This window comes from Taudactylus pleione, unplaced genomic scaffold (assembly GCF_031769625.1).
Source record: "Taudactylus pleione unplaced genomic scaffold, aTauple2 ptg000109l, whole genome shotgun sequence".
Lineage (NCBI taxonomy): Eukaryota > Metazoa > Chordata > Amphibia > Anura > Myobatrachidae > Taudactylus > Taudactylus pleione.
The window spans coordinates 6,554,816-7,697,342 of NW_028284511.1; the positions used below are offsets into that span (position 1 = coordinate 6,554,816).

Here is a 1,142,527-nt window from a genome sequence, read left to right on the forward strand (position 1 = left end):
CAGATTACAGAACCGCCCACATAACCTTCATAGCTTCCCTATCTAATTCCATCCCTTCTTACAGTCCATAAATACCCTCACATATTTTGTCTTTGTTCACTTTCACATCCTCCTAACCCTAGGCCAATATTCCTGTGTAACTGGATCATACAGCCCACCAATAACCTCTGCAATCTGGCTGGACCAATATGCAATATGTAGTACCTATCATTGTGTTTCAATGCCTATTTCTCTATAGATTGTAAGCTTGCGAGCAGGGCCCTCTTACCTTTATGTCTGTCTGTTACTACCCAGTTTTGTTCTATTGTTGCTGTTTCCAATTGTAAAGTGCAACAGGATATGCTACTCTATATAAGAAAATGTTAATAAAAAATAAAATGTTATGCTCCCCAGCAGACAATGGAAAGGTGTAACACACCACTAGAGTTATGCTGGGTATACACCTATACAATTATCGGGCCAATCACCCGATGTTGGTATAGGTCTGTATGCAGGAGCTTTAGCCAATAAACGACTTAAACGCTTCCTGCAAACGGTCGGATCGGGAGGTCATATCTTATGAGCAGTTTAAAATTTAAGATGCCCGGCCTCCTGATCTATCACAGAACATAAACACTTAGCAAGAAATAGCTCACACTGTACGGGCTATATGCCGATTAGATAATCATTGAGAGGATTGGAGCGTTTATCGGATCTGCCCAGTGATCAGCATAGTGTGTACCAGGCATTACAGAAAGATAGGACGCATCTGATCACCTCACTATAATTAGTCCAAATATATTTCTGATGGAGAAATACATTACAATAATATTCCCCATTTCTCTGGTCCTGGCACAAAAAACATTCTCTCAGCCAGTGTGTATTAGAAGCGTTTTCAGTGGTTGCCATTAAACCAGTCTAGGCAGATTACCGTAATTACCTTTACTGGAACGCTGTCAATGATCATGTAAGGTGTGTTCCACAGACCTATATTTATATGATAATATAGGGGCAACAGTTATTCCCAGGATCATTCATCCATATTGCGGCCAGATGTAAACCTGCATTGATCATACCTTTTTCAAATTATTATTATTACCAAGTATTTACAGCACCACTACCCTGCAGCACTTAGCAATGGAGAATATACAGTAGTAAAAGCAGGCTGGGCAATAACAAACAAAGAGGTAAGAGGACACTGCTTGCATGGTGACAGTAGATAGGAGAAGAGCTGTTTGATGTATGAGAGATGAGGAAATAAGCTGGAACGTTCCTCGCTGGGTGAGGATCAGGGACCTTCACTGTTCCTGCTCCTTCTCAGTCGCCCTGCCCCTTGAGTCCAGTGTCAGCCCTGTGTCGTGGGTGTACGCTGGCACACAAGGCACTGCTGACACATGCACAGTCTGCAGAAGACTTACCTGACCCATGATAATTCAGTCTCAGCGCTGCTTGCTGGGATTGCAGAGGGGTCGCTTATCTGAAGTCACCAGACAGGTATGTTTTCCTGAGTGACTACATAACATTACTATCTTATCAATATGATGTGATATATACTGTAGTGGTAATTACCAGTTCATGTTCTACATGAATAGAGCCCAGTAACTGGAAAGAGTGCCCAGTCGGGCTATGTTTTCTATACATAGTATAAAATATAGTCCCTGGTAGGCGTCTGTTCAGGATAATCTCAAGAATCACTAGACGGATTTTGATGCAGTTTTCACTATTCTATAGAACATTTGTTGAGGAAGGTTTAGGTGTATGAGACATTAATGTATGACAAAAGGGCCGAGCAGTAACCGTTTTAGTCAAGCAAGTCCATGAAAAGACGGACGTCCAAGCGCATTCTTGGCTTACACTGCCTAAACCTTTAAAGATATATCACAACGATGGACTTTATTTTATACCATGTAGAGACTGATACATATTATCCGGTTTCTCCATAAAAATTGATGTAAGCCTTGTTTACTGATACAAAATTTCAGTTTTCCCCTTTTTTTACCGTTCCTCTTTCGTTTATGTGAGTAACCATTGTTTAATTTAAAAAGAATCCAATTCCCGGTAAGAGTCGTCTCTGGCATGACAATAAATGAAGCACATGGCTGGAGCTGACCTAAGTGGATACGGTGTTGCTCATGGACAACTTTACGCAGCCCTTTTACGTTTCACGTCAAAACTAAGGGGTATATTCAATGGTCTATAAATTATACCATGTCTTTTAAAATGTCAAGATGTATGAATCACGCAGAAATGTGTGTTAAATTGTTAAATAGATTGTACCTGACTCCTGACAGATTACATACCTTCTGGCCACCCTGTACTAAGTGTTGTTGGTGGAATTGTGGAGAAGTAGGCCATATTTTCCATGTCTTTTGGTCCTGTCCCGTTCATTTTGGTTGGAAGTATTCTGCCTGATTAACGAAGTGTTCAGTTATCTCTGTCTCCATCCCCCTCTTTAGCTTTGTTACATTATCTGCCCACCCGGGGTTCAGACTTACCAGAGGTGCAGTATGTACTGGGCCATATATGTATTACAGCACGAGCAGCTCTGGCTCAACACTGGAAACAACTCCCCCCACCCTCATTTTGAAGGTGTTTCATAAAGTCCATTTCTTTATGGAGACGGACTATAGACCCTATTCCTCATCTTCTCCAATAATACAGTGGATGCGTGGCAGGGGTATGTGCAGGGCTGGTCAGAGACAAATTTTTAGGTAAGCAAATATTTGTTCGGCGCCCCAAGAGGTACTGAGGAGTGCGCCGGGGGCCCCACAAAAATAATTATAATAAAGGGGCGTGGTCTAATCGGAAGCCACGACTGCCTTTTTCGTCACACTTGGTGCATGCCCAGTGCTGTGGGAGCTGCCCCCATTCCCTTTCTCCGATCTGCAGATGCCTTTGAAATTATAATGTTTGTCTAGGTGAAATACCAGGGTATCAGCACCACGGGAAAAAAAAAATTATATATACCGTGTTTCCCCGATAATAAGACCTACCCTGAAAATAAGCCCTACCCTTACTTTTGTAGCCCGGTCTAAAATAAGCCCTACCCCGAAAATAAGACCTACCTTAATCTCTTTTTGAGCTGGGAACGATGCAGAGACCAGCGTTGCCAGTCATGTAGTGCGCGGGTGACGTCATGACGTCACCCGCGCGCTGAGGATCCTGTGTGGCCGCGCCTGCTGGATCATGTTAGATCCAGTCAGCATGCAAGTGAGAGGGACATCCCGGACGGCGGTGACTCAGGTAAGTACCGTACTGTACTGGTGGCGGATCAATTACAGGGGGGCTTGCACTGCAATAAGGGGGCCTGCATAAAGGACACTGCTACAGGGGGAGCCTGCATAAGGGGCACTGCTACAGGGGGGGGCCTGCATAAGGGGCACTTCTACACAAGGGAGGCTGCATAAGGGGCACTGCTACAGGGGGGGGCCTGCATAAGGGGCACTGCTACAGGGGGGGCCTGCATAAGGGGCACTGCTACAGGGGGGGGGCCTGCATAAGGGGCACTTCTACACAAGGGAGGCTGCACAAGGGGCACTGCTACAGGGGGGCCTGCATAAGGGGCACTGCTACAGGGGGGGCCTGCATAAGGGGCACTGCTACAGGGGGGCCTGCATAAGGGGCACTGCTGTCAATGTTAATTAAAATAAGACCTACCCCGAAAATAAGCCCTATGGTGTTTTTTGGAACCAAAAAAAAAATAAGACAGTGTCTTATTATCGGGGAAACACGGTATATATATTTTATATATATATATATATATATATACTGTGATGAAGTCATAGATTGACGAAACGCATTGGGAGGCTGCTCATACATCCATGAACTCTTCAATTTCTTTTTTATCTAAAAGATAAGCTTTTTTCAGTTTATTCCTCCTTTTTATCCTATGTATATCATTTATTGCTATGTTTTTATGTACTTTTCATGATTGTAGGTGTCATATTTATGAATTAAATAATTTTTTTAATATTTAGATATATTCCTATTATTTTAAACACGTATTTATTCACTTGCATATATTATTTATTGAGGTTAAATTATTCACTTGGCACTTTATGTGTTTATTTCTGCACTTTGTTTTAAAACACTACATATGAATTACTAAGCGTTTTTCACAGATTTACTGAATTATTTAAATAGTTAATAGAGTGTACTAAGCACTTTTGTCGCTCACATTTCAACCTTTGTGTACACTATCTTTATTTTAATTTATGGTGGCTAGCCACCACCAGACTTTTGTTGTTAAGAGCTGACACCTTTAATAGAGGAGTGCAATACACTGAGAGTCATTATAAACCCAGAAGGGTTATAAGGTGGTAATTTTTTCTGCTGTTGGCGCTGGGTACATCTACAATATCAAAAATATATATATATATATATATATGCAGAAGGAAGTGGAACTGTGGTGCTGTATTCTTGCACTGGGGCTTATTCAAAATGAACTGGGGAGATGGTTCCGTACACTATACGTCCTCTTTATAAAGGATGGCAGCTCAGTCTTTTCAATGGACCATTTGGTTAAGACGGTTTCTAGTAGAGATGTGGAAAAAAGGGGGATAAAAAGCAAGCGCCTGATAGTGTAGTAGTTAAAATAACCAATCAGAATTATGTATAGCTTCAATATATATGCATACCCTGTATACACATGTTATGTAAGTGTATCATATAACAATTGTGGCAAACAACGGACTCCACATATAGAAGTTTCACTCCTGTAACATCACTATCCCGGACTCAATGTGGACCACAGATATAATGTTCTGGCACCTTAGTAATGCAAAGGATTTGCTACCATAGTGTACTAAGTTTCAAACTGAAATTTATTGCACAATGCACATTTAAAATTAACATAAGGAAGAAAATTGCTTATCTTATAAATATCTCTGTGGCTTGTCTCCCAGGACAGGTATCCAGATGTTTTGGGGTGTCAGCAGAGGTAACTGGAGGTGAGGCTGGGGTTCCAACCGTTTCACCTTAGTAAAAGCTTCCTCAGGGGTAGTAATCATTACATGTCAGGGAGAGCCCTTATATACCCTATTCCACTCTTTTTTTTAGGAGTGAAAAGGTGCCAAATTCAACTACTTCTGGTCGGCGTTATTCGCGGACCAGATGTGCGCGTCACTTCCAGTTCGCGGCCCCTCAAAACAGGAATTACGCATAATTTCTGGTGGTCCACGCCACCGGAAGTGTATAGCTACGCAGTCTCCACGCTTAAAGCTAGTGGAGACCACAGGTTGTGAGACATAATGTCTCAAAGCTAAACTATGGGGTTCAACTACCATATAATTATGTCCCCAAATGGTCAGACTCCATTTTGTTGGAGTAAACTGGCCATAGAGTAAATATACATATAAATAAATATAGGAATATAAATAAGGGTATATAAGGGGGTCAGGACTACGACTAATTTCTACTTCAGAGTCCATAGGGGGTCCACAGGGTTGACCTTGGGGTATAGGTTGGGAACCAAATCCGGGCACCACGCAGTTAAAGCTTTTAGCTCCCAGGATGCACTGGGTCCACTCTCCCTATAACCCCACCCCCAAGCCAGAGGCACCTCAGTTTAAGTTGTGCCTGGCCGGAGTCGGGTCACCGTTTAGTGCAGTGGGGAGCTGATTAGCAGCCCCTAAGCTTTATTTTTTCTAAGTACAGAGTTTTTTTAATTTTTACTTTGGACTTCAGAGTGGCAGCATCGGACTGTCCATAGGACGTCTAAGCTGCCGCTCCGTCACCCCGCCGGCGCTGAGACGCCAGTACAGATCTGGGGATCTCAGCGGGACCCCAGAGTCTGTACTAGCCGGACTCTGCGGGCGCCCAGGACTGCTGCCGGATCCACGGGGAGCAGGTAAGGTCGCGGATCACCGCTTGCGGTGATCCGCGCATTTAATATGCAGTCCTGTGCCTCCGGTCTCCGGGGACAGACCGGAGGTGGCGGCGGGCCCCCCATACCCCGTGTGTCCACTAGACCACCAGGGACTTACTGATCGGCGCTGGGAGCCGGCGTCCCGGGAGGTTAATAGCCGGCCAGGGGAGGAAGCTTTCCCTGTTACAGCGGCTCCTCCCCTCAGCTCAGCGCGCCTTTCAGTATTATAGTCTGGCGTCGCTAAGCTGCTTCCTCCGCGGGCCACGCTTCTTCTGAGGTCTCCAGCGGCCATTTTCTTGTGGTGCAGCAGCAGAGCTCCGGAGATGGCAGTGAGTCCAGTCCCCCTGCGTACCTCACCATCAGGTCAGTGTACACAGCGCTGTAGCCTTCCCAGACACTGAATCTGGGTAAGTTGAATGCAGTGTAATAGTGCAGTATATTATATGACATGTTTATGTATATATGTATATATCTGCATGGTATGTGACTTATGCTTGTGCTGACTGTCTGTATTTAATTCTCTCACCTGTCAGTGTATATCTATCCCTTTTCTTTATCTGCCCTAATACAGCTGTACTTGGGGTGGTTCTGTGACCTCACATTTATATACTTGTTAATATTTGTGAGGTTTGTCACATACTGTTGCGTGCTGCACGTTGCCATATTTTAGATGGAACTGTGTGTTGCATACGCTGAAAATGGGTCCCTGCAGCTAATTTTTGGCATCAGTCAGGACCAGTATAGCGCTGCTTAATATTTCCGCCAAGAGGGTTGGTCAGATATGTCTGACCAGGAGATAGAGCATTATACTACACCCATTTTTCCTATCGTGCAAGCCATGTGCTGCAGATGTTAGTGCGGAGGATTTGACTCATAAAGGGTTCTGTATGTGGCGACATCTGGTGCCGGCCCCTTTCACGACCCCCTTGGGCGGTTTGTTTTCTCGGGATCCTCTCAATTGCGGATTGCCGGGTGGGCCCCATTGTTGTACCTCACTTGGGGTTACTCCACCATACTGCCCTTTTCATCTCAGGGTATCTCGCAGTTTCTTGCACTCTTCCCCTGTGACACAGACTATCGCTCCCTGCAGGGGTTTTTCGCAGTATATGAATTCCCCCTGGTGCCACAATAGTCTGTCATGCCCCTTGCAGGGATTACCACAACAGCCACCCTGGGTGGTGTTGTTTTCTACGAAACGCAAATTGGCGTGGTTGACGCCCTGTGGTTACTTCCCAGTTGGCTCTGCATGTACTGGATACTGTTTTGGGCTCTTTCCCTCTTACGGGTGGAAGCCTATTTCAGGTATTATTATCCCTGCTTTAGGGCTGGTAGCAGGTCCATTCTGGTTAGAGTGAATGTTGACCTGCACCTGTATCATACACCCTCAGTCTTACATGCCTTCGGGTTCCCTGTTGCTGACTAGCGGGTGGATCGCATAGCGGGACTCTGGCTGTTGCCAGATAGGAGGTGTTACAACAGTGTTTGGCCTCCTGTCCCAAATTCCCTGAGGGTCATCACGAGCCCCTCCTGGGGTGGATGGGCGTGTTACTCGTCTGATTACAGACGTTACTACGCCTCCCATTCCTGCGTGGTCCGTGGGTGGTAACTCTGCCTGAAATCGGTATACTTGCTTTCAGGGGTTGTTACCCATCCTACCATGGCTATAGCATGGTTGGTTAATACTATTGCATATTGGGCTGATGCATTTGTAACATTTTTTCCCCTCCAACACGTCGGGGGTTCAAATGTATTTGGTCGCTCTCGTAATATATGCAGTTGTCATAGGTGGAAATGCCTATATTGGATACCAGTCTCCTAACTTTCAGAGTTCCGGCTGCGACTGTATCCTCCGTAATACCCTATGGCTGCGCTCTGGGAATGCAGAGGTGCAGATACCATCTTTAGGGTTGATCTTGGTTGGTCCTGACCTTGACAAGATTGTAGTAACATTGGCAGTATTACTAACGACAAGTTTACCGCTTTCAGCTATGCCCTCTACAAGGCCTCAGACTAAGTCTGTAAAGTCTTTTTGTCCTCTGGGTCAGCCTAAAGGTCTGTTTCTTCGTAGACTGTCGGCATCTACAAGGGCCGACATATCCAGTACCGAGCAGGCCTGGACTGCCAGCCGATCCTGCTTCTGAACCTACGGATATCTCTTCAGCCTGACGGGACAGGCCTACAACTGGGAGATACCGATTTTCTCAGTTCGCCCGGTACTAGTGTCAAGTTGCCGTGGCTACGTGGGTAGGAGGGTACGCCCTCTCTTTGCTCAGGCGGCCTCTTTACAAGGGCCTTACAGATCCAGAGAGCTATGCAGTTGTTGCGGTAAGCGGAGCTAATTAGGCCATCCCCACTATCTCAGTGAGGGACTGGTTGTTCTGCTTTCTTTCTGGTGCGGTGGCTGAATGGTCCTCTTTGGCCTATTCTCTGTCTCAATTCCCTGAACCAGTTCCTAAAGCTACCTGGGCTCAGGAGGAAATCCCTATGCTCCATCATACGATGTTTGGAACCTGGGGACTTTATGGTATCATATACAGGACGCGTGCCTACGGGTACTTACAGAGACCTTTCCTCAGCATGGGCTGAGGTTTGCTGTATCACAGCAACACTTACAATTTTTCGGGCTCTGCCTGTTGGGACTGTCCTCAGCCCCACAGGGGTTTACCAGTGTTTTGGATTTTCTGACAGTTCTCCTGTTCAGTATATCCCAATGCTCCTGTACCTGGACGGCCTCCTGCTCTTAGCGGGATCACCGGGGTACTTTACAGCCAGGTATGGATGACTGTGGCTTCAGGGTGCAGACGTTTAATCAACGGGGAAAAAGTCCTCCCTGCATCCCTCTCTGGGTATTCTTCATCTAGGATCCCTGCTGGATTCTCAGAATCTGAGAATTCTTCTGGCGTAAGACGGAATCTCCACTCTTCCATTAGGAGTACGTGGTTGTCTGCGCAGTCGACATATGTCTTTACACTCTGGGATGCATGGTGGAATGGGCTCAGTTCCATTCCAGACCTTTCCATAATTGGCTCATCTCCAGATGAAACGAGTTTTTTCTGTCGGATCACTGTTCAAACGATGATGCTCTCTCCGGAGGCAAGTCGGTCCCTGTCCGGGTGGCTATGGCCATCTCGTCCAGGGTATTCTTTGCTATGGACAGTGTCTGGTTCGCATCCTTTTCAGTGCAGTTGGACGTCTGTCGATTCCACCCTGTCAATTAACTTACTCTGGCATAACTCTTGTTTCCCGGTGAACCTGAAAAGGTTCAGTCCGACAGGGTCAGGACAGTGGATTCCTTTTTAGCAACACTGTTCGTTGGGTGGCAATGACAGGTATGTCACATATTCGGACATAGTCCGAGGGTCTCCTCCCGACCATCTCGGCAGCGTTCATTTCAGGAGCTCTCCATTGGGAAGCGGGAGTCCTCAGCTGTCACGACGTGCATCCCGGGGACTAGTCTCTTCCCCAAGAGAGGTTTCATCTCCTGGTGAGCAGGGGGGGCCCCCCCTGAGGTGACCCTCAGGGCCTTCTGACTTTATCACACTATGGTGTTACAGTCCAGCTCTGGGGATTCTGAAGCAACCTTCAGCGACTCTTTGTCGATGAAGTGGTCCTTTCACTTGTGTACCTCTGTTCTCCGGTCTCCCTTCTTCCTCGAGGTCTTTGGAAGTGTTTCAATTGAGACGGAGATGCTTTCCTGCTGGTGGCTCCTGATTGCCCCAGATGTCAGGGGTACTTGGATTTTCGGAGTCTCTCCATCGATACTCCATTCCTGATGCTTTGCTGCCCGGACCTGTTGTCTCAGGGTCCTTGGTTTTGCCTTGGACCTGGGTCGTTTGTCTTTGACTGTGTCCCTACAGTGGTCTTACGGCTTCCCTGGCTTTGTCATCGTTGGAATGATTAGAGCACATGGATCAGCTTTTGCTGGGACCTACCACAAACTGTGGCAACCATAAATCTTATGGTATTGTACCTGTCGATACAATCCTCCGGTGTCCAGGATTTCCAGATATTCTGGCATTCCTTCTGGCTGGCTTGGGTTTCACACTTGGCCTGGTCTTCCTGACAGTGCGGATCTCTACACTGTCAGTATGGTTAAGATATGGAATTGCTCCACTCTGGTATCCAGTTCATCCTTTGGAGTGTTTTCTGGATTATGCTTCCATTTGTCCTCCCTAGGGACTCCTTGGGAGTTAGTAGTGGTTCTTCGTTCCCTCCGGGGACAGTCAATGGAACCGCTGGTTGTGATAGCCATTACATGGTCTATTGCTTAGGCTCTCTCTTTCTCTCAGGGTGTTTATATCAACCAGGAGAGTGTCTGAATTGGGAGCGTTCTCAGGTGGCTCCCTCTTCTGGAGGGCATCATGTCAGGGTGTGAGTTGCTCTCGCCCTGTGTTTCTTCTTAGTGGTTTTCAGGTTCCATTTTATTCTGGAACTTATGGTACGGCCATTCTGTCCCCAGTCCTCTCGGCTGGTGTGGCCTCATTGACTGTGGTCCGGCCTCTTTGGATTTATGTGATCCGTTCAGGTTCCTTACGGAAATCGGACTCCTTATTGGTGGTCTGAGATTTCTGGTTATCACAGGAAAGGATGGCCGGCCTATAACCAAATGTTGGTGGATGGCCTCGTAGGTCTTCCTCAGGGGCCTACCCATGGGTAGGCCTTTCTGTTGTTGATGCTTGTTTTTTCTCGGGCCATGTAACCCTCGTGGGCGGTTCGCTGTGGCGCCTCGGCTGTTTTGCCTTACTAGGTGGCCACGTGGTCTTCTGTCCACACCTTTTTAAGGTTCTAGGCATTGGTTTCCTTTGCCTCTCAGGATGCTTCCTTTTTGGCGACGGATTCTCCTCTCAGCACAGGAGCGTCCCCACCCTTGGTTGAACTGCTTTGGGACATCCCCAAGGTCAACCCTGTGGACCCCCTATGGACCCTGAAGTAGAAAACAAGAGATATGGTAAGAACTTACCTTTGTTATCTCTGTTTCTACGAAGTCCATAGGGTCCACAGGGCGCCCGCCCTGACGCACCTGGCTTCATATGGGCTGTGTGGCTGGTCACCGGTTTTCCGTCTCCCATTTCTGTGAGTATGGTTATTGAGTGTTCCAGTTTTCTCTCTCTTTTTCTCTCCTCCTCCGGCCTTTGGCTACTTACAAACTGAGGTGCCTCTGGCTTGGGGGTGGGGTTATAGGGAGAGTGGACCCAGTGCATCCTGGGAGCTAAAAGCTTTAACTGCGTGGTGCCCGGATTTGGTTCCCAACCTATACGCCAAGGTCAACCCTGTGGACCCTATGGACTTCGTAGAAACAGAGATAACAAAGGTAAGTTCTTACCATATCTCTTGTTATATGGGCATATACTAAACTTTAAAATGTATCTAAAATATAATCACATTAATATCAGAGAGCAAATGATTAAAAATTATTAAATACATTAACGTGTTGCATCAATACACTACATAATAAAATATAATAAAAAATAATAAAAAATATCATAGACCACCTTTTGACAGAGAAATACTTATAAAAGATACATATATATAAAAAATATATATATATATAAAATACTGAACAGAATATTAATACGGTTCTTTTGAAGAAAGTCACAAAAAGGGTGCTATCTCATATCCTTCATTATGGCCCAGTGGGGACAATGTATTGAGTTCATATATACAAAACATTTCTCTTTGTGACAGAAGTTTCATCAGGTCTCCACCTCTGGGTACCAAAGTAACATCTTCCAATGCTTTATAGGTAAGACCTTCTGTTGAAGAATTATGGTAGCTGGAAAAATGTCTAGAAAGAGGGTGGCTTTCAACTTTGTTTTTTATATTTCTCAAATGTTCTTGTATTCTTAATTTCAGCTGTCTTTTCGTTTTTCCTATGTATTGAAGTCGGCAGCTGCATTGAAACATGTAAACAACTGACGTGGAATTACAGTTATTAAAATACTTGAATTTATACTCCTTGGATCTAACTGAATTAAAAAATGAGTGTCAGTTAGGATTGAATAATCTACATACATTACAGTAGCCACACTTATATGATCCTAGACATTTAATAGTGGACTGTTTTACTGTGGTCACTTGTTGAAGTCTGCGAGGAACCAAGATTTCTTTGAGGTTTCTTGATTTTTCAAAAACTATATCTGGTCTGGCAGGTAGCAATTCTCCTAAGATAGGGTCCATTTTAAGAATATTCCAGTGCTTACTAAAAATCTTTTTGATATTAGCTTCTTCACTGTTCAGTTGTGTGATAAAAGGGACACATTATTTCACCTTTTTGTCTTCTTATGGGTCATCAATTTCTGTCTGTTATTCCTCTCAGTTTTAGACAGGGCTTTGTCCACAATATTTTCAGGATATCCTCTATTTTTAAAACGGCCGGTGTATACTTTCACTTGTTCCTGGTAGGATTCTTGGTCAGTAGAATTTCTTTTAATTCTAGAGAACTGTGAGAAAGGAATGTTATTCTTCAAAGATTTGGTGTGACTGCTTACTAAGATTCGATTTGGTCTCGTTTTTCAACTCGGATATAATCAATCAAAAACGGGCGTTTTTTTCACTTAAAAAATCGTGAATTTACCAAGATCCCGATTTTGACAGGATCGTTTTGACTGATGGTGTATTTGGTCTATCCTGTCCATTTTGAAGTCCCAATTTCACTGCCCGAATTTGTCTCCCGAACAAGCAGGCTGCACATATCAGTAAAATATGTGCAGACTGTTTTTTTTTTGTTTTTTTTGTTTTTTAGGGTTAATTATTTGTAAAGAAATTTACATGAGGTACCCCCCCAAAAGGCTAACCAGCCCCGGACTTGCCAGCTTGTCATGGTACCTAAAATTACGGGGAACAAAACGTGTAGGGTTCCACCATAAATTAGGTACCAGCACCTGGTTGCAGGGCCAGTCCTTGTTTTAATTCTAGGGGGAAAAAAATTGCGTAGGGGTCCCCCTATAATTAAAACCAGTACCAGACCCTTTCTAGCGGGGGACTGATGCCACAGCCAGGGGTGCCCTTTCACCGGGACCCCCAGCCGCAGCAGTCCTGACCGCTAGTCAGCCCAGGCCAGGGATCCCTGGGGAATTGGGAACCCCCCCAATAAAGGGGTCCCTCTCTCCAGGGCACCCCTGGCCTAGGCTGATAGCCCGGTGCTATCCCCGCCACCCCTGGGTGGTGGGTGGCGGGCTGATAGTGTATGTAGTGTGTAAAAATTAGAATTAACAACATTGTCTTTACAGTGGAACTACAGGTCCCAGCAAGCCTCCCCCGCATGCTGGTACTTGGAGAACCACAAGTACCAGCATGCGGGGCATTAAGGGCCCGCTGGAACCTGTAGTTCACATGTAAAGAAATGTGTAAAAAAACAACACACCGTGAAAGTACAGTTTTTTATTACATACATACATACACACACTCACCTACATTACCAGGAGTGGTCCCCTTGTCCAAAGTAGGCATCCAAGGTCTTCTTAAAACAAAAAAAAAATTAAAAACCCGAACCACGCAACTGATACCAACCAGGATGGTTAGTATCTCCCGAATGAAACGCTCAGACGCGGCTTCTGCCTTTATAGAGCCATATCTGAGTATTCATTGGCTGAGAGAGGTCAGCCCCCGCCTCTCTCAGCCAATGAACGGCTCCTCCATTGAAGTCAATGGTGAGCCGCAGGGTTACTAAAGTTTATTCTGCGGTTCCCACCATTGGCTTCAATGGAGGGAGCCGTTCATTGGCTGAGAGAGGCGGGGGCTGACCTCTCTCAGCCAATGAACGCTCAGATACGACTCTGCAAAGGATGGAGCCGCGTCTGAGTGTTTCATTCGGGAGATAGCCACCATCCTGGTTGTTATCAGTTACATGGCTCGGAATTGCTTTTTTTTTGTTTTAAGAAGACCTAGGATGCCTACTTTGGACAAGGGGACCACTCCTGGTAATGTAGGTGAGTGTGTGTGTATTTATGTAATAAAACTGTACTTTCACGGTGTGTGTTGTGTTTTTTTAGACAATTTCTTTACAGGTGAACTACAGGTACCAGTGGGCCCTTAATGCCCCGCATACTGGTAATTGTGGTTCTCCAAGTACCAGCATGCGGGGGAGGCTTGCTGGGACCTGTAGTTACACTATAAAGACAATTTTGTTAATTCTAATTTTTACACACTACATACACTATCAACCCGCAACCCACTGCCCTAGGGTGGTGGGGATAGCCTTGGGCTATTAGCCTAGGCCAGGGGTGTCATGGAGAGGGGGACCCCTTTATTGGGGGGTCCCCAACTCCCCAGGGATCCCTGAGCTGACTAGCGGTCAGGACTGATGCTGCACCTGGGGGGCCTGGTGAAAGGCACCCCTGGCTGTGGCATCAGTCCCCCGCTAGAAAGGGTCCAATGCTGGTATTAATTATAGGGGGAACCCTACACCTTTTGTTCCCTGTAATTTTAGGTACCAGGACAGGTTGGCAAGTTCAGGGCTGGTTAGCCTTTTGGGGGGGACCTCATGTAATTTCTTTTTTTAAATTAACCATTAGAACACACTTGCCATTCAGAAACATACACAAATCACACTGATTTGTGTATGTTCGATGGCAACTCGCAGCTCAGGAGGTGGTGCATTTAAAATTTCCTCGATTTGAATGTAAAACGGGCGACTTTAGCAAAACAAATAATGGTAAATTCCCGATTTGTATGAAAAAAGTGAAAAGTACTTCCGATTTGAGCCAATGGTGATATCATTTCTATTGTTCAAAACGTCCGAATTTGCAGCATTGAACCACCCGATTTCAACCTGAAAAAATGAAGAGATCACCCAACTTTAATGATAGTAAATTCCCGATTTGCAAAAATGTGATATTATCACCCGAAAATGCAAATTGGGACCAACACGGATCTTAGTAAATTTACCCCTTAGTGTCCACCGTCTTATTTTACATTTTTAGTAACTACAGAGTTATCTTTACTAGACAAAACTAGGTCCAGAAACTCTACCTGATCCTTACTGAAATTGTATGTAAATTTCAGAATGTCAGAAAGTCATTCTGGTGGATAAATTCAATGAATCTCATCCCAGATCATATATCTACACACACACACACACACAAATATCTTTTTAAAGCCCAGCACACAACCTCAAGAGATACCAACAAACATCATCGAAACATTATTTATATATATATATGTGTATATATTAGGGTAGTATATATATATTTTATTTTTTTTATTATTATTTCTTTATTTTTTAAATCATTAGTTTAATTAATTACTCCAAAAAAAATTTTATTTATTTTTTTTTCATTTATTTAGACGATAGATAGATATAACTCCCAGCAGTTTTTTCCAATAAACATGTTAATGCCTGGTCTTTAAAAAGGTATATTAATTTGTGTGTGTGTATATATATATATACAGTCAGGTGCATAAATATTGGGACATTGACAGAATTTTCATATTTTGGCCTCTATTCACCACCACAATGGCTTTGAAATGAAACAAACAAGATGTGATTTAACTGCAGACTTTCAGATTTAATTTGAGGGTAATTACATCCAAATCAGGTGAACGGTGTAGGAATTACAACGGTTTCTATATGTGCCTCCCACTTTTTAAGGGGCCAAAAGTAATGGGACAAACTAAACAATCCTAAATCTAACTTTCACTTTTTAATACTTTGTTGCAAATCCTTTGCAGGCAATTACAGCCTGAAGTCTGGAACGCATAGACATCACCAGACGCTGGGTTTCATCCCTGGTGATGCTCTGCCAGGCCTCTACTGCAGATGTCTTCAGTTCCTGCTTATTCTTGGGGCATTTTCCCTTCAGTTTTGTCTTCATCAAGTGAAATGGACGCTCAATCAGATTCAGGTCAGGGGATTGACTTGGCCATTGCATAACATTCCACTTTTTAGCCTTAAAAAACTCTTTGGTTGCTTTTGCAGTATGCTTCGGGTCATTGTCCATCTGCACTGTGAAGCGCCGTCCAATGAGTTCTGAAGCATTTGACTGAATATGAGCATATAATATTGCCCGAAACACTTCAGAATTCATTCTGCTGCTTTTGTCAGCAGTCACATCATCAATAAATACAAGGGAACCAGTTCCATTGGCAGCCATACATGCCCACGCCACGACACTAACACCACCATGCTTCACTGATGAGGTGGTATGTTTTGGATCATGAGCAGTTCCTTTCCTTCTCGTCTCTTCCCATCACTCTGGTACAAGTTGATCTTTGTCTCATCTGTCCATAGGATGTTGTTCCAGAACTGTAATGGCTTTTTTAGATGTTGTTTGGCAAACTCTATTCTGGTCTTCCTGTTTTTGTGGCTCACCAATGGTTTGCATCTTGTGGTGAACCCTCTATATTCACTCTTGTGAAGTCTTCTCTTGATTGTTGACTTTGACACATATACATCTACCTCCTGGAGAGTGTTCTTGATTTGGCCAACTGTTGTGAAGGGGTTTTTCTTCTCCAGGGAAATAATTCTTCTGTCATCCACCACAGTTGTTTTCCGTGGTCTTCCGGGTCTTTTGGTGTTGCTGAGCTCTCCGGTGCATTCTTTCTTTTTAAGAAAGTTCCAAACAGTTGATTTGGCCACACCTAATGTTTTTGCTATCTCTCTGATTGGTTTGTTTTGATTTTTCAGCCTAATGATGGCTTGCTTCACTGATAGTGACAGCTCTTTGGATCTCATATTGAGAGTTGACAGCAACTGATTCCAAATGCAAATGTCACACCTAGAATCAACTCCAGACCTTTTACCTGTTAATTGATAATGAAATAACGAGGGAATAGCCCACACCTGTCCATGAAATAGCTTTTGAGTTGATAGTCCCATTACTTTTGGCCCCTTAAAAAGTGGGAGGAACATATTGAAACTGTTGTAATTCCTGCACTGTTCACCCGATTTGGATGTAATTACCCTCAAATTAAATCTGAAAGTCTGCAATTAAAGCACATCTTGTTTGTTTCATTTCAAAACCATTGTGGTGGTGAATAGAGGCCAAAATCTGAAAATTCTGTCAATGTCCCAATATTTATGGACCTGACTGTATATAATATATATATATATATATATATATATACATATATATATATATATATATATATATGGATGCCCGCCATTTTAGTTCCTAAAACACTTTATATTATGCGACGGCATCTTTTTGGGTAAAAATGCATATTAGTGGCGATGGGACTAGGACGCCCCAGAAGACTGCGGTGAATAATGATATGCATCACTTGTATATCTGTGTTACTGAGTCCGTATACGTAGCACAACAGAACTCGTCGTGGGAAAAAAGCTATGGCCACTGCATCGAAGCACTTTGTATATAGATTCAGAGACTCCGTAGCACACAGATATACAAGTATTGCATTAATCAGTGCAGTCTCCTGGTGCGTCCTGGCAACATAACATTGCAACTAAGACACAATTTTGGCAAAAAAAGACACTTGGCGCAAAAAGAGTCCAACGGGACCTGGCACGCCAAGAGGGGCTGTTTGGCGCAACTGCAGCAATGATGTATGAGGACACATCTGTAGCTAACTGAAAAATGAAACAACTGTTAGCACATCCTTGCACACCGAGGTTCATGGGGGCATCTCTCTCCTTGTATTTTGTGATAATGTTGCTGATTTGACCCATGTGTAGCCATTAGTCCTCTACTGCTTATTTTTTTAAGGTCTATGCAAGAGTACGGTAAAAATAATAGCACCCTACCCATCCATAGTTACTGACTATACGGGACAGGAACCCATCTTCTAAATGTGACACTAACTAAAATATAGAAGGTTTGTTGTTAGCTCATGTTTTATAAATATGAGCTGCTCGTGTTCTTTGTATTGTCAGTACACACATTTCTATTTTTAAGGTCCGTAAAGTCGCATACACACTAGATGATTTTTCAGAACGATATGGACGATAACGATATATTGTTCAGTGTCTATGCAATGAACGACCAACAATGCGTGCTCCCGCGGGTCGTTAACGATGTCTTCTGTCGTCCATACATGCAGGTCAGTATGACAATATCGTCAAGAATTGCCTGTTCAGAGATGTGGCAGGATGATTTCTCTGAAAGATATCATCAAAGATACCTATCAGTGTGTACACCCAATATCTTTTGTCCTGCACTACAGAAAGTTCAAGGGAAATCTTTCACCAATATCGTTCATACAGCACATCGTCTAGTGTGTATGAGCCTTTACACCTATAAACCTTATATTGAACCAATGCTAGTGGCATGCTCACTGACAAACTGACTTGTTGACAAAGTGGCATCTTATGACAGCGCCACATTGAAAGTCACTGAGTTCCTCGGTACAATCTATTCTAAAGCTAATGTTTGACCATGGAGCTTCATGGCTGTATCCTGGATTGTATGCATCTGTTAGCACAGGTGGCAGAAATGGTCAAACACAATAATTTGAAGGGTTGTCCACTTTATGCCCATTCAGTGCGTGTACAGTAGTTGCCCTTTAACTCCTGCTGGATTTAATCACAGTCTGTGCTTGTACTAGTCAGCAGAAAAACTTAATCAGCGTCACTTAATGGTAACACAACATTCAAGAAGGCTTTACTCATTGCAGACTCAAACATTCGCTGCACGTAGTGTAATTTGTACAGGCGGGCCCTGCTGGGATTGATAGTCCACTTGGATCGTAATTCTCCTGCCAGTGTCCTTGCAGTATCGCTGTTTTCTTCTGATGCTGCTGCTGCTGCTGAGCAATCGTTTTCTACAACACTAATGCCGAAGGTGCTTAACCCATATCGTGCTGCAATGGTCACTCATGTATCACAGACTTTTTCTGGCATAGCACAGTTAAATTATTTTTTCCTTTATAAAAGCACCACGTTTTGCACAAAGCTCTACAGTACATAAAGGGTTCAATTAGACCCAATAACATATATACAGGGTTCAATTAGACCCAATAACATATATACAGGGTTCAGTTAGACCCGATAATTTTTCAGCCAAATATAACAGTATTTTAATGCTTTACTTACCTTTGGGAAATTCAGTTAGATCCAGTTTTATTCGCCAGAAAATGATCTGTTTTCTGGTGATTACACATAGGATCTCTGATATGTTCACAGATCCTATTGTTAACGCTGGTGCCTGACGAAAACAGATAATTAACGGGGATTTTTTTCAGAGCCTGGTGAGGCCCTGTAAAAAAATAAGCCCAAGAAGCAGCTGTCAGCAGCCCGACACATGCTGCTGTGTGCTGGGCTGTAGTGGGACCAGGGAGACTGAGCAGCAGAAGTCTTATCTCCTGTGCAGGGGTGGGGGAAAACGATCACATGGATCACGCCGCCCCCCCCTGGATTTGCCCCTGGCTGATGGGCTCATAGCACCCCGGGGGATCATTTCGCCGGCGATAAACTGTTGCAGCTAACTGAATTCCCCCCTAAGTTGGAAGGCTGTGAAGATTATGTAAAGGATAGCATGTGCAAGAACTATATTTATCAATATGCGGTGATAACAGAGATTTTGTTGCCACATATCGCAGTAAAGGAAAATCTGCTCTCTCCGCAAAAATTACTAATTAAACCAGTGCCAGAGCTGCTGAGTGATACTGGCTGGCCGGTGATCCCAGCTGGCAGCGTAAGAGTTTCTTACTGATTTGCCAGGCTACTATTGTGGCATGACCGTTGCTATGTTATTGCACACTGGCACACACAGGAGGGGCTCTGCATACCAAGAAGCCCCCCCTGACGGTCCTATTTTCTCCCTTACACTGGTTGCAAGGAGGGTGCAGGTCCAATATGACTGATGCAAGGTGCCCATCTTCATTAGCAACCTGCTGCTGCATCAAAAGTAAATGTATGTATGTATACTATGTTAGTGTGTGTGTGTATGTGTGTGTTAGTTTTAGAAACACCCCCCCAGAAAATCCAGCATTTGCCCCTGTTGCGGGATGGTTGGCTGCACCCACCACATGTGTGGTCAGATATTGAGGGGTGGGAGACAGGAGCTGGATAGGATGGTATAAGATTGAGTAAAGCAGCAGAAGAGGACGGTAAAGGGAAGATAAATAAAAATAAATGTGTTATGAGCTTGTGATGTGGATAACTGTACGTAATGGGTAATGGCTATTTGTAAATGACCAAGACACTGATTTGTGGGCGGCTCTAGTCATTTGCTAATATTCCTGATATTTACCTGTGTAGTTTGTGCACTAATTTGTGTATGACTGGTTTACATTACAGAAAAAGACATATCACTGCCAAAACTGGTTTAGATTTTGTTACCAGCAGGCGCCCAGCGGCTCCTTCCCCACAGCCGGAGGCTGGAGCTCACTGCATGTAGGAAGATCCGTCATGATGACATGATGTCTCTCCCATAGTGCCAAGGACGAGGAGCTGTCAGATGGTGGCGGGGGCAGGAGTGGGGCTTTAAGTAAGTACAGTGTTGTAAGTGGCACTACTACTGTTGGCATTGTGTATAAGGAGCACTACTGTGTGTCATAACATGAATAAGGGGCACTACTGTGTCATAACATGAATAAGGGACACTACCATGTGGTGTAATGTGAATAAGATTGTGCTACTGTGTGGTGTCATTTGAATTGGCCACGCCCCTTTTTGTGGCACGTGCTGTCACTTTTTTTTTTAAAAAGAAAATTGGGGAGGGACGGTGGAAATGTACAGTTTGCAGGGGGGCACCTGGTCATAATACTAATTACTTCATACCCTTGCATTGTACAGACGCATTGTAACATGGCATGGGAGCTCAAGTAACCCATAAGCAATAAGTTTGGGGTGAAAGGAAACATTGAGAACCTGGAGAGGGAGCAGAAACTACTAGGAGGCAGCAGCTACGTTGTGGAATGAACAATTGCACCTGGACATTGCTTGGCCACTTACTACCATGTAAGTTTGTAATGCAGGTCTTAAGCTGGCTGAAATGCTGAGTATCAAATGTAAATCGGAGGAAGATGTGAGAGTGAGAGAGAGAGATTTGTCCTCTGCTTCCATCAGTTTTGTGTCAGAGATAAAGTCCCCACAATTCCCGGACAGATCTGCCCCCACCTACTGTAGCTACACACACAGGCCCAGCCAGGCTCTTAGCATTCTGTGTGTATACAGAGAGGTTTGAAGAGCAGATTCAGCTCTGTGTACAAACTGAAGGTTAGTGGGAATAATGAGGCCTGAAAGCATTGATCACAGAGCACTGTGAGGAGTTTGTCAGATGAAATGCATCTCAAACACACCTCACAAACGTTTAATACGCCTGTCAGCCCACTGAATAAACATGTCTCCTCCAACCCAGAGGAATTAATATCTTTTATATGAGATGTTTAACCCCTCTTCTACCAACCAGGCATGAAAATGAAGAGGCTGGTAGATAAGGTTTGGCTTTTGCCCGAGCAGTTCCTCTGTGCAGTCTGGAATCCCAGTTTCTAGGGGTTAATCAGCAGGTATAAATTCTGGATTTGGTGTGTGCTCAACAAATATGTTGTCCAGATGGCTGAGCCTCCTTTATGTTCTGAAGCCTAAATACCACCATCCTTTGTCTGAGACAGCTTGTGCCCTATTTGTGGAGAACAGAATAAAGGCAGCAGCAGGTTCCATTGTTCATCCAGTCCCATCAGAAAGTTTCTGCATAAGAGTTGTGTTCTCTGTAGTCATATTGCCCAGCATGGGAATCTCTAGCTGTCCTGTGTGACTGTAAGTGCAATGACTCGTACACATGTACAGTAGGTGATGTCCCACTGCAATGTAATGTTCTCCTGGTAGCCTTGAAGATTAGACTGACAGCCAGAGCCTATATCCACCAGTGTATAGTGTTGTGGGTCTACTTTATTATCCCTCTTGTCTGCCGTTTGTTGGTTTATTTAATTCAGAGAAAAATTCCCCAGACACCTTGATGTTAAAAAGTGTCTGTTCCAAGTACGTCAACTGCAGCACTGATCGCAAAACACCAATTATGCTTCACAGTATCTATTGAAGACACAACAATTAATGATTAACTACTGTATGAACATGCGAGAGAGAGAGAGCACTACACATTACTAACTCTGTATCTTTCCTCTTCTGATGCACCTGAAATGTTTTTTCTGCTCATTTGTGTTTTATGCTTCCTCTCTGAGAATACACATTGCTGTAACTCTGAAAACTTCAGAGTCAGACAATTCAATTCTGCAAAATGGCCAGGAGGTGCCGGTGTTCCAACTATTCTGCCAACACCTCCTGACCACCGACATCACAGATTATGCCTTGCTCTCAATGGAGGTGCATAGGAAAATCTGTAATGTTGGGCTGCTGTAATTACACATCGCCACTAATTGAATTGCCCTGTTGTTGCTTAAATTTCACCTTGATGCTGAGATTCTTACGTGTCAGTATAAATTTTGGCCTGTTTTCAACATGAAGTTTAAAAATTAGAATAACAGAACCGTTACTGTCACAGTATTAATATGGGGCCTCTTCATAAATAATTATCCAACTCTCGCCGCAAGTTGTGGCAGTGGATATATATTACCAGAGCAATTCAGTATAGCTCCGGAGTGGGGACAACTGCCCCGAAAAGCGATACCCTAACACTGCCATTTCATTAGCAGCGATACTTACCCGCCTGTGCCGGCAGTTTGCGCATGTGCGACCTGATGTCATGCATGCACGCAGCCAAAGGTTGTGCTGTGCTTAGGCGGCATTGGGATTTACCTGGATCCCTCTACGCAACCCCAGAACTCATCCCCATAGGAAGGAGCAGGGTGACAGGAATCAGCGCCATCTGAAGTTTGCGTTGATTCTCAGAAGCAAATTCTACAAACTTTTTGTTTTCGGAGTTTGCAGAATACTAGGCGGCCCTATTGGGCCTCTAAGCTTAACTGGGCCCGGTACATAAAATATGCGGAAACTAGCATTTCAGCATGTGTAACAGGCCCATTAGTGATGATGAACAGGCCCCAAGTTAATAATCACTGAAACAGAAATTAGCTTATTCAATGAAGTGTTTAATATTACTTTCTAAATAACATAAAGTAAAGACATGTTAATAGGAGTCTGCTATAAGACAAGGGCAGTTGTCACAGTCCCGCAGGATTGTACACAAGCTGAACAACAGAACTGAGAAGATATTAGGCATCAGCGTGGGAAGGGAAAAGGTAATGGAGAGTCTAACAGTGTCTAAATAGATTTATTCTGTAATCCCGGCAGATAAGCCTGAGCTTTTTATAATGTGCTAATTCAGTCGTGTTTCCCAGAATCTACCTCTCTGGAGTCAGAACAGGGCGATAGAGCGTACGGCTGCAGTTAGCTATCTTGGCATATCCTGCATTTACATCTCCTTTAATCCTTTCTGAATGCGTGTTTTGAATATTTCTGCTCAGTTTTAATGTGAGACATAAATCTCTTTGTGTCCAAAGTGTTTTCTTAGCATTTCACCAGAGAGTATCCTGTGACTAGTTCCAAATATGAAGCAAGGCATTTCTTTCTGTCCACTAATAGCTACTCCATGCATACTATAATAAAGGGCTGTATGATTCTGTTCATATACACCCAGGTCATTATCATTGCCTAGTTTCTTGCTGCAGACTAATCTGGCGAGTGTTCAGTGCACTGGGTTAATTGGTGCAGCAAAATAATGCAGTTATAGTCCGTACCCTGTGCTGTATGCAGTTACGTTAGGACATTCTGACAGACCAGCCAGAGGAATGGAACTGCAGCACAGACTGAGGGATTTAAGTTCATAATTATTATTAACAGTTACTTTTATGGCACCAGCACGTTCCGTTGCACTTGAAATAAAACAGTAATGAAACAAAACTGGGTAATAACCAAAGGTAGAAGGCAGGGGAGTATTAATGCCCCCAGCCATCTTCACAGTGGTATTCAGGAAGATGGCGAATGCACACAAGAGAGCCCAGGCTCTGGCACAGTCTTTGCTTTCACTGCGTGAAACCTGTCAGCCCTATCTACACTGTTTCTCCATCTGGTTACAGTATTTTCCTTACCTGCCATGGTCATTCACATTATATGCTCTTTATCAGGCCAGCATATTTCTGTCCATTGGTTATAAGGTCGTGGAAATGCAGCACCTCTAAGTGGCAAACAGGATTCAAATGCAAACTTATGCTCTATGGTTTGGATATTGATATAGCTACACAACTCCGCTCAGGTTGATACAGCATGGTTAGGATACTTACTTAGCCCCTGTAGGGATTCTCAGCATCGGGATGCCGATGTTGGTCTTTTGACTGCAACAATACTCACTCTGTGACTGTATAGACACCAGCAGTGATTCTCACTGTATGCCTCTGTCACAACCAGCAACGATACCCGCTGCATGCCTGTATAGAAACTATCACTGATTCCCACTGCATGCCTGTGTAGCAACCAGCAACGATACCCACTGCATGCCTGTGCAGCAACCATCAGCGATTCCCACTGCATGCCTGTATAGAAACCATCACTGATTCCCACTGCATGCCTGTGTAGCAACCATCCGAAATCCCCTCTGCATGCCTGTGCAGCAACCATCAGCGATTTCCACTGCATGCCTGTGCAGCAACCATCAGCGATTCCCACTGCATGCCTGTGTAGCAACCAGCAACGATACCCACTGCATGCCTGTGCAGCAAACATCAGCGATTCCCACTGCATGGCTGTATAGAAACTATCACTGATTCCCACTGCATGCCTGTGTAGCAACCAGCAATGATACCCACTGCATGCCTGTGTAGCAACCAGCAGCGATTCCCACTGCATGCCTGTGTAGCAACCAGCAACGATTCCCACTGCATGCCTGTGTAGCAACCAGCAGCGATTCCCACTGCATGCCTGTGTATAAACCACTGATTCCCACTGCATGCCTGTGTAGCAACCAGCAGCGATTCCCACTGCATGACTGTGTAGCAACCAGCAACGATACCCACTGCATGCCTGTGTAGCAACCAGCAGCGATTCCCACTGCATACCGCTGTAGCGACCAAAAGCAAATTCCCCTGCCTATCGCAACCAGCAACGATTCCCACTGCATGCCTGTGTAGCAAACCGCAGCGATTCTCACTGCATGCCTGTGCAGCAACCATCAGCGATTCCCACTGCATGCCTGTATAGAAACTACCACTGATTCCCACTGCATGCCTGTGTAGCAACCAGCAGCGATTCCCACTGCATGCCTGTGTAGCAACCAGCAACGATACCCACTGCATGCCTGTGTAGCAACCAGCAGCGATTCCCACTGCATACCGCTGTAGCGACCAAAAGCAAATTCCCCTACCTATCGCAACCAGCAGCGATTCCCACTGCATACCTATATAGAAACCAGCAGCGATTCCCACTGCATCCCTATGTAGAAACCAGCAGCGATTCCCACTTCAGTGCAGTCACAAGACGTCACTACCCAGTAAGCAGCAGTAATAGTTCTGTGCTACAGAAAAAAAAAACATAATGCGAAGGATGTAATCAAGTACAGTAACCAATCAATACACACGACACAGTGCTTCTGATAAACATTTTTATTAGAACAAAATTTTCACTATACTCCTTGCATAAATTATGTGTATAAGTATATCCACTGAAAATAGGGACACATAGTGAGAAACTCTGCAGGGGTCTTACCAGGAAGCATTTATCATAGAATGCACAATGTAACGTGGGCAAAGGGAATGAAGACAAATGTAACCCTTACCCTAGAGCTAGTGTCCTGCCCACATAATAGAAGTGGTATCTGTATACAAACGGAACAGTGTTTTACTATCAACGGGATTATTGATGGGAAAAACATTAGCTGTCTACCTGATGAACTAGTTCTGTCCTGTGTGATTTCCAGGTAGCCGACTGGGAGAGGTGACAGTAAGAATTGGAGCCTCTGCTAGGGATGATGATTTGTAGTAATGCAGCTCCTTGGCAGTCACGTAGGAATAGGGTTAGAAATGTATAGTCTCTCTCTAATAATCCCTATACAGTTGTTTCTTTCTACTAGAAAACCTTATTTTCTATATAGAGATTTAATTCTACTGAGCTCCAGGGACACGGAATCTTACACTTGCTAGTGATGGGCAGAATGCATGTTCTGTCTCTGTAAATGTCAGACAGCAGGGTTAGTACTGATGCACTCATTGTAACTGGTAAAGACATTCAGGATGTGCATGTTAGTAGACGGTGGTACTGACACATCTGGAGGGTGATGGAGGCATATGTCTGTATGTATTGCCAGTTCCAGCTTGGGTGAACGTTAGTTATATCTGTTCTTAGAGAAAATAAAATTTCAGGCATTTTACTGATTAGTATAAGTCTTACTTACCGACTTTGCTGCCCCCTCCCCCGATGGGGAGTACCAGGGCAACAGAAAGGTGGCATGGGAAAGTGGGCAGTGCAGGGGGCGTGATGTCACGATCGCATCATTGAGGCCCTGCTATACAATGCAAAGAAAACTGGCATTGTATAGCGGGGGAATGGGGCAACAATAACATGATTTGTGTAATTGCCCCCCCCCCTGGCCGCCCACTTCTGCTCTGTAGATGGGCACCTGTGGATAGACTTGCCTACTTTTTTGGGTGGCCAGGAGCACCACCAGATTTTTGGTAGCCTCCCGGCCATTCTGGCAGAGTAGGTAAGTATGGTATAAGTGTAGAAGGCGATGTTGGGCCTGATTCTGAGATGTACGCTAATGTCACCACAGCTGTAAATTTGTAGGTAGCGTCTGTGCGAAAATACGCTAATGTCGCAGCCACCTGGATTTGTATTGAGACTGGCGGCTTGGCAAATCCAAACATCTGCGTACAAACACATAGCATTGGTCACAAATCAGTCGATAATCGGCCTTTTGAGTGACCTATGATAGTACAGAATGGGCGATGAAACTGAGCCACGTTTACTGTGTACGGGATCGCAGACTGAGACACGCCCCAAAAAACGGTCTCTATGTGCCTGAGTTCGAGTCGCCACCCACAAACGGTCCCTGCCTGTCAGTCACTTTGCGAATAAATCCTCACTGTGAGCGAAAACTACATTGAAAGTTGGCACCTGCGCAGACCAACGCCACGAACATCGCCATTGTGTCCAGATCAGAATTGGCCCATTGTGCCAAAAATGCCTTACTATGGATACACGCATGATGTTTTTTTAGGTTTAAACCTACGCTGTAAAATGCATAAAAGTATTAGGATGAAGCATTGATTGTAACGCACAGGTACTGTACATTCACAGAAAGGAACAATACTGCAGGGTATTGCCCCAATGGCTCGTAGGCAATGCAAAAGAGCAACCATACACAATAATCTGGATCTAAAGGAAAATATTCTCTGCTTTACTTGCAAAAAGCTCAGCAGACCGTAAACGTAAAATAGCCGTACGCTACAACTCACAAAGCCTCTGGCACTGGTGCCATTACATACCGGGAGCTGCAGTCTAACAGTAACTCTTAGAAGATCAATATATTACAAGCAAAGTGGCAACTGGCTTAAATTAGTAATTTGGCAGTTTTTACGTTAACAAAAAACCTTGCAAACTCACAAATATATTTAATTAAACAAAAATCTGATATTTTTAAATAGCTGGCGTGTAAGGACTTTATAAAAATAAAAAAAAAGTTAATTTAAATTTTGTAGAAAAAAAATGTATCCCTTAAGATTGGTGTAACTGTACTGTACAAACGCAGACATCTGTATGCAAAGTTCATTTGTATCTGTTACTTGTAGTGTCATTGCTAATGGTCTCTAAGTGTCTGATGTAGGATGATACTCGGTACTAATAATTCTCCGGCCTTTCAGGAATACATAGTAAGTGTGACCCATGTTAGCTGCACAGTTCTTTAGTAACCCAGTAGTTGTTGGAAGTGACAGGTAAGGAGGTGCTTCCATTCATTATATGGTAAAAAATCCACTTCAATTCATTTTTAGAAACTTGCCCCAAAGAAAAGCACAGGTGACCCTCCCCGAGTCGTCCGTTTCACAGACTGTGTCCGGTCTCCATTACCATGGCCTGTTCAGTAGAGTTGTCCACCTATCACTTACTGTCTCTGCTGTATAACTGGGGAAAGCTGTGGTGGGTCAGAGGGCTCCTGCACATTGAAGGCTGTCTGAGACTGTATCAGAGGACGAGGAAGAACAGAACTAAGGAAGATCTGCTGAGAAAACCGCATGGATCCCTCCCGGGTACATCTCCGTAACGAGAGAGCAGGGAGCTGAAGGGGGTAGATGTCTCAGGCGTAGTATGTGTCAGTTTTTGCCATCTGGCAGTACATAGTCATGGCAAATGTGAGTCCAAGGATCTATAAAAGCAAACACAATTTCAGTGCTGTCATTAAGAGCCACAAGATAGTGCACGGTGCAGTCTGTTTTTCTCTGCCAGGCAATCGCTTACATCCAATCCAATAAACAGGTGGGTGAGGTACTGTAGTGCAAAGTGTGAAGGTAGGTTCAATAAACGGAAAACTGCTTGCTTTATATTGTACAAAAACAGATGTTCTGTACTATTTGCCCTGAAATATACAGAGAACCAGTAGCAGAGTTTACCTAGGTGCTGCATGGAGCAGCTCCATAGCAAATTCCACCACCTGCAGTGACCCTGTCAGAGTCTGTGCACTGGCGGTGCCCAGCGCTATATATGCTGGTAATATGCCGGACTGGTAGTCACAGGGCAACATTTTTTTTTCACCTAAAATTTGCATGGTCAGATATACAAGTGTCACATATAAAATTAATCAGCACAGTCTCCTGGTGCGTCTTACTCGCATCACATTGCGACTTAGATGCATTTTCAGCAAAATAAGTCGTCCGACGCTAGCAGAGCCGCACGGGAGCTGGCGGCACACTCATGCCAGGCATAGCGCGCTGTGTGGCGTATTGAGGATAGATGAGAGAGGATACATCTGTATGCACAGACTATGTCCATTTATCCTGGTAATTATTTGTGGGTAAGAATCTCCTAAACATATATTCATGGAATCAACTATTAATTTTATTGAAGAATCCACTTCTACAATTGCAAACAATAATAATATAACCTTATGTGTAATGCGACTTGTAGCACACGGAGGATAGATGTATATGACACATCTGTATCTCATCTGTTATAGCTTTTTGTTTGTACTTTTTTGCAGCAGGTTAGTCCTGCGGTTTCTGTAACCACTGGTTAATATATCTGGAAGTTTGTATATTGTATTTTATGTAATAAAAATAAGGAATCAAACTATTATAGATTGTAAGCCTGCATGGCCTTGATTTATTACTATGTTTGTTGCCAATTTCAATTGCGGGGTCCACCATGTGGAATGCCCACTCTCCCTGGTGGTGCACACACTTCTCTCTCTATGGGCAATTAGGGTATGGCATAACTGCTGCACTCTTCCTGTGGTCCATTATCCTACAGACCAAAAGATGTTGTACACCCCTGGTGTATATGGTTAGATCATGCTGCAGTTTGTGGACGTCTCTAACACTAACCTGTACTAGAGCTGTGCAGAGCCCAAAAATGCCAACAGCCAGTAGGTTCTCGTGGAGCCAAATTTTCACCGTCTCATAACAAGGCTGGAAGAAAACATAGACACATGTACAGTATATACAATAACACACTATTCCCTGCTGTATACTTCTCTATGTTCAAAGCATTTCCCCAAGCAAAATGAAGATATAGTTACATGTACTGTACAGATATCATCCACATACATCTAATGCCTGGAAAGAGGCATATACAATTATTGGCAGACTGCAATGCATTGATACCAGTTTCAGTAATATAAGTCTCTGTATCAGCTGTTTGTACCAAGAACTCCACATAGCAATAATCAGGGCACCAAATAGCCACAGCAGATGATCACTGATCTTTGGGACCCAACTTGAGGCAATTTTATACTAGGTCAATTGGATCCCATCTTATGTGGCTATTAAAAAGGTCTAGCCGGATTTTGGCTTTGACTGACATTTATCCTAATAGCCTTCCAGATCCTGTGTCCTTATACATTAATGTCTTTGTCTACATCTGTGGACTTCTTGTGCCAGCAATGCCTTAGGACAGGATACATGTTAGTGCGGTTTGTACCGCGTCACCATGGAGAAGAACACATACCGCTTTCCACCATGTTCCAGGGGAGTGCAGGCCACAGTTCTCACTGAATTCCAAGCAGCAGGAGTCTGGTACACGACTTGTGTTGTACACTTCAAACCAGTCCGTGTAGTTTGCCACGCCGCAACACCGGAACTGCAGCCACAGAGACAACAGTATTACATGCAATTCACTTAAAGCGACATCATTTGGAGTTATCAGTTATATTTTTCTTTGTGATTCTTAACTGGATAACTCTTAGTGCTTGTTCATTTATGTAACAGTCCCAGGTCTACATTTTCTCAATTTGTAATCTCGTTAAAGTGAGAAACATGTTTTTAAATATAATTAATATTCAATCTTTAATTACAAAATGTATACTTCAGCAGATGCAATGTAATGTACAGTCATTTTCAGCAGTTGTCACGGATATCACCCACCTGGCTCTGTGTACTAGGATGACCAGTAACCTATCCTATACATGTGGGAGGTGCCTCTGCTGTCTGTAGTGGGGCGGGGGAGGGGGTACGTTACTTGGTGCTGCAGGGTAACATTTGGGTGACACTGACTGGGCAATGCATTTTATCATAATGCCTCAGATCTGAAAATGTACTTGTGTGTTTATGGGCCCTTTAAATCGAGGCAACTAAATGTGCACCAGCAATCTCATGTGTATGTTGTACATGTTGTACAAAACAACCAAGACAACAGCTCTGTTTTTGATTTTTACACTTCTCTGATAGTAAATTATTTACTGTAACACATAAAACTGTTCTGTTATGAATCAAAACTCATTGTAATCACAAATTAGCTCCTTGTGGATTTCCACAATCCCAGAAAATGTAAATCTATTTCTTCTTGGTCACTGCACTCACATAAGAAAAATAAGGAGCCATGACTGCAGCCCTCCCTGGTTCTCTGTAACGCTGGGCCCTTGTAGAGCAGGTAACGCAGTGTAACATCCCTCTAATACAGCCATTGGGTACCTTGGTGATATGGCCAGACTGACTCGTATTATTCTTTTTTCCAATATGTACATATTTTGTGCCATTGCTACTGTATGTGAATTTGTTAATTATGTGTAAGGGTAATTTGGTTTCCTGCCATTCGTAACCCCCTTATGTCTCGCCTGTAATGCATGTAGACTCTTTTGAAAACTAAATGTATCATTGCCTTCCTTTGTCTACCATTACAGTATATCTCTGTACGAAATCTGCTATTCTAAAAAATTGCAGTACCCAATACAGGATCTTAGTACAGGATGTCCGGGAGTGGAGAATATTTAAGCTTCAGGTTGTTTTCTGCTTACGTCAGTCTGAATAATGCTCCATGCGTTGGTGAGACCAATGTTGCCTTCGGTTCCATATAAGTGAAGACCCTTCTTCAGATCTTGCTGAGCGTACCTGTCAATCTGAAAGGAGAAATCATTATGATGGCACCTGCAGACACCTGATAGTAACATTCTCACAATTTACACTTAACTCTTTAAGCACCAGCAATGTGGAACATTCCATCACTACTGGACGCCAGTTTATGCCCTAAGACAGGGGTGGGGAACCTTTTTTCTGCTGAGGGCCATTTTGATATATATAACATTATTTGTGGGCCTGCTGCAGGCCACGCCCCTCCGTGTGATGTCACATGGGGCGGGGCCACAATCACCGGTGATTACAGCAATGCCCGGTGTGACCGTCTGAAAGGTCCTAAGCACGCTTCTGGTGGCACTGCTGCATAGATTCTGGCTGCAGGGCTGCCAGATGAGGCTAGCAGAGAAAAGCCCAGGGGCCAGACCAAATGACTGCGCGTGCCTTATACAGCCCCCGGGCCTGAGGTTCCCCATCCCTGACCTAAGATAATGTTGTGCATTGATTTAAGCATGACTATTGCAAGGCATCTCCACTTTTTACACCAGGGCACTTTGCTGTGGGGCAGGTGCCTACATCGATGATCAAACACATTAGCAAGTACAGCGGAACGCGGCTTGTTGATATGATCACCTGGAATTAGTATCTGCAGCATCATATTTATTACTGCCTATAATTATTTCCCTTTCACTACTTCTTAACTACATAACCAATATACGTACAACAGTCACTGTGAGGGGATGCCAAGCAGGCTTAGGGGCTGATACACAGCTGAATGCAAGTCGGCATTGCCTGCAGGTAACTAATGTGTACAGTGCATTCACCCTATGCAGAGTTCAACTCATCTTTGTGGCTGGTTTGTCCATAGCCATACAATACGTTTGATAGTCATCATCATCAGGACTGGAAACGGGTATTTACGCTCCCATCCAACGCTGCATAGCCCGATATGCTTAATTCAACTTCACCTATATGAGAATACCTTGTTCCCTAAATATCCTCTTCAGTCCCATGGGGATGTGCGATTGCAATGCTACTTGCCTACACTTGTTTCCAGAGTATACGCGGTGTGAAAACACGTAAGATATGTTCTGCATACAGGCGTACGTTCATTAAGGGGCATCAGCCCCTTCCTCTTTATTTTCCAATGACCTGGCCCCCTGCTCAGCCACAGCGTGGTAAGTATCTGTAGTGTACATGCCTATAGAAGGCTGTGGCCTTAAATAAGGATGGTTTACCTCTGAATCGCCTGCTACTTAATCTTCCCCACCTATGTGTCACTCATGAGTTAATGTTTGCAGTAACTGCTGGTTATAGAAGTGTGGCACTGGGACAGGCCCAGGGGATGACACACACAGCACAGGGAGCATGCTGAGTCTCCCTGGTCACAGATAACATACTGTTAACATCAGCTTGAAGAGATCTGATGAAAAGAACGTTACCCATAACAAACACTGCAGAACAGACAAAGGCTGTACATGGCAACATGAAGGGAAGCAGATCTGATGCTGATGGGGAATCAATGCGCATTGTGTGGGGGAGAAAAACAGACAACAACCATTTAACCACTCAGCACAAATCTCCCATCAGATCTGACAATGAGCAATCTGCTATTATCAAGGATTTACCCCTCTATGTACTTGGGAATCAACCAAATACACTTTGTACTATATATAGATCATTAACATCAGCAGACTTTTCTTTTCATGGATGAATGAATAGTGCATGGCTTATGGCATGCACCACATACAGGTTGTGAATAGCTTATCTATATGTGGCTGAGAGACTGGGTCAGCATCACGGTTGGGTTCATCAACTTAGAGACACATCTGCTAATTTTGCCTGTATCAGCTGTTTTTATTTTATTTTATATCTATTCTATACCCCACTCACATCGCTAATGGTGGGTCACACCCGGGATTTGTGCACATGTCGATCACGGGTGCCACCCGCCTGAGACCCCGGTGCCGGCTGTCCCTATGCAGTGGACGAGACCAGGGTCGCCTCGACCCATTCAAACTGCACCGCAAGCCGAGTTCAACTCGTGTTCAACCCTGCTCGCTACCCGAGTTGTAATGCCGGGTTGCTGGACCCGGGTTATTTCAACTGGCCCCTTTCACACTGCCCAGTAACCCGGATTGCTGCGCGTTCATGTGCAATAACCCGGGTTATTTGATGGCAGTGTGAAAGGGGTATATAGGCTCTAACTTTTTTTGTCTAACACTTTTGAGGGGTGCCACCGTACAGGACCCTGTGCATAATGGATTTTTCCCATCCACCCTAGGGATCCGCCGGTAGCACAGTACCATGCACCCATGGTGATGAATGTATTGTCAGCCTTGGCTAATTTTCCCTTAATAATCCTGAGGTGGGGAGAGGGATATTAGATCACACTGTAGATCTCAAGTCAATGTTTTATTGGTTATAAATACAGAACCATTTCCTGTAAGACACCAGCAAACAGGCTTTACAACACCTTATTTGTAGTAGTGCTGTACATTATGTAGTGATAACAGTTCTACTTTACTCCTTAGAAAAACAATTGGTTATCCAAGATGCATAAAGGGTTACTATATACTGGTCTTGTTTTCTGCCAGCCCTTGTCTCCGTGTATGTTAATTGTCTGTATTTGGAGCACAGTGACTCTCCCATATCACACACACACACATAGAGCATATTCATGCCATTCAGTTTTACTATGTAGCCCTATCAGTTGTATGTACAGGTAAACGTGCCCTGAGCTGTCACGGTATGCCGGAGGGCCCGTCAATACAAACAGCTGCTGAGCATGACATAAAATAGTCTACAAGCAGCTAGACAGGCCGGTCATCCTGGAGGCAAGGGATTGCTGTCATAAACAACATGCACTTCAAATCTGCCTTAGCACTAAACACACATCCAAGACGCTGATGCACCGACCCTTATGATTATATAGAGACAGAAGGAGAACACTTCATGCACAGCGTGGGAAAACTAGCTTATCCATACAGGCATCTTAGTATTCCAATACATATTCAGTATACATATAAATAGCACAAAATGCTAAATAATAAAGGCCTGCTCTGCCTTTTATAAACACTGCAGGGAAGGGAGCAGGATCCTGAGATCCAATAAGTGTTTTTGTGTCTGAGACAGTACAAATCCAGAGGGTAGGGGGTATATTTACTAAAGTGAAGGTTTATAGAAGTGGAGCTGTTGCCTAAGAGTGAATGGCCTACCTGCCCAAAGAGACAGAGTACTTGTTATCATGGAAAGAGAGGACACCGGGACCATCTAGGTCGGATAACTCCTGTCTGTAGTGATGTCAGGAGAGTGGAGTGGGCACTAGCCTCAGCAGCCAGGTACTTTCCTAGTTGAGGTGTGAGGTATGTGATATCCCACCTGAGGAACACACTTCCCATCATAGCACATATAAGGTTTCATTCAAAATATGTCCTCCGTTGTGCATTTACAGAGGAGTAAGCTCAGGCGACAGTACCGCTTATGCCGTCTATAGATGGTCTAGTGGTGTGGTCCCCATTGTCTTCTAGACTTTGCGGACCTCTGCCTGTTTGAAATGCATTGTGCATGCACAGACATCTGCATAAATCACATTGCCGGCAGCGACACAGCGGAGGATCCCGCCAAGGAGGGGGACGCAGTAGAATCTTGCCGGAGGGGTAAGTTATGTCAAATTCTGGCAGCATATTTGTTAGTATCACTGATAATTAGTAATAAAATATGACACTGGTAATTAGTAGAGATGTGCGGGTTTGGTTTTACTTGATTTAACTCGGATTTACTCTACTCGGATAGGTTCGGATCTCAAAAACTGCATTTCATTGGCTATCGGCTATCACGTGTTTTGGATAGCCAATAAAATAAATCTGAACTTGTGATAATTTTGGCGAAAAGAACAGAGTAAAACCGAACCCGAACATCACTAGTAATTAGTAACAATATATGTCACCGGTAATTAGTATAATTATTGAATGAAGACCATAGCCTTTCTGAACCTACACCTTACTGGCATCACCAGCTGCAGTGTACACCAGTAGGATTATAGGATAGACATCTGAAGTGAATTAGCCGGTGTCACGACCAGCCGGCCGATTCTCCAGATACCTCAATCTGAGAATCGCCAACTGTGACTTATGGTTACCTCAGCAAATGCGGTTTCTATAACACGGTTCTGCCACCACCAACGAAGTTAACGGGAGTCGTTAGGTTCTCCGCTCAAATCTCAATTTGCACACTCACTTACATATAGGTACGTAGCTTTGACCTCACAGGCTCGTGAATTCGAAAAGAACATGGAGAATACACTGGATTAAGAATGTTTAATCCGAAAAATATTTCCAAGGTTATTGATTACAGAAAAAGGTAGTACAAATATGGACAATACAAATATATCACAAATAGGTTTCAGAAAGTAAAAGGAATTAAAAATGAAAAGAACCCAGAGTCTTTACATCTAGACTCAGTTGTGAAGGAGACACAGGAGCATTGGATTCTGGCCAGTCGTCAGGACTCTCCTTGGGCACAAGAACACTTATCACTGAGGGAGATGCATAGTTATACCCTCACAGCTGCACTAGCCCCCACCTTTGGGTTTTTCACTCTTTCATTGCTGTACACTGGGCATTAAGAAATCGGCCACACCCTTCCATATTGTCTATAGGAAGTAGGGGGTCTTGAAACAGTGTGAAGGGGTCTTTAGAAACCAATAAGGTAACATACCCTACATTCTTGTCATCTCCCTTCTAAAGGATTTTATATCCCATGACCTGGCTTGACCAGGTCTGACCATCTGCATTAAGGATGTATCTCTCCCCAAACTTTATGGCCTGTAGAGAGAAGAGATGGCTATCTAGATGCCTGGTTCCAGGAAGACAAATCTCCTCCAAGCTTTGTATTCCTACAGGTCAAATACAGGACACTGCCTAGAAACCATGTTGATACTCACATTTATATATATATACATTTACATGACATCATTCCTGGCGATTATTCTCTGGAATAAACGCCACAGCCGGGAGTAGAATGCTTAGAGGAGAGGAGAGTAATCCTGCATGTCAGATGTAGTGATGACCAGGCCCTGTTGGAAAATATATGATATCCAGCAAGACTATGGCCCTCATCTCACATCCATTCTTATTGTTGATTATTGTTACTAACCCTATATGAATAGTGTCATTTTCTGAGTTTAGGGTCAAAAATATTTTTCTTTTATCTATACTTTCCTTCCCATCCATTACTAGTTCCTTTCCTCATTATATCCGCACAAGTATATATAATTAGTAGTGTTGGAGTTGTGCACTATTAACTTTTCTTTTTGTGTCTGCAACAATAGTCTCAACAGGTAGCACCTCCCATTATAAATATATTCAGGGTGTGCAGTCTAGGGCCCCTTTTCCATATCCGCGAAAGTAGCATGCCAAGGGGCTTCTACAGTATGTATAATGTGTGAGCATATTCACTGGGCAAGGATAGGTCAGCCGGGGTTTCCTCAGGTTGACCCATTGACAGGTGGATAATTCCAACAATTGAACCATTAAGGTAAGACCTGGAGACACTGCCAGAGATGAGAATTACTGACCTGCCACCTGTACCCCATGACTTCGCCCCAGGGAAGAACATTCTCTGTATAGCGCTGTGGTATATGTGTGCGCTATATAAATAACTATTACTAGTAAATTAATCAATAAGAATTAGTCGACCCAATACTCCTAAAATGTTCAAATCCTTTAACACTGGTCAGCTCTGTGTTGATCATATAGGAAAACTGGCCACATGCCTAGGGCAGCACTCTTCAGGGGACAGCGCAAAATAACTGGGCGTGTTGAATAGCAGAACATGAGCATGTGGTATGCCAACATTTACTTTCCATTATCTGGACATATTGCCAGCTGTAAGTGGCAGGTTTTACCAACAGTCTAAAAATACAAAGGGGTACATTTACTGTGCAGCACTTCTCAAAGCCTCAACGGGTTCAGTTACTGTATTTAAAAGGGACCATAATATTAACGTGCCTGGTATTTAAAATTATTGCCCCTTTAAATCCGTCGGCCAGAACCACTAAAGATGATGCAGCTTTTAAAAGCATTGCATAGTGACATTTATGAATAAATATATAAAGGTATATTAGTTAGGCTCAGAGGCCAATTGATATCTTCAGCAAATATTAATTGATTAATTCAGTGCCCATTTAATTTTTTCCCTAATAGTTAATATTATGGAGAACTAGGGCAATTTGCAGAGGACACCTTGTTGGAAGCCTGACCTGTATGAAACAACCGCACTGGGAGCAGCTTATTGATGGAAGGCCGTGTAGAAAACACTTTCAGTGCGTGATGATGGTGATCCAGGCTGAAGTGCCGTCAATTATTCATGGAGGTCATTTCTAAGGCAGCTCTGACACCTCCTCTCACAGACAAGTACATCAGACTAGGTAGGATGTTGGGAAAGTGTCTTCAGAAGGATACAAAACAGGTTTTCTGCCACATTTTATCTAGTCAGTAACCAAACTGTCATTTTAATGTAACCCAACATGGATTGTGGTTCCTTTTGTACACATTATGGTAAATTTACAAAAGGTCGGTTCTGGTTCTAAACCAAAACTGATGGTAAACAATGGACATCGGCGTCGTGCTGCTGTGAAAAAAACGACTGTAATCATCTGTCAGGTTTCAGTTTCAATTGAAACCGGACGTTGATGTCAGTCGGTTTTTGCTGCTCTATATGCCGTCGGTTTTGATCTTTCAGTACAAAACCAACGGCAAATAGAAGTTATAAAAAAACCTACGGCAAGCCCGTCCAAACACAAGCACTGCACAGATCAGTTTGATCTGTGCAAACTTCTTAAGTGTATAAAGCTTTGTAAATTCTATTGCACAAGGGCAAAAAGGGACAAAAAAAATCATACTGGGGCTCTCTTCTAAATAGACACAAATTGAAAAATAAGTAAAACGTAACTATTAATTAAAAAAAAACCCTTATACTAAATAGTGCACTTAGTATATTATAATAGTATTATATAAAAACGATAAATAGATAATTGAAGCTTAATGGAAATGATGGAAAGCGGCGAAAATGACAAGATACTTTAAGTATGAGTTTATTAGTGTAGCATAAATGCTAAAGGGATATTAGGCTGACTCACAACTCCTTTATCTAACAAAGTAGATTTAAATGAAATCACACTGACCAATTGATCTAATCAATATATATATATATAGATAAAATCAGCTTTTTAGTTAGTTTTTAGTCGGTTTTGCCTATAGTAAATGGTCGATTTGCAAAACTGACTGAATACCGACCAAAAAGCCCAAAACGACCTTCAGTAAATTTACCCTATATTACGTACACTTTAAGTGGGCCCCCATTTATCAACGAAGGTAAACACCAGCTGAACTTTTCATTTAGTATCACTGTGATACAAACTAAAGATCCACTGGTATTTACCAATACTTACCCCTCCGGCGAGGTCCAATGAAGTCCTCCTCGTCTGCGAGGTCCTCCGCTGGGCTATGGGAGTATTGTGTAATGCGCATGTGCGACGGTCCATCTGTGCGAGTGTATGACACGGGGACCTGGCAGTGCCTGGAAGGCTTCGCTGAAGCCGGAAAAGCAGAGCCGGGTCCCCATTGCTGGCAATGGGGACTGCATCGTTCTCGCCCTCAGCGATGCTGTGACAAACAGTGGTAATCTTAGATTACCGCTGTTTGTTAAATTAATCAAGGACGTCATAACCTCTTTACCGAGCACTAAAGGGGTTACGCTTCATTGATAAATGGAGTCCAAAATATCTTGTTTTTTTGTTTAACCATGTGTATTATATTACATATATGGTATATAGACATTCATGTGCCAGAAATACTGAAACAGTCGATTCCTTTCCAGTATATGTCACCCCCACATTAAATGGTATCTTCTGCAATTGAAGTCCTTTATATAGGCAAATATCTCTGCAATCCATTGTATAATTCACTATGAAGATGGCAGCGTATCACGATTTAAGCGACTTTGAATGAGGCTTGACAGCAGGTACCAGAGAGATGGGTCACTTCATCCCTAAAATTAACACAAATTTGGATTTTCACGTGCAACAATTTCAAGGGTGTACCATGTCTGAACAAAATCAGGGAAGACATCCAGCATGCGACACCGCTGTGGTCATAAGGCTTCTTGTGTTACCTTGGTTCGTGAACACCTTCACTGGACGCAAGATGACTGGAAACATTTAGCCTGGTGAGGTTCCAACTGTTTTGGGCAGATGGATGATTACACATAAGTAGAAAACCCCACAAGGCAATGCACTCTACATGCCAAAAAAGGACAGTCCAGAGCGGCGGGGGCTGTGTTATGGCAGACACTATGCAAACATTCCTTGTGGATCATTTGCACCCATTCATGCCATGCATTCACTCAGATGGGAGTGGGCTCTTTCAGCTTGACAATGGCTGTAGGAGCATTCCTCTTTGAACCCAATAGAACATATGTGGGATGAAGTTCAATGTGCCATCAATTGCAGGGTTTCACCAAATATTAGGGAATTGTGGACCATTATTCAGGATGCATGGTGTTCTCTATCTACACAGTACATCACAGCGCTTGTGGAGTCCATGACTCGTCGCGCTGCTGCTGTAATCCGATCAAAATGAAGACCTAAGCATTTCTAGACAGGTGTCTCAGTTTTTCTGGCACGAGTGTATTATATACTATATTTAAGGTCGGCCATGATTATTGTTTGACGAATCAAGCCACTGAGGCATAAATGCAATGCACTGAGATAAGTGGGCATCTGGGAGGATTGACTGTACTGCCAGGTGACCAGGAGATATCCCCAAAATTCAGGAATCTCCTGCACATCCTGGGAGAGTAAGCAAGAATGGAGGTATGTTCCTTGCTGTACTATATGGTTATTCAATCAATATATTCAACCAGACAATTTTAAGAACAATTAAAAATTACTCCACTCATTAAATACCCACAAAATTATTATTAATATTATCATCCTTTTTGTATAAGGAACCCCAGAGTACATACAGCTCCATCCAGGGTAAGCAGAGAAAACAGTAACTTCTTTAACAGTAACATGAACTTCCAGTGGGCGCTCCTCTCCTGAAATGGCACAATTATAATTGCTCAGAGTCACACTTCATGACCACGCTCAGGCTGTAGGGGGATAGAGGAGCCCTTCAGATATGTTAAGGTCCGCTTACAATCAGTGAGGGGATACACTGTGCTGCTAGAAACCAGCAGGTCCATCTGCAACCACTCGGCCACCATCATCTTGCCCAGGCTGGGGCTGTCCACCCCCTCCTGTTCTCCTGTGACTCACCTGAGGTTCAAGGCTGCTGCTGCAGATCACATTCACCTGATGCAGGTGCCTGGCATTCGTCCGCAAGCAAAATCTGGTGTCTGACTGAGGCAGATGAACCTGGGTGAGTGCTGCTGATGCCGTCACCCTCCTCCATTTATTGATTAAGGGTAATTCCTGCACTAATGGCACATACTTTGGGGAACTTTTTATCAGAGATGTGCAGGCTCAGATTAGTTCTGATTTTCCCGCCAAATTCGGGTTGTTCCCGCAAAAAAAACCCCAGAACTAATCAGAGTCTGCTCATCTCTACTTTTTATGCTGCTGCTACCAGACCAGCCTCTGTGGTCTCTAAACCCCTCTTTTCATGCTAGGATCAGAGTGCCTCTAGCTGGATTGCCTAATCTTTGCCCTGATATAGGGTCACTGCTGTTGTTCTATATGACACTGTTCTGTACCTACCCTCTCGGGCTTCCCTGCAAATGCTTGGCTGACTAACATGACTGTACACTGATTTTATGACCATCGGACACCACATATGACCTGGGTGAATACTGTCTGCTCTGAACAAATTCTAGTTGGGTATGGACATATTCCATGATAAAATCCATATGTCTAAAATGGGCTGCACTAAACCAAATACTCCTAAAGCTAACCCTTACAAAGGTTCCCTCTCAACTATTGATGCTATGCTGCATGAAGAAGGCTCCCTTTCACTATCTTCCACACAAAACTCCCTTCACTCCTCAGATACCACTGGGGCGTCTGCTCTACCTTAGTGCCAGAGTTGGGTGATCTCACCCCTGGAAAAGAAGATAGATGGGGTCCAAACATCACTCAACTCCCTGATAAGTGCATTGGCACATTGGAGAGCTGGAACTGAGAACCAGTGATGCTGAAGATACTACTCTCGCTATACAAACCTCTATTGATCAGCAAAGCCTTACAGTCAAAACCGTCAGTTTGCTGACATACTAGATGACCTAGAGAAACACCATAAGTGAAACAATCTTCGTTTTTCTACAGTTTTCCTCTGCTGCTCTATAGAGTAGAAAGGCGTTCATTCCTGTTTGTTACCATCTTTTTTTTCAAAATTATTTGCTTTGCCATGCTTTATCTGGCTTAATTGCAAGTTGGATACACTGTAAAGAGAGAGGTGGATACACTAAGGATAGAGCTGGATACACTGTAAGGATAGAGGTAGATACACTGTAAAGATAGAGCTGGATACACTGTAAAGAGAGAGGTGGATACACTGTAAAGAGAGAGGTGGATACACTGTAAAGATAGGGGTGGATACACTGTAAAGAGAGAGGTGGATACACTGTAAAGAGAGAGGTGGATACACTGTAAAGATAGAGGTGGATACACTGTAAAGATAGAGGTGGATACACTGTAAAGATAGAGGTGGATACACTGTAAAGATAGAGGTGGATACACTGTAAAGATAGAGGTGGATACACTGTAAAGATAGAGGTGGATACACTGTAAAGATAGAGCTGGATACACTGTAAAGGGAGAGGTGGATACACTGTAAAGAGAAAGGTGGATACACTAAGGATAGAGCTGGAAACACTGTAAAGATAGAGCTGGATACACTGTAAAGAGAGGTGGATACACTGTAAAGAGAGAGGTCGATACACTGTAAAGAGAGAGGTCGATACACTTAGGATAGAGCTGGATACACTGTAAAGATAGAGCTGGATACACTGTAAAGATATAGGTGGATACACTGTAAAGATAGAGGTGGATACACTGTAAAGATAGAGCTGGATACACTGTAAAGAGAGGTGGATACCCTGTAAAGATAGAGGTGGATACACTGCAAAGAGAGGTGGAAACACTGTAAAGATAGAGGTGGATACACTGTAAAGATACAGGTGGATACACTAAGGATAGAGCTTAATACACTGTAAAGATAGAACTGGATACACTGTAAAGAGAGAGGTGGATACACTAAAAATAGAGGTGGACACACTGTAAAGATAGAGGTGGATACACTAAAAATAGAGGTGGACACACTGTAAAGATAGAGGTGGATACACTGTAAAGAGAGAGGTGGATACACTGTAAAGAGAGAGGTGGACACACTAAAAATAGAGGTGGATACACTGTAAAGATAGAGGTGGATACACTAAGGATAGAGCTTAATACACTGTAAAGAGAGAGCTGGATACACTGAGAGGATAGAGGTGGATACACTGCAAAGAGAGGTGGATACACTGTAAGGATAGAGGTGGATACACTGTAAAGATAGAGGTGGATACACTGTAAAGAGAGCTGGATACACTGTAAAGAGATGTGGATACACTGTAATGAGAGCTGGATACACTGTAAAGAGATGTGGATACGCTGTAAAGATAGAGGTGGATACACTGCAAAGAGAGGTGGATACACTGTAAAGATAGAGGTGGATACACTGTAAAGAGAGCTGGATACACTGTAAAGAGATGTGGATACACTATAAAGAGAGCTGGATACACTGTAAAGAGAGGTGGATACACTGTAAAGATAGAGGTGGATACACTGTAGGAATAGAGGTGGATACACTGTAAAGTTAGAGGTGGATACACTGTAAAGAGAGCTGGATACACTGCAAAGAGAGCTGGATACACTGTAAAGAGATGTGGATACGCTGTAAGGATAGAGGTGGATACACTGTAAAGAGGTGTGGATACACTGTAAAGAGAGATGGATACACTGTAAGGATAGAGGTGGATACACTGTAAGAATAGAGGTGGATACACTGTAAAGATAGAGGTGGATACACTGTAAAGAGAGCTGGATACACTGTAAAGAGAGGTGGAAACACTGTAAAGATAGAGGTGGATACACTGTAAAGAGGTGTGGATACACTGTAAAGAGAGATGGATACACTGTAAGGATAGAGGTGGATACACTAAGAATAGAGGTGGATACGCTGTAAGGATAGAGGTGGATACACTGTAAAGAGGTGTGGATACACTGTAAAGAGAGATGGATACACTGTAAGGATAGAGGTGGATACACTGTAAGAATAGAGGTGGATACACTGTAAGAATAGAGGTGGATACACTGTAAAGATAGAGGTGGATACACTGTAAAGAGGTGTGGATACACTGTAAAGAGATGTGGATACACTGTAAGGATAGAGGTGGATACACTGTAAGAATAGAGGTGGATACACTGTAAAGATAGAGGTGGATACACTGTAAAGAGAGCTGGATACACTGTAAAGAGATGTGGATACGCTGTAAGGATAGAGGTGGATACACTGTAAAGAGATGTGGATACACTGTAAGGATAGAGGTGGATACACTGTAAAGATAGAGGTGGATACACTGTAAAGAGAGGTGGATACACTGTAAAGAGAGGTGGATACACTGTAAAGATAGAGGTGGATACACTGTAAAGATAGAGGTGGATACACTGTAAAGATAGAGGTGGATACACTGTAAAGAGAGGTGGATACACTGTAAAGATAGAGGTGGATACACTGTAAAGATATAGGTGGATACACTAAGGATAGAGCTTAATACACTGTAAAGATAGAACTGGATACACTATAAAGAGAGAGGTGGATACACTAAGGATAGAGCTGGATACACTGTAAGGATAGAGGTGGATACACTGTAAAGAAAGAGGTCTATACACTGCAAAGAGAGCTGGATACACTGTAAAGAGAGTGGTGGATACACTAAGAATAGAGGTGAATACACTGTAAAGAGAGAGCTGGATACACTGTAAGGACAGAGGTGGATACACTGTAAAGAGAGAGGTGGATACACTGTAAAGATAGAGCTGGATACACTATAAAGAGATGTGGATACGCTGTAAAGATAGAGGTGGATACGCTGTAAAGAGAGGTGGATACACTGTAAAGATAGAGGTGGATACACTGTAAAGATAGAGGTGGATACACTGTAAAGATAGAGGTGGATACACTGTAAAGAGAGGTGGATACACTGTAATGAGAGCTGGATACACTGTAAAGAGAGCTGGATACACTGTAAAGAGATGTGGATACACTGTAAAGAGAGCTGGATACACTGTAAAGAGAGGTGGATACACTGTAAAGATAGAGGTGGATACACTGTAAAGATAGAGGTGGATACACTAAGGATAGAGCTGGATACACTGTAAGGATAGAAGTGGATACACTGTAAAGATAGAGGTGGATACACTTCAAAGAGAGGTGGATACACTGTAAAGATAGAGCTGGATACACTGTAAAGAGATGTGGATACGCTGTAAAGATAGAGGTGGATACACTGCAAAGAGAGGTGGATACAGTGTAAAGATAGCTGGATACACTGTAAAGAGAGCTGGATACACTGTAAAGAGATGTGGATACACTGTAAAGAGAGCTGGATACACTGTAAAGAGAGGTGGATACGCTGTAAAGATAGAGGTGGATACACTGTAAAGATAGAGGTGGATACACTGTAAAGAGAGAGGTGGATACACTAAGGATAGAGCTGGATACACTGTAAGGATAGAAGTGGATACACTGTAAAGATAGAGCTGGATACACTGTAAAGAGAGGAGGATACGCTGTAAAGATAGAGGTGGATACACTGTAAAGATAGAGGTGGATACACTGTAAAGAGAGAGGTGGATACACTAAGGATAGAGCTGGATACACTGTAAGGATAGAAGTGGATACATTGTAAAGATAGAGGTGGATACACTTCAAAGTGAGGTGGATACACTGTAAAGAGAGCTGGATACACTGTAAAGAGATGTGGATACACTGTAAGGATAGAGGTGGATACACTGCAAAGAGAGGTGGATACACTGTAAAGAGAGGTGGATACAGTGTAAAGAGAGCTGGATACACTGTAAAGAGAGAGGTGGATACACTAAGGATAGAGCTGGATACACTGTAAGGATAGAGGTGGATACACTGTAAAGAAAGAGGTCTATACACTGCAAAGAGAGCTGGATACACTGTAAAGAGAGTGGTGGATACACTAAGAATAGAGGTGAATACACTGTAAAGAGAGAGCTGGATACACTGTAAGGACAGAGGTGGATACACTGTAAAGAGAGAGGTGGATACACTGTAAAGAGAGAGCTGGATACACTGTAAGGACAGAGGTGGATACACTGTAAAGAGAGAGGTGGATACACTGTAAAGATAGAGCTGGATACACTGTAAAGAGATGTGGATACGCTGTAAAGATAGAGGTGGATACACTGCAAAGAGAGGTGGATACACTGTAAAGAGAGCTGGATACAGTGTAAAGAGAGCTGGATACACTGTAAAGAGAGCTGGATACACTGTAAAGAGATGTGGATACACTGTAAAGAGAGGTGGATACACTGTAAAGATAGAGGTGGATACACTGTAAAGATAGAGGTGGATACACTGTAAAGATAGAGGTGGATACACTGTAAAGAGAGGTGGATACACTGTAAGGATAGAGGTGGATACACTGTAAAGATAGAGCTGGATACACTGTAAAGAGCTGGATACACTGTAAAGAGATGTGGATACACTGTAAAGAGAGGTGGATACACTGTAAAGATAGAGGTGGATACACTGTAAAGATAGAGGGGGATACACTGTAAAGAGCTGGATACACTGTAAAGAGAGGTGGATACACTGTAAGGATAGAGGTGGATACACTGTAAAGATAGAGGTGGATACACTGTAAAGAGCTGGATACACTGTAAAGAGAGGTGGATACACTGTAAGGATAGAGGTGGATACACTGTAAAGATAGAGCTGGATACACTGTAAAGATAGAGCTGGATACACTGTAAAGAGATGTGGATACACTATAAAGATAGAGGTGGATACACTGTAAAGATACAGGTGGATACACTAAGGATAGAGCTTAATACACTGTAAAGATAGAACTGGATACACTGTAAAGAGAGAGGTGGATACACTAAGGATAGAGCTGGATACACTGTAAGGATAGAGGTGGATACACTGTAAAGAAAGAGGTCTATACACTGCAAAGAGAGCTGGATACACTGTAAAGAGAGTGGTGGATACACTAAGAATAGAGGTGAATACACTGTAAAGAGAGAGCTGGATACACTGTAAGGACAGAGGTGGATACACTGTAAAGAGAGAGGTGGATACACTGTAAAGATAGAGCTGGATACACTGTAAAGAGATGTGGATACGCTGTAAAGATAGAGGTGGATACACTGTAAAGAGAGGTGGATACAGTGTAAAGAGAGCTGGATACACTGTAAAGAGAGCTGGATACACTGTAAAGAGATGTGGATACACTATAAAGAGAGCTGGATACACGGTAAAGAGAGGTGGATACGCTGTAAAGAGAGGTGGATACGCTGTAAAGAAAGAGGTGGATACACTGTAAAGATAGAGGTGGATACACTGTAAAGAGAGAGGTGGATACACTGTAAGGATAGAAGTGGATACACTGTAAAGATAGAGGTGGATACACTTCAAAGAGAGGTGGATACACTGTAAAGAGAGCTGGATACACTGTAAAGAGATGTGGATACACTGTAAGGATAGAGGTGGATACACTGCAAAGAGAGGTGGATACACTGTAAAGAGAGGTGGATACAGTGTAAAGAGAGCTGGATACACTGTAAAGAGATGTGGATACACTGTAAAGATAGAGGTGGATACACTGTAAAGATAGAGGTGGATACACTGTAAAGATAGAGGTGGATACACTGTAAAGAGAGGTGGATACACTGTAAAGAGCTGGATACACTGTAAAGAGAGGTGGATACACTGTAAGGATAGAGGTGGATACACTGTAAAGATAGAGCTGGATACACTGTAAAGATAGAGCTGGATACACTGTAAAGAGATGTGGATACACTATAAAGATAGAGGTGGATACACTGTAAAGATATAGGTGGATACACTAAGGATAGAGCTTAATACACTGTAAAGATAGAACTGGATACACTGTAAAGAGAGAGGTGGATACACAAAGGATAGAGCTGGATACACTGTAAGGATAGAGGTGGATACACTGTAAAGAAAGAGGTCTATACACTGCAAAGAGAGCTGGATACACTGTAAAGAGAGTGGTGGATACACTAAGAATAGAGGTGGATACACTGTAAAGAGAGAGGTGGATACACTGTAAAGATAGAGCTGGATACACTGTAAAGAGATGTGGATACGCTGTAAAGATAGAGGTGGATACACTGCAAAGAGAGGTGGATACACTGCAAAGAGAGGTGGATACACTGTAAAGAGAGGTGGATACAGTGTAAAGAGAGCTGGATACAGTGTAAAGAGAGCTGGATACACTGTAAAGAGAGCTGGATACACTGTAAAGAGATGTGGATACACTGTAAAGAGAGCTGGATACACTGTAAAGAGAGGTGGATACGCTGTAAAGAGAGGTGGATACACTGTAAAGATAGAGGTGGATACACTGTAAAGATAGAGGTGGGTACACTGTAAAGAGAGAGGTTGATACACTAAGGATAGAGCTGGATACACTGTAAGGATAGAAGTGGATACATTGTAAAGATAGAGGTGGATACACTTCAAAGAGAGGTGGATACACTGTAAAGAGAGCTGGATACACTGTATAGAGATGTGGATACACTGTAAAGAGATGTGGATACACTGTAAGGATAGAGGTGGATACACTGCAAAGAGAGGTGGATACACTGTAAAGAGAGGTGGATACAGTGTAAAGAGAGCTGGATACACTGTAAAGAGATGTGGATACACTGTAAGAATAGAGGTGGATACACTGTAAAGAGAGTTGGATACACTGTAAAGATAGAGGTGGATACACTAAGGATAGAGCTTAATACACTGTAAAGATAGAACTGGATACACTGTAAAGAGAGAGGTGGATACACTGTAAGAATAGAGGTGGATACACTGTAAAGATAGAGGTGGATACACTGCAAAGAGAGGTGGATACACTGTAAAGAGATGTGGATATGCTGTAAGGATAGAGGTGGATACACTGTAAAGATAGAGGTGGATACACTGTAAGGACAGAGGTGGATACACTGTAAAGATAGAGCTGGATACACTAAAGATAGAGCTGGATACACTGTAAGGATAGAGGTGGATACAGTGTAAAGATAGAGGTGGATACACTGTAAAGAGAGTGGTGGATACACTAAGGATAGAGGTGAATACACTGTAAAGAGAGAGCTGGATACACTGTAAGGACAGAGGTGGATACACTGTAAAGATAGAGCTGGATACACTAAAGATAGAGCTGGATACACTGTAAGGATAGAGGTGGATACACTGTAAAGATAGAGCTGGATACACTGTAAGGATAGAGGTTGATACACTGTAAAGAGGTGGATACACTGTAAAGATAGAGGTGGATACACTGTAAGGACAGAGGTGGATACACTGTAAAGAGAGAGGTGGATACACTGTAAAGATAGAGCTGGATACACTAAAGATAGAGCTGGATACACTGTAAGGATAGAGGTGGATACACTGTAAAGATAGAGGTGGATACACTGTAAAGAGAGTGGTGGATACACTAAGGATAGAGGTGAATACACTGTAAAGATAGAGCTGGATACACTGTAAGGATAGAGGTGGATACACTGTAAAGATAGAGCTGGATACACTGTAAGGATAGAGGTGGATACACTGTAAAGAGAGAGGTGGATACACTGTAAAGATAGCGGTGGATACACTGTAAGGATAGCGGTGGATACACTAAGGATAGAACTGGATACACTGTAAAGATAGAGCTTGATACACTGTAAAGATAGAGCTGGATACACTGTAAGGATAGAGGTGGATACACTGTAAAGAGAGGTGGATACACTGTAAAGATAGAGCTGGGTACACTGTAAGGATAGAGTTGGATACACTAATGATAGAACTGGATACACTGTAAAGATAGAGCTGGATACACTGTAAAGATAGAGCTGGGTACACTGTAAGGATAGTGGTGGATACACTGTAAAGAGAGTGGTGGATACCCTAAGGATAGAGCTGGATACACTGTAAAGATAGAGCTGGATACACTGTAAGGATAGAGGTGGATACACTAAGGATAGAGGTGGATACACTATGGATAGAGCTGGATACACTGTAAAGATAGAGCTGGATACACTGTAAAGATAGAGCTGGATACACTGTAAAGATAGAGGTGGATACACTGTAAAGAGAATGGTGGATACACTAAGGATAGAGCTGGATACACTGTAAAGATGGAGGTGGATACACTGTAAAGATAGAGCTGGATACACTGTAAGGATAGAGGTGGATACACTGTAAAGATAGAGGTGGATACACCTTAAAGATAGAGGTGGATACACTGTAAAGAGAGAGGTGGATACACTGTAAAGATAGAGCTGGATACACTGTAAGGATAGAGGTGGATACACCTTTAAAGATAGAGGTGGATACACTGTAAAGAGAGTGGTGGATACACTGTAAAGAGAGTGGTGGATACACTAAGGATAGAGCTGGATACACTGTAAGGATAGAGGTGGATACACTGTAAAGATAGAGCTGGATACACTGTAACGAGAGAGGTGGATACACTGTAAAGTCAAATCGGGGACATTTAACATGTAATATTTCAGCGATCCTGCTACGCATCGCTGAACATCGAGGTTGTTCGGTCGGTGTTTCCACCCGACAGATCGGCATTTCCAATTGCGTCGCAGGATCATGGAAATACCGGTCAGATGTATGGGCACCTTAAGATTGTCCAACATGTTGGATTTCACAGATGGATTGGGGCTGTATATTGCTAGTGTATGGACATGATCAGCAGATTTGCAGACCGTTACTAGTAAAATTATGGGCCTTTGAAGATTGGAAGATCTGTGTTTGCTAAAATCGATCAGCAAATCACTGAAAAAGATCTGTAATGTATGGGTGCAGATTGCTAGATTGGGAAATCCTAAAATCGAGAAATAAATCTTCAAATTGTTGAATTGTGGTCTTCAGATTGCTGATGTATCGGGGCCTTCAGTCTTCTACTGCCATTTATCTGAACAGATACAGCTCTGGTACAGGATATTAAAAGCTGGAACCAATATGACAAATGTACTTCTAGTGTTATAGAGTTTTATTTAAATTGTAGACTCTCCCAGAATAAACTGTCACTTAGTGCAATTATGTAATGGAGAAGCTGTTAGATACTGAGGAATGCTGTTTATTAATAGTTATGTGATTTTAGTAATCTACACATGCATTACTAATAGGGGTGAGCGGGTTCGGATTTCTGAAATCCGAACCCACCCGAGCCCCCCCGATTCGAGTCCGATTCGAGTCCGATCCGAGTCAGGCTCGACTTTTCCCGCCTGACTCGGATCTGAAATCGAGGCAAAACGTCATCATCCCGCCTTCTGAGTCTCGTGGGTTTTGGATACTATATAAGGTACCCGCGTCAGCGCCATTTTCTCACTCGGCTGTGGACAGTGAAGAGGGAGGGTGGGAGTTAGGGCTGGCTGGGCTGTGTAGTGTAGTGTAGTGCTACTGTTGTCCACTACTTCAAAGTCCATAGGGGCTGGCTGTGTTGTGCTGTGCTGCTGTTGTTAATAGGGGCTGTGTCCACTACTTCAAGGTCCATAGGGGCTGGCTGGACTGTGTTGTGCAGTCAGTTCTCCATAGGGGCTGTGTCCACTCCAAAGTCATGTGCAGTGTCCCAGTCCTAAAGGGGTGCTGTAGTGTTGTCCAGGGGGTGCTCTGTCCATCAGGGGTGCTCCCCCCAAGTGCTAAAAAAATAATATATTTTCTGTGTTTGTGAATTGTGTGCGCAGTAGCCGCACGTGCATCAACAAAGTAGTGCCAAGCGTGCGCCTGTGTCATAAGTAAAGGGCCGGCTGGCTTGACCGTTAAAGGGTGCTGTAACCCCCAAAGTACACTCCAGTCCAAACCAAAAAAATATATATTTTCTGTGTTTGTGAATTGTGTGCGCAGCCAAGCGTGCGCCTGTGTCCCATAAGTAAAGAGCCGGCTGGCTCATTTCTTAAAGGCTGGTGTAACCCACAAAGTGCACTACTCTCCAGCAAAAATAAAGAAATATTTTCTGTGTTTAGCCGCACGTATATATCAAATCGATATAACATAAATGGAGGACCAAACTTTCTCCGATAAAAATAAAATAGAGAAAGATCAAGAACCACTTCCTCCTAGTGCTGAAGCTGCCGCCACTAGTCATGACATAGACGATAACATGCCATCAACGTCGTCTGCCAAGGCCGATGCCCAGTGTCATAATAGAGGGCACATACAATCCCAAATGACAAAGTTCAGGAAAATGACCTTGAAAAAAACATTTAAATCAGCTGAAGAGAAACGTAAACTTGCCAATATGCCATTTACGACACGGAGTGGCAAGGAACGGCTAAGGTCGATCCCTAGTATGTTCATGACTAGTGGTTCAGCTTCACATGACGATGGAAGCCCTCCTCCCACTAAAAAAATCAAAAGAGTTAAGCTGGCAAAAGCACAGCGAAGAACTGTGCTTTCTAAGAAGATATCACAAATCCCCAAGGAGAGTCCAAGTGTGGTGGTGGTTGCGATGCATGACCTTCCCAGCACTGGACGGGAAGAGGTGGCTCTTTCCACCATTTGCACGCCCCCTGCAAGTGCTGAAAGGAGCACCCACAGTCCACTTGCTGATATGCAAATTGAAGATGTCACTGTTGAAGTACAACAGGATGAGGATACTGGTGTAGCTGGTGCTGAGGAGGAAGTTGGCGAGGAGGATTCTGATGGTGATGTGGTTTGTTTAAATCAGGCTCCAGGGGAGACAGTTGTTGTCCGTGGGATGAAAAAGCCCATCACGGTCATGCCTGGGCAGAAGACCAAACATTCCACCTCTTTGGTCTGGCAATATTTCTATCCAAATCCGGACAACTGTCTTGCCATATGTACCTTATGTAAAGGTGGAATAAGTAGGGGTAGGGACGTTAACCACCTAGGAACATCCTCCCTTATACGGCACCTGCAGCGCGTTCATAATAAGTTACTGTCAAGTTCAGAAACTTTGGCTAAGACCGTAAGCAGTCCAGGGACACCTAAATCCCGTTGTCCTGTTGTATCCAAGCGCCTGCAAACCACACCGTCAACTCCCTCCTCGTCAATTTCCTCCTTAGTCAGGATCGGAAGTAGTCCTGCAGGCCATGTCACTGGCATGACTGACTCTCCTATCCCGGATTCCTCCGGAGGATCCTGCATTGCTACGCCTCCTGCTGCCGCTGCTGCTGTTGCTGCTGCTGGGAGTCGTTCATCATCCCAGAGAGGAAGTAGGAACACCACTACTTTTACTAAACAATTGACCCTCCAACAGTCCTTAGCGAGGAGGATGAAGTACGACAGCAGTCATCCTGAAGCAAAACGTATAACTGAGGCCTTGACTGCTATGTTGGTGTTAGACGTGCGTCCGGTATCCGCCATTAGTGCAGTGGGATTTAGACAATTGCTGGAGGTAGTGTGTCCCCGGTTCCAAATCCCGTCTAGATTCCACTTCACTAGGCAGGCGATACCGAGACTGTACAGAAACGTCAGAAAAAGTGTCCTCAGTGTCCTGAAAAATGCCGTTGTACCCAATGTCCACTTAACCACGGACATGTGGACAAGTGGAACAGGGCAGACTAAGGACTATATGACTGTGACAGCCCACTGGGTAGATGTATCACCTTACGCAGCAACAGCAGCAGCGTCACCAGTCGCAGCATCTCAGAAACGCCAGCTCGTTCCAAGGCAGGCTACGCTGTGTATCACCGGTTTCAGTAAGAGGCACACCGCCGACAACCTCTTAGAGAAACTGAGGGAAATCATCGCCCAGTGGCTTACCCCACTTAGACTCTCCTGGGGATTTGTGATATCTGACAACGCCACCAATATTGTGCGGGCATTACATCTGGGCAAATTCCAGCATGTCCCATGTTTTGCTCACACAATAAACTTGGTGGTGCAGAATTTTCTGAAAAGCGACAGGGGCGTGCAGGAGACGCTTTGGGTGGCCCGAAAAATTTCTGGCCACTTTCGCCATTCAGTGACTGCGTGCCGAAGACTGGAGCACCAGCAAACACTCTTGAACCTGCCCCGCCATCACCTGAAGCAAGAGGTTGTGACGCGGTGGAACTCAACCCTCTATATGCTTCAGAGGATGGAGGAGCAGCAAAAGGCCATTCAAGCCTATACATCCACCTATGACATAGGCAAAGGAGGGGGTATGCACCTGACTCAAGCGCAGTGGAGAATGATTTCCGTGTTGTGCAAGGTTCTCCAGCCCTTCGAACTTGCCACACGTGAAGTCAGTTCAGACACTGCCAGCTTGAGTTAGGTCATTCCCCTCATCAGGCTTTTGCAGAAGCAGCTGGAGAAAGTGAAGGAGGAGCTAAGACGGAGCGATTCCGCTCGGCATGTGGGACTTGTGGATGAAGCCCTTCATTCGCTTTGCCAGGATTCCAGGGTGGTCAATCTGTTGAAATCAGACCACTACATTTTGGCCACCGTGCTCGATCCTAGGTTTAAAGCCTATGTGGTGTCTCTCTTTCCGGCCGACACAAGCCTGCAGAGGTGCAAAGACCTGCTGGTGAACACACTGTCAGCTGAAGCGGAACGTGACACGTCAACAGCTCCTTCTTCAATTTCTCCCGCAACTGGGGCTGCCAGGAAAAAACTTAGGTATCCTAAGCAACCCGCTGGCGGTGATGCAGGGCAGGCAGGACCAAGTTTGGACATCTGGTCCGGACTGAAGGACCTGGCAACAATTTCTGACATGTCTACTGTCACTGCATATGATACTGTCACCATTGACAGAATGGTGGAGGATTACATCGGTGACAGCATCCAAGTAGGCATGTCAGACAGTCCATACCTGTACTGGCAGGAAAAAGAGGCAATTTGGAGGCCCCTGTACAAACTGGCTCTATTTTACCTGAGTTGCCCCCCTCCAGTGTGTACTCCGAAAGAGTGTTTAGTGCAGCCGGGAACCTTGTCAGCGAAAGGCGTAGGAGGTTGCTTCCACAGAATGTGGAGAAGATGATGTTCATCAAAATGAATTATCAGCTCTTCCAGGGAGACCAGCCTCCAGAACGTACAGAGGGACCTGTGGTGGTGGATTCAAGTGGGGACGAGTTAATACTTTGTGAGGATGAGGATGTACACACTGAAGAGGGTGAGGAATCGGTGGATGAGGAGGATGAGGATGACATCTTGCCTCCATAGAGCCAGTTTGTGCAGGGACACATTAATTGCCAGCTTGTTTTGTGGGGGCCCAAACGAACCAATCATTTCAGCCACAGTTGTGTGGCAGACCCTGGCGCTGAAATGATTGGTTTGTTAAAGTGTGCATGTCCTGTTTATACAACATAAGGGTGGGTGGGAGGGCCCAAGGACAATTCCATCTTGCACCTCTTTTTTTTCTTTGCATTATGTACAGTTTGGGGCCTAGTTTTTCAAACTGCCATCCTGTCTGCCACTGCAGTATCACGCCTAGATGGGTCACGTGTTTGTGCCGCCCACTCGTGTCGCTTAGCATAGTCATCCAGCTACCTCGGTGCAACCTTTTGGACATAAAAACACTATTGTGAGGTGTGAGGTGTTCAGAATAGACTGGAAATGAGTGGAAATTAAGGTTATTGAGGTTAATAATAGCATAGGAGCAGAAAAACCTACAAATGCTGTGATTTTAGCTGTTTTTATGCTTTTTTAAAAAAAAATACAGATCCAAAACACAAAACCCAGAACCGAAAACACGGAAGGGTGGTTTTGGCAAAACCAATCCAGATCCAAAACACGAAGAAAGATCCAGATCCAAAACCAAAACACGAAAAGTGGCCGGTGCACACCCCTAATTACTAATAGGCTAATTGGTTGTATCAGATGTGCGTGGATTTGTATCAGCCAATCCCAATCACACCAGGTGACTGCACTGTTTCCTGACATCACAAGAGCAGCGGGGTATGCCCCTGCAGGTACTTTCTTACATCGGTTTCCATTCCCGCACATAGAGCTTTACTAAAGTGCAGCAAGGGGTGAAAATCCCCTCACACACATCATAAAACCGGTTTCATGAGAGAGAAGGGGAACAATAGCTCTGAGTCTGGCGGTACACACACATTGTGGCTGAGACCGTATGGGTGACATCCAGAACATGCTTCACAGAGGAATAATACAGTCCTGCTGGGTGTATGGATGAGATAACACCACTAGATGGGTTATAAAAGCGATTTCAATATACAGGAAGATTCTGTAAAGCACTGCGGTGAAAATTAATTTATTTCCTGCTGTCTGTTTTGCTTTCTACATTCTGTTTACCATACATTTTCTAGATGGTGAACTCAGAAAATACTCGGCGTAAACCTGTTGCTAGGGATCTGTGTGGATGAAAGATAAAATATTGGCCCTGATGCACACAAGTAGTGATGTGTCATGTCTGAGGACATTACATTCTGTACTGCATGTTACCGGCTGTGCACTTATGTACATTCTCACAGTCAGGATTCCTGATCAGTGAGAGATGCTCTCCCAATTGGTGACTCAGGAAGTCGGTGCAATTATGAGATCACCTCTCACTGATTTGCACCGAGGGGCTAAAGCAAATAAATAAATAAACAAATTGTGGAGTTAGGTAACAAGGGTGCAGATTTTGCGTGGAAACAAATATCACAGGGTTGGAACGGACACATGTATGATTATTCTGACGTTAAAAAGAACCGTCATCCTTATTTATGTGTTTTAATCCGTCTATTTTGCATATGGGTATTATACATCAAGATGAGCACGAGTATATGTGCAGATCACATTCAAGATAGAAAATAAACAATAATATTATCATAAAAGTATAGTTTTAAAATGCTGTCATATATGTGGTTGGGTACAGGATCCCTGTGGTTGGGATTCCAGCGGTCAGAATATCGACAGCGGCATCCTGACAAGATTAGGTGAGTAACCTAACCCTAACGGCTAACCCTTCCCCTAACCCACCTATCCCACTGCCTAACCCTCCCCCCTGCAGCCTAACCCTAACCCTTACCGTTGGGATGTCAGCTGTCAGGATTCTGGCGTCGGTTTTCTGATTACTGGCATCCCGATCGCTGGGATGCCGACTACATCCCCATATATGTTGAGTCTTTTAAGTCTGTATTCTGGTTTTGTAGATAAGACTGACAGAGATACTGTGCTACAAGTTATTCCAAACTGGCACTGATTACATTTTAACAGTGGGGCCAGAATTTATATATATTAGAGGAGAATGGTTGAGGGGGCTCAAGATAAACTTTGATTAGGAATATGAGTGGTTGTATGGGGGGGAGCAGGGGGAATAGGTGGAGGGGAGAGGCAACAGGAAAGTTTTGTTTAAAAAAATTCCAGTATGGGTATTGGGTTTTCATCTTACAAACCAAGTGCGGCTAAGGGCCTCCTAGTGTGATAGGCTGTCAAGTTTGATTCACATGTCTTTCAGCAAAAGAAGTATGGGAAAATCATTTATCTGTAGTTTTGTCCATAGGACATAGAGCAGGCTGACCAACCTCTGTCTCTCCAGCTGTTGTGAAAGTCCCAGCATGTCTTGCAATAGTTTTGCTAATAGGGAATGCTAAAACTGTGGCAGGGAACAGTGCTGGGGCTTGTAGGATGGCCAGGCCTGTCATAGAGTTTTGCTTTATGGTGACATTAATGGAGCATTCAGCCATACAAATGTTGCCCACACCTCTCTAATTAAAGAAACCCCAAGTTATTTTTTTTAATTTTTTTAACAAAGCCACATAATGCATAGCAACGATGATGATGATGATGATGATAATAATACACATTACAAAACGAAAACCTATAAACATATTTATACACAAAATTGATTACGATCCTAAAATACTGAATAGGAAGATGAGTCTACCATAAGATAAATACTGGCCACGTATTGATTGATGACAGGGTAGCTCAGTTCTATCCTTCATTCTCTTTTTCTAGTTTCAATTAAACTTTTTTATTTTCTGCTTTAATTATCTTCTATGTTTATTTACCTCTCTGTTTTCTCGCTTTGTGTTTTGTTGGGTATAATGGGGAATACTGCATGTTACCACCTTTGCCAGGGCTGCAGCACCTTGTCCCACCACTGGGTGCAGCGTTCCTCCAGGTCACAGATCACTCAACCATGGAGTTGTATTCTGAACAGAGGTATTGGATAAACCTGTAATGCTGTTTATATCAGGGTGGTCATGTCCTGGTTTACGCCAACCTAGCAGAGTTCAGTGTGAGGCGATAAACATCATGCCTGGAGATTTGCTGTATGAAGCAGGTTGATCCTATTGAAACATTATAGATAATTGATGTGGATAATGGGATGATTCTGTCTGTACAGAAGCCCAATTGAAATGTATTGTGTGTGTTACATCCTGACCAGACCAGGCTTTCATTGTTATGTAGATATGAATAAAGGAACCTCTTTAGGATTTCTATAGAACGGATGTGAGCTGCCAGCAGTAACTCAGTACTATAAAACCCCTGGTCATTATCTCCATCACCTTACCTCTGTCCCCTCCCTTATTCCTTTCCCAATCTCAGAATAGAAGTAAATCAATGCTCCTGTTTTTATCCTGTCCCTGAAGAGGGGGCAACCTTCAAATGTTCTTCTCTGGCAACAAACAGACAGCGGCATGTTAGGCTGGATCACACTGCAGAGAGGGGGAGATAAGATGCTCACAGGCAACACTCAAACACCTGAAACAGCCCCCTCCCCAACTCCAAGCCTCCTAGCAGCTTCTCTCACCACACATTTCCCCTCAGATATGCCTGTCAGCGTATTTCCCAATTGTTCGCTCTGTTGCTAATCTGCTTTCTTTATGGCTTCTCAATAGAGTTAACAAGCTGCTTTTACTGAGATGAGCATGTACTATAGAAAGGAACTCTAGGTACATCTATTTTAGTCTTCATTCATATTTGTATTTTATACGCTATTAAACTAGAACACCTTCAAACTGAAAGCTGTATAACCTCTAGATCATGTTTCACAATCCTAATCCCACATGACTGGTAACTGTCCAGGTGATAGTAACAGGGATACTCTAAACTAATGAAACACACAAATGGACAGTACTAATCTGTCAAAAAAAACAAACCAATAAGCCAATAAACCTGTAACCAGTGCGTAGTACTACACAAACAATGCTTATTCTTTATTTTGTTTTACTACCTTAAACAGAGTTGATTGCTGGTAACTTAGTTTTAGTTGTAGAAGAATGAGGGGAAAAACTACTGATTGTGTAATATTTATCTTACAGCATATCCCATAAAGGAACTGAAAATCATCTGGATAAAGGTGGTTGGTCAGAAATCATTGGCAGCGTTTTGTCTGCAAACAAGGCAGGTTAGTGCGGGATGTAGTAGACAACCCGGCCTATGGTCTGAATACCGGTGCCGAAATCCTGACAGGTCGGAATCTCGGCACCAGTATCCCGACCGGCAGCATCCCAAAGGTAAGTATTGGGGTGATAGGAGGAGGTTAGGGTTAGGTATCGGGGTGAGGCATTAGGGGGAGGTTCAGGGTTAGGCACCAGGTAGTTAGTGTTAGGATTAGGGTGCGAGGAGGGGGAGGTTAGGTTTAGGCACTAAGGAGAGGTTAGGTTTAGGCACTAAGGAGAGGTTAGGTTTAGGCACTAGGGGGAGGTTAGGTTTAGGCACCAGGGAGTGGGTGTTAGGTTTAGGGTGCGGGGAGTGTTAGGTTTAGGGTGCGGGGAGGGTTAGGTTAGATTTAGGCACTAGGGGGGAGGTTGGGTTAAGGCTAGGATAGGGGTTAGGAAAATACTTACCATGACTTCCTATGGGTGTCGGGATTCTGGCTGTCGGGATGCCGCTGTAGGTCTCCTGACCAGCGGCATCCCGACAGCCTTGATTTCATACCCAACCCGGTTAGTGCCGTGTGCGTTCTATCATAATGTCTTTATATTCTGGGCCTGATTCAGACCCACTAGCAAGCGGGTCGATGGTGGCCCAGTGCGCACGCACGGCGTGCGCAAGCCCCATAGCGAGTGAGAAATCACTCGCTCCGGGGATCGCAACAAAACAGGGCGGCTGTCGATGTTGATCGACAGCTCGCCCCGTTTTGTAGGCGGGGAGGGGGGGTGGCTGAACAAACAGGCGTTTCCGAAGGAACACCTGCCGTTTGTTGGCGGCCCTACTGACATCACTCGTGATGTCAGTAGTGGACTTCCTGCTCTATTAGAGCAGGAAGTCCACTCGGGCTTATGAGACCTGAGACCCTACCACTGGGCTTCCTCGCAAGCCCGATGGTCGCGATAATCGCGACCATCTCCTGCCTGCTCGCACTAGCTGTGGGTGGGCACCCACAGCTTTGCGGGCGGACAGGAAAAAAAAAATTCCCCCCCGCCCTGATTAAGAGCGTGCGCTCGCAAATAGCGAGTGCCTCTGAATCAGGCCCTCTGTCCAGAAACAGAATAGTGGCTCCAGAGCTAATGCTAACAGGGGTAAGGATAGCGAATTAGTCAGAGCTCAGACCATTAGAAATAATCATCACAATATTAAATTCTTTTTCAGCACGAGAAAAGAACTTTAGCGCTCTGATCCTCTGATGAGTGTACATGTTGTATAATGGAAGGCATTTTGCGAACATTGGTCACTGAATATCTCCTCCATATGAATCCCGTTAGATGATCACTATGGGTGAGAGTAGGTAAACTGACCTGCACCGGTCTGCTATGAATTTAGCATTTTATGGTCTATGTATAAGAGGGATAGGCCTGTACGAACCAGGTAACTCTTGGATTCCACCCACTTTGGGCAGTAGTTGATAATAATTGTGAGGAGAAAATTCCATAACCATTCCAACAATAATTTTGTATATTTCGCCACAACCCATCTAGCCCGGGGGCTTTGATAATTTGGCTACTTTCTCTGCTGTAGTAGGAGTTAGTAAAGAGGCTGCTTGCGATGAGAATACCCTGGGCACTTGCTTATCTTCCCATAACAATTTTATGTTTCTATGGGTATTGTTTCAGGACTATAAAGGTTACCACAATGATTTTATAATATGGTCATGATTCACTAACCAGTGTATCACGGGGTCCATGTAATGCTGAAATATTAGTAGCAGTCCAGTTCTACAATAATGTTTTTTAAACCCTTCACATTAGTCTCTGCAGTACTGCAGCTTACACTGTACTTTACCACTTCAATACGCAGAGGGTAACAACCAACATGTACTTTACACAAGGAAGTCTGCAGAAACATAAGGAGGACATACAAACCCCACAGTGTTGCCTGGTGCTCACTTACAACCAGAATCTGGTCCTTCCAAAGGAGCAACACCCTCACACCTTACACAGCAGTACTCACCCACCAGCAGTTATTCTATGGAGAGTCTTACTCAATACCTCCCACCTGTTCTGATTTCAGTGGGACAGTCCCACTTTTTCGGGCACTGTCACACCCGTAGGGCCGCAGTGTCCCACGGGCAGGGAAGGAGGTTGGGAAAGCACTAGCTGAATACTAAGTGAATACGGAATAAATGCAGTGTGCATATACACGGCATCTAAATAGTGCGAGGGTTGAGCCTGGGGGTAGCCTAGCTGATGGTGGAGTGTTGGGCACCCCCCCAGAGTTCATGCCCCTTTTTGGGAGTGCACACTTTTGGCATGAATTGGGTCCTGATCTTAGCTCCCAAATGTTGGGAGGTATGTTACTCTAGCATGAAAACACTTGGATTTACCCTGTATGCAAAATAAAAATTTAAAAAAAGCATTTGTACCCCTTACAAGGTAATATGGTTTGTCCAGGTGCAAAGTTACTACTTTTGTGGGGTTTTATATTTTTTATTTTTTTTTGCTTTGTTCCCAATTACTAATTATTAATATAGTAGTGTTAGAGACTATATATGACTAGCGAGTAATATTTGAAAATAGATTTCAATATATGAAATGGGTACAAAATGAAAATTAGAGTTATGGTAGACTTACCTTGATAACTCCTTTTCTTCGAGGTCCATAAGGTCCACAGGGATACCATGGGGATAATGTGGTTGGAGAGATCCAGGCACAAAACAGTTAAATCTTTCAGCTCCCAGGATGCCTCGGGTCCTCCTCCATATATACCCCACTCCTAGCCACAGGCCTTCAGTTTTGTTAACAAGCCTCAAGGCAGGAGAAGGAAAGAGGAGAAGGATCGTACACCAGAAACACTCTTACACAAGATGAGGGAATCCGTGACCGAAAGAAAAACGTACCCATGCAGCCAGGTGCATCAGGGTGGGTGTCCTGTGGATCATATGTATCTCGAAGAAAAGGAGTTATCAAGGTAAGTCTACCATAACTCTAATATTCTTCTTAAGGGTCCATAGGGATCCACAGGGATACCATGGGGATGTTCTAAAGCAGTACCCCTAGGATGGGGGGACGCTCCTGAGCAGAAAGTAGAACTCCTCGCCCAAAGGAAGCATCCTGAGAGGCAAAAGTATCAAAGGCATAGAACCTAAGAAAAGTGTGTACAGAAGACTACGTGGCTGACTTACCTAACTGATCAGCAGTGGCACCATGACTAAATGCCCATGATGGCCCTACAGTGTCACAGTGTGCCGAACTCTGGTCACCACTTATCGGGTCCGGCAGCACTGGTTCTCTGACGGGCAGCGGGTGGGGAAATCCTGGCGCCCGCTGCCAACGAAGTTCTCTCTGGCTCCTGGGGGGTCTTCCGGCGAGCAGCAGCAGGGAGATCCCGGCGCCTGTGGCTGTACAGCTCCTGCTTTTAGGGTGTATGCAGACAGCTGCGGCTCCCCTAGGGAGGATTTACAGGGCTAGTACACTTCTTCATGGCGTCACAGGAGGCACCTCATTCAAACCTGCCTATAAAAGGAAGTTCCTGGAACAACTCCTGTGCCAGGGTATAGGCTCCATTACCATACTCCAGCGTTCCTGTGCATATCCTGATTATTGGTTCTGACCTTGGCTTGTTCGTGACTCTGATTCTGCCTGACCCCTGGTTCGAATCCGTCTGAGAGTTTGTGACATACTGACTGAGTAGATAGTGCTCTCACCATGTATGAAACAGGGACATCAGCCTGAGTGTACAGCTGAGAGATAGTCATGCGTAGCCATCTCGCCAGAGTCTGCTTATTAGCTGGCCATCCTCGTTTGTGAAAACCATATAATACAAAAAGAGCATCTGATTTTCTAACAGAGTTTGTACACTCCACATAGATATGGAGAGCACGAACTACATCCAGGGAGACTTCACCTACAGAAAGGTCTAGAGCCTGAAAAGCTGGAAGTACAATTTCTTCATTTACATGAAAACAGGACACTACCATAGGATGGTAGCCCTCCCTTGTGCGAAGAACAGCTCTATCCTGGTGAAAAATCAAAAATGGGGAGCGACAAGAGAGTGCTGCCAAATCAGAGACTGCATGCAGAAGAGATAGCAAGGAGAAAAAGTGTCTTCGCTGTCAACCATTTCAAATATACAGAGTCCAGAGGTTCAAATGGGGGAGCTTGTAGCCTCTTAAGAACCAAAGACATATCCCACGGTGCTACTGGTGGAACAAAGGAGGCTGAACTCTCAGAACTCCTTGAAAAAAAATTCTAACATCTGGTAATGAGGCAATCTGCTTCTGGAACAATACTGCTAGTGCAGAAACCTGCACTCTCAAAGAGGCCAGACAAAGACCCTGGTCTAAACCTGCCTGGAGAAAAGCCAGTACCCTGGAAATCCTAAACACCTTAGGATCATATTTTCTGTGGGTACACCACTGACCAAAAAAATGCCAAACCCTGTAATAGATGCGGGCAGAGGCAGGCTTCCATGCCCTAAGCATCATCTGGATTACAGAACTGGAAAACCCTTTGCTGTTAAGATGGAAGATTCAAGAGCCACACCGTCAAAGCCAGATGAGGTAAGTCCGGAAACCGGCAGGGACCCTGCATTAGCATATCCTGCCATAGAGGAAGGGGATACGGACTGTCTATGTATAGATTCTGTATGTCGGTGAACCAATGACATCTGGGCCAAGCCAGAGCCACCAATATTACTGTTCCGCTTTCCTGCTTGAATTTCCTGAGAACTCTTGGTAGGAGGGAAATTGGAGGAAAGAGATACACCATCTTAAAGTCCCATCTTACTGCCATTGCATCCACAAAGGCTGCTGATGGGTCTCTGAACCTGTACCTGGGGACCTTGTGGTTGTGACATGAGGCCATGAGATCTATTTCTGGTAGACCCCATTTGTTTACCAGGAGCTGAAACACTCCCGGATGGAGAGACCACTCTCCGGCGTGTATGTCCTGGCGACTTAGAAAGTCCCATTCAATTGAGTACTCCCGGTATGAATATTGCCAAGATGGCCGGAAGATGACGTTCTTCCCAAATCAAAACCTTTGTCACTTCTTTCATGGCTGCATAACTTCTTGTACCTCCCTGATGGTTGAGATAGGCCACTGTAGTCGCGTTGTCGGACTGGATCAGAGCTGGCCTCCCCTGGAGCAGGTCCTGTATACTGCTCGCAGTTCCAGAATGTTTATTGGCAGATGATTTTCCTGATTTGTCCATCTTAGCTGAAAGGTATGATGACCTGTCACTGCCCCCCATCCACGAAGACTGGCATCCATGGTGAGAAGCAACCAAATTGGAATCCAGAATGGGCGCCCTTTGTTCAGATGGTTCTTTTTCAGCGACCACAGGAGGGAGTGACGAACCTCTGGAGTGAGAAATATCCTCTGGGACCTTATTAGATGTTACTGTCCATTCCACCTGGTGAGAATTAATCTTTGCAGAGGACTGGATGGAACTGAGCATACCCCGCCGTGTCAAAGGTGGATACCACTTATCCCAGGATCTCCATCACTAACAGCATGGATACTCTTCGCTTGTGTAGCAGCTTGTGTATTTGCAATGAAAAGGCCGCAATCTTGTTCGGTGGCAGAAACAGCCTTTGTTTCCAAGAATCCAGAAGAGCTCCCAGATGTACCATCTGCTGTGTTAGAGAAAGCGATGATTTCTTCCATTTGATAATCCAGCTGTGCTTTTGTAGGCAGGCTATGGTCAGTTGAAGATGGTTTAGTAATACAATCGGAGTCTGTGCCAATATCAGAAGATCGTACAGATATCGTAGTTCTCTGATTTCCTGACACCTGAGATAGGCAGTCATGACCCCCTTATTTTGGTAAGTACCAGGGGAGCCGTAGATAGGCCACAGAGTAGTGCCTGAAATTGATAATGTTACTGAAGGACAGCAAACCGTAAAAATTGTTGGTGGGATGGCATAATAAGAACATGCAGATATGCATCCTGAATGTCCAGGGAAACCATATAATCCCCAGGCTCCATTGCCAAAATAATTGACCGGAGAGTTTACATGGATAAACCTGTTAAGGGTTTTTAGATTTAGAATAGGGAGACGAGCCCCATTCGGTTTCTGAACCAAGAATAGATTGGAAAAATAACCCCTTCCTTGTTGCGACACAGGAACCGGGATTATTACCCCTGCCTTCAACAGAGAGTGAATGGCTTCCTGAAGGGCCAAGGTCTTGACCGCATCTGATGGAGGATCTGTGCAAAAATACTTCTGGGGAAGATGCCTCCACCTAAAAGTGAGAGCATACCCCTGAGAGACCACTTCTTGGACCCAGGCATCTGTTGTTGTCAGACGCCAGTAATCCGCAAACTGAAGAAGTCTGTCTCCCACCCTGGGATCCCCCAGGAGGAGGCCCACCCCATCAGGCAGAGAAGCTGGATGTCTTGCCTGTCCAGACCTCTTAGTTTGTCGCCTTGTTGTCTTGCAAAAACTAGATGGCTTAGAGGAAGATTGTTCCACTGCTCGTCCCTGCGGACGGAGGACCGAAAAGAAACCTGTCTAGACTTTATTGTAGCCCTAGATGGCAGGCCTGCTGACATAGAAGCCGCCAGGGTAGCTATTATCTTATCTAACTCTGCTCCAAAAAGTACCTTTTCATATAAAGGTAAGACTTCCAGAGCCTTCTTTGAACCTGTATCAGCTTTCCAGGATCTTAACCAAAGGGCCCTGCATGCCACTATTGAAGCTGCTGATGCCTTAGAAGCTAAAATTCCAGCATCTACTGCAGCTCCTCCCAGATAGGAAGTTGTTTCCCATATACAGTCAGGTCCATAAATATTGGGACATTGACAGAATTTTCATATTTTGTCCTCTATTCACCACCACAATGGCTTTGAAATTAAACAAACAACATGTGATTTAACTGCAGACTTTCAGATTTAATTTGAGGGTAATTACATCCAAATCAGGTGAACGGTGTAGGAATTACAACGGTTTCTATATGTGCCTCCCACTTTTTAAGGGGCCAAAAGTAATGGGACAAACTAAACAATCCTAAATCTAACTTTCACTTTTTAATACTTTGTTGCAAATCCTTTGCAGGCAATTACAGCCTGAACGCATAGACATCACCAGACGCTGGGTTTCATCCCTGGTGATGCTCTGCCAGGCCTCTACTGCAAATGTCTTCAGTTCCTGCTTGTTCTTGGGGCATTTTTCCTACAGTTTTGTCTTCATCAAGTGAAATGCATGCTCAATTGGATTCAGGTCAGGGGATTGACTTGGCCATTGCATAACATTCCACTTTTTAGCCTTAAAAAATTCTTTGGTTGCTTTTGCAGTATGCTTCGGGTCATTGTCCATCTGCACTGTGAAGTGCTGTCCAATGAGTTCTGAAGCATTTGACTGAATATGAGCATATAATATTGCCCGAAACACTTCAGAATTCATTCTGCTGCTTTTGTCAGCAGTTATATCATCAATAAATACAAGGGAACCAGTTCCATTGCCAGCCATACATGCCCACGCCATGACACTACCACCACCATGCTTCACTGATGAGGTGGTATGTTTTGGATCATGAGCAGTTCCTTTCCTTCTCTTCTCTTCCCATCACTCTGGTACAGGTTGATCTTTGTCTCATCTGTCAATAGGATGTTGTTCCAGAACTGTAATGGCTTTTTTAGATGTTGTTTGGCAAACTCTAATCTGGTCTTCCTGTTTTTGTGGCTCACCAATGGTTTACATCTTGTGGTGAAACCTCTATATTCACTCTTGTGAAGTCTTCACTTGATTGTTGACTTTGACACATATACATCTACCTCCTGGAGAGTGTTCTTGATTTGGCCAACTGTTGTGAAGGGGTTTTTCTTCACCAGGGAAATAATTCTTTTGTCATCCACCACAGTTGTTTTCCGTGGTCTTCCGAGTCTTTTGGTGTTGCTGAGCTCTCCGGTGCATTCTTTCTTTTTAAGAATGTTCCAAACAGTTGATTTGGCCAAACCTAATGTTTTTGCTATCTCTCTGATGGGTTTGTTTTGATTTTTCAGCCTAATGATGGCTTGCTTCACTGATAGTGACTGATAGCTCACTCAGCTCTTTGGATCTCATATTGAGAGTCGACAGCAACTGATTCCAAATGCAAATGTCACACCTAGAATCAACTCCAGACCTTTTACCTGCTTAATTGATAATGAAATAACGAGGGAATAGCCCACACCTGTCCATGAAATAGCTTTTGAGTTGATAGTCCCATTACTTTTGGCCCCTTAAAAGTGGGAGGCACATATTGAAACTGTTGTAATTCCTACACCGTTCACCCGATTTGGATGTAATTACCCTCAAATTAAATCTGAAAGTCTGCAGTTAAAGCGCATCTTGTTTGTTTCATTTCAAAACCATTGTGGTGGTGAATAGAGGCCAAAATCTGAAAATTCTGTCAATGTCCCAATATTTATGGACCTGACTGTATATGAGAGATATACATCATCTGTTCTCTGGTAGCATCTGGTAGAGATTCTTCCAATGCCCCCATCCATTCTTCAACAGCTTTGGCTACCCAGGCTCCAGCCATAGCTGGACGAGTAACAGCTCCAGATGATGAAAATTTTGCCTTAAGACATGCTTCAATTTTTCTATTCGTGGACGGAATAGGCAATGTAGCATTTCTGATTAAATGCGTCATATGAGCATCCACAGTAGGGGGTACCTCCCGCTTAGTACATACAGAAGCTGAGAAAGGATACAACGATGTTAGTCTTTTATTAACATAAAACACTTTCTCCGGGATACCCCATGCCTCTTCCATAAGCTCAATGAGCTGTTCAGATATAGGAAACTCCGTTTTGGCCACCTTCCGGTGGTGTTTAAACACTGTAGCCTTCTTACTATGAGCTGGTTCATCATCCTGAATATCTAGGACTGATTTAACCGCCCTCACCAAAGAAGGAACATCCACTGTGGATGGATGATCCTCCTCCCCCGAGCTAGAAGCAGGAGAGGAACCCTGCACATCATCTGATTCCTCTGATGATGTGTCTGAATCCATATGTTGAACAGACTGATAAAAAGATAATTTGCGCTTAAGCGCTTTGGTTACTACTGGTCTGCTTTCAACATTAGATGGTGCCATACTCTCCTAGAATGGCCATAAACATCCTTCCAGGAGGGATGAATAGGATGTGCAAACATGGCATGCTGTGGACACCCTATCCAAGGAGGCAGTGTGGGAGCAGCCATACGATCCACAAACTGCTTAATTACCTGTGACAAAGAGGATACTCAAGATGGCTCTTGTCCAGGGACAGGTAAACTGGACTGGTGAGATGGCTCTTTATAACAGACAACACACAAACCATCCTTTACGTCCTGAGAGGACACATAGGCCATACATTATTTACATGAAACCAACACAGGGGCCTCCCCCCTCCTGTTTATCTTTTGACATGTTCAAAATAAAAGCAATAAATGCAATGTTATGAGACAGCCTTCACAAATACTTAGTGAACGTGAAGTACCCAAAGATAACCTCCACCCCACAGGGATGGAGAGAAAAACAGTAATAGCTACAATTGACAGAAATAAAAGACAGTATCAATGCAGCAGATAGCAAACAGTCACATACAATGCATATGTAATATAATTACAATAGACTCTAAATCAACTACACAAACACCAAGAATGGTAGGATATAGAGCACTATATACCTTAACCAAGGGAGAGGTATACAGGAAGACTGACCCAACCCCTCCTGATACCAGCAGCTACAGCAGCTCACCGATAGTGAACTGTGAGCATCTCATATACACGTGGAGGGTAGGCGGAGCATCCCAGAACTCTTTGACGGTTCTGCGTCTGCGTTGGGGGAGGAGGTGCCGGGGGAGCGCCTATCTCCCCTAAGCTGCATCAACTGGCCGGGTACGCTGGCCTCATGGCAGCAGATGCGTCTGCTGCCGATTCCCGGCGTCATACGAGAAGGCCCCGGCGGTCTAGTGAGGACGCGGAAACTCACGGTCCCTGACTGCAGCGGCTTCCGGTACGTCTCCGGTGCCAGAAGCTAGGACTGCCGCACACGATTCCTCGTAAGTGAGGAATCGCCTTACCTGACATCTCTGTGCATCCGGTTGCAGTCAGGGTCCCAGCATCGCTGCTAGCACACTCAGCCGAGACCCACCGGAATCACCAGCCCTGTTACTGGTGTTGCGGCCCAGCAGAGGTAGATGGAGTGGCAGTATACGCATCTTAATTCGGACGTTTAGTACTACCAACCCAAAAACATAAAAATAAAATAAAACATAAAATAAAAGCTTAGGACTGCCAGAGCAGTCCCCTGTTACAAAGGTGCGTCTTAATCCTGCCGCACCAAACAAACAACTAAAGGCCTGTGGCTAGGGGTGGGGTATATATGGAGGAGGACCCGAGACATCCTGGGAGCTGAAAGTTTTAACTGTTTGGTGCCTGGATCTCTCCAACCACATTATCCCCATTGTATCCCTGTGGATCCCTATGGACCCTGAAGAAGAAATTAAACTTTTCACATAAACTTTCAAGGAAAAAATAATTTATACCAAAAGGTATATTTGACAATTCTAATTCCCCACATTAAAGATTGTCCTTTAAGTATCAGAAAATCTTCGTTTTCAGGGCAATTCCAGGAACAGGTAGAACTGATCATAGATAAAGCCATTTATTGTACAGGGTACACGCATCAGAGAGGCAATGAGCTTGCACCTGTACATGTCCCTGCGTATCATTCACAGCCTGCCAAACTCCAAGTGGCAACTACTGATGTGCCCTGACAATGCAGATAAGGGTCACTACAGCTGCACTGCATGACAGGCCAATTGCCTTTACACAGAAACTAAATACTCCTGCTGAACTCTACATAAACTTCTTACAGTACACTTGTTATACACACAAAAATGCCTACTTGTGCATTAAATATAAAGGGAGAGTCCATTTATGCCAGTGGTAAAGGAAAAAATAAAAAATTTTTGTAACCCATACCATAAATAAAGCAAAGATAATTGCTGATTGGTTGTTATAGGTTATCGCTTGTTAATATATAACTCCATTGAATATTGCATAAAAAAGGCATATTCTCATAGCGTTTCCTTTACACATGACTCCTGCATTCATCGTGGGGTAGCACGGGTGATGCAATGATTAGTTTGCCACCTCACAGCACTGAGGTCTTAGGTTCAATCCCCACCAAGGTCCTATGTGAGGAGTTTGGATGTTCTTCCTGTGGTTGCATGGGTTTCTTCCCATAATGCAAAAGCATGCTGGTAGGTTAATTGGGATATAACAAACAAACCCTAGTGTACTGTATATGAGTATATGTGGTAGGAAATATCGATTGTAAGCTCCACTGTGGCAGGAAGTTTCATTCTAATGAGAACTTTAAACTATTTACTAAGCAGAATATACAAATTAAACTTCACTTTGCAACAGAGCTCAGTGTTATACCTTCAAAACTTAGCTATACGCACTGGGTTTTTTTTTATAAAGCTTACACAAACTTGAGCTGACACACACAGTAATATTTACCTACAAACAGTCTGTTTAGTCAGACTCCTACAGTACAGGATAACATGCCCTGAGCAGCCTGTGCAGCGTACTACAGGTTGAGTCTCCCATATGCAAAATGCTTGGGACCAGGGGTATTGTGGATATTGGAATATTCCGTAGTTTGGAATATTTGCATACCATAATGAGATATCTCGGGAATGGGACACAAATCTAACCACAGAATGCATTTATGTTTCATATACACCTTATACATATAGCCTGCAGGTCATTTTATACAATATTTTCAATAACATTGTGGCTCAAAGTTTGTGTACATACATGAAGTTCATTTATGTTTTATATACACCTTATACACACAGCCTGAAGGTAATTTTATACAATATTTTTAAATAATTTTGTGCCTTAAACAAAGTTTATGTACATTGTACCATCAAAAAGCAAAGGTTTCACTATCTCAGTCATGCTAAAAAGATTCCGTATTTCGAGAGACTCAACCTGTCTCAGACTCAACCTGTACAGACAGTCATTATCCAGAAGTATATTATGCCAAATAGAGATGGTTTATAAGCAGAAAATGAAATGACATGTTATCTGGCCACTTGTATGGCCACACACTCAATAGCCACCTTTCTAGAACTGGACAGCACAGATGGCATAGTGGTGAGCATTACTACCTCACAGCACTGGGGTATTGGGTTTGACTCTCCCAAGGTCCTATCTGTGTGGAGTTTGCATGTTCTCTCAGTCTGTGTTAGTTTTCTCCAGGTACTCTGATCATACTTGCCTACTTTTGAAAACGCATTTTAGGAAGATTGTGAAAGCAACACCTATGAGCACAGAGGTAAAGTGGACGTAGTGCTACATCTGAGAGGCGTGTCATAGAATTTACTTACATTCAAATGTAAACAAGCCCGGTGCAAAGCCAAGGGGGGGGACGCTATCAATGTGATCCTTCTCCCCCCACACCTCCGTGTGCTACAAGTCGCGCCACACATAACGCGGGAGCTCAGTGTGACTTGGTAGCGCGGAGCATGTTTTCCTGCATCTTTTTACCTTCAAATGCGTCTTATTTGCACACTGATGCAAATATATAACACAAGCTTCTTGTGCTGATTAAAATGATATGCAGCATGCCTATGTTCTGTATGTGACTGCAGGTGTATCTGCATGCGTAACGCTATGTTACAGTGTTACAGCCGCTGACACTGTAACGTAGCGTTTTGCATTTGTGCTGTCTATTCGCATCATTGTGTGAATAAGACGCATTTTAAGGTAAACAGACGCACGAAAAGACGCTCAGCACTAGCCTGGCACGGCATGGTGCAACTAGAAGGGCTGTTTAACGCGCAGGAGGCTAGATGTATGTGGCCCTATCTGTAAGAGGGAGCGGCATCGGACCCGGCCCCCGCTGGGCCCCTCCAGCAACTCGGGTAAATAATACCCGCCCCCACTTATAACCAATACAGGGAGCTGATACTAATGACCCCATTTGAATGTATATATCTCTGGATTTTTTAAATAACAGCCATGTACACATGGTAACTGTTGACCATGTAACCTGATACCATTGTGTTTAACATGTGTTACATCCGGCCGAAGACATCGCTTTTTGCAATGCGATCATGCAGGGGTGTATATAGGGGTCCGAGCGCCCCTGGTAAACTAAGGGACTGGCAACCCCCTCCAATGATTGTTCCCACTGGAAATATAATAAAACACTGATTCATTGCCCCCACAGCCAGAAGATAAATAAAAACAAACATTAATTCCCTCCAGCCCCCTACAGAAGACTGAGTTACCTCCCAAGCTGGGCTGTCACATATAGCTGCAGAGCTAATTGCAGGAGACCAGCCTCCAGTCACTTCAGAAAGTCCAGACCAGTGAGTGTCTCCCTCCAGAGAGTCCAGACTAGGCCAGTGGGTTGGAACTTGGTCCCACTCCCTTCCTCAGCACACAGACACATCACCTTCCTCAGCCCACAACCCCATCACCTTCCTCAGCCTGCCCCCAGCCCCATCACCTTCCTCAGCTCCCATCACCTACCTCAGTCCACAGCCACATCACCTTCCTCAGCCAGCCCCCATCACAGACAGATCCCAACTTCCCTGGCCCAAGTCCTCACGCTGCTGTACACTCCTCCTGTCTGCACAGTCCTCACCCCCGCAGGTCCCGGCCGATGGAGTAAGCAGTGCAGCACGTGCCCTGACCGCTCCCTGACCCCTGCTGTGAAGGTCATCTAGATACTGCCATTAGGCGTGTGTCCTCTCTATCAAAGCACGCATGGTGTGTGATGTCACATGTCACCAAGGGGTCACGCGGTCGCCCAGCACTGCCAGATCCAGACTGAGTCTGTCACTCTGTAGTGATTGTGACAGACGCAGTGTGTATGTGTATACTAAGCGCCGGGCAGCCGGGAATTCACTGGGGCGGCCAGCAAGGATAGAACTGACTGTGGGCGGCAAATGTGCCCCCCTCGGCTGGCGACCCTGGCGAGGGACATCCTGGCCAATAGGAAGCTACGCCCCTGCGATCATGGGCGTTACTGGCATGCCCTGATTGCATTGCAAAAGCGATCCTTGATAAATGGGCCCCAGTATGTGATAACCATCCAAATCAGCATGATTAGAATATTGGGACACCATTCACAGTTACAAAAAAGCAGGGAAATGATATATCCTAAATCCTATAAGTAATGTGGCGCATATATATGTGAAACTGAGCTCACCAGGCTGCGGTCTCCACACTGCGCGCCGCTTAGGACGGTGAGCGATGGTCTGTCAGTTGTAGTGTCGGAGAAAGGGCTTGTGCATTTGTAAACAGAGAGGAAAATTAATGTTGTCTGCTCTGCCGGTCCATAACTCACTCATGAATCCTTTACGTTGCACGGGTGCAGATAAATCTGATGGATGTTGCAGCAGTGGGATCGAGGTCTATATGACACGAGAGGACTGTGACTCCCCTGAGTTTAATTGCCAACTAAAACATGGTTACTATCTAAGATTGGCTGTCCTGATGTCATTTATCTTAGTTATACTACAAATAATTGGGACAAGGTTGAAGGACTGTGTGCTTCAAAATTAATTAACCCATTCAGAAATCCTAGGAGCACTGAAAATCTGAACCCAGCCATAGAAATGTAAGAAATGGACACCACTGGTTTGACTTTAGTCGCCACTCAGTCAACAATGTGCTATTTATAAGTTTTCCTAACAACGGTTATTACAGCTGGGGAAATAATACCACATTTAGCATACTTACACAGCATTTCAGTCCAGCTCTTCATTATCCATTACATTTATTTCTTTCTTCTAAATACTGTACTCCCATACAAGCTCTGTAATTCCTGGTCTTCCGATCTGTTGTAGGGCCACATTTGTACAATATGAGATGTCCTCACATGGGCTACACCAAACATATGTAAACCCCCCCCCAGAAAGACAGACACAAATAAATAAAAAAATCACATATGCACAGGAGGTGTAATGATTAGCATTATGGCCTCACAGCACTGAGGTCGTGGGTTCGATTCCCACTACGACCCAAATGTATATTCTCCCTGTTATTTAGTGGGTTTGCTCCGGTTACACTGGTTTCCTTCCACACTCCAAAAATATACTGGTAGGTTAACTGTCTCACAACAAAAATGAACCCTCGTGTGTAAGTATGTGAGTGTACATGTGTTGTAAGCTCCACTGGGGCTGGGACTGTTGTGGATGGACAAATATTCTCGGTAAAGCGCTGTGGAATATGTGTGCGCTATAAAAATAACTGCTAATAAATAAATAATAACTATAGATCTAGCTAAAAACAGTGGAATTGTACAAGGTGTACAAATGTATATCCTTCTACCCCACAATAGCTTACAGATGTGGCTTGCCAGTGATAGTGGCAAATGATAGAGACGCAGTACCCTATTTGTACATAATCTATTAATATATATATTATTTGTACCATTGCTGTCCTAGCTAAATAGGCTCCCCATCCCTTCACCAGAGAGATGTGGTGAAAGCAATTGGCAGCGATACCTGGCAGATTATAGCTATAACCAGCCTGGGCGCTGTAATAAAAAGGGAGAAGAGCTCTCTCATCCGTTTTTGGAAGCTATTATGTCTATACCACTTGGAAAAATAGATGACATATTATAATTAATTACATAGGAGGGAGAGTTCCCAACGTTTTGTAGATATTATACAAGGGAATTGTGATAGAGAGAACAGTTTGGGACATCTCATCAATTTGGGACATGTTAGTGTTACCCAGTTCTTTTGCATCTTACTTCCTCAGTGTATCCAGGTAACATGGGCACAGCACAGTACATATAACTAACTGACTTCAGCCAGATGTTATTTACTTCCCTGCATTGACGTGTTGCAGCCAACACAAAAATTACTTTGTTTAAATGACTGTAATTCCCTGTTACTGCTTGCGCTAAATAGAAAAGTCTTCATTATGAAATGACGTAGTGTTCTCGACAAGCACAGAAGATTACAACAGTTACCTTAGTCATGTTTTCATTTTTTTTCTTTGTAGAATAAAACTATTTTGAAGTTCAATAAAAGATGCTTTATTGTGTTTCATATATTCAAGCCGTGATTCAATTTACTTCTTTATGTTCTTTTTATACCAGTGAAAGTACTTTCAGCTGTAATCCAATTTTGTCTCGTTTGTTTTCATGCGGGATGTAGGGAGAAGAATGCTTACAATGAGAGCTACAGTAAAAAGGAGCAGGAAAAACACTGTGTGTGTGTATATGCTTATGTGCAGCATTCACCATCTGAGTTGTGTTTGGAGACAACAGTATATATACTGTACTAATGTATTTTCGCCTCATTCGTGTTACACCCTATTGTCTGTGCAGGTTATGTTATATGACTTTTCTTTAACTTATTTTTTATTTTTTTATGGTATCAATAGTACTGTAAGCGAGTACTGGTAAATACACTTCACCAGGTGAACATGGGGTGTTTATTAAATTATAATAAAAGTAGAGGATTTAGAACGGCTTGTAAAAAATAAATAAAAGAAAAACCACCACCAGCGTTTGCACTGCGTCTGGTACAGTACATAGCATGACCAGATAGTGAACACCAAAGATGGACAGTACCCTGGTATCAGTGGCGGATCCAGGGGGGGGGCGATTGGAGCGATCGCCCCCCCTAGCACAATTTGTCCGGACTTTATCATCTCTCTCCTCTGCATCATTAAGTTCAGAGGAGAGAGATGATAATGGCTGCCGGGCTGTGCTGTGATCGGAGCTCCCGTCTCCCAGTTAGGGGGATGTGTCAGTGACAGGCTGGCACCTGACCCGGGAGCCGGGGAGGAAGCGATCACATATATATATATATATATATATATATATATATACACAAACATAAAGTATATACTGTATATGTTCAAGGGTAAGCAATTCAACATTCAAAACCTTATTACAGAATACAGTGAGTGCTATATATACATTTACATGCACAAACCTAGAAGTACACTACACTAAAGTACCACTAGTTTTAGGGGGAGATTTACTGACCATCCAGAACTTCCATGTGTTTGTCTCCTTTTATAAGCATCATGATTAAAGCCAGACAAAAATAAAAGCGTTCCACATCTAAACACGCTACCGATTTGGTCTATTGATTTTGTGAGATGCGATTTGGTAAACAAGGTTCTTAGTAAATCCGTGATTTGTATGTGTGTCAATGTTAAGGGTTCAAGGTTTAGGCCAATGGTGCATTGTGTCAATTTGGCGTGTTTAGTTGTGTTTGAGGTGTGATTTGGGTGCATATTTAGCTTTAGTAATGCCCGAATTGCAAAATCACAACAAAATACAGCAAACGAACAATATATAATCTCTTCAGTTTCAAAAGTTGCTGAATACGCAACATATTTCAAAACACTTTTTCTTTGGTGAGGCTCAATCAGCCTTAAACTGACAATCTTACTTATATGTACACAGCGAAGGCAAGACTTATTTCCTTTTCCCTGAGGTTTGCTGAATTTATGCAGATCAGCCATTTACGTCTCTCTGTTTGACTAATGCCGGCTTCATAATTACTTTTCAAACAAAGAACAGTGTAAAAAAAACAACATCAATTTACCTAAAGACGGGAGCATAAAAGCGAAGGAAAGAACCTTTCCAACCTGTAATGCATTAGCTTATGATGTCACATGCGGGAAGGCACAGCTACTGCAGATATCCACTATTATAATGAGTATAGTACTGTATGCGACAGATTTCCACTGTGCTGACATAGGGAGATGGAGGCTTTGGCAAAAATATGCTAATTGCCTGCAGGTGACGCCTAAAACCGTCATCTCAGATCCGATGCCTGCGTGCGCCATCGGTTGTGATGTTTACAGCATTGGCCATCCTGCCCATTTGCGAGGCCAGTAAATCTGGGTCAGAAGACACAGACACTGGTCTCGGCAATCCCAGAAAATGCGGCCGACACGACCCCATTTACTGGAAACGCTGGAAGCGCCCCCAAGCGGCCGCAGCAAGTCAATCATGTGGTGGCATTGTGTGCAAGCTCGCAGGACTCCTTCTGCACATGTGTAGAACGGCTCTTTTACACGCGTGCAGACCCCCGCCATCGAAGATGTGTGCAAACCACCGGGTTTGTGTACGTCTCTTAATCAGGTCCAATGCCACAACCGTACAGAGGAAATTAGACCTCATTTATGATGTGAAGTCAGGACATTGACTGAACGACCCCTCACACCATGGCAACAGTGATAGGTTATGTAAGGGTATCTGACACTAAACAAGGCAGACATCTATATTCAGCACCTCAATTAGGGTAAACTGCGCTCTGAGAACTGTTGGGCTAGGGGCCTGATTCATACCTGGTCGCAAGCGCTGAGCGCTCGATACCGGGTAGATGGTGGCCCAGAGCGCATGTGCACGACGGAGCCGGCTCCATCGTGCGCATGCGCGAGACCCGGATAGCGATGGGCAAGCCGTCGCTCCGGGTCTTGTACCAAAGGGGGCGTGCTGTCGATGTTGAGTGACAGCACGCCCCCTTTGGTGGGCGGGCCGGGGGAGTGGCTGCCCAAATGTAGGCGTTCCCATGTGAATGCCTCCGTTTGGGGCCGGCCCCACTGACATCACGAGTGATGTCAGTGGGAGAGATTTCGGCTCTGTTAGAGCCGAAATCTCTCTGGGCTTGCGGCAACGAGACCCTACCACAAGGGTCTCGTCGCAAGCCCGATGGTCGTCATGACGTCCCACCCATAGATCCGTGGTGGAGAAGCACCGTGCTTTCAGAAGCACCAGCACTGGGGGGATTTCTATAAGGGGCATTACTACTAGGGGCACGACTATAGGGGGGCATTACTAATGGGGGCATTACAACAGTGGCCACTACATTACAACAGGGGCATTACTACTGGAGGCACTACAATAGGGGGCATTACTACAGTGGACACTACTAATGGGGGCATTCATATAGGGGGCATTACTACTGGAGGCACTACAATAGGGGGCATTATTACAGTGGACACTACTAATGGGGGCATTAATATAGGGGGCATTACTACTGGAGGCACTACTATAGGGGTCATTACTACAGTGGACACTACTATAGGGGTCATTACTACAGTGGACACTACTAATGGGGGCATTACAACTGTGGGCATTACTACTTTGGGCACTACTATAGGGGGCATTCTTAGTGTGGGCACTACTATGGGGGGCATTACTGGGGGCATTACAACTGTGGGCATTACTACTTTGGGCACTACTATAGGGGCATTCGTACTGTGGGCACTACTATAGGGGCATTACTACTGGGGGCACTACTAATGTGGGCATTACAACTGTGGGCACTATTATAGAGGCATTACTACTGTGGGCACTACTATAAGGGGCATTACCAATGGGGGCACTACTACTGGGGGCCTTAACACTGTGGGCATTACCTATGGGGGCATTACCACTGTGGGCACTACTAATGAGGGCACTGTATGGGGGGCACCACTTGTTGGGCCATTGTGTAAGGGGCACTACTACCGTGGGCATTGCATTAGGGGCACTACTACTGTGGGCCTTGTGTATAAGGGGCACTAATTTGGGCATTGTGTATAAGGGGCACTAATTTGGGCATTGTGTAAAAGGGGCACCACTGTGTGTCATAATATGAATAAGGGACTACTGTGTGTGCATTGAGGATAATGTATTATAAAGGGAATTACTGTGTGTGGCACAATGTATTATACAGGGCATTACTGTGTGTGGCATAATGTATTATACAGGGCATTACTGCATATGGCATAATGTATTATACATGGCATTACTGCATGTGGCATATTGTGTTGTAAAGGGCATTACTGCGTGTGGCATAATGTGTTATACAGGGCATTACTGCGTGTGGCATAATGTGTTATAAAGGGCATTACTGCGTGTGGCATAATGTGTTATACAGGGCATTACTGCGTGTGGCATAATGTGTTATAAAGGGCATTACTATGTAAGGAGCATTACTGCACATGGCAATTATTCGCCACGTGGGGAGAGCTTGGGGGAAGCCCAGCACCTTTGTAAATGCTGGGCAAGCCCCACAGTGTGATGAATTGGAGGTGTTCCACAAGAACACGCCCCCTTTCCGGAAGCGTGCGCGCACAGGGGAACGCCATCTAATTTTTTTTTTTTATTATTTATTTATTTATTTTTGGGGGGGGGGGGCACCACTGGGAACTTTCGCCCTGAGCTCTGCAATGTCTAGAACCGCCCCTGTATATAGATATCAGGTGCGCTCAACTGCTCAACTGATTGGAATTTGTGTTAAAGAAAACTAGCCTTAGACTGTAGTGTAAAAACAAAAAACTATTTATTCATTTGTACAATATCTAAATCTATATATAAAACAGGATAAGTGTGTGTGACACCTGTGTCCTATTATTCCCTTGCTCACTGCGGGGGGTCAGTTTCTCTTGCAGGGATCAACTTTCCGTATGATCTGTGCTATAAGCAATTCTCATACGTTCCCCGAAAGGTTATTAAGTCGTCTTCAGTGAGTACTAATTAAACAATCTAATATACAGTTTATTCATTTAGTACTCACTGACGTCAAATTGTCAATATGATATACTGGTGATGTTATTAAAAAGTATATTGTGTAAATAATAGATGTGTTAAGCACACTGCAGTGCCCAATGCTGCACACAAGAAAAAGCCAGTTCACATATGTCTTGTTGCCCCTCGCACAGGTGATGTTGTTGCCCCCCGCACAGGTGATGATGTTGCCCCCCACACAGGTGATGTTGTTACCCCACACACAGGTGATGCAGCCATGTGTGGGGCCCCTGTGTGCGGGGTCTCCTGGGCAACCTCTCCAGCTGCCCTGTTGTTAATCTGGCACTATAAATCATACTACTTGCTACTCTCCGGGTATGTCCAGGAGCCCTCAGTATTTGGGGAATTTTCACGAACTCCCGAGAGAGTACACCAACTTTCCAGGTCCTCCAACTTCTTCATAGAGGTGAGCGGTTGAGGGGCTCTATGAGCGGCATTGTACAACAGGGGTGGGATGATGTGACTCATTGCGCCATGCCTCCCACCCAGGGCCGCCATCAGGGGGGGACTGCCGGGCCTCCATCCCGGGCAGAGAGGGGGCCCGGGTGGCAGTGGCGGACACAGGCGACAGGTGCTGGCACAGGCAGGGAGAAGGAGCAGTAAGCACCGGGCGCAGTGCGGCAGTGTCATTAGAAATATGGAGCCGGCCACGAGTCACTCACAGCTCGCGGAATGGCAGCCAATTAGGAGTGGCTGCCGTTCCTTGAGCCAATCACAGCCGGCTCCATATATCAAATGCCGTTGCCATTCCATGCGGCGTCCGGTGTTCCTTTTCCCTGCCAGCCCAGTATTTGTCGCCTGTGTATGTCCCTGCTGCTGCCACCTGGGCCCCCTCCCCAAAAACGCTGGAGCCTGTGTTCATTTGTAAGAAAATACAGGTATGCTGACCCCTGTAACCCAGGCAGCCTTTCCTACTGTGCCCCCCAGCCCAGCCAGCCAGCCTTCTCCTACCTGCCTGCCCCCCTCCCCCAATCCAGCCAGTCTTCCCTGCGTCCTGCCCCAGTCCAGCCAGTCTTTGTGCACTCTAGTCCAGCCAGCCTGTTTGCCCTGCCCCAGTCCAGCCAGCCTTCCCTGCCCCTAGTCCAGCCAGCCTGTCTTCCCTGCCCTACCCTTCCCTAGTCCAGCCTGTCTTCACAGCATCACCCCCAGTCCAAGCAGCCTGTTTTCCCTGCCCTGCCCCAGTCCAGCCTGTCTTCCCTGCCCTGCACCAGTCCAGCCTGCCTGTCTTCCCTGCCCTGCTCCAGTCCAGCCTGTCTTCCCTGCCCTGCTCCAGTCCAGCCTGTCTTCCCTGCCCTGGTCCAGCCAGCCTTATCTGTGCCATCCCTAGTCCAGCCAACTTGCCTACCCTGCCCCTCACCCAGTGTAGCCTTCTCTAACAACTGCCCCCACAGCCCAAACTTTGAGAATTTTTAAACTGGTTTATGCACCAATTGATGCCCCACCCCCAAAATAGCTCCACCCACATTATCTACGGCTCAGACCACCTCTGCCGCATACCTCCGGGTGGAGGGGTGGCCTTACCTAATTTATCAGTACTGGGCCCACCAAACCACAGTAACAGAAAGCACAGCAGATGGGTTACCATCCATTATGACACTATTTTTGCAACATGCTGATCCAAGAAGAAATGTCAGGAAACACATGATTTTTGCGTTACACACACTGTTGCCCTGTAACACAATAGTGGAAACCTTTCATTTACACTACAAAATGTTAAATGTAAAATAGAAAGATTTAACATCTGAACTGGGATGATGTTGAATGTTGCTTTACCTGTAGGTTCCGCCCCACTCATCCTCAGTGCCGGATTACGGGCCACATGGGCCTGGGGCTGAAAATGTACAAGGACCTATACTGAGAAGGGGAGGAGCTATAACCAGGGCTATGTGGGTTAGGCCACAGCCAAGTGCGTGTGTACAGCCCATACACTATCTGACCCCACTGTCTCACTAATTACATAAAAATAGAAAAAATGCATAATTTTGTTAGAAAACTAGAAAAATTATTTCAATTTATGGCTGACTGTGTGACCAGCTAGGCAGCTGGTCATCATCATGCTGATGATGGGCCTATCTTTATGTGGAGGCCTGGAGATGTAGCTCCATCCGCCCTATTGTTAATCTGGCCCTGCCCTTTCTTGTGTAACCTCACAAACCACCTTGCAGATTAATATTATATTTCTTCTACCTAGGGTACATATCGTAAGGCGGTTTTGTTTTATTATATAGTATTATGTTCTTTGTATAGCTCTGGAAAATTGTAAAAACCTGAGCAACTTGTTATAACGTTTTTCTTACATTCGTCATAGTAAATAAATGAAAGAGAAAACCCACATAAAATAAGTGCATTATATGAGAAAACATATGCTGTCTGCTGATTGTCCTCCCACAGTCCTTTGCTGTTTTACTGGCTTGAATCTATCAAGTACTGTACTGTATGCTATTCCATCTACTTCTACTGGTAGCCTTCCCCCGACCATTTCTTATTTAAAGTTACAAAAATTACACTTTCATAGAGAATGATTCACTAACATTATTACAAAGAGTAACTTACTTTATCAGTGTAGATAAAGAACAGGGTAACCACGATGAGCTCCAGTAAGAAGATGATCAGTAACAGGATAAAGAACTGAGGAAAAACAGAGATGTTTAATGTTATATGTATGGAAATATAATATGCATGTGACTGCAGAGCACCTTTTTCAATGTGTCATTCCTCACATGTCCAGCAGGAGGCACAATAGTGTGCAGCTGTACACAATTTGTGCAGTTCTTCAAAAACATTGCGTAGTTGTGAAGCCAACATTTATGCAGAATGAGTGAAACAAAACAAACTTCAATGACTCACAGCAACACACGCAGAGGCTCCAGTGTAGTTTCCAGTGTCCACTGAGCAGATGATGCATAAGAATGTGATGAGTGTTTTGTCTACCTTATAAACGTGTTCTTAATGATTTTAGAGTCGCAATTTTACTCACTGTGATGAGGTGGTGTATTAATGCGAATGATGGAGTTGTGACCTTGACTGCCGGCGAGAGCACTCTGCCTATATTCTCTCCTCAGATACTGTCTCTCAGACAATGTCTGTGGTGAGTATCATCCTCTGTTTATTGTATCTCTTCTCCTCAGATACGTTCCAGGTCCCTATTTCACTCAGATAATGGCCCTGGCCTCACTATCTCCTCCTTAAATTATGCTCCCCTGTCCCCATCCTCCAGGATTCCTCCTTACATACAGTCCCCAGAGTCTGTCCTCCCTCAGATAATAGCCCTAATCTCTACAATGGAATCGGTATGTAATACCGACAGACCGGATCCAGGCGGTCAGAATCCCGATGCCTGGACCCCGACAGGGTTAACATAACCGACACTTTGTGGTCATTATGCTAACCCTACCCCTCCCTCGCTGGTGCCTGAACCTAACCTCCCCCCCAGTGCCTAAACCTAACCTCCCCATCCCTGCACCCTAAACCTAACCCCTTAATGCCTAACCCTAACCCTCCCCCTAGTGCCTAACCCCTAAACCAAACCCTCCCCCCAACCCCGTTACTTACCTTCGGCATCCCGGCGGTCGGGATGCTGGCACCAGGATTCTAACCAGCGTCGGTATTCTGGCGCCGGTAAGGTAAGCGTCAGCATCCAGACCGCTGGGATGCTGAACGCATACCTCTACAATCACTACTAAGATCCCTATAATCCTCATCCCTAATATCCTCAGAAGTATCCTTCTGTCCTTATCCGTCCTGTATCTGACTCTGCGGCTGAAACGCCAGGGGCTCGGATGGGGGATAACCTTGCAGGGATACCTGGCCAGGCTGCTGCTTCCACTCGGCATGTTGCTTCAGCTCTAAATTTGTTTCGCAGAGGTGCAGGGGAGTACCAGCGGATTAAAGACTACAGTTCGGTCAGAGGGCTGCATTGTAACAGGTGGAGGGCATATGATGTAAACACTGGTTATGGACCAAATGTAATAGGGTGTGAATTTTTTGTGCGAGTCAAATATGCTAATTCTTGCACATTTAGAATGTTCGAGTTTGTCCCACAACTCGCAAATGTAATAGGGTGCGAGTAATTGGGTCCCATTTTGACTTGCATGCGAGTTAAAACAGCGGGTAATCTTGCACCTTGTTATGCGACTTTCATTACAAGGTGTGAGTTAAACAGAAGCATGCACAGATCAGTGAGATACGTGCATGCTTCTGTGTCAAAAAACCTATAAAAGTGTTAAAAAAAAAAAAAAGGACGTGGATTCCCTCCCTAAAAGCACAACCGGCACCAGGCTTTTCTGAGCCGGTCCTGCTTGTGAAGATACAGGGGACAAAAGACGTAGGGGTCCCCCGTATTTTCAACAACCAGCACCAAGCTCGGTGAGCCAGTTCTGGTTGTGGAAATACATTTGACAAAATTAGTTGGGGTCTCCCGTATTATCCACAACTGGCAACGGACTCTTTCTAGCGGTGGTGTAATGCCACATCCATGGGACTCACTTCACGGGGTCCCCCTGCCAAAGCATTATCAAATCCACATTAGTCAGCCAAGGGCAGGGATCCTTGAGGGTTCCCCCTCTTCAGGGCACCCCAGGCCTGGGCTGATAGCCCAGGGCTATCCCCGGCACCCCTAGGCAGTGGGTGCCTGTGTGAGAATACCACAGCTATGGGCCCATATCAGCCACATCCCCTACTCATATGATAGTCCTACCACAGATGGGTATCTCTAAGTAAAGGGGCCTTATTGATTTTTCCGAATACCCTCCTCTCCCTAGAGAATTGTAACTGTAACTGATATTTGAAGGGATGGGCTGCGATTTGAAAAAAACAAAAACTATTTCATGTGCAGTTTGTTCTTTAGTAACTCTCACTGGTCCCAAACCGCTCATAAAATCACCAAAAAAGCGCACTTTAGTAAGTCTGCCCATAAGTCCAATAATATATGGTACCTATTCCTAGTAACATTATGACATAAAGCATACAATGGGTTAAATGTAATTTATTTTACAGTGAATAGGGGGGAGGTATGCCCCTGTAACTCTGCAAGAATCTGTTCCTGGAATGCCAGTAGGGAATTTTATACATGATTATACTATGTAAAAAGGCAATAAAGGCTAATGTCTTCTCTTGATATCCTTGTTCTGTTACTCCTTTGGCAAAGAAATTAAATTGACACCATATAGAGAACTTTATCGGGGAAGAAAAGACTCAGGGCCTGATTCGGCATGGATCGCAACTGCTAAAGCGTACGCAGACGGCCGATTGTTGCGTACTGCGCATGCATCGCAGTGCGTAAAGGTATCATTGCGATCGCGCTGCGATCACGGAGAGCCATCGCAGAGTGATTGACAGGCAGTGAGTGTTTGGGGTGGTGACGGGGGGGGAGGGTCGGAGAAACGCAGGCGTGCCTGACTGTTTGAACGCCGTTACATTGGCGTGCATAAATTAGCCACTCCGACGGCATATGCAGCTTGAGTGCTCACTGAGTGCAATGGTACCTACGTTTGCGCTGCATTGCAAGGTATTACAGATGTTAGATAGGGGAAGCGGGTGTCTTTATGTTGGTCTGCGATTGCATTCCTTAGCATATTTTCGCAGCAGACCTGATTGCGATTACGGAGCTGCAAACGCAATATGAATCAGTGCGCACTTATTTCCATTAAAGCGTAGGTGAGATCTCATGGGTGGAAGCAAAGACCAGTGAGGCACCAGGGAAAACCTTAGTTTAGACAAGTACATCACATCAGGAAATAAGCAGAGCTGTACAGTACTGTATATGTCACATGAGAAAACAAAGGTGTGATGTTTATGTAATTATGTTTCTGTATTGTCCTACTATGTATTTCATACCTCCATCCAAGGGTGTAACTGGAAATGTCATGGACCCACCACAATGTCCCATCTACAGTCAGTATCTCATAGACCAGAGTAATATCTGTATTAGAAGTAATCAGGTACAACTGTCTGAATTATTGATAGAGTAATTTTAGCCTATTAATACTGCCTGGATAGAGCCACTATAAACACGTATTACGCTCGTACTTTAAGGCTGTAACAGCTCCACTCGTCCACCCCCACCTCCTTCCTTGGCCCAATAGCAGTCATATGGATTGGCTAAGGCTATAGTTACGCTCTAACCATCAGTAGTTGAGTCATTTGTTCCAATGCATATTTTTTCCAGAATTATGTGTTGGCTACAGCAAGTAAGAAGGGGTAGACAGAGGTGGTATAAAAGGGGGGGGGGGGGAAGAGAGGCGAGGGAGGAAGGGGAGGGAGAGAAAGAGAGAGATGTGGGGAGGAGGAGATAGGGAGACAGAGGGAAGGACAGAGAAAGAGGGAGAGAGACAATGAGAGGGAGCAGTTTATGGGACACTGCATATGAGACAATACATTGGGAGCAACGCATGGGACACTAGGTTGGGAGCAGCATACTGTATGGGACACTACATTAAAAGCAGCATATGGGACACTAGGCTGGGAGCAGCGTATGGGACATTAGGCTGGGAGCATCGTGTGGGAAACTAGGCTGGGAGGAACATATGGGACCCTAGGTTGGGAGCAACATTTGGGACACTAGGGTGGGAGGAGCATGTGGGATACTAGACTGGGAGGAGCATGTGGGATACTAACCTGGGAGCAGCATATGGAACACTAGGTTGGGAGCAGCATATGGAACACTAGGTTGGGAGCAGCATATGGGACACTAGGCTGGGAGGAGCATGTCTGATACTAAGCTGGGAGGAGCATGGGGGTTACTAGGCTGGGAGCAGCATATGGGACACTAGGTTGGGAGCAGCATATAGGAGACTACGTTAAGAACAGCATATGGTGCACTAGGTTGGGAGCAACATACTGTATGGGACACTACATTAAAAGCAGCATATGGGACACTAGGTTGGGAGCAGAATACCATATGGGACACTAGGTTGGGAGAAGCATATGGGACACTGGGGCTGGGAGCAGCATATGGGACACTAGGTTGGGAGCAGTGTATGGGACACTAGGCTGGGAGAAGCATATGGGACGCTAGGTTGGGAGGAGCATATGGGACACTATGGGGTATATTTACTAAAGTGAGAGTTTTTAGAAGTGATGATGTTGCCAATAGCAACCAATCAGATTCTAGCTATTATATTCTAGAAGGTGCTATTTAAATGTTAAGTAGAATCTGATTGGTTGCTATGGGCAACATCTCCACTTCTAAAAACTCTAACTTTAGTAAATATACCTCTAGGTTGGGAGGAGCATATGGGACACTAGGTTGGGAGGAGCATATGGAACACTAGGTTGGGAGGAGCATATGGGACACTAGGTTGGGAGGAACATATGGGACACTAGGTTGGGAGCAGCATATGGGACACTAGGTTGGGAGCAGAATACTATATTGGACACTAGGTTGGGAGCAGCATATGGGGCACTAGGTTGGGAGCAGAATACTATATTGGACACTAGGTTGGGAGGAGCATATGGGACACTATGGGGTATATTTACTAAAGTGAGAGTTTTTAGAAGTGATGATGTTGCCAATAGCAACCAATCAGATTCTAGCTATTATATTGTAGAAGGTGCTAGTTAAATGTTAAGCAGAATCTGATTGGTTGCTAAGGGCAACATCTCCACTTCTAAAAACTCTAACTTTAGTAAATATACCTCTAGGTTGGGAGGAGCATATGGGACACTAGGTTGGGAGGAGCATATGGGACACTAGGTTGGGAGGAACATATGGGACACTAGGTTGGGAGAAGCATATAGGACACTAGGCTTGGAGGAACATATGGGACACTAGGTTGAGAGCAGCATATGGGACACTAGGTTGGGAGCAGCATACTGTATGGGACACTACATTAAAAGCAGCATATGGGACACTAGGCTGGGAGCAGCATATGGGACATTAGGCTGGGAGCATTGTGTGGGAAACTAGGCTGGGAGGAACATATGGGACCCTAGGTTGGGAGCAACATTTGGGACACTAGGGTGGGAGGAGCATGTGGGATACTAGGCTGGGAGGAATATGTGGGATACTAGACTGGGAGGAGCATGTGGGATACTAGCCTGGGAGCAGCATATGGAACACTAGGTTGGGAGCAGCATATGGGACACTAGGCTGGGAGGAGCATGTCTGATACTAGGCTGGGAGGAGCATGTGGGATACTAGGCTGGGAGCAGCATATGGGACACTAGGTTGGGAGCAGCATATGGGACACTAGGTTGGGAGCAGCATATGGGACACTAGGTTGGGAGCAGCATATAGGAGACTACGTTAAGAACAGCATATGGGACACTAGGTTGGGAGCAGAATACCATATGGGACACTAGGTTGGGAGAAGCATATGGGACACTGGGGCTGGGAGCAACATTTGGGACACTAGGGTGGGAGGAGCATGTGGGATACTAGACTGGGAGGAGCATGTGGGATACTAACCTGGGAGCAGCATATGGAACACTAGGTTGGGAGCAGCATATGGAACACTTTGTTGGGAGCAGCATATGGGACACTAGGCTGGAAGGAGCATGTCTGATACTAAGCTGGGAGGAGCATGGGGGTTACTAGGCTGGGAGCAGCATATGGGACACTAGGTTGGGAGCAGCATATAGGAGACTACGTTAAGAACAGCATATGGTGCACTAGGTTGGGAGCAACATACTGTATGGGACACTACATTAAAAGCAGCATATGGGACACTAGGTTGGGAGCAGAATACCATATGGGACACTAGGTTGGGAGAAGCATATGGGACACTGGGGCTGGGAGCAGCATATGGGACACTAGGTTGGGAGCAGTGTATGGGACACTAGGCTGGGAGAAGCATATGGGACGCTAGGTTGGGAGGAGCATATGGGACACTATGGGGTATATTTACTAAAGTGAGAGTTTTTAGAAGTGATGATGTTGCCAATAGCAACCAATCAGATTCTAGCTATTATATTCTAGAAGGTGCTATTTAAATGTTAAGTAGAATCTGATTGGTTGCTATGGGCAACATCTCCACTTCTAAAAACTCTAACTTTAGTAAATATACCTCTAGGTTGGGAGGAGCATATGGGACACTAGGTTGGGAGGAGCATATGGAACACTAGGTTGGGAGGAGCATATGGGACACTAGGTTGGGAGGAACATATGGGACACTAGGTTGGGAGCAGCATATGGGACACTAGGTTGGGAGCAGAATACTATATTGGACACTAGGTTGGGAGCAGCATATGGGGCACTAGGTTGGGAGCAGAATACTATATTGGACACTAGGTTGGGAGGAGCATATGGGACACTACGGGGTATATTTACTAAAGTGAGAGTTTTTAGAAGTGATGATGTTGCCAATAGCAACCAATCAGATTCTAGCTATTATATTGTAGAAGGTGCTAGTTAAATGTTAAGCAGAATCTGATTGGTTGCTAAGGGCAACATCTCCACTTCTAAAAACTCTAACTTTAGTAAATATACCTCTAGGTTGGGAGGAGCATATGGGACACTAGGTTGGGAGGAGCATATGGGACACTAGGTTGGGAGGAACATATGGGACACTAGGTTGGGAGAAGCATATAGGACACTAGGCTTGGAGGAACATATGGGACACTAGGTTGAGAGCAGCATATGGGACACTAGGTTGGGAGCAGCATACTGTATGGGACACTACATTAAAAGCAGCATATGGGACACTAGGCTGGGAGCAGCGTATGGGACATTAGGCTGGGAGCATCGTCTGGGAAACTAGGCTGGGAGGAACATATGGGACCCTAGGTTGGGAGCAACATTTGGGACACTAGGGTGGGAGGAGCATGTGGGATACTAGGCTGGGAGGAATATGTGGGATACTAGACTGGGAGGAGCATGTGGGATACTAGCCTGGGAGCAGCATATGGAACACTAGGTTGGGAGCAGCATATGGGACACTAGGCTGGGAGGAGCATGTCTGATACTAGGCTGGGAGGAGCATGTGGGATACTAGGCTGGGAGCAGCATATGGGACACTAGGTTGGGAGCAGCATATGGGACACTAGGTTGGGAGCAGCATATGGGACACTAGGTTGGGAGCAGCATATAGGAGACTACGTTAAGAACAGCATATGGGACACTAGGTTGGGAGCAGAATACCATATGGGACACTAGGTTGGGAGAAGCATATGGGACACTGGGGCTGGGAGCAGCATATGGGACACTAGGTTGGGAGCAGTGTATGGGACACAAGGCTGGGAGAAGCATATGGGATGCTAGGTTGAGAGGAGCATATGGGACACTATGGGGTATTTTTACTAAAGTGAGAGTTTTTAGAAGTGATGATGTTGCCAATAGCAACCAATCAGAGTCTAGCTATTATATTCTAGAATGTGCTATTTAAATGTTAAGTAGAATCTGATTGGTTGCTATGGGCAACATCTCCACTTCTAAAAACTCTAATTTAGTAAATATACCTCTAGGTTGGGAGGAGCATATGGGACACTAGGTTGAGAGGAGCATATGGAACACTAGGTTGGGAGGAGCATATGGGACACTAGGTTGGGAGGAACATATGGGACACTAGGTTGGGAGGAACATATGGGACACTAGGTTGGGAGCAGCATATGGGACACTAGGTTGGGAGCAGAATACTATATTGGACACTAGGTTGGGAGCAGCATATGGGACACTAGGTTGGGAGCAGAATACTATATTGGACACTAGGTTGGGAGGAGCATATGGGACACTGGGGTATATTTATTAAAGTGAGAGTTTTTAGAAGTGATGATGTTGCCAATAGCAACTGAACAGATTCTAGCTATTATATTGTAGAAGGTGCTAGTTAAATGTTAAGCAGAATCTGATTGGTTGCTAGGGGCAACATCTCCACTTCTAAAAACACTAACTTTAGTAAATATACCTCTAGGTTGGGAGGAGCATATGGAACACTAGGTTGGGAGGAACATATGGGACACTAGGTTGGGAGGAGCATATGGGACACTAGGTTGGGAGGAACATATGGGACACTAGGTTGGGAGGAGCATATGGGACACTAAGTTGGGAGCAGCATATGGGACACTAGGTTGGGAGCAGAATACTATATTGGACACTAGGTTGGGAGCAGCATATGGGACACTAGGTTGGGAGCAGAATACTATATGGGACTAGGTTGGAGGCAGAATACTATATGGGACACTAGGTTGGGAGCAGGATACTGTACGGGATACTACATAAGGAGCAACATATGGGACACTAGGTTGGGAACAGAATACTATATGGGATACTAGATTGGGAGCAGAATACTGTATGGGACACTAGGTTGGGAGCAGCATATGGGACACTAGGTTGGGAGCAGCATATGGGACACTAGGCTGGGAGGAGCATGTCTGATACTAGGCTGGGAGGAGCATGTGGGATACTAGGCTGGGAGCAGCATATGGGACACTAGGTTGGGAGCAGCATATGGGACACTAGGTTGGGAGCAGAATACTGTATTGGACAGTAGGTTGGGAGCAGCATTTGGGACACTAGGTTGGGAGCAGAATACTATATTGGATACTAGGTTGGGAGGAGCATATGGGACACTAGGTTGAGAGGAGCATATGGAACACTAGGTTGGGAGGAGCATATGGGACACTAGGTTGGGAGGAATATATGGGACACTAGGTTGGGAGGAACATATGGGACACTAGGTTGGGAGCAGAATACTATATTGGACACTAGGTTGGGAGCAGCATATGGGACACTAGGTTGGGAGCAGAATACTATATTGGACACTAGGTTGGGAGCAGCATATGGGACACTAGGTTGGGAGCAGAATATGGGACACTAGGTTGGGAGCAGAATACTATATTGGATACTAGGTTGGGAGGAGCATATGGGACACTAGGTTGAGAGGAGCATATGGAACACTAGGTTGGGAGGAGCATATGGGACACTAGGTTGGGAGGAATATATGGGACACTAGGTTGGGAGGAACATATGGGACACTAGGTTGGGAGCAGAATACTATATTGGACACTAGGTTGGGAGCAGCATATGGGACACTAGGTTGGGAGCAGAATACTATATTGGACACTAGGTTGGGAGGAGCATATGGGACACTGGGGTATATTTACTAAAGTGAGAGTTTTTAGAAGTGATGATGTTGCCAATAGCAACCAATCAGATTCTAGCTATTATATTGTAGAAGGTGCTAGTTAAATGTTAAGCAGAATCTGATTGGTTGCTAGGGTCAACATCTCCACTTCTAAAAACTCTAACTTTAGTAAATATATCTCTAGGTTGGGAGGAGCATATGGTACACTAGGTTGAGAGGAGCATATGGAACACTAGGTTGGGAGGAACATATGGGACACTAGGTTGGGAGGAACATATGGGACACTAGGTTGGGAGGAACATATGGGACACTAGGTTGGGAAGAGCATATGGGACACTAGGTTGGAGCAGCATATGGGACACTAGGTTGGGAGCAGAATACTATATTGGACACTAGGTTGGGAGCAGCATATGGGGCACTAGGTTGGGAGCAGAATACTATATGGGACTAGGTTGGAGGCAGAATACTATATGGGACACAAGGTTGGGAGCAGGATACTGTACAGAACACTACATAAGGAGCAGCATATGGGACACTAGGTTGGGAGCAGCATATGGGATGCTAGGTTGGGAGCAACATATGGGACACTAGTTTGGGAGCAGCACATGGGACACTAGGTTGGGAGCGGAATACTATATGGGACACTAGGTTGGGAGCAGGATACTGTACGGGACTCTACATAAGGAGCAGCATAAGGGACACTAGGTTGGGAGCAGCATATGGGACACTAGGTTGGGAGCAGCATATGGGATGCTAGGTTGGGAGCAACATATGGGACACTAGGTTGGGAGCAGCATATGGGAAACTAGGTTGGGAGCAGCATATGGGACACTAGGTTGGGAGCAGCATATGGGACACTAGGTTGGGAGCAGCATATGGGACACTAGGTTGGGAGCAGCACATGGGACACTAGGTTGGGAGCGGAATACTATATGGGACACTAGGTTGGGAGCAGGATACTGTACGGGACTCTACATAAGGAGCAGCATAAGGGACACTAGGTTGGGAGCAGCATATGGGACACTAGGTTAGGAGCAGAATATTATATGGGACACTAGGTTGGGAGCAGCATATGGGACACTAGGTTGGGAGAAGAATATTATATGGGACACTAGGTTGGGAGCATTATACTGTACGGGACATTACATAAGGAGCAGCATATGGGACACAAGTTGGGAGCAGCATATGGGACACTAGGTTGGGAGGAGCATATGGGACACTAGGTTGGGAGCAGTACATGGGACACTAGGTTGGGAGAAGAATACTATATGGGACACTAGGTTGGGAGCAGGATACTGTACGGTACACTACATAAGGAGCATTATATGGACACTAAATTGGGAGCAGCATATGGGACACTATGGGTGGAATTAAATTGTTTTCAGCCCCATTCGCGCCCGACGGAGCTATTCAATTATTGCTCCTGTCGGGCGCGATCAGCTGCCAGCGCTCCATTTCAGCTCGCAGCCCCAGGGGGGTGTGAACTGAAATGGGCAAAAAGTGACCTGTGTGGGTGCCCAAACAGCACTTTTCACGATCGCGCCCAGCAGTTTGGTTGGAGGAAGCCGATTTACGCGGCTAAACCCGACCACTTTGGGCGCGATCAGTGAGGAAAACAGGAACAATTGAATAGCGGCCCGCAATCTCTCGTCACTTTAGACGGGAGATCCGGACCGCGAAAACAATTGAATACCGCCCTATGACGGGAGCAGCACATGAGGCATTACGGTGTGAGCAGCATATGGGACACTATGGGGGAGATTCAATTACACGTTGACAGTTTGCGTTGCATATTTATCTGCCAGCTATGGTACGCTGATTCTGCCCGCACCTCTATAGTTTGCGCACAGAATCAACCTGCCATGACATAACGTGGGTAGCTGCCAGAAACGACGGGAAAGTAATGATGTATATTGGACAATGATTTTATGGAAGGATTATAATGAATCTGAGCTAGAATGTTATATTGGGATATACACACACGCACACGAGCAAAGCAAATTATTCAAAGTAATGGGAACCTGATAATGTTTTCATGTAAGCCCAACTGTTTTATATTAAACAGAATATATGATTGACATTTCATTTTGTATAGAAAGATGCCTTCTAAGAACACATATAATGTGTCACTGGTGTTGTATTATTCAATGTGATGGAAAATATTCAACTTGTATTATAATGAGCATATTAAATATTAAATGGTTATAAATAATTTGCTTTACTATTCGTGACCCTTTTTCATGCTATTCCCCAGAGCTCTCTGCCTAAAAACACCCCTGCATTGCTGCCCACCTCAGTGTTAGGGGCTCTTTGCAGTCATGGAATAACCGCCGAGCAGTCTAGACACCCGATGATAAAACTACTGACTGTCAGGGTTTCAACAGTCCAGGTTTCAAGGATGTTTGTGCCTGTATTGCTAGGTGGGCTTGAGGACTGGAGATGGAAACTACTACACAATGAATTAGGCATTTGTTGTTATTACAGTAGACAAATAAAATCTAACAGCTGATCAGTTACTCTCCAACATACAGGACACCTTACCAAATGTCCTGCCATGACCAGAACGGTGCTGACACCAATGACTGCCAGTATGGTACTGTTGGGCGTTATGTGCACCGCAGGCCTTCTCCTGTGATGTGCTTGATAATGCTGGGGTATATGTATGGGCGAGGAGCTGGGTGCATCTCTGGGAAATGTGGCACAACACGATGTTATCACACTATCTGAAAAGGACATATCACCCGTTTTTCAGTTCTGGATTCCGATTATAGAACTTTGAGTGTATGAGAAATAGTCATTTGTAAGTATTTCTGTGGTGACCGTTCTCTCTCTCTTAGCCCATTGCTTGCGGTGTATTTGATATTTTTTAGACAGTGACAATCAAAGACTAGAAAAAGGATTCATTTGAAAATAAAACAATTTTTTTTTTTCTATTCCAAATGTCCACTGAGGGCTTTTACCACATGTGAAATAATTCATAGTAACTAAGGAGGAAGCTGCAGATATGTAACTGAGAAAACATGTCACAAGTGATCATAAAATATGTATCTGTAATCCACACCTCTTCCTCGTGTGCAGCACAGAGTAACCACAGTTGTGCGGCCTGCCATCTCTGTGGTGTATATTGAGATAGTAAAATCAATTTTAGTTCCCGCTCAAACCCTCCTGGGTAAGCTATAAAGTGTGTTTTTATTTCCTGCTCTTCCCTCAGCTCCAGACTTCTATACTGTAATATTTCAAGCCGCAGTTTCTCGGCAAAGCTGGCGTAGTGCTGAGGACTGAATGTCACACAGCTGGCATCCTCTGTTAGATCGCCGTTAACCTTTCCGTTCTCCACATTAACAAAACTAAAAAGGTGCAAACTATGGATAACCGGGAGCAATGGTCTCTTTTTACGCAGATCAATTCTTCCACATAATTTCAGCTTCATAACCTTTAAAGATGCAGGAAAACCTAAACATTATATTAAAGACATTTTTAACTAGATTGCAAACTATCCTTTGGTTGGCAGCAGCTTCATCACAGTAAAAATAAATTAGCCTCTGACTAAAGGGTGAGAAACACCTCTCCAGATCACAGATGCTGGGAAGGGGCAAATGGTAACAATTCTAACAAAAAAATAAAAAGTAAACATTCAAGAAAAACTATATCTAGACAACGGCACCTTGTTCGATATGCTTTGCCGTCACCTCTCTAGCTACTGTATGCTCTACTGGTGCATCCCCGGCCATGGTATACTTTACAGGTGCCTCCCAGGCCCAGATATACTTTACTGGTGCCTCCATGGCCCAGATATACTTTACCGGTGCCTCCCTGGCCCGGATATACTTTACCAGTGCCTCCCTTGCCCAGATATACTTTACCGGTTCCTCTCTCGCCCAGATATACTTTACCGTTGCCTTCATTGATATGCATGCCTGATAATGCAGTGGAAAAAATTCTGCACAGCATTTTTAAGGGGAAAAAACTAATGGGCTTGGACATTGTTCCCATTAAACATCAGATTTTGCCATTTTATTTAAAAAAAATAAATGTTTTTTGAAAATGGAAGCAGACATCTGACTGATTACTGAGGATCAACCCCACAATTTTCTTGTGCACCCGTTTTCATATATACTGTAACTGCGTCCAAATGGAGTCCTGTTCATCAAAGCATGGGTCCACCACATAATCCTATCAGGCCATTCACCCCACCCACCTACCTCAGCCATCTCTTCCTCGTCTACTACCTGCCCTCAGGTCCCCATCCACATTGCTCATGTCATCTGTCTGTCTCCGCTCTTCCCTAGATTGTAAGCTCCTAGGAGCAGGGTCATCCTCCCTCCTGCTCTCACAGCTCTCTTCTCTAGCACTTCTATGACAGCCTTCACCTTTAGAGCTGTACTGTGTATGAGAATTGTGTTGCTAATTGTTACTTGTGCTCTGTTTATGTTTTGGTTACTGTATTGTAATGTAATGTTCTGTGCACCCTGTACTGTCCTATTGCTGCCATATGTACGGCACTGCAGACCTCTTGTGGCGCCTTATAAATAACATGTAATAATAATAATAATAATAATAAAGGTTATTACCACGCAAGATGTTTCATTTACACTGATACTTACATATTGGGAGATATTGTTCTGTTCCAGTAGCGGATTTACCGCTAGGCACCCCAGGCGTCCGCTTAGGGCCCGGTGGGTCCAAGGGGGCCTGTCAACAGGTGCATTGATTGGAGAGCATTTATATTTCCAGCAGTAACCTCAGCTCCGCCAAACATGTCCGAGCGCTGGGCTGGCTGATCCCCAGGAAGCTGTCAGTGATGACAGCTGCTGGGTGCCAGCTCCAGCGCAGCAGGCGCCGGCCAGTATCTTCCTCCCACAGTCTGTGCCTTGTGCGTGTGATCCGCCATGACGCACCTGCATATGATGTCACACGCACAGTGAGAGGAGCCGGGACGCGTGCAGAGGAGTGAGCTGCTGTCTGCTGACCCCTGCTGAGGTATGTGTCTCTGGTGCCAGCCTGCAGTGTTTAATGTAATGTACCAGCCGCGGGGGGAGGAGGGGGGGACTGGGGGCACACACTATCACCTTGTAGCAATCCTCAGGGCCAGGCTCAGACAAAGAGGGGGGGGGTACATACACATTATCACATTGTCTGAGCCTGGCCCTGAGGATTGCTACAAATGGGGGGGGCACACACTGTCACAAATTAAAATATAGTGCTATGTATATTTTGAGAAGGGGGGCCCCAAATTGCTGTCCTGCTTAGGGCCCCATGAGGTCTAAATCCGCCACTGTTCTGTTCTATGTCATGTTCCCTGTATCATTTTATCCTACTGTTGCCCAGTTTATGTGTGGTTACTGTATTACAGCATAATTGCAGCATGTCACACGTAAGCTCTTGTATAATGCTATAAGATTAGCCCTTATGCAGCATAAAGTGAAGCAGTTGCTGCATATGTAATGTGTTTGCAGTTGGTGGTTACTACAGTAAAGTGGTGGAGGAGGGGCAGCACTGCATATTTTTATAAATTGGGAATTGTGTACTATAATGGATGTGCTATGTGATGGATATTAGAATGAATTAGGTTCTTGCAGTATATTATGATAAAATACAGGTGCTGGATATTTTAATTAACTCCGAATGACTATAATTCAAAGAACTGTTTAACGTTAATAGATTTTGGAGTGGAACATGAACATAAATTTCCCTGTGTTCTTCTCTTCTACTGACTCTGCTGCGCTGGTCGCCCATCAACTCGCACCAACAATTGTATATACTACTTCCCTGCTTGTATGTAGTCTAACTGACCGTACTCCCTTATATTGTATACACTACTTCCCTGCTTGTATGCAGTCTAACTGACTGTACTCCCTTATACTGTATACACTACTGACCTGCTTGTATGCAGTCTAACTGACTGTACTCCATTATACTGTATACACTACTTTCCTGCTTGTATGCAGTATAACTGACTGTACTCCCTTATACTGTATACACTACTTCCCTGCTTGTATGTAGTCTAACTGACTGTACTCCCTTAAACTGTATACATTACTTTCCTCCTTATATGCAGTCTAACTGACTGTACTCCCTTATACTGTATACACTACTTCCTTGCATGTATGCAGTCTAACTGACTGTACTCCCTTATACTGTATACACTACTTCCCTGCTTGTATGCAGTCTAACTGACTGTACTCCCTTATACGGTATATACTACTTCCCTGCTTGTATGCAGTCTAACAGACTGTACTCGGTTATACTGTATACACTACTTCCCTGCTTGTATGCAGCTTAACTGACTGTACTCCCTTATACTGTATACACTACTTCCCTGCTTGTATACAGCCTAACTGACTGTATTCCCTTATACTGTATACATTACTTCCCTGCTTGTATGCAGCCTAACTGACTGTACTACCTTATACTGTATATACTACTTCCCTGCTTGTATGCAGTCTAACTGACTGTACTCCCTTATACTGTATACACTACTTCCCTCCTTATATGCAGTCTAACTGACTGTACTCCCTTATACTGTATACACTACTTCCCTGCTTGTATGCAGTCTGACTGTAATCCCTTATACTGTATACACTACTTCCCTGCTTGTATGTAGTCTAACTGACTGTACTCCCTTATACGTTTTACACTACTTCCCTGCTTGTATGCAGTCTAACTGACTGTACTCGGTTATACTGTATACACTACTTCCCTGCTTGTATGCAGTCTAACTGACTGTACTCCCTAATACTGTATACACTAGTTCCCTGCTTGTATTCAGCCGGACTGTACTCCCTTACACTGTATACACTACTTCCCTGCTTGTATGTAGTCTAACTGACTGTACTCCCTTATTCGTTTTACACTACTTCCCTGCTTGTATGCAGTCTAACTGACTGTACTCGGTTATACTGTATACACTACTTCCCTGCTTGTATGCAGTCTAACTGACTGTACTCCCTAATATTGTATACACTAGTTCCCTGCTTGTATTCAGCCTGACTGTACTCCCTTATACTGTATACACTACTTCCCTGCTTGTATGTAGTCTAACTGACTGTACTCCCTTATACTGTATACAATACTTCCCTGCTTATATGCAGTCTGAGTGCACTCCCTTATACTATATACACTACTTCCCTGCTTGTATGCAGTCTAACTGACTGTACTCCCTTATACTGTATACACTACTTCCCTGCTTGTATGCAGTCTAACTGACTGTACTCCCTTATACGGTATACACTACTTCCCTACTTGTATGCAGTCTAACTGTACTCCCTTATACTGTATGTTGGCTATGTCTAAATGAAGATGAATTGCATGTATACATTTTTTAAAGGGCCACACATGGGCAGATTTATTATAAAATGTGGCCAGCCCCCAAAAAGTAAGTATCCTTACTGCAAATGATTGCAATTAAGGATTCTTTTTTTTCGGAGGAATGTATCAATCTAAATCATCAGGACAAGGGCTCTGATAAGATCACATCCTGGGGATCAGTAAGAAGTTAGGTGATCTCATACGGGATCACTTTACTTCCAGGTTTCTGACCCGTCCACTCTACTGTGCATGTACAAGGCGAAGGAGACACGATCATTGGTATCACCTCCAGCCCACTGAATAGGGATTGCAAAATCCCCATCTGGCAGAAGTGCCCTATTGAAGGTAAAGGGCTAACGGTTCTCGGATTTTGTTAAACATCATCCTCATAGAAAGCTATGGGGACGGCTGCCACGAGGACTAGTGGCCAGAAGGTAGGAGTTATCTCTAGTGTCATCTTCTTTCTTTGTTATTATATACACTTATTTTAAGGGCAGAATTGCTTGATAAATAGTTCTCTAAACTTTAAATACTTGTTGGATTATATAAACATAACATCTAGCAAAATTCACAAATGTACATAAAAACAGTTTCAGGAGCCTATAAGAACGGTCGGGTGAAGGCACGCCACTACCAATATTACTCGCAGTAAAATGAGCGGTAATGTGTGCAGCCGGTGCCAGCAGCAGGTCGCTCAGAACTGAATCCCCCTAAATGTTACATTTATACGTCATCCTGCAACTTGTCACTCACAATTCTTGGTCTCTGTATTACAAATACTGTTCCAATACTATACAGCTTGTAAAATGATTTGTACTCACACTCAGCAGTAGGTATTTGTTCTCTTTAATAGCACCAATGCAGCCCAGGAACGCCACGATCATCACGATAGTTCCTGTAGCTATCAGCAGGTTGGCAGCAGACAGCGAAGGGAAAGAGGAGGAGAGCGTGGCAAAGTTCCCCTGTGTCACGGCCAACCAGATACCGACTCCAAGGATTCCACATCCTCCCAGCTGCCGAGACACAACGAGAGAGGAGAATGATGGTGAACAAGTCATCTATGTAATGGCCGGCATGAACCAGCTCCAAATTTATTCACAACAGCATTCCTGCTTTCTTTAGAATTTATAAAGGCCAAGTCATTAAATCAGAACAGCTTTATTGGTTGGATAAAACAAAACAGAGGTGATGGTTTCTGAGCCAAGTACACTGCAGCAACACATGTTGTGTAACAAAGAGCAGCAGGCAGCACAACAGGGCACCTGCACTAATGTACATCCAGTCTGAGGTGCTTCCAGTGCTCTACAACAAACCACAGTGATCAGTATTGTACTGGACAGGTAAATATTGAGGGATATGGCTGAAGGATTAAGGAGTAATCGGCTTACAAAAGCTACATAAAAGGCTAGCATTTAAAATAACAAAATGCACATCGGATTAGGAGGCAAACTGTGATAGTGTCGAGTAGCATTTTAACTCATTGAGGAAGATTTGTGATTTGAAGCAGACAAGAAAACACGTATTACTTTCTGCAAGTAGAATATTAATACTAAGGATACATTAGTCTGAAATGTAAGCAGAAAAAGAAACTTATTTTGAATTAAAAGATACCGACATATCGGAAAATGTAATTAATTATAACATTTTTCATTACGCAAGGAGGGGAAGAAAACACTACATACAGCAGCAATACCACGGCTGATCCATGATAACGAGACCAAATATTGGACAAAGCGAATGTCTCATACCATAAAAATCTGCAGTGTTTAAACAGGAAACGCAAATATTCTAATACATTCTACGTCGCAAAAACTTAAATTATTTTTTTTAACTTAATCAATTCACGTTAACTACCTTTTTATATGAGACAATGTGGCACTTATCTTAGGTATAAGGACAGTGAGACCAGAATACACAAGGAGGCTTCACAAGTACAAGTAAGAATAATAATAGTACAGAGTAAAGTGGAACAGAATATGTTGGCACTATGTAAATGTTAATACATAAATAAATGATAATATAATAAAAGACTCTAAGGAACTACAAATCATTGCTACTGTAGTGTGCACTCAGGACCTGATTCAGAGGCGCTCGCTGTTTGCGAGCACTCGCTCTGAATCAGGGCATTCTTTTTTTTTCCAGCCTCCAGGCCGCTCACACAGCTGTGGGTGACCACCCACAGCTTGTGCAAGCGGCCTGGCGATGATCGTGATTATCATGACCATCGGGCTTGCGGCAAAAACCTGCGGTAGGGTCTCGTCTCCCGCAAGCCCGAGTGGACTTTGTGCTCTAATAGAGCAGGAAGTCCACTACTGACATCACTAGTGATGTCAGTAGGGCCGCCCACAAACGGCAGGCATTCCTAAGGGAACGCCTCCGTTTGTGCAGCCATCCCCCCCTCCCCGCCTACAAAACGGGGCGAACTGTCAATCAACATCGACAGCCGTCCCGTCTTGTAATGAGCCCTGGAGCGATGGCGCTGCCGTCGCTTGCTGGGGATAGCGCATGTGCACGTCGAAGGCGGTGCATGTGCAGTGGGGGAACATCGACCCACTCGCGAGCGGGTCTCAATCAGATCCTTAGTTTTCAGATGTCATACATAGTATTGAAGGCATTTTGTTCCTGTGCTGTAATAAGATCGTACACCAACTGATCCCCGAAAACCCAATATTATCTTTCTGGGCCGTGTTATTCTTTCTTACAAATTTCCAATACATTGGGTAAAATATAAAGCTGTATAGAAAGAATTCCCAAATGTTTGTGCCTATCTGGATTCTAAGTGCAAAATAATTTAATTCTACTACACAATAGTGTGAATTTTACTGTTATGTTGTGTTTGTAGTTGTGTAATGTTGTGTTTGTAGCTGTGTATAGTAAACTGTGCTATGGGCTAACCTGCATTGGAAAGTCTGATTTATTTGTTCATCTATCTATAAACACTAGAAAAAACGTGCTTCTGTTTACACAAGTCCTAAGTGACTCTTTGTTCATTTAAATGATAGGAGGGGAGATACAGACATGACTGCGAGCAAGGCAGGCAGCTAATTGCAACGTGTAACACCCAGTGTATTATGTGTTCATTCCTAATGTTTCCTTATGAGAGGACATGGCTATTGCGTGCATATAATGCCGGGATTTCTCTCCCTGCTGGATTTTCAGAAAGGGGATTATAGTTAAATCCAAGATGTAAGAGACAAAAGCAAGAGAGAGAAAAAAAACAAGACAGGTGCAGAGAAAGAAATATCCGCACTTTTCAATATAAGCTTTCTGAACTATCAGCAAAGGTCTTCTGAATATACACTTCTACAAGCATTATGGGTGCAGTTTTCTTTATCAGTACATAAATTAGCTATTGAATAACACTGATATACTGTATGTAAAGGAACCCCCACAATAAGAGTCACTTATGAACACTGGAAAGATTACTTAGCTTTTGGATATCATCTAAGAATTCGGTGATTGGGAGCTGGTCATTAGTTTAAGGGACACTGGGCCTGATTCAGACCCGCTCTAGAGCGCATAGCGCTCGCAAGCGGGTTGATGGTGGCCCAGTGTGCACGCATGCTCCACGCGTGTGCGCAAGCCTCGTAGCGAGTGAGAACTTCACTTGCTCCGGGGTTCGCAACAAAACAGGACGGCTGTCGATGTTGCTCGACAACTCGCCCCGTTTTGTAGGCGGGTAGGGGGGGTGGCTGCACAAACAGAAGCCTGCCGTTTGTGGCCGGCCCTACTGACATCACGAGTGATGTCAGTAGTGGACTTCCTGCTCTATTAGAGCAGGAAGTCCACTCGGCATTCACGAGTGCTGAGACGGTTAGGTCTAGACTAGAGAGCTCTAATGGACCTGTGACGTCACACCCACGTGACCCGGCATCAAAGGGGGAGGGGCGGGGATGCTAACGGGGGACCAAAAGTGTCCCCTCGCAGGCTCGCTACGCTTCGAGCATGGTGGCTCGCTACGCTCACCACAAATATTTATTTCCCCTCTATGCCCACGTGGATGGTAATACCGGAGTGGTCCAGCCCTCCTGCAGGGGTCACGTGGTTGATACGTCACAGAGGTCCTTTCTGCACATAGGATCTAGTATCAGCCGAGACCCTACATTAGGGTCTCCTCGCAATGCCAATTTTCGCGATAACCGTGAGCATTGCCAGGCTGCTCACACAAGCTGTGGGTGGTCACCCACAGCTATGTGAGCGGCCTGGAGGCGGCAATGAAAAAAAAAATGAACGTTGTGCCATCAGAAACCTTTAACGCTGGCACATCACGTCAGCAAGATTCATTTTCCTGGGTACCCCAGAGGGCAAAATGAGCGATGCTGCTCCACCATAATTCTCGCCATTGTGCGCAGCATCACATCATGGCCATAAATCTCTGAGAATTGAAGAGCCCCCATAATATAAAAACAGTCACAATGCCCCATTGCCATGACGTATATAAATCATAAACATTGCATCAGTAAATATTATGCACAGAGAGAAAAAGAAAATGTAAAATTGCTGTGATAAATAGTAAGTGACAGAAACATTAACATCGCCTAATCTACACCAATCATCTGTAAGCCGTAATGCTGGGGAGTTTTACTAAGATTTAACCTTTGATTTAACACGACAATATCTGTTTTAATGTTCTGATGTCAAGGCAAAAACAACTGGTATCAGACACATCAGATAAAAGCTTCACACAAACCGCTCTGACAACATGAATGAGAACTGGTGCAATGCATCAAAAACAGACCTTTACACACAGGAAGATCTCAAACACCTCCAATGCTGTTACACCTCTGCAGAATACAGAGGAGAACACGTGGACTAGTTTGACTAAAAAAAGGGTAATGACTGAACATTTCTATTTATTAATGTGGAGAAACAAAAAACTCAATCCATTGATATTATACTGTTAGCAATGTGTTGTAATACAGGCGACAAAGAAGCTGAATCCTAAACCAAGCAGAAAACGTCAGTATCAGGACACTGTGTGCTGTCCATGGTCCTGACATTTGCGTCACACTTGCTTTCAAATTTAAAAAGACACCTCTTTAAAGTCATATTGTTTGATATAGCAAATAAATGTCCTCATTGCATGTCTGATCATTTTATGACCTATGAATCTACTACTTTTATTTATACAACCTCTTGTCTGATTTCTAACTACCCACTTGTACAACACAAAACAGGATGGCTATTTGGCTACAGGTTAATACAAACACTGGTATTTCAGGTCCTTTATAACTACTTGGTTGCAGTAAGTCAAGAGATGGGTACACACCTGGCCAACCTGCTGACCTGTCCAACAATTGGTAAGTGCGTACACACTTACCAATTGTTCGGCCGATGTGTCTGCACTGACATCACAACTGGGATGGCATTTAAATTTGAGATGTAAAAGACATGCGGGTCACTGCAGCAAGTGTATGGGCAGTCGGCAGATCGCCTGTACACATACCCAGATGTGCCGATATATCTGCAAGATATATTGGCATTGGCTGTGCTGCAGGACAGATGTGATATGTCTGAATGACGACGTTCACAGGCATATGGTTTGTACACACCCGCCGATGCACTACAGATATATCAATGTTCAATGGAACGGGCTATATATCTGTCAGTGTGTACTCAGCTTTAGGAACCAGATCTACCAGCCGCTATAATCCTGCTTTAACCCTTTCGTTGCTGAGGGCTTTCGCACACATGTGCTGAGGCCAAATTTCGATGTAAGAGCTTGTCACATTCATTATTACTGTTTTTATATACGATACCCACACAAATGATGCCTTAGTGGGTTTTTTTTAAGACAACTTCATATTTTCCAAAAATACCATTAGTCTTTTTATGTAATCTAACACGTTAAACAAAATTTAACCAAAGTGGCCAAAAAAGTGTTTCTGTATTCAAATTTTAAGAAAATTATATAAATTTTTTTTCAATTACCACCACAAAGAGTTCTTGTTTCGACATTAACCCACCTTTCCAAAATAGCAAAAGCTATGTGTAGGTTTACATTTTACAAAAAAATGTGCACTTGAAACTTTTTATTTTTACCATAGCAATTTAGACTATTAGGAGTATATTTACTAAAGTGCGGGTTTATAGAATTGGAGATGTTGCCCATAGCAACCAATCTACGTATCATTTATCGTTAGTAAATATACCCCCTACTATATGTAGGAATAATATAGCCTACAAGACCTACCATTTTTGAAAATGGGCAACCGATTGCATTAAATGCCTGATTCAGAGGTGCAGGGGAATCATGTGCGCTGCCATTTTGAATGAATTATATGTAAAATATGCATATGCCAGTTTCAGCATTCACCTTCTGTAATAGCGTGCGACAGACTGAGTAAATCCTGAGCTCCCACCTCCACAATGTGAGCACAGTGCAAATCCACTGGTGGTTAAGAGCACTCCACCATTGACCCCTTGCGCACCCTTTGGGTCGAGCAATCTATCCATCTCAAATCTCTCAACAAATGGCCTCTGCGGTTATGGTACTTCAAAGGAGAATGTAGCCCCATGTATTTACACCCCCATAACATGCCCACAAGACGACCTCTTTTTCATTTATTTCGTTCACTTCTGGTCACCTCCCAGAAATGCCCATGAATCGCAATGGCCTTGTCTAATGATATTGATCCTGCATGCAACTGCGACCGCTATCGCACAGTTAGGGAATTGCGTACTGCGCATTCGCGAACCTGACTTTTCGCACATGCACCAAAGCACAACATTGGTCAACTGTGTAAACATCGGCACTCTGTCCGTCTCTGAATCAGGCCCTTTATTTGACAGAAGATTGGGGAGATGTTGGCTTTAGACCCCCCCATTTTTGTATTTTTTTTTGTGTACTGTTTTAGTTATTTTAAGATGATCACCAGACAATAACTATAAAGCGGGCACATCGAGACTCCCCCTTTATTAATAGTCATTTGTATAGCGCCGCACCCATATTACGCAGCTCTAAACAGAGAAGTCAATCACATCAGTCCCTAGGGTTAATTTTTGCCAGAAGCCAATTAACCTACTAATATGGGAGGATACCAGGGTGCCTGGAGGAAGCCCACACAAACATGAGGAGAACATTTAAACTCCACAGAGACAGGACCCTGTATGGAACCCTAATCACTGCACCACTGGCCCAGCTAAGCCGTCCCAGGGCACTGCCATAGTAAGAAAAGTGCAGTGTAAAAGAGATAGTTAAGAGCAGCCAAGGCTGCATAAAAAGAATGAAAATAAAAAGTGAAGTACATATATAATAAACAAACAGTGAAGGGGTAAAATGTGTTATAAAGGAAAAATGTGTTATAATGCGGTGCATTAACAGATCAGCCAAAGCAATCCAGGTGGACCCACGCCCCAAAAATGAACCAAAGCTGCACTACACAGTCTAAATATTTGCAGGACTTACCTATATTGTGCCTCTGACTGGTGTGCATATTACAATGACAGACTCCAATAAGTAAGGAAAACGGTGGCCCCCTATGAGGTACCAAGAGCTACATGGGCTTTGGGCTGAAAATGATCAAGGGATTATAGTGAGAAGCAGAAGAGGTGTGACCAGTGCTGTGTGGGTGTGGCCAGTGCCACGTGGGCGTGTACACCCCATACACTATCAGCCCCAATGTCTTCCTTAATTTGTAAAAGTAGAAATATTTCATTATTTTGTGAGGTAAATATATCTACAATGTTAAGCAGCTGGTCATCATTATACAGTCAAGATGATTTTTATTTGGAGGCCTGAAGCTGTAACTCCATCCACCCCATTGTTAGTCTGTCCCTGCCTCTGCTGCTAGACTGCAACTCCTACCTTCCAACATGAGTACTGGGGATAATTCACTGATGTCTACAATTACATTTTTTTATTATTATTTTATTTTTACCTGAAATGATTCCCATCATACAACATTTGCATTTCAGGGTCTAGATACCATGGCCATAATACAAACTTGAATGGAATATCAAAAATAAAATAACATGAAACATAAAACAATGGACCTGATTCAGACCTGCTCGCTAAGGCGCGATCGCTTGCTGTGAGTGATTTTCGCCCATCTGCGCATGCGTATAATTCGTAGTGCGCGTGCCCAAGCCATTGCGATCTGATTTTGGTTGCTCATAAGCCACTATCAGGTCGTTGCTTTGAGTGACAGTGTGTGCCGTTTGTGGGTGGTAACAGGGGAAGGTACTTGTGAACGGGGGAGTGGTTTTGCGAACGCAGGTGTGTCAGTCCCCCAAAACACCATTTAAAGGGCGTGCATAATTAGCAAAGTAGCGTCATTGTACATATCACCTGCATGTATTTCAACGCGCACTGATTGCTGTGCTTGCGGCAAGGAAAGGCAACCCCAAGGGCTGTGAGCAGCTCCGATGGCTCATGATGGTCCCGATTAATCCTACAGTTCCCGAAGATGACGTGTGTTGCGAGAGGCAAGGGGGCGTCTTCAGACACTTGCGAGAGCACTTTGCCGTAGCTCGCTAACACACTGGGCATCCTTACGCGACGCAGTGCGAGCACTTAATTTAAATATCCGGCCCCTTTTGGCCAGCGAGCGATCGCATCTTGCGAGCGGGTCTGAATGAGCTCCCATGTGTGCTAACTAATGAGCAATGATATAATCATTAAAATTCTTATCTTTACCATTTTTCAGTGCAATACAATAATTAAAACCTACCTACATCTAAGTGGGATAAATGTTAGGATTTTGGAAGGTATAACATCTGTATGTAAAGCCAGCAAATTCCCAAGGGAAACACACAAACCTTTCTCTCTCAGTCTGTCTCCGCCACCTCGCTGTCCCAATTTCTAACATCACAGTACCTTATTCCTGTCTTCTCCCCAGCCTTCCTATCCGTCTCATTCATTGCATCTTTCATATTCATTCCTCAACTTCCACCCTCCTCCTTCCAGCTCACATCCCTCCATTCCTCCCCCTGACTTCTTGCTCTCTCACAGCAGAAGTTGTCCCTTAACATGATTAAACTTTCTGCTGCCTGCGGTGTTTGGGAAGCTATAGGGATAATATTATTTCTGTGTGGTACACTTTCTCCACAGTTTACCGTACAGAAGTGATACAGATACAGCGCTGGGAACAACAACGGAAGGAGAGAGCAAACACACACACATCCATGCCACGCTGCACTGTGGTTTATTAGATTGTGAGCTCTGCGGGGCAAGAAGGAACTTTGTCAGGTATATATGAAAGGAATAAGAAGGCAGCAAGGACAACAAAAATACTGAACACAATATCCTAAGGCAGTGAGAAACAATGACCGAGAAAAAGCAAATAATACAGCGTTCTTTCACAAACATTCACACTGTACATAATGTAAGAATAAGCAGCCTGAGGGCAGATGGAAATAAATCTAGATACATAAACAAATGTTTATACAGTAGGAATGTACAAAAAAAAGAGAGTATGAAAGTAGTCTGATCTACTCCTCACATCCCGGGATTTTCACTGCTTTTCACCAAGTGGAACAGCTGCAGGTGTACTGTACATTACACAGCCTTCTCTAGTCATCTCCTCCTGGGGCAGATGCATCAAACCTTGTAGAGCTTCTAAGGCTGGATACACACTTAGCGACCCGCCAATAAGACGCCCGGTGGTGCTGATGAACGACATATCAGGCGGTCAGGACACACTGCACGATCCGGTGAATGACTGCCCAATATATATCATTCACTGGCACCATTGACCATGCCGGCATTGGCAGCTGGGTCGCTCCATCAGCCGTGCATGCAGGCCGATGGAATCACCCCGTGATCGGCCTGCTGGAGCGCGCATAATGGGTACACACTAGATGATGTGCCCAATATGTCGGCCTGATCTGCGGGATCGGACTACATATCGTCTAGTGTGTACCTAGCTTGACTGTCACTTACAGGCTGTGTTGGAAAAATGACAGAGGCTGATTGGTTGGTACTTTTTCTCTCTCCAAGGTTTGATACATCTCCTCCCCTAAATGGCAAGATCCATACTTATCACACCACATTCTGCACCCAGATACATCTAGAACGTTGTGGAACAAAAATTCTCCCAATATCACGTTTGTCATTACATTTGCACTGTACAGTATGTGGTACTGATAGCAATGATCACATCTTCTTGTCAGTGATGACAGGGGCTATATTTTCTACCTATGGTACTGGACAGAGAAGAACCCACACTCAGCACTCGCCATAAATTCACCCTTTTTGGGGCACACTTCTTTCTTACCTCATTATGTTTATCAAGCCTATTTGCCCTAATAATCATGCATAAACGGGAATCGGTATGAATCACCGCCAGACCTAAGCCCCACGGGTGATATACCGATGCCGGAAGGCCGGCAGCTGAAGATCCTGACTAAGGTAAGTTACACCCCTAACCATCACCTCTCCCCCCCAACCCTAACCCTCCCTTAGGGGTGCCTAACCCTAACCTCCCACTTAGTGCCTAACCCTAACCCTCCCCCCAGGTGTGCCTAAACCTAACCCCCCTCCCCGCACCCTAAACCTCCCGGGGGGGGCACCTAAACCTAACCTCCCCCCCCCGATGGTGCCTGACCCTAACCCCCCCTTCCCCTAGCCTAACCCTCCTGGGGGGGGGTTTCTAACCCCAAGTCCCCCTGGGAGTCCCTAATCCTAACCCTCACCCCCTCCCGGCTAAGCGTTCCCGACGCCCGGGTTGCCTACAATCAGTACGCCGGGCGTCGGGATTTCGGCGTGGGGCTGATGATAGGCTTCGGTATTCAGATGCCTATCATTAATCCCATGCCGGGATTTCACAGTCAGGAAGCCGACGGTCGGCATTTCGACAGCCGGCTTTCTAACTACATCCCCATAAACAGTAGTTCTGCATGATTAGCACTTACTTAAGTAACAAGGGTATTTATAAAGCCTATAACGCTGGAGATATCACAGATTTGACTTTACTGTGAGTATGGGAGTACAGTACACCACCGTCCTCATATAATGAGATGTTGCAGTTGTGTCATTTATCAAAGACTGAGAACCAAAAGTTTTCTGAGCATAACTGTGGTAGCTAATACCGTATGAAGATGGAATTAGCACTACCTTTCCTCTTGAAAAAGCTCCCAGAGTGCAAAGAGGGGTCCATGTAGATCTCGTCGCCTCCTCCGGCTTTAATATAACTCGCAAAAAAGCATCTGGCATCCAGATGTTTTCCCATTCTCTAGATAGAACTCGAGCAATGTAATTAGAGTGCGTGCTTCACTCGCACATATTACTGCCTGAGAAATCGCAAAAACAATAGACCAGCTTCAGGATAGCGAGTTTATCCTGAGCAGGTCAGAGTAACACAGAAACATGCACATATCCATGAGATACGTGCATGTTTCTATCTGTACATATAAAAATACTTTTTACCGGTACTTTAAAAAAAAAAAGACATGCACCCTCTCCCCAGACACATAACCAGGCCAGGCTCTGTACAGCCTGTGCTGGTTTTTAAAATACAAGAGCCAAAATGTGTAGGGGAGCCGTGTATTTTAAGAACCAGCACCAGGCTATTTAAAGCCTGTCCTGGTTCTTAAAATACAGGGACCAGAATGCGTAGGGGAGCCCTGTATTTTAAGTACCAGCACAGGGCTTTTCTGATCCGGCCCTGGTTGTGGAAACACGGGACAAAATGAGTAGGGGTCTCCTGTAATTTCCATAACCAGCACCAGACTCTTTCTAGCAGGGGGGGGGGGGGTAATGCCACAGCCAGGAAAACACTTTCCCCGGCCAAAGCATTACCCCTGACCGCTAGTAGGCCCAGGCCAGGGATACCCAATAAAGGGGTCCCCCTTTCCAGGGCACCCCAACTCACACCTTCAAAAAATGCGAGAAGGTGCAAGTTGAATTTTTACTAAACTCGAACCTTATTACATTTAGCCCTTAGTGTGGATCCAGCTATGAGACTTTAGCATGGATCTGGGTGAGCCTGTTTGAATTTAGTGTGGATTATGGCTTATTTTTGTATCAGGGAGTGTTTATGTGAACTTTATGTGGATTCGGGTGTACAGTATTTGTGTTAATTTATTGTGTATCTTGGTGTGTGTATTTACAGTGGATCTGGGTATGTTAGTGTGAATTTAGTCTGCATTCTGGCGTATTTGTGTGAATTTAGTGTGGATCCAGGATTATTTGTGTGAGTTTAGGGCCTGATTCAGACCCGGTCGCAAGCGCTGAGCGCTCGCAACCGGGTCGATGTTGGCCCAGAGCACATGCGCACGATGGAACCGGCTCCGTCGTGCGCATGCGCGAGACCCGGATAGCGATGGGCAATCCATCACTCCGGGTCTCGTACCAAAGGGGGCGTGCTGTCGATGTTGAGTGACAGCACGCCCCCTTTGGTGGGCGGGCTGAGGGAGTGACTGCCCAAACGGAGGCGTTCCCATGAGAACGCCTCCGTTTGGGGGCGGCCCCACTGACATCACGAATGATGTCAGTGGGAGAGATTTCAGCTCTGTTAGAGCCGAAATCTTTCTGGGGCTTGCGGCAACGAGACCCTACCACAAGGTTCTCATCGCAAGCCCGATGGTCGCGATGGTCTTGACCATCGCGACCATCTTCCTGGCCACTCGCTATAGCTGTGGGTGGTCACCCACAGCTATGTGAGCGGCCAGGAGGCCGTCCTAAAAAAAAAAAAAAAAGACCGGCCCTGATCAGGGCCTTAGTGTGGATCCTGGCATATTTGTGTGAATTTAGTGTGGATCCTTGCGTATTTGTGTGAATTTAGGGGGTCATTCAGACCCGCTCGCGAGGGAAGGTCGCTCGCAAGCGGGTCGATGTTGGGCGAATGCGCATGCGCACGACGGAGGGAGCTCCGTCGTGCGCATGCGCGAGACCCGGCGAGCGACGAGAAATACGTCGCTCGGGGTCTGTCAGCACCAAAGGGGGCGTGCTGTCGATGGTGAGTGACAGCTCGCCCCCTTTGGTGGGCGTGCCAGGGGCGTGGCTGCCAGACGGAGGCGTTCCCATGGGAATGCCTACCGTCTGAGTCCGGCCCCACTGACATCAGTAATGATGTCAGGGGGAGTGATTTTGGCTCTGATAGAGCCAAAATCACTCCTGGGCTTGCGGAAGCGAGACCCTAGCGCAGGGTCTCGTCGCAAGCCCGATGGTCGCGATGGTCTTTGACCATCGCGACCATCATCACGGACGCTCGCATAAGCTGTGGGTGGTAACCCACAGCTATGCGAGCGTCCAAAAGGCCGCTCCACATTTAAATAGGACGGCCCTGATTCAGAGCGAGCACTCTGGTCAGAGCGTTCAGCTCTGAATCAGGCCCTTAGTGTGGATCCTGGCATATCTGTGTGAATTTAGTGTGTATTAGGGAGTGTTTGTGTGAAATTGGGGCCTGATTCAGCAAAGTACGTAACTGCAATTACATACGCAGATCGAGCGACCGTTAGCCACCGCTCGTGCGCTGCGATCACACTGTGATTACGGACGCACTGAGGAATTCATTGCAGAGTGAGTGACAGGCTGTAAGCACTTGGGGGTGGTGATGGGGGAGGCATGCCTCTCCGTTTGAATGCCTTTTCATGGGCGTACATAAATTAATCACTGCGATTGCATACGCAGCGTGACTAGTCACTGCGTGCGACAGTTTCTGCGGCTGGTCAGTGCTGGTGTAAATGCTGTGTGACAGGCCGTTGTGCAACGCTGGTACCGATGTATTGGAGTGTGAGGTTGGATGGATATGAGAAGGCAGCAGTGGGCGTCTTTATGATAGCTGAGCTATGGCAGGCATTAGCATATTTTCACTACTGCGTTCCATACACAATAGTGATCCTTACAGAATCAGGCCCTTAATGTGGATTTGGGTGTATTTGTGTTAATTTAGTGTGGATCTTGGTGTGTGTGAATCTAGTTTGAATTAGGGAGTGTTTGTGTGAACGTAATGTGGATATGGGTGTGGATCCTGGTATGTGTTAATTTAGTGTGGATCCAAGTGTTTTAATGTGAACCTAAGGCCTGATTCAGAGTAGTATGCTAATAGGATGACCGGTGGGTCTATGGGTGCAGCAGCGATGCTAAAACATGCAAATACTGCCGGTAGCATCTGAAGAAGAAAAAAAAGCCGCCTTCTGTAGTCATCGCAGATGCGAGTGTTGCAGTCATCGCCCATCTGAGTAAGTTTAAGCTTACATAAGGGGAGGGGCCCTAGATTGCACACCCTAAGCACAATGTGAGGTGCTACTTGCTGAGACTTGTAGTGCTGCAAGCAAAAAAGACAGATGCAAGTGCACATTCTAACTATGTTGAACCTAATAATAATACTGCTAAATTGCATCCAAGAGGTTCTTAGCATAATAATGGCCATAATTATGGGCCTGTCCACCACGTCAAGAATGTGCGACAGAATTCCACTGCCGGGCCAGGAAATCTGCGTCGGAATACGCAGACCCTGTCCTTGGCACTCCCACAAAACAAGGTGACATGCCCATTTCTGTGAACAGTCCCCATCGCCGCCCATTCCCCGCCCTTAAACGCCTACAGCGTGTCAGACTGCGGCATTCAGGGGTCCCAGTGGCAGCACATGCACACTGCAGCCCCGGTGCATGCTCAGTCCGCTCACCATCGGGATCTGGGAAGACCCTTGTGTACAGTACAGTATGTGCACATGTGACTTTCAGGTGAACCTGGCATTTTATCTCTATTTAGTATGGATCCAGCCTTTACCCTCTTGCGCTGCAGGAGCTACAATCAGACGATTATGGAATACAGGTACGCTACATCATTTTCAGCGCTTGCTGTTTGTTCAACTCAGTGTAAAAATATTTTAGTATTGCATATTGCACAATTATGTATGTCGGAACAGTTTAAGTATGAAACTATTCATCTAATAGGATATTCTCACAGCTACACAGCATGTGTTTTCATTAAAGTACATTTGGTGCAGTGGCAGGGTAGGACACATCATTTATTACAATAGCTCCATGAAAACAATGTATGAAGAAGCTTTCTGGAGAAACAGTCTTCCATTGTTTTCGTGGAACAAGCTTAAAAGGATGTGTTATCCATCCGCAGTACCCTGTAGTGGTGTAATTCCCCCTGCACAGTGGAGGCAGCTTATATCTATGCAATTTTAAGAGTAACCTTGTGCACTGCTGCAATTTAGTTGCTGTGTGAGCCATGAGCACATCAGCAATGTGGAAGCATATTAAGCATTGTTTTTTTATTTTATAGGGGGCATTTCAGCATTGTTTAATAATGAGAATAATATACATATATGACTATCATGAACGTGGACATATGAATGTATTTGTCTGGCTGGTCAGTAGCACTGTGCAATGCTGTCACACTTATATGGGTTAATAAATGAGGACCAGGTAATGGCGGGTCTAAGAGAGGTGCCGCTGGCTCATAGTTATATATATATATATATACACACACTATATGTTTGGAAGGCGCTCAAGGTGTGAACAAAATATATCTGGAAATTGTAACTGTTAATATTGGGCCTGATTCATTACAGATCACGGCTGCGATCACGGCTGCGATTACGCACACAGTCTCAAAGCGAAGATATGCTAATGCACTGAGATCGCTGTGCCATCGCAGTACAACGTAAGGATGTCTACTTTACCTTACACACATCGTTAATACATTGCAAGACTGTGAAAACATCGGTAACATCGAGTACCATCGGAGCCTCACGCACACCTGCACAAGGTCTGACCATACTCAGAGATTGCTAATCTTCCGGATTGCAGTGAGAGCTCAGGCTCCGTATGCCATCGAAGTGGATAATTTATGCATTCCCCTGCAACGGCGTTCAAACGCACTGGCACACCTGCTTTTCTCCGGCCCCCACCCCGTCGCCACCCCAACACGGTACTTCCTGTTAATCACTCTGCTATGGATCTGTGTAGTCACTGCAATCACAGTCCCGATCGCAGTGACTGGTTCGCACATGCGCACTGCGATGCACACGCATGGGCAGTACGTTACAATCAGCCAACTGCGTACGCTCTTGTGATTCAGCCTGAATCACGCCCCTAGAGTCCTACAAAGTCGAATGGGGATTGGATCCCTATAAACGTAATGGATTCCACACCTCTGAATCTTCTTGTTTAGGTAGAGCAATGGGGATATTGAATTTCTCTGCAACCAAAGACAGCATGAAGCTTTTTTGATTTGTAAAAATTCTGTAATGAGACCTTTGCACCAGAAGCACCCAACAAAAACTGTCCAGAGGTCTCTTAGTATATAGTAGTTTAAAAATGAATTTAAAAATATATATTGTTTCGTGAAATATAACAGCTTACATTAATGTGCATAGGAACCCAATTACGGTGTGATGACATATAAGTTCTGTCCCACCATAATGTAGGGTGTGAGCTCTGGCTAAATGCAGCACCTTCGTGGTGGTTCCTTAAATACCCTATGCGTTTCGTTAACTTCCTCAGGGTACAGCAAGCTCACATGGACATTTAAACATGACAGATAACCGCGTCCCACCAATCTAATCCATTTGATAGTGGTGGTAATATCTGACAGCAAAAAAAATTCTCAAATTGGCTGTGGGGAGATTATACTGCTAGCAGAGTTTGTATGCATATTTCCCCACAACCAATATGGGAAAGTTTTTGTCATAACATACATGTCCGGCAACAAAGATAGGCAGTATAACCTGCGCTCACTTCCGCCAAAAGAGTCCAAAACCAGGCTCACCACACCAATCAAGTAAAAAGGCATAATTTAGAGAAACCATTTGGTCTCAAAATCCGGTCAGTGTCTCAAGCCTTGTTTTCAAAGAGGATCTGATGTTGTTACCTGGCCGTGCATAAGAAACTAGTTGGACACTAACAAGATGGAAGATGGTATAAACCAAACCCCGACACGGACAAAAAGGACTACATACATCTTTGTATATATAGAACGGAATCGGAACCAGGACATTTATTCAGGTTTTTATTATAGCACGCAGGTGTTCTATATTAAGAGGAAATATATGTTTATTTAATGTACAGATAATCCTAATTACACTTTTTAAGTAGGATTATTAATTATATATGTATAAAGCGTTATGATAATTAGGATTTTATTTTATTAAATTTATGTGGAAAACAGATGGAATGCAAATTAAGTGGAACATCCCATGACCTACTAGGGGTATAAATATGGCTCCCAGGGCATGCCTCCTATACACCTTGACAAAGGACTTGCGTCCGAAACGCGTCAGCGGTGACTGTAGGAGATCCTGTGAAGGGAAATGGTGAACCCGCTCATATGTGTGCCTTTCTCGGAAGGCTCCAAACGGTACGAAGTAACCCTGCTGTTGTTAAATGTAATATGCAAAAAACATGTATGTTTAACCACTATGAGAGGCTTCTCTATGTTTGCACATTTTGGAGGTTCATGTCCATGCCTGGTGGCAGTGCCTTCCCCATCACCAAAGAATTTCTTCAGTGAAGATTTTTTAAGATTTCTGGTTGATGGTGTAGAGAAGATTAAAGATACCTTTCAAGGAACCGCCTTTGCCTGTTTTAGGTGAGAGCTTAGTTTGAGGTTTACACCTTCACATTCAATTTACAATATATGTATAAATACTTGCCAACAAAACTTATTTTCATTCTTTGAGTATAAAAACAGATTCCAACGCTTGGTGGCCAACCTATATTTATACATGTCCGGCTTATCATGCAGCGTCATGCCGTACATGTATGATTACTGAAGCAGCGTCATGCCGTGCATGTCTGGCTACTGAAGCCACATCATGTCTGGCTACTGAAATAGCAGCATGCTGTACACGTCTGGCTACTGAAGCAGTGTCATGCCATAAATGTAGGGCTGTTCATCCAGTGATATAATGTGTTTAATCTTGTACATGCCTGGCTATCCAAGCAGTGTCATCCCCATACACATCTGGCTGATCAAGTAGTGTGATGCTTTGTATCTCTGATTATTGAAGATGTGTCATGCTGTTCATGTCTGGTTGTGTAAACATTGTCATGCTGTATGTCTGGCTATTGAAGTAGTGTCATATGTACATATCTGGTTGATCAACTAGCATCATATTCACATCTCAGCGAGGAGTGTGCGAACAGTTCCATCGCCAAGTGCACAAGGCCAGGGATGCATCACGCTCACTGCCCTGTCTGTACCCTTTTGTTGCTTGTTGGGGAGCCTGGAAAAGCAGCCCACTACGTAGAGGGGACAGGGTGCACCCCGACCAGATCATCCTGCTCCCCTGGAGCTGTTCTATGACACTATGATGTCATGTGCACCGGAGACAGGTGGTACAAGCCCAGGGCGCCCTTGCATCCTGTTACAGCTCTAGTATACTGTACATGTCTGGCAGCTCTAGGAGTGTCATTCTGTACATGACAAATTATTCTACTGGTGTTGTGCCATACAGATGTGGTAGTTCTTAATGTAAATCTGTGTCTCTTCTTATAGTACCGTGCTTAACATACGTGGTTATTCTAAATGTATATGTCTGGCTGTTCTAGTAGTGTTATACTGTACATATATTGCTATACTAGCACTCTAGCAGTATCAAACTGTACACATCTGGCTGCTCTAGCAATATCATACTGTACATGTCTGGCTGTTCTAGTAGTAGTGTGATACTGTACAGGTCTGGTTGTTCTAGTAGTGTGATACTGTACATGTCTGGCTGTTCTAGTAGTGTGATACTGGTAGTATGAAACTACATGTCTGGCTGTTACAATAGTGTGATACCACAATAGCAGTAGAATATATTCCAATTTTACTAGAACTGTGGCTACAACATGCAAATTTGAAAAGGGAGGCCCCCCCGATGTGCGCGCGGTGAAAAAAAATGGGCGTGGTCACTTAAAATGGGGCGTGTCAACATGACACACCCCTTTATTTTCACGCTGAACATTCCTATCCATATGCACCTTAATCCCAATAGTACCCCTTATACAATACCCCCAGTATGCAATTGTGGTCCCTCTTATGCAGGCCCATAGTAGTGCCCCTTATACAGTATCCCCAGTAGTGGTCCCTCTTATACAGCCCCAATTAGTTCCCCTTACTCAGTACCCCCAGTAGTGGCCCCCCAAATGCAGTGCCCCGTGTAGTGTTCCCCCTTATGCAGTGCCCCCAGTAGCAGTCCCCACAATGCAGTGCGCCCAGTAGCGCTATCCCCTTATGCAATGCCCTTTATATAGTGCCCCCAGTAGTAGTCCCCCCCTATGCAGTGCCCTTTATATAGTGCCCCCAGCAGTAGTCCCCCCCATGCAGTTTTCCCAGTAGTGGTCCCCCTTATGCAGGCACCCAGTAGTGATCCCCTCTATCCAGTGCCCCCTGTAGTGGCCCTTCCTATTATTGCCCCCAGTAGTGGTCCACCCAGTGCAGTGCCTCTAGTAGTAGGCCCCATTTATAATGCCCCCAGTGGTAGTCCCCCCCCAAGTAGTAGTCCCCAGTAGAGGTTCCCCCTCCCGATTAAGTGCCCCCAGTAGTAGCCCCCCCCCCAGTAGAGGTCCTCCCAATAATGGTGCCCCCAGTAGTAGCCACCCCTCCCCCATTGTGCCCCCACCCCCAGTAGAGGTCCCCCCAGTAGTAGCCACCCCCCTTCCCCGTTGTGCCCCCAGTAGTGCAGACATGTTTAAAAAATATATATATAAAAATATACTTACCTGAATCCACGCTGCTGCTCCGGACCGCGACACCGCTCCCGCCGCCGCCGCCCGCCAGTCCTCCCGGGCTGGCACGCTCAGCATTATGGGAGAGACGTCATGATGTCATGACGTCTGTCCCATTACCCACTGCAGGAGCCGGACGGAAGCCCGGCTCTTGCAGTGGGTGCTGCAGCAGTTAATGAGAGTCTATCTGACTCTCATTAGCTGCTGTTTAACACACGCATCACCGCCAGCGCTGGCGGCGATGCGTGTGTTATGCACAGCCTGAGCCCGCCTCCTAGCGCTATTGGGCAAGCGCTCAGGGAGAGGGAACGGGCTCAGCTGTGCAGCACAAGACCAGCGCTGGAAGCCTAGCGCCGGTCCTGTGTAAATGTGTAGTGCTGACCGCACTCACTGCTGTCGGCGCTGCACTGGTGGCTAACTAGGGTGGGCCGAACCGTGGCCGGCGGCGCCCCCCCACGCTGCCGGTCCCATGGCGCCCAGGACACGCACCCTGCCCGACCCCCCCTAGTTACGCCACTGCTCACAATGATAGGTACTTCCGAACATGGAAATAATTTCACATGCGAACTTGTGAGTTTCTACAAATCGCGCAGGAAAATACTTATAAAAGTCAGGTACTGTACACCAACTTTCATTAAATTTGAGCTTCAATTACTTTGCATATGAGTTGGCACTTTTTCAAATTCAATTTAATTCACTTACTGCCCCCCATAGCCTCACACACACTTACTGCCCCCATAGCCTCGCACACACACTTACTGCCCCATAGCCTCACACACATTTACTGCCCCCATAACCTCACACACACACTTACTGCCCCCATAGCCTCACACACACACTTACTGCCCCCATAGCCTCACACACACACTTACTGCCCCATAGCCTCAAACACACTTACTGCCCCATAACCTCACACACGGGCACTTACTGCCCCATAGCCTCACCCACAGACTTACTGCCCCATAGCATCACACACACACTTACTGCCCCATAGCCTCACGCACACACTTAATGCCCCCCATAGCCTCACACACACACTTACTGCCCCCATAGCCTCACACACACACACACTTACTGCCCCCATAGCCTCACACACACACTTACTGTCCCCATAGCCTCACACACACACTTACTGCCCCTATAGCCTCACACACACACACTTACTGCACCTATAGCCTCACACACACACTTACTGCCCCCATAGCCTCACACACACTTACTGCCCCCATAGCCTCACACACACACTTACTGCCCCCATAGCCTCACACACATACTTACTGCCCCCATAGCCTCGCACACACACTTACTGCCCCCATAGCCTCACACACACTTACTGCCCCCATAACCTCACACACACACTTACTGCCCCCATAGCCTCACACACACACTTACTGCCCCCATAGCCTCACACACACACTTACTGCCCCATAGCCTCACACACACTTACTGCCCCATAACCTCACACACGTGCACTTACTGCCCCATAGCCTCACCCACAGACTTGCTGCCCCATAGCATCACACACACACTTACTGCCCCATAGCCTCACACACACACTTACTGCCCCCCATAGCCTCACACACACACACTTACTGCCCCCATAGCCTCTCACACACACTTACTGCCCCCATAGCCTCACACACATACTTACTGCCCCCATAGCCTCGCCCACAGACTTGCTGCCCCATAGCATCACACACACACTTACTGCCCCATAGCCTCACACACACACTTACTGCCCCCCATAGCCTCACACACACACTTACTGCCCCCATAGCCTCACACACACACTTACTGCCCCCATAGCCTCACACACACACACTTACTGCCCCATAGCCTCACACACACTTACTGCCCCATAACCTCACTCACACACTTACTGCCCCCATAGCCTCACACACACACTTACTGCCCCCATAGCCTCACACACACACTTACTGCCCCCATAGCCTCACACACACACACTTACTGCCCCTATAGCCTCACACACACACACACACACACTTACTGCCCCTATAGCCTCACACACACACTTACTGCCCCCATAGCCTCAAACACACACTTACTGCCCCCATAGCCTCACACACACACACACACACACACACACACACACACACACTTACTGCCCCCATAGCCTCACACACACACTTACTGCCCCCATAGCCTCACACACACACTTACAGCCCCCATAGCCTCACACACACACTTACTGCCCCCATAGCCTCACACACACACTTACTGCCCCATAGCCTCACACACACACTTACTGCCCCATAGCCTCACACGCACACACTTACTGCCCCCATAGCCTCTCACACACACTTACTGTCCCCATAGCCTCACACACACACTTACTGTCCCCATAGCCTCACACACACACTTACTGCCCCCATAGCCTCACACACACACTTACTGCCCCATAGCCTCACACACACACTTACTGCCCCCATAGCCTCACACACACACTTACTGCCCCCATAGCCTCACACACACACACACTTACTGCCCCCATAGCCTCACTCACAGTTACTGTCCCCATAGCCTCACACACACTTACTGCCCCATAGCCTCACACACACACTCACTGCCCCCATAGCCTCACACACACACTTACTGTCCCCATAGCCTCACACACACACTTACTGCCCCTATAGCCTCACACACACACACACTTACTGCCCCTATAGCCTCACACACACACTTACTGCCCCTATAGCCTCACACACACACTTACTGCCCCCATAGCCTCAAACACACACTTACTGCCCCTATAGCCTCACACACACACTTACTGCCCCCATAGCCTCAAACACACTTACTGTCCCCAATTCTATAACTGTGAAAAATAGGCAGTACTTACAGGTGTGATATTATAAGTGACTCCAGTCTCAGCTACAGCTTGGCCAGCCTGTCCCGGCTGACTGAGCTTGTTTCACAGGCGCCTGAACAGAGGTCTGGGTGTGCAACAGAGATTCAGCTGGGAGCGCGGCAGTAGGCATTGGGGCGGCTCTAGCAGGAGTGTGTTACTGGCGGAAGACAAGCTTGCAGGAACACAGGCCTTGTGGTGTGTGGCGTCTCTTCCCGGCAGCACGTTACTGCCAGATTGCAGGACTTGCGGGGTGGGATGTGGCGTGTCTCCCTGGCAGCACGTTACTGCCAGATTGTAGGACTTGCGGGGTGGGGTGTGGCGTCTCTCCCTGGCAGTGCAGGGCATCATCACGGGACACTGTCACTGTTGGGCCGCATAATATTTGTATTTGGGACCACACTGTTGGGCCGCATAAAATGTGCATTTGGGCCGCATGTTTGACATGTCTGGTCTAGAGTTATTACTGTACATACGCTGAACTTTTCATGGCTATGCCAACAGTATCATACTGTACATGTCTGGCTGTTCTAGCAGTAATATTGTTCATGTATGACTGTACATGTCTGGCTGTTCCAGCATTATCATACTGTACATGTCTGGCTGTTCCAGCAATATCATACTGTACATGTCTGGCTGTTCCAGCAATATCATACTGTACATGTCTGGCTGTTCCAGCAATATCATACTGTACATGTCTGGCTGTTCCAGCAGTATCATACTGTACATGTCTGGCTGTTCCAGCAGTATCACACTGTACATGTCTGGTTAAAGCAGAGCTCTGTCATACTGTGTAATGATATTGTTTGGCTTAGAATGAATTCATCACCAACAATAAAAATAAAAATAACATTTTTACTATCTTGCTTCTCCTGCTAAATGCTGTATCTTCAGTCCTCTGGTGTAGTAAATGGGTCTCTCAGGGGCATTACACAACATTAACAACATTCTCAACTACTGTTTGATAAAACAGCAAAGTAAATAGAAGCCAAACATCAGATAACATAGCAGTGTAAAATGTCACAGGGTATAGGTCTGATAATTAAAACCTCCAATGCAGGCGGATCTAATTATAATGATTCAGATTGTCATATAACTTTAGGCTCATTAATAAATGATAAATTGTTTCCTTTTATGGAATTTGTAACAACTTTACTTTATTTTAGTACATCTACATTTGTAGGGTTCAGCTTTCTGGCTGCAACTTATTTTTCTAGATTTGACAGTCAGAAATTTGGTAACTAATAAGCTTCTCGAGATTTCATTACCTTGGAAATGCTCCCCAATTTACCAGTATATTATTGTGTGCCTTATTCTATTTTTTCCACAGTGGACAATGACAATTGGTACCAACCATAAGCTTACTGCTATAAACTATGTATTGACCATTCCTTGTTTGCTTTCTTCCTGTCAGATAGAGACGGGTCAAACAAATTTCAAGTTTCTCTGGCTTTAGTAATTGGGATCACGCGTGCAAAGCAGCAAAGAGTTTGGAAAAAGTTTCAGAACTAAAACCAGAACAATTCAGGAAGCAAGAGATCATTATGTGGGTTCCAGATTTCAATAACCCTTCCATTCTCTGGCATTAATCACCACTTCAGCGCCCACTAGTGTCAGGGAAGCGATTTGCTGCTGATTAATACCACTGGCATTGACCACTTACAGCCCAGGACAAAATATATATCTTGAATTAACCTCCAAAAAGGATACAGGACCAAAGTGAGGGAAGAAGAGAATAGGGAGAGATAAAAATAGTATTCTTCCTTGCACTCACTCTTAAAGACAGTTAGTGATTGTTAGCACTAACCTATTGTTGATACAGACCCCAAATATTTACCTAGTTGATGTATGTTTATATATGAAAAACTAGCTGGGATACCCGGCGTTGCCCGGGTAGAAGACTGGACCCTGAAGTACACCTGCAGCCTTGATTTGTTTACATTGTCCTCGCCTATAACTCCATTCCATTGTTCCTGAAAAGGACCCCACTGTTTGCTAACATGGTGCAAATAGTGACATAACTACCGTGGGTGCAAGGGATGCGACTGCTATGGTGCCAGAGCTGCCTCTGTGACCCGGCGCTCCCCCTGCTCCCGGTCATGCACAGAAGGTGGGCCGGTCAGTCAGGGCTGTCGAGGGGGGCCCCTGGTGTCAGTGATATTGATTTGGTGCCGGCACGTCAGCTGAATACAACTGACGCTCTGGCAGGCAGTCATGGAGAGACATCTCTGCTGATCGTGAGGCAATCAAGCTCATGGACCGGCACCAGATTCAAATTGCGCCGGCGCTGTCTGTCCATGTCTGCCGCTGCGCCACCTGTAAGTAGCTGGCAGCCCTGCCCCAAATCCACACCAGCTAGCTGCTGATGGCACACTGGGGTAGGTGAGAGGCTGCTGGAGGGACATGGGGAGGTGAGTTGCTGGGAGGGGGATAACGTGTAAAGGGCACTACTATTGTGTGGAATAATGTGTTATATGGGGCACTACTACTATGTGGCATAATCTGTAAAGGGCATTACTGTGTGGTATAATGTGTAAGGGACATTACTGTGTGGCATAACGTATAAGGGGCACTACTACTGCGTGGCCTAATGTGTATAAGGGACACTACTGTGTGGCATAACCTAAATGAGCTCTGTGTGGCATAACCGTGTCTGTGTGGCATAACAGGAATGGGCTCTGTGTGGGGTCAAATGTATGTGGTTTTTTTTTACCTTGGGGGGGGGCTTTTAAGTTCTTGCTATGTGGCCCACAAAGTTCTAGTTATGCCCTTGCATACAAACACAGAGGCTCTGGATTGATTATGAGGTTGCTCAGACTGAGGTCAAAAGGATACATTTGTAGCTTTCTCATAGGTTTTTGTCAGACTGCAAATTTCCATGGAGCCAGGCCTGGAACCTGTGTAATTTAAGACTGTCCCCGTTTTTAGGAATTATGTGACAGTGTGTGGTCCTGGCGAAGTTCCTGGTCAAACTACACCACCATTCAAAATTTGGTGGAGCTAGGTCCAAAAATCTGTCCGTCCATAAAAGTCAAATAGACAAACAGACAGACACGCTTTCTGGCTTATTATATAGATGAGAATATGTAGAATGCATGTTCATATGTAGAATATGTAGCAACTTGGGATACACCGCAAATAAAAGGCTTGAGTTAGAGCTGGACAGAAAATTACATGCAATTTTGAGGTCGCAGGTTTACTGCTATAATTACATTTCTTTACAAAATATATAGAAAGGGAGATCTCATAATTCACCCTACTAAGCACTGTAGATAAAGGAAATTCATATGTATCCAAGAAACACACATTTATCCCAGCATTATAAACTGTGCCAGTGCTTTGGAATCAATAGGACGTTAATCTATAATGTATGGGGTCAAGTGGAATCTGACCGCTGCTTTGCCTGTCTCTGGGTCCAGACAGCAAGAATATAGAAAAGGCTGAATACGTATCTTCCTCACTCTGAATATGTACCTTCATAATTACGTATCTTCCTCATCTGAATATGTACCTTTATAATTACGTATCTTCCTCACCTGAATATGCACCTTCATAATTAAGTATCTTCCTAACCTGAATATGTACCTTCCTAATTACGTATCTTCCTCACCCTGAATATATACCTTCATAATTACATATCTTCCTCACCCTGAATATGTACCTTCCTAATTACTTATCTTCCTCACCCTGAATACGTACCTTCATAATTAGGTAACTTCCTCACCCTGAATACGTACCTTCATAATTAGGTATCTCCCTCACCCTGAATATGTTCCTTCATAATTACGTACCTTCCTCACCCTGAATATGTACCTTCCTAATTACATATCTTACTCACCCTGAATATGTACCTTCATAATTATATATCTTCCTCACTTGAATTTGTTCCATTGTAATTACGTATCTTCCTCACCCTGAATATGTACCTTCATAATTACGTATCTTCCTCACCTGAATATGTACAGTACCTTCATAATTACATATCCTCCTCACCTGAATATGTACAGTACCTTCATAATTACATATCTTCCTCACCTGAATATGTACAGTACCTTCATAATTACATATCCTCCTCACCTGAATATGTACAGTACCTCCATAATTACTTATCTTCCTCACCTGAATATGTACAGTACCTTCATAATTACGTATCTTCCTCACCTGAATATGTACCTTCATAATTACGTATCTTCCTCACTCTGAATATGTACCTTCATAATTACGTATCTTCCTCACTTGAATATGTACCTTCATAATTACGTATCTTCCTCACCTGAATATGTACCTTCCTAATTACGTATATTCCTCACCCTGAATATGTACCTTCCTAATTACTTATCTTCCTCAACCTGAATATGTACCTTCATAATTAGGTATCTTCCTCACCCTGAATATGTTCCTTCATAATTATGTACCTTCCTCACCCTGAATATGTACCTTCATAATTATATATCTTCCTCACTTGAATTTGTTCCATTGTAATTATGTATCTTCCTCACCTGAATATGTACCTTCATAATTACGTATCTTCCTCACCTGAATATGTACAGTACCTTCATAATTACGTATCTTCCTCACTCTGAATATGTACAGTACCTTCATAATTACATATCTTCCTCACCTGAATATGTACAGTACCTTCATAATTACATATCCTCCTCACCAGAATATGTACAGTACCTTCATAATTACGTATCTTCCTCACCTGAATATGTACAGTACCTTCATAATTACATATCCTCCTCAGCGCCGCAACTAGGGGGGGGGCTAGAGGTGCACGTGCACCGGGTGCCGGCTTGTAGGGGGTGAAAGAATCTGACTCGAGGTGGCTTGGGGGCTGCAGACTCAGAAAACGGCCATCCAAATATGGCCACCGCCAAAGAGGAGACAAATGCTAGAGGTCCTTACTGGCCCTCTAGTATCTGTCTCCTCCTTGGCGGCAGCCATTTTTGGATGTCCGTTTTCAGCAAATTCCATACGGACTAGACATCCGCATGGACTCTGCTAAAAACGACCATCCAAAAATGGGCGCCGCCTAGGAGGAGACAGATGCTAGATGTCCTACTGGACCTCTAGTGTCTGTTAGGCCAATACAATGCACACAGCGTTACCGGCACCGGGAACGCTGGCGCTGCCGGGAGAAGATTTTGAAAGCTGCATCTTCTCCCGTGAAATCCCCTGGCAACAAGCATAAACCCCCTTGCAACGAGCATAAACCCTCCTGGCAATGAGAATGAAACCCCATGGCAAGAAGCATAAACCTCATGGCAACGAGCATAAACCCCATGGCAACGAGCATGTAACCCCTGGCAACGAGCATGTAACCCCTGGCAACGAGCATAAACCCCCTAGCAATGAGCATAAACCCCATGGCAACGAGCATGAAATTCCCTGGCAACAAGCATGAAACCCCATGGCAACGAGCATGTAACCCCATGGCAACGAGCATGTAATTTTAAAGTAATTAGAAGCCTTACTGTGGGGTATAAAATGGTGTCGGGCAAATATGTAAGTGGCACTTTGGTAATAGGCATTACAGTGTGTGGCATAATGTGTAATGGGCATTATGGTGTGTGGAATAATGTAAGTCGCTATACCAGGGACGTCTGAGTAGTGCACTGCCTTATGGAGGAGCAAGGACAAACTTCAGGTACTGGAAGGGAGGGGGCACAAAATTGCTGCTTTGCACCGGGTTATAGATATCCTAGTTTCGGCCCTGTCCTCCTCACCTGAATATGTACAGTACCTTCATAATTACGTATCTTCCTCACCTGAATATGTACAGTACCTTCATAATTACATATCTTCCTCACCTGAATATGTACAGTACCTTCATAATTACGTATCTTCCTCACTTGAAATGTTCCATCGTAATTACATATCTTCCTAACCTTGAATATGTACCTTCATAATTATGAACCTTCCTCACCCTGAATATGTACCTTCATAATTACAATCTTTCTCACCCTGAATATGTACCTTCATAATTACTATCTTTCTCACCCTGAATATGTTCCATCATAATTACTATCTTCCTCACCCTGAATATGTAGGTGCTGTATTAATATGTAATTAAATATATTTAGCAACTCTTGATTAGTGGAATATAAAATAAAATTGTAATTATTTCTTATTTATATAAAGTTTCTAAGTGTGTCTCAACTTAAATAACAGTTTTCTTATTACTTACGATACCTAAACTCACAGAGTGATGCACATTATTGGCTGCCAAGAGAATACATGAATGTCATTCGGCAAAAAAGATAATGGACTGTGAAAAGGAAAATGGTAAGGTGCTCATGCCTGATTAGCTATCTTCCCCAGATAACACTCACTTATGCGTCATAGGTACAATCACATTGACAAAGGCACATATAGTGGATTTACCAGAGCTTTATAATTGCAGAGCACACATGAGAAATGTATGGATATTTATTAATAGCTATATTCCCAAATGCATTTTGTATGCTAATGTGGGAGCTGTCTATTACGTGCAGGCCTGAGGTCTCGTCTACAGGTCATTCCCAATACGCTCCCCGTTCATATAGGTTCTGCACATTGTAAGGGAATAATCATTTATGCTGCAACGGATCAAAAGGAGATTTCATTCCGACCAAATAATCTCTGCTGTTATAGTCTGATGTCAGAGAAAGATCTTCGATATTCAGTCTAAATAAAATGCTGATTACAACTCAGTCTCAACCAATTTACTATTTAAATAAAGTGGGTTCCTGCAGACAGCGTTTATTATAAACTGCCTGTGCAATGCATAGTTTCAAAAAAAGTTGGTTCTACATTTATATTTTATATGTGGTTCTTTAGGTGAAAATACAAATGTATCCAGCTAAACCTGTATAAGGGGATTGTAGACACTGGAAAGTCGTTTCATAGAAGAGGTCAGAGGACACCAGCCCTTAAGAGTTGGTGACATTAATAATACATAGGAAGATTAGAAAGCAAGGCACAGAACTGAAGATCACTGTGTCATGGACTGAACCTGCCAGGGCTTGGAGACCTGAATTCTGCATTGCTAGTCCATGTATTTCCTGAACTCCCACTGATATGGATATTCTTTCTACTGCAGGTTTGGTAAGACTATTCCCAGAGAGTTATAAATACTCTATAAGCTTTCCCTGTTTCTAACCAGCAGCTGGTATGCACTGAATGGGCTTGTCCTGGACTACATCTCTGATCACCAGTGTACAGATTTAGGATTGTTTATTTAGTCTGTACTACTACTAGCACTTACCTTGAATTGTTCCATTCTGGCAATTTTACTTTTCTCCATTTCCAGATACAATAATCTGACTACAATCATAGGCTCCACAAGAGCAGATTCTGCTCAGATCTACCAAGTGATTATAAAAGGCCTGTACTCTCTGGCCCAGCAGTGCCAAAGCTACCATTAGGATTCTAAATGAGTGACATAACGGTGTTTGGCGTTATTGTGCCTGCAGCACCCCCACACTAGCCACCAAACTTTGACATGAAGGAATAGCAGCCAGAAGCTTCATAGGTACATTGATGGAGCGGAAATGTAGCACTGGTTTATGGACGCATCGTCAGCAACATAGTGGGTACACACTAGACCACAGGTTATCAAACTCGGTCCTCAGGACCCCAAACAGTGCATGGATGACCTGGAAAACGTGAACTGTGTGGGGTCCGGAAGACCGAGTTTGAGAACCACTGTACTAGACGATGTGCCCGATAAGTCAATCCAATCCGCCGCATCGAACGACGTATCGTCTAGTGCAGTGTTCCCAACCTCGGTATGCCAACCTAGTGTGCCTTGTGGACCAAGGTTTGGAAACACTGGTCTAGTGTGTACCCAACATAAATTCAAAATTTTGGTGACCTAAATTCCATCAGGATGAGCTCAATTATTCCTGTAGCACTTCTGCTTGGAACAAGACTATTTGTGTTTCTACGATAGGTACAGTATGCTTCAGCACCTCACTACACCTTAACAACCTCGGCATGAAATGTAGTGTTGAAGTTCTTATTTGTGCAATTATGTAAATCATCTTACCAAAATGGCTGCATTAACAGATACTGTACAAGAAATGTTTTTTTTTTTTGCACAATGCTGGTCCATCTGTTGTTTTAGAGCAGGGGTGGAGAACCTTTTTTCTGCCGAGGGCCATTTTGATATATATAACATTATTTGCATAGTCCAGGCCACGCCCCCTCCATGTGACGTCACACGGAGGTGGGGCCACAATCAACGGTGATTACAGCAATGCCCTGGGCATCCGGAGGATGCTCTGGGGAGCTGTAAGGGCAGCAGTGTGACCATCTGAAGTGTCCTAAGGACGCACCAGGCGGCACTGCTGCATAGATTATGGCTGCAGGGTGCCACTCTAGGCACCCTGCTAGACAGATGAGGCTAGCAGAAAAAGCTCTGAGGGCCAGACCAGATGATTCCGAGGGCCTTATACGGCCCCCGGGCTTGAGGTTCCCCATCCCTGCTCTAGAGGGAAAGTAACCACTAGTTTGATTAATTAAAATCAAAGATACTTTACTTACGGATCAAACAAAGTTAAGGGGTAGCGTCCTTCAGCAAATTACAGGAAAGGGAATGTTTGTCCTATGTGTTCCATGGGGAAAAAGGTAAAAAGAAAGTGGTCATAATAAAATGCACCAGCGTAGATGACCATAAGATGCTCATGTGTTCTAGATTCCAGGCACGATCATTGTATTATTCACATTTATTTATTTAGTGCCAGCACTTTACAAGTAGGAAAAAACCCACAAAGAAATAAAACAAGAACAGGTATTACCAAGCAAAGAGGTAGGAGGACTGACAGCTTACAATGTATAGGATTCTCATGAGGTTACATTCCAAAGATTGCATATTGCTCCTGCCAGATTACAAAGCGGTGTGTGGGGCTATATGACCCAGCTACACAGCAATGGTGGTTTCGGCGTCAGTAGGTTGACGATAGAAATACAATAAATGTAAGATATGACTGAACTGTATAAATGGGTGGTAATCAAGTAAAAAAGCTTTGGGAGGATAAGAAGCTGGTTCGGGAATTTGGTAAGCTTCCCTGAAGTTATGTATTTTCATGGAACACCTGAAAGTTGGAGGCAGCACAAAGCAAATTAGGCAGAATTATTGGGCAAAGCAGAGGGATCCAGTATAAAAGATAGTTTGAGACAAAGCAAGATATGTATGCTTGTACAGTTTTATTTTTAGCTTTGTTAGTAAAAATATATATTATATTGGATTCTGTAAAAAAAACATGCAACCAATCGTATGAGCTAGCAGAGTGGGGCTACAGCAGTAGAATGGTTGGAGAGGAAGTTATGCATAGATGCTGTATGTGAGAACCTGATAATTAGTAATTGCAATATTCAATGCATTATTAATTAGGGTTTTTGCAGTTCCTTTCTTGAGATATGTGTGTATTCTAGATGCATGAAAACGGATTCGTAAATATATATAGGAGGAGGAATAAAGGGCAGCCCAGAGCCAATAAACCCTAAGAACAGAAAAAAAATTATCAGATATTTAGCATTTGTTGGCTAGTAAAGAGATTAATAGCTCCTATTTTGAAATATTGAGTTTGAGGTGGCGAGAAGACATCTAAGATGGAATGGCAGAAAGAAGACACATTAACAAGTTACAGTATACCCAACACCAAGACTTTATTGAGCAAATTATAGCACTGAGTACTTCCAGCCCTAATGCTTTCTGTCTGATTGATCTGTACACCATTTATCTGAGCAAGTCAATTATTGTTATTTACTAAGACAGCTCTGCCTATTACAGTGACCCGTCCTGTACAACCTAAAATATTAGCCTGTTGGATACAGACTGATAGCATGCTATAGACTTTAGTGTGACAAAACATTGGCAAGGATAAAGTAATCGCTGTAGGATTTTGCAGTTTGAATCAGCCTTATTAAATTATTGTTAAATGCTTAAACAATAGCACTTTAATTTGCAGTATTATCTACAAGTGCTTTCCAGAAAATGTCCTGATGACTGTAATGGTGGTATAATGGCACCGCACACAGATAGCTGTATAAAGTCTGATTACAGTCTATAACAATATCATTAAAACACATGACTGGATGCTAGTGGGATATGAACTGAAAGTAGTTACCAAAATCATTGCCTCACTGAGCTTACAGTATATAAGGAGTCAATATATTCTGTTACTCTGCATTTTCATATTATACATATCACCTAATAAGACTTCCTGTAGCCAGCAAGGCATTCTTATAGGGCCTGATTCAGAGCTGAACGTAAACTCTATGGTTTACGTACATCTCCGGTATTTGCCGATCTGCGCGTGCGCAGGATCTTTACTGGGCATGTGCGGCTTTGTGTCTGCATCGATGGTCATAGTGCCCCCTAAGCTGCAGCATACATTGACATGCTGCGGCCGTTTGGGGATGGGGTGATGACGGCCAGCGTTACAGAAAACGAGGAGTGCCGGACCTGTTTTTCCGGGCATGCTGGGGCCAGTGGCTGCGTCCTTGGTCGCAGCTCCACTGGCTCCAGAAGAGTGAAATGTACGGTCATCCTGACCTGAGGGTTACGCAGATGACTGATGGTCACACGCGATACGGATCACAGCAGCAGTCAGCGAAAGGCTTATTACATAAAGCGTCTAATACCTCTTTTCCACCAAAAACCCTGGTCCGACCTGGGTTTTTGGACATGGTACCAACCCAGGTCAGACCCCATTTACACAGCACCTTCGATCTGGGTTATTCTCAGGTCAGCCCTGTTCACACTGAACTCAGGTCTGCCCTGCTAAACTTGTGAGGTTATAAAAAGTGGAAGGTGACTGCTCCACAACCACCAAACAGCTCATTTTAGGCATAACTCAGGTCGGATAACCCGGGTCGCACCATTTACACTGCACCATTACCCAGGTCCATCCTGGATCCAACCCTGGTAGCTACCTGGGTTGGATTGCTGGGTCACTTGAGATGGGTTATTTTTCAGGGAACCTTTCACACTGAGCTGCGACCCGGGTAGACCCAGCAAAAACCCAGGTTTTTGCTCTGGTATAAAAGGGGTATTATTCGTCTGTTGCATAATAATAGGGCAGCAGCTTATCTGCAAAACATTTTTTATTATATTCTCAACATAGATAAAAAATGATCAATGATGTTTTGGGAACTATTGTTGTACTGTCTATATGCTCATCTTCTGGTCCTACGGCCTTGCACGCACACATCTGGCAAAGGGATGTTTTGGCAAGTATTAAAATAAACATACAGTACCCAGCAGAACAGCCATCCCTACTACTAACATTGGCATAGTAATCATAAGAATATTACTGATTTTACCCATTATGAAGATTATAAATATCACACCCTTCAGTGGCTATCCTACATATTGTCCATTTATAAATGTGCTGTAAAATATGGCCATCTCCAGAATGGTATTTATGTATAGCGATTTGAAAACGGAAAATAGACCTTTGAATGTATACTTTTGGGTTTAGCCTTTATTGGTGCCTGCTTTTGGAGCTCATAACATTACAAAATAGCCAGTAAAGAGTAAAAATAAAAGCAATAATGAAAAAAAACTATCAGAGACTCAGCACAGAAGTCAGACATGACAAAATCAACACTAGTGCACTTGTAATCCGCGACCATAAGGTCAGACAAGGTCAGCAACTACAGTTATAGACAGACGTGTTATCAGCTATGATGAGAAACTCTGAAAGGTGCCCATACAGAGGCAGAACAGTGCATCACCTGGCCCTATAGTAAAATTGGGGTAGGGGCATGAACATGACACTCTAGCCTCCCTCTGCCCTCAAAAAAGTGTAGCAGGGGGCCAGGACATGAGCAGTCCAGTTGGGTCCCTTTCACTTCCTCTAGTTCCGCCATTCTGCCCATACACAAGTAAATACATTTTGGGTGCAACATATCTCCTAACATTTGTATCCTGGGAATCAGGACAAGGGATGTATCTAGCACTGAGGAAACGCTAATCCACCACCAACCGCCTTCCCGCCCTTGAATGCTGCATACAGAAGTGACAGCTGTGCATGGCATACGTTCCAACTTCCCAGCAGTCGGGACATACTTACTGACTGTCGGGAAGTCATCTCAAATTAGGACAGCTGGGAGGTATGGAACACGGCAACAAACATTTCTGCAATGACGTTACAGGACAGACAACAACAATATACAAAAGTATATAAACTACTTTCTTAGGTTATGGCTAAGGCTGGGCACGATCTGGTAAAGGAGGTTTGCCTTGTATTCAAAACCACAGATCAGCATTAACATTTGTATTTGCTCCATAAATGCCTCCATTATAATTGTGTAAGCTTATCTGTTCCTGCACTGAATTGGCTGTGACGTCATTAGCATCTCATGCAAAGATTCAGCAATTATTCTATACATATAAAAAAAAAAGATTGCTCCTGCCACTGTGGCTTTGGTGAAAGGAATTACAAAAGTTTGGGCTTATGTTTATTAAAGTGATACAACACCGCTACTAATCAAAGCATAACATATCTACATGAAAAAACGTGCAATCATTCCTCTGACCTAACCAAAGTCCTAAACATTAAGGAGCCTATTTATCAATTCATATTTGCGGGATATCCCTCGAAAACACCCATTTTCAGGGTGTGCTTGCTAATATTAAGTATCCCCTAAATGTACTGTATTTTTACAGAGAGCAACAGCAGATGCTGGTTTTAGACTGCAAAAGCAGACCCCTTAGATTTCTATTGGGGCTGCTTTATTGCCCATTTTTCCAATCTCTGGAATGCAAACAGATCAGCTTGTCCCACCGCTGCCCAGCACACAGCAGTGTTTGAGACCCTGCCGCTGACAGATAAGGGAGGAGGGCGGGCGGCGGACCTGTGCCCCCGCCAGGTACCTCCATCAAGCCTGGGCCCGAGTAATTAATACCCACTCCCCTCTCAGCACCCCTGCTCAGCAATCGTGCTCACTATGGGTAGTACGGGACTGGAACAGGTGGAGGTTGTGCGGAACCGGAGTATGGTGGGCGGGGGTGGGGAGTTGAGGCTGAGATGGTGGACTGAGACATACATAAACTACTATCAATATTGGAATTTGGAATTCTTAAAACTATATATAGATTCTTAAAACTGTTATACTTACTGTTTTTTTTCCTGACCCCTCCAAGATAGTTCCCAGGGGGCAGATGCACATGTAGGTGGCCACTGTGGGGGTGTGGCATATGTCATCATTATGGCCCCACCCCCTGCAACACTATACCACAAATCACAACCATAGTCTATAACAAGCAAAATTGGACTTGTTTTTTTTTGCAAGTTGCTTCTTTATTTTACAAGTAGCTTGTTGCTTGTTTTTGGGCTTATGTTATTAAGGTTGCTTGTTTTTGGGCTTATTTTTTTGTGTGCATTGCAGAGGCACCCCTAGAGGTAAGTAAATGTGTGTGTTTGTGTTTTGCACTGGTAGTGACTGTGACTGAGGGAGGGGGGAGGTTGTGTCTGAGGAATAGAGGGCAGTAGCCAGTAGACAGGGTGAAGTTGGAGGGGGCAGGCAAGAAGGAGAGGAAAACTAGATGATAGAAATGAGGCAGGTACATGAGTGTGAGTTAAAATTACTGAAGCTATTAAAAAGAGGGGATAATGGAATTAGAAAGGTGACAGGAATGAGTGGGGTAAAGAAGAGGGGTGAGAGGAATGGGGAGAAGAAGAATCAGGTAGAGGAAAGGTAGGTACACACTAAACGATATGTCACCTGATCCTACTGATTGGGCCGACATATCGTCCACAACGGCCAGTGTGTACCCACTATGTGTGACCCTGCGCACTCCTGCGGGTCATCCATCGGGGTCGTTCCGTCGGCCTGCATGTAGGGCTGATGGAACGACCCAGATGCCGACACTGGCATAGTGGATGGAGCCGTAGCCCGACATATCGGACGTTTGGTCACCACATCGTGCAGTATGTATCCACCGGCTGATATATATTGCGTGGTCGGGTGTCACATTGCTGGGTACACACATCGGCAAGTGTGTACCCAGCTGAAGACTGGCAAGGGAATGAGGTATGAAAAGAGGGAGGAGGTAAAAATATGGAGGCTGATGTAGAGGGAGAAATAGCAATATAGGCAGATAAGGCTGTGCATACACTAAAGGTTAGAGAAGAGGGGGAATAAAGGAAGTTAGGCAGGTAGAGAGTGAGGAGAAAGAGACACCCCCCATAAATTGGGCTTTTTAGGATTGGCTTGGGCTTGTTTTGGGCTTGTTTTTTACTTATAGGTTGCTTGTTTTCCATTTCAGAGTTGGCAACACTGATCACAGCATCAGGCAGAGCGGCAGGGCCATTATTAAATGTGCTTGATATTGGTTGAGCTAGTTGTGGTAGAGAAGCCTAGAGTGTTCATTCATAGCTCAGCATTCCAGGAGGTCAATACTCATTTATTTTCAAAACAGAATGTGGCCAGTCAGTCAGATAATAGTCCACAGCAGCAGGTAGAGAAAGCTTCAAGAACAAGTAGGATAGAGCAGAATGTTCTGCTAATCATCTTATTCTGGTAGAACAGTCCGTTACCTATACACCGCTCTTTCAGGACTTTGGGTCTAATTCTGAGCTAGGAATAAAGTGAGAGAGAGCAAGTAACTGTGCTCCTTGGTAAAACCATGCTGCACTGCAGGCGGGGCAGATGAAACATGTGCAGAGAGTTAGATTTGGGAGGAGTGTGTCCAAACTGACACCTAAATTGTAGTGTAAAATTAAAGCTGCCCACCATTTGTAGAGCACATACAAGAGCAGCCAGTATTTACCTCACATGCCAAAACTGTTCATGTAACCCAACGCACCCCCGGAAAAGTAGGCACTTCTCCCACATCCTGCCCATTTCAAAGTGAAGTGGGCAGGAAGGGGAGAATTTTCTCGGGGAATGGCAGTCGGCGGGTAATGGGCGGAGCTTAATGACGCAATTCTATAGGAATTGCGTCATTTGGCTCCGCCCCCTATTTAGATAAGTGCTATACTTGTCATTTTACAGTGAGGGGACGGGGCTTAATGACGTAAACCGTCTGGCTCCACACCCATCGCCACCCAGCTGCTTCTCCTCTCCAGGCTTCTCCCGGGGAAGAGTAAGAGAAAGTAGGTATGATTTGTACCCCTTGCATTGCTTGTCCAATTACACAGTCAGTTACTTGCTCTTTCTTGCTTTATCTCCAACTCAGAATCAGGCCCTTTGTCTCAATTACAAGGAAAGTCAAGTATAATATATAGAGCAAGTACTGCACAGAGTGGCATGGTGGAAAGGTGTCAGGAAACGCCATGGGGCATTTTGGCATACACTGCTCGGAGGTAAATGGTGGCCCCCAAATCAGTATCTTGCCTAGGGCCCCATAGAGTCTACATATGGATCTGATCATATCTATCTTTTATCCTAACTCACATTATTGCCTCTTCTCCCACCATACTTTTCTTTTTATTTGTCTTATTCCATGTCCTCAATATAATATAATTACCTTCTAAATATTTTTTCCAGCTCACTTAGCATTTTATTCCTGTGCCTCCTCTCATACACATCCACCCACGTCCTCAGCACCACTCCACTTCCTCAATAATAACAAAACGGACGCACTCCAGTCCGCACCCACCTATAAGACATCAGAGCACAGTGCTCCACGGCAACAGGAAACCATAATTACAGGTCAAGTGTTCATTTTCATTTTGTAATCTGTGCTAGAAAATGGAAACTTTAATAGGATTGGTTCCTATAGATCACAGTACAATATGTACATAAAGCATCATGAGAACCAAAACTATATTCCATTTACTAACCTTACATTTAGATGCATAATGTGGGCCTGATTCAGCAGAGGACGGAATTGCAAAGCTGCACACAGGTGGCTGTGCAATTCCGTCCTGGAAAAATGCAAATGCAGCAGGAGGCTACTGACACTTCCTTGCTGCATCTGCGATCCCAGCTGTGCTAAGCTGGAGCTTACCGCAGCCTGGCCAGGTTCTGTCAGCCTGCAAGGCCAGGAAGTCTGCATCATCCATGGACGCAGATTCTGGCCATCCACTGTAGGAAAACGGAGGCGACACACCCCCAATTCCGGGAACGTAGGCCGTCCCCGTCTCTGCAAACTCCCCTGCTTGTCAATCAGGCAGAGGCATACAGGACCCTGAGTGCACTTTCATAGGACCTGTTACTCGGGAATCTACGATCAGCGCTACTGTGTATTGTGGAGAGAACAGGTCTATTATAAAAATATTAGATGAGACGTAAACAGTACATAGTGTGTTACTTTTCTACAATGCTTCTCTTTACAACATGTTTGATGTTTTAATAAAAAAATAAAATGGCTTAAATGAGTAACTAGTAATCCTGGCATTTCACTAATATATATATTGTTTGCTGACGGAATCTCACAGGCAAAGATTACAAAGAGCTTCTACTCAATCTGACATATATAAATACATATATATATATATATATATATTGTGACAAAAACACAGGAAAGGTTGTCAAGCGGAGCTATATATGCCTCAGGTTTTTAGCTTTGGTCAGAACACCTGTGAGAGGCTAATAAAGGGTGTGTCAGTCTTTGTAGTCAGTCTCTCACTACCTGGGGAACAAGTCAGAGGCCTGTTGAGAGACTCTGTAGCCTATTCATCATTACTAAAAAATCTCTGGAAATAATTAGGTTTAGAACTCACATGGAGTACTACCGAAGTACTGGAGGAATTCATCATCCTCCACTCCATAAGTATATATTCCGAAAAGCTATTATTTTTGCGATGACAGCTTTTAGGAAAATAGATACTTTTCCCTTCCTGTTCCTACTTTACCGCAGTTGGAATCATTGCTGCGCATGCGCCGCTTCTATTCAGAGAAGCAGCACATGGGCTGCACTGATTACAGCTGCGCTAATTGAAATTGAATATATTATTGAATAAAAAATATATATTTTTGCTTTCAAAATACTTATCCATGTTCTCCCTGCCGCTGCATGCTGCTACTGATGGGAAGCGTCTCCCTTCTGTTCCCTGGAAGCACTTATGAGTGCTTCTACAATTGTTAAGATTACTTACAAGTGCCACTTGGTAACAGAGGGGAGACGCTTCCCATCAGCAGTTAAATACACCGGCAGCGAGAACACAAGTGCTGCCAGAGATGTAGGAGGGGGCTGGAAGGACACAGAGGAATGAGCTGGAGGGACACGGCGGAGGGAGCCAAAAGAGAGACCCGAAGTAGGAGCCGGAGGAACCTGGAGGACGGAACTGATGGAGGGACCTGGCGGAGGGAGCTGAAAGCAGGTATGTCCCTTTCCTACATAAGCTGCACTATCGTGGGCTGTATGCCATCTGAGGATAGCATACAGTAACACCATCAAATTCCGAAATACAAAATATTCAGAATATGATGAATAGCTTAATTTCTACATCCCCATACTAAATTAACACTGATGGACTTAACCAGGCGATATCAATGATATCTCCTGCATTAAGTGTGTTAATGAATACCAAAAAACGGTAAACTAAGGAAAAAGGTGCTTAAAACCGTTAGTTTGGTGTTGATGATAGGCCCCTCTGTGATTACTGGAGGCAAGTGCTGTGCTAAAGACTTCTGTTTAGTGAGAGGGAATAATTTTGTTTAACGTTAAAAACAGGACAGGTTTCACTTTTATATTTTGTTTATTTGGTGTTTCTAATAAAACTAGCTGCTGTACTTGTACCAAGGCCATGGGAGTGGGGATCAAATGTTAACCCGTCTGGTCCCATCCAACAGAAGAGCTACTATAGCGCAATTTGCTTGAAAAGTTAATGCTAGCTATAATAGAAATGTGTCAGAACACACACTGCCTCACATCTTGTTGTAGACCAAGTACACCTCTTCATAGCAACGGTATTCCTGATGGCAGTGGCCTCTTACAGCAGGATAATGTGCCACTGCCACACTGCAAAAATAGTTCAGGAATGGTTTGAGGAACATGATAAAGAGAACAAGGTGTTGACTCCAAATTCCCCAGCTCTCAATCCGATTGAGCATCTGTGCTGGAAAAACAAGTCTGGGCAACGGAAGCCCCACCTGCTGCAGATACTACAAGAAACCCTCAGAGGACTTGTGGAGTCCATGTCTCAACAGGTCAGAACGGTTTGGTGGCGCGAGGGGGTTCTACACAATATTAAAAAGGTGGTTTTAATGTTATGGCTGATGGATTATATATATTAGAGATGAACGCTTGGGTTCTATTCTGTTGTATTTGCCAAATTAGCGAAGTTCGGATTTATCTTATTGGCTATCAAAAGCACTTGAGAGCCGGATTGCCAATAAGATGCCCTTTTTCAGATATGAATGTATCTGAGTAGAACCAAGCCAGATTACCAATAAAATGCCTTTTTTTCAGATATGAATGTATCTGAGTAGAATCCATACATACACAGTGCCTTGCAAAAGTATTCACCCCCTTTGCATTTTTCATGTATTGTTGCCTCACAACCTGGAATTAAAATGGATTGTTTGAAGGTGTGCATCATTTCATTCACAGAACATGCCTACAACTGTGAAGTTGTGTTTATTTTAATACTGTGAATCAAACAACATTTAGGACAACATAACAGAAAACTTCAGCATGCATAACTATTCACCCCCCTAAAGTAAGTACTTTGTCGAGCCACCTTTTGCGGCAATTACAGCTGGAAGTTGCTTTGGATAAGTCTCTATGAGCTTGCCACATCTTGACCCTGGGATTTTTGCCCATTCCTCAAGGCAAAACTGCTCCAGCTCCTTCATATTGGTTTCCGCTTGTGAACAGCAATCTTCAAGTCTGACCACAGATTCTCAATTGGATTGAGATCTGGGCTTTGACTAGGCCATTCCAACACATTTAAAAGTTTCCCCTTAAACCACAAGAGTATTGTTTTAGCAGTATGCTTCGGGTCATTGTCCTGCTGGAAGGTGAACCTCCGTCCCAGTCTCAAATCACAGGCAGACTGAAACAGGTTTTGCTCAAGAACATCCCTTTATTTAGCACCATCCATCTTTCCCTCGACTCGAATCAGTTTTCCAGTCCCTGCTGCTGAAAAACATCCCCACAGCATAATGCTGCCACCACCATGTTTCACTGTGGGGATGGTGTTCTTGGGGTGATGGGATGTGTTGGGTTTGCGCCAGACATAGAGTTTTCCTTGGTGGCTGAAAAGTTAAGTTTTAGTCTCATCTGACCAGAGCACCTTCCTCCATACATTTGGAGAGCCACCCACATGCCTTTTGGCAAACTCAAATCGTGTCTTCTTATTTTTATCACTAAGTAAAGGCTTTTTTCTGGCCACTCTTCCTTAAAGCCCAGCACTATGGAGTGTACAGCTTATTGTGGTCACATGCACAGATACACTAGTCTCTGCTGTGGAACCTCTCTGATTAATGCCCTCCTTGCCCTGTCTGTGAGTTTTGGTGGGCGGCCCTGTCAAAGCTGGAAAATTGTCTGAGACAATATCAGTTTAAAATTGAAACGCGGCAACGCCATCTTGCGACTGGCCGCAAGAGATGCCATCTTGGAAATGAGATCGCAAGATGCCATTTTGCGAATGGCCGCCCAAGCGCCATTTTAGATAAACTCACATTTAAGTACATATGGCGATATTACTATTAGCACCATGTGATTGCATCTTTTATCATTTCTCATGTACACAGTAATACGCACAATCGCGCTGTTAACTAGTCGCATATTAGCGAATGCATAAATTCCTATATGAAAACACCGTTTAGTAGCTAAATTCGCACGCACCTGCACCAAGTTAACTAGCGTCTTTATATCAAACCCCGCATACTCACACATTACATATTCACACATCAGGTTTAATAAGCTTTAAAGTATAAGATTTAAGTTAGTTCAGTTAGTATAAATGCTGTGAAATAAAGATATTTGATAACTAGGGTTTTATACATGCTAAGAAAGCCGTGTTTGGTTTCGTACTGATGCGTAATCTTTCAACAGAATTCCGGTACTATCGGTGTGGAGATCGCATCATGCATTCTCAACTTATGGACCGCAGAGATTTAAGCAACAAAATGTATAACTGTTAGGATTTTGCATGGGGGCAGGAGGGCAGAGACCCCCAGTTGTTAGAGGCTGGGTGAGTCTATTTGAACCAGCCTGTTAAACTCTCTGTAACAGATGCTTCCTCCCTGGGAACCAATGACATCAGCAACAAACTTCTCTATTGTCCGGTCTATTCTTGGGGGGTATAAATATGTGTGCTCAAACACTTGGATTTTAGTCTTTGTGCTGAATGCTGTTAGACGAGGGGTTTCTTGCTGATGTATAACATCTGGTCCGGAAGCGCTGCGTATGTATACTGTACTTGGGTCTGTATAATTCCTTTGGGCCGAATTGTGTCTGGATCAATAGCATGTAACTGACTGTACTTTTACTTGAATAATACTTGTGCTTTGGAACCACAGATTCCAGGTCTTAAGTCTTTATTTACTGTATGACTGCGTACGCAAATTAGCATCATCTTTAGAAGGTATAGGCAGGATATTAGAAGGTATAGGCAGGATATCAGAAGGTATAGGAAGGAGTGTATAGAGGTTCTGATCCAGGATCGTTAGTTGGGGGCTCGTAGTGAAGTCACTTACCTGCTCACGCGGTCTATCGATATTTCAGCAAAGGGTGGAGTGGCCACATGCAGGGTTTACTTGCAACCACTTTGTGCTGAAAGATCGCTATCCATCTCCGTGTGAATCAAGGAAGCTGATTAGAATCCAGGGACAAGAGAGGAAAAAGTTTGTTGATAGAACCTTACGTTTAAAGGGGTGCCGCAGTACTGAGTACGCGGCTGAGTCGCAGGTTTGAGCACAGCAAAGACGCACTTTTGTGTACGCAGCTAAAAGTTGTCATACGGTTGTGTGGTAGTCGCATTATTGTGTATGCGACTGGTCGCACAATAGTGTATACGTACTTCCGGTTGTGCTGCCACGTGTTTTAGATAAAGCCGTTGAGGTTTACATTTTTCAATTATTATCAATATCTGGGTTAACGTGTATTTTTCTGCGCAAGAAAAAGTGTGTAACAGTGAGTGTTTGTTGGTAGGGGTAACTTGTTCCCTACAGTTAAAGGTACCGTATGACCATTAAGGGCTAAGTGCTAGTTGCTCGATAAGCAGCTTTACCGTTCTATACACAGTAGCAGGTGTACATGTCTTTGTTGTAGAGAGGTGCGTGGAAGTGGCCGACATACAAACTTCCATAGGTGTGGAAGTTGCCTTACTAAATCTTATCAGGGTGTGGAAGTTGCCTTTTTCAAATCTTATCCAGGTGTGTGGGCGCCGCTGACTTAACTCGTCCACAGGTAAGTGAAAGTATCTTGATTGTCTTTCACCAGTTTAAATCTTCATTGAAAAGCGTAGGATTTTGTCTCAGAATAGGAACCGCGCAAACAGTAGAGATGTTAGACAATGATGTGCTGCTAATGGAGGCGCTGATCGGATTGGCTCGTCGTATTATGCATACTAAGTACAGTACTTATGCGATAAGGTATTGTGATGTATGGCTAAAATGACGATGAAGAGTGTTAGACCGTTTCCCAGAATTGGTAGTTTTGATAAAAATGTATTAGATAATGTCCGGGATCACATCAGTCTGATGCGCTCCCGAGAGAAAAAGGTTAAATATTATGAATGTTTAAAACTGTGGTAGCATGAAGGGGATGCGTGGCTTAAAAATGTGAAAACGACGCAAACTAGCGTCGCAAGCACATTGCCAGAGAATACATCCGTGACGCTAATTTGCAATACGTAGCCAGGTCAAAGGTAGCAGCGCTACTGGTCTGCATCCCATTCGGACAATAACCGTTCCAAATAGAAATGCAGATGCGAACGGTATAGTGCTCATGAGGGAAGTAGTAATGCATTGTCCTTGGACAAGAGCAGAAATAAATTCCATCATAAATGATTTCCCCGATCCCAAAAAGGAACTAGCCAAATGTCAAAGATTTTTGAGAAATTTGGGTAGTTCACATGAGCCCACTAATAAAGATTGGCATGTGGTGTTAAGGGCCTGTCTACCACGCAATACGGACGTGACAAAATTTATCACGGATTGTGTATTGGATGGTGACGTTCCCTTAACTGACCAAGTAAAACAAGGTAACATTTCCTGCATTGTAACTCAACTGGGTATATATTTTCCAGTAGTAGTTAACTGGAACAAAATTTTCACCATTAAGCAAAAGGAGAGTGAATCTGCAGAAGATTATTGCGACCGGGCACTGCAGGCTATCACCCAGTACACTGGGATAGAGAATATTAAAGATAGCACTCACCACAGGGGAATGACAGTCACGGTACTCGTGGACGGTCTGAAAGAGAGTTTAAAAACCCGGGTTCAGACCTCACAGCCTGGCTGGCAGGGACTCACAATAGATACCCTCATAGAAACCGCCATCGAACATGATAAAAACATCTCAAAGAAGAGAGAAGCCAAGAGCGAAAAACTAATGGCTGTCAGTATCCAAGCTCTGGAGGGAATGACGGTAACATCACAGCCAACCGACACACTTGCACTTGCACACACACTGCACACACACTTACATCTGAACAAGTATGTGCCCTCACTAACCCCACGCATCAACAAACACAACTCTATCCCACTAACCCGACACAACCACAGGTCCCATACTACTCACAAACTTATCCCCCACAATACCCTTACCCTCCCTATCCTTACCCATATCCACCACCTTTACCCTCTGCTCAAAACTCACAACAGCACATGTCTTCACCCGATACACGAACATGTTTTAACTGTAAACAAACAGGACACTTAAGTAGAAACTGTACAGTAAAAAAAGTAGGAACCCCAAGTCAGGGAAGACCTGGATATCCCCATAAGGGATATGCACAGAGACCAGCAAATATTCAGCAGGCACCAGCTCCAATTGTGGCCGTAAATGCTTTATTGGAGAATGGTAGCCAACGTTAGGGGTCAGGTCATACCTGTAGTCTACAGATAGTCAGGTTAACGGGAAGTACTAGGAAAGAACCGGTCATGATGGTTGATGTAGCTGGTACTGAATATCCTTTTCTTGTAGACACAGGGGCGACCAGGTCAGTGATAAAATCTCCCGTTAATTTACAGGTGACCAACGAGACAGTACCAACAATGGGTATAACAGGTAAAGTGGAACATTATCCTTTAACAAAGTCCACAGAGGTTACTATTGGGCCGTTGCATACCAGGCATTCTTTCCTCCTGGCTGCTGCGGCTCCTACTAACTTGCTGGAAAGAGACTTGTTATGTAAGATGGGATGTGTTATATACTGCACCCCTGATGGTGTATTTTTAGATATCCCAGAGAGAGTTGCACAAGAGGTGCGGGATAAGTTGGACACTCCCCAAAGGATAATGTATCACTCTACAAGTTTAAATGAAAATCCATCCCAGGTAGAAGAAATGTTGTCCCAGATTCCAGATTCCATTTGGACTAAGGATGGACAGGACACTGGATTAATGGCAAACATAAGCCCTGTAATGGTAAATTTAAAAGGGGTAGGCAAGCTCCAAAAATTCCCCAGTACCCACTAAAACAGGAGGTAGAATTAGGGTTTTTTCCAATAATTGAGCGATTATTGCAACAGGGAATTTTAGTTCGTACAACTAGTATAGCCAACAGTCCCATTTTTCCAGTGAAAAAGAGTGGTGGGAGGGGTTATAGGCTGGTACAAGACCTTAGAGGTGTTAATAAGGTGGTAGAGAGCCAATTCCCTGTAGTGCCAAATCCAGCTGTCATTCTGATGCAGATCCCACCAAACGCAACCCATTTCACTGTCATTGACCTCTGTTCTGCTTTCTTCTCTGTGCCTCTCCACCCTGACTGTCAGTATCTATTCGCATTTACATACAGATGTATACAATACACATGGACACGGTTACCCCAAAGTTTCATAGACAGCCCCAGTATCTTCTCCCAGGCATTGCACGACTGTTTACAATCTTTCCAACCTGCCAATGGATCTGTTCTAATTCAATATGTGGATGATTTATTGCTATGTTCTGACTCGTTTATGTCGTGTTTAAATGATACTAAACTTTTGTTACTTCATCTCTCGCATAGAGGACACAAGGTGGCTAAGGACAAACTACAGCCGTGCCAATCCAGAGTAAAATATTTGGGACACTGCCTAACACAGGGTTTATGACATCTTACAACGGATAGGATCCAGGCCATACAAAACATGACACTGCCGCAGAATCAACAGCAAATTCGTACCTTCTTGGGAATGTGTGGATACTGTAGAATGTGGATCCCAGGTTTTTCTATTTTGGCCTTACCTTTACAGGAATTAGTCTCTTCCTCAAAGCCTGATCGTGTCGTACACACAGAGGAATCAGAGCAGGCTTTCCTTAATCTTAAGGATAGTCTGACAAAAGCTCCTGCATTGGGAATACCTGATAATGAAAAACCTTTTGATTTGTATTGTACGGAAGCAGATGGTTGTGCTGCAGGTGTCCTTACACAAAAACATGGTGATGCCAGTAGGCCCGTAGCATACTACAGTGCCCAATTGGACACTGTGGCAAGATCACTCCCCACCTGTTTGAGAAGTGTAGCAGCTACTGCTCTATTGGTGAGTAAAAGTGAGGACGTAGTATTGGGTCATGATATGATTGTCTACACTCCCCATGCTGTATCTGCTCTGTTGAACTCAGCTCAAACCAGACACATCTCTTCAGCTAGGTTTACCAAATGGGAACTAGCTCTAATCGCACCCGCAAACATTACTGTCAAATGTTGCAGCATGCTGAATCCAGCAACGTATTTACCATATGTACAACATGATGTACAAAGGGTGGAAGGAGAGGAGTTGCTGGTGGGAGGTGAGTTCAGCAGACATAATGATACGCACGATTGTATGACATATCTGAATCAGACCTTTACTGCTAGACCTGACATACATGACACACCTTTAGAGAATGTGGATGTGACCTTTTATATGGATGGGAGTTGTCATAGACAAACAGACACAGGTGAATTATGTACAGGTTATGCTGTTGTAAATGACATAGACATCATAGAAGCTAAGCCTCTTGGTCCTCCTCACTCAGCCCAAGTGGCAGAGTTAATAGCACTAACTAGAGCGTGTGAACTGGCAGCAGGCAAATCTGCTAACATTTACACTGAATCGAGGTATGCATTCGGGGTGGTGCACGATTTTGGGGCTCTATGGCGTCTGAGAAATTTTATGACAGCAGCAGGCACACCAGTTGCACATTCCCAACACATAAAACATCTTTTAGAAGCAATCCAACTGCCCAAAGCGGTGGCAGTAATTAAATGTAAAGCCCATACATGTGAGGATGATCCGGTGTCACTGGGCAACAACAGAGCCGATGAATCTGCAAAATGGGCAGCAGGGTTAAAAATGTTTTCTCCAACTGAAAAAATTATGTCTTTCCAAACAATTGATATGCTGAAATTAATTGAGATGCAAAATTTGTGTTCAATTCAGGAAAAATCCATTTGGAAGTCCAAGGGATGTGGTCAAGAGTCCTCCGGGCTCTGGAGGGATGGACAAGGTAAGCCAGTAGCCCCCAAGGCATATTACCCCAGCTTGGCTGAGGCAGCACACGGTCTGACTCATCTGGGTAAACAAGGTATGTGCAAGTTGGTGAGGGCATACTGGTGTGCACCAGGGTTTTCTTCACAAGCAGAAAAGATAGCAATGTCCTGTCTGACCTGCTCGAGGAAGAACATAGGGAAAGCGATCCCTACCGAACCGTCCCACATTCCACCGACTGATGGACCTTTCCAGGTGATACAAATTGATTTCATCCAATTACCACCCTGCAGGAACCTTAAGTATGTATTAGTGTGCACCGATGTATTTTCTAACTGGGTTGAGGCCTACCCAGCGGCCACTAATACTGCTGCGTTTACTGCCAAGAAAATAGTCCAGGAATTTGTATGCAGGTACGGTATCCCTAAAATCATCGAGAGTGACAGGGGTACTCATTTCACAGGTGATGTTTTTCAAAATATGTGTAAGCTGATGGGTATTAATAGCCAACTTCATACCCCCTACCGACCGCAAGCCAATGCCAAGGTAGAGAGGATGAATGGGACTATTAAAAATAAGTTAAGCAAAATTATGGCAGAGACTGGACTAGGATGGCCAGAAGCGTTACCTTTGGTCCTACATAGCATAAGGACCATTCCTAGACCCCCTCTAAATCTGTCCCCATTTGAAATATTGTTCGGTAGACAACCTCATTTGATTATAAGTCCACAGGAAGACCTGAAGGGTAACAACGAGGTAACTGTAAAGTATCTTATATCAATGAGTAAGCAGTTAAAGCAACAGCAGCAGAAACTGAAATTGTTGTCTAATGATATGCCTGAAACTAACTGTCATGATGTTGAACCAAGGTCCGTACCAGGTGCTGCTGACGAGTACTACATCTTTGAAGGTGGCCGAGAGAGTTACCTGGGTCCATTCCACTCACTGCAAAAAGGTCAATCAACCGGTCGAGAAACCAGTTGGAGACAAGGCTGATAGTGTGGACCTGTCGCTCGCGAGCTTGTTCCGGGAGGATTGAAAAGGTTGTAGTGAGATACCTGAACTAAAAGAAACTTGCAGGTTTTGTTGTGACAATGGACGGGCCTGCTGTGTTCATTTTCATATTCTCTTTTAGAGTGTTCACCATCTTGGTTGGTTCGGGGATATCCAGTTTCTGTGATGGGAGACCGATCGAGGAAATGGGACCTGATGGCAGTGCTGATGGAGTGCAGTCAGGAGGAGTGCAATGCCAATCAGGGGAGTGTCTGACCAATCTTAGTACTGTTATTGTTAAAAGGGCTGTCATGCCGGATACTCTGGGACGGTGTGGAGGTTTATCATCTGAAGATTCCTGTATTTGTGAGCTGTGGGTCCCTAGTTGATGAGAACTGTATCCAACGGTGCCAACCTAAATATAACCCGTACTGGGGTGGGTATCCTTTAGAGGATTATCATAGCATGGTAGGCAAAGTGTTAAATCAAACTCATTGCTGGGTGTGTTCACACATGCCACAGGGACAGCATAACATAGGGTTGGTGCCACTTCCGCTGAATACCACGGAAATTTTAGAATTGCAAAAAGGGAAAACCTTGGATGGAAAATTTCTCTCATCCAAACCACCTCATTTCAAACTCTATCAATTCCAAGTAGATAGATCACTTTTGTGTTTAAACATAACCAACCCCAATAAACCCGGAGGTTGGGAAGTGACGGGGAAGAACCAGACGATGACCTTCTCACAAAGAGCTGATAATGAGTCCATAAACCATGATCTGTTACGCTGAATTAAATCTGGTGGGAAACATTTTAGGTATAGGTATACATTCAGTTCCACCAAAGAAATTATTGGTAAGGTGCCAAATGGTTATTGTGCTAAAATAATACAGACAGAAACTTGCATGTACCAGATGGAAGACCCAGAAATAGGATTGTTTGCAAGGGAAATGTGCTTAATGATAATTATGCATACCATTCCTTATGTTCTCCCTGATAATGTATATTTCATATGTGGAAGAAAAGCGTATAAATGGCTCTCCCCGAGTTCCGAAGGATTGTATTACCTGGGAAGAGTAGTCCCAGAAGTTATGACCCTCGCACATGTTGAAATGCTTGGTATACATAAAAACACACCGTCACCATATCTTCACACACAATATAAACACAGAGGCAAAAGAAATATGATACCTGGTGAAGTGCATAAAGCCACTCAGTTAATCAGTGAGACAACTGGCTTTCAAGTTTTAGTTGCACTGGATCCCACCAGGATTTCTCGGGGTACATTAAATTTTAGGTATATTCAGGAACTTGCTAAATTGATAGATAATATCACCGAGATGTACGATGACACATTCAGGTATACAGGGAGAGAATTGCAAGCGTACAAGAAAGAACTGGTGCAACACAGGCTAGTGTTAAATTATTTAACTGCTGTTACTGGAGGGTATTGCGTAATGTTAGCCACCCAGTTCGGAGTAAAATGTTGCACCTATGTCACCAATGATACCAGCGACCCCAAGGAGGTGATAGACCGAAAGATGGATGAAATACTGCAGCTAAAATGGGAGTTTCGTAAGAACCATAACGCTTCAGTGGCTGACGTAGGGGAAGAGATAGAAGGATGGGTGTCATGGCTGAACCCAGTAAAATGGTTCTCAGGTCTAGGGGAATGGATCCAGGAAGTGATCGCCAGCATAGGAAAATTCTTGATCCTTATACTAATTGTCATCATAATAATTGGCATATGCGCCCGGTGTGTTCCTATTGTGTTGAAGTGTGGAAAATGTAAAAATAGAGTATAATGCAAGAACGAAACTATGATGGTGGTCCAGTAATGACAATATGAATACCGAGGTAAATATAGAACTGCATTACAACCCTGAACTAGGAAATACCATCATTTGATGTATTATATTTAGACGTGCATAGAATGTATTATTGAAATGTTATTTTTAGAACACCTCAGATAATGTAAAGTCTCAATTCCCCTCCAAGACTGCTTTTATAAGACTGGTGCATTCCCACACCTTTCACATGATCTTCCAAGATCCGCAGTGTGCGTATAATAGTAGTTTTATGTCCCCACCCAGAGACACATTATTGATGGATTAAGAACCACCTTGTGCCATCCCATAATAACACTAAATAATATGTAAATGTAAGCCTAAATTAAAACTCAGAGAATAGATTGTGATAGCATGTTGTTTGCTATCAAAAGGTGGACTATCGAAGCTGGAAAATTGGCTGAGACAATATCAGTTTAAAATTGAATTGCGGCGATGCCATCTTGGAAATGAGATCGCAAGACGCCATTTTGCGAATGGCCGCCCAAGCGCCATTTTAGATAAACTCACATTTAAGTACATATGGCGATATTACTATTAGCACCATGCGATTGCATCTTTTATCATTTCTCATATACACAGTAATACGCACAATTGCGCTGTTAACTAGTCGCATATTAGCGAATGCATAAATTCCTATATGAAAACACTGTTTAGTAGCTAAATGCGCATGCACCCGCACCAAGTTAACTAGCATCTTCATATCAAACCCCGCATACTCACACGTTACATATTCACACATAAGGTTTAATAAGCTTTAAAGTATAAGATTTAAGTTAGTTCAGTTAGTATAAATGCTGTGAAATAAAGATATTTGATAACTATGCTTTTATACATGCTAAGAAAGCCGTGTTTGGTTTCGTACTGATGCGTACTCTTTCAACAGAATTCCGGTACTATCGGTGTGGAGATCGCATCATGCATTCTCAACTTATGGACCGCAGAGACTTCAAGCAACAAAATGTATAACTGTTAGGATTTTGCATGGGGGCGGGAGGGCAGAGACCCCCAGTTGTTAGAGGCTGGGTGAGTCTATTTGAACCAGCCTGTTAATCTCTCTGTAACAGATGCTTCCTCCCTGGGAACCAATGACATCAGCAACAAACTTCTCTATTGTCCGGTCTATTCTGGGGGTATAAATATGTGTGCTCAAACACTTGGATTTTAGTCTTCGTGCTGAATGCTGTTAGACGAGGGGTTTCTTGCTGATGCCTAACATCTGGTCCGGCAGCGCTGCGTATGTATACTGTACTTGGGTCTGTATAATTCCTTTGCACCAAAATGTGTCTGGATCAATAGCGTGTAACTGACTGTACTTTTACTTGAATAATACTTGTGCTTTGGAACCACAGATTCCAGGTCTTAAGTCTTTATTTACTGTATGACTGCGTACGCAAATTAGCGTCATCTTTAGAAGGTATAGGCAGGATATTAGAAGGTATAGGCAGGATATTAGAAGGTATAGGAATGAGTGTATAGAGGTTCTGAACCAGTATCGTTAGCCCTCTCTTGGCAGGTTTGTTGTTGTACCATGTTCTTTCCATGTGATGATGATGGATTTGATGGTGCTCCAGGGGATCATCAAAAATTTGGATATTTTTTCATAACCCAACCCAGAATTGTACTTCTCAACAACTTTGTCCCTGGCTTGTTTGGAGAGCTCCTTGGTCTTCATGGTGTGATGCCTCTTGCTTAGTGGTGTTGCAGCCTCTGGGGCCTTTCAGAAAAGGTGTATTTATACTGACAAATCATGTGACACTTAGATTTCACACAGGTGGACTTAATTTCACTAATTATGTGATTTCTGAAGGTAATTGGTGGCACCAGAACTTTTGAGGGGCTTCATAGCAAAGGGGGTGATTACATATGCACATGCCAATTTTCAGAATTTTATTTATAAAGATTCTTTTTATATATATTTTTCTAATTTCACCTCACCAAATTAGACTATTTTTTGCAGATCCATCACATAAAATTCAGATTAAAAAATAATTAAATGACAGGTTGTAATGTAACAAAAAAGGTAAAAAGCCAAGGGGGGTGAATACTTTTGCAAGGCACTGTATGTGTATATATATATATATATATATATATATATATTATCCTAAGTCTGCACTCAAAGCTTCAAATATAAGTCACATATATATATATATATATATATATATATATATATATAGGCGGTGCTCCTTAGAGATCCAGCAGAATCCAAAAATACAAAAATAGAAAAAAGGCACTCACCAGGTAGAAAATGAAGATAAAATCACATCTTTAATAGAATCATCTTTAAATTATTATTATTATTATTATTATTAGTTATTATGGTGAGTGCAGAGCCCTTGTGATTTCTATTTAAACAATGTGGTCACATACCATGTTGCACCCCAAAACTAGGAATGGTGAGTGCCGTGGATTAGTGCTTTTTGTTTATTATGATTAATTTTTATAATTAATCATTTTTGTGATCACATTTTCTCATGCACCCCTATTAACTAGTTATCTATCTTGTGTCAGCTGTTTTCCTAGGTGCTTTGCAACAGGTGTGCTTGGTAACTGTCTCACATTTAAAAGCAAAGTTGCTGTGAGCTTTAAACCTTGATAGCATACCCTGAGTTTAACACTAATGTGATGGCTATGTCCATGTTATAATTCTGAGCAATAGAGTAGGGACTTGCAGTAAAGTGGGGTCCCGTGACGGGGGCTGCAAGCTTAAATGTATTGATCAATTCATGAACCAAAACCCCACTGTTTATTATGTTTATTATTATTATTGTTAGTTATTATGGTGAGTGCAGATCCCCTGTGATTTATATATATATATATATATATATATATATATATATATTAGGGATGTGCAGGCTCGGATAGGTTCGAGTTTGCACGTGGAGTTCGGATTTTTCCCTCCAAAAAAACGGAACTCAGAACGAGGCAAAACGTCATCTTACATGGACGAACATCATCATTCCTGGACAAAAGACCAGGAATGATGATGTTCGTCCATGTAAGATGACGTTTTGCCTCGTTCTGAGTTCCGTTTTTTTGGAGGGAAAAATCCGAACTCCACGTGCAAACTCGAACCTATCCGAGCCTGCACATCCCTAATATATATATATATATATATACATATGTATATATTATATATGTGTGCATACATACTCCATTCTCCTTTTATTTGCGGAAGGGCTTTATTTAATTTCAGACACAACAATATGACCTGTATAAACATAGCCAACAATCACTATGGATCTGCAGAGCTACTGTAAACTATTCTGGAACTATTGCAATGAAAATATGAATACATTAAATATCTCAATAGAAGAGCTGGGCAACAATTGTCTTGTGGGTGAAAGGTCAGCGTATTGTGCAGTTTCTATAAGCTATTATGGAAATGCTTCATGTATATCAGCATGCTGGAAGGCAGGAAAAACACGGCCCATAAACCCTGGAAATCAGCCTGCTCCTTCAGACGTGGGTGGACAGACAACAGCACCCAGTAAATTTTCCTTTATTGCTAAAAGATCTTTGGTGACATTAGCCTGGCAGCATTGTCTGCTATAAGCCCCAGTCACATCACCCTTCGGTGTCCCCATGCCTGCTTAGTCACAGATAAAGCTCCCTTTTCTTCTGAATTACTGGAATTAAAACCACAACTTCTCTGGTTGCTAATAAAAGGGTTTGGGAACCCAGATTTTGTCAACACCGCTCAGGCACTTTATTACGAAAGGAGATTAATTGGAGACTGGTCTCTCTGGAACCAGTTATCCGATATAAAATACTACCTCTACAGTACACTATAAACAATACTTCCCCAATCACATTATGACAGATTGTTGGGCTGTTCATCTGTGGGACACTAGCAGCCATGACCCATCTCATATATTACACAAGTGTACACTAAATCCAGCTTTTTGTATTCTGTTAAATACTAATCTCTTTTGCAAAGATTCTGCTGAATAAGGAACTAAATATGAACCCTAATGCATATATTAATATTACCCGGAGGGTCCAAATATTTTTTTTTTATTCATTTAAACTCGAGAAAGCAATAACTCTGTGTCCTGAGTACTAAATATCACATGAAATAAGGGCTAGGATTTAGTTCAGTCTGAGGATTTGCCCGGAGACATATATAGCTAATACTCCATGGATTTCACATGGTCTGGAACGGAGGAGCTTATGTACTAACAAGCGACGATAAGCAGGATTTCTTATTGCTGCAATTTAAAAATAAAATCTTCCCAAGGCAGCTAGGGGATATACCTGCCTCAGCAATAACTGGCCCGTAGCTATTAGGGTTAACTTACCACTTCGCTGGGCCAGTCTCAGAGAATCTGCACATGCCTCATCCACACAGCGGAACTGAAAGCCCAGACTTCAGCTTTCAATTCTACTAATAGTAATAACAGAAAATAAAAATAATCAAAAAAATTGTTCACAATATTGTTAAAACTAAGTAAGAAATTAAGTGTCAGGGCCATTCATTATATAGGTAACGCAGGAGAGATCACGGATATCTTCTGCTTACCTTTCAATCCTGATCTGTCCCGGCATCCCCATACTATACAATTGTACGGGGACCAAAATTCCTCAAGCTCCAAAAATGCTAAATTTTCAAAGTTTGACAGCAGGAACCCTAGTAATCTTCAGATGATGACGATTCCCGGCCCCCTGTGCCTTCCCTATGCAATGATAAATGCAGGATTTACTGGGGGGGGGGGGGTGGGGGGGTTCTGTACAATATATATATATATATATATATATATATATATTATATATGTTCAGTGTAAGTGAGGACTAAGGAAGCTGCAGCTCTGCCCTTCTGTTGGGCACAGGGTTCCTTGTGCACATATGTGAACCAAAATTCACACGTGCACTAGCACTGCCGAAACAGACTCAGCTGTTGTAATTTTCACTGCTACAGAAGTAGAGGTGACAGAGAATGTGGGGAGTGCTCTGGATGGGAGTACAAGTTGGACACTTCATTATCGGGGACCACCAGGCCTCTGATAATGAATACTGGGCATTTTATTTACAATAATCATAGATCTAATCTTTTAAAACTAAGGTTTAAGAAATTGTCCTTTATAACTGATAAATGTTAAATGCAAAACACCAGATAAATATACTATTACAGTAGTTACACAGCTTTGAGTAATTGGCCCAATATCTTTTTGTAAATGGGAGGAAACCCTCTCCTATAATGCCTCAACAATGAAATAGCAGTCACTGTGTGTTAAAAATATACATACAACATTTTACAGCAACTAATATATGAATAATAAAGCTGACTGGTTTACCCAGATTTCTCAGATCCTAATATAAGATGGGGCTTCTCTATTTCCCATGATATGCTCACACCCATAATCACAATTTTCTGTCAGCCTTATGATGGTACATTTTCCCATGTCTCAATGCTGAATGGGAATGTTAGTTTTTTAGGTTCATTTTTCATGTTAACTACGTTCTAGTTTTACATTTGTTACTGGAACTGTGATGCCAATGTACTAATATAAAACCTCAATAAAATATTTGTTAAACAGACATATGTATGTAAATATATCTTAATAGGAAACAAAATAGAGGCAAAGCCTGATACACCCAGCTGGGAAGTCCTGCTTCTTGTCTACGTTGTACCTAGGCCCTGATTCAGAGCCGCTCGCGAGCGCTGTGCGTTCGCAAGCACGCCGATGTTGCTGCACTGCGCATGCGCCACGTCAGGCAAGCGCGATCCCCGCTGAGCGACTGAAGTTCAGTCGCTACAGAGCTCACAACAAGACAGAGCGGCTGTCGATAGTGAGTGACAGCTCGCCCCGTTTTGTGGGCGGGTAGGGGGTGTGGCTGGACAAACGCAGGCGTTCCCTTAGGAACGCCTGGCGTTTGTTGGGAGATCTTACTGACATCACTACCGATGTCAGTAGTGGACTTCCTTCTCTATTAGAGCAGAAAGTCCACTCGGCCTTGCGGCAGCCTAGACCCTACCGTAGGGTCTCATCGCAAGGCCGATGGTCGCGATTATTGCGATGGTCTCCCGGCCGCTCGCACAACTGTGGGTGGTCTCCCACAGCTTTGCGAGCGGCCAGAGAAAAAACTAAAACAAACTAAAAAAAGGCCCACAGACCCAGCGAGCGGCCAGCGGCTGCGAGCGGGTCTGAATCAGGGCCCTAGTGTATGAGAGTAATGATCTACCCTCTCTTAGCTGGGAACCCACCCACTACCATTTTGTCATTGCTCCATATAGCCCCAAAAGAGGCAGATCATAAAAGCATACATTGTACAGTATATCTGACAAGAAAGGGACATGAAAAGCAGATTGTGGAACCCCAATTCTGTTCCAAAACCATATGCACATGGCCACCATGAAAAGATCCAGGCTCTGGTACTTAGTGGGAGCAAAACCTCCTGGGTGTGCTAGTGCAGGCTGCACCACCACCACCACACACCCCCATCGGCACCCCTGCTTATGTTTGTATAGTGCAGAAGTTCCAAAACTTGGGGCCTGATTCAGACCCACTCGCGAGCGGCTGTCCGCTCGCAAGTGGGTCGATGTTATGCACTGAGCATGCGCACGATGGAGGGAGCTCCATCGTGCGCATGCGCCAGACGCGACGAGCGAAGGAAAGTCCTTTGCTCGTTGTGTCCGATCAAAGGGGGCGTGCTGTCAATGTTGATTGACAGCACGCCCCCTTTGGTGGGCGTGCCGGGGGCGTGCCTCCCTGACGGGGGCGTTCCCACGGGAACGCCTCCCGTCAGAAGCCGGCCCACTGACATCAGTGATGTCAGTGGGAGTGATTTTGGCTCTGATAGAGCCAAAATCACTCCGGAGCTTGCGGTTGAAAACCTCAACCGCAGGCTCCGGCTCGCAATTTCGATGGTCGCGATGGTCTCGACCATCGCGGCCATCACAAACCACGCTCGTATAGCCTGTGGGTGGTGAAAATGGAGCCCGGCCCTCATTCAGAGCGTGCGCTCTGCTCAGAGCGTACGGCTCTGAATGAGGGCCTTGGTCCTCAAGGCACCCTCACAGCCCAGGTTTTAAGGATATCCATGCTTGGGCATAGTTGATTTAATTATTACCTCAGTAAATTTGGCTTAATCAACTGTGCTCAATCATGTATATCCTTAAAACCTGGACTGTTAAGTTGCCCTGAGGACAGAGTTTGGGAACCACTGGTCTAGTGTATAGTATAGTAGTATATTATGTAACACATGACTATTACTCTACTAGTTAACATCGTTTGCTTTTTATCACACTAGGAAAAACTGTTTATAGAACATGGCTATGAAATGTTCAGTTGCGCAACACTGTGCCAGAGCTTCAATAATTAGAGGGTTAAATGGTCAATCTGATTGGACAGTGTGTCAGGTGGTAATTATTTAATGCTTTCATTACTCTGAATCTTGACAGTGAAACAAAGGAATATACATACATTACACCTAATGGATTATGTGGCTGAGGAGAGGCTGCAGATAGAAGCAATTTTCCTGTCACTGACTAGAACAAAAACAGAATGCACAAAAGGAGAGATTTGTGGAAGCCGCCTGGAGCGAATGACATACAGATACAAGCCAACGTAAATCAGCTCGGCCTGCGAGAGCCGCCAACATGTGGGAAACAGCGCCAGAGAAAAGACATGGCACGTCCTATACACCGGGTGGCTGCATGGGGGACAAAACGCTCCCTACAGATCGCATCGTAGTGAACATGAAAATGATTGGCAATTCTCAAAGCAGTGACGTATGCTCCAGGATATAAAGCTTTATACTGCAGGCGACAAAGGAGTGTAATAATGTAGCATTTGTGGTATGTTTTCTTACAACAGACTACAAACAAAACAAAAAAAAGAGAAACATCTTACTGAATGAAAGTAACACCAGTGTCCACATTGACAGATATTTGGTCCTAATGAACTAGATCCCCAATATTCTAGCATCAATAGGAAGGAACGTGCTTGACTGTAATGAGCTGAATAAATTAAGTCTAAGCTCATTAGCAACTAGTTACTGTGTGCGCTCGCTATGATCAACAGTTATCTGGAAAAATCTGCACATAAAAAAAAAAAAAAAATAAATAATATTAATCTGGCAATAAATCAACTGCACCCTCTTATAAATTCTAACAATTAAGGTAAAACAGTCAGGCCTTTTGTCCTCACAGTGGGAGAAAAATATATCCTCCTGACCCCATAGAGGGCAATCAGATTAATTCCCTGGCTCATTCAACCTAATAATGCCAGCTGATAATTATAGCTAGATATACCATTTCTTGTAAGAACGGCAACCAACTCACATTTACTGTAAATTCAGCTAATGAACTGGCAGTCGCCTCGCCTCTTCATGGAATCTTATAGTCTGACGGATATGGTGATAGAGTGGGTAACTAGAATAGGAATAAGAATGCAGACTATGTAAGCTTCCAGAAAGACAGTGGAAAATCCATATATTCTTTTCTGGTTCCAGTTCTCAGAAAAGAGGACTAGAAAATTAGACTTGTTTGTACATACTTTGTATTGATTAATACTAAGCTAGAACAAGACTCCTGGAAAAGACTAATACCAAGCTTAAATGTTTACTATGCAATTTGTGTCTTGCTGAGCAATGCAAAGCTATCATATTATTGTCACTATGGAAAGGAAATGGTCCCACTGAGAGGATCCTGTCAGCAGTGAGGCCCAAAGTGGCATCATTAGTTCAGGAAGTTGGTTTCATTTATAGTGCTGAAAAGAGCGAACTTGTCTCTTTTCCATACATGGAATTGGCACTTGTAGTAATGTTACATAGCTGCCAACTTTTCAATACAAATTAGAATTTCCAACTACTATAGGTGGAACTTTATTATACATAAAATCAACAGGACTTTTGGACACGGTTTTTAAACAATTTGATTACATTTAGGAATGCTTCCAGCCCATGGCTTAGTACAGAGTTTCCCAACTCCAGTCTTCAGTAACCCTTAACAGTGCATGTTTTCCAGATCTCCTAGTTGGTGCCCAGGTCTATTAATTACTGGCTGACATTTTAAAAGATCCACAGCTGGTGGTAATTATGTCACTGAGGAGATCTGTAAAACAAGCCCTGTTAGGGGTCCATGAGGACTAAAATTGGGAAACACTGGCATAGTATTTGGATGACTACATAATCCTATTACACATTAAAATAAAGCAAAAGAGGCTACTTGCTAACACAAACTCTTCTATTTCTTAGTTCTGGGAAGTAAAATTTGTAGCCGATTATTCTGCAGGAAAATCAGGATCCATTTTGTTTGCTGAAACTCAATGAACTGTTGGGGAGCCTTGAGGACCCCATTTGGGAACCTCTGAACTAGACTAATGCGGGCTAAACATCAACGGTCTGATTCCCCGTTCTGCTTACGCTGATCATGATCAAGAATGCAGATCGGTGGATAACGATGATCAGTGATCTGTTGGGTTGTCAGGGAAATGCTACAAGTTAAAAATCTCTAACTCGCCGATTCTGACCATTTTTGGGACGGAATTAGGGAATCGAGATTGTCTAACATGTTGGATATCTACAATCCCCCGACACTGCTGTCGGCAGATTGGGGAATTGCCCCGATACAAGCTAGACGTATGGTCCCCATAAGAAATAGAACATTCAATATAGTACTCAGAATAAGATACTGTATTTTATTCAATGTTTTTGAACTGCAAACAAACAGCTACCATTTTATTTTATAAAGAACACATGCTGAATAAGTCTTCACTTTTCAGGGCAAAACATGGTCTTGGATAGGACTTACGGCGAAGAGACAGCAGTGCCATTTTGATTAATGGCTTTTGTTTATTGACCTATCATAAGTACAACCAGGTGCCTATAAGAAGGAGTCACAGGTGAGAATAATGGCTCTTAGCAAGTCATTAATTCTGACCATGCCACTGTAAATATGAAAGACTCACACTAGACTTATGCCATACACACTAAATTATTCAACTTCTTGCAACAATATTATATATGGCTCCTATGTGTCCTCATTTTCCCATGACTGTCCCGGTTTTCACATTTAGAGGGGTACTTATCAAAGCTGGGAGAGAAATAAAATTGTTAGAGATAAAGTACTAACCAATCAGAATCCAATTTACATTTTTCAGGCTGTGTTTATAAAATGATAGTTAGGAACTGATTGGTTGGTAATTTATATTTTACAATTTTAGTTCTCCCCAGCGTTGATAAATACCCCCCTTAAAATATTATCTTAGAATACTTATGATTCGTTGAATTAAAACAGAATGTGAATACGGTCCTTCAGCTATATTTTGCAATCAATGTGTGCCTTTTATAGATTAACTTCATGTCATAGGACTGAAGGTATAATTTGTTATTCCATTAATGCACATTGTGCCCCAGGGCTCATTAATTAACAGTGAAGGTCAGTATGTATGACATTGTAGTGTAAGAAGGTAGTCTCAGATGATGATTTCCATATACAGCTAAAGCAGGAGAACCTCATGAAAAACATGAATAATTACTGTCGTTTCTGAGAATCCAGAGTCCACAATAAAAACACCACACCACACTGCAATGCTTAGTAACAGTCCAGAGCCATGAACTGGCACAATACCTGTATTCACTTGCAGATTTTACCTAGGGCCCCAAGCCCCCACCCCACCAATAAAATGAGTGTTCCCTGGCACTGCTAATCACGGCTACACAGGCAGTCCCATGGGAGGTGTTTTTTCCCCCTGGGACTTCTGGTCCAGACCACAGTTAGCAGAAAGAGCACTCCCAATGCGAAGTCACTCCTCTGCATTTCCATGAGCCCTCTCTTGCTTCAGGTGCTACTGCGTTTGTGCCGATCTCGGGCCCTGCCAGATGCAGGGGGGGTGCCTAGCCTGCATTCCCAGAAGAGGGGGCATGTTGCCATTTTCCAGGTGTGTTAAGGTCAGGGTCTGCGATGGAGGACACAGATGTCCTGGTCTCACAAGCTGCCAGCCTGAGTAAGCTGAAGCTTACTCAGACTGGCCTGTGCTGCTGCTATTTCGACCAATGGTGATCTGATGCAGCATCTACGAACGCTGCACTTGGATTGCTGTCAGGAGCATCTGCTTCCTTGCCTCCTGTAGTATTTAAATATTTGCTGGACAGTATTGCACAGTTGCTTACTATACTGTCCACATCTGAATCAGGCCCACAGCCCCCCTAGTCCTCTCCCATTCTACAGAAAATCACACTCTAGTAATAACTATAAAATAGGAGTTAACTGAGAAATCAAACTATCTCAAAATATTCCACAGTCCTGAGAACAAATGGCTGTTCCCTCTTTAGTGCACTTACTGCAATCGTTGGACCTGGGTCTTTAAAGAGTAATGCTGGGTACACATTAGATGATATGGCGTCCTATCTGGCGGATCGGAGCAACATATCAGGCACATAGTCTAGTGTGTGCTCGCTATGTCGCTGACTATGTGCACATTGTCAGTGATCCTCCGTCGGCCCTGCATGCAGGTCCAACGGGGAAGATCATTAGCGAGGGCCATGCTGCCAAATGCAGCATGGCCCCTGCCGTTGCTCCATCAATGCCGGCACCCCCGTCGGGTCCCGTCGCGGAAGATGTCGGGCACGCTAGATATCGTCTAGTATGTACCCGGCTTAAGAATACACAGTTCTTTCATGAAACTGTTCCACTAATTCTTTTTAGCTGCCCTAAAGTCTGCCTAATAAAACCACTATCAGCTGTAGTGTATTAGAAATGGAATTAGCCAGTCTCTTATCTGCGAATTATTATTGACACCTCCTGGTAATTGAATACACTAGCTTGTCTGTTTATCTCTCACAGCGAATTAAAATTAGCTACTGTCTGTTAACACTGATTATTTTATGACAATCATTTGTGAATTGTACTATGAATGAATGAATGAATACTTTATTGTCATTAATAACACAAGCGATGTCAACGACAAACCATGCAACACTATACCACATAATAAGACAAGCAGCAGTTACATTACAATTAAAAATGATAAAATACATCATAATACAAATCAATCAGGATTACGACCATTTAGCATACGCACATCACTAGGGAAATAGCTATTGCGCAAACGTTTAGTGCGTGAACTCTATAGCTCCTACTTGATGGTAACCTCTCAAAATACGTTATACGTCCAGGAAGCGGGCAGACGCAATGCTGACCGCCGGCTTCCCAACTGCTTAATCCCGGCGAGGGTTAAATGAGAGGCGTCTTTGGGGCTCCCAGGGGGACTTAGGGTTAGGCACCCCCCCAGGAGGTTAGGGTCAGGCTAGGGGAAGGGGAGGATAGGGTTAGGCACCCCCCTGGGGGACTTAGGTTTAGGCAGCGGGGAAGGGGGGGATTAGGTTTAGGCACTTAGAGGGGGGATTAGGGTTAGGCACAGGGGGGAGGTTAGGGTTAGGCACCCTAAAGGAGGGTTAGGGTTGGGAGGTAGAATTAGGTTAGTTTATACTTACCTTTAGGACGATCGATATTTCCTCCCCTGTTGGGCTGTCGATGCCGGGATTTGAACCGCCAGCCATGCAGCCGGTGGTAAATCATACCGAATGCCAAAAAACACATGGTCTGGATGGCTGGGATCTACTAAGATAAATTTAGATTTCTTCAGGAGACTCTTAGCATAGGTCTCCTGGGTGCATGGTAGCATGGCTAAGAACACATCCCTGAGGGATCCTTACATTCAGCACTACCTCCTTCGAGATATTTCTCCCCTGCGTAACCACCAGGGGCCTATCAGATAAAAAGCTTAGCAGCCACCTACAGGTAAACCTACTATGCAGCATCCACTAGGTAGACACGGTATATAGTATGGAATGCACAAATTTCACTGCTGTGCCTATGGCAATCGTCCAGTGGTGTGTAAACAGAGCACTACTCAGGGTTGTCTTAACAGCAGTGTGGGCCCCGGGCAAAGCAATGCACAGGGGCCCCTACCCACCCATTTACGGGAAAAAAATTTAAATGGTCAATAAAATTAAACCCTCCTGCATGCCCATCAGACCTCCCACACATGTAGAGAGACTGTCTGACTGGTCTAAAGCCGACGGATGAAGTGAAACTGGAACAAACTGGAATTAGAATACAGTGCACCGGCGGCCGGCTTATAAAAATATCACAAATTTACCAACTGGCCGCTGCTGCAGGGGGGCGGGTTGGTGGGCCCCTACAAGCTTCGGGCCCTTGGGTAACTGCCCAACAAGCCCAATGGAAGAGATGGCCCTGGCACTACTACCTAAACTTCGAGACCAGGGTCTGCATCTTCTGATGCAGCTTCACAGGCGCTGACAATGTGAAAACACAGGCCATCTTGAGTAACTTTCGGACGCAGCAGCAGATCACAGAAGCCTGTAATGGGTGTCTTTTAACAAGAGATGCCTCCTGCGACTTTGACATAGTCTAGCACAGCCACTGCATACAAAGACGCAGCGGCTGTAGCTATAGCGTCTGTGACCGGATGAACTTGCTCTGCAAGGCAATCAAAGATGTTGCGATCCATGGATCAAAATAGAGGGTGGTTATTCATCCCGGAGAAACCTGAGTGGCGTTACATCACCACTCATAGGGATTCTCTCTCATCATCAGTAACCACCTGTTACTGACCCCTTCAACTACTGAGTGGGCGAGTACTTCTCTGCCACCACAATGCTCCTACACCGCCACCTGGAACCAGGCCCGATGAGAGTCGCGGCGGGCCCGGGTAATAGGGGGCGTGGCCTAATTGTGGGAGGCGTGGCCACGCCCCCTTCCCAGAAAAGCAAAAAGATATGCAGCGCCGCAAAGCGGCGCTGCGCGCTGGGGAGGGGAGCGCTCTGAGCCCCCTCAGCCCGGCGCAAAGCCAGGGGGGGCGCGATCACTGTGATCGCTCCCCCCACAGGCTTAGGAGACTGCTGTGGCTGCTACTCAGCAGCCACGAGCAGTCTCCACTGCAGCTCAGCACACGCTGTGTGCTGGGCTGCTGTGAGGGAGGGGGAGTGGCGCCGGACCCAGGCCCCCGCCGGGCCCCTCAGGAAGCCCGGGCCAGGGTAATCTGTACCCGCTCCCCCCCCTCTCGGCGCCCCTGCCTGGAACCACCACCTGGGCTCTTACACTGGCACCTGTAACCACTTCTCCCAGGCTCCTACACCAGCACCTGGAACCACTTCTAGGTATGTGTGGACACACTGCTGCAACACTTTCTGGTTAGTGTCTGCTAATTCCCACTGGTCTCTCACCATGGATCAGTCTGCACGGTAGCTGGCAGAGGGCTTGAGCTAGGAGACACTGGGCTCAATCAAATACATCCAGAGAAATGAACAACATTTTGCGCAATTCTGGTGGTCAAAGGATACAGCTGATGAGTAATTTTAAAGATGTTCATTGCTCAATGTCTTTAAAAATACAATTTCCCTTGCTGAAAGTCCTCAGGGTAATCACAGCATGCAGATGTTACAGCAATACAATCCGTCCTGATGTTCAAAGGATACACAAGAACACTCAGGACTCATAGGCTCTGTTTTTATCCCATTCTAGCACACAGTACTACAGGGGGTAAAAGCCAGCCCTGGGTCCCTTAACCAATCAAACTAAGTGCATGACTTGTGCCTGAGACCTCTAGGACTCATGTAATATACCAGGTCCTCAGGTGGGATTGCTGAAGTGACACTAACTGCTTGACCTCTCCAACTGTGAAGGAGAGGCAAGTTTGATACAAGAACCCCTTTTGCAGACACAGAGGCTGAGATAGAGATTCTTCGAAAACAATATATTGCTTTATTTGAAGAAGGAATACAAACATTCACAGTACTGTAGCATAAAATAGTCTCAGAAATGTTGCAATACTTAATGCAGACGAGAGGTACAATTGTAACAAACTTACAACGTTACAGTACACTGTGCTCAGAATGGATTAGGCATCGATATAACACTAAAGCATACAGGTAGTACAATAACACTGTTGGAACGTTGGCAAGTGACAATATTCACCCGTTTAATTTCAATGACTTAAACTAGAGTTAACTTTTGTATGAAGATAAAACAAATTCCATATAGCAGGAAGAATCATATGCAAACCACATTAATACAATGGTGAATAGCACATGCATCTTTTTTTGTAGTGCATGGTCTATATTAGCAGAAGACAGTCTATGCAGAATGAACTAGCTTCAATGAGGAAATACACATGTAGGCTGTGAAGGTACTTGTAGTGCACCGGCTATATTAGCAGAAGACAGTCTATGCAGAATGAACTAGCTTCAATGAGGAAATTCACATGCAGGCTGTGAAGGTACTTGTAGTGCACCCGCTATATAAGCAGAAGACAGTCTATGCAGAATGAAATAGCTTCAATGAGGCAATTCACATGCAGGCTGTGAAGGTACTTGTAGTGCACCAGCTATATTAGCAGAAGACAGTCTATGCAGAATGAAATAGCTTAAATGAAGAAATTCACATGCAGGTTGTGAAAGTACTTGTAGTGCACCAGCTATATTAACAAACTTACAACGTTACAGTACACTGTGCTCAGAATGGATTAGGCATCAATAAAACACTAAAGCATACAGGTAGTACAATAACACTGTTGGAACGTTGGCAAGTGACAATATTCACTCGTTTAATTTCAATGACTTAAACTAGAGTTAACTTTTGTATGAAGATAAAACAAATTCCATATAGCAGGAAGAATCATATGCAAACCACATTAATACAATGGTGAATAGCACATGCATCTTTTTTGTAGTGCATGGTCTATATTAGCAGAAGACAGTCTATGCAGAATGAAATAGCTTCAATGAGGAAATTCACATGCAGGCTGTGAAGGTACTTGTAGTGCACCCACTATATTAGCAGAAAACAGTCTATGCATAATGAAATAGCTTCAATGAGGAAATTCACATGCAGGCTGTGAAGGTACTTGTAGTGCACCCACTATATTAGCAGAAAACAGTCTATGCAGAATGAAATAGCTTAAATGAAGAAATTCACATGCAGGTTGTGAAGGTACTTGTAGTGCACCAGCTATATTAGCAGTAAACAGTCTATGCAGAATGAAATAGCTTAAATGAGGAAATACACATGCAGGCTGTGAAGGTACTTGTAGTGCATCGGCTATATTAGCAGAAGACAGTCTATGCAGAATGAAATAGCTTAAATGAAGAAATTCACATGCAGGTTGTGAAGGTACTTGTAGTGCACCAGCTATATTAGCAGTAGACAGTCTATGCAGAATGAAATAGCTTAAATGAGGAAATACACATGCAGGCTGTGAAGGTACTTGTAGTGCATCGGCTATATTAGCAGAAGACAGTCTATGCAGAATGAAATAGCTTCAATGAGGAAATTCACATACAGGCTGTAAAGGTTCTTGTAGTGCACCGGCTATTTTAGCAGAAGACAGTCTATGCAGAATGAAATAGCTTTAATGAGGAAATACACACGCAGGTTGTGAAGGTACTTGTAGTGCATCGGCTATATTAGCAGAAGACAGTCTATGCAATACACATTAATTTCAAATATAAATAGCACAGGGAAGATAGCGATTTGCAAACAGTAGACTTCCAACATAAAGGTGCCACTTCTAAGCAACCAACATTGATACACATTATATGCTCCAAGATAACAAGGAAATACAATCACAGATGACAGTTCAACATGCTATTAGCATAAAATTACATTGTACCAGGCATTTGACTTGACATGAAGAGAAATAAACTAATGGAACATTTTAAATGTAGATCATCGTTTTTAAGATATGCAGGTTGAACAGCAAAGCTCAGACAGAACTCCAAAGTACTAACAGTGCCTAGCAGCCTATTCACTCCGTGACTGATGGCCACTTGGGGAACTTCATCTGGCTGGGTGTCTGCTGCCACCAAGGGACCTTGTAAACTTTTCATCAGGGTTGTACCCTCTTCTGCCCGTGGCTCCACAGTCTTTTCCAGGGGACGTCCTTGCAGAGTCCAGTAAGCAGGGGCAGTCCGGTCGGCGACAACATCATCCACAGGTCCCGGTCTCTCCTCCTACCTCCGCAACGGTCCTCCTTGAGGTCCTTGGTGTCTCCTCTTCATGGTGGCCAGCAGCAGCAGAGGCAGCTTCTTCTAGGCTCTCGCGGCAGCAAGGTACCACTGCAGTCAGCCGATGGGTCCTTACCTCCAATCCGGCAATACAGCAGGCAGCATCTGTGGCAGGATCCATCTTCAGCCACGCTCCTCCAGCTGTAGTCCTTCTCTGTAGAGATGGGCAGAGTGATTCACAGCACTGAGTTGAGTCACGGTGAGTGACTCGAATCATTCGAACATCTGAATGATTTGAGTAGTTGTGTTGAGACACTCACATTAGCCATCTCTACGTCTCTGGTCCCCTCAACAGACTTCTGTGCAGTAGCGGATCCTCAGGTGTCAGTGCCGAGCTTCACACAGGGGGCAGATGTATGAAGCTCTGGGAAGTGATAAAGTGCAGAGTGATAAACGACCAATCACTCAGCTCTCAACTGTCATGTTACAGGCTGTGTTTGAAAAATGACAGTTGGGAGCTGATTGGCTGGTCATTTATCACTCTCCACTTTATCACTTCCCAGAGCTTCATACATCTGCCCCTAGGTCCTCAGGTGTCAGTGCCGGGCTTCACACAGGGTCCTCGCTCTGACCCAGCGGTGGCAGGCAGTGTCTTCTGGCAGGGTCCATCTCCCCACAGTCCGTAGCATTGCAGTTCAGTTCCCCTGGCGTTCAGCTCTGCTTTTTCTACTATGGGGTGGCAAGTCCAGCAGACACCCCCCAGCACCATCCGGCAATCAGTTCTCTCGCCCCCCCCCACCCCCCCCCCGGGGTGCAGCACCTTATACTGGGGTCCCCTTTTTGGCCCGTCTAAAGGGTTGGGTCCTGCTCTCCTGAGTGGACCAGGGGCCCCCTTAACAGATTGCCCCAGGCATACTCTACCCGGACACCAAGTCCACCAATAAATGAAGGGGCTAACCGTCCTCTGCTGCGCAGTCTCCGTGTAAACAGGGGAGCCGGGCTCAGCCAGGGTTCAGCGGTCCTGTATTAAATTAATAGAGCTATGTTTTCCATTATATTACAACTGTATATGGGGCCAGTATCTTTAAATAAAACAAAAGTGTAAAGTGGGGTACCATATTTGCATACATATGGGGGTACCACACTCTTATCAATCAGCCAACTGTCTCACAAACTTTCTCTCTCCTGTCATACATATACCCCGCAAACCAGTTTGTTTAAAAATAAAAACGGACTCACACCTTCTTAGAGAACTTTCACAACACATGGAGAGCAATTCAAAGGAACTGCTTTATACAAAGGCTTGGTGAGTCAACACCAACGGAACCCCCCCACTACTACCACTAGGCTACGACAATTACAGTATCCCTTCCTAGAACAGGATGGCAATTCCTTATACAATAACACTCATATAAGTGGATGGTCGATACATTTAAAAATGCATTTCCACAACAGCGCATTAAATATAACATTATAAAACACATATACATTTACAGGAGCCTAGCGCAGATAGTTCATATGAAAAAAACTCCCTCAATGCCACGGCCGCCATCTTGACCATGTGGGCCGAAACTCCGGCCAGTGTCCATCTATGAATCAGGCCCTCAGTACGCAACATGAGGTTCTTCTGAGCTCATGCTGCCCCTAAAGACTGTGGTAGCATGTACAACACAGGATGCAGGCAGGCTCCCCCACACAAATCATTCATGCCTCATTAACTCCCTCTCTGCCTTTACAGGATTATACCAAATAGTGATGGTTACACATCCATGGTGCCTACTACACAATGATAACATGTCAGCATAACTAAACACCAGGAGAGGGCACAGCACACTTATGATAGCCCAGATACCAGTGCTGTCCATTTGACCAGCAAATAGCCAAGATTATGCTAGAAGTGTAAAGTGATTAAATATCAGAGGTGCCCACTGCCCAGACTATAAAACAGCAATGCCCCTAACACTAAATATAAATACCAGCAGATGTGCCCAATGGAATCAGGTCAAAATCCCGACAGTTGGGATGCCGGCGCTTAGAATGCCGGTGCCAGCATATGCCATCTGTAATTAGCGGGGGGAGGGTTAGGCAGTAGGGGGAGGGTTAGGCACTAAGGGGGCAGGGTTAGGTTTAGGGTGCAAGGAGGGGGAGGTTAGGTTTAGGCACATGGGGGCAGGGTTAAGTTTGAGTATCAGGGAGGGAGGGTTAGGGAGATGGGGAAGGTTAGAATACTGACCGACAACTCTCGGTATTCTAACCCTGTCGGGATGCTGGCATCTGGATTCTAACCGCCATCATCCAGTACTCATCCCGTGCCCAATACCCCGTATATTCCAATGATTATCCTGATTGGTCAATGGTCAATTCTCCTGATGTAGGAAATAAAATAATTTTTCATTTCAGTTGTATTACATCTCTTGTGTCAAGAGTTTTGATTGGATAGTTTACCAGTCATCCATTCAGCACACAAGAAACATAAACATTGAGGTGGCAACTTGTGTACGAGAAATGGTCTCACAAATGGAGGGCTGCAGGCAACAGAAAGGTAGTTAACTACTATAGTATTTCTGGGTGGAGTTTTCATTGTAAGATAAACACATGGCAGGAGAGAGAGTTTCTTAAAATATCTTTCACATATTAGTATATCATATTTTACTGTATGTTAAGGCCTCAATTTGGATTTTATTTTTTTTACTTGCAGATAAGGTGTTTTGGAAAGTATGATAAATTATTTCCCATACTGCTCCCTCTGGCACTGTAAAAGCCATAGCCCTCTGAATTGGAGAGATCTAAAATGTGTAAGGAGGCTCTTAACTTCTGGAATATTAATTCCCGTTCTGTAAAATGCTGCCGAGTGCAGCCCATGTATAATAATTGCAACATCTAAGAGGAATTTTTATTGCTGTTCCTCCTTTGTGACAACCTTACTTTCAGATCTTTAATCTGTGTTGCACTGAATTATATCTCATTAGTTACTCCTCAGCCTGGCTGTATGTCATGATAAACATCTTTTAGGTCAGGAAAGGGTGTTCTGTGGCAGTGTGACTGATATTTCAGGACAGTAGTAACTGAAGCGGAGAACTGGCAAATCCTTGTTACCCAAGCACAGGGCTTTATTTACGAAGCAGACGTTTTTGTAAACTGCTGCATTCTGGCGAGTTGCAGGTGATAATATAAAATGCACCCGCAGGCCGCAGTCAGTGTAAGGCGATGTGCTTTACACTGACTGCGGGTGCCGTTTTAAATTTTCACCTGCAATCCGCCGGGTTAATACCAGCAACATATTTTGTTTAGTATCACAATGATACTAATGACTAAAACACTGGTATCTGTCGCCACCAGCAACAGGCTGCCCTGTCATGCGCGACGGGCAGTCTGCACAAGACTCTTTCACCTGGCAGGGATTTGGCAATGCCCGGAAGGCTTTGCTGAAGCCGGTAAGGCTGTGCTGGATTCCCATTGCCAGCAATGGGGACCGTATCGCTCTCGCCATCTATTGATGGAGTAAACGACACAGTGACAAACAGGGTTATTTTAGTTTACAGCTGTTTGTTGAATACTGAAAAGAGGACAGACAGGCCGATATGTATGCAATGGCCGATACGTATGCACATGACAGAGTAGCCCGTCGCTGCAGCGATAGGCTGCCAGCGACAGAGCCGAGGATGCCGCCGAGGAAGGGGGTTTCGCTGGACCTTGCCTGAAAGGTAAGTGATGTTGATTACCGGTGGCATATTTGTTAGTATCACAGTGATACTAAATTAAATATTCCACTGGTATTAAGACTCGTTATTAAATGGGGTCCTACATTCTCCAGACATCACAGCAGGTGCTACCAATAATTTCAGGCTTGGAATACTGGGACCTCACACGTGGCAGTAGCTTCCAAACTTTGAATTTCATGCAGTACCATCAACTGTTCCAACTTTTTGGCTATCTTCAGCTGCCTTCAGGAGGAGAGTTATTAGAGCAGTGGGTGCGCACTGCATTTCAGTTCGGTTTAGTGGACTAGTAATGTATAACTGCTTTAAGTATTTGTGATTGAAAAGAAAGTAAATTGTAATATTTTAAGTTGGGAAAAGTGTCATGATTTTCTAATAGAAATGGGAGCACTATTACAGACTACCGATACCTTTCATGTTCAGCACATCCAGATTTGTTTGTAGCCCTGTCTATTTTCCCTACAGCCCCATCTATATTTACAACAAAATAGCAAATTTTTCCTGCTACGTTAGTTTGCCTGGTCTATCCTGCCATTGGAAACATAGTCAAGTCCATAGTACTTTAACTCATCATAATAAAAAAAACTAATACATAAATGCCAATAGTTTGGACCACATCCAGTATTATGGTTACTAGCAATCTATTTTAATGCTAATTCTTTAAATATCCTGTTTTTTATAAGTTAACACAGCTACACATTGTGTTATCATGCAGTTCAACTTTGGCAAACATCAATAGTTTAGTATATATAGAAAGATGACCATACACGAGGCGCTCATTTCAATATAATGCACAATAATTCAATACTGGCAATTGCGAGTCATGTATGGTCATCTTTCTATATATAGTGTCTGTTTGGGTTATAGGGTGTATAACCAGACCAGACTAATGGTGCATACACATGGTCAGATTTTCCTTCAGATCTGAACGAAAACGATTTTAAAAATCGTTCAATTGTTCATATCTGAAGGAAAATTTGACATGTGAGGCTTCAATGATGAACGATGCGCGTTCCCGATTGTCAGATAACGATATCTGACATCTGATGTGTTTGCAGTCAAATTTGGACGATTCCATTAATTTTAATACTGTCTGAAATCATTCAATCGTTCAAATCGTTTGTAAAATCGTTCGATCGTACATTGTTCATCTGACAAATCTGATCGTGTGTATGCACCATAAGGCAGGTTTTTTTTTTTTTTCTACCATGCACCCGGGTTAAGTGCACTCATTGTTATATATATATCAATAGTTTAGTTTAGTAGCTGAATGTCAAACATAGCTTTGCTGACCCTTTTTGCAAAAAAATAAATGTCAAGAAACATACTGCTATTATAAGTAATCTTAAAAAGTAATGCCGCGATTACGACATCGTAATCGTTCAGTCGCTCATTAATTGTGCATTAATCGTGCACCATAATGTCGGAAACGACCAATGATGCGCGCTCCTGCTGGCCGTTTCTGACATCAATCATTGCCTGAACATGCCAGTCAATCCGCCGATAACTTCAGATTGGGCATGTTCGGGGATGAGGGAGGGTGCCTGCACTGAACGACATATCGATCAGTGTAGGCACTGCACATTATGAGGAACGACTGTACGATTACAATGTTGTAATTGTACTGTTGTTCCTTTATCTGCTAGTGGATATGCACCTTAAGACAGAGAAAAAAGTTTTAGTACAGGACAATATGAACTGAAATGTGTGTGCGCTGAGCAATGAAGGGGAGCTTTAGAATCTTGGATTCTTGCCATTATTTTGCTCATCTCTATTTGGGCTCATACGCCTTCCCCTAGTTTATAGGACTAATTTTCCAGTTTCAGAATGGAAGCGTCACTGTTGACATGAAGTCAGTAGTCAGTCCTTTACATGGCTGGATGAAAAGATGAACTGCAGAGAGTGGCATTCAGGCATTCGCATGTAATTGTTGTAGGTTTACAAGTTGGTTTGAGGTTGCGGTTGGAGCTTAATGGATATTGATTGCTCCCAATGACAGAGAGACGCACAGGGTAATGGAGCTTGAAGCTGCCCAATCAGGGGGTGTGATATATAAAATATAAACAGACAGAGATGTGTATTTCCCAACAGTTCGAATTAGATTTTCTAAAGCCATGCCATCATTAAAGTGATTAACAGATACATTTTATTGCTGCTTAGCAGTGTGTTACGCTAGGTACACAGTGGAGCAATGTCGGGCCGATTTGCCATTTCGTAATGACAGATCGGTTACATCACTCAGTGTGTACGCTCTATATGCGCGTGCCCACGGTTGCATGCAATGTCATCAGGTTTGATGTGCTACACATACCGCATGCGACCTAATGAATGTTAATGAAGGATGGAACAAGTGATCGTTCCGTCATTCATTAATCGCTGTAGTGTGTACTGGTAATCATGGACATCCTGGACATTGGCCCGATTGCTGGCCGTCTCAGTGTGTACCCAGCTTTACAGTCATCTATGACAAAACATGGCATGGGTACAGTCTTTGGCACGGGGAGGCTGAGAATCATGGGAGCTCAACAAACTGACGTGAATTTTTTAAGGACACAAAGACAGAATTGTATTAAATGGGGTTTAAAGTGCCAGAGTCACAATACTTATTAAATACCAATGGGGAAAACCGACTAACATACATAAATATAAATGCAAGCCAGTTTCAAAACAGAAACTGACATACTCTTGTCATGGAAAATTTGTCAGTAGAAAATCAAGTCCCAAGAACAGACGTTGTCTAAAATGATTTGAAGCCTGTTCATTGCTCAAACCTCTACCTCTGTAGCATCATGTTAAAAAAACAGTTCTAGTAATGGTATGTAGTCAAAAGGTCTACACCACAATGTAGACAGTTATAATGTCGACGTGGTCAGAATGTTAACAAAGGGTTAGGCTGCATGTGGGAAAGTTAGGGTTAGGCTGCAAGGGGGAGGTTAGGGATAGGGGATGAATACTCACTGAAACGCTGAAGTATAAGATGTCTGACCCGGAAGTGACGGTCACATGACTGCCAGGATCCGGAAGCTGCGATGAAGTCACTGGCAGTCATCAGGGTCAATATGTCGACATTCTAACATGTCTACATGATGAATGTTGACATGGTCAAAATCAACATTATGACATTGACGACAATCTCATGTCAATATGATGAATGTCGACATTATGGCGGTTGACATATCATACCGCACTCCTAGTAAAAAGTTGCATAAATATTATAAATCCCTTCTAGACCATGGCAGTGATAGGATATGAAGTTGACTAAACATACTGTAGTAAAATTTTCCACAAATATGCATAGGAAACATTATTATGCTTTATTTATATGGCCCCACAAGCGGTCCACAGCTTCTCACATAGTAAATAAATAGAAGTAGTGCAAACAAAACAAGAAAAACATAAAATAGGAAATGCAGTATAAAAGAGGCATGACATAGCATACAATGCTATATAACACTGCTACACATGCAGTCATAATACCCACAAAAGCAGTGGCAACTGAAGCCTGGGTTTCAGTGACATTGCTGGCAATGGGGAGGAAATGATGAAATAAGTTTGGGAAAGGAAAGCACATGAGGAATGAGGCAGTGGCGTATCTATAATGGGAGCAGTGTGTGCGGGGCAAATGGGCCCCTGGATCCAGGGGGGCCCTGCACCGCACACCCTGCACCATTATTAGTTTAAACTTACCTGTCCGTGGTCCCGCATCGGGTGTCAGCTCTGCTCAGAACACTGGAAAATTGTTCTGCGCATGCACAGTAGACTCCGGGCACACTCTAGTGCCCGGAGGTTACTAATGCTCCGGTGGCTGGCCAGCCGCGTCAGTCGGCTGCCGGCCACTGGGGAGAGAGGAGGGGGCACCACATGGTGAGTGCACATGGGCCCCCTCCTCTCTTAAGACACCCCTGGAAAGAGGGCTCTACTCATGGAGCTTACAAACTAGAAGGGACTATAGACTAGTGGATTAGGATGCCCTGCTCCTGTTACACTGATTCCTTGGTGAAATTCATTTGCTTGATATCCAGTGGCAAAATTGTCGAAAAATCTGTACTTTTAGAAAATCAGAACAGCGGTCCTCTCAAACAAGCATCATGGAAAGTAGTACTTTGATTTATTATGTTTCCTATAAGAAGTGACCCCAAACATGGTCCTTTCTAGCAAAGGAAATGTCACAATTCTTTAGCATCTGAGGACTGTGCAATAAACACATGGTTGTCTGAACACCAGGCATCTCTGAACATTCAAAGTCAGGTGACCAAGTAAGGATTCTGAAGTATACATCAAAATTCATTAAACCCTTGTTTGGTAACATACTGTGATTGCTGGAAAAAACGTTATATAAACTATAATTGTGGCACCTGAAAAAAGGAATGGTTAGGTAATGTTTATAACTCCTTTAGGAAAAAGTATAGGTGAGTTCCACAGTTCCCCCAGCCGCAACTCGCAGGATCTCTCTGGAGAGAGAAGGGAAGAACCGGACCTGGTAGTAAGGGCAAGGTAGGGAAAGTTAGCTCCCTCCTGTTTACACCACGAGGCATAGTGACTGTTAGTGGAACTCACCTATACTTTTTCCTAAAGGAGTTATAAACATCACCTAACCGTTCCTTGTTTCAGGTGCCACAATTATATAACAATATTGCATATAGCGCTCATTCCATCATATGTTCAACTTGTATCTATTGAGCAGCTGTACACATTTCTAGCGCGGAGATATTCTTTTTTTTATGTTATATAAACTAACTTAGTTTTTGTAAGTAAACATGAACACTAATATTATTTTCCCAACAATCCTAAATAGGCTATAATTAGGAAAACCAGACTTAAATGTCCCTCTATATGCTCCTACCAGTTGTACTTGGTGACATAACAAGATCTTACTCTTGACAAAAACCTCAGTTAAACCAACTTCCTGGCATAGCTATCAGAGACAGACCACAACTAGCCACACCGGTTACAGATGCGTCCTTATCCATCTTTGCTGCAGCCATGTTAAAAAGACCCCCTTGATGCGCCAGATCTCGTAAGACTCTACTAGCGCTGGACATCTTTAATTGCTGAAAATGCATCTAAGCCGCAATGCAAGGCTGTGCTGATTAATGTGATATGCGATCAGGGGCGTTTCAAGAGAGGAGGGGGCCTTTGTGCAGTATCTGTTCGGGACCCGCTTCTCTCTCTCCTACGGCCGGCAGCGCACTGATCGCAGCACCGCACCAGTAGAGTCTGGGCACCTGAGTGTGCCCAAAGTCTACAGGACATGCACAAGTCACCAGGAAAATGGCGCAGTGACGGGCATTTTCCAGGCTATTTTAACAGTGCTGAAACCAGCGCCGACGTGGGATTCCGGCGACGTGGGATTCCGGCGGCTGAGTGGTAAGTATTAAAAATATGGGTGCAGGGTGTGTGGTGTGGGCCCCCTTTACCCAGGGGCAAGTGTGTCCTGCACACCCTGCACCCATTAGAGAAACGCCTCTGTATGCAACACTTGTATATATCTGTGTGGCTGAGTCTCTGAATTTGTATACAAAGTGCGACCGCAGCTTTTTTCATTCCAAGTTGCACACAGATATACAAATGTCACATATCAAATTAATCAGCACAATCTGCGGGTTCGTCCTTGTCCTACATTGCGACTTAGATGCATTTTCAGCAACAAAAAAAAAAAGACACCCAACGCTAGCAGAGTAGCACGGGAACTGGCGGCTCACTCACGCCAGGCAAGTCACGCTGCGTGGCGTATTGAGGCTAGATTTAGGAGAACACATCTGTAGTTCTGAGAGGAAGGGTCGAGAGGGACAAAGCTTAAGTTGACGAGTAGTAGAAGGTAGAATCAAGAGGAGCAAAGCCGAAGTTGATGGTTTGGAGAATCTGGAATTGTGAGGCTAAGCAAAACAAGACTCTTGCAGCTATAGCAGAGAAATTATATTCCAATTTTGCTGGTGCAAAGATGAGCAGAAGTGAGAGTTTTATGAAGGCTGCATATAGATGAAGTCTCTAAAGGGGCCTATCCATTAGCAGATAAGTTTGAACGATGAACGATTTATCGTTCAGTCGTTCAATTTATCTGCTAATGGACAGGCTCAGAACGATAAAAATGCGCACTCCCGCAGCCGACAAATTTGGTCTTTTGTCTCTCCAATATGTTGGTCAATTTTCGTTTATCGCTGACAGATATTAGAAATATCTGTCGCGGTAAACGACAAACATTTTTTTTTATGAAAATGAATAGAAACATAAAAAAAATCCACTCCCAGAATGATGTCATGCAATATCGGTCATCGTTTGCAAAAACCTGTCATGTACATGACAGATATCTGTCACTGCAGCCCCAGGAATTTTCAAAAGATACATCTTTTGTCTTTTGTCTTTCAGAAAGATCTGCTGATGGATAGGCCCCTTTACTCGTCTTACTCTCTATACTTAGTCGTTACTGATTTGACGTTTAACAAAGTGCTGATTGCAGTAAGTGAAAAAGAACATGCAGTTCTCAGCGTTGATGGTAGGGTACTGTCTCCTGTCATCTGTAGCTGGTTATACGGTGGATGCTCATACACAACTACCAGTTGTCTCAATTATGTTACAAAAAAAAAAGAAGTTATTGAATTACGTCGTTTATACAACAAATTTTTATTAGCTTCAACGGCCAAAGTTAATTCTATAATCCAATGTATAGTTGACCTTTGAAAAGAGTCCTTCTCAGTCATGTGTGCATGTGGTTTTTCAGAAAACAGTCCATTAGTAAACTAGCACCTTATCTTCAAGCTCTACTTATCTTCCACTGCTGATCCAGCACATTAGGTAAAGAAAATGAACTTTAAAAGTCCCCTGTTTTCCATATAATGACAAACCCTTGTTAGAGGGTACTAATTAGTCTAAACACTGTATGGAATCACGTGCTTATCTTGACTTATATACACATGTCTTCTGAGAAAAGAGATTGCATTTTACTGTAAACCTGGCTTGGCAAAGATGTTACATAGTGCAATGATAAACCAATTAAACTCTGGGCTAAGATCTCAATTCTCCTGTCTCCACGTAAAAGCTTTTTGCTTACTGAACATGTAAACAATGACTTTGTTTCAAACTATTTTGAATTAAATTTGCCTATTGTACAATTATATAAATATATAAAAATACAGATATAAAAAATAGTGTTCAATACAACATAAAAAAAAAAAAAAAAGATTTTGGATAATGTTTGTGATAAAGTCCTAGAGAAAGACTCTTATGCTAACTTTGATAACTAAGGGGTGAATTCAATTACTTTTTGGGCGCCCAGTGGAGCTATTCAGCTGTTGTTCTGACCTTGTGCGAATGCTGCGGGGGGGCCACATTTTTGCTTGCACTGTCCTAAGGTGGCAAGCGGAAAACCGTAAGAAAAGTCACCCTGTTTGGGTGCACTACAGAGTACTTTAGACAGGTTTAGCCACTTTACATGGCTAAACCCGATGCTTTTTGTCGCGACAAGCGTAATAATCGTGGCACTAGCACCTGACTGGAGCAGCAATAAGGGTTTGCCATCATTAATATCTTTTCAATGCAGGGGACGGAGCCGAGATGACACAATTCATGGAGCCGGGAGACTTTCTCCCCAATTCAGGTGTCTTTCTGCAACTTCTGGGAGAGTGGTCAAGTATCTTCTAGCCCAGTGTCTCAATAGTAAGTCTGGTTAAAGTGCACTAATCAATGGGGATATATTTACTGTGCAGTGTATAAAAATACTTATTTTAATAACAAAATTGAACATAAGATGTACACTATGCAGGCCAGGCGACGAGGGTGCAAAGGGGACACTTGTACCAGGCCCTGATATTCCGAGGGGCCCCAAACCCTCAGGAATTTCGAGAGCCCAGTTCATGTATCTACCTTGCCTCTGCGACTTGTTGTGTAAGCATGGCACCCAGCATGACAATTGCAGCTAGATCCACCCGGCAGTGACAGGGAGGCCGGGTCGGCGCAACATGCATGATGTCGCACTGTTGAACCAGACAGGAGCCGCCAGGTCTGAGCCGCCCACCAGGGAAGACTGAGGAACACGGGCAGTGCAGCAGGTAAGTGTTGGCCAGGGCCGGGCTGGGCTACATAGTCACTGGGTGAGTGGTGGGGAGCTGCAGATGAAGGGGGTGGCACACACAGGGGCTGGGGAAGAGAGGAAGGTGTGAAGGCACAGGGGCTGGGGAAGAGGGGTGTGTGTGACAGTTACAGGATGAGGAAGAGGGGGTTGTTTATGGGCTGAGTAAGAGGGGTGAATGTGACAGACACAGGGGCTGGGGAAAAGGGGGGGGGGAGACACCAGGCTGGGGGAAATCAAGCTGAGACACACAGACTGGGGGAAAATGAAGCTGAGAGACAAAAGGGCTGGGGAAAATGCAGCTGAAAGACGGGCCAGGGAAAATGAAGCTGAGAGGCATGGGCCGAGGAATGAATCTGAGAGACACAGGGTGGGGAATGAGGCTGAGACACAGTGAAGCAGATGAAGCTGAGAGACACGGGTGGGGGGATAATGATGCTGAGAGATACAGGGGATATGAGTGGATGGCTGTAGATGGAGAGACACAGTTGGGGATGAGGGATCAGCGTACACCTGTCAAACCGTAACGCAGGTGTCCTAAGGCGAGCTCAGGGAGGACAGAAACCTCCCGTGGAGCAGAAGGGCATGAAGCTGAGAGACATGGGCCGAGGAATGAATCTGAGACACACGATAAGCAAATTGCCAACCTTCATGTACCTACTGGGAGGGGATAGGGGGCCCCAAAACATGAGTGTACCGAGCCCAAAGATTTCTGTTGCCAGCCCTGACAGCATGGATGGTATATTACATTAGTCGAAAATGCCTGTAGCAGGCTGTAAAATATTTTATGCAGACAGGATTTTAACTTCATTGTTTTTCACTTTATTTCATTATAACAGTTCAATAAGATATTGATAGAAATGATTAGTACAGCAAACTTAGTTATGCACAGAAATCAAGTGGGAGTTGCCATAATGCAGTAGATCAACACCCCACGTAGACAGTTCATAAAGGAAACATGAATAAATCTTGCCTGTCTTTTGAAGCAATAACTTTATGAACAACACTTTAAAAACAGAATATCTCCAAAAAAAGAAGTATACTGAGCTAGAATGAAACACACAAAATGTGGAGATAAAGCACATACAGTATTATTTCGGGCAAACCTAACTGATGAAAATGTTACTTGAAAATAATCATCTTAGAGTATTGTGTTACCTGCACTCCCTAATAAATCACATTTACACCACTCCCTTTATTCATTTAAATTATTCCCTTTTTTGCCCTATACTGTAGTTAGAGAAAGGGTATTAGATGGCACACAGGGGAGAGACGGATGGCAAAAGGGACAGGAGGGGAGAGATGGATGCCAGAGAGGACAGGAGGGGGGAAAGTAGGTGTAAGAGAGGACACGAGGGTAGAGAATGGATGGAAGAGAGCACAGGAGGAGAGATAATAGGATAATGGATGGCAGAGAGGATAGGAGGAGGGAGAATGGGTGGCGCAGAGGACAGGAGGGAGAGATGAATAGCAGAGAGGGCTGGATGGAAAGAATGGATGGCAGAAAGGCCAGGATGGGTTGATGGATAGCAGAGAGAACAGGAGGGGGAGATGGATGGCAGAGAGGGCAGGAGGGAAATATGGATGGCAGAGAGGACAGGATGGGTTGATGGATGGCAGAGAGAACAGGAGGGGGAGATGGATGGCAGAGAGGGCAGGAGGGAAAGATGGATGGCAGAGAGGACAGGAGGGGGAGATGGATGGCAGAGAGGGCAGGAGGGGGAAATGGATTGGAGAGAGGACAGGAGGGGGAGATGGATTGCAGAGAGGGCAGGAGAGGGAGATGGATTGCAGAGAAGGCAGGAGGGGGAGATGGATGGAGAAAATAACAAGTCAACAAGTTCAATCTCTATATACAGTAAACACTCAAAAATGTATAACAAAACTGTGCATCAAGAAATCGTTTGCTAAAGACACAGTAACAAGACAGGCAACATCATTCCCATAGAATATATCCACAAAGAGTTCAGACCAACATCCACATTTTACCCAGCTAATATCAAAGGCCCACACATCAAAACATTTCAAAAATTAGTAGAAATCACCAAACTTCCCGAAAAAAAAAATTAACATTCAATACAACTTTATAAAAGAAGAAAAGGACTACAAGATCTCAAAAATGAAATACTAAGAGGAAGCAAACAAACTCCTCTCAGAGGACCATACTTATGAGAAGATAAGAAAAGACCCCACAGACAACTTCCAAAAAAAAAAATTAGTCTAACAATTAGATGAAGGATTAGAAATGGGAATCATAACAAAGCGAGAATATAAATACAATATAAAACAACCAAAAATTCATACCTTTTGCCATTTACCAAATATACACAAAGATCAGACAAACACTCCAGGGAGGCCTATCATATCAGGCATTGGCTCCATAGCATCGAACCTTTCCAAATATATTGACCATTATCTTTAAAGTTTGGTGGAAAAAAGAAAAGTTACTTAAAAGACACCATGAATATATTACAGATTCACAAAACAACACAATAGGATGACTCATATATACAGTATTATGCAGAAGTGATGTAAAATTATTATGCACCTACATCAACCATGATGAAGGATGTGAAGCAACTCATACTTCATCACAATTATTTTTGGTATGATGGAGAATAGTACTTACACAAAAAGGGGATGGCAATGAGAACACCCTTTGCACCAAGTAATGCCAATCTGTTTGTGGCAAGGTGGGAGAATAACAATGTATGGAGTAATGATTATAAGGACAATATCATATGCTGGCACAGATACATTGACAATGTGTTCTTTATTTGGAATGGATCAGAAGAATTTCTGTCCAAATATATCCAACATATAAATAACAACAAACTCAACTTGGCATTCACAACAACTTACAGTACCGAAATGGTGATCTTCTTGGACCTGGAAATCTTTATTAAAAAAAACCTTAATACATAAAATGACTCATATTAAAGAAGTGAATGGAAATAAACTATTACCAGTCAATAGTAGCCATCATCAAAATTGGATAAAAAAATATACAGAGATGCCAATCACTCACATTTAGCAAAAAAAACAACATGGAATCAAAAAGAAAACTTCTCCAAAAAGGATATAAAGAATCCCTTTACAACAAAAAATGATTGAGGTATCAACATTTGAGAGAAAATACTTTATAAATAATCAGTCCAAAGAACAAAAGAAAAAGATTCCCAACAACCTTCATCACTCAATACAATGGCAACCACAAATAAATGTTAAAAAAGAACATTGGCACATCCTCCTTCTTGACGATGAGATGAAAAATAAAGGACCGCCAAAACCCAAAGTAATTTTTAGACAGATGAAAAATATCAAACAAGTGTTAACAAAAACAATTCTACCAAAGAAGGTCAATAATGTAATCAAAAACAAAATGGATTTACCTCCTAAAAACCCTGGATCCCTATGGCCTAAATATAAATATAGAATTAGCAGTATTTTTATAATTATGTCTATCTATTCATACCTGTTAGTATTAACACTACATCCTTTCACACATTCAATCTAAAAAGATATATGGACAATATTTGACAAATAAGGACAAATTTATTTATTTTTAAATATTTTTATTATGGTCATGTGCTAGCCATCGGTTTTTACAGATTTATGGTTTTTTTTACTTCCTGTCAATCAATAAAGTTTTTAAGTATAAGAAGCCATTAGGAAAGACTAAGCACATCCTTGATAAAGCACCTATTGGTTTGAAACGCGTTGGTTCACAGTGGGCTACAAGCAGTTACAGCCAGGACCTTCCACCTTTAATATCGGGTGGGCAGTGACATCATCAAGCAGCATCACAGCCACAGAGACATAACACGCTGGGTGTTTGCCGAACACCTCCAGCCGCATCCAGGAGGCAAGGAAGCTCACCGGAGATTAGGGTAAGGTAGAGAGAGTTTCACAATTCATCGGAAATTGCATGGCTACATGCAAACTCTGCTTTACGCCGCAACACTGTGGTGAACACCCTGCTATCTGAACCATAAATATCAAGCAAGATCTATAAACATTTTGCACATTATTGTCCTATAACTTTTTTTTTCAAGACACTGTTTATAAAGTAGATCACAGCAAGGTACGTTGGCCAATACATACAATTATGTAGAAATCAGAGTAAATACACATAGCAGCTAACAGGCCATATCTAACAAAAACTCAGAAGTGATCCAATTTTAAGTATAACAAGGTGCAAGGGAGTACCCTTGCATACGATGGTGTAGTAATCCATCAGAAAAGAGGTAAAGAAAGAGTCAAAGAGAATAGAAAAGTAAGAATCGAAAGCAGGAAGAAAAGAAAGTCAATGGGGTGTCACCTCAATTGAAGAGCTTCAGAGAAAAAGGATTGATAAAGGCAATTATTTACTGAACGGGGGCAGAGTATTTTGAGAGGCCAACCACGGGCTCCAAATGTTGTCAAACGATTTGGATGAATGATTAATTATACTAATCTTGTATCCCATTTTATAATTATACCAAATGTGCATAAGGATTGACTGCATAGGTGACGGGGTTGGCATTTTCCATTCAGCGGAAGCAATTTGGCATGTCGTAACAAAAACAATGTTTCACATCAGTTTATTTTGGTGCCCTGGTTAGTGCTGGGAGGCACAGGGGAATGAGGACAAATTTGGGATGGAAAGGGACTGTAACGTTGAATAAGTACGAGAGGAGGTTCGTAACTTCTTGCCAAAGAACACTGATCTTTGGGCAAGACCACCATATGTGTACAAAGGTGTATCATCAGTGCATCCCATCCAGCATCTGTCTGAAGTATCAGGAAACATGGCCTTCAGCCGAGAAGGTACATAGAACCAGCTCTATAACATTTTATGGACATATGGAGCTAGAAGCAGCGTAGTTCCAAATTTCAGACCATTCTTCACTATCCAAATTAGTTTCCAAATCAGTTTCCCATCATAGTTCATGGGGATCTCTTGAATGGGGAGTCGCCTCAACAAGCAGCACATATGCATTTGCATGCAGCCTGTCGAGGTGAAAATATGCTAATGACCGCATACGCAATGTAACCGCAGCACAATAAGTAGACACACAACACTACATAATGCGACCTATTTACCTTCACTTATGTTCTCACAAGACAGCGAAAACATCGGTAACATCGGGAACCATCGGACCCACATGCAAAAGTTGTGGTTGACCTAACCCTACCACAGACATTGCTAATGTTTGTGTGTGTAACTAGATGTTAGCATGCGTATGCCGTCGCTGGGGCCTAATTATGCATGCCCTTGAAACGGCGTCTAGATGCCCAGGCACGCCTGCGTTTCTCTGACCACACCCGGTCACCACCCTCAAACGGTCACTTCCTGTCAATCACTGTATGAAGCCTTTTAAAGTTAGGGATACCCAGACCTCCACCCTGAGAGGTTACGTTGCAATAGTTTCATTTTGACCTCGGGGCACTTTTGGGTCCAAATAAATTGAGAAGTATGGGATTGCAGGAATTTAAAAACATAGGGGGGAACATATATATGGATAGTTTGAAACAAATATAGGATCCGAGGAAGCACATTCATGTCACTGAATTTAGTCGATCTATCCAGGAGATGAAATGGCTAGACCAGGTATGAAGATCAGATTTAATTTGGTCTAAAATGCAGAGAAAATTTGCCTGAAAAAGCTTTTGATGGTGGTGAGTTAAGAAAATACCTAGGTATTTAATTTTTTGTTTATGCCAGGTGAAATGGAAACGAGACCTCTAAACTAAATTTAGTCGGAGCGGCAATATAAAAATCCAGGACTTTCGTCATATTGGTATTCATTTTGTAGCCAGAGAATTGAGAGTAAAGATCAACCACGGAGAGGCTGCAAGAAGTGAGCAAGGATAGAGAGAGAGAGAGAGAGTAATCAACTGTGTAAAGTGCTACTTTGTGTTCAGAAGAACCAGTTCACACTCATGAAATATCATCGTTGCAATGTATCCTCGCCGCCAAGGTCTCCATAACTAAGGCAAAAATAAAGGGCGAAAGTGGGCAAAATGTAAAAATATACTGCTTTTATTACCCCATTTTCCATTAATCCGGAGATTCAAAGATTAGAGCCCGGTAATCCTAAAATCCTTGGGATTTGTAAATCATTTTGGGACTGGAATCCCTAACCTTACTACAGCTAGTTTGATCCTCATTTATGTATTATTAACTCAGTGATTCCCAAACTGGGTGTCGTAACACAAAAGGGTGCCACAGGGCACTTGAAGGGGTGCCACGGATTGCAGGTCCAGGACCAAAGCAAATTATTAATGGTCAATGTAACAGGCAAAACCAGTGCTAGTGGTTTGCGATCATACAGTAAAATATATGACAAACAGAAGTGGAACCCTTTCTACCACCCCATAACTGAACCTAAGGATGACATGTAAGCACATTTTAATCGATTTACATTTTTGTTCTGAATTTCTCAATTAGAAACTTTTGGCTTAGCAGTGCCGGAATCGGTATGTAATACCTCCGGCTGCATGCCTGGCAGTTTGAATCCCAGCAGCGTCAGTCCGATAGAGGAACAGATCCCGGCAGCAGCAGCCCGACAGCGCTGGAAATCCTGATCGTCCCCAGGTAAGTACTAACTAACCTAACCTACCCCCCTAACTCTCCCTTAGGGGTGCCTAACCCCCTAACTAACCTAACCTACCCCCCTAACTCTCCCTTAGGGGTGCCTACCCCCCTAACCTCCCCCCAAGGTGCCTAACCTTAATCCCCCCTCTAAATATCTAAACCTAAGTCCCCGGGGGGGGTGCCTAACCCTAACCTCCCCCCGGGGGTGCCTAACCCTAACCCTCCCTCCCCCTAGCCTAACCCTAACCTCCCGGGGGGTGCCTAACCCTAAATCCCCCCCGGGAGCCCTAAACCTAACCCTCCCCCCCTGTGGCTGTCCGCTCGCGGCGCCCGGTGATGGCGTCGGTAAAATGAGCGGCGTCACCCTCGCCGGGATATGACAGTCGGGAAGCCGGCTGTCGGTGTAATGTCAGCTGGCTTCCCAATTGCATCCCGCAGTGCCATGAAAAATATACTGATACTCTAGGGTACCCCATACTTGCCAACTCTCCCTGATTGTCAGGGACACTCCCTGAAATAGCAGCAATCTCCCTGTCTCCCTGAAGAGTCTAGCAATCTCCCTCATTGCATCTTACGGACATTATGAAACCCCCCAGAGATGTATACTTTTAAATGGCATCATTAGTATCATTTCCATGCATTGGTTATAAGGCACAATGATCCCTATGGCTACATGCATTTTCTGAAAAGTATCAGTGTGTTTTCCTCAACAAGTAGGGGATCATTTACATTTGTTTGTAAGTCAATTTTATGACACGCCTCTCAGATGTAGCACTACAGTCCACTTTACCACCGCGCTCATAGATGTTGCTTTCACAATCTCCCTGAAATGCTTTTTCAAAAGTAGGCAAGTATGGGGTACCCTGATTCAAGAAAGTTTGGGAACCACTCTATTAACTGATCAAAAGGGATACTGTTAAAAGCCTAAAATGCTTTAGGTACAATAATTACTGACTACAACATGGTACAAGAATCAGTCTATTAAAACAAGTAATAAGGCTCTGCGAAAATTCATTAGAACAGCCTTGGAGTTCATTAGATTATAGCCTCCTGCAAAATGAAATATAATCCCCGCACTGGTGCAGGATCAGGCACATTACTGCAGATATCCACCATTGTGCACGGCGTCGGCACAGTCCTGATTTGTCCATGAGCAACTACTGACTTTCATCATAATGAGCAGATATATTCACCCAACAGCTTACATCATACGGTAGAACAGTGTTTATACATAAGGACAAGGTCAACTGCACATAAACAGCTTTTACACTGTGGATTTTTCCATGTCTTTATATGACCATCGTATTTCTAAAATACCTGCTACATGTTTTAGTGTATAAAATAAAGAATCCGTGTTTGTAATCTGCTGACAAATATTTAAGATGTCCAGCACCGCTCCAGCCCTATAAATGAGAGTTACTGCATGCTATGCCACATTTAGTAAAGACCTCGATCAGATGACTAATCAGTAGTGGCTGCCATACTTCCACACATAAATTGGACAGGTAATGATTTGCTAAAAATACCTTAAATTCTAAAGTGATTAAATTATGTTGGTATTATTGAAAATACATAACTCATGGATCTTCCCACCCTAATTCATCTCAGCCTAAGGATTATTGGCTAACATAGGAAACTGATCAATGGTCTAATTCCCAAACGGTTCCTCTGACCACAATCCCCTACTGAAGCGGTCACATGAGTCTTGTCCTGACTGTATAAGTCTTGCATACTATTCTGTGTTTCACATTCATTTTCTTTTTTAAGTTTAGCAAATTCAAAGTAAGCAAGGAGCAGTCGCCTTGTTTGAAGCATTGCTCTCCCCAAGCTAAAGGAGTTTGCTGTTACAGTTTTACACAGTGATCTTGTCAGCGTTCCCCTTGAGGTCTTGGTTTTCTCTTTAAGATGAGGTGAGAAGAGCAGGCACGCACTAATGGTTGGATAATCCCATTCACAGACCTTGCCAATCTGCAGTGCAAATAGATTGCTAATACCCCGAGGGCTGAAAGACATCCTCTGAATAAGCCAAACCTTTCTGGCTCCACGTAAATACTTTGCAACTGAATATTTTAGTCCAGTATTGACCTTTCAACACTCCATTAAGTTCTAATAGCACATATTATTCACTGTCAATTCTTGTAAAACAGCTCTTTTTCTAATCACATTTCGGTCATTCTACTTATTTATGTTGAGTATATATTATACAGAAAGGCATCCGGCAGTGGACAGGATGGATCATTATCCATATTCATCACACAGTCTGATTTTTGAGAGATATGCTGTTGATCTCAGCAATATCTGCATACAGTAATTCAGCGTCTCTGGTATAAATTGCTGCATATGCTTATGTGGTGGTGCAGCCTGTGCACTGCACTGGGGCCCACCACAGTATAGGGGTCCACACTGCCCAGCGCCGTTTAAAGTTGTATGGCAGGCTGCAGTGCAGCTGCTTGCCGGGCAGTCATCAAGGCTGCGACTGAGCCAGCCGGTAGCTACACGCAGAGAGGACCAGGGCACAGTGCAGTCAGGTTCAGCACTGCAGTGCACTACTAAGTAATATACCCCAGTAGTCTCTGCAGTGGGTTCAGAGGAGCATGTGCTGAGCACTGATTGGAGGAGCCCATCACATGCTCATCTGACCTGGAATTTAGCAACAGCGCAGCCTCATGGGTGTGACTCATTGTGAGGCTGTGACTGCTGCTCTGCCGGCTGCCTGAGGATGCTGCTGGCGAGTACACTGTGTGGGCACTACAGGTGGCATAATGTGTGGGCACTATAGTGTAGATTAATGTGTGTGCACTACAGGTGGCATAATGTGTGGGGACTACAGGTGGCAAAATGTGTGGGGACTACAGTGTAGCATGTGTGGGCACTAGAGGTGGCATAATGTGTGGGCACTACAGGTGGCATGTGTGGACACTAGAGGTGGCATAATGAGTGGGCACTAGAGTTTTATATAATGTGTGGGGACTACAGTGTGGCATAATAATGTTTGGGTACTACAGTTAGACCAAGTGTGGGAACTACTGGTGGCATAATCTGTGGGTACCCAAGTGACATAATGTGTAGACACTATAGTGTGGCATAATGTGTGGGCACTACAGGTGGCATAATGCGGGGGTACTACAGTGTGGTATAATGTGTGAGGACTACGGTGTGGCATAATGTGTGGGCACTATAGTGTGGCATAATGTGGGGGGCACTACAGTGTAGCATAATGTGTGGGCACTACAGGTGGCATGTGTGGGCACTACAGTGTGGCATAATGTGCGGATACTACAGTGTGGCATAATGTGGACACTACAGTGTGACATAATGTGAGGGTACTACAATGTGGCATATTGTGTGGGTATTAGTGTGTTGCATAATGTGTGTGAACTTCAGGTGGCATAATGTGTGGTGACTACAGTGTGGCATAATGTGTGGTGACTACAGTGTGGCATAATGTGTGGGAACTACAGGTGACATAATGTGTGGGCACTATAGTGAGATATAATGTGGAGGTACTACAGTGTGACATAATGTGGGGGCACTACAGTGTAGCATTATGTGGGGGCACTACAGGTGGCATAATATGGGGCACTGTAATGTGGCATAATGTGCTGGGCACTACAGTGTGACATATGTGGAGGGCATTACAGTGTGGTTGAATGTGTCGGGCACCCACTGCATCGCCCTGTCACCCACTGCCTGTCACTTCTTCCTATCACCCTCTCCCTGTCACCCACTGCCTCTCCCCTCTCCCTGTCACACACTGCCTGTCAACCTCTCCCTATCAACCACTGCCCCTCCCTCTCCCTGTCACCATCTCCTTCTTACCCACTGCCTCTCCCCTCTCCCTGTTACCCACTGCCTGTCTCCTCTTCCTGTCACCCGCTGCCTCTCCCTGTCATGTCTCCATGTCACCCTCTCCCTCTCTCCCACTGCTTTTCCCTATTTTTGCACCTGGGCCCACCACTCACAAGTTCCGCCACTGTGTATGCAATGTATTATGCTATAATGTACACATGATTTAAGTACCTTGGTGTATAGTGTGTTTTATGTGTGCTGTGCCATAGTACACAATATTTGGCTGTTTCACGACTTGAGTGTTTTTTTTTATATTTTATGCAAAATAAAGTTTATTTACACTTTTTCAAAATTAGACAACCATGGGTAAATGTAATAGCCTGACTGTAGGCTTCATCAATTTCTGTGCGAGACTGCTGAATGTTTTAAAGTAACAGTCATTTAAAAGGGAAAACCAGGTTGATTTTACGGAACTTGCTGATGCCTGCAGTCCACAGGATATTACATTTATCCCTCCAGGATGAATACAAGTTGAAGAATAAAATGTTCAGATCCTAGTCAATTTACCTAAATAAATAAGTTTAGCAGGAATTACTTCTTCAACAGGCTTATTAAAAACTGAAAACATGTAACCTAGCTTTTCTTTGCAAAAATGTTCCCACTTCTTGGCCAAGAGTATGTAAAAGGTATTGTCATCTCAGTCCATGATACCAGCCCAATAATCAACCTAGCTTTGCATATCCACCTGAAAATGTGCATGGTTTGAAGATTGAACAGTCACTCCACAATCCTCTCCCATTCTGGTTCCGGAAGGGCCAAATGCAACGAGCTGTCCAACAAGCTGTGCCACTTAAATTTGGGCCCACTGAAACTGGAACCGTGAGCCTCCGAAGTGGACCCAAAATCCCATTGACTTAACATGGAGCGGTTCCCCGGCCAAGAAACCCTCTGGGTAAACGGTCAAATCTCCTGTTCCTGACCAGAATTATTCACCAAAATCGTTGTGCAGGCAGAGGAGAACCAGGGCTTTTGAACGGTTCAGACGGATGTATCTCTGGCCCCTGACATGCTAAATTCACCAGATTTGGTGGGGTGGTAGAGGAGGAGTGGGCCTGTCCAATGCTTACATTTGGGCCCCCAGGAACCAGAGCTAGGGCCCGGCAAAGTCAGGCCATTTTCCCATTGACTTAACATTGGAGGTTGGTCGGACCAGGGGCCCTGCCCGGCCAACCACGAGGTGTCAAAACCGCACTTAACATGGAGGGTTCCCTGGGGAGAGCAGGGTCTGTTCCGCCAGCCACCACCAATCCCCCTGAGGTCCGATCTGCACCAGTTTTTGTGTGTCAATAGATCTGGCTCCTGGCTATCTGAGGTGCCCTCTCACGTCCATCTGGGCCCCTGGGAACCGGAGATAGTCGCTCAAAGACGGTTGTCAGAATTTCGTACCACTCCAGTCAAAATGGCCTCTCTTTGAACGGCTGCCATTCAAAGAGGCAAGCCATGCCACTTAAATGAGCCCTCAGGAACCGGAGCTAGGGCCCGGCAAAGTTTAGCCATTTTCCCAATGTCTTAACATTGGCGTCTCCGGCCAGGCGGCCTCACTTTGGCTGGCTCTATCTCTGGTAACTGATGGGCTACATTTACCAGATTTGGAGGGGTAGCAGAGGGGGAGTCCAATGAGCCATGGCACTTAAATTTGGGGCCCCGGGAAACGGAGTCGTGACCGTCCAAAGTGGACCGAAAATCCCATTGACTATGCGGGGCCCTGGAAAGTACAAGTTGTTGAGACACCGACTTATGCAGACTTAAGCTCCTGGAACTCTGATTGGGGTAGGTGGTGGCCAGGACCAACCCTGCCAGTCTTGAAATGGTCGGGGCGACAGTTCCTGGAGTATAAGTCCGCAAAAGTCGGTGTCTCAACATCTCAACAACTTGTACTTTTCAAAAACTTAGTGTGTAATAATAAGCAATAGGCAAAAGATAGGCACCTCTTTATATCTTCCAGGCACAGAGGGCTGGAAACTGTCGAGGTGGGCTTTATAGTCACCTATTTTCACCGGGGGGCCTAGGTTAACCACTATAAAATGACTCTCTTCCTTATGGTGACTTCTTTTCTATGCGTAATGTCCAGAATTTAGCACAGATCTTTCAGCCAGATCTAAATCCAATGTTTGAACAGGCATCTTCAATCATAGGAGCTTCCTGCCAGGTCTACAGGTTATAGCAGTGTTTCCCAACCTTAATCCTCAAGGCTCCTGGTTTTAAGGATAGCCATACTTGAGCCCAAGTGATTTCATTAGTACCTCAGTTATTTTGATTTAACCATCTGTGATCAAGCCTGGATAGCCTTAAAACCTGTTAGTGTGCCTTAAGGATTGAGGTTGGGAAACACTGTGTTATAGACTCCTCTTCCCTCTATTCCTATGGGTCCTGTGTGCTGAGAATGTACATTCAGAGGAAGAAAGTAGTGTGCAGTAAAGCAGTTTACAGGCAACATCGGTTCTCATGCTTCACAAATAGTGAATGGGTTTTGATACGCCCCACAGGAACGCATGTGGATATATATTCGATCTTTGACCATTTATTAGTCCACATCAACCTGTCAGGAAGCCCATAAAATATTTATGGTCGATGGGACCTGGGAATATGCTTGAGAACAAGTGCTTTAGATGAACATAGAACACTACCCTTATTTAAGAAATCTCAACATCTACAAAACAAACAAAACAAAAGGGGAAAAAGAAAAAGAGAAGATACTTTGTACACAGAAGATATTTACATTCTGGATCTGTTGTTCAAATCCTGGACACTGCATTCTCTTAACTGTGTATTTTTTACTAATGATCAATTTTTCAAAGCTGCCAAGCTGGATTTAAAAGGGCAATAGTAATATACATAAAACAACACAGATTTTGTGTGTATTACTATTTTACCATTTAAATACGGCCCCTCAAAGCCACAGAGAATTGTCAGCTTTAAATAAAAATGATCTTTAGAAAATATACCACTTAGGGATATATTTACTAAAATTAGAGTTTTTAGAAATGGTGATGTTGCCCATAGCAACCAATCAGATTCTACTTAACATTTAACTAGCACCTTCTAGAAGATAACAGCTAGAATCTGATTGGTTGCTATGGGCAACATCACCACTTCTAAAAACTCTCACTTTAGTAAATATATCCATCTCTATATCTTTCTTATTTCAATAGATGTTTCCACTCTACATACATTACTTACTTTGTCACATTATATTTCCACTAGTTCCCATGTTTCAGAAGATTGTCTTCCCTTCCTGTCACTTACTGTCACATGGTTTATGTATTAACACCTTCTTTTCCTAATTTCTCTTACAGTGACAAATACCCTCTGCTATCTCTACATTTCTGATTTTAGTGCTGTAAAGCTGACAGAAATATTTTGCTCTGCATGCTGCGCTGTATTTACTGGATACTTCAGACACATGAACACACACAATGCATGATATGTTCCACAGAAAAGGAACATTGAACAGGGGTACAATTCTATGGTATAAGAACATTGCATACTACTGTATAATGTATGATGATTATCGGTGCTTTCATATACTGATCTACCTTTTGCCAGCTGCTCATACAAAGTTCTCTGCAGGTCACTATCCTGCTCTGCGGGGCGCATACACACTGCTCTGCTGATTAAATACTGCCTTCTAATCACACACATAGCTCTGCAGGTTACATACTGACTGATGATCACATACTAGTTTACTGTTTATACTGTATACTACAGTGCAAGCTGATCATGTACAATGCTCTGCTGGTTACATACTGCCTGCTGATCATGCACACTGACCTGCTCGTTACACACTACATGCTGTTAATACACACTCACAGACCAGGTGACAGGTGGTACAGACCTGGTACAGCTATACCAGGCCCGAGGTTCTAGGGAACCCCAGATGGGCCCACAGATAAACCTAGCTGGAACCGCTACCTGCGCTGCTGCGGTGATCAGCAGAGCATAGCCAGCTATATATGAAATTGGTGGCCGGTGCAATTAAGTTTTTGGTTTATTTTGGTGCAGCGTGCAAGATGTAATAACATTACGCAGCGTCACACCGCAGAGGAGCCACTACAGGCAGCCAGAAGACATAGAAGAAGGCAAGCGTGGGGGCTGGAGAGACACTGTGGGGACTGAAGAGACACTGTGGCTAGTACTGTAGAGATATTATGAAGACTGGAGGGGCAGTTGGGGCTGAAATGACACTATGGGGTCTGGAAAGGCACTGGAGGGAAACAGTGGGGGCTGAAGAGACACTGGTGGCTGTGGCTGTCGAGACACTGGAGGGGCTGGAGAGACTTTGGGTGCTGGAGAGACACTGTGGGAGCTGGTGGGACACTGGGGCTGGAAGGGCACTGTGGGGACTGAAAAGACACTGGGGACGGGAGAGACACTGGTGGCTGTGGCTGGAGATACACTGTGGGGTCTGGAGAGACACTGTTGGGACTATAGAGACAATGTGGAGACTGTTGGGACTGGAGGGAAACTGGTGGCTGGAGAATAAGCAGCTATCAGCTTGTGGGTGCAGCTTCTATCTAAAGGGGAGCAGAGAAGGCACAGCAGTTGACAGTGGATCAGCAGTAATATTGACTGCTTATGCTCTGGACTGACAACTGTCACATTGCACACATAACTATAAAGATAATAGTGTGCTTAACATATTTCTTATCACAAATGCACTGCTCGGCTGCTGATCCTCATATGGAGTCCCTTTGGAGTTAAAGCAGCTTTGACATTTACTATTGCTCTACACACTGGATATGTGAATTCATTTTAATAAGCCTTTTAATTAATACCAGGATTCCTCCAGGATTAAATGGTTTCACTCTGCGGCTTGAAGTATTAACCATTATAGTCCCAATTTGGACATTTTCAATCAGTCCTTTGCTCTAATTTTTTTTCAAGTGTGAGGTTCATTGTCTATTTGTTCTGGAGTCTAATTATATTTTTTATATATGTTTTTGTGTTTTCTATGAATCTATATTATTGCATATATATATATATATATATATATATATATATAAATACTCATGTAGAGGGGCACTCTTGGATCGGAAGGTATAAATGCCGGGGTGCCTTCCTTTAGATGGGATGCAGCAAGCAGATGTCCATAACAAAGGACCAGACGGCACTCACATGGACTTCATGTAGTCAACCAACGTGAATTTATTGCCAACGTTTCAAGGCCACGCAGGCCTTTTCATCAGGATGAAAAAAGTTTTTTTCACCCTGACGAAAAGGCTTGCGTGGCCTTGAAACGTTGGCAATAAATTTACGTTATTTGACTACTGTTATGGACATCTGCTTGCTATATATATGTATATATATATATATATATATATATATATATATAAATACACACACATTCTGTAATATGGATTTTATTTTAGCACAAGTGAGATAGTGACACCTTTTCTTTCTGATGTTTCAATGTACACAAACTTTGCATTAGCAGAGCAAAGATGGCGGGCAGGAACGTGAAGGGAGATAAGGTCAGAGATGTAAATGGGAGAGGAATGGATGAGGGCTTTGTAAGTGAGTGTGAGAACCTTGAATTGGGTTCTGAAGAGGAAGTGCAGTCAGTGTAGGGCTTGTAGGAGAGGGGAGGCAGATGTAGAATGTTTGGAGAGGAAGACGAGCTGAGCATCAGCATTGAATGGTATGCATATATTCCAATATATGGAAAAATCTGATATCCAAAATACATCTGGTCCCAAGAATTTTAGATACGGAATATGCAACCTGTATATATACGTATATATATATATATATATATATTCTCTGACAGTTACTGCACTCTGTTGGTGTAGAAGGCTCTAGTTAGCCTTATTTTTGTTTATGTGTTTGAGCAGTTCAGAAATGTTCATTTAAGAGCAACATATACTGTATGAGAGATCATTGGGTTCTAGTTTCTAAGCCTATTGCACTTGATTAATAATTTTTCCAGCTCCATGACTACCCTGTGTTGATACTTAACAACATTTCTATAAATGGAGAGATCAGCGTGCTTCAATCAGAGCATATGACCAGCCAGTGAAGGCCCACCGGGGGAATGCAGTGTTAAGGCCCAATGCTTAAGGGGTGTGGTCATATGTATAATTTTTAGGCCTGGAACCTGAAACCTAAAAGGAGAGGTTGGGCCCTCAGGCAATGGAGCCCACCGGGGATTTCCCCTGTACCCCTTTGGGCCAGCCCAGCCCTGTGACCAGCCTATAACTGAATGACCTATAAATCATTGATATAAAGAAATACTAATGTTCTCTAGTGTTGCCAGTGCTCAATGTTTGTTACAGATATGTCCTCTTCCATCTTTGCTGCACATGTGGCAAATCGCACCATTCCTGTGCCGGCGAGTCCATACTATTGCATGGTGCGATTGCAGTGTGCGCAATATGGTAATGGAGTGTATGCTTCAGTGGATAATCGCATGGCGCGATGCGTGCGCACGTTTGTAGCGTGATCGGCAAAGATGCAAGAGGTCACATCTGTACCTGTAGCTTCACAATGATTCTATTCAGTGCTGGTCAATGGGAGAATAACAAACAGGAAAACAGTGACACACAAATGTGAGAGATAACTGGGCACAAAAAAGGACTCTGTTCCCAAAAGCTTACCATCTAAAGGAGATAAACTTTCGGCTTTAGCTACATGCTGTTCCTGTAAGTTAGCTCCAGCTCTAGAGTTATTACAAAAATAGGTTTAGTGTCCATTTGAACAGTCTATCTAATATTAATTGATCTAAGATACAATTAAAGTGAAAATGGTTAAATTAGCAGAACGAGGGGCAGCTACGGATCCAAGCTTCAAAGTTCCTTTCTGCTGCAGCTCCAGTATGCCAGCTCCAGTGCCCAGCAATCTGTCAGCATGTATATTAAGTAGCCCTAGTATTCACCATCACCTCAGTATCTTCGCTTGGCAAGTCTTTGCTCATTGAACTGTGGCACCTCACCCTGCTCTCCAGCTCCACTTCTCTGCATCTCCCCGGCTCAACTGTGTATGCTCCACAAGTAAGTCCTATTATCTCTAACCAGCTTGTTCCTCTTTGCACTCTGCAGCTCCACCTAGTGGTAGCCTCCGGTACAACTGCGTCCATAGTCTTCCAATGAAGCCAGGTGTATCACACATGCAAACACCACATTGATAAACTTATAGAATATACTGCAAATCCTGCAAGTGCTTCTCCACTTTTATTCCAACCCCTCTTTTCTATTCTTATCATTAGTCTGGCATTTTTCCCCAGGGCTGGAAAGAGTATTCCGCTTGTCCTTCATGTCTCTCCACAAGCAATTTACCTGACACAATGTTTTAACGTTGGCTGGCACTACACCACTACAGACGTTACCTGTCTGGCCTGAGACTTACAGGAAGGCTGAAAACTATAACACCGAGGGACAATGCAAGAGTACATGTCACAGGGACTCATTACTGTCATACACAGCTGCTTGTGGAATACAATTATGTTACCTCTCAAAAAATGGAATTCATTTAGTTGGTATTCTACATTACTCAACTGTGTGGCCCAATTTCTAGGTCATGTGTTCTACAACACCAAGTGGGTGAAATGGCTGATACACGCTTTGCCCTTGAAATGCTGTAAATCTAATCGCTGGGATCTATCGTCCAATATAGCTGTTAGTGTCAGGCATCTTTTTTTGCTGAAAATGTGTCTAAGTCGCAATGCGATGCAACTAGGACGCACCCAGACTGTGCTGATTCATTTGATATGTGACACTTGTGTGCAGGAGGCAGGGAGCCTCCTGCAGATCACATAGCCCCTCATGTCCCCTCCTCCTTGCTGTTCTATGGATGCAGCAGCTGCTGAGGGTGACAAACGTTCCCCTATGCGGCTGTTGGCGCCCCCTGTGCGGCTACTGGTGCTCCCACTGCAGAGCCCCGCCCACAGTAGTCGGTACCTATGGGGAGAGACTTCCTTCTGAGTGCACGTGCCCCCTGCCCTCACATACCCTCCACCTTGCCGCTGTACAGGGGGTGCCCGTATCTAGATTTGCTGTATTCACCCATAGTCTTTTTCATGAACCAGTGCCCAGAGCTGCACTGCATATTCATGCTGGGGATTTATTATCACTTTATACAAAGTAAACTGATACATTTATATTACAATTCTCAATCTTCTTAACTCATCTGCTGCAGATAGCATTGCATTTTATTGAGGTCTATTGTCCTCTTTACTACGTTCCGGATCAATGAGAGTAGCACTTCGCTCTACGGCATTGCTAATGATAAGCATAGGCGATATAAGCTTAGTAAGATACAAAGTCAGAATTAGTGAGCTCAGGGTCATTTCTGATACTGTCTACTACTCTGCATAATTTAACAAAACAAAAATATTAAAAGGCAATGTACAAATAATAATCATCTTGAATGGATAGGAGTGAATTATACAGTATGTATATCCTCAGAGCTTTTCTCTAGGCATGATGTAGCTTTATGGATCAAAATGTAGTTTACTGAGAAAATGATGGAGATTGTACTTAGAACGAAGTTGGATCTACAGATATGTCCACATACATCTATCCTCTGTGCGCTACAAGTCGTGTTACACATAACGCATGAGCGCTGTGTGACTTGGTAGTGCTGAGCGTCTTTTCGGACGACTTTTAACCTTCAGATACGTCTCATTCAAACAGCGATGCAAACAGGACACACACCGGTGTGAATAGGACACACAGGCAGCTTCTGCAGAATAAAATGATATGCAGCATGCCTATATTCTGCGTGATGACTGCGGCTGTATCTGCATGCTAAATGCTATGTTATGCTACAGAATATAGGCATGACGCATATCATTTTATTCTGCAGAAGCTGCCTGTGTGTCCTATTCACATCGCTCTGCATATAAGACGCATCTGAAGGTAAAAAGACTCACAAAAAGACGATCAGCGCTACTGAGTCACGCCACGGCATGGCGTGACTAGAAGGCTGTTTAACGCACAAGGAGGCTAGATGTATGAGGACACATCTGTACTTTAGGATTATTATTGTTATTACTACTACCATTTACAGATATGTACAGCACCACCATCATTCTTGCCAGCTCTTTATACCTGGATACAAAGAGCTGTAGATCAAATGCTACCTGCTACCACCAAAAAGCAAGTATGTTGTGTCAAAGACTGGACCATCGGCTATTCTAACCATTTGTTTCTGTAGATTGTAAGTACAGTATAAACAGGCTTGGCCATCATTTATTTAGAAAGTGTTCTACATTAAAATACATATCAGTTAAAGAGCGCAAAACACATCGAGATTACATGGGAGCCTTATAATTATAACTGTAGGAGCCCCATAGCAGAATCTTGAAGGGGGAATCTTAAAGAGGTTTTGCTAGGTTTCCAGGACATCCTCTGCACACCTTAAAGAGCTGGACAGCTTGCTAGTAACCTAATTTCCTTTCACATCTGTGAGAGGTAAGTATGATACTAGCAAGTTATTGGTAAATATCGGATTTCCAAACAGATCCATAGAACAAAAAAAGACTACTATCTGTAGCAATGGAGAGATCTAAAAGAGATCAGCGATGTGAGCTCCCGCTGGTCGTTGTCAGCATTTATCATCGCTTGAACATGCACAACCTGCCGAGATTGTCAGGTTGTGCATGTTCGGGGATGAGGGAGGGTGCCTGCACTGAATGACATATCCTTCAGTGTGGGCACATTATCCACTGCACAGGATGATGAACGATTGAATGATTACAATGTTGTAATCGTACAGTCGTTCCACTCTCGTGTAGTGGATACGCACCATAAGGTTTTCACCAATCATCCTTTCCATGTTACTCAAATAAGAACTTCATTCAAATGTGCATAACAGCATAACAGTCATGTTTTAAAAGGGTTTTTCAACCTTTATATATATTTATTTTATTGGGTTTTGAATGCGTTTGGTAAGAACAGTTTATCTCTGTTGCCCTAGGTTACATGTTGCAACACAAAGCTGGTCTCTGGGCACAATTGTAACTAGTGCACAGAACACAGCTACTGTATGCATGGGCAACAAGCATAAACAAGATACCTTAATTTATTTACATCATATAAATATTTACATTTATACACACACACGATTGCAAAGAACAGTATTGAACAAGAACAAGAGTTATGTCTGTATACCCATCTTTCTTTCATTATGTCAATACATTTCTATGAAGAAGTACCTCTGCAATACTCATCGTTACTATGTGCAATGCCTGGAGAGCATATTGACTGAACAACAGTATCAGAAATCAATCAAGAACATCGCTATTTCAATCATTGAGCTTTACACTTAGCCACAGATTTATTCCTTAAAAATAAAGCCAAATTCCATAATCAGACTCTTCTAGAGTTGAACTGCAGAGGTCTTGCAATCAGAATTATTCAACAATAATTAGCAAAATAAAAACTACACACCGCCACAAACAAGTAATCATGGCATGTAAAGCAAGTCGATTTTGTGAAGCCTTAATATAACAATACAATTAACTGTACGAGAAAGTCAGGGAGTGATCCTGACATTGTGTAATCAAGGATAGAGATGTCACAAAACAAAAAAACATTTAAAACCAGTGAAATAACAAGATCTTTAGAGCAACATAACAATGCTGAGCACATTGCAATATAGGACCTCATTCAGACACGGTCACAAGCACTGAGCGCTCGCAACCGGGTCGATGTTAAGGCCCTGCGCACGTGCAGTGGCCGCACTGCGCGTGCGCAAGCCCCGGAGCGAGAGAGAAATTCTCTCGTTCCGGAGCTCACTACAAAAGGGGCGGCTGTCAATGTTGATCAACAGTTCAACCCGTTTTGTAGGCGGGGCGGGGGGGGGGTGGCTACACAAATGGAGGAGTTCCTAACGGAACGCCTGCCGTTTTGTGGGCGGCCGCACTGACATCAGCAGTGATGTCAGTGGGGAGCTTCCTGCTGGATCAGAGCAGGAAGCTCCCTGGGGCTTGCGGTTGCCGAGACCCAACCTTAGGGTCTCGTCGCAAGCCCCGATGGTCGCGATGGTCTTGACCATCGCGACCATCAACCTGATCGGTCGCTAAAGCTGTGGGGGGTAACCCACAGCTTAGCTAGCGACCAGGAGGCCGCACTAAAACACACAAGAGGCCGCCCTCATTCAGAACGAGCGCTCACTTCTTGCAAGCGCCTCTGAATGAGGGCCATAGTGTGCCCAGCCTTATGGCTTAGAGACCAGATCTGTATGCAATCTTGCCATACATGTAAAAGTTATAGTGAGACACACGAGTCATTATAGTGTCATACATTGCAATACACAGCAAGGGAAAATGATGTTATATTGTGGCATATGAAGGCATCATTATCCCAGGGAAAACCTGATTACAGACTTAGTTGAAACACAACCTCGCTGCGAGAATGATTATCAATTATTGTTATCCGATGTAATACTGCCCTACAATCTATAAATGAAACTAGACTTAAATTGTAAGAGTTGCCATGTCTACTGTATGACCTCGTACACCAATAGCATATTATAGTTGCATCTACTCATGACTACAGTATCACAGTTTTAAACAAAGGCCCTTCATAGGAGGAAATAATTCAAATGCAGGTGCAGGCGTACCCCAACTCACACTAAATAGTGCTGCATCATACATATAAAGGTTTCTTTTCCACCACTGTGTAAGATGATATACAGTATATTCCATACCAAATATTTGGCACTAGTCTGTACGCAGGTCGCTGGGAAAATGGCACGGCAGCCATTTTCCCGACAATTTCCCTACTGCACATGCACAATACGACAACGGCAGTATCAGTGCTGTAAAAATATGGGTGCATTGTGTGCGGTGTGGCCCCCCCTGGGCTCAATGGCCTGTGTGCCCTGCATGCATTATAGATACGCCCCTGTAAGTACCCGAACCCAGCGTCTGTGACGAATATTGTAGGTTGCAGCTAATATTGCAAAACTGCAGACGCAGTTGTAAGTATGTTTCAATTCCTTACCCTAATCCTAATCCTAGTACCGGCATTTTGCAAACTGTCGGCATTTCACTTGTTGACATTTTTCAAATGTCAGCATTTTAGCTGTTGACATGTCAACATCATAACCGTCGACATTAAGAATGTCAATATTGTGCCCATCGGAATCACTATGCAAATACGTTAGATAGCAGCCAATCAAGTTTGGATTGGGTGTACTAACCGCTTTTCCCATATGTATCAAGCTCCAGAAAGCGAAACTTTCCAAAGCTTGTACCTGATGGACAACACATTTATAGATGGCGTTACCTAATAGAAGCAAATGTATATCTTTTCGTATTATTCCCCGAGAGGAAATATTATTAAGTCAGTTGGAACACATGGCTCGCACATGCACAGAAGTACTCACACCACAAAGCAGGACAACGGTTATCGGAAGAGCTGCTATGCATTAGGTAAGTGGCGGGATGTATAGCATTCAAAATGCGATGCTTGATACATCTCGCCCCTTAGCAATTGTTAGCACAGATAGATTATAAAATCAAGGCAAACATCTGGTTGGTTGTTACAGGTTACTGCACATCATTACGTAAGTAGAAAAGTGTTTGACATACAGTAGCAGAATGAATTCAGTTTGAACGAGGAGTATTGTCATTGTGAAATCAATATACTGACAATAACTACTGATGTTCACACATTCCTAATAATGATACATTTTGTCTCCCTTCAAAATTCCGGCAACAATTACATCACAGAGATGATATAGCCAACAACAATGTTACTATTGGATTCTACAAAAATGAGTGATTCTAAACAAAGCCACAAAGAAAAGAATACTATGGTTCTTACATTAATCAGAAAAGGATTACATGTTCAACTGAAGGACTTTCTTACGTTCCAGTCTACATGGATCAATTACCGTATGTAACAGGAATGGAATGGAATTCAGAATTCATAAAAGATGTGGTTTTAGGATTAATGTCAAATACCTAGCTAGAATTTAACTACTTCACAGGGCACCTAAAAATAATGAGTAGCTTTATGGAGCCAGGTTTACAGTATATCAATGCGGCAATCATGATTTTACAGATACCTACATTGAAATTATTTTTTTTGTGATAGTATCGGTGGACTTTAAGAATAATAACAAGATTAAAATGAGGCAAAGCTACTGTAAATGAAGACCTATTTACCTCTGACTTTTTTTGGATATCTTGGAAACAAATATACATGGTTTAAATGCACTCTGCACTGTAAAGGTTAAAATTGCTCAGTAAAAAATGCTAGAATTAAAATACCAAATATGAGTGCTTATAGGGAGAAAGCATAAAATACATACAACACGAATACAATAAATGTTTATAAGCCCTTTTGGGTTAAATGGCGACTTTGGCATCTGGTATGGTTTAGTACATAAAGTTCTTTTGGTGCTTAAGGATGTTTCTAAATGGATCCTTACTTTTCCTACAGTACCTCTATGTAGTCTTTTGTTCTCTGTTCCAGCAGTATCCTTTGGTGATCTTCACCGGAGGTCCTGCGTGTGGAGCTGCGGCATCTATTGATGACGTCAGACAGTAGCGGTCGGAATTCCCAGAGCTTCTATTAGGGTTTCAGCTAGATCCCCTTCCATAGATGCACCCTGCACCACGTCATCAGTTACTATCCAACATCATTTTCTGCAATCCATGTGGGCATAAAGAGGTAATATAATCTTGTGGCGAGCATAGCGAGCAACCAAGCACGAAGCGTGGTGAGCGCAGGGAGGCCGCGAGGGGACAACTTACTTCTTTAGGTGGCCTTAATGGGCATGGAACTGCACTTCCACCTCACTTCCAGGTACATAATCTGAAGGGGAAATATACCTTATTAGGCTGTCGCTTAGTCCCGCTCTTAAGGTGCATATACACTAGGCAATTAAACAGGTCGATTGAACGATAATGACATAGTTATCGTTCAATCGCTTGTTAATCGCCCGCAAATAGTCAGCAAATCAGGCATTTAAAAGTGAAAAATAACCAGCGATGCGCGTGCCCGCTGGTCGTTTTTGACATCTATCATCGCCCATACATGCTGGTCAACCTGACGAGCACGTCAGGTTCAGCATGTACGGGGATGATGGATGTGCCTACACTGAACGACTAAACATTCAGTGTAGGCACATCACAGACTGTGAAACGACAGCACGATTACAATGTCGTATTCGTGCTGTCGTTTTTATGTCTCCTAGTGGACAGGCACCTTTACTCCCTACAGCATTCAACGCGCTTCGGACCGCTTCCGGGATAGAGATACTGTAGGAAAAGTAAGGGTCTGTTTAGAAACATCCTTAAGCATCAAAAGAACTTTATGTACTAAACCATACCGGATGCCAAAGTTACCCCAAATAACTCCCACATTTAACCCAAAAGGGCTTATAAACATATATTGTATTCGTGTTGTATGTATTTTATGCTTTCTCCCCATAAGCGCTTGTATTTGGTATTTTAATCTTGGCATCAAAATTGATTACGTAATTTCTTACTGCTGAGCATCACAGATATTCTGCAATTAAGAATACAAAATTAATAAACACATGTCATAAGCTAGGCTTAATTACATATAAAATATAAATAATATCCAACTGCATCAGTATTTCTAATACACCTACAGTAAGAAGCAAACCCCAGATCAATAAGTAGTCTTCAGAGGTCACATATTTAATTGTGCACAGGTGGATTACAATTAAAGTGTTCCAACTAACTTTATAATAAAGATGCCCATATAGTGAGGGGTCCCACAGTTGGCTACTGCATTTCCTAATAAGAGTATTCTCAGAAACATCGGATAAGATCTGCTAAAAGGTTATTGTAAAGCACTATAAAGGAAAAACATAGAACCTTTCTTTTTTCAAATTGTAATATCTCCTAGAGCCCACTCAATGTTATCATACAAATATTCCATGGGACAACCGCCTGGATACAGTACTTCACCAATCTACGCTCTATGGGAGAATGGCATAAAGAAACCCTTCATGAACTGCTCCAAAATGCAGCATTTTACAGAGAATAATGGATCATTCAAATCAGGCCCGCACCATAGGAGCTTATGGTACATACACACGGTCAGATTTTTCCTTCAGATATGAACGATAACGATTTTAAAATCGTTCAGTCGTTCATATCTGAAGGAAAATCGTTCATATCTGACATGCCTGAACGATGGACGATCAACGATGCGCGTTCCCGATGGTCAGATAACGATTTCTGACATCTGATGTGTTTGCAGTCAGACTTGGACGATTCCATTCATTTTAATGCAGTCAAAAATCGTTCAATCGTTCAAATCGTTCAAAACTTTGGTAAAATCGTTCAATCGTTCAAATCGTTCAAAACTTTGGTAAAATCGTTCAAATCGTTCAAATCGTTTAATCGTTCAATCGTTCATCTGACAAATCTGACAAGTCTGACAAATCTGACCGTGTGTATACTCCATTACAGTCCACAGAGCGAGAGATAGCAGCAGGCATGTGCAGTGCACAATAGGACCAGCCTGCACACTCATGAAGTAATTTTTTTAAGCAGTCATGAGTTTTATTATATAGATATATTATGTCAACAATTCTTTAGATGTACATATACCAATGCATAAAATATATACAAATAAGTCTATAGAAAATACAGTAAGCATATACTGTATAGTAAGTTCTAAAAATTGCAATGGGTTAATTCTAGCATGTACCATAATATCTTACACACTTCTTATGTTGCAATTAAATTAAACAAAATCAAATTGGTTTAGATAATTACATTAATTCACAACACAGACATATGGGCATACATGAAAAACATAGTTATGCAAATTATATTGCAGTTGTGTAGATCTGAGAGTGTGAATGACATCCATTTTTGTCATACTATGTTATATAAATGTGTATCATTTACCACATTAATGCTTTAAGTAACAGTTGGCATACAGGCAGGGGCGTAACTAGGTATGTGAAGGCCCATAGCAAAAGTTTGTTAGGGCCCCTATGTACCACCCAATGGTGAAAAATGTATATAACACATGTAACTATGACAGGGAAGATGGGTCCCATAGCAGCTGCACCCCTAGCACTTATGGTAGTTACACCCATGCATACAGACATGCCACATTATATTTTAAAAAATCCACTGATCTTTGTTGTAGTTAATACTAGTCTTGGGGTCACTAATTTACCTTTGGGTGGGAACCCATATGACAAAAAAAAAAAACAAAGATAAAAAGAAATTTGTGCTGTGCAAATAATGTTTTTAGAATAAAAAATATATTTAAACAGCCATGAGCAGAATGACAGACATATTACATTTTATTTCTACGTAAAAAAGCTTAGCTATAGGCAGAGCCGTAACTAGGGTGGTACGACATGTGCCATGTCACAAGGCACCGCAGGGCAGGGGGCTACTGCTCGGGCCTGTCAACTTTTTTGTTTATAATTATTCTCACTTGTAGCTTCCTTTTTCTTTTATCCCCGACATCTCCTGGTTGCCCTTATCTCCTCCCTGGCCGACTCCTCCTCCATCTTGCCACCTCCCCAAGCACCTTCAGTCACATCTTCTTTTACTGAACACACACATTTAAAAATACTGTCATACCCGGGACTCAAACCTATCACATGGCAGTCAGACACCTTACACATGGAATGCAAAAAATCAGTAGTGACAAGGTCCTTAACTACAGCTACTGTAGGTCCTACTCCCAGGAACACCCATCCTGAATAATTCACCAATATACAAAGAAATGGAATGGTCCCAAAAGCACAGACAATGACTGTATGAATGAGAACAATGTCCCACAAAACTTGAGTTGTTCTTTCTTGTATAAACACCAAACTCTATTGTTTCCTACTCCCGTTGATCTAACTGTATAATCAGCGCCTTTTCTTATAGCATGGATTGCACTCACCAAATGGTGACATTTGACGTTCCCTGAAAGGTTTCTTTTATACTTCTATCACATGACATGTCAGACACACCGATTTCTCATTCATATACTCCTCACATAGAACCAGACTCACCTCTATGGCCCTTGTAACATGCACATAACGGTTTCTTTAGGGAATGTGAGCAACCAGCAGTGTCCTTCTCATTTACCAATCCAACACCTCTTTTTTGTTTACATAAAAAATGTTTTATTTATTCCACAGACAGGTTACCCATAAAAACATCAAAAATAGTCACTGAAAAATGTACAGATTATCCTATTGACCTGAAGCAGGACCTCCTTACTAATACCTGGGATAGCAAGGTGTAGGCCAAGAAGGAACCAGGTCAAAATAGGAAATCACTCCACAATCAGCAAACTTCAGTCCCCCACCATCAACGCGTTTCAGATGAATTGCCCTTCCACAGGATGTGATGTGGACGGCACAGGAAGCTCTATTTATACCCCTTCAATTAATTGGAAATACTAATATTACCTATATCCACTGGATACATGGAGCTATCTGCTCCACAATGTCTGAGGGCAGCCCTGAACACATCTACAGATTCCCAACCCAGGTGTTACCAGCACACCTCAAGTACATTTGCCAGGGAGTTCAGATGCTGGCGCAGGGTACGCTGATATTTGCTGCACATGCACTACAAGTAGCACTCTTCCCATACCTTCAGTCAGTGATATACACTGCCGGCTGCAGGCTTGCGCACGGCTGTTCTGATGGACACATCCTTCGGCAGATGCAGCTTCACCTGAGCCAGGGCTGGCATGATACAGTAAACCGGCCCTGTGCAACAGGGAGGTACCGAGCTGGGGAGGCGCTGCTATCACATTCTCCATTTTTAGGAGGCCCGCTGAAATTTTGCTACCAGTGTGCACCCGGCGGCTTTTTCCCTGCAGTCTGTCACATAATGCCGAGCACTAGTAGCTGTCGGACGGTGCCAGGAGCGGGGCTTCAGGTAGGTACAGTGTTGTGTGTCTGTGTGTCATTATGTGTAAGGGGCACTGCTACTGTGGGCATTGTGTAAGGGGCACTACCACTTTAGCGTTATGTGTAAGGGGCACTATTACTGTGAGTATTGTGTAAGGAGCACTACTACTGTGGGCATTATGTGTAAAGGGCACTACTACTGTGGGCTTTATGTATAAGAGGCACTACTACTATGGGCATTGTATAAGGGGCACTACTACTGTATGCTTTATGTTTATGGGACACTACTGCTGTTGGCATTGTATAAGGGGCACTACTATTGTGGGAATGATATAAGGGGCACTACTACAGTGGTCATTATGTGTAAGGGGTACTACTACTGTGGGTATTATGTGTAAGGGGCACTACTACTGTGGGAATTGTGTGTCTAAGGGGAACTACTGTGGGCATTGTGTATAAGGAGCACTATTGTGGGTATTATGTGTATAAGGGGCACTACTGTGGACAGGGGTATTACTGTGGGCATTATGTGTATAAGGGGCATTGCTGTGGGCATTATGTGTATAAGGGGCACTACCACTGTGGCAATATGTGCATAAGGGGAACTACCACTGTGGCAGTGTGTGAATAAGGGGCACTACCACTGTGGCATTCTGTGTTTAAAGGGCACTCCCACTGTGTGGTGTAACAGGAATAAGGGGCACTACTGTGTCACATAACGTGAATAAGGGGCACTACAATGTGGTATAATGCAAATCAGGATCAGTACCACCTTCATCATCGTAGAAGACAGATCAAATTTGTCATGCACCTTTCTCTGAGGCTGCACCCCTTTTTTTTTCAGGCGCGTGTCTTACGTCCCTATGTGCAAAATGGGGGGACGGCGGGCAACAATACTTTTTCTGGCCCTAGGCACCAAAAAGTCTAGCTTTGACTCTGGATATATTAATGCCCTGGTTTCATGAGTGGGGAAAACATGTGTTTTTTTCGCCATCGGCAACGCAAACAGGTGAAAATTGAGAAAAGAAAAAAGGAGAAAAGTTTTCTCAATCCCAGACCAGGTGAAAAAAAAAAATCGTTGAAAATGACAGAAAGCAATTATAATCCCAGGAAATTAATGTTCCACGTAAATTGGGGGTTTGTTAAATTGGGTGCAAGTATACTTTCGTGTCGTAAAAACGCAATTTTAAACTGTTAAAAAACACCATGTGCGATGTTTAAAACACTTGATGCATCCATACCACCCCCCAAAAAAATCAGACCCAATACGTTAAAACCATTTCCCGCAATTTATTTTTTTTTCACCTAAAACTTGCACAGCTGTTTTTTGCCAAAGTACGCAACTTACAAAAACATTTTTTGGGTAATTTATCATTAAAGGGGTGCCCAAAGGGTTCTGAAAGAAATCCCCACATTTGTAGCCAAAAATAGAGGTTTTGCATTTTTTTTCTCCTGGTCTGGGATGGAGAAAACTCTTCTCCAGTTTTTTTTCTCCATTTTCGCCTTTTTGCCGTTTTTCAACCTTTTTTTTGGCTAAAATCTGAATACAGACTTATAGGCGGTATCCAATCAGCAGCGCTACTAATTGTTCATCGCAGGGCTATCCAATTCGCTCCGAACAGTCGCCCGCTGCTGGCACTTATCGTGGATTTTTCTTGGGACCTGATGTGTCCAGAAAAATAATCCGTGAAAAGTGCTGTTTTTTCACAGCCGAAATGGAGAAAACACATAAGTACGTGAGCTCATAACGGATCCTTTGTATTTTCCAGAGAAATATCCTATTTTTTCGTCCAAAATAATAGGCTATGGGGAAAAAAAGCATTGGCGAAAAATAGAGATTATCGGTGAAAATCCCTGTTTTTCACAGATGACATAATATCGGGGCTAATTGGATACCGGTCTATGACTCTCACAGTGGAGAGTTTTCTAGTATTACAGGAGTTAAAATAAACCCTCTCTTCCTACATCCAAGTGTCTTTATTTGTGAAGGAAACATGCCTTCTCCTAAGCAACCATTACTTGATTTATAATGTCATTGGCAGGCTGCAGACAGAGAGAGATCTCTTTTCATCTATCCTTGGTGGAGCGGTGTTATGACACCTGAAGAAAACAGTTTAAAGACTAGAACACACAAACCTCCCACATTTCGCCCTCCTCACACAATATCTTATCAGCATGCCCTTTACATATCATAAAAGCACATACATGCATATGTAAGTAGCAGTAAACACAAACAGAGGCAGGAGAGAATGAGATATATTCTTTCATGTATATATAATATACACTATAAACGGTGACACTGATAGTAAAAGATATATTCACACATACACAATCAACAAGCATATATTACTCCACCCCTTCCTAGTATGGCCGTCTATGATAATTTGACATTATGTGAAAGGACTTCTTTTTATCCTATTGCATTGCAAAATTAGCTGCAAATCATATACCCATATACCATGTGTAAATCAATATAATTCTCAATAGAAGGCTGGGTCCATGAATAAACAATTTCATCCTCAATGATTTATTAATGCATGGGAGGCCAAGACTACATTTGGTGTTTCACTTAATATATTCGCAAGCGACTGTGCTGGGCCCAGAGACTGAGGCTAGCATATGCCACAAAGAGATTACTTTCCACACCTCTCATCGTTGCCCAAAATACAAAAAGACAGCAATTCCCCCTTGTCAGGTTACTCAGAAAAGCCAATTTACCACAGTACTGTAACAGTTGCTATAGTACAAGGAGCATATTTTCAGCTGAGGCAAAGAACTTTTTAAAAGTAGAAATTGAAAAACATCTCCCAGACCATGTAACAGTGGCGGGATATGGGTACAGGAGAACAATTCATCGCTCTAGAAAATTGAGAGGACCGAAAGGTGTCCAGGATGGAAAAGTTATATCAGTAGGAAAGTATTGACTATAGACTTGTCTGATTTCCCTATGAATGCACATTGAAATAGAATACGTAACTACATCCACCCACAAGAAAGGACTGCCCATAAAGCAGCTTTGATTAACGAAAGTTTAAATGAGCAAGTGTACAGCAGGCAATATATGTGATCTGTGAATAGCCGTTTGCAGGATGCTTAGTGCACCCTGCTTCATACAACTGAAGTGCAGCTAATGTTGCTGTTATGTTATGAGGTAATGATAAAAAAATTTATATGCAATTTATAAAACGATAGAACCTTCATTTGTCATTCAAAGTGCAATTTAAAAAGAATAAAAACCACATAGACCCTCCAAACAGACAATACACAAACTTGAAGCAGATGCACATCCATGTATATTAAAACTAGGGATGTGCAGGCTCGGATAGGTTCGAATCTGCACGCCGAGTTTGGATTTTTCCCTCCAAAAATCAGGTTTCAGAAAGAGGCAAAACGTCATCTTTCATGGACAAACATCATCTTCCATGGTCTTTTGTCCAGGAATGATGATGTGTCCATGAAAGATGACATTTTGCCTCTTTCTGAGACCCGATTTTTGGAGGGAAAAATCTGAACTCGGTGTGCAGATTCGAACCTATCCGAGCCTGCACATCCCTAATTAAAACAGTTGGGGCACGGGAACTTAAAATGAGCACAACAGAGACAGACATTTTTGTGGTTTGAACCAATGTCTAAGAGATCGCAAACTATACTATAAACTAGTGACAGCACAGTCAAAATGATGCCCAAATATGCATGACGTGCAAGTTGCCAGGACATGAAAGGGCTGCATTCTCAATTAATATTGGTCCAGCTTGCAACAGTGATAGATGCGCATGAAGAGCACCCTTTACCCATACACAAGGGAGGCAGCCATTTTGTTGACTGCCTCAATAAGTCATTTCATGTAAACTTATAGGTTGAATGCCCCTACATATGTATTGATGCTGCCCACAAAAGGCTGCTTATAGTGGAACACTATAGTAATCGCTGCCAGACCAGATATGTATCTCAGAGACATGGATGCTACATAATACACAAATATACAAAAAAAAAGATGCCAAAAACATAAATTGCAAGACGACGACAGTTGTCCAACACAAAAACAATAATGAATAAAGTTACACAATTTTGACGCAAAGTTTTTGCTTGGGTATGCAGCTTTTCCATGAGGTCAACATACAATAGCAATGGGAACAGAATGCAGTCACTATAGAAACCATATAAAGTATCCTCCAAATTGAAAGCAACCTGCAGCCATTCCAGTGCTGCACACAAAAAGTTACAAGCGTGGATCTATAAAATAATGCATGACTTTGTACATTCCCCCAGGGGCCACAGACAGGGGTGAAAATTGCACTCTCAAGTTAGAGACATTGCTTAACATTGGAGAGGTAGCTAGGATCGAGTCCATCACTTTACCAATCCTCTGGGCTTTGTGCCTTAGTCTCCTATGTTATTACATACACATTAAGGAGAGCGAGACATCTGCTTTCTGAACATTTGGCTTTATTTCGATTTCTTCCTTTCCAAATACAAATCATTTCCCAAATGTCTGGCAGTGAAAACTGCAGGAAGATTGGAGAATAAAAACATCTATCTTTTATATGTTTGAAAAAAAAAAAATATAGATAGATTTTTCACGTAGAAGATAAAGAAGGGAAGAAAACAATACTAAAGTGACAGTGGCAATAGATCAGTGTAATGGGACTGCAAAGGGATTTTTATTTATTTGTGTATGTTTAACTGGATGCCTAAAGCCAAGAGACTCGACAGAGGGAGAGAAAGGTATGACAAAGAGGTGTGTGGTACTGCAGTTTCTTTGGGGGCTCAGAGGAAAATGAGTTTGCTAATTAAATGCCACATCTTGACCCCTAGTTTGATGCACACGAGTTTGCTGGCTTGTAGGAGGAGTTGTCAGTGATTAAAATACATATCTGGTCCAATGCTTGGAACACTTTCCTTCCTTAACTGTGGATGAGCTTATTAAAATGCTATCCAACTCTATAATCGTATTCCCTGCTGCCAAATAAGCCGAAATGTTCCTTAACATTTTTCACAGAGCATATATTTCTCCTCATAGAGGATTCATTATGGGTATATAGGATAGCCCGGGCTGGCCAAAGTGTTAACATTATGGGTATATTGTATAGCTCAGTGGTACTCAAACTCAGTCCTCAGGACCCACACGGGTCACGTTTTCCAGGTTACCCAGCAGGTGCACAGCTGTAGTCATTACTCACTCACACATTTTAAAAGACCAACATGTGAAGTTAATTATTTCACTTGCGATTCTGTGAGTAGACCTGGAAAACATGCACTGTTTGGGGTCCTGAGGACTGAATTTGAGAACCTGTGGAACAGCCAATCATGCCCAAAGTGTTACCAACCTTCAGGTGACTTATACCATTGTTTGTGGGTGTGCCCCTTAATCAGACATTTTTTATTGTCCGTTTAGAGATTTGCCTCTACCCACTTGATTAATTTTGCCCCTAAATGGGCAATTTTTTTTCTATTTTACCATCTACTACTAAAATTTCCAAAATATTTTTTTAAAAATTGTTGGCTCTCTCTTCTGCTGCCCAAAGAAGTATTCTACAGTTGTAGATTCAGCGCTCTTCTCCCTCTTTGGAATTATTCAAGGAGAAGATTGTTTTCTCTTTCATATGGACTGGCTGGCGGCATCTCTTCTAAAGGAAAACCGCATGATTTTTTTTTTCACTATGTAGGAAAGTTTTATCAATATTCTCCCTCATTCTACCAAAAGGTCCATTTATGATTGTTTCCGTAATACTTTATGGTATGAAACACGTGTATTCCTCTACGATAACTACATGAAACATTTTATACTTAGCATTTGACTAATGTACTTTTTGTAATTTTTTTTTATATTGTTACCCCGTTGCCACTCTGCTGATGTCCGTTCTTCCAGACCTAAAACTTATCTCCGTATTGTTGTATGTTAGTATAAAGATACAACTTCTGTACTTATTTGTTATACTGCAATAATGAAAAAAAAAATAGGTTGAAAAAAAAAAAAAGCATGTCTGCAGAGAGACGAGCAGTATCTGCTCGTTTTAATATGCAGGGATTCTGAGGCAGGCAGTGGTGGCTTAAACCAACACAGCTGGAGCCAATCAATGAGTGCTATAAGCAAGATATTGTATTGGGAATTTCATTGCAGATCCGGGAGTAAGAAAGATAATAAAATATATCACACCTATGACTTTCTCTATAAATACAGGCTGTATGTATACTGAATAAGCAAACTCTCTAACTCAGGGATCCAGCAACTAAATGTTACATCCTGGTGACCAGAGCAGGGTACTGGTGTGATACTCAAACAATACCTTCCATCATGTCAGTGTGTTGTCACTGCAGGAAAAGCTAGTCACACTAGGATGTGGAGAATATCAGTCACCCTTAGGTGGTGATGACTAGTGCTAGCAATAGCTATGACTAACTCCAGCCAGCTCGTCACAAAAGTACAGCTTCAGGCCACCATCTGCCGTTTAATGTGAGGACATAGGCAGAGTTTTAAGCTAAATGCGGTATTGTGCCAGCTGAAATACAACATGGTATAAGAATAGATATTTAAATTAAGTCAAGGGGCAGAGAGAGCGCACATTTTGGAAGGTGTTCCCAGGTTAGTGGGCGGCTGCAGAGCTTCTTTCGTTTCTCAAGTTTATCTGTTTTTTTACAGTGCTCTCTATGGAGGTGGTTGGGCTGTGGGTGGGTGCTATGCTCTTCAGAGAGACCAGCAGCATTCCCTAAAATGTTAAAGTCTCCCAGTTGTTTCAGGAGATTATTTAAGTAACTGGTAACCTCAATATATAGTATGGGCTGTATATGTTTATCTAACTGGAGGGCATTAACAAGGTAAAATAACAGTTAAGGTACAGCATAAAATGATGACGGAGAGCACCTCCGTGTGCAGGACGGACCTTAAACCACCAGGCTGACAGGTCACACATAGAACAGGTTGGTTAGTGGTTAATGTTTGGTTGCTAGTCAATAATTAAGAGCAGGGGTGGTCTTAGGAGTGGGATTTATGTTACATCATACATGCCTACCCTCCCGGTTTTCGTGAGAGGCTCCCGATTTTTCGGGTAACCCCCCGCACCCCTGGAAGGGTAGGCATTTCTCCAGCATTCTGCCCACTTCCTAGTGAAGTGGGCAGAATTAGGAGAATTTCCGCGGCGATCGCGGGTGTCCATGCAGGGGGCGGGACATAATGACGCAATTTGCCATTTGGCTTCGCCCCATTTAAATTTGAGCCAATCACAGGCGTATTACCGCAAGGGGACAGGGCTTAATGACACAAATCATCAGGCCCCGCCAACATCGCCACCCACCTGCCTCTCCTCCAAGGGCTTCTCCGAGGGAAAAGACAGAAAAGGTAGGCAACTATCTACCCCTCAAACCAAGAAGCTGCCTGGTCTCAGCATTTTCCCCTCCCTCCCATTCTTTGAATGTCATCCTTTTTTCTTTTTCTTTGGCATGAAGGCAGGAAAGAACTGCAGCCAAAAGGCCAGTGAGCTGCCTAATAAATCACTCCCCTGTAATATACCTGTTGGCTGATTTTCCTACTGGGATTAGCAGCCTCAGTATCCTAACCGTGTTTTGATGCTACTGGGGATTTGTTGACCCATGTACTGTACTTGCCTTTTAATGGGCAATTGGCTCTGCAACTGTTGTCATCTGGTAAGTAGGCATTGACTTCTGTCGGCTGCTGTTTCTTTCGGTTGCCGCCATATACAGTTTTTTATTGATATTTTAAATAAAAAGGCCATCCAGTTTTTAATGCCACATTTGTGTCTGTGTTTTTATTTTAGATAAGTTTTAGTTTAACTGCCACGGTTGGGTTCATTTCTCATTGGCTGCTAGAGCTTTATTCTCTCTGGTTGCCATATTTGCCTCAATTTACAAAGGCTTATCTAGCTTTTGGAGAAAAGAATGATAGAATAAGCTTGTAGTGTTTTAAACCTCTGTGGCTGGCTTTTGTGACATCATGTGATAGAATTGTCCTATGGTAGTTAGGCGTGTCTGTGGCTGGCTTTTGTGACATCATGTGATAGAATTGTCCTATGGTAGTTAGGCGTGTCTGTGGCTGGCTTTTGTGACATCATGTGATAGAATTGTCCTATGGTAGTTAGGCGCGTCTGTGGCTGGCTTTTGTGACATCATGTGATAGAATTGTCCTATGGTAGCTAGGCGCGTCTGTGGCTGGCATTTGTGACATCATGTGATAGAATTGTCCTGTGGTAGTTAGGCGTGTCTGTGGCTGGCTTTTGTGACATCATGTGATAGAATTGTCCTGTGGTAGTTAGGCGTGTCTGTGGCTGGCTTTTGTGACATCATGTGATAGAATTGTCCTGTGGTAGTTAGGCGTGTCTGTGGCTGGCTTTTGTGACATCATGTGAGAATTGTCCTGTGGTAGTTAGGCGTGTCTGTGGCTGGCTTTTGTGACATCATGTGATAGAATTGTCCTGTGGTAGTTAGGCGTGTCTGTGGCTGGCTTTTGTGACATCATGTGATAGAATTGTCCTGTGGTAGTTAGGCGTGTCTGTGGCTGGCTTTTGTGACATCATGTTATAGAATTGTCCTGTGGTAGTTAGGCGTGTCTGTGGCTGGCTTTTGTGACATCATGTGATAGAATTGTCCTGTGGTAGTTAGGCGTGTCTGTGGCTGGCTTTTGTGACATCATGCGATAGAATTGTCCTGTGGTAGTTAGGCGTGTCTGTGGCTGGCTTTTGTGACATCATGTGATAGAATTGTCCTATGGTAGTTAGGCATGTCTGTGGCTGACTTTTATGACATCATGTGATAGAATTGTCCTATGGTAGTTAGGCGTGTCTGTGGCTGGCTTTTGTGACATCATGTGATAGAATTGTCCTATGGTAGTTAGGCGTGTCTGTGGCTGTATCTGTTTTCTTAAGGCTATGCGAGTCTGGGCTCAGCCTCTTTTGCATCCTTGGTTTGACCGAGGTCTTGGTCATTGATTTGGGTGACAATGACCTTGGGAAACAGACTGCTTTGAAATTGCGATGCTATATGGTGGAATAAATTTAGTCTTATTAGATTGTAAGATACTTCATCTTTCTTAGATTGGTTTGGCTAGAAGTATTGAATTGTTCGGCTATTGATGAGGCTAGGAAGAAGGTGAACTAGGCTGTCACAAAATTAATGTTGGTCAATGATGGCAGTATTGTTAGGCATTCCAGAATTAAGTTTCATTATTTTTATTTGTATAGGCCTGATAGGGTGTAGTTGACTGAGGAGGGTCTTTGTCTACTCATTGAGGATCTTTCTTGTGTTGTTGTTTCGATGCGTTAGTGGTATTGTGCCGATGCAATGATTCTGCTATCATAACCCCCACAGGCAGAGGAGACAACTGCTTCTGCCTAGTGGAAGCAGCAGTCTCCCTGCTACCACTGCAGCCCAGCAGACATCGTAATTAGTACCCCATCCCCCTCCCCTCTTGGCACCCCTGGCTATACATCATCACTCTACTGGGTGGGTAGTCAAGTTACATTTTGTTGCGTTTAGTTTGTTTTTTCTTGTGCACCTAGGGCAGTATTCACCTGCATTGCACTGACACTCAAAAATGTCATAGTTAGCTGGAGCCAAGTGAAGCAGAGCAATAATCATATTATTGAGAGTCAGTGCAGGGACTGACCAGAAGGGGAGACTGTGACGTGGTTGGTCATCTTGACAAATTATTGTAATATTTTGGAACCAACATTCCCTAAATTTAAATGAATTGCAAATTGAAATATAAATAGGTGAGTGCTGAGTTTGCATGATTATTTGTATATATACAGTCAGGTGCATAAATATTGGGACAGAATTTTCATATTTTGGCCTCTATTCACCACCACAATGCTTTGAAATGAAACAAACAAGATGTGCTTTAACTGCAGACTTTCAGATTTAATTTGAGGGTAATTACATCCAAATCAGGTGAACAGTGTAGGAATTACAACGGTTTCTATATGTGCCTCCCACTTTTTAAGGGGCCAAAAGTAATGGGACTATCAACTCAAAAGCTATTTCATGGACAGGTGTGGGCTATTCCCTCATTATTTCATTATCAATTAAGCAGGTAAAAGGTCTGGAGTTGATTCTAGGTGTGACATTTGTATTTGGAATTAGTTGCTGTCGACTCTCAATATGAGTTCCAAAGAGCTGTCACTATCAGTGAAGCAAGCCATCATTAGGCTGAAAAATCAAAACAAACCAATCAGAGAGATAGCAAAAACATTAGGTGTGGCCAAATCAACTGTTTGGAACATTCTTAAAAAGAAAGAACGCACCGGAGAGCTCAGCAACACCAAAAGACCCGGAAGACGATGGAAAACAACTGTGGTGGATGACAGAAGAATTATTTCCCTGGTGAAGAAAAACCCCTTCACAACAGTTGGCCAAATCAAGAACACTCTCCAGGAGGTAGGTGTATATGTGTCAAAGTCAACAATCAAGAGAAAACTTCACAAGAGTGAATATAGAGGGTTCACCACAAGATGTAAACCATTGGTGAGCCACAAAAACAGGAAGACCAGATTAGAGTTTGCCAATCAACATCTAAAAAAGCCATTACAGTTCTGGAACAACATCCTAAGGACAGATGAGACAAAGATCAACTTGTACCAGAGTGATGGGAAGAGAAGAGTATGGAGAAGGAAAGGAACTGCTCATGATCCAAAACATACCACCTCATCAGTGAAGCATAGTGGTGGTAGTGTCATGGCGTGGGCATGTATGGCTGCCAATGGAACTGGTTCCCTTGTATTTATTGATGATGTGACTGCTGACAAAAGCAGCAGAATGAATTCTGAAGTGTTTCGGGCAATATTATATGCTCATATTCAGTCAAATGCTTCAGAACTCATTGGACGGCGCTTCACAGTGCAGATGGACAATGACCCGAAACATACTGCAAAAACAACCAAAGAGTTTTTTAAGGCTAAAAAGTGGAATGTTATGCAATGGCTAAATCAATCCCCTGACCTGAATCCGATTGAGCATGCATTTCACTTGATTAAGACAAAACTGAAGGGAAAATGCCCCATGAACAAGCAGGAACTGAAGACATTTGCAGTAGAGGCCTGGCAGAGCATCAACAGGGATGAAACCCAGCGTCTGGTGATGTCTATGCGTTCCCGACTTCAGGCTGTAATTGCCTGCAAAGGATTTGCAACAAAGTATTAAAAAGTGAAAGTATTTAGGATTGTTTAGTTTGTCCCATTACTTTTGGCCCCTTAAAAAGTGGGAGGCACATATAGAAACCGTTGTAATTCCTACACCGTTCACCTGAATTGGATGTAAATTAAATCGGAAAGTCTGCAGTTAAAGCATATCTTGTTTGTTTCATTTCAAAGCCAATTTGGTGGTGAATAGAGGCCAAAATATGAAAATTCTGTCAATGTCCCAATATTTATGCACCTGTCTGTATATATATAAATATACAAATATCTCTTTAATTAGGGCACATTTGAATTACACAGGTTCTGTGGCTTATTAAAACCTGTTGAAATTGAGACTTCGAAAAAGTCAGCCGCTTAAGGGATTATAAGGAAAGCGCATGTGTGTGTTGTTTAGTACATAGCAATATTGTGCATACTGTACAAAATAGAGATCATCTCAGCATGGTCCACACCACTAGACAGTACAGACATGTCTGTGATGTACGTATAAAGTGTCTCATCTGAACAAATGTGCTTATTTCAATCTCTGTATGTAAGGCTTTCTGTTAATGTCCCTGAAAGAAGATTAACAGCCATTCTAATTGAGGTTTTTGGGCTAATCTACTTAAAGTCTTCCAATGTCACTGACTCAGACAATAATCAGAGGTGCCAGCAACACATTGGCATCCATTAATTGCTACATCTTGACTTATAATTCAATGCATGTGGTTCTGGTGTCTTCTTAAAGTTTTGAAGGAGGAAGGATCAATAGGGATCATCAATTGTAAGCTGCTTTTAATGGTTACTGGCTAGTGTTAATACACATGGGCTGCAAACTGAGGTGCGGGCTGTCACAGGTATTCAGTGATCTTTTCCAAAATGAAGAAAATAACAGTTAGAAAAGGTGAAGATACAAAAAGCTATGCAGGCATTGTTTGTGTTCTCTGATGTACAGATGTGTCCTCACTCGTCTTTGCTGCAGTTGTGCCAAAAAGCTCCTCTCGGCGCCTGGTCCTGTGAGACTCTGGCAGCACCGGACGTATTTTTTGCATCTTTATTTGCAGATAGTGCATCTACTGTAAGTTGCAATGCGATGTGCCACAATGAGACTGTGCTGATTAATATGATATGTGACACTTGTATATCTGTGTGCGACTGAGTCTCTGAATCTGCATACGAAAGTGCTAGGATGCAGCGAACGCAGCTTTTTTCCACGCCAAGTTCCATTTACAGACTCAGTCGCACACAGATATACAGGTGTCACATATCACATTAATCAGCACAGTCTCATTGCGACTTAGGTGCATTTTTAGAAAAAAAAGACGAGTTCCATGGCACCTGGCGGCTCACTCACTCCAGGCATTTTGTGCATGGCGTATTGAGGCTAGATGACCAAGGACCCACCTGTACACTAGCCATTTATAGCAGACAGTTTTAGTATTAGTTTTACGGCTCTATTGTGTCACATTGCAATGATATAAATATATTTGTGGCATAGCCGCTAAAAACACCAGTGAATGTATGAAGGAGGATTTGCAGCAGATAGCTCAATATCTGCCGCGGTCCCTCCATTTACGACAGCAACCGCAGTCCCCATAGATTTCTATGGGGGCTGCTAAGATGTCAGATTTACCTAACTCTGGAATGGAAAGTATTCCGGAGTTTGGCCCTGACACCTAACGCCATCTGGGTTATGGGCTACAGATCGCGGCAATCACCTGGAGGAGTTCCCTGGCAATGGCCGCTGCACCTGCAGGGACAACATGGAAGAGGTGAAATATCGTTTTCAGAACCCCTGTCCCAGCATGTGATGAATAGTTAGTTATCAGCCAATTATATATTAGCCTCTTATATACCATCATATGAAGGGGGGTGTATCAAACCTTGGCGAGAAATGAAGTACCAACCAATCAGCTTCTGTCACTTTTTAAACATGGCCTGTAAGATGGCAGTCAGAAGCTGATTGGTTGGTACTTTATCTCTCTCCAGTGTTTGACAAATCTCCCCTCATGAATGAGGGCATGATTCGGAGTTGCATGCTCTTAGCATTGCTGCTGCGTCTTTCATTTTAAACCGGACTGAGTTCCCTCTTTCAAACTTTGTGCCCACTTACTGGTCATTGTTTGGTGATCAGTGTGATGGACATGTAATAACCCTTACAGTACACTACAGAAATAATTATAAAGTCCAAAGAAGCAGGAAGATGTTGATCAAAATTGGATGCTGTAATCAAACAGATATTCGGCGCCAGTTTAGTCTAGAAGGTCCATGTTTGCCATCCAAATCGCTTTCAAGTGTAGGTAGATTAAGGTGACAGAAGCAAAAGCAATTCTTTTGCTTAGACAGCATGTGTAATTCTCATTCAAGTTATACAGATCTTGAAATTCACAAAGAACAATGTCGTTTGCAGAGAGAAAACCCTACCTTTAAAATCAATATATGCCTCCTGTCCTGCTTATCAAAAAATAGTATAGGGTTTACAAATCTCTTCACTACTATGAACTTTCATATCTTGAATTTTGATTCAAGAGCTCTGACGGCTTCTGTGTTTCCACTGTCTGCTTCTGTGGGCGCAGTGTGAGATGTCACTCAACGGTGATGGGGTTAATCAAAACATTAAAAGGCCAGATCTGCAGGGAGTACACTCAAAGAAACTGTCAACCAACCTCATTCATTTAGGGGATTGCTTCTGTGCAGAACATAGCCTGAGAAAACTACTAGGGCAGTGGTTCTCAAACTCGGTCCTCAGGACCCCACACAGGTCACGTTTTCCAGGTCACCCAGCAGGTGTGCAGGTGTATTCATTACTCACGGACACATTTTAAAAGATCCACAGGTGGAGCTAATTATCTCACTTGTGATTCTGTGAGGAGACCTGGAAAACATGCACTGTTTGGGGTCCTGAGGACCGAGTTTGAGAACCTGTGTACTAGGGTAATACCATGCCGCCTATATTCTGCATATGGACAGCACTCATATACCCACCTCAAAGGTTACTGCATGAAAGCGGCATCTTCACTGTTTTTTTCTAGGTAACTAGCAAGTGGTAAAAATCCCTGCTGTCCAGGTGGGCAGTATAGGTGGCAAGGCCCAAAATTCCATTTAACTATAGGCCAAGGTACAGAATTTACGCAGGGTACTCTCATGTTGCATACTCATTGGACCACAAAGCCTTATGCTGCTTCTGCTAACCATAAAATCTCAATGATGCTTTCAAAACATATGTATGATCCTGTTTGAGAACTCAAACAAACTCTAATGGGAAACACACACTAGATGATAGAAGTGAACGATATGAACGATAACGATATTGTGCAACGATATATCGTTCATATGCCCAGTCAGGGGTGTATCTGGGGATCCAAGCGCCCCTGGCGAAAAGAGGGACTGGCACCCCCCCCATATTTGACATTTTGAAATAGGGATACATACGTGGCAATCTCAGGACTTAACATTAAAAAATAGATACAGGTTATAAACACCTAGTTACTGGAACTGTCGAAGCAGGGGTATTTTAAGAGAGGAGGGGGCTACTCAATACGGGCCCCCTCCTCTCTCGTGCGGTGCCATGGTGCGTACCGTACAACCTGCACCCATTATAGATCGGCCCGTAAGATCAACGTTTCATTTTTATTACAAAAATGTTGTCATATTTTTGTAATAAATGTAGTTTTGTTATAAAAATGAAATGTTGACCAGACTTGGACAGTTCAAGCATCTACGTGTTTATCACCTGTGTCTATATTTCTGTAGTTAAGTTTATATTTATAAATATATACTGTATCCATATATATACTTTATAATATATATATATATATATATATATATATATATGACAAAAAAGTGAAGAGAGAGCGCCTCCTAGTGCAGTATTTTATATTAGTGGTAACCTCCACCAAGTGTGGTCCCCTCTATGTGAATGGGGGTGTACCTTAATAAGTGGAATACACCACTTTTGTATCAGCATGAATGACCTTATGAATCCTTGGATCCAAATCCTGCGAGCAACCCGGTATCAAAATCGGATCCAGATGGACCTGGAAGCTCGGACCCTTCCTCTGCAGCTCCCGCCACCGGGCCGGATAAGACCCTCGCTATCTCCGACTGCACAACTTCGGGCTGTCTCCTCTTCTATGTTCTCGCCAAATGAACCCGCTTGTCCAGATAAACTTCCTGTCTGAACTTGATAACTGTAATCCGGAAATGCTGGATTGGCAGGGTATTAACCAGGTTAGTGCTGGGTTGTCGCTGTAGTACAAGATCTGGAGCGCTCGGATGGAAACAGAACCAGAATGCACACCGGAAAGGATGGTAGTGGACATTATATATATATATATGTCAGGTGCATAAATATTTGGACATTGACAGAATTTTCATATTTTGGCGTCTATTTACCACCACAATGGCTTTGAAATGAAACAAACAAGATGTGATTTAACTGCAGACTTTCAGATTTAATTTGAGGGTAATTACATACAAATCAGGTGAACGGTGTAGGAATTACAATGGTTTCTATATGTGCCTCCCACTTTTTAAGGGGCCAAAAGTAATGGGACTATCAACTCAAAAGCTATTTCATGGACAGGTGTGGGCTATTCCCTCGTTATTTCATTATCAATTAAGCAGGTAAAAGGCCTGGAGTTGATTCTAGGGGTGACATTTGCATTTGGAATCAGTTGCTGTCGTCTCTCAATATGAGATCCAAAGAGCTGTCACTATCAGTAAAGCAAGCCATCATTAGGCTGAAAAATCAAAACAAACCCATCAGAGAGATAGCAAAAACATTAGGTGTGGCCAAATCAACTGTTTGGAACATTCTTAAAAAGAAAGAACGTACTGAGAGCTCAGCAACACCAAAAGACCCAGAAGACCACGGAAAACAACTGTGGTGGATGACAGAAGAATTATTTCCCTGGTGAAGAAAAACCCCTTCACAACAGTTGGCCAAATCAAGAACACTCTCCAGGAGGTAGGTGTATATGTGTCAAAGTCAACAATCAAGAGAAGACTTCACAAGAGTGAATATAGAGGGTTCACCACAAGATGTAAACCATTGGTGAGCCACAAAAACAGGAAGACCAGATTAGAGTTTGCCAAACAACATCTAAAAAAGCCATTACAGTTCTGGAACAACATCTAATGGACAGATGAGACAAAGATCAACTTGTACCAGAGTGATGGGAATAGAAGAGTATGGAGAAGGAAAGGAACTGCTCATGATCCAAAACATACCACCTCATCAGTGAAGCATGTTGCAGGTAGTGTCATGGCGTGGGCATGTATGGCTCCCAATGGAACTGATGTGAGTGCTGACAAAAGCAGCAGAATGAATTCTGAAGTGTTTCAGGCAATATTATATGCTCATATTCAGTCAAATGCTTCAGAACTCATTGGACGGCGCTTCACAGTGCAGATGGACAATGACCCGAAGCATACTGCAAAAGCAACCAAAGAGTTTTTTAAGGCTAAAAAGTGGAATGTTATGCAATGGCCAAGTCAGTCCCCTGACCTGAATCCGATTGAGCATGCATTTCACTTGATGAAGACAAAACTGAAGGGAAAATGCCCCAAGAACAAGCAGGAACTTAAGACATTTGCAGTAGAGGCCTGGAAGAGCATCACCAGGGATGAAACCCAACGTCTGGTGATGTCTATGCGTTCCAGACTTCAGGCTGTAATTGCCTGCAAAGGATTTGCAACAAAGTATTAAAAAGTGAAAGTTAGATTTAGGATTGCTTAGTTTGTCCCATTACTTTTGGCCCCTTAAAAAGTGGGAGGCACATATAGAAACCGTTGTAATTCCTACACCGTTCACCAGATTTGGATGTAATTACCCTCAAATTAAATCTGAAAGTCTGCAGTTAAAGCACATCTTGTTTGTTTCATTTCAAAGCCATTGTGGTGGTGAATAGAGGCCAAAATATGAAAATTCTGACAATGTCCCAATATTTATGCACCTGACTCTGTATATATATATATATATATATAGATATATATATATATATATATATACACATACACTCTGCATAAATAAATACATTTAGAAATCCTTACCTACTTTGCAGGTCAGCATTCTGGGAGCTGCCAGAAAGGACCTGCTTCTTTCATCTTCAGGGGGAGGACCAGACAATAGCCAGCATTAGGCCCGCCCCCTTTTCAAGAAACCCCTGCGATTCGCGGGTCTGCTGGGAGGAGGTTTCACGAATCACGTGATTTGGCCCCGCCCCCTCCTCGCGGACCCGCAAACGTCTATATTTAAGTCTTGTAAAAATATATTTAACATACTTAGGACAGTGCTGCACTTGTACATCCCAAGGCGGTACTAGTGCTGTAGTGCAAAATCATACACTGTTACTGGCACCTGTGTTTGGCACCGCATCGCACTACAGGAAAGAAACTCAAAAGAAACTACAGCTCCCAGCAGCAAGGGCTGCTGGGAGCTGTAGTTTAGTTACAGTTTCTTCACTTTAGTGCGATGCGTGCCGGACACCGGCACAAGTTTCAGTCTTGTCTGCTGTGCGAGTCTCCGGGCCAGCATAAGGTGAGCACACCAACACCAGGTACTATCCCCTGACCGCAGGTGGCACCGTTCGGTCGTTAATGATGTTTGATGTCATGCATACATGCAGGCCAATCTAACGATATCGTCAGAAAGTGCCTGTTCAGGAATGTGGCAGGATGACGTCAGTGTGTACACCCAATATCTTTCACCAACACCTTTCAGCACATCGTCTAGTGTGTATGCCCCTTAAGGGGCCTATTCATCACAAGAAAAAATTGTAAGGTGATAATTATGTTTTGAACTCGCATCAGATTCAGAGCAAATATTGGAGGCATTCATCTTGTCTCCTTTACTAAATTTTCACTTCCGAAAAGCTGCTCTTTTTGCGGAGACAGATTTTTCGGAAGTGTAAAATATTTCACCTGCTTCGTCCGTATCCTCTGCAAAGAGTCCACGCTCCCTTTCACATTTTCTCTCCCCTTGCGTCTCCTCTCCATCCCCTCAGTGTCTGCTCCCTCCCCGGAGCGCATTTTTTCCACAAGTGTCTACCTCCCCCCATCCTCTGTCCCGGTGTCTGCTCCCTCCCCGGAGCGCATTTTTTCCACAAGTGTCTACCCCCACCATCCTCTGCCCCGATGTCTGCTCCCTCCCCGGAGGGCATTGCCTACCCGCATAACCTCCCTGCATCCTTACACCTGGTATGTGTTCCCTCCTCGCCATCCTCTACCCCGGTGTCTGCTCCCTCCCCGGAGTGCATTTTTCCACCAGTGTCTACCTCCCACCATCCTCTGCCCTGGTGTCTGCTCCCTCCCCGGAGAGCATTGCCTACCCGCATAATCCCCCCTAGTGTCTCCCTCCCTGCATCCTTACCCCTGGTATGTGTTCCTTCCTCGCCGTCCTCTACCCCGGTGTCTGCTCCCTCCCTGGAGCAAATTCTTTCCCCCAGGGCCTAATAACGTGATCATCTGGCTCCGCCCTATCACTACCCACCGGTATCTAGGTAGTATACACCATATATGCTCTTCTCTTCTTTGAAACTCAAATGGGGCGATTCAATTGTTGCGTGGACGGCGATAATTAATGAGCACCCAGTTTTGCAATTCAATTGTTCTGGGCACCCATTAATTATCGCCCTCTTCACGCTATATTAGACTGGGTTTAACCGTATAAAATGGGTAAACTGTCTAAAGTCCTGGTTAGGGAACCCTAACCATGGGCTTTCCCCGCAAATTTTTGCTTGCACCCTCAGATATGCCAGCGCCGGCGACTATCATGCTCAGGCAGAGCAACAATTGAAATGCTCCATCTGGCGCCTTAAAAAAAATAAAACAATTGATCCAGAAAACAATTGAATCGCCCCCTCTGTGACCTATGCAGGTTTATATCCACCAACCTTTAATGAACAAACTCCTGTGACATTGGGAATAATACAGATAAGCTTTTTACCCATTCAGTATGCAGCCACTCACTATTAAGCTTTATTGTACACTAGGTTTATGGTGATAATATTTCACCATTTCTCTTTTTTATCTACAGATCTCTACAACTGGGAAACGTTAGATGTACTAAGAACGGTTGCTACACAGAATATATAAGTAGATGTCTTTATTTGTCTATTTTCATTGCTAGGTATATATTGCACCATTTCTCATACTGGCAATCGAATCACCTAATGTTGTCTTGACTTAGCACAAGCCATTACGGGTACCTGACATTATTTCTGCTTTGTGGCACAAACGGTTTTGAAAAGCCCAAGTAAACATAATCAGGTACTGCTCAGAAATGCAGGTTAATTGTATCAAATTAATTTACTCATGTAGAGAAAGGACCAAATACAATTCAGCAGAATGATGATAATGCCTGGGACGTTTAATCTCATCATGGATCAGACAAGAGTCAGAAGTTAATTAACAGCAATAATAGGGTATGCTACAATAGACAAGATAACAATATCCTACGTATACACTGTTCTTAACAATTAGATCACAAGTTAACAAAATACAAAGCAGCTTTATAATTTGAAATCAATATTATTGTCATATGAAAGATATCTGTAACTCGGCCTGATCCAGCTCCTTTAGCAGAATCACCACTTGTCAGTAAAATGGAGTAAAACCTACCCCCTAAAGTTTGCAGGACCCGTATTTGTTCGTTCACAGTTGCAAACACAAAAATTATATTGATTTAGGGCCTGATTCAGATATTTACTTTAACTTGATGGTTTATGCACATATACGATATTTTCGGGTCTGTGCAGTGCCCAGCATGATTAACATTCTGTGGCCTTTTGGGGGGGGGAAGGTGAGACGCCAGCCTGTGTCCCCATCAGTATCACCCCCGTTTCCTGGGCGTGACAAGGCTCGGATCTGCGTCGGAGGATGCAGATTTCCTGCCTCGCAAGCAGGCAAGAGGCGGCCAGTCTGAGCAAGCTTGCACTCGGATCTGCAATGTTTGCTGGAGGCGTCTTTGCTCCTCAGACGCCTCCTACAGGCATTAGCATATTCGTTGTACAATACTCCACCGCCTCTTCCCTGCGACTGGGCAATACCACACATATATGAATCAGGCCCCTTGTTCATACTTGCCTACTCTCCAGAATCGTTCGGGGGACTCCCAAAAATCGGGTGGTGCTCCTGGCTGCCAGGAAGAGTGGGCAAGTCTGCCGGAGCTGCCTGCCACCGGGCCGCAGCCGCTCACTTCTCAAGTGAAATGGGCTGTACAGGCGGCTGATGATGCAATTTACATTTATTCATGTCATTGTGGCTCCGCCCCCCACTTCACAATGCCGGTAATCGCACAATTGTGTGATCACATCATCATGCCCCCCAGAAGTGTCGACGTGACTGCCCCTCCTGGAGGGGGTGGCTCAAAGGTCAGCAAGTATGATTTAGCTAAAAGAGTTCTCAGCTTTGAATGGCTATAATTTATTGTCTCGAACATTGCCTAGAGCATCACAATGCCTCCACCGGATTGCCTTCTTCCCTTCCTGGTGCCATCTCTTCCCCAAGTAAACGCTGCACACGCACATGATGTAAAAGCAAACGTGATTAATCAGACCAGACCAGCTTCTTTCATTGCTCCACGTACCCATAGGAGGCGCATTCCATGGTGGACAGGGATCAGCACTGCATTCTGACAGATGTGTAGCTACGCAGCAAGCTGCGATGCACTGTGTGATATGACACCTTTCTAACAAAGCATTAACTTTTTGTAGCAATTTGTGCTACAGATGCTCTTCTGTGAGATAAGAACAGACAGACTAGTCTTCATTCCCCACCCACATCAATGAACCTTGGGGGCCCATGACACTGTCACCGGTTCACCGGTTGTCCTTCCTTGGACCACTTTTGGTAGGTACTAACCACTGCATACTGGAAACACCCTACAAGACCTGCCATTTTGGAGATGCTCTGACCCAGTTGTCTACCCATAATAATTTGGCACATCTCAAAGTTACTTTGATCCTTACGCTTGCCATTTTATTTTACAGTTTCCAACACATTAACTTAAAGAACTGAGTGTTCTCTTGCTGCCTAATATATCTCATTCCTTGACAGGTACCATTGTAACAAGATTATCAATGTTATTCACTTCACCAGTGGTTTTAATGTTATGGCTAATCGGATCCACAGGGGGAGTTAATTATTCACTTAAAGAGACCTAGAAAACATGCACTGTTGGTAGCTCTCGAGGACCAGGGTTGGCTACCTCTGGTCTTTAACAACCTTATGACCATCCATGGCATTTTCTTCTCTAACTCCATGAACTGCTTTCCATTACTGAAACTTGACTCTCCCCACTCTGACATTGCTTTTCTGCAGCTCTCTCTTACAAGGGACTCTGACCCTGATTCAGAGCAGCTCGCAAAAAGCGAGCGCTCACTCTGAATCAGGGCGGACGCTTTTTTTTAAACCGGCGTCCTGGCCGCCCGCTATGCTGTGGGTGACCACCCACAGCTTTTGCGAGCAGCCAGGTGATGGTCGCGACCATCTCACTTGCGACGAGACCTTTGTGGTGTCTCGTCTGCCGCAAGCCCCAGTGAGCTTCCGGCTCTAATAGAGCCAGAAGCTCACTACTGACATCACTGGTGATGTCAGTAAGGCCGCCCTCAAACGGCAGGCGTTCCTTTGGGAACGACTCCGTTTGGTCAGCCACCCCCCCTCCCCACCTACAAAACGGGGCGAGCTGTCGATCAACATCGACAGCCGCCCTGTTTTGCTGCGAGCCCCAGAGCGAGGGATTTCTCGCTCGCTCCGGGGCTCACATGCGAACTGCCCGGCCATCGACCTGCTTGCGAGCTCATAGCGCTTGTGAGCGGGTCTGAATCAGGCCCTCTGCTTAAACCCACACCGACAGGATGATGGACTCAGTATTCATACCTCCAATTGGAAAAGACTCACTATTTCTCTTCAACAAAATGATTGTGTTTACTTACTATACTTGCCTTCTCTCTTGCAAAGCAAAACTACTTTATGTCCCTAAAACCATATGTGTTGACCCCTTTGAACTCTTGCTACTTTCAACTCGATCTCTTGCCTACTTTTACACCCTCTCCTTCACCCATTGTTCTAGATTATGCATCATACTTCAAAGGTAAAATGTACATTATCCATCAAGGAATCTCCTCTTCCCAGAACTAGCACCCCACTCGCCTTCTCCTCCAATCCTCTACCAACTATTTCTGTCCTGCCACTGCTTCTTTCCATTTCCCCTTTAAACCAGAGTTTCACATTCTCTGCCACTACAGTCCAGGTTCTAAGGATATCCATGCTTGAATCCAGATGGTTATATCAAATTGACTTAGGTACTAATTAAATCAACTGTGCTTAAGCATGGCTGCCCTAAAACTTGGACTGTAATGGAGAAGTTTGGGATACTGTGCCCTAAACCTTTCCCCTTGGCATTGTTACCTGAATAATCTCTCTGACCTCTTCTCCTACACAACCATCACTACCTTGACCTTGGTGACATCTTTCTCTTCTTCAACACCTCCTATATTCATAAACACTTCTTTACAGTTTCTACCTGTTACATATCATCGCCTCCACCCCTACTACCTGATGGGGTCCCCCAGCTCTTTGCCTTCTGCTTTTCTCTTTTTATAAGTATTCTCTTGGTGAAAATATGTGCTCATTGAGCGTCTGTTATCACATCTGTGCATACAACACCAAATCTAGTGCTCCTTCGCTAACCTCTCTGGTTCGCTTGTATCCAATTTATCCAGTATACTTCACATAATCTCCACTTAGACGCCTCAATGCTAGCTAAACTCATCATGTGTCATACTAAACTAATCATCTTCAATCTTGTCAGTTTTAACACCCCCCTGTAGTCTCCCCCAACATGAATAACATCACACTCTCCATAATCCCCTATATATGCAGACTGGCTCGTCCCTCAGATCTCCATTACACATCCAGTCCCTCATGCAGTAATTTCACCTACTTCCAATCATTGCCCTTAACCAATGTAACAAGGGGTGTAGAAATGAGGAGCATTTAGACAGGCAGATATTCAGTAAAACAGTGTCTTTAATGGCAGCACACACTGCACTTTAGCATACTCAGGCTTAGGCCTGAAACAACAGGTACATACAAAAATTAAACAAGTGAACATAAAAGGTCCCAGCACTCCTCGTGCTTATCAGTCAGCAGTGGCTTACAGCTGCTATCAGCCATTTCCTCCCAGCACAGCCCTTTGGCACTAGTCACTTTGGCCTACTAACTGGCCTCTAACAGGCATCAGTGCCCAGAGCACTAGGTGTATGAGAGTTTTAAACTCTTTCTGTCTCTCAGTAATGAGCTGCAGCTGGCCCTGTGCAACTGTGAAAACCTGGAATTCCACACCTCCACTGCTACTGCGGAATGCACAGGATTCACTGTAGCCTCCCTTGAAGGGAGCTGATCCCACAGAAATGTGGGCAATTCAGGTGAGAGGCAACCCCTCTCACCACACCATTATCTCACTTTTTGATTACTGCAACCTGCTGTTATGTGGGATTCAATTCACTTGTCTATGTGCTATGTATAAATAGGAGGAGTATGCGGGAGCAGTGATGTGTATAAATAGGAGGAGCATGCGGGAGCAGTGATGTGTACAAATAGGAGGAGCATGCGGGAGCAGAGATGTGTATAAATAGGAGTATTTGGGAGCAGTAATGTGTATAAATAGGAGGAGCATGCGGGAGCAGTGAAGTGTATGAATACCAGGAGCATGCGGGATAAGTGAAATGTATAAATACCAGGAGCAAGCAGGAGCAGTCATGTGTATAAATAGGAGGAGCATGCAGGAGCAGTCATGTGTATAAATAGGAGGAGCATGCGGGAGCAGTGATGTGTATAAATAGGAGGAGAATGCAGGAGCAGTGATGTGTATAAATAGGAGGAGCATGCAGGAGCAGTGATGTGTATAAATAGGAGGAGCATGCTGGAGCAGTGATGTGGATAAATAGGAGGAGCATGCAGGAGCAGTGATGTGTATAAATAGGAGGAGCATGCGGGAGCAGTCATGTGTATAAATAGGAGGAGCATGCGGGAGCAGTGATGTGTATAAATAGGAGGAGCATGCAGGAGCAGTCATGTGTATAAATAGGAGGAGCATGCGGGAGCAGTGATGTGTATAAATAGGAGGAGAATGCAGAAGCAGTGATGTGTATAAATAGGAGGAGCATGCAGGAGCAGTGATGTGTATAAATAGGAGGAGCATGCTGGAGCAGTGATGTGGATAAATAGGAGGAGCATGCAGGAGCAGTGATGTGTATAAATAGGAGGAGCATGCGGGAGCAGTCATGTGTATAAATAGGAGGAGCATGCGGGAGCAGTGATGTGTATAAATAGGAGGAGCATGCGGGAGCAGAGATGTGTATAAATAGGAGGAGCATGCGAGAGCAGAGATGTGTATAAATAGGAGGAGCATGCGGGAGCAGTGATGTGTATAAATAGGAGGAGCATGCGGGATCAGTCATGTGTACAAATAGGAGGAGCATGCGGGAGCAGTCATGTGTATAAATAGGAGGAGCATGCGGGAGCAGTCATGTGTTTAAATAGGAGGAGCATGAGGGAGCAGTGATGTGTACAAATAGGAGGAGCATGCGGGAGCAGTGATGTGTATAAATAGGAGGAGCATGCGGGATCAGCGATGTGTACAAATAGGAGGAGCATGCAGGAGCAGTCATGTGTATAAATAGGAGGAGCATGCGGGAGCAGTCGTGTATAAATAGGAGGAGCATGAAGGAGCAGTGATGTGTACAAATAGGAGGAGCATGCAGGAGCAGTGATGTGTATAAATAGGAGGAGCATGCGGGAGCAGTGATGTGTATAAATAGTAGGAGCATGCAGGAGCAGTGATGTGTATAAATAGGAGAAGCATGCGGGAGCAGTCATGTGTATAAATAGGAGGAGCATGCGGGAGCAGTGATGTGTATAAATAGGAGGAGCATGTGGGAGCAGTAATGTGTATAAATAGGAGGAGCATGCGGGAGCAGTGATGTGTATAAATAGAAGGAGCAGGCGGGAGCAGTGAACTGTATAAATAGGAGGAGCATGCGGAAGAAGTGATGTGTATAAATAGGAGATGCGGGAGCAGTGATGTGTATAAATAGGAGGAGCATGTGGGATCAGTGATGTCTATAAATAGGAGATACAGCAGCGGTGATGTGTATAAATAGGAGGAGCATGCGGGAGCAGTGATGTGTATAAATAGGAGGAGCATGCGGGAGCAGTGATGTGTATAAATAGAAGGAGCATGCGGGAGCAGTGATGTGTATAAATAGGAGGAGCATGCGGGAGCAGTCATGTGTATAAATAGGAGGAGCATGCGGGAGCAGTGATGTGTATAAATAGAAGGAGCATGCGGGAGCAGTGATGTGTAGAAATAGGAGGAGCATGCAGGAGCAGTGATGTGTATAAATAGGAGGAGCATGAAGGAGCAGTGATGTGTATAAATAGGAGGAGCATGCAGGAGCAGTGATGTGTATAAATAGGAGGAGCATGCAGGAGCAGTGATGTGTATAAACAGGAGGAGCATGCAGGAGCCGTCATGTGTATAAATAGGAGGAGCATGTGGGAGCAGTGATGTGTATAAATAGGAGGAGCATGCGGGAGCAGTGATGTGTACAAATAGGAGGAGCATGCGGGAGCAGTCATGTGTATAAATAGGAGGAGCATGTGGGAGCAGTGATGTGTATAAATAGGAGGAGCAGGCGGAAGCAGTGATGTGTATAAATAGGAGATGCAGGAGCAGTGATGTGTATAAATAGGAGGAGCATGCGGGATCAGTAATGTGTATAAATAGGAGATACAGGAGCAGTGATGTGTATAAATAGGAGGAGCATGCGGGAGCAGTGATGTGTATAAATAGGAGGAGCATGCGGAAGCAGTGATGTGTATAAATAGGAGGAGCATGTGGGAGCAGTGATGTGTATAAATAGGAGGAGCATGCAGGAGCAGTGATGTGTATAAACAAGAGGAGCATGCAGGAGCCGTCATGTGTATAAATAGGAGGAGCATGCGGAAGCAGTGATGTGTATAAATAGGAGATGCAGGAGCAGTGATGTGTATAAATAGGAGGAGCATGCGGGAGCAGTGATGTGTATAAATAGGAGGAGCATTTGGGATCAGTGATGTGTATAAATAGGAGAAGCATGCGGGAGCACTGAAATGTATAAATAGGAGGAGCATGCGGAAGCAGTCATGTGTATAAACAGGAGGAGCATGCAGGAGCCGTCATGTGTATAAATAGGAGGAGCATGCGGGAGCAGTGATGTGTATAAATAGAAGGAGCAGGCGGGAGCAGTGAACTGTATAAATAGGAGGAGCATGCGGAAGAAGTGATGTGTATAAATAGGAGATGCGGGAGCAGTGATGTGTATAAATAGGAGGAGCATGTGGGATCAGTGATGTGTATAAATAGGAGATACAGGAGCAGTAATGTGTATAAATAGGAGGAGCATGCGAGAGCAGTGATGTGTATAAATAGGAGGAGCATGCGGGAGCAGTGATGTGTATAAATAGGAGGAGCATACGGGAGCAGTGATGTGTATAAATAGGAGGAGCATGCGGGAGCAGTCATGTGTATAAATAGGAGGAGCATGAAGGAGCAGTGATGTGTATAAATAGGAGGAGCATGCGGGAGCAGTGATGTGTATAAATAGGAGGAGCATGCAGGAGCAGTGATGTGTATAAATAGGAGGAGCATGCGGGAGCAGTGATGTGTATAAATAGGAGGAGCATGAAGGAGCAGTGATGTGTATAAATAGGAGGAGCATGCAGGAGCAGTGATGTGTATAAATAGGAGGAGCATGCAGGAGCAGTGATGTGTATAAATAGGAGGAGCATGCAGGAGCAGTGATGTGTATAAATAGGAGGAGCATGCGGGAGCAGTGATGTGTATAAACAGGAGGAGCATGCAGGAGCCGTCATGTGTATAAATAGGAGGAGCATGTGGGAGCAGTGATGTGTATAAATAGGAGGAGCATGCGGAAGCAGTGATGTGTATAAATAGGAGGAGCATGCGGAAGCAGTGATGTGTATAAATAGGAGATGCAGGAGCAGTGATGTGTATAAATAGGAGATGCAGGAGCAGTGATGTGTATAAATAGGAGGAGCATGAAGGAGCAGTGATGTGTATAAATAGGAGGAGCATGCAGGAGCAGTGATGTGTATAAATAGGAGGAGCATGCAGGAGCAGTGATGTGTATAAATAGGAGGAGCATGCGGGAGCAGTGATGTGTATAAACAGGAGGAGCATGCAGGATCCGTCATGTGTATAAATAGGAGGAGCATGTGGGAGCAGTGATGTGTATAAATAGGAGGAGCATGCGGAAGCAGTGATGTGTATAAATAGGAGATGCAGGAGCAGTGATGTGTATAAATAGGAGGAGCATGCGGGATCAGTGATGTGTATAAATAGGAGATACAGGAGCAGTGATGTGTATAAATAGGAGGAGCATGCGGGAGCAGTGATGTGTATAAATAGGAGGAGCATGTGGGAGCAGTGATGTGTATAAATAGGAGGAGCATGCAGGAGCAGTGATGTGTATAAATTGGAGGAGCATGCGGGAGCAGTCATGTTTATAAATAGGAGGAGCATGCGGGAGCAGTCATGTGTATAAATAGGAGGAGCATGCGGGAGCAGTGATGTGTATAAACAAGAGGAGCATGCAGGAGCCGTCATGTGTATAAATAGGAGGAGCATTTGGGATCAGTGATGTGTATAAATAGGAGAAGCATGCGGGAGCAGTGAAATGTATAAATAGGAGGAGCATTTGGGATCAGTGATGTGTATAAATAGGAGAAGCATGCGGGAGCAGTGAAATGTATAAATAGGAGGAGCGTGGGGAAGCAGTCATGTGTATAAACAGGAGGAGCATGCAGGAGCCGTCATGTGTATAATTAGGAGGAGCATGCGGGAGCAGTGATGTGTATAAATAGGAGGAGCATGCAGGAGCAGTGATGTGTATAAACAAGAGGAGCATGCAGGAGCCGTCATGTGTATAAATAGGAGGAGCATGCGGAAGCAGTGATGTGTATAAATAGGAGATGCAGGAGCAGTGATGTGTATAAATAGGAGGAGCATGCGGGAGCAGTGATGTGTATAAATAGGAGATGCAGGAGCAGTGATATGTATAAATAGGAGAAGCATTCGGGAGCAGTGAAATGTATAAATAGGAGGAGGATGCGGAAGCAGTCATGTGTATAAACAGGAGGAGCATGCAGGAGCCGTCATGTGTATAAATAGGAGGAGCATGCGGGAGCAGTGAAATGTATAAATAGGAGAAGCATGCGGGAGCAGTGATGTGTATAAATAGGAGGAGCATGCGGGAGCAGTGATGTGTATAAACAGGAGGAGCATGCGGGAGCAGTGATGTGTATAAATAGGAGAAGCATGCAGGAGCAGTGATGTGTATAAATAGGAGAAGCATGCAGGAGCAGTGATGTGTATAAATAGGAGAAGCATGCGGAAGCAGTGATGTGTATAAATAGGAGGAGCATGCGGGATCAGTGAAATGTATAAATAGGAGGAGCAGGCGGGAGCAGTGAAATGTATAAATAGGAGGAGTATGCGGGAGCAGTGATGTGTATAAATAGAAGGAGCATGCGGGAGCAGTGAAATGTATAAATAGGAGGAGCATGCGGGAGCCGTCATGTGTATAAATAGGAGGAGCAGGCGGGATCAGTGATGTGTATAAATTGGAGGAGCAGGCGGGAGCAGTGATGTGTATAAATAGGAGGAGCATGCGGGAGCAGTGATGTGTATAAATAGGAGGAGCAGGCGGGAGCAGTGAAATGTATAAATAGGAGGAGCATGTGGGAGCAGTGATGTGTATAAATAGGAGGAGCATGTGGGAGCAGTGATGTGTATAAATAGGAGGAGCAGGCGGGAGCAGTGAAATGTATAAATAGGAGGAGCAGGCGGGAGCAGTGAAATGTATAAATAGGAGGAGCATGTGGGAGCAGTGATTTGTATAAATAGGAGGAGCATGCGGGAGCAGTGATGTGTATAAATAGGAGGAGCATGTGGGAGCAGTGATGTGTATAAATAGGAGGAGCATGCGGGAGCAGTGATGTGTATAAATAGGAGGAGGATGCGGGAGCAGTGATATGTATAAATAGGAGGAGCATGTGGGAGCAATGAAATGTATAAATAGGAAGAGCATGTGGGAGCAGTGAAATGTATAAATAGGAGGAGCATGCGGGAGCAATGATGTGTATAAATAGGAGGAGCATGCAGGAGCAGTGATGTGTATAAATAGGAGGAGCATGCGGGAGCAGTGATGTGTATAAATAGGAAGAGCATGTGGGAGCAGAGATGTATAAATAGTAGGAGCATGCGGGAGCAGTGATGTGTATAAATAGGAGGAGCATGCGGGAGCAGTGATGTGTATAAATAGGAGGAGCATGTGGGAGCAGTGATGTGTATAAATAGTAGGAGCATGCGGGAGCAGTGATGTGTATAAATAGTAGGAGCATGCAGGAGCAGTGATGTGTATAAATAGGAGGAGCATGCAGGAGCAGTGATGTGTATAAATAGGAGGAGCATGCGGGAGCAGTGATGTCTATAAATAGGAGGAGCATGCGGGAGCAGTGATGTGTATAAATAGAAGGAGCATGCGGGAGCAGTTATGTGTATAAATAGAAGGAGCATGCGGGAGCCGTCATGTGGAGGCGTATGTGGAAGCAGTGATGTGTATGCATAGGAGGAGCATTTGGGAGCCGTCATGTGTATAAATAGGAGGAGCAGGCGGGATCAGTGATGTGTATAAATTGGAGGAGCAGGCGGGAGCAGTGATGTGTATAAATAGGAGGAGCATGCGGGAGCAGTGATGTGTATAAATAGGAGGAGCAGGCGGGAGCAGTGAAATGTATAAATAGGAGGAGCATGTGGGAGCAGTGATGTGTATAAATAGGAGGAGCATGTGGGAGCAGTGATGTGTATAAATAGGAGGAGCAGGCGGAAGCAGTGAAATGTATAAATAGGAGGAGCAGGCGGGAGCAGTGAAATGTATAAATAGGAGGAGCATGTGGGAGCAGTGATTTGTATAAATAGGAGGAGCATGCGGGAGCAGTGATGTGTATAAATAGGAGGAGCATGTGGGAGCAGTGATGTGTATAAATAGGAGGAGCATGCGGGAGCAGTGATGTGTATAAATAGGAGGAGGATGCGGGAGCAGTGATATGTATAAATAGGAGGAGCATGTGGGAGCAATGAAATGTATAAATAGGAAGAGCATGTGGGAGCAGTGAAATGTATAAATAGGAGGAGCATGCGGGAGCAATGATGTGTATAAATAGGAGGAGCATGCAGGAGCAGTGATGTGTATAAATTGGAGGAGCATGCGGGAGCAGTGATGTGTATAAATAGGAAGAGCATGTGGGAGCAGAGATGTATAAATAGGAGGAGCATGCGGGAGCAGTGATGTGTATAAATAGGAGGAGCATGCGGGAGCAGTGATGTGTATAAATAGGAGGAGCATGTGGGAGCAGTGATGTGTATAAATAGTAGGAGCATGCGGGAGCAGTGATGTGTATAAATAGTAGGAGCATGCAGGAGCAGTGATGTGTATAAATAGGAGAAGCATGCAGGAGCAGTGATGTGTATAAATAGGAGGAGCATGCGGGAGCAGTGATGTGTATAAATAGGAGGAGCATGCGGGAGCAGTGATGTGTATAAATAGAAGGAGCATGCGGGAGCAGTGATGTGTATAAATAGAAGGAGCATGCGGGAGCCGTCATGTGGAGGCGTATGTGGAAGCAGTGATGTGTATGCATAGGAGGAGCATTTGGGAGCAGTCATGTGTATAAATAGGAGGAGTATGTGGGATCGGTGAAATGTATAGATGGGATAAGTTATATGTATAAACAAGAGGAATTGGCAGGAGCAGTAAAGAGTATAAATAGGAGGAGCATGCGGGAGCAGTGATGTGTATAAATAGGAGGAGCATGCGGGAGCAGTGATGTGTATAAATAGGAGGAGCATGCGGGAGCAGTGATGTGTATAAATAGGAGGAGCATGCGGGAGCAGTGATGTGTATAAATAGGAGGAGCATGCGGGAGCAGTGATGTGTATAAATAGGAGGAGCATGCGGGAGCAGTGATGTGTATAAATTGGAGGAGCATGCGGGATCAGTGAAATGTATAGATGGGATAAGTAATATGTATAAATAAGAGGAATTGGCAGGAGCAGTAATGAGTATAAATAAAAGTAGCTAGTGGAAACAGTTGTATAATAAATATATATAATGCACTAATGGAAGCAGATGTATGTAAAAATAGGAAAGGCAATGTGCGCAACTACTAGTTGTATAAATAAAAAGCTACATGCTATATGCTCAAGATAGAAGATGGAATATGTTTTAGGTTTAATGATCCATTATTCAGGATTGTCAAGAATAGAAATAGAAGAACATGTTGTACTGTTTTTCTTTAGGGTGAATTCTACAGTAATCAGTTTGTCTTTGCCCTTAACAGCTTGGAAACCCTGATCGCTCATCACTTATGTGCCAATCCATCTTCTGCATGTATCATAGCTACGACAAGACATATTACTCGCTTTTAGTAGCAACACAAACTGCTTTGAATTGAAGTACAGTAAACTCATTTACACCTAAATATAAGAAAAACACTCAAGGCTACAATCCAGCAGTGAAAGCATCGTACAGTGCATTATATACACATAGGGAGTTTCTTCTAGAGCAGGTTATACGACATACAGAGGAATATAAGGATGCAGAGTAGGTGACAGCACCAGGCTAATAAAGCTGCAGGGAAAATATCAGCTGGATACATGATATACTAGGAATTAAAGCATAGCTACTGCAGAGAAGTTTTAAACAAAAAAAAACATCATACTAGTCAGAATTAACTGAACATGTAAGAATCTGGGGATTCCATCCCTGGGGACTTGCATATTTAATTTTAAGCACAAAATAGGATAAGAAGGCTGATTTTCTTTCTGGATAGAATTATATTCTACCCCCTAAGTGCCCAAATAGAGATCCTCAGTCATAAGCTTGTGATTTGGGAAAAGGCTGTCATGAGGTCATCTCAATGATTTTCAACCTGCAATTGTGACTGGGCTTCTAAGGCAGTTTGCTATGTTCACTTAGCGTAGCGCTAGCCAAGTTTCCGAACATCTGTCTTTAAGAAGAGAATGTGTGGGATGTGGATATACAGCAGCATAAAAGAAACAGAATATGACAATACTGAAAGCAAAACAAATAAAGCCATACAATATCAAACATTTCTCTTGTCCCCAGATTTCAGAGATAAGATTAGTGTCATCAGTGCCCTGAACATATTCTATAAACACAAGAGAGAGTGACCATTATAACTGATTCACATCATTAGTTTATAAATGCAGAAGTTCAGTAATGGCTCCAGGCCATAAGAGACAGCTCTACTATTTCATAACATGAGCACACGGAAAAGCTGGCTGGGTTCTGGGTTGTAGCAATTATTAATACATTAACATACTTTTTATTTTTAGTATCTATTTTGTGTAATAATTTACCTTTTAAACACATAACTGTTTTAGACCACATAAGAGGATGACACTTCTAGACATAGACAAGTAAAATAAAACTAATCTTAAACAAGCTGCCACCAAGGTAGAACAATATATTTGTCTTTAAGGAAATGTTCAGTCACCCGCCCACCTTTTCCCAGGAACTCACCCAAAAGAGGAGGTTGAAGACGAACATGAGATATTTCATACACTGCAGGCAGTTCTGTGCCATCCTGCACCTCTTCAGCTCTAGGAGGAAAATGAAGGAGAGATCCAGGTAAAACACCACGTACTTGTTGCCCTTTGGGGATGTGTATTTAGATTTTGTGGCTTTAGGACCCGGGTTAGTGTGAAACCCAAAAAAAGAGCCACCTGTGGATGCCCCAAACTGCCCCCCGTAGAGGCTGCTATAGCGCCGGAATGCACCACCCTGGGGAAGAGAGTAGTCTTTGCTGTCCAGGGATGGACTGCGATGGTAAGTAGATTCATCCGTGCTCGATCGTCTCATGGTGCAGGTGGGTGCACGGGTTTAGGGGGCATGGAGAGGGATAAAACTGATGGATAGAAAGGTTTATCCCTAAACTTAATTGTCAGTGTCAATCCATCCAATGGCAAATTTGACCCATTCTTACAAATAACAAGGCGCAGATAGCAGGTGCACTTTTTTTTGGAAAGAGTTATGATTCAGAGTGCCATTCAACCCACCAGTCTTCAGCAGAAGTTGCCATGCTAGCAGCTGCCCCTAACAGATAAAATCCCTAACCCGGTGTTAGGAGCATCCACTCTGGCCTCCACCGCATGTCTGCATGCAGGGCAGCTGTGCTGTAGGGTGCCTGTAAGGTGCAGGTGGCATGGCCCCCTCTCCCCAGCTGCAGCAGGCAAGACTAATCTGCTCCTCTCTTATACACTCCTGTTTGATCCTCGCTGGTCCGCACACATACACAGAGTGAGCTTCATTCACACTGCTCTCATCTCTCACTGATAATGTTTCACTCTCTCCTTGTATTTCCCCCTCCCTTTTGACATTTCCATGTCTCTCTCCGTTTTGCATGCATAGAAGCAGTTTCTCTGTGGTCCACTCAGGAGAGAGAGGGGAGAGAGAAACAGAGAGAGGTTTCTCCTACAGGCTTATTTATGCATGCTCAGCACTCTCACTCGCTCAAGGATGCTTCCCCCTTCCTAACCAATCACAAATTTATCTTGGTCCATCATCACAGTTTCTAGCAAGAGGGGAGAGAACCAAGTCATTTCCTTGAAGCCCTCCAGCATTCAACTGGTTAAAAAATCAATAGGCATTAGGGAGCGGTGATAGGACTTGTGATGTCCACACTTGTGGGCTGTTTAATGTAGTTGTGTCTTTCTTAGTAAGCACTTTCTGTCGTTATAATCTGAAATATGTACAAGCTACATGAAGATGTAATCTCTGTATACAGGCTCTATACACTCCTGAACTTGAGAGCTAGGTAATCGCTACCAGCATTTAAATTTTCCCCGGCAACACTCGTATGTTGTGCTACAACCCAGAGAGACAAAACATTGTATGATTACAACAAAACAACCGTCAACATACTAAGGGGCTTAAGTCATTTTTGCAATCTGCAGCCGCTGCAGGAACTCCTGCGAGTCTTCTGGTATTTTTAAAGCAGCAATTAGTTTAAAGGCAAAATCAAATTGGTTTTGCCTTTGAAATGACGGGAACACTCGCAGGTTTTCTCGCAGCAGCTGCAGCTCGCAACCAATTACATAAGCCCCTACAACTTTGTTTTCAAACCATAGCAGCAGGTTTAATTGTTATTCAAGTTTATGTGCTTTTAGTAACAGAAAATAACTTTTGATTGTTGCTTCCATGGGATCTAGTTGTTTTGTTAGTGATATTACTCTGTATCCTGCACTTCATCATAAACACACATTGTATCTACGATATTAATCACATTGTTCCTGAGAAGCAGTCCTATAATTGTAACAGATAACACATTGAAAAGTAAAAAAAAAATAAAAATAAAATAAAATTGGGACCTATGGACTTAAAATAGTAATGAATGACAAATATTACAGGCATTTAATAGCTATGATAAAAATGTGCTTTTTTATTATTATTTTATTTGTGTTACTTGTGTATATCTTGTCTTTACACAGTAAACATAATTGAATAATTTCCATTGAATTTATTGAAAAAATACACTTGTGTGGTTAAAAAAACAACAACACTAAATTACAGGTGACTTAAAGGCAAGCAAACATTGTAACAAAGCAATGAGGAAGGCAAGTCAGATGCTTGGTTGCATAGGGAGAGGAATCCGTAGCAGAAAGAAAGAAGTGATAATACCCCTGTATAGGTCATTGGTACGTCCTCATCGCGAATACTGTGTTCAGTTCTGGAGGCCGTATCTCCTGAAGGATATTAATACATTAGAGACTGTACAAAGAAGGGCAACTAAAATGGTGCAAGGTCTACACCACAAAACGTACCAGGAAAGACTAAAAGATATTAATATGTATAGTTTGGAGCAGAGAAGGGAAAGGGGGGACATGATAGAAACATTCAAATATATAAAGGGTTTTAACAAGGTAAAGGAAGGAGACATTCTTCAAAGAAAGAGAAGTATTAGAACAAGAGGACATGTTCTGAAACTGGGGGGTGGTAGGTTCAGGGGAAATTTGAGGAAAAATAACTTCACAGAAAGGGTAGTGGACAAGTGGAATAGCCACCAATCAAAGGTGGTAGACAGTAGAGCAATTTAAACATGCATGGGATAGACATAAGGATATCCTTCAGAAGAAGTAAGGATCAATAAGGGTTGATGTAATAATATGTTTAAAAATGGGCAGACTAGATGGGCCAAGTGGTTTTCTTATCTGCCGTCAAATTCTATGTTTCTATGTTACCTATCATTACAATATATTACAGGCATAGCCATGATAAAAACATTTTTTTTATCATTACTTTATCTTACTTGTGTTTATCTTATCTTTTCACAGTAAACATAATGAATACACTCATGTGGTTAAAAAGCCCACAAAATTACCTATCCTTACAATGCTAATCGATAGGACACAGAACGTAATAGCTGTGATCATTTTGCAAAGCATGCTTCTCATGTGTTTTAGATGCATGAACACATCAGTATGCAGTGTAGCCTCTTCTAACCAATCAGATGTATTCATATCTAAACTGTAGTAATAAAAAGGTCTAGAATCATTGTAGCTTCTATGGATAACAGGACATTTCGGGATATAGCATTTTTATTTTAAAATTATCCTCCATGGTGCTGATTCTGAGTTGGGAACAAAGCAAAAAAAGCAAGTACTGTAACTTTGCACCTGGAGCATACCATGTTGCAATACAAGGGGGGCAAATACATTTATTGTTTTTGTATGCAGGCAGGGTAACTACTCACTGACTGTAACTACTGTTTATGCAAGTAGCTAACAAATAATGGACACCTTTATATTTCAATTTCAGTTTGGACACTCCTCTGCAAAACCTAATTGTCTCTGCATATTTAAAATCTTACCCACCTGTAGTGCAACATGGTTTCATCAAAGTGCAAAGTTATTTGATTTTCTTTGTTTTTTTTGCTTTGCTCCAAACTCAAAATCAGAATTGTAAACATGAAAGTGTTAATATACTTTCAACATCCTTTGTGATATAAAGATGCAGTTTATCTCTATGAACACCCACTCACTATCAAAGTGCATTCTGTAAACTGTGTTCTGATGCTTTCCTGTATATTATGGTCTACGACAAACAAGTGCGCCCCCCCTCCCCCCTTCAATAAATAGCACAATTAAAACCATTTTTCATGTTACTATGCAAAAATAGACTAACTGACATAGACCATATCTTTACATTTCCAGCCAGGCTACATACAGGTTTAATACTATTTATATGATTGGGAGGAAATACAATTCAGATTTCAGCACCAAGGAGAGTGACATCACTGATGTAAATGTTAATGTACTGTACTATATTCACCATGTATAGAATGGTTTATTTTCACTCTATGGGCCTGATTCAGAGCTGAACGCTAATCTGATGTTCACGCACCTGAGCGATTATCGGTGGTCTGCGCATACATGCTTAGCGCACGCGCTGCAAAAGAATTGCGATTGCACAGACTGTGAGGATTCCCTCACAATTGATTGACAGGTAGAGACCGTTAAGGCGGGTATCCACTAATAGATATACAAAAGAGAGCACGATTACGACATTCCAGTTGTGCTCTCGTTTGTATATCTAGTGTTGTGCCTAGACTGAACGTTCACTTGTTCAGTCCTGGCACATCCCTCCATCTCCGCACATGCTGAACCTGACGTGATCGTCAGGTTGACCAGCATGTACGGGCGATGTCGGATGTCAGAAGCGACCGGCGGGCACGCGCATCGCTGGTCGCTTCCGGCCAAACATGCCCGATGCATGCACGATTTGCAAGCAATTGCACGATAACGATGTCATTATCGTGCAATCGCTTGGCTAAATCACTAAGTGGATAACCCCCATTATGTGGGTGGTTACAGGGAGTTCCGGACAAAATGGATATTTGTCCGCGCCATTTCCTTCTGCGATCGCACACGCACAGCACAAACCTCCAGCATCTCAATTACCTAAGCCATTCTGAGTGACCATAGACTTGCTCGAGCTGTCGATGTTTTGAAGATCTGCATACAAAGGTGAGTTTGTGTACGCTGTTGCGGCCAACTACAAGTGCTCTGGTGGGCGTCTCAATACAAAACCTGCCATCTGTTGCATTAGCATATTTTAGCTACTGCGATCCGTGAAAGTATGCAGTTGCATGTGCATTACCGTCCGACCATGAATCAGGCCCTATATTCCTATAAAGGTTAATAAAAATGCCTGGACTGACTTGATTTTGCACACAGCATTATCTCTCTAATTGAATGCATGTATTATTGCAAGTGAGAACTAATATGTTCTATTGGATTGAACAATACAAAGAGCCTCATGCCTCAATAATCTACCTAGGGCCTGATTCACAACCGTACGCAACTAAGATTAGGCACGCAATCGGCCGATTGTTGCATACTGCGCATGCACTAGCCACTGTAATCAGAACTGCGATTGCAGTAACTACGCAGACCTATCGCAGAGTATTTGACAGGAAGTGCCATTTGTAGGTGGTGACGAGGGGGGGGGGGGTCAGGCGAACGCAGGCGTGCCAGTGCATTTCAATGTCATTGCAGGAGCGTGCATAAATTATCCACTCTGATGGCCTAAGCAAATAGCGTGCATGGAAGTTATCAATTTCTAAGTAAGGTCAGGGCTTGTGCAAGTGTTATGAGGTTGCGATGGTACTCGATTGTACCGATGATTTTGCAGTCTTGCTAAACATTATGGATGTGTAAGGTAAGGTGGGCGTCTTTATGCAGTGCTGTGTATGGCATTGCAATCGAAATGGATTAGCATACTATCGCAGTTGAACTGCATGCGTAATCGCTACTGCAGTTGCGCTCTGCAGTGAATCAGGCCCCTAGTTCCTAGTGAAGTGCATATGCAATGTAGTAGTTCCTAGTGAAGTGCCTCATATCTCAGTGTTGTAACTAGTTATCAGTTAAGTGCCTTGGTGATGTAACTAGTTCCTAGTGAAGTGCCTCATGTCTCAGTGATGTAATATGTCCTTATGTATGCCTTAGTGTTCTCACCACTTCCTAGTAATTTAATAGTCTGCATTCTTATGAATATTAATTCAGCCCACAAACTGGCTGCTTCTACTGTGTATAGGCAAAGGGTGTCTTTCCTTAAAATATATTTAATGTAAAGAAAAAAAATGTACAGTATATAGAAAACTATTTAAAAGAAATGGCGAAATAGGAGTTAATAATTTACAATCCACATAACACTGGTAACCAGTGGCAACAATATACTGAAAAAGCAGAATGTTTTCCTTACATTAACAAGCTATTTATGACTAAAACATATCTCGCATATGAGAGTTGCTCTATTTTACAAATCTACATGAAACCTTATGATTATTTAACTATAATCATAACTTAAAAAATAAATAAATATAACCTGTACATTATGCAAGTCTTTTGGTTGAAGTGCTGCCATGATACAACATATTAACATCAAAAGAGAATATTTGCTGCAGAATATTCATTTAACTGGACAAATGTGACTAGACACACCATTGATGATGATGATGAAGCAGTCTGCATACTGTGACACAGAAAAAGTTGCATTGGAGATTTCGGCATTTGATTTGTATTGGTGCTTGCAGATAGTGGAACAACAGTACGATTACAACATTGTAATCGTACAGTCGTTCCTCTTACCCCGCAGTGCCTACACTGAACGATATGTCGTTCAGTGCAGGCACCCTGCCTCATCCCTAAACATGGTCAATCTGTCGTTATCAGCAGATTGACCAGCATGTTCAGGCGATGATTGATGTCGCAAGCGACCAGCGAGAGCATGTATCACTGGTCGTTTTTTAAACTTTCATGCCCGATTTGTGTACGATTAATGAGCGATTGTACGATGACGATATCGTTATATCGCTCATTTTAATCGGCAAGTGGATACCCGCCTTTACAGTTTTACAGTGGTGATCTTACTTGTGTAGCTCAGTAACCACATTGCAATCAAGTTTCAAACATAGCAATTACAGCTGCACTACAACCTTGGAAAATATTTATCTAACGTGCCCCCTCCTCTTATTTGGAGCCCTTGGGGCTGCTCAATGCAGCTATTTTCCCAGGGACCCCCGATTACTCGGCCAGGTAAAACCTGAAAAGAGGAACAGTGATCAAATAGCAAACTGCAATCAGGAGAGGATTGCTGTGATTGGTCCATCTTCTCATGCACCAACTCAGCCGACAAATAAACTTGGTGACCACTGTAGTTTTGTACCACGGAACTGGCAGAGCCCCGGGAAAGACAGCTGCATGTAGCTGCCCTCCTGCTAGGATGGACATTACCACCATAGTGTCACTGGGCACCAGTGGATAATGTGAGCTGGAAGCACCAGTGTGGCCTTACTTACTAAATATTATAGAAATTCAAGTTGTGATTATCTCAAAGCAGATAATGTCACTGTAATATGTTAAAAATGTAGGAAGTCTCCTATTAGTTCCAAACAGACTGTGACATGGCTTCCATGGATGAAAAGAGAGGGGAAGAACCTGGCACATGAGTAGCATAAGCTAGTGTTCAGTTTAGCACCCTGCACCTGTTACAACAACCAGCAGGGGCGCCGAGAGGGGGGGGGGGGGGTACAGATTACCCGGGTCCGGCGCCGCTCCCCCTCCCTCACAGCAGCCCAGCACACAGCGTGTGCTGAGCTGCAGTTGGAGACCGCTCGTGGCTGCTGAGCAGCAGCCACAGCAGTCTCCTATGCCTGTGGGGGGGAGCGATCACACTGATCGCGCCCCCCCTGGCTTTGAGTAGGGCTGGGGGGGCACAGAGCACCCCCCTCCCCAGCGCTCAGCGCCAAAATCTTTTTTTTTCCCGGGAAGGGGGCGTGGCCACGCCTCCCGCTATTAAGCCATGCCCCCTATTACCCGGGCCCGCCGCGGCTCTCAGCGGGCCTGACAACCAGTGCAGTTCCTCTTTCCTGCCTGGGGTGTCGCTCTCTGAACTGGTGCTTCGAGCAAACTCAGCTGATGCAGCAAACTGCTGAGATACAGACCAGAATGTGCTAGAAGCACAAGAGCAGAGAGCAATACCACAGGCAGGAAGGAGGAACTGCACGGGCTGTGACAGGTGCAGGGTGCAAGAATGAACACTAGTAGCATATAGATTTTGCAGTTTGATAGCGACTACATCTTCTGTACTTGCTGACTTCTGAGACTTCCCATGCAGAAGATCCATGTGGCAAGTGTAGGGAGCGTACTAACCTGAATGGCATTATCAGGACACCTCCACACTACGTAATGACACAAATTGTGGCATCATGCAGAGGGGGCAAGGCCATGATGACCTGATTCACAGCAAATCACATAACCCCAGCCTCTGCCCATATATACTAAGTTCTGAGTGAGATGGCTGCTCTCCCAGAAGGCAGAGAGAAGTCTCTGAAATTTGTGAGTTTCCTGGACATTCCAGGAGACTAGGCAAGTGTGCCTTTTACACAACATGTACCGTTATGTATCAGTAGTAAGTGTGCTGGGCATTTATTCAGACTACAGTTTGTGCTATAGTACAACAGGGCCTATAACACCATTGCACAAAAATTCCATGTCTATGCTTAAACAATATACCTGATTTGTTTTACAGGATATATAAGCAAATGAACACTAGTGGTGTTGCGCTAATAATCTTAATTATCCAATCTTAATTAGTAAACAGCAACCAGATATGGCAGAAAATAAGAAATTCAAGACACCAATAATAGCATAAAAATGGTCAAACTTTATACAATATATATAAAATCATATGATACTAAAGCATGTGCTAAAAGGACATGACCTACTGTAAAGGTCTGAACTAACTATTCAAATACACATACATAAAAAGTATCCCAATTGGGAGCTGAATAATACAACTAACTATAATGGTGATCACCTAGGACTGCCTTGATGTATGGCATACAAGCTCACCAATTTGCGATCTCAAAACAAATAAAACTGAATGATGTATAAATAAGTGAGACAGTCTTGGATCTACAGTTTGAAGCTTTAGTAGTAGTCTACTATTCTCTTTGATAAAGCTTCAAGGATCAGAAGTGAAACGCGTTAGTAGTATCATTCATTGCTACATTCTGTTTTCAAGACTGCCAGGCATTTGGTATTATCTGTTTGGGAACTAAAACTCATTAGGGTGTGCGCTGCGGGGACCCTGGACCAGGGTGCACCCATTATACATATGCCCCTGAGTTACAGTTTTTTCAAGGTGATGGAAACACAGGGCCTGATTCAGCACAGATCGCAATTGCAAAATACTTGCCTACCTTTCGCTTTTCCTCCCCGGGAGAAGCCTGGGGAGGACACGCAAGTGGGCTGTGATGGGGGCGGGGCCTGATGGGTCACGTCATTAAGCCTCGCCCCCTTTGTGGCAAATTGCCACGATTGGCTTAAATTAAAATAGGGGGCATGGCTAAATGATGCGATTCATGAAGAATTGCATCATTAAGCACCACCCCCTACATGGGGACCCGCAATCGCCATTGAAATTCTCATTCTGCCCACATCACTAGGAAGTGGGCAGAATATGGGAGAAATGCCTACCCTTCTGGGAGTGCGGGGGGTTACCCGAAAAATCAGGAGCCTCCTGAGAAAACCGGAAGGGTAGGCATGTATGAATTGCAACCGTGTAAGCAGATCGGCCGATTGTTGTGTACTGCGTATGCATCGCACTGCGATTGCGCGCGCAGACATGAATCCATCGAAGAGTCCAGATATATACTTTCAATGGGACTTCCCTGTGCACTCTGCAGTTCCAATTTACATGGGAAAGGACATATCCAGGTGCATTTCAATGTACAGTAGTCTTACTATCATTGTTAATGTTGGATATAAATGAGCAGCATCTAAGGGACAAACAGAAGCTTCTTTCAACTTAAATGCTAAATTTATCTTCATTTATGTCCAACATTAATAATGATAATGAGGAGACATTGAGCCTGTCTTTATTACATATGTGATAATAAAACTGACACTAAATTTACAGTTTCACTCTTAACTGTGCACATTTCCAGCAGGACCTGCAAATCCAGATCTGCTCACACAGGACACGTCTATGGGGGCTGTTCTAAAACTGTAACGTAGATATGCTGTGGCTGTTTCCAGTGCTAGGCAATAGGTAGACAACTGTGCACATTTGCGTACATAGAGAATGATTGCAACAGCCATTATCGGACCAATGATAAATGTTCGAAGTGTGTGATACTTTAATATTACATTACTTGTAGAAATTTAGGTGTACAGCAAAACAGAAATGGTAATAAAAAAATAGATTAAATATATCAAATAGATGTACACACCTGCTACAAGGTTTAACACCAAATTAATGTCACCAGCTTTTAATAAATACAGTAGCATACAAGAAACTGGTGGCCTTCAAAATATTACTGGGGAATAACAGTAAACATTGGGATCTGTTTTCATCTAGTTTTGCAATGGTAAACAGTTCTCTGGCTCCTACAAAATAAATTCAATATCATTTCTAAATATTAAAGACTATTGGCAAGTCACAGGAAGCTGGCTGGTTGAAGTTCAGAATTTAGGGATATGGCAGGTAACCTGCAGCTCACTACAATATTTGTCAAAGATCACTTATTCTGCCTCTTTCTGCTCATTACAGACAACGGCTAAATACAAAGATTAGCAGAACACAGCTGTAGCCATTATTATAACTTACTCTCTAGATTAATGTTTGCTCATTTTGTGATCTTTATTTTGAAATGTGCCACAATTTTTTCCCCACAATGTACATCATCGTCACTGGGCCCTGTTCTTACATTGGTGAGCACAGAAACAAGCTCGCTACACCAACAGCTGGTTCACTCAAATCTATATAATAATACACACACATTATTTGTATATATGTGTGGTGACACCCGGTGCAGCACTCACCTAGACCTCACGGATGTCAAAGGTGCGTGCGAAAGGGGGTGTGGCCTCGTGTCCACAATTGCACGCCCCCGGTTGTGAAGTCTGGGGGTGTGACACCCGTCCTCATCACGCTGGGGGGGGCTTGCCCGGCTCTCTGGGAGCTGCTGGGAAGCCCCCAGCACCGTGTGTGCGCGTCATCCATCACCTCTGCAGTGCTGTTCAGTGACACCATCCGAGGGGGTGACACCAAAATACCAGAGCAGCCCCCAGATACCCAGCCTAGTTATTCCCTGTGTTCAAGTTAAAGATTCTAATATTGGTGCTGTAGTGTTTAGCCTCATAGCAAGTAATAGTATTATAGTGGCTTATCTGAATCACATTTGTATGGTATTCACTCTCCAGAGCATGTCCTCCAATTACCTCCAAATAAGATATATACCATAGCATAATACTGCTTCAAATATTTTTTTTTTTTATAAAAAAAACCCCACCATCACATGCTCTTTAAAACTTGTGTTTATCTGCACAAATACTTAATTAAGGCTTTTCTTGATGTTCATTCAGTTCCTAACACCCAGGGAGATCCTGGTCCCCTGGTATTTGTACTGTAAAGCTGGGTACACTACACACTAGGCCAACTTTCATCCAACTAGTTGATTAGTTGGAATGAAAATCTGGTAACGTATGAGAGTAACTGATGATCAGCAATTTGCTCCTAAATGCCAGAAAACAGATGAAAATGGTCGTCACACAAGTTTGTTAAATGTTTGATCAAAACAATTTGTTCAAACAACAGTTTTTAGTCCATTTTTCCGGTGTTTGGGAGCAAATTGCTGATTGTCATTTGCTTTCATCCCTTACCAGATTGTCATTCCAACCAATCAACTAGTTGGATGTAAGTTGGTCTAGTGTGTGGCCAGCTTAACTCATGATTCTGGACCCTGATGATTTTCATCCACAAGGGTTTTAGGGTTTTGGTTCCCCAGTGCATCCTTTGGGCTCTATTTATTAACATTATTTTTACTAAAATAAAGTGAAAAAGGGTGTTTTCACACCCTTTTCACATTATTTTAGTATCACCTGTAGTTATTACAGGGCAATTGGAGTAGAATTAGTAAAATTCTACTCCAACCCCTAAGTATCACTTATTTTTAGTAAAGCAGATCGCATTTCCCATAACTGTAATGGAAAATGTGATCCGACCATAGTTACTAAAAATAAATTGTAAAAAAATACCGGGGGAAGCCCTGTGATAATAACGCCACCTGGAGGTGGCGTTATCCAGGGTCTCCCCCGGTTACCGGGCTCCCACTCTGCTCTAACGGGGAGAGCAGAGGCGGGAGCCAGTACCAGTAATCAGCTATGTGGTCTAAACAGACCGCAAGCTGATTGCTGTAAAAAAAATGAAAAAAAATGTGAAAATTTTTTTTTTACTTACCTGAATCCAGGGACCAGTGATCGGGCCTCCGGTGATGGCTCCTCTCCGGTCAGCTGGTCTCCCACAGTGCACTGCGGCCCGGTCATCAGGTGATCGGGTCCCAGTGCAGTATGGGAGATCACCTGATCGGGAAGCCCGGAGAAGATCACCGGAGGCCAGGAGGATGCAGGTAAGTTTAATGAAGGGAGCGGGGGTTGCGGGGGTCCGCGATCGCGGGGGGCGGGGCTTAGCATCGGTGGGGGGTAGCAGCGACGGTGGGTCGGCGCATGCGCGGGCTCTTAGTCGCGGTATTTTTTCAGAAAATACCGCGACTAGAGTGCGGATGGGATCCGCAGGGACTGAGCTTTATCCCTGCAAGGGATTTATAGAAAATCCCTGTGATATTGCCTGAATTTGCAATGCGAATTCACTCGGTAATATCACACTACAATCTGCATTCAATATGCGGATTGTAGTAAATAGAGCCCTTTGTATCAAGTCACTTTGTGGATAACATGCTTCAAGATTTGGAATCATAAGTGTGTGTGTGTGTGTGTGTGTGTGTGTGTGTGTGTGTGTGTGTGTGTGTGTGTGTGTGTGTGTGTGTGTGTGTGTGTGTGTGTGTGTGTGTGTAAAGCTCCACTGGAAGAGGGACTCCTATGAATAACTAAATGGTCTCTGTAAAGCTCTGCATAATAGCTATGTGATATTTAAATAGCTGTTCATAAATATATATTGCTATTAGTGAATTTGAGACAAGAGGCAGGGTACCCTGCATACAGCTTGCGCTATTTACATCACATTATTATTTCCCATTGTATGCTCACTTTCCCTGATTACACAGTACTACAGAATATGTTGACACTATATAAAGTGTAATAATTAGCATATATTAATCATGCTAGATTAGCCTGACCACCTTAATAGCTCCTGTTAATATCCAAGTATTAACCCTAATGAATAAAATGTCTGCTTTGATCAATGAACATAACGAGTCAATATGCATTGTCGCTTGGGTGATTTTAGGACAGTCTGGCTGGGCCGCAATGCCAAACTTTATGTACATTAATAAGGAACCAACCCTATGTATTAATAATGACAAAAGTATGCATTCATTATATATTACAACTGGAAGCAGCAGTGGTGCACAGAATTGTGTAGTTATATGGGTAGTAGTTAGAAAAGCCGTAATTTAAAATGTTGTAAGTGGCTAGTGTGTTCTAAATTACTAGTCAAATAGATATTTATAGATGTTGTGCTGATGTGATGCTGAAGCCTGAACATAATGCAGAATTACAGAAGTCAGCAGCAGCAGTTACTGTGAAATGAATGTAAAGATCTGTGTCAGTGTTTACTGTGTTATAATGCAACCAAATGTGATCTATAAGGAGCAGACTGCGGAGTGAGGTAAGAAGGTTATTAAAAAGTGTTAATAATGTGGACAGCAAACCAGCTCAACAATCAACAGACATGTCTCATTATACATTTGCATATAGTGGAACAGAATGACCAATGACTGCAGTCATCTTGTGCTTCCACATTCTAGAGGACCACATTGTCTGCATTCATTATTTGTTCTAGAATCTAAAACACTAATAAGATATACTGTATTTTTGTAAAAATAATTAACAGATTGGTTGAGAGATGGTAAAGGCGCGGAGGGTGGGGGGAGCAGATGTAGTCGTACTGAGCTGGACATCGGAAGACCTGGAAAGACTGGCCTGGGGGAGGTAATAACCAGCATTAGGGATGGACATCGATGGTCGATGTTTGCCGACAATTAATGTTTTTGTTGTGATGGTAGTGTTTTTACCATTCGATGGCGGCATTCCAATGTTTGCTGCCATCGAATGGTAATGATTCGATGGTCTTGTGATGGCTGACTTTGTTTTTTTTTATAATGCTGAGAGCTGCTCTGTCCCTGCCTGCAGCTTTCAGCATCGAGAATAATAGTGACCATCAGCTGCTGCCAGGCACAACAAAGTCTCTCTGCTTCTTCCCGCACAACAGTCTACCAGAAGCTGTTACCAAAGGGAGGAGAGTGGTGGAACACACAGAGCTGAAGTCAGGTGGCCTACTCCAGGCCCGCCCCCAATCCCATCCAGTCTCGCCCCCGGTCCTGTCCCCTGCCAGCCGCAGCTAAAAGGTCTTTTGCGCAAGTCAAAGTAATTGTTTTCTCCGTCGAATACTTTTGATGCGATGGTTACCACTGCATCGAATGTTTTGATGGTGGATCAAACTGTTAAACATTTAGCTTTTTCCCGATACCAAATGCCATCTTCAGATGGCAATAGCGGCTGTAGCCAATATGCTGCAATGTCACCCAGAGGAGAGGGCTCCTTCTGATCCCATCGGCAGCCTCCATGCTGTTCCCCCTGGTCTATCACATATTTGTCCTGTGCATGTGCAGTAACCAACCCTCAGTAATTAATCACTTTATTGTCATTTACAAATTCAAAATACATGACCTGCCAATAAAACATGTTTGCTAGTCATTTACAACCATAAAAAGGAGGAAAAACAGTTACCTAAAGCACTCAATACAGTGCACCATTTAGCCTATATAACTATTGCAAAGAAGCTGTTTTATAATTGAGTGGCACAACATAATATTGACCTATACCATTTATTTAGGGGCAACAAACTAAATAAGCCAGTGTTTCCCAAACCTACTAAATGATGCATTCCATTCAAGCCATAGTTTATTTCATTGTTTCCCAAACTCATTCCTCAGGGAGCACTAACAGTGCATGGTTTCCATTTCTCCTATTTGGTGCACAGGTGTATTCATTACTGACTGACACATTTTAAAAGATCCACATATGAAGCTAATTATTTTACTTATGATTCTGTGAGGAAACCTGGAAACCTGGAAAACATGCACTGTTAGTGTTCCCTAAGGAATGAGTTTGGGAAACACTGAAATAAACCATGGCTTGAATGGAATGCATTTAGTAGGTATGCAGTCGGGAAGCCGGCGGACCTAATCCTGACAGCCGGCTTCCCGACTGTCATATCCCGGCAAGGGTCTACAGACAGGAGTCGATATGCCGACGCCTGTCATTAGACATACGCCGGGAGCCCGACGCCCGGCATCCCGATCGAAGGGACGCCAGGTGCCGAGCGCGGATAGCTGCGGGGGTAGGAGGGTTAGGTATAGGGTTCCCGGGGGAGACTTAGGGTTAGGGTTAGGCACCCCCCCCCCGGGGAACGGGGGGTTAGGTTTCGGCACTTAGAGGGGGGATTAGGGTTAGGTACTGGGGGGGAGGTTAGGGTTAGGCACCACTAAGGAAAGGTTAGGGGGTAGAATTAGGTTAGCTAATACTTACCTGAGGACGATTGGGATTTCCACTGCTGCCGGGATGCTGGTGTCGGGTTTCCAACCGCCGGACATGCGTAAAAACATACTGATTCCATTTACTATAACCTCTCGCTTTCCTTCAAATTCTCTTTTCATAGTTTGCTTGAACACTTGGCAACTGACGCCCTGCTGTCCTAACCACCCTTTCCAACAATTCCGCACAGCAACTGTGCAATTTCCATACCAATCGACAATGCCATAGGTCAGGACACTCTCCATAACGCAGCCATAAAATTAACCAAACTTTCCCTACTCATACCCGATGCCCGCTTTTTCCTCAGGATAAATAATCGCTGCTGAGCTTTTTTTTTTATCACAAATGGAGTATGTAGGGTCCATGCCAGATCATTTGAAATAAATATCCCTAAAAACCTCAAGGACTCCACCACCTCAACAACTGTGCCAAGCTAGACCACCGGCTGGAGGGGTGGCACCCTATTCCTCCTGAAAACTACTAAAATGTATTTTGATGTCTTTACAATTACAATGAGTTGATTTTTGTCTCACCATTACGCTAACTTGGAGATTTCATTCCTATATGCTAGGTCATCATCATTCTTAATCAAGCCTACGATTGCAATATCATCTGCAAACTTATAATGTGAACTAGCCCAGAAATCGGAGCACAATCGTGAGTGAACAGAGAGTACAGCAAGGGGCTTAGTACAGGACCGCCATCAGAGGGTGGGGGGGGGAATGCTGGGACTCTAGTCCCGGGCCTGGAGAGAGAAAGTGCCCGGGTGGCAGGCTGGCAGTAGTGCAGAATGCACCGAGCAGCAGCCAGGCAGAAGAAAGAGCATCGGCGACAGCGGCATTTAAAATATGGAGCTGGTCGCGAGCCAATCACAGCTCGCGGAACAGCGGCCAATCAGGAGCGGTCGCTCCTGATTGGCTGCAGTTCCGCAAGCTGTGATAGGCTCGCAGCCGGCACCATATTTCAGAAGCCGTACCAGTACAGAAGACTAACCAAATGGCCTGCAGACTTCATTGTGTCTCTTATAGACTTACAGTATGACTGACATACTGTATGGTGCCTGCTGCTCCACATTCATGTATCTATGTCACTGCAACAGTTAGCAGTGGATACAAGTCTCAGACTTTTGCTGATAATGCTGGCGGCACACGCTGCAATTATCGGGACGATCCGCCCGATATCGGCGGATCGCAGCGATAATTGTAGCGTGAGGGGGGCGACCGAGGGTTAAATATTGCTCGCTCGGGCATGCTGGATTGTCCAGCATGCCCGTCCGATGCAATATTTACCCGGTAACTGTCGGCCACATCGGGCAGTGTATGCCCAGCGCAGCCAACAGACAGACATTTCCTGTGTTCCTTCCTATGGAAGGAACAGGGAAATGTCTCATCCCCCGGGGGCGGAGCGCAGATGTCAGGCTATACACTGTGAGATTTCGGTCTGACAGACATTTTATCTTGCCGTGTATGCCCAGCATAAGCAATGTTATCTAGCATATCACTGCATAGTATTAGTTTGATGTTTTGTGTTTTTTTTTTGTTTCTTTGTTAGTTAGCTCATTGAGGGGCCTATTCATCAACACTAAAATAAACGTTTTTAAGGACATTTTCCTTAAATAACGTTATTTTGATATTCATGTAGCCACTTAGCACAGGAGCTATCACAGATATCTCCTTGCTAAGTTCCCCTGCGTTAATTTCCACACTCCCCATACATTAGTATGGGGATGTGGAAATTATGGTATTCATCAAATTCCGAAAATTATCAATTTTCGGAATTTGATGCAGTTACTATTCGCCACTGTGAGGTGGCGAATAGCATGTGAAACTTACCTGTATCCGCGTGTGCAGGTCCCCCGACGAGTCCCTCCGGCGCTCTGCTCCGTTCTCAGGCTCCGGAGGCTGGTCGGACATGTGTGCTCCCCAGCAGAGCACAAGAAAGTTTAGTCAAAAAAAAAAAAGTTTTTTTTTTTTCTAATCTGTCATGTGGTCTGCTGGGAAACCACGACAGACCAGCAGAACGGAGCCAGTGGCTGCTGCGCGGACAGGTAAGTCGGGGGGAGGGGGGAAGGTGAGCGGAGGGGGGAGGGGGGTGGGGGTGATCGGGGGGGTGTACAAAACTTAACGCATCTGTAGGCAGTGCTGCGCATGCGCTGGTTTTACAGATGTAACAGCGCATGCGCAGCACTGTTTCCAGATGCGATAAGGTAGTGTAGGCAGGAAAAAGTATCTATTTCCCGAAAAGCTGTCATCGCAAAAATGACAGCTTTTCGGAATAGATACTTATGGAGAGGTGGAATGATGAATTCCACCTATAATTAGCTAGAACTCCATGACAGTTCTAAAGCTAATTATCTCCAGAGATTTTTTACGTTTAATGAATAGGCCCCTGAGCCTGATATTAGCCTAGTGGTATGTGCTGTTTGTTTGTTTTTCTCAATTTATTGCTAGCCATATTAGTGGGAGGGTGCTGGGCTTGTAAGCAATCAGTAAATTAACATACCGGGTCTCCTACATATGAGTCATTAGTAGGCTGGAATAGCCTGGCTGGAAGTGCCCTGTATCAGAAGTGCACAAATCAAAAGTGCACTTTAAGATTAATACTGGCGTTAGACCGGCTTTGACCCGAAGGGAAACGGAAGGGAACCAACCTATCTACACTCCTAACAACCTGATCTAGACATGAAGAAAAAAAACATCAGCAAAGGTGAATCCACATTCTCACTGCTAAATGAGCCTGCTGACTGCATTGCCTGGACCTTCAACACTGGACTCTGGGCCTGATTCAGAGACGGACACTCTGAACGAGCGCTCGCTATGAATCAGGGCGTTTTTGGGGGTTTTTTTTTAGAGCGGCCATCCTGGCCTCTCGCATAGCTCTGGGTGACTACCCACAGCTATAGTGAGCAGCCAGGTTGATGGTCGCGATGGTCAAGACCATCGCGACCATCGGGCTTGCGACGAGACCCTTGTGGTAGGGTCTCGTGGCCGCAAGCCCCAGAGAGCTTTTGGCTCTAACAGAGCTGGAAGCTCTCCCACTGACGTCACTGGTGATGTCAGTGGGGCCGCCCCCAAACAGCAAGCATTCCGTTGGGAACGCCTCCGTTTGGCCGGCCACCCCTCCGGCACCCCCACCATCGACAGCTCGCCCCCTTTGGTACAAGACCTGGAGCGACGGAGCACCCGTCGCTAGCCGGGTCTCGTGCATACGCACGATGGAGCCGGCTCCATCGTGCGCATGCCCAGTGGGCAAACATCGACCCGGTTGCTAGCACTCAGCACTTGCGACCGGGTCTGAATCAGGCCCTCTGTTTGGTTGCTACAAAAACTTTGTGCATCACTTTCTACTATTTGTGCTGCCTCTGTGCTTAACAGATAATCTTAATGAACACAGGGCCTGGTTCAGACCCACTCGCAAGCGGGTCGATGGTGTGCCAGTGCGCATGCGTGGCGTGCGAACTGTGCGTGTGCGAGCCCCGGAGCGAGCTCAAAAAGCACTCGCTCCAGCACTCGCATCCAAAAGGGGCTGCTGTCAATGTTGATCGACAGCTCGCCCCATGTGGAAGGCGGGGAGGGGGGATGGCTGGTCAAACAGAAGGCGTTCCAGCAGGAACGACTGACATTTGTGGGTGGCCCTACTGACATCACTCGTGAAGTCAGTAGGTGGACTTCCTGCTCTATTAGAACAGGAAGTCCACCGGGGCTTGCGGCAACGAGACCCTACCGCAAGGGTCTCATCGCAAGCCCGATGGTCGCGATGGTCTTGACCATCATGTTGTCATGTTGTCTTCAACTCCTCCCTTCACTCTAACTAATCTTTTGTTCTACCCTCTGATTCCACCTCTATCCTTTTCCCCTGGTCTCCTCCACCTCCTCCTATCTCCCATTCTCTCTCTGCCTTCCTCCATTACTCCATTTTCTATATCTTATACCCCCCAAGGATCCTACTAACCCACTGCTACTCTCTCCTCCCTCACTTCTCTCCCTGTCAATTTACCCCACCTCCATCCACATCTCCTTAATTTCCCTCCCTGCCCACCTCCTACAGGTTCCCCCTCTCAGGCAGATTTTCTCCATTTCAAATTCACGCTGTCATCCTACAGTGCTGCCCTTTCCCTCTCTAAACAGTCATATTTCAAGAATCTCCTCTCCTCACAGTCCACAAATCCCCAGTGTCTCTTTTCCACCTTCAACTCCCTCCTCTGCCCACCCCCTCCTCGTCTCCCCTCCTTGCTCTGCCACTGGCTTTGCTACCTATTTTACTTCTAAAATTAATTCCATACGTCAGGACATCATATCCACCAGTTCCCCAGCTCTCCACCTCCTCCTTTCCTGGATCTCCCCTCCCCATCCATTTTACTGACTCTGACATCCTTCTCACCTGTGACTGGAGTGGAAGTTAAGGCCCTTATCCAGTCCTGCCCCCCTTCCACCTCTCCCCTCGACCCTATCCCCTCCCGCCTCCTCCGCTACCTCTTCTTCTGCCTGCTCTCATCTTGCCCACCTCCTTAATCTCTCCCTCTCTTCTGGCACTGTTCCTTCTGCATTCAAGCATGCCCTTGTCTCCCCCATTCTTAAAAAACCTAACCTTGATCCAAATATTCTCTCTAACTACCGACCATTCTCTCTCCTCCCTTTTACCTCCAAAATCCTTGAACATATTATTTACAACCGCCTCACCACATTTCTTTCCTCCCACTCCCTCCTTGACCCTTTTCTGTCTGGCTTCCGTTCTCTCCACTCCACTGAAACTGCCCTCACAAAAGTCAGCAATTACCTCCTTGCTGCCAAATCCAAGGGCCACTACTCCATGCTCATTCTCCTTGATCTCTCTGCTGCTTTTGACACTGTAGACCACCCTCTCCTGCTGCATATCCTTCATTCCCCTGGTCTACGTGACACTGCCCTCTCCTGGCTGTCCTTCTACCTCTCTGACCGCTCCTTCTCTGTTTCCTCTCACGACAACTCCTCCCCACCACAGCCTCTTACAGTAGGTGTTCCCCAAGGTTCAGTTCTTGGACCTCTCCTATTCTCTCTCTATACATTATCTCTAGGTAAACTCTTCTGCTCTTTTGACCTCCATTATCATCTCTATGCTGATGATACTCAGATCTACCTTTCCTCACCTCATATTTCTCCCTCTCTACTGACTCGTATATCTAACTGTCTCTCTGCTATCTCTTCCTGGATGTCCCAGCGATTTCGCAAACTTAATATGTCCAAGACTGAGCTGATTGTCTTCCCACCCTCCCATATAACATCATGTCCCACTACTTCTTTATCAATAGATGGCATAACTATCTCATCTAGTTCTCCTTCAAACCACATATTCAGAACCTCTCGCAGTCCTGTCATTTCCATCTCAAAAATATTTCCAAGATCAGACCTTTTCTCACCCAGCATTCCACTAAAACCCTCTTACATTAACTGGTCATCTCCAGATTGGACTACTGTAACCTCCTCCTATCTGGCCTCCCCAAATCCCATCTCTCTTCTCTCCAGTCTGTGCTCAACGCTGCTTCTCGGCTCATCTTCCTCTCCAAATGCTCTACATCTGCCTCCCCTCTCCTACAAGCCCTCCACTGGCTCCCCTTCCCTTTCAGAACCCAATTCAAGGTTCTCACACTCACAAAGCCCTCACCCATTCCTCTCCCATTTACATGTCTGATCTCCTCTCCCTTCACTCTTCTGTCCACCCTCTTCGTTCACTTAATACACGCTGCCTTTCATGCCAATTGATTACTTCCTCCCACTCCCGCCTCCAAGATTTTGCCCGAGCTGCTCCCCACCTTTGGAACTCCCTCCCTCTCCCCATCAGACTCTGCACCTCTCTACAATCTTTCAAACGAGCTCTTAAGACCCACTACATCATCAAAGCCTTCCAGTTCTCATCCTAACTTGCTGCTACATCTTCCTTCCTCCCCGCCTACCCCATCTGTGTCACTCCTGTTTGTCTACCCCTACCTTAAAGAATGTAAGCTCTTTCGAGCAGGGCCCTCTACCCTCTTGTGCTTCTCCCTACTCTAATTTATTTATCTCTTACTCCCCACTAGGGCAACCGCCACTCGGCTGCTTATGTGGGCGTAAAGGTCGCTAATATAGCAATGTTTATTATACATGTCCATGTCCTGCTTTGTATTGTAAGTCACTGGTTACTTATTTGTTCATGTACTTTGTAAGGCGCTGCAGAACACTTGTGGCGCCATATAAATAAATGATAATAATAATAAGGTGCATATATTAAAAAGTGCAATACTGCCCAGTTCCAATATATCCCACATTTTTACACTATAACACCCTCTTGCTCCCATTGGCTGTGTAACTGATAAACATGAAGAAGAATTGAGTGTTACTTGAACATGACTAGATATAAAGGATTCCCACTCACATGCCACCTTTGCAAAGGAAAATACTTGCTCAGAGTGTTGCACACAGATTGCCTACCTTTGGATACTTTGCACACTTTGTGTACCAGTGCTGTAACGCTTGGGAGACCCCAAGTGGTCACAAGTGGTACTGTATGTGCTGGAATATAATCCGGGGTGGATATGTGTGACACAGAACAACTGAAAATGAGCCCTCTGTGGCCAAGGTCTTGTCTGGTCATACAATAAGTCTCAAAGAAACCTGTTCCATCTGTCTATGGAGCAATAAAGAAGTTGATAGAAAAAAGTTGGGAGCCACAGAAAGTGGTTAGATTTTATTTGGGATGTATTAGTTCCTGCATTTCAAAAAGATACTATTGCTTCAAGGTTTTTACAGCCATGATCAGAAACGTGTATAAATACAAAGGCATAGAATATAAAGGAACTAACCCTGGGTTTACACTTTAAATTTATATATGCTAGTACAAAAACATCTTCTATAAACGACGATACTGATACAGGTCTCTTCAATTGAAAGAGTAAAGGCTGGCCAAGGAGTAATAGCTAACAGCTGGCAGGTGCAGGACACATTAAATGGGTCAAGTGCTCATTCTCTGCACCACATTTTTCCATGCATGTTGACTTGTAACTTCTGAAAGAGTAGCACTTCAAACTCTACAAGTTAGCAGTAGCCGATTAGCATATCGAGGACACAAGCTGCCGTGCAAATGTAATTTATGGCTGTAATTATCTATTCCAGCTCGTCAAAATTTTAAAAAAAAACTACGCCACAAGTTCTGTAATCAAAGAAATCGCAGAGCGTGCCAAGCTGGGAGATTAGCACTGATTTTATGGGCATCCAGCGCCTGCCAGGATCTTAAAAAAAAAAAAAAACCTCAGTAAGATGCTGAGAATGAAATAATAACATGTCAAAAACACTCAGCAAATGAAAAAATAGAATAAGAAAAATATATTGAACAGATTAAACATAAGATAGATAGATAGATAGATAGATAGATAGATAGATAGATAGATAGATAGATAGATAGATCTTTGTACCTTAGAAAGGTCATCGTGTTTAGTGTTATGATGTTTCAGTAGGGAACAGGCACCTTTCACAATTATGAACAAATAGGTGTATATGCACAGTACACAACTTGCCATCAAAATAAGGCGTTGAACAACCCTGCAGGACCGCGCATAGTCGCTCATAGTGGGTACACACTCTGCAGCCTATCAAATCTCTGTGTTGCCCCCTTTGTATTACCAACCCCCAAACTCACTGCAATTTAAGGAAGACATTAGCAGCGCTTGTACAGTTTAATGACAAATAAGTTTGAGTTTTAGAAATAATAACAGAATTTGTAATTTAAAAATATATCTAAAATAACAGATAAAAAACATCTGTATTCCTAATACAAGTTTATTTGTCATTATTCTGTGCAAGGGCTGCTAATGTCTTCCTTCCTTTGCCTCTATACTGGGATTATTGCAGCATTCCCATAGCAGCTGCTACACAGTTTTGACTAGTCACTTTCATTTCAGGTTGCCTCTACGTAGTGCCAAGGAATATTGTGTTTTTCTTTTTTTGTCTCACTACAATTTAGATTGTAAGCTCTCATCAGCAGGAACCTCTACTTGTTTCATCTCTTTCCCTTAAGCTGATGTAACTAAGACGATCGGTATACCCATATAATTAATGAACGTCACACATTTAATATGTATATGCATGGTGGTCATTTTATCACTATGTTTACACAGTTTGCAGCATTTCCCTGTACAGCACTTTGGAACTTTCCAGCACCCTATTATTAAATAATATAGCATAATACACAATCTTCTATAAAATATAGTATGATATTTTAGTTTGTGTAATTTGTGCATCATTAACTTAAGTCTATTTATGGGGCAGATTCCATAGAATGTGGGTTGAGTCAAGCAGTCTGCTCTCCTGGGTAAGGTGCCTGGAGCCATTCAATTAGAGACCCATGATCAACCTACGAGCAGTCCCAAGGCAGCTGTTAGCGCTTATTTCTGCTCGTACCTCCAGAGGGTGTAAGCAGGAATGATAGTTACAGTAACTGCTGCCTCAGGCTGCTCTCGGGTTGATTGCGGGTCTCTAATTGAATAGCTCTGGTCACTTTACTTTAGATAATTAAATTTATCAAAGCTTAGAGAGAGAGGGAATTGTGAGAGATAAACTACCAGCCAGTCAGCTCCTAAATGGCATTTTTCAAACACAGCCTGTAAAATGTACGTTAGAAACTGATTGGTCAGTACTTTGTCTCTAACAATTTAATCTCTCTCCAATCTTTGATAAATACCCCCCCCCCCACCTCAGTGTTAATGTTTTCATGATTTCCTAACATGGTTTATGCTGTCACTTAACTATTATTGCATTTCTTTCAAAAATTATTATTATTTTAATGTTTTGCCTTGATTAATCTTAGCATTAATCACACAATTACATTTCTTGAGTAATTTATCTCAAATGATCTAAAGAGGAGACAAATGTTCATAGAGCAGAACTTCTCATTAATTACAGAATACAATTCAAAGCGTTTTCTTTTAACAGTCTAAAGACCTCAACGTAGCTTCATACATCTCTTCTCTCCTCTCACATTACCGCAAACACAATCTCCTCTCGGCACATTAACTTTGTCATCTTCTGTTATACTTTACATATAAAAAAGATGCCAACTTTTATTTAAATAACCGAACGGAAGCCCGGCAGTTGAAATCCCGACGACGGAAGGAAGGCAGATGAAGATCCCGACAGGGGAGGTAAGTAGGCTATCCCTAACCCTCTCCCCCCCCCCTAACCCTCCCATAGTAGTGCCTAACTCATACCTCCTCCCAGGGGTGCCTAACCCTAACACTCCCTCCCCGCACGCTAAACCTAACCCTCCCAGGGGGTGCCTAACCCTAACCACCCCCCCGATGGTGCCTAACCATAACCCCCCCTTTCCCTAGCCTAATCCTAACCCTCCCGGGGGGGGGTGCCTAACCTAAACCCCCCTCCCCTCCCCGTTGCTAACAGCTCCCGACGCCCAGCTTACCTATGTTCGGTATGCCAGGCGTTGGGATTTCGGCGTGGGGCTAAAGATAGGCGTTGGTATTTAGATGCCTATCTTTAAGTCCCATGCCAGGATTTCAGTGTCAGGAAGTCAGCGGTCGGCATTTCGACCGTCAGCTTCCTGACTACATCCCAAAATAACCCCTAATCTCAGCTACCATTATGTATTGCACAGTTTTACATAACGTGACAGCACAAATACTTATTAGAGATCATAGCCTATTCCATAGGGTAATTAAGGCTAAGACAGTTAGAGGCGTGACAGACCAGAGACATTGTACACAAGTCTTGAATTTTGCTTTGTGCAGAATGAAATATCTTTTCTTGCATCAATAACCTAAAGCAAACATTATGCTTAAAAGCGATCTCTTAAATCTTTCAGAGGCATCCACATATATATTAATACTTTAGGCATGTATAACACACTCACTTAAGGGATGTGCTATTTGCAGACATAAGCTATTAAAAATAATACCCTGTAATAAAAACAGGGTATTATTTAAGGGATCTGTGCTATTTGCAGGGGATGTAGTTGGCATCTTGGCACCCTGAATGCCGGAGCTCACAAAGTCGGCATCGGAATCCCAACAGGGGTCAGAATCCCGGTTCGATGACCCTTTTTGCTGCGATCCCAAAGATATGTTATAGGATTAGGTTTAAGCGTTAGGGTTAGGCACTAGGGGCAGGGTTAGGCTGTGGGAGGGGAGGGTTAAGGTCATGCTATGGGAAAGGTGGGTTGGGGGAATTACTTAACTGCAGGCGTTGGTATTTCAACCATCGGGATTTTGGCACCGGAATTCTGACTGCCGGCATTCTGTGCACTGGGATCGCGTACCCAACTTTCTCCTGTCCCTCTCACATGGACCTCAAGTACCAAGCATTTGGGCTGCATCATGTACTTCATACTTGCCTACTTTTGAAAAAGCATTTCAGGGAGATTGTGAAAACAATACCTATGAGCGAGGTGGTAAAGTGGGCATGTACTGCTATATCTGAGAGGCGTGTCATAAACTTTATTTATATCCAAATGTAAATGGGCCCCAAAGCAGTTAGTAAGATCTAAAAACAGAGGGAGGGGAGTGTATGCGCTTGACCACTGAGCTGCTTAAATTTAGTGAAAGAATAAATATAAAATAATATTTAAGCGCTTGTAATAGACTGAGCGGACAAACAAACAAATAACAAATATATTTTTATAGTCTTTTGAGACGAAGTGTGACAGTTGAGGCTTGCTGGTAACTTCCCGGCTCTCCTGTGAATGATAGTCCGTGTGCCCGTTCCTCTCCTAACTGTCCCTTACTATACCTGAGCGTGTCCGGTGGTGGCGGCGATCTTCTCCCTTACACGGGGTGCCTTCTCCTTCCGGATCACAACTCTGCTTGCGGCGCTGTAGATGTAATGTCAGCCACCGGGTATCGTGCGGGCTTAGCAGTGAGGACTGCTGAATGTGACTTCAAGCTCTCCTGCTCTAACGCATTTCGGACCTCGCTGGGTCCTTTTGTCAAGTATAGGGATGGGGCTGTTTATTGCCTCTATTTATACTGTTCTTTATTAAACAATCAGTTAAAACAGGAAGTCTAAAAACGGAACTTCCTCCTTCTTTTTGGTGGCAACCATATGTTTCCAAAAAATGAAATAAAAATCCATTTAAAATCATATATTTGTCATTTGTATACCTTGCTGGTTTCACTGCTCATTCTACAATTAGTATATATGTGTAAAGTATAAAATATACTATTATTTATTAAAATGAGATATATATATATATATATATATATATCTTATTTTAATAAATAATAGTATATATATATATGCAAAAGATGGGAATCATAAAACATAATATATATGTACACAAGTATGTTATAATTTATCTGTATTTAGGGTGGAGAATGGATAGCGTTTTTTTTTCATAAAAAATTACAAGAATGCTTTCAGCTCAATATCTATATTGAGCCCATGTGGATCTAAAGTTTTCAATGCATAGATCCATTTTGTTTTAGTTTTTTTCATTAGGGTTATTATATTCTCACCCCTCCAATTGGGGGTCATTTTCTGGATGCCCAAAAATTTCAAACTTTTTGGATTCCTATTATGATGTTCGTGGAAATGTGCTGACACACTGTGGGTCATTAATCCTTTTTTGATGTTATTAATATGTTCATAAATCCGCGTTTTTATTTTCCTCTTTGTTTGTTCCACATATTGTGTGCCGCACGGACATTCCAATAAATATACGGCACCCTCTGATTCACAGGAAATTGCATTCATGATTTTATGTTGTTTATTGGTTATTCTTGAAATGAATTCAAAAATAGGTTTTGTACCTGCTGTTTGGTTTGTGCAGCCTATACATTTTGTGCAGTAATGAAAACCATTTTTTTTCTTTATTTCTTTTATTGCTAATATTTGTGGGTAAAAAGCTTCTAGTCAGTTGTTGTTTTAGATGTTTTGCTTTGGTGTATATTGGTCTTGGTCTTGGTTTCTCAGGAAGTATCTTTTTCACCTCTTCATCTAGTAGTAGAATTTTCCAATGCTTATTCAAAATCCTTTAAAAAATAGTGTGGTTGCTGTTATATTGTAATGAACGATAGTGGTCCATAGTCCTCTTGATTCTTTGGTTTATACTTTATTAGATCTTTCCTATTCAGTTTAGCCACTTTATCAATATCAAATTCCAGTTGTTCCTCTTTGTCTCCTTATTGGACAAAATTCTTCTTCATTTCCATACTCTGTTGTCTAAAAGTGATGTCTTCCGTGCAGTTTCTTCTAAGTCCACGAAACTGTCCACCAGGAATATTCCTGATCCAATTTTTATGATAATTGCTTTGAGCTGGTAGGATGTTGTTACAATTCACTTCCTTGTTTGCAATTGATTATTTTGTACAAGGATTTCCAGATCTAATAAGGTGACCAGTTCTTTACTATAGGTCGATGTGAATTCCAAGTTTAAGGTATCTGTATTCATCATTGTAAGGAATTCCGACAGTTCTTCTTTTGTGCCGTCCCATGTGAAAAAAAGATAGTCTATATATCTTTGCCATATTTTGATCTTATCTAGGAATGGGTAGTTGTGCCATATGAAATTGTCTTCCCACCAAGCTACAAATAGAGTCGCGTAGCTTGGTGCGAATGATGTACCCATGGCAGTACCTTTCACTTGCAGGAAGTAGGTGTCCTCGTACCAAAAATAAGTTTTTGTTAAGATGAACTCTATATTGTCCATAATGAAATTTATTTGGCTGATTGGAATTTGTGTTAGTGTTGATAGATAGTGTCGGGTTGCATTGCAACCATCTTGATGGTTGATCACTGTGTACAGCGACTTGATGTTGATTGTACATAGTATATAATTGTTTTTCCATTCTACAGTATCTAATATTTGTAGGATATGCATAGTGTCATTAATGAAAAGTTTTTTGTTGTGATACTAAAGGTTGCAAGTAGTGATCTACATATTTGGATAAATTAGCCATCAAGAATCCTATGCCCAACACTATAGGTCTTCCCGATGGTTTTTCTAAACATTTATGGATCTTCGGTAAGTGGTAAAAAGTGGGTGTTCTATATTGATGAAATTGTATTTCTTTCTTATTATAATGTCTAATTGTAAGCCTTCATCCAGTTGTAGTTGTAGGATTCCTTTAAATTCCTTTCTGGGGTCTTTTTGGAGTTGAATGCAGGTTTTTGTGTCAGAGAGGAGTTTAGCAGCTTTCTCTTTGTACTTTTCCACATCCATAATTACCACACCTCCTCTCTTGTCTGCTGGTTTTATCACAATTGTACCATCCTCTTTTAGTTCTTTTAGATTCTGTATTTTTTCTCTTGTGCAATTGTGAGATATTTTTTGTTTATCCGGAAGATTTTACATTTCTTCTTCTATCAGACGCTGGAAGGTAGTTATGTGTGGTACTTTCACGTGTGCAGGAAAAAAACGTTGATTGAGGTTTGTAATCTGTATGTATGTATTCCTTTGTTTGTGGTATGATCTCTCTTGTGGGAGCGTCTTTCAGAAAATATTTTTCCAGACAGTGTTTTCTGATAAATTTTTGTGTATCGATGAATAAACTGCATTTATTGCTACTTGACTGAGGTGCAAATTTTAGTCCTTTTTTGAGCACACTTAGGGCCTGATTCAGAGCCGCTCGTAAGCGATGTTTGCACAACTGTGCATGCGTATGGGTCGTAATGCGCATGCGCCAACCAGTCAGTGCGATCGGAAATCGAGCGCTCGCCAAATAGCGAGTGCCTGCTAATTTGAGTGACAGGATGAGGCGTTTGTGGGTGGTAACAGGGGAAGGTGCTTGAAAACGGGGAGTGGAGATCCAAACGCAGGCGTGCCAAACGGTCAAAACGGGCATTTTAAGGGTGTGCATAATTAACAAAGCAGCGTCATCAACCACGTAAACTTGGTTGTCTCTTAGCCTGAACAATTGTGAATTGTTCGCATGATTGCGGTAGGATAAACCTACCACAAGCACTGCGAGCAGTTCAGATGCCTTTCGATGTACTCGATTAATCTAAGAAATAGCGGAGATGACGTAGGATGCGAGCGGCCAGGGGGCGTCTTTACAAAATAGCGAGCGCATGTTTCGTTCGCTCGCTCAGACATAGAGGCGTCAACAGACCGCAAAGAGCGAGCGCTCAATTTAAATAGCTGGCCCCTTTTTTAGACCGAGCGAGCGCAAATAGCGTCCGGCTCTGAATCAGGCCCTTAGTCTCAAAAGACTATAAATATATATTTGTTTTTTGTTGTTTTTTTATTTGTCCGCTCAGTCTATTACAAGCGCTTAAATATTATTTTATAGATAGCAAGATCTACTTGTTGATGAAAACACACTGATACTTTTCAGAAAATGCATAGAGCCATAGGGATCATTGTGCCTTATAGCCAATGCAGGGAAATTATACTAATGATCCCATTTGAATGTATATATCTCTGTTTTTTTTTCTCTCTTACATGCATTCAAGTACATGAACTGCTTCTATACCACTTTTTTTTTTCTTCTGGTGTCCAAGGGGTGTATTCATCATTGGGGGCCATAGGGGATACTTATCACCAGAGCAATTCATCATTGCTCCAGTGTGGGGACAGTAGTAGCATTACATACCGCCCCCTGTGGCCGGCTTCTGCGCAAGCACAGAGCCACTGGTCACGCAGTGAGGAAGCGGCGAAGGGATCCGAGAACAAGCGCCATTTGAAGATGGCGTTTGTTTTCACAGGCAAACTCCAAAAACTTTAAGTTACTTGTTATTTCTTACTGTATTCCGAACTCTGAATCAGGCCCATAATGTACTAGGTATTTAGGATTAGTTATTTTATGTAACAGGCACTAATAAAAAGTCGCAGATAAATGGTGTGAGTCTCTCGTATCAGACCTGTTTTTTGCTTTTTACCCTAGATTGAGGACTTATTAGTTATTGTTAGTGTTAGTTAGTGTTTTCACTTTTCATGCAGCTAAGTCACAAAGTCCGTGGCATGCTAAACTAGGCTATTTGGCTATTGGATGATAGGTATATGTGGATACATCTGTATTTGTAGTTCATAAATACTACTATAATGAAATAGAAAAGCTTGGAATCACTTGCATTCTGGATGCATTTTAAAATTTTGTCAGCACATATCAACTGCATGTTTAATACATATCAAATCCTTATTGAATACTAGCTGGGAAACCCAGCATTGCCCGGATTGAAGACCCTGAAGTACACCTGCAGCCTTCATTTTTTTACATTGTCCTCGCCTATAACCTGGATAACTATGCAAATTAGAAGTACAGTAAATGACAGTGCAGGCATATTCTCATACAGTCGCAGGATACAGCATTGGATCAACTGCGATCCCTTCGGCTAGCTGAGTGACCATGGGGCTGCCGCAGAGAAGTAAAAGAGGCTTTGAAATCTCCATCAGCCGACGGAGATCCTGACCTCTCCACTCCCCCCCAAGAGCGGCGACACACCTCCGTTTTGGGAAACAAAGGCCTTCCCCATCCACAAATGGCAGCAGATGTCAAGCACTGACAGTCTGCTGCCAATTTGCATGCCCTACCCACGCGCAGTATGGGTCAAGCGTATGCGCAGATCCCAGATATTCGGAAAATTGCGTGATCCCTCCGCAGCTAAATCACCCCCTGAAATCACTCTACAGACCAACATCGAAGACCATGTCTAGCAGGGGTGCTATCATGGGGGAATGCCAGGACTGGAGTCTCGTTACCGGACAGAAGGTAGGTCGCCCGCAGTGGCACTGTGTGGCTGAGACCATTCGCCCCTGCTGTTTGTAACCTCTGTATGCTAAACTTTGCCAGGATCAAAGATTGTGGATTGATTATGCTGTCTGCCATAGTCTGAATGTATCGAGTGCTGAGCTGCTCATGAGCACTTTGCTAAGACCCCCGGGGTGGCTGCTGTAAGATGAGACAGTGAGTGAAATGCTAATAATGCACACTGTTTAATTTCAAAGTTTATCATGCAAACACAGATGGCTGGCTAACTCTGTATTTCATGTATACTGCTATTGGAAAAGTGACATAACACAGCACTTTGGAAGAGATGAGAGTGTGACAGTGTGTGTATGAAGCCAGCCCCTTGGCCCCAGTACCTGCGTAAGTTAACAGTGTCCCGGTTTTATGGGATTGTGTGGCCCTGATGAAGTTCAAATCTAGGCAAAAAAACAAATCTTGGTCGAACTATACCACCATTCCAGATTTGGTGGAGCTAGGTACAGTACTCTGCCCATTCATAAAGGACAAACAGACAGAGAAGAATTCACAGTAAATTTGCCTGTTTTTGTTCACAACCCCCTGATAAGGTGAAAAGGAAAGGAAAATCTTTATGCTAAGGTAAAAATGTCAGGACACCTCCCCTTCTAATGACTAATTAGGCATTTGGAAGTTTTCAATTAGCTTAATTGGCCCAATAATTACATGTTATTTTTGGGGTGAAAAAAAATTAAAAATGTTTCTTAAAATTACCCCAAAATAAGCTTTTTAGCTAAATAATGCACCCCACATTTTATGAAAGTATTTATTTAAAAAAATATTTGCTTATAATTTTTTTTCTTCATTTTTTTAAAGTCTTTTGTTTTAATTTTCTGTTTAATTCCTTTGTAATTAAACAAAATTCAATATTTTTTTTTTTACTTTTGCAGAAATCAGCCATTTGACACCTTTTAAAAGTGTACAGTACTCCCCACTTTTTTTATACTATCCTGTTCAAAAAGAGGGGAGAACAGAGAGGGGGTACGGGGCAGTGTGAGGAAATCCTTGTGGATACCTCAGCTACAGGGGGAAAAGTATAAATTTTCCAAAAAGCTGATTTCGCAAAAGAGCAGCTTTTCGGAAGTGTTACTTTTGTAGCGAGTTTAAAACATAATTATCACTATTGATAAATATGTAATGATGAATAGGCCCCATAGTAATAGTAAACAGTATTCCAGAACCTATCGCTTCATACAAGCACAGCTTATATATTTGGTTAAATAACAGATTTGATAATACTGTCCAACAATCATAGTCATCTTGTAGTGCTTAACAAGGACAAAACACAGGAGGTGCTCTCAGCACTAAACACGCTCACCTAGCGGAATTAAACAAGTTCAGGTTAGAAAGAAAAAAGGTTAGGATATTACTATTTACAGAAGCAATCCACAAGTAAGTAATCAGTGCCAATTTCACTAATTATTATATAACTGGAACCAAGGATTCTATTCAGCAAGCAAACATTTTACTCAAATCATGCAAAAATCAAACGTTTCCGCATGGTTTAAGTATCCCAGCTGTGCAGGAACAGGTTAAAGGAAAACATTACACAATTATCTTCTCCGTTAATGCCCAACTCCTACGTCATCGCATGTAGAGAGCAAGCCATACCACACCGTATAAATGATATTAGGGGTAAATAATAAAAGAAAGGGATTTATAATATAATAGTGAGGGTTTTATAATATATCCGTAAATAGATAATGTTGAAGCTACCTGAATGAATGACATGAATGGTACAATGGATAACGTGGATGATTGCTGTCATGATTTATAATGTAACTATCAATCATATGACTATATATGATAAAGATGATGTTACAATAAATTACATAACAGAAAACACAAATTATATGGGGGGGGCACAGTGGTTAGCAATAACATCTTATGAACAGGGGTTTGTACGTTCTTCTGTCATGGTCAAAAAACATATAGGGTCTCATTCAGACCCTCTCACAAGCGCCGATGCACTCCAGGTCGATGCGCAAGCATCGACTTGCGAGAGAGAAATTCTCTCGCTCCAGGGCTTACTACAAAAGGGGCGGCTGTCGATGGTGATCGGCAGCTCGCAACGTTTTGTAGGCGGGCGGGGGGGTGGCTTGCCAAATGGAGGCATTCCCGACGGAACCCCTGCCGAAAGCTCACTGGGGCTTGCAGTAGACGAGACCCTACCACAAAGGTCTCGTCGCAAGCCCCGATGGTCGCGATGGTCTTGACCATCGCGACCATCAACCTGGCTGCTCGCTAAAGCTGTGGGTGGTCACCCACAGCCTAGCGAGCGGCCAGGAGGCCAGCCTGGAAAATAGATGCGGATAGATGCGGCCGCCCTCATTCAGAGCGAGTGCTCGCATTTTGCGAGCGCCTCTGAATTAGGTCCATTGTTCAGTTAATTTATTAAGACAAAATTAGTAGAAAAACTACATTGTAAATCTCACTAGAGATTAATGTGAATGAATAATGATTCTCTATTCAATGCCATATAATATATATTAATTAGGGGTGAGCGGGTTCAGTTTTACTCGGATCTTTTTATTGGCTATCGCCGAACACGTGTTTTGGATAGCGAATGAAATCGAGCCGAAATTGCGGTAAAGTGGCGATAAGAACCGATTAAAACCGAGTAAAACCGAACCCGCTCACCCCTAATATTAATACAGAGTAAAATCATTAGTGGCATCACACATCACTTTAGATGACATTGTGATATGCTGACAGTACAATGGACACCCTAAATTATGGCATAATGGATGAAATGAAGTCATTGTGAGTAAGAGCATGGATGACACGGACTAAGACTTCATGCAGAGCTAGACAAAGCCTAGGAGCTTGTAGCCAATGTGGAAAAAAATTACTTTAGTTGATCATTTCTATAGAGGTCAATGGATGCACTTCTTCCCTAGCTCCTTAAAAGCCATGTTTAATGGCTCCTAAGATATAAATGAAGACCATCAGCAGAGATGTCAAAACAGATGACCTCAGCAATGTCATAATAAATACTGATGACATCATAAAGGATGACACTGACAATTACATAGGAATGGGTGCAGTCATTAGATTAGAATTAAAAAGGCAATGCTGCATAAAGTTGATGACAATTTAGATGAAGACGTCACCATAGAGAGCACTGTGACTGATTAAGAGATCACAATAGATTACTGTATAAGTAGTATTGTTGATGATGTCCAAATCACTGTCAGTACAAATTGACAACCTGCAGTGGATAACTTCAAAGTAGGCATCACTATAGATGTGATCATAGACAAACTTAGACATTTCCATATAAAAGGACATCGATCACATTAGATACAACGTACTGTATTTTCAATGACTGAGCAGCATATACAGTATTTTAGGAAACACATAATATAATTTATTAAACAGGCACCATCCTTACACAATGATGGTGTAAGGATGGTAGAGTTCAAACAGATGGGTGGGATGGGAAAACAGGGTATGCTATTACAAAACAGGATTCTACTTATCTTTATTAAATGCACTGAGGGGCTTATTCATACTCAAATGCACAAAGCCGCTACGAGCAACATTATATATTTGCTGACTGTGCCATAGTTAATAGGATGTTTGTGCCTGAAACAGAGTGAGATAAAGTTTAATGAGAAAGTGGCCTCTGAAATTAGTGCCAAATATTATTTCAGTGCATGCAATGTGGGATCAACAGCGGCCAATTTATGTTCAGCCCCAAATGTGTCCGTACATTATAATATTTGTTGTAGAGCACAATACTTTGTAGATTTTTTTGATAAAAATATATATTTTTCTTTATCAAACCCCTTTTGTTTCTCCCCTCACTAGCCAACTATCCACCTTATACCAGGTGATTCCCTAGGTGTCTGGTGTGCTAGTGCTTAGAACACTCTTATCTTTAAAAGCTATGTGCAGGTAAGGCATGTACGAAAAACCAGAAACGGAATACTTTGGCGTGAGTTGCTCAGCTTAACGTGTAATGCATTATGTGAACTCACCTTCTCAGTTTTAGTAATAAACATATCTTAATTACTCTCCTGGACATTCAGGAGACTCCCGAATCTCAGGTTGCTCTCTCAGACGCCCAGAAAAGGGGACAAGCCTCCTGGAGGTCCTCCGTGGCCACTTGCTGTCGCCCACTTTCCGTATGAAGTAGGCAGTCTTGGTGGCTAGATGAAACAATTTGCACTGAATCTCATCTTCATGGCCCCGCCCCCACTTTACAATGGCAGCAATGACAGCATTGTAGAGTGGGGACAGGACCATGATGATGCAATCATCACGGGGTCATGTTCCCTGCACTGCCCACTTAGCTGCACCATGCTCCCCGCACCGCCAGCCGAGCTTCCCCCTCCCGTATTGCAGAAAAGTCATCAAATAGGAATTAACCTTGAAACACAAATCTCACAGATCTACAAAACTTTGTGGGTAGTATAAACACGTAATGTATAGATGTAGTCGTTAGTGTCTAACTACTACCATCCTTGCGCGAGGTTCACCTACCTAGGCTGCTGAAAGTCCAAATGGTCAGTTACCAGCTGACCCAAAAAGGTGCACACTCACAAAAAGAAAACATATATGTACATGGATAAACATATGCACACGTGTACACATATACACCTGTACATATATATAGGACTCTGCCAAGGTGGTTTATATATGCATCAAAAAATTTTTTGCGTGGATGTAAAGGTATTGGTTGACTGATAACAACTTAATATAACAAGGCTTCTCTCAATAAAAGAATAATATATTTAATATCAACATAATACACATAATAAACACACACACAAATTTTTATATATATATATATATATATATATAAACACAATCCAATTGTTAAATACATGCAATGAGATTAAAATTATTGCTGGTATCACTTGTGGTTCAGTGTGTATAAGTGGAATGATAATCCTTATTAGTCCAAGAAACCTTTGATCCTTAAAAGTGTTGAGAGTCTCTCATAATAAAAGATATAAAGGTATCACAAAGTTTCCAATCTGCTCATCGGCCGTGGTAGCCAAACAGCATTGTTCTTTTACCTGTAAGTATACTTGTAAATCGGCAGAGTCTGTTGTATGGTGGGCTGAAACAGCCTGTGTGTACTCAGCACTGGGTAACCCCAGCTGGCTTTATACCATATGCTCTGTGCTCCCGTGTGCTGTGCGTCCTCTAGCAATGTGGAAAACCCCTGGCCGCTACAGAATAGGTGTCAACTTGGACTAGTAAGGATTATCATTCCACTTATACACACTGAACCACAAGTGATACCAGCAATAATTTTTATCTCATTGCATATATTTAACAATTGGATTGTATTTTGTGTGTGTGTGTGTGTTTTTCTTTACGTGTGTATTATGTTGATATTAAATATTAATCTTTTATTGAGAGAAGCCTTGTTATATTAAGTTATCAGTCAACCAATACCTTTACATCCACGCAAAAAATTTTTTGATGCATATATAAACCACCTTGGCGCAGTCCTATATATATGTACAGGTGTATATGTGTACACGTGTGTATATGTTATTCCATGTACATATGTTTTCTTTTGTTAGTATAAACAAGTGCAGAAAGAGAGAAGCCTTAGTTTTTTAAATCACATACTTTGGACATTTTCATTTAATGCCTTGCTTAACTATAACTATATATATTTGATGCTTATAAATGCTTTGCAATTTGATGCTTCACTTACTTTTTTTTTGTAATATTTTTCTATTTTATACCTAATTGTTTATGTGGCAATATCATATCATTAACATATAATGTGGCATATCCACTATTTATTTTGATCCATATTTGAAATGTCTGTGTTGTGGCAACTGTATTTTATGTATATCTGCTGACATGTGGCCTGATTCACTACCGATCGCAACTGCGATTATGCACACAGTTCAACTCCGATAGTAGGCTAATCCATTGTGATCGCTATGCCGTCGCAGCATAACATAAGTACGCCAACTTTACCTTACACACATCCGTATTGTTTAGCAAGACTGCAAAACCATCGGTACAATAGAGTACCCTCGCAGCCTCACACACATTTGCACAAGTCCTGACCTTACTCAGATATTGCTAACTTCATCGCACGCTATGAGGCCTCAGGCTGCGTATGGCATCACAGTGGATAATTTATGCACGCCCCTGCAATGGCGTTCAAACTCACTGGCACGCCTGCGTTCTGCTGATCACACGTCCCCCCCCTCCCCCGTCACCACCCACAAACGGCACTACCTGTCAGTTATTCTGCGATGGGTCTGCATAGTCACTGCGATTTAAGGCCCTCATTCAGAGCCGTACGCTCTGAGCAGAGCGCACGCTCTGAATGAGGGCCGCCCTCCATAATTCTGGAGCGTCCTCCTGGACGCTCGTATAGCTGTGGGTCACCACCCACAGCCTATACGAGCGTGCAGTTTGATGGCCGCGATGGTCGTGACCATCGCGACCATCGAAACTGCGAGCCGGAGCCTGCGGTTGAGGTTTTCAACCGCAAGGCCTGGAGTGATTTTGGCTCTATCAGAGCCAAAATCACTCCCACTGACATCACTAGTGATGTCAGTGGGCCGGCTTCTGACGGTAGGCGTTCCCTTGGGAACGCCCCCGTCAGGGAGGCACGCCCCCGGCACATCGACAGCACGCCCCCTTTGATCAGACACAACGAGCGAAGGAAAGTCCTTCGCTCGTCGCGTCTGGCGCATGCGCACGACGGAGCGCCCTCCATCGTGCGCATGCTCAGTGCAGACCATCGACCCACTTGCGAGCGGACAGCCGCTCGCGAGTGGGTCTGAATCAGGCCCTAAGTCCCAACCGCAGTAGCCGGTTTGCGCACTATGATGCATCTGCAGCAGTGATCGCGCTGAGCGACAAAATATGTGGGTCCCAGAGACCCGCCACTTTAAAAAAATGTGGTCCTACCTGACCACTGGGTCCCATCATAATTTATGCTTTAGAGCTCCCCATATGACCTTCAGACCTCCCCACATACCACCACGCATGCCCATATACCACTGGAATGCCCATCTGATACCCCCATCTGCTGTGGTAGTTAGCCTTCTGCAGGAGATTTCTGTGAAATCTTCTGCATTAGACTCTTCTTACATAGCGGTGATACATAAAATTATGCAGAAACTGTAGTTTCAGTATAATTTTATGAAAAACCACGAACCAATAAATAAATTTTAAAAATATACTAAAAAGATTTTGTTCTCTTACCTTTGAACAAAAAATGCTTTAAGAAATTTTCTGCATCTAGCTGTGCACCCTTCTGTCCTTTTTATTCTGTGGGAGCTAATGCTGCAGGTCCTTTTGGCTCCTTGTCTTGATGTATCGGAGGCAGAGCTGGGCACAGGAGTAGGAAGTGGGAAGCCGGGCACAGGGGCAGGAGGTAGGGAGCCGGGGACAGGGGTAGGAGGTGGGGAGCCGGGGACAAGAGTAGGAGGTGGGGAGCCGGGGACAGGAGTAGGAGGTGGGGAGCCGGGGACAGGAGTAGGAGGTGGGGAGCCGGGTCAGGTGTAGGAGGTGGGGAGCCATGCACAGGAGTAGGAAGTGGGAAGCCGGGCACAGGGGCAGGAGGTGGGGAGCTGGGGACAGGAGTAGGAGGTGGGGAGCAGGGGACAGGTGTAGGAGATGGGAAGCCGGGCACAGGTGTAGGAGGTGGGGAGCCATGCACAGGAGTAGGAGGTGGGGAGCCGGGCACAGGTATAGGAGGTGGGGAGCCGGGGACAGGAGTAGGAGGTGGGGAGCCGGGGACAGGTGTAGGAGATGGGAAGCCGGGCACAGGTGTAGGAGGTGGGGAGCCATGCACAGGAGTAGGAGGTGGGGAGCCATGCACAGGAGTAGGAAGTGGGAAGCCGGGCACAGGGGCAGGAGGTGGGGAGCCGGGCACAGGTGTAGGAGGTGGGGAGCTGGGGACAGGAGTAGGAGGTGGGGAGCCGGGGACAGATGTAGGAGATGGGAATCCGGGCACAGGTGTAGGAGGTGGGGAGCCATGCACAGGAGTAGGAGGTGGGGAGCCGGGGACAGGAGGAGGTGGGGAGCCGGGGACAGGTGTAGGAGATGGGAAGCCGGGCACAGGTGTAGGAGGTGGGGAGCCGTGCACAGGAGTAGGAGGTGGGGAGCTGGGGACAGGAGTAGGAGGTGGGGAGCCGGGCGCAGGAGTAGGAGGTGGGGAGCCGGGGACAGGAGTAGGAGGTGGGGAGCTGGGGACAGGAGTAGGAGGTGGGGAGCTGGGGACAGGAGTAGGAGGTGGGGAGCCGGGCGCAGGAGTAGGAGGTGGGGAGCCGGGGACAGGAGTAGGAGGTGGGGAGCCGGGGACAGGAGTAGGAGGTGGGGAGCCGGGAACAGGTGTAGGAGGTGGGGAGCCGGGCACAGGTGTAGGAGGTGGGGAGCCACGCACAGAAGTAGGAGGTGGGGAGCAGGGCACAGGTGTAGGAGGTGGGGAGCCGTGCACAGGAGTAGGAGGTGGGGAGCCGTGCACAGGAGTAGGAGGTGGGGAGCCAAGGATAGGAGTAGGAGGTGGGGAGCCATGCACAGGAGGAGGGGAGCCCTGCACAGGAGTAGGAGGTGGGGAGCCGGGAACAGTAGTAGGAGGTGGGGAGCCGGGAACAGTAGTAGGAGGTGGGGAGCCGGGGACAGGTGTAGGAGGTGGGGTGCCGGGGACAGGTGCAGTAGGTGGAAAGCCGGGCATAGGAGTAGGAGGTGGGGGGCCGGTGACAAGTGTAGGAGGTGGGGAGCCATGGACAAGCGTAGGAGGTGAGGAGCCAGTGACAGGAGGATTTGGGGAGGAGATTTAGGGGTAGGCAGGAACAGGAGAAGGGAATGAGTGCCCCCAGGTATTAGAGGGGAATGGGTGCCACATACAGGAGATGGTAAAGGTAAGCTGGGGATAAGAAAATAAGGCAGGGACAGGAGAAGGGGCTTGGTTCCAAGTATTGGATGTGGAGGGGAGCTAGGAAAAGGAAGGTTAGGGAAGGACAGGAGACGGGACTGGGTGCCACCGGGTATTTGAGAGGGTGGGGAGCCACATACAGGAAGAGGTGGAGGGGAGCTGGTGACAAGAGGAGTAGACAGGGACAGCAGAAGGCACACGCAGCACAGCAGATAACAGCGGCCAGCCCAAAGTGTTAAAATGGGACCAGCCACTCTGTACCCCAGCCCAGCCATTCTGCCTTCTGCTCCTGACTGTGAGCTGGGTTCCAGCTCCACCTCCAAATAGCAGGAGGGGCGGCAGCGAATGAAATTTCCGCCAGCTTTTGAAGGGACAGACAGGGTAGCTCTATTGACTGCAGCGCACAGCAGCTTAGCTGACTCAGGAGCCAGGGATTGGCCGCAGCAGAGCACGTCCCTGGGGACCCACTCATTCTACAAAAGTGAGTCCCCGGTCCTCAATACTGGGTAAAATAAGTGCTACAGCGCATTTTGGCAATCACTTTGCAGTATGCAACAATCAGCTGATTGCGTGTGTATTAGCAACTGCGATCCATGCTGAATCAGGCCCATGGTCCTCAGATTCTGTTTGACTCTTTATTATGTCCTCTAAATGAACACATTGTCGCCAGGACATTATCACCATTATATTTGGCTTACCAGCAGTGGTTGGTACGATAGGTTGAGTCTCCCATATCCAAAATGCCTGGGACCAGAAGCATTTTGGATATTGGATTTTTCCGCATTTCTAAATATTTTCATGCCATAATGAGATATCTTGGGGATGGGACCCAGGTCTAAACACAGAATGGATTTATGTTTTATATACACCTTACCCTTATACACACAGCCTGAAGGTGATTTTATACAATATTTTTTATTATTTTGTTAATCAAACAAAGTTTTTGTACATACCCACAATTCATTTGTTTTATATACATCACAGCCTGAATATCATCTTATGCTATATTTCTACTAATTTTGAGCATTTAACATTGTTTATGTATACTGAACCATCAGAAAGCAAAGTTGTTACTATTTCAGTCGCACTCAAAAAATGTTGTCTTTCAGAATATTCCATATTTCGGAATATTTGGATATGGGAGACTCAACCTGTATTAACATTGTGATACCATCATAATGCCCGTTTATACCCTTATACATCTAGGACTCTTTTTGTTGGTTACTTGTAACAATGCCTATGTTTAATTTTGGCTAATATATGCCTGTTTTCTCAGCGCTTAATTTACAAACTAGATATTTCTTTATGTAAGATTTAGGTACGGTGGGCGATATGATGGAAGTGGTCTTAAGCATTTAGCGGTGGCATATGTCTTTCCCTGAACACACTGTGTGACCTAGAGTAATAAACATATTGTATCTGGAGGGGTTATTTTTAAGCATTGGATACAGTAAATGTCTGCACAGATGCGTATCTGGCTCTTTCGCCAGTGTAATACTAATGAACCTAATGATAGGTTTAGTCTCTGTATGTGCTTAACAGTCTGATTTTTATGGTACCATGATGACAGGCCGGGCCTATTGTTTAGCCACGCCCACTGGCCTCTCTGCAGTGCTGAACAGAGCAATCACTGTCCCCAATAACCTTCTCATCAGAGGAACATGCTGTAAGTATAAGAAGGTATTTAATTTCATGTCAATACATGCTGTTCTGTTGATTCCCCACACAAGTGGGCATGATCACTGTGACATGTCCATACTGTACCTTAATATTAAATGTAACACCAAGCATATTATTGCCATTTTGATTTTTGGGGTAAAAAGGGCCAGTGTCGGACATGACCAATTTGGTGTCCAAGGCAAGATTTCAGCTGGTGCAGCCCCCAAGAAATAGATGCTACCTTAAAGCAGCATCGCACCAGCATCTTACTGTGGGTGGAAGGAAATATTGTAACTGGAGCCCCTTAAATTGCAGTCAATCCCACCACCAAACATTGTGTACATTTGCTCACACAGAAACTACTATCCAGCTTTATGTCTTTGAGATATGGGAACCGAAACTTTCTCTTCCCTCAGAATGACTTTAGGATCTCCATCCTCATTAACATGAAGCTGAGCCTGCTGCTCAGAGAGATCCTTCCAGTCAGTGTTCTGTCAATTTCGCTGGTAACCGGGAAATTGCGTAGTCCAGGCACAGCGGTTCCACAAGGCGGGTGGTGAGATGGAGAGTGAAACTTTGAGGTACATAGGTTAGAGGCACACCTGCAAGGGTCCCCATACAACCAATGATAGACATGCTGACCGAGCTAAAGAGAAATCGTTTCTATAAGTTGTCTTCCATCCCGATAATAAAGCAGGATGGCATGGACCAAGTCTACTGTTCCCCTAATACCTAATATTGTCAGTTTCACAAAGAAGCAACGTCTGCTGGAGCTGAAATGAGCCAGCCCCTCTACTATAAAGTACCTGCATAAAGGAGCCATTAGACTCCCCCTAGATTTCTGGTTACAGCAGGCACCCTGCAGGGGTGGACTCCAAGGAGTCTACCAGAGCGCAGTAGAAAATATCATGCCGTAAAGCATAATCCACTTAAAACTCATGTCACATATCAAAATGAACCCATGAGTGTCTAATTGGGTACAAACATGTTAGCAGCTGCAATAGCTACTGCATTTTCTGCTGAATCACCCCCACAAGGACTCTGAAGCATGGTGATCTCCCATGCTGGTCTCCACACAGTCTGTTGAACACGGGCAGGCCGGATTAAGGAGCTCATTCAGACCTGCTCGCTAGATGCATTCGCTCGCACCCAGCGTATGCAAATCCGGAACATACCCAGCAAGGCAGGCGATCGCACGGCAAGACATAAGCACACCCACAATGTCTTGGCGTGCTATCGCTTTGTGTATGCAGATGCCCACCAGTCTGTTATAAGACGCCCATTTGCGCACGTCATCTCCAGGAAGTGTATGAAACCATCAGTACATCGAGGACCATCGGACGCGATTGCAGCGCTTCAGGTCGACTATACCCTGCCGCAAGCACTGCGATCACTTCAATATGAAATACAACCAGGTGACGTGTACTATGACGCTGCCTGTTAATTATGCACGCCTCTGAAACGGCTCAGGAGTGAGCACCAACCTCTAGCTGGTGGTGTGGTGCAGGTGGGGAACCGGGCGCCCGCTGGCAACAAAATCTCAGCGGACACCTGGAAAATGGAGCCTGTTGGCTGGTCGCAGGGAACAGCTCTCCCCGTTCGGCGGGCCACCCGACAGAGCCACGCAGGCCACGGGTTGAAGACCCCTGTCTTAAATGAATGTCTCAAATTTTATATTACTTTTTTTTATTACATTAAGCAGTGAGCAAGCGAAAGGGGGAAAGAATGTATACAGGTAGCTGATACTTCATATATATCTGACAATGAGATAAATTACAAAAAATATCTCACTAAAGTTACAAAGAATAGATGGGTTTGGGGTAGTAGAAATAGATAATTGTCAGAGCGATTGAGCTGATTAGCGCCAGACTGGTAGCAGAGGAGTCATCCCACTATTACATATTTTGCTGTATTGGTCATATCAGATGAATAATGTGATTTATCCATTGTTTCTAAATTCTAAACTACAGATAAAATGGAGGGAGGTGTCTGAAGGGGTAAGAGTGATAGGCCAACATTTGTTATAAAGTCCTTACCTGAAAATGTAATTCAGATTCTTTTTCTGAAGATATTGCTGTTCAGGACCTTATTGGAAGATATGATCCAAAGTTCATATCAGTAGTCGTTATCCAAAGTCACCTAAATAAAGCAGGAACTACTACAGAGTATCAATGTAGGACAAAATGTTACTACAAAATGGCTGCCAGTAGCTGGGCATCCCTTATATAGGGCTGTGACCTGCATTGTGACATCATAATGCATACAGGCAGCAGCTAGAGATGGATGTAGCTTGGATCAGCCCTGGGGTCAGACGCCCTGCACCAGCACTCTGGTGATAATGAAAAGCCGAGGCTCAGGAGATGGATGGCAGTGTAACTCAGTGCAGGGACAGGGTCGGGCCCCAGAGGTGGCCAGAGCCCCCCCGTATTAGCCGCACCTAATATAGCTACGTCCTTGACTTGGATGCTGTTTGTGCTATGGCACAAAGATGCTCTCTGTATTGTATGACTGTCAAATTGGCTGTTTGCTAGCATCACTTATGTAGGTGTTGGGGCGTCTACAGTTTAAATCTGAATGAGGGCACTCTCAGAATTTTTTCCAGGGGCACTTTACGTTCCCAATCTGCCCCTGAACAGGTGTTTGATGGACTTTGATATTATACTTGGGGTGAATCAAGTTCAAATGAGAAAATCTAACTTCCAAAACTTAATTTTCTTTCTCACTATTCGTTTATCAATATGTTTTTTAAGTTTAAATTCTGTTTGTTCGGGAGGTGAGAAGGGCCTTAATGAAGCCTGCTGCACTAATGTGGTTGTGCGAAATAAATGCGCACCTCAAAATGAGTAGTAAAAATTGTCTTCAAAAATTCTCTATGCACTCCATTCCGGAAGTGTCAGATCCAAGTGAAGCAAAATATGAACATGGCAAGACCAAGGTTTCTCATGAGTTAATGACATAGAAAAAGTCTGTAGCAAAACAAATATTCTGAAAATTTCAGCTTTTATAGAAAATGGTGCTGTAAATATAAATTAGACTTTTCCTAAAACTCGGTTAACTTGTTTACAACAGAGCAAAAAGGAGACATAATAAATATTCTCTTTAAGTTGAGAGCTGCATTAAATACTGATGTTTACAGAATCCCAACGGCACAACTGCAAAACCCAGCAAGCTATCTGTATCTATTATACGTACAAAGCCACAGTTTACAAATCATTTGATTGTTCTTTAAAGCCCTATATTGTCCACTAGGGAAGACAATAAATGACACTACATTTAGTTTAATAAATAATCTTATGTTTTTATGAAGCAACAGTAAGATGTATTTAACAATATTACTTTAGAATAAATGTAACATAGATAATTGCGTCTAATAACTGTATTCAGAAAAATAAATATTCATTGCGAGTACAAAAGCAGCTTAAACTTGGATTTTCCCCATACAAAAACACTTTGCTTTTAAAAAAGATTTGTTGATGTTAAAATATTGCAGTAAATTGTTTAAGTAAATGACATTACTTTAATATTAATAGTACAGTTTCTAAGAAGCGTGGAATTGTCACAACTGGAAGACTGTATATTTTTGAAATATTAAATTTTCTATAAAAAACAAACCTTTACAACAGTAGAAAATATAGTAATGTAATGGCTCATATTACGTTCTCCATGTACTGTAAGACTATTGTACAAATTCTTCACACATGAACAGACTGGAGCACCATTATAAAGAACACTGGATGTATGTGATCTCCACTGACTTTATCTCCATCCAAAGCTTAGTACATAGACCCCTGAGACAGCTGCAGCAGCGTCTATTGTTGGTCAACTCTCAGCGCCTTTATGTAAATGCCGCTACAAACGCCTTCCCTTGTGTACCTCCCTGCAGCCGAATGTGCAAGGACTGAGACGCCACTTTCAGCGTCTGTACACGCAGCAATACCGATTGGTGCATCCTTATATGTCACCATCACTATCTAAACTTGTACCAGCCCTATGGACCATTTTTGCGTGCACTACTAGCCACCTCTCACTCACTGCCATGGAACGCCCATCACTTTCCCACAACATTTCTGATACCGTCAACCTCAATCATCACAGCGCCTTTGTGCGTAATGCATGGGCCAAACCAGTTTTTTAAAAAGCATTCACACATGACCGGTTGCAAAAAAAATAGTTTTGACTACGTGAACATCGGCATTGCGCGTGGTCCTGAATCAGGCCCTATGGATCCAGGGGCCCTTGCAAACCAACAACCCACAATTCCATTATGTAGTAAAAAGGTCATCACTACAACAACAGAGATATACACAGTTAGTGGATGAAAAAAATAAGCCCAATCTAATGTCACTTGTTTAGTCCACCAGGCGTGGGCAGTACTGCCATGTGCACCATGGTCATCAGTCTATCACTGTCTGGAATTGTGAAGCCCTAGTACATGAAAGTCACTAAAACTGATGTCCAGTTCATGGTGTTGGAAACATTGTATCACACTTTGCTCCAGAGTATCTCAGAAACTCAACTGGGTAAGATCTGGCGACAGAGAAGTCAGTGACATATGGATAACCACAGTATCATGCTCATTTAACCACTGGATAAAGACACGTGCCCTGTGGATGGAGGCATTGTCATTATGAAAGACACCCTCCTGTCAGAAGAGAAATGCAACAAATTGGGGCAAAGAGCGTCACTTAGTAACACTGCGCAGTGTTTAGAATTGATGTTGCCTTCGAAGTAAATGGCTTCACCAAACCAACAGAGCTAAATGTGCCAACAACCCTTCACTGTTGGAAACAAGCACTCTCCGTATGATCATAATATAGTGAAGGTTGCTTCAGCTGACCTCGTCACCTACTTCTTCTGCTTGTTAGGCTATTGCCTGTGCTGTTTCCACCACTGAAAAAGCAGAAGTGCATTGTCAGGTGTGGCACTGCAATGGGGGTTTTCAGGTTTATACACTGCAGCCTGACAAGGATATTCCATACTTGCCTACCCTCCCGATTCGTCCGGGAGCCTCCCGAAAATTGGGTGCCGTTCCCAGCCCCCTGACACCCCCCCACAGTTCCTCGATAAACCCCGGCAACAGGGGGACCCGTGACATGATTCACGCTGAATCACGTCATCGTGGCCCCACCCCCTGCTTCACGTTGCCATTTATCGCAGCATTGTGAAAAGGGGGGGTGCACAATGACGCAATCACGCGGCCATGTCCCCACCCCCTTTTGCCCTGACACGCCCCTCAGCTGTGAAAGACCAACAGCTCCCTCCCTGAAGTCGGTAAGTATGGGATATTCTACTCTGTGCGGTTCTCATTGGCCTTTTTTTTTTTTTTTTTTAAATGAAACTGGCTGCTGGCACCACAGGTGGAAATTCGTAACCAATTGATCTGTTGCCGCCTGTTTTGCTTCATGCTACAAATTAGCGCACAGATGTCACAAATCACAATCCATGAGTAGGCAGTTCTATCCACTGTTGCATTTTGCAAATTATGGGGTCAATGTGCTAAGCCTTGGAGGAAGATAAAGTGCCAGCCAATCAGCTACGGTATGCAGTCGAGAAGCTGACAGACCTAATCCCGACAGCTGGCTTCCCGACTGCTTTATCCCGGCGAGGGTTAAATGACAGGCGTCTAAATCTGGACGCCTGTCATTTTACCGACGCGGGGGGATCGGCGCCCGGCATCTCGATCGAAGTGATGCCGGGCGCAGACAGCTGTGGGGGGGCGGTTTAGGTTTATGGCTCCCGGGAGGTTAGGGTTAGGCTAGGGGGAGGGAGAGTTATGGTTAGGCACCCCCGGGAAGGGGGACTTAGGGTTAGGCACACCCCCGGGGGACTTAGGTTTGGGCGGCGGGGAAGGGGTGATTAGGGTTAGGCACCCCTAAGGAGGGTTAGGGTTAGGGGAGGGAATTAGATTAGTGAATACTTACCTTAGGGACGATCAGGATTTTCACCCATGTTGGGCAGCCGTCCAGCGGTAAATCATACCAATTCCTCAGCTGCTAACTGCCATGTCAAAGGCTATTTTTGAAAACTGAGTTAGGAGCTGATTGGTTGGTGCTTTATCTCCGTCCACTTTATCTCCAACCAAGGCTTAGTAAATAGACCCCTATGTCCCTTACATCTTAGACACCGTTGCTCCCTTGGGCACTAAAGTACATTCCAAATACTCTCTAATTAGAATGATTCCACTTTGAAAATTCCTGAGATCTCCACTTGCAGCCCTGCCAGCCATAATTATAAACAAGGTCATAATAGTTATGCCATACATGTACTAAAGATAGCGTTAGCTACTGGGGCCAAGCTCCGGAAAATATAGCAGGCCCCTAAAATCCTATGGGGGCTGCTATTGTGATCAGAACAGGGGAACCGCAGCAGATATAGCCGGAAAGTGTTCATAGCGCCTTACAGGGAACTCACACAATTAATAAAATATAAAAAAGGTACAAAGGGAAAATACAAATAATGAGCTAAAAAGACAACAAACTGAGTTACAAGAATGTGAAATGACTTTTTACAGATGTAGACATACAGTAGATGGTCCATTCTCCCATTTTGTATTTGCACTTACTTGAAAAATAGAGATCTAAGAACTGATCTAGTGTTGCCTTTACTTTCATTTCTTTTGTCAACTCATTTCAGAGGTTTCTATGATGACTCTACTGGTTTCAATTATCTGGTTTTTATTCCTAACATTAAAGTTTAAAATAAGAGAAAGGATGCATCCACTGTGCATCATCTTTTTATTTTGCAAATAATAATAAAAATAATAAATTGCACATACAATTTTCACAAAAATAAAAAAATATTTTGTTATATAGATACCCTGCTGCGGTGATGCAAGTCCGCTTGTAGATAAAGATAAAAAAGAGAGGCTTCAAACACAGTTTTATGCTATATCCCGGAGGTTGAGTGTGCACAGACCTCAGCTTCTCAGCCCCTTATCCTCTTACCTATGCACTTTCAACCATAATACACTGATAAAATATGTGTCCACATACATCCTACCTCCGTATGCTACAAGTCGCCATAACCATGAGAGCTGGGCGACTCGGTAGCAGCAAGCGCCTTTTCTTGCAACTTTTTACCTTCAAATGCGTCTTAGGGGCATATTCAATTAGACGCGAAAAGCCAACACTGGTTTTCAATGCAAAAAAGTATCGAGCTCGTCCCCACTTATCCCAGTATTCAATTAGAAATCGTCGAAAACGGGACATGGTGAATTCGAACCTGGCGAAAAATCCTGTCAGATTTGGAGAAATCAGCCTGGTAACCCCCAAAAGATGCACTGACATTGGGGATCACTATAGATACCCCCGAATACGCCTGCTGAAAGTATTTGGGGGTACTTACTTGCTCTCAATAGCTGCTAATTAGCGTCTTTGCAGAAGTGGTGAAGAATAGCATTTAGCCTTTTTTTGCAGAAAATAAACAATCCCAGCAAGTTGCTAAAGTGAAGTTTTAAAAAAACCTTTAAAAATCCACTTTCCGCAAGCACCTGCAAACTTAAAAACACCTGGGGCATACTTGGGTACCCCCCTGGGGTCTGTTTTGCTAGTTTTTAAGTTTGTCCCCCAACTTTGTTTTTTTTTTCGCCCCAAAAATGAAAGTATTTTTTTGTGGTGTTCTTAAGGGTTTTTTTTTTTTTTACTTTTTTTTTACACAATTTACCTTTGGGGGGCTGTCCCAAGGGTGCAGGGTGGTTTCCGCAAGTTTGCACCCCAAAACCTCAATTCTGCACTTTTTTTCGCCAGCTTTCATAGGCAAATCTGTTTTGCTAAAAGCAACGGTATAGTGTCAGCGGCAGGGACACTGTAACGTAGCATTCTGCATGCTGATTGTGCATTTGAAGGTAAACATTTGCATGAAAAAAAGCTCAGCGCTACCGAGCCATGCCACGGCATGACGAGACTAGAAGAGCTGTTTAACACGCAAGGAAGTAAGATATATATGTGGACACATCTGTACCATGATAAAGACCCGTAATAGTCGAAACACATACAGTAAAGTAGGAGGCAGAGAAACTGCTGCTGCCCTGCAAATATATCAAAGGTGATCTTCGCACACTAACCCTGTGAATATACCATAAGAATTGTGTTTGAAGGCTGTCTTTCATCTTTATCTATAAGAGGTCTTCCAACACCTCAGCAGGGAATCTGTATATCTATATATCTAATTTTGTGAACATTTTCAGTGCAATTTATTTATTTATTTATTCGTGAAATAAAAATGTGATATGCAATGAAAGTGTCCTGTACACTTCTTTTAAACTTTTATGTAAGGAAAGACAACAAAGAACTGAAACCAGGAAAATAATCATTCATTGGCCATCATTAATTACCTAAGGGCCTGATTCAGATATGTACAATCATCCGATGTTTCCGGGTCTGCGCCTGCGCAGGAACCGTTCTGTGCATGCGTAGAAGGAATCGGTATGATATCCCGGCGGCCGCATGGCTGGGAGTTCGAATCCCGGCAGCGGCAGCCCGACAAAACAGCAGAGCCCGGCAGCGTAAGCCCGACAGCGCTGGAAATCCCAATCGTCCTAAGGTAAGTATCTACTAACCTAACCTAACCCCCCTAACCCTAACCCTCACCCTCCTTAGGGGTGCCTAACCCTAACCTCCCCCCCTGTGCCTAACCCTAATCCCCCCTCTAAGTGCCTAACCCCCCCTTCCCTGCTGCCTAAACCTAAGTCCCCCGGGCAGGTGCCTTACCCTAACCTCCCCCCGGGGGTGCATAACCCTAACCCTCCCTCCCCCTAGCCTAACCTTCCTGGGGGGTGCCTAACCCTAAGTCCCCCCTGGGAGCCCTAAACCTAACTCTCCCCCCAGCGGCTGTCCGCTGGCGGCGCCCGGCATCCCTTCGATTGGGATGCCGGGCGCTGGTCTCCCGGCGTCGGAAAAATGACAGGCGTCTAGATTTAGACGCCTGTCATTTAACCCTCGCCGGGATAATGCAGTCGGGAAGCCGGCTGTCGGCCTTACGTCAGCCGGCTTCCCGATTGCATCCCGTGCAGAACAGGTCCTGCGATCTTGCAGCCGCATCGTGTTTGGGGGGCGGAGCAGGGCATGGCTGGTCACCGTTCCCGGAAACATTTACTCTTTTGGTACAGTGATGAGGGAGTTAGGAAAATGCTGAGGTCATGTTTTGAGGCAATAACCTGGAGGTGCCATTCCTAGCACCATGCATGCTAAGTGCAGGTGCTGTGGGCCAGTGATGTTGCCGCCCCCAGGGCCATGCGAACTGGGCGACAGCACCATTCACTCACCCCTAGTTGCGTCCCTGAAAACATCCTCAGTGAACACTCCATACATGAGAATGTCCTTCAGTCAATAGTGGATATGCTATTAAATTGCGAACATCTTTTCATAGTAGTTGCATACGATAGGTTCCAGCGCATGTGTAGAACGAAGACATGACAGAAATGCACCACAAACATACTTATGTTCAACTTTACACCATCCCCCTACATGTTAAGTGGGTGTGGATTGAAAGATCTACAGTAAAAAGGTAGACGACACCAAATGTTAGACAGACAATATGTCGACAGGTACAAAAGGTCGACAGGGACAAAAGGTTGACACACTAAAGGTCGACGTGTAAGAAGGTTGACATGTACACTTTGTCGACAGGGACAAAGGTCGACATGAAAAAGGTAGAAAAAAATGGTCGACACATGTTGTTGTTTTTCTAACCCTAATCTTAACCCTAACCCTCTTCTTGGTGCCTAACCCTCCCTCCTGGTGCCTAACCCTAACCGTCCCTTTTAGTGCCTAACCCTCTGGTAAGTGCCTAACCCTAGCCCTCCCTCCTGGTGCCTAACCCTAACCGTCAGGGAAAGTGCCTAACCCTAACCAACACAAAAAAACATGTGTAGACCATTTTTGTGTCTACCTTTTTCATGTTGACTTTTTGACCCTGTCGACCATTTATACCTATGGACCTTCTTACATGTCGAACTTTAGTGTGTCGACCTTTTGTCCCTGTCGACCTATTGACTGTCTAACATCTGTTGTCTATCTAGACATTGTCTACCTTTTTACTGTAGATCTTTAGACCGGATCCTGTGTTAAGCTACACAGAGTTCCCGTTAGGTGACATATAGAAGGCATGTACAGTATATGCAACCCAGTTTACTATTAGCGCCACCTGATTTTTTTAAATCAATATTTCGACTCGGCAAAGCATACTACAGACTTTTTTCTTTGCTCAAAGAATGCACACAGGTTAAGGAATGTGCATAATTTTGCACATGTTAGCCAATATATTTAAAAACTTTAAATTAACCAGTATGACACTCAAAATAAAGCATGCCATAATATCCACAAGCTGTCACTAGTTCTATGATCGGGAAGAAGAAATTCTAAGTAATGATGGGTGAGATCTATACATTTTAGTAAGGAATTCTTTGTGACCACCTTAGAGGCAGTGCAGTCACAATAACATACACAATTAATGATAGTGTTTGAGCAGATGGACGGTGAGATCAGTTACAAATATATTTACTCTGTGCCATATTTTTAACACTGTAAATGACCCCCCCAAATGTGCTTCTATAAACAAGAACTCGCAGCCACAATGCCCACACAGCTTTCCATTTGCCATTGAAGTGTCCTGACAGTCTGTGGGACTAACATTGCTCTCAGGAACTCAGGAAAAGTGCTCATTTGGCAGCCAGTCAGTGGTGGCAGCGCCAGCTTCCAAAACCCTCTCTGTGCTCATGCTGTAATTCTCCCACTGGTGCCAAGCTGACGGGCTGCACATACCATCTGTTACCTCAAGCACTTATCTGCAGGTGACATTAGACCGTACACACATTAACACATGAAGGCAGGTATATATAATATATGCCTATTAACGTGTCCCACAGAAATCAGCAAATGTATTTATTCACACTGGTAAAATACATAAGAAAGTGTTCATCACATAGGGGCCTATTCATCATACCTTAAAAATCGATGGAGGTAATTAGGTTTAGAACTCGCATGGAGTTCTACCTAATTACCGGAGGAATTCATCATTCCTCCTCCCTATAAATATCTATTCCGAAAAGCTGTCATTTTTGCGATGACAGCTTTTCGGGAAATATATACTTTTCCCTAACTACACTAACTTACCGCAGCTGGAAACAGTGCTGCGCATGCGCTGTTGCATTCGTAAACCCAGCGCATGCGCAGCACTACCTACAGCGGCAGTAAGTTTGTGTGCCCCCCCAACCTCCCCTCCCCCCTCCGCTCTCCGCTCACCCTCGTCCTGCACTTACTTGCCCGCTGCAGCACCTCCGGCTCCGTCCTGCTGGTCTGACACGTGGTCTCCCAGCACACCACAGTACAGTTTAAATGTTTTTTTTCTTTCTAAACTTTATTGTGTTCTGCTGAGTGTGCGAGCAACCACCGGAGCCAGAGGAGGGACCAGAGCGCCGGAGGGAGCTGCGGGGGACCTGTCCAGCTGACTGCAGGTAAATCTCACCTGCTATTCGCCACCTCACAGTGGCGGATAGTACCTCCATCAAATTCCGAAAATACATAATTTTCGGAATTTGATGAATACCATAATTTCCATATCCCCATACTAATGTATGGGGAGTGTGGAAATTAACGCAGGGGGACTTAGCAGGGAGATATCAGTGTTATCTACTGTGCTAAGTGTCATCGTGAATACTAAAATAACGTTATTTAAGGAAAATGTCCTTAAAAACGTTATTTTAGTGTTGATGAATAGGCCCCATAATCCCTTACATTTGTGTCTCATATAACAATTATGTATGTGGTATACTGTAGATAAAGTTTGATGGGGCAAACAAAACATTCATCTTAATTTTAAAGGGGTTATGCACATTTATAAGAAATCTTCTGATTTATGCAGCTCCCTCTTATCTCTTTGTCTGTCTATTCATTATGTTAAAAATGTGACAGCCGAAAATGAAGTTTTGAACTCGCAGCAAGTTCAAAGTAAATATCAGAGGCATTCATTACGCCTCCTTCACCTAAATATCACTTCCGAAAAGCTGCTCTTTCTTCGAAGAAAGCTTTTTCGGACGTGCAAGAAACATTCCCTGCTTTCTCTGCTGCCCACTTCCATTAGCTCTGCTCTGCTCTGCTCTGCACTGCAGGAGCCAGCTCCCCAGCATTGCACTGCCAGTCTCTTTGTACTGACAGCAGTCAGCCGGCGCTGAGTGCAGAGATCAGTCACTCTGTCTGCAGGAGAAGTTCTCCCTGATGCTTCTTCTCCCCCGGCTTCGACATCGCTCACCCTGGCGGTGGCACTCTCACAGCACTGCTCCATGTCTATGATGTGGAGGCGGTCACTTCTTTCCAGTGTCCCAGCTATCTCCCCGCATCCTCTCCCCAGTGTTTTGGCACCGTCTGCAGGCATAGGGACATAGCTAGAATGGATCTGAAAGATCCCTCTCCTGCACAAGCTGCCATTTGGGTGCTGTACGCCATCTCAGGATGGCATACAGTTACACTACAAGGTTCGGGGTAAAAAATGCTTTTTCGGAACTTGATGAATAACATCATTTCTAGGTCCATTCTAAAGTATGGGGACTGTGGAAATTATGGGAGAATTGTAACCAGGTGATATCAGTGATACCTCCTGATATCACATACTAGTTTAATGAATGGGTCCATTACTTTTAATGTACAATGTGAACGGAAAAGTTAGTAAAAATTCATACTTAGGTTATGATGAATAGGCAGTTTAGCCTTGGTTTATTACTGAGCATGTGTTCTTAAATGTACAGCACTACAGAATATGCTGGTACTAACGTTAATAATACTGTTGCTCCTCAATCAGAAGCCCTCAGCAAATCTATGACAACTAAAAAAAAAATATAAATTATATAAAAGAGATGCTAATATCCACAAACTTTGTTTAAATGCTTCCACCCCTTGAGACAACTTGAAATGTAGTTATATTTGCCAGGCTTTTTCTGCTAATAGAATCTACTGAAGAGACTAGTGTCCTTTAATGGGATAACTGGCAGGAAGTCTGCTGTGTCTGGAATAAATTACACCCAAATGCACAACTCGTGATCTGTCTAAACAATTACAGAGTCATACATATAGTAAAGATCATTCCAGGTAATATAACAATCTTTGAAAATAGTCTGTAAAGTATAGCCCTGATAAATAACCACTGAAAGCCTTATGTGTATAAACTGTAAACTTCCTATCGACTGATGTCAGCCAACATTTCTACACCTGGTAAATAAAGAAAAAAACATATCTACAATAAAGTCATGGAGACAAATTGGTGGGGAAAGAGTCAGCTTTCGTTAATTATTTATTGAAAGGAGAGAAAAGTTATTGTGGTGAAGAAAGAATGGTCCTGCACACAGTATCACCATGTTGCCAAAAAATCCAACAAAAGGTGTAGATGGTGGCAAACTGCCAGCCCATCACCAACAAGTCAAGGATTAGATGGTGGCAAACTGCCAACCCATTGCCAACAACTCAAGGCTTAGATGGGGGCCATCTGCCAGCCCATCACCAACAACTCAAGGATTAGATGGGGGCAAACTGACAGCGCAAGGCCAACAACTCAAGGCTCAGATGGGGGCAAACTGACAGCCTATCACCAATTACTCAATGCCTAGATGGGGCCAACTGCCAGCCGATCACCAACAACTCAAGGCTTAAATGGGGGCCAACTGACAGCCCATAGCCAACAAGTCAAGGATTAAATGGTGGCAAACTGCCAGCCCATCACCAACAAGTCAAGGATTAGATTGTGGCAAACTGCCAGCTCATTGCCATCAACTCAAGGCTTAGATGGGACCAACTGACAGCCCATCACCAATAACTCAATGCCTAGATGGGGACTCACTACCAGCCCATCACCAACAACTTAAAGCTTAGATGGGGTCAATTGGCAGCCAATCACCAACAATTCAAGATATACAATCTCCCCTGCTGACCAAAGTAGGGTATACTAAGCCTAAACCTGTGTATTGGCGGGGAGAACACCTCAAGACCTACAACATGACAGCCACTGTTACTGTTCTTTCCCACGGATCAATAAAGTCAACAATCACAATAAGCGGGTGTGTGGGGCACATCCAAAGAGGCAAGATACCTTCCAACCAGAAAAGCATTATAATAAACCAGCAACTCAGCCCAAACTCCACCCTCAACTAATAGAGGACTACACAAATCAGACCATAAAAAGGTACACCCCTTAAATTATTAACCTGTGCTCCTAGTTTTTTCTGACAGTCATATGAAATTACTTCTGTCTTCTTTATCTCTGTTTGTACAGTGCTGTAATAGGGCTCAACTTTGCTCTGTGCCAGCCCAGCCCCCTGTGCGCATGATGTCATTGCGTCACGCAGAGAGGGCAGGGCCGCCAGCACAGGTAAGTGGAGAACTGACCAGAGGTCCTGAGGATGCTCTGATTGGCTGTTCACACTGCACAGTGCCTACCTGGAGTGTCCAAAGAACACTATGGGAAGCACTGCAGCAGCGATCCTGGCTGCAGGGTTCCATTCCAGACACCCTGCAAGCCAGAAGCACGCCCTGCACTGCTCCCACACCCCTAGGTATAGCCCTGTGTTTGTATGTTCAAATCATCTGAGAATATCCCTGCTATTGTGCTTTATCAAATTGTTATCATTGTAGAATAACATAGAAAACCAATATGTTTGCAACTCTTCTTCAGTTACAGTAGTTATTCAGTCCTCCTAACAGCTTATACTTCTCATGTTGTTACTGGCAACCGTAGAAAGCAGTGGTGCTAAATAACAGTCATGGCTGATTTATAACTGAATAACAGTAACAGCATGAGTTACAAACTGGCTAATCACATTTTCACTAACATCAGATACACTCTTAGGATCTAAAATTGTGTTCTAACATGCTCTTGCATGTAATGGAGAAAGATAGACAGGCTATGCTACAGTACTGCAGACTATACACTGATCTTCATGAATTAATAGAAGTTGCATTTTCAGATAGATAAGACTAACAGTGTTTAAAGAGCCAAACTATACACATTGTGTAGCGGAAAAGCTCATTTCACATCAGAATGAGCATAACTGCAAATTATATTGTAGCAGTAATAACATGTAATATTCCCTTGTACATTTGTATGTGAAAATCCTTTGAACTATAGTCTGTGTACTCTACTCTAACCAGCAGGAGGTCTGGTGTGTGGAAAGGTGACAAGCCTTTGAAGCTGGGCAAGAGAGGTTATAGGAAGGTCTGTCTTCCTGAGTCAAGCAAAAACCTGTCTCACTGTATATGGCATAAAAGAAATATGTCTGTGGAAATTATACGGCAGCTGGCCAGACCCTTCCTAAAAACAGTCCTTAAGAGTCCTGTGTTCGGTTTGGGAACAATGATCAAAAAATAGTTGTTTATACAGGGGGACACTCGGTCTCCGTAGGTGTGAATCTCTTCACCTAGTTGCTAGGCACATTTATTGACCCAGGCCTCTTTCACAAACTTTACATAGGGCTGAATGTGTAATTAAAGAACCCCTGCTCATGTGGCCAGGAAACCCTGAGCTTCAGCCAGCTGAACAATTCACTCTGAGCTGAAAGGGTTAAAATCATCCCCAGGGAGGGGGCGAGGGGGGTACCTGGAAAACACAGGCATAAATATGTGAGTCAACCCTGACTCACATGTTCATTCTGCGTGAGGCTATCGAAGGATACAGATGATCCCTAATTCGTCACTTGGAAGGCCTCATCCCACAACCATTTAATCCAACGTGATCCGTATGGTTTGTTTCTCCCTTTTTATTATTTTATTTTATTTTCTGGAAAGTGTGAGTAACTGTGTGATTCTTTAACATTATTATATTCTTTGTAACTTTTTGACCATAAGCTTGGAAGAAATTCATGAATTAAACATTAATTCTAGTTCTGGATCTGTGTTTTTATGACCCAAGGCCTCATATGGCTCATGTTACCTATTTTTCTAAGTATCGATCATTGTGTATGCAGGTAGGAGCAGAATCCTACCTTATGCTTTAGCACTATATTCTTCTTCTGCTGGTGGCAGTTACCAGGTTTAGTTAACCACACGTGCTGAGGTAACCTGTAAAAGTCACGGGCGGCGATTCTCAGATTGGCGTATCTGGAGGGTCGGCCTGTAGGACCGTAACAATTGGTTCGCAGCGAAGGGAAAATATATATATATATTTTTTTATAAAGACTTGAGTGAAGAAAGGGAGTACTCTGAGAGAAGAACCCAATTTCACCAGATACCAGAATTCAAAGCTTATATTAGTAAAAAAAAGGTTGTTGACAACATCCCTTACTAACCCTGTATCTCAGAGGCAAGTCCAACAACCCATCCTACCCTTTATGGGCTATCCTACCCTTTATGGGCTACATTTAAAAATAATGGATCTGGATGTTGTCCAAAAGTAGACAACCTAAACCTCAAATATTTATTTATGAACATTTATATAGCACTAGCATTTTCCGCAGTGCTTTACAGTGACCTATACAATACTGTGCAAAAGAGCTAGGCAGGAAAAAATGCAGTAAAGTAAGAATGCTTTCAAAAATAGACGTGTTTATAGTTTATTTTTTTATCAATTAACAAAATGTGAAGTGAATGAACAGAAGAGAATCTTAATCAAACCAATATTTGGTGTGACCACCATTTGCCTTCAAAACAGCATCAATTCTTCTAGGTACACTTGCACAAAGTCAGGAATTTTGTAGGATTATATTCAGGTGTATGATTAACCAATCAGGAAATAATTATCATCATTTTCATATGTAGTTTGAAACACAGGGCCTGATTTAGACCCGCTCGCGAGCGCTCGCAAGTGGGTCGATGGTGCCCTAGTGCGCATGCGCACGACGGAGGGAGCTCCATCGTGCGCATGCGTGAGACCCGCATAGTGACGGCCAAGCCGTCATTATGGGTCTCACACCAAAGGGAGCGTGCTGTCGATGGAGAGTGACAGCATGCCCCCTTTGGTGGGCGTGCTGGGGGCGTTGCTGCCCAGACGGAGGCGTTCCCATGGGAACGCCTACCGTCTGGGTCCAGCCCCACTGACATCACTAGTGATGTCAGTGGGAGTGCTTTTGGCTCTGATAGAGCCAAAAGCACTCCTGGGCTTGCGGCAGTGAGACCCTACCGCAGGGTCTCGTCGCAAGCCCGATGGTCGCGATGGTCAAGACCGACCATCACGACCATCTTTTTGGCCGCTCGCATATGCTGTGGGTGGTCACCCACAGCTATGCAAGCGGCCAGGAGACCGCTCCAATTTTAGGTAGGAGGGCCCTGATTCAGAGCGAGTGCTCTGGTCAGAGCGTCCGGCTCTGAATCAGGCCCACAGTCATTAACTGAAACAGAGACAGCTGAATAGGAGGACTAAAAATGGGTGAGGAACAGCCAAACTCTGCTACAATGGTGAGGTTGTGGAAGACAGTTTTATGTCACAGGTCATACACCATGGCAAGACTGAGCACAGCAACAACACACAAGGTAGTTATTCTGCATCAGTAAGAACTCTCCCAGGCAAAGATTTCAAAGCAGACTGGGGTTTCAAGATGTTCTGTTCAAGCTCTTTTGAAGAAGCACAAAGAAACGGGCAACATTGAGGGCCGTAGATCTAGTGGTCATCCGTGGAAACTTAGTGCATCAGATGAAAGACACATCATGCTTACTTCCCTTCAAAATCGGAAGATGTCCAGCAGTGCCATCAGCACAGAACTGGCAGAAACTAGTGGGACCCAGGTACACCCATGTACTTTTCGGAAAAGTCTAGCCAAAAGTGGTCTTCATGGAAGAATTGCGGCCAAAAAGCCATACCTTCGACGTGGAAACAAGGCCAAGTAGCTCAACTATGCACGAAAACATAGGAACTGGGGTGCAGAAAAATGGCAGCAGGTGCTCTGGACTGATGATTCAAAATTTAAAATATTTGGCTGTAACAGATGGCAGTTTGCTCGCTGAAGGGCTGGAGAGTGGTACAATAATGAGTGTCTGCAGGCAACAGTGAAGCATGGTGGAGGTTCCTTGCAAGTTTGGGGCTGCATTTCAGCAAATGGAGTTGGGGATTTAGGGTCTGATTCAGAGCCGGGCGCTCTTTAAGAGTGCTCGCTCTGAATCCGGGCGTTTTTTTTTTGGAGTTGCAGCCTCCTGGCCACTCGCTATGCTGTGGGTAGCATAGCGAGCGGCCAGGCTTGCGAGCGCTATGCGCTCGCGAGCGGGTCTGAATTAGGCCCTTAGTCAGGATTAATTGTGTTCTCAATGCTGAGAAATACAGGTAGGTACTTATCCATCATGCAATACCATCAGGGAGGCGTCTGATTGGCTCCAAATTTATTCTGCAGCAGTACAACCACCCCAAACATACAGCCAATGTTATTAAGAACTATCTTCAGCGAAAAAAAGAACAAGGAGTCCTGGAAGTGATGATATGGCCCCCACAGAGCCCTGATCTCAACCTCATTGAGTCTGTCTGGGATTACAGGAAGATACAGTAGGATTTAATCAAGCCTACATGCACAGATGATCTGTGGTTAGTTCTCCAAGATGCTTAGAACATCCTCCCTGCAGAGTTCCTTCAAAAACTGTGTGCAAGTGTACCTAGAAGAATTTATGCTGTTTTGAAGGCAAAGGGTGGTCACAAGAAATATTGATTTGATTTAGATATTTCTTCTTTTCATTCACTTTGCATTTTGTTAATTGATATAAATAAACTATTAACACTGCTATTTTTGAAAGCATTCTTACTTTGCAGCATTTTTCCACACCTGCCTAAAAGTTTTGCATAGTACTGTATATCTATATAGCTTACCTCTGTAACAGGTATTTGTTTGTTAACTAAAATCATGGCAAAGTTGGTAGCTCTGACTATGCTAACTGGATGCCAAGCAGTACTGTGTCCATCCCCGCCAGCTACTGGTTTAGTCTTAAGATGGTGCGGGAGTCAGTACCAACATTTAGTACGCTGGCTGGGTTATTTGCATGCTATATAGGTACACCATGCTAAATTGTCTGATTAGCATGCTAATCACTCAATGCCCAGAATCTCCCCTGGGTAAAGTGGGGTGAAAGTATTTTTTTTTTTTGGTTTGGGGACTTATAGCCTGCATTAAACAAGTAACTAAAAGACAGCTTAGCTGTGACAGGCTCTCTTTAAATTAAAAACTATACAAATTAAAAAGGTATCTGGACTAGAGATAGACAGTAACAAAAGGTCGACAATATCTAGATTGACAGCAGATGTTAGGCAGACCGTAGGTCCACAGGGGCAAAAGGTCGACACAGTCAAGGTAGTCACGGAAGAAGGTTGACATGCACAAAATGTTGACACAAAATGGTCGACAAGTTTTTTTTTCTTACATTTTTTTTAAGGTTAGGCACTTATCGGAGGGTTAAGGTTAGGCACCTACCCCGATGGTTAGGCACTTACTACAGGATCAGGCACTAGAAGGGATGGTTAGAGTCAGGCACTTACCCTGACGGTTAGGGTTAGGCACCAAGGGGAGTGTAAAGAGAAACATTACATATGCATAATGGGATATAACTATAACATCTTTGGAAGTACTGCAATATGAAGTACAATTTTCTTAATTTTGATTTTTGTTTTTATATACAGTATATTATTTTGAGGTCATCTATCTTTTAGGAGGATTCTGACTTTTCTTCTTCATAAGTTCATATTCCTTTACTTTGTTGTTTTTCCTGCTATGTTATGGCTAAACATGCCTGTAACACATAGGAATTTTGGTGCCTATTTAATTTGACACCTTGCACTTTTTGTGACCCTCCCTCACTCCATTATGCCTTATCATTGTTTTACTTGGGCTTGGTCCTATCTGCCTACTATTCCCATAAAGTTATATCATTTGGGCCTGGTACACTCCCTGTCCCTCCTCATCCCCCCCCCCATTTTTTTTGCATGTGGGTCTGTACCTCTCTACCCTTTTGGGCTGGGTTTTTTTTGCCTCCCACCCCCTCTTCCCTTAACATTCAATGTTATCAAAGGAGAGTTTAATTTCATTTTGGTGTTACCTTGATATTATCAAATTTTCTCCCAGTTCATCTCTATGTTATCCATTTTTTGGAGGGAGGTGGCTGAAGGGGTAAGGCTGACAGGCCAAATTTGTTATACAGTCCTTACCTCAGGATGTTATTCAGATTTGTTTTCTGAAGATTTTGTTATTCAGCCCATTATTGGAGGATGTAAACCAAAGTCCTTATTGGTATTCGTTATCCAAAGTCGCTTAAGTAAAGCAGGAACTACTCAGGGAGTATCAATGTAGGACAAAATGTCACTACAAAATGGCTGCCACTAGCTGGGTATCCTTTATATAGGACTTTGACCTGTATGGTGACATCACAATGCATACAGGCAGCAACTAGAGATGGGTGCAGCTTAGTTCAGTTCTGGGTCCTATTTATTACACTGATATTTTCTCAATTATAATCATGTTATAAGAAATTATTGGTTTTAATCTTTCTTTTATTCTTTTGAATGTGCAGTCATTTGTAAGTATTACTCATTCGCTGTAATATTTTTTTATTTTATATTTTTTATAGCATAATATATATTTACTGTAAAGACCCCTCTTCTTTCTAACCTTCTAACCCCAGCTTCAGGGGTGTAACTAGGTATTTGAAGGTCCCATAGCAAAAGTTTGTAAGGGTCCCATATGTACCACCCAATGGTGAAAAATTTATAAAACAAATATAACTTTGACAAAAAAGATGGGCCCCCTCAACTTTGGGCCCCAAAGCAGCTGCACCCCTTGCACCTATGCTAGTTACGCCCATGATCAAGCCCCATATGTCCATAAAACAATATATGGAACAGACAGAAGAGACAGTAAAATAGTGAAGAATATAAATTCAACTGCTCATGATCCTCAACCAGGAACTTCTGCGGGGAGAGTTTCAGCTGTAAAACGTGCCAATTTTGTTAATAAAAAAATGATAATAAAACAGACATTACATGTAACAAGTGCAACAAACATATTTGTAAATCCCATGTTACATATTACTGCACAATTGTACAAACGGCTAAATACCTAGGAAAAACAATTTTTACAATATTTATGTATCTTGTTTTAATTTTTTTTTTTGTGAAAGAATAATATCTTTATTTAACCCAATAAAAGCTTAGAGAATAACCCTTTGATTTAATAATAATGAAAAGCGTAATTTTATGATACTGGTCATATTGACCAGAACAAACTGACCTGAATAAATCAAGCGGTGAAGCGGAAAACTTACTTACAGTACAAAGCTTACTGGCGGTGTGCTGACTATTTGACCAGAGTTTGGTGCTTCCCTGCTTAGTTTATTACCGTGGTGGCAGAGGAGCCACTTGTATGTATAGCGGTGGCGACATAGTGGAATACATAGGATCTCCCCTGTGTAAGGCCATCCCACTGGGGACAAATCATATATGGAAGATGGAGCTAAAGACGTACGTCAAAGCCCCGCATGCGCAGTAGCGCATTGGGATCAGAGGTCGCACAGTGATACAGCTCTGGCACTATGAGGTCTCAGCACTAACGGGAGAAGAAGACTTCACAGAATGCTCTACTCTAATGGTGCGTACACACTAGGCGATCAGGAAAGACAGTACGTTTATGACATCGTAATCGTACCGTCGTTCCTGATCCCCTGTAGTGTCTGCACTGAACGATCAGTCGTTCAGTGCAGGCACTGTCCATCATTCCTGAACATGCAAATCTGTCGTTATCGTCAGATTGTGCTGCATGTTCAGGCGATGGACAATGTCGGAAATGACCAGCGGGAGTGCGCATCGCTGGTCGTTTCTGACATAAAAGTGCACGATTTGTGCACGATTACTGAGCGATTGCACAATTACGATGTCGTAATCGTGCAGTCGCTCAGTAATATCGCCCAGTGTGTACGCATCTTAACAGTTATATTGATTAAAGGGAAATAGGGTCTGGAGCAGGTTTCTTGGAGCAGGCTTGTTGGAAGGGTCCCTAAACCCAACCCTAATTGCACCCTAACCATTACTGCAGCCTAACCGTAACTGAAGACTAACACTAAATTCATGTGTCGACATTCTGACGGTGTCGACTTGGTGAATGTCAACATGTAGAATGTCGACAGTCGGACCAAGTCGACATTTCATGTCAACATTACGGTATGACTGCATAGAGCCATTTATTGCACACTTTTTACTGAGAAAGAAATTACAGGTGTGTTCTGTTAGAGCTTCCATGATGGGGCTTCTTTTAGGTTTGTATGGACAAAGTGTCATACAGTATTTGGAGGTACTTCTGGAACTTTGGGCCTGATTCAGAGCGGGATGCTCTGAAAGAGCGCTCACTCTGAATCAGAGCGGTTTTTTTTTTGGAGTGGCCTCCTGGCCGCTCACATAGCTGTGGGTGACCACCCACAGCTATAGTGAGCAGCCAGGTTGATGGTCGCGATGGTCAAGACCATCGCGACCATCGGACTTGCGACGAGACCCTTGTGGTAGGGTCTCGTGGATGCAAGCCCCAGAGAGCTTTTGGCTCTAATAGAGCCGGAAGCTCTCCCACTGACATCACTGGTGATGTCAGTGGGGCCACCCACAAATGGCAGGCGTTCGCTTGGGATGCCTCCGTTTGTGAAGCCACCCCCCAGCCACGCCTACCAAACGGGGCGAGCTGTCACTCACCATCGACAGCTCGCCCCCTTTGGTGCGAGACCCGGAGTGATGGAGCCGGCTCAGTCGTGCGCAAGCCCAGTGGGCAAACATATACCCAGTTGCGAGCGCTCGGCGCTTGCGACCGGGTCTGAATCAGGCCTTTTGTGTTAGGGAGAGATTAGGGGGGAGATGTATTAACGGCAAAATGCGGTAAAACCCCCGAAAATGCCGTTTTCGGGGGTTTTACCGCATTCCCCGTATGTATTAAGCAGCAGAATGCGCTGCATTCTGCTGCTTCGCGTCGCTAGGTAACGCCACCTTCAGGAGGCGTTACCCAATAGAAGCCTATGGGCTTCTTAGCGCGACGCTCGGGGCCGGGAGGGATCCGATCGGATCCCTCCCATGAGCCCCCGCGGCCCGCGGCCTTCTGCGCATGCGCAGAAGGACTTCTGGGTGTTCAACCCGGAAGTCCCTCTGCCTGGCAGCATCGCAAAGGACAGCTCTCATCGAGAGAGCTGTCCTTTGCGAAATCCTTGGTACATACCGCGGTAATGAACCGCGGTATGTACTCGAAGTCGGGGGGGATGTACCGCAACGGCGATGTCGCCGTTAATACATCTCCCCCTATCTCTCTAGTTAGTAGTTCCACACAGATGACAATAGGGCAAAGGCCTATGACATGGTGAAAGTGTGTTATGCAGCTGCTTCTCATATGAAGGCCATCTCGTTACTGTGCCCTGCTGGATAGAGGATGATGCCCATATGGGTGTTAGTGGAGAGGGATGATCTGAAGGACAGATACTTCTATTGATATCCCATGTACTTATTATTAGATCTATAGTGGCAATAGAAAGGGCATATATTGGACAGTACTATTTTAGAGCCAGGAGACTAGTTTCACAGAGTTCTCATGAACCAGGTCATTTTCTATATCTACCCAACCTTTCATATTAGTCTGGATACAGTATGCCGCTCCAAGAATGGCCTTAAACAGTTTACATTACCATATCTCTGGAAAAGCGGGAGCTGTGGAGCAGGTATAGGACTCTTAGGAGAATATTAATGATGTTTATTCTACTTATACAGGATAGTGATGCTTCCCCCAATGTGCTAACCTCTGACAAATGTTTACTTACTACGGTTGGGTAGGAACCTTTATGGAGTTGGTCACAGAATTTAGTAGTATTGACTTCTATATACGAGTCATATTTCCACAAGAGTTACATTTTGAAAATGTTTTTTTTTTTAAGATTTTCTGAAAGGGAGAAAAGGAGAGATTGTGACTTGTAGGTGATTACATTATACCCAGATATACAGCCAAATCCAGAAAAGGGTCTAAAAAACAGACATGTAAGGTGGTGAAGGATAGGGTTAGAACTAATGCCGGTCTGCAAAACAGGCAGCTTTGTACAGTGTCTTGTTTATTAGTGTTATTCCTGCACCGTGGTGCATATTTTATTACTGCTAAGATGTTACCTGGATTCACGGTTTGTGTTCGCAGTTACCACTATACAATATTGCCTTTTCTCTCTGTTTGAGCTTAAGGCCCGCATTCAATTAGAAGTGAAAAGCCGAGATCCGCGAAAAAGTATCGCCAATTGCGATTTTTCGTCTGTATCGCCGTATTCAATTCCATCCGCTTTTCGCGTACACGGAAACGCAATACGATGTAATAGGCGAAAAAGATTTGCCTCTGAATAGGTGGAGAAAAGAAGTGCTGTTTGGGGGTGCAAAGGTGGGGAAACTACTCAGAACCCTTGGGACAGGCCCCCAATGGACAACTGCATCAAAAAATTCCTGAAAAACTTAACACCCCAAAAAAGTACATTGTATTTGGGGGCAACAAAGTGCAAAGTGGGGAGACAAGTTCGCAAACTAGCGAAATAAGGTTCTGGGGGTGCACTAAGAAGGAATCAAGTGTTTGGGGATTGCAGGTGCTTTTTTTGGGGTGTAATTTCACTTTATTTAAAAGTTCACTTTACAGACATTAATAGATGCTAGCGCCCATTTTCAGGTGCCCCAAATTTGACAGAACTACTTATTTTCACCAAAAAATACTGCTTTATGTCATTCTTCACCACTTGTGCAAATACGCTAATTAGTGGTAATTGTGCAAACACCCCAAATAGTTTTATTAGGGCTAATCGGGCACTACTACATTGCTCCCCAATGTTTTTACATCTTTTTGGGGGGTTCAGGCTGATTTCCCCGATTCTAACACCACTTTTCTCCTGTTCTGACTTCTCGTTTCTCCATTTTCACGTCTTTTGGAATTGAATACGGCGAATAGCGGGGGCGCACACAATAAGTCTCCGCGGCTAAAATACACGATGTAGGCGAAAAGTTCGTCAGGCGAAACGTTGTCGCAGTTGCAAAACTAATTGAATACCGCCCTAAGTGGCAAAGGAGTCTATTCAGCAATGATTTTTTAATTTTATTTAAAAAATGTGGAAACTATAATTTCCGCATTTTTAAAGTATTTCCCATATTCAGCAATGGGTTACTGATGAAGATAACAATTATCTTCTCCATTAATTCCCATCTCGCAGAGTACCACACTGTAGGAATCAGCCATTGCTCTCTATAGTGCTTTAGCGCTTTGTGCTATTCGGCATAGCAAAAAGCATTAAATTACTCAAAAAATCTTTATATAACGCCATCTCAGAATGGCGTTATATGAAGAAAACCCTTAATTATCCCGAAAACTGCAGAGACAGAGGGAAATTTTCCCATAAGTCCCTGCAGGTTTTTGAAACTCTTCCCCAGTCTCTGTCCCTGCTTTGCGGTGACTGCAGACTATAAGTCTATCTCTAGCCTGCCAAAATTGTCTAAATTGATTGAAATGTGTACACAGGCTTTATATTAGTCTGTATATATACATTTATATTTCTGTGTGTTTATATTTAAAATGCATATATGCATCTTAAATATAAAAGCACATAAATATAAATGTATACAAACTAATATAAAGCCTGTGTACACATTTCAATCAATTTAGACAGTTTTGACAGGATGGCGTTGGACACTTGGTGGTCACCGCAAAGCAGGGACGGAGACTATTAGTAAGCGCATGACTGAGCAGAAGGTTTGTTTTCAGAATCCTGAAACCATTGCCTTCTGTAACATCGCAGGGACAGCGTGTTAACACAACCCATGTCCCTACACAAAATAATGCTGAATAGAAGCCTTAAAATGTAATAATTGATAAAAAAAAGCGTAACAACGTTGCCCGATAATAGTCACTCTTGCTGAATAGACCCCAAAATGTCATAGTATTTACTTTGTTTTATTTGAACAGCAAACCTTTCTGTATTGAGTTGGAATTCCCCATTCAAATGCACAAATGTGAATATTCTATTGTAGCCAATTCAGCTTTTGCTTTTTCAGATTATCTGGTCAAACAAACTGACCTTCCATGTATTTTAATCTGTCTGAACATTTGCTGAACCAGTCCGAGAACCACTTTGACCAAAAATAAAAAATAAATATACAAAGACACACTAACTATATAGCAGGGAGAGGGTTTGTGGGCGATTCATAGGGAAGCTGATCGGATTTTGACAAACGTTAAACTAACCGTTCCCATTTTCTTTCCTTCTTGGCTACGATTGCCATGATTTTATGGAACAAGAAGTCGTCCGGAAAAGTGTGGGAAACACTGCCCTGTAGTGTTTCTATATGGCAGCACTTAAGTGTTAAAATGAGAAAAATTATTTTCACTTGTTGTGCTTCAGATAACAGCGCCTCATCTTGTCAATAGACCACCACCTATGGAGACCTCCTGTATAGCTACTTTATCTGTCTCATCTGTACCTGTAGAAATTTGTTTCATAAACTAAAGACAGGTCACCTGCTGGTTCAGCACATATCAAGTGATGCTTAGCAGCTGTCCCCTTGGTTAGTATCGCAGCTACACAAGTAGCTGCGTTACTTACCTCCTCCTGGTCGGCCCGGCTACGCATGTGTGTCCTCAGGTTATGCATGTGTACAGCCGTCGGGGAGGTAGTGAGGAGGCGGCGGAGGGATCCCTTTACGCATTCCCAGAACTCCTTCCCATAGGAAAGTGCAGGGATCCGAGAAAAAGCACCGTCCAAAGATGGAGCTTGTTCTCGGTAGCAAACTTTGCTGAGTTTGCTGAATGTCAGGGGTCCTTTTCGGACCCCTGATGATGAATGGCCCAGTAACTAAAATATGCTTAATAGCCTGTAGCAATCTCCTACTACTGTACCAGTACATCATGGGGGTGGTAATGCCACAATAGGTGGTATAACAAATGGTTACTTTATGCTGTTTATGCTCTACCATTATACCATATATAGATAAACAAGTAAATGGACTTTGAAGAAAATAAAAAGCACTAGAATACAATGGTACTAATAACAGGTACATACAGTCAGCTGCATAAATATTGGGACATTGACAGAATTTTCATATGTTGGCCTCTATTCACCACCACAATGGCTTTGAAATGAACAAACAAGATGTGCTTTAACTGCAGACTTTCAGATTTAATTTGAGGGTAATTACATCCAAATCAGGTGAACGGTGTAGGAATAACAATGGTTTCTATATGTGCCTCCCACTTTTTAAGGGGCCAAAAGTAATGGGACTATCAACTAAAAAGCTATTTCATGGAGAGATGTGGGCTATTCCCTCGTTATTTCATTATCAATTAAGCAGGTAAAAGGTCTGGAGTTGATTCTAGGTGTGACATTTGCATTTGGAATCAGTTGCTGTCGACTCTCAATATGAGATCCAAAGAGCTGTCACTATCAGTGAAGCAAGCCATCATTAGGCTGAAAATCAAAACAAACCCATCAGAGAGATAGCAAAAACATTAGGTGTGGCCAAATCAACTGTTTGGAACATTCTTAAAAAGAAAGAACGCACCGGAGAGCTCAGCAACACCAAAAGACCCGGAAGACCACGGAAAACAACTGTGGTGGATGACAGAAGAATTATTTCCCTGGTGAAGAAAAACCCCTTCACAACAGTTGGCCAAATCAACAACACTCTCCAGGAGGTAGGTGTATATGTGTCAAAGTCAACAATCAAGAGAAGACTTCACAAGAGTGAATATAGAGGGTTCACCACAAGATGTAAATCATTGGTGAGCCACAAAAACAGGAAGACCAGCTTAGAGTTTGCCAAAAACATCTAAAAAAGCCATTACAGTTCTGGAACAACATCCTATGGATAGATGAGCCAAAGATCAACTTGTACCAGAGTGATGGGAAGAGAAGAGTATGGAGAAGGAAAGGAACTGCTCATGATCCAAAACATACCACCTCATCAGTGAAGCATGGTGGTGGTAGTGTCATGGCGTGGGCATGTATGGCTGCCAATGGAACTGGTTCCCTTGTATTTATTGATGACATGACTGCTGACAAAAGCAGCAGAATGAATTCTGAAGTGTTTCGGGAAATATTATATGCTCATATTCAGTCAAATGCTTCAGAACTCATTGGACGGCGCTTCACAGTGCAGATGGACAATGACCCAAAGCATATTGCAAAAGCAACCAAAGAGTTTTTTAAGGCTAAAAAGTGGAATGTTATGCAATGGCCAAGTCAATCCCCTGACCTGAATCCGATTGAGCATGCATTTCATTTGATGAAGACAAAACTAAAGGGAAAATGCCTGAAGAACAAGCAGAAACTGAAGTAATTTGCAGTAGAGGCCTGGCAGAGCATCGCCAGGGATGAAACCCAGCGTCTGGTGATGTCTATGCATTCCAAACTTCAGGCTGTAATTGCCTGCAAAGGATTTGCAACAAAGTATTAAAAAGTGAAAGTTAGATTTAGGATTGTTTAGTTTGTCCCATTACTTTTGGCCCCTTAAAAAGTGGGAGGCACATATAGAAACCGTTGTAATTCCTACACCGTTCACCTGATTTGGATGTAATTACCCTCAAATTAAATCTGAAAGTCTGCAGTTAAAGCAAATCTTGTTTGTTTCATTTCAAGGCCATTGTGGTGGTGAATAGAGGCCAAAATATGAAAATTCTGTCAATGTCCCAATATTTATGCACCTGACTGTATAACTACATATAGACAAAGTTCAATACACAGAAACATACACAATAACACATTACAAGCGCACAAACACACTCATACACACTGGTATTAGGAAAGGCTAATGGTGCCTGAAAACTAGGGAAATATGCAGAGAAAGCACTTATCAACGCACGGCCTGCTCTCTAGATATTAAAAGCATTACTTATGATTGCAACAGCCCCTTCCCTGTGGAAATTGAGAGTGATTTTGCCACTTTGCAAGATGGCAATATCCTTGGGCTTTGATCTAGCAAATTTCCCCCACCCCTCAACTAAAACACACGGGCAGGAAAGCAGTCTTCCTTCAGCTTAAAAAGTCCCAAAACGCACACTGAGAGAAGAGGTGTTGGCAATTTATTTCTTACCAATCTTGTTAATGGCACCTATTATTTTTCTCTCTTTTGAAACTAGCACAAGAGTGTTCGCTATACAGATGGAGGACGGCTAAGTGGTACAGGCGCACAATGCACCAGAAAACAAATGCTGCCTTTAGACTACAAAGGAAGGATATTAAATAAACATATTCATTTACATAGCCGCATATATAGACCTATACATTTACACTATATACATTTACATAGAAAGAAAAGTATATATTGTAGTCCTACAATCTCAAATGCTCAAAAAAACTGATTATTTAGAGACTTGACTGCACAAAAGACTGCAGGGATAACAAAGAGGCAAAGCACTCTGTAACATAGTCATCCCCTATCCCTGCCTGCCTCATATCTGTTCCACTGCCGCCTGTGTGAGGTTTAATTAAACCATAATGCACAGTTACAGCGCGGTGATCAGCGGCTCCGGCAAAGTGGCAGGCTGAAAATTAAAGAGGGTTCCACTCCTGGAATTTCATTATCGTCGTAAAGACTAACGGCTTCACTGATATAAAGGGATTCTGCAAACTCAACACAGATACTGAGGCCATGTTTAAATATGCTTGTTATAAGGGCTCTACATTATACCAGCTAAGACACAACAGCGTGCTTCCTGAGCAGCTCGAATCCATAAAACACAAACTGGCACTGCTTAGAAGAGGAGGGATGTGTTCCCGAATGCCGCAAGATTGTATAAATGTCCTATTCATTTCATGAGAGACATAAGAAGAACATTACAAGCCTATATTTTTTTCCACCAATTGGATAATATCTTTAGGTAGGCTCAAATGGGAGCTACACTGGGGGACCAAACTATACTTTTTTTTTACCTTTAAGGGCCGTATTCAGTGGCGGGCTGGGGCAGGGAGCAGGGTGCCATGTGCCCCCCGGGCCGCAGCGCCATGCGGGCCGCGGGCCGCAGGCAGTCTGTGTCTCTGTAACGCAGGCTGCACTGCGAGTGTAGCGCTGACCGGACGGAGATCGGTCAGCACTACACAGTGCCAAACACACAGCCGCCGGCTCCGGTGTGTTTGTTTTGATCAGCAGCCAATGAGAGTCTGACATAATGCAGAGCGGCCAGGCCCGAGGGGACAGACGGAGGAGCGCATGACAGTGGCCAGAGCGGGGATTCAGGTAAGTGGGTTTTTTTTCTTTTTTATTATGTGTCTACTGGGGGGAGACCACTACTGGGGGCACTATAACAGGGAGACCACTACTGGGGGCACTATAATGGGGAGACCACTACTGGGGGCACTACAAGGGGGAGCCACTACTGGGGGTACTACAAGGGGGGAACCACTACTGGGGGCACTATAACGGGGAGACCACTACTGAGGGCACTACAAGGGGGGGACTACTACTGGAGGCACTACAAGGGGGTTCTACAACTGGGGGACTACAAGGGGGAGACCGTTACTGGGGGGCACTATAACGGGGAGACCACTACTGGGGGCACTACAAGGGGGGGACTACTACTGGGGGCACTACAAGGGGGGTTCTACAACTGGGGGGACTACTACTGGGAGCATTACAAGGGGAGGACTACTACTACTGGGGGCACTACAAGGGGTGAGAATACTACTACTGGGGGCACTACAAGCGGGGACTACTACTAGGGACACTACAGGGGGAGGGAACTACTACTAGGGGCACTACAAGGGGGGACTACTACTGGGGGCACTACAATGGGGGGACTACTACTGGGGGCACTACAAGGGGGGGACTACTACTTGGGGCACTACAAGGGGGGACTACTACTGGGGGCACTACAAGGGGGAGACTACTACTGGGGGGCACTACAAGGGGGGTTCTACAACTGGGGGGACCACTACTGGGGGAACTATATAAGGGGCTTACTACCGGGGGCAGAAGGTGCACTGCACAGGGGGGACCACTACTGGGGGCACTGTATAATGGGCACTGCATAGGTGGGATCACTACTGGAGGCCTGCATAAAGGGGTCCTCTCCTGGGGCACAAGGGACACTGCATATGGGCACCACTACAGGGGGCTGCCCCTAAACTTTTTTTTTTAAACTTTACATTAATCCCATATGGACCCGCCTCCTCCATGGAACACTTGAAAGGGGGGGGTGACGTAGCACACACGTGCTCCGGGCACCCTGGCTACACGCTACTCCTCTGCCAGGGCCGCCTGCATGCATTTGCCCCCCAGGCTAAAAGTTGCCAGCCAGCCCCTGGTCGTATTCATCATCACTTCATGTCTGCAAAGTAGGTGAAAAACTAAAAATTTTAATTTTCACCTACTTTTGTAGAAATTAAGTATTGGGGCCATTCATCATAAATGTAACACAGGAGATATCACGGATATCTTCTGCTTACCTTTCAGTCCTAATCTGTCCCCATACTAGTATGGGGTCCAAATTCATCAAGCTCCGAAAATTTTATATTTTCCGAGCTTGACTTAAGAGCATTCGCCATCTTCAGATGGTGTTTGCTCCCGTACACCAGCTCCTTCCATTTCAGATCCCTCTGCCCCTGTCCAGCTCATTCCGACTGACGCCAGGGCTTTGTGCATCTGCGTGAACCCTAGTTCAGGCAGGCGCACTAGCACTGGCGAGTCACTCGGCAGTGCTAATTTTCACTGCTACAGAAGGAGCAGTGAAAACATTGCTGCAGAAAGGTGATTTTAGGATGAGCCGTCTCCGTGAGGGAGCAATGATGAATTGCTCTGCCACTCGCTGCGAGTAGGAATGTTATCGGGACTGTCTGCCCTCAATAGTTAACATAATGAATATTTAACATAATGAATATGCCCCAATGTATGCTCCAAATGTAGTTTTTCATTTGCAAATATTTAGTATATCCTGAATGTACAGTATTGTGGAGAGAGAGCAGCAGATATCTCCGATAACTGCTGTGACCCCTTAATTTCCGCCAGCACCCACAACACAAATAGGTTTCTATGGGGGATGCAATGCCATCAGATTTACCAAGTTCTGAGATGCTGTCCCCGCAGTTTACACCATCTGAAGAGGCCTATACACATTGCAAATTACCAGGACAGGGTTCCATAGGAGAAAAACAGAAAGGGGAGTATCCCCCAAAATCCTCCAGCACACTGATTTGTACCTGCAACAATACATGAGAACTATATGGTAATAGAAATTCAGAGATATTTGTTGCATGTATTTATAAGTACATGGTAAGCTGCCAGGCCACTTCACAGCTTCTCTGATACCGGCAGTTCCTACACTATCTGATAATAGTGCCCACTCTGGGCCATGTAATTATCTATTGTAAGGCCTCATGGTAAAGGCACATACAGAAATACATCCAAATTGAGAGCCAGCTTACCTGGGAGTCACCCCTGGGAACTCCAATTAGCACTACAAGAGCCAGCATGCCCTCCAAATGCTGGCTCATTCATGCCTCTCCCCTTTTTTGTTTTTCTGTTTAGTATAACCCCTCCTTTTCATGTACCTGAAGAGTATTGTGAAATTGATTTGCGCAGCTTCCATTTTATGTTTGCAGGGTTCCATAGGAACCTTTCCCGGCAATGGTCGCCTCACATGTGTGGGCAGTAGAATGTGCATGCGCAGGATCCCCGGCACACGTGTGCAGACACAGTTAAAATGGTAACTGCACTCCAAGCACATCACAGGGATGGGCTGCTTTCGGAACCCCTATACAGGGGCTTTTTAAGATAGGAGGGGGCCAGTGTGCAGCCTCCGTTTGGGCCCCTCCTCTCTGACGGTGACTCAGCGGCACTGAGCGCTGTAAGTATAATTACCTATGGGTGCAGGGTGTGCGGTGTGGGCCCCCCTGGACCCGGGGGCCCATGTGCCCCGCACACCATGCACCCATTATAGATACGCCCCTGCACCTGTCCCTGCAGGTGCAATTTGATACATCCAGGCGCTATGATCGCATCCTGCAAAGCAATCATGAGCGCCAATATCACGCCCTGATTGCACTGGGGGGCGCCAATGTTCTTTCCGGCACAGGGCACCAAAAAGTCTAGTTACGGCTCTGCAATTACTTATAAATGGGCTCCTAAAAGAGTTCAGCCAAATTGTAGGGGTATCTAGTTTGCTAGCTGCATATGGGGAGCACATTTGTTTGAGAGCGATGTGTAAAGAAAAAAAAATATATAATTAGCTTAAATATTTTGGAAACACGCTGAAATCCAATCCCATGATAAAGAAAAGTAATACTTGTACCCCTTTTATGACATAGGGGCCTACTCATCATCAGAGGCTGTATGGTCTCCAATCACTTTGCTGTGAGGGATACTTAAGTATCCAACTCGCAGCGGGGGAAACGTGACACCGGAGCAATTCATCATTGCTCCGGTGCGGGGACAGCTGCTCCAAAAAGCAGCTGTCCCCTTGGCTTGTATCGCAGCTACAGAAGTAAATGCGTTACTTACCTCCTCCCTGTCGGCCCGGCTACGCATGCGTGTCCTCAGGTCACGCATGTGTACAGCCATCGGGGAGGTAGTGTGGAGGCGGTGGAGGGTTCTCTCTACGCACCCCCAGAACTCCTTCCCACAGGAAGGAGCGGGTATCAGAGAACAAGCGCAGTCTGAAGATGGCGCTTGTGCTCGGAAGCAAACTTTGCTGAATATCAGGGGTCCTTTTCGGACCCCTGATGATGAATGGCCCGTTAACTAAAATATGCAGAAACTAATGTTTCCGCATGGTTACCAGGCCATTTAGTTTTGATGAATAGGCCCAATAATGAGCATCTACTAAGAAATCTGAAGCTTTTAACAATAGATGGTGAGTTTAGAAGTACGAAGCAATAAAAGGTAATATAATTACCGCTTGTTGGAGGGTTTTTTATTCTTACATGATTCATTTACGTACTTCAGAAATAGCATAAACCACTAATGTAAGAGAACAAAACAATATTCAGATGGAAGCAAATAAGGTCTCAGAACTCTCTCCTTTGAAACATCCTTTACTTCACATTGAAATGACAAAAGGTAGAAATGAAAAGAATGGTATTAGAGCCTTAACAAAGATATTTTCCATCTCAGGGATGACTGAAACATTTCTAAAGGCATAAGTGAAAAACGGTTATTTCCTATAAGTGGTTTCCTCCGTTAAAGTCCCAGGAAACCACAAAGAAATTACACTGGGGTAACTGTTAGCCGTTTTTACTTACCATTTTAATCTATGAAGTGGATCCAATTGTAAGAATTCCATTGACATCTAAATGTGACCTTGAATATGTCATTTTATTTCCCTATGTACCAGCCACTTCAATCAGATTAGAAGTAGTACAGGGCAGAGTATCATGAAATGTTAAGGTCACAACCTCAGAAGGTAATGAAGCTTTAAATCAATGTTCACAAGTGCTTCCTGAAGCCATCACTGCCCAGCTTATGGGTTTGGTTCATTCAATACTCTTTTACTGACTCATTACTAAAGCAGCAATAATAATATTCACAGCCATAGCAACTGACAATTGTTGTGTCCGCTACAAAAAAAGTAAAACAAACACTACTAGATATAGGATGAAAACCATAATGTTGAATTGTCAGTTAAAAAAAATCTTTATGGTGAAACTTATAACATTTTCTAATCTAATAAGTGACGTTGTTGTGGCCATCTAACATTGTACGCCATTAATTTTTGTTAATTGATAAAACCAATTAATATTTCCACCACCTTCATGATGCCCATATGCTCATCTCTGTAAAGGCACGTATCCTCTACCCAACTGTGAAAGACTGAACGATATCATTATCGTTCATTATACTGTGCAGTGCCCACACTGAACGATATATCATTCAGTCGTCCATTAATATCGCGTAGTGGATGCGCACCTTTAGACATGACATATTTTGTTTAGCTAACAGTATATCTATTAGTGAAGTCACTCCGAGACCTGACGGAGAGCAGACGCTCTGAGTTTTGGTGGGTTTAGACGTAACAAGCCCTCAAAAGAGATGTATCAACTTTTCATAATAAAGAGCACTTTTTCAGCATGAGCTCCCCCTTCTACAAACCCCGTAGTTGTCACATAATTCCACCATACCAGAAATATCAAGGAATTTACCAATGAGTCATCGGCGTGTCCCCACACCGCACATCCTACATACATAGTTAATAAATACTTACCTCTCCACAGATCCCAATGTGCTGCTCCGCAGCACCGGACCGGCGCTGCAGAGCAGCAAAAACCCACTATGAAAATGGTGGTGGCCATTTTCCCGGTGACCTGTGCATGCGCAGAAAAGATGTCCTCGAAAAAATAGGCGCAGGTGCCATTTTCCCAGAGATCTATACATGCGCAGTAGATTCTGGCATGAAGCCAGAATCTACCGCGCTCAGTGCACTGATGGAGAGGAGGGGGCCCAAACAGAGACTGCACACGGGCCCCCTCCTCTCTTAAAACACCCCTGGGTATTATATAGGCAAGATGTCTTAGCCATCATCATCCGACTCCTCACCCTTACCAGTGTGTACATCATATTTTTCACGCAATATTAATTTGTCCAAGCTGGAATCCACCATTACAAGTGTCTCTAAATTTTTTGAAGTAATCGCCGGTAAAGGTCTTCCTCATGGAATCTGTAATTCATTTGATGAACATCATCTTTTCCACATTTTGGGAAGTAAACTCCCACGCCGATTGCGAACAAGGTACCCGACTGTGCTGAAAACTCTTTCTGAGTACACACTGGAGGGTTGACAAATTAAGTAAAGCCAAGCCAGTTTGTGCAAGGGCCTCCGAGTTGCCTGTTTTTACTGCCAGTAGTGAAACGGACTGTCTGACATGCCTATTTGGGCGCTATCATTAAAATAATCATCAACTATTTTTTTGAATACTGACCATATCAGATGGAGTCACGGTAGAGGTGTCACTAATTGTAGGCAATTCTTTTAGACCTGACCAGATGTCAGAAGGTTGTGTTTACTCATCTGCATCACCACCAGTTGGTCTTTTAGGAAAATTTAGTTTTTTATTGGGAGCCACAGTCGCCTGAGAAACTGAAGTAGGAGACGTCACCGTGTTTCCAGCAGAGGTGCAGGTTCCTGGAGAATAGCGCTGGGTGCTGTGAGTCTCCGCAGACCAAGGGCTTCCATCTGGAGGCAGGTGAGAGGGGCTGAGACTGGCAGAGCTTCCATGCTGTGACCACTGGGCGCGGCCATCTTGGACTTGGGTCACATGTCGTTTCTGGCCAATCAGGTTCAGTCTGGGCTGGGGAGGCTAGCCACCAATCCTGCACTACCTGAGGGTACTAAAGGGCTGCCCAGAGGCTCTTTAGTTGCCAGTGCAACGTCTATCACAGCGTATGCTGTGAGCTAGTTCTCTGTGCTCCTTTGCTCATTTAAAGTGTCAGTACCAGTGTGTTTCTGCAGACTCCCCTCTCAGCCTTGGTGCAGTTTGCTCCTGTTACTACCTGTCTCCTGATCCCGTCTACCTGCTATACCCAGCCTACCCCGGGTCTCTAAGTTCCGCCAGTGTCTCGCAGCCTGGTTCTGATCCCGTCGCGTGCCACTGCTTCATGAGTCATACTCCCCTAAGGCCGGCTGCCTTCAAGTACCAGCAAACAAGTCCTCATTCCTCATCCGACTCCACTCCGGGTCCAAGCGCACGCCAAGCCGTGACAGTTTGCACTGGCCAGATGGATTCGGCCAGTGGACAGGATCTGAGGGCCGACTTGCTCCAGGGTATCGCCAGTCGCCTAGAGGGACTAGAGGCGTCTCAGCGCCAAATGGCTCAGTTCCTGCAGGAAATGTCTCTTCGTCAGGATACGCTGCAAGCTTCCCTGGTTACTGTTAATTTGCCTGCCGCCACCAACCAGCCAGCAGCTCCAGCTGTCCCTGTTCCACCTGCACCATCTCATTTGCACCTTCCGACTCCCAATAAGTTTGACGGGAACCCCAAGTTGTGCCGAGGGTTTCTCAACCAGTGTGACGTCCACTTCACACTACAGCCTGCGAACTTTCCATCTCCAAAATCCAAAGTGGCATATATAGTGTCTCTACTGACCGGTTCTGCCCTGGACTGGGTTTCGCCTCTCTGGGAGAGGTCCGACCCGTTACTAGACAACTACTCTGGATTCCTCACGTCCTTCCGGAGGATTTTCGACGAGCCCAGCAGAACAACCTCTGCGGCGACGGAAATCCTGCGACTTCGCCAAGGGAACCGACCAGTCAGTCAGTATATCATTCAATTTCAAACGCTGGCTTCGGAACTAAAATGGAATGAAGAAGCCCTGACTTCCACCTTTTGGAATGGATTGACAGATCGCATAAAAGATGACCTCGCCACTCGTGATCCGCCGGCTACCCTCAATGATCTTATCTCCCTTTGCAATAAAGTGGATTTGCGGTACAGAGAACGCCAGAGTGAAAAAACTAGGGGAGATCGCTTTAGGTTCCGGCCGACCACTACTCCAACTCTCCCTCCGTCTGAACCTGCGGGTGACGAACCCATGCAGATTAACCGGGCCCGCCTCCTGGTAGAAGAACGGCAAAGACACCGACGAGAAAATCTATGCATGTACTGCGGGGAGACCAGTCATATGGTTGCAGGCTGCCCACGTCGTCCGGGAAACTCCCGATCCTAATCTGTGCCGGAGACACCAGGTTAGGAGTGATGTCTCCGTCTCCGTCAAAAAATGAATCTACCCTCTCCATCTCCATTACTTTTGAGATCTCCGCTGGTTCTAAAACTGTTCTTTCTCTCCTCGATTCAGGGGCTTAAACGATATAACCATCAAAAATCGCTACCCGATACCCCTCATTACCGAACTTTTCGATCGAGTAAAAGGTGCTACTATTTTTACCAAGCTGGATTTAAAAGGGGCCTACAATCTCATTAGGATACGAGCCGGGGACGAATGGCAAACAGCATTCAATACTCGAGACGGGCATTTTGAATACCTGGTAATGCCTTTTGGTCTCTGTAACGCTCCTGCTGTGTTCCAAAACTTTGTGAATGAGATCTTTCGGGACTTACTATATATCTCTGTGGTAGTATACCTCGATGATATTCTGATATTCTCCTCCAACATTGTCAGACATCGATCCCAAGTCAAGGAGGTGTTAACTCGCCTACGAAAGAACCACCTGTACTGCAAAGCTGAAAAATGCGTATTTGAAGTTCCCTCAGTTCCCTTTTTAGGTTACATCGTTTCAGGTGCCGGCCTTGAAATGGATCCCCAGAAAGTTCAGGCAATATTGGACTGGTCTCGTCCGAATTCTTTGAAGGCAGTACAAAGATTTTTGGGCTTCGCAAATTATTATCGAAGGTTTATCAAAGGATTTTCCACTCTCATGGCACCCATTTCCGCCCTAACTTGCAAGGGGGCAAATCCATCCCGATGGCCTCCAGAGGCTGAAACTGCCTTTCAACTCTTAAAGCAAGCCTTCATTTCCGCCCCCGTGCTGAGACAACCCAACATTAACTACCCATTCTTTCTTGAGGTAGACGCCTCTTCTGAAGCAGTAGGGGCAGTACTATCCCAGAAACTCGAGGATAGCAAGTTTCATCCCTGTGGCTTCTTCTCAAAGAAATTTTCCCAAGCAGAAAAGAATTATCCCATTGGAGAGCAGGAATTATTGGCTGTGAAACTAGCTTTTGAAGAGTGGCGTTATCTTCTTGAGGGCGCGATGTATCCCATCACCGTTTATACAGATCATCGGAATCCTGGCTCGATGGTCAATATTCTTTTCTCGTTTCAATTTTACTTTAACTTTTCGCCCAGGCTCACTAAATCAAAAAGCAGATGCCCTCTCTCGATCACTCTCAAACGACACATCTTCCGAAAGTCATAAGGAAACTCCAGTTCTAGACTCCAGAGTATTCGCTACCACTTGCATTCAACCTCCTCCCGGGAAGACATTTGTGGCCTCAGATATGCGAAAGCAGCTTTTGAAGTGGGCTCATACCTCTCGTTTTGCCGGACACCCGGGCATACGCAAGACCTTGGAATTCCTGCAACGATCATACTGGTGGCCTGCTATGAAGTCGGAAATTGAAGCTTTTATCGCCTCCTGTCCACAGTGTGCTCAACATAAAACATCCAGACAGGTTCCTGCCGGCACACTCCTACCTCTGTCAGTACCAACCCATCCTTGGACACACCTTTCCATGGACTTTGTAACGGATCTACCTGTTTCTAATGGGTTTACCACCATCTGGGTAGTAGTGGATCGTTTCTCCAAAATGGTTCATTTCGTTCCCCTCAAGAAGTTGCCGTCTGCTCCAGAGTTGGCTCAGTTATTCGTCGACAACATCTTCCGTCTCCATGGACTTCCAACTGAGATTGTTTCTGATAGAGGGGTACAGTTCGTAGCCAGATTTTGGAGAGCTATATGTTCTATCTTTCAAATCAAACTGAATTTTTCAACAGCTTACCATCCTCAGTCTAACGGGTCTACAGAGAGGGTCAATCAAGACCTTGAGACTTTCTTAAGAATTCACATATCTTCATCACAAGACAACTGGGCGGACACCTTACCCTGGGCCGAATTTGCCCATAACAGCTCCTATCATTCATCTACGGGGCAAACCCCATTCTTTATAGTTTTTGGACTGTATCCCAGAGTACCAGAGTTTCAAGAATTGCCAGTCTTCGATGTACCAGCAGTGACCTCCACCCTACAGAAATTCTCTCAGATTTGGACTCAGGTCCATTCCTCCTTACAAAAAGCCTCTCTTCGATATAAATTAATAGCGGACAAAAAAAGGAGAGCGGTGCCCAACCTAAAAACAGGTGACTTAGTATGGCTATCCACTCGTAATCTTCGCCTTAAAGTGCCGTCTATGAAATTTGCTCCTCGTTTCATCGGTCCTTTTCCCATCGTTCAAGTGATCAATCCAGTAGCCTATAAATTAAAACTTCCGTCCTACCTCAAAATACCAAATTCCTTTCATATTTCCCTGCTGAAACCTCTCATCCTGAATCGCTTTTGCAAGACTCTGCCACGCTCCCCCAAAGTCTTGACTGAGAGGGGTGTAGAGTTCGAGATCAAACAGGTCCTGGACTCTCGTTTTCGTTATGGGCAACTCCAATATCTACTGGATTGGAAAGGTTATGGTCCCGAAGAACGTTGCTGGGTGAAAGCTGAGGATGTCTACGCTCCTCGCCTAGTGCTTAAGTTTCACTCTGAGAATCCTGGTAAACCGAAGAAGTGTCCAGAGGCCACTCCTAAAGGAGGGGGTACTGTCACGACCAGGGGTGACAGGCTGCTGAGATCGCGGCGCTTACCGCTCCGGGCGCTGTGGCATGGTGTTTCCAGCAGAGGTGCAGGTTCCTGGAGAATAGCGCTGGGTGCTGTGAGTCTCCGCAGACCAAGGGCTTCCATCTGGAGGCAGGTGAGAGGGGCTGAGACTGGCAGAGCTTCCATGCTGTGACCACTGGGCGCGGCCATCTTGGATTTGGGTCACATGTCGTTTCTGGCCAATCAGGTTCAGTCTGGGCTGGGGAGGCTAGCCACCAATCCTGCACTACCTGAGGGTACTAAAGGGCTGTCCAGAGGCTCTTTAGTTGCCAGTGCAACGTCTATCACAGCGTATGCTGTGAGCTAGTTCTCTGTGCTCCTTTGCTCATTTAAAGTGTCAGTACCAGTGTGTTTCTGCAGACTCCCCTCTCAGCCTTGGTGCAGTTTGCTCCTGTTACTACCTGTCTCCTGATCCCGTCTACCTGCTATACCCAGCCTACCCCGGGTCTCTAAGTTCCGCCAGTGTCTCGCAGCCTGGTTCTGATCCCGTCGCGTGCCACTGCTTCATGAGTCATACTCCCCTAAGGCCGGCTGCCTTCAAGTACCAGCAAACAAGTCCTCATTCCTCATCCGACTCCACTCCGGGGCCAAGCGCACGCCAAGCCGTGACACATCCTCATTAGTGCTGTTGTCAGCTACACAAATATTCCCCTCATCCTCTTGCACTTCCAAAGTAGCATCCTCAATTTCTATGTCAGCATGTTGACTTGTGCTGCTCATCCCCACATTTGCAGATGGTACAGAAATAGTGGAAGGAGACTTCTCTACTGTTATAGTATCAGAAAGGTCAGGCTCACACATAGCACTCATAGACACACTTAGACTCTCCTCAGGGATTTGTGACATATCTGAACATACAGTTTGTTCTACTGCCTTAGTGGTTTTCCTTTTTTGATATCTCCTCTAGACTCTGCGTGCGAAAGGCTTACATCATCATGATAGGCAGAAGATGCCTCACTGACAGTTACACCACCAGTCATAAATAAAGGCCAAGGCCTGAGCCTTTCATTGCCACTTTGTGTGGTGAATGGCTTGTTGGAAATTTGACATTTATTCTGCACCAAACTTTCCCTTTATTACAGGTGTTTTTTTCTTTATCACTGCATATTGTTTTTTTTGGATTTAGATGCCATGACTCAAACCCTCTATGCCCTTGGTCACTGGCTTTAGTAGATGACATTGAAAGACTAGTATCGTCATTACTGGTGGCAGCAGCTGCAGCACTAGTATGTGGTTCCAGTTCTTCTCTGAACTGATCGCTATCCATATTGACAATCACGAAGAAATAGTACAAACAATAGAACAATATATCTTTTTTTTACTATTTATTTTTGCAAATGACAGCTTACACTGCAGGGTATCACAGCACTTATATGTATGCGAACAACAATACAGTGGGGTACACCACACATACAACAATTTGTAAAAAAAAGTTACAAAAATATTAACTCTTTTTCAACTTTGTTCACAAATGACTCTGCAGAGTCAACCTCTTATGTGAACACAGTGGGGTACGGCCTGAGGCCTCACAGTATTTGTGTTATGGATACACACTGGGGTATAGCTTGTGGCATCACAGTACTTGTGTTATAGATACACACTGGGGTAGAGTTACTTATTTTCATTTTTATATTTTTTACTTTATTTTTACTTTTCCTGTTTAAACTTTTTTTTAAACTTTTTAAAACTTTTTTTTTTTTTTCACTGGGCAGATGGACACCGGACAGGTGCATCGTCAGCACTGGAATGATGGACACCAGACAGATATGTTGGCAGCATTGGAGAGGATGGACACCAGACAGGTGAGTCGGCAGCACTGGAACAGATGGAAACCGGACAGTTGCATCAGCAGCACTGAAGTGGATGGACACCGGATGGACACTTGCAGCAGCACAGCCGAGTAGTGTGGAGCTGAGGACACAGGACAGAGCAGCCACTAGCAGCAGCAGCACAGCCAGCCATGGAGAGGAGAGTGCACAGCAGCATGGACTACAGTCAGAAACTGTCGCTGCATTCACCGCCGCAGGGACTTATAAAGGAATCCCAAATTCTTGAGAATCCAAAGCCAACTGATGACATTTTGCCTCAATGTGGAGCCCAAAATTGGTGGGAAGATCTGAGCGGCGGGTCCGAATCCCCTTGGATCGGGTAAGTTTGGGTGGGCTCAGATCTCAAAGATTCGAGCCATCTCTAGTCATGATGTATGCAAACTGAATGCATCTCCACTTGCAACTGGACAAATTACGTATGTGGGCTGTAATGGGGCTTTCTCACAAAGGTAAAATCCAGTGAGGGCATGTCGACGGACCTGCAAGTTTTGCAAAGTTGGGCCTAAATTTAGACAGATAATTTTTGCACCTTTTATAAGGCTTATGCAAGTGTCCACTAATGAAGATGACGATGCTGTAATTTGGGTCCGCCCATTTTTTACTCATCTGCACTATTGGGTGAGATCTGTGATAAATATGATGTAATTGTAGCTGGTGGAGACACAGATTAAAGAAACCTTAATATATACCATCACTGTGTGAGTACAGTACACAAGTTAACTCAATCCTTATAAGGTTGAAGGCGAAGTCACCGGTATTCAACCTATATAGAGAGTTACGTACATGAGAGGTGTTTAACATCCACTTATAAGACGTATTACACTATTTTGTTTGCTTCTCTGTATCTATCCTCATGTACTAGGCCATCATCTGAGGACTATATTACAGTCCATTCTGCAAGTTTATACCACACAGTGCAAACCTAGAGATGCGATATCGTTGTGGCTGGCAGAGACAGACCTTAAAGAAACCTTTATGAGCAGAATACACATTACCAATGTGTAAGTAGGGTACGCCACCCAATATTGGGGATATAAGATTACTCTTTTCAGAAACATACTACAATATTGAGCCTTTCTCTGTATTTATTCAATGTATTAGGAACATAATTGAGGATAATACCATAGAGAAGACACATTAGAGACATTGTATCATGTACCCGCATATTTTCCATCTCGAAGGGAGTGCATACTATGGACTCTTGAACCCCATGGACCTTGATTAAGATTTCCCCGTGAGTGCATGTGAGGACGATGTTTCTTTCATTCTTTATATTTGATTTATGTATGGAAGGCGCCCTACATTTAACATAGTCACACCTGCAGCTCCAGGGTGTGCGCAGTGACTTATCCTTGTTCTTTTTAGTTTATGCCCCAAAATATGAGGTCATTGGAAGAAATTCACGATTTAATTAGATCCATTACTGGAATCCTAATCCCTGACTCCCCTTTTACACCCTGCTTTCCAGACCAATAACACATAACCCACACTTAACTTAAAAGCTCATTAAGCAGATGTTGAATGTGTCTAAGGTGTATATTTACTAAAGGTCTATTTTAATTATTTAAAATCAATGAAAATTGATTCAAAATCGATCTAACTCGATCACCATCGATGTTGTGTTTCTGGGGCTAAATCACACATTTACTAACACTTAAAAAAAAGAAAAAAATTAAAATTGTCTCTTGATTTAGCCCCAGAAACACAACATCAAAGTTGATCGATTTTGACTGATTGTCATGATTTTAAATAGATCAAAATTGATTAAAATTGACCTTAAGTAAATAAACCCCTAATTGTCCAATCGCTGACCACTGAAAACCTATTGACCCCCCCAGCATTTGGCTCTCTCCATTCCATGTGGTCTGTACATTGAATGGAGTGAATCCAGTGGCGTTACTAGGGGGGGGGGTCGACCGGGGCACGTGTCTTGTGCACCGGCGAACCAGGAGGGGGTTGGAGGGGCACCGCCGGTTGCCATCCAGGTCAATGGTTTCAGTGTGTAGTGCGCTCCGCTCTACACAGTAAAACAAAGACACCGCCGTCAAGTAGTACTACTCAGCAGCGGTGTATTTGTTTTAGCTGCCAAGGAGAGTCAGATAGACTCTCATTGGCTGCTGAACCTAGGGCCGGAGCCAGGTTTGAGCTCACTCATGAGCTACGCCTTTCGGCTCCCGCAGTGGATGATGCCTCTTCCATAATGCTGAGCGGGAAGAGCGAATGGTGGCGGGCACAGGATTGGGGATTCGGTAAATATTATATTTTATGTTGTGTGTGTCTGTGTGTTATATATGTAAAGGGCACTACTGGGGGCACTGTATAAGGGGCACTACTGGGGGCACAGCATAAGAGGCACAGTATAAGGGGCAATACTGGGGGCATTGCATAATGTACACTACAACAGGCGGCATTGCATGAGGGCCACTATTACTAGGGGCATTGCATAAGGGGCAATACTACTGGGGGCATTGCCTGAGGGGCACTACTACTGAGGGCATTGCATAAGGGGCACTATTACTGGGTACTACTATTGGGGTCATTAAGGTGCTTATGGAATGGAAAGGAATGTTCCCAGAGTGACGAGAAATAGTGGTGTCATGTTGACACGCCCCCATTTTTAGTGACTATGCCCCTTGTGGCATGTGGCCACGCCCACTTTTTCGATACATGCACATACTTGGGGGGGGGGGGCCCTACGTTTTTCATCTTGCTCTGGGCTCCAAATACCTTAGTTACGCCACCAAGCGACTCACAGTGCTTTTACACGACACCTGCCGAGAAGTTTATACAAGCATGGACACCATGGACTTTATATTTTGAGGCCAAACTTCCATTACACACTGTATAAATACTGCACTCCTTATATTTATCCCTTACGCCGCTTGGCAGTAAGCGACTTCCCTTTGCAATACCCTCTCCTTCCTTTTCCACTCATCATTTTCCTGTATACTTTACTGCAATACTGAGGGTATCCAATTAGCCCCAACTTATTTTCAGGGGTGAAAACCAGGGATTTTTTTGTATCCCTGTATCCTACTTGTTTGGCTGAATAAATAGGATTTTTTGTACGAAAACACATAGGATCCATGATAAAGTCACGGACCTGTGTGTTTTCGCCATCGCAGTGGTGAAAACACGGCACATCAGCTCCGAAAAAAAATCCACAATGAGTGCCGGGGCCGGGCCAGCTTTCAGGGCTAATTGGATAGCCCCGGGGGTTCCAATACCAACCGAATAATGATTGGGGCTACTTCGATACCGCTCATTGTTATTTCTTGCAGTTTCCTTTTAATTTGATTGACTTTGTGATTTATCTTCTTGTCAATTACATTAGTTTGTTATTCTGTTTGTCATGCTACAATCTAAATAAAATAACAGATTTGATCCAAATAATATGAGAACTGTGCTTTATATAACTGCCTTACCTAAAGACCAAGTGATAACTGGAATAGTAACTTTCTGCAAAGTATTATTGGTAATATAGTCTAGCAGAGTTTTATATGCCATAGAAGCTCCAAACGTTTCAATACATTGGATCACATGTCCTTTCTGCAGAACACATGCAGAAATGTAAGTCTCCTTATTGGCAGTAAAAGTGTTAATTACTATATAAAAAAAATCCCAGCAAACCTTGTATAAATTACCATGTTGCTCAGAGTCGGCCTCCCAAGCCTACCGTTTATTCATGGATGAGCTCGGAGTAATTTTCAGAGCAGGTGCATTTTCTATTCTGAGGCAGCTCTGGGGCATAAAGTTAAATCACCGAATTATGCAGACACTAAGGCAGGGACACCTGAACATCTTGCAGAAGGCGGAGGGTGAAGGCAGGAAAATCAAACAGCCCCTTCATTACAACAAGGTGCAAGACCCAAATACAGTACAGCTATAACACCAGCATCATAACCTGTTTATCTTTATCCACTTTCTAAACTTCCAAAACCTATATAGTACAGTTAAAGCAACAATGCTGATAAATAATAGCCGAGCCCTGTGGGTGACACCCATATATTGTCCTTTCACGTCCCCTAGCTCTTCAGTTACTTACAGTATTTATCCACAAGTTGGACAATAAGGACCCCCATCGTAGTTAACCTCACTAGCACCCCCTTCATAAACTGCTCATCAACTTGTGGTAACATTAGGGTACCATACTAGTTACTATCCCCAGCATGCATAATACTGATTCTGTCATGAGTATTTGTAAAGTGCCAACATATGCCACAAAGCAATAAAGTAATATTAAAACAGGTTTTGACAAAGGCCTTTGATCACTACAGCTTGCACTATGATGTAAAGGTCAGGCAAACATGTAAGAAGTCACAGTTAGTCAATACACGCAAGAGAACATGACATGAACTTAGAATTCTCAATGTGGAAATAACACCACTTACATGTAAACTCCATGGTGACACTTATGTCATTTTTATGAATGAAATTAACTGCACTAGAGCTTTATAAATATAAATCCAGATGCCCTGGAAATATTAATTCCTGTACACCCTGAGCAAGGGCATGGGGCTTACCAGAAAAGGATTCAGAGCTTTTACAGCGCCACTTTTCTGATGTGCAAACAATAAAACACTAGCATTATTAAGTGCTCAATGTAATGTATATTCATACACATGTCAGTTATTAGCATCTGTGTGCTGAGTTTTGTGGGTGCTTTATTCAAAGCAACTCATTGTACTTGAAAATGAACAATAATTGCTACGGGAGTGCATTGCGTGTTAACATGAGTGGTTACACCAGCGTTGTGCTGTATCTATCTCATTAAAAATACCAGTGCATTAATTTCAATGGAGTGGGCACGAGAAGTAGAAAACCAACTGAAATAGATGGGCCACTGGCCCGAATGGCGATCCCCAGCATTTCTACCTCCCACATCAATAGAGATACAATTATTAATATCTATTAATATTAATATCAATATTAATAAATATCAGATCAAACCAGAGTTAATATTAATTAATATTAATATCAGATCAAACCAGAGACTTCATGAGACTCTTCTCACTTTCAGCCAATCAGCCTGGACAAGTCCCAATAACTTGTGAGCACTCTCATTCTATGGGCTGGATTCAATTAGCCTTGATATCTTAAAACATACAGAAAACGGTTGTAGCCTCTGACTTTTATGCCCGGAGCTATTTACTTACAAGCCCTTTTCCTCACACAGTAAATATGCGACTAATGTGCATTAACCCATACTATGTATATTCCGGGATAAAATTACCTAGAACTATGGGTTAATGCAGATTTCTGTTCAAGCCTCAGGAGGAGTCTGCCTCAGTCTGTAATTGAATAATCCCAGGCACTAAATCGCATCTAATTCTAACTTCGAGGGGGGCGTGGCCATGGAGAGCATGTGATAGCACGTTTAGGTGCGCTTTCTGGACCAATATATCAGTTTATATAATCCTGATGGATCCACTGGGATTTCATAGTGGTGAATGGCCGGCGGAAACATTAGTGGCTGTGGCGAGCAGCTTGGTCGCGGCTGCGGGCGCGTACTTACCTGGCTAGAGGAGATTGAGGTGGACGTGGCCTGTCCACGTGACCTGCCGGCGCCATCTTCCCGCACGTGCAGAGTCCCGGCGGCGGCTTGTATGTGACTGCGGGTGTTTCTTCCCGGCGGCTGGCGGCAGAGAGGCAGTAAGGCAAGTGGTCTCCCTGAGCTGCTGAAGATGTGAGTAGCCTCTACTGACCTTGATAGTGGGCTCAGTCCGGATGCTTATGATACAAGGCAGTGCTTTCTCACTCACACTGAATTACACAGGAGGGGCCAGCCTCTTATCCATCATATCTACTAACAACTGCTGTTCTTAATATAATTCCCACCTGTATCATCAATATAGAAAGAGTGACTCTTTATATACTCCTCTACACTACTATTTTTAGCCCTATACAGTAATATACGGCTAGATCATCTCATATATACTCTCAGGATGGGGTAAAATTCTGCTGCTGCAGCAAAGCTAGAGAAATTCTCCAGAGCACCCCCTGCTCAATCCACTTCTACTGCACGGGGTGATAACTCCCCTCCTGCATCTCCAGCAGAATCGGCGGCCTTGGTTGAGCCATCAGACGCTGCGCTTCAAACCGTTCTCGAGGCGGTGACAGCCTGTGAGACTAGGCTGTCAGAAAAAATTGGAAAAGTGCAGTCAGATCTCTCAATTATACACCATGACCTGCAGTGTGTGCGTGAGAGAGTTGGCACTTCCACCCTGGAGGATAGGATAGCACCTTTGAGTGTCAAAGTTGACTCTATGGGCTCACAGCTTCTTTCTATACAGAGGAAAATGTCTGACATGGAAGTATGCCTGAGGCGCAATAATGTCCAATTCGTGGGATTACCAGAGAAGGAGGAGGGTCCCAATCCTGAAAAATTCCTGGAAAAATGGCTGTCTGACATGTTTGGTTCTACTTCTTTCTCATCCTATTTTACGATTGAGAGAGCTCACAGGGTGCCTTTTAGACCCTTGCCGCCTGGGGCGCCACCGCGTACTCTAATAGCAAAGTTACTGCACTATCGTGACCGGGACGCTGTCCTCAGACTGGCCCGCACTAGTGGTCCTTTGCAATGGAACGGGACTCGTATCTCAGTGTTTTCGGATTTTACTATGGAAATACAAAAGGACAGGGCCCAATTTCTACCGATAAAAAGGCGCCTCAATATTTCATATGCCATGTTATACCCATCTAAACTCCGTGTAGTTGCTGATGGGGAAACCAAATTTTTTACGACTCCGAGGGAGGCAGCGCTTTGGCTGGACCATCGCAGACCTGCCAGGGATGCAATGGCTAATGATTGATGTCTGGCGCTACATCAGCCATCTGTTAACATACAGCAAATGTATTTTCCATATTGTTATAGTTTATAAAGTTTGTGCTTTAGTGCTTTCATTGCTTGAATAGACGAAGTATGTATATAAATTAGGGCCTACTGATGTTGGCGCCATATATCTATGAATATACTCATAATATCTGTTATTTCAAAATGTCTGGGTAATTTATTCATTCATTCCATTAATATGTTGGGATTTTTAATCTCGTATTGGTAGATTGATATATGTGATTCCACTGGTTAATTACTGAACAATTCTACACTGTATTTATCAAAGATGTGTGTTTATTCCCTGGGGACAACTCCGTGTATGGAGGCCTCCGAGTGTTTTGTTCTATTGCCATTATATATTTTGCTCCATTTATTTTGTTGGTAGTAAGGTAATAATAGTATAACTGTATTGCCAGGTTTAGTTTAATACAGTGGGGTAGGGCGTTCAGGTATAGGTATGCCTAGGTTGAGTTTGGTATACAGGGTGGGGAGTGTTCTAGGGGAAGGGCTCATATCAGTTGATATAGGATATATATTTTTTTTTTTTCTGTGTAAAGGTATGTGTGGTATTGTATACATTTCCTCTGTAGGTTTCAAGGCTGTTTAGGTACTTTCCAAAACATATCAAATGACGGCATTGCAAAAGGTTAATATTCTCACTTGGAACGTGAGGGGTTTAAACGATATGGTCAAGAGATCATTAGTGTTCAGGCAGGTGAAACAGTATGCTTCAGATATAATCTGTTTTACGGAGACTCATTTCATTGGAGGGAAAATTATGTCTTTAAAAAAGCCATGGTTTGGTTGGACATATCGTTCCACACATACTTCTGCATCCAGGGGCGTGTCTATATTAGTTCGTAAATCTGTCCAATTCTCAATGGAGCAGGTGCAGTGTGATGCCTGGGGTAGATATGTATTCCTAAAATGTAAAATTAATTCTATATCTATAATGTTACTGGCGGTATACATTCCACCACCATACTCACATGAGATTCTCAAAAAGGTGGCTGAATTTTTGGCCATATTCCCGGACACACCCGCCTTGTGCCTGGGAGATTTTAATAATATCCTAGATCCATTGCTAGACAGGCATAGAATGGGGAGGGGAACTGGTTTTTCAAGTATGGTCCGGGGAATGGGATTGGTAGATGCTTGGAGGATGAGATATCCTAATGTGAAACAATATTCTTGTTTCTCTTATCCACACTCAACGTTCTCCAGGATAGATAAGGCATTAGTTACTACAGGCTTATTGCCGAGAGTACATAAGATAATGTATGAGACTAGGGGTATATCCGACCACTCCCCATTGTCAGTCAGTCTGGACATGGAGGGTCAACAGGGTCAACAATTTTGGAAATTCAACCAGTTCTGGTTGACACGTATGGGACCTGGGGCGGAGTTAGAAACCAAATGGAAATATTTTTTTTAATTAAATAGTGGCACTGCTTCTGTTGCTGTTCTCTGGGATACCTTAAAGTCATTTCTAAGAGGTTCTTTAATTCAAAAAGTTGCTAAATTAAAGTCATCCTATAAAAAAACTGAATTGGATCTGGAAGCGTCCTGCAAATTTTTAGAATTAGCCTATATTTCTGACGGATCAGAAGCAAATAAAAAAGCATGGTGCGCTGCCCAAAAATTATGGAAGGATTGCTTAATGGACAAGGCCCAATAAGAGACTCTTTTTAATTAGCATTTACATTATGCATCAGGTGATAGACATGGATCATATTTGGCTAACCTGGCTCGAATAGAACAGAAGTCATCAAACACTGTGGTTAAATAGTTGGTTCAGATAACGTCGCATATGTGCGTACCCCAGAGATAGCGAAGTAATTTGTACAGTACTACCATCAATTATACAAATCTAGGTTGATTTATACTCAACCGGAGGTGCGAGAATTCTTGTCCGTTATTTCACTTCCGACACTCTTGCCAGAGGCGAGGGAGTTTTTGGATTCTCCCTTGACAATAGAGGAAATCGAGGTGGCCTTAAACTCTTTTCCCAATAGTAAAGCCCCAGTATTAGATGGGATCCCGCCTGAGTTTTAGAAAAAACACAGTAAAATACTTGTACCCCAACTATTTGAGCTCTTTAATCAATTGTACACAAATAATACATAAAGTCTATGTCTGAGGCATTAATAATTGTCTTACCTAAACCAGACAAAGACACTACTAGGCCCGATTCTTATAGACCTATATCACTCCTCCCCACAGACGTAAAAATCCTAGCAAAGTACTGGCCTCTAGGATTAATCAGGTCATAAATCAACTGATTCATCCTGACCAGACAGGCTTTATGCCTGGTAAGTCCACGGCAGTTAATCTATGCCGATTATTTACACACTTACAGTTAAAATGGGAAGATGCACAAACCTCTATTATTGTCTCACTAGATGCCGCTAAGGCGTTCGATTCGGTTGAGTGGATGTTTCCTTGGGAAACCATCGAACAATTTGGTATTGGCCCGGAATATATTAAGTGGGTAAAACTATTATATATGGATCCTGTGGCGAGAGTGTCAGTAAACGGTTTTGTTTCTGCATCATTTTCACTATATAGGGGAACAAGGCAGGGATGTCCCCTGTCACCCATTTTATTTGATATGGCTATTGAGCCTTTGGCTTGCATGAATAGAGCTCAATGAAATATTTATGGATTTCAGCTAGGTCCAAGGGTAGATAAAATTGCACTTTATGCGGACGACATACTGCTCTTTATCTGGCATTATGAGACCTCTATGCCTAAGGCTCTAGAAATCATTGATTTATTTGGGAAATACTCAGGATTGTTAATTAACTGGGACAAATCCTGTATCCTCCCATTCAGGGGAACTCGCCCCAATGTTCCTATCATATATCTTCCCCTAAAGTGGGTGGATTCATTTAAATACTTGGGAATCTGGATCTCTAATACACTTCAAAAGTACTGTCGAAGCTGAATAATTGGCTGAGACAAGTTCAGTTTAAAATTTAATAGCGGTGACGCCATCTTGCGACTGGCCGCATCTTGAAAATGAGATCGCAAGACGCCATTTTTGCGAATGGCCGCCTAAGCGGCATTTTAGATAAACTCACATTTTAGTACATGTGGCGATAATACTAATAGCACCATGTGTTTGCATCTTTCACCATTTCTCATACACACATTAATACACACAATTGCGCTGTTAACTAGTCGCATATTAGCGAATGCATAGGACTTTGTATGAAACCGCTGTTTTATTAGCTTTATGCGCACGCATCTGCCCCAAGTTAACTAGCGTCCTTATTTCAAACCCTGAATACCCACACATTACATATTCACACATAAGGTTCAATAAGCTCTAAAGTATATGATTTAAGTTGGTTCAGTTAGTTTAAATGCTGAGAAATAAAGATATTTGATCACTAAGGTATTATACATGCTAAACAAGTCATGTTTGGAGTTGTACTGATGCGTATCCTTTTTACAGTATTCCGGTGTTATCGGTGGGGAGATCGCATCATGCATTCCCGAGTTATGGATCGCAGAGCCTACAAGCAACAAAATGTATATTTTAGAAACAACTGTTAGGATGCTACAGAGACGTGAAGAGGAAGACCCCCAGCTGTTAGAGGCAGGGAGAGTCTGTTTGAACCAGCCTGTTAAATGTGCTGTAACAGATGCTTCACCCCTGAGAACCAATGATATCAGCAACAGACTTCCCTATTGTCCTGTTTATTCTGGGGGGGTATAAATATGAGTGCACGAACGCTGGTTCTGAGTCTTCGTGCTGAATGCTGAATGATGAGGGGTCTCTTGCTGATGCCTATCTCTGGGTCCGGAAGCGCCTGCGTATGTATACTGTACTTGCGATCTGTATAATTTCCTTTTGCACCTAAATTGTGTCTTGATCAATTGCATGTAACTGTCTGAACTTTTACCTGAATATCACTTGTGCTTTGGAACCACAGATTCCACGTCTAAGTCTTTATTTATGGTATGACTGTGTACGCAAATTAGCGTCATCCTTAGAAGGTATAGGCAGGACATTAGAAGGTATAGGCAGGACATTAGAAGGTATAGGAAGGTGTGTATAGAGGTTCTGATCCAGTATCGTTAGTTGGGGGCTTGTAGTGAAGTCACTTACCTGGTCACACGGTACATATGGTCATCGATATTTCAGCAAAGGGTGGAGTGGCCACATGCAGGGTTTGCCTGCAACCGCTTTGTGCTGAAAGATCGCTATCCATCTCCGTGTGAATCAAGGGAGCTGACTAGAATCCAGGGATAAGAGAGGAAAAAGTTTGCTTTCCTCTGTTGATAGAACCTTACATTTAAAGGGGTGTCACAGTACTGAATACGTGGATAAGTCGAAGGTTTGCGCATAGCAAAGACGCACTTTTGCGTACGCAGTTAAAAAGCCATTATACGGTTGTGTGGTAGTCGCATTATTGTGTATGCGACTGGTCGCACAATAGCGTATACATACTTCCGGTTGTGCTGCCACGTGTTTGAACAAAGCCATTGAGGTTTTAATTTTTTTCTATTACCAATATCTGGGTTAACGTGTATTTTTCTGCGCAGGAAAAAAGTGTGTAACAGTGAATACTTGTTGAACAAAGTTAAGGGTATCGTATGATCCTTAAGGGATAGGTGCAAGGGTTAGCCTAGCCGCTCGGTAAGCAGCTTTACCGTTCTATACACAGTAGCAGGTGTACATGTTGTCTTTGTTGTAGAGAGGTGCGTGAGAGTAGCCGACATGTAAACTCTCATAGGTGTGGAAGTTGCCTTACTAAATCTTATCCGGGTGTGGAAGTTGCCTTTTTCAAATCTTATCCGGGTGTGGAAGTTGCCTTACTAAATCTTATCCAGGTGTGTGGGCGCCGCCGACTTAAATAGTCCACAGGTAAGTGAAAGTGTCTTGATTGTCTTTCACCGGCTTAAATCTTTATTGAAAAGCGTAGGAGTTGTCTCAGAATGGGAGCCACGCAAACAGTAGAGATGTTAGGTAATGATGTGCTGCTAATGGAGGCGCCGATCGGATCGGCCCGTCGTATCATGCATACCAAGTACGGTACTTACGCAATAAGGTATTGTGATTTATGGTTTAATATGACGAGGAAGAGTGTTAGACCGTTTCCCAGAATTGGTAGCTTTGATAAAAATGTGTTAGACAATGTCCGGGATCACATCAGTTTGATGCGCTCCCGAGAGAAAAAGGTTAAATATTTTGAAAGTTTAAAACTGTGGCAGCATGAAGGGGATGCATGGCTTAAAAATGTGCAAACGACGCAAACTAGCGTCACGAGCACATTGTCAGAAAATACATCCGCGACGCTAAATTGCAATATGGGCGAGCCGCAAAATGGCGCGCACGTGCGACAAGTAGGGTCGTGGAGAGTATTGCCAGCAGTTCACGCTCAGCTCCTCCACCTTATGTGGATGGAGGTGCAAGTACAGTTACCAAAAATACCCATAAAAATGTAACAAGCAACTTGTACCCTCTCTTAAGCAATTATAAAGAAAATGTTCATGATGCGGATGATGAGCCTATTGTAATGTCTGCCATTTCCCATGCTGTGCAGATGATAGATGCTGCATTGCCACAATCACGAGTGGTGCCGCCATCTCAATCGGTAACAGCAAGGGAAGTGTTAATGCCCTCTGCACCCATAGAGGAAGTTGTTCATACCATACGTAGCAGCAGCAGACTAAACCCCCAGCCAGGTAATCAGGTCAAAGGTAGCAGCGCTAACGGTCTGCATCCCATTCGGACAATAACTGTTCCAAATGGAAATGCAGACGCGAACGGTATAGTGCCCACGAGGGAAGTAGTAATGCATTATCCTTGGACAAGAGCAGAACTAAGGCCCTCATTCAGAGCCGTACGCTCTGAGCAGAGCGCACGCTCTGAATGAGGGCCGTCCTCCATAATTATGGAGCGTCCTCCTGGACGCTCGTATAGCTGTGGGTCACCACCCACAGCCTATACGAGCGTGCAGTTTGATGGCCGCGATGGTCTTGACCATCGCCACTGCGAGCCGGAGCCTGCGGTTGGGTTTTTCAACCGCAAGGCCCGGAGTGATTTTGGCTCTATCAGAGCCAAAATCACTCCCACTGACATCACTACCATCAGAAGCCGGCCCACTGACACTAGTGATGTCAGTGGGCCGGCTTCTGATGGTAGGTGTTCCCTTGGGAACGCCCCCGTCAGGGAGGCACGCCCCCGGCACGCCCACCAAAGGGGGCGTGCTGTCAATCAACATCGACAGCATGCCCCCTTTGATCAGACACAACGAGCGAAGGAAAGTCCTTCGCTCGTCGCGTCTGGCGCATGCGCACGACGGAGCTCCCGCCGTCGTGCGCATGCGCAGTGCACAACATCGACCCACTTGCAAGCGGACAGCCGCTTGCGAGTGGGTCTGAATCAGGCCCTAAATTCCATCATAAATGATTTCCCCGATCCCAAAAAGGAATTAGCCAAATGTCAAAGATTTTTGAGGAATTTGGGTAGTTCACATGAACCCACTAATAAAGACTGGCGTGTGGTGTTAAGGGCCTGTCTGCCACGCAATACCGACGTGACAAAATTTATCACGGATTGTGTATTGGATGATGACGTTCCCTTAAAAGACCAAGTAAACCAAGGTACATTTCCCGCATTGTAACTCAATTGGGTATATATTTTCCAGTAGTAGTTGACTGGAACAAAATTTTCACCATTAAGCAGAAAGAGAGTGAGACTGCAGAAGATTACTGTGATCGGGCTCTGCAGGCTATCACCCAGTACACTGGGATAGAGGATATTAAAGATAGCACTCACCACAGGGGCATGATAGTTACGGTACTTGTGGACGGTCTGAAAGAGCGTTTAAAAACTCGGGTTCAGACCTCACAGCCTGGCTGGTGGGGACTTACAATAGATACCCTCATAGAAACCGCGATTGAACATGATAAGAACATCTCCAAAAAGAGAGAAGCCCAGAGCGAGAAACTAATGGCTGTCAGTAAACAAGCTCTGGAGGGAATGACGGTAACATCACAACCAACAGACACACTTGCACACACACTCACTTCTGAACAAGTATGTGCTCTCACTAACCCCACTCAACAACAAACAAAACTCTATCCCACTAACCCGATGCAACCACAGATCCCAGGCTATCCACCAACTTCTTACCCCCCACAATACCCTTACCCTCCCTATCCTTACCCATATCCACCACCTTTACACTCTGCGCAAACCTCACAACACCACATGTCTTCACCCGAAACACGAACATGTTTTAACTGTAAACAAACACGACACTTAAGTAGAAACTGTACAATAAAAGGAGTAGGGATCTCACATCAGGAAAGACCTAGATATCCCCATAAGGGATATGCACAGAGGCCAGCAAATGTTCAGCAGGCACCAGCTCCAATTGTAGCCATAAATGCTTTATTGGAGAATGGTAGCCAACGCTAGGGGTCAGGTCATACCTGTAGTCTACAGATGGTCAGGTTAACAGGAAGTACTAGGGAAGAACTGGTCATGATGGTTGATGTAGCTGGTACTGAATATCCTTTTCTTGTAGACACAGGGGCGACCAGGTCGGTGATAAAATCTCCCGTTAATTTGCAGGTAACCAACGAGACAGTACCAACAATGGGTGTAACAGGTAAAGTGGAACATTATCCTTTAACAAAGTCCACAGAGGTTACTATTGGGCCGTTGCATACCAGGCATTCTTTTCTCCTGGCTGCTGCGGCTCCTACTACTACTGGGCAGAGACTTGTTATGTAAGATGGGATGTGTTATATATTGCACCACTGATGGTGTATTTTTAGATATCCCAGAGAGAATGGTATACGAGGTGCGGGATATGTTAGACACTCCGCAAAGGATAATGTATCACTCTACAGTTTTAAATGATACTCCATCACAGGTAGATGAAATGTTGTCCTTAATTCCAGATTCCCTTTGGACTAAAGATGGACAGGACACTGGATTAATGGCAAACGTAAGCCCAGTAATGGTAAATTTAAAAAGCGGAAGGCAAGCTCCAAAAATTCCCCAGTACCCACTAAAGCAGGAGGTAGAACTAGGGGTTTTTCCAATAATTGAGCGATTATTGCAACAAGGAATTTTAGTACGTACAGCTAGTGTAGCCAACAGTCCCATCTTTCCAGTGAAAAAGAGTGGTGGGAGGGGTTATAGGCTGGTACAAGACCTTAGATGTGTTAATAAGGTAGTAGAGAGCTAATTCCCTGTAGTGCCGAATCCAGCTGTCATTGCAACCACCAAATGCAACCCATTTCACTGTCATTGACCTCTGTTCAGCTTTCTTCTCTGTGCCTCTCCATCCTGACTGTCAGTATCTATTCGCCTTTACATACAGAGGGTTACAATACACATGGACACAATTACCCCAAGGTTTCATAGACAGCCCCAGTATCTTCTCCCAGGCATTGCACGACTGTTTACAATCTTTATAACCTGCCAATGGATCTGTTCTAATTCAATATGTGGACGATTTATTGCTATGTTCTGACTCGTTTATGTCATGTTTGAATGATACTAAACTTTTGTTACTTCATCTCTCACAAACAGGACACAAGATGGCTAAGGACAAACTACAGCCATGCCAATCCAGAGTAAAATATTTGGGACACTGCCTAACCCAGGAGTTACGACACCTTACAACAGATAGAATCCAGGCCATACAAAACATGACAGTGCCTCAGAATCAACAGCAAATTCGTACCTTCTTGGGAATGTGTGGCTACTGTAGGTTTTTCTATTTTGGCCTTACCTTTACAGGAATTAGTCTCTTCCTCAAAACCCGATCGTGTCATACATACAGAGGAATCAGAACAGGCTTTCCTTAATCTTAAGGATAGTCTGACAAGAGCTCCTGCATTGGGAATACCTGATTATGAAAAACCTTTTGATTTGTATTGTACGGAAGCCGATGGTTGTGCTGCAGGTGTCCTTACACAAAAGCATGGTGATGCTAGTAGGCCCATAGCATACTACAGTGCCCAATTGGACACGGTAGCATGATCACTCCCCACCTGTTTGAGAAGTGTAGCAGCTACCGCTTTATTGGTGAGTAAAAGTGAGGACGTAGTATTGGGCCATGATATGATTGTCTACACTCCCCATGCTGTATCTGCTCTGTTGAACTCAGCTCAAACCAGACACGTCTCCTCGGCTAGGTTCACCAAATGGGAACTAGCTCTAATCGCTCCTGCAAATATTACTGTTAAACGTTGCAGTATGCTGAATCCAGCAACATACCTACCATATGTACAACATGATGTACAAAGGGTGGAAGGAGAGGAGTTGCTGGCGGGAGGTGAGTTTGGCAGACATAATGATACGCATGATTGTATGACATATCTGAATCAGACCTTTACTGCTAGACCTGACATACATGACACACCTTTAGAGAATGTGGATGTAACTTTTTATACGGATGGGAGTTGTCATAGACAAACAGACACAGGTGAATTATGTACAGGTTATGCTGTTGTAAATGACACAGACATCATAGAAGCTAAACCTCTTGGTCCTCCTCAATCAGCCCAGGTGGCAGAGTTAGTAGCACTGACTAGAGCATGTGAACTGGCAGCAGGCAAATCTGCTAACATTTACACTGACTCGAGGTACGCGTTCGGAGTGGTGCACGATTTTGGGGCTCTATGGCGTCTGAGAAATTTTATGACAGCAGCAGGCACACCAGTTGCACATTCCCGACACATAAAACATCTTTTAGAAGCAATCCAACTGCCCAAAGCAGTGGCAGTAATTAAATGCAAAGCCCACACATGTGAGGATGACCTGGTGTCACTGGGCAACAACAGAGCTGATGAAGCTGCAAAATGGGCAGCAGGGTTAAAAATATTTCCTCCAACTAAAACAATTATGTCATTTCAAACTATTGATATGCTGAAATTGAGATGCAAAATTTATGTTCAATTCAGGAAAAATCCATTTGGAAGTCCAAGGGGTGTGAGAAGATCTAAAGGGTAACAACGAGGTAACTGTGAAGTATTTATATCAATGAGTAAGAAGTTAAAGCAACAGCAGCAGAAACTGAAATTGTTGTCTAATGATATGCCTGAAACGAACTGTCATGATGTTGAACCAGGAGAATATGTAATGATCAGAAATTTCTTGCGTTCAGGTTGTTTGACTGATCGGCGGGAAGGTCCGTACCAGGTGCTGCTGACAAGTACTACATCTTTGAAGGTGGCCAAGAGTGATACCTGGGTCCATTCCACTCACTGCAAAAAGGTCAATCAACCGGTGGAGAAACAAGTCGGAGACAAAGCTGATAGCGTGGATCTGTCGCTCGCGAGCTTGTTCCGGGAGGATTGAAAAGGTCGTAGTAAGATACCTGAACTGAGAGAAATTTGCAGGTCTTGTTGTGACAATGGACGGGCCTGCTGTGTTCATTTTCATATTCTCTTTTAGAGTGTTCACCATCCTGGTCAGTCCGGGGATATCCAGTGTCTGTGATGGGGGACCGATTGAGGAAACGGGAGCTGATGGCAGTGCTGATGGAGTGGAATCAGGAGGAGTGCAATGCCAATCAGGGGAGTGTCTTTCCAATCTTAGTACTGTTATTGTTAAAAGAGCTGTCATTCCGGATACTCGGGGAAGGTGTGGAGGGTTATCGTCTGAAGATTCCTGTATTTGTGAGCTTTGTGGGTCCCTAGTTGATGAGAACTGTATCCAACGGTGCCAACCTAAATATAATCCGTACTGGGGTGGGTATCCTCTAGAGGATTATCATAGCATGGTAGGCAAAGTGTTAAATCAAACTGATTGCTGGGTGTGTTCACATGTGCCCCAGGGGCAGCATAACATAGGGTTGGTGCCATTTCCGCTGAATATCACGGAAATTTTAGAATTACAAAAAGGGAAAACATTGGATGGAAAATTCCTCTCATCCAAACCACCTCATTTCAAACTCTATCAATTCCAAGTAGATAGATCACTTTTGTGTTTAAACATAACCAACCCCAATAAACCCGGGAGTTGGTAAGTGATGGGGAATAATCAGATGATGACCTTCTCACAAAGAGCTGATAATGAGTCCATAAACCATGATTTATTGCGCTCCATTAAGTCTGGTGGGAAACATTTTAGGTATCGGTATACATTGAGTTCCACCAAAGAAATTATTGGTAAGGTGCCAAATGGTTATTGTGCTAAAATAATACAGCCAGAAACTTGCATGTATCAGATGGAAGAACCAGAAATAGGATTGTTTGCAAGGTAAATGTGCTTAATGATAATGATGCATACCATTCCTTATGTTCTCCCTGATAATGTATATTTCATCTGTGGAAGAAAAGTGTATAAATGGCTCTCCCCGAGTTCCGAAGGTTTGTGTTACCTGGGAAGAATAGTCCCAGAAGTTATGACCCTCCACATGTTGAAATGCTGGGTATACATAAAAACACACCGTCACCATATCTTCACACACAATATGAACACAGAGGCAAAAGAAATATGGTACCTGGTGATATACATAAAGCCACTCAGTTAATCAGTGAGACAACTGGCTTTCAAGTTCTGGTCACATTGGACCCCACCAGGATCGCTCGGGGTACATTAAATTTTAGATATATCCAGGAACTTGCTAAATTAATAGAAAATATCACCGAGATGTACGATGACACATTCAGGTATACAGGGAGAGAATTGCAAGCGTACAAGAAAGAACTGGTGCAAAACAGGCTAGTGTTGAATTATTTAGCTGCTGTTACTGGAGGGTATTGCGTTACATTGGCCACCCAATTTGGAGTAAAATGTTGCACCTATGTCACCAATGATACCAGCGACCCTAAGGAGGTGATAGACTGGAAGATGGATGAAATTCTGCAGCTAAAGTGGGAATTTTGCAAGAACCATAACGCTTCAGTGGCTGAAGTAGGGGAAAAGATATAAGGATGGGTGTCATGGCTGAACCCAGTGAAATGGTTCTCAGGTCTAGGGGAATGGGTCCAGGAAGTGATCGCTAGAATAGGCAAATTCTTAATACTTATACTGATTGTCATCATAATAATTGGCATATGCGTCCGGTGTGTTCCTATTGTGTTGAAGTGTGGAAAATGTAAAAACAGAGTGAAACGAAAGAATGAAACTATGATGGTGGTCAGTAATGACAATATGTACTGAGGTAACTGCATTACAACCCTGAACTAGGAAATACAATCGTTTGATGTATTATATTTAGACATGCATAGAATGCATAGAATGTATTATTGAAATGTTATTTATAGAACACCTCAGATGATGTAAAGTCTCAAATTCCCCTTCAAGACTGCTATTATAAGACTGGTGCATTCCCACACCTTTCACATGATCTCCCAAGATCTGCGGTGTGCGTATAATAGTAGTTTTATGTCCCCACCCAGAGACACATTATTGATGGATAAAGAACCACCTTGTGCCATCCCATAATAACACCAAATAATATGTAAATGTAAGCCTAAATTAAATTCTAATAGCAGATTGTGATAGCATGTTGTTTGCTATCAAAGGGTGGACTGTCGAAGCTGAATAATTGGCTGAGACAAGTTCAGTTTAAAATGTAATCGCGGCAACGCCATCTTGCGACTGGCCGCAAGACGCCATCTTGAAATTGAGATCGCAAGATGCCATTTTGCGAATGGCCGCCCAAGCGCCATTTTAGATAAACTCACATTTTAGTACATGTGGCGATAATACTAATAGCACCATGCGTTTGCATCTTTCACCATTTCTCATACACACATTAATACACACAATTGCGCTGTTAACTAGTCGCATATTAGCGAATGCATAGGACTTTGTATGAAACCGCTGTTTTATTAGCTTTATGCGCATGCATCTGCCCCAAGTTAACTAGCGTCCTTATTTCAAACCCTGAATACCCACACATTACATATTCACACATAAGGTTCAATAAGCTCTAAAGTATATGATTTAAGTTGGTTCAGTTAGTTTAAATGCTGAGAAATAAAGATATTTGATAACTAAGGTATTATACATGCTAAACAAGTCATGTTTGGAGTTGTACTGATGCGTATCCTTTTTACAGTATTCCGGTGTTATCGGTGGGGAGATCGCATCATGCATTCCCGAGTTATGGATCATAGAGCATACAAGCAACAAAATGTATATTTTAGAAACAACTGTTAGGATGCTACGAGAGGCGTGAAGAGGAAGACCCCCAGCTGTTAGAGGCAGGGAAAGTCTGTTTGAACCAGCCTGTTAAATGTTCTGTAACAGATGCTTCACCCCTGAGAACCAATGATATCAGCAACAGACTTCCCTATTGTCCTGTTTATTCTGGGGGGGTATAAATATGAGTGCACGAACGCTGGTTCTGAGTCTTCGTGCTGAATGCTGAATGACGAGGGGTCTCTTGCTGATGCCTATCTCTGGGTCCGGAAGCGCCTGCGTATGTATACTGTACTTGCGGTCTGTATAATTTCCTTTTGCGCCTAAATTGTGTCTTGATCAATTGCGTGTAACTGTCTGAACTTTTACCTGAATATCACTTGTGCTTTGGAACCACAGATTCCACATCTAAGTCTTTATTTATGGTATGACTGCGTACGCAAATTAGCGTCATCCTTAGAAGGTATAGGCAGGACATTAGAAGGTATAGGCAGGACATTAGAAGGTATAGGATGTTGTGTATAGAGGTTCTGATCCAGTATCGGTAGTACTTATGAATGAACATACAGCCACAGATTGAATATCTCAAGTCCCTTGTCACGATATGGGGTAAATTGCCACTAACTTATATGGGCAGGGTAAACTTAGTCAAAATGGTTCTCCAGCCAAAAATCCTCTACATTTTGAATCATTCCCCGGTATATATTCCTCAGAAATTTTTCAAACAGATTGATAGTCTTTTGTCCTCATTACTGTGGGTTAACAAAAGAGTTAGGATCAAATTGGACACTCTAACCAGATCTCGAGACTGTGGTGGCTTGGCGCTACCCTTTTTCAAATTATATTATTATGCCGCACAATTATCACATATATGTCCAAGACAGGTATATCGCCCCTGCGTCTGCCCTTGAGCGATAATATACACATAGTCAACATGCCCTTAATTAAGCAGGCCATCAATGTTTGGAGGATTGTCTCACGTATACTGCAGGCAGAAGGCATAGATCCAGATACTCCGCTAGCCCATGCCAATAGCCTTAAGGAGCTCTCTGCCATCCAAGTCAGAGAAGCCTGGGGCCAGTGGATTGTAATATCTTTGGGACAAATATTTCAGGTGGGAGTTCTAAAGTCAGTCATCAACTGCAACTACAGTTTGACGTCCCCAATTATTTTTTCTTTCGATACCTTCAGCTCAGACATGCTATTAATGCCCAATTCCCTGCAGCTCCTTTGACTATTCAGGACTCTCCTATTAAAACTTTATTACAATCTGTTAGTGTAAGTCGCTTGATCTCTGTGATCTACTCTAACTTACTGAACAAGCATCATGAGTCTGATTTAGTATCCATAAAACAATGGGAAAACAACGTTGGTGTGTTGGTGGAGGATGACTGGACTGCGGCTCTTACCAGTCCTCGCCTTGCCACTATGTCTGTAAGATAACAGCAGATATAATACTTCATATTACATAGAGTATATATTACACCCGTCAGGTTACTGAGAATAGGGGGAAGGATGGACTCAAAGTGTCCCAAATGCACTTCGTCCGAGGGTACTTTTTGGCATTTGTTATGGTCATGTCCTATAGTAAACTCCTTCTGGCAAAGAGTATTCAGGGTTATTGTTGATACGGGTATACATCAGGATATTCTTACCCCTGCAGCATGTATATTGGCTGTAATAAATGAGGATGCAAAGGACGCAATTGACAAGCCTGCTATACGCTATATTAATAACCTTTGCATGCTTGCCAAAGTGTGTATAGCAAGGGATTGGATGGCAAATAATGGGCCAAATCTGGAAGCTTGGATATCTCTGGTAGACTCGGTTGCTACACACAAAAAATACATCTATATGATATAATACAAAAGTACTATAGTGTATGGGATAGATGGCTAGATTCTCCGTATAATCGGTCGGGAGCGATAGACCCTTCTCTTTCTTAACAAGTAGATCCAAGGAAAAAGAGCACAGTAAAATATGTACAGTGCTGTATTTGATGTCATACTTATGCTTACAGTTGTAAGATTACCATATATACTGGTTTGATCTGTATGCGGAGGAATATTGGTAATATACAGTGATATTTGAATAACAAAAAGAGAAACCACACTTGTATGAATTTTTTTTTCTATTTTGTTTTATTGTTTTTAGTACATTGTATTGTTTGTGATGTTTTATCAATGCAATGTTTTTTATTTGTATATTCAAAAGAAAAATTTAATAAAAATTTAATAAAAAAATTATTGGATTTAATTCAAACTTCGAGGCTAATTGAATTCGGCCCTATGGTGGGGGTCCAAGGGGATTACAAGAATAATTCCTGTGGATCACATACAAAGAAAACTTCCCATGGAGAACAATAAATCTCCTGGATTTAATTTTTCCTTTGGTTTACAAGAACTCCTCCCTGGGATTACAAATTTGTGCTGTGGATTAATGCAAGAAAATCCCCTTTGAAATTTGAATACACATAATGAAGCGGTTGTTTTTTTTTCTTTTTATTTGGTGAGTTAGACTTTGGGGAGTAGAAAAAGTAGTTTATGTACAGGAAAAACCACGTCTATGTTTTCTTTACATTTTATTATTATTTTAGTAATGAGTTTTTTGGGATGAAATTATTATACTGGAAGCTCTGAAGAGCCATGAGTCAAATATTCCTCACTATGGGGGACCATGAAGAGCTCAATTTTATTATTTTTGATTGCATGGCTGAATTCATAAAATACCACAGAGGTACAAAATAATATATTAAACAATAATAATGTATTCAGTAATATAAAATAATCACATGAAAAATATATCCACAATGCAATGTACCTAAATAAAAGATCACCAATATATGCATATTATTACTATCAAAACAGAAAACACCATGGAGTTGTTATATGAAAAAGTACAGAGTAGGAATATCAGCATTCTCAAGGTAATATGCCTGAGATTACAGAAGGGTTATAAAAGAAAATGCATCAATATCCTAATGCAGAGAATCACAATGAATTATAACCCTGAGACCTCAGATATTTCTGCTCACGAATTATATATTATTGAATAAATATTTTTTTGTTACTTCTACGCGCCCATCATCCACCCATTCACACACATATATATATATATATATATATATATATATATCTATATATATATATTGTAAATACACAGATAGAAATACACACACTCTTATAAAAGTGGTATATTGAGGCAGATCTCACCAACATGATTGGACTCACTAGATCACATGACTTTGCATTATTTCCCCAACAGCCCCTCACCTCAAACCTGATTAACCACTGTAATTAATGCCACAGCTGTATCACTCTAATAGTGTAAACAATAACATCTCTCACAAAAGAGCAGCACATCACTGCCTAAATGACAGACATACACATCACTGCCTCAATGGGGATGTAGTTATGAACCGGCGGATGCGATGTCGCTGGTCTCAATAACGACAGGGAAATCCCGACAAGGGACTTAAGATAGGTGTCAAAATAGCTATGTTAATCCAGACACCGGAACGCCGAAGGACGCCAGCACGAACAAAGTCCGGGGCACCCTTAGCGTTAGCCATGGGGAGGGGGGGGGTTAGGTTTAGGGGGCGTAGCGTGATTAGGGTTAGGTTGGGGGGGAGGTTAGGGTTAGGCACCACTAGGGGGGAGAGTTAGGCACCACTGGGGGAGTTAGGGTTAGGCACTAAGGGGGGAGGGTTATGCTGCCCATCCACTAGGCGATTAAATTGAGCGATTGAATATCATTATCGTTCATTCGTTTATTAATCGTTTGCAAATCGTTCACTAAAATGACCAGCGATGAGCGCTACTGCTGGTCGTTTTAGACATCTATCATCGGGCAAACATGCTGATCAACCTGACGATAATGTCAGGTTGAGCATGTTAGCAGATGATTGATGTTCCTACACTGAGCGACTGCTCATCACAGACTGACAAACAACTGCACAATTACAATGTCGTAATCGTGCAGTCTTTTGCCTGTCTTCTAGTGGATGGGGAGCATTAGGTTTAGACATGAAGGGGGGAGGGTTAGATTTAGGCACTAACGAGGAGGGCTAGGCTGCGGGATGGGGAGTGTTGGGTTAGGCTACAAGAAGGGAGGGTTAGAGGGGGGGAGGGTAAGTATACTTACCCGACCCCTGTCGGGATACCAACCATCGGGATGCCACTGTCGGTATTCTGACAGGAGGCATCCCGACAGCCGGCATTACATACGCATTCCGCCACAATGATAGATAGACTTTTCGGACAGCAAAAATTTCAAGAAAACCCAAAATTACTACATAACTCAAAATGAATTGACATCAGTCCTCACCAAAGTGGTGAACAGAACTTACCTGAGCAGCCACTTCATAATCCAGCACTGACCCTGAAATAGCTTTAAGCACTTCCTGCCAATACAATTCTCTGTTCAACACTTTTTCTTTCTAAAATGAATCTCTTTTAAAGTTACAGTAGTCATAAATGTTAAACTATTTAAACGGGATGTAGTTGGCATGCGGGATGCCTACGGTCGAAATCACGGCGCCGGAATCCAGACAGTGTCGGGATCCTGGCTCCAGAATACGGACTGCCGGCATCCAGAAGATAAGTATCGGGAGTTAGATTTAGGGTGAGGGGTTAGGGTTAGTCACTAGTGGGAGGGTTAGGTTTAGGGTGCGGGGAGGGGGAGGTTGGGTTCAGGTAGTAGGGGGTGGAGTTAGGGTTAGGCACCAAAAAGGGAAGGTTAGGGTAGGGAGAGGGGGACTGTCGGGACCCCAGTGTCTGGATTCTGACCGCCGGGATCTGACTGCCGGCATTCCATTCCCAGCACATTTAAACAGCCTATTCTGAAACTGTTTTATTCACTTGCACTGTTATCCAGATAAATGTTTAGTCTATAAAGTTTTTCAAAGTGAACAGCCTATTTTGAACTATTCTCTCCTCCTATTCTGTATATTGTTCATCTTACATCATCTCCACGTAGAAATATTTTGTCACAACAGGGACAATTTTATAAGACAGATATACCACTCTAGGGTGTGAGGTAGGGCTCTGATATAGGCACACCTTGGTGTGAATTTTTTATTTTTGAACACTTCAGCCAGGAGCAAATCCAAGGAAGGGGGAGGGACGGTGGGAGTATTCAGTGTGAATGCTCCCTCCACCGAGACAAAGGGGACTGCTGCTCAGCGGCAGAAACCTCCTTGGCCCCACTGCAGCCCAGCTGGTGCTGGGGACAGAAGCTGCTAACAGGTAAGAGGGCGGTGAGGTGGCGCTGTACCCAGGCGCCCACTGGGCCACTCTAACAATAGTACCCACTCCCCGCTCTCTATCAGCACCCCTGAGGGGAGACAATACATACCACCAACATCACTAAACAAATCAAAACAGTGTGGTTCACCTGTGGATACAGTGTTCCACCAACATTTCATACAACTGAAAATTACATGAACGTGTCTCCCGGAATAATTAAGCATTGTATATTGCTGGTTGGCTGTGTATACATTGTCAGAAATGACATAACATGTTACCCAGCAACCTAAGTAAATAATAACATCATCCAACAATTGTCTGGTCTCACACCTCTGGGTAGAATTACCATTTATAAAGTTGTGTCTTAAGCTCCAGTCCCACAAAGACAAATTGGTGCACTTATATTTAGAGGTTAACCTGTGTCAATACAGCAGCTGACAACTAAAGGTGCACACACACAATGATTTTTTGAACGATTATCGATAACGATATCGTGTATCGTTCAAAAAATCGTTCACTTTCTGAGTTAAAACGATGAACGATTATCGTTCGTGCGCGTTCACGTTTGTAGTTCAGTCAGACTGACCAACTCAACGATCTTCAGTAAGGGAATATGCAAAACTCGTTTGTAGCTCAAAAAAATCGTTCATTACATTTAGTAAAGCAATGATTTTAGTAAACGATTTTCGTTCATTTTTCCCTTGAAAAAATGAACGAAAATCGTTTACTAAAATCGTTCATTTACTAAATTGTTGTGTGTGTATGCAGCTTTTGAAATGAATGCCTATTGATAAAACCCATGTCAGAAAGCAAAAATGCGTAAAGGAGCCTTAAGGAACTTTTTCTCTCTGAACTGCCTTGTTATACTGTCACTATCTGGGTAGTGTGGACATTTATATCTGCTGCTTGCACCTGCCACTGGCAAATTGCAGAGGACTGTCCCAGAAGCTCTGGTCATTATTGGAATTGATCCAGAGACTGCTGGCATTTGATCACGGGAACCACCGGGAAGGATCAGATTACAAGCTGCATTCCAGCAGTACACACACTCAGAACTACTGGCAGCCTGCTGTTCATCAGACAACCAAAAGGTATTTGGTCACACAGTAGCTAACCCTTGGAGATTTTAGCCCACTTGATGGAATTAACAGCGTGAACCGTACTGTCTCAGCTGCTTTCACTGGAATAGTGTTTCACATTACCTCCCCAAGCAAATAAAGGGGAACATTTGCATGAGGAAGTTTCTTTTATAGTGCATTTCAGCCAGGGAACCCCAGTATTATTGTTTATATGCAAAGACTCTGACTACTATTTACATCAGCTGGAGCCTAATTAGGTTTTGGATACATATACAGAAATGACTATGGGCCTGATTCAGAGCTCCTCGTAAGCGGCTGCTCGTTCGTTCCGAGCGATGTTTGCCCAACTGCGCATGCGTACGGATCGTAATACGCATGCACGAACCAGTCAGTGCGGCCGAAAATCGTTTGTTCGCTAAATAGCGAATGCCTGCTATTTTGAGTGACAGGAGGAGGCGTATGTGGGTGGTAACAGGGGAAGGTGCTTGAAAATGGGGAGTGGAGATCAGAACGCAGGCGTGCTTAAAGGTCAAAACGGGCGTTTTATGGGTGTGCATAATTAATACAACAGCGTCATTGACCATGTCACTGGGTTATTTTATAGTCAGAACTGCTCGCAAGATTGCGGTAGGAAAAACCAACCAAAAGAATAGCGAGCAGTTCATACGCTGGTCGATGTACTCGATTAATCTAATAAATAGCGGACATGACGTAGGATGCGAGCGGCCAGGTGGCGTAGTTTCCAAAAAACGACCGCAAGTTTTGTTCGCTCATTCAGACCTAGAGGCGTGAACAGACCGCAAAGAGCGAACGGTTCATTTGAATAGCCACCCCTTTTTTCAGAACGAACGACCGCAAATAGCGTCCAGCTCTGAATTGGGCCCTATGTTCACATGAATATTAATCAGTGTCTGTAGTGCTATTTGTAATTATTGGAAGTTATATGCATGTTGTCTAACATGAATTGCAGTTGTTTTTATTCATTGATATATTTTAACAGATTGTTACAGTAAGAGCTTTGGTGGGGTTCTTTTGTGTTTATACAAGTGCAGACATCTACATGTATCACTCTTTTTCCTTAAGTGTTACTGACAACTAAGCTATATACCCTTCCTAAGTCTGAAAGAATTTTTAAGTGCTTTTATCTTTGTGCAAGGTGGATTCTTACCAATCCATATGGAAAGTATAAAACAGTTTGAAATGAAAAAAAAAAAGGTATAAAGAAAAGGAGGGGGGGTATTTCTGAATGTGTAATATATACTTTCTAGCCATTGCTGAAACAAGTAATAATAATTTGTTATTACCATGCAACAATCTGATAGAGAGAGGAGTAACCCCTACAAAATGTCCATTCTAGAGGGAGATAGTTAATACGTATTAACAAAGTGGCGTACTTGTCTCCAGAAATGAGAAATAAGGTGACAGTCCCACATGCAATGCAGGAACGAGGCAACTGGCACATTATACTTGGGAAGAACCCTTTATCGGATAGACACATTAGCAATCTACGGTGGGGAGAAAGACATCCATTATGATATACAAGGTGTGGCTATTAAATAACAAGACTGTTGCTATAATTTATGTTTAATTATATCAAGTACATTTTAACTCTGTTCCCATTCTATGTACTCCCCTTCTGCATTCACACACTGCTGCATTCTTATTTTCCATTGGTCAAAGCCTGTGCTGTAGCTCATTATCTGTCAACTGTTTCAACAGCTCCATCATTTTCTTCTTTACCTTAGTAGATGCAAAACTGGTACCCTTGAGTACAGATTTGACTTTAGGGAAAAGAAAGAAGTCACACGGTGCGAGGTCTGGCAAGTATGGTGAGTGTTCCAGCACTCCAATCTTTTTCTCTGTCAAAAACTGCTTCACAGAGAGGGCTGTGTGGACTGGTATTTGTCCTGATGGAAGATTAAACCATTTTTCCACAACTTCTGGTACCCAGTTTTCCAAAATAAAACCCTTTGATATCAAAGGAAACAATTATTATGGCTTTAAATTTGGATTTGCTTTGACGTGATTTTTTCATTCTTGGCGATGATGGTGTTTTCCAGTGCTTGGACTGGCATTTTGTCTCAGGTTCACACTGGAAGATCCATGCTTCATCGCAGGTAATAATTTTATCTACAAAATGTAATTTGTTTTTGATGTTCAAGGCTTTCCGGGACAATGATAATCTTCAATATCCTCACGACTGTCACTAAATCTTTTGTGCCACTCAAACCACGTGCATGTGACATACAATCTGCCCCGTAAGCAGGGCTGTCTTAACAGCAGTGAGGGCCCTGGGCAAAGCAATGCACTGGGACCCCTACTCACCCATTCACGGGACAAAAAAAATTTAAATGGTCAATAAAATTAAACATTTAGATTTAGTAGTACTTTCAACAAAATCAGTCAGACATTTGATTAAAAAAAATTAGAAAGGGACTTCCGGTTCCAGTTGAATGGCGTGAGGGTCTGAGACCGGGAACTCTGATATATTAGACCCTTTATAACCTTTTCTAGGCTTTTGTGAAAGCCTCCATTGAGACCCCTTCCCCTGTTCGCCCCTAGTGTCTGTGGATGGACAAATACTACTTCTCCTCGCAAACGCCGGCAAAGCTACTGCAGCCGCGTCAGGAGAAACACCGTGCGGAGGCTAACATTGCGGCGGGTAATGATTCCGGAGCTTCTTCCCCGGCGTCCAAGAAAGTGGCAGCTGAACCTCCTTCCTCTGCCTCCCAAGTAGGATGCCACTTTGACTCCCCAGCTTCGTATGGAGACATTGTGGACGCAATTGGCTCCGCTGCTGACTGAAGCAGTGGCGGACATTGCCACCCAGCTGCAGGGATTGACACAGAGGGTCTCTGATACAGAGCTACAGCTCAAAGTTACCAACAATGATGTAGCCGATTTGAGCCATGCAGTGAAACATCTCCAAAAGGATAATTACCACCTGCTTAACAAAGTGGACGATTTAGAAAACCAGTCACGCCGGAATAGTGTCAGGTTGGTCGGCATTCCAGAAACTGTAAAAGGTGCTGCATTGGAACATTTTGTTAGGCAAACTCTGCCTTCATTATTGGGCAATGAGTATATCTGACATGATATGGTTATCAGGAGAGCGTTCATCATTTGGGACCCCAACCTGCTGCCTCTTCCTCATGGCCACGAGTAACGATTTTTAATGCCTCAATTATCTGCTATATGGTCTGCCTCACATAAAGAACGGAATCTTGTTTGGGAGGACCGCAAACTTTTTATCTTTCAGGACTACTCCGTAGAACTGTCAAGAGCGCGCAAAGCGTTCTCAGATATATGTACCCAGCTGGTAAAGAGCAAGCGCAAGTTCACACTGATGTATACCGCCACATTACGACTTTTTGTGGGATCCTAACAAGTTGATTTTACTAATCCAGCAGATGCCGCAGGTTATCTATGCAAGGAATCTACCTAAGTAGATGCAAAACTGGTACCCTTGAGTACAGATTTGACTTTAGGGAAAAGAAAGAAGTCACATGGTGCTCAGTCTCTAGCTTCGGATATTTCAGATCAGTGACATGTTATGTTTTTTCTGTTATTATATCTTATGTCTCTCAATACGCATAATTGTATTTTACCTCCGGATGAAAAAAAAAATTTAAAAAATATGCACATATATGCTGATTCTACTTAGCCAGTATCAGATTAGTTCAGTCATTCAACGTTTTATGACTAAATTTGGAATGAATGATTTCTCTGTTAAGATGTTTTGCTGGCATGTTACATGACATAAATTTTACTGATACTCTAATTCTCCCATCGATGTTGCCCAATATGGTATTAGGGGTAGAGCATGTTATTTTGCATTTAAGAAAAAAATAAATAAAAAAGAGAAGCCTTAAATATATGTATGTGTATTTAGAATTATTATATTTTTGTAATAATCTATCATTGTTCGCATATATTGTTGGCTTCCTTTCTGGTTAATACTGGGCGGATGCTTGGCGATGCTTCGCTTTGAATTATTCTAGGTCTCAAGTCAGATCATTTAATTACTAAAGGGTAGAATAGTCTTCTGAGCTTCTAGTTACAGCAAGAACAGTTAAGCTGTTTCACGTTACTGTTCTCCGGATGGAGAACCCGGTTGTCAGTATAGGATACCCACCTTTTTGGATCCTTTGTAACTTGTTTTTCTTTTTAATAATCTCATTAGATTTTTGTTCCTTATATTCCTTTTTTTTAATTACTTTTAAGTTTCTGTATGTACTGGTTTTCTCAAACAAGTTATCACATATTACTTAATTTCCCCACTGGATGGGGGTCACTGTTTTTTCTAATTTTACCTTGTAAGTTTCTCATTGTAATGTCTCTTCCCTTTTGTCTTTGCCTCCCTCCCTCCCTCCCTTCCTCCTCCTCGGGGCATGATCTATTGTACATACATAAGGCACTTATAGGTAACGAATATTTCTTTATCTATAATAAACTACAATGAACCTTAGAATAGAAACACTTAATGTAGGTGGGTTCCATTCCCTGGCTAAACGACGAAAGGTTCTTCTTTATCTGAATAAACAAAAACTTGACCTGGTATTCTTACATTTAGTTCCCAAAGAAATCGCCAAACTTCAGATGTTGAATTGGTCAGTAGTGGGAGCCTCCTCATTCAACTCTAAATCAAGAGAAGTAGTTATCCTTGCAAGGAAACAATTGGCAGTAGACATACAATTGGTCTAAATGGACCCGGAGAGTCGATATGTCATAACAGCTGTTTCTATTTTAGGTACTAAGTATGTATTATGCAATGTATATGCTCCAAATATATATTCTAAATTTTTTTTTCAGCGTCTCATTGCTAAATTGAGTATTTATAGTAATGAATTACTTATTATGTGTGGAGATCTTAATCTAGCCTCTTCCCAGATCTTAGATAAATCTGCATCTCACTCTAATCCTCCTCCTTAATCTAAATTAGAAGTCCCCTACTTAGCTAAAACTTTGCAATTAATTGATATTTGGCGAGCTCTAAACCCATTGGAAAGAGACTATACGTGTCTTTCCGCAGCTCACCAAACCCTTTCAGGATTGACTATCTGTTATTCTCATCAAAATTACTCCCAAATATTTCTGCAGTTCACATTAAACCTATTTCCATTTCAGATCATGCCCTGGTATGGTCATCCCTATATATACATGAGGAAAGAAAAGAGCCTAAGCAATGGAGGTTTCCGTCACATCTCTCTAACTCTATGCAGTTTAGGGACAGGTGAGTCGGCATGGGAAGAATATAAAAATGATAATCTTAACCATCTGGAAAGTGATTCAGCTTTGTTCTGGTTTAAAGCCAAAGCTGTCCTCAGAGGAAATATAATTCTTATGTAGATATACAATCTGCTCTGACTGAGGCCTTTCAGAAGTACAAAGAGGCTTCTGATCCCAGTACTAAACAAGCCTATTAATTAAAGAAGGTTCACTTTGATGAATATCTCCAAAATATGGGAAATAAGTACTGTATTTATATTCTGTGAATTTTAGATTTAATAAATTTGGAAATAAAACTGGCCGATTACTGACCAACCTTCTTAACGGTACCCGTAGTCCTATGCTTGTTCACCCTCTATGTAATAATGATGGTTCCCTTACCACCTCAAATGCTGAAATCGCAGAGATTATGAGTAAATTCTATAAGGATCTTTACACCCAGCCAGACTCAGGCCCTCCCACAGCTGTATCTGAGGTGACTGTCTCTCCTTCCTCTAGCTCTCTCTCTTTTGATGAACGTAATGCTCCAACTATTCTTGCTTCTTCCTCTACTATTGTGGATTCTCTACGGCTTCTGCTCTACATGCCCCCATTGCCTTACAAGAAGTATTACAAGTTATTAAACATATGAAGCCTGGTAAAGCCCCTGGCCCGGATGGTCTCAGTGCAGACTTTTATAAGATACTACAGTATAGATTGGGAGAAACTCTTGCTAAATTTTATAATAATATAATCGCTACTAATTCTATCCCTTTGTATTTTAATGCTGCTATAATTAAGGTCTTGCCTAAACCGGGTAGAGATTTATCTAAACCGGGATCGTATCGTCCGATATCCCTTCTTAATCTCGATTATAAAATATTTACTAAAATTATTGCAGAGAGATTGAAGATTCTTTTACCATATATTATACATCCGGACCAGACGGGCTTTAAAAAGGGCAGACATTCAATACACAATGTCAGAAGGGCACTCTCAGCAATTCAGCACATTAAAAACTCTGAGTCATCTGTCCCCAATATGATTCTTTCATTAGATGCGGAAAAGGCGTTTGAGCTTATTTTATGGCAACATCTTTTCAAAACCATATCTAGTTTTGGGTTCCCTAAACCTTTTATTGATATATTGAAAGTAATATATTATCAGCCCACTACACAAGTTTCTTGTAACAGTCTTCTTTCTAACCCCTTCCCTATACAGAGAGGAACAAGGCAGGGTTGTCTGCTATCCCCACTTCTCTTTGCTGTTGCTCTGGAGCCCCTAGCTATAGCATTGCGCGATTCCAATATATTCACTGGAATTCGCATTGGCAAGGTTGAGCTTAAAATAGCCCTTTTTGCGGATGACATGTTACCGTTTCTCTCCAAACCGCATTCTTCTCTTCCAGAGGTCTTCCGCACTATTAATGAGTTCGGACGATTCTCTGGATATAGGGTCAACTTTGACAAATCCGAATTTTTACTCCTTCACAATCAACCTTCAAAATTTTCAATTTCCTCCCGTCCTATTCCTCTCTCTATGGCTTCCTCACATTTAAAATATTTAGGGGTCTCTATACCTTGCAATCTGTCACAGCTCTATACCCTAATTTCACACCTGTGGTCAACAAGGTCATTACCTCACTTGACAACTAGAAACACTTAACGATTTCATTATTGGGTAGAAACGCTGTTATTAAGAGTATCAGCTTGCCAAAAATGTTCTACTGAATGCAAATGCTCTCTATCACCCTAGATGCATCCGACATTAAACGTTTCACAAGATCTGTCTCTAAATTTTTGTGGCAACACAAAAAAACAAAAGCTTTTGCCAGAATGCGAGCGGTTCAGAGAGATGGGGGGATGGGAGTCCCAGACTTACTCTCCTACTCCCTGTCTGTTTTTTTTTCGATATGTCAGAGACTGGTTTCTTGAAACTAGCTCCTACACTGACTGGAACTTAGATTGTGCCTCGTTTACTCCCTTTTCCCCCGGGGCTTTATTACATGCCAAATCGTCCGATACTCCCCCTCACATACTGAATCACATTATGGGGGTCATTCAGACCCGCTCGCAAGCGGGTCGATGTTACCCCAATGCGCACGCGCACGACGGAGGGAGCTCCGTCGTGCACATGCGTGAGACCCGGACAGCGACAGCCAAGCTGTCGCTCCGGGTCTCGCACCAAAGGGGGCGTGCTGTCGATGGTGACACTGACAGCACGCCCCCTTTGGTGGGCGTGCCGGGGGCGTGGCTGCCAGATGGAGGCGTTCCCATGGGAACGCCTACCGTCTGGGTCCGGCCCCACTGACATCACTAGTGATGTCAGTGGGAGTGATTTTGGCTCTGATAGAGCCAAAAATCACTCCAGGGCTTGCGGTCACCGAGACCCTACCGCAGGGTCTCTTCACAAGCCCGATGGTCGCGATGGTCTTGACCATCTTTTTGGCCGCTCGCAAATGCTGTGGGTGGTCACCCACAGCTATGCGAGCGGCCAGGAGGCCACTCCATTTTCAGGTAGGAGGGCACTGATTCAGAGCGAGCGCTCTGGTCAGAGCGTCCGGCTCTGAATCAGGCCCTATGTTCAAAGATATATGCTTCACGGATCATGCTCAACAAAAAATTGCCCAGATATTCTATCACCCCATATATCCCTTGTGGGGAAACCCATCCTTTCCTCCCTCTCTGGATAATGCCACATTTCTCACATGGAGGAATAAGGGACTGAACTTGGCATACAAGGTATTCGACCCTGGGGGTTTAATATTTTCATTCACTGCTATACAATGTGAATATAAACTACCTCATACTAAGTTTTACATGTACCTACAGGTTAGACACTATGTCACTTCTATATCTCATCTGTTCTGTGGTGCACCTTCTTCAGATATTGTAAGTTCTGTACTAAAATTACCCTCCTCTATTGCCTATAGAACTAGCTTCCTATATGTTGAATTGGCAAAATTGTATTATTTATTTATTTTTATTCCTTATTATACTATCTATTTATGACATTTATCTTTAATGTTTAGATTATTATTATAATTTAAATTGGGCAACCTTTAACCGCAGTAAAATCTTCTTTTCTTTGTAAAACAATTTCTTTGCCTGCTATGGATAAACTTCTAATTCCATGGAAGAGTGATATATCTGTGATTAGTTAGATTGCGGATATTTTCATATATTTCAATGGAACTTTGAAAATATTACAGTCCTCATACTTACATGAAGTACATATAAAAACTATACACAGGGCCTATATGTCTCCAACACAACGCAAACACATAGTAGTAGCCTCAGATCTTGGTAAATGTTACAAATGCCATTTATGTTAAGCAAATTTCTTCCACTGTTTCTGGGAATGCGGAAAAATCCGGAGATTTTGGAATAAATTGATTAATCTCATAAATTTAATATTCTATCTTCACCTCCAACCTGATCCATTGGCTTGTCTGTGTGCCAACTTCACTGTCTGGTCTCTAGGTTCGGGTAAAAAAACCTACATTCCTTTATTAACAATGTTGGTATCAGTGGCCAAGAAGATTATCCTTATTCATTGGACCTCCAGTTCATCTCCCTCTATTGGCGAAGTCAGATTGAAATGAATGCAACTTCTCTATTTTGATCGCAGAGCTACTATTCCAAACCTCGATAAAGGAGTGGGAAAGTTCCATAGGAAGTGGGGTCTTTATATAAACTTACTTTCTTCTGATGAACAAAACCAAATTTTCAAATTATTCAGTTTCACAGAATGGTTCCTTCACCGATAATTACTACTTAATTCATAGAATGTCCCACCCCCCCTCCCTCTCCCTTATGTGTTTTCCATTTCATCATCTTCATTCACTCTAGTTTATTTTAATCTAATTTCAATTTTATGTATCTAAGAATACTACTTGTTAGGTATATCGGATAAATTGTATATATCTGGGTACCTATTAAAATGCAAACATATATTATTTAATATAAATCAATGTCTATAATTCATTTAGACATACCTTGTTATATATACGCAAAGTTTGTATTTGTATTTTTGCAAAAAACAAATTTGTATTGTAATTTTGTACTATACTTAATTCTTTCAATTTGTATATTTTTAGAAAGGTTTGGCTGACCCTGGCGCTTACTATGTATACTGTGTCTGTATAATTTATAGGCTGCAGCTGCTCAAAAAAGAAAAGTTGTGCAATCTTTCCAAAATTAATTATATACACTGCTCAAAAAAATAAAGGGAAGACTAAAATAACACATCCTATATCTGAATGAATGAAATATTCTTATTAAATACTTTGTTCTTTACATAGTTGAATGTGCTGACAACAAAATCACACAAAAATTATCATTGGAAATCAAATTTATTAACCCATGGAGGTCTGGTTTTGGAGCCACACTCAAAATTAAAGTGGAAAAACACACTACAGGCTGCTCCAACTTTGATGTAATGTCCTTAAAACAAGTCAAACTGAGGCTCAGTAGTGTGTGTGGCCTCCACGTGCCTGTATGACCTCCCTACAACACCTGGGCATGCTCCTGATGAGGTGGCTGGATGGACTCCTGAGGGATCTCCTCCCAGACCTGGACTAAAGCATCTGCCAACTCCTGGACAGTCTGCGGTGCAACGTGGCGTTGGTGGATGGAGCGAGACATGACGTCCCAGATGTGCTCAATTGGATTCAGGTCTGGGGAACGGGCGGGCCAGTCCATAGCATCAATGCCTTCGTCTTGCAGGAACTGCTCATACACTCGAGCCACATGAGGTCTAGCATTGTCTTGCATTAGGAGGAACCCAGGGCCAACCTCACCAGCATATGGTCTCACAAGGGGTCTGAGGATGTCATCTCGGTACCTAATGGTAGTCAGGCTACCTCTAGCAAGCACATGGAGGGCTGTGCGGCCCCCCAAAGAAATGCCACCCCACACCATTACTGACCCACTGCTAAACCGGTCATGCTGGAGGATGTTGCAGGCAGAAGAACGTTCTCCTTGAAGTCTCCAGACTCTGTCACGTCTGTCACATGTGCTCAGTGTGAACCTGCTTTCATCTGTGAAGAGCACAGGGTGCCAGTGGCGAATTTGCCAATCTTGGTGTTATCTGGCAAATGCCAAACGTCCTGCACGTTGTTGGGCTGTAAGCACAACCCCCACCTGTGGACGTCGGGCCCTCATACCACCCTCATGGAGTCTGTTTCTGACTGTTTGAGCAGACACATGCACATTTGTGGCCTGCTGGAGGTCATTTTGCAGGGCTCTGGCAGTGCTCCTCCTGTTCCTCCTTGCACAAAGGTGGAGGTAGTGGTCCTGCTGCTGGGTTGTTGCCCTCCTACGGCCTCCTCCACGTCTCCTGATGTACTGGCCTGTCTCTTGGTAGCGCCTCCATGCTCTGGCAACTACGCTGACAGACACAACAAACCTTCTTGCCACAGCTCCCATTGATGTGCCATCCTGGATGAGTTGCACTACCTGAGCCACTTGTGTGGGTTGTAGACTCCGTCTCATGCTACCACTAGAGTGAAAGCACCGCCAGCATTCAAAAGTGACCAAAACATCAGCCAAAAAGCATAGGAACTGAGAAGTGGTCTGTGGTCACCACCTGCAGAACCACTCCTTTATTGGGGGTGTCTTGCTAATTGCCTACAATTTCCACCTGTTGTCTATTCCATTTGCACAACAGCATGTGAAATTGATTGTCAATCAATGTTGCTTCCTAAGTGGACAGTTTGATTTCACAGAAGTGTAAATGACTTGGAGTTACATTGTGTTGTTTAAATGTTCCCTGTATTTTTTTGAGCAGTGTATAAACCATAGGCGCTGGAGCGCTGGTGGTTGCTCCTGGTAACCAGAGGAGTGGAGTTGGAACTGACAAGCCGTCCCTTGCAAGAAAATAAATATCCCACAGCAGCACTGGAGATAGGCTGCTGTGTATGAGCAGTTGTGTCTCTCACACAGCTCAGGGGGTTATTGCTGAGCTGCAGCCCTTATTTTTGCTGTGCGGGTGGGTGCGTGCACCTGTGGCCGGGTCAAGAGTCCGAGTGTGAACAGAGGCAGTGGCAGAGGAATCTCCTCTGAGGAGGCAGAGACCAGGATGGGTTCTCCGGGTCCAGGAGTCTACGCGGCAGAGGCTGGGCCGCCGCGGGTCATTCATTGTCTTGTCAGATCTTTCCTGCTGCAGGAAAGATCTGTCGGTATCGTCCACGATCTGGCGGCATATCGTTCAGTGTGTATGCCTTAATTATATGTCGTTCAGATCTGCATGATGCTGCATGCACCGATCAGAGATATCTGTGATAAATGCATCGTGACACAGACGTCCGCACGTACCAGTGAGATCCATGCGTCAAGCACCTGTTATAAAAGACACAGATGAGGGACAGATTAGTGAGATCCGTCCATGCATCTGTGTTAAAAAAAATGTAGAATACAAAAAGAAGAGAAAAGCGCTCCGTGGTAGATGGGTATATAAATGTCAAATATTATGTGAGGATTTGTGGTCTAAGTAATCTAATCTTTTTAACTATGGTGTTTAGAAATAAATATATGACATCATTTGGGCAATAACTTGAGGCTGGAGGTTGATAAACAATTAATGTGGATTTCGTCCAATCATATACGTGAGCGATGTCTTTATAGTTGAAATAATCAGTCTCTCTGATTTTGACAGGTGGGCAACAACTGTAGGCTGGGTGTTGTGAATTAAATATGATGTACTAGGGCTTTATATGGTGCTGGAAATCGGGACCAACTGTCCTTATACAATTGCTGTATAATGTTGTCAGTCTATCTGGCTGAACTGGTAGACAAAAACTGTAGGCTGGATACTGTAATGAGACCTTTTGTTATGACAAAAGCTGTATGTTGTGGGTGCCACCTCCTCTGTAATCAACGCCACCTCGGAAATAGGAAACGCAGTATCAGGATGCCTTATGACACAATAGGGATGAAACGCGTTGGCACATTATATGCATATGGTTATAATTTATGACTATACTACCCACGCTGTATGGTTATTTTAATTGCCAATAAATTAGTGATTTTATTCAACACTGGCTCATCTTCATGCTGCATAATTATGGGTCCCTTTAGGCACATGCACCTAGCCCACCAGGATGCAAGGAGGAGTCAGACCAGCAGACATTCATTCTGGGTAAGTAGTTCTCACTTACCTTATACTGCGTTATAGTGTCATAAGGCATCCTGATACTGCGTTTCCTATTTCCGAGGTGGCGTTGATTACAGAGGAGGTGGCACCCACAACATACAGCTTTCGTCATAACAAAAGGTCTCATTACAATATCCAGCCTACAGTTTTTGTCTACCAGTTCAGCCAGATAGACTGACAACATTATACAGCAATTGTATAAGGACAGTTGGTCCCGATTTCCAGCACCATATAAAGCCCTAGTACATCATATTTAATTCACAACACCCAGTCTACAGTTGTTGCCCACCTGTCAAAATCAGAGAGACTGATTATTTCAACTATAAAGACATCGCTCACGTATATGATTGGACGAAATCCGCATTAATTGTTTATCAACCTCCAGCCTCAAGTTATTGCCCACCTGATGTCATATATTTATTTCTAAACACCATAGTTAAAAAGATTACATTACTTAGACCACAAATCCTCACATAATATTTTACATTTATATACCCATCTACCACGGAGCGCTTTTCTCTTCTTTTTGTATTCCTTGTTATTGGGAGAGCTTAGGACATCTTCCGAGAAAGCAGCTAGTGGTAACATTTATCCTTCTTCTGCAAGCGCTGACTGCCTTTTCTTTGTACTTTAAAAAAAATGTAAACAAAGTGAAAAAAAAAACGTCTTAAAACCCCCCAAAGCACAACCAGCCCCCGGCTTTTCACAGCCGGTCCTGGTTGTGTTAATTACAAGGGACAAACAACGTAGGGGTCCCCTGTATCTTGCACAACCAGCACCAGGCTTTTCCAAGCCAGTCCTGGTTGTCAAAATACAGGGGACAAAAGACGTAGCGGTCCCCTGTATTTAGCATAACCAGCACTGGGCTCAGCCAAGCCGGTCCTGGCTCTGGAAATACAGGGGACAAAAAGTTCAGGGGTCCCCTGTATTATCCATAACCAGCACCGGACCCTTTCTAGCGGGGGAGTAATGCCACAGACAGGGGAACCTTTTCACTGGGTCCCCCGGCCAAAGCATTACCCCTGACAGCTAGACAGCCCAGGACGGGAATCCCTGGGGAGTTAGGGACCCCTCCAATAAAAGAGTCCCCTTCTCCAGGGCACCCCAGGCCTAGGCTGATAGCCCAGGGCTGTCCCCAGCACCCCTGGAGCGGTGGGTGCCTGGTTGATTGTGTAAAAAATATTATCTTTTGCAGTAGAACTACAGTTCCCAGCAAGCCTCCCCAAATGCTGGTACTTGGAGAACCACAAGTATCAGCATGCAGGGCATTACGGCCCTGCTGGTACCTGTAGTTCACCTGCAAAAAAAATATTTAAAAAATGACTAGACACACACACCGTGAAAGAAAAAGTTTATTAAAACATACATGCATACATAAAACACTCACTATCTCACATACTCACCTATGTATACCTAAATCCCCTTGTCCAAGTAGATAATCCACGAGTACCTGTAAAAAAAAATCCATACTCATCTCACCTACTATACGTGGATCAGTTCAGCAGAGTGCAGACAGACTGTTGGAGGCGGAGCCAAATACCGGCCAGCCGGAGCTTTAGAGTTGAATGACAAGCAGGCTGTAGGCGGCATGGCCAAACATTGGCCAATCGGAGCCTGCAGACAGAGTGAGTGACATACTGTGGGAAGCAGGGGGCGGACCCAAAGGCAAGCCAGACGGAGCCTGGAGAAAGTGACAGACTATCTGGTGGGGGCGGAGCCAAATGCTGCGCTCATGGAGTACCGTATATACTCGAGTATAAGTCGACCCGAATATAAGCCGAGGTACCTACTTTTACCCAAAAAAACTGGGAAAACTTACTGACTCGAGTATAAGCCTAGTGTGGGAAATGGCAGCAGCTGGTAGTGCCCCCAGTAGTAATTCCCCCTGGTTGTGCCCCCAGTAGTAATCCCTCCTGGTAGTGCCCCCAGTGGTAATCCCCCCTTTCAGTGCCTCCAGTAGTAATCCCCCCCTGGTAGTACCCCCTGTAGTAATCCTCCCCTGGTAGTTCCCCCAGTGGTAATCCCCCCTTTTAGTGCCCCCTGTAGTAATCCCCCCTTTTAGTGCCCCCTGTAGTAATCCCCCCCTGTAGTAATCCCCCCCTGGTAGTGCCCCCTGTAGTAATCCCCCCCTTGTAGTTCCCCCAGTGGTAATCCCCCCTTTTAGTGCCCCCTGTAGTAATCGCCCCCTGATAATGCCCCTTGGTAGTGCCCCCTGTAGTAATCGCTCCCTGGTAGTGCCCCCTGATAATGCCCCCTGGTAGTGCCCCCTGTAGTCCCCCCCCCCTAGTAGAGAGAGACGTGAAAAGAATAAAAAAAAAATAAACACTTACCTTAAACTCCCGCTCCTGGTCCCGCCGCTGTCCGCTCCTCCGGCCACTTTGCATGGGAGAGACATCGTCATGACGACGTGTCTCCCATCACCCACTGCGGGAGCCGGAAGATGGCTCCCGCAGTGGGAGCAGCAGCAGCCGCTGAGAGTCTGACAGACTCTCAGCGGCTGCTGATTACACCAAACACGCAGCTGCCGGCTCCGGCGGCCGTGTGTTTGGCAGTGTGTAGCGCTGACCGAACTCCGTCCGGTCAGCGCTACACTTGACTCGAGTATAAGCCGAGTTTTTCAGCACAAAAAATGTGCTGAAAAAGTACCCCCTCGGCTTATACTCGAGTCAAGTGTAGCGCTGACCGGACGGAGTTCGAGTATATACGGTAAGTCTCTTTCTTTATCCAAACTTAGAGAAACTGTGTCAGATCGATGCTGGGTGCAGGGTATGTGCCACGAGGCCCCCCCTGGTTCGGGGACCCATGTGCACACCATACACCCATTGCTAATACGGCCCTGGATGGAGGGGAGTACTAGTCTCACCTCCGTCCTGTCCAACAAGCCCAATGGAAGAGACGGCCCTGCCTGTAAGCCTCGGTGAACATATGGAAAGTGTTGGTGGGCGTTTTGTTCAATTTAACTAAACATTTTAGGTTAACACGTTGCTCTACTTTTGAACTAAGCATTTTTATGATGCATGGGTAAAATGCACCTTCTTCGAACGCTGTGTGACAGCAAACTATCTGTGCGAGAGGAGTGAAACTTGCAAAACAGTTTTGGGATAATCCAAGGACAATGTTCCCTCACTCCCTTTTAACTCACGCAGTATGGTTTATTTTTTACAAGTACAGCTCGTTCAGCAGTGGCTCCTGTCCTCTTACCCGAGGGGGCTGCTGCTGCTGCTGGCTTGGGTCCCGGTGCCTGCTCAATGAATCTGGCTGGCGTCGGGACCTGCGCATGTGCATGAGTGGCAGTGGCGCAGCGCACGTGCACGCCTAACTCCAGCTTCTTGGGGCTGCATTGTTTGCAGCCCCGATAAGTCCTGTAGGGCTGCCTGAAAGGCAGAGCAGCGGCTCTCTGCTGATCGCAGCCTGGACTGGCAGTCCCAGGGGGAGGAGACACCTATACAATTACATACTAAAGAAGAGCATTTTGAAATTCCAGGTTAATAATGGCCCTCATTCAGAGGCGGTCGGAGGATGCAAGCGGTCGCTCAGAAACTGGGCGGCCGCTTGCATCCTGACCGGCCGCCTCTGTTTCGGTCGTTAGGCTGTGGGTTTACACCCACAGCTCTAACGACCGCTAGGGTGATGGTCGCGATGGTCAGACCATCGCGACCATCGGGGCTTACGACGAGACCCTAGGGTAGGGTCTCACTTGTCGTAAACCCCGGAGAGCTCCTGGCTCTGTCAGAGCCGGAAGCTCTCCACTGACATCACTAGTGATGTCAGTGGGGCCTCCCCCAAACGGCAGGCGTTCCCATGGGAACGCCTCCGTTTGGGCTGCCACCCCCCGGCCCGCCTTCCAAACGGGGCGAGCTGTCAATCAACATCGACAGCTCGCCCCCTTTGGAAAGAGACCCGCTACGACCGGCACTGTCGGTCGTAGCGGGTCTCACGCATGCGCACGAAGGAGCCGGCTCCCTCGTGCGCATGCGCACTGGACAAACATCGAGGCGGCCGTGCGGTCGCAGACCGTACGGCCGCCTCTGAATGAAGCCCAATGAGTGGTGACTATTAAGGCCATATTTATATCTCATACAATGCTGTCCAAGCCAACATTAATAAAAGATTATGGGTAACCTTGTTTGTAGTTTCCGGTCTCTTAGTGCAGATGGAGAGTAAATGTTGGTGAGGCAGAAATGATTGATCTATCTGTGAATTGGTATAGAGATCAGTCTAGTGAATCCAATCACGGATATACTGACCTATACCCGCATGGCTGTCCTGCAGACTCTTTTTTTTATTCTGCCATATGAATTTACAAAAGGCAACAAATAAGTTTCTCATCCTCCGTAGACAATAAAATACGCAGCATCTGCAGCAGATAAAAAAATTTGGTAAACGTAATCATTTAAATTAAATGTATTCTTCTCAAGTGTGGCAACAGTAAATATTTTCACAGTAATAAGTCCCCCATAGCGTCTTTGATTACACCTGTCATATTTAGACATATAAGTCATGGATATTTTTTGGCAGATATAATCCCAAATATCGGAGAAATTTTTAATTCCATGATATCCGAAGCTTTCAGCTCCAAGAAGGTTGCGTAATGGGACCTAAAAATAGGGCCTGAGATTTATTGGGATTGATGGTAAACCCTGAAACTGAACCAAACTCAGCAAACTTATAGAATAGCGGACAGGGTAGATTCTGGACGAGATTTATATAGAAGCAGATCATCGACAAGGGCCGTAAATGTCATCTCCTGAGTCCCTATTTGGATGCCACAAAAGGTAGTTTATGACTGTAATATTTTCAAAAGGGAGGCTAAGACTATGGTAAGTAATAGAGGTGAAAGGGGACTCCCTTCTCTCGTCCATCTAGACATAATGATGGGGGTAACTACGAACGACATGAATTACCAGGGAAGTGGCTGGGTTAGAATAAATTTGCTGGGACTACTTATTTTCTTTTAAAAAAAAAATGCTAAATGCTATTCCTTACCACTTATACAAAGACGATAAATAGCAGCTATTATTTTCGCCGATTTCTAATTGAATATGGGGAAAAGCAGGCACGCGCGCGATACTTTTCCGCAATGAAAACCAACGATGTCGGCAAAAAGTTCTACATGCGAAAAGTACGGGACTTTTCGCTTGGATTTGAATATGCACCAGAGTGATACATAGTGATGATGTGGCCCCTGAACATCGCTTTGGACGTTGACAAAAAATGTGACAGTCGCCCAGTGTTCTAGATTATCTTCCATAAATTCCATCCATTTAGAATTCAAATATAGGCCCGTATTCAATTAGAAACGAAAAGCTGAGATCCGCAAAAAAGTATCGCTGATTGTGACTTTTCGCCAGTCAGAATTCAATTCCATTCGGAAAATACTGTAGGTGTAGAAAAGAAGTGCAACATTTTTGTTTGGGGTTGCAAAGGTGGGGAAACCACTCAGTATCCTTGGGACAGCCCCCCAATGGACAACTGCGTAAAAATAAAAAAAACTTATGAACACCCCCCAAAAAAAGTACTTTGAATTTGGGGGAGAAAAAGTGCAAAGTGGGGGGACAGGTTCGCAAACTAGCAAAATAAGGTTCTGGAGGTGCATTAAGAAGGAATCAAGTATTTTGGGGAGCGAATTTCACTCTTTTTTTATACTGCTTTATGCTATTCTCCACCACTTGTGCAAAGACGCTAAATAGTGGCAATTGTGCAAACTCAAATACCACAAACAGTTTTATTAGTGCTAATCGGGCACTACCACATTGATCCCCAATGTTTCTGCAGCTTATTGGGGGGGGTTCATGCTCATTTCCCCGATTCTGACACCACTTTTCACGTCTTGACTTCACGTGTCCTTTTTGGCGTACTTTGGAATTGAATACGGCGAATAGCGGGGGCGCGCACAATACGTTTCCGTGGCTTAAAGATGAAAACTCTGGCAATCTAAACTTTATCGTGGGTGCGAAACTAAATGAATACCGCCCATAGACAGAAATGCTCGGAGTGGGCGACAGAGGAGACTGTGAATGTCAGTTAAGACCACCTTAGGAAGCAATTGACCAGAAAGCAAAGTATAATCTATCCTGGAAAAAGATCTGTGAACATGAGAATGAAAGTTATAGGCCCTAGTAGGTTTTAGTAGTATCCAGGCATCACAAAGGCAGCTAAGATTAGCCAATTAGCGTATATTCTCCCCTCCCCCCCCCCCCCAAAGAGTAGGCTGGCGAGTGCTAGGGTTACAGCGATCAAGTGTCTACAAAAAAAAACTGTAGATTAGGGGCAGTGGGGGCATATATTTTCAAAATGGTAAAAGGTTTCCCGCGTATGAGTATATACAGGAGAATATACCGGTCCTCCACATCTGTTAAGGAATTAACAATAAAATATTGTAAACGTTTGTTAAAGAGAACCGTTACCCCTCTTTTTTAAGTCAGATATGGGACCAAGATAGATTCCTGATACAAATACGACACGAATACAAAGGGACATGTTTTGAGAAGCATCCCAATACGTCTCTTGTATAGGGCAATAAGAACATTATACTAACAGTGAAGCATTGTGGTGGTGATGCTTTGCTGCTTAAGGACCAAGGTGACGTGTCATACTTGACGGAGTTATGAATTCTGCTCTCTACCAGAAAATTAGAATGAGAAAAAAACAAAAAGACACATAACCTGCGCCCAGTCACAGTATTTCAAGATCTCCACTTTTTAGGATCAATATACCACACATAGAAGATGATCTATTCCAACAGGAGACCTTATAAGACTCCCCATGGGAGTGAGAAAAAAAAGAAAAAAAAAGTGCATATAGTGAAGCACAATTTTTAATAATATAACAAGAGACACAACATTTAAAATAGCAGCATTCTTTAGGCAGGGTGTCCAAACGGACAAAGGCCCTCGTTCAGAGCCGTACGCTCTGAGCAGAGCGCACGCTCTGAATGAGGGCCGCCCTCCATAATTATGGAGCGTCCTCCTGGACGCTCGTATAGCTGTGGGTCACCACCCACAGCCTATACGAGCGTGCAGTTTGATGGCCGCGATGGTCTTGACCATCGCGACCATCGCCACTGCGAGCCGGAGCATGCGGTTGAGTTTTTCAACCGCAAGGCCCGGAGTGATTTTGGCTCTATCAGAGTCAAAATCACTCCCACTGACATCACTAGTGATGTCAGTGGGCCGGCTTCTGACGGTAGGCGTTCCCTTGGGAACGCCCCCGTCAGGGAGGCACGCCCCCGGCACGCCCACCAAAGGGGGCGTGCTGTCAATCAGCATCGACAGCACGCCCCCTTTGATCAGACACAACGAGCGAAGGAAAGTCCTTCGCTCGTCGCGTCTGGCGCATGCGCACGACGGAGCTCCCGCCGTTGTGCGCATGCGCAGTGCACAACATCGACCCACTTGCGAGCGGACAGTCGCTTGCGAGTGGGTCTGAATCAGGCCCAAAGGTATGTAATTACCAGATGGAGGAGGAGTAAAATACCCCAATGAGCATGAGATGTATCACATCAATGAAAGTCCCGGAAACTCCACTGGTCCATGCACATATCCCCAGCTCTCCGGTAGCAGTACCTCCGTCTGTCCTGGATCACCTCCTTACAGCACCAACGCATTTCGACCCCTATCTCGTGGTCTTTATCAAGGTGTCTTGATTGTGTATGCTGTACTTACACACATCCACCCCTTAAATACCCTAAGATCCTAATCTAAGCACCGCCGGCACAGCTGATCTCTAAACAAAAATAACTACATTGTCCATGATCCTTTGCTGCGCTGGGACGGTGCTTCCGGTTTGTCCGCTAGTACTTCCGGGTGACAAGGCCAATATACATCTCCATGCTGTGGTATTCTCTTTTACGTCCGGCATGTTACTTCCGGCATCAGTCTTGTCACTATAGCAACGTGGTGCCAAACGATATGGCATCATTTTCCACGTGTTATGTCCAGACAACCGGTGTGACACACGTTGTCATGGTAATGTAAACACAACACAAAACTTTCTTGTGGACATTACGCTTTTGATCCAATAACTTTAGCGCATCTGTAGGTTGGTAGTCCGTACATAGCAGTTTCCAAAGCATGGCCCTCAATAAATGCAAATATGAAAATTAATAATCATAAAAAGCACAACATATTAATATACATATAAAGTGCGACGTGAATGTAAATCTATACACTGTGCAAAATACGCATAAAGTGCAAATCTTCATAGGAACCATTTCACCTCAAAGTCTATATTAATGCCTCCTGGTTCAAGGGTGCCTAGATTAAAAATTGTTTTCATCTCGGCCCTGGCCAATTGTTTGGCCAAACCTCTTCTACGCCAGTGGCCTTCAATGTGGTGTAGTCCCATAAAACACCTAATCTCTGCAGGGTTGCTATTATGATATTTCTTAAAATGATTGGACAGAGCGTGTGTTTCCAGCCCCTTGCGTATATTTCTTAGGTGTTCACCAATACGGGTTTTTAGGGACCTTGAGGTTCTCCCGATATAAAATAGGTTGCAACTACATCATATAGTGTAAATAACACTTTTGGTGTTGCAAGTAATGAAGTCTTTTATTGTACAAATTTTCCCATTAATAGTCACTTCAGTTATTTTACTAGTCCCATCCCCTGTTATTCCTCTACATCCCAAACACATCCAACAATGGAAAAAGCCTTTGGACTTATTACCTCCTAAATTTTTCCTTGGTAGTGCACTTTTTACTAAATTGGTGCTTTCCTATAGATGCACTTCGGTGTTTTTGGTAATTTTGCACCAATTATCGGGTCCTATTTTAAAATTCCCCAATGTTTATACAAGGACCTCTCCAAAAGTTTATGTTGGCTACTATACAAGGTAATAAACGCCCACTCGAAGGAAGGAGAATTAGTTTTCTTATTCGTATTATATTTCAAAAGATCTTCTCTCTCAATCTGTTCAACTCTTTTATTGGCTTGTTCAATGCTCTCCTCATTATAGCCTGATGCTAAAAATTTGGCTTTCATTCCTTTGGATTGAGTTTTATAGGTGTTCGGATGACTGCAATTTCTTTTTACTCTCCTTAGCTGACTCCCTGGGATAGAGAGTAGCCAGTTTGCATGATGACAACTATCCGCTTTAAGATAAGTATTAGAATCAGTGGGTTTGGAATAGTTGCTGGTATGTATTTTATTACCTTCAACCTCTATAGTGATATCTAAAAAATTCACTGAGTTTGAGCTTTCCGCAAATACAAACTCAATGTTTAAAACATTATCATTTAAATAATTATAAAATTCTTTTAAAAGTATTTGTCCCCCTTTCCAAATAAAAAAGATGTTGTCTATATATCTTGACCAGGACACCAAGTTTGCTCCGAATGGGTTGTGGTTCCAAATAAAATCGTTCTCCTACTGCCCCATAAAAACATTAGCATAACTCGGAGCAAACTTGGTGCCCATGGCAGTCCCGATGTTTTGCAGACAAAAGACGTAATTAAAAACGAAATAATTATTAGTTAAAATAAATTGGACCCCTTCTATCAGAAATTTTTGCAGGCCGATCTCTATATTACTAACTTCTAACCATTTTGTTATAGCTTCAACACCTGCTTGATGGTCAATAATCGTATACAGCGATTTGACATCCGCCGTCACCAGGATATAATCTTCTTCCCAATGAATCCTAGAGATTCATTTAAAAAATCTTTTGTATCCTTCAAATGGGATCGGTTCTTTAAGACCAAGGGTTGTAAAAAATGGTCAATATATTCAGACATATTAGATGTTATAGAATCAATTCCCGATACTATGGGGCATCCCGGGGGATGTAAAGGGTCTTTGTGGATCTTGGGAAGTATATATATAACTGGTATGACCGGTTCAGGATTCCCTAGGGAAAGACTTTCCTTTTCTGTCAATATATTATATCTCTTGTATTTCTCCAGTAATACTTCCAATTTGTTCAATATACCCTGAGTAGGATCTGTACGTAATATGTGGTAAGTACTCCTATCCTCAATCTGTCTCAATATCGCTTTTTCATACATCTCTCTATTTAAGATTACCACCCCCCCGCCCTTATCGGCGGGTTTAATTACTATGTCGGGGTTCAATTGTAAATCTTTTACTGCTTTTCGTTCTTGTTTGTCAAATTATATTTCATCTTCTTTATATTAACGGCTTGGATATCATCGCTCACTAATTTATAGAAAGTATCTATGAAGTTTCCCTTCATATGGGTCGGGTAGAAAATAGATTTGGGCTTAAATATAGTCCTCTCACTATCTTCTGGTACATCTAGTACATCAGTTTCTTTAGACAAAAAGATTTTTTTTATAGACAATTTTCTAATATATTTATTAAGGTCTATAAAAGTGGTAAACTTATTTAATGGTATAGAGGGGGCATATTTAAGACCCTTTTCTAAGACATTTTTTTCCTCCACCGTTAAAATATGCGTACTTAGGTTGAAAATTAGAATGTCTGTGATCTGAAGCTCATGCACAATTGTATTATGCATCAAGACAACGATCTGTAACACAAGAGCAAGTCCACCTCTGAATGGCTCAAACAAAAGTTAACATTTTGGAGTGGCCTAATCAAACTCCTGACGTGAATCCAATTTATACTTACCTAATCTCCGGGAAATTGCGGGATGCACCCAATTTTTCAAGTAGCCACAAGCAACCCCGGAAGAGTAGGTGAATTTCCTGCATCCCGCCCACTTCCTAGTGAAGTGGGCAGGATGAGGCAATTATACGGTGAATTTGCAGGACCTTGCAGAGGGGCAGGGCTAAAAGGATGCAAATCACATCATTGGCCATGATGGACGGGGCATAATGATGTGGAGAGTCCCGCCCCACCCCCGAAGTTGTCAGCTGCATCACCTCTACAGGCTTCTCCCAGAAAGTAATTATTTAAAGTCAGCAAGTATGATCCAATTGAGATGCTGTGGCAGGAGCTTAAACAGGCAGTTCATGCTCAAAAACTCTCCAGTGTGGCTTAATTAAATCAATTCTACAGAGAAGAGTGGGGCAAAACTAATTCATAGTGAAAGACTGATCTCCAGTTATTATTGGAAGTGTTTAGTTGCAGTTGTTGCTGCTTAAAGTGGCAAAAATAGTAAATAAGTTTAGGAGAACAGTTAATTTTTCACGTAGGGGATAAAAGTGTTTTTTTGTCCTTCAAAAAATGAATCAGAGGGAGTACAGCAGCTGGTGGGGTCTGTCTAAATCCAGTTCTGTGATGGATACTAGGACCTGGAGCCTGGAGGCACATGTGAGCCGGGGGGGCAGGACTGCCGGCCGGTGTGAGAGGTAAGCAGCAGTGTCAGGTGCGCCGGGACTTAGTGCACTAAGGATGCTGAAGAAACTGTACTACAGTAAGCAGATATATACTTCTCCACCTATCACTACTGTCATGGTGCATACTATATTGTGACTACTTTCTGGCTGGGAAACTCACTCTCCCTGCTAATTGTTATCCTGTGCCACCTCCCGTTTCTATCCCATCCGATCTCGCACATGCGCAGTCCAGATACCTAATGGGGCAGTGGGGAATCGGGGGGGATTAATTTAACTTTGCAGGAGACTCCACAGTGACCCGGGAGTCTCCTGCAGTATGTGGGAGGGTAGGCAACTATGCACCAGACCACCTTCTTATTTTCAGGGACTCAGTCCAGATTTTGTTAATCCAAAAACAAAAAAGGTTATACTGTATAATAAAAACCTTTTATTTGTAACAACCATCAAATACAAACTGAAGTAAAATAAAACTGTAGTAAAAGGTTCCCGGGAATAAGAAGGTGGTCTGGTGCTGTCATTCAAGATACCTGGATGTGCCTAATATCCAGGGGGAATCAGTAAACATGATGTATAGGCAGGGCCGGCTCTAGGGGTGTTCGACCAATGCGGTCTGTCGAAGCTGGATAATTGGCTGAGACAAGATCAGCTTTAAATTAGATCGTAACAACGCCATCTTGTAAATCAGATCGCAAAACGCCATTTTGCGAATGGCCGTCCAGCACCATTTTAGGTAAACTCACACTTAAGTACATATGGCGATATTACTATTAGCATCATGCGATTGCATCTTTCACCATTTCTCATACACACATTAATACGCACAATTGCGCTGTTAACTAGTCGCATATTAGCGAATGCATAAGATCCTGTATGAAAATGCTGTTTATTAGCTTCATGCGCACGCATCTGCCACAAGTTAACTAGCGTCTTTATATCAAACCCCAAATACTTACACAGTACATATTCACATAAAAGGTTTCATAAGCTTTAAAGTATAAGATTCAAGTTTATCCATTTATTAAAATTGCTGTGAAATAAAGGTTATTTAGTAGCTCAGGTTTAATCCATGATAAGTATGCCGTGTTTGGTATTATACTGATCTGCACCCTCTTCACAGCTTCCCGGTATCGTCGTTGTGAAGATCGCAACATGCATTCTCAACTTATGGACCACAGAGACTTAAAGCACCGAAATGTACATTATATGACCAACTGTTAGGATGTGCATGAGGCAGGAAACCAGAGACAACCAGTTGTTAGAGGCTGGACTGTGTCTATTTGAATCAACCTGTTAAATGCTCTGCAACAGATGCATCCTCCTTGGGAACCAATGGCATCAGCGACAAGCCTCTCTATTGTTTTGTCTGTTTCTGTGAGAGTATAAACGTGTGTGTTGTGACCAGTGGCGTAACTACGGCAGGGCGAGCGGGATGCGTGCCCTGGGCGCCGTGGGACCGGCGGCGCGGGGGGGGCACCACCGACCACGGTACCGGCCTACCCACCCTAGTTAGCCAGTGTAGCGCCGACCGCAATGAGTGCGGTCAGCGCTACACAGTTACACAGGACCGGCGCTAGGCTTCCAGCGCCGGTCCTGTGCTGCACAGCTGAACCCATTCCCTCCCCCTGAGCGCTTTCCCAATAGCGCCAGGAGGCGGGCTCAGGCTGTGCATAACACACGCATTGCCGCCAGCGCTGGCGGCGATGCGTGTATTAAACAGCAGCCAATGAGAGTCAGATAGACTCTCATTGACTGCTGCAGCACCCACTGCAAGAGCCGGGCTTCCGTCCGGCTCCTGCAGTGGGTAATGGGACAGACGTCATGACATCATGACGTCCCTCCCATAATGCTGAGCACGCCAGCCCGGGAGGACTGGCGGGTGGCGGCGGCGGGAGCGGTGTCGCGGACAGGAGCAGCAGCAGTGTGGATTCAGGTAAGTATATTTTTATATATATATTTTTTAAACCTGTCTGCACTACTGGGGGCACAACGGGGGAGCAGGGTGGCTACTACTGGGGGGACCTCTACAGGGGGTGGGGGCACAACGGGGGAGGGGTGGCTACTACTGGGGGCACCATTATTGGGAGGACCTCTACTGGGGGGGGCTACTGCTGGGGGCACTTAATCGTGAGGGGGGACCTCTACTGGGGACTACTACTTGGGGGGGGGGAACTACCACTGGGAGCATTATAAAAGGGGCCTACTACTAGAGGCACTGCACTGGGGGGACCACTACTGGGGGCAATAATAGGAAGAGCCACTACAGGGGGCACTGGATAGGGGGGATCACTACTGGGTGCCTGCATAAGGGGGACCACTACTGGGAAAACTGCATGGGGGGGACTACTGCTGGGGGCACTATATAAAGGGCACTGCATAGGGGGGGACTGCTACTGGGGGCACTATATAAAGGGCACTGCATAAGGGGATACCGCTACTGGGCACACTGCATTGTGGGGACTGCTACTGGGGGCACTGCATAAGGGGGAACACTACATGGGGCACTGCATTTGGGGGGCCACTACTGGGGGTACTGAGTAAGGGGAACTAATTGGGGGCTGTATAAGGGGGACCACTACTGAGGATACTGTATAAGGGGCACTACTATGGGCCTGCATAAGAGGGACCACAACTGCCTACTGGGGGTACTGTATAAGGGGTACTACTGGGGTTAAGGTGCATATGGATAGGAATGTTCAGTGTGAAAATAAAGGGGTGTGCCATGTTGACACGCCCCATTTTGAAGTGACCACGCCCATTTTTGGCACGCGCGACTTCGGCGCGTGCACATCGGGGGGGGGGCTCCCTTTCAAATTTGCTCTGGGCTTCAAATACCCTAGTTATGCCACTGGTTGTGACCCCAGTCTTCTTGCTGAATGCTGATAGACGGGGGTTTCTTACTGATGCCTACATCTGGTCCAGAGCGCTGCGTATCTATAACTGTACTTGGGTCTGTATAATTCTTTGTGCTAAATTGTACTTAGACCATAGCGTGTAACTAACTGTACTTTTACTTGAAATATCACTTTGTTATTTGGAACCACAGGTTCAAGGTCTGGAGTCTTTATTTACTATATGACTGCGTATGCAAAATAGCGTCATCCTTAGAGGTTTATAGGTAGGATATTAGAAGGTATAGGCAGGAGTGTATAGAGGTTCTAATTCAATATCCTTAGTTCGAAACGAGGCGACACCCATAGAGGGCGCACCCCTCCCCAACATCCCGATTTCAGCGGGACAATACTGTCCCGCTGTTCCAACCATGGGCAGAAGTGGCCCGCGGGTGGTGAAATTGGGAGGTTGGGGACCCCTAACGCCGCAGCTGTGCGGTGGTGCCGGACCCCGGAGTCTGAACACATGCTGCGCAGATGCGCGCGGCATCCATTCAGTGACGGGAGAGGGCTTGGGGAAGCCCAGCTAGTGAGGCTCCCCCCAGCCTGACGTTATTTGGAGGCGCGCCTCAAAATAATGTCACATAGGGGGAGTGGCCTATGGTAATTAGGCCACACAACCATTGGTGGCCCTCCCGGGCGGGGCGCTATTTGTTTTTCTTAATATGGATCGATAAGGCTGTAAATGTAAGCTTTATATTTAACTTTTCCTAAATACTGTTTTCAATATTTTATTCTTATGAATATTCTGGTTGGTTTGAAAGTTCTAATCAAAAACCTATGAGTCCAGGGACTAATGAATGACCATATAGGTAAAATTTATAAATAGTATTGAAACATAATTGAGAACATATGGTAAAACTGGAATAGGTATGAAGTCCCTTCGTTCGGGAAGCCGTCTGTCGAGATCGTCAGGATCTAGACGGGCATCAGCATTTCGATGCCTGTCTTTAGTCCCGAGTCGGGATCTAGACAACCGCATTTTGACAGACAGCTTCCCATCCGTCGGTCTTGTAACTACATCCCGGTAAAACCAGCTCCAGCATCCTGATTATGAGTTTGTGGACACTCACTAGATTACCTTTCTAACAAGAAAAGTGAACAGAATACATATGCACTTATAATGTAAAAACAAGTATTGGTCTGGTAGAATGATGTAAAGTTGGGTACACACTGGAGCTATGTCGGGCCGATATTCCGTTTCGTAATTACATCACTCTGTGTGTCGGAGATTGCTCACTCCCGCTGTTGCTAGTGACGGTCACCAGGTTTGATGTGCTGCACATCAAACCTAGTGATATCGCTAGCAGTGCATTGTTAATGAGTGACGTAACGGTAATCGTTCCTTTGTTCATTAAAGTCATCCAGTGGTAATGCACAATCACTATCCACGGGCATTCGTTTCACAATGCTCCAGTGTGTACACCGTTTTAGACACTAGAATTGCTAAACAGTTACACAACATTAAATAAATAACAAATCACACAACATGTAACAATGAGCGTTATCACAAATATCTAAAATAAGGCATTTTATAAACCACTGTTTAAAAATAATTAGATCAGTAAATGGAGTGTCCCTCTGTATACACAATAAAATCTGTCTGTATACCTGCTACAGGTGATGGATTAATCCAAGTCTTGAACCTTCTAAATGGTTAAATATGCTTCATATGTTGTACTTGCACGTGTCCCAAATTACCAGTATAATATTCAGCTTATATGAATATAATGTTTTAGTGGGAATCCATGCAGTGCGCATGGTTTAATCTCTTTGTGTGTAAAAGCAGATCCCTTATACTTGTTTATATTTCTATCATCACTCAGTGTCAAACACAGAATTTCTAAAGGGGGGTTTCCAAAGTTAGTGTGGCCAGTCCATTAAGAGGACATTATTAGCACTTAACCAGCTTTAATATGTGTCATACAAAGTGTATTGTGATTTGTGTGTCATATTTCCAGCATATACAGGACCAGTGATCACAGTAATCCATTAAATGCGGCAGTAGGGCCATCCTGTCTGAGCTGAATGTTTTCATTTCTGATATGGGCACCCAGTGCCGTAGCTAGGCATTTTGGTGCCCTGTGCCAGAACCAGCATTGGTGCCCCCCTTATATTTTAAATAGATATAGTGCGCAGCGAAAACATGCAGTAAAAATAAAGGTGGGCGTGGCCTCACCGAGATGGGATGTGACCACACAAAAGTACCAGTTAACATTACACCGCATATGTCCGTTATTCACATTACGTCACACAAGTAGTACCCCAAACCCCTTTATGCATGTTACGCCACAGTAGAGCCCCTTATACACATTATACCACACAGTAGTACCCCTTATACACATTATACCACACAGTAGTGCCCCAAACCCCTTTATGCATGTTACGCCTCACAGTAATACCCCTTATACATGTTATGCAACACAGTAGAGCCCCTTATACACATTATACCACACAGTAGTACCCCTTATACACATTACACACATTATGCCACGTTAGTAGTAGTCCTTATACACATTATGCCACACAGAGCCCCATATACACATTACGCTGCACAGTAGAGCCCTTTATACATGTTATACCACACCACATAACAGCCCACACTCTTACTGCCCCAATTTATAGCTATCACTGCCCCCAATCACAGCCCACACTGCCCCCACTTATAACTATCACTGCCCCCAATCACAGCCCACACTGCTCCATTTCACACTGCCTCCAATTACAGCCCACACTCTCACCACCCCCACTTATAGCGATCACTGTCCCCAATCACAGCCCACACTGCCCCCAGTTACAGCCCACACTCTCACCACCCCCACTTATAGCGATCACTGTCCCCAATCACAGCCCACACTCTCACCACCCCCACTTATAGCTATCACTGCCCCCAATCACAGCCCACACTCTCACCACCCCCACTTATAGCTATCACTGTCCCCAATCACAGCCCAGACTGCCCCCAGTTACAGCCCACACTCTCACCACCCCCACTTATAGCTATCACTGCCCCCAATCACAGCCCACACTGCTCCGTTTCACACTGCCCCCAATTACAGCCCACACTCTCACCACCCTCACTTATAGCGATCACTGTCCCCAATAACAGCCCACACTCTCACCACCCCCACTTATAGCTATCACTGACCCCAATTACAGCCCACACTGCCCCCAATCACAGCCCACACTCTCACCAGCCCCACTTATAGCTATCACTGACCCCTCACCACCCCCACTTATAGCTATCACTGACCCCAATCACAGCCCACACTCTCACCACTCCCACTTATAGCTATCACTGACCCCAATCACAGCCCACACTGCCCCCACTCTCACTGCTCACATGCCCCACCTATAGCTATCACTGCCCCCAATCACAGCCCACACTCTCACCACCCCCACTTATAGCTATCACTGCCCCCAATCACAGCCCACACTGTTCCCTGCCACATATCCCAATGCCCCCACTCTCTCTGCCCCCCCTTAGAGCCTCAAATCACAGCTCACACTCGTCCCACTTACAGCTATTACTGCCCTCAATCACAGCCCACATTGCCCCCACCTCCCAGCTTACTGCCCTCACACAGACTCCACTCATAGCTCACTGCCCTCCTCACACAGCCTCCACTCATAGCTCACTGCCCTCCTCACACAGCCAAATCACATCTCCACACTGCTCCCCTCAAAGTGCACCTCCCTCACCTGCCCCCTTACAGGACACACTTCCCAAACACCCCCCCCCCCCCTTACCCACGTTATGCAACCCCTATATCTCTTCCTCACAGCCAACCCAGTGCTGCGTTCTGGAGGTGACAATTCCACATGGTGACTGAGGCACTGGCCACACCTTCCTCCCTGTGGCACCAGTGCTGGATTAAAGCTAGATGGGGCCCAGGGCACTTCAGAAAGAGATGCCCCTATTTAAGAGGAAGACAGATGATGTGTATATATGTGTGTGTGTGTGTGTATTTTTTACAATACATTATGTGTGTGTGGTTGCATTTTACAGCTACTTACCGCTGAGTTCATCTGCTACATTCCGCCGATCTCCTCTCCTGGAAGTTGCTTCTTTAAGTCCGAGCCTCCAGATCTGCAGAAGTGTAAAAGTGTGAATCCTACCACCATGTAAATTGGGGCCAACCACAAACTGTGTATAAGTGTGTGTTTTTTATATATATATATATATATATATATATATATATATACTGAGCGGGCACACACTTCCGGTTCCAGGTGCCCGCGCACTGGAAGTGACGTTTTTTGCCATTTTTGGTGCCAAAAACAGCCAAATCTTTGAGGACATACAGGTATAAAAAGACCCCTGTGAATTTATCATGTAAGACCCCCGAGGAAGCCTTGTTAAAGGCGAAACACGTTGGGAAAGCTACACCAACTCTACAAACCATCCAGACCTACTCTAAAGGGACTTATATGGACTTTTATTAGATGTACCTGGAGGTACTACTACTGGAACTGACCACTGCAACCTATAAGATAAGCTATGTTCTTATGTTTGTTTTTGTGTGTGACATGTATATTTGTGTATATTAAAAACCATATACTTATAAAACATACCACACTATGGAAGCAAATTTTTCTGCAACAAAAAGGTTGTAGCTATCTGGTCAGCTATTCCCTGGGTGAAATCTGGCTGACGGTTAAGACTGCTGTGGAAACCGGTCGTGTATAATCTGAGGATTGGTTCCTTATATACTTAATATACAAGCATATTCATGGTACGCGCATATGAATATATTTGTATCTAATTTAAGTTAACACTAACTACTACACTATCAGGCGCTTGTCCTTGTCCCCCTTTTTTGTACAAATCAATACTCTGCCTTATCTACTCCCAGATGCTATTACTGTACCCCTCACCACACATAGAGGGCCTGATTCAGAGGTGGGCACTAGTAACACACTGGACCCAAGCACCCAATGTTTCACTTCTGTGCATGTGTCAGAGATGCACTGCTCATTCGTCCCAATGGTTATTGCAGGGGACGCATATTGGAACTGCATGGAAATCCATGCAATCTTGATAGGCGTTCCTGGGCGGTGACTACGGGGGCGACTAATGGCGGTGGGCGTGTCAGTGTTAGGAAGTGCATCGAAAGACGCAGTTCCACTGACCCTGGCAGCCATGAACTGACGGACCTTCTGAGCAACCATAGGGTTGCTCTAATGTCCGATGGTGCAGCCAATGTTTGATCGGCGGTGCGTCTTTGTGCATACATTGACGTATTTGTGCCGCGGCTGGTGGGCGACTCAAAAGGATGCCCACCATCCACAGCATTAGCATAAAGATACAGTGGTGGCTGCAAATTTGTTGCAACTGCTACTGCAGATCCATCCACCTCTGAATCAAGTGCATTATTACTACACCCCCACCCCACCACCCAGATGGTAGCAATATAACCCCTATAATATTACTACACCCCCACCACTACACAGATAGCTGTAATATACCCCCTATATTACTACACCCCCACCCACTACTCAGATAGCTGTAATATACCCCCTATAATATTACTACACCCCCACCCTCTACCCAGATAGCTATAATATACCCCTTATATTATTAAAACCCTCACCCACTACCCAGATAGCTATAATATACCCCCCCATATTACACACCCATCCCATAAACATTTCCCCTAGACAGCATTAATACACCCACCCACAGACTGCATTAATATGCCCCCCACACCTCCCCATATACTTACTTGAGCAGGGAGTAGGCTGCTTCCTCTCAACAGACTGCGGAACTCCAGGAGAGGAGAGAGTGACAGACAGGAGAGAACAAGAAGAGAGGATTGGGTGGCTACTAGGGAAGTGGAGGAGAAGCACAGACAGATGGTAGAGGAGATAAAGGGGCAGGGCTTCACGGAGGAGAGGGGGCGGAGTCTCAGCCGGTAGAGGAGGGAGTAGAGGTATCCCCCCAGCAACCCATTGGGGCAGTCCAAGCAGTGTGTGTGTGTGTGTAAAGGAAAGCACTCAGCACAGCACAGGGCCTGCTCCAGGGGTCAGAGCACCCTGTGCCGGCCCATCATACGGCGCCCTCTCATCGTGCGCGGCTTCGAATTTGGGGGCATGGCCTAATTATCATAGGCCACACCCCCTATGTGACATTATTTGGAGGCGTGCCCGCATGGCACGCCTCCAAATAACGTCAGGCTGGGGGTAAAGCCCAGCAATCCGTCACTGGCTGGGCTTCCCCCAGCCCTCTTCCGTCACTGAATGGATGCCGCGCGCATCTGCGCAGCATGTATTCAGACTCCGGGGTCCGGCACCACCGCACAGCTGTGGCGGTGGGGGTCCCCAACCTCCCAATTAGACCACCCGTGGGCCACTTCGGCCCGCGGATGGAGCAGCGGAACACTACTGTCCCGCTGAAATCGGGATGCTGGGGAAGGGTGCCGCCCTCTAGGGGTGGCGCCCTTGTCACTGGTCGAACACCCCTAGAGCCGGCCCTGGCACAGCAGCAGTGCGGTCCTCCCCTTTTTCCCTCAGCCTGCGCGGCTCGTGTTAGACACTGAGCCTGCGCTGGCTTTCATGCTAAAGAGGCATTTAAAGCATTGTGGTGGGCGGCTGGTTCCGCCCTCAGGTTGTTCTGCTATGTGCAGAGGCACCGGCCGCACCACCCAAGCTACGGTCCTGTGGGCACCATTACAGAGCAATGGAGTAAGGGCCTGATTCAGAGCCGCTCGTAAGCGGCCGCTTGTTCGCTCCAAGCGATGTTTGCCCAACTGCGCATGCGTACGGATCGTTATACGCATGCGCGAACCAGCCAGTGCGGGCCAAATTCGTTTGTTCGCTAAACAGCGAATGCCTGCTATTTTGAGTGACAGGAGGAGGCGTATGTGGGTGGTAACAAGGGAAGGTGCTTGAAAACGGGGAGTGGAAATCCGAACGCAGGCGTGCTTAAAGGTCAAAACGGGCGTTTTAAGGGTGTGCATAATTAATACAGGAGCGTCATTGACCACGTCACTGGGTTATTTTATAGCCAGAACTGCTCGCAAGATTGTGGTAGCAAAAACCAACCACAAGAATAGCGAGCAGTTCATACGCTGGTCGATGTACTCGATTAATCTAATAAATAGCGGACATAACGTAGGATGCGAGCGGCCAGGGGGCGTATATTTCCAAAAAACGACCGCAAGTTTTGTTCGCTCGTTCAGACCTAGAGGCGTGAACAGACCGCAAAGAGCGAATGGTTCATTTGAATAGCCATCCCTATTTTCTGGACGAGCGAGCGCTAATTGCATCCGGCTCTGAATCAGGCCCTAAGTCCATGAGTCTGGGGAAGCAGCAGAAGAACCTAGCACTGCCCTTAACATATACAGTCAGGTCCATAAATATTGGGACATTGACAGAATTTTCAGATTTTGGCCTCTATTCACCACCACAATGGCTTTGAAATGAAACAAACAAGATGTGATTTAACTGCAGACTTTCAGATTTAATTTGAGGGTAATTACATCCAAATCAGGTGAACGGTGTAGGAATTAAAACGGTTTCTATATGTGTCTCCCACTTTTTAAGGGGCCAAAAGTAATGGGACAAACTAAACAATCATTAATCTAACGTTCACTTTTTAATACTTTGTTGCAAATCCTTTGCAGGCAATTACAGCCTGAAGTCTGGAACTCATAGACATCACCAGACGCTGGGTTTCATCCCTGGTGATGCTCTGCCAGGCCTCTACTGCAAATGTCTTCAGTTCCTGCTTGCTCTTGGGGCATTTTCCCTTCAGTTTTATCTTCATCAAGTGAAATGCATGCTCAATCGGATTCAGGTCAGGGGATTGACTTGGCCATTGCATAACATTCCACTTTTTAGCTTTAAAAAACTCTTTGGTTGCTTTTGCAGTATGCTTCGGGTCATTGTCCATCTGCACTGTGAAGCGCCGTCCAATGAGTTCTGAAGCATTTGACTGAATATGAGCATATAATATTGCCTGAAACACTTCAGAATTCATTCTGCTGCTTTTGTCAGCAGTCACATCATCAATAAATACAAGGGAACCAGTTCCATTGGCAGCCATACATGCCCACGCCATGACACTACCACCACCATGCTTCACTGATGAGGTGGTATGTTTTGCATCATGAGCAGTTCCTTTCCTTCTCTTCTCTTCCCATCACTCTGGTACAAGTTGATCTTTGTCTCATCTGTCCATAGGATGTTGTTCCAGAACTGTAATGGCTTTTTTAGATGTTGTTTGGCAAACTCTAATCTGGTCTTCCTGTTTTTGTGGCTCACCAATGGTTTGCATCTTGTGGTGAACCCTCTATATTCACTCTTGTGAACTTTTCTCTTCATTGTTGACTTTGACACATATACATCTACCTCCTGGAGAGTGTTCTTGAATTGGCCAACTGTCGTGAAGGGGTTTTTCTTCACCAGAGAAATAATTATTTTGTCATCCATCACAGTTGTTTTCCATGATCTTCCGGGTCCCGCTGCGTTCTTTCTTTTCAAGAATGTTCCAAACAGTTGATTTGGCCACAGCTAATGTTTTTGCTATCTCTCTGATGGGTTTGTTTTGATTTTTCAGCCTAATGATGGCTTTCTTCACTGATAGTGACAGCTCTTTGGATCTCATATTGAGAGTCGACAGCAACTGATTCCATATGCAAATGTCACACCTAGAATCAACTCCAGACCTTTTACCTGCTTAATTGATAATGAAATAACGAGGGAATAGCCCACACCTGTCCATGAAATAGCTTTTGAGTTGATAGTCCCATTACTTTTGGCCCCTTAAAAAGTGGGAGGCACATATTGAAACTGTTGTAATTCCTACACTGTTCACCCGATTTGGATGTAATTACCCTCAAATTAAATCTGAAAGTCTGCAGTTAAAGCACATCTTGTTTGTTTCATTTCAAAACCATTGTGGTGGTGAATAGAGGCCACAATCTGAAAATTCTGTCAATGTCCCAATATTTATGGACCTGACTGTATGTCTCCTTATGCACTGGATAGTGTATTATAATACAGTATTAATAATGAACCCTATTAATGGTCTTTAGCAGTGCACCCCTTGCAGTGCATGTTTTCCAGATATCCTAGTTGGTACACAGGGGTATTTATTACTGGCTCACACATGTTAAAAGATCCACAGGTGGTGCTGATTATTTCATTTGCGATACTGAGAAGAACACGCAGCACTAGGAAAATTCTGTTATATTACTATTTATATTGTGGTCATGGTGTGGGCTGGGAAGGGGGGTTTCCAGGCAACCAGAAACCCCCGTGTGTTTGTCTATGATCAGTGACCCACATTTTCTAAACTCTCACCCTCCTGTTAACTGTTCTCAGAAACACACAGGTAGATAGTAGAAGTGAGGTGTGGGCCATTTGATTCTAACACATTTTATACCTGCAAAGTATTATTATAAAGCATCCTCCAGAACATTTAACCCATTTGGGTTCAGAACTTAAAACTATCAGAGTATTTGTGAAAATTGTGGATACTGCATTTCAATATATGATTGATATTTATATATGCAATTGAAAAATATACTACAGTATTTCTCTAATTTCGCCAATTTTAATATATTGTATTTGTATCTATATAATTATTGTCTATTCTATAATTTCTTTCTCTCTACTTTCACTATATATGCTCTTGAATGGCAATCCATAAACCCAGCCATTATATCCAGTAATTTACAGCATAGCATCCTATCCAAATATATACGAAATCACTCTATAACTGGCTGATAAATTTAATGCTTTTTACATTTATCTGTATTTGCAATATCTGCACTCTAATCAATATGCCAATTGACCTGTATATATTGTGAGTTACCCCCCTTTTTTAATATTATGTACAAACCACTTTATATTCCACCATCACAAATTGAACTTGACTTAATATTTTTTGTATTTGTGATCCACATCACACATAATTGAACTGTCTGTATCTTCTCACATCTATCAATAAATTGTGTAACATTAATTAAATAACTCACTGTAGCATGTCCTTTTGAATATTTGTACCTATACTGGAAAAAGACTCCTGAGTAGACAAAGTAAATGTTCTTCCCTTCTTGTTTTTTAATGCATATGAATAAAAATTAATGTTTTAATGAAACAATAAAATTTCAATCAAAAGGGTGCCCCAACAAAAATAGTCTTCTTTCTTTCTCATTTGGTTTAGACATTACTATTGTGACATTGGGGCCTATTCATCATCACTTATTATTCACAAAAGCATGTGAAACTTAAAATTTTCACATGCTTTTGTGAAAAATAAGTGTCAGGGCCATTCATCAAGTTCCGAAAAAGATTTTTTTTTGGAACTTGATGGTGTTGCTGAACGCCACTTTCAGATGGCGTTCAGCCCCCCCCGATAACCTTCACAGGCTGATGTTTACGTGGCAGCCTGTGAAGATCTGCAAGGCAGCCACAACACAGGGATCTATTCAGATCCCTTTAGCTGTATCTCCTTCCTTGCTTACCTCTGGCGGCTCTGGGCTCCATGCAGGTCCTCATGTGTTGCTTCACATCAGCGGCACTGGCGGACGCGGAGGAAGGGGTGTTGCACTGGGACGGAGACTGGCCTGGGAGGGAGGTGAGTGACACTGGCGGCTGGCGGGGGAAGGGTGCTGGGACAGAGGGCAGCCGGGAGAGAGTTGAGTGGCACTGGTGGCCAGCAGGTGAAGGGCACTGGGATGGAGACTGGCCTGGGAAAGAGGTTAGTGGCACTGGCGGCTGGCAGGGGAAGGTCGCTGGGAGACCGCCTTGGGAGAGAGGTGAGGCAGGGGAAGGGCGGCAGTGGGAATGGATAGGCACTGGGGGTGTAAGGAACCGTAAGGGAAAAGCCAAGGGATAGGGCGGCTAGGGAATCAGCAGGTGAGTGACAGCTAGGTCTCCCAATTGCGGCCAAACCCAGGTTTGGCTAGACCTGCCCAGAGGTGCGGAGTCTAACCCACTTGGTGGTCTTCACTAGTGACCCCTCCAGTCAGGATTTGGGTTTTGCTGCACCAAGTGGGCAGGTCGCGGCCCTCTGGACAGGTACCTGGGAATGGCAGAAAGACCGGCACTATATTAAATGTATTAAATACTTGAACACTGGATATGCACAGAATACTTGAAGACTGGAGATACACTTGAACACTGGTGATGAACAGAATACTTGAACACTGGTGATTAACTAAATACTTGAACACTGGTGATGAACAGAATACTTGAACACTGGTGATGAATGGAATACTTGAACACTGGTGATGAACTGAATATTTGAACACTAGAAATGAACATGAGAATCTAGAGATCCTAGTCTGAGGCTTGCTTGAGAACAGAGGGAAATGTACTGGGAACTGCTACAGATTCAGGTGCTGATTCGCAGAGAGAAAAGTGGACACAGGCATGAACTGGGGATTGCTATAGATCTAGCTGAGAGCTAACTAGAAATTAGCAGGAAACCTGACACCTCAGTAACACAGGGAAGCTGCAGTAGAGCTAGCAGCACAAAACAAGACACACAGGAAAAACAACATAAACACTGGAGTACTGAGAGAACACTAAAGTCTCAGACTGAGAGTTAGCATGGAAGCTAATACAGGTAACCCTGGAAAACTGTGAATAGACTGAAGCAACACTCCACAGGGAATAACACAGAGCAACACTGGTGAGAATCACATACACTAGGACAGCAAAGTTGAACAGCAGTTTCCTGTTCCTGGAGTCAAACTTAAATGCCCCTGGGTAGCTAGTCATTGGATCAGAGGATCAGCTGAGTGACCACAGGACTACCATTGGGAGAGACTAGTCAGGTGATATGGACCAACATGGCTGTGTCCATGCCCGATACCCCAGAAACCAGGACGTGCACATGGAAGCTCTAGCAGACCCCAGGGATAATACTCAGTCACCACTCACCACCAATACCAGCGACTGAACACCTAAGCCCAAGGATGCCGTCACAGAGGTGAGTAGCAGCCGATCCCAGGCTGCATCCTGACAGTTTCCCCCCCCCTTTCCGGACACCAAAAAATGTGCACAAAATGTCCTTCCAGAAAATATTCCAGGAATACAAGAAACTCCAGAAAAACTTGAAAAAACAAAAACTTCTTAAATCTTGATTGAGCCTGTCAGATATCTTCAAGAACTCGAAACACTGAGAAATCCCAAAAATATTTTCAGCCTCAGTATGAGGAACCTGTAGATTTTGCAACCTTCAGTTGATATGTAGTACAAAAAGATGGATTTTTCTTCCGAACAGTTGTAGTTCTCAAAGGTAACGCCTGAGTGAATACTTGGCTCAGAAAGGATAGGCTCAGACAACAGAGGATCCCCACAAAACGGAACATTGCCTTGTGTAGGATCAAATTCTGACTCCAAGTCCGTATCCAATGGAAGAGTGGAAGAATTGACATGACTTAAAATCCCAGGGGACTTTCGAGATGAACAAAGGGAAGCATAACCAACTTTTATAGTATCAGATTGTTGGTTCTTAAAATTTCTTCGAGACTTCTTCCGGACTGATTGATCCAGTACTGTATAATCTTGTAAAGGGAGTAAAGCGGTTTATCTGAGTTTAATGTCTGAAGGTTGTGGAGTCAACCTAGAATTCATATCAGAAAATGTATCTGAGGATGGACACATAGGAGTAAATTTTTTAATCAGAGCTGTGCTGAAGTCCATTACATTTTGTAGAATTGGATCTTTGGACTCAATGAGTGGGTAAGCCCACTCCAAGGCTTTACCTAGAAAGTGCAAAATAAGAATCTTGACAATGTTGGAGGAAGTAATACCTCAAGATGGATCGAGTCTCGTTAGGGTGTCATAATGCTTAAGTAATGCGGTGTACTGAGACACCTCTCCATTGAAGATTTTGTTCACTAAAGCATCCGATGAGTCATGAGTTACAGAATTCTTTTTAGGAACTGAGATTAAACCACTTAGGGATCCTTAGACCAAAACTTGATTGATGTTATTCTCTCAAAACAACACAAGACCCAAACTGAGACTCAGGAGAATTGGAATCGGAGACAACAGAAACTGTTGCAACTAAAGAAGAAGATGAACTTTGAAGAGCCCCAGAATGGGTAGGAGTCAGTGACAAGACAGAATTTTTATCAGACAAGTTATCGTCCACTGAGATGAAATGTTCAAAAGATGATTTCCTGCTGGTCGAGGTATTTATTAACTCAAATAAGCCATCTTCATCTATAATTTTAGTCCCAAAGCCCTTTGCTTTCTTTCCTTTGGATTCTCCACCATCACGGCCCATGATGAGGTAACTGATCTTACTGCTAATATTCTCAAAGACTATGCCTCCATAGCCTTCTATTAATGTCTTTGCTTCGTTTTTCTTTAAGAACTCTAGGACTCCTGTTATCACGAATGTTAGACCTTCCATGCAATTATCTGCTCTTTGGGGAATTTGCTTGGTACAAAAAACTTTAGGACTGAACTTCTGAGAAATTAAAGCTTGTGAAGCATATTCAACAGTATACAAAGGAAAGTCCCCACCTGGAATGAGCAGAGTACTTAAAGCTTCCTCCTGGGGCATAACTCTTGAAATCCCCTTGTGGGGCATGACACTTGAAATCCCCTTCTGGGGAATAGCACTTGGAACACCCTCCTGGGATATAGCACCTGAAGGCTTCTCTTGAAACATGACACTTGAAATCCCCTCTGGGGGAATGGCGCTGGAATTCCCCAACTGAGATAGAACACTTAAAATCCCTCCTGGGGTAAGGCACTCAAAACAAAAAAACCCTCCTGGGGCATGAAAATATTAACCCCCTCCTGGGGTAAAAACTTGATTGGAGACACCCTCCTGGGGTGCAAAACTTGAAATCCCCTCTTGGGGTGAGAGACTAGAAACCCCCTCCTGGGATGTGAGACCTGAGACCCCCTCCTGGGGTATGAGACCTGAGACCCCCTCCTGGGGTATGAGACCTGAGACCCCCTCCTGGGATGAGAGACCTGAGACCCCCTCCTGGGATGAGAGACCGGAGACCCCCTCCTGGGGTGCAAGACTTGAAACCCCCTCTTGGGGTGAGAGACTTGAAACCCCCTCCTGTGGTGAGAGACTTGAAACCCTCTCGTGTGGTGAGAGACTTGAAAACCACCTCCTGTGGTGAGACTTGAAACCCCCTCCTGGAGACTGGAAACCCCCTTGTGGGGTGAGAGACTTGAAACCCCCTACTGGGGTGCAAGACTTGAAACCCCCTCCTGGGGTGTAAGACTTGAAACCCCTTCATGGGGTGCAAGACTTGAAACCCCCCTCATGGGGTGTGAGACTTGAGACCCCCTCCTGGAGTGTGAGACTTGAGACCCCTCCTGGCATATGAGACTTGAAACCTCCTCTTGAGGTGCGAGACTTGAAACCCCTTCTTGGGGTGAGAGACTTGAAACCCCCTGCTGCGGTGCGAGACTTGAAACCCACTCCTGGGGTGAGAGACTTGAAACCCCCTCCTAGAGTGAGAGACTTGAAACCCTCTCCTGGGGTGAGAGACTGGAGACCCCCTCCTGGGGTACGAGACTTGAAACCCCCTGCTGTGGTGCAAGACTTGAAACCCCCTCTTGGGGTAAGGACACAGGAATGCTTCTTGGAGTTAGCAGAACAGATTTGCCCACAGAAGTTGTTAGCTCAGATGTCTTCTCAAAAACCTTTAAATCAGATTATTTTTCTATGGTTGAAGAAACCGATGTCTTACAGAAACTAAGAGAAGCACAATCATCACCAGAGTCAGAACAAGAAGAAACCCTATTCAGGCTGAGACCGGAACAGACTGGAGAAGATACAGTAACTTTAGGTGGTTGGAATATTCTGCCCAACTTTCCAAGACGAGAGTGGAAGCATCTTGTAACAGGACTCCAATCGTAAACTTGATCCTGTGGAGACGTTGCCTCCTTGCCCAGAGCAAAGATAGAGTAGCTCAGAAGGCCATAGGAAGTCTTGCTGTAATTATCCTTACTGGGTTGACAAAGGAAACAGTCCTTAATAAAGTGATCCACCTTTCCACAATATAAACAAAGAAAAAATGCCCGGCGTCGCAGTCGTTCTGCCTCAGTAAGCTTCGGGCATGGGAAACTATGAAGTATTATTTTATCTCACATGAAAGGAGGCACAGGTGGCTCAATTGAAACAGGGATGGCACTAGACAGCTTGGAAAATATTTGGAAAGATCTTGGGAGGAGATCTTGAAGTTGCACTAGAAGCTGGTAGAAACTAGAAATCTGCACTGGAGTACAGAAATTGCAGGGTTCAGAGGCAAGGGGACTATTGGAAGGTTGGGTTGTACAATCAGAAATGGATTCTGCGGTCGGAGTTGAAATTACACAGGAATATGGCTCAGGCAGAACTTGAAGTGAAGCTGGAAACAAAGGAACAATAACGGAATTAATGGTTTCCAACTGAGAAGAAATTTCTTGTAACTTTTGACCAATGAGTTGCTGAGCTGCCTCTTGTGTGGTGACACGAAAGAGTAGATCTTGAAAACCTGCTTCACCCTGAAACCCGGCGGCTTGCATGTTTAGGCTGTTGGAACTGTCAGGAACCGTAAGGGAAAAGCCAGGGGATAGGGTGGCTAGGGAATCAGCAGGTGAGTGACAGCTAGGTCTCCCTATTGCGGCCAAAACCAGGTTTAGCTAGACCTGCCCAGAGGCGCGGAGTCTAACCCACTTGGTGGTCTTCATCAGTGACCCCTCCAGTCGGGATTTGGGTTTCGCTGCACCAAGTGGGCAGGTGGTGGCCCTCTGGACAGATACCTGGGAATGGCAGAAAGACCGGCACTAGATTAAATTAATTAAATACTTGAACACTATAGACGCGCAGAATACTTGAAGACTGGAGATGCACTGAACACTTGAGCACTGGATATGCACTGAATACTTGAACACTGGTGATGAACAGAATACTTGAACACTGGTGATAAACGTTTATACAACAGGAGATAGTGTCAATGGCGCAGTCTCTATAATAAGACGTGTGAGACGTCCACCTCTATCACACATCTACTTCACTCCAATACAGGATTTTTTCTTTTCCACATATAATGGATAGAACACACCATATAGTATATAATAACGTACACTGAAAGGTTTGTTTTATACTTTCTCTCTTCAGGCACATCATACTTGTAAGGGTATATGGACAAACACTCACCATTTATCCCCCTTGATGCTTGCACATATTGGTTTCTTTAAGAACCACTTTTCATGGAAGATTGGAACAAGCAAGGCTTCTCATAAAATATCTTTAATTCCACTTGGAACCATAAAAAACAATCGTCCATACAAAAACAATAACATATGAAATATCCACATAAAACAATGTAAGAACTACAGGTGGCAATGAAATGTCCGCAATATGGCTTATGAGCAAATGTCTGTGTACCCGGGAATCACCAGAGATATTCCTCCAACAAGATGGAAAAAATGTTGAAAAAAACCATATGGGTCTGGTCAAAAGTAAATTGTTTTATGTGGCCCCTTAAAAAGTGGGAGGCACATATAGAAACCGTTGTAATTCCTACACCGTTCACCTGATTTGGATGTAATTACCCTCAAATTAAATCTGAAAGTCTGCAGTTAAAGCACATCTTGTTTGTTTCATTTCAAAGCCGTTGTGGTGGTGAATAGAGGCCAAAATATGAAAATTCTGTCAATGTCCCAATATTTATGCACCTGACTGTATATATAGCGGGTGTGCGAAAATCATTAAACATTATTTAAGGGGTGGGAGTTATGAGTTGTTAGGAGGGGAAAAGAGACAATCATATTTGTAAGGGAAGGAGTGGGGGAGACATTCACTATATATATATATATATATTATATATATATATATATATATATATATATATAGAACATGTAGAGGGGCACTCAGTATTCCATTATAATAATGCCGGGGTGCCTTCCTAGGAACAATGTAGAAATACGATTTATTTGCCAACGTTTCAAGACCTGTGCGGTCTTGTCGTTGAACACCCTGATGACAAGACCGCACAGGTCTTGAAACGTTGGCAAATAAAGTCACTTTACTTCAACTACAAAGTCCGTGGAGTGCCGCCTGCTGCTGTTTTTCAACAGACATCGTATTTATATATATATATATATATATATATATTTTTTTTTTTTACTATATAATATATTTATCAGTGGAGGCACATCCAGGGGTTGGGGGTGCTGACAAGAGGGAGTTGCGGCCCTCTGTCTTTAGTGCCCCGGGCCCTCTGAAGGCTTAATCTGGCCCTGGTTGGGCTGTGCTGGCAGCATCATACAGTTGGTACGGAACGGGGGAAGGTGCTGCATCAGGTATCTACAGCAACTTGTTTTACATGTATTTTTTTGTTTTTGAAGTTATATTTATTCCATTTGTCTTGCAAATACAGTCTTAGAGTTTTGCAATAATTTTTTCTTGTAAATAATTCTTATTTTTATTGGGGGGGGGTTGGAGGCTTAAGTTTTGCCTAGAATGCCCGGAAACCTTGCACCGGCCCTGGGCATGATGAATACCTCCGAATGGTTCTTTGAACTCGCAGCAAGTTTAAAACATAATTATCACAAGTGATAATTATGTAATGATGACTAGGCCCTATTATTAGATTTCCTTCTCAAACAAGAGAATAGCATACTGCTTTTACTTTGAATACTATATCCTTCCATTTGGGTACCAGAAATCCACTAAAATTGTTCCCAGTACTATATATGGACCTCCTAGCTGCTCACCACTTTAAAGTGGCAGTGCCATTTTGCTTCCACAACACTGCCAGCATTTTCTAAATGGTAAAAAGAAATGTTTGGACACATAAAGACAAGAAAAGAGTTCACTCCCCTATAAAACAAAGTCTTTTTTTCTGCGACATCACCAGGAACTCCCTCCTAAAGGTAGCAACCTCACCAGGGACTACCTACTAAAAGCAGCAACATCACAGCACAGACTGGCTTCCTCTAAAGACAGCAACATCACCAGGAACTTCCTTCTAAAGGCAGCAACATCACCAGGGACTGCTCCCTAAAGGCAGCAATATCACAGCACATAGTGGTTTTCTCCTAAAGACCGCAACATCACCAGGAACGTCCTCCTTAAGACAGCAAGATCACCAGGAATTTTCTCCTAAAGGCAGCAACATCACCAGGGCCTTCCTCCAAAAGGCAGCAACATCACCAGGGACTTCCTCCAAAAGGCAGAAACATCACAGAGGGGATTTTACCTAAAGGCAGAAACATCACTGAGGGGATTCCACCTAAAGGCAGACACATCACTGAGGTTTTCCTCCTAAATACAGCAAAATCACATATGGACTTCCTCCTAAAGGCAGTAACATCACAGAGAGGTTTCCTCCTAAAGGCAGTAACATCACAGAGGGGTTTCCTCCTAAGGGCAGTAACATCACAGAGGGGTTTCCTCCTAAGGGCAGTAACATCACAGTGGGGCTTCCACCTGAAGACAGTAACATCACCGTGGGGCTTCCCCCTTAAGGCAGCAACGTCACCAGGGACTTCCTCTTAAAGGCAGCAACATCACAGAGTGGCTTTCTCCTAAAGACAGCAACATCACCAGGAACTTCTCTCTAAAGGCAGCAAAATCACTAAGGACTTCTTCCTTAAGTCAGAAACATCACCAGGGGCTTCCTCCTAAAGGCAGCAACATCACCAGGGACTTCCTCCTAAAGGCAGAAACATCACAGAGGGGCTTCCTCCTAAATGCAGAAATATCACAGAGGGGCTTCCTCCTAAAGAAACATCACAGAGTGGATTCCTCCTAAAGACAGAAACATCACAGAGGGGCCTCCTTCTAAAGGCAGTGATATCACCAGGGACCTTCCTCTAAAATCTGTAACATCCCAAGGGGCTGCATCCTAAACACACTCAGAGCATCCAATAGGCAACTTTGGATCCTGCATTGAGCCCAGTGGGAGTAAGGAAAATCAAACCAATATCTTACCTAGGATTCCGTAGGGTGTTTACAGACTGTACTTGTAAAGAGAGGCCACTGTAGAGGAGATATGAGTCAGCTATCCCATGCAAGATTTGGATATGGCCCTAATAAGTACTGCTGTTTTTTAACAAATACATGCTTCATTGGATCTGTTAAATTGAAATTCAGAGAATTATATTGTGTTGAAAACAGGTATATTGGTTTTCATTGTAGCAGAGAGGAGATGTAGCAAATGATTCAGTGCCCAGGGTCTTTCATCGGTGCACTCACCATTGGGCTTGGGTTTTGAAATGTTACCCATCACCTCTCTGCAATAATATAAACTCCTATCCCTATTTTCGATACAATGTCATTATTGGAATTTCAACTTGTGTTCTACATTTTATCTCCCTTGTTTTAGTTATACGTAGATTTCACACTGGGAGTTTGAACACGCTCATATCCATCTAGTTCTACATCAGTTTCCTTTGATCACAAGCATACTTGCCTACTCTCCCAGAACTTTTGGCATTGTATGGCGGTGGCAGGGCTGCAATTATGCAATCACGCAGTCACGCCTCCTGCTCCGCCCCAAAACCTGAGTCACACCGCTCGCCACATATCCTGCTGTGCCAACCTGGCTGCCTCCTCCCAGAACGGACAGCCAGGTTGTCGGCAAGTATGTTCACAAGTGTTATTCTGTGGTGCGTACGGAACTCATAATATATTTTTGGGACGCTCCAGGATAAAAAGCAAGAAAAAATAAATAAATTAAATAAAAAAACACAGGAAAGTACAATGTTAAACAAAAGCATTTTTCTATTTCTGTCCATATAACTGCCTACGCCTTTGGGTAAAGTGGATGTACTGGGAATCACAATACACAGCAAAAAAATACAGAGATTATGTGTGTAAAAGTAAATATGTTCACAACATAAAAATACAGTATATTATGCTACCTACTGTAGCAAATATTGTAAAGATTACTTAGGCAACTAAATGAAATATTTTATAGAATCTACACAGTGGGGAAAAGATTCTGGTCATCGAGGTACAGTGTAAACCACAGCCAGATTAATTTGCAGCGAGTTCAAAACTGAAGTACTGTACAGAATCACCCCTTACATTTTTATCATGATGAATATGGCCCATGAAGGGGTTAATTACAGTGCCATTTTATGATAATAAAAAAATGTGAATCTTCGTTAAAACTGAACACTATGACAAAACATGGGCAAGCTAGGGAAAATAGCGACAAAGGTTAAACACAGAGAATGCCCTGCTACAGAACAGTTTAGTTTCATTTTAGTCATTCTGACAGATCATGGGATATATCTATGAGTATAAACATCTATTAGGTATGTGTGGTCTTGTGGGAGTTACTGGAACAGGAGCCTAGTGCCTGGCCTTCCAGGAATCATGTCTGAGGAATTGCCTTCTTACCTCATAAGATAAAGTACACCTGACCTTTTATATTACTGCAGCAGACCTTAGGGCAGCTGAAATGAAAGAACTGCCCTGTCTGGCAGCTAGAAAATAGATGACCTCCATTAGGTGACATCGCTGCTAGCCCTGTGTATGATGTATGTGTTGGGAGTTATCAGAGCAGGTGGGGCGGCTGAAGGAGAGAGTCCAGAGAACTCTATTCAACGGTATGCAAACTTATCCGAGAAATGACTGCATGTGCATCAGGAGAGCCCTAAACTAAAATCTGATTTGCTTTATAGAAAATTACTAGTAACATTCAAGTATACATAGACAAAATTGTCAGGAGCCTGTCAGAGCAAAGGTGTACTAAGATATTGTGAGATTCACGATGAGACCATTTTCATGTGCATATTAGATTCCTTGGGGTAAATGTAATCAATCAATCAATTTATTTATTGTCACATCCACATGAAATGCGTCAGAGAAAGTGAAATGCAAGATACTCACAATCAACAATTACATAAAACAGTTTAAAATGTTTAAATTAACTATAACAGCAGGGAAAAAACTATTCCGCATCCTACTAGTACGACACCTGAGACATCTAAAACGCTTTCCAGAAGGCAAAAGAGAGAACAGAGAATGGCAAGGATGGTTATGATCAGCAACCATCTTATTAGCTTTAGAAGCACACCTTTTAATATAAATGTCTTCTAGCCTAGGTAAAGACTGACCAATAATTCTTTCAGCTGCCCTAATCACTCTAGACAACGATCTATACTCCAAACATGTGGAGTTCCCGTACCAAACAGTGATCGAATAAGTTAAAAGGCTCTCAATTATACGGCAGTAGAAATTTACCAGCAACGGCCTTGATAATCCACTTACTTTTAATTTTCTAAGGCAGTACAGGCGTTGCTGAGTCTTAACTACCACTGAAGAAACATGCGACGACCATGACAAGTCCTCCGAGAAATTGATACCAAGAAACTTAAAACCACCCACCCTCTCTACTTCAACACCATTCAAAATAAGTGACGGGGGGCACTTTTCCTAGACCTCCTAAAATCAACCACCACCTCTTTAGTTTTTGCTATTTAACAGCAACTGATTATCCTCGCCCCAACTAATAAGTCGATCTACCTCCGCCCTATAACTGTCCTCATCCTCATTAATAATCAAACCCACAATTGTGGTATTGTCAGCGAATTTCACAATGACATTAGATTCAGAGCTGGAAGCACAGTCTGAAGTATACAAGGAGTAAAGGAAGGGACTAAGGGTCTCCTTCAGACCCGCTCGCGAGCGCTGTACGTTAGCAAGCGGGTCGATGTTACCCAAATGTGCATGCACACGTCGTGCGCATGCGCGAGACACGGCGAGCGACGGGGAAGCCATCGCTCGGGGTCTCGCACCAAAGGGGGTGTGCTGTCGATGGTGAGTGACAGCACGCCCCCTTTGGTGGGCGTGCCGGGGGCGTGACTGCCCAGACGGAGGCGTTCCCATGGGAACGCCTACCGTCTGGGTCCGGCCCCACTGACATCACTAGTGATGTCAGTGGGAATGTTTTTCGCTCTGATAGAGCCAAAAGCACTCCTGGGCTTGCGGCAGTGAGACCCTACCGCAGGGTCTCGTCGCAAACCCGATGGTCGCGATGGTCTTGACCATCGCGACCATCTTTTTGGCCGCTCGCATAAGCTGTGGGTGGTCACCCACAGCTATGCGAGAGGCCAGGAGGTCGCTCCATTTTAAGCTAAGCCGGCCCTGATTCAGAGCGAGCGCTCTGGTCAGAGCGTCCGGCTCTGAATCAGGCCCTAAGAACACAACCTTGAGGTACTCCTGTATTTACAACAATTGGAGATGAAAACAGATCCCCCAGCCTAACTGACTGGGAAAGGTCAGACAGAAAATCCAACAACCAATTGCAGATAGACACATTAAAACCGATTGCTAAGAGTTTTGCAATGAGTAAAGACGGTACTACAGTGTTAAAAGCCGAACTGTAGTATACGAACAACAGTCTAACATACAAATCTTTATTCTCTAGATGACATAGTACCTTATGAAGAACCATAAGAGCAGCATCTTCAGTAGATCTATAAGATCTATATGCAAATTGATAATTATCAAAAGCATCCGGGAAGCCACCCTTAAGGCATACTAAAATCAAACGCTCAATACACTTCATGATTAATGAAGTAAGGGCAATATGGCGAAAATCATTAAAACCAGAAATGGACGTGGTTTTAGGGACTGGAATACTTGTGGTAGTCTTAAAACAACCCGGGACAATACCCTGAGTAAGGGACAAATTAAAGATAATTGTGAAAATGCCAGATAATTGATCAGCACATTCACGTAAAACCTTGCCAGGAATACAATCAGGACCAGCAGCCTTCTTAGAACTAGTTCCCTGCAGGCAAGACCTAACATCGACCAAGATCCAAGAACCCCCTGGATTCTTAAACGGATAGCACAGGTATTATCCACAGCATCAAACCTAGCATAAAAAGTATTAAATTCGTCGGCCGAAGGGCCACCCACCTTAGGACCACCCGAATTCAAATCTTTATAGTCGGTTAAGTGCTTCATACCCTGCCACAAGGACCGAGAATCACCAGATTCACTAAAGTGACACTCTATCCTATTAGAATAAACCTTCTTAGCCAGACCAATGCCCTTCTTCAAATCAGACCGGGCAATGGAATATGCTAAACAATCCCCTGATTTGAAGGCGAGGTCTCTAGCTCTCAACAACGCGCATACATCGCCATTCATCCAAGGTTTAACATTGGAGAAAAACCAAATAGCATTCTTAAATGTAACACTTTCTATACAACAGTTCAAATACAGTAGAACCATAGAGGCTAACTGGTCCACATTAATATCAGAACCCATTCTAGCTTCCTCTAAAAACAAATCCTACTCGGTACAATCCAAGCAACCCTGTAGTTTCTGTAAGGCCCCCTCAGGCCAAACGGTAACATTCTTGATGACCGCACCAAATCGCCTAATCAGAGAAGAATACTTTGGCACTAAAAAAAGTGATACATGATCGGACTGCCCTATATGAGGACACAAAAAAGTTTTATAAGCATTCTTAACATTAGTATAAATGTGGTCCAATATATTAGAACCTTGCGTTGGTAGCTCCACATTCTGAATTAATTTGGAAAAACCAACTTCAAATTAGCCTGATTAAAATTAAAATAGGCTGAGGACTGCAGGCATCAGTGAGTTCCGTATGAGGCTGCCTGAGGTTTTAAAGTAGCAGTCATTTAAAAGGCAAAATCAACCTGGTTTGCCTTTTAAATGACTGCTAATTTAAAACGGGATGTAGTTACCATTCTGGCGGTCGGGATGACAGCACTCAGAATACTGGCACCGGAATACCAACAGCAGTCGGAATCCTGTCTCCAGAATTCTGACTGCCGACATCCCGACGTTAAGTATTTGGGTTAGGTTTAGGGATAGGCACCAGGGGGAGGGTTAGGCACTAGGGGTAGGGGGGAATAGGGTTAGGTTGCGAGGGGGGGTTTAGGATTAGGCTGCATTTCAGACTGCAGGAAAGGTGGGTTGGGGTCAGGGTCGTAGAGAGAGGGCCTGGGCTCCATTACTATCGGGGCGTGGCCTAATCGCAGGAGGCATGGCTGCCGGCAGCCGCAACCCTCTTTAGTCCCCTATGCAGTGCCCCCAGTAGAATGCCCCCCAGTAGTATGCCCCCCATTAGCGGGCCCCCCCAGTAGTATGCCCCCCATTAGCATGCCACCCAGTAATATGCCCCCCATTAGCGGACCCCCCCAGTAGTATGCCCCCCATTAGCATGCCACCCAGTAGTATGCCCCCCATTAGCAGCCCCCCCAGTAGTATGCCCCCCCCCCCAGTAGTATGCCCCCCCAGTAGTATGCTCCCCCCAGTAGTATGGCCCCCCCAGTAGCAGGCCCCTCAGTAGTATGGCCCCCCCAGTAGCAGACCCCCCCAGTAGTATAGTCCCCCAGTAACAGGCCCCCCCCAGTAGTATGGCCCCCCCGCACCCCCAGTAGCAGACCCCCCCCCCAGTAGCGCCCCCGGCCCTTACACAAGAAAAAAAAACAAAAAACACTTACCTGATTCCCCGCTCCCGCGCCGTCTGCTCTGCTGTCACACGCTGAGGAGGGAGCCGGAAGATGGAGCTCATGTGTGAGCTCCAGCCGGCTCCCTCCGTGCAGCAGCCAATGAGAGTCTGTGTGACTCTCATTGGCTGCTGTAACAAACACACAGCTGCCGCTGGCAGCTGTGTGTTTGTGTCTGTGTAGGGCAGACCGCTATCATAGCGTTCTGCCCTACACTAGAGGAGCCCTGATGTCGGATTCTCTAGTGAGAATCCGACATCAGGCGGCCGCCGTTCGGCCCCGAACGGGGATCCGAGTCAGGCGGTGAACACCCGAACAGTGTTCGGGTGGACTCGGATCCCCAATGTTCGGAGCGGTTCGGATTCCACAGAATCCGAACCGCTCATCTCTAATAAAGAGTAAGAAGATACTCTGAATGTAAGGCAGGAAACAAAGAATTTCTGCATGACAGACAGAAAAGGTTTAGAAGAAAATTGGACACCTACATCCAGTAGGTGCTAACTAAGGGCCTGATTCAAACCCGCTCGCGAGAACACAGTGCTCGCAAGCAGGTCGATGGTGGCCCATTGTGCACACGCGGCGTGCGCAAACCCCATAGCGAGTGAGAACTTCACTCGCTCCGGGGCTCGCAACAAAATGTGGCGCTGTCGATGTTTATCAACAGCTCGCCCCGTTTTGTAGGCGGGGAGGGGGGGTGGCTGCACTAACGGAGGCGTTCCCGAAGGAAGCCTGCCGTTTGTGGGCGGCCCTACTGACATAACTCGTGATGTCAGTAGTGGACTTCCGTCTCTATTAGAGCAGGAAGTCCACACAGCATTACCTTAGGGTCTCCTCGCAATGCCGATGGTCGCGATAATCGCGACCATCGCAGGCCGCTCGCACTAGCTGTGGGTGGTCACCCACAGCTTTACAAGCAGCCTGGAGGCCGAAACTAAAAAAAAAAAAAAAAAAACGCCCTGATTCAGAGTGAGCGCACGCACATAGTGTGCACCTCTGAATCAGGCCCTAAAGCCCTTAGCTACCAAACTGGACTGTCTCCAAGAAACCAAACAAATCTTTAATAAATACCTCAAAACACAGCTCTTCACTGAAGCTTACAATTAAACTTTTAACTCTACTATACACTTTTCCTAGTCCTATTTGATGCACTGCAAGTAGAAAAGTCCCTATACTACAGCCACCAGGCTGGGATAGCCGAGCTACTAAAGTACTTGGACAGCGGCAGCTTTCTGGGGAAAATGTAGCCAGGAGATATCACTGACATCTCCTGCGTTACAAGGGTAGTGAATGGGTTCATTGCTTCAATTTTACATAAAGCCAGGAAAACTTTGTATAATTAAATAGATGAGTAATCATAAATGTGCACCCCAATAGGCGACTATCATTTAAACCACGTACGTATCACTTAACTTACAGTGTACATTATATAGACATTTTCTTTTATTCTCAGTAAATCTGTGCCACAAGAGATATTGCCTCTATCAATACCTTTCCATGGGTAACTGGGTTCCCCTTCATCTCTTTACCAGCTGCAAACTATTGAATTCTATTCCCCATTGACTTCTATAGTGGAGAGGCGCAGGTTTTTCCCATTCTATTATGAAAATAAAGCATTTTTATCTTTGTTAAATAGTTAGAATAAGAAAAATAAAAAAACATTTTCTATGTTTGGTAAATCTGCTACTGGAAGCCTGTGAATTCTTTGCCTTCCCTTCTTAATAAAACAATCTCTCTCATTTGCATATACCCAATCTGCATTGCATTTGACTTGATTTAATCCATTGTCCCGCCCCCACTGCTCATGTCAGGAGAGACCATATTGTGATAGCCCCTACCTTTAATTTGTCCACTTTCAATCTTTTGCACTAAAATCGGAATTATACAATTTTTCTACAGCACCAGTAATGTGTCCCGAAATATGCCAGGTCACCTTAGTCTTCTCTCGGCCCCTTACCACCCCACCCACCATTGTTTTCTGCTCTGCTACATCCCACCACAGTCTGACCCACGCATGCACAGCAGACTCGCATCTACAATGCAGAGAGAGGAAGGGGCCCCCAGGGAGGCTCCACACGGGCCCTCTCCTCCGTCTTCGGCCAGTAACTATTATTTTACATGGTTTTTAAGGTCTGATAACATTTTAATACAACTGGCAGTGAGCAATCTGTGCTTGATTAGAGGGTCTCATTCAGACCCACTCGCGGGCGCTGTACGCTCGCAAGCAGGTCGATGTTACCCAAATGCGCATGCGCACGACGGAGGTGCCTCCGTTGTGCGCATTCGCGAGACCCGGCGAGCGACGGGGAAGCTGTCGCTCGGGGTCTCGCACCAAAGAGGGCGTGCTGTCGATGGTGAGTGACAACACGCCACCTTTGGAGTGCGAGCCAGGGGCGTGGCTGCCCAGACGGAGGCATCTCATGGGAACGCCTACCGTCTGGGTCCGGCCCCACTGACATCACTAGTGATGTCAGTGGGAGTGTTTTTGGCTCTGATAGAGCCAAAAGCACTCCTGGGCTTGCGGCAGCGAGACCCTACTGCAGGGTCTCGTCGCAAGCCCGATGGTCGCGATGGTCTTGACCATCGCGACCATCTTTTTGGCCGCTCGCATAAGCTGTGGGTGGTCACCCACAGCTATGTGAGTGGCCAGGAGGCCGCTCCATTTTAAGCTAGGCCGGCCCTGATTCAGAGCGAGCGCTCTGGTCAGAGCATCCGGCTCTGAGTCAGGCCCAGAGTCATAACAGGAGTACATTCATTCTTTAAAACAGATAGACGTGCAGCAGATGAAGTTGGAGGAGCTAGATAACCCTGTATCCACTGTAATGGAATAGTATCAGCAGCACAAAGTACTTTAGTATATACAACTCCTGAGTTGCCAAGTAAAAGCGACATGCCAACACTTTAATATATAGAGCAGCTCATAGAATTGGTGAAGGCTTTTGTCAAACTTGTGTGAGAAGGTCATGCTACCAGGGCCGGATTTACCATTAGGCCAACCTAGGCGCCCGCCTAGGGCCCGTCGGGTCCTAAGTAGGGGTGTGCACAGGCCACTTTTCGTGTTTTGGATTTGGATCTGGATCTTTCTTCGTGTTTTGGATCTGGATTGGTTTTGCCAAAACCACCCTTCCGTGTTTTGGGTTCTGGGTTTTGGATCTGTATTTTTTTTTTTTAAAAAGCATAAAAATAGCTAAAATCACAGAATTTGTGGGTTTTTCTGCTCCTATGCTATTATTAACCTCAATAAAACATTAATTTCCACTCATTTCCAGTCTATTCTGAACACCTCACAATATTGCTTTTAGTCCAAAAGGTTGCACCGAGGTAGCTGGATGACTATGCTAAGCGACACGAGTGGGCGGCACAAACACGTGGCCCATCTACGAGTGACACTGCAGTGGCAGACAGGATGGTAGTTTGAAAAACTAGGCCCCAAACAGTACATAATGCAAAGAAAAAAAAGAGGTGCAAGATGGAATTGTCCTTGGACCCTCCCACCCACCCTTATGTTGTATAAACAGGACATGCACACTTTAACAAATCAATCATTATCAGCGCCAGGGTCTGCCACACGACTGTGGCTGAAATTATTGGTTCGTTTGGGCCCCCACAAAATAAGCTGCCAATTAATCTGTCCCTGCACAAACTGGCTCTACGGAGGCAAGATGTCGTCCTCATCCACCGATTCCTCACCCTCTTAAGTGTTGTGTAGATCCTCATCCTCACAGAGTATTAATTCGTCCCCGATGGAATCCACCACCACAGGTCCCTCTGTACGTTCTGGAGGCTGGTCTCCCTGAAAGAGTTGATAATTCATATTTATGAATATCATCTTCTCCACATTTTGTGGAAGCAACCTCCTACGCCTTTTGCTGACAAGATTCCCGGCTGCAATAAACACTCTTTCGGAGTACACACTGGAGGGGGGGGCAACTCATTTAAAATAGAGCCAGTTTGTACAGGGGCCTCCAAATTGCCTCTTTTTCCTGCCAGTACAGGTACGGACTGTCTGACATGCCTACTTGGATGCTGTCACTGATGTAATCCTCCACCATTCTGTCAATGGTGACAGTATCATATGCAGTGACAGTAGACATGTCAGAAATTGTTGCGAGGTCCTTCAGTCCGGACCAGATGTCCAAACTTGGTCCTGCCTGCCCTGCATCACCGCCAGCGGGTTGCTTACGATACCTAAGTTGTTTCCTGGCAGCCCCAGTTGCGGGAGAAAATGAAGGAGCTGTTGACGTGTCACGTTCCGCTTCAGCTGACAGTGTTTTCATCTGCAGGTCTTTGCACCTCTGCAGGCTTGTGTCAGCCGGAAAGAGAGACACCGCATAGGCTTTAAACCTAGGATCGAGCACGGTGGCCAAAATGTAGTGGTCTGATTTCAACAGATTGACCACCCTGGAAACCTGGCAAAGCGAATGAAGGGCTTCATCCACAAGTCCCACATGCGAAGCAGAATCGCTCCATCTTAGCTCCTCCTTCGCTTTCTCCAGCTGCTTCTGCAAAAGCCTGATGAGGGGAATGACCTGACTCAAGCTGGCAGTGTCTGAACTGACTTCACGTGTAGTAAGTTCAAAGGGCTGGAGAACCTTGCACAACAAATCATTCTCCACTGCGCTTGAGTTAGGTGCATACCCCCTCCTTTGCCTATATCATAGGTGGATGTATAGGCTTGAATGGCATTTTGCTGCTCCTCCATCCTCTGAAGCATATAGAGGGTTGAGTTCCACCGCGTCACAACCTCTTGCTCCAGGTGATGGCGGGGCAGGTTCAAAAGTGTTTTCTGGCGCTCCAGTCTTCGGCACGCAGTCGCTGAATGGCGAAAATGGACAGAAATTTTTCGGGATGCCCAAAGCGTCTCCTGCACGTCCCTGTCGTTTTTCAGACAATTCTGCACCACCAAATTTATTGTGTGAACAAAACATGGGACATGCTGGAATTTGCCCAAATGTGATACACACACAATATTGGTGGCGTTGTCAGATATCACAAATCCCCAGGACAGTCTAAGTGGGGTAAGCCACTGGGTGATTATTTCCATCAGTTTCTCTAAGATGTTGTCGGCGGTGTGCCTCTTACTGAAACCGGTGATACACAGCGTAGCCTGCCTTGGAATGAGCTGGCGTTTTCTGAGATGCTGCTACTGGTGACGCTGCTGTTGTTGCTGCGTAAGGTGATACATCTACCCAGTGGGCTGTCACAGTCAAATAGTCCTTAGTCTACCCTGTTCCACATGTCCGTGGTTAAGTGGACATTGGGTACAACCGCATTTTTTAGGACACTGAGGACACTTTTTCTGACATTTCTGTACAGTCTCGGTGTCGTCTGCCTAGTGAAGTGGAATCTAGAAGGGATTTGGAACCGGGGACACACTACCTCCATCAATTGTCTAAATCCCACTGCACCAATGGCGGATACCGGACGCACGTCTATCACCAACATAGCAGTCAAGGCCTCAGTTACACGTTTTGCTTCAGAATGACTGCTGTCGTACTTCATCCTCCTCGCTAAGGACTGTTGGAGGGTCAATTGTTTAGTAAAAGTAGTGGTGTTCCTACTTCCTCTCTGGGATGATGAATGACTCCCAGCAGCAACAGCAGCAGCGGCAGCAGTAGGCTAGCAATGCAGGATCCTCCGGAGGAATCCTGGACAGGAGAGTCAGTCATGCCAGTGACATGGCCTGCAGGACTACTTCCAATCCTGACTAAGGAGGAAATTGACGAGGAGGGAGTTGACGGTGTGGTTTGCAGGAGCTTGGATCAACAGGACAAAGGGATTTAGGTGTCCCTGGACTGCTTACGGTCTTAGCCAAAGTTTCTGAACTTAACAGTAACTTTTTATGAATACGCTGCAGGTGACGTATAAGGGAGGATGTTCCTAGGTGGTTAACGTCCCTACCCCTACTTATTTCACCTTTACATATGGCACATATGGCAAGGCAGTTGTTGTCCGGATTTGGATAGAAATATTGCCAGACCAAAGAGGTGGAATGTTTGGATGTTTGGTGTTCTGCCCAGGCATGACCGTGATGGGCTTTTTCATTCCACGGACAACGACTGTCTCCCCCGGAGCCTGATTTAAACAAACCACATCACCATCAGAATCCTCCTCGCCAACTTCCTCCTCAGCGCCAGCTACACCAGTATCCTCATCCTGTTGTACTGCAACAGTGGCATCTTCAATTTGCATATCAGCAAGTGGACTGGGGGGCTCCTTTCAGCACTTGCAGAGGGCGTGCAAATGGTGGAAAGAGCCACCTCTTCCCGTCCAGTGCTGGGAAGGTCAGGCATCGCAACCACCTCCACACTTGGACTCTCCTTGGGGATTTGTGATATCTTCTTAAGCTGGCCACACACTAGACCAACTTACATCCAACCAGCCAACTAATTGATTGGTTGGAATGAAAATCTGATAAGAGATGAAAGCAAATGACAATCAGCAATTTGCTCCCAAACGCCGCAAAATGGACTAAAAACTGTTGTTTGTTAAATGTTTGATCAAAACAATTTGTTCAAACTTGTCTGAACAACCATTTTCATCTGTTTTCTGGCATTTAGGAGCAAATTGCTGATCATCATTTACTCCCATTCCTTACCAGATTTTCATTCCAACCAATCAACAAGTTGGCTGGTTGGATGTAAGTTGGTCTAGTGTGTGGCCAGCTTTAGAACGCACAGTTCTTCCATCGTCATGTGAAGCTGAACCACTAGTCATGAATATAGGGAAAGACTTTAGTCGTTCCTTGCCACTCTGTGTCGTAAATGGCATATTGGCAAGTTTACGTTTCTCCTCAGATGAGTTAAATGTTTTTTTTTTAAGGTCATTTTCCTGAACTTTGTCATTTGGGATTTTATATGCCCTCTACTATGACATTGGGCATCGACCTTGGCAGACAACGTTGATGGCATTTTATCGTCTATGTGATGACTAGTGGCAGCAGCTTCAGCACTAGGAGGAAGTAGTTCTTGATCTTTCCCTATTTTATTTTTAGGGGACAAAGTTTGGTCCTCCATTTATGTTATATTGATATATACGTGTGGCTAAGGCGCACACAAACACAGAAAAGAAGAATTTTTAATCTTTTTTGGAGTGCACTTTGGGGGTTACACCACCCTTTACTTATGGGACGCAGGCGCACGCTTGGCACTGCTCCTTTGTTGATGCACATGCAACCACAGTGCAAACAATTCACAAACACAGAAAATAATTTTTTATTTTATTTGGAGTGCACTTTGGGGGTTACAGCATCCTTTTAGCAGTCAAGCCAGCCGGCCCTTGATTTATGACACAGGCCCACGCTTGGCTCTGCTCCTTTGCTCTGCTCCACAATTCACAAACACAGAAATAAATGTTTTTTTTTGCACTTCGGGGGAGCACCCCTTATAGACAGATCACCCCCTGGACAACAGTACAGCACCCCTGTAGAACTACAGCCTTTATGGGACACTGCACAACACAGCCCAGCCAGCCCCTATAGACTTTTGGAGTGGACACAGCCCCTATGGACAACTGACTGCACAACAAAGCCCAGCCAGCCCCTATGGACAACAGCAGCACAACACAGCCCAGCCAGCCCCTATAAACTTTTGGAGTGGACACAGCACCTATGGAAAACTGACTGCACAACACAGCCCGGCCAGCCCCTATGGACTTTGGAAGATGGCCACAGCCCCTATGGAGAACATCAGCACAGCAAAACCCAACACAGCCCAGCCAGCCCTAACTCCCACCCTCCCTCTTCACTGTCCACAGCCGGAGTGAGAAATGGCGCCGACGCGGGGACCTTTTATAGGATCCAAAACCTGTGAGATCCGGAAGGCGGGACGATGACGTTTTGCCTCGATTTCAGTTCCGAGTCAGGCGGGAAAACCCGAGCCGGACTCGGTTCCTGACTCGGATCGGAGGGCCTCAGGGGGGGGTTCGGATTTCAGAAATCCGAACCCGCTCATCCCTAGTCCTACGGGGCCAGTTGCCGGACCCCCTGAAATTCAGCCCTGGAGATAACCTTCTGCGCTGTTCTTAAACTGCTCCTGCTGACACCGGCCAGGGAGAGCACACACAAATAGGCAGTATAGCAACAGTACAGTCGGGGCCCTGCCTCTACTATTCAGGGGGGGGGGGGAGGGGGGAGAACTCACGTAGAATTAAAGTTGCAGCCTGGGTAACCACCTCCAATCCACTTCCTGTTCCTGCTCCCCAATGCGGCTCAAATCAACTCCACCCGCATGCAGTGTGAGCTGCTGCACTCAGTGAGTTCAGCCAGTCTCCTCCGACCAAACTCCCCTCTCCCCTTATATATATATATATATATATATATATATATATATATACAGTGCTCGAAGTGTGCCGGTATGCAACGGTATGACATACCAGCACTTCAAGCACTAAACGTTTTTTTTTTTCACAAGTTTCAGCACCCGCGGTAGTTAAACAGCCAGTTGAATTAGACGTACTAATAATGCGTCTAAGTGACTCCTTATGGTATGCTGGACGTTCAGTCACTGCGGGCTTTAACGAAAGAGGTGGCCTCTCGGGGCTGCGATCAACGGCACTGTCGAGGCCCCCTTGATTAACTCAGTGGCAGTGCAGCTTTGCATATAGGAGCTGTATGGTGTGTCTTTAGCTCTGCCCCACAGCTCCTCCCCCCCCATGGAGTGCAATGCCTGTCGTTTGAGCACTCTTCCCCTTCAGCTAATGGACCTGGCCAGGGAGAGACAGCCGAGCATCAGCAGCAACAGCGCCGGTGGCTCAGCCCATCCAGAGACGTCCTGTGCAGATAAGCAGGAGGTGGGGTTGGACGGCTCAGAGACCTACAGTATGTGCAACCTCCATGTCCCAGAAACGGACCCGCCTAGTGCAGCGCAATGACTTTGACCAGGACCACGAGGAGGGCAGCCGGAGGATGGAGCAGAGACTGCAGAGTGATTGGGAGCAGCCACAGCAGGAGGAGGAAAAAGGTGAGTTACATATGTATAACCCAGTTTGTATATACAGTCCTCCTCCCTCCCTGTCCCCCGTGTGTATACAGTCCTCCCTCATGGCCCCCCTGTGTGCACTGTTCTCTCTTCTTGTCCCCCTGTGTGGCTGTCCTCCCTCCCTGTGTGCGCCGTCCTCCCTCTCTGTCATCCTGTATCCCCTGTCCTCTCTCCCTGGCCCCCTGTGTCAGCTGTCCTCCCTCCCTGGTCCCCTGTGTCAGCTGTCCCCCCTCCCTGGCCCCCTGTGTCAGCTGTCCTCCCTCCATGTCCCCCTGTGTGCACTGACCTCCCTCTCTGCCCCCCTGTGCCCGCTGTCCTCCCTGCCTGTACCCCTGTGTCCGCTGTCCTCCCTGCCTGTACCCTTGTGTCCACTGTCCTCCCACCCTGTGTCCACTCTCCCTCCCACCCTGTGTCCGATGTCCGCCCTCCCTCCCTCCCTGTGTCTGCTCTCCCTCCCACCCACCCTGTGTCCGCTGTCCACCATGTGTCCACTGTCCTTGTGACCGCTGTCCACCCTCACTCCCACCCTATGACCGCTGTCCAACCTGTGACCGCTGTCCACCCAGTGAGACCAACCTTTTACCGTTGTCCACTCTCCCTTCCACCCCGTGTCCATTGTCCACTCTCCATTCCACCCCGTGTCCGCTGTCCTCCCTCCCTCCCACCCCGTGTCCGCTGTCCTCCCTCCCTCCCACCCCGTGTCCGCTGTCCTCCCTCCCTCCCACCCCGTGTCCGCTGTCCTCCCTCCCTCCCACCCCATGTCTGCTGTCCTCTCTCCCTCCCACCCCGTGTCCGCTGTCCTCCCTCCCACCCCGTGTCCGCTGTCCTCCCTCCCTCACACCCTGTGTCCACTGTCCTCCCTCCCACCCTGTGTCCGCTGTCCTCCCTCCCACCCGGTGTCCATTGTCCAATGTGTCTGCTGTCCGCTCTCCCACCCTGTGTCCGCTGTCCACCCTCCATCCCCACCCTGTGTCCGCCGTCCGAAGTATCCGCTGTCCTGCCTGTCCCCCTGTGTCCACTGTCCTCCCTCCTTATCCTCCTGTGTGCGCTGACCTCCCATCCCTATCCCCCCCTGTGCGCTGATCTCCCTCCATGTCCCCCTGTGCGCTGTCCTCCCTGTCACCTTGTGTCCGCTGTTCTCCCTCCGTCCCCCTGTGTGCGCTGACCTCCCTCTCTGTCCCCGTGTGCGCTGTCCTCCCTATCTGTCCCCGTGTCTGCTGTCCTCCCTCTCTGTCCCCTTCTGTACACTGACCTCCCTCTCTGCTCCTGTGTCCCTGTCCTCCCTCTCTGCCCCGTGTCCCTGTCCTCCCTCTCTGCCCCCCTGTATCTGCTGCCTCCCTCTCTGTCCCCGTGTCCACTGTCCTCCCTCATTGTAATGCAGGGCTTTACAAATCCCAGGGGGCCAGGTCACCTTGGTGACCAGATTTTGCTACCTGGCGACCAGATTATCCGGGGTCGGAGGAAGCAGATCCTCATCAGCCCCAGCGGAGATTCATAGGCTTGACTGTACAGCAGCAGCTAATTTCATGTAGACTGCATGAAGTGAACGTCGCCGATAGGTGCTAACTCACTGTTCTCCTACTCCAGCTGTATTGGGCTCTCCAGTATGTGTATATGTGTGGCCCGGGGCTTCAGAGGGAGTAGTCATGCAGTAACATGGGCACCCGGGGATTTGCTTGCCTGGAGGTAGCTGCACAAAGGTGTGGTAGTGGGAGGTGGTTTGCCTAGGGGTAGCCGAGGAGTGGCGTGACTGCGGAAAATGTTTGCCTGGGGTTAGCCATGCAGTGGTATGGCCACTGCAGGGAGGGGGGGGGGTTATCTAGAGGTAGCAGAGCAGTGGTATTGCCGCAGGGGGTGGTTTGTACATGAGTAGCTGAACAATGGTGTAGGCGCGGGGGTTGTTGGTCCAGGGGTAGTACTTTGTGATACCCTTTTTTAATGTTAATGTGGTCTGTTATTACTGGGGGTGGGAGCTGTGCACAGCTAGGTGAGGGGGCCCACCATTTTACTTCAGAGTTCACACGTACTACTGCCATTTTCTTAACTATAGTGTGTGTAGCTGCAGCAGCCGAGTAGCACACAAAGAGAAGCGCTCCTCACTGCACTGTAATTTAATTAATAAAAGACTTCTGCACATTTCTCCTGTGCCATATGCTTTTGTCCAAATGCTATTTATTTTAATTATTATATTGATGTATATTTGGGACCTACTGTGGTATAATGTGAACTTGGGTTTTAATGTGTGGCATTATATGCATTTATTCCTAATGTGTGATATAAAATGAATTTGGGCCCCAGTGTTCTCCCCAGAAAATGTTTCCAGCCGGGGGGCATCAAGAAGTAGCTGGATGGGGGGCTTCGCAATTATGCGCACGCGGGGAAAAGGGATCTGACCCTTTTCATCAGTGTAGTGTACCACACCATAGTACCCCGTATACACATTATGCTACAAAGTAATGCCCCTTACACATTATCCCACACCCAGTAATGCCCCTTACACATTATCCCACTCCCAGTAATGCCCCTTACACATTATGCACATTGAATTCCCCCCCATATGATTCACATAAAAACACACACACACACAAGCCCCCATTGGAATACATACAAACATAGGCACCCACTGGAAAACACACACACATGGGCACCCTGGATGTATTGCTCACCATATGCTTCTGTAACCAGTCAGTAGAGCTGCATAGACGTGTTTCAGGTTGGGAGCAGGGACCGGAGTTCCACCCAGCGACAGCCCGCACTCCGGTGGGAGCCAGGAGCAGTAATTTGAGGAGGAGGGAAGGAGAGGCACAGAGAAAGTGAGACTGGAGTCCAGACCGGGGGACAACCCAGGAGCAGCAGTAGTTAAGTGCCATCCAGCCTTCGGCCCTGAAAGCAACAGAACTTCCGGCTGGAATCACATACAGACAAGCGGCGCTGCAAGGTAAGTGTGAGTCACATGCAGTGTTAAAGCCACTCCCCCGCTGTACAGCCGCTCACTGTACAGACACAGCAAGGCCCGGGTCAACAAGGACACGTTGAGGGTGACAGGGGATGCCGTGCATAGAAGCGAGGGGAAGTGCCGGGCAGTAGCCTGCTTCTGCCGGGCGATGCGCCCACAGAAATGAGCCTGGGGAGAACACTGGGCCCTACTGTGTGGCATAACGTGCATTTGAGCCCTACTGTGTGGTATAATGTTCATTTGGGTTCTACTGTACGGTATAATGTGCATTTGTGCCCTACTGTGTGGTATAATATGCATTTGGGCCCTACCCTGAGGCATAATGTACATTTGTGCCATACTGTGTGACATAATGTTTATTTGGGTTCTACTGTGTGACATAATGAGCATTTGGAACCAACTGTGAGGCATAATGTGCATTTAGGCCCTAGTGTGTTTCCTAATATGAATGTGGGCCCTACTGCATGGCATATTTTTAATCTGGGTCAGGTATGGGCATGTGGCAGAATCTGATGACCCCACCACTTCTGTGTGCCTCACATTCTCTGGGTACCCCACCACCTCTGTGTGCCTCATCTCTATGTATCCCACCACCTCTGTGTGCCTCATCTCTGTGTACCCCACCACCTCTGTGTGCCTCACCAGAAGCAGGGAGTGAAAAGTGCAAGGTTAAAGAGGGATATAGAGTATGAGTGGTGCAGGGGGTAAGTAAGGGAAGGCGAAAGAGGAGCAGGGGTGGCGCGAGGCATTCGAGAAATGCTGACACAATTCTGTTTTGAGTAGCCACACCCCTCGTGATATGTGGCCACACCCATTTTTTGTGTGCGCTCCTATGACATGCCCACAGGCTACCTCCAAACCCCCAATTCAGAATTCCCACTTCGACCACTATATATATATATATATATATATATATATATATACACACAGAGCCGGCCCTAGGCATATGCAGAACAAGCAAATGCCTAGGGCAGCATCTGAGCAGGGGGGCACCACTGAGGCCGGATGATATAAGGTGGGCGGACCAGCGACATTTATTAAGTGCAGTGGCAATGAATCCGATCCACGACGCAGGGAGTTAAATCTCTCTCCCCCCTGCTGCTTCTGACCAGATCATTCTGACAGAAGCTGCAAGTGGGAGACGGAGAGACTCTGACCCTGAGCTCCCTGCATCGCTCTGCTTGCTGTACGTGAGGGAGTGATTCAGAGGCTACAGCAACGTCAGGGTCATGTGTCATCTCGCCTGAACGTCGGATGCCCCAGTCAGCCTACGTGCTGCAGCTTCGAAGAGCACAGAGGGGGCAGAAGAATGAGTGAAAGAAAACTAAACAGATAACTGCTTGAGCAGGAAGACAGAAGTAAAGGAAAGAGGTAGACCACCATTAGAACTTATGTTTTTAAGTGTCTGTTTTGCATAAATTCCAATGTGACTGAAGAGATTTTGTCCAGGGTCAGGGTGTTCCTGCTTATTCTAATCTGCATGTAATAGTCATCACATCCTGTCATGCCCACCTCTATCCTGACAGTCCCCTCTGCATGTAACAGTCATCACACCCAGTCATGCTCCCATATCTATCCTGACATTTTCCTCTGCATGTAAAATTCATCACACCCTGTCTGTCATGTCCCCCACCCCTTTCTATCCTGAGAGTCCCCTCTGCATTTAATATTTATTGCACCGTTTATCATGTCTCCTCTATCCTCTCCTCAAACCTCTTCCTTTTTACAAAGTCCCACATCACTACACTTATCCAGTTACCCTCCAGGACAAACATATAGACTCTTTACTTTAAAACACTCACGTATGCAAATCAACCCAGTTGCCTATCATTTTATAAATTACGCTCCCCACGGCACTCAGGTGCACACCTGCAGCTATCGGGACAGAGTGTACGGCAGTGGAGTCAGTGCGTCACTGTCAAAGCCCCATGGGAATGGAGGAGCTACTCGCTGCAGCTCCCCCTAGATCCAGCCAGCCTCTCAGTCATGTAGATATGAGGAGGCAGGTAGCTGCAGCCGCATTACTGGTACAGCTGCCTGAGCTCCTCCGTCTACCAAAAAACCCCATTTTGTTCAGTTGTGGAGATAGCTCTGCGGGTTGCGCACCAGCTGGACCCATACACAGAAAAAATAAGTCATTCACCAATGTGCTATTTTTTGTGTTCACATATAAACACTAAGCTTGGTGGTGGGCTTATCTACTAGGGGGCACCAGGTAAAATCTTGCCTAGGGCACCAATTTGGTTAGGGCCGGCTCTGTATATATATACCAAACGGCCTGGCACTCTCCTTCCAAATCTTAGATTGCCGCGGTGCTCACTACTAAACCATCTATACACCTCCAGGTGCTGTACTCGGCGGACTTGTTAAATAATCATATCTGCACAGAGATTACTGCAATGTTTCGGGATTTATTCGCCCTTTGTAATATGTAGCCTGACGAAGGGTGAATAAAGCCCGAAACGTTGCAGTAATCTCTGTGCAGATATGACTATTTAACAAGTCCGCCGAGTGCCGCACTTGGAGATATATATATATATATATATATATATAGGGAAAAACAGCGGCACTCTCAGGACTTTGAAAAATAAATGAGACTCACGACTCCAGGGAATCAGCGTCCAACGTTTCAGTCGGTGTGACTTTTATCTTGATAAAAGTCACACCGACTGAAACGTTGGACGCTGATTCCCTGGAGTCGTGAGTCTCATTTATTTTTCAAAGTCCTGAGAGTGCCGCTGTTTTTCCCTATATACTTGGTTCATACACCATTAGAGGGCACCCAGGCAGGTACTGACTATACTGTGGAGTGCCGGCGTTATTTCTACATATATATATATATATATATATATATTTATTAGGGATGTGCAGGCTCGGATAGGTTCGAGTTTGCACGTTGAGTTCGGATTTTTCCCTCCAAAAAAACGGAACTCAGAAAGAGGAAAAACGTCATCTTACATGGACGAACATCATCATTCCAGGACTTTTGTCCAGGAATGATGATGTCCGTCCATGTAAGATGACGTTTTGCCTCTTTCTGAGTTCCGTTTTTTTGGAGGGAAAAATCCGAACTCAAAGTGCAAACTCGAACCCATCCGAGCCTGCACATCCCTAATATATATATATATTAGGGGTGTGCACCGGCCACTTTTCGTGTTTTGTGTTTTGGTTTTGGATCTGGATCTTTCTTCGTGTTTTGGATCTGGATTGGTTTTGCCAAAACCACCCTTCCGTGTTTTGGGTTCTGGGTTTTGAGTTTTGGATCTGTATTTTTTGGAAAAAAAGCATAAAAACAGCTAAAATCACAGAATTTGTAGGTTTTTCTGCTCCTATGCTATTATTAACCTCAATAACCTTAATTTCCACTCATTTCCAGTCTATTCTGAATACCTCACACCTCACAATAGTGTTTTTATGTCCAAAAGGTTGCACCGAGGTAGCTGGATGACTATGCTAAGCGACACGAGTGGGCGGCACAAACACGTGACCCATCTAGGCGTGACACTGCAGTGGCAGACAGGATGGCATTGAAAAACTAGGCCCCAAACTGTACATAATGCAAAGAAAAAAAAGAGGTGCAAGATGGAATTGTCCTTGGGCCCTCCCACCCACCCTTATGTTGTATAAACAGGACATGCACACTTTAACAAACCAATCATTTCAGCGCCAGGGTCTGCCACACAACTGTGGCTGAAATGATTGGTTCGTTTGGGCCCCCACAAAACAAGCTGGCAATTTATCTGTCACTGCACAAACTGGCTCTACGGAGGCAAGATGTCATCCTCATCCACCGATTCCTCACCCTCTTCAGTGTGTACATCCTCATCCTCACAGAGTATTAATTCGTCCCTGCTGGAACCACAGGTCCCTCTGTACGTTCTGGAGGCTGGTCTCCCTGGAAGAGTTGATAATTCATTTTATGAACATCATCTTCTCCACATTTTGTGGAAGCAACCTCCTACGCCTTTCGCTGACAAGGTTCCCGGCTGCACTAAACACTCTTTCGGAGTACACACTGGAGGGGGGGCAACTCAGGTAAAATAGAGCCAGTTTGTACAGGGACCTCCAAATTGCTTCTTTTTCCTGCCAGTACAGGTACGGACTGTCTGACATGCCTACTTGGATGCTGTCACCGATGTAATCCTTTAACAGACAGACGCACACGCTTGTCGCTGCTGCTTTGAGGATTCAAGTGCGGCTACAGCCCACACAATTCACAAAGACAGAAAAAAAAAAAGAATATTTTTATTGTTTGTGGAGCACACTTTGAGGGTTACACCACCCTTTAACAGACAGACGCACGCTTGTCGCTGCTGCTTTAAGGATGCAGGTGCGGCTACAGCCCACACAATTCACAAAGACAGAAAAAAGAAGAATATTTTTATTGTTTGTGTAGCACACTTTGAGGGTGTCACCACCCTTTAACAGACAGACGCACGCTTGTCGCTGCTGCTTTGAGGATGCAAGTGCGGCTACATCGCACACAAGTCACAAACACATTAAAAAAATAGTTTTTTATTTTTTGGAGCACTTTGAGAGTTACACCACCCTTTAACAGACAGACGCACGCTTGTCGCTGCTGCTTTAAGGATGCAGGTGCGGCTACAGCCAACACATTTCACAAAGACAGAAAAAGAAGAAGAATTTTTTTATTGTTTGTGTAGCACACTTTGAGGGTGTCACCACCCTTTAACAGACAGACGCACGCTTGTCGCTGCTGCTTTGAGGATGCAGGTGGAATCTAGACGGGATTTGGAACCGAGGACACACTACCTCCATCAATTGTCTAAATCCCACTGCACTAATGTCGGATACCGGACGCACGTCTAACACCAACATAGCAGTCAAGGCCTCAGTTATACGTTTTGCTTCAGGATGACTGCTGTCGTACTTCATCCTCATCGCTAGGGACTGTTGGAGGGTCAATTGTTTAGTAAAAGTAGTGATGTTCCTACTTCCTCTCTGGGATGATGAACAACTCCCAGCAGCAGCAACAGCACTAGGAGGAAGTGGTTCTTGATCTTTCCCTATTTTATTTTTATCGGAGAAAGTTTGGTCCTCCATTTATGTTATATTGATATATATACGTGCGGCTAAAGCGCACACAAACACAGAAAATATTTTTTTATTTTTGCTGGAGAGTAGTGCACTTTGTGGGTTACACCACCCTTTAAGAAATGAGCCAGCCGGCTCTTTACTTATGGGACACAGGCGCACGCTTGGCGCTGCTCCTTTGTTGATGCACGTGCAGCCACAGTGCACACAAGTCACAAACACAGAAAATAATTTATTTTTTGGTTTGGACTGGAGTGTACTTTCGGGGGTTACAGAACCCTTTAACGGTCTAGCCAGCCGGCCCTTTACTTATGACACAGGCGCACGCTTGGCACTACTTTGTTGATGCACGTGCGGCTACTGCGCACACAATTCACAAACACAGAAAATAATTTATTTTTTGGTTTGGACTGGAGTGTACTTTCGGGGGTTACAGCACCCTTTAACGGTCAAGCCAGCCGGCCCTTTACTTATGACACAGGAGCACGCTTGGCACTACTTTGTTGATGCACGTGCGGCTACTGCGCACACAATTCACAAACACAGAAAATAATTTTTTTTTTGGTTTGGACTGGAGTGTACTTTCGGGGGTTACAGCACCCTTTAACGGTCAAGCCAGCCGGCCCTTTACTTATGACACAGGCGCACGCTTGGCACTACTTTGTTGATGCACATGCGGCTACTGCGCACACAATTCACAAACACAGAAAATAATTTTTTTTTTGGTTTGGACTGGAGTGTACTTTCGGGGGTTACAGCACCCTTAACGGTCAAGCCAGCCGGCCCTTTACTTATGACACAGGCGCACGCTTGGCACTACTTTGTTGATGCACGTGCGGCTACTGCGCACACAATTCACAAACACAGAAAATATATTATTTTTTTAGCACTTGGGGGGAGCACCCCTGATGGACAGAGCACCCCCTGGACAACACTACAGCACCCCTTTAGGACTGGGACACTGCACAGGACTTTGGAGTGGACACAGCCCCTATGGAGAACTGACTGCACAACACAGTCCAGCCAGCCCCTATGGACTTTGAAGTAGTGGACACAGCCCCTATTAACAACAGCAGCACAGCACAACACAGCCAGCCCCTAAGGACTTTGAAGTAGTGGACAACAGCAGCACTACACTACACTACACTACACAGCCCTAACTCCCACCCTCCCTCTTCACTGTCCACAGCCGAGTGAGAAAATGGCGCCGACGCGGGTACCTTATATAGGATCCAAAACCCGCGAGACTCGGAAGGCGGGATGATGACGTTTTGCCTCGATTTCAGATCCGAGTCAGGCGGGAAAAGTCGAGCCTGATTCGGATCGGGGGGGCTCGGGGGGGTTCGGATTTCAGAAATCCGAACCCGCTCACCCCTAATATATATATATATATATATATATATATATATATATATACCCTTTCATACATACACATGTGTGTGCACAGTAGGCTACATTTTTATTACAGGATGATATATATATATATATATATATATATATATATATATATATATGATCTAGTAACACTGTAATAACTGTGCATATATTACAATAGGCGTCACTGGAGCAAGCTACACCCATCATACTGTTTAGGTATGAGGATTGTGTTTTAGTATGTATTGTTTGTTTGGCTTCTTTGAGTGTTACTTTTGTTTTTTTTTATATGTTTTGTATTGATTGTGTTGTTATGTAGCGATATTCCATGTATGGTAATATTTAGTATTTCTGGTACAGTGTGACCAGCGAGTCCTGTGCAACCTGTAAGCCTGGCAGGTTGGCAGCACCTGGGGAAGCAGTATATGGGCGGCCCTGGAACGTAAACACTGCTAGGAAACACTGGAACGCAGAACCCAGAAGTGCGTCAGCTAGGTGTTTCCGGCTGGTGAGTGGTGATGGTGGCATGGACAACACATGTAGCTGTGTGAGTATTTATTGGGGTAAGTGTGCTGTGTCTGTTTGTCACAGTGAGAGGTGTGGGCTTGACAAAGGGGGTTACAACCCGAAACTTTGCTCCTAATACACGTATTTTTGCCTATGAAGATGTCTCTGAGTGCCGTTTTTGTATCCCATGTGTATCTTGCTCCAGCGACACCTACTGTAATTTATGAACAGGATTGTTTGAGGAAGGGTGCCCCCAAATCGCCTAGGGCCCCATGAGGTCTAAATCCGGCTCTGCATGGTACTATAAATGCATGGCTACATGAAACAAAGTTCATCCATCAAGAGGGTTATGAGCCACACTGAAACTCACACTAGTTGTCTGGCTTCAATTCCTAACCAAGATGGCCGCCATCTGTACTTCTGCACATGTTCTGCGCCATCCTGTCACTGTGTTAGAACTCAGCAGTGGAACATGGATGTGTTCCACTTAGTTCAGTGAGCTCCTGCAATATACTGCATCCACAGCGTTGTTCACTGCTTGCAAGCTGCACCGCTTCCGATCACCGGCTAGTGGTCTGTATGCTCTGCTACATGCTAAGAGTCTGTCACGTGCATAACTGCGAGTACAGCTGTACATTCAAGATGCTGCTTAATAAACAACTCCACTGGTTAAGTACTGGGCCGTTCAGTGACTCACGGTATCCACTGGTGTGTACATTTATCCTGCTATACCATCTGCAACAGTACACGCATATTGTGCACATGAAAGACAGAACTGCAGACAACAATCTGGGGAAGGAGGAGGTATGGAGATAGTGGTGTGTGTCACCATTCGAAAAGTAGAATGATAGACGACCGTCAATGTCCCAAAGAGTGGAACGCTGTGAGAAATAGCTGTGTGTGTCACTGCAAGATTAGCAGTCTTTAATAGAGCAGGTTAAAGGGTGACAGATAGCTCCATATCGCCACCTGTTACAGGACTAGGATGATAGATGTGTGCTGACGTCACAGTCAGACAAGATGAAGGGAGCCTAATGGGAAATCGCTGTGATTAGGAAGTGGCACACAGAGGCATGCACAGAGACATAGCAAGGACAGACATTTGTCTCATCATTCTGTCTGACCCCACAAGCTCCGAGATGACAGCAACAGCTGTGCTACATTCTAAACACAGCAGTTGTATGCTATTCACGCAATTCATTAGTATAGCACCTTCCCTGCACAAGAGCCAGAAATTAATGTCCCAGCACGGTCTTTGTGGTGACCTGTGTCTTCAATAACTTTTCTAAACCAGTGCTTATTATACATCAATTTTCTTTAATATTACGTCTTTCTTTTGGCATAAACATATTTCACAGCACTGAACAATTTGGGAAAATATACAACGACCTACAAATACCATAATAAAATATGAAACAAGACCCTGCTCTCTAGAGCAGTGGTGTCAAACTCCGGCCCTTCAGCTTTTGTGGGACTACATATTCCAGCATGCCCTGCCACAGTTTTAGCATGCCCTAATAGGAAAACTGTGGCACTGCATGCTGGGATGTGTAGTTCCACTGCAGCTGGGGAGCTTAAGTTTGACACCACTGCTCTAGAGCTTGCATCCTATTGAGTTCAGAAATATAATACATAAGAATCAAGTACTTGTTTATGGGGACCAGCCACATGTAATCTTAGTGTAAATTAATGCTGTATGAACCAGTCACCCAGCTACTTTTAACGCAAACAGAGAAATAAGTGCCCTGAGATGCAGGAACTAGTGTACAGAGACAGGAGGATGTAGTGTAATTACATTGTGTAGGGGTGGTGTAAATGATACAATTATTTACTACTAAAGTAAAAAACTTGCCGAAATAGATTTTGGAAATTTTAAATGGATCCCTGAACAAATGTGGTCTTATAGAAAGCTTAGAGCTTTGCGTTTACAGGTCAATCAGATGCCTAAAGACGTGGATTCCAGCCCTTCGGTGCAGAACAGAAGCACTGCAGATGGGATAGAGAGGTGATGATAAAGGAGAATAATATTCGTACATCACAGGCAGACCATAGCTCATCCGCAGGGTTTTCGAAAAGAGAGAAAAGATACAGTTGTAACACTGTGGATGGTTTTGTCAGTGAGAACTGGAATTCTGAATTGTATTCTGGAAGACACAGGCATCTAGTGCAATGACTATTAGAGCGGCAGCATTAAAAAATGAATAAAAGGTTACTACCGGTATATACCAGGGGTGGCCAACCAGTCAGAGGCAACGAGACAAAAAATATCTCTAGTGAAGGTAAAGAGCCGATAGCATGCGCGCACCAAAAGCTTGTGCGCAAACAAATGGGGTGTGGCCTAGCTGTCACAAGGCCACACCCCATTTTTGTACACACGCCCCTGGTATGATATTTGCAGGAGCATGACCGTGTGTCACACCTCCGTTTTTAGTCACGCTCATTGAATCACATTATACATAGTCTTCACAATATCATTTTTTCACTGTTGAAGTGAAAGAAAAAGTCAGAGTAATATAGAAAGCATTGAAAAAGCCACGTTCACATAAAATTCACAGAAACAAGCCAGATCCACACAGAATATACTGAAACAAGCCAGATCCACAAAAAATACACTGAAACAAGCCAGATCCACAAAAAATAGATTTAAAAACCACATCCACATAAAATACATATTGAAATCCAGAACAACATAAAATACATTGAGAAAGCCAGATCCACATAAAATCCGTTTTAAAAAACGAAATCCACATAAAATACACTGAAACAGCAAGAGCCACAAAAAAATGTTTTAAAAACTACATCCACATAAAATACATTTTGAAATCCAGAACCACATAAAATATATTGAAATAGCAAGATTCGCATAATACACACTTCAGCTCCTCCATATGTCAATCCCTTGCCATTCCAGGCCACATTCATATGTCATAGCAGCCCCCCCTCCCATTACACTGCAGCGGCCCCTCATATGGCATTCCAGCCACCCCCACCCCCCCAGAGATATCTCAACAGAATCGGTATGAAATACCGCCGGCCGCATGCCTAACCCTAAGTCCCCCCCGGGTGCCCTAACCTAACCCTTCCCCCCCGCGGCTGTCCGTTCGCGGCGCCCGGCATCCCTTCGATCGGGATGCCGGGTGCCTGTCACCCGGCGTCGGGGAAATGACAGGCACACTCTCATTGGCTGCTGTGCCCATTGCAAGAGCCAGGCTGGAGCTCACTTATGAGCTCAGCCTTCCAGCTCCTGCAGTGGGTAATGGGAGAGACGTCATGACGTCTCTCCCATAATGCAGAGCGCGCCAGCCCGGGAGGACTGACGTGCAAATGGCGGCAGGGCCAGGAGCCGAAGCGGGGATTCAGGTAAGGTTTTTTTTTTTCTTTTTACTTTTATTTGTCTGATACGGCATCGGAGGGAGGGGGGAGGACTACTAGTGGGGGGCTACTACTAGGGCCACTACTTGGGCGGGACTACTACTGGGGGCACCTAGTAGGGAAGTGGTGCTCTACTGGGGGGGACTACTACTGGGGCACTGCATCGGGAGGGGGGGACCTATACTGGGGAGGGAGGACTACTATTGTGGCACTATATAAGGGGCTTACTACTAGGTGCACTGCACTAAGGGGGGGGGGGGCATTACTGGGGGCACTACATAGGGAAGACCACTACAGGGGGCACTGTATAAGGGGCACTGGATAGGGGGGATCACTAATGGGGGCCTGCATAAGGGGGACCACTACTGGGGGCACTATATAAAGGGCACTGCATAGGGGGTACCACTACTGGGGCACTGCATAGGGGGGGACTACTACTGGGGGCACTATATAAAGGGCACTGCATAGGGGGTACCACTATTGGGGGCACTGCATGTGGGGGTACTACTGGGCACTGCATAAGGGGGAACACTACATAGGGCACTGCATTTGGGGGGACCACTACTGGGGGCACTGTATAAGGGGAACTAATGGGGGGCTGCATAAGGGGGGCCACTACTGGGGTACTGTAAAAGGGGCACTACTAGGGGCCTGCATAAGAGGAACCACTACTGGGGACATTGCATACTGGGGATACTGTATAAGGGGCACTACTGGGGTTAAGGTGCATATGGAAAGGAGTGTTCAGATTGACGAGAAAGGGGTGTGTGTCATGTTGACATGCCCCCTTTTTAAATGACCATGCCCTTTGTGACCACGCCCATTTTTTTGCTGCGAGCGCCTTGCCTGGGCTCCAAATACCTAGTTATGCCACTGCACATTAAGCAATGCCCCCAAGTAGTTGTGGCCCTTTAGCAATGCCTCCTGTGGCTATGCACATTAAGCAATGCCCCCAATAGTTGTGCATATTATGCAATGCATCCAGTAGCTGTGCCCATTATGCAATGCCCCCAGTAGTTGTGGCCCTTAAGCAATGCCCCCTGTAGTTGTGGCCCTTATGCAATGCCCCCTGTAATTGTGCCCATTAAGCAATGCCCCAGTAGTTGTGGCCATTATGCAATGCCCCTAGTAGTTGTTGCCCTTATGCAATGCCCCCTGTAGTTGTGCCCATTAAGCAATGCCCCCAGTAGTTGTGGCCCTTATGCAATGCCCCCTGTAGTTGTGACCATTACACAATGCCCCTAGTAGTTGTGGCCTTTATGCAATGCCCCCTGTAGTTGTGCCCATTAAGCAATGCCCCCAGTAGCTGTGGCCCTTATGCAATGCCCCCTGTAGTTGTGACCATTACGCAATGCCTCCAGTAGTTGTTGCCCTTATGCAATGCCCCCTTAAGCTGTGCCCATTATGCAATGTCCCCAGTAGTTGTGCCCCTTCTGCAATGCCCCCTGTATTTGTGCCCATTAAGCAATGCCCCCAGTAGTTGTGGCCTTTATGCAATGCCCCCTGTAGTTGTGACCATTAAGCAATGCCCCTAGTAGCTGTGGCCATTATGCAATGCCCCCTGTAGTTGTGACCATTACGCAATGTCCCCAGTAGTTGTTGCCCTTATGCAATGCCCCCTGTAGCTGTGCCCATTATGCAATGCCCCCAGTATTGTGCCCCTTCTGCAATACAGCCTGTAGTCGTGAACCTTAAAGTAATGCCCTCAGTACTAGCTCCCCTCCTCACCCACACCCATGTGAAGAAACTTACCTGTCTTCATGCTGGCACCGCTCCATGCCATCAGGGGTCCTGAGTCCCGCCGTCACTGCTGCGCTTACGCTGCCTGCTGGGTTTAGCTGGATGGAAGTGGATAGATCCCCTTCAGTTTTTGTACCCTGACGTCATCAACTACTGTCCAATGTCATTCCCTACCATCCAAGTATGCATAGAGGGGGAATGTAATTTTGTGGCGAGCGGACAACTTTTTTTTTTGGGTGGATTGTATGGGCAGGGGAACTGTATTTCCGCCCTCACTCCGTGTCACTTCCAGGTAGAGAAACTGAAAGGGAAATATATCTTTCCCTAACTGGATCCAGCAGGCGCGCGGGCTCCTCACATCGCGTGTGACGTCATGACATCACCCGCGCACTGCATCCCTGGCCTCTGAAGCAATCAGAGGCTTTTTTAGCCTCTGATCGCTTCAGAGGCCAGCGTTCACAGTTCCAGTGGGGGTCTGCCAAGTCGCATCGCAAAAACAAAAGAGCTGCATGCGGCTTCAGCTGCTGTTATATACAGTACAATTGACATTGTTCACTTTATAACTTTCTTCTTATTTTGGTTCTGTCCCCTAGACTGACTCTAACCTACTGTACAGAAGACTCCTCTCTCAGTTCCACTCCACTCAACACAATTTTTTTGCACACTTAACATAATTTGTATCAAGTTGTAGAGCTCACTCACTCCAGGTTCTCATGTTCTCTTCCCATATTTGTTCTCCTACCCTCTCCCTCTACCTTATCTGCCATGTCTACAGACCTCTATCTTTATTCCCTATAGCAGTGGTCCCCAAACTTTATTGAACCACGGCACCCTAGAGTATCAGCATTGTTTTCATGGCACCCCATAGCTAAAAGTTTGTTATTGAGAAATTCAGAAAGTAAATTGTGCTGACCTGTCATCCTTAGGCTCAGTTATGTGGTGGTGGACAGGTTTGCGCTTCTGTTTGTCCACATATTTACATTACATTGACCATAAATAATTTGATTTAGTGTTGGACCACTAACCTGAGGCACCCTGCAAGTGTCCTCAGGCACCCCAGGGTGCCACGGTGCACAGTTTGGGAACCACTGCCCTATACTAATGTTTTCTTGTTTGCTGAGGGAAAACGCCACTCCTGTTGAGTTTCCATGGCTCTGAAAATCTTCCCATTAATGTGAACAGGCTAAAATAAATGGTCCGTGGTTTGAGGGGCTTGTAGAAGAGAGAGACGATATAGTATTTTTGCAAAAGACAGCTCACAGTCTCCTTTGCAACTTCAAGGTGTGCAATTTACAAAAACATTCTTTGCTTCTGATACTGTACCTGTAAGAAAATATGTGTTGCTATTTTGATACACAAGCTCCCTTTCGTCTGGTCTAAAATTTTACTGTGGACGCCTCTCTACCATTGTTTTTACTCTTTGTTTTTGTTTGATTCCCAAAATGATTGCCAGATTCTCCAGTACTAATTCAAAAAGCTTGCCTTCTTACTGAAGGTCGATTTTAATAGAATAAAAATCGATCAACAACGATGTTGTGTTTCGGGGGGCTAAATCACATATCTACCAACACATTTTTTTTTATATAGTATTAAAGTGTTAGTAAATATGTGATTTACCCCCTGAAACACAAAATCAATGTTGATCGATTTTTAATTGATTAAAATTGACCTTTAGTAAATTTACACTCGCATACAGTATGCTTTTGGTCTCCTATTCTCTGTTGCATACGGTCACTGCTCCCGAAATTAATCCCTTCTCTTGGATGGATCACTCTGGAGTGCATGTCTCACTGACTTGCTCAAATCCTCATCACCTCGAAGACTCAATTTACTTAAGTAGACTTCATTCCAAAAGATTAAGGAGGAACTTACAGAACCCTTGAGCTGAATACCTTTGATGATGTGATGCAGGGAGTTATCTGAAAGGCTTATAAAGTAACTAGCAGAGGTAGCCTCTACTTTAAAGATATTACCTGTGTGGGAGATCACTTCTCTAGAAAGTTAACTTGTGAATCTCCTGGTACAGCACCAAAGCTCTCTTCACAATAACTCCTTGACCTAAAAAACTCCCTTATAAGGTAAATTAAACACATTACTCTCTTATATAGGGTGGAATTCAATTCAGCGTGATGCTGAATAGCTCTGGGAGGGAGCTCCCGGGGCTATTCAAGTCGGAAAATGCCGGTTCTCGCGACATAACCTGGGTGTTTACTCGTGAGAACCAGCATTCTCCAACTAAAGTGCCGGCCAAGAGGCTGTTGGTGCTGCACTAATGCGGCAAACAGCCGCACAGCCGGCACTTTTGTCAGAGTTCTCCTCGCATCCCCTGGAGGGTGCAAGAAGAAATCCTTTAGCCTGACCAAAAATCGCATTAAATTGAATAGCTTTGGGAGCTCCCACCAGGGAGCTGTTCATCATCGCTTTGAATTGAGGGCCTGATTCAGCTTTGGGAATAGAGTGAGAATCAGCATGTAACTGATCATCTTAGTGAAATACCCAGTATTACAAAAAAATTGCAGTACCAATATTGACAGATTTCAATAACAAATATTGTGTGGATTCTTTTTTAGAAGGCGGCCACGTTGGTCATTGCAGGACATGGCCATGGTTCATAAACCTAGCTGCAGTCATCAACCAAAGGGTTTGTTGCTGTTGTATGCAATGGGGAGGAGTTTATGGCACAAGTGAAGGAAGGAAAAGCACATGTCCATGACAGCTTACAGTATATGACACCAAGGGAAGAGATAGTGAGTAAGGACCATTGAGCAGTAGGTTAGGATGAGAGCTTGTAGCCTTTGATAAGAAGAGGATTTTACGAGCCTGTATGACGTTTTGTAGAGAGGTGGAGAGTCTGATAGGGAAAGGGAGAGAGTTCCAGAGGTAGGCAGCAGCATGAGCAAAATCTTGGAGGCGGGAATGAGAGGAAATGATTATCCTTTTACGGAGGATCATATTGGTTTATCTGCATTACGTCTTGACTGCTCTATAGAACACTGTACACCCTCCCCCACCTATCCCCTTTCCCGGATCATTCACCACTATAACTACATTTATTTTCATATTACAAAAAAAAAAAAAAGCCTTTCCTTGAGTTATATTGTGAAGTTCATGTGAGAGGCGCAAAGACCAGCCCAACAAAAAAAGGATAAGGCCCGCGGCATGGCAGCAGCCTAAGCAATGTAAGGAGCAAGTAAAATATATTGAAACAAAACAGGAATCAAATGGATATGGCAGGGAAGTACTTGTTTGTAAATCTTGATCTTGTTCATTAAATCTTTGTAGTCCACCCAAAATGAGGTATAGTTTTCGGTAAAGTTATACTTTATCATCTAAATATATTAGAATACAGTTACTGTAGGTAACAATTGTTTTTAAGTACTCACAGTACAGTAACATTGATAGACTCACAGCAGGTTAGCAAGGAGTTACAATTTATCTGCAAGTTTGTCTTTAGCATTCTGCTTATGGACATATGGAACAACTGGAAGGGTTAATGTTCTAGCAAGGATTTTACAAATGATATTTCCCCTGCAGTGGCTGTAATGACATCATTATGCAGTTTCATATAAACAATTAGTGAGCCGGCACTTTCCCCATCGCTCACCTGGTGATATTTTTACAACTCTGTAACTATAGATCTACTGACTGAAATTTTTTGTAAAGAAATAATTTCCAAAACCCTTGCCAGTGTGAAATTAATTCATATGCAAACTCCAATAAATAATTCAGGATTATAAAGAGAAATGTACTACAAAATGAATTTATAGCTTCTCCTGCCCCAGTCCAACTCTAGACTTTATACATTCTTAATCACAATAGGATTTTGTGAAATACAAAATAGTTATACATTTATATGCAGTTCACGATGCTACAACTTTACCCGAGAGGAGGTAAAGTAAGGAATAATTCAGGCTAGAGTTGCCCGTAGGCATGAGAGCTCACACCCTTTACCCCAACATGAATACTGGCAGTGGCTTCAGCACTTCAAGAACACGAACACACGTGATAAATAATTAGCTGACTTGAACACATACGCACACCCATGCAAACAAAGGCAGCTGGCAAATAACATTTCGGTTTAGTGGCCCCTATTATGCATCAAATTTATATATTTGGATTTGAGTGATTGAATCTTTATTTAAAAAAAATGGTTACAAAGATTTACAATGCATAAATTCATCCAAATCCTAATTTAACTAAATGAAACCAGAACGAGTTAATGCGTATTTAGTAAAATTACACAGAATCATACGTTGTGTGTTCTGTAATATTACATATTTACTCTCATGTATAGTAAATTTAGAGATACAGTATAACAGTATTAAAATTTCCTTCAACCCAAAACTTGCTAAATTCCCTTGAGAAAAAAAACAAAGCGAAATGATTACTATGGTACAACAACAGCATTCAGCAGGGCCGTGGCAAGCTGGGTGAGCAATGGATGAGGATATTTCCTGTGCATTACACTTCCATGTCTTTAGTGCATCAATCTTATCCATAGTACCATATGCATTGTTATATATATATATGCGGCTAGCAGATAATTATCACAACACGTTGGGTAGACATGCATCAGTACCACATATCCCAAAAATTGCTTGGATTGATGGAGTGTAGTGTTGATTTACCCAGCACTTTCTATATGATAGTAACTTACATTGTTTTGATTCAGAGTTTCAAAGCGCAACGAAAACTTCAAGCACGCTGGTCGTTCTCCTTCTGTAAAGAGCAGAACAAACACAATAATTAGCTGCATTGTATGGTAAGTCCTTAATGAACATGATCTGAGACCGGGGTATTACAGGCCTCTCAAATCCTCATCATCATACAAGTATTGGTGCTTTGTATGCAGTATTCTATGAATATTCAGTAAGCATATGAGCAGACAGAAATACAGATGACTTGGCTGATGTAAAATATCAGCCACAAACAGCAATGTAAAGGTGTCCCAGTGACACAATTACTGTGATAAAATAACAGGATGCTTATGTGTCATTATAAGGAGACATTTTTAAAAAATGATTTTAAAGACATAACAATACCTTAGTTTTGCTCTTTAGGAAGATAATCAATAAAACACACATGGACTTTTTAACTTAACAAAATAAAAATGTGCAACAACCCATTAACCCATTGCGACCAATCAGAAATTGGCTTTGATCTATATAATTAAAGTCAGACAATGAAGACAAATGCCTGATTGGCTGCAATGTTTTATTACACATTTGCACATTGTTACTAAAAAACCTTCATATTGTTTTTAAAATGACTAATGATCCACAATAAAAGATTCCTTAAATGATTATCTAAAGCTGGACATACACTGAATGATAATTCTGAGCTGGTCGATGCGCGGCAGTTTAGCTGGCAAACAATGGCCGTCTTCTAAACTGACAGCCAATGCAGGTCCAAATTATGTACACTGAACAGATTATCGTTCAGTGTACGAACATGAATTGGGATCATTTGATTTGATTATCAAACAAGTCTGATCGTACTGACTGCCGTTCAACTGATATATAGCAGTAAAGGTAAAATTGTGCCTACACAGTGTGCAGCATATGAAGGCATGGGAATATTGTTCAATCGCTTTATCCCCTCATCCCATGTGGTTGGATCGTGAGGCTTGTCGTGTAGTCTATGGCCAGTTTAATGCAGGTGTGGCAGATAAGCAGGGCTGAAACTACAATAACCAGTGAACTCTGACAATTATTAGCTAGAAAGACACGTTGGGACTCGCAGTTTGTCAGTAACTGGGAGGACATCTGTTGGAGGGCGGAAGGCCTAGTCTTAAGTAATATGGATTTGTTACCACGTATGGCTATTTCACCATGTCACATACTTAATCAGCCACAAGAGCCGATGTCACGTGCTTGATAGAAACTGTCAGGGGAAAGGTACTGAAAAACATATACAGATTCAACGGGGAAAACTTAAAAGGATTTGAGAGGAAGAAATGTCAGAAACATCATCTGCTGCATTAATGGTAGATGGGAAACCTACAGCTTCTGTCACTTCAGATAGCAGTGTTATTAATGAGAGTGACAGTTTCTCGCTATAGAGTACAGTTAAGATTATTTCAAAATTAACTTCTATATGAGACTAACAGCTATCTAATGAATTCAATACCATTGGCCTAAGGATGAGGAAAGACTCACATATATAATTATGTACCATCAGAGTATATGGGATTTAGTATTTTAGGTACATATCGTGGTCTAAGGAATTATTGTGAAAATCTTACATTCATTCCATATTCCGTGCTGAGAGTCTACACACAGTGTTATTAATTCTGCTTTACAGTTACTCTCTTCTCATAGATCATCATCATTGTTGGTTTTCATAATTAAAATCCAAAAATGAAATACTGGTTTAATTCATCTGCGACATTTTACTGACTCAATGAAACAATAAATTCTAATTACAGGAACATTGGTTGTGGAAACATTGAGCTGCTCAGACAGATATGATGCTGCTATTCCAACCTTTGCATTGTAAAACACATCAAGGTCGGCTTGTATGGAACGCGCTCATTTACGGTCACCGGCACCACTTAGGTTTGAAGACAGAGAGAAAGACACAACATAAACATACTATTTTGAAGTAAAAGTAATAAAAATAATGATGGCAAACCACATGCTGTACACTCTTATGATTACTGTAATAGCATTTCAAAGAACAGTACTCTAACACAATAAATACCATTGGCAGGTCACTAGGGTTTTGATGTGCCAGGTCAGGAACCTTAGGGTTGACCTTAGTATTAGGAGAGAGTATGAAGCTAGGCGGCTTGACCAAACTCCTCTTTACGCACTATGGAAGTAGTGGGTAAAGGTGCGTACACACTAGACGATGTGCAAACGATGCAACATCATTAACGATATCCCTTGAACTTCCGGACATACGTTATAGTGCATACACATTAGACAACTGAACAAACGATCAGACGATTTATTGTTCGTCGTATGAATTGTTTCATCGCTAGCGATATGTCATTTGCTCTCCTAAAGCCTCACGACCATCTTAAAGATCTCAGCTGAATTTAAATAAGGGGCTGGACTTTGTGGAGGGTATAAAAAGCGGCCACCATTTTAGCTCTGTGCATTTTTGCTCTGTGACTAGTGAGGCTTGGTTTATACCTGCTGAATGCTGCACATTGCTTGACTGCTCTGTTTTATTTTGCCTGGCTAAACAAAGTGCTTTATTTCTTCTCTTGTGATGGATCCTTTCCACTATCAAGTGATGACATCATATGCTGCTGCTGTGTTGTTAGAAGCTGATAGGGAGAGTGCTGAGAGAAGAGTGTTGCGATCCTGTTGGAGAAAGCAGTGGCTGATGCAGAGGGAATCTCACTCTCATATGCCGCTGCTGATGGGGATAAGGGAGAATAACCCTCAGGACTACTGCAATTTGCTGCGAATGGATGACGCCACCTTCCAGGAGTTGCTTAGCTTGGTGGTGACGCCCGACATCCGAAGGCAGAAGACCAAGGTGCGGAGAGCCATTCCTGCTGAGGAGATGCTGGTGGTTACCTTGAGGTTCCTGGCTGACCTGAAGTTTGGGTCCCTCATCTCTCCTCAGGCTTTGGTCCTAATCATCCCTGACACATGCAGAGCTATCATTGCAGTCCTGAGGCATCAGTACAGTACTTCAAGGTAATTAAAATAAAACACACAACACATTTTATTGCGCAAAAAATTAGTTTTTTTTATCTAGACACCACCATTTTCAATGGCAACAAATATATATTAAGATAAACATATACTTTTTCAAATTACTGAAAATAAGCACAATGAAACAAATAAAAGGCACATTTATAAAAAAAAAAAAAAAAGTGCATTTAAACATTGTTAATAACATGCACAACAATGCTGATCACAAATATTACAGGTTTAATTAAAATTAAAGAATTGGGGGTCATCTTCAGGAGTCTCACACTGCTTCAGGGCAGAAAAGACTTGACCCGAAGCTGTATGTAGACTCAGACACGAGGGGGTGGAGGAGGTGGTGGGGGAGGGGGGATATGATGGGGTTGAAGCCCTCATTGTGTTTGAGGGGTGTGGGTGACCTGATGGGTTGGGATGAGTATAAGGGTGGGGCTGAATGGATGGCTGTGAGAGTGCTGTTGCTTGTCGCAGAATGAGCTGGGGCGCAAACTCATAAATCCCTGTATTTGGGGTCAGAGTGTTACGTCTTGCCCTAGTGAGGAAATCATTACATATCCGCTCAAATTCAACCTGCTGTGGCTCGGGGACTAGCTTCAATGTACTGTAAGCTCAAGTGGTCTGGGGGGGTAGTCAGCACCTTCTCCGCCTTAGAAATAAGGAACTGCAGCAGTAGGGGCTTGTGTTTTCCTCTGCTTTTTTTTTGATCTTCTCAGTGGGTTGTTGTGTTGGGGTGCTGCACTCAGCCTGGGTGTCTGCATCACTGTCAGTATAATGTGGGATGGTTGACCAGGGCCGTAGCTAGGGTAGTGCGGCCGGTGCCATCGCACAGGGCACCACAGGACAGGGGGCGCTGTTTGGGCCTGTCAAATTTCTGTTTAATATCATTCTTACTTGTAGCTTCCTCTTATTTCATCCCCAGCATCTCCTGGCCTCTCCTATCTCTTCCTTGTCCCTTCCCCATGAAGCCATGGCCCTTTATTGGGTGCATTATGTCACTTTGAAAAATGAGGGGGGCGCCAATGCTCTTTCTGGCACAGGGCACCAAAAAGTCTAGTTACGGCTCTGTGGTTGACTCCACAGTTTCCTCTAGGTCAGATGTTGAAGATTGTAAAATAGTGAACTTATGTTAAAAACTGACCAGTATTTTTTTCTCACCCCTTTTTGTTCCCTTCTGCCGTTGAGGAATGGCAAAGTATTGCTGAGGAGCTCAAGCAAAGATGGAACTTCCCTAACTGCGGGGGGCGCTATTGATGGCAAGCATGTGCGTTTAATCTCACCTGCCAACACAGGATAATTTTATTACAATTACGAGTCGTTCTTAAGCATTGTCATCATGGCCGTGGTCAAGGCTAACTAAAAATTCCTTTTTCTGGATGTTGGAAAGAATGGCCGTGCCTCTGATGGAGGGTGCTTCATGCAGACGGCCTTCTACAACAAGCTCATGGCTAAAACTCTGAAGTTACCATTAACTGAGGAGACAAAGTAAGGGCTAGATTTCGTATTCGTGGCTGACGAGGCCTTTGCGCTCCTCGAGCATATTATGAAGCCATATGCACAGAGGGACCTGACAAAGGAGAAGAGGATCTATAATTATAGGCTATATCGGGCATGCAGGATTGTGAAAAATGCCTTTGGGATCCTCAGCAACCACTTCTGGATATTCCATAGGGCCATTAACCTGAGAGTGGACAAGATAGACTGGGTTGTCTTGGCTTGCTGTGTTCTCCATAACTTTCTGCAGCATAAGAACAGCCAACAGTGGACAGTGAGCGCAGCAACGATGTACACGGTGGCTCTTGCCCACCACGAAGAGCAGCAGGTAATACCAGAGGCTTGGAGTGTACCGCTCCTGACGCTGTTACTTTCACCTTCTTATATTCTTTCAAGAAGACTGTCCACAAGTTCTGTATTTTCTTCTTGACCCAGTCTTCATTAGCCTCAGGGTACTGCCTCTTACTAAATTACACTAATTCATCCATGGTCACACTTTTTTTGTTCTTATTCGAATAATCTGCCGCTATCACCTGCCAGACATTCTTTATTGCGGAAGATTTCAATAAAGCTAGTCCAGAAGTTGTGCTCCATGCCTGTATAAAATAAAAGAACAAATGGACAAAAGATGTGCTTGAGAGGTGGACAGCTTTTAGAGAGGGAAAAGGAAAAATAGTACATAAGCGCTGTCAGAAAAATAATAATTTAATACCAATAATGTATAGCTATAAAATAGTTTCAAGGAATTCTAAATATCAGATTAAAATACAGTTGAATCACATAACGATTAACACAGATGGTCAGTCATAATTAATATCCAAATGTAAAAAGGACAAAGAAAGGGAGCCAGTGGATAATCTGTTAATTCTGAAATTGTCTCTTGTTGGTATCAACACAGTTACAATTCTGTATCCACTTGATAGTAACACAGTTTTAATTCTGTATCCTTTTACGTGCACAAATAGTATGCACTGCCTTCCTTTCTGTATAAAAACAGCATGTATCAATCAAGCTGATAAAAGCACTGAAAATCTCCAATATCAGTAATGAGCTTGTTGTTTAGTTCCTATTTATGTCTGGAGATAGGAAAACACACATGTGGCAAATCCTGGGTATTCGTATTTCTAATAAATCGATCTTAGTGCTTGGCTTTATAAGGCAAGGAATAGCCAAAACTTAAATGCAGTCTGCCAATTTGTATACGAGTCCCGTTAATCCCACAGTTATTTGACTCGCATGCAGGGCACATAGCAGGCACAATTCAAATTATTTTTATATCTTCTAACACTTGTTATAGACGGCATATAGGATAAACCTCCGCAGGGTATTTGTATGCAGTGGTAGCTGGTTTGTAACATGTAATTGTCTCACCGATATTGGTTATCCCATAGGGCGTCTGCGTTTTATTCAGCGCGGGGTAGAGTATCCGTCTTCCACCGCTGCCGTGCTCAGTCTGTAGCACCGAGTCAATGCCACCCTGTATAGTGTTAAGGTGTTGACGGGTTAGCAGATTGAAGAAAATGCAGGGAATGTCTCTACGCGTTTCTCCACCTCCAATCCTTTCAGAGGCTTCCTCAGGAGACAGTTGTTGCTTTAGTGAGAGGGTCCTATATTGGTCTCTTGTCGCACAACTGTAATTACAGGGGGTATTTGAAAACTTAGCTAATATGGAAATCTCGACTTATGGTAGACCCCAAAAAATGGGCCCTTGGTACCAAAATTACAATAAATTTTATTATGTTGAATGGTTTTATTGTTGTTATTTTTATTGATTTTCATATTTTTTTTTTTTTTACTGTTTAAGCTAATTTTTTTTTTAGTAATTTTTTAACAACAAGAAAAAAATAAGACAGATCATAGTTCAATAGTGCTCTAAATTTAAAAAAAGACTCATACGTTTTAATATACATAACTTAACATAGATAATATATCTGTCCAGCAGCATAGACAATATTATTGGCAGTTGGTCATGGACATAACTATGGGTGGATAGTAGTGTAAAAAATATCAGTGTAATGTAGTAGCATTCATTAATAACTTGGCAAAGAAGTTGGCTGTCATTTTATGATTTTGAATTTTCGCTAAATACTCCGAAAAATCCAACTGTAAAATAGAAAAGTACAATGTGTAACTATGGACATTCATCTGCAGGTAAAACATAGCTTTTACAGAGCATGTGTTTTATATACATATATGAAAAAGTAAAACACTATCCCATTAGCATAACATCATTGGTCAGTAGCATTAGCATAGGTTGGCGGCCATTGCCATAACTATACGTGGTCATTAGCGTAATACACTATCTATTGGTGCTCAGCAGTGTGGTCTATAGCATAGGTGGTCAGTGGCCAGCAGGAGAAATTTATTTAAATGTCCACAAACATTTAATGAATAAGTACATTGGTGCTCAGCATTGTGGACTATTGCATAGATGGTCAGTGGTCAGCAGCAGGTGAAATGTTTTTATGTCTACATAAACATTGGTGGGCAGCAACAATAAACTGTTTGTAAAGTTTGCTTCAACAAACACATACCTCTCCTATCTGCCTGCGCTCTGCTGGCGTCTCTCTCCACGACTATCCAAGCACAAAATGGAGGAGGGGAGGGTCCGGGATGATGTCAGTATCGGCCAGGTCGTTGCAGATATCGTTCTGTCATTTGGTCGTGCGTACACATTCAACAATATGCTGCAAATCGTTAACAATATAGCCAAATTGGACTGCATGTACAGACGATGAAAGATGTGTCTAACGACGTGTGGGAACGCGCATCGTACACGATATAGTGCGTACACACTAGATGATGTGAACGATATATCGTACAATCTGGCCAATATCGGCCGGATCATATGATATATCGTCTAGTGTGTACGCACCCATGGGAACGCCTCCGTCTGGGCAGCCACACCCCCGGCCCACCCACCAAAGGGGGCGTGCTGTCACTCAACATCGACAGCACGCCCCCTTTGGTACGAGACCCAGAGCGACGGATTGCCCGTCACTATCTGGGTCTTGCGCATGCGCACAACGGACCCGGCTCCATCGTGCGCATGCGCACTGGGCCACCATCGACCCACTTGCGAGCGCTCGCGAGCGGGTCTGAATCAGGCCCTTAGTTCTCACCATTAGCTGCTCGGATCTGGTAAACCCTGATGTTTCATGAGTCAGAGTCAGCCGTGAATATAATCTCACCATTAATGCCAACTACATTCTTCTTTCCATTTCTAAGCCTCCGGCCTCATTCGGAATGTTTTTAGGTAAATGCACCAGTTCACAAGCACCTTCCCCTGTTACCACCCACAAACGCCTCATCCTGTCACTCAAACTAACGACCTGGCCAAGTTGAGGGAGAGAAAAATTTCCGATAGCAACAGCTAGTTTGCGGACGCGCATTGCGAAACTTACGCATGCGCTGTTTTGCGAACATCGCTGGGTACGACCGACTCTGAATGAGGTCCATATTCTATTACAAAATGAAACTGATACATGCCGGGTGAAAAAGATAAAATAGACAGAAATATAATATATACATAAAAAGGCCACATAGTTTAGGAGCATGTAAAGTCCCCATTTAAAATGAATATCTATCAATGGTTTCTAGTCGCTGTGCTGAATAATATACATAAAATAACTGGAGCGTTTAAACTTAAAATAAAAAATGTACCATTCTCTCTTTCACTCCAGGTTGTCATGTCAGAGTTTGAGTGACACCTGTGTAGGCTTGCTGTGCAGATATGCACTATGGGCCTGATCCAGAGTTAGGAGCAAATCCAAAATATTATAAAAAAAAAAACCCAGGAGGAATTTGTCCTGTAACAACCCATGTTGCAATGCTAGGGTGCAAACGCATTTCTTTTTATTGCATGCATGGAAAATACTGGCTGCTTGCACGTAGTGAACACATACTGGGCAACTTTTGTTTTGCAATGAAATTTAGAATTAAGCTACAACACTTCACAACTATAAGGGGTAAGCGTACTAAGTGTTGGTTTTACAGAGGTTTTGCAACCCCGGCATATCGTCGGGAAAATTAAAGCACCAAAGCACTAGATTTACTATTCAGAATTTGTTTCTGGGGTTTTGTAATGTGCATCTGTTTCATGTTAGCTTTTTGGCGGTTTCCATAATGGGATTTTGGCCAAACCGACAAAAATCCGCCATTAAACCGATGTTAAACTAACAGTTCTATCTCAGAAGCAGAGGAATAATCATGCACTTATAATGAAGGCAGTTATTATACTGTATATAGCAAAAGAAGACAAAGTGTTACATTGAGAATTCACTTATGAAGTAATACTATTTTATTAATATATTAGTGGAAAAAAGATTGTTTGTATTTATTTAGAGAACAATATTATTTATTACTTATAGTAAAGGGTAAAGAGCCTGGTTCAGAGTTGAACACCGATCACTCAGCCGCTGCATCTTTGTCTGTTTCCTTCAACCAAACCGTCACCACCCACAAACGGCTCATCCTGTCACTCAAGCTAGCGAGGCATCTATGCGCTGCGAGTGAACGTTTCCCGATCGCATGGACTAGTTCGCGCATGCGCACTGCGACTTATAAGCATGCGCAGATTGCAAACATTGGCAGGCTGTGTGCGAACGCAGCCTAGCGAGAGGGTCTGAATCGGGCCCATAGATCAACTGGGTAACCCGAAGGTTACTTAGGATGGCCGGGAAATTCACTCTGCTAGAGCCAGTGAAGCTGTGTCCAAGGAGGCAATCACTGGCTTCAACACGCCCGAGAAAACTGAGGCGATGCGCACGGGTTTTCCGGGGCGCTGCCTGTTGCTGTCACCAAATGCCAGCAGTATCTCAATCATGCTGCAGCATTTGGGGCACTGCGATCGACATCACAGCCCCAGATCTGCACATGCGCAGATCTAGAAACGTCAGAGATGTACGTAAACCATCGGGTTCGTGTACATTTCTGAATCAGGAGCAATTTTACAGTGCAACTATCTCTGCAGCAATCCACCAATCAGGCCTGTATGGTAGAGTGGCCAGACGGCAGCCACTCCTTAGTAAGAAGCACATGGCAACCCGCCTGGAGTTTGCCAAAATGCACCTGAAGGACTCTCAGACCATGAGAAACAATATTCTCTGATTTGATGAGACAAAGATTGAACTCTTTGGCATCAATGGCAGGTGTTATGTTTGGATGAAACCAGGCACCACTCATCACCAGGCCAATACCATCCCTACAGTGAAGCATGGTGGTGGCAGCATCATGCTGTGGGGATGTTTTTCAGCGGCAGGAACTGAGAGACTAGTCAGGATAGAGGGAAATATGAATGCAGCAATGTACAGAGATATCCTGGAGGAAAACCTGTTCCAGAGCGCTCTTGACCTCAGACTGGGGTGAAGGTTCATCTTTCAGCAGGACAACGTCCCTAAGCACACAGCCAAGATATAAGGAGTGGCTTCAGGACAACTCTGAATGTCCTTGAGTGGCCCAGCCAGCGTCCAGACTTGAATCCGATTGAACACCTCTGGAGAGATCTGAAAATGGCTGTGCACCGACGCTTCCCATCCAACCTGATGGAGCTTGAGAGATGCTGTAAAGAGGAATGGGCGAAACTGCCCAAAGATAGGTGTGCCAAGCTTGTGGCATCATATTCAAAAAGACTTGAGGCTGTAATTGCTGCCAAAGGTGCATCAACAAAGTATTGAGCAAAGGCTGTGAATACTTATGTACATGTGATTTCTTAGTTTTTTTTTTCTATTAAATTTGCAAAAATCTCATAAAAACTTTTTACACGTTGTCAATATGGGGTATTGTGTGTAGAATTTTGAGGACAAAAATGAATTTATTCCATTTTGGAATAAGGCTGTAACATAAAGTGTGGAAAAAGTGAATCACAGTGAATACTTTAAGGATGCACTGTAAGTAATTATTAATTGGTGTTTACAAATATATTTCAATAATGGGAATGCATTTATTATTTTAGGATTATATAAATGGTACCGACATCATAAAATATATAATGCTTCCTCCATCGTTAAAAGCATTTTTAAACACCATTTAAAAATTACTTAATAACCCCTTTAATATAATTACAGTTTGAGTCTCCAATATCCAAAATGCTTTGGACCAGGGGTATCTTGGATATCGGAATATTCTGTAATTTGAAATATTTGCATACCATAATGAGATATCTTGGGAATGGGACCCAAATCTAAACACAGAATGCATTTATGTGTTATATATACCTTATACACAGAGCCTGCAGGTAATTGTATACAATATTTTCAATAATTTTGTGGCTCAAACAAAGTTTGTGTACATACATAAAATTCATTTATGTTTCATATACACCTTATACAGAAAGCCTGAAGGTAATTGTATTCTTTATTTTTAATAATTTTGTAACTTAAACAAAGTTTGTGTACATTGATCCATCAAAAAGCAAAGGTTTCACCATCTCAGACATGCTAAAAACATTTCGTATTTCGGAATATTTGCATATGGGAGGCTCAACCTGTAATAATATTGCTCTCTTAATCAAATAAAATGTTTTCACTAATATATTAATAAAAGAGTATTTCCGTCATAAGAGAATTATCAATATAACAGTTTGTCTTCTTTTGCAATATATAACTGCCTTCATCATAACTGTATGGCATACTTGCCTACCCTCCCGATTCGGCCGGGAGCCTCCCGAAATCGGGTGCCGCACCCGGCCCCCCGGAAATGCAGGCAAGCCTCCCGGGCCCCAGCAACCCGTCCACCCCCCACTGCACTTACAGTATAAATCCCGGCAGCGGAGGGCCCGGTGACGCGATTCGGGCTGTATTGCGTCACTGTGGCCCCGCCCCCTGCCGCACAATGCCATTAATAAAGGCATTGGGAAGAGGGGCAGAGCCCTGATGACGCAATCGTGATGTCACGCCCACATGCTCCACCCCCAATAGCATGTCATTGTGGGCCGCGCCCCCTTTTTACCGCGACCCGCCCCCCCCCCCCCCGCTGACAAAGCCCGACAGCTCCCTACCGGAAGGAGGGAGTGAAATGTCGGCAAGTATGTTGCATGGTTATTCCTCTCCTACTGATTGATCAAATAGCTCAAACAACATGCTTTTGAAGCCATCTTGCTTGTCACAACCACTGTCTTTGTTTGGGCAGGTTTGTGGTCGGTTTTAAAGCCGGCTCTTCGTAAATACTGGGTTTCTGCGCTTGCAATATTATAAACATCGGTGGTGAGCTGATGTTCTATACTATTCTAAAGTGTTTTTTTTCTGCAGTTTCCCGTCGGGTTGGTTGCAAATCCGCCGGAAAAGACCAAACCAATGCTTAGTAAATCCTTCTCCATGGCTTGTTGTTGGACAAGACAAATGTTTAGGAAGGCTGCATAGGAAGATGACTATTAATACATCTGTATTGGGTAGTCACTGGTAGTATGTATTCTAAATGACTTAAAATAGCAGAAAAAGTGCAATTTGTATTATACCCCAATAATTAATGAGCGTATTAGTAATTTATAATTATTACTGTTATTTTTTTACTGTACTGTCATGTTATGAATGTGATAACCCAGTTAAGATCAATTGTCAGCTACACATACAATGTGAGCTAAAGAGTGCTAATTTGTGGTACACAATGTTGAGTGTGTTTCCTAGTGATAAAGAAGATACATGACAGAAACATAATCAGAAAACAGTACATGCAATGTAAGTGGGGTAATCGTGGCAAACTTTGCCGTTTTGTAGCTACGTATTTACTGCTGCAAATATTCCCGTGTAAACACAGCATAATTACTGTAGCTTTAGAGGCTGTAAAAATACACTGCATTTCGTAAGATTATATTTTTCCTTCTGTGGGCTCCTTTGTGACCTATTGTTATTTCGGGTATTCACAGCTCACATCTCCCTTATCTTGCTCCTATACAATTATTTTTCCACAAGTCACTGCTCTCACCTTCTGCATTTTATGTTATATATTCCCTTATCATGCAGAACCATGCGAATCTGATCCAACAGATGTGCCAGTGGTCATAGATGAACGATGTTCTCTTTTCTATGGGATTTATAGATGTACTTCCTTAACTGTATTTGCAAAAATAAAAACATTCACTTAAATTTAATATGCTGAGAAAAAAACTGACATTGTATAATTTATATCGCATTTACAAGATTGCAGTTTTTTATTCAACCGACACGGGCATAGAAAGATAAGTAACACTCTCACAGGGGTTAGTAGGAATCAAAATGATTTATTTAATCATTAAGAAATTTAAGACTAGACACAATCTGCTTTTTTTGCTCAATCACATGAAGGGTACTCGTTATCCACAAACAGTAGAGTCTGCAGTTGCAATGCACGGCGTGGACATGCACCGCAAACCAGCCAGAGCCGATAGAAAGCGGTGGCGGGCTTGGCGCTGTTGCAGGGTATATTTTAGGCTGCCCCATGTCGGTGATGAGCCCACAGCCCCACATGGTGGACACCTTGTTGATGGGTGGAAGTTGCAGCAGGGGGCACCGTGTCAGAGGGGTCTGTGGCTGCTCATCCCAGCAATGCAGCTAGGCTTTCTGTTTGCTGTAGAAGTGCTCACAAGTGGGGTCAGGGACCTGCAGCCCGAATGTTGGTGTGTTGCAGGGATCTAGTGTTCCCTCTCCTACTACTGTACAGCTTGGCCTTGTAGCCCTTGTGTCTATAATGTGTGTGTCTGTAGCTACTGCCTTTGTACCTTTTATTTCAGCTTTAACCCTGGGCACAGCACCAGCTCACTACTGGGATGTCTATGGCTTCTGCTGCAAAGCCATTTTTTTATTGCAGGCTTTTGCTTCCAGCCTGGCACTATGGGTTTTGCATCTGCTCCTGCGATAGCAACTGTTGCTAGTCAGGCTGCTGTGTCTTCTCCATCTGTTCTGCCTACTTCAACGGAGTTGGTCGCTAATGCTGTTGCCATAAACGATGTGACGTTATCTGTTGTCTATCTTCTATCCGACTGAAATAGCTCAAAACAAGGGGCATAGGCTGGCTGCAAAGCATGCTAGACTAGAGGTCCTTCAATAGACAAGTTAGGCGAGTGTATCGGGCAAAGGACGATGCTGAGGTAATGCACAACCCCCCAGGGGTTGTGCATTGCGACAATACTGCTGTATTATGCAACTTGCAGGCAACTTGTCATAATAAGATCCATAAAAGATCTTATGTAGAAGGGTTTAATCTTATGGTGCAAGCAAATAAGAGTTTAAGGCTGTTTGGACCAAAGGTGAAATTGGCTTGGCAGCATTGAAGTCCTATGAGAAATGGCTTGCAGGATTTAATATATTCTCTGCTTGCTACCATGAGACTCGCCAAGATGAGCAACTTAACATTATAAGGCACCTTCATCTGGTACACAGCATGCAGATGTCACCCAGAGGCATGGCTTGGTGTACCTACGATTAAGAATTTTGTTGAAGCAAGACAGTAGACTTTTAATGGACTTTGGGTGCGAGGATGTCAAGGGGTGAGTGGAGGTTACACAGCCTTTGCGTGCTTCATCTGACATTCCTATTACACGCATTGTATCAGGCCCCGCGTCAAAGTTAATGCAAAGCCAGCTTCTAGAGGCAGATGCTTTACTGTAATAACACCTCTTGCACGCAGGACCAGCGGTACCGTTTTTGACACCTCTGGCTGAGATGTGGTGGAGCCCACCTAGTCATCGTTGCTTCAGACATGGGGCCCAGAAGCAATCTTGCAATCCTGCCGGTCCGCTAGGTGCAGTAGACACCTTCACCTGTCCGTCTCGCAGCAATGTCCAAGTGGTTGGCCTGGTAACCGGGCAGACAGGATGCTGCATTTTTGTTCTCCGGTTTTAGTTTTGGGTTTCGTTTACCACTTAGCGGTTTGGTTGACACAGGTTCCCCAAGGAACCTGATATCTGTGTTTGAATTGTATCACATAGTTTAGCATAAGGTTGCTAAAGAGGTGCGTTTAGGTCATATGGCACGGCCATTCGACAAAGCCCTGATTGAGGATCTTGTTTTTTCCCCAGTCTGCATGGTTCCTAAAAAAGATTTCAGGTAAATACAGGCTCATTCAGCATATTTTTTATCCAGTGGGGGTCATCTGTTAATGATGCTATACCGGCTAAAATTTGTTCAGTAGTACCAATCTTTAGATGATGCTTTGAGCAATGTTTGAGCTTCCGGCCCTGGCACCCTCCTGTCTAAGGTAAATGTTGACCGGCTTTCCGCTTACTTCCCTTGCACCCTGATTCCTCCAGGTTCCTTGGATTTTGCCTGGATGACAGATATTACATAGACAAATGTTTGCCTATGGGTTGTTCACTGTCTGGTGCTTTTTTGAGCAGTTCAGCACTTTCCTCCATTGATGCATTGAATTTATTGTGGTGGTCATGAGATAGCTCACTATCTTGATGACTTCCTGCTGACTCGGATAGAAGTGATCACCTTTTGTTTTTTTATGCAGGCCATATTTTCTCATTTTGGAGTTCTTGATGCCAGGGACAAGAGTGGAAAGGTTTATTGATGGCTGTAGACATGTAGTTAAGCATGGGCATCGTTTGATGCTTTCATTTATTTGGCATCTCTCGCAGATCCAGGGCTTATGTCGCTTGTTCCCTAGTGGGAATTATTGTAGGTTGAAGTGCTTTCCTGACCTTAATGAAATCTCTCTCATTGTGAAGGCTTTAAAATGGTTGGGCTCGCATCTCCCTGGCAATAGCTAATCGGAGGAGATCTATTGATGTGTAGCCGCTCCCGTAAATCCTATTGGCATTTGAGGAGGTGGTGGTGTTCCAGTAGGAGACAATTTTGTTTACATTTGCATTTTCCATGGCATTTCATGATGCTTTTGAAATTTCTGAACTGGTTGCATCCTCCAAACGGGAGGATGCTACTGTGCTCTGTTCGGATGTCCCTGGTGAGGGGTCGATTCTCTGTAGACTTCAGCTCTCTAAGACTGACCAAACTGGCAAGGGTCAGTGGATTGCATTGGTTCCCTCTAGGGACTGGACTATTTTTCTTGTTAAACAAAACTGTTTGTGGTCTTGCCGCTGGATGTACCCATTTTGTGGCTCATACATATTAACGGTACTCTGCTTACTAAGTACCAACTTGGTTGGCTTTTGAAGCATTATGGTTCTGGTGTAGGGCCATTTAACCATGGGAGTTTTATGGCTTCTAATGGAGTTCTTGTGTTTCTAGGGTCTGACAGGGTTTGTTGGTTGACTTTAGAGGTATGCGGTGACATTCTTTTAGAGCTTGTTTGTTGGAGTTTGCTAGGCGTTTTGGTGTTACACAGGTCTTGGTTTTGCATTTGGGTTGCAACAACCTTGGGAAAAGGACGGCCCTGGATTTGCAGTGCTCTATTATTGATGAGCTTGCTCGAGTATTATCAACCTGACATTCATGTAAAATCATTAGGTCCTTCATTGTGCCTAGGCAGTTTTGATGTGGTGTTAGGGATTTTGTTGCCATAGATGAAGCCAGGAAGAAGGTTAATGTGACAGAGGCCAAATTTGTTTTAGACAATATGGTTGTGTGGTTCCACATTTGAGCATTACATTTAATTTTCCGTATTTGTATTGGACGGATGGGTTCATTTGATGGAGATGGGGCATTTATTGTTTATTCAGAATTTGTTCGGGTCACTGCTTAGCTTAGAATGGTGGCGGTGTGGCTGTTCTAGGTCATACCCTTGCTGTGGAGGAAAAGAATGGCAGGTCACCATTCTGGGGGCAATTATTTAATTTGGGTACACTCCCTTAGTTGACTGGTTAGTTGGCTGTCCCACCCTGACTGTCAGCGTCATCAACCAACCGGGTCAGTAGTCAAGCCAGAAGGTCCAGTGGACACCTTTGTTGTGTTATAGTTGTGTTTGTGCACATTGAGCGGTATCTGCCTACAAAGCATGCTATTGGTTGTTACTGTGCATTGTAGATTGTGCTGATTTTGGGCATCCTTTCTTTATTATATTATAGTTGTTGCTAATTTTGGGCATCCTTTCTTTTTGTATTATAGTTGTTAAGTGTGCATCACGTACCTCATCCGATAGAAGGTTTAGAGAAACTGAATGATTGACATAATAATAAGGTGGTTTAAATCTCTAGGATGGGGGCCGGCATGGGTTTTGTTTACAGGACTTAGCCGGCCTATGGTGTTGCTGTGGTGTCGTTGAGTTTATTTAAAGACTTGAGCTATGGACCAAAGCCTTTTAGTCTTCAAACCCACACAACCCCCTTTTAGTTTTTGTTTGTTTGGTAGTATATAATTGGTTATTTTGCTGCAAGAATGAACAGCACGTTACCAGGCCAAGTGCAAATTATTTTTGTGTGGTCCCTTTGTTGACTGGTCAGTTGGCGGTATACCATCCTGACGGGGGCAGCATCATCACCAACCAGGTGGGTAGTCAAGATAGAAGGTCAAGTGGATAACTTTGTTGTGTTATGGTTGTATTTGTACACCTTGGCCGCTATCCACCTACAATGCATGTTGTCGGTTGTTATTGTGTATTGTAGATTGTGCCGATTTTGGCCTTCCTATCTTTGCCACCATACTTAGCTATTTATTATTTGAATATATATTTAATGCAAACAGTTTTTCTGCCAAATCTACGTCTGTGTCTTTATTATTATTATTATTATTATATTATAGTTGTTAGGTAATTTGTGCACGACACATCTCATCCAATAGAAGGTTTAATGGAGAAAAGCAGGGAAGAGGCATTCTCTTCCAGCTTTTCTCCGCTGCCCCTGCCGGCTCCCTCCCCTCTGCTCCTGGTGGTTCCTCTTTGTCCCGGTTTGTTCCCTCCTCTCTGCTACTCCCAGCCAGCCTCCCAATCTGCCTTGGTCTGACATTACCACTGCTGGCGCGAGGTGCATGCAGCCATCTTTCAAATTCAAAATATGTGCAGAATCTCCTCCGCAGGACGGTCCTTTACCACATAAATAGGGCAGCAATATCAAAGCAAAAGCTGCCGCTTTTTGCTTTGCTTTTTAAATAGACCCTACTGTATAATCTGGTACAGATCTATCATAGCAGCCTCTACTAGTGCTTTAGTATGCAAGTTATGATAACTTTGCTATATTATTATTATTTATTGAGGAGCACACTGTTTTTTTCTTTTGTTTAAACTTCATTACTGATTGGTAGGATGACCACACACATTTGCCAGCAAATGTACTCAAATTGGAATCGGTAAAATATAACAAACTTTGGATCCACATACAACACAAACATGGGCGAAGACGAATATTACAGTATTATAGTACTACAATTCAAGTGCAAATAAAAACAGGGAGGGCAAAAGGATGGTGTGAGCAAGGATAAGGAGCGGTAAGAGAGAAAGAAGACAGAAGATGAGAAGTAAGGAGTAGCAAGATGTGATGAGGAGAAAAACAGAATAAGTTAGAAGGAAGAAAATAAAGAGGGCAGGATAGGGTAAGTGAGAAAAAGGGGAAGGAGTAGCAATACATGGTGAAGGAAAAATAGGGTGAAGGAGATGTAATGGTAGACGAAATATGAATAGGATTGAGGATATGTAAGATTACTGGTTTTTACTGACTGGATGTTTTTGTTGATGACAACCTTGTTGCTGGGTAAGTTACTATCAGTTGTGAGTGCGGTCAGCTGGTTCCAGGGGCCAATTATATAGTTTGGGGGAGTGGTTAGATCAGGTTATATATGGGAGCGTTTTGCATGGGATCAGCCTTTTTGCAGGATTTTTCGTAACCCACCATCCCTCCCATTATTTTGTTGAGTATTAACCTTGTTTTTCCCAAGTTAGGTGAGGCACAGCATGGCGGGAGTATGCTGCAGCTCAGTGGCTTTATGTGGTGCAAGATAACTGTGGGGGCACTTGCCCTCGATGTCCATGGCGAATTTGTCCTGCTCCGTGCGAGGGGACCTGGGCGCTTTTGTGCGAAGCGCCTCGGATTGGCCCAGGAGGGAAGTGGGACCCTCGCAGCGGTAGTGCGTCTAGAAGGGGGGACGTGTTAGTTGTCCCCCGAGTATTTGAGCAAGGCAAAAGCTAGAACTGAGTCTGCAGCGTCTCTTTGCCACCCTAGTTAGGTTAATTAATTCAATTATAAATAAATGCTGTGACCTTTTTAGCCAAGCTATGGTGTCTGTGTCTTTTTTTGTAGTTTAAGTTAAGTAAGCTAATCAAGGTTGTTAAAGGTTTGGAGGTAATAAACCTATGTAGAGCTTATTGAGTAGGACAGAGAGATTCGAATAAGAGGAGTGGTAAAATATGGAAAACATAGCAACAAGTAAAGAGCAGATCAGGAAGAGGGAGAAACTGAGGAACATGTAAGGAGAGAGAGAGAGGGCAGTACATGGTAAGATGGAAGGAGAGGAAGAGTATTGAGTGATGGCAAAGCTATGAATTGGATGAGTGAGGCAAGCAGGAAGTTGCCAGTGGGAAGACAGGGATTGTTATGTGAGAAGCAGAACGGAATGAGTTAGATGATGACGATGAGGAAGCAGTAACGAGATGGAAAGGGCAGTAAGTAAGAAGGAGGAAGACAGAATGTGGTCAGTAAGAAAGAGGGCTGTACATGGTAAGGAAGGAGGAGAGGACTGAGTGGAGAGAGATGGAGAAAGGACAAACAGAATTGGGGACAAGATGAAAGCACTGCTGAATGAGAGAGACATGGAAGGAGAAGTGGTAGGCCGAGAAGTACACAACAGAGAAATGAAAAGGAGAGGGAGGAGTATCAAGGAATGTGATAGGGAACAATGGCAAACAGATACTGTATCTCCCCTCCCCTGATACAAAGTAAGCGGCGAGACACTTGGCAATGGCTAAAAGGTTACGTTTATTTTAATTTGGCTAAACCTGAATAGAGGTAAAAACTGAAGTGCAAGACGCATATTGAACCAAACGGCAAAACATATGATATGGAGGCGTGATCCCTCACCAGACCAAATAAGGAAGCCACATCACTGCACCTAAATTGCCATGTTACCCAACTTGCAAACCTACTTGCCATTCCACAGGACTTCAAGTGTCATGGAAGGAATTGTGTGATTCAGTGCAGTATGCCTATGAATTAAACCTAATGCATTTTGAAGGAGTGTGTATGGCCCTACCCCCTGTGAAATGTGTCCTGCTTTTATTTAAGTTTTGCTACAATAAACACATTATTTTGTATAACAAGCAAACCATAACTCCCAACATTTGGGAGTGTAAAGTCAAGACCTGTGTGCGCCCAATAAGGGGGTACGGCTTCACAGGAAAGGGCGTTCATCACTCTGGGGGCATCCCTTGCACTCCCGTAGATGCTGGGCTGACCCCCAGGCTCTTTCCATACTGTGAACAGAGCATGCGCTCTGCATTTGTTCACCTGCTGCAGCGTTGAGAGTGCTCCCTCCCTACCCCCTGCTGGAACACTGCAGTCCACGGATGGACGCCAGGACAGTCCTCAAAGAGCAGAATGTTGGTAAGTTGGGAGGTACTGTATGAGCAAAAACACTTTATATAGTAACACAATTTATATAGTAATAGTCTCCCACTATTACTATATAAATACAGGCTGAGTCTCCCGTATGCAAAATGCTTGGGACCTGGGGTATTTTGGATAACGTAATATTCCGTATTATAGAATAATTGCATACCAAAATGAAATATCTTGGGAATAGGACCCAAATATACACACAGAATGCATTTATGTGTTATATACACCTTATACACACAGCCTGCAGGTAATGTTATACAATATATTCAATCATTTTGTGGCTCAAACAAAGTTTGTGTACAGAAATGAAATTCATTTATGTTTCATATACACCATATACACACAGCCTGAAGGTCATTTTATACATTATTTTTAATAATTTGTGCCTTAGACAAAGTTTGTGTACATTGACCCATCAAAAATCAAAGGTTTCATTATCTCAGTCATGCCAAAATTATTCCGTATTCCGGAATATTTGGATATGGGAGACTTCAACCTGTATATATATATATATATATAGATATATATATATATATATATATATATATGACTTATTTAATAAATGTCTGCATCAGCTTTTATCTGTCAAAACTTTTTGAAGGATGGTTTTAGTGTTTTAGTGCAGATTTGCACATTTCACCAATGTTAACCCACTTCACATTTGAAGATGATTAGGATGGGGTAAACATGTCGACTCCCTGGATCTTAGCACTAGAACGCATATAATGCAGTTATTTGAGACTACGAATTGGTCTCTACTTCGTAATCTGGAGTGACGTTATATATTTATGTCCTTAGGTTCTTTATTTACAGATTAGGGGATAATGACATTCCCTCCACTGTAGGAGTATTGGATTAATAGAAAGGTCAAGCTGCACCAGGGTACTGGTTTTTTTTTGTTTGTCTGTTCTATTTTGTTTCTTTGTTATCTGTTGCTATAGTTGTAATTGAAGTATATATTCTATTCATATGTATATGCTTAATAGTTGGTTATTACTGATTAGCTATAAATTCTCTGTTTAATATTGCTTTTGAACTGTGGGCCTGATGCAGACCTGCTCGCAAACACTGAGCGCTCGCAAGCGGGTCGATGTTGGGCCAGTGCGCATGCGCAAGACGGACCAGGCTCGGCGTGCACATGCGCGAGACCCAGATAGCGACGGACAAGCCGTCGCTATGGGTCTCGCTACAAAGGCGGCGTGCTGTCGATGGTGAGTGACAGCACGCCCCCATTGGTGGGCGTGCCGGGGGCGTAGCTGGTCAGACGGAGGCGTTCCCATGGGCATCACAAGTGATGTCTGTGGGAGTGCTTTTGGCTCTGATAGAGCCAAAGGCACTCCAGGGCTTGCGGCAACGAGACCCTACCACAAGGGTCTCGTCACAAGCAGGATGGTCGCGATGGTCTTGAACATCGCGACCATCTTTTTGGCCGCTCGCTATAGCTGTTGGTGGTTACCCACAGCTATGCGAGCGGCCAGGAGGCCGCTCTAAAATCAGGAAGTACGGCCCTGATTCAGAGCGAGCGCTCTGTCAGAGCATCTGGCTCTGAATCAGGGCCTGTGTTAGTACAGTTTATGTGTATATATATATATATATATATATATATGTGTGTGTGTATCTGTGTGTATGCATATGTGAGTATATAAAAAAGAATTGTTTTTGAAAAGAAAAAAAAGATTAGGGGCCTGATTATCATTCACTATTTGCAGGATAGCTCCTGATAACAGCCATTTTTGGGAGGGGGGTTCCCACAAATATTAAGGACCCCCTAGATGTACCACGGAGGGATCACAAAAGAAAACTCAGATGTCTGCCGTGGTAAATCCACTTCAACCCCAAATATTGCAAATTTTTACAAAGAGGGATCCCTAAAAATGTGGATTGTGATAAATATGCCCCATAGTGACTTAATACCACCAATGCAGCCATTTAGTCTTAAATGGACAACGAAATAGCATTGCAACCCACACAGAATTCCTACATCATTAGCTGAAAGCTACAGATATGAAGTCTACACAATAAGTAATAATAAAGTGATTTACAAAGTGCACTAAAAACATAATTTTTAAGATGCAAGCCTACAAGCTGTACTATCTGCTCTTGGGAAACATCCAAGCAAACTAGGCCAAGATGTGTGGAGATGTAGAAAAATCAAAAAAGGTGCACTGTGAAAAAATGTAAGGTAACTGTATGTCCAACCAACTACTGCTTCACAGAAACCAACAGTTCTTCCGTTTTTTCATTATATGCTAAAATACTGCTCAGTTTCAACTTAATTATGGTTTTAAATAATCATGACAGTGAGGAGCCATTGGGACTGTTTTTATTACATGTGTCTCTTTTATGTGTGATGGTTTATACTGCATAGCTTGGAGTATATCTATAGTACAATTGGCTTTACCGCAAAATGCGTCCCTTTGAAAATGCGTGATTATTATTACTTATTTATAAGTCACAAAAACCAGCAGTTCTGTACAGTGGAGAGGAAGAAGGTATACAAATAGTTTACAAGTGTAACAGGCAAAAAGCAGTAAATTCAAGATGTAGAAATGCAAGAACAGCAGTGAATTAGCATAATATTTTACATATGGCACATTGTCATATCTATAATGGATGCAGGGTGTGCAGCGCACACGGAGCCCCCACCACACACCCTGCACCCATTTTATATTGTACTTCAGGGCCGTAACTAGGGTGGTGCGATCAGTGCCATGGCACAGGGCACCGCAAGGCAGGGGGCGCTGTTTGGGCCTGTCAATTTCCTGTTTATTATCATTCTCACTTGTAGCTTCCTCTTCTTTTATCCCAGCATCTCCTGGCTTCCGCTATCTCTTCCCTGGCCCTTCACCATGAGGCCATGGCCCTTATTCAGGTGCTCGTCTAATGTCCTTATTTGAAAAATGTAATGAGGGGGGGAGGGGGCGCCAATGCTACTTTCGGGCACAGGGCACCAAAAAGTGTAGTTATGGCTCTGTTATACTTACCTCTTCGGAGTACCGCGTCGGCTAGCGCCGCAGACAGTAATCACCGGGAAAATAGCGCAGCGGCCATTTTCCCGGAGATTCGTGCATGTGCAATACAGTGGTCTCCCGGAGACTCACAGAGGCTGCACATGGGCCCCTTCCTCTCTTAAACTGCCCCTGTAACTAAATAACTATCTTCAGTGTAAAAAAAAAAACAACAAAGTGATCAAAAAGCTGTTCCTAGGATTTAATAGGAACATTTTAGGTGCTAATCATAACTCATAACTTGGATTATCTTTTTGATAACTCAATCTTCTCCCGAGGACATTTCAAAAGTAGGCAAGTATGTCTGCAGGGTAATATGCAACGGTCTTTCTGGTTCATTTTGTGTTTGCTATTTTAGATGCAAATTTCATCCAATACTACTGTACATGAGCTGTAGAATGTTAACAAAGCCTGTGTGGTAGGTAAGTTCATATGTGCATGGTGCTGCATTGGCATTGTCCATATAATGTTCTGATTACACCAATAAAGGGCAAAATTTACTAAGCGGCGTTTTGGTGGCGGTTTCTATTCTGTTCTAAACAGAATAGATTTGGTGGTGGTTTTGCAGCGGTTTCTAAATGACAGCCCTGTTCTATTCTATTCTAAAATGTGTTTTGATGGCAGTTTTGCAGCGGTTTTGGCCTTAGTAAATCTGCAGATAGCAAAACCACCGCCAAACCACAGTCAAAACACATTTTAGAATAGAATAGAACAGGGCTGTAATTTAGAAACTGCTGCAAAACCGCCACCAAACCCTCGGGGTTTAGAACAGAATAGAACCCACCACCAAACCGCCAGGATTTAGGATAGAATAGAAGCCGCCACCAAACCCCCGGGGTTTAGAATAGAATAGAAACCACCACCAAACCCCCGGGGTTTAGAATAGAATAGAAACCACCACCAAACCCCCAGGGTTTAGAATAGAATAGAAGCCGCCACCAAACCGCCGGGGTTTAGAATAGAATAGAAACCGCCGTCAAACCGCCGCTTAGTAAATTTTGCCGAAAGCCCCTGAAAAATCATAGCATCCAATGCCGTGTTTTTTTTAGAGGGATAAAAGGGACCTTTTGATTCTCCTTTGCTGTGTGCATTCTGCAGGTATATGTAGAGGAGTTTAATTGATACATGGGAGATGACGGGGAGATATAACTACTCTGATTGTAAACAGTGGAGCTGCCACAATGACAGACGGGATGTCATTAATCTGTAATTACAAGTCACCATGGGGCCACCAGTCTGTGCATAAAATGAATCTCACATAAGCTAAATGAAAAAATGTTCTCGGAGATTCAGGGATGAGCAGAACTGAAAATAAAAATGAGGAAAGAACAAATCTACTGACAGAAAGCAGGTTCCCAATAAGGGGGAAAGGTTAATGTTTTCCCATTGGCAACAATGATCTCCAAACTATACAGAAAGGGACTCACAAGGATTTGGACATTTTCTATGTGTAAGATACGGTGTGCTGCACTGCCTGGGCCTGATTTAGTTGTACGCTATTCAGATGTTTACGAGCGATTGTCAGTAGACTGCGCATTTGTCTAATACATCAAGGTACATTACCTTAGTCGCTCGCAGCAATTATTTATGCGCAGCGTGGTTGACAGGTAGGGAGCATTGGGGGAGATAACAGAGTGGCGTCAATAATGCATGCGTGTCACACCCATTTTGGGGGGTGTCACATCTTGCGACTGCGATCCTGAAAGCAAGAGATATGGCTCCAGCATCTCAATTCCTACATTCATCCTGCGGGACCATAGTTCAAGACTGCAACAATGGAACGACCTGCGACCCATGCTGCGTCTTTGTACACAGATGCGGCCCCAGTTTACGCAGACGCTTGTATTTGCAAAGCCGCAAGTGGGCGTCTCCATAAATCTCCCAGCGGCAGGAACATTTGTATATTTTCAAGATTTTATTTTTACTGAAAATCCACAGTATAACAAAATACATTCAACTTAAACATTATCCAACAACGGCATATAACAAAATAAAATAAGCCAGAGAAGAAGTGGGGGGGGAGGGGAGGAAGGAAGGTCAGTGGGTCAGGGTACAATCATGGTGACTCGCATCATTGTAGCCCCGCCCCCTGCTATCCAATGCCTGTTTTTCTTGCCACTGTATAGCGGGGGCTGGGCTGACGCAATGCCCCCCTGCACCGCCCACTTTCCCGGCTGCCTGCGCATCAAAGTAGGTAAGTATGATCCAATAAAAATGAGGAATACTATTTCTGGCAATCAATATGCCTGATTGCAAGGGTCAAATACATTTTAATAAAAGTTGCACATCAATACAATATAAATATTCAAAACACATAATAAAAATCAGACTGTCGTGTAACACATCACAAACTATTGTAAGATGACAAAAATTTCCAGGGGTACCTCTGCGGTAGGTATACCTCTATAGAGTCATTTACCATTCAGTAATCAGTCCATATGATGAATGATGCTATTGGACTCTAACCAGTAAGTGATTAATCCAATACCCTGGAGAGAAAAGTAACTCAAATATCCCTCGGTAGGTCAGTAATTGTATATGTCCATAATGAAATAGCCCATGCTCACGTGGCCGATAATATGTTCAAAATTGTGTGCCATATGTATATGGAAGCGCTACCGCTGTCCAGTATTTTATGCAGGTATCGTTTTAAGCAGCTTCAATCTCCCGTTCTTATGAAGAGACAGTTTATTTCTGCTAATAGGGGTAGATCTGCTCCCAGTGTGTACACAAATATTACCCTCCAGAGCCGATGCTCACTGACGCTGTCAGTGTGGTGTAGGCAGCTGTAGCTGTGCCCACTTACTACGCTTGTATGAAGGGAAGTACGGGATGTAAGCGGAGCAGCTTAATGCTGAGTGACTCGTAGTGGGGGTGCGCCGAGGGGCATGATGTGTGTTTGGGGGAGGAGCGGAGAGTGCGACTGTGCGATCACCATATCGCTGCCCCGCCCCCGCTACACATTGTTGAGATTACCGGAATCGTGCAATTAGGGGTAGGGCCACGATGACATAATTCAGCGTGAATCGTGTAATCGGCTTCCCCCAGACTGCCCACTTGTATTGTTTAAGTGGGTGTTTGCGGGGGGGGTATGTGGATTCCAACGGGGGGGGCGGCTGGGAGACTTGCCCACTCTTCCAGGTGACCCGAAGCACCACCTGATTTTCAGGAGCCTCCCGGCAGTTCTGGGTGGGTAGGCAAGTATGGTCTGAGTGCTACGTGGAGGAATTTTAAGATGAGTGATGTGAGGAAACAGAAGTCATTATATCAGGGTAACATTCCGGTTACCCATCACTACTATGAAAGTCTGCAGGATGTCTATCGCTACAGTCAGGAGTCACTGCATTGTACTAACTGCTCACTTTACTATACCAGCAAGCTGATGAATTATCAAACACAAAGGAGCTAGGCCAGTACCAAAGGCATGATATTGGGACGGGAAATAACTGTCACCATACTTGCCAACTTTTTTTAAACCCCCTCCGGGAGAGTCCCAGACGGAGGCAATGCTCTCTGATAAACAGGGGACATATCACAGCATTCTTGTCATCATGACCCAACCCCCATTGTTTAAAGCTGCAGGTTGTGACATTTTACAGTGGGTAGCTACACGTCCTCATGGCTCTGTCCTCTCACTGTTCAATACTGTGATTCACTGTATTTTACAGCAGGGGTGGGGCTAGCATGATACATTTCAATGCAAATCATGTCACCAACTGTCAATTTTGACGTTCTGGAATCCCCTACTGAGGGGTTGTGATCTTGAGTTCGGAAGAATTCGGGGCGAGAGGCCTGGATATCAGAACTCCTCATCCACAGGTCTTGGATGCTGATAAGACCTGGTCAACGGTGCGGAGTCTAACCTACAGGGAGGTGTTCGCCCAGTGGCCCCTCCAAACGGTATATGGGCTTAGCTGCACCCTGCAGGCAGGTCGCGGTCCTTTGACCAGGTATCCAAGCCCTGTGGGAATAGAGACTCAAATATCAGTGGCCCCGGGGAAGTGCCTAATAAAGGCACTACTACACAAGGAGTTACACCAGGAGATGGTAATTGAGAGATACTTTGGAATAGACACCTGAGAGGTGAAACTTGTAACCCCTTCTTGGGATGAGAGACTTGAATTTGAAGCCCCCTCCTGGGGTACAACATTCGAAACCCCTTCCTGGGATATGAGACTTGTTACCCCTTTTGGGGTGTGAGACTTGTAACCCCCTCCTGGGGTGTGAAACTTGAATTTGAAGCCCCCTCCTGGGGCACGGTACTTGAAACCCCTTCTTGGGGTAAAAGGCTTGTAACCCCCTCCTGGGGTGTGAGACTTGAAATTGAAGCCCCCTTGTGGGGCACGGTACTTGAAACCGCCTCTTGGGGTGAGGAACTTGAGGTTGAAGCCTCCTCTTGGGGCACAGCACTTGGAACCCCCTTCTGGGGTAGATCAGCTGAGCTCCCTCTTGGGGAGAGCAACTTGAAACTCATTTGCGTAGATACCCTTGAGACCCCTTCCCAGACTGAAAGACTTGTTATGGGACCCCCGTCAAAAAGTTGAACCTTCTTTAAGATGGTGGATCTTAGGGCCTGATTCAGAGCCGCTCGTAAGCGGCCGCTCGTTCGCTATGAGCGATGTTCGCACAACTGCGCATGCATATGGTTCGCAATGCGCATGCGCAAACCAGTCATTGCGGCCGGAAATCATGTGCTCGTACAACGAGTTGCTGCTAATTTGATTGACAGAATGTACCGTTTGTGGGTGGTAACGGGAAGGTGCTTGAAAACGGGGGAGTGGAGACTCGAACGCAGGCGTGCCTAACGGTCAAAACGGCGTTTAATGGGAGTGCATAATTAGTAAAGGAGCGTTATCGACCACGTCACTTGGTTGTCTTTTAGCCTGAACTGCTCGCAGTGATAGCGGGAAGTGCATCCTACCACAAGCACTGCAAGCAATTCAGATGCCTTTCGATGTTCCCGATCTAATAAATAACAGAGATGACGTGTGATGCAAATGGCAAAGGGGCGTCTTTACAAAATGGCGAGCGCATTTTTCGGATGTTCGCTCAGACATAGAGGCGTCAACACACCGCAAAGAGTGAGCGCTCAATTTAAATATCCGGTCCCTTTTTAAGAACGAGCATCCGCAAATAGCGTCCGGGTCTGAAACAGGCCCTTAATCCCTTGCCTGAAACTGAGGAAGGTTCAGTTGCTGATGGTGAATGAAGAGAACTAGGAACAGGATCCCTGAAGCGCAGGCCTTTGGTATCAGAGTTAGGCTGGCGAATGGAACAGTCTCTGATAAAATGGTCGGAGCTCCCACAATATAGTCATAGAGAAAGCGCTCTACGCCATTGGTGCTCTGCTTCAGAAAGCTTGGGGCAGGGAAAACTCTGATGTCTGGTTTCACTCGGTACAGAGGAGGAACCAGAAGGATTTAAGGCAACACCTAGTAGCTCAGGAATAAATTAAAAATCCTGGATTTGCTCTAGCATTTGCTGGAAGGTAGCTAGATGTCCAGAGTTAAACACACAAGAAAGCGGAAGGGGTTTGATGACAGAGAATTGTTTAGCCAGTGCCTGAAAATTCTGTGCAAGTTGTAGCTGCGCTACTTCCTGGTTTTTTTTAGACGAGAGGCAAAATCTTGAATGGCTCCAATATCCAGAGAACCACCGACTTCCATATTTCTTTGGGCCTGATCAAACTGTCAGGTTTCCCCTACTGAGGGGTTGTGATCTTGAGTTCGGAAGAATTCGGGTAGAGAGGCCTGGATATCAGAACTCCTCATCCACAGGTCTTGGATGTTGACAAGACCTGCTCAAAGGTGTGGAGTCTAACCTGCAGGGAGGTGTTCACCAGTGACCCCTCCAAGCGGGATATGGGCTTAGCTGCACCCTGCAGGCAGGTCGTGGTCCTTTGACCGGGTATCAAAGCCCTGTGGGAATAGAGACTCAAATATCAGTAGCCCCAGGGAAGTGCCTAACAAAGGCACTACTACATAAGGAGTTACACCAGGAGACGGTACTTGAGAGATACTTTGGAATAGTCAACTGACAGGTACACTAGAATTGGTACTTAAGAGAGACACAGGAAATAGCGTGCTGATGCACCTTTGCTCCACGGGGTGACACTCAAGGAAATCACAAGTAGTGGCATGTGGATGCACTTTTGCACCACGGGGTGACACAAGGGAATCACAGGTAATGGCGTGCAGACGCTCTTTAGCGCCACGGGGTGACACTCTAGAGAAATACACTGAGTGGCGTGATTTAGAGACACACAGGATAAACTTGTAGTTTGTAAACACAGGATCAGCATGCACAGTGGGGCAGCTTTGAGGCACACAGGAAAAACTTGTAGCATGTAACCACAGGAACAGATTGCATAGTGGGGCAGCTGTGAGACACACAGGATAAGTTTGTAATCACAGGAACAGCATGCACAGTGGTGCAGCTTTGAGACACACAGGAGAAACTTGTAGCTTGTAAACACAGGATCAGCATGCACAGTGGTGCAGCTTTGAGGCACACAGGCAAGGATGTAGTCACACTGAAGCTTGAGGAAAACACTGGAGACTCTGGAAACAAATGAGAGAACCAAGGGAACCTGGAATAAGACTCTACTAGCACACTAGGAGTAACAATTGTTGATCAGGCAACTTCCTGGAGTTCTGGAGTCGGATATATACCCAGGGATAGCAGATGATTGGAGCACAGCGTCAGCTGACCTAGACCGTGCTATCATTGATTGGGATACTGTCACATGATAGGAACTGTCATGGTAGGCGCCCATGCTGGGAACTCCGATCCCCGACACACACAGCTGACCATGGAAGTCCGCAAGCACCGAAGGCATTCTGCTCAGCACCTCGCCCATCAATGCACCAGATGTCTGACCGAATGAGAAGTCAGGGGAAGCCGGCGCAGAGGTAAGAGATGGCTGAGCCTAGGCTGAACCCTGACACCAACCTCCCGACTGCCCAGTCTAGTCAGAAAGTGGGAGGACCCGGGAGACTGACCAACTCTGTCAGGAGGCCTGGAGAGACCTTCCAAATTCAGGACTCTCCTAGGAGAGTTGGCAAGTATGACCGGCACACAAGTCAAATCTCTGAACAAGGCAGTGGCATGTCTATAATGGGTGTGTGGTGCACATTGGCCCATACCCCAACACTCTGCACCCATTTAGCATCCTTACCTCTCAGGAGTCTTGCATCAGCGCTGCACAATTAACAGGGATAATGGTGCTGCCACCATTTTCCTGGAGGTTTGCATGTGCACAGTAGAGAAAACACCAGGAAGATGCCGCGGATGCTATGTTCCCGAAGACCTGCGCATTCACAGTATAATCTGGCATGGTGCTAGAGTCTACTTGCATTTTTGCCGTGGAGGCTGCCCACGGGACCCTTCCTCTTGATAGGATGCAATACTCCTATATTACTACACACAAAAATAAGAACAACTCTCTGTGGCACTTAAGCGTGGTGGAAGATTTTATTATCATAACATTTTGTATGTATCACAAGGATATACAGATATAATGTAATAATTTCTAAAATGTATACTTCAAAGACCTGAAGTTTCTTCTGGTATTTCAAAAGCCAAAAACTGTTCTGTTATTAATAGACCTTTTAAAGTGATAGACAAAAGAGGAAGGGGATAATGGCGCTGCTCCTAGTCTCACAGAGAGGGTAAAATGTAGAGAAACGCTGGAAGGGATACTTATCTGCATGTGCAGTTCTCCTTTGTTTGTGTTCCTCGTAAGCAAGCGCTTTCAACATGATATGAAAATGAAATAATAACACAACATGTGTAGTTTCTTCTATACAAGCAACCTTCAAGTTTTTTCTATACTAAAAATAGTGGGCTCACCCCAACTCACACAATAGAGTAGTTGCACGCACCCTCATAAAGGTATCTTTAAATATTGCTGAAAAACATAACCAACTTTCTCTGAATGAGCAGGTTTTCTCATGCACCTCAGGATAGTGTTTGGTCAGACTTGTAGCGGTTTCTTTCTCCAGACTATAATGATAACACTTGGTCGATATGGGGTGATATTAACTGTATTAGAGTAATTCATAGGAATAGCGTACCCATACTTACACGACACCAACACGTTTCGACATGTATAATGTCTTTATCAAGGACCTTGATAAAGACATTATACATGGCGAAACGCGTTGGTTTGGGACTAGCATAAGTAGATTTTGTACTGGTTACACTCAAGAGTTGAGAGTCTTACTGATAGAAATGTAAAGAAACCTTGATGGGTATGAAAAAGCTTGGCGTCGTATAAGTAAGGGTACGCTATTGCTATGAATTACTCTAAGATGAACTCTGAACTTAATGTTGTTATCCAAAATGTTAAGTTGTGCCATCATAGATTCAAAGCTCTCCTTGGTGTCTCTCCAGATTAAAAACACGTCATCTATGCAACGTGTAAAAAAGAGCTAAGGACCAGATGTAACAGGGTGAGAGTTTAGATAATGTGAGAGTTTAGCAGAAAAACTCTCACACTAATGGGCATATGTATCAAAGTTTGATGTGAGATAAAATTGTGAGATATATATCACCAACCAATCAGCTTCTAACTTACATTTTTTAAACATAGCCTGCCTAGGTATAGTATACCATTAGTCTCCCCGCATGCCCTGACTTTAAATGGATATGCACTCTATTATTGGATGTCAGTTTTTAGTGTTGGTTACGATGGATTAAATACAAATTTTTGCAACCTAAAGTAGGATGTTGCCGGCTCTTGTTTTCTAATATATATATATATATATATATATATATATATATTTCCCTCCAGGTTTAGTGAAGTTCAGCCCAATTTACACATATGAATAGAAAGATGCAGTACAGACTTACTCAGTTGAGCCTCCACGGATCCTACGCGGCCTCAGCACTGCCACGCTAAACTGAAGACTGACTGTGTCCTCACAACTCTGGAACTTGGCTGCAACCTTAGCGTGACACACGCAGACACACAGCGGGTACTTGGTGGGGCTGTCCTCCAGCACCAACTAAGTGAAGTCCCTTACCCCAGTCTCTCAGTCAGACCAGCGGCATCTCTCCTCCACTCACCAACTCTGCTCCCCAGCACCTCAGTTGTCACACTGTGCATGTGCAACCCACAAGTCTTTTCCTACTTGCCCAAGTTCCTCTCTTACGCTCCTCAGTTCCACAAAGTGTAAGCCTCCGGCACTCCATGGTCCATAGGTTTCAATAAGAGGCTGTACTCAAGGGTATACTTCATATGAGATTTTATGTGTGTACTGTGTGAATAAATGTATACAAGGTGTGGATATACTAGTTACATTGGTTACTCCATAAGGACAAATATTAGCGCACATCCTTTCCTCCGAATTTGTTTTCACCTGTAACACAAACAGTGCGCCTACAACACAGAGCATCTGCAACACAAACAGAGCACCTGCAACACAGAGTGCCTGCAACACAAACACAGCACCCGCAACACAAGCACAGCACCCGCAACACAAACACAGCACATGCAACACAGAGCATCTGCAACACAAACACAGCACCTGCAACACAAACAGACCGCCTGCAACACAAACAGAATGTCTGCAACACAAACAGTGCACCTACAACGCAAATAGAGCGCCTGCAACACAAACAGAGCGCCTGCAACACAAACAAAGCACCTGCAACACAGAGTGCCTGCAACACAAACACAGCATCTGCAACACAAACACAGCACCCGCAACACAAACACAGCACCTGCAACACAGAGCATCTGCAACACAAACACAGCACCTGCAACACAAACAGGCCGCCTGCAACACAAACAGAATGTCTGCAACACAAACAGTGCACCTACAACACAAATAGAGCGCCTGCAACACAGAGTGCCTGCAACACAAACAGAATGCCTGCAACACAAACGGAGCGCCTGCAACACAAACGGAGCGCCTGCAACACAAACGGACCGCCTGCAACACAAACGGAGTGCCTGCAACACAAACGGAGCACCTGCAACACAGAGTGCCTACAACACAAACAGAATGCCTGCAACACAAACGGAGCGCCTGCAACACAAACGGAGAGCCTGCAACACAAACGGAGCGCCTGCAACACAAACAGACCGCCTGCAACACAAACAGAGCTGTATGCTCCTGAAAATAGATGTATCATTACAATGGCACAATGCTACATACAGTAGCTTACAGTTCCGGTTACACGCCCTCATTAAACTTAGAGACTGTGCAAACACTCTTTGCCACCCACTTACAGTACATCAATTTAGCTGTAAGTAGAGATGCAACTGACTTGCATCCAATTCAGAATTGCCAGTAGATGCGTGCACTCAGCTACAGAACATATGCAGTGCTAATAAACACAAGATGGATTTGTGTGTATCTCTGACTTGTCTTCCTAATTAATAAAAAGTAACATTTTTCAACCATAAATATGTTGCATACAGCAGGTGTCATTTATTTTAGATAATAGCCAAAATCTGACGATATATAGGATCAGACTACTGTGTTTACTTTCCACGCATATCATGGGATATTTTTGGGAAGAAAAATAAATAAATAAAATGAACAGGTCCCAAAAATGCTAGCCAGTATGTGTATTATAGCAAATAAAGGGTATAGTGTATGCCGGGTACATTTTCACGTGTCTATTGTGATTTAGCACTGTTTATAGTAGTAATAAAATATGGGTAAAAACACACTTGCTAGTTCTAAAACAACTTTACCCATCAGCACAACACCTCAACACATTTTTCTGCAGTTTAGAGAAAATTATATTTAAATAAATTACTTTTCTTTACTGCCCATAAATAAATACGTTATTATTCATTGAGAGGGGTGTATCTCGCATTTTGTTACATTGAAATAAGGACTTTCATAGTTATCATCTAGTCTGGAGGTGCAAACTAAAAGCCACAATTTCTCCCTTTGAAACCTTCACTAATTCAACACAGATTTCTAATTGAATAGCAGAGAGTTTAACTTTAAACCCATATTAACAAGGGGTGCTTAGGGGCACCAATGTTTTTTTTTCTCCTAAAGCTGCTTGGCCACACCTCCCACAATTTGGCCAAGCCCCCTTCTCTCCCATGCCCGCAGTTTGACTTAGCAGCCCTGGACTTGGTACATATTTTGCGGCTAATTGAATGGACCCTATGGTGTCACCCAGGTAGATTTCCAGCTCTAACAGATTTTAGTCTAGTGCAGTGGCAGATCTAGACTTATGTTTTAGGGGAGGCGACTTACTGGTCAGTCCCGACTCCTCCCCTCTCCAGTCCTGGCTCCTGCAGGCCCTTCGCCCTATTACGCTATGTGTCACTAAAATAAATGTATTTTGAGATCAAGTTTGTTCTTTGCAATATGATTGGACTCTCGTGATATTCATTCACTAAAAGCAATTAACAGCTACTGTACTACTTAACAGCCATTGGGCCTGATTCAGAGTTGTACGCTAATGCTCCTGCAATTTTTGCAGCTGTGAACAGCCGGATCTTGTACTTAGACGCCCACCAGAGCCATTGCAGCTGTACATATACGCAGCATCGGTCAGTGATCATGAAAACATCAACATCCTGAGTGAGTTTATGGTCACTCAGAATGGCCGACATAAAAGATGTCGGGGTTTCCCCAAATGCTAATTCTCTAAATCTTAATAGTTTTGGTATCAAGTTCACCTATAGTACACATCCGGCGGAAATTAACTTCTTGAATATCACATTCACTGCCAGAGATAATACTATCACATCAAAAACCTATATTAAAAAAGTAGACCAAAGTAGATACATAAATTATAAATGTAGTCATCTAAAACAGTGGAAGAACAATGTTCTTAAGGGCCAGTTCCTTAGAATTAAAAGGAACTACTCCATGTCTGAACTGTATTCAGAACAAGTGGCCGGTTTATATAATTCTTTTTTAGAATAAGGTTATCCGACTGAGGTTTTAGACAAAGCACTAGATGAGATTAAAGAGATTGATAGAAAGACACTATAATGGAGCGTACACACGGTCAGATTTGTCAGACTTGTCAGATTTGTCAGATGAACGACTGAACGATTTGAACGATTTTACCAAAGTTTTGAACGATTTGAACGATTGAACGATTTTTGACTGCATTAAAATGAATGGAATCGTCCAAGTCTGACTGCAAACCCATCAGATGTCAGATATCGTTATCTGACAAACGGGAACGCGCATCGTTGATCGTCCATCGTTCAGGCATGTCAGATATGAACGATTTTCCTTCAGATATGAACGACTGAACGATTTTTAAATCGTTATCGTTCATATCTGAAGGAAAAATCTGATCGTGTGTATGCACCATTAAGTAACACCAGACAGAATAAGAAAATGGGGAAAGATAGATCTATGGTATTTGTGACCAAATTTAACAGTGAAGCATATAAGATTAAAGGAGTTTTTAAGAAAAAATTCTCTCTATTGAGATTGGATGAGACCCTGAACAAGATCCCAGAACTATGTGACAAAGTAGTATTTAGGAAATCAGACAATCTCAAACGATAGCTCCAAGTTTTTATAATAAGAAAATGTGTACGATAGAAAAAATGAACTCTTGGATTCCACAAAAACCGAAGGGCTTTCATAAATGTGGGAAAATAAACTGTAATACTTGTAAGCATAAGGAGAGGAAAACAACCGAAATCAGATCTCATGTTTCTCTATTTCCAATTAAGACCTTTATAAATTGTAGATCAATGTATGTAATCTATGTGTTAACGTGTGGTTGAGGCCTGCAGTATGTAGGCCGAACCACTAGAATGCTACAAGTGAGGTTTATGGAACATAAAAGAAATATCACAAAAAAGTTAAGAAATAATACATTATATAAGCATGTTACCGAATGTGCACAGGGTGAATTAGAGAGAATTAGAATTGGAGTTATCGAACAAGTAGGAATAACTATGAGAGAGGGGAGTAGATATACTAGATTATGTAGGAGGGAGGCATACTGGATCTTCTGATTACAAACATTGGTCCCACATGGGTTGAACGATACCATCAAATTGAATGCAGTGTGACCTCCTTCTTACCTATTATCTCTTTCACTCCCCCTTCCCTATCTCTTTCACTACCGTGAATTGAGGGTTATAAAGATAAGTAAATATTGAGAAATACAAATTTGCTGGATAAATAAAGATGGCCGCAGAAATATTAAAATGAGGTCTGGCAACAGAAAGATGGCCACTGGAGTTCCTGTCTATACATAGATGACACTGAAAACGAGGCTTGGAACGCATAGTATAAGATCAAGCAGGCACAACATAAAACTGAGGCTTGGGACACAATTTAAAGATGGCCGCCGGAGTCTATAGGCGGCACTCATAATGAGGCTTGAAACGCATGATGCAAGACTGCGCATGCTTGTCCAGCAATTAGGACGGACAGAGATCCCTGCTTTAACTACCAGCTTATTAGGGGGTTATATTTATATCTGAGGAAGCCGCCAATTACTTAAAAAGGTGGAGAAACGCGTTATCTTATCCCCACTGTCCATGGAAACTGTACAGTTGGACTGCCTGATAGGTGTACCAGATCCAGGAAAAAACAAAACGCCTGTTAACCATCTCCAGACGAGCTGTGTGATCTATTATACCAAACAACAGCAGGAGAGGTATAAATAATCAAAACCCAATTTACTGGGACTATGGATTGTGCTACTATGCAGCTTTTGTAAAGAACTTTGCAGATAATATATAATATCCATAAGGCTGGAAAGAGCTGGTAATATATTGGATTGAGTCAGGGTACAGCTATCACAAGTATTAATTGGAGATCACATGATACCTGTGTGAACAAATACAGAGGCTGTAAAACAATATAATCTATAACCAACAGGTTTTGGAAAAGGATGTTATCAACCCATATCTGTTAAAATATTGTAGAAAAAATATAAAGGTGTCTATTTATATTGGAGCATTATTAATAAGCATATTGTTTGCATTTCTGGAATATTTAGTACATATCCTATATATCCAAGAAGTATCTACAAAGGAAATATTAACTGGTTAGTTACCTTATATTAATTGTTGGGAGTAATTGCCCATTTCTTTTTTATTGTATAGAAAAGGAAATGAATTATTGGTTTTTAATTAAGAAATATTCTTAATTGTTTTATTGTAATAAATTGAAAATCTACCAATCAGATAGCGCTTTCTTTTTGTGAAGTTTCAAAAAAGTTGGTTTCCCCAAATGCTCCCTGACTGTCAATCACACTGCTAATAAAGATTGCAGTGTGCGACTACGGTAAAGTACCTTCACGCATGTGTAATGGCAAAAAAAATCACTCCATTTGCAAAAACATCAGCATAGCATACTCTGAATAGGCCTATTATCCCTTATTGACATCCAAAGATTAGTACAGCAGATTATAATGCTACTAATACCCTCACTTGGGAATTTAACAATAACATAGACTTTATTTTGGAGAGACAATTTATATCTTTCGGACATTCTGATTAAATCTATATGTAATTAAGAGGCACACAGAAAATCACCTACAACACAAACTTTCTAATCCATAATCTAGAGCTCATTCATTGTGATAAACAGCCCCCCAGATACCACACTAAGGGGTCCATTCATCATCATGTCCGGACCCCTAAATGGACAAAGCTATCAGGTACTTCCAACTCCACTTACAGTACTTGGTGTGCAGATCTCTGGCTGGCACGCTGGCTGGTATCTGGATGCAGGAGTGCTCTTCAGTAAAGGTAAGGGGAATACAGGTGGAAGTGGAACCAACCCAACGCTATAGTGTCTATCAGTGGCGCCGCTGTGACACCCGATGCGGAGAGGGATGCCAGTGGGTGTGGCCTCAAAGAAGAGGCGTGGTCTCGTGCATGAATCTGGTCCCCGGCCCGTAGGGAAACTTATTAATGGGGTAGTGGGGGGTGCAGGAGGTGCGGGCACAGCAGTGCCAGCTCCCTCACTGTGACAGAAGCCGAGTGCTGCACTTAATACTACAGTGCAGCACCCAGCTCCTGTCACTGAGGGGGAGCCTGCACCTTGGTTTCACCCCTCGGCGGGTGACACCCGGGTGCGGGCTGCACCCCCGTTCTCATTGGTTAATCCTGCCACACTCGCTATGTTTATTAAGTTAAAACCTTGCCTGCCCTGCCAGCCAGTGGGGTGAGTGGAGAGGAGGAGGGACATGTGAGACGCGGTAGCAGGGAGCTCGGCGTGGCGCCGCGGTACACAAGCTGACTGGACGCCAGACAATGAGTATGCAGGAGGGAGGGTCTGTGAACAGGACTGCGAGGAGAGTGTAATTGCATCCCAGCACAGTCACACTGGAGGCAGCAGTGTGCTAGGGGTGGTGATCGCCCCCCTCTGGATCCGCCACTGGTCTAGTGTCACAAGTGCTCTGCTTTTCCAGCTAAATAACTGCAGTTTCATAGATGATGAATTATTACCATGTTGATCCTATTTGAGACAAAATGCTACTCCATTAACACCCAGTATAAATCCCGCTCTGAAAACGCTGTATAACATATCTTTGGAGTCAAACTACACTTATGTGTCAAGACAACACTATTTATTATTATCAGTTATTTTTATAGCGCACACAAATTCTGCAGTGCTTTACAGAGAATATTTGGTCATTCATATCAGTCCCTGCCCCAGTGGAGCTTACAATCTATGTTCCCTATCACATACACACACACATACACACTAGGGTTAATTTGTGTTGGGAGCCAATTAACCTACCAGTATATTTTAGGAGTGTGGGAGGAAACCGGAGCACCCGGAGGAAACCCACGCAAGCACAGGGAGAATATACAAACTCCGCACAGGTAGGGCCGTAGTGGGAATCAAACCCATGACCTCAGTGCTGTGAAGCAGTAATGCTAACCATTACACCATCTGTGCTGCCCATCATATCTCCAATTTGTCACATTATGGCAAATCATTTATTTTACGTTGTTGTAGCTAGAAAAGTACATCCTTTATGCACCTATATACATACATACATACATACACATATATATATATGTATATTTACACGCATGAATGTATACATACAGCACATATATATATATATATATGTAGTTAAAGACCTGACATCTGACAATTCTACCTCAGCCGGCAAATACCCGTCTCATTCGCCATTTCCCAGCCCACTCTCCACCTCTCCCTCCAGCTTTCTGCCCTCACCCTTCTGCTCTCCACACTTATCCCGTCCCGCTCCCTCCTATCCCAATTACTAATACATACCCTCCTCTATTCCTGGTCCTCACATGTATGTCACACCTAATGTGCATAAGTATAATATAAGGAAAACCGGCTAATATCGTCTACAAGGCAATCTTATAAGACTTCGTGCGAAGCCAGGGTGGCTCGCTAGTTATATATACTTTTGAGACATTATATATACTCACAGGACTTGTAAATGCTGCAATAACTTTAGGTGGGGAACATCTTAATTCTTTTCAATGTTTCAATTTATTTCAACTTATGTTAGGACAATTATTGTCATTATTAACCCTGTCCCAACAAAGGTTGAAATAAACGGAAACACTGACAAAAATTAAGGTGTTTCCCACCTAAAGTTATTGCGGCATTTACAAGTCCTGTGAGTATATGTAATGTCTCAAAAGTATATATAACTAGCGAGCCACCCTGGCTTCGCACGAGGTCTTATAAGATTGCCTTGTAGACGATATTAGCCGGTTTTCCTCCTGACATCAACACGAAAAGGGCAACGTACAGTAAGGTTGTCATTAGGAAAACAGTCTCCACTTAGGTCAACTCCAGTCATGTTAGGTGAATGTGCCCTGTGCCTTATTTATTGTCATGGTAAAGCAGGCTCTTACCGGGAATTGGACTTGTTTCAAAGAAAAATGAAATAGGAACGGTAAAAAAAAAAAGGGAAAGACTGAAATTTTGTATCAGTAAACAGGGCTTACATCAACTTTTCTGGAGAAACCGAATAATATGTATCAATCTCTACACAATATAAACATGATACATGATATAAAATAAAGTCAATTGTATATCTTTAACGGTTTAGGCAATGTAAGAAAAGACAACAGATTTCCGTTTTTTTCATTGATTTGCTTCACTAAAATCGTCACTTCTCAGCTCCCTATTGTCATACATTAATGTTTCATACTCCTAAACCTTCCTCGACAAATGATCTATAGAATAGTGAAAACTGCATCAAAATCCGTTAAGTGGTTCTCGAGATTGGAATCAGTATAAATACCGATAATCGAGATCCTGGCGGTCAGAATCCCGACGCCGGGTTCCCGACAGGGTTAACATACCAACACTTCTTGGTCGGTATGCTAACCCACCCCTCTCCCTACCCTAACCCTCCCTCTTTGGTGCCTAACCCTGACCTCCCCCCTAGTGCCTGAACCTAACCTCCAAACAGAGACGCCTACCAGGGACTTTATACTATGTATAGAAGATGAGTGATCATAGGAGGTTAGATGAACTACTGATATAAAAAAAATTAACGGATATATAAAGATAAATATAAAGATGATGAAAATCATAAAAGAACAGATAATTCATTATCTAGCTGTGTTTATTTTATCCTTTATATAATATCTGATCTCTGATTGTAACCAATAATCTTATTTTTAATTGTATGTATATATTTTTATTACACTTAAAATGCTGCAAACAGAATCTACAGCCTACAGGAAAAAAGGCTCATAGTCAGTTCCTCTTTTGCACAGGTAAAACAAATGATTAATTAAGTTCTAAAAAACCTTATGAATATTGTAGACCAGCTCAGTGGCGTCCCTCCCCGAGGTGTCACGCCGAAAAGGGGCATGGCCTCGCGGCCCGAACCCCCGTGGTCCCATTCTTGCTACTGGAGGGGGGGTGCAGGAGGTGCCTTGTTGCAGCGCTGGCTTAATGCTACAGTGCAGCACTCTGCTCCTGTCACTGAAGGGGAGTCTGCACCTTGGTGTCACACCTCGTCAGGTGACACCCGGTTGCAGGCCGCACCCCCCACACCCCCCTTGTGACGCCACTGGACCAGCTGAAGTACCTGGTGCTGTCCGGGTTCAAATCTGCAAGTTATTAAGTTTTATTATGTGATGTCGTCCAAATCCATCCAGTGTAAGGCCCAGAAAGGCTTCCCGGGTCAAAGTTCTGCCCCCCTAAAACTTGGCCAGGATCCAACTGGACCGATGGTTTCATCCCAATAGGTGCAGGAGTGTCCGAATGCATAACCGGACAAACAAACAAACCAATGAAGTTTACATGTAAGATTTGTCCCTATGAGGTTTAATAGCTTACTTTTTTGATACTAAAAATCTATGGAAGATTTGGCAGCTTTACCTTGAGAGCTGTGGAAGATATTCACCGACAAACCACCTTTATATATATATATATATATATATATATATATTATATATACACATACAGTGGCGTATCTATAATGGGGGCCCCGCACCGCACACCCTGCACCCATATTAGTTTAAACATACCTGTCCGTGGTCCCGCGTCGGGTGTCAGCGCTGCTCAGAACTCCGGAAAATGGCCGCCGCGGCACGAGTAGACTCCAGGCACTAGTAAACTAGTGCCCGGAGTCTACTAATGCTCCGGTGGCTGGCCAGTCGCGTTAGTCGGCAGCCGGCCACCGGGGAGAGAGTAGAGGGCCCCGCACGGGGAGTGCACACGAGCCCCCTCCTCTCGTAAGATGCCCCTGTATATAGATATAGAGCTATTCAGACATAATCTAAACTGCCAGCAGGAAATAAGTTGTAGGTTAGCAACTTTATTTTTGTTGGATAAAAACGGTTTGTATTAAACCAGTTCTTAGTGATTTTAAATTAAAAAAAAGTAAAGAAAGTATTAGGAATCACGTCTGTGCTTAGCTTTGGCAAATGTATTGTGCTCCACACACATAGTGGTTCTCCACCTACTGTAGAATATTAGAAAGAAGATAATAAAAAGACATAAAACTCACAGGTAAAGAGACTACATTTGCTTTAGTGCATCAGCTCTTAATAACCAATGGTGTTACTCCCCAGTAACTTACACCAGCGCTGGTCACTGTATCACAGGTGTGTACAAGGATGTCAGCACGGAGCAAATCTCCGGTCTCCACAATATTGTCTACATGATCTTTGGAAGCAATAGGCTTATTACTCCTGATACACAGTAAAGGGCACATCTAGGTGAACAGAGAAGTGCTTGCATAACCTGTCTACAGTATATAACCAGGCAGTTATATTTGTTTTTAGGCAGAATACATTTAAAACTGGGGTTCTCCAGTCCTCAAGTACCACCAACATGGATTTCTTTAATCATGCACAGGTGAGTTTGTCTATTTTGCTGAGTCGGAAATTATCCCACCTTCTTCCACAGACAGAAATCCTGAAAACATGACCTGTTGGAGATTGCTTGACGGGTGAGGTTGAGAACCACTGATTTAAAACAAACTAAAACATTAAAACGCATACTACAATGAGAGTTTGTATGAAACACAGCAAGCTTGGTGCTCCCAAATTGCTGAAACATCAGTGTATTCACGAACTGTATGACACTAGGCAGTGTACAGGCCAGACTTTAATAGAAGTCCCTCAATCAGCCAGACAGCGATACTACAGTACTTGACTGTCGACTAAAACGATAATTCTAGTTGGCATTTAATTAGCTGATGGTTTAAGAGAGACATTAGTACGCTCTGAATTATCTTCTCTCTAACAATTTAACAAATCCATTCTTCTACTACAACAGTACTTGTGTCATTGAGATAATCAACTTCAAAGCTGTACAGAAAAAAAGGGAAATTACTACACTAAAATTGTTTTTGTAAGGCTGAGGCACCGATGCAGATTTTAGACGAGCATTAACCCTGGGTGTTTCCTAATGCATTTTTTTTACTGAATTACAATTAACTCGCAAGAGCTAAAATTGTATTTATTTTATGTTCTTACCAGAACTATTATCCAGAGACAGGGGGGGCTGAATTAGGAGGACTAGTAGGAAAATTAGGAATTAAAGGTGGAATGGGATAAAAGGACAGATACAGGGTCTGAATGGAGAATGGTTGTGAACAAACACATAGGGCATATTTGTTAAAATAATTTAGCAGAAAATCTCCAAAACATGCTTGTTTTCAGGGGATAACTGTAACATGTAAGCATCACCAGATATCTGCCCGTTTCCAACTACAGGATTCTATGATGGCTGCTATATCCTGGAATAGCCTGGTCCAGGTAGCTAACAGCATTATCCATTATAACCATTAGGCTACAGATCACAGGATTTACAGAGGAAGGGATTCATAGGATCCCTCCCAGGTAATGGGCATCCGTGCATGTGTGGTTGGATGACCGCGCATGCACAGTTGGCCACTGATGGTCCAGCAGCACAATGTAAAGTGATTTCAACAATGTAGGAATGGGCTCCTGTCGCAGGCCCTGTCCCTGGATGTGTTTCTTAATACATCCCTGTTGTAGATAATTTCGTACTATAACGGCGATAAGAAACTATAATTATCAGGCTTTCAACCCGATAATTAATAAATGGGCCCTATTGAGATGTAGGAAGACACAGAAAAGATGTAGGGGAAATATAGTGCTCCCTCTTCATACCAACATTCAACTGACAGACATGGTTTTAATAGACGAAAGCTGAATAGGTTTGAGGATATGTAAGAATACTGTTTTATTTTTGCTGATTGGCTGTTTTGATGACAGCCTTGTTGCTGGGCAACCAAAGGTACTTGGGAGATTGAGTCAGCTGGTTACATGTAACCAGGGGACGCCCGCTTGTCTCTCGGCCGCTTCACAATGACTCCCCTTGGCGGTGGCGGTTTCCGCTGTGCCAGCGGGTGCAGCCGTCAACGCACCCCCCCGCTGGGCACTCTGTGTCATTACCTGTGCTACCCCCGGCGGTAGTGAGCGCCGCTGGCTCCCCAGGTGGAGCGGGATTAGCCCCTTTGTTACTAGGTGGTCCCGCCGGCCTGGCCAGTGTGGCGAGTCTGGTGGCCATCTTAACCACGGTGGCCATTTTGGGGAATGTTTCCCTTCCACACGGCCAGCCCCTTGATAGGGTATATGTCCCCCACACCTTGGCTTCAGGTGCGCAATGCACCTGGGCACAGTAGTTCCCTGCACCCCATCATTTCAAGCACTCAGCGCCCCTTCTTCCCTTTATAACCCACAGTTTTGTTCCATGCCTGGACCATCCTGAGGTCAAGCATCCTGGAGCTCTGGGTTTGCACCCCCTGTTTACCCCTCCACATTGGTGGCAGCTTCCTCTCCTTTCCATCCCCCCTTTTCCTCATCTTCGTTCGTCTCTTATCCCCCCTCTTTTTATCCCACCCAACTTCATTACCCCTACCCACTAACTGTACATCTGCCCCCATGCGGTTGCCATGCTCCTGTAGCCTCTTCCTTTTCCTGTCACGTACAGCAAACCCGCTCCACCATCCCTGGGCGTCCGGTCCATTTCCTACAGCGCATCCCCTGTCCGCACATCCACCCCTTCTCTCCGTTCTGAGGTTGCAGGAGAAGTTGGTGTGGTAGACTCGCTGGTTCGTTTGCTTGTCAATCCCGTGAGCGTAGAGTCGGCGGCTCCTCCACGTGAAAACGTTGATGAAGCAGTTCCGGGACCCTCTGGTTCTGGTGAGTATGCATTGACTTGTTCTTCATCTTCTGATTCCTTCTCTACTTCTCACTCTTCCGTTTCCCCTGCACGGCCGCGTAAGATTGCAAGGATGGTAGTACAGCATTTAGCCAGGAAGTCAGGTACTGTAGTTTGGCTAGGCAAGGCACGGAGGCAGAACACGAGAAACCAGAGACAGGTTCTGATACGGTACATTGTGCGAATACAGCAATGCTTCGCAGTTTGCGCAAAAGTGTTTGGGGGAGAATCCGCAAGGGTAAATTTGCGGATTTTTTCTCGTTCACTGATGAGATGAAAAAGGCCTTTAATCAGGCTAAGAAGGCGGGAAGTATTGGTGAAGAGGCCTTTTGTAGTTTCAACAATTGGTTAAAGGGCATGCTCATATTCGCGGTATGCTATTTGGAGACGCGGGCCAACGAACATGTTAACATTATTAAATATACATTTTTGGTCCTTGACATGTTTGTCCGCTCTCGGAACTTAGCATGGCGTGAACATGATGTTCAATTTAGGCTGAAGCATGACGGTAGTCTAGTTGTGCCTTTTGGGGTGAAAGACCTTGAGGTTTGGTTGGAGGTTACACAGCAACATTGGCCCCCCTTGGATGCTAGTAAGCCTGGGACGGCGGGAGTGGCGAGGGGCAAATGTTTTGCCTTTAATGACTCCCGATGTACTCGGGGTCGGGCTGTCGTTTTCGCCACTCCTGTCGTCTCTGCGGAGGTGAGCATCCGGCCAAGGATTGCCGACGTGGGTCAATGGGAGCCGCCCAGGAGCGGGGCGATTTATCAAATGGAGCTAGTTAAGGCTAGTTCGCCGGTTTGCTTGGCTGAGCTGACTAAATGGTTAGGGCTTTATCCTCAAAAGACGACTCTATTTTCTTGTTAGACGGTTTTTCGTTTGCCGATTGTGGGTCCTTTGCTGGTTAGGGCGCCCCGGAACTTGCGCTCTGCGAGAGACTTCCCCCGAGGTTTTGCTGGCCAAGGTAGGGGCGGAGGTGCTGCTGGGGAGGATGGAAGGTCCTTTTCATCATCCTCCTTTGCAAGATGTTTGTATCTCTCCTGTTGGTGTTGTTCCCAAAAAGGTGCCGGGTAAGTTTTGTTTGATTCAACACCTATCATATCCGCCTGGTAGTTCAGTCAACGATGCCATACCAGAGGGTTTCTGCAGTGTAGTTTATCAGTCTTTCGATGAGGCCTTGGGTTTGGTTCGCAGCTTTGGGCCGGGGCTTTGATGGCTAAATTAGATATTGAGTTGGCCTTTCATTTATTGCCCCTACAACCGGAGGCAATGCAGTTCATGGGTTTTAAGTAGGGGTGAGCGGGTTCGGATTTCTGAAATCCGAACCCCCCCGATCTACACTGCACTACACTACACAGCCCAGCCAGCCCTAACTCCCACCCTCCCTCTTCACTGTCCACAGCCGAGTGAGAAAATGGCGCCGACGCGGGTACCTTATATAGAATCCAAAACTCGCAAGACCCGGAAGGCGGGATGATGACGTTTTGCCTCGATTTCAGATCCGAGTCAGGCGGGAAAAGTCGAGCCTGACTCGGATCTGAAATCGAGGCAAAACGTCATCATCCCGCCTTCCGGGTCTCGCGGGTTTTGGATCCTATATAAGGTACCCGCGTCGGCGCCATTTTCTCACTCGGCTGTGGACAGTGAAGAGGGAGGGTGGGAGTTAGGGCTGGCTGGGCTGGGCTGTGTAGTGTAGTGTAGTGCAGAGTAGTGTTGTGCTGTGCTGCGCTGTGCTGCTGTTGTCCATAGGGGCTGTGTCCACTACTTCAAAGTCCATAGGGGCTGGCTGTGTTGTGCTGTGCTGCTGTTGTCCATAGGGGCTGTGTCCACTACTTCAAAGTCCACAGGGGTTGGCTGGACTGTGTTGTGCAGTCAGTTGTCCATAGGGGCTGTGTCCACTCCAAAGTCCTGTGCAGTGTCCCAGTCGTAAAGGGGTTCTGTAGTGTTGTCCAGGGGGTGCTCTGTCCGTCAGGGGTGCTCCCCCCAAGTGCTAATTTTTTTTTAATTTTTTCTGTGTTTGTGAATTGTGTGCGCAGTAGCCGCACGTGTATCAACAAAGTAGTGCCAAGCGTGCGCCTGTGTCATAAGTAAAGGGCCGGCTGGCTTGACCGTTAAAGGGTGCTGTAACCCCCAAAGTACACTCCAAACCAAATAAAAAAATATTTTCTGTGTTTGTGAATTGTGTGCGCAGTAGCCGCACGTGTATCAACAAAGTAGTGCCAAGCGTGCGCCTGTGTCATAAGTAAAGGGCCGGCTGGCTTGACCGTTAAAAGGTGTTGTAACCCCCAAAGTACACTCCAAACCAAATAAACAAAATATTTTCTGTGTTTGTGAATTGTGTGCGCAGTAGCCGCACGTGCATCAACAAAGTAGTGCCAAGCGTGCGCCTGTGTCATAAGTAAAGGGCCGGCTGGCTTGACCGTTAAAGGGTGTTGTAACCCCCAAAGTACACTCCAAACCAAATAAAAAAATATTTTCTGTGTTTGTGAATTGTGTGCGCAGTAGCCGCACGTGCATCAACAAAGTAGTGCCAAACGTGCGCCTGTGTCATAAGTAAAGGGCCGGCTGGCTTGACCGTTAAAGGGTGCTGTAACCCCCAAAGTACACTCCAAACCAAATAAAAAAATATTTTCTGTGTTTGTGAATTGTGTGCACAGTAGCCGCACGTGCATCAACAAAGTAGTGCCAAGTGTGCGCATGTGTCATAAGTAAAGGGCCGGCTGGCTTGACCGTTAAAGGGTGCTGTAACCCCAAAAGTACACTCCAAACCAAATAAAAAAATATTTTCTGTGTTTGTGAATTGTGTGCACTGTGGCTGCACGTGCATCAACAAAGGAGCAGTGCCAAGCGTGCGCCTGTGTCCCATAAGTAAAGAGCCGGCTGGCTCATTTCTTAAAGGGTGGTGTAACCCACAAAGTGCACTACTCTCCAGCAAAAATAAAAAAATATTTTCTGTGTTTGTGTGCGCCTTAGCCGCACGTATATATCAATATAACATAAATGGAGGACCAAACTTTCTCCAATAAAAATAAAATAGGGAAAGATCAAGAACCACTTCCTCCTAGTACTGTTGCTGCTGCTGGGAGTTGTTCATCATCCCAGAGAGGAAGTAGGAACACCACTACTTTTACTAAACAATTGACCCTCCAACAGTCCCTAGCGATGAGGATGAAGTACGACAGCAGTCATCCTGAAGCAAAACGTATAACTGAGACCTTGACTGCAATGTTGGTGTTAGACGTGCGTCCGGTATCCGCCATTAGTTCAGTGGGATTTAGACAATTGATGGAGGTAGTGTGTCCCCGGTTCCAAATCCCGTCTAGATTCCACCTGCATCCTCAAAGCAGCAGCGACAAGCGTGCATCTGTCTGTTAAAGGGTGGTGTAACCCTCAAAGAGCGCTCCACAAACAATAAAAAAATTCTTCTTTTTTTTCCTGTCTTTGTGAATTGTGTGGGCTGTAGCCGCACCTGCATCCTCAAAGCAGCAGCGACAAGCGTGCGTCTGTCTGTTAAAGGATTACATCGGTGACAGCATCCAAGTAGGCATGTCAGACAGTCCGTACCTGTACTGGCAGGAAAAAGAAGCAATTTGGAGGTCCCTGTACAAACTGGCTCTATTTTACCTGAGTTGCCCCCCCTCCAGTGTGTACTCCGAAAGAGTGTTTAGTGCAGCCGGGAACCTTGTCAGCGAAAGGCGCAGGAGGTTGCTTCCACAAAAGTGGAGAAGATGATGTTCATAAAATGAATTATCAACTCTTCCAGGGAGACCAGCCTCCAGAACGTATAGAGGGACCTGTGGTTGTGGATTCCAGCGGGGACGAATTAATACTCTGTGAGGATGAGGATGTACACAACACTGAAGAGGGTGAGGAATCGGTGGATGAGGAGGATGAGGACGACATCTTGCCTCCGTAGAGCCAGTTTGTGCAGGGACAGATTAATTGCCAGCTTGTTTTGTGGGGGCCCAAACGAACCAATCATTTCAGCCACAGTCGTGTGGCAGACCCTGGCGCTGAAATGTTTGGTTTGTTAAAGTGTGCATGTCCTGTTTATACAACATAAGGGTGGGTGGGAGGGCCCAAGGACAATTCCATCTTGCACCTCTTTTTTTTCTTTGAATTATGTACTGTTTGGGGCCTAGTTTTTCAAACTGCCATCCTGTCTGCCACTGCAGTTTCACTCCTAGATGGACCACGTGTTTGTGCCGCCCACTCGTATCTCTTAGCATAGTCATCCAGCTACCTCGGTGCAACCGTTTGGATATAAAAACACTATTGTGAGGTGTGAGGTGTTCAGAATAGACTGGAAATGAGTGGAAATTAAGGTTATTGAGGTTAATGATAGCATAGGAGCAGAAAAACACACAAATTCTGTGATTTTAGCTGTTTTTATGCTTTTTTTAAAAAAAAAATACAGATCCAAAACACAAAACCCAGAACCCAAAACACGGAAGGGTGGTTTTGGCAAAACCAATCCAGATCCAAAACACGAAGAAAGATCCAGATCCAAAACCAAAACACGAAAAGTGGCCGGTGCACACCCCTAGATTCTGGGTATTTTGTGGATTAATGTTTGTCAATGGGTTGTGCGGTTTCCTGTGCCTAGTTTGAGAAATTCAGTTCCTTTTTGCACTGGTGTGTTCATGCCGGAACTGGGCAGGCGGGTGTGGCACATTTATTTGGATGACTTTCTCTTCATAGGTCCGGGAGGGAGCGACGTCTGTTCAGACCTCCTCTTTTCCTCACAAGCTCTTTTCCGTGTTTTAGGGGTTCCCATTGCACAGGATAATATGGAAGGTGCAGTTTCTTGTCTATCGTATTTGGGAATCGAGCTAGACACGGTTGCAGGTTGTTGTAGGTTGCCGCGCGACAAAGTTGCTAAATTGCTTGAGCAGATTGGCGGTTGCTTAGAGGTAGACACAGTGAGACTGCGCACAGTTCAGTCGCTTCTGGGTTCCTTTAATATCGCTTGCAGAATCATTCCCATGGGTAGTGTTCTGTAGAAAGTTGGAGAGGGCCACAGCCGGGATGAGCCAGCAGCATCATCATGTTCATTAGTCGGCGGAGATTAAAGACGATCTTCGTGTTTGGGCCAGGTTTTTGGTCCAATTCAATGGTGAATGAATTTGGCATGCTCCTCCAGTGGCAAATGGGTCATTGCAGCTTTTTACTGATGCGGCTGGATAGTCTGGTTTTGGTGCCTTTTTCATTGGGGAATGGTGCGCTGCTTCATGGCCCACAGTGCGGCGCGAGGAGGGCCTGAGGTAATTTGTTGCTGTTGGGACTTTTCCTGATTGTGGTTGCCATAGAACTCTGGTCAGTGCGACTGAGTAACCGTCATGTAATTTTTTGGTGTGATAATCTGGGAGTGGTTCACGCCATCAACAACCAGCGATCGTCTTCTCCGTTAGTTTTGCGCTTAGTGCAACATTTCATTTTGCACTGTTTGGAGGCAAATATTAGATTTCGAGCTTGTCATGTCCCGGGCGTTGTCAACAAGATTGCAGATGCTTTGTCTCATTTTCAATTTGCGCGTTTTCGAGCACTTGTTCCGTCGGCTTCTATTGTTGGTTTGATGTGCCCCCCTGTTTGTGTGGCAGATCATCAGGCCGGTCTAGAAGGTTTGGTGCTGCAATCGCTTGCACCATCGACTCTCACAAAGTACTCGGCAGCCTGGCGGGATTGGAGCGATTACTGTGCGCTCCCAGATACGGAGGGCTAGTCTCCGAAGGAGTTGTTTTCCTCCTGTGTTTGGGAGAGATATCAGCAGGGGAAGTCCAGGGCCTCTATGGGGTCGGCGCTGGCGGGATCTCCTTCTTTTGTAAGATGAAAGGTCTCCACGATCCAACCAAGTCTTTTATTATTGTGAAGGCCCTTAAAGGTTGGTCGAATGGGGGCCCATTGACGAACAGGTTTTGGCGGTACTGTTAGCTGTTATGGAAAAAGTGGCTTCTGACATGTTTGGCTTTTTCTGCAGCGTTTTTTGGAGCATGTAGTGTTAGCGAGTTAGTGGCAGTCAGCAAAACATCTTCTTCCTCTGGGCTAATGTACAAGGACATTGTGTTTAGGGATTCAGCGGTTCTCTGCAAACATTGCTTCTCTAAAACAGATCAAACAGGTAGGGGTAGATGGGTTACTCTGGGTCAACTTCAGAATAGGGCTATTTGTCCGGAATGTTTAGCATCTCATTATATGGGTTTGCGTCCTGTTGGGGGGGGGTCTCAATGGTTGCGCATTCTGATCTTTCGCCACTTACTAAGTTTCAGTTTGCTGTTGTTTTTAAATGAGGTTTAGTAGAGTTAGTTCTAGATCCTTCAGATTATGGCACCCATTCGTTCTGAATTGGGCGACTACTTGCGCAGTTCTTGCAGGGGCGTCACCTGCGTCCATTCAGAAGGTAGGGCGCTGGAAGTCAGCTGCTTATAAGACATATGTAAGTTGTAGATGCACACCTGGTGACAGCCCGAAAACGTTGTTTACCCGCCAAACGTTGAACGACTCGCGTTCAACAATTGGGGGTGTGAAGGGATTTTTAAATTTTTCCTCCCGGGAGCCATGATCTGGTCCAGTTTGGCTCACGGGCAAGGTTTTTTAGTTTTTCTTCTTCACTCTGGTTTCCTGTTTACCCCTTTCATGCATCCCTGCTAGTTGGTTGCTATGTTTCTTTCATAAGTTGTGATGGTTCGTTCTGGGTTTGGTGTGGTTCTCATGGCCAGGGTTGATTGTTTCATCGGTGGCTAAATTAGGGTTGCCTGAATGTTTGGTTTTACACGTTGATGGGAATGACGTCGGGTATTTGAAAGGGGTGTAATTGATTGTTCGTTTGCGTGAGGCTTTAGATGAAGTTCGTGTGCGAAGGCCGAGTGTTCATATTGTGTGGTCAGAGATAATGCCTCGTTTGATGTGGAGAGGGGCGCAGAAGTTTGGTGCTTTGGACCAGGCGTGGAAGAAGGTGAATGTGGCGATTGCTAGGCATGTTGCGTCTATAGGCGGCTTGTTTGTGAGTCATGGCTTTTTGGTGCGTGATCTTGTTCGTTTTTTTCGACCTGACAGTGTGCATTTGAATGACAAGGGTATGAGTTTGTTCATAAAAGATTTGTTTTCTTTTCTTGGCTAGCTTGTTGGGTGGCGGGCCAGTATCATTTAAGGGCCTGGCTTTGGCAGGAGTATGCTGCAGCTCAGTGGCTTTATGTGGCGCAAGATAACTTTGTGGGGGCACTTGCCCTCGATGTCCATGGCAAATTTGTCCTGCTCCGTGCGAGGAGACCTGGGTTCTTTTGTACGCAAGCGCCTCGGATTGGCCCAGGAGGGAAGTGGGACCCTCGCAGCGTTAGTGCATCTAGAGGGGGGAGCGAGGTGAAAGCTAGAACTGAGCTTGCAGCACCTCTTTGCCACCCTGGTTAGGTTAATTAATGTAATTATTAAATAATAGCTGTGACCTTTTTAGCCAAGCTATGGTGTCCGTGTCTTTATTTGTAGTTTAAGTTAAGTAAGATAATCAAGGTTGTTAAGGTTTGAAGGCAATGAACCAATGTAGATCTTATAATTCTATTAACAGGCTCTATGTAAATAATCCTGTGTATGATACATCATTAAGAAACTGTGGATCTGTCAATAACAAGCTTACTTGTAGAAATTAATCAAAATACATTAGTAACCTTATATTTTTAAATTATCTGAAAAAAATGAAATAAGGCTGGTTATTTATCCCCTCTTCTGTATTATTTATTAGGTGACACAGTTATTTAAATCCATAGTTGATTACACTGTTATATGGATAGGCAAGGTTAAATTCTGTGTTATACAGCCAGTGTTGGTCTGGGGCATACCGGTGGGATTGCAATAATAAGGTCCTGTCAGGTGTGGTCAGTTACCAGAGGGGCAGAAGGAAAGAAGAATAACTGCCCCAGTCTCTCAACTCACCTACTGTAAGTGATTCTGCTTTTCTTATGGCACAGTGAGAGGGGGATGGGTATATTTTTAGCCAGTGTTATGGGAACAGAAACAAAAATAACCACAAATATAAATCAAGAATCAAAATTAAACAAATTAATTCACAGAAAGCCGAGATGCAGACTAATCCCCAAAATAGCTTTGGATAGAAGTCTAATACGGAATGGGTTCGAAATCCCGACAGTCGGGATGCCTGCTGTCAATATACCGACAGTGGCATCCAGATGCTCAGGATCCTTACCCTCCCACCTTCTCCTCCTAACCCTCTGTTTGCACATCCTAACACTAACCCTCCCCCTACCCCTACCTAAACCTAACCCTCCCCCCTTACTGCCTAAACCTAACCCCCCCCCCAGTGGTGCCTAAACCTAACCCACCCCCCGCGGCTGTTCTAACCAGCTCCGGTATGTTCATGTATGTAGAGTCACTGCATAGGGCAAAATTCACGTAGGGAGTTGGGGCCAAATGTAATAGGGTGAGAGTTTAGAAAATGTGAGAGTTTAGCAGTAAACTGTCACTTTGGAAGAGTTTTATCTTCAAAATGGGAAAACATCTGGATGAGATTTTAAATTGTGAGAGTTTTTTAGGCTGAAAAATATGTGAGTTTGCTCTGTTGCTTTGTTCTCGGACTCTATTATGGTTTCTATACCACATGAAGAGTGTCCTTGTGCAACTACAACAAAACTTCAACAAAAATTCTATAATTCGCGCAATAAACCTGGCAAGTTTCTAGATCACAAATTATGTATGCGCCAAGTTAGGAACAGATAAGAATGGCTACTATCTTATCTCAGCTGTACAACTAGATGGTAAAGAGGTCACTTTAGACTCGCTATATGAACTCAATTCTTGACACATCCCTTTTATTAAGCAAATTTATGAAGCTAAAAAGGGACATTTAATAATAATGGGTGATTTTAATCTAGTTCCTGACCCTAAACTAGACCATACTTGCTAACTTCTAATGGTTGATCGGCGGTGCTGGACAGATTGCGTCATTAAGCCCCGCCCTCGCTGTAATTTGCTGCAAACACGGCATACTTTAAAAGGGGGAGGGGCCAAATGGTGCGATTCTCGCAGAATTGCGTCATTAGGCCCCGCCCCCTACTCACGGACTTGCCGATCCCCAGGAATGTTCTCCCCATTCTGCACACTTTACTAGGAAGTGGGTGGAATGCAGCAGAAGTGTCTACTCTTCCGGGGGTGCTGGAGGTTACCCGAAAAACAGGAGCCTCTCGCAGATCCCGGGAGGGTAGGCAAGTATGAACTAAACAAGTGTCCAGTGCTTGCCTCTGAGGCTTTTAGACTTAACATGACCTTGTGCATATCCAGTGTGACCAATATGATGTGTTGCGAGTCCAGTCCCCCTCGGTTATAGACTACTAAACATATATTTCTCATGTACATTTTTCATTTTCTCATGTAGATTTGATTTTATTAGACAAGTGGATGCTTCAGCACACCCGCAGGTATCAGATTGGCCCTAATGTATGGTCTGACCATGCTGCTGTCCTTATCGAAGGCTCTTGTCTCTTATCAGGAAACTAACACCACTTGTACAGTTGTGTCCACATGATCTATCCTCTGTGCATTACAAGTCGCATTACACATAACGCATGAGCATTGTGCAACCATACTTGCCTACTTTTGAAAAAGCATTTCAGGGAGATTGTGAAAGTAACACCTATGAGTGCGCCGGTAAAGTGGGCGTGTACTGCTACATCTGAGAGGCGTGTCATAAAACTGACCACCATCCAAATGTAAATGAGCCCCAAGCAGTAAGATCGACTTGTTGATGAAAACACACTGATACTTTTCAGAAACTGCATGTAGCCATATGGATCATTGTGTCTTATAACCAATGCAGGAAAATGATACTACTGATTCCATTTGAAAGTATATATATCTGTTTTTTTATATATATAACAGCTTCAAAACGGGGGTAAGGTGCAATCAGGGAGATTGCAGGGAGTTAGGGAGATTGTTACTATTTCAGGGAGTCTCCCTGACAATATAAATAAAAACAGGTAGTAGCGATAGAATCAGTGTAAAATATAATATAAATGAATAAACTTGTAACAGTTGAATACTGTATTGAATAATAAATATGAAACACTTTAATAAAAAATATAAAATATACATAGAAAAACATGAACAGACAGCCTCACCACTGTATTCATTCACAATATTTAGAGCTTGTCCTATAAATACTTCCGGTATAAATCAAGATAAAAGCCACAATGTTTCAATCTCAACCATGGGAGAATAGGACTGTCTTTTTAGGTATAATTACCAAGCTGCTCACCGATAGAGGAATGGTTCTGTTTTTTGGTATTGTGTCCCACGCTTGGGGTTAGGAGTCCTCAAATGGTCACAGTGTATGCAAGGTTTTCAGACCCAATGGAGATATTTCCAAAGTCCAAAAGAAATGGTGGCAGTGTTTTCTTAAAAAGTTATGGGCCTGATTCAGACCCACTCGCGAGCGGCTGTCCGCTCGCAAGTGGGTCGATGTTCTGGACTGAGCATGCGCACGACGGAGGGAGCTCCGTCGTGCGCATGCGCCAGACGCGACGAGCGAAGGAAAGTCCTTCGCTCGTTGTGTCCGATCAAAGGGGGCGTGCTGTCAATGTTGATTGACAGCACGCCCCCTTTGGTAGGCGTGCCGGGGGCGTGCCTCCCTGACGGGGGCTTCCCACGGGAACGCCTCCCGTCAAAAGCCGGCCCACTGACATCACTAGTGATGTCAGTGGGAGTGATTTTGGCTCTGATAGAGCCAAAATCACTCCGGAGCTTGTGGTTGAAAACCTCAACCGCAGGCTCCGGCTCGCAATTTCGATGGTCGCGATGGTCACGACTATCGCGGCCATCAAAATGCACGCTCATATAGGCTGTGGGTGGTGACCCACAGCTATACGAGCGTCCAGAAGGACGCTCCATTTTCATGGATGCCGGCCCTCATTCAGAGCGTGCGCTCTGCTCAGAGCGTACGGCTCTGAATGAGGGCCTATATCCGGTAAGTTGGTCCAAGCTTCTTTAGGAGTAATCCGTGATTAAAGTTATTAGTAGTGGTGGGATGCAAATCCACTGATGCATTTCGCTGCTCAGGAATGACAGCTTTTTCAAAGGTGGATTTCATGTGTCTTTGGGGGCCTTAATATACCCCTACCAATCTGATTGCTCATTAGCAGCTGATGACAATTAAACACTTCATTTATTACATATTAGTAAAAAACACTAGCATAACACTCTGGAGGCAGACCTATTATGTTAATAAATTCTATCATAATAGAAATAGTGTATTTATTCATAAGAATCGCTTATGTATTTACATCACGTGACCGGAGACACGGAAATTGAAGGCACTAATAATATTATAACACGTGACAAGGAACTATACTTAAGTGCGAGATGTATGTTTCCATGTTGTCATGGTGATCTTATCTCCGCTTTGTCATTGGTCCCAGTGGACATGTGTCTCTCTGTATGTGACGGCATCTGACGCCACATATGTACATTCATAGATTGTTAGATCGGCACTTAGTCCTCCATCACTGTGATCAGGTGGTATCAATCTCGTGATCATAATAATTAGCCAATTGCTTATTTAGATTCATTGTCTGGCATTATGGGAAATGTAGTCTTTGGATAGCGTCACATATTTGTGTGTTCATAATTGACTTCAACCAATCGGTTTTCATTTAATAGCCAAGAATTCTGGGAAATGTAGTCTAAGCTGGCGCTTTGTTCTTAAGGTATACTAAATTTATAAGAGGGAACATTTCTATCTCAGCATGTAGAAAAGAACGAATATATATTTTTAAAAACATATCACTCTGGGAATTATATCTTTATACTATTCTCAAAAGATTTATTTAATATGTTTAAAAGGAGATATATATAGAGAGAGATAATTCACCTAAGAATTCATTTGTAAGATTAGGTGTACTTCATATCACATTTCATTGAATTTTTAGTAAAGTCCTAAACACTATACATGGTCCACAATATTTAAGATCACATCTTACTAGAAAAATATATAATAAAAATAAATAAATGAATAAATAAATATAAATAATAATAATAATAATAATAAATATAGAAATAAATATAAACATGACAATCAGGAGGAGTTGGCAAGTATGCGTGCAAATAAAGGATTGGTTTTGGGGCCTGCACAGGATACAGATAGAACAAAAACACCATTCCTATTTGTCAAAAATGACAGAGATAGAATGGTTAGAGAATAACATAAACCAACTAGGTCAAATAATGATACACAAATTGTGAGAAAAGATATAAACGTTGGTGGTGCTAAATGATGTGAACAAGCCTTGCTTCAGGCGAAACGTACGTCATTACCAATTAGACCATCATGTGACATGGCCGGCCGGGCACCATCCCGCTGTTTGCATTGAAAACTTTTCGCAGCCACAAACTGCCCGGTCACAGACCTGCATCACTAGACGCCCTACCCCCTTAGCCGCACAGCTGCTTGGACATCTAAATAATATTAGTCCAGATTACCAGCGACGCCACTGACACATCCAGCCGCTGACCTGAACTCAATTGGTCACATACTTGGACTATAGTCGCCAACCAGACGCTCTCAATATACTATCCCTACACGAACGGCAAAGAGATACCCTGCATACCGTCACTCTGAGATCTCGGGGCACCACGGAAGCAACACAATCTTTGAACTGCTTCCATTACAGGACAGGTTTCTGTTTGTCCACATATTTACATTACATTGACCATAAATAATTTGATTTGGTGCTGGAACACCAACCTGAGGCACCCCTGCAAGTGTCCCGAGGCACCCCAAGGTGCCACGGCACACAGTTTGGGAACCACTGCTCTAGACATTTACTAATCACACCTTTTCCGCACTCTCTCATCCAGCTGGCTGACCGTGCCTGTCCTGCAATGTCCAGAACATCAGGATAGCCACGGTTTGTTTTGCATGCTGACAGCAGAAGTGCCCTTTTCCTTCTTTCCCACCAGCTGTTAACCCCGCTCTCTCATCCCATGCCCTCTGTGTGACATAAGACGTGGAGACAGCAGAAGCGGGGGGGGGGGGGCAATATCTGGGCCCCTTTACAGCACACTCTCTGTCCAATTGTCCTATTTTTTACTTAGCATGATATTATTATGTCCGTCTAAATACGTAACTTATTTATCTTCATTTTTTAGGTGACATTGTGACTATGTTTTCATGCTGATCAGTTTTTTTCTCCATTTAATATCTTCTCTTAAATTGGTGGCTTAAATTATACTTATCCTGTCTGCAGGGATTTATCATTCTCTAAATTGAGTTACACGCAAATTTCATAACCCTGTTTATGATCTGTTGCTGGATCTATACTGGACCAAACTGTTGTACCGTTTTTTAGACATGCGGTTTTTGACAAAGACAGAACCCCTATTTCGAGTTCATCAAAGGTGGGAAGCATACTTACAGCACTGATTAGTGAATTTATTCCATATTTCACTGGTAACATACATGTCCATTTTGCTAATGGTACTAGTAGACAACCAGTATATCTCATACCTACCGTGGTCCTTTATCTGGACTATTTAACGTCTACCATACTAGATTTTGAGTGTATGCTAATAGGAAGTGTCCAATACCCATGGAATTTATATCCTGTTTAAATCTGTTTGACATTTATCATATGGGCTGATGCACAATCATTTTTGTTTAAATTCGCCGTGACAATAGTAACTTATTAGTTACCATAATTTTTAGCAAACTGCATACTAAATTCTTTATTAATTATTAGCCTTATAGCCAGCGCGTACTGACTATAACACTTTTTGAATGTTTGTGTGTTATATGTAGTGGGTTGTATACCATTTACTCTAATTATAACCAATAAAAGTTAGGTTTTAATTAATTAATTTAGATCAATCAATAGAGTGCCCCCAACAAAGAGTCTTCTTTTCTCCACTTACCACAAAGTATGCGTGCAACTCAGTAGCGCTGAGCGTTTTTACCGTGACTTTTTTCCTTAAAATGCATCTTATTCTCAATGCAAATAGGACACACAAGCAGCTTATGCTGATTAAAATGATATGCAGCATGCCTATATTCTGTGTGATGCAGCTATATCTGCATGCAAAGTGCTATGTTACAGTGTCAGCGGCTGTGAATATATTTATTGGTCTGATACCTCATACATTTTGTATGCGTCTTGCTTAATATCATGATTTGTATAAGTATCCATGGATTGTGAACCCCCTCCCTTTTTCTCTATTGCTGTATTTTCTCTTACTCCTCCTTTTTTATCTCATTTCATTTTCTGTCTTTCGTTATCTATTATTGTAAAACTCAAAAACTATCGATGATGAAAAAAAAATGCAGAGACAAGAGCTCTGATAGGAGCCTGCTTCTGCGATGTAATAGTAAAGTAATTGCTAATGCAAATCACTTTACTTTCTGGTTTGGGGGCGACCCTGGTCTTTAGACAATGCATGTGCAAGTGGGCATTGCCAGGGTGGGATCCCCATTCAAAGTAACTGTAGTGTGTAGCCCATACGATACAATGGCTGACGCCATATGAAGATGTTGTTGGCTACTAGGGCCATGCTGAATGCTCTGCATTCTGAAGCTTGTTAAAGCTCATAATAAGTGCACACAGGCTCCTGGGTCCAGGAGGGCCCCGCACCGCACACCTTGCACCTATATTATATTTACCTCTCCGGGGTCCCACGTCGGCGCCGGTGTCAGCGCTGTAAAAACGCCTGGAAAATGTCCACTACAACCATTTTCCCGTAGTTTTGCGCATGCGCAGTATAGGGAAAAGTGGCCACCGTGGCCATTTTCCCCGTGACCTGAGCATGCGCTATAGACTCTGGGCACTCTCTAGTGCCTAGAATCTATCGGTGCGGTGCTATGGGGGCTGCTATTGCGATCGGAATTGGGTTACAGCCGCTGAAAATATCTCTAATATCTGATGCGGTACCCCCTGAAACATCCTGGGGATGCTTACATTTTGCAGCTATCTCCCCCCCCTCCCCCCAAAAAAACGACAGTTTACGGGGAATTTCCTTTACTTTAATAAATATGGGCCTGATTCAGACCCACTCGCGAGCGGCTGTCCGCTCGCAAGTGGGTCGATGTTATGGACTGAGCATGCGCACGACGGAGGGAGCTCCGTCGTGCGCATGCGCCAGACGCGACGAGCGAAGGAAAGTCCTTCGCTCGTTGTGTCCGATCAAAGGGGGCGTGCTGTCAATGTTGATTGACAGCACGCCCCCTTTGGTGGGCGTGCCGGGGGCGTGCCTCCCTGACGGGGGCGTTCCCACGGGAACGCCTCCCGTCAGAAGCCGGCCCACTGACATCACTAGTGATGTCAGTGGGAGTGATTTTGGCTCTGTTAGAGCCAAAATCACTCCGGAGCTTGCGGTTGAAAACCTCAACCGCAGGCTCCGGCTCGCAAATTCGATGGTCGCGATGGTCTCGACCATCGCGGCCATCACAATGCACGCTCGTATAGCCTGTGGGTGGTGACCCACAGCTATACGAGCGTCCAGGAGGACGCTCCATGAAAATGGAGCCCGGCCCTCATTCAGAGCGTGCACTCTGCTCAGAGCGTACGGCTCTGAATGAGGGCCTATGTCCCTAAACATGATCTGACCAATACCCCATATTAGTATACAGTCAGGTCCATAAATATTGAGACGTTGACAGAATTTTCATATTTTGGCCTCTATTCACCACCACAATGGCTTTGAAATTAAACAAACAAGATGTGCTTTAACTGCAGACTTTCAGATTTAATTTGAGGGTAATTACATCCAAATCGGGTGAACGGTGTAGGAATTACAACAGTTTCAATATGTGCCTCCCACTTTTTAAGGGGCCAAAAGTAATGGGACTATCAACTCAAAAGCTATTTCATGGACAGGTGTGGACTATTCCCTCATTATTTCATTATCAATTAAGCAGGTAAAAGGTCTGGAGTTGATTTTAGGTGTGACATTTGCATTTGGAATCAGTTGCTGTCAACTCTCAATATGAGATCCAAAGAGCTGTCACTATCAGTAAAGCAAGCCATCATTAGGCTGAAAAATCAAAACAAACCCATCAGAGCGATAGCAAAAACATTAGGTGTGGCCAAATCAACTGTTTGGAACATTCTTAAAAAGAAAGAACGCACCGAAGAGCTCAGCAACACCAAAAGACCCGGAAGACCATGGAAAACAAATGTACTGGATGTCAGAAGAATTATTTCCCTGGTGAAGAAAAACCCCTTCAAAACAGTTGGCCAAATCAAGAACACTCTCCAGGAGGTAGATGTATATGTGTCAAAGTCAACAATCAAGAGAATACTTCACAAGAGTGAATATAGAGGGTTCACCACAAGATGCAAACCATTGGTGAGCCACAAAAACAGGAAGACCAGATTAGAGTTTGCCAAACATCTAAAAAAGCCATTACAGTTCTGGAACAACATCCTAATGACAGATGAGACAAAGATCAACTTGTACCAGAGTGATGGGAAGAGAAGGAAAGGAACTGCTCATGATCCAAAACATACCACCTCATCAGTGAAGCATGGTGGTGGTAGTGTCGTGGCGTGGGCATGTATGGCTGCCAATGGAACTGGTTCCCTTGTATTTATTGATGATGTGACTGCTGACAAAAGCAGCAGAATGAATTCTGAAGTGTTTCGGGCAATATTATATGGTCATATTCAGTCAAATGCTTCAGAACTCATTGGACAGCGCTTCACAGTGCAGATGGACAATGACCCGAAGCATACTGCAAAAGCAACCAAAGAGTTTTTTAAGGCTAAAAAGTGGAATGTTATGCAATGGCCAAGTCAATCCCCTGACCTGAATCCGATTGAGCATGCATTGCACTTGATGAAGACAAAACTGAAGGGAAAATGCCCCAAGAACAAGCAGGAACTGAAGACATTTGCAGTAGAGGCCTGGCAGAGCATCACCAGGGATGAAACCCAACGTCTGGTGATGTCTATGCGTTCCAGACTTCAGGCTGTAATTGCCTGCAAAGGATTTGCAACAAAGTATTAAAAAGTGAAAGTTAGATTTAGGATTGTTTAGTTTGTCCCATTACTTTTGGCCCCTTAAAAAGTGGGAGGCACATATAGAAACCGTTGTAATTCCTACACCGTTCACCTGATTTGGATGTAACTACCCTCAAATTAAATCTGAAAGTCTGCAGTTAAATCACATTTTGTTTGTTTCATTTCAAATCCATTGTGGTGGTGAATAGAGGACAAAATATGAAAATTCTGTCAATGTCCCAATATTTATGGACCTGACTGTATACTAATATGGGGTATTGGTCAGATCATGTTTAGAGACATATTTATTAATGTAAAGGAAATTCCCCGTAAACTGTCGTTTTTTGGGGGGGAGGGAGGGAGACTGTATATCACACTGGTACAATTTGCCACAGTTCATAAAGGATAGAGCCTTTTTTACTGATGGATTTCAGGATGTTTCTATTGATAGCCCATCTGTTGTCCATCCTTGAACCTTTGTTAAGGTGCCCATACACTGTGTGATAGGCACCTTGCGCTGAGATGGGCGATCTGATGGCCGACATATCAGGTGATCCCCACACACCGAGCGATCGGCTGGCCGACCACCCGATATGCCGGCACCCCCCCCCCCCCCCCCCACCGCGCTGCATGGGATCGTACATCACATCCCTAGATCAAGCGAACATGCAGTAAGATCTGGAGGTGCGATGTACGACCTCACAGGAGCGCGCACTGGCCTATATCATGCCCAAACACGGTACAATATAGCAGCAATATCGTACCAATCCGTCAGATCGGCTGCTATATAGCACTGTGTATGGGGGCCTTTAGATTTACATGTGGATCAGAACTGACTTGCAGATAAAATGGATCGGTTGTTCTTTCAAACAAAGCAAGCAACTATGATAGAGGAACACATGTCCTTGTATTTTGGCTATACATCTGTGTACATTAATTTAGAGTAATCCTCACTAGATATCACCATGATTTAAAGCAAAGATTTATAGTAACATTCCGCTGTCTCCAGTTTCTGTCAATAAATCTCATTGAAATCTTACTCATCACATTATATCTTCACACACTATATAAATGCTATTTTATTCATCTTAAATATGGACAACCACGAAAAAAAACATAAGACTATTCTGTGGTTTGAACATTTGACGCATTCCATCTAGAGGCCTGTATGTCACTAGACATTCTCTAAACTGGCACGGCTTCAATAGGAAACCACCATGGCTTCTGTTTGTTAAATCATAATAGTTTCTCTGGCTGAAATCAACTGTAAGTATAATTTCTTTAGACAGAAGCATTGTAATAACATTACATACATTCCCACTACTAGAAAACACTAACCACAGCCAAAAGAGGTAGGAAGACTGGGAGTTGCAGGGAGGAAGGAATATATTAGAGCAAGATCCTGGTATACTGGGAAAGTTGTGAAACTAGGCAAGGAGCTGTGGTGTCCAAAATGGGCACATGTTGTGTGTGTGTGTGTGTGTGTGGGGGGGCAATAGAAGGATTTTTCAATAGCCAAAATGCTGGACCCAAACTGTATACAACGTACAGTGGACTATGTGGCCATAATGTAGTTCTGGGTTCTGGGTAGTAATGATGTGCTAAACATTAGTCAAGCTTTGACAATCAGAGGTTGTAAGTGATGGGCATATTATCGTCGTGGGGGGATGTAGTTATGAAACCGGCGGCCGTGATGCCGCCAGTCTCAATCCCGATGCTGGACGCCCGACAATGGACTTAAGATAGGCGCCAAACGCCTGTCGGGATACCAACCATTGGGATGCCGCTGTCGGTATTTTGATAGTAGGCATCCCGACAGCTGGCATTACATACCGATTCCGTGGTGGGTATTAGGCTGCATTTAGCAGGCATAGGGCTATGTAAGCATTAGGTGGTAAGGCTGGATATTTGCTGCTTATAGTGGATATGAAGCAGTTATAATAATAGGCACAGGCTGTATATACCGGGTATATGGCTACGTAATCCTAAACGTTTTATCTTGGGTACTGGCTGCTTGATATTATTGCTATAAATGCAATTCTGCATGTGGTAGGCGTGATAATGTGGTGGGTTTAAGGGAGAATATGCAGGGAACTGGCTGTATTCATTCATGTATTTGTATTATGTGGACATGAAACATGGTATGATGGGCACAGACTGCATATAGTATATGCTTATTATTCTTGCCATTATATGTAGTGGGCATCTGTCTGCTGCAAACAGTATTTATCTTTTGACATTCCTACCCTGTTTAGCTTTTTGGTGCATACTACATTAAATATTTACATGTTCACCATCTATACAAAGCTCCTTATATTCATGTTTGCTATACCTTGCTACCTGTTTTTTTTTTTTTTAGAACACTGCACTCCTTAGGGCATCTGCCTGTCCAGCACATAGGTCCTTAGAAGTTGGAAATCACTTTTCTAGGTTGAATTCCTAATAGGGGTGTGGTATGTTAGGTCAACATTTAAAATGTGGACACGCATCATGTCAACATGATAATGTGGACATGGAAGAGATAGCATTAGGTCGATGTGATAGCACGGTGACCTAACAGCCCTGGTGACCCAGCGGTCACTTACCTGGTCCCAGCATACATGAGACATGCAGTTCGGACGCCAGTGTCTCAGGAGCAGCTTTCTGGTAAGGATTCTGGGCTTGATTCAGACCTGCTCGCGAGCGCTGAGCGCTCGCAAGCCGGTCGATGTTGCTCGGAGGCGGCTCCGTCGTGCGCATGTGCAAGACCCGAATAACGACGGCCAAGCCATCGTTATGGGTCTCGCACCAAAGGGGCATGCTGTCGATGGTGATTGACAGCACGCCCCCTTTGGTGGGCGTGGCTGCCCAGACGGGGGCGTTCCCATGGGAACGCCTACTGTCTGGGGCCGGCCCCACTGACATCACTAGTGATGTCAGTGGGAGTGCTTTTGGCTCTGATAGAGCCAAAAGCACTCCAGGGCTTGGGGCAGCGAGACCCTACCACAGGGTCTCGTCGCAAGCCCGATGGTCGCGATGGTCTTGACCATCGCGGCCATCATTTTGGCCGCTTGCTATAGCTGCGGATGGTCACCCACAGCTATGCAAGCGGCCAGGAGGCTGCTCCAAAAAGGAGGAGGGACAGCCCTGATTCAGAGCGAGCGCTCTGTCAGAGCGTCCGGCTCTGAATCAGGCCCTCTGTTCCATATCCCTAATCCCTGCCCATAACCCTAACCTCCCCCCACCCATGCCTAACCCTAACTCTGTCGGTGGTGCCTAATCCTTACCGTCAGCATTATGAGAATGTCAACATATGACATGGCGAAATTTCAGATGCTGACATTGTGAACATGTCGACATTCTGAGGATGCCGACATGGTGCATGTCGACAATTTGAACCGTATCATCATTGTAAGGTCGACATTTTTGTGTTAACATTATGAATGTCAACATGGTCAATATCAACCATGTGACCAGATCCCCCTAATAAAAGGTATATTATTACCATTATGTATTCTCATAATACTCCATTCCAACCATCCATAAATGGGTTAACAGCTTAGTCCGCTAAACAAAAAACACCTGGGAATGTATATAGTGGGACTCCTCCTTCTTTTTTGTATCTTTCAGTTACAGTACAAGCTTCCCAAGCCAAACATAAACAGAACACAAAGGTGGAAAATATATGCCTGGCATGGAGTGCTTCAAGGAAAATAAATGGTAATAATTTCATCATTCCTTTACAACTCAGTGACAGCAAACCATGAATGCGACGTACCCAGACAATACATGAGCCAGAGGTCGGGTTATGTATCTTCAGCAGTTTAAATGCAAATAAGTGCAGCTAAAATAAAAACTTTTTATTAAATTACTGTTTGAAGAATATTCCTGAAAAAGTGACTTCACATTCAGAAGATAATAATATGCTGCTAGGCATAAATCGTCTGCTGAAGAATGAGCCTGAATGCCCATGAGGTTGTAACATACAACTTTTGTTACTTCTGGCATCTTAAGCCCGTTTCTCTTGAAGGCACGATGCCATCCTTAATCCGTCTTGCAAGAGCCTGTTTGCACAAGATCCTACAGGAAGAACAAGTTGTGCTGTATTCTGATTACATTTATTCTGGAAAGATCCACAGAAATTTCCCTGAACAAATCCAGGATAATAAATCACTTATTTTTGCCATGGGTGGGTTGTGGACTAAAGGGGCCTATCCATTAGCAGATCTTTTTCAAAAGATGAAAGACAAAAGATTATCCCTTGAAAATCCCTGGGGCTGCGGTGACAGATATCTGTTATGTACATGACAGGTTTTTGCAAACGACGAACGATATTGCATGACATCATTCAGGGAGTGGATTTTTTTAATGTTTCTATTCATTTTCATTAAAAATATCGTTCGTCGTTTACGGCAACAGATATTTCTAATATCTGTCAGCGATAAGCAATAATTGACCAACATGTTGGAGAGACAAAAGACAAAATTTGTCGGCCGCGGGAGTGCGCATTTTCATCATTCAGAGCCTATCCATTAGCAGATAAACTGAACGACTGAACGATAAATCGTTCATCATTCATATTTATCTGCTAATGGAAAGGCCACTTAAGGGTCTGATTCAGAGACAGACACAATGGCGATATTTCCGTAGATTGAGCGATTGTTAGCCATTGCGCAACCATGTAAGCATGTAATATGCTCACACAGAGGATTCACTCGAAAGTGAGTGACAGGTAGTCAGCGTTTGGGGGAGGTAACGGGTGGGGGTGTGGTTAGAGAATGCTGGCACGTCGGAACACTGTTTTCAGGGCATCCGTAAATTAGCCACCGCAACCATGCTCACAGCAGGAGAGCCATCTGCGTGTATGGAGACTCCTATGTCTGTGACAGCTTAGACTTACTCAGAAGGCTGATGACCGCCTGATCTGCGTTCAAGCGGTAACTGTGAGATGCTTTTAGTGGGCGTCTCTAAACATTAGATAGCGAGTGAGTCATTAGCATATTTTCTCAATTGCGATCCGTGAGAGATCGCAGCTGCGATGGCATTAGCACCCATCTCTCAATCAAGCTCCAAGTGAAGGAAATATAAATCTGATTGTTACAAAAACTAGAGAGTACTTTCAACAGAAAGGATTAGTCTGTAACAGGTTCCTTACAACATAGTGCAAGTTTCCCACTCAGCGGCTAGACACAATTGGGACTTGGAATAACACTTGAACTGTAAGCAACTTACAAAAATAATTTTGTAAAGGCTCGAAGAAATCAGACGCTAGCGCTTCCAACATTGTGTAGAGGTCCCAAGGTGCCATACAATTTTTCATAGCAAGCCTGAAAGGACTGCACAATAAGAAGTACATCTGATGCCAATCTGGTGCCCAGAAATAACTGTGCTGACACTTTCAAGGTAGTAAGAACAAAACTATTTCTCTAGACAATCCTGAAGAAAATCCAGGATCTGTGGAAAGGTATTGTAGTAGAATTTAGTTTTCACCAAATATATCTAGTGCATTATAAAAAATGATAGCTAAAATGTTATTATCTCCGCTAGTCCACTTTAGAAGGTTTGATAAATTTCCTCCAAATATTTTAGCTCTCTAGCTTGCAGCAGGATCTCAGCTATTTTGTTTATTTCTTTTTTAGCAATCGCTCAATTATCACACCTTCATAAAGAGATCTGGAGTGGGATGCAGAATTGGTTCCTGACGTAGAACATCTGATTGGTATGGCACAGGTCAAGGCTATTCCAGGGCCATTCCCCATCCACTGAAACCACAGGTGATGTTACAAAAATGGGCCTAATGCTCTATCTTCCACTGCTTCTCTCTTCTTTTCTGCAGTGTGCAAACAATGACAGGAGAAGGAGAACAAAAACACCAAAGATGGAAGTTCCATTCATTTGACAGAGCCCAATTTTTTTTTTAAAGGAGTTAAAAAACCACTTTATGTAAACTATGGCCCTGATTTAGACCCACTCGCAAGCGGCTGTCCGCTCGCAAGTGGGTCGATGGTCTGCACTGAGCATGCGCACGACGGAGGGAGCTCCGTCGTGCGCATGCGCCAGACGCGACGAGCGAAGGAAAGTCCTTCGTTCGTTGTGTCTGATCAAAGGGGGCGTGCTGTCGATGTTGATTGACAGCACGCCCCCTTTGGTGGGCGTGCCGGGGGCGTGCCTCCCTGACGGAGGCGTTCCCACGGGAACGCCTCCCGTCAGAAGCCGGCCCACTGACATCACTAGTGATGTCAGTGGGAGTGATTTTGGCTCTGATAGAGCCAAAATCACTCCGGGGCTTGCGGTTGAAAACCTCAACCGCAGGCTCCGGCTCACAGTTTCGATGGTCACGACCATCGCGGCCATCAAACTGCACGCTCGTATAGGATGTGGGTGGTGACCCACAGCTATACGAGCGTCCAGGAGGACGCTCCATTTTTATGGAGGGCGGCCCTCATTCAGAGCGTGCGCTCTGCTCAGAGCGTACGGCTCTGAATGAGGGCCTATATTCCATGGAAGGAATCATCTGTCTTTGCCCTGCTATGTGCAATGCAGAGAGGGATATCAAATAATTTTCTGATTTGGGTGCCACATTGCTCAAATATGCCAACTATGAGCCTGATTCAGAGTTAGGCGCAGTGGCGATGTTGGACGCAAGCAGTCGATGTTTTCAGTCTGCACATGTGTGAGTCGTACTGCACATGCTTCACGATGGCAATTTCAATGGGCGCTTCTGGGTGGTAACAGGGGGGTGGCTATCCAGATGCGGGAGTGTTGCAGTCAGTGTGCTTCTGCCACAGATGCACTAATTATGGTGTCCATGTTCAGACAGAGAATCTGCGCCACCAAAGGGCTAGTGCAATGTTCGATGGTGCGACCAATGTGCGGGCAATGATGCCTCTTAATACACAGAGTGGCAGGTTAGTGCCACAGCTGGTAGGCGTCACTGTACGAATCCCATCAGCTGCAGCACTAAAGAAGCAGTGACACTATAGCAAAAGACGCTGTCACAGCTACAATAGCGCCCCACCTCTGAATCAGGCCCTGTATGCGAATGTTTTTCCGTTCTGTAGCCACAATAGAGGAGAACCCCAAAATTTGGAGCTGCAGTCTGTGGTTCTAGCAATCCGTTATGGTGCAGAGAAAGACACCACATGTTCTTTTAGGGGTCTATTTCCAAAAGTAAATTTGTGGGATTTCACCCGAAAATGGGTGTTTACACATGTATCCACAAATTTACAGTATCTCCTCAGTGTGTCAGCAGATATGGGGGCTTCTTCTTTTGCAGAATTTGCAATGCATTCCAGAGCTTTGTCCCGGTATCTAACGCCATCTCCAGATGCCGTTAGCTGCTGTAGCCTATGGGCTATAGATCCCAAGAGTTACCGGGAGAGGGATCTGATCCACTTGTGAATGCGATTCAGCAGACAGAACATGCACAGTAGCATTGAAGAAGTTAAGTGATCGCATTAGCGATCAGTTCACTTTTACAACACCGCTGGGACGGGTACCTGCGAGTGTTTTTTTTAATACATCTGGGTGATCATTAATTTCTTATTGCTGTGAAAAGCAGCAATAACGAATTATAACTATCGGGTCTAGAACCCGATAGTTATCATTCAGGACATGGATCGGAACGATATATTATACACATCGTATAGTGTTGTATGCTCTTCCGTCATTCATTGCATTGTCTCATCTGCTGTGCTGCACGTCAGATGGGACGATGCAATGAATCAATGAACACATCACATGATCTGCCAGTGATCTACACGATGATTGCAATGTGTGTACCAGTGGGGTCAATGGCTGGTGAGGCACACATGGAGATGGGTCTGAGTGCTCAGAGCTTGTCTCACCCCCTACTCACTCTAACTCTCCCCTTACTACACTAAGCTTCAGTGTCCATTGATTATCCTACCTGCATCACTATGTCTTCTCTTGATGCTGAGCTCTGATTTTTAAACACTGTAGTGCACTTCCAGGTCACATGACACATCCAACGTGTCCATCAGTGCTCAAGGCCCGCCCCCCCATACTCAGAGGCATGCCTCCATTAGCTCTATTTCTGTGCAGCTTACTACCCATGGTGTGGCCCCATACCCAGCTCTGCAAGCATTGTCCGACTATACAGAAGCAAGGCCGAGCTGGTGCTGCCTAATCTCTCGTCTCCCTGCAGTCCCAGGCAGCTTCACAAAGATGGTGATTGTTTATTGTAATCATTTTTATAGTTAACAAAGAAGATGTTTATAAGTTATAAATATTTTCTTTGTATTATTCTAATCATTTTATATCAAATCTCAGGAGTATGACATGGGAGGATCTGCCTTCCCTGATTGCACGTCCCTTGTGCGTACAGGAGAAACGATTAACTGGATACAATTCTCGGACATGATATACCCATGCTTGTCTACCCTCCCGATTTCCGCGGGGAGCCTCCCGAATTAAGGTGGGAGCTCCCGCTACCCCGCAAGGTAAAAGCAATCCCCCAATTTCCCCACTGCCCTGCAGAAAATCCTACCTGCGCATGCGCAATGGGACCTGGGCTTCTATACAGGAAGACGCAGGGGCAGAGAGTCTGTTTGCTATGGAGCCCGGAGATGCCTCCCAGGTCCGCCCCCTGCACAGCTAACAGTCACATGGGCCACACATTTACTGCTGGGAGACACATGCTCCCAGCATTTCCTGGCCAGCCTAGGCATCCCAGCCATAACGGAGGACAGCTGGAGGAGGAGCCGAAGCCGAACTGGCTCACTGAAACTCTAGCAAGAAACAGGGATGTCAGTGCTGCAGGAGAGGAGAGGTTAGGGGATATATTAATGAGTGTGTGTGTGTGTATGTATGTGTGTGTGGGGGGTCTATTAATGTGAATCTGTGTGTGTGGGGGGGTTCTATTAATGTGTATCTGTGTGTATGTCCGTGGGGGTTCTATTAATGTGAATCTGTGTGTGTGTGTGTGTGTGTGCGTGTGGGGGGGGGGGTTCTATTAATGTGAATCTGTGTGTGTGGGGGGGGGTTCTATTAATGTGAATCTGTGTGTATGTCTGTGGGGGTTCTATTAATGTGAATCTGTGTATATGTCTGTGGGGGTTCTATTAATGTGAATCTGTGTGTGTGGGAGGGGGTTCTATTAATGTGAATCTGTGTATATGTCTGTGGGGGTTCTATTAATGTTAATCTGTGTGTGTGTGTGTGTGTGTGTGTGTGTGTGTGTGTGTGTGTGGGATCTATTAACGTGAATGTGTGGGGGCGGGCTCTATTAATGTGAATGAGGGGATCAGTTAATGTGAATGCGGCAGGGGGAGATCTAGTATTAATGTCAGTGTGGCAGGGCAGAGATGTTAATGTCAGTAGGGGGGGGGGGGCAACGGATGTTCGCATATAGTAAGATGTGTTATTATACTGTATGATCATTTGTGCTGGTGACCACAACAAATGTCATCTGAAATGCTGTGTGGTCGTCTATATCAGAGGCAGATTGGGCCACCGGGACAGCAGGAAAGTTTCAGCTGGGCCGACCCCTAAACCCCTTTGCTGGGCTGGCCTATTCTGCCGGTCGGACTGGCACTGACTGCCAGCTGCAGCGCTTCCGGGTTTCCGTTTCACTATGGATCACAAACTGAAGCGTCGGGCACCCCAATGACTGTGCGGTGCCGGTGTCCCCTCCCTCCCTCATCCTCCACTTCCCGCAGTCAGCTCCGTGGGATGTCGGAGCAAGGCTGTGGGAGATGAGCCAGGGGGCGGGACCATGCAGGGAGGGCGGGATGTATGCAGTGGTCAGTCAGCCTGGGATGAAGGAGTAGGCAGCAGGACACGAATGGCAGCCGAAGGAGCAGTGCAGGACACGGACGGCAGGGGCTTACTCTGGCTGTGAGGCAGCTGTCAGTGCAGAGAAAGGGACGGCGACCAGGACCCATGAGCTGAGGTGACCTACTCCTATCCTAGCAGCTTCCCACCACTACTCCAATGCTGCCCACTACTCCAATGCTGCCCACTACTCCAATCTACTACTCCCATCCTGCCCTGCTTTCCATTATTACTCCCATTCTGTCCCCTGTTTTGAAATACTACTTCTCCCTGCCTGCCCCACACTACTACTACTCCCTGCCCCACACTGTTACTACTGCCCGTCTGCCCCACACTACTACTACTCCCTGTCTGCCCTCACTACTACTACTCCCTGCCTCACACTATTACTACTCCCTGCCTGCCCCCCACTACTACTACTCCCTGCCTGCCCCCCACTACTACTATTTCCTGCCTGCCCCACACTACTACTACTCCCTGCCTGCCCCATACTACTACTCCCCGTCTGCCCTATACTACTACTACTCCCTGCCTGCCCCATACTACTACTATTCCCTTCCCACACTACTAATACTCCCTGCCTGCCCCACACTACTACTACTATTCCCTACCTGCCCCATACTACTACTACTCCCTGCCTGCCCCCCACTACTACTCCCTGCCTGCCCCCCACTACTACTCCCTGCCTGCCCCCCACTATTACTACTACTTACTGTCTGCCCCACATTACTACTACTCCCTGACTACCCCATACTACTACTCCCCATCTGCCCCATACTACTACTACTCCCTGCCTGCCCCATACTACTACTACTCCCTTCCCACACTAATACTCCCTGCCTGCCCCACACTACTACTACTCCCTACCTGCCCCATACTACTACTCCCTGCCTGCCCCCCACTACTACTCCCTGCCTGCCCCCCACTACTACTACTCCCTGCCTGCCCCCCCACTACTACTATTTCCTGCCTGCCCCACACTACTACTACTCCCTGCCTGCCCCATACTACTACTCCCCGTCTGCCCCATACTACTACTACTCTCTGCCTGCCCCATACTACTACTATTCCCCTCCCACACTACTAATACTCCCTGCCTGCCCCACACTACTACTACTACTCCCTACCTGCCCCATACTACTACTACTCCCAGCCTGCCCCCCACTACTACTCCCTGCCTGCCCCCTACTACTACTCCCTGCCCCCCACTACTACTACTACCTGTCTGCCCCACATTACTACTACTCCCTGCCTGCCCCATACTACTACTCCCCGTCTGCCCCATACTACTACTACTCCCTGCCTGCCCCATACTACTACTACTCCCTTCCCACACTAATACTCCCTGCCTGCCCCACACTACTACTACTCCCTACCTGCCCCATACTACTACTCCCTGCCTGCCCCCCACTACTACTCCCTGCCTGCCCCCCACTACTACTACTACCTGTCTGCCCCACACTACTACTCCCTGCCCACACTACTACTCCCCACCTGCCCCACACTACTACTTCCCGCCTGCCCCACACTACTACTCCCTACCTGCCCCATACTACTACTACTCCCTGCCTGCCCCCCACTACTACTCCCTGCCTGCCCCCCACTACTACTACTCCCTGCCTGCCCCCCACTACTACTCCCTGCCTGCCCCCCACTACTACTACTACCTGTCTGCCCCACACTACTACTACTCCCTGCCTGCCCCATACTACTACTACTCCATGCCTGCCCCATACTACTACTACTCCCTGTCCACACTACTAATACTCCCTGCCTGCCCCACACTACTACTCCCTACCTGCCCCATACTACTACTCCCTGCCCACACTACTACTCCCCGCCTGCCCCCCACTACTACTACTCCCTGCCCACACTACTACTCCCCGCCTGCCCCACACTACTTCTCCCTGCCTGCTCCACACTACTACTCCCTGCCTGTCCCCACACTACTACTACTCCAAGCTTGCATCTGATCTGTGTTTTTATATTTTTCCTGTGGGGATCAATGCGTTTTTTTTTCCCTGTAGGGGCCATTGTGTTTTATTGATTTCTGTAGGGTTCAGTTTATTTCCCCTTCATTGTAAGGTGAGGTGAGGCAGAAGTGCGGTTCCATGCCCATAAAGGCCACCAAACAAAGAAAATCGCCACAGGTTTATATTTTCCCTCTATGTCCATGTGAATAGTAGGGAATTACTGTACATTGGACAGTAACTGATGACGTCAGGGTCCTCTCTGTGGAGGGCATCTAGACACTTCCATTTTGGTAGGTGCCAGTGTGTTTGTTTACCCAGTGGGGACAATGGTGTTTTATTTTTTTTTTGTGCGGGTAAATGCCTTTTTTTCTTGTTAGGGCCAATGTATTTGTTTTATTCTGCGGGGGCCAGTGTGTATTTTATTTTTTTATTGTTGAGGCTCATGTGTTTTTATGTATTTCTTGTGGGGGCAATGTGTTTTTTTGTTTTTTTCTGTGGGGGCAATGTGTTTTGTTTTTTTTCTGTGGGGGCCAATGTGTTTTATTTTTTTTCATTTGCATTGTTTGTCCTCTGCGCATAGGTCTGAGTTGCAGTGCGGATTTAGACGCATGCACCAAGAAGTGTTTTAGAAATGTGTTGGGTATTCCTAGGTAGTTACAGGGGGTTGTCTAAAGACTTAGGGGCCTATGTATCAAGCTGTTTGATGCATAATATTATGTATTGTACTAAAAGCACAATGCAGGTGAATTCACAGAAATCTCCAGCAAAGTGCTAATTAGCACTGCAGATCGCAGTCCCCATTATTATCAATGGGGACTACGATCTGAATCCTATGTACTAAACTCCAAAAAGCAATGCTACTCAGAGTTTATCTCCAGTAGTTCATACCATCTTCAGATGGTGTAAACTACTGTAAGCCAATGGGGACTCCAGGGGCAGGAGAGAGATCTTTTGATCTCTCCCCCGCAGCTCTGGTAGCTTACGCTGTACGCATGCGCAGTGTCAGCTTCCCCCGGTGACGTTTTTCACTTCTGTGAAAGACTTCCAAAATTTGCTGGGGATACAACTTGTAGGGACAGTGGTTACCACAACCTCTGTCCCTGCGAGCTCCCCTTGGTACATAACGGGGATATTTTCATTAAAGATGACAATATCCCCATGCAAGTTGAACCAATAACAATCGCGGCAGTACCGCGATTATTAGAACAATGACACCTTAGACACTGACAGTGGGCGTCTCAGTACTTGCATATTCGAACGCATGGCTATACACCAGGGAAGGGCATTGTGTTTATAGCCTAAAGCCACAGACGAAACTGCAGCAAAAGATACAAGGACAGCTACTGTGTCCATCTCAGAATCAGACCCTATGAGAAAGGATCCCGGCCCCCTAGACAGACCCCACCCCTCTACAGACCCCACACCAATTAGGGCTGCTTCCATAAATTTCCCGGGCTGGTTTTCCATCCCAATCCGCCCCTGGTCTATATATTACAAAATTGAAGGTGGAAGCATTTTAATTAGAATGGTTGTGGAGGAGCATATTCTTATTTTGTCCACATTTTCTTTTGCCCCCTTATACCCCTGTCTCCATATGGAAATGTACTGACACCAATTTGCCTCCATGTCAGCAATACAGAATATTTTGGTGACTTACAGTGTCATGTATCAAGTGTTTACATAAAGTCATTGTAATTTAATTTGGTCTAGAACACACCCAATTGGCAATAGATACGCCCATAGGTGTATCTACACACGCTTTTGCTACTTCCGTAAATGATCTCCCTGAAACTACTTTTCAAAAGTTGGCAAGTATGGATATACCATACCGTCGTTCAGGAGATTGCATAGTGTGTATCTCTATATTGTGTGTTCTGGGCTTTAGTGAAATTTGAACGACTGTCGCATCATTTGTTACATCGTATAGTTTGTACCCAACCAATAGCAAAGACTTCTTTGTAATCTTCCTAAAGTGGAATAGTTTATTAGGTATTGGATTGTGAGCTAAGCTTTTTGGAACTTAGTAAATAGGGCTTTTTTTTATAGTCCCTATAGACAGCTATGGGGACTGATTTTGCATTTATAAAGAGGGGAACCGCAGCAGATCTCACCATATAACTACTGCGGTACCCTCTTGTTATAAAATAGCCCTGATACTAAAAATGCAGCAATCCTCCGACAGCAGACATTTTCAGGGGATTGAATGCATTGCTTTGTTTGAGAAACAAGGTATTTATTTTTCTTATTATTACTTGTGGATAGCTGCCATGGAATTGAAAAGGAAACATGTATTTGTTTCTGTGATTAAAGCTCTCTGCAGAATATAAAAATATAAAGGTTTTTTGGTTTAAACAAGAATAATTCAGTTTGGTCTTATTTACTGTAATGTCCTTCATGTCAAACAGGTTTACTACCATATTTATCACTAGAGTCTGAATGTGATGAGACTTGCTGAAGTGCAACTTTCAGCATGGTCTTGCTGTTTGGCACAACATGCACTCACAATGCCTGCATACGCGCACGCAGGGGGGGTTTCTGAGTACCTAGAAACCCCCCCTGGCCGCCGCGCAGCTAAACAGCATTTTTATATTTTTTTTTATTAAAAGGAGCTGCCGGAGCCGCAGGAGCAACTGTGCCTGCAGCTGGAGCTGGGCTGGCTGACTGTAGGGGGAGCTGTTGCGGCAGCGCGCAGCTCCTCCTAGGAAGGATTGACTGCAAGAGGGCCAGGCTGTGAGCTGCCGCCGGGTGACTGCGTTACCGGCGCTTTCTCCTGGACCTGGAGCCAAGGTGAAGTTATGTGTGGGGTGCCCAGTGGGAGAGGAGCCGCCGGCGGGGGTTTACTGTCAGCAGGGGGGGGGGGGGAGGTTGCCAGTATGGGTGTTTAATAACTGACGCTGTACTTCTTTGCCTGTGCTTATGTTCGTTTGTGAAAGATGTGTGTGTGTATGTATGTGTGTCAGTGTCTGTGTTGGTGTGTGTGTCTGTGTGTAGTCTTTGTGATTGTCTGTCTAGGCTAGAGTGTGTGTGTGTCTGTTTGCGTGTCTGTGTCACTGTGTGTGAGATGCCGAACTGACTGTCCATCATCCAAATATATGTATATACTGTGTATGTACGTATATATATATATATATATATATATATATGTGTGTGTATATATATATATATATATATACTGTGTATATATATATATTTACTGTATGTGTGTATGTATGTATATATGTATATATATATATATATATATATATATATATACACACACACACACACACTTCTGCTGGCACTCTGAACAATGCTGTTAAAACTTGATCCTGTGCCAGAATCCAATATCATACACCTCCAAAAAACAAACGGCACTAAGACACTGGTGTAAAGAGCAATAGATTTTATTGTAAGAAGATCAACAGTTTGTATGGTCCTGACGACAAGCTATTGTTCTTTACCCCAGTGCCCTAGTGTCGTTTGTTTTTTGGAGGTATATACAGTATTTGGAAACCCCCCTTTTGAATTCCTGCGTTTGCCACTGGCCTGTAACATACATTACATACTTGCCTACTTTTGAAAAAGCATTTCAGGGAGATTGCGAAAGCAGCACCTATGAGCGTGGCGGTAAAGTGAACGTGTACTTCTACATCTGAGAGGCGGTCATAATACTGACTTACATCCCATGTACACGAGACCAAAAGCAGTTAGTAAAATCTATTTGTTGATGAAAACACTCTGATACTTTTCAGAAAATGCATGTAGCCATAGGGATCATTGGCCCTGATTCAGAGCCGGACGCTCTGACCAGAGCGCTCGCTCTGAATCAGGGCCCACCTCCATTAATATGGAGCGTCCTCCTGGACGCTCGTATAGCTGTGGGTCACCACCCACAGCATATACGAGCGTGCAGGATGATGGTCGCGATGGTCTTGACCATCGCCACTGCGAGCAGAAGCCTGCGGTTGAGTTTCTCAACCGCAAGGCCAGGAGTGATTTTGGCTCTATCAGAGCCAAAATCACTCCCACTGACATCACTAATGATGTCAGTGGGGCCGGCTTCTGACGGTAGGCGTTCCCTTGGGAACACCTCCGTCTGGCAGGCACGCCCCCGGCACGCCCACCAAAGGGGGCGTGCTGTCAATCAACATCGACTGCACGCCCCCTTTGATCAGACACTACGAGCGAAGGAAAGTCCTTCGCTCGTCGCGTCTCGCGCATGCGCACAACGGAGCTCCCTCCATCGTGCGCAGTGCAGACCATTGACCCACTTGCGAGCGGACAACCGCTCGCGAGTGGGTCTGAATCAGGGCCATTGTGCCTTATAACAAATGCAGGGAAATTATACTAAATATCCCATTTGAATGTATATATCTTTGTTTATTTATTTATTTATATATATATATATATATATATATATACATATAAATAAATATATATATATATATATATATATATATATATACACACGATTCATAATGGGGGTAAGGAGCAATCATGGAGATTATTAGACTCTTCAGGGAGACAGAGATATTGCTACTATTTCAGCGAGTCTCCCTGACAATGAGGGAGAGTTGCAAAGTATGGTACAGTAGCATTGTTTAAAGACTGGTGAAGCTGCCTGCAATGGTTGTTGGAATCTCATAGAAAACATTTGGCTGCAGCCTGTTAAGGACAATAAGAAATTATATCTGTGAGACAAGTATAAACTAGAGGTGAGCGGGTTCGGATTTCTGAAATCCAAACCCCCCCGATCCGAGGCCGATCCGAGTCAGGCTTGACTTTTCCCGCCTGACTCGGATCTGAAATCGAGGCAAAACGTTATCATCCCGCCTTCCGTGTCTTGCGAGTTTTGGATTCTATATAAGGTACCCGCGTCGGCGCCATTTTCTCACTCGGCTGTGGACAGTGAAGAGGGAGGGTGGGAGTTAGGGCTGGCTGGGCTGTGTAGTGCAGTGCAGTGTAGTGTTGTGCTGTGTTGTGCTGCTGTTGTCCATAGGGGCTGTGTCCACTCCTCCAAAGTCCATAGGGGCTGGCTGTGTTGTGCTGTGCTGCTGTTGTCCATAGGGGCTGTGGGCCTGATTCAGAGCCGGACGCTCTGACCAGAGCGCTCGCTCTGAATCAGGGCCCTCCTACCTAAAAATGGAGCGGCCTCCTGGCCGCTCGCATAGCTGTGGGTGACCACCCACAGCTTATACGAGCGGCCAAAAAGATGGTCGCGATGGTCAAGACCATCGTGACCATCGGGCTTGCGACAAGACCCTGCGGTAGGGTCTCGCTGCCTTAAGCCCAGGAGTGCTTTTGGCTCTATCAGAGCCAAAAGCACTCTCACTGACATCACTAGTGCTGTCAGTGGGGCCGGCTCCAGACGGAAGGCGTTCCCATGGGAACGCCTCCGTCTGGGCAGCAACGCCCCCGGCACGCCCACCAAAGGGGGCGTGCTGTCAGTTATCATCGACAGCACGCCCCCTTTGGTGCGAGACCCATAGCGACAGCTTGGCTGTCGCTATGCGGGTCTCGCGCATGCGCATTAGGGCACCATCGACCTGCTTGCGAGCGCTCAGCGCTCCCGAGCGGGTCTGAATTAGGCCCTGTGTCCACTCCTCCAAAGTCCATAGGGGGTGGCTGTGTTGTGCTGTGCTGCTGTTGTCCATAGGGGCTGTGTCCACTCTTCCAAAGTCCATAGGGGCTGGCTGGGCTGTGTTGTGCAGTCAGTTGTCCATAGGGGCTGTGGGCCTGATTCAGAGCCGGACGCTATTTGCGCTCGCTCGTTCAGAAAAAGGGGCTGGCTATTTAAATTGAACGCTCGCTCTTTGCGGTCTGTTGACGCCTCTATGTCTGAGCGAGCGAACGAAACATGCGCTCGCTGTTTTGTAAAGACGCCCCCTGGCCGCTCGCACCCTACGTCATCTCCGCTATTAATTTGATTAATCGAGTACATCGAAAGTCATCTGAACTGCTCGCAGTGCTTGTGGTAGGTTTATCCTACCGCAATCATGCGAACAGTTCAGGCTAAGAAACAACCAAGTGACGTGGTCGATGACGCTGCTTTGTTAATTATGCACACCCTTAAAACGCCCGTTTTGACCGTTTGGCACGCCTGCGTTCGGATCACCACTCCCCGTTTTCAAGCACCTTCCCCTGTTACCACCCACAAACGCCTCATCCTGTCACTCAAATTAGCAGGCACTCGCTATTTTGCGAGCGCTCGATTTCTGACCGCAATGACTGCTTGGCGCATGCGCATTACGACCCATACGCATGCGCAGATGTGCGAACATCGCTCGGAGCGAACGAGCGGACGCTTACGAGCGGCTCTGAATCAGGCCCTGTGTCCACTCCACAGTCCTGTGCAGTGTCCCAGTCCTAAAGGGGTGCTGTAGTGTTGTCCAGGGGGTGCTCTGTCCATCAGGGGTGCTCCCCCCAAGTGCAAAAAAAATTTTTTTTTTTCTGTGTTTGTGAATTGTGTGCGAAGTAGCCGCACGTGCATCAACAAAGTAGCGCCAAGCGTGCGCCTGTGTCATAAGTAAAGGGCCGGCTGGCTCGTCCGTTAAAGGGTGCTGTAACCCCCAAAGTACACTCCAAATAATATATTTATTTTTTCTGTGTTTGTGAATTGTGTGTGCAGTAGCCGCACGTGTATCAACAAAGTAGCGACAAGCGTGCCCCTGTGTCCCATAAGTAAAGGGCCGGCTGGCTTGTCCGTTAAACGGTGCTGTAACCCCCAAAGTGCACTCCAAACAAAATAAAAAATTATTTTTTGTGTTTGTGAATTGTGTGCGCAGTAGCCGTACGTGCAACAACAAAGTAGCGCCAAGCGTGCGCCTGTGTCATAAGTAAAGGGCCGGTTGGCTTGTCCGTTAAAGGGTGCTGTAACCCCCAAAGTACACTCCAAAAAATATATTTTTTTTCTGTGTTTGTGAATTGTGTGCACTGTACGTGCATCCTCAAAGCAGCAGCGCCAAGCGTGCGTCTGTCTGTTAAAGGGTGGTGTAACCCCCAAAGTGCACGCCAACAAAAATAAAACATTTTCTTCTGTGTTTGTGAATTGTCTGCACTGCACGTGCATCAACAAAGGAGCAGCGGCAAGCGTGCACCTGTGTCCCATAAGTAAAGAGCTGACTGGCTCATTTCTTAAAGGGTGGTGTAACCCACAAAGTGCACTACTCTCCAGCAAAAATAAAAAAATATTTTCTGTGTTTGTGTGCGCCTTAGCCGTACGTATATATCACTATAACATAAATGGAGGACCAAACTTTCTCCGATAAAGATAAAATAGGGAAAGATCAAGAACCACTTCCTCCTAGTGCTGAAGCTGCTGCCACTAGTCATGACATAGACGATAACATGCCATCAACGTCGTCTGCCAAGGCCGATGCCCAATGTCATAGTAGAGGGCACATACAATCCCAAATGACAAAGTTCAGGAAAATGACCTTAAAAAAAACATTTAAATCATCTGAGGAGAAACGTAAACTTGCCAATATGCCATTTACGACACGGAGTGGCAAGGAATGGCTAAAGTCTTTCCCTATGTTCATGACTAGTGGTTCAGCTTCACATGACGATGGAAGCCCTCCTCCCGCTACAAAAATCAAACGAGTTAAGCTGGCAAAAGCACAGCGAAGAACTGTGCATTCTAAGAAGATATCACAAATCCCCAAGGAGAGTCCAAGTGTGGTGGCGGTTGCGATGCCTGACCTTCCCAGCACTGGACGGGAAGAGGTGGCTCTTTCCACCATTTGCACGCCCCCTGCAAGTGCTGAAAGAGCACTCACAGTCCACTTGCTGATATGCAAATTGAAGATGTCACTGTTGAAGTACAACAGGATGAGGATACTGGTGTAGCTAGCGCTGAGGAGGAAGTTGGCGAGGAGGATTCTGATGGTCATGTGGTTTGTTTAAATCAGGCTCCGGGGGAGACAGTTGTTGTCCGTGGGATGAAAAAGCCCATCACGGTCATGCCTGGGCGGAAGACCAAACATTCCACCTCTTTGGTCTGGCAATATTTCTATCCAAATCCAGACAACAACTGTCTTGCCATATGTACCATATGTAAAGGTGAAATAAGTAGGGGTAGGGACGTTAACCACCTAGGAACATCCTCCCTTATACGTCACCTGCAGCGCGTTCATAAAAATTTACTGTCAAGTTCAGAAACTTTGGCTAAGACCGTAAGCAGTCCAGGGACACCTAAATCCTTTGTCCTGTTGTATCCAAGCACCTGCAAACCACACCGTCAACTAACTCCTCGTCAATTTCCTCCTTAGTCAGGATCGGAAGTAGTCCTGCAGGCCATGTCACTGGCATGACTGACTCTCCTATCAGGGATTACTCCGGAGGATCCTGCATTGCTACGCCTCCTGCTGCCGCTGCTGCTGTTGCTGCTGCTGGGAGTCGTTCATCATCCCAGAGAGGAAGTAGGTCACAACTACTTTTACTAAACAATTGACCCTCCAACAGTCCTTAGTGAGGAGGATGAAGTACGACAGCAGTCATCCTGAAGCAAAACTTATAACTGAGGCCTTGACTGCTATGTTGGTGTTAGACGTGCGCCCGGTATCCGCCATTAGTGCAGTGGGATTTAGACAATTGATGGAGGTAGTGTGTCCCCGGTTCCAAATCCCATCTAGATTCCACTTCACTAGGCGGGCGATACCGAGACTGTACAGAAACATCAGAAAAAGTGTCCTCAGTGTCCTGAAAAATGCGGTTGTACCCAATGTCCACTTAACCACGGACATGTGGACAAGTGGAACAGGGCAGACTAAGGACTATATGACTGTGACAGCCCACTGGGTAGATGTATCACCTTACACAGCAACAACAGCAGCGTCACCAGTAGCAGCATCTCAGAAACGCCAGCTCGTTCCAAGGCAGGCTACGCTGTGTATCACCGGTTTCAGTAAGAGGCACACCGCCGACAACCTCTTAGAGAAACTGAGGGAAATCATCACCCAGTGGCTTACCCCACCTAGACTCTCCTGGGGATTTGTGATATCTGACAACGCCACCAATATTGTGCGGGCATTACATCTGGGCAAATTCCAGCACGTCCCATGTTTTGCTCACACAATAAACTTGGTGGTGCAGAATTTTCTGAAAAGCGACAGGGGCGTGCAGGAGACGCTTTGGGTGGCCCGAAACATTTCTGGCCACTTTCGCCATTCAGCGACTGCGCGCCGAAGACTGGAGCGCCAACAAACACTCTTGAACCTGCCCCTCCATCACCTGAAGCAAGAGGTTGTGACGCGGTGGAACTCAACCCTTTATATGCTTCAGAGGATGGAGGAGCAGCAAAAGGCCATTCAAGCCTATACATCCACCTATGACATAGGCAAAGGAGGGGGTATGCACCTAACTCAAGCGCAGTGGAGAATGATTTCCGTGTTGTGGAAGGTTCTCCAGTCCTTCGAACTTGCCACACGTGAAGTCAGTTCAGACACTGCCAGCCTGAGTCAGGTCATTCCCCTCATAAGGCTTTTGCAGAAGCAGCTGGAGAAAGTGAAGGAGGAGCTAAGACGGAGCAATTCTGCTCGGCATGTGGGACTTGTGGATGAAGCCCTTCATTCGCTTTGCCAGGATTCCAGGGTGGTCAATCTGTTGAAATCAGACCACTACATTTTGGCCACCATGCTCGATCCTAGGTTTAAAGCCTATGTGGTGTCTCGCTTTCCGGCCGACACAAGCCTGCAGAGGTGCAAAGACCTGCTGGTGAAAACACTGTCAGCTGAAGCGGAACGTGACACGTCAACAGCTCCTTCTTCATTTTCTCCCGCAACTGGGGTTGCCAGGAAAAAACTTAGGTATCCTAAGCAACCCGCTGGCAGTGATGCAGGGCAGGCAGGACCAAGTTTGAACATCTGGTCCGGACTGAAGGACCTGGCAACAATTTCTGACATGTCTACTGTCACTGCATATGATACTGTCACCATTGACAGAATGGTGGAGGATTACATCGGTGACAGCATCCAAGTAGGCATGTCAGACAGTCCATACCTGTACTGGCAGGAAAAAAGAGGCAATTTGGAGGCCCCTGTACAAACTGGCTCTATTTTACCTGACTTGCCCCCCCTCCAGTGTGTACTCTGAAAGAGTGTTTAGTGCAGCCGGGAACCTTGTCAGCTAAAGGCGTAAAGATGATGTTCATAAAAATTAATTATCAACTCTTCCAGGGAGACCAGCCTCCAGAACGTACAGAGGGACCTGTGGTGATGGATTCCAGCGGGGACGAATTAATAGTCTGTGAGGATGAGGATGTACACAACACTGACGAGGGTGAGGAATCGGTGGATGAGGAGGATGAGGACGACATCTTGCCTCCGTAGAGCCAGTTTGTGCAGGGACAGATTAATTGGCAGCTTGTTTTGTGGGGGCCCAAACGAACCAATCATTTCAGCCACAGTCGTGTGGCAGACCCTGGCGCTGAAATGATTGGCTTGTTAAAGTGTGCATGTCCTGTTTATACAACATAAGAGTGGGTGGACAATTCCATCTTGCACCTCTTTTTTCTTTGCATTATGTACTGTTTGGGGCCTAGTTTTTCAAACTGCCATCCTGTCTGCCACTGCAGTGTCACTCCTAGATGGGCCACGTGTTTGTGCTGCCCACGCGTGTCGCTTAGCATACTCATCCAGCTACCTCGGTGCAATCTTTTGGACATAAAAACACTATTGTGAGGTGTTCAGAATAGACTGGAAATGAGTGGAAATTAAGGTTATTGAGGTTAATAATAGCACAGGAGCAGAAAAACCCACAAATTCTGTGATTTTAGCTGTTTTTATGCTTTTTTTTAAAAAAATAGAGATACAAAACCCAGAACCCAAAACACGGAAGGGTGGTTTTGGCAAAACCAATCCAGATCCAAAATACGAAGAAAGATCCAGGTCCAAAACCAAAACACGAAAAGTGGCCGATGCACACCCCTAGTATAAACACAAATGGAAGCATTTTGACAATGTAGGTGTTGTGGAATCATAGCGATAGTTTTAAATACACTAACATACACTAACATCATTTCTATTGAGGTGACCAGAAGAGAAATGTACAGTAGCTGAAATAGAGCCAACTCAACTTTGATTGCACAAATCTAATGATGTAGTAGATCTGTACTAGATCAGTTCAGTAACCTATGTTATTTATTTGCTGACTCAGGGCCTGATTCAGCAATTGCGATGCAGCTGTAAAAATATGCTAAGTTGAGATGAGAACTGATTAAGTTTAAGTCTACATAAGAGTCCTTAGTTTTTTTGTAATTGGCTGGAATTTAGTCAGCAGTTGCTAGGTAGAGTAGTTTGGGTGAAGTTATCAAGGTTGGTTGGTCTCTGACCATGTGGGAGCTCGTGGGAGTGGCTTGATGGACTTTATAAGGCTGGTGTATGCCCAGCAAGTTCCTTTTCTGGACGGTGTTTGTCCCTTGGTGCCATCCTCTGGAACTGTGGGCCTGATTCAGACCCGCCCACAAGCGGGTCGATGGTGGCCCAGAACGCACACGCGGCGTGCGCGAGCCCCGGAGCGAGCGAAAAAAGCACTCACTCCGTGGCTCACTACAAAAGGGACAGCTGTCGATGTTGATTGACAGCTCGCCCTGTTTTGTAGGCGTGGAGGGGGGGTGGCTTCACAAACGGAGGCGTTCCCATGTGAACGCCTGCCGTTTGTAGGCGGCCCCACAAACATCACCAGTGATGTCAGTGGGAGAGCTTCTGGCTCTATTAGAGCCAGAAGCTCTCTGGGGCTTGTCTCGTCGCAAGCCCCAATGGTCGCGATGGTCAAGACCATCGCGGCCATCATCCTGGGCGCTCGCAATAGCTGTGGGTGGTCACCCACCGCTATGTGAGTGGCCAGGAGGCCGCACAAAAAAAAGAAAAAACGTCCAGATTCAGAGCGAACGCTATTTCAGAGCGTCCGGCTCTGAATCAGGGCCTGTATCCGTTGACATTTATGGAGCATACACACGGTCAGATTTGTCAGACTTGTCAGATTTGTCAGATGAACGATTGAACGATTAAACGATTTGAACGATTTTACCAAAGTTTTGAACGATTTGAACGATTTTTGACTGCATTAAAATGAATGGAATCGTCCAAGTCTGACTGCAAACACATCAGATGTCAGAAATCGTTATCTGACCATCGGGAACGCGCATCGTTGATCGTCCATCGTTCAGGTATGTCAGATATGTCAGATTTTCCTTCAGATATTAACGACTGAACGATTTTTAAATCGTTATCGTTCATATCTGAAGGAAAAATCTGACCGTGTGTATGCACCATTATACTTGTATTCTCCCTGTCTGTTGTATTCTCCTGTTTCTGTGTCCCTGTGTCTTTTCTATTACCCCTTTGCTTCTCCCTTTTTCTATTCTATCCACCCTTGCTCTACTCCCTCCGCAACCCCCCCTCTTTCCATTGCTCTCACCCTTTCATTGGTCCCCCCCCGTTTCATGCCCTGACCTAAGCACTCCGCGCCTCCCCCCCGCCGACTCATGGATTTTCCAGCCCCCCCTCCTGCTCCTGCCGGGCGCCGCTTCAGACTTCCTTGTGTACCAAGCCAAAGCCTCTACTTCGGCCTGGCTCTCGGCCATGCCGCCCACCATTAGTTCTCCGCGGCCCCTCTCCAGGTCCTCTGCCCCCCCCGGGCGAGCGGTCCCAGTCTCAGGCGGGGTCACCGCTCACCCTGGCGTCTTCCCAGCATGCCCCCGCGGTCGTGGCGTCACTTCTGGCGCCAGCGGGCGGACTCCGCCCAGCACAACCTCCTGCGCCTGGCCCAGCCCCCGGCCCCTTCAGCCCTCCGCGGCGCTGTATCAAGCTGCGGTGGGCCCGTCTCTGCAGACATGCTCATACTATGCAATATTATAGGGGTTGTGAGTCTTCACAGCTCAGCTTACAATGGCCACAGGGGGGCGTATCAGTTGCTCCCTAATATTGGTCACAATGAGTGGCGTAACTAGGGCAGGGCGAGCGGGGCTCCCTGGGTGCCGTTGGCCCACCCTAGTTAGCCAGTGTAGCGCCGACCGCAATGAGTGCGGTCATCGCTACACATTTACACAGGACCGGTGCTAGGCTTCCAGCGCCGGTTCTGTGCTGCACACCTGAGCCCATTCCCTCCCCCTGAGCGCTTGCCCAATAGCGCTAGGAGGCGGGCTCAGACTGTGCATAACACATGCATCGCCGCCAGCGATGCGTGTGTTAAACAGCAGTCAATGAGAGTCAGATAGACTCTCATTGACTGCTGCAGCACCCACTGCAAGAGCCGGGCTTCCGTCCGGCTCCTGCTTGGGTAATGGGACAGACGTCATGACGTCTGTCCCATAATGCTGAGCGCGCCAGCCCGGGAGGACTGGCGGGCGGCGGCGGCGGGAGGGGGCCTACTACTAGAGGCACTGCACTCGGGGGACCACTACTGGGGGCAATAATAGGAAGGGCCACTAAAGGGGGCACTGGATAGGGGGGATCACTACTGGGTGCCTGCATAAGGGGGCCACTACTGGAATGGGGGGGGGGGGGGGGGACTACTGCTGGGGGCAATATATAAAGGGCACTGCATAGGGGGGGGGGACTACTACTGGGGGCACCATATAAAGGGCAGTGCATAAGGGGGAACACTACATGGGGCACTGCAGTTGGGGGGCCACTACTGGGGGTACTGAGTAAGGGGAACTAATTGGGAGCTGTATAAGGGGGACCACTACTGGGGATACTGTATAAGGGGCACTACTATGGGCCTGCATAAGAGGGACCACAACTGCATACTGGGGGTACTGTATAAGGGGTACTACTGGGGTTAAGGTGCATATGGATAGGAATGTTCAGTGTGAAAATAAAGGGGTGTGTCATGTTGACACGCCCCATTTTTATGTGACCACGCCCATTTTTTGTGCACATCGGGGGGAGTGGGGGGGGGGGCTCCCATTTCAAATTTGCCCTGGGCTCCAAATACCCTAGTTACGCCACTGGTCACAATGGATGGACACAGGGGGAGCGTATCAGTCGCTCCCTATATATTGGCTAAGATCATATGGCTGGAGCTGATTGTTTATAGCATCCTTCTTTGCCTCCCAATAAATTAAATAATGAACGTAAAATTCAGGGTCCTACCTTCAATAAAAGCGAGTTATGACCATTTAACCAAAGCAGTCCGTGTCTTTATTTGTCTTTATTTTTAGTATAAGTTAGTGTAAGCTGTTATATATTGTATTTTCATTGCAATAAAGTTATGGACGCCTTATGGCTGCCACAGCTCAGTCAGTATAGAGATGCCCATTGCTGCTTTCTCACATCCGTAACACCTCGCAATCCTGCGTATACCTCGGTAACATAGAAGCACATCGGCCCATCATGCACAACTACAGCAGGTCTGTCCCGTCATAGAAATTGCAAGTCTCGTCGCACACAGTGAGTACTGCTCCTTATGCAGTCACAGTGGCTAATTTATGGACGCCCATGCAACGGCGCTCAAACGGACAGGCACGCCTGCATTTCTCCGACCACTCTCCTGTCACTCATTCTCCCATGGACTCCTGTCTGCGTGTGCAATCGCAGTGCGATCACACCGCACGTGCAGTGTGGTGAATCGGCCGATATGCGTACGTGGTTGCCATTGTGATCCGTGCTTAATCAGGCTCTGAGTCTGGTACAATAAAACGATAAGGAACAACAGAATCATACTGCTTCTGACTCACTGTAGCTGTGCAGGACCTCTATAGACATTGGAAGATAAAAAAAATACAAGAAAGAACCTGGCCTGAAAGCGACTTTCACTTGATCTATGCTTCCCCCTGAGACACAATAGATGAAACTGTGCCACTTTTAAACCTTAAACAATTGTAAGGCAAGGGGGTATTCACACAGCTGCAATGTCCAACACTTAAAGATTATTGTATGGTAGACATACAGTTAACAGGGTTTACGAAAAGGCTATGGGATTACAGAGCTGGCATGATGTGAGCATTACATTTACAGCGTCAATCAGTTATAAGGCAGATTTTGCCATATAACCGAATGCCTCTTTAAATACTCACCAAAATCACGTAATCTCAGAATTTATTACATAGCCCCTTATGTGGGGTAGTTACTAAAGTTACTTATTTTTCATAAATTTTAACCAAAGCCACCAAGAATCACCCAAAAAATTGGACATACATTACCTCTAACAAGCAGCAGTATTCTTTTATGAAACAAATTTGATTTGTATTTCCAAGATTAAAATGATGTAGAGAAAAAAAATATATATAAGCTGAGCACATCATATTGCCACCCTTTTAAAATGAATAAATCATTGATAGAAATGGTGTGCCAAGGTATTGTTAATTGTTTTTCCAATATAAATGTGGGTTCGTTCAGTCTTTACTGATGTGTGGTTAAAGCAAGTCAGCGCTAGTTTGTGGTTACATTGCTTTTTCTCCCTACTCCCCCCTCAGTGGTTTATGGCGGATCAGGATATAAGATGCCAGGGAAGGGATTTCCAAAGTGATGGCTGTAGTGGAGCATTTAGGAAAGTAATGGGGGTAATACCATAAGGGGAATGTCATCTGGAATGAGGCTGCAGTAATGGAGGCGGGAGTTCTAGAATGCATATTGGATAAGAAAAGGCATTATTGTATCAATACTTCAAAGGTGGGAGTCACAAGACAGAGAGAGACTTAAAGAAGGAGTATCACAGTGGGGCAGGGTAACAGCAAGGTAGTGGTGCTTAGTCGACTGAGAAAATGTTTGTGTTGTTCATAGCACTGGAACATCCATGTGAAAGGCAGTTGGTCATACAAAAAAGTAGATACAGGCAATGGTGAAGGACAGATATTTAGACTGTGTGTCACCTCACCAACATATTGTTAGTATAGGGAATGAATGAGCAACTTAGCTCACCTAAATAAGAGGTGCACTATGAGAAAACAACAGGGCCTAGAACAGAGCCATGTGAAAACCCAGCAGAGAGTGGGAGTGGCGGATGTGACTGACGGATTTGGTGGATGGTTAGGAAGTGAACCAGGAGATAATGTTGTCACAAAGTATAAAAGGTGTACAGGAGAATGGAATGGTGATAAACTTTATTAAAAGCGAAAGAGATCCAGGAAGATGAGTCTAAAGCTGGGTACACACCAGGGGCTGGCTGGCAACTTTTAGCCTGGGGGGCAAATGCATGCAGGCGGCCCTGGCAGAGGGGTAGCGTGTAGCCAGGGTGCCCGAAGAACGTGCGTGCTACGGCGCCCCCCCCCTCAAGTGTTCCAGGGAGGAGGCGGGTCCATATGGGATTAATGTAAAGTAAAAATAAAGATTAGGAACAGCCCCGTCGTGGTGCCCATGTGCAGTGCCCCCCTGTGCCCCAGGGGAGGACCCCCTTATGCAGGCCTCCAGTAGTGATCCCCCTATGCAGTGCCCCCAGTAGTGGTCCCCCCTGTGCAGTGCCCCCAGTAGTAAGCCTCTTATATAGTGCCCCCATTAGCGGTACCCCCTATGCAGTGCTCCTTATATAGTGCCCCCAGTAGCAGTCCACACCCCATGCAGTGCCCCCAATAGTGGTAACCCTTATGCAGTGCCCCTTAAATAGTGTCCCCAGTTGTAGTCTCCCCCCTATGCAGTACCCCCAGTATTGCCCTTTTTATAGAGCCCCCAGCAGTGGTCCCTCAATGCAGTGCCCCCAGTGGTAGTCCCCTCCCCCCTATGTAGTGCCCATGATAGTAGTCCCCTCCCCCCTATGCAGTGCCCCTAGTAGTTGTCCCCTCCCCTTGTAGTGCCACTAGTAGTGGCAGTCCCCCCTTGTAATATTAGTCCCCCCCCTTGTAGTGCCTCCGGTAGTAGTCCCCCCAGTTGTAGTCCCCCCTTGAAGTGCCCCCAGTTATAATCCCCAATAGTGGTCCCCCCTTTATTCCCCCCCTCCCTGTAGTGCCCCTAGTGATCTCCCCCTTGTAGTACCCCCAGTAGTGGTCTCCCTCTTGTAGTGCCCCCAGTAGTAGTCACTCCCTCTTGTAGTACCCCCAGTCCAGTAGTGGTTCCCCCTTTGTAGTGCCACCAGTAGTAGTAGTCCCCCCCCCTTGTATTGCCTCCAGTAGTAGTGATGCCCCCAGTAGTGGGCTCCCCCTTGTAGTGCCAGCCTCCCCACCAGTAGACACACGTGGTAAAAAAAAAAAAAAAAAAACCACTTACCTGAATCCCCGCTCCCGCCGTCATCATCCGCTCCTCCGTCTGTCCTTCCCGTGTCGGGCCGCTCTGCATTATGGGAGAGACGTCATATGACATCATGACACCTCTCCCATTGCCCACTGCGGGAGCACAGCAGCAGCTAATGAGAGTCTGACAGACTCTCATTGGCTACTGATCAAAACAAACACACAGCTGCCGGAGCCGGCGGCTGTGTGTTTGTCACTTGTGTAGCGCTGACCGAACTCCGTCCGGTCAGCGCTACACACACGGTGCAGTCTGTGTCACAGTGACACAGACTGCCCTTGGCCCGCATGACGCTGCGGCCCGGGGGGCACATGGCACCCTGCCCCCCGGCCCAGCCCACCACTGGTACACACTGACAGATATATTGGCTGATCAACTGATCGGCCAATATATCCGCTGCCCGTCGGCCAGTGTGTACCCGCGATATGTCTGTGAACGACGTCGTTCACAGACATATCGCATTGGCTGTGCTGGACAGCAGATGGACAGATATGTCTACAGATACAGTATATCTGTCCAATGGCCAGTGTGTACGGGAGATCAGCCAACCACCTGTATACATGCAGCGGCAGCTGCGGGGATGGGGCGGACACAGCAGGACACACCCCCTCCTACACATTGAACACAGATGATGGTTGTTCAGTGTGTATGATAATATAAAGATAATAGATTTAGGCAGAAATAAAAAAATTCTGATTCTAAATGGAGCAAAACAAAGCAGCGTGGTTACTATGTCACCACCTTGGCTATTGCCATATAATACCTCGCTGCACTCCCAGCAATGGATGGCTACTGTACAGAGAGCTGTTGGACAGCTCAGAATATATCTGTTTACTCAGATATTTGACAGCAATTAATGGCCATCCTGGAACTACCCATTCCATGTATATGCTGCCATTTATTCTTCATTAACTAAATGAATTGTTTTACTAGTAATTATGTGAAAAACCCAAGGGAGAAAGGCACAGTGTAATGATTATTTTCATGATAGCTTTAAAGTCATTAATTAAGCCCCATTGAAGTTCATATTTTCAAGCTCTGCAGATAAAGGGTTAAAAAGATGGACTCCTGATTCAAGATGGAAAATGATCCCTGGAAAAATAAGTTAGATTGTGTAGAGGGAGATAAAGTTATGTATTATTTAATAACAAGAGGTCACAGGTCATGGGATTAGCTCAGATGAAATGTTGACAAAAGTAAAACCATAAAAACAGGGATCAAGGACCCACAATGCACTGCTTTTTGTACAGTGTTGAAGCATGTGAGTAGTTGTCAAGACAGGATAAATAACACTATATTGCTGGACCTCTATCCCTGCTTTCTTACTAATAAATCAATAAATTCTAGCTAGTGTATTTTGTTCCTACTGCTAGTCAGGCGCATATATAGTTCCATCAGTCGGATTTATGTCTTTTATAGCAACCTGCTTCCTAAGACTGTTCTTTATAGGCACATCATAAATCCTGATATGGAGCAGTGACAAAGGAAGGGATAGAGAGAGGAAAATGGGAATGAAAACTCCACATGTAGACTGCAAAACAGTGAATATAGAGAGAAATGAAAAGCATAACAGGAATTCATGACATGTTTGCAGACATTAACCTTTTCTGGACTTTGGTGCCCGACATCTACATCAACTGTCTGTAGAATATAAATGATCCTGCTGTGCATTATATCAACTTGTCAATCAACCAGCTCATCAATGTCAAATGCAGTCATTTATATTTATAGCTAAAATAATTCCGAGCAGTGACAACCTCATGAGACATCATGAAATACATATTTTACATACATACACACTACAGCTCGTTAATTTCAATACACCCCCGATTCATTGATTTCTCTGTAAAGGATGAACTTTGCCCAGAAATGGGGCCACTTGCTGTGACTAGCGGCCGGGTGTGGCATTCCAGTGAAGCTGCGCCGTGTGCAAATGTCACTGTTCCTAAGGTAAAGAAGTTGGGAGATATGTTAACAGCCGTATAATGGGCCTTATTCAGCAGTGCACACTAGTGGCCTGCTGCACGCAGAATCCCGATAGTCCAGAATTTGCAGTCTGGCAGCAGAATGTCAGTGATTGACAGTCTGCTGCAGTTTGTGGGTGGGAAGGGGTGGTGACGGCCTCCGTTTCTCAAAATGGAGGCGTGTCGCCGCAGTTGGGTGGAAGGGAAGAGGCTAGGATCCCCATGGCTGATGAAGATTTTCTGGCCTCTTTGTTGTATCTGCGGCTGCCGGCTTGCATGACCCCATGGGTCACTCAGCCGGCCAAAGTTATTGCAGATTGTCTGATGCTGCGTCCTTGGATGCAGCTTTGGATGCCGACAGAATGCCCCGCGTTTGCTCTTCTGTGAGCTAAGGCTGGATACTTTGATGAGAGAAAATCTTAAGGAAATAAAAAGTAAATTTATTTGTAAACAATAAGTATGAGTACAAAACATGTTTATTTGCCAAAATAAATATATATCCATCACAAACTAGATTCTTTTGTTTATTACTTTCCCAAAAATCCACAATTTAGGTTGTGTACTGAAATGAATGATCTGTAGTGTATATTATATACTAGTATTATAAGAACGGTGTGCCTGTCTGTTCCACGCTGGTGCAAAAACTAATGAAGCGATTTTCATGAAAACTGCATCATTTTGTAGTGGAAACTCCTAAAAATAACCTGCACTTTTGTTTCATCTCAAACCGTCAAGTTAAACCTGAGCAATAACAAAAACAAAATGTATTAACATCATTAATGCACCATGCTTGCGGCTGGTAAGGGGTGGGGGCAGAGGTGCTTTGGGCCCACATTCACTTGAATAGGATAGGCTACCTAGTAGTCTGTGCACAGGGCACACAGTGACATTGGTGTGAGTGGTGGGTGAAGGTGCTGATGCCACCAGTCTGTATAGCGCTGCTGGTCACGTGAGCCACTCCCACGACAGGGCCCTTAAGCAAAGCAATACAGCAAGAAGACCTCAAATAAAAAAAAATGTCGGCAGAAGCTATTTCATCGTGGTTGAAGCCGTGGGCAACAGCTAGTTTATTTGATCATACTATGCACCTCAATGTTTGGCCAGCTTTCCGTCAGCCCTGCCATTTTAAAATGGACGTTGGGACGGTATGACTGATATTTAATGGCCGCAAGGGGAAGCAGTGGTCTACCTGCTCTGGCCAGGTGGGAAATTAGAATGAAATAGAAAATGCCTCATCTACTTCCCACTGTTATCAGGACATCATCACAAAGCCACAGCTGTATCACTCCACATGCATAAACAATAACATCTCTCACATAGACACTGCTCACATAAAAGCAGCAAATCACTGTCTCACTGCTGTAAATACATAACACTGACTCACTGATAAAAATACATATTTCTGAAAGAAACATAAAAAAAAAAAAAAGGAATAAAACTACTACGACTCAAAGGACCGAACATCCCTGCTCACCAAAGCAGACTGGTACAAATGATGATCTATTCAAACAACTTGAACAGGACTTACCTGAGCATCCACTTCAGCATCCAGCACATTAAACAGTGGCATAAATGTAATAGGGTGCGAGCTGTAAAAAAAATGCGAGTTTAGCGCTAAACTCGCATTTTTTTACAACTCGCACATTTAACAGGCTGTGAGAACAGGCACACCCGCATGTTTTTTTGCATTTCCACAACTCGCATGGTGCAAAGTTACATCCAGTTGTTTTCCCATGAAAAACAATGGACCTGCTTCAGGCTAGCGAGTTCAGCCTGAGCAGGTGTGTGTTTCACAGAAGTATTCACAGATCAGTGAGAATGGAGAGGAACAGAACCGGTTCTCGCTGGTCTGTGCATGCTTCTGTCAAACTCGCACCTTGTAATGAAACTACAAGGTGCGAGTTTACCCGCAGTTTAACTTGCATGAACTCACATCCTAGTCAAACTCGCACCCGCAAGCTTGCACCCTATTACAATTGTGATTTGCGGGACAAACTCGCACCTACAAACTGCGCGAGTAGGTGCGAGTTTGTTCCCGCAATTTAACTTGAACCCTATTACATTTAGCCCAGTGGGTAGACATGCCAGCCTTGACCCTGAAGAAGTATTTTGCACTTCCTGCCAGTACAATTCACTGTTCAACACACATTCTCTTTCCAAAATGAACCACTCTTAATGTGACAATAATTATTAATGTTCAACTGTTACAGCAACCTATTCTGAATGTTCAATTATTTCATTCGCTTACATTGTTATCCAGTTAAATGTTTATTCATTAAAAATAATTCAAACTAAACAGCCTATCCTGAACAGTTTTTCCTCCTATTCATCTCCATGTAGAACTAATGTGTCACAATAGGGGCCATTTTATAAGGTAGATATACCACTCTTGGGTGTGCGGTCGCGCTTTAATATATCAACGCTTCGGGTGAACGCCCGAGGCTGACCGAGTGTGTATCAGAGCGCAATGTCCAAGAGTGGTAGATCTATTACATATACTATTAAAGTAAAAATATATAGTGTATATCATGAAATATTAAAGAATTACCTGATCTGAGAAGGGAATAAATTAATGGAACATTTTTTATGAAAATATGTTGAATATACACTACCGTTCAAAAGTTCACCCAATTTCGTGTTTTACATGAAAACGGACTTTTATTTATCAAATGAGTTGCATAGAACATATAGGGCCTGATTCAGACCCACTCGCGAGCGGCTGTCCGCTCGCAAGTGGGTCGATGTTATGCACTGAGCATGCGCACGACGGAGGGAGCTCCGTCGTGCGCATGCGTCAGACGCGACGAGCGAAGGAAAGTCCTTCGCTCGTTGTGTCCGATCAAAGGGGGCGTGCTGTCAATGTTGATTGACAGCACGCCCCCTTTGGTGGGCGTGCCGGGGGCGTGCCTCCCTGACGGGGGCGTTCCCACGGGAACGCCTCCCGTCAGAAGCCGGCCCACTGACATCACTAGTGATGTCAGTGGGAGTGATTTTGGCTCTGATAGAGCCAAAATCACTCCGGAGCTTGCGGTTGAAAACCTCAACCGCAGGCTCCGGCTCGCAATTTCGATGGTCGCGATGGTCTCGACCATCGCGGCCATCACAAAGCACGCTCGTATAGCCTGTGGGTGGTGACCCACAGCTATACGAGCGTCCAGGAGGACGCTCCATGAAAATGGAGCCCGGCCCTCATTCAGAGCGTGCGCTCTGCTCAGAGCGTACGGCTCTGAATGAGGGCCATAGTCAAGACATTGGCAAGGTTAGAAACAATGATTTTTATTTGAATAATTTTCTCCTTCAAACTTTGCTTTCGTCAAAGAATGCTTCTTTTGCAGCAATTACATCATTGCAGTCCTTTGACATTCTAGCTGTTAATTTGTTGAGGTAATCTGAAGAAATTTCACCCCACACTTCCTGAAGCACCTCCCACAAGTTGGATTGGCTTGATGGGCACTTCTTGCATACCATACGGTCAAGCTGCTCCCACAACAGTTCAATGGGGTTGAGATCTGGTGACTGCGCTGGCCACTGCATTACAGACAGAATACCAGCTGCCTGCTTCTTCCCTAAATAGTTCTTGCATAATTTGGAAGTATGTTTTGGGTCATTGTCCTGTTGGAGGTGGAATTGGCTCCAATCAAGCGCTGTCCACAGGGTATGGCATTGCATTGCAAAATGGAGTGATAGCCATCCTTATTCAAAACCCCTTTTACCTTGTACAAACCTCCCACTTTACCAGCACCCAAGCAGCCCCAGACCATCACATTACCTCCACCATGCTTGACAGATGGCATCAGGCACTCTTCCAGCATCTTTTCACTTATTCTGTGTCTCACAAATGTTCTTCTGTGTGATCCAAACACCTCAAACTTCACTCTTTAGCTCAAAGATAGGCCAGTTTTATAGCGTTTCTATAACGAGCAAACCAGTTTTCAGCTGTGCTAACATATTTGCACAAGGCTTTTCAATGGTTTTCTAATCATCCATTAGTCTTCTAACGCGCTTAGCAAACACAATGTACCATTAGAACACTGGAGTGATGGTTGCTGGAAATGGGCCTCTATACGCCTATGTAGATATTCCTTTAAATTAATCAGAAATACACTCTATACATTGTTAATGTGGTAAATGACTATACTAGCTGCAAACGTCTGGTTTTTAATGTTATCTTCATTGAAAAAAAACAGTGATTTTCTTTCAAAAACAAGGAAATTTCTAAGTGACCCCAAACTTTTGAACGGTAGTGTATATTTTACACAAGTGACATTATCATTCACTTCTTTATTGTCATGTGTCTTTCAAAGGCTTATTTATATCAGTTATAAGGTGAAAGTAAGCATATGGGATGTATATAGGGGACTAGCGTAAATAAAGGAAAAGAAGGGAGCTGAGGGTGGTGGGGTAAGAGGGGTACACATATTAGTGAATACTCAGAGTGTAAAGGGTCAAATAGCCAATTGTAAAAAGAGGGGAAAGCTGTAAAGATGTGGGCTAGAGGGCATGAGGTTCAAGCACCTGTGGATTCGTTCCCTAAAAGAGAGCTTGGTGCTTAACGGGAGAGAGTAGCGAGGTTAGACTTGGAGGAATCAGATTGCAAGAAGAAGGTAAAAGGTATTCTACTTTATAAATGAGCACTTACATAGCAAGGGGACTAAAATCTAATTATTATTATTCCTCCACAAACTGAAATATGGAAAAACATTGTGATATGTAGATTGAACATAAACTAATAAACTTAATAATGAGGAGTAAAGCCATTCAGTTTTTAACTCCATATATAGTCAGTATCAGAAGGGGGAATCCAACTCCATGTGATGGGCTGGAGGGCATCATGGCTATGCCCAGCTGCGCACCTCTAATGGATGTGAGAGAAAACGTGCGATGTCTGAGGACGCAATGCCGGTTAATTGCATTCCCTCTATAGACTCCCATTGTATGACTGTATCCAAAACTACAATCTCAATTAAGTATCTTATTGTAATGTTACAGTAGGCCGATATTAGGTTAAATCACACTGAAAACATCAAATTGTTACAATATTCTCTGTAAATCACTGAATTAATTTCCAAGGACGTTAGATACAAAGTATCACCTGTAGCAATATTGTGATACAAGTGTTGCACATTTATTGCAATAATGGTTGCCTTACGGCAGACAGTGTGTTTATTATTGTGCATAAAATGTTCTCTTCTTTAAGCTTTAAGTAGCAGGAGACAACGCTGTCATAATTATGTAAGTGCATATGGAACAAGCAGAATATAAATCAAAATGCTGCCTCTAACATTCTCATGTCAATATCTAAGCAGTTATTATTGTAGTACTGTATATAACTCTGAGGGGCTAGATTATGAGCCAGATGAGGAATCGGGTAAGAGCATCATATGCTGTAAAGTGGTGTGCCCCATGTAAGTAGATACTAATTAGGAATGAGTTAGTCTCCCTCGTAGTATATTGGAAGGGATGTAATCACAAGCCTAAATTCACGGTGTGAGGTATAATTCTGCATTAAAGACACTGCTGTGCATTCATTATTGACCAATTCTCACTGTTAAGGAAATCAGACTCCTCGAAAACCAGCCAACAGGACGAATGAGTATCTTAACTCTCTAATAAAAAATGTTTAGCTCACCCCCCCTTCCTCCCCACACACACTAATTAACATAGGAAATGCATACCTGGGGATGACTGCATCAACCTAAAAAAGTGCGGACTGTGGATAGCAAAGTTGTGTATAAAAATCAGAAATAACTACATAGAGGGACATGTAAAGACAGGATGCAGTGTTCTCCCCAGGCTCCATGTTCTGGGCGCAAGGCCCGGCAAGAATCCGACCACCGTCCGGCACTTCGCTCCCCCCCTCCCCCTGCTCCAATGCGCAACATCTCCTGTTGCCCGGTCACCCTTAATGTGTCCCTGTTGTCACGGACATGGGTGCCGGATGTGACGACGACGTCACATGTTTATGTTAGTGAGTGTTTCGAGATGCGGCACATTGGGGCAGGGGGAGGTGCCGGGCAGGGGACGCTGTATTGGGACGGGGGGAGGTGCCGGGCAGGAGATGCAGCTATGTGACAGGGGAGGTATAGGGCAGGGGATGTGGCATTGGGGCAGGTGAGAGTGTCGGGCAGGGGATGCTGCTACGGGGCGGGGGGGACGTTGTCCATCACAGTGCAGGGGCGGTGTCAGACTGCAGGGCAAAGATTCCTACCCCTGTATAAAAGCACAGACGCACTGTTCAGGCGGGAACAGTTGCCTGAACTGATTACAGAGAGTAGACCTGTGTCCACTCTCTGTGTTGGAGCTGAAAAAAAAATTCTGTGGGGACAGTATTTGGGAGCCTGCAAGTGGGGCCAGTATCTGTGAAGCTGTATAAAAAAAATATATATATTCTATGTAGCCTGCAAGTGGGGATAGTATCTGAAGGTTGTATTAATAATAATTTATTTGGTGACAGCAAGTGGGGCCTGTAAGAAGAAGAGGAGAATTAATATATAAATTGTTATTTCAAGTTTAAATCATTATAAGGTCAGGATTTAAAAGATTTTATTAGGCCCCCACCCGGGTAATTCTTTTTTAAATCAAGTATTTTTATTTAAAGTTTTGAAAATACACCCAATAAAAAAAATAAGAGTTATGGTATAACATACCTTCGTTAACTCTTTTTCGTCGAGGTCCATGGGGTCCACAGCGAATACGTTGGGGTATGAATCCCGGTCACCAAACAGTTAAACAATGAGCTCTCTGCTCCCAGGATGCACCGGGTCCCTCCTACATATACCCCGCCTCCGGCACCAGGTAGCCAGGTCGTTACCAAGCTGAAGCATGCGAAGTAAAAAAAGAGAAGAAAGAAGAACCCATGCTCTCTAGACTAGTCTCTCATAGAGAAAGGAAATTATAGAGATACCCAAAACCACAGGTGCATTAGGGTGGGAGTCCTGTGGACCCCATGGACCTCGAAGAAAAAGAGTTAACGAAGATATTTTATACCATAACTCTTATTTTCTTCTTCGGGGTCCATAGCGAATACGTTGGGGATATCCCAAAGCAATAACCTTTAGGGGCAGGAACGCTTCTGTGTCTCAGAAGAGAGGAGAATCCTGCGCCCGAAGGAGGCATCCTGAGAGGCAAAAGTGTCAAATGCATAGAAATTCACAAAAGTATGGACGGAAGACATGTGGCTGCCCTGCACAACTATTCAGCAGAGGCGCCCCAGCAAGCCACCAACAAAGGTCCCACTGACCGTGTGGATGTACCTTACTGAACCCGGCACCAACAGACAAGCCTCTGTGTATGCCTGAGAAATTGTCATACGAATCCATCTGTCCAGCTTCTGCTTATCGGCTGCCCATCCACGCTTATGACAGCCATACTGTACAAAAAGGGAATCAGACTTCCTCATGCTGTTGGTGCGATCCACATGAATATGCAGCGCACGGACAACATCCCAATGGAAGCCTCACCTACCGAGAGGTTTGTAGTCTGAAAGCTGGGACCACAATTTCTTCATTTATATGGAATCAGGATACCCCTCTTGGAAGGTATCCCACCCTAGTACGAAGTATCGCTCTATCCTGATTAATTATATTAACGGGGAAGCTGAAGGAAAGTGCTGCCAGATCAGAGACCCTACGGCCGAAGCGATAGCCAGGAGAAACTGTCTTCGCTGTCAACCACGTTAGGTCTACTGACTTCAGGAGTTCGAATAAAGGAGCCTGAAACCAATGTCAGACCCCACGGGCTATCGGGGGGACAAAGGAAAGACTGACCGTCGGAACACCCTGAAAAAAATGTTCTAACATCAGGCCATGGTGCGATACTTCGCTAAACCAGCCGAAAGTGCAGGAGCCTGAACTCTCAGGGTGGCCAGATGGAGACCCCGGTCTAAACCAGTCTGATGAAAAACAGAACATACTCAAGAGACCCTAACCACCCTAGGGTCACATTTTCACAGTCCACCCCGCTGAACAGATGAGTGCCAAGTTTTGTAATAAATGAAGCCAGAGGTAGGTTTCTTGTCCTCTGAATTACAGCAATCCTTTCCCTTTAATACGGAGGTCTGAAGAACCATGCCTTCCAAGATAAACGAGGAAGGTCTGGACACAGGAAGGGACCCTGTAATAACAGGTCCGACCTTAGCAGAGGAGGCCACGGAGTATCTATGGAGAGACTCTGCAGGTTGGTGAACCAACGGCGTCTGGCCAAGCAGGGGCTATCAGTATTATTGTTGCACTCTCCTGTTAACCCTTGGAAGAAGGGACAGCGGGTGACGCAAATACACCAGTCTGAAGTTCCACTCTACTACCAGAGCGTCCACAAACTCTGCTGCAGGATCCCGGGTTCTGCCCGTACCTGGGTACCCTGTGGTTGTGACTCAAGGCCATGAGGTCTACCTCTGGAAGACCCCATCCGTCCACAAGGCTCTGAAATACCTGTGGATGAAAGAGCTCACACTCTCTGGCGCGTATATCCTGCTGGCTTAGGAAGTCCACTTCCAAATTTAGGACTCCTGGTAAGGATAGGCCGATCTCGCTGGAAAATGACATTCTGCCCAAACAGAATGTCTTCCACTTCCGCCATAGTAGCCTGGCTTCCTGTGCCTCCCTCATGGATGAGGCAATCTACTGCGGTGGCATTGTTAAATTGTACCTAGACTGGCCAGCCCCTTTAGCAATTCCTGAGCTTGAACAAGCGCTCCTGAATACCGTCTTTAGTTCCAGGACGTTTTATGGAGAGACTCTTTCCGTTGTCCTCCATTTTCCTTGAAACCGTGTGTTGACCTTTCTCTGCTCCTCACCCGCGCAGGCTGGCATCATCCAGATCGGGCAACCCTTGTTGTGACAGTACATCTTCCATGGATAGTCGCTCTTCTGGCGAGAGACAGATCGTCTGTGGTTTTATTTGGAACCCCGGCCGTACCATGGCCAGGCAATTAAAAACTCCTGACAGAGAAAGATTGCCCTGAGACCGGCTTCAAGTCTCTCATCAGTGGAACCCTTAGGCGAATACCGATGGTACCAGAAAGGGATATAAGGCTTCAACCTTTCTGATAATATGGATTTTCTTGTCCGGAGAACTCCATACTTCCTCAAGTTCCGATCAGGTGCTCAGATTTGTGAAATTGAGCTTTCACAGCTTTCTGGTTTTAGAATACTGGAGCCGTTCCTTATACCGGCTCCACAAGCACGGCTTTGACCCCTCTGATCAGGGAGGAGACGTACTGTTGGGAGACGGTCTTCATCTCTTGAGAGAGTGACTCTTGGGAGGATACTCATGTATCCCCCTAAACACCAGAAGATGTACCAGAGTCTGAGGGCTGGACGGAGCGTGAGACCTACCACCTTCTGATTTTTTTGGCTGTACTGGCCTAGCTGCCTGCCGTAGCTGAAAAGCTGCTGAGGACGAAGACACATTCTGACCCGAGTGAGCACACATGTCCCTCCAGGACAGATGCATAGAGGGTCTAAACATGGTAGGTTGCAGCTGCTGAAGATACTCCATTATCAGTGCCGGCGTAGGAGCCGCCAACCTGTCCGCAACCTGCGCCATGATCTGGTAGATTTGACTACTGTGGTAACTCTTTAGAACAGTGACCACAACATCCCACCTGTATTAAATCCTGTGAGGACACCCCCATCGCCCCTCTCTGTAGCCTGGCCCGCGTGAGGGCGCAACACCATCTGGTCTTGGCTGCATAGATCTAGCAGCTTGTAGCGATTGTTGAACGGCTACTGAAGATGATGCCCTGCCTCGACCAGCACACATGTCCATCCATGATGGAACATAGAGGGCATAACCCTAGGGGGCTGCTGCTACAGGTCATACATGACACCAGCCCAGGGCCTCCAGCCACCTGTCTTACCATTTCATTGGATATAACAAAGTTATCCAACATCTGTGTATCAACGTGACCATCGTTTCACCCCAACTATATCCTCACACATCTTTATAGAGGGTTAAATGAGGAGAAACAGCAGTGATATGTTATGCTGCAGCATAGCCCAGCAGATTTCATAAGTCACATGCAATGCACACGGATATATAATTTGATATATACATCTATATACACATATCCACATGTACATACACACTAAGCTCTCTAGTCAACTACCAAAACACCAGGTAGGACCTAGAGCTCTGTATGCCCTGATCACCGCGGGGGAAGCATATAGGGGCCGCCCCCACCTCCTGAGCAAATAGCCACCACCAGCATCCGAGAGTGGTCTCTGGCTGACTCATAAAGGGAGGTTCTCTCTTTTTACATATATTCACACATATATATATATATATATATATATATATATATATATATATATATATAAAGCACTAATCCACGGCACTCACCATTCCTAGATTTGGGGTGCAACATGGCTTGTGACCACATTGTTTAAATAGAAATCACAGGGGCTCTGCACTCACCATAATAACTAATAATAATAATAATAAACATAATAAACAGTGGGGTTTTAGTTCAGGAATTGATCAATGCATTTAAGCTTGCAGCCCATCGTCACGGGACCCCACTTTACTGCAAGTCCCTACTCTATTGCTCAGAATTATAACATGGACACAGCTATCACATTAGTGTTAAACTCAGGGTATGCTATCAAGGTTTAAAGCTCACAGCAACTTTGCTTTTAAACGTGAGACAGTTACCAAGCACACCTGTTGCAAAGCACCTAGGAAAACAGTTGACACAAATTAACTAGTTATTATTATTAGTTATTATGGTGAATGCAGAGCCCCTGTGATTTCTATTTAAACAATGTGGTCACATGCCATGTTGCACCCCAAATCTAGGAATGGTGAGTGCCGTGGATTAGTGCTTTTTGTTTATTTTGATTAATTTTTATAATCCTTTTTGTGATCACATTTTCTCATGCATCCCTTTTAACTAGTTAATTTGTGTCAACTGTTTTCCTAGGTGCTTTGCAACAGGTGTGCTTGGTAACTGTCTCATGTTTAAAAGCAAAGTTGCTGTGAGCTTTAAACCTTGATAGCATACCCTGAGTTTAACACTAAGGTGATGGCTGTGTCCATGTTATAATTCTGAGCAATAGAGTAGGGACTTGCAGTAAAGTGGGGTCCCGTGACGATGGGCTGCAAGCTTAAATGCATTGATCAATTCATGAACTAAAACCCCACTGTTTATTATGTTTATTATGTTTATTATTAGTTATTATGGTGAGTGCAGAGCCCCTGTGATTTCTATTTAAACAATGTGGTCACATGCCATGTTGCACCCCAAATCTAGGAATGGTGAGTGCCGTGGATTAGTGCTTTTTGTTTATTTTGATTAATTTTTATAATCATTTTTGTGATCACATTTTCTCATGCACCCCTTTTAACTAGTTAATTTGTGTCAACTGTTTTCCTAGGTGCTTTGCAACAGGTGTGCTTGGTAACTGTCTCACGTTTAAAAGCAAAGTTGCTGTGAGCTTTAAATCTTGATAGCATACCCTGAGTTTAACACTAATGTGATGGCTGTGTCCATGTTATAATTCTGAGCAATAGAGTAGGGACTTGCAGTAAAGTGGGGTCCCGTGACGATGGGCTGCAAGCTTAAATGCATTGATCAATTCATGAACTAAAACCCCACTGTTTATTATGTTTATTATTATTAGTTATTATGGTGAGTGCAGAGCCCCTGTGATTTCTATATATATATATATATATATATATATATATATATATATATATATATATACACACCTATATACATAAATACATACATACACATATGCAATAAGGTTTTAGTCAACTACTAACAGCCCCAAGGCTAAGTAGGACATCAAGCTCTGTATAACCTGGCCATCTAAGGAGGTATACAGGGAGATGAACCAAGCCTCCTGAAAACATTTGCAAGTAACCCACAACTAGTGTAGGGTTAAAACTGCCAAGTGACCAGTTTCACAGAAACATGTGAAGCACACTCTACCCCTAACACCGCAGTTTAGGGGTATAGGAAGAAAAAAGTAACACTTTCAATAGTAGCATAAGTCACGTAAAAACCCTGCCTAAACAATCAGTTTGGCAAGATCAACATGCACATTTTTGCCTCAAATAGGCACAATCAGGGATAGGCCAATTTCTCCCCCCCCCCCCCCCCCCCTATCAGTACTCAACTGCAGCTGAGTCTTCCTAATTAGGAGAGAGGGGGATGGGCAAAGCTCTCACCAGTACATGTGAATTACAATTTAGCTCCTATAGCCTGCAGCTGGGGCCAATTGGAGCACTTCCTTACAAAGGTGCAATGTAATATGCTCACCTTCACACATATCTAGAATTGAGAAGTACTGTTATACTGACAATTGTTCAGAAAACAAAGGCAGCATAACTCAGCAAAACTTAAAACATTTCAGCAATATATTTGCCATAGGCTCTTAATCAACTACAAAAAGCACCAGCTTAGTAGGATATTGAGCTCTGTACCCTGGCCACTAAGCAGAGGCATTTTGGTCCTTAATCTGGGAAAAGGAAACCCAAGGGAGTTCATGTCCAGAAGCTGGAAGGTTTGCCTGCTTACCACAGTAACCACATAATTCAGATTGTATGAAATCCTGTGGCCAGCACAGAAGCTTATGCCACCTGTCTTTCAGACTCTTTAGACATAATAATGACAAATTCTAAGTACACACGTGATTTTGTTCACCCCAAATACCCACACACCTGTAGTAGAGGGTTATAGGGAGACAACAGCAGTGATAGGTTACAAACTGACAGTTATTCAGGTATAAAAGGCAGTACCACACACAGCAATTCAAATCACATGCAATGCATAAAATACACCTTGTGAGCATATGCAATTTTAAGCTCTTGTCACTACGAACAGCCCTAGGCTTAGTAGGATAGAGAGCTCTGTATAATCTGATCCAGCAGTAGGAGATGTATACAGGGAGACTGATCCAGCCTCCTGAGTGTGCAGCAACTGAGGGCACCTGAGAGGGTATACAATCGGGAAGCCGGCTGCCTTAATACCGGCAGCCGGCTTCCCGACTGTCATATCCCAGCGAGAGTGAAATGCCGGGCATCTAGATATAGACGCCTGACATTTCCCCGACGCCGGGAGACAGGCGCCCGGCATCCCGAACGAAGGGATCCAGGGCGCAGCGAGCGGCAGCCGCGGGGGGGAGGGTTAGGTTTAGGCAGCGGGGAAGGGGGGCTTAGGGTTAGGCACTTAGAGGGGGGATTAGGGTTAGGCACTTGGGGGGGAGGTTAGGGTTAGGCACCCCTAAGGAGGGTTAGGGGGTTAGGTTAGGTTCGTCAATGCTTACCTATCGACTATCGGGATTTCCAGCTCTGTCGGGCTTCCGCTTCTGGGAACTCTGCTGTGGTCGGCCATGCGAGTGGTCTATGGCTGACTCATATAGGGGAAAGCTGGTAGGAGCAACTCACAATCACTCTGAGCATGTAGCTGAGCTAGCGTGTGGATCGGGGGAGGGGCCGCCGGGGAGAGCGAACCTCCCCTATGCTGCTTGGACCTGCCTGGTAAACTGACATGGCCCCAGCTTGTCAGGAGCTAGTCATATCTCGGCGGTCTAGTGTAGGAGACAAGCTGTATGTCCTCCCAACTGCAGCTGACCTCCGGCAAGTCTCTCCGCCGGAGGCCGGACTGCCACGAGGTCTCGGCGTCAGCGGCCACCGAAAACCCCTCTTACCTGTCATCCCCTAGATCCGGATGCAGTCCAGGGCTCAGACCCCCTGCCGAAGACACTAACAGCGTTGCAGCGCCGAAGGGGGTAGTTGTAGCTCGTGGCCGGTGCGTCTCCAATCAGACACGAGGCTGCTTCCAGGACAGCTCAGACCACCCGCCGGATGGAGAGGTAACTCTCTCTCTTTTTTTATTATTACTCGTCTGCGGGACTGCTCCTGCAGTCCCACTGTCTTTGTGGTAAAATACCAACAGGAAACAACTGGCTACCTGGTGCCGGAGGCAGGGTATATGTAGGAGGGACCTGGTGCATCCTGGGAGCAGAGAGCTCGTTTGTTTAACTGTTTGGTGACCGGGATTCATACCCCAACGTATTTGCTGTGGACCCCATGGACCCCGAAGAAGAAATATTAATAATAATAGCAAGTGCGGCAAGTATGAAAAGTACATTTTTTGGCATATACATACAGACAAAGCAAAGTATAAGGTATAGTCATATTATTTAGGATATACATACATACATACATACATACGAGTATCCGAAGGCGCTATTCGGGTTCCCGAAGTAGGAGCTAGAAACCGAGAACAATAAACATAAGAGGTGCATAAAAAATATCCCACCATAAGACTGACCACACCCGCAAAAATAATAACTAAACATATACAAAATACACCACCCAAAGCAACCCTACCCTATAACCCCCCCACCCTGTATAGCCTAACCTCAACTCAGGTATACCTGGATCCCACATTTCCCTCCCCCCTAACTAAACTAATCTACTACTAACAGTCCCCCCCCCTCCCTCCCCCCGATTGAAAGGATAGATATTCAGATAACTGACTGGGGCAAAAACACAAAAATGGCCATATCCAGGACGAAGCAAGCAGCCGGCTACTCCCATAAACTACTTTCCTGCATTTCCACAAAATGACTAGAAATATATACAGAAATACTGAAATATAATAGGCTAAAAAGCAAACAGATTACATATATCTAAGGTGCTCTAACAAACAGGGTAATCCCATAAAATAGACAGAAGCTTAGATATAGCAACAGCAAAATATATATAAAACAGAATATCTAGATATAGCAGGAGTCTCGTATAACAAACATATAACCAAATAAAATATAATAATCACAAATTATATTAAATGACATACAAATATGTGATAAAAAGGATATATATAAGAATACTATAAAGTACTAGGCAATTACAGAAGAATCTTCAAATATACTATGGCAGGTCATATCTTACTAACAACTTGCATATATCAACTGGTAAGGCAAAATAATAAATTGATGCAGATCAGTCCGGTCAAGCTTCGGCCCCCTGTGAAAATGCGCTATAATGAGCTGTCCTGTTCCAAGCATGCCAGAAAACGGTTTACAATCGGGAAGCCGGCTGCCGGGAATCCCGACAGCCGGCTGCCGGGAATCCCGACAGCCGGCTGCCGGGAATCCCGACAGCCGGCTGCCGGGAATCCCGACAGCCGGCTTCCCGACTGCTTTATCCCGGCGTGGGATAAATGACCGGCGTCTATATCTAGACGCCTGTCATTTCCCCGGCGCCGGGAGAGGACAGCCGCAGGGGGGGAGGGTTAGGTTTAGGGCACCTGGGGGGGACTTAGGGCTAGGCACTCCCCCGGGAGGGTTAGGCTTGGGGGAGGGAGGGTTAGGCACCCCCGGGGAGGACAGGGTTAGGCACCCCCGGGGTTTAGGCAGCGGGGAAAGGGGGGGTTAGGGTTAGGCACTTGGGGGGGAGGTTAGGTTTAGGCACCCCTAAGGAGGGTTAGGGGGTTAGGTTAGTTTATACTTAACTTAGCGACGATCGGGATTTCCAGCGCTGTCGGACTTCCGCTGCCGGGAACTCTGCTTTTGTCGGCTAGGCGCTGCTGGGAATCGAACCGCCGGCCATGTGGCCGGTGGTATATCATACCGATTCCCCGAAAACCGACAGGAAAGTACATAAAATATAAGAGTAGCAGGTCCTGGAACCCCACAGGTTTAAACATCTGAACTTGGCTAATGCAGAGAGCACCACAGTCATATGGAAGGAGAAATACATGAACCAATTTTCCTCAAATGGAGTGTTAACTGCAGGATCAAAGAATGAAGATTCAAACATCTCAGTCTCCCGGGGTTGCCAAGGGATACAGCAGGAAGCAAGAATATTCATTTGTAAATCCCCAACTTTGCTGATAAGTCTCTGAGCAGAGGCATTGATAGCTTGCAGGATGTGTTGTAGAGAGGCCTCCATGTTTGTTTTGTACAGGTGTGATGATAGCAGTAATCAGCAAGGACTGGGTATAGGAGCTGTGTAACAGGCTGGGGTGGGGCCCACATAAGAATTATGCGACCGAGGATTACAGTGTAGGCAATCTTACAGAGACACTGTCCCTCCACATGTACCCAGGATCCAGCAACCTTAGTGAAGCAGGGCAGGGACTGTTTTCAGCCTCTTCACCTAAAATGGCCGCAGGACGGATTGACAGCTTGGTACAGTAAGGAGCCAGAGCATCCACCCGCAACCACGACCTTCGGACCACACACACCGAGCACCAGACAAGGAGGACTGCGGCAGACCAGACAACACAGGAGTGTCAGGAACAGCATAAAGGGAGACACTGCCGGGACCTCAGCTAGGCCAGGATAGAGCTGGTAAGTATAATTAGCAGGCACGCAGGGGGACCAAACTAACTCCGGAGGTGCAGTCATATGTAATGCACCTGTGGTTCAAGTTTCAGCCCAATACCACCAGGGGAACAGGATAAAACACGGATATTTAAGTTAACAGGAGTTCATGCAACCAGCTGCCTGCTCTGACCAGAGCCAAGCCACGCCTCCACCCCCTGGGTACTTCTTGATGCCACCTGGCTGGAAACATTTTCTGTGGAGAACACTGGGATGTAGTTGGCATAACGGCGGTCAGAATCCCAACAACACTCTGAGAGGCAGGTTAGGGTTAGGATGCTGCAAAGATGGGTTAGGATAAGGGTTAGTATACTTACAAAATTCTGTCTGTATTCTGACCATCAACATTCTAACTGCCAGGATCCCATACCCAATCCAAAAATAAAACAGTCGCAGGCGGGATTTAGCAAACTAAACATAGCAAGTAAAAATAGATGCTATGGGAAATAACAGAGTTCAAAATATGGAATCAGTAGAGGAAGTAACTATTAAGAGTACCTGACAGTCTGGGTAGATGGCATTAGCCGTTGCAGCCTATAGGATACAAATCGCAAAAAGTACAGACCACATAAGTGCAGTAGAAAGGCAGCTGCCAGGAAGTGAAAGCAAAGTGATTGCTATCCGAGCCCCTGACTCTGCACAGGGACGTATCTATAATGGGTGCAGGGGACCGGGGCACACTGCAGTCAGACTCAGCACTGCACTACTGGGTATTAAATCCCAGTAGTGTCTGCATAGGGGTCAGAAGAGCATGTGCTGAGCTCTGATTGGAGGAGCCCATCACATGCTCCTCTGACCCATGGAGATCAGCAGCAGCAGCCTCATGGGAGCAGGGGCGCTAAGGGCGGGGGGGGGGAATATAGGGTCTCCTGGCTGTGGCATTACACCCCGGTCGATTTGGGTCCAGTGCTGGTTTTAAATATAGGGGGACCCCTACGCATTTCCCCCCCCCTATATTTAAAAACAGGACAGGCCCTGCAGCCAGGTGCTGGTTCCTAAATTACGGTGGAGCCCTACACGTTTTATTCCCCGTAATTTTTGGAACCAGGACTGGCTGTGCAGTCTGGGGCTGGTTATACTTTTAGGGGGGGGGCCATATTTAGCAAATTAACCCTTCATTTACTATATACAGGCAGAAACACACATGGATCACACTGATCTGTGTATGTTTCTGCCAAACTCGCAGCTCACAGGCAGGTGATTTGATTTCACGTATTTTTACAGGAGTATTGTCCGTTCTCATGAGAGTTTATAAACTCTCATCTTGGTAAATTCACAAATCCTATCTTCACTAGTGGAAAGTTGCTCGAGTTTAGCCGATGGTGAAGTGAAGAGAGTTTGCTAACTCTCCAGTATTTTCCCATAGCAAAGAAGATTTCTCTCCCGAGTTTTACATCAGTAAATTTGCGAGTAGAAAAAAATGCCCAAACTCTCCAGAGATTGCTAACTCGACCAAACTCGAATCTTAGTAAATTTACCCCCTAACATCAGTATGTGAATTTTTTAAGAATAAAGTCCATTATGTGCTGATTGTAATCATCAGGATAGATGGCTGAGTTTTTTCACAATAGAGGTTGCTTACAAGCAGCCCGGACCACGATATCAGTGTGGCGCCATCTTAGACAGTAAAGCCATTTACCCTTAAGTTATTAATTTTACCTCGTGGTGAGGTAGTTTTCCCGCTAGACTGTGGGCAGGGACTTGTGCGCGTGACCAGCACTTACAGAGCTGCTGGGCTTTCCCCAAATTGTTCTTTAGATAGGTTGGTGAATATATTTAAAAAAAATATATATAAATATTTTATTTATTTTTTTATTATTATTATTATTATAACGAAAGATACTATGGATTGTATGGTTACTTAGCAACTATCGAGATACAAACGAGCTGGTCCGGTCATATGTCCGGAAGAATATAAGACTATATAAAATGAAAGGGGTTAATAACATTACAAATAAAAATACAAATATCAGCTTACTATGTGATAATCACCATCATGTGACAGGGCTAGCATTTATGTGTTTACAATCCTCGAGTGTAGGGCAGACCGCTGTGATAGCGGGCAGACCGCTGTGATAGCGGTCTGCCCTACACAGACACAAAAACACAGCCGCCAGCGCAGCTGTGTGTTTGTTACAGCAGCCAATGAGAGTCACACAGACTCTCATTGGCTGCTTCACGGAGGGAGCCGGCTGGAGCTCACTCAGGAGCTCAGTCTTCCGTTTCCCTCCTCGTCGCGTGGCAGCAGAGCAGATGGCGGCTGGAGCGGGGATACAGGTAAGTTTTTTTTTTTTTTTTATGTGTGTATGGGGGTTTGCTAATGGGGGGCCTGCTAATGGAGGAGCCTGCTAATGGGGGGCCTACTACTGGGGGCCTGCTAATGGGGGCATACTACTGGGGGCCTGCTTATGGGGGCATACTACTGGGGGCCTGCTAATGGGGGGGCATACTACTGGGGGGGCCTGCTAATGGGGGGCCATACTACTGGGGGCATACTACTGGGGGCCTGCTTATGGAGGGCATACTACTGGGGGGGCCTGCTAATGGGGGGCATACTACTGGGGGGGCCTGCTAATGGGGGGCATACTACTGGGGGCCTGCTAATGGGGGGGCATACTACTGGGGGGCATACTACTGGGGGCCTGCTAATGGGGGGCATACTACTGGGGGAGCCTGCTAATGGGGGGCATACTGCTGGGGGCACTGCACAGGGGGCCCTACTACTAAGGGGACTGCATAGGGGGCACCACTACTGGGGGCATTGTGTAAGGGACACCACTGCTGGGGGCATTGTGTAAGGGACACCACTGCTCGGGGCATTGCGTAAGGGACACTATTGCTGTGGGCATTGTATAAGTGGCACTACTACTGTGGGCATTGTATAAGGGGCATTACTACTGTGGGCTTTGTGTAAAAGGGTCACTACTGTGGGCATTGTGTAAAAGGGGCACTACTGGGGGCATTGTGTAAAAGGGGCACTACTGTGTGTTGTAACATAAATAAGAGACACTACTTTATGGTGTAATGTGAATCAGGGGCACTATGTGTGGTGTAATGTGAATAAGATTGTGCACTGTGACTCCTTGGGCCACTTTGTAAACAAGTACTGTGATTCTGCTGGCCGTACCCCACTGGGTGGATGCACTACTTTTCATTTCTGCCACTGCTGTGTGGCAATGTGTCATAGATTTGCTTTATACTGTGGTGTCTGTGTCGTTGTGCCGCTGCTTTGTCGCTTAGTAACCAGTCAGCTCACTGCAACCTTTGGCCAATAATGTTGAAAACAATATTATAAGCTGTGAGGTGGTCTAAATTGACTGGAAATTAATGTTATTCAGGTTAATAATACTTGAAGAAGGCCTGATTGGCCGAAACGCGTCGACGCCCAGTTTTCCACACACGTGACTAAGGAAGCAGAGAGCCTTGTGCACAGCCTCACGCTGCTACTCCTTATCCTCCTAACAGGAAACAGCAGGAAACAGCACCCTCCTCTGCCATACTACAGAGCAGCGTGCATTAGAAGCAGAGGGTTGAGCGAGTGGTCCGGCTGGACTGACTGCGGCAATTGAAATCATACCGCACTGCTCCCCTCCTCCACACACCACATGGACAGTGCAACACGTGACATTCAGTGAAGACGCCGACCGGTAAGCCCCGCTAGCGGGACGCTGCAGTCACACTTTGCACGGCTCACTCTATCACCGGGACATTGCTTCAGACAGTGCAGGGACACGTACGTGGATATCCACATACGGAGAGCTACCTTTCTACATAAGGTTACCCTCACTTCCCTAGCACATTGCAAGTAGCCAAAGGGACATACACATACTTGTCTTTTTAGACATAGGGTACCGTATATATTTACGGGAAGGTAACCCCCTCAAAGGGCACACCTACCACCCGGACATTATTTACCCACTTGGGATCAGTCCTATTGGCTGACTTTTTCTTGGCTACTAGTCGGTATGGACAAATACTGAGCTGATATTATAACATAAGGGTACCGTATATATTTACGGAAAGGTAACCCCCTCAAAGGGCACACCTGCCACCCAGACATACCTTGATCCTTCCATATAGGACTTAATCATCATATATAATTTTTATTAGATTATTTTACCATCATACTCCTACTACCAGAAAGGAGACATATAAGAGTCTAAAATAGCCATCCATATCACTAGACGCATTGGTATATGGTGTCTATATAAATAAAAGATTGTTTATAACATTCATTAGATCTGTTGTCATCTCCACATTTTTTACTTTAGCTACATTTTCTATAATATGATATATAGACAAGGTGAGCGCATGGTACAAAATCTATTTTTATCAGTATAATTTTGTTGGAGACAGGACATCTCCAGTACCAAGCAGCCCCCTAAAACAATAAACATCTTGTTGAGCGCTGTTCACATTTTCCATTTCTAATAATACTCTAGGAAGAAAAAACAGACCAATTTATGTGATTTTAGTTTTTTTTGTACATTTTTGTAAAAAAATCCAAATCCAAAGCCAGTCACAGCAGTTTGGCAAATCCAAAGCCAGACGACGAATTACAACCAAATCCAAATCCGGCAAAAATGGTCCGGCGCACATCCCTGGTTTTCATATGAATGAATCATACCTGTCACGTGGTTATGTGATTGGAACCTTCTAACAATTTTCTCTACACAAACAAAGTGGGCCGGTCATGTGTCCGGAAGCATATAATATTACATACGGCCAGAGTAGAGATCGTTATCCGCCAACATTGTAAACATAATATAATTGGTCTGATACCTCCATGTGACCGGGAGAACACATGATTACAACAGAGTTATCGGTTTTCCTATACATTTATCCTAATATTAAGGAATGTTAAGATTGTTATCGTTGATATTCTACTTATATATCTATAGCAAAGTAAGATTGCTTTCTTAATGTCAGCTATGAGAAACGGATGTATTTTTTAATTATTTAGTGTAATTATATGCACACAAGTGATTACTATTCCCCCTAATGACAGGGCTATATAAGGTGCTACAATGTGACATTTGGCATATGCTTCTGAGGAAGCTGGATGCTGTTTATCCAGCGAAACGCGTTAAGAGATTTATGCACATACTATTGCTGCCTATACGCCGGATAGGTAAGCGCTGGTTTCCAAATTTTCCTACTGTTTGATCAATTGAGGCGGACAACCTCACACCAGCTGCTATGTGACAGAGTACCTAGATTATTTATATATAGTTTCCCCAAGATCTCCTCTCACTGTGAATACATGCAGTGCACCTGCACACCGCCATCTATTCACCCGGCTGCGCTCGGTAACTGCAACTTTTCCAACCCACGGGACACTGCGGTCCACAGTTGGGGAAAGCCCAGGGCAGGCTGCTTTTGCAGGTCGCCGCTATAAGGGCAGGGCATATTTTGTCCCTTTAAAATCAGGCGCCCCGGTAAAACACTAGTGAAGAAGTGGGAATGTCAGAAGCAATGCATAAAGGCTTACTTCCAGGCAAACCAGCCAGCTGAAAGTCAAAAAGACCTAAACAAAAATCTGGTATCCTCATAGGCTGTTCAACATATTTTTTTGCAGTCATACAGCCTACAAAACTACAGTACAGACTGTCTCTCCTTCAGTAGATAATCAATGATCCCATTATGTGCTTGTGGCTAGCATGTGGCCACCATTATGGAAACAAAACTCTTGTAAAACCAACCATGTGCACATTTATAGTGAAAATTGACACAATGCAAATGTTTATATTTAAGAAGGTGATAAGTATGTGAGATTATATTCTTCTTAATGTAACCTGGGTGGGTCTGTGACAGAGACATTAGGGGTTTTCTTGAAGGGTGTCTTTCATGCAATTGCCAAAGGAGCCCAATTGCTAAAGAGTTCTCCTTGACCAGGGGCGTAGCAAGACCTATGTAGGCCCCATAGCAAAATTTCATCAGCCCCTCCCCCCCTTTGCAAATAATTTTGCAGTTTATGCATTTTGATTGTAAATGATCTAATATTTTAACGATCTGCCTAATTAGCCGACATGCAGGATTAAATGAATGGTCATTAACATATAGTATTACAAACAAAAAAATATATGTTCGAAAAAATGTATACAGGTTGAGTCTCCCATATCCGTTATTCCAAAAAACGAAATATTCCAAAAACCGGAATATTTAGGTGCATACTGTATGTGACGTCACGACGTCACCTGACGTCATGACGTCACTAGTATCAGCGGCCAATGACTAGCGGCGTGGGCGTGGTCCACACGCCAGGCCACCCCCCGCCTCACCCACCGGACCCCCAGCGGCAGCCGCCGTACCACTCGTTACAGCCGCAGTACCCGCCGGACCCCTCGTGACAGCCGCAGCACCCGCCGGAACCTTCCGCCTTACCTGCCGGACCCTTCCGCCTCAGTCGCCGGACCCCTCACGACACCCGCCGGATCCCTGTAGCAGCCGCCAGACCACCGCAACAACCCCGCCGGACCCCTGTATCACCTGCAGGACCACCGCAACACATTCCGGACTCACCCGCAGCACACGCCGGGGCCTCCCGTGACACCCGCCGGGCCCCCCCCAGGTATTCCGAAAACCGGAATAATCCAAAATCCGAAATGCTCGTGGTCCCGAGCATTTCGGATATGGGAGACTCAACCTGTATATACTTAATCCTAAATGTTTATGATATAAAGTGGTATATAAGAAAGCTTTGATTCACTAATAATTCTGTCAGTGAGGAGAGACTGAGGCGGAGCCGGCTGGGTCAGTGACAGCAGATGCTCTGCAGCAGCAGTATGGTGAGAATAGAAAATCCTGGGCTCAAGAGATGGCTGTGTACTCGGTACAGTGAGATGGCCAGGACTCAGAGGCGGCCTAGGCACTGTAACAGCTGTACTCTCTTAGATCTACTGCTAAATTGGACAGGTATGGAGGCATATATGGGGTGTTGAATCTGTGAGCAGGTTTCCAGTAAGATTGTGTCATCATTCTGGTCTGGAGTTGGAAACCCGGAGGATTGGACAAGTTTGTACCAGGGGCGTTTTAAGAGAGGAAGGGGCCCGTGTGCATTCCCCGTGCAGGGCCCCCTCCTCTCTCCTTGGCGGCCGGCAGACGACTGCCCCAGCTGGCCGGCCACCGCAGAAGCAGTAAACTCTGGGCACTATCTACTGCGCATGCGCAAAACGCTGGAAAAATAGCGGCGATGGCCATTTTCTGGTGTTCTGTGCATCACTGACACCTGACGCGGGACCACGGACAGGTGAGTTTTAAATAATATGGGAGCAGAGTGTGCAGTGCGGGGCCCCCCTGGACCCGGGGACCCGTGTGACCCGCACACCCTGCATCCATTATAGATACGCCCCTGGTGTGTACCCAACTTAAGTCATGCAGCGCCATATCAGATGAATAATATGCTTATCGATTGCTTCTATATTAAAAACTGCAGATAAAATGGAGGGAGGTGTAAGGGTGACAGGCCAACATTTGTTATATAGTCCTTACCTGAAGATGTTATTCAGATTATTTTTCTGAAGATGTTGCTGTTCAGGACCTTATTGCAATCCAAAATCCATATCAGTAGTCATTATCCAAAGTCGCCTAAATAAACAGGAACTACTCGGGGAGTATCACTGTAGGACAAAATGTCACCACAAAATGGCTGCCAGTAGCTGGGCATCCCTTATATAGGGCTGTGACCTGCATTGTGACATCATAATGCATACAGGCAGCAGCTAGAGATGTATGTAGCTTAGATCAGCTCTGGGCCCAGATGCCCTGCACCAGCACTCTGGTGAGAATGAAAAAACCAGAGCTCAGGAGACGGCAGTGTAACTCGTTGCAGGGAGAGGGTCGGACCCCAGAGGTGGCCTGGGCCCCACAGCAGCCGCACTCTATGCACCTACTCTCTGTTCTTGACTTAAAAATTCAAATGTTGACAAAGAATCAGAGGTAAATGGGTGGGTGATATTTCCAGTGGTCAGCAATCTGGGCCTCATTTACTAACGAGTTGTATCACCAAAACGAGTGATAAATGTCACTGTGTATGATAAATGGTGCTCCAGCCAATCATCTCCCAACTGTCAACTGTCAGAAAAATGACAGTTGACAGTTTGCCCTTCTGCTCCACGTGAGGTTTCTGTCCTCCCTGAGCTCGCCTTAGGACATCTGCGTTACGGTTTGACAGGTGTACCGCCCCATTTGATTGGCTGGAGCCCCATTTATCATACACAGGGCGGAATTCAATTGTTTCCAGTCCCTATCGCGCCCGACAGAGCTATTCAATTCTTGCTCCTGTCGGGCGCGATCAGCTGCCAGCGCTACATTTCAGCTCGTAGCCCCAGGGGGATGACAGCTGAAATGTGCAAAAAGTGACCTGTTTGGGCGCCCAAACATCACTTTTCGCGGTCGCGCCCAGCACTTTGGTCGGGTTTAGCTGCTTTACGCGGCTAAACCTGACCTCTATGGGCGCGATCAGCGCGAAAAACGGCATCAATTGAATAGCGGCTCGCGATCTCCTGTCACTTTAGACGGGAGATCCGGACCGCGTAATCAATTGAATTCCGCCCACAGTGACATTTATCACTCGTTTTGGTGATACAACTCGTTAGTAAATGAGGGCCTTTGTTTTAAAACATAAGGCCCTGTGACTGATACGTAAACCACATAAGGTGTTAGATTTTAGGAGGACTGACTTTGTGAAGAAATATGGAAGTAATCACACTCTTTGGCAGAATGGAGGCAATTTATTGGAGCACAAGATCGGTGAGAAAAAGTAAAGAGTACATTTCTAAAAGCAAAAGACCTTTGTGTCAGACAGGTTAGAAAAACATTAGGAAGATATGGTTCTCAAAGGAGATGGGAAGCAGTGTCAAAGCAAAACGACTGCCTTTAGGAAATATAAGCAGACTCAGTAGAATGAAGGTGAAGAAATATCTCTGGTTAAGCAGAAGGATATAAAGAAAGAAAATAGATGTGCAAAGGCCAAGGAGAAAATGTACATTCGGTAGGCATATAATATATAGAAGTGAAAGGAGAACATTAAAGGAAGGAATAGTAAGACTGTGGGGCTTTTTTTATTAATAATTTCTTCCCTTAGAATATGTGGAAACTGCTGTTTTTAGGCAGAATTAAGTAGTATCCCTTAGATGTACCAAAAATGACAGCGGAGGGCAGTAGGAGATATCGGATATACCTCCAGCTTTCTGTTTGCCGGCTCTCGCAGCAGCCATCCTGTTTTCTATGGGGGCAGTATTTAACAAGATCCAAGTGGGCTAACTCCATCTGAGGACGGCATCAGCCTGTTTCCTGATATGGGACTGCTCTGCCCGCGAAGGATTTTGCGATCCCTTTCTATTGGGCTGCAGGATGTCCCAAAGTGCATTTCACTATACTTCTTCCTGATTGCGGGGCGGGCTCATATTGTAGTAGTGTTCCGCGATTCAAATTGATTAAATTTGAGCAAAAAACAGGTAAACCTCGTGGCTAACTGAATCTGCCCCGATGTCTCCATATCGACATTTGTCAGACGTACAGTACATTTTATTCATGGTGACATTCCGATGTCAACATAGTGATTGACGACTATGTGACTGTATATCATTAGAACAAGAGACAAGCACTAAAAATAAGGGGAAATCTGAGGGAGCATTAAATGTGTAGCAATTTGCTGTAGCTAGGCATCAAATTTTAAATATATATGTTGCCTGAAAGAATGACTACTGCAGCTAATAATACGTTTTTGACACATTTTGTACAGTTCACACCCTCCTTTGCTGTATTGATCAACAATCTCCTCACCCGGCTTCAAAGATGGAATTGTAATTCTAAGAAGAGGAAGAAGGAAATAAATAAATCTTTAATCGGAGTGTGATATAGACTGAAGTGTAGTGTAGTCATCTATAACGTAAAACAGACTTTGTGGCGAATAAGTAGAAATTTAGTTAGGGTTAAAATAATGTTGGTGTTTAAACTTTAAACATTGTTTTTGTTCCCGCAGTAAGCAGTCGTGAGGAGGTGAAACAACTTATATGGTGTAACCTAATATAAGTGAAAATGCATTGGATAGATATAAGGTTATCCTAAATGTGAAACAAAAATTATAAAATAGTGTCTGAGGTTTTTAACCACTTAACTGACGTGGTCGTATGGCATGTAAACGCAGTCAGCTGTGCTTCAGCTGACAAGGTGCGACTGCACCGCCCCGCTGTGTTTTTGAAGAGGAAATTTGTTCTACACATGTACAGAACCGATCTCTTCTAACTCCCCGAACTCTACTGCAGAACTGGCAATTTCTGACCGGTTTTACTGGAAAAATCATCATATAGAAACCGTTGTAATTCCTACACTGTTCACCTGATTTGGATGTAATTACCCTCAAATTAAATCTGAAAGTCTGCAGTTAAAGCACATCTTGTTTGTTTAATTTCAAAGCCATTGTGGTGGTGAATAGAGGCCAAAATATGAAAATTCTGTCAATGTCCCAATATTAATGCACCTGACTGTATATGCTCCATCGTGATTCTCCTCTGTCGGGCTTCCGATGTCGGCATTTCATCCCGCCAGGATTTCATACCCAATCCAGAAATGGGTACTAGTATATTTTGGTGTCTTTAAAGGGAAGATTTAAAAAATCTAAAAAATACACCTGCTGCAGCTACCTGCAATCTTAAAAAACACCTGTCTCAACCTTATAGCCACCCAAAATACCTGGCCCTCTACTTTTTACCCGATTTCCAACACTTTTTAAATTTTCCCAAAAAAAATGTCTTTTTTGGGGTGAATGAAGATAATTTTTTTTTTTTTACTAGTTAGTTATTTGGTGGGTGGGTGTCCAAAGGGTTCTGAACCAAGAGCCTGATTCAGAGCCGCTCGCTCGCACTGTGCGTTCGCAAGTGGCCCGATGTTCTGCGCGCGTGCGAACTACACACTGCGATCACATCCCTCTCGCTCGCCCAGCAAAGGCAGCCCAGGATAATGAGCAGAGGCGTATCTACCCATTGGCCAGGGTGGCACTTGCCAGGGGCGGCGGCAAGTGCTCTGTCAGAGCGACCGGCTCTGAATCAGGGCCCCTGTGACAGCACATTGCAGATTACGGTAAACAGCCCAAGAAGTTAGCAGGCTCTCTGTTCTTCAGCATAGAGACATTTCCTATTTCCAGAGGGGAGGCTACCACGCTTTTGCTCTTCTCCGTTAAAAAAATTCTATTAAGGAAGGAGACAAACCTCTCCACGCTTAATTTACATTTAAATAGAACTCCATGTCAGAGCAGATTATGTGTTGGTTGAGTTTACTGTATTATATCCATCCCTTTTATGACTTTCTGGTTTCATGGAAGAAGTTGCTTTTTCACTTCTCATCGCCTTTTTTATAATTAAATACTTAGTTATTTATTTATTTCCTTCTTCATCCTATAAGAATGACATTTCCATCCTCACAGTCCGGCGAGGAGAATGTTGACCACTATAGTAAAGGAGGGTGCAAACTGGACGATATATGTAGAGAGTGTATTATTAGCTGCTGTAGTCATTCTTTCAGGCAACATAGAAAATGATGCCTAGCTACAGCAAATTACGTTAGTCTACAATCAGCAGAATATATGTTATCATGAAGGTGACTTGTCCAGCATCTTGGCCATTCCCTGATTTAATGTAAAATAAATAAAACGTTTTCATGTTAGTATTCCTGCTGCCACCATGTGTCTGTATGGTGGTTGTAGGGTTCTCACCTTTTCAGACTCCCAGACAGGGGGCATGACCAGGGGGTATGGACAGGGGTATTACCAAAATCGCAGTATGGTTACAAACATTTAATTTCTCAGATCTCAGACCCCCACAAGTCTCTTCACATGCACCGAATATGCCATCAGAACCCCCACATACCCCTTTGTATGCCATGTTTGCACCTACATGACCTGTTGTATACAATCAGAGCACCATCATGGACATTATGTGTATCTCCTTCACATGTCCCTTTATATGACATTTAATAACCTGATATTTAATAGCATATACTTTATTTTAGTAATGGTAAAGAACATAAGAGTTTATTGTAATAAAACTTGAAGGGAGTCGGATGCACATACCACCTTTCCCCATAATCCAGTGCCATGGACACACTACCCTTAATGGGATGGGCCCTTGCTGAGTTGTATTTTCCCTTTTCTTTTACTTCTGCACACGGACAGTGTTACGTCATCATTTTTTGATGTCTGCAACACTTAAAAGGTACATAAGCAGCCGGTAGCCTCTGCACACTGACCCCATCGGTGCCTCTCAGCTCCAATGAAGAATATGTTCAGGCCACCCCGTTAAGAAAAGAAGGAGTAGTTAGAAAAGGTGTGTCGCTGGGCGGTGAAAGCAGAGCAGCAAAGTGCCATACACTACCCGTCTAGGATTGCCAAGCCTCTGGACAAATTCTGTGGTTTCCAGACTATATGGAGGAATACCGATCAGGTGGCAACCCTGGGTGGTTGAAGGGTGCATATGTGCATTACAGATTCTATTAGCAGCTGATGCTTCTTTATCTGCTGTGTTCTGTGACTTTCAGCATAATCAGGGTTACTAACTAACATGAGTGTTAGAACCCGTGGGAGGGGCCGCAATATTCAAGGACACTGCGGCCCATTTCTAGTATTCATGTTAATATGCTGTGCAGCCCTCTATACATTGCATGTAATTTTGTGCATCTGATTGTGTGAGTCATAGGAGTGAGCCAGGTGAGTCAATCAAGCCCCTTTATAGCCTGGTCTCACTGACTTCTCAGTGCTGATGATAGTCTGACCTTGCTTGTCATATATCTGTAGCTCCACGACTTTTGCTGTGTCCTAGTCTTCAGTCTGCTCTTGTACCTTGTCTGTCATTTAAATTACCTTGGCCTCAGTTATTCACATACCATTGTATGTTTCCTGGATTTCCTTTCAGCTACCAATCATCTCTGCAAGTGAAAACAGTTTCTCTCATCTACAACAACAGACCACTGCATGTTTACTGGATCTCCTGTCAGTTACCATTTATCTCTACAAGTGAAAACAGGTACTCTCATTTACAACCATAGACCACTGCATGTTTACCAGATACCCTGTCTGCTAACCAGGGCAGGATTAAGGTCTGTGGGGGCCCCTGGGCAACAAATTTGCTGTGGCCCCTATCAATAAAATTATCGAAATGGTATATTGCTGATGTTTTCAAAAAGTATAATGTACTGTGTGTATATATATATATATATATATATATATATATATAGTAGTAATGTAGATCGGCATTTCTAATACTATTGCAGCTGCTTGACTGCCTTCAGCGATAAATGGATAGCTGGAAGAAAAAAAACTGCGGCACTCCAAGACTGAATTTACATATAGCAAATGTATTGATATAGAAACCGATGTTTCAAAGCCTTTTTTTTTTTTTTATTTACCCAGTATATTACATTTGAAAACACACACACAATTACCTACATGAATATATATATACACACACACACACACACACACACACACACACACACACACAATTACCTACATGCATATACACACACACACAATTACCTAGATGCATGTATATACAAACACACACACAATTACCTACATGCATATATACACACACAAACACAATTACATACATGCATATATACACACACTATTACCTACATGCATGTATATACACACAATTACCTACATGCATGTATATGCAAACACACACACACAATTACCTACTTACATGCATATATACACACACACACAATTACCTACATTCATATACACACACACACTTACCTACATGCATATATACACACACACACAATTACCTACATGCATATATACACACACACACACAATTACCTACATGCATATATACACACACACACAATTACCTACTTGCACACAGGCTCTCTCCTCTTCTGCTCCACAGCCGGGTGACAGGCAGAAGCAGTGTAACATGACACCTTGGAGTCCCACTCAGCTGCTCTGCCTCACGCTGTCAAACACTGCAGGCAGCCTGGTCCCTGAGTTGCTGCTTGGGCTCTGGTCTGACCAGCCACAGTCTCGCGAGATTTGGCATCATAATCTCACGAGACTGTGACTGTAATGAAGCTCCTCAGCGGCTGCTGAAAGGAAACAGCTGAGCTGCCAAGGAGTACTGCAGCATTTAGCTGTACTCCGGTTTGCAGTAGAAGTAGTGGCCGGTGGCAGGGGACAGTGTGTGGGGGCCCCTTATGTGTGGGGGCCCAGGGATGACCGCCCCTGTCGCCCTGCCTATAATCCGGCCCTGCTGCTAACATTCATCCCTGCAAGTGAAAACAGGTTCCTTCATCTTCAATCACAGACCTCTATAAGTTTACTGGATCCCATTGTCAAATACCATTCATCACAGCGAGTGCTACAATTTGCCTGGTTCCCTAATACAAATCTCCGCATATAAACTGGATTCCCTTGGACTGCCTAATCTGCCTGCCACAAACTCCTGTTGTTTAATAAAACCTGTTACAGCTTTGTTGACTCTGGCCCTGATTCAAAGCCGGACGCTCTGACAGAACGCTCGCTCTGAATCAGGGCCGTCCCTCTGTTTTGAGCGGCCTCCTGGCCGCTCGTATAGCTGTGGGTGACCACCCACAGCTATAGCGAGTGGCCAAAAAGATGGTCGCGATGGTCAAGACCATTGCGACCATCGGGCTGGCGACGAGACCCTTGTGGTAGGGTCTCATCTGCCGCAAGCCCTGGAGTGCTTTTGGCTCATTCAGAGCTTGTGATGTCAGTGGGGCCGGCCTCAGACGGTAGGCGTTACCATGGGAACGCCTCAGTCTGGCCAGCCATGCCCCCGGCACGCCCACCAAAGGGGGCATGCTGTTACTCACCATCGACAGCACGCCCCCTTTGTAGCGAGACCCGGAGCGACGGCTTGGCCGTCGCTATCCGGGTCTCACGCATGTGTACGACGGAGCCGACTCCCTCGTGCGCATGCGCACTGGGCCAACATCGACTCGCTTGCGAGCGCTCAGCGCTCACGAGTGGTCTGAATCAGGCCCTCTGTCCCTGCACTGTAAACTGGTGAGTCACTGTTTCCCTACATAATCTCTATGCTGCTTGTGTACTGTTCATATAAAAATAAATAGAACCATTTCTAACAGGATAGCAGTTCTGATCCTGTATGATCACTAAGACTGTGTGAATATTGTGGGTTTATGTATCAAGCATTCTGTGATCTTAGTTAGACCTGGTTCATAACAATGTGTACAAACATTAAGGGACATATTCAATTTGAGGCAAAAAGTCTGTTTCCGGACTTTTCGCGGTCATCGGAAAACCGTTGTGCAGGTGAAAAGTTCTCGCGCGCGTACCCGCGTATCTCCGTATTCAATTTTGAATCGGCAAAAACGGGACCCGGCGAAAAGGTAAGTAGCGAAAAGTCCTGTCACTTTTGGGGAAAATTGCCTGTCACCCCCCAAAAGATGGTCTGGATCACTATGGGTACCCCCGAATTTTTTTTTTTTAAAGGTCTCAACAGGTGTTTTTTTGCGCCTTTCAGATAGTGGTGAAGAATAGCATTTAGCAACTTTTCTTGGGAAAAAAAACTAGTCCCTTCAAATTTGGGGTACATGAAAATGGGTGCAAGCATATTTTTAAGTCCCTAAAGGGAACATTAAAAAATCGTTAAAAATCCACCTGCCGCAACCAAAAAAACACCTGACGCATACTTGGGGACCCCTCCTGAGTATATTTCGCTAGTTTATAAGTTTTTCCAAAAACTTTTTTTTTCGCCCCCAAAACGAAAGCACTTTTTTGGGGTGTCCTATAGAACTTTTTCAATTTTTTTTGACACAGAATACCTTTAGGGGACATTCCAAGGGGTGCAGGGTACATTTTTTAAGTTTCTGCACTTTTTTTCACCACCTAATCTATGGTGAAGACTTATGCGTGGATTGTGACAAAGACTTTTCGCACCTGTGAAAAGTCTTTGAAATTGAATATGGGGAAAAGTGAAAATTACGTCATTGGCGATAAAGTATCGCCGATAACGAGTTTTCGCTGCCTAATCGAATATGGCCCTTAGTGTCACATTGCAATCAACCTTTAGGTATTAACCTAGGTGCAGTTTTAAGTGCCGATTGGCTGCTGTGATTAACAATATGCACTTTTTTCATATATATCTTCCAGTGTTCTTTAAATTTGGATGATTTACTGGAAATGATGCTCTGTCTATTTATGACATGTACATAACACTATGGTATTCTTTTGAAATTGTGATTACACCTCCCAGCATCAGCACCGGAGGGAATTAGGACAAGTAAATGCACTGATATGGAGCACGGCCACAAGTCACAGTGCGAAAATATATAAAAGCAGCAGGATCATCTGCGTGAACGTCGGTCATTTGAGTAACCCTCAGGTATCCCAGGACGCAGCCACTGGCCTCAGCACACCCAGAAAACGGGGCAGGCACAGATCTCACATGCGCAGTACAACCTCTGTGCATGCGCAGATTGACAAACATCGGTCATGTACGTAAACCATCGGGTTTGTGTACAACTCTGAACCAGGCCCAATGTCTTGTGGTAACTGAGAAACAAACTCTGGACACTGGATATTAGAATTAAGAGCTGGACACTTGATGTTGTTGTTCAGTTTTCTGTTCCTCTGCACTTTACCAGTGTTGAACTTTTATTTGCTACTCAGTAGATTGATTTCAGATTACAGATATGCCCAGCTACAAATCGCGTCATGCGTGGCGAGAGACGGACTCCCGCAAAAAAGATGCGTTTCCATAGGATTGAATGGAGACACACTCCCGCGATCGGGGACACACCATAGCGTATCTTGGCGCATAGCGTGATGCGCGAGCAGCCACAATGAACTTGGAGGCATCTGTACTTTGCCATTAACTCAGAGAACATGAACTTGGTTTACTTTTACTAGATGTTTGGTGTTAGCTTTGAGTCATATCCATTCTGCAACTACCCAGTATTGTGTCATAGAGGAACATGTGGGAGTGACTGGCTCTGGCTGTCATCCAAACCTGTAAAAGGCCCTTCTCAGGGTTTCATAATAGTCATAATGATTTATTAAGTGAAATGTAGTTTTTACAGATATATGGACACATGTAGTAATGGAGAGTGTGAAGGTGTGGAGAGGAGATGAATTTCTGTTGGAATGAGGGAGGCAAAGTGTAGGTGCAGGACAGGACACGTCTTATAGATACAGACTGATAGAACCATAGAAAGATGTACTGTAGGACAACCTATGTATATAGAGCCTGATCCGTGGCGGGCTGGGCCGGGGGGCAGGGTGCCATGTGCCCCCCGGGCCGCAGCGCCATGCGGGCCGTGGGCAGTCTGTGTCTCTGTGACACAGGCTGCACCGCGCGTGTAGCGCTGACCGGATGGAGTTCGGTCAGCACTACACTGACTAACACACAGTCGTCGGGGGCGGCAGCTGTGTGTTTGTTTTGATCAGCAGCCAATGAGGGTCTGACAGACTCTCATTAGCTGCTGCTGCGTCCACTGCAGGAGCCGCTCCATCTTCCAGCTCCCGCAGTGGGTAATGGGACAGGCGTCATTACGTCATGACGTCTCTCCCATAATGCAGAGTGGCCTGGCCCGGGAGGACAGACAGAGGAGCGGATGGCAGCGGCAGGAGCGGGGATTCAGGTAAGTGTTTTTTTTTTTATTACATGTGTCTACTGGGGGGAGGAGGGGCGGGCACTACAAGGAGGAGACCACTACTGGGGGCACTACAAAGGGGGGGACAACTACTACTGGGCACTACAAGGGGGGGGGGGGAACTACTACTACTGGGGACTACTACTGGGGGCTCTACAAGGGGGGGACTACTACTACTGGGGGCACTACAAAGGGGAGGGAACTACTACTACTGGGGGCACTACAAGGGGGGGACTACTACTACTGGGGCTACTACTGGGGGCACTACTAGGGGGGCTACTACTACTGGGGGTACTACAAGGGGGGACTACTACTACTGGGGGCACTACAAGGGGGGGACTACTACTGGGGCACTACAAGGGGAGGGGACTACTACTAGGGGCATTGCATAGGGGGGAGGGGTCTACCACTGGGGGCACTGCATCGAGGGACCACTGCTGGGGGCTCTATATAAAGGGCAATCCTGGGGGTACTGCATAGGGGGGAGACTACAACTGGGGCCACTATTTAAGGGGCTCTGCATAAGGGTTACCACTATTGGGGGGTGGACTGCTACTGGGGGCACTATATAAGGGGCACTGCATAGGGGATACCACTATTGGGGGCACTATATAAGGGGCTTACTACTGGGGGCACAAGGGGCATTGCACAGGGGGGACCACTACTGGGGGCACTATATAAGGTGCTTGCTACTGGGGGCACAAGGGGCACTGCACAGGGAGGACCACTACTGGGGGTACTGTATAAGGGGCACTGCATAGGGAGGATCACTACTGGAGGCCTGCATAAGGGGGTCCTCTCCTTGGGCACAGGGGAGCACTGCATATGGCTACTACGACAGGGGGCTGCCCCTAATCTTTATTTTGCCTCCGGGCGTCTGGGATGAATTTACGCCACTGGCTAGAGATGGAGGTAAACACAAAGAATAGCAGTGTCTTACATTATTTGCATAATCTGCTCATACGAAGGCCACATGGTAGAAGTTATAATAGTTGCAGCGTTACACTAAGTATAATTTGCTAGCCCCTTTCATGTAGGAAGGATTGCACAATGTTTAGACATGAAAGAGAACAAACCAAAATAACTCAAACCTCAAGCTAGGAATCTATGACCAATGGCAAGTGGGTGGTATTGCCGGTGGGGGGGGGGGGGGGTGTCATAGATGAAGGCGCAGTATGTTGAGAAGACAACAGCAGCGCCAGTCCGATGGCTCGAGGTCAGCACATGCGCAGCACTCGGCAATTGGTGTTAGAGGCCATTATTGGTCATCACCACGAAATACTGAGACAAAGATGAGCGTCTCAATACATTCCTCTTTTTATTTTCACATAGTAGCTGCGGCGAACAAACACACAGCTGTGATGGTATTGGCGTACAACTCGTAATGTGCTGGCACAACAATTCTGATTATTTTACTGGTTACAGAATGTTCTTCCCCAAGCCGCTTCATAATGGGTACATATACCAGGGTGAACATTCTATGAAAATGTGCATTGTTCTTCCAATTATCACACAGCTAACAGCAGATCCAGACTAAAGACTTTCTTGAATAAAACAGCAGCACAATAATGTAACCTTAAATAATTGGAAACAGTTATTATTTTCAATTGAACACAAACATAAAGTAAGTGATAATTAACAGGTGCAACTCCATGCTAATCTAATTAAAATAAATGAAGCATGCACTAACCCACGTGTAGTAGCCTGTAAACTTGGAATTCTCATTACACACACACACACACGCTTATTACTTTTTAACTAGGCTGACTGGTTGTTTGCAGGAATGCTCAGATTTCTAACACAACATCACATTTCAATAAAAGAAAACTCTTTTCAAAAGAAAACTTTTATGACATTTATCTTCAAAGGGAATACACCAGATTCATTTGCTTAGATTGTGACATAGGATGCTCAAAGTGATGGCTAAAAATTACAAACCTACAGCCTACCTGGCATGGTGACAATGGCAACAGCACTGATATAGGTATATAGTACACAACTGCATGGCATTATCACCAAAGATCTCATGCACTCTCATTGGATTTGTTTGAATCTAGCATGCATTCAGAATTGCAGTCCAAGAGGAGCATGTGTAACTAGCCACCAGTGGCGTAACTAAGGGGGGTCGAGAAGGGCGTGTGCCCTGGGCGCCGTAGGACCGGCAGTGCGTGGGGGCCGCCCTAGTTAGGCAGTGTAGCGCCGACCGCAGTGTGTGCGGTCAGCGCTGCACATTTACACAGGACCGGCACTAGGCTTCCCTGCGCCGGTCCTGTGCTGCACAGCCGAGCCCCTTCCCTCCCACTGAGCGCTTACCCAATAGCGCCAGGAGGGTGGGAGGCAGGCTCAGGCTGTGCTAACACACATACTGCCACCAACGCTGGCGGCGATGTGTGTGATAACCAGCAGCCAATGAGAGTCAGACGACTCTCATTGGCTGCTGCTACTACTGCACACACATCACCGCCAAGCGGCAGCGATTTGTGTGTGAATCAGCAGTCAATAAGAGTCAGACAGACTCTCATTGACTGCTGCAGCGCCCACTGCTAGAGCCGGGCTGGAGCTCACTCATGAGCTCCGCCTTCCGGCTCATGCAGTGGGTAATGGGAGAGATGTCATGACGTCTCTCCCATAATGCTGAGCGCGTCAGCCCGGGAGGACTGCCATGCGACGGTAGCAGTGACCGAAGCCGGAGCGTGGATTCAGGTAAGTGTATTTTTTTTTTTTTAAATTGTAACTTGTGTGTCTGCACTGCGGCAGGGGCTACTACTACTGGGGGCACCATTACTGGGGGAGCTACTAGTACTGGGGACACCATTACTGGGGGGGAGCTACTACTACTGGGGACACCATTACTGGGGGGGAGCCACTAGTACTGGAGACACCATTACTGGGGGGTGAGCCACTAGTACTGGGGACACCATTACTGGGGGAGCTACTAGTACTGGGGACACCATTACTGGGGGGGAGCTACTACTACTGGGGACACCATTACTGGGGGGGAAGCTACTACTACTGGGGACACCATTACTGGGGGGGAAGCTACTACTACTGGGGACACCATTACTGGGAGGAAGCTACTACTGGGGGCACCATTATTGGGGGGGAGCTACTAGTACTGGGGACACCATTACTGGGGGGGAGCTACTAGTACTGGGGACACCATTACTGGGGGGGAAGCTACTACTGGGGACACAGCTACTACTACTGGGGACACCATTACTGGGAGGAAGCTACTACTGGGGGCACCATTATTGGGGGGGAGCTACTAGTACTGGGGACACCATTACTGGGGGAGCTACTAGTACTGGGGACACCATTACTGGGGGGGAGCTACTACTACTGGGGACACCTTTACTGGGGGGAGCCACTAGTACTGGAGACACCATTACTGGGGGGGGAACCACTAGTACTGGGGACACCATTACTGGGGGAGCTACTAGTACTGGGGACACCATTACTGGGGGGGAGCTACTACTACTGGGGACACCATTACTGGGGGGGAAGCTACTACTACTGGGGACACCATTACTGGGGGGGAAGCTACTACTACTGGGGACACCATTACTGGGAGGAAGCTACTACTGGGGGCACCATTATTGGGGGGGAGCTACTAGTACTGGGGACACCATTACTGGGGGGGAGCTACTAGTACTGGGGACACCATTACTGGGGGGGAAGCTACTACTGGGGACACCATTACTGGGTGGGAAGCTACTACTACTGGGGACACCATTACTGGGGGGGAGCTACTAGTACTGTGGACACCATTACTGGGGGGGAGCTACTACTACTGAGGACACCATTACTGGGAGGAGTTACTACTACTGGGGACACCATTACTGTCATTACTGTAGGGGAGCTACTACTACTGGGGACATCATTACTGGGGGGGAGCTACTAGTACTGGGGACACCATTACTGGGGGGGGGAACTACTACCACTGGGGACACCATTACTGGGAGGGGAGCTACTACTACTGGGGACACCATTACTGGGGAGGAGCTACTACTACTGGGGACACCATTACTGGGGGGATCTACTACTACTGGGGACACCATTATTGGGGGGGAGCTACTACTACTGGGGACACCATTACTGGGGGGGAGCTCCTACTACTGGGGACACCATTACTGGGGGGGAGCTACTACTACTGGGGACACCATTACTGGGGGGAAGCTACTACTTCTGGGGACACCATTACTGGGGGGAGCTACTACTATTGGGGGCACTGCATCGGGAGGGGGAACCTCTACTGGGGACTACTACTGGGGGTGGGAAACTACTACTGGGGGCACTATATAAGGGGCTTACTACTAGGGGACCACTACTGGGGGCACTAAATAGGGAGGACCACTATAAGGGGCCCTGTATAGGGGGCACTGGATAGGGGGGATCACTGCTGGGGGCCTACATAAGGGGAACTAATGAGGGGCTGCATAAGGGGGACCACTACTGGGGCAATGCATACTGGGGGTACTGTATAAGGGGAACTAATGGGGGGCTGCTTAAGGGGGACCACTACTGGGGGTACTCTATAAGTGGCACCACTATGGACCTGCATAAGAGGGACCACAACTGGGGACATTGCATACTGGGGGCACTGTATAAGGGGCTTCTGGGGTTAAGGTGCATATGGAAAGGAATGTTCAGAGTGACGATAAAAGGCTGTCATGTTGACACGCCCCATTTTTAAGTGACCACGCCCATTTTTCGTTGCACACGCACATAGTAGAAGGGGAAGGCTCCATTTTTACATTAGCCCTGGGCACCAAATACCCTAGTTACGCCACTGCTAGCCACATAAAAAGAAAAGGCTCTGCAGTCAATGTATGTCAACAATTACTTTATAGACAGCCATTATGTCGAATTTAATTATGTCGACATGGCTAAATGTCAACATATGACATTGCTATATAGTAGTCATGTAAACAATACAAGTTACGGTTAGAGTTAGGGTGAGCTGTTAACATTTCAAGTTGCCGACTTAGGGCCGTATTCAATTAGTTTCACATATGCGATAAAGTTTTGCATGCCGAACATTTCGCCTGCATCGCATATTTTAGCCGCAGAAACTTATCGTGCATGTCCCGCTATTCGCCCTATTCAATTCCAAAAGACATGAAAATGGCGACACGCAAAGTCAGAACTGGCAAAAGTGGTGTCAGAATCGGGGAAATCAGCCTGATTAGATGCAGAAACTTTGGGGATCAATGTGGTAGTGCCCGATTAGCCCTATTAAACTGTTTGGGGTACTTAAGTTTGCACAATTGCCACTAATTAGCACCTTTGCACAAGTTGTGAAGAATGGCATAAAGCAGTATTTTGGGGGGAAAATAAGTAGTCCTGTCAAATTTGGGGTACCTGAAAATGGGTGCTGGCATATTTTAATGTCTCTAAAGTGCAGTTTTAATAAATGAGAATTTCCACCCTCATACCTGCAACCCCAAAAACACTTGACACCTTCTTAGTGCACCCCCAGAACCTTATTTCGCTAGTTTGCGAACTTGTCCCCCCACTTTGTGCATTTTTGCCCCCAAATTTAAAGTACTTTTTTGGGGTGTTCTTAAGGTTTTTTTTAGCAATTTTTAGACGCAGTTGTCCTTTGGGGGGATGTCCCAAGGGTTCTGAGTGGTTTCCCCACCTTTGCACCCCAAAATAAAAAATTTGCACTTCTTTTCTCCACCTATTCAGAGGCAAATCTTTTTCGCCTATTGCCATTGCATTGACTTTCTGCGTACGCGAAAAGCGGACGGAATTGAATATGGAGATAAGTTTCCGCCTGGCGAAAAGTCGCAATCGGCGATACTTTTTCGTGGATCTCGGCTTTTTGATTCTAATTGAATACGGCCCTTAATGGCAGTGTCAACATGTTCCATGTTGACATGTATTCTGTCAACATGGTGTACTTGTTGACATTGTCTACGTTACAATTGTTGGCACTATGTCTACAAATCATACTGAATCCGTATTTTCTAGTGACAAGGGAAAAGCAAAACTAAGTACATAATGACCTAGTACGATGGCCCAAACGAATAGCATTCAATTCAAAATAAGGTCACCACTGAAGCGCTGGCTACTGAAGATCAGAAGTGTAAGCAAGAGTGTATCCTGTAAGGAAAATGCCACTTCTCTCCTTCTTATGTGTTGCTGGGATAAAAATGTAACACTCTGTGAAAGCTTTTATCGCAGCCCAGAAAGAAAGCAGCATACAAAGAAGTCAGGCGAGCGGAAAAGCTGAGCGCAGCCCTGTGATTTAGATAACGAGATGGCAGAAGCTGCCAGCAGTTCATTGTCAGACTTTTCATAGATACAGAGTCTACACAGTGGTGCAGAAAAAAACAGCTTCGCTCCCGAAGCTGCAAGTCTGAAACAAACCCAAGATGGATAAATCACTACAGCAGGGACCCAATTTAATTTGCGGTCTTCATAAAATGTTTGTGGTTAATACAGCAGAGGTAATAATCATACTGTGTAAGAGAAGCCTGGACAGCACAAGAGCAAACGGACTACACTCCAACGCACTAATACGAGCATCGCAGTGACAGCACTCTGGTGCTAATCCTTGTAGAGTGATAAAGTGGAGAGAGATAAAGTACCAACCAATCAGCTCCTAAATGTCATTATCCAAACACAGCCTGTAAAGTGACAGGAGCTGAATGTTTGGTACTTTATCACTCTCCAAGGCTTAGTGCATATCAGAGAGAGAGAGAGCGAGTTAGCTCTGTCACAGCCATGGAGATTAACACAGATGAATAAGATTCTGCTTGGAGATTTTCCTTCTAGCTAGAGATAATAAATGTAGCAGAAACAACAAATTAGCATGCTACCATAAACTGGGCATTCATTAAATCTCAGCACCGTCCTTGCTCTCCCGAGTATTAGAATTTGTGGTGTTTTCATATAAAGTCACCAGAAAGATATACAGTCTTACTAAAAGTTGTCACCAGGAAATACAGATGAATTAAAAGCAAACAGTCTTGAATAGATTGTAAGCTCACATGCGCTCCACTTGTCTTCTGTATTATTTACCAGTCTAATGCACTGTGGAAAAGCTTCAGGTATATAATAATAAATTCTTGTTGGTGTGTTCACCATGGCTGAGTATAAAGAAAAAAACTCTCGTACATTGCTGGCACCCTACAACCTGATTTATCAGATGTGGAGTCTACTGAAAGTCCTGCAGTGAATTCTTATTTGAATGTATACTGTTCATAATTATACACCAGGAAACAGCTCCATCTACTGGTAAATCATAAGAATCGGCCTGAATAATAAAGAATGTAGAAAGCTACTAGTTAAGGGCAAAACAGTAAAATTACACTACAATGTGTATATAGTCGAGACAGCAGGTATAAAAGTAAGGCAACATTTCAGCCACAAACTAAATGAATCATCCTAGAAAGCATAATAACATTGTCAAAAGCACCAGGTACTGGACTAACCCTGACATTTGCTGTTATCATTAACTTTTACTTATCAGCCACTCTGCTTTACAACAGGGAAAAAACCCACAATGATATAATAAAGAGTTAACAGTCAGGCAAAGAGTTAAGAGTGCCTTGGTAGCCAGCTTACCAATGAGAATTTGATATATGCAGTTACACAAATTGCAATCGGATAATCTGTTTATTGGGGATATATGATTCAGCCACGCAATGTTGGTTTGGTGGGTTTCTCAGGAATGTTTAAAGGTTTGTAGGCTAGGCAAGTGTGTTGTTGCATGAGGAAAGGGATTCCAGAGTCGGTTAAGTGTGACAGGTAGGGTTAAATAGTTTCTTGAGTTTGATTTCCTATACTGTGTATGAAATACTTATGTGCATTACAACCATTGCTTATTCTTAGCTCTTTACTTGCTAAGATTTCTCTCATACCCAAGGTGTGCCTGAGATGATGATGGCCTGGGAGTTGTTTTTTCCTGCAGGAGAAGGAGTCCAGACAGATATTATGGACTAAAGGTGCCTACACACATAGCGAAGTGCTCACGATCCCACGATGTGTACGATTTCCCCCTGAACTCTCCCCGGGAGCTCCCCGGCAGTCGTGGGCACGATTTGGTCTGAAAAGCTGCCAATTCGGCACACAATCTATCGTGCCTCCTAAACTATCCAGTGCATCGTGACTTCAATTTTCAAATCTGCCCTACAGCACGGCAGATCTGAAGATATCATGTGCGGGGACGCGCATCGTGAGTGGGGTCTTATGATTTGGGCATATTTTACACGATCTGTCGTTCCAATGCATCGGAATCGACCAGATCGCGTAAAATATCGCTCTGTGTGTAGGCACCCTAACTGTACTGAGTTATATAATTCTTGTTGGAACCACACTCTCTTATTATCTACAGAGACTTTATTGAACTGAACTTGTAGTGCACGGGGGATAGACGTATATGACACATCTGTAGGACAACTCCAGCCTCGTTAAGTGCCTGTCCGTGTGCTTTATTTATTGCCATACCAAAGCAGACTCTTACCGGTATTTGTACTCGTTTGAAATTAAAGAATTGTTTTCACATAAATGAAATGGGAACGATTAAACAAAGGGAAAAACTGAAATCAGTAAACAGGACTTACATCAATTTTGCTCTAGAAACCAAATAATATGAATCAATCTCTACATGGTATAAAATAAAGCCCATGCTTGTGAGATATCTTTAACAGTTTAGGCAACTTAAGCCAAGAAAGCGCTCTGACTTCTGATTTTTCATTGACTTGCTTCACTAAAATCGTCACTGCCCTTTTGTCATACATTAATGTCTCATACCAGTGGCGTAAGTTCGTCCCAGATGCCCGGAGGCAAGTTATAATTTGGTGCCCCCCCTTAAAAAAAGGTAAATAAATATGGTGCATATCTATCTATCTTCACAAAAACACTAATGTAGGATACGATATCAGAGATCCGAACCCACTTGAAATTTGCAGATCCGAGTCGGATCCAAGCCGGCTGCCTGTGCTGTTTATCAAGGGGCTGCTGCCTCGTTCAGGGGTGCTCTCCCCCCAAGTGCAAAAATAAATAAAAAATGTGTGTGCGCACATTAGCCACACTTATCAGCAATGTAGCTGCGCAGGGGTGCTGTCTGTGTTGTTTATCAAGGGGCTGCTGCCTCGTTCAGGGGTGCTCTTTCCCAGCTTTACACTTTTATTTTTTTTGTGTGGTTGTGTGCGTTAGCTGCAACTTAGCTGTGCTATAATTGCTTGGTGACACTGCTGTAAGACTGCAGTGAGTATGGAGGACAGTCACATGACAGGAGAGCAGGATCCACATACCAGTCTTGTAGCTGCCGGCAGCTGTCATGATGACAATGCAAGGCCGTCAACGTCATTTATGAAGGCCAATGCCCTAGGCCACGTAAAATCAACTTTTACCCTGTTAAAAAATAAAAAATTCTAAAGCTAAGTCAGCTTTAGAGAAGCAAAAAATTAGCAATATGCCATTCACTACAGGAAGTGGCAAGGAAAGGATAAGGCCTTGGCATTTATTTATGACTGGTGGTTCTAGTTGTGATGATTTAAGCCCTTCTGCTTTTAGGAGAGGTACAAAAAAAATTAAAATGGTCTCCGAAAAGTCACAGATCCCCGAGTCCAAGTGTGTCTGCGGTTGCCATGTGTAAGCCTGACCTTTCTAATTCTGTACTTGAACAGGATCCTCTTTCCACCATTTGTGTGCACTCTGCAAATGTGGGGATGAGCAGCACAAGTCAACATGCTGACTTAGAAATCGAGGATGCGTCTGTGGAATTGCACCAGGAGGATGAGGAGGATGTTAACGTAGTTGGCGATAACAACAAGGATGACGAGGATGTTGATGAGCATGTTGATGGTGAGGATGTTTGCGTAAAAACTGTAAATCAAACAACAGTTGTTGCCCATGGTGGGAAAAATCCCATTGTTGCCATGCCTGGGCAAAGGACCAAAAATCCACTTCTCATGTATGGAATTATTTTCACCCAAATCCAAACAACCTTTGCCAAGCCATTTGTAACCGTTGCCATGTAACAGTGAGTAGAGGTAAGGACCTTAACCATCTAGGAACCTCCCCACTGTTACATCACTTGCAGTGCATTCTTCAAATTGGAAAGGTTATTTCAAATTCTGAAACTTTGGGGACAAAAAACAACGAACAACAATCAGTCCAGTGTCACCTAGCTGCTCCTTTCTATCTGGATCCAAGCACCTGCAATCTGCACCACCCACACCTGCATCATCATCAACATCCTCATTCATATCGGAAGTAGTCCTGCATCCAATTCCATAAGAATAACTGACTGACTCTTCTCCTATCTGTGGTTCCTCAGAAGGATCCTTGAGTGCTACGCCTGCTACTGTTGCTGTGAGTGGATCTTCATCCCAGAAGGGGACCAGGATGAAGACTACTTATGGCTTAACCAAACAATTGACTGTCAAACAATCCTTTGCAATTGTGAACAAGTATGACAGCAGATACCCAGTTGCACAGCGGATTACCGACGCCATAACAGCTATGCTGGTATTAGATGTGCATCCGGTATCCACCATTAATGCAGTGGGTGTTACACAGTCAATTGAGGTCCTGTGTCCCCGCTACCATGTCACTTCTAGATTCCACTTCTCTAGAATAGCAATTCCCAATCTGTACAAGGACATTAAAAAAAAAACCTTATTATGTCCTCCGAAATGACGTTGTGCCCACTGTCCACTTAACCACAGATACGTGGACAAGTGGGACAGGGCAAACTAAAGATTACATCACTGTGACAGCCTACTGGGTAGGTGTATTGCCTCCAACAGTGCAAACAGCAGCATCATCATCTAACAAATGCCAGTTCAATCAGAAGCGGCTACTCTGTGTATCACTGGTTCCACTAAGAGGCATACCAGTGAGAACCTCTTAGAAAAACTCAGGGAAATCATTGCAAAATGGCTAACCCCACTTGGACTCTCCTCGGGATTTGTAATTTCTGACAATGCCAGCAATATTGTGCGAGCATTACATGTGGGCGAATTTGAACACATCCCATGTTTTGCTCACACAATTAATTTGGTGGTGCAACATTTTTTTTTAGAATGACAGGGGCGTGCAGGAGATGATCTCGGTAGCCCGAAAGATTTCTGGCCATTTTCGACATTCAGCAACTGCGTGTCGAAGATTGCGGAACCAGTAAGAACTGTTGAATTTGCCCTGCCATCAGCTGAAGCAAGAGGTAGTAACTAGGTGGAATTCTACCCTCTAAATGCTTCAGCGGATGGAGGAGCAGCAAAATGCCATCCAAGGCTACACTACGGCCTATGACATAGGGAGAGGAGCGGGAATGCACCTTGGTCAAGCCCAGTGGTTCTCAAACCCTTTGAACTTGCCACATGTGAAGTTAGTTCAGACACTGCCAGCTTGAGTCAGGTCATTCACGTTATCAGAATTTTGCAAAAGCAGCTGGAGAACCTGAAGGAGGAGCTGAAACGGAGTGATTCCACTAAGTATGTCGGACTTGTAGATCAAGCACTTAATTCGCTTCGCCAGGATCCAAGGGTCATCAATCTATTGAAATAAGATCACTATATTTTGAATGACCATCCTTGATCCTAACTTTAAGTCATACCTTGTGTCTTTCTTTCCGACAGACATAAATCTGAAAAGATGAAAAGTGCTGTTGGTGAAAAAATTGTCAGATCAAAGCGGCACGTGACGCGGAATCCCTCCTTCAGTTTCTGCAGCTGCCAGGAAAAAACTAAATTTTCCAAAGAGACCCACTGCTGGTGGTGATGCAGATCAGTCAGCAAAAACTAATGAAATCTGGTTTGGTCTGAAAGAACTGCCTACAATGAGTGACATGTCTACCGTGACTTTGTCTGGTATGGTCACCATTCAGAGAATGGTGGATTATTATTTTAGGGATGGCATCCAAATACTAGGCATGTCAGGCAGTCCGTTTCACTACTGGCAGGAAAAAGACAATTTGGAGTCCCTTACACAAACTGCCTTTGCTTTACTTAAGTTGCCCACCCTCCAGTATGTACTCTGAAAGAGTTTTCTGCGCAGCCGGGAACCTTGTCAGTGATCGGCATAGGAGATTACTTCCCCAAAACATGGAAAAGATGATGTTCATCAAAATTAATTACAAATTCCACGAGGAAGACCTTTACCAGCAATTAAGTAAAAAAAACTACAGAAGCGTCTGTAATGGTGGATTCCTATGGGGACAATTTAATATTGTGTGAAGTCGAGGATGTACACACTGATGGGGATGACGATGACGACATCTGATCATCTTACCTATGATGTAAAGCCAGTTTGTGTATGGGATCATTGCCACCAATATCCACTGCACATTGGCAGCTTGTTTTGTGGGGGGTCCAAACAAACCAGTCATTTCAGCCACAAGTGGCAGTCCCCGTCGCTGAAGTGATTGGTTTGCTAAACTGTGAATGTCCTGTTTCATATATACAACATAAGGGTGGGTTGGAGGGCCCAAGGACAATGCCATCTTGCACCTTTTTCCTTTCCATTATGTGCTGTTTGGGGCATTGCTGCCCGACATTTTTGTTATGGTTTATGAATGTCCAGAAATTGTAATGGCCACAGACAGCATCTCCTGCATGTCCCTTTAATTTTAATTTTTAAATTCTGAACCAACTGCTGCTTGTTGCGTCAACACGGTGGCACAAATCGCAGAACAGTGACATTCAGCCAAGGGTTCTCAGCTCTCAAGGCTGCTACAATGCCCAAAAGCCGCATCCTACTTCATGGCCCAAAGGCCACCTGTCGTCACTCCTCACCAGCCCTCAAGGATGTAACGGCCGCAACTTGCCAAGAGTTCCAGCCCTCAAGGCTGTTGCAGGACTGGTTCCTAATCATAGCTCTGTATTCCACTACTACTCAGCCCGAAGGCTGCATCAACAATTAACTATCAATTCTTATTTCAGCCAGTGGTTGCACCAATTATCAACTCTTCTTACTTCAGCCAGTGGCTGCGCCAGCTATCAATTCTTCAGCCAGTGGCTGCATCAATTATAAAGTATCAACTCTTCTTACTTGAGCCAGTGGCTGTACCAATTATCAAGTATCAACTCTTCTTACATCAGCCCGTGGCTTCAATAATTATCAAGTATCAATTCTTACTTCAGCCAATGGCTCCACCAATTATCAACTATCAATTCCTCCTTCAGTCAGTGACTGTATCAATTATCAACTATCAATTCTTTAATCCTCAAGGAGTACCCCAACCATCATCTTTGCACAGTCCTCAACTCTATTTATCGATCAGTTTTGAGCCAGCTAGCTGGATGCAACCTTTTGGCCTTTAACTAGATGATAAAAATAATATTGTGAGCTGTGTGGTGGTCAAAATTGACTGGAAACTAGTGGAAATAAATGTTATTGAGGTTAATAATACTGTAGGAACAAAAACAAGCCAATTTTATTTGATTTTAGCTGTTTTTATGATTTTTTCAAGAAAAAATCCAGATCCAAAACCCCCCCCAAAAAAAAACACGGAAGAAAGGTTTTGGCAAAACCAATCCAATACCGAAACCAAAACACGGGGGTCGGCGCACATCTCTAGTTTCTAGTTACTAGACCTATTTACTAAAGTAGATTTGTCGGATATCCCCCCAAAACACCCTTTTTCGGGTATATACAGCTATGTGTTAGTCACAGATAAGATAGTGACCTGTATAGTGCAATTAGCATAAGGCTCAGAGTCCTCCTGATGGAGGCGAAAGCCATCTGATGTGGGATGGGGAGCCCTCCTGATACCCCAGATAAAGGGGAAAACTACCTGATGTGGGGGCTTTGAGGACTGAGGGCCCCATTCAGCAAGGATCGATGATGCGATTGTGGCCGCAATCACACACGCAGTTCTGCTGCGAAAGTATGCTAATAATTGCAATCGCAAAGCACTCGAACGGACAACATGCAGACACCCACTTCCCCTCTCGCACATGCGTAATACCTTGCAATCCAACCAAAACATCGGTAACCAAAACATCGGTAACATCGCAGTACATCAGAGCCACTCGCACATTTAAGGCAGGTCTGATCCTACCACTAAATTGCTAACTTTCCTGCACGCAGTGAGAGTTTATGCTGCGTATGCCATCGCAGAGGCTAATTTATGCTCGCCCCTTTAATGGCGTTCAAACGCAGTGGCATGCCTGCATTTCTCCGACCACCCCCCCTTCACCACCCCCAAATAGTACTTTGTCACTCAGCGAGATGGGTCTGTGTACACTTCCCGATCACAGTGAGGCATTCACGCACTGCAATGCATATGCATGCGCAGTACGCAACAATCAACCGTCTGCGTACACTTTCCCAGTTGCAATCCTTACTGAATGAGGCCCTAAGTTTGAGTCAAGATTCTGTAAAACTGCCACTGTGGTGGGATTACAAATCACAAAATGCCCAATCTACTGACGACTGGTTCACATGCCGGGAAGTTGCTCCACCAAAGATCTGCCCCCAGACTTAGTTGCTGGTGCCCCAGGCCCCCGCTTCCCATGCCGTCTTCCCCGCAGCTCCGTCTGGTGCATCCTTGGTGACAAACAGCTTCTGGAAGATCTGCAGTCACGCTTTTGTTCGGGCACGCAGCACATGTCCGCAGCTATAGCTTCCACCAGGAAGGAGTGAGACGGGGAGTTGTGGGCAGTGGTGTCACAAGGGGGGTGCGGGCCGCACCCGGGTGTCACCCGCCGAGGAGTGACAACAAAGGGCAGACTCCCCCTCGGTGACATGGGCCGCCCCCCCTCGGTAAAAATCATGGGAGATGGGACAGGGGTTCGGGCCGCGAAGCCACGCCACGCCCCTGCCCGCAAGGCCATGCCCACTGTCCGTGAGACCACGACCCTTTTTGGTGTCGCACGACTACACCACGAGCACATCATACGTACCCGCACCAGGTGACACTGTGGGAGGGACGCCAGTGGTTGTGGGTGAGGGGGGCGTCAGAGTCACACTGGCATGAAAAGCTGCTGAGGAGCAGCGACATCAATGAGCGGGTACAGGCTATAGATAGAAGGAAGCAGCATCTGACGGTCTGACATGAAGCCCTCCACTAGTATATGGTTATGCTAGCTTCTCAGGTGCTGGGAAGAGGTGCCATGTATTGGGAGGCCGTGACGGACATTCCAGGTACATATTCCAGGTACATATTTACAGCTCTAAGTGGGGTGAATATAGTGTGGGCAATGGAGGAGGTACCCCTTCAGTGCTGGAGCCCGGCGGCAAGCACCTCCATTGTCTCCCATAGTTCTGCCCCTGTCTCATACACCTAAACCTTCTCAACAAATGCTCAATAGAATAGTAATAAAAACTGCATCAAAATCCATTCAATGGTTCTCGAGATTAGTTGGAACAAACAAACAAACAACTACTTTATTTTATACTATGTATATAATTATAAGTATTACAAATTTTTATGCTAAAGAAGACACACATTATAAATAGCCGTCGCTATGGGTCTCGCTACAAAGGGGGCGTGCTGTCGATGTTGAGTGACAGCACGCCCCCTTTGGTGTGCGTGCCGGGGGTGTTGCTGCCCAGACAGAGGCGTTCCCATGGGAAAGAATACCGTCTGGGGCCGGCCCCACTGACATCACAAGTGATGTCAGTGGGAGTGCTCTCGGCTCTGATAGAGCCAAATGCTCTCCAGGGCTGGCGGGAACGAGACCCTACCACAAGGGTCTCGTCGCAAGCCCGATGGTCGCGATGGTCTTGACCATCGCGACCATCTTTTTGGCCGCTCGCTATAGCTGTGGGTGGTCACGCAGAGCTATGCGAGCGGCCAGGAGGCCGCTCTAAAAACTAAGAGGAACGGCCCTGATTCAGAGCGAGCGCTCTGTCAGAGCGTCCGGCTCTGAATCAGGGCCTTAGTTCACAGACATATCGCGTCGGCTGTGCTGCACAGCTGATGGCAGATATACTGTATCTGCAGATATATCTGTCCATCGTGCTGTGTGTACTGACGATTGGCCAGCCGCCTGTAACTCGCGGCGGAGGCCGCGGGTAGGGGGTCACGGTGCGACTCCTGGCCAACAGCAGGGCCCGTGGTCATATGACAGATGATGGTTGTTCAGTATGTATGAACAACCATCATCTGCAGATATATCTGTTAAGTGTGTACCCAGCTTACAAGTAATGAAACAAGACATCAGTAAGACTCACTGGCAGAATGATGAAAGATATCCCGGCCAATTGGTTCAAAGGGTGAAAGGTTAGTTGGGTAGTATTTCACATACCCTAGTGTATGTTTTAGCTATAGGATTATCTGTTTATATTGTAGTTAGTTTTTGTTTAAATGTGTTGATAAATGTCTAGATAGAACTGCTGATGCTTTGCCATGCCAATTAAGTATTTTTCAGTATAATCGCGCTCAGTGAGGAAATAAGAGTTTAATGTGACAGGGGGAGGGATGTACTGAGCCTCACATCTGCGATGCATTATATTCCGCCGCTTATTGGGCACTATGCGGGTATGTACCTGGAAATGCAATTAAAAGCACAAAGGACAGCTCTCCCGATAAATTTAATACCCAGAAGTCCCTCTGCGCTATCGCAGAATGGGACGCACCATTGTGAGGGACACTGGGAGGGCTCAGATTGGATCCCTTCCAGAAGAAATGTGGAAAGTACCCCATAGGCTTCTTATAGGTAACGCCATTTAAGATGGCGTTACCCACTGGGTCCAAACTCCAGAAAGTATCGCATTCCGGAGCTTGGTACATATTGAAATACGGCCATAACTCTGAAAACTTTATTTTCAAAGTTTCGGACGCATTTTCATGCTTAGTGTGGGTGTGATATGTATTATATGCGGCCGGCGCTTCAAATCCCGACAGTGGCTGGCCGACAGAGGAGGAAATCCTGATCGTCCCTAGGTAAGTATAAATGAACCTATTTTTCCCCCTAACCCTAACCCTCCTTTAGGGTGCCTGACCCTAACCTCCCCCCCTGTGCCTAACCCTAACCCCCCCTCTAAGTGCCTAAACCTAACCCCCCCTTCCCGATGACTAAACCAAAGTCCCCTGGGGGGGTGCCTAACCCTAAGTCCCCCCCCCGGGAGCCCTAAACCATAACCCCCCCCCGCGCGGCTGTCCGCTGTGGCGCCCGGCATCCGCTCGTTCGGGATGCCGGGCGTCGGTCTCCCGACGTCGGTCAAATGACAGGCATCTAGGTTTAGACGCCTGTCATTCATCCCTAGTCGGGATTACAGTGTCTGGAAGCCGGCAGTCGGCATTTAGACCGACAGCTTCCGGACTACATCCCCTTAGTACATCCCACTCAGGAAGTGATAAATTGTTTCTTTTACCGATTCCTTATATTGTATGAGACTCTTCTACACACTAAAAACCATTGTTTAGTCATAGCTCCTTATTACCATGTGGGGCAGTATGTATGTTGGACAGAGACGCATCTTGGGAGAAAGCTACACCCAGTTCAGCCTATATAAGCTCTAGATGTCATATGACCTGCAGCTTCATCTATGGACTGAGTGGTAGTGCCTAGAATTGATGCTGGACCTCCCTGACATAACATTGAAATCTTGCTCTAGATTTCCATGAAAGAAATGCCAGATGATGTGATCCTTCAACTTTGCAGTATAGGGATTCACTGGATCATGTTTGCATTGTGCTAATCAACCACGTTGAGTATAATTAAACTGCTTTATATATTTCTTTGTTTTAAGTTTATCAGTTTAAATCAGCAGAAAACAAGTGTTACAATTGAGTGAATATATCCCTTATATCATACCAGGTATGGGTCAATTGTCCAGGGCAAACCAAGGATCCCAGACATGATGGTATTGTTATGATTTCTATGGAAGCAATGTACCATATTTTGTGAATAACAACAGTAAGAGTGTATGATTGGTTGCTTCCAATATGTGCAGGTAAGGAGCTTCACTGCAATACACAAGTCAAAAGAGTTTATGTCGCTTTGAGACCATCCAAAGAGGTTTGCAGGTATTGGGACTGTAAAAACTGTTGTACCAACAGTCCTACCTAGCAGAGTCAGGTCCTCAATGTAGAAAAGGTTCCTCTCATCCAGACACATCCCCAAACCTTTTTCCCAAGCAAGTTCAACAGTCTGCTGCAACAGTTAATGAGTTACAGTAACTATCATGGATTAAGGAATGGAGATGGCACCAGGATCATATGTGCAAAGACGTTCAAAGGAAGACAAATTACTTAGTAAGTACTCAAATTGTCATATAGCTGGTAGATTGCATTTCTCACTTAAGTCTGGGAATGAGTGAAGTGCAAAGTCCTATGAGATGTGTGAAAATCTAGTAAATCCCACCCCAACCCAAGTCTACGAGTAGTAATGTAGGTGTCTCCAAATAGGTGTCAAAGGGGATGGGTAGGACACCAGGTTCATTTGTTTGTTCAATTCATCCCATACAGTCAAAGTAAACTGCTTGAAAAGGGGCTGGTCTCAGTTGTGGAGGAACCTGACCTGCTGATCTCTAATCAAAGCACTCTGAATATCCACCCATTTTTTATGACTCGAGTCTTCATGCCATTACATGAAGAGACTCAGTTGTGTAGTATGGTAGTATCTTTCAATGATGGATATGCCAAGGCCCCCCATTAACAGCAGATTTAGCTGGACAAGCTCTTTGATTCTGTGGTTAATTGTATCTAATCTGGTAATATCAATTCAATCATTATTGGATGTTAACTTTCATTAATTAATTTACTAACGAATGACGGTGATAACATGAATTTGACAAATAAACGATTTTAATGAAACATACAGACCTTTATCAATTTATTCATATTACCTCACATAGAGGTTGAGCGCTAAGGTAATACTAACAAAATTAAGGATCCATATGTGAACTGAGGGTGGTTACCTCATATACATACAGCTGCCCCCACCACAAGAGTAATTGCTCTTAGAGCGCTTGTACATACGCAGATAAATTAGTCTGTAAATGTTGCGCAATCGAGTACTTAAAGTGTTAAACCCATGCACTCTTATTTTGTACTCTAAAAATTCAAAAATAGGTACATATTATTATTATTACAAAATAAAAATAAAATTAATCAATGTGGCCCATAATTATACAACAAAATAACTTAATGCAAGTTTTCCCATGTGTTTCAGTTTATTTGTACCCATTTTTCTGGACTCCATACCTTTTTTTGTCCCAGTCTCACACCTCCCACTCTTATCTGTTTACCGTTGTGTTGTGTTCCATTGTGCACAGTATTTCTCACTTGATAATCCTGTATAAACTGTTAAGTAAAACTCCTAACATAATGAGCAACATAGTGGCACAAACATTGCTACTGTACCTCACAGCACTGGGCCATGTTCTGATTCTAAACTTGGTCCTATCAGTGTAGAGTTTGTATGTTCTTCCCCTGTTTGCACAAGTTTCCTTTGGGTATTTCAGGTTCCTCCCACAGTCCAAAAACATTCTGGTAGGTTATCTGGCTCCTGTGCGCTTATATGTCATAGGGAAATTAGACGGTAAATTTCCATGGGGCAGGGACTGATGTGAATAATTAATTATTCTCACTAATGGACTGCGTAATAAAGTACAATGGTGCTATATAAACAATACAGATTACTTGGCACTCCATACCTGCAGATATAATGTTCTGCCTTTATCCAAGTTGAGGTTTTTTTGCCAAAACCAAGCTTATATGGACAGTGGTTTAGATAAGAAATTAACAAGATGATGCAGAATTTAGGAGCCATGCAATCAAATCTGAGTCATCAGAACGGGATGTAGTATTGATCTCGGCGGTCGTGATACTGGCACTCAGAATGCCGGCTTTGGACTGCTGACATCCCGACGGTAAATATTGGGGTTAGGGGGAGGGTTAGAGTTAGGGGTTAGGCACTAGAGGGAGGGTTAGGCTGCAGGGAGGTGGTTAGGTTTAGGCTGCAGAGGGGACGGTTAGGTTTAGGCTGCAGGGGGGGAGGTTTAGGCTTCATGGAGGGAGGGTTAGGTTTAGGGGTAAGGTTTAGGGCAGCCTACAACCCGGTAAGTATTGGCTTTGTAACCTATTTGGGATGTCGGCGTTGGGATTCTGAGCACCGGCATCCCGTACTCGACCCATCAAAACATAATGAAGCTGTGCACTCATTGACATAAATACAGTGGGGGAGAGGGAGGGGGACAAAGAGAAAGACAGATGACAGAGTTAAAGATAGGGACGATGGATTAGAGAGAGAGAGAGAGAGAGAGAGAGAGAGAGAGAGAGAATAAGGCATAATGGTGCATACACATGTAACAATTTTGTAACCAATGATTTTCTTTCAGATTTTCGGTCAGATTTTCCCTTGAAAAAGTAAAAGATTATTTGAAGTGTAATGAACGATTTTTTGAACGATGAACGATTAATGTTCCTTCCCGTAATGAAAATCGTCATGTTGGACAGTATGAACTCTACGATGAACGATAACTACAAACAGGAGTGCGCATTTGTGATTATCGTTCATCATTAGAACTCATAAACTGAACAATTTTTTTGAACGATTTAATGATAACGACATCGTTATCGACAAATCATTCAAAAAATCATTAAATGTGTATGCACCTTAGGAGAAATAAATGATATAGGAGCTTATTAATCAAATAACACTTGCGGGATATTCCCCAAAAATATATATGTTTTTGGAGGATGTCGCAAATATTAAGTATCCCCCGAATGTAGCATGGAGGGACCACAGCAGATATCTCCATGTTTCAAGGGGTCCCTTCATATTTTCGTCAGCAGCCACAGCTCCCATAGGTTTCTATGGGGGCTGCTAGGATGTCAGATTCACCAACTTTGGCCCCAGCAGCGTACAGTATAGCAGGAATAAGATATTACAATTATCGTAAATATGCCCCATAGACAGAGGGGGGTTAGAGAGAGATAGGCAGAAGTGAGAGAGATACAAAGAAGTGAGAGCAAAGAGAGAGTGAAGTGAGAAGAGAGAGCAATACATTGGACTGTCCCTCAATATTAGAGATGTGCAGGCTCGGATTAGTTTGGATTTTCCCGCCAAATTCTTATTTTTCCCGCCAAAAATCAGGTTTCAGAAAGAGACAAAACCTCATCTTTCATGGACAAACATCATCATTCCTGGACAAAAGTCCATGAAAAATGATGCTTGTCCATGAAAGATGACGTTTTGCCTCTTTCTGAGATCCAATTTCTGGCGGGAAAATTCGAATTTGCTGGGAAAATCTGAGCTAATCCGAGCCTGCACATACCTACTGAATATAAGCAGAGTTTATAGCTATGTGCATGAACTAGGCTTGCTCCTCTTGCAGTTTCAGATATCAAAAGGAAGAACACACAGCTACTTACAATCACATTTACAATCACAAGAAATACTCAGAAGCTGCACAAAAGCAAATTCACAGCAGGTCTGGGAGAGTGGAAAAAAGCTTTCCCTCAGTGGGGGGCAGGATGTGGTCTAGCGTGTGCTTACTCTAGTTCATGGCTATTGGCAAAGAATCATGACATTTAAAAAAATAACATAACATAGAAATTAGTGAAAAAAGACAATCTTCATATACTGCAATATTGTTATTAGATAGTGTATGAGAGAAAGACCTGAAGATCTAGTACTGTAAACAGTCTCTGCATTGGACTATGTAGGGGATGTAGTTAAATACAAATCTAGCTCCTTTCCAGCTCTACATTTGAATAAATTAATTTACATATATGCAGAAATATTTTGTGCAAAAGCAATTGTAATATGTTATAAGATCCAATAACTACTATACGGTGTAGAGAAAGTGTACTGTGTTAGTGCTCCTCTTACCCCATAGGTGGAGGTCCAGATAAATGAGAATTTGAGAACACTCTGCGATGGGTCTGCATAGTGTCTGCGATCGCAGTGTGATATCAGTGAGACCTACGTGCACTGCGATGCATGCGCAGAATGCAACAATCGTCCGTCTGCGTGTGTAATCGCAGTTGCGATCCATAATGAATCAGGCCCTGAGTCTGTAAAGAGAACTTGGCATGGAAAAAAGCTGTGCCCGCTGCATCGTAGCACATTGCATGATGATGGAGAGACTCAGTCGCACACAGATATACAAGTGTTGCCTATCAAATTAAACAGCACAGTCTCCTGGTGCATCCTGGTCGCATCACATTGCAACTCAGACACAATTTCAGCAAAAAAAAAAAAAACGCCCGCCAATAGAGTCTCGCGGGACCAGGCGTGCAGAGAGGGGCTTTTAGGCGCGACTGCAGCAAAGACGAGTGAGGACAAATCTGTAGTATGTTGTTTAGATGTAAATTTTACATAACATACATACATACATACATACAGACATTGCTTGCTCAGAGGGGAACTACTCTCAGATCAGTTCCTCTCTGATCAAGCAGGCTCAGATTGGTGCTCAGAGGAGAAATCATCTTCTGAGCAAATACAGAGAAGCAGCGAGGAGTGAGTGAGTGAGAGGAGATAAGCAGCGAGGCAGTGAGTGAGTGAGAGGAGATAAGCAGCGAGGAGTGAGTGAGTGAGAGGAGATAAGCAGCGAGGAGTGAGTGAGTGAGAGGAGATAAGCAGCGAGGCAGTGAGTGAGTGAGAGGAGATAAGCAGCGAGGGAGTGAGTGAATGAGAGGAGATAAGCAGCGAGGAGTGAGTGAGTGAGAGGAGATAAGCAGTGAGGCAGTGAGTGAGTGGGAGGATATAAGCAGCGAGGCAGTGAGTGAGTGGGAGGATATAAGCAGCGAGGCAGTGAGTGAATGGGAGGAGATAAGCAGCGAGGCAGTGAGTGAATGGGAGGAGATAAGCAGCGAGGCAGTGAGTGAGTGAGAGGAGATAAGCAGCGAGGCAGTGAGTGAGTGAGAGGAGATAAGCAGCGAGGCAGTGAGTGAATGAGAGGAGATAGGCAGCGAGGAGTGAGTGAGTGAGAGGAGATAAGCAGTGAGGCAGTAAGTGAGTGAGAGGAGATAAGCAGCGAGGCAGTGAGTGAATGGGAGGAGATAAGCAGCGAGGCAGTGAGTGAGTGGGAGGATATAAGCAGCGAGGCAGTGAGTGAGTGGGAGGAGATAAGCAGCGAGGCAGTGAGTGAGTGAGAGGAGATAAGCAGCGAGGAGTGAGTGAGTGGGAGGAGATAAGCAGCGAGGCAGTGAGTGAGTGAGAGGAGACAAGCAGCGAGGCAGTGAGTGAGTGGGAGGAGATAAGCAGCGAGGCAGTGAGTGAGTGGGAGGAGATAAGCAGCGATGCAGTGAGTGAGTGAGAGGAGATAAGCAGCGAGGCAGTGAGTGAGTGAGAGGAGATAAGCAGCGAGGCAGTGAGTGAATAGGAGGAGATAAGCAGTGAGGCAGTGAGTGAATGGGAGGAGATAAGCAGCGAGGCAGTGAGTGAGTGGGAGGATATAAGCAGCGAGGCAGTGAGTGAATAGGAGGAGATAAGCAGTGAGGCAGTGAGTGAGTGGGAGGAGATAAGCAGCAAGGCAGTGAGTGAATAGGAGGAGATAAGCAGCGAGGCAGTGAGTGAATAGGAGGAGATAAGCAGCGAGGCAGTGAGTGAGTGGGAGGAGATAAGCAGCGATGCAGTGAGTGAGTGAGAGGAGATAAGCAGCGAGGCAGTGAGTGAGTGAGAGGAGATAAGCAGCGAGGCAGTGAGTGAGTGGGAGGATATAAGCAGCGAGGCAGTGAGTGAATAGGAGGAGATAAGCAGTGAGGCAGTGAGTGAGTGGGAGGAGATAAGCAGCGAGGCAGTGAGTGAGAGGAGATAAGCAGCGAGGCAGTGAGTGAGTGGGAGGAGATAAGCAGCGATGCAGTGAGTGAGTGAGAGGAGATAAGCAGCGAGGCAGTGAGTGAGTGGGAGGATATAAGCAGCGAGGCAGTGAGTGAGTGGGAGATGATAAGCAGTGAGGCAGTGAGTGAATGGGAGGAGATAAGCAGTGAGGCAGTGAGTGAATGGGAGGAGATAAGCAGCGAGGCAGTGAGTGAGTGGGAGGATATAAGCAGCGAGGCAGTGAGTGAGTGGGAGGATATAAGCAGCGAGGCAGTGAGTGAATGGGAGGAGATAAGCAGCGAGGCAGTGAGTGAATGGGAGGAGATAAGCAGTGAGGCAGTGAGTGAGTGGGAGGAGATAAGCAGCGAGGCAGTGAGTGAGTGAGAGGAGATAAGCAGCGAGGCAGTGAGTGAATGGGAGGAGATAAGCAGCGAGGCAGTGAGTGAATGGGAGGAGATAAGCAGCGAGGCAGTGAGTGAATGGGAGGAGATAAGCAGTGAGGCAGTGAGTGAGTGGGAGGAGATAAGCAGCGAGGAGTGAGTGAGTGGGAGGAGATAAGCAGCGAGGCAGTGAGTGAATGGGAGGAGATAAGCAGCAAGGCAGTGAGTGAATGGGAGGAGATAAGCAGCGAGGCAGTGAGTGAGTGGGAGGAGATAAGCAGCGAGGCAGTGAGTGAGTGGGAGGAGATAAGCAGCGAGGCAGTGAGTGAGTGGGAGGAGATAGTGGGGGAGGGTCTAATAATAAAGGATGGGTTAATGATAGAGGCAAATGAAAGGGTGGCAGGTTACTAAATAAGTCCTACTAATAATGCAGAATGGAAGAGATAATGATTGATGCAGATGTTAATGATGGGATGAAGAAGGGGACTGAGTTAAACCTGATGCAGAGCAGGGGAGTGAATGGGTTAGAGGAGTAAAAGGAAACCGAGAAAGGACGTAATGGAAAGCCATGAAGTAGACTGAGGTGGGCACAGATAAGGTTTATGTTGTGGATTGTAGGCGGTGTAGTGTCTGTAAGAGAGGTGGACTGTGTTAGATTTTTGTTTGTTTGTTACTGGATACCATTACAATATAACATGGTTTTAAATTGTATTGACTCATCATAAGATAGTGGTTATTTAGATTTACCCCATATCCTGCCTCTCAGAAAGCAAGTCATCTAATCACAAAATGGTAGTTAGCTGGATTTAGCCCCACCCCTGCCCCTCAGGCATCAAGTCATTCCAACATAAAACAGTGGTTAGCTGGATTTAATCTGATCCCTGCCACTTAGGCAGCAAGTCATCCCATCATAAAATAGTGGTTAACTGGATTTAGCCTCACCCCTGCCTCTTAAAAAAGCATGTCATCCCATCATAAGATAGTAGTTAGCTGGATTTAGCCTGACCCCTGCCTCTCAAGCAGCATGTCATCCCATCATAAGATAGTGGTTAGCTGGATTTAGCCTGACCCCTGCCTCTTAAGAAGCATATCATCCCATCATCAGAGAGTGGTTAGCTGGATTTAGCCTGACCCCCGCTCTCAGGCAGCATTTCATCCCATCATAAAATAGAGGTTAGCTGGATTTAGCCTCACCTCTGCCTCTTAGGCAGCATGTCATCCCATCATAAGATAGTAGTTAGCTGGATTTAGCCTGACCCTTGCCTCTTAGGCAGCATGTCATCCCTAACTTACAAAGCCCTACATGACCATGGCCCAAGGTACCTAAAACAGCTTCTGATTCCTTACCGTCCCACTCGATTACTGCGAACCGTTGACGAAGGACTATTAGCAGTACCTAGAATCTCACGGAATTCGTCTGGGGGTCGAGCTTTCAGTTTTGAGGCTCCAACCTTATGGAACTCACTTCCCCGCACAGTTCGAGAGGCCTCCACTCTAGAATCCTTCCAAAATAGACTCGACTTACCTCTTCACCCAAGCATTTCACTAATGTCCCTTGTTTAAGCTTATTTTGTATTTTTTACTGTAAAGGCAAATGTAAAGCACTTTGGCCCTCATTCAGAGCCGTACGCTCTGAGCAGAGCGCACGCTCTGAATGAGGGCCGTCCTCCATAAAAATGGAGCGTCCTCCTGGACGCTCGCATAGCTGTGGGTCACCACCCACAGCCTATATGAGCGTGCAGTTTGATGGCCGCGATGGTAGTGACCATCGCGACCATCGAAACTGCGAGCCGGAGCCTGCGGTTGAGGTTTTCAACCGCAAGGCCCGGAGTGATTTTGGCTCTATCAAAGCCAAAATCACTCCCACTGACATCACTAGTGATGTCAGTGGGCCGGCTTCTGACGGGAGGCGTTCCCTTGGGAACGCCCCTGTCAGGGAGGCACGCCCCCAGCACGCCCACCTAAGGGGGCCTGCTGTCAAGCAACATCGACAGCACGCCCCCTTTGATCAGACACAACGAGCGAAGGACTTTCCTTCGCTCGTCGCGTCTGGCGCATGCGCACGACGGAGCTCCCTCCGTCGTGCGCATGCTCAGTGCAGAACATCGACCCACTTGCGAGCGGACAGCCGCTTGCGAGTGGGTCTGAATCAGGGCCTTTGAGTCCTTTAGGAGAAAAGCACTATATAAATAAAATTATCATCATCATCAGAGAGTGGTTAGCTGGATTTAGCCTGACCTCCGCTCTCAGGCATCAAGTAATCCCATCATAAATTACTGGTTGGCTGGATTTAGCCTCACAGGCAGCAAGTCATCCCATAATAACACACAGTGGTTAGCTAGATTTAGCCTCACCACTGCCTCTTAGGCAGCAAGTCATCCCATCATAAGATAGTGGTTAGCTGGATTTAGCTTGACCCCTGCCTCTTAAGAAGCATATCATCCCATCATCAGAGAGTGGTTAGCTGGATTTAGCCTGACCCCCGCTCTCAGGCAGCATGTCATCCCATCATAAAATAGAGGTTAGCTGGATTTAGCCTCACCTCTGCCTCTTAGGCAGCATGTCATCCCATCATAAGATAGTAGTTAGCTGGATTTAGCCTGACCCTTGCCTCTTAGGCAGCATGTCATCCCTAACTTACAAAGCCCTACATGACCATGGCCCAAGGTACCTAAAGCAGCTTCTGATTCCTTACCGTCCCACTCGATTACTGCGAACCGTTGACGAAGGACTATTAGCAGTACCTAGAATCTCACGGAATTCGTCTGGGGGTCGAGCTTTCAGTTTTGAGGCTCCAACCTTATGGAACTCACTTCCCCGCACAGTTCGAGAGGCCTCCACTCTAGAATCCTTCCAAAATAGACTCGACTTACCTCTTCACCCAAGCATTTCACTAATGTCCCTTGTTTAAGCTTATTTTGTATTTTTTACTGTAAAGGCAAATGTAAAGCACTTTGGCCCTCATTCGGAGCCGTACGCTCTGAGCAGAGCGCACGCTCTGAATGAGGGCCGTCCTCCATAAAAATGGAGCGTCCTCCTGGACGCTCGCATAGCTGTGGGTCACCACCCACAGCCTATACGAGCGTGCAGTTTGATGGCCGCGATGGTAGTGACCATCGCGACCATCGAAACTGCGAGCCGGAGCCTGCGGTTGAGGTTTTCAACCGCAAGGCCCGGAGTGATTTTGGCTCTATCAGAGCCAAAATCACTCCCACTGACATCACTAGTGATGTCAGTGGGCCGGCTTCTGACGGGAGGCGTTCCCTTGGGAACGCCCCCGTCAAGGAGGCACGCCCCCGGCACGCCCACCAAAGGGAGCGTGCTGTCAAGCAACATCGACAGCACGCCCCCTTTGATCAGACACAACGAGCGAAGGACTTTCCTTCGCTCGTCGCGTCTGGCGCATGCGCACGACGGAGCTCCCTCCGTCGTGCGCATGCTCAGTGCAGAACATCGACCCACTTGCGAGCGGACAGCCGCTTGCGAGTGGGTCTGAATCAGGGCCTTTGAGTCCTTTAGGAGAAAAGCACTATATAAATAAAATTATCATCATCATCAGAGAGTGGTTAGCTGGATTTAGCTTGACCTCCGCTCTCAGGCATCAAGTAATCCCATCATAAGTTACTGGTTGGCTGGATTTAGCCTCACAGGCAGCAAGTCATCCCATAATAACACACAGTGGTTAGCTAGATTTAGCCTCACCACTGCCTCTTAGGCAGCAAGTCATCCCATCATAAGATGCTGGTTTAGTCAGATTTAGCACCACCCCTGCCTTTCAGGCATTAAGTCACCTCATCATAAAAGAGTGGTTAGGTGGATTTAAGCCCACTCCTGGCTCTTGGGATATATAGCCCTGTCAGAAATCGATGCATATCGCCTACTTGCTCTGTTTGGTGAAGAGACATTTTGCTTCCATCTGTGTCTCCACTTCTACAATCCTCTACCATCTGCAGTCCACGTTATTCCGTTACTGGTGCACCTTTTCTGGCTGGCATCTACTGGAAATCAAAGTGACAGTCAGCTAATCACTGAAGTCTGTTTGGCGCTGAATTTGAATTAGGCTGTTTATTTAAACCCGCCTCTGAGCACCACCCAGTGCAATAGTGTTAGCTTGTGTACCAAACCTCTGCTTTGTTCCGAACGCTTCTAAGCCTCTGCCTCCAGCTGGTTCCACCATTCCTGAGCCTTGCCCTCTTGTTACATTTGTCCGGCCTCCGGATTACGATTCTGTACCACCAGAGCCGTAACTGGACTTTTTGGTGCCCTGTGCCAGAGAGAGCATTGCCCCCCCCCCCCTCCCCATTTTTTATATAGAGACATAAATTAGTGCACCGGAAAAAGTGCCATGGCCTCATGGGGAAGGGCCAGGGAAGAGATAGGGGAAGCCAGGAGATGCTGGGGATAAAAGAAGAGGAAGCTACAAGTGAGAATGATAATAAACAGGAAAACTGACAGGCCCAAACAGCACCCCCTGCCCTGCGGTGCCCTGTGCCAAGGCACAGGTCGCACTACCCTAGTTACGGCCGTGTATACCGCACTATAGTACCTCCATACTCATCAAATAGTCACATTTAAGAGGACAGTTAGGATCCATTAGACTCCGCGCCTCGACACTGCCAGTGCCAATGCCACAACGGACCAAAAAAATCCTTTCATCCAGCCTGTAAACACAAGACCTCTACAAACTGAATTTTACTCTTTTGGAACATTGGGCCTGATTCGGAGTTGGGAATAGAGAGAGAGATAGGACTTAACTGTGTACCTGGGCAAACCATGTTGCAATGCAAGGAGTGTAAATACATCATTTTTTTTTGCATGTAGCTCACAAATACTGCACAGCTTTATTATTACACTGCACTTTAGATGCCAGTTTGGACACGTCGCTCCCAAATCTAAATCTCTCTGCACATATTAAATCTGCCCCACCTGCAGTGCAACATGGTTTCACCAAGATGATCAGTTGAGAGAGATATCTCTCTCTATTCCCAACTCTGAATCAGGCCCCTTATCTCTTCATGTTGTACCAGTTTGTTACACGTCACTGGACTATGTACCCCGCTACTGCATTTTTATACATACAGATCATGATTCTTAAAGAAATTTCACCACATGCCTGGAGACAATTATGTGAACGGTAGTACAACTTTTAGCACAGAGACTTATTGGGTAGTACTGCAACAGGGATGTGCAGTCAGGATAAACAGGGAAGGCCAAGCCTCCCCTGTCATACTCCCGAGATTTGATAAAAAAATAATTAGAATAATACAAAGAAGATATTCATAGCTTGTAAACATCTTTGTTTATTGTAATCATTTTTAACGCTCACCAGCATTGTGGAGCTTCCTGGGACTGTAAGGAGATGAGAGATGAGGCAGCAACAGCTCAGGCTCGCTTCTATATAGACACTGCTTGCAGAACTGGGGGTGGGGCCACGCCATGGGCAGTAAGCTGCACAGAAAGAGAGTTAAAAAAGGCATGCCTCTGAGTATGGGTGGGGGGGTGCCCTGAGCACTGATGGACACCTTGGATGTGTGACACTGCAGTGTATAGAGATTGGAGCTCAGACAGTAGAAGCAAGAGAAGACACAGTGATGCAGGTAGGCGAATCAATGGACACTGCAGCTTAGTATAGTGAAGAGAGAGTTCCAGTGGGTAGGGGGTGAGAAAGGCTCCAAGCACTCAGACCCATCTCCATGGGCTCGATTCAATGCAATGCGAATTGAATAGCACAGAGAATGAGCTCCCAAAGCTATTCAATTCAGCGCGCTGCTAGGCCTGACTAAGGATTACTTCTTGCATCCCTCCTGGGATGCGAGCAGAAATGTGACAAAAATACAGGCGCGATGCTGTTTTCTGCCCTTAGCGAGGCGGAAACAGCATCGCGCCGAGAAGTTTAGTCAGAGAATGCCTGTTATCGCAACTAAACATTCTGTTTAAGGCGCGAGGGGCGGGAGAACGGGCATTTTTCAGGTCATAACTTGTCATAGCTGCAATAGAGTTGTGCTATAGGGTAGCACCAAAACAGTTATTGCTTATCTGCTGGCAAATACACAGAATTCCAAGCATTGCTCAGTTATGAAACTCTGGTAGTGAATCTTTTAACATTGCTTAAACCAAGGTCATCGTCATCTTTCGATCACTTCATTAAATACTACATCATCATGTCAAATTGGTTCTCTCTCTCCTTTTGTTCTTGATTATTATATGCAATAGGATATTATAGAAGCATCCCTGATTCAGGTAATTATTCTTACTCTATCAATATATTTTAATAGCTTTTTATATTTGAATTCTGTTTCAGGCTATGGTGGAAGTGTAATGGTTATTGATCACTAGAAATGAGAGTAGTGGGTTATAGACAACAGCAGCAATAAAATGTGAAAATGCATATTGGCTTAAATCCTTCCTCTGCCAGCGGGTTGCGGAAATATATCTCAGCTGGTCTGGACATTTCTAAGAGCCTGATCAAGAATTGTGTACATTTTAGTCTTGCAGCCCCTTACACCTGGAGAAGAAGAACGCGGGTAGCTAATTGTAGAGGAAGGGCATGGTCACGGGTATGTAGCATGCCCACTGTAGAGGAAACTTAATGAGATTTGAATGCAACCCACTTCTGAGAAGGCTTGTCACACAGATGTGCTGCAAGTGCCGCATATCTAATTAATCAGCACAGTCTTCTGGTGCATCCTAGTCTCATCACAATTAAGATGCATTTTCAGCAAAAAAGACGCCCAGGGGCCTGACTGCTCACTAGCGCCAGGCATCTCGCGCCACATGGCGTATTGAGGCTAGATGTGTGAGGACACATCTGTATGTGATGAGGACACTGACAGCACAAGATAGCCACTTCTGATAGGTGGCTTATGTACTGACCCCTCCAGCTGATACCACATAATTCAGTATCATTGTGGTTTTACTATATGAAGTTATGGAAGTCTATTTGAAATTCATATTTGACATTTCCATTTGGACTACTGTAGGAAAGAAGATTGGCATTTAATTTCTGAATGGATGCGACTGACAAGCTTCGCCTTCATTTACAAAAACTAACTTCCATTCTACTCAATATGTCAGTTTGCCTCCCAACCCAAGGCCACATACCTTTACCTCAGAGACGCATACCAATTCTAAAAAAAAGGCCTCTTTTTGAGGGCATTGCACCATCATTCCCCCAGTTTCAGGTGCCCTGATATCTTTCATACTAAACTGTTACTTGTGTTTGTCTATATGACCTCAATACATTTTACTAACCTTCTCTCTATCTTAGCCGTTAGCTCCATGCAGCCATTTTTCCTGGGGCTCCAACAGGTCTGTAACAATTATAATGGTGGCAGATGTTGTGTGTGAGGACCAATCACACGCTGCAATTTCTGCATGAGAAACGGACAGCCCTTTCCCAGGGCATCAGCTAGGCATGGGAGAAGGTTTGTAAACTGTATCTACAGTACTAGACGGTAATGCAGCTTTAAGACTCGCTTGTATTTTGTGTGTCATACTTGTATAACTAAAACTCGCGCACGGAAACAAAACAAGAACTTGTTTTTTTTCACTGTGCATGGTATAAATATGTCACTACGTTTTTGTGTCTATGAAATAGCAAAATGGGTCCATCAATGCAGAACACTGAGATCTAGGGGTATAATTACTAAGCAGTATTCGGAGACAGTGTGAAAAGTGATAAGGTGCCAGCCAATCAGCTCCCAACTGTCATTTTTCAAACACAGCCTGTGAGATGACAGTTAGGAGCTGATTGGCTGGCACCTTATCACTTTTCACTCTGTCTCCTAACACTGTTTAGTAAATAGACCCCCTAGTCCTGTCTTAAGATGCATGCACCCCAAGAGCTACAAACTGGGCACAACTGACCTAAACCTATAAAATATAAAACTTCCAGCATATTTTTAAAAATCTAAATATTTAAAAGAGCCAGGGAAATTACTCCAAATAAATCAACGCCAGATGTGAATTTATGGAGCATATTTGCATTTGGTCCGCGGCAGGGAGAACACCATTTGATTTTTCTAAAGGGGAAAACAATGGACATAGGCCCTCATTCAGAGCCGGACGCTATTTGCGGTCGTTCGTTTAAAAACAAGGGGTGGCTATTCAAATGATCCGTACGCACATTGCAGTCTGTTCACACCTCTAAGTCTGAACGAACGAGCAAAACATACGCTCGTTTATTTGTTAAAAACGCCCCCTGGCCGCACGCATCCTACGTCATGTCCGCTATTTATTAGATTCATCGAGTACATCGACCAGCGTATGAACTGCTCGCTATTCTTGTGGTTGGTGTTTGCTACCACAAATTTGCGAGCAGTTCTGGCTATAAAATAACCCAGTGACGTGGTCAATGACGCTGCTGTTTTAAATATACACACCCATAAAACGCCCGTTTTGACCTTTAAGCACGCCTGCGATCGGATCTCCACTCCCCATTTTCAAGCACCTTCCCCTGTTACCACCCACATACGCCTCATTCTGTCACTCAAAAAAGCAGGCACTCGCTATATAGCGTACAAACGATTTTCGGCCGCACTGACTGGTTCGCGCATGCGTACTAAAAAGCGTACGCATGCGCAGATGTGCAAACATCGCTCGGAACGAGCGTACTGCCGCTAACGAGCGGCTCTGAATGAGGGCCTTAATTAGTACTTTTATGTTCTATTTGTGCCTGTTATTTAATTGTATTTTACACAGTAAATTTGACTTTAGTATTAATAGCACTGTCCAGACACAGACTTATAACACTTCATAAAAGTACTATAGTGTATAGAAACCAAGCCCAATCTCCTGGCATAAACCTTTAATTTTGCTCCTGGCATAAAACTGGCACATATGCTACCCTAGCAGAGTAGCTCTGCAAGCTGTGCAAAGTGCATCCTTTGTCAGGTGCATTTTACTTTTTATTGTGTAAAATGCGCCCAATTATACATCAGCCCTATGTTTGTTATTAATGCCCAGAATAATGTTCATCTATAATTCTCTCTTCCTGCCACAATGGAATAAAGCTGTACTAAAAGGGGATCTCTAAGTATATTGAGAGTCAGTGTGCTTAAAAAGGCTTCAGCCCACTACTGACAGCATGCACAAAGAATGCAGGATGATAGCAACTTATATTTATCACATGAAGGAAAAAGCAGCTGTCATTTTTATCCATGTTCTTTTAAATATGTCTAATGCCTCATGTAATATAACAATTATTATTACATGTACATATAAAAAAAAAGGACAATGAAGAAGCAGCGTTGGTTAGATCACATATAAATCACCTATATAGAGATAACAATAGATACAATACAGATAATGAAATGAGAGAGCAGTTGGCAGATAAATTGTAAGATCACGGACTATACATAGCAGGACTGGTCTGTACATAGTCCTACACAACGGGAAAGAAATGGATTGGAAAAGAAAACATTAAGATCTGACATATTTCACATGTTAATTTTCTGAATTATACAATTGTATCTTTCTAATTGGAACTGATATAACGTAATGTTTTACATATGGCCAAGGAAAATGAAACAAACATTTATAGTTAAAATAAATTGTTGTGCAAATCTTTCTTTTTTTGTACGATAAAGCTAGGTACACACCTAAACAATGCTGTAATGTGTTGCTACATGCTGCATGTAATATCACTGCGTCATTTATTGCATCATCCCATCTGACGTGCTATACAGCAGACGGGACAATGACATGAATGATGGGTGGGAACGACAGATCAGGCGTACACGCTATAGAATGTGTACGATATATCGCCCCCTTTACCTTACACATATCCGTAATACTTAGCAAGAATGCAAACCATCGATAACATCAAGTACAATCGCAGCCTCACGCACACTTGCACAATCTCTGACCTCACTGAGGAATTGCTAACCTCAGCGCACGCAGTGACAGTCCAAGTTGCATATGGCATTGCAGTGGCTAATTTATGCACGCCCCTGTAACGACACTGACACGCCTGAGTTTCACAGTCCCCCCTCCCCGTTACCACCCAAAACGGTACTGTCAGGGTTCAGCCTAGGATCGGCCTCTCTTACCTCCTTGCCGACTTCCCCAGACTTCCTTGCGGTCAGACGTCTGGTGCAGTGATGGATATGGGGCTGAGTTTTCTGCCTTAGGTGCTTTTTGCGAGCTTCCATGGGTGGCTGTGTGTGCTGGGGATCGGAGTTCCCATCATGGGTGCCGCCATGACAGCTCCTCACATGTGACAGTACTCCTAACCTATGGTAGCATGATTTCAGTCAGCTGATGCTGTGCGCCAGTAATCTGCTACCCCTGGGTATAAATCCGCCTCCAGAACTCCAGGAAGTTGCTGTTCAACTTCTTCCTCTCTGTTCCAGTGATACCAGCGTTGCTCTGTGCTAATCTTTCAGAGAGTTACTTCAGCCTGTTCACAGTTCTCCAGTTTCCAGTATTAGCTTCCAAGCTATTCTTAGTCTGAGAGTAGTTCTCTCCCAGTATCCAGACTGTTTTGTTTTCTATGTCTGTGTGTCTTTTTAATGTGCTGCTAGTATTGCAGCTTCCTTGTGTCACTGAGGTGTCAGATTACCTGCTGGTATTAATTAGCCCACAGTTGGACCTCCCAGCACATATCTGTGTCAATCTGCCCTGTGTCTTGTCAGTGCAAATATGCACTTGCATTTAGCACTATCCTAGTGTATGCCTGACTTCTCTTTGTGTCTTGTCTCTGCCAATCATTTCCAGCATTTCCATATATTCCCTGAGTCCACTCTGCTCTTGTCTGTGCAATCTCCAGTATATGTCTGTGTTCTTTGCTCAGTGTCTTGTCTCTGGTAATCAGCTCCAATCATTTCTAGCATTCCCATATATTCCCTGAGTCCTCTCTGCTCTTGCCTTTGCAATCCCCAGTATATGTCTGTGTTTTTCTGCATACTTAACTGTTTCCAGTCCATGCCTGTGTTATAGCATTCAGTTCCATTTCCAGAGTTCATTCATTCCATTCACCTCCAGTCATATTGCATTCATTATAGTTTCCGGTCTTCTGCCATTCCCAGATACCTGTCCAGAGGGCCGCGACCTGCTCACTTGGTGCAGCTGAAAACCAAATCCCAATTGGAGGGGTCACTGGAGAAAACCACCAAGTGAGTTCGACTCCGCGCCTCTGGGCAGGTCTAGCCAAACCTGGGTTTGGCCGCAACTAGGAGACCCAGTCTAGTCACTCCCCTAGTCACCCGAACCCCTCGGCTCACCGTCCTCCACAGAGGAATTCTTGCACTGGATCGTGACAGTTTGAACAGCCCAATATGCAAGCCGCCGGGTTCCAGGGTGATGCAGGGTTTCAGGATTTACTCTTTCGTGTGACTGCACAGGAGACAGCTTTGCAATCCATCAGACAGCAGCTGCAAGAACTCTCTAGTCAAATGATGGTTATTCATTCAGTTCTAGCTGCTTTGTCCCCAGACACACCACAAGTTCCACCAGTGAATTCTCCACAGCTTTGTTCTGAAGTTTCAATTACACCTACAGATGAAACATTTTCTGTGCAAGCTAGTGAACCTCTCAAGTGTCCTCTGGTTCCCCAATTTTCTGATATGCGTGACCCTGAACCTTTCAAGAGTTTCTACTGGCTTCTAGAACAACTACAAAATCTCCGTCCCAAAATTTTTCAAGTTATTCCCAAGCTTTCTAGTGCTACTCCTGACTTGACTAACAGCTTTTCCAAACAAACTAAAGTAAAGCATCAAAGTTTCCTGCGCCCTAAACTTACTGAGGTTGAACGTCAGCGACGCCGGGAACTGCATCTCTGTTTATATTGCGGTTATGACAATCACTTTCTGAAGGACTGTACTCTGCGCCCACTGAGAAGTGGTGACAAGTGTGTGACTCCAAATGTCTGTGCTTTCAGTGCTCCCCATCATCCATCAGTGATTCCCGTTTCTTCAGTTACAGATAAGGAGGTGATGTCCACTGGGCAAAAGAAAGTTCAAGTTTTTGATTGGGGCCCTGCTACAAGATGCTTCAACCCTCGTCTAAGAAATATTGGGAGGATATTTCAACCTTCTAAAGTCAGGGACACTACTCATTCCATTTCTACTGGTCACGGCCCGGATTCCATTTCCATCGGTCCCAGTCCGGATTCTGTTTTTCCCATTACGGGACTCCAGTCAGTAGCCCCAGGAGGGGTCTCAACTTCCTTACCCCGAGTGGAGGTTCCAAGTCTCGCACCCCAGCAGGGGGTCCCAAGTCTTGCACCCCAACAGGGGGTCCCAAGTCTCGCACCCCAGGAGGGGGCCCCAAGTCTCGCACCCCAGGAGGGGGTCTCAAGTCTCGCACCCCAAGAGGGGGTCTCAAGTTCCACACCCCAGAAGAGGGCCTTCGTTTCGAGTTTCATGCCTCAAGGGGAGGCCTTCATTTCGAGTGTTATGCCCCAGGAGCGGGCCGTAATTTCAAGTGTTACTCCCCAAGAAAGGGTCTCAAGTTCCATACCTCAAAAGGGGGTTCTGAGCCACTCACCCCAGGAGGAAGTCTGTGTTCTTGCATCCCAAAAGGGGGTTTCATATTGCGTACCCCGAAAGGAAAAGCCAAGTCAGCTTCCCCAGAATGGGGCTTTAGGTCCCATACTCCAACAGGGAGTGTCAAGTTCTGTACTCCCGGAGGGGGCCTTGAGTCTCTCATCCCAAAAGAAGTTTTCAAATCTTGTTTCCCAGGAAGGGGCCTCAAGTCAAGTACCTCAACAGGGGTTTCCTGACTAAATACCCCAGGAGAGGGTTTCAAGTGTCGTACCCCAAGGAGGGGCCTCTAATGCTATACTCCAAGAGGGGGTTCCTAGTGTTACGTCCCAGGAGGGAGCCTTAAATATTCTTCCCCAGAAGAAGGGATTTCAAGTATTCCACCCCAGGATGGGGTTTCCAGTGTGATACCCCAGGAGGGGATTTCAATTGCCTCATCCCAAGATGGGGTTCCCAGTGTTATACCCCAGGAGGGGAATTCAAGTGTCTTACCCCAGGACGGGGTTCCCAGTGTAATGCCCCAAGATGGGGTTCGTGGTGTTATTCCCCTGGAGGGGACTTCAAGTGTCTCACCCCAGGATGGGATTCCTAGTGCCATACCCCAGGGGGGGATTTCGAGTATTACATTTCCGAAGAAGAGTTCAAGTGTCTTACCCCAGGAGGGGGTCTCAAGTCTTGTACCCCAAGAACAAGGGTTTCCAAGTGTTACTCCCCAAGATGGGGGTTCAAGCATTATACCTCCAGAGGAGGTTTCTAGTTATGTACCCCGGCAGGGGGTATCAAGTCTCATAGTCCAGGGGAAAGTCTCAAGTTTTACATCTCAAAAAGGGATTTCAAAATCTGTATCCCAAGGAAAGATCTCCGGTTCTTTACTCAAGGAAGAATCTTCTAGTGTTGTGTCAAAGTCAAATGTTTTAGTGTCCAATCCGTTAAGAGGTTCACAAGATGATGCTACCACTACATTTAAAGGTATACCTCAGGATCCATCTGATATTTCTATGTCCATTTTTTTTTATGGAGATATAACGCAGTATTATATTTGGTGGATCATTTCATCGCTATTATGAAATCCTCTCCATGGTCTGAAATCAAGCCTACTAATGTAGTAAAATTTATAATTTCATCTTTCCGAGGTAAAGCTTGGGACTGGGTTGAGCCTATTTATGATTCAAAGGATCCGATGCTGTCAGATTTAGTAGCCTTTACTGCGGCAGTCATTAAAGAATTTGGTCCAACTTATCCTTACAGTTCTCTCGAGGATACTCATCTCAACAAAGTCTCAAGTTCTGGGGTACCACCCTCTGCTATTAAGCTCAGATGCATTTCTTTGAGTCCTTCTCAAAAAGATCCAGTACAAAAACAACCTGTCCAGAAGGATAAGACTCAAGGAGGCATAAGGATGATGAATTATAACACAGATTCTGACTATGATCCTGAGTATGATGAAAAAACAATTTCGGTAGTTCCCATGAAAGACACTTTGCAACTTAAGTCTTCTTCTTCTTCAAGTGGTACGAAAAAGTCTCGGAAAAAGAAGAAGAATCGATGACTTCCTGGTGACCTACCTTTCTTGGACCAAGTTGACTATTTCTTCCAATTATTAGTCTCAGAATCCATCTGGTATTGGGAACCTTGTTCTTCTAAATTTTCCAGTTCTTATTGTATCTTCAATCAAGATTTTCGAGTTTCCTGTGTTTTTCAAATGTATTTTTTGTGTCTTTCTGATGGTTGTTCAGTGCCCACCCTAAAAGGAGGGGGTTCTGTCAGGGTTCCGCCTAGGATCGGCCTCTCTCACCTCCTTGCCGGCTTCCCCTGACTTCCTTGCGGTCAGACGTCTGGTGCAGTGATGGATGTGGGGCTGAGTATTCTGCCTTAGGTGCTTTTTGCGAGCTTCCATGGTCGGCTGTGTGTGCTGGGGATCGGAGTTCCCATCATGGGCGCCGCCATGACAGTTCCTCTCATGTGACAGTACTCCTAACCTATGTTAGGATGATTTCAGTCAGCTGATGCTGTGCTCCAGTAATCTGCTACCCCTGGGTATAAATCCGCCTCCAGAACTCCAGGAAGTTGCTGTTCAACTTCTTCTTCTCTGTTCCAGTGATACCATCGCTGCTCTGTGCTAATCTTTCAGAGAGTTACTTCAGCCTGTTCACAGTTCTCCAGTTTCCAGTGTTAGCTTCCAAGCTATTCTTAGTCTGAGAGTTCTCTCCCAGTATCCAGACTGTTTTGTTTTCTATGTCTGTGTGTCTTTGTATATGTGCTGCTAGTATTGCAGCTTCCTTGTGTCACTGAGGTGTCAGATTACCTGCTGGTATTAATTAGCCCACAGTTGGACCTCCCAGCACATATCTGTGCCAATCTGCCCTGTGTCTTGTCAGTGCAAATCTGCACTTGCATTTAGCACTATCCTAGTGTATGCCTGACTTCTCTTTGTGTCTTGTCTCTGCCAATCATTTCCAGCATTTCCATCTATTCCCTGAGTCCACTCTGCTCTTGTCTGTGCAATCTCCAGTATATGTCTGTGTTCTTTGCTCAGTGTCTTGTGTCTGGTAATCAGCTCCAATCATTTCTAGCATTCCCATATATTCCCTGAGTCCTCTCTGCTCTTGCCTTTGCAATCCCCAGTATATGTCTGTGTTTTTCTGCATACTTAACTGTTTCCAGTCCATGCCTGTGTTATAGCATTCAGTTCCATTTCCAGAGTTCATTCATTCCATTCACCTCCAGTCATATTGCATTCATTATAGTTTCCGGTCTTCTGCCATTCCCAGGTACCTGTCCAGAGGGCCGCGACCTGCTCACTTGGTGCAGCTGAAAACCAAATCCCAATTGGAGGGGTCACTGGAGAAAACCACCAAGTGAGTTAGACTCCGCGCCTCTGGGCAGGTCTAGCCAAACCTGGGTTTGGCCGCAACTAGGAGACCTAGTCTAGTCACTCCCCTAGTCACCCGAACCCCTCGGCTCACCTTCCTCCACAGAGGAATTCTTGCACTGGATCGTGACAGGTACTCGAGCATGCGAACTGCGATACATACGCATGCGCAGAAAGCAACAATCAGCCGATTGTGTGTGTAATTGCAGTTGCAATCAGTGATGAATCAGGCCCTGAAGTCAGGTACACATTAGGCGATATATTGGACAATATGTCGTTTTAAGGCAAAATGACATCTGTCACATTGTTAGTTCACGTTCATCGCATCTTCACATCATATGGGAAGATGTCATGAACGATGTGGTGCACATTGCAGTGTGTATGCTCAACCAGAAGACCACAGGGGCCGCGATTCAATCCAACGAATAGCTCTGGGAGGGAGCTCCCGGAGCTATTCAATTCAGTGAGCTGTTAAGTCAGAGAACGTGACTAAAGTGCTGGCCGCAATGCTGATAGCGCCGCGCAAAGCTGGCAAACTGCCGCACAGTAGACACTTTTGTCAGATTTCTCCTCGCACCCTCAGGAGGGTGTGAGAAGAAATCCTTTAGTTGGACCAAACATCACGCTGAATTGAATAGCTCCGGGAGCTCCCTCCTGGGGCTATTCAGCATCGCGTTGAATTGAATCGCGGCCAAGATGTATTAGTCCAATCTTTGCTCTGAAAACATCACCTGACCTGCCAGTGATCTACATGGTGATTGCATAGTGTGTAAAGGATTAATTGGAAACAATCCTCCGACATGATATATATCGTCCCATCATTTGGAGGATTGCACAGCATGTATGCTCTGTATCATGTTTTCTGGGATGAAGGGAAAACTTACCGCATCTGTTGGCAGTGCTGCGCATGCGCTGGTTTTACAGATGTAACAGCGCATGCGCAGCACTGTTTCCAGACGCGATAAGGTAGTGTAGGCAGGGAAAAGTATCTATTTCCCGAAAAGCTGTCATCGCAAAAATGACAGCTTTTCGGAATAGATACTTATGGAGAGGTGGAATGATGAATTCCACCTATAATTAGCTAGAACTCCATGAGAGTTCTAAAGCTAATTATCTCCATTGAATTTTTAAGGTTAATGAATAGGCCCCTAAGTCACAATGCGATGTGACTAGGACGCACCAGCAGATTGTGGTGATTAATGTGATATACAACACTTGTCTATCTGCGTGCAACTGTGTCTGTATATAAAGCACAACGGAACTTGGAATGAAAAAATCAGCGGCCGCTACATTGTAGAACTTTGTATTCAGATTCAGAGACTCAGTCGCACACAGATATCCAAGTGTTGCATAGCAAATTAATCACCACAGTCTGCTGGTGCATCACATCTTCGGCAATAAAAGAAGTAAATAAGATGCCCGGTGCTAGCAGAGTGTCGCGGCCCAGGACCTGGCGCGCTGAGAGGGGCTTTTTAGCGTGACTGCAGCAAAGATGTGTAAGGACACATCTGTACTGTCACGTATTCACTAAAAAGCAATTAGTATGCTACTGGGCGGTATCTATTGGAATCTACTGTTCGATTCAACATAAGACTTTCTATATGGACATCAGTGTGATTCATCTATATTAAAACTGAGGATTTCGCTAGTAGCTGCAGATAAGCAGTTTACTTTATCACACTCAGGGAAGTGACTGCGTTGAGATTATCTCTTTCACAGGAAGGAAAATATTACTTATTGAACTCTGAGCTCTGTGATGTCATTATCACTATGATGAATAGGATATCATATAGATTTTAATTTCCTTACTGTAGATCTTTTCATATAGCCCAGCCACTTTTTTTAATCATGGAACACATGATATTACAATACAGAGGGATGATTGCTAATTGGTTTGTTTTAAATACATGATAATGTAGGTTGATTAATATTATAGCTATAATAAATGAAATGTTGAATTTCTAATATGTATGTAAAAGTATGAAACCTAGACAATTGTGTAAGCATTGGGAGACAAATTTATCAAGTCTTCTCATATTATATGGACTGCTGTTGATGAATGCAGAGCTCACCATATCAACCTAATGAGGAAATGGCAAAGTTGTGGTTTTCAAAATGGCCATCCATTGCTCTAGTTCAGAGGTTCTCAAACTCGGTCCTCAGGACCGAAACAGTGCATGTTTTCCAGGTCTCCTCACAGAATCACAAGTGAAATAATTAGCTCCACCTGTAGATCTTTCAAAATGTGTCAGTGTTAATGATTACACCTGTGCTCCTGCTGGGTGACCTGGAAAACGTGAACTGTGTGGGGTCCTGAGGACCGAGTTGGAGAACCCCTGCTCTAGTTATTATAGTAACACTCACTATCAGTCAATATTGCAAAAATAAAAGAAATGTGTAGTTTTGATGATACAATCCCTTCAAAGTATAATTCCAGCAAATTATAAATGTAATTTTGGGATGAATTAAGTGTAATATTAAACAAAATGTTCCAGGGTGCACTGGAATATATTAATTCCCCAAATGTAAATGAATGTGGTTTGTGATTGGTCCTCCCGCTTACAGCCAGTCATACCTGGACTTCCAAAGAGGTAATTCAGGCACAGGTTCAAATAGTGGTTCCAATAAAGGTGGGTATCCACTACTAGATATACAAACGAGAGCATGATTACCACATTGGAATCGGGCTCTCGTTTGTATATCTAGTGATGCGCCTAGACTGAACGTTCACTCGTTCAGTCCAGGCAATCCATCATCCCTGCACATCCATCATCCTCGTCAGGTTGACCAGCATGTACGGGCAATGATAGATGTCGGAAGCGACCAGCATGCACGCGCGTCGCTGGTTGCATCCGACCAAAACATGCGCGATGCATGCGCGATTTGCAAGCGATTGCACGATAACTACGTCATTATCGTGCAATCGTTTGCTAAAATCTTCTAGTGGATACCCCCCTTAATGCTGTAAGTACTACAGTGAGGTGCCATGGAGCCACAATCTGATATATGGGAAAACTATTTTTTACTGTTTAAGAGAACTGATGTTCAACTCTTCGGAAGCCATTTTCTTTTCTTCAATAAACACACTTAATGCACATCCCTATACCTTGTCGATAAGAAAAGTTCCATAATAAGTCCATTCTGTAGAAAATCAGGGATATGTGGTACAGTGGGTTTAGTTGGTAAAGATGTTGATCCACACAAAAAAAAAAATATTTTTCAAACTGTATAATAATTTCTTCCTCGCCTGCATCCATGTTTCTGATCATGACGTTGCTTTGTTTTGGATCAATTCTTGCTCATATTCCATGTGAAGGTATCCTTCTCGCAGGAGAGCCTGCAACAATACTTCTGTCCTGGGCATGCTAAAAAAGTTACACCGACTTAGGGGCTTATCTCAAGTGGGGAGGCTTTCAGATTCAGTTCCATTGTAGATGTCTACAAAACAAAATACTTCCTGTCTTTCAAAAGCTCCAGACGGACCCCTCTCTGTAATGTAAGTGACTCATGTACGCGAATGTGCAGACGACACTCTCTGAAGTGAGAATTTCAGAAGTGAGTTTTTGATACGAGGACCTGCTCATGAAGAAGTATGTAAAAACAAAAATGGCGCTATGGCGTATTAAAGGAAGTGAAGCCCTTACAATATAGGTCAGGAAGCCTGGATATGGATATATTTTATATAAATGTGTTTTTTTTTTAATTATATATTTTATTTATTAGAAGTGTGATTGCAGGTAATCCTTCACGGGACAAACTAACTGGGTCTGACCCTATGGTAACTGGAGTGCATATGGATACTAATTATGTAATCAACTACAACACCTTTCATTGGTGCATCGTGAAATAAAAAGGACACAAGGGGAGAGCCCAGTTATCCCACTGAAAAAATTGCCGTAATCAAAGGTGGAGAAACGAGTCAGGTGACTTCCCGTGACTGACGCGCATCTGGAAGGCAGAGGGAAAGCAGAGGGAAAGCCGGAACCCGCGAGTTGGTGAGCCATGATAAAATGCTCCCCATTCTGCCCACTTCACTAGGAAGTGGGTAGAATGCGGGAGAAATGTGTACGTTCCCGGGGTGCGGGGGGTTGCCCAAAAAAATCATGAGCTTCCCATGCCTTCCGGGAGAGTAGGCATGCATGTCTTGGCTGCTGGACATGGTTTACAACAGCTGCACTAGGAGAGACCCACACCTCCACACAAAGCATCAGTCCTGACAATAGCCGATAGTCATAAGAAACAGTGCACCATTTGAGCTTGTGGTCAGTCACACACTTCCGACAGTGCATCTCCTCAGTGGTGAGCCAGGAGCAGGAGTATCCAGGGACATTATCTGCATATCCATATTCATAAGAAGGAATTCCCAGTTCCCATAATAGGATACGGTGATTGTATAAATTTAACATCGCTTCATAGAACAGTTATTGCTACTGTATATGTCTATTTTCAAGCTTTCTGCTACAATTAACCACTTTAAGGCTTTTGCTGCTCATTAACTCATTGTGCTTCCAGTATGCTATTTTAGTTGTCAATGGTTCTGGACTTTGGGCCTGATTCAGAAATGGACGGAATTGGCGAGCCGTACCCAAGCAGCTTTGCAATTTCAACCATCTTACTGCAAAAGGAGGTACCAGACAGCACCATCGCAACTATCGCGACCGATGGTCATGATGGTTGCTCCATTGGTCAAGCTGCAGGAGCTGAAGCTTCCTGCAGCCTGCCCAGGTGGTGGTCACTTCAGAGGCCAGGAATATGCATCCGCGGACGTGGACGCAAACCCTAGCCTTGTCCCTCCCGGAAAACGGAGGCAACAGGCCCCTGTTCCCAGGAATGGTGACCATCCACACCTCCGCTCCATCCCCCAAACACCACAGCATGTCAATCATGCTGCGGCTTTGGGAGGATGGGTCTGCGATCGTAATCACAGAACCCGTTCTGCACATGCGTAGAACAGGCCTTTCCCAGGCTGAGAGTGCCCTTACTTTATTCATGAAGAAGTAGACTGGAACGCCCAGGTATCCAGTCCGTCCACAGTTCAGCAGCATTGGAATGGGACATACCTGGGACCTACAGAGAAGGCATGCCACTGCTAGCAGCATACAAAAAAAAAACACACTGCATGTCTTTATGATCTAGAGCCAGGAAAATAGTCTGATGAAGGTGAAGAGCTCCCTTATATGCCAACGCATGGTGCAGTTTCAGCTACCTGTCTCTACTTAATGTAGAGGGAAGGAAATCCATTGTAAGGACTGGCATGGAGTAAAATATTTTCTGTTGATAGTAGCCACCTCTAATGATGTTCAGACTTACTCTGGCACCACAGTGCCGGACAGTGGGAAAAACAAGACATACACTGCCAGTCAAAAGTTTTAGAAAAACTACATTTTTTTCTAATAGTTTTTGCAATGTATGCAGTTTAATATTTCAATCAATACTAAAATTAAAGCATAGAACAAATAAACAATTGGAGATAAAAAATAAATAAATCATGGAATCATCTTGTTTAGCAAAATGTGATCTTAATTTTTGACTCAAAGTAACCACTATATCCGCTGAACACACTCGTCTCATTCTTTCTACAACGGAAATCAAATATTGTTCTTCCCATCAGTGCTGCATTTGTAGGTGTCACGATTGGTGTTTGTGAGTTACCTGTCTCGGGTGATGAGCGGGATTCAACGGAGACCGGCATGACTGGAACCACACATGAGTTGAATAGCTCTATTGCAAGACTTATGTGGCAGTGAGAACCGCCTTTGGTGATAAATGACAGGAACTTAGAACCAGTAAAAACTTGAGAGGAACCAGACCGGAACCGGCTAGAAGACTTGCTGAGTTGAACTGGAAAACTTGGGCTTTGACTCAGGACTGGAGTAACTTGGATTGAACTGAAGAACTTGGCTTTGACTCTGGACTGGAATAACGTGGATTGAACTGAAGAATTTAGAACTTGACTCTGGACTGGAATAACGTGGATTGAACTGTTGAACTTGGAGCTTGACTCTGGACTGGAATAACGTGACAATGGCTGAAGGGAAATCAGGTAATGCTGAGACAAGGGCTAAACAGGGTAATCAGGAAATGCTGTGACAAAGGCTGGAACTCAGGTACAGGCTGGATTGGGTAATTGGGAATAACAGGTTCAGGAAGGAATGGGTAGGTCTGGGAGTTTAGGTTCAGGGAGGGAGTAGGTAGGTAGAAGGAGCAGGAGTTAATCCCCAGCAGGAAGCAAGGCAGGGTAACACGGTGCAGGTTTGCAGGTTGCCAGGGACCAACCAGGAGTAGGGCAAGCAGCAGGACACAAGACTAAGGTCAGAAGCACAGGAATTCACTTTGCTGATGCTGAAACACACGAATTGCACTGGCCTGGGGACTAGCAGGATACTGGATTGCCAGGTATAGCTGTAGCAGGTTTTCTGGATGCACCGGGGGTTGCTGAGGCAGGTTTTCTGGACGCACCACGGATTGTTGTAGCAGGTTTTAGGGATACACTATAATACAGAAACAGCACGAACCATACACCACAGAAGTAACGAGATGTTCAGGCCCAGAATGCTATCAGGGGTGGATGTATATACCCTGGGTCTGGCTGCAATTGGTGGATATGGACAGGTGGTCTGGCAGTAGCATTCTGAGTGGTGGAAGGCACAACATGCAGAGGGAGTATTCTCTGCACACTGAGAATCAGAACCACACCTGCGATCCCAATCAGGGCTAGCAGTGTTCACAGACAGGAAAGGACCCAGGTGAAATAATCACTGTGGAAGGAATGCATAGAGAGGTGCTGCAGCAGCATGATCAGAGCATATACAAATCCATGGAGACAGTTGGCAGGGGTAAGTCTACAAGCAAAAGGTGAAAACTAGACAGGTTCGTGACAGTAGGTTACTTTGCGTTCACCCTTCTGTCCAGTCCATACTAAAGAGCTTTCCCATTTGTGCTATTAAAAGCAATTGCCTAGGGCTTCTGATGCAACCTTTATACATTGCATGTGGGATTGCCCCCTTATACGAAGATTTTGGTCGTCGGTCAATAGATTTGCATCTACGTAGCTAGTTAACCATCTTCCGTTATTGGCGGAGTGGGCAGTTTTGGGTATTATGCCATCAACTGTCTCGGGTGGAGGGTAAAGTAAAGAGCTATTATTGGTTATATCAGCAGTGGCCCATAAGTGCATATTACAGATGTGGACCCATACACATCCCCCATCTGTTTCTTTATTCCGGGCTAAATAATTTTTTGCCCTCCTAATGTATTGGCTAGAAACTGCCCTGCATAGGGAGAATAAAACAGCTTCTATTTTCCAGTTATGGGAGGGTTTAATAGACTCCTTTACTTTGGCCCTAAAACACCAAATACATTTGTGCTTTCGTAGTACTTCTTGGTATGAAACCTAAATTTGATTTGATGATCCACCCATTTCTTTGTCTTCTAGAGGCTGAGATCTATTTTGAGTCCCCTTTTCCTTTCTTGTTTATTTTACTGGCAATTGATTTTGATTTTTTTTTTTTTTTGCTCAAGGGGGTGTACCTGCCATGTTTAGATTGAACTGGTTATAATGTGACATTTTTGTCTTTTAATGGAAATATTTTTCTGATTAATATTAATACACAATTATTTTTATACATATACCTTTAACAGGTTTTTGATCTGTGTGTTATTTATTCTATTTTTTGATATATGATGTGTAATGTATTATCGCTCTGATGAATAAAAGAAATTAAAAAAAAAAAAAAAAAAAAGCAATTGCCCTTTTAATTTTTCGGATTAAACACTCCACCACTTTAAAAAAAAAAATCCACACTGAGGAACCATCCTTCGTGTACTCCCCAATGTACAAAACCTCTGCGTGATGAACCGAAGATTTCAAATTTAGCTTTATAATTCCAGAAGATCTTTTTCCAGTCTAACGTAGCCCGCTGGCGCAGCTTCGTGGCCCAGGCAAAGCTTTTTTTCATTGGTGCAGAATATTACATGTTCCCTGAATAATACGTTTTTTTTTTTTATAACTCTGAACTTTACTTTATTTTTCAATTTGTGCTCACCTAAACTTTTTCTTTCTACCTCTGGCAGTTGAAAGCTTCCCCTTCAGGTGATTCACTGGACTTTCAATTGCTTAAATTTCAATAAAAACTAGAAAAATGTGTGTTTCTTTTAAACTTTTCAATGGTTGTGTGTGTCTATAAATCAGGAACGTACAAGGTAAACCAAAAGCTGGAAGCTTAATGAGCAAATTAGTTCTCCAAGGAAAGGAAAGGGTCGGGAACAGAGCAGTTAATACAAAGAAGTAGAAAATAAAAGCTTAAATACAACCACCTATCACCTTTTTTTCCGTCAGAAACTTTGTTTTTATGGCGCAGACGCGCTAACATTTCTGGATAACGTTCAATACAACACTGTGCAGCGCATAGGGGATGTGCTACTCCTGCATCAAGAATCCCTCTGGTGATCATCTTTGCAAAAAGAGAGCTACACAGTCTATAAGATTAGCCTTGCTAGTGAAAAACATGGCAGTACCTATTTTTAATGTGGTCTCCAGGTGTTAGTGGCTGAAAATCGCATTAAAAGTAGACAGGTGTGGACGAGGTCACCAAGTAGAGCTGGTATGTCAGCTAATGTAGCTACAAGTTACAGCACACCATTTTTGCACAATAAAAAACAAAGTTTAAATAGAAAAGTTAAACAAAAATAATACTTTTCACTCCCTATAACCTTTCCTTAACTAGATAACAATTTCTGATTAACAATTTCTGGAACACTTTTCTGCCTGGCTCCCTCACTTTCTATCCTCAGACATCTCCACCATCATTATGGGTGATTTCAATATCCCCATTGACAGTCCACAATCTCCTCATGCCTCCAAACTACTCTCTTTAACATCCTCTCTTGGCCTCTCCCAATGGAATGACTCCGCTACTCATCAGGAGGGCCACTGTCTTGATCTTGTATTCACCAGACTATGCTCAGTTTCTGATTTCACTAATGCTCCTTTCCCTCTCTCAGATCACAACCTTATCATCTGCACACTCTCCTCCATTACATCAACATCATTGAAATCAACCAAACCTAAACCCCATAGAAATATTAATGCCATTAACCTTCAACAACTATCTACCTCTCTACAACAACAACTTTCACCAATTTCTACATTCACTTCTCCTGAGACTGCTGCATCACACCTAAACCAGATTCTAGAAAAAGCCCTCGATGAAGTAGCTCCAGCTACCCATCACACACCACGTAGAGCTAGACGTCAACCGTGGCATTCTAGCTTAACAAGGCATCTACAAAAACTCTCGCGTAAAGTTGAACGTCAGTGGCGAAAGTCTCATACTCCAAGTGACTTCCTCACATATAAGACTATCTACAACTCTTATCGTGCTGCTCTGGACAGTGCCAAAAAAACATATTTCCAATCTCTAAACTCTGCTCAAGCTTCTAACCCCAAGCGACTTTTTAATACAATTAAACTGCTTCTTACCCCTCCATCACACAAACCACCTGCTACTATCTGTGCACAAGATCTTGCTTCCTATTTTAGGGACAAGATTGACAAGATCCGAAATGAAATGGTAGGCTCTTCCTCAGCTAGTGACCTGCTCAATTCCCTACCTGAACACTCTGGCACATTCTCTTCATTTGATCTCACAAACGAAGATGAAGTATCTACACTCTTCTCATCCTCCTACTCTATTACCTCTCCTCTAGATCCTATACCCTCACAAATCAGTAAAGCTCTGTCTCCTGTGCTTATCCCAACCCTAACTAAAATCTGTAATCTCTCTCTCTCTACTGGCAACTTTCCATCACTGTTCAAGCACGCAGCGATTACTCCCATTCTGAAAAAATAAAATTCTGACCCTAATACTCTCTCAAATTACTGTCCTATCTCCCAGCTCCCATGCCCCTCCAAGATACTTGAGAGACTTGTCTACACCCGCCTCACACACTTTCTTAACTTACACAACTTATTGGACCCACTTCAGTCTGGCTTTCATTCCCAACACTCCACAGAGACAGCACTGACTAAGGTAGTAAATGATCTTGTCACTACCAAGGCTAAAGGCCATTACTCACTCCTAATTCTTCTAGATCTCTCTGCTGCTTTTGACACTGTTGACCACTCTCTTCTCATACAAACACTGCAATCCCTAGGTCTTAAGGACACAGCTCTTTCTTGGTTTTCTTCCTACCTATCTGATCGCTCTTTTACTGTTTGTTTTTCTGATTCTGCCTCCTCTTCGCTACCTCTATCAGTTGGAGTACCGCAAGGCTCTATCTTAGGTCCTCTGCTATTCTCAATCTATACCACCTCTCTTGGCAAACTAATCAGCTTTTTTGGATTTCAGAACCATCTGTATGTGGATGATACTCAAATCTACCTATCCTCCATCTGTATTGGTCCGTGTCACTGAATGTCTTACTGCCATTTCATCTTGGATGTCATCTCGCCACCTGAAACTTAATATTTCTAAAACAGAATTAATTATATTTCCACCAGCCAAAAACAGTTACCAACCTGATCTCTCTATCACTGTTGATACCTCGACCATCCACCCCGCCCCACAAGCTTGCTGCCTGTGTGCATCCTTGACTCTGAACTGTCCTTTGTTCCCCACATTCAATCTGCCTCAAAATCATGTTACATACATTTAAAAAACATATTCAAAATTCGACCATATCTCACACAAGACACTGCAAAAACTCTAATCCATGCACTTATTATTTCCCGCATTGACTATTGCAATAGCATCCTTACTGGTCTTCCCAAAAACAGGCTATCACCATTACAATCCATTATGAATGCAGCTGCAAGGCTTATCTTCCTTGCGAAACGTTCTTCTTCTGCTGCCCCGCTCTGTCAGTCCCTCCATTGGTTGCCGGTTTTCTACCATATTCAATACAAAATACTTTCACTTGCACATAAGGCTATTAACCAAACCACACCAACATACATCTCTTCACTCTTCTCAAAATATCTCCCAACCCGACCTCTCCGCTCAACACAAGATCTGCGTCTCTCATCCCCCATGCATTACTTGCTCCCATTCACGGTTACAGGACTTTCTACGAGCTGCACCCACTCTATGGAATGAACTACCTCACACAATAAGACTTTCCTCTAGTCTCCAATCCTTCAAGCGTTCCCTGAAAACTCACCTCTTCAGGCAAGCTTATCAGATTCCAGAACCTCTCACATAACCTTGATAGCTTCCATATCTAATTACATCCCCTTTTACAGTCCACACAAAATCTCACACATAGTCTTTCTCTCACATCCTCATGACATTTGGTCGACATTCCTGTGTGACTGGATCATGCAGCCAACCAAGAAACTGTGCATTCTGGCTGGACCAAAATGCAATATATAGCACCTATCCTTGTGTATCAATGCCTATTTCCCTATAGATTGCGAGCAGAGCCTTCCTACCTATATATCTGTCTGTTATTACCCAGTTTTGTTCTATTAATGCTTACAATTGTAAAGCGCAACGGAATATGCTGCGCTATATAAGAAACTGTTAATAAATAATAAATAGATAAAATGACACATATCAGATGCCAAAACCAAGAGAAATAGCACATTTAAGAACAGATTTCTAGTGTCAGACTAATTGTATAAGTGTAATCATAAAAAGCAGTTATTAATATTTGGATCTAATAATTAGGCTTTTACAACCCAAAAAATGGCACCCAAAATAAACAGGTCACAAAAAAAACCACAACGGAAATATTGTTAACAAACATTATGGCTGTATAACCAGCACATAGCTAAAAAAAAAAAAAAAAAGCTAAACCAAGCTGCAAAGTACTCCAGTCATTAAGGTATATGAGAGGGTTCAAAACAAACAGAATAAAAAGATAAAAGATTAAAAAATAAAAACTGAACAAATAAGGTGTTTTGGCATCTTTTAATTTTGTTTAATAAAAAAAAATCCTATGGCGCCTATTCAACACCAAACTAACGGTTTTAAGGACATTTTTCCTTAATTACCGTTTTTTGGTATTCATTAACACACTTAATGCAGGAGATATAACCGATATCGCCTGGTTAAGTCCTGGCTAAATCCGTCTGTGTTAATTTCTGGTTAAGTCTGTCTGTGTTAGAAATTAAGCTATTCATCAAATTCCGAAACGTATGTATTTTCGGAATTTGATGGTGTTACTATACACCATTCTCATATGGTATATAGCCCCCGATAGTGTACACAAGCTGCCGTCTACACAGCAGCTTGTGTAGGAAAGGGACAGTACTTCCCAGCTTGCAGCTCCCTCCTCCAGGTCCTTTCATCGGCTAGGTCCTCCAGTTTGCTCCTACTGCTACTTCGGGTCTCTCGGCTCCCTCCAACGTGTCCCTCGGGCTCCCAGTTCCGGCGTCCCTTTCTCTACGCAGGTTCCTCGCGCTCATGGTTCCGGCATCCCTATCTCCACGTAGGTCCCTCGGGTCCCCGGTTCCGGCGGCTCTTTCTCCCAGCAGGTCCTTCCGGCTTTGTTTCCAGCGGCACTTTCTGCACCTGCTGGTGCGTGTTACTGCTGATGGGAAGAGTCTCCCCTCCGTTCCCCGTTGGCACTTATAAGTGAGCTTAACAATTGAAGAAGCACTTATAAGTGCCAACGGGAAATGGAGGGGAGACGCTTCCCATCAGCAGCAGCATGCAGCGGCGGGCAGAACATAGATTAGTAAAAAAAAAAAAAAAAAAATTATATTCAATTAGCGCAGCTGTAATCAATGCTGCACATGCGCTGCTTCTCTAAATAGAAGCGGCGCATGCGCAGAACGGATTATGGATGCGGTAAGATAGGGGCAGGTAGGGAAAAGTATATATTTTCCGTAAAGCTGTCATTGCAAAACTTACAGCCTCCGGTAATTAGGTAGAACTACATGCGAGTTCTAAACCTAATTACCTCCAGAGGATTTTAAATAATGATGAATAGGCCCCTATGTGAAAATCTGTAACAGAAATATGTAAGAGGGTTGTGAAACAATTTATCCATCCACTTCCAGAGCCATAACTAGACTTTTTGGTGCCCTGTGCCAGAAAGAGCATTGGCGCCCCCCTCATTTTTCAAAGGGACATAATGCACCCAAAAAAGATCCATGGCCTCATGGGGAAGGGCCAGGGAAGAGATAGGAGATGCTGGGGATGAAATAAGAGGAAACTACAAGCAAGAATAATAATAAACAGAAATTTGACAGGCCCAAACAGCGCCCCCCTGACCTGTGGTGCCCTGTGCGATGGCACCGGCCGCACTGCCCTAGCTACGGCCCGGTCCACTTCTAACTGTAATTCATAGTCTTGCAAACTACAGTAAACGGCTATACAAAAAGAGCAACACATGGATGTGATTTATATAACCTGTACCCAATATATACATGTAGGCAGTTGCATTGCAGCTTTCTGTTGCTCCTGCAATATTCTTTAGATGACCAAAAGCTTCACTATTAGCGGTCATCAACCCCAGCTGGGCATAATCAGCGATGCTTATAAGATTTGTCACACGATCACTATAACAGCCTCTGTTACATAACTCCAAGCAGGTGTGCTGCAAGATGAGTGTATGAATATATGTAAATGAGATGCACACCTGTTATATGTTTCGGTTGTCAGCTTGTAAAGTTGTGGCACACTGATAGGGTAATTAAATTATAGTTAAATCAGTCATACATTAAAACACAGAAGACTGTACACACTGCTGCCGCTTCCTGCTTTCTAATCTTTGTATTTGACGACTGTGATTTCATTGTTTTTGATGATATATCTCAATGTTTTCAGTGCTGATTTTTTTTATTGCGACTCACTCACAGGTGCTGCTGAACACTAATCCATGTGTAGCTTCCTATTGTATCCCTCTGTACTTTCTCTCCATCAAACCAGTCATGCGATCTCCAAAAGCTATTTTATATGTATTAATAGGTTTTCTTGTGGACATGGCTCCTCTAAGTAAACAAGAAGCAAATGTTAAGGTGACTGAGTCGCTATCCATCACGATTTATTCAATCTTCGGAGGGACTTGGGTTGGAAACAGATTACTGGATCACAAAGTGATTTAAGATTTGGCTGTGTCTTGCAGATGGCTGTATCTTAGAGCTTAGACGTATAAGCGTGAGTGTTATAACAGCCAGAAGACCACGAAATACACAAAAATAATGTTACATAAGCATTTAGCTTATCTGTGTACTTAACCATGAATGTGATGTAACATATATCCGTATTACTGCACAAGTTTTGATACTTAGCAATATACCTATTGTTAGCCTTTCATTGAATGCATACTAACACACAGTGCATGAGGTTCACCTTGGTTAGTATTAAATAATGCTTATTCAAGGGTGTAACTAGCAGTGATGCATGGAATGTAAAAACCATCAACAATGAGAATCTAACAGCTTTGCAGTAATTGTTTAACAACACTACATATCAAGGTCTTGTCACTGAATCACACTTGAATGCAACTGAACATTTCTTTTAGAGTGTGCAAGATGACCTCTGAGTGAAAAATTGGTCTGTTGGGGGAGAGGCACAATGGTGCGCGAGGAATTTGGCCAATAGCAAGTGGCATCTCTCCTCCCCTCATGTACACTGCAGCAATTACAAGCAGCTTAGTGCAGGTTTCCTGTGCAGAAAGCACCATCGGTGACAAGCCTTGGTATGCCCTGAGGATGATGGAACCAGTAATGCTAACAGGAGAAAGGCAGTGAGGACCAGAGAACTTAAGTGAGGCATTATACGATTTTGTGCATAAATAGTAAGGCGTACCTAAAACAGGCCTGTACAACCATGTAGCAGTCAAGGTGATGTGAAACTACAAGTCCCAGCATACCCTGACAGCTATCCACTATCTGGAAGTGCATGCTGGGGTTTGTAGTTTCGCAGGTTGTCCAAGGCTGTCCTAAAGGTAGTGGATAGATCCCCTTTCGTTTCTGTACCATGACATCATCATTTGCTGTCCAGCGTCATTCCCTACCATCCACGTGGGCATCGAGGGGGAATATTAACTTGTAGCGAGCCACCGTGCCCAAAGCACTGTCTTCTTTTGGTGGGCAGGAAACCGCACTTCTGCCCTCACTGCACGTCACTTCCAGGTACAGAAACAGAAGGGGATTTATACACTACCCTGACCTAAAACAGGCGAAAAGTGCTGTCAGATTTGGGGAAATCAGCCTGACACCCCCCAAAAGATGCACTAACATGGGGGATCACTATAGATACCTCCGAATAGCCCTGCTGAAAGTATTTGGGGTGCTGAAATGTTCTCAATTGCTGCTAAATAGCGCCTTTGCAGTGGTGAAGAATAGCATTTATTAGGTTTTTTTGGCTAAAATAAGTAGTCCCAGCAAATTTGGGATACATGAAAATGGGTGCAAGCACGGTTAAAAATCGTTAAAGTGATGTTTTAAAAAACTGAAAAAACGCATCTTCTGCAAACACCTGCAAGCAAAAAAAACCACCTGGGGCATACTTGGGGGACCCCATGGAGTCTATTTCCCTAGTTTTTAAGTTTGTCCCCCATCTTTGGGTTTTTTCCACCCCCAAAACATATGTACTTTTTTGTGGTGATCTAAAGTATTTTTTTTATCTTTTCTTGATGCAGTTTACCGTTGGGGGACTGTCCCATGCTGCTGGTGTGTTTCCGCAACTTTGCACCCCAAACCCCCAATTCTGCACTTTTTTTTCGCCTCCATTCAGAGGCGAATCTTTTCCGCTGGTTACAAGGAGCAGACTTTTCGCTCCGGCGAAAAGTCTTTGGGATTGAATGTGGGGATAAGTTTCAGCCTGGCGAAATGACGTCACCGGCGGAAACTTTTTGCCAAAAACGGCTTATCGCGGCTAATTGAATATGACCCTTGGGGTCAAAGTTAGGAGATGAGATGTGTCAACCCAGTGTCTCGCAATACATTGGCAGCTTTCTTCAACTATAGGGACTGATTCATAGTTGTACGCAAATCGGTCAGCCGTGCTAAAATCTGCAAATAGACACCTCCTGGTAGCTTTTCTGATCCGCTGCTGCATCCGAGGACGCAGCATCGAATCAAGTGAGTGAATATCGGACATCTGAGTAACCCTCAGATTACTCAAGATGTCCAGTAAAATCACACTTCCGGGGCCAGGGAAGCCCTGGCGTCGGTACACCCAGAAAACTGGTCCGACACGCCCCCGTTTTCTGGAACGCTGCCTGTCACCGCCACCAAGTGACAGCATCATGTTAATCTTGCTGCAGCTTTTGGCGCACGTCAAGCAAAAACACAGCAACTGATCTGCCCACGTGCAGTGAGGCTCCTGTGCAGAGCCGAAAACAAATACGCCAAACTGTTAAATGATCGCTCCAGCGCACAACTACTGTATGAATCAGCCCCATAAGGTGGAAATTGAATTGTTGTGGTGATATAGCAGATAGTCAACGCCAGCTATAGATTAGAAAATATACCAATCATACTGGTAAATAAATATGTAAAATCATGTTTACTGTAGCATGCAGTCACATCTGTGGAACGTTGCAAAACTCCTCTGCTGGAATAAGTATTTTTTTTAATTGCCTGAGAATTAGATTCAGTTAGGGTTCATTTGACCTGGATATGAAAATCCTGTGATTAAATGCCTGTAAAATCAAATGCAACTACATCTCATTTAACGCCCAGACTACACAGTTTCTCATCCAATAATGCACCAAATAAATGTTATTAATAATAACTTTAAGAACACCATGAATATCCTAGAAATGACAGTATAAAAAAGGCGTATATGTATCCCCCCTACAGTCACATGTCAACATTGATCACGGTTTTCCTGAAAGAGCGCTCGCTCTGAATCAGGGCCGGTCTTTTTTTTTTTTTTAGAACGGCCTCCTGGCTGCTCGCATAGCTGTGGGTGACCACCCACAGGTAAAGCGAGCGGCCATGATGATGGTCGGGATGGTCAAGACCATCGGGCTTGCGACGAGACCCTTGTGGTAGGGTCTCGTTGCCGCAAGCACCAGAGAGATTTCGGCTCTAACAGAGCCAGAATCTCTCCACTGACATCACTTGTGATGTCAGTGGGGCTGGCCCCAGACGGTAGGTGTTCTCATGGGAACACCTCCATTTGGGCAGCCACCCCCCCGGCCAGACCACCAAAGGGGGTGTGTTGTCACTCAACATCGACAGCACGCCCCCTTTGATGCGAGACCCGGAGCGACGGACTGCCCGTCGCTATCCGGGTCTCGCACATGCGCGCGTCGGAGCCAGCACCATCGTGCGCATGCGCTCTGGGCCACCATCGACCCGGTTGCGAGCGCTCATCGCTTGCGACCGAGTCTGAATCAGGTCCTAAGTGTTTCCCGATCTTTAAAGGGACAGTTTTAGGGCATCACTATGTACAATAACTATGGAACTAAATTTACCAGTAACAAAATATATCTTAAGTAAAAGGTAGCTCAAGCAAGGACATACTAAGGACACAGAGGAGGTTTATAAAGAAAACAATATAGTATATCAACTGGTTTTGGTTTTTTTACTAGTAAAATAGCGACAAGTGCATATATCTGTAATGTTTCTGTCTCACTATTATGCCATGGCCTGGAGAACTGCATGCTGAAACTGGCAGTTCTGTGCCTATTTTTATGATACCTGGACACAAATTGATGCTACAGCTAAGGGGTAGATTTACTAAACGTTGGGTTTACAATGCCGCGGCTTTTAAAAGTCACAGTTGATTGGTGGCATTGACCGATGAACAAGCCTTATTTAGCATTAATTACTATTGCGCTTTGAAATCCATCAGACAAAACAGCCGGTCAACCTTGGTGTTGGTCAATGCTTTTGTTTACTGGGTAATTCACCATCGCTTTACAGCATGAAACGGTTCTAAAATACGAATACAGAGAAATAGATACAATTCTTAAAACTATGGGCCTGATTCAGAGTTGTACGCAAAGCCCATGGTTTGGGTACAGCTCCGATGAAGATCAGGATCTGTTCTGCGTATGTGCAGATCTCCTTCGGTGAGCTTGCTCGCAGTGCCTGGACACCGCAACCTGACTGACAGGGTGCTGCAGTTTAGGGGCAGAGAGTGGGCGTTTCAGCCCAGTTGCCTGGGCGCGCTGAAGCCAGTGGCAGTCCTTGCCTTGTACGCAGCTTCACCTGGGTGAAAACGCTGGCCAGCCTCAGATGACCGATGTTCACGCAAGGTGACTCGATGCTACGTCTTCGGTCACAGCTGCTGATCCAATAAGCCAGCAGAAGGCGCATATTTTACACAAGACGCCTCCTGCAGCATTAGCATATTATTGAACAACCGATGCATACATCTCTGCATCAGTCCCTATATTGCTATGGATAATTACATTTTTTTTGTTAATTTTATTTTATTTTGGTTTTAAATTACAACTTGTTTGTAGTCATTTACAACTTTCTCTATTATAGGGTTAACTGCCCACTAAAGTCCCACTCTGTACCCCAGTACTGCTTACCAGAAATCATATGGGAACTGATTCTCTTTATTTTAGTAAGATGGGTAGGCTACATCTAACAGGGCAGTCAGAAAGGCCGGTCAGCATTTTGTCTGAGAGCCTGTAGCCCATGGAGAGAGAGCCAGTTGTAAAAACACAGGGCATGCCATGAGCTGGGAACAAGTAAACAGCACATACTGTATAAGCGGCAGGAGGAAGGGAGCCTGTTATTGTCTCTGGCTCAAGTATCTTTAATACTGTTTGCAAAGCCTGTTTATTGCCTTGATACACCTTAAAAATCATAGTACACTATATAATTGCTAAGAATAAAAATGCATAAGCAACACATGTAAACACAGAGGTGGTCATGTACTGTACATAACTTTTGACACTGTCTTCTAGAAAATATATGTTTTTCCACTTGTTGTCTGACTTTATTTGTACTCCATTTATATTTATGTACACTTGCATATGAAACGTGACATTTCTTCCAAAGTTTTGTATTTACAAAATGCAGACTATATGGTTCAAGTAGATAAGAGAGTAAGGCCCTCATTCAGAGGCGCTCGCAAAATGCGAGCGGTCGCTCTGAATGAGGGCGGCCTCTTGGGTTTTGAAGTGCGGCCTCCTGGTCGCTAGCTAAGCTGTGGGTTACCACCCACAGCTTTAGTGACTGAACAGGTTGATGGTTGCGATGGTCAAGACCATCGCGACCATCGGGGCTCGCGACGAGACCCTAAGGTTGGGTCTCGGCAACCGCAAGCCCCAGGGAGATTCCTGCTCTGATCGAGCAGGAAGCTCCCCACTGACATCACTGCTGATGTCAGTGCGGCCGCCCACAAAACGGCAGGCGTTCCTCCGTTTGTGAAACCACCCCCCCGCCACGCCTACAAAACGGGGCGAGCTGTCGATCAACATCGACAGCCGCCCCTTTTATAGTGAGCTCTGGAGCAAGAGAATTTTTCTCTCGCTCCGGGGCTTGCGCACGCGCAGTACGGCCGCTGCGCATGCGCAGGGCCTAAACATCGACCCGCTTGCGAGCGCTCAGCGCTTGTGAGCGGGTCTGAATGAGGTCCTAAGTGCTTGGGTTGATGACCAGTGCTTTTTCTGATGGCACCCAATGGTACGCATACCGACACCTTTTTCTGGTATCAATTTTTAACTCTTATAACTAGTTCTCTTCTCGATTAGAGTAAAACACACATGATCTGCAATTGTTAAATAAACAGTTAATATGTATCTGTGAAGAAATGTTTCAATGCTTGTGTGGCTGTGTTAGTTTGTGTCCTTTTTTAGAGACTGTGTATACAGATGTGTCCTTGCCGATCTATTTTTACTTGTACCCCCAAACCCCAATTTTGCACTTTTTTCCGCCGGCTATTCATAGGCGAAACTTTTTAGCCTATTACATTGTATTGTATGACGTCATCGGTGAAAAAGTATCGTCGAAACTGACTTTTCGCTTCTAATTGAATACGGCCCTAAGTCTGTAAATGGAACTTTGCGTGGAAAAAAACTGTGGCCGCTGCTAGCACACATGCTTATTGAGAGACTCAGTTGCACACAGATATACAAGTGTCACATATGACATTAATCACCAGAGTCTCCTGGTGCATTCTAGTTGCATCAGTTTGCGACAGACACATTTTCGGGCAAAAAAGCTGAGTCTCATGGCACCAGTTGCGCCAAGAGAGGGGCCGTTTTGCGCGACTGCAGCAAAGACGAGTGAGGACGCATCTGTATTTGTTTTTTTACATTGAGATATCTGCAGCTATAATCACTGTAAATGAAAATGAAGTGTGTCTATTTTAGAGATGAGCAATTCGGTTTTACTCGGTTATGTTCAGATCTAAAAAAAACGGCATCATATTGGCTATCTAGCTCTCACGTGTTATGGATAGCCAATGGCATAAATCCGAACTGATCCCAACTTGCACTAATTTGGCGAAAAGAACAGAGTCAAAACCGAACTGCTCATCTCATCACTAGTCTATTTATGTATGTACAGTATGTATGTACATTATGCATTTAAGTATAACAGTGTGTAACCAGAAAAGTAATTGTCCATCTATTTGTACAAAGACCTATCTGTGTATCATTGGTTTTTAACATGACAGTGTATTCATGTCATTGTAGTTACATGTAATTGCCAGCATAAACCCCATTGGTGGCCACATAACCATGCACTATTAAAAAGACCCCATTGGGAACCACACTGCTGTTGTCAAAGGGCAGCAAGGTGATGTTCACATTTAGCTTCAGCAGCAATTACACCTTGTAAATCTATCGCACAAGGTACAGTAGGTGTTCACCTGTCAAGTACACCATATAAAATGATGACTACTTCACATACACACAGGCGGGATCTCTTTAGCTCTTATAGATTGCAATGCGTTAGAATGCAGGTGATTGAGAAATACTTTATGCTGAGTTTGAACACTCTCTTAAATGCATTTGATGGTGGCAGCATATAGTATAGGGGGTTTCTTGGGGTTGGTATGATTTAGCGACACAGCGTCATGTACAGTAAATGGGAGAATGCGGTAGTTATGTTATTTAAAGCATTTTAACTGTGTCAGTATAATAACTTTAAACATGATGCTTTACGGCTAAAATGTTTTAAATAACATTACTACTGTGTCACCATTATCGTGAGAACATGATGCGGCGCCTTCAACATTTTGATTGTTGATAGCATCAGTGTTGACAATGTACAGTAACTTCCGTTTCTTGGGGTGGGATCCTACAAATATCTTTATTATAGTGTTACCAAAAGGTAATGTCAGACTAAGGAGCCTATTCATGATGGTAATTTTTGGACCACGATAATTAACATTCTAACTCGCCGCCGGGTCCGGAGCAATTCAGCATTGCTCCGGCGCAGTGACAGCTGTTGCAAAATTCGCTGTCCCCATGAGCGGCTTCACTGCTCCTTTTCGGAGCAGTGACGGGCGTACGCATGTGCGGCCTACAGGTCACGCATGCACACAAGAGCCCCGACATCTGGCAGAAGGAGCTGGACAGGGGCGGAGGGATCCGAAAAGATCCCTCTTCGCAACCCGGACCTCCTTTCCATAGGGAAGGAGCGGGTTGCGAGCCCGGAGCAGGAGCATTCGCCATCTGAAATATTATATTTTCATAGCTTGATGAAGTCTGTCCCCATACTAGTGTATGGTGACAGCGGGCCTTTCCGCTAAAGGAAAGTAAGTTGGAGATATCTGTTATATCTTTTGCTTTACCTTCTTGATGAATGGGCCGATAACTTAATTTTTACAATTGCAGGTGAAAATGTGCATTTTTTGTGTGTCTTTCTCCTCTCACCCCTGGCATTTCACAGTGACTGTAGGATTAGGGCCAGTTTGCATAGTGTTTATGTCACGCTATCTCATGCTCTGGAGTGCACACACAAGTACAGGCAATGCCGTGTCGTATGCATTTCAAGAACATGACTGGGATGTAAGGGGCATCTTTGTGATGGCATCCTCAAGTAGGCAAAGTTCAGCTAGGCAGCCCCCCCAGGAGGGCTAGGTTTAGGGTGCGGGAAGGGGGGGTTAGGTTTAGGCACCGCTGGTGAGGGACTTAGGGTTAGGCACACCCCGGGAGTTTTAGGGTTAGGCACCCCTAAGGGTGGGTTAGGGTTAGGTGGGGAGAGGGGAGGGTTAGGGTACTTACCATTTGAACCGGCGGCTAAATAGCTGCCGGTATTTCATACCGATCGATCCCCTATACATAAATCAATTTCTATTTGATATATGGACATGAAATACTGTACATGTTAATTACAGAGAGTATGTGAAATAAGAAACACCATTGTGCTATGAAATCTGAACGTGCACAGGACATTTTTAAACTCCCATATAAATAAGGATTTTAGTGTTTATTTTATCTAGGACCAATAAAGTGGGAATCAGTGTGCGAGGCTGTGGGGGGCAGGATAGATGGCCTGCAGCTGCTCTCCTTACATGGTAATAATGTGAAAAGCTTCTGAGGCAGAAAGAGGTCAACAACAAAAATGCAGGATATAAACTTCCTAAGCCAAGATGTTCCCAGCAAGTGTAATACTATATTAACCTGTCACAGAGATGTCCGCAATAGAGTGCTTGTTTGAAAGCAATGTGTCATACAGGAGGTGATAAAATGAACCTGTCAATGCTGTTGGTGACTTGAGAGATTCAATTACATTTCAACTACTCTTATTAGGTCACTTTACACATGGCCTTTTAACTAGCCCGTTAGAAAGGTTCTCAATATAGTGTGATATTGGTCCTGTCTGGCTTATAGAATGCTCTTCTAGTGTCATTCGTCTGCCACCACCTCTACACTGACTGCCTGTCATGCACAGAATCCAATTCTAAATTCTAGTTTTAACCTGCAAAATTCTCAATAATACTGAACCTACTTACATCAGCTCCCTTATCTCACAGTACTCCCTTAAGTGATCCTCCACTCTACATTTGGCCACCTTCTCTTGTTGTTATCGGATTATCCTCTTCTTATGCACGCTCGTATTATTTGGAACTGTTGTCTAGGATACTGGCCATACATCAGACCAACTTACCTCCAACCATCCAATTGACCAACTGTCTAATGCCGCGTATCCACTAGGCGTCCATCGTAATCGTTCAATCGCTCATTAATCGTGCACTATAATGTCGGAAACGACCAGCGCTGCACGCTCCCTCTGGTCGTTTCCGACATCAATCATCGCCTGAACATGCAGGTAAATCTGCCGATAACGACAGATTGGGCATGTTCGGGGATGAGGGAGGGTGCCTGCACTGAACTACATATCGTTCAGTGTAGGCACTGCAGGCTAAGTGGAACGACTGTACTACGATTACAATGTTGTAATCGTACTGTCGTTCCTCTATCTGCCTGCTAGTGGATACGCACCTTAACTTGTCTGTCCAACTAAAACGGTGCCCCACAAACTTAACCAACTTTTTAATCAGACCAGCCAACTCTTTCAGCACACCAGCTAACTTCTCTCCAACTTGTGATGTCACAGAAGTAGGCGGACAGGTTCTGCCTACTTCTGCATGATTTGAATACATTTTTGTTGTATTTTTCTTTTCTTTTAAAGAAAAAGGAAAATGTATTTATTTATTATTTTAAATTGTTAAAATGCATCCTTTGGATTATTTCTGGACAGCGGAACCAGGTAAGGACCCAAACCAGGTAGCGGTGTGATAGCATAAACTATCACGCTGCTTCCAGCTCTTTGCCAGGACGGGCTCTTATCAGACCCCATCTCCCAGGAAGAGCAGAATGGTAAATTCAAGTAAAAATATTAATTTGTGTTCAAGGGGGTGATCATGGGGCTGTGTGATCGCGAGTGATTGCAGGTGGCCGGGGTGATCGCGAGGTAGAGTGCAGGCATGGGAGACTGAAGGTGCTTCAGCAGGGGGGGGATGATTGCGAGGAGTTGTGTGTGATCGCAGGAGGGGATTCATTATATACACACATTGACACTATACATAGGTGCTTTATATATACACAGAGTGACACTATACAAGGTTCCATATACAGGAAATATACCCAGCATGGAGCAGGTACCCTCAGTGCTGGCTACTTGCAGTATGGGAATAAAGGTATATATAGTGGGAATAAGGCTTAAGACAACCTGTGGCTCTCCAGCTGTTGTAGTACTACAAGTCCCAGAATGATGGATACCTACTACATTGTATGATATGTGGCTACATATCTTATGAATATAGGATTGCACTCACAATGGACCAGGTGCAGAGTTCTTAGTGCGAAATATGGGGCCTGAGGGACTCCGAAGACAATTACTCCAGTCACCAGGGCCACATTAACAATGGGTCTGATGGAGCTACAGCTCCAGGTCTCCACAGAAAAATAGGCCCATCGGAGTTGGTGACACCAAAATGCCGGCTCCTCTACAGTGACAGGAGCCAGGTGCTGCAGTGTGACATTCTCCTGCAGCACACGGCTCCTGTCATAGAAGAGGAGCAGTCAGTGCCGACAGCCCAGTCTCCGGCGATGCTGGGCTGCCCGCGGAGTGAAGTAATCGGGATCACCCACTAGGCCACGGCCCTTTATTTTAGGCCACATCCCCTATCTATTATTTTTATAGATAACATTTAGTTAAAATAAGCATACCTTACATTGTGACATGTTATATCAGCAGATACAGTTGATAACTGACAGTTCTCTACAAAGTGCTGACCTTTCTACCAAAACTGAGCGACATCACAAAGGCTATTTATGATGTAAGCAAGTCACATGGTATACTGAGGGGGGAAATCTCAAACTGACAGTTCTATAGCAAGTCACATGATCAGCCTATTAAAGTTATAAATCACATCCAACCTGCATTTCACCAATGCTATCTATCTATCATTTGTTCATATACTGTATAACATTTAGTTTAAAGTAATTTTTTCTATTTTTATGTACTTAAGGAGACAGTGGGGCTTTGTGGGCTACACCCACAATACAATGGTTACAGATACTCCCATTCTCAGTATAGGCCCCTTAACATTTTCAGCCCCATGCCCATGTGGCTCTTAATATGGCCCTGCCAGTCACAACAGCAGGATGGATCTACAGCACTGACACACTTATTACCTCCAGGTGTGCTGCACTGAATCTGGGAAACCTGCACTGTATTCCCAGGATTATCTGACTTCCCTCTATGATTGCAGGGGGGTGCAGGGGATGGGAGGCAGCTGTAATCACGTGGGGGGGTGCATCTGTGATCGTGGTGGAAAGGGGGGGGGAGGTGCCCCAGCAGAAGGGCTGGGGCAGTACTTGTCCTCCTGATCCTCCTCCCGCTCTGCTGCCTGGCTGACAGTCCATTGATGCTCATGAGGATGGTGACAAAGTAGGCGGACATAGCCTTCCAGTGTTCACCTTACTTATCATTCAGTTGAGGGGAAAGTTGGAAACTTTCTCTCTACACTAGAATGATTAGTTGGGAAAATCAAACAAGTTTAATTTCCCCAAGTAGTTGGAACGACAGTTTTTGCTCGTTTTTAGGCATGTGGGAGCAAACGAATGATTATAGTTTCTTCCCATCATACCAACCAGCCAACTGATGTATGTCCTGTTTAAGACAACATGATATTTTCAACTGCAATCTCAGAACTTTTTTCATCTAACATTACATTTTTTTTTTGTTAACAATGTAAACACACTGGAGCCCATGTAGGTGTGGATGCAATGGGTGGCAAATGGGATGCGGTTAAAATCCTTATGGAAGGGATTCCGGCAGTCACAATGCCGGCGCCGGAATCCGGACACCTCTCAGAGTCCCAGCGCTGGCATCCAGACTGCTAGAATCCTGTAGGTAAGTAGCAGGGTTAGGGGAAGGGTTAGGGTTAGGCACTAGGGGGAGAGGATATGGTCAGACACCAAAGAGGGAGGGTTAGGGTAGAGTTAGGGTTAGAACACCGACTGACAAAGTGTCCGTATTCTAACCCTGTCAGGATGCCGGCTTTGGGATTCTGACCGCCAGGATCCCATGGCAAATATGTAGTCGTATATGGTGTCCATAAAAAACACATAATTTGGATAATATAAAGAGCCTCGAGTGTCTCATACATGCACTGCCAGCCAGTTCTGCAATAGGGCTTTATTGCACCCTGAAGCCGGCTACAACCCCTGAGCACATGACGCCATGCCGAGGGGATGGGGCCACCAGTGCAGGGAATTACAACACTGCCCTGTGCATCCTAAGGAGACACTCCGCGCGGCACTGCAACAGCAATTCTGGCTGCAGGGTGCCGTTCCAGATACGCAGTCAGCCAGATGCAGGGTCCGTGGGTGCAGCGACGGTGACATACAGTACACAGGGTTCTGCGTTCTGTGAGGAAACATTGCTTGCCCACCCCTAGTTACAGCCCTGCTGCCAGCAACTATGCATATTTTTTGTCAGACATGCTAATAATGTACTTTATGCTAGCGGCATTGCTTAGGACAGGTACACATCAGATTCTATATGGGACGGTATATATCATTCCAACGAGGGTTTTCATTCTTACTCTATATTCATATTGTGTAAAGAACTGTGATAATGCTCTATATGTACTGCTTTACCAGTACAGCTCTGCAGGAGATACTGGCAATCAATACATCTAGTAATATAACTGAACATATAATTAATAATGTGATTACACTTACTGGCAAGTCAATGTCCTGTGTATCAGCCAAAAACCCATGGATGCTGAGAGACAAGGACATTTTTTCCAAAGTGTTCCCTTTTCAAATTATTTCACTTCTAAAGGGTTATATAAAATTGTGAAACAAAAATGCCAGATTATTAAACTTTTGCCCCACTCGCTAGGAGTGGGAAAATACATATATATATATATATATATTAGGGATGTGCAGGCTCGGATAGGTTCGAGTTTGCACGTGGAGTTCGGATTTTTCCCTCCAAAAAAACGGAACTCAGAAAGAGGCAAAACGTCATCTTACATGGACGAACATCATCATTCCTGGACATCCAGGAATGATGATGTTCGTCCATGTAAGATGACGTTTTGCCTCTTTCTGAGTTCCGTTTTTTTGGAGGGAAAAATCCGAACTCCACGTGCAAACTCGAACCTATCCGAGCCTGCACATCCCTAATATATATATATATATATATATATATATATATATATATATACTGTATATATATTTTTTTATTAAAGGGTTGTGCTCTCTAGCATTGCCTCTGCGCATTAGTCTCTGCTTCAATCCATTTTAAATGTTGCAGCAGTTCTCATCACTCTGGTACAAGTTGATCTTTGTCTCATCTGTCTATAGGATATTGTTCCAGAACTGTAATGGCTTTTTTAGATGTTGTTTGGCAAACTCTAATCTGGTCTTCCTGTTTTTGTGGCTCACCAATGGTTTACATCTTGTGGTGAACCCTCTATATTCACTCTTGTGAAGTCGTCTCTTGAATGTTGACTTTGACACATATACATCTACCTCCTGGAGAGTGTTCTTGATTTGGCCAATTGTTGTGAAGGGGTTTTTCTTCACCAGGGAAATAATTCTTCTGTCATCCACCACAGTTGTATTCCGTTGTCTTCTGGGTCTCTTGGTGTTGCTGAGCTGTCCGGTGCGTTCTTTCTTTCTAAGAATATTCCAAACAGTTGATTTGGCCACACCTAATGTTTTTGCTATCTCTCTGATGGGTTTGTTTTGATTTTTCAGCCTAATGATGGCTTGCTTCACTGATAGTGACAGCTCTTTGGATCTCATATTGAGAGTCGACAGCAACCGATTCCAAATGCAAATGTCACACCTAGAATCAACTCCAGACCTTTTACCTGCTTAATTGTTAATGAAATAACGAGGGAATAGCCCACACCTGTCCATGAAATAGCTTTTGAGTTGATAGTCCCATTACTTTTGGCCCCTTAAAAAGTGGGAGGCACATATAGAAACCATTGTAATTCCTACACCGTTCACCTGATTTGGATTTAATTACCCTCAAATTAAATCTGAAAGTCTGCAGTTTAAGCACATCTTGTTTGTTTCATTTCAAAGCCAATGTCCCAATATTTATGCACCTGACTGTATATCACAATCACATACAAAATATTGTACCGCTTTCAGATCTACCTCTAAATTGGACCTTTCTTATCTCTGGTAACTACCTCTCACTCCAGCCCTACAGGACTTCTCCCGTGCCACTATCCACTTATGATATACCCTACCTTCAAATCTTTAAACCAACTCTGAAAATCCATCTATTCCACCCACACTAATGCACCCTTACAACTGTCCCAAAGTCCACTCTGAGCAACACTCGCGTCTCTTGACTCAGCCAAGTCCTCTTCCAAATAAAATGTCTCATGAGCAGAGTCCAACCTACCATCTGTTTTCATGTTTGCATTTATTTTGTCTGCCTTGTATGTCTGGTTTATGTGTGTCCTGTTTTCCCTACTGTCCAGCTCTACGAAGCACTGTGCCGCCTTACTGCGTGAATGATAGCTTTTCAAATATGTGAATTCTTTATGTACTGCACTTTTTTTTTCTGTCATTCCTTGCCGCATGTTCCACTTCTATGAATTGCTCAGCCTGCCCACTGTAACCTATGTAGTGTGCCCTGGCTGGCTGCCTTGCCTGGTACTTTCAAGGGCAGAATAAACAACACATGGAACTATAATGCTGTATCCTGTTAGTCACTTTTCATTTTGCCTTGTGTACAGAAGTGTCCTCACACATCTTTGCTTCAATCGCGCCAAACAGCCCTCTCTTGGCGCGACAGGTCCTGTGAGACTCTACTAGCACCAGGAGATTGTGCGGATTCATTTATTATGTGACACTTGTATATCTGTGTGCTGAGTCTCTGAATCAGCATACGAAGAGCTACGATGCAGCAGCTGCGGCTTTTTTCAATGTCAAGTTCTGTTTACAGGCTCAGTCGAATACAGATATTCGAGTGTCGCATTTCAAATTAAACAGCACAGTCTTCTGGTGCATCCTAGTCACAACGCATTGCGACTTAGACACATTTCCAGCCAAAATAAGAAGCCAGAGGCTAGCAAAGTTGCATGGGACCTGGCAGCACACTCACGCCAGGCATGTTGCGTTGCGTGGCATATTGAGGATAGATGTAGGAGGACACGTCTGTATGTTGTATTTCCATGTATTGCTCATCACGCACATTCAAACCTACACAGTGCACCCAAGATGGCTGCCTCACCTGGAACTCTCTTATGTTGGCTGAACAATTCATGGTTCTAAAGATTTTGTAAGGATCTTGTATCTCACCTAGGGCTCTATTTACTACAATCCGCATATTGAATGCAGATTGTAGTGTGATATTATCGACTGAATTTGCATTGCGAATTCAGGCAATATCACAGGGATTTACTACAAATCCCTTCCAGGGACAGAGCTTGCGATAAAGCTCTGTCCCTGCGATTCCCGTCTGCACACTAGTCACGGTATTTTTGCAAAAAATACAATGACAAAGTGCCCGCGCATGCGCTGACCGGCCGCCGCTGCTACCCCCCTGGCGCTAAGCCCCACCCCCCACGATCACTGACCCCCGCGACCCCCCTCCCTTAATAGCACTTGCCTGCATGATCCGGGCCTCCGGTGATGTCCTCCATCCGTCCAGTCAGGAGATATCCCATACTGCACTGGGACCCGATCACTTGATGACCAGGCCGCAGTGCACTATGGGAGGCCAGCTGACCGGAGGTGAGACATTACCGGGGGCCCGATCACCAGTCCCTGGAGTCAGGTAAGTAAAAAAAAATTTGACAATTTTTTTTCTTTTTTTTTTTTACAGTGATCAGCTTGCGGTCTGTTTAGACCACACAGCTGATTACTGGGACCGACTCCCAGCTCTGCTCTCCCCGTTAGAGCAGAGCAGGAGCCCGGTAACCGGGGGAGACCCTGGATAACGCCACCTCCAGGTGGCGTTATTATCACAGGGCTTTCCCCGATATTTTTTTACAATTTATTTTTAGTACTCTGGTTGGATCACATTTCCCATTACAATTATGGGAAATGCGATCTGCTTGCTAAAAATAAGTGATACTTAGGGGTTGGAGTAGAATTTTACGAATTATACTCCAATTGCCCTATAGTAACTGTAGGTGATACTAAAATAATGTGAAAAGGGTGTGAAAACACCCTTTTTCACTTTATTTTAGTAAACATAATGTTAGTAATTAGAGCCCCTAGTATTTTTTATCTCCCCCATTGTGTGTCGTTACTTCCAGGTATTGCCTATTCTGCTCAGTGTAGTCCTATGCAGTGCCCCTAAAATGGCTGCCTTACCATGATCCTTTTCTACAGTAGTCCTTGAGTCCTATTGGAGAAAAGCGCTACATAAATAAAATTCTTATTCTTTCATTTTGAATGTGAGGAAGAATATTTTCAGGTTTAATAGCATGAAATAAAAACCAGCGGTTTATTTTGAGAGGTGATGGAATTAAAATTGCACCATAACTTTTTTTTTTCTTTCCAAATATATTTATTGATTTTCAATTTTATATTACAAACATATGAGGAAACACATACATTCATCACACAAATGTATTCCCATTCAAAAACATACATATACATTTAATATCTTAAATCCCATTCTTGTCCCAACTTTCTTCTCTATCTCCATACTTCTTTTCTTCCATTACCATATGCTTACGTCGTCCCTGCGCTATAGACGCTCTATATATCGCCCGAATAGGAGTTTCCTGAAGTTCAGCAGAATAAAGATCTCTTAATATTTTTTCCATATTTCCAGTGATATCAGATACTTCAGTTATATTCTGGATATCGCTCGCTCAATTATTCATCAAAGTTTTCCAGATCTTATCCTCATCAGAATTTATTAGTTTCCAACAAATATCTTAATTTATACTTCTCTGATTTTACTATTGAAAGTACCATAATCACCGAATCAGATCCTTTCTTCAGATCTCTTATTGGTGCCATTGACTGAATATAACGTTGCACTTGCAAATACATATAAAATAGTTTATTCTCTATTCCCTTCTTGTTCACTAGTTCTTGAAATTACATTATCTCCCCACCGGGGTCAAAAATGTCTCTAATTTTACTAGTTCCCTTAGTTCTCCATTTATCAGACACGCCATTCTCCAATGCTAGCTCAAAACACGGGTTTCTCCAGATCTCCATATATTTAGAGGATCTTGGTTTTCTTTGTACCTGTTTATTTATATCCCACCACGATTGGTATTTCTCTAAATATCATATTTGTCGTTAGATGCACAGGAAGAAGCTTTCTTGGAGTATGAATTAAAGCACTAAGTGTATAAGGTTCTACCATTTCTTGTTCCACCATAAGATTTGTATATATTGATTTATCAAGCAGTTAGTCTACTATATACCTAAAATGGACTGTCCTAATGAAGGCCACAATGTCCAGTAATGCCAGACCTCCCTTCCTGTCTTTTTATCTTCAACTTAACCATACATATACGTGCCTTCTTTCCCCTCCATAAAAATCTTGAAAACATTCTAGTACAAAAATGAATATCTACCTTTGCCATTTTCATTGAATAACATATGCCAGCTTAGCGAAGACTAACACAAGCTGCTCTTCCTAATAATGATAATGGCAATGCTTTCCTATTTTCCAGCTTAGTTTTTATCTTATCAATTACATAATTAGCTCTCTATATACTTTTTATTGGATATGTAATTTATTTTCCTAAGTACTTAATTTTATTGGATATTACCTGAATTTTTTTTATTTCTTTAAGTATTTCAGATATAAGTGGGACTGAATTTATTGGAAGAAGTTCTGATTTTAATGTATTCATTTTATATCCTGTAAAGCTACCAAATTTGGTGATCTCTTGTAATACTACTGGGATAGATCTACTCAGGTTTGCTATGAATATGATCATATCATCTGAAAACAACGCCATTTTTAACTCTGTTTATTCTGATCCCTTAAAACTATTTAGCATTCCAGAGTGCCACTGCCAGTGGTTCAATTGCCACCGCAAATAGTAATGGTGACAATGGACATCCTTTGCATGTTCCTCTACATGTCTGAATTTCTCCAGACATACACCGGTGGCCGAAATTGCGGACACATTTTGAAATTTGAATGTTTTTCAACTTTGAATGCTTCTAAAAACTGTTTCACTTCACGCAGTGCAATGATTCATATATCAAATGAAAGGAAATTTAATGCTGAATTCAACACAATAAACAGAAGTAAAATTTTTACATTACAAGGGAAGTTATGCTACTTTCAGTCAGACAAAGAAGCACAGATGCGTAAGATTCAAAAAGCGGATTGTAGTAACAGCTACTACCAGCCAATCGGAATCGTTGTTCTGAGTACCAATCAGCTGTGGTTTATGAGCTGGTGCGAGGTCATGTTCAAAGGTGGGAAAGGTCAGTTTGGGTGTTTCATTTTGCAGAATAAAGTTGCTTACTGAAGTGCAATTACGGTTGGATGTTTGTGTGTATTGTTTAGTGCTATTGACGGTGTAAAATATAAATACAACAATGTCGTCCAGGCACAGTGGTGACTGGTCACCCAGGAAGAGATCCAGGATTGTGGTGTTAGGTGAAAATGGTCTTTCGTATGCAGCCTTTGCAAGAGAAGTTTGTGGGAATGTGACAACATCAGGAATATGAAAGTTTTATTTACACTATCAGGAAACACAATCTATACAAAACAAAGAAGGAAAAGGCTGGAAAAATTTGCACAACAGCTGTTGATGATAGGAGAATAAAACAAATTTGCGTTAGGGACAGATGGATGTCATCTGCGGCCATTAGCAATGAACTGAGTGCAACTGGTGTTTTTGTCAGTGCAAGAACGGTATGGAGAAGACTAACGGAGGTTGGCCTAAAAGGTAGGATTCCCCCAAAAAAGCCACTGCTGAATAAAAAGCAGCGGCAGAAACGAATACAGTGGGCAAAAGAACACATTGCATGGACAGAAGGGCAGTGGAAACAAGTGATATGGAGTGACGAAACCAAGATATCGATATTTGGTAGTGATGGGAGAAAATTTGTGAGTCGTCGCATCGGGGAAGAGGTACATCCAGATTTTATTCAAGCGACAACAAAGAATCCTACAAGTGTTATGATCTGGGCATGTATAACAGCAGATGCTGTAGGCCACCTTTTTTTTTAATCATCATTTTTATTCAAAGAAGAAGAGTATACAATATTATCGATAACAAATTGTTAAAGATATCGAAAGCATAATATATCAAACAATACAGATATTCACCCTACATTTTCATATCAAATTTTGTAGGCCATTATGTCATAGATGGCACACTGAACAGCAGAAAGTACATTGAAACCATCCTACAACAAAAACTTCTACCTTCTATCAGGGATCTTTTTCCAGATAATGCCCCATTTTTTTCTCCAGCAGGATTCAGCTCCCTGCCACACTGCACGGATATGCAAACAGTGGTTCACAGAGAATGACATACAGGTGCGTGGATGGCCATGAAACAGCCCAGACCTGAACCCCATAGAACATTTGTGGTATCCATTAAATGCTATCATAGAGGATGGACCCTTATATAACATAGGGCCTGATTCAGACCCGTTCGCTATTTGCGGTCGTTCGTTCAAAAACAAGGGGTGGCTATTCAAATGATCCGTTCGCAAATTGCAGTCTGTTCACACCTCTAAGTCTGAACGAGCGAGCAAAACATACGCTCGTTTATTTGTTAAAAACGCCCCCTGGCCGCTCGCACCATACGTCATGTCCGCTATTTATTAGATTAATCGAGTACATCGACCAGCGTATGAACTGCTCGCTATTCTTGTGGTTGGTTTTTTCAACCAGTATTTTGCGAGCAGTTCTGAGTTAAAAAAACCAAGTGACGTGGTCAATGACGCTGCTGGATTAATTATGCACTCCCTTAAAACGCCCGTTTTGACCTTTAAGCACGCCTGCGTTCGGATCTCCAATCCCCATTTTCAAGCACCTTCCCCTGTTACCACCCACATACGCCTCATTCTGTCACTCAAAATAGCAGGCATTCGCTATATTGCGAGCACATGAATTTCGGCCGCACTGACTGGTTCGCGCATGCGTATAACGATCCGTACGCATGCGCAGATGTGCGAACATCGCTCGGAACGAGCGTACTGCCGCTAGCGAGTGGCTCTGAATGAGGACCATAGTCAGTATATTTAGAAACTCTTCTGGAAAGCTAAATCTCCTTAAAGTTGTATACAGGTTGAATCTCCCATATCCAAATATTCCGAATTACGGAATATTCCAAAATACAGAATTTTTTTAGCATGACTAAGATAGTGAAACCTTTCCTTTTTGATGATTCAAAGTTCCAAAACTTTATTTAAGGCACAAAATGATTAAAAATATTGTATAAAATTACCTTCAGGCTTTGTGTATAAGGTGTATATGAAAAATAAATGAATTTCATTTTTGTACACAAATTTTGTTTGAGCCACAAAATTATTGAAATATTGTATAAAATTACCTGCAGGCTGTGTGCATAAGGTGTATATAACACATAAATGCATTCTGTGTTTAGGTATGGGTCCCTTTCCCAAGATATCTGATTATTGAATGCAATTATTCCAAATTACGGAATATTCCGATATGCAAAATACCCCTGGTCCCAAGTATTTTGGATATGGGAGACTCAACCTGTACAAATTATCCCATGCTATCAAGTGGAATGCCGTCTAATGATAACATAAATTGTGATTCTGTTTCTCCAGAATCCAAGATCCACTGTCACACTGTTAGCACTTTTCTTACATTACTTACAGAATGTCTCCCTCGAATAAATCCTATCTGATCTTCTTCTACTAAACTCGGAATACTATCTTCACTCTTTCTGCTAATATTTTAGTTATTATTTTATAACGCCCTAGTATAAAGTGGTCATTAGGGGGAGGATTATAGAATATGTAGCGAGAAGTCTAAAAGAGTTAATGTCCTTACATAAACAGACACAAGAATCTAACAGAATCCTATCAGATACATAAAACAGATTTGTTGCAGGATGCCAGAAAGAAGTATAATGAAGCGAAAAATTAATTTTGAGGAAATTCTGACAAAAAAAAATGGGAGAACATTACTCTTTTAATAAGCAATACAAATTTCATGCATATGGAAATAAAACAGGTAAATGAATCTCCAATTTACTTAGAGGATCTCAATCTTCATTTCTAGTAACTAATTTACATAAAGCAGATGATACATATACAGTACTAAGAATGGAGAAAAGATAGTAGAGGTTCGTAGAACTTTCTATTAAGATATATACACATGTCAGTCAATAGATGAGGAGGCGAAGAAAGAGTTCTGGGATTAAATAATATCCACAACTAGATGAAGAAATAGCGAATGGTTTATGTGCTCCAGTAACTAAAATAGAAGTACAAAAAGCTACATCAAAATTAATACTTCGGAAAGCATCAGGACCAGATGGACTATCAGGAGAATATTATATAAGCTTTTAAATTAGTGATATAATTGTAGTAGTATTTAATAATATTATAATGAAATACTCTATTCCGAGATATCTTAATGATGCCACTATTAGAATTATCCCAAAACCAGGTAAGAATGTAAAAGTACCAAGCTCATACAGACCAATATACTTATTAAATACCGATGATAAAATAATAACTCAAATATTGCACCATTACTTCTTAATTATTCCTTGAACATAAATGGAAGCATATGTTGTTGTGAGAAGTTGTAAAACATTGTGGGGGCAAATAATAAGAGTTATGGTATAACATACCTTTGTTAACTCTTTTTCTTCGAGGTGCATGGGGTCCACAGCCATTACGTTGGGGGTATGAATCCCGGTCACCAAACAGTTAATACAAACGAGCTCTCTGCTCCCAGGATGCACCGGGTTTCCTCCTCATATACCCCACCTCCTGCCTCAGGTAGCCAGTTCGTTACCAAGCTCAAGCAGGCAGAGACAAACAAAGGGTAAAAAAGAAAAGACCCATACGTATGAGTCCAGACTCTCAAGAGAAGAAACTACGGAAAACCTCCCCCAGAACTACAGGTGCGTCTGGGTGGTTGTCCTGTGGACCCCATGGACCTCAAAGAAAAAGAGTTAACAAAGGTATGTTATACCATAACTCTTATTTTCTTCTTCGGGGTCCATGGGGTCCACAGCCATTACGTTGGGGATATCCCAAAGCACTAACCCTACGGGCAGGGACGCTCCTGACTCTCGGAAGAGAGGAGAATCCTACGCCCGAAGGAGGCATCCTGAGAAGCAAAAGTGTCAAAAGCATAAAATATGACAAAGGTATGGATGAAAGACCATGTGGCTGCTTTACATAATCGCTCAGCAGAAGCACCTCGGCGGGCCGCCCATGATGGACCTACCGCCCTAGTAGAATGTACCGTCACTGAATCCGGCACACGCATACCAGCCTGTGTATAAGCCAATGAAATTGCCATGCGAATCCACCTGGCCAGTGTCTGCTTATTGGCTGGCCAGCCACGCTTATGACAACCATAAAGCACAAAAAGTGAATTGGACTTCCTCCATTTGCTTGTGCGTTTAACATAAATTCTCAACGCACGGACCACATCCAGGGAAGCCTCACCTTGTGAGAGACTTGTGCCATGAAATGTTGGAACTACTATTTCTTCATTAATATGAAATTTAGACACCACTTTCGGAAGGTAACCCTCCCTAGTACGTAGTACTGCTCTATCTTGATGAAATATCAAGAACGGCTCCCGGAAGGAAAGCGCAGCTAAATCCGACACTCTACATGCAGATGCCATAGCAAGGAGGAATACCGTCTTTGCTGTTAGCCACTTGATGTCTATTGAATTTAAAGGCTCGAACGGAGGAGCCAGTAAAACCTTCAGAACTAGAGTCAAGTCCCACGAAACAACCGGGGAAACGAAGGGCGGCTGAATCCTCTACACCCCCTGAAAAAAGGTCTTTATATCCGGTCTCAGAGCAATTTTATGTTGGAACCAGACTGAAAGAGCTGACACCTGTACCCTTAAAGAGGCCAGGCATAGCCCTTTTTCCAGACCGCTTTGAAGAAAATCCATCACTCTGGATATCAGGAATTTATGTGGATCATACCCTTTCAGTTAACACCACTGAAAGAAAGTATGCCAAACCCTATAATATATACGGGCTGAGGATGGTTTCCGTGCCTTCAGCATCGTCCGTATAACAGACTCGGAAAACCCCTTTTCCCTCAAGACGTATGCCTCTAAAGCGATGTCGTCAAAGATAGCCGATGAAGATCCGGGTACCAGCAGGGACCCTGTAGCAACAGATCCGGTCTCAATGGCAGAGGCCATGGAGTGTCTATGGAGAGAGACCGTAGATCTGTGAACCAGTGCCGTCTCGGCCACGCCAGAGCTATTAATATGATGGTGCTGCCCTCTTGCTTGATCTTTCTGACCACTCTGGGCAGAAGAGCAAACGGGGGAAACAGATATACCAGCTTGTAACGCCACTTTACTGTCAGTGCGTCTACAAACTCGGCTCTCGGATCTCTTGTCCAGGATCCGTACCTGGGAACCTTGTTGTTGTTCCTTCTTGATGCCATCAGTTCTATTTCTGGTAGACCCCACCTGTCCACAAGGTTCCGAAAAACCTGTGGATGTAGGGCCCATTCCCCTGCATTTATCTCTTGCCGACTGAGAAAATCGGCCTCCCAATTCAGGATTCCTGGAATGAACACGGCAGATATCGTGGGCAGATGAGTCTCTGCCCATACCAGGATTCTTGATACCTCTGCCAAGGCGGCTCAACTCCTCGTGCTCCCTTGATGATTTAGGTAGGCGACCGTGGTGCGATTGTCCGACTGTATCTGCACCGACCTGCCCTTTAAGATTTACTGAGCCTGCACTAAAGCTTTGAATATAGCTCTTAGTTCGAGAATATTTATCGGTAGCTGGCTTTCCGTCACTGACCACTTTCCTTGGAAAGTGTGTAACCCCGTCATCGCCCCCCAGCCTTGAAGACTGGCGTCGGTTTTGACTAATGTCCAATCCGACACCCAAAAGGGGCGACCCTGTCTGAGATGCTTTGTCTGCAACCACCAAGTCAGGGTCAACCGTACCTCTGGAGAGAGATGCAGCAACTGGGACCTGATCGTGCGATGATCCTTGTTCCAGCGAGACAGAATGAATTGCTGCAGTGGTCTGGAGTGGAATTGAGCGTATTCCACCATCCTGAAGGTGGCCACCATCGACCCCAGGACCTGCATGGCTACTAGAACGGATATTTGCCTGTTGCGAAGCAACCTGCATATTCATGATTGTAGAGCAAGGATCTTCTCTTCCGGCAGATATATTCTCTGCACCACGGAGTCCAATCTCGCTCCCAAATGGCACATCTGTTGTACCGGACAGGGTGACGACTTTTGCCAGTTTATGATCCAGCCGTGACTGTACAGACATGATACTGTCAGCCTCAAATGATCCTGTAACTGCTGTGGGGACTGCCCCAGCAACAGGAGGTCATCCAAGTAAGGCAAAATCCTGACACCTTGGCGCCTGAGGCATGCCATCATCACTGCCATCACCTTGGTGAATACCAGAGGGGCTGTGGACAGGCCAAACGGCAGGGCCTGGAACTGAAAATGTTCCTCCCCTACTGCAAAACGAAGAAATTTTTGATGAGCCTGTGTGATTGGGATGTGAAGGTAGGCATCTTGTATGTCTAGGAACACCATATAGTCCCCCTGTTCCATTGCCAACACAATCGATCGCAATGTTTCCATCCTGAACCCGGGGGCTCGAACAAATTTGTTGAACTCTCTCAGATTTAGAATAGGCCGGTATGACCCATTCGGTTTCAGAACCAAGAACAGATTGGAGTAAAACCCCTCTCGGAACTGGTTCTCTGGCACCGGAATCACTACTTCTGATGCTAGTAAGGCAAGAATAGCCTTCTGAAGGGCCAAAGCTCTTTCTGAACCCACCTGCGGGTTTACACAAAAGAACCTTTGAGGAGGAGTCCTCCAAAATGTCAGGGTGTACCCTCGGGAAACAACTCCCCGAACCCAGGCATCCTCCGTCGTGAGGTGCCAGGGCTCTGAGAACTGAAGCAGTCGGCCCCCCACCCTGGGATCCCCCAGGGGAGGCCCGTCCCATCAGGCCACTGGTTTATCCTGGACCCTAGATCCTGGACGTTTGTTCTGCCAGGGCTTCCTGGGTCCTGCCTTTCTTGGTGGAAATCTCGCTGAGGGCTGACCTTTGGCCAAAACCCCCGAAAGGACGCCCTCCTCAATTTAGACGAGGTTGCTGATGGTAAACCTGCCATCTTTGAGGCTGCCATGGAGGATACAATTTTGTCCAGTTCTGGACCAAAGGGCACACCTCCTGTGAATGGAAGGAATTCTAGGGCCTTTTTGGACCCGACATCTGCCCTCCAATCCTTCAACCAGAGGATCCTACGTGCCACCACGGACTCAGCTGAAACTTTAGAGGAAAGGATCCCTGCATCCAAGGCGGCATCACCCAAATAAGAGGCCCTTTCTCTAATAAAGGAGATCATATCCAGTTGCTCCTTAGAGGCATCTGGTAAAGACTCCGTTAGAGTTTTGGCCCACTCCTCAATAGCTCTTGCTACCCAGGCAGTGGCCATAAGCTGGGCGGGTGGCCGTTCCTGCCAGCGAAAAAATTGATTTGACACAAGACTCCAGTCTCCTATCCATGGTTTCCTTCAGCGAAACTGTTGGGATTAGCAAAGTGGTACGTTTAATCAGCTGTGCCACATGCGCATCAACTGATGGTGGATTCTCCCATTTGGCACAGTCCTCTGCTGGAAAAGGATATAGAAGCGCCATTCTTTTAGAAGAGTGGCTTATCTTATCTGGGCGGACCCAGGCTTCCTCCATAAGTTCTGATAAATGTTCAGATTTTGGGAATTCTGCCTTAACCACTTTTTGGCGCTTGAACAAGGGGGCTTTCCTAAGCGGAAGATCCCCTTCCTTGATATTTAACACCGATTTTACAGCCCTTATCAGAAAAAGGACATCGGCTACTGGGAAATGATCATCACCCTCCTCGGAGCTAGACTCCTGCAAAAAGTCCTGTGCCTGTTCCTCGGATGAGGAGGCACTCGAGTACTCACCCATGTAAGGCGGTACATGGCGCCTAGATTTAGGCTGCTTTGGCTTGACAGCCTGAGGCTGAAAAACCCCCGAGGATGATGCCATAACCTTACCAGCACCAGGGTCCATCCAAGGCGGCCACATCATGGGCATAGGATGCATCTGCTGAGGCAAACCCCAAACCGGTGGTACCGGGGCAGCCAGCCATTCCGCCACCTGAGCCATAAACTGAGAAAATGATGCCCAAGGAGGCTCAGGGCCTGAAACAGGCAAACTTAATTGGTGTGGTGGCTGTCTGAAACAGTTCCCACAAACCCCATTTTGTAGAAAGTCCTGTGGGGACAAACCTGCCTTGCAAGCTACACAGGATATCAGCAACGGGGCTCCCGCCACCTGACCCTCAGACTCCTTAGACATAACACTATGCCACTGGTTCTGAGCGTATATGTGCTGCTTTCTACTCTCAACCCACACACCTGTAGCAAGGGAAGGGGAGAGACAGTGACAGTATACAGGAATTACAGTTCTTTTACAGAAGAAACAGTATCCATAAACAACAATCACATGTCATGCATAAATACTCTGCGAGCCATATGCATATAAGCTCTCACTACCATAATCAGCCTCAGCTTAGGTAGGATAGAGCCCTGTAACAACCTAGACCAGCAGTAGGCAAGGTATACAGGGAGACTGCCCAGCGTCCCTCTTGTAGGAGCAGCGTTCAGAGAGCAACTGACATACACTCTGGCTGCCCTATATGGAGGCTGGGAGGAACAATACACAATCAACTGTGCCAGAGGACTGAACTAGCGTGTGGATTGGGGGAGGGGCCGCCGGGGAAGCGTCCCTCCCCTATGCTGCTTGGACCTGCCCGGTAAACTGACCTGGCCGCCGCCACAAGCCCCGGCTGGTCAGGAACATCAAATCCCAGGGGTCTAGGCTAGGAGAACAAGCCGTCTGCCTCCTGACTGCAGCGCGCCTCCGGCCAGTCTCACCACCGGAGGCCGGACCGCCACGTGGTCCCGGCGTCAGCGGCCGCCGCGACCACCTGCTTACCTGCCATCCCCTTGATCCGGTTACGGTCCAGAAAGCCCCTGCCGAATCCCCTGCCAAGGACCTGCCGAGGCTAGCGGTGCGGCGCCGGAGGAGATAGTTGCAGCGCGTGGCCGGTGCGCCTCCAATCAGGCGCGAGGCTGCTTCCAGGACAGCTCAGACCACCCGCTGAGTTAGAGAGTAAAACTCTCTTTTTTTTTTTTGTACTCGTCTGCAGGACTGCTCCAGCAGTCCCACTGTCTATGTGGTGAACACACCCAGTGGCGTAGAGAGCCACGGGGACCCTGGTAAAGAGGGGGCGTGGCCTAATTTCAGAAGGCGTGGTCACGCCCCCTTGAAAAAGAAAAGTGTTTTGCAGCGCTGTGAGCCCCTCAGCCCCGGCACAAAGCCAGTGGGGGGCGCGATCAGTGTGATCGCTCCCCCCTTCAGGCATAGGAGATTGCTGTGGCTGGGCTGCTGCAGAGGGAGGGAGGAAGTGAGGGGGGGGGGGGCGGCGCCAGACCCGGGCCCCCGCCGGGCCCCTCTGGAAGCCCGGGCCCGGGTAAACTGTACCCGCTCCCCCCCCTCTCGGCGCCCCTGAACACACCAAACAGGAAGAACTGGCTACCTGAAGCAGGAGGTGGGGTATATGAGGAGGAAACCCGGTGCATCCTGGGAGCAGAGAGCTCATTTGTATTAACTGTTTGGTGACCGGGATTCATACCCCCATCGTATTGGCTGTGGACCCATGGACCCCGAAGAAGAAAAATGAATAAAAATAAGTCAAGTCTGTCCACACATAAAAGTTCAGATGGGTTCTATTATGTAGTGTGTGAAAATCCATTCATCGTGCAAGAAAAAACTGCAATCTGGCTGTAATGAATGAGGGTTCACACTCCTATTTCTGAGCGGAGAATAAATATAATTATGCTATGTACCTCAAGATGTGGGTTACTGCCTAGGAAGGGAGGGATTAAATAACACCAGAGGTCTTAAGAGGTACAAGGAAGGTGCTTAGTTCTGGAGTCCACGAGAAGCAAAAACAAGAAAAGAATTTCTAGAAACAACAATTCGACTCCCTCAAGAAACATTTAAAAAAAAACCTCTTGATTCTGAAACTACATATAATTTCTGCTTAAAATTAATGAGGCTTGTGTAGTTTTGAGTAAATAATAAGTACAACATTAATTTAAATTGCAAACAATTATTCTGAGATCATTTTTCTAGTAGTGGCCCCTGTACCGCAAATGCAATCGAAATTCAGAGGTTTTCCCTATTTTGTGGCAACGTCAGAGTCTTTTCCAGTACAAAGTAAGCTGGAAACAGTACAGTACCACAGGTAATATGCAAAGGATGCCATACCCCACAATGTCAAGACCTTTACATACTAAACTTTCTGGAATGCAGAAACTTATTACTACTAATAAGAAAGTTTAGTGTGCAAATACCTGTATTGCCATTCCTGCATTTTATATACATCTTTAGGCACCCAATGTAATAAAAATACATAAATGTACAACATCTAAACATAATAAATACAATCTTTATGTCTCCTCTCATGCTTTAATTAAGACACTTGTATGATGTGTAATGAAGACCCAAATTTCTGTGGCTAGTCTTCTTTTATTCAGTAAGGATTACTAAAGCCTCTACAGAGTGAATTGGGAACTTAAAATGGCCCTGAAAAATAACTGAGAATGGCCTCATATGGGCGGGGCCAAAACAATCACCTCTCCTCCTGCAGAAGAGAGAGAAATAAATCTCTTCCACTTACGGCACACCACTGTGGAGAGAGAGGGGAAAGATTGGGGCAGATGAGGAAAAGTTAAGGTGGTGAGAGGGAGTAAGGCAGAAACGCAGCAGAGAGTGGACAGGACAATAAATGACAGATGACAGCAAGGGGAACCTGGATAAAAAAAATAGACATATGAGAGAGCAAGGAGGTTAGGAAACAAAATTAAGATGGCTGATGACCTAGACTAGAGGTGGACTATGTTGTCCTCTCCTACCTGTTACTGCTGCTGGTTTCTTGTTCGGATTCTGGAATGTTGGGACCTGTTGGGAAAATGGAGAAATACATGAAATATGGAAAGCTATGCATTAAGCGAACACAGGAGCTCATTCAGACCCGCTCGCTAGATGCGTACGCTCGCACCCAGCAGATGCAAATTCAGCTAAGTGACGACATGGCAGGCGATCGCACGGCAAGGCATAAGCACGCCCACTATGTCTTGGCTTGCGATCGCTTTGTGTATGTAGATGCCCACCAGCCTGCCTTAGGATGCCCACTAGCGCACATCATTTCCAGGATATGTACGCAATCATCGGTACATCTGGTACCACCGGAAGCGAATGCAGTGCTTGAGGTTGACCATACCCTGCCGCAAGCACTGAGATCACTTCAGTATAAAAACTAGCCAGGTGACATGTACAATTACGCTGCCTCTTAATTATGCAAGCCTCTGAAATGGCGTTGAGACGCTGAGGCACACCTGCGTTCGCATCTCCACTCCTCCGTTTCTAACAGCCAGCCCCTGTCACCACCCACAAATGGCTTCTCCTGTATTCAGTCTACTGGCCAGTCTATGCACAACGAGCAACCACTCCTTATCTCTCACACTGGTTTGCGCACACGCACTGCGATGTGTACGCAGAAAGCGGAAATCGGCAAGCTACGAGTGAACGCATCCTAGCGAGCGGATCTGAATCAGGTCCACAGTACAAATCATAGAAACTCACATTATAAAATAACATACCTGTATAACATACAGTCTTTATAGGCTCACAGGAAAGATATCTGGTTGCTGGCAGAAGGATGACACAGTGCTTGGCATTAATGCCACACAGCACTGGGATCATGAGTTCAATTCCCAAACAGGGCCCTATCGATGAGGAGTTTGTAAGTTGTAAGTTCTCACCATGCAAAAGCCACCTGTACTTTCCCCACCAGCAGCTGCAACTGTTATTCCACTACCTTGCATGTCAACTGTTCTCTACATTGCTTAGATTATAAGATCACTTGGATAGTGCAATCTTTACCTTCTGTATCATGTGATTCTTTGCGATTTGCTTAGGTCATTTCATGATACCTTCAGTGTATAATATGTCATATTTGCATTTATAAAAAACTAACTCTAGTGACCTCCACACAATAAAGAGATACAGAGAATAGACTTGTGACTGCGAAACAATACAAAGAGCATCCTTGCAAGTGCCACACAGTACAAAGAGCATCCTTATTACTTCCACAAAATACAAAGAGCATCATTGTGCCTGCCATGTAAAACAGAGCGACTGCCATGTAAAACAGAGCGTCCTTCTGACTGCCACACAACATACAGAGCATCTTCATGATTGCCAAACAATAGATTATCCTTCTGACTGCCACACAACATACAGAGCATCTTCATGATTGCCAAACAATAGATTATCCTTCTGACTGCCACACAACATACAGAGCATCTTCATGATTGCCAAACAATAGATTATCCTTCTGACTGCCACACAACATACAGAGCATCTTCATGATTGCCAAACAATACAGATTATCCTTGTGACTGCCACACAATACAGAAAGCTTTATTGCGACTGCCACGAAATACAGAGAGCTTCCTTGTGACTGCGACACAATACAAAGAGCATGCTTGTGACTGCCAGACAAAACAAAAACATCTTTATGATGTCTATACAATACAGAGTACTTCCTAGTGACTGACACACAGCAAAGAGTATCATTGTGACTGTGACACTGAGATTAGTGACAGAACGTCACTACTTAATTGTTATTTAACACAAAAGAAACATATCTGAGAAACTAAGTTAGGAGCTTTATTTAGAAAATTGATCTCTTGATTATATTACAATTTTCTATTCAGGCAAAAATGAGGGGACAAAAAAAATTACACAAGGGTGCACATTTTCTTTTTACATGCGTAGACTGTAGCAATAATGTCACTTAATGAGAACTCCAATTGAAATATTGTTCCAATAAACTCCACACCACCCAATTAGAAAATTGGAGGTTTCACATGCTTGGAAACCTCTCCAGGTTCTTCCGATATTCACTTCTAAATAGCCTCATCAAATATTAATCTGACCTGGAAGTGCTAGGGTTAAACGTGTTTTTGCATTTTTCTGTATGGTCCCGTGAAGTGACATTGATAAACAGGCATTAATTAAGGAATGATTCATTTTGAATCTGTGTTTTATTAGGGAATGAAACAATTTTTCATCTGGTCTATCTTATTTCTCATCAGAATATTCATCAATTTTGTACAAATGCTGCTTTATAACTCATTTTTTCACCCTCCTCCAGGCTGTGTTCTTTACATATTCCTGGTAGGATTGCTGCCAAAGCACATTACAGAGCACACTAATGCCAGACACTCTGACATTTAATGTGAGGTTAACATACTAAAGATACTCAGTATTCTTATATAGCAACCTGTGTGCATCTCATATTTTTAATTAATCAAATCAATACAAACACAGACTTGGTGCATTGTACTCTCTCCCATATAAATAATACATATTGTCAATGTCACCTTCATGCCAGGTGTGCATTACAGCCAATCACCACTTATCGGATCCATGTCAGTGTAGGCCGCCAGAACCATAGTTAGCAATTTCACTAGTTCAACGCCTCTTCTATGAAAGTATCCTTTTATGCATAAATTAATGATTGTAATTAGGTAAAACTATATTCATATAATTTATACAGATGGATCATCTTATAGGTTGGTGCCAGTAGCTCTATGGTGATAAGGGGGTTAGAGCAGTGGTCAGGGAACAGGGGTAAATTACCCCACATGGGGTAAAAATGAAATTCCTGGGGGTAATAGATGGACAGCCGGGCATGCATATGAATCATTCTATAATATAGAATGATTCATATGCATGCTCGGCTGTGCCGCAGGGAGGCTCAAAGCCGGACACCCGCCGAGATGTTATTACCAGCAGGAGCCCGGCTCCTTCCCTGCAGCACCGCGTTAGCCGAAGGCTGGAGTTCTCTTCTGAACTCCAGCTTCCGCCTTTCTCCATGCGCACTATGGGAGAGAAGTCATGACGTCTCTCCCATAGTTCCGAGGAGCAGCCGGGCGGACAGGATGGCGGCGGATGCAGGAGCGGGGATTAAGGTAAGTGTTTTTTTTTGTACAAGCGGTACAACAGGGGCATTATATGGGGGCACTACTACAGGGGCATTATATGGGGGCACTACTACAGGGGCATAACTATGGGGGCACTACTATATGATTTCCTTCCTTTCAAATCAAGGGGGTAACGTCGGCATATCTAAATATATTTTGAGGTAAAAGGTAAAAAAGTTCCCTGACCCCTGGGTTAGAGGGATGCAAAAGTAACTTTAGGTGGAAAGAAAAGTTATATCCAGGTCTGTATATGTTGGTACAAAGTAATAACAGTGTAATATAAACCACGAGCATGAAAACATTATTTTTTTTTTCAAAGAGCACAGAGAACTCTCACTTGTACTTTCTGCCACCATTAATATTTTTAAAAGGTAACCATCAGTAAACATTCACTGTTATTTAGGTTGGAAAACATTACATTTTAAGACGTTCAAAGGTTTCCTTGGCCTACCTACAGTATGAGACACCACAGACTGAATTTGCAATGTACGAGGGCTGATTGAAAAGTAATGAGACTGCCTCTGTTTTTGTCCCATAGGTAGACGTGGCAACGCTATGCTGGTTATTGTGAAGCTCATACATGATGTGTCTGAACCTGCGGTTGGACTGCCGTAGTCTTTGGTCACAGCAAGTGGAAGATCTTCGTACGTTTCATCATGGCGGATGAGGAAGACGTGTCTGTGAGATTACATCAGAGATGTGTGATTAAATTTTGGGTTAAACTTGGAAGAGGCGGAAATGAAACTCATGAAATGTTGCGGCAAGCATACTGTGAAGAAACAATTAGCCGTGCTGCAGTATTTCGGTGGTGGAAGCACTTCAAAGAGGGTAATACGCGAGTGACTGAAGAAGCGCATTCTGGGAGACCATCCGCCGTGGTTACAGATGTCAGCATTACCAAAGCTTCGGAGATGCTGTGAAATGACAGAAGCTTAACTTTACGTAAACTTTCGGCTTCACTTGGCATCTCATTCCAACGGGTTCAGCATATTGTGACAAAGGAACTGAAAATGCATTCATCATGGATTCGTTATTATGATCCAGAATCCAAACAATAGTCCAGTGTATATACAGTATAGTCACACGAATTCATGTCCAACCAAAACATTCTGTGTAATTCCTTTGGCGTGTAAAGTCATGCTTCTACTGTTGTTTGATATACACGGTATAATCCTACAGTACTGGGTTCCCCGTGGACAGAAATGGTGACTACTATGCAAACTTCCTGAAAACCCATTTGCGTGGAGCCATGAGGATGAAAAGACCACATTTTCTGTAGAAACAGTGGTTTTTGCTCCAAGACAATGTCTGACCACATGTTGCTGCTGGTGCATTGGCAGCTCTGACTGAAATTAACGGGACAGCACTGGAAACCCTCCATATAGCCCGGACTTAGCGCTCTGTGATTTCTGGGCATTCACAAACATGAATAAACAACTGCGTGGAAAGAAGCTCTCAACAGATGATGAAGTGAAAAATTCCACAGCTGCAACAGTAAAAGTGATGTCCAAAACAGGCTAATGCGCGCATTTGAATCGTTGTTGAAACGCTGCAAAAAATGTATTGAATGTGAAAGACCCTACTTTGAAAAAGAAAAATGTTCAGATCCTGTGGAGTCATCTGATTCTGAATAATAAAAAATATCAGTCTCATTACTTTCCAACAGTCCTCGTAATTTATATTATATAATAAGACTCTGCCTGGCTTAAGAACAGCATCATAAATATGGTACTTATTTTAAATCCTTAAAATTGAGGCCACCTAGATATGCTGATGATATGTTACAGTTAAGACCAAACAAATCCAGGTATCTGTTTGGCATTGCTGTATCTAGGGTTGTGCAAGCGGTGCCACCGCAAATGGCGCAAAGCCCTGGGGACGCCACCATCGCTGCCCTACGGCACATGCACCTGGCTAGCACCCTGCAGCCATAATTGCTGTGGCAGTCCTGCCCAGAGCATCTTTTGGACTCTCCAGGCATGCAGGCTTCAGGGTATACAGCCCCCCGGAGCATACCGAGGATGCTCCGGGCAGTGATGTTTTTAACAGAGTTGGCAGTCCCGCCCCTTCCCCATAAGGTAATGACGTCATGTGTTCAGGAGGAGTGTCTAGCACAGGGTGCTAGTCAGCCCTGTTACAACGCTGCTGTTCGGTATTCTAGAATCTCAGAATTTGTTCAGCCAAACATGAAACATTATTTATTTGCAATCTTGGGGGGCAATTCAATTCAGCGCAATGTTGAATAGCCCCGGGAAGGAGTTCCCAGAGCTATTCAATTGAGCGTGCTGTAAAGTCCAACTACAGGATTCCCTTCTCGCACCCTCCTGTTTTTCAGCTTAAAGCGGCACTAACAGCCTCGCGGCCGGCACTTTAGTCAGAGAATGCTGGTTAGCAACACTCAGCTCGAAGCTATGCAATTTTCTGTCAGATATCTGTCCAATCTGGCTGGTTGGAATGAAAACCTGGTAATGTATGTGAGCAAATGACAGTCATCCATTTACTCACAAACACTGGAAAACAGACAAAAATGGTCATTCATAGAAATTGGTTAAAACACATAAATTTAACCAATTTGAACAATTTTTTGGTCCTTTTTTCAGTGTTTAAAACCATATGATCGACTGTCAATTGCTCCCATACATTACCAGGTTTTCATTCCAACCAGCCAGATTGAACAGATATCTGACAGATAATTGTATAGTGGATACCCAGCTTTAGTCACGCTAACCAGCATTCTCTGATAAGTCGGACTAAACAGCGTACTGAGTTGAAACGTCCCCTTAGTGCCTAGAATATAAGACTACTTTTTTCTAGGATATAAAATTACAAACAGCTTTCTGTCATTTACTCCCCTACATCTGGGAGACCACTGAGTTTTAGGGAGTCGCCACATACTCATGGATTCCGCTCACTTCCTAGTGGAATGGACGGGACAGTAGGCGTGATGACAAGATTCTCAGTTAAATGCATCATCATGGCCCGGCCTTCCTGTATGATCCTGTAATTCACTGGATTGCGGGGAATGGGGCCGAATGATGCAAATCACCCCACCCCCATCATCCGCCCAATTGCATCTCCCCTCCTAGAGGAGAGTACCAAGAAATTACAAAGTAAGCATTAAAGTGGGGGGCATGGCTTGGAGCAGCATGAAGTAGGAGCCTACCTGCATGCTCTCCTACTCAATATTCTGCAGGAGCGGAGTGTGTGCTGCTGCCTCTAGAACGGTGTTGGGGCTTTCTGCTTCTCCCTGGCGCTAGCATGTGGATATACGCGAGAGTTGTTGTCTGGCTGTGTCTTCCTTTGCTGATCACATAGGCGGTATCCTTGATTCCTCTGGAACTTGGCATTTCTCTGCTCCTTCTATGACAGATGTATTTTTGCAATATTATTCCTCTCTTTATGTTATTAAGGTATCATATTCTCTTTGTGCCTCTTTAGAGGCAGTCCGTCTGCCCCATCTTAAGACTTAGGCAGTGGATTGGTTAGATGCTCCTTTTACAGAGGAGGAATTGGAGGTTGCTATTTCCTCCTTTCCACACTGTAAAACTCCAGGAATTGATGGAGTCACGATAGAGGTGTATCAGAAATGTAAAAGCTTCTTTATCCCGCGTCTTCTTGAGACTTTTGATGCTTTTCTGACTGCTGGTTATCTCCCGTCATCCATGTCGGAGGCCTTGGTTGTAGTGCTCCCAAAGCCTGGGAAGGGCCCCCTCCATCCAGACTCTTATAGACCTATTTCCCTTCTTACCACTGACATTAAAATATTGGCTAGACTTCTGGCTATTCGTCTTAATTCTGTTATCATTTCTATTACACACCCTGACCAGACCAGCTTCATGCCAGGTAAATCTACTACTTAAATCTTAGGCGATTATTTTATCATTTGCAAATGTCCCATAGGGATGCTTCTGAAGCAGTGGTGGTCTACTTAGATGCAGCCAAGGCCTTTGATTCTGTGGAATGGGAGTATTAATGGGGGGTCTTGTCTAAGTTTGGTTTTGGTCCGCGTTTTATTAGCTGGGTCCATCTTTTGTACTCTTCCTCTGCAGCCAGAGTGTCGGTGAATGGTTGAGTCTCCTCTTCTCTTTCATCTTGGGCATGGCACTCGCCAGGGGTGCCCTTTATCCCCTGCACTGTTTGCACTGGCTATCGAGCCCCTGGCGCGTCTCATTTGCTCAGATTCAGCTATTCAGGGTCTGCGAGTGGGCCGTATAATTTACACAATGGCTCTTTATGCGGATGATATACTCTTGTTTCTGGCAAACCTGGGCCCAGCTTTGGAACGTTTCATGGACGTTATTAAAGATTTTGAGTTTTTTTCGGGGTTGCTGATTAATTGGTCCAAGTCTAGTATTTTTCCTTTGAATGGCTCCCTGCCTCTTTCCCCCTCTCTCTCCTGCCCTTTACAATGGACTCTCTCCTTTCGGTATTTGGGTGTCTCCATTTCACCTAACCCTGCTGATTTTGTAGAACTTAATGTGATGCCCATTACCTCAGCTTTTAAGCATAAGATTAATGTGTAGAAGAAACTTTCACTTACAGTCATTCAGCCTAAATACCTTTATGTTTTACAGCATTCCTCTGTATTTGTTCCCATAAAAGTTTTCTCCCATATCAATTCTATTCGATCATCTTTTGTGTGTGGGGATAAGAGACGACGGATTGCTCTCCGTACCCTATGTAGATCTAAAACTTCAGGTGGGCTGGCCCTTTCTAACTTACGTATTACTATATGGCATCACAACTGTCGCACTTGGTGCCCTGGGTATCTGCTGGTACTGACACCGCTCTGACAGGATTTGATAGTGGGCAAACGAGCTCCGCTTTAGCTGCTTTACAAATTTTATTATTTGTAAAATTGCCAGGTAGATCTCTTCCCCCTTAATCCGACAGGATAGACTGGTTTGTCATTTTGCTCAGGGATTATTTGGGTATGAGGGTGTGGATCCAAATGTCCCCGTCTGGTATAATGGTGGTCTTTCTGAGCTGGGAGTGCTTGGATCGGAGTCCTTTTGGATTTCATATGGTATCAAAACCCTTGGTCATTTGTTTCATAATGGGGTGCTCCACTCCTTTGATCATTTGCGTATGGAGTTTGGCCTTCCTCGTACAGCCTTTTATAGATACCTTCAACTCCGTCACCCCTGCACGCTCAGTTTGGATCTGATCCTATTCTATTATCACTTTCTTTTCTTAAACTTACACTCTTTCAATTACCTTTTCGTAAGATGGTCTCCTATCTTTATAGTAATCTTATTTCTCGTAATTTGCCAGATGCCCTTCTTCCCCTCAGGAATAAATGGGAATTAAATTTGGGTTCTCTTCAGGATGAACAATGATCTCAGTTGTTGGGCTCTACAAGACACACTTCCCCTTGTGTTCGTTTCCAACAAATCCATTATGTTATTTTGCACAGGTCTTACCGGTCCCCTATTTCTATTGCACATATTAATACTAATATTCCAACTAACTGCCCCAAATGTCATGCTCTTGATTGTGATTTTTGGCGTTTGTTATGGGATTGCCCTAGGGTTAATGATTTTTGGAACTTAGTATGGTCAGATATGCAGTTTACTTTCTCATCATTACCTCTCCTAGAGGCAAAACTTTGTCTATTCTCATTGGATATTGAAGATTTGTTTAATACAAATGTTTATCGTTATGTTTTTGGCTTATCCACTTTAGCAAAAGTAATTAGTGCATGCTCCTGGTGTGCTCCAGATCCCCCCGATCTACACAAGTGGTGGGCTCTTGTTAATTACACCATTGACCATGAACGGTATGTTTATACTAGTCATGAAGCCCTTTCTAAATGTTAGAAGTTATGGGATAGATGGGCTCTTTCTTTCCTGGGCCTTCGTAGACCTTTCATGTAATCTATCCTCTTCTACTTCTCTCTTCTTTCCTCTTTAGTTTTCCTCCTTTTGCTTTCTTTTTTGTTTGGTTGTTTTCATTTACCTCCATGCACGAGCTGTTTCGCTGTTTATATGCTATATTTGTGATTTCTGGTTCAGCTTACTACTGATATTTCTCTGACTGTATATTTTGGTATTTAATTATAACATTTTATTTTCCTTTTTTACTGGCAACGCTTATATGTTTTTGTTTGTTTGTTTTTGTTTTAATTATAATATGTAGACAATTTTCCAATAAAAATGTACATGATTAAAAAAAAAAGTAAGCATTAAAGTGGTTCCCCAAATCTTTTTTTATAAAACATTTTTAAACATTTTTATAAAGCTTTCTTCCACCATAAAATACAGTTTAATGTGTTATACAGCAACACATAATCTTGATTAAGAACAAAAAAATGCACCTGTACATATTGAATTTTAAAAGCAAATTATGTCTACCTATTGAGCCAAATGGACCCAGCTGCCCCATCTACCTAATTTATGGCAAATAAGAGCAAACATAACATATTAAGAGCATTCCTTCTTCAAAAAAAATGTTCTAAAGCAGATGCTTTCTTTAAAGTCAATTTGCTAACATAGCAATAAGCAGAATGCTTTTATTGTCAAGACATTAAAAGAAATTTGCTGTGGATTTGTTTTGGAGGGGGGCTACTCAGTATTTGGGGGTATCATTTTTTTCTTGGACATGGAAAAAAAAAGGTCTCTGTGAATTAAAAGACTAAAATGTTTGTAAAATTAGCCTCATATTTCTGAGAAGAAAAAATGTAGCACAGATTGTGTAATGGTTAGCATTACAGCCTCACAGCACTGAGATTTTGGATTCGATTCCCACTACAGCCCTAACTGTGTGGAGTTTGTATATTCTCCCCTTACTTGCATGGGTTTCCTCTGGGTACTCCAGTTTCCTCCCACACTCCAAAAATATACTGGTAGGTTAATTGGCTCCTAACAAAAATGAACCCTAGTGTGTATGTGTGTGAGCATGTGGTAGGGAACATAGATTGTAAGCTCCACTCTAGCAGGGACTGATGTGAATGGCCTAATATTCTCTGGAAAGTGCTGCGGAATATGGGTGTGCTATATAAATAACTGGTAATTAATACATACTTGCCTACACTCCCGGAAGTCGTGGGAGGCTCCCGATTTTTTGGGTAGCCCCCTGTAACACCGGAAGATCTCCTGCATCCTGCCCACTTCCTAGAGAAGCAGGCAGGATGGGGATATTTAATGGGGAATTCATGGGTCTATGAGGAGGGGGCGTGGCTAAATGCCACGATTTGCATAATTTAGCCCTGCCCCATCCTCACAGACCCACAAATCGCGGACTTTTCCAGGAAAGTAGTGGTCCTAATTATGTTGACAGTCTGGCCCTGCCCCCGAACCAGGCTGCTCCCGGAAACAGTATATTACAATGTCGGTAAGTATGAATAAATAATAAATCATTGCTAGTACTGTTGCAGGGCCAACAGTAACATGGACAAGCAGGAAGACCCCCATGCTGAGCTGGAATGAGGACAGTAAATATTGTTGATGCTAAGCTTTGAAGGGCTACAAACAGCAAGATCTGTGCTTTTACATTAAGTTGTCTGTATTTGGGTCTGCGGTTTACAGATAACACAAGGAAATACTGATGTACAGATGGGGAATGTTACTGTGGGACAATGTATGTAATCAAGGACCTTCCATACTGCCTTTGTTACACAGAAGAGTGGGCATGGTAAATAATCAGTTGAAGAATGAGCTATGGTTTGATTAGGTGCATATGCTCAGCCAATGCCTCGTGTCCCCAAAGAAATGTTATCTGTAAGTTTAAACTATGGGTGATGGCTCATGTGCACCAGAGGAGCAAGAAAAATGTACTTATCCATATACACATGTATAGGAGACAACAAGGGGTACACAAGAACACGTTTAGGTGACAATGAAAGGATAAGAAATTTGTATATATTATGAACTCAAATTAGCAACAATATAGGAAGTAAAGGTGGTTGGAGCCTCAAAACTAACACATGATCCAGTTACATGTATAAGTGCGGATAACTAGCAGATGAAATTGTAAAATGGTCTTTTGTCTGTTTTTCCAGAAGGCAAGAATATTAAATCATCCAATTCTTTGTTTAAGAAGAAAAGAAAAGAAAAATAAAAGGCTCAATTACCACCGCCCCTGCATACTGACTTGACATTTTGCTCTCCTTTTACGATATATGCTTTCTATCCTACACGTTAATGAGCCACTTAATGCATGTGAAAATTCAGAAGCTGCAGCCTGCGGATGATCCATTGTATTATTTAAACTTTCAATCATAAAGAGCAAGAATTGTGATACGTAGCCATAACGTCTGCTACTGATGTGTTACAATAATAAATGTTGTGTAACATAAATAAACTACTACTCAAATCAGTACCTGTCAACAATGTGAGTCTGGGTTCCACCCCTCCCCAACTGCGGAGAACCACTGGACGTCTGCCATGGATGACCAAACCCTGTACAAAACCATACCATTATCAAGGAGACTGCAAGCAAGTTAGACATACGAGATATCCCATTCCAGTTATGCTCCACGGACAACCCTATCCTCCCCCATGTGCAGCCTTAACCTTTCAGAAAAATAGTTCTGTGAGCATAAATGTTATTCCATATACCGTATATGTTTTAGCTCAGCCGGGTCCATGCTTGGAAACTGAGCTTTAACAAATTACAGCTGTAATAGTGAGAGAAAAAAAGTAGAATCTGACTTGTTGGTTCCCAAAGCCTAGTGCTGGGCAAATAAGGAAATAACCAGGAGCAGTTTCTTGCTTTTTCCCTGAGAAACGGATTGTGACAGCCCATGTCTGTTTATTTTAAAATTATAACTGGAAGTACTTATGGCCTAATGCCTGCACATAAGTTGCCCTGTAAGTGCATTGCTTGCATGGGAATAACTGCTCATATTTGCTTACATGTAAGGCTGTACGAATCTCTGCGGTGCACCCACATTTGATAGGATTCCCATATGCACAAGGACTAGCAGCAAGCAGGACTGTAAAAGTGCCCCATACACGGTGCGATAAAGCAGCCGATTCGACGGATTGGTACAATTTGGCTGCTCTATCGTACCGTGTATGGGCATTTATTATTAGTTATTACCAGTTATTTATGGGCATGATATCGTACATAGTGCGCGCACCCGTGGGGTCGTACATCGCACCACCAGATCTTACAGCAGGTTCAGTCGCTCTGGGGATGCGATGTGCGATCCAATGCAGCGCTATGTGGATGTGGAACTGGTATATCGGTGTGTGGGGACCGCCCGATATGTCGGACGTCGGATCCCCGTCGTGTCACACTGTGCATATCGCACTGTGTATGGCCAGCTTAACTAGGGGTGTGTGAGCAGTGCCATCGCACACAACGCAGCCCTGTAGCGGCACCATCGCTGGCCCACACTTTTTGCTTCTAGCTAGCAGGGTGTCTTGTACGGCACCATGCAGCCAGTGTCACTGCTGCAGCGCCACCCGGAAAGTGTATGCTCCAGGCTGCTCGGAGTGTCCTCAGAATGGTCCGGGCAGTGCTGCACTTCCCACTGCTGGTTCTCCCCTGAGCAACATCATTACATCATGATTTCAGGGGCCAGAGCCAGCACAGAGCGCATTACAGACCTGTTACGCCGCTGCCAGCAAGGACGGAATACCTGGAGAGATCTCTTGTAGAGCATACAGAGAAGGTTAATTTTTTAGGAACCCAGCACAGGTACATTGCTAAAATTTAAATACTAAGAGGTAAATTTACTAAAGTGAAAGTTTTTAGAAGTGAGTTTAGAAAGTGATGTTGCCCATAGCAACCAATCAGATTCTGCTTAACATTTAACTAGCACCTTCTAGAAGATAATGGCTAGAATCTGATTGGTTGCTATGGGCAATATCACTTTTAAAACTCACTTCTAAAAACGCTCACTTTAGTAAATTTACCCCTAAGAAGCAGATTCAATTAGCCACGGAACTTGCTGCGCGGCTACAGATCTCGGATTTAACGCCCGGAGCTATTAAATTACTTTCCAATTTCCACACGCGGTAAGCCCTCGGCTAATGCGTGTTAACTCAGAGTGCCCGTAGCTTTTTAATTACCACATGCGGAAAGCACCAGAGGGTACAATTAATGTATATTTTTCCTTGCAGTTCCTGAGGCTGGGAGGAAAATAAATCTGCATTAAGGGCACCCTCTGGGGCTTACCGCATGGGGTAGGGTGCAGTAACAGTAACGGACAGAGCTGCAGCCGTGAGTAAGTCCCGTGTCTAATTGAATCTGCCCATAACAAGCATCTGAGCAGTGGTACAATACTAAACTGAAAGTTCAATCCAATGGTAGTGTCCACATATTGCTATACTGAAGAATACTTTTTTTTTTTTGTAAATTGTAAATATTTTTATGATAAACCATAAGGTTTCATGCATTTTGGTGTTGAAATGTCATGGGTTCAGGGAAAGCAACCTCTTTGAATACTGCTGCAAGGTATTCTGTCGGACGCAGTATATAAAGTTACTTGCTGTTTATGAGTTTCAAGAGCAGGTCCCTATTTACACATGTCCTTCGTTCACCTTGTATGTACTTGTTCTGTTTATGTGTATGATTTGTATTATGTGAGATTTGTAATCTAGTCCTGTGCTGATGATGATGATGATAATATGAACTGCTGGGAAGTTTGTTTGTAGTTGGTCTACTGAGGGTCTGAGTCAAGTGCAACAGAGCAAATGCCTGATAGTACTGTTCATGTGGTAGCAGACAACCTTGTATCTGTAAGTAGTAGCCTGGCAGATATGTGCATGTACTGAATCACTAACACTTCTTATTGCAAAATAGGATCTTAGACTATGCCTCATAAACAATCAGCGAAAGTAGGGAAAGTTAGGGTGTTGTCACCATCAGCAATTTTTATTAGTGTTCATCTGAGAGAGGCTATTTTCAGCTCCCCCTTCCCACTCTCACAATTTTCCCTTTGCTGTGCTGAACCCTTGAATTGTAGGGGAATAAAGATACATAGGGTCCGATTTACTGCCACAGTTTATCAGAGCTGCCAATCATTGGATAGTTTTAAAATAGCTATAGGAAAGAATACTAAACCAGGCTTGTATAGCTATGATTCGTATTGCCATTTTAAAACTATTGGTCAAAGCCGTCAATTTGACTAACTGCAGCATAGTAAATCTACATCTATGTGTCTTTAGTGCCTGCAATTTAAGCTGCACATCAGGCGGAGTAAAGTTCACGAACATGGGTGTGTGTCAAGATGAAAGAATATTTAGTATTTTGCATAGTTCAGGCCCAGTAGTGATTGCCACCACTGTTCACTGATGACGAATTTTAGTGTGTACTTCATACCAGCAGACTTTATATCTCTCCCCGGGAGAGATTCTGCTGACATCTTCTGGGGGCGGGGCCGTATTCTAGACATAATTAGGCCCCACCCCATCACAAACAAGGCAGCGATTCGTGGGTCCATAAGAAGGAGGCGGGGCTAAAAAACGTGAATCGCAACATTTTAACCCCGCCCCTCCTTATGGACCTGTGAATTCCCCGTAAAATCTCCCCATCCTGCCCACTTCACTAGGACGGAGCACCCGCGCATGCAGGGGGGGTTTCCGAGTACCTAGAAACCCCCCCTGCTCGACCCGGCGAGCAGCACTGAACATAATATATATATTTATTTTTTTTCAATGACTGACACTGCCTGGTCTGGCTGTAGGGGGAGCTGCAGCGCGCAAGCCCCTCCCAGTCAGTTCCCAGGCCGGGCCGTGATCGTATGACTCAGCGCCTCATGCCTGGACATTGTCACAACTGCCAGCGGCGCTGTGGAGTCAGCTGCAAGACGTAGGTGGTCGGGTGCCGTCCAGGGGGGATATACACAGGGCCGGTTCTATGGTTACGCATGGTACGCGGCCGCGTAAGGCGCCACGTAGTGAAGGGCCCCGCGGCCGTGACCATGCAGATTTCAGTGGCTTACAGTGGTGCAGACTGTGTCTCTGTGACACAGTCTGCACCGCGCGTGTAGCGCTGACCGGACGGAGTTCGGTCAGCGCTACACAGTGCCAAACACACAGCCGCCGGAGCCGGCAACTGTGTGTTTGTTTCAGCAGCTGATGAGAGTCTGTCAGACTCTCATCGGCTGCTGTAGCTCCCACTGCGGGAGCCATCTTCCGGCTCCCGCAGTGGGTAATGGGAGAGACGTCGTCATGATGCAAAGCGGCCCTGGAGAATGGTCGGGAGTAGCTGATATCGGCGGCGGGAGCAGGAGCGGGGGTTTCAGGTAAGTGGGTTTTTTTTGTTTTTTATAACGTGTGTCTCTACTGGGGGGGCTACAAGGGGGGATTACTACTGGGGGCACTTGAAGGGGGGGATTACTACTGGGGGCACTTGAAGGGGGGATTACTACTGGGGGTACTTGAAGGGGGGATTACTACTGGGGGAACTTGAAGGGGGATTACAGGGGGCACTAGAAGGGAGGATTACTACTGGGGCACTTGAAGGGGGGATTACTACTGGGGGCACTAGAAGGGGGGACTACTGGGGGCACTTGAAGGGGGGATTACTATTGGGGGCACTACTACTGGGGGCACTTGAAGGGGGGCTACTACTGGGGGCACTTGAAGGGAGGATTACTACTGGGGGGGACTACCACTGGGGGCACTACATGGGGGGAAACCTCCACTGGGGGCACAACAATGGGGGGACTACTAGGGGCACTACAAGAGGGAGGACTACTACTGGGGGCACTGTATAAGCTTACTAATGGGGGCACAAGGGGCACTGCACAGGGGGGACCACTACCGCGGGCACTGCATAGGGGGGGCGCCAAAAAACCTACTCGCTTACCAAAAAATTTGGGCTAGGGCTGGCCCTGGATATACAGCAGTACTGTCTGAGTCATCTGGCTTCATAATATTTATTGTATAAAGCCAGATGACTCAGACAGTACTGCTGTATGTTGGGGGAGCGCCGGGGGTCTTGCGGGCAGCGGCAGGTGGGGGAGGGTAGTAATATTTCTTGATGCCATTCCGACTGCTGTATGTATATGGGCTGCGGGGCAGGAGGGGATATGTATTTAAATGATACCACTCCATTTCAACTGGTGTGCTCCATGTATTTGCGGTGAGTGGGGATGAAGGGGACACTGGGGGCACTGCATAAAAGGACCACTACTGGGGGCACTATATAGGGGGACCACTACTGTGGGCACTGCATAGGGGACCATTACTGTACATAGGGGAGCACAGTATATGGGGCACTACTGGGGCCACTGCATAAGGGGCACTACTAGGGGCACTGGCACTACTGGGGGCACTGTATAAGGGGCACTACTGGGGGAGGGGAGTCTTTAATAAATCATGCTGGCTGTATTTATTTGCCTGCTGCATTCATGTTTTTTAGTGATAGAGGTGTGTCTGTGTGTGTCTGTGTGAGTCAGTGTGTGTGTATACACCGTCATGGGCTGAGTGGTATATTTTACTGTAGTGGTCCTAAATCCTGTGTAAGCTGTCTCTCTCCCTCTCTCTTTATTTATTTGGGGCCAGATGTTTTTTTATTGGTTCGGTAACCAAGGATTTGGAAACCCCCCTTTGAAAATCCTGCGTTTGCCACTGGGGAGGATGCAGGAGATCTGCCTACACTTTCGGGGGTGCAGGGGGCTACCAGAAATATTGTGAGCTTCCCACAACTTCCGGGATAGTAGGTAAGTATGGTGTACCTAAAGCTGGATACACATAATCCAATTATCGGACATTAGCGGGCCAATCAGCTGATAAATGGCTGATTGACCCGATATTTGGATAGTGTATATGCAAGAGCACTATAATCGATAACCTCTCAAAATGCTCCTGATCGGGTGAACAATATAACATGTGCTGCACACGCTATATTGTTCCCGACCTCCTGATCCCATTCAAGAGATAAAAGGAAAGTACACACTGAGCAAGGAATTGCTCATTGTGTATGGGTGTGCACTGATCCGATAATCGCTGTCAGATCGAAGCGTTTACCGAATCTGTGGCACCAGTCGGTTTGTGTGTACCTACCTTAACTGCTATTTGGTGACACAGAGGCCCTGATTCAGAGACGGACGCTCTGACAGGATGATGGTCGCGATGGTGAAGACCATCGCGACCATCGGGCTTGCGACGAGACCCTTGTGATAGGGTCTCGTCACCGCAAGCCCCAGAGAGCTTTCGGCTGAAACAGAGCCGAAAGCTCTCCCACTGACATCACTTGTGATGTCAGTGGGGCGCCCCCAGACAGTAGGCGTTCTCATGGGAACGCCTCCGTCTGGGCAGCCACCCCTCCGGCCCGCCCACCAAAGGGGGTATGCTGTCACTCAACATTGACAGCACGCCCCCTTTAGTGCGAGACCCGGAGCAACGGATTGCCCGTCGTGCGCATGCGCTCTGAGCCACCATCGACCCGGTTGCGAGCACTCAGCGCTTGCGACCGGGTCTGAATCAGGCCCAGAGTTAGAAGTGATTATCGTCAATTCTAGAATTACTGCACAGAAAAAACGCTAATCAGAAGAAGGCCACAGGACAGCTTCTGTGCATGCCTGGACCCAAATTGATTTTGTTTTATATCTGCGGACTGATGCCAATCCATAAGCGTTCCTAATAATATGGAAAAATAAAGACAACTTCTTGGAAAAACAGCTCAACAGATGTTTGAATATGTTTTTTTCTTTCATTTTATTTCTCAAGAGAGCATTGGCAGATCTTTCAAGTAAAATAAAATTCAAGAGTTACAGGAGATGATTGTGTAACTCTTAGAAGCATTCTAGACAGCCAGCGGTGAGATCTTTATCCAATCTTAACTATTTCACAACTAAATGTAGTAAAACCAAATGAGAATTGTTTCAATTCCTTCACTTTCTTACAATTATTCACATATTACCTGTTTTTATTATTATTATTAATTTATTATATTTAAGTGACAACGGTCTTAAATATTAATTGTGCTATATTTGATTATTAAATCTTTCTTTGTTTTGATTACACTTAGGGGACACACAGCCTAACATAAAACTAGCTCCAAACTGGTCAGCTCAGGGCTGGAAATCCAACCCCAAAAATAAAATGGGGTCTCCCCTCCCGAGGATCAACTAGCCTGGGTTTATTTTAGCTTTCTTTGTTTTTAATTGGATATATTTATCTAATATTGCTAAAGAAGACTTTCATATTTATGCTGAAGTACAATGTGATTAGTTTGGGTTGGCCTGTTTCTACTTAACTTTCTTATCTTCTCAATGAGAATCTCCTCATATACTCTAGCTTGATATGTGCAAATGCTGCTATCCTGCACTAATGAGCTCAATCAGGTCAAAATTGCCAGTAGGCGGCACTGTGTCATTTGTTGCCTATGTCATACAGGGCTGTAGTGAGTAGCTGGGGATGTCAGTGTCCTGCCACCTGACCCTGTGACACAGGCGAAAAAGTTGCACTACACTGACGTTTCATATAGAACGTTTCATATAGAAACGTCAGAGTAGTATGACTTATTAGCCGCGTCACAGTGCCGGGCAGCGTCAGATTGGTGGGCAGGGCAGATCCCTCTCCCTGTGTAAAAGGAAGGGCGCACGGCTGCCAATGGGAACAGTCGCCATGAATAGTGAAGAGAATGGACTGAGTCCACTCTCTGCGTCTCAGCAGCTGTGTGTTTGTTACTCGGGGGTCTTATGTGTAGCCAGCAAGTGGGGCAGTAACTTGGCAGCGCTGCCATATGTGTCCAGCCAGCATGATGTTTGTTACTAGGCCTTCTATACAGCCAGAAAGTGGGGCAGTATCTGGGATGGCTATCAATCCAGATATATACACAAAAGAAATACAAGTGCACAACTCCAAATTCACTGATTGTAATTATAAATAAATACATTTTTGCAGTAAATATAGAGGTTTTTGGCATAATCTTGGCCATGGTTATGGTCCTACCCACCACACTCGGGTAACCTCTGAAGGGTAGGTCCCTAACATACTAGGGTTCAAATCCAGAGCGCAGGACACCCCCAAACTAGCCCAGCTAAGCCACCCCAATGCACCGCTATAATAAGAAAAGCGAAGTGTAAAGAAAATAGTTATCTGGTCAGCCTTTTCTACTCTAAAACTAATTAAAACCTGTGTATGAAGCAGAGTACACTAAACAATCTGATGCAGATTTCACTAGAAGGACCAGATCCTACAGACTTTGATTATGAAAAAACTGCAGACAACTGGGCCTCTAAGAAGAAGAGAATAATTAATATATAAAATGTTAATCTCAAGTTAAAATAAATAAAAGGTCCGGTTTCAACATTTCATTATTGCCCCCACCCAGTTATTTCTTGATGACACCAGTTGGGCAAAATATTCTAGGGAGGGCACACACATATATATATATATATATATATATATATATATATATATACATACATTCATACATACATACATATACACACACACACACACACACACACACGCACACACACACAGCGGGTAAAATAAGTATTGAACACATCAACATTTTTCTCAGTAAATATATTTGTAATTGGACTATTGTAATGAAATTTTCACCAAATGTCAGCAACAACCCATACAATCCACACATGCAAAGAAATCAAACCATAGATGCCCATAAATTAAGTTATGTGTAATAATGTGAAATGACACAGGGAAAAAGTATTGAGCACGCTTACTGAAATGCATTTAATACTACGTACAAAAGCCTTTGTTGGTAATGACAGCTTCAAGACGCCTCCTGTATGGAGAAACTAGTCGCATGCATTGCTCAGGTGTGATTTTGGCCCATTCTTCCACACAGTCTACAAATCTTGAAGGATCAGTGGGCCTCATCTATGAACTCTGATCTTTAGTTCTATCCATAGATTTTCAATAGGATTCAAGTCAGGTGATTGGCTAGGCCATTCTAGCAGCTTTATTTTCTTTCTCTATGGTTTGATTTCTTTGCATGTGTGGAAGGGAAGGAGGTTGGGGGAAGAGAGGCGTGAGTAAGGATTAACAGGAAAATGAACAAGTAGGCTTGGAAGGCGGAGACGGGAGGATAAATTCAGGGAAAGCTGTGTATAGGTAGAGAAAACTAGGAAAAAGGTAGACAGAACATTGAAAGACAACCATCAGAAACATAGGAATAAGAAAACAATTACTACGTCTACAATAGCAGCTTGAGAAATGCCAAACACTTATAATAGTATCAAACTGACATGTGTCAGTTTCATCTCGCCAGTGCGATCGGATTATAGTGCGCAGACTACACGCAGTGTGCAGGCAGACCCTTCCGAAATTGATGGACCGTTTGTGGGTGACGACAGATGGGTGGTCAGGTGAACACAGGCGTTATAACGCCGTTGTAGGGGCGTGCATAATTAAGGCAGTACGGCGGCATACGTAGCCATACCGTAAGCTGTACACAGGAAGAAAATTCTGTGGCAGGTCAGGTCGTTTGGGTCCGATGGTTCTCGATGTTACCAATGTTTACGCTATCTTGCATACTGATCAGGCTGTGAGTGAAGGAAGATGGGCGGCTTAGTATGGGGCTGGGCGTCTGCGTCTCGGTCTCCGCGCGTATGCATTGATTAGCATATTCTCGCAGCAGACGGGTGCATGCGTCTGCTAGCGTGCGTTCCTTGCTGAATCAGGCCCTCTATTCATAATAAACATTAGATAAACTCACAAGATAAACCAAGCACACTAATTACTGAGACCTCAACTAGTTACATGGATAAGCAGCGATCTTCAGAGTTCAGAATTAAATCACTTGCAACGAGAAACTACAAGATAGGTGGATTGGGGTTTGTCTTTGGATGACAGACCCTTTGCCATTGTTCTCACTGTGGAAGAAAGGGAGACTCTACATAGGTGGGCCAGTCACACCTTTCTTGGAGAGTCACCTTCGGCAAAGTTAAGGTGGAGCAAGGGGCGTAGCATGTAGCCATGGCGCCTGGAGCATGTGTGTGCTACAGCACCCTACCCAACCAGTGTATGGCACCAGGTGTCCAGCACGTAGGGGCAAATTAAAGGAAAATAAAAATAAACATTAGTGCCTCTTCTTGGCATGTGGCGTCAGAGCAGTCAGACGTGACCTCACCAGACTCACCGCTCAGGCTCCTCCCAGTCACGGGTGCCACGACCCAGGCTCTCAGCAGCAGCACCCAGCTCAGGCTTTCCCTCAGCAGCATGGACACAGCTGCCTTGTTCTTTCCTCAGAGATATAACCCAGGCCCTGTAGAGCTTGTAAAAAACAACCACCCAATCCCAGCACGATTGAATGAGGTAGTCACCCTCACAAAATATCAGAAAATATATAAATAAAAAGCAACCGTGGGGCTGGGAGTACAAATTTATCCCCTTCCGTGCGAACCAGGCAGGCTGCCGCAAAGGCCAGGGTGGTAGCTGGGACCCACTACAGAGGTAGAAAAGAGAAGCTGGGTGTGATGATGGGTGGGGGCCGCCTCCTCATCCCTCTTTGTTAGTGCCCATGGCTCCACCCCCTCCTCCCTTCTGCTCAGTCCCAGAGCCAGATCAAGACCCCCCCCTGGGTCCTACACAAAATACTGCCTCAGGCTGTATGTATGCATATATATATATATATATATATATATATATATATATATATATTACAGTATATACATTTCTCACACAGCTTTTCCTCCTCACTCAGCTCTCCTCCCCTCAAACACACACAATGCTCCCACCGTCACTCAGATCTCCCCCCACACACAGCGCCCCCCCATCACTCAGATCTCCTCCTCATTGGGAACCCACCCCCACAGCTCTCCCCCTCAAACACATACAGCTTTCCCCATTCACACACTCTGCCCTTATTCAGATACCCCCCCTTCACACACACAGCTTCTCCCAGTAACTAAGCCACCCCCCCCCACACACACACACACACACACGCAGATCTCACCCTCCTTACACAGACCAACCCCCACACACACAGCCCTTCCCCTTAATATAGCTGCTCTCCCTTCACATGCACAGATATCCCATCCACTGGCGGCTTCAGAAGTGGGGCTGCAGCGCAGTCCAAAATTCAAATAGGGGAGCTACACCAACTGCACTTCCAAATGCTGCCAAACATCTCCAGCTGGGACTTGGTGTGGCTCCCCTATTTGAATTTTGGACTGCGCTGCATCCCCACCTCTCTGGAGTCGCCTCTAATCCCATCTTACTTTTCTCCTCCCCCGCCTCGACTGTTGCAGGGCGCCGAAGAGCAGCCATCCGACTGGGTAGGGGGAAAGGGCAGAGGGGGGGAGGAATCACCTGCAGCCGAGTTTAGCCTGTAGCACATAAACAGATCAGTGCCTCCATCCTGGGGGTGTGGTGTGGTGTGGGCAGAGCCACAAGTTCCACTCCGCCCAAACCATGCCTCCTGTCTGGAAGTAACTGATCTCTCAGCTCAGCAGCAAGTGATCCACACCCCAGTCAGATGGCTGCTCTCCAGTGCCCTGGCCAGAGCAGGCACCTGGAGCAGAAGCTCCACTGGAGCCACCCTCGCTATGCCAAGCAAACAGCTTGAGATCGGATGGGTCCTTAAGAGGAATAAGTTTACTCATGTGGGCTCTTGAATGCTGATTGCTAAGCCCAAGTGATATTTAATGTAGTTTTTGTGTCACTCCCCAGACAGCAGATATAGGCATTATCATTTCTGTAATGTGTGCCAGGTAAGGTCATTGAACCATAGGCGTGAGCACGGGAGGTGCCTGGTGTGAACAGGTACACCTTAATGACATGCTCTGTCCCTTCAAATCTCCTCGCATAATTCTCATTGACGATGGTGTAAACTACCGGACTAAACTCTGAAAAGGTTAAATTTTTGCAATTAGCACTCTAACAAACATTTCTGTGAAATCTCCAGAATTGTGCTTTTAGTACAATACATAAAATAATGCAATTATTTCTATGTAAAAAAAATCAGCTTTCCAATATGACGGGGCGACTGTGTAAACTTCTAGCTGTATTATAAGGAGAGGTGTTTGATCTCTCACACAGCAGTACAAGCATTACTGAATTCATGTCATGTTGGCACCACAAATGGACACTGCTGGCTGGGAGATCTAGTTCAGAGATGACATTAAGTTTTCCAGGCAGCGGCTGTTTCTTTCTGCTCAAGACATGTATGAAAAATGGGTTGCACTAGGAGGAAGAAATACGCGCTACATGTACTTCTCAGCTCGTCCTATGATTACAATCTCAAATACAGCTCACATTTTAATAAAGTGTCAGGAAACGAACCAGCTATCCTACCCGACAGTATCTTTTTTTAATATTCTGCATTAGAGCATGAAGGGCACAGCTGATTTAATGGTGCGATATTAGAGGCTTGGATACTTTTTTCTGCCCCCCAATTGTTACATCTTTTGTATCGTGAGTATAGGGTATGTTAAGTGAAAGGCTATGTCTTGCATTGTGTAGAATTTAACCCCTGGTCTGCTGGCAGATTTTCATCTACCTCGTTTACCCACTCACTGTGTATTGGTTCAGTAAAAGCATAGTGTTTTAATATTGGGACTTGGAATGAGCAGACTAGTACAACTTATACACCACTTTATGTACTTATCTGCTACAGAACTTTGCCAAAAGTCATCGATAAGTAGCAAACAGGGCAATGCATAGAGTTTGGAGAACTGAAAACATGAAACAGGGTTTCCTATAGTATTTTCACACTAGACACCACAACTTTATTTATTTATAACATGAATTTTTTATTGAAACTATAATTATTTTCTGGTGTAACAATCTGCTGTAATAGGGCCACACCTGATTTATTTTACTATGCAAAAGTGCATCTAAATCTGCCAAGCAAATTTCAAGCTTTGGTCGTTTGTGGGTTGGTGGAGGCTCCAGAAAGTGTGCAGAACAGACTGTGGTTGCCATTTTACTTCCCACTTGCTTCGACTTTCATATAACTGCCTTGAATCACTTCAACTCGGGCATAGGCAAACGCAGGGGGGGGTTTCCATCTGCCTGGAAAACCCCCTCCCCAGCCCATACCATGACCACAATAGAAATAGTAATATAATGGAATTTTACTAGTGCTGCATGTTCTTCTCAGTATCACAAATGAAATAATTAGCACCACCTGTGGATCTTCTACCATGTATAAGACAGTAATAAATAAACTGTGCACCAACTAGGAGATCTGGAAAACATTCACTGTTAGAGATGTGCTGCTATAGAGCCCAATATGTACATACAGTCAGGTGCATAAATATTGGGACATTGACAGAATTTTCATATTTTGGCTGCTATTCACCACCACAATGGCTTTGAAATGAAACAAACAAGATGTGCTTTAACTGCAGACTTTCAGATTTAATTTAAGGATAATTACATCCAAATCAGGTAAACGGTGTAGGAATTACAACGGTTTCTATATGTGCCTCCCACTTTTTAAGGGGCCAAAAGTAATGGGACTATCAACTCAAAAGCTATTTCATGGACAGGTGTGGGCTATTCCCTCATTATTTCATTATCAATTAAGCAGGTAAAAGGTCTGGAGTTGATTCTAGGTGTGACATTTGCATTTGGAATCAGTTGCTGTCGACTCTCAATATGAGATCCAAAGAGCTGTCACTATCAGTGAAGCAAGCCATCATTAGGCTGAAAAATCCAAACAAACCCATCAGAGAGATAGCAAAAACATTAGGTGTGGCAAAATCAACTGTTTGGAACATTTTTAAAAAGAAAGAACGCATCGGAGAGCTCAGCAACACCAAAAGACCCGGAAGACCACGGAAAACAACTGTGGTGGATGACAGAAGAATTATTTCCCTGGTGAAGAAAAACCCCTTCACAACAGTTGGCCAAATCAAGAACACTCTCCAGGAGGTAGGTGTATATGCGCAAAGTCAACAATCAATAGAAGACTCCACAAGAGTGAATATAGAGGGTTCACCACAAGATGTAAACCATTGGTGAGCCACAAAAACAGGAAGACCAGATTAGAGTTTGACAAACAACATCTAAAAAAGCCATTACAGTTCTGGAACAATATCCTATAGACAGATAAGACAAAGATCAACTTGTACCAGAGTGATGGGAAGAGAAGAGTATGGAGAAGGAAAGGAACTGCTCATGATCCAAAACATACCACCTCATCAGTGAAGCATGGTGATGGTAGTGTCATGGCCTGGGCATGTATGGCTGCCAATGGAACTGGTTCCCTTGTAGTTATTGATGATGTGGCTGCTGACAAAAGCAGCAGAATGAATTCTGAAGTGTTTCGGGCAATATTATATGCTAATATTCAGTCAAATGCTTCAGAACTCATTGGACGGCGCTTCACAGTGCAGATTGACAGTGACCCGAATCATACTGCAAAAGCAACCAAAGAGTTTTTTAAGGCTAAAAAGTGGAATGTTATGAAATGGCCAAGTCAATCCCCTGACCTGAATCCGATTGAGCATGCATTTCACTTGATGAAGACAAAACTGAAGGGAAAATGCCCCAAGAACAAGCAGGAACTGAAGACTTTTGCAGTAGAGGCCTGGCAGTGCATCACCAGGGATGAAACCCAGCATCTGGTGATGTCTATGCGTTCCAGACTTCAGGCTGTAATTACCTGCAAAGGATTTGCAACAAAGTATTAAAAAGTGAATGTTAGATTTTTGATTGTTTAGTTTGTCCCGTTACTTTTGGTCCCTTAAAAAGTGGGAGGCACATATAGAAACCGTTGTAATTCCTACACCGTTCACCTGATTTGGATGTAATTACCCTCAAATTAAATCTGAAAGTCTGCAGTTAAAGCACATCTTGTTTGTTTCATTTCAAAGCCATTGTGGTGGTGAATAGAGGCCAAAATAAGAAAATTCTGTCAATGTCCCAATATTTATGCACCTGACTGTATATGTCCAGGGCAGTGCTAGGTTATTCTGCTGCTCCCCCAGACTCCTGGACTTGCTCCCATGCCCTGGAATGGTGCCCACATCTAAAATAAAAACATTCACCTCAGGCAGGATGGCCATACTGCCGCGTTTAATGGCTTACTATGATCTCTGGTCCTGTATATGCTGGAATTATGACATACAATACACTTTGTATGATGCATAGTAAAGCTGGATAAGTGGTAATTCTGCCCTCTTCATGGACTGGCCACACTCACTCTAAAATCACGCGTTTGGAAACCCCCCTGTAGAAATCCTGCGTTTGCCAGTGTCGGGGTTATTCTTGAAACCTTTGAGAGAGATAAAATTGTGAGAGATAAAGTACCAACCAAAACCAAAAATGACAGTTAGGAGCAGATTGGTTGGTGCTTTCTCTCTCACAATTTTATCTCTCTCCAAGCTTTCATGAATAAGTTTTTCTCCAAAAATATTGCTCAGTTTGGCCTAATTTATGTCATAGAGGGGAGATAGATAATGTCTGTTTATATGTGCCACCTTTGTTTTCTTGGTCAAAAGTCATCCTGAAAAGCAATTTCCCACAGAAGTTTAACTAGAAGATGAAGAATGTCTAACGTTTCATCTATAAAAGTGTGACTGGTGATTCAGCCAGCACCACCAACCATGGCTCTTTTTCTGGACAAATTAAAAAAATTGTTTGAGACCTGGTAAAGCCATAGTATCTGAGACACTCCATGTATTCATAAAATGGTAAAACCACCGGTGATTATATTTAATCATTGTTTCTTGTCAAAAATTACTTTTCACATTTTCCACTAACACTGGGCCTCATTCCGAGTTTGGAATAAAGTAAGAAAGAGCAAGTAATGCGCACCGTGGCAAAACCATATTGCATTGCAGGTGGGGCAGATGTAAAATGTGCAGAGAGATTTACATTTGGAGAGGGGTGTGTCCATCTAAATTGCAGTGTAACAATAAAGTTGATAAGAATAATTGGTCACTGAGCACGGGGGATAGTGCGGGGTGGGCTGCAATTGATAGAAGGATGTCCTGCCAAAAGGAATGGAAAAACTTTGCTAAAAAATAACACCCCTACTGTTGTGTGCCAATAATGGGTGAAGAGAAAAGGCCAAATAGCATGTACAGACAAATATCTTTACTTAATGAACATGTAAAAGACCAAAAAAAAAATCTGATGTCATCATACAATAAAGGTGGTACCATAAATGTATATATACATTGTATCAAACAATAAAGATTATAGGAAACAATAAATTTGACGTGATGATGCGTCATATACATATATAGGGTATGGTCTAATTATATACATATACAGGGTATGAGAGATTGTGAACTGATCCCTTTGTGACCACGGACTGTGAGAACATCTGCCAAGCAGTGTACGTCAGGGCTGGGTATAAAAAAATTAATTAGTTCCGCTGGTGGATGTGGACGGTGTGATATAGTCACTTGTAATTAGTGCTATGTGCCCCTGAAATTAAGTTTTAGGTGTAGTGCGGAATCCCGCTACTCACCCCTTCTTGATGGTCTGAATCCAGGTTGGGTATGAAATGCCGTCGGCCGGGAAGCTGTCCGACTAAATAGTGACGCCGTAAGCCCGAACCCTGAAGATCCCGACTCAGGCTGGTAAGTACCCTAGCCCTCCCCTCTAACCCTCCCTTAGTGGTGCCTAAACCTAAACCCCCCCCTCCCACACATGCACCCTACTCCCAGGGTGGTGCATAACCTCTCCCGGTGGTACCTAAACCTAACCCCACCCCCCCACGGCTAAGTGCTAATAGTGCCCGGCTTACCTTAGTTTGGGAAACCATCTGTCTAGATTCTGGCATCAGGATCTAGACAGGTGTCAGGATTTCGACGCATGTCTTTAGTCCCGTATCGGGATTTAGACACCGAGATTTAGTCAAACGGCTTCCCGCCATCGGCATTTTGACCGCATCCCGAGTCCCTGTTTACTGAATGCCGTGATGCTGTCTCCATTGCTCGGGATGTTCGCAGGGTTTATAAGAGGTGGGCCGGGGGGTTGGAAGCAGGGACTCTGGACTGGCACACAGAAGCCGGCGCAGTGACCTGAGCTGCATCTATTGAAAGACACCACTCTCGGTCTATGTCCTGTTGGCGCTGTGTCCTCTGCCTGGGGAGGGGATGTCACCGGTATCAACGGTTAGTTCTCCGCCGGGCACCCCCTCCAACTAAAGAGGCTCACCTGCCACTATCTCCTTACCTCCAACACGTTTCGACCATTTCGATCGTGGAGTCTTCTTCTGGGAAATAAAACACTAGGGGTAAATTTACAAAAGTGAGAGTTTTTAGAAGTGAGTTTTAGAAGAGATGTTGCCAATAGCAACCAATCAGATTCTACTTAACATTTAACTAGCACCTTCTAGAAGATAATAGCTAGAATCTGATTGGCTGCTATGGGCAACATCTCTTCTAAAACTCACTTCTAAAAACTCTCACTTTAGTAAATTTACCCCTTAGACTTAACATTACTAGGTCCTGACAGCAACTTGTACAAGTACATAACTCTGTTCTACACTATCTGCCGTCGAGTCACATAACCCGGAAGTTAGCCGTACTCTGCACACGCCGAACTAAATACACAGTTCCCGAGCAGGAGAAGATCTTCCGGAGATGGGACTAGGAGGACGGAGTAGCCGGGACATGCTGGGAACTGGCAGGTGAGTCCCTTTAGATGGAGGAGGTGCCCAGTGGAGATCTAACCGTCGATACCGATGACATCCCCTCCCCAGGCAGAGGACACAGCGCCAACAGGGCACACACCGAGAGGGGCATCTTTCAATCCATGCAGCTCAGGTCAGTGCGTCGGCTTCTGTGTCCCAGTCCAGAGTCCTTGCTTTCAACACCTCTTATCAACCCTGCAAACACCCTGAGCAACGGAGACCAGCATCGCGGCATTCACTATACAGGTACTCAGACCATCTAGAGGGGTGACTAGCGGGACACCGCACTACAAAGAAAACGTAATTTCAAGTGCACGTAGCATAATTCTTAGTGACTGTATCACACCGTCCATATCCACCAGCGGAACTAATTGACTTTTTTCTACCCAGCCCTGACTAAAGGCACACATCTACTAGACCAGTGGTTCTCAAACCCGGCCCTCAGGACCCCACACAGGTCACGTTTTCAAGGTGCAGGTGTACAGATGTAGTCATTACTCACTGACACATTTTAAAAGATCCAGAGGTGGAGATAATTATTTCACTTGCAATTCTGTGAGGAGACCTGGAAAACATGCACTGTTTGGGGTCCTGAGGACCGAGTTTGAGAACCTGTGTACTAGACAATTAAATTGAACGATAACGATATCGTTATATTGTTTGAAAATCGTTTGCAGATTGTTGAAGTCTAAAACGACCAGCGATGCGCTCCCGCTGGTCGTTAAGACATCTATCATCGGACAAATATGTTGTACAACCTGACGATAACGTCAGGTTCGGCATGTTTGCAGATGATTGATTGTCAGTCTGTGACACTGAACGAGCAGTCATTCAGTGTAGGCACAAACGACTGCATGATTACAAGGTTATAATTGTGCAGTTGTTTTGAGGACTGCTAGTGGATGTGTGCCTTAATACACTGCTTGGCAGACATTCTCACAGTCCTTGGCCACAGAGAGATCAGTTCATAACCTCTCAAACTCTTTATATGTATATAATTAGACCATACCCTATATATGTATATAATTAGACCATACAGGTCTGCATCATCACGTCGAGTTTATTGTTCCCTATTAATCTTTATTGTTTGATGCATTGTGTATATACATTCATGGTACCACCTTTATTGTATGATGACATCAGATATTTGTCTATACATGCTTTTTGGCCTTTTCTCTTCACCCATTATTGGCACACCACAGCATACCCTCCAACTATACCGTTTTAGCCGCTACAGTACCGTTTTTTAATGGTCTGTACTGGCAAACAGGGGCTGTACCGTTTTGTACCGGGTGGGTACAATCTCCCGAATTCTTTAGCAGTGCTGCTGGGACACAGGACTCCCGCAGCGCTGCTGAGTGACAGGTGGCTCCATCCTCCGTGGTTCTCTGCTGTCTGCACTGATGCGGACATAATGATGTCATCACGCCAGCGCCAGTGTATAGAAGGGCAAGGCAGTGTACCAACCAGCACCAGCGGCCTCCAGTGTAGAGTACTTGTGGACACGCCCCCCTTGTTTATGACCATGCCCCCTCTATCTGTGGCCATGCCCCTGTACTGGTTTTTTTTACTGAGAAATGTTGGAGGGTATGCAACAGTAGGGGTTTTTTGAGCACAGTTTTTTCTTTCCTTTTGTTTATAACAATAATAAACTTTTCCAGGATTTGTGGGCTACAAGCAACAGCAGCCAGTATTTACCCTGCATGACAATAATGTATTGTACCCTTGCATTGCTACATGGTTTGTCCAGGTGCAAAGTTACTTGCTCTTTCTTGCTTTATTCCCAACTTTGAATCAGACCCACTGTACACGCACTATTCCGTATTGTGTGCCTGACTCACATGCATAACTTACCAGTCGTTATCATTTTTATAGAGTGACTCATTGGTGGATATGAACAATGGCGTGCAATGCACTGCTTCATGTAAGATAATTATTCGCTGTGTCTGTAAAGATTTTTTATTTTAAGAGAACAGTTAGGTTATCACAGTGTCAAATACATAACGGTTTAGCTATAGATACACTTGTTTACAAATGCATTACACATGTGAAGAGTGTGAAACGTGTCGCTCTCTTAATTTCCTATACTAGGGGCATATTAATTTAGGTGCAGAGTTTACCGTTCAGGAAAAGCTCCAGGTTTCATGCCTAGGGCTATTCAATTATTCTCCACTTTCCCACACGGTAAACCCTGGAGTAACACAAGGTAATCCAAAGATTCCGTGTAGAATGCTGGAACCGAATGGGTTTCCCCATGCGTGAAAGAGACTGCATTTATTATAACACAGATTTTTCCTTGTAGCATCTAAGGATGCGAGGAAAAATCAGCATTACGCGCTTGGATGTAGGACCTAAGGGCCTGATTCAGACCCACTCGCAAGAGGCTGTCCGCTCGCAAGTGGGTCGATGTTGTGCACTGCGCATGCGCACGACGGCGGGAGCTCCGTCGTGCGCATGCGCCAGACGCGACGAGCGAAGGACTTTCCTTCGCTTGTTGTGTCTGATCAAAGGGGGCGTGCTGTCGATGTTGATTGACAGCACGCCCCCTTTGGTGGGCGTGCCTCCCTGACAGGGGTGTTCCCAAGGGAACGCCTACCGTCAGAAGCCGGCCCACTGACATCACTAGTGATGTCAGTGGGAGTGATTTTGGCTCTGATAGAGCCAAAATCACTCCGGGCCTTGCGGTTAAAAAACTCAACCGCAGGCTCCGGCTCGCAGTGGCGATGGTCGCGATGGTCAAGACCATCGCGGCCATCAAACTGCACGCTCGTATAGGCTGTGGGTGGTGACCCACAGCTATACGAGCTTCCAGGAGGACGCTCCATAATTATGGAGGGCGGCCCTCATTCAGAGCGTGCGCTCTGCTCAGAGCGTACGGCTCTGAATGAGGGCCTAAGTCATACTTGCCGACTTTGAATCTGCTCTCCCCAGGAGAAGCCCGGGGAGAGGCAGCAGTCGGGCAGTGATGGGGGCGGGGCCAGTCACATCATTAAGCCCCAAAGGACACGATTAACATAGAATCACGTCGTGGACCGTGGATTTCATGCAAGTTTCTCCCGATTCTGCCCACTTCACTAGAAAAGGGTGCGGGGGGCTACCCAAAATAATCAGGAGCCTCCCGCGACTTCTAGGAGTGTAGGCACGTATGACCTAATTGATTAAATACAGGCTGTCAATTAGCTGTTGGGTTGAATAGGATATGCCCCTTAGACTTGGTGTATGTTCTAAATTTCTTTAGTTCCATTAGTATTTATCTGTTGTTTTATTGTTAACGTGTTATTGTTTGCTAAATCTGGCTGTTTCCTATCAAATATATTATATTATGCAATAAGTATGCAATGTTAATATGATAGTAAGAGGTAACATATACAAGTGTATTTATGGTGTTAGATATTAATGGTAAAGTCACAGTACACAAATGATACACACTGTTACTGTATTAATACACAAGACACAATAGTGTGTCTATAGTGATAGTTATCACAGCAAAAATCACATTGCCCTATTTGTACACAAGATAATGTAATAAAGTGTCATATATTCAAGACAACTGTATTTACAGTCAGAGATCTATGTGTGCGGTCGGGCCATAAAATTGCGACCGACTCATGAGGTCCTTTATGTTAATAAAGAAAATAATGTACACACAAACATATCTCTTGATGAGATTTCTTGACAGCGTGTCTAGTGTGGTGTATTATCCCTAACTTTACATCAACTAAAGCTACGTAATTGCAGCTGAAACAAAACATACAATGCAGCAAGTATAACTGGTTAGGTGTATAAACTCTACTAGAAGTTGTCAGCTTGTGCACGTTTTGACTCTGAAATTCTTTTAGACTAAACCCTTTTATTGTGTGTTTTTTTAATCTAAGGAGGAAATGTAAGGCAAAATAATAGCATGCAGCTCAGCTAAACTAAATCAGTTGAAAATTACATTTTAAAGGAACTATGAAACTCGGTGATGGTACTAAATGTTAGAGCTGCTTCACAGATGGGTAGGAAATTATATGCTTAGGGTAATTGCACTGCACTATACTCTTTCATATGCTTAAAATTATTATATACAATTATAGTACAGGGAATAAACTTAAGTGAAAAAACACAGTACTCATGAAAGAGGTACAGCTGGAGTGGTATGAAGCATGGCTGACTAAAACCAAGTTGTGCTTCTTTCTACAGATGAAACCCAGGGATAGCATCACTTCATGGGATAACTATATACTGTCAAATTCCATAGCATATACATCATTTATTTAGAAGGGTCTTAAGTTTAACCCAATAACATATATACCATGAATAGCTATATTAAAAATCTACTCAGTATTTGCAACAGGACAACATTCCAGCATATCAAACTTATATTCACAAATGGTGCCAATATGAAATGATCTTTCTCTTCTGAGAATATTCTCATCAACTACAGGTCATGTGCAATGTGACATATGCAAGATCTTCAACTTGACCTACTCAATGGGATCACAATCCAATTTTTCTACAGTAAGTCATCAGACTTACAAATATTGTGGGGTATTCAATTCTACGCGAAGGACACGATGTGATGTTCTGAAACAGCACATCATGTCCACCGGCATCACGTGTTTTCCCTCGCACCCCATATAGCTGTGAGGGAAAACATGCAATGTTGGAACTACCATAAATGGCCAAAGTGTGCACAATCGGGCAACGCTGCAAGAAAATCCTTTGGATGTTTGCAGGAGCCAAGACTAAAAGATCATAGTGTGACCCTCTTAGAACGTGAATGGAAGACTCCAGCTTCAAAGGTTGAGGCTCTTATCTACTTACAGAAGTGGTACAAGAAGTATGACTCCGGAGAGAAAACCTACATACTACAAGTATGTGATGTGGCACTTTTAACCCCTCCTGAGAAACAAACATCTCAGGGTCTCTTCCGACGACTGACCAGTAGTTGCCTCTATGAGCCGCCAAGGTGGCACAGGCAACAGCACCATGATGGTGGTGTTGTCAACAGTCAAATTTTGGGCAGGAAAAAGAATGTTATCCCACTCTGCATTGCCGTAGCAGACAAAGACAAAAGGAGAGCAGGCAAAAGGATATCAGTCGATATCAAGTCTATTCAGGAGAATTGGCCTTACAACTGTTACTACAGACATTCGGACTTCCTCAAACAGATCTGATGGTGACATCTTCAAATACCAATGTAACTTGGTTTGATTTCAATCACAGGGACAAAGGGAATATCTGCTCCCTCAATTCCATGGAACTTTCAACTATAGTATGTGTGACATCTTCTGCAAATTCTCATTTTGACATGGAAATCCTTCAAACAGTTATTCAACAAGTAATTTGTTGCATTTTACTGGTAATTATCATTGACACACTATATATATAAATAATATTGCTTGGGTACACCCCATACATCAAGGCTACCATGAAGTTGAAAAGTAAATAGAAAAAGTATTATTGTCGTCAATTTAATATACTTGAAATACTCCATGGCAACTGGATATTCCCACCAGTGTCATCTGTTTTGTAAGAAACAGAGGGGGAAGACTGGACCGGTGTACTATTAATTGGCTTCTGCATGACAACTGCAACTTTTTACCCCAAGAGACAGAACCCTTTCCCTGAACTTGCCGCATTATACAATTGGTATCAAAGCAGTAATTAAACAAAACTGTGTAATAACAGACAAAGTAGTTACAGGGCTTTCCTTGCAATCTTACAATCTACAGGGAAATTGGAATTTCATACATAAGGATACATGCTGAATACTGCAAATGGTACAGCCAGTTTGCAAAGTGTCTCGGGGGGCTATATGATCACAGCAAGGTTGGCCTGGGGTTAGTGGGATGTGTGAGAATAGAAAGAGAACATACAGATGTGTCCTCCTACACTTAAGCCGCGTATCCACTAGCTGACTGAGGAACGTTTGAACAATTACAACATCATAATCGTTCCTCATCCTGTAGGTGCCCACACTGAACGATATGTCGTTCAGTGCAGGCACACTCCCTCATCCCCGAACATGCCCAATCTGTCGTTATCGGCAGATTGACCGGCATGTTCAGGCGATGATTTAAGTCGGAAACGACCAGCAGAGCACGCATCGTTGGTTGTTTTCATGCCCAATTTATGCACGATTAATGATCGATTTAACTATTTCGATGTCGTTTGTGGGCGGCCCTACTGACATCACCAGTGATCTCAGTAGTGAACTTCCTGCTCTAATAGAGCACGAAGTTCACTGGGGCTTGCGGTGGATGAGACCCTACCACAAGGGTCTCGTCACAAGCCCGATGGTCACCCACAGCTTAGCAAGCGGCCAGGAGGCAGGGGGGGTTAAAAAAAAAACCTGTGATTCAGAGCGAGCGCTCACAAAGCGGCCGCTCATTCGTTCCGAGCGATGTTTGCACAACTGCGCATGCGTACGGATCGTAATACGCATGCACGAACCAGTCGGTGCAGCCGAAAATCGTTTGTTCGCTAAATAGCGAATGCCTGCTATTATGAGTGACAGGAGGAGGCGTATGTGGGTGGCAACAGGGAAAGGTGCTTGAAAACGGGGAGTGGAGATCAGAATACAGGCGTGCTTAAAGGTCAAAACGGGCGTTTTATGGGTGTGCATAATTAATACAGCAGCGTCATTGAACACGTCACTGGGTTATTTTATAGTCAGAACTGCTCGCATGATTGCGGTAGGAAAAACCAACCACAAGAATAGCGAGCAGTTCATACGCTGGTCGATGTACTCGATTAATCTAATAAATAGCGGACATGACGTAGGATGCGAGCGGCCAAGGGGCGTAGTTTCCCAAAAAACTACCGCAAGTTTTGTTCGCTCGTTCAGACATAGAGGCGTGAACAGACCACAAAGAGCGAACGGTTCATTTGAATAGCCACCCCTTTTTTCTGAACGAGCGAGCGCAAATAGCGTCCGGCTCTGAATCAGGCCCATAGTCCACTAGAGAACTCAATCTTTCTAAAGACAAACAAAGATATTTTGAAGCAGAACACAAATCCACACTTTATACAGACAAAGTCAACAACTAGGTGTAAAAATTAAACAAACAGGTATAGAAATACAGGGAATACAATCTTATTTCTAAAAAAGAAGAAAGGAGAAACTATGGAGTCTACAGCTGATTCACAGAGGGACATTCCACTAGATTAAAAATGGGCAATAAGCGGACCCCCAGCTGTTGTAGAGCTACAAATCCCATCATGCCTTGCTAAAGTTTTGCATTTCGGCCATGCTCAAACCTTTGCAAGGAATGCTTTGATTTGTAAATAGCTGGAGGGATGCTTATTGCCCACCCCTGCACTAGAGACACACAACATTCTACAAAAAAAAAACGTTCAAATCGACAATGGCACACATCTCATTCTTCAAAGGACTCAGGGGCCTATTCATCATTACTAAAAATTTGATGGAGGTAATTAGGTTTAGAACTCGCATGGAGTTCTACCTAATTACCGGAGGAAGTCATCATTCCTAATATCCATAGTATCTATTCCAAAAAGCTGTCATTTTTGCGATGACAGCTTTTTGGGAAATAGATACATTTCCCTATCTACTCTTATGGTGCATACACACCGTCAGATTTTTTTTCAGATCTCAACGATAACGATTTTAAAAACTGTTCAAATCTGAAAGAAAATTCTGACATGTGTGCAATGATGAACGATGAACGATGCGCGTTCCCGTTTGTAAGATAACGATATCTGACATCTGATGTGTTTGCAGTCAGTTTTGACCGATTTCCATTCATTTTAATGCAGTCAAAAATCGTTCAACCGCTCGGAAATAATTTGCAAATCGTTTAATCGTTCAATCATTCATCTGACATATCTGACCATGTGTGTGCACCTTAACTTACCGCAGCAGTAATCAATGCTGCGCATGCGCCGTTACATCCGTAAAAGCAGAACACAGTGTCAGAGCAGCAGCCGAAGCCAGAGGAGGGACCAGGGAGCGACGGAGCGACCCGAGGAGGACCTGCCCAGCTGACACCACGTAAGTGTAACCCGCTGTATGCCACCTCAGAGTGGCGTATAGTAACACCATCAAATTTGATGAACATAATTTCCATATCCCCAGACTAATATTCTTAAAAACTTTATTTTAGTGTTGATCAATAGGCCCCTCAAAGACTTAAGCAAGTGAAAATGAATCCACACATTCAGGCATATCCACTCTATCATACAGTATATTCCCCCTTAATGTGTACACACCAGGGCACAGATAGAGTCCAAATGCAAGCCCACGAGGAGTGGGAACCAGATCAAAAGAAAAAAAACAAAAAACTCTTGTTGCAAAAGAAAACTTCGTTTTCAATCTCTCCTCCTGTCTCTTAACTAAAGCAGTGACAAAAGTCCTCAGGAATGGGTTATTACTGTGCCCACTAATCATTTACATGCATCTCAGTGGAGAATTGAATCATTTAGAGAACAATGGCCCCGATTCAGACCCACTCGCAAGCGGCTGTCCGCTCGCAAGTGGGTCGATGGTCTGCACTGAGCATGCGCACGATGGAGGGAGCTCCGTCGTGCGCATGCGCCAGACGCGACGAGCGAAGGAAAGTCCTTCGCTCGTTGTGTCTGATCAAAGGGGGCGTGCTGTCGATGTTGATTGACAGCACGCCCCCTTTGGTGGGCGTGCCGGGGGCGTGCCTCCCTGACGGGGGCGTTCCCAAGGGAACGCCTCCCGTCAGAAGCCGGCCCACTGACATCACTAGTGATGTCAGTGGGAGTGATTTTGGCTCTGATAGAGCCAAAATCACTCCGGGCCTTGCGGTTGAAAACCTCAACCGCAGGCTCCGGCTCGCAGTTTCGATGGTCACGACCATCGCGGCCATCAAACTGCACGCTCGTATAGGCTGTGGGTGGTGACCCACAGCTATACGAGCGTCCAGGGGGACGCTCCATAGTTATGGAGGACGGCCCTCATTCAGAGCGTGCGCTCTGCTCATAGCGTACGGCTCTGAATGAGGGCCAATACCTCACAACTGAAGATAAATATAAACATGAGGTCTGAGATGATAGCACAGCACACCAACTACAAAATCTACGGACTAGACCAAAATTCCACCCAGTCTCATCAAATGCCTCTATTAGGACATTCACACGCATGTTAGACTCATTGAGCCGTATTCAATTAGAGGCAAAAAGTTGGAAAGTCTGCGCCTGTCTGACTTTTCGCCTCATTTGCCTGTTTCATAGGCGAATTGCAAAACAGGCGAAAACGGAAATAGGCGAATGCGGAACAGGCAAAAAGTACTGAAAGAATTGGGGAAATCAGTCTGTACCCCAGAAAAAGATGCACTAACATAGGAAATCAATATAGATGTGTACTAATAGCCCTAATAAAGTTATTTTGGGTACTTTAGTTGTGTAAATTGCTTGCTATTAGCGTTTTGTAAAAGTGGTGAAGAATGGCATAAAGCAGTATTTTTTGGTGAAAATAAGTAGTCCCATCAAATTTGGGGTACTTGAAAATGGGTGCTAGCATATTTTTATTTTTAAGTGAAGTTTTTGAAAATGTTAAAAAATCCACCTGCTGCATGCACCTGTAATCCCAAAAACACCTGACCCAGGGGCGTATCTATAATGGGTGCAGGGTGTGCAGGGAACACGGGGCCCCTGGATCCAGGGGGGCCCCGCACCGCACACCCTGCACCCATAGTATTACTTACCTCTCCAGAGTCCCACGTCGGCGCGGGGGTCCGGCACTATAAAATGACTGGAAAAAGGCCGCGGTGGCCATTTTCCCGCCGTTTGCGCAGTACAGGGAAAATGCCCGCTGCGGCCATTTTCCTGCCATTTGCGCATGCGCAGTACAGGGAAAATGCCCGCCACGGCCATTTTCCTGGTGCCCTGTGCATACACTATAGACTGTGAGCACACTCTAGTGCCCAGAGTCTATAACTCCGGCGCTGGCCGCGCACAGTTCAGTGCGCTGCCGGCCGCCGGGCGGAGAGGAGGGGGCCCGTATCGGAGACTGCACATGGGCCCCCTCCTCTCTGGAAACGCCCCTGACCTGATCCTTCTTTACAGCCCCCCAAGAAGCCTATTTCACTAGTTTTTATGCTCGTCTCCCTACTTTTTATATTTTCACCCCAAAAATTACATGTCTTTTTTGGGGTGTTCTTAGGTTTTTGTTTAAGTTTTTTTGCAGATTTGACCTTTGGGGGGCTGTTCCAAAGGTTCTGAGTCGTTTCCCCAAGTTTGCACCCCAAAATAAAGATTTTGCATTTCTTTTCACCTGCTATTCATTGGAGAAACTTTTTTGCCGAATTCAATGCATCGAGTTTCTGCTTAGGCGAAATTGTCCTGGAATTGAATTAGGCTAAAAGTTTTTAGGCATTATTTTCGCAAAAAAACAGGCGAAAAAAGCTTTTTGCCTCTAATTGAGATGATTGAATATGGCCCTTTATCTCCTTTAATGAAAACACAGCTCTGTCCGTTTGTTCTAGTTTTACCCACAATGAGCCAAAGCACCTACAGTGTCTTAGCAAACATACTGATATCATTATTCGGAGTGCAGATAAATGTGGTTTCATTGTTGTGCAAGATTTATTTGTGTATAAAAAAAAGAGATCACATATCAACTCAGTGATGAAAAACGACATATAAAGTTATAAACATCTACAACTTGATTCCACTTCAGGGTTCAAGTAGTAGATAGGATATTTCAGAGTGTGTTTGAATCAACACTTGATAGATTTTCATGTTACTCCACTTTTACATACATTCCCAAAATTACACAAAGAAACCCTATTATTTCAGACTGGGGGTCGTTATATCAGTCAATTTCTACCTACCTAGATGACTTTTTTTCAGCCAAGTGTCCAAAACTCTTATTTTTCTATATGACAAAATGTCTCTCAATGATTGTAGTCTATTTGATGCCTATGGGAATGCTTACATTGTGTATACAGTCAGGTGCATAAATATTGGGACATTGACAGAATTTTCATATTTTGGCCTCTATTCACCACCACAATGGCTTTGAAATGAAACAAACAAGATGTGCTTTAACTGCAGACTTTCAGATTTAATTTGAGGGTAATTACATCCAAATCAGGTGAACGGTGTAGGAATTACAACGGTTTATATATGTGCCTCCCACTTTTTAAGAGGCCAAAAGTAATGGGACTATCAACTCAAAAGCTATTTCATGGACAGGGGTGGGCTATTCCCTCGTTATTTCATTATCAAATAAGCAGGTAAAAGGTCTGGAGTTGATTCTAGGTGTGACATTTGCATTTGGAATCAGTTGCTGTTGACTCTCAATATGAGATCCAAAGAACTGTCACTATCAGTGAAGCAAGCCATCATTAGGCTGAAAAATCAAAACAAACCCATCAGAGATCGCAAAAACATTAGGTGTGGCCAAATCAACTGTTTGGAACATTTTTAAAAAGAAAGAACGCACCGGAGAGCTCAGCAACACCAAAAGACCCGGAAGACCACGGAAAACAACTGTGGTGGATGACAGAAGAATTATTTCCCTGGTGAAGAAAAACCCCTTCACAACAGTTGGCCAAATCAAGAACACTCTCCAGGAGGTAGGTGTACATGTGTCAAAGTCAACAATCAAGAGAAGACTTCACAAGAGTGAATATAGAGGGTTCACCACAAGATGTAAACCATTGGTGAGCCTCAAAAACAGGAAGACCAGATTAGAGTTTGCCAAACAACATCTAAAAAATCCATTACAGTTTTGGAACAACATCCTATGGACAGATGAGACAAAGATCAACTTGTACCAGAGTGATGGAAAGAGAAGTGTATGGAGAAGGAAAGGAACTGCACATGATCCAAAACATACCACCTCATCAGTGAAGCATGGTGGTGGTAGTGTCATGGCCTGGGCATGTATGGCTGCCAATGGAACTGGTTCCCTTGTATTTATTGATGATGTAACTGCTGACAAAAGCAGCAGAATGAATTCTGAAGTGTTTCGGGCAATATTATATGCTCATATTCAGTCAAATGCTTCAGAACTCACTGGACAGTGCTTCACAGTGCAGATGGACAATGACCCAAAGCATACTGCAAAAGCAACCAAAGAGTTTTTCAAGGCTAAAAAGTGGAATGTTATGAAATGGCCAAGTCAATCCCCTGACCTGAATCCGATTGAGCATGCATTTCACTTGATGAAGACAAAACTGAAGGGAAAATGCCCCAAGAACAAGCAGGAACTGAAGACATTTGCAGTAGAGTTCTGGCAGAGCATCACCAGGGTTGAAACCCAGCGTCTGGTGATGTCTATGCGTTCCAGACTTCAGGCTGTAATTGCCTGCAAAGGATTTGCAGCAAAGTACTAAAAAGTGAAAGTTATATTTAGGATTGTTTAGTTTGTCCCATTACTTTTGGCCCCTTAAAAAGTGGGAGGCACATATAGAAACCGTTGTAATTCCTACACCATTCACCTGATTTGGATGTAATTACTCTCAAAATAAGTCTGAAAGTCTGCAGTTAAAGCACATCTTGTTTGTTTCATTTCAAAGCCATTGTGGTGGTGAATAGAGGCCAAAATATGAAAATTCTGTCAGTGTCCTAATATTTATGCACCTGACTGTATATACAGTCACAGTTGGTGGATATATATATATATATATATATATATATATTTATATATATATATATATACTGTCGAAGTGAAATAATTGGATGTGATCATTTGCAATTATTATCTGACGATCTAGTCGTCTGTTGTCTGATAAAGAGTAAATCGGATGCTACTTTGCGTCGGCGCAATCCAATGCGCATAACTGCGAACCCACCACACACATATACTGATTCACATAACATACACACATAGACTTATATGCTTACACATAGACGCTCGTATGTATATCCACCTGTACACACATAGATGACCACGTACGTCCTCACATGCATACATACGAACATTTTCTACATCAATGCACAGACGCACATATGCGAACGCATATGTATATATAATGGCTCCTATTTACAATAAGTTGATAAGGAGAGTTATTAAAGGTCTTTTTAACAAGTAATTATAATGTACTTAAATAAGATCTAAGGTTTAAAACATAGTAGACATGTTATGTTTGGTATTATATTAAATCACTGTTCATTTGCACATCTCCGGTTCTATCGGCAAGGAGATCGCATCATGCGTCCGCAAGTTACGAACTATAGGGAGTTATTGGTTAGTGTGGCCAGAGGCCGTCCCCATGTGTATAATGGCGGCCGTGGCACTGAAGGGGTTAACCCCCATGCTGCGGCGCCATTTTTAAAAGGACAAAAGGCATCAGGCGCCCATTGTAAATGTGTACTCTGCGCTAGGTGACAGGCGGTCACTGACAGTGAGTGGGAGTCCAAATGGCTAACCCGTGACCAGGGCTGGCCTAGACGAAAGGCATCCGGTCACAGTTAGCATGTTAAAATTTTGTATGTAGTGTCGGTTGCAAGTTTAACCAGTTCTTTGGCAGGAAACTACACAAAGCAACTGTTGGAGAACTAAAACATACCCCTGATGACACCATATGAACTAACCAATGACCAGAATGACCAGGAGCAAGGACCATTGGAATCATGCCAGCCTGTCTCTATTGTTTTATCTGTGACCTGTAAGGTATATAGGCTACTGCTCTGGACACCATAAGGGAGTCATTTTCCCTTCTTTGATGAACGCAGGCTTCAGGATTGATGACAGAGAACTGGATCCAGAGCGCTAGCGTATGTATCAGCTGCACCTTCTATTTTACTTGCTTTTTGAGCTAATTGTTTAGATCACAGTGTGTTACACTTTTACTTGCAAAAATATAACTTTTTGTGCTTTGGAATCACAATTGGATTGGAAAGCAATTATTTCACTATAGCGATTAAGCGCTCCCATAGGCTACAAATAGACTCCAATGGACGCAGTGAGAGAATTTTGATCTAGGCCTAATATTGTGTAGGTCCAGCTGCCTAATATTGTGTTGGCCCCCTTTGTGTCGCCAAAACAGCTCTGACCTAGACATTAGCACAGATCCTGTAAGTTGTGAGGTGGGGCCTCCATGGCTCGGACTTGTTTTTTCAGCATGTCCCACAGATGCTCGATTGGATTGAAATCTGGGGAATTTGGAGGCCAAGTCAACACCTTGAACTTTGTCATGTTCCTCAAAGCATTCCAGAACAATTGTTGCAATGTGGCATTGCGTATTATCCTGCTGTGAGAGGCCACTGCAATCAGGGAATACTGTTGCCATGAAGGGATGTACTTGGTCTACAACAATATTTAGGTAGGCAGTACGTGTCAAAGTAAATGCTGCGTACACACGCAGCGAGTTTTAGGACGACGGAACGATAACAATATCGTTATCGTTCAGTCATCAAAAAAATCGTTCAGTTTCAGCCCCAAAACGATGGACGATAACGACCAATGTGCGTTCCCGTTTGCAGTTGGTAGTTATCGTTCATCGTCCGAACCTCCCGTCCAACCTGACTATATTGTCAGGTTGAACATGTTCGGGGATGAGGGAGGGTGGCCGGCACTGAACTAAATCATTCTTGATTTCGTTAATGACACTGAGCTCACTTCTGCCGGGGACACACGAAACGATGTCGTTCATGGAGCGGATCATCCCGTGTATATGCACCTTAACATCCACATGAATGCCAGGAACCAAATTTTCGGAGCATCACACTGCCTCCAATGGCCTTTTTCCCATAGTCCCCAGGAAAACACCACACATGCAACTGGCCATTCACATTATGTAATAGAAAACATGATTCAGTAGATCAGGCCACATTTTCCCATTCGTCCATGGTCCAGTTCTGATGCTCAAGTGCTCATTGCAGGTGGACAGGGGTCAGCATAGGCACTCTGACTCGTCTTCGGCTATGGAGACCAATGTGCAGCATGCTGCAAAGCGCTATTTGTTATGACACCTTTCTATCATAGCCAGCATTAACTTTTGCAGCTAATTATACTACAGTAGCTCTTTTGTGGGACGGACCAGACAGGCTACCCTTAGCGCAATATGGGGGCGATTGAATTGCTGCGTGGGAGGCGATAATTAATGAGCACCCAGTTTTGAAAATTAATTGTTCTGAGAGCAAATTAATGATAACCCTCTTCACCCCCTTTTAGACAGGGTTTAGCCACGTAAAACGTCTAAACCCGTCTAAAGTCCTGGTTAGGGCACCCTAACTGCAGTTTAGGCCGTAACCACTGTTTTCTTGTATATTTAGCACCATCCTGAGGGTGTGAGCAGAAATGCCCATGCCAGCGGCCATCATCCTCAGACAGAGCAACAACTGAATTGCGCCATTGGGCGACTTAAAAAAAAATAGCAGTCGGCTAAACAATTGAATCGCACCCAATGAGCCTTGGGCGCCCATGACCTGTCGCCAGTTGCACAAGAGATTCTATAATCAAATATAAAGTACAATAAGGACCCTCTCAACTAGTATTTTGAATGTCAAAATAGGGGGTACTACCATGGACACACATAATATGATTTAGGCAAGAGAAAAAAGAAAGAACTGTCCAATGTGGTGCACTTAGATATTAGATGTGCATCATTATAACCACTTGATACAGGATTTCATTATCTATAAATAAATAAGAGCTCTAACTGTGAGTGAGATAAATGAACAAGATTTATAGACCCATAGTATAGTTGTAAGTGCGCAGCAATTTTTTTTAAATATTTCAAACTTTTGACACAACTTTCATTTTTTAACCAATATTCACTATTCTTTTAACCACTATAGCATTGTGATATTAATTTATTAATAATAAAAGTTATATTTTCGTACATTATTATTTTTTTAGTGCGCCACATTGGACAGTTTTTTTTTTTCTCTTGCCCCTTAGCCGGTTTACCAGTTGTTATTCTTTGGACTACTTTTGGTGGGTATTAACCACTGCATACTGGGAACACTCCACAAAACCTGCCATTTTGGAGATGCTCTGACCCATTTATCTAGTTATCACCCTTGTCCTTTGCCCTGATCTGACTGTTCACTTGGTGCCTAATATATCCCACACCTTGAAAGGTGCCATTGTAACAAGATATTCAATGTTATTCACTACACCTGTCAGTGATTTTAATGTTATAGGTGGGGTGGTGAGAGAGAGGGAGAGGGAACAATACCTAAATGAAAACGGGAAGCAGTCGGGAAGCCGACGGACAGAATCCCGGCAAGGGTTAAATGACAGGCGTCGAGATGTCGACGCCTGTCATTTTACCTATGCTTGGAGACATCCGGCTTCCCGATCAAAGGTAAACCGGGCGCGGACAGACACGCGGGGGGGGGGGGGCGCTTAGGGTTAGGCACCCCCCAGGGAGAGTTTGGTTTAGGCGAGGGGGGGTTAGGGACCACCCCGGGACACTTAGGTTTAGGCTGTGGGGAAGGGGGGGTTAGGCTTAGGCACTTGGAGGGGGGTTAGGGTTAGGCACTTGGGGGGGAGGTTAGGGTTAGGCACCCCTAAGTGAGGGCTAGGGGGAGGAGGGTTAGGTTAGTTTATACTGTCGGGATCTTCACCTCTGCCGGGCTTCCGCTGTCGGGATTTGAACTAAATTATACCGATCCCATGAAAACAGTGTGCTTTAATTACTATTACACTTGATGTGGACATCTCTCAACACACAGTTCCAATACTTAAAAGAGGATAATAAGGGATAGATTTACTAAAGTGTGGGTTATTGCCCATAGCAACCAATCAGGTTAATTGAAAAGTTGCTAAGTAATCTATGAAAGCCTCGATTTTCCTTGCCAATATATTGTTGTATACAGATACTTGTGTTTAATGTCACTGCAAGTGGGTGGGCGATCATTGTGCTCCTATCTATGGGGTCAGGCCCTGTTTATCATTACACTGGTCTCTGCTGAAGTGTACCAGTAACGTGATCTATTTAGAAGAGGTGACGTTGGGCTTTCACCTATCTGTATTGCCAGCCATCTGGCCTTTCTGTTGTCTACCTCCTATTCGAAGCACTGATTTCTTGATTGTGACCTATGCCATATGTTTCAAAAGTACAAGTGAGTTCATTTATTGTACATCACTTTATGAGAATCTACCATTCCATGTACTGTGCAGGGTTAGATTTCATTTCCGCCTGGAGCAAAAACTGATGTTCAGTATGAGGCGGTTATGAAACCAGGCTTTTTTCTGAGTTGATAACCATCAGAGATCATTATTATTATTATTATTACCAGTTATTTATATAGCGCACACATATTCCGCAGCGCTTTACAGAGAATATTTGGCCATTCACATCAGTCCCTGCCCCAGTGGAGCTTACATTCTATTCCCTACCACATGTGCACACACATACACACTATGGGTAATTTTGTTAGGAGCCAATTAACCTACCAGTATATTTTTGGAGTGTGGGAGGAAACCGGAGTACCCGGGGGAAACCCACGCAAGCACAGGGAGAATATACAAACTCCACACAGTTAGGGCCATAGTGGGTATCGAACCAACGACCTCAGTGCTGTGAGGCAGTAATGCTACCATTACACCGTCTGTGCTGCCCATCATGAGATCATTGTGACTGATACATTCTATGTCTTGGGCTTAGGAAATGCTCTAACAACATAAGCTCTGACACGAGAGGCTGACATTGTATGCTGGGACTTGCAGTTCCACAAAAGCCGTAATATCTGCAGAAAGCTGCACATTTGTACATGGAAAGAGCATTAAATAAAGTGCCCACACGTTTTGCCGTCTTACGAAGCCCATGAAAACAATCACAAGCAGACCTGACTCAGACTGCAGCAAGGGCTCCTATGATATGTCTAGATGAGGTAACACACGCAGATGGCAGCAGGCTCATACACATGAAGAGTCCAGCATGGAGCAGCATATAAACATTAGCATCATGTATTAAGAGAGCAGATCAGCTGGCTGGGAAATGAAGCCACGCTACCCTATAATCTCTCTGCCAAAGCTTTACAAAAGTGAGACTCAGACTTTGCTTCACTTCCTCACCAGACTGACAGCTTCACGTTTGCCCCACGCCCATTGCCGGCTTGTAATTATCATGCAGAACACTGGTATAACATTAACCCTGACTGAGCTGGGTGAGAAATGTATAACTGCCTAGCACAGAAAAGTGAAATACATGGATTACTGTTAGGATATCCTGTCTGCTACATTATATCACCAGGAGTAACTGGAGATACTCATTACAGTTACAAAACTGACGCTGATAGTTCAGGGGTAGGTAATCTTTGACACTCCAGCTGTTTGGAACTACACATCCCAGCATGCACGTAAACAGATTTGGTGTTCAGAATCAGGATATGCTAAAATGATGGCAGGGAATGCTGGCATATGTGGTTCCACAACAGCTGGCGTGCCACAGGTTGCCTAACCATGGAATAGTTGGGAGATAGGTTCAGCGCTGCAAAATAATTGCAACTCACCCCCACTCTTCAACCTCTTGGGTGGGTGTCAGTAAAATCAACTGAAAAGTAAATTAAAAAGCAAGCACAGTTATAAACATGATTGAATTATGTATTTCTTTATGTATGAGTTTATTATGTGTTAGGATATTATGACAGCGACACCTTGTAGGTGGCTATATTATGCATTCTTTCTTTATGCCACCACCTGGCTCTGTTCATTAAGCCAATGTTTCTGGCTAGCTTTGTATGGGCTTGCTCCTATTGTCATTTGTAACACAGCTGCTGAATTGTTGCAGTTATGCTTTTATTAAGTCTTTGAGTCCCAGAGATGGTGTCCTAGCCAATAGTTTTCCTTTGTTATAACACTTACCTGCTACCTCATGAAATTAGGGACATCTACTGCATCAGGAAATATGCTCATTATGGCAACAATGTTAACTGTATGTATATTCAGAATACCCGACCATAACAGTTTGTAGCTAGGTCAGTTTTGTCTGAATCCCTGGATTTTGGCCAACCAAACCTGAATCCTTATCACTTCCTAGAGCCAAAATAAGTATCGCACTTCATATCCTGCTTAATGTTAATATGTAAATTAGGCTCAATTATATGACAGTATCTCTTGTAGCAGAAAAATACGGCTTTGGAGCAACCCCAGTTAAATTAGCAGAACACTTTACAGATGTGCCACCTAACCTTTTAGCGCCATATGACGAGAGACACCTGGCGCACCCCTGTGCTGAGCATTTTTCCTCACCTTTGCATCTTAGTTTCCATAGTGCGTGCTAGGTACTTAGGATTACTTTATTGTCGCAAAGGAAATAGAGTGGGATGTACCAAGAACCGCATTATGGATGCCATACATCCCGACACTTACCGCATGTACATACAAATGCGATTAAAATTGCAAAGAACAGCTGTTTTCCGAAAAGACCTGTCCTTTGCGATGTAAACATTTCCAGGTTTAAGACCTAATTAAGATCCTATTGGATCCCTCACTTGGAACATTGTGAAAAAAAAGCCCATAGTCTTTTATTTAGCCAAACGACATCTATAGATGGCGTTGCCTACCGGGAATAAGCTCTGGAAAGTTTTGCTTTTTGGAGCTTTGTACAGATGGGGAATGTGGTCAAAACGCCAAAAACTGAAGTTTTCGGCATTTTGGCCAAATTTTCACTTTAGTACAACCCACCCTTAAAGCAGTGGTTTTCAAACTCGGTCCTCAGGACCCCACACAGTTCATGTTTTCCAGGTCACCCAGTAGGTGCACAGGTGTATTCGTTACTCACGGACACATTTTAAAAGATCCAAAGGTGGAACTAATTATTTCACTTGTACTTCTGTGAGGAGACCTGGAAAACATGCACTGTTTGGGGTCCTGAGGACCATAGTTGAGAACCTATGGCAGGGATTCCCAACCACGATCCTCAAGGCACACTAACAGTCCAGGTTTTAGGGATATCCATACTTGAGCACAGGTGACTTAATTAGTGCCTCAGTTATTTTGATTAAACCATCTGTGCACAATCATGGATATCACTAAAACCTGGACTGTTAGTGTGCCTTGAGGACCAAGGTTGGGAATCACTGACCTATGGTATAAATTCTCAGATAAAGCATAAAGATGATTGGTGCAGGTCACTTGTATCTGACCTATCTTTTGTCTTTTTACCATAGATCAGCGTTTCCCAAACTCATTCCTCAGAGAGCACTAACAGTGCATGTTTTCCAGGTCTCCTCACAGAATCACAAGTGAAATAATTAGCTCCACCTGTGGATCTTTTAAAATGTGTCAGCCAGTAATGAATACACCTGTGATCCAACTAGGAAACCATGCACTGTTAGTGCTCCCTGAGGAATGAGTTTGGGAAACACTGCCCTAGACAGCGTACACTCTTCTTACTTTTGCATCTTAATTTGCTTATACAGTAGTGGTACTAGGTACTTAGGTCTAGTGTTTTAGGCTCGGCTGAGTCGTAAAGTCTGTGGTGAGCTAAATGTGGCTATTTGGGGCAATTTGAGGATAGGTGTATGTGGACACACCTGTAATCTTACATTTAGACACTAAATATAGAACTTAACTAAATAATTGGGTGAAATAATTTCCATATAGTACAGTATAATGTAGTCTGGCATTTGGAAAAGAACAATGTGTAATGTGTTGGGCTATTTTTCATCATAAAGTCATTTTAGTATTGAACCCATATATCCAATAGTCAACAGAGGCACAGAACATGTCAATATAAGCAATGCAAAAAAAGAAAAGAAACAATAGGTATTTACGATTTGTAAGAAGGTGTTTTAGTATTCCAGCAATACAAGTAGAGGGTTCCATAAAAAAAATCGTATTTATTAATACATATTTGTGGATAGGAAATTTATTGTATTTAATAAACAGAAAAGTACAATGAAGGGTGGATCTTGCATTTCATATTGAAAAAAAACAAATACACACCGATTATAGGCTTGTCCATCTAGCCTTATTGATGATACAGACAACTTGGGAAGAAAGTTTAATTGCATTCATTCATCAGTCATGCAATATTCGAGTAAGCAGGAATTTTCCAATTCGATTGGGATTTGCTTACGTTTAGAAAAGTCAAAAGTTAAAACCAGGGGTCACTCAGACATTGACAGCAGATGATCAACGATAACAAATGCTTGTGACTTCCAGAACTAATGACAGGAAAAATATGTTGATCAGCAGATCAGGATAATGGGAGGATTTAGTAAGAATTAATAAGAAAATATTCCTGTTATAGATATAGCAGCAGTGTTCAGTAGTGGCGAGCACAGCAGGCAAGGCAAAAGAGAGTTTGTTGCTTATTAGACAGATAACTCACTTTGATCCCTTGTTTTATCTCCCCAACAATAAATCATAAAGTCAAAAGATAGTAACCGGATTTACTTTTGTTTCTCCCATTGCTGTGCTACCCCGACCCTTAGTGACTGCTAAGCTCTATAGCCTTTAAACTCCAACACATCCCATCTGTATAAAATAGATGTATTCCACCAATAACTAATACCACATCAGGCTATACCACCACAGCAGAAGTACAAATAAATATAAAGGGGAAAAAATTACAACTGAATTACAAATAATCAGAAGAAATGTAAGGGTTAAGATTGGTGTCTCTGCAATTCTGCCCGCTAGAACTGAACCTATGTGGCCTTTCCGCAAATCCGTCTTGGACAGTTCAGAGTTATGATCTGTACAGTGAGACAGGACATCCGTCAGAGTGCACTGTAATCCCCTCCTGTAAATTTGTGCTGTAATTATAATAAAAGTCTGATATTGCCATATTTATTACAGCAGAAAGAAGTAATTTGTAAACAAAAAAGGGACAAGTTGGAGAGTTATAATTTTTTACGCAGTGGGCACTAAGAATTTTTTTTTTCTGTCATGTTTATTGAAACATTCATGATTATTTTCATCCTCTTAAAGATACTGAAAAAGTTAACATTCAGCTTATTAAGGTGAGTGCAATGATTTAAACCTTAATTTGGACCACTGTCACATACATAGGGGCTAGGCCTGAGTTTGGACACATTTCTGACAGTATTCACAAATTTAAAGTGTGTTCCGTAAAAAAAAACCCACAGCAATTGTGTGTATGTAGGTCTGCACCAGGGTTATGTCAGTTATAATTATGCAATTTTATATACATTTCATAATAAAGTACATATTGGCTTTTAGGTTACAATACATTTTTAAAAACATGAATACAGCAGGCCTAACATCCTTGTCATGTATAACAAATAAAAAAAATATTGCTAAAATACAGTCACAAAATCATATACTGTATGTACAAGTACCTAAGAAGGCACCTATCAGCCACAGTGATGAATTCACAACCAATCAATCAGAGCTTGCTTGTTAGTGCCAGTCATTGTCATCATCTGTGTATTTATACATGCCCTCTCAGTCACAAGCAGATGTACAATTCAAACAAATCTACATACGTGTGCAAGTTTGTGGCCTGTTTTCTAGGTATGCAAAAACCCATGCACATGCTCATAGTGAGCCCTAATGTTCTTGTTTTTCTCTTTTACATACAGTATATTCAGGTAAAAATCCCTACTTCACCTCGGGAGTACACTACATTGCTTATGAATACATCTTCCATATTTGTCACATCACGAGGAGTATAAACCCTCTCTCACCTGATAAATAAGGAATAATCACTTGTCACACAGGGTACACACATAAGGGTGCAGATTTTTAGGCGTTCTGCACACTGCCACACATCACCAGCAATTTTCAGCTCTATATATCTGTGGTTTGGAAACTTAAAATCTAAATATCGACAATGTTTGGTTTAAAAGCCTCTAAATCACCTGCAGTTTAGGATAACTGAAGCTGATGTAAACCAAACTGCCTGGTAACATGGTAAACCGGATGGAAAACATTTGGTTTTACTGAAAACAACACATCAAGCACAGCTCAGCATCGGTTCAGTCCTGTAGGGGGCTTAAAAAAACCACCTAGAGAAAAGGAAACTGTACAAAAGGCGCTTGGTGCAGCCTGTGGAAAGTGTACATACAGGAAATAAAATAAAGTACATTTTAATCACACAATTGCAACTATATACATATGCTGCACTAGTACCTCAGCAATGTGAAATTACTGTTCAGCATAATTTTAACAAATGCACAGTTCGTGTTGTGAAAAAAAATTAGAGCCGCTGCATGAATCAGTTCAGTCTATAACAGGACGATATGCCCCTCCAGACATGAATAAAGTAGGGATGACCAGGTTCGGATTTATGAACCCCCCCGATCCGAGTCGGATACAAGTCAGGCTCAAGTTTTCCCGCCTGACTCGGATCTGAAATCGAGGCAAAACGTCATCATCACGCTGTCGGATCTCGCGGGCTTTGGATTCTATAAAAGGTCCCCTGCTGCCGATAGTCATGACACAGATGATGAAATGCCATCAACGTTGTCTGCCAAGGCCGATGCCCAACTGTCATAGTAGATGGCATATAAAATCCCAAATGGCAAAGTTCAGGAAAATTACCTTAAAAATAAATTTAAATCGTCTGAGGAGAAATGTAAACTTGTAAATATGCAATTTACGACACGGAGTGGCAAGGAACGGCTAAGGTCCTCCCCTATGTTCATGACTAGTTGTTCATTTCACATGACAATGGAAGCCCCCCTCCTGCTACAAAAATCAAACAAGTTAAGCTGGCAAAAGCACAGCAAAGAACTGTGCTTTCTAATTCTAAGAAGATATCACAAATCCCCATGGAGAGTCCAACTGTGGCGACGTTTGCGATGCCTGACCTTCCCAACACTGGACAGGAAGAGGTGGCTCCTTCCACCATTTGCACGCCCTCTGCAAGTGCTGGAAGGAGCACCCACAGTCCACTTGCTGATATTCAAATTGAAGATTTCAATATTGAAGTACAACAGGATGAGGATATTGGTGTAACTGGCGCTGAGGAGGAAGTTGACTAGGAGGATACTGATAGTGAGGTGGTTTTTTTAAATCAGGCATCGGGGGAGACAGTTGTTGTCCGTGGGATAAAAAAGCCCATCACAGGTCATGCCTGGGCAGAAGACCAAACATTCCACCTCTTTGGTCTGGAAATATTTCTATCCAACTCCGGACAAGAACTGTCTTGTCATATGTACCATATGTAAAGGTGGAATAAGTAGGGGTAGGGACGTTAACCACCTAGGAACATCCTCCCTTACACGTCACCTGCAGCGTGTTCATAAAAAGTTACTGTCAAGTTCAGAAACTGTGGCTAAGACCGTAAGCAGTCAAGGGACACATAAATCCCTTTTTCCTGTTGTATCCAAGCGCCTGCAAACCACACTATCAACTCCCTCTTCGTCAATTTCCTCCTCAGTCAGGATCGGAAGTAGTCCTGCAGGCTATATCGCTGGCATGACTGACTCTCCTATCCGGGATTCCTCCGGAGAATCATGCATTGCTACGCCAACTGCTGCTGCTGTAAGTCGTTCATCGTCCCAGTCTTAGTGCTTAGTCTGTCCTGTTCCACTTGTCCGTGGTTAAATGGACATTGGGTACAACCGCATTTTTTAGGACACTGAGGACACTTTTTCTGACGTCTCTGTACATTCTCGGTATCACCTGCCTAGTGAAGTGGAATCTAGATGGGATTTGGTACCGGGGACACACTACCTCCATCAATTGTCTAAATCCCACTGCACTAATGGCGGATACCAGATGCACGTCTAACACCAACATAGCTATCAAGGTCTCAGTTATCCGCTTTACTTCAGGATGACTGCTGTCATACTTCATCCTCCTCGCTAAGGACTGTTGGAGGGTCAATAGCTTAGTAAAAAAAAGTAGCTACCTCGGTGCAACCTTTTGGCCTAAAAACAATATTGTGAGGTGTTCAGAATAGACTGGAAATGAGTGGAAATTACTGTTATCGAAGTTAATAATAGCAGAGGAACAGAAAAACCCACAAATTCTGTGATTTTATCTGTTTTTATGCTTTTTTTTAAAAAAAATACAGATCCAAAACACAAAACCAGAACCCAAAACACGGAAGGGTGGTTTTGGCAAAACCAATCCAGATCCAAAACACGAAGATAGATCCAGATCCAAAACACAAAAAGTGGCCGTTGCACACCCCTAGAATAAAGTAACTTGAACATCTGACTAAAGATTCCACAGTGTATGTAGTGGTAGCCAGAGAATGCTAATAAGGCAAGGCAGCTTACCACTGGTATAATGTAATTGCAGTTTATTTCCTAATGGTATCCAGTGGTCTGTAGATGAACATCCCAGGTTAAGATGGCAATCAGCTCAGTCATGATTTGACAGTGAATGATGAGGCCGGTGGGGTCAGTGCCGATACGGTGCTCAACTGGACAAAGCTAACGGGGCTCAGCCAAATGATCATCATTGTGTTAGCAATGCAGAGTGTGAAGAGAATGGAATAAGCAAAGTCCTAAGTGCAGCGATCTGGACACAACGCATTTCACTATTAATACTACGGCTTCTTCTAAAGTGTAGTGCACTGACTTGTGGCACTATCAATTCCTTTTTTTTTTTTTTTTTTTTTAATTCTTTATTTAGAAAGCTCATAAAAAAATAACATAGAAAAACACAAATACAATGAATAGTGTACATGAGCCATTTTTTTCAAATAAAATAAATAGCAATAAGCATGTGGGGGGAAAGGGGTAAGTAGAGGGGGTGGGAGGGTGTTGGGGAAGATGGGAACAGGACTATCAATAGAAAAAAAAAATTATAGAAAAATCCAAATGCTGGGCAAGAAGTGTTATAAGGTAGAAAGAAAAACGTGCCAATTGGAGAACAGGAGAGAAGAATATTCAGTCAGTTAGGGAGGTTTGCATAGGGAAGTCGGATTAGGGGGATCAGACTCAACCACTGCGCATGAATCACACATGGGTAGTGAGCGCAGGGGGCAAAGGTAATGAGGTGTTGTCGTATGAGAGCCACGGAGCCCAAACTTGAGAATATATATGGCCTCTATCATGAAGATAGTAGGTAATATTTTCCATTTTCGCTATATGTCGGATTTGTGATTTTAGGGCAGAGAGGGTCGGTGGGAGAAGGTTTTTCCAATTACGGGCAATCAAACTTCTAGCTGCAACTAAAATGTGGGACAACAACTTAACAGAGCGTTTGCTTAAATCAGGAGGGGGGTAACTTAAAAGGAAGGTCCATGGGTCTTTTGGGATCGGGTCTCCAAAGACCGTGTTCAGAAGAGCATGAACCGAGGTCCAAAAAGGCTCAAGAGTCGGGCAGGTCCACCAGATATGAGTTAAGGTACCTCAGAGGCCACAATTTCTCCAGCAGAGGGGTGAAGCAGAAGGAAACATATAGGAAAGCTGAACTGGGGTATAATACCAACGGTAATACAATTTGTAAGAAGTTTCTTTAAGGCGGGTAGAGATCGAGGTTTTAGCAATTGCCAGTCTCATGCTGTCCCAAGCCTCTTCATCAGGTGGAAGGCCAAAATCCATCTTCCACGAGGATTCATGGGGATTATTAGTAGGCAGAACAGCATCAATGAGGATGCCGTATATTTGAGAGATCATCCCTTTGGACATAGGGCAATATTTACAGAGTCTTTCAAAAGGAGTGAGGTCGCGGAGAAGTGGGGTCTGTGGTAGGGAGCCTAAAAGTGTTGTATTTGGAAGTATTCAAAGGGATTTAGGGATTGGTTTGGATATTGCAGCTGTAGATCTGATAGGGAGAGCCAGAGCCCTTGTGAACAAAAATCAACAGGAAATTTGAGGGATGCTGTTTTCCACGATTTCATACATGTAAACCTGGGGGAAAGTTGGGGTTACCCCATATGGGAGTAAGAGGAGATATAGGAGTGGTAATATTAAATTTAAGTGAGTATAAGACCCATATGTGTAGGAGGAATTTGAGTGTTGGAGGAAGATTAGAGGGAGGAGGACGGTGTTTCTTCTGTAGGCCCCATAGGGAAGATAGGTCTGGGGAATTGATATATCTAGATTCAATATCAAGCCAGGAGGACGTTCCATGGGGGGAGTAGGAGGACACTATTTGGGAAAAGTGTGAGGCTTAATAGTAGAGCTTAAAATCCGGGAGACCTCTACCCCCTTTGGAAATAGGTTTTTTAAGGATGGACGAAGACAGCCGAGGGGGTTTACCATTCCAAATAAAATGGTTGACTGATTTCTGAATGTTTTGAAGGAGGGTAAGGGGAACCACCACTGGAAGGGTTTGGAAAAGATAGAGCCATTTGGGGAGAATATTAATTTTCACTGCGATGATCCTACCCAGCCACGAGAGTATAAGCCTCTTCCAGGAAGTCAGATCCGCTTGTAATTTCGTAAAAAGTTGGGGAAAATTTTTATGATATAAAAGATCATAACGGGATGTCAGAAAGACCCCAAGGTATTTAATTTTTTTATGTTGCCACTTAAAACTGTAGGAGGATTTAAGGGCCTCAACATCCTGGTGGGGGATATGGAGAGGCATGGCCTCAGATTTTGAAAAATGTATTTTATATCCAGAGAGGACACCATAATGGTCTAGTAATTTGTAAAGGTTGGGTAAAGATATCCGGGGCTGAGTGAGGGTAAGTAGAATGTCGTCGGCAAAGAGGGCGATTTTGGAAGATGAATTCCCAACCTGCACTCCGTGAATGTTAGGGTTTAGTCGGACGAGGGAGGCCAGGGGCTCTATCACTAGGGCGAAGATCAGAGGGGACAGAGGGCATCCCTGCCTAGTGCCATTTGAGATAAGGAAACGGTTGGAGGGGATTCCATTGATGGAAACCGTAGCAGAGGGAGTGGAATAGAAGGTCATGACACCAGTCAGGAAGTCCCCCGATATCCCAAATGATCGTAGGGTTTGGGACATAAAGGTCCAGGAGATCCTGTCGATTGCTTTTTCAGCATCGAGAGGACAACAGCCGGGGACCTCCTAGAATTTATAGTATGAATTAAATCTATGGTCCTACGGGTATTATCCCGAGCTTGACGCTCCGGAACAAAGCCGACCTGATCATAATGGACCAAGGAGGGAAGGACCTGGTTAAGCCTGTTGGCTAAAATTTTAGCATATATTTTAACATCTAGGTTGAGGAGGGAGATAGGCCTATAACTAGCGCAGATGTGCAGGTCCTTACCCTCCTTAGGTATCACGACAATTCTGGCTTCTAACATATCCATAGGGAAGGAGCCCCCCTGTAAAACAGCATTAAAAAGGGAGTGCAGGTGGGGAACCAGATGCTCCATTAATTTTTTATAGTATGCAGCTGTAAAGCCGTCAGGTCCAGGGGACTTGCCAGACTTCTGTTGTTTAATGGAAATTATGATTTTCTCTTCTGAGATCTCCTCACTCAAGCCCCGGAGTGCTTCATGAGACAGCTGAGGAAGATTGGCAGTGGAAAGAAATTCTTGAATTGCCGTCTCAGTAGGTGGGATAGAAGTAGGGGGTGAGGAAGAGTGTAGGTTGTACAAATTACTGTAGAAGTTCTGAAATTCAGAACGAATAGCTGCCGGGTTGTGGAGAAGGTGATTATTGGAATTTTTAATCATAATGATATTTTTATGGGTTTGTGCCGTACGGAGCCTAGATGCTAAAATCTTATCAGCCTTATCTCCTTTTTCATAAAAGGTTTGGCGCAACCATTTTAGACGGTTAGCTGAGTGTTGGGAAAAAAGGAGAGCAAGGGAGTGTCGAACAGCAAGAAGCTCTTGATGGAGGGAAGGGCTAGGGAACTGTTTATGTTGTGACTCTAGATGTTGAAGGCGGATGGAGAGGGAGTTGGTACGGGTTTAGAAATCTTTCTTAGCTTTGGAAGCTATACTAATCAGATGTCCCCGTAGAACAGCTTTATGGGCTAACCAGAGAGTGGAGGGAGAAGTGTCTGGAAGAGCATTTAATTGAAAATAATCCATAAGTAGGGTATTGACACGGGTGAGCGTATTCCGAGGAATGAAGGATAGTGTCATTTAAGCGCCATGTCATTGGACGAGGGCGTTCAGTGATACAAGAGAGGTCAGCTGAAACAGGAGCGTGATCAGACCATATCAAAGGATGGACACGAACATCCTCAAGTTGTAGGGCTAGGTCGTGGCTGAGCAGGATCATGTCTATATGGGAATAGGAGTTGTGGACAGTGGAGAAAAAAAGTATAGTCTTGAGTAAGGGGCTCTCGAACACGCCAGGAATCATAGAGAAGCTGGGACTTCATGAGATCAAGCAGCGCTTTGGAGTTACGGAGGTCTGCTCTGCCGGTGTTTGTGGTCCCCGAGGTAGATCTATCTAGTGCGGGGTTCAGTACTGCATTAAAGTCACCAGATACGATAAGGGCGCCCTGCCGTTTACGAGAGAGGAGGGTGTCTAGTCTGGTGAAAAAAAGCTGGCTGGGCTTGGTTAGGGGCATATATAATAACAATGGTGCAGAGAGTATTGTTAAGAGTTCCCACAAGAATAAGGAAGCGGCCCTCTCTATCTTCGTAACAGTCGATCATATCAAAAGTGAGGTGGCGGGCAAAAAGGATAGCAACCCCTCATTTTTTCTGCCTAGAGTCGCAGGCATGATATGTGGTGGGATAGAATTTAGAGCGAAGCTCTGGATGGAGATTTCTCAAGAAATGGGTTTCTTGGAGGAATACTAAATCTCCTTTATATAAATTAAGAGTGGTAAAAAGTTTGCTATGCTTTTGGGGGCTATTAAGATACTCTCCTTCAACGTGAAGGGACTCAAGACCCATGCGCGATGGTCGAGAGAAAAGCTAGAAAAAAAAACAATTGAAGATGGAGAGGTAAGCAAAGGTGACACGTCATCAGGCATATAGGAAGGAGGGGATTGTCCTGTTTAAGAAAGAAGGAAAACCAGTGAGACACGGCAGAAGTGGACCGCGTATCCATAGCGATGTCATAGAGAGGAAAAAATTAATAATTATCGGGCCCTCCCACAAGCCCTAAATATAGTAAATATACAGAGAGAAAAAAAAATGCAACATTGTACAAGTGGAGTATAGGGAAAAAGAATAAGAATAAAAGAAACATAAAAGGGAAGGAGATCAGAAAACAATATAAAAAGGGGAACATATTAATGGGAAATACAATAAAAGCAGAAACATAAAAAAGTAATAGACATGAAATAGCAATGAATTTAGGGATAAATCATCCCAGACACAAGTGAAATACAAAGTAATAAACAGAATTTGTATATTCATGAACATATACATATAAACAATCCAACAGAGTCTCAATAAGACTGTAATGAGCGAACAGCTAAGATATATACGTATAAATATATCTTATACTCATTGTAGCGGGGTCCTATCAAAACATAATTACAATTCTGAACACTAATAGTGAGACTATAATATAAAATATTCATAATGGGAAATGTCCTCACAAATGGAGGGACTCCATCATGAAATCTCAAAAATACAATAATAAACCTTTTAGAGGGTCTCCGGTTTCAGGGATTAGAGAGGAAGACACAGGAACAGTAGATCATTCAGATGAAGGGGGCGTCGAGTCGGCTGTCGAGACCTTTGAGGGAGGGGGGCGGAGGATGTAGGGACAAGTTCTTCGGATATACCCAGTGTTGAGAGAAGAGGTTGAGCTTCATGGAGAGACCGAGCCGTATGTAGTTGATTCTGGTGCCATATTAGAATGCGAAAGGGGTAACCCCAACGGTATCTTATGTTATGGTGGCGAAGCAGGGTGGTAAGAGGTTTAAAGTCCCTACGTTTAGCGAGAGTCAAGGGGGAGATATCTTGAAAGACCTGGAGAGTAGCATCCCTAAAGGTGACCAAAGGGAGTTTGCGGACTTCTCTCATTATAGACTCCTTGGCTGTAAAGTAGTGCATACGTAGGATAACATCTCGAGGTTGGGAAGAAGATTGAGATTGTGGTTTTAGCGCACGATGGGCTCGGTCTAGAAGCAGGTGATCTTCTGGAGTAGAGGGAGAGAGTTGCATGAACAGGTCTTTGAGATAGAGCTCAAGGTGGGGGAGCTGGCGTCTTCAAGAATACCTCTAATGCGGATATTGTTACGTCGGGCCCTGTTATCTTGGTCTTCTTGGCCTTCTTGAAGCTGAGCAAGATTGTGGCGTAACTGTGTGAGGTCGGTGTCATAAGATTGCTGGGATGTAACCACCTCCTCAACTCTACATTCTCACTGGTCTGTTCTGGAACCAATGGCAGAAATTTCTGCTTGCATGGTATGAAAAGCCTGAACAGACTTTTTCACATCTTTGAGTTCTTTGAACAGTATAAGAAAGTCTCTGCGGGTTATGGGAGAGAGGTCATCTTCTTCTGATTCAGAGTTAGAGTGGTCAGGAGTAGATTCTGGCGCTATATCTTTAGCTGCAGACAGGGATTTAGGTTTCGTGAGGTATGGTGTAAGATCTCCTGTGAGGGGTTTCTTCGTTCTGGGAATTATGAGCGTTGGTATATAAAAGGGCGTAAAAGAACGTAAAAAAATAAATAAATAAAAGCTCCACGTGTACTGATGAGGTGTGGGAGGGGGTGAGGTTTCAGTTAGTACATGTTGTAGCTGTCGGGAGTGGCGCGAGGGGTAAAATATATACTACTGTATATCAATCTCTTAGTAGAAGCCATAAACAGGTTGAAAGATCCGGTATTATGGCCGATAAGGAGAGCACTAGAGATGCAGTAAACAGAGTCCAGCAGATTATAGACTTAGGCTATACCAGCGCAGGTGCTGTACTATGAGTCAAAAACAGTCCCGAAGGAGGCTCAGGTGAGGTAGGAAGGAGGGTGCAGGGCAGGGGCACAAAGCCAAAGCAGCAGGCTTGCAGATTGGTGTGATGATCACTTAAAGAGAGAGCAGCCTGTCAGCAGGTGTGTTCTGGAGCGCAGGCCGGCCTCACTCAGGGCTGACAAACAAGCACTCCCGGATGGCCCCTGGGTCCCTTGTTAGTGTCGGGGAGGGAAGCAGCTGCAGTGAGGGTCACAGGACCGGGGAGACTGCAGGAAGATGGCGGCCTCCCGCGATTTGCAGGCCCATTTGCGGGTGTTTGTGGGGGTCCCCTGGAGGTATAAGTGGCCTCACCTCGGGTGCAGAGAGGCCGCGGCTCCGTTCAGCGGCAACCGCGACTACCGCGACTGCTCCGGTCCGCAGATCTAGGTCGGGGCTTCCGGTAGTGGTGTAGGCCTCAGTCACTCTGGGGCCGCAGAAGACCTCCCGGGTCCTGACAGGGGATCAAGAGGTCTGCAGGCTGTCAAGCTGGGCAGCTAGGACCGATAAAGGCTGCGGGATCCAGCAGAAATCGGGTGCCTGTACAGGTAATGTAGGGAGCTTCAGAGGAACGCTCTGTTTGAAATACAAGTGTTTGCTCCCTAATTAAAATATACCTAGTGCCCTCCATATTATATTAAGGATTACTGGTGCCCTTGGTATTAAATAATAAGAGTTATGGTAGAGTTACCATTGATAAGTCTTTTTCTTCGAAGTCTATAGGGTCCATGGGGATAATGTGGTTGGAGTGATCCAGGCACCAAACAGTTAAGCTTTGAGCTTCCAGGATACCTCTGGTCCTCCTCCATATATACCCTGCCCCCGGCCACAGGCATTCAGTTCTGTAAACAAGCCCAAGGCAGGAGAAGGAAAGAGGAGAAGGAAGAACAATCGTACACCAAAAACACTCTCAGAAAATGAGGGAATCCATGCACGAAAGAAAACTTAACCAATGATGCGAGGATTCCAGAGCCTTCTTTGACCCCGTATCTGCTTTCCAGGACCTTAACCAAAAAGGCTCTATGAGCCACAACCGAGGCTGACTATGCTTTAGAAGCTAGGAGCCCAGCATCTATTGAAGCTTCTCGTATGTGAGAGGTATAGGTCAACTGTTCTCTGGTAGCATTTGGTAGAGTATCCTCAAATGAACCTGTCCATTCTTCAATAGCCTTGGATACCCAAGCCCCAGCCATAGATGATCGAGTAACAGCTCTATATGATGAAAATACTGCTTTAAGACATGTTTCAAGTTTCCTAATCTGTAGGATCTTTAAGAGGAGAGGCTGTCGGAATAAGCAACGTAGCGTTACTGAATACATATCACCTGAGAATCCACGGTAGGAGGGATTTCCCACTTAGTACATTCAGTAGCTGGGAAAGGATACAAAGATGCTAATCTTTCCGCTTATCCAGGTTACTCCATGCCTTTTCCATCAGTTCAGTGAGCTGACCGCGCCCCCCCCCCCCCCGGTCTTGTAGCGAGCCCCGTAGCAACTGCGCTGCAGTCACTGGATGGGGCTCGCGCACGCCGGACACGGCGCGTGCACAGTGGAGTACCACCGACCCGTTTGCGAGTGGGTCTGAATCAACTACTCATACACAAGGCTTGGGAGGATATAGAGCACCATATGTCTGACCCGAGGGGGAGGTATACAAGAAGTCTGACCCAAAACCGCCTGAGACCAAATTGCTTCAGCAGAGCACCAATAGTGGACTGTGGGCCTGATTCAGAGTTGGGAATAGAGTGAGAAATAGTACTTAACTGTGTATCTGGACAAACCATGTTGCAAGGCAAGGGGTGTAAATACATAATATTTTTTTTGCATGTAGGGTAAATACTGGCTGCTTTTGCATGTAGCTCACAAATACTACACAGCTTTATTATTACTCTACAATTTAGATGTCAATTTGGACACACCCCTCCCAAATCTAAATCACTCTGCACATTTTAAATCTGCCCCACCTGCAGTGCAGCATGGTTTCACCAAGACAATCAGTTAAGTGCTAAATCTCGCTCTATTCCCAAAGCTGAATCAGGCCCTGTGAGCATCTCATTTACACGAGGAGAGTAGGAGGAGCGACCCAGAAGCGCAAAAACCTGGGTCGGGGGAGAAGCTGCCGGGGGAGAGCCTACCTCCCTAAGCTGCATCAACCGACCGGGTACGCTGGCCTCATAGCAGCAGAAGAGTCTGCTGCCGATCCCCGGCATCAGACGATAAGGCCCCGGAAGTCTAGTGAGGGAACGGACAAACCGGGCCCTCACTGCAGCAGCTTTCGGTGCATCTCCACATGCGATTCCCCGTAAGCGAGGAATCTCCTTACCTGACATCTCTGTGCGTCCGGTTGCAGTCCGGGCCCCAGCATCGCTGCTAGCAAGCTCTGCCGTGACCCGCCAAAATCACCAGAGACGTTACGGGTGTTGAGGCCCAGCGAAGGTAGACTGAGTTGCAAAGCATGCGTCTTAATACAGACACTCAGCACTGCTAACTCAAAAACAGAGAAAATAAAACATAAAATAAAAGCTTGGGACTGCCTGAGCAGTCCCGTTACAAAGGTGTTTCTGAAATCTGCCGACCCAAACGAACAACTGAATACCTGTGGTTGGGGGCGGGGTATATATGGTGAAGGACCAGAGGCATCCTGGGAGCAGAAAGCTTAACTGTTTGGTGCCTGGATCACTCCAAGCACACTATCCCCATGGTATCCCTGTCGATCCCTATGGAACCTGAAGAAGAAAAACTAATTATTATGCCACTGTAACCATAATTGGTTGAAAATAAATAAATAAATAAATAAAGAAAGAAAAACAAATATTGCCTCTATAAATCGATAATTGCCTAAATCTTTTCTGCTTAATCCAAAACTTAATAGGTTGAAAAACCCCTCCTGATTGGCTTTCTAATATGATTAGCTGAGCGGTGTAAAAGTTAATCAAATCTTCATAATGATAATTAACGCTTGATGTTTCTAGCGAGCGGGATCAGTCTTCTCCCTTTTTTTATACGTTTTGTGTGTTTATTATGCTTTTATAATTAGCGCTCCATTTTAACCAACTTGTTAATAATCGATAAGGAGCGCTCAGCGCTACCTGTGTTCATAGACGAGAGCCAGCAGGCACTAGGATCTACTGCGCATGGTTGCCTTTACTGGGCATCTTTCTCCATTGGCGTCCATATCGTATGACGTTCCCGAGACAGTGGCCATTTTCCCGGTGACCTGCGCATACTCTATAGACTCTGGGCGTACTCTACTGCCCAGAGTCTATAACTCTGGCGCTGGCCGTGCACAGCTCAGTGCGCTGCCAGCCACCGGAGAGAGAGGAGGGGGCCCATGTCGGAGACTGTACACGGGCCCACTCCTCTCTAGAAACGCCCCTGATAGGAAGCATACCACTACACATCACCAGGGCATAAGCGCTAATATTATCCGATGCACTACAACACCCAGCATACCCTATACCCTCCAGTCTGTATCTGGCACCATATCAGCACCTGTATAAAAATAGGTGTCTGCGCTAAGCCCTATACACAAATCATAGGCTGGAGCACAGGTTCATCACCTTACACATTTCTCTGTCTGTTTGGTAGCCGCCGTAGCGGTACATGGACCTACAGGGAGCCTCCGGAGCGGCGTGACCAAAAGGCTACTACCTTACTTACCCCCTTTGTCCGTCTGGGAGCCGCAGGAGCGGTGCACTCCCAGGGAGATGCTGGAGCATTGACTCTGCTGGGACAGGTGAGATACAGGACTGCCGCCATTACACTCACCACATCACTGTCATGAACGTATACGGCTTTTTCATATCGGGGAGCTGCCACACCATTTTTCATTCAACATCGACAGCTCGCCCCCTTTGGTGCGAGACCCGTAGCGAGGGAGCGCCCGTCGCTAGCCGGGTCTCGCGCATGCGCACGATGGAGCCGGCTCCATCAGCACTCAGCGCTTGCGACCGGGTCTGAATGAAACCCAATATGTGTCTAGCCTAATGATTATATCAGCTCAGTCACCTATTTACACTGCATATTATCTTTTTTCTCAATATGTAATGATTGTATATGTTTTTAGAGTTGAACTGCAGTTCATTATTAATGTGTTTAATAAATATATGCTTAAAATTTTCACAGCCTATGGTTTGCGTATAGGGATTAGCACAGACACCTATTTTTATATTTCTGTGTTTATGTGAGGGCGATTTGCAGGTATCCCTCTGGTGTCAGCAGTAAGTCTCTATATTAGACAGCATCTGAGCGAGCAGCGGACTATTTTCTTCTGTTCCTTTTTATATCAGCACCTGTACCTGTTATGATCCCTGTATCTAATGCCACCTATTTCTACTTGGTTAAGTTACTGGATGTGTCGAATCACTGCCGCTCGCACATCCACTGTGCATCCAGCTCAGAACCCCAGTGCCCTGCTAATAGTTTCTAAACCCCAAGTCATTGGTGCTATCACTCTGCTAATAGGTTCTGAGCCCCACGTCACTGGTGCTATCACTCTGCTAATAGGTTCTGGGCCCTACGTCACTGGTGCTGTCACTCTGCTAATAAATAAACCCCATGGATTTTATACTTGGCATTTGAAAAAATGTGGATGGTGGTTTCAAAACATGTTGTTTTATGGGCAGTTTGACTTTTAATATATTTTAAAGATTTCAAAATGCAAATAGAATTTACAAATAAAATACGGCTTTGCAAATTTCCCTCCAGGACTTTTGTTCCCATGATCACATTCAGGGAGAATTTAAGCCACAAATTCAGTATAGTGAAGTCCCACATTAATAATTTGCGCTGATCTTGGGATAATTTTCGTAACAGCTTGCGCCATTAAATTACAAACGTCAAGTCACTTGCACCGAGCATTAATTCTGCAGCGTGTGAATAAGTGAAGTGCATGAAAGAGTGGGGAAATCTTCCTGAACCCCAAAAGAATGTCAAATAAGACAGCAGGTGGTCATAATGATAATGTATGAGGCAATAAGCAAAGTATAGGAGACTGTTAAAAGGTGTCACAGGGTTAAATTTTACAACTTTTATTAATAAATGAAAAATAATAGCCAGCATGTGTATTTCAAGGTACATTTAAATGCCTACCTAATGGAAACAGGGGGGCTGCCTGGCTATAATTTATTACGGCAGCAGTCGGGTGCGTCCATTGTGCATGTGTGTACAGGGAAGATAGGCATCGGCTTCAGCCCCTAGAGCCAAGGTAGCATTGGTGTACTAAATGCAGAAGTGACTTCCCATTAGAAGTGGTTTCTGTTAACGGCAGTCACAGGCAGAGAAAACTCCTCCCCCTGGGATTGACCGTCCAGTGCAACTAGCAGAAAGGGCTTCAATTGTGGAGTCTGCATGGACTAGGAGACTTACTGAGGAGTAGTACTTGCAACTCCCATCTGCAAGTTCAAAAACCAATCTCCCATGAATACAACACTGTTACATACATGTCCCTCATCATTAAAACCATTTGTCTCTTTTTTAGAGAAAATTACATAAAAAAGTAAGTGTTATTGGCCATATTGTTTTAAATATATTATTATTCTTTCGGACGAGTGTACCAGAGGTACTGCACTATATCCTGACATTTTAATACTCAAGTAAAGACTTTTACAAAGCCATCACCTACTCTAGAGGTACAAACTTAAAGCTGCGATTCTCCATTTGACACCCGCATTAATGTAATGAGAGTTTCTAATTGAATAGATAAACCTTGAGGCTGCAGGTTTTTATGGTGCTAAAAAGTTACACAACCTAGTTAAAGGCTAACTGAATCTACCCCATTGAGATTCATTTATAAAGGGTTTAAGCTCTCATTTAATTGGCAAGTGTGAATTTGACTTCACTTTTCAACTTCTATTAATGTAAAGTCACATCAGATAATTTGTCCCCATGCAAACCAGTCATTCACTGTCAAATAAAGTGACCAGTGTAATCCAAGGGCCGGACTACAGACATACTGTGGAGCTATGTATACTTAGAGGTGGTCTTTAACATAGGTACCTGCCATGTCCCTGGAACTCATGGTGCCTTGCAATGGCTGGACCCAGAGTGCTTCCTGGTTCTGGTCCACAGATGGGCACCACCGTATTCTGTGACCCATTCATCACTGTCTGCTTCAACAAACTATTCCTCAGTGGGTTCAGTACCTGACACTGTTCGTAGTCTGCGGGCAAGCGCCTCTTGTGTGTGTAAGGTGGGGACCAATGGGCTGGATCACTGAATCCCAGACATCTGCTAGGCTTTCCATGCTGCCACTCCACCTCTGGATCGTACAGATAGAAGCTGGCTCTGCATCATACTCGTGGATCGCAGGAGCTTGGTACTTGGATGAATATTTGCTTTTTGGTGCAGGGGAAGTAAGACCCTTTTTATCCTCATCCTAACCATGATTTTTGGCAGGGCAAGCTTCTTTATCTGAGCAAGGGTTAATTGATCCAGTAAGCAACCCATTGTTTTCTCACCCACTACCCTAGCTAACCTGACCATAACACAATTTCCTCACCCTTTTATAGTTAATGGACTTTACACTTTTGGGGTGTTTCATCCTGACCGAGTATTGTGAATGTGTCATGGTAGAATCACCCATGTATTGGAATAGGGCTGGTAGGACTGGCTCAGGGTTTGCTGGAAGATGTAGAATCTTTGCCCAACTGTGCACATTTTAATGAATAACAAGTCATACGCGGACACTGACATTCACTGGTATTTTTATTTTAAAGAGCTGAAATTCATAATTTTTTTTTTTAAATGTGATATTGTTTTATGGTTTCCTGTTATTTTTATGACTAGGGCCTCGCAAAACCAAGGGCTATCTCTGTGTATACCGAGAAGCAGGGAGAGGAAGATCAGTCTAACCAAATTCCTTAAATAGGTTATGATGTAAAGTTACTAAGGATAGATTTTTTTTCATATTTTAGACTGTTGTGAAATCTGCCCTCAGATACAATATGGTTATCTGAGATATCATACATTTACCATAAAATGTCATCTGTCACTATATACTGTATTGTGACACTAGGGGCCAAATGTTATAGGGTGAGAGTTTAGAAAATGTGAGAGTTTAGCAGTAAAACTCTCACACGAATACATTGATCCAGTTGTATTTTCAATACAGGAAACACCTGGAGTTTAAACCTTGAGAGTTTTTTTGAGTCTGAAAAATCTACATTGGCTGAGTTTAAAAATGTGACAGTTTTCTCTCATATTTTCTAAACTGTCACCCTATTACATTTGTCCCTATATGTTGCACCACGGTAGTATACACTGCTATAAGTGCTGGCCTGTGATATCATATGCTGATAAGTGAGGGTGAATGTTCTATACCCATCTGTTACTAGTGTTGTTGTATTGTTTCATAGATACTGTATTTTTGTTTGTTTGTTTGTTTGTTTGATCTTTCAGTTCTAGCTGCATCTTAACAGTCAATCAGTGCTGCCATGTTGTATTAGTAAAAAAAAACAAAACAATATCACTAATTCATAAATAAATGTAATAAATGTAAGTAATAGCTAGATAGTTTTACTTTTGTCTTATTCGGTATGACTGCCCAGTTCCAGAATAAAAACACTGTCAGGCGCCACTGATATCTCCTTGTATTTTTAGGTCATGTCTCAACGCAGTGGAGAACTTGTGACCGCTGTTATATTAGGAGAGGAATAAAAAGAACTAGATGAACAGAGATAAAAAAAAAAGCTCAGTTACGTAAGTATAAGTTCATGAACTACGATGTGTTTAGAATTTCATTCACTAAAAGCCCTCACACCCCAAAATATATATTTAATATAAACACCCATGTATAATGGATTTCAAATCACTTAGACAAATAAGCAGAATTTACACAAGGCTGTAGTGACTTAATCAAATCACTTATTCCCCCACTTGCTAAGAGTCTGCTTAGTTAAATAAACACCATGAAATTCCCAGAGATGGATTTGTTTTGCTGTATTTAGAGTTATGCAACTTAATCCCTTACTCACATTGGGAACAACTACACTTTACAGCATATCAGCTTTAAGTAATAATGTAAAAATAACATTATTTCAAGGGTATGCTAAATTAAACATTTTCTAACGTGAAGTCATTATTAATACATGAAAATCTGCCAAAATCTTAAAAGTAATATAGTTATGCAAAACTGTAGTGTCATAACATCTTTCCTGTCACAAGACTGCTTGTGGCACAGTTTTCTCAGAACAGGGGGAACTGTGTTAGGCAACATAGGGTGAACAGTGTACTACAGGTTGAGTCTCCCATATCCAAATATTCCGAAATACGGAATATTCCGAAATACGGAATATTTTTAGCATGACTGAGATAGTGAAACCTTTGATTTTTGATGGTTTAATGTACACAAACTTTGTTTAAGGCACAAAATTATTAAAAATAAAGTATAAAATGACCTATAGGCTGTGTGTATAAGGTGTATAAGACAGGTAAATTAATTTCATGTATTTACACAAACTTTGTTTGAGCTACAAAATTATTGAAAATATTGTCTAAAATTACCTTCAGGCTGTGTGTATAAGGTGTACATGAATCATAAATGCATTCTGTGTTTAGAGTTAGGCCCTATTCCTAAGAAATATAAATATCTTATGCAATTATTCCAAAATACGGAATATTCCGATATCCGGAATATTCCGATATCCAAAATACCCTTGGTCCCAAGCATTTTGGATATGGGAGACTCAACCTGTACCACATACAGCAGGGGGAGCAGTGTACTACCAGATACAGCAGGGGGAGCAGTGTACTACCAGATACAGCAGGGGGAGCAGTGTACTACCAGATACAACAGGGGGAGCAGTGTACCACCAGATACAATAGGGGGAACAGTGTACTACCAGATACAACAGGGGGAGCAGTGTACTACCAGATACAACAGGGGGAACAGCGTACTACCAGATACAACAGGGGGTGCAGCGTACTACCAGGCACAACAGGGGGTGCAGCTTACTACCAGGCACAACAGGGGGTGCAGCGTACTACCAGGCACAACAGGGGGCGCAGCTTACTACCAGGCACAACAGGGGGCGCAGCTTACTACCAGGCACAACAGGGGGTGCAGCTTACTACCAGGCACAACAGGGGGTGCAGCTTACTACCTGGCACAACAGGGGATGCAGCGTACTACCAGGCACAACAGGGGGTGCAGCGTACTACCTGGCACAACAGGGGATGCAGCGTACTACCAGGCACAACAGGGGGTGCAGCTTACTACCAGGCACAACAGGGGGTGCAGCGTACTACCAGGCACAACAGGGGGCGCAGCTTACTACCAGGCACAACAGGGGGTGCAGCTTACTACCAGGCACAACAGGGGGTGCAGCGTACTACCAGGCACAACAGGGGGTGCAGCATACTACCAGGATTAACAGGGGGTGCAGCTCAGTGGCGGGCTGGGCCGGGGGGCAGGGTGCCATGTGCCCCCCGGGCCGCAGTGTCATGCGGGCCGCAGGCCGCAGGCCGCGGGCAGTCTGTGTCACTGTGACACAGACTGCACCGCGTGTGTAGCGCTGACCGGACGGAGTTCGGTCAGCGCTACACAAGTGACAAACACACAGCCGCCGGCTGTGTGTTTGTTGTAAGCAGCAGCCAATGAGAGTCTGTCAGACTCTCATTAGCTGCTGCTGCGCCCACTGCAGGAGCCGCTCCATCTTCTGGCTCCCGCAGTGGGCAATGGGAGAGGCGTCATAACGTCATATGACGTCTCTCCCATAATGCAGAGCGGCCCGGGAAGGACAGACGGAGGAGCGGATGGCGACGGCGGGAGAGGGGATTCAGGTGAGTGTTTTTTTTTTTTTTACTATGTGTGTCTACTGGGGGGGGGGAGGCTGGCACTACAAGGGGTGAGACCACTACTGGGGGCACCACAAGGGGGGAACCACTACTGGAGGAACTGCAAGGGGGGGACTACTACTAATGGGTGCAATACAAGGGGGGGGGACTACTACTACTGGGGGCACTACAAGGGAGGGGGGACTACTGGGGGCACTACAAAGGGGGAATCACTACTGGGGGCACTACAAGAGGGAGGGACTACTACTGGGGGCATTACAAAGGGGAACCACTGGGGGCACTACAAGAGGGAGGGACTACTACTGGGGGCACTACAAAGGGGAACCACTACTGGGGGCACTACAAGAGGGAGGGACTATTACTGGGGGCACTACAAGAGGGAGGGACTACTACTGGGGGCACTACAAGAGGGAGACCAGGGTAAGATCACTACTGGGGGTACTACAAGGGTGAGATCACTACTGGGGGCGCTACAGGGGGGGGCCTCCTCCCTGGAACACTTGAGGGGGGGGCACCGTAGCACGCACGTTCTTCGGGCACCCTGGCTACACGCTACTCCTCTGCCAGGGCCGCCTGCATGCATTTGCCCCCCAGGCTAAAAGTTACCAGCCAGCCCCTGGTGCAGCTTACTACCAGGCACAACAGGGGGTGCAGCTTACTACCAAGCACAACTGGGGGTGCAGCTTACTACCTGGCACAACAGGGGGTGCAGCTTACTACCAGGCACAACAGTGGGTGCAGCTTACTACCTGGCACAACATGGTGTGCAGCGTACTACCAGGCACAACAGGGGGTGCAGCGTACTACCAGGCACAACAGGGGGTGCAGCGTACTACCAGGCACAACAGAGGGTGCAGCTTACTACCTGGCACAACAGGGGGTGCAGCTTACTACCTGGCACAACAGGGTGTGCAGCGTACTACAAGGCACAACAGGGGGTGCAGCGTACTACCAGGCACAACAGGGGGTGCAGTGTACTACCAGGCACAACAGGGGGTGCAGCGTACTACCAGGCACAACAGGGGGTGCAGCATACTACCAGGCACAACAGGGAGTGCAGCGTACTACCAGGCACAACAGAGGGTGCAGCGTACTACCAGGCACAACAGGGGGTGCAGCATATTACCAGGCACAACAGGGGGTGCAGCGTACTACCAGACATAAAGGGGGAGCTGTGTACTACCAGATACAATAGGGGTTGCAGTGTGCTAAAAGGCATAAAAGGGGGTCAATGTGTAATACCAGGCACAACAGGGGCAGCTGTGTAACACCAGGCATAATAGGGGGTGAAATGTACTATCGGGCACAAATGGAGGTGCTTTGTATTAAAGGACAAAACTAGTGGAGCTCTGTACTACCAGGCACAACAAGGGGAGATGTGTATGACCGGGCAGAACAGGAGGAGAGGATTACTACATGGACAGAATAGGGGGAGCAGTGTACCGCCAGATAGAACAGGGAGTGCTGTGTAATACTAGACTCATGCTTTGGACGGTACGTTAGATCCATTCTATTTATCTTTCCTAAGCATGGTAATCCTAATTACTTATATAAGTAGTCAATGAAAAACAATCCTGTTACAATCTGTCAGCATGAACAATCAAATCTTTTGTGGGAAATAATCCATCAAGGATTGTTCCTCCAATTTACTACTAGTAAGGAGATGTAGGGAATAAAAATATGAAGACAATAAAAATAAAAATGATATGCTCTTATACAATGAGAAGCTTAAATACAGGTTGAGTCTCCCATTTCCAAAATGCTTGGGACCAGGGGTATTTTGGATAACGGAATATTCCGTATTTTGGAATAATTGCATACCATAATGAAATATCTTGGGAATGGGACCCCAATATACACACAGAATGCATTTATGTCTTATATACACCTTATACACACAGCCTGCAGGTCATTTTATACAATATATTCAATAATATTGTGGTTCAAACAAAGTTTGTGTACAGAAATTAAATTAATTTATGTTTCATATACACCTTATATACACAGCCTGTAGGTAATTTTATACAATATTTTTTATAATTTGTGCCTTAGGCAAAGTTTGTGTACATTGAACCATCAAAAATCAAAGGTTACATTATCTGAGTCATGCCAAAAAAAAAATCTGTATTTCGGAATATTTGGATATGGGAGACTCCACCTGTATATAGTTTTCCAATGTTTACTAGTTTTTAAAATGCCATCAATCTTTGTCTATTGCTCCTACACTGTGTTCCTAGAGTTAGTATCAACATTCAGCCTGATGGTGCGTACACACTAGACGATATGCTCCCTGAGCGATATCGTCTAGTGTGTCCCCGGCAGGGTGTGCTCAATGTCGTTCATGACATTGAGCACACCCACTGAATGATATCATTAACTATATCGTTCAGCGCCGGGCTCTCTCCCCCATTCCATAACATGCAGCAACCTGACGACATCGTCAGGTTGGCCTGCATGTTAACCCGATGAACGATGATGACGAACGACCCGCGGGAACGCGCGTCGTCATTATCGTTCATCGTTTTTGTGTTAAAAATGGACGATAAAGTGGACGATTGAACGATAACGATATTGTTATCGTTCAGTCGTCCACTTTAATCGCCCAGTGTGTACGCACCATTACTTTATATTATACTATCCTACTATACTACATCTTGAACAGTTTTAAATACAACAATGCCTTGTAAATTTGGAATATATAACAGAGAGACCACCCCAAATTTGTGAAAAGGTGAGCATTAAATGGGCAAAGAAGGGAATGTGTGGGGGAGTTTTTATTTCAATAGAGGATTTTTACTACAGTGGATCTTTTAAAAGGGGTTGGGTAGGGGATCGTGGCAGATGCAGACGGTCAGAATACCAACAGCGGCATCCCGACAGTCAGGATCCCAACAGAATTAGTTAAGTATCCTAACTCTCCCCCTAACCCACCTTTCCTGCAGCCTAAAGCAGCCTAACCCTAACAATCCCCCCAAAGCCTAACCCTAACCCTCCCCCTAGTGCCTAACCCTAAACCTAACCTTTTTCCACCTTTCACACAACCTGACCCTCCCCTCCAGCAGCTTAATCCTAACACCTGCAGCCTAACCCTAACCCTCCCCCACAGCCTAACCTTAAGCCTTCCCCTAGTATTCTGACCACTAGCATCCCTTTCCCTTTAAAAGATATGCCAAAACAGGCCAAGCAACCGCAAAGTGTGGATTTTTAAACCCACCACGCATAGCTGGCAGCTTTGCTTCTCACCCCCCCAATCACAGGCTATTACATCCATTGATTTAGATGCCAAAAGTTTCCTAAAATTAAGACCCCATTGCACTCCGCCCACAGTCTAATGCTGTTTGATTAACCGCCATCCCATCTCAGCCTCACTCTGCACTCCTTGCCTTTTACCATTCAGCTTCCCGGACAGGGAAAACCATAAAACAATACTTCCTTTCACAATAAATATTATTTGGTAATTAATATACACTACAGTTTTAAGTATGCATGTTATTGCTACTGACATAATTAAAATTATTAATATTACACCACAAATTCTACTAATCTGTATATATGCAAAAAAATAAATCAACCAGCAGTGATACATCCCAACTCCTTTCCTGTTGGGATGTTACCAGCTTTATAATTGTAATTGTCATGTAAGTTAGATAGCAAATAATATTGCACAGTCTCTGTTGCTTATTGTACCTTTGTTAAACAGAAGACAAAAGCTAATATACAATAAACAATTCACAATACATGACCTGTGGCTAGGTAGTTCTCTCCCAGAACCCTGTGCTTCCTTATCCCAATGAGCTCTGGAAATTGAGATCATTGTGTGACACATTAAACAATTATGGTGTCTATGTACTAAGCCTTGGTGAGAGAGAGAAATCAGCTTCTGTCACTTTACTGGCTGTGTTTGAAAAATAACAGTTAGGAGCTAATTTGTTGTACTTTATCTCCATCCACTGTATCTCTCTCCAAGGCTTAGTACAGTGCATCCGGAAAGTATTCACAGTGCTTCACTTTTTCCACATTTTGTTATGTTACAGCCTTATTCCAAAATGGAATAAATTCATTTTTGTCCTCAAAATTCTACACACAATACCCCATAATGACAACGTGTAAAAACGTTTTTTTGAGATTTTTGCAAATTTAATAATAAAAAAAACACTAAGAAATCACATGTACATAAATATTCACAGCCTTTGCCATGAAGCTCAAAATTTAGCTCATTTGCATCCTGTTTCCACTGATCATCCTTGAGATGTTCCTACAGCTTAATTGGAGTCCACCTGTGGTAAATTCAGTTGATTGGACATGATACTGAAAGGCACACACCTGTCTATATAAAGGTCGCACACTTGACAGTGCATGTCAGAGCACAAACCAAGCATAAAGTCCAACCTCAGACTGGGGCGACGGTTCATTCCAATCTGAGACAGGATTGTGTCGAAGCACAAATCTAGGGAAGGGTACAGAAAAATTTCTGCTGCTTTGAAGGTCCCAATGAGCACAGTGGCCTCCATCATCCGTAAATGGAAGAAGTTCAGAACCACCAGAACTCTTCCTAGAGTTGGCCGGCCATCTAAACTGAACAATCGTGGGAGAAGGGCCCTACTCAGGGAGGTGACCAAGAACCTGATAGTCACTCTGCCAGAGCTACAGCATTCCTCTGTGGAGAGAGGATTACCTTCCAGAAGGACAACCATCTCTGCAGCAATCCACCAATCAGGCCTGTACGGAAGCCACTCCTTAGTAAAAAGCACCTGCCAGCCCGCCTGGAGTTTGCCAAAATGCACCTGAAGGACTCTCAGACCATGAGAGACAAAGATTGAACTCTTTGGCGTGAATGCCAGGAATTACGTTTGGAGGAAACCAGGCACCGCTCATCACCAGGCCAATACCATCCCTACAGTGAAGCATGGTGGTGGCAGCATCAGGATAGAGGGAAAGATGAATGCAGTAATGTACAGATATATCCTGAATGAAAACCTGCTCCAGAGCGCTCTTGACCTCAGACTGGGGCAACGGTTCATCTTTCAGCAGAACAACGACCCTAAGAACACAGCCAAGATATCAAAGGAGTGGCTTCAGGACAACTCTGTGAATGTCCTTGAGTGGCCCAGCCAGAGCCCAGACTTGAATCCAATTGAACATCTCTGGAGAGATCTGAAAATGGCTGTTCACCAACACTTCCCATCCAACCTGATGGAGCTTGAGAGGTGCTGCAAAGAGGAATGGGCGAAACTGCCCAAAGATAGCTGTGCCAAGCTTGTGGCATCATATTCAAAAATACTTCAGGCTGTAATTGTTGCCAAAGGTGCATCAACAAAGTATTGAGCAAAGGCTGTGAATACTTATGTACATGTGATTTCTTAGTGTTTTTTCTTATTAAATTTGCAAAATACTTTTTACACATTGTCATTATGGGGTATTGTGTGTAGAATTTTGAGGACAAAAATGAATTTATTCCATTTTGGAATAATGATGTAACATAACAAAATGTGGAAAAAAAGTGAAGCGTTGTGAATACTTTCCGGATGCACTGTAAATAGACTAAGAAACTGGCAACCACTTGGAAAAGTCAGGAGTAAAATCCCAAAGAAAAAAAACAAAGCAGTTGCAGGCTTGTGAATGATTTACAATGAAATGGAACCATTTATCTTAAGAGTACCATGGGACCATTACTAATCCTGAAATCTACATTAAAAACTCTATAGAAGAGATTAGAAAGCAATAAAGTGATTCTTTACATACCTTTTTATTCCATTCCTTAATTAATGTCTTTTCTTCTGGCACTCACTGCTTCGGCACATCAAACAAAACACTTCAAGTCTGTTCTCGGTGTGTCAGAAACTAAAATTGTGAAGATTTCTTTATCCTCCGTATTTGACAGATTCTATCAAAAACAGAAATCTGAAATTCAAAATATGTGCAGGATGGAGAAGATGAGATCTCAGTGTAAATCCATGATGTAGTGCAAAATGCCAGCAGCTGTATTCCTCCCTCAGTGGATGTTGTTCCACTGCACAGATTCTTTGTAATATACAGAGAACTGGACTCTTTATATAAGTATGGGGGAGGACAATCAGCACAATGTGCATAGTTTAAACAGTGATTATATGGAGACAAAGGTGCCGTTATTTATAATAGTTAGATATAGGTTAAATTGGCCGATATCTCCCCAGCATATGCACAATATATGCTAAGAGCAGGGGCTCTTAAAGCAGTCTCATTATGTATATAAAATGAAGGCATCGATTGTGTGTATTGAATCGGTTTATCAATAGGTACTAACGCTAAGGGGTCTATTCATCACTACATTATTATCACTGCGATCTAAAAATGAAAACATCATGCCTCATTAACTAAAGTATCACTTCCGAAAACTGCTCTTTTTGTGGAGTCAGCTTTTCGTAAAAGTGATACTTTTGTTTTACCCCTACACCTTCCGAGTCCCTATGTATTTCCCAGCAGCCGCCGGTGCCCCCCCTCCAACCCAGAGTTGCAGCCCTCACACAATGTCTGTGCCCCCCTCTAACCCTGGTGCTGTGTGTAACCTCCCCATCGCATCATCTCATCAGTGCTGCGGTGCCGACCTCCTCCCCGGTGTCCTCAGTGTCATCTCTCCTCCCCCTGCCTTTGTATAAATTAAGTGATGATGAATAGACCCCTAAGCATGTGTAATCACTGATGACGGGGTTTTAACATATGGGTTTAAAATAAATCCAAAACACGCATTTTGGCGTGGGTTCATCAGAACTTCTTTACAAAACTTGTAAAGTAGGATTAAAACATGATAACCAATAATTATACAATTATTAGGTTGTACAAGTGCTCAATTTCATAATATTTTCTTATATACAACAGTGAAGACGGGGGATCGATTCCAACCACGGATCTAAATGTGTGGAGCTTGTATATTCTTCCCGTGCTTGCATAGGTTTGACCCTGGTAGGTTAATTGGCTCGCATAAATTAACCCTAGTGTGTGTGTGTTTGTGAGTTATATGTGATAGGAAGGAATCGGTATGTAATACCGCCGGCCGCATGGCCGGCAGTTCGAATCTCGGCAGCGTCAGGCCGACAGAGGAACAGATCCCGGCAGCGGCAGCCTGACAGCGCTGGAAATCCCAATCGTCCTTAGGTAAGTATTAACTATCCTAACGTACCCCCCTAACCCTAACCCTCCGTTAGGGGTGCCTAACCCTAACCTCCCCACCCCCAAGTGCCTAAACCTAACCCCCCCTTCCCCGCTGCCTAAACCTAAGACCCCCAGGGGGGGTGCCTAACCCTAACCTCCCCCCGGGTGTGCCTTAACCCTAACCTCCCGGGGGCTGCCTAACCCTAAGTCCTCCCCGGGAGCCCTAAACCTAACCCTCCCCCACCTCGCAGCTGTCCGCTCGCGGCACCCGGCATCCCTTCGATCGGGATGCCGGGTGCCGGTCTCCCAGCGTCGGTAAAATGAGCGGCGTCTACATCTAGACACCGGTCATTTCACCCTTGCCGGGTTATGACAGTCGGGAAGCCGGCTGTCGATATAATGTCAGCTGGCTTCCCGATTGCATCCCGATAGGAAATATTGATTGTATGCTCCACTGGGGCAGGGACTCATGTGAATGACTGAAATATTTTCTGTAATGAGCTGCGGAATGTGTGTGCATTATATAAATAACTGATAATAAATAAATAATAATAATATACTCCATTAGTCAGGCAATTAAAACAAACTTATTAATGAAAAACAGAATAACTGTTTGACTCTCAGACAAATTATGATCTTGGCTAGACGTTAAAAAAAAAAATAGTTAATAAAAGGACAGAGTGTATTTGTACAGAAGTACTTCCCTGCAGAGATTAGTAACCATCAGTGATGTAAAGCTCCATTCCCTCTGCATATCTTAACCCTTCGTAGCCAAACTTGGATTGGGTGTTGGTGTATAAATTGGTGGGAATAGTCTAATTTAGAAATAGCAATATTTACACAAATATACAGCGCTCTCTAGATAAGCACATTTACATATAAGGTCCCAGAAATGTATAGGCAATCAGCACCTGTGTTCACACACAAATGTAGTCATATATAAATGGGGTAGTCACCGTAAATGAAAAATCTGTGAGAGTTTCAGTATATCCAGATACTACTCATGCAGATTTTGAAGAGGTTCTCCTCTTATTGTAGCCAAATGGTCACAGCTAAAACCCACTCCTCCTCACTTCTCCACAATTCACCTAAAAAACGTGAGCCCCCTTCCTCATGCACTTTGCAGCGGCATTAGTCAGGGCAGGGCAAATATCCTTTTTATAAACAGATATTTAATAATACATTTCACTTACAATCTCAGGAAGGTATAAAGCGTATATATACTGTATATACAACTCCTCAGTGTTACTCTAGAGAGCTCTGTATATTGGTGTAAACATTGCTATTTCTAAACGTGATTTTTGAAGTAATTTTGGATGTTTTACCCTCTTACACATGTATTAGCTGCACTCTTGACTTTATTGAGCACTTATCTTAAGTTGTTGACACTTAAGTGAATTGTCCTATGACACCTGTTATACTGATATAATAATACAGCGAAGAAGACTCCCGATTGATACTTATTGCAGTAAGAGACAATATGGAGCAGTTATTTGTGCAGTAGATGATATATACTGTATGTATATATATACTAGGGGTGAGCGGGTTCGGATTTCTGAAATCCGTACCCCCCCCGAGCCCCCCCGATCCGAGGCAGATCCGAGTCAGGCTCGACTTTTCCCGCCTGACTCGGATCTGAAATCGAGGCAAAACGTCATCATCCCGCCTTCCGAGTCTCGCGGGTTTTGGAACCTATATAAGGTACCCGCGTCGGCGCCATTTTCTCACTCGGCTGTGGACAGTGAAGAGGGAGGGTGGGAGTTAGGGCTGGCTGGGCTGTGTAGTGTAGTGTAGTGCAGAGTAGTGTTGTGCAGTGCTGTGCTGCTGTTGTCCACTACTTCAAAGTCCATAGGGGCTGGCTGTGTTGTGCTGTGCTGCTGTTGTTAATAGGGGCTGTGTCCACTACTTCAAAGTCCATAGGGGCTGGCTGGACTGTGTTGTGCAGTCAGTTCTCCATAGGGGCTGTGTCCACTCCAAAGTCCTGTGCAGTGTCCCAGTCCTAAAGGGGTGCTGTAGTGTTGTCCAGGGGGTGCTCTGTCCATCAGGGGTGCTCCCCCCAAGTGCTAAAAAAATTATATTTTTCTGTGTTTGTGAATTGTGTGCGCAGTAGCCGCACGTGCATCAACAAAGTAGTGCCAAGCGTGCGCCTGTGTCATAAGTAAAGGGCCGGCTGGCTTGACCGTTAAAGGGTGCTGTAACCCCCAAAGTACACTCCAGTCCAAACCAAAAAAAAAAAAATTTTCTGTGTTTGTGAATTGTGTGCGCAGTAGCCGCACGTGCATCAACAAAGTAGTGCCAAGCGTGCGCCTGTGTCATAAGTAAAGGGCCGGCTGGCTTGACCGTTAAAGGGTGCTGTAACCCCCAAAGTACATTCCAGTCCAAACCAAAAAAAAAAATATTTTCTGTGTTTGTGAATTGTGTACGCAGTAGCCGCACGTGCATCAACAAAGTAGTGCCAAGCGTGCGCCTGTGTCATAAGTAAAGGGCCGGCTGGCTTGACCGTTAAAGGGTGCTGTAACCCCCAAAGTACACTCCAGTCCAAACCAAAAAAATATTTATTTTCTGTGTTTGTGAATTGTGTGCGCAGTAGCCGCACGTGCATCAACAAAGTAGTGCCAAGTGTGCGCCTGTGTCATAAGTAAAGGGCCGGCTGGCTTGACCATTAAAGGGTGCTGTAACCCCCAAAGTACACTCCAGTCCAAACCAAAAAAAAAATTATTTTCTGTGTTTGTGAATTGTGTGCGCAGTAGCCGCACGTTCATCAACAAAGGAGCAGCGCCAAGCGTGCGCCTGTGTCCCATAAGTAAAGAGCCGGCTGGCTCATTTCTTAAAGGCTGGTGTAACCCACAAAGTGCACTTCTCTCCAGCAAAAATAAAAAAATGTTCTCTGTGTTTAGCCGCACGTATATATCAAATCGATATACCATAAATGGAGGACCAAACTTTCTCCGATAAAAATAAAATAGAGAAAGATCAAGAACCACTTCCTCCTAGTGCTGAAGCTGCTGCCACTAGTCATGACATAGACGATAACATGCCATCAACGTCGTCTGCCAAGGCCGATGCCCAATGTCATAATAGAGGGCACATACAATCCCAAATGACAAAGTTCAGGAAAATGACCTTGAAAAAAACATTTAAATCAGCTGAAGAGAAACGTAAACTTGCCAATATGCCATTTACGACACGGAGTGGCAAGGAACGGCTAAGGTCGATCCCTAGTATGTTCATGACTAGTGGTTCAGCTTCACATGACGATGAAAGCCCTTCTCCCACTAAAAAAATCAAAAGAGTTAAGCTGGCAAAAGCACAGCGAAGAACTGTGCTTTCTAAGAAGATATCACAAATCCCCAAGGAGAGTCCAAGTGTGGTGGTGGTTGCGATGCATGACCTTCCCAGCACTGGACGGGAAGAGGTGGCTCTTTCCACCATTTGCACGCCCCCTGCAAGTGCTGAAAGGAGCACCCACAGTCCACTTGCTGATATGCAAATTGAAGATGTCACTGTTGAAGTACAACAGGATGAGGATACAGGTGTAGCTGGCGCTGAGGAGGAAGTTGGCGAGGAGGATTCTGATGGTGATGTGGTTTGTTTAAATCAGGCTCCGGGGGAGACAGTTGTTGTCCGTGGGATGAAAAAGCCCATCACGGTCATGCCTGGGCAGAAGACCAAACGTTCCACCTCTTTGGTCTGGCAATATTTCTATCCAAATCCGGACAACAACTGTCTTGCCATATGTACCTTATGTAAAGGTGGAATAAGTAGGGGTAGGGACGTTAACCACCTAGGAACATCCTCCCTTATACGTCACCTGCAGCGCGTTCATAATAAGTTACTGTCAAGTTCAGAAACTTTGGTTAAGACCGTAAGCAGTCCAGGGACACCTAAATCCCGTTGTCCTGTTGTATCCAAGCGCCTGCAAACCACACCGTCAACTCCCTCCTCGTCAATTTCCTCCTTAGTCAGGATCGGAAGTAGTCCTGCAGGCCATGTCACTGGCATGACTGACTCTCCTATCCCGGATTCCTCCGGAGGATCCTGCATTGCTACGCCTCCTGCTGCCGCTGCTGCTGTTGCTGCTGCTGGGAGTCGTTCATCATCCCAGAGAGGAAGTAGGAACACCACTACTTTTACTAAACAATTGACCCTCCAACAGTCCTTAGCGAGGAGGATGAAGTACGACAGCAGTCATCCTGAAGCAAAACGTATAACTGAGGCCTTGACTGCTATGTTGGTGGTAGACGTGCGTCCGGTATCCGCCATTAGTGCAGTGGGATTTAGACAATTGATGGAGGTAGTGTGTCCCCGGTTCCAAATCCCGTCTAGATTCCACTTCACTAGGCAGGCGATACCGAGACTGTACAGAAACGTCAGAAAAAGTGTCCTCAGTGTCCTGAAAAATGCCGTTGTACCCAATGTCCACTTAACCACGGACATGTGGACAAGTGGAACAGGGCAGACTAAGGACTATATGACTGTGACAGCCCACTGGGTAGATGTATCACCTTACGCAGCAACAGCAGCAGCGTCACCAGTCGCAGCATCTCAGAAACGCCAGCTCGTTCCAAGGCAGGCTACGCTGTGTATCACCGGTTTCAGTAAGAGGCACACCGCCGACAACCTCTTAGAGAAACTGAGGGAAATCATCGCCCAGTGGCTTACCCCACTTACACTCTCATGGGGATTTGTGATATCTGACAACGCCACCAATATTGTGCGGGCATTACATCTGGGCAAATTCCAGCACGTCCCATGTTTTGCTCACACAATAAACTTGGTGGTGCAGAATTTTCTGAAAAGCGACAGGGGCGTGCAGGAGACACTTTGGGTGGCCCGAAAAATTTCAGGCCACTTTCGCCATTCAGCGACTGCGTGCCGAAGACTGGAGCGCCAGCAAACACTCTTGAACCTGCCCCGCCATCACCTGAAGCAAGAGGTTGTGACGCAGTGGAACTCAACCCTCTATATGCTTCAGAGGATGGAGGAGCAGCAAAAGGCCATTCAAGCCTATACATCCACCTATGACATAGACAAAGGAGGGGGTATGCACCTGACTCAAGCGCAGTGGAGAATGATTTCCGTGTTGTGCAAGGTTCTCCAGCCCTTCGAACTTGCCACACGTGAAGTCAGTTCAGACACTGCCAGCTTGAGTCAGGTCATTCCCCTCATCAGGCTTTTGCAGAAGCAGCTGGAGAAAGTGAAGGAGGAGCTAAGACGGAGCGATTCCGCTCGGCATGTGGGACTTGTGGATGAAGCCCTTCATTCGCTTTGCCAGGATTCCAGGGTGGTCAATCTGTTGAAATCAGACCACTACATTTTGGCCACCGTGCTCGATCCTAGGTTTAAAGCTTATGTGGTGTCTCTCTTTCCGGCCGACACAAGCCTGCAGAGGTGCAAAGACCTGCTGGTGAACACACTGTCAGCTGAAGCGGAAAGTGACACGTCAACAGCTCCTTCTTCATTTTCTCCTGCAACTGGGGCTGCCAGGAAAAAACTTAGGTATCCTAAGCAACCCGCTGGCGGTGATGCAGGGCAGGCTGGACCAAGTTTGGACATCTGGTCCGGACTGAAGGACCAGGCAACAATTTCTGACATGTCTACTGTCACTGCATATGATACTGTCACCATTGACAGAATGGTGGAGGATTACATCGGTGACAGCATCCAAGTAGGCATGTCAGACAGTCCATACCTGTACTGGCAGGAAAAAGAGGCAATTTGGAGGCCCCTGTACAAACTGGCTCTATTTTACCTGAGTTGCCCCCCCTCCAGTGTGTACTCCGAAAGAGTGTTTAGTGCAGCCGGGAACCTTGTCAGCGAAAGGCGTAGGAGGTTGCTTCCACAGAATGTGGAGAAGATGATGTTCATCAAAATGAATTATCAGCTCTTCCAGGGAGACCAGCCTCCAGAACGTACAGAGGGACCTGTGGTGGTGGATTCAAGTGGGGACGAGTTAATACTTTGTGAGGATGAGGATGTACACACTGAAGAGGGTGAGGAATCGGTGGATGAGGAGGATGAGGATGACATCTTGCCTCCGTAGAGCCAGTTTGTGCAGGGACACATTAATTGCCATCTTGTTTTGTGGGGGCCCAAACGAACCAATCATTTCAGCCACAGTTGTGTGGCAGACCCTGGCGCTGAAATGATTGGTTTGTTAAAGTGTGCATGTCCTGTTTATACAACATAAGGGTGGGTGGGAGGGTCCAAGGACAATTCCATCTTGCACCTCTTTTTTTCTTTGCATTATGTACAGTTTGGGGCCTAGTTTTTCAAACTGCCATCCTGTCTGCCACTGCAGTATCACGCCTAGATGGGTCACGTGTTTGTGCCGCCCACTCGTGTCGCTTAGCATAGTCATCCAGCTACCTCGGTGCAACCTTTTGGACATAAACACACTATTGTGAGGTGTGAGGTGTTCAGAATAGACTGGAAATGAGTGGAAATTAAGGTTATTGAGGTTAATAATAGCATAGGAGCAGAAAAACCTACAAATTCTGTGATTTTAGCTGTTTTTATGCTTTTTTTTAAAAAAAATACAGATCCAAAACACAAAACCCAGAACCCAAAACACGGAAGGGTGGTTTTGGCAAAACCAATCCAGATCCAAAACACGAAGAAAGATCCAGATCCAAAACCAAAACACGAAAAGTGGCCGGTGCACACCCCTAATATATACATATAATATCTATACTATATAAAAATGAAAATTTGTCGTCCTGTCATTCTGTCTTTCTATACAAGTCCACAGTTTACAAGCCAAGATCGTGAAACTTTACATACGAGCATATTAAAAAACGGCAGAGGCAACTAAAAAAATTTGAAATCAAAATTAGTTACTGTTAATTTTTAAATAATTAAAAATCACAATTTTTGCATAGCATTCGCCCTCTACAGGTCAGGTACGGAATTAGAAAAGGATTTAGCCCACAGTTTAAAAGCCAAGGTTTCTCATGGTTCTACACCTAAAACAGCAAAGAAGAATAAAAGCATTGTCCTGTTTGGTTTATTGTTAGATGCAGATTTGGACACCATTCTTCTTGGGCCATCTGCAAGGTCAATAATAAAAATATTACAATTTTATTTTTGTTTCATTTCATAATTTGATTTTATAACATGCATTTTGCTACATAGTAAGGAATTATGGAATTTTATTCTGTAGCATATAATCTAAGTCTCTGAACATCATTTCCTATGGCTCTCGCATGGAGTTTACAGTACCTTTTAAATGCTGTATGAATTTTTAGGGATGAGCGGGTTCGGTTCTCAGAGATCTCAAGCTCGGATCTCCCTCGCAATGCCTCTGTTGGGTCGCAAGGTTTTTTGTATTGAGCAGGCTTAACGCTGATTGGCTGAGAGAGCAGTCTGTCAAGGCTTTCAGCCAATCAGCGTTAAGCCCATTTAATATGCACACAGGAAGCAAAAGAAGATGGCGCCCGCCATCCCTCACTGCCGACACCGCCGGCACCTCCACTGGCAGCATCCCTTGCTGCAGACACTGCCGGCACCCCTGCAATACTGCCTCACATACTCAGGACACCCTTAGCGACCCCCACACTGCCGGCACTCCCACACTGAGGACACCACCAGCACCCCTGCACTGTCGACACTGTCAGCACACATGCACTGAGGACACCTCTGGCACCCCCGCTCTGCCGACACCCTGCATTGAGAACACCCTTGCACTGCCAACACAGTCAGCAAACCTGCACTGAGGACACCGCTGGTACCCCGCATTGAGAACACCCCTGCACTGCCGACACAGTCAGCAAACCTACACTGAGGAACCACTATTGCTATTAAGCCAGGCTTATTAGGAGTCTGAATATGGTAAAAATTGATATCTGCATCCATGAGGAGAGATCCATCTGATTGACAGTCAGGCGGATAAAGATGGCAACTATACTGGGATGCAAACACGCAGCTCTGCAGCACAAATTTTTATTTATACTTGCTCATGCATCAGCTTACACAACTAGATGGTGTCAATAGTGGCGACCAAACTTTTTTGTCTACCTCCTTGGTTGCTGGACCGCACTATGGAACGCACAGAGGCTACTTCCGGTTCATTCCTTCGTCAGCCCCTGAAGGGTAAAACCGATTGGATGAATCTTATACACCGTGGAGACCCTGAATGCCGGAAACAGCTGCACAAGGAACTGGAAGTAGTTGCTGTGCATTTCATAGTACTATCCAGCAACCAGGAAGTACACAGTCATCCTGGTATCAGAGCAACAGAAGCTCTTGGCCGTGTTTACACTGTACATCCGACAAATTTTGAATGCTTCTATCTCCGAAGTTTGCTTTACACTATTACAGGTCCTACTTCCTTCGAAGACCTTAGGACTGTGGATGAGGAAGTTTGTCACACTTTTCGTGAGGCCTGCCTAAGGAGAAGTTTGTTGGAGGATAATGTGTAAACAAACATTCTTAAAATCCCAGGCAACGCCAGATACTCCAGCTAGTATATATGTATTTATATATATATATATATATATATATATATATATGCAAAAACAGCGGCACTCACAGGACTTTGTAAAGAAGACTCCAGACTCCCAAGGTCAAGTTCTGAACTTGACCTTGGGAGTCTGGAGTCTTCTTTACAAAGTCCTGTGAGTGCCGCTGTTTTTGCATGTATACATTTTGGCCTGTCTTGACCATAAGAGAGGGAACCCAGGCATTTGTATGTTATTTAACCTGTGGAGCGCCGGCTTTATTTCAATATATTTATATATATATATATATATATATATATATATATATAAATGAAAAAAGGTTTATGTTAGAATGTATTTAGTTAGTGATCTACAGTTGTATGGAGTTTATGCATTATACTGTGATACGCCATTATGCAGTGAGTGCTTGTGGTGTGGAACACTCGTTACGGTTAAACGACCATTAAACCTAAACTACAAATTGATTCAAAGCTAAAAAGGCACATTAAAACATTGGTGAATTCCTATATTATGGCAGAATGCAATATATGTTTATCTGTAAGTATATTTTCATCAGGGCCGGTGATAGGGTGTTCATGTCGCCACTGCAAACTATAGATTTGCGCCCTCCTCACCTCCGTCAGGGAGAGGCCGCTGCCAGCTGTCTGTCTCTTTCTCTCACTCAGTGATCAGCGGGTCCTCCTCCTGGTCTTGCCATGAGCAGCTGAAGAAGCTCCTCCATTGCTCCTCTTCTTGGGTACAGAACACCATGCAGAGAGAGTAGGTGCGCGCACGCGGCGTGACGCCATTGCGTGTGTAAACTGCCGGTTTACGTGCTATTGCTGTCAGTGGCGCTGCTTATAACTTAACAAGGTAGGGGAAAGAACTAGCTACTCTGGCTCAGGGGTGGGAAATGCCTGGCAATGAAATCAGTTCCTGACCTGGCAGCCGCAGACATAAATTACATTTAAATTGTAGAGGATCACCAATTTGGCTAATGGGTGGTCCGGAGATCGCAGATCTGCCTGAATTTAAATGTAATTTATGTCCATGGCGCCCGGTCCACCCTATAACTTCACCCTGCCAGGCCCGCCCAGGACACTGCTGCCTCAGCCTGCCTTTAACAAGACCAGCAGCCCAGCGAGTGCAGCTCTAAAGGCGCTCAGAAAGCAGCATAGATAGCGCCTCTCCAGCCCGGCACCCCCTTTCAATGCATTGTGCCGGCCCTGATTTTCATGTGAGCAAGCTGACTGCATGACAGTATGTTTTAAGGTTGTTCTCAATGTATTTTAATGAGTGGCCATATAATGGAGCTCTGGTATGAAGTATGCAACCTCACATAACTAATTTTTTTGGGTGTCTAAAGAAACATATATTCGTGGAGCCATCTCGTCTCTGATATATATATATTTATCCCCAATGTATGTTGAGTTTATTTCAGATGTTTCCTTGGAGAGATCTGAACAATTGACCATTATGGATAGGCTATGCTGCATGTCTAATTTTGTGTTTCTGGAGGAACTCCAGGGAACAGTAAACAAGTCCAGTGAATCCTTGCTCTGCGTTGCACACACAATGTGTGGACCTCAGCCTGTAGAATAACTAACAGTAACAGCCTATGATTATGATTGTGTTTGGCTCAGTTACAGGCGTTCAGTGCGGTTTACTTGGCTCTGAGCCCCGACTATAAAGATGCTAGGGAAGATGATATAAGCATTAACTAGTTTATTGCTGTTTTATGCACTGCAGGAATCTTTCTAAACAGTCATGGGAAACATGATACATGCATTTAAGCAGAATCAAGCACTTATCTTGCTGTAGGCCACTACATGTATCCACATCTGTCAAATGTAGATTAGATTCCGCTTTGTAACATTCTAAATTTGTAGCATTCTAAAATTCCAGTTCTGTTGTTACGGTCCAGATGAGTGCCTGCCATTCTGCTGTATGAGGCATACTTGCCTTCTCTCCCAGAATATCCAGGACTCGGACACTCACAAATTTTGGACAGCTCTCCTACTTCCTAAGGAATATGGGGCCTATTCATGATGTTAATTATCGGTGTCCGAACGAACCCCGATAATTAACATCCTAACTCGCTGCTGCTACTGGAGCAATTAGTCATTACTCCGATGCTGTGACAGCTGATGCGAAATCAGCTGTCCTCGCGAGCGGCTTCACTGCTAAAGTCACGCATGCGCACAAGAGCCCCAACGTCCGGCAGAAGGAACCAGACAGGGGCAGAGGGATCCGAAAGGATCCCTCTTCGCAACCCGGACCTCCTTCCCATAGGGAAGGAGTGGGTTGTGAGCCCGGGGCAAGAGCATTCACCGTCTGAAGATGGCGAATGCTCCCGCAGTCAAGGGGCGGGATGTACTAACACTGCGCGGTACATCCCGCCAGACTTCGCATTGTTACTGATAGCATATGCACGGACATATGCGATCAGTACTGCAAAGGACAGCTCTTCCGATAAGAGCTGTCCTTTGCGATCAGCGCTGCGCCGTGAACTTAAGGGTTTATAACCCAGGAGTCCATCTGCGCATGCACAGAGTGACGCGGCGGCCGCGGGGCATGCTGGGAGGGATCCGATCCCTCATACCAGCATTATGCAGTAGAAGCCCATAGGGGGCCAGTCAATGATACATATGGAAAATGCAGTGAAACCCCAAAAACAGGGTTTTTATCGCATTACATTTAGTACATCCCGGCCAAGCTCCGAAAATATATTTTCGGAGCTTGATGAACTCTGTCCCCATACTAGTGTTTGGGGACAGCGGGCCATTCCACAAGAGGAAGGTAAGTAGGAGATATCTGTGATACTAGTGTATGGGGACAGCGGACCATTCCACAAGAGGAAGGTAAGTAGGAGATATCTGTGATACTAGTGTATGGGGACAGCGGGCCATTCTGCAAGAGGAATGTAAGTAGGAGGTATCTGTGATACTAGTGTATGGGGACAGTGGGCCATTCCGCAAGAGGAAGGTAAGTAGGAGATATCTGTGCTGTCTCCTGCTTTACCTTTATGATGAATGGCCCGAATACTTAATTTTTACAATTGCAGGTGAAAATGATAATTGTCACCTGCTTTTGTAAAAATTAAGTGATGATGAATAGGCCCCTTAGGCTGTACAGGGGGCTTGATTATGCGGATTACCGTGATATGGGTCATCATGGCATAGCCCCATGGCACTATTGTGGCATTGAGCAACGTGGGGCAGGGTTGTAATGATACAATTTGTGACACCATCCCACCTGGACCTTTCCCTCCAGAATCTCCAGGAGGACATGCATTTAATGTCAGCAATGATTATGGTGCGAGGCCTCATTTGATATACTGCCTATCTCATTCCTTAGATTTATAGCAGAAAGCATTTGTACTAGAGATATGTGCTGTAAAACACATGTTTACATGAATCACTGTGCAAGCTAGACAGAATGTCAAAAAGACAAATGCAGACTGCTGAAGCAAGAACTTTGAATTCAATTTTATACATTTAGCTCCTCCTCCCCCCCCCCCCCCAAAAAAAAAATTGCAAAAACACTGACACCGCAAACAGTTGCCTTAATTTGCCTAATAATACCCCGGTGTTATCAATAAGATCTAATTATGTTCATTTATTACCCTGCACTGGAGCACCTAGAAACTTGCTTTGCTACAGAAGTTCAAATGAAAGGAGCACTGCGGCTCTTCAACTTTTCAAATGAGACACAAATAGCCTAATGCTGGGTACACATTAACGATTGTGTACCCAGCGATACGTCCCACGATCCTTGCACTGATGGGCCGACATTTTGGGCGGCCCGTACACACTGGACGATCCGGTACCTGACTGCCCAATATGCCAGCCCCTGCCGCATAGCGCTGCATAGGATCATCAAATGCATCGCCTGATCTTCCTGCAAAAAAATCAGGCAATGCGGCTGACGACTCCATGGGAGCGCACGATACACAATGTATTGCATACACACTGTCTCATATTGCCGATTTGTCGTTCCGATGCATCGGAATCGGGTAAATCGTTAGGAATATCGTGTAGTGTGTAGGGGCCTTTAGGTTAGGTACACACTATGCAAAAATCGATTGATCTGCAGATGGTGCAGAAACAAAGTTGTTCATACACAATAACCAACCATCATTGCTATCAAAGACATATCTGTTCTGAGGATATTGGCCAATTAATCTGTCAAGATAGATACACACATGGCCGACACACTTACAATCGTTCTGCCGACGTGTCTGCGCTGACATCACAACTGGACAGGCAATTAAATTTGCCTGCCCAATTGAGATATCAGTCACCGGTGGGTCCCTGCAGCAAGTGTATGGACGGTCGGCAGGTCGCCCGTACACACAGCCAGATGTGCCTAGCGCTCCCGCGAGGCTGTTTTAGCGGGCGCAGCGTCCTGCTTGATTTAAAAAGGGCAGAAAGCGCCCTGCTCCTTTTAGCGGCGCCCACTAAAACAACCTGCCGGGTGCTGTCCCCACCCGCGGGCCGCAGTGTCCCGCGGGTGGGCAAAATTGCGGTGTAGCGATCACTGCCGATGATTAGATGCTGGGCACCAGACCTAGAGTGAATACTACGTGCCGATACATCTGCAATTTGTTGTGCTGCAGGGCAGATGCGATATGTATGTGAACTACGTCCTTTACAGACATATCGTCTGTACACACCTGCCAATGCACTACAGATGTATATTATCCATTCAATGGAATGACCGATATATCTGTCAGTGTGTACCCAGCATAACTCTGTAACCCTACTGCGAGGTCGGCCAGTTGTCCGTACACACTGGAAAGGGGAGTTTCTAGAGAGAAGGGGGCAAGTGTGCAGTCTCCGACACGGCCCCCTCCTCTCTGCCCGGCAGCCAGCAGCGCACTGAGCTGTGCGCGGCCAGCGCCGGAGTTATAGATTCTAGGCACTAGAGTGCGCCCAGAGTCTATAGACTATGTGCAGGTCACCGGGAAAATGGCCACAGCAGCCATTTTCCCTGTACTGCGCATGCGCAAACGACGGGAAAATGGCAGCGGCGGCCATTTTCCAGTCGTTTTTTCAGCGCCGGACCCCCGCGCCGATGTGGGACTCCAGAGAGATAAGTAACCTTATGGGTGCACTGTGTGCGGTACGGGCCCCCCCTGGACCCAGGGGCTCGTGTGCCCCGCACACCTTGCACCCATTATAGATACGCCACTGACACTGGCAGATATACAGATATCTGCTAAATATATCGTCATCCAATGTGCAGCAGGGCCGACAAGATATGTCTGTGAATGACGACGTTCACAGACATACAGTGCCTTGCAAAAGTATTCACCCCCCTTGCTTTTTACCTTTTTTGTTGCATTACAACCTGTAATTTATTTATTTTATTAATCTGAATTTTATGAGATGGATCGCCACAAAATAGTCTAATTTGGTGAAGTGAAATGAGAAAAATATATCTAAAAAAAAATCTTTATAAATAAAATTCTGAAAATTGGCATGTGCATATGTAATCACCCCCTTTGCTATGAAGCCCCTCAAAAGTTCTGGTACAACCAATTACCTTCATAAGTCACATAATTAGTTAAATTAAGTCCACCTGTGTGAAATCTAAGTGTCACATGATCTGTCAGTATAAACACACCTTTTCTGAAAGGCCCCAGAGGCTGCAACACCACTAAGCAAGAGGCATCACACCATGAAGACCAAGGAACTCTCCAAACATGTCAGGGACAAAGTTGTTGAGAAGTACAATTCTGGGCTGGGTTATAAAAAAATATCCAAATCTTTGATGATCCCCCGGAGCACCATCAAATCCATCATCATCAAATGGGAGGAACATGGTACCACAACAAAGCTGCCAAGAGAGGGACGCCCACCAAAACTCACAGACCAGGCAAGGAAAGGATTAATCAGAGAGGCAGCACAGAGACCAAAGGTAACCCTGAAAGAGCTGCAGAGTTCCACAGCAGAGACTGGTGTATCTGTGCATGTGACCACAATAAGCCGTACACTCCATAGTGCTGGGCTTTATGGAAGAGTGGCCAGAAAAAAGCCATTACTCAGTTATAAAAATAAGAAGACACAATTTGAGTTTGCCAAAAGGCATGTGGGCGACTCCCCAAATGTATGGAGGAAGGTGCTCTGGTCACATGAGACTAAAATTGAACTTTTCGGCCACCAAGTAAAACGCTATGTCTGGCGCAAAGCCAACACATCCCATCACCCCAAGAACACCATCCCCACAGAGAAACATGGTTGTGGCAGCATCATGCTGTGGGGACGTTTTTCATCAGCAGGGACTGAGAAACTGATTTGAGTGGAGGGAAAGATGAATGGTGCTAAATACAGGGATATTTTGAGCAATACCTGTTTCAGTCTGCCTGTGATTTGAGACTGGGATGGAGATTCACCTTCCAGCAGGACAATGATCCGAAGCATACTGCTAAAGCAACACTCCAGTGGTTTAAGGGGAAACATTTAAATATGTTGGAATGGCCTAGTCAATCCAATTGAGAATCTGTGGTCAGACTTGAAGATTGCTGTTCACAAGCAGAAACCATCCAACATGAAGGAGCTGGAGCAGTTTTGCCTTGAGGAATGGGCAAAAATCCCAGGGGCAAGATGTGGCAAGCTCATAGAGACTTATCCAAAGTACTGACTTTAGGGGGATGTATAGTTATGCATGCTGAAGTTTTCTGTTATGTTCTCCTAAATGTTGTTTGATTCACAATATTAAAAAAACCCACAACATCACAGTTGTAGGCATGTTCTGTGAATGAAATGATGCACACCTTCAAACAATCCATTTTAATTTCAGGTTGTGAGGCAACAAAACATGAAAAATGCAAAGGGGGGTGAATACTTTTGCAAGGCACTATCTTCTGTACACACGGATAGATGCACTATGCGATATGTCATTCGTCAGCTGAGTGAACAACACATCGCATAGTGTGTACCCAGCATTAGAATAAGCACTGGGTTATGCTCAGCTAGGCATATAGCAAATAATAAGAGCTGGGGATGATGGGGTATAAAATAGAGAAAATAATTGATAAGGGCATAAAACAGAAATTAGACGGGAGCTGCAGGTGGAAGTCACTAGTCATTGCATTACAGTTGTATATTTGAGCTTTTTGTTATTTTTTATAATTTTTCTTTATTGGAGCAAACAAAGATATATGTAAACCAACAAACATGTAATGATAAGATACCAATCAACAGTAATATAACTAAACAGACAAAGTAATAAAACATAGCCCCAGGCCTGGTCAGAATGATTACAATAACTAGACAGAGACGGATAATACAGTAAATTGTCACACCTATTAGACCATCATTCTGTACTGAAGATTATCGGCAACAATCCATCCTGGAAAGGATCATCAAGGAGGATTCTCAATCTTACCGTGTTTCAAAACGTAACTTGTATATGTTTCAAAGTAGTTGACAGTGTGCAACTATAATTTTCCCAAATCTCAAATGAAGAAAAAAAAAAAAAACCCTGACATGTATTTCATTATGCAAGTTGATTCTATTCACACCAATCGAAAAGCATAGCCCAATTTGTTCTTGAATAGGGAAATGATAAGGGGTTTGTAAGTTTCTTACTTCCCTTGGTCAGATTTGAAAATGTGATGTTTATTCCTAAAATAGCCCATTCCAGAGATTGGGGAACATATCTGAGAAGATAGGCAGAGGAGAAGTGTCTGACCTGTCTCCAAAATTGGCTGATTAGAGGACATTCCCACATACATGAACGTAGGAAGCACCATTCGTTTGACACTTAGAAACGGTTGTCTATGAGAGTCCAATTAAAAATTTCAAGACATCCTCTGTCAAATATATTGTAACATATCTCCCTGTAACTGCTCAAAGTTAAGACAGAAGGGAAGAATGAAAGAGCTTTTAAAATATTGGGCCTGATTCATTACCGATCGCAACTGCGATTACACACGCAGACAGGTGATTTATGCGTACTGCCCATGCATCGCAGTGCATGTAAGCTCCACTGCGATCGCAGTGACCACGCAGAGTGATTGACAGGAAGTGAGCATTTGGAGGGGGGTGGTGACGGGGGGGGAGGGTGGTCGGCAAAATGTTTGAACGCCATTACAGGGGCGTGCATAAATTAGCCACTGCGATGCCATACGCAGCTTGGGATTTTCACTGCGTGTGATGAGGTTAGCAATTCCTGAGTAAGGTCAGACCTTGTGCAAGTGTGCGCGAGGCTGCGATGGTACACGATGTTACCGATGGTTTCGCAGACTTGCAAAGTATTATGGATATGTGTAAGGTGAAGTGGGCGGCCTTATGTTAGGCTGCTACGTCATTGCGATAGCAATCATTAGCATATTTTCACAGTGGAACTGCGTGCGTAATTGCAGCTGCGATAGCTATAGGGATCCGTAATGAATCAGGCCTATTGTCAAAGTTCTCTAGCCAAGAAGACAACCCCAATATCATTTTCATGCGATATGTATTGCAATATGGTTTGTTAAACCAATCAAGTTTGTGTAGTGCATAGATTTGTGAGCGCGGGATCTGATATTTCTCAATGAGTTGTTCAATCTTAAGTGTGTCCTCTTAGATTTTTCTTAACAGATGGATTACCAAATGTTACCTTGTATTTATTCTACCACCCTATGTTCCCTTGTTGTTATTGCAATGATGCATAAACCCAAATGTTTCCTTCTCTGTCACTAGTTGCTAATGAAGTCAGGTGGCCTCAGCAGCCAATACTGATGGGGTAATTCTTGCTGTAGCAAACAGCACGTGTTGCATTTGGCCAGCCTGATCAGTGTGTGTCTGCAAACCAGTATGTCTGTGGCACATGACTGTGTAGAAAGAAGAGTACTGTGTTGTGTCAAATTGGCCCCAACCACCCAGAGCGTGAGCGTGTGTCTGGCATGACGGTGCTTGGCACACTGCATGTGCAACCCAGCTAGTCTCATCTTGTGCCAGTTGTTGGAATTAAACTTGCTGTATAATTTCTCAGAAGGACTGTGTCGCCATACATAGATGGTGTTCCCAAAGTCTCACAAACTGGGACAGATCAGTGTTTTCTCCACATATACTAAGCAGTACGTCTGCTATAATGGAAAATATAGCCTGCTTTATAACCTGGCATCAGGCCTGAAGTTTGCCCTGACCGATAGGCATTTCTGTATCTGCAGGGATACAAGAGGACAGACCCTCATCCCATCTAATGGTGTGTTTTTAAGCCATAACAGATTTACAAAAGAGACAGGATATGTTTGTGTTCTAGCACTTTGCCACTTCACGTTGAGAGTGCAGATTGGATAGGTGATCATGAATCTATTCAGCACTCTAATACAGGAGAACCCTGAGCTTTTGGCCATTCACCATTCTCCTGACTTCTCTCCTTCATTCTTCAGACGTAAACCAGACAGCAGGGCAGGATTAAGGTCTGTGAGGGCCCCTGGGCAACAAACTTGTGGGGACCCCTATATACCACCGTCCCCTGTAGTAATGCCCCTTTTGCAGTGCCCCCAGTAGTGGTCCCCCTATGCAGTGCCCCTTAAATAGTGCCCCCACACCCAGTAGTGCCCCTTATATAATGCCCCAGTAGTGGTGCCCCTATACAGTGCCCCCAGTAGTGCCCCCAGACCCAATAGTGGCCCCCCTATGCAGTGCCCCTTATATAACTCCCCAGTAGTGGTCCCCCTATACAGTGCCCTTAGTAGTGCCCCTTATATAGTGCCCCCAGACCCAGTAGTGGTCCCCCCATGCAGTGCCCCTTATATAGTGCCCCCAGTAGTCCCCCCTTATGCATTGCCCCCAGAAGTAGTCCCCCCTATACACTGCCCCCAGTAGTAGCCCACCCCTATTCAGTGCTGCCAGTAGTTGTCCTATGCATTGCCGCCAGTGCCCCCATGAAGCGGCCCCCCCTATGCAGTGCCCCTTACACACACACACAAAAAAACCCCCAAAACTTACCTGAAACCCGGCTCCTGACGCGACCGCCGCTGTCCGCTCCGGCTCCTCTTCTCCTGAAGTATGGGAGAGACGTCAGCGTCATGAAGTCACTCCCATCATCACCCGGGGGGAGCCGGAAGACGGAGCTCATAAGTGAGCTCCAGCCTGCTCCCTCCGTTGAAGCAGCAGCCAATGAGAGTCTGTGTGACTCTCATTGGCTGCTGTAACAAACACACAGCTGCCGCCGGTGGCTGTGTGTTTGTCACTGTAGTGTGGCCGCGCTCACTGCGCGGTCTACACTACACTAGCGGCGGGGACACTAGCGGCGGGTGAAGCCACCGGCTGCACCGCTGCTAGTGGGGGCCCCTCTGTGTGTGGGGGCCCATTGTCGACCGCCCCTGTCGGGCCCCCCCTTAATCCGGCCCTGCCAGACAGTCTTGCTCTACGATTATTCAAAACACTACACTGTGTACAGGTATAAACAGAAAATCACACTGAAATACATTTCCTCTTTCCTCTCTGCGGTGTCTATCTTTGCTCTGGTGCTTCTAACACAGTCTTGTCCATATCCCAGACGTTTGTTGCATCAGCTTAGTGTCCTAGAAGCACCAGAGCAGAGAGCGACACCCCAAGCAGGCATTTCTAGGCATTTGTAACCACCTCACAGCTCACAATATTGATTTCACTATTTTTCACTAAATACAGGCCAAAGGCTGCAGCGAGCTGACTGGCTAAAGTAAGCAACAGAGCAGTGGCACAAATGCACGACAGTTTAAAAAAATATAGGACATCCATGAAACATTGCCACACAGCAGTGGCAGACGGGATGGCAGTTTAATAAACTATAATAATGTCAGTCAGCAATGCCTCAAATTGTGCCAAATGTAAAGGAAAGAGGTGCAAGATGGAATTGTCCCTCCCAACCACTCTTATGTGGGATATTAAAAAGGACATGCACGGGGTGTGGCCTGGCTCTGGAGCTGAGTGGTCGTGGTGTATGAGAGCTCTGCAGTTTTTCCCATATTCTCCCTGCCTAGCAATTGCAGTACGGGGCAAAACTATACTAAACAACAGCCCCTATTCTTGGGTACATAGAGATCCTACTCCTGGGAATCATCACCCCTCTGGGAGCAGACAGTGAGACCTGCGCGTCTTCAGGCCTTCCCAGCAACCACAAGCCGCGGCCTCGATTTCAAAGTCGGCCGCTGTTCAGCCGCCGCATACAGAGACCCGGAAGGCAATCCGCCGGCAGCTGCTGGCAAGCGGGGAAGGGACCTACCTTCTGCTCCTGCCTCGAGGCTCACTCGCTGCCGCAGGGAGACGGGAGACGACTGGTGGACTGACAGCTCCGGACGCGAGACCCGAGTGCGCATCGCGGAGCGGCCGCACATTCCTGAGCCTCCTGCTCTGCTGGTGTTCCCGGTCGGGCAGGTTAGCCCGCACATTACTTATTTCCTGTGCCCTCGTGAGAGGCCCGATTCTGGGCTCCTATTGAGAGGCGGCCGCCATTTTATCTTTCTTCTCACCTCTGGCTGCCCCATCACACCATACAGCCCACTATACTGTGAAGACACCAGCAGCAGTGTCCATTACAGGCCGCCTCAGTCCCATCACATCCTTAATTGGATACATAGGAGGCTACACATTAGGCTGCCTGGTCCAGTCCGGGACCCCCGTTTTCTATTAACTTTTGGCCTTTCCTAGCAGCCAGTTAATGTTGACTGTCATCTCCGCCTCCGGCATCGCAGAAAACGTGTACAGGTAAGGGCCCTCTCTATTGTTGCAAGTGCTACATCCACGACACTCTTAGTCTGCACTCCAAGTAATTCGTACCTTTGTTGCTACGAAATGTGGGCTCACTCTCACTAATCCCAATTTGGCCCTCCGTCGCCCGTTTATATATTGAGTAACAGTATAGACTCCTGTTTCTATTTTCATCAACATAACTACAGGCCTCCGGCTCTTCTATGATGGCACCTAAACGCCCAAAGACCTCAACTGTTCCGCCAGTTTCTTTCTTTAAAGCATCCCCTTCTTCACAAAGGGACAAAGCAGGCCCGTCCAATAATAAAAGCAGTAAACATCAGTCTGCGGTACATGCCTCGCCTGATGGCCCTCCACAAGCTACGTCCCACCAACTGGAAGTTTCAGATGATGCTCCTCTCACAATGGGCTCTATGAGGATGCTCTTAGCTTCCTTTAAGGACGATATTACATCCGAATTTAAAGCAGCGATGCAATCTTGTCAACGCTCGGTGGACGAGTTGGGGTCTCGAACAGATCATTTGGAGAACAAGCTAGAGGAAGTAGTTAAATCACACAATGAACTGATCACGCTTCATGAAGAGTTATAGTCAGAGGTTACATCACTGAGGATCAAGACCGCAGACCTAGAAGATAGGTCGCGGCAAAATAATCTCAAGCTTCGTGGAATTCCAGAGACAGTCCCAAACTCAGAGTTGACAGAACACGTAACGCAAATATTTACGAAACTTCTACCAACTACGCAGATTTCTGACTTGTTGCTGGACCGTATACACAGCCTGCCCAAAGCTTGTAATGCTCCTACAGATGCTCCTAGGGATGTCCTGATGCGAGTACACTTCTTTCATATTAAAGAGGCAATCCTTCGTGCAGCAAGGTCAGCAGATACTGCCGTCCTGGGAAAAATCCAAATTTTTGGTGACCTCTCTGCTGCTACACTAGCATCCAGGAGATTATTTCTGCCAGTTACCAGAGCCCTACAAAAGGCATCCATCAATTATAGATGGGGTTTCCCCACTAAGCTAATAATCAATAGAAACGGCTCTACCACGGTCATATCGGATCCAGCGGCAGGTATCCAGCTCCTTGTGTCTTGGAATCTAGAAGACATCTCACATAAGCTACCAAGTGGCCTGCATATGAACCAGGACTGGTCACAACTGCTCTTAGAGTCTCAGTATCCTTTATCATAGCAATGCACCCACCCAGGGTTGTTAGATATAATTGAATATTTGTTATAGGCTACCCCTTTTCGGTGATACTTTATAATTAGTTTCATTAGCATAATTAGATGTAAAATATGGAATAGATTTGCCTTTTCTGTTTGGGTCACAGTTTTGAGTATCATGTTCTTGTAATGTTTACTTAACAGTTTGGATCCCTGGGAGTGTTCCTATATACATACATTTGAGACCTTCTCTTCTCTCTGTTTTAGCTTTAAACAATGGATATAGGTAGCTATATATGTGTTCTATACCCTATAATGCATACTCAAGTTTAAAGCAATTTATCCTGGCCCCGGGCGACGGGGGTTCAATGTTCTTTTGGTCACTCACCCCAATGTACCACCTAAGAAGGTGGTCCCCAATAGTTCCTTTACGGATCTATTTTCTTTTTTCTTTTAATCTGTATTCCTTTTTTCTTTTTCCTTTTACCTATTTAACAAGTTCTCGGGTACCTCATTTGCCAGATAATCAGTTCTTATTTTTGATACATTTAGGTTCGGAACAATTAATGTTATGCAAAGTGATACTATTTCCAAATGGTTAAGATATTATCTATTAATGTTAAGGGACTCAACTCTCCCAATAAAAGAAAACTCGCACTGAGATATTTTGATAAATGTAAAGCTCACATCATCGCCATTCAAGAGACCCATTTCCAAAAATCTGCCCCCCCTCGTTTTTCTAATTGGAAATTTCCTAACTGCTATACTTCCAACGGCCCTACCAAAAAAGCAGGAGTGGCAATTCTTTTTTCTAAAACAAGTAATTTTAGTTTGGAAAAACAAATACAGGATAAGGAAGGTCGTTATCTTATTCTTGTAGGTAAGTTAGATAATGCCCCATTGACAATTGCTTCAATTTATGCCCCAAACACGAAACAAATATAATTCATTAGGAAATTTTGCACGACTCTCCATAAGTATAAAAAAGGGATTTTGCTAGTATTAGGAGATTTTACTATCGCCCCGGACCCGGTATGGGATAAATCCTCACATAAAACTATCTCCCAAGATAAATCTCAGAGCTTTAGACGAATACTTAGCGAATATGAGCTCTACGATGTATGGAGGGCAGGGCACCCAGGCGAGAGGGACTACACCTTTTATTCGCAGGTGCATAAATCCTATTCCCGCATTGATCTCGCCTTGGCGACCAAATGGTCCTTAACTTACGTTAAGCAATCATTAATAATACCTGTTGCCTGGTCAGACCATGCAGCTCTGTCAATTGAATGGGACATAAATAGATTGAGACCCCCTCCTGGCCCCTGGCGTTTGGCAGAATACTTGCTGGCCCATACGGAATCTAAACAATTAATATCAAATGCCCTATCCATGTTTCTGGAAACCAATAAACCAGAGGACACCTCCCCAGTCATATTTTGGTGCACGCTAAAAGCAGTTCTCAGGGGTCAGCCATTCAAGCAGCAGCCAGTCTACATAAGGCGTCTATCCTCCAACAGACAAATATCGAGTGTCGAATAGCAGACTTAGATTCTAAACATAAACTCAACCCACACGATGATACAATTTATAGGGAATTGCTGAACGCCAGAGATGAATGGAATGCTTTGGCACTTAAAAAAGTCCATCAGACAATGTTCAAACTACGCCAAAAACTATACGCAGGGAGACAGAGCGGGTCGTTTGTTAGCACGAAAGTTAAGAGGGAAAAGAGCGAAAGACAGCATAAGAATGATTTCTAATATCAGAGGTACCAAACTCACAGATCCCTATGCTATAGCGGAATCCTTCGCGCAGTATTACTCCTCCCTTTACAATTTAAAAGATGACCCTATGACTCCCCAACCATCACTAACCCAGATTGATGATTTTCTTAGTAAAGTGAAGCTACCATCCTTGGACGCCGACACTTTGAACACACTAATGGTTCCCTGGTCCGAAGAAGAAATATTATCTGTTATTAAATCCCTTCCCTTAGATAAGGCTTGGGGTCCAGATGGTTATATAAACAAATTTTTCAAAAGTTTTCAAGATACTTTATCTCCTATTTTAACGCAATTGTTTAACGATATTTCCTCTGGGGGCTCCTTCCCGAAAGAAATGTTAGAGGCAAAAATAGTAGCTTTCCCCAAACCAGGTAAGAATTTGACATCTATGGCTAACTACAGGCCAATCGCACTCCTCAATACGGATATTAAAATATTTGCTAAACTTCTAGCGAATAGACTTAACCCGTTGCTACCAACTTTAATTCATCAAGACCAGGTGGGATTTGTGACGGGAAGACAGGGACCAGACAACACGAGGAAGGTGATCAATATAATCGAATCCTTTTCCAGCTTAGACCAACCCCTCCTACTTCTATCACTAGACGCAGAAAAAGCATTCGATAGGCTGAATTGGAAATATTTAAAAGCAGTATTGGTCAAATTGGGTATTAAGGGTAGTTTTCTAACATCAATTCTTGCATTGTATTCATCGCCTTCGGCCAGAGTCTTTGTTAATGGCATTCTGTCTTCCCCTTTCCCGATCACAAATGGTACGAGACAAGGATGCCCCTTATCCCCACTGGTGTTCGCTATGGCGATCGAACCATTAGCAGAAGCCATCAGAAATGACCATAATATTGCGGGCCCCATCCTCTATGGCAAAATCTATAAAACAAGCCTGTTCGCAGACGATATCCTGCTGACACTCACAGATCCGATAAATTCCTTAGTTGCTCTTCATAGCTTGTTGAAAGAATTCTCTGGGGTCTCTTACTATAAATTGAACTGCTCCAAAACTGAGGCGCTCCCTATCAATTTCACATATCATTTATTAGATTCCCTTAAAACAAATTATACATATGCTTGGCAAGACCATTCTATTAAATATTTAGGAATTCACGTAACTGCCACTACCAACAGTTTAATAGCAGCCAATTACTTACCATTGATTCGACAATAGTCGATATTATTCAAGGATTGGATGATGTCCGATATATCATGGATGGGCAGACTTTCTGCCCTAAAGATGGTGGTTCTTCCAAAGCTATTGTATTTTTTTCGGACATTGCCAATTCTAATCCCTCATTATATTCTCATTAAGATTCAAAAACTCTTCTCTTCACATATATGGAAGGGTAAGAAACCTAGGCAAGAAGGACAACAATGTCTTTACCCAAGACAGAGGGAGGCCTGGGATACCCGGACATACACCGGTACCAAATAGCGTCTGTATTAACACAAGTGAACTCTTGGCTCACAAACGGGAAATTGATGCCATGGGTCCAGTTAGAGTGGGATATGGCCTCCCCTTTTCCACTCACAGACTGTCTCTGGTTACCACCTTGTGTTAAGATCCCGTGGATAGAAAAATATATAGCAATATCCACATCCAGGAAAGCCTGGTTAGAAATGATTAAAGAGTTACCAGAGGTTAGTCTTCCCTCCACGGGTTTGTCACTGGCGGGATTGGCCACTTTAATACCTAATTTAAGTTTTGAGACCTGGAGATCACAGGGTATTCAATCACTTAAAGAAATTACATCATCCGGCACTCTTCAACCATTTACCCATATTAATGCCCAATTCCATATTTCTTTTAGAGAGTTTTATAAATATTTGCAAATCAGACATTGGTTACATAGTGTAACCCCACCCCCATATATCATTTATGATCTACCGAAACTTTTAACTAATCAATTAAATAAAGTCAATAACACAGGAGGTATTACATGGTGGTTTACCCAACTAATGACCCCAAACTGAATTTAGTAAACCCTCAACGATTATGAAATGGGAAACTGACCTCTCGTGTGTCTTCTCTGAGGAAGACTGCCATATAATTTTTAAAAATAATTATAAGATTTCCAAATGCATGTCGCACATTGAACAATACTACCGATTACTTCACCGACTATATTTTACACCTACACTAATGCACGCTATCTCACCATCTCATTCCAATTTATGTTGGCGGAACTGTGGCCATGTAGGCTCCTTATTCCACATATTTTGGACTTGCCCGTTTATCTCCTCAATATGGAAGGAGGTATTCATCTTAATATCAAAAATACTAAAGATCACTATCTCTCCACATCCGGTTATAGCTATTTTCCATCTTTATAAAGTAGACATGATCCCCAATGATCGTTACTTAATGGGACACATCCTCATTGCCACTAAAATAATGCTAGCTCAACGATGGAGGTCCCCTATAATCCCCACTATGGAGGAAATAATAAAAAAAGTTCAAGCTCACTATGAGTTTGAAATTATTCTTCAGCGTCATCAAACCCGCTGATCCAGTGGTTTAAATGGTCGGACTATTGGTCCGCGGGAGCCACATCTTAAGAACCTAGAATTCTGATTTGAGGATAGGTTCCCGAATTTAAATAGATCAGGGATTACTACTCGGAGAGTTCCCCTATCCCTTTTTCAGCTCTAACCATTTGGATCACCCTTATCTACCAAGTAGTCTATTTATCGTCTGTCTACCGGCCCACCATCAGTGGCTACTAGATTAAAGTATCAAAGTATTATATTCTTTTATTGACGGACGTGAATGGATGTTAGTTCCAAACTGTATTAATATTATTGTATTGATTGTTAGCTCTTCTAAGCAAACACTGTACCTAACTTTCTTATTCTGTTTCTGTGTACCCCCACCCCTCTTTTTTTTCTGTATCCCAAACCCAACCTCAATAATTTTTTTAAATAATAAAAATGTAATGTTTAAAAAAAAAAAAAGGACATGCACAGTTTAACAAACCAAGTACTTTAGCAACTAGGACTGACACTTTCGTGGCTGAACTCCTTGGTTTGTTTGGGCCCCAACAAAACAATTTTGGGAAGGACTACATTCAATTATTAAGGAGGAGGTTGATGATGAGGGTGTTGGTGGTGGAGATTGCATGTGCTGGTCCAAACTGCTGGTAGCCGATACTGGACTGCTTGTTATTAATTTACAAATTATAATTTTGTTAAATAAATTGCATGAACTCGCTGCAAATGACGTAACAGGGAGGAGGTGCCTAGATGGTTAACGTTCGTTCCTCTTCTAACTGTGGCTTTACAAATGGAACAGATACCTTCACAACTGTTGTCAAAATTTAGATTAAAATAATTCCACACCCAAGACATTGCTTTTCTGGCTTTCTTTTTATAATTAGCAAGAACTGCTGCCACTGGTGGCTGATTTACGCAAACCATATCCTCATCATCAACATCCACATTAGCATCAGATAGGACACAAATTTCCTCCTCATCCTCCTTTTGTACTTACTCCACACTATCATCCTAATTTTATATTATTTCACCATCTAATACTAGCACAGCAGTCATGGCGACAGTGATCCGCTGTGAAACTGGGTGACAGCTGTTATACTTACTTCCTCTATCAAAGGACTGTTTAATAGTCATTTTTTTTTTATTACTACTACTAGTAGTCTTCTTGGTCCCTTTCTGGGTTGAAGATCCACCCCCAGCAGCAGCAACAGGCGTAGCACTCAAGGATCCTTCAAGGAATCACGGATAGGAGAGGAGTCAGTCATGCTTATGAAATTGGATGCAGGACTACTTCCAATCACGAATGAGGAAGTTGATGATGATGCAGGTGTTGGTGGTGGAGATTGCAGGCACGTGGATCCAGATAGAAGGGAGCAACAAGGTGACACTGGACTGTTGTTGTTCGTTTTTTTTTTGTCCCCAAAATTTTAGAATTTGATGAATGCACTGCAAGTGATGTAACAGGGAGGAGGTTACTTGGCAATGGTTACAAATGGCTTGGCAATGGTTGTCTGGATTTGGGTGGAAATAATTCCACACATGAGAAGTGGATTTTTTGGTCCTTGGCCCAGGCATGCCAACAATGGGAGTTTTCCCACCATTGGCAACAACTGTTGCCTGATTTACAGTTTTTACACAAATATCCTCAACATCCTTGTTGTTATCACCAACTAGATAAATATCCTCCTCGTGCAATTCCACAGAAGCATCCTCGATTTCTACATCAGAAGGCACACAAATGGTGGAAGGAGGATCCTTTTCAAGTACAGTATTACCAGAAAGGTCAGGCTCACACATGGCAACAGCGGACACACTTGGACTCTCCTCAGGGATTTGTGATTTTTCAGAGCACACAGTAGGTTCCGGTGTCTTACTCGTCTTAACAATTTTTAATTAATTTGTACCTCTCCTACAAACAGAGGGGCTCAAATTATCATTAGAACCATCAGTCATCATAAATACAGGCCAATGCCTTATCCTTTCCTTGTTACTTCATGTAGTGAATGGCATATTGCCAATTTTTTGTTTCTCTAAAGCTGACTTAGCTATAAAAAATGTTTTGCTTTAACAGTGTAAAAGTTGATTTTTTTTGGCCTGACTTAAGCCCTGGTACATCGGCCTTCATAGATGATGTTGACGGCCTTGCATCGTCATCATGACTGCTGCCAGCAGCTACAAGACTGGTATGTGGATCTTGCTTTCCAGGCATGTGACTGTCCTCCACCTCTATACTCACTACGCACACAAAAAAATATATATATTTTTGGGGAGGGCAGCCCTTGACAGACAGCAGCACAGCACCCCTGCACAGCTACGCCGATGACAGTGACAGCCAGGTGTGGCTAACATGTACACAGAAAATGTTTTTTTTATTTTTTTGGGCAGCAGCCCCTTGACAGACAGCAGCACATCACTCCTGTGCACCTACGCCAATGACAGGTGTGGCTAACACACCACACAAAAAAAATAGTTTATTTATTTATTTTTTAACACTGGGGTGAACCCCTGAAAGTCCCCTTAACAGACAGCAGCACAGCACCCCTGCACTGATGACAAGTGTGGCTAACACTTATAAAAAAAAAATTCACACTGGGGGTGGGTGAAGAGCACCCCTTGGACAACACAGCACAACAGCCAACCCCTATATAGACTACAGTAACCAGCCAGCCCCTATATGGACAACAGCAGCCAGCCACTATATGGACAACAGTAGCCAGCCAGCCCCTATATGGACAACAGTAGCCATCCAGCCCCTATATGGACAACAGTAGCCAGCCAGCCCCTATATAGACAACAGTAGCCAGCCAGCCCCTATATGGACAACAGTAGCCAGCCAACCCCTATATGGACAACAGTAGCCAGCCGGCCCCTATATGGACAACAGTAGCCAGCCGGCCCCTATAGTCAGAGTCAGCACCAGATCCCAGCTCCCTCCCTGTGTGCGCTTCACAGCCGGAATGAAAAATGGCGGCGATCGCGGGACCTTTCATAGAATCCAAAACCCGCGAGAATCCGACAGTGGGATGATGACGTTTTGCCTCGTTTTCAGATCCGAGTCAGGCGGGAAAACACGAGTCGACTCGGATCTACCTCGGATCCCCGTAATTCGGGTGGGTTCGGTTCTCAGGGAACCAAACCCGCTCATCTCTAGTTGTGACAGGTGCAGGGTGCTAAATGAACACTATCAACCAATGAGTTTTGATTATGGGCTGTAAGACTGAACTGAGTCATACTGATAAATGAGTATTTATATCTGCTTAAAACAAATGATCTGTGCATTGTGTAAAAGGTTTACTTCTGGCTACTAATGGATGGCGCTAATGAAAAAAGAACAGAATGTTTATAAAATGCTGCCAATATTTTCAAGTGTTTTATTAGTTTGTGACTGTAATAGAAGCAGTAAATGTGATGAAAGTTAATGGTCCATTGAGAGGAAATAGAAAGCAAAGGGAATATTGTTAATGCAATAAAAACATAAACATATATATTATATTTTAGTGAAGTGTAAACCCTTCTGGTGCCAACATCACAGACACTTTTAAAAGACCTCCATAAAAGCCATACTTGTCAACATTTGAGCTCTGGGTAGAAGGTGGGGGCTCCATCTCCTGCTATACAGTGCATCTGGAAAGTATTCACAGCGGTTTACTTTTTCCACATTTTGTTATGTTACAGCCTTATTAAAAAAATTTAATAAATTCATTTTTGTCCTCAAAATTCTACACACAAAACCCCATAATGACAACGATTAATAAGTTTTTTTGAGCTTTTTGCAAATTTAATTAAAAAAAACCCCTAAGAAATCACATGTACATAAGTATTCATAGCCTTTGCCATCAAGCTCAAAATTGAGCTCAGGTGCATCCTGTTTCCACTGATCATCCTTGAGATTTTCCTACAGCTTAATTGTAGTCCACCTGTGGTAAATTCAGTTGATAGGTGTATGCCTTTCAGAATCATGTCCAGTCTATATAAGGTCCCACACTTGATAGTGCATGTCAGAGCACAAACCAAGCATGAAGTTCAAGGAATTGTCTGTAGAGCTCCGAGACAGGATTGTCTCGAGGCACAAATCTGGGGAAGGGTACAGAAAAATATCTGCTGCTTTCAAGGTCCCAATGAGCACAGTGGCCTCCATCATCCATAAATGGAAGAAGTTCGGAACCACCAGGACTCTTCCTAGAGTTGGCCGGTCGTCTAAACTGAGCGATCGGGGGAGAAGGGCCCTAATCAGGGAGGTGACCAAGAACCCGTGGAGAAAGGAGAACCTTCCAGAAGGACAACCATCTCTGCAGCAATCCACAAATCAGGCCTGTATGGTAGAGTGGCCAGACGGAAGCCACTCCTTAGTAAAAAGCACATGGCAACTTGCCTGGAGTTTGCCAAAATGCATGTGAAGGACTCACAGGCCATGAGAAACAAAATTCTCTGGACTGATGAAACAAAGATTGAACTCTTTGGCGTCAAAGCCAGGCGTTATGTTTGGAGGAAACCAGGCACCGCTCATCACCAGGCCAATACCATCCCTACATTGAAGCATGGTGGTGGCAGCATAATGGTGTGGGGATGTTTTTCAGCAGGAACTGGGAGACTAGTCAGGATAGAGGGAAAGAGGAATGCAGCAATGTATAAAGATACCATGAATGAAAACCTGCTCCAGAGCTCTCTTGACCTCAGACTGGGGCGACGGTTCTTATTTCAGCAGAACAACGACCCTAAGCACACAGCCAAGATATCAAAGGAGTGGTGTCAGGACAACTCTGTGAATGTCCTTGAGTGGCCCAGCCAGAGCCAAGACTTGAATCTGATTGAACATCTTTGGAGAGATCTGAAAATGGTTGTGCACCGACGCTTCCCATCCAACCTGATGGAGCTTGAGAGGTGCTGCATAGAGGAATGGGCGAAACTGCCCAAATATAGGTGTGCCAAGCTTGTGGCATCATATTCAAAAAGACTTGAGGCTGTAATTGCTGCCAAAGATGCATCAACAAATTATTGAGCAAAGGCTGTGAAAACTTATGTACACGTGATTTCTTAGTTTGTTTGTTTTTTAATAAATTTGCAAAAAACTTTTTACACGTTGTCATTATAGGGTATTGTGTGTAGAATTTTGAGAACAAAAATGAATTTATTCCATTTTGGACTAAGGCCAGTGGCGTAACTACTGCCCCCGCAGCCCCCGCGGTGGCTTGGAGGTGCTGGGTAGCTTGGGGGCGACGGGGGCAGTAGTAGTAACCACGGAGGGTGCCCTCCATCTGCCGGGCACCCGCTGAGTGTGTTACCAGCGGGCTCCTGGCTCCTATTCAAACCCCCGGCGGCAGCCAGAGGACGGAGCTCCCTCCATCTTCCGGGTCCCGCAGGGCACTATGGGAGTGACGTAATGATGTCACTCCCATAGTGCCAAGGAGCGGACGCCGGGGTATGGATGGCAGCAGCACTGGAGCGGGGATAAAGGTAAGTGTTTGTGTTTTTTTCTTTTGTGTGTGTGTGTTTGTGTGCGCGCGGAGGGGGGGAGCAACTACAGGGGGCTAACTACAGGCGGCTAACTACAGGCGGCTAACTACAGGGGGCTAACTACTAGAAGGGGCACTACAAGGGGCTAACTACAGGGGGCTAACTACAGGCGGCTAACTACTAGAAGGGGCACTACAGGGGGCCAACTACTAGAAGGGGCACTACAGGGGGCCCTGCATAATAGGCACTACTACAGGGGCACTACTTTAATGGGCACTACTACAGGGGGCCCTGCATAATGGGCACTACTACAGGGGGCCCTGCATAATGGGCACTACTACAGGGGGCATTGCATAAGGGGCAATACTACAGGGGGCATTGCATAATGGGCACTACTACAGGGAACATTGCAAAAGGGGCACTACTACAGGGGGCATTGCATAAGGGGCACTACTACAGGTGGCATTGCATAAGGGGCACTAGTATAGGAGGCATTGCATTTTGGGGCACAACTACAGGGGGCACTGTATAAGGGGCACTAATTTGATACACAGTTTACAGGTTATAAACTATGTTCCCAATAATCTGGTTCTACACGGACATAAAAACTGTGCAACCTGTCTTGAGCTGAGGTGACGGACTGGCAGGAGCAGAAAGGAGGGTTGGTGAAGTAGATCTGTCAGGGTGGGATGTAATGGGCATTACTGTTTGGCATAATGTGTATTTGGCATTACTGTGTGCACAATGTGCTATTAGGGGCATTACTGTGTGGCATAATGTGTAAGGGGCATTACTGTGTGGCATAATGTGTTGTATGTGGCATAATCTGTTGTATGTGGCATTACAGTGTGGCATAATGTGAAATAGGGGCATTACAGCATGGCATAAATTTGTTATAAGCGCTTTACTGTATGTCATTATGTGTTACATGTGGCATTATTGTGTGGGATGTGTAAGGGGCATTGCTGTGTGGCATAATGTGTTGTAAGGGGCATTCCGGTGTGGCACACTGTGTTATAAGTGGCATTACTTAGTGTGTCATAATGTGTAAGGCACGTTGCTGTATCATGTAACCACACACCTTAAACGTAGTCTTTGGGTGTGTTTGATCTTTGGGTGGGGGGGGGGGCGCCTGAAACTTTTTTTGCATGGGGGAGCAAAATTTATAGTTACGCCACTGACTAAGGCTGTAACCTAACAAAAGGCAAAGGAAAGAGCTACAATGATGCAATATAGCGCAAATCACGTCATCAAGCTGCCTGGGCCGACCACTCCACTTGGAAAGTGGGTAGCAGCGAGCAGAATGTAGGAGACTGGCTTACTGAGAGCCACCTGCTATGTGGGAGTCTCCTGGACATTCCAGGAGAGTAACTAAGTATAATAAAAGCACATCATTCATTTGTGAATCCTGACATCCTTAAATGTTACACTAGAGGCATATTAAATAAAACCACACTCACATCCATATTTATATTTGTGAACAATCACCATTCCCTTCTTCCCCATGAGCTGGCATTTGTGACCTGTCATCTCTGTTTTTATAAATAACTTGCTTAATCTACAGTAGATTCTACACCCTTCCATAAAACCATATCCATCACTTGTATTACCCTGTTAATTGTGAATATTGTTTGTGAAATCTCTAGAAAGCAGCATTTTCTCACGTTATGTTTCTGTATTATAATAAATGTGTTACACAATGGATAATGTATAATATTAGTGTTTTGGATCTATCAGTCACTGGGTCGCTAGCTATGGTCTCTCTTCCCTCACCTTCCTCTCTCCCTCCCTTCCCTTGTCTTATCCAGTTTCTTTCTCCCCCTCCCGTGGTCCAGTCTTTAACTGTCCTTTCCCGTCTCCCTCCCTCTCACATACACACTAGATGATGTGCTGTATGAACGATATTGGTGAAAGATTTCCCTTGAACTTTCTGTAGTGCAGGACAAACGATATTGGGTGTACACACTGATAGGTATCTATGAAGATATCTTTCAGTGAAGTCATCCTGCCACATCTCTGAACAGGCAATTCTTGACGATAACGTCCAAATTGGCCAGCATGTACGGACAACCAAAGATATTGTTATCGTCCAGCGGGAGTGCGCATCGTTGGTCGCTCATTGCATAGACACGGAACAATATAACGCTGAACGATAGTATTAACGTTCAAAGATATCATCTCATGTGTATGTCCAACTCTTTTTTCGCTCTCTCTCCATTTTCCTTTCTTTTATGGTACCAGTCCCACCTTGCTCTCCTCCACTGTTTTGTGTGTTGCTCCTCTCGTGCTCTTTATTAATGTGTATTTTGCTGCCTGATTCAGAGACGAACGTGGTGCCGATGTTTACACAGCTGAGCGATTTTTTTACTAATGTGCATTAGGGATGAGCGGGTTCGGATTTCTGAAATCCGAACCCCCCAGAGCACCCCCGATCCGAGTCAGGCTCGACTTTTCCCGCCTGACTCGGATCTGAAATCGAGGCAAAACGTCATCATCCCGCTTTCCGGATCTCGCGGGTTTTGGATTCTATAAAAGGTCCCCGCATCGGCGCCATTTCTCACTCCGGCTGTGGACAGTGAAGAGGGAGGGTGGGAGCTAGGGCTGGCTGGGCTGTGTTGTGCTGCTGTTGTCCATAGGGGCTGTGACCACTCAGTCCATAGGGGCTGGCTGGGCTATGTTGTGCTGCTGTCATAGGGGCTGGCTGGGCTATGTTGTGCAGTCAGTTGTCCATAGGGGCTGTGTCCACTCCAAAGTCTATAGGGGCTGGCTGGACTGTGTTGTGCAGTGTCCCATGAAGGCTGTAGTCCTAGAGGGGTGCTGTAATGTTGTCCAGGGGGTGATCTGTGCATCAGGGGTGCTCCCCCAAAGTGCACTCCCAAAAAAAAAAAATTTTTTTTCTGTGTTTGTGAATTGTGTGCACTGTGGCCAGATGTGCATCAACAAAGTAGCGCCAAGCGTGCGCCTGTGTCATAAGTAAAGGGTGGTGTAACCCCCAAAGTGAACTCCAAACAAAATAAAAAATTATTTTCTGTTTTTGTCAATTGTGTGCACTGTGGCTGCACGTGCATCAACAAAGGAGCAGCGCCAAGCGTGTGCCTGTGTCCCATAAGTCTGTTAAAGGGTGGTGTAATCCCCAACGTGCACTCCACAAAAAATAAACAATTCTTTTTTTTCTGTGTTTGTGCGCGAAATGTATGCGCAGTGCATCAACACAGCAGCAGCGCCAAGCGTGCGCCTGTGTCATAAGTCAAGGGCCGGTTTGGACATCTGGTCCGGACTGAAGGACGTGCCAACAATTTCTGACATGTCTACTGTCACTGCATATGATCCTGTCACCATTGACAGAATGGTGGAGGATTACATCGGTGACAGCATCCAAGTAGGCATGTCAGACAGTCCGTACCTGTACTGGCAGGAAAAAGAGGCAATTTGGAGGCCCCTGTACAAACTGGCTCTATTTTACCTGAGTTGCCCCCCCCCCTCCAGTGTGTACTCCGAAAGAGTGTTTAGTGCAGCCGGGAACCTTGTCAGCGAAAGGCGTAGGAGGTTGCTTCCACAAAATGTGGAGAAGATGATGTTCATAAAAATTAATTATCAACTCTTCCAGGGACACCAGCCTCCAGAACGTACAGAGGGACCTGTGGTGGTGGATTCCAGCGGGGACGAATTAATACTCTGTGAGGATGAAGATGTACACAACACTGAAGAGGGTGAAGAATCGATGGATGAGGAGGATAAGGACGACATCTTGCCTCCGTAGAGCCAGTTTGTGCAGGGACAGATTCATTGCCAGCTTGTTTTGTGGGGGCCCAAACGAACCAATCATTTCAGCCACAGTCGTGTGGCAGACCCTGGCGCTGAAATGACAATTCCAAGGACAATTCCATCTTGCACCTCTTTTTTTTCTTTGCATTATGTACTGTTTGGGGCCTAGTTTTTCAAACTGCCATCCTGTTTGCCACTGCAGTATCACTCCTAGATGGGCCACGTGTTTGTGCCGCCCACTCGTGTCGCTTAGCATAGTCATCCAGCTACCTCAGTGCAACCTTTTGGACATAAAGACACTATTGTGAGGTGTGAGGTGTTCAGAATAGACTGGAAATGAGTGGAAATTAAGGTTATTGAGGTTAATAATAGCATAGGAGCAGAAAAACCCACAAATTCTGTGATTTTAGCACCCAAAACACGGAAGGGTGGTTTTGGCAAAACCAATCCAGATCCAAAACACGAAGAAAGATCCAGATCCAAAACCAAAACACGAAAAGTGGCCGGTGCACACCCCTAATGTGCATGCACTAAGGTATGCGGTGGCATCCGCAATTGCGTACGTCAGTGGTTCCCAAACTTTCTTGCTGGCACCCCTAGGTATATAGGGGTCAGACTGTAGTCCCCATTGATAATAATGTGGACTGCGGTCTGCATCACTAATTGGCCTTCTGCAGGAGATATCTGTGAAATCTTCTGCATTAGGCTGCTGGCACATAGCAACAATTCATATTATTATGCGGAAATGCTGTTTCTCCATATTTTATTAAATGCTTGATACATAGGCCCCTAAATCTGAATCAAAACCTTTAGCGCGGTTGTTCAGGTATGGAAGTTGAAACACGAGAAGATTGTACTTACCTGCCATCCTTAGGTTTCTCTGTGTAGCTTCTGATGGGTTGGTCGGCAGAAGAGGAGGAGGAAGGTAAGCGGTAATGAATGCAGAAGTTGAAGAAGAAAAGGAGTGGCAGAAGAAAGTGCAGAGCAAAAGGAACAGTGGTTTGCGAAGGGCACAGGCAAAGGTGGGTGGTAAATAGTAGAAGTAGGTGGGGGACAGATATAATAAGAGGAGTAATGGGAGACACAGGGAAAAGAGGAAAAGGAAAGACCAGATACACACAAGGAGGAAACGAGACGCACATGGGCCTGGGGCGACATGGATACATATATTGGGGGCTGGATGGGCATGGGGATGGACAGACATACAAGCATACACAGTGGGGTTTGAGGGAGGGGGACATGGTGACACAAACACACACACACACACACACACACACACACACACACAGGGGCCTGGGGGTGGGAATGGTGACACACACACTGGGCCTGGGAAAGAGAACATGGTGACACATACACTGGGGCCTGGGGGGGGGCATGATGTCATACACACTGGGGACCTCATTTAGAGTCGGTCGTTGCGGCCGCTCAGTCGTACGCAGCCGATGTTCGCTAAACTGCGCATGCGTAAAATTCGCAATGCACGTGCGCAAACTAGCTGTTACAATCGGAAATATCTCTCTCCTTGAACTTGGCCAGGTCGTTAGTTTGAGTGACAGGATGAGGCGTTTGTGGGTGGTAACAGGGGAAGGTGCTTGTGAACGGGGGAGTGAAGATCCGAACGCAGGCGTGCCTGACTATGCAAACGGCGTTTTATGGGAGTGCATAATTAACAAAGTAGTGTCATAGCACACGTGACATGGGAGGATTTTACACTGACTTGATCGTAGAGCTTAAGAGAGGGTATGGTCAACCTTGAGCTCTACGACCAGCTCCGATGGTCTCGATTAATCCTTATATGCCCGGAGATGACGTGTAATGCGAATGAGAAGGGGGCGTATTTTTAGTCTTATGGCCGCATCCTCCCCTTGGTCGTCCAGCTAACGATCCCATCTTAACGACGCAACTTGCGAGTGCATCATTTGCATATCCGGCCCCTTTTCCCTTACGACCGTGCGGCCCTCTGAATGAGGTTCTGGGGAGGCATGGTGGTACAAACTCTGGGTCCTTGGGGGGAGGGGGCAACATGGTGACGCACACACTGGGGCCTGGGGTGAGGGCCATAATGACACACATACTGTAGCCTTGGGGAGGAAAGGGAGACGGCTGTACAGTGATGTAATATAGGAAGCAGGGCAGATCAGCAATGCAGAGATAATTAATAACTGGACACCCGGTGCAGTAGGAGCTCAACACAGGCAGTGCAGCACGTGCAGAGCAAGAGCTGCGCCCCCTATGGAAACAGAGACCAGGGTCATCATAGTGCAGAATGTGGCCAGTTGTGGATCCTGAGTGGGGGTGCTTCTGTTGGCAGCCCTGTTATTTTTTATTTTTTTTTAAATAGTTTATTTTCATTTTAAATGTATAAGACATCCCCAACATTAGCTCTGAGGTGAGAAAAAGAAAGCATTGCGAGCCAAATACACGTCTGAAAAATATGCTAAATATATATATATATATATATATATATATAAACATATACAGTATATTGTGTCAAAATATTAAAAACAACTGTACAAAATTAGCTTACAGGAACAAAAATAAAAGAGAAGAGAAAAGGAGAAGAAGAGAGAAGAATGAAGGAGGAGTGAAGGGAGAGAGGGAAGGAACAGATAAAGGCATGGTGAGGGGAAGGGGTACAGGGGAGAGGAGAGACCTCACTGGCATAATCTCTCGACAAAAATCGAGATATTAGAACTCGTAGTATCGATAAATGGTACTAATATAGTTATCAAAGAAACACATCCCATGAAGATACAAATGAATGAAACGATGGTGAAGGAGACTGCACATATGATAAGAGGAGAGAATATGAAGTAGATATAATGCCCTGAGCTAGGGGACTATGACAACATAGAGATTCTAAGTTTGATAGGGAACTAAGCGGTGTGGGGCTAGATAAAGAGGACACAAAATGTCTTAGTTGAAAAGGGTTCACCTCAGGGAAGTCGAATTTAGATACAATACCCGGTAACAACATGCATTTACCATTTTCCATGATATCTATAACAGAGCGGATAATTCTGCCAACCCAGGGGCCTGCATGTACCATGGACTGGCCTAGTGGAACGGCAGGATTATCCCATGAAGGGGAAAGGGAAGAGGGAGACGAGAGGAGTTTGAAGCGCCCGGCACAATAGTCCCAGATGTGACAAGTAAAATTAAGGACTGGATGCAAACCAATGTAAGGCAATCTGGACTTGGAGGGAAGTAGCAGCTGAGCGGCCAGTGAGGTAGCATGGCTGAGATCCGTCTTTAGTTGGAGCCACCTGAGAGTGGAGGAGGGGGCGAACCAGGAACTAGCTTGACTCAAGTGGGAAGCGTAATAGTATAAATTAATGTCCGGTAAACCCCTCCCCCCTGCTACCACGGGTCTCCGTAAAATCGCCAATCCTGTTCTGGGCACTTTATTCCTCCACACAAAATGGAGAACCAAGTATGTAGCTGAGCTAAAGCTGAATCAGGAACTTTAACCGGTAAAGTTTGAAAACAGGTATAAAAGGCATGGGAGTATATTCATTTTAAGTACCACTATTCAACCCAACCAAGAGATGATAAGAGATTGCCACCTGTGAAGGTCCGCTTTGATGGACGATATCAAGGGTAGGAAGTTCTCTTCATAGAGAGTACTACAATGGTTTGTAATGAAGATGCCCAGGTAACGGATCATATTAGGCCGCCAAGAGAATTTATAATTATTTTGTGAAGAGGCAAGGCTTCAGTTTTGGACCAATTGATTTTACAGCTCGACAGACGACCATATGTATTGAGAATTTTAAACAAATTTGGCAGAGAAGTGTAGGGAGAAGAGAGGGAGAGCAAAACGTCATCGGCAAACAACAAAATCTTATACTCGGATCCACCAACATCAATACCCGCGATATCCCTGGAGGCACGAATATATGCCGCCAAAGGTACAATGATCAAGGCAAAAACCAGGGGCAACAGAGGGCACCCCTGTCTGATGCCATTCACAGTCTCCAGTGGGTCAGAAGCTAGAGCATTTACAGAAACCTTTGCTGATGGACCAGACTACAAGGCTTGAATCCAGTGAGGAACTCCCCACGGAGCCCAAAATGACGTAGAGTCTCAAACATAAAAGGCCAACTAATCCTATCAAATGCCTTCTCTGCGTCCAGAGAAAGCATAAGAACAGGAGTATGCAGCCAATTTATCGAATGTATAAGGCTAATAATGCGTCTTGTGTTATCTCGTGCTTGTCTGCCTGGGATAAACCCCACCTGGTCGTTATGTATAAGTTGAGGTAATACATTGTTCAATCGTAAGGCCAGAATTTTAGCATATATCTTAAAATCGATGTTAAGTAAAGATATGAGACGGTAGTTAGCACAGTTCGATGTATCTTTACCCTCTTTAGGTATAACAATAATCTTGGCCTAGAGAGCTGACCTAAAGAGGACGCCTTGTAGGATAACGTTAAATAAAACCATCAAGTGGGGTATAAGATGATGTTGAAAGGCCTTGTAGTAGCTGGCCGTAAAGCCATCAGGGCCTGGGGCTTTGTTACTCTTCAGAATTTTAATAGTGGCGGCGACCTCCTGCTCAGAAACCTCGGCACTGAAATCCTCGATTCAGACCCACTCGCTGCCGCAGGCAGCTAGCAGGGTCTGTGGACGTTTTTTTTTTCTCTTGCCACTCGAAAAGCTGTGGGAGACCTCCCACAGCTTGTGTGAGTGGCCTGGAGACCGTCGTGATTATCGCGACCATCGGCCTTGCGACAAGACCCTGTGGTAGGGTCTAGTCTGCCGCAAAGCCGAGTGGAATTCTATCTCTAATAGAGCAGGAAGACCACTACTGACATCACTAGTGATGTCAGTAGGTCATCCCACAAACGGCAGGCATTCCTGCGTTTGTGCAGCCACCCCCCCACCCGCTAAACAAAACGGGGCAAGCTGTCACTCACCATCGACAGCCGCCCCATCTTGTAGCGAGCCCCGTAGCGACTGAACTGCAGTCGCTTGGCAGGGCGCACGCCAGACATGGCGCATGCGGAGTGGCCAAACATCGAGCCGCTTGCGAGCGCTGTGTGCTCGTGAGCGGCTCTGAATCAGGCCCTAAGTGCAGATGCTGGCTCAGACGATAAGCGGGGTAGATGGCATTGTGGGAGGAACTCTCGAATCTCTCCCTCGAATGTAGGTGAAACCAAAGAGGACCCAAAAACATTACAGAGTTTGTCATTAAAATGAAAAAAAGCTTGGGTGACGAGTCTAGGATCTCGTGAGATTTGGCCTGAGGGGGATCGAATGGAAACCGATTTTGAGCGATTTTAGATCGTAGCCTAGAGGCCAGAAGCCTAGAGGCTTTGTCCCCTTTCTCGTAGAAAGATTTATTAAGCCATTTTAAACTAGTCTCGGCCTTAGCTGTTAGAAGCAAGTTCAATTCACACTTAGCGGACAACAGGGCGGTTAAATCCGCTTGTGATCCTGTATGTTTGTGTTTTAAAGAGAGAGAGCGTATTTGTTCCGAGAAGGTCTTGAAGGTGTTTCTTCCTAGTTTTAGTAGCGTGGGCAGAAGCTTTGATTAAATAACCCCGCATAACTGTCTTATGAGCATCCCATAAGATCATAGGGGTAATATCTGGGGACTGATTACAGTTAAAGTAGTGTGTCAGTTCCTCTGCTAATTGGGACTTAAGTAAGGGGTTAAGAAGGAGACTGTCATTTAAACGCCAGGAGGACTGGTGATTGGGCATTCGGGGACCGGGAACATCTACTGTAATTGGGCCATTATCGGAACACGTGCTAGGATGGATGGAAGTGTCCAGTATACACTGGGCTGGTTCAGTGCTCAGAATATCATGTCCAACCGTGTGCAAATATCATGTATGGGAGAGTAGTATGTATAATCTCGGGCAGTGGGTTCCTTCACTCTCCAAGCATCAAACAAGAGGTGTTGCGATAAAAGGAGATTTAGGGCTGCAGAGTTCCGAGAATGAGATTGTTGGAGGGATCTAGGGAGGGGTTTGTACCTGTCCAGGTAGGAATCAAGGGACACATTAAAGTCCCCACCCACAACCACAATACCCTTTCTGGTGAGAGCCAATAAACTATTAAGGGAGTTAAAAAAAAGTAGCTTGAGATTAGTTAGGTGAGTAGACATTCACAAAGGTATATGGAATCCCATTCAATGTCCCAATCAAAAGCAAGTATCTGCCTTCAGGGTCTCTAATTATCTCCGAGGGTGTGAATGTAAGGTGTTGTGCGAATAGAATAGACACCCCTTTATTTTGTGAGTGGGGTTGCAAGTGTGAAAAGTACTTGGGAATCGCTTAGATATGGTCGGGGTGATGTGTACCACCGAAATTAGTTTCCTGTAATAATATCACATCACCTTTCAGTTGCTGGAGGGTGTGGAATAGGGGTGTGCACCGGCCACTTTTCGTGTTTTGTGTTTTGGTTTTGGATCTGGATCTTTCTTCGTGTTTTGGATCTGGATTGGTTTTGCCAAAACCACCCTTCCATGTTTTGGGTTCTGGGTTTTGTGTTTTGGATCTGGATTTTTTCTTAAAAAATAAAAAAAAACGCTAAAATCACATAAAATGGGCCTTTTTTTGTTCCTACGCTATTAATAACCCCAATAACATTAATTTCCACTCATTTCCACTCTATTCTGAACACCTCACACCTCACAATATTGTTTTTAGGCCAAAAGGTTGCACCGAGGTAGCTGGATGACTATGCTAAGCGACACAAGTGGGAGGCACAAACACGTGGCCCATCTAGGAGTGGCACTGCAGTGGCAGACAGGAAGCCAATCAGCGTTATGGTGCCCATTTGCATTTAGCACGAACCCGGAAGATCCGTGCTACATGCATCTGTGTGATTGGCACAGAGCAATGACAGGTCCGTGAGACCCGTCTGTGCTGCTGTGGTAAAAAAAAAAAAAAAAAAACCTGTGTAAAAAAAGAAAAAAATGGCGTGCACCCCCCCAAAAAAGAGCAACCAGCCCCGGGCATTAGTAACCCAGTGCTGGGTGTGCTTAAATACAGGGGACAAACGACGTAGGGGTCCCCTGTACTTAAGCACAACCAGCACCGGGCTAGTCAGAACCAGCGCTGGTTGCCAAAATACGGGGGACAAACGACATAGGGGTCCCCCGTATTCTGCGCAACCAGCTCTGGGCTCTGATCCGGTCCTGGTTCTGGAAATACAGGGGAAAAAAATTAGTAGGGTTCCCCTGTATGTTCCAGGACCAGCACTGGACTTTTTCTAGCGGGGGGGCTAATGCCACAGCCAGGGGAGCCCTTTCACCGGGCCCCCCAGCCGCAGCATCAGCCCTGACCGCTAGTCAGCCCAGGCCGGGGATCCCTGGAGAGCTGGGGACCCCCCCAATAAAGGGGTCACCCTCTCCAGGGCACCCCAGGCCCAGGCTGATAGCCCGGGGCTATCCCCGCCACCCCTGGTGGCGGTGGGTGGCGGGTTGATTGTGTGGTGTGGTGTAAATAAAGAATATCAAACATTGTCTTTACAAGTAGAACTGCAAGTCCCAGCAAGCCTGCCCCGCATGCTGGTACTTGGAGAACCACAAGTACCAGCATGCAGGGCATTAAGGGCCCACTAGTACCTGTAGTTCACCTGTAAAAAAATGTTTAAAAAAAACACAGGACACATACACTGTGACAGTATAAGTTTATTAAACATACATACACACACACATGTACACATACTCACCTATGTAACCTGTAGCATCGGTCCACTTGGGACCTGTGAAAAAAAACATACTCACCATCTCCTATGCGAGGTTCTGTCCTCTTCGTTCCAAAGTAGGCATCCCCGGACTTGGCAAAAAAAAAAAACGAAAACGCGATCCACGAACTTAGTACCGTTCTATAGAACGGTACTTCCCGAATGAGAGCTTAGCGGAGGGGTATCACCATGGAAACCTGGGCCTGGGGTGCCCTGGAGAGGGTGACCCCTTTATTGGGGGGGTCCCCAGCTCTCCAGGGATCCCCGGCCTGGGCTGACTAGCGGTCAGGGCTGATGCTGCGGCTGGGGGGCCCGGTGAAAGGGCTCCCCTGGCTGTGGCATCAGCCCCCCGCTAGAAAAAGTCCAGTGCTGGTTCTGGAACATACAGGGGAACCCTACTAATTTTTTTCCCGTATTTCCAGAACCAGGACCGGATCAGAGCCCAGAGCTGGTTGCGCAGAATACGGGGGACCCCTACATCGTTTGTCCCCCGTATTTTGGCAACCAGCGCTGGTTCTGACTAGCCCGGTGCTGGTTGTGCTTAAGTACAGGGGACCCCTACGTCATTTGTCCCCTGTATTTAAGCACACCCAGCACTGGGTCACTAATACCCGGGGCTGGTTGCTCTTTTTTGGGGGGGGGCACGCCATTTTTTTCTTTTTTTACACAGGTTTTTTTTTTTTTTTTTACCACTGCAGCACAGACGGGTCTCACGGACCCGTCAGTGCTCTGTGTCAATGACACAGATGCAAGTAGCACGGATCTCCTGGTCCGTGCGTGCATCTGTGTCATTGAAATACACAGCAGCACAGACAGGTCTCCCATCTGTGCTCTGTGTCACTGTCAGTCACACAGATGCATGTAGCACGGATCTCACGAGTCCGTGCTACATGCAAATGAGCACCATAATGCTGATTGGCTGAGAGCCGTGACAGACGGCTCTGTCAGCCAATCAGCACTTTGCCCATTAAAGGCAAAGGCATTTTTTTTTAAATGGCCGCTCGAGGCAAAACCTCGAGATCCGACAGCAGATCTCGAGGTTTTGCCTCGGGAGAGGGATCCGGGGCAGACAGGGAGATCCGAGCTTGGACTCGGATCGCCCCGGATCCCCGAAGTTCGGGTGGGTTCGGTTCTCAGGGAACCGAACCTGCTCATCCCTAGTGTGGAACAATAGAGAGCGTTTATGGGGGCTATTCAGACCCTTCGTGTTCGAAGAAAAAATTCTAAGTACATCTATGAAGAAAAAGAAAGCAAATACACATACAAAGAAACAACAGTAAGGTCTCCTAGTGGAAAGAAAGTGAAAAAAAAAAGGGTGACCAAGAAGGGGAAGAAAAAACAGAAGAGAGCAGAATAAAAATCGGGATCTGCTCATCAAATCGGATGTGGGAAAAGAATAGGCCAAAAAGCCCATTATGTCCGATGCCGGCCATATTGACCGGGTGTGGGAGATGGCTATAACCGTCCGGAGAAAATACGGCTGTACATAAGATAGAGTCTACGTCCTATGTGTAGATAAAATATACTTGACATTAGTCAACCAACAATAAAAAGATAAAAAGGAGTTGTAGGGACATGTTGGGGGGGGGGGGGGGGGGGAGAGTTGCCCCAGGAAGGATAAGAAGGGGTATAGCGGCATAACAGGTATACATGTAAAATGAAGCATGTCAAAATAAACTTAGCAACATCAAAGTGATATTTAGGCAAGAGATCTAGAGGGACAAGGCGGAAAGGGGTATAATGTTGCAAAACAGGTATAGCGCTAAGTGCAAAATAGGCTAGATATATAACTGTAATTATATATCCTGTAGAAATGTATAATAGTAGAAAGAAACACACACTAACTTCTGAAAAATCGTATAAAGTGGCCACAAGGGCCCAGCATGGTAACTAGAAATGCAGACATTAATATGTATATAAGAGAAAAATAGTAATAAGGATCAATATGTGAACATATGGAGACCACATAACACATGAAGTCCAGAGCTCTCATCTAAGCCCACAATGATAAGAAGGCATGGGGCCTTCACATCATCAAGGAGGGGCACTAGAGGGTAGTTCTCATACAGATTAAACCCTAAAAAGAGGGAGTCTATTCAGGTATCTGGGAGGGTGCCTGAGGATGACCCCCCCGGGTGCCAGACCTGGGATGGGGCTCCACGGGGTGGGTAGGTGTTGACAGGGGGAGAACGCTGTGGAGGAGTTGAAGAGCTTGAGATATTCAAACGACGGAGCAGTTGCAGAGCTTCATCGGGTGACTTAGCAGCCAAGCCCTGTCATTTATTTATTGCTCCACATCCTGACAGTCAGCTGCTTTGGAAGAAAAGATGAGGGGTGGCCAGGACAATCCATCACTGCCTGGAGCCCACCCCCATTCTCCCTCGGCACTTGCAGCCCATGTTCTGCCTACACCAAGCCCCCACATGAAGGCTCCGTCATGCGCATGCGCGAGACCCGGATAGCGACGGGCAATCCGTCGCTCCGGGTCTCGTACCAAAGGGGGCGTGCTGTCGATGTTGAGTGACAACACGCCCCCTTTGGTGAGCGGGCCGGGGGGGTGGCTGCCCAGACGGAGACATTCCCATGAGAACGCCTACCTTCTGGGGGCGGCCCCACTGACATCACAAGTGATGTCAGTGGGAGAGCTTTTGGCTCTGTTTGAGCCGAAAGCTCTCTGGGGCTTGCGGCCACGAGACCCTACCACAAGGGTCTCATCGCAAGCCCGATGGTCGCGATGGTCTTGACCATCACGACCATCATCATGGCCGCTCGCTATAGCTGTGGGTGGTCACCCACAGCTATGCGAGCGGCCAGGAGGCCATTCTAAAAATTAAAAAAAAGACCGGCCCTGATTCAGAGCGAGCGGTCTGTAAGAGCGTCCGGCTCTGAATCAGGGCCTTTGTTCGATGTCTGTAGTAATAATGGTGATTTTTCTTTACTGAATACCTCTCTCTGCTAGTTAGTCTGCGCTCACTGCCACCGATCAGGAGTGCTGCCTTAGCAACTGTCTTTTATTTTATAAATCAATGCAATGTGCGAGTTGCTGACGGTAATGCACATATCACAACATTGTGTGCGCATGCCAAACATGCAGGCTTGCTGAATCTGATTCAAAGACAGACGTAATGCCGATATTTTAGTAGAACAAGCAAATGTTTGCTATAGCCAATGTAATCAGCATTTGAGGGTGGCAACAGAGGGGGGGTTAGAATAACGCAGGCATCTGGACTCTGATCTGGCCAGTCCATCTGGGTAACAGAATTTTCTGTATACCAGTCCTGCGTCGCCCTGGAAACATAACAGGTGGCATTGTCGTCCTGATAAAACATTTGTTGATTCCATAGAACTGCAAGTGCATGGGCCGCCGTACGAAGTGTTCTTGTTGAAACTGCCACATTAGTGGCCATTTGGAATTTGTGTGCTATGATATGTATTTCGCTTGCATGGGGGTGTCCAATCAATTTTGTTTACATATAGGATAATAGGGGCTTGGCATCCTAACTCTGTTGGGATGCCGGCGTAGGGATTCTGACCACCGGGATCCTGAACGCTGGAATCCCAACAGGGTTAGAATACCGAAACTTTGTTGGTCGGTATCCTAATCCTCCCACTCTCCCTACCCTAACCCTCTCTACCCAGTGCTTAACCCTAACCTCCCCCCTAGTGCCTAAAACTAACCTCCCCCTCCCCGCACCCTAAACCTAACCCTCCCCCATTAGTGCTTAACCCTAACCCTCCCCCTAGTGCCTAACCCTCCCCCTCAACCCGCTACTTACCTTCAGGATTCCCGCACCAGGATATAGATTATTATATATATATGAAACAACATAACTGGAAGAATGGTGGTAGAGTGTTCTTGTTACAGTTGCATAACTACCGGTGTTATAAGACCTATTACCACAAACTTGAACAAATGTACTAGTTACACTATGGAGTATATTTACTAAAGTGAGAGGTTTTTAGAAATCGGAGATGTTGCCCATAGCAACCAATCAGATTCTACTTAACATTTAATTAGCACCTAGTAATTAGAAGGTGAGAAGAATGAACAAGAATAATGGAATAAAACAAAGCACAGATATTTCACTAACAAATGTAGAACGGATGTAGTCAGGATGCCGGTGGTTGAAACCCCAGCACCAGATTCCCGACATCACTAGAGATGCCGATGCCAATATCCTGACAGCCAGCATCTCGAACAGCGTGGCAGATTAGGTTTACACCGCGGGGGGAGGGTTAGGTTTAGGCATAACAGGGAGGTTTAAAATTAGGCCGCAGGGTGGGAGGGTGTTTGGGTTAGGATGCAGGAAGGAAGGGTTAGGGATAGAAGGGGGGAAGGTTAGGATACTTACGGAGTCCCTGTCGGGATTCTGAGCATCGAGATGTTGCTGTCTGTCTTTTGACCACCAGCATCCCGACTGCCGGTCTCACGTATGTATTCCATCTAGAACTACTGACACTTTGTACTGTGCAACACAGAACTATACGCTTTTATCATGATTTCAAAAAATTACAAGAATAAGTTTTAATGATAGATTAATAAGGCGAGCTCAGGGAGGACAGAAACCTCCCATGGAGCAGAAAGGCAATATATAGAAATGTAGCTGCTGGTGTGTTAATAGAATGGATCTTTGCTATAATTTATTTCAATCCTCTCCTCAAAGTGAGGAGGGATGGGCAGATTTCTTTTCTCAACTGTAAAAATAATGAGTAACCTGACACACTTGTAATGTGCCAAACAATATCCTTAATCTCAGCAATAAGGTAAATCAACACATTTAAGGGGCAATTCAGGAAGACCCGATATTTTTTCGGGTGCAAAAAAAAATGGTGTTTTTCACGCATTAACACAAGTACTTAAAGATGTGTCCACATACATCTATCCTTTGTGCACTACAAGTCACACCGTACATAACGCGGAAGCTCCGTGTGACTCTGTAGCGCCAAGCGTCTTTTCGTGCAACTTTTTACTATCAAGTGCGTGTTATTCACATGCCGATCTAGTTAGCACAAGCAGCTTCTGCTGAGTAAAATGATATGCAGCATGCCTATGTTCTGTGTGCAACTACGGGTCTATCTGCATGTGAAACGCTACGTTACAGTGTTACAGCCGCCGACAATGTAATGTAGCATTTCACATGCATGCACACCCGCAGTCGGTCACAGAACATAGGCATGCTGCATATCATTTTACTCAGCAGAAGCTGCTTGTGCTAAATATTTGTATCGCTATGCGGATAAGACGCATTTGAAGGTAAAAAGTCACACGTTATGACGCTCTGCGCTACCTAGTCACGCCGCGGCATGGCGCAGCTAGAAGGGCTGTTTAGCACGCAAGGAGGCTAGATGTGTTTGGACACATCTGTATGTGTTTTCGTTGCCCTGATCGCAATAACGGGACTGGTTATAGAGCGCTTTTTTTTCACCTGCCTCAGGCAGGCCAGGACACGCTGCTGTGTGCTGGGCTGCAGTGGGACCAGTGTTATGTGCATAGTGTAAACTTAATCTAATAGCTTCCACAAAAGACAGGAGTTTGGAGCACATATGAAATAGACCAATGTAGGAATACATTATTTACAAAAGAAGTACAATTCTTAGCTACAGAAATGATATAAAGAAAAAGGATTACAAATTACATAGACAAACGTGTTGCAATTTTAAATAAAAAGGTAAAAATTTACAGACTATCACACGCAGCCTATTTTGTGCTGAGTCACAGCTGGAAAATGATGGTGCAGTCTCTTGATTAGATTTATCCCCAAAGTCTGACTCAGAGCAACATGCTCCCATACCTGTTATCAGCTTTTCCCACCCCATTGTGATGTCATAAACAAGTCTTTGAGGACTGGCTGGCTTGTTAATTAACCCGAGAAACCTGTCAGTTCCAACCATGTAATGGGCCCCATACATCAGAGATGGATTGCCGCGATCCCGTGATGCTGCAACCCAGCATTGCGGAAATCAAACATGTTGGATTTTGGCGAATTGATGATCGCGATCAAAAAATGATCGCAATTGTCAAATCGCGGACATTTAAACATGCCAAATGTCTGCGATCCGGCGACGAATCGCAGAACATCGATGGTGGGCGATCGGAAATTTCCAATGGGCACCTTGAGTACAAATAACTGTACGCAATGTCCCTTGTTTAATAACTGTATATAAGAATGGTATGTTCACATTGGACCTAATTTCTACAAACCATAAGTCTTAGTGATTCCTAAATCGCACCTAACCTATATATTTCTGTAAGATATATTTCTAGGATTTTAGGCACTCCTAGCTATTATATAAATATCAATTTTATGTCAAATTAGATAAAATATGATGAGGCTTTGATCTCTGCTTATATCTGAATACATTTGTAGGCAAACGGTGTTTACCCCCTCCTGTGGTAGGAGTCAGGCCAGCATCCTTACCACATTTGTATGCTGAGAAGAACTAGGTCTACCCATCCAGTCCAGGTATTAGCATTTCAGAATTCCATAAGTGAGTGTACATTTAACAATACTACACAGGATCACCTCAGGGCTTCGTAGTATTCATTTTAGCACCCTGCACCTGTCACAACTCATGCAGCTCCTCTTTACTGCCTGGGGTGTTGCTCTCTGCTCTGGTGCATGTAGCACACCCAGCTGATGCAACAGGCTGCTAATATACAGACCAGGATGTGCTAGAAGCACCACAGTAGAGAGCGACATGTGCAGGGTGCTAGAATGAACATTAGCTTCTTGAGGGTGACTTACATGCTAGTGGAAAACGTCCACAAGCTCTTCAATCAAACGACATTGCTTTACAAAAAAAAACAGTTCACACATTATATATATATATATATATATATATATAGAGAGAGAGAGATAGATATATATAGATATATACACCCACACACCATACTTGCCAACTCTCCCTCATTGTCAGGGAGACTCCCTGAAATAGTAGGAATCTCCCTGTCTCCCTGAAGAGTCTAGCAATCTCCCTGATTTCACCTTACCCCCATTATGTAGCTGTTATATATAAAAAACAGAGATATATATATTCAAATGAGATCATTAGTAAAATTTCCCTACATTAGTTATAAGGCACAATGGGCCTGATTCAGACCCGCTCGCAAGCGCTGAGCACTCGCAAGCAGGTCGATGGTGGCCCAGTGCGCATGCGCACGACCGAGCTGGCTCCGTCGTGCGCATGCGCGAGACCCGGATAGCGACGGGCAAACAGTCGTTCCGGGTCTCGCACCAAAGGGGGCATGCTGTCGATGTTGAGTGACAGCACGCCCCCTTTGGTGGGCGTGCCGGGAGCGTGGCTGCCCAGACGGAGGCGTTCCCATGGGAACGCCTACTGTCTGGGGCCAGCCCCACTGACATCACAAGTGATGTCAGTGGGAGTGCTTTCGGCTCTATTTGAGCCAAAAGCACTCCAGGGCTTGCGGCAACGAGACCCTACCACAAGGGTCTTGTCGCAAGCCCGATGGTCGCGATGGTCTTAACCATCGCAACCATCTTCCTGGCCGCTCGCTATAGCTGTGGGTGGTCACCCACAGCTATATGAGCGGCCAGGAGGCCGCTCTAAAATTCAAGAAGGACGGCCCTGATTCAGAGCGAGCGCTCTGTCAGAGCGTCCGGCTCTGAATCAGGGCCAATAATCCCGTTGGTTACATGCATTTTCTGAAAAGTATCAGTGTGTTTTCATGAACAAATAGATCTTACTAACTGCTTTTAGGCTTGTTTACATTTGGATGTAAGTCAGTATTATGACACGCCTCGCAGATGTAGCAGTACACGCCCACTTTACCGAGCGCTCATGGCTGGTACTTTCACAATCTCCCTGAAATGCATTTTTAAAAGTAGGCAAGTATGACACACACACAGAGTGATTATTTGAGCAATAGGGGGATTATTATTAATTAAAGATTTTTCCCTCTCTACAATGCCCTAACATGCCTATAATCTCTACACTTCCCCTTTAATAAAAAGAAGCGCCTTTCCAGCACCTCCCCATGTTAGATAACCCATCAGTATCTTTTATGAATTCTGCTTCTCTTGCTGCTGCTGACTAAGCTCCAGTGCACTTCCCGGTCACAAGACACTTCCAAGGTGTCCATCAATGCTCAAGGCATGTCCTTCATACTCAGAGGCTTGCCTCTATTAGCTCTCTTTCTGTGCAGCTGTATAGTCAGATCCTGCAAGCAGGATCTGACTATACAGAGGTGAGGCTGAGCTGTTGCTGCCTCATCTTGTCTTCCTGCAGTCCCAGGGAGCTCCACAAAGCTGGTGAGTGTTAACTATAAAAATAATTACAATAAACAAAGAAGATGTTTATGGGGCCTATTCAGCATTACTAAAAATTCTTTGGAGGTAATTCGGTTTAAAACTCGCATGGAGTTCTACCAAATTATCAGAGGTATTCATTTTTCCTCCTCTCCATGACAGCTTTTCGGAAAATAGATACTTTTCCCTGCCTAGTCCTCTGCCGTCCTCCGTCTCCATCAGCTCTGCAGTCCGCACTGCCAGAGATCTTACCCCCGGCGGCGTGTCCAGCTCTCCCCTGGTGCACGCTCCATCCAGGATATGTCCCCGCACCCCCTCCCCCTTCCAATACAGGTCTGCCCGGCTAGGAGCTGCAGCCACTGCCCGGCTATAAGGATGCAGTCACGAACCCACAATCCCCCGCTCGGCTGTTACTTATGTGTTGCAACTTGTGAGTATTGTGGGCACGGCCGGCAGGGAGATGCTGGGTCTGTACCGGGCGCGGCTCCGTGCTTTAAACTGCACCTGTTAGACATCATAGAGAGGCGGCCGGTGCAGACAGCATCTCCCTGCCGGCTGCGGCTCCGATCTGTGTAACAGGAGCAGTTTAAAACCGCGCCACAGCGGATGGATGCTGCCGGCAGGAGCTGGGCAGAGAGGGCTTTTTTAAAAAAATACAGTTCTTTTCTATGTTGTGCGCATGCTGCTGCTGTCGGGCAGTGTCTCCCCTCTGTGTGTTCCCCGATGGCACTTGTAAGTGCTTCTTTATTTAACTGTTTATTTACTATAAACAGGTAATTGAAAAAGCACTTACAAGTGTCACCGGGGAACACGCAGAGGGGAGACACTGCCCGGTAGCAGCAGCCGCAGGGAGAATACATAGCAGCCAGAGCCGGAGGACAGAGCCAGTGGCGGGCTGGGCCGGGGGGCAGGGTGCCATGTGCTCCCCGGGCCGCAGCGCCATGCGGGCCGCGGGCAGTCTGTGTCTGTGTGACACAGCTGCACCGCACGTGTAGCGCTGACCGAATGGAATTCGGTCAGCGCTACACAGTTACAAACACACAGCCGCCTGCTCCGGCAGCTGTGTGTTTGTTTTGAGTGGCAGCCAATGAGAGTCTGTCAGACTCTCACTGACTGCCGCTGCGCCCACTGCAGGAGCCGCTCCATCTTCCGGCTTCTGCAGTGGGTAATGAGAGAGACGTCATGACGTCATATGACGTCTCTCCCATAATGCAGAGCGGCCCGGGAGCCGGGAGGACAGACAGAGGAGCGGATGGCGGCGGCGGGAGCTGGGATTCAGGTAAGTGGTTTGTTTTTTTATTTATTACGTGTGTGTGTACTGTGGGGGGGGGGGCACTACTTGAGGCACTACAAGGGGGAGAGCACTACTGGGGCACTACAAGTGGGGGGCTACTACAAGAGGGGGGTTACTACTGGGGCACTACAAGGGGGAGAGCACTACTGGGGGCACTACAAGGGGGGGGCTACTACAAGGGGGGCTACTACTGGGGGCACTACAAGTGGGAGAGCACTACTGGGGGCACTACAAGGGGGGGCTACTACTGGGGCACTACAAGGGGGGGAGACTACAAGGGGGATTGCTACTGGGGGCACTACAAGGGTGAGAGCACTAGTAGGGGCTTTACAAGGGGGATTACTACTTGGCGCACAACAAGGGGGGCTACTACTGGGGGCACTACTAGGGGGGGACTACTACTGGGGGCACTATATAAGGGGCTTACTACTGGAGGCACAAGGGGCACTGCACAGGGGGGACCACTACTGGGGGCACTGTATAAGGGGCACTGCATAGGAGGATCACTACTGGTGGCCTGTATAAAGGGGTCCTCTCCTGGGGCACTGCATATGGGCACCACTACAGGGGGATGCCTCATATCTTTATTTTTGCTTTACATTAATTCCATATGGACCCGCCTCCTCCCTGGAACACTTGAGGGGGGGGGCCTAAGCACGCACGTGCTCCGGGCACCCTGGCTACACGCTACTCCTCTGCCAGGGCCACCTGCATGCATTTGCCCCCCAGGCTAAAAGTTGCCAGCCAGCCCCTGGACAGAGCAATGGAGGGTGCCGGATGAAGACCTGCCCAGCTGATACCATGTAAGTATATGCCGCTGCTATGACCTTACAGGGACTGTACACCATATAAATCTGGCGTATAGTTAACACCATCAAATTCCGAAAATACATAATTTTCGGAATTTGATGAATAGCCTAATTTCTACATCCCCATACTAAAAGTATGGAGAGTGTGGAAATTAACGCAGAAGCACTTAACCAGGAGATACCAGTGATATCTCCTTTGTTAATGAATACTAAAAAAACGGTAATTAAAGAAAAATTTCCTTAAAACCGTTATTTAGCCCCTATAAATTGTAAATATCTTCTTTGTATTTTTTTAATCATATTTATATGAAATCTCAGGAGTATGACAGGGGAGGCTCTGCCTCCCCTGACTGCACGTCCATGAATCAGGCTCATAGTCTGTGGCAGAAAAAGGAGCTTGTAGCTAGGATAAAAGGATGCAAGAAGCTCAACATAGCAGAAGGACCACAATTAGAACCTCATTCAGAGTCGGTCGTTTGGGGCCGCACGGTCGTACGCCACCGATGTTCGCTATACTGCGCAATGCGCGTGCGCAAACTAGCCGCTACGATCAGAAATTTCTCTCTCCTTGAACACAGCCAGGTCGGTAGTTTGAGTGACAGATGGAGGCGTTTGTGGGTGGTAACAGGGGAAGGTGCTTGAAAACGGGGGAGTGGAGATCCGAACGCAGGCGTGCCTCATTATGCGAACGGCGTTTTATGGGAGTGCATACGGATTATGGGAGTGCATAATTAACAAAGTAGCGTCATGGCACATGTGACATGGGAGGTTTTTACACTGACATGATTGTAGAGCTTAAGAGAGGGTATGGTCAACCTTAAGCTCTACGACCAGTTCCGATGGTTCCCAAAGGTCTCGATTAATCCTTATATGCCCGGAGATGACGTGCAATGCGAAGGGGGCGTATTTTTTGGTCTTCCGACTGCTTCCTCCCCTTGGTCGGCCAACTACCGATCCGAACTTAGGGACGCAACTTGCGAGGGAAACATTTGAATATCCGGCCCCTTTTCCCGTACAACCGTGCGGCCGCTTCGACCGACTCTGAATGAGGTCCTTAGACTCCAAGAGCCTGGAAATAGCACTGACTCAGCAGTATCCTCATTGGCTTAGCCAGCTTTTGACATGAGGGGGAGTGAAGTTGGAAAAATAGACAGCACAGGCGTTTCAAAATGTACATATCACCATCTAAATACATTATTTGAATTCAAATGACATCAATAATTACCCCTGACATTACATTAATATCCCCACAGATACCTGCACTACAAAAACATTATAGAGCAACACAACCAGGATTCAGTGACCGTCATACAGTACACATGGTAGCGCAGTAACCGCCATACAGTATACAACATCAATAGGCTGTACAACTCTTATAACGGGAGAGGGGAGGGGGGGAGGAGTAATGGGTGGTGGCCAGCCACGGCCTGATGCCCACCCACCTCTCCTCGGCTCCTCTGTTCTCAGACCCCAGCACCCAGTGAAAACAAAAACCTATTAGGCAGCCTTCTGGTGTCCCTGCACTGGTGCCCCTCTCAGATAGGCTTCGTTTTCCAGATTTCATAAGCAGGGGAAGCTGACTGGTTGGTACTTTCTCTCTCTCAAAGGTTTGATACATCTACTCCACTAATACAAATAATAGAAATTGTGAACAAGCACTGGCGCACTAGGATTCAAGCACTACAGCGTCAAACTATGGGTTTCCACCAGGTCCCAAATAAGCATCAATAATCGAAATCTAAGTTCGTATGAGACTTGCAGCGGTAAAAGTCTGTCATTTAGCCTTCTTTCATATAACTCATCTGATGCATCGATGTAAACACGTTCCCACACGAGATAGGAGGTGTCGTATATTAAAAGATATTCTGGGTTTTCCGCCAAAAAATATTCCAATGTGCATCCAAATTCTCATAAAATGATAAATAACAAGAGAACGACCATAGTGTAATAGGTCAAGAAAACAAATACATATTTATTCATGAACAAAAATTCAAAAAGTGTCACTTTTAGGTACACAAAAGACCAAACAAAAAAGTGCACAGTAATAAATAAATAATAAAAATTCCAATCGATTATTTGATTAAAGTTTGAACAGTAACGTGTTCGCCACCTGGTCAGGTGCCCCAAAGTGACTATAGTGGGAGATATCCGGAATCCTTCCCTTCTAGGCAACTGCCAGGCCATCCACGGGAGGTCAATTAGGTTCAGCAAGTAAGTGCAGATGGGTCCATACACCGTCACCAATGCGTTTCGAGTGTGGTCACTATCATACCCCTTTAAGAAAGAGTGACCACACTCGAAACGCGTTGGTGACGTTTTATAAGAATTTGGATGCACATTGGAATGTTTTTTGGTGGAAAACCCAAAATATCATATAATATGCGACACCTCATATCTTGTGTGGGAATGTGTGTACATCCATGCATCGGATGAATGACATTTACTCATCTGTTTGTACAGAACACATTACAAGCAGCATGGGACTTCCTTCAACAATTTTCCACCCTACACAATCAGTTTTAGCGCATACTGAACCTGATTCAGAGCCGGACGATCTTGAAGAGTGCTAGCTCTGAATCAGGGTTTTTTTTTTTTTCTTTTGTTGCGGCCTCCTGGCCGCTCGCTAAGCTGTAGGTGACCACCCGCAGCTTTTGCGAGCGGCCAGGTGATGGTCGCGACGGGGCTTGCGACGAGACCCTTGTGGAAGGGTTTCGTCCGTCGCAAGCCCCAGAGAGCTTCCCGCTCTAACAGAGCAGTAAGCTCTCCACTGACATCACTGGTGATGTCAGTGGTGCCTCCCACAAACGGCAGGCGTTCCTTCACGAACGCATCCATTTGAGTAGGCATCCCGCTCCCCGCCTACAAAACGGGGCGAGCTGTTGATCAACATCGACAGCCGCCCCGTTTGTAGTGAGCCCTGGAGCGAGAGAATTTCTCTCTCGTTCCGGGGCTTGCGCATGCGCGCAGTACCCCACCATCGACCCGCTTGCGAGCGCTATACGTTCGCGAGCGGTTCTGAATCAGGCCCACTGTATGTTGTATTAAAAAATGTCTAAAAGTCCTGATTTACATTGCTATCCAGCTATGTTCTTTTTATTGATAGTGTTTCCAGTGCAGCCAGTACACAATGTTACAGTATGAAGGGGTCTGTCTGCTCTAGATCAAGATGTCCCCAGGTTATGTTGAATACTCAGCTACACACTACAAATAAGAACTCAGGAAAAGCTATTCTGAGAAAGTTTTTAACATAAACGATATAAGAAATTCCACACATACAAGTAGATCTGTGCATGCTACAGGCCTCAGAGAGGAATGGGAAATGTTGCTGTGCGATGTACATTACAACTCTAATCTGTATCAGCAACACCATATTTAACAACAGCCCTGAATTTCGCTGAACTGTTTACATTGTTTGGATCCAAAATGAGCCAGGTTTACTTATTTATCAAGGGTTTTGCCATCAATGCAAGAGATCCGGTCCTCTACCAACAATGGCAGACAGGGCGCCAATGTGGCCCGACTCCAAAAATGTAATACATGCATAATTCACCTAGAATCGTGTTATCATGTCTCCAAGATGATGCCAATTTCACTAAGGAGAGGACAGGATGCAGGAGGGTGACCTATGCTCCCAGCAGTCCACGGCAATCTCTAAACTTTCATGGATCTCTGGGCAAGTAAGGGTTTCAGTGGATAAGAACACGCTTACATTTTTATAGTACAGCTCCAGTTTTCAAATACAGCCTATATGGGGTGGGGTGAACGGGCCTCTCATTGGTCCATTTGCACACAATCATTTCAGTGGACATTTAGAACAATGTACAATAGCATAAACCTTATACAATGCTGTTTTACAAAATGGGAGGAGCCTCATGAAAAACAGTTTCAGTAGGTCCTGGGGTCCCCTCAGGGCCGCCATCAGGGGGGGACCGCCGGGCCTCAAGTCCCGGGCCCGGAGGAAAGAGATAGAGAGTGGGGCCCGGGTTGCAGCGGTGCTACACACACTGGCAGACAGGGGATGCAAGGCGAGTTCATAGAACTACATACATTCAACGCCTGCGGCCACGAACCAGCCTGTGATCGCGGAACGGTAGCCAATCAGGAGCGGCTGCTCCTGATTGGCTGCTGGTCCGGGAGCTGTGATTGGCTCGCGGCCGGGTTTTGAAATGCCATCAGAGCTGTTTAGAAGCTCTCCTGGACTGATGCTCCGCTGCCACCCGGGCCCCCATCTCTGAAAAGCAGTCAGCGCTAAATGTACCTGGCTGGCTGCACCAGCGCAGCCAGCTGAAAAGTCCATGAAAAACAGGTACTCCCTCACCTTGCCATGTGCTCTCCCCTCTGTTGCAGCCAGCCGTCCCTGTCCACCCGCTGTTTCAGACAGTTTCAGACAGCCTTCTCTGCCTTGCCCCCCCCTCCTCTGTTACAGCCTTTGCTGCCCTGTGCTTTCTCCCTAGACAGCCAGCCTTCCCTATACCTCCCTAGTCAGCAAGTCTTCTACCCACTAGTTAAGCCAGCCCTCCCTGTCCCCCCAGTCAGACAGCCTTCCCTGTCTCCCCCATTATCAGCCAGCCTTCCCTGCCCTGTGCCTCCCCCCCTAGTTCTGTCAGCCTTCCATGCCTCCCTAGTCAGCCAGCCTTCTCGGCCTAGTCCCCCCCCCAGTCCAGTCAGTCTTTTCTGCCCTGTGCCTCCCACCCTAGTCCAGCCAGCCTTCCCTGTGCCACCTAGTCAGCCAGCCTTCCATACACTGTGCCTCCCCCCCATCCAGCCAGCCTTCCCTGTCCTGTGTTCTACCCTTCTTCTAGCTTTTTCTGTAGATTCAGCCTTTTCAGTGCAATATATATATATTAGCATGTCAATCTAACACCAACCACAGCGCAAAGTCTGTGAATTCTTAAAGGCACCAATTGATCCCCTCAGTGTAGCTCCGCCAACCTCTGCCCCCCTCCACCCCCGGGGGGCCCTGCCTATCTTGTCAGTACCGGGCCCCGCAATTTCTGATGGCAGCCCTGGGTCCCCCTAGAGGGGCAGAAGTAGGTAAGGAAATATGTAACGAGTAACCAGGAATACTGCATGGCAGAGCAAGTAAGGCCACTATATTAACATGTATGTACAGAGCTGAAGAATATACTTGAAACAACTTACATGTTTACAATACATTTAAGGGGTCTATTCATCATCACTTAAGTACAGTATGTGAAATTAACACATACTTTTGTATAAATTAAGTGTCAGGGCCATTCATCACTTTCTGAAAATGCATTTCTTTCGGACCTTGATGTTGTTACTGTATGACATCCTGAGATGGCGTACAGCCCCTGATAATGTTCACAGGCTGCAGTTTACACAGCAGCCTGTGAAGATTTACAAGGCAGCTGCTGTAGTAGAGGGATCTTTTCAGATCCCACCAGCTGTGTCTCCCTCCTTACCTCCGGTGGCTCTGGTTTCCCCTAACAGGTCCTCACCTAACAGAGTGGCTGTGGCGGCTGCGGGGGAGCAGCTGAGACAGATACTGGCAGAAGGGGGTTATATACAGAGTGGGGGTGGGGGGGCGCTTGGGACAACCGACAGGAAGGGGGGTTTACATACAGAGCAGTTGTGCCGGCCGTGGGGGGCACTGGGACAGACACCGGCAGGGGGGTTACATACAGAGCGGCTGCCGCGGAGCAGATGTGGTGGCGGTTGGGACATACACCGGCAGGGGGGAGGGCGGTGGTACAGTGACACAGCAGCGGCAGCCGTGTGGGGAGGGGGCAACGACGGGGGACAGGTTCCGGCAGGGGAAGTGTTCACACGCAGAGGCGAAGGGGGATTGGCCTAGGACAGACAACGGCGGGGGGGTCTGTGAGAAGGAAGACATGAAGCAGGGGCTGCGGGCAGAGAGAGGGGTGACATGGAGCAGGCGCTATGGGCAGGCAGAGGGGAGACACAGATCAGGGGCTGCGAGTGTGGAGACAGGCAGGGGCTGTGGGCTAGGAGTGTGGAGACAGGCAGGGGCTGAGGGCTGGGAGCGTAGAGGCCATAGATAAAGGAGAAAATTATCACAATTTCCGAAAAGCTGACTCCGCAAAAAGAGCAGCTTTTCGGAAGTGATACTTTAGTTAATGAGGCATGATGAATGCCCCCGAACGGTACTTTGAACTCGCAGCAAGTTCAAAGCATAATTATCACTAATTATAATTATGTAATGATGAATAGACCCCTAAATATCTTAATTATAATGTTTCACTCCATTACGGGTGGGGATGGGAGTGGAATTGTTCACTCCAACCTAACCGAGCACTCATTTTTGTATACCTCCCAATCGTCCTGATTTCAGTGAGCTAGTTGCCATTTTAAAGGACTGTCCTGCCAACACGCGATGAGGATGCTCGTCCACATTTTGCAGGGCCATAAGGAGGGCGGTTGCTGCTATTTCCTATGTTGCTAAAGGACCTTTGTGACGTTCCCACCACGTGACCGCTGTAGGAGGCTGGACTGCTCCTGCTTTACCATCCACTAGGGCAGTGTTGGCTAACCTTGACACTCCAGCTGTTGTGGAACTATATATCCCAGCATGCCCTGCCACAGTTTTAGCATGCCCTAATAGCAAAACTGTAGCAGTGCATGCTGGGTTATGTAGTTCCATAACAGCTGGAGTGTCAAGGTTAGCCAACACTGCACTAGGGCATAGAGGGGGAATAAATATTTGTGGCGAGCGCAGCTTAGCATCCCCCCTTAGCATCCCCGCCCTCCCACTTTCAGGCCGGGTCACGTGGGTGTGACGTTACAGGTCCATCAGCACTGTAGTCTAGTCCTAACCTAACCTAAGGTGGGTGGCATGACTGATGCTGTAGCACAGGGAGGGATGCCCAGGGAGGGATGCCCTGACTGATGCTGTAGCACAGGGAGGGATGCCCAGCCGTAGTCATCCTATGCTGCAACCAGCGCCCTGCCCCGGCTCACAGGTCCCGCGCTGTGTTGGGAGAGACATTCTGTCATCTCTCTCTCAGGGGGTGGATGCAGCAGCACCCTGTTTCGGGGCTGCAGATTGGATGAAGCTGGGAGGTAGTCCCCTGCGTCACGCAGCAGGGACAAGTGCCCACACTGCGTGCAGCATTAACAAAAAATTGCACTTTTCTGGAATAACTAACGCTATGATTCAGACATGCCACTGTCCCATTTTATAATCGGCCCAATGTCTAAAGGTATGAATTAGGTCACATCCCACTTTTAGTTAGCTCAAGAAGCAAGACTATATGTAGGGTGGTGCAGCCTGTGCCATCGCATAGGGCAGAGTTCCCAGGGGGCTGCATTGTAGCAGCCTTTTGGCCCCTGCATGTGACTAGCAGGGTGCAGCCAGTATTGGCGCTGCAGTGCTGTCCAAAGCATCCTTCAGACGTTCCAACCACACACCCTGCAGCCTGTACAGCTGTTTGGAGCATCCTTAGGATCCTCTGGTCAGTGTACGCAGCTCCAGTCATGGCGCTACCTGGGGTGCAGCCTTATGATGGCATGTGTTCATGTGAAGGGAGCGCCAGCACCACAACGGCACACTGAAGCCCTGTTACGTAGCTGTCAAGAAGGGATTATCTATGTGGCTCTATCCCTTTCAGTAACACTCAGGGGCGCAGAGAAGGGGGGTTTAGCTGTGTGCTGGACTGCGGTGGGTCCTGGGAGACTGTTGTTACCGAGATCAGCAGCAGTCTCCTCTGTCTCCACCTGAAGTGGTTGGGGGACAATCGCACTGATAGCGCCCCCTTTCTGTATCAGTCAATGACTAGTGAATCCGGCCATGGCACCGACTAGATGGCGCTGGTGAGATGACTGTGACTGTGCCTTCAGGCCACGGCTCCCAGGGCAATAGATCTCCCAGCCCCCCTCTTCAGCTGCTGCTGTTGGGCGGGCCTGTGTTTCAAGGACCGTGCATGTGATCCATGGTAAAACAAGGTACCACAGATTTCATGAGCAGAGCTTACACATAGGGCCTGATTCAGAGCCGCTCGCTATTTGCGGTCTTTCGTTCTAAAACAAGGGGTGGCTATTCAAATGAACCGTTCGCTAATTGTGGTCTGTTCACGCCTCTAAGTCTGAACGGGCGAGCAAAACTTGCGGTTGTAATTTTGAAAAATACGCCCCCTGGCCGCTCGCATCCTACGTCATGTCCGCTATTTATTAGATTAATCGAGCACATCGAACAGCGTATGAACTGCTCGCTTTTCTTGTGGCTGGTTTTTTCAACTGCTATTTTGCGAGCAGTTCTGGGTAAAAAAAAAAACAAGTGACGTGGTCAATGACGCTGCTGTATTAATTCCACACCCCCGTTTTCAAGCACCTTCCCCTGTTACCACCCACATACGCCTCCTCCTGTCACTCAAAATAGCAGGCATTCGCTATGTAGCGAACAAACGATTTTCGGCCGCACTAACTGGTTCGCGCATGCGTATTACAATCGTACGCATGCGCAGATGTACAAACATCGGTCAGAACGAACGAGTGGCCGCTTACGAGCGTCTCTGAATCAGGCCCATAGTTAGTAAGTAGACCATTCTCAAATATGTCTACAGATGTTCTTCCACTGAAATGATCAATCCCCACTGTCTGATTGTGCATGATGAGGTATGTTACTATAGCACATACAGTGGCTCAAACCTAATATATTGTGGTTGATGTGCGCCTCACACCTATAAAACTAACTACCAAAGCACAGATGAAAATATTGTTACATTTTAAGAAAATGTTTACTGGCACTCAACATTTTTACTGACACATTGTTTTCCAACATTTAGCAAAAACGATAAACGAAAGATACAGCATTAGAAAGGCTATCTGCTGAGGGTAGTTTAGTAACAGCAGGAGGATGTCACGGTCTATTTTTATCTAATGATACTTGTAAACGACCTATATTTATGTTTTCTTGATTTACTAATAAATACATTATGCATAAATGGAAGTATATCTTAGATGTACAACAATGATAAAAAAACAAGCATGAAAACAAACAATGTAGAACATACCACAAGAAATATGTGCAAAATAAATTGAGATGTATCTTGTGTATCTGTTTGGACCAATACCAAATGTGTATATAAACAAATGTGTATCAGGCATATTAGCATTGTAATAACATCTGCACCAAGACATTAGTTCTACAAGGGTTTTTTTTGTAAAAAATAAATAAATACAATCCTATCTGCTCTGTGGTAGTAATGTCAGGTATTGCTGTGCAGGTAGTTTACAGGCTGTGTAAAGGCCCCCATACATCAGCAATTGATTGCAGCAATCGTGCAACTTGCAATCGATTGTGTATAAAAATCTTTCCCTTTTTCAATCGATTGTGGCAAATCTGCAATCGATTGAAAAAGGGAAAGATTTTTAAACACAATCAATTGCAAATTGCACGATTGCTGCAATCAATTGCTGATGTATGGGGGCCTTAAAGTCTTGTGTGGGGCAGCCTCCCAGACACCTGCACCATGTCACCTGAACCATGTCACCTGCAGCTAATCAGGGCTTGTCAGTACAATCAGTCACTGGGCAAAAGTTAGGTCAATTCTCACTAGTTAGGTAAAAACAAATCTAACAATCCTGACAGTATACCCGCGGCAAATGGCAAACTGATCACAGCAGTTAGGGTTATAGTAGTTAGTAAGGTGATTACCCTCTTTGTTTTTTTTTCTACAAGAGCAAATATTTCCTGCCTGGAAATAATATATTATTTGTTTTGATATATATATATATATATATATATATATATATATATATATATATATATATATATATATATAGCTGAGAATCATTTGCTCTGCCCTGTATGAGAACTTGTTGCTTGGTGTAGGATGGGACTTATTACTAGTGTGTGTGCTATAATATATACAGAGCCTCGCACAGCACGCATTGGTACAGTGTGCACACCCATGTATGCTGTATATGTACACAGTATATACACGGTATATAAGTGACACAGTATAGAAGGAAGAGTACCTGGCTGCAGCTGTCTGTCTTCCCGGTCCCTGCTGCGCTCTGATCATCCCTCACACAGCGGCGATCACTCTATTTCCTCCCGTCCGCTAGGGGGCGCCCGGTGGACACAGTAGAGAGTTGGAGGCGGTGGGTCACGTGGTGCGGAAGAGACGCGTGTATGTGTGTGGGCACCGGGCAGCTGCGTACGGGAACAGGCGGCGGCCGGAGACCCGGGCATTGGTGAGGCGGGTGCTGGTACTGTGCTGCGAGGATCAGGCGTCCAGCCCGTGTGCTGTTGGCTATAGTGTCAGCTGTTTTACAATCTCCACTGGTCACCATCGCTCCTTGGCTTGTGTAAGTAGTCTATGGCGCCGCATTGCCTTGTGTTTAGAGATACAACAGCTGTGCTAACGCGGGCCTGACTGTACAACCCATTGTTTCTAATGTAAGTGTATTTTGCTGAATTCCTATGCTGTTACTGCATTGGAGGAGCCATCAGTAAGCTCAGGGTGCCGGTAACTGTGTTTATTGCTAGCATTGTGTAGGAAGAGATCAGAGATGGCCAGTTGGAACCAATTCAGTGGAAATGCTTTTTCCATTCCATGCAAGGGTTACCACTATTGCATGCTCATTTCCGATGGATGTCACCCAGCAAGAGCACAGGTGTATTCATTACTCACTGACACATTTTAAAAGATCCACAGGTGGAGATCATTATTTCCCTTGTGATTCTGTGAGGAGACCTGGAAAACATGCACTGTTTGAGAACCTGTGCCCTAGACCACAGGTTCTCAAACTCTGTCCTCTGGGCCCCAAACAGTGCATGTTTTCCAGGTCTCCCCAGAGAATCACAAGTGAAATAATTAGCTCCACCTGTGGATCTTTTAAAATGTCAGTGAGTAATGAAAACACCTGTGCTCCTGCTGGGTGACCCCAAAAATGTGACCTGTGTGGGGTCCTGAGGACCGAGTTTGAGAACCACTGCTCTAGACAGATTAAAGCTAATTGTAGACTGGTTGCTGTAGTTCAGTGCAATTTTTCCACACAAATGCAAAGCTACTAAATAAGCTGTTATCTACCTTATTTGAACAGGCCAACCACATAATATGGTTCGATTGTATTCCTGTATGCTGCTGACAATAGATTTATTTATTTTTATTTATTTTTTTCTTGGTCCAAGTTGCCCATGTAGATATACCACACAGTGACTGCTATTACATTGCTGTAGAAGTGTTTTGTGGTGGTTTGATACAACTTTGTATTGTACATTCATATGCCACTGGGCATCTGCAGTCAATTATATCTCAAAACAAAACACATTCTGCATATATGCTTAAAATGACATATCTAATAAGCATATGGGTATATAAACGAAACAAACACCAAGCTTGACTAAGGGAAATACACTAACTGTAGAATAATGGGCAAACTTAAGAAAAGTTGAAGAAGCATAATATGTAGGACAACCTATAATATGTGCTTATGACTATTAATAAGTTATAGAGCATGTTTGTTTCTTGAAATGAAGGGACCACATAAAATCATTGTCTGGCACTACCAGTTGCAGTATGCAGCATGGAGACCACTCTTTATATTATATTCTACAGTGGTCTACTCCCTTTTCTGTCCACAATATTAGTGGGCTTGTAGCAGGGAAATGTGGCTATAAATGACCTCTAGGGGGAATTCAGTTAGCTGTGGGGTTTATTCCGCATCTAATTACCCGCACCAGGAGATTCATTTAGTGTGGTTTACCCTGCACGCGTACACCCAGAAGTGGTCTTTTCTTTACAGCTTCAGGAACTGCGAGGAAAAGGCACCTGTGGGGGGTTTAATGCATAGGGAAAACCCATTGATTCCATTGAACCCCGCTGCTAATTGCATTTCCCTTCTAGCATTGCCAAGTGCATTAAAATGTCCAAAGTCTGTGATTTTATAGCAATAGCACAGGTAACATTTACAAAGGCGGCGGGAAGAGTAAACTATCCATAGGTAAGTACTGTGTGTTATGGAGAAACCAAGATCAGATTTGTGACAAACTATCATTAGGTTTGTGGGATATTTTATACTTTTGCAGCCATTCATGGCTTTGCTGCTTTATATTGTCCCTCTGTATTTATAATTTTCTCTAACCCAGCTCATACACATGATAAAAGTATGTATTAGACAAAATGATTGTATATGGCCTAATCCAATAAATACTATAAATCAGAAAGTAGTATAATATCTGACTGACCGCATTGATTGCCATACACAAGGCGATATTTCCGGAAAGCCGGAAAGATACATAGCCCAGAATAAGGGAAAAGAATGGAAAGATAGCTCTGGTAGACAATCATATATTTACGTTTATTCAACACACAAATACTAAAAACAAAAATACAGACTTAAGGGGGGTATCCACTAGACGATAAAATTGAACGATAATGATAAAATCGTTTGATAATCGTTCAAACATCGTTTGCAAATCGTGCAGTAATTGTTTCTAATGATGTACGATGCGCGCTCCCGCTGGTCGTTTGATCGTCTCCTCCCTCGACTGAACATGCAGGTCAATTTCACTTGATTGCTTACACATTGTTTACGCTGAACGATCAAACGATGAACCACTGTCTGCCCACTATAGCTGAAAGCTCTCAATCACAGATTAAAACAACATAGTTTATTGTTAGATCTTTTGCAAATCTTTTGCAAATTGTTCAGAGTGGAAGATCATATTTCAAGGGAAATTTCAAGGGAAAATCAGAGGTTGGACAGGGATAAAATCGTCTAGTGGATGCCCCCCATTAAAAAAAAAGAAAAAAAAGATAATAACAATGTTGCAATTATAGCACATACATGGAATGATAGCCAGCCTAACTGAATGTGTAAATGTAAGTAGCTTATTCTGGTGTGGGTGTACAGTTTCAAAGATCCAAATTTCTTAAAGGATAAGTCCAGAATGAAATAGGTCCCAAGGAACAAGTTACTGCACCTAAACAAGTGGTGCAAGTCCAATTAAGGAAACAGGTCCCGGTTAATGAATAAGGATCCCAGGGTTTGTATTTTATCTGTGCAGTAAATAGCACATCTAACCACATCAATTTCGGCTCCATAGATCATATAGGTATAGTGATGTTCTAGGTGTCCGCAGTAATTACCGGCAAGAAGATTATCTCCCTTGGTAGCAATGGAGCACGGAGCACTGGGTATACAATAACGTTAGGCGGCAATTCAATAGTCGGCACCCCAACACCTTAACGCGTTTCTCTGGGTCTATCTCCCAGTTTCTTCAGAAGGAGGGCAGGCCCAGAATAAGAGCATAGACTGGTCTCATAGAAGAGGTTATTATTATTTATCTGTTTCTTAAAGTTTTTTTTTCCCTTTCCCCTCAGCAAAATGATTGTCCCAGTCAGATGCTTCACGTGTGGAAAGATCGTTGGAAATAAGTGGGAGACGTACCTTGGGCTACTTCAGGCGGAGTACACTGAGGGGTATGTTCAGTGATGTCATCTATACCCTTGTTGTTTTGTAAGGAACCACAGTGGGTCACAGCATCGGTCATTGGTGAAAACTGAACACACATAAAACAGGGATATTCAAGATAGAGCACATTAAGCGCAGACATGAAAACAAAGGGTTTGGAGAACCCTGTCTACAAGAGCTTACAATCTATTGAGGAAGGGCTGAGAAAAGACTAATGTGGGTGCCTTAGTGGACATGGGTATAGATTGAAGTGTGTACAGAAGGGAATAGGGTAGGCTCTAGTAAACAGGTAGGATGTCAGAGGTTTTAATTGAGGCAAGGGGACATCTGACCAGGGGCGGGATGCAAAACGCATCGCATTCAGACTGTAACGCATCCCGCCACACTTTGCATGCATGCCTGCATTAGTGACGCCGGTATGCATGACGAACACTGCAAAGGACCGCTCTCTCGTTAAGAGCGGCCCTTTGCGATGGAGGGACTTCCAGGTCTACGACCCAGAATGCGTAGAAGGACGCAGACACTGCGGGGGGTGCTGCGAGGGGTCCGATTGGATCTTTTTAAAAGCACTCTCCCAATAGAAGCCCATAGACTTCTATAGAGTAACGCCAATACCCATAGCATTCTGGGGCTTGGCGGATATGAGAAATGTGGTCAAACCTGCATTTTGGGGGTTTGACTTCATTTCTACCTTTGCAGCATCCCGCCCCAGGCATGAGAGAGGTCTTGTTGATGGGTCTGATGGCTCGTTATCTGAACATAGGAGCGTTACAGGCAGAGACAGATTGATGAGAGCATGAGGAGGAGTATTTCAAGATGGAGTTTCAGATGTAAAGGGTGGTGATGTTGAGGGTTATTAATGTTAGCATATGAAGTTAATTATTTATGTTGTGCTTCTCTATTGCCATTGTAACATTAAAACATTCTTAACCCAAAGATGCAGCCAATTGTATTATTAGAGCCTCTGTCCAACTGGGGGATGTGTGAGGAAGCAGCAGTAGTGTGGGTGGACTCTGCAAGGTACCTGCACCTATGCTTTACAACTGTCCTCCCATTCCCAACTAAAGCTTCCCTTGTGTCATGTCTAACTCCTCTAAAGTACATTTTTATTCTACCTAAATACAATATTTTTTTCTATTATTATTTTTTTGCTTTTCAAGACTATAATAGGTTTATTTTAAAATCTGTCTTGTCCATTAGCTGGGGACAAACGGATGACAATCATGCAAATATACTTTTAGCCTTTACTAGCTGTTTGTGACTCTTACATAGTCGGAACAATCCTAGAGCGAAAGTCATGAAACATTAGTCTGGTGACCTGAGTTACAGAGATTTCAGACTTGTTTTACTTTGTCAGTCTCACAAAGTTTTAAGGGCAGAAATGGGATCTGGCTTATATGTGTTATTAGCAGCTGCAATATAAGAGTAGGACCCCAGGAGGGAATAAAATACTTATTTCTCAGATTGAACATGATTCTCCAGGAATAAGCTGTTCTCCATCTGTATTGTTAATGCTTTTAATTAAAAAGGGGGGCACGGCGTGGTGTATATGCAAGCAGTCAGATCGACCCACTATTTAATAATAATAATAAAAATAATAATAGAGAAATTGGGCATATAATTGTGAAAAATATTCCTTACCCTGCAGGCATGGAAAACGGTTGAATCACAAGAAACAGAACAATTTTAAAACACAGTAAATGTAAATTGATTAAAGAGCAGCTTACGTATCTGTTCTAACAATGCCCAAATATAGTTCCTCTGAATATTCTGGCCCTTTTCAGTCCTCATCTCTTACCATTCCTCTCTACTTCTTATAGGGATGCTCTGGATGCGTTGGGGTTAAAGAGGTACTGCTGTCGCCGTATGCTGCTTGCTCATGTGGACCTGATCGAGAAGCTTCTGAATTACGCTCCTCTGGAGAAATGACAGGTGATATGGGTACCGGATGCTGGCTCCTTCCTGATGTGGAACAAAACTTCTTCCTAGAAACGCTACATCGTTCTGAGCTTACAATTTACTTGTGATACGGCTAAAACAAGACCACACATTCCTGTATGCCTTACACACTGATTCCTCTACAAAAAGGCATTTTTTACTTAATAAAGGTTTTGGATGTTTTTGTTAAGAAAAAAAATGTGTCCTCCATTTTATCTATGTAAAACCGTTTCAGAATATAACCCTGTGTTAGTGGCCAAATAAGTGTGTTCACTATAAACCAGCGCTTCAATGCTGCACTGCTTTATTTAAAAAAATAGTGACCCTAAAATAATGACAGGAATAAAGGGAAAGAAATATTTACCTTCAAGTGCTGTGCTTCTATAATCCCTTCAGTTTTTCACCATATATTGTACAATGCATATAAAAAAATACAAAAATAGTGTAATAGTATCCCTATTGACACACCCTTGTGACATCTCCACCTTTGAAAAAGACTAATTTGAAACGCGTCAGCAGGAGAGTGGGAGCACCATTATACCCCAACCAGACTGACTGCATCTGGAAGCAATTTGGTAAAGGATAAGATCCAAAGTGCGCAAACATATAATACCCAGCAGCCTGTGCAACACAAAAAAGGCCTTCACCAAGCTTCAAACAACAATCACAGCAAGGTAGTGTTGCACACCGGCGCACAGATACGTGTTCCCCAAAATATTGTAATAATTTGTTACACACACTTTAAAGCTTTTTTCAAGCAATCATATTCCTCCAAGAGATATTGACCCCAAGAAATAATAAGAAAAACATAGTATAATACTGTTTCAGAAATAAAATATTTTAAATGATGCCAAGTATTGTGCTCACATATAGATTGAAAAAATGTGCATATATCACCATATCCTAGGTATTTCTTTTGTTGAAGCTTTGTATTTCTTCAGTATTCGTTTAGGATCTCAAAGAAAGAAGACTATAATAGTGCAATATTGTTTTTGAAGCAATAAAACACATTTATTAAACATCACACTCACATTGAAAAATAAAACCTCAGGCATATATCACCATATCCATGGTAGCAGCAGAAAGAATGTTATCCCTTCAACTGGAAAATATAAAGTTTGGTGTCCCCAAGTCTCAGGAAACCGGTTTGCTCCAATCCTCAGAAAAAGGAGACACAGAGGTTCACAGTTACAGTTCCTTCCACGACAGACATGGAAGGAACTGTAACTGTGAACCTCTGTGTCTCCTTTTTCTGAGGATTGGAGCAAACCGGTTTCCGGTACTTGGGGACTCCAAACTTTATATTTTCCAGTTGAAGGGATAACATTCTTTCTGCTGCTACCATGGATATGGTGATATATGCCTGAGGTTTTATTTTTCAATGTGAGTGTGATGTTTAATAAATGTGTTTTATTGCTTCAAAAACAATATTGCACTATTATAGTCTTCTTTCTTTGAGATCCTAAACGAATACTGAAGAAATACAAAGCTTCAACAAAAGAAATACCTAGGATATGGTGATATATGCACATTTTTACAATCTATATGTGAGCACAATACTTGGCATCATTTAAAATATTTTATTTCTGAAACAGTATTATACTATATGTTGTTCTTATTATTTCTTGGTCAATATCTCTTGGAGGAATATGATTACTTGAAAAAAGCATTAAAGTGTGTATAAGAAATTATTACAATATTTTGTGCAACACTACCTTGCTGTGATTGTCCATCTGGAAGCAGTCTGGCACCTGGATCTCGGGAATCCTGTGGGCTAATGTGATGTGTCTGACTTTACAACACTGACTGGTACGGGGCTTAATGGTTGCATGCACATGTGTGGTGATATGCTTTTTTTTTTTTTTTTTTTTTTTTTCTTTTAATTGTAAATGCATCTTGAATTGGTTTTATATTCTACTATACCGTACTTCACTATTAGTTGTTTTACTTCTTAAATGGTACACTACATTTGGAAAGCTGGAGGATTTAAAATCCAGAAAAACATGATGGAGCAACATTGTGAAATGCCTGCATGAAAGGTCACACTAGTAAGAGTATCTAGTGAATCTGCTAAGCATTGGTGTAGAGGTTCCCAAACACAGTCCTCAAGGCTCCCCAACAGTTAAGGTTTTAGAGATATCCATGGTTGAGCACAGTTGACTTAATTAGCACCTCAGTCAATTTGATTTAACCACCTGTGCTTAACCATGGATATCTTGAAAACCTGAACTGTTGGGGTGTCTTGAGGACCGTGTTTGGGAACCTCTGCACTGGTGGAAAGGCTAAATGTATTGCTGTTCTCTTATGGTGGAAGGAACACACTTTTTATTCAATTTAGCACAAGATTGTTTCAGCATTTATACTATTACACTATTTTTGTTTTTGATATTTTTATATGTACAGTAATTGGTGGAAACTTGAAGGGATCTTAGAAGCATAGAGCTTGCATGTAAATATCTTGCCCTTTATTCATATAATACTGTGTTGCCTGATTGTATATTCATATTCCTTCTCCCATGATCCTTCTCAAACGTATTTACCTGTTGTTATTGACATATTTAATAACTGCCATTGTGCAAAGGATCCGATCAGTTATCTACAGTAGCCCGCAAACGTCACTACAAATAGGGACCAATGTAATAGGTGAGCATTTAGAAAATGTGAGAGTTTAGCAGTAAACTCTGACATTGGTTGAGGTTTTTTCTTCAAAATGGGAAACCATCTGGATGAGAGTTTAAATCGTGAGCTTTTTGAGTCTAAAAACCATGCGAATTTGCCTGTTCTCATACTCTTATTACATTGGCTGAGTTTAAAAAGTGAGTTTATTTACTGGTAAACTCTGCCCCTATTACATTTGGCCTTAAGGGTCTGTTTGACTCTGTCAAGTTACCAGCTTTAGACAAACATCAAACTGGTAGACGTGTGTCCAGAGCCGGATTTAGACTAAATAGGGCCCTAGGCAAGATACCGTTTTGGGGGCCCCCCCCTCCCTCAACCAATCCATAGCACTATATTTTCATTCCTGATTCATGTTCATGCACAGCACCCTACAGAAAAGGTCCACTACGGCCTTGAAACGTCGGCTATATATGTATAATACACTTGATTTTTGCTAGCTTTTGCCATGTCCCATTTACTTTCTTTTATCTGTTTCTTTGTCCGTCAGTCTCCTCATGTGTAAATATTTTCATCCTAGGTAACACCCTTATGGTTGTTGCTACAGTAGATCCAAGTTGGAGAAAGGACCTCTGATGTCACAACCACGAGACTGCTGCAGCGGGGCTGGTCCACGACCAGTGTTACTATCCACATGGGCATAGAGGGGGAATATAAACTTTAGCCCGAATGGTGGCGAGCGGACACTGTTGGCCCCCTGTTCTGTACCTTGCCCCTCCCTATTATTGCGGGTCATGTGGTTATGGTATCAGAGGTCCAAGTTCACCACCTCTATCTAGACCTAACCATCCTTTGACTCCTTTACTCTCCTTTGTGTGTGATCACCTGCGTCTCACTCTTCTGTACTTACCCCCTGCACCTCTAACTCCCTGCTACCCTTTCAGCCCCTGCTTCCATTTCACCCCCTGCACCTCTGACTTCTCTCTCATCCCCCACACTTCTCACTGCCCGCTTCCCTCTTTCACCCCCTGCCCCTCTCTCTACTGATTCCATCTCACTCTCACCCCCTGCACCACTGCCTGATATTGTAATGTAAGCAATTTTTGGGGATCTCTTCATTATTTATATATTTAAGGAGACATGCATCTTGCATGTACATTTTGGGAACTTTTTATCATAGTATAGAAATAACAATAATATGTATATTGGAAAAATTGCACCCTGCTCAGTGACTATGGACTGGCACCAGTGATCAGACATGTTCAAAAATGCCACGTTGACATTACATGGCACATATACCCCAGCCTAGATTCCCCCAGCTACCAGAACCCATGCATGCTGACAGCGTCATGCTGCTTTGCCCCAGGCAGAATGGGACCAGCCTGCACATGAGACCTAGCATACAAAGGGATCATAATCAAAAGTAGACATTTGGTAATGGGTGGTCCCAGTTTCAACCCAGTGCCAGGACTTATGTTACCTTGGAAGTTTGGCACTGTGTTTTGTGATCATTATTTAATATTTCTAATGTTATACCTATTAATGTATATGCCAGACTGGGGGTAGGGCAGGGAGCTGAGGTACAGGGAGAGTCTTCATGTGCGTGCCGAAGGCAGGGTGGGTGAGGATAGGGACACTGTGGGGGAGTTACAGGGTGGGTGAGGATAGGGACACTGTGGGGGAGTTACAGGGTGGGTGAGGATAGGGACACTGTGGGGGAGTTACAGGGATGGTGAGGGCAGGGACACTGTGGGGGAGTTACAGGGTGGGTGAGGATAGGGACACTGTGGGGGAGTTACAGGGTGGGTGAGGATAGGGACACTGTGGGGGAGTTACAGGGATGGTGAGGATAGGGACACTGAGGGCGAGTTACAGGGTGGGTGAGGATAGGGACACTGTGGGGGAGTTACAGGGTGGGTGAGGATAGGGACACTGAGGGCGAGTTACAGGGTGGGTGAGGATAGGGACACTGAGGGCGAGTTACAGGGTGGGTGAGGATAGGGACACTGAGGGCGAGTTACAGGGTGGGTGAGGATAGGGACACTGAGGGCGAGTTACAGGGTGGGTGAGGATAGGGACACTGTGGGGGAGTTACAGGGTGGGTGAGGATAGGGACACTGAGGGGAAGTTACAGGGAGGTTGAGGACAGGGACACTGAGGGGAAGTTACAGGGAGGGTGAGGATAGGGACACTGAGGGGAAGTTACAGGGAGGGCGAGGACAGGGACACTGTGGGGAGTTACAGGGAGGGTGAGGATAGGGACACAGGGGGAGTTACAGGGAGGGTGAGGATAGGGACACTGAGGGGAAGTTACAGGGTGGGTGAGGGCAGGGACACTGTGGAGGAGTTACAGGGATAGTGAGGATAGGGACACTGTGGGGGAGTTACAGGGAGTGTGAGGATAGGGACACTGTGGGGGAGTTACAGGGTGGGTGAGGATAGGGACACTGTGGAGGAGTTACAGGGTGGGTGAGGATAGGGACACTGTGGAGGAGTTACAGGGTGGGTGAGGATAGGGACACTGGAGGAGTTACAGGGTGGGTGAGGATAGGGACACTGTGGAGGAGTTACAGGGTGGGTGAGGATAGGGACACTGTGGAGGAGTTACAGGGTGGGTGAGGATAGGGACACTGGAGGAGTTACAGGGTGGGTGAGGGCAGGGACACTGTGGGGGAGTTACAGGGTGGGTGAGGATAGGGACACTGTGGGGGAGTTACAGGGTGGGTGAGGGCAGGGACACTGTGGAGGAGTTACAGGGAGTGTGAGGATAGGGACACTGTGGGGGAGTTACAGGGAGTGTGAGGATAGGGACACTGTGGGGGAGTTACAGGGAGTGTGAGGATAGGGACACTGTGGGGGAGTTACAGGGTGGGTGAGGATAGGGACACCGAGGGGGAGTTACAGGGAGGGTAAGGATAGGGACACTGAGGGGGAGTTAGAGGGAGGGTGAGGGCAGGGACACTGTGAGGGAGTTACAGGGAGGGTGAGGATAGGGACACTGTGGGGGAGTTACAGGGTGGGTGAGGATAGGGACACTGTGGAGGAGTTACAGGGTGGGTGAGGATAGGGACACTGTGGGGGAGTTACAGGGTGGGTGAGGATAGGGACACTGAGGGGAAGTTACAGGGAGGTTGAGGACAGGGACACTGAGGGGAAGTTACAGGGAGGGTGAGGATAGGGACACTGAGGGGAAGTTACAGGGAGGGCGAGGACAGGGACACTGTGGGGAGTTACAGGGAGGGTGAGGATAGGGACACAGGGGGAGTTACAGGGAGGGTGAGGATAGGGACACTGAGGGGAAGTTACAGGGTGGGTGAGGGCAGGGACACTGTGGAGGAGTTACAGGGATAGTGAGGATAGGGACACTGTGGGGGAGTTACAGGGAGTGTGAGGATAGGGACACTGTGGGGGAGTTACAGGGTGGGTGAGGATAGGGACACTGTGGAGGAGTTACAGGGTGGGTGAGGATAGGGACACTGTGGAGGAGTTACAGGGTGGGTGAGGATAGGGACACTGGAGGAGTTACAGGGTGGGTGAGGATAGGGACACTGTGGAGGAGTTACAGGGTGGGTGAGGATAGGGACACTGTGGAGGAGTTACAGGGTGGGTGAGGATAGGGACACTGGAGGAGTTACAGGGTGGGTGAGGGCAGGGACACTGTGGGGGAGTTACAGGGTGGGTGAGGATAGGGACACTGTGGGGGAGTTACAGGGTGGGTGAGGGCAGGGACACTGTGGAGGAGTTACAGGGAGTGTGAGGATAGGGACACTGTGGGGGAGTTACAGGGAGTGTGAGGATAGGGACACTGTGGGGGAGTTACAGGGAGTGTGAGGATAGGGACACTGTGGGGGAGTTACAGGGTGGGTGAGGATAGGGACACCGAGGGGGAGTTACAGGGAGGGTAAGGATAGGGACACTGAGGGGGAGTTAGAGGGAGGGTGAGGGCAGGGACACTGTGAGGGAGTTACAGGGAGGGTGAGGATAGGGACACTGTGGGGGAGTTACAGGGTGGGTGAGGATAGGGACACTGTGGAGGAGTTACAGGGTGGGTGAGGATAGGGACACTGTGGGGGAGTTACAGGGAGTGTGAGGATAGGGACACTGTGGGGGAGTTACAGGGTGGGTGAGGATAGGGACACCGAGGGGGAGTTACAGGGAGGGTAAGGATAGGGACACTGAGGGGGAGTTAGAGGGAGGGTGAGGGCAGGGACACTGTGAGGGAGTTACAGGGAGGGTACCCAATCCATATATCTATATATAGTATCCAAAATGGTCCGGCACTCTCATCAATATTCCCAGCTAGTCCTGGTGCTCTTTCCCACTGTAACAAACTCCACTATAGCGTAAATGAAAGCCACTCCTGGACACTTCAATTATAGTATCCGTGTTCTAATTTTAATAAGTGTCAGTCAGTGCCTTTCATTTACGCTATAGTGGTGTGTATTATATATATATATATATATATATATATATATATAATGAGGAAGGGTTGTCCCTTTGGGACCTTACCTGCTCTGCCGACCTTGGCGGACACAGAAGGGTACCCTCTGCGCCAGCCCTTCCACACAGGGGTCAGCGCTATTCCTCAGCTTGCCAATCGCTGGATCCTCACTTGTCTCTCAGTGGTAGCTTAACTTCACCGGCTACTTGACTCCCGATGGACTTGAACAGCAAAGAAGCCGTTATAAGATCTCTCTCTCTCTATACACACACATACGTACTTACTCATCATACACATATAAAAATAATACATATTATAATTGCATTAGTATGTTAGTATAATGTATATCAGTCCCCATTTTTCTTCTTCACAAGATATTTTGAGGTTTATATATATCCTTTATACTAACATTAGTATGCCATCATAACATATATTATTTTTACATTGTTTACTACTTCTTTTCCTTGTCTTGTCCTTTCATATATCTGTATGTATGTGTCTCCCCCTATATGTTCTGTATTGTGCCTCCCCTTCTCTGTATCCCACTGTGCTCCACATCCCGCATTGTACTGCACTTTTCCTATCCCGCACTCTGCTCTCTGTCCCACGCTGTGCTTCCCTTTCCCTCATCTCACCCACACCATGCTCCCCCTTCCCACATATTACCCACTGTGCCCCCCCTCCCACATCAAACCCACACTGTGCCCCCCCTTCCCTCATCTCACCCACACTGTGCCCCCCCTTCCCTCATCTCACCCACACTGTGCCCCCCTTTCCTCATCTCACCCACACTGTGCCCCCCTTTCCTCATCTCACCCACACTGTGCCCCTTTCCTCATCTCACCCACACTGTGCTCCCTCTTCCCTCATCACACCTACAATGTGCCCCTTCATCACACCCACACTGTGCCCCCCTTCCCTCATCTCACCCACTGTGCCCCTCTTCCCTCATCATACCTACACTGTGCTCTCTCCAACACTTACCTCTAACAACACTGGCCACAAAGGGAAAGTCGTCCAGGGCCATCTTCAGTTTTGTTTATCTTCTGCTCTTCTGAGCCTGCTGTACTGTCATGCTTACGCTGGAGGCCAGGGTCCCTGGAAAAGCTGAACACTGCACTGACTGGGGTGGGGGCGGAGCTTCCTGATGACTCATTGCTTCTTTTAGCCAGTGATCAGAGGAGACTGAAGCAGGCAGCTCAGCTCATTTCAGACTCCTCAGGACACTGGCTTATACATCCGAGGAGTCATCAGGCAGCCGGGCCCCACCCCCACCCCAGTGCTGCTCAGCCTCAGCTCAGCTTCCCCAGGCCTCAAAGCAGAAGATGCTGCTGAATGCTGATGCTGGCCTTTACGCTCAGGGCTGGGTCCAGGCAGCCTCTGGGGATAATAGTGGGCAGCCGCAGGACCCCCGATTCCAGCGCTGTGGTCCATTACATGATCCCAGCGCTCAACGCTGGTACATTCTCTCACATGAGGCAAAGATGAAGTGGCATCTGAGATGTTGTCGGAGCTCCCTCCCGCCCCATTTTTATCCCGCGCTGGCAGCATGGCTTGGCTCCTCGATTGGCTCATCTTCCCTCTGCCTCCCTCCCAGTCATGGTAGTCAGTGACAGTGTTAAGTATTGCGGGAGGGGGGGGGGGGGGTATTATTTGCAAGTCAGTGACTGACATGTCACATGTGGTGCTCTATTGAATCCCTGCCCTGTAACTCCACCCCCTCCCTGCTTCCTCCCTCCTCCTCCCCAGTGCTGCTGCTTCTATTATACTGCCGGCTTGTGCGTGAAACACAGCGCAGCAGAGCCAGGTTTTCTTCAGGGACAGATTTCTGGAGGGCCCGGCTACGGGCCCCATGGGACCCGCCAGGCCCTAGGCAGCCGCTTTGGTTGCCTAGCGGTAAATCCGCCTCTGCGTGTGTCCATATACATGTGTTTTAGCCCTCTACTCTTCCTACGTTTTCAGAAGCAGAATACCAGTCTCCGCTTATTCCTAGTACATTGGTTCCCAACCATAGTCCTCAAGGCACACTAACAGTCCAGGTTTTAATGATAGCCATACTTGAGCAGAAGCAACTTAAATAGTACCTCAGTTATTTTGATTAAACCATCTGTGCTTTAGCATGGATATCACTAAAACCAGGACTGTTAGTGTGCCTTGAGGGCCGAGGTTGGGAATCACTGTCCTAGTGCGTAAAATTGCTGAAAGTAGGCTAGTTTTATTAGAAGACAGGCGTAGGTTAGACTACATATATTTGTCAAATCATTCTACAACTTTCCCTATGCCATGTGCTGCAAATTATTTTAGATAAGTTGAGCTTGTGAAAATAAGGAGCACGCCGCTATGAAAGTATAGGGTCTGTAATCTCTATTTTCTGTTCTTAATTGTATTAAACCCAAGAAAATGTATATGCTAGACATATGTTTTATGTAATCTAGCTATACCGAATGAGCTAACCTAGTTGCTGCCTGCTCTATACTGATCTTTTTGACCTGGTCCAGTTGTTATGATGTTACACATTAATTTAACTGAATGATTTGCTTTATTTGTTTGAGCTTTTTTCTCTTATCACAGTTATACCCTACCTGAGAGCTGTGGTGGAGGCTCTAGGTGTTCATGCTGAAAGAAGTTTTTTTTGAATCAGAGTGCGGGTAGAAAGTCAATTTCAACGCTTGAGAGACTGTTCATTTTATTTACATTTTTTTAGTGCCATAGTTAATGGGCGCCCATCTGAGCAATTCAATTGTTTTAGGCATCCATTAATTATCGCACTTGTCGCATCCAGTGAGACTGAGTTTAGCTGAATAAAATGGCTAAACTTGTTAAAAGTCCTGGTTAGTGTGGCCAAACATTGGACTTATCGCACATTACTGCTCACCCTCAGCTATTTGCTCCCGAACGGCACAACAATTGAATTGCTTCGTTGGGCACTCAATGGCGTCAGCCGCAGGTGAAAACCATTGAATCGCCCCCAAGGAATGCATTTTCCATTGTGCTTAATCTATAAAGAAATGTACAATTTTTATTTTATTCTTAAAACATCCATAGTTCCTTACATAGTTGAAGAGCATTATGCTGTTAGTTATGCTTAACCTTGTTATAATATTTATTATATGCACTCTATTACAGACAGTTAAGAGCCCTCCAACATATGTAACATGGTATTTGATATAAATAATAAAGATGAATTTGCAGCCTAACTCCTAAGATGGATAAGGATCATCTCTATCCAGAATAATATCCACTTATATCCTTGCCACAGATGTTATAACTCTGGCAAAAGTGACCGGCCCAGACAAGTTTATTGCGGGTAAATCTTTTACCATCCGTAGACACCTTTGCATGCAGATTCAGGTACCCTGGCCAGCAGGAGGGCAGTGGATGTGCCCTTGGATGAAGCCAAGGCCTTTGATTCCATGGAGTAGGGATAATTGTGATATGTTGTGTCCCGGTTTGGAATGGTTATTAGTTTTATGCGTTGGGGAGGATGTTAAACTTGGCGCCAGAATCTTGATATATAGTTTTACCTCTGCTCCATTTGGTCTTGGTCGAGGAAACCAGCAGGGTTATCTACTATCTCCTGCCTTACGTGCACTGTCCGTAGACCCTTTTATCTGTATCATATGGGCACTCCTGGATACCCCTATGAATGAAGTGGTCGATAGCAGTGTGTCATAAGCATATGGTGCTGTAATTTATGGCAAATCCAGATAGCGCTGTATTTGTTCTTTTTGAGATGGTTATCTTCTGGCCTCAAAATGAATTTTGGCTACGTCTATCATTGTTCCACTGGGGTGGTCTGTATCGCGTGAAATATGGATTTGACACCCGCTGGTGTAAACAAGCAAGCTGAAGTACCTGATCACATAGCTTACCTTGAACTCTATCAAACTCAATATTGATCTAGTGACAGATTACTTCTACTACTTAGCACCCCAGATATCACATTAGCTTAATTAGCTAGGGATCTCTGACTGTAGCCCTCAGACATGTTGTAGGTGAGCAGATAGACCCCCTCCTCATATTCTCACTTGCAATACCTGCCAGTACACCTCCATCACGCTCCCCTTCCCAAACTGCCCTTTATCTCTCCACATACTGTACATCAAAATCAACACCATCTGTCAAGAAATGTCTCTTGCCAGGTCTATCACCCAATACCCACCTTCTCCACTCATCTGCCCACCATCAGTTCTTTACTTACCTTAGGCCGGGTACTCATCAGGCAGTATATTGGACAATATATTATGACGCGGATCAGAACGATATATCGTCAATATCGCTCAGTGTGTACCCTCAATCGCACGTTCACATGTGTTGTCCACGACATCGTCCCATCTGATGTGCTGCACGTCAGATGGGATGACATCGCTGACGACGGCATGCATAATGGATGGGTGGTCATACACCAGATCATGGTGTGTTTGGCCGCCCAATATGTCCTTTCCATCGGGCGTCTGGTCGACTGAAATATATGGTTCTGATGTGTACCCAGCCTTAGTCCAGTTAAAGGATGCAATGCGCACAAGTGTTAAAGGCATACTTGCCGACAATCAGTCCCCTCCTTCTGGGAGGGAGCTAATTGTCGGCTAACAGCGGGGGGCGTGTCCTGACAGCTGTGACACATTGGGGGCAGGGCCGTGCGATTGCGTCATCGTGGACCCGCCCCCTCGTCACAATGCCTTTATTTTCGGCACTGTGAAGCAGGGGGCGGGGCCACAATGACGTGATTCAGCGCAAATCGCGTCACTGCCCCCCCACTTGCTGTGGGGATTTCTAGCGTATTCTGGGGGGAGGTCGGGAGGGTTGGGGAATTTCGGGAGGCTTGTCTGCCTTTCTGGGGGGCTGGGAGCGGCACCCGAAAATTGGGAGGCTCCCGGCCAAATCGGGAGGGTAGGCAAGCCTGGTTAAAGGTTGTATAACTGAAGGTCACGCCACGGGTGCAGAGTGGGGCAGCATTGTACATTCAAAACTATTTCATGTACTCCTTACCACAAAATATATAAACTGACTGTGCCTAAAATCATTTTTATTATCGGATATTTTTTAATTAAATAATTCCGTATCTGGCGGCACATTGTAGTCCCTCTTCTCTTTCCCCCACAACCTGTGCCCACTTCTCCATTCCCTCTCCCCATCCCAGTGCTTGCCTGGACCTAGCTCACTTATTCAACACATCATAATAATTGTTCAGAATGATCGATCTTTATTTTATTTATTTTTTTAAATATTTTTATTGAAGTCAATGTACAAATGCCACAAAAGTATATTATATTCACATTATCAAGGCAACAGTGAAATGAACAAGAAGTTACAGCATGTATCAAAAAAAGTACAAAAGTATCTTGAGGTACATCAAAAAGTGAAAACAAAAATCAAGTGCAAAATTGACAGTAATCTGACCCCATTATTGGACGATATTAAACGGGCATATACCATCAGCTTGTGGCATTGAGACAAAGACTTCACCTCTATTTTCTCTTTTTCCAACCAGTATAAGAATAATAAAAAAATAAGGTAATAACTAGCTACAAGCATCACTAAGAACATCGTACATATTAATGTGCACCTCTTCTATGGGGTGGAAGGTTGGTGGCCCCAAGGTGCCAGTGTTGCTATCATCTCTTTAGTACTTTGCAGCCATCGTTTCTAATAGAATTGCCCCTAAGATTCCACCAAAGTTAATTAATGATGTTATCTGTGTAAGCCGACATGCCTAGGCAAAGCCTATAGATGGATTTTTTCTATTATTAAAAGTGAACTCCAGCAATCTGTAACATATATTAAAGCTTAAACACTTATGTAATCAAACCAGATTAATTTTGGAGATGTTTCATAGGTCTTTTGGTGTCATTAATTGGGTCTATTTTCTTTATATTAAAAATATATCAAAATACTTGTTAGAAAAATGTAATCCTGTTAATGTACAGTAGACTGCTGTTTGTCCTCCTACGGGTAAGATTGCCCCAAAGTCTCCCACAATGCCTGGATATACAGGTTGAGTCTCACATGTACAAATATTCCGAAATACAGATTTATTTATTTTTTCTTATTTTTTGCATGACTGAGCTAATGAAACCTTTGATTTTTTTTTATGGTTCAATGTGCACAAACTTTGTTTAAGGCACACATTTATTAAAAATATTGTATAAAATTACCTGCAGACTGTGTGTATAAGTTGTATATAAAACATAAATGCATTCTGTGTTTAGATTTGGGTCCTATTCCCAAAATATCTCATTATGGTATGCAAATGTTCCATAATACGGAATATTCCGATATCCAAAATACCCCTGGTCTCAAGCATTTTGGATATGGGAGACTGAACCTGTACTATCTTTTGACTTGTTGCACATGGCATACTAAATATAAACCCAAATGATTTAAAAGAATAACATGTTTCAGAAGATTCCTATCAGTGGGTTCAAAAAATAACAGAGTGCACCAAGCTTTTGTAACAAAACAGGGTTGCTGTCTTGTACGGTAGGATGCTGTATACTGAGCTTAGCCAACCAACAGAATGAAACTGTCACTCTGTAGTTTTATAGCGGATAATGGAATGTACTTTTAAAGCATTAAACTGTGTAAAACACAAGGATTAATTGCTTAATTCCTTTAGATTCATATGTTGGGAAAGGATTCCCCTAGGTTTCTAATACGTCAGATAAGATAATGCATCAAACTGTTACTTAATGAGGTGTTAGGAGGATTGTGCTGTATACAGCCGCTGAATGTGTATTTAATCTTTCCATGTCATGAATAAGGGCAGATTAGGTGGAGGGAAGAGCTATAACTCCCGCTCAGTTAATGTAATGTTCTCTCGCAATGCACTGTGCTTATTAATGTATGTTTTGACATTTTGTGAAAGTAGTAGCTATACACAATTGACAAATTTGCACAGACGTGCTACTTCATATGTACTTATCCACTGAAATTGTTTACATGGTAACAAAGGAATGTAGTTAATATACCAGCGAACGGGATGCCGGCCGACAGAAGCCTGACCCAGGACTAAAGATAGGCGTAGAAATCCCAACATACCTATTAGTTTTAGAGTCCTAGCATTTGCCAGCTGGGCACTGCCACAGTGATGTATTTGCGGAGAGCACTCAGAATTCCATGCTTATTATGTGGCATTTGGCTACCACAACATTTAGGCTCCTGCCTCTGATGCAGTGTATACTTAATGCTGCTTTCAAGGCAGCTTCTAATGTAAACCCAAGCCAGTGACTTTAGTGACTTGTACTTTCTCAGATAAATGATGGGTCTCTAGAGAGCTGGAAGGTTCAAAAATAATTACTTTAAAGGGAAACCCACGTTCAACATTTGCTGTGCTTAAATGTGCATAGCCCAGGGGGATGTGTACGACATCGCTTTATGTTATCCAAGGCAACAAGGCTAGCAATCCTATTGCCTCCACATTATTGTATGGTGAGTGAATTATCACACATCATGTAGATTTACAGATAGGGCTTAGGAGGAGATGAGCAGTAGCTGAATACTTACTAGAATCAGTCCTATATTTAGAGTACTTTTATCCCTAAACATGATAAAAATGGGGTTAGATTACCTTCAAAGGATAATTCTGGTAAAAAATTATAATAAATCACAACGCTTGAAATAGATCTTATGCCTGAATTCACTCACTGAAAACTGAATAAACACCGTCCTGGTGCTATGCTATGTGGCAGCTATTTATTTATGTATTTGATTGATATATGTTAAGTCTGACAGTCTTTAGCTACATTTATAACCATAGATACTAACTATGGAATGTGTTATGCTGGCCATACACTTTGCAATTATCGGGACGATCCGCCCGATATCGGCGGATCGCCGCAATAATTGCAGCGTGTATGCGGGCGACCGAGGGTTAAATATTGCTTGGTCGGGCATGCTGGATTGTCCAGCATGCCCGTCCAATGCGATATTTACCCGGGGAACTGTCGGCCGCATCGGGCAGTGTATGCCCAGCGCGGCCGACAGACAGACATTTCCTGTGTTCCTTCCTACGGAAGGAACAGGGAAATGTCTCCTCCCCCGGGGGCGGAGCGCGGATGTCGGGCTATACACTGTGAGATTTCTCTCACAGTGTATGCCGGCGACATCTGCGGCTGGCAGGCAGCCAGATAAAATGTCTGTCGGTATGACAGACATTTTATCTGGCAGTGTATGCCCAGCATTACTGTTTGACATGTTTGTTATGCAATTTCGGTCCTTAAGGACTTGTACAGTATGTTAAATGGCAGCAACAGTCTATTCAGTTCATTTCAGGTAGAAGATTTGTTTCGATTAAAGTGTCAGTAGTTGTTCTAATAACTTTCAATTAGACAGTATTTTTGAGTTATGGTGCGTACACACGGTACGATCAGTCAGCGATAACGATATCGCTGACTAATCTCCCTGCACCTTCCCGGTGTGCTGGACGATCAATAGCGTTTATCCAGCACACCACTAATGATGGGCCAGCAATCAACAATCGCGTGTCCCTATGTAACCTGGTCGATATCAACCAGGTTGGCCTGCATGCATGGCCGAAGGCCGATATTGTAATCGTCCGCACATGCCTGCGCATCGCTGGTCATTTGTGGGTTGGAAGGCACTAAAAAATAACGATCCGAATGATATCGATGTGTACGCACCATTACCCTTTCACAAGCAGCTTTGAAATGTACAATAGTGATCATACTTAAGGTGCGTACACACGTAACGATTTTTTTAACGATTTGTCGTTAACGACGTAATCGTTCAAAAAATAGTTCAGTTCCTGAGTTATAACGATGAACGATAATCTTTCAAGCGCGCTCCAGTTTGTAGTTCATCGTCCATTTCAGACTGTCCAACATGACAATTTTCATTAAAGGAAGGAACATTTTTCGTTCATCGTTATAAAAATCGTTCATTACACTTCAAAAAATCGTTCACTTTTTCAAGGGAAATTCTGACAGAAAATCGTTGGTTACAAAATCGTTACGTATGTATGCACCTTTAGAGATTAGACAAGTAAAGAAATCCACATAGACATTTTAAACTGCTAATGTGTATACTGTATCATAAATTACATACAGGGGAACTTGTATGCAAGCTGTTGCCCATAGCAACCAAACAGTCATTTGTTTTTATTTTCTAGACTGAACAAGAGAAATGCAGAATATGGTCTGGGCGACAACACATTTTGCAGGGTTACCTGTACAGTAGGTTTTATAAACCTCCCTTCATGCTGTCACTTTATTCTATTTCTAGCTCTACCATCTATTTAGGCTTTTTGGCAATATATTTTTCTTGCTAATCACCCAAAGTCTGTTGGCTCATAATATTTTAAAACTCAGATTTTCCTTTTGGGGATGAACATTAGACAATTGTCTGGGCTAATCTGGAGGTACAGAAACATGGAGATGTGACACGTTATTGCATCCTTAGGCATAGGAGGAGTAAGATGAGCTTTAGTGAAAGAAGGATTTTCAATAACCGCTATATGTGCAATTGTCAGCATGACAGCTATAGCTGCACTATACTCCAATTATGCTTACATAGTGCCTGTTCCCTGTGTTACAGTGATGTTCCTTAGAGGGTAGTTACATACAGCAGTCAGATAGTGTAGTAATACAGATCATTCTGCCTATTTATGTTGTATATTTTCATTGCCTTGCAGTTATAGCCAGCAAATGAGCCTATGCAGAAACAGCTAACAGATTGTGAGTATAACTGAGCTAAACATAGAATAGGAATTCTCATCTATATATAAAACTCCTTTGTGATTACAGAATTATAAAACATCGCAAACTGCCAACTATTGGCTCATACAATGGAGGAAATCATCATTTTGTTAATTTGTCACAGGCACCAGGGAGAACAGCTGGTAGATAATCAGAAGCCGTGTTCTGGTGTGTTCAATAGGGAAAGTGAATGTGGGATATTGATCCCAGGAACACAGGCAGTATATGGTTGTCTGTTAGTAACTGTTTCACTGCTGGGGTTGGGATTCCAGAACGAATGGCCTTCTGTGTACTCCCATTGGGGGTGATTCAGGGGTGAGAGCGCTACTGCAGTAATGGCTGCGTCTTTTGTCTCAGCTGCTACTGTGTTTTGATGCTATTGCTGCGGCTAATGGGCACATTGGTTGTGGCGCGAATCCGCTGATGTGCGTACAAAGACGCACTACCAGCGCGCCATCGTCTACACCATCGGACATTGCACCTGCCCCATGGCTGGCGCAGAATGTCAGACTGAACATAGCCGAAGGTGTCAGTGCAACTGTGTCTTTACACCCCGACATGTCGGCTGCACTCCTGCATCTGGAAGACACCCCCTAGTTACCACCCTAAAATGCCCAGCAATATTGCATCTCTCTGAGCGAAATATTAATCTCTGTCTTAGAACGGCAACCGTTAGGACGCATGTGCAGTGCAGCTCGGACGCATGCGCAGAGGGAAACCTTCAGCCACTTGCCCTGATGGCTTCCCTGTGTCCACCCAGGGCCATAACTAGCGGTGTGCTACCAGCACTGTTGCCAGCGCACATCATCTGCATGTGGCTTGCCTGGAATGGCACCCTGCACCCAGTAGCGCTACTGCAAGAACATCCCTGCATATCAAAAGGGGTGTGGCCTCTCAGATAAGGGGGCGTGGTCTTGTGGCACATCCCTAATTTAATCACTCTGGGGGCGTGCCCAGCACTCCTGTAGATGTCGGGCTGCCCCCAGAGACTCTCCCTGCAATGCCAGTTCCTCCTCATTGATTGGAGCTGGACATGCACATAAATCACAGCACCCGACTCCCGGTTACTGATGTCCTGGCATTATTGTGTCACCCCTTAGAGGGTGGAACCGGGTGAGGTCTGCACCCCCTTACTGATGCCACTGGGCAGCAGCGATGCTAACATATGCCAATGCCACAGGGACAAAAGACGCCCCCTGATGGTATTGAAGATGCAGCATCGGCTCACCATTGCGACCATCTGAGGGAGACTAAGGCTACACAAATTGGCCTACGCAGCTCCATATCAGAGTCCAGTAAATCTTCATCGGAAAACACAGCCAGTCCTCAACACTCCCAGAAAACGTTTTCAGGAACGCTGCCCATTCTCCACCCCCAAACTGCCACAGCATGTCAATCATGCTGTGGCTTAAGGACACTGACTGTAATCACAGATGGAGACCTGCACACGCGCAGTGCTGTAGTCACAGATGGAGACCTGCACACGCGCAGTGCTGTAGTCACAGATGGAGACCTGCACACGCGCAGTGCTGTAGTCACAGATGGAGACCTGCACACGCGCAGTGCTGTAGTCACAGATGGAGACCTGCACACGCTCAGTCCTGTAGTCACAGATGGAGACCTGCACACGCGCAGTGCTGTAGTCACAGATGGAGACCTGCACACGCTCAGTCCTGTAGTCACAGATGGAGACCTGCTCACGCGCAGTGCTGTAGTCACAGATGGAGACCTGCACACGCGCAGTGCTGTAGTCACAGATGGAGACCTGCACACGCGCAGTGCTATAGTCACAGATGGAGGCCTGCACACGCGCAGTGCTGTAGTCACAGATGGAGACCTGCACACGCGCAGTGCTGTAGTCACAGATGGAGACCTGCACACGCTCAGTCCTGTAGTCACAGATGGAGACCTGCACACGCTCAGTGCTGTAGTCACAGATGGAGACCTGCACACGCGCAGTGCTGTATTCACAGATGGAGACCTGCACACGCTCAGTGCTGTAGTCACAGATGGAGACCTGCACACGCGCAGTGCTGTAGTCACAGATGGAGACCTGCACACGCGCAGTGCTGTAGTCACAGATGGAGACCTTCACACGCGCAGTGCTGTAGTCACAGATGGAGACCTGTACACGCTCAGTCCTGTAGTCACAGATGGAGACCTGCACACGCGCAGTGCTGTAGTCACAGATGGAGACCTGCACACGCTCAGTCCTGTAGTCACAGATGGAGACCTGCACACGCGCAGTGCTGTAGTCACAGATGGAGACCTGCACACGCGCAGTGCTGTAGTCACAGATGGAGACCTGCACACGCGCAGTGCTGTAGTCACAGATGGAGACCTGCACACGAGCAGTGCTGTAGTCACAGATGGAGACCTGCACACGCGCAGTGCTGTATTCACAGATGGAGACCTGCACACGCGCAGTGCTGTATTCACAGATGGAGACCTGCACACGCTCAGTGCTGTATTCACAGATGGAGACCTGCACACGCGCAGTCCTGTAGTCACAGATGGAGACCTGCACACGCGCAGTCCTGTAGTCACAGATGGAGGCCTGCACACGCGCAGTGCTGTAGTCACAGATGGAGACCTGCACACGCGCAGTGCTGTAGTCACAGATGGAGACCTGCACACGCGCAGTGCTGTAGTCACAGATGGAGACGTGCACACGCGCAGTGCTGTATTCACAGATGGAGACCTGCACACGCGCAGTGCTGTATTCACAGATGGAGACCTGCACACGCGCAGTGCTGTATTCACAGATGGAGACCTGCACACGCTCAGTGCTGTAGTCACAGATGGAGACCTGCACACGCGCAGTGCTGAAGTCACAGATGGAGACCTGCACACGCGCAGTGCTGTAGTCACAGATGGAGACCTGCACACGCGCATTGCTGTAGTCACAGATGGAGACCTGCACACGCTCAGTGCTGTAGTCACAGATGGAGACCTGCACACGCGCAGTGCTGTAGTCACAGATGGAGACCTGCACACGCGCAGTGCTGTAGTCACAGATGGAGACCTGCACACGCGCAGTGCTGTAGTCACAGATGGAGACCTGCACACGCGCAGTGCTGTAGTCACAGATGGAGACCTGCACACGCGCAGTGCTGTAGTCACAGATGGAGACCTGCACACGCGCAGTGCTGTAGTCACAGATGGAGACCTGCACACGCGCAGTGCTGTATTCACAGATGGAGACCTGCACACGCGCAGTGCTGAAGTCACAGATGGAGACCTGCACACGCGCAGTGCTGTAGTCACAGATGGAGACCTGCACACGCGCAGTCCTGTAGTCACAGATGGAGACCTGCACACGCGCAGTCCTGTAGTCACAGATGGAGACCTGCACACGCGCAGTCCTGTAGTCACAGATGGAGACCTGCACACGCGCAGTGCTGTAGTCACAGATGGAGACCTGCACACGCGCAGTGCTGTAGTCACAGATGGAGACCTGCACACGCGCAGTGCTGTATTCACAGATGGAGACCTGCACACGCGCAGTGCTGTATTCACAGATGGAGACCTGCACACGCGCAGTGCTGTATTCACAGATGGAGACCTGCACACGCTCAGTGCTGTAGTCACAGATGGAGACCTGCACACGCGCAGTGCTGTATTCACAGATGGAGACCTGCACACGCGCAGTGCTGTAGTCACAGATGGAGACCTGCACACGCGCAGTGCTGAAGTCACAGATGGAGACCTGCACACGCGCAGTGCTGTAGTCACAGATGGAGACCTGCACACGCGCATTGCTGTAGTCACAGATGGAGACCTGCACACGCTCAGTGCTGTAGTCACAGATGGAGACCTGCACACGCGCAGTGCTGTAGTCACAGATGGAGACCTGCACACGCGCAGTGCTGTATTCACAGATGGAGACCTGCACACGCGCAGTGCTGTAGTCACAGATGGAGACCTGCACACGCGCAGTGCTGTATTCACAGATGGAGACCTGCACACGCGCAGTGCTGTAGTCACAGATGGAGACCTGCACACGCGCAGTGCTGTATTCACAGATGGAGACCTGCACACGCGCAGTGCTGTAGTCACAGATGGAGACCTGCACACGCGCAGTGCTGAAGTCACAGATGGAGACCTGCACACGCGCAGTGCTGTAGTCACAGATGGAGACCTGCACACGCGCATTGCTGTAGTCACAGATGGAGACCTGCACACGCTCAGTGCTGTAGTCACAGATGGAGACCTGCACACGCGCAGTGCTGTAGTCACAGATGGAGACCTGCACACGCGCAGTGCTGTAGTCACAGATGGAGACCTGCACACGCGCAGTGCTGTAGTCACAGATGGAGACCTGCACACGCGCAGTGCTGAAGTCACAGATGGAGACCTGCACACGCGCAGTGCTGTAGTCACAGATGGAGACCTGCACACGCGCAGTGCTGAAGTCACAGATGGAGACCTGCACACGAGCAGTGCTGTAGTCACAGATGGAGACCTGCACACGCGCAGTGCTGAAGTCACAGATGGAGACCTGCACACGAGCAGTGCTGTAGTCACAGATGGAGACCTGCACACGCGCAGTGCTGAAGTCACAGATGGAGACCTGCACACGAGCAGTGCTGTAGTCACAGATGGAGACCTGCACACGCGCAGTGCTGTATTCACAGATGGAGACCTGCACACGCGCAGTGCTGTATTCACAGATGGAGACCTGCACACGCTCAGTGCTGTATTCACAGATGGAGACCTGCACACGCGCAGTCCTGTAGTCACAGATGGAGACCTGCACACGCGCAGTCCTGTAGTCACAGATGGAGGCCTGCACACGCGCAGTGCTGTAGTCACAGATGGAGACCTGCACACGCGCAGTGCTGTAGTCACAGATGGAGACCTGCACACGCGCAGTGCTGTAGTCACAGATGGAGACCTGCACACGCGCAGTGCTGTATTCACAGATGGAGACCTGCACACGCGCAGTGCTGTATTCACAGATGGAGACCTGCACACGCTCAGTGCTGTAGTCACAGATGGAGACCTGCACACGCGCAGTGCTGAAGTCACAGATGGAGACCTGCACACGCGCAGTGCTGTAGTCACAGATGGAGACCTGCACACGCGCATTGCTGTAGTCACAGATGGAGACCTGCACACGCTCAGTGCTGTAGTCACAGATGGAGACCTGCACACGCGCAGTGCTGTAGTCACAGATGGAGACCTGCACACGCGCAGTGCTGTAGTCACAGATGGAGACCTGCACACGCGCAGTGCTGTAGTCACAGATGGAGACCTGCACACGCGCAGTGCTGTAGTCACAGATGGAGACCTGCACACGCGCAGTGCTGTAGTCACAGATGGAGACCTGCACACGCGCAGTGCTGTATTCACAGATGGAGACCTGCACACGCGCAGTGCTGAAGTCACAGATGGAGACCTGCACACGCGCAGTGCTGTAGTCACAGATGGAGACCTGCACACGCGCAGTCCTGTAGTCACAGATGGAGACCTGCACACGCGCAGTCCTGTAGTCACAGATGGAGACCTGCACACGCGCAGTGCTGTAGTCACAGATGGAGACCTGCACACGCGCAGTGCTGTAGTCACAGATGGAGACCTGCACACGCGCAGTGCTGTAGTCACAGATGGAGACCTGCACACGCGCAGTGCTGTAGTCACAGATGGAGACCTGCACACGCTCAGTCCTGTAGTCACAGATGGAGACCTGCACACGCGCAGTGCTGTAGTCACAGATGGAGACCTGCACACGCTCAGTCCTGTAGTCACAGATGGAGACCTGCTCACGCGCAGTGCTGTAGTCACAGATGGAGACCTGCACACGCGCAGTGCTGTAGTCACAGATGGAGACCTGCACACGCGCAGTGCTATAGTCACAGATGGAGGCCTGCACACGCGCAGTGCTGTAGTCACAGATGGAGACCTGCACACGCGCAGTGCTGTAGTCACAGATGGAGACCTGCACACGCTCAGTCCTGTAGTCACAGATGGAGACCTGCACACGCTCAGTGCTGTAGTCACAGATGGAGACCTGCACACGCGCAGTGCTGTATTCACAGATGGAGACCTGCACACGCTCAGTGCTGTAGTCACAGATGGAGACCTGCACACGCGCAGTGCTGTAGTCACAGATGGAGACCTGCACACGCGCAGTGCTGTAGTCACAGATGGAGACCTTCACACGCGCAGTGCTGTAGTCACAGATGGAGACCTGTACACGCTCAGTCCTGTAGTCACAGATGGAGACCTGCACACGCGCAGTGCTGTAGTCACAGATGGAGACCTGCACACGCTCAGTCCTGTAGTCACAGATGGAGACCTGCACACGCGCAGTGCTGTAGTCACAGATGGAGACCTGCACACGCGCAGTGCTGTAGTCACAGATGGAGACCTGCACACGCGCAGTGCTGTAGTCACAGATGGAGACCTGCACACGAGCAGTGCTGTAGTCACAGATGGAGACCTGCACACGCGCAGTGCTGTATTCACAGATGGAGACCTGCACACGCGCAGTGCTGTATTCACAGATGGAGACCTGCACACGCTCAGTGCTGTATTCACAGATGGAGACCTGCACACGCGCAGTCCTGTAGTCACAGATGGAGACCTGCACACGCGCAGTCCTGTAGTCACAGATGGAGGCCTGCACACGCGCAGTGCTGTAGTCACAGATGGAGGCCTGCACACGCGCAGTGCTGTAGTCACAGATGGAGACCTGCACACGCGCAGTGCTGTAGTCACAGATGGAGACGTGCACACGCGCAGTGCTGTATTCACAGATGGAGACCTGCACACGCGCAGTGCTGTATTCACAGATGGAGACCTGCACACGCGCAGTGCTGTATTCACAGATGGAGACCTGCACACGCTCAGTGCTGTAGTCACAGATGGAGACCTGCACACGCGCAGTGCTGAAGTCACAGATGGAGACCTGCACACGCGCAGTGCTGTAGTCACAGATGGAGACCTGCACACGCGCATTGCTGTAGTCACAGATGGAGACCTGCACACGCTCAGTGCTGTAGTCACAGATGGAGACCTGCACACGCGCAGTGCTGTAGTCACAGATGGAGACCTGCACACGCGCAGTGCTGTAGTCACAGATGGAGACCTGCACACGCGCAGTGCTGTAGTCACAGATGGAGACCTGCACACGCGCAGTGCTGTAGTCACAGATGGAGACCTGCACACGCGCAGTGCTGTAGTCACAGATGGAGACCTGCACACGCGCAGTGCTGTATTCACAGATGGAGACCTGCACACGCGCAGTGCTGAAGTCACAGATGGAGACCTGCACACGCGCAGTGCTGTAGTCACAGATGGAGACCTGCACACGCGCAGTCCTGTAGTCACAGATGGAGACCTGCACACGCGCAGTCCTGTAGTCACAGATGGAGACCTGCACACGCGCAGTGCTGTAGTCACAGATGGAGACCTGCACACGCGCAGTGCTGTAGTCACAGATGGAGACCTGCACACGCGCAGTGCTGTATTCACAGATGGAGACCTGCACACGCGCAGTGCTGTATTCACAGATGGAGACCTGCACACGCGCAGTGCTGTATTCACAGATGGAGACCTGCACACGCTCAGTGCTGTAGTCACAGATGGAGACCTGCACACGCGCAGTGCTGTATTCACAGATGGAGACCTGCACACGCGCAGTGCTGTAGTCACAGATGGAGACCTGCACACGCGCAGTGCTGAAGTCACAGATGGAGACCTGCACACGCGCAGTGCTGTAGTCACAGATGGAGACCTGCACACGCGCATTGCTGTAGTCACAGATGGAGACCTGCACACGCTCAGTGCTGTAGTCACAGATGGAGACCTGCACACGCGCAGTGCTGTAGTCACAGATGGAGACCTGCACACGCGCAGTGCTGTATTCACAGATGGAGACCTGCACACGCGCAGTGCTGTAGTCACAGATGGAGACCTGCACACGCGCAGTGCTGTATTCACAGATGGAGACCTGCACACGCGCAGTGCTGTAGTCACAGATGGAGACCTGCACACGCGCAGTGCTGTATTCACAGATGGAGACCTGCACACGCGCAGTGCTGTAGTCACAGATGGAGACCTGCACACGCGCAGTGCTGAAGTCACAGATGGAGACCTGCACACGCGCAGTGCTGTAGTCACAGATGGAGACCTGCACACGCGCATTGCTGTAGTCACAGATGGAGACCTGCACACGCTCAGTGCTGTAGTCACAGATGGAGACCTGCACACGCGCAGTGCTGTAGTCACAGATGGAGACCTGCACACGCGCAGTGCTGTAGTCACAGATGGAGACCTGCACACGCGCAGTGCTGTAGTCACAGATGGAGACCTGCACACGCGCAGTGCTGAAGTCACAGATGGAGACCTGCACACGCGCAGTGCTGTAGTCACAGATGGAGACCTGCACACGCGCAGTGCTGAAGTCACAGATGGAGACCTGCACACGAGCAGTGCTGTAGTCACAGATGGAGACCTGCACACGCGCAGTGCTGAAGTCACAGATGGAGACCTGCACACGAGCAGTGCTGTAGTCACAGATGGAGACCTGCACACGCGCAGTGCTGAAGTCACAGATGGAGACCTGCACACGAGCAGTGCTGTAGTCACAGATGGAGACCTGCACACGAGCAGTGCTGTAGTCACAGATGGAGACCTGCACACGCTCAGTGCTGTAGTCACAGATGGAGACCTGCACACGCTCAGTGCTGTAGTCACAGATGGAGACCTGCACACGAGCAGTGCTGTAGTCACAGATGGAGACCTGCACACGCTCAGTGCTGTAGTCACAGATGGAGACCTGCACACGCTCAGTGCTGTAGTCACAGATGGAGACCTGCACACGCTCAGTGCTGTAGTCACAGATGGAGACCTGCATACGCGCAGTGCTGAAGTCACAGATGGAGACCTGCACACGCGCATTGCTGTAGTCACAGATGGAGACCTGCACACGCTCAGTGCTGTAGTCACAGATGGAGACCTGCACACGCGCAGTGCTGTAGTCACAGATGGAGACCTGCACACGAGCAGTGCTGTAGTCACAGATGGAGACCTGCACACGCGCAGTGCTGAAGTCACAGATGGAGACCTGCACATGCTCAGTGCTGTAGTCACAGATGGAGACCTGCACACGCGCAGTGCTGTAGTCACAGATGGAGACCTGCACACGCTCAGTGCTGTAGTCACAGATGGAGACCTGCACACGCACATTGCAAATCCTGTGTATGTGCAGATACACAACCAAAGGAATTTGCGTGCAACTCTGAATAAGGCCCTAAGTCCTCTACCACACACTAACATTAGCTTACCAGTGTGTATTTGGGCTGTAGGAGGAAATACACACAAACCCTAACATAGGGCCCTAAGCTGAGTTGGACTCAGTTGTGTTTATTTGCAGATTTAAAATGTACTCTGATAATTCTATAACACATTTTTTGTTGCTTATGCAGAGTTGCCTTGAAACGCAAGATTTGTCCAGCTGGGTAGCCCACAGTAGCACTCTTTACTCCAGCAGACAACAGGAACAGTTGCACCCAGAGTATGACATGTCGTGTAGCTTCACAGCAGTGGTGTAGGCAGGGCAGGGCAAGTGGGGCACGTGCCCTGGGCATAGTGGCAGGCCCAGGAGAGGGGGGCGCTGCCGGCCAGGACACCGTAACCCCCCCAGCACCTCCATTGCTCCTGGACTGAATAGTGAACAAACTTGCTTGTGTGCCTGTTGGTGCTGACGGGAGACTGTAGGGGGAGCTGCAGCAGAAGCACGCAGCCCCTCCCAGGCAGTCTTCCCATTCTCTCTATACTGAGAGCTGACGCCGGAGGTGACTGACAGGGTGATTCTCCTTCCCCCGCACTCTCTCTGCTCCAGACCAGTCAGGTAAGTATATTTTTTTTTGCAGGGATGGGGGGGGGGTGACTTTCAATTGATGTCAGTGATGTTTTTACTTGGGTGGCTGCATTTGTGTGAAAGGTGTGTGTGTATCTGTGTCAGTGTGTGTGTCTGTATCTGTCAGTGTGTGACTGTGTGTGTGTATCTGTGTCAGTGTGTGGCTGTGTGTGTGTGTGTGTATCTGTCAGTGTGTGGCTGTGTGTATGTGAGTCAGTGTGTGTCTGTTGAGAAAGAATGCAGGGGGTGGGGTGATGGTGTGCTGAGAGTTGACGCAGGGTGGGTGATGATGTGCTGAGAGTTGACACAGGGAGGGAGTGATGGTGTGCTGAGAGATGACGCAGGGGGGTGATGGTGTGCTGAGAGATGATGCAGGGGGGTGATGGTGTGCTGAGAGATGACGCAGGGGGGTGATGGTGTACTGAGAGATGACGCAGGGGGGGTGATGGTGTGCTGAGAGTTGACGCAGGCATCTTCCGGACAATGTGACCTACATGAATAGTGAATACAGACTGAAGACGCCGTCATCCCAGGGAGGATGTATTTCTTCAGAGGTTCCACATTGTGAGAAACCACCATATAGGTAAGGTGCATAGGGAATAGAAAGGAATTTTCCCAGACTGACAAGAAATTGGTGGTGTGTCATGTTTGCCTGCCCCATTTTGCAGTAACCACGCCCCATTTGTTGTTTGACCATGCCCATTTATTGCCACGTGCCAGTATTTTCCTGTGGGAGGGAGGGGTGCAAATCTTAAATTTGCCCTGGGCTCCGAAGACCCTAGTTATGCCACTGCTTCACAGCAATCAGAAAAAAATGTTTAAAGCACAAAGCATGCACATTACAGTACATGGCCAGACAGCGTAATTCATGGGTAATAAAGTCGCAGGGAGTGTGTAAAAAGATGAACAAGATATCAGAACGTTTTTTTTTTTAAATACCGTACATAGCAATAAAAATGCAGCATGGCATCCTACATTGCGCCATCGCCCCCTGCATCGTGCAAGTGTGGATGCAGGGTCCCATCGCCCGTCCGATCGGCTAGCTACACATCGTTCTGCTGTGTAGCTGGCTTTACAGGCCTGAGTCAGAGCTGCACGTTGCTGCAGCCGCTCATGCCTCTTTTGCTGTAATGCCTTTATGCTAAAGCCGCGGCCCAGGGTATTCATACTGAGATGCCCGCTGCTGCTGTGCGGATTACGGCAGGTGCAATTTCTCCATCTGAACACGGTACCCCAGGGTCAGTGCAACTGCGCCTGTAGACACAGTCGCTGACTGAGACACATCCACGTTTGGCTAGTCACCCCCGTTACAACCCTGAAACGCCCACCGATATTGCATCTCTCTGCTTACAATTTCCATCTGTAACTTAGAGCGGTAACCATCGGTACACATGCACAGTGCGACTTGGGAGCATGCACAGACCGATAACATCAGACGCTTACATGCGGCATTGACATCACATACACCTCTGAGCCAGGCCTATAATGCGGCTGGCAGTGGCGTATGTAGAGGAATTTGTGAATATATGGTTTGATAACTACCCAGGGGCAATGATATTATATATCCACTGATCCATTCAATCATCTAACCCAAAAGTACTCAAATAACCAAAAATATACTATATTCCGTTATATTTGGGTCAAGCTTGAAATTCAGAATTTCAGTGTATGCTGGCAGATAATAAAGGCTTATAACATCAGTACACATATTCATGGGATGGTCATCTGGAGGTAAAGCTGGAATCTGCTCTGCAGCTGAGCGTTCAGTTGTTCCTAGCTTTGCAGCCTCATTAACAATCTGATCCTAAAGTACAGTAGTACAGATATTGTAGACTGAATAGACAAAACAGCTTTGTTGTATCAGACATGGAGCACTGGTTCCCCCTTGTGGACAAATGTGTCATAACCATTAATACAGAGCTTGCTTTGATAATGATAATAGACAGCCTCCCTACAGGGAACAGCTGTGAGCAGCAGATTAATAACTATGGAAACTACTAAATAATGTCAAGCATTCTCACTAATACCTTGTAAGAAATAACAAACAATATTTGCTGAGATAGTTGGATTTTAATGTAACTTAACCCTTGCAATATATTCCTTATTAATCTGTTTTGCTGTTTTATTTCTTAGATGCAACTTAAGTAATGACTTGTTTACAGATTTGGGGCAGCTGAATGTCAATATGCCCTGCGTGAGCAATATCACATGCCGCGCCGGTATACTAAGTTGTTTATACAGATATGTGCAACCTGAAATCTAATGTATAGCTTCACCTGGAGCAAAGATCGTCATCATCAACATTTTAACTAATAAATTAAGCTACTTGCAACTTAAAATCAGGTATTCTCAAGGCATTCAGTATGAGGCAATGCCCTGTGTAAGGATGTGCATGAGAAAATGAATGGATAGAACAATGATGTCATGAGAAAAGGGAATCGGTTCCTTTGTAGGACGTCACTAAACACAATAACCCTCCTTTCCACTAGAAGAGGTCTCTGGTTCTGCCCTTGGATGGCTGACCCGCAAGCAAAGACTCATTTGGCCATGCTTCCTTATGAAAAATATTTTTCTTTTTAGAGATAAACTTGTGTCACTTATTGAAAAGATTACCAGTAACAAATCTCAGCACATGCTTCAAGAATGGAGAATAAGTAATTTCCCTTTCTCTTCTTCTCATCAGCACTGGGAAGCAGCATTCCCAGCAGTATAGTACTAATACTTCCAAGAAACCTCTTTGTCCTTCCAGAGCTAAGGAGTGGATGCCTGGGCCGGAGCCCTCTCAAAGGGGCGATTCAATTCTTTTGCCGGCGGCTTTGTTTTTTAAGACGCCCGATGGAGCAATTCAATTGTTGCTCCGTCACGGCGCGTTAGCCGGCAGCACCGGCATTTCTGCTCGCACCCTCAGGAGGATGCGAGCAGAAATGTGTGAGAAACCCCCTGGTCAGGGCACTTAGCGCGACCTAACCAGAACTTTAGACATGTTTGGCCATTTTACATGGTTAATCCCGGTCTCATAGGGGGAGAAGAGGGTGATAATTAATGAGTGCCCAGAACAATTGAATTGCAACACTGGGTGCTCATTAATGATCACTTCGTAAAAAACTATTGAATCGTCCCCAGAGACTCTCTTCCAGTTCATCTTCTATTGAGTCTTGAGGGTGACAGGATTATGCATGGATCTGGATACTCAAGAGTTCACATAACAAATGTAATGGAAATTTCGTTGTTATCGAATAACTCCCATTTACAAGCTGGTGCAGATCCTTCTGTAGCTATAGGCATAGGAATGCATCCTGTAGAGCAACCAAGTGCAAGAACCAGATCCTGCATACTGGGATGAGATCAAAAATGCCATTAGGAGGTGGAGACTAGTGTGATTATAGGGAGTGGGTTTGTTGGGGGACCCGCAGAGCCTATTTCCTACTCTGGCTTAACATATTTTATATGGGTGATCAGGAGGTGCTAGAGATGGGCAATATATTCAGAGGCAGGGCCGTAACTAGGGTAGTGCGACCTGTGCCATGGCACAGGGCCCCACAGGGCAGGGAGAGCTGTTTGGGCCTGTCAATTTTCTGTTTATTATCATTCTCTCTTCTTTTATCCCCAGCATCTCCTGGCCTCCCATATCTCTTCCCTGGCCCTTCCCCATGAGGCCATGGCTCTTTTTCAGGTGTGTTATCCCCCTATTTAAAAAACAGGGGCAGCGCCAATGCTCTTCCTGGCACAGGGCACCAAAAAGTCTAGTTACGGCTCTGTTCAGAGGCTCCCTGTACACCAACCAAACACACTTTCTACAAGAATACACATTTTTAGGAGCCCAAATACTATTATAATAAAAGCATTAAAAGGTACTATGCAAAACATGTAAAATGAAGACACGTGCATCCAGAGGTCATTGTCTTATTAAAGATTACAAAAAAAAAAGGATGAAAAGAAACATCTGAATGATTGATCTGGGTTATGCCAATTACACCACCTACTTTTATGTACTCACCTCTGTCCACAACTATGGGCATCATTCAGAATTGGAAGTATATGCAAGTTGCGCCTGAGCCCCCCAATAACAGTTACAACTCCCCGCACCAAGGAGGGCGATAGATGCGGCCAAAAAAGAGTAAGCGCTTGACAATGTAAAATGTCCCCAAGACAGCCACCGAAAAGGATCAAATGCACCTATTTGGGTGAACATGACTTCAGAGTACCAAAACAGTGGTACAAGTTCTAAGCTGATGATAATAAGGTTCGCAGGCCGCATCTCATTCAATTATGACAGTGTAGTATAACTGTGCCACAGCAATACAATATCGGGATTACAAAATTACTGCACACTTGTTTTTGTTTTGTTTTTTGAATAAAGCATGTTTCCTAATCTGTTTAGGATGGGGAAGGCCGCTGATATGTTTATTAGTATGGGCTTTACACAAAAATAACATTTTATATTTGTATCGTGTTTAATTTGCATTTACCATGCTCAAGGTAACTTGGGTACTTATGATCAACCCTTTCTTTCCATGTACTGTAATGTGTATGAATTGTGTACCGTGTATCTTTTGTGCTCACAGTGAAGTCACACTTCCTGTTACCTGCATTGGGGGAAGGGGTGCATTTGCTAACTTCTTAATCAACTCTGCATAGGTAGCAAAATGTAAATTTTTTTCCAGGCGCATAATATGTTAGCACTTAAATGTAAATTGCATCCAATTGTGGATAGGGTCCTATGTGTGAATGAAATATGGGTTAGGAACACCTATGACAATATTGATATATGGGAGTGAAATCACTTTAACTAATGTTCCAAAACCTGAGCACCAAAGTATAGTGTGACCCATTGAGTCAAAAGCATTTTCTGAATCTAGGAATACTGTGCTAGTCAGCTTTACAAGCTCCATTCCACACTGAATTTTTTTACAGCTTTTTGTAGGTTTTGTATTGTTGAATGGTTTTGACAAAAATGACAAAAGACTAAGAATTTTTTCGCTAAAGCTGCTTCTTTTATATTTTCAGTGGTTTTAGATAGCATTCATAAGTACTTCAGGTATGATGGCAACTTCTAGAATAAAGACAAGATAAAGGAACAGCAATGGGAACATACTTTGCTCCAAGTTATGCAAACCTTTTTAGTGTTCCAATGGGAAGAAGACACCATGTGGAATAACAACAAATTCATACAAAACCTTTCCAGTACCGATACATTGATAATGTAGATAAGGATAATGCCAACTTCTCACCAAGTCTTTACGAAAGAGCTAAAACATTTGCAATCTCTCCACTTTTCTTTATGTTTGTTGTCTTGTATATCCTATTTTATTTTGTTTATTTTCATTAATTTACGTATGAATTTATTTATTGAATAACTTGGTTCACAATGTACCATCATCCACCACACATTACTGCTATATATACTCATCTTCATAAATCAGCATTCAATGGGACTTTTCTGCTTATTTATCATATCAAACAAACCTAATAGTTATTAAATAGTAGCAAGAACTTAACCACAGGTTATGCAGACTTTAGATATTTTATGCCTCTCATTACTTGCTCCTATTCACGGTTACATAACTTTTTTTGGGGTGCACCCACCCTGTGGAAAGCCCTCCCATGCACAATAAGACTTTCCTCTAGTCTCCAAACCTTCCAGCGATCCCTGAAAACTCACCTCTTCAGACAAGCTTATAAAATTCTAGAACCACCTACATAACCATGTTAAGCTATCCTACCCAATTACAGCCCTACTATACGGTCCACACATTACTTTACATATTTTCTCTTTCTTCACTTTCACATCCTCTGTGTGACTGGGTCATACAGCCAGCCAAAAATCTGTGCAATCTGACTGGACCATTATGCACCTATTTTATGTATTTATGCCTAATTCTCTATAGATTGTAAGCTTGCAAGCAGGGCCCTCTTACCTCTATGTCTGTGTGTTATTACCCAATCTTGTTTTATTAGTGTTTGTTCACAACTCTAAAGCAAAACGGGATGCTGCGCTATATAAGTAACTGTTAATAATAATAATAGTAGTAATAATAATATAATAATAATGTGAGCTAGACAGGATTTGTTTCTATAGAGCACGTGCAGCTTGGAATACAGGTAAACTGTACACTGTTATATTAATATTTGCTGGATTCAGTAGATCGGGTGTGACACACTTTTGGTTTAATTTTTTTTTAGCTGGTTTGTTTCAAGTTATCTGATGCTCCACCGGAGGGAAGTCAGAGTGCGGTGAGAAAGCGGCGCACAGTACATTTCTCAGCACAAAAAGCACTGAGCTGCGAGCATACAAATATCATCTATGTGTGCATAGAAGATGATTTACCGGCTATGAATAGCTCATTTATAATTACCAAAAACAGCAGTGGTTTCAGAAAAGGAACTTGAGGGCCAGCACACAGGTAACATCTACAAACAAACTACAATCTTCCTGATGTATGGGAATCAAACCACTTTACTTCATGTACCAATACCTGAGCACCAAAGTTTGCTGAACAGGATGGTGTGATCCCATGCTCCATTCCACACTAACAGCCAATCAACTCCCAACTGTCATGCCACAGACTGTGTTTGAAAAATGGCAGATAGAAGCTGATTGGCTCCAATTTATCACTTTTCAGAGCTTAGTAGATCTGGCCCTGTTTCCTTACAGACATTTTTTATGTTAACTGTTTATTGAAAAGGAGATGCAATACATGAATGTAGAAACAATTCCTTACAGACCCAGTTTTATCAAGTCAGAACCTCTATGTTTGTTCTACAGGTCAGATTCCTAGTGGTGGTTCCTAGCTCTGTGTCCTGGCTCCAGACTTCAGTTTATTCCGAACACTTTCAGCACAATCTTCTGACATCTGGACTTCCTTCGGGTTTCACCCCAGACAAAACAAAGGCACAAAACACATTTTGATTCATTTGCACCTCACTCCCTGATTGCCCCTCATTCTTTCAGCGCTATGCTTTTGGTTGCCTTGGTGATGATGTTGTCACTACGTTGCTGTGTAACTTTCTCTGTTACTGAGATAACTTCTGGTTCTTTGTGTGCTTTGGGAGAGGAAGAGACGCATATGTCTGCAATCACTTCCAGTGATGTGCGGTGAGGTCAATGGCTGAGAGGCACACATGGAGATGGGTCTGCTCCCTGTAAATCTTCATCCACTACACTGTGCTTCAGTGTCCATTGATTCACCTACCTGCATCACTGTGTCTTGCTTCTGCTGACTGAGCTCCGATCTCTAAACACTGCAGTGCACTTCCTGGTCACATGATGCATCCATGGTGTCCATCAGTGCTCAAGGCACGCCCCCCATACTCAGAGGCATGCCTTTATTAGCTCTCTTTCTGTGCAGCTTACTGCCCGTAGTATGGCTCCACCCCCAGCTTTGCAAGCAGAGTCTGACTATACAGAAGTGAGGCTGAGCTGTTGCTGCCTCATCTCTCATCTCCCTGCAGCCCCAGGAAGCTCCACAAAGCTGATGAGTGTTAACTATAAAAAATGATTACAATAAAAATATAAGATATTTATAAGTTATAAATATATGCAGTAAAGAGATTAGTCTATAGTTTGGACTAATGCTTTATCACACAACTTCATCCATCAGAATCAGGGGCACTGAGCAGAGCACAGGCCTGAAAAAAGGCATAGTCACATCTCCAGTATGGTTTGGCCATGTCCCACCAATAACATGCCACTAACATGCCACCATAGATGGTGTTCACAAGGCCCCCTTCATAATAAGGCTGAATAATTGACCCTTATCAGAATCAGTCTAATATGTACTTTAGGAATCTGATCATATGACATAATAGAGTTTAGTAAGAAGAAAATAGGTTTAGTTTGATTTCTATAAGATCACATGCAACATTCTCTTCATATAATGGAGTAATGTTGAATTTGTGATTATATTTTTTGGGAGGAGGTATATTAGTGTACTCAAGCATGGCATCTGCCTCACCCATTAAGAAGTAGCCCACCCTCAAAGGGCTAGATTTAATTAGCTGCGCTAATTACCGCTGGCTTCTAGCAGTGCCCGAGGCTATTCAATTGCAGCTCCTGATAAGCCCACCGGTTGCACTTAATGTAGATTTCTGTTCGTCCTCTCTTGAGGCTCAAACAGAAATACGCAGTAAGTAGGGCTTATTGCCCTTACCACGGCCACCGCAAACACGTTATCCCATAGCTCCAGACACTTAATCCGCAATCTGCAGATTTACCACAAAAGGAAAAGGGCTTGTGATTGAATAGCTCCGGGCATTAAAGTCTGTGCTAAGGATTAAGGCTAATTGAATCTGGCAAAGGTATCCATTAAAACACTAAAATATCATTCTTTCCATAAAGTATTGTATTATTCTTATTGATGCTAGCAGGTGCCTAATACCAAGAGCATAAATACATTATTGTTAAAGATCTTAAAGAATGTTGTAGGATCTGACAAACTTTCAATAAAATAGTCTGTATAATGTTGGGATTTGACTGCTTATGTTCTCTTGAGCATATATTCAAGATGTCCCTGTGTAGCCCAAGTTACATGGGTGTGGGATGTAGATGTTCTTCACTTCACGCTTGCACCTTCCTCTAGCTCTGTATCATTTGTATGCCTAGACTCTGTGGGGTGGGGATGTAGAAAGGTGCCCTCGAACATGCCAGTTTGAAAAACAAGTTGGCTGTTGGTTATTACAGGTATAATGTTACAAGTCACATCACAGACCTTATAATAAATAGACACCAGACCATTGTTCGGAATGTTTCATGCCTTTACTGAACTGTATACACCTGTACACTCACCCACTCTGTCCTCGTTAGTAGTTCCCCCATGTCACTTGTTGCCGGGCTCTTCTTACTGAACACATGAGTAGCACACAGTTTACAGGTCCCAGGCACTATTGTTAAGCTCCGGTTTTCTGTTTTCTGATGTCTCTGGTACCTAGTCTGGTTGAATCAACAGCTTTGGGTTTGATGCACTTTTAGTTCCAGCATGTTTGCAAATTTACTGGTGTCTGTACCTCCATATGGCTATCACTAGTCTCCTACTGTGAACTCTGGGCCTGATTCAGAGGCGCTCGCAAAAAGCAAGCGCTCGCTCTGAGTCAGGGCGGGCGCAGGTTTGTTTAGTTGCGGCCTTTTGGCCGCTCGCATAGGTGATAACCAACAGCTATAGCGAGCGGCCATGATGATGGTCGCGATGGTCAAGACCATCGCGGCCATCGGGCTTGCGACGAGACCCTTGTGGTAGGGTCTCGTGGGCGCAAGCCCCAGAGAGCTTCTGGCTCAAATAGAGCGGGTAGCTCTCTCACTGACATCACTGGTGATGTCAGTGGGGCTGCCCACAAATGGCAGGCATTCTCATGGGAACGCCTCCATTTGTGAAGCCACCCCCCGCCACGCCTACAAAATGGGGCGAGCTGTCGATCAACATCGGCAGCCGCCCCTTTTGTAGTGAGTCCCCGGAGCGAGCGCTTTTTGCGCTCGCTCTGGGGCTCGCACACGTGCAGTGCACACGCCGCGCGTGTGGACTGGGCCACCATCGACCCGCTTGCGAGCGGGTCTGAATCAGGCCCTCTATCCAATGTCACTCTTGTCTGCAAGTCTCACTGTCCCAGATGTCATTGATTGGGTCATTTTATGTTATCCAGTTGATATAATTAAGACTATACTAATGGCCATGAACTTAAAAAGTCTAGTCATAAGGAGCTTACACACTAGACGATATTCTCCCTGAGCGATATCGTCTAGTGTATCCCCGGCAGGCTGTGCTAAATGTCGTTCATGACATTGAGCACACCCGCTGAACAATATCATTAACGATATCGTTCAGCGCAGGGCTCTCTCCCCCATTCCATAACATGCATCAACCTGACGACATCGTCAGGTTGGCCTGCATGTTAACTCGATGAATGATAATGATGAACGGGTCACGGGAACGCGCGTCGCTGTTATCGTTCATCGTTTTTGTGTTAGAAATGGACGATAAAGTGGACGACTGAACGATAACGATATCGTTCAGTCGTCCACTTTAATCACCCAGTGTGTACACACCTTAGCTCAGACTCCCCAAAACTAGCACTAGGAGTTTTCTGATCCATGCAGGCACTTAGATTTAATCCAACATTAGGAAGTGGTACTCTCAATCCCAATGACTATGGTGTGTATTTTGCTAAATGGGGCTTAACCAAAGATGCGCTACACCTGTAATCATGAAATATTTAGTAGAACCATATTCATTCCATCTCTACTCTACCACAAGGCATAAATCAAAAAGATAGTAAGTAATCCAGAAATGGTGGATGCCATGGACTACAGAATAGTGCATGGGGATTTTTAGAACACTGGAAATATCAGATATAGGTGTCATTGGTTAAGTCAGCGAGGAAATGTCCAAGGTTAAAATGTGTGAATGTTCTTGCGTACAGTTTCATAGGATTTAATTGTAGAAGTTTAATGTTATGTTTACAATCCACTTTTGCAATAAATTGCTCAATATTTTAATTTAGGCTCATTGCATAAGCTCCAGGTGATCAATCTCATCTACTGTGTGCTTTGATAGGTGATTAATCACAACTCCCAAGAGATGGTAGGAAATGAAAATGTAAAATAGAAAAACAGGAAGTTTTGTGGAGTTTTTTTTTACAGGGGCATAATCTAAGGCAATTATCTTCATAAAACAGTTTTGTATCAAGTGAATAATCTCTTGAGAGTGAAGATGGCCTATGAAGTTCTAGACTAATTGCACAGTTTCAAGCTGCATTACATGAAGTTAAAATGGTTTCATGTCTGAATATCATCGACACTAAACATCTTACTGAAGATAAAGTGATAAAGTTTTCTATTAGACATTTTTGGGACATGGGTTGATTAGGGTTATACTCAGAACAGCAGTACAGGGCATACACTGGTGCCTGTCTTGTAACACAGAGCAATGATGTTGTCGCCCATAGCAACCACATTTTCAGCAATATAGGGGATTCAGTCAAACCTTAAATATCTGGTTTCTCTGGTCTACTTACAACATTGTGTGAAATTAGGCTAATTGTGTCTATAGAAGAAGTATAATGTCTTTGCTTATTGAGAGATGAGCAATGATAGACTGGTGGAGCTGTGAGAAAAAAAACATTGCAGCCAGGCAATGCTGTGTATCATTCAGATATATAATCCCTTGTCTGTGAGATGATTGCTAATTACATATTAACAAAGAGTGATTAAAGACAGGCTCATCTTGCATAAATCACAAAATAACATATTGACCCTTTATCTTCCATTTCTGTGCAATGTCATATGCTGTGAGACTTGTTCTGGCACAAGAATAATGAGTTTCTATGAAGGCAGCCAGGACCATATTCTGGCTGCCAGAGGCATGGTGAGTGAATATATCCTAAATTAGTAATTGTGTATCCGTAAGATCATGCACAGCCAGCAGGGCCAGATTGGGACTAAAAATAGGCCCTGGCATTTAAAGCACACAGGCCCACCTTGCATCAGCAAAACCGATACTCACAGCTCCTCCCCCTTTACTATTTCTGACTCCTCCCATTTCTTAGTCTATGCTCTTACAATACAACATTAGAACAACATACATGTGTACAATATTCTCTGTTTTACAACATACAATTAACATTAATTTCTGTATTAAAATACACACAGCAAAGCTCATCCTGCAGGGGACTCAACCATGTGCCATTGTCAGACATTCGGTATTTGGTTGGTTCAGTTAGGTAAAGCTGGCACTTCATTGGTGTAGGTCACACACAAAAAAAGGCAAGGCATATCCCCAATTGACCAAACCCTAGCTTAGCAGTTGTAGAGAATTAGTAGTGTTCACTGTAGGAATTGTTAGGGCAGAGGTTGCTGAACACAGAGGAGGACACATCTGTGCATACTAAAGCAGAGCAGAAACTAGACATTTTGGTGCTCTGTGTACATAAAAACCATTGGTGCCCCCATCCATAATTGAAGCAGGGAGAACGTACGCCTTTTGCACACAGCGAAAAAAAAAACAGGTATGGTCTCGCTGGGAAGGGGCATGACCAAACAATAGTACCCCCGATTTACATTATGCCACACAGCAGTGCCCCTTCATCACATTAAACTGCACAGTACTGTTCCTTAGTCACATTACACCACACAGTAGTTATCTTATTCACGTTATGCCCCACAGTAGAACTCCTGATACACATTATGCCACACAGTAGTAGTGTTCCTTATAACACATTATGCCACACAGTAGCAGTGCCCCTTATATACTATGCCACTCAGTAATGCCCCTTACACATTATGCCACACACAGTAATGCCCCTTATACATTATGACACACAATAATGTCTCTTACACATTATACAACACACAGTAATGCCCCTTATAACACATTATGCCACACAGTAATGCCCCTTACACATTATGCCACACACAATAATACCCCTTATATTATGTCACACAGTAATGCCCAGTACACATTATGCCCCCTACCTCCCCGTGTCCCTCCAGTAGCCTCTCACTTCCCCATGTCCCTCCAGCAGCCTCTCACCTCCCCCATGTCCCTCCAGCAGCCTCTCACCTCCCCTTATGTCCCTCCAGCAGCCTCTCCCCTCCCCCTATGTCCCTCCAGCAGTCTCTTGCCTTCTCTTGTTCCATCAGCACACGTGGATTTGGTGCCAGCCCGCCAGACCACTGGCAGGCAGCCACAGCAAAGGAGAGACTGCATCGACGGTATTTCTTATCCGGCGCAAGCTAATTGGAGCTTGCGGACCGGCAGCAGCTGCTGATTGGCTCATGACCAGCGCTGGATTCCAATGGCGGTGAAGTTGACTCTCAAGGGTTGTGGCTGCCTGATTACAGCTGGCAGTTTGGCACCAAATCCACACTGCTGCCACCCGGGCCCCCCTGGTCAGAGAGGCCTCTCTGGCCTTTGCTAGGACTACCAGATTGCCAGTCCAGACAGCCACCAAGTACATCCAGAGCCAGATTGAGATCCCATGGGGCTCTAAGCAACATACTGTTTTGGTCATTCTTCTCCCCTTCGTTTGTAAAAATAAAATAAAATTAGTCAGGGTAATATGGGTCCTCTGTGCACACTGGTCCTTAGGCAAGAGTCTAGGTTGTCTAATTGATGATCTGGCTATAACTACACTATTATTATTTTTGTAGAAAAATAAAAAGATTATTGATACTGGCAAGAGTAAAAAAAAATAGAATTAAAAATAAATTAAATTCTAAGTATATGCTGCCTCTTGAACAGAGCTGCCCCAGCAGTTGTGTGTTTCCTGTATAATTTAAGCTGCCCATACAATGGATACAGGGTCTGGCGGCATATGACGTGCTGCAGTGCCGGTTTGGGCTTGCTTATTTTCTGTACTACAAAGATTTTATTCCGCAGCACTGTTATGGGAGCCACCCATAGAAAGTCTGCAATGGCCGCATGTGCCTGGTTCTCTTCTACACGTCTAGTGAGACCCTCTTCTTAGCTGTGGTTTTACCAGTCACAAATTGATCAGCAACTTGACTTCATTTCTTTTGTATTGCATGGGGGAAATTTACAAATTGCAGATTAGATTTCCTGGCAGTTCTCAAACCACCGACTTTACTAAAGGCCAAACCGCTCCACGGATTGTTTTGTGGAATAAAATTGCAAAATGTGAAGTTTAAACTGAAACCTAAAGTAGCAGAAAAAGAGATGAATAATTAAAAACATGCATGAAAACATAGCTGAAAAGTACACAAGAAGTGCTATGCTACAGAGCTTACAATTTAAACAATGTAGACTCTACCTCAAGAAATATGAGCAAATTAAATTGAGATGTATCTTGTGTATCTGTTTGGAGTTTGGGCCAATAAAAAATGTGTATATAAACAAATATGTACAAATGTGTATCTGGCATTGTAAGAACATCTGCACTACAGGTGCGTACACACGTACAACAATTTTTTGAACGATTTAACTATAACTACGTCGTTATTAAATCGTTTGAAAAATCGTTCATTTTTTTGGGTGAACGATGATCGTTCATGCGCACTCCCGTTTGTAGTTTATCGTCCATTCTGACTGTCCAACAGAATGATTTTCGTACAGAAAATCGTTCATCTTGTACAGAATGAACGATGAACAATGTCCATTCACTGTATGCATGTTTAAAAAAATCATTCATCGTTCATGAAAATCGTTGCAAAAATCGTTCATTAATTTAGTAACCAACGATTTTTCTTAACGATTTTCGTTCACCTTTTAAAGGGAAAATCGGAACGAAAATCGTTAGACATTAGATTTACAAGGGTTTTTTTTTTACATAAGAATAAAAAAAATACAATTTAATGTTAGTTCCCTGAAGTCCCTACACTGACAGTAAAATAATATGAGCATTGAAGCAAATTGGTCACACTGTCTATGGCACCCCAATTTCTCATATGTAAGTAAAATTTTGTCAGCTTACTCCCCATGTCCTCAGTAACTGGTATGCTTGGGTGTCGTTCTGTCTCTGTAAGCCAGTATCTGAACCCATGGATGTAGCATAATTTGTATTTAAAATCTGTGTGATAGGTGGAGCCAAGTGAAGCAGAGAGACGATATTAAAATGAACCTCTATATACCCCTGCCTGTACCTTCTAAAATCCTTCCTATAAACCTCTAAGGATGACGCTAATTTGCGTACGCAGTCATACAATAAATAGAGACTCCAGACTCACAACATGTGGTTCCGAAGCACAAAGTATTATTCAAGTAAAAGTACAGTCAGTTACACGCTATGATCTGTGTACAATTTAGCGCAAAGGAATTATACAGACCCCAAGTACAGTATACATACGCATGCGCTCTGGACCAGATCCCGGCATTCAGAAAGAAAACCTCCGTCTATCAGCATTCAGCAAGGAGACTAAAGACCCAGTGTTGGAGCACACATATTTATACCCCCTCAGAATAGACAGGACAGTAGAGAAGTTTGCTGCTGATGTCATTGGTTCCCAGGGGAGAAGCATCTGTTACAGAGCATTTAACAGGCTGGTTCAAATAGACTCTCCCTGCCTCTAACAGCTGGGTGTCTTTCCCTTCCCGCCCCTGTAACATCCTAACAGTTGTTCATGAAATATACATTTTGTTGCTTGTAGCCTCTGCGATCCATAACTCGAGAATGCATGATGCGACCTCCCCACCGATAACACCGGAATACTGTAAAAAGTACGCATCAGTACAAAACCAAACACAACTTTTTTAGCATGTATAAAACCTTAGTTATCAAATATCTTTATTTCACAGCATTTATATTAACTGAACAAACTTAAATCTTATATCTTAAAGCGAATGGAACCTTGTAAGTGAATATGTAATGTGTGAGTGTACGGGGTTTGATATGAAGACGCTAGTTAACTGGGGACAGATGCGTGCGCATTTAGCTACTAAACGGTATTTTCATTCAGGGTCTTAAGCATAATGTGTGTAGGTGAAATGGTGAAAGATGCAATCGCATGATGCTAATAATTGTGCATTCGCTACTGGGCGTCATGTTAGCAACTCAATTGTGCGTAATACATATACATACACACATATCATTCCTCCCTCACAGTTTCAGACTGCAATGCAAATGTGACCTCCAGCTGTGAACCTAAACCATCCTGTCTGGGTATGAAACTAAAACCTGTTTGGATTCAGACAAATCCAATTGTGTAGATCAATGCCTGGATTATATTACAATTGCCAACAGGGATTCCCAATTTGTATGTAAAACCCTCACAGTTTCTGGTGCATTGTCTATTCTATTTAGATTATCAAAAACATTGCCTTCTGTTCTTAGCTCGTGAGTTGTAACTTAAAGCTGGTCGCAAAATGACGTCTTACAGATTCTTGTTTCTAAAATGGAGTCTAGCTGCCATTCGCAAGATGGTGTCGCGCACGCTTCAATTTTAAACTGATCTTGTCTCAGCCAATTATCCAGCTTTGACAGTCCACCCTTTGATAGCGAACAACATGCTATCACAATCTGCTATTAGAATTTAATTTAGGCTTACATTTACATATTATTTAGTGTTATTATGGAATGGCACAAGGTGGTTCTTAATCCATCAATAATGTGTCTCTGGATGGGGACATAAAACTACTATTATACGCACACAGCGGATCTTGGAAGATCATGTGAAAGGTGTGGGGATGCACCAGTCTTATAAAAGCAGTCTTGAAGGGGAATTTAGACTTTACATTATCTGAGGTGTTTTAAAAATAACATTTCAATACATTCTATGCATGGCTAAATATAATACATTAAATTATGGTGTTTCCTAGCTCAGGGTTGTAATGCAGTTCTGTATTTACCTTGGTATTCATACTGGCCACCATCATAATTTCATTCTTTCGTTTTACTCTATTTTTACATTTTCCACACTTCAACACAATAGGAACACACCGGACACATATGTCAATTACTATGATTACAATTAGTATAAGGATTAAGAATTTGCCTATGCTGGCGATTACTTCCTGGACCCATTCCCCTAGACCAGCCATGAAACCCATCCTTCTATCTTCTCCCCTTCAGCCACTGAAGCGTTATGGTTCTTGTGAAATTCCCACTTAAGCTGCAGAATTTCATCCATCTTCCGGTCTATCACCTCCTTAGGGTCGCTGGTATCATTGGTGACATAGGTGCAACATTTTACTCCAAATTGGGTGGCCAATGTTACGCAATACCCTCCAGTAACAGCAGTTAAATAATTCAACATTAGCCTGTGTTGCACCAGTTCTTTCTTGTACGCTTGCAATTCTCTCCCTGTATACCTGATTGTGTCATCGTACATCTCGGTGATATTATCTATCAATTTAGCAAGTTCCTGAATATGTCTAAAATTTTATGTACCCCGAGCAATTCTGGTGGGATCCAGTGCGACTAAAACTTGAAAGCCAGTTGTCTCACTAATTAACTGAGTGGCTTTATGCACATCACCAGGTATCATGTTTCTTTTGCCTCTGTGTTCATATTGCATGTGAAGATATGCTGATGGTATGTTTTTTTTTACGTATACCAAGCATTTCAACATGTGTGAGGGTCATAACTTCTGGATGTATTCTTCCCAAATAACATAACAATTACAATACTAAAATTGGTCAGCCACTCCCCTGATTGGCATTGCACTCTTCCTCCTGACTCCACTCCATCAGCTCTGCCATCAGCTCGCATTTCCTTTATCGGTCCTCCATCACAGACACTGAGTATCCCCAAACAGATCATCATGACAAAAACTCTGGGAAAAAAAAGAACTAGGATGACCACAGCAGACCACTCCATTGCTGAAAGCACTGATCTACACATTTCTTTAGCTCAGATATCTCACCGTAACCTTTTTAATCCTTCCGGCAGAAGCTCGCAATCTACAGGTCCACGTTATCGGCCTTGTCTCCGCCTTGTATCTCCACCTGTTGGTTAACCTCCCTATAGTGAGTGGAATGGACCCACGTATCTTCCTCGGCCACCCTTTGTGGATGTTGTATCATCAGATACAGACCTTTCCACTGATCAGTCAAACAACCTGAGCTAAAAAAATTTGGATCATAACAAATTCTCCAGATTTGACATCATGACAGTTTGCATTAAATATGTTAGTTAATAACACTTTCAATTTCTGTTATTCGCATTCACCTTCGTGAGACCCTGTACAGTAACCTCATAATCATATTTTCACATGAGGCTGCCTGTTTGAACAGTATCTCAAAGGGGGGCAAATAATGGAAAAGACAGTCTGGGATAATCTTAGTTTTGTTACCCATCACCTGACACATGTTCTTGGAAACGTCACCTGTAAAATAAGTCCCCCTATCATTTTTAATAATTCTAGGGATATAGTATCTGCATACAGGTTCCTGCAATTAAATCTTGTTATTAATAGCTACTGCTCTAAATAATGCCTGGGCCACTGGGTTGGATAATATTCAGAGTAGTCGACCTTAGCCTGGCATGGCTGCCGTTTATCCTTATCAACCTTGTGTCCTGTGAGTGGGAGACAAAGCACAACAGTTTAATATCATTTAAACATGACCTAAATACAACAATAAATTGTCCACATTCTACACTAGAACAGATCCATCGGCAGGTTGAAAAGATTGTAAACAGTCATATAAGGCCTGGGAGAAGATACTGGGGTTGCCTATGAACCCATGGGAAATTCGTGTTCCTGTGTGGTGTTCTTTACTTTGCAGTACTTACTTATGTGTCCCGCTTGGTTGCAGTTAAAACATGTTTTTGAACGGGTTGGATGAAAGGATTGTTGTGGGAGTTGAGCAAGAGGGAAAGGTGGTGGGTATGGGTAAGGATGTGGAGGATAAGGGTATGGTGGGAGGTATGAAGTTTGTGGGTAGTATGAGGCCTGTGGTTGTGTATGATATGTGGGGTAAGGATGTGTTTGCTGTGGTGTGGGATTGGTGAGGACGTGTAACTGTTCAGGTGCAGGTGTGTGCGTGGGTGCAGGTGTGTCTGTTGGCTGTGATGTTATTGTCATTCCCTCCAGAGCTTGGATACTGAAAGCCATTAGTTTTTCACTCTGGGTCTCTCTCTCTTCTTTGTGATATTTTATCATGCTCTATGGCAGATTCTATGAGGTTATCTATTGTAAGTCCCCTCCAGCCAGGCTGTGAGGTCTGAACCCGGGTTTTTAAACTCTCCTTCTGCTTAATGGTGAAAATTTTGTTCCAGATAACTACTACTGGAAAATATATACCCAATTGAGTTACAATGCGGGAAATGTTACCTTGGTTTACTTGGTCTGTTAAGGGAACGTCACCATCCAATACACAATCCGTGATAAATTTTGTCACATCAGTATTGCGTGGTAGACAGGCCCTTAACACCACACGCCAATCTTTATTAGTGGGTTCATGTGAACTACCCAAATTTCTCAAAAATCTTTGACATTTGGCTAATTCCTTTTTGGGATCGGGGAAATCATTTATCATGGAGTTTAGTTCTGCTCTTGTCCGAGGACAATGCATTACCACTTTCCTCGTGGGCACTATACCGTTTGCATCTGCATTTCCATTTGGAACAGTTATTGTCCGAATGGGATGCAGACCGGTAGCGTTGCTACCTTTGACCTGGTTACCTGGCTGGGGGTTTAGTCTGCTGCTGCTGCATATGGTATGAACAACTTCCTCTACGGGTGCAGAGGGCATTAACACTTCCCTTGCTGTTACCGATGGAGATGGCGGCACCACTTGTGATTGTGGTGATGCAGCATCTATCATTTGTACAGCATGGGAAATGGCAGACATTACAATAGGCTCATCATCCACATTTTCTTTATAGTTGCTTAAGAGAGGGTACAAGTTGCTTGTTACATTTTTATGGGTATTTTTGGTAACTGCACTTGCACCTCCATCCACATAAGGTGGGGGAGGTGAGCGTGAACTGCTGGCAATACTCTCCACAATGCTACCTTGCCGCACGTGCGCGCCATTTTGTGGCTCGCCCGTATTGCAATTCAGCATCGCGGATGTATTTTCTGGCAATGTGCTCACAACGCTAGTTTGCGTTGTTTGCACATTCTTAAGCCACGCATCCCCTTCATGCTGCCACACTTTTAAACATTCAAAATATTTAACCTTTTTCTCTCGGGAGCGCATCAAACTGATGTGATCCCGGACATTATTTAATACATCCTTATCAAAACTACCAATTCTGGGAAATGGTCTAACACTCTTCCTCGTCATATTAAACCATAAATCACAATACCTTATTGTATAAGTACCGTACTTAGTATGCATGATATGACGGGCCGATCCGATCGGTGCCTCCATTAGCAGAACATCATTGTCTAACATCTCTACTGTTTGCGCGGCTCCCATTCTGAGACAACTCCTACGCTTTTCAATAAAGATTTAAACTGGTGAAAGACAATCAAGATACTTTCACTTACCTGTGGACGATTTAAGTCGGCGGCGCCCACACACCTGGATAAGATTTAGTAAGGCAACTTCCACACCTGGATAAGATTTGAAAAAGGCAACTTCCACACCCGGATAAGATTTATTAAGGCAACTTCCACACCTATGAGAGTTTATATGTTGGCTACTCTCACGCACCTCTCTACAACAAAGACAACATGTACACCTGCTACTGTGTATAGAACGGTAAAGCTACTTACCAAGCGGCTAGACTAACCCTTGCACCTAGCCCTTAAAGGTCATACGGTACCCTTAACTTTGTCCAACAAATATTCACTGTTACACACTTTTTTCCTGCGCAAAAAAATAAACGTTAACCCAGATATTGGTAATAAAAAAAAATGTAAACCTCAATGGCTTTGTTCAAACACGTGGCAGCACAACCGGAAGTACGTATACACTATTGTGCAACCAGCCACATTAAAAAAATAATGTGACTACCACACAACCGTATGACTTTTTAACTGCGTATGCAAAAGTGCGTCTTTTCTGTGCGCAAAACTGCGACTCAGCCGCATACTCAATACTACGGCACCCCTTTAAACGCTAGGTTCTATCAACAAAGGAAAACAAACTTTTTCCCTTCTTGTCCCTGGATTCTAGTCAGCTTCCTTTGCTCACACGAAAATGGGTAGCGATTTTTCAGCACAAAGCGGTTGCAGGAAAACCCTGCATGTGGCCACTCCACCCTTTGCTGAGACATCGAGAGCCGTATGAGTAGGTAAGTGACTTCACTCGATGAGCCCCCATCTGACGATATTAAAATGAACCTCTATATACCCCTGCCTATACCTTCTAAAATCCTTCCTATAAACCTCTAAGGATGACGCTAATTTGCGTACGCAGTCATACAATAAATAGAGACTCCAGACTCAGAACATGTGGTTCCGAAGCACAAAGTATTATTCAAGTAAAAGTACAGTCAGTTACATGCTATGATCTGTGTACAATTTAGCGCAAAGGAATTATACAGACCCCAAGTACAGTATTACATACGCATGCGCTCTGGACCAGATCCCGGCATTCAGAAAGAAAACCTCCGTCTATCAGCATTCAGCAAGAAGACTAAAGACCCAGTGTTGGAGCACACATATTTATACCCCCTCAGAATAGACAGGACAATAGAGAAGTTTGCTGCTGATGTCATTGGTTCCCAGGGGAGAAACATCTGTTACAAAGCATTTAACAGGCTGGTTCAAATAGACTCTCCCTGCCTCTAACAGCTGGGTGTCTTTCCCTTCCCGCCCCCTGTAACATCCTAACAGTTGTTCATGAAATATACATTTTGTTGCTTGTAGCCTCTGCGATCCATAACTCAAGAATGCATGATGCGACCTCCCCACCGATAACACCGGAATACTGTAAAAAGAGTACACATCAGTACAAAACCAATCACGACTTGTTTAGCATGTATAAAACCTTAGTTATCAAATATCTTTATTTCACAGCGTTTATATTAACTGAATAAACTTAAATCTTATATCTTAAAGCTAATGGAACCTTGTAAGTGAATATGTCATGTGTGAGTGTACGGGGTTTGATATGAAGATGCTAGTTAACTGGGGACAGATGCGTGCGCATTTAGCTACTAAACAGTATTTTCATTCGGGGTCTTAAGCATAATGTGTGTATGTGAAATGGTGAAAGATGCAATCGCATGATGCTAATAATTGTGCATTCGCTACTGGGCGTCATGTTAGCAGCTCAATTGTGCGTAATGTGCAGTGTTTATGCATGAGATTCCATCTATGATGGACTTAACATATATATATATATATATATATATATACACACACACACACACATACATACACACACACATCATTCCTCACTCACAGTTTCAGACTGCAATGCAAATGTGACCTCCAGCTGTGAACCCAAACCATCCTGTCTGGGTATGAAACTAAAACCTGTTTGGATTCAGACAAATCCAATTGTGTAGATCAATGCCTGGATTATATTACAATTGCCAACAGGGATTCCCAATTTGTATGTAAAACCCTCACAGTTTCTAGTGCATTGTCTATTCTATTTAGATTATCAAAAACATTGCCATCTGTTCTTAGCTCGTGAGTTGTAACTTAAAGTGACGCTGGTCGCAAAATGACGTCTTACAGATTCTTGTTTCTAAAATGGAGTCTAGCTGCCATTCGCAAGATGGCGTCGCGCACGCTTCAATTTTAAACTGATCTTGCCTCAGCCAATTATCCAGCTTTGACACAGAGCAATGCTCATATTATTGAGAGTCAGTGCAGGGACTGACCAGAAGGGGAGACTGTGACGTGGTTGGTCAGCTTGACAAATGATTGCAATATTTTGGAACTAACATTCCCTGAATTTAAATGAATTACAGTTTAGAATATACTGTAAGTAGGCGAGTTTGTATTATTTATTGTATGTAAATAGTGTAATCATATATCAAGGACCTAAAAAGAGGACTCCTGGACACCAGTACGCACTTTAATAAATATACCCCTGAGTTTCAGCTTTTAGACTTCGCTTAAGGTGCAGGGATACTTTTGCTCGCGTGCTAGCCAGGGCAGTGGAAAGTGTCAGAGAGCGGTGCACTGCCAACACTTGCGCTATACAATGATGGAGCTTACACTGCTATCTGAACTATATAAGTGTAAAATAAGAAGTGAGATTTTTGCTCTCTTTAAATTACAGCTTTTAAAAGTGCGGACAGCTGTGTTGATTTTGCAATTGTATGTTAATTCAGTATATATGAGGTAGTTTTAAATTTCCAGCTGTGGTCAATTAGCATATACACATTTACCTATTCACCTTGGACTTAGTAGTGCAAAAATAATTTATATTTCATTTTTTGCGTGTCTGCAGTTTCCGTAAGACATAACCACTGTAATCAGTGATGTGGTATAAGGGAACTCCTGTGGGATTTATGGTTGTATCGTTGTTTGTTTTTACCACAGTGCTTTTTCCTAATCATACTATAATAAAATGTATGTTTTAAAAATGTATTAAACATATTTCAATTTATTTTTGGAATGATAGTGTTACTTTGGCTGATCAGATTGTGTGCCTATCCTATAGAAACCCTGTTATATCCTGCCGTTATCTTTGCTACGTGACAAAATAATTATCAACTTTGCTAAACAATAATTCCATCTTTACACCTCACACAGTTACAGAAAGTAATTTGTGCTATTTTGGTGTGAAGTCAACAGATGATGAGTCCGAAGGGTTATGTCTGCATATTATGTGGGTCATTGTGAGAGGGGATTCTGGCTTTCACAGATGAAGTTACTGTTAGATACTCTACTAAGTAACAAACGATAACGATCATATCATTATGGTTCATATTGTGTATTTTTTGGTACCTTCCAACCCACAAACGACCAGCGATGCGCTGTCACGTATGGATGATAACGATATCAACCATCGCCCGTGGATGCAGGCCAACCTGGTCGATATCGACCAGATTATATAGGGACCCACGATTGTTGATCGCAGGTCGTTGGTGGTGTGCTGGATGATCGATATCAATCATCCAGAACTCCAGGAAGGTGCAGGGAGATCGTTCAGCATTATCGTTGACAATCGTCCCGTCTGTATGCACCATAAGTGATAGTGTGATTGTGTTAATTAAGTAATAAAAAATGTTCAAGTCTCCTGCGCTCCTGGACTGCAACCTAGTTCATGCCCTGGAGCACCACACCTTCAAACACATAGAAAAAGAAATATGGGCGATTCCACTGGCGCTGTCCTTTTGAAGGGATCACATCTAGATGTGGCCCTTAACTTGTAGTAGACCCATAGAGAAAACAAATGGTTAATCGTAACCAAGTCTATATTTCATCACATAGGTGAAGGTAATATTCTCCGCTCACCTAGTCCCAATTATATACGTTCCCTGAAATGTATCTTCATAAATCCACCCTCACGATTCAGGTAAACTTCTGTCGCTAAAGACAACAATTGAAACCAGGCTCACCTTGATATAAATATAGACGTTCCTATAAAGGTTTCTTTAGGCTTCAGTATGGAGAAAATGCACCATGCAAAAACGATCTCCTTTGTATATATTTATTCCAAAAAAAAGTCTCATAAACAGACATAAAAATACCAGCACAGTTTAAAAAGAAGAGGGAAACACTTCCAGCATATAGGAGTAATCCCACCATCACATATGCTTATCTCACCCAGACTGAGTATAAACGAATGATTGGTCCAAAAAAAGTATAGAAAATTGGATTGAGATCCCCAATTCCCCAAATCGGGTCCGGCACAGCTCCCCAACCGCAGCAGCCCAGCACGAGCTGCTGTTTGCTGGGCTGCACTGGGAGACTGTTTGAGGCTGCTAAAACAGCAGCCCGAGCAGTCTCCTATGCCAAAATAGGGGAGCGATTACGCTGATCGCATCCTCCACTGGCTGTGCGCCCGGCTGAGGGGCACACAGCGTCCCCCTCCCCAGCGTTGCAAATGGCTTTTTTATCTCATAGGGGGCGTGGCCACACCTTCCGCTTTTATGCCATGGCCCCTACCCGCCCCCTGTCCGGCCTGATCCGCTACAACATGCAGATGATGGTCAGTGTGTATGAACGACCATCATCTGCAGATATATTGCTATATATTGCTTTAGAATCCAACCTCAAACTTTCAAGTTTATTTATACAGTTGCTGGAGGCAATAAGTACATACAAATAACACACATCCTGATACACTGGATAACAAAAGAAGCTGCTAAAAAGTGCTACCCATAAGTAAATTTTACATTCTATCACCAGTCAACAAAGTTCTTTTTGAGACTCTTAATGAACAAAAATTTATTGTGATTCAGCAGTTGTTTTCCTCACAGGAAAATTATATCTGGAAGTTGAATATGGTCAAGAATCCACTGGACTATGGAAAGATGGAGCAGGTAGACCAGTGCCTCCAGAGCATATAGGCCCTCATTCAGAACCGGTCGCAAGCGCTGAGCACTCGCAACCGCTCACTACAAAAGGGGCGGCTGTCGATGTTGATCGACAGCTCGCCCCATTTTGTAGGCGGGGCGGGGGGTGGCTACACAAACTGAGGCATTCCTCATGGAACGCCTGCCGTTTTGTGGGCGGCCACACTGACATCAGCAGTGATGTCAGTGGGGAGCTTCCTGCTCGATCAGAGCAGGAAGCTCCCTGGGGCTTGCGGTTGCCGAGACCCAACCTTAGGGTCTCGTCGCAAGCCCAGATGGTCTTGACCATCGCGACCATCAACCTGGTCAGTCACTAAAGCTGTGGGTGGTAACCCACAGCTTAGCTAGCGACCAAGAGGCCACACTAAAACATACAAGCGACCACCCTCATTCAGAACGAGCGCTCGCTTCTTGTGAGCGCCTCTGAATGAGGGCCATAGTCCAGGCTTTGTAGAAGCAGACCATGGACTCACTCACCTGGGAAAGGATGGTATATGTAAACTGGTAGCAGCATATTGGCACATACCTGGCTTTTATTCTCAGACAAATAAAGCTGCATCATGCCTTATCTGTCTGAGTAAGAACCCAGGGGGAAAAAATACCAACAGAGCCACCCCACACTCCTCCTACAGAGGGCTTGTTCCAGGTAATACAGTACATATTGATTTTATCCAGTAACCTAAAATATAAGAACCTGCATCATGTATTGGTGGGTGTAGATTTGTCCAGCTGTAACATATACAGCCAAGGTTATCTGCAGGAATGGTGTCTTGAGAATCATATGAAGGGATGGAGTCACACACTTCTCCAGTAATGTTTTCCAAATAACATGTAAGCTCATGGGCATACAAATTAGAAAGTATACTTCATATAGGCCTCAAGCAAGTAGTAAGGTGAAGAACATTTCATAGTATAATTAATAATAAATTTAGTAGAATAATAGCAGAGACCGGTTTATCATGGCCCAAGGCTTTATCTCTGGTATTGCATATTATCAGGAGATTGAAGAACCACTCCCAGGCCTCCTCCTAATCTATCATCTTTTGGAAAACAATCAAATTAGATGATAAACCCACAGGATGATTTGCATTGTAATGAATTAACTGTTAAATGAAGTCAGTCAGGAATTTCTTGTCACACGCCAGCCTGGAGACCCCAGAATCAGACCCCGTCGCTTACCTGTGCGGGCGCTGACCCGCGCTGTCTTCCGGCTCCCGCGCTGTACACTCCTTCCTCTTCTCAGAAGGCAGTCTCCGCTGTTGTCCTCTGGAGGGTCCCGCTGCTGTGCTGCTCCCATGTCGGCTCCTGCTGACCGCTGGTCCCCGCTGACTACCTCCAGGAAACGCTGTCTTCCGGTCCATGGGCGCGGCCATCTTGGATTGCCCATGTGACCCCACTACCACCAATGAGGAGCCTTCTCCTTCTCTCTCAGCCTGTCAGCTCCCAGTGTCCACTATAAAAGGATCCCCAATGCTCACACAAGTTGCCAGTGCAACTAGTTTCTTAGTTTAGCTAAGCAAGCCTTCCCACTGCACTCCAGCCGCTCCACGTAGCCGCTCAGCTACCAACGTCTACCCACGGCTATCCAGCCGCTCCACGTAGCCACTCAGCTACCAACATCTACCCACGGCTAACCAGCCGCTCCACGTAGCCGCTCAGCTACCAACGTCTACCCACGGCTAACCAGCCGCTCCACGTAGCCGCTCAGCTACCAACGTCTACCCACGGCTAACCAGCCGCTCCACGTAGCCGCTCAGCTACCAACGTCTACCCACGGCTATCCAGCCGCTCCACGTAGCCACTCAGCTACCAACATCTACCCACGGCTATCCAGCCGCTCCACGCAGCCACTCAGCTACCAATGTCTACCCACGGCTAACCAGCCGCTCCACGTAGCTGCTCAGCTACCAACGTCTACCCACGGCTAACCAGCCGCTCCACGTAGCCACTCAGCTACCAACGTCTACCCACGGCTATCCAGCCGCTCCACTCAGCTACCAATGTCTACCCACGGCTATCCAGCCGCTCCACGTAGCCACTCAGCTACCAACGTCTACCCACGGCTATCCAGCCGCTCCACGTAGCCACTCAGCTACCAACGTCTACCCACGGCTATCCAGCCGCTCCACGTAGCCACTCAGCTACCAACGTCTACCCTCGGCTATCCAGCCGCTCCACGTAGCTTCCTAGCTACCTCGTTACTGCCGCATTCCTCAAACTCCTGTCAGTTCGCTGCACCCTCTCATGCGGAGAAACTTCATTAAGCCAAGTCTCCTCCAGCGAGCGTCTGCGCCAAGTAATACAGATCCAAGGCCCAGTCCGGGAACACAGCTCCTAAATTCCACGCTTGTGACAGTTTGCACTGGCCAGATGGACTCGGCATGTGGTCAAGGATCTGGGATAGAAGCCTCGCAGGATGTACTATCCCGTCTGGAAAGACAGGAGACCTCTCAGGCTCAGCTGATCCAATTTATCCAAGATATGTCGTCACGCCTGGACAACATTCAGTCCTTACTGGCTCATCCCGCTCCCGCTGGCTCCCAAGCCACCTCTCCTCCTGTGGTGTCACCTGCTCCTCCGGTTCTACCTCCTGCTCGTCTTCAGCTCTCCCCTCCGAGCAAGTTCGATGGCAACCCCAAATTATGCAGGGGTTTTTTAAACCAATGCGAAATCCAATTCGAGCTACAATCCGCCAACTTTCCGACGGCCAGAACCATCATCTCTCTACTCTCTGGCCAAGCACTCGATTGGGTCTCGCCCCTTTGGGAGAAGTCGGATCCCCTGCTCTCCAACTACCCCGAATTTGTTGCTACATTTCGCAAAATCTTTGATGAACCCGGAAGAACCACTTCCGCATCAGCTGATATTCTACGCCTCCGTCAGGGAAGCAGGACCGTCGGCCAATACGTAGTCCAGTTCCAGACTCTGGCTTCAGAACTCAATTGGAACGAGGATGCCCTCATCGCTGCCTTCTGGAGTGGCCTTTCTGAAAGGCTCAAAGACGACCTAGCTTCCCGTGACCTTCCAACCAGTTTGGATGGGTTAATCTCTCTCTGCAACAAGGTGGATCTCCGTCACAGGGAGCGTGCCTTGGAAAGAGGCAGATTTGATCGTGGAAGGCCACGTCCAGTTTCCCGCTTACCCTCTCCTCCTCTGGGCGAAGAACCCATGCAGGTCAACCGCTCTCATTTATCGGCTGAGGAGCGGCAGAAAAGGCAGAGGCAGAACCTCTGTATGTACTGCGGATCTCCTCAACATTTAGTTAAAACTTGTCCCATTCGTCCGGGAAACGCCTCCTCCTAACTTATGAAAGAGAGGTTAAGTTAGGAGTTGCCATTGAATCACAAAGGAAGTCTGATTCCACCATCCAGGCTCATTTAAAGTGTCCCCGAGGTTCCAAAGCTGTATTAGCTCTCCTGGATTCCGGAGCGGTAGAGAACTTTGTCACTACTGAATTTGTACAGAAGCATGAAATCCCCATGGAAGCGTTGCCTCGAGTCATCACTTTAACCGCCATCGATGGTAGTCGCATTTCTAGTGGAACCATCACCCATCGTACAACACCACTTAAACTTACCATTCGGGTGCTCCATTCCGAAACACTATCCTTCCTAGTGATTCCCAAAGCCTCTCATTCTTTAGTCCTCGGATTACCCTGGCTACAGAGACATTCACCTCAAATCGATTGGACCACCATGCAAATAATCTCCTGGGGTTCCAATTGCTTCAAAGGTTGCCTTCAGCGGGTAATACCTATCAGATCTTCCGTTGTACGGGATTCCACAGACCTGCCCAAAGCCTACGATGGGTTTCAGGACGTCTTTAGAAAACAGAGCGCAGACCTGTTACCTCCCCATCGTGATTGGGACTGTCCCATAGATCTGATTCCCGGGAAGAATCCTCCTAGAGGCCGAACCTATCCTCTATCTCTCCCTGAGACTCAGGCCATGTCGGAGTACATTACGAAAAACTTAAATAAAGGCTTCATTCGACCTTCCACGTCTCCAGCAGGGGCTGGATTTTTCTTTGTAAAAAAGAAAGATGGTGGCTTGCGCCCGTGTATTGACTACCGGGGTCTTAATGAAATAACTATTAAGAATCGCTACCCTCTTCCTCTCATTACAGAGTTATTTGATAGAGTCAAGGGAGCCACAGTTTTTTCCAAACTCGACCTAAGAGGAGCCTATAATTTAATTCGTATCCGTCCAGGCGATGAATGGAAAACGGCCTTCAACACCAGGGATGGGCACTACGAGTATCTCGTTATGCCCTTCGGCCTCTGTAATGCTCCGGCCGTCTTCCAGTTTTTCGTCAATGAAATCTTCCGGGACCTCTTGTACAAGTGTGTGGTCGTTTACTTAGACGACATTTTGATTTTTTCTCAAGACCTCCAAACTCATCGAGACCAGGTCAAACAAGTCCTTCTGAGGTTGTGGTCCAATCAACTGTTTTGCAAATTAGAGAAGTGTCTGTTTGAGGTCTCAAGTGTACCATTCCTGGGATACATTGGGCCTGATTCAGAGCCGTTCGCTATTTGCGGTCGTTCGTTCAAAAACAAGGGGTGGCTATTCAAATGAACCGTTCGCAAATTGCAGTCTGTTCACACCTCTAAGTCTGAACGAGCGAGCAAAACATACGCTCGTTTATTTGTTAAAAACGCCCCCTGGCCGCTCGCACCATACGTCATGTCCGCTATTTATTAGATTAATCGAGTACATCGTTCAGCGTATGAGCTGCTCGCTATTCTTGTGGTTGGTTTTTGCTACCGCAATCATGCGAGCAGTTCTGGCTATAAAATAACCCAGTGACATGGTCAATGACGCTGCTGTATTAATTATGCACACCCATAAAACGCCCGTTTTGACCTTTAAGCACGCCTGCGTTCGGATCTCCACTCCCCATTTTCAAGCACCTTCCCCTGTTACCACCCACATACGCCTCATTCTGTCACTCAAAATATCAGGCATTCGCTATATTGCGAGCACATGAATTTCGGCCGCACTGACTGGTTCGCGCATGCGTATAACGATCCGTACGCATGCACAGATGTGCGAACATCGCTCGGAACGAGCGTACTGCCGCTAGCGAGTGGCTCTGAATGAGGGCCTATCTCCAGAACAGGCCTTCAAATGGATTCGTCAAAACTACAAGCCATTCTTGATTGGTCTCTTCCTTCTTCCTTAAAATCCATACAAAGATTCCTAGGATTTGCCAATTACTATCGCAAGTTTGTAAAAGGTTTCTCGACTCTGGTAGCTCCGATTACAGCCCTCATCCGCAAGGGAGCAGATCCAACTATATGGCCCGTCGAAGCTACCTCTGCATTTCAACTTCTTAAGCAAGCCTTCATCTCCGCTCCCATCTTAAAGCAACCAGACTCCACCCGGCCCTTTATCCTGGAGGTGGACGCATCCTCTGAAGGTGTCGTTGCAGTGCTCTCCCAGCGATTTAAAGATGAAAAACTTCATCCCTGTGGTTTCTTTTCCCGGAAGTTTTTGCCTGCAGAGAAGAACTACACCATTGGAGATCAAGAGTTACTCGCCATGAAACTAGCCCTCGAAGAATGGCGATATCTTCTAGAAGGAGATCATTACCCCATTACCATTTTTACTGACCATAAGAACCTCCTTTATCTTAAATCTGCAAATTGCTTGAACCCTCGTCAAGCCCGGTGGGCAATGTTTTTCTCCAGATTTAACTTCAAAGTCTCCTATCGCCCCGGTTCACAAAACCTCAAAGCTGACGCACTCTCCCGTTCCATGACGAGCAACCCTGATCTACCCATGGAACAGCCCCAACCAATCTTGAATTCAGCTTTCTTCGCCTCTACCCAATTATCTTCTATACCCCCGGTTGGGAAGACTTTCGTCGCTCCGGAACTCCGCAAGAGGTTACTGCATTGGGCTCATGCTTCCCGGTTCTCTGGTCACCTGGGTATGGATAAAACCCTAGAATTTATCCAGCGGTCCTATTGGTGGTCTTCAATGAAAAAGGACGTCAGGTCTTATGTGTCTTCATGCATCAAATGTGCCCAACACAAGATACCTCGGCGGGTTCCACACGGTCAACTCCAACCTCTTGCAATTCCATCTAAGCCATGGACTCACCTATCTATGGATTTCATCTCTGATCTTCCTCCATCTCGGGGCCACAACACAATTTGGGTTATCGTGGATCGTTTTTCTAAAATGGCTCATTTCGTACCACTTACTGGGCTTCCGTCTGCACCTCTACTCGCCCAGAGCTTTATAAAAGAGATCTTCAAGCTCCACGGCCTTCTTCAAGAGATCATCTCCGACAGGGGAGTACAGTTCGTAGCGAAGTTCTGGAGGTCACTCTGCTCAGCCCTTCAGGTAAAACTCAAATTTTCTACCGCTTATCATCCCCAGACCAACGGTCAGACCGAAAGGGTCAATCAAGACCTGGAACAGTTCCTGCGCACTTTTGTCTCCTCCTCCCAAGATGACTGGATTGAACTTCTTCCTTGGGCCGAATTTGCCCACAATAATCATTATCACACGTCCACCAGCTCAACTCCTTTTTTTACAGTTTTTGGTCAACATCCTCGAGTGCCAGATTTCCCTCTTCTTCCCACATTAGATGTGCCTGCGGCCAAAATGTCCCTTCAACGGTTCTCCAACATCTGGGAAAAGGTTCGTTCCTCTCTGACTAAAACGTCAGCCCGGTACAAGAGATTTGCTGACCGCCAAAGACGAGCGGTTCCAAATTTCCGACCTGGGGATATGGTCTGGCTCTCTACCCGAAACCTAAGACTCCGAGTACCCTCGATGAAATTTGCTCCGCGATTCATTGGTCCATTCCCAATCATCAAAGTCTTGAATCCTGTGGCTTACAAGTTAAAGCTTCCTCCATTTCTTCGCATTCCAAGTTCTTTCCATATTTCTCTTTTAAAACCACTAGTCTTAAACCGATTTCAGAAGGTCCTGCCTAAAGCTTCTAGTGTTCAAACACAGCAGGGAGAGGAGTTCGAAGTTGACAGAATCTTAGATTCCCGTTGTCAATACAACCGTCTTCAATACCTCATCGACTGGAAGAATTATGGTCCGGAGGAACGAATCTGGATAAATGCCTCCGATGTCCATGCACCCCGTCTGGTCAAAGCGTTCCATGTGAAATTTCCTCATAAACCAAGGAAGTGTCCGGTGGCCACTCTTGAAGAAGGGGGTACTGTCACACGCCGGCCTGGAGACCCCAGAATCAGACCCCGTCGCTTACCTGTGCGGGCGCTGACCCGCGCTGTCTTCCGGCTCCCGCGCTGTACGCTCCTTCCTCTTCTCCCAAGGCAGTCTCCGCTATTGTCCTCTGGAGGGTCCTGCTGCTGTGCTGCTCCCACGTCGGCTCCTGCTGACCGCTGGTCCCCGCTGACTACCTCCAGGAAGCGCTGTCCTCCGGTCCATGGGTGCGGCCATCTTGGATTGCCCATGTGACCCACTACCACCAATGAGGAGCCTTCTCCTTCTCTCTCAGCCTGTCAGCTCCCAGTGTCCACTATAAAAGGATCCCCAATGCTCACACAAGTTGCCAGTGCAACTAGTTTCTTAGTTTAGCTAAGCAAGCCTTCCCACTGCGCTCCAGCCGCTCCACGTAGCTGCTCAGCTACCAACGTCTACCCACGGCTATCCAGCCGCTCCACGTAGCCACTCAGCTACCAACGTCTACCCACGGCTAACCAGCCGCTCCACGTAGCCGCTCAGCTACCAACGTCTACCCACGGCTAACCAGCCGCTCCACGTAGCCGCTCAGCTACCAACGTCTACCCACGGCTAACCAGCCGCTCCACGTAGCCACTCAGCTACCAACGTCTACCCACGGCTATCCAGCCGCTCCACTCAGCTACCAACGTCTACCCACGGCTATCCAGCCGCTCCACGTAGCCACTCAGCTACCAACGTCTACCCACGGCTATCCAGCCGCTCCACGTAGCCACTCAGCTACCAACGTCTACCCACGGCTATCCATCCGCTCCACGTAGCCACTCAGCTACCAACGTCTACCCACGGCTATCCAGCCGCTCCACGTAGCCACTCAGCTACCGACGTCTACCCTCGGCTATCCAGCCGCTCCACGTAGCTTCCTAGCTACCTCGTTACTGCCGCATTCCTCAAACTCCTGTCAGTTCGCTGCACCCTCTCATGCGGAGAAACTTCATTAAGCCAAGTCTCCTCCAGCGAGCGTCTGCGCCAAGTAATACAGATCCAAGGCCCAGTCCGGGAACACAGCTCCTAAATTCCACGCTTGTGACATTTCTTATGTTCTAGTTGTTTGATTGTTCAATTAGAAAGACTGTGACAAGTGTTGCTGGCTACTATTTCATTTTTAAAATTGCTCAGAAAAATACAGATTTACACATTATATGAAGACTGTAGAACCAGAGACAACTTCAAGCAAGAAAGAAAATAAAGTACTTCTACAATTTGAAAGTCGAATCTAGGGAGTCAAAAATGGACTACCTAAAAAAAGTCAGGATTATAGCTATTTTTCTTTCCTAATCTATGTTTTTCAGCAATTCTTACAACCTGCATCCCTCAACGGAGAAAGGTTCTGGTATTTGGTAATGAATTAACAAACAACATGGTAAATCCATTAAAGTGGTCATAGGGGTAAGAGGTCCATACTCAAAATAAATAATGTGTGATGTATTTTTACTGGGTAAGTATTGGTCATTTTCCAGAAAAAGTATGTATATTATGGGGCCAAAGCAGCAAAGAAAACTGTTTACATACACCGCAGGGCAGTGGTTTCCAAACTGTGAGCTGTGGCACCCTGGGGTGCCTCGGGACACTTGCAGGGGTGCCTCAGGTTGGTGGTCCAGCACCATATCAAATTTTTTATTGTCAATGTAATGTAAATATGTGTAACGTGGACAAAGAGAAGCGCAAACCTGTCCACCACCACATAACTGACCTAAGGATGACAGGTAAGCACAATTTACTTCACTTACTACTTAACTACATTTTTAAAAAAAATTCTCAATAACAAACTTTTGTCTTAGGGGTGCTGTGAATACAATGCTGATACTCTAGGGCCCCATGATTCAAAAAAGTTTGGGAACCACTGCTGCAGGGGCAAGATAACATAGATCCGATACACATAGTTTTAAATAAAAAGCCACACTCAATTTGAAACTAAATAAGAGGAGTCTAACAAAAATTAAAGACAGACAGATATCAATTCATATGTGGCATTAAACTTAATAGGTAACATTCATTTTGGGTAGATTTGTGCATTAGTTCAATTGATCGACAATATAATGGACATTTATGATGATTCTCACAAGTATGTGACCAAAGAAAATGGTATTTAGTTATTTGAACTCAATTGCTCCTGGATATTGCATTATTATTGAAATTAAATTTGAATCACATACACATATATCACCAACAATACAGATAGTTCTGCATTAATAATTTAATTTAAAGTAGATGAAGAAATAACCAAATTATTTTTGTATTTAGTTTCTGCAAACAGCTTTGCAGAATTTAAATGTTGAGTGCAAAAAATTATTTTTTAGTAGATTGTTTTTATTTAGGATGGTCTTCGCTGTTTCCTATTGACATATGTGATAATGAAAAAGGAAAAGTAGTAGCATAATATATCTTCCAACTGGATGCCAGAACAGTGAAGACGAAGATTTAAAAATGATTGTAAAAAAAAAGAAAAAACAAAAAATATAAAAAAAATAAATACCTTAATAGAATGACTGAGTCATAATCTATCCCTCATAAATATGATCGTTTTCACCAACAGAGAGTGAATTATAAACATAAGAAAATATTGGTAAAAGATTGTCTCTTTTAAATCACATTGGAACAATAAGAGGAGAGTGGATGAAGGTGTTATGTAACAATTTTCTGAAAAATTGCCTTTTATTTAATGGGTGAAGGAGTCATGACCTAGGGTTCATAGTAACAATATTATTTTAAAGGTTGGTAGTCCATCAACTGATATATGGGGAATGCAGTCAAACCTCCAAAAATTTTTGAATGTTTGACTGCATATTTGAGGATAGTGCATCCACCCTCAACCTAGAGCTTAAAACAAGCTGTATGGTCTTGTCCTTTAAAGAAAGTAGACAATGCTTAAGAGGGTGGTGCTTCTTTGTCTTGTATTACTCTAGGACAAGATAAAAGCAAATGTGTGTGATAAGATTGAAAGTCTCCAAGATAACAGAAATGATCTCTCAGTAGCAGAAAGACTTTCCCCAGGGGCTGGCTGCTTGTCTCTGGAGCCCTTTTCCAGCCAGCGAGAGCAGCATATCCCTGGGAGAAAGATTCCTGATGGGGACAGACATCAGAAGTCTTTCCCCAAAGTACTTTTTCCATGAAATTGCTGGTATTCTGTGGTTTCCAGCCATCTGATGCATGTTGTCAATGCCCATCCAATAGCAAACAGCTTCTATGCAACTGCTGACACCCACAAGTGGAACATGTGAATGATTCTGAGCATGTACAATAGCTTCTATCCTGTGGACACCAGAATAGTGCGAAACTTTATTCTGCTCCCCGGCTGTTCTGGGCTGAGCCTTGTCTGCAAGCTCAAGCGCTCACCAGTTATACAGTACAGACTGGTCCAGAAACTGGGAATTAACAGACACCAACAAAGAGGTCTTGCTGCAGTGTGACCACACATACCCAGGGGTTCCAGGTGCCGGTGTCACTGTCAGGGCCGTAACTAGGGTAGTGCAACCTGTGCCATGGCACAGGGCACCGTGGAAGAGGGGGCCCTGTTTGGGCCTGTCGATTTTCCTGTTTATTATCATTCTCACTTGTAGCTTCCTCTTCTTTTATCCCCAGCATCTCCTGGCCTCCCCTCTCTCTTCCCTGGCCCTTTTTCAGGTGCAGGTTCAGGTTTTTCTTATGTCCCTATTTAAAAAATGGGGGGGGGGCGCCAATGCTCTCTCTGGCACAGGGCACCAAAAAGTCTAGTTATGGCTCTGGGTAGGGGCCTAGGAATAGTGGTTCCAGGTAGCCTGGGTAGAACAAGCAGCAACAGGTTCCGGTATAGAAGCCTGGTGGTGGCAGCAAGTTACCTGTCCATGTCACAGTGGGAGGAGTCAGTAACAGGTTAATGATGGTGAGAGGGAAGTCCCTAGGAGTGAAGTTCCTCAATGATGAGTAACCTCCTCCATGTGCAACAAAATCTCTGAACTCCTGACTGAGCGAGATCATCTGGTTGCAATTACCATCAAATGTGAAGATGTAAATTTAAGGGTGTACATAATAACTAGTGACCCGCCCTGGCTTCGAACGAGAGCAATTTTATCTCACCAAAGCCCCCTGCATCTCTTAACAACCTACGTCATGTCACACAGTCCCCTGCATCTTACCATAACCCACTTCTCACTTCTGCCCCCTGCATCTCAGCAGTGTCACTACAACCCACACTGCTGCTGCCCTGCATCTGGCTGGGGCTCGGCCAATGAGATGTGCTGGGAGGGGTCACGGTAGATTTGTAGGAACAGGAACATCACGCTGTAGAGGGAGCAATTCACGGTGAAGCAATGTGGTCGCCAGAGTCCGCTTGCAGGTTCAGCTTAGGGATGGACATTGGAATCCAATGGTTACTTACCATCAATGTCTTTTGTTGAGTTTTTACCATTTGATGGTGGCAGTCCAATGTTTGCCACCATCGAATGGAAATCATTCGATGGTGTTCTGATGTTTTGTTTTATTTCCTGATAGCTATGCCTCCCCTGGCTTCTTCCTGGCTACTGTGTATGCATCAGGGCATCTTCATGGGTTCGGTGGAGGCTGTCTCACGCTCTATCTACCTCAGACGTGACCCTGCTCAGTCCCTGACTCCCTCCCTGCTGCTAAGAAACAGGGCACATTGCTATCTCTCTGATTGGCTCTATGAGACAGTGAGAGCCTATCAGAGCTCAGCCCTCGCCCCTGCAGCAGTAGTCACTCACACAGCACAAGAGTTTTCTGTGATTTACTTCAATAAAATAATCACTGCTCGTCTCCCTGTTGTCACAGATGAATGGTTCATGGACTTCTACCTTCCTCGACCAATGCTGTATAGAATAGTGAAAACCCCATAAAAATACGTCCAGTTGTGCAAGAGATTACCCCGAACAGACAGACCCCCTGAACCGGGGACTTTATATTTATTTATGCAAAATTTGGTGGTGGGAAATCTGGCAATGCATATCCATCCACCTAGCACATGCAGGGGCTGGTGTTCGTGTACTTAAAATGAGTTTTGGTTTTCGCTTATGTAGCCAAGGCTTCAATGTACCTGCCGCTGGTCTTAAACTAATCACGGACCGGCAGCCAATCAAAAAGAATTGTCGGCGGTGGCTTTTCAAATTTGGTGCTGGCCGTTAGCCAATCATGGCTTGCGTACCGGCAGCCAATGAGAAGCAGCCAGGCAGCTGCATCTGATTGGTTCACAGCCGGCGCCAAGTACAAACCCTGGAGGGAGGATGCTGAGCTGCCCGGCAGAGCCCCACTGCCAGCCTGGGACGGGAAGAGGAGCAGCCGGACTCAGCCAGCACAGACTCCGGAAATGGAATGAGAGGTACCGGGGGTGGGAGAGGGAAGCAGGTAGCTTGCGGTGCAGGGAGTGGGAAGTAGGTAGTGAGAGGTGCAGGGTGTGGGAGAGGGAAGTAGGTAGTGAGAGGTGCAGGGTGTGGGAGAGGAAAGTAGGTAGTGAGAGGTGCAGGGCGTGGGAGAGGAAAGTAGGTAGTGAGAGGTGCAGGGCGTGGGAGAGGGAAGTAGGTAGTGAGAGGTGCAGGGCGTGGTAGAGGGAAGTAGGTAGTGAGAGGTGCAGGGCGTGGTAGAGGGAAGTAGGTAGTGAGAGGTGCAGGGTGTGGGAGAGGGAAGTAGGTAGTGAGAGGTGCAGGGTGTGGGAAAGGGAAGTAGGTAGTGAGAGGTGCAGGGTGTGGGAGAGGGAAGCAAGTAGCTTGCGGTGCAGGGAGTGGGAAGTAGGTAGTGAGAGGTGCAGGGTGTGGGAGAGGGAAGTAGGCAGTGTGAGGTGCAGGGTGTGGGAGAGGGAAGTAGGTAGTGAGAGGTGCAGGGCGTGGGAGAGGAAAGTAGGTAGTGAGAGGTGCAGGGCGTGGGAGAGGAAAGTAGGTAGTGAGAGGTGCAGGGCGTGGGAGAGGGAAGTAGGTAGTGAGAGGTGCAGGGCGTGGTAGAGGGAAGTAGGTAGTGAGAGGTGCAGGGCGTGGTAGAGGGAAGTAGGTAGTGAGAGGTGCAGGGTGTGGGAGAGGGAAGTAGGTAGTGAGAGGTGCAGGGTGTGGAAAAGGGAAGTAGGTAGTGAGAGGTGCAGGGTGCTGGAAAGTGAAGTAGGTAGTGAGAGGTACCGGGGGTGGGAGAGGGAAGTAGGTAGTGAGAGGTGCAGGGTGTGGGAAAGGGAAGTAGGTAGTGAGAGGTACCGGGGGTGGGAGAGGGAAGCAGGTAGCTTGCGGTGCAGGGAGTGGGAAGTAGGTAGTGAGAGGTGCAGGGTGTGGGAGAGGGAAGTAGGTAGTGAGAGGTGCAGGGTGTGGGAGAGGAAAGTAGGTAGTGAGAGGTGCAGGGCGTGGGAGAGGAAAGTAGGTAGTGAGAGGTGCAGGGCGTGGGAGAGGGAAGTAGGTAGTGAGAGGTGCAGGGCGTGGTAGAGGGAAGTAGGTAGTGAGAGGTGCAGGGCGTGGTAGAGGGAAGTAGGTAGTGAGAGGTGCAGGGTGTGGGAGAGGGAAGTAGGTAGTGAGAGGTGCAGGGTGTGGGAAAGGGAAGTAGGTAGTGAGAGGTGCAGGGTGTGGGAGAGGGAAGCAAGTAGCTTGCGGTGCAGGGAGTGGGAAGTAGGTAGTGAGAGGTGCAGGGTGTGGGAGAGGGAAGTAGGCAGTGTGAGGTGCAGGGTGTGGGAGAGGGAAGTAGGCAGTGAGAGGTGCAGGGTTTGGGAGAGGGAAGTAGGTAGTGAGAGGTGCAGGGTGTGGGAGAGAGAAGTAGGCAGTGAGAGGTGCAGGGTGTGGGAGAGGGAAGTAGGCAGTGAGAGGTGCAGGGTGTGGGAGAGGGAAGTAGGTAGTGAGAGGTGCAGGGTGTGGGAGAGGGAAGTTGGCAGTGTGAGGTGCAGGGTGTGGGAGAGGGAAGTAGGCAGTGTGAGGTGCAGGGGTTGAGATGGAAGCAAAAGCTAATCTCATTATCAAAATACTATCTCCACATAAAATATATATACACACACACACACACACACACACACACCCCCATATACAAATATATACACTAAAAAATTCAGAGTTGGACACCACGTTAATACCGCAAATGGCGATCGGCACGTTTCCCCGAAGCTGTAGATATTGCAGACAATTTTAGTGGGTGGTCACCAGAACACATTTTATTAAAAATGAAAACAAAATAAAATTATTTTCAGCAGTTATTTTAACATACAGTGTAAATAGTTACCATATTGTTAAAAGATTTTCTACATTTAACTTTGAAAAAAACAGTGAGACTTAATAGAAAGACAGTTTGTGAATATCATTTTACTGGTGTGATATTGTATCATAATACCTAAATATACATTGCATATTGCATGTTAACTGCTGTATGATTAAATACATAATATATATACTGTAATTTGCCAAAAAGAGCAAAAAAAACAACCAGCCAGTGTATAACATAATGTGCAATCAAAAAGAATCAGTTTTGTCAGAGCAATATAAGCGATGATCATTTTCTCCCACACTCCCCTGCTGCGGACTGTGCAGGTACAGGTACAGTTATTATGGCTCTCCTAACCACATAGCTGGAAACCACAAGAACGCTGTAAGTCATAGCAAGCAACTATATCACTTTTCATTAATCTAGTCCAAGCGTGGCTGAAGATCTAACTCACTGCTATAGTTACAGTACAGTACAATCTGCAGTTTGCACCATGTTCTACACTCCCCATTGTGGTAAATCCCCGATTGCTGATTTTTACACCTTAAGGATCACGACATGTCTTGGGAGGATTCATTTAGTAGCGTATAGGGAAGGACTATTATACATAATAAGGGACACTTTTGCCTATTTAGTATAGTCCTATTTGGCAATTAATATCGTTGCACTTGCACTTAACAGTTGGCTTATTTAGAAGTGTGTTAGAAAATTCTGCACTTTTCTGTAAATCCACTAGCTTGTTACCGCATGTAACGACCATTCCTACATACAGCTACATTAACATTTTCCTAAATATAAACAGGGATATATCTGGATGTTGGCATGTAAGAAACAAGGATCCAGAAATGACTTTTCCTTTTTGCCGCGTTATTTTTGAACTGTGTCTGAGAATGTCTGCTGATTCTGTTTCCAAACTCTTCTTATATAGCGTGCCTCTGAAATGAGCGCGTCATCCCCCCAGCATGTCAAGGGTTGATTGTTACTGTGTATGATGGAGTTGCTAGAGAAGGTGAGGCCTACCCAGAACTTCTTGTGATGCTACATGCACGTTATTATAACTGTTCTGATGCTTTATATTTACAGGGTGGTCCATAAGTGTGGAAACACTCTTCAAAAAAAGAAATTAAATTCTGCATCTGATTGATAAGTTACATGACTACCGTCCTAATTAAAAAATTAGAGTTGCTTCCAAGATCCCCTAAAAAAAAAGTTTTTTTTCCCCCACTCCCATGACACTGGGTTAATATTTCCTTACTCATTTCCTTTTTTATAATGGGGTTTCCACACTTATGGACCACCCTGTATTACTTATACAGTTATGATCATCCCAGTCCATAGGGCGTTATAAGCACTTTGGGCTGTGGCATTATTATCGGTACATGTGTGGTTTAGTTAGTTCTAGCTGTGCACCGGGACATTTTTCCCAAGTCACCTTCTTCACTGACCAGTGACACAGAAAAGCAGCAATTTAGGATTGCTAGTGTGATAACAGTGTATCTTCTTATTCAGAACTACATCAGAAGCCGGCTAATTGAGGATAGAAAGTAGTACGGCCAAGTACCGGTTCAGAACTGCAGATTTGTACCCAAAACAAAAAATTTTTTTTTTTGTTAATACATAAACAATTGGATTAAATCAATCACAACTTTAAAGCACAATAAGCAAAGTCTATTACATTAGGAAGTCTATGAACTGTTATGTTAGGCAAAAATGTGGATTTGCAGAGTAAATATTTGCTTCAACGTAGCTGTAAGCTACACCTCTCCCAAAAGAAAAAAAAAAAATACTTAAATTATACTTTTATATTCACACACTCAATAAAAGTTTTTTTCTAGTTAAAATACATATTCAAATAACAGTAAAGAAACAATATTGATTCACTCCAAATAAAATAAGAGATTCATTTTTATCCTGAAATGCAGAGACCTGCCAGGTTCGGTAGCTGCTCTCAATTTTTTCTCAGTAGTTTAAAAAAGATCAAATAATTCATAAAAATATAATTAATCAAAATAAAATCTAATGACTTTAGTTAACATTTTGTAAGCACTTTCAGGGTTAGCCACATTTGGCCTCGTTTAGCATTAGGAGATAATCCAGAAAGAAATTGCAATTTTGGGAACTTGTTAATTAAATGGGCGCCACTAGGAAAAACTCTACCCATTCAGTTAACCTCTTGCCTGTGGCTGCTGAAGAGAGCGGGGAATGACGTGCAGCCGTGAACGGAGTGAGGTGACTGAAAACTGTAGTTTTAACAAGGTATGGTAGGGGGACGGTGAAGGTTTGCGCTGAGCTCAGTGCGGACAGTTTCCCTTTAGATTAGGGGATTTGTGTGTTTTTTTTTAGTAGTTTAACTAGGACACGCCCACTGCGCATTTTCAATGTGACTTCTGCAATGGAACATGATGTGGCGCCAGTGTTCAAAATTGTACTTTCTAGCTGGATTTAATCCTAGTGGCATCATAAAAAGGTAAATGAAATCCTGCAAAACCTTACAGCTGGACAAATGAAATGATTCAAGATGGCAAATAGGGATCCTACAGATATCAACCAGATCATTAACTGGGCTTGTTTGAAAAGATGACCCCCTTATAATACTGAATGGCTCAACCTTGTTCCATTTGGCCACCTACATGTGTGACTGGCTTAAGGGTCGTGTTCAAATATCATGTTAGGAACAGCTCTAGGACCTGTCCTACTCAATCAGGTTAGAAGGGAACGCAAGAAAAAAAAAATTATATATATTTATTTATATTCTCAGACATCCACCCCCAGTGCCAAGTCCAATGTAATGTAGATAGAGCAAAAGATAGACAGTTGCGTACACATGGTACGATATCTATGAACAATAACAATATCGTTCAACGATAAATCATTCGTTCATTCATTTTTATGCAGCGAACGACCAACGATGCGCATTCCCGCATGGTCCATAACGATATCTATGGTCGTCCGTACATGTAGGCCAACCTGGATGATATTGTCAAGAATGGCCTGTTCAGAGATGTGGCAGGATGACTTCACTGAAAGATATCTTTCAGTGTGTACACCCAATATCGCTTGTCCTGCACTATAGAAAGTTGATGGGAAATCGTTCAACCATATCCTTCATTGAACAGATCGTACCGTGTGTATGCAGCTGAACAGTTGCACTAAATAGGGGGAGTCATTTGTGCCTGAAACGTTGCTGACTTGCACAACAAATACATCTTGTTTAGTGCAACTGTTCCAGAGTACAGTATTTTTTTTTTCGCTCTCTCATATTAATTATATATATATATATATATATATATATATATATATATATATATATATATATATATATATTTTTTTTTTTTTATTATTTTACATTTTTTTCATGACAGTTTTTAATTGTTAGCAGAATATATGTATTGAGCTTTATACATACAGTACATAGACCTATCTGAAAGTGGGGAATTGCATTAAAAAAGGCCTAGGGAGCAAAATATGTGAAATTGTGCCCGGGAAGGGGACATGCTTAAAAAAACAGGTTAACAGGACAGAGCATTTACAAAAAAAAAATAATAAATAAATGCTAGTTGCAACTATCAGACTTGGATAAAAGTGAAATAAGCAGCACAGCAAGTATAACATTTTTAACATTGCAAACCTGTTATCATGGTTCAGTATTTACTCTGTTGTCACAAATCCACCATAGTTTACTGTATGTATCTGTACCTCCTGCCTCTGAATGAGCTGCACGGAATAATAATAGTATTTCGGGCTTATTTGGTTTTATTTTTTCATAATTACTGTGACTTGTACGATTGTGGCTCTATAAGCTCAACAGCTGAATGACTAGTGCGCAAGACATGCATTGTCTCTGCCTTGCAGATGGTTACATCTTTCCTCTTAAACACAGTAATTGCGAGCCTGCAAAAGAATGACATGTCACATCCTAATAATAATCTGTTACTTCAGTGCTTGTTATTTTGTTCCCTACATGTTTTGTCCTTTATATGCCAGAATCAATATTTAATGAAAGGGTACAGTTTTCAAGTCAACTGAAGTTAATTACTTGGCAAGAGCCTTTATTTTTGCTGGCCAGCGAAGAAGTGTTTTCTTTTCATTGACATTTGAAGAACAGTATAGTATAAATAAAAACAAACTTACACTATAATTCCAGCACCATTTGCAACAATTGCTTTTCCTGCAATGGACATTTAAAGTTCATCATCATCACTATTATATTCCTATCTCATTTTATTTTTTTTTTAAATTGTCATAATAGTTATTTTACTAAAACCAGCAACACAGGTTAGGAATCTCGACAAGGAGCTCCATCAACAAAGAAAAATTCCCTTTGATCTCACACTGCTCCTGTTGCTTAAGCTGGTCATACACTGAGCGATAATCGTTTACATCAGCCAATGAACCAACTGCTCTCATTATGGTTCATTGTATGGATATGAACAATCGTTCACAGCCTGAAAAACAATAGTTTGATTTGCTTATCAAATCTGCCGGTACTCCTGTCTGTCGTTCTGCCGATTCCATGCAATGAACGTAGACCTCCTCCATGCATCTTTCCCTGCTGTCGCTCTTCCTCTCGTACCTTCCGTGCATCGCCTGAACAAATTGAGTTATCAGCTAGGAAAATGCAGCCTGTTAACATCAGTCAGGGTTAGATTTTCACTAGTCTCCAGAGAATTTATAGGCTGCATCCACAATATGTCTGCCTTTACCGTGTACATAATTCTTAGCGTGTTTTTCTGTATTTTCATTGAGATGAGATGCTAACATACAGTAGTTAAGGCATACAAAACCTGAAGCTTAAAAGAAAAAAAAAAAAAAGATAAAAACCTCACAAAACAAAAACATAAAAGTAAAAAATGCCCAAGAGACACTGACACTTTCTGAACTTGGTAATAACAACAACACACAGAAACAAAAACACAGGGCAGTGCTCAGTTTCGTCATTATAAAAATAAGTTGAAATGGCAGCATAAGACCATCTGCATAGCTTTGCATTTGACTTGCCATTTATATTAAAAGCAATGTTGGCAGGTGGGCTGCAATCAGAGTTGCTGGGGTTGGCAGACGTAGTCAGGAGAAGTGAATATCAGCAGACTGATGATTTTGGTTAGCTATAAAGAACTGCCAGAACGGTCAATGACACCACATGACTGTTCTTCTCAGGCACAATGAAGGGCAACAATTTCAATCAAGGCAAGAGGTGGTTAAGAGGAGGTCTTTGAGCAAAGTAGTTGCAGTTTGTAGTCTTAACTTGTTAATGCTTGGCACAAAGTAACAGAATGAAGAGGAGGTTATGATACGTTGATGATATACATACTCCCAAATTTGTCAGGCAGAAATTCTAATATGATGAAGGTAGCTGATGTCATTGTCTTTTTTTTTTTTTTTAAGGTACCAAGCAGCATATTAAGCCAGGAGGTGTCAGCAGATAGAGTACAATGTGTGAGTCTATTGATCTCTTAGTAAGGCTCAGATTTTAGACTTTTGTAGAGGCAGCAGGTAAAAATCATTCCAAAAACCTAAGGAGCAAAGGACAAGAATTAAAAGAGGGGAAAATATATATAGGATAAATTCCATTCTAAGCTCTGCCCAGTTAGATACAGCCTAGTGGTTACCACCACAGGCACAGTCTTATTCTGCTTATATTACATTTATGTCTTCATATAAAAGAGACAATACATTGCAGAAGTAGTAATTGACAACAGTATTAAAAATTAATTTTTCACCTACTAAAGTTTGTAACACTAGTCACAATACCCACCTGTACAAACCCAATGCTGATGCCCACAGTTCCAATAATAAGCAGGTGAGATCGGATGAAGGCTTCCAGTCTGGTGATGCAGCCACCCTGGAAAGAAGAGGAAAATCACACACATGTACAGAGTTAGCCACACTGGACTGAGACAAGTGATGCTCTCTGTATTGTACGAATAACCGTATAAACAGTGGATGGTGCGAGTTTGCCAGCAATGGGCCTTCATTCTTTTGGCAACTTTATCCTTTGCTTTCAATGTTTTGTCTCATGTTTTCTATACGTGCTAGCTAGCTCTAGTATCTAGTATTGGCAAACAACATGCATGATATAAATCGTATATTAACCACAACATGTTGTGTAATCTGCAAAGTGTGAGAAAGTAGGCAGCCAATCAATCACAGGAAAATGCTCTCCGGTTCTCCAGTATCACCTGAACAAGATGATGGCACCAGCACCCATTTAACACCATCAGGCAAAATCATTCAAACATTTTTCAAATGGAAAATAAGTAAATTTGGGATAAAATGAGAAGCTAACATGGAGGAGTGTAGATTGTATCAAGGTTGACCCATATATTATTTTTTAATCCCCCAATCCTTATAAATTTGTCATCATTTCTATGCTCTCTTTCTTCATATGAAAAACACACAATTACCAACTTCATTTACCAACTAAAGCCAGGCATACACTAAACGATTATCGGTCTAACCAGCCAACTAGTTGGCTGGTTGGAGCAATAATCTGCTAGCGCGTGGGAAGAAACTATAAACTGCCATTTGCTCCCACACGCTGAAAAACTGCAGTAATCGGTCTGTCCAACTGGCAGGAGAAACCAAACACGTTTGATTTCTCCCAACCATATGGACAACTATCAGTATAGGGGGAAAACTGGAAGCGTCCCCGTCAACTGATCGATCAGCCTGGCAGCAGTAGGCTGACACTGCCCGCCTACTTCTGCATGTTTACAAATAAACAAGGTTGTTTGTGTTTTTAAATGTGTGGGAGTGTCCCCGAATTTATAATCAGCACTGGAGCTTTCAGCCCAGTGCTGGGTACCACAAAATCAGGGGGGTTTACTATGACTGTCCCCATGTGTTTGACCTGTAATAACCATGGGACTTGTCTTGGCAAGTATAGGACAAAATTAAAGATAGGAAAATAGTTCCAGCCGCTTTCGGTAGAAACTATTTATCCCATTTCGGCTAATACAAGCAGTCAGGTTTTTTGGAGGGCGCAACTGACCTGGGGCTGTCTGGAATCATGGGGATGGTACCCTCACGCTGCGGAGACCCCTCTATGCTTCCAACAACCAAGGCGGGCAATGCACAGTGCTGTTTACCCCAAAGTCAGAGGGACCGCACATTGTTTTCCCCCCTGATTTTGAGTGAACCAGCAGTAATCAGTTTAAGAGTAATCAATACACAAACTTTTTTTCTTTTAACAAATAAATATTTATTTAAAACATGAACAAGTAGGCAGACCGTGCCTATATACTTCTGTGACGTTTCAAGTAGGAGAAAGTTTGGCAGGTCTGCTGAAAAAGTTAGTTAGGTGTATAGAGCACGGTGCTTATTGGACAGACAAGTTGGATGACTGGATGAAAGTTAGAAACAAAGAATTAGACGGCAGATAAGAACCACTTGGCCCATCTAGTCTGCCCTTTTTTTTACCTTTTGGTAACCTCAACCCTATGTGATCTTCAGTTCTTTGTAAGGATAAGCTTATGCATAAACCAAGCATGTTTTATTGTTCTACTGTCAGAAGAAGCTGGTCAGCTAAAGTAAGAGATATTTGTCTCAAGCTAGATACACACCTGAAGGACCTAACAATCGATGCACTGGCCGATACAATGTCACTCACAATCATATGATCCCAGAACACACTATGCAATCTTCGGAACGACGTCACCATATACGGTTACACGAAGCTGATGGTCACGATATACGGTTACGCGAAGCAGATGGTTTGCATACATCTCCGATATATGAAGATCTGCACATGCAAAGGATCTGTACGGCAGATCTCCTTCCACAAGTTTGCTCACAGTACCTGCAGATGTTTGGGGGTGGAGTTAGGCAGCATCCCAAGAAACGGGACCCATTTTCTGGCCATGCTGAAGCCAGTGGCTGCGTCCATGTAGCCAGCTTCACTGGCTTCAGCTGAGTGAAAACATCGGCCATCCCGAGTAATCTGAGAGTTACTCAGATGACCAATGGTCACGCAGAGTGATGCGATCACGGAAGGTGGCAGAAGGCGTCTATTTACACAAAATGCCTCATGCAGCATTAGCCTATTTTAGCACAGTAGCGGTGCCCAAAGAAGCCCCTGCTGTGCTAATAGTATACAACTCTAAATCAGGCACTACAGATGTGTCCTTATACATCTTTGCTGCAGTCGCGTTAAAAAGCCCCTCTTGGCACGCCAGGTCCCGTGAGACTGCTAGCGCCGGGCGACTTTTTTTCCGAAACTGTGTCTAAGTCGCAATGCGATGCGACTAGGGCGCACCAGCAGACTGTGCTGATTAATTTGATATGCGACCCTTATATATCTGTGTGCGACTGAGACTCTGTATCTGTATATGAAGTGCTACAATGTAGCAGCTGCATCGTTTTTCATTCCAAGTTCCGTTGTGCTTCATATACAGACTCAGGTGCACACAGATATAGAAGGGTTGTATATCACATTAATCAGCACAGTCTGCTGGTGCATCCTAGTCGCATAGCATTGTGACTTAGACGCATTATCAGTAAAAAAAAAAGACACCCAACGCTAGCAGAGTAGCACGGGAACTGGTGGCTCACGCACTTCAGGCAAGTCACGCTGCGTGAGGTATCGAGGCTGGATGTATGAGGTCACATCTCTATATGTGGTCGTTCATACACACTACACCATGTACACCACATCGCAGCGTCCCGCCTGACGTGCAGCACATGGGGCACTATTGAGCAGAAACATTCCCCATACGAGCCATGGAATCACTTTGAAATGTCACTAGAAAAAGGAAAATGCCAGTGAATCCGGTTTACACCACATAACTTTCCATAATAACAGAATTAATTTGTATTGCGGTTTTTCCTCACAAATGTGCCGAGTTCTTTTACATCTCTGATAGTTGTGATTATGTTCCAGGGAAAATTGTCATGTTGGAGATAGAGAGTCCTAATGTGCATAGGAAGAAATACATCCATCCCAATCTATCAACTTTCTCGTAAGTTACTGGCACACTGTTTGTTAATATATTATGACCATCTGTAATAAGGACAATGGTAACTTGTGGGTCTGTGCATGGTTGGCACAGTGGGTGGCACTGCTGTCTCACAGAGCTGGGGCCGTGGGTGCAATTCCCATTAGGACACAGTCTGGGTGTGTAGTTTCTCTACAAGTGTGTATATTTCTTCAGGGGTTCCCCCTACAGGCCAAAAATATATATGTCAGTAATTTATTTGGCTGCTGCTGAATTAACCCTAGTGTGCGTTCTTGTGTGGCAGAGAAACTGCAATGTAATCTCCACTGCGGCAGGGGCTGATGTGAATGATTAATCCTTCTCTGTAAATCTGCTTACATTATAGGAATAAAAGTGTAATGGTAAAGTAATAATACATACACCATTCTCTTTATGTGAAAAACAATGCACAGCATAGTATAGGCAGCTTCCACAGTAGCTTCTTACCTCAACTTTGTAGATGTTTGAGGGGTGGTCCCGGACCCCACACTTAGGGGTAACAGTCTTACAGCAGCTGTCTGGAACCAGGCGATTGTTAGCATCAGGAGATTGTATCCAAACGCTGTCCTTCCAGTCGTGGGAGTTGTTACTGCCACAGCATTTAAACTAGATAAGAGGAAGCACAGGACAGGACGCCAGGAGCAGTGAGGGACGTGTGATAAACAGAGTGCAGGTGAGACGTACAGAGCGCAGGTGTGACGTACAGAGTGCAGCATGTGTGTGTCTGTTTGTGAGAAACAGCACCAAACTGTTACATACATGGTGTAATAGATGAGAATAGGGACTGCTAGTGAGTGAAATGTAGCATACAGGATATTCACTGCAGTATATAGCACCCAGACATCATCACCTAGTGCATGTCAGGGTCCATCACTGACTGCAAAATGAATGAGAACAAGGGATTTTGAATATATCATCTTCCATTTGTAAAATAATGATAGGGATGATTTCAGTAGACAGAGCACCAGAGCTCCCCCCTCACCTCCTGCTGCAGTTTGTCCACAGCACTGGTCACCTTCTCCTCCCCTGGCTGCTGGTACTTCTTGGTCATCGTGTCCTTCAGGCTCTGTTTCAGTTCATCATTTAGCTGCAGAGACAAAGCAACATTGCTTAGCCCCATACAGAACCTCTGTTCTATTATCACACTCCATGCTTCTCATTATTCCCCTCTCTTTATTTTATGTACAGGAGTCTCAGAGTATAGGTATGTATATGTATGATGTCACACGTGTTAGCATGGCTAAAATAGAGCTGTGTTTATTTAGAATACTAAAGCATTATTACAGAAATCAATGGGTAAAAGTACATCACTTACTGGCTAGCAGTACAGATGTATCACACACGAGGTGTACGGAAAGCCAGGCTTAATGCAACAGTGCGTTTTGTTACATGTTGGTGTAATATTAAAGAACCAGGCGCAAGTAATATAAATGTTCTATTTTCGGTGCATTCAGTAATATATATATATTTAGTCCTGATGAAAGTACTACTGTAAATAAAGCACTGAAACATTGATAATATGCCGCTGTGAGACTGAGTTCTATTTATAGCCTGGAGTGCTGCACTTAATTTGATGTTCTGCATTGTCCCCCTGCTTGTGCGGTCACCCGGCTGCTATTTTATTTTCCAGGGAGAGCCGGACCCTTTTTTAAGATAATATGTATATACACAACATGTTGTCTTGAGAAATGGGATACGGTCCCCGAAACGTTGACCTGTATGTCACATTAAAAGTTACCCCGCAGTGGGTCCTTTGTTCACCTGATATTGAAGTCTCCGAGTGCCGCCTCTGTGGACAATTTACGGGGGAGCAATACCCTCTAGGAGGGCACTGGAGCCCAGTTACTTGTATGGACTGGTGAGTGCCGGGCTTCATTTGGACTTTATACACACACACTATATATAAAAAGTCGGCACTCCCTTACAGCCTTTGAACACCACGGTGCCAGCCGAAAACTTGCAAAATCACATGTAACTAATAAGTCTTGTACCGATAAGGGTGCATAGAACTGTATTTACGATTAAGACATGTATTTCATGATGCGCAGACTCATTAGTTATATGTGATTTGCATTGTGTTGTTACTTTGACTTATTGTTTTTCTTTTGACTGTCAGGCTGGGTAAGGGGATGTCTTTGCTGGGAGACGCTTCAGTGTTACCAGGGCAATGGAGGCGGTGCCAGGGACATGTGTTCCAGAAGTCTACCGAAGGTCCTGCGGGTGCCGCTGATGGAGCTGGCAGGGATACTGACATCTCATTTCACATTGGGGTTATTTAAGGTAAGACTGTTATGCTGCTTTTTATTCCTGATGACGGATTGTGGATGGATGGATGTATATATATCAATTATGTAATTGTGTAGGAGCCCTCAGAAACACAAGGCAGGGGCTGCAGCTAATGCAGAAGGACCAATTGTTACCTGTGAGCAGAACGGCGCACACTGCGGCATGGAAGGAAAGACAGGGACACAGCAAGAGTTAAGCACAAGTATATACGATATACACACAGAAGCAGCAAGCAAGAGTGGGGTGACAGCCTGGAAGGGGAATAGGCTTTTGGTTATTATAATTGCAACTCTCACAAGAAACTGAAACCCTTGTTGGAATGGGGCATTAAAATGGACTACAACGGGGATCCCATTATGAATGAAATGCGGTATCCTGCAGCTGCATTTTCAGAAGCATTATAAACACGTAGTAGTACAGTATTATAGTATAGTAAATAATAAGAAAGTTTAGTTTATTGGTGCACCTTGTGTCTCTTATGCTTGAAATAAAACACAAAATTCAGCATGAATCTACAGAAGGTCCCAAGCAATGTGATTGGATAACAAATCAATATTTACTTATTAATGTATACTCTATGGTACAGCAATGATTATGTGAATGCTCAAAATTATAATGTTAACTGCAGGGGAGATAATCACTAGATCATCAATCAGTTCTACATCTTACAGAGTTAAAAAGACACAGAATACAAATCAAGAAAAGTAAATGAAAACCAGTTAAAAATATCTCTCTAATATAAATAAAAGGGCCGAGATTCTGCTTACTCATCTAGTAGTTACTCCAGGCCAAATATTACATTTTTAAATATAGTTTTTATTTCTTAAAACACCAACAGTTTCCCATAAACGCTCTAGTTTGATGTGAATGTGTCAGAAAACCAAAATTAAATTTGGATTGCCATGAACTTATTTGGGACTATTTAAACTGTGCCCACACTGGCGAGAAATATTTGCTCTAAATCACACAACCCTGTACGGGCCCCACTTTAGGAGCGGTGTGTAAGTTTGGATACACGTTCTTAGTAATACAGATTCCTCTTAATCCCTGGTGTAGGTGGTGCGCAGTCTGCAGTCAGAAGAGACAGCCACAAGCTATAATTACAGATTTGCCAAGCTTGCCCTCACATGTACCCTCTTATACTTAATCACATAAAATCAAATTACAGCCTCACTGCCTCAGGGCGTGTCTAGGAAAATGAAGTCAACCACATATTAAATGCAAGAGAAAATTACACTGGGAGACAAAAAACACATACACACAAAATAAAACGTAAATGTAAAGTTAAATGTAAATAGTAATTTTTTCTCTGACAAATCCCAGAGACTTCTACTGGTATGAACATCGGACTAACCTACTTTTTATATGCCCAGATTATGGAGGTTTGGCCGAGGTGCCAGTGTGTGGGTCTAGATTGATGTATTATCAGGACCCCCTCACTGTGGCGTGATAATGCGAATGGCATACTCACCTGGCGAAGGCTTTGCCTCAGGGCACAAATTCTCTGGTTATAAAGGCAGGGGACTGAGCATATGATGCAATCTGAATCCATCAGTCCCCACCCACCACTGGCATTTGTGGACCATTTGCTTATTTCTAAGCAACTGTGCAAGGATGTGAGCACCACCATACCAAACCATTCCATTTTACACTTGGGGCCCTATTCAGAAATGTACGCTATAATCATGCAGACGCAGCAGCTCTGTGATAATATGCCAATGCCCCAGGTGGCATCTTGTGTATAGACGCCTCCTGCTGGCTTCTCTCATTCGCTGCTATGCACGAAGACGCAGCATCGAATCATCTGCGTAAACATCGGTCATCTTAGTAACCCTCACGTTACTCAAAATGTCCGGCAAAATCGCACTGAGGAAGCCAGTGAAGCTGCGCCCACTGGCTTCAGACATGCCCCAGTTTTCTGAAACACTGTTGCCGCCCCAAAATGGCCGCAGCCTGATCCATGGCACTGCGAGCAATGTTGCAGAACGAGATCTGCACATGCACGGATCTCTCACCATCAGGGTGTACGTATACCATCGGGTTCACGTCCATCTCTGAATTGGGCCACTGAATATAAAGCCGACCTGGCGGATCATGGGAGACCATTCTGGCACCATACTCTGCACAAGTTCCCCACCAACTAGATTTTCTCTGATAGAACTGGATGTTTAGATGAGCTGATAGAGGTGAAGATTGTGCACATATAGTGTTTTATTTCCAGATGTTACATAAGCACAGAAGGGCTCTCAGACCTCACAATTACGCCACATGGGAAATGGAAAAATGCAGCGTTTATGAAATCTGTGCAATTGCCATTGTGCCGCATTTAAAGCATTTTCTGCTTAGATCAGCTCACACAAACCAATGCCACAATGCCAATCAGCAGCAATCCTTTGCCAAGCTTAATGTGGGCATGGAAATAAGTGTTCACTGATATGGACAACAATGTGTCTACAGATGTGTGCTGTGGTGTGTAAATCGTACGCGTCATAAGTAACCCCAAGTACCTTTATACTCTCATTTCCCAAGTGGGGTGCACACACATACCAAACTACCGTAGGTGACAAAACAATCCAGCTCAAGTAAGCACCATCATTGTTATGGCTAGTGAGGGCCCTTTATGACAAGTACGCCATGTCACACGCAATCACCCTACACCATCATTGTTATGGCTAGTGAGGGCCCTTTATGACAAGTAAGCCATGTCACAAGCAATCACCCTACACCATCATTGTTATGGCTAGTGAGGGCCCTTTATGACAAGTAAGCCATGTCACAAGCAATCACCCTACACCTACACCATCATTGTTATGGCTAGTGAGGGCCCTTTATGACAAGTACGCCATGTCACATGCAATCACCCTACACCATCATTGTTATGGCTAGTGAGGGCCCTTTATGACAAGAAAGCCATGTCACAAGCAATCACCATACACCTACACCATCATTGTTATGGCTAGTGAGGATCCTTTATGACAAGTACGCCATGTCACACGCAATCACCCTACACCATCATTGTTATGGCTAGTGAGGGCCCTTTATGACAAGTACGCCATGTCACACACAATCACCATACACCTACACCATCATTGTTATGGCTAGTGAGGATCCTTTATGACAACTACGCCATGTCACACGCAATCACCCTACACCATCATTGTTATGGCTAGTGAGGATCCTTTATGACAACTACGCCATGTCACACGCAATCACCTTACACCATCATTGTTATGGCTAGTGAGGGCCCTTTATGACAAGTAAGCCATGTCACACGCAATCACCCTACACCTACACCATCATTGTTATTGCTAGTGAGGGCCCTTTATGACAAGTAAGCCATGTCACACGCAATCACCCTACACCTACACCATCATTGTTATGGCTAGTGAGGGCCCTTTATGACAAGTAAGCCATGTCACACGCAATCACCCTACACCTACACCATCATTGTTATGGCTAGCGAGGTTCCTTTATGACAAGTACGCCATGTCACACGCAATCACCCTACACCATCATTGTTATTGCTAGTGAGGGCCCTTTATGACAAGTAAGCCATGTCACACGCAATCACCCTACACCTACACCATCATTGTTATGGCTAGTGAGGGTCCTTTATGACAAGTAAGCCATGTCACACGCAATCACCCTACACCATCATTGTTATGGCTAGCGAGGGTCCTTTATGACAAGTACGCCATGTCACACGCAATCACCCTACACCTACACCATCAGTGTTATGGCTAGCGAGGGTCCTTTATGACAAGTACGCCATGTCACATGCAATCACCCTACACCTACACCATCATTGTTATGGCTAGCGAGGGTCCTTTATGACAAGTAAGCCATGTCACACGCAATCACCCTACACCATCATTGTTATGGCTAGCGAGGGTCCTTTATGACAAGTACGCCATGTCACACGCAATCACCCTACACCTACACCATCAGTGTTATGGCTAGCGAGGGTCCTTTATGACAAGTACGCCATGTCACATGCAATCACCCTACACCTACACCATCATTGTTATGGCTAGCGAGGGTCCTTTATGACAACTACGCCATGTCACACGCAATCACCCTACATCGTCATTAAAATGGCCATAAATCAATAGCAATGAATGAGCCATTAATTACCAGGTTTGTGCTTAATCTGGAACATGGTGAAATAATCTGCTCCTATATGCAGTTGATTAGTAAATGCTCCCCACTTACCTGCTGATAGTATATATAGGCCAGGACACCTGCAAGGATCTCCAAGATGAATATACACATCAAGAGGATGAAGTACTGAGGACATAGGAACAGAAATGAACAATATTAGAATACACCCTGCATCCGATTAATTACTAGACTGCTACACTATATTATACCTATTCTATGGATCAAAGCAAACATACATATCAATTGTCAGCACCCAAATATATCTGGGTATATGGAATGGTTCTATCCTTCCCTTTGGTTTGCATATGGACTCCTGAATATCCAAAATGTATTCCAAATTGGACTTACTAGAAACAACTCCTGTGCCAGAAGGTGCCCTACACAACAGATGCCAGTGCATGCTATGGGGATGTCGTACAGGGTCTTATATTAACCATAACCAGCTACAACTCCGTCTTCTGTGTTGAGTTCAATTTGCACTTTAAATACTTTCTGGACATGTTGTTACACAGAGCAGACTCGTCTTTTCCTCTTCCAGAATTCTGCTAATGGTTCCTAAACTCAGTAATGAGTGGTAGATGGCTCTGCTTTCTCCTGCCATTCCCCATGTGTTGGGACAATCTTAGGGAGTCACTTAAATCTGCCACGTCTGAGATTGATTATTTGGCTCTGTACAGTTGCGTATCCACCATCAGTGCAGTTTTTGTGAATTTGACTTCCATGTATTGGAGTCCAGGTTTACTGGGCCAGCCCTGACACTAGGCTGCTTCTGAGTGGTTTCAAAGATCAACAGTCTGCCCTGACTGATTCTGCTCCCTGACTGATTCTGCTCCCTGTCTGGCCGATGATCTGCTCTTCCTCCCAATGCCCCGATACTACAACATTGAGACATGCAGTATGTCTCAATGTGTGAGTAATGCTGATTGCTCAGCAGCTCGATCCCCACCTGTGCTTCTCCGCCCATTACTCTACATTTGGACCTTCTCCCCTCTCCATCCTTCAGAAGTGGGTGAGTACTGACTCCCTACCTGTCTGTCCTCTTCTGCAATCATTTAAAAGGCAGGTAAGTGTGTTTGAGGAGATACCAAAGCAAAATTATGTTATGGGGGCAATTATTTTAATACATGGTGTCTTTTGAATGTTTGAACTATTAGTGTTGTGGGTTCATTGAGATAGTAATATATTATAGGGCTAATAAAACAATGTTGGGTCTCTATATTAACACAATGGAGGGTAAGAATGTAATGATTGGGCTATTTTGAGGAGGCCTGCATATTACATGTGTGTCTTATTTAATCGCAAGCCTTTAACATTGCTTCATTATTTCAGATGAAGTCAGGAAATCACCAGTACCAAATTTAGGGAAAAAAGAAAGGTCACTTGGATGCAATGATTTGTGTATATGTCCATGCAAATAGATTGTGGCTGGATTTAATCCAAACGGCTTCAACTTAGCTGAGGTCCACGAGCAAAGGTACAGGGATATGATAGTACCCCAAAACACCGGTCAGCCACACCTGCTCTAGGAGACCTTGAAGACCTTCAGATTCTAATGAAACGGAGTAGCTGACAAAGAATACACTAATGGGATTAGGAGAGTGAGAATGAGTAACATACCACCTCCATCTGGTCCCCCCTATATAGAGGAAACAAGACAGAGTCCTGTACTTCCGCAAAATTAACGCATGGGTGAACATGGCATGTAGGTTGGCATTGCTACCAGTAGGTGGCAACACTCACATATAATATACATGTAGCTGCAGTAAGAATAGACAAATGATTGTATGTGGGGAGGAGGGATGGGGAGACAGATATACTTACACTGTTCACATTCCTTACATTACACCAGCATTACAGGGACCTGCCCAGAACAGGGACTCACTGTGCAAACACGTGCACACTTCTATATGGACACCTAAGCAAATATGAACTCTCCAGACCACTGGATTTCAGTGATACAAGTTTTAAAGTGATTTCTTTGGACACATCAGAGAGTTATATACTGACGTAGCGTATGTATTAGGTGGCACATGTGTATATATTAGGTGGTACATATAAAATCTATTATAAACTATTATTACCAAGTCCTCAAGGGTTGTCATGCAAAAAAACATGTCAAATATATAAGAAAATGATTTGAATATAGCAGTCGGCCATTGTAGCACTGGCAGAGGTGGAAGACAGCAGTAAAAATAGAGCAGGCATCAGGACACATGATTCCTATGACAGTGTATCGTCTCTGTATAAGCTGTAATGGATGCTGAAGTGCCAAAAATACTTTTTACAGCATTCCTGGGGCATTACATTGCAAACCTGCCAACTGGAAAAAACAAGGTCCCGCCCCCAAATACAAACCACTCCCATTTCCCAAAGTATGTCCAGTTTCCATCAGGCCATGAGTGCAAAACATGGGGACAAGCGTTAATACAGTTTCATCTGAAATTTGGCTCAGCAACCTGCTGGACCAAACTCATCAGATGTTACACTAAGCACTACAAAGTCCATTTACAAGAGTCTTTATATGAGAACTCACTACTTTAAGCAGGCTTTTTCGTTCCTTAAAGGTAGCACAGCATCCTAGGATACCAGTCACCATGACAACAGCACCGGCGATGACCAGGATGTAAGCAGTAGCAGCATAGGTGCTGGAGGGTAGCAGGCTGATGTAATCACTTTTCTGGACCAGCGTCCAAACTCCTACAGCCATTACAGCAAGGCCTGCCAGCTGGGGATCAGATAAGGAGAAGCATGAATACGAGAGGATTCTGGGACCGTGGCACTTACATGCTGCAGTAATAAGGGAAAATCAGCACAAAGACTTTGGCAAAACATCTAAAATCAATTAAGTAATATGCAGATTGCAAGAACAGGTTTAATATTTGCATTCAAGTACAACAACTGCAGTTCCCTACTGAGGTAATTTACTATATTGCAAGGGGGATCAGTATAATTTACCGCCGGCCACATGCAGTGAAGATCCCGACAGGTAAGTATTTTTTCTATTTAGTAACCTAACCTCCCCCCTAACCCTCCCTTAGGAGGGCCTAACCCTAACCTCCCCCCAAGTGCCTAACCTTAACTCCCCTCTTAGTGCCTAAACCTAACCCCCCCTTCCCCGCAGCCTAACCCCAAGTCTCCCGGGGGGGGGGGGGCCTAACCCTTACCTCCCACCGGGGGTGCTAACCCTAACCCCCCTTCCCCTAGCCTAACCCTAAACCCTAACCTCCCCCCGGGGGTGCCTAACCCCCCCTTCCCCTAGCCTAACCCTAACCTCCCGGGGGGATGCCTAACCCTAAGTCCCCCCCCAGGAGCCACTAGCCACGCCGCCCGCCCTCCGCGCGCGCGGCTGTCCACGCCCGGCTTACCTTCGATCGGTGAGCCGCTCCCGGAGTAGGTCTAATGACATGCGTCGGGATATCGACGCCGTTCATTAGACAGTTGCTGGGATTAGACCGGTCCGCATTTTAGACCGACTGCATCCCTATGCGGGGTGTTTACTGTCAGCACTAGTGAGAAGCACAGCAGCGATATCGGGGGGCTTTACCTAGATAAAAGCTCACATGGCAGAACCACTCCCCCCTGTGCTCACAGCCCCATTGGTTAGCAAAGTAAAAGATTCTAGAAGGCAATCTATAGTCTAGCACAGTGGTTCCCAAACTTTTTTGAATCACGGCACCCTAGATTAACAGCATTGTTTTCACGGCACCCAAAGTTTAAGCTTGTTAAAAAATGTAGTAAAAAGTGAAGTAAATTGTGCTGACCTGTCATCCTTACGGTCAGTTATGTGGTGGTGGACAGGTTTGCGCTAATGTTTATCCACATATTTACACTAAATTGACCATAAATAATTTGATTTGGTGCTAGATCCACCAACCTGAGGCACCCCTGTAAGTGTCCCGAGGCACCCCAGGGTGCCATGGCGCACAGTTTGGGAACCACTGGTCTAGCATAATGATAGGAAACGTACAGTACACGTTACTTACCCAGAAAAAGAAATTAAAAGTGAAAAGCAGGTACTTCAGGCATATTGTGCCACATGTCTCTTTCTTCTCGTTGTACTCGCCCATGGTGACTCTGAAATACAAGACACGCCATCAGCTAACAGTCCACAAGCAAAAGTACAATGGAACCAATGTGTGCAACAAGCAGACTTCATACTTCCATAAAGGTTAGATTTAGGTTTGTACATATACATGTTAAGCATGTCTGCAATTATAGTTATCTGCATATTAATTAGCCAACATTGGGCCTGATTCATTACAGATCGCAACTTTTAACTTATCTGCAACAGCGTATGCAGATCAGCCGATGGTGCGTACTGCGCATGCATTACAGTGCATGTGCGTGAGTTAGCACTGCGATCACTTACAGAGATAGGAATCCATCGCACAGTGAGTGACAGGCCGTGAGCGTTTGGGGGTGGTGACGGGGGAGTGGTCAGAGAAACGCAGGTGTGCCTGTCCATTTGATCGCCGTTACAGAGGTGTGCATAACTTAGCCACTGCGACAGCATACGCAGCTTGTGTACTTATTGCATGCGACAAGGTTAGCAGTTTCTGAGTAAGGTCTGACCAGTTGTAATTGTGCGTGAGGGGCCAATTTTACTCGATGTTCCCGATGTACACGCAGGGTTGCATAGTATTACGGATGTGAGATAGCGGTAGTGGGCATCTCTATGCTGGCTGTGTGACGGCATAGCGATAGCATTCATTAGCATATTTTCGCAGAACTGCGTGCGTAATTGCAGACGTAAACGCAATAGCGACCCGTAATGCATTTCAACCAGCTGACCAATTGGCTCAGATGTATGTGATTGTCCTTGCTGAGTACAACTGCCAGAGCCTGCGTAAACCCCCATGCACCATCAGCTGTCTACGCAATGTATGTGATTGTCCTTGCTGAGTACAACTGCCAGATCCTGCATTAACCCCCATGCACCATTCAGCTGTCTAGGCAATGTATGTGATATTATTTGACATCCTGCAAACCACAACTCCTAATTTATAGTTGCATTAATGCAAAATTAGCTGTGTATTTAAAGTATGTGTTTAATTTTGTACAAGTTTGTAATTGGTATTGTTTAAATGTCTGTGAATGTTTTTTGACTTGCTAGCCATAGTCATGACCTGTGTTTAGATGTTGATCACTGAAGCATAGTTTATAGTGTTATACTGCCTGTTTACTTAAACTTAGTGCAATATATGTCCACTGATCAATCTGCATTTCAACCAGTTGACCAATTGGCTCAGATGTAAGCTAGTGTCTTAATCAGGCATACTATTTCTTAACATTCAGTCTTAGGGCAGCTTGCTGAGGTTATGCATTAAGTGGTTAAAATCAAGTGTGCTTTCTGAACAGTTAAATAACAGTTGAAAAACATTGAACAACATTGAAGACCATGTAATTACAAACCCAGTACTTAGAAAAATGTATTTTTGCAAAATACAAAAAAAACAATGTATCAAAAACTTCTTTTTATAATCTCACTTCATGGAATCATCTCTAAGGCTACTACATCCTTTACTCTTCCTGCAGCTCACCCTTCTGTACATATTGCTACCTCATTAATCTTCTCACCACTTATGAACACACATGAGCTTTTAACTTCTCTATACACACTGACAATAACATCCACAACCTGTCGCCATAAAAATCTTAAGGACAAATCCAACAATTATATTTATATCTCTCTCCTGCTGCTTCTATTAGCTGGTGACATATCACCAAATCCAGGCCCAACCCACATTCCACACCCACAACGAACTATAAATCCAGCTAACCTCATAAACATTGCGTGCCTCCCTTCACCATCCAAGTCACTAAAATGTGCCCTATGGAATGCACGCTCTGTCTGCAATAAGCTAACATCCATCCACGACCTCTTTATTTGAACCAACCTCAACCTTCTGGCAATAACAGAAACATGGCTTACACAATCAGACACTGTCTCCCCTGCTGCACTTTCACATGGTACCCTACACTTCTCACACACCTCCAGGCCTGGTAATTGTAAAGGAGGTGGGGTAGGAATATTGCTCTCCCAATCTTTCACATACACAATTCTCCTACAGGTACCTTCACTCACATTTACATCATTTGAAGTACATTCTATCAGGTCTTTCACCCCTTTCTCTCTGCAAGTTGCTGTTCTCTATCGCCCACCTGGGCCAACTCAACAATTTCTGGAACACTTTTCTGCCTGGCTCCCTCACTTTCTATCCTCAGACATCTCCACCATCATTATGGGTGATTTCAATATCCCCATTGACAGTCCACAATCTCCTCATGCCTCTAAACTACTCTCTTTAACATCCTCTCTTGGCCTCTCCCAATGGACTGACTCCGCTACTCATCAGGAGGGCCACTGTCTTGATCTTGTATTCACCAGACTATGCTCAGTTTCTGATTTCACTAATGCTCCTTTCCCTCTCTCAGATCACAACCTTATCACCTGCACACTCTCCTCCATTACATCAACATCATTGAAATCAACCAAACCTAAACCTAAAACCCGTAGAAATATTAATGCCATTAACCTTCAACAACTATCTACCTCTCTACAACAACTTTCACCAATTTCTACATTCACTTCTCCTGAGACTGATGCATCACACCTAAACCACATTCTAGAAAAAGCCCTCGATGAAGTAGCTCCAGCTACCCATCACACACCACGTAGAGTTAGACGTCAACCGTGGCATTCTAGCTTAACAGGACATCTACAAAAACTCTCACGTAAAGTTGAACGTCAGTGGCGAAAGTCTCATACTCCAAGTGACTTCCTCACATATAAGACTATCTACAACTCTTATCATACTGCTCTGGACACTGCCAAACAAACATATTTCCAATCTCTAATCTCTGCTCAAGCTTCTAACCCCAAGCGACGTTTTAATACATTTAAACTGCTTCTTACCCCTCCATCACCCATACCACCTGCTACTATCTGTGCACAAGATCTTGCTTCCTATTTTAGGGACAAGATTGACAAGATCCGAAATGAAATGGTAGGCTCTTCCTCAGCTAGTGACCTGCTCAATTCCCTACCTGAACCCTCTGGCACATTCTCTTCATTTGATCTCACAAACGAAGATGAAGTATCTACACTCTTCTTATCCTCCTACTCTATTACCTCTCCTCTAGATCCTATACCCTCACAAATCAGTAAAGCTCTGTCTCCTGTGCTTATCCCAACCCTAACTAAAATCTGTAATCTCTCTCTCTCTACTGGCAACTTTCCAGCACTGTTCAAGCACGCAACGATTACTCCCATTCTGAAAAAAACAAAATTCTGACCCTAATACTCTCTCAAATTACTGTCCTATCTCCCATCTCCCATGCCCCTCCAAGATACTTGAGAGACTTGTCTACACCCGCCTCACACACTTTCTTAACTCACACAACTTATTAGACCCACTTCAGTCCGGCTTTCGTTTCCAACATTCCACAGAGACAGCACTGACTAAGGTAGTAAATGATCTTGTCACTGCCAAGGCTAAAGGCCATTACTCACTCCTAATTCTTCTAGATCTCTCTGCTGCTTTTGACACTGTTGACCACTCTCTTCTCATACAAACACTGCAATCCCTAGGTCTTAAGGACACAGCTCTTTCTTGGTTTTCTTCCTACCTATCTGATCGCTCTTTTACTGTTCGTTTTTCTGATTCTGCCTCCTCTTCGCTACCTCTATCAGTTGGAGCACCGCAAGGCTCTGTCTTAGGTCCTTTACTATTCTCAATCTATACCACCTCTCTTGGCAAACTAATCCGCTCTTTTGGATTTCAGCACCATCTGTATGTGGATGATACGCAAATCTACCTATCCTCTCCAGATTTATCTCCATCTGTATCGGTCCGTGTCAATGAATGTCTTTCTGCCATTTCATCTTGGATGTCATCTCGCCACCTGAAACTTAATATTTCTAAAACAGAATTAATTATATTTCCACCGGCCAATAACAGTTACCAACCTGATCTCTCTATAACTGTTGATACCTCGACCATCCACCCTGCCCCACAAGCTCGCTGCCTTGGTATCATCCTTGACTCTGAACTGTCCTTTGTTCCTCATATTCAATCTGTCTCAAAATCATGTTACATACATTTAAAAAACATATCCAAAATTCGACCATATCTCACACAAGACACTGCAAAAACTCTAATCCATGCACTTATTATTTCCCGCATTGACTATTGCAATAGCCTCCTTACTGGTCTTCCCAAAAACAGGCTATCACCATTACAATCCATTATGAATGCAGCTCCAAGGCTTATTTTCCTTGCAAAACGTTCTTCTTCTGCTGCCCCGCTCTGGTCAGTCCCTCCATTGGTTGCCGATTTCCTACCGTATTCAATACAAAATACTTTCCCTTACACATAAGGCTATTAACCAAACCACACCAACATACATCTCTTCACTCATCTCAAAATATCTCCCAACCCGACCTCTCCGCTCAGCACAAGATCTGCGTCTCTCATCCCCATGCATTACTTGCTCCCATTCACGGTTACAGGACTTTCTTCGTGCTGCACCCACTCTATGGAATAACCTACCTCACACAATAAGACTTTCCTCTAGTCTCCAATCCTTCAAACGTTCCCGGAAAACTCACCTCTTCAGGCAAGCTTATCAAATTCCAGAACCTCCCACATAACCTTCATAGCTTCCATATCTAATTACATTCCCTTTTACAGTCCACACACAATCTCACACATCGTCTTTCTCTCACATCCTCATGACATTTGGTCGATATTCCTGTGTGACTGGATCATGCAGCCAACCAAGAAACTGTGCATTCTGGCTGGACCAAAATGCAATATACAGCACCTATCCTTGTGTATCAATGCCTATTTCCCTATAGATTGTAAGCTTGCAAGCAGGGCCTTCCTACCTATATATCTGTTTGTTATTACCCAGTTTTGTTCTGTTAAGGTTCCAATTGTAGTAGCGCAACGGAATATGCTGCGCTATATAAGAAACTGTTAATAAATAAATAATAAATAAGTAATGAATCAGGCCCATTGTCATTGGTTAGCCAAACATATGCAACTCTGCCCTTCGGTTCAAGCAAAAGGTTAAGGGTCTTAATTGTCAAAACCCTTGTGTGTCACTTCCAGCAACTCCTGGACAGTTTGTATGCTTGGACGATTACCACAAACATTGGCTTTTCCACATGCAAGAAAACCGCCGGGATGGGGGGGGGGGGGGGGAACGGGTATAGCATGGTATAGAGGTACGGATCCCTGTGCCAGCTATGCCATCCATAAAGACAGATATACACAACGAGAGGGGGGATATAGACACGACAAGCATATTTCGTGCTCCTCCCGAAGACATCCAAACTCATTTCTCTTAATTGGTAACTTTTTTGTTAAAATCCATTTGGAATCAACTTGAGTAAGTGCCCATGTGGATAAACCCTTAAGACGGCCGTATACAAGTCTCTATTGCCACTTGGCCCATGTGTTGAGTGGCAGGAGCTGGTAGGTGTGGTTGCAGTGGACAGTACACACAGGCCTTTAAAGGTCATACGGAAAAGACACTTAGACATGCGCATAATGAAGCTTGCTGACATTAATTGTATCATCATTGGCCTTACACTTGTTTGGTGCCACACAGACGGCAATATTAGGCTGGTTTTCCAATTATCATCAGCAATAGCACTACACGTGTGGCCAGGATAAGGTGAAAGTGATTCAATGCAATCCAAAAATCTATTCGCTATTGATACAAAAATAAAATGTTTTAGTAATGTTTTTAAAACAAACTGTTTGAAGCAAATAAATAATCCCCTTCCCCCCCATGCAAGATAAAATCTCTCTTAGTCATTATACAGTATACTGCTGAGAGTTCCTTGGAACAAATGAATAGCTATCCTCTTTGAGTCACAGAGCTAACTCATCAGTTCTCCCAAAGTGAGTCACCCCAGCTGTCTCTGAGAAAAGGGCATTTGCAAACAGAAGACCAGACAGCGTGTGGCTGCCCACAATCATGTAACAGAAACAATCCTAATCAAAATAATATAGTCTATATCTAAAAACAAAACAGTCCACATCATATAAACACAATAAGAGCACAGCGGAAACATTGCTGGCTCTTTTGTCTGTCTCTTACCAACCTGGGTAAATAAATCCACATATCACCCTATACCCCACTGTCAAAGCTGGATAATTGGCTGAGACAAGATCAGTTTAAAAATGAAGCATGCGCAACGCCATCTTGTGAATCGCAGCTAGACTCCATTCTAGAAACAAGAATCTGCAAGACGCCATTTTGCGACCAGCGTCACTTTAAGTTACAACTCACAAGCTAAGAACAGATGGCAATGTTTTTGATAATCTACTAAGGGCAACTAGAAGAACAGCCTCATGTGAAAAAGTAAATAGAATAGACAATGCACCAGAAACTGTGAGTGTTTTACATACAAATTGGGAATCCCTGTATGCAGACAAGTATAGTTGTGGCAATTGTAATATAATCCAGGCATTGATCTACACAATTGGATTTGTCTGAATCCTAAACAGGTTTTAGCCCTACACCCAGACAGGATGGCCCCAGCTTCACAGCTGGAGGTAACACATTTACATTGCAGTCTGAAACTGTGAGTGAGGAATGATATGTGTGTGTGTATGTATGTACATGTGTGTGTCTATATATATGTTAAGTCCATCATGGATGGAATCTCATGCATAAACACCGCACATTAAGCACAATTGAGCTGCTAACATGATGCCCAGTAGCAAATGCACAATTATTAGCATCATGCGATTGCATCTTTCACCATTTCACATACACACATTATGCTTAAGACCCCGAATGAAAACATCGTTTAGTAGCTAAATGCGCACGCATCTGTCCCCAGTTAACTAGCATCTTCATATCAAACCCCGTACTCTCACACATTACATATTCACTTACAAGGTTCTATTAGCGTTAAGGTATAATATTTAAGTTTATTCAGTTAATATAAAACGCTGTGAAATAATGATATTTGGTAACTAAGGTATTATACATGCTAAACAAGCCGTGTTTGGTTTTGTACTGATGCGTACTCTTTCCACAGTATTCTGGTGTTATCGGTGGGGAGATCGCATCATGCATTCTCGAGTTATGGACCACAGAGACTTCAAGCAACAAAATGTATTAACTGTTAGGATGTTTTAGGGAGCGGGAAGGGAGAGACCCCCAGTTGTTAGAGGCTGAGTTAGTCTATTTGAACCAGCCTGTTAAATGCTCCGTAACAGATGGATTCCCCTTGGGAACCAATAGCATCAGCAACAAACGTCTCTATTGTTTTGCCTATTCCTGGGGGGTATAAATAGGTGTGCTCCAAGACTGGGTCTTTAGTCTTCTTGCTGAATGCTGACTGAGGGGTTTCTTGCTGATGCCTAACATCTGGTACCGGAAGCGCTGCGTATGTATACTGTATTTGGGTCTGTATAATTCCTTTGCGCCTAAATTGTGTCTGGATCAATTGTGTGTAACTGACTGTACTTTTACTTGAATAATACTTGTGCTTTGGAACCACAGATTCCAGGTCTAAGTCTTTATTTACTGTATGACTGCGTACGCAAATTAGCGTCATCCTTAGAAGGTATAGGCAGGATATTGGAAGGTATAGGCAGGATATTAGAAGGTACAGGCAGGGGTATATAGAGGTTCATTTCAATATCATCACCACTTATTACAGTATATATTTATGTACTTAGCTTATAAGTCTACATTTCAATTTAACATTTATATTAACTTTTTCAGATTTAATACAGTACCAAAGGCTCCACTGCACATAACAGGCCCAGCAACCTATGGGAACATATGTTTCACATATGGGGAGATGTACTAAGCTCTGGAAAGTGATAAATTGGAAAGATAAACTACCAGCCACTCAGCTCTTAACTGTCATGTTACCGGCTGTGTTTGAAAGATAACAGGAGCTGATCAGTTGGTAGTTTATCACTTTCCAGAGCTTAGTACATCTGCCCCTCTTTTTAATTACATTAAAATGGAGAAACAGAATATAAACATGGATTGTTTTTCTCCTTTATTATTAACAAAATACTGCTTAAGAGTGACCATGTAATTAAGATGAATGTCTCACAAAGACATACTGTACACGTTCCCACCACCTTCCGGAAACCTGCAGGCACAAATTTAGGAAGTGGGGAAGAACAGTGCATGAAGCTGGAGAGGTAATGCAGATGTACACTGGACTCGCAGTCAGCAGCTGGAGGGCTGCAGGTTATACAGGGCTACATAAATCTTCTGCTATGCTCACATGTCCTAATAAAGCACAGACAAGTACTATCTGCATTCCTGTCACTGGTTTGTCTCTAATTCACAAGTAATAGAACCAAAGTGCTTCAATAAGAAAAACTGTTTGAGACTGGTTTAAGTTGTTATCCAAGTTACCAGAATTAGATCCTTTGGGGCAGATTCAATAACACACGTGGTGCACATTAGGGCAATTAGAGTAACTTTTGGGGCAGTGATTGGTCTGTGGGTGATTTGGAAGGGTGCGGGGTGTTGGCATGGGATTAGCTAGCTACAGACATCATACACCTCCAGAGTGTGCGCTCACTCACAGTGTGGGATTACAGTGGCCGGCTCTTGTCAGGAAAAGATATCATTTCCTACACTGCAGGAATAGATTATAATGAGGGGCGATTGTCCTAACGCAGACAACGCCTCAAAGCTGTGCTAAAACTAATGGGATAGATTTGAAGAAGCACCTCCTGTAATCAGAATGGACAAATTCATGTTAACCAAATTATTTTCCTTAGTGGTAGTGCAGCTTTAAATGAGTTTGAAATGATTGTACTTTAGGGTCATCTTTTTGCAGCCATTCCCCTCCTGGGTCACTACAACAGTATGAGGCAGGCAGACGTGACTTAAGCTGGGTACACACTGGTGCGATGTCGGGCCGATTTGCCATTTCGTGACAACAAATTGCATACACCGCTCAGTGTGTAGGCTCAATAGTCACAATCCCGCGGTCGCATGCGACCTATGGTAAGTTAACGAAGGACGGAACAGTGATCGCTCCCTCATTCATTAACTCGTTCAGGTGTGGATGGGCTGTCCCCGTTCAAGGGTATTCGCTCCGATGTTGGAACGAATGCCCCTCGTCTCAGGGTATACCCAGCTTTAGAAGTTTCCTTTTTTTAAAACAATTTAACTACAGTAAGCAGGACTTGGTGCTGAAAAGGAAATGTCAAGCAGACAGAATGATCTGTAGTAAAGGTCAGTTAGTGGAAAACCACAATAAACAAGGACATGACATGCCTACTCGGCTGGGTACACACTAGAGCAGGCCTGGCCAACCTGTGGCTCTCCAGCTGTTATGAAACTACAAGTCCCAGCATGCCTTGCCACAGTTTTGCTATAAGGGAATGCTAAAACTCTGGCAAGGCATGCTGGGACTTGTAGTTTCACAACAGCTGGAGAGCCACAGGTTGGCCAGGCCTGCACTAGACGATGTGTAGCCAGCCCGTCCTCGGCAGCGACGGGACCTGGCATTGGCAAGTGCATACACACTTGCCGATGCGGGCAGCGACGGAGACACGGCGGAACGTTGCTGCAATCGGCAGCATGGTCCTCGCTAACGACATCCCTCGTAGGCCCTGCATGTAGGGCCGAAGGAGGATGTCGCTGTTGACCCGTGGGAGCGTGCATAGTCACTAACATAGCGGGTACACACTAGACGATGTGCCCGATAGGTCGGTCCAATCCACCGGATCGGACCGTATAATGTCTAGTGTGTACCTAGATATCGCCATAGATCGGTGGGCTATATTGGTGGCATTTGCGCGCATGCGGATGTTTGCACCAGCCAATGCTAGGGGTTGGGATTAGGAGTGTGTGATCTTGTGCAATGAAGAGCATGTTTGATTTAATTTTGCAGGATGGGTTATTTTTTATAAAAAGAAGTACGTGGGGACGGCACATTTACATGAGGGGTCCCCTTTTATGGGACTGCTGACAGCCTTTCCCTTCCCACAAATAGCCTTGAACTCTCGACTCCTCAGAATGTCAGCCTTTGGGTCTCATCTCTAAATGTACGATGGGTTGGACTTTACACATTCTATTTGCACTTCTGCAAAAAAAAAAGTCTATTTCCACCCTTGTAATAAAAAACAAAAACCATTAAAATGGTCTGGACACTGGCAGTAGGGAACCAGAAACATGCCATAGGTAGAGTCTTCGGAAATCTTAAACATTATCGGGTCCATAGATTTAGCTGTTCAGAAATGATCCTTAGTGTTTTAATATATGTAAAATGCACATATTACTACTAGTTCTTAGGTGCGGCACAACATCTATTTAGGACAGGCCAAACATTTAAAAACACCTCTTTCTGTAAATGAATTATTTTAATTAAATGTTTTTGCCTATACTTCTAAGACTCTTTCTCAAATAGATATATACTATTAAAATGTACCCGGAAGATGCCGGGTCACATCAGCCTGCTGTGCCCATCCCACCCCCATATCGTCCCCTTGCACCCACCCAGTCCTCTTCTCCTGTCCTGTACGATGGCTGTACCCTCTCTGTCACCATTGGGGGGGGGAGGCTCCCACTGCACATGCTGGATACATGCCAGTCATCAGTATATAATCCTATATATATTTCAGTAACATTCATAGAAGTATATAACAATTATATTTTTAATTTAATGATTTATCATTTTAAATAAATGACTATCTGTAGATTGCTATAATAATATAGTGCACAAACACCAATCCATCACTACAGATCGTATCACATGTTCCCTCAAGCTTGTAGTTAGTCCTAAAATACACTATGAGAGGGGAACATGAGTGCGCTTATTTTTGTGTTCTCTTTAGATAGCGGGGTGTGTGTGTGTGTGTGTCTCTGTCTGTCTGTCTGTCTGTCTGTCTCTGGCTGGCGATGTGCCTCTATCACAGGGTAAATGTTGTTATACAATCGGTTCTCCTCCACCACATCCCATGCCTGACATTTAATGCATTCTTTTTGAGAATTTTAAAGTGGGAGTGAGAACATTCCTGTAGTAGGACCAGGGGACTGGTTATCCTGCCCAGAGTGCAACAGGAAAGGAAAATGGAGACCCTGGTACATACTGGGAACAGGATAACAGGAAAATAATGTAACCACCACAATGCTAGCTTTAACATTGCCAGCTCGAGATATGGTACAATGCTGGCATGATGTTGTGATGTAGAGGGCAACATAAGACGATTAGATCTCTTTTGTTATCCCTGGCAGTTATGCTGGTCACACACGTAGCATTGCAGCGGTGTATGCCACCTCTAAGTGATCAGCATGTGGAGGGGCTGGTGTTAGGGGTGTTTGGCACACTACAGATCCCAGCAAGCCCTGTCATGCTCAATTTTGATGACTGCCGGGCCGGGAAGTGCTGGCACTTGGAGAACCAAAAGTGACAGCAGATTCCTTTATCCAGGGCCTGCTGGAACCTACAGTGCACCAGTAACAAAAAAAATATATAAATCACAAAACACACACCAAATTATTTTCTTTCAACTAAACACCCCCCACCACAGCCCTCTTTAACCCATTTATTAATTACACAAATCCAAAAGGATGGTCCTCATCAGTCAACGTTAATCCCACTACTACGACGCTCAACTTGTCGCTTCTGGATACTGACGCTGTGGCCAGCACAGAGCCTGTCATTCCGATTGAAATAAATGGGCTTGGCCTGACTGGCAGTTCTCACACTCTAACCAATCAGAGCTTGCCCATTCATTTCAATCTAAATTACATGCTCTACATACAAAAGCTCCTCGCAGAGGCTACTCATTTTTGGATGATTTTGCAACGGTTTAAAAAAAATCTGGTGGTTTATATACACCCTGATTATCAGCATGGCCAGTGCCAGGAGAGGTTATATTGGGCACAATGCTGTATCTGGTGGTCATGTTTTGCCATTCTGCACACCTTTGTTACCTCTTTACTGTATTATGCACATGTGGGTACAGGTTGGTAGGGGGCTGTGGTAGTATAAGGTGAGCACTAACCTAGTAATTTATTACGACTGGTGGCTAATTGTGCGACTGCTGTAGATATGTTATTTGGTTATGACTGGTGGCTTATTACTGCCCATTGCTAATACCACCAATGGTTTATGTAACAGCTGGCATTATTGCTTGGTGTTACTACTGCATGTGACATTCGGGCATTATGATAACTGCAGGAATATTTGCAATTTCTACTATAAATGGTATATTAGTGGACATTCATTTTACTACTATATATATTTGTGGGCATTAATTCAAATAGTGGCTTATTAACGTGCATTACTGCTAGTGCTGCATATAATACTATGCATATTACTGGGTATCACAGACATTGCTGGAAAACTCAGGGGTGCTGACTCAATCTAATTGTTTACAAGTGCCCTAGGAAAGACTCATAGTAAAGGCACTGAACATTTATTGCACCACTGTAGAGATAACCAAACTATTGCAGGTGAAGTAACTAAAATAGATTCTTACTCATATTCATTTTTATATTAGGATAAAAAGTAATGTGTGCCCCTTTGTGACTTGTGGGCCATATGCATGTTACCTACCACTAATCTAACAGTAATCCACCAATGCCTGCCATGTACGCAACAACCAGAAAATAGGCAGATGAAGATGGCACTTCCCTAAGTGTGGGTACACAATTTGATGTGTACCCAGCCGATGTGTCGTGCGGCAGGTCCCGGCGTAGGTGCCAGCATCAGCAAGTGCTTTCATACTTGTCAATGCCGGCAGTGATGGCGGGTCCATGTTGCATTCGACAGCATGGCCCCCGCTGACGATATCGCCCATCGGGCCAGCATGCAGGTCCGACGGGCGATGTCATTGGAGACGTGCAGGAGCTAGCTTAGTTGGCGACATAGCAGGTACACACCGCCTGATGTGGACGATATGTCATCCGATACGCCTGATCGGACCACATATCGTCTAGTGTGTACTCTGCTTAAGAATGCAATATATTATATATACAGTATAAATAACACCAAAACTTTGCGTGGTATAACACCATTTGTACATTAGGTACTATAGTGATTGTAGAATTGCTGCCTTACTGTGTTTTCTTGGTATATTCATGGAAACTGGTACAAAGGAAAAAGATTATTTTGCTCATGGGGGAGAGGGAGAGGTAGAGCGGAGGGGGGAGGGGAGAGTATCATGCAGTTACAGAGTGAATATACAGTATTTCAATTAATCTTTATGTGACAAATGCAGGACGTTTAATTAAATACGAGTGGATCTAAATTAGATTTCCGTTAATATGGAAACTGCACAGTCAGTATGGAAACTGGGCAGAGAGTCAAACATTCATGTCCATCTGGTTTTGCCTACAAAACAAGCAGACTTATTTCACTAATTCTTCTTGGAGGAATGAGACGAGACTTTTATTCTAACAGTATAGCAAAAACAAGTTATAGTAACACATGCTAAGAAATGATAAGAAAGTACATACTGTAGGTTCCACATCCATTATGAGCTGAACATTACATATGAAGGGATGGAATTCTCAGTCTGTCAATGTTGTGTATCATCTCAGCTTGTGTCATTCTTCTGCTCAACCTTTTCCAGACCGCACCCCACAACAAGTCACAGGATGATACGGATCAGGAAAGCTTTCCCCGAAGAGTCTGGCAGCCCTGCAGGCTAAATCTAAGCTCCTGGCTACGTCTGTCTGACAGTCGAGACACGAGATGGACCAGAATATTACAGTACTAGAGGGCTTCAAAATGAAGTCATGTAAAGGGGAAGAAATGCGTTACCTGATCACGCTCATCACAATGAGCTGTTTTTATGATTCACCAACTTGTTATAATGAAGCCTAAACGCTGCTACAAGTTAATACTTATAACGAGGTTTAGATCTTTACAAATCTAATACGTTACATTATGGAAAAAATAGCTATTTATAGGTTTACGCAATCTGAAAAACATCTGCACAGGGGCAAATTGGGAACTTAAAGTGCAAAAAATTCTGAAAGTGGTCTCATACAGGCTGGGCCTAACAAAAACTTATTAGCAAACCGTTTTCCCTAGCCACAATACAATATATAAGCGCACCCATGTGACAGTAATACAATACAGAGCACACTGACTTGACCGTCATACATTACAGAGAGCATCCACGTGATCGACAGACAATACAGAGAGCATCCTAGTGCTAGAAATACAATATTATGAGCATCACAGTGACCACCATTGAAAATCAGTGCCCAGCTCTGATGGGTACTATAGAAAAGCTGAAGTCACGGAAGCACATAGGAAAGAGCGGGGCCCAAACACTCAGAGGGAAATGAAGTTCTCAAGCTCCTGCACTGCAACAGTAAGGTGGAAAAGGGGAAGGGGCTCATGCTGTAAGGTTGCTGGTCCCCGGGGAGGGTGCAGCCACCAGGAAGCTTATCAATATTGGGACTTGCCACTAGCCAGCCAGAGCATGTCCCTGGTCGCCTTGCCCATGACAAATAGAAACATGTAAAATTTTTAAATCACTCCAAGCAAGCAGTCCCCTCACCCAGCACACCAGAGAGAAAACCTATGGCCAATCTGCCCCCCTTTATTTGCCATAAACGGTACCCTCTAAATCGTGGCTACTTCACTAATTTTTGTGTAAACCTCTATGGGAGCAAACAAAATAAAATCAGTCAATGTAGGGGGTTATACAATGAACGGCACAACTCACCTAATTCTATTGGATTCCTCTCCTCCCTCTGCTGTCACCATTTTCATTTGATTAAAATAAAACATTACTAGTTCTGTATTATAGAACGGCAGAGTACCAGTAAAACTGGCTGCATATGGCATACCCCGGGCTTTGGCCAGGGGGGTAGGATGGCGTACACAGCTACCTTTTTCACTTTGGATAGATAGGATCAAATAAAATAAAAAAAATGAATTGATGTACATGTAAATAGTCTGATATGTTCCTAAAACAGATATTTTAGGTAAGGATATCATCATGGAGGGTATATCATCTGATGCTTGGATATCAGGGCTCCTGTCAGTAGGATCGGTAATAAATTAAATATATTGTAGTCTGGCTGATCATTAGACCTGTCTCAGATCTGGCCAGACACCTTGTGCCCAAATCTGCAATATATCTGTATATCTGGTTGTGTGGAACTTCCATGTTCTAGTTGGTAGGTGATACCATAGATATGCATCATTGGCCAACTGGGTTTTGAAACCAGTCGGATATATTTCACTCCCATAAAACTAGATTAGTTCAATTGACTATACATGATACAAAGTCAACCAAATTTTATCAACTAAAATGGACAACATAGATGTCGTGTCCTTGCAACTCAACTTCCTAACAGTGATCCTTTCCAAGCCTAAAATTACCTGCAGCAGCTTTGGGGTGAAATTGTGGTATCTGGCCATGAAATAAAGGTCAAATCCAGCGGACACAACGGTTTTCCACTAAATACAAATTCACAACTGTTGAGTGGTAGCAGCTACTTCTTTGCCCTGAGATCTACCACAAGGCCGGTGCTATGTTACACATGGCACCCAGCGGCATCTTGTGCTCCCCCTCCGCCCCTTCCCTCCCCCTCCCCCTGAGCTTATACTAATAACGCCAGCGGTTGGATGGAGGGCGGGGTTCTTCCAGAACCGTATGCTGGCGCCCTTGTGCGGCCGCTCACATGGAACGTGCCTCAAGCCAGCTCTGACCAAACGTACAAGAGACCAAAGTCACGTTTAGCACATTTGGAAGAACTAACCAGATTTTCCAATACACCTTTACTATAATGCAGTTACTGCATAAACTGATTTGTGTAAATCCAATTAGCCTATTGGAGGTGTGGAGTGTGATCTGTTGGAGCACATCCCGGTATCTTGGGTTGCAGCTAATAGTGGAGACACTCTGTTGCCTGACTTAGTGCTTAGTGAGCTTAATGTCAAGAAATCAGCAAAAAGCCCCAGTACCAGACTATAACAGGCCAAAGTGCATTCTCAGGCAGATTTCCCAAAGTTTGTGCAATCTTTTGTAAATGTATTAGTTGCAACTATTTCTACAAACTTACATGCAAGTTATAGTAAATTTGGTTTATCACATATCAATTTCATGGAAGGCTATTATTTCCATGTCATGTGGCTATCTAGTGCCGAGACAAATATGGGGATACCGATGACTACGGAGTCTTCACCCTTGGGAATTGGGACAAGTGGACACTGGACAGTAGATCACAGTGCAGGAGAAAAGAGGGTACATGCAAATGGCATGGGAAATGTACACATGATGATTCATGTTTTAAGATTCATTTTTATATTGGAACGCATTTGTACTTTAGGATCAATAAACCAATTACTATCCTAGATGTTCTCTAGTCTTCAATGCTGTGTACAATGACAGAACAGAGTATTTACCATAGTGGAACACTAATAAGGATGAGAAACAAAGAATAATATGAAAACTAAATGAGGACCAGGGGAAAAGAAGGAGTTATGGAGGTGATGGGAGTAGCAGCAGCTCGCTCCAGGAAGGAAGCAGAGAGCAGCTGGACAAAGTTGGATAAGGCAGCTGTGGGTGTGTGAGCCAAATTAAAATAAAAAAGGGGAGTATAAAGAAACAGCGTAAGGCTGTAAAATAAAAAAAATTAAAAAAAATGAGAGATATGGTAAGAAATTACCTTTGTTATCTCTCTTTCTTCGAAGTCCATAGTGTCCACAGGGGGACCTTGGGGTATAGCTGGATCTGGATCCCAGGCACCACGCAGTTAAAAGCTTTAGCTCCCAGGATGCACTGAGTCCATCCTCCTCTATACCCCGCCCCCAAGCCACAGGCACCTCAGTTGGTAAGTAGTCAAGACCGGAGGAGGAAAAAGAGAGAAGGAAGACTGAAACACTCGAGAATCATACTCACAGAAACGGAAAACCGGTGACCAGTACCAGAGCCCACAGGAAGCCAGGTGTGGCATGGCGGGTGCCCCGTGGACCCTAAGGACTTTGAAGAAAGAGATAAAGGTAAGTTCTTACCATCTCTCTCATTTTCTTCTTCAGGATCCATAGGCTCCAGAGGGTGACCTTGGGGATGTCCCAAAGTAGTCCTTTTAAGGGTGGCAACGCTCCTGCGCTGAGAGGAGAATCCGCCACCCAAAAGGAAGCATCCTGAGAGGCGAAAGTGTATAAATGCATAGAACCTCAGAAAGGTCTGGATGGAAGACCATGTGGCCGACTTACACAGCTGAACAGCCGAGGCGCCACGGCGAGCTGCCACAGACCAAGTAGAATGAACTTTAACAGAAGCCGGAACAGGCAGGCCTGCCTGTGTGTAAGCCTCTGAGATAGCTTCGTATGACTATCTAGTCAAAGTTTGTTTGTTGGCTGGCCATCCTTTCTTGTGAAATCCAAAGAGTACAAATAAGGAATCCGATTTACGAAGGGAACTGGTCCAGTCCACAAAAATCCTGAGAGCACGGATCACATTCAATGAGGCCTCACCAGCCGAGAGGTCTGGTGACTGAAAGGCCGGTACAATAATTTCCTGATGAATGTGGAAATTAGAAACCACTTTAGGATGGAACCCAGGGCGAGAGCGAAGCACAGCCCTGTCCTGGTGAAATATCAGAAAGGGAGGACGACAGGAGAGCGCCCCCAATTCTGATACTCTACTGGCCGCAGCAATCGCCAGGAGAAAAAGCGACTTAGCTGTCAACCACTTGAGCTCCACCTAATCTAGTGGTTCAAATGGAGGACCTGAAGAATAACCGCCAAATCCCAAGGCGCCACTGGGGGCGGACAAAGGGAGGTTAAATCTGAGGTTTTTCATTCCGCAACATGGTCTGAAAGGTCGTAGACAAAGCTGCCAAACTCTGAACTGAACTAGAAAGAACATGCACCCAGGCTGGTTGTACAGCTTGCGGAAGTCCCTGAAAGGGAATGACAGACTGTTGTGGAACCGGAGGGGATTGCATATAGAGCGGTAACCCCTGATAGGGAGTAACAGTCTGAGGCCCAGGAGTAGACTGCAATGATATTCTGAGAGGGAAGGATGGCTGTTTGGGGTAACCCCATATGGGGCAAAACGGCCGGGACAGCTAGGCGAACCGCAATGGAGGTCCGCACCTGAGAAAAAAAACACCCAAAGGGGATCCTGTCCCATTGTTGGGAGGTTTGAGGAAACAGGCACACATAGCCCATTCTGAGATAAATCCTCCTCTCCTACTCCTGCAGGAGAGCAGAGTGGCTGCAGCAGTGCGCTCAACCTCCTTGTCAGACATGTCTGCCAATATACAGTCAGGTGCATAAATATTGGGACATTGACAGAGTTTTCATATTTTGGCCTCTATTCACCACCACAATGGCTTTGACATAAAACAAACAGGATGTGCTTTAACTGCAGACTTTCAGATTTCATTTGAGGGTAATTACATCCAAATCAGGCGAACGGTGTAGGAATTACAACGGTTTCTATATGTGCCTCCCACTTTTTAAGGGGCCAAAAGTAATGGGACTATCAACTCAAAAGCTATTTCATGGACAGGTGTGGGCTATTCCCTCGTTATTTCATTATAAATTAAGCAGGTAAAAGGTCTGGAGTTGATTCTAGGTGTGATATTTGCATTTGGAATCAGTTGCTGTCGACTCTCAATATGAGATCCAAAGAGCTGTCACTATCAGTGAAGCAAGCCATCATTAGACTGAAAACTCAAAACAAACCCATCAGAAAGATAGCAAAAACATTAGGTGTGGCCAAATCAACTGTTTGGAACATTCTTAAAAAGAAAGAACGCACCGGAAAGCTCAGCAACACCAAAAGACCCGGAAGACCACGGAAAACAACTGTGGTGGATGACAGAAGAATTATTTCCCTGGTGAAGAAAAACCCCTTCACAACAGTTGGCCAAATCAAGAACACTCTCCAGGAGGTAGGTGTATATGTGTCAAAGTCAACAATCAAGAGAAGACTTCATAAGAGTGAATATAGAGGGTTCACCACAAGATGTAAACCATTGGTGAGCCTCAAAAACAGGAAGACCAGATTAGAGTTTGCCAAACAACATCTAAAAAAGCCATTACAGTTCTGGAACAACATCCTATGTACAGATGAGACAAAGATCAACTTGTACCAGAGTGATGGGAAGAGAAGAGTATGGAGAAAGAAAGGAACTACTCATGATCCAAAACATACCACCTCATCAGTGAAACATGGTGGTGGTAGTGTCATGGCGTGGGCATGTATGGCTGCCAATGGAATTGGTTCCCTTGTATTTACAGATGATGTGACTGCTGACAAAAGCAGCAGAATGAATTCTGAAGTGTTTCGGGCAATATTATATGCTCACATTCAGTCAAATGCTTCAGAACTCATTTGACGGCGCTTCACAGTGCAGATGGACAATGACCCGAAACATACTGCAAAAGCAACCAAACAGTTATTTAAGGCTAAAAAGTGGAATGTTATGCAATGGCCAAGTCAGTCCCCTGACCTGAATCCAATTGAGCATGCATTTCACTTGATGAAAACAAAACTGAAGGGAAAATGCCCCAAGAACAAGCAGGAACTGAAGACATTTGCAGTAGAGGCCTGGCAGAGCATCACCAGGGATGAAACCCAGCGTCTGGTGATGTCTATGCGTTCCAGACTTCAGGCTGTAATTGCTTGCAAAGGATTTGCAACAAAGTATTAAAAAGTGAAAGTTAGATTTAGGATTGTTTAGTTTGTCCCATTACTTTTGGCCCCTTAAAAAGTGGAGGCACATATAGAAACCGTTGTAATTCCTACACCGTTCACCTGATTTCGATGTAATTACCCTCAAATTAAATCTTGTTTGTTTCATTTCAAAGCCATTGTGGTGGTGAATAGAGGCCAAAATATGAAAATTCTGTCAATGTCCCAATATTTATGCACCTGACTGTATGTATATATGGGAAGCAGGAAGCGCAAAACTGAGTACCCACAAGTATGCAAAACACTGGTCCAACAATATGGCATCGTGCAGCACACAATCGTATGTGACAGACTTCACAAATATTTGAGTTTATATATGCGAAATCAAACAAACCTCCCTACACACACCTGTCAGGGTTGTAGGAAAAGGAAAGGAATAGATATAGACTGACAGAATAGGAAAAAAGATACACAGACAGTCAGTGCTAGCATAAGTCACATACAATGCAGAAGCATTACTTACTGCACCTTGGCACTACAATCAACCACCCAGATTCAGTGTCTGGGAAAGCTATAGTGCTGTATACAGTGACCCCAGGGGAGAGGTATACAGGGGGACTGGTCTGCACGCTGCCAGAGAGATCTGCGATGTACCAGTAGAAAATGGCCACCGGAGACCTCAGAGGGGGTGTGGCCGTAGGAGGAGAGCAGCTCAGCAATGCCAGACCTTAGCGGAAAGGCGTGCTGAGCTGAGGAGCCGCTAAACAGGGAAGGATGCCTCCCCTGGCCGGCAATGAACCCCTGGGACGCTGGTTCCTGCTTCCAGCTGCCAGTCCCTGGTGGTTTAGTGGATGCGTGGGGTATCGGTCCGTCTTCAGAGACCGGAGGTAAAAGACTGCTCAATACGCGGATCACCGCAAGCGGTGATCCGCTCTTACTTGTCCCCGTAGATCCAGCAGCAGTCCAGGAAGTCGCGCAGAGTCCGGCTAGCACAGACCCTGGGGTCCCGCCAAGATTCCCAGATCTGAACTGGCATCGCTGCGCCGGTGGGGTGACGGAGCGGCAGCGCGGACGTTCTATGGTCAGTCTGCCGCTGCCCGCTCTGAAGAGTCAAAAGAAGAAAAACTAATAGCTAAAAACAAATTAAAATTAGCTTTGGGGCTGCTAATCAGCCCTCTGCGCAAAACAGTGACCAGACTCCTGCTGGACACCAACTAGAACTGAGGTGCCTGTGGCTCGGGGCGGGGCATAGAGGATGGACCCAGTGCATTCTGGGAGCTAAAGCTTTTAACTGCGTGGTGCCTGGGATCCAGATCCAGCTATACCACAAGGTTGGAGCCTATGGACCCTGAAGAAGAAAAAACACAATACCATTTTTATATGTAGGCAGGCCAACCGTGACAGATAATGTGACTACATGTATGAACTTGTCAATGTTCTTCATTCTTATATACACACACATAACATACTGCAGTAATGGCTCTATCAAGTCATACCTAACCCGGCTTCACTACCTACACATTTGTACAAGGCAGAAGGAGGGAGTAAGAGGTTTGTGGATTGTGAAATCTAACAGTCAAGGAGGATATAACACATCAGGAACGCAGGACATTTGAATTGGACCATCCTGTCCTCATTTATACCATGTTTTTTTTCTGCTCCAGGTAAAGTTTACTGAAGATAAGGAAATTAATTACAGCTCTCATCACTTGCAACTTGTTTTATTATTCTACGTAGTTTTCAGTCTTATTAGGAGAAATGTTCAATATAAATAAATTTTTTATCATTAATCTACACAGCAGGTGCAAATGATTATATTAATTCTAACATCAGCTGCTGTTTCATGTGCGCATAATCTGTTATTGCTACAGTGGAATGCACATGAAATTGTTTTATGTTGGGAAATGTGTAACCGCGCTCAATGCTATGCTGCATTTACAAGTGGTAAATGTGAATGTGCGTTTTCTCCTCCGTAAAATTTATCCTCCTTGACTGTGCCATAGTAATGTCCAATGGAGTCTGAAGTCGTTTTAGCGTTTCCTGTGCAGAGTAGTGACATAATCCCCAGGGACGGCTCTTGGGGTTTTCGACCAGTGCGGTCGAACAGGGGCTCCAATCCATCCAGGGCGCACCCCACCCAATATCCCGATTTCAGCGGGACAGCACTGTCCCGCTGTTGCACCCATGGGCTGAAGTATCCGGCAGGTGGTCTGGTTGGAAGGTTGGGCACCCCCACCGCCGCAGCTGTGCGGCGTGCCAGACCCCTGGAGTAGCTGAATGGATGCTGCGCGCATGCGTGCGGCATCCATCCAGTGCTGGGAGAGGGCTGGGGGAAGCCCAGCTAGTGACGGAGTGCTGGGCTCACCCCCAGCCTGACGTTACACGGGAGGCGTGCCATGCGGACATGCCCTCAAATAACGTCACTTAGGTGGCGTGGCCTATAATAATTAGGCCACGCACATCTAGATAGCGCAGTATACCCAGCATGGCACAGGGGGCGGCTACCCCTGGAGCCGGCCCTGCTATCCCCTTGCAAAAGGTGGTCAAAAGGAATCTGCCATAGGATAATACAGCGTAAATATGGTTAGCGTCTGCTTAACCCCACCCATTCTGCAAGTTAACCCCTGAAGTGCTTTTTGGAGCGGATGTGTACATTTTTCCTTTGGCACTTCCGCCTAAGTGGTAAGGTCCAAACCAACAGGGTGTATGAGCCATCCATCTAGAACAATTTAAACAAATATTTCAATAGGGGGTGCACACATAAAACATACATTTTGTGATAATTGTGGTTCCGTACGGGAATGAGTTTCAAGTACCCCACTAGGTAACTATTATTGTCATTGTCCAGGGCCCAGCTTTCTTCACACCATTCGATAAAGAAGTGTAACAATGAACAACTCCATCATATAGTACTATGCAATATGAATGGAGTGCTCAGAATTCTATATGTAACAAAATTCACACAGGCTTGAAACTAAGGGAAATCTCTGGCCTAGGCAATGCATCTGGAAATAAAATAAATACAGAAACAAATCCATCATATGGGATTCATTGCATCTTTATCAATGGACCTGTTTTGACTGTTCAACTCCCTAAGCGCAATGTTTAAAACAGCTGATATGACAGGTGAAGGATGGATAGGAAGCAGGAGTGTGCTTGTGCTCCACCCATGTATTGTATTGTTTTATTTTAATAAATGATGGTCTCTGGGGGATGAGGTCGGCCTCTGTGCACTCAATTCACGGGGTACGGGATCCCGGCAGCAGAGATGGCAGCGGTCAGAATACAGACAGCGGCATCCCGTCAAGTAGGTAAGTGTCCTAACCCTTCTGCTAACCCATCTTTTCTGCAGCCTAACCTTAACCCTCCCCCTCCCCCGCAGCCTAACCCTAAACCTCCCCCTCGTGCCTATCCCTAACCCTAATACTTAACGTCGGGAAGTTGCCAAAACCAATCAACTTCTAGCTAGCATCAAGTACATACAAACGATAGGTATAAGCCGATTGGTTGCTTTAGGCAACCCTCCCCTTGTGCACTCTTCAGAAGGCTTGATACATCAGTGCTGTACTATAACACTATTACTATACTCGTATGTCCTCCTCTATAATACCAGATGGCCTATTTATTCAGGTTAGTGCTGAGGCCCCAAAAATGAACATTCCTCACCAATGCATATTATGGTGATCTGTAATGGTTTTCTATCAGCTATTGTTAATCCGCGGATCCCCTGGAGCTACCACACGGTAACTTTCTCAGTCTCACTGCCAGGATAATGCTGCTGCTGCTGCTGCCTGCCAGGATTTCCAGCCCTATGTGCTGCCATTCGTTCAAGCCGAGGCTGGAAAACAAAATCACAATTGTAGCCAATAGGCCACCATAGCCAATGCCAGCTCAAGATAGCCTGTCAGACCTGCCGTTTACATGTTTTCGGGGGTGATCCCTTTAGTAAATAGGCTGCCATATACTTAACTGTGCTACTCTGCTCTGCTGTACTGCATACAAACCACATGGACCTACTGTAACAGAGACAAAGAGCCGACATTATATCCTCTAAATCAGGTTTTATTTCATGATGTTTTCTTACCAACAGTGTCGTGTTGCCACCTGCTCGCTCTCATGAAAAGGTCACTTCTCTGGCTACAAAGGGGTTACAGTAATACAAACAGCACTTGTTAGCAGCCTGTCTTCAGCAATTAATGAGTCTGAAGAATTCTGGCCTCAGCAAGGGGGGAATATGCACAGCAAAGAAATCCAGAGCGAGTTCCGGGTAAACGCATCAAAACAAGTCTCTAAACAGTTTTAAAAGCGACTTTATTTTACCAGTGTATTAAATATGATGGCTGCCTAAACACTTAATGATGCACGATTTACCCACATTTTCACATATGTTGGGGTTATTGTTTTACTGCTCTTCTGCTACATGATGTTAATGCATCATCAAGAAATAATTCTTGAAGAAGAATTGGATGCAAAAATGTTACTTTACTTGGTTGCTTTGTTACTTTTAAATCTCAAAACAATTATTCAAAATATACATTATAGACACGCTACTGCATAATACAAAGTGTACTTTCCCCAACAGTTCCTCTAGTTTATATAGCCACAGGGTATTTGCTGATGTTATTTTATTTATTTATTTATTTATTACCAGTTATTTATATAGCGCACACATATTCCGCAGCGCTTTACACAGAGAGAATATTTGACCATTCACATCAGTCCCTGCCCCATGGAGCTTACAATCTATATTCCCTACCACATGCGCACACATACATACACAGGTTAATTTGTGTTGGGAGCCAATTAACCTACCAGTATATTTTTGGAGTGTGGGAGGAAACCGGAGTACCCGGAGGAAACCCACGCAAGCACAGGGAGAATATACAAACTCCACACAGTTAGGGCCATGGTGGGAATTGAACCCATGACCTCATTGCTGTGAGGCAGTAACGCTAACCATTACACCGATGTTATATTACAGGCCAGATGTTCCCATACAATTTCCTTCCAAATATAGACCAAAAACCCCTGTCTGTGGGAGCCTGACCCTTCCTGTGTCCTGGTGTATCACTTAGGAGTCAAATAAAAATTAAATAATAAAGCAGTTTTAAAAGATGCACCAAACGGAAGTCGCTCAATCGATTTAGAACTACAGTAGTTCTGCAGCAACGGTGTGTGTGTGTATATCATTTTATATAAACACACACACACACGTGTGTGCTATTAGACAGACACACACCCATCCACCCACAGCTCAATGTAGCAGCTGAACACTACTGTAACCAGGATGTCTATAGCAGAACATAGCCTCAGAGACACACCCAGGAACCTTTGTGAATGGGTTCTAGTCCCACAATCACCACAATACGTATATCTGTGCCAGCAAAAAATCACATGTAATAATTGCAGTATCAAGTGGTAAAAACAAAGTGGTTAGTGAGACCTTTAAATTCACAACTACACAATGAGGACAGGGCTTGTGCTATTATACTGATGGCCATGTGTGTGTGCCACAAGTGGATAACCTAAACAGAAAGGTACATGATATCCTAAGACTGACCTCACACATCTGCCTGGATGACAGTGAAACTCCTCTTACATTGTGTCACGGAACGTGTTTATATAAGTATATATATGATTTCATATTACACTTCGGAGTCCTCTACATTTGCTTTAGAAGTTCTGATAAAATACATTTAATAACTAATGAATCTCATCATGGAGCCACAGGGACACTATTCCCCAGTACTGCGTTGATCCAAGTTATAAAACAAAGTTAGACAACTTGCAGCCAATCTAGCTGTCAGCATTCCCTGGCAGTCTTTGCTTGCTGGGACTTTTAGTTCCACAACAGCTGGCAGGCTAAAGGTTGCCCATGTTTGCTCCAAAGCATTATTAGTTGAGGAAGTTGTCAATTTGCAGACCAAGTAAATGTAATAGAAATGCTAGTTAGATTACTATACATGCTCCCTGTACAACCACTGTCATTATTCTGGGCACACCCACAATACATGAAACAATACAGCATGACTGGACTTTGTACTACAGCTAAGGTGATTGTATCAGTGTGTCTAGGATGCCGTCATCTAAGACGCCGATCACCGGCCATTTTTCCAGGAAGCAGCAAAGGCCCATTCTCTCCTGTGCCCTGCTCCTATTGGCAGAGGTCACACTCAACAGGTTGGACTAAAATACACATAAAGAAATACAAAACAAGACCATTGGATTTCTAGAGAACAAATGGGCTATGTAAATGTTATCTGTTGACATGGTTTTCCACCATATTTTGTAACAGGGGTAGGAAACCTATTGCACTCCTGCAGCTGCGTTAGAACTACACATCCCAGCGACAATTTGACTATCCCCTAACAGCAAAACTGTGGCAGGGTATGCTGGGATCTGTAGCTCTACAGCAGCTGGAGTGCCAGAGGTTGCCTACCATTGTTATCAAATCCAGCGTGATACAGATTGGGAACTCACTCGGAGCCCACACACAAAGACACACATTACTGAGGTTATCTTACAATAAAATGATACCTTGCTTATTACACAATAAAAAGAAGAACTGAACATTATTCCTCTTCGGCATAATTAAATTCAGCATGAAGGTACTTCGCAACCGATATCATCTCTCATTATTCCATGCATCCCATAGTGTGGCGCAAGACTATAGACCTGATTCAGAGAAGGGTGCTAATACAGTAGCAGCTGCGACTTTTGCTGCAGCCACTACTATGAATTTATGCTAATGCCACAGTCGATGGGCTGTCTACTGAGATGCCCACCAGCTCAGCAGCTGTAATACGCTGCGGTGTGCAAATAGCAACGCCATCAAGCGACCATCGTCCCCAACATCGGACATCAGAGCAACCCTATGTTTGCTCAGAATATCTGACTGTACATGACCACAGGTGCCAGTGGAACTGCGCCTTCAAAACGCCCTCTAACAAAAGCCAAACCCCCAGGAATGCTCATCGGAATTGCAAGGACCTCCATGCAATTCCGAACTGCGTCCCAACGGTGGGATCCATTAGGACGCATGCTCAGATATAAAACATCAGGTGCTTGTTCCACCCACCTCTAAATCAGGACCTATGAGTGAATATTGCTTACATATAGAAAAATAATGTGGGCAGACATTGCGGTGATGCCCAGCGAGACATTGCTAAAAATTAAACCTGTCCCACCAAGCACCTGGTATGTGACCACACTATTTACATGTAGTCACATACTAAAGTCACAGCAGGTGGTTGAATGCCATGGATTGAAGCCAATTGTTTGTACAATTATTTTGTGGTCAAACTTTCTAATGGCACCGCAATTTCTCATACAGGTCACATTTTGTCAGCTTACTCCCCAGGTGCTCATTAACTGATATGCTTGCGTGTGGTTCTGTCTCTGTAAAGCTACATACACACCTAAAGATTTTCTGTCCAACCATCCAACTAGTTGATTGGAATTGAAAATCTGGTAACGTATGGGAGTAAATGACGATCAGCAATTTGCTCCTAAATGCCAGAAAACAGATGAAAATGACGTCAGACAAGTTTGTTAAATGTTTGATCTAAACAATTTGTTCAAACAACAGGTTTTGTCCATTTTCCGGCATTTGGGAGCAAATTGCTGATTGGGTCCCACCGGGTTATAAGCATGGCTCCCCGAGCCCTTTGGAGACTACCTTTATTGGCTATCATGTGCTGAGTATTACATGTTTTGTTATGCTATCGCTTGTTTTTGAACCCTGAAGGTATTTTTCATTAAATATGAAGAAAGAAAGAAAGAAAGAAAGAAAGAAAGAAAGAAAGAAAGAAAGAAAGAAAGAAAGAAAGAAAGAATTTATTTTGTGATTGCATCAATGTACTTTGTGGCAAACATAAGAGCCATCTATTGAGAGGACTGGTGCTCTCATGATTTTTAAATATAAAACTGGGAGTTTGTTAGCCATGAGGTTTGTTTAGGTCATAAAGTTCACCCCGTGCTTCCTTTTAGGTCCCAAATGCAGAAAACATTTATGTTATTACAGGGCTTGACAAATTTTTCTAAAATCTAGGAGCCGGGATGAAAGTGTAGGAGCCAGGCCACTGCCCCCCCCAAAAATGACAGGAGTAAGGAGCACAGCTCTGTGTGTTATGCAACCTTTATACACACTATACTAGTCCACAAAATGGTCACAGTTGAATGGATACAGTAACATGGAGGCCCCCTCACTGCTCTGCACAGCTCCCCTGCTTCACCCTCCAGTAATAACGGACCACATTTCACATAAAACAATGGTGCCAGAAAGTACAACAAAACCCCCATCCCCTCATGGTCACGCCACTATCCCTCTGAAGCCGCTCCGCAATCCCTGGCCACACATATAGCCTACTACCAGATAGCTCTATGCAGCCGGAGATAGGAGACAGTAGACAGCCGGGACGTACAGGAGAATCAGCAAAGACTGGGACAGACAACAGGGATCAGAGCAGTCCAGGATGGACACAGCTACAGCAGTCACCACATGCACTCCTGTGCATGACATGAACACCACAATACTATATCTCCACCAGAGCTGATGAGGATCTGCTTTCTCCCTCACTGCAAAATCTGGTAGCCAGGCAGCAAAATCTGGTAGCCATGGCGACCTGGCCCCTGGGATTTGTCGAGCCCTGTGTTATTATTGTTGTAGCCACACTATAGTGACTAGTGCTCATTTCTGTATGGAACCACAGTGCTCCATAGCACCGGACAGTGGAGAAAACAGGGCAGGACTGCCCTCAGACCGGGAACTTCTGAGATCCCCCTACGCCTGACTGATCCATCTGTCAATATGTGCAAATGAAAGAAGCCACAATGCATAACAGGTATGAGAAACACTACCAGCCCTGATCACAGGCCAGAACGCTCTCATCCAGATTAGTAGTGTCAGACTTTTGATTTCCTAAAGCGACACATTTTACCTGGTACCTGCCCTGTTGCAGAGAAGTGCCCTAAGTTTAGTGACACTAGCAATGACATTCCTAGCATACCTCTCACCCCACTGACTGTATCTGTCCTTATACATACAATCTACCAGGATCACTCCTCCACCCTCTTTCATATGTTTATTTACATAGTGCCAGCATATACCATTGTGCTGTATAAATGAGACATAAAATCTCAGAGCACATCAGTCCATCTCCTGCAAGATGTGCACTGATCAGAAGACACCAAAGTTACAAACAGGTAAGGATATATGATACCATGGACCACAATAGCAACTATTATTTTCTAAGTTTTTTTTACTAGCTCACACATTACTTCCAATTCATGTTTTCACAGCAACCATTGCTGCCTTATAATTACAGAGCTGTAGCAAAAGGATTTACAAGAACTAAGGGTGTAGGCACAATACAGTAACTAGACTGCTTGCTAGGAACAGGGGGTGTAGGCACAATACAGTAACTAGACTGCTTGCTAGGAACAGGGGGTATAGGCACAATAAAGTAACTAGACTGCTTGCTAGGAACAGGGGGTGTAAGCACAATACAGTAACTAGACTGCTTGCTAGGAACAGGGGGTGTAGGCACAATAAAGTAACTAGACTGCTTGCTAGGAACAGGGGGTGTAGGCACAATACAGTAACTAGACTGCTTGCTAGGAACAGGAGGTGTAGTCGCAATACAGTATCTACACTGCTTGCTAGGAACAGGGGGTGTAGTCGCAATACAGTAACTAGACTGCTTGCTAGAAACAGGAGGTGTAGTCGCAATACAGTAACTAGACTGCTTGCTAGGAACAGGGGGTGTAGGCACAATAAAGTAACTAGACTGCTTGCTAGGACCAGGAGGTGTAGGCACAATACAGTAACTAGACTGCTTGCTAGGAACAGGTTGTGTAGGCACAATACAGTAGCTGGACTGCTTGCTAGGAACAGGGGGTGTAGGCACAATAAAGTAACTAGACTGCTTGCCAGGAACAGGGGTGTAGGCACAATACAGTAACTAGACCGCTTGCTAGGAACAGGAGGTGTAGTCGCAATACAGTAACTAGACCGCTTGCTAGGAACAGGAGGTGTAGTCGCAATATAGTAACTAGACTGCTTGCTAGGAACAGGAGGTGTAGTCGCAATATAGTAACTAGACTGCTTGCTAGGACCAGAGGGTGTAGGCACAATACAGTAACTAGACTGCTTGCTAGGAACAGGGGGTGTAGGCACAATACAGTAGCTGGACTGCTTGCTAGGAACAGGTTGTGTAGGCACAATACAGTAGCTGGACTGCTTGCTATTTTTCCACATTACAGTGGGACCGAAATAAAGTAAAATAAAACATCTTGTTACATCATACCTTACTTCCTTCAGCCCCTTGTATAGTGTCCTATACACACTACTCGGTTCCCATCTCAGAGATAGGACAATACTATTCATAATGCCAAGCTCTGTACATTACTTTCAACCCCTTTAATGTGTCACTGCATGCTAAAGAAAAGTGCAGTAACAAAGAATCAGTGTGTGCATTATGCAGTCCCTGTAAGGAGCACACCACCTCCGCATTACACACAGCTCTGCTACAGACATCTCCTTGTGTGGCCACACAAAGGCTTTCTAGCTCTGCACTGATCCGGGAAACAAATCTCACCTCTGGGCTGTAGGTCCTCCAGTAGGTTTAGGGCTGCGGTGTTGGGTCTGACAGCGGCTGTAGAGCACAGGATACGTGGACAGAATCCCCGGACACTGGAAAGCTGGGAAACAGAGATTGTGCTCACAAAGCCACACCTCGCAAGTGCGCTGCTGCTTAACCCTATGTGTGCCATTTGCTAGGTAGACTACAGGAGAAGAGGCGCCATCTGCTGGCGATTTGTGAGATTACAGATATTTGTATATTGTGTTTATTGTGCTTGGAGACAGAGTTATACGCAAACTTTGTGCTCCAGGATGAAGTTGCCAGAGGGCACAGTTACCACTAAAACCTTCTTTATAGTGCCCTGATAAGTATTGAGACTTTTATGCACGTTTACATATTTTTTGTGACTGATGGTATCGATTATATTGTGTGATGCTGGATAATATTTTATACATTTTCTTTCTACTTTTGCAAAATTGGCGTGCTGGTCTTTCTGATGCTACCGGAGTGCTGTCATTGTCTTTTTTAATATGACCAGACACCAATTATAACAAGCATTTGAGTGTACATTACTTGATCGCTGTTGTATATCTATCCATTTATATTTTTATAATATACATACTGTATGTACAGGGGCTGATATAGAGTGTGTTGAACTTAGGTTACCGTTACTGTATTAGGGTTATGGCTGTCACGTCTCCAAGTGTAAGGAACTTAATCGAATGTCAGTGATATGTAAGCAGGGGTTAAGATGTAAAACCAGCCTAGGAAATTTCTGGAAGCAACCCTAATTAGAGATGGACATTGGAAGCCAAAGTACTTTTTCCATGGAATATCGGGAATTCGATAGTTTCCAGCCATCGGATGTAGCTTTCTGATGCCCATCCAATGGCTGGCTGTGGAGAGAGGAGGGGATGCACACACCACTGCTCTGCATAGCAGAGCAGCGGATGAGCAGTAGGAGAATAGATGCCATGCGCATATATTCTCAGAGTAGGGTGAGCCTGGGGGCAGCCCAGCATCTAAGAGAGTGCTGGGCATGTCCCCACAGTGATGTGGACGAGAGTGCAGCGAGGCTCCACCCCCTTTCACATTGGCTCTGTTACGATCCGCTGGCGGGATCTCTGACTGTCTTGCAGTTTCCGGTCCTGGCTGCTGCTAGGCAGCAGGGATGCTGTCAGTTTGTGGAAGTTTTCAGCTGTACCCAGCCTGTAATCAAGCGATCACTGTGTGTGTAGCTCAGCTGCAAATTAATCTCTAATCAAGGAAGCTGGTTTGCATTGGTTCTTCCTCCTGTTAAATTGCAGTCAGTCCCAGCATTCCCTGCAAGTGATAGCCTGTTCCTAGTGTCCAGTCTGGTTTGTTTCCGTTCTGCTCCTGGTCTCCTATCTCGTCAGAGCCTTTTACCTGTGCTTATTCATCTGTGTTCCTTGTCGATTATCTCCCAGTCTGCTGTGATCGTGTTACCAGACTGCGGCCTAGCCATGTTATCAGCCTGCGGCCTAGCTGCGTTATCTATCATCCACATCAGTCTACAGTACAACTGCACCATCTGTGTCACGGCCAGTGTTCCTCGGCATGGTGGTCGTCGGGTATTACCTGTGAGGTCACTATGGTGGGGGGTGTCTGGCGGGCACATTGTCACTCAGGGCTAGTAGGGCCTGGCGGTGTTTCCGTTCCGTTTGGCATGGACGCCGCCATCTTGCCTTCTGACCATGTGATTCAACTGCCCAATCTTGGTGAGCCATGTGCTCCCTTCAGCCAGTCGTAGCGCGGCATGGGGTATTTAGGAAGGTTCAGAGCCTTCCTTCATTGCCAGTGCAATGAGTGTCTCAGCCTAGCTGAGAGGGAGTTCTCTGTGCTCACCTCTTGTTACCTGTGAAAACGCTACCTGCCAGCCTGCTTGTCAGCTCCAAAAACCCGCTGGACTATCCTGCATCCTCCACTACCTTTTCCCCTGCCTGAGTGCCTGAGCCTGCTGACACCCTGCGCCTTGCCTCCATTTCACTCCCAGCTGGACTCATCACCTCTGCCAGTGTTTTTCAGCTCACTAACCTGCATACTGGACTGTTCTTATCTGCCACTATCTGGATATTCTCCCATTATCCTCACTACAGTTTTCAAGTGCACTTTAGTGCTAAACCTGGACTTTTGCTTTTGCCATTCCCATGTCTGCTAAACCATTCATTAAAGATTCTACCCTTTTATTTAAATCCGCTTCTGTATCTGCTCCTGTCACCACCCCGGGTCCACAACTAAACCAGAACATTACAATCTGTAGCCAGACGCTGTTTCTTCCTGTGGCCCAGTTGTGGCAGCTGTTTCCATTCATACCTGCGACTTACCATCAAGTGCATCCCTACTGCAGCATATCCCCATTGCTACCTGCGGTCCACTCACACTCCGGTGTGTGATCATATCTACGGAACTACCATCTCCACTGGCAACAGGGAATTGCCTTACCTGCTGTCCACCTGCTGATGTATCAGTCCTTGCCAAGTCCATCACTGGGTATTCAAATTCAACCTCTGCCCAGTTCGAGATTGCCAGCTCAGGTACGATCCTATTGCGTACCATCTCTGACCTTCAGGTGTCCTTAAGATAAGCCCACACTGTCCAAAGAGTAAGTCCTGGCACCAGCCTAAGTACCGGTGTGCGTATCCAGTCACTAAAGGGAACAACGGGTTAGTGCTGAGCCTGCCATGTACTATACATAGGCAGTGATGGGGATATGTATCCGTATGGAGTCATTAGTGCTAAGCTACGATTGAGCAAGGAAGTCTGCATACACGTCCATGATACTCTCATGGAACAGTTCCATGCGTGCACTAGGTTAGGGTCCAGTCAACGCCCAGAAATACCCACTTCTCGTAACGTTTGCTCCCTTCAATCTGTCAGTAAGCGCATACGCAGTACATACTGAAATCCGCAAAAAGCTTACGTATCAGCAAATATGTTTGACTCAGAATCAGGCCAAAAGTCTGCATGGATGTGGAAAGTTTTGCTCAATGAACTCTGTGTATTTGGAAGGGGTTGGGCGTCCACAAATTCTTGCACAGGGTGCTAGTAGACCTGGGGCTGACCCTGCACAGTGTGTGTATGTAACTAATTTTCTCGAAGTAGATGGATTGGGACCTACAGTATGAAAGCAAATTAAATGTAAAAACCTGCACATTTTACCATTTTATTTTAGTTTTGCTGCAGTGCTAGAGAGATCTTGAACTAGACCGAACTGCTGTGTGCGGCTTGTGCATATCCGCGGGATTGCAATCTCGCACATGTGCACATTTTAACAAGCAGCCCAGGCTTCTAGAGAATGCATCGGCTGCAGCCCCTACAAGCAGAGCCGGCAACAGAAATCATGGGGCCTGGTACACCTATTCTTTTATTGCACCGCCCACTGCCGGTTCAGTAAAGCAGCTATAGTATAGACACTCTGAGTCCCTGGACGTATCCCATTGCCAGCACTCTGCTGATCACTGCAGGAGCGCAGGCAACAGTTACACCTAGGTAATCTGTGGGACTCTAGGGTCCCCTGGAACCTTGGGGCCCGGGACAGCGGTGCTCCTAGCCCCCCCTGTTGCTGGGCCTGCCTAGAGGCATACTTGCCTACTATCAGCTCCCTGTCATCGCCCCCCCCCTGCTGCGGGGGTTTATATTGTCACCACGCGGGGGGCGGATGGGAGGCTTGCCTGCCTTTCCGGGGGGCCGGGAGCGGCACCCAATTTCTGGGAGGCTCCCAGACGAATCGGGAGGGTAGGCAAGTCTGCCTAGAAGCCAGATAAGGCTGCCATTATAGTCCAGACTGGCATGCCCAGGGGGGGGGGGGGAAACACCTCCCCCTGGGACTGCCTGTCTTGCTGTAATTAGCAGAGACCGTTTCCAAATATACCCACCCACTCATGAAGTCATAATGACAAAACGCATCTGGTTGTGGTTTGTGACGTAGCGACGCCGCAAAGTCACGTGGTGAGGAAGTGAGAGCTGGCCGCCTGAGTGCCGGAGCCAGGAGACGGACTACTGTCTAAGACACTGGGAACCGCTGAACGCTCGCAGGACGTTATCGGAGGAAGGTGGAAACTGTTCCTAGTGTGCAGGCTAAGCCGTTCTATTTTAACTTTGATGTAAGTCTGAGAATTGTGATATAAATTAAAGTGTTGATTTTACAACTCCTTTTCTTGTGTACCTGTGCTTGGAAATGTGACTCCTGGGGAGGAGAAACAACTTTTATAAGGGAGCTGCAGAAATGGAGTTTCATGTTCATTTGACACACTTCCACCAATTATTTATGGGGACTGACATCTGCGCATGGTGACATATAAAATCTCTTTATATGTACAGTGTATATATATATATGTATATATATATATATATATATATAATTAGTTACAGGATCAGTATAATTCCACATGAAGTAAATGTGGATGATCCAGATCTCCCAGGTTTGGCAGAGCAAAGGCGTTAGAAATGTGTAATGTTCAGTTCAGGTGTTGCCTCAATCAGAATCTGGAAAGGCAGCTGATTACAGACACCTGTGTGAGGATGATTTAAGAGCTGCAGAGACACTGGGGAAACTGAGCGTGACGGTGAGATAGTCGCTTTCGATACCTATTTAAAACCTCTATGCAATCCTGTCTATACCTTCTAAAATCCTGCCTGTACCTTCTATTATTGTCACTATTTAGCGTAATGAGTCGCACAGTAAATAAATGCTTTCAGACTTTGAGTGTGGTTCCAAAGCACAAAAAGTTATTATTCAATATAAAAACAGATGGTTATACGCTGTGATCTAAAGACAATTAGCGCAAATAAATCATACAGGCCCAAGGTACAGTTGTTACACACGCACGCGCTCTGGACCCAAATACCGGCATCAGCAATAGAAACCTCCGTCAACAGCACAGCAAGAAGACTCTTGACTGGGGTCAGAGAGCGTACATATATACACTTACAGGGATAGGCAATACAATAGAACAGATTGGCATGATTCCATTGGTTCTTCTTAAAGGTGCTTCTGTTACAGGATAGTTCATAGGTCAATTCAAATGGACACAAGTCAGCCTCCAACAGCACTTTGTATCCTTTTTCCCGCTGCATGCTAATCTAACCGGGTAACATTACAAAGTACATTTTAATGTTATAACTCTCTATAGTCCATAATTTGCAGACGCATGTTGCGATGTTCTCACCGATGATACTGGAAATCTGTTGAGACACAGTGGATCAGTACAACACCAAACACGGTCTGCTTACCATGTACTAAACCTTAGATATCAAATAACCTTTATTTCACAACATTAATAATTACTGAATAAACCTTGAATATTACACTTTAATGTTAAGGAACCTTTTATGTAAGTGTGCAGTGTGTAAGTATTGGGGAAATGGGAAAAGATGCCAGTTAGCGCTGTGCGACTATGTGTTTTGTGGAGTACACCATGGTACGTGTTTTGCAGGTTTAATCAGTTTGTATGTTTTAATTAATATATTTACACGGTGAGGACTTTTAACTTATTTCTATTGCGTGGGATCGCACAATGCTATAAATAGCATTGTCGTATGTACTTATAATGAGCGAGATTCACTAAAATGGCGCTGGGCGGCCAGTTGCAAAATGGTGTCTCATTGCCATTCGCAAAATGGCATTGCCACGATCTAATTTTTAACCGACTCTGTCTCAGCCAATTATCCAACTTCGACAGTCCACCCTTTGATAGCAAACATGCTATCATACTCTGACTTTAAAATTAATTTAGGCTTACATTATGACATATTATTCAGTGTTATATTATGGGATGGCACAAGGTGATTCTTAATCCATCAATGTTGTGTCTCTAGGAAGGGACATAAAACTACCCTTATACGGACACTGTAGATCTTGGAAGATCATGGGAAAGATGTGGGGATGCACCAATCCTATAAAGAAAGTCTTGGAGGGGGAATAGAGACTTACATTATTTAAGATGTTTTAAAATAACATTTTAAAAATACATTTTATGCATGTCTAAATATTATGCATTATATGATGTTATTTCCTAGTTCAGGGTTGTAATGCAGTCCTACATTTACCTCAGTATTCATATTGTTACTACTGACCACCATCATAATTTCACTCCTTTGATTCGCCTTATCTTTACATTTTCCACATTTCAACACAGTAGGAACACACCTGACACATATGCCAATTACTATGATGACAACCAATATAAGGATCAGGAATTTACCTATGCTCGCAATCATTTCCTGGACCCACTCTCCTAGACCTGAGAACCATTTCACTAGGTTCAACCATGAAACCCATTCCTCTACCTTCTCCTCTACTTCAGCCACTGAAGCATTATGGTTCTTTCGAAATTCCCATTTCAGCTGCAGAATTTCATCCATCTTCCGGTCTATCACCTCCTTGGGATCGCTGGTATCGTTTGTAATGTAAGTGCAACACTTTACTCCAAATTGGATGGCCAATGTTATGCAATACCCTCCAGTGACAGCTGTTAAATAATTTAAGACTAGTCTGTGTTGCACCAATTCTTTCTTGTACGCTTGCAATTCCATACCTGTATACCTGAATGTGTCATCATACATCTTGGTGATAATATCTATTAATTTAGCGAGATCTTGGATATATCTAAAATTTTGTGCACCCCGAGCGAACCTGCTGGGATCCAATGCTACCAAAACTTGAAAGCCAGTCGTCTCACTAATTAACTGTTTGGCTTTATGCACATCACCAGGTATCATATTTCTTTTTTCTCTGTGTTCATACTGTGTGAGAAGATATGGTGATGGTGTGTCTTTATGAATACCAAGCATTTCACCATATGTAAGGGTCATAACCTCTGGGACTACTCTTCCCAGGTAACACAAACCTTCGGAACTCGGAGAGAGCCACTTATACGCTTTCCTTGCACATATAAAATATACATCATCGGGGAGAACATAAGGAATAGAATGCATCATGATCATCCAACACATTTCCCTAACAAATGATCCTATCTCAAGTTCTCCCATCTGGCAAATACATGTTTCTGGTTGTATAACTCTGGCACAGTATCCTTCTGATACTCTGCCAACCATTTCTTTGGTGTTACTCAGTGTATATTTATACCGGAAGTGTCTTCCACCTGACCTAATTGTGCGTAACAGGTCATAATTCATTAGCTCACGGTCAGCTCTTTGTGAGAAGGTCATCGTCTGGTTATTCCCAGTCACCTCCCAACTTCCTGGTTCATTGGAGTTGGTGATGTTTAAACATAAAAGTGTTTTATCTGCCTGGTACTGGTGGAGTTTAAAATGGGGTGGTTTGGTGTTTAGATATTTTTCATCCAGTGTCTTCACTATTTGCAATTCTAAAATTTCAGAGATATTTAATATCTCCTCTATCGGTCCCCCGTCACCTAAACCAGAAATCCCCAAACAAACAGAACGATGGAAACTCTGGAAGAGAATACAAAAATGAACACAGCAGACTAGTCCATTGCCATAGCAAGGACCTACGAATTTCTGTAGCTCAGATATCTCACTGCAACCTTTTAACCTTCCTGGAACAAGCTCACGATCAACAGGTCCACGTTATCTGTCTCGTCTCCGCCTTGTTTCTCCACCGGTTGGTTGACCTTCTTGGAGTGAGTGGAATGGACCCAGGTATCTCTCTCAGCCACCTTCAGAGATGTGGTACTCATCAGCAACACCTGATACGGACCTTCCCAACGATCAGTCAAACAACCTGAACACAAGAAATTTCTGATCATAACATATTCTCCAGGTTCAACATCATGACAGTTTGTTTCAGGCATATCATGGGACAACAATTTCAGTTTCTGCTGTTGCTGTTTTAACTGTTTACTCATTGTTATAAGATACCTTACAGTTACCTCATTGTCACCTTTCAAATCTTCCTGCGGACTTATAATCAAATGAGGTTGTCTACCAAACAGTATTTCAAAGGGGGACAGATTTAGAGGCGTTCTAGGAGTGGTCCTTATGCTATGTAGGACCAACGGTAATGCTTCTGGTCATCTTAGTCCAGTCTCTGCCATGATCTTACTTAATGTATTTTTAATAGTACCGTTCATCCTCTCCACCTTGGCACTGGCTTGCGGTCGGTAGGGGGTATGAAGTCAACTATTAATGCCCATCAGTTTACACATATTTTGAAAAACATCACCTGTGAAATGAGTACCCCTATCACTCTCGATAATTTTAGGAATACCGTATCTGCATACAAACTCAGTAAACGCAGCAGTATTAGTGGCAGCTGGGTATGCCTCAACCCAATTGGAAAACACATCAGTGCACACTAATACATACTTGAGATTCCATCAGGGTGGTAATTGGATGAAATAAATTTGTATTACCTGGAAAGGCCCATCAGTCGGAGGAATGTGGGATGGTTCGGTAGGGATCGTTTTACCAATGTTTTTCCTCAAGCAGGTCAGACAGGACATTGCTCTCTTCTCTGCTTGTGGAGAAAAACCCAGTGCGCACCAGTATGCTCTCACCAATTTACACATACCTTGCTTTCCCAAATGAGTCAGACTGTGCGCTGCCTCAGCAAGGCTTGGGTAGTATGCCTTGGGAGCCACTGGCTTACCTTGTCCGTATCTCCAGAGTCCAGAGGACTCTTGCCCACATCCCTTGGACCTCCAGACTGACTTTTCCTGGATAGAACACAAATTTTGCATCTCAATTAATTTCAGCATATCACTTGTTTGAAAAGTCATGATTTGTTCAGTTGGTACATTCATTTTTAACCCTGCTGCCCATTATGCAGCTTCGTCTGCCCTGTTGTTGCCCAGTGACACCGGATCATCCTCACATGTATGGGCTTTACACTTTATTACTACCACTGACTTTGGCAATTGTATTGCTGTTAATAGTCCTTTTATATGTTTGGAATGTGCAATTGGTGTGCCTGCTGCTGTCATAAACATTCTCAGATGCCATAGGGCACCGAAATCGTGTACTACCCCGAAGGTGTACCTAGAGTCAGTGTAGATATTAGCAGATTTACCTTCCGTTAATTCACACGCTCTCTTTAGTGCCACCAATTCCACCACTTGGGCCGAGTGTGGTGGGCCTAAAGGTTCGGCTTTTATAATGTCCTCGTCATTTACCACAGCATAACCTGTACATAACTCTCCAGTGTCAGTCTGTATATGACACTCCCATCCGTGTAAAATGTCACATCTACATTTTCTAAAGGTGTATCCCAAATGTCAGGTCTTGCAGTAAAGGTTTGATTCAGATATTCCATATAATCATGTGCATCAATATACCTGCAGAACTCACCTTTCGCCAGTGACTTACCTCTCTCTACCCTTTGTACATCATGTTGCACATATGGTAAATACGTAGCTGGATTTAACGTACTGCACCTTTTGATGGTGATGTTTGCAGGTGCTATTAAGGCTAGTTCCCATTTTGTGAAACTAGCTGAGGAGACATGTCTGCTTTGGGCAGAGTTTAGCAAAGCAGATACAGCATGGGGAGTATAGACAATCATATCATGGCCTAGTACCACATCCTCACTCTTACTAACCAATAGAGCAGAAGCTCCTGCACTTCTTAAACACGTTGGGAGTGATCTTGCCACAGTGTCCAATTGTGCACTGTAGTATGCTACGGGCCTACTGGCATCACCATGTTTTTGTGTGCGGACACCTGCTGCACAGCCATCGGCTTCCGTACAATACAAATCAAAAGGTTTTACATAATCAGGTATTCCCAATGCAGGTGCTCTTGTCAGACTATCCTTAAGATTAAGGAAAGCCTGCTCTGATTCCTCTGTGTGCATGACATGATCGGGCTTTGAGGAAGAGACTAAGGGCCTCATGCAGAGTCGGTCGTAAGCGGCCATTCGGTTGTACACATCCGATGTTTCCAAACCACGCATGCACACGGTTGTGCGCATGTGCGTACGAGCCTTTGCGATCCAAAATGCTGTCGATCGTACGGCTTACGAGCAGGAAGTGACTTCCGAGAGTTGATTGAGATGAAAGGCCGTTTGTGGGTGTTGACGGGGGTGGTGGTCTGAAAACGCAGGCAGTACAATTGATAGTAACAAACGTAACTGATGTTAGGATTGATGTTTCTATTTTGAGCCACACAATGCAAGCAGCTAATAATCGATTGTTGAAGCTAATAACACTGCTAATTGGCTTGTAATTGATTCAGCTGCATTTGTATTAGCGAATAATAAGAATAGATAAATTTCATGCTGATGGCTTTCTCTATACAACATAAGCGGCCGCAACCATCAGAAGAAAATTAACATACAGCGACTGACAATAATTGACTAGATCGCTAAATGCTATCACTCGTTAGCTAGAGGAGGTGCATTGTTTATGTATGGGCGTCACTTTGGTTGCGACCGACCGGCCATGCGATTGCTTCCTTTTTCAGTTTCTCGGATGTTAGGCGTACAACTGAGCGGCCACTTACGACCGCCTCTGAATGAGGTCCTAAGTCCTGTAATGGCAAGGCCAAAATAGAAAAACCTGGGATCCACATTCTGCAGTATCCACACATTCCCAAGAAGGTACGAATTTGCTGTTGGTTCTGCGGCAGTGTCATGTTCTGTATGGCCTGGATTCTGTCATTTGTGAGATGTCGTAACCCCTGGGTTAGGCAGTGTCCCAAATATTTAACCCTGGACTGGCATGGCTGTAGTTTGTCCTTAGCAACCTTGTGTCCTGTATGTGAGAGATGAACCATTAAAAGTTTAGTATCATTTAAACATGACATAAACGAATCAGAACATAACAATAAATCATATTGTATTAGAACAGATCCATTGGCAGGTTGAAAAGATTGTAAACAGTCATGTAAGGCCTGGGAGAAGATACTGGGGCTGTCTATGAAACCCTGGGGCAATCGTGTCCATGTGTATTGTACATCTCTGTATGTAAAAGTGAATAGGTACTGACAGTCAGGATGAAGAGGTACAGAGAAGAAAGCAGAACAGAGGTCAATGACAGTGGAATGGGTTGCATTTGGTGGGATCTGCATGAGAATGACAGCTGGATTTGGCACTACGGGAAATTGTCTCTCTACCACCTTATTAACCAGTCTAAGGTCTTGTACGAGCCTATAACCCCTCCCACCACTTTTCTTCACAGGAAAGATGGGACTGTTGGCTACACTTGCTGTACGTACCAAAATTCCCTGCTGTAATAATCGCTCTATTATGGGATAAACCCCTAACTCTACCTCCTGTTTTAATGGGTACCGGGGAATTGGAGCTTGCCTACCGCTTTTTAGGTTTACCATTACGGGAGCTATGTTTGCCATTAATCCAGTGTCCTGTCCATCCTTGGTCCAAAGTGAATCTGGAATTTGGGATAACATTTGATCCACCTGAGATGGATTTTTTCCTGAACCGGTAGAGTGATACATTGTCCTTTGGGGAGTGGCCAACATATCCCTCACCTCATGCGCAACTCTCTCTGGGATAACTAGAAACATACCATCAGGGGTGCAATATATAACACATCCCATCTTACATAACAAATCCCTTCCCAGTAGGTTAGTAGGAGCCGCTGCTGCCAGGAGGAAAGAATGCCTGGTATGTAATGGCCCGATTGTGACCTCTGCGGATTTTGTTAAAGGATAATGTTGCACTTTACCCGTTACACCCATTGTTGGTACTCTCTCGCTGGTCACCTGTAAGTTAGCGGGTGATTATATCACTGACCTGGTCGCCCCTGTGTCTACAAGAAAAGGATATTTAGTACCAGCTACATCAACCATCATCTCCGATTCTTCCATAGTACTTTCCGTTAACCTGACTATCTGTAGACTACAGGTATGACCTGACCAGTAGCGTTGACTCTCACCCTCCAATACAGCATTTACGGCTACAATTGGAGCTGGTGACTGCTGGAAATTCCCTGTACTCTGTGTATATCCCTTATGAGGATATCCAGGTACTACCTGGTTAGGGGTCCTACCCTCTTTACCTTACAGTTCTTACTTATATGTCCCACTTGGTTGCAGTTGAAGCACCTTCGTGAGTGGGTGGGTGAAAAGGTTGTTGGGTGGGTTGAGCGGTAGGGAAAGATTGTGGGTGTGGATAAGGAGTTTGTGGGTAATATGGTGGTTGTGGGTAGTATGGGTTTTGTGGCTGTGTGTGATAAGTGGGGTAGGGCTGTGTTTGTGGTGGTACAGGATTGGTGAGAACGTGTAGTTGTACAGGTGCAGGTGTGTCTGTTGGCTGGGATGTCACAGTCATTCCTACTAGAGCTTGAATACTAATAGCCATTAGCTTCTCGCCCTGGGTCTCTCTCTTTTTAAGAATGTTCTTATCATGTTCAATAGCGGATTCTATGAGGTTGTCTACAGTGACTCACTTCCAGCCAGGTAGTGAGGTCTGAACTTGGGTCTTTAGGTTCTCTTTCAGACCATCCATAAGTACAGTGATAATCATTCCCCTGTGATGAGTGCTATATTTAATATCCTCTAACCCAGTGTACTGGGTGATAGCCTGCAGAGCTCGGTTACAATAATCCTCTGCAGATTCACTCTCTTTTTGTATTATGGTGAAAATTTTGCTCCAGTTAACTACTACTGGAAAATATACACCCAATTGAGTTATAATGCGGGTAATGTTACCTTGGTTAATTTCGTCTGTTAAGGGAACATCTCCATCCAATACGCAATCCGTGATAAATTTTTTCACGGCGATATTGCGTGGAAGACAAGCCCTTAACACCACTCGCCAATCTTTATTGGTTGGCTTGTGAGCACTACCCAAATTCTTTAAAAATCTTTGGCAATTGGTTAATTCCTTTTTAGGGTCAGGGAAATCATTAATTATGGAATTTAGCTCCACTCTTGTCCAAGGACAATGCTTTGCTACTTCCCTTGTGGGCACTACACCGTTCGCATCCGCATTCCCATTAGGAACAGCTATTGTCCTAATGGGATGCAGACGCACTGCTACTTTTGACCTTGTTACCTGACTGGGGATTCAGGGCCTGATTCAGATCCGCTCGTAAGCGGCCGCTCATTCGTTCCGAGCAATGTTTGCACAACTGCACATGCGTATGGATCGTAATACGCATGCGCGAACCAGTCAGTGCGGCCGAAAAACGTTTGTTCGCTAAATAACGAATGCCTGCTATTTTGAGTGACAGGAGGAGGCGTATGTGGGTGGTAACAGGGGAAGGTGCTTGAAAACGGGGAGTGGAGATCCGAACGCAGGCGTGCTTAAAGGTCAAAACGTGCGTTTTATGGGTGTGCATAATTAATACAGCAGCGTCATTGACCACGTCACTGGGTTATTTTATAGTCAGAACTGCTCACAAGATTGCGGTAGGAAAAACCAACCACAAGAATAGCGAGCAGTTCATGCGCTGGTCGATGTACTCGATTAATCTAATAAATAGCGGACATGACGTAGGATGCGAGCGGCCAGGGGGCGTAGTTTTCCAAAAAACGACCGCATGTTTGGTTCGCAAAGAGCGAACGGTTCATTTGAATAGCCACCCCTTTTTACTGAACGAGCGAGCGCAAATAGCGTCTGGCTCTGAATGAGGTCCTCAGTCCATTACTGCAGGGGATGTTAACACTTCCTGTACTGTCACTGATGAAGATGGGGCCACCATTTGTGCTTGTTGTGATGGGGCATCTAACATGTGTACAGCTTGGGAAATGGTAGACATAACAATAGGGTCATCATCCGAATCATAAACATTTTCTTTGTGATTACTTAAGAGAGGGTACAAGTTACTTGTTACATTTTTATGGGTTTTTTCAACAACTGTACCTGCACCCCCATCCGCATAGGGTGGTGGTGGTGCGCGTGAACCACTGACAATACCTTCCACAACACTACCTTGCTGCATGTGTGTGCCATTTTGCAGCGCGCACGCACCGCAGTTTTGCGCTGCGGGTGCGCTCTCCTGTAACGTACTCGTGATGCTAGTTTGCGTCGGGTGCACACCTTTAAGCCACGCATCCCCCTCCTGCTGCCATAACTTTATACACTTGTTATATTTTACCTTTTTCATTCGAGAACGCACCATACAGATACTATCTCGGACATTGTTCAATACCTCCTTATCAAAGCTACCAATTCTGGGAAAAGGTCTAACACTCCTCATCGTCATTTTAAACCATACCTCACGTAACCTAGTTGCATAAGCACCGTACTTAGTATGCATAATATGCCGTGCCGATGCAAGTGGTGCTTCCAACAGCAGCACATCATCTAACATCTCTACCGTTTGCTTGGCCCCCATTCTGGGAGAACCCTAAGCTTTTCAATAAAGATTTAAACTGGTGAAAGACAGTCAAGATACTTTCACTTACCTGCGGATGATATTAACAGGACGCGCCCACACACCTATGGAAGAATAACCAGGCTGTTTCCACGCACCTAATCCCTTTTTGACTAACTTTCAACTGCTAGCATGTAGGCATTTCAATAACACCTACCCTTTTCAGTGATTTCGTCCACCCTCTACCCAGTGATTTCACACTGCGAGCCCCCAACTATCGATACCTATTTAAAACCTCTATGCAATCCTGTCTATACCTTCTAAAATTGTCGCTATTTAGCCTAATGAGTCGCACAGTAAATTACTGCATAAACCTTGGATATTACACTTTAATGTTAAGGAACCTTTTATGTAAGTGTGCATTGTGTAAGTATTGGGGAAATGGGAAAAGACGCCAGTTAGCGCTGTGCGACTATATGTTTTGTGGAGTACACCATGGTACATGTTTTGCAGGTTTAATCAGTTTATATGTTTTAATGACTGTATTTACATGGTGAGGACTTTTAACTTCTTTCTATTGTGTGGGAATCACACAACGCTATAGAATAGCATTGCCGTATGTACTTATAATGGGCGAGATTCACTAAAATGGCGCTGGGCGGCCAGTCGCAAAATGGCGTCTCGTTGCCATTCGCAAAATGGCGTTGCCCCAATCTAATTTTTAACCGACTCTGTCTCAGCCAATTATCCGGCTTCGACAATGCCCAGCTTATAGTCCCGGGGGTGACTAGTGTTAGGGATCCTGGACCTGCGAGTCCACTGAAGAAAATATTGCTCTTTTAAAGACTTTGTGTAACATCTTGCCTTTGAAACTGCTGTATCCTGTATACCTGCCTGTGGTGAGAAATAAAGATGCTGAAGGATTTTACCTGGTCTATGTGATTCTAGTCACTGTATATATTACACAGCTTACAAATATGATCAGTAAAAAAATCACAAGATAATTGTAAAATCATAGAAAATGTATGGAATGGCTTGTTGTGCATAAGCAATGGACTGATTTTTTGCTTGATAAGTCCAAGCGTCGTCTTCTGTTTACTGCTCATGACCACAATATACAGGCGGATAGGGCTAGTAGATTTATGGCCCGGACGGAGGTTTCTCCTACCACTGTGCACAGATCACAGAACCCGGCTGGTATATTTTGTGAAGATACCCCCTCTATTGCTGCTGTATTTAATGCTCATTTAAATGATGTGTATCACTGTAGGGCCCATTACTCCCCTTACGCACGAACATCCTACTTAGATTAGTTGATTTTTCCCACTTTGCCAGACTCAAGTCAGCAGTACTTAGAGTCTCCCATCTCATTAGAGGAAATTGAGGATCCAATTAAACAGTTTCCGAATCAGAAGGCCCCTGGGGTGGATGGACTCTATTGAATTATATAAAGCCCATTTCATTTTTTTTTTTATCCAAAATTATTGGAAATTTTTGAGGCTCTGTTGGAGTTGGCTTCTTCCCCCCTCCCCCCCTCCCTCCCTCAATGACAGAAGCTCTTATTGTGGTCATTCCAAAACCGGGTAAGGACCCCGTATACCCAGACTCCTACCGTCCCATCTTGTTACCTTCCACCGATATAAACATTTTGGCTAATATTCTGGCTCTCCGGCTTAATAAGGTTATACTTGAAATTACCCACTCTCCAGTTGAATGCATTCACTTAAACTTCACTCTCCAAATTGACTATCTTAAAAATAAGTCCAGGGTTTGGCTAAAACTCCCTTTTTCAGTGACGAGCTGTGTTAAATTGATAACAATTATGGTCCAGCCGAATTTTTATATGTACTACATAACTATCCAGTTTATGTCCCACTATCTCAATTTGCTCTAATTGCTAGGTACATATGTTCCTTCGTATGGGGAAATAGGAGAACCCGTATTGCTTATAAGACTCTTTGTAGGGGATAGGGGGAGGGGCGATTGGCCTTACCCGATTTGCAACTTTACTATTTTGCTGCCCAATTAGTTCACTTACAGGAATGGGTCACTTCTATGGAGCGTTGAGATGTTCCTTTTGCTCTACTAGAAAGGACTGGGCTAGTGTTAACTCCTTTGCAATTTCTCTTGGCTAAGACCCCTCTTTCCCAGTGCCCTCCTTTGCTGCAGCAGGCACATAGGGCCTGGATTGCTGTAGCTAAGATTCTAGGTGAACCTTACCTGGATCCATGTACTCCGCTTTGGGGAAACTTAGCTTTTAGGGATCTGTGTAGGCTGGGGGGCAGATCTTTGTGGCCAACCTATGGCGTTACTGGTGTGGTCAGTTAAATAATGGTATTTTATACTTGTTTTCCTCCCTGTCTTCCACCTTCAGTCTCCCCTCCAGCGCGTTTTATAGGTATTTACAGCTTCGGCATGCTATCTGTGCACAGTGGGGAGGGGATGCCCCGGTTCTTATAGTATCTCCAGTTCTATTTGCACCCTCTCGAGGCGGAAGTCAATTTCTATAGCTTACTCCTCTTTAATAACTCATTTTGGTGCCGCAGGGCTGTGCACCTTTAGATCTCACTGGGATGCTGACTTGGGTGCTTTGACAGATGAGGATTGGGATTTCTTGCTGGGTTCATCTGGAGCTGCGGCGTAAGCCAGAAATCAGCAAATACAACTTTACATTCTGCACAGAGTTTACTGGACGCCTGTCCGCCTTCATGGTTTTGGAGGGCTTGTCTCAGACGCATGTCCTAAGTGTGCATTGTCACCTGCTGGTGTTTGGCATTGGCTTTGGATCTGATGTTGGGTCGCCTCTTTCTGGACAAGAGTTGCTGGGTGCATACAGGAGACTGGAATGAGTATGCCTCTATTTACTCCTCGTCTTTGTCTTTTTGGATTCCTTGAGCTCTTCTTTGAAACTGTATGCTAACAGTTTTCTAGTTTTAGCCCGTGTATGTATTGCCAGGACATGGATGGCCCTAATCCCCCTTGTTTTTCTGCATGGATAGACCATAAGAGTAAATGTCTTAAGTATGACCGAGTTTTTGCCCTTTGGCTAGCATCCAGATATGCTATTGGGCCTCCTACTCCCGATTAGCTCTACCCACTTTTTTGTGACTTTTCTTAAAGTCTCCCCTGCTGGTGTCCTCGCTATTTTTTTTCATGTGTCAATCTTGTGACTTTGATGTATTCATGGTGTTTCTGTGATTTTTATATGTAATTCTATTTCTATGCCAATATATGTAATATAATAATGTATCATCACTCTCTTTATTATTCCGTGTTCTTGTTATTTGCTATTGTTTCAATGAACAATTTTTCAATAATACTCATGGGCACGTTGCTATTAGCCGCGATGATCTTGTTGGTGCGGGTCATTGCGGCAATGGGCGCACTTTACGGCAGCCTGGATTAGTTGAATTTTGCTCGCAGCCCCATAGGTCTCCGAGCAAAATTCAGCGAATTCGGCCTTGGAGCTAGGTGCCAGTCAGTTGCCGGCATTTTACCGCCATTGCAACGGCAACTCGCACCCTTCGCACTTAATAGGATTGACCCCATTGCTCTTATTAAGTTCCGCTCGTGTTTTACTCTGGTATTATCTCTTAATATCCATATTGCCTGTTGATAGGTATTTCTATATTTGTTTATTTCTGTTTGTAATAAATCTTCAATAAAAAAATATATTATTTTAAAAAAAATTACAAAGATATTAAATTCTGACTATAAGCTTACATTCGAGGTCTATACTGTCCCTGATACATGACAGGGAAAGATAGACACTATCAATTTCAGGTGACATGGGGGCATGTTTACCATTATTTTGGAATTAGTCCCAATAATGAATTTATATTATAGGGCCTGATTCATTATGGATCGCTATTGCGATTATGCACTGAGACGGCCGATTGTTGCGTACTGGCGCATGCATCGCAGTGCACGAAGGCACCACTGCGATTACAGAGACCACACAGACCCATCGCAGAGTGATTGACAGGAAGTGAGCGTTTGGGGGTGTTGGCGGGGGAATGGTCGGCGAAACGCAGGTGTGCCAGTCCGTTTGAACGCTGTTACAGGGGTGTGCATAAATTAGCCACTGTGACGGTAAACACAGCTTGTGTACTTACTGCGAGCGATGAGATTAGCAATTTCTGAGTAAGGTCAGACCTGTTGTAATTGTGCATGAGAGGCCGATGTTCCCGATGTATATGCAGGATTGCTGATGTGCGAAAGTGGTAGTGGGCGTCTCTATGCTTGCTTTGAGTGTCTCTATAATAGCTTTGCGATTGCAGTCATTACCATATTTTCACTACCGACCTGCGTGATTAATCGCAGCTGCGATCGCAATAGCGATCCATAATGAATCGGGCCCATAGCTTAGTCTTGTACATGCTCAAGCATACTTGATCAGTAAACAATTTTCCGCTGTGTAGTCCATAAGCAAGGCCGTAACTAGGACAGTGCGGCCGGTGCCACGCAGAGAGCACTGGATGCCCTGGGGATGGAACTGACCACCACCGCAATCTTCATTTGCCAGGCACCCGCTGCACTGTTGTAACTAGCAGTGCGCCTGGCTCCTTCCCTGACTCTCTCTCTCCCCACCCAGGGCTGGCTCTACCATTAGGCAGCTGCCTAGGGTGCCAGGTTCTGTAGTGCGCCACAGAGTCTGCCTATTACAATATTAATAATGTTTCTGAAAGAGACATTATTGTACTAAATTCAGGTGGCGGCTGTGGGACTTCTAAGACCACGCTTCCTCACTTTCACCTGTGGGGCTGGAAAGTGGGTATTATGACGGTTTGGGAGGGGGCGTGGGGTGTGTTATGGTGGTGGTGTGTGTTTATTCATAGGCAGAGGCACTCTGGGCAGCGGGGGTCACTGTGTCTGGACCTATAACATGCTGGCCCCCTGACAGTGAGTGGCTTCTTGTTTCTGTGGGCTGGCCCCTCCTCCGGGACCAATCTCTTGCTTACATCGCTACAGATCCACTCCTTTCCTCCCTGTCACTGCCCGTCCTCTTCTTTTCTCCCCTCTCCACCTTATGTTCTGCACATCTGCTCCCCCCCACATCTGCAGCACCCCAGAAATCCGGCCGCACCTGTTCCCCTCTCCTGGTCTATTATTATTATTATTATCCTTTATTTATATGGCGCCACAAGGGTTCCGCAGCGCCTTACAATGTACATAAACAAATGAGCACACAAGAAAACAGTTATTAACAGTACAAACAATGCAGGACAGATACATGATTAATACATTGCTGCATAACACTTAGATAAGCAGCATGGTGTCAGCAACCAAGGGTGTGGTACTGTTGTATATTAAAGTATAATCAAGTGAAGGAGAAGCACATGAGGGAAGAGGGCCCTGCTCGTGAGAGCTTACATTCTAAGGGGAGGGGGCAGACAGACAGGGGTGACACAGATGGGCTGGATACAAGGGTGACAGTATTATAACATTTATGTAAAGGTTAGTTTAAACTTAAGAGGAAAGGACAATTAGTTGATCCAAATTTCACCAAGTCTCAAGATTTAGGGCCACAACCAAGGTCCATTAGAGGGGTCAATTTGCTGCGTCGTTCGGTATGGCATAGTTGGGGTGGATAAGCAGATTGCATGAGGAGGTCAGGGTGGATGTGAGCAGCATTGGGAATCCAGGTACAGGCACAATCCATAGGCATGGTGGAAGTGTGGTGTTTTTTAAAAACAGCCCTAATAGCAGGAATAGTTGATTTGTTAGTTTCTCCTCCTGTTTAACTCCTGAATAACTCCGGCTTCAATTTAAAAATTCTAGTTTACACTTTAAATTAAGCACTTAAAATATAAGCACTCTTGCAAACGCAGCCCTGGCTTAGCAGCCCAAAATGTAAGTGTCTATCCCCCCTCACACAGCTCTAACTCCCCCTCCCCCATTCACGGCATCTCTGACTCCCTCCCCTCCCCAGGTTCCCCTTTCCTGCTCTCTCTCCTATCACACAACTTCAACTCCCCACCCCATTTGCAGCACCCCATCCCATAGTTCCTAGAGCACAAAGGAGCTGTTGGGTGGCGGGTGCAGACAGGGAAGGCAGACAACCGGGACCAGTAGTCAGTGAGAAAATGGCAGCTGGGTGAGTGCTGTCACTGTGACTCACCCTATGGAAAGGGCCATTACTGTGTGGAATAAAGTGTAAGGGCCATTACCAGGGGTGTATCTATAATGGGTACAGGGTGCACCCATATTATAAAAAACTTTCCTCTCCGAGGTCCCGCGTACCATGTCTCAGCGCTGCTCAAAATCCCGGAACATGCAGGCCGCACAAAATTTTTACGATAGTTTGCGCATGCGCAGTGAGGAAATTGCTGGGAAACTGGCGGCCGCACCATTTTCCCAGCGATCTGTGCATGCACAGTAGACTCTGGGCACACTCTAGTGTTCAGAGTCTACTGACGCTGCGGTGGCCGGTCAGCTGTATCAGTCAGCTGCGGCCGTCGGGGTGAGAGGAGGGGGCCCTGGACAGGGAATACACACAAGCCCCCTCCTCTCTTAAGACGCCCCCTGCCATTACTGAGTGGAATAATGTGTAAGGGGTATTATTGTGGCATAATCTGAATAAGGGGCACTACTGTGCAGTGTAAGGTAGCGTAATTTGAATTGGTGGCTACTATCGTGGGGCCATTCCCCTTCCCCACACGACTACATCCCTTTTTTTAAGGTACACACAGTCCCTATTTAAAATATGATAGGAGGGGGCACAAATGCTCTTTCTGGTACAGGGCACCAAAATGTCTAGTTATGGCTCTGACTATAAGGCTTCCCAACTCTGGTCCTCAGGAAACCCTAATAGTATGTTTTACAGTTCTCAGTTAACACAGTTGCATCCCCCGCGGCTCACGTATGCGCAGAAGAGCTGCCGCGTTAAAAAAACCTGAAAGTCCTCACACTGCAAAGGACAGCTCTTATCAGAAGAGCTGTCCTTTGGGGCATACTTACCTACGCTCCCGAAGCAGATCAGAGGCTGTCGAATCCCAGGTATTGCTCCTGGAGGCTGCAGCATGCACCACCGTGTCTGTATCGTGTCATCATAGCCATGCCCCCCCCTCCACCCCCGCTTTATAATGCTGGTAATATCAACACTGTAGTAGGGGCGTTGCCACACTCCCTGCTGTGCCGACCTGGTTGTCCCCTCCGGGACAGGGCAGCCATATAGTCGGTAAATATGCTACATGCATACAGTGTGAATAAACACCGCTATCAATGCAGTAAGTGACGGGGTGTAACTGCATGGAAACTGCGATGCTTGATACACCTTGCCCTGGGCCTGATTCAGAGGTGGACGCATTTGCACCCATGACTGCAACTTTATACTAATGCCAAAGCCGATGGCCTTCCTACTGAGACACAAATATGCACCCAGGGGTGCCGAGAGGGGGAGGGGGGGGCAGGTACTAATTGCTCGGGCCAGAGCTTGTTGGAGGGGCCTGGGTCCCCCCCCCTTCTTAACTGCCAGCAGTCCAGCACTCACTGCTGTATGCTAGGGTGCAGTGGGAGACTGCTCGCTGCTGTTGAGCAGCAGTCTCCTCTGTCCGTGGGGGGAGGGGGGAGCGATCACACTGATCACGCCCCCCTGGATTTTAACCGGGGGTTTTTTTCCTAATGGGACGTGGCCATGCTCCCTTACCCCAGGCCATAGAAAGCTGGTCACACCACCAAAGTGTCCATCGGAACATGCCCGCCAGTGCAACACGTCCCCATCTTACCAGCCACTTCCCTGTTACCTACCAGGAATGCCCACCAAAATTGCATGTGTCCAAATTTGTTCTGCATCCCACAGCGGTAACTATCAGGCACATGCGGAGTGTGCATGTTTTAAGAATCCCAGGCCCCCAAACCCTTAATCCAGCTCTGCACATTTTACAAACTACTTAAACCAAACCACCACCACCTGCCCTCTCCCCAAGGGTTCTCCTTTTTAACCAAATGCTTAAATTTTACAGCTTTGAGATACCGGCGAGTCCCGTGCAAGGCTGCCCAATGTTTTACAGTAGCAGTCATTTAATAGGCAAAAATCAATCTGGTTTTGCTTATTAAATGACTGCTACTTTAAAACATTGATCAGTCTTGCACGGGACTCGCCGGTATCTCAAAGTCGCAGCCTATTACCTTTACTCCTGCATCTCTTTCCTGGCAAATACCATACAATCCTAATTTCATAATGATGAAGCAGCCTCATAAATGTATCTACATAAATATACAGTATCCGGCATTTCCATGCAATGTTTATGAGTACATATTGTATTTCTCACATTCTATGGGATAGAAGACTTGTTTTGCTTTGAATAGTATTGGTATTTTGCATTTCCTGCTGATGCCGAGAAGCAGCTGCTTACTTAGTAAAATTACCCCTTGATGTCTTAAGGATCCCCTATTTCAGGGCATAACTTGGGGTTCTTTAAAGCTGTACACTTTCCCCACTAACAAACTTATCACATGGAATCTGAGAGCAGGACAAGAATTTGATATAGTTGACATGCAAATACCCAGTGAGTGATGACACAAGCGGTCACAGAATAAACACACTGATACATGTACTGATTTGATCAACAGTATTTCAAATGTATGCCCTTATGATCAACTAGTATTCATAACACTGGTTAGTAATTAGTATGCATTACTGGACAAGATCCATTGCACTTGTTTATTAGAAAGGCAATTCCTTTGCTCTAGACCTGTGGTTCCCTAACTCTGGGCCTGATTCAGAGCCGCTCGCTAGATGTGATCGCTTTTACGATGTGCATGCAAATTGAGTAGGCAGTGCTGTCGCACAGCAATGCATTAGCACGCCCAGTATTTCTTAGAGAGCGATCACATAGTGTATGTAGACACCCACCAGCCTGTTTTAAGACGCCCACTTGTGCACATCATGTCCAGGAAGTGTATGCAACCATTGGTACATCGGGTAATATCGGATGCTATCGCAGCACTTGAGGTTGACCATACCCTGCCGCAAGCACTGTGAGCACTTCAGTGCAAAAACCAGCCAGGTGACGTGTACTATGATGCTGTCTTATAATTATGCACACCTCTAAAACGCCATTGAGATGCTCAGGCACGCCTGCGTTTGCACCTCCACTCCTCCAATTTTAATGGCCAGCCCGTTACCACCTACAAACGGCTTCCCCTGTCACTCACTCTGCAGGGCTGTCTATGCACAGCGAGCCAATGCAGTGTGAACTTTCACTAAGGTATGCGCATTGCGATGCATAAGCATGCGCACAATGCATACACACTGTATACCATCGGCAGCAGCGAGAGTATGCATCTTAGCGAGCGGGTCTGAATGAGCTCCTCTGTCCTCAGGACCCCACGCAGTTCACATTTTCCAGGTCACCCCGCAGCTGCACAGGTGTATTAATTACTCACTGACATATTTTGAAAGATCCACAGGTGCAGCTAATTATTTCACTTGAGATTCTGGGAGGAGATCTGGAAAACATGCACTGTTTGGGGTCTGGAGGACAGAGTTTAAGAACCTGTCCTCTAGACTAGATTAAGGAGTCATATGGAAAACATGACCTGTTGGGGTACTGAAACCCCCTGGATGTCACCAATGCTTCTGTTTATGAAATACTAAGCTTACTGACATACAGTTCACTAGCTCAGCCAGAAGGTGGCACTATTCACTACGCCTATGTTTGCAAAGACAGAACCTACTGCTGGAACAGTCTTGCCAGTGGTGAAATACCAAAATTGTAGAAGAAAAAAAAAATCAGTTTCTAGTAAGGTGCACTCAATCCCTCACTATATTATTTTAAATCTAAAAACAAATTATTTATTGGGTATACTTAAAAAAAAAAAAAAATTCCCTATGGAGTGATGAGAATGCTAATAATTGCTCAATATTCTAAATGTTGTGAATAATCACGTATGTATGCCCTTAAATATTATATGAACCAAAATATAAAATCCAATGAATAGTGTAAAGATATAGGGCCAAATGTAATAGGGTTCGAGTTTTGAAAGTGTGGGAGTATAGCGTTATATTCGCACATTTTTAGAACTCACCTTATGTAATAGGGTGCGAGAACATGCAAACTGGCATGTTTCTCACACCCCTGCAACTCGCAATGGCAAAACACGTATCCACTTCCGGGTGTAGTGCGCAGGACCTTCCACTATTTTTACTACACCCGAAGATGCTCCTGGGAGGACGCTCGGTCCAAGAGCACCCCAGGTAGTCTGCAGCATCACCGTACTCCTACCCTGGGAAGATTCACCTCTCATCCCCAGGCACCGCATCTGCATACCTTAACACGCCAGACCAGCGGGACGCTGCAGGTCACCATGTTTACCATACATCTCACATATTGGATACATATGCTGGAGTACAGACTTATATACTGACCCATATCCCCTAAGGCATACCACTTATTTCATATATTCCCCATCAGGAACCTGCTTCATATTGAAAATAAGCGGGTTACTAATCAGTGGTCTTATCCAAGGAGTTGATTGACTATATCTTTATGTATGCATACATAGATTCTTTACAACAAGGACACCATTCAATGACTGGCAGTACATGATTTCAATATTGGTTTTAATATTTTGTTTCTTTTGCTTGATTAAAGTTACCATATTGTTTAATGCATGTAATATATCTAACTATATATCCACTCAGATGCTCTAGCATCAAATAAATCTAACAGGCATACTAGGTTCGAGTCCCACTGCAATTATCCTCATTTTTTACCTATATAATCCAATATAAAATACCTATACATAAGATACTTGAGTGCAAGACCTTCCACTATTTTTGAATGTATTTCCATAAGATTGGGTTAACCTTATAGGTATTGCAGCTGAGTAACTACACCCTCAGACATTGGTGAGCGCAGTGTCAAAGTCAAATAATTGGATATGATCGCTGTACAATTATTATCTGACGATATAGTAGTCTATGGTCGGATGACTAGGACGCTACTTTGCGTCGGTGCAATCCAATGCGCACAAATGCGAATCCACAATACACATACACTGACACATATGTATATATATATATATATATATATATATATATATATACACACACACATCACACACACACACACAATATCAATACACAGATGCACATATGCAGACGCTTACATATAAAATGTTTCCCACACATTATAGTTAATAACCAGAGTTATTAAGGGTTTTGTTAGCTAATAATTATGATGTGAAATGTACTTAAAGGAGATCTAAGGTTCAGAATACAGTGGACATGTCATGTTTGGTATCATACTAACTCCCTGTTTATTTGCAGACATCTGTTTCTACCGGCAAACAAGTCGCATCATGCGTCCGCTAGTTATGGATGATAGGGAGTTATTGAATAGAATGTTATTACTTGAATGTAGTGTTGTAGCCAGTATTAACCAGTTCTTCGGCGGGAAGCTGCACAATGTGACTGTTGAAGAATGAGCCATGCCCCTGATGACACCGTATGAACTAACCAATGACCAGAAGCAAGAACCAATGAGAACCTGTCAATTTGTCCCATTGTTAACTCTGAAACCTGTAAGGTATATAGGCTGTGTCCCGATCTCAGGACCTGATTCAGAGCCAGACGCTCTGACAGAGCGCTCGCTCTGAATCAGGGCCGGGCATTTTTTTTTTTGACCACCCACAGCTATAGCGAGCGGCCATGATGATGGTCGCGAAAGTAGTACTGTATTAGTTTTACTCACTTGCTTCAATCTCCAATTTCACATACAATATTTTGGTAGTCTCCACATTAGGTCACATCACCAACACTCTGTACCTCGAGAGTCTTGGTAACAAATCTTTTACCATGCACTGAAATGAAACATCTATTTTTTCCATTGACATATGTATCAAAGCTTGATGTGAGATAAAATTGTGAAGTATATATCACCAACCAATCAGCTTCTAACTTATATTTTGCAGGCTGTGTTTAAGAAATGATAGTTTGGAGCTGATTGGTTGGCGATATATATTTCACAATTGTATCTCACATCAAGCTTTGATACATATAACACAAAACAGAATACAAATGTGCAAAATAGGTAAATACAATCACATGTGCAACAAGAAATCATTGTGGCAACTTTTATTTAGGTGATTTTATGGACAAACATACAACAGACCTTCACTTGAGATAACCGTTTGTAACAAAAAATAAAAACACATAAAAAGTATCACAACAACAGAAATAAAATAACAACTGTAAAAATAAAACTAAGGAGATTTACACTTAACCTTGATGTAACCTGGAAATAGTATCATTATTGCACCAGCACAGTAAATTTCACAGCTCTGTCCTTATATAACCCAGAAGGGGGATTTTCCAAGATATTCCTGTATGAGAATATATAAGATAGTAACTGACTAAGGGCCTGGATTCAGAGATGGATACTATTATACAGCCAGCTGTGCTAAGATATGCAAAAGCATCAGGAGACTTCCATGATAGAAAGACGCCCACTGCCAGCTTTTGTGATTGATGTTCATGCAGATGATCCGAAGCAGCAATCAGTGATCTCATTAACCCTCACGTTACTCAGGATGACCGGTGTTTTCACGCTGACTGGGCCGCTGAAGCTCTGTTGGAAGATGCAGACCCTGGCCTACTAAGCTAGTCTGACGCCAGTTTTGTAAAACAGTTTCCCTGACGACGCCCCCTTCCCGCAGCTGCAGACTGTCACCTGATCCGATCTGCACACGCGCAGACCGACAAACATTGGAGATGTACCAGAACCATCAGGTTCGCGGACATCGCGGAATTATGTCCCACATGAATTAGACACATTCAGTTATGCTGGACTATCGATATCCTGAAACCATGGACAGGCATGCTGCAAAAGGAAACTCCGGATACAGCAGCGGATCAGAGAAGCCATCTTTTTTTTTACACAAGACGCCTCCTGCGGCATTTACATATTTTTGTACAAAGACGCAGCAGCTCCACAAATAGGGACCATCTGTGAATCAGCCCCTCAGGCAATAAATGTTGGTGTGTATATAAGCGTATATAAATCTATGGGAAATGAAGAGACTACATTATAATAAGGCCAGTTTCCCTTTCACCTGGCTAATCTCAGGGAAAACCATCAGGGAATGAGATGCCCTCCTAGTATGGTCCATGCAGACATACAGTAGCATATTGTGATTGTGTCATTGCCACGGTGGAATGCGGAGTAATAATTACAGTAAGTCACTAACAAATCTTTTCCTTTTTAAGCTTAAGTCATGAGAGGAAAGGTGTTTAGTGTATGTTTCTATTACCCAGAATTCCAAGCAGCAGCAGCAGCAGGCTCATTTACATTGTGCAAAACAGCCAAGGTGCGGTGAAAAATGTTATAGTGTTTTAAGCAAATCTGATAGTAGGACTTGTAGAAATGAGGAAGCCTTAACGTTGGCCTGCAAGCTAAACTCTTATGATCAAAATATGAACCAATTCCTCATACTTATATACAGATTTGCGGCGGGTATAAGCGTTCTGTTTTGCTTTTGCCCTGGTGCATGTGGATTACTGGCAAAGTGCATGAGCATGCCGAGAAAGCCTGTGTGGCATAGCATACATTTCTATAGGTCGCTGAGAGGTACTGGGCTTCAATACACCAGGTACCACATGGAGGAAATGGCAGTTCTTATGCCCCCTCACTCACTAAAATAAATGAAAGGTTCTTAAGTGGTGCGAAGTATGACTTTGATGTGACCTCCACCATTATGCACTAAGGCACACAGGTGTATGATATTTTCTTGGCAGGTGTGAAAATCAGACTGACTCCAAACCCCTCTCCACAGACAAGAAAGTCAAGGGCCCCCATGCATCAGCCCGCCATTTCACAGATTCCCCAATCTGACTGGTACCGCCGGTCGGAAATGCTGATCTTCCGCCAATGATGATCGCATGTCCGTCGGGAAATCAATGAAATTCTTCATGTTAAAAATTCCTGATTTACAGATCACAATCATATCGTGATTGGCAAATCAATGAAATCCAACATATTGGATTTTACCAATGACCCGGCCCCGGCGTCTGGGGATCGGTGAATTGGGCCAATCCATCGATTATGTATAGGGTTCTTAATTCTGTATCTTGACATGTAGACACAAATCAGCCACTCAGAGGTTCACTGCATGCAGAGGGACTGAGAGGGAATACGTTTTTAACTAGATTCACATTTGTTATTTATGTCCTTGCTTACTGCACCTGTGATGATGAGCAAAACAATCTGGTACACCCAGGAATTATTTTTTTTTTTTCTTTTAGATTTACTGTGGATGTCCAAAGAATAGGATTGGAATACAAACATATGTGACGTAAACAGAACACTTTGGAACCAAATGGTAACAATATTATCTTGCATAGTGGTGTATAAGGACTAATGTAATAATCAAAGGCGTATAGATATTGCATCACAATTTATTCCTTACCATACATCACTTAAGCACATAGCAGGAGAGCTTATGCTGGACACAAGAACAAATAGGGAGTTGCTTGGTAATTAAGTCAGGTGGGGTCCTATCACTGGAGTCCGCGATATACAGTGCATCCGGAAAGTATTCACAGCGCTTCACTTTTTCCACATTTTATGTTATGTTACAGTTTTATTCCATAATGGAATAAATTAATTTTTGTCCTAAAAATTCTACACACAATACTCCATAATGACAATTTTTGAGATTGTAGCAAATTTAATAAAAAACAAACAAAGAAATCACATGTACGTAAGTATTAACAGCCTTTGCCATGAAGCTCAAAATTGAGCTCAGGTGCATCCTGTTTCCACTGATCATCCTTGAGATGTTCTTACAGCTTAATTGGAGTCCACCTGTGGTAAATTCAGTTGTTTGGACAGGATTTTGAAAGGCATATGCCTGTCTATATAAAGGTCCCACACTTGACAGTGCATGTCAGAGCACAAACCAAGCATGAAGTCCAAGGAATTTTCTGTAGACCTCCGAGACAGGATTGTCTCGAGGCACAAATCTGGGGAAGGGTACAGAAAAATATCTGCTGCTTTGAAGGTCCCAAGGAGCACAGTGGCCTCCATCATCCATAAAGAAATTCAGAACCACCAGGACTGTTCCTAGAGTTGGCCGGCGGTCTAAACTGAGCGTTCGGGTTAGAAGGGCCCTAGTCAGGGAGGTGACCAAGTACCAGATGGTCACTCTGCCAGAGCTACAGAATTCTTCTGTGGAGAGAGAACCTTCCAGAAGGACAACCATCTCTGCAGCAATCCACCAATCAGGCCTGTAAGGTAGAGTGGCCAGACGGAAGCCACTCCTTAGTAAAAAGCACATGGCAGCCCACCTGCAGCTTGTCAAAATGCACCTGAAGGACTCTCAGACCATGACAAACAAAAGACTGAACTTTTTGGCGTCAATGCCAGGCGTTATATTTGGAGGAAACCAGGCACCGCTTCATCACCAGGCTAATACCATCCCTACAGTGAAGCATGGCGGTGGCAGCATCATGCAGCAGGAAGTGGGAGACTAGTCATGATAGAGGGAAAGATGCATGCAGCAATGTACAGAGACATCCTGGATGAAAACCTGCTCCAGAGCGCTCTTGACCTCAGACTGGGGCAACGGTTAATCTTTTAGCAGGACAACAACCCAAAGCACACAGCCAAGATATCAAAGGAGTTATTTCAGGACAACTCTGTGTATGTCCTTGAGTGGCCGAGCCAGAGCCCAGACTTTAATCCGATTGAACATCTCTGGAGAGATCTGAAAATGGCTGTGCACCGATGCTTCCCATTCAACCTGATGGAGCTTGAGAGGTACTGCAAAGAGGAATGGGCGAAAGTGCCCAAAGATAGGTGTGCCAAGCTTGTAGCATCATATTCAAAAAGACTAGAGGCTGTAATTGCTGCATCAACAAAGTATTGAGCAAAGGCTGTGAATACTTATGTACATGTAATTTCTTAGTTGTTTTTTTTTTTTATTACATTTGCAAATATCTCAAAAAAACTTTTTACATGTTGTCATTATGGGGTATTGTGTGTAGAATTTTGAGGACAAAAATGATTTTTTTTCAATTTTGGAATAAGGTTGTAACACAGGGGTCAGGGAACTTTTTTACCTTTTACCCCAAAATATATTTAGATACACCGATGTTACCCCCTTAATTTGAAAGGAAGGAAATCCTATAGTAGTGCCCCCATATACTGCCCCTGTAGTAGTGCCCCCATATACTGCCCCTATATAATGCCCCTGTAGCAGTGCCCCATATAGTGACCCTGTAGCAGTGCCCCATATAGTGCCCCTGTAGAAGTGCCCCCATATAGTGCCCCTGTAGCAGTTCCCCCATATAATGCCCCTGTAGCAGTGCCCCCATATAATGCCCCTGTAGCAGTGCCCCCATATAATGCCCCTGTAGCAGTGCCCCCATATAGTGCCCCTGTAGCAGTGCCCCCATATAGTGCCCCCGTAGAAGTGACCACATGTAATGCCCCTGTAGCAGTGCCCCCATATAATGCCCATGTAGTAGTTCCACAATATAGTGCCGCTTGTACAAAAAAAATAAAAAAAAGCTGGAGTTCAGAAGAGAACTCCAGCCTCCGGCTAACGCGGCGCTGCATGGAAGGATCCGGGCGCCCGCTGGTAATAACATCTCAGCGGGCGTCCGGCTTAGAGCCTCCCTGGGGCGCCGGGCTGGAAGTAACTGGCGCCGCACCCGGCGCCAGTGACCTCCATTCCTGGGGGTAATGGATGGACAACCGGGCATGCTATGATTAATTTTATTTTTACCCCATTTGCGGTAATTTACCCCGGTTCCCCGACCAGTGCTGTAACATAACAAAATGTGGAAAAAGTGAAGCGCTGTGAATACTTTCCGGATGCACTGTACATAAAGATTGCGGTTATTCTTCAGCATGAACTTTAAATACAGTATATAACTTATTTTAACCAGAGGAGAGTACAATGGATGATGAATGGATGATATGGATTACTCCACTCCACTACAGCATAAGGGGAACTTTAGAGGTCATTTTATACCAAGTGAAATATTTTGTTAGAGATGTTAGATATAGTGTGCCTGCTGACCGACGACAGCTCTATCTTCTGTTCACAGCTAATGCTGGTCAGTTCAAACACGCAACAAATTATTCAGATATGGTTTTCAAGAAGCATCACACAAGTGGGTGGAGTCCAGACAAATGGGACCACACAAGTTTTTCTTCAGCTTGTTTTGCGAAGAGGCTATTGGAAGGTGATTATTTTATTGGGGATTTCTTGTCACCATAAAATATTAGGATTACCATTACTCTTTATTTCATATAGTGCAAACATAACATGCAGCACTTGAAACCATGTTTATACAGCCTCTGCACTAGCGGAGCTTACAATCTAAATATATAGGTCATCGGACGCCCCCGGACAGATGTGCCAGCATACACAAAAGCACAATTATTAACCTATTCAAAGCTTTGTTCGGTAGGTCAACAAAAAATTCACAGAACAGTGTTAGATATTGTACACATGGGCACCAGGGATGTATTCCCCCCTTCACCATGTGGACATTATTCATTTAGTGTAGAACAGTGGTTCTCAGCCATAACCCTCAAATATCCCCAACAGGTCATGTTTTGAGGATTTCTGACTGTGGAAGCAGGTGGGATAATTACTGACCCAGCAAATTAGATAAACTCACCTCTGCATGATTAAAGCAAGCCACAACACATGACCTGTTATTGGTACTTTAGGGTGTAGAGCAGAGGTTCCTAAACTCCGCCACCATAGTCCATGTTTTAAGGATATCCATGCTTGAGCACATATGACATAATGAGCACCTCAGTCAATTTGATTTAAACATCTGGGCTTAAGCATGAAAATCCTTAAGACCTGGGCTGTAAATGGCGGAGTTTGGGAACCTCTGGTGTCAGGGGCAGAGCTATGGGAGACAATGGAGGCGCCTGCCACCGGGCTCCAGCTCTGAAGGGGCACCTCCTCCATTGTCCACAACATATTCACTCCCTTAGGGCTGTAATTATGTACCCGGAGTGTACCGTCATGGCTGCGCAATTCATGGCACCTCTTCCCGGCACCTGAAAAGCCACCAAACACTAGTGGAGAGCTCCATGTCAGACCATCAGCTGCTGCCTTCGTCTATCTATAGCCTGTCTACATTACAGTATCAGCGGCTGCGACGGTGGGGTGGGGACGGGGGGGGCACCAAATTATAACTTGCCTCCGGGCGTCTGGGATGAACTTACGCCACTGTCTGGTGTATAGAACATTCTCTGAATTTATAACAAAATTATTTTTTGTAACTATCATTTTGACAAATGGATCAGCTGTACTCACGGACAGAGGGAAAGTGCACACAGCATACACCATTTTCCCTGTTCATACTCCACTACCTATTTCTTTAACGCTTGTGTAGAACTCCATACTCGCTACTAGCTTCGCAGACGGGCTGATTCTCAACCAGAGCACCAAGCGATGGGATTAATGTGCAATTTGGCAACACATACAGATGGTCAAACTGGGCAAGATCTGGCCACTGAGCAACATACAGGTCGAAAGTCATTTGCCACCCTGTTCTACCTACATGCAAGCTAAAGATCCAATTGTTTTTCATTGGTTTGTCGGGCTAGCGGTTGTTTTGTGGACCATATATGCCACGATATCGTGCCAATTGGCAACTATCACTGCCAATATTGTGGTATATGGCCAAAATGTCAGTCAGTCAATTTGTGTTTGGCTTATCCGATTTAGGGCCGTATTCAAAAAGAAGCAAAAAGCCATTTTCCGTGGGAAGTATCGCCGATCTCGGCTTTTCGTGTGGTCGTAACTTATCTCCAAATTCAAATCCAGCCAGTTTTTCGCCTACGCGGAAAGTCAATGCAATATAATAGGTGAAAAAGATTCGCCTCTGAAGAGCAGGAGAAAAGAAGTGCAACATTTTTATTTAGGGGTGCAAACATGGGGAAACCACTCAGAACCCTTGGGACAGCCCCTCAAAGGACAACAGTGTCAAAAAATCCAGTAAAAAACAAACACCCCAATAAAGTACTTTAATTTTGGGGGCGAAAAAGTACAAAGTGGGGGACAAGCTTAAAAACTAGCGAAATAGCCTTCTTAGGGGTCTGCAAGGATAGATGAGTAAGGGTGTTTTTAGGATTGCAGGTGCATGCAACATGTGTTTTTCAATTTTTTTAAAACTTCACATTAGAGAATTTCGAAGATGCTAGCACCCATTTTCAAGTACTCCAAATTTGACAAGACTACTTTTTTTCACCCAAAAATACTGCTTAATGCCGTTTTTCACCACTTTTACAAGGACGCTAATAACAAGGATTTTAAACGGGAAGCAGTTGGGAAGCTGATGGACGGAATACCGACCGTCGGCTTCCCGACTGTATAATCCCGGCAAGGGTTAAATGACAGGCGTCGAAATCCCAACGCCTGTCATTTTCCCTACGCTGGGAGCCCGACACCTGGCTTTATCGGTAAGCCGGGCGTGGACAGCGATGGGGGAGGGGGTGGAGGGTTAGGTTTAAGGTTCCCGGGGAAGACTTGGGGTTAAGCACTCTCCCCGGGAGGTTAGGTTTAGGCTAGTGGAAGGGAAGGTTAGGGTCCCCCAGACTTAGGTTTAGGCACTTAGAGGGGGGGGTTAGGCACTTGGGGGGGAGGTTAGGGTTAGGCACCCCTAAGGGAGGGTTAGGGGGTAGAATAGGTTAGTCCAGTGGTTCTCAAACTCAGTCCGCAGGACCCCACACAAGTCACATTTTCCAGTTCACCCCGCAGCTGCACAGGTGTATTCATTACTCACTGACCAATTTTGAAAGATCCACAGGTAGAGTTAATTATTTCACTGATTCTGTGAGGAGACCTGGAAAACATGCACTGTTTGGGGTCCTGAGGACAGAGTTTGAGAATCTGTGGGTTAGTCAATACTTACCTTTCGACGATCGGGATTTTCACTGCTGGCGGGATTTGAATCATACTGAATCCTTTTAAACAACTTCAGTACCCCAAGTAGTTTTATTAAGGCTATTTGTAACAAATCTACATTGATCCCCAATGTTAGTGCATCTTTTTGGGGCTTTGCGCCTGTTTTACATTCGCTGCTTACCCTTTTCGCCTGGTTGGTAATTGAATAGAACGAAAAGCGAGGACGTGCACGATAAGTTTTCGCGTCCAAAACTCGTGATGTAAGCAAAGAGTCGGGTAGGCAGAACTTTTTCGCCGAGGCATAACTAATTGAATACGGCCATGATTGTAACAGGGCTGTCCAAATCACTAGAGAAGAGATGTATCAAACCCTTTAAGAGGGGACAGGTGGATAAGTTGCACGTATTAACCAATCAGCTTTTAGCCATCATTTTATAGAATGTACTAGATAAATGATAGCTAGAAGCTGATTGGTTGCTATGGGAAACTACTTCACTTGTTCTTTGTAGGTGGTTTAATACATCCCAACCCCTCGTCTCATTTCTGCACATACTAATGTGCATGTTGTTCTGGAATGAGCATTTATCTCAGCTGGCTGTATATATTTATTACCAATGATTATTAATGGGAGGAGCTTAGATAAATGGTTCAACAGCAATAGCAGCTCAAGTGACAATTCCAACCGGCTGGAGAAAGACGGTGTACAGGTCACAATTTATGTATTAAACAGTTCTCGGGTCAGTTAGTTGCACAGAAAAAAAAAAAAAAAACACGAAAAACAAACAAAATATAATTACAAGTGACATTTTCATTTACATTATTGCTCTAAATCTTCACTTGTAACGGAAGCACTATTTTCTGTAGGGCTCTGAGGTAAAGTTGGTTTGGTTATATCTGAACTGCTTATACAGTCTCCCTTGCGGTTTGCAAGCCTAGACCCTCTCATATATTGTTCTGTACCTGACAGCATGCGTCTCTCTAGGAGTTTAGCCTGTAGCTTTGACCTAAAGATATATAACACCGCACACCTCCATATACACATGTAAATGGAGATATTGTGGACACAGATACAGACATAAAATAATTATATACACAAGTATATACAAATTCACATCTATATATAGGTAAAATATGCTATACCTATAATACACACTGACTGCTAACCCTGTAACACCCCCACCCAGTGGTCACTGCCTGGGATCACAGTGCGGGCTGCCTGGATAACTCGGGCAGCAGCAACAAGCCGGCAGCAGGATAGGGTCTGTGAGACTCTTCTTTAGGGTATTCAGTTTCTTTGCCTCAAACACATCCTTCTCATCCCGAAGCTTTTTGTTCATGTCCCTGGAAGATAAATTGTATATAGCAGCTGCATAATTTTCACGTTGTATATTACTATAGCACTACATTCACAGGGTAAATATACAGACTGCCCTGAGAATATATGGACATTATGGGAGCCTGGATAAGAATCACTCTAGGACTCAATCTGTATATGTGCAACATGTATTTAATATATCTATCTACAACTGTATAGTTTGGTCTGTCACTCCCAAGTCACAAAGTTTGTTTATGCTGTGCAAGTAGCCATAATATCGCAGCCGGTCAGATCTGAATGGTGCAAGTTAGACAATAAAAACAAAAAGTGTGATGGGATATTAGGCTTATTTGCACCGAATAGTTAACCTGTAAACACCTGCCCACTGTACCGATGTCACCAAGGACCACTCTCTGCAGATCTTGGGTTACAGGCAACACAGATTAGCCCCGATCATCAAAATAAATAAATGTGATAGACCAGAGGTTCCCAAATGCGGCCCTCAAGGCTCCCCATCAGTTCAGGTGTTAGAGATATCCATGGTTGAGCACATGTGGTTAAATCAAATTGACTGAGCTACTAATTAAGTTACCTGTGCGCAACCATGGATATCTCTAGAACCTGAACTGTTGGGGAGCCTGAAGGACCGCGTTTGGGAACCTCTGTAATTGACTGTTTGGAGTCAAAGTAATTATATATAAAAAAAAAGTTAAATAAAAAGGTGAAGAAACAAAACAAACAAAAACTAAAAAGACCACACAATTTATTTGCACCACTCCCCAAATATGTGGTAACTAAACATAGTGGATAGAAACTAGTGTATACAATTTGGAACATATTGATAGGGTGCACTAACTAACCATATAAAAATGACCATGGATATATACCTGTGGTACTTTTCTCTTTACTATTTGGTGAAACTGTGTCTCAGCAATCCTAATGCTCTCCTGCATTATCTCTGATTATTAAGGAAAGGAGTTAATAAGCCTGTATGTATCTTATTGAGATTTCCACTGACAGAAGTTACCTGAGCAGCTCCAGTTGGCGCAGGAGACTCTGCTTCTCCTTCTGCATGTTCCGGGAGACTTTATACACATCTCTGCAGGGAAACAAACATCAAAGGTTCAAGTCACTCCTCCCCTTAGCAATTATATCAAATAGTAACAATAGCATAATGTGAGGGCTTAGGACCCATCTCTCTGGTACATCTGAGTGTTTGCCTGCTCAGCCCCATTCTTACAGACACCTTGCAGAAACCCTGATGAGTGTGAATTTGGACCTCATTCCCCCACCGACCCACATATGCTCAATGGGGTTTAACTTTCGGGGCAACAATGGATTAATCTAAGGACATATTCATTTTCCCAGGGTCAAGATTATTTCCAACTTCTGCTAGGAGGGATTATGTTGCTGAAAGTATCCAATAACTAATCGGTAGCAATAGTTAAATAAAATGTGTAAATATTGATGTGATCAATAATGATGTTAACTCCAACATAATCACTCAAACAATGCTTAAAAAAACTCTTGAGTCTGTTTCTCCCGTACTTTTGTAGGTTACCCTTGGTCAGTTCCCAGGATGCACCTTCATACTTGGTTTGGACAGTGGTGGTTTATACAAGAGTAATCATTCTGTTTGTAGAGGACTCACTGTACTGATCTCAGCACCTGTTCTCTCTGCACTCTATCAGTTGCTGGCACACCTTGGCCCTCTGTGCTGGTAGTTTCTTCTTTCACCGTTACCTAAGCAGCTAACCCAGTCTGTCCTCCTGCATCGCTGAGCCCTTCCTGCCTGGATCTGAGCCTGGCCTGCTGCTCATTGTGTTCCAGTAACTGCTTTTCCTTGCACTAGTCCAGTATGTTCTAGACAGTGTTATAACTAATATTCTAGACTACTTATCATTTATACACTATATTGATCCTAGACCTAAACTGTTCCTATTCCTAGCCCTGTTCCCTCAGTGTTTCAATCCACTGTTACCTTGTGTTTTCCGAGTTGTAACCTTTTGGTTTCTAAGTTACAGTCCTGTGGTTTCCGAGCTGTAGCCGGGTGGTATCTTCTTATCCCAACTCACAGTTTTATAATTTACCAAAACTATTCCATATGTGGCGTGTTATTTTTCTATCTATTGTTTTATAGATTAGACATACTGTAATTAAGCTCTAAGATACACTTATGGCGAACACCCATATTCAGGGCTTAATTTCAGCTGGAAGGAAATGCTACTCTCATGCTGCCCATCCACTAGCAAATAAACCTAGCGATTGAGCGATAATGACAGTCGTTATCGCTTGGTAATCGCCTGCAAATAGTGCAGTTTAATCTCTAATACGAGCAGCGATGGGCGTGCCCGCTGGTCATATTGGACATCAATCATCGGGCAAACAAGCTGGTCAACCTGACAATAACATCAGGTTCAGTATGTTCCCAGATGATTGATGAGCCTGCACTGAATGACTGCTCGTTCAGTGTAGGCACATCACAGACATAGAAACGCCTACACGATTACAATGTTGTAATCGTGCTGTTGTTTCTATGTCGTGTAGTGGATGGGCAGCATTAGCCGGAAAACACACATTTGGTACATTTGGTACTGTAAACCAAAGCAGGATTTTAAGTTAAACTTAAATTTTCACTTCTGGCCGCCCTGACAGGCCGATCGGGGCATACAAGTTATTACAGCCAGTAATGTGGTGCACTCCCAGGTGTGGCACACTCCTTATTTATTGTATGCCGACTCTCCACTGTTCAGAGGCGTAAAACTTGTATCTTGTTAAGCCGTGTTGCACAGATGCATACTAATGATTATTTTCAGCGCACTTCATGGCTAGTTAAATATAAAGAACTAACTAAACTATGAAAAAAAAAAACCCTGATACCCCAAACGTTTATCAAGAACCTGTAGCCTGCACTGGTCACTGATAATGTTGGGGGGAAAAAAAGGGAGCATACCCCCCGCCAAGGGTCAACCTGCACCAGGCAATGCCAGTCTGGTCCAGTCACACTAACAGGGAGACCACTGCCCCTGCATGGTAAGCATGGGTGGACTTCCCTAAGGGAATCAAGCCAGCAAATAAAATCTTCAAGGCTGGGAAGGCTGTTATAGTACATAAAATATTGAAATAAAATAGTTGTGTATGTGGTACTACAAGATCCAGCGATCCTTGGCAACTACATCAGTAGGATAATGCTTGTAGAACTACAGTAAGAGTTCTAGTATGCTCATAGGCGTGTAGCACTGCAAGCACCAGCATACCCTGGCAGCCACAGCCAGCTGGAACATGAAGTTACACAGCCGGCGGTCGGGATTTCGTCCGTCAGCTTCCCGTTACACAAGCCAGACCATAAAATAATCACACAGTTGTATTAAATCATTATTAGAAAAAAATACCCAATTTTTTAGTGTGGTAAATTGTTTCCATTAGGGTGACATTATTTAGCTATACTTCTGCATGTATGTTTGGGCTATAAAACTGCTTCCCCATCCAGGCCCGACGTTCACCGACATATCGCGGGTACACACTGCCCGACGGGCAGCATATACATTGGCTGATCAATTGATCGGCCAATGTATCTGTCACCCAGCTTAAGTGTAGAGTGCCTGCCAGAAACCAATTATAAACTGAAATATCTTTTCCTCTTGGCTTTTTTTTGTTTGTAAATTGTAACATGTTTGTTTCATGATAATGGAATAAAAAAATATAATTAACATTCTAAATAAATGTTCCTCAGTTGTTATTGTTCTGTGAGCTTTGATCAGTTGTATACAATAACAGAACCAAAATGATTGATCTGCTTTTTCCCAGTATTGATCCAGATAATAAAAAGGTTACAATGAATAGATATTATAATACCTGTTCCTCATCAATAGACGTTTGCAGTTCTCAAAACAGAAAAGTGTGTGTGTGACAATTGGCATGGCATAGTTTAGGTTTAACCATTTACCTCTTCTTGCGCTCCTGCTCCTCTTGTTCTTGTTTGCGCAGTCCCAAAAGATTGTCTTGTGCATTTTTCAAGTCACCTTTGGTCATCTCCAGTTGCTCAAGCAAGTCCTCATTTAGCTGCTTCAAGCGGTCATTTTGGACTCGTGTCTCAAGTTGCTCACTGTTTATAGAGCGTAGCTGATGCTCCAGCTGTAATAGGAAAATTGGGACAAAGAGGTGTACCAGATGTGACATACATTTTGTAACACAACATAGTAAAAAGATCGACAATGTAAAGGTCGACACATTCTGAATATCGACAGTCAAAAGGTTGACATGGTCATTAGGTCGACCACCAATATGTAGACATGTATTTAGGTCGACATTATAATTATTTTTTTGAAATTCAATGTTTTTTATTGATTTTAAAGTAACAGAATATAATAAGATAACACAATATACCAAAATTTAGTGTGGCAGGCATGAGAGAACAAATGTGACAGTCAATATAATGACATAGCATACCATACGTGAAATTACTGACATTATATATAAAAACAGGAAATAGAATATAGTCTACATCATATAAACAGAAGTGAATAGTAGCCCGAAGGCCCATATAACCATTTAAGAGTACAAAGACTAAAAAGAAGAGCAAAAAAGCTACCCCGCTGCTTCTGGATTGGATCGGTATGAAATACCGCCGGATGTTAGCCCAGCGGATGTTACAGACACCAGAAAGCAGAACAGCAGGATCCAGACTAAGGAAAGTTTCTAACTATCCCTAACCCTGTCACCCCCCTAACCCTCCCTTAGGGGTGCCTAACCCTATCCTCCCCCGTAAGTGCCTAAACATAACCCTCCCTTCCCCTAGCCTAACCCTAACCCTCCTGGGGGAGTGCCTAACCCTAAGCCCCCCAAGGAGCCCCTAGCCTAAATGCGGCTGTCCGCACCCGGCTTACCTTCGTTCGGTATGCCGGGCGTTGGGCTCCCAGCAAAGGTATAAAGACAGGCGTAAAAATTTTGCCACCTGTCATTAGTCCCCTGCTGGTGTTTGACAGTCGGGAAGCCGGCGGTCGGCATTTCAATTGCATGTCTAAACCGTATCGAATTACCACATCTGCCCAAGTATCACAACCGCACAAAAAAAGAAAAATAAATAAACCCATAAAACAAAACCTCCCCATAACCACCCACCCTGTATGACCTAACCCCAACCTAGGAATACCTGGATCCCTAACTCCCCCCCTTCCCCTCTATACTATACTAAACCACCTAAGAAAAAAAACTACCGTCCATACAAATACAGGAAAAATCACATGTAACTAATGGAGAGCAATAGACTAATGATCCTAAACTAGGATCAGCCCGGCTCCCTCACAATATAAAAATATGGTGTGACATCCATATACAATATTTAACAATGTACTACAGGTTGAGTCTCCTATATCCAAATATTCCAAAATACGGAATAATTTTGGCATGACTGATATAATGAACACAGCACTATAAGCATCAGCTCCTCCTAATGCTGACTGCCTTCATGCCTCTGTGTTCAGAGTAAACCCCGCCCTTTACAAGCACCTGTGTTAGGCAATTAAGCTGATCTGAGCAACTACCATTTTTCTTTGTAAGTTTGGAGAGGCATGAAGGCAGTCAGCATTAGGAGGAGGTGCTGATGCTTATAGTGCCATGTGGAGGTTTTTTTGGGGTACCTCCAAGGTAAGTTAGCTCTCAGCTTATATAATGTACTGTTATCATGCAGTACATCAATTGTAATTATATGACCCAGAGTGGGTGCTACCATTATGTAGCAATAATTATTTTGGGGTGAGCGTTTGGGAGTGGGGCCCCAGGGGGGGTTCTGACTGGGCCTTTCTCATGGCATCACTACTTAATTCACATAGAATACTTTTATCACTTCTCTATTTGTTTGTACATTATATATGTCATTTTAATTCTTTATCATTTCATTAACACTTATTGATTTATCTTTACACATCTTTTCTTTATACTTCACTATCACCTTTTTCGTGTGATGCCCTGGGGATGGCCCTTGGTTGGAATTTTTTTGGGTTGCCTTGCTTCTCGGACGTGAGCCCCTTTAATATTAGGGACGCCAGTATAGAGGAGCCTTGACGATTGGCCTGGCGCTTATTCATATATTTGCAAATATGTGTAACCAATACCTCTAAATCTCTATTATCATGTAGGATTTAAGTATTGTTTTTGCTGCAGTGTGCTGGAGGGCAAATCTCTTTTTTTCCTGTGTTCAGTGTAAACCCTGCCCTTTACAAGCACCTGTGTTATGCAATTAAGCTGATCTGAGCAACTACCATTTTTCTTTGTATGACTGATATAATGAAATCTTTGATTTTTAATGGTTCAATGTACACAAACTTTGTCTAAGGCACAAATTGTTAAAAATAATGTATAAAATTACCTCCAGGCTGTGTGTATAGGAAACATAAATGAATTTCATTTCTGTACATAAACTTTGCTTGTGCCACAAAATTGTGCAGTGTGTATAAGGTGTATATAACACATAAATGCATTCTGTGTGTATATTGGGGTCCCATTCCCAAGATATTTCATTATGATATGCAATTATTCTATAATACGGAATATTCCGTTATCAAAAATACCCCTGCTCCCAGGCATTTTGGATACGGGAGACTCAACCTGTAATATATATATATATATATATATATAATATACCGGCGCCCGGCATCCCGATCGAAGGGATGCCGGGGGACTTAGGTTTAGGCAAGGGGGGGTTAGGGTTAGGCACTTGGGGGGGAGGTTAGGGTTAGGCACCCCAAAGGAGGGTTAGGGGGTTAGGTTAGTCAGTACTTACCTATCGACGATCGGGATTTCCAGTGCTGTCGGGCTTCCGCTGCTGGGAACTCTGCTTTTGCGGCCGGCGGTATTTCATACCGATTCCATAATAAATATTATATATATATATATACATACATACACATACATACACACACACAAAAATCAGAATAGACAAAATTGCTAGATTTTACAAACTATAAACTAAATATGGAGTTTAAAAATGCTAATCTTAGCCCGGCCAATCCTCGGCATCCTGTGAGATGGTACAAATAGTCCCATCTCCGTTCCCCCAAGGACACAACATAAAATGTAGAAACAATACAAGTCTCCTGCCATCTGAGGATAAAGAAAAAGAAGCAGGGGGTACTGTAGGTATACGTCCCAAGCCTTCAATTCATCTGGGTAAAGTGAAGAGCAGGTCTTCAGAAGAATCAGAACAGAAATCGAGATATCCAAAATCTGAGTGGGCAGCAGATTCAAAAGTAAACGCAGACTTTTCACAGGATAAGTCCAGAAATTGCTCTGTTGTAGAGGAGATACAGACAGCAGCTATAGAACTTAGAGATGTCATCACCATATCTTCAAGCTTTGTAAGAAGCCTTAAAAGCAGAGGCATTAATAGCCTGAATAATGTACTGCAGAGATCGAGCCATCACTAAAGTATACAGCCACCAGTAGAAGAGTTCCAGCAGGTCAAGGAAAGTTAAGTAACGACCAGCAGGAAAATCAGAGACAAGATGGTTGGTGGCTAGCACACCACCAGAGCTCACCAGCACACAGCCACAGAGAGACCATCAAAACCAAACAGGATTCCTCCTCAGGGCCCCTGATGGTCAGGGGAAGATGCCCTAAGTAATTAGAAGCTTAGAGATGAGAAAGTCACCAATAACAGGATATTTAGGAGGATATCAGCAGGAGAGCCGGCTGAACGCACCCGTCTCCTAGCTACTCCAAGCCACGCCCCCTAGGTCGACACACAAAAATCAACATGGTTTTTAACTATTTTTAGGGTTGGTTTAGGCTAAAATATTCAACATGTCAACATTTTTGTGTTGACATGTTAAATGTCAAGTTTTTTTAATGTGTCGGCCTATCTAACCATGTTGACCTAACGACATGTCTACAAATTGGTGGTCGACTTTCTAATGTCGACCTATTTACCGTCAACAAGTTATACCACACCCCAGGAAACTTAGTGGTTACTGATAGCTATAATGGGAAACTTTGGATATACAGAATGTAATAAAAAACAAATCAATTGAGGGCAGACGTGTTGCCCTTCAGCTCCCTACAAACCCTCGTAGATTGTCCTGCTACGTCTGCCCCTTGCTGTTTGGGGAGATCTCTCCTGCATAATTACCCCCTCGGGGCTCCGCTGATCCCCCGGCTAGCAGTCGCGAAGGCTTATCTCCTCCGGGGCCTTTGTGGCCTACTCCGCCTCCAGAGTCCACGGCCTCGATTTTCAAGCCGGGCCCGCCGGTGCCGCACTTACCGCCGATCGCGGCCGGACTTTCCCGCGGACGTCCTGTCACCTTGGACCCCACTCTGCCTGGCTGGAGTAGTGGTCTGGGTGGCCTGTGGAGTCGGGGGAACCCAGGAGAGACCCGTAAACGGAGCCGTGAATCGCGGGAGGGCGCCATTTTGGCTCCTTTATAACTCCCCCTGCATCACCTCAGCATCTGCCGCTTGGGAGACCCTGACACCAGGAGTAAAGAGGACAACTTACCAGGGCCCCTTTGACCAACCACCTCTATACACAGGTACATGATATTATCAAATCTATTGATTCCTGTGTTGAACTGTGGCTCCTGATTCCTGTCTCCCTTAAATCTGCTCCCTGAGTACACACTGAGATACTGCAGCTATAGGTGGCAGTGACGAGTGATCTGTCGGCTGGCCCGGGGTTGCAGTTTTGACTCTGGTCTCCTTAATATTGCAGTGCCCTCTTCAGAGAGTAATCGAGTTATAGCAGACGCCATTTGTGCAAACATATAATAACAAAATCAGTCACCTTTATGGTTATTGCTCTCTATGCCTACTTGTTCTCCAGGAGCCCGGGCGGACTACTGAAGTGTCGTTACTAGTTGTGACTCACTATGTCTCTCTGAAACAGCTTTCCGCGTTGGCCCTGATGCCCCTCTGAAACTTATCAACATGCACATTTAATTTTTCCTTCTCAATGTAACCACCGACCATAAATTTAAACATCACCAGTACCTGTATCTGCTCGACACTCTAGTTGGAGGTGCCGCTTCATTGGATCACATCGGTATGGCTCCAAAAAGAATAAAAGCGGCCAAAACGGCCCCACCTGTTCACTTTTTTGGATCCTCTTCTACCTCTACTAAAAGTCGTCTTCAACAATCACCACCTGAGTCTGCTACGTCTCCAAAATCCCCACCTAGACAAGCAAGTGGTCCTCCTGTACCTTCTCAGGAAAATGAGGACAGTTTAGATGGTCCAGTTACCCTGCGTTCCATTCATACTATGTTAACGTCATTTAAGGTGGATATAACCTCGGAATTAAAATATACCATTCAATCTCTGAGAGCTGATATTAGTGAAATCGGAGATCGTACCGACCATTTGGAATCTAAAATGGAAGAATTGGTTGCATCACATAACGACCTAATCTCAGCACACGACTCTCTGCAGGAGGAATTAGCCTCTGTGTGAGACAAGGTAACAGATCTGGAATACCGCTCCAGACGGAACAACATTAAAATAAGAGGTATTCCGGACTCCGTCACAAATGCTGAGTTATATGATTATGCCACGGAATTATTCCAGAAACTTCTTCCTGATGCCTTACCCTCGGATCTTCTGATAGACAGAATCCATAGACTTCCAAAATCCAAACAAGCTCCAGCCCAAGCACCTAAAGACACCCTCCTTAGAGTTCATTTCTTCCATATTAAGGAGCGTATACTTAAGGCTACTCTCCCTTCCTCCCCCACAGTTGAATGTCTGGACAATCTCCAACTTTTCCCTGACATTTCCCCAGCGACTCTGGCAAAACGACGTCTTTTCCTCCCAATTACACTGGCCTTGCGTAAAGAAAATATTCAGTATAGATGGGGATTCCCGACTAAACTGATTGTATGACTGTATACGAGCCATTTCTTGTTACAATCTCCAGAAGATGGGCCGGCTATTCTTCAAAAATGGGGTGTTGCTCTTACTAACCCTACCAATATGCCTCCTAAACCTATACCCCAAGAATGGTCCACAGTGCCGAGGTGATCCCTTGGGGTGGAGTATCTTTACAGTTACTGGCTGTAGTTCTACCATTCCAAGCTATATTTAGTATTTTGTTATTCAAAATGCTCTGTTTTTATTTTTTTTACCTGTACTTTCTATGTGTATTAGGTTTACGGCTTTATGATGTACTTTATCTAAGATTTTTCATTCAGTTCTTTCACAGCTAAGGGCATATATTATATTTGCGTGGTTATTTAGTGGATTGGGTTGATGAAGAATATACTCAATGTTATTGGTGGACCGTTAAATAGCTTAATGGATAACTGGTAGTATATGAGACTTCCATATAATTTGGGAACTGCTTTCTACAGTCTTTCTGCCTTTTGTAGTGGTTACATTGCATTTAATTTTTATTTTTTTTTCTCTTTTCTTTATATACATAAATGATATTTGATAGGTTGTATCAAATATGGCTATGTTTGAATGCTAACTATGTTGTTAAAATTACAATTGAAGGAATTATTTGAAATGAGGGGTATTAGGTGGTCTTCTCTTTGAGCCTCCCCCCCATACTTCCAATTTTTCTGTCATGTTCTGTTTCAATGACAGAAACTCTAGCTCCTTTATGGATGCTATTTCGGTTTGTTGTATTTTTTGGTTTTATATGTTTGTTATTTTATTTATTAATTTTTTATGCATACAATCTCTGTATTTGTCATTTTTGTGCAGGTCTATTTGTAAAAAATCCACACCACATTTATCTGATTCCTCCCCATGGTCAATTTTTTAAGCATAAATGTTAAGGGCCTTAATTCACCTCATAAGCGACTTCTTGCATTAAAATACTTCTTAGATCAAAGAGCTGACATAGGCCCTCATTCAGAGCCGTACGCTCTGAGCAGAGCGCACGCTCTGAATGAGGGCCGTCCTCCATAACTATGGAGCGTCCTCCTGGATGCTCGTATAGCTGTGGGTCACCACCCACAGCCTATACGAGCGTGCAGTTTGATGGCCGCGATGGTCTTGACCATCGCGACCATCGAAACTGCGAGCCGGAGCCTGCGTTTGAGGTTTTCAACCGCAAGGCCCGGAGTGATTTTGGCTCTATCAGAGCCAAAATCACTCCCACTGACATCACTAGTGATGTCAGTGCGCCGGCTTCTGACGGTAGGCGTTCCCTTAGGAACGCCCCCGTCAGGGAGGCACGCTTACCAAAGGGGGCGTGCTGTCAATCAACATCGACAGCACGCCCCCTTTGATCAGACACAACAAGCGAAGGAAAGTCCTTCGCTCGTCGCGTCTGGCGCATGCGCACGACGGAGCTCCCTCCATCGTGCGCATGCTCAGTGCAGAACATCGACCCACTTGCGAGCGGACAGCCGCTCGCGAGTGGGTCTGAATCAGGCCCATAGTGTCAATTCAAGAATCCCATTTCCCATTACATTCTACTGCTCAGTTTATTAATAAAGCCTATGCGACTTGCTATACCTCCTGTGGCCCATTTAAGAGGAATGGAGTAGCCATACTTTTGAGCAGATCATGCCCATTTAAAATAGAAAGTAAATGGGTGGATTGCAGTGGTAGATATATTATCTTGGTGGGGAAGATAGGTACTAAATACATCACTCTAGTGTCAATATATGTCCCTAATACAAGACAACCTAGTTTTCTTAAAAAGTTTTTACTTAAATTACAGGAGACTAGAAAGGGAGCTTTATTCATTATGGGCGACTTTAATCTTGCACCCGATCCTAAATTGGACAAATCTTCTTCTCTCGATAAACAATCATTGAATGTGGCTTCCTCCCTAGCTCGTTCCTTCTCGCACTTGTTGGCTGAATTTGACCTATATGATGTTTGGAGAATCAAACACTCAAGAACACGTGATTATACCTTCTATTCAGCAGTTCACAAATCATACTCTAGAATAGATCTTCTCTTGACTGATAAATGGTCTCTCCAGTCCATTCCCCGGATTGATATCTTACCAATTACTTGGTCCGACCATGCTCCCTTACTATGGTCTTGGACCCCCTTTCCCACGTCTCCCACCTTTAGACCTTGGCGTTTACAAGAATATATTTTATTAGATGATGTTGGCTCGCGTGTCATCACTGACGCATTGACTGCATATGTAGAATTAAATTCTCCCAAAGACACTTCAGCCACGAATCATTGGTGTGCACTCAAGGCGGTAATGAGGGGGGCTGCTATACAAGCCGCAGTTAAGATTCGGAAATCGAATCAAGAAATATATCTCGCATATCAAGCTCATCTTTTAAAATTAGAAGCCCAACATAAACAAAATCCAAAGGATTCTATTGTTCTCTCTGCCCTATTAGAAGCCAGGAAGAAGTTAAATAATCTACACCTCTCCCAAATTCAACGTGCTATCACTAAATTAAATCAGAAGTTTTACTCTCTTGGAAATAGAGCTAATAAACTGCTAGCCCGCAAGCTTAGAGGGAAAAATGCTATTAATAGAATTAAAAGTCTCTCTAACCCCAATGGATCCTCAATATCAAATCCTAAAGATATTGCTCAACAATTCGCCTTATACTATGAAAAGCTTTATAACCTTTCTCAAGATACCCATATACCTCAGCCCTCTGAATCTGTGATAAATTCATTCTTAGATTATGTTAATCTTCCATGTCTTTCCCCTTTAGAAGCAGAAGCTTTGTGTCCCTTGGAGTGATAGCGAAGTATTAAGAGTGGTTAAATCCCTTAAAAAAGATAAAGCACCTGGCCCAGACGGATTCATTAACAGTTTCTATACGCATTTTCAAACCATTTTGACCCCTATTTTAGTCAATTTATTCAACGATGTCTCTACTCAATCATTTCCTAAAGAAATGTTAGAAGCCCAAATCATCACTATTTTGAAGCCTGGCAAGGACCCGACACTTTGCCCAAACTATAGGCCAATAGCGTTATTAAATTCAGATATCAAATTATATGCAAAAATAATTGATAATAGATTGAATCCTATTCTCCCTAATTTAGTTTCTTTCGATCAGGTGGGCTTTATCTTAGGGAGACAAGCGCCAGACAATACCAGAAGAGTTTTTTCCCTTCTGGAAGCCCAAGCAGCTTGTTCCTTGCCTATGGTTTTATTGTCCTTAGACGCGGAAAAAGCCTTCGATAGGCTACACTGGCTTTTCATGTCCCGGGTCCTGGCTAAGTTTGGCTTTTCTGGCTTGTTTTTGAAGACTATCTTGAATCTCTACACTGTCCCTTCGGCTAGAGTATACAGTAATGGGTTTTTGTCCAACGGCTTTAATATCTCTAACGGGACTAGACGGGGGTGCCCCCTTTCACCTTCAAAAATTTAGATCCTCCTCCTCCTTTGTGGGCTTCAATATTGGCCATAAGCAGCATAGGATATGTCTTTTTGCTGATGACGTCCTGCTATTCGTCACGAAACCAGACATTTCCTTACCTGCTCTTCACAATATACTTCAAGAATATACTGCATCTTCATACTATAAACTAAATACCTCAAAATCAGAAGCACTAGCATTCAATCTTGATCAGGCTTCCCGAGATAAACTCCGGAATCAATACCCTTATGCCTGGCAGACATCATCTCTTAAATATCTGGGGATCAATATCCCTCTAAATCCTCAAAATGTTATTAAATATAATTATCAGCCTTTGTTAGAACAATTCTCAGCACTTACCAAAGCATGGGTTAATTATGAAATCTCCTGGATGGGCCGTCTCTCTTCTGCAAAAATGATGTTTCTTCCAAAAATTCTGTACTTATTTAGAGCCATTCCATATTTAGTTCCATTGAATCTGCTAAACAAATTCTATGCAGTTCTGTCTACGTATATTTGGAAGGGTAAACGTCCTCGTATAGCTAGGACTCGACTATTTCGGTCCAAATCTAGAGGGGGACTAGCGGCTCCTAATCTCGAATTCTACCAACACGCTTGTCTTTTGGATCAGATGAAAGACTGGTTAGCCCCTCTACCGATTAAGCCATGGGTATCTATTGAAATCTCTGTATCTCAAACTCTCCCCTTACGGGACATCATGTGGACTAAAACTGCTGATAGACCCCATAAATCCCTTATTCCAAAGAGCGTCTCTGATACCCTTATAGTTTGGGACAAATTGATTTCCACACATGGAGAATTTTCTCTTCCCTCGTCTCACATTTCTATATTAGCCCTTTCTCGACTGATCCATGATCTAGTATTAACACCCTGGCATGAGAAAGGTATTATAACAGTTAGAGATCTTTATACTAACCATCAATTTAAATCCTTTCAACAATTACAGGATCAATATGGTATTCCCAAAACTGACTTTTTTAAATTTTTGCAGATGAGACACTGGGTATTTTATAACTATGGCCCAAATCATCTCCTTCCCACCCCACCTCCCTATATACTTTCTAAACTGTCTACTACTGGCCATAAGAGTGGTATTTCTATGTGGTATAATACGCTTATGACTCCGATAGAGGAATCTAAACTTTCTATACAATTCAATTGGGAGTCGGATCTTAATATATCTCTAACTGAAGAAGATTGGTCTATTCTATTTATGAACATTTTCAAAATGTCCAAATGTTTGAACCATTCTGAAATGCTCTATAAAACTAATTCACGGCTTATATTACACCCCAATCAAGTTGCATAGAATCTGGCCAGACTCCTCTAAATTATGTTGGAGGAATTGCGGGTTAGACGGTACTCTGATACATATCTTTTGGTCTTGTCCTAATATATTTTCCTTATGGTCAGAGGTATTTCAATTAATAGCTCAGGTCACTATGGAGACTCTTCCCCAGTCTCCAGAAATCGCACTCCTACATTATTTTCCTCCTACAATACAATCACATAATAAGTATGTTGTTGGACACATTTTGATAGCTACAAGGGCAGCTCTAGCACAATATTGGAAGAGACCTGACCCCCCCATCTCTCTCGATAATAATATCCAAAATTCAGAGAAGTTTTGAAATGGAAACCTCTGGATTTAAATATTCTTCATCATCCTCGTCCCCACTGCTAAAATGGCGACCCTGGTTGACCTTTATTGAATCATCTTCTCACACGACATCCGTAATTGGCTAGCTTTAACACTGCCCCAACTCGATATGGAAAAGGTTAATATGACAGACCACACATGTTTTCCCACAAATAATGGTTGTATGTATTGTACTGTTCTGTTTTGTCTTTTATAATTTATAGTAATGTTTTGTATTACTTGGTTTTTCTATGTAATACTTGCTATATTTTTATTTTCTTTTTTATATTATATAATTTGTCTAGTTTATATATTTTTTTCTGTATTATATTTTCTTTTTTAATTTTATTTTATTTGTATAAAATTTCAAAAATATAATGTTTATATTATGATGATTGTAAATTACTGTTTACTATTGTCTTATCTGATGTATATTGGATTTTTTTGTTCCACTAATAAAAATTATTTGAGTTAAAAAAAAAATAAAAAATCAATTGCATAAACTTTCAAGTCTAAAGAGATGAAATTATAACAAAAGTATCTAAGACGACTGCCCACAGCACGTGGTTACAGCGGGAATTTGCATGGAATCTTTGTAATGTTATGTAGTGTTAGTAACTACAAGCCATCCCCGTGCTGTATCTTTCATATATATTGCATACTCCAAAGACGCAGCTGCTGTGAGAACTGCGTCCATCTCTGAACCAGACCCCTAGACACAACTGTTGGTAGGTGTGGCCTCTAATTAGAATTTCTGTCTGTCATCTTGGACACTTTGTTGCAGCACTACAAATGAGAGGGGAACCTAACTGGCAGATCGCTATAATCTCCTGGGCTTTTCTTGGGGCTGACACAGTTAACGACGGCTGTAGCAAACATAAATATGATGATTACATACGAAGTTCAGCTTGGGATAGAGCCAGTATTTCAGGAGGTCACAGTTATTTCCTGTGTGAGTTATAAGGTGTGTTCTTATCACAGCACATGTTCCAGGGGTTTATTTAAGAACGCGAACAACAGCAGCACATCGTGCTGATGCCGCCTCATTACACAGCTCATAAATGTGTCGTCATTTCACTATCTCTGCCTTGGAAGATAGCTCAGGTGTGAGAGATCATAGTAGAGCCTTATTACAGATGTGTCCACATACATCTTTATTCCTTGTGTGCTAAGCAGCCCTTCTAGTTGTGCAGAGCATCTATTTCTGCAACTTTTTCCCATCAAATGAGTCTTATTCGCAAAGCGATAGCACAAGCAGCTTCTGCTGAGTAAAATGATATGCGGCATGACTATATCTGCGTGCGACTGCGGGTGTATCTGCATGTGAAATGCTAAGTTGCAGTATTACAGCTGCTAACACTGTACCGTAACATTTCTCATGCAGATACACCCGCAGTCACACAAAATATAGGCATGCCACATATTTTAATCAGCAGAAGTTGCTTGTGCGTCCTATTTACATCGCTTTGCAAAGAAAACGCATTTGAAGGGGAAAAAAAATCACACAAAAAGACGCTCAATGCTACAGAGTCGTACGGCGCTCAAGCATTATGTTTAATGTGACTTGTAGCGCACTGAGGTAAGATGTATGTCTACACATGTGAACTTACTAAATGAGCTTTCGGTAATCCATTATTCTGCAGATACATAGAAGGGTGAGGCTTTCCAACATAAGTATCTCCCAGTGTATGAGTGATGAACAATCTTCTGTCATCTAGCTGTCTCTGTTACCATGCCAATACTTTATTCAGGTGTCCTTGCTGTAAACAGAGACAAAAGGCTTTAACATTCCAGGGTAAATGAGACCTGCCCTGAGACACTGGTTACACTCCCTTGGCACACTACTAGATCTTCCTCTATGTAACTGCAATGCTGGCCTTCCTCTATGTAACTGCTATGCTGGCTTCCTGGCTCAGACACGTAAACGTCAAAAAGTTTGATTAACTTAATTTGTTCTTACAAGTAGTTTAATAGAATTATCAATTGGAAATAAATATAGTATCTAGTCCCACAATATTCTGTACAAACTGCTCCTTCGTAACTTTACGTATTACCATCCGGTGTCAGATTTGCCTATTCTTTATCAAAAGTCACACACCATACTTCCTTACATCTACCTGCTTTCATGCCCAAATCATCAATGTGATTGATACACGGTCGTATTCACATCCATGTCCCAACAAACCATTCTCCATACAGCCAATGGTACAGGACAGTATAGAAGTAGTTTACACCAGCCAGCAATAGGATATCACCAGTTACTAGCATTACCCCACTTTTCTCCAACTCCTTTGTTCCGGTGTACCATAACCTGTGCTCCTTTATATGTTCAGTAACTATCTCCATTCTGAGACCAACAAGACACTGAAGGGAGCCGATCCCATCTAATCACTGCTGCTCTATCACAAACAGTTTAGTCCTGCGAAGTGTTCCTCATGTCCTCAGGGGTGTTTTGTCTCAATGGATTAATAAAAACATTACACCATGAAAGACTCTTACTAAAAGTGATGTAATAAGTGAAGCGTGAAAATCCAGCTTCATGTAAATGCCAAAGCATAAAGTGGAGAACTTGACTTTGGCAAAAGAACTGAAAAAGGGCTTTGTTTAAGTGATATTTGGCTGGATTGGATATAAAGGCAATGTACCATACTCAGGGTTGGACTGGCCCACAGGGGAAATTAACTTGGTTGCTTGATTTGTTTTTATGGAAACTACACCAAGATTAGCCCTCCTGCCAATCAAAGTGGGTGGTCCTGACACACCCCTGCCCCCTCATTTATAAAGGGGCCCTGTTCTTTGCATGTCCTCTCTAATGGTTGGCCAAGTCCCTTTGTTGTGACTGGCCACACCCCCTCTGGTGGCTGGCAGGGCCGGATTATAGACGGGGCCCCTACACTGCCAAAAACATTCCAGGCCCCTCGGGACCCTCTATGGCCGATCCGATCACAGCCGGCAGCATAAAGCACTGCAGTGCGGTGACAGCACACTCCATCACACAGCGTGACAGCAGCAGAGGATGGAAGCCCTGCCCCCACACTGAGATAATGTCGCGATTCGCGGGTGTATTGACAGGTGGCGGGACCTATTGCAGTGAAGTGCCTGCCCCCATTAGAAGCCTACCCTGCTGCCTGTTGCTGTAAATGGAGGTAGGGAAATATCTATGTGCTCCCTTCCCCCCTCACTCTCTAACTCGCTCATGACTTCTCTCTCTAGCTTCATCCCTATATCCATCTATCTATCTATCTCATATCTACCTATCTAGCTCTCATATCCATCTACAGTATCTCTCATATCTATCCACAGTATCTATCTATAGTATCTATGTACAGTATCTATCCATCTCCCTCATATCTATCCATCTATCTCGATCTCTCTCTCCATCCCTCTCTTCCTCTATCTCACTCGCTTGCTCTCCCCTCTCTATGAGTGGCATGTACTAAAGGGGAAAATGAGGTGAAACTCCCGAAAATGCAGCTTTTGGGGGTTTTACCGCATTCCCCATATGTACAAAGCACCGGAATGCTTCGTCCTAATGGGTAACGCCATATTCAGGTGGTGTTACCCCATAGAAGCTAATGGGCTTCTTATCGGGACGCTCCCCCATGGGAAGAATCCGATCGGATCCCTCCCATCACCCCTTGCGGCCAATGCCAGAGGGACTTCTGGGTGTTAAACCCACAAGCTCCTCTGTCCGGAGCCATCGCAAAAGACAGCTCTTATCAGAAGAACGATCATTTGCAATATTCTAGGTACATATCATGGTAATCAACTGCGGTATGTACCCAAAGACAGCTTAATGTACCTATATCTCACTCCCACCCCTCTCTCTGTCTGCCTCCCCTCCTCTCTCTAACCCCCACCCCCCAAAATCCTGTGTTTGCTCCTAACAGTGTACTAGATCATTTATGCTATGCTGCTGGGGGTTGGTTCCCAGAAGTGTTGCGGACGTGAAGTAGTATACTGAGATCCTTTCCGGTCAGTGGAGAGTCCGGAGACAAGGGGTGTAGTAGTCGTCGTGTGGGGCTGTAGCAATTTTATCGATGGGGCCCCCACAACTTAGTTGCCCCAGGTCCCCACAAGCCTTAATCCGGCCCTGGTGGCACACCCCTTAAGCTTGGGCCCCAACCACTGCCTTCCCTAGTGGACCCTTTATGCCCCAGTCCAACACTGACCATACTACCAATATTCATAGCCTGATCCTCCTTACCATAACACTCTCAAATAAACCCCTTTTCTAATATTCAAAACATAGCTTCCACATCACCAACCCCCTCTGTGCCACCGTGCTATGCCACATAAACAGAGATCACATCCCTGGCAGCAAAGAATAGAGGACTATAGTCACTGGTAATGATAGTAATCTGTAGCAGCAGGTCATGTGGAGGTGACACAGAGCACACAGGGAGACCAACGTTCTAAACTTATACGGTGTATTATAGTTCAAAGTCTTTACTACAGCAAATGCTCCAGGAATGGCTTAATAAGTAACGCCAACATAACTTTATACTAAACATCGGCTTTTTAAAATGGACACAGAGAGATTGTGTGAAATCACCAAGTTTCAGTGATTTTGGCAGCTATTTGCAAGATAGTAATGTCATTAAAAGGCAAAACCCTGACCCTTAACACATTGCTGGTTTGAAAACAGGTGTAGATTTAGCAAAATCACATATTTTTGGTTAATTTATTACCTATTACATTGCCCCATACTATGAGAGTCATTGTACATGCTGAAAAACACACCCTTTTGTGACATGTACAGTATATGTTTGTAGGGTTACCATAGTAGCAAAATCTTCTGTGTGAAGTCTGTAAACAAGGAATGTTTTGTCGCACATATACACAATCACACACTAAAAAATGATTGTTTTATCACACACTAAGGAGAAATGTAATATGTGCGCACAGAGAGCTACTCAGAAGTACTTAAGGGCTGTTAGGTAGTCATTCAGTTCCAAACTGCATAGCAACCAATAACACATTACCTTTTGTTGTCTACCTTGCACAAGTACAAAGAAACCTAATTGCTGAATGATTGTTGCGGATTACTGAACTGACATTACACTTGACTTATAAATATCATGTTAAACAGAAGCATTAATTTCTGTTCAGCAAACATTCATTTAGAAAAAGGGTACACTATAATGCTGGGCAGCTGTGACAGTTAGTGAAAAGAAGTTTCAGTAAGAAACTGTTTGCAGGAACGATGCATATATTCAATAAATTAAGTTTTGGGACTATAACTTCCCTGGTTTCTGAGCATGAGATACATAGTACAGAACCGAGCATAGTAAAGGATCTGGGGCCAGGCCACAGTACAACATGGGGACCAGTGCTTGAAACTCTGGCCTAGGGCCCTTGTGTAAGAGACTAGCAATCCAATGCTCCTGATTTCCTGAAAGAGGAGAAGATTTATAATCTGTATTGGTAAAAGCAGTGGCAAAAGTTCTGCAAAGAGATTCTTAGCTCAATGTGCTACAAAAGTAATTACAGTGTAATAGATAAAAGTCTACATGGGCTACCGAGCTTGGGAATCTTTAATAGAGTAAGCCTGTGACTGAGTTTCATCATGTAAGGCACAGGGTTTCCCATCCATCCTGTGCCATTGTGTCACCTGAGTTGTGAAGAACATACTGTATTTTCCCTTTTGTCTACACTGCTGTAACCTTATATTATGAAGGGCACACAGCCCATGCTCATTACACTAGCAGTTCCAGTCCTCGCAGCAAATGTGCTCAGCGGAGACCAGGAATAATAGATGACATAGTTACATGGAGAGGGAGTGTCGGATACACTATACCTGTCTCTGACGCAGAGCAATGCCCTCCAGTTCTTGTTCCTTCTTAATCAGCTCCCTCTGCAGATCCGTGTGTCTGTGCTGCTGCCTTGTGGAGTCCTGCACACAGGGATGGGCGATGCAATGATTACTCTATGTTTACAGTCAAAAGTTGTTAAGTATTACTATATTCTAGAGTGGATTCATATTTCATTATAAATCTTTCATCTTGAATGGCGGTTTCAGCCTTTAGGGAACACAGTAGCAATATAACAATATTTTATTCCTGAATTGTAATATTAAACATATAATATTGTTATTATTAAAAAGCTTTATATTATTCTTTTTATATTATTCTTATTTGCTATCAAATTAAAATATCCGACGAGCTGCCCGCTACTGGCCAATCAATATGCGCTGTTTTGCAGCCATTAATAGATAGGTTTACTAACACACACTTTGATGTGTGGTTTTTATACAGTGCAAGTTACTAAAGGCCAGGTCGCAATCATAGCCCATTAATGAAAACCTCCATCCCAGTTTCATACAATGGGTACCATACAGATTAGCTGATGTAATAAGTAACCAGTTTGTCAAACCGCAATTGTCACTTATTAGTCACAAAAAGAAAAGATGCTTTGGTTACACATCTATGCATAACATTATTAATGAAGTCTCATTTAATAATATGCGCTCTAGTTATACTAGACTATGGGGGAATTGTAGCAAGCCTTCCAAAGCGTGAAGAAGTAGACAAATAGAGACGTTACTCATAGCAACCAATCAGCTTCTAGCCAACATTTATCAAAGTACTTTCTATAAAATGAAAGGTAGGAGATAAATGGTTGCTATGGGCAACTTCACTCTTTAGTAGGCTGGATACATCTCCCCTGCAATCATCCTCCCTTACACTGATGCCCGGCTCATACCTTCTTGAGGAGTCTCTCTCGTTCTAATTTGATCTGCTGCTCCATCTCCTCATATAGACACCTGACCTCTCTCCCGTGATCGGTCTCCTTTCTGCAGCACAGAAGTAGAGGGGTGTTACAGATACATACACACAAATGCACAAATCAATTTATATTTTTATAATGCTCTACAATATTGCCTGAATAAAGGTGTAATCAGAAATGATTGCTTACTTTACAGCTGCACTATAAGTCGCGGGAGCTGGGCATTATAGCTCTGACCCCTGCCTGGAGGTTATGAGGACAACCCGTGCAATAATTTTTCCCCAGTCACCGCAGTTAGGCTGAAAACTGTGAGCAGTAGCACCAATGAAAAGTGGTTAGGTAAGGCGCTCTGCACTCATTTTGAAGTTCTGAACAAAAATGTTCACCACTCTTGGCGGTAAGCAGTTTTTAGTACAATGCTATGATCTATAGGTTAGAAGAAAAAAATCTGCATACGGTGATGAGCAGTGTACACAATGGAGTAGTCTGGCATCAGGGCTTATGCTAAATAATTGGGGAGGGGGGGGAATAGTTAGAAGAGACAATAAGAATGTGCGTATAGAGTTAAAAATGGCAGTAAGTATATCAAATGTGTGCTCACACATGATAGGAATTTTCCAACAAAACAGGCGAATTAGAATTAATGATGCAGAAATGTAATTCTAACATAGTAGGTATGGCTGAGACGAGTCTTGACTGCCCAGTGAGCTTGGAGGGGAATGTTTATAATAGGATAGGCAAAATAGGAAAAGGGGAAGGTTTATATGTAGAAACCTGGTTAACACCTTCTTAGTGGGAGGATATCTCTGAGGAGTACGATAATATATAGACCTTTGGGCAGATTCAAAATCTCCTGAGGTGTGGGCAACGGAGCTGAGCAATTTGTCTTAAAAGAAAATGCTAAATGATAGGTAGGAGTCAGTTTATCAATAGAGGGATAAGGTCTCTTCTTAACTTGAGGCCACCAGATGCCTTCACCCTCCCATTCTCAATGGAATCAGAGACCAGTTGTAAATGTAATAGTACAGGCTCATATAGTATGACACACAGTGACTATATTCAATTATTATCCACATGGGTATTAAGAATCATGCATTTTGTCTCCCACATCCTACAAAAGGGGTTATGGATATGCTTACGTGCCAATACCAAACTTATTTTAAAAGGAACAGAGATCAATATTTTATATTATGGACTCCCACAACTGGGTTAGTGCCATAATATTAGCAGAAAGTATTTTTTTTTAAATCCAATAATTTTTTATTAACTTTTGTTTTGAATATACAATAATGTACATTAGTAAACACTAATACATTGTAAACGTTACAATGATAAAAATTAAAAAAAACAATAAACATAAAAAAAGGGAAAGACAAAAACATGTGTGGTTCTTACTATTCAAATATCTCTGTATATTACATTCTTTCCTCTGTATATAGAGCAAATAAAAATGTTGATCTGGTATATATAATCATAATAGTGACAGCAATTACAGCATCCCACATGTAGTACTGCAGCCCCCGAACAGTTATATGGGGAATCTAGCCATCTGTCCCATACATTATAATACTTCTGAGATATATCTCTAGCAGTATAGACATATTTTTCATGTGCTGCAACCGCTCCAACTAGAGATATCCAGGTTGCCAGATTTGGCCCATCAATTGCCATCCAATCCCTTGCTATACATACTTTGGCAAGCGCACACAGATTATTAGTAAAACGTATAGCAGGTTGGTCAATTGCATCTGCATTTACTACAGCCAAAGTACATGCCGCAGGGGTAAGAATATGCTGAGGTATGCCCATAGAAACAATCACCCTGAGTACGCTTTGCCAAAAGGAATTTACTACAGGACATGACCATAGCAGATGCCAAAAATTACCCTCGGACGAATTGCATTTGGGACACTTTGAATCTGTCCTGCCCCCTATTCTCAATAATCGGACAGGCGTCATATATAATCTATGTAGTATGAAATACTGTATCTGCTGATATCTTACAGACATAGTGGCCAGGCATGGACTAGCAAGAGCTACACTCCAGTCCTCCTCCGCCAGTACCCAAACGTCATTTTGCCATTGTTGTTTTATGGATGTTAAATCAGACTTATGATGCTTGTTCAATAAACTAGATAAATCACAGATATCACACGACTATTACGAATGGATTGTAATAGAATTTTAATAGGAGATTCCTGTATAATCAAAGGGGCTTCAGAGAATTGGGCATTAATAGCATGTCTAAGCCATGCTTGCCGACTATCTGGCTGCCCCTTCCGGGAGGGAGCAGCCAGATCGGCTTGACTGGGGGGCGTGGCCAGCAAATGGGGGCGGGGCCAGCCAGACTAGAAGAGTTTGTGGGTGGAGCGGGGGCAGAGCCACGCGATCGCGTCATTTTGGCCCCGCCCCCACTACACGCTGCCGATATTACAGGCAGCGAGAAGCAGGGGGCGGGGACAAAATGACGCGATTCGACGTGAATCGCATCACATGCCCCCCGCTGCCGAGGATTCTCCTGTCATTGCGGTGGGGGGCAGGAGGGGTCGGCAGCTGCCGGGAGACTTGCTTGCCTTCCCGGGAGGTCGGGAGCGGCACCCGATTTTCGGGAGGCTCCCGACCAAATCGGGAGGGTAGGCAAGTATGGTCTAAGCTGAAGATATCGAAAGAAAAAATGGTTGGGGACATCAAATTCAAGTTGCAATTGATGAAAGGACTTTAGAACTCCCGCCTGAAATATCTGTCCCAGGGACACTACGTCCCACTGACCCCATGTTTCTCCGACCTGAAGGGCAGAGAGCTCCTTAAGGTTATTGGCATGAGCTAGCGGAGTATCTGGATCTATGCCTTCTGCCTGCAGTATACGCGAGGCAAGTCTCCAAATATTGATGGGCTGCTTAATTAAGGGCATATTAACTATGTGTATATTATCACTCAAGAGTAGACACAATGGCGATAAACCTGTCTTGGGCTCAGCCAGTATTAGGGCAGGTAGAGATTCAGACGTTTTATCATTTATCCATTCCCATGTGTGTGATAATTGTGCGGCATAGTAATATAATTTGAAAAGGGGTAGCGCCAGACCACCACAATCACGAGGTCTGGTTAAAGTGTCCAATTTAATCCTAACTCTTTTGTTAACCCAGAGTAATGAGGCCAACAGACCATCAATTTGTTCGAAAAATTTCTGAGGAATATATACCGGGGAATGATTCAAAATGTATAGGATTTTGGGTTGGAGAACCATTTTAAATAAATTTACTCTGCCCGTTAAAGTTAATGGCAATTTAGTCCATATCGGAACGCGGGACTTGAGATATTCAATCTGCGGCTCTACGTTCAGTGATATATACTTTTGAGGTGTATTAGAGATCCAGATTCCCAGGTATTTAAACGAATCCACCCACTGTAGGGGAAGATTTATAATAGGATCATTGGGGCGAGGACCCCTGAATAGAAGGATACAGGATTTGTCCCAATTATTTAATAATCCTGAATATTTCCCAAATAAATCAATAATTTCAAGGGCCTTAGGCATAGAGGTCTCATATTGCGAAATAAAGAGTAGTATGTCGTCCGCATAAGTGCAATTTTATCTATCCTTGAACCTAGCTGAAACCCGTGAATATTTGCTTGATCTCTAATCATACAGGCCAGAGGCTCAATAGCAAATAGAGGCAAATAGAATGGGTGACAAGGGACACCCCTGCCTTGTTCCCCTATAAAGTGAAAATGATGTAGACACATAACCGTTCACCGACACCCTCGCCACAGGATTCATATATAAGAGTTTTACCCACTTAATGTATCCCGGGCCAATACCAAAGCGTTCCATAGTTTCCCAAAGAAACAACCATTCAACGGAATCGAACGCCTTAGCGGCATCCTATGAGACAATAATGGAGGTTTGTGCATCATCCCGTTTTAACTGTAAGTGCGTGAATAATCGGCGTAAATTGACTGCCGTGGACTTACCAGGCATAAAGCCTGTCTGATCAGAATGGATCAGTTGAGTTATAACCTTATTAATCCTGGAGGCCAATACTTTTGCTAGGATTTTTATATCTGTGGGGAGTAGTGATATAGGTCTATATGAATCTGGCCGAGTGGTATCTTTGTCCGGCTTAGGTAATACAATTATCAATGCCTCAGACATAGATTTATATAATGTATTATTCGTGTACATTTGATTAAAAAGCTCAAATAATTGGGGTACAAGTATTTTATTATGTTTTTTGTATAACTCAGGTGGGATCCCATCTAACCCTGGGGCTTTACCATTGGGAAACGAGTTTAAGGCCACTTCGATTTCTTCTAGTGTCAAGGGTGAATCCAGCAAATCCCTCGCCTCCGGAGAGAGTGTCGGAAGGGAAATAGCAGACAAAACTTCTCTCACTTCTGGTTGAGTATAGACCAGCCTAGATTTATATAATTGATGATAATATCTTACAAATTCCTCTGCTATCTCTGGGGTTCGCACACATGCAACATTATCTGAACCAACTAATTTAACCACCGTATTGGATGACTTTTGTTCTATTCGAGCCAGGTTAGCTAAATATGATCCAGGTCTATCACCTGTTGCATATTGTAAATGTGAATTAAAGAGAATTTTATATTGAGCCTTGTCCATTAAGCAATCCCTCCATAATCTTTGTGCATCATATCATGCTCTTTTATTCGCTTCTAATCCGTCAGAAATATAGGCTAACTTTAAAGATTTGCAGGAAGCTTCCAGATCAACTTCAGTTTTTTTATAGGAAGACTTTAAATTAGCAACTTTCTGAATTAAAGAACCTCTTAGGAATGACTTAAAGGTATCCCATATAATTGAAGCAGATGCAGTGCCATTATTTAATTAAAAAAATTATTTCCATGCGGCCTCTAATTCTGCCCCAGATCCCATGCGAGACAACCAGAACTGGTTAAATTTCCAGAATTGTTAACCCCGTTGTCCCTCCGTGTCCAGACTGACTGTTAATGGGGAATGGTCGGATATACCCCTAGTCTCATAAAATATCTTATGTACTCTTGGTAAAAAACCTGATGTAACTAATGCCATATCTATCCTGGAAAATGATGAATGTGTATAGGAGAAACAAGAATATTATCTCATCCTCCAGGCATCGACCAAGCCCATTCCCTGGACCATATTTGAAAAACCAGATCCCTGAAGCAGACAGACACTCTATGCCTTTCTAACAATGGGTCTAGGACATTATTAAAATCCCCCAGGCACAAGGCAGGTGTGTCCGGGAATATGGCCAAACATTCAGCAACCTTTTTGAGAACCTCATGTGAATATGGTGGTGGAATGTATACGGCCAATAATAGTACAAATATAGAGTTAATTTAGCATTTTAGGAACCCATCTACCCCAGGCATCACACTGCACCTGCTCCATTGAAAATTGGACAGATTTACGCACTAGTATGGACACACCCCTGGATGCAGAAGTGTGCGTAGAATGATATGTCCAGCCAATTCACGGCTTTTTCAAAGACATCAATTTCCCTCCAATCAAATGAGTCTCCACCAGACAAATTATATCTGAGGCATACTGTTTCACCTGTCTGGACACTAATGATCTTTTGTCTTTATCATTTAAGCCCCTCACATTCCAAGTAAGAATATTAGCCTTTGGCAATGCCATCATTTGAATACCTTAGAGAATATTTAAACAGCCTTGAAACCATACAGAGGAAGTATATACAATACCACAAATAGCAGAAGAAAACCACTACACACAAAAAATAAATAAAATATCCCATACCAACTGATATGAGCCCTTTCCCTAAAACCTCCCCTACCCTGTATACCAAACCCAACCTAGGCATACCTTGTACCTGAACACTCTACCCCACACTATTAAACTAAACTAGGCAATACAATTATAATATATTACCGTACTACTAATAAAATAACTGGAGCAAAATATATAATGGCAATAGAACATAGCACATGGAGGTCTCGAGACACGGAGTAAACCCCCGGTATTAGACAAACTTCTTTGAAAATTCCAGTGTAAAATTAGTCGGTACCTAACCAGTGGAACACACCTGGTAATTTATCTATAAGAGATTAGAAATCTCAACACATAAATGTTGTAAATGCATATAGTACCCAGACAATATGAAATAACAAATATTAGAAAAATAACTGTAGATATATGATGTCAGCAGCAGTTGACCCTTATTTATATTTATATATATATATATATTATATATACATACACAAAAGTGGGAGGCACATATAGAAACCGTTGTAATTCCTACACCGTTCACCTGATTTGGATATAATTACCCTCAAATTAAATCTGAAAGTCTGCAGCTAAAGCACAACTTGTTTGTTTCAGTGAATAGAAGCCAAAATATGAAAATTCTGTCAATGTCCCAATATTTATGCACCTGACTGTGTGTGTGTGTGTGTGTGTGTGTGTGTGTGTGTGTGTGTGTATGTGTGTATATATATATATATATATATATATATAAATAATATTTGTCCATTTAAGTACTGGGAGCATTAGACTAGCCGTGTAACAACAATGACAGATGTAGTGCAAGATAGCATTATGTCAATCATTAGCCATTGCATCCCTGGTGGGTCTGCGGCGATCCAGCCAGAGTGCAGCCTCCCGAGTTGTGAAGAATTTGGTTTCACCATCAGCAACTACTCGGAGTTTAGATGGGTATAACATGGCATATGAAATATTAAGATCCCGTAGACGCCTTTTAATTGGGAGAAATTGGACCCTGTCCTTTTGTATTTTCATAGCAAAATCCGGGAACACGGATATACGAGTCCCGTTCCATTGTAATGGACCACTAGTGCGGGCCAATCTGAGGACAGAGTCCCGGTCGCGATAGTGCAGGAACTTAGCTATTAGAGTACGCGGCGGCGCCCCAGGCGGCAAGGTTCTAGCAGGCACCCTGTGAGCTCTCTCAATTGAAAAATATGGTGAGAAAGAAGTAGAGCCAAACGTGTCAGACAGCCATTTTTCCAGAAATTTTTCGGGGTTGGGACCCTCCTCCTTCTCTGGCAACCCCACGAATCGGATATTATTTTGCCTTAGGCTACCCTCCATGTCAGACATTTTCCTCTGTATGGAAAGAAGCTGTGAATCCATAGAGTCGACTCGGACATCTAAAAGTGCTATCTTATCCTCCAGGGTTGAAGTGCGGGTTTCCACCTCGCCGACTCTCTCACGCACACACTGCAGGTCATGGTGTATAATTGATAGATCTGACTGCACTTTTCCAATTTTTTCTGACAGCCTAGTCTCACAGGCTGTCACTGCCTCAAGAACTAGTTGAAGCACAGCGTCTGATGGCTCAACTGAGGCCGCCGACTCTGCTGGGGATGCAGGAGCGGAGTTATCTCCCCGTGCAGTAGAAGTGGATTGAGCAGAGGGTACACCCTGGAGAATTTCTCCAATTTTGCAGCAGCAGCAGAATTTTTCCCCATCATTAGAGTGTATATGAGAGGGGCTGATAATATATTACTATATAGAGCTGAGAAGTAGTAATGTAGAGGAGTATATAAAAGGCGTCTCTCTTTTTTATATAGATGATACAGATGAGAACTGTAACAATAATAGCAGTGTCAGGAGGTATGGAGAGGAAGAGGCTGGTCCCGCCTGTATAACTCTGTGCATGTGCTGTAGCACTGCACTGCAGTAGAAGCACCAGGACTGGGGCCACTTTAGAGAACAGAGGGGATTATTCTCACTCTCTGCCACTTCAGGGAGACCACGTGAAGGAGCACCGCTCTGCCGCTAGCCGCCGGGAAGGAGCGCCTCCAGTTAGATACCAGCCGCCGCCGGGACTCCGTACATGCAGGGAAGATGGCGCCAGCGTGACACACAGGCAGGCCCCGTCTCCTTCCACCTCACCCCGCCGGGTAAGACAGCCCTCGCAGCCGCTACCAAGCCGGTCACCGCGGTCACAGTATTCTCCACTAGCCAGGCATCGCTATGGGATCCCGGGGGAGTCGTCAGGATTTCAGTGCCGGATATATGGGTCCGGAGAGCACACCAAGATGTGTGTTACCTCATGCTCTCTGTGGCCACGCCCCCTAGCAGAAAGTATTTTGACAACACAACCATCTCCTCTAGCCCCCAAGTGCGCTGTTTTGGAGATATCCTTAATTTCTGCTTCTCATTCAAACCACACATTCAATACCTTTTGCAATCCTCCCATTTCCATCTCAAAAATATTTCCAGGATCAGATCCTCTCTCACCCGGGATGCTACTAAGACCCTCATCCACTCACTGGTCATCTGTAGATTGGACTACTGTAACCTCCTCCTAACTCCCATCTCTCTCCATTCCAATCTGTCTTCAATGCTGCTGCTCGGCTCATCTTCCTCTCCAAACGCTCTACATCTGCCTCCCCTCTCCTAGAAGCCCTACACTGGCTCCCCTTTCCCTTCAGAACCCAATTCAAGCTTCCCACACTCACTTACAAAGACCAATCTTCTCTACCTTCTCCACCAGGCCACCTTTCCTGCCATCTGATTTTTATGTAATCTGTTTTTATTGAAAACGAAAACAGCACAGTACATAATATGGCCTACAACGGCCCACAGAAACATCAAATAAAGTCAAATAACAATATGAATTCAGTGGACAAATATACTCATACAACATAAAATAAAGGAGCAAGAAAGAATAAGTCTTAAGTCACTTACTTTTAAACGTGCTGTCAAATATTACTAACTGAAGTAGAATGAAAAACAAAAAACAATATAAAAGCAAAAATCTAAATAACTAATCAACTAAAATAAGAAACATAAGAATTTAAGAAAGAAAATAATAGAGAGAAAGAAAGATAATAAAATAATGGGGAAAAGTAAAAGAGGATGTCGCCACATCCTAAGAGGCACTTAAGTATTTGTTTTGTACTCAGCCGTCTCTTTAAAGTTCAGCCAGCAATACTAAATGTCAGTAAAATCTAGGGGAGATGATTTAGACAATGAGAGATCTTCCATATGCATATACTGATCTATTCTCTGGAACCATCGAGAGATGGGAGGACAAGTCGAAGACCTCCAATAACACGGTACAGTAGCCCTCGCAGCATTCACCAGATGACGCAACATGGATTTTTTATATATGGATATTGGAAGGTCAAATAAATTTAGCAACCAAAATTCAGGTTTATCAGATAAAGGAAGACCAATGATCAATTCCGATAATTGTCGAACCTTCCTCCAGAATTCGGCTATCACCGGGCATTGCCACCAAATATGGAAAGGAGTGCCCACTGCCTGTTGACAACGCCAGCATAAATCAGATAAATTTGGAAACATCCTGCCATCTGATTTTTATCTATTTCCTACTCCCACCTCCAAGATTTTGCCCGTGCTGCTCCCCACCTTTCAAATTCTTTCCCTCTCTCTATCAGACTCTAAAGCCCTCTGCTACTCTTCAGACGGGCTCTCAAGACCCTCTTCTTCATCAAAGCTTTCTAGCTCTCATCCTAACCCACTACTCAATGCTCCTTCCTCTCTGTCTACCCAATCTGTATCACCACTGTCTGTCCCTCCCCTTTGGAATGTATGCTCTCATTAGCAGGACCCTCTTCTTCCCTCATGTGCTTCTACTTCCCTTATTTATATACTATCATTTAGTTCTAACTTCCCTCAACGGCACCTAACACTTGGTTGCTGTCACCCTGCTGCTTATTTAGTGTTATGATCACTAATGCAGCAATGTTTATAAACCATGTCCTTGTCCTGCATTGTTTTGTACTGTTAATAACAGTTTTCTCAGTCATGGGTTAATTATTGCAAGGAATCTGTGGGATGAGATGATGAAATATATTGTAGATATAGTTTTTTCATGATAAATCTGATTAGTTTTTATAAAACAGGAAAAAAAGGGGGAGGCAGTGGACAATAGGAAAAGATAATGGGAGCCAGTGAGGTAGTGGGTGACAGGAAGATGCAGAGGGTGTCAGGAGAGGGTGATGGGTAGAGGCAGTGGTTGATGCCAGGGAGAGACAAAGGGTGACAGAGAGAGGCAGTGGGTGACACCGAGGAGGGGCAGTGGGTGACACCAAGGAATGGATGATAGAGAGGAGGCAGTAGATGACAGAGTATGACGGTGAGAGGCAATGTGTGACAGAGAGAGGGTAACAGGCAGTGGGTGAGGTAGTGGGTGATGTCAGGTACAGGGTGAAATGTAGTGGGTGATATATAGGGGGCACTGGGCTAGATGGGAAGGGGGCAGTGAGATGGTGGTGGGAGGGGGGAACACTAGGCTGGAAAAGGGCGTACACTGAACTGAATGAGGGGGGACACTGACAAGACTGTGGGTTCTTGCTGAGAAGCAGCTAGATGGGATAGTGAGTTGATTGGGGAGCAAAAGGGGGGAGAAACTGGGCTGGCAGGGTGGGGATCACTGTGGTGAGGGGTCAGTCAGATAGTGGGGAACACTGGGCTGGATTGGGGTAACTTTGTGGATAGGGAGACTGGGCAGGATGGGGGGGAGTGATATAGGGATGGGAGGTGGGAACAATAGGCTGAATGAGGGGGGATCACTGTGACTGGCTGGGGGTTCTAAGTGGGGGGAAAGTGGGATGGGTGAAGTTGGCTGGTTGGGGAGAGAAGGAGGGAGATGCTGGGCTTGCAGTATTGGAGACACTGGGATGGGGGGTCAGTAATGGTGGGGAACACTGGGTTGGAGAATGGGCAAACACTGTGATGGGAGCACTGACCTGCTGCTGTTTCTGCCTGACCCCGCACACTTGCTGCAGCCTCCTGAGCAGCCCTTCAGCTCCGGCTGCTGCTGGGATCTGGGAGTGTGCCCGTGGCTGCCTTTCCCTGGCCTCGATTAGTGGGAGGGAAAGGACTGGTGCTGTGCCCAACACAGGCGTTAGTGTCAGGCAGCCGCAGTCAGTGAGTGGCTGAGCTGTGGGTGATGTAGTTATGAGACCGGCAGCCGCGATTCCGCTGGTCTCAATAACGACAGAGAGAAATCCCGACAAGGACTTAAGATAGGCGTAGAAATACAGAAGGGGGGGGGGTTTAGCCGGGTTAGGGTTAGCACCCCTCGGGGGGATTAGGGTTAGGCACCACTGGGGGTTGGGGTTAGGCATGAAAGGGGGAGGGTTAGGGTTGGGATGCCGCTTTCGGTACAGAATTCCGACGGGATGCATCCCGACAGCCGACATTACATACCCGTTCTGAGAAGGCAGAGCCTCTCTCCAGCTCTGTCTCAGCTCAGGGGCAGACAGCTCGCTGCCATTCAGTTTGACAGCACAGGCTCAGCTGCTCAGCAGCAGGTCAGGCGCAGTGGAGAGGGGAGGAAGGGGTGGGGCGGCTAACAAGATCGGCATGCCGCTGGTGGTGGTGAGGAGCCGCTTAGCCAGGCAGGCACAGCTCACTGCCTGGCTGTCGTGTCATTTAACAGCATGTAAGGTTCAGCGCAGCGGGAGATATGAGAGGGGAGGAAGGGGGAGGGCCAGGAGAGGGAACAGCAAGGGGTGGAAGTATGTATGAAGAGCCGCTCAGGCTCAGCTGCACTTCTCTGCAGCAGGCTGCTGCTGTCTGTCATATAGTTTGACAGGTGAAGCGGCAGCCGGCAGCAGCAACAGCAGACTCAGCAGCAGCCTCTCCAGCCTGACACCTCCCTGCAGTGCAGGATCTGCTGAGCGGGTTGCGCCGGCTCTGGGTATTGGGTACAATACAGGGGAATTGGAGAGGGTCCAAGGGTTGGCAGTCTCAGTTTTAAATGGACTGAAGGGTTAAATTATAAGTAAGATTAGAAAAAGTAGGTTTGTGTAATCTGTGAAAAAGGCATCTTACCCATGACCTGATCAATATGCAAAAAACAAACAAAAGAAAAGCAAAACATACATTCCACATATAATATATATATATATATTTTTTTTTTTTTTTTTTTTTTTTTTTTACACACGCACACGATCAAAATACAGATTTGGTCATCAAGTCTTTGAACAAATTCCATACTATGGACACCATCATCATCAGAAGGGAATCTTTACTGTAAGAAGGTGGACTAAAACCAAGGTTTTCTTATTATTTTTTTATAAACACCATAAGTATACTTTGTGGTTCGTGCTTCAACACATTTTTGGATTTTACATTTAAGATTTCATGATAAATTGTACACTTGAAGATGATAGCGAAAACTAGAAAAAATTTTTCAGCCTAAACATTACAATGTGTAATAATAATTGGAGTAAGACATGTCATTTTTAAAACTGTATTGTAGTTTTTGAGTACTGATCACGAAACAATGACTAGAGAGGGCATATGATTTCAGACAGGACACTCCCCTCTTTCAAACAAGGGTACCTCCATATGTGTTCAGGCCAGTATGGGAGACATTTAGTGTCCTCCCCATCTATGTAAAACATATTTTTTCCATAGTGTGGACCAGGTAATCCCTGTTGAAGGTCTCTCCGGCCATGGTTGTCCAAACTACTGTGTAGAATTTCTTGAGCTTGTTAATGTAGTTGCTCTTGGCGATTGGAGTGGTTGGAATGGTAGGCTACCATGATCTCTTCAGATTCTTCTAATGTTACAAGACGATGGGCCACATCATCGATGTCTGGTTGGACTGTAGAGAGTTTAGTAGACACCCGCTCCTGGAGTAGTCACTCCTGATCCAAGGAATTCTTTTTCGCTAACAAGGAAAAAAGGTGATTGAGGATAGTGGTAAAGTCGGCCTGGAACTAAGCAGAAAGTGCTCCTATAAGATGCATAGTGTCCAAAGCTGGTGGAGATGGAGGCTTCACTGGCATAGGAGAATCACCAGGTGGCACAGAATCCAGTGTTGTAAAAAAGTGTTGCATGTCACCGAGCTCTTGTCCTTGCCCATTAGAGAGCCAGAGGATAATAGTGAAAGGAATCATTGCAGTGTTACATTTTAACATTGAGGAAGGGGTCACCTCATGGGGAGCAGGAAGGAACCAGACATTGTAACGGGGACTATAGAAAGTGGTAAGCCGATAAGAACGTGGTTACACTGTAGCTGGAAGGAGCATACATGGGAATGTTCAGGCACCTGACCAGGATAAAGATAAATAACTTTTGCCAGTGCAAAATAAATTTCAGCTGGGTCAGAAACTCAGCAGCAGCATTGGATGACAAGGGCCTCCGTACAGTGGTGAGCTTCTGGGATGGGCAAACCCGCGCTGTGTGTTAAATGAGCAAATGCATGATTGCGATGCTGTAACTCCAACTCATAACATTATATTATGAGATTGTCTTGTGTAAACTTGTCCTAGTTACATGGACACTGAGATATGTATGAGCCTTTGATATAGAGTTCGAGAGGGATAAATATTGGCAACATTGTTGCTATGCCTCAACCTGCAATGCTCTGAATGCTATTAAAGTAACTAACCACAAGGACTGCAAAAAGAGAATGTATAATGCCATATTAGCAATACTAAACAAAGAATAATTGCAGATCAGAATAGTACTGTGGTTTAGAGCACTGTTAAAGAGCTCGCTATACACAATTGTAGTGTAAGGGATCATGCTGGTAATATAATTTTCTTCTGAAGATTCATACAGTGACCATAATAATAAATCACCACGAATCTCAGTGATAAAGCCTATAACATCAACTAGAAATTGTGAAAGTAGCACTGCTATCAATTGTGACTTAGACATCTATAAGAGTCACAATATAAATAAAAGGGTTGAAGAAAGCCATAAATTTGAGGCTAATTGACATCACTTATTAAATGAGGGGGATTAGCAATTTTATTAGATTTTTTGTATGTGTCTACGTGACAAACATTAAGTTAATATAAGGAAGATTCACCCTCTATTAACATTATTCACAGCAATCGATGCCAGATTAGTTAGTGCGATTGTCACAATTATCACGTCTTGATAATATATAAATAAATTGCGGTTAAGGTGAATAGTGTATAAAGGTGTGATTAATCTGATTGGATATAAAGGGTGTAGTAAGTATTACCGCCGGCCGCATGGCCGGCGTTTCAAATCCCGACAGCGGAAGCCAAGCAGAGGTAAAGATCCAGACTGCTAATTAGGTAAGTATTGCTAACCTAATTCCCTACCCTAACCCTCCTTTAGAGGTGCCTAAACCTAACCCCCCCTTCCCCGCAGCCTAATGCTAAGTCTCCCGGGGGGATGCCTAGCCCTAACCTCCCCCGGGGGCGCCTAACCCCAACCCCCCTTCCCCTAGCCTAAACCTAACCCTCCTGGGGGGCCTAACCACAAGTCCCCCCGGGTGCCCTAAAACCTAACCCTCCCGCAGCTGTCTGCGCCTTCTGGCGTAGGTCTAATGACAAGCATCGGGATTTTGACGCCTGTCATTAGTACCCTGCCGGGATTAGACAGTCGGGAAGCCGGCGGTCGGCATTTAGACCATCGGCTTCCTGACTACATCCTGATATAAATATCATATAACAGAACTAGATTACTAACATCAGAAATCATATCCATATACCAATGCACTAATAATATTACGTCTGTACGGTATCTTGGAAAAATTGCTGGAAATCTTATTAACTACGGTCTGATTGCATATAATCATAACCTAATCCTTACACTCGTCACAACCCTGAGTTCAGCATAATGAATTAAATGTATTTAATGATGAATTAATAATTAATACACACAGCCGGGCTTCTCTTTATTACATTTTAAAACACATTTTCCAATTCTTACCTTTTTCACTATTTCGCTGGCTATTGTCCCATATAGGGACATTTTAAGGTATATCCAATAAATGTTAAGTTTTTTATAATAATGAACAATAAATGTGCGCCTATTTACTGACGTACCTTTTTCTTCTTCTTGCATTATTGCTTAGCTATTACCCTTGTCAGATGGTAGCACCCACTAGTTGAATACCGATTCCAATGTGAATACAAATATGGGGCCTCATATCTAAATTTTGTATGTGTGAGCAGATGTATACATCCTGTCGTATCGGGATGTGAAAAGACCCTGCAGGCAACTGAGGGGTGCAATAAAGTCTTTGTCCAGAGAGAGCCCCAGGTAATTCGGGTGAGGATCTGGGACCGCAGGGTTATTACACTTTTGAACATTGTTAGTAAATTACCCTAATTCTTTTAAACATTTTTGTAAATGATCTTAAAAAAAAAAAAGTTGAGGCATGTGCACCAACTTCTTTAAAAACTTCTGAATTACGCCTCCTTTGTGCTGGTCTTAATTTGTCAGATGTCAGTGTGATTGAGTGGTCTCTAGCGTTACTGTACATCAGATGCTATGAAGAATGGTACTTTTTCTGGGAAGCTACATAGCTCATTTGATACCTCTGACATTCCCCCCAAATCAGCAATAACAAAAGGGTCAAAGGAGCTGGAGCTTACTTTAAAAATGGAGACTGCATAGGGTAGAGGAGGTTGTTTTAAAAATATGCCTTTGAGTACAGTATGTAGCTTTCTTACTAAAGATCAATTTGAAAAAAGTACAGGCTTTATCATGCCCACTACAGACTTTGGTTAAACAAACAGTGAGCAGACATGCTATGACAGAGATGCAATGATTTAACAAAAATACCCGGGAAACTGTATTCATGAGAATGCAGCCCCTCAAGTCTCTAGGAGCCAGATTGCTGGCATCATCAAGGCATGAAAACAACTTATTTGATGACAAAGGTGAATTTGGAGAATGCATGATCATGGATGTTGTATCAGTCTACACCAGTGATTCCCAACCTCGGTCCTCAAGGCACACTAACAGTCCTGGGTTTAGTGATATCCAGGCTTAAGCATAGATGGTTAAATCAAAATAACTAAGGTACTAATTAAGTCACCTGTACTCAACTATGGCTATCCTTAAAACCTGGACTGTTAGTGTGCCTTGAGGACCGTGGTTGGGAACCCCTGGTCTACACAATGGAAGCCTCCACCATACACACAGTAAATGACAGGTGCACTGTAATGATCCTCAGTGAACCAATCATAAGGTTGTAATCCTAATAGTTTTCACAGTGGATTTTCATTTGCTGACAGAGCTGCTAAAACTTCTCGTACATCCTACCAAACAAATCCACCAAAAAACTAAACCAACCTTAAAAAAGAAAAAAAATAATAATAAAATGTTGCAGGGCAATTGATACTAAGGTTCTGTGTTTCTAAATCATATCATATCCTTTTAACATTTGACACAGTTTTTGTCTGTAAACTACACAGACCAAATAACAGGTTTGCAGGGGTAGTTTTGGGAACGTAACCAACCTTTTTAAAGCCTGCTCCAAGGTCTCCTTTTCGTGATGCACATCCCGGATGTACGAGGAAACTCGGAAGAGAAATTCCTCAAAGTTTGATAATAACTCAGGTCGCTCTTTGCGTAGCCGGATCCACAGATCACGTATCTCTCGGTGTCTTGTTGGGAACACAAAGCAGGTTTAATAGGCTAGATACAGCAGGTAACTATTATAGTGCTAGATATATCATCTACATAATGTGGGTGCTACTAGCCCAAGGAAATTGGGAGGATGACTGACAGTGGGTCTAATAATAAACTTGGCACGTACATAGGTATGAGTTACATATTCATCTCCTGTTCGCTTGAATCATTCTGCCTTTTCATGCATATTGTACAAACGTATTCTGCAGGGTTCATGTGTGTACTTGATAGATGTGATAATGTAGGCCAAGTGCTTTTATATAGGTCACAGAAATTCACAGTGACTGCTGATATCCCTAATTTACAGCAGTGGGCACATTATTCCTTAAAATACACAAATACCTATTGAACACTAAAGTGATAACATTAGAATGTACCGATCTCTTTTTACATATATTGTTTGCAGATTTCTATATATGTCAGCATTACTTGTGCAATATATAATAATACATTACATTATGAGAGTTCCATCGGATTCATTAAACTAATGTTACTTTTGTTTAGCAAACTTTTTTTTTTTATGTAGAATGTACAGCAAATAAAATGATTTTATTTCTTTGTAGACCGGCACTAATGTGTCAAAACAGACTCAAAAACCCAGTTTGAAAATGATTAAACTGGTGGGAGGTGTTTTCTTATATTTACATGACCAAGGGGTATATTTACTAAAGTGAGAGTTTTTAGAAGTAGAGATGTTGCCCATAGCGGGTACTAGTCACCCGACCGAGCTTACTGGAGGGGCCTGGGTCTGACGCCGCCCCCCTCCTCCCTGTCAGCTAAGCATTCCAGCAGCAGTCTCCTATGCCTGTGGGGTAGTCCTGATCATCCTGATCACGCCCCCCCCCCCCCCCCCGGATATGCGCTGAGCTGAGGGACTCACAGTGGCCACCTTTCCAGCGTGCAGCGACGCTTCTTTTTAAAAAAAATTCCTTAAGAGGGCGTGGCCACACCTCCCGCAATTAGGCCTCGCACCCTTTCACCCGGGCCCGGCCTGGCTCTTGGCAGCACTGCACATAGGTTACAAAGTGCATCCTTTATGGTCTGTTAAATACAAACTAGTGAATTTGACCCTATGAGAAAATTACATTAATCATCTTTTCTCAGGGAACCCGAGGTCACATAAATGTGTTAAATGGATAGATATGACGGAATTACATGGATTAGAGCAATGATACCTACTCTTGGAATACACGTGTGGCCCCCAACTGCTCCATAGTGGCACAGAATAGCATCTCCTCTGTATCATCCTCATCTTCATCTGACCATCCAGACTCAAACGTTTCCTCCATTACTCGTCTCTCTCCATCTTCCTCTCCGTTTGTTATGTTAACCCCTAGTAACTTTCCTGGAAATAAGAGAGAAAAGCTCAGACAAAAAATCAAATCTATAAATGCAGTATATAGTGGCCTATCCGGCAATGAAAAAATATCGATAACAAGAGATTATGGCCTAGGATACCAACATGTTAATAATGTGATTTAAAGCATTTTATCAGTGTCAGCTTTACAGCTTCAAACATGATGCTTTAACGTAACTCTATTGCAGACCAGCCAGGTCATGACAATCAGCATATTATGCACCAGTAAAGATGTCATGTAAATACTTATTAGAGAGCAAGTTGTTCAACTTCATGTTGCCTATTCTACAGAAGTGACTAGCCAAAAATAAACAAAAACAAACCGCCAACCTAAACATGAACAAATAACAAAAAGCTGCTTTGTGTCCTATAGAGATTGTGAGAAAAGGTTTTCAGATTCTATATTTAAAATTACAAGGTCTGGATTGTGTTTGATAAATAACGACCTTCAGGCTTGTGGCTATAGTTTGTCTTTTAGAAAATAATTAACACCTTAGTTATCAATTTTTTTTAAATATATAGTTAAAGGCAGTGGTTCTCAACCTCAACCCTCAAGTTTTCTAAACAGGTCATGGTTTGAGGATTTCTGTTGTTTGGAGCAGGTGGGATAATTATTGACCCATCAAAATAGATTATCTAACTTGTGCATGATGAAAGACATTCACAAAATATGGCCGGTTGGTGGTAAATGTGGACTGGAGTTGAAAGCCTCTGGTTAAAGGGATTGTCCACCTTGAAGAAAAAAAAAAAAAAAAAAAAGTCCCTCTCCATTAACTGCTGTCCAACTCTATGGGGTCAATCCTATGAGATGAGAGTTTCGATTTTCACTTCGAATTCACATAGTGAATTCATTTTGCAATCCAATTAGCAACTCGCACTGATCAGTCAGACTGAATTCGCAACTTTCCACTCGCAACTCCCTGAGGGTAAGATAGAGATGGAAAGGAAAATCTTTAATTTAAGGTTAAAATGTGGGGACACTGTGCTGAACAATCCTTGGACACCCCCCTAATGACTAATTAGGCAATTGGAAGTTTCTAATTCGCTTATTTTTTAGACCAATAATTACATTTTTGGGGGTAAAAAAAAATTGTCCTCAAATTACCCCAAAATCAACTTTTTTGTTAGTTTAGGCAACCCAAATTTAATTACAATAATCTTTTAGTTGAAAAATAATTGTTTTTATATTTTTTTTGTTTCATTTTTCAAGGTGCCCTCAAAGTACCCCAAAATCACCCTATCCTAGTTTTTTTTTTGCATTTTTTTCGTTTAATTCGTTTGAGCTTACACAAAAAAAGGTTTGTTTTTTAATCATTTTCTTGCATTAAAAAAAAAAAACACAAATCAGCCATTTGACACCATTTCAAAACCTACAGTAACTTCCTAATGGCCACAAACAGCCGTCTATATGGTCCTGCTAACGAAATTATCCATTTTGCGGGGGTCCAGGATGGTCTCCCCACATTTCATGCATTTCTCGCAAATCTCATTCGGCAGTCAATTCTCACCCCTCCACTGCGAGTAGTGCGAATAGGCATTTTTAATTGGATTGGAGAAAACTCTCTGGCGTGCGCTTCGCGGCGAAGTGTGCGAGTATAAAGAAACAAGCTCGCTACTTGCAATTCGCACCTAATTGGATCAAGTCCTATGACTTGGTTTTAATCTCTTCCCTATGTAGGGACAATAAGCATATTGCTTTTGGCAATGAAGCCAGTGCTGGATAGGACATTGGTTTATCTATTATTGCTTACATGTTACGCAGTTCTCTAAAGAGAATATTTAATCATTCAAACTCTATGCCCCAAAAGGACCTTACAATTTATACTCCCTACCACTTAGAGTGCACACACACTATGGATAGCTTTGTTAGACAACAATTACCCTGCTAGTGTTCCTTTGGAGTAAGGACTTAGCCAGAGCACAGAGAGAGAAGACTCACATAAATGCATGAATAACATACAAACTCCACACAGATGACCCCAGCACTGTGAGGCAGCAATACTTATCACTGTGCCATAGTGTTACCCGAGACATTCAGACTTCTAGGAATGGAACTGTGTATTGAATGCATTGCCTGACTGGACAAGAGCCAGGCTATGCAATAACATGCTTCATTCAACACAAACCTCAAGTCCCAGCTTCCTGAATGCATAATCCACTAGTAACGAATATAGTGGCGGCTCTAGTCCAGTGGTTCTCAAATTCGGTCCTCAAGACCCCACACAGGTCCCATTTTCCAGGTCACCTAGCAGGTGCACAGGTGTAGTCATTACTCACTGACACATTTTAAAAGATCCACAGATGGAGCTAATTATTTAACTTGTGATTCTGTGAGGAGACCTGGAAAACATGCACTGTTTGGGGTCCTGAGGACAGAGTTTGAGAACCTGTGCTCTAGTCTAATAGAACGGTCCAGCAGCTGCAATTGGAAATGGCAGGTATAGTTCTCCCTTACTGAAGTAATACAGTGTTGAAGGGGAGGGGAGGGGGAAGCCATATTTAAAAGGAGCAGTTTTGAGATTGATACCCCTTTAACATGGGGACAGATAGCACAGATGTGATCAAATTACATCTGTGCTGACATTCGCAGTTCCTTTTCAGCTGTTTTTTAATGATAGGATTGCCTTTCAGCCATTGCAGAAGTCTTGGGTATCCCACCTTACTGGAACAAGCAGCATGAAAAACAAAATAACCAATAACACTGATTGTACAGCACTGCATAGGTTAATGTGAATGAGCAAGGATTGAACACAAGCAGGGTTGGACTGGCACACAGGGGTACAGGGTAAATCCCCGGTGGGCCCCACTGTCTGTAGGCCCACCTCCCCTCCTCTAAGTGTCAGGTTGTAGACCTCAAATTATAGGTTGTTACTTTATTAGACAGTCAGTTACCTGGTAGAGAAGGACCACTGATCAACATGGGAGCTTGGTTCCCTTCTATAGAAACTACACCAAGATTTGCCTAATGGTTAGACAAGCGTCTGTGATGGCTGGCCGCACCCCCTCTGGTGGGTGCGGCCAGCCATTGCCCAGTCCGACACTGAACACAAGCCACAAAAAGCAGCAACACTTAAAAATTCTCCCAAATTTAAAATGTTGACAAGACTGAATGGTGCCAAATTTTTGCGATTACCTGAAAATGTTTGCCCTCTACATAACCCCTTAAAAATTATATTTGGCAATGTCTGTATTTTATTTGGTTTGAACTTTCAGCAGAGATCACTTTTGTCATTTTACTGTAGAGGGCTTAGAAATGAATTCAGGCCATTTTTGTCTGTTGATAAATTCTTTTATCGGCTGTGGAACCTGCATACATTGCTGAAACCGGTTTCCACAAGATACTGGGGAATTACCACCGGTTTCCCCAAGGAGATACTTGTGAATTACCATATTCCTCCCTAGTCTTCCTCCGATCTAAGTCGATCTTCAAAAATCAGAAAAGAATGTTCTTTATTGGGTACACTATGTAATCCTAACCACATGCCACTATACTTTACATGCCTGACTCAAGTGAACGGATTGCTTCAATGTTTACTTCCCTACCCCTGTACTTCATTGTTTGTAATACCTGAAAAATGTAGTAAAAGCTCTAGCAAACAAATATTAGTATAGACATTTGTAAAGAATTGTTCTTAAAAAGTTCCACTAACAAAAGATCTCCAGGCGTGTGCTTATTTTTGTTTTTGAAATAAACCTATGCTCGGCTGAACTTGTCAAATTGCCAGTGTCCAGCCATCAAAACTCTGCTATTTGTGGCGTGCTCACAAGTCACAGACTCCTTCTTGCTTTACTGTATTTAAGGTTGCCTGGAGACATGTGGTTCCGAGAAGGGCTGCTGTAAGGTTGTGCTAGGGAAGATAGTTCCATCCAATCAGCTTATCTGACCCACTTATCACAGACCAGCCTGGAATCCAAATTCTGTAGGCACTGCAGTAATGCAGGCCACACATCCACAGCCCCGATTCCCCGTTCTGCCGATCTAATGATCCTTTAAGAGGTCCATACATCTAACCACTATGGCAGCAATTCCCTGTTCTTCCAACAACGGGGGTCGGGGGAATCAGCAAAATTCAACATGTTGGAAGACCTCAATTCACCGATCCCAACCAAAATATGATTGGGATCAGCGAGTCAGGGATTTTTAACATGCTTTTTTTTCCCCCTGATCCTCCGACAGATCGCCAACCCTCCATGAAGAACGATTTTCAAATTGGATCGCCAATTGGTATCACAGGGAATCAGGACAATAGATGTATGGCCCGCATTACTCAAGCCAAATGATAGAAAATACCTCGAGATTGATGGAGGTCCCCAGCAGTTAGACATCAGTGGTACCGTACAAACATAAAACATTTTTGTTCTCTTCATCTGTAAACATTGAATCTTATCACAGTTTTGGTGCTTTAATCATGGTGAAAAATGGAAGCATTGGCACAATGTTAGGTACTAATCAGTGACAGAAAAATTGAGGGCAACATGATAGAGATATAATTTAAAATATCACACAGTTAATTACCGAGGCCCATGCTGAACTCCACAGGAGTGAGGTAGCCATTATTGCTCTGGTCAAGGCTGTCAAATACAGCTTCCAATTGTTCTGGGGTGAGAGGAAGTTCATTCTGTAGCCTCTAAAAAAAGAAAGTTACAAGTTAAGGCCTGGCAGAGCATCACCAGGGATGAAACCCAGCGTCTGGTGATGTCTATGCGTTCCAGACTTCAGGCTGTAATTGCCTGCAAAGGATTTGCAACATAGTATTAAAAAGTGAAAGTTAGATTTAGGATTGTTTAGTTTGTCCCATTACTTTTGGCCCCTTAAAAAGTGGGAGGCACATATAGAAACCGTTGTAATTCCTACAACGTTCATCTGATTTGGATGTAATTACCCTCAAATTAAATCTGAAAATCTGCAGTTAAAGCACATCTTGTTTGTTTCATTTCAAAGCCATTGTGGTGGTGAATAGAGGCCAAAATATGAAAATTCTGTCAATGTCCCAATATTTATGCAGAAAAATAGCCTTGAATGTAAGTAAAGTGTATATAGACATAGGCACGCGCAGGGGGGGTTTCCGTCTGCCTGGAAACCCCCCTCCCCAGCCCACACCACGACCACAATAGATATAGTAATATAGTAGATTGTTACTAGTACTGCATGTTCTCAGTATCACAAATGAAATAATTAGCACCACCTGTGGATCTTTTAACATGTATCAGCCAGTAATAAATAACCTGTGCACAACTAGAAGATCTGGAAAACATGCACTGTTAGAGATGCACTGCTATAGAGCCCAATATGTACATATACAGTATGTCCAGGGCAGTGCTAGGTTCTTCTGCTGCTCCTCCAGGCTCCCGGACTTGCTCCAATAGTCTGGAATGGTACCCACATCTAAAATACATACGTTCAGCTCAGGCAGGATGGCCTACTGGCGCATCTAATGGCTTACTGTGATCATTGGTCCTCTATATGCTGGAATTAATACACACAATACACTTTGTATGACGCTTATTAAAGCTGGTTAAGTACTAATTCTGCCCTCTTCATTGACAGTCCACACTCACTCTAAAATTAAGCATTTGGAAACCCCCCTCTGGAAATCCTGCGTTTGCCACTGATAGACAACACAGGCTTTAGCCCTGAATGCATGCTTTGTGTGAAGCAGAAACACTATTACTGATACCTGCACATTTCAGAGCATTTACAAATTTGGGTTGGTCTAATGGGCATGTGAGGAGGTCTTGGGTGCATGTGAGGGGCACGTGGTACACTTTAGTACGGTGATGGGGCACCACAACATGTACCACAAAACACCCTGCACTACAGAAAACACTAAAGGTGTCTAGTATTGGGAAGGGTTTTGAAATGCCCATATATTGCCCAGTTAATAGTTATTGTGGGGATCACCAGAAAATAACTTCCTACACTACAGAAAGTGTTAAGCAGTCCAGATAAAGGGAGGAAGAGGTTATATTGTCCAGATCTCCTGCATTATGCCTTCTATAAACCCTCAGAAACACTTTAATTGATAAGGCAGGTTGTCTATTTTTTTCAATGATCTACACATATTACTTCTATATATTTCATATAGAATATATTCTGGATTCAGCAAGAAAAAATGATTAAGATTACATTTTGTTTTAGATTTTGACTTAAATCTAGACAGCACCAATGTCCAATTCTGCCTGCCTATACTGGTGGTGATCAGTATGATCATATCTCATGGGTCCAATCAGAGAAGTAGGCAGATGGTGATACATATACCCACACAGAGTCTGGTTGTTCTTTCCACCAGAAGCGATAAAAATCCAGTAATTTTCAGTGATTTTGGAACAATATGGTAGATTTGAACGAACAATCTAGGCAACAAAACTGCTATACACCCATCAGTCATAACATTAAAACCACCTGCCTAATATTGTGTAGGGCCCTCAAAACAGCTCTGACCCATCAAGGCATGGACTCCCACAAGACCTCTGAAGGTTTCCTGTGATATTTGGCACCAAAATGTTAGCAGCAGATCCTTCAAGTCCCGTAAGCTGTGAGGTGGAGCCTTCATGGCTTGAACTTTTTTGAACTTTTTCCAGCACATCCCACAGACGCTCAATCGGATTTAGATCTGGGGAATTTGGAGGCCAAGTCAACAACTCGAACTCTTTATTATGTTTCTCAAACCATTCCTGAACAATTTTTGCAGTATTATCCTGATGAAAACAGGATTTTGGTACTCACCATTAAATCTGTTTCTCTGATTCCACAGGGGACACTGGAGTCAAGACTGTGGGGTATAGATGGGTGCAGTGTGGAGCTGGCACTTTAAGAATTTAGAAGTGTGACTGGCTCCTCCCCCTCTATGCCCCTCTTCAGTTATAGAAAAGAGCCAAGAGGAGACTGAGAGGAAGAACCTCTAGAGAAGGAGGAATAATTATAACAAGCAGAAGAACAATAAGAACAATAACAGATTTAATGGCGAGTACCAAAATCCTGATTTGTCCTTCATCCACATGGGACACTGGAGTCAGGGCTGTCTTACCAGCAGGGTGGGCCCTGGGCAAAGCAATGCACTGGGGCTCCTACCCACCCGTTCATGAGAAAAAATGTAAATTGTCAATAAAATTTAACCCTCCTGCATGCCCATCAGACGTCCCACACATGCAGAGAGACTCTGTTTGACTGGTCTGAAGTCGGCGGATGAAGTACAACTGGGACTGAGGTGAGTACTCATCACCAGGGGGGATGTGGTGGGGAAGGTTACGTCAGAATACAGTGTACTGGTGGCCGGCTTATAAAAATATCACAAATTTACCAACTGGCTGCAGTTGCAGTGGGGTGGGTTGGTGGGCCCCTACTAGCTTGGGCCCTTGGGCAACTGCCCAACAAGCCCAATGGAAGAGATGGCCCTGACTGGAGTCAAGACTGTGGGGATGTCCCAAAGCCACCCAGACGGGAGGGAGAGTGCTGCGACACCTGGAAAACTGAGCGGCCAAACTGAGCTTCAGAAGCCGCAAAAATGTCGAAACTGTAGAAACCAACAAACTTATGAGTCCCCGACCAAGTGTCCACTCGGCAGGGCTGAGAAACAAACTCCACGGGCAGCCGTCCAAGATGGTCCAACAGAGAGCACAGAATGCGCTGAAATGGAAACTGGTGGGGACAGAGATGCTGCTAAATAAGCCTGACGAATAGTCAGTGGTATCCAACCTGCCAGAACCTGTTTAGAAGCAGGCCACCCTCGTTTAGTCGTTTCATACAGAAAAACAAGGAATCGAACTGGTGCAATGTAGCAGTCTGTTCTACATAGATACATAAGGTGCTAACCACATCCAAGGAATGTGAGGATGGAAGGTCCTCCTCCAACACCAGGACCACAATAGGTTGGTTGATATGAAAAGAAGAAACCACATTTAGGCAAGAAGGCAGGCGAGTACGCGGTACTGCCCGATCTGCATGAAAAATCAGACAGGGAAAGCAGCATGAAAGAGCTCCGAGCTGATGCCAAGATCAGCAACAGAACCATCTTCCAAGATAGATATTTCAAATCAACAGTCTCCAAAGGTTCAAAAACAGAAGACTGAAGGAAAGTTAAGATCCCAAGGTGCCGTCGTAGGAACAAAGGGCGGTTGAATGCAAAGGACTCACTGTAAAATGGTCTGAACCTCAGGAAACAACGCCAATTTTCGTTGGATGAAAATAGAGAGAGAGCCGAAACCTGAACCTTCAGTGATCCCAAGCAAAGGCCCGCATTCAGACCTGACTGAAGGAACCCCAAAAGACGACCCAAACGAAAAGATGAGTTAAGAAACCCTCGTCTTTCACACCGTGCCACATAGGCTTTTCAAATCCGGTAATAATGGGCTGAGGTCACAGGTTTCCTAGACTGGATCATGGTAAGAATAACCTCTTGTGTAATACCCTTCTGCTTCAAGAGTGCAGTTTCAACAGCCACCCTGTCAAATGCAGTCTGTGTAAGGTGGTGCAGAGAAAGGGACCTTGTTGAATGAGGTCCGGACGAAGAGACAACGGGCAAGGATCTGATGCGAGAAGCATTTTTAGGTCTGAGAACCAGGTCCTGCGTGTGATGTTCTGGGTTGTTTGTGGACCCGGGGTGGTAGCAGGAGTGATCACAGAAGCAGATTTAAAAATAAAACTAGAATTTTTAATAAGTGCTTGAGTAGACAGATAATGGCAGTAAATAAAAGTCCAGGAATATATAATGTGCACAAGAGTTCTGTGGTGGGAGTAAAAGGGTTAATGTCCAAGTAGATACAATTAAAGCTGTCCAGGTGTGCAGGTAGTGAAACTGAAAATAATCAAGCCAGGGTTGTAGTGAGCTGAAAATAAACAAGCCAGGTATACAAGTAGTGAACTGAAGCGCAGGATGTCAGCAGGCTCAGGCACTCAGGTATGGGCAAGGGTGATGGAGGAAGCGGGGTAGTCCAGTGGGAGCTAGGAGCTGACAGGCAGACTGGCAGACAGCGAATTCACAGGAACATGAAAGCACAGAGAACTCCCTCTCAGCTAGGCTGAGATACACGTTGCACTGGCAAAGAAGGAAGGCACTGACCCTTCCTAAACACCCCATGCCGTGCTGTTACTGGCCGGAGGGAACATGTGACTCACCAGGATTGGCCAGCCGCATCACATGGCCAGAAGGCAAGATGGCGGCGCCCATGCCAAACGGAACGGAGACACCGCCAGGCCTCACCAGCGCAGAGTGACAACAGGACCGCACAACAACGCGCGCAGCCAAAGCCCCCCGCCAGACACCAGCTCCGCCACCAGACAGCCCGCGCCACAACGACCTCACAGGTAACACCCGCCTAGCGCCATGCTGAAATACCCTGGCCGTGACAGTACCCCCCCCCTTTTGGGGTGGCCTCAGGACACTCACCAGGCTTCTCCGGATGGGCAGAATGGAATCTCCTGATGAGCGTGGGAGCGTGGACATCACGAGTATCGGTCCAGCAACGTTCCTCTGGACCGTAACCTTTCCAGTCCAACAAATACTGAAGATGACCTCTGCGCAGACGAGAGTCCAAGATCTGGGCGACTTCAAACTCAACTCCTCTCTCCGTCTGGACTCGAGGAGAAGCAGGTAGAGCATTATGGAACTTATTCAGGACTAGGGGCTTTAATAAGGAAACATGGAAGGAATTGGGAATTTTTAGGTATGGGGGTAACTGTAAACGGTAGGCCACTGGATTAATGACTTATGTTATGGTGAAGGGACCGATGAAGCGGGGTGCGAATTTCATAGACGGAACTCTTAGACGAAGGTTCCGAGTAGACAACCAGACCTGGTTTCCTACTTGCATGCGTGGGACTATTCTCCGCTTCTTATCGGCCTGGGTCTTATAGCGAGAGGATGCCTTCAACAAATCAGACCGTACTTGAATCCAGATGGCAGCAAAATTCTGCACCGTGTCCTCCACGGCCGGAACATCGAAAACAGGCAGGCTTTGGAATTCGGGAACACGAGGATGAAGGCCATATACAACCTGAAATGGCGTTTGGTTAGTTGACGAGTGGTAGGAAGCATTATGTGCAAACTCAGCCCACAGCAGCAAGGCAGCCCAATTGTCCTGGGAAGATGACATAAAAATTCTTAAGAAAGTCTCTAGATCTTGATTAACTCTCTCGGTGGAGCCGTTGCTTTGCGGATGGTAGGCCGTGGAAAAGTTTAACTTCACTTGAAGAACAGAACACAAAGCCCTCCAGAATTTTGCAGTAAACTGCACACCACGGTCAGAGACAATTTCAGCAGGAAGGCCATGTAGACGAAATATGTGTTGGACAAACAACTGTGCCAGGTCAGGGGCAGAAGGTAACTTCTTCAACGGTATATAGTGGACCATCTTAGAAAATCGGTCTATTACAACCCAGATAGTGTTGAAACCTTGAGAGACTGGCAGGTCTGTGACGAAATCCATGGAGAGATGCGTCCATGGATGTGATGGGGTAGGTAATGGAAGCAATTCCCCAGCTGGAGCTTGTCGTGATGATTTATGCTGGGCACAGGAGGAGCAGGAAGAGATAAACTCCATTACATCTGCCTTCATAGAAGGCCACCAATAGTGTCTTCTCAGGAACTCCAAGGTCTTCCGAGTGCCTGAGTGCCCTGCGAAGCGAGAGGAATGTGCCCAAGTGAGAAGCTGCTTCCTTAATTCCGGGGCCACAAATGATTTTCCCGAAGGAGGCTGAAGTTGTAATGCGGCGAAAACTCTTGATTCCAAGACAGGGGTATTGCTTTGATTTTCAGATTGATCATCACAGAGGAGAGATCTCGATAGGGCATCAGCCTTCTGATTAAGTGCTCCAGACCGGAAGGTCAGGGTGAACTGAAACCTGGCAAAGAATATTGCCCAGCGGGCCAAACGAGGACTCACACATTGGAGGTTTTTGAGAAATAGGAGATTTCTATGGTCCGTAAATACAGTAAATGGAAACTTGGCGCCTTCTAGCAAATATCTCCATTCCTTCAATGCCAACTTTACAGCTAGTAGTTCTTGCTCACCTATGGCGTAGTTCCTTTCGGTAGGAGAGAATTTTTTAGAAAAGAACCCACACGGATGGACTCAGTTGTCCTCATAACGTTGAGACAAGACTGCTCCCACAGCTTCAGATGATGCGTCTACCTCCAACAAAAAAGGCCTGCCCAGATCGGGTTGTCGAAGAACTGGTGCTGAGATAAAGGCCTGTTTTAGAAGATGAAAGGCAGACTCTGCCTCAGGTGACCATTGGGCAGGATTAGCACCTTTGCGGGTCAAGGCTGTAATGGGAGCCAGCAGTGTAGAAAATCCCTTAATGAAGCGTCTATAATAATTTGCGAAGCCCAACAATCTCTGGATGGCCTTCAGTGTCTGAGGTCGGGTCCAATCCAGAATTGCCTGCATCTTCTTGGGGTCCATTTCTAAACTGGAGCCAGATATTACATAGCCGAGAAAAGGTACACTGGGCACTCCAAAGACGCATTTCTCCAGTTTGCAGTAAAGGTGGTTTTCTCTCAAACGGGTCAGAACTTCTTTAACATGTTCTTGATGTTTAGCCACAGAGGGTGAAAAAATCAGTATGTCATCCAGATAGACAACAACAGAAACATATAACAGATCCCGGAAAATCTCATTAACGAAACTTTGAAAGACAGCAGGAGCGTTACACAATCCAAAAGGCATTACTAAATACTCGAAATGTCCATCTCTGGTATTAAAAGCGGTCTTCCATTCATCGCCAGCTCGGATACGAATGAGGTTGTAAGCCCCTCTTAGATCTAATTTCGAAAAAATGACAGAGCCCTTGACCCTATCAAACAACTCAGTAATCAGGGGAAGAGGGTATCGATTCTTTACGGTAATGTCATTAAGGCCTCGATAATCGATACATGGTCTTAGACCACCGTCCTTCTTGCCAACGAAGAAAAACCCAGCTCCGGCAGGTGAAGTAGAGGGGTGAATGAACCCCTTTGCCAGGTTGTCCCGGATGCATTCGGTCATGGCTTGAGTCTCAGGCAAGGACAGCGGATAGGTACAACCGCGAGGTGGTATCTTATCAGGTATCAATTCAATTGGACAGTCCCATTCCCTATGAGGGGGTAAGATATTTGCTTGTTGTTCAGAGAAAACGTCGGCGAACATCTGATATTCCTTGGGAATGGCAGAAGAAACTAATGGAACTGTCTTTCTCACAGGTCGAATTTTTGGAAGACAGGATTTCTGACAGTCCATACGCCATGACAGAATCTGCATAGAACTCCAATCAATCCTGGGATTATGTTGACGTAACCAGGGTAGACCAAGAACAATTTCTTGAGAGGCCTCTGATATCACCAGGAATTTTAGGGACTCAGAATGAAGTGCCCCAATTCGGACCAATACTGGTTGAGTCTCTTTGGTGACTATCCCGTTAGTTAGAGGGCGTCCGTCTATAGAGGTCAGAGAGACGGCATGGTTGAGAGACAAGCAAGGAATCTGAAATTTATCTATGAAACTAGACGTTATGAAATTTCCGGCTGCTCCCGAGTCGAGTAGAGCAGTAGCAAAGACAGGTTTGGGTTTAAGATCCAAGGCTAGGGTAATCGTGAAATCTTTAATCTTTGGAGACGGGTTCATAACTCCTAACTTGATGTCTCCAGGGTCAGTTAGGATTTGGCATTTCCCGGTTTACGGGGGCAGGAGATCAGCAGGTGACCGGACTCTCCGCAGTACAGACAGAGGTTCTTTTGCATTCTTCTCTGACGTTCTTCTTTAGAGAGGTGTGTATGATTCACCTGCATAGGCTCCTCTTCAGTAGGGGAAGGAATGGGACGGGTAGAAATGGAGGGGGTAAATGACCTTTGCCGGTCAGTTCTGTTTTTTTCAGCCTGACGTTCCCTGAAGCGTAGGTCAACTTTGATACACAACGAAATCATGTCGTTCAGATTAGTAGGAAGCTCTCGAGTGACTAGATCATCCTTTAGTCGGTCTGACAACCCATGCCAGAAGGTCGAGGTGAGGGCTTCCTCATTCCATTTGAGCTCTGATGCTAAAATTTGAAATTGCACGGCATATTGACTGACAGGACGGACCCCTTGTCTCAGTGTCATGATGTTTGATGATGCTGATACAGTACGCCCAGGTTCATCGAAAATCCTCCTGAAGGATGACACAAAGTCTGCGTAATTATCCAGCAGCGGATCTGAGCGCTCCCAGAGTGGGGAAGCCCATTCCAAGGCCTGGCCGGATAACAGAGAGACTATATAAGCCACTTTAGTTCTTGCAGTTAGAAAGTTGTCAGGCTGCAGGGTAAAATGTATGTCACACTGATTTAGGAATCCTCGGCAGAGTTTAGGGTTGCCATCAAATTTACTTGGTAAAGGAAGATGTAAGCGGGGAGATGATCTGCCTCCTGTATTCCCAGATGCTAAAGCGGATGTAGATGCTGGTACTCCAGGGGTAGAAAAGGAAGTTTGCAAACTATCCTGTCGCTTGGACATCTCTTGCAGAAATTGAGCCATCTGATGCTGCATGTTTTCCAGATTTTCTAAACGACCAGAAATGCACCTGAACAAATCCACTCCTGACTCCTGATCCGTGGCCGGCTCCATGTGGCCAGTGCAAACTGTGATGTTCTGGGTTGTTTGTGGACCCGGGGTGGTAGCAGGAGTGATCACAGAAGCAGATTTAAAAATAAAACTAGAATTTTTAATAAGTGCTTGAGTAGACAGATAATGGCAGTAAATAAAAGTCCAGGAATATATAATGTGCACAAGAGTTCTGTGGTGGGAGTAAAAGGGTTAATGTCCAAGTAGATACAATTAAAGCTGTCCAGGTGTGCAGGTAGTGAAACTGAAAATAATCAAGCCAGGTTTGTAGTGAGCTGAAAATAAACAAGCCAGGTATACAAGTAGTGAACTGAAGCGCAGGATGTCAGCAGGCTCAGGCACTCAGGTATGGGCAAGGGTGATGGAGGAAGCGGGGTAGTCCAGTGGGAGCTAGGAGCTGACAGGCAGACTGGCAGACAGCGAATTCACAGGAACAGGAAAGCACAGAGAACTCCCTCTCAGCTAGGCTGAGATACACGTTGCACTGGCAAAGAAGGAAGGCACTGACCCTTCCTAAATACCCCATGCCGTGCTGTTACTGGCTGGAGGGAACATGTGACTCACCAGGATTGGCCAGCCGCATCACATGGCCAGAAGGCAAGATGGCGGCGCCCATGCCAAACGGAACGGAGACACCGCCAGGCCTCACCAGCGCAGAGTGACAACAGGACCGCACAACAACGCGCGCAGCCAAAGCCCCCCGCCAGACACCAGCTCCGCCACCAGACAGCCCGCGCCACAACGACCTCACAGGTAACACCCGCCTAGCGCCATGCTGAAATACCCTGGCCGTGACACTGCGAGGCCAGTCCGGAGCTACCAGAATGACCCTAATCTTCTACCGCTTGATGTGCTTGAGCACTCGAGGCAGAAGGGGAAAAGGTGGAAACAGATCAACTGGAATGGCCACGGTGCAGTCAGCATGTCCACCACCAATGTCTCTGGATCCCGGGTGCGGGAGCAATAATGATGGAGCTGATGGTTTTGTCTGGATGCCATTAGATCAATCTGGGGCCTGCCCCATTGCTGTTCAGTTCATGGAAAACCTGAGGATGAAGTGCCCATTCCCCTGGATGAACATCCTGGTGACTTAGGTAATTCACTTCCCAGTTGTCGACACCTGGAATGAATACGGTTGACAGCGCCGCGGTGTGCCTTTCTGACTAATGGCTCCCTCATGGCTCCGCGGCTTCGAGTTCCTCCCTGTCGATTTTTGTTAGCCACTGCGGTTGCATTGTCTGACTGGACTCGAATAGCCAGCCCTCGAAGAAGAGGAAAGGAGTCTTGAAGGACGTTGTACACTGCCCTGAGTTCCAAAACATTTATTGTAAGGAGGGCCTCCTGACCCGACCAACGGCCCTGGTAATGATGATCTAGATCCACTGTTCCCCAGCCATGGAGACTGGCGTCCGTTGCAAGAATAACCCAGTCCCACAAACCAAGATGCCTCCAGGCCAGGAGATGGTTGGACTGGAGTCACCAAAGAAGGGAAATCCGTGTCTCTGGAGACAGCCGCACCAAGTCTTGCGTGTGGACATGAGATCCTGACCATTGGGACAAGAGATCCAGTTGGAAGGTCCGAGAGTGAAAACGACCAAACTATAAAGGCCTCCAAAGCTGCTACCATCTTGCCAAGAAGTCTGATACAAAGATGCACGGAGACTCTCCGGGGTTGAGGGATGAGTCTGACTAACTTCTTGATTGCCACATCTTTACTCTTCAGAAGGTGTTTCTTCCGGAAGTCGGTGTCCAGAATCATCCCCAGGAATAAGAGACGCTGTGAAGGAACCAACTGTGACTTTGAAAGTTGATAATCCAGCCGTGCTGAAGCAGAAGGTGATAAGTAGTAGAAACATCCAGAAAAAGCCGTTCTGGTGACTGAGCCTTGAGCAGAAGATCATCCAGATATGGGATTATAGTTACTCCTTGAAGACGAAGAAGAGCCACCATGGCGGCCATGACCTTCGTGTATACCCTTGGGGCTGAGGATAGTCCGTATGGAAGAGCCCGAAACTGATTGTGTGCATCTTGAATGGCAAATTTGATAAACGCTTGATGCGGCTCCCAGATTGGAATGTGTAAGTAAGAGTCTTTGATATCCAAAGACATCAGGTATTCCCCTGGTTCCAGGCTTGCCATCACCGAGCGCAGAGATTCCATCTTGAATCTGAAGAACGTCAAGTGAGGATTTAATGACTTCAGATTCAGAATAGGTCAAACCGAGCCATCCGGCTTCGGGACCACGAAGAGTCGAATAGAAGCCTTGATTCCTCTGGTGTCTTGGAACCGGAACCACCACCTCTGAATCTAGGAGCCTTGTAATAGTCAGCTGTAATACCTTTCTCTTCATTTCCAAGGCCAGAAGCCCGGTCGTTAAGAAATGAGGAGGAGGATGGAAAGCGAAATCTATGTGGGTACCTTGTGAAACTAGATTCTGAACCCAGGCGTCTGTCATGCCACAGGCTTGTCGGCACATTTATCTTGATGGCAAGGGGGGCAGCTGTACTTCCTCTGCCTCTAGTTCCTCGTGAAGCCGCAGAGGACCCTCTTGCACGACCTTGAAACTTCGTGGGGACCCGAAAGGAGCTAAATGAAGTTCCAGAATAAGACCTTTGTGGAGGAAGAAGAAAGAAGACTTACCATCTGTGGCCTGAGAGATCCATTTAGCCAACTCAGGACCAAAAAGAATATCCCCGGTGAAAGGCAATGCAGAGCCAAAAAGCTCTGCGAGCAGCAATAGCTAAAGTGGACATCCGGGAACCCAGTAAACCTACATCCCTGAAAGCCTCACCAAGATAAATGGTGGAATCTCTAATGTGCTCCACCAAAGTAAGGGGCTCAGATCTTGGTGACCCCAAGCACAAACCTCTTGCCAGCTTCTCAGCCCATCGTTCAATAGCTTTATTTACCCAGGATCCTACCAGGGCCGTGAGAAGAACCATCCCCGCTACAGTATATATAGAACAACCAGTGCTTCCCCTGCTAGTGGGGGAAGACTGGTACTACTTACCCCGCCACGCCGCTGGTGCACAGTGTACCGTGGGGGACCTGGACCCAGCCATGTGCAGCTGCGACCGATCCCCAGCTCACTGCTTAGTAAGTGGTGAGACTTGGTCAGGGAACCGATGCACACCTCAAGAAGCGGCGACGGGTCCCCTCAGACAAGGGCAAGCTGTCTGCCTGCGAAGACATAAATAAATTAATAGATAGACTATTATTTGAAGAGAGTGCCCAGGGCCCGGCTCCTTCGAGGCACTTTTCTAAAAACTGAAGAGGTGAGGGGCATAGAGGGAGAGGAGCCAGTCACTTCTAAATTCTTAAAGTGCCAGCTCCACTCTGCACTCATCTATAACCCACAGTCTTGACTCCAGTGTTCCCTGTGGATGCAGGAGAAAGAGGTCCCTGCCATCAGGGAATATAGTTACCATGAAGGTGTGTTTGATCTGCAATAATGTTTTGGTAGGTGGTACGAGAACATCCACATAAATGGCAGCACCCAAGGTTTCCCAGCAGAACATTGCCCAGAGCAGGGGTAGCCAAGCTCGGTCCTCGAGAGCTACTAACAGTTCACGTTTTCCAGACCACCTAGTTGGTAAACAGGTGAATTCATTACTCACCAACACATTTGAAAAGATCCACAGGTGGAGCTAATTATTTCACTTGTAATTCTGTGAGGAGACCTGGAAAACATGCACTGTTGGTAGCTCTCGAGGATCAGGGTTGGCTACCCCTGGCCTAGAGCATCAGACTGCCTCCACCTTTCTTGACTTCTTCCCATAGTGCAGTCTCTTTCCCAAGTAAACGACGCACACTTTCCCGGCCGTTCACATGATGTAAAATAAAATGTAATTCAGTAGACCAGGCCACCTTCTTCCATTGCTCCATGGTCCAGTTCTGACGCTCATGTGCCCATTGTAGGCACTTTCGTGGTGGACAGGTGTCAGCATGGGTACCTTGACTGGTCTGCGGCCCCATATGTAGCAAGCTGCGATGTTCTGTGTGTTCTGGCAACCTTTCTATCATAGCCAGCATTAACTTTTTTTTCAGCTTGTGCTACAATAGCTATCCTAAGGACCAGATGGGCTAGTCTTCACATCAATGAGCCTTGGTTGCCCATGACCCTGTTGCCTGTTCAATGGTTGTCCTTCCTTGAACCTCTTTTGGTAGGTACTAACTACTGCATGCCTGGAACACCCCACTAGGCCTGCTGTTTTGGATGTGCTAACCCAGTCATCTAGCCATTACAATTTGGCTCGTCAAAGTCACCCAGATCCTTACGCTTGCCCCTTTTTCCTGCTTCCAACACATCAACTTCAAAAACTGACTGTTCACTTGCTGCATTATATATCCCACCCCTTTACAGTGCTGTTGTAACAAGATTATCAATGTTATTCACTTCACCAGTCAGTTTTAATGCTATGGCTGGTCGGTGTATGTGATGGTCGGGTATGCGGCACTCATAATAATGGCGGTCCGAATCCCGGCAGTAGAATCCAGATGCTGGCAATCTCGACCCATGCAGGTAAGTATTGTAACCCTTCACCTAACCTTCAAACACCCCCCACACCTCGCAGCCTGACAATAACACTCCCCCTACTGCTAAACCCTAACACTCACTGTCGGGATCGCAGCTGTCAGGATTCTAACAGCTGTCGGGATTTCCTCTGATATTCAAATAAGCTACAGAGCACAAAACAATTAGGTGAACCTACCTGCAGATCTCGTTTGGTTATTAACCCTTTTTCCTCCTTATCACAAAGTTGGAAGAGCTCCTCTGCTTTTCCCATCATTTCCTCAGGCTCTCTGACCAAATGGGATGGTGAGGACTTCTTGGAAGTTTTGAACCCTTTCCTTCCCCTAAGACATGGGGAGCATCTCGGTGAAGTACCCATCTGCTCCATGTCTTGAGGTGGTGGTTGGGAATGTTCCTCCACCAGTCAGGTGATAGCTGAAAATAGCACAGAATACAACAATTGTAAGTAAATGCTGATGCAGAAAGATTCAGTGAGAATTATCATCTATATAGTAATCCTCCAACTGTTACGCTGGGCATCATAATTGTAACCTGAAATTATCTGAAGTAATCTCTACTTGATTAAAGTTGTGTCATATATAGCACTAAATTGAATGTGTTCTGCCATGACATTGGGGCCTATTTATCAAGCCCTTTTTACCTAAAAAAATCATAGGGAAACTACAGTACTGTTCAGATGTTCGCCAGGACAGTCTCTTATTGAAGCTGCTGTCCCAGCACAAGCTCATTGATACATAGCTACAGAAAAAAAGCCAAAAAACAACAGTATTTATTGCTGTGATATAGAATGATTAGCAGGGCCCCAGCACTTTATGTATCCTTACTCACTGAGCCTCACTACGCCATGCAGAGCGATATGCCTGGCGTGAGTGGGCCGTCAGGTCCCAAGCAGCTCTGCTAGCGTCGGGCGTCATTTTGTGCTGAAAATGCGTCTAAGTCGCAATGTAATAATGACTAGGAAGCACCAGGAGACTGTTCCTGGGTGGTTAGTGGGAGGTGGGTTACAAGCAGGATCTTACAATAAAGTACTACAAATACAAAGTATTCTCAGGTCACCAATGTCTCCCTTCCCCCTTGCTTATCATTTTCCCGCCTTCTGCGACCTATTAGAAGCTGCGATAAACCCACCCAATCCCTTATCAGACATATTCTTAATGCTGCTAACTGTGCTATAGCATTTTCATGGAAAAAAATAGACCCTCTATCTATGACGGTCTTCAAAGTTCAATCTGGCACACATATAATCTTGAATTTATTACTAGTCGACTCCATGAGGAGGCCCATAAGTTTTCTGAGACATGGGCTCCTTGGATAGCTTACCATGATGCCAAGCCTGGTTCAATTCCTCATAGACGCTAACTATACCAACTCTTTCCCCTTCCTCCCTCCCCGTCCATTGTTCCTTACTAACACTCCTCTGCTTTCCCCCTCTCATGGAATTCCTCTCTCATTTCCCTCTTTTCTTACCTTAGGTCTTCTATACATTCTAAAATATGGTTTCTCTGTAAATGAAACGCATATATTCTGACTGTTTTACTCTTGTTTCATGGCAATATTACCTGGATCTTTTGATAATTTTATCAATGTGTTTGGTCTTCTGTACCCATGGAAAATATAATAAAAATTGACCTTTCAAAAAAAAAAAAAAAGTACAACAAAGCACTGCCCGATTCTGCGTCGGTGACTGGGAGATGGCCTGAAATGAATGCAAAAAATTCATCCCTTGGAGTGTTGATGGCGTTAAAGTGGCTGTGCTCTCAGACGCACAGATGCTTACACAGAGGCCATGTTCAGATGGAAAATGTGCCCCTGCCACATGTGCACGCGATGGTGGATTGTATAGAACGACTGGCAGTGTTACAGCAGGCACGGGCGTGAAAAGTAAGCTTGCACAATCAGTGGCTTGCACAATCAGGCGCACTTTAGTGCACAAGGGGGAGGCCGACACTAGCATTTGCATATTATCGCAGCCGCGACTCCAACAACAGACAGCAGTGTCCACCTCCAAATCAGGCCCAAAGTATCATCATACAGGTCAATGTGATTTTTTTAGATACTATTGGAACATAGAGACATGCTTTCCTCAAGTCAGGAAAGGAACTGAGGACTGTAATATCGGAAAAAGTAAGAAAGATCAAGAAGATCTCTCTCTTTCTCTCTAGAATATAAATATGTATGTATGAATGATATATATATATATATATATATATATATATATATATATATATATTTTTTTTTTTTTTCCCCCCCGTGTGTCAACTCTTGAAAAGCCTAACATTTACTAGACATGACATCCATTAGATGGAAAATGATGTATTTGTTCTTAGCTCAACACACACAGGACTATAGTGTTCCAGTTTTAGCTGCAAACATTGACCATCACTTTATAATCATGAACATGGGAAATAACTTTCAGCACCGCTTCACCCAACCAACATGAAAACAGTGATCTAGCATGCAACTCCACCTGATCCCTGACTAGTACCGACTTTCAACATCTTCGGCTTGAATCATACTTTGTGCTGTATATATTGTTTCCACTACTTTTTACTTGCCTCACTTGCGAGTTTATACAATAATATGCAATTTGTCAGCTACATTCAGGGATGATATCTTTAAGCTTGCCACAACAATGGCAGATCTGCTCATCAGGCCAAGGCATCAGTCTGTGTCTGAGATGTCCTCTCACATGTGCAACCAAATTGGACTGAAGTGGCTGCTGAAGTCGGAACACTAGCCTTAAATGGTGTCTCAGGAGAGGACAGCGCATACTGACAGACACTGGCTATTGCCTGATGCCTGAGCACATATGTTCTCACTGTCCTAATCAATATCAATCAGATGTTGGTCAATACCCACAAAAAAAAAAAAAAAAAAGTTATATATTCTAATGATTAGGTGTTTGAGAGATTAGCAGCTTCCTGGCTTTTACACACAATTAGTCTCGCGAGTATGACAACAGAAATGTATTTGGAGGAGTGTTTGCCATAATTCAAGAGCAAGGGGGGGAATTTCATAGTGGGGGTCAATTTTGATTAGTCCCATCCCTTCCTTGACCCTTATCGGTGGACAGCCAGTGCCATCCACCACTCAGTCTACTACTGTAAACACACACACTGCATGGCCGTCCCTGGCTAGCAAACAAAGTACGCTGCTGGGATGCGTCTAAAACACAACTAGAGCAGACACAACTGGGCTGCCACTAAGGGGTAAATTTACTAAAGTGAGAGTTTTCAGAACTGGAGATGTTGCCCATAGAAACTAATCAGATTCTAGCTAAAATCTTCTAGAACAGGGGTGGGGAACCTTTTTTCTGCTGAGGGCCATTTTGATATATATAACATTATTCACAGGCCTGGTGCAGACCACACCCCCTCCGTGTGATGTCACACAGGGCGGGGCCACAATCTCCAGTGATTACAGCAATGTCCGGAGCATCCTGAGGATGCTCCAGGGAGCTGTAAGGGCAGCGGTGTGACCATCTGAAGCATCCTAAGGATGCTCCAGGCGGCACTGTTGCATAGATTCTAGCTGCAGGGTGCCATTCTAAGTACCCTGCTAGACAGATGAGGCTAGCACAAAAAAGCTCTGAGGACCAGACCAAAATGATTCTTATATGGCCCCCAGGCCTGAGGTTCCCCATCCCTGTTCTAGAAGGTGCTAGTTAAATGTTAAGTAGAATCTGATTGATACTCCACTCCTAAAAACACTCACAGATTACCCGGGCCCGGTGGGCCCGGGTCCTGCGTCGCCCCCCCCCCCCCTCACAGCGGCTCAGCACACAGCTTGTCTCCTATGGCTGTGGGAGGGGCTTAGCGCCCAGGCTGGGGGCTTACAGAGCACTGCAAAAGTAATTTATTGTTTGTTTTTCTTGTCAAGGGGGTGTGGTCACGTCTCCTGCGATTAGGACACGCCCCCTCCTTTACCTGGGCCCGGCCGGGCTCTCTACGGCCCTGTGTGTGTGTAATGTTCTGTGTTCTTCCTCTTTGTATGGACTTTAAGCTAATGTATAAATTACTCCATGACATTCTAATGACAAGGTTCACCGACGTCCACAGAAATTAAAGGAAATGTATTTGATGTAAAAAAATGGCTGAGATAAGAGCCTAGACTTCTATCAGTTAGTGTACAGAAAAGATCATCCCCTTCTCTGGATATTACAGAACACACAACATAATGGGGGAGATGTACTAAGCCTTGAAGAGAGATAAAGCACCAACCAATCAGCTCCTGTAATTTTTCAAACACAGCCTGTAAAATGACAGCTAGTAGCTGATTGGTTGGTACTTTATCTCTCTCCACTTTCTCTCTCTCCAAGGGGCATATTTACTAAAGGTCTATTTCAAAATCGATTGTCATTTTTTTTAATCAATTTCAAATCGATCTAAATCGATGTTTTTCTGGGACTAAATCATATTTTCTAACAGTTAAAAAAACCAAATCAAAAATTGTCTGTTAGTAAATGTGTGACTTAGCCCCAGAAACACAACATCGATTTATAATCAATTAAAATCGACCTTAAGTAAATTTACCCCCAAGGCTTAGTACATGTCACCCAACCACACTAGTGCCTCTTAAAGCCAAGACTAAGGCCTGGCTCATGTAGGAGGCTTAGCTGCCTGACTACACGCTACATGGAAAGTGCTGACAATATGTCCAGTGGGACTCACTTCCTCTAGTCCTGTGCACCCTAGATATGTGCAATAGGAAGTCCACTATACAAAAATGTAACATATAATGAATGCAGAACACAGGGCCTGATTCAGACCCGCTCGCAAGCGGGTCGATGGTGGCCCACTGCACACGACGGAGCCGGCTCCGTCGTGCGCATGCGCGAGACCCGGATAGCGACGGGCAAGCAGTCGCTCCGGGTCTCGTACCAAAGGGGGCGTGCTGTCGATGTTGAGTGACAGCACACCCCTTTGGTGGGCGGGCTGGGGGCGTAGCTGGCCAGACGGAGGCGTTCCCATGGGAACGCCTACCGTCTGGGGCTGGCCCCACTGACATCACAAGTGATGGCAGTGGGAGTGCTTTCGGCTCTGTAAGAGCCGAAAGGACTCTAGGGCTTGTGGCAACGAGACCCTACCACAAGGGTCTCGTCGCAAGCCCGATGGTCGCGATGGTCTTGACCATCGCGACCATCTTCCTGGCCGCTCGCTATAGCTGTGGGTGGTCACCTACAGCTATGCGAGCGGCCAGGAGGCCGCTCTAAAAACACAGAAGGCCGGCCCTGATTCAGAGCGAGCGCTCTGTCAGAGCATCCGGCTCTGAATCAGGCCCAGAGTCCCAAAGTAGAGAGATCATCAACCTTGATTCCGGAGTGAATAAAGTCCATGTGATACCTGAAGGCAAGCATTGGCTGGGAAACACATCTTATGTCACCCCAGCTAGTGAATGAGTTAATGTTTCTGAAATGTACCCCATGTGACTGTCCCCAGTGCTCCTGACTCCTGCAGTGTGACCCGTATTTGTATAAGAAGATAAGCAAATAGAGCTTTGGAAAGTTTTTCAGTGTTAGTGGATCATGGATGTTTCCTTCTTTATTACCAAGACATAGTTAAATTTAAAACTCCTACTGTATACACTACCGTTCAAAAGTTTGAGGTCACCCAGACAATTTTGTGTTTTACATGAAAACTGTCTTTTATTTATCAAATGAGTTGCAAAATGAATAGAACATATAGTCATGACACTGGCAAGGTTAGAAAGAATGATTTTATTTGAAATAATAATTTTGTCCTTCAAACCTTGCTTTCGTTAAAGAATGCTCCTTTAGCAGCAATTACAGCATTGCAGACCTTTGACATTCTAGCTGTTAATTTGTTGAGGTAATCTGAATAAATTTCACCCCACACTTCCTGAAGCACCTCCCACAAGTTGGATTGGCTTGATGGGCACTTCTTGCATACCATACGGTCAAGCTGCTCCCACAACAGCTCAATGGGGTTGAGATCTGGTGACTGCGCTGGCCGCTCCATTACAGACAGAATACCAGCTGTTTGCTTCTTCTCTAAATAGTTCTTGCATAATTTGGAGGTGTGCTTTGGGTCATTGTCCTGTTGGAGGAGGAAATTGGCTCCAATCAAGCGATGTTCACTGGGTATGGCATTGCAAAATGGAGTGATAGCCTTCCTTATTCAAGATCCCTTTTGCTTTGTACAAATCTCCCACTTTACCAGCATCCCCAGACCATCACATTACCTCCACCATGCTTGACAGATGGCATCAGGCACTCTTCCAGCATCTTTTCAGCATTTGTGAGATGTTCTGCATCTCACAAATGTTCTTCTGTGTGATCCAAACACCTCAAACTTCGATACGCATGTCCATAAGACTTTTTTCCAATCTTCCTCTGTCCAATGTCTGTGTTATTTTGCCCATATTAATCTTTTCCTTTTATTGGCCAGTCTCAGATATGGCTTTTTCTTTGCCAAACTGCGTAGAAGGCCAGCATCCCAGAGTCGTCTCTTTACTGTAGACGTTGACACTGGCGTTTTGCGGGTACCATTAAATGAAGCTGCCAGTTGAGGACTTAATGCACTTGTCTTCTTGCACAGTTGTGCACCGGGGCCTCCCACTTCTCTTTCTACTCTGGTTAGAGCCTGTTTGTGCTGTTCTCTGAAGGGAGTAGTACACACCGTTGTAGGAAATGTTCAGTATCTTGGCAACTTCTCGCATGGAATAGCCTTCATTTCTAAGAACAAGAATAGGACTGTCGAGTTTTACATGAAAGTTCTATTTTCCTGGCCATTTGGAGAGTATAATATAACCCACAAATGTGATGCCCCACAAATGTGATGGGACTGACTATGGCCTTTTTGGGCCCAGCCAATAAATTAACTGTCCTGTTGCATACAGTAGGGATCAACCCTCTACAATTAATATCTTAGGTCTCTGACTGTCAGCATATTTCAGGTTTTCCAAACTAGGCACCAACATTCCAGTATCTAGCCAAGCAGCAACAGAGCTTAGGACTCTAGCAGCAGCATCAGGTAGTCAATTCTATCAGACCAAGTAGCAGATAACATCAATTCAAACTGTCCTGATTCTGCAAGACAGCAACAAGTTCCTTATAGTCAGGACTTCATCCTGATCACACGTAAAGTAGTATTTGCAGCTTACACTGGTATTACAATACACCCCTGCAATCATATTCTACCCCATTGCGGTGTCTGGTGGAGGAGTGGGCAGAATGCTATACTGTAAAGGCAGGTATCCACTTGCCGACAATGAAGGACTGAACCATTACAATATTGTTAATTATACTGTGTAGTGCCCACACTGAACGATATGTTGTTCAGTGCAGGCACCCTCCCTCGTCCCCGAATATACTCAACCTGGCAATATCGTCAGGTTGACCATCATGTCCGGGCGATGAGCGATGCGACAATGACCAGCAGGAGCGCGCATTGCTGGTCGTTGCCGGTATTTTACCGCAGGATTACTGCACGATTAATGAACAATTAAACAATGTTGTAATCGTTTAATCGTCCATTTATATCGGCAAGTGGATACGCGCCTTAACACACAGCAGCAGTTTACCCTGCAGCTTCATGATACGGGTAGCTTGTGCAGAGCCCCAATGACATCAATGGGAGTCACAGCGCTCTGCACAAAGACCCTTTTCACAATGAACAGCGGAAGTGAGAGCTATGGAGAAAACAGTTATAAATGTAGTTCTCCTTTAATTACAAGTAATACTACAATATGCAAGACCTGTGATCATTGCTGAGAAATATACTTGTAACAAAATGTGAAAGCAGTGTCAGTAACCATTGCCAGCATTACTCTGAGAAGGCAGAACAAGCCCCGCTCGCTAGTCTGTGATTAGCATGTAAATGTACAATGCATTTTCTTGGCGATAACATCTGCTCTCATACAGGATTGAATTTCCTCATTATAACACAGTATATGAACTTTAGTCAGAGATAGGATAAGACTGGAACATGTCCAAGGGTAAGAAAAGTGTTGTACAGTATAAGGTGTAGCAAAGAGGTGTGTGTCCTTTAAAATATAACATGGGATTAACAAGGGTGTGTGCATACAATTGCACCCTTTGTAAATTGGCACCATTTTTAATGAAACAGCTGGTCTGACTAAAAGGAAAAAAGCTTTGCAATCTGTTACACCTCTGGAATGTGGCATCCTCTCATGTCCTGTCTATGGCCCTGATTCAGAGCCGGACGCTCTGACCAGAGCGCTCGCTCTCAATCAGGGCCCACCTCCATAATTATGGAGCGTCCTCCTGGACGCTCGTATAGCTGTGGGTCACCATCCACAGCATATACGAGCGTGTAGGATGATGGTCGCGATGGTCTTGACCATCGCCACTGCGAGCCGAAGCATGCGGTTGTTTCTCAACCGCAAGGCCCGGAGTGATTTTGGCTCTATCAGAGCCAAAATCACTCCCACTGACATCACTAGTGATGTCAGTGGGGCCGGCTTCTAACAGTAGGCGTTCCCTTGGGAACGCCCCCGTCTGGGAGGCACGCCCCTGGCACGCCCACCAAAGGGGGCATGCTGTCAATCAACATCGACAGCACGCCCCCTTTGATCAGACACAACGAGCGAAGGAAAGTCCTTCGCTCGTCGCGTCTCGCGCATGCGCAGTGCAGACCATCGACCCACTTGCGAGCGGACAGCCTCTCGCGAGTGGGTCTGAATCAGGCCCTATGTGCTGTTATGCCTTTCCGTTACCTCTAATACACAAAATATTTTTGAAGAACAGTTTGAAAATTGTCAATGAGAATGAGACACACTATCAGACGTGGACAGAAATGAAGTATATCCAGTTATTATGGCCTGTAGAGTGAAAAATTATATTTGCAATTACAAACAATTTACAACCATATCTGGTTAATAGTTCTGGCACATTAGAGGGAAATACTATAATTTATGCAAAGTTTTACATGTTCAAAGACTGCACTTGGGACCCTCCAGTATTGTGCGTCGGGATTCTAACTACATCCCGTGTATATAGGCCAGAACATTATTGCCACTATTTGCGGCAATAATAAATGAAACATCGCCTGAATGTACTAATCTTCACATGCAGGGACAGGGACTGTGGAGTGTGCATGCTGAAAATACATTGTGATATGCGGCTTTTAGTTAACACGCATTCTTTTTTATGGAACACGCAGTTATTTCAATTTGGTCCCCAGGGTCTCATATTTCATAATCTGTACACAAAAATGAAGGCTACATTTTTAATTACCCATTTATACAATAGATCAAATCAATGAGACTGGAAACAAGTCGTTCACAAAATACTTATGTGGTACTTGACTCTAACTAAATAGCCTACTTTGCCTTCTGTTTAACTGGCCAAAATACCCGGGTTATTGCCGTGTCAACCCAGGCAGCGGCTCAGTGGAGTAGGCTCCTAGGAAAAAATCCCGGGTCAATCGTCATTTCTTCCCGGGTATCGAGCAGAGTTTTTAGCGGGTAAACCCTGGTCAGTATTCGGAAGCTGTCTGTGTAACAGCTGTTACCAGGGAGGGAGAGATTGCATGCATAGGCGTAGGGAGTGCGGTTTCACCGGAGCGCGAGCTCTGGGCGCCGAAGTTGCCAGTGGGTGCCGTGCACAGCATTATGCGCCCTCTGGCTGAAGACGGACTCCAGAAGCAGCTGTCAAATAGCCGACAGCCTGCCGTGTTCGTGTGTATGAAGAGCCGTAACTACAACTCATGCCGCTCGATGCAGGCCACACCCCCTCCATGTGATGTCACATGAATGGGGCGGGGCTACGAACACCAAGCATTGCATCAACGCCCGGAGCATCCTCAGGCTGTTAGGGCAGCGATGTGCACGTCTGAAGCGTCTCAGGGAAGCTCCAGGCGGCACTGCTGCATAAATTCTGTCTGCAAGGTGCCATTCCAGGCACCCTGCTAGCCAGATACAGGAGCCGTGGGTGAGCGGCGGTGCCGCCCACAGGGCTCTGCGCAGCTGCACCGCTTGCACACCCCTGAGTTTATGTCACACGCAACGGTGCTGTGCACAACAATTAACCTGAATCGGTATGGATGACCACCGGACCTCAGCTCGGCGGATGAAATCCCGACACCAGAAGGCCGGCAGATGTAGATCCCGACTACGGTAAGTAACTACCCTAACCCTCCCTTAGGGGTGCCTAACCTCCCCCCAGGGGTGCGCAAACCTAACCCCCCTCCCCACACCCTAAACCTAACCCTCCCGGGGGGTGCCTCACCCTGACCCCCCCCGGGAGTGCATGACCCTAACCCCCCCTTCCTCTAGTCTAACTCTAACCCTCCCAGGGTGCCTAACCCCAAGTCCCCCTGGGAGACCCTCAACCTAACCCTCCCCCCACCCCGCAGCTATCCGCTCGTTTACCTACGATCGGTATGCCGGGCATCAGGATTTTGGCGTGGGGCCAATGATAGGCGGCAATATTTAGACGCCTATCATTAGTCCCATGCCAGGATTTCCGTGTCGGGAACTAACTACATCCCCAATTATACTATGAGGAGCAGCAAGAAGAGCATGCAGGCTGAAGAGAAGAAGGCAAGTCAGAGGGGGCAGGGGAAGGGGTTGGCTGGAGTGACAGGGCTGAAGAGAAAAGGGGGATAGTGTGATAGGAGGGTTTTGTGTGATGGTTGGGAACAGATCCCCTTCAGTAGATGTACCCTCACGTCATCAGTTACTATCCACGTGGACATTGATCGGGAATAGTAACCTGTGGCAAATGAGCCATCATGCCCAAAGCGTGGTGACGAGGGAATGAACTTGCGAGGGTACAAGTTTCTAAAGTAGCAACACTTTAAATGCAGGGAACAGCAGTTCCGTCCTCACTCCACGTCACGTCCAGGTACATTAACTGAAGGGGACCCTATACACAACCCAGGTGGGACAGGGGGCTGAAGAGACAGGTGGCAGGAGGATGGAGTAACGTGACAGGAGGCCAGAAAGACCCTGTTACCCTGGTGAAACAACATGGGTACCGAGAGGTTTATATTCCTGATAGCATAAAAAAATGGTTCAGACCTGAGATTCATCAGCACCCAGACTGAGAATAATAATTCTTCTTCACCTTCTGACGTCTAAAGATTGGCTCCCTAGACGTCAAAGAAACCTCCTCTTTCTCATTACTGAGTACAGTCTCCGCTCTTCCAGAGAGGGGACATCCACTAGGAACTAATGGTCTTCTTTTACTGAGACATACCCATTACTCCCTGTACCGGAGTCTGATGAGGAGACCGAGTCAGACTCTAAAGGCCATGGGTGACGAGCCCTATGCCCCTGCTCCCCCACTACTAATCTAGCTGCCTGCAGAGAGACTATAGATAGCGGCATACCCTGACTAGAGTGAGCAGTAGAATAAACCCAACAGGAATTTATGTGGTGCATATACATAGAAGGACACATTCCTAATGTATGTGGCTGTTGAAAAAGTGATATAACACAGCAGTTGGAAGAGATGAGAGTGTGATAGTGTGTGTATCAGGGGAGTCTTTATAGAGGAGGGGGCCCGTGTGCTTTCCCCGTCATGGGCTCCCTCCTCTCACCCTGGCGGCCAGCAGCCGACTTACGCGGCCAGCCGGCCACGGCAGAAACAGTAGACTCTAGGCACTAGAGTGGCTACTGCGCAATCGCAGATCGCCGGGAAATGGAGCGGCCGCCATTTTCCTGGCATTTTCCTCACAGCTCATGCTCAAAACACCAGAACAATGGCGGTCATTTTCCAGCGTTTTGAGCAGCGTTGGGAGACCCGACACGGGACCTCGGAGAGGTAAGTTTTAGATAATATGAGTGCAGGGTGTGCGGTGTGGGCCCCCCTGGACCCAGGGGCACCACACACCCTGCACCCATTATAGATGCACCTCTGGTGTGTATGGAGCCTGCCCCTCCAGACAGACAGACAGAGACACTTTCTTGCTCATTATATAGAGGTTATTCATTTGTATCATGATCCCCTCAAAGTACAGAGCTATGTAATATGCAATCTTTTTTATAAATAAAGGCTAATGGGGGAGATGTATTAAACCTTCTGAAGCGTGGAGCAGTTGCCCATAGCAACCAATCTGAGTGGTTGCAATGGGCAATTTCTCAGCTCATTAGAAGGCTAAATAAATCTCATCCTTAATCTTTATTACCATATTTTTACAGAAAAACTTGTGCTTGAAATAAAAAACAAAACAAAAAAAAACCAATATGCTGTAAAAACTGCTGCATAATCCAAGTTGAGGCTTTAATTATTAACTGGGAAAAAAAAACAAAAAACATAAATGCCCTTAAATGTGCAGTAAGACACAAGCATAGTTTATGGTGAGCAAACATATGTTGGTATAGTTTATGGTGAGCAATAAATATATCAAAACAGTGTATGATAAATGAGTAGCAACTTTACAGTGATAATTATAACCAAGGACAGGTTACACTTGAAATAATCTTGTAGCAATTCTCACTGCAACATTTTTCTTTCAATAGTAAAATAATGGCAGTAACCTTTACCAGAGAACCCAAATAATGTCCATTGTGTATATAGCACAATTAGGGAACATTCCCCATAGACCAATTTGGTGTCAATTAAATACAGAGTCTACATAATCTAGCAGCAGATAGGGCCCTAAATCTGCTGGCCAACCAGGAGGCTACCGGGGTAATTCAACAGGATATAGCAACAAGCATTGTCGCCACGCACATATCCGCCATATACGGTACCTGCAGCTTTGCAAGTTTTCCTGCACACTGATGGAGTGCAAGGAAAAACTTGCGATGCTTCTGGATGTGACGTGCCACCGTGGCCATTGCTCATAATTTCATTTTGAAACCGTTAGGGGGAAATTCAAACCACAGATCAGGCTGTAAGGTGCCGATGCTCCCACTGCTTCTCCAGCACCTCGCAGCCGCCAACACTACAGATTTTTCCCCCACACTCTAGAGAGGTAACAAGAATATTTGTGATCTTACTGTACCATAAAGCTCAGGGATGAGAGAGCCTGAACCTCATGACCAGTCCACTCAGGAAATGAATCCAGGCCCTAGAGTGAAGTAATTGGCAGCTCTGAAAAACAGACAGCATGGTCCAAACTCAAAATCTTAGGACAGAGGGCCTGATTCAGAGCCGGACGCTATTTGCGCTCGCTCGTTCAGAAAAAGGGTCTGGCTATTTAAATTGAACGCTCGCTCTTTGCAGTCTGTTGACGCTTCTATGTCTGAGCGAGCGTCCGAAACATGCGCTCGCTATTTTGTAAAGACGCCCCTTGGCCGTTCGCATCAAACGTCATCTCCGCTATTTATTTGTTTAATCGAGTACATCGAAATGCGTATGAACTGCTCGCTATTCTTGTGGTAGCATTTTCCTACCGCAATCATGCGAGCAGTTCAGGCTAAAAAGACAACCAAGTGACGTGGTCGATGACGCTGCTTTGTTAATTATGCACACCCATTAAACGCCCGTTTTGACCATTTGGCACGCCTGCGTTCGGATCTCCACTCCCCGTTTTCAAGCACCTTCCCCTGTTACCACCCACAAACAGCCTCATCCTGTCACTCAAATTAGCAGGCACTCGCTATGTTGCTAGCACACGATTTCCGACTGCACTGACTGGTTGGCGCATGCGCATTATGACCCATACGCATATGTGCGAACATCGCTCGGAGCGAACGAGCGGCCGCTTACGAGCAGCTCTGAATCAGGCCCAGAAACCTCAAAATATTACCTCTTCTCAATTGGTCTCTGTTAGTTACTGGTACATCCCACACCTAATGCATAAACTAGACCACAGGATCTCAAACTCAGTCCTCAGGATCCCAAACAGTGCATGTTTTACAGGTCTCCTCAGATTCACAAGTGAAATAACTATCTCCACCTGTGGATCTTTAAAATGTGTCAGTGAGTAATGAACACATCTGTGCACCTGCTGGGTGACCTGGAAAACATGACCTGTGTGGGATCCTGACAGAGTTTGGGAACCACTGAACTAGACATTACCATTTACATGCTCAGTTTAATCACCAGTGTTCCAGCCCCCAACTCCATCTAATGGTGCATACACACGGGACGATCATCAACGATAACGGCATCGTTGAACGATCTCCCGGGTATGCTGGATGATCGATATCGATTATCCAGCACACCACAAATCCACCAATGACGGGCAAAGACCTGGTTGATATCGACCAGGTTGGTCTACATGCACGGTCGCTGGACGATATCTTTATCGTCCATACGTGCCCATGCATCGCAGCTCATTGGTGGATTGGAGGCACCGAAAAATGCACAATATGAACGATAACGATATGATTGATATCGTTATCATTCATATCTTGCATATTAATCGTACCATGATAACCAAAAAGCTTCGTAAACCTGCATAGAAGGGCTCCACACATATATAATATATATATATCTATCTTTGTGTGAGCCAAAATACTGCACTTGAGAATTAGCAAATTTCCATAGACAGCCATCAAAACCCCAAAAACTGTGGATCTCTCAAACAGAAGCCTCTGAATGAAATTTCTTCTGCTCAGGTGCAGACGGCAATGCGTGTACAGTTACACAGCAGAGAACTACTATTATATTAAGAACAGAACACACAAATGGGTTCCCAAAGAAAGGTAGACAGTAAAAAAGTTCACAAGCAATAGGGCAACATGAGATGGTCGACAGTCAATAGGTCGAGAAAGTTAGTAGGCTAAAAGGGACAAAATGTCGACATTGGGAATGGTCGACACAAAAATGGTCAACTTTTTATTTTATTTTTTTTATGGGTAGGCACTTACCGGGGGGTTAGGGAAAGACACTAGGAGGGAAGATTAGAGTTAGGCACTTACTCCTACGGTTAGGTACTAGGAGGGACGATTAGGCTTAGACACCAAGGAGAGGGTTAGGGTGAAGAGTAGGGTTATAAAACGTCGATTGTTTCTACCTGTCGACCTATTGGCTGTCAACCAATTGGTGTCAACATATACACTGTCGACCTTTTTATTGTCAATCTAATGAACCACACCTGACACAAATGTATATTTATAGTACAGTACCAGTCAAAAGTTTGGACACCTTCTCATTCAATGGTTTTGTTTATTTAAATTATTGTCAACATAGTAGATTAATACTGAAGACATCAAAACTATGATAGAACACATATGGAATTATGTTTTAAACAACAAAAAAAAAGTGTTAAGCAAATCAAGATAGGTTTTATGTTTTAGATTCCTCAAAGTAGCCCCCTTTTGTTTTGATGACAGCTTTGCACACTCTTGACATTCTCTCAATCAGCTTCATGCGATAGACTCCTGGAATGGTTTTGAATTAACAGATGTGTCTTGTCAAGAGTCAATCTGTGGAATGACTTGCCTTCTTAATGTGTTTGAGACCATCAGTGGTGTTGTGCAGAGGTAGGGTTAGTAGTACACAGTGGACACCACTATTTGACTACTGTTGTAATCCATATTATGGCACCAACCACTCAACTCAGTAAAGAGAAACGACAGTCCATCATTACTTTAAGACATGGAGGTCAGTCGATACGGAAAATTTCAAGAACTTTGATGGTTTTTGCAACTGCACTTGAGGATACATTCAAACGCTATGATGAAACTGGCTCTCATGAGGACCACCCCAGGAAAGAAAGACCAAGAGTTACCTCTGCTGCAGAGGATAAGTTCATTAGAGTTACCAGCCTCAGAAACCGCTACTTAACAGCACCTTAGATTAGAGACCACATAAAAGTCTTCACAGAGTTCAAGTAGCAGACAAATCTCAACCTCAACTGTTCAGAGGAGACTGCGTGAATCAGGCCTTCATGGTCGTATTGCTGCGAAGAAGCCACTACTGAGGATGAACAAGAGAATTGTTTTGGCCAAGAAACACAAGGAATGGACATTAGACCAGTGAAAATCTGTACTTTGGTCTGATGAGTCCAAATTTGAGATTTTTGGTTCCAACCGCCATGTCTTTGTGAGACGCAGAGAAGGTGAGCGGATGGTTTCTGCATGTGTGGTTCCCACTGTGAAGCTTGGAGGAGGAGGTGTGATGGTGTGGGGGTGCTTTGCTGGTGACACTGTTGGTGATTTATTCAAAATTCAAGGCACACTTAACCAGCATGGCTACCACAGCATTCTGCAGCACTATGCCATCCCATCTGGTTTGCGCTTGCTGGGACCATCATTTATTTTTCATCAAGACAATGACCCCAAACACACCTCCAGGCTATGTAAGGGCTACTTGACCAAGAAGGGAAGTGATGGAGTGCTGCGTCAGATGACCTGGCCTCCACAATCACCTGACCTAAACCCAATTGAGCTGGTTTGGGATGAGTTGGACCGCAGAGTGAAGGAAAAGCAGCCAACAAGTGCTCAGCTCCTCTAGGAACTCCTTCAAGACTGTTGGAAAACCATTCCAGAAGATACCTCATGAAGCTGATTGAGAGAATGCCAAGAGTGTGCAAAGCTGTCATCCAAGCAAAAGGGGGCTACTTTGAGGAATCTAAAATATAAAACATATTTTGATTTGTTTAACACTTTTTTGTTTACAACATAGAACACATATGGAATTTTCATAGTTTTGATGTCTTCAGTATTAATCTACTATGTTCTAAATAATTTAAATAAACAAAAACCATTGAATGAGAAGGTGTGTCCAAACTTTTGACTGGTACTGTATATGTGTATAGTATATTGAGAGCAGTCAAGTAAAAAATTTTTCAAAATGTATCTATTCCATGATAAATGAACTTTCAATTCTTGCCCATTCCCTTTTTTACCTATTGTACAGGCAGCCATTTTGCACCCGAACATTAATATTATATTGCATTATGTAAATACATTTCTGCTGTATTTGGAACACGAGTTGTGTGGAGCATTGTCAGGACCAATTGCTGACCTGTATGTTATTTGGCTCATAATTACAGGTGTTATATATCAAGGAAAACATTTTAAGATTTTGCAAAACAAAGCAGCATTTCATTGGAATGATCTAATACATGAACAAATGTAGTAATAGGATACAACACAATAAACATTTAAGATTTCAAGTACGTCTAGTGAGAAATGGTTCCTAGAGATAAAGGGGATGCTGCAGAGCTGAATTTAAGTCCGTTTGCGGAGTACTGTATCTTGCACTGCACATCAGAGCCGTAACTAGACTTTTTGGTGCCCTGTGCCAGAGAGAGCATTGGTGCCCCCCACTTTCCCCCCCCCCATTTTTTAAATAAAGACAGAAGATAGTGCGTCTGAAAAAGGGCCATGGCCTCATGGGGAGGGCCAGGGAAGAGATAGGGGAGGTCAGGAGATGCTGGGAATAAAAGAAGAGGAAGCTACAAGTGGAGAGTCATCACAGGGCGTTCTCACATAAGCAGAGTTCGGGTAAGGAGTGGTCACGCAGCTGCACTAAGGGTCTTTTGCACCTGGAATAGGGTTGGTGCACATGTGCAAGGATATTTAGGACTAGTAGCAAACGATGGCGTGTGGGCACCCTACAAGATGCATATAACTCTGCAAACAGGTGAATATACACATTTATTTTTTCATACATGCTCTTTGAGAGCAATGGGCTTGATTCAGAGCTTTACGTATATTCAATACGTATGTAAATCTCCGATGTTTGCAGATCTGTGCATGCACAGGAGCCGCACTGGGCATGTGCAGACCTGTTTCTATGATGTTGCTCGCAGTGCCCCAAAGGCCGCAGCATGATTTATACGCTGCTAGCGTTTGGGGGGGCGACGGACAGCACTCCAGAAAAAGGGGCGCATTGGACACATATTCTGGGTGTGCCAAAGCCAGTGGCTACGTCTCTGGATCCGGCAGCAGGCTTTCACCAGACATCGTGAGTAAATTGAGGTTTACTCAGATGTCCAATGTTTACGCAGTTGATCCGATGCTGCGTCTTTGGATTAAAGAAGCTAAAAAATAAATATAAAATTGCATTTCTGAAAGGAGACTTTGAAAAGTGTGATGTCTCACAGTTAAATCATTTTAAAGAGACTATAGACCTGATTCAGCAAGGATGGCGATTGCGATCGCGGTAGCAATCGTGCACGCAGTTCTGCTGCGAAGTATGCTAACAATTGCAATCGCAAAGCCCTCTCACTGACATGAGAGGGCAAGTTGGCATCTCACATTTGCAATTCCTTGCAATCCAGCCAAAACATCAGTAACATCGAAGAACGTCGGAGCCACTCTCACATTTAAGGCACCTCTGACCCTACAACTAAATTGCTAACTTTCCTGGATGCAGTGAGAGCTCAGGCTGTGTATGCCATTGTAGTGGCTAATTTATGCACGCCCCTGCAACTGCGTAAAAACGCACTGACACGCCTGCATTTCTCAGACCATCCCCAAACAGCACTTCCTGTCAATCACTCTGCGACGGGTCTGCGTACTCACTAAAATCGCAGACCTGATCGCAGTGGTACCTTCGCACACTGTGATGCATACGCATAGAGAAACAAACGGCCACCTGCATGCAATCCATGCTTAATGGTGCCCTACATTTGTTTGTTTGCATACTTCATACACTTATAATGATTTTTTCCCAAAAAAGTTATGAATGAGCGATTAGCAATTACCCATTTAATATGGCGATAGATATTGCTTCATCATACAAATTGTGAATATTGATACAAAACAAAAGAAGTTTATATATAATACAGGAACTAAATAAACTTCAATAACATTTCCCTCACTGTATGTCTATAAATTTCTACTTTCAGGAGCAGTAAAAACAGCCTTCATTACAGGTTGACATTTATCATCAACAATCCCACCTCCTCAATGTTGCCATGTTGAAGACAGCAAACAAGATATATACATAGATATGTTGTTATTTACACAATAGACACTGTAACTATTTGGCTCTGTAACAGTATGCTTAAGGTACAATGGAATCACCGATGTGCAAAAAGAAGCTAGGTCTACATTGCACAAAAGGGCATTAAGCTGCTGTGGTCACCAAAGAGACTGCAGCACTTTCTAAACAAAAAGTAAAGATAAATACAAGGAACTTTATGTGATGTAGGGGTCTATGGGCCTGATTCAGAGCCGAACGCTCTGACCAGAGCGCTCGCTCTGAATCAGTGCCCTCCTCCATGAAAATGGAGCGGCCTCCTGGCTGCTCGCATAGCTGTGGGTGACCACCCACAGCATATGCGAGCGTCCATGATGATGGTCGCGATGGTCTTGACCATCGGGCTTGCGACGGAGACCCTGCGGTAGGGTCTCGCTGCCGCAAGCCCTGGAGTGATTTTGGCTCTATCAGAGCCAAAATCAGTCCCACTGACATCACTAGTGATGTCAGTGGGGCCGGACCCAGACGGTAGGCGCTCCCATGGGAACGCCTCCGTCTGACAGGCACGCCCCCGGCACGCCCTCCAAAGGGGGCGTGCTGTCAATCAACATCGACAGCACGCCCCCTTTGGTGCGAGACCCGGAGCGATGGAGAGCCCGTCGCTCGCCGGGTCTCGTGCATGTGCACGACGGAGCTCCCTCCGTCGTGCGCATGTGCAGTAGGGGAACATCGACCCGCTTGCGAGCGTCCTGCGCTCGCGAGCGGGTCTGAATGACCCCCTATGTACTAAGCCTTGGAGCGAGAGAGAAAAAGAGGACGGAGATAAAGTACCAGCTGATCAGCTCCTAAATGTCATTTTTCAAACAGCATGTAAAGTGACAGGAGCTGATTGGTTGGTACTTTATCTCTCTACAAGACTTAGTACAAGGCTACTAGAAGCATTTGGAAACATACTTGAAACATTTTCAGGCTCTGGTCATAGTTGATCATATGTATGGATAACCAGGGACTTATTAACCAATAATGAATTCACTGGTGTCCCCCAAGGTATGCAGGACCAAACGCATATTTTGTCCCGATTCCAGGGCAATTGGGGGGTATGATCCAACAACAGATGTCCCGTCAGTACCAGAAGCAGATATTAGAGATGGTCCAAAGTGACGTGACCATGCTTCTTCTTGTGCCCTCACTAATTCTCAAACTGAAGCATCCAAATCGGGGTATAGAGGGGAAGGAGCTTGATTTAAAGCACTAGATTTGAAGGTGCCCGAGCTCCTCTCTCCACTCACTATATCCCAGTGTCTCTAGTGTCCTCCAAGGATAAACGGCCAGTTGTAAGTCAAGTAGACAAGGATAATAAAGGCTTTTGGCACCCTTCCACTCCGAGAGAAATACCCACCTAATACTGGACAGTGCTTTTAGCTTTCCAGGTAATATGATTATTATATATTATAGTCCTCAATCCATATAGTCCTCAATTAAAATTAGATAAAAATATGCTATTCAAGTTATAGTAGCAGCACATCAGCCTAGTGTTTCTAGCTGAAGTGATATCAGTGCTTGCAGGGGAAGGGGGACTTTGGGTTTTTCCTGGGATCCCCCTATGGCCCAGATAACACTGATATTGCTGCAGAGAAGACAATAATTCCTGGATTTCTTCAGGGTATTATTGGGTGCTATGGATAACAGACACTGCTGGGACTGTCGAGCTGTTAGCTTTCAAGATAAACCCACTAGCTGATGCAACCATACTGCAGACGGGAAGCCGATGGACGGAATCCCGACCGTCGACTTCCCGACTGTCTAATCCTGGCAAGGGTTAAATGACGGGTATCGAAATCCCAACGCCTGTCATTTTCCCTATGCCGAGAGCCCGACACCCAGCTTACCAATCGAAGGTAAGGGTTTCCGGGGGGGACATAGGGTTAAGGCACCCCCCCCCCCCCGGGAGGTTAAGCTTAGGCTAGGGGAAGGGGGGGGGGGTAGGGTTAGGCACCCTTAAGAGAGGGTTAGGGAGGAGAATAGGTTAGTCAATACTTACCTTTCAACGATCGGGATTTTCACTGCTGCCGGGACGCCGCTGTCGGGATTTGAACCGCCGGCCATGCGGTAAATCATACTGAATCCCTGCACAGGCAGCTCGTTTACTTTGTCCAGAGGGGCTGACGCAGTAATACTCAATTGCGCCCCAAAGAGCAGGCACAGTTAGTTACTTTATTTCCCATATATACTGATGACCTGCCTACTGTACTTCTGAAATTCCCCTAGGGAAAGTATTCTATAGTTATCCCATTATATACCTTATTGCCCCTTGTCTAGCGCCCAGCGCACTCTACTACTTTAGCGATCTATTAATTTCTTGGGTTTTTGGGAAACCCTGTGTAGTATACCCTAGGCAGCTTCTGGGTTCTCACTAGTCCGGATTCTTTATTTTATATAGTACAATAGCATATTCACCGAGTTTATGCCAGGTATGCGTCACACACGCCTACACGCTTTTATAGCTATTTGTTTTGTTTGCAATATACCATCTGCTATTTGACATTAATAACATTTCTAATACACAAGAAACAACTTCCTGTCTCACAAGAAAAAAACATTTGCTTAAACAGGTGCATAACAGGCATAATCCAGGCCTGGCAAATCTGTGGCTCTCCAGCTGTGGTCAAACTACAGGTCCCAGCATGCCCTGTCACAGTTTTTCTATTACAGCATTCTAAAACTGTGGCAGGGCATGCTGGCAGGGGTGCCGTGAAAGGGGGGGGGGCGAATACGGCTTACCCCAGGGCCCAGGCTTGCTGGAGAGGCCCCAGGTCGGACTGGGTCCGCCGCTCCTCCACCCTCTCTGTCCTGTCAGCAGCAGCCCCCAGCACACACTGCTGTGTGCCAGGCTTCAGTGAGTACAGGGAAGTGGCTGACTGCACCTGATAGCACTGAACGTGCCCCCTCCTCCTGGATCTGGCCCTGACTAAAGGGGCACAAGAAAACCACTCTGTGGATTGCGCGGTGTCGTACTGGTTTTGCAGAGGCGTATTAAGAGAGGAGGGGGCCCGTGAGCATTCCCCGTCTGGGGTCCCCTCCTCTGCATGCGGGGGGAGGCTTGCTGGGACCTCTAGTTCTCCAGTAAAATAAAAAAAAAATTTATAAAAAAAATGAATAATATTGTAATTGTAACCACACACATTTATACAATCAACCCAGCACCCACCGCCCAGGGGTGCCATGGATAGCCCCAGACTATGAGACCTTGGGGTGCCCTGGGGAGGGGGAACCTTTTTATTGGAGGGGTCCCCACCTCTCAAGGGACCCACGGCCTGGGCTGACTAGTGGTCAGGTTTAATGCTTTGGCCGGGGGACCCAGTGAGAGGGTTCCCCCCCAGCTGTGGCATTACACCACCGTTAGAAAGAGTCCGGTGCTAGTTATAGAAAATACAGGGGACTCCTAATCATTGTGTCCCCTGTATTTCCACAACCAGGACCGGCTCAATAGAGCCTGGTACTGGTTAATAAAATACATGGGAGCCCTACGTATTTTTCCCATGTATTTTAAAAACCAGGACAGGCTCAGAGCCTGGGGCTGGTTCTGCTTTTAGGAGGGAACCACATGCATTTTTTTTTTTTCCTTTACGGTTCACTATTTTTAATTAATTTTTTTTTCAAAACATAAGCCTTCACGGATCTGTGAAGGCTTCCGTATAACTGACTTTAATGTGACTAGCATTAAAAAAAGGTCAGAGTTTGATATAATTTAGCATCTGATTTATCTATTCCTCAACCTTCTCCCCTTACTATTGCTTCTTTTCTATCTGACGATTACCCTCCCTGACGGCTGACCATTTACTGGACTTGAATGCTCCATGATCTCAAAATGTAGTGGCAGCGGTAATTTCTTCTCTCCCACGTGGGAAAGCTCCTGGCCCTGACGGATTTATTAAGGACTTTTATATAACATTTCTGACTATAACTCCCATTCTTACATCAGTGTTTAATGTTGTGTCTGACGTAGGCTCCTTTCCCAAAGAGATCTTAGAGGCACAAGTGATGACATTCTCCTCTCCTCCCCTCCCTAATTCATCCCGACCAAGTAGGGTTTGTGTCCGGCAGACTGGCCTCTGATAACACCCGTAGAGTATTTGATCTTATCGACTATACTAATCTATCCCATTCTGGAATGCTCTTGCTGTCTCTCGATGCTGAAAAAGCATTTGATCATTTAAATTGGTCGTATATGCAAGCTGTTCTTTCCAAATTTGGGTTTGTAGATTGTATTTTAATGTCTATTTTAGCTTTATACAGCACTCCGTCTGCATGGGTTTTCAGTAATGTTTTTTTGTCTGACACATTCCATATTTCTAATGATACACGCCAGGGGTGCCCCCTTTCCCCTTTGATATTTGTTTTAGCTATTGAACCCCTTGCTGCCAAATTGAGAGCAGATGCTAAATATCCTGGAATTAAAATTGGAAAAATAGCTCATAAGCTCTGTCTTTTTGCAGATGACCCCATCTTCATTCGGTGTTGGAGACATACAGTGCTTTCTCTTTCTATAGGTTAAATACGACCAAGACTGATGTTTTGCCAATTAACCTTGCACCCTCTGTTGTTGCTTCCCTTCACTCTATTTCTCAATATAAATTGGCGTACATCTTCTATCCAATTTCTTGGCATACATATTCCCTCTTCCTCTAAATAGTTTTTTGATGTTAATATGCCCACTCTGGTAGTGTGTCCAACTTTACTAAATCCTGGCTTTCTTACGAGATATCTTGGTTGGGTCGGTTGGCTGCTATTAAAATGTCTTTACTAACAAAGCTAATGTATCTTTTTCACAAGTTCCCTATTATGTTCCCGAAAAATATCTGTATAAGTGTCGATCTCTTTTATCCCATTACCTTTGGAAGAACTGCCAACTGAAATTGTCAAGATCTCGAATGATTCTCCCAAGAGAAAGTGGAGGTCTATCCTTACCAGACTTAGGGCCTGATTCAGAGACGGACGCTCTAAAAGAGCGCTCGATCTGAATCAGGGCGTTTTTTTTTTTTTGTGCGGCCTCCTGGCCGCTCGGTTAGCTGTGGGTGACCACCCACAGCTATTGCGAACGGCCAGGATGATGGTTGCGATGGTCAAGACCATCGCGGCTTGCGTCAAGACCCTTGTGGTAGGGTCTCGTGGCCGCAAGCCCCAGAGAGTTTCTGGCTCTAATAGAGCCGGAAGCTCTCCCAGTGACATCACTGGTGATATCAACATCGACAGCCGCCCCTTTTGCCTTTTGTAGAGAGTCCCGGAGCAAGAAAATTTCTCTCCGCTCCGGGGCTTGCGCACGCGCAGTGCGGCCGCTGTGTGTGCGCAGAGACCACCATCGACCCACTTGCGAGCTTCTGAATCAGGCCCTTAGTTTTCTATGAAGAAGCTTGTCTATTGGTTTCTCTTCAAGAATGGTTTCGTGATCGTTACTATCCTTGTTGGTGTCCTTAGAACAAAATAATTGCCTGGGATTTATTTAACGTATTTGCTTTGTACTCCCAAATCTTTAAGGCAAGCGGTCTCCTTATTCTTGCCATCTATTCGAGCTTCGTTACAAGTTTGGGATAAGTTGATTGATTGTATTCCTGCTTTTTTTCTCCAATCCCCTGAATTATTTATTAAGGCGTTAGCAAGATTTAGGTTAGGGATCAATTTAGCTATTTGGTATGATAGGGGAATACGTATTCTAGGGGACCTTCAGGAAGGCAGCTTGATTCTCCAGTCATTGGTTTAAAAAATGTTTGGTTCAAGGGGAATGATCCATCCACTTCCTAATAAATTATTAACCCAGTTGCAGAAAGGTTGGTCGAAAGGCGGTGTTTCGTTTTGGTATAAAATCCTTCTTAAATTGTGCCCTTTTGATACATCTGCAGCTCAGTAGAGATGGGAGAAAGATTTGGGTCATTCCATCTCTGACTCTCAGTGGCAGTTAGTTTATTCTTCCTATTTCCGTATGTCACGATGCCTGAATCATACAGAGATGCAAATAAAACTACTGAATAGACTTTACCTCGCTCCTGACAAATTACACTCTTATTGGCAATCCTGTTCTAAATTCTGTTGGCACAACCGCGGTGAGGTAGGTCACATTTTTCATGTGTTCTGGTCCTGTCCTCTTTTACAAACCTACTGGTTAGAGGTATTTTCATTAATTTATAAAGTTTTAGGGTTAACTTTATCACCCTCTCCGTGTTTAGCCCTGTTACATATATATCCTGCCTCAATACCGTCACGCCAACGCTATGTATTAGGTTATATTTGTATCGCGGCTTGTGCTGAGCTAGCTCAATGTTGGAAGCCGCCTCTTCCTCCTCCACTCATTAAAGTGTTTCACAAAATTCATATTCATTTTCTGATGGAGTCAGAATCGGTACCTTATACTACTTCTGCCTCCTCCACTTTGGTAAAATGGAGAGCTTGGCATGATTACGTGACAGATGGAGAAGGCGCTGTTTTTCTATCCAAACTGTCCTCATCAGATCCCCTACAAGTTAGTTCAAATGAATCTTGATTTTTGCTAATGACTGTTACATTTAGATTTTTTATTTTTTAAATTGATTTATTGATCTCAACATTACATGATAATCTCACATTATGTATACTGATGTGTATGTGTTTTGTACCCCCCTCCCTTCCCTTTTTTTCCTTTCTGTATCCCTTCAAAGATACGACGACAACAACAGTTCGCAGGCTATTACAATTGGCGAGTTGGTGGACAAACTCAGACCTTTAAATGTGCCAGAAGGTCCGAGTTTGTCCCGCAGGTAAAACTTGCACCCTATTACATTTACCCCACTATATGGTTTTATAAATTTTAAGATTCTTTTTTGTAACTGGCATAGTATTCACTATGCACCATGCCCAAGTAACTGGGATTTACAAAAGCTCCTACAAAAAAAGGTTTCTATTGCACAGAGGAGAATGGGACCAGGATGACGAGTCTTGTAGCGAATCGCATTATCACTCCCTGACCCACACCCACTACACTAAAGGAAATAACTTGGATACGGGAGACTAACCTGCTCATCTGGGGTCACTCTCTGAAGTTCAGAAGTCTACCAGATATTCTGGAAGAATAGACAAGTTATGATCTTCAAAGACTTTTCTTGAGCAGATAAGGAGAGTTATGGTAAAACTTACCTTGGGTCCACAGGGAGGCATTGGGGTGTAGGTGGGACCTGAGGGACCGGAAACCAACAGCAAAGCTATTCAATCCCAGGATGCTCTGGTCCTTCCCCCTATACCCCGCCCCCTACAGCTTGAGGGCACTTCAGTTTTGTTAACAAGCCCAAGGCAGGAGCAGGATAGAAGAGAAGGAAGACTGGTACACTGAGGAATCACACAGAGAAGGAATCTAGTGACCAGGAGAAGAAAACCCACAGAAGCTATGAGCGTCAGGGCGGGTACCCTGTGGACCCTATGGACTTCGAAGAAAGAGAGAGTTAACCAAGGTAAGTTTTACCATAACTCTCCTTTTCTTCTTTAGGGTCCATAGGGCTCCACAGGGAGACAATGGGGATGTCCCAACGCAGTTGCACAAAGGAAGCATCCTGAGAGGCAAATGTATCAAAGGCATAAAACCTAAAGTGGACAGAAAACCAGGTAGTCGCCTTGCATAGCTGTTCAGCTGAGGCGCCACACCGGGCTGCCCACGAGGGACCCCATAGGCAAACGCAGGGGGGGTTTCCATCTGCCTGGAACCTCCTCCCCAGCACATACCATGACCACAGTAGAAATAGTAATATAATAGAATTTTACTAATTCTACATGTTCTTCTCAGTATCACAAATGAAATAGTTAGCACCAGCTGTGGATCTTTTAACATGTATCAGCCAGTAATAAATAACCTGTGCACCAACTAGGAGATCTGGAAAACATGCACTGTCAAGGATGCACTGCTATAGAGCCCAATATGTACATACCGGTATATGTCCAGGGAAGTGCTAGGTTCTTCTGCTGCTCCTCCAGGCTACCGGACTTGCTCCAATGCTCTGGAATGGTGCCCACATCTAAAATAAAAACATTCAGCTCAGGCAGGATGGCCCTACTGCTGCATCAAATTACTTATTGTGATCCTGTATATGCTGGAATTATGACACACAATACACATTGTATGACGCATATTAAAGCTGGATAAATACTAAATTCTACCCAGGCCCGCTGAGAGCCGCGGCAGGCCCGGGTAATAGGGTGTGTGGCCTAATCGCGGGAGGCGTGGCCCCCTTCCCAGCAAAAAAAAAAAAAAAACCTGGGCAATCTGTACCCGCTTCCCCCCCTCCTCTTGGCGCTCCTAATTCTACCCTCTTCAAGGACTGGCCACACTTGCTCTAAAATCAAGCATTTGGAAACCCCCCTCTAGAAATCCTGCATTTGCCACTGGACCCACAGAGTGAGTAGAATGAGCTTAGACTGTAGTTGGCACAGGAAGGCCCGTCTGTGTGTAAGCCTGAGAGATTCATCTGGCCAGTCTATTAGCTGGCCATCCCTGCTTATGGAATCCATATAAGATGAAGAGGGAGTCCTATTTCCGTAAGGAAGCAGTACGGTCCACATAGATCTTTAGAGCAGAGGCCTCATCTGCCAAGAGGTCTGGTGAATTAAATGCTGGAACCACAATTTCCTCATTCAGTTTGAAGCAAGAAACCACATTGGGAAGGAAGCCTGGGCATGTTCGAAGAACAGCCCTATTCTGATGAGATATCAAAAAGGGAGAGAGACATGAAAGCACCCCTAAATCAGATATCCTATGGGCAGATGCTATAGCCAAAAGAAACAGAGTATTCGCAGTGAACCATTTGACGTCAACTGATTCCAGAGTTTCGAATGGAAGTTCCCGAAGTGCATGGGAGCAACACTGACAAAGGGAGGTTGTATTCGTAGAACACCCTGCATGAAGGTGTGAACATCTGGTGTAGGAGCAATTTTGAGCCGAAACCAGATAAACAAAGCAGAGACCTTCACTTTCAGAGATGCTAGGCGGAGGCCTAGATGCAATCCAGCTTGAAGAAAGACAAGAATTCTAGAACCTTAAAAGAACTGAGGGTCATAGTTTCTTGGAGCACACCATTGGAAATATGTATGCCGTATTCTGTGGTAAATCATGGCTGAGGCCGGTTTACGTGCTTTTAGCATGGTCTGGACAACAAAGCTAGAAAAACCTTTAGCCATTAGGAGGGATGTCTCAAGAGTCAAGCCATTAAAAACAGACAGGCTAGGTCCAGATGTAGATATGGGCCCTGAGACAATAGTTCTACTTGTAGAGAGAGCTGAAGAGGAACGTCTATGGAGAGCCTTTGAAGATCGGAGGACTAGTGACGTCTGGGCCAGACTGGAGCTATTAACATGACTGTGCCTACCTCCAGTCTGAATTTTCGAAGCACTCGAGGAAGCAGGAATATTGGAGGGAAGATGTATGCTAAATGGAAATTCAATTTCACAGACAATGCGTCTATGAAGGCCGCATCGGGGTCCTTTGTTCTGGTGCCATAAATTGGAAGTTTGTTGTTGTGTCTGGAGGCCGTGAGATCCACCTCTGGAAGACACAATTTGTCCACTAGAAGCTGAAAAATTTCTGGATGTAGAGACCATTCTCCTGCATGCACGTTGTGATGGCTGAGGAAATCCACCTCCCAATTGAGAATGCCCGGGATGAACACTTCGGAGATGGCTGGGAGGTTGCGTTTGGCCCAGGTGGGAATGCGGGACACTTCTGTCATTGCTGACTGACTTCGAGTGCCCCCTTGGTGATTGAGGTAGGCCACAGCCGTGGCATTGTTGGACTGTAATTGTACTGGCATGTTTTTCAGACTATTCTTAGCCAGAGTGAGAGCCTTGTAGATGGCTCAAAGTTCCAGGATGTTGATTGGCAACACTACCTTGACTGGGGACCATCGGCCCTGGAAGGAGTGCTGGCCGGTTACTGTGCCCCACCCTCTGAGGCTTGCATCCATGGTGAGGAGAGCCAAGTGCGGGATCCAAAAGGGACGACCGTGGTTCAAATGGGAAGTCTGTAGCCACCAGGCTAGGGACAGGGGAACCTCTGGGGGGAGGCTCATCATCTGGGATTTGAGCAGATGGGGTAGCCAGTTCTACCTGGAGAGGATCAGGTGTTGGAGGGGCTGGAGTGAAACTGGGTGGACTCCACCATGTCGAAGGTGGACACCATTGATCCCAAGGTCTGCATTGCAGAGTGAATCGACACTTCTGCGATTGTGAAGCAGTCTGCGTAGTCTGTGCTGTAGTGCTGAAATCTTGTCTGTCGTTAGAAAGATTCTCTGAACTCGAGAGTCCAGGAGGGCTCCCAAATGTACCATCCTTTGAGAGGGTGTCAGGGAGGACAATTGGTAATGTTGCTGCAGTGTAGCAAACCAGAGATATTGTTGATGAGAAGGCGCTATAGGTACATGTAGGCAAGCGTCCTGAATGTCTAGGGATACCATAAAATCTCCAGGCTCCATAGCTAGGATAATAGAACGGAGGGTTTCCATATGAAACCTGGGCACCCAGATACATTTGTTCAGAGACTTGAGGTTGAGGATGAGACCCATTGGGCTTCTAGGGTAGAATAATAGCTCTTGCCCCATTGTGAGGAGGGGAGCCGAATTGTTACTCCTGAATTCAGTAAGGACTGAATGGCTTTTTGGAGCAGCAGGGGCCTTGGATAAGTCCGATGGAGGTCCTGTGCAAAAGAACTGTTGGGGGGGGGGGTCGCCTCAGGAAGGAGAGAGCATTTCCGTGGGAGACCACTTCTCTTACCCAGGCATCTGATGTAGTCTGATACCAAACATGGGCGAATTTAAGAAGTTGGCCTGTCACCCTGGGAGCACCCAATCCTGTCAGGCTGCAAGCTTGTCCTCAGACTTGGCAGGTGGACGTCTAGGCCAGGCTTATATGGCCCTCGGCTTGGAGTCCTTGGCTGATGTCTGTTGCCATGGAAAGGACTGACCCTTGGCTTTGCCTTGAGGGCGAAAGGATGACATCCGCGGCTTTGTATTATATGCAGAGGGCAGGAACGCCGTCTTGTTAGTCGCCAAAGTAGTCCCAATTTTATCCAATTCTGGACCAAATAGGATGTCTCCTGCATAAGGCAGAGACTCTAGAGCCCGTTTTGATTCTGAATCTGCTTTCCAGGAAAATAGCCAAAGAATAGGGCGGGCCACTACCGAAGTTGCAGATATCCTGGAGGCCAGGAGAACCGTATCCATAGCTGCATCACCTAAGTAGGAGGCTGCATCTCTAATGTGAGATATGTAAGACAGATGTTCCCTTGAAACATCAGGGGGAAAAGTCTCTTCTAGGGCCTTTGCCCAACTCTCAATGGCTTTTGCCACCCAGGCCGTAGCCCTAGCAGGACAGGTAATAGCTCCTGTAAGAAAGCATATAGATTTATGACAAGCTTCTATACGTCTATCTGTAGTCTCCTTCAAGGAGGTTGCAGTATGAATGGGCAAGGTGGAATTTTTAACCAGATGTGTTACATGAGAATCCACCTTTGGGGGAACTTCCCATTTAGTACAATCAGTAGTTGGATAGTGGGTAAAAAGAACTGAACCATTTTGGAATTTGAAACCTTTTACCAGGCATGTTCCAAGCTTCACTCATGTGATCAGATAGCTGGTCCGAGTGAGGAAACTCTGTTAAAACAACCTTTTGATGCTTAAAAAGTCAGTGTTTTTTCTCAGGAGTGGGCTCATCCTCTTCTATTTGTAGAATACTTTTAACAGCTCTCACAAGAGCAGGTATATTTAGTTTAGACGGTGGCTCCTTTTCTCCTGAGACAGAGTCAGAGCAGGACTTACAAGACACCAGAGTAGGAGGAGCAGCATCAGGCTGCTTGGTATTCTTTCCTCTGCCAGCCATAGCCCCAAGAATAATAGAATACACAGTATGATACAGTGCGATGAACACCTTGCAGTATGTGTAATATGGTACAATGTAGTGTGCAACTGCACTATATATGGCACAGTGCAGTGTGCAACCGTGGTATATAGTATGCTATAGTCCTCACACTTATATAGCAGATGTGAGGTACAATGATCCCTCAATACCTTAGTAGGTTAGGGTATAGTAGAAAAAAAAGGGACAGGTCTAAACTGACAGTATAGAAAGTAGAGATTAGCGCTAGCACAAGTCACATACAAACGCAGAAAAAAACATTACATGTCTGCAATGGGCGCTAAAATCAACTACACAGACCACAGTGGCTGGTAGAATATAGCGATTTATAACCTGGCCCATGGGAGAGGTATACAGGGAGACTGGACCCAGTGTTTCCCTGAGACCTGTTTGACTAAAATGGCTGCCATGTGTCTCTAAGGGAGCGGAGGGTGAGGGAGGAGCAACTTAAGGGAACACCAAGACCGCAGTGGAAAGGCTCCCTGAGCTGGGGGAGGGGCTGCAGTGAGAGCACCTTATCCCCTGGCTGACGTTAACCACCAGGTCCCCTGGCCTTTATAATATGCCTCTGCGCCAGAATTGTTATGCCACGGTGGTCTAGTGGAGTACTGCGCAAGCCAGTGTCCACATCAGCGCCTCTGGTCTGTCACCTGAGACCATAGGCAAGACTGCATTAAGACACGAGTCCCTGCGAATGTGGATTCAGCCTTACCTGTCCGCTGGATTCCAGGCTGCTGTCTGGGGTCCGGGAAGCCTGCTAGCTAGTTACCCCCAGAGCCCCGCTGGGAGTACCTAGCACAGGCTTTGTGTCATGGCGCCGCAGAGAGTTGATTCGACAGCAGCACAGACGTCTGGAGGACAGTCTGGTGCTGCTCGTCCGTTTGGTAAAAAAAAAAAAAAAGTAAAAGTAAATTAAATCACAAAATTAAAGCTTGGGCTGCTTAATGCAGCCCTCTGTTATAATGGTGGTCCAGCTCCTGCCAAACACCAAGGAAACTGAAGTGCCCTCAGGCTGTGGGCGGGGTATATGGGGGGGGGGGGGTTGAGGGGAAGGACTGAAGCATCCTGGGATTGAAAAGCTTTGCGGTTGGTGTCCGGTCCTCCAGGTCCCACCTACACCCCAATGTCTCCTGGTGGAGCCCTATGGACCCTGAAGAAGAAATTAGATTTATCGCAGATATTATTTCAGAAATTCTTCTTCTAAAACTGTAAGAGCACTATGTATTTTTATCTCAATGGTGGGAGCTGAACATCATTTATTTCTATCTTTAATATTAAACAGAAAAACAACATCATAAGTCATGGTCCAGTCTAAGCTTATACTGTACTTCTGTAACGCTTTTTCAGGGATAACATGGTCATTGGGTTCTAGCATGTTTACAGCTTTAAATATAATGGAATTCGTCACATAGGAATCCACTTCTGAATTCATTCTGTGCGATTTCTATTTCTCTGGAACAAAGAAGTGCTTTAGAGGTCAAGTGGATTAATCCTTGCGGAGCATAGGTTCTTTTACTGTTCTAGCAGTTAACCCTATTATTGCCAATAGGCACATTTATAAATGTTGAGCACGGATTGCTTCCAATTATTTACACGTGTTAAGTTCTATATGAAACCCCAATTGTATTTATGCCATCGGTACATCATATTGCACTGGGGGAAGGTTCCCCGAAGCATTTTCCCTTTTCTATGATGATTACCTTTTTTTCTGGTTGCACTAATAAAAAACCTCTAATGAGCAGTTTTTCTTTTAAACCTTTAAATTTGTTGGCATATAGCCTTGTCCTTAATTATATTAGGGTGAAAATTATGACTTATTTGTTTCAAAATTACCCAACGGAATGTGAAAAACTTACATTTATTTTAGAAATAACACAATAAATCATAACTGCTTGTTACACTACCATTATTCTGTCTTTGCAGTGACATATAGGAACAATTAATATACATAATCATACGTGTGCGTTTACTTTCTGCGCAGAGGGAAATCATGCATGATACATGCTGCAAACTGGCGTAGTACTCATCCCAAAATGTTTTGCTTCATTTAACCTGAAATCTTGGTTGTTCATTTTTTTAACTTGATTTACTATGTATTACTGTATATTGTTTTGTTGCTACTTATACCAGGTACCACTGTAGAGGGAACTCTCAAGAGCAATCCTGTCTTTGTGCATTGCAATATATATATATAATATATTATATATATTTATTGTGATGGAGGATCTGGGTACCACTATCTGTAATGTAATACATAATAATGAAAATATGTTGAGTAGTATCTCAAGTTACATTACCGAATACTCAAAAACCAGACTGTCAAGTTCATAAATGGGTAACTTAGTTTTAGCTAGTTTAAGAACATATAATCATGCACTTAAAAGCTACTTTCAGTAAACTTGAGTGGACTAGATAGACCTGTTTAATCTCAGTAACAACTGCCCTTCAAAATACCCCATTCTATTTTATTTGAAAAATGTCTCAGTATACATACAGTATCTTACATAGATCTTTATTGTCATACTGCTTCCCTTGTGTGATAATTACAATATAAAACGGGGATAGTGTGTGTTTGTGCTGGTGATGGGTGTATGTACCACATGATATATGCTATTTATTTACATCTCAAACTCTGACAAATTGTTTTTTACACTAATAATTAATCTACTTTGGTTACTGAAAGGCATGATATGGCATAAGAGCTTTGAATCTAGAGCACAGGTTCTCAAACACGGTCCTCAGGACCCCACACAGTGCATGTTTTCCAGGTCTCTTCGCAAAATCAAAAGTGAAATAATTATAACCACCTGTGGACCTTTTAAAATGTGTCAGTGCGTAATGAATACACCTGTGCTCCTGCTGAGTGACCTGGAAAAGGTCCCGAGGACCGAGTATGAGAACCACTGATCTAGAGGAAAGGGGCAATGCTGAGACAACAGAAGATAGTGAGACTCTGCATCCCGACCGGTCGCAATTTTGGCGCCGGTATTTAGACCGTCTGCATCCCACACGCCGGGACTGGGGTTGGGTATGAAATACCGGCTGTCGGGATGCCGCTGGTCAGAATACCGACAGTGTCATCCCGACACCCATAGGAAGAGATGGTAAGTATTTTCCCAACCCCTACCCTAACCCTCCCTGATTCCTAAGCCTAACCACTCCCCTCGCCGCACCCTAAACCTAACAACCTCCCTCCTAGTGCCAAAACATAACCTCCCCCTCCTCACACCCTAATCCCTACACTCCCTCCCCGATGCCTAACCCTAACCCACCCCCTAATGCCCAACCCCGCTGCCTAACCCTAACCTCCCCCTTACACCCCAATACTTACCTTCGGGATGCAGACGGTAGGGATACTGGTGCTGGGATCCCGACCGGACAGAATTTCGGCAACGGTATTTAGATCATCGTTATCCTGCACGCCGGGATGCCGCTACATCCGGAATGGGACAATAGATGGGAACACAGACAGGGAAATAGTACAACTAGGAACCAGCTTCAATAAATAATGGGTTACGAGAATTGTAAATACATTAGGGAGTGAAGCAATTATTTTGTTTTAAAGGTTACCACTTCTCCAAGGACACTAAATCACTTACCTAATACTATGCAAAGCAGGTTCTACCATGACTACCATTGCGCATCGGTCCGAATATATCTACATATACTACAGACTAAGTACTAGCCTGTCACGTATATCTGTACTTGCACTTAATTATTGTATTATACTCGTAAAACAGTGTTCATTGTCATGGTCACAAGACACAGATACGATAGCTAATGCTTATGTAATCTCCACCCTGCACCTACAACAAGGAAGTCTGTTATAAATGACTTGTAAATACCTTGCATATGAGATTTACTGATAATTCCATACAATCTCCATGATCAGAGGCCTTACATATGCTGTACAATTGCAGGACACCAGTCACAGACACACACAATCCTCCCTGCACTGTTTGTATTGGCATTACATACTCCAGATACTAATTTACCTAAAGGGAGGAAGAGTCGTGATTTCAGCTTAAACTCATTTTCCTAAATTTGCATGTGTGTACAGAAGCCACCGACTAGCAGTCAGGTCAGTAGCATAGTAAGTAACATATTCAGTACCATCTGCAGTAGGAATATTTTACCGAGTGTATGGGAGGAGAATGTGCTCATGGGGACTTTTAAGATATGTAATTATTTAAAGGAAAGAGCGTGTTATTCCGATTATCTCTCATAGTCTAAATATATTATGTACAGGAGTTTATAAATATATACAAACTCCAGTGGCCAATACATATTAAAAATTGTGTTTTACATCTTCGTTTATAAAGTGAGTTCTCATGTCATCACTTCATATATTAATTGATATTGTAATTCAGCATATTATTTCAGAAATTAGAGGTCATCTCACATTTCCATGACCTGTATAAAAGTAATATTCTTATAACTTAAAGCAGAAGTTGCATTATTATATATCCATTGTAATAATTTCCTCATTATGGTTAATTAAGACTCCTGCACAGTGCTGCATATTTACCTGTGGATGCTGCATTTGCACCTATTTTTCCATATAAATTACTAATTGCAGCATGTTAAATGCAATTTATGACAATAATAGTTTGAAGAGCAAAACTTTATCAGTAGTGTACACATTGGGAACAGCTTAAAATGATAATAATCATAAACATGTTGTACTGTTGTATTCTGTGCGACTATATTCATACCATAAGCCACTTTGTGCCACTTCACAGCAAATGGATTCCATATAGGAGACGCCCCACCATGAAAAATACTACATTTAGGCCCCAAAGACTCTAGTTACATCATACTATAGCAGTCTAATTTTCTGAGAATGTACTTCAGACATTATGGGGGAGAAGTACCAATCTTTGGAGAGGGTATCAACCAATCAGCTCCTTTACAGGCTGTGTTTGAAAAATGTCAGTTAGGAGTTGATTGATTGGAACTTTATCTCTCTCCAAGGCTTTGTACATCTACCCCTATGGTACAAGTCCAAAGGATAAGTGTGTGTGTGTGTGTGGGGGGGGATGGGGAATGATGCCATTCAGGTCATCACAGCCCCTCCCCTCACTGGGCAACATAGAAAATAAAATACATCATCGCGTGTCAAGAAATGATGTCATGATGACCCAATTCATATCAAGACTTTCCCACCACTCCGTGATAACGGTAACTGCATCCAAGCTCATAAGGGGCAGGGGCAGATGTGTATTGCATCATCATGGCCCCATCCCCTCCACTTCGTACAAAAGAAAAACAGGATACCAAAGGGTGTCCTACACCCCGAAATTCTGGAGTCTCCTGGGAGAGTAGGGAAGCATTGCTTATTATTTTACCAGAGCATTAAAATCCAAAATACAGTCAAAACTCAACCCAAATTCACTGGACTTCATTTATAAAGCAGACTGGAGACACACTACTAACACCTCGGTTCTCTAAACCAAGATTTTGTAGTACGTGTCCAAAACCTAGGTGCACATGTGTCCACCTAGATGCAGGGCCCCGTATGCAGCGACTACCTCTCCTCCCTGCAGCCCCCCCCCCCCCCCCACCCACAATACTCACACACAAACCTTCTCTGGCACCATCTAACATGTTTGAGTACTGGAAGTTTTTTTTACATTGGGCAAAGGGCCTCCTGAAGTGTGTTTCTCATCCAAAGTGCATCAGGATGGTGCAAAATGACGAAATCTGCCATAGAGATGATCTCCACAAGCTCAGAGCAGGATCAAAATGAACAAAATTGGGCTCAACACTTATCCCTGGTCTCACACACTGCAAATGCCAGAATCTTGCTGCTCAAACCCATTAGCTTTGGTGGAACTCCTGACTGCTCAGCGCTACCAAAAACCCATTTACACTATAAAAATAGCCGCTACATTGCTTACTTCAGACCATTCTGTTGAATAATGAACTGAAAGTAACAGGATAAATCACAAGATTTATTTTTATTATTTAAACTGAACTTTAAAAAAAGATAAAAAAAGGGTCAGTAAGGGGGTGTCATAGGATCTTAGGGCCTGATTCAGACCAGCTCGCTAAAATTTATACTCTCGCTGCTGCCGATGGCATGCAGTGTGTATGCATTGTTCGCCTGCATCGCAGTGCACGTGCGCATACCTTAGACAGCCCAGCAGAGTGAGTGCCAGGGGAAGCAGTTTGTAGGTGGTAACAGGGGCTGGCCATTAAAAACGGGGGAGTGAAGGTGCAAACGCAGGCGTGCCTGAGCATCTCAATGGCGTTTTAGAGGTGTGCATAATTATATGACAGCATCATAGTACACGTCACCTGGCTTATTTTTACACTGAAGTGCTCGCAGTGCTTGCGGCAGGGTATGGTCAACCTCAATCGCTGCGATCGCATCCGATGTACCGATGGTTGCATACACTTCCTGGACATGACGTGCACAAGTGGGCATCTTAAAACAGGCTGGTGGGTGTCTGCATACACTATGTGATCACTCTCTAAGAAATACTGGGCGTGATAATGCATTGCTGTGCGATAGCACTGCCTACGCAAGTTGCATACACCATGCGCGAGATCGCATCTATCGAGCAGCTCTGAATCAGGCCCTTAATTCTTACCATTAACAACAGTAGAAGGAGAATGAAAAGATTAAACACCAGAGCCATTAATCAGCTTTACATGTCATGAGATTTTATAACCCAGCAGTTAAGGTACTTGTCCATTCAAGAACATCTAGTCTGTTGACAGACTGTTGAAATCATTGTTAACTGTATGTTGCCCGTAGTTTGTACAGCTATTATACAATATATTGCTCACCTGACAACTTAACGTATAGAGAACCAGACGCAATGTATGGCTGTGCACATATCGGCTGCAAAAGATCTATAGTGGGTGAAGGGCGTGCGGTGTACACACAGTTAGTGTTCCCGCTAGCTTGTTTTTGCGGAGCACCATGCCCTGCACGATTTTAACAGGGCAAAATGCACCCTGCCCATTTAGCGGTGCCCCGCTAAAACAGCATGCCGTTAGCTTTCCCCACTCGCAGGCCAGAGTGTCCCGCAGGTGGGTAAAGTTGCAGTAACCATTGACCATGAGGCGAGAGCTTGGGCGAAGCCCAGCACCTCCATAAGTGCTGGGCACGTTTCACAGCATGACAAATTGGAGGTGTGCTCCAAGGACACCCCCCCTCCGAGACTGACCACACACCCTCCCAGACCAGCCACGCCCCCTTCTGCGTATGCAGAGACTCCCGGACAGTCCCCTCCAGGTTCCCGAATCAAGGTGGGCACCTCCCAGCACTCATTGCATTACTTACCTCGCAGCCACCATTATACCGATCATTTCTTTTTAAATATGTTTCCAGAATATGATGCATGTGCAGAAGACTGGCACAGTGGCAGATTCCTCTGCACTAGCACCAACGTCAATTTTTCAGGGGGGTGGTGGCCCATGAAAATTTGCACAGGCTGTATTAAAATGCCCCTGCATAACGCGTTATAATGGGAGAGAATACCCTAGATTTTTTTTTTTTGCACCTTGGTTTTCCTGCCCTTAGCATAGTATTTGCATAGTATGAACACTGAAGGCTCCAACGGAACCTCATGGCTGATTGAATATACCCCAAGGTCGATGGGTCGGCCGTTTGGCCAACCAATCTGATGATTGGTAATTGTATACACACTGACCATTTAGTATGCCTGATGTGGTGGGCATGACAGCTGAAATGGGCAGACATTTAAAATCACCCGCCCAGCTGAGCTGTCAATCATTGTTGGGTCCCTGCTGCATGTGTACGGGCGATCGGCAGGTCACTCGTACGCACCAGTAGATGACGAATATGTTTTTCAGATATATCGGCCATCTGCTGTGCTGAACAACACATCGGCTATGTCTGAATCATGTTGTTCACTGACATATCAGCTGTACACACCCCACGATGCACTGTAGATATATAGCCCGTTCAATGGAACGGGCTATATACAGATCAGTGTGTACCCAGCTTAAGAGTTTGACTGGCTAGAAAGTACATTAGATGGATGGGGGGGTGGGGAAATGCAATTTACGTTTTACATGCTGGGAAAATAGAGCCTGTTTTTGTATTTAGCTAAGAAATACTGGGCAGCTTTATTTTCATACTGCAAGTTCGAGCAGAGCTATGAGGTGAATCAGTCACAACTAATATGTTCCGCACATTTTAAAATTTGCTTTATAAAGCCTATAGTTAGAAAATAATAAAATGTAGGCAATGTACCATAATGTTTGTGTCATTTTGCAACAATTCTATTACATAGCAATGTATTGTACACTATGTAGACAAAAGTGATTGGACACCCCCGCGCAAGTGAAATGCATACCATTGTACACGAATTCCAAATGGCTACTAATGTGGCGGTTTCGACGAGAACACTTCGTAGAGAAGCCCATGAACTTGCAGTTCTACGGAAACAAAGATTTTTTTTTTTTTTTTTTTTAAAGGTATATTTATTAACGATCCACACAAAATACATCAAAATATGTCTACAAAAAGACAGAAATTTCACTGAACATAGCAATATAGATATTCAAAGACATAGTTCAGTGTTAAGAACAAAACTGTGGGATACAATTTTTAATTTATAAAGGGAAAATAATTATATGGAAACAAAGGTTTTTATCATGATGACAATGTCACCTGTCATGTTTTCAGGGCGATGCTGGACTGGTATACAGAAAATCTGGTAGCCCGGATGGGCTGGCCAGCTCAGAGTCCAGATCTTAACCCCATTGAGAACCTCTGGGACGAATTGGAGCAACGGGTGTATTCTTAGCCGACTCGACCTTCTTCAGTGTCACAGTTGGTGACTGTACTTAAGGCGTAATGACAAAACATACCATCTGCTGTTCCAGGAACTTGTGGACAGTTTGCCAAGAAGGGTGTCTGCAGTAATCACTGCACGTGGTGGACCTACAAAGTACTGACATCAATAAAATCTTGTTGATCTATTTGCTGTCAGTGTCCAATCACTTTTGTCTGCATAGTGTATTATACTTTTCTTTTTTGTTATATAGTTATTTACAAGGGATGCATTCATATTTAGGGATTCAACCGAACACTGAATTCCTTTACACCGGATTTGTATCAATACTCAACTGAATCAGCACAAGTTAGCACATTCAAATTAAGCAGGATGTCATGTAGTTGTTACTTATATCTCCTGGAAGCAATAACTATGGGGGTCATTCAGACCCACTCGCAAGCGGCAGTACGCTCGCAAGTAGGTCGATGTTCCCCACTGCACATGCGCACGACGGAGGGAGCTCCGTCGTGCGCATGCGCGAGACCCGGACTGCGACAGCCAAGCTGTCGCTCTGGGTCTCGCACCAAAGGGGGCGTGCTGTCGATGTTGATTGACAGCACGCCCCCTTTGGTGGGCGTGCCGGGGGCGTGCCTGCCAGACGGAGGCGTTCCCATGGGATAGAGCCAAAATCACTCCAGGGCTTGTGGCAGGGAGACCCTACCGCAGGGTCTCCGTCACAAGTCCGATGGTCAAGACCATCGCGACCATATTGTTGGCCGCTCACATATGCTGTGGGTGGTCACCCACAGCTATGCGAGCGGCCAGGAGGCCGCTCCATTTTCATGGAGGAGGGCCCTGATTCAGAGCGAGCGCTCTGGTCAGAGCGTCCGGCTCTGAATCAGGCCCTATGTCTTGTGCACCAAGATCCCAGGATTCGGAGGGGTATGATAAAAACAAACAAACTAAAAAAAAAAGTAATGTCAGAAATAAACCAAATTCATTATTCTGCCATTTAAACACTAGAATGGGTGCCGTTTGGTTACACAGCAATAGTGCTAAAACGGGTATTATAAATAATGAATTGATAAAAAGGTTGGAAGAGCTTATAGAAAAGATCTTCCATTTAAATAGAGGAATAACTTCAAGCATCACGACGTGTTTCCGCCTACACCTGATAAATGATTATTACAGTGACAAAACAATCTGTACACAAAATATTTAAAGAGCGCTCACTATATATAGATCAAAAAAATTTATAAAAGGCATGCAAGTGATCTGTCTTGTTCCAGACTAGCAACAGTAGAACAATCAGAGGGATTCCCACCTAACTCCCTGCAATAAGAAGTGGGCAGCTAAATTTAGGTCACCATGGGTCGATGGCCCTAAATCAGGGCGTCCATGTAACCTGCCTATTCTAGCAATCCCTACTTCTGGCGCTGCATCTCAGCGACCACTGCGTTTTGGCAACCAGTGCCCCTTACCCTATATTGAAACAACCCTGAGGACAATGTCTGGAGTCTAAATATATGAATGCCGTACAAGCCGTCTAGATGTGGTCTACTGTCATTTATTTTCTATGCGTAGATCACTCAGCCTACTACAGTGCACAAAAATTTACGTTTTAAATTAGGGTGATGAGGTCACGTGGTCTGCCTCACCCGGTTTATCACTCAGCAAAAGTACGTTTACATAGCACATGCATACACGACTTTAACTATTTATTACACAAATGAATAACATGATTGGTTAAATTGTATTAACGCTCTCATTCCGGGTGCAACCGGGCTGAGACCTCATACAGAAAGGCGGCCCAAACCTGGGAATAATGCCGGGTCGATGAGGCCATCCGGATCACGTGATGAGCAGGTGCTTGGAAATGATCTCATCTCCAAGCGCTGGCTCTTCATATGCAGAGAACAGGACCCGGGTCGCATCGACCCGGTTACCCGTTCACACTGCATCATGAGTAAACTTGAACACACTTTCAACCCTTCTCGTGACCAGGGTTGAAATTCCGGGTTGCTCAACCAGGCTTATTTCAACCTGGCCGTTTCACACTTCACAGTGACCTGAGTTGCTGTGCGTTCACGTGCAATAACCCGGGTTATTGCTGCTAGTGTAAAAGGGGTATAAGTTGAGAATAAGATCAATCTCCTCTCTGTCAGCACACTGAGCGCAGTAGATTCGGGCTTCATGCCAGAATCTACTGCGCATGCGCGAGTCACTGGGAAAATGGCCGCTGCCATTTTCCCAGTGATTTTTTGCTGCTCTGCAGCACCGACCCAACGCAATCTGCGGAAAGGTAAGTATAATTTACTATGGGTGCAGTGTGGGCCCCCCTGGACCCAGGGGTCAGTGTGCACCGTACACCCATTATAAAGATGCCTCTGGATAAGGGATTGATTCATAAGGTCATTATAAATCTGTAAATATGAAATGTCCAAAAAAGAAATACATACTGTACATATGAAATAGGTGTGAATTATGCTATAGGTCGCTAATACATAGATATGTTATAGATTGAGCAAGAGAGGTTTTTGATTAGTACATATGAAATAGATAAATGTTTGAGATAAACTGATAAATCTAAAATAAAGTGACTGAAGATATGTATGTGATAGATAGGGGACTAAAGGCCCCCATACAGCAGCAATCAATTTGGGCAATTCTACGTTTTGCAGACGATTGAGTAAAAATTCTGCAGTGTATGGTGTTTACAGATAGCATATTCCGACCAAAAAGTGATTGAAATTGGTAAATCATGTTGTCTAATGGCCCCCATACACCAGCGTCTGATTGTCGCAATCCTGCGATCCAGAGATGACGGGTTGGAGGATCGGTGAAATCCAACATGTTGGATTTCAACGATTTTCCCATCACGATCAAAATATGATCATAATTTGCAAATAGATGAAATTCAACGTGTATGATTTCAACAATCCTCAGATGGATCAGAGAACATCGATGGCCATCTGTCCGCATTTCCAACTGGCGGATCGTAGTTTCTGATCCGATCACAGAATTGCACAATAAGTTGGTAGATGTATGGGCCCCTTTACATGTTGGATTTCACAGACAAATCTGGGCTGTAGATTGCTAGTGTATGGTAACAATCAGCAGATTTGCCAACCATTACTAGTAAAATGATGAGCCTTTCAAGATTGGCAGATCTGTCTTTCCTGAGAATCACTGAAAAATATCTTTAATGTATGGGTGCAGATTGGTGGATTAAGGACATTTTAGATTGGGGGGGGCACGGAATCTGTGCCTCTTATTTTTTTGTGATTGCTGATGCATGGGCTCCTTTATTTGACAGGTAGATCGATTGATCAATTGATAGATATGTCTATAAATGTGACTGATACATCTGAAATAAATGTGACAGATGTTATTGATCAAATATGAGATACAAATGATTTATTTATAGATCAATATAAAGACATATAGATAAGAAATAGACAGATATGTTATTGATCGGATAGATAGGTAGATAGATCTATATTGATTTACATTTTTATGTGTTTGAATGGTAAACATTAACAAATATATTAATTATTTTATAGATAGCTATGAGATACATGAGTCATTAGTTACGGCTGAAATTTTATAAAAAGTAACTTACATACTACACAAATGTATTATATTATAGGTACATGCACTACATTGCTCTAGCAGTCTAGCTCCTTATGATAGATAGATAGATAGATAGATAGATAGATAGATAGATAGATAGATAGATAGATAGATAGATAGATAGATAGATAGATCCACTATGTCTCCATTCACCAGGTCGACATTCCATAATGTCAACAGCAGGTCAACACCGATTATGTCAACATAGTTAAAATGCAATCCAATTAATGTAAACACCTGCAACATGTCAACATAGTCAGAATGTTGACATCGGAGATGTCAGCATTGTCAAAATGTCGGACCTATATACCAGCTCCACATATAGATATAACCTACTTGTACAGAACTCACACTTATGCCATTATATTATTTGATATCCAAATGTAAAACTCATTGAAGCTGCAAAATGAGTTTAATTCAGGTGATGCAGTATAGAAAACAACGTTGCTGTCAGGTAAGCTAGCAAGGAGCAAAGGGAGAAGATGTAAGCACCTTGCTAAGTGTGGGACTAATGAAACATACCTGATCCTCCCGTGTAAGACGGATAACTGAGCCCCCCATGCAATGAGAGCACCCGGCACGGACAGGGCTGCTGCTTACCTGAGCGTGCACCTGCTGCTGTTATTGCAGGAGGCTCACCCGGATCCTGCAAGTGCACAGAGGGGGCGTGTCCTCATGCCCCTCCCACCCGCTCTTTCCTTCAGATAGTGTACAGTATGTAACGTTCTCTTGTTAACCCGTGCTGTGCTGTCTGTGTAGATCAATGTGGGGATAGTCATGTTTAGCTTTTGGACATCAACATATCATTAGCTTTAAATCCACAAGCAGCTTGTTTCCTGCTCGTCATTAAATACATTTGTAGGCATTTCCTTATTGTAAGTGTGTATTATTCTGTGCATTGATAAGTCATGAGACTGAAAACAAATGAGAGGTGTGAGAAATAACTTGTTCTTGAAAAATAATAGAGTTCCCAAAACGGCTTCCTTCACTCTGATGTATAGCTCATTATCATTTGTGCAAATGCGCCTAATTTTCTGCACAGAATATTCATATTTGCACATTCACTGTCTCACAGCAATGAGGTCTTGGGTTTGACTCCCACCAAGGCCCTAACTCAGTGGTTCCCAAACTGTGCGCCGTGGCACCCTGGGGTGCCTTAGAGCCAGGGGCGTTTCTATAATGGGTGCAGTGTGTGCGGGGCACACGGGCCCCTGGGTCCAGGGGGGCCCCGCACCGCACACCCTGCACCCATATTATTTTAAACTTAACTGTCCGTGGTCCCGCGGTGGGTGTCAGCGCTGCTCAGAACATCGGAAAATGGCCACCACGGCCATTTTTCCGGTGTTCTGCGCATGCGCAGTAGATTCCGGGCACACTCTAGTGCCCGGAGTCTACTAATGCTCCGATGGCTGACCAGCCGCGTCAGTCGGCTGCCAGCCACCAGGGAGAGAGGAGGGGGCCCTGCACGGGGAGTGCACACGGGCCCCCTCCTCTTAAAACGCCCCTGGTTAGGACATTTGCAGGGGTGCCTCAGATTGGTCGTCCAGCACTAAACCATATTATTAATGGTCAATGTGATGTAAATATATGGACAAACAGTAGCTCAAACCTGTCCACAACCACATAACTGACCCTAAGGATGACAAGTAAGCACAATTTACTTCACTTTACTGCTTCACTACATTTTTTCTGAATTTCTCAGTAACTTATGTTTAGCTTAGGGGTGTCGTGAAAACAATGCTGTTACTCTAGGGCACCATGAACCAAAAAAGTTTGGGAACCTCTGCCCTAACTGTATGGAATAGGTCATCTGCCAGCGATGTTTTCAAACATTGATGGTGGTCGGCCGATGTTAACTAGTTTTGCCACCATGGGCAGTACTACTGTCCCCGGGAAAACAGTGTGGGCGCCATTTTCCTGGAGAACCGCGCATGCACAGTAGATTCTGGCACTAAGCCAGAATCTATAGTGCACTGCGGGACCACACTAAACCCCACTTCCACTTTTGATTGGCCTGTGGTTTGGTGTGCCCCCAGCAGTGGTGGCCATCAAGGGGGTGTACACCATTGATGGTTCGCCTTAGATGGTATTTTGTGCCATCAATGGTAATCTCTGATGGGCCCATCGATGGAAACCATCGATGGACACCCCGCCGATGGCCATCCCTAGTATGGAATAGGGATAGCCTTCGATCATCAATGGTAGTTCAACCATCGATTGTTAACTACTGATGGTGAATGTTTTGGCATTGCTGGGGGCAGGGCTGCCACCAGAAATTTTGGGGCCCGGTACTAATAAAATAGGCAGGGCCCCCCTGGGGGAGAGCATAGGGCAGGGAAGGCTACACCTTATTGGGGGGGCAGGGTAGGAAAGGCTGGAGTAGGGGGGAGGCACAGGGGAGGGAGGGCTGTTAGGAGTAGGGGAGAGGCACAGGGCATGGGAGGCTGTCTGGACTTTGGGGTGGTGGGAGTGGACGTGCAGTGAAAGGCTAGCTGCATTAGGAGGACCTATGTACTTACCTCAGCTGGTCCGGAGAGAGCGGGGCCCGGGTTGCAGGGCCACAGCAGTGCAGTTATGCACCGGCAGCCAGCTAGAAAGCGTCGGTCGGTGGCACTTCAAATATGGCACTAGCCGCGAGCCAATCACAGCTCTCAGACCGGCAGCCAATCAGGAGCGGCCACTGCTGATTAGCTGCTCGCAGTACAACCAATCAGGAGCGGCCGCTCCTGATTGGTTGCCGTTCCGCAAGCTCTAATTGACTCGCGGCTGGCTACTTAATTGGAATGCTGCCTGTGTCTTCTCCCTGGCTGCAGTCTATAATAATGACCATCAATTAATGCTGGCATCCGAGCCCCCTCTCTCTCCGAGCCCGGGACTACAGGCCTGGCAGACCCCCCCAAATGGCGACCCTGGCTGGGGGAGAACCAATGTTTTTCCCCCATCAATGGCACAGAGTCCAGCGATGTCTTTTTTTTTTTTCCTGGTGTCGGGACACAGAGCATAGCTCCTCCCCGCTATTAGAAGGTAATTAACTTAAGGTCGGGTTTAAAAAGTACGCTAATGCCACCATAGCGGCGAATTTGTATGCCGCTGTTATCTGAAAATATGCAAATGTCTCAGCCGCCGGGAGATGAATTGAGACTCCCACGTGCAGCTTTGCAAATACAAGCATCTGCGCAAGAAGTCACAGTATCGGTTGTGAATCTTTCCAGTGTCACAGTCTTGAGTAGGTCTATCCTCCCGCAGAAAGGACATGGAAAAAAGAGAGGTGCCGCAGCCATGTTTCCTGCGTAGGGGATCGCAGACGCAGACAGCAACATGCCCTGAAAACGAGCATTGCGACACACATTCCTTTTTGCTGCCACTCCCCGTTATCTCCCCAAAACGCTGCCAGCCTATCAGTTCCACTGTGCATAAAATGTCGCAGCGAGCGACAAAGGCAGGGTAAATAATATCACTGCATGACTGACATTATATGTCACTCAGATCTTGTGTTAGACAACCTCAAAACCTAGTTGCCCAAGATGAATGCCTTGTTTCACTTAGTTTCTGGCCCTCTTACACAACAATATATTTACATAATATACACTATTACTATAGTAAACGCACATACTTTCAAATCTAAAAATAATGGGTCTCAGAATTGCCTCAACTCCAAGTACAATATGGAGCCATCTAACCTGTATGCATTGGAGTAAGGCTTAAGGTGCGTACACACCTGACATATATATCTGCAGATGATGGTCGTTCATACACACTGAACGGCCATCATTACTGTCTTGCAGCGGGTCCCAGCAACCAGGGGGCGTGTCCCGGCGGGCAGGGGCGCGTGTCCTGCCCCCCTCCCCGCGGCTACCGCTGTGTGTGTACTGGGCAGTCTGCAGACCGCCCGTACACACAGCCAATGCGATATGTCGGTGAATGCCGACGTTCACCGACCTATCGCAGGTACATACTGGCCGAGGGGCAGCAGATACATTGGTTGATCAATTGATCGGCCAATGTATCTGTCAGTGTGTACCCAGTATTACAATAAACTAATTACAGGATTACCTTATCTTATTATTTACTGTCAACATGTGTGTAAAGATTAGTTGAATATGTTGTTTATTTAATAACATGGAGCAACTAACTCAGCAAAAAGGTCTTCTAAGTTCTAACCAACGGCAAATATAACTGAAGTGTGTGGGGATGAGCTGATACACAAGGTAGTGGAATTACAATTGTAGCTGGAGGTGGGGAAAGTGTCTGCCACCAATACAAGGTAGAAGTGTGGGCTGGTATAGTATGTGTGGAATGATGAGAGACAGGGAAAGGTGCACACATGATAGATGTCACTATATAATTACCAGGACAGCTGCTGGCAACCATAACTGTCTTTCATCATATTTGTCATCTGTCAGACTAATTCCTCTTCTGATTCTGGAAAAGGCTTCTACATTTGTGCCCCCCCCCCCATGATTATTCAGCATGCTCACTGATGCTTAGAGTGTGGGCGATTCAGAGGTGGACGCAGCAAAAGCATCGGGCACAAATGGGCAATGTTTCCTGTCTGTGCATGCATCCGAGACGCATTGCTATGTGCTCCGATGGCTACCGCATAGCGATGCAGATCAAAATTGCATGGAGATCCATGTAATTTCGATAGGTGTTTCTGGGTGTAACAAGGGGGGGAGCTAACAGACACAGGCATGTCGGTGTCAGGGACTGTGTCTAAAGACATTGGACCTCATTCAGAGGCGGTCGTTAGTTGCAAGCGGTCGCTCTGAATCAGGGCGGCCGCTTGCATCCTGAACGACCGCCTCCTTGTCGATCGCTAAGCTGTGGGTTAACACCCACAGCTCTAGCGACCGACATGGGTGACGGTCGCGATGGTCAAGACCATCGCAACCATCGGGCTTACGACCAGACCCTAAGGTTGGGTCTGGGCACTCGTAAGCCCCAGGGAGCTTCCTGCTGTAATCGAGCAGGAAGCTCCCCACTGACATCAGCAATGATGTCAGTGGGGCCGCCTCCAAACGGCAAGCGTTCCGGCGGGAACGCCTCAGTTTGGGCAGGCACGCCCCCTGCCCGCCTCCCAAATGGGGCGAGCTGTCACTCACCATCGACAGCTCATCCCGTCTGCTGCGAGACCCCTAGCGAAGGAGCGTCTGTCGCTAGCCGGGTCTCGCGCATGCACACGATGGAGCCAGCTCCGTCGTGCGCATGCCCAGTTGGGCAACATCGAGTCAGTTGCGAGGGCTCAGTGCTTGCGACCGACTCTGAATGACCCCCATAGTTGCACTAACACTGGCAGCCATGGTCAGTCGAACATTTTGCACCTTCCAGAAGCAGGTGCAATGTCCGATGTGTCCTTGTACACACATTGGTGAATCACACTGCAGCTGGTTGGCATCTCAGTAGGATTCCCTTTGACCACCGCATTAACTTAAAGACGCTGCACTACTGCAACTGTGTTCACTGCTGAGTCACACCCAATGCCAGGATATTTGATCCCCATATTCACAGAATTTGTGGCAACAGTAAGGAGACCGCAAAGATCACCAGAGGTGAGACAAAGATGGCAACTGCAACGACTGTCCAGCTCACTGGATCCAGCATCTAAACCTAGATGGTGTTCAAGTAGATCTTCAACTCAATGTGACCTGGTGTGTTGGCACTCCCAGTGTCATTCCCACAGTATCATTCCCCACAGTGTCATACCCACAGTGTCATTCCCCACAGTGTCATTCCCCACATTGTCATTCCCCACTGCCTTCTCACATTTTTAAACTGTTTTATATCTGTGAGCGGGAGGAAGGGCACGCAGATGATCTAACCTACAGTTATCTCTTATACTGTAGATAAATACATTATCCCTCAATTTGTGTGGAATATATTCTCAAATGTGGAGTACAGCGTCTTCTCATGTCTACTTGGGTGGTAAGGACAAAATAAAATCTGTAAAAACACTGTTTCATTGAATATAACTCTTTTTTCTTAACCACAACTTGCAAACCACCCCCCACCACCACCCCCCACCAGCACCTCCATCACCGCCGCCATCTATTTAGCATTTGGTAGCATCCTTTCCATTCTCCTGCTGGCCCAGAAAATGGACTACTTCTATAAGATCTATAGATGACACAACAAGGAGACGGCCTCTTACAGTAGCTCTAATTATTGATAAATGTAAGCATTCAGCTACTCATGTGTCTGCGGTGCACCAAGCCAACACTACCTGTGATCGGTTACAGCAGATCTTAGCCATATGATTGGTCTAGTAGTCTGGACTACCTTGTAGGGTAGGTTCTTTGATGGAGGGCAGAGCCAGGTTCCCAAACTCCGCCATCACAGTCCAGGTTTTAAGGATATCCATTATTGAGTCCAGATGGTGAAACCAAATTGACTGAGGTACTAATTAAGTCACCTGTGCTCAAGCATGGATATCCTTAAAAAGTGGACTGTAATGGCAGAGTTTGGGAACCTCTGCTCTACGCTGTCCCTATCTTTGTAGCTCATTTGACTTTTTTATTGGTGAACTGCATATTACATAAAAACATATGTATCAAAATAGAAAAAAAATACACATGTATAACAAAATTTTAGATAATTAAGTTCAAATATATATTCAAATGTACAATACAAACATGTAAATTGAGTGAGAGAACCATACTCGACCCAGCACACCTTGCAGGACCATATATATCAAAAGGGGATTATGCTTAGTGGAATAAGAGGCGATAACTCAATACGGAGGACATCCAGAAGAGAGCGTTTCTAAATTGTAGCATGAGGTTAACATAACTGCTCTATGGAGAGTCTCCTTCACAGGCAAGGGTAGAGTATATACATATGGTAACCAGATTGTAAAAACTGATCGGCTTTCTTTTCTTTATTTATCGACATTTCCAGCCAGTCCATATGAAATAAATAGGAAATGCGTGGCATTAATAGGGTCAAGGTCATGGTGTCTGAGGAAATCCATTGGGAAAGAACTTTTCTTTTCCCCGCTGCAGCAATTTTAGCCAATAAAATACGTTGCCCCAAATAGGGTCTAGATTGGCGGGAAGTCGAATAAATGTCCCATAGGGCCCATTTGGGAGATATAGTAAAGGATATGCCGAGAGTCTCTTTAATATATGATTGAACAAGGCTCCAAAATTTGATGACCTCTGGGCAACACCACATACAATGGTAAAGGTCTGCTTCAGGTGCGTGACACTTGAAACATGCAGAATCAGTCGTGATGCCCATTAAGCAACATCATTAGGAGGTAATGTAAGCTCGGTGTAATAGCTTATAATGCATTTCTGCATAAGAATCAGAAATAAGAGTTTTGTTGAGGCGCATAAAGGCAGCAAGTATGACTTCAAGAGATATGGTGGGGAAATCGTTTGTCTATTTGGCAATGCCAGTCTGTATCCTGTCTATCTTGATTGAACGTTTAATATGTGTATACAAAAAGGAGGTAGAACAACCCCTCCCAGGGCACAGCACACCATCCAGCACATGCATTCTATCAACATCCGAGCATTTACAATCATTTGACTTTTTTAAAAGTCTAGATAGGATTCTCTTACTATTACTAGCTACATATTTGTCAATTCCCTTTATCTGGATCGACTGCTGAAAACACTATCATACGCCTGTAAAGATAAAGTGAACTGAGATAAAGTACCAGCCAATCAGCTCCTAACTGCTATGTCACAGGCTGTGTTTGAAAAATGACAGGAGCTGGTTGGTTGGTAGTTGCCAGTTCTTACAGAGCTATATTTCTCAATATCCATCACAGAGGATACAAACGCCAAGTATATCACCACAATTCTTCCACGTCTTTATCTGTTTTGCAGTGTCTTACAAGTGCTGTATCTACAATAAAATAAAACATTACATCTATGCCACCCATATTTACACATCATATATTCTTACACTGAACATTGGATAATGAAAACATGAAAAATTAAATGAAAACAAAAGATGTGTGTAGCAGTGGCAGAATGAGGCATGCATTACAACTAAACCATACTAAGACAATTGTCCCCTGCTCTACATGTTTTTGTGACTGAGGACAATCTGACAATGACAATAGAAGAAGCTGTAGTCCCAAATGTACATACAGTGTCATCTACCGGTACCTGCCTAAGGACTTATGTGTTTCAACAAGACGGCTGAAGGTCACATACAGTGACCTGTTATTAAGTGGATCAATGACAACAGGACAGTTATCCCTTGAACGGAACCAGAATATGAATAGTAATTAATTGCAATATTGGTGAGACCTGTATAGTGATAAGTGTGGGTCAGGTGTATGGACATTACTAATGCTGGGCATACACTATGCAGTAATCTGTCAGATATCTGTCCAATCAGGCTGGTTGGAATGAAAACCTGGTAACGTATGAGAGCAAATGACAATAGAAATTGTTCCCAAACACTAGAAAACGGACCAGATTTTCCTTCCCACCAGACAGATTTGACAGATAACTGTAGAGTGTATGCCCAGCATTATTGTCAGTGCTTTTTTATCTGACGGTAATCAACAGTACACAGAACTGGTACCTTTATTTGTATCATTTTTAGTTCTTAGCTAGCTCTTGAAATAGGAATAAATCAGTGAAATAATGTTAGAAGTGGATAAAATAGGTGTCTGATGACTTGTCCAGACTATGAATCTCGTATAAAGTTTTAACTTTAGGTGAGTACTGGTACAAGTTTTCGTGAACTGAAATTGTGTTCTATGCTGCAGATATTTGATAGGACCATACTTGCCAACTTTCTGGCTGCTAGGTTGGCACAGCAGAGGGCGTAGCAGCAGAATAGGTGGGTGGTGCCCTCCGTTTGGCAGTGCGACTGTGCAATTGTGTCCCCCCCCCCTTATACAGTGCTGAGATCAAACAGGGGGCAGGGCTACGATGAGGCATCATACCCCCCCTCTGAGGACTTCCTACTTTTTCTTGGTAAGTGGACGGCTGTGCGGGGGAGCGGGTGGGTGGCAGCTGGCTCCAAGAGAGTAAGGATAGGATTGAATCCAGTACTTGGCACCAAGCCAGTATACAGTCAGGTGCATAAATATTGGGACATTGACAGAATTTTCATATTTTGGCCTCTATTCACCACCACAATGGCTTTGAAATGAAACAAACAAGATGTGCTTTAACTGCAGACTTTCAGATTTAATTTGAGGGTAATTACAGCGTGGGCATGTATGGCTGCCAATGGAACTGGAAATGATGTGACTGCTGACAAAAGCAGCAGAATGAATTCTGAAGTGTTTCGGGCAATATTATATGCTCATATTCAGTCAAATGCTTCAGAACTCATTGGACGGCGCTTCACAGTACAGATGGACAATGACCCGAAGCATACTGCAAAAGCAACCAAAGAGTTTTTTAAGGCTAAAGAGTGGAATGTTATGCAATGGCCAAGTCAATCCCGTGACCTGAATCCGATTGAGCATGCATTTCACTTGATGAAGACAAAACTGAAGGGAAAATGCCCCAAGAACAAGCAGGAACTGAAGACATTTGCAGTAGAGGCCTGGCAGAGCATCACCAGGGATGAAACCCAGCGTCTGGTGATGACTATGCGTTCCAGACTTCAGGCTGTAATTGCCTGCAAAGGATTTGCAACAAAGTATTAAAAAGTGAAAGTTAGATTTAGGATTGTTTAGTTTGTCCCATTATTTTTGGTCCCTTAAAAAGTGGGAGGCACATATAGAAACCGTTGTAATTCCTGATTTGGATGTAATTACCCTCAAATTAAATCTGAAAGTTTGCAGTTAAAGCACATCTTGTTTGTTTCATTTCAAAGCCATTGTGGTGGTGAATAGAGGCCAAAATATGAAAATTCTGTCAATGTCCCAATATTTATGCACCTGACTGTATGCTTCTTTTTAAATAATTACTATTTTCGTCACAGAATAGCCTTGTGCAATGACAAAATAACACAATAACGTGGGATATTTTAGGTAGCTAACATTGCTTATTTTCGCCCATAAGGTATTACCTGGAAATGCGGACAGCTGGATTTAATCTACCAATTATACATTGTGGAGGAAGCCATTTATGTGCAGAACTAATATTCAGTCTATCTGCTAACTATGAACCAGTGACATAATATTGGTTAAACTCACAATATGGCTGCTTCCATTGTGTATAGGTGATTTTCCATATTAATGTTGCCTGCAGCAGCTCTACAATATAAGGACTAGATGGGATGCATTCGACATCCCAGTGGTCGGGATGCTGGCACTTATATTCCCGGCACCGGAATACCGACGCCGGTCTTAATCCTGGCACCAGCATCCTGACCGCCAGGATGCCGAAGGTAAGTAGCGGGGTGGGGAGGGTTAGGGTTAGGTTTAGGGGTTAGGGTCAGGCACTAAGGGGGGGAGGGTTAGGTTTAGGGTGCGGGGAGGGGGAGGTTAGGTTCAGGCACTAGGGGGGAGGTTAGGCACCAAAGAGGGAGGGTTAGGGTAGGGAGAGGGTTAGCATACCGACCAACAAGAGTCGGTATGTTAACCCTGTCGGCATCCTGGAGTTGGGATTCTGACGGACAGGATCCCGACTGTGGGTATTTCATACCAATCTCGGCTGATTAGGGTGCCAGGACTTGGGGTGGCACTAAGCAGTTGGCAGCTGGGGAAATAAGGACCTAATATTATTTCATGTTGGCGGTGGTTAGTGATCCAGCCGTCTCAAGGTAGTGTTAAGGGAATTTAAAGTGATTATCAGATTTCTGGGTTGATGTGACAATGTAACACTGCTAAAAGTGGACAGCCTGGGGTCTGGAGCTGGGGGCCAGAAAAGACAAGGTGGCGTTGTACGCTGACGACATGTTGCTCTTTGTTTCTTACTATTCCAGTTCCATGCTTCATGTTCTCATTACCCAGTTTGGTAGTTTCTCGGGACTTATATAAATTGGGAGAAATCCTGTATTCTCCCTCTTAGAGGACCATGCCCTGTGAGTCCAGGTATCATAATTCCACTGAAGTGGGTCAATACCTTTAAATATCTTGATATATGGGTTTCCAATGTTCCCCGAGACTATGTGATCTTTAATGTGGTGCTGCAGGTGGACTATCTATGGGCTCGGGCGAAGATTTGGAGTAAACTTCCGCTTTCGCTCACTGGGCGGGTTAACTCAATCAAAATGGTGTTGCAACCTACACTGCTATATGTATTTCATAATTCCCCGATTTTCCTTCCCCAGAAACGTTTTCGTAAAATAAATAGCCTGATTTCCTCTCTGGTTTGAGTGGATCGCCGAGCTCACATTCAACTGAATGTGCTTACTAGGCCTCGTGCACAAGGGGGTCTTACACTCCCCCATTTTCGCATGTATTATTTTGCGTCTCAATTGGCACATATGTGGCACTGGATCAATGATTCTGATCCTCAGACCCTGCATGCTCTTATGATTTCGCTAGTTACCCCGGGTCATATTCCTCTGCAGCGGTAATACGTCTAATAATATGTTACCTTTACTTAATCAAGCTGTCCTTATATGGGAATCTGTCTCAAATTCTTAAGACACAGGGCATAGATCCGGCTACTCCCTTATGGTGCTCTCGAGCTTTTCATGAGCTTTCAACATTGCAGACCAGGGGGATTTGGGGCAGGTGGTGAGTGGTCTCCTTGAGGCAGCTGTACACTGCAGGTGTGCTTAAATCCTTTAGTCAGTTACAACTTGAATTTGGACTCCCACTGTCACATTTCTTTAGATACTTGCAGCTCAGACATGCATTAGCGACCCAATTCCCTGAAGTTCCCCCAAATATTCAGGGGTCCCCTGTTAAAAAATGTATGTCTATAAGCAGATCTCATCATTTTGTTTCTTATGCTTATTCCTTTGTAATGCAGGCTCACCACCACGATGATATGCCAGCTCTCAGAGCTAAATAGGAGGTTAATTTGGTGTACTACAGGAGGAATCATGGCAGGATGCACTGGGATGTCCACGATTAGCTACCACCTCAATTCGCTTCCAACAAATCCAGTTATTCTGTTGCATCGAGTTTATTGAACCCCTGATCGCCTGTTCGGGAGGACGTTCAGAGTCCAATTGCCCTAAATGCAATGCCCCTTTGGCCACCTTTTGGCATTTGCTCTGAGAGTGCCCTAGAATTATGTAATTCTTGGAAAAAATATTCAGAGTAATCTCCTCTACAGGAGTCCCGCAGGCTGTTCTTACTCGTATTTTTTGCACGCTTGGAATTATAGACGAACACTTGCTTGATAGATACACTGAATGTTTGTATGCTGGCCAAAGTTTGTGTTGCCCGCTCTTGGATAGCATCCACAGGGCCGGAGTATTATGATTGGTTATCCCTAATCTCCACCACAATTGCGCATGAGAAATATACTATTTGGCTAGAAACGCTGAATCTAAATTTGACCACATATGGGCCAAATGGCTTAACTCTGCCTGTGCTCAGACCTCACAAGAGCTGCAATCTGTCAATAATTCTAAATCTAGGTCTGCTATGTAGCAGCCCTTGGGGGGAAAAATAATGATACACAACCCCTTGTTAGTATAGGCATTTCTTTATTTGCAACCTGTTTTGCATATTTATATGCAAACTTATAATGAAGTGTTATCAATGTATATGTATGACTATTGTTATAAATAATGGTTATATGCTAGCCTGTTTGTCCATTGTAATATGACATCAACTGTTGAGTCGGAGGTGGGCCCGATTCAGACCCGCTCGCTAGGATGCGTTCAGGCGCAGCCAGCCGATGTTTGCATTCTGCGCATGCATACGCATTGCACTGCGCGAACCAGTCCATGCGATCGTGAATCACTCGCTCGCTGACCATAGCCACCTCACCAGAATGAGTGACAGGAAAAGCCATTTGTGGGTGGTGACAGGGGTTGGGTGCTGGAAACAGGGGGAGTGGTTTTGCAAACGCAGGCATGCCTGAGCGTCTTAACACCGTTTCAGAGGCGCGCATTATTAAGAAGCAGCGTCATAGTACACGTCATTTGGCTAATTTTTACACTGAAACGCTTGCAGTGCTTGCGGTAGGATATGGTCAACCACAAGTGCTGCGTATGCATCCAATGGTACTCGATGGTACCGATGGCTGCATACACTTCCTGGAGATGACGTGCATTAGTGAGCATCTTAATACAGGCTAGTGGGTGTCTAAATACACACCACGATCGCATGCTAAGACATAGTGAGCGTACTAATACCTTGACGTGCGATCGCGGGATTTGCATACGTTGGCTGCATGTGAACGCATCTAGCGAGCGGGTCTGAATCGAGCCCACTGTTACCACTGCCAGTAAGTTTTGCCAGGGAGAAGATCATCAATATTATTTTGTTAAATTGTGGAGATAATAGATTTTCCATCTTCATAAATTGACCCACAGTCACATATGTGAAAACAGCATTTGAATGGAATATACAAAACAAGGAGGCCAGGAGCACTGTGGCATTTACCAATATTCCACTTCTTTGTTTTTACGTTAAGTAGCTTAATCAGCTTGAGAATTATCCTTAGTCAGGTGTCTGCAGAATGTACTGAGAAACTGTAAGGGCTTTGTGTAGAATGTGCTAACTAAACATTTATCACCTGAGGCTGGTCACAGTTAGGTCATTTTTTACAGGGGAGCAGATAAACATTACCGGCTCTACTCAAATATAATTAATCTTCGCATTATATATTTGTATTGTTAGGATTGGAACTACTACTAGCTCACTAAAATCTATCTATCTATCTATCTATCTATCTATCTATCTATCTATCTGTCTGTCTGTCTGTCTGTCTGTCTGTCTGTCTGTCTGTTTTCCTTCCAGGGTGGGATGTACTAAAGGAAAAATGCAATAAAAACCCTGTTTTCTGGGTTTTACCGCATTTTCATAAGTACTAAGCCCTGGCTCCCTCTATTTTCGGAGCGGATAGTAACACCAGAAAAACCTGGTGTTACTTTATAGAAGCCTATTGGCTTCTTACCACATCATGCCCCAAACGCTTCGACGCCACCTCGCCGCCCAGCAGTCGCCCAGCACTGGCCCCCCACTCACCTCAGTCTCCTGGTTCCCGGCCCGTACTCCTCCTGGGTCCTCCGCCTCCTTCTCTTCCTAATCTTCTTCTGGGTGCAGGGAGGAGGAGGAGCCCGGGACTTCCTGCACAGGTCACCAGCAGGGGGTGGGGGGGCGGAGACACTCGGGGACCCCCTCACCTGGCGTTGGCTGCTTCACAAAGGGCAGCTCTTATCGCAAGAGCTGTACTTTGCGATACTAATTGCATATGTTAGTACATTTTGCAGTGACTGGCGGGATGTACACCACAAGGTTAGTACATCCCGCCCCCATTCTGTTGGTCTGTGACAGAAATAGTTTGAGTATTGAATATAAATCATACTTGCTGACTTTTCAAGTTTCCTGTCTGAGAGAGGCCCAGAGAGGAGGTGCAGATGACCACTGTTGAGTCGGAGGTGTGCTCTTCATGCTATTAGGCCCTGTCTCTGTCGCAGCAAAATGCTACGAATCTCAGATCCACTGGGAGGGGTGGGGCTAAAATGACACTAATTCTACTAGCAAGTGGGGGGGGGATGCGGGAGATCCATCCACTCTTCCGAGAGTCCGAGGATTTAAACAAAATATTGGGAGTCTCTCCGACTTTCTAGGAGAGTAGATAAGTATAATTTAAATCCTTTTTATATACACATGATATGTGTCACAGGATTAAAGTGTTAGTAACTGTACTCTCTCTCTGCAGCCTGACATATGATGGATTGCAGCGCTCTTCCTTGAGCACTCCAAACTGCAAATAGGTATGGTCTCACCTCTTTTCAATTATACAGCAGGGTTCGAAAAAACCTGTTTTTGACTCCGGCATACCCGGCGGTCCCAGCCTCAAGCATCCCCAGTGAAGAATCAGAGCAGCGACAGCCATCTAACATGGAAAGACATGTTGCTTCTGGATGCACATTTGCATCACACCACCGTCCTCTGAACACCTCCATACTGTTTTTGGCTCCTGCTGTGCCTTATTTGAAGCCTTGTCCTGAAGCCAGTCTGTCGCACTGTTCAGCCTCCCCCCTCTGCTGGGCAACAAGTTTACTTAGACAGATTGTCCACTGCAGACATTTTATTTGAAGGTCTCCCTCTTATAAAATTATTATTAATTGGCCCTACTGTGTGGCTTAATATGGATTGGGATCCATGCTGTGTTACATACAATGGATTGGGATCTATGCTGTGTTACATGCTATGGGTTGGTATCCATGCTGTGTGGCATGCTATGGATTGGGATCCATGCTGTGTGGCATACTATGGATTGGGGGCTAACTGTGTGGCATACAATGGATTGGGATCTATTGGCATGCTATGGATTGGGATCCCTGCTGTGTGGCATACTATAGATTGGGGGCTTTGCTGTTGATATGGATAGAGGTTCTTCCATGGATAAGTCCCGCAACAGCCTTGAGGGCTGGAATACTTGGCAAGCTGCGGCCGTGTTGCAGCCTTGAGGGCTGGAAAGCCTTGGCTAGTTGTGGACTATGGGCCGTAGAGCAAGATGAGGCCTTTGGTCGTGTAGCAGCCTTGAGGGCTGGAAAGCCTTGGCTAGTTGTGGCCTTTGGGCCCTAGAACAAGATGCGGTCTTTGGGCAGTGTAGCAGCCTTGAGGACTGGAAAGCCTTGGCTAGTTTTGGCCTTTGGGCCATAGAACAAGATATGGCCTCTGGGCCGTGTAGCAGCCTTGAGGCCTGGAAAGCCTTGGCTAGTTGTGGCCTTTGGGCCGTAGAACAAGATGCAGCCTTTGGGCCGTGTAGCAGCCTTGAGGGCTGGAAAGCCTTGGCTAGTTGTGGCCTTTGGGGCTTGTGCTGCAGGGTTGACACAAGCAGCAGGATGCTTGATTGCTTACTCTGAACGCAGGAGTGCGGTCTGTGCCGCCGAGTTGACACAAGCAGCAGGACGCTTGATTGCATACTCTGGATGCAGGAGTGCGGCCTGTGCCGCCGCATTGACACAAGCAGCAGGAGGTTGGTATGAGGACCGTGCCGCCTGGATGACACAAATGACAGGAATAACAAGCAGACAGGAGAACTGGGTACTCGACTGAAAACAGGAGACTAAGCCAGAACTGGAAACATGTGAAACGCTATCACTGGCATCAGAGCAGCCTCCGCACCAGCAGGAAATAGCCACACAAGCCAATCCAGATCGGATGATGAACAGCTGGTAGGAGGAGTTCAGCGAACGATCGCCCAGTATTTGCCTCGTCCCGCGTTCGCACCGCACCGGCTTGTGACAGTACCCCCCCCTTGACCAGGGGTTAAGGAACCCCTAGACCCCGGTTTGCCAGGAAAGTTCTCAAAAAATCTTTTCTTCAGAGTAAGAGCATGCAAAGATCTTTCAGGAACCCTTGAGCACTCCTCCGGTCCATACCCCATCCAGTGGACCAAAAACTATAGGCAATCTAATGAAACTCTGGAGTCAAGAATTTTTTCCCAACAAACTCCTGGTGACCCTGGACGAGCACATGAAGAGGCCTGACTGAACGCCTAGGAGTAAACCTGGAGGAAAAAAAATGTCTTCAGAACTGAACAATGAAATGTGTTGTTAATCCTGAGAGTACTGGGTAATTTCAGCCGAAAGGCCACAGGATTAACTTGTTAAATTATTCTAAATGGGCCAATGAATTTGGGGCCCAACTTCTGTGATCTCTGAAGAAGGTTAATGTTCCTGGAGGACAGCCAAACCAAGTCTCCCACTTTGAAGTTACAGGACCTACGACGTGATGATGGGAGATCTACCATGAAATCCATAGCAATATGGGTCCAAGGTTTTGAGGGAGTAGGCAATGGACATAACAGACCTGAAGGAGTAGTCCGGTGAGTCTTATTCCTGGAACAGATGTCACAAACCGCTACAAACTCACGAACATCCCGAGACATGGACTGCCACCAAACTGAACGGGAGAGTAGTTCAAGAGTGCTAGAGATGCCTGGATGACCAATAGCTTTGAACGAGTGGAAGTCGTTCAGGACTGCCTTATGAGACTTCTCAGGAATAACAGCAACCCTGGTGGCTTTTCAGAGGGAGCTTCAGACTAGCATTGCCTGAGAGAATCAGCTAAGGTTCTAGTCAAGGCTAGATGAATCCGGGAAGCCAGAATTATGTTTTTTTCTGAAACAATAGGAGAATGAACGATAGGGAAACTACCTGAGAGGGCATCTGCTTTCAGATTCTTGGAGCCAGGTCGAAAGGAGATGACAAAGTTGAAGCGGGTGAAGAACAGGGCCCATTGTGCTTGCCTAGCATTCAGCCTCTTGGCAGTCTCGATATACGACAGATTCTTATGGTCCGTCAGAACTGTAACCACATGATTAGCCCCCTCTAACCAGTGTCTCCAGTCTTCAAACACCCATTTACTGGCCAAAAGCTCTCAGTTGCCCACATCATAATTCCTCTCTGCTGAATCAAATTTCGAGAGAAGAAGACACATGGATGCAGCTTGCCATCTTGAATACTCCTTTGAGCAAGGATTGTGCCAACTGCGATCTCAGAAGCGTCCACCTCAACTACGAATGGAAGATCCGGCTTGGGATGTCGAAGGACAGAAGCAGACACGAAAGCCTTCTTGAGTAAGTTGAAAGCTTGAGTGGCGCTGGTGGACCAATTAGCAACATCAGCCCCCTTCTACGTTAAATCCACAATGGGTGAGACAATTGAGAAGGAGAGAAGGACTTAATAAACCCGTGATAATTATTCGCAAACCCAAGAAATTACTGGATGGCCTTCAGCAAAGCGGGTTGCTCCCAATCCAAAATAGCCTTCACCTTGTTTGGACCCATGGAGAAGCCATGAGAGAAAATTATGTAACCCAAGAAGGAGACCTCTTCCACCTCAAATTCACATTTCTCCAACTTGGCATATAAATCGCTGTCTAGAAGTCTCTACAACACCAGTCTCACGTGCTGACGGTGCTGTTTCAAGGACTTGGAGTAGATGAGGATATCATCTAAGTAGACTTCTGCAAAGTCTCCAAGAAAATCTCTTAACACCTCATTGATAAAGTCTTGGAAGATGGCTGGGGCATTGGAGAGACCAAAAGACATGACAAGATATTCGAGATGCCCTCAATGCATGTGTTGAATGCCGTCTTCCACTCGCCTCCTTCTCTGATGCGGATAAGATTATATGCTCCCCGGAGGTCGATCTTAGAATATATAGCACTTCGAACAATTGATCGAAGAGAACAGAGATGAGCGGCAGGGGATAGGTGTTCTTGACTGTGATTTTGGTTAATCCTGGAAATCTATGCATGGTCGGAGTGATGCATCTTTCTTCTGGATGAAAAAGAAGCCTGCTCCTACCGGGCACTTGGAGGGTCGAATAAAATGCTTTCCCATAGCCTCTTGGATATACTCCTGTATAGCTTTACTCTCAGGGACAGACAAAGCGTATAACCTGCCTTTGGGAAGTCTGGTACTGGGTAAAAGATCGATAGCACAACTGAAGGGTCAATTAGGAGGCAGGACATCAGCCTTTTTCTTAGAAAATACCTCGGCTAGATCACGATAGGGTGCAGGGATTGACAAGGACTCTGATGGGATGTCCACTGCTAGACGAATGGGTCAAGAAGACAGTGCGAAAAACAAGAGGACCCCCATTGAAGTATATTGCCAGATTGCCACTGGATCACCGGGTTATGTCTCTTAAACCAGGGTAATCCCAGTACCACAGGAGCCAGTGGACATTGAAGTAAAAGAAACAACAACTTTCAAGATGCAGAGCTCCGATAGCCAATTGTAATGGAAGTCCGGAAGGCAATTGGAACCTTGGAGAGGTTTCTGTCATCCAGACCAATAACTGTTACTGGATTAGATAAGGGTTCAGGAGTGAGACCCAATGGTTCAAAAAATGACAGGTCCATGACGTTATCTGCAGCTCCAGTATCGACGAAGGCAGAAACAGAAACTTGAACACATGATAACTTGATTACTGTAGGGATAAGGACTGAATTTTCAGGAGAGATGGATGCAAGGCCTAGATGTAACTCTCCAATTACACCTAGACCTTGCCTTTTCCTGACTTAACAGGACAAGGTTGAGCTATATTTCCTTTACCATCACAGTAAAGACAAAGGCCTAATGTGCGTCTCCTACGCTTGTCCTCTGTTGCAAGTTCTTTTCTACCCTGCATTCCCAGAGCCGCCAGTTGATGCGAATGACTATACTCATTAAATCATCCAGGCTCTCTGGAGAAGGATATTGAACCAAGATGTCCTTTATCTGATCAGAAAGTCCCCATCGAAACTGACTCAGGAGAGCTGAGTCATTCCACCCAGAGTCGATGGCCCACTTACGGAACTCTGTACAGTAATCCTCGGCAGCCCTGTTCTCCTGCTTCAGAGACCGGAGACTAGCCTCAGCCATGGCTGCTTTGTCCGGATCATCATACAACAGACCCAGAGCTGTGAAGAGGGAGTCCACGGTCAGTAGCACAGCAGAGGTAGAAGGAAGGACAAAGGCCCAAGTTTGAGGGTCTCCCTGTAAGAGGGAAATTACAATCCCGACTTGTTGGACCTCCGAGCCTGAGGATATGGGTCAGAGCTTAAAATAGAGCTTACAACTCTCCTTGAAGTTTAGGAAGTCCTTGCGGTTTCCTGAAAACCGGGCACATTTAATTTAGGCTCCACCACCGAAGAACGAGCAGGTGCAACCCGAGTCTCCTCAATCCGAAGAGATAGCTCTTGCGCCTTTTGGGTCAGAACCTGATTCTGATCTGCTTGTATTTGCGCAGGATTCTGAGCAGGCTCCATGACAGAAAAGAACAAAAGTAAGGAAGAATACCCCTATCGACGTATGAAAAAGTTTTCTTTTCTGGCCGGTGATAATGTTATGGATAGAGGTACCTCCACGGATAAGTCCCGCAACAGCCTTGAGGGCTGGAATACTTGGCAAGCTGCGGCCATTTAGCAGCCTTGAGTGCTGGAAAGCCGTGGCTAGTTGTGGCCTTTGGGCCGTAGAACAAGATGCGGCCTCTGGGCCGTGTAGAAGCCTTGAGGGCTGGAAGCCTTAGCTAGTTGTGGCCTTTGGGCCGTAGAACAAGATGTAGCCTTTGGGCCGTAGAACAAGATGCGGCCTTTGAGCCGTGTAGTAGCCTTGAGGGCTGGAAAGCCTTGGCTAGTTGTGGCCTTTGGGGCTTGTGCCACCGGGTTGACACAAGCAGCAGGACGCTTGAGTGCGTACTCTGGACGCAGGAGTGTGGCCTGTGCCACTGGGTTGACACAAGCAGCAGGAGGTTGGTATTCAAGCCACATGCAGGTGCCCTGGGGCAGCGATGGTGCCACCCACAAGGCCCTGAGTTCTGTGTGGTGGCACCGCTTACACACCCCTAGTTACAGCCCTGCTAGTGCGCATCTGTTTCCCTCTCTCCATTCTTTGCTCCAGTGAATCTGATCCTGTCTATCTGCCAGCTTGTGGGTACAGGCTCATTGATTGCTATTTGCTTCCTACAACCCCTTGTGTGAATCATTACTGCTTCATGCCTCAATGAGTCTCTCTATCTTCCCCTCTCCAGACATGACCATAGACAGACCAACCAACTCAAGTGAGACATTCCTGTGAATGTAGATGTGATATACATGGCTGGAATAACTCCTAGTTGTCCTGAATTAGACATCACTGCCTAAAGTTCTAGGGGACTGTCATGCCACAGACAGCACTGACTGCTGTAATATTATAAGCTATGTCCTGCTCACTGCTGCTCTGCTGTGAAAGGCTGCCATGCAGAGGCGTAACTAGGTATTTGAATGCCCTTTAGCAAAAGTTTGTAAATGGCCCTATGACCACCCAATGGTAAAAAATGTATAGAACACATCAGGGGCGACTTAAGAGAGGAGGGGGCTCGTGTACACTCCGCCGTGCAGGACCCCCTCCTCTCCCCGGTGGCCGGCAGCCGACTGACGTGGCTGGCCAGCCACCGGAGCATTAGTAGACTCTGGGCACTATGAGTAGACTCTGTGCATGCCCAGTAGACTCCAGGCACTAGAGTGTGCCCGGAGTCTACTGCGCATGCGCAGAACACCGGAAAAATGTCCGTCGCAGCCATTTTCCAGTATTCTGAGAAGCGCTGACACCCGATGTTGGACCACGGATAGGTGAGTTTAAAATAATATGGGTGCAGGGTGTGCGGTGCGGGGCTCCCCTGGACACCCCCCTGGAACACATGTAACTTTAACAAGGAAGATGGGCCCCCTCAGCTCTGAGCCCCATAGCAGCTACACCCCTTGAACATATGGTAGTTATGCAGTGCCATGTACCACTACCATAGATGCCCATGTACCACTACCATAGATGCTCAAGGCGTTTTCTGGAGGACAGAAAGAATGTCTGTGCTAGTCGTGTACTTCAGAAGCACCAGCTGTCCCCCACAGGATATACAACGACACCTCAAACATGGCCAGATTAGCAAAGAGAAAAGGCGGTGAGGTATAGTGTTGGGTGCTCTTTGTGGTATGGGATATAGGAGGCCCTGGCTTGTTTTTTTGCTTTCCATGTCTATCATAGTATGGCAAGAGCAGGGTTTCCGGTAGCAAATAAACATTTTTTGCTCAGAGCTTATTTGCTGTGAGACAATCAGTAAATTGTACATACTGAGCACCAAGAGCAATGTATTTGCTTATGAAAATCAGGTAATTGCCATAGGGTGGGTGTGTTTGTAGTTTGAGTTTTACATAATCCTCTCTATGGCTATTTGGTTTTGCTGAGCCCATCTAGGAATCCACCTGCACACATAATTGGCTGGTAATGGGCAGGTTGAGCTGTGAAGTGGAATGACATCAGTCAGCTAAGATAAGGATGTAGGAGGAGGGGCGGCCCGAACTAGAATATGTCACACACTGCACAGAGCTTTCAGGCTGACTACTCTATTTTAAATGCAATCAGGTGAAGTTGCATTTATTTTTGCCAGTTCCAAAGACGTATCAAGTTTTTTAGAGACATAGGGGTAAATTTACTAAGATGGGAGTTCTATTTAAGAAGTGATGTTGCCCATAGCAACAAATCAGATTCCAGGTATTATCTTCTAGAAGGTGCTAGATAAATGATTGGTTGCTATGGGCAACATCACTTATTAAATAGAACTCCCATCTTAGTAAATTTTACCCCATGGGGTAAATTTACTAAAGTGAGAGTTTTTTTTAAGTGAGTTTTAGAAGAGATGTTGTCCATAGCAACCAATCAGATTCTAGCTGTTATCTTCTAGAAGGTGCTAGTTAAATGTTAATTAGAATCTGATTGGTTGCAATGGGAAACATCTTTTCTAAAACTCACTTCTAACTCATTTTATACTGTGCTAGATAAATGATAGCTAGAAGCTGATTGATTGCTATGGGTAACATCTGCACTTTATCTCTCTCCAAGGCTTGATACATCTTCCCTTAAGTGAGACATTTCAAACTTTCATGATTTTCTGCATCTGCTTTTCCTTCTTATTTTACAATTGTAAAAGTGTGTGTTGAAGGTTCTCTAACATCAGTTAAGTAATAAAGAAGTCTATGACTGAACACAGAATATATATCTGTCATGCTCTGAACCCTAAAAACCACTTTCTGACCTCTCCACTGTCTGTCCAGGCTAGTGCTGAGTTCCGCTCGCGCTGTGCATCACTCCCGGATAGCACAGAGGTCCGCTCACACTGCACATCGATCCCGGCTGGTGCTGAGGTTTGTCTGTGCTGCTCCTGCCCTGTCGGCCCACTGTCCTGTCAGTGAACATGGAGATGGCTCTCCGCAGCCCCTTGCTCACAACGTGTTTTCCCAGCATGATGGCTCACAAGCTGCATGCCAGAGGGCCTGATTCAGAGCCGGACGCTATTTGCGCTCACTCGTTCAGAAAAAGGGGCCGGATATTTAAATTGAGCGCTCGCTCTTTGCGGTCTGTTGATGCCTCTATGTCTGAGCGAGCGAACGAAACATGCGCTCGCTATTTTGTAAAGACACCCCCTGGCCGCTCGCATCATACGTCATCTCCGCTATTTATTTGATTAATCGAGTACCACGAAAGGCGTCTGAACTGCTCGCAGTGCTTGTGGTTGGAATTTCCTACCGCAATCATGCGAACAGTTCAGGCTAAGAAACAACCAAGTGACGTGGTCGATGACGCTGCTTTGTTAATTATGCACAAGCTTAAAACGCCCGTTTTGACCGTTTAGCACGCCTGCGTTCGGATCTCCACTCCCCGTTTTCAAGCACCTTCCCCTGTTACCACCCACAAACACATGTTTTCTGACCGCACTGACTGGTTGGCGCATGCGTATTACGACCCATACGCATGCGCAGATGTGCGAACATCACTCGGAGCGAACAAGCGGCCGCTTACGAGCGGCTCTGAATCAGGCCCAGAGTTCCCTCCTAAGCAACAGTATGTGCGCAGCCATGTTGGACTCTGTCATCTGACGCTCTTCCTCCTCTCAGAGCGCTGCTCCCAGACCAGCTGCATCCAATCCCTGGGGATCCTCCCTTATTAATTCCAATTCCTGACTAGCCTCTGTTGCCAGAACAACATCGCTTCTGCTGAACTTACAGCTCTGTGCCGAGCACCCAGGTAACTTGTATCTGAACGGTTCCAGTCCGTGTGATTCCAGTTCTAAGTCTGGTTACAAGTTTCCATTCCATCTAACACTCCATTCTGGTGTTACCACAGAGACTTGTTCCTATCTGCCTCCATCGGTTCCAGTTGATATCTCCAAACATTGGTCCCATCCGATATATCCAAATATTGGTCCCATCCGATATCTCCAAACATCGGTCCCATGCCATATCTCCAAACACCAGTCCCATGCGATATCTCCAAATACTGATTCCATCCGTTATCCTCAAACATTGGCCTCAAACCGTCAAATTCTTCAATTCATCGACATCGATCTCAAACAGAACAAGTTCTTCAGTTCATCAACATCGGTGTCAAACAGAACCTAGGACCTCATTCAGAGTAGGTCATTAGCGGCCACTCGGTCGTACGCATCCGATGTTTCCAAACCACGCATACGTACGGGTTAGTCGTGCGCATGTGCGTACGAGGCCTTGCGATCCAAAATGCTGTCGATCGTACGGCTTACGAGCAGGAAGTGGCTTCTGAGAGTTGATTGACATGAAATGCCGTTTGTGGGTGTTGACGGGGGTGGTGGTCTAAAAATGCAGGCGTTCCTCACCGTTTTCAGGGCGTTTTAGGGGCGTACATAAATTTCCTGCTACGACCGACATAGAAGGATGTAGTAAAACGTCACTCTGCGAGCAGGTTCGAGGCCTGGCTGATCGTACAGCTTGAGGTTGGGTATGTGCTCTCTCAAGCACCAGAGTGCAATCGATACTATCGAATGTGACTGATATTATGTTTGATGTTTCTATTTTGTGCCACACAATGCAAGCAGCTAATAATCGTTTGTTGTAGCTAATAACACTGCTAATTGGCTTGTAATTGATTCAGTTGCGTTTGCATTAGAGAATAATAAGAATAAATATATTTCATGGGGATGGCTTATTCTATGCGTTTTTTTGTTAATTTTTCATGTAATTTGCACACAACACAAGCGGCCGCAACCATCAGAAGAAATTTAACACACAGCAACTGACAATGACTGACAACGATTGACTCGATCGCTAGCTGCTATCACTTGCTAGCTAGAGGAGGTACATCGTTCACGTATGGACGTCACTTTGGTTGCGACCGACCGGCCGTGCGATTGCTTCCTTTTTCAGTTTTGCGGTCGTTAGGCGTACGACCGAGCGGCCGCTTACGACCGACTCTGAATGAGGTCCCTAGTTCTTAAATTCATCAACATCTGTCTCAAACCGATCAAGCTCTTCAATTCATCAATATCGGTCTCAATCCAGCATCATCGGTCCTAATCCGATTCTGCCTATCCCTCCGCTGTTCAATAAAGACATTTACCTTACTGTCCTCACCTTTGAGCCCATCATCCTCTACAGTTCATATAACTCCTCACATCATATATGAGGGAGTCCTGGCTCAAGCCACCAGTTTCATCCACACCTCTCAAGTCTCCTCTTTACGCTCACACGTCAGGTCTGACCAATTCCTATCAAAGGTTATCAAACCTTTTAAAGAGTGGCGGTGTTGCCCATAGCAGATTCTAGCTATAATTTATCTAGTACAGTCTATAAAATTATAGTTAGAATGTCATTGGTTCCTATGAGGAACACTTCTGCTTGATCTATTAAGAAGGTTTGATAAATCCCAATACCACAGTCCCAATAATCCTCAATCGGGTCTGCAGTCTGCACCGTTTTATCAAGCTAGAAAAGATAGCTAGGACATCCCCAGACTTATGTTAGCTGTTGTTACTTATAGGCTATACTACAGCCTGAATGGGCTCTTTGGAACAAACACCTCCAGTGCCGTGAAGGAGCAAAGTCATGAATGGGACAGCCAGCTATCGGGATTGCACTGTTATGGTGCATACACACGGTCAGATTTTACTTCAGATCTGTACAATCACGATTTTAAAAATCGTTCAAATCTGAAGGAAAATCTGACATATCTGACATGTTTATCAGAGGAACGATGAACGATGCGCGTTCCCGCTTGTCAGATAATGATATCTGACATCTGATGTGTTTGCAGTCAGATTTCTCAGATTTCATTAATTTTAATACAGGCAAAAATCGTTCATAGTTCACAGTTCATGAAATCGTTGGTAAAATCGTTCAAATCGTTCGTAGTTCATCGTTCGTAGTTCATTGGGGGTCATTCAGACCCGCTCGCGAGCGCAGGAGGTTCGCAAGCGGGTCGATGTTCCCCCACTGCGCATGCGCACGACGGAGGGAGCTCCGTCGTGCGCATGCGCGAGACCCGGCGAGCGACGGGCTCTCCATCGCTCCGGGTCTCGCACCAAAGGGGGCGTGCTCTCGATGTTGATTGACAGCACGCCCCCTTTGGTGGGTGTGCCTGCCAGACGGAGGCGTTCCCATGGGAACGCCTACCGTCTGAAGCCGGCCCCACTGATATCACTAGTGATGTCAGTGGGAGTGATTTTGGCTCTGATAGAGCCAAAATCACTCCAGGGCTTGCGGCAGCGAGACCCTACCGCAGGGTCTCCGTCGCTAGCCCGATGGTCGCGATGGTCAAGACCATCGCGACCATCATCATAGACGCTCGCATATGCTGTGGGTGGGCACCCACAGCTATGCGAGCGGCCAGGAGGCCGCTCCATTTTCATGGAGGAGGGCACTGATTCAGAGCGAGCGCTCTGTTCGGCTCTGAATCAGGCCCATTGTTCGTAGTTCATCGTTTGTCTGACAGATCTGACCGTGTGTATGCACCTTTAGTTCACATGTTATCACTATGGCAGTAACAGATATTTATTAATCAGGCAGAAAAGTGACCCTCTATTAATAAGCCCATAAGTCCAGATTGCTGCAAATTCTAAATGTTAGAAATAAAAATAATAATGTAAATAATTATCATTCTGTAAGACAGGTAGGGTACGAGAAGCCTGCGCTCGGGATCCCGCGGTCATAATCCTGACGCCAGCATCCAGACCAGGTTAGAATGCGGATGTCCCCCAGGTGTAAGTAACCCTAACCGCTAACCCTACCCCTCCCTCCATGGTGCCTAAACCTAACCTCTTTTGTTTTATTAGACTGTCATCAGATCTTCATGGCATAAAATCCACCTAAGAAATTAAAATGCATTTAAAAGCCCTGGTGCTGCTGCTTACCCACACTCAGACTTGGGCAAGCAGGACCAACCCATTAAAACCAGCTACAAGGCACTGTGGTAGAGATGAAAATGAGACACAATAGTTTACACATATACTGTATATCACATACTTCCTTTTTATTCCAATGTAAGGTAAAACAGATATAGGGACCTACAGTGGGCCTGATTCAGAGCCGCTCGCAAGCAGGTCGATGTTGGTCCAGTGCACATGCGCACGACGGACCCGGCTCCGTTGTGCGCATGCGCGAGACACGGATAGCGACGGGCAAGCCGTCGCTATGGGTCTCGCTACAAAGGGGGCGTACTGTCGATGGTGAGTGACAGCACGCCCCCTTTGGTGGGCATGCCAGGGGCGTGGCTGGCCAGTCGGAGGCGTTCCCATGGGAACGCCTACCGTCTGGGGCCGGCCACACTGACATCACAAGTGATAGAGCCAAAAGCACTCCAGGGCTTGCGGCAGACGAGATCCTACCACAAGGGTCTCGTTGCAAGCCCGATGGTCGCGATGGTCTTGACCATCGCGACCATCTTTTTAGCCACTCGCTATAGCTGTGGGTGGTCACCCACAGCTATACGAGCGGCCAGGAGGCCGCTCTAAAATCAGGAAGGACGGCCCTGATTCAGAGCAAGCGCTCTGTCAGAGCGTCCGGCTCTGAATCAGGCCCTGTATTCCCACGTGTTTTATCATAGGTAAATAAGTTTTTTACATTAAATACTTTGGTAGAAAGAAAGAGGAGTGTCCCGGGAAAACTATGACTCATGGAAGAAAGAATAATATGAAAGAGAAAACAAAGTAATTGTTCTGGGCTTCCCTTTATCAGACATGATACAGTTTGTCTCTTCTATTCTCTTATTGGTTGGGGATAGAACCCATAGGTTACCCACTTGTAGTTGGGAATGTTGGCAGTATAACAAGCATGCATCTCATACACACTTGGCATCAGGAACTCTAGGCAAGATCTATGACACCAGTGGGTAACTCACCTTATACCCATCTTCCTCCTCCACAAATGCCCTGACCATAAGTCCTGGTCACCATCACACAATTGCCGCCTTAGTACCAAATTACATTATAGCGAATGTCATTGTGATGATTGTAGTGTGCCAGTGTCTGTCAGGACAGTATTAAATGTGACATGATCAGATGATTTTACCGGCAGCAAATTATCCTTGTAAATAAGTGTAAAACATTAGCAGCTGCATATACTGTATCACCCCTCTTAGACTTGGGGCTCTCAGTAAGAACCTTTGTTAATTTAATGGTCAGTCCTATTAGTATTGATTTTTCGCAAACATCCTTTTATAACTTGAACACTGCAGTAAAACACAGGACACATTTTCCCAGACTTTCATTTCCATATATGGCACAGTTCACTTCTTATCTGCTCTTCATACAGAGCAAACAACTGGATTTACTACGCTGGAACATAAATTACCTGTCACTGCACAAATGAGAGTTCTGAGACTGTGCCCTTATGCAATCATAAACATTTTTTATTTATATACATACATATATAAAAAGCAATTTTTGTTACATTTTAACAGCTGACAGAGTCAAACAGGAAGAGAAAGTGCAGAAAATGCAATGTTTATATACATTTATATTACAGCACAGGTTCATTTGTATGTCTTACACACACCTATGTATAAATACTGAGTTATATTCATAGTAGTTCCTCACTTCCTACAGACTGCATAGTAAATGGGCTTAGAAAATGTGGCACATTACTAAAGATTGCTAAGTATCAATGCGCTAAGTGGCCGTCTATCCAATCCTTTATATGGATTCCTGTATTCTGGATTGTCATAATGTATGAACATGCACCAGATAACATTAACAGGATATTTGTATTAAAGTCTTTAAGATAATGACTAGCCTTCTTAGACATGAATAATGAGACAATAATTCACAATATATGATCTGTGATCCGGAGTTACATGATATTTGTAATCATCCGTCTTATTGAAATAATAGATGTTTGTGTAGGATTTATGTAATGATTCTGTCATACTTATACCAGTGTTCCATAGATATCAATAGCGACAGCTACAATTAATATATTCCCACTGACGTACTGATAGTAAGGTTAGCGCCTCACTTTATTCTCTAGGATGTAGCACACGTGCTTTTACATTGAAATTCTGGAATATGACATCACTTTCCTAATGACTTAATACTTAATGGTAAAACAGAATAGTCACTTTAATTTTGGATCCCTAAAACACTAGGCTGCAATAGAAAACCTGCCACATACTGTGTGTGTCAACCAAAGACCTAAAACACTTGCCAATATAGGAAACAGGCACACTTGGCTTTCTAATCCTGCAGCACAACCTCTTTTGTTGTTATATGCTGTACAATGGTCAATCAATGTATTACGCCAATATGTGAAATTACTACATCGACCAGCCAAATAGGCATTAGGCTACTAGGCAGCGTTAGTTTTTAGCATCATCACAGACAAAACAGGACAAGTGTTTTTTTTGGCAAGATGATGTGTGATCAGAATGACTCTAGGGTTTACGTACCAAGCAGTGAAAAGCGTGAAGTGGACTAGTGGAGAAGTTGCCCATAGCAACCAATCAACTTAGACGTAGAATACATATATATAAGGTAGAGCAAGCAAATGGCGCACAGTGTTCAATACATTAGGTTTCCACCAACCACAAAAAAGTCAAATAAATATCGAAAAATGTGTAAAAATCACTTGCGGTGCTGCTACACAATAGTCTACAGAAAAGCACCGCAAGAGTTCTTTACACATTTTTAATTATTTATTCAACTTTGAAGCATTTATCAAGTACAGTCTATAAAATAATAGGTTGGAGCTGATTGGTTGCTATGGGCAACTTCTCCACTGGACCACCACTCCACGCTTTTCACTGCTTGGTACATAAACCCCTCTTTCTCTTATCCAAGCAACCTTACACTGTAAAGGTGAGAGGCTAAAACAAAAACTGCAATACGTGTTAGCTAAGAGAACTGACTTTGCAAACTGCTGATCTGACATTTAACTCTGGTTCCTCGTGACCACTAGCTGAGAAGTTACACTAGCATAAGTCACAGCCATTAAGCCAAAACTAAACAACAAAGCTTAGCTCAAACAAGTACATCCTGGAAAAAATATCTGCACTTACAGATTACTCCAGATAATCAAACTAATGTACATATGTGTTTTGCCATTGCTAATAATATGCAGATGTTGAAAATGCCCATTCCAATATTTGAAGGAACCAGGGTCCGACGCTCAGTTGGGCAAACGTCCGTGTTTCTAGACTCAGCGTATGACCGTGAATATGTAAGTTTTAGAGCTCTTTTTTTCTTTTTAATCGCATATTGGCCCAACATAGGTGTCTAAAGTCTAGAGTGTACCGACCTAGTTAGCGATGGGACCTGGCAAGGTGACTACATCGGCAAGTGCGTACACACTTGCCGATGCAGGGAGCTAACGTTATCGCCTGTTGGACCTGCATGCGATGTCGCTGACGACGCACGGCAACACAGATCGTCAGGGACATAGTGGGTACACACTAGACGATGTGCTCAATATGTCGCACCGATCTGCCCGATCGGATGACATTTTGTCTAGTGTGTGCCCGACATAAGATCTGTTTTGGGAGTCTGCACCTGAAGTTGGCATGTGATGCGTATTTCATATCACAGCAGAATCTGACATATAGAGACCTAGGGGTAAATTTACTAAAGTGAGAGTTTTTAGAAGTGGAGATATTGTCCATAACAACCAATCAGATTCTACTTAACATTTAACAAGCACCTTCTAGAAGATAATAGCTAGAACCTGATTGGTTGCTATGGGCAACATCTCCACTTCTAAAAAACTCTCACTTTAGTAAATGTACCCCCTGCTGTTCAAATTATTTCTCTCAGATCTGTACATTTCTCCCCCTGCTAAATCTATATACAGGGTTATAGCCACATTATAGTGACCACATGACAGTGATTTTATTTTGTTGGTAAAACAAAGCAGCAATGGTTACGTCTGAGGTAGAAAGAGAATATGTTTGGAACCGGGGTCCCTGAGGTGAAATGATTTTTTATTATCACCCATTCTGAGGTTAATGAAAAAAAAATAATAAAAAATATATATATATATATATATATATATATATATATAAATGAATGTATATATATATATATAGAGAGAGAGAACGATGCAAGCAAGCAGTGGCACTTGGAGAGTTTTCTTTTTATAAATAAAAACTGTGTATGCACATACTCACAGTGAACAGTACCAACGTTTCGGGCCACAGCTGCCTCTTTGGTACTGTTCACTGTGAGTATGTGAATACACGGTCTTTATTTATACCAGTCTCCGAGTGCCGCTGTTTGCTTGCTTGCATCGTTCTCTATTGACTACTTCCAAAGGGCAACGGAGCTCCATTCATACATGCAGGAGAGTGCAGAACGATATGGACTATAATATATACTTCAGATTGAATGAAGCAGAAGTACATTTGTACACAACTTAAAATAATTAGTCTATAAACGAAAAATAATAATAAATTAGCAGGGAAAATAGAATTTGTATTTAAAAATACTGATTTTGTGAGTAAATGTGTTAGAATTCCACAGTCAGAAGCAAATATAAAATGGCCGATAACATTACCCACACTTTCTGATAAGTCAAAATGTGGTTGGTATTGAGCAAAGCACATGTAGGGAAATATGTGTATCTAGAGCATGTCTCATACAGCTACTAAGTGCCTTTTATAATATAAGTTATTACAAATTAAAGATAAATTAACCTGAATCCGATTCCCTGAATTATATGTATTATAGTGAAATGCTTAACTTTCTGTAACCAACTAAAGCTGATGACATTGTCCATAATTTGCCAACCTAAATAATCCAACATACGTTTTCTTCAGACGCTGGACGATGCTTTATCTTCTACATCAGGCCTGGCCAACCTGTGGCTCTTTAGCTGTTGTGAAACTACAAGTCCCAGCATACCCTCTCACCCAGTGCCATAACTAGTTATGGGCGACCAGTGTCACCGCGTAGAGCACAGAGGCTCTGTGAGTGGCACCGTCGCTGCCCCACGTCCCCACGGCCCTTACTTCTGGCTAGCAGGGTGCCTGGAACGGCACCCTGCAGCCGGGATTGCTGCTGCAGCACCTGCGGAACGTCCTGTGGATGCTCCAAACAGGCTCCCTGCACAGTATATGCAGCTGATTGGGCGTCCTGAGGACACCCGGTCAGCGTTGCACTTACTGTAAATGCCGGACATGCCCACTCTGCGCTACGTAATGATGCTGCGCGCTCAGGGGCCGGCACATGGCGCAATTGTGCCATGTTACGGCTCTGCTCCCACCAACCAGACTGTAAAGCATACTGGGACTTGTAGTTTCACAACAGCTGGAGAACCACAGGTTGGCCAGACCTGTTCTACACTATCAAAGAAATGACATACCGTGCCCTCTTCAAACATTCTATTATCCAAACTTTTATCCTAAAGAGAGGTTTTTTGTAGCAAAATATAAATAAATTGCCTTGAAACATGAATGTTATTAGGACAGAGCTAAGAAGAAGCCAGCCAGAGAGAATGCTTCTCTACGCTGATGTGGCGACTCGCTTTCTGAGTCCAGCTATCAGAAAACAGTATGCTCGCTCCTCTATATGTTACAGCCCTCCAGGGCCGTAGCTAGGGTAGTGCGGCCGGTGCCATCGCACAGGGCACCGCAGGACAAGGGGCGCTGTTTGGGTCTGTCAAATTTCTGTTTATTATCATTCTCACTTGTGGCTTCCTCTTATTTCATCCCCAGCATCTCCTGGCATCTCCTATCTCTTCCCTGGCCCTTCCCCATGAAGCCATGGCCCTTTTTTGGGTGCATTATGTCCCTTTGAAAAATGAGGGGGGCGCCAATGCTCTTTCCGGCATAGGGCACCAAAAAGTCTAGCTACAGCTCTGCAGCCCTCCTACAGTGTGCTCTGGGGAAAATCCTCCAGCTTGCTGGAATTAATGTTCTCTTGGGAGAGTGAGGTCATAGTGACTATATAGTGCACCTGGCAATATGTAGTAAGGCAATACAATGACATCATAGGACCTGGCGACAGCTCCTCTGTAACTATGCGGGCCCTAATCTATTTTGCCCTAGGCCATTTTATTCTTTACTCCTAATCTCCTAATCTCTGATGATTTATTTTTTTAATACATAATATAATGGCATCTTCTATGATTCTTTGCCTCTTACATGTAAATTTGGCTACTTATTTCTAAGAATTTGTGATAGAGTCTTGTATACAATGATAATGATGATACTAGATCTCATTATATGTAATAATTAAAGGGCAACATTGAAAATATAAACTTTTTTTTAGCACATTGAAAGAACTTTTCAGACATATAATTGTACATCTATGAAATGTTATCCAATGTCTTTTCTCCTTTCACTGAAGTTAAGATCCCTTGCATTTTCTTTCTGTGTAATATTATGGTTATATCGCTGCACCATTATGACAGCTATATATTAGAGCCACGGAATCTCTTCTCTATAATAACACTTGCTCTGAGTATTGTTTGTGTCTATCCCAGTCTGGTTCCACAAGACCACAACAATTCTTACTCAGCGGGCACCTGGATTGTTTTCACACATCCGCTTGCACATTACAGGGTTTACTAGATATGGACACACTGGGCCCAAAGAGAATTACCATGGGCTTACATTACCATGGGCTTACATTACCAATTTACCTTAGGGAACTACATCCATGGGTGACCCAAGCCAAATGAATATCACTTGGTAAAAATACCACTAGTAGATAAGGTCCAAAACCAAAAATGGACCTATTCAAATCATACGTATCCATTTAAAAGCATGGCTTTCACAATGTCTCTAAGCTATTTGCTTTGGTCACCTCCACCATCACTAGACTGTTAGGGTCCATGGAGATCTCAGGCTTTTGTGGCTGTTGATGGTGGTACAGTGTAGCTTGCATGTCCACGTTGATACAGAAGAGTCCAGGCATCAGCTGCCTCTGATAGTCCTCCCATTTCTGCATCATGTCCATTAGGGAGGTATTGCTCCTTAGCCACCTGGGCAAAGACTCGCTGGCACCAAGGACTAATGGAACAGGAAGGCTCTGAGATCTCCTCAATTCCAGATGGTAGTAGAGCCTAGAACACAAGACAAAGCATAACCTATAGGATTTCCTTTCAAATTTGCACAGAGCCAAACCAAAATAGTAAAAATATGCAACAAAACAGCTCTCACAAATTCGGGGGAAGGCTGGGACCATTTCACCAGGGTTAGAAGCAGAAATAAGTGAACATTTGTGCGGTAGTACCAGTTATATGTCTACAGTAGGGTATGGATCTGCTGAAAGCAAGCGTAGATCGTGGAACAACTGCCCTCCAGGCAGTTACTACATAAGTGTTGGCTTAGCAGCATCTCCTCAATGTAAAGCGCTGAGTAATGCGTCAGGCACAGGGCGATGATATGGTACCAGATACACTGTGCCATTCTTCAACTTGCCTCAGAGATGGTATATATGGACACAGTGAGTTTAGGGAATCAGGAGGCACTATGAAAAATACCTTCACCTCCAGCCACCTGTATGATAGAAAGACTAAGGGCTCATTCACACCTATGCCCTGGAGAAATGGGTAACAACATTTAAGGTGCGCTTCACACATCATTCCACAATTATGATGATGTTAAATCACTAACTCATACTGTGGTTACTTTATGCTCCTCTTCAGCTCTGTACCTACCGACACACACTGGGGATATTGTGCCCGTCATACGCACATATACATGTAACATGACAATTTTATATAAAAAAAAAATTACAGTCCTTGGCTGTATGCATCATTAATCTTAATTCTGAACAAATCCCTGGACATGTATAATCCACTGTTGTTAGAAAACAAGAATATATGCTTGTTTATAAAACAAGAAACAAATAAATGGGGTTAATCCAATTAGGTAAGAATTGCGAGTTTGTTTCATGAAACTTGCAGACTTCACACGAATGCGTACACCCGAGAATTCTCCAATCCAATTAAAAAGGCCCATTTGCGGTACTCGCAGCGGAGGTTTGCCAAATACGATGTGAGAGAAATGCATGAAAAAGTGGGGAGACCATTCTGGATCCCCCAAAACTTATAATTTCGATAGCGTATAGAAGGCTGTTTGCGGCATTAGGAAAGTACTGAATGTTTTTAGGCTGAATTGTGGGTTTTTGTTTTCTTTTTAATGCAAAGAAAAAACAACTTTTTCCGTTTAGTCTCAAACGAAGAAATGAAAAATGCAAGAAAAAAGTAGGCAAAAGGGTGATTTTGGGGTACTTTGAGGGCACTTTGATAAATTGTAAAAAAAAATAAAAAAATACTATATAATATATATATATATATATATATATATATATATATATATAAAAAATCAACAATACCTTTTCAATTAAAACAATATTGAATTTAAATCTGGGGTGCCTAAACTAACGAAAAAGTTGATATTTGGGTAATTTGAGGTAATTTCTTAATCTCAAAAAATGACATGTAATTATTGGACTAATTAAGACAATTGGAAACTTCCAATTGCCTAATTTTGCCATTAGGGCGGGTGTCCATGGGGTCCAGCACAGTGCTCCGACATTTTAACCTTAAAATAAAAAAAATATTTTCCATCTCTCACCCTCAGGGTAAGTGTGAATGGAAAATTGTGAATTCACTCTGACTGGGACAGTGCGAGTTGCTAATTGGGTTGCTATGCAAATTCCAAGAGAAAATAGCAACTCACACCTCACAATTCACACCTCATTGGATTGACCCCAATGTCTGTTCATCTTAGCACTGGCCCTGCAGAGGACATGGCATTTTCCCTATATAGGGACTAATAGCTGTACACAGAACACCCCTTTGGGATCATCATATGTCTTTGTGAGATACGCTCCATAGGAAATTTTGAATCACTGAGTAATGTGGCCATTATGTTAGATTGTGCAGTTCGGAACTCAAATGTACCACGTAAATGATGTATGCTGGGAAGCTAATAGCGTGCAGGAAAGTAACAAAGGAAAACAAATTTGTTTTGTTTTTGGTATGATTAACCATTTACAATGAAATGCATAAAACTGAACTGTATTACCGTCCCAAGTCATGTCATAGAGTGGAAATCTCCTGTATTGGCCGCACCTTAGAGCTAAACTTGAAGAAATTAGTTGAATCTCCTTAAGCACTGACAGAAGCTGACGTAACCACTGTAATTATATCACACTTTCTGTCTTTGATCCTTTACATGCTCATGGGCTAATTATATGGCTGCTGGTAAGTCCCTGACATAATGTATAGTTCTCCAATGACATTTCACCTAGACAAAGGTATAACATGGAACTTAGATAATCCCTAACTCATACCCAATGGAATCTTTACATAAGGACACACAGTGTTCCCAATCATCATTATTTGGAATATTATTATTATGAAGAGAAAGTTTTCAGCTATGAGTACAATATGATGCAGCAAGAATGTGTACAATAATAGTCCTGGTACCAGTAATGATTACTCAGAATACTCCCTATGTGTATGAAAAGCCGCTCACTTATACAGTTCTCTAATTTTATATATATTTCTATATTTTATATATATTAATATTTTGTTGCCCCACTTCCGGGAGTTAATCACTTATCCATATTCACATCATTGAATGTTATGTTTTTCTAATAAATTAATTGTCATTAATTATTATATGTGTGGATCCCTATGTGTATAGTGCCACCTATTTTCTTTTATTTGATGCTCAAGAATGAGTGTAATTGCTTGGGTCACTATCAGGTGAGTAGTTGGGAGAAGACCTCTCTAATACACCGTGTACAGTCATCTTCTAATCGCTGTAAAAGTAACCTGGACCCAATATAGCCAATGGGTCTCATCCATTTGCCCCCATGTAGGTGAAAAAGTAATACTGTAGCTGGATCAGGGTCCAGAAAGTAATGGGTGTTTGTGAACCTCTAAAGTTGATGACACCTAGGTACACTGGTGACACTAGGTAATCTGGTGACACCTAGGTACGCTGGTGACACTTGGTACGCTGATGACACTAGGTAATCTGGTGACACCTAGGTACGCTGGTGACACTTGGTACGCTGATGACACTAGGAAATCTGGTGACACCTAGGTAGGCTGGTGACACTAGGTATGCTGGTGACAATAGATACGCTGGTGACACTAGATATGCTGGTGACACTATGTACACTGGTGACACTATATATGCTGGTAACACCTAGGTATGCTGGTGACACTAGGTATGCTGGTGACACTAGGTACGCAAGTGACACTAGGTATGCTGGTGACACTAGGTACGCAAGTGACACTAGGTATGCTGGTGACATCTAGGTACGCTGGTGACACCTAAGTACGCTGGTGACACTAGGTATGCTGGTGACACTAGGTACGCTGGTGACACTAGGCAATCTGGTGACACCTAGGTACGCTGGTGAGATTAGGTATGCTGGTGACACTAGGTACGCAAGTGACACTAGGTATGCTGGTGACACCTAGGTATGCTGGTGACACTAGGTATGCTGGTGACACTAGGCAATCTGGTGACACCTAGGTATGCTGGTGACACCTAAGTACGCTGATGACACTAGGTATCCTGGTGACACTAGGCAATCTGGTGACACCTAGGTACGCTGGTGACATTAGGTATGCTGGTGACACTAGATATGCTGGTGACACCTAGTTACACTGGTGACACCTAAGTACGCTGGTGACACTAGGTATGCTGGTGACACTAGGTACGCTGGTGACACTAGGCAATCTGGTGACACCTAGGTATGCTGGTGACACTAGGTATGCTGGTGACACTAGGTACGCTGGTGACACTAGGCAATCTGGTGACACCTAGGTACGCTGGTGACATTAGGTATGCTGGTGACACTAGGTACGGAAGTGACACTAGATATGCTGGTGACACCTAGGTACGCTGGTGACACCTAAGTACGCTGGTGACACTAGGTATGCTGGTGACACTAGGTACGCTGGTGACACTAGGCAATCTGGTGACACCTAGGTACGCTGGTGACACCTAGGTACGCTGGTGACACTAGGTATGCTGGTGACACTAGGTACGCAAGTGACACTAGATATGCTGGTGACACCTAGGTACGCTGGTGGGATTAGGTATGCTGGTGACACTAGGTACGCAAGTGACACTAGATATGCTGGTGACACTATGTACGCTGGTGACACTAGGCAATCTGGTGACACCTAGGTATGCTGGTGACACTAGGTACGCTGGTGACACTAGGTATGCTGGTGACACTAGGTACGCTGGTGATACTAGGTATGTTGATGACACTAGGAAATCTGGTGACACCTAGGTAGGCTGGTGACACTAGGTATGCTGGTGACAATAGATACGCTGGTGACACTAGATATGCTGGTAACACCTAGGTATGCTGGTGACACTAGGTATGCTGGTGACACTAGGTGCGCAAGTGACACTAGGTATGCTGGTGACACCTAGGTACGCTGGTGACACTAGGTATGCTGGTGACACTAGGCAATCTGGTGACACCTAGATACGCTGGTGACACCTAAGTACGCTGGTGACACTAGGTATGCTGGTGACACTAGGCAATCTGGAAACATCTAGGTACGCTGGTGACATTAGGTACGCTGGTGACACTAGATACGCAAGTGACACTAGATATGCTGGTGACACCAAGGTACGCTGGTGACACCTAAGTACGCTGGTGACACTAGGTATGCTGGTGACACTAGGTACGCTGGTGACACTAGGCAATCTGGTGACACCTAGGTACGCTGGTGAGATTAGGTATGCTGGTGACACTAGGTACGCAAGTGACAATAGATATGCTGGTGACACTAGGTACGCTGGTGATACTAGGTATGTTGATGACACTAGGAAATCTGGTGACACCTAGGTAGGCTGGTGACACTAGGTATGCTGGTGACAATAGATACGCTGGTGACACTAGATATGCTGGTAACACCTAGGTATGCTGGTGACACTAGGTATGCTGGTTACACTAGGTACGCTGGTGACAATAGATACGCTGGTGACACTAGATATGCTGGTAACACCTAGGTATGCTGGTGACACTAGGTGCGCAAGTGACACTAGGTGCGCAAGTGACACTAGGTATGCTGGTGACACTAGGCAATCTGGTGACACCTAGGTACGCTGGTGACACCTAAGTACGCTGGTGACACTAGGTATGCTGGTGACACTAGGCAATATGGTGACACCTAGGTACGCTGGTGACATTAGGTATGCTGGTGACACTAGGTACGCAAGTGACACTAGATATGCTGGTGACACCTAGGTATGCTGGTGACACCCAAGTACGCTGGTGACACTAGGTATGCTGGTGACACTAGGTACGCTGGTGACACTAGGCAATCTGCTGACACCTAGGTACGCTGGTGACACTAGGTATGCTGGTGACACTAGGTACGCTGGTGACACTAGGTATGTTGATGACACTAGGAAATCTGGTGACACCTAGGTAGGCTGGTGACACTAGGTATGCTGGTGACAATAGATACGCTGGTGACACTAGATATGCTGGTGACACTATGTACACTGGTGACACTATATATGCTGGTAACACCTAGGTATGCTGGTGACACTAGGTATGCTGGTGACACTAGGTATGCAAGTGACACTAGGTATGCTGGTGACACTAGGTACGCAAGTGACACTAGGTATGCTGGTGACACTAGGCAATCTGGTGACACTAGGTACGCTGGTGACATTAGGTATGCTGGTGACACTAGGTACGCAAGTGACACTAGATATGCTGGTGACACCTAGGTACGCTGGTGACACCTAAGTACGCTGGTGACACTAGGTATGCTGGTGACACTAGGTACGCTGGTGACACTAGGTACGCTGGTGACACTAGGCAATCTGGTGACACCTAGGTATGCTGGTGACACTAGGTACGCTGGTGACACTAGGTATGCTGGTGACACTAGATATGCTGGTAACACCTAGGTATGCTGGTGACACTAGGCAATCTGGTGACACCTAGGTACGCTGGTGACACCTAAGTACGCTGGTGACACTAGGTATGCTGGTGACACTAGGCAATATGGTGACACCTAGGTACGCTGGTGACATTAGGTATGCTGGTGACACTAGATATGCTGGTGACACCTAGGTATGCTGGTGACACCCAAGTACGCTGGTGACACTAGGTATGCTGGTGACACTAGGTACGCTGGTGACACTAGGTATGTTGATGACACTAGGAAATCTGGTGACACCTAGGTAGGCTGGTGACACTAGGTATGCTGGTGACAATAGATACGCTGGTGACACTAGATATGCTGGTGACACTATGTACACTGGTGACACTATATATGCTGGTAACACCTAGGTATGCTGGTGACACTAGGTATGCTGGTGACACTAGGTATGCAAGTGACACTAGGTATGCTGGTGACACTAGGTACGCAAGTGACACTAGGTATGCTGGTGACACTAGGCAATCTGGTGACACTAGGTACGCTGGTGACATTAGGTATGCTGGTGACACTAGGTACGCAAGTGACACTAGATATGCTGGTGACACCTAGGTACGCTGGTGACACCTAAGTACGCTGGTGACACTAGGTATGCTGGTGACACTAGGTACGCTGGTGACACTAGGTAATCTGGTGACACCTAGGTATGCTGGTGACACTAGGTACGCTGGTGACACTAGGTATGCTGGTGACACTAGGTACGCTGGTGACACTAGGCAATCTGGTGACACCTAGGTACGCTGGTGACATTAGGTATGCTGGTGACACTAGGTACGGAAGTGACACTAGATATGCTGGTGACACCTAGATACGCTGGTGACACCTAAGTACGCTGGTGACACTAGGTATGCTGGTGACACTAGGTACGCTGGTGACACTAGGCAATCTGGTGACACCTAGGTACGCTGGTGACACTAGGTACGCTGGTGACACTAGGTACGCTGGTGACACTAGGTATGTTGATGACACTAGGAAATCTGGTGACACCTAGGTAGGCTGGTGACACTAGGTATGCTGGTGACAATAGATACGCTGGTGACACTAGATATGCTGGTGACACTATGTACACTGGTGACACTATATATGCTGGTAACACCTAGGTATGCTGGTGACACTAGGTATGCTGGTGACACTAGGTATGCAAGTGACACTAGGTATGCTGGTGACACTAGGCAATCTGGTGACACTAGGTACGCTGGTGACATTAGGTATGCTGGTGACACTAGGTACGCAAGTGACACTAGATATGCTGGTGACACCTAGGTACGCTGGTGACACCTAAGTACGCTGGTGACACTAGGTACGCTGGTGACACTAGGCAATCTGGTGACACCTAGGTATGCTGGTGACACTAGGTACGCTGGTGACACTAGGTATGCTGGTGACACTAGGTACGCTGGTGACACTAGGCAATCTGGTGACACCTAGGTACGCTGGTGACATTAGGTATGCTGGTGACACTAGGTACGGAAGTGACACTAGATATGCTGGTGACACCTAGATACGCTGGTGACACCTAAGTACGCTGGTGACACTAGGTATGCTGGTGACACTAGGTACGCTGGTGACACTAGGCAATCTGGTGACACCTAGGTACGCTGGTGACACCTAGGTACGCTGGTGACACTAGGTATGCTGGTGACACTAGGTACGCAAGTGACACTAGATATGCTGGTGACACCTAGGTACGCTGGTGGGATTAGGTATGCTGGTGACACTATGTACGCTGGTGACACTAGGCAATCTGGTGACACCTAGGTATGCTGGTGACACTAGGTACGCTGGTGACACTAGGTATGCTGGTGACACTAGGTACGCTGGTGATACTAGGTATGTTGATGACACTAGGAAATCTGGTGACACCTAGGTAGGCTGGTGACACTAGGTATGCTGGTGACAATAGATACGCTGGTGACACTAGATATGCTGGTAACACCTAGGTATGCTGGTGACACTAGGTATGCTGGTGACACTAGGTGCGCAAGTGACACTAGGTATGCTGGTGACACTAGGCAATCTGGTGACACCTAGGTACGCTGGTGACACCTAAGTACGCTGGTGACACTAGGTATGCTGGTGACACTAGGCAATCTGGTGACACCTAGGTACGCTGGTGACATTAGGTATGCTGGTGACACTAGATATGCTGGTGACACCTAGGTACACTGGTGACACCTAAGTACGCTGGTGACACTAGGTATGCTGGTGACACTAGGTACGCTGGTGACACTAGGCAATCTGGTGACACCTAGGTACGCTGGTGAGATTAGGTATGCTGGTGACACTAGGTACGCAAGTGACACTAGATATGCTGGTGACACTAGGTACGCTGGTGATACTAGGTATGTTGATGACACTAGGAAATCTGGTGACACCTAGGTAGGCTGGTGACACTAGGTATGCTGGTGACAATAGATACGCTGGTGACACTAGATATGCTGGTAACACCTAGGTATGCTGGTGACACTAGGTATGCTGGTGACAATAGGTGCGCAAGTGACACTAGGTATGCTGGTGACACCTAGGTATGCTGGTGACACTAGGTATGCTGGTGACACTAGGCAATCTGGTGACACCTAGGTACGCTGGTGACACCTAAGTACGCTGGTGACACTAGGTATGCTGGTGACACTAGGCAATATGGTGACACCTAGGTACGCTGGTGACATTAGGTATGCTGGTGACACTAGGTACGCAAGTGACACTAGATATGCTGGTGACACCTAGGTATGCTGGTGACACCCAAGTACGCTGGTGACACTAGGTATGCTGGTGACACTAGGTACGCTGGTGACACTAGGTACGCTGGTGACACTAGGTATGCTGGTGACACTAGGTACGCTGGTGACACTAGGTATGCTGGTGACACTAGGTACGCTGGTGACACTAGGCAATCTGGTGACACCTAGGTACGCTGGTGACATTAGGTATGCTGGTGACACTAGGTACGGAAGTGACACTAGATATGCTGGTGACACCTAGATACGCTGGTGACACCTAAGTACGCTGGTGACACTAGGTATGCTGGTGACACTAGGTACGCTGGTGACACTAGGCAATCTGGTGACACCTAGGTACGCTGGTGACACTAGGTACGCTGGTGACACTAGGTACGCTGGTGACACTAGGTATGTTGATGACACTAGGAAATCTGGTGACACCTAGGTAGGCTGGTGACACTAGGTATGCTGGTGACAATAGATACGCTGGTGACACTAGATATGCTGGTGACACTATGTACACTGGTGACACTATATATGCTGGTAACACCTAGGTATGCTGGTGACACTAGGTATGCTGGTGACACTAGGTATGCAAGTGACACTAGGTATGCTGGTGACACTAGGCAATCTGGTGACACTAGGTACGCTGGTGACATTAGGTATGCTGGTGACACTAGGTACGCAAGTGACACTAGATATGCTGGTGACACCTAGGTACGCTGGTGACACCTAAGTACGCTGGTGACACTAGGTATGCTGGTGACACTAGGTACGCTGGTGACACTAGGCAATCTGGTGACACCTAGGTATGCTGGTGACACTAGGTACGCTGGTGACACTAGGTATGCTGGTGACACTAGGTACGCTGGTGACACTAGGCAATCTGGTGACACCTAGGTACGCTGGTGACATTAGGTATGCTGGTGACACTAGGTACGGAAGTGACACTAGATATGCTGGTGACACCTAGATACGCTGGTGACACCTAAGTACGCTGGTGACACTAGGTATGCTGGTGACACTAGGTACGCTGGTGACACTAGGCAATCTGGTGACACCTAGGTACGCTGGTGACACCTAGGTACGCTGGTGACACTAGGTATGCTGGTGACACTAGGTACGCAAGTGACACTAGATATGCTGGTGACACCTAGGTACGCTGGTGGGATTAGGTATGCTGGTGACACTATGTACGCTGGTGACACTAGGCAATCTGGTGACACCTAGGTATGCTGGTGACACTAGGTACGCTGGTGACACTAGGTATGCTGGTGACACTAGGTACGCTGGTGATACTAGGTATGTTGATGACACTAGGAAATCTGGTGACACCTAGGTAGGCTGGTGACACTAGGTATGCTGGTGACAATAGATACGCTGGTGACACTAGATATGCTGGTAACACCTAGGTATGCTGGTGAAACTAGGCATGCTGGTGACACTAGGTGCGCAAGTGACACTAGGTATGCTGGTGACACTAGGCAATCTGGTGACACCTAGGTACGCTGGTGACACCTAAGTACGCTGGTGACACTAGGTATGCTGGTGACACTAGGCAATCTGGTGACACCTAGGTACGCTGGTGACATTAGGTATGCTGGTGACACTAGATATGCTGGTGACACCTAGGTACACTGGTGACACCTAAGTACGCTGGTGACACTAGGTATGCTGGTGACACTAGGTACGCTGGTGACACTAGGCAATCTGGTGACACCTAGGTACGCTGGTGAGATTAGGTATGCTGGTGACACTAGGTACGCAAGTGACACTAGATATGCTGGTGACACTAGGTACGCTGGTGATACTAGGTATGTTGATGACACTAGGAAATCTGGTGACACCTAGGTAGGCTGGTGACACTAGGTATGCTGGTGACAATAGATACGCCGGTGACACTAGATATGCTGGTAACACCTAGGTATGCTGGTGACACTAGGTATGCTGGTGACAATAGGTGCGCAAGTGACACTAGGTATGCTGGTGACACCTAGGTATGCTGGTGACACTAGGTATGCTGGTGACACTAGGCAATCTGGTGACACCTAGGTACGCTGGTGACACCTAAGTACGCTGGTGACACTAGGTATGCTGGTGACACTAGGCAATATGGTGACACCTAGGTACGCTGGTGACATTAGGTATGCTGGTGACACTAGGTACGCAAGTGACACTAGATATGCTGGTGACACCTAGGTATGCTGGTGACACCCAAGTACGCTGGTGACACTAGGTATGCTGGTGACACTAGGTACGCTGGTGACACTAGGTATGTTGATGACACTAGGAAATCTGGTGACACCTAGGTAGGCTGGTGACACTAGGTATGCTGGTGACAATAGATACGCTGGTGACACTAGATATGCTGGTGACACTATGTACACTGGTGACACTATATATGCTGGTAACACCTAGGTATGCTGGTGACACTAGGTATGCTGGTGACACTAGGTATGCAAGTGACACTAGGTATGCTGGTGACACTAGGTACGCAAGTGACACTAGGTATGCTGGTGACACTAGGCAATCTGGTGACACTAGGTACGCTGGTGACATTAGGTATGCTGGTGACACTAGGTACGCAAGTGACACTAGATATGCTGGTGACACCTAGGTACGCTGGTGACACCTAAGTACGCTGGTGACACTAGGTATGCTGGTGACACTAGGTACGCTGGTGACACTAGGCAATCTGGTGACACCTAGGTATGCTGGTGACACTAGGTACGCTGGTGACACTAGGTATGCTGGTGACACTAGGTACGCTGGTGACACTAGGCAATCTGGTGACACCTAGGTACGCTGGTGACATTAGGTATGCTGGTGACACTAGGTACGGAAGTGACACTAGATATGCTGGTGACACCTAGATACGCTGGTGACACCTAAGTACGCTGGTGACACTAGGTATGCTGGTGACACTAGGTACGCTGGTGACACTAGGCAATCTGGTGACACCTAGGTACGCTGGTGACACTAGGTACGCTGGTGACACTAGGTATGTTGATGACACTAGGAAATCTGGTGACACCTAGGTAGGCTGGTGACACTAGGTATGCTGGTGACAATAGATACGCTGGTGACACTAGATATGCTGGTGACACTATGTACACTGGTGACACTATATATGCTGGTGACACTAGGTATGCTGGTGACACTAGGTATGCAAGTGACACTAGGTATGCTGGTGACACTAGGCAATCTGGTGACACTAGGTACGCTGGTGACATTAGGTATGCTGGTGACACTAGGTACGCAAGTGACACTAGATATGCTGGTGACACCTAGGTACGCTGGTGACACCTAAGTACGCTGGTGACACTAGGTATGCTGGTGACACTAGGTACGCTGGTGACACTAGGCAATCTGGTGACACTAGGCAATCTGGTGACACCTAGGTATGCTGGTGACACTAGGTACGCTGGTGACACTAGGTATGCTGGTGACACTAGGCAATCTGGTGACACTAGGCAATCTGGTGACACCTAGGTACGCTGGTGACATTAGGTATGCTGGTGACACTAGGTACGGAAGTGACACTAGATATGCTGGTGACACCTAGATACGCTGGTGACACCTAAGTACGCTGGTGACACTAGGTATGCTGGTGACACTAGGTACGCTGGTGACACTAGGCAATCTGGTGACACCTAGGTACGCTGGTGACACCTAGGTACGCTGGTGACACTAGGTATGCTGGTGACACTAGGTACGCAAGTGACACTAGATATGCTGGTGACACCTAGGTACGCTGGTGGGATTAGGTATGCTGGTGACACTATGTACGCTGGTGACACTAGGCAATCTGGTGACACCTAGGTATGCTGGTGACACTAGGTACGCTGGTGACACTAGGTATGCTGGTGACACTAGGTACGCTGGTGATACTAGGTATGTTGATGACACTAGGAAATCTGGTGACACCTAGGTAGGCTGGTGACACTAGGTATGCTGGTGACAATAGATACGCTGGTGACACTAGATATGCTGGTAACACCCAGGTATGCTGGTGACACTAGGTATGCTGGTGACACTAGGTGCGCAAGTGACACTAGGTATGCTGGTGACACTAGGCAATCTGGTGACACCTAGGTACGCTGGTGACACCTAAGTACGCTGGTGACACTAGGTATGCTGGTGACACTAGGCAATCTGGTGACACCTAGGTACGCTGGTGACATTAGGTATGCTGGTGACACTAGATATGCTGGTGACACCTAGGTACACTGGTGACACCTAAGTACGCTGGTGACACTAGGTATGCTGGTGACACTAGGTACGCTGGTGACACTAGGCAATCTGGTGACACCTAGGTACGCTGGTGAGATTAGGTATGCTGGTGACACTAGGTACGCAAGTGACACTAGATATGCTGGTGACACTAGGTACGCTGGTGATACTAGGTATGTTGATGACACTAGGAAATCTGGTGACACCTAGGTAGGCTGGTGACACTAGGTATGCTGGTGACAATAGATACGCTGGTGACACTAGATATGCTGGTAACACCTAGGTATGCTGGTGACACTAGGTATGCTGGTGACAATAGGTGCGCAAGTGACACTAGGTATGCTGGTGACACCTAGGTATGCTGGTGACACTAGGTATGCTGGTGACACTAGGCAATCTGGTGACACCTAGGTACGCTGGTGATACCTAAGTACGCTGGTGACACTAGGCAATCTGGTGACACCTAGGTACGCTGGTGACATTAGGTATGCTGGTGACACTAGGTACGCAAGTGACACTAGATATGCTGGTGACACCTAGGTACGCTGGTGACACCTAAGTACGCTGGTGACACTAGGTATGCTGGTGACACTAGGTACGCTGGTGACACTAGGTATGTTGATGACACTAGGAAATCTGGTGACAAATCTGGTAGGCTGGTGACACTAGGTATGCAAGTGACACTAGGTATGCTGGTGACACTTGGTACGCTGGTGACATTAGGTATGCTGGTGACACTAGGTACGCAAGTGACACTAGGTATGCTGGTGACACTAGGTACGCTGGTGACACTAGGCAATCTGGTGACACCTAGGTATGCTGGTGACATTAGGTACGCTGGTGACACTAAGTACGCTAGTGAAACTAGGTACGCTGGTTACACTAGGTACGCTGGTGACACTAGATATGCTGGTGACACTAGGTACGCTGGTGACACTAATATGGTGACACTAGGTACGCTGGTGAAACTAAGATGGTGACACTAGGTATACTGGTGACACTAGGTACGCTGGTGACACTAATATGGTGACACTAGGTATGCTGGTGACACTAGGTATGCTGGTGACACTAGGTACGCTATGCCAACTTAAGAAACTCACAAACCTACAACATTGGCTTGCATTGTAGCAATGTCTTACGGATATTAGATTTGCAATATAATTATGGAGCTCTATAGGGGCACTCATTACGCATGTTGTACACTATGCTGCAGAGGCTTTCAGGACAGCTTCTAATACTAAACTTAAATATAAAGTTCAAGGTTTTGCACAATACTTTTACCAGGTATTGTTTTCAAAGTCAATATGACCCCTTAGAGAATGCTGCAATAGCAGACCTGAAATAATGCACTCACTACTAACATATACAAGTGCCTGGTGCTCTTATAACAATATGTGTAATGCTGGGTACACACTGTATGATGTATTGTTCATATAGCCATAGAAGATGAGATATTGTTTAGTGCACTGGCTCGTGTGTACACACAATATATATGTGAACGACATCATTCACAGATATACCGTGTCGGTCGTGCAGCATGGCAGATGCGATATATCTTGCAGATGTATGGTGCTCTTCAGCCGGTTTGTACGGGCGACCCACCGACCGAACCGTTAAACTGGCCATAGGTACCGCTGACAATGACATCACAAAGGGCGGGCCAATTGGAATGTGTTTATGCTTAAACAAATCGGTCAGCAGGACGGTCAGCATGCCGCTGGGTCGGCCAGGTGTGTACCCCACACAGGGGTTAAAGTAGACCGCCGGAACGGGGGGGAACTGCGTTCCGTCACTTCTATTTGGAGACGGAAATTTGGAGTAAATTTCCGTCACTTCTATTTGGAGACGGGGGGTGAGTTCCACCACTCCTGTAGGACCACTTGAAGCACTGACCCCACATGAGTGTTGGTTTTAATGTCAGTAGATGATTAAACAATATAGCGATGTATACCTGGCTGATATGTGGCTCCCCAGTCTTTTCTTTGCGTTCCTCAGCACATAGTGACATACTTTGCGGGTCTGATCTTTTATCCACCGGATATCCTCTGGAACATCAGGAAGCCATTCTAGAAGCCTGCACACAGTAGGTGACAATACATAATTAAAATAAATAGTAGGTGAAAGCAAATAACACCAAACTTAATAGGCTATTCATTACCTGACAGTGAAGGACAGTGCAGATTCCAGGGGCAGAGTGTATGGCAGCATCATGGCAGATGCTAAGCGTACAGGCAGCAAGTTGGATATTGATAGGTACATACTGCGCTTCTCTGTACAGGCCTCCAAGAGAGCTGGTGGAGAGAGACAGTGTTAGCTCTTTAAGTCAAATGGGGAGTAGCACACAATGGGCAATCCCGTCAGGCTGTCACGCTTGGACTGTGTGAACATCTCTCACTGGTTCTGTGAAGTCTAACGTGTGGAGTAGTCAGCAGTCAGTGTGCAGTCTCTATAGGGTTACAAAGTATCTATAAAAGGTATATAGCATGCATGCTGTAAGTGTGGAAAGTGACTTAATATTCTTCACCTTCAACACAAAGTACAGATACATGACAAACACAAGGAAAGTATTTCTACAATAAGTATCTTCCTCTGTTGTTTTGTCACACGTACTTCACTACTGATTGTGTATCATTCCTGTACAATGAGATCTTGTATATACCTGTAATAGGTGTATGTTATATTCTTACCCTGGTTTAGTCTCTGGGGAAGATGCTCAAACACATGATCCTCAGCCTCCTCTGCAGTGATACTTTCTGCCTCCTGCTCCTCCCTTTCACTGTTCTCTTCATTCTGATTGGCAGGAGCCGGCAGGGACAGGCATCTCATAGGCCGTGGCCGATCCAGCAGCCCTGTGACAGTAACACACATCTCCATATTATTTCTTGCTAAACTAATAAAGTAAGTGAACAAATCAATTACAACTGTATCGATGTAGTTATCCGTATTTATATCTGGACATTTCTTCATTCAAAATCCAAAAATAAAATGCCGATGACATAGGCTTTCATAAACATAATGCAAAGCCAGTAGAGGGCGCTAGAACATCTAGCTGTATATTATATACACGTAATAGCTACTTTTTTATTTACTATACTTGGTGCTGTTATATTTACTATGTATTTCATATGCATTTGTATATATACATACCATTCCTCTTTAAGAAATGTAGAGCATCTCTGTACCCCTGTTTACACATGTCTTTCAGCACCTACAGAACATAATACAGAGAGGAAAGATTACCCCAATGCACAGAGGTTCCTTTCCATTGCAGTATTGAGGTAGCTGCTTCAAAGCATACAGAGCTCTATTTACTATTGTACTTAGTGGCCAGGGGCCCTGTGTTTGGAGCAGCGCAGAGCCTTATGTAAGGAAGATAAGCAGCACATCACATGGTAATCATTAATCTCATTACTATGTATGTACGCCTTCAACCTATCCCAAGCCATCATTTGTGCTGCTATATCCTCTATATTTGCCTTAACACATAGAACCCATGAGATGTTATAGATATACTGGAACTGAATAATACTGTCTTGTAATTCTCGCAACCACATCAGGAGACACAGAATAATCTAGGGGGGTGATTCGGCTTAGGACGGAACTGCAAAGCTGCACGCAAGCAGCTTTATAATTGCGTCCTTGCTAATATGCAAATGCAGGAAGAGGTGTATGACACCCCCTGCTGCATTTGCGATCCCAGCACTGCGACCGAGGTCGCAGCCTGGGATCGCCATCGCGGCCGATGGACGGACCTGGACCGCTGACTAGCTGAGTAACGCAGCCCCTGGCCTTGCCACTCCAGGAAAATGGGGTGGACGTGCCCTGTTTCTGGAAACGCCGGCCGTCCACGCCCCAATTCCTAGACCGCCGGCCGTCCACGCTGCCGCACTGCCCCTTAAATGCCTTTGCCTGTCAATCAGAACACATTCGCTGAACAGGTCTTACACACGCACAGATTCCCGATAATCAGGAATCTGCGCTCAGCATTGGATTTACATCCAATACTGAGTCAGCCTCCAAGGTCCAAGGTTAGCAGCAGATGGCGCATGTTTTGCAAGAAGCAATTGCAGACTGCGCATGTACCGCATTGACCATACGCATCTTCATAGACGATACAAGAGCAGACATTCGCTGGCATGCATTACCAGATTGCTCTGTTCAAGTACTGGGTGGCTACATTTGGCACATAAAAAATCCATCTCATGTGAGTGTCAGGGGCAAGTGGCCAGACTTCTGTGCTCATCTGGAGAAGGGATGTCTTTCACAGAATGCTCTTTTGCACCCAGAAGGGGGTGGGTGTAAGCGCCAATAATAATGATGCCGGTTATGGCTGTGAAAACAATGGGCGGTGCAATACATATGCATATAGATGGACAGATACTTGCACAGACGTTGGATACCCCCATTAGCATAATGCAACAAATGTGGCAGCCACAGACATCTGCATAAGCTGTAACTTGGCGTATAACTCTGAATCAGGCCCTCTATTAGCGTGATGAATTACATTTTCAGCATACAGTATATTTGGGAGGTTCCACCTCTAATCAAACTTTATAAATGAGGATGAAACTCTAAAGGTTTGCCTGAAAATATTTCACTTATAAATTCACCATATGTATATTTAATGTTCTGTTTCACCTGTTGTGACTATAGAAGGGCGCATCACTCGGGAAGAAACAGCTACCGCCCTGCACTTCGCATAACTTTTTTTAAATTTTAGAACGAATAAATGGGGGGACAGGTTCTTATGTACTGAGCATATGTTATATATATGGTTATCTTAGCACACTGCCCCACAACTAAAAATAACAAGAGCGTGCTTGTATTCGCTAATCCAGTAGAGGGCTCTCTAAAGTATTCATTCACTGCAATACATTTACTTCATTCAATGTATTCTTTGTGTAGCTACAGTATGTCAATAAGTTTTGCAACTAAAATTTCTGTATTTACTTTTCTTGCCACTAGGTGGAGATAAAGTACAAGGCAGAATTACATCAGAAAGACTCCTTGGCACAGAGAGGATGGGTTTTGGGGTACAGTACAGTGGGGATGGCATACTTATTTTTATGTATACAAATCATTTTCATATACAGTACTTCCCTATGGTCCCAAATTCTGCAAATATGGAAAACGAGACTTGTGACCATTCCAAACAAGCAGAGGTTATTTTTTTATTTTCCAAAAATAACAAATGTGTGCAGACCCAAGTACTACCATATCACTAAACCCCATGCACAACTGAATGAATACAAAGATAAGTCTCCGCATCACCAAATCCACAAAGCTGACACATTGCGCGGCCAGTACCTGAGGTTCAGGAGGGAACAAGGCTTTGGACAGTCTGTACAAATTGCTGAGGTTAAACTGAATGCTGGTGTTGGTGACTCTGAGCTCATGGATATTGGTACAGCCATCGCGGGGACAAATGTCACTCTCGCCCGAGAAGGGGGAGACGGTGATTGTATTCTTCAGCTCATACTGAGGCAAGTTGTCAGAAATTCCACCATCCACGTACCTCTGATGGGGTGATAAGAAAAAAAGATCAATTGCAGGTGGCAAAACCATTATATGAGTACAGTTAATGCCGAATGTAAATGTGCTGTATTACATAGCAGCAATTAGTATTCCTGTATAGTATTTCTGTATATTTCCAACCTAGCACACTGCTGCACTGCATACTAATCTGAATATTACATCCCTTGCAGATAATATCCTGTTCTCCAACTATTGCTGAATGTCCACATTTATCAAGCATTTCTTATTGGTTATTTACTACCAAAAATCAAATGTGCATTAACAGAGCACAATATGAACTACATTTGGCTAGAGTGAATTGCTACTTGGTTAGTAAAGGCCACTGTACATTTGCACATGTCCCCCACAGAGATAACTACAGGAAAAAGTCATGTTACTCATCTCTGCTGCTGACAAATTGCCGTTTGGGAAATAAATATACATTACAGGACAGGTTTGTCTGACCTTGCCCTTCAGAACTATTGTAGGCAGGATTATGCCAATTCAGGACACAGATGGCTTAGCCTATTTGTCTATATCACATGCAGTGATGAATATCAGGTGACTTGCTTAGAACATAAGTTACAGCGATCAGTGTGACAGTCAGCATAAAGTATTTGTACTGAAAGACTGCAGAACAGACGTCATCTATACAGCAGCTGCTGAGCTGAGCACATTTCTGCCTCCTTTTCATGTGAGAATAATGTAAAATGACAGTGATGGCAGAAGCTCAGTAGCACAGAAGTCACTTGTCACATTGCGTTTCATCTCCTGTGCAAGGAGCCATGATGTGCAATAACTGCAAGCCACAGCCAGCATAGTCCTGCTCAGTACTCTTCTATTATAGACAGAGGGCCTGATTCCGAGCTTTACACTAATGCAATCGCAACTGCATTGTCTCACGAGGAATGGTTATGAATTACTGGCAGTCGGGATGCCTCCTGTCAAAATACAGACAGCAGCATCCCGATGGTCGGTATCCCGCCAGGGGCAGGTAAGTATATTAACCCTCCCCCTTCTCCCCCTAACACTCCCTTCTTGTAGCCTAACCCTAACCCTCCCCACCTCGCAACCTAAGTTTCCCCCTTCATGTCTAAACCTAACCCTCCCTCCTTAGAGCCTAACCCCCCCCCAGTGGTGCCTATCCCTAACCTCTCATAGGGGCACCTAACCCTACCTCTCCCCCAAAACCTAATCTAACCCCCCCACCGCTAACAACTAAGACATCCCGGCTTACCTTTCAGGATGGCGTATGTCTAGATCCAGCGTCGGGATTAAGATAGGCGTTGGTACTTTGACACATATCTTAAGTCCCAGTCTGCTAGCCACATCCCGTCTCACGGAATGCAGTTGCTAAAATATGCTCATGCCTTCCACAGCATAGCCGAGCATAGGGCCGCCCACTGCTGCCTTCTCACGAACGTCCGAAGACGTGCAACAGTGTAAACATTGGTAACATCGACGCACATCGGACAGTCACACAGCGTGCAAGTCAAGTCTGACCAGCCGTATACACTGCAGCTCCCCTGACACGCAGAGAGCTCTCAGTCTATTATTGCACACACATGAAACGATGTGTAAATGGTCTGAGACACCTGCGTTATTCTAACCACCCCCCTCATTACCTCCCCCAAACGCTGACTGCCTGACACTAACTTTGCGAGTGGTTCCTCTGTATGAGCGTATTGACTATGCAATCGCTGGCTTTCATGAATGCACAATGGCCAACAATCGCTAGATCTGCGTGAATATCAGCTTTGCAAAACTCTCTAAACCAGGCCCAGAGATCGCTATGGCTATTTTCGGAGCAGTGAACAGAATGGTCTTTGAACAGTGTCATTGTCTTACAGATAGTAGCTCAATACAGCACAAATGGATACATTTAATGTAACTTAGGTATGAAGTATCCTGTACTTACAACTCCTTGCAGGCATGGAGGGATAAGTCCGCAGTATACCGGTATAAATGTACTGCACACACAAGCCTAAAAGACACAGAGGGCTGAGTTAAAGGGACAGACAAAATAATGTACTTCTCTATAGCTGGCGGGATATACACCCCAGACACTGGTACCTGTATAAGCTCTTCCTTGGTGTTGAACTGTGTCAGCAGCACATTCTCCCCATCAGACACTCGTGTCAGGGATATCCCCAGCCGGCCGGTGGCATGTTCGTGAGCATCATCCGGCAGTGTCTTGTAAAGGCAGTTCCGAATGATCTTGACCAGGTTAAATGATGGGTGCAGAGGACCCAGGAACCTCTTCCTCGCCTCCTTAGAGACATCAATAATGTTTGCACCAGCTTCTCCTAAAAAATAAAAGAAGAGAGTCAGACTGGAGAGACAATCAGGGAAATATTAGTCCATATTAATATTAATAATTTTTTAAGAAACAAGGAAAAACTGTTAAACCTTGGAAATCAGGGACAGTTGGTAACTATCAAGGCGTAAAGCATCATGGTTTCAATGTAATGTACATAATTATGTATACAGGAGCACATGGACATATAGGCATGTATGTATGTATTCATTTCTATCAAATATTTTTCACAACATTTACATGAAAGTTGAAGAACTTCCAGACCATGTGCTGCAATCACAGATTCCTTGTTTCCCTTTAATCCGTACATATAAAAAAGGGGGTATAAAGTAGTCCAATAGTTTACGTAGAAATCTAATTTAACCTAAAATCAAGTGTACTTCTGTAGGTCATAATTCTTCCAAAATATTAATATTGTCATCCAAATTGAGGCCAAAATGTAGATGTACAAGCAGCTATATGCAATAAATAGATCTATGTCGTGTCCAAGGGTCATGCCAGCAATGTGAGGAAACACAACAAATCAAGGTTGTGTTTACCGTAACAACCATGTAGTTCCAGACACACAAGAAGCAGGCACACAGCATACCCGGGCCTGTAGCTTCATGTGTGCCTAGATTTATAGGTCTCATTTTATTTTCCATTGTTGAGTTTATGTAGAGATGAACAGTCTGATCTGGACACATATGTCTGTAAATATCATTTAGTGGAAATGTGAAAGTCATCTGGCCTGACACACAACCATTCTCGCATGTTATTGTCAGGAACTTTTACACAATGTTCCTACTTTATCTCTAGAGAGTTCTTCTATTCACTTGTTATTAAACAATCCTTGTGTGTATACTAGGCAAGTTCCTCTTTTACACTACTCATGTTGTTGATATCATATATGCTTAATCTTTTATCTGATTTCATGTACAGGATGAGTCTCCTATATCCAAATATTCCGAAATACTGAATATTTTTAGCAGGACTGAGATAGTGACACTTTTGCTTTTTGATGGTTCAATGTACACAAACTTTAAGGCACAAAATTACAAAAAATATTGTATAAATTTACATTCAGGCAGTGTGTATAAGGCAGACTTGCCGACATTTAGCTCCCTCCTACCGGGAGGGAGCTGACGGGCTTACAGAGCAGGGGGGCGTGGTGCGGTCAAAATTGGCGGGACCCGGCAGCGACTTGTCATTGGGGGCAGAGCATGGGGGCGTGACAACACGATCGCGTCATCGTGGCTCTGCCCCCTCTTCACAATGCCGATATTAATGGCATTGTGGAGCAGGGGGCGGAGCCACAATGACGCGATTCACCGCAAATTGCATCACCGCCCCCCCGCTGCCGGGCTTTATACTTACAACTGCGTGGGGTGCAGACACGTCCCCGGAGGTCGGGAGACTTGCCTGCCTTCCCGGGAGGCCGGGAGCGGCACCCGATTTTCGGGAGGCTCCCGGCTAAATCGGGAGGGTAGGCAAGTATGGTATAAGGTGTATATGAAACAAATGAATTTCATGTATGTACACAAACTTTTTTTGAGTCACAAAATTATTGAAAATATTGTATAAAATTACCTGCAGGCTGTGTATATAAGGTGTATATAACGCATAAATGCATTCTTTGGTTAGATTTGGGTCCCATCCCAAGATATTTCATTAACGTATGAAAGTATGCCAAAATACAGAATATTCCGATTTCCAAAATACCCCTGGTCCCAAGCATTTTGGATATGGGAGATTCAACCTGTATTATAAATAGTAATTGCCACTATGTAATCGGAAAGCTTATAATTAACTGCAAAAAATAAATAAATCCAGTTTCTACACTAACATTTATTAAACAAAATTACTGCAGTCAACTAGTTCACTAATTAACACCAACATAAAAACAATGAAAAAAAAAAATGCTCATTTTAATTTTGTGGCCCACCCCTCTGATAGTGTACAAGATTTAAGGTAAATAGTTTGAGCCAAATCAATATGTCTGATGCTTCTGGCATGTCATTAGTTACAGTTAGATTTCTTTTCCCAGAACTTCCTTGAGTTGAGAGTAGAGGGATAAATTACTACAGTGAAAGTTTTTACAAATGGAGATGTTGCCGATAGCAACCAATCAGATTTTAGCTATTTTCTTCTAGATGGTGCTAGTTAAATGTTAAGTAGATTCTGATTGGTTGCTATGGGCAACATCTCCACTTCTAAAAACTCTCACCTTAGTAAATTTAACCCTAGGAGTTGGTAATGTGTTTACTGCCTACAGTTGTACTACCTACTGTCACAATGAGATTATCGAAGACAAAACATAAACATATAATAAAACAAGAACATACAGTATTAGTTAATAGCAAGATCTCCATATAACTTCCTTCCTCTATATTACTGCACAATGTGACATGAGAGAGAACTGCAGGGTTAGCAGTGAGGTATTATTGGTGGTTTGCCCTTGTGATAATGTATAACAGGCCTGGACTTGTTTGTAGGAGACTAGGCTGAAGGACAGCAGTACATACTGTATGGCTATCTAGCTGTAACTTTTATAACTGTCTTCTACAATATCACTTGGCTACAGCTGCCATACGCAGAGCTGTTTATCTTAGTTACTTGCCATATCTGTTTGTGTCACCTATTTCCAAAACATCTTTTCCTGTATTATTTTGTCTGTACCTTGTTCTATACGTACTGTAATATCATAACTCAAAATGTTCTAGTTTCAATAAAATGACCCTCAGGTGCTTTACAACAGAGGCATCTATGTAGAACATTACATTTTAGTTGAGATGTACAAGCTGTATAAACTGCTCTTATTACTATATGGGATGGGGGTTATGTAAAAGTTTGCAAGATTACTGAAACCGGCATGATTTTGGTAAGTTCACCGATAAATTGAAATCGCCAATCAGTTAGAAGCCTGGTTTTGCCTTACAACTGATTGCAGCATTAAATTTAGCACCAAACTCGCAGAAATCATGAGGGTTCCATAATCTCTGACCCTAATACATAACCCCCTATGTATCTCAGCAGTAAGCAGCATTTCCTCAGACAAAGGAACACTATACTTGTCTGAGGAAGGAAGCAGTTGTGTCCTCTGAAATGTGTGACAGAGAACAATCATGATTCATCACCTACTGAAAAACAGCAGAGACTGTCATTGTGAATCTGTACTTGTTCTGTTGGGGGTTCCATACTTTCCAGCTATTAGATACTATGATTACACCAGTGTGGTAGCAAATACTGTGTCCTGTGGATCCCGAATTGGAGAAGCTGCAGGATCTAGACATATTCTTTAAGATTGCTACACAATCAAAGTCAGGCTTGCCTACCCTCCCGATTTGGTCGGGAGCCTCCCGAATATCGGGTGCCGCTCCCGACCCCCAGGAAAAGCAGGCAAGCCTCCCGGCTGCCGCTTGCCCCCCCGTCCACCTTGTAAAAAACCCCGCAGCGGGGGGCCCGATGACGCGATTCGCGCTGAATCGCGTCATCATGGCTCCGCCCCCTTCTTCACAATGCCTTTCTTTTTGGCATTTTGAGGAGGGGGCGGGGCCACGATGATGTGATCGTGTGGCTCCACCCCTGGCTCCAACACAGAGCCATTGTCTGGCCACGCCCCCAACTGTTTGCAGGCATTCAGCTCCCTCCCGGAAGGAGGGAGCTGAATGTCGGCAAGTATGTCTTCAGTGCTTATAATTTGGTAGCACACCTTTACATCAGTGACGTGAAGTGAGGTCAATGGCTGGGGAGATGGGTCTGAGTACTAGGAGCCGGACTCACCCCCTACTCACTGTAACTCTCCCCTCACTAAATTAAGCTTCAGTGTTCATCACTGTGTCTTCTCTTGATTCTGCTGACTGAGCTCTGATCTCTAAACACTGCAGTGCACTTCCTTGTTACATGACCCATCCAAGGTGTTTATCAGTGCTCAAGGCACTCCCCCCAAACTCAGAGGCATGCCTCTATTAACTCTCTTTCTGTGCAGCTTACTGCCTGTGGTGTGGCCCCACCCTCAGATCTGCAAGCAGTGTCTGACTATAAAGAAGCGAGGCTGAGCTGTTGCTGCCTCATCTCTCTGCAGTCCAAAGGAGCTCCACAAAGCTGGTGAGTGTTAACTATAAGGGGTAAATTTACTAAAGTGAGAGTTACTAGAAGTGAGTTTTAAAAGTGATGTTGCCCATGGCAAATAATCAGATTCTACTTAACATTTAACTAGCATCTTCTAGAAGATAATAGCTAGAATCTGATTGGTTGCTATGGGCAACATCTAAAACTCACTTCTAAAAGCTCTCACTTTAGCAAATTTACCCCTAAAAATTATTACAATAAACAAAGATGTTTATAAGTTACAAATATCTTCTTTGTATCATTCTAACCATTACTATATCAAATCTCAGCAGTATGACAGGGGAGGCTCTGCCTCCCCTGCCTACCCTGACTGCAAGTCCCTGTATTACATATCCTCTACAACATAGGCAGGCAACTTGAATCATACTCACCTACCCTACCGAATTGGTCAGGAGCCTCCCGAAAATCGGGTGCCACTCCTGGCCTCCCGGGAAGGCAGTCAATTCCCCCCCCCCCCCCCCCCCACCCACGATTTTGCCAATATGGCAGCCACCTCCCAGAGGAGACAGCCAGAATGTCGACATCCCTGAATTGAACCGTGGGCCTGATTCTGAGGTGGGGGTAAAGCAAAACAGAGAAAGTGACTGTGCACCTGGGCAAACCATGTTGCAATGCAAGGGATACAAATACATATATTGTTGGCGGATTTTGTGTGAGCACCACAAATACTGGGCAGCTTTATTTCTGCACAGCAATTTAAATTAGAGTTTGGACACACCCTCCAAAATCAAAATATATCTGCACATTTTAAATATGCCCCACCTGCAGTGAAACATGATGGTTTATACGAGTTGTTTGCTCTTTTTGGCCTTACTCCCACCTCTGAATCAGGCCCTGTAAGTGGGACTTGTAGTTCCACTACAGCTGGTGGTCTAAACCAGTGCTGGTCTAAGTTTGGTTACCTAGGCACAACCCGCGTAATCGGTATGTAATGCCTCCGGATCTATTTCCGGCGAATCAAATACTGACGCCGGATGCACGAACAGTGAAGATCCCGACTAAGTCTGGTAAGTAAACTAACCCTCCCCTCTTCCTCCCCCCCTAACCCTCCCTTAGTGGTGCATAACCCTAACCTCCTCGGGGGGGTGCCTAACCATAATCTTACCCCCAGTGGTGCCTAAACCTAACCCCTCCTTCCCTTTTGTCTCAATAGTACAGGGATCACCAGCAATAAATAAGTAAGCAAAGTGCACACAATGATTGTTCCTGAGACTCTGGCCAATAGGGCAGAGCCACTGAGATGTCCCAAATTGTATAGTCATTAAACATACATAAATACACACAAATCAGGCATTGGCACATCACCTATAAGGCCCCTTACCCACTGGCATAAAGAAATTGTGCTTGTAGCAGTGTTTGATTTAATGCTAGGAAAGGCATGTAATGAGTATGGGAATCCAATCACCGTGTACCCACTTCTACTTACAGTTAGAAGCATTTGTGGGGCAGCAGCTGTTTTTGGATCCTACCTCTTCTCCTTACTCACATTCACTGTAAGTGCAGCATTGGGGTTAGCGGAATACCCTCCATTCACTATATAAGATTAGACCAGACTAGCTTGGCATATGCACATGGGCATTGATGTGCCCATCAGTTTCGGCTGTGTTCTGTTTTATTGGCTAAAGGTAGCCCATACGTAATGATTAAAAAGGGATCACTGGCCATTATGAGGATCACAAGAGCGATATGGGGGGCCCTTGGGGAAATGCAGGGCTGAATGCTCGACAGAGCATAGACTGAAAAAAAAGCTGCAGCTATGCTCCAACTAACATATTGTCCAACTTGCTCTGAGTTATCCAGTGAGCAGACTTTGCAATCCTAATAGGCATCAGTGATCCCTTTCTAAACTTCAGTTTGAGCTGCATTTTCCAGTACAATGCTAAGCGAGGCACAATGTGGGCTGAGCATACATGTGCAAGTAACCCAAAACCATACACATATGAGACATGCTTGACTACATCTGAGAGGCGTGTCATAAAATTTATTTACATCCAAATGTAAATGAGCCCCAAAGCAGTCAGTAAGATCTACTTGTTGATGAAAACACTGCAATACTTTTCAGAAAATGCATGTAACCATAGGGATCATTGTGCCTTATAACTAATGCAGGGAAATTATACTAATGATCCCATTGGAATGTATATGTCTCTGAGTTTCTAAAGGTGGCCATACACGACACAATATACGTGCCGATCCGACGGATCGGCACGATATAGGTGCTATATTGTGCCTTGTATGGGCACGATATCGTACCTGATATCGTGCTGCGAGCTCCCGCGGGATCGTAAATCTCGTCCCCAGATCTTCCCGCAGATTCATCTGATCTGGGATGCAATGTACGATCCCATTCAGATGGTGGAGGGGGGAGCTGGCATATCGTGCGGTCAGCGGGGACAGCACGGATCGGCAGTCGCCCTACACAGTGCATCGCACTGTGTATGGCCACCATAACAGCTTAATAATTGGGGTAAGGTGCAATCAGGGAGATTGCTAGACTCTTCAGGGAGTCAGGGAGATTGCTGCTATTTCAGGGAGTCTCCCTGACAGTCAGGGAGAGTTGGCATGTATGATATGAGATACCATGAGTCATAGTTACATTACAATTAGTTTCAATTCAATACTGCTGCAAATGCAGTATAATGGGAAAACATTAAATCCACAGGTGGAGCTAATTGTATCACTTGTGATTCTGTGAGACCTGCAAAACATGCACTGTTTGGGGTCCTGAGGACCGAGTTTGAGAACCTGTGTACTAGTGCAATGCAATATGCCTATTTTATGTGTCCCCTACTTAGCTAACCATAAATCACCATTAATGCCAGTTAGAAGTTAAAGAGTTAACAATATATTTGACGTCCAACCAGGGTCTTAATCCTTCAACCACCCATACAACTAGCTGTGTGTTGTGCCAGTGCACTCATCTGGCTGCGCTCCATGTATGAGTAAAGGGCAGCAGGCAGTGTTCCAGTACTAGCCCCTGTGACAGCTTATCATACCGGTCAGTGTGGGAAGAGAATGTGAGGATTATACCAGGATACGTAGGAATAACACAAATAGCACTCACGCTCACACTGGACACCAGCAACGTGATCAGGGCATATGAATGCCCAGCTTTGCTGTACCCTACTAGTCACTGACTGATAAATGGCTCATCAGTATACTAATAATAAGCATTGTTGTGTAGCCCATCACGTTCATTACTGAAGCCACAGTTGTGGATTGACCCACCAATACTGCAAGCCCTTGTATTTTTATTCTATGAAACTACAAACATCTCATAGAAGACTGAAGGCAATCATACATGCTCAGTGCACTATAAGCAGCAATAGTTCCATCACTCACTATAATCAGAATGTATGACAGTGCCCAAGCATAAATTTGCTATCAGAATATGAAAAAGTATAAACAACCTCAACGTCATTTTCCAAAGCACAATGCAAACACGAAGAACTGATAATGCATTAAAGTGTAGTTGAGCTAAAGGTCCCGATTCTATGTGATAGGCGGTGTTTCATAAACACTTCTAGGAACTGGAAGGACATTTCTAAGAAGTCCCTGAATTTGCTGGCTGTGTGCCTGAAGCAATCTATCTATAAGTATGTCATTGTGTAACTTTCTCTGCTATAGCACAGCCTGAGACAATCTACAGCAGGCCAGCAGTTCTTCAACTAGAACTTATGGATCCACATCAGCCGGAGATAGAGCTTACCTACCTCTATTATAGACACACAGGCTATACAAACATTTGTTATACAGTAGTCCTCTATACAGCTATATACATAGAGGCATTTATTGACAAGTTTGGAGGGGTGTGGGGCTGGTAAATGCAAAGAGAAGGAATAGTTAAATAATATATATTTTTTTACGTAACAAAAAAGTTGAGCCACAATGAAAGTTTTCATTTAGAGCAGACGTGTCAAACACGCGGCACAAACCCTAACCCTGCATTACTATGGGAAAACAAGTGGAATGCGGGCCGCAATGCTGGACTTTGCCAGGGCCGCACGTGCTACCATTACACATTGCAGCGGGCAGCACTACAGCTACCTTCCCCTTTTGGTCCGCCCCTCCCCAATCTCCTGCAGTGTCTCTTGGGACTGGGAGAGACGTCATGACGTCTCTCCCAGTCCATTCCACAGTGCCCTGCGCTGAGGAGCCATTAGGACGGCCGCCTTATTGGGTCGGACAATGCATGCCGCAAAGTCTATTTAAGAGTTGCTTAAATACATCTTGGCAAAAGAGCATGGGCGTCTGGGAAATGGCACTTACATTGCAGACCTTTAGATGAATTACTGAATTAGAAAACACCATATCAAAGTAACATGTCCAGTTTAATGCTCAGCATAACAGGTCCATTATGAGTCTCAGCTGATGCTTGTGGACTAAGGGCCTGACTCACTACGGATCGCTATTGCGCTCGCAGCTGTGATTACGCACGCAGACTTGCTACGAAAATATGCTAATGAATGCTATCGCTATGCCGTTGCTATCCAGCATAGAGACGCCCACTGCCGCCCACTACCTCTATCCCACATCCGTATTACCTCGCAGTCCTGCGTATACATCGGGAACATCGAGTAACATCGGCCCCTCACGCACAGTTACAACAGGTCTGACCTTACTCGGAAATTGCTAACCTCGTCGCACGCAGTGAGTACACAAGCTGTGTATGCCGTCACAGTGGCTAATTTATGCACGCCCATGCAATGGCGTCCAAATGGACAGACACACCTGTGTTTCTCCGATATACAATTGGGAAGCCGGCTGCCTTAATACCGGCAGCCGGCTTCCCGACTGTCATATCCCGGCGAGGGTGAAATGCCCGGCGTCTAGATGTAGACCCCTGACATTTCCCCGACGCCGGGAGACCGGCGCCCCGATCAAAGGGATGCCGGGCACCGCGAGCGGACAGCCTCGGGGGGGGAGGGTTAGGTTTAGGGCACCCAGGGGGGGGACTTAGGGTTAGGCACCACCCCGGGAGGGTTAGGGTTAGGCTAGGTGGAGGGTGGGTTAGGGTTAGGCACCCCCGGGGGGGACTTAGGGCTAGGCACCCCCTCCCGGGGGACTTAGGTTTAGGCAACGGGGAAGGGGGGATTAGGGTTAGGCACTTGGGGGGGGGAGGTTAGGGTTAGGCACCCCTAAGGAGGGTTAGGGGGTTAGGTTAGGTTACCTATCGACGATCGGCCGGCGGTATTTCATACCGATTCCGTTTCTCCAATCACTCCCTCGTAACCACCCCCGAACGCTGACTACCCGTCAATCACAATGGCTTACCGCGTTCTGTGTGATCGCAGTGTAGCCGTCGCGCACACGCACTGCAATGCATGCGCAGTACGCAACAATCGGCCGACTGCGTACGCTGTTGCGATCTGTAATGAATCAGGCCCATAGTACGGCATATTCATTAACTAAATATTTGGCACCACGATACAGCAAGCCTAAAATGAGATAGCAGAAATATGAATGTCACTGCTCATTTGGCAGATGAATGCCTCATATGAGAGCTATGTGCGTTATCTATGAAACTTCTCCCCCACCGCCTACCTCAGGAATGAGAGCAAAGGATGTAAACATAACTCAAATGATCATTACAAAGAAATACACTAGTGCACACATAATAACGCCACTGTCCCTTATGCATACTGCGTGGCCAAATCCTGCAAATACAAAGTGCCTGTGAAATCTATACCTTTATATCAGTCACTGTGAGGGCCTAGTGGCATCATACAGAAAACGTACATGCATGTTATATCTATTCATGTGATCATGGTACGTGAATAATCTATACCACTTCACATCAATTCAACTTCTAACACTGTATGTCTTTTTTTTGTGGCAGAGAGCTACCATGATAATTTATATTGAAGTGGTTGGTATGCTCTATATGTTGAGAACAACTACACTTGTATAATAAGATAGAGCCTCTGATTTATTAAAATGTGATTGATATGTGCTGTAGCATACCCTACAGCTAAGATAACAATTTACTACTATGTAAAGTCATATGGCCTTATGTAATAACCTGCAATATGCAGACAGGGGTGTGATTCTGGAGGGTCTGCCTGAATTTTTAAAGTAGCAATCATTTAAAAAGCAAAACCAGGTTGGGACAGGTTTTCACCAAAAATATGGTAGCATTAACTGAGCAACCTCTCTATAAGTTAAACAGACCTTAAACTGTTATGACATCTAAAGTAAAGCAATACAATACATAATGTGTGTATTTAAGGAAATAATGAAAATGATAGAGAATAAGTTATACACAACATATCCATATTCTTTTCTAAAACCTATATTAAAATAAAACAATGCCAAATATTTTATTCTCCTCAGTGCAACAAAGAAACATATACAAAGTGCATAAATCACATATATAGATCTGTTTTGTGCTCTTCTATGGCAGTGCAAGCTCAAGCAAACATAAGTGGTTGTCACTAGCAATATATAGATATACTGTATATATATATATACTATTGTTCATACATTTTACTATGTAAATATTTGCCTACAGCTGTAACGGAGGATATATGAGGTGTGATGTATGTGGGCCCCTATGTGGCATGATATACGTTGAACTGCCTCTAGTTTTTGTCCTGTAAACACTGCATGTTCTAGACATTGTGTTCTGATCACTGAACTCACAGGGGAAGGAAATAATCACGTGTTACCACACGCATGTTTTGCCCTCTGCCAATAACACCACAGGGTCACCCGCTGTATCACAACAAACTATTCTCAGCTGCTGCTATGGGCCTGGGTAAGCTGGGCACAGTGACAGAGAGCACAGGCTGTAGAAAGAACACGTCCCAGGGGATCTTTTCTAATTATAACTTCTCTGTAATTCCTTTACAAATAGCAAATTCTATTTCCTTACTCTGGTTCATGTAAAGGGTGTTCTATGTTCTATTTTATACAATTACTCTTATTACTTATTACTTTTATACAATTACCCTTATTACTCCTTAAAGGACAAGTAAATCCCAAAATTGAAACATTTCAGATAAAAACAATCATATCTCCGAGCATTTCACATCCAAGAACTGGGACATAGGGAGTGGCCGCTTCACTCTGGGGCAGGGCTACCTCACAATGGGGGAGTGCCCATTAGCTACCTCCACCGTGTGCTGGCAGGACAGGACCGTCAAATCCGTTCTCTCTCACCTAAATCTTCAGGACAGTTGGAAAATATGGAACAATGGAGGCAAAATACTTTATGTAGGGGCCCATTTATCAATAATCACATACTTCAATGCAGTCTGGGCCCGATATTAGTGCCCATGATTGCATTGCAGTATGCGATAATATCAGCTGAATGTATGAAATAGCACAAACAGGGACAGGGTCCGAAAGGAGCCAGTCCCTGCGATGTACTCAGAGTGAAGTGACTGCATACATGTCTGTGCATGTATGAATGCCTGTGTGTATATGCAATGTGTTTACATATATATATATATATATATATATATATATATATATAGCATATGGAAACCCACCCTTAAAAATCCTGTGTTTGCCCCTGATGCTGCATATATTTGCTGATAAATAGGTCCCTTAGTGTTAACCTGACATTCCACTGTAGGTCTGTTAATAAGTAAGCTATTGCCTCCACACTCCATCAGACAGCTGAAGCTCCTACTACAGCGTTAGTAGGAGGATATAGGGGCAATTGTATTCTGGGGTTGCATGACATAGGGGAAACATGATATGGAGGATAACCAAAACTCTGAGAACATGATTTGGGGGATAATTAATATATGAGATGTCATGATCTAAAATCCAGAAGAGAATAAATAAATGGGAGCTGATTATCTGAGAGAGAATCAGTAAAGGGAATTGTGTGATCTGGGACATGTATGAGCCACCTGTCACAATTGCTGAGTCCACCCTCTGTGCCCAGTCACTTAGTACCTATGGGCCTGATTCAGAGGGGGACCATCGCTTGCAAGTGGCCAATGTTTTCAGTCTGCGCATAAGTACAAGTCGCACTGTGCATATGTCCCCATGGTTGCCGCCAGGGGATGTAGAATGAATTTGGAGACAGAAAGAGATAATATCAGTATGCATTCCTGCTAGACACTGGAGTGTGATGGGCAATGCATCCGTATTTTTTCGCAGATGCACTGGCCACGGCGGCCATGTTCCAAAGAATATTTTGAGCAACCACAGGGTTGAAAAAAGGGGGGGGACTCTAATGCCCAATGGTGTGACTTATAACGAAAAGCGGCAGATTTGAGTTACAGTCAGTGGGAATCCCTTTACGAATCCCAATGGATGTGACATTAGCATAAAGACGCAATAAACACCCTGTGAAGGGGTTCACTATTTGATCAAGAAGTCTCTGAGTGCCGCCTCTTGCTATGCATTGGTATATATATATATATATATATATATATATATATATGTGTGTGTGTGTATATATATTATATATATATGGGATGCAGTCAGCAAGCCAACGGTCGAAATGCCGACCGCCAACTTCCCGACTGTATAATCCCGGCAGGGGTCTAATGACAGGTGTCGAAATCCCACCGCCTGTCATTTTACCTACTCCAGGAGGTACTTACATGGGGGGTTAGGGTTAGGCACTTGGGGGGGAGGTTAGGGTTAGACACCCCTAAGGGAGGGTTGGGGGGGGGTTAGATTAGTAAATATAGAAAATACTTACCTGTCAGGATCTTCACTGCCGGTATTCCAGCATCGGGATTCGAACCTCATATTTCATACCGATCCCATATAACATCCCTAATATATATATATATATATATATATATATATATTGACCACTACCTAGAAGGAAGTGGAATCCAGCCAGCACACCGTTTGAAAAAAGAATTAGTTTTAATATCCCATAGCAGGGTGAAAAGCCATCACATAACACTGATAAGACAAAGTGGTACTTAGCATCAGGTATCGACATGCATAGGGGGAGCCATGCTCTGAACCCCGACAACCAGAACAGTCCCGTGAGGAAGGAGGATCCGAAACAGCTGTTGGGGCTTCTGATTGTCGGGGTTCAGAGCATGGCTCCCCCTATGCATATCGATACCTGATGCTAAGTACCACTTTGTCTTATCAGTGCTATGTGATGGCTTTGCACCCTGCTATGGGATATTAAAACTAATTATTTTTTCAAACGGTGTGCTGGCTGGATTCCACTTCCTTCTAGGTAGTGGTCAATATTTGTTACGTTTTTTCTGCCTTGCACCCATATGGCATTTTAATTGAAGTTTTGTGTGCAGTTCGTATATATATATATATATATATATATATATATATAAACATATATAGCAAATATATATGGTAGTGTTCCTCTACAAGTACAGACATGGGAAATAAACTTCTGGATATGGCGTGAGAGAACAAAATGCCTAAGGTATTTTTAAAAGCAGAAAAAAATGACATTTATAGGTAGCAGCCAGAGACGGGATATGAAGGCTTTGAGGACCAAATACTCTCCTAGGTTTTCAGGGAGTTTCCTAAAATCACTCAATCTTTCAGATTTATGGGTAGGTGACGCAATCTGCAAATTAATCCAGTTCCCAGTTGAAGAGACTGTGTGGCCATGTCAGATATCCGGGACAAAGGGAGCGAAAACATTGAGATCAGAAGCCAGCGCCTCTAGGTCTGCATGATGCATGTTGCGGAGAGTTTTGAATGGCACCATGAGGCTTTGGCCTATATTACTGCAGGTCCAGAGAGTCCAGGCTGGTGAGAGGGAATGGAAGATAGCGTCTGATTTGGTTGCTATGGTTCCAGCTAGAGTCTCTGCATAAAATTGTAATTATTGATGTGCGGACTGCAGTAGGTATTTAAAGGTTATTTTACATCACTTTACAGGAAAATGTAAGAGAATTTGTCTCCTCTACTGTTTCAGGACCAACCAACTTTTTTTTTACTAGGCATTTTGTGCATATTGTTATCACCAAATCTATTTATATCTTTTTTTTGCTTTTTTTGGTACATTCGTATTAATTTTTCATGTCCTGTATTAATGCATACAACTTCTGATATATTGTTTTCTGCCGTAATAAAAACATTGCAATTATTTCAGGTATGTTATTCAGCTTGGTGGTACAGATCCTTTTTATACATATGATGTCAAACAGCAGCTTTACTTGATCATTAAGGACATCATGTCAAAATCTCCGCTACTGAAGCAAAGAGTTTTGGCATCCAAACCAAACTTGTCAAATTCAACGTGTTACTATAACGGGGTGTCTGCATAATTAGATGTGTCTAAGGGAAGATCCGGAGATACACAGAATGATCAGAAGTCCCCTTGTGCCTCATGCCTCCTTATGCCTCTTCTACCTAAGGAATGTCCTGGCACTGTATTACGTCCTCAATGTATTTCAAGGTGACACACCTAGTGAGTAATTGCATACTGTAGGTAGTGCTCATACATTTAAACCAATTGCCATTTTTATTTATCAATGATCAGCTTTTGGACACGAGACCAAGTAGCACTGATTTGCTTTGTTACTCTGGGACACTGCAAACCAAGCAAATAATTAGTGCTCTTGCCTACACTTACTGCTTTATATCACTGAAATGCCCCTGCAGGGATGTTTGTACAGAGTGGCCCTGTACCCAGCAAAAATACATTGGCATCTCCTTTACTTAGCAAATGAGCCACGTGCCCTTGGATGGATAAAGTGTCTGCATTTATTTATGGGAGAAGCTTGTGCTTTGTGAAATGCTGATAGGGAGTGACATTTGGGTACGGCTCCAGTGGAGGAAAACGCAGACATCTTGTATGACGTAAGACATATTTGGCAAATGCCCTGCCCTGGTTAGAAGGGTTTGTGACTCAGAATTGAGGAACAACTGCATACCCTTGTAGATGAGAGTAAACTCAAGTGGAGTACCTGGTAACGTCGTCCCACATCTGCGCCTCTATCTATCCTTATGTGTGTTTGTTTTGATATGATTTTTGGTTTGATTAGGGGCCTAGAGTCTGTTATTGATGTACATTATAACGTTGACATATACCATGATCTGTGATTTCAGTAATTTGCCTTTGAACTGCACCTGTTTTCTAAAGCTAGGTACACACTATACAATATAACAAACAATGTTATGGTCGTCCCAATGTCACTAAATCCCAGGACACACGATATAGAGCATACACTCTGTACAGTCTTCCGAATGATGGCACAATACATCATATCGAAGGATTGTATTCAATGAATCGTTCCTCCTGTACACACATTGCAATCATGGTGTAGATCACTGGCAGTTCAGGTGACTGCTTCAGAGGGAAGATTGGACCAATATATCGTGTGGTCATACGATTGTGCAAACACACTACACAATATGCACCACATCGTACATTGCATCGTCCCATCTGACGTGCAACACAGCAAATGGGACGATGCGATGAACGACGGCCGGGAACAACTGATTGGGCATACACACTATACGATGTGTAATATATATCGCTACGATCCATGTCGGAACGATATATATGATGAATTGTGTACCCAGCTTCTCAGTGCCCCTTCTATTGATGCGTATGCAATGCTCTGTGTGATATAAGGGAAGTCCCTAAAGAGCAGAATTATATGCTGAGCACAGGAATACAAAGCCTACATCTGATAGCAGAGTGTCACACTTATTATAGATATAAATATATACAAAATGTGCAAATGCAAATTGCCACTAAAATAGCTCTTATATGTCAGTAACCAATCGGACAAGGCTTCAGAATTAGATAACGTCACTATTTCCATAAAATCTAAGTTTATCAAACTTTGGATAAAGTCAAATTAAATATTTTATTCAATTTACACTAATTATACCAATACCAATTTGTTGTCACTTTACAACAAATGGCATTACACAGCCTTTTACTAGCTGACTGTTCTATTAATAACATTTTTTGGATATTTTAACCACTTCACCAGTGGGGTTTAAACATTATTAGGTTCTTCAATAGTTTCTAAAAACTAAATAAAATAGAACAAATAGAGGTTAATGTGTAGAAGGGGTTTGAGTAAAGAAAAGAGGGGAAAAGGACATCAGCACTTATTGGTATTTTCATTCATTCACTCAAATCAGATGTTTATTTTACTTTCTATAGTATGAGAACATAGACTAAAATTAACATTTAAACCTAAAAGCAACTAATACTGCTTTTATACCTAAATCCTGGGTCTGACCCGAGATTTGGAACATAGGACCTGATTCAGACCCGCTCGCTAAGGCGCGCTCGCTCGCTCTGAGCGATTTTCGCCCATCTGCGCATGCGTATAATTCGCAGTGAGCATGCGCAAGCCATTCGTTGCGATCTGATTTTGGTTGCTCATAAGCCACTATCAGGTCGCTGCTTTGAGTGACAGATAGTGCCGTTTGTGGGTGGTAACAGGGGAAGGTGCTTGTGAACGGGGGAGTGGAAGTGTGAACGCAGGCGTGTCAGGCCGCCAAAACGCTGTTTAAAGGGCGTGCATAATTAGCAAAGTAGCGTCATTGTACACGTCACCTGCATGTAATTCAGCTAGCACTGATGGCTGTGCTTGCGGCTTTTGCCAGCGAGCGACCGCAACTTGCGAGCGGGTCTGAATATTCTCCACAGTTCCAAAATGGGTCAGACCCAGAACCGATCCGGATTATACCCGGATCGGCGCCGTTCACACTGCACACGGGTGCAGTGGAACACTTCTGCGGGCGCTTGGAGATGACATCATCTCCAAGCGCTGAGAAACCCGGAAGTCCCCATGCTGTAAACGGGACCCAGGTTGAATAACCCGGGGTACCCGTTTACACTGCAAGGTTTCACGGGTTGTTCCCGTGTAAAACCCTGCTAGTTACCTGGATTGGATTGCCGAGTCACTCAACCCGGGAATCCAACCCTGTCCCCTTTTACACCTAGGAGCTGCCCAGGTTAACCCTGCAATAACCAGGGTTTTAGCTCTGGTGTAAAAGGGGTATACATGAGACACACAGCTTAAGGACTTGTTACATTATCTGAATATGTTACAGCTTTGCTGCAGGTCAGGGCACTTCATGCTGTAAATACAAGGTGAGGAGGACATGCAGAGAGGTTATGTGAGTTTACTGACCGACAGTTACCTCGCTCCTAACAGATAAGGTAACAGCCATATAATAAACTGCAGGTCTTTTCCATATTGTTACATTGGTGAGTATGGATAAGCTTTGCCTTTCATATAAGCTCTTCTAGTGAGATACATCAAAAGATTTACCACAACAGTAAAGACATGATCAAACAAGTTAAGGAGTGTTTTAAGTACATACAGAAAGACAAATCCAATAAGGCACACCTAGAAATAGGCCCCTTAAAATACAATTTAATGTGGACAAACAGCTTTTGCATGGAGTAAACAGATTCCCTAAACTTTGGTTCCTAACACATATGTGTATTTGATAACACTACATATATGTAACACTTTATTTAATCATATATCACTACTTTTGGTACTTTACTCCTGCGGCATAAATAGAACGGGTGGGTGTGACTCAATTACTATATTCATGATATCAAGTGGGCGGGACAGGGCATATCATTATGCTAATTTCAGCATCACTTCACCACCCACGCTCAGTACACTGAGGTGGGCGTGGCTAAAAAATAAGTAATTTGAGTTCTGACAAGCAGCCAGGTAAGTCCCCTTCTGGGAGAATTGCCTGGTATCCCGGGATCGTAAACGCCGATCCGCCGGTCGGAAATGCCGGCCGACGACCATCGATGTTCCGCGATCTGTCGCAGAATCGGTGAAATTCTACATATTAAATTTCACCGATCTGCCAATCATGATAATGTTTGGATCGTGATCGGCATATCTGTGAAATCCAACATGTTGGATTTCAGCGATCCTGCGATGCCGGGTTGCAGGATCGCCACATCGCGACGATCCGTCGCAGATGTATGGGGGCCTTTAGATAAATTAGAGGATTAAAGCGTACCTATCACCTTTCATACTATAGAGGCAGCTATATCAATTAATTATTATGAAATTAATCAATTACAGTCTATCAATTCACAATGTGCCTCTTGTATCAGTGACGTCACTAGTTTCTAGTGAATTGATGGGCAGAGTATTGGGTTTAGCTGGCAAACTGACTGCTTACACTGTGTTTACAATTATATGTGTTTAATTAAGTGTGCCAAAGTTCAGCAAAGCAGTAACTGATTAGAAAAAACATTGCGTGCATTAACTTTACACTTTATTTCCTTCCTCTATTTGAAACAAAAACAGATAAAACATATATTTGTGCAACAAATCTCCTTCACACAGCATGCAGAGCCGGCAGGCATTTATAGCAGCACTGGAGATTATACCAAGGTCACAATAATAATCTATTTATTTAACCCCTTTTACACCGGAGCTAAAACCCGGGTTATTGAAGGGTTTACCCGGGCAGCTCCCTGGTGTAAAAGGGGAGAGTGTTGGATCGCCAGGTCGAGTGACCCGGCAATCCAACCCAGATAACTAGCAGGGTTTAACACGGGCGTAGCCCGTGAAACCCTGCTGTGAGAACAGCGCACTCCGGGTCACGATGACCTGGAGTGCGCTGCTAGCTGGCCGATTGGTCCGGCTTCAGTGGCGCTTGGAGATGACGTCATCTCCAAGCGTCCACTTTTACGCCAGGAAGGCCGGGTCTATGAAGACCCGACTCCGGTGTGAGCGGCGCCAACTCGGGAATATCCAATACCAGCTATATAGTGACACCCATTGTTTTCATGTCTACATTTTTTTTGCTCTCTATTTTGTATGTCCTTGTTTGTCACTTATAATTCAACAGTACTAATGATGAAGGGCTGCATAATGAAAGGCAGCAGAGTCTGCTTATTTCGATAATCCACAGCTATGCCTGACACCTGGCTTCTAGGAACAGTCTAGGAACAGTCAGGTATTAGGTTACAAGCAGGTGGCAGCCAAGATTTCTGACTGTGTCCACTAAGCACCTGTTACCCTTCTGATACAGTATATCCAGCATCCACCCTACAGTCAGTGAACAGGCACATCCAAGCAAATATCACCTTTCATTAAAGCATTAAGTATTAGTCCATTTGCTGCCACCAGTTCATATTAACCCATAATACAGATGTAAGGTTATTCGTATATATACAGGGCAGCACGGACAGTGTAATGCTTAGCATTACTGCCTCATAGCACTGAGGGCCTGATTCAGAGGCGCTTGCAAAAAGCGAGCGCTCACTCTGAATCAGGGTGGCTGTTGTTTTTTTTTGTCAGGCCCCCTGGTCGCTCGCTAACTGTGGATGACCACCCACAGTTTTAGTGGGCGGCCAGGTGATAGTCGCGATGGTAGCGACCATCGGGTCTGCGACGAGACCCAGTGAACTTCCTGCTCTAATAGAGCAGACAGTTCACTACTGACATCATGTGTGATGTCAGTAGGGCCGCCCCCAAACGGCAGGAGTTCCTTCGGGAACGCATCCGTTTGGCCAGCCACCCCCCCCTCCCCCCCTACAAAACGGGGCGAGCTGTCGATCAACATCGACAGCCGCCCCGTTTGTAGCGAGCCCCGTAGCGAGTGAAGTTCTTGCTCGCTCCAGGGCTCACGCACGCGCAGTGCGCTCGCGAGCAGGTCTGAATCAGGCCCTGAGGTCGTGGGTTCGATACCCACTACGGCCCTGTGTGGAGTTTGTATATTCTCCCTGTGCTTGCGTGGGTTTCCTCCGGGTGCTCTGGTTTCCACCCACACTCCAAAAATATACTGGTAGGCTAATTGGCTACTAACAAAAATTACCCCTAGTGCATATGTGCGTGAGCATGTGGTAGGGAATATAGATTGTAAGCTCCACTGGGGTAGGGACGGATGTGAATAGCCTACTATTCTCTGTAAAGCGCTGCAGAATGTGTGTGCGCTTTATAAATAACTGGTAATAAATAAATATATGCACTTTAGAACACAATTGATTTGAGATTGTTGAGGAATGCACACCTTCCTGTAAATTAGTCCAAAGTCTGTGAACTGGTGTCCTCAATTGCTTTGTCGTGTCATACAGCAATATACAGTGGCAACAAGATAATAAGACAGAATATAGTGATAAGGAGCAGCGCATTGGCAGATTGTTAAAATGTTTCTCCACCTAGTAAAACCCCAAAATAACATGTTGTTCAGTATTGGTCCCACTGCCTCACACAACCTTCAGCCCGAACAAAACCGTTCAGGCTCTTCAACTTATTAAACGATGTAATGTTAATGTTATTATGTTACCCAACGTGCCCAATTCTAGTCTCAGATCTGTAATGATGTCGCATTTTATTATGGTTCCCTGAGAACAGCCAGATCTGGCAGCCATTTTGCCACAAAATAAATAATTGGGAACCTCATGGGAATACAGTAGTTCTCTGATGCATAACCCTTAATGGAAATGGAATTAGTATAATCTAATCCCGACAGCGGCAGCCCGACATAGGAGGAAATCCCGATCGTCCTTAGGGTAAGTATAACTAACCTAATCCCCCCCCCTAACCTTACCCTAACCTCCCCCCTAAGTGCCTAACCCTAACCTCCCTCTAAGTGCCTAAACTTAACCCCCCCGTTCCCCGCAGCCTAACCCTAAATCTCCCGGGGGGGGGTGCCTAACCCTAACCTCCCCCGGGAATGCCTAACCCTAACCCCCCCTTCCCCTAGCCTAACCCTAACCTCCCGGGGGGGTGCCTAAACCTAAGTCCTCCCCTGGAGCCCCTAACCTAACCCTCCCCCCCTACCCCCCCCCCCTCCCAAGGCTGTCCGCTCCCGGCGCCCGGGTTACCTTCGATCGGTAAGACGGATGTCGGGCTCCCGGCATAGTTCTAATGACAGGCGTCGAGATCTCGTCACCTGTCATTTGTACCTTGCCGGGATTAAGCAGTCAGGAAGCCGGCGGTCGGCATTGTGATGGCTGGCTTCCCGACTGCTTCCATGGAAATTTTGGGTAAAACTGATTATTCCTGTACTACAGCATTCAGAGTCGGCCCTAAGCAATTTGCTGCCCTTGGCAAGATTTTTGTTGGTGCCCTCTAGCAGATAATCCTACCACCAAGCTTAGTGTTCCTACACGGACACCCAAAACAACAAACACATTACGGCCCATGGCGCAGAGGTAAATGGGGTAAAATGAGTCAGTCAGACTCATTATACTGCTGCCCGCTGTGGGCCTCTGCATTACGGCGGACCAAGGTTGGTGCAATGTACCAGCTGCACCGCCGCTAGTTCCGCCTCTGACCCAGCACCCCTCTCCCTGTCTAACAGCATAGCACCCATCACCCATTAGCACAGATTACATAGGCAGCCAACAACACCTTTCACCTCTCTCCCACACAGCAATCCTCATCCAGCACCCATCACCCTGCACAACACACCTCATACTGAACCCCTCTACCCTATGCCAGCACAGCACCCCCCACCCAGCAACACAGATCACAGCCACACCCGACACCCATCACCAATCACCTGGCCAGCACACAGCAGCAGCACCCTTCACTAAATGCTGAGCTGACTTTAATCCGAACATTTTTATAACACAGTCATTTACTTTTTAAAACTGGCTGGCTGCCTGTGCTTCCGCCCCTGTTGTTTTGCAGCTCCTAATGAATCCTCCTCACTGCTCTTTGAGGGGGTGGCGCTGGCAGGTTGAAGGGAGTCAGTGCAGGGAGTCAGTGCAGTGCCAGGCCCGATCAGAACTCAGCTGAAAGCTCCGATCGGGCCTGGCAGCAGCAAACAGTGGACGCTGCACAGAGGCAGCTGCCCGAGCCAGCAGCAGGTGCCCCTTGCCTCAGTGCCTGCCCCAAACCGCCAGCCCTAGACGGGTTTGGATGCCCCTATGCATTTGCTTAGTTTGCCTATGCCTAGTGCCGGCTCGGTCAGCATTATAGCTATGCAAGCTGTTCCAGGTTATGACATTTGTTATGGAATATCCCATACCCATCAGATTGTCAGCTAACTTATGAGCAGGTCTCTTCCAGGTTATTCTGGGCCAGGAGTAAAATCTACTGACTGCAGCTGTATTTTCAGAACACTAGCTCAAAGGTCCTAAGTTTCAGCTTTACAATTTTTTTTATAGCAGGCTATCGTTAGTTGCCTGCTAACAGGTTCAATTATGTTAAGTTGTCCTTGAATACTATAAGTAACCATTTATTTTTAATCAATATTTTTTTCTCCTAAATTTTCCTACAGTACCTCAGTCTCTGTCCTGTTCTCTCATACCTACTAATCATAATTTAAATTGTCTAATGTTTTGATTTCTCACTGCAGTATTTCATTCTGTAGCTCAAATTTTGTATTCAGATCTCATGTTTGTTCAACTTCTCATCTTTTATTCTATTATTCAGATCTCATCAATTGTTATTAAACTGCATTGGATATGAAGAACACATTACTTTATACAATACTAACGATCCGCCCCGGCTTCACACGGGAGCAATTTTTAATTTACGGTGATAGTCTTTTTTAGCCGCCTTGTAGACGACATTAGTCGTTTTCCCTCCTCACGTCAACACGAAAAGATTTTGTTTTGATGAGACATGCAAAAGGGCCACGTAAAGTTGTCCATGAGCAAAACAGTCTCCACTTAGGCCAACTACAGCCAAAGCAGACTCTTACCGGGTTTGAAATGAAAGAATTGTTTTTCACATAAATGAAATGGGAATGGTAAAAAAAAGGAAAACTGTAGTTTGAAAACAGATAATATGTATCAATCTCTACATGGTATAAAATAAAGTCCATCGTTGTGATATATCTTTAACGGTTTAGGCAGCATAAGCCAAGAACGTGCTCAGATGTCCATTTTTTCATTGACTTGTTTCACTAAAATTGTCACTGCTCAGCTTCCTTTTGTCATACATTAATGTTTCATATACCTAAAGCTGGCCATACACTAGACCAACTTTCGTCCAACTAGTTGGTTGGTTGGAATGAAAAAATGGTATTAGCAGATTTATCCAACTTGTAAACTAGTAACTAGCAAAAATATATATTACTATTTCTATTGTGGTCATAGTGTGGGATGGGGAGGTGGTTTCCAGACAACTGTACCACCCCCCCCTGCATTTGCCTATGGTGTGTAACAAAGTCCTCTCTAAGGACTCAGGACCTCATTCAGAGTCGGTCGTTGCGGCCGCACGGTCGTACGCCACCGATGTTCGCTAAACTGCGCATGCGTAAAATTCGCAATGCGCGTGCGCAAACTAGCTATTACGATCAGAAATTGCTCTCTCCTTCAAGTTGGCCAGGTCGTTAGTTTGAGTGACAGGATGAGGCGTTTCTGGGTGGTAACAGGGGAAGGTGCTTGTGAACGGGGGAGTGGAGATCCGAACACAGGCGTGCCTGACTATGCAAACAGCGTTTTGTGGGAGTGCATAAGTAACTAAGTAGTGTCATGGCACATGTGACATGGGAGGTTTTTACACTGACTTGATCGTAGTGCTTAAGAGAGGGTATGGTCAACCTTAAGCTCTACGAACAGCTCCGATGGTTCTCGATGGTCTCGATTAATCCTTATATGCCCGGAGATGACGTGTAATGGGAACGAGAAGGGGGCATATTTTTAGTCTTACGGCCGCATCCTCCCCTCGCTCATCCAGCTAACGATCCCATCTTAACGACGCAACTTACGAGCGCTTCATTTGCATATCCGGCCCCTTTTAACTTACGACCGTGCGGCCACAACGACCGACTCTGAATGAGGTCCTCAATCCTATCAGGTGCGAGTTTTAGAATGCTAGCTTGTTTCATGAAATTTGTATACATGTAGGACACGTATACATGAATGCGTGCACCCTAGAAATGTGAGATCCAATTAGAAATGCTAATTTGTGTTAGTCGCGGATAGGGTGTGCGACTTTTCTACAAAACGTGACCTGGGAGAAGTGCATGAAAAAGAGTGTTAATCACCCTGGACCGTAAATAAGTGACAACTGAGATAGCAGGACAATATAGAAGGCTGTTAGTGGCCATAAGAAAAGTACAGGGGGTTTTTAAACAGTGTCAGTTTCTATTTATGATTGAAAAATAACAGCAATCAATTTTTTTTCAACAAATTAAAGTCTCTCCAGCATTTCGAGGTACAGAAAAATGTCTGTATAGTAGTTTTTCAGTGTTTTTTATACTATGAAGTTGGAATAAACACCTCTAATCCTCAAGTTCAAAAACCCCTCTCCCATCAATATAACACCTCCACATACCTATCCCACATCATTTACACCTCAACATACATGTCCCACAACATTAACACCTCCACATACCTATCCCACATCATTTACACCTCAACATACCTGTCCCACAACATTTACACCTCCACATACCTATCCCACATCATTTACACCTCAACATACCTGTCCCATATCATTTACACCTCCACATACCTATCCCACATCATTTAAACCTCAACATACCTGTCCCACATCATTTACACCTCCACATACCTGCCCCACATCATTTACACCTCCACATACCTGTCCCACATCATTTACACCTCCACATACCTGTCCTACATCATTTACACCTCCACATACCTATCCCACATCATTTACACCACAACATACCTGTCCCACATCATTTACACCTCCATATACCTGTTCCACATCATTTACACCTCCACATACCTATCCCACATCATTTACACCCCTATATACCTGTCCCACATCATTTACACCTCTACATACCTGTCCCACATCATTTACACCTCCACATACCTGTCCCACATCATTTACACCTCAACATACCTGTCCCACATCAATTACACCTCCGCATACCTATCCCACATCATTTACACCTCAACATACCTGTCCCACATCATTTAAACCTCCACATACCTGTCCCACATCATTTACACCTCCACATACCTGTCCCACATCATTTACACCTCCACATACCTGCCCCACATCATTTACACCTCCACATACCTGCCCCACATTATTTACACCTCAACATACCTGTCCCACATAATTTACACCTCCACATACCTATCCCACATAATTTACACCTCAACATACCTGTCCCACGTCATTTACACCCAGGGGCGTTTTAAGAGAGGAGGGAGACCATGTGCAGCCTCTGTTTGGGCCCCCTCCTCTCTGTCAGCGCAGTAGATTCTAGCTTAATGCCAGAATCTACTGCGCATGTGCGGGTCTCCGGGAAAATGGTGTAAAACAGCACACCGGAGTTCGCAGAAATGTAAGTATAACTAAATATGGGTGAAGGGTGTGCGGTGTGGGCCCCCCTGGACACCTCCACATACCTGTCCTACATCATTTACACCTCCACATACCTGTCCTACTTCATTTACACCTCCACATACCTGTCCCACATCATTTACATCTCTACATACCTATCCCACATCATTTACACCTCTACATACCTATCCCACATCATTTACACCTCCACATACCTGTCCCACATCATTTACACCTCTACATACCTGTCCCACATAATTTACACCTCCACATACCTGGCCCACATAATTTACACCTCTAAATACCTGTCCCACATCCTTTACACCTCCACATACCTGCCCCACATCATTTACACCTCCACATACCTGTCCCACATCATTTACACCTCCACATACCTGTCCTACATCATTTACACCTCCACATACCTATCCCACATCATTTACACCACAACATACCTGTCCCACATCATTTACACCTCCATATACCTGTTCCACATCATTTACACCTCCACATACCTATCCCACATCATTTACACCTCTACATACCTGTCCCACATCATTTACACCTCCACATACCTGTCCCACATCATTTACACCTCAACATACCTGTCCCACATCAATTACACCTCCGCATACCTATCCCACATCATTTACACCTCAACATACCTGTCCCACATCATTTAAACCTCCACATACCTGTCCCACATCATTTACACCTCTACATACCTGTCCCACATCATTTACACCTCAACATGCCTGTCCCACATTATTTACACCCAGGGGCGTTTTAAAAGAGGAGGGAGACCATGTGCAGCCTCTGTTTGGGCCCCCTCCTCTCTGTCAGCGCAGTAGACTCTAGCTTAATGTCAGAATCTACTGCGCATGTGCGGGTCTCCGGGAAAATGGTGTAGAACAGCACACCGGAGTTCGCAGAAATGTAAGTATAACTAAATATGGGTGAAGGGTGTACAGTGTGGCCCCCCCTGGACACCTCCACATACCTGTCCCACACCATTTACACTTCCACATACCTGTTCCATATTATTTACACCCCTATATACCTGTCCCACATCATTTACACCTCTACATACCTGTCCCACATCATTTACACCTCTACATACCTGTCCCACATCATTTACACCTCTACATACCTGTCCCACATCATTTACACCTCTACATACCTGTCCCACATCATTTACACCCCTATATACCTATCCCACATCATTTACACCTCCACATACCTGTCCCACATCATTTACACCTCCACATACCTGTCCCACATCATTTACACTTCCACATACCTGTTCCATATTATTTACACCCCTATATACCTGTCCCACATCATTTACACCTCTACATACCTGTCCCACATCATTTACACCTCTACATACCTGTCCCACATCATTTACACCCCTATATACCTGCCCCACATCATTTACACCTCTACATACCTATCCCACATCATTTACACCTCCACATACCTGTCCCACATCATTTACACCTCTACATACCTATCCCACATCATTTACACCTCCACATACCTGTCCTACATCATTTACACCTCTACATACCTGTCCCACATCGTTTACAAAACCACATACCTGTCCCACATCATTTACACCTCCACATACCTGTCCTACATCATTTACACCTCTACATACCTGTCCCACAACATTTACACCTCCACATACCTGTCCCACATCATTTACACCTCCACATACCTGTCCTACATCATTTACACATCTACATACCTGTCCTACATCAAATTACACCACCACTTACCTGTCCTACATCATTTACACATCTACATACCTGTCCTACATTATTTACACCTCCACATACCTGTCCCACATCATTTACACCCCTATATACCTGTCCCACATCATTTACACCTCTACATACCTGTCCCAAATCATTTACACCTCTACATACCTGTCCCACATCATTTACACCCCTACATACCTGTCCCACATCATTTACACCTCTACATACCTGTCCCACATCATTTAAACCCCTATATACCTGTCCCACATAATTTACACCTCTACATACCTGTCCCACATCATTTACACCTCCACATACCTGTCCGACATCATTTACACATCTACATACCTGTCCTACATCAATTACACCTCCACATACCTGTCCCACATCATTTACACCTCTACATACCTGTCCTACATCATTTACACATCGACATACCTGTCCTACATTATTTACACCTCCACATACCTGTCCCACATAATTTACACCTCTACATACCTATCCCACATCATTTACACCCCTATATACCTGTCCCACATAATTTACACCTCTACATACCTGTCCCACATCATTTACACCTCCACAAACCTGTCCCACATCATTTACACCTCTACATACCTGTCCCACATCATTTACACCTCCACATACCTGTCCCACATCATTTACACCTCTACATACCTGTCCCCCATCATTTACACCTCCACATACCTGTCCCACATCATTTACACCCCTATATACCTGTCCCACATCATTTACACCTCTACATACCTGTCCCCCATCATTTAGACCTCTACATACCTGTCCTACATCATTTACACCTCCACATACCTGTCGCACATCATTTACACCACCACTTACCTGTCCCACATCATTTACACCTCTACATACCTGTCCTACATCATTTACACCTCCACATACCTGTCCCACATCATTTACACCTCCACATACCTGTCCCACATCATTTACACCTCCACATACCTGTCCCACATCATTTACACCTCCACATACCTGTCTCACATCATTTACACCACCACTTACCTGTCCTACATCATTTACACCCCCACATACATGTCCCACATCATTTACACCACAACTTACCTGTCCTACATCATTTACACCTCCACATACCTGTCCCACATCATTTACACCTCCACATGCCTGTACCACATTTTTTAACCACTGTTTGTCACTGCATCGTTCTCGCCATCTTTAGATGGAGAGAGCGATGCGGTCCCCATTGATGGCAATGAGGACCCGGTGCTGCCTTTCTGGCTTCAGCGAAGCCTTCCAGGCACTGCCGGATCCCCGTGTCGTGCACATGTGCAGACGGACCGTCGCGCATGCGCATTACACAAATCCCCAGCCGCTGGCAGTGTTAGGCTGCCAGCAGCCCAGCTGAGGACCTTGCCGATAAGGAGGACTTCCTTGGGCCTCACCGGAGGGGTAAGTATTGGTAAATACCAGTGGCTTTTTCGTTTGAATCAATGATACTACACGTAAAATGCCACTGGTGTTTATCTTCGTTAATAAATGGGGCCTGCAATCATTTACATATTTTAGCCTTACATTTTTCATCAGTGTGATGAATAAATAACATTATAAACCACAATAAATCATCCACAACAATAAAAAATATCATATTTATAACAAAAGAAAGTGATACTCAGCCCCAACTATAAAGAATAATTTGTAATTATCTTATGTATGTGATTGATGCTACAATAAAAATCAGAAAGCACTATCAGTGGGACGCTAAGAAGACAGAAATATACAGTCTCTCATATGCGTGCTACACATGTAGCCTGTATATAGATCTGCTTAGTCAGCAGACTCTAAGGTCAAGTAATAGCTTATGTTTTGTCTGTGGTACAAACACACAGAGTATAGTAAATGAGTGGCTATATATGAAGTATTATGATGTTATTAGCACACACACACAATGCTGAGTGCATTGGGACGAATGGAGAGATAGAACGCTAAATGACATTTGTGCAAGCAGGGAAGAACAGACAAAATTCAGCTGACCTTTTAAGGATGTTTTTGTGCCCGTATTTTATTGTGTAACTTACTTTTTATTTAATAGTAAACAGGTTGTAAACTGTTTAGATACTTGCAATGTCCCATGAAACAATTAGATCAGCATACATATGTGATATTAACATATTCATATAACATGTGTCACTGTTGTTTATTTACATTTGTGCCTTGAAATGTGATCCATACCTAGGGGGGAATCAAATCATAAGCCATAGGTGGTGATTTATTAAAGTGATCTATCGAGTTTGGAAAATTGTCTAAGCAGAAACATATGTCATGTGTAACATATGTATCATCTCTGTCATTTGTTGAATCACTACATCATGATATGCACAAAGCAGGCTAATGGGTTACTCCTCCATATTACACATAACAAACATATTATATGGGAAGGGAGAGAGGAGAGAGAACAGGAAGGGGGGAAGAGAAAGGGGGGCAAACAAGAGAGGGGTGGTAGAAAGAGAGGGGCAGATAGTTAGCGAAGCAGGCAGAGAGAGGGAAAGAGAGAAAAGGAGGGGGATAACAGAAGGAGCGAGAGAGGGGAGAGTGAGAGAATGACACAAGGAAAAAATAGAGATACATACAGACAATGGTGCGGAAATGGCGAGAGATTCACACCCCTGGTGTGCACCTGAAAAGGGGGCACGGCCTCACAGGCATGACCTCAAAGTATGCCACCATTTTCTTCACTCTGGGGAGTGCCCAGCACTCCCAGGGATGTTGAACTCCCCCCCGGCTCCCTCCCGCACTGTGCAGGTGTGGTGCACTTTAGCACAGCATTCATTCATCTGCTGCTCCCCCCCCCCCACCCCATCCCAAGTGGGACAACGACACAGTGCCAGAAAAGTGGGACTGTCCCACCCAAAGCGGAACAGATGGGGGTGGCTGTAAGTTTCATAGGCTGTGATTAATAAATGACAGTTAGGAACTGATTGGATGCATTGAGTAACTTCTCTGCTTTATCTCTCTCCATGGTTTGATACATCTCATCTAGAGAGAAAAGTGGGGAGCAGAAATGGGGAAAGATACAGACAGACAGACAGACAGACAGACAGACAGACAGTAGAGAGAGAGTGCTGCGAGGTGACAGTCACACTTACCCAGGCAGGCACCGCTGACTAGGGCTGTGGCAGTGAGGGCACCGGCAGAGGCTCCATAGATGTTTCTGGCATTCTCTACCAGGAAGGGTGCGTGTTCTTTTAGGCAACTGGCGACCCCGATATGGTATATTCCCAGGAAGCCGCAGCCAGCAAAAGAGATGTTCCAGGAGGAGTCCAAAGGGAACATGTCCGAGAGCCGAGTCAGGTGCCCCGAGTCTTTGCTGCGGGAGAAGAGCCCACATGTCACTCACACTGCCTATGGCTTCCAGTCACCCCATCACACACTGCCTATGGCTACCAGTCACCCCATCACACACTGCCTATGGCTTTTAGTCACCCCATCACACACTGCCTATGGCTCCCAGTCACCCCATCACACACTGCCTATGGCTCCCAGTCACCCCATCACACACTGCCTATGGCTCCCAGTCACCCCATCACACACTGGCTATGGCTCCCAGTCACCCCATCACACACTGCCTATGGCTCCCAGTCATCCCATCACACACTGCCTATGCCTCCCAGTCACCCCATCACACACTGGCTATGGCTCCCAGTCACCCCATCACACACTGCCTATGCCTCCCAGTCACCACATCACACACTGCCGCTGCTGCTGCCCTAATCACCCCGGGGCTCAGCCTGGCACCTATTCTGCGCAGTAACCCTCTCCCTGCCGCGTGCCCAGCCGCCGGGGCTCTCCCTGTATTACTATAGCCAGCTATAGAGCCACGCTGTACATGTGATGGTGTCTGCCTCCCATAGCACTGGTGGCAGTAGTACTGCGGCTCACATGATATATACCTGCTCCCTGTATGCGCTCAGTCTCAGTCAGTCAGCAGCTTGTGATGGCCTCTTATCCTGTCCTGGCCCATATAACCTTATTTTCCTTCCAATTCCTGGTATTATATTCTGGGTGGCCCCATAGTTTACCTCCTCCCGTCACACAGCAATGCAGCCAATCCGCCCTGTTCTGCATGCGGCGATGTCACCGGCGATAAACAGCCCGACAACCAATAGGGGCCTGTGGAAGGGAAACACCCTAATATCTGGGAGGAGCAGAGCCCGGGACAGTGACACTGACTAGTATGAGGATTCTCAGTGACAGGCCCAGTCCTCCCTGTCTGTCTGATGAGCCCCTTGGGGACCGCACTGATCTTATAACTTCTGTCCTACATAGGCTGCTCCACAAATGTACACAGAACATAATCATTTCCATTAAGACCTGAAGTAGATTTCTAGATCATTTGCTCTGTTATGTTCTGTTTCCAGAACACACTTAAAAACGAAATGTGACTCAGTCTATTGCTTCCTGGTAAGAGACTGTAAAGAAATACGTAAATAATAATTTCAAAATAATGTTCTTTATGGTGGCCCAGTATGTGTTGAATGCCCACTTCCAGCTCAAGCAGTGATAACCCTTTTTTTTCAGCATTTTATCAAAAAGGGGGTTATTATTATTGCTTCTCCATAGATGTTAAAATCCCTTTTTTCCTGCTTTTTTACCAATAAAATGGGTTCTTCATATGTATTAAAAGGCACCTTTGTTTTCTTCTAACAATCCTGACGCAGCCAGCCATGTTGATAAAACGTGCTAGCAACGTATCTGATGGCTTTATGACTGCCTACAGTCCCAATGCCGCCTCCAGACACCCCTGCTGTAGTCATTGTATATGTGCGGCAACATTTTGCATTTTTTTCCCTATAATCTTGCAAATGCGCATTAGAAGACTGTAGGAAGAACTAATGCATATTCAGATGGTGTAGCCTGCTCCTAACCATGGGATTAAGGTGCGGAGTGCAAGAGGGATCCTTTTGGATCTTCTTTGACCCTCGCTGTGCCCATACGCAACCTTCCAGGACTGAACCCAGTACTGTAAACTTTTGCTGCTACTATTATTCATTATTGTGTTTATTGACATTTACTTATAGCACCAGAATATTACATTGCGCTTTTACAATTGGCAACAGAACAGTAATAAAACAAGAGTGGATAATAACAGACAGACAAAAAGGTAAGAGGGCCCTGCTTGCAAGCTTACAATCTATTAGCAACGAAAGTGATATATTTTGGCCTCCTGTGACAGCTGCTTATTGGAGTAGCTGTTCCAGTACGAGGGCCATGGTAAAGAGCTCTTATGTCTAAATTGATAAATAGGCCGCTCAATTTCTGATTTTTGGGTACACACTAGAACGACCAGCAATCTTGCCAATTGTCGGGGCGATTACCCTTTGCCCCAAACCATGCAAGATTGCTGGTACACACTACGAAGCTGAACGACGGAATGATTATTAGGTCCATTCTTCATTAAACTACACAGCCCCGCATGTGATATTGTGTGACTGGCCAACCCGCGGTAGCGCACAATCGGCATACACAATGCACGAAATGCTGGATTTGGCGTTCTGATTTGCCCAGAGACAACAAATCGGGCCGATATCGCGCAAGTGTGTACCCAGCCTTAGATCAAGTGTAGTATCTGTTCATATGAGGCTTGAAAAACAGTCAGGTGCAAACTAATACAGATATTGGTAACTGACAGACTGCTGTCCCCAAATGAAGAGAAAATGGTAACCTTCTAACTATAAGATACAAAAATATAAGCAGTATACGCTGTCTGCTAGACTAATACACACTATTTTAATAAGACAATATTTACAGTACTCACATAAAATTTACATATCAAACCATAAGAATGCAAATTCATACTGTCACTAATAACGGAATCATTATTTAATAAAATTCAAACAAGGCTTGCTATAAATTGCATATAGTATTTTACCACATATATGATGTAGTTTGATTAGTAGGTTAGTATACAAAGTTATGTTCAATCACAGTCACTTATAACTATCCCACCTGGGATTAACCAAAGTATTATAGCAGACCAGTTGAATCCCATCCAGAAAGACAGCTGGTGAATTGATCAGAGCTTACTATAGTATTTGTATCCATTAATCAAAAGCAACACTCTAAAAAAAAAAGCATCCACAGCGCTGTGTTAGCTGGGTACACACCTATAGAAATATCGGGCCGTTCTTTCGATATCTACAGAACAGATTGTATAGGTGTGTACACTGTCCCGATGCAGGAGCGTTAGCCGCTAAACGGTTTATAACGCACCTGCAACAGCCAGGATTAGGTGGTCGAATCTCATGTGCTGTTTAATATTTATCGGACCGACCACCCGATCCCATAGAGTTTCAGACTGTAAGGCCCTTGTATGTGATGGGGAGGAGAGGAGACTGATCTGCAGTAAAGATTCCCGGATGGTTACTAGAGTCACATGATCAAATTAGATTATGCGCTCCACGAGTCCGGCACTTCCGGTGCGATTGCGATCCATCTACCGGAAGTAGTGATTGGCTCCGGACAAACAACTCGGGGAGCAGCATGGTCCGTGTAGAGGAACTGGAACTACCCAGAGAATGACCTTCCGCCAATGCGGCCAGAAGGAAATACAGAATTGGGAACACAGCCAATGTACTGGCATTAGGAGAGGACGCAAGTGGAATAGAACGTAAATCCAGGTTTTATGTAATTAGGGTTGTTATTTATGACGGAACACTTTTTATATTGTGGATGTATAAATATATGTTTTTATGGATGCCTGTGTATGTTATTTAATGAGTAAGTCATGTATGTTACCTAAACATTGTATGGGATGTTTAAGTGGGAATTATGGGTAAGCGTATATAAAGCACTTCCTGTGGGAGCCAAACCACATCCTGAGGAAGGACCTGGTGTCGGAAACGCATTGATAGTGGTTGGATCTGGACTGTTTTTATGGAACCAATGTAAGGCTATTCACTTGTTTGATTTGTGTTGCCAACTAACATCTGGCAGGACGGGTAACCTCACTTCCCGTGTATGTGAGGAAAGACTCCCCATATTTTGTGAATAACCTCTTGTATCCACCTAAGTTTTATTACTGTGTACTTTTTTTTATGACTTTTTATGAAATAAAAACAATTTGGACCATAAAAGGTGTAAGTGTGGGATTGAGGATCTGGATGTATAAAGAAACCTCTATGTGAATGAACCAAGGTGGTTGATTGGTGAGTACCTTTCTAATAATGTGGTGTTGATGGGGAAGAGCCAGAAATAGTTGACCTAACAAGGAAGGACCATAAAGAAACCTTTCAGGGAACTTCCCTCACCTATTTATGGTGAGTTCTATCCATATTATTGAAATGAGTTTAGATCATTGGAATATATTGGAGAAGAACCATAAGAGAAAGGAACATCAGAGTATATCAACTTAATTACTCTAATTGGACAGCGCTGTTGGACTATTCAAAATGTTCTTCTTTTTATGTTCAGCGGTAAAGGTGTGGTGTGCCTTTGGAATAGGACATAACAGAGGTCCAGGGCGCTAGTTGCAACTATCCTTCTTTGTACATTAAAGTATCACCATCGGTCCCTACCGATCAACTGCATTAAAGTATCACCATCGGTCTTTACCGATCAACTACATTACAGTATCACCATCAGTCCTTACCGATCAACTACATTAAGTATTATCATCGGTTCTAATCGATCAACATTATTATTATTCAAACATCGAATCCTCAGCAAATCAACTATTATTCTTCAAACATCGAATCCTCAGCAAATCAATTATTATTATTCAAACATGGTATACTCAGCAAATCAAATACTATTCTTCAAAATCGTATCCTCATCAAATCAAATACTATTCTTCAAACATCGGATCCTCATCAAATCAAATATTATTATTCAAACATCGGATCAACTAATCAACTTATTATCCTTCAACATCGAATCCTCATTAACTCAATTTATTGTTCTTCATCATCAGACTCTTATCAAATCAAGTTATATTATTCAACATCGGACTTCTGTCAAATCAAACTATTAATCTCCCAACTCATTAATAAAATAGACTTTCTTTATTCTGTCATCACCTTTGGGCACCTTGGCCCTGATTCAGACCCACTCGCGAGCGGCTGTCCGCTCGCAAGTGGGTCGATGGTCTGCACTGCGCATGCGCATGACGGAGGGAGCTCCGTCGTGCGCATGCGCGAGACGTGACGAGCGAAGGACTTTCCTTCGCTCGTAGTGTCTGATCAAAGGGGGCGTGCTGTCGATGTTGATTGACAGCACGCCCCCTTTGGTGGGCGTGCCTGCCAGACGGAGGCATTCCCAAGGGAACGCCTACCGTCAGATGCCGGCCCCACTGACATCACTAGCGATGTCAGTGGGAGTGATTTTGGCTCTGATAGAGCCAAAATCACTCCGGGCCTTGCGGTGGAGAAACTCAACCGCAGGCTTCTGCTCGCAGTGGCGATGGTCGCGATGGTCAAGACCATCGCGACCATCATCCTGCACGCTCGTATATGCTGTGGGTGGTGACCCACAGCTATATGAGCGTCCAGGAGGACGCTCCATATTTATGGAGGTGGGCCCTGATTCAGAGCGAGCGCTCTGGTCAGAGCGTCCGGCTCTGAATCAGGGCCTTTGGGCCTGATTCAGAGCCGTTCGCTATTTGTGGTCGTTCGTTCAAAAACAAGGGGTGGCTATTCAAATGATCCGTTCGCAAATTGCAGTCTGTTCCCACCTCTAAGTCTGAACGAGCGAGCAAAACATACGCTCGTTTTTTTGATAAAAACGCCCCCTGGCCGCACGCACCATACGTCATGTCCGCTATTTATTAGATTAATCGAGTACATCGTACAGCGTATGAACTGCTCGCTATTCTTGTGGTTGGTGTTTTCAACCGCTATTTTGCGAGCAGTTCTGAGTTAAAAAAAAACAAGTGACGTGGTCAATGACGCTGCTGTATTAAATATGCACTCCCTTAAAACGCCCGTTTTGACCTTTAAGCACGCCTGCGTTCGGATCTCCACTCCCCGTTTTCAAGCACCTTCCCCTGTTACCACCCACATACGCCTCATTCTGTCACTCAAAATAGCAGGCAATCGCTATATTGCGTACCAACGATTTTCGGCCGCACTGACTGGTTCGCGCATGCGTACTAAAAAGCGTACGCATGCGCAGATGTGCGAACATCGCTCGGAACGAGCGTACTGCCGCTTGCGAGTGGCTCTGAATGAGGGCCTTTGTTCACTACCATATCCTCATATCTCTATAGGAGGAGGTCCTGGTTAAAGCCACCCAAATTTATCCACGCTCCTCCAATCTCTCCTTCAGCCTTCCACGCCTGTTCCTATCCAAACCAATCCTCAGGCAAGCCACACTGGGAACACACTGCACGGCTGATCAGGAGAGCTTTACACGATCAGCCACTGATTGCAAAGATGTGTACCCAGCTTTAGTAAGTAAATCAGGCAATTTGAATTGCAAATACAGGCCCTCATTCAGAGCCGCTCGTTAGCGGCAGTACGCTCGTTCCGAGCGATGTTTGCACATCTGCGCATGCGTACGCTTTTTAGTACGCATGCGCGAACCAGTCAGTGCGGCCGAAAATCCTTTGTACGCTATATAGCGAGTGCCTGCTATTTTGAGTGACAGAATGAGGCGTATGTGGGTGGTAACAGGGGAAGGTGCTTGAAAATGGGGAGTGGAGATCCGAACGCAGGCGTGCTTAAAGGTCAAAACGGGCGTTTTATGGGTGTGTATATTTAAAACAGCAGCGTCATTGACCACGTTACTGGGTTATTTATAGCCAGAACTGCACGCAAATTTGTGGTAGCAAACACCAACCACAAGAATAGCGAGCAGTTCATACGCTGGTCGATGTACTCGATTAATCTAATAAATAGCGGACATGACGTAGGATGCGTGCGGCCAGGGGGCGTTTTTAACAAATAAACGAGCGTATGTTTTGCTCGTTCGTTCAGACTTAGAGGTGTGAACACACTGCAATGTGCGTACGGATCATTTACATAGCCACCCCTTGATTTTAAACGAACGACCGCAAATAGCGTGCGGCTCTGAATGAGGGCCACAGTCTCTTACCTCCTGACTGCTGGTTTCTCCTATAAGTCAGTCATGTGGGGCGCTGCTGCCCTGTTTATATTTTGTATCAAATGAGGTTTGCTGGAGAAAAGACTACCTAGGTCCTATAGGCATAGAGCCAGATGTTAGGGCATGGATGGGGAACCTCAGATCCGGGGGCCGTATAAGGCCCCCGGAATCATTTGGTCTGGCCCTCTGAGCTTTTTTCTGCTAGCCTCATCTGGCTAGCAGGGTGCCTAGAATGGCACCCTGCAGCCAAAATCTATGCAGCAGTGCCATCTGGGACTTCCTTAGAACGCTCAATCACAAAAATTATTCTCCGCACAGAACACTATAAACCCCAAATGTAACCACAATATGTGTATATATACCGTGTTTCCCCGATAATAAGACACTGTCGTATTTTTTTTTTTGGTCAAAGAAACTCCTTAGGGCTTATTTTCGGGGTAGAGCTTATTTTAATTAACATTGACAGCATCATGCCCTCAGTCCTGCTTTTATCCCCATCATGCCCTCAGTCCTGCTTTACAATTCTTTACTTACCTTTATTTTTTTTCCTCTTTTTCTCTACTCTCATCCGCGGCACTGCTGTAAATGACGCTGCCACGCACGCCAGCTGCTGCGCGCTCACTGTGAGAAAGTGAGACGCTGCAGCTGTGATTGGATGCCACTGTTAAATCTTTAACAGCGGCATCCATTTCATGCGGGGGGCGGAGCTGGGGGCATTTTAGTGTAGCCCAGGGACCGGACAAAATGGGGATTTTGTTAGGACTTATTTTCGGGGTAGGGCTTATTTTGGACCGTTTTTCGAAAGTAAGGGTCGGGCTTATTTTCGGGGTAGGTCTTATTATCGGGGAAACACGGTAATAGATGAGTCCAATAATACCAAATTCTATTTAGATCATATATTACATTGGATTAACAGGGATGTGCCACCGCCTGACTTACATAATAGCTAATACAAAAAGGAGAAATAAAATAAGTCTATCTGGCAGTGCACTTGGACCTTAGGGCCTGATTCAGACCCACTCGCGAGCGGCTGTCCGCTCGCAAGTGGGTCGATGGTCTGCACTGAGCATGCGCACGACGGAGGGAGCTCCGTCGTGCGAATGCGCCAGACGCGACGAGCGAAGGAAAGTCCTTCGCTCGTTGTGTCTGATCAAGGGGGGCGTGCTGTCGATGTTGATTGACAGCACGCCCCCTTTGGTGGGCGTGCCGGGGGCGTGCCTCCCTGACGGGGGCGTTCCCAAGGGAACACCTACCGTCAGAAGCCGGCCCACTGACATCACTAGTGATGTCAGTGGGAGTGATTTTGGCTCTGATAGAGCCAAAATCACTCCGGGCCTTGCGGTTGAAAACCTCAACCGCAGGCTCCGGCTCGCAGTTTCGATGGTCGCGATGGTCACAACCATCGCGGCCATCAAACTGCACGCTCGTATAGGCTGTGGGTGGTGACCCACAGCTATACGAGCGTCCAGGAGGACGCTCCATTTTTATGGAGGGCGGCCCTCATTCAGAGCGTGCGCTCTGCTCAGAGCGTACGGCTCTGAATGAGGGCCTTAGAACCCTTCAGACGGTCACACCGCTGCCCTTACAGGTCCCTGGAGCATCTTCAGGATGCTCCGGGCATTGCATTGCTGAAATCACCGGCGATTGTGGTCCTACCCCCGTGTGACATCACGGAGGGGGCGTGGCCTGCACCGGGCCCTCAAATGATGTTATATATCAAAATGGCCCTCGGCAGAAAAAAGGTTCCCCACCTCTGTGTTAGGGGCTGCCAGAAAGCACAGGTGCCAGACAGCTAGTAAGGTACTTAGCACATATAGCACTATAGAAATGGCTTGCATTCATTTTTACAACTCCTGTTGGAGGGGCTGGGACCTTAGTGTAGCTCTATGTACTAAGACTTGAAAAGAGATAATGTGGATCAGCTCCTGTCATGTTTCAAAGGGTTGGGTGCGGTATGCTGGCGCTCGGGATCCCGGAGGCCAAATCTCGACACCGGCATCCCAACAGGGTTAGGATACCGATACTTGACGGTCAGTATCCTAACCCTCCCTCTCTCCCTACCCTAACCCTCCCTCCCTGGTGCCTGAACCTAACCTGCCCCTCCCCGCACCCTGAACCTAACCCTCCGCCCTTAGTGCCTAACCCTAACCCTCCCCTAGTGCCTAAGCCTAACCCTCTTCCTTACTGCAGTATTTACTGTCGGGATTCCGCTGCCGGCATCCCGACTTTCGGGATATTGACCGGATCCCGTTTCAAAAACAGCCTGTAAAGTGTCAGGAGCTGATTGGCTGATACTTTATCTCTATCTACTTTATCTCTCTCCAAGGCTTAGGGCCTGATTCAGAGCCGCTCGCTATTTGCAGTCGTTCGCTTTATAAATAGGGGTGGCTATTCAAATGAACCGTTCGCACTTTGCGGTCTGTTCACGCCTCTAAGTCTGAACGAGCGAGCAAAACTTGCGGTTGTAATTTTGAAAAAAAACGCCCCCTTGCCGCTCGCACCATACGTCATGTCCGCTATTTATTAGATTAATCGAGTACATCGTACAGCGTATGAACTGCTCGCTATTCTTGTGGTTGGTTTTTTCAACCGCTATTTTGCGAGCAGTTCTGAGTTAAAAAAAACAAGTGACGTGGTCAATGACACTGCTGGATTAATTATGCACTCCCTTAAAACGCCCGTTTTGACCTTTAAGCACGCCTGCGTTCTGTTCTCCACTCCCCGTTTTCAAGCACCTTCCCGTTACCACCCACATACGCCTCCTTCTGTCACTCAAAGTAGCAGGCAATCGCTATATGGCGAACAAACGATTTTCGGCTGCACTGACTGGTTCGCGCTTGCGTATTACAATCCGTACGCATGCGCAGATGTGCGAACATCGGTCAGAACGAACGAGCGGCCGCTTACGAGAGGCTCTGAATCAGGCCCTTAGTACATAGACTCCTTCATGTTTTTATTAATGTATAGTATGAGGGTGGTTCAATAAATAAGGTAACAAGACCTCTCACTGTATAAATGTATTCAACTCGTACATATATGTATGTAAATTATAATCAATAGTATTGCCTATTATTTTTACATATAGTCCCCGTACATGTCTAAGCATTTATTCCAACGGTACACCAAGGCATCTATCCCAGAATAGAAGAAATCAGTGTCAAGCGCCTGAAGCCAGGACATGGCGGCTTGCTGAACTTCACCGTCGGTTGTGAATCTCCTTCCACCCAGGTGCTTCTTCAATGGTCTAAAGAGATGGAAATCACTCAGTGCCAGGTCAGGGCTGTAGGGAAGATGGTCCAGTACCTCCCAATGGTAGCGCCGTAGCAACTCGTGTTCGGTTGGCTGAGTATGGCCTGGCGTTTTTGTGCAGCAAAACGACGCCTGTTCGCAGCAACCCAGGTCGGTTTTGACAATAGCGGACAGCATTCACAGTATCTCCCTTGGTGAGGAAAACAACAAGAAGCCTGCCCTTGTGGTCCCAAACCATAGTCACCATGACCTTGTTTGCTGATGGAGTTGTTTTGAATTTCCTTGAAGGTGGGGGACAATATGTGTCTCCATGTCATGGATGCTTGCTTCATCTCCTGTGCTATATGATGCACCCATATTTTATTGCCTGTAACCATACCCTGCAGGAACTGCACTCCCTCCTCATGGTACCGTGTCTAGTGCACGAGAGATAATCCCATCCTATTGGTTTTGTGAAATTCTGTGAGTTGCTTTGGTACCCAGTGTGAACACTTTTTCCTGTACCCCAGGTGCAAATGAATAATGTTGTGCACATTACCCACTGAGATGTTCAGTTTGTCAGCAATATCACTAACTCAAATGTGTCTGTCCTCCTGAATAAGACGTTCAATGAGGCACAAACTGTCATCTGTGGTGGACGTGCTTGGCCGGCCGGATCGCTGCTCATCTTGAACATCTGTCCTGCCGTTATCAAAGGCAGTGCACCAAACCCAAACCTGTTTCCATGACATGACGTTGTCACCATACACAGCGATGAATCTCAGTTGCTGATGTGCCCTTTAGATGCAGAAATCTCAATGTTTGACCATGTTTCCGCCAGCCCCATCTTACAACTGATGTTGGGACAGTATGACTGATAAGAGGCGCAGTCTAATGGCTATGAGGGGAAGCAGTGGTCTACTTGCTCTGGCCTGGCGAGAAATTAGAATGAAATAGAGAATATTACACACGTGAGAGGTCTTGTTACCTTACTTATTGAACCACCCTCGTACATGAGAGCTCATTGACCTGTGTTTAATTTTCACATTTGATCAGGAGTAGCAGGTCAAACCATTATGGGCTGCTAGTTCTTTAAGTCTAGGTGGAATTTGGTCCATTTTTGTCTCAAGCCAATAAACGTACCTGCACATTACACAATTAGCTCCGTATTTAGGAAGTCTGCTCAATTACTATCATTCTAAGAATGAATTATTATTATAGCAGACAAGGCCATTAAAATCTACTCTGCGAGCATATTAAAGTAACCAAGCAGATTGTGTGTATGCTGATAACTGTTCTATACATCTGGCAAATGATATAGGTACTATGGTGATAAAACATGCCATATGGATGATCTTTGCACAATAGCTAACACACGACATGTAGAGCTTTCATTTGTGTTTGTTCATGTAATGAGTGTGTGCTGAACTGGCTAAAATGCTGTATCATAACCTAGTTTCCACAACGTTGATCATGATGCTACATTAATTCTCACCTTGGACTAGTATTAGACATTGTTAGTTTCAGGTTGAAGATGAACTATGGAGTCATTATCAGCAATGTGTAACATAATCTGCGGATCCCATGGGTCAGCTTTATGGGCAGCTCTCTTAAATTATGTGTATTTCTTAGATTGGTATTTAATATATTAGAATTATTGCCCGCCCCAAGAGACATTCGACTGAAACCTTAATATAAAAAGCATTAATAAAATAAAGAAGTTTACATGTCTAAAAGGTAAACATGTTTTATGGTCAGCTCTCTTAAATTATGTGCATTTCTTAGACTGGTATTTAATATATTAGAATTAATGCCTGCCTCAAAAGACAATAGACTTTGGGCCTGATTCAGACCGCCTCGCTAGCGCACATCGCTCGCAAGCGGGTCGATGTTCCCCCAGTGCGCCGCCTCCGGCGTGCGCGAGCCACAGCGAGCAACGGCAGCTCCGTCGCTCCAGGGCTCACTACAAGACGGGGCAGCTGTCAATGTTGATTGACAGCTCGCCCCGTTTTGTAGGCGGGGAGGAGGGATGGCTGCACAAACGCAGGCGTTCCCTTAGGAACGCCTGCCGTTTGTGGGCGACCCTACTGACATCACTCGTGATGTCAGTAGTGGACTTCCTGCTCTATTAGAGCAGGAAGTCCACTCGGGCTTGCGGGAGCCGAAACCCTCACGCAGGGACTTGTCGCAAACCAGATGGTCGCGATAATCGCGACCATCGCCAGGCCGCTCGCACTAGCTGTGGGTGGTCACCCACAGCTTTGCGAGCAGCCTGGAGGCCGAAACAAAAAAAAAACGCCCTGATTCAGAGCGAACGCACGCAAACAGCGAGCCCTTCTGAATCAGGCCCTTAAACCTTAACAATATAAAAATCATTATTAAAATAAATTCTTTACATGTCTAAAAGGTAAACATGTTTTATAGATTAAACTAATCTAATTAAAATAAAGAGTCAAATAATCATTCTGATTCAGAGTTTGTGCAAATTAAAAAAACAAATAAAAAAAGGGAGCAAGTGTGCACCTGTACAAGCCATGTTGCAATCAATGTACAGAAAGTGATGCAAATAAATTTATATTTGTTATGTTCCCACTTTGGTCCTCGTTCTGAGTCACATGCAATACTGATGCTCATGTTTCTGCACGTGCCCAAAAATCCCTCTTCGGGGCATGCGTTACACTATGCGTGTCGCCTTGTTGTGACGCATGGCACCAGAAATGTCTTGAAATTGTGCTGTGGGCGTTCCTGAGTGGCGACTAAACACATGATCTGAGATGGTCCATTTTCTGGGCATGTTATGGGAAGGTCACAGGAGGAGGACCAGGGCCGACAGGTAAGTTATGTTAAATACCGGTGGCAAATTAGTTAGCATCACAGTGATACTAGGGCCGGAATGCAGCAAAAGTAGAAATGCGGTCAAACCCCGAAAATGCGGGTTTGACCGCGTTTCTCATATGCACCAAGCCCCGGAATGCGATGTACTCCGGAACTTGGTTGCGGTGGGTAACGCTAGTTTCCTGATGGCATTACCCTATAGAAGTCTACGAGCTTCCATTGGAGAGTGCTGACAGAGGGATCCAATCAGATCTCTTCCAGCACCCCCCGCGACGCATGTGCAGAAGGACGCCAGAGGGGCTTCTGGGTCATAGACCCCGAAGTCTCTCCATCGCAAAGGCCCGATCTTACTGAGAGAACGGTCCTTTGCGGTGTTTGTCATACATAGCGGCGCTACCAACGTCGGCAATGCATGCGAAGAGCGGTGGGATGCACCACATCCCAAATGCGCTGCGTCAGGCCACCCGCCCTAGATCACATATCCTGCCAGCAAGCTGGACCGTTATAAAATGGTGCCCTCAGGGGTCTATTTATCAAGCAGTGATAATCCGATTCTACGTATTTTTTGCTGCAGAAAGGTGCTATCGCTTAACAAGAGGGATGCCACAGAGCAATCATTGATCTCTCATGCAGTCATTCTATTTTCTCTTCTTTCCAACGTCCCATAGCCTGTTATGGAGACTGTGGTATAAGTGCAACTGCAAAAAGATATATCGCCTGTTACGACCAGTCCTTTCTTGTAGCATATTTCAAAACCATCAAGTGATAAAATAAGAACAGCTATTTTGAAAATGACAATTTTTAAAATGGTAATGTTTAAAACAGTAACTTTTCAGTGTTGATTACTCTGGAATGGCAATTACAATGGGATGTACCTATGCAATTATGGCACTTGACATACTAGACCCTGTTATTAAGACGGAGAATGGTGGTGTGGTCATGGAATGGTAAGCTTCTCTGGAACAGGGGGCTTTGTATTCCAGGTAAGAGGCTGTCACTAGCGCTATTGCTAATACCCCTAGTGACACATTAGGTGGTAAAGGAGCCATAAGCGCTCGAGATGCTGATTCCATTATTGCTGATCCTAGCTCTGTCCCTGGTGTTGTAGACTTATATGAAGCACAGGTTCCCTCTCGTGTTGAATCCTTGGATGGGTCAGAGCTGCACCCAGGCTAGCCTTGCTTATCTCATCCCTCTGTCTGGTGACAGCGGCATCCTGACAGCCTGAATCTCGACACCCATAGAACCTAACGGTGAGTACTTTTCTATCCCCTACCCTAACCCACCCTCCTCTGTGCCTAAACCTAACCACCCCCTTCCTAGTGCCGCCTACACCTAACCTCCCTGCACCCTAAAATAAACACCTCCTCCACGGTGCCTAACCCTAACCTCCCCTTTCCCGCACCTTAATCCTAATTGTCCCTCCCCGATGCCTAACCCTCCCCCTAGTGCCTAACCCCGTTAGCTAACCCTACCCTCCCCTTGCACCCCAATACTTACCTTCGGGATGCCAACGGTCGGGATACTGGTGTCGGGATCCCGACCTATCGGGATCTTGGCGCCGGTATTAAGACCGTCGACATCCTGCACCCCGGGATGCCGACTACATCCCCGGTTGTATAACCACCCAAATTCATCTGCCCCAATAAACATCCGCCACTGCCCGTCACTCAAGTGGTCCCCAGTTCTAGTCATCGCCCCCCTTGTGCGCAATCGCGACAGAGTACTTACTAGTGCAGGGCAGGCACAGCAGGGAACAGAAGACAGTCACAGTACCTGATTCAGACCCGGTCGCAAGCGCTGTGCGCTCGCAACCAGGTCGATGGTGGCCCAGAGCGCATACGCACGACGGAGCCGGCTGTCGTGCGCATGCGCGAGACCCGGATAGCGACAAGCACTCCGTTGCTCCAGGTCTCGCACCAAAGGGGGCGTGCTGTCTATGTTGAGTGACAGCACGCCTCCATTGGTGGGCGGGCCGGGGAGTGGCTGCCCAGAGGAGGCGTTCCCATGAGAACGCCAACCGTCTGGAGGCGGCCCCACTGACATCACAAGTGATGTCAGTGGGAGTGCTTTCGGCTCTGTTTGAGCCGAAAGCTCTCTGGGGCTTGCGGCCACGAGACCCGACCACAAGGGTCTCGTCGCAAGCCCGATGGTCGCGATGGTCTTGCCAATCGTGACCATTATCATGGCCGCTCACTATAGCTGTGAGTGGTCACCCACAGCTATGCGAGCGGCCAGGAGGCCGTTCTTAAAAAAAAAAAAAAAAGACCGGCCCTGATTCAGAGCAAGCGCTCTGTCAGAGCGACCGGCTCTGAATCAGGGCCTCTGTGTAGACCTGCCCTGCACGAGGAGGAGTTGGCTGTGCAATGGCTTCCTATTGGAATCTCTGCCTGCTAATCTCACACAGCAGTCTCAGGGGGAGGAAACTCCTCCCCCTGTGGGATTGCCAGTCTGAAGTGTGATCACCAGGAAGCTCAGGCTGTGCTAATCGCTGGCCATAATGTGTATTTATACCAGGCACTGCAGACTATGCAGCCCTAGAAGCTTTTACTGCAGCTGCAACTGCACAAAAACTGAGTGACATCAGCAATTAGAGAGAATCCTGTTATTCATAGTGACTGTGTGACATTCTGACCAGCATTTAACAAAGTAAAACTAAGTTATATATCATTTGTGTTTATACAGACATTTTTTTTTTTTTATAATAGTGTCTTGGTATTCTAAAATAGTTTTCCTTACTAATGATATAGGTAATTTAATATAATTTGCCACCTGTCAGCATCTGAGATCAGGGGCGTATTTATAATGGGTGCAGGGTGTGCGGTGCACATGGGCCCCTGGGTCCTTGAGGGCCCATACTGCACACATATTTGTGTATACTTACCTTGCCGCTGTCTTCAGAGTGCTGCTCTGCACTTGGCCGGCACTGCAGAGCAGCAAAAATCACAGGGAAAATGGCGTTGTGACTCGCACACGTGCAGAAAAGAGGTCTCCGGGAATAAGGCGCAGGCCATTTTCCCAGAGACCTACGCATGTGAAATAGATTCTGGCATTAAGCCAGAATCTACTGCGCTCAGTGCACTGTCAGAGAGGAGGGGGCCCAAACGGAGGCTGCACACGGGCCCCCTCCTCTCTTAAAAGGGCCGTCTGAGATCAAGTTTTAGTTTTTAAACACGTGAGACTGCGTGTGTGATAGTTGTGTTCCATACTGAATCAGGTCCTATGTGCTTTCTCCCCCTGTATGTCCCAATCATGAAGCTCAAGATGTCGAAAACATTTACGCTCCCTCTAGAATCTCCAAACCTCCCCATATCTCTCCCTTTCTCATTATCCTCAACCCTCTCCTGTAGTGCTCCCCATATAAAATTTATATACACTGCGCTCAGCAGAAAGCTCTATGTATAGATACAATAATACCTAAGTGACAATACTTCAATTTATACTGCACATATGAGAAACTCTGATTGTGTGTGTGTGAAACCAATTAATATGTCACTGTACTCAGATTATGACCACATATGTGATAGATAAAATACACCTTAATTTATTAAGTAGATAATAGAAATCTTATCCTGGTTATAGACCATAAAGAAAATATGTTGAAATGAATAAATAATAGATAAATAATGTTATTGGAATTGTGCTACTAATGGGACCCCCGAAGTGTGAATGGATGTAGCGCGCGGCAACCATTCACTGACGGGAGAGGGCTGGGGGAAGCCCAGCCAGTGACGGAGGGCTGGGCTTTACCCCCAGCTTGATGTTATTTGGACGCAGGCACACCTCCAAATAACGTTACTTAGGGGGCATGGCCTATGGTAACCCCAATTTCGGGCACACACGGCTCAGCCGTGTGTGATTGCGGGGTGCTACGTGCCGGCACAGGGTGCTCACGCCCCTGGATACCAGTTTACCCCACAGGATGCAGGCATACCCCGTATCCATGGCCAAGTTGCACCTACTCCCTTGCTAATGTATATTTCTTCCCTACATTAAAGTGGGATGCAATTAGGTTTGAATTTTTATTTTTTTTAGAAATTCTTTATTTGGAGTTTGAATAGTTTCACAACATATGAAAATAATCACATATCAACATCAAACAGGTAACTGATCAGGGGTGACATTTCTTACATTTGGAACCAAGCATGAATCAAATGCAGACAGAATATGAAACCCCTTTTACCAGTATATACAAATAAAACTCAGATACATACACAACTAACTATATCTATGGGGGAGGGGAATATGCAGCAAAGGGAAGTAGGGAAAAACAAGAGATATGGTAAGAACTTACCTTTGTTATCTCTGTTTCTACGAAGTCCATAGGGTCCACAGGGTGACCTTGGGGTATAGCTGGATCCTGGATCCTCGGGCACCACAGAGTTAAAGCTTTTAGCTGCTCCCAGGATGCACTTGGGTCCATCCTCCTCTATACCCCGCCCCCGAGCCACAGGCACCTCAGTTGGTAAGCAGCCAAGGCAGGAGGAGGAGACAAAACAGAGAGAAGGAAGACTGGAACACACAAGAACCATACTCACAGAAATGGGAGACGGAAAACCGGTGACCAGTCACAGAGCCCATATGAAGCCAGGTGCGTCAGGGCGGGTGCCCTGTGGGCCCTATGGACTTCGTAGAAACAGAGATAACAAAGGTAAGTTCTTACCATATCTCTTGTTTTCTACTTCAGGGTCCATAGGGGTCCACAGGGTGACCTTGGGGATGTCCCAAAGCAGTCCAACTAAGGGCGGGGACGCTCCTGTGCTGATAGGAGAACCCGGCGCCCAAAGGATGCATCCTGAGAGGCAAAGGTGTCAAACGCATAGAACCTCAAAAAGGTCTGAATGGAAGACCAGGTGGCCGCCTTACACAGCTGAACAGCAGAGGCGCCACGGCTAGCAGCCCAAGAAGGGCCCACAGACCGAGTGGAATGAGCCTTAACAGAGGCTGGAACAGGTAAACCCTCCTGCATATAAGCCTCAATAATAACAGAACGAAGCCAACGGGCTAGAGTCTGTTTGTTGGCAGGCCAACCCCTCTTGTGAAAACCAAAGAGGATAAACAAAGAATCCGACTTCCTCAAAGAACTAGTCCGGTCCACATAAACCTGGAGTGCACGGACAACGTCTAAGGAAGCCTCCCCAGCCGAAAGATCAGGCGACTGAAAGGCTGGTACAACAAATTTCCTGATTAATGTGGAACCTGGAAACCACCTTAGGCAGGAAATCAGGACGAGTGCGAAGCACCGCTCTGTCCAGAGAGAAAAACCAGAAAAGGGGGACGACAGGAAAGCGCCCCCAAATCCGAAACCCTCCTGGCAGAAGCAATTGCCAAGAGGAAAACAGTCTTAAAAGTTAGCCACTTGAGTTCCACTGACTCCAAGGGCTCAAAAGGAGGACCCTGTAAGGCCCCAAGAACCACCGCCAAATCCCACGGGGCCACAGGTGGCACAAAGGGAGGCTGGATTCTTAAAACACCCTGGAAAAAGGTGTGTACATCCGGCATAGCAGCAATCCTGCGCTGGAACCACACCGACAGAGCAGACACGTGCACCTTCAGTGTGGAAAGACGTAATCCTAAATCCAAACCCGACTGAAGGAAAGCCAGAATACGCGAAACCCAGAACACCTGGGGATCATATTTTCTGGCCTCGCACCACTGAAAGTAAGTGTGCCACACTCTGTGGTAGATCCTCGCGGAAGCATGCTTGCGCGCCCTCAGCATGGTGGTAATAACGGAGCTAGAAAAGCCCCGAGACCTCAGGACGACTGTCTCAAGAGCCACGCCGTCAAAGATAGTCGACCCAGATCCGGGTGAAGACAGGGCCCCTTAGACAACAGATCCCGCCATTGAGGTAGGAGGTACGGAGCATCGATGGACAGGCTCCGCAGATCGGAGTACCACAGCCTTCTGGGCCACCAGGATCAGTGTGCCTCCGTCCTGCTTGAACTTGCGCAGGACCCGAGGCAGCAGAGATATCGGAGGGAACAAGTAAGCCAGGTGAAACAGCCATTTCACCGACAGCGCCTCTATCAGACTTGTGCCTGCATCCCTTGTCCTTGACCCGTACACGGGCAGCTTGTGATTGTGACGGGACGCCATCAGGTCTAGCTCTGGCAGCCCCCACTTGTCCACGAGTAGTTGGAATACCTCTGGATGAAGCGACCATTCCCCGGGATGCACGTCGTAACGGCTGAGGAAGTCTGCCTCCCAATTGAGGACTCCCGGGATGAAGACTGCCGAGAGAGCTGGAAGATAGCGCTCCGCCCAAGCCAGGACGCGGGACACCTCCGACATCGCAGCTCGACTGCGAGTCCCACTCTGGTGATTGATGTACGCCACCGTTGTGGCGTTGTCTGACTGCACCTGAACGGCCCTTCCGTGAAGAGCGGTGCCGGACGACTGCAGGGCTCTGTACACTGCCCGCAGTTCCAGGATGTTGATGGGAAGAATCGCTTCCTCCGCCGACCAACGACCCTGAAGTGACAAGGAGCCTGTCACCGCCCCCAACCCCGGAGACTGGCATCTGTCGTGAGCAGAACCCATTCCGGGATCCAAAAGGGGCGCCCCTCGAGATGAGCCGTCTGTAGCCACCAGGCCAGGGACAGACGCACCTCCGAGGACAACACCAGCATCTGAGTGCGGATCCTGTGTGGCAATCCGTTCCATTCCGAAAGAATCAGCCTCTGCAGGGGCCTGGAATGGAACTGGGCAAACTCCACCATGTCGAATGCCGACACCATGGACCCCAAAACTCTCATCGCTGAGTGCACCGCACTCTGCCACTACTCAGACAACTGTGAATCCGCAGCTGTAAGGAGGAGACCTTCTCTGGAGTCAGAAAAATCCGCTGCTGACGGAAGTCCAGCAGGGCCCCCAAATGAACCATCCGCTGTGATGGGATGAGGGAGGCCTTTTTCCAGTTGATCAACCACCCGTGCGCCTGTAGACAAGCGACCGTCAGGTGGAGATGCTGGATCAGTACCTCCGGGGAGCTTGCCAGCAAGAGGAGGTCGTCTAGATACGGTAGCAACCGTATCCCCTGGCTCCGAAGGTGAGCCGCCATGACCGCCATCACCTTGGTAAATACCCTTGGTGCCATGGAGAGGTCAAAGGGTAGAGCCCTGAATTGGTAGTGGTTGTGGAGAATAGCAAACCGCAGAAACCGTTGGTGCGATGTTGCTATAGGCACATGGAGGTACGCGTCCTGGATATCCAGGGAGACCATATAATCCCCCGGTTCCATCGCCAGAATGATGGAACGCAAAGTTTCCATCCTGAATTTGGGAACCCTGAGAAACTTGTTCAGGGACTTCAAATTGAGGATGGGGCGATGAGAGCCATTGGGTTTCTGCACCAGAAACAGCGTAGAGTAATACCCCATCCCACGTTGAGATTGTGGTACGGGTATAATGACCCCCGCCGTCAGCAAGGCCTCTATGGCTTCCTGAACCTGCAAGGCCTTGGTTTTGTCCTGAGAAGGACTCGTGCAAAAAAACTGGCGAGACGGCCTGTGCCGAAAAGACAGGGCGTACCCCTGGGAGACCACTTCTCGCACCCAGGCATCCGTGGTGGTATTGTGCCAGCACTGGGCGAATTGAAGAAGTCGGCCTCCCACTCTGGGGTCCCCCAGAGGGAGGCCCCTCCCATCATGCAGAAGGCTTACCTTCTTGCTTGGAAGAAGGGCGCCTAGCACTCCAGGCTTGCTTCGTTGGCTTTGAGGCGGTCTTGGTTGCGGGAAGGACTGACCCTTTGCCTTGCCCTGAACCCGAAAGGAACGAAAGGCCGAGCTCCGGACCTTAGCAGGTGTCGTAGCTGAAGGGAGGAAGGCTGACTTGGATTTTGCCAGGGTATCTACTATTTTGTCCAGGTCTGGACCAAATAGTAACTCTCCATTAAAACGGTAAGGCCTCCAATCCTTTCTTTGAATCAGCATCTGCTCTCCAAGACCTCAACCACAAGGATCTGCGAGCAGACACTGCTGCCGCCGAAACCCTAGAGGTCAACAGGCTAGCATCCAAAGATGCTTCTCCAATGTAGGAAGCGTGTTACATGGGAATCGACCGCAGGCGGAGTTTCCCATGTCTTACAATGCGCCTCCGGCAACGGATAATTGGACGCCAACCGCTTCTGTGGCAGGAATCGCTTACTGGGCGTCTGCCAGGCCACTGCCATGTGATCCGTCAACTGATCAGACAAAGGGAACGCTGCAGAAGGAACCTTAGCTTTTTTTAAACTAGGATACCTTGACTTGGGAGCGGGTGCCTCATCCTCAATCAGAAGAATGGCCCGCACCGCCCTAACCAGAGCCCGCACATTGATGGAAGACTTAGTGTCTACCTCCTGGACTGAGGCATCTGAGGCTGAGTCATCCTGCACCTCACCATCATCCGAGGACCCCTCAGAGTCTGAAAAATGCGCAGCCTGCGCCATAACTGTGCGTTTAGATGCCCTGGAGGGCACGTCACTGCGCAACATCGACTGAAAAGCCGAAAGATGCTTTCGCCAAATATTGGACAGTGTGGGAAAGCGCATCCACCCAGGGTGGAGGAGCCGCCACAGGAGCCTGAAACGGCACCACAGCCTGCTGCGCCACAGGGGTGGACTGTATATACATTGGCAACCCCGCATAGGGACCAACAGGCTGGGACCCCGGGGGAGTCTGCAATAATTGTGGGACACCCGGGGAATGGGAGATGGTAGGCTGTGGCAACGCTCTAGTAGGGACAGCAGTCGGGACCGAGACGGTCCGCGATGGACACCAGCACCTGGGAAAACATCGCCCATGGTGGCTCCTGCGACATAGGAGGATTAGACGTACCAGGGACCGCCTGGCACCGTCCGCACAGGCCGTCCTGTGACAAATCCTCCCTATCCACTCCTGCAGAACAGCGCCTGCAGGAGAACAATACCGAAGCCACGGAGTGCTCAATCTCCTCCTCAGACATGACTTAGGAAGAAAACGTGCGCACTCACCAGTGTGCTGGACAACAGCCCACAACATGGCCCTGTGTAGCACACAACTGTATGGGACGGACCTCACAAATACGCGATCTATATAAGTGAGGTCAGTAGAAACACCCTTCCCCCGCACACCTGTAGGGCTTGTAGGAGAAGGAAAGGGATAGGTATAGGCTGACAGTAAGTAGAAATAAGCACAGACAGGCAGCACTAGCAAAAGTCACATACCATGCAGGAAGATATACTCACTGCACCTTTCCACTACAATCAACCTGCCCAGATCCAGTGTCTGGGAGGGCTATAATGCTGTGTACACTGTCCTTTTGCAGGGGAGAGATACACAGGGGGACCGGTCCGCGTGCTCCCGGAGTGCATCTGCGCTGCCACTGGAGAAAATGGCTGCTGGAGACCTCAGAGGAGGAGTGGCCGAGTATCTGCAGCTCAGCGACGCCAGACTACGTGCTGAAAGGCGCGCTGAGCTGAGGGGAGGAGCCGCTAGACAGGGAAGGCTTCCTCCCCTGGCTAGCATATTTAACCCCCGGGTTGCCGGCATCCGCTTGCCGCGTTATTCACCCTGGTGGTCTAGCGGGGTATGCCTCCAATGGAGGGGGGGGCCCGCCGCCACCGCTAGCGCCCCCGGTCTGTCCCCTAGACCAGGGGCATGGGACTGCATTTAAAAGGAACCCGCGCACCGCCGCTAATCAGCGGTGCGCGGCTTACCTTGATCTCCCCGGCGTCTCCGGCAGCAGTCCCGGGGGAAACCAGAGTCCGGCTAGTACAGACTCTGGCTTCCCCCGCCGCGATCCCCAGTTCAGTGCTGGCGTCGCGGCGCCAGCAGGGAGGAGCGGCAGCGTGGGCGTCTGTACAGACAGCCCATCGCTGCCGCTCTGGAGAAAAAAAAACTATAGTAAAAAAAAATATATACATTTAACTACGTTATAAAAAGCTTTACGGGGCTGACCCGACTCCGGCCGGGCACCATCTTAAATTGAGGTGCCTGTGGCTCGGGGGCGGGGTATAGAGGAGGATGGACCCAAGTGCATCCTGGGAGCAGCTAAAAGCTTTAACTCCGTGGTGCCCGAGGATCCAGCTATACCCCAAGGTCACCCTGTGGACCCTGAAGTAGAAAGCACGGGGTTTGGGGGAAAACATTGGGGGACACAGGTAATGTGGAAGACTGAAGGTGTGCAGCGGTCAGAAAAGGTCTAAACCAGATAAAATAGGTCTAAATCTTGCTCCCAGGGATTAGGGCTTTATATGGAAGAGAGGACTTAAATTCCTTCCAGCTAAATACAAAGACCAATGGCGAGAGGGGGCAGTCTTGGTGTGTACCATTAGAAATAATTTATTCAAATAATATCCCTTTTTACCCTGACCTGTGCCGATGGAGCCAGATATAGAGAAAGAATCTTCTGCAAAAACCCATCGCCTAGGACCAACTTTCTCAAGACCGCCCTCATAAAGCCCCAATCCACCAGATCTAAAGCCTTCTTGGCACCGGTGGAAATAAGCATCATCGGGACATTTCTACTTTGAGCGTAGGCTATCAAGTCAATTACTTTAGTAGTGACGCTCCCCGCCTCTCTGCCTGGTACAAAGCCAACCTGATCGGAATATGACACTCGGAAGTAGCGGCCCAAGACGTTTCGCTATAAGTTTGGTGTATAGTATAACGTCAAGATTTAAAAGAACAATAGCCCTATAACTGACTGGAAGGCATGGCTCCTTGCCCTCTTTTGGGATACCAGTAATATTGGCACCAAGGGACTGGTCAGAGAAAGGCGTCTGTGGAGATACCGCATTGCACGCCTTCAGTAAAGCCAGCTCCTCTCATTTTTCAAACACAGCCATCACATGGCA

The 1,142,527-nt window shown here is 44.6% G+C and overlaps 5 protein-coding genes across 10 annotated transcripts; 1 reads left to right on the forward strand and 4 right to left on the reverse strand.

Moving 5' to 3' along the window:
* Window positions 1–25,291: 25,291 nt before the first annotated feature.
* On the reverse strand, window positions 25,292–777,422 carry TSPAN4 (tetraspanin 4). Of its 2 annotated transcripts, XM_088470984.1 has the most exons (11): window positions 777,187–777,422; window positions 712,964–713,105; window positions 637,228–637,273; window positions 428,457–428,518; window positions 239,212–239,291; window positions 99,421–99,612; window positions 81,825–81,899; window positions 31,132–31,233; window positions 29,847–29,978; window positions 29,225–29,308; window positions 25,292–28,050 (listed from the first exon to the last, which is right to left on the reverse strand). In XM_088470984.1, exons 5-11 carry the CDS (start codon window positions 239,272–239,274, stop codon window positions 27,982–27,984), a joined length of 717 nt encoding a protein of 238 aa, XP_088327110.1. In that variant the 5' UTR covers window positions 239,275–239,291; window positions 428,457–428,518; window positions 637,228–637,273; window positions 712,964–713,105; window positions 777,187–777,422; the 3' UTR covers window positions 25,292–27,981. The 2 variants fall into 2 exon arrangements, with proteins under 2 accessions (XP_088327110.1, XP_088327109.1); XM_088470983.1 differs by lacking the exons at window positions 428,457–428,518; window positions 637,228–637,273; window positions 712,964–713,105; window positions 777,187–777,422 and having other exon boundaries at window positions 239,212–240,078.
* POLR2L (RNA polymerase II, I and III subunit L) lies at window positions 777,172–782,938 on the forward strand. The gene is made up of 3 exons (XM_088470985.1): window positions 777,172–777,519; window positions 780,540–780,638; window positions 782,451–782,938. Exons 2-3 carry the CDS (start codon window positions 780,544–780,546, stop codon window positions 782,557–782,559), a joined length of 204 nt encoding a protein of 67 aa, XP_088327111.1. The 5' UTR covers window positions 777,172–777,519; window positions 780,540–780,543; the 3' UTR covers window positions 782,560–782,938.
* Window positions 782,939–852,429: 69,491 nt separating this feature from the next.
* On the reverse strand, window positions 852,430–898,195 carry CD151 (CD151 molecule (Raph blood group)). Its single transcript, XM_088470986.1, has 8 exons — window positions 898,051–898,195; window positions 867,809–867,899; window positions 866,359–866,550; window positions 863,877–863,951; window positions 858,361–858,465; window positions 857,826–857,984; window positions 854,162–854,248; window positions 852,430–853,919 (listed from the first exon to the last, which is right to left on the reverse strand). The coding sequence occupies exons 2-8, from the start codon at window positions 867,890–867,892 to the stop codon at window positions 853,860–853,862; spliced, it is 762 nt and encodes a 253-aa protein (XP_088327112.1). The 5' UTR covers window positions 867,893–867,899; window positions 898,051–898,195; the 3' UTR covers window positions 852,430–853,859.
* Window positions 898,196–928,616: 30,421 nt separating this feature from the next.
* CRACR2B (calcium release activated channel regulator 2B) lies at window positions 928,617–1,034,722 on the reverse strand. 3 transcript variants are annotated; one of them, XM_088470988.1, is made up of 10 exons: window positions 1,034,646–1,034,722; window positions 991,162–991,397; window positions 977,395–977,506; window positions 972,701–972,866; window positions 971,350–971,496; window positions 955,111–955,201; window positions 954,206–954,301; window positions 937,403–937,590; window positions 934,484–934,555; window positions 928,617–933,482 (listed from the first exon to the last, which is right to left on the reverse strand). In XM_088470988.1, the coding sequence occupies exons 2-10, from the start codon at window positions 991,348–991,350 to the stop codon at window positions 933,329–933,331; spliced, it is 1,215 nt and encodes a 404-aa protein (XP_088327114.1). In that variant the 5' UTR covers window positions 991,351–991,397; window positions 1,034,646–1,034,722; the 3' UTR covers window positions 928,617–933,328. The 3 variants fall into 3 exon arrangements, with proteins under 3 accessions (XP_088327114.1, XP_088327113.1, XP_088327115.1); XM_088470987.1 differs by having other exon boundaries at window positions 1,034,568–1,034,650; XM_088470989.1 differs by lacking the exon at window positions 1,034,646–1,034,722 and adding an exon at window positions 1,017,684–1,017,720.
* A 27,484-nt stretch (window positions 1,034,723–1,062,206) lies between these two features.
* On the reverse strand, window positions 1,062,207–1,119,604 carry PNPLA2 (patatin like domain 2, triacylglycerol lipase). 3 transcript variants are annotated; one of them, XM_088470992.1, is made up of 10 exons: window positions 1,119,499–1,119,604; window positions 1,118,695–1,118,910; window positions 1,088,298–1,088,530; window positions 1,088,143–1,088,208; window positions 1,086,018–1,086,227; window positions 1,083,858–1,083,918; window positions 1,083,398–1,083,559; window positions 1,082,869–1,083,001; window positions 1,082,662–1,082,784; window positions 1,062,207–1,067,874 (listed from the first exon to the last, which is right to left on the reverse strand). In XM_088470992.1, the coding sequence occupies exons 2-10, from the start codon at window positions 1,118,879–1,118,881 to the stop codon at window positions 1,067,583–1,067,585; spliced, it is 1,467 nt and encodes a 488-aa protein (XP_088327118.1). In that variant the 5' UTR covers window positions 1,118,882–1,118,910; window positions 1,119,499–1,119,604; the 3' UTR covers window positions 1,062,207–1,067,582. The 3 variants fall into 3 exon arrangements, with proteins under 3 accessions (XP_088327118.1, XP_088327116.1, XP_088327117.1); XM_088470990.1 differs by having other exon boundaries at window positions 1,118,695–1,118,915; window positions 1,119,499–1,119,603; XM_088470991.1 differs by having other exon boundaries at window positions 1,118,695–1,118,915; window positions 1,119,488–1,119,603.
* Window positions 1,119,605–1,142,527: the final 22,923 nt, after the last annotated feature.

Bases quoted from the DNA above. Each gene is read 5' to 3' on its own strand.
- POLR2L (XM_088470985.1), top strand. From the start codon at position 780,544: ATGATTGTCCCAGTCAGATGCTTCACGTGTGGAAAGATCGTTGGAAAT. The intron at 780,639-782,450 runs GTATGTTCAGTG...TACTTCTTATAG, and splicing joins CAGGCGGAGTACACTGAGGG to GGATGCTCTGGATGCGTTGG.
- CRACR2B (XM_088470988.1), bottom strand. From the start codon at position 991,350: ATGGAGCAGATGGGTACTTCACCGAGATGCTCCCCATGTCTTAGGGGA. The intron at 955,202-971,349 runs GTTGGTTACGTT...TCTGTGCTGCAG, and splicing joins TTGGAGCAGGCTTTAAAAAG to AAAGGAGACCGATCACGGGA. The intron at 933,483-934,483 runs GTAACTTCTGTC...TTTATCTTCCAG, and splicing joins CGCCAACTGGAGCTGCTCAG to GGACATGAACAAAAAGCTTC.
- TSPAN4 (XM_088470983.1), bottom strand. From the start codon at position 239,550: ATGAGACGATCGAGCACGGATGAATCTACTTACCATCGCAGTCCATCC. The intron at 81,900-99,420 runs GTGAGTACAAAT...GTTTTTCCTCAG, and splicing joins ACAAATACCTACTGCTGAGT to TTCTTTATCCTGTTACTGAT. The intron at 29,309-29,846 runs GTATGTGTTCTT...GTTTTCTTCCAG, and splicing joins CTGGAACATGGTGGAAAGCG to CCTTGTTATGAGACGGTGAA.
- CD151 (XM_088470986.1), bottom strand. From the start codon at position 867,892: ATGGGCGAGTACAACGAGAAGAAAGAGACATGTGGCACAATATGCCTG. The intron at 858,466-863,876 runs GTAAGTGGGGAG...TTGTCTCTGCAG, and splicing joins CCTATATATACTATCAGCAG to CTAAATGATGAACTGAAACA. The intron at 857,985-858,360 runs GTGAGGGGGGAG...CCTCTTATCTAG, and splicing joins TGGACAAACTGCAGCAGGAG to TTTAAATGCTGTGGCAGTAA.
- PNPLA2 (XM_088470992.1), bottom strand. From the start codon at position 1,118,881: ATGTTCCCTTTGGACTCCTCCTGGAACATCTCTTTTGCTGGCTGCGGC. The intron at 1,083,560-1,083,857 runs GTATGTATATAT...TTACTGTCACAG, and splicing joins ACATTTCTTAAAGAGGAATG to GGCTGCTGGATCGGCCACGG. The intron at 1,067,875-1,082,661 runs GTATACATCGCT...CTTGTGTTCTAG, and splicing joins GGGAGCCACATATCAGCCAG to GCTCTACTACCATCTGGAAT.